The 1,153,433-nt window shown below is 40.0% G+C and overlaps 1 protein-coding gene, 1 long non-coding RNA gene and 1 pseudogene across 4 annotated transcripts; 2 read left to right on the plus strand and 1 right to left on the minus strand.

Moving 5' to 3' along the window:
- The first annotated feature begins 34,834 nt into the window (after positions 1-34,834).
- On the plus strand, positions 34,835-38,032 carry LOC136862900 (uncharacterized). The gene is made up of 3 exons (XR_010859091.2): positions 34,835-35,988; positions 37,638-37,685; positions 37,764-38,032. It is a non-coding gene; the product is annotated as an uncharacterized lncRNA (long non-coding RNA).
- A 48,433-nt stretch (positions 38,033-86,465) lies between these two features.
- LOC136862901 (uncharacterized) lies at positions 86,466-888,041 on the plus strand. Of its 3 annotated transcripts, none has more exons than XM_067139181.2 (7): positions 86,466-86,739; positions 351,866-352,029; positions 674,750-674,872; positions 751,826-752,059; positions 830,116-830,506; positions 880,468-880,715; positions 887,611-888,041. In XM_067139181.2, exons 1-7 carry the CDS (start codon positions 86,577-86,579, stop codon positions 887,827-887,829), a joined length of 1,542 nt encoding a protein of 513 aa, XP_066995282.1. In that variant the 5' UTR covers positions 86,466-86,576; the 3' UTR covers positions 887,830-888,041. The 3 variants fall into 3 exon arrangements, with proteins under 3 accessions (XP_066995282.1, XP_066995283.1, XP_066995284.1); XM_067139182.2 differs by lacking the exon at positions 351,866-352,029 and adding an exon at positions 469,581-469,741 and having other exon boundaries at positions 86,468-86,739; XM_067139183.2 differs by lacking the exon at positions 86,466-86,739 and adding an exon at positions 469,581-469,741 and having other exon boundaries at positions 351,892-352,029.
- A 7,953-nt stretch (positions 888,042-895,994) lies between these two features.
- LOC137498466 (uncharacterized) lies at positions 895,995-897,444 on the minus strand (annotated as a pseudogene).
- Between the last annotated feature and the right edge of the window lie 255,989 nt (positions 897,445-1,153,433).

Below are 1,153,433 nucleotides of genomic sequence, written 5' to 3' on the forward strand. Positions count from 1 at the left end.
CTCTCTATTCACCTTGTCAAAAGCTTTCTCAAAATCTATTGCTGCTACATAAACCGTACTTCTAGCCATATTCTTATACTTTTCTAAAATAGTCTTTACTATCATTATATTATCCACTGTTCTTTTCTTTTTCCTAAATCCCCCTTGGTAATCTGTCAAAATTTCATTTTCTTCCGCCCACCCGCTTATTCTGTTCGCTAGCACCCCAGTATATATTTTACTCAAAGAATCCAACAGAGATATACCTCTATAACTGTTCACATTGTTCCTACTACCCTTCCCCTTGTATATAGGGCATATAATTCCTGTTTCCCATTCCTTAGGGTAATTTCCTCCCTCAAATATCCTATTGAATAGTTTAACCATGCCCTCTATCATTATCTCATTTTTACTAATTTCCTTCCAAAACTTGTTATTTATACCATTACACCCCCCGGCCGACTTCGCTCTGGCTCTGCTTATCACTCTCCGGATTTCCTCTCTTGTGATTTCTTTATCCAGGTCATAAATTGCCACTCCCCTATTCCTCCAAATTACTTCTTCTCCCGAACCTCTCAATCTATCACCCCCCTTTTTTCCTAGTAATTCATCAAAGTGCCTGACCCATTGCACTTCCTCAATACTCGTTCTCTCTATATTCCTTCCACCCTTAATAATTCTATTAATCTTATCCCAAACTCTCTCAAAATTGTTTGTCTTGCAGTCATTATTTATGGCTTCCATTTGTTCCTCTAACCACGTCTTTTTTGTCTCAGAGATTTTCTTTTTATACTCCTTCCTCAATCTACAGAAAAACTCCCTTTCTTGGCTCCCACCTTTCCTTCTATATTCTCCTAACGCGTCCATCACCTTCCTCCGCAATCCTTCACACTCCCTATTAAACCATTCTTCTCCCTCTTTCTTATTTCCTTTTCTAGCTTTCACCTTCTGCGCTATCATCTTTATTGGATGTAGCAACAATTCCAAGGCTTTATCAGTATTATTCTCTTCTAACGCCCCTTCCCACCCATATTTCAGAAGATGTAGCTCCTCCTTTACTACCCTATTCCAATCCCGGCCCACCTTCTCTGTCCATTTATACTTATTATAACCACTCCCTCGTTTATCCTTTGTCTCATCTTCCTTCATTGTACACTTCTCTTCCTCCCTTTTCAGCATAACCCTCACCGGGAAATGGTGTGATTCAATCCAATCTCCTATTTCCATACTTACAACTTCCTCAATCATCCCTTCCGAACTTTAAATCATATCTATCACACTACCCCCCTTCTCCGTAACATATGTCAATTTCCCCGTCCTGTCACCCTCTATCCACCCATTCAGAATATACAAATTTCCCACAGCACACATCTCTAGGAGCTTCTCTCCATAACTATTTGTAATTTTGTCCTCACTCCTTCTACTTTCCAACAAACACATTCCATCCTCCCTACTATAAACTGGGCTCTGTTCTCCTATTCTCGCGTTCCAATCCCCAAATAACAACATATCCTCCTCACCTGGATACATTCCCCTTATCCTACCAATATCCACCAATAACTCTTCAAAAAAATATTTATTTGCATATGCTGAATTACTAGGGTGGCAGTAAACAAAAGCTAGATTTATTTTCTTCCTCCTTCCCTCACTCCCTCCCAAATTCAATCTCAGCCATATGGTTTCCATCATATCGGTCTCTATATCCTCTACTCTTTCACTAATTTCTTCCCTAATTAGAACTATCATCCCTCCTGGTGCTCGTCCCTTATTCCTCTCTTTTCTTCTATATTTATATTTTATCTCAAACCCCTTCCATGAAATCTCCCTCCCTGTTTCCAACCACGTCTCCAAGAGTGCCACAACATCAAAACTTTCAATTACTTCCCGAACTTTCTTGTTTCCTAATTTGTTCCTTAGTCCCTCAATATTCACACATCCTATCTTCCAATATAGTTATAACTTTCCCTCCCTCCCTTCTAGGTCTCCCCCTCTATTCTTACTTCTAGTATTTATCGACCTCTCTCCCTCTGTATCCTCCATCCCTTTACGTACTTTTCCCCATATGTCTTTTAAGCTCTTACTTCTGACTTTACTCATAATTTTTTTACCTTCTTGTCGATCTGTCTCCTCTTGACCTTTCTTGTTCACTACACCACTGCACCCTGTTCTCACCCCTTCTTGCTGCTCACCCCCACTCACCCCCTCACTATTTTGGACTTCTGAATCCACCTTCCTTTGTCCATTCTTGCTCACTGCACCTCTACACTCTACTCTCCCAGTTTCTTGCTGCTCACTCTCACCGTCCACTTCACTATCTTGATCTTCTGACTCCCGGCTGCACTGCCCATTCTCTTCCGTGATGCTCTGCTCTCCTGCCACGTCCCTCCTCCTCTTCTTTTCTTCTTTCTTCTTCCCATCTTGCCTTGTCCTCTCACCACCCTCAACCCTCTCGTTTTCGTCCATTACCTTTAGCTTCGTCACTGAATGTACTCTAACCCATCGCCCGTTTGTCACCTCCAACCTCAGACCTCTTATTCGGGCCTTTAGCCCCTGGTTCCTCGCTCTCCATAGGTGCCTATTCAAGATCTTCATATTTTCACTTCCTTCTCTTCCCATGTCTCCTTTCACCCCTATTTTCAGCCCTTGTAAATTCTTGCTGTTACCTAACACAGTTTCTGCCATTAAGGTTTGGAACAATTTAACCCTAATTGGCCTCCGACCTTTGATTTTACCAACTCTCTCTACATCATCTATGTCTATCTCACTAAAGTTTATCTTCATTGCATCACGTATAACTTCCACCACCTTATATATCAGCTCAATCTTGCTCTCTCTCGCCCCTTCCTCAACTCCATATATAAATATGGCTTTTTTCAATCTCTCCTGCCTGTACCCCTCCGCTTCTTTCTTCATCTTCATCACCTCCTCTTTCAGATGTTTCACTTCCCCTCTCAATAACTCGATTTCTTTCTCGTTATTAACCACTCTCCTGCTCGATTCCTCTGTCTTCGTTTCAAGCCATTTCTTCATGTTCCCTATCTCCTTTCTCTGCTCCTCCATCATGTCCTTTATTTCCTGCACCTTATCCCATTGACACTTTTCCTGCATAACTTCACTTACAACCACCCTGAGTGCGGCCAAATCCTCCGTACTATATTTTCCACTGGTATTTGTGCCTGGGTTTACTTCCACCCCCCCAATAACCAGTAGCACTGCTATCACTGTCACCACCAGCACCGCCTCACTCATTTTCAATCCGTCCGTACTTATCACCAATCCACTCCTGGTCTCCTTCTTCTGCCTTGCCTGCCATTTCCCAATAGCGGCCCGGTACTGTTCAATGCCGACCATGTTTACAGCACGCACTTCACTACGCAACCTCTCTCCTCGACCGCTCGAGCTAGACTGCCTATATGCCGAGTAGACGATTGGGGTGACGAAACAGCAGTACATTATCGTTACCGGGTTGGCTTACTTAAATCCATGAGTAATTCTAACCATATTTGATTGTAGTGCGTACCACAAAATTGACGCAAGTATAATCACACTGTTTCCTCACTGCATATCTGGACGGGTGATCGTCAACCTTGAGGGAGAATCTACGAGTGGCCTACCTATTCTACATCTTAGTGTATCTGGTGTCTTCAAGACCATTCAACTCCTGGTCAAAATCTACAACATGGAGGACCTCATCTTAGGGACGAACCGAAGATCTCACAACATCGAAGACGTCGAGATGAAAGTTTAAGTCATCATGGATGTGCCCATTCTGGAGAAAAAGGATCACAATAGATGAGTACATTTCAATTTTTTATGTTTGAATGTCATTGTCCACCTGAAAATAAGTAAATATTGCATGTTAATTAGATAAAATATAAATGACGGTCGCAGGCTATTTCAAAGGGATTACAGTTCTGTAGTTTAATGTAGTAGAAATTTGTTCACTGGTATAAAAAACCAGCATGAAGTATTATTCATTTAAATAATCTCAATTATTATTACGAGATGAGACGTTGTGTATCTTCAGAAATTACGTAGATTACTTGTACTTCATGCGTAAGACAGAGTATTTGAGAAGTTAAAAATACAATATCGAATGCAAGTACGATTTTTAGATCGTGGACATATTATGTAAATTTTTAGAATCTCCCGAAGAATAGATTCTTATGCAAATATGTGTGTGTTTGGAGTGTCGAACTGGGAACGATGGTCGGTTAATACGTCGCCAATTGATAGTTTGAAGCAAGAAAGGAGATGTGTCAGAGATAATTTCTGTAAAGTATAAGGAATCTTGCCACACTAATGACGATAAAATGTGGTTGAATAAAACCATGTGGGAACAAAATATGTTAGATTTGTACTCTAAGGGGCTGCGTTAGCCCGAATTTTAATATCGAGGCAGCTGAGGGAAGAGAGATATCCTTCCATGACTGAGTTGAAAGGGAGACAGTGCAGTTTACCGTTACGTTGAGTGAAAGTACCAGCTGAATGAGCCTCGAAGATTTACAATACGGGTCTGAGGAGAATGACCAGACCGTAGGCTTCACAACTTTTGGGGGTGTTGACTGATTTTTCGTTTCTGGTAATATACGACAAACACTCACACACAGAATAATCAATTGTCATCGTTGTAATTGAATTAACATCTTACGAAACGGAAGAATTCCTCCCAGCTTTTATTTCATTTATTTGATGCGATATAGGGATCTACAAACATGCATCCAGCTGCAAGAAGACCACGGTTTTGATCCCATCTGAGGACGACGTGTATCATCCCCATCATTTTCGTGATGGAAGGGCCACTCCTTTCATATACTTCTGTGTATGGAAGGACCACTCCTTCCATATACTTCTGTATATAATAAAGGGTGTTATTATATGTGTTTAATTTTAGATAAGTGTATTATTACATGTGAGGTATTGTATTATCGTTAATGTGTTATCCATAAGCTCAGCGTTGTTTGTGTATTGTACTATTCGATGGTATTATTCATAATCCCGGCGAAATAGGCCTATGCGAATATTTACATCATTGTAAATAATAATGAGGTTACTTAGTAGGAGTTAAAATATGACTTTAAGATATTTTGGGATGTGCTTGTCATAGTTACAACATTGCCTTAATCACATGATCATGTAATGACATGATCACAGGAGATCATGATACAGCGGACTTCAATTCATAAATATGAAGTCATGATGATTGCACCACATGTGATCGTAATTGTGCCTTTTATTGTATATAATTAATTCACCAATCAATTAATGAGTGTTTTTGACAATGTATGTGGATAGTGGAAGTAATAATGAGGAAAATGCCTCTCAAATATTATGGGATTATTTGGTGCGGAATGCAAATTCTAAAGGACAAATGAATATTAATTTCACCTATTTAAGTCCCTCATATCTTTGATTAATGTTAAATCTTATGGCATATTTTATATTAGTCTTTGTAAATGTTCTTTTCTCGGTTTAATAAAATTTACATTTGTAAAACTTGAAAAATTTCATTCTTCTAATTTAGTAGTTACGTTGTATTCCTCTTATATTTGAAGCCCCTACTTATAAATGCTTCATTTAATGCCCATTAATACGGACGCACCATCGGCCCGTTTTGCTCTAAAGTCTAGTCGCGGTTACTGTGAAGTAGGGGTGATGGGACTTCGATTCTAGGTTTGTTCTTCGCAGATTTCATCATGCACTTTCCATTCAGTTAATGCACTTACGAATTATTATTATTATTATTATTATTATTATTATTATTATTATTATTATTATTATTATTATTATTATTATTATTATTATTATTATTATTATTATTATGCACTGAATCCATGGATAGGTGCAGTATATTAATTAGTGATTTCGGATTTGTGACGTTGTAGGCATAATATCGAACTGTTGTTGTTACCACTGTGGTTTTGTTACCAGTATCAGATTAACATATCATTATCATATTGCGTTTTATTTTAAATTTATGTTCTATAAATGAAGTTACTCGTCTAGCGAATGACTACTTGGTTTGATTTTAAACCCTGCATGCGCATAGAGTATACCTTCTAGATATGCTACATTTAAAAAATGAGCACTACTAAGTTAAATGTATAATTCGGAATTCCCAAACAAATACGAGTAGCACCAGCCTATTACAGATGCTATGGAGCTGAATCTCAGTTAATCACAGTTAAAAATCACTGCTAGTAACACCACTACTGGTGATATATTTTGGCCTCCGTGCTAGTCAAATAACCCCACAGTAGTCTGTGGCGTTTGCAGAAAGATTTCGTCATACGCAAATAGTTGTACTACGGGAATGTGCGGATAATACTGTCTTCCTTTGTTTGGAATTTCGTCTGCGTGTCTGACAGATTGTCATCGTTGTTGACGTTATGAACAGGCAGTAATTCTTTGTACTCTGACCGAGCGGTTTGTTGGCAAACATCCTCAGCCTTAGTCGCCTAAGCAAGTACGCTCACAGCTTTAGTGCACCACATTGCTAGGCTTGTTCACAGCTGTTATCTGTATCGATATCACCTGCCCTTTCGTACCCGGATTGGAAAATAACAGCAGACCACAGTGCTGTTCATTTACTAACCAAGTTGCCGTATGTTTCGTAGGAATCGGACATAATGCAGATACATTATATTGCGCTTGTCTAGTGTACACTACTGACGCAAGGGACACTCCGGATGCAAAGAGCTTGAAAAATTACATACTAATCAGGTTTTAATTTGTCCTCCATACATTAACTGCGCGTGAAAGCCTTCATTTGAAACAAAGTAGGATATCACCTCTTCGATTTTGTACGTAGAGCACGAAATCCATTTTTTAATTCTAAAGTATACGGAGAAGACCAGTTCTCTTGTCTAAAATCTATAACCTACCTATATTTATTTAAAACTATGTGGATTGATTCAGTTGCCACTTTGTAACTATCTTTCTGAATACCAGTTATAAAAATATCTGAATAAATAAAATGAATCAAAACTTAATGAAATAATTGAAATAAAATAACTTAATAAAAATATTAATCGAAATGTCCGTAGTATGGCTGCCAGAGTTCACCAGAATGGATCCCTCGAATTTTGATAGAGCATGATAATAATTATTTCTCTCCCAGTGCGTGTACATAAATGCTCCGTACTGGTACGTCTGCTTCAGGCCTGATCCAACCCTCTGAAAACGACTAAATAGGTAGGAACTGCACCTAGGTTCATCAATAACTCCACCCGATTCTAAAATAACTAGCCATATTCTCAATAAAATCCGTGCATGAGCATCTCATCAACACATTAAAATATACATATAATACACTTACAAAATATTGCTGGAAGACTCCATATTTACAACAAGAACAATGAAAACAGTGGCAAAACGAACGCGAAGACTAAGCTACCATTTGTAGTTGGTTCGTTGAACAACGCACATTTATGTAGGGAAGAACCCTTTACAGTCTCTGTGTGTCAACACGACTAGTAGATTTTCATAACTGACACTTATTAAATCACACAGATTTAACGCCAAGGACACTTATTTCCCACTCTTAACTCTTTCCTATCCTATCGTCGCCATAAGATCCAAGTCACTGAGGCGTAAAGAAAATTGCCAATTTAAAAAATAAATTAAAAGATCTACTTTTAGTATACTCACGAATCTATTCTGAACGAGCCATTTCGCACCGCGTCCCAGGACGAATTACACGAACCTCAACCTAGCGGAGAACAATTGAATAGCTACCTAACCGTGATGTAGAGGCCTCAGTCTACAGTAGAAAGACAAGAATAATAGCCGACGGTATTCGTTATACTGACCATGAGTCAGCTCGTAAACTGCAGGCCATCGGGTTGAACATTCGCTTGGTTATCAAGGCCCGTCAGAGCTGTGGCGCCATGAGGATCCTGTACAAAAAATAGATTTTATCCACTATTTCGGATCAACGGCCGGATAATCAGGATTGTATTACCGTTCAGTAGTGGAGGGAATTTCCAGCCCTTACCCAGTGGTACTCGGTTCGAATCCTCTCTTCACCGAATCCTGTTCACCCAAACCTTTATAGGTCTAGTAAGGTTAAGTAAGCTAAATTTTCCATCTATTGCTTATTTTGAAATAACATTGAGAAATGTGGGGAACACTTTCAGATTTATCAGCTAATAATTAATTGCATCGTGACAACTCTGGAAACTGTGAGATGATTACAGAGCAGGTCTTATAATAATAATATTAATAATAATAATAATAATAATAATAATAAAATAATAATAACTGTTCCGTGATTTCTGTGGAGCAGAAAGAGGTGAAAGAAGGTGCTGCTGTTGAATAGGTCTAACTAAGATATCAAAAATGAATTTAAAACTTTAAATAAACGTTACATTTCTTTTAGAATCTCAAACGTAACTAAATTTTTACTTAGTGAAATAATGTTACAGGTACAATGACAGTTTCAAGAATTGTAAAACCCAAGACTCGGAACTTAAATATGTCTGGGCTTCAAGCCCCTAATTTACAAATTTACAATTTCGCAAATGAGGCATTATTTAGACAAAGACAGAAATCTCCCAATTCAAGAGCACTTTGCTCCAAAGGTTACAAATCTATAGCCTCCGTATTACAGGGAATTCACAAACTCAGAAAAGAGCTTACATGCTCTCCAATATTAACGAATTTCTTACAGCCTCTCTAGGCACAATTTAAATTTAAATTTTCTTTTACACAGGGGTATCTATTACCCAACCTACTGGGCCTTCGTGAAAAAAAAGCAGGTTAAATTAATGGCCCGAACACAAACTGAATGGAGGCGTACCCTTGCGCTCCTAGATAAGGAAGTATAAAATCCTAACGGGGCTCTCGGCCCGATGATACAGGGGCTAATCCCAAACTACTGAGGTGACTTGAATGAAGGTTAATTTAATGCATTGCAGGAATGAAAAACAGTTACAAGGTCGTATCCACCTCAAACCAAGTTGAAGAGGAACTCGAGAGTGGAACGCACTCTCTATCCCCGATTTACAGTTTTAAGAGTTTATGGAATTTTACATTAGCCGAAAGAAGGTTTACATTTTAGAAAACAGGAGGTTATATAATTAGAAATTTGAACCTTCACCTCGTGTAAGACTGCGGTGATAGCTACAGAAAAATAAGACTGAAGGTCATTACCTTGGCTGATTGACTGCCTGGCGAAGAATGAGGCGCCCCGCCTCCCGTCTTAATACACACACTCTCAGAAATACGGTGATCCAAAGACAAGGTAGCCAGAAAAGCCGCAGATTATATACGTGAGGGGACGTTTCTGGGGATTTCTGGACTACTGCGGACACACCCTCTCAATTTTATTGGCAGAATCAAAAATTTACAACCAAAATCCAACAAGAAGCCTATGGAAAAGTGTCCAAACTTCTTCATATACACCAGAACAAAGCAAAATAAATCCAAATCAGTTTATGAAACTTAGACATTACAAACTTCTCAATTATTCAATAGTGACATCTTCTGATTAATGTCCCAACTTCATGCAGTAGCAGTTTCACGTTTTGTTCGATAGGTAGAGTTCTTTTTGGCGCTTCTTTTGAATGTTCGGAGTTCAAGTGTACCTCCTGGTACAGACCTCCCCCTCCCCAAAGGTCCTTCCTAGGGATGACACAGAAGAAATTTGACACAAGAAAAAGATTTTCATTGAAATAATAAAGGTGAGAAGTATTTTTCTGAAAGTCCATTTTTAGGAAATTTGGTTGGAAATCCATATTTGAAGTCTTTTGGCTAGAATCCTTGGATATGCCGATTGAGTTCAACGGCAATACCAGCCGCCGCTGCCGATACCACAGGAGAGTTCGCCCGGACCCCTCAAGTACCCTCAGAAACACATCCTCCGCTATTATAATAGGGGTAGTCGTGGTGATGGTCGCCTCAGATTAGATGTACATGTGCAATCCCCAGATGGGTTGGCGGTAAGGTTACCGCACTTCAGCCCTTGCCGAAAGGATGGAGCTCCAGCGCGCCGTCCACAAGAAGTCTTCACTAGAGTGGAGTGGGCCCATGCCCCACGCCGGTATCGCTCGCTAGATATTGCTCCATGGCCACCGACGGCTAAGGGGGTACGGAAACAATAATATCTGTTTGCTGGAGCATGCGAGTACAATTTTATATGTTGGAGGCAGAGGGGCCGGCTGCGTTGATGGATAGGGTGTGTTAGCAATGCGAGGATTGAGGAGACGGGGCTTGGTAATGACCACCGGGTGCTGGCTAACAGGAAATTTTCCGGAGGTGAAGGTTTTACAACAATATGATACTTACTTATAATGATAGGGGCCGAAGGCCATACCATTTACATTACCTAATTTTTAAATAGTACGCTACGTCTTAGAAAGACTGATAACCTTCTAATCCTGCCAATGTTTGGAAGCGAATATGAAACAACCCTGAATTTACACAGGTTTCATCTGAAATAGGTGAACTCGAAATATCCTCTCCGTGGCTGGGTTACTGACCAATAATGTAACCGGTGTCATAAAATCTAAAATAAAGCATGGCCCATGGAATCTGCGGGCAAGCTTGCCCGCAGGAACAAAATTTTTTACCATGACCTGATCTCCGACTTTTAAATTGGTAGGCCTCCGTCCACGATCAGATCTTTCCCTAACCTTTTCATGGGAAGCCTTTAGGTTGCTTTTAGCTTTCTTCCATAGATCTCTAACATTATCGGGATCTACTGTCTCTGGTAAAATATCGTTAAGTGATCTAAGATTAGAGAGCGGCGTGTTAGGAACAAATTTAAACATGAGTGAAGCTGGAGTGAACTAATGGAACTCATGAACCGCCGAATTTAAAGCAAAAGCCAACCAATGCAGGGAAATATCCCACTTGGAATGATCTTCATGATGAAATGGAATTAAAGCAGGTCTAGGATTACGATTGGCCCTCTCAGCCAGAGATGGTTGAGGGTAATAAGCAGAAGTAGTTATGTGTGAGATAGACAGGTCAAAACAAACTTTACGGAATATGTTATATGTGAATGCCTTAGCATTATCAGGAACTACATATTGACAGGGGCCAAAAGAAGCAAATATGGTATTCAAACAAGTAGTAGTAGGCTGAGCGGTTGTCAGCTTAGTCGGAAATAACCAGGAAAATCTAGTGAAACCACCTGCACACAGCAGAATAAATTTATTTGCGTTCCCCTTTGATTGTGGGAAAGGTCCGACATAGTCTATATATAGACGTTCCATGGGGCGAAACGCTTGATGCGATGACAATAGACGTAGCTTAGTGGACGAGGTGGCTTACTAAGCAAGCAAGATTTACAAGCTTTTACCATTTCTCTGATTTCACCGTCCTTACCTTTCCAAATGAACAATTCTCGGATCATTTTCCGAGTTTTGAAGATGCCTAAATGACCCCCTAATGGGATCTCATGATAGTACTTGAAGATCATACGCACAAGCACAGCTAGAACTACAACTTTCATCTTTTGATCATGCCTCGACGGGCAACACAAAACCCCGTTTCTCAACACATAAGGGACGACATGTTCCCCAGAAGACAGGGTTTCCATTATAGGAGCCAGCACAGGATCTTCACGTTGATATTTTTCAATATTCCGAAATAACAGAGGGGCATCAGTTAGGATGGCATTAGAGCCCAAAGGTATGGGCGTGGGAAGAGAAGAACCATCTTCCTGTTCAGTGGTCTCCATTTCCTGAGAAAACATGTGGCTTAGTCCATCCGCAACATTTTCATATCCTATGATATGCCTCACCTCAAACTGGAGAGCCGAAATCCTGATGGCCCAGCGGGCTATACGACCAATACGACGAGACCTAGCTAGTACCCAACTTAAAGCTTCGTTATCTGTTTCTAGGTCGAATTTGGCATGTTCCAGTTAGAGGCGGAACTTCTCTAGTGCAAACAAAACTTCCAAACCCTCAAGTTCATAGATGGAATATTTGGCCTCTTGAGCTGATAGGCTCCTAGAAGCATAGGCGATGGGTCGCCTTCCGAGTTCCGTTTCCTGAAAACGGACAGCAGCAACCACCGATGACGAGGCGTCGGTTTGGACAGTGCATTTCTTCGAAAAATCTGGCATTGCTAATACAGGAGCGTTACAAAGAGCTAATTTCAGATCATCAAAATCGGCTTTTTGAGACGGCCCCCATTCAAATTTGACACCTTTCCCACGGAGTAAGTTCAAGGGCGCCGCTCTGTTAGCGAAGTTAGGAATAAATTTCCTGAAGAAATTCACTATACCTATGAATCTGGCAATGCCTTTGATGTCCATAGGAGGTTTGAAATCACGGATGGCCTGTGTTCTCGAATGATCAATGGAAACACCATTGGGCGACACAATATGCCCTAAGAATGACATGGAAAGTTTAGCAAAAGCTACCTTAGATATTTTGACAGTCAACCCAGCCTTGCGAAGGCGTTCGAGCACTTCATTTAGATGATGTAGGTGTTCTTCAAAGGTCTCAGAAAATACAACATCATCATCAAGGTAATGGTACAGGTATTCAAATTTGATGTCCGAGAAGACGCTATCTAGCAGTCTAGTAAGAATGGCTGCCCCCGTGGGTAGCGCGAAAGGCACGCGGTTGTACTCATATAAATTCCAATCCGTGACAAAAGCAGTTAGATATTTAGATTCTTCAGGTAGAGGCATGTGGTTGTACGCCAGATTAAGGGCAAGAATGGTAAAGAACTTGGCTTTCCGAAACCACGAAAAACAACAGTGAAGATCAAAAGAGGCACAGATTGTAACACCACCTTACGATTTAAAGCCCTATCATCAATCGCAGGCCTGAAGCCACCTTGGGGTTTCGGTACAAGGAAAATGGGTGATGAACACGCCGACTTAGTCCCGGTTGTATAAAGACATCTGACTGGAGATCAATTAAGAACTTAGTTCTGAAAATGAACTGAGATTACGACTTCATCGCGTTGTGTAAAACTGAACTCGGTTTACACATGTGTAGTCCAAATGTAATCGGAGTTCATAAAGTGGACGTGGCAACACCGCAAAACAAATGAAATACGAAATAGCTCGGCCCGTTGGATAATACTTAAATGGTGGGATTGACCTGGCCGTGACTGTCAACAAATGAAATACGAAATTTCCGTGACTGTAAAAGAAGGAGAAGAAGATAACATTGTAATCTTGCGAATTAAACATGGAAGGAACTTCAAAGGAACGCTCTGCAAATTTCACGCCGAAATAAAGGACGATCTGGTGGATATTGTACTATCAAGGTACAAATATATTATAGAAAATAAAAGAACCTATATGGTGACATCAAAGTTGAAAGAGAAAGCCGCTGACTTGTCAGTTTAAAGAGATATCCAACAACCATTTGAAAACTTCCTGTAGCATAAAACCAAAGAGTTATTAGTAACATACACATGGGTGACAGGGGATAATTTCTTTGAGTAGGTTTTTGTAGTTTGTCCCTTAAATTTATTTCCAGTCGCTCCACAACATCCTTCGATAAACGAAATTTCATTTTGAACATTGGATCACCCATTTCAATCGTCAGATTCCGTCTGTGCCGAAAGACGCGAGGAGATCATCGTAAAATCAACTCTTCTTCATCATCAGACGAAAAGTCGGAATAACCTGACATCCCTGCCAAAGAAAATATATATATATAACACAATTGCTTTGTTTTGTAAACTTGAAACATAATTTAAAATAATTAATTATTGAAGCAGTATCATAAAACTAAGTAACAACAACGTGTTGGTATTGCAGTAGGCTATTGTTTATATGGTATTCACATAACCTCACTTCTGAAAAAATCGAGCGAACTTTAGAAATATTATTTAACTACTAGCAGTGAAGATATTTATAACTCACCTCGATATTATTAAGGTCCGGTGTTCTTACGCAGATACGATACAAGGAAACACTTCTCAAGTCTTCAGGCCTAGTCCAATGTTTAATATGAATGATAATGATCTGGGCTCAAGGAGATTAACCGACGAATATTCGGCAGTCAAATCTGAACTTAGTTCGAGATAAGATGATCTTAAATTAGCGTTTATACGACGGAAAATCGAAGTTCAACTTGACTGGCAGCCATTTTTTCTCGTTAAACTCAGATCAAATGTTTTATACAACCGGGCCCTAGAAGGTCGAATAATACCATCCTTCAACATTTGATCGATGATTTCCCTAAGAGCCTTCGTTTCAGGTGGAGATAGCCTATAAGGCGGAAACCTAACTGGTATTGAATCCGTAACCTCAATCTTGTATTCGATAAGGTCAGTAACACTAAGAGTATTAGAAAATATATCAGCGTACGAATACTTTCAGCCTGCTCCTCAGGTAGATGTCGAAGATCTAACAAAATCTCATCCTGGGTAGGCGAAACAGATGAACATGACACAGAATTACATTTTAAAAGAGGAATGTTACGGTTACGAGCAAATTTGAAGGCGCACGACTTGCTCTGAATGTCGAGCACCCGACCAGTATAAGACATGAAATCAACCCCCAATAGTACAGGGCAAGACAAGTGTTTAGACACAAACAATTTTATTCTCCAGGTAAATTGTAAATTCGAATTTTAGCAAAGATGAAACCTAAAATTTCTAATGGAAGAAGAGTTAGCCGAAACGCATATGACAGAAGACGAACAATAATCAAGAAAGTTACAAACAGTTCAACAGGGGCTGAGCCTCGGGAAGTTGAACATGCCGACTCAGCCAATGACACTAGTCACTTTCTATTATCGGAGTTCCTGGAGGTTGCACCAGAAGTTGAGCCGGAGTGGGTGCTATTGACATTAGTGCAATTCTTGGCGAGCTGAGTGAACGAGCCACATTTGAAATAACCTTGAGATGACCCTTCTCCATTCTTTGTTCCACTGGGCATTTATTGCGCAGATGTTCCGTCGAACCACAAGCATAACATTTGCGGTTCGTGAATGTTCGGCCAGGTGGATGCCGAGAGCTACTAGAACACAGCGAGGGCTCATTAGCGACTCGTAAGGTGTCGGCATACCTTACTCCTTCGGCTGACACGGCCATAGCCTCTAACTCTGAAAACGTTTGAGGACGGAATGCAGAACAGAGATATCACTTAGTTGAAATTATAGAACACGCGCTCCCTGAGTCCAATAAAGCAGTGACTGGTTCATTATTAACTTAAATTTTAAGAAATGGCACACCTGCGGGGGTCTCTGCCGCGATTCTGAGGCATTCTTTAGGGTCTTCAAACGATAAATTAGAAGCCACTTTAACCTTATCAGAGCTTTTACATGGTTCAACAGGGGCTGAGCCTCGAGAAGTTGAACATGCCGACTCAGCCGATGACACTAGTCACTTTCTATTATCGGAGTTCCTGGAGGTTGCACCAGAAGTTGAGCCGGAGTGGGTGCTATTGACATTAGTGCAATTCTTGGCGAGCTGAGTGAACGAGCCACATTTGAAATAACCTTGAGATGACCCTTCTCCATTCTTTGTTCCACTGGGCATTTATTGCGCAGATGTTCCGTCGAACCACAAGCATAACATTTGCGGTTCGTGAATGTTCGGCCAGGTGGATGCCGAGAGCTACTAGAACACGGCGAGGGCTCATTAGCGACTCGTAAGGTGTCGGCATACCTTACTCCTTCGGCTGACACGGCCATAGCCTCTAACTCTGAAAACGTTTGAGGAAGGAATGCAGAACAGAGATAAGGCCTATAGGGCGGAGAGATACCTTCGACAATCGTTTGCAATATTTGGTCTTCCGGAAAATGGAGTGCGAACACCCTGGTGTAGAATTTAATGTCTTGGATGAAATCAGCAAGACTCTCATCCAATCGATGTACTCTGAAATAGAACTTTTGGATCATTGATGATATTGCTCTAGCTGGAATGAAATTTGCCGGGAGGTGGGCATGGAAGTCTTCTATAGATGAGCGATCAGCTATGGCCGTAATTATTTTGTCCGAGAGGACGCCTACGGAATATGGATTCATGACTTTAAGTATCTGAGAATACGATAGGGAGAACACTAACGTATGGTCTTGAAATTCTACCAAAAACCTTTGAAAAGAGTTTACTTCATTAGTGGATTTGACTGAGAATTTCGAAATGCCCTTCAGCAACATAGCCAATGGATGAGGCAGACTACTGAAACCAGGTGACATAATAGGTGGCGGCAGAGAAGGTTGAGAGGTGTCTAACACAGCATTATTTCAGAAGAAATGTGGAATTTGTCTATAATGATCAGACTCAGTTTACAATGGGGCAGAAGTTTGTTGAGTTGCCACAGATTTCCTATTTTCCACAGCTTTACACGAATCCTCCTCAGTAGCCATATTTATCAAAGTGAGTTGGTCGGTTTTGGGAGTGGCTGCGCCAGTAAACAATTGACTAACTCTATTTGACATCTCTGATAGATGTTCGACCAGATTACTAGCCTCCTTAGCATGATCCCCTTTTAATTTGAGGGACAGTAGGTCCCTAGCCCTGTTATAAAAATGGAACAGTCTAGCTCTAGCCTGTACTCTCTTAAGCTGGTTAGCTGATGGATCGCTTACTTCAAAAAACTCACTACAGATGCTAGCTCGGTGGTATTGTCAGTGATAGTGGAAAGAGCCTCATCAATTTCTTTTCCCCCAAAAATTGGGATACAAATGGGCAATTCTAAGGATTCTTTAAGTTTGGCAATATCTGCCCCAACCGTACCTCCAGATTGGACCTTCCTAATGAGTAACTCATAGCGAGGAATTCGCGAGAACTAGACATGTTGACACAAAAGTTAATAATTTGGAATAATTCCCAGCGACCGAGAAAATTTTTAGACTTCTAAACAGATTCTACTTTTAGCCGTCAAAAGTGTTTAATCTAGACCCATTAAACCACGCTCTGCTACCACTTGTTCTGGGGTTTCCGTGGAGCAGAAAGCGGCGAAAGAAGGTGCTGGTGTTGAATGGGTCTAACTACGGTATCAAAATTTATTTAAAACTTTAAATAAAGGTTATATTTCTTTTAGAATCTCAAACTTAACATTTTTTTACTCAGTGAAATAATGTTACAGGTACAATGACAGTTTAAAGAATTATAAAACCCAAGACTCGGAACGTTAACAATTTCTGGGCTTCAAGCCCTAGTTTACAAATTTACAATTTCGCAAATGAGGTATTATTTAGACAAGGACAGAAATCTCCCAATTCAAGAACACTTTGCTCCGAAGGTTACAAATCTATAGTCTTTCAGAGGCACATTACAAAAACCTTACAATCTCTGGCCTCTCTAGGCACAATTTACAATTTAAATTTCGTTTTACACGGGGGTATCTATTACTCAACCTACTGGGCCTTCGTGGAAAAGGAACAGGTTAAATTAATGGCCCGAACACAAAGTGAATGGAGGCGTACCCTTGCACTCCTAGATAATGAATTATAAAATACTAACGGGGCTTTCGGCCCGATGATACAGGGGCTAATCCCAAACTACTGAGATGACTCGAATGAAGGTTAATTTAGTGTATTACAGAAATGAAAAGCAGTTACTAAGTCGTATCCACCTCAAACCAAGTTGAAGGGGAACTCAAGAGGGTAACGCACTCTCTATCCCAGATTTACAGTTTTAAGAGTTTATGGAATTTTACATTAGCCGAAAGAAGGTTTACATTTTAGAAAACAGGAGGTTACATAATTAGAAATTTGAACCTTCCCCTCGTGTAAGACTGCGGAGTTAGCTACAGAAAAATAAGACTGATGGTCATTACCTTGGCTGATGGACTGACTGGCGAAAAATGAGGCGGCTCGGCCCCTGTTTTAACACACACACTCTCTGAAATACGGTGATCCAAAAACAAGGTAGCCAGAAAAGCCGCAGCTTATATACGCGAGGGGACGTTTCTAGGGTTTTCTGGACTAGTGCGGACCCATCCTCTCAATTTTATTGGCAGAATCGAAAAATTACACCCAAAAACCAATAAGAAGTCTATGATAGGCTGAAAAATGATTACAGAAAAATTATGATTGGTCAAATTCAAAAACTGGCGGAATGAGAGAGAAGTATTGCAAACCTAGAAATATATAAAAAAACAAATAAACAATAATTTGATTGGGAAACATAAGAACACAATGTTCTTTAAATCACTAACTCTTCCATCTTGCACCAGAGTGCATGACCATTGTTTTTGTAGAAACATCTATGGAAATATGTCCAAACTTCTTGATATACACCAAAACAAACAAAATTAGTCTAAATCAGTTTAGGAAACTTAGACATTACAAACATCTCAATTCTTCAGTAAAGACATCTTCACGTTTTGTCCGATGGAGTTTTTATGTCGCTTCTTTTGAATGTTCGGAGTTTAGGTGTACCTCTTGGTACAATAATAATAATAATAATAATAATAATAATAATAATAATAATAATAATAATAATAATAATAATAATAATAATAATAATAATAATAATAATAATAGTGGTGTATGGCCAACGGAAAGGCCTGGTTCAGGTTTTTCGAGTTTATACCTTACAGGCGACCTGTACGTCTGTGAGGATGGGGCTCTATTTATGACGAATTTTAATGCAGATGACCACACGTACAACAAGGCCTCGAGCCATGGGAAAAAAATCTTATTAAAATCCCCGACCAGGCCAGAGATCGAATCTGGGATCTCTTGGACCCAGGGCCAGTACGCTAACCATTTAACCATCCAGCCGAACATAATAATTGTACGCCTTCTGAATTAGTGGTCAGAGTACTGGTGTTAGATTCTGCGGGCATCGGATTCGTTTCCTTACTGAGCTGGTGATTTTAGTTACATATTGTTCATTCCTCCGACCCGGAGACTGTGTATTTATGTGCGTCTCAATGAACATCTGTTCATTTAACAAAACACTTCACACTAGTAACCACTACAGAAACAGCAATGATGATTACGTCCCTCCACGTGGGCTCATGTCTGGACGAAATCCGCACAAAATACCGAACCCAAGAAATTAGGAAATGTCAATAAATAATAATAATAATAATAATAATAATAATAATAATAATAATAATAATAATAATAATAATAATAATAATGTCCACCTCTGTGATGTAGTGATTAGTGTGACTAGCTGCCACTCGTGGAGGCATGCGTTCGATTCCTGGCTCTGCCACGAAATTTAAAAAGTGGTACCTCGGCTGGAACGGGGTCTACTCAGCCTCGGGTGGTCAACTGAGTAGAGAGAAAGGGGGTTGAGTGTTCGATTCGCAGCCATCCTCGTAGTGGTTTTTCGTGGTTTCCCACTTCTCCTTCAGGCAAATGCCGGATTGGCACCTAACGTAAGGCCACGGCCGCTTCTTTTTCCTCTTACTTATCTATCTCTTCCAATCTTCACATCCCCTCACAAGGCTCCCGCTCATCATAGCAGGTGAGGCTGCCTGGGCGAGGTACTGGACCTCCTTCCAAGTTGTGTCCCCCGACCCAATGTCTCATGCCCCAGGACACTGCCCTTGAGGTGGTAGAGGAGGGAACCCTCGATAAGTCCGAAGGAAAAACTAACCCTGGAGTGTAAAAAGGATTAAGAAAGAAAAGGAAATAAAAATAATATGAATAATATTAATAATAATAATAACTCACCGAGTTAGTAGTACGCCAACAATTTATAACTCAATATTTTTGTGAAATAACCATATAACTCCTTTTCTCAGAATTACGTTGTTCTTTGTTGCTCTCATCGTCAACAATAATATGTTAGTATGTGACATTATCACAGGTCTTAAGAAGAAATGGATATGTAATGGCTGTTTGCACTCTTAAAGCAATATAACCACCGGTTAACTGAACAGGAATATTGAAATGCGTGGTGGAGAGCTGAAACTATTCTATTATAGTGCTTATTTCCGGAGTGTTCGAGAATTTAGTTATATATTTCGCAGTAAACCGCTACATGTAAGACACAGGAGGTTGGTTTACTGCATAATCATCAATTTCCTGGCTTCCTTTACATAGTGTAACTGATCAAGTTGGAGGAGTGATAATATCATTACTGCAACTTCCGCAGACCCCATCTCTTGTGTCAGAGGCCATTTTACACGGCCATTACTCGACAGTAGCGTTCCTGGAAATTATGAAATTGTGTTCATTGAGATGTTACTAATAAACACGTACTTGGAAGGCACTATGTTCATGGTTTCTTTCACAAAATATTATGGAGGAACCATTTGTTTTAAAACACTACCTTAATAATGATAGGGCCTATACTTTCTGGCCCAATCCTGTCAAACCGCTCTTCACTCCAATCACGCTTAGTTAATTGATACTGTGTGAAGGATCTTTTCCCTTTCTTTGTCTGTTTGTGGTATGATTTTAATTATACACCTTTGTGACTAAAATGTTAACATGCTGGCCTGTGGTCCAAGGGTTCACAAGTGTGATTTTCGGCTGGGTCAGGGATTTAAACATCCATTGGTTAATTCTTCAGGCCCGGTGACTAGATGTTTGTGCCGTTTTCAACATTAGATATCATCCTTGGTAGGGCCCCCATCCTCACAGACGCCAGAGTGGCATGGGCGTCATATCGGAAAACCTGCACACGGGCTCGCCGTACACCACGCACCATTATCATTATTAATGTTGGTTGTTGCTAATTGCTTTACATCGCACCGACACAGATAGGTCTTATGGCGACGATGGGATAGGAAAGGCCTAGGAGTTGGAAGGAAGTGGCCGTGGCCTTAATTAAGGTACAGCCCCAGCATTCGCCTGGTGTGAAAATGGGAAACCACGGAAAACCATCTTCAGGGCTGCCGACAGTGGGATTCGAACCCTCTATCTCCCGGATGCAAGCTCACAGCCGCATACCCTTGACCGCACAGCTAACACGCCCGGTATCATTATTAATAATAAAATGCTCACTCAGATGCATTTTGTGTAGTTTAGATCACAGACAAGACAATTTTTCTCGTACTGGATGAGGGAAGAATAGCTACTAATCATCTAGATCAAATATTCCACATTTAGTAAAATTTGATCATTTATCTTAGCAGCGAGATCTAAATATGTCGTCAGGATCCATCCACGGAGTAATGCTATTTTGACAAGTTCCCTTTCCGAAAACAAACAATGCGTGTATCTTTATTTCTAGAAGAGATTCCAAATACCAGTCTTCACGTCTGTATCATGTTGAGTTTATGATATAAGTTGTAGTTATCCTACTCATTTTAAAAATTCAACCACATTTTCAATTATTTTCACCCCTTTAAGTGGATTTTCCGAAAACAATAAAATAGGTGTTTCTTTATTTTCAAACGGGATTCCAAATACCAACATCTTCAATTTTTACGATATATGTATCCTCATAAAATTAATTCAAATCCCTCCAATTATTTTCACCCCCTCTCCCATTACGTGGACATTCCAAAAGAATACGTGTTTCTATATTTTAAAGGAGATTCCAGATACCAATTTTTATGTCTGAAACATCTTCAGTTTTGAGGTATAAGTTACCTCATAAAAAGAATTCAACTCCTTCTTCACTTCATTTCAACCCCTCTCCTACCGCCCTTGAGTGAATTTCCGTAAACAAAAATATACGTGTTTCTTTACTTTTGAAGGAGATTCCAAATGTCAATTTTAACGTCTGTAACATCTTCAGTTTTTTTAAGATATAAGTATCCTTATAGACAAAAATTCAACTCCTTCTTCACTTCTTTCCAACCCCCTTTAACTGGATTTTCCGAAACAAAAATCCGTGCTTCTTTATTTTTAAAAGCGATTCCAAATACCAATTTTCACATCTTTAAACTATTAAGTTTTTGAGATACTGATATACTCAATTTAACAATTCATCCCTCTTTTCACCCCTTTAGCGATGGAATATACAAAAACCCTTGCTTAGTGAGCACCTACCTTGTAACATAAATGCATTCCCAAAATTTCATTTCTTTATGTCCAGTAGTTTTGGCTCGGCGATCATGAATCAGTCAGTCAGTAAGTCAGTCAGTCGGGACATGTTTTTCTATATGTATATATAGAGAGATTATTTTCAGTACCGTAGTTGATACTGAAAATGATATTACTACTGTTATGAACACTGGTAATATTTTGAACATATTATTGTTGTTGTTACACCTGTTTCTAAAATTTCTCTTTGTTATTGCCAATATCACTTATCAATGGAGATCTTCAGTTGTATAAAATTGAAATTACATCACTATTGTTAAACGGCGTTCAGGAAGTCTGAGCTTCCTGCCTCCAGTCAGAAAGGGAAACCGTATGGGTGTCGATATTTGACAAGTAAGAGTGTATGGGAATTTCACCAAGCCTTCTAAAATTGCAGTTTGAAATTAAACAAAATTGCATGGTACTGACATATTGATCAACTGATGAACCACAACGTGAAGTTTTGTTGAAAGAGGGCTCTCCGGATATATATCATGTGGAACGTGTACGAGACTCTATTGTTCAAGCGTGTCAGAAGACTTTCCTGGTCATTTTGCGTACATAGAGCAACAGATTGAGCGTGTGTGCAAAAGGCACCAAAGGAAATTCAACATAGGGACAGGTATCACAAAAAATAACAACAAAACAGACTCTGACTTTACGTTCTATAAAACTATTAATGCACTTAACATTAATTACTGACGAAGAAAAATATCATCACGATCGTACCCATAAATTGAATTTAGTATCAATAGAATGAAGCACATATACAGGGAGTAAAGTCCAATTCTCTTATGGAATAAATAGTTTCTTCTGAAATAATTTCAACATAACATTTAACATTGGCTTTTATAAGCCTGGTTCAGGTGTAAGATCAATGTGCCTATCATTCGAGGAGAAAGAAATTGAAACTGATAAAATTAACGACCTTGATAAACTGATATACTTCACACTAACAAAATCTAATTCATAAAGTTAAAGATTACGCTGACCTCCTGAAAGGAGAAAATAATGACTCAACGACGAATTATTTTGGCTGTCGGAACAGTACGGTGTTACCAGAAGTGCAGTATTACACAGTATACTACAGTAGGCAGTTAGAAATATGTGGCTTCACCATGCTCAAGGTACATTCAAGTCAAAATTAAAAACGGAGAATGTGTTTAATTTCGTCTTTAGTGAAAATGAGTGCTCTAAAGGGTCGAATGCAGTATATAGTCACTCGCGCACATCTTGCGTTAAAAAGTAAGGTTGTTTGCAAAAAACTACTGTGATTAGAGCAAATATTCTGTTATGAAAGGTATGCATGAAACTTGCACTCAAACAAGGGAAATTTACTGAAAAAACTTCTTAATGATAGTTGCGTGGAAGAAAGAACTTACATTTTTCAAAATTATACTTTACCTTAACAATTTAGAAAGTGGCAATGGCATTTATCCCAAGTTTTATGAATGAAGAAGAGGATCATATGCGAGTTTTTAAGATACGTATAGTTGCAGAAGTATTAAACTAATGCAAAATTGTAGTGAAAGCAGAGCTTGTTTCATTAATACCGTGAAACAGATATAATGGCAGCAGTAGATATGAAACTTACTGAAATTTCTCATTGAAAAGTGCAATTGCCTCACCGAGGCTTGTCTTATGCGCAGATGGTACTTGCAAATCTCGCCTTGTCGAAAACTTAGTAATGATTACTTGATTACTTGAGTATGAGTTCTAGCATTATCCATGTGCGTCCCTATCACTTGCATGATGTAAAACGAACAGTAACTATTTTATTTCTTCATTTTGTACGACCTTTCCGTAGGATTTGCTGTGGTTTGCGTAGAAATAATTTATCCCAGATAGGGTCCGGCTCCATGATTAGTGTGCTGACCTTTGGTCACAGGGGTCTCGTGTTCGATTTCCGGCAGGGTCGGTAATTTTAACCATCATTGGTTAATTTCGCTGGCACGGGGGCTGGATGTATGTGTTGCCTTCATCATCATTTCATCCCCATTACGACGCGCAGGTCACCTACGGGAGTCAAATCAAAATACCTGCCCCTGGCGTGCCGAACATGTCCTCGGACACTCCCGGCACTAAAATCCATACGCCATTTCATTTCATCCCAGATAGGACATGGCTTGCACTTGACAGTCTCATATGGTACATTTAATACTACAGTTTGCTTGCTGTAGTAAGGAGGCTTAGGCCTACCATTGATTGCTAATAAACTAGGTACTAAATTTTGAAATATTTCTCACACTTTGAACAGTAATCGCATGGCCCCAATTCATTTTAAATTACTGTTTTTATGCCAAACCTGAGACATTTTTGTCGACTTCTATAAAACAGGAGCAGGGTTCAGAGTTGTGTCCAGAAAGTGACTTAATACGACGAGAACGCAGTTATTTATACCATATATGTTAAGGGATTTCCTAATAGGTGAGTATACGGCATGATTCCTGTGGATGACGAATAAACTACGAAGACCGAGTGCGTGTGACCAGCATGCAAGGAAATTCTAAGTGGAATTTTGAAGGATTGTATGCATTCCTTACATAATAATTTGTTTGTCCATATACGAATTTGCTACATTGCCATGTACTTGTTTAGGCATTGTGTTCCTGTCATGCCATTATATCGTCACCCTATGTGTAAAACAGGCACCGTTCCTTCTCTGAGAAAAATGTGCAAGTTAGTACGGTACTGCAAACAGTAAGTGATAATTAAAATCAGTAATTATTATTCGATCTCTTCGATTCATTTTAGCATCGTTCATTTGTCTAGATTTAAGAACGTATTGAAACTATATTACCTGACAGCAAGAAAAACAGAGGTATTACCTCTTTAAGTAACTCCTTTTTCAAGAGTACTTGGTGAAATATAGGCTAATAATGATTTATCGGAGTTTTGATTCTTCTGAATGGTAGAATATTATTCTGTTAAAACGCCCCTATGGTGGACAGTTCTATTTATACCTCTCCTACTACATGATAAAGGACGTTCTATGCGCAGTGTGTTTACGCCCTGTTGAGCACATGTTCAATGTAGCGTGCTTGTGAGAAAACATCCTTCAATCCAATAGCATGACTGACAGCAGCGGACAATAAAGCATTTTCTCGTTGAACAGTAGCTTTGTAGAAATGTTATAAAGATGGAAGAAGGAAGAGTGAGGCCATCCGTGTAACCAGATATTGCCGTCAATAACAATTATGTTCTGTTCTGGATCACTCTACTGACAAAGGTTAACTAGAATTATGAGATGAAAATAAAGTTAGTGCCGTTCTTCTTAATGCTGTACCGATCTACAATATTAAGTAATCAACTTTTTGACGAACCGCAACTCAAGGATTACAAACACTTGCAGGTGTACACTGTAGGCAATGACTGGGGTTACAATGTCCAATTACTGCTCGATACCAACCAGTATAACAGAGATCCATATCAAGACATGGCCTCTCGGAATACAAATATCTGGGACATGGAATAAAAATTCAATAAATACAATTTACTTCACAAGTTATGTATAGCCACTTACATTTTTAGAAAAGAAATAATTCTAAATAGCAGGAAACGGATGATTTGAAGTTTTCAGTAGATTAAGTGATACCGTCGCTAGACTAGTATGGAAAATATTGTGGCTCACTAAATATGAATGAATAATTGGATAGTGTCACTAAAAATGAGTGAGTTGTTCAATGAATGCGGTCGAATCTTATACTGAGAATTAAACAGTTGCTGTAAGTATATGTGTCACTACGGGTCTTGAAATCATTATCAGAATTCTAATAATTACATCACAACTGAATGTCATTCAAAGTAATGGTACAATACAATGTATAAAATTGATACAATTTAAAGAAATTCCCTGGATACAGAATTCCACAATATTTCAAATAACACTTTTACATCCGAAAGTTGACTAATCAAAGGATAGATGATTAAAAGGAATAAAATTAATAACTAGCAGTAGCCATTCATCAAAGTTATATGCACAGGAAAAACATATACGCCGTACTTTTAGGTGAGTGTAAATATCGTGACCATAGCCACGAGCCAAATTGTGTTGTTACGTATTCAGAATACGATTGCACTTGGGCGATGGATCGCTAGTGTTCGTTGCCGCAGTCATAGACGGCAGTGGGACGAGCAGTTGGATTTTAAGGATGATTTGTAAGTGTTTCGAACGCAAAAGTAAGAGGGCAAATTCGGAATGGAAAGTGCATTGCTCGTTCAGGGGCTGGCAACTTTTGGGTTAAAACAGAAAAAGTAACTTTAGAGCGAAAAGACCCACTACTTCACCAAGGACTGACGGACTGAGCAGTCATAGATCCAGCGCGCTGACAGACCTGCATGGCAGAGCACCGAACGTAAACAAGCAGTCGTTCCTGGCGTGACCGAGTGCAATCGTATATTCAACACGTAATATCTACATGAATGTCCCTGTTCCCGAAGGAGCTCTAAACATACAAGCCCACAGGTAGAGTAGTAATTCCGTACACCGAGTAAGTAAGTAACACGGTACGGGTCGTGTAGCAGTAAACTTGCATTTAGAAAATACTGGAAGAATCTACGAACGAAATAAGCACCCACATCCGAATTACAATATAAGAAACAGGTATATCGACTATCAAGCTTAATATACAAACTGTGGCCAGCAATGTTGTAAATTCGCTCAGTTATCCCAGAACAGATGCAAAATTAATTGTATACAATTGGAACTTAACGCTTTATTAGACAACCGACCAAACATAACACATGGCACTACAGTTCTCACGGGCCTTGGCCTACCAAGCGAGCGCTGATCAGTCTGGAGATCCACACATTACGAGGTGACGCATGGTCAGTGCGACGAATCCTCTTAGCGATTATTCTTGGTTTTCTAGACCGGAATCGCTACCTCACCATCAAATAGCTCCTGAATTGTAGTCACATATGATGAGTGGACTTCGAACCAGCTCGCACGTTCTGATGAAATATACTAACCCGTCCGAAAATCGAACCTGGTTTCTCCGGATGAGAGGTAGGCACGCTACCACTAGACTGAGAGACAATATCCAGTTTATAAAGTAAGGTTTAAATAAAACATCATCGATATATATTTAGGAGAATTATATTAAGAGACTAGTTCGAAGGAAATTAATGAACACATAATATAGAACGAATTGCATGTCAGCCATAGCTCATATCGGTTAATTTTATGGTTTAGCTACTTCTTACACCAGTAGATATTTGGCGACGCTGAGAAAGGAAAAGGTTTGGCCTGAAGGTTAGTACTTAGGTTAGGAGGGTGAAACCCCTGGTATTCATGCAAATATAAAAGAGACCCGGCCAACAGTGCATACTCAAGGAAAGTTAGTACTACCCACGGCGATTAAATAGTTAATCAAGCACTAAACAATCGATTTCCAAGATAAAGTTCATCAGTTAATAAGCACGAATATTGTGAGTTCAGGAATACCAGTTGTGAAATGGTACATGTGATATAGAAATTAATTCTGCTAGAAAATCCACCCCCACAGTGGAGGAATGCAAATTCTACGAAACCCCTGCGGTTAGAAAGGTGAACCCCGTGGTATTCACGAAAATATAAATGAGACCCGGCCACCGCACTCACTCCCATTGTGTTCTCAGTTCTCAATGTCAGTTCGTCCGTGTTGCTTTTCAGCTGTCAACGTCTTGAGTGAGTAAGTTACTTCAACACTGTGAGATTTTTGTTGTCAGGCTGGAGACAATGATTAGTAACATTAACTTTAAATCGGTCATGCCCACAACTAACTTCCGACTATCAGAGACTCAGTGCATAATGAGTTAAAGATTTCATTGGAAATAATAGTTTCCAGTGGAGAAATAAACAATCTAGGTCTTTCTTCAACGTATTAGTCATTCCACGTCTTGCCGTATAAACGATATCATTTGCAGACGCAGCAGCAATTCTAACATTCAATACGCCTGATGTGAATACACCCCAGTTAGTTTGAGAGAAAAGAGGAAGTATGCAGAGCATTGGTAACCGGACACTTTGTCGTAGCCGTTTTGTAAAGGAACAGGTTGCATCCAGGGTGAGTATGCGTGCGCAGTCACTGAGTACCTCATACAGACCAGTTCAAATTCCGAGAATAGCAGGGTGACCGACCTTCAAACATAACCAATGTTAGGCGACTTAGCTGGAAGGAAGTGCACCTAAACCGGTCTGACGCACCAGCGCTTTGTGGAAAGTATTTCAAAGCCCCGCTGATTAGGAGGTTACGAACGGTTGTGTCAAAGAGTTTCTTTGTGGAAGCAGTATTGATGCCCGATTGTAGATGCAATCATTGATACTCAAAAGTGTTATTCCAGTATAAGATAAATTGTGTAATTAGTGAGTAAGTTCATCAAGGTCGTGGTTCGTGTGTGACGAATTGTACATGAAGACGGCAATCAAGTCTGAATACGTCAGTTATATTACGCTGTACCGTATCTCTGTCATCATATGCTGGAGAAGTAGCATAATTTGCACTCAATGATTGTCAAATAGTGATAATAACCCAGTCGTCAATTTGTAAATAGTTTTCTTTTCTGCGATTCACGCACAATGTGAGTAATCATGTTATTTAATTTGAGATTAACGAGTTGGCCAGCAGTAACTCGAATTTCAGTACAGTACAGTTTTAAAATTACATTTCATGGGGGAATTTTCTTACATAACATCTTCAATGACAGTAAGTTCAGGGAATTTTCATTCTCATGGAATAATACCAAAAATTTTTTGTGGAGGAGAAATATTAACGACAGTTTTAACAGTCTTCAGAACGAGGTATACCGCTAGTCTTGATTATTCAATGTTGCATTGTTACATATTTTACGGGATCATCAGTAGCGTAAATCCTGGAAACCAGTTAGGATAGTTTTGAATGATATTCTAGAGAACGATACCACACTCTGAGGAGAAGAGACGTCTGCGATGACTATATTTTATTACAGGGTAGCCGTGGCGGGTCTAGAAATGAGAAATCACCGCAGAGGAAGAAGAACGGAGGGTGCAATATATGTATGTATGTATGTATGTATGTATGTATGTATGTATGTTGGCTTTTATTAACTAATGTACATACAGCGTTATTCAGCCTCTTCTTCCAATGTAGTTTTATGCCACCCACAACATTCATTCCGTCCTGAAAACAACTGCCATGCCGGTATGCTCAGACAATACAACCGGGTATCTTGTTATTTACAGCCTCGCCATGATAAGAAGCCGCATTGTTATACTCAAAGTTATACTCGTATTAAACACTGGAACTCATGCGTGTGCATTGTAGATCCTATGAACCTGACGCGCCGGCGAAACACTAAATTGATATTGTGACCGCAGTAAACGTAATACTTGATATAAGCTGCCAAGTGTGCCGTACGGAACCGTAGTGTAGTTGTTAAAGGCGTGGCGGAGTGGGCTTGCGTGTCAGGTGGGAGGTTCGAGTACCGGGGGAATATTAGAAAATATTGAAATATTTATTTAATACGTACCGCATGCAATGTAAGTCCAATATCGGCTTTCATGCAAATTGTGTGTGAATAAATGGATTTGTGGCCCAAGAAAGGGCCGATTATTTAGCAGGCGGGACACATACAGACCGGAAATAATAGGAACACAACTGCCCTGACAATGATTTATCGCAGCAAATGCTCGATGTGATGACCGTTTCGATTTATGCCCATTCGGACCCGGTGTCCAATAGATCGCCTTGCGCGCTGAAGTATTCCATGTGTAATTGCTCGGCAGGTAACCGTGATGAGTTGCCGGAGCTGGTCGGGGTTTTCCTGCGCTTGAATGTGAAAACGTTCTTCAAATATCCTCAAAATAAGAGGTCTAACGTCGTTAAATCCCGTGGTCTGGTGGGCCAAAAACAGGGCCTCCTGGTCCATCCATTTCCCTGGTAGTTCGTCGTTCAGGTGGTTACGAACGGGAAACGTCGAATGTGGTGGGGCTCCATCTTGTTTCTACCACATCGTCAAACGATCGTGCAAGGGCACATCCTCCAGAAAAAGTGGGAATTACTGACACATATAGTGCATGTAAGGGTGGGCCCGTCCAATAGTCTTCAAAGTAATAAGGTCCAATTAGGCGATCCTCCAAAATTCCACACAAAACATCACTCCCCATCGTACTTGATGGGCCGCCCGTCACATCCAGTGAGGATTGTCCAGACTCCAATAATGCATATTGTGGCGATTGGCGTTCCCATTATTGTGGAAGCGCAATTCGTTCGAGAACAAGATATGTGATGCGAATGCTGCATCATTGTCCAGCCTGCCAATATCCACCGACAAAACTCCATTCGAACTTCGAAGTTGTCGCCCATGGATCTCTTGATGTAGCTCAAAATGGTGTGGGTGAAACGAATGTTCATGCAGTATTCGCCAGCCGGATGGCTGGCTGGTGTTCACCTGTCGTGCAATAGCCCTTGCACTGATGTGTGGATTATTACGAGCTGCCTCCAGAAAGGCCTCTTCTGTTTCATCAGACGTAACGGGCCTATCGCGGACTGGTGGCTGGTTGGAAATCACGCCTGTTGTCCTTGGGCGTCTTTCAACAAGGCGTAATGTCGTAGCAGTCGGATGTCGCCTGTCGGGATACCGTTCCTGGTACAGATGTAGTGCCTCGTACGTGTTTTGTCTTACTTTCCCATAAATGAGAAGCATGTCAAGGTATTCCTCTTTGGAAAACATGCCGATTGACTGCAGAAATTATAGTACATTCAGGCCTTAACCAGCGGAGTATGCGCAGGGCACAACGTGAATAACAGCGTCATTCTACTGTTTGAATGTGGCAAACCTGGACCTGTGTTTTCATACGAGACTTGGGGCAAAAGTCAGGGCAGCCAATTTTTTCTTGAAGATACCAGTCCAGTTGGAAAATGTGACATATACAGACGAAAGGACAAGGTGTAACTACATTTGTCGACAATGAAAGCACTGAAATATCGTAACACACTAATATATTACGGTAGTATACAGGGCAATATAGACTTCCCGGTCCAAAAGAATGTCAACACAGGACACATAAAGTTGACATGACAAACCTGGGTCTAAAGACCCTTAAAGTAGTTCCCTGCTACTGTCACCACACGCTGCCAACGATGTGGGAGGCGCTGAATACCATCTGATTGAGCATTTGCCGCACCATGTGTGAATCGGGTCACCCATTAGCGCACAGCAAAACGTGTTGCAAAACGCCTACCACTTTGTGGTTTCATAATCTTTCGAATGAGATCAAAGTCACAGGGCGAAATGTCGGGAGGGTACTGTGGGTGTTCCAATTCTTCCTATCCCCAACGTCGCAGTAGCTGCCCTACACACTCTGCTTTATGTGGTTTTTGCATAGTCGTGCAGGATTATTGCACTGTTGTCCGACTCGTTGGCTGAACGGTCAGCGTACTGGTCTTCGGTTCAGAGGGTCCCGGGTTCGATTCCCGGCCGGGTCGGGGATTTTAACCTTAGCTGGTTAATTCCAATGGCACGGGGGCTGGGTGCATGTGTTGTCTTCATCATCATTTCATCCTCATCACGACGCGCAGGTCGCCTACGGGAGTCAAATAGAAAGACCTGCACCTGGCGAGCCGAACCCGTCCTGGGATATCCCGGCACTGAAAGCCATACGATATTTCATTTTCATTGCACTGTCCACAAGATCCCGACGTTTCTCCCGAACGCCACGTCGTACCTGTCGCAGCAGGAAGTACCTGGTATTACTGTGCGGTCACTGTTCGGCCATGTGGAACAAAGTGGCAAACAATGACATCCCTGACGTCATACAAGACGATCACCATCAATTTGACTGGGGAAGGATTCTGACAGACCTTCTGCCTCCTTGGTGATCCAGCATGTCGCCACTCCGCGGACTGACGTTTCAGTTCTCTTTCGTACTCGTATTCGCTGCCCTAAAATTCATCGATGGAGATTATTCGTGACAAGAATTGATCGCCGTCCTGTTACCAGCGTGCAAGGTGGTCGGAGCATATTGCATAGCGCACCCACCTTTGAACTTCCGTCAGTGCATGCGGTAGCCACCGCAATGCGATTTTGCGCAGTTGCAGCTCATTACGCAGTATCCTTTGTACAGTGCGTTTCTCGATGCCACTTGCCCTCTGTAACTCCAGTAGCGTCCACCGTCTGTCTACACCCAGGAGCTGCTCGATGACGGCACGTGCCACGTCGGTCAGCACACTGACAGATCGTCCCGAACGTAGCTCATCACTGGTTGACACACGTCCTTGCTGAAACTTTCCTACCCACCGTGCTACTGTACGGTATGGTAGGGCATTATTCCCATGGGCTTCCACTAATTCACTGTGACGTTCCATCGCATTTCTCCTTCGGATAACGGCTATTTTGATGTAAGCGCGCTGGTCAACACGGGTTACTTCCATCTCGCACGATACACACCAACTGGCTGATTTCACAGCCCTCGCTGCGCTACTACCAGCTATCACAGAGCCATCTGTTGTTCTGCATACACACTTACACTTGACTGGCGTATTTTACTGCTAATTTACTACTGCAATATTCACAAATATCGACAAAGATAGCCTCATATATGACTAAACATTTATAAGAATTGAACTAGTTTTAACTGAATAGGCAAAGGCCTATGATAAATTATTCTTACATTATGCATTAGAAAGAAAAGACGAATCCATTTTATTATAATTATATGTCTATATTGGGTCATTATATTATGCAATAAGAGTATTTAACTTGTCATGATTTTAACTATATTGTAACATTGGAACTCTTAACAAAAGTGTAATCAACATAATGTTGTTAAATTTCAGCATATGTCATAAAGCTTTTAGGAATTAGGCATAATACAAAATGCAAACATAGAATTCTAATGTAGCTGAGGATGACCTTGTAAGAGGTCGAAACCGGTCCTATTATACATGTGATATTTCATCATACATGTGATAATAAATAAGTATTGATTAGGTGGAACCTTTCTTTCTTTTTATGATATTTGGTGGCTATCAATACGGAACAAGAATGAAATGTATAAATCAAGAACTTAGCACACTCACCAAGACGCATGGATAGTGCATACCGTGGAGGCCACTGCATAGGCTGCTTGGAGTTACTGGCAGTGCCAATGCAGTATGTGAGACTATGCGCCTTGGTAGGTGTGCTAAGTACCAACTGATGAGCCCAACTTAGCAAACAGGGGCGAAACGCTGGCAACCAGGAATGAGTTAGCTGTAAAATTTATAATGTCCAATAACGGACCATTTATATTGGTATTACATACCACTTAGTCGAGCACCTCGTCTCCTTTCTTCCAAGTCTTCCCAGCCCAAGCTTTGGAACATTTTTATAACGTTATCCTTTTGTCGGAAATCACTCGGAACAGATCAAACTGTTTTTCTTCGGATTTTTCATTTCTCGAATCAAGTAATCCTGGTGAGGGTCCTATACACAGAAACCATACTCTACTTTGGGTCTTACCAGAGACATATGCCCTCTCCTTTACATCCTTACTACAAACCAAACCAAAACCCATGGCACTACAGCCCTTGAAGGGCCTTGGCCTACCAAGCGACCGCTGCTCAGCCTGAAGGCCTGCAGATTACGAGGTGCCGTGTGGTCAGCGCGACGTATCCTCTCGGCCGTTAGTCTTGGCTTTCTAGACCGGGGCCGCTATCTCACCGTCAGATAGCTCCTCAATTCTAATCACGTAGGCTGAGTGGACCTCGAACCACCCCTCAGGTCCAGGTAAAAATCTCTGACCTTGCCGGGAATCGAACCCGGGGCCTCCGGGTAAGAGGCAGGCACGCTACCCCTACACCACGCGGCCGGCACACATCATTACTACAACCCGAAAATACCCTCGTAACCATGTTCAGAGATCTGTACCCTTTATTTACAATCTCATTTATGTGATTACCACAATGATCTTTCCCTATACATACTATGATTCTCATAAGGAACTTTCACCCCATCAACGCAGTAATTAAAACTGACAGGACTTTTCCTATTTGTGAAAGTCACACCCTGACTGTTAACCTACTGGTATTATGGATCCTCACACCCAATACAGATCTGAGTGTGAGGCAGATGAACAACATTCTCAAGTTCCTTCTGAGTAAAGGCATTTTATTCTCTACTTCTTCCCTCTACGATGGTAGAATGAAATTATATGCTCTGCCAGTACGTTGGTTCCAAATTTTAAGTGAATTAAATTTCCAAATTTATTGAATTAAAATGCAGTCTGTATCAGTTCACTTTGTAATAATCATTTACTCCGGAACCGACTTTCAAAAACTACTGAAGATTTAACGTAGTTTCTGAAAGCCAGTTCTGAATTAAATGATTTCTACAACGTGGGATGATACACGCTGTATTGTAATTTAGTCAATTCTATCAAGCCATCATCACTGTGATAATTATGGCTTTAATTTTTTATAAAGTTACACAGTTCAAGATATAAAAATGAATGTAATTCCTAACATGGGTCTCATGAAATGGTCCAGACATCCCTCTGTAGACAATGCTAGGTTTAGGTTACGCATTACGTCAAGTGTTGACCCATTTACGTTACTCTTGCCAATACTGTTTCCAGTTGAACCATACCAAAGAGAAAGAAAGTGTCATCTCTTGACTTGAAGGTTGAACTTCTATTTTATGGTCTGTTCTAGGTAATCATTTAATTAGACAACATATCTTGCCAAGAACATTAATATTTGTCAGAGAACTGCCCTAATAAACACCCTTGCGGTGGGAAAACATAATATTGCATTACCTGTTGAATCATAAACAAACATAGATAAAAGTGAATTGAGAAGCGATCATTACTGTACTGTTAATACAAGCATACCGAGCTAAGTAATCACACTTTCTCTTCTGTTTGTTGTGATTAACTCTTTATTGTTAATGGCTTTTGCGGTTTTCATAGATGATATTATGAATATTTTCTTTTATGCTTAGGATACAGACATTCAAATTGAGGAAGATGGTAGCGTCTCCCTGCCGTTTGATGACCTCCCAAGTAGTAGTTCTGATATGTATAATGCACTCTTTGCAGAAGATGCAATAATGTTAATGCAGGGAGTCTCGTAGATATGAATTTGACAATGGATTAAATTTGTTTAGAAAGAACGCTAGGTAATTTGTAATGTCTGTAATGTGGGTGCTAGAGTTCAACGAAATGGATACCTCGAATTTAGATAGAACATGGTAAATTTCTTCTATGTACTGGTATATCTGTTGTAGGTCTTATCTAACCACCTAAAAACAAGTAAACGGATGGGAACTGCATCTAGGTTGTGCAATAACTTCTCCATGTTAATTTAAAATAAATGTTCTATATTCTGACAGATACATAATCTGAGGAGGAGAATTTCATCGACACATATAACAAATGATACTGAAAAAGACTGGATTTTCCATATACACATACGGTACAACAAAAACTGGATCTGTAATAGAAGTACTTGAGAAATACAGCAGGCCCTTGATTTTCAAACACACATTCCATTGAAAAAGTAGTACATGCCGTCCATAGGTAAGAACGCTTTAAAAACTTCTACGTGTAACACATATTGTCTCAGAAATGAAGCTGTACATTGAAAAGACTATGTATAACACACCCCTATACGGGCATCTACCTTTTATTTCCAAATTGTCATGACATACATAGTATGAGGAAGTGTTGTCAGTCTGGAGAGGTAGATATCCTCCACTTACAAATGAGTCAACTTAAGAATCAATACCTTACAATTGTATCGACCAAATTTTACGTGATTTTCTGCCTTCTGTTAATAGCTCTCATTTTCTTACGTACTCTAGACTATACAATATTAACAAACGACATCTGATATGGAGACCTTCCAGCTTATAAACTTTCATATGTGAATAATTTATTTTTAAATAAATCTAATAATAATAATAATAATAATAATAATAATAATAATAATAATAATAATAAATGTAATGCAGGGGTGTAATATATGTATTATCACATTGCATATAATTATTATTTCAGTGACTTACAAATTTTTACACATTTTTTAATTTTCAGAAATCACTTGGAACAAATATTCACCGGGAATGCTGAGGACTCCAAAGCATCCTGCTTTAAATGCTGGCAGCTACTCGATGGACTCGGTACCGATCCCTGATGTTCTCAAAGGTGAGAATCGTGACTAACACACACACACACACACACACTCTCTCTCTCTCTCTCTCTCTCTCTCTCTCTCTCTCTCTCTCTCTCTCTCTCTCTCTCTCTCTCTCTCAAACTACCAACAATACAGACATTTAACTATTAATCAAAAAATTCTACCAACAGACAAACTGTGACATACAAATATAAGAATCCAATCATTTGGAGACAGTACAGCTGCAATATACTGCATTCAGAAGGGATACCTTTTTTATTAATGTTCAAGTGATTAGTGATCCTAACCTTCAAATCAGGGATGTAGTTGCTAGATGGCAAGGTTCTGAACATGATCGTACAATATTTAACTCCCATGTCGGAGCACGGTTTGAAATGGGGACAATTAATGAAGTGGTCTTGTTACGAGATCATGGATGCTCTTTAAGAAAAAATGTTTAACTCTGTGCTACTTACATCCTAAAATGAGACCCCAAAACCGTTATAAATAACAACATAACACACACACAGGACTCAGTGGAGAGGATTATAAAGGTCTGGAAAAGGCAATTTCCCGTTCTTAGCTTGGGACTGTGAATCAAATGTTGGTCAACGTCTTTATGTTGACTTCATGCGCCATGTTCTACAGCTGTATTAAAGATCTGCATTGTTTGTACCTCTCGCAAAAGTTAACATCGTGCTAGCTGACATTTTCCGGGCAAAGATTGAGGAAACGCAAGACTCTTAACGTTGTGTTAAACAACTCATGGTAGTTAGCTTTCTTTTAGCAACTGTTCATGAAACTGGGCTTTAATTTAATTATTTCATCATTATCCGTTTAACTTCCAGGGTTGGTCCCCCCTTCCTCCCCCAGACCCTCAGTGAGGGATGCCATCTCTGCCGCCTCTGGGGCACTGTCCTGGAGCGTCAGATTTTGGGCTGAGGTTACAACTGGGGATTAGGTCCTGTACCTAACCCGTGATGCTGAACAGGGGACTTGTAGGGGAATAGAAAGATTGGAAGGGGTAGACAAGGAAGGAAGAGGAAAGGGAGTTGCCTTAAGTTAGGTACCATCCCGGCATTTGCCTGAAAGAGAAGTAGGGAGACGCGGAAGACCACTTCGATGATGACTGAGGAGGAAATCGAAACCCCTTCTACTTAGTTAACTTCCCGGGGCTCAATCCTCGTACCAGTTTTCAAATATAACAGCAAAGCCGGGAATCGAACCCGGGCTACGGGAGATGGCAGTTAATCACACAAACCACTACACCACAGAGGCGGACTCTTAATTTAATTACGATCAAAATTTAATTTCTCTCCCCTTTAAATACAAACTTTGAGAGTAGCCACAACAAACATCATATCTACAGTATAGTTTCAGTTGTTTCTCAGACAAGTTTACATGCAAGGAACTTTTGCAATACCGTGCACTTGTTCATGTTTTGAGTGAGTATGCATTCAGTGAACTATCTCACACTACACAAACTATATACCTTACATTTAAAAATACCTTTTTAGTGGTAGAGTATGCATACAGCCCTACTAACATTAATTAAATTAAATCATTAACTGTAGATAATCTTGTCAATTTGTGTCCCACTGCAATTACATTCTGCTGGCATGTAAGTGAAAATAATAAGTGATACAATATTATAATAGGCTTCATTTCTCTTATTCAACAGACCAATCAAGTAGTCCTACTCTGCCGTTGCAGATGCAAAATCATGATGGTATGCACCTATTATGACAAAAAAAAAATCTTTTTTCATAGTAAAAATTAGTATGAAAATATAAGATTGCTTTTATAGTTGCAGGTACTTCGGGTACCAACACAAGAGAGGCGGAGGTAGAACGTCCTCTACTTAGTCGGCGTAAGCCAATATTTAGAAAGAAGAACTTACCACTGTCTGCAACGGGGAGGAAAATTTAACTATGGGTCATAGCAAAGACTGAAGTAGCTCAGCTGCAGAAGAAGCTGCTGGAGAAAAAATTGCGAGAAGTGGAGAAAAGAGATGAAAGAGAAGAAGCTCTCTTTCTTATAAAGAAAAGAAGCTTAGAACTGGATATACAATTTAAGGAGGAGACCCTTAAAATCTGAAAAAATAAAATATTTAAATATGAAGAAAAGTTGTTTCGTACAGTTCTGATTGAAAACCTAAAGCCTAGATCCAAACTAATCCACAAAGTTATCCCTAACAGCACCATATCCCACATCCTCATTTGACACTGCTGCTCCCCCATCTTCAACTGTAGCACTGATAGCTTCCTGGAGCTGGGGGTCTATTTCAGGTAAGTCCTCGTTCATTTAGACTGCTAAATTGTGAAGCACAGCACTTGCCACAATTACTGCTTCCACCCTTTCAGTCTTCAATCTAATTCCATTTACCAGTACTGGAAAACGCCTCTTCCACACCCCATTTGTCCTCTCAACTGCATTTCTTGTTCTTATCTGCGACTCATTGTACATGTTTTCTACAGGTGTCCTTGGATGTGTAGTGGGAGTTAAAAGGTAGGGCGTTGCAGCATACCCTGAATCACCTAGAAGACCGCGATTCCCCATTAGACCACGTTAAAATCGAGCTCTGAGCGCAGAATTATTAAAAATTGTTTCATCATGTACAGCACCTGGCCACCTTACAACTACGTTAATAATTTTTTATTCTGAACTGCTCACAGTCTGCACATTATAGGAAAATAAACCCTTCCTTCCCCTATATTCCTCTGCATTTTCTCCTCCTGGAGATATGATTTTTATGTGTGTGCAATCTATTGCTCCTGTCACTCGACGGAAAAGCAGCTATTTAAAAAACGTCTTGTTGTAGGCAAGCAATTTCCATCCGTGTGTCTGGAAATTTTATGAATCTTGGAGCTAGACGAGCAATTGACTCTGCAACTTTGTGAATGATTCTGTTTGCAGTTCCTTTATCAGTGCTGCAGAAGCCTGCTGCACATATAACAAAATCTCCGCAAGCAAAATATCTTAGTGTTAGCAGTAGCTGGTTCATCGGGGAGATGGAATGATTCCTGAAAAGGATAAGCTATTATTATTCCTTTATTTTACTTTTTTACTTTTAAAACTATGACACTTTGTCCATTATAGTGTAGCTATTCAACTGTTGTTCTAACCTAACTGAGTCAGAAGTTGCTATTACATATCAGTAAAACCAAGCCCTCTGAAATGCATGCACCAACCGACCCTATGAGAGATATTTTCCCACCATTCATAACAGAGAATGGCTGCACAAGGAATGGCATTACTAACATCGCTCATACCTCAGCCACTTTGATATGGTCAAATCTAAGGACGAGATAGGCCAATAATAGTAACAAATTTGATCTAGCCCATACCCACAGATCTACTTCACACTAAACATTAGGTCACGCCAGCATAATGAACACTTTTCTAAGCTGAGTTACGAAGAATATTATTTACATGTTCCATTATGTACAGTAAGTACTAACATATCATAGACATGGATTTTTTCGAAATGTTTTCAAGACTAGAACAATGAAATAGAACTACAGCCTGATGCCTTCTATCTGCAGTGCTCTTTCTTTCATATAGGCCTATAGTGATTAAAAATTTCGAATGAAGTAATCGTGTGGAAGCAAATTCCTTTTTAAACAATATACCGCTAATTGTACGGTACTACATTGTTTGTACTGTGATATTAAGAATTGATTTTTCAAATGCTAGCAATTTCATATAGGCTACAGTTATTTTGTTTTTCTTCAAGAGATGCTAATGTGATAGGCCTACTACGGAACATTAATTAGAAACATACTTTTATACTCTGTAATTGTACATAAATTTCCGTAGAACTGGCCTAACTGCATTCTATTTTAACCCCACTTTTGTTAAACTTCTGTAGAAATTAAGGCATTACCGTACATTCCAAAATGCGGTAATAAAAATATAGGAAAACTATAAGTAAACTCAAACATAGCAGAAGAACACACGAATACATGGTGCGAATTCTAACAATTTACTAAACATTACGAAAATCTCTTAAATCATCACAAATGTTTTCCTGTTCCATACAACTTAAAAAATTATACAACAATTTCAGGCTCACAAATCAATAAATCCTGTGGAACTACTGTAGCGAAGCACTGCTAGTTTTCTATATGAGCATGTGTCTAACAAATTCCTAGTGATATACAATTCCACAAAGTAACTTATTAAACTTAAAATAGGCCTACTTCCAACAACAGTAATAAACCTAGATCTATATTTACTATTTTGCTTTGCGTCGCACCGACACAGATAGGTCTTATGGCGACGATGGGATAGGAAAGACCTAGGAATGGGAAGGAAACGGCCGTGGCCTTGATTAAGGTATAGCCCCAGTATTTGCCTGGTGTGAAAATGGGAAACCACGGAAAACAATTTTCAGGGCTGCCGACAGTGGGGTTCGAACCTACTATCTCCTGATTACTGGATACTGGCCGCACTTAAGCTACTGCAGCTATCCAGCTCGGTGTTCTATATTTGATGATTAAGCGTTGCTAGACTACAATTTAGACACAGCAGATTAATTCAAAGCAATTAAAATAATATTATTCTAACCTACCTGTCAGTCATATGCTCCAAGCGATCGTTGATCATATCCAGAAGACGCAAAACAGTCTCTTTCGTCAAGCGAAATCTGATGAAAAACTCATTATCAAATTTATTAAACAAATCTGGACGAGGTCTCACATTCCGCTTCTTCCTTGTTCTTAAAAGTAAATCACGAAGAATTTCATCGTCACTATCAGACTCTATTACCATATCCGCCATGTTTATTCTCGGAATAACGCACTACCCCTCCGTCTCACGCCCGTATAACGTTTTCCGAGGTTATACTCGGAATACAACTTATCCAGTCGTCGTACAACTGGTTTCTTGAATGGGAGTTATCCGAGCTTTATTCCTTGTTCGTACAACTGGCCCTAAAGTACTGAAGATATCGTACCTATCGACTAAAAGTGAAACCAGCGGCTTTCAAATTGAGAGCATGGGTTAGCAATTATGAGCCTCATAAATGAATCTAACGCTGCTTGTATTAGATTTTCAGCTTGTATATATTTTTAGAAGCTAACTTAGTATCTTTCTTCAATATTATCCAACACGCACTGATGTATAGACTTGGTAATTAGGAGCTGTAATAAACGCGCAAGTCTTGTACCTAGCTAAGAAATTTATAATTTTCTAAGCAATCTCACTCGATATTTTTGAAAAAATTCGGAAGAAGTGTAAAAACGAAATTTCTAATATAAACATTTAGGGATGAGTTGATATCATTTATATAAATTGTATTATTTATATAAATTGTTCAGACGCTGTAAAATAGTATCTACGGTAAACCCTGCCTGTCATATGAGGCAACTAAAAGGGAACCCTCGTGTGTTCATAACTTAGGAGAACGGGTTGGTAACTACGGGAGACATGGTTGAGCTCTGGCATTGTTCCTGCTTACGTATGCAAGGCTTCACACTTTCCTCTATCTTATCCGAACTCTCTTGATCAACTCTTATTCGTTTCCGACTCATGCAATGATCGAACGCAGTTTAGCATAAGGATTGTCGTGATCAGCAGGTAAATGTGAATGTCGTTACACAAACACACACAATAAAGTAACAATAATATTAATAATAATATGCTTGCGAATTTAATATTTCTCGACAATGCAGGCTTAGCAAGGTTAACACTGCATATCTAATCTAGCATGAGACCACAATGACCGCTCTATCTGTAACTACAAGGTGAATAAATTGCCTTTACCGTACAGCTCTAGCATTTGCCTTGCAAGAATAATAATGCACACACAGGATGCGTGCGCGCTCGCGCGCGCGCGCGCGCGCGCGCGTGTGTGTGTGTGTGTGCGAATTTATCGGCGTCTGTGAAAAACTGTAAAAGTTATTAACAGTACGTAAAATCAATAACCTTCTTCTTCTCCTTCTTCTTCATCTTCTACTTTTTATTATTATTACCAGGTTGAATGGCTCAGATGGTTGAGGCGCTGGCCTTCAGACCGCAACTTGGCAGGTCCGATCCTGGCGCTGTCCGGCGGTATTTGAAGGTGCTCAAAAACGAAATACGTCAGCCTCGTTTCGGTAGATTTACTGACACGTAAAAGAACTCCTGCGGAACTTAATTCCGGCATTCAACGTCTCCAAAACCCGTAAATTTGTTAGTGGGACGTAAAGCAAATAACATTATTAATATTATTATTATTATTATTATTATTATTATTATTATTATTATTATTATTATTATTATTATTATTGAATATGTGTATGCATACTAATCATGACAATCCTTACGGATATTTGATTATGATTCAAAATTTCGGCTAAACAGCTTTCGAATATTGCAAGCATGTGTCGGAAACTAACAAGAGTTGATCAAGAGAGGTCGGATAAGATAGATGAAGGTGTGAAGCCTACCATACGTAAGCTGAAACAATGCTACGACCCAGCTAAGTGTCCCGTAGACACCAACATATGCTCCTAAGTTGAGAGCACTAGAGGCGCCGAATTTAGTGTCCTCTTAGGACAGGAAGGTTACCGTAATTAATATTCTACAGAATGTAAGCAGTTTCTATATATAAAATATATCAACTCATCCCTAACTGTTTCTATTCAAACTTTACTTGTTACCCCTCATCCGTACATTTTAAATAGAATATGGGGTGAGATTGCTTTGAAAATACCAATTTCCTAGCTATGTACCAAAGTTGCACGTATATTACAGCTGTTGAACAGCAATCTACGTATCAGCGCTTCTTGTATAATCCACAAGAAGCATATTAAGCTAGCTTTTACCTTTAAAAAATGTGTAAGCTAAAAGCCTAACCCAAGCAAAACTAGGCTTAGTCATGAGGCTCATAGTTGCTAACCAAGGCTCACAAATTGAAAGTCGCTGGTCTCCATTTTAATCGATAGGTACGATATCTTCAATGCATTCTACAACCCTTACTCACAGAGCGAAGAAGACAAGCAATAGCCATTACATCCCTCAACATAGGGCTGCTGTAGGGAAGGCAGCTTGTTGAGGAAGTGGAATAGGCTGGTGAACCTCAACAAAACAAAGACAACTGAGCAAACACTCTCTGTTAACATTAATCATAGAGAAAAATTAGGCGTCCGGCACTTCAAAACATGAAGACAAGGGCCATAAAAGAGATGAAAATGAAAGACCCACAGGACTCGACACATAATAACGTCGGTTTAGGAAACGTAAGAGTTGACCAACAAAGGCTCGATGGAATTGATCAAAGTAAAGAGTCTGGAGTAAGTAAGAAGACACAATGCCAGAACTCAGCTAGGAAGCATGTAGTCGCTGACCCACTTGCCCAATATAAGAACACGTGGGGCTAATTTTAGTCTCCTCTTACGACAGGGAGGGTTTTCCATAGATAATATTATTATGCTCCCACCACTACCAGGTTCGCTGACCTTATTTAAGTTCTGCTATCAAAGTGATCTCCATGGCTTTCATCTAAATTCGCGATTATCTACACCGAGTACCACTGGAATAGGAAACGAAGAATAGTTGAGCAAAAGAGATCGAATAGGGTAGCTGAAAGTGAAGAGCCTGGCGTAAGTAAGCAGAAATTATGTTAGGATTCTGTTAAGGGCCCTCTAGTCAACAACCCATGCCCCCAAGTTAATAGCACTTCAGGCTCCTTTTAATCACCTCTTATAACAGGCAGGGGTTACCGTAGATGATCTTTTACAACCTCACCACCAGTGCATTGTTCCTAAACTTGCAATGCGTGTTTCATTTTCTCACCACTCCCCATATGTCTATTTTAGGCAAGGAGTGTCAGCATTCTGTTGTTCTGTTGTTCGCAAATGTGCACATATAAGGATATGAGGTTTGAGAAATATGAAACCTCCTTCTGCGTGATTTAGTCTGCTGATTTTCATTTCTCACGCCTCTGACTTGGTAACACTTCAAGTAATACAATTTCCCCTCCCCTCCTGAATTGTAATATGTAGCCATTTACATTGCATAGCCCTTCGGGCCGAGCAGCGGTCACTTGGTAGGCCAAGGCCCTTCAAGGGCTGTAGTGCCATGGGGTGTGGGGTTTACATTGCATAGCAGGCCTTGCTATATTTTTTAAAAAATTAGAATTCTGTTGTACTTCGGTAAGTAGAGTAACCTGTTAGCACCACACGTGGTTTATTATTAAAATAATTGCTCTTCTAAACTTATCTACATAGCGGGGCCCTTATGGAAAGGAGAGTAGACCTCAGAGGCATACTCATAATTTGAGCCTGGGAACCTCCTTGGTATTTCAATAATGCGAGTTTAAACACAGCATCATGGTTAATTTGGTTGAGCCTTTCATCGACATACATTTTCTAAGGTATGGGAACTTTGATCGGTTCATTTTGGAGTTTTCACAGAGGGTAGTACAGCACTTTTCCACACTTCGCTAATACGAGGCTACAACCCTCGGACTGGTGTCAATGGCAGTTTCTACCCTCGAACGTCCTGATTGGCTTACGAACACATATCTTGAAAATGTTACCGTTATGATTCGTTTACCAGAAACGAACATACCCTGTAGATGTCTTAGTACATTAATATTTCAAGTGTGTTCTGAACACAAGATTTCGATCTCTGAGTGATGTAAGCACTACTGTTGGCTAATAGAAATCTCTTGAGATCAGATCTATAAGTTTGAAAGTTCAAATCAGAAACTGAGTATTCCAGTGAAAGAAATCACAGGTTTATCCTTAAAGGTCAATTTGAAAAACTAGCGCAGCAGGCTACATCATCGTCACGAGAGTTTACTCTGATCATTAAGAAGAAGCACGTGCACAGAAAAGTCACAATCTGTTACTCACTCCGAAACACACACACACAAATACACACGTTGTTCTTTTTTTTTGCTAGGGGCTTTACGTCGCACCGACACAGATAGGTCTTATGGCGACGATGGGATAGGAAAGGCCTAGGAGTTGGAAGGAAGCGGCCGTGGCCTTAATTTAGGTACAGCCCCAGCATTTGCCTGGTGTGAAAATGGAAAACCACGGAAAACCATTTTCAGGGCTGCCGATAGTGGGATTCGAACCTACTATCTCCCGGATGCAAGCTCACAGCCGCGCGCCTCTACACGCACGGCCAACTCGCCCGGTACGTTGTTCTTTAATGGTACGAATGTGAGGAGGAGGATAGAACCCTTCTAAAGATGAAGAATAAGCGGAGGTTTATATAGAGGTGGAAATGTAGCTTTTGGTGGATATAGCGGCGGAGGAGGATAGAGACCTATGTGAGGAGGTGGCAGTGGTGGAGGTGGTAGAGGAGGAGATGGAAGAGAAGTAGCCCAAAAGAAGCTCCGTAGTGTCCATAAGAGTTCCTATAGCCCCAAAACAAGTGCTCGTAGTGCTTATACGAGCCCAATACCGTTCAAACACCGTCTCAATGCCCAAAAAACCGTAGCGCCAAAACGAGGTACCATAACGCCTAAACGAAGCCCTGTAGCACCCAAAAGGGTACTTTTGCACCTTAAGAGGTCCCAAAATGCAAAAAATTAGCGCCATAATTACCATTCGAAGCCACATAGCACCAAAAAGCGGTCATCTAGAACTCAAAGAGGTCCCATAATGCCCAAGAGCAGCCCGACGATGCCCAATAGAAGCTCGATTGCACCCAGCGGAGGACTTATAGCACTCAAACGAGGTCCCACAATACCTGAAACAATCTCAGTACCTCTCAATAGATATCTGTAGCTTTGCGTCAACTCTGAGACCTTGAGGCAGTCTTCCATAAGAGCAATGTATAGCAGGCATCTTGCCCAGTAAGACAGTTAGGTAAAGCCTGGGACTTAATCTAAGCCTGTAAAGTTAAGCTTGCTCTCCTTTTACGATCATCTGGGTATCAAACTCGGGTCTGTAAAGTTGGCACGCCTGTGAGTTACACCTAGAGTCGAATCCAAGCCACGCCCACGTTTCAAATAGCCAGCCATGTGACGTCACAGCAACACAGCGCCGCACACTTTTGAATTCTCTCGCGCTGTGATGTCACGCTCAACAGCCAACAACACCTGACCTTCAGTCTGTGTAGGCTACCTCTAGTAGTAGTAGTAGTAGTAGTAGTAGTAGTAGTAGTAGTAGTAGTAGTAGTAACAGTAGCAGTAGAATTTATGATTATTACTATGCCCAACTGCCCATGTTAACGGTTTTCACTGTTGCCGTCCTTGGTTGCCTTGGTTCATTTCCCGGTACTCGCAGAGATTAAGAATGACAGGAGTGCTGGTATGTGATTAAAATGGAACGTGTAGTTTATCTCTACCGCGGGTGTGCCTGAAAAGAGTTGCACTACCTAGAGGCATACGAGACACGATTTTACTTATTATTATTATTATTATTATTATTAATATTATTATTATTATTATTATTATTATTATTATTATTATTATTATTATTATTATTATTATTATTATTATTATTGTGTGTTGGGATACTGGACCCATTAATAAGTCTGGGACTGGGATGTGATGGGTGTCTCATGGACCCGTCTGTCCCTGGAATGAATATAGACAAATCACAAAAGAACGATGTTCTGTATAGCTACGAAGATTCATTGAGTATTTACCTCTATAGTGCTTGTAAATCACTCCGAGTATGGATATTGATATTTGTTTCAGAACAAGTATATCCAACAATGTTCATAATGCGTTTCTTAGTGGTTATATCTCGTCTTTTGAGAGAGTAAGGAAAAGTTCTGTATGAAAGTCGATGGAGCGATAGCCGTACGAATTGACAGTTCGCAGGGTCAAGTTCGGTAGATCGATAGATTACAGACTAACTCACGTAATCACTGCAGTTGCATAAGAGTAGTCATCGTTGAAGTTTATCCCTTCCAAACTCAAGCTCTGCTTTAGCTAATTTCGCTCGATTTCACCTTGACTTACCTCGCTTATACCATCGTTCTTTATAATAGACAGCTTTAGTAGCAGTGGAATGGTCTAAATCTAGGCCTCAGTACTTTGCTTTGCCCATCCACAATGAAGTTTATCACCACTCACGTCCTTAGTGAAACCTTGTCCGATATCCATAGGCTCTGTTTTATGTCCTAGTCCTACGGGGGAACATCTATTCCGATACATTTATGCGTCATCATACCCAGGTCATTTACTAAGTATTGTATGACGATTCCTTCCACACCATGACTAGGGAGCATCATTTCAAGCGCATGCGTGTGTGTCTACACAAGTGCTAAATATTCTCAAAAATAATCATTTATAGAACATACTGTGCCCTATAATGACTTAGTCCACGTCAAGCGAATGCTGAAATCGGACCAAGTGCATCATAGTGAACAATACATTCACCGCTAAGTGAATTAATCTGGCACATAGCTTACCTTGCATGATTTCCTCTCCATCAGCTCCGGCGAAACAGCATCTTCAGGGGTAACGGGTAAGGTAAGGATTATCGTAATAAATAAATAAATGAAGAGGAATGAAAAAATATGCAAGGTGTTATCTAACGATAGCTAAAATAAATAACGGTTGAGCTGCATATAAGATTTTAACAAACTGGTTTATTATAAACATCTAAAATTTCTGATAATTAGCTAAGATCAAAATTTATATAACTGGCATGATAGTCAATAAATAAATTAATCAGTTTCTTGACAACATTCGGTATCTTGCGTCACATGTAGACGTAGTGGAATAGATATCGGCCACATATAAAGGTTAAGCAATGCAACAACACCATAACAGTTACGTCAATTAAAATGAATTTTTAATCTAAATCTGCTCGAAGACAACTCCTATCTACTAAGAATCTACTTGATTTCTAACGTGAATCTATGCCTCAGTACTCCTAATTATCCTACAAGTTCTAAATAAGCATCCAATATACACACAACTCTCTGGAAATCGATCTTGAGACTCTCCCAAGTATAACCATATGACAACACATACATGAGAAAAATATACATATTACTACATGCAGACACCTCTAACGAGTCATGTGCTTCTAAGAATGACATCAACTAACATGTATAAAATTTTATCTTCCGGACCAATATAAAAAGGTCACCGCACTCCTGAATACTTGACAGACAAACCTACAGTTTCAACATTCCAACTTTAGTGTCCTGACGTCAGAAACTACCTATATTATCCTCTCACCACTTCGGTTTTTTGTACCAACTGAGCCTCCATTATTTCTGCCATAAATATTTCCCTCAGCTGACAGCCTGTAAACATAGACAAGGGGGGTGCGTTCAACCCTTCTTCCGGACCATGAGTCTAACATACATATTGCCCTCATTATAATATAATTACTACAGGCAATTTTATTTCTTATATCACAAATTCAACACTAACCGAGCTCGATAGCTGCAGTCGCTTAATTGCGGCCAGTATCCGGTATTCGGGAGATAGTAGGTTCGAACCCCACTGTCGGCAGCCCTGAAAATGGTTTTCCGTGGTTTCCCATTTTCACACCAGGCAAATGCTGGGGCTGTACCTTAAATAAGGCCACGGCCGCTTCCTTCCCACTCCCAGCCCTTCGCTGTCCCATCGTCGCCATAAGACCTATCTGTGTCGGTGCGACGTAAAACGACTAGCAAAAAAAAATTCAACACTATATCGCAGATAAAATCAAATAGAACAGGCCCGATGATTATTTAGCATTTGTGCTCTCAGTGGCTCATTCCTATACATTTCTCGGCCTTCTTATGGGCACATACATTCACAAATTATCACTTGATTATTGTTCTTATTCTCGGTAGGGCCTCAACTCAATCCTCTGGGCAAACTGACGCTATTTCTCAATTCTTATAGGCTTCATACGATATGACTGGCTCAGCTTGATACGCCAACCCGAGTGTATTTGGGAGATATAGAAGATCTTAGGCTTTCGTCACATGACAACTAACATTACAGTCTATACTGCACATGCACCTAGATAGTACCTAAACTGATTGTCTTGGTTACACTCATATAAGACAGTATAGGTCCCGGTGAAATGAAATAAATGAACACAATTTCCCTACCTTGAATAGAATATCTACAATAATGACACTCACGAACTACCTAAGAGTAAAAGCATGCAAATAAATAAACTAACCTAACTTGCGTCCTGAAGCATAAATTCTATATACACGGGCATTAACAGCCTCACCTATTCACATATTGGCAGAGAGCCAACTCTATCTATAACTTTGATTATTATCGCGGTGATGCATGCTTAAACAATGGAATTATCTGACCTGTGTCTGAGGACATAACTGAACAGCTCTCCTAGTGGACATTCTGAATTTACGCCATCATGTCGGCGTTAGAAGCTGGCGACAGCACTCGTGGTTCGACGACTGATGACATCCCGGTGGGCTGTGATGTTTTCTGCAGCTCGTTCAGGTGACGTGGTGATCGCCTCCTTGACGTCGCCAATGGTCTTGGTTCGCACCTCGATGCCGTGAAGAATCCTCGACAGCTTCAGTCCAATTACCGCTTCACTGTGATGTACAAGCGGCGTCCAATCCACTCGTGATGTAGGAGAAACTGTAAGGAAAATCACATTAAATTGTGTCCTCAATTCGATGCCTATATCTACCCTCTAACGTTTTCTTTTAATCTCGAAATATCAGGTCACATTCTGAGCATTAGCCTAGCCATACAGATATAAAATTCTCAACTCCACTGCACTTTAATCTTGACTGCTCTCTCTACTGACCGAATTGCATTAATTTCAATCTTCTGAGCCTACACTAGTATGTCATTCGTTTAGGACAATATGAACCTCAGATTATGTGATGTGACTATGCACAAACGGCCTTACTAACAGAAGAATATTCTCTTAAGAAAACAGGTCAACACTTGCTGTATAAAGTTCTGATCTCTATTATCACTGTTGTTACTTTCATTTCCCAAGTATTAGGTGAACTCTGACTGCGTTGCTTGTAGATAAAGGCTGTCTTCTCTGCGCTGGGTAGCGGCGTGGCAGACAGCGATGAACACAGTGAAATGATCGTAGCGTGCTCGTCAGCCGTATATATTAGCAGTCTAGCATCCACGCTACCAAGCTCTACGTGGGTGGGCTTTTATGGCGCGCCCACGATGTGGAAAACTTCTCCCGCGTGGTGCGTATTAAGTACTCGTACTTTTATCATGATTATAACTATAGGCATGCCGCATATCAAAATTTGCAGAAAAATGTCCCGAGTGCGGTTCTGGTATCCGATCCTCTGTAGTCGACTTGTAATCGAAGATATTAAATAAATTCCTTTCCCACCAGTGTAAAAATTCCCGCGACATCTCTCGGAGTTGCGTGCTTCCCAGGCTTCAGTGATGAGGTTCGCTGGGGTAATACATTTTAATGAGCATCTAGAAGCTTCAGCTCGCGTCTGATGCTACTTTCTCACGAATCTTAGATACTCTGACACCATAAAATGCCACCCAAGGCGATTTCTTTGTGGTCTCATGTACTTCCCATAATTATTAAAAAATCAATATTATTTGACCATGAACAGAATGGTTCAATACAGCCGTGAAAGTATGACCATTTCCAATACATCGACTGAATCCGATAGAGGGAAATAAAACATTGCAGCAGCAACGTTTCTAATAAAATAAGGTATAGTTAACGAGTGGAACCTTTTAGAGCATTAGACCTACCGCATATATGAAATTTGACGGCAGTTTTTAATGGTCAATACACAACAGTACACGCGCTAAATATTCAAGATCAGAAGATTTACCGACTTAAGTAGTCTACATTGACCATTCACATCACTAAGCTTGTGACGATTATTGCTGCTCGATGAGGCGAGGATGCATTTGAAGTATAATACTCACAAGTCTAATATTTAACAGCATCTCTTGAAAGTATATTTAATGTACAATATTTCTTAGTGATAAATCATTAGTAAATTCCTCTCTCTGCGAATCTCACTGTTATGAAATTTGGCAATATTTTAACTTCATGAAAAGGTAAGTAATATATTTCTTCAGTGGGAATACGTTCATGCTTACTTTCTGGGATCTTGTCGTTTGAAGTTGCAGGAAATTGCTTCTAGCTTTGTACGTGCCATTAATGGAGTTCGGCCCGAGATCCGGAGATAGCGATAGGTATACTATGGACCCATCAAGTTCGCTGCGGGAGTCGGGAGCAGATACAAAGGAACAGGATTAGTGCATGTAGCTTCTGACTTACATATACTGTATGTATCTCTTGCCTATTGCCTCCTCTCCTCGTTGTTCATCATGATGAATATTAATATAAATTTCTCATAAGCCAATTCTGTTCGTGAGGAATAACGGATGTCATTCATTCTATTTATTTACAATGCCCTTAATGCAGTCACTTTGGTAGTCGAGTGCGTTAAGACATATTATATGTTTGAAAAGGCAGAGAAGTGTTGGGCTATAAGTAGCTGTAGCATTCAATTACGATTACGATTCTGCATTTGGTGATCTCTTGCCTATGGACTAATGTATGAATAACGCAGTAATTGATATCCATTGTACATATCTGTAACATCCTCACTTTACCGCTTCCTATCTCTTTAAGGATCGCTTTTAGGAAACTGTACTCTATTATTTTTACACTATCAAATATAGCTAGGAAAACCGTTATAATTAACAGCTCAGAGAGTCCTGTTTACATATTTTGAATAAGTTTAATAAATTCTGTAAACTATGTGTGAGCATCTAAACTGGTTGCGCTAATAATTAACAATTACATTCATCAGAGTCGACACTTCAATACATGTAAATACTAACATGGCATGTACGTCGAACTGATGTCCAGACTGTAACAAGCCTTCCACATTATTAATTGCCTGTAGTAACAAATTCTGATTTGATCATGATTAGAATTGTCAGTAGTTATGCTACACAGAGTTGGATCAAGCGCTGATTGCCTATCGGACGTGTGACGTCACAGAGCCTATGCTTTGAACAGTAAGCATGCGAGGTGGGTGAAACGTTAATTCCCGTGCGTTTTAAAGCATGGTGGCTGTCTAAGTTTGCAAGCATCAACTCACAGGCTTGGATTCGACTCCAGGCTTAACATAACAGGCGAGCTAACCTTACTGACCAGACGCTTATTATTTCATCATTATTATTATTATTATTATTATTATTATTATTATTAGTGTTATTATTATTATTATTATTATTATTATTATTATTATTATTATTATACATACTCTTCTCCACAGGAAATATGAGTGGTAACGGGGCACGGTATGCACCAAGTGCCTTACAATAATTAAAGTATTTATACATTATATTACAAACATTGATATACCGGTATTTACAAAACTCTAGATCATGGGATCTTAATTCTTGCGAGAGGAACGATCGCACAATGTTGCATGTTGACAGGAGGACAGAATGTTGCATACTTTTGTAGATGTTAGGTGGAAAACCCAGTTCTTGCAGACTCTTTTGAAGTGTGTGTGGAATGAGGCCGTTGACTGACAGAATCACAGGGACTATCCGTACCAGTTTCATCTTCCAGATCCTCTTGATCTCTCCTGCAAGTTCTCTGTACTTGCAGATGTTTTCATGGTACTTCCTGTCGATGCTGGTGTCATTCGGGATCGCCATGTCAGTAATGAAAGTTGTCCCAGGTTTATGTTTACCAGCATGATGTCTGCTCTCTTACGGTTGACTGTTTTGTCTCTCACTGCAGCAGTGTCGCAATAAAGCTTAATTTAATTTTTTTGCTAGATGCATTACGTTGCACGAACACAGTTCTTATGGCGACGATGGGATAGGAAAGGGCTAGGAGTTGGAAAGAAGGGGCCGTGGACTTAATTAAGGTACAGCCCCAGCATTTGACTGGTGTAAAAATGGGGAACCACGGAAAACCATCGAACCCACTATTTCCCGGGTACAAGCTCACAGCTGCGCTCCCCAAACCGCATGGCCAACTCGTCAGTAAAGCTTAATCGACTCGTTCTCCAGGAGTGGTGTTGGGTGATACATGTAATAAGGGATACCCTCCTGAGTTAATTGGTTTTCCTGAGCAAGTGCCTGCTGTATAATTCCCGAGATATTACTGTGCCGTCTCGTGTATTCTACGGGGGCAATTACTGGGCAGCCTGCAGTGATATGGTCGATGGTCTCGAGATGAACGGAGCATCGTCTGCATTTGTCGGAGAGTACGCTGGTGTTCTTGATGATGTACTTTTTGTAATTGTTTGTAGCTACTACTTGGTCTTGTATAGCAACTGCTAATCCCTCTGTCTCTTCAAATAAGCGCCCAATTTGTAACCACATGCATGACGCATTCTTGTCTATGCTCTGTTAGCTTAGATTGCTGTAGTATTTTCCGTGGAGGGTCTTCTCTCCCCCGGTCCTTTCTTCCCCTTGCAGGGATACTTGAAGATTTGTATGACGGTCAGAGGCATTATATGGATACCGTACCGTGTACTTGTCCGCAAATACTACAGCTTTATGGAGGAGGCTGTTTTCTTGCTTTTTATGAAAGTATCTTCTTAGGTTCTTTATCTTATTCAGGAGCATGACTTGAAGATCCACTACTCCTCGCCCCCCCCCCCCCCACCACCATCACCACCACCCGGTTTTCGTGGAAGAGTGACCTTTCCCATGCATGAATTTGGATGGTGTAATCTATAGGTGGTGAGCAAAGTTCTCTTTTTTATATGTACGCTATCTATTTCTGTAGCAGACCATTTCAGAATTCCGAACGAATAAACAATATTTGGAATAGCGAACGTATTTATTGCTTTAATTCTTTTCTTGGCATTTAGGTAGCAAATAATCAGATGCAACCTCGATGTATATTTGTCAGTGAGTTCCTGTTAGATTTTCTTGTGTTCCAGAGCTGTATTCTGAGCAAATAAAAGGTACGTATAGGTCTCTTTTTGTGTCATTCCCTCAACTGAACATCCGGCATGAAGCTCATATGATTGGGAGTTTGTATACCGACCACATTCAATTGTTAGCAGCTTACACTTCTTTACTCCCAACGTCATTCCCACGTCAGATGAATAAGAGTCTATTATATTCAGCAGGGCGTTCATTTGTGTTTCGTTGTGGGCATACACTTTCAGATCATCCATATAAAAGAAATGGGATATTCTGTGTTTTCTATTGCTATATGTAATATCAAATCCAAAACCAGTAGCTTTTAGAAGATTGGATAGGGGATTCATTGAAGGCAAAACCACAGAAGACTTGACAAATCTCCTTTAAATATACTGAACCCATAATTCAAGTTCAAGGGTTCAATACCACGTTCAGTTTTAATTGTGACGGATATGATACATTTGTTTTGTGTCTTAGTGCAGAGCACTGTCTTCCAGTTGTTCATAGTAACCTCAAGATCATTAATTATGGCAGGATTGATCTTGTACAAGTGAAGTACTCCTTTTAACCATAACTGAGTCAAATGCTTTCTAATAATCAATATACGCTGTGTACAGGTTCCTTTCTGAGTGCAATGCCTGTTGTGTTACGATGGAGTCGGTGATTACCTGTTTTTTGTCCCATAGTGATGACGTTTTGCATCCTTTTTGCTCCTTAGTCAGAATATTATGGTTGCTGATGTGCTCATACATTTCTTCTGTGATTATGGATATAAATAGTCTGTAGATTGTTTGTAGGCAAGTGATTGGCCTGTAACTTGATGGATCTTTAGCATTTCCACCCTCCTGAGGTAGAAGGTATATAATATTATTGACGTAAACAATTTAGGACATTCGTGAGGATGATATACGATGTAAGTGATTTGTTGGGCTACTTTCTTGTGCACACAAGTAAATTTTTGTACCGAAAATTCTTTTTTTTCTGTACCCGTTACTTTCCAACTTTGAGTTCTCTAGGCAGCATTATTCACATGGATTTCTTCTATGGTATCTGAACTCATTTCTGCGTGAGGGTTGTTGTTTTGCTCTTCCCTAATCCATGTTTTGTTTTTATTGTGGGCTGTGTTGGTACACCAAATAGGTTTCCAAAAGCCCTCCGTGTCCTGCATACTTGGAGGTTCTTCTGCCATAGTTTGCCGGTTTTGCTTGAGCGTTCTGTAGAACTGACCCTCATTATTCGAGAAAAGGTTGTTTTACAATTTCCTAGCTCGAGACTCTTTTTACTTCCTGAGCCTTGCTGCTTTTGCACACAACTTTTTTTTTTTTTGGATATCAATTTGACCTTATCTCTATGCTCAGGTTCCTTTGTATGGGCGTTAATTTTCCTGGACACATTCCTCACGTTTCTGTGAGTTTTCGTTTTACTTTTGTCACAGATGTACGCGCAATGTCGACCTGTGCTTTTTCTTAGCTCTTGGATACCATTTTGTAATCGACGTTGCCATGGTGGAATGTATTCTGAATCTGCGTTCTTACAAGAGCTTCTGGAGAGGGGTTCAGCCTAACCACAGTTACTGCTGCGCAATAAACGAGGGCATTTGTTTCCTCTATGCTACTGGATGTTTCTATATACTGCTTTAGGGTGTCATTTACTGTACTTACAAGGGTTTTGGTCATTGGTGTTTCTCGAATTTTGAGCAGTTCCGGTCTATAGTTCACTTTGAGACCCACGAACTCCACCATTGCCTCTTTAAACATGTCTTCAGCATGACGTGTTTCATCAGCACCTGACATATTACCAGTTTCTCTTATTTCCACAGATTTGTCTTCCTGTGGTTCTTTTCTACCAGTATCGTCTTGCCTAATTTGAGACTTTGAGATGGAGTTGCCTTCACTTTTGGCCTCGTAGGTAGAATTTTAGCAGCTTCTTCTTTTAGAATTTGAATTATTGTGGCAGAAGGTTTGTTGTTGGTTACTATAGCACGTCTTTGGTTTGCAACTCTTTGTTCTATGAAAAAGGAGTAATGTTTGAATTTCTCCACAAACAAACTGTGCATATTCTTCCTGTACGTTGTAAGGTCTTTCTCTAAGTTCGTAGTTAAAAACTAGGAGGGCATTATGAATTTATCAATTTTATCCGTCTATTTCAAGCGCTGCTTCGGTTTACCTGCGTTGGTGGTCAGTTGAACTTCTGAAACAGTTTCGGCAGGAGTAGGTAGCTGTTGAGTCCTCCTAGCTGAATTTTTGGCTGGAATTATTATTATTATTATTATTAATATTAATATTATTATTAATAATATTAATATTATTATTATTATTATTATTATTCATGCTTGGTGTGTCCTTCGAAGTGTAGAGTAACTGGATGAGTTTTGTTTATAACTATTTATTTCATACTCTCTCATTAACGGGCAGTTCTTTTAAGTTGCTGTTATTGTTGATTCATTAGGAGCATTGTAACATCGAGGACGTCTGACTCGTATACTTGTATGTACGCAAAATTTGTTTGATAACCTGTGATTGTGTATATCTGTAGCAGTGTGTAAAGTGCACTGTGCTCGGGAGGGAGAAAACATCGTTTAACTTAAAAATGTATTATCTCCCAAACTGATTATCCTAGAAAACTGTTTTAGGTTAAAATTCATCAAAAATATTCCTTTATCAGTTTGTAAATATCAACGCATCCCAACTGCTTCTTTTCAATATTTCCGGTAATAATAACTCAATACGTTAAAACAATCTTGGATTATACTTCACATTACTTTATAGAATAAATGTAGGTTGGGGAGGAAACATTTCATAAGTTACGAATATATCATATTCTAAGCGAGAGGTCACCGAAAACAGTTTTAGGTTAAAATTTGTTAAAGGAACCGGGACGTTACACTTTTCTAGCGTTTCAAACGTCCCGGTTACTCTAAAAGCAATTTGATGTATAATCTGAGACTATGTTTTAACGTTGGACGTTGCTCTTAAACAAAATTTTGATTAAGAGACAGTTGAGGGTGAATTGATATATATACTGTTAAAGGGTTATCTAATTCATTATTTTCCAAACCGGTCATCCTTGAAAACTGCGTTTAGCTTCAAGTGTTTCATTCCTCATTCTCTACATGTTTACATAACGTGTATTTTCAAAAATGTGGGGTAGGGTTTCCTAAAATATGAATGATTTTAAATAATGCATTAATATTATTAATACTAATAATTTCATATCTATTCCTGGTTTAAATGTTATTTTATGCATGCATCTATGTTCATTTTGACTTAATTTTTTCCGCACAGGGATTTAAGATTTTTGATGAATAGCGGGGAAATAGTTTCTAATAGATTGTAATAAAGCTCACAGTGTAAAGGTTAGGAATAGAGCGCCATTGTGTAAGCTATAAATAACTGTATTCATGCTAGGTGAAATGGTACTTTACGGGAAGTCTAAAAATTCGTCCTCGTATACCCGCGTTAGTAGTGGTTCTATCGATAAATACTACATAACAAAAGTTGTAGAAATATCATTTCTAATCAGTGATGTCTTAAAATGATTTTTTCTTTCCTTTGAGGCTATCGTAACAGAGATAATCGTGCATTTAGACTTTTCTGAATTGCTAGGAAATAGTTGAACAGAACATAATAAAACACGCAATGTAAAATGTTAGGAATAAAACGCTATCATATAAGCTATAAATAATGTTATTCATGTTAGGTGATATGGTAGTTTAGGGAAAGTCTAAAATTGCATTCTCGTATAATCGCGTTAGTAGCGGATCTATCAACGAATACTACGTAGCCAAACGTGTTAAACCTTAACATTTCTAGTAATCTTTGTCTTAACAGGTTTTACCATACTGGCTATTTTTTAAAAAAAATCGTAAGAGTAGACTTATACCGAAGTGTGAGAAAGTCATAGAATATAATGTAATATATCTTTCAATGTAAAATTTAGGAATAAAGCGCTATTATGTGAGCTCTAAATAATTAAATTCGTCCTAGGTGATATGGTAATGTAATGTAAGTCTGAAATTTCATTCGCGTATAACAGCATTAGTAGCTGCCCTCATGAAAAGTACTACATAACCAACGTTGCAAAAATCAAATTCCTAATCGTTCTTTCGTGCACTTCTGGAGAGGCTATAACAGAGATTGTCCTGAATTTAGACCTTTGCTGGGTTGCGATAAAATGGTTGAACACAATGTCATAAAATTCGCAATGTAGAGACTGCGAATACAACGCTATAGCATGGGCTGTAAATAATTTTATTCATGCTAACTGAAATGGTAGTTTAGAGAAGTGTCTAAAATTTCACTCTCGTATAACCGCGTTAGTAGCAGTTCTATCGAAAAATACTACATAACCAAAGCTGTAGAAAATAAAATCTCCAGCCATTGCCGTCTTAACATGCTTTTCTGTACAGGCTAAAATAACGGAGATAATCGTGAAGTTGGACTTTTGCTGCATTGCGAGAAAATGGTTGAGCATAATAGAAAAAACTTTCAATGTAATGGTTAGGAAAAAAGTGCTGTCATATAGTCTATACATATTTCTTTTTGTGCTAGATGAAATAGTATTTTAGGGCAAGTCTAAACTTTCTTTCACGTAAAATCTCGTTCGTAGCTGTTCTATCAAAAAATATCAAATAACAAAAATTGCAATCTAAGCACTGTTGTCTTAACGTTCTTTCCTCTGTACAGACTATAATAACAAAGATAACCGTGAATGTAGACTTGCTGAGTTGTGAGAAAATGGATGAACAGAATGTAATAAAACGCGGAATGTTTCGGAACGATTTTGGATTAACTGAGCTAAAAGCAGTTTTCTAGGACCATCTGCTCGGGAGATAACAATTTTTTAAGTTGAGAGAGCTTTTCATCCCCTCCCCAACACCAGAACACTTTAACACACTACTACATTTACTACAGCAACACAGATTATCAAACAAATTCTACATACGTACAATTACACAATTACCTTGATGATACAATGCTGCTAATGAATCAACAACAGCAACAACTTAAAAGAACTCTTCATTAATAAGAGAGTATGAAAGAAATAGTTAACAACAAAACGCGTCTAAGCACTATACTTTGTAGGTCGCTCAAAGCACGAAGGAAATAATAATAATAATAATAATAATAATAATAATAATAATAATAATAATAATAATAATAATAATAATAATAATAATCGTCTAGTAAGTAAGGTTAGTATCCCCGTGAGATTAAGCCTCAAGTTGAATCCAATCCTGGAAGATTACGCTTGCACTCTTATGCATATAGCTCTAGCATTGTACTTGGGTGTGTAAGGCTGGCACCCCTGTAAGGTTAAGGGTCGAGTCAAATCCAAGCCCGTGAGGTTAAGCTTGCACACGTAGCCTGCCACCCTACTTTCCAAAGTGCCCGCCAAGTGACGTCACACCCACCTCGCGCACACAATTTTCTAATCTCCCGCACTGTGACGGCACACGCCCAACAGCCAATCTGCGCTTGGTCCAAACTCTGTGTAGCCTACGTACTATTATCATAAAGGAAGAGTTAATTTTAGTCTCTTTACCTAACGTTTTTATTTTACTACTGTTGAACTCAGCCTCGCACTACGTATAAGAGATCGTTCCTCTTCCACGGTATAGGAACTGAGAACTACGACATCTCCAAACTCCTGTAGTGTGATTTGAAACTGTTTTTTCCACAAAATAGGTCTACATCAATAGTGGCCATCATGGCCAGCACTCTGCGCATATAGGACTATTCTGAACAGTGACATATTTGCCCTGTTTCTATTGATTTTCTCGGGCACTGGAGGTCGTGAAAGAATCGAATGAAAGTAGTCTCCGTCATATTCGAGGATTAGTACAATACTTTCAAACTTCGTTCTTTAGAGTTAAATGTCCCAAATCAAGTGAAGGGCTGGACAAGGTAGTTCGGAGTGTAGCAGGTTTAGAGAACTCCCCTGGCCTGGGGAACGCGGAGAATCATCCACATGCCTCGATATAATTAAGGATTACGTCTTAAATTAAATAATCAGAAACACCTTCGTAGCAATTTGCCACCAGATAATCACCAACGGTGTTACTACGCTGCATGCACACATCATTGAGAAGATGTTACATTGCAAGTACACAAGTATACAAGAATGGAATCTGAATGTACAAATCGTAATCAGAATCGACATTGTAAGAAGTGTGTATCTGAAAGTAAAACATCCTTTGTGCAACCGTGATCTGCGATTTGTAGCACACTGGCGGGTCTTGAAAAGTTTCATTTCACTAGTGCTGCTTTTCGGTGTCAAGGGAAGAACAGTAAATGATCCAAATGCAGGCTTTCGAAAAAAGAACGTATTGCAGAATGTCCAAAATCCTATTGGTAGACCCCATAACCGGCTTGAAGTTATTCCGTCATGTTGGGAATCACGTGAATGTCTGTACTCCCACCATTGCGGAAGGATATTAATGACATACGCGGCTTTGAAATAAAGGAGTATTTTAAGTGAAAGAAGTAAAAACCTGCTGTATGTTAAGTATGGCACTTCAAATACAGCGTAGTTCACGATTCGAACTAATCTTCGGCATCACTATTAACAGTATAACACTTTACTAGACGGTGCTTGGGATTTGTGTTGCAAATTCTTTTGTAAGTTATTTACTCTACATGCACAGTCACTCAAAAAGAGAATAAGCCCATGGTTTCTCATAGGTGCACATTTTACAAAAACCGTTGAACTCATACATCAAATGTTTGTTGAGGGTGTCCACAGGGTTTATATCTACCGGGCGGAGCGGAGCGACGACTGGGCGTGGTCTAAGCCGACAATTGAGCGGGAGGGAGAGAAGCCTACGGGATCTACTGGCTCTGGCTGTTTCTCGCAGAACAACGCCCGTGTGCAAAGTGAAGTGAGAATAAATGAGAAAGAAACAATACGCCTAATTATTTTAGGCTACATCGAGTGTCTGTTTACGATTCGTATGTGCATTCAGATTGTGCTCGTACTCTTAGGATATTACTTCAAGAGAAATTCCCAAGTGTTCGAGTTCGAAGTCGTGGGATGGCTCATTGATTAGTAATTACTAAAGTTAGAGCGTTCGATAAAGGCATAAAACCGGGCCATAAAACTGTAACATATCAGTGACTTTTCGAAGCGAGAACATTCGCTCTGCTCGTGAATACAGAGTTGTAAGTTTCGAACTTTCACGATGGAAGTGGTTGTGCGGAATTATGCACTGTAGTTGTACCTCGATAAGCTGCTTGGAGCAGTGAGGGTTGAAACCCTTCTTTAGTTGTGCGTTTTTAAATTTTAATTTCATACCCGCCTAGGCGTACTTTATGAAGACTTGAATTTTCTGAAGTCTCAGATATTCCCCTGAGGAAGTTATAACAAATAAGCGCAGTCATTATCGCCACGTAAGCACCGCCCATGGACATGTGCATTGTGAATACTACATGAAACATTATGCTGGATCATTCAACCAAGTAATAGGTACAACCTCTACGCGGAAGGAATGGTTGCATCTATCTGGGCTTAAGAGAGACATGATTCCTTAGTGCACTGTGGTGTTTGCCACAAGGTGAACTTGTCTTCACATTAGAGCTCGCAACTTGTAATGTACAAGATCCGTTTGGAAGTGATAGCCTAGATTATTCCATTATTACAAAGTTACGAAACCCACTCTTTGTCGTCTGGAGCGGCTACGTGCTACTAATCGCAGCCAGCATATGTTCTTTTCCTGGGATTCATAGTTTGAATCCAGTTACGAGCTTTTAAATTGTATTATTATATTATACTCGTAAAGGCATCCGTAATTAAGGCTTAACTTCCTTATGTCTCAGAAGTCCTTTTTCGCCTTTACAAACAAAGCATACATAACAAAGGAAAAATAAGATGCGCCTTTCTTATGACAAACGCCTACGGTGAATGAAGGGCAATGCACTTATTTTCAACATCATGATACACCCATTCAACCAGGCAACTGCACACGTTCGATTCGAAGAACGTCATACGTAGGGCACATGAAACAGCACATCGAAATTTTTCATCAAATTGCGAACACCTACTCTACGGTTAGCGCAAAATCAATCATTATAAATTCACGGGATTATTATGTGAATATGGTACTACTTTACGGGAAAGCAAGGCAGAATTTAGGAGAACCCAGACGCTTGTATCAAGAACGAAGGCTGCTAACTGCAGATACATTTCGACGTGTTGAAAGACGGTTGCGTGTGATGGGACGACGCTTTAGTGACGAATCCAGATTTCATAACACCGGAACTACTAATCGTCACAACTTTAATTATTGGAGAGTTGAAAATCCTCACTGGGTAAGAAGAGCTCGATTTCAAGTACAATGAAATGCTCCAGTGACGTCTGGAAATAACGAAGAATCTGTTCAAAATGCAATTGTGTAGAACTCGCATACAAGCTCACGGGCCATTGGAAATGAACTGACCATCAGTCATGTATCTATACTGCGCATATGTTACCGCTATAAATTCTACCCTTTCCATCAACAACTACACCAGAAACTTCACGGAGATGACTTTCAAAAACGGATAGAATTTTCGCAATGGATATTGCCAAGAGTTAAAGGTGGTGCGGATTTCTTAACGGACATTCTCTTTAGTGACGAATTCAGATTTCACAACAACGGAACTGTTAAGCGTCACAACTTCCATTACTGGAAAGTTGGAAATCCTCACTGCATAATGAGAGCTCGATTTCAGGTATAATGAAGCGTTAACGTGTGGTGTGTGAAAGTAGGTGACAAGATAATTGGACAATATTTCTTCGAAGGAAACCTAACGGGACGATTGTATCTTCGTGCATACCCCCTGCTGTTATTGGATTGTGTGTCCCTTAAGGATGTGCTTCCAGTAGGATGGAGCTTCTCCACAATGGTGGTTGGCATTACGGAACCACTTGCAAAGGAAATATCCTGGACTATGGACTGGACGGGGTTATCCTGTCACATCGCCAGCTAGATCACCTGACCTTACTCCTTTATATTTTTTTCCTCTGGAGTTATTTAAACGAAAGAGTCTATGAAGAGGAGCCAGGGATCCGAATCATTTACGGCGGCTTATCACTGAAGCCTGCAGGAAGGTTCCACAACATATGTTGCAGCAAGCCAGAATGTCTCTCCTCCACCTTGCTCGGATTTGCATTAGCAAAGGAGGTGGTCAATCTGAAGATTTGCTTCATTAATCGAATGACCATACACAAGCCCATTTCACCTCTCTTGGTAACAGTTTACGTTACTGCAAATAGTTCTTTTAAGAGCTACTTTTAAAAAACATAAAAGAGTACCTGCAATATAATAACTGATCATGATTTAGATTTCTCTTTAACAAGGTGACTCACATAAACATTAACAACGAAATAAAAATAATCGCCCTATATCGGACTCAAATCTCCGATTAACGAAGACCGGTTCCCTCCTCTAAATTTTAGCACGCTCGGCTATCACGAGGTGTCGTTTAGCGCGGCTATGTCATTACTATATCTATCCATTTAGCGATCATATTCTCTGTACATAACGTTTCTGTGATACAGAATATCTACCCTTCTTATCATCATTCCTTTTTATCATTAATACTAATTTGATTGACAAGAAAAAACGATTCGTTGAAAGCCTAGTAAGACCAGACATTGTTGCGAGTAGCCAAGGTCAATATCTTTAGGTTAGGCTATAATCATCTTTTTCTTCTTAATCTGTTTAATCTCCAGGGTCGGTTTTTCCCTCGGACTCAGCGAGGGATCCCACCTCGCCCGCTTCAAGAGCAGTGTCCTGGAGCTTCAGACTTTGGATCGGGGTATACAACTGTGCAGAATGACCAGTACCTCGCCCAGGGGGCCTCACTTGCTATGCGGAACAGAGGCCTTGGAGGACGATGGGAAGATTGGAAAGGATAGACAAGGAAGAGGGGAGGAAGCGGCCATGGCCTTAAGTTAGGTACCATCCCGGTATTTTGCCTGGAGGAGAAGTGGGAAACCACGGAAAACCACTTCCAGAATGGCTGAGGTGGGAATCGAACCCACCTCTACTCAGTTGACCTCCCGAGCTCAAGTGGACCCCGTTCCAACCCTCGTACCACTTTTCAAATTTCGTGCCAGAGCCGGGAATCGAACCCGGACCTCCGGGGGTGGCAGCTAATCACACTAACCACTACACCACAGAGGCTCACTAGGCTATAATCTGTGAGTTGCATAAACTCAGTGAATAGGGGCAGCTGTACCACGCGGTATTTAGTATCCAGCCAGCTAATGAGAGAGTGACAAATTAACTGATTATTTAGTAAGTAACTTCAAAGCACGGTATTCGTTATTCACTCCCGATATTTGGGCTTCAAATACTATTGTCTCTAATAGAACCAAAAATGCATTCGAGGCGTTTCCAAAGGCTTTCCTGCTTTATTTTAACTGCTCACATCCGCGTATTTATCAAATTGTGGATGCTGTCATTGCGATACAAACAAGCACGTACAGTAAAATGAATAATAAAGATTACATTGCCAGACTGAATCCCAAATATTAAAAAATGAAAACATGTTTTTGAGTAACTAATACTAAATATAAGTAAGAAAACACAGGCTATAGTGATATAGTGTCATGGCGGCAAGTGAGAGGGACGAGTAAAGTTGCTCTTGCTACACCCTGCAAGAATGGAATATTAATTTGTAGAAAGTGCTCATTGGTGAGAACTAGGTTATACACGTAAGTGCCTCGTTCCTTGAAAATTGATCACCATTTCTCTGAAGGAAGTATTTAGGAAGATACCGGTCTTCGAAGATTCCATGAAAGAAGCCCAAGCTCGCATAGACCCGGCAGTCAGTGCCACCAACCCAAGGCATTCAAGAATCAGGCTAGCCAGAAAATCTCCAAACTTAAAGGGGATGTGAAGGCTGTGGAAATCGGCTTCAGAAACAAGAGGATGTATTGGATGAGGCAGAACTCTACAGTCACCGGAACTGCCCTTGTTGCACACTGTTCCAGAAGAGCCTTCTGAAGACGTTTGCAACAAAGACACTGGGAAATAAAGTTCCAGTGGAACTGTCACTCATGGACTTGGATCGCTGCCATAGGCTGGGTTGCCGTAATCGAACGTCTTCCGAGGTGGCCTCACATGGAAATCGACTGATCATTACAAAGTTCCTTTGGTACCATGACCGTGATCGAGAGTGGCACGCGCAGCCACGGTTACCAGAGTAGACGGTAGAGTCACGCGCAGGCTCGCTTTGGCTGGTGATGTCATCTGGCCCCCACAGCCGGGCTTGTCGTGAACAAGACCCATTGTAATTGTGCGTTTCTGTTAATGATTTGCTTGTTTTTATTTAACTACTTGCTTAATATTTTTTAATTTTGTCAAATATAATTGCCAGTTGATAAGTAAAGATAATATTCTTGTAATTTATTTCAGTATTTTTCAGATCATTACAAGTAATATAATAACACTGTGCTTAACACGAAATATTCCAGTAGCTTTCTAAGTAATAAATTATCTTTCGCCTCGCAAATAAATTATTTACGGTTCGGTTTTCGTATCTTCTCTCCACCCAGTGATTTTAGAACGATTTTGTACGTAGTCTTATTTCCAAAACTAGTTACTAAAATTAAAGGAACATGACCAATTGCACGGGATGATTTTTACCTTTGTTTTGCCGGATTGTTGGTTTTAAGTAGTACTGTAAACACTTAATATTATATTTATGTATAAGTAGTTACTTATAAATGTGTATTGGGCGGTGGAATGTTTGTAAAAAAGCCCCTGAAGAAACGTCAACCTCTTCCACCTTATCAGGGTTCACTTTTTTCTTGGGGGAAAGAGGGTTCCATAGGCTAAGGCCATATGGACCTACCCTCACAGTCAGAAAATGCGATCAAAGTTCAATATATAAAATCACCTAATAAATACTCATAATTATGATTATGGTAGTAAAACTGTATACATATTTAGATAATATAGCACACAATATATTTACATCTAGATTTTTACTTGGTTGTTTTACATTATTTTAAAATTAGTCTATCCAACAACTTTCTTATTTTTTCACACTTTTCCGTTTTTTAATAGGAGTTCGTTCACATCTCTTATAAACTTCATGTGCCTGAGTTTGTTTATGCTTTTCATTCTTATGAACGTTATTATTCTAACAAAACATAAAACAACAAAATCTTCAGGATATCTTTTCTTAGCTTTTTCCTTTAACAACCTAAAAATTCCTGGACATTTCTTAATGTAGTTTCCATGGAAGGCACTAAATTCATTTTCCATTAATTCCTAGGTGAAGGAGAAATGTTCACGGTTTGGCTTCCGTACATACTGGCTTTCTGGGGGTACTTTTTCTTCATCCTATAAGCTACATAGCCAGCAATCATTTCTAGTAACTCGGTCTTCTCGCTAACTACTTCGACAGACACGTTTACATTATTTTCAACTTGAAAATGTTCCTGAATTCCATTGACAGCTGAAGTGAAGTCATCATCATCATCATCCTCGTCCTCATTATCAATTTTACAATTTTTGTCACAAGCTTCTTCATTTTGTTTGGACACTGCTTGGCAATGTTCGTCATTATCAAGTATGAAGTTTTGAGGCACATCTTGCGCAGACAAAACATTTGCGCTCAGAGATTGGACATTTTTTCATCTGGACAGTTTTGCTTTTGCTGTTTATCACTTACATGCATTCCGGCTTAAAATGAATTATTTAATTCGCTGCGATACAGTGGTATGGACAGGATGATCATAAAAGCGAACAAGTCCTCGGATCTAGAAAAAGTAGCACTCAGTTATGTCCTGGTTACACTTGGCCGCCATTACGTAAGTATAGCCTTCTGATTTAAGTCATTAAATAGACTACGAAGGCTATTTATAGAAATTAGAAAGCCTTCTTGAAAAGGAAGAAGTTTGTTTTTGCCAGTTATTCTCATGGTGATAATTAATTCGAATAATTTGTCAAGAGCATGATTTTGTTGCTCTATACAATTCCCATAGGCACTTTTTAAGCTGTTTGTACCACACACGTGGACACGGGAGTTCAGGAGGTCAAATCCATTATTAATCGTAACAGTCTCACCTATAGTGGAGCTCTGGAAAGTTATGGCATATTGCTTTACCCACAGTCAGTGATAAAAGTTCAGCGGCTTTCTGGACATTTTGCCACTCCGTTCCAGTCACTAGAATTTGCATAATTGAAAGCTTATGCTCATATTGTAGGTCTTCGCCCTCACTTTGTATTTCAATCAATTTTGTAAATGCTTCTTTTGTAACACATTTCCCACTTTCCAGGTGATATCCTTCATCAAGAAGGTGATTCCGCAGTCATTTAAGTGCATGAGGCACATTACGAAAAAACACATGTTACGTTCTTTACTTGATGGGTTTTCCAGCAACGGTTTGTTCCACGAAATATTCAGATCAGTCATACATTTCCTATTTGAAGGTCCCATGGCACATACAATCACTCTAAATTTAAATCCGGTGCTTTCTACGACATGAATTATTTCCATTAACAGTTCCCTTGACATCGCTCTATCAAAGTTGTGGTAGACAGGTTGCACCCACTTTTGAGCTAAATTTCTTAATACAAAGACTTGGACACTATCATGAGATCTTTTAACCATTTCTTCATTTTAATCAAAGCTCAAGTCGTTGTTAACCTTCATTTCATCAAAACTGAGAACAACATCTCTTTCAAAATTTGTAAAAACACTTGACTGTGTTTTAAGGTAATATTGCTTGACTCAATGAATCCAGGAGGCATAGAAAACTGTCTCAGCCGTCGTTTGATTGTAACTTCGCTAGAAAGAGGGTAATTAATCAAAACACAGTGTCCGACTCGGCTGAACGGTCAGCGTACTGGCCTTCGGTTCAGAGGGTCCCGGGTTCGATTCCCGGCCGGATCGGGGATTTTAACCTTAATTGGTTAATTCCAATGGCACGGGGGCTGGGTGTATGTGCTGTCTTCATCATCATTTCATCCTCATCACGCCGCGCAGGTCACCTACGGGTGTCGAATAGAAAGACCTGCACCTGGCGAGCCGAACTTGTCTTCGGACACTCCCGGCACTAAAAGCCATACGCCATTTCATTTTTTCATCAAAACACAGTGCTTTGTATATTATCGACACTAAGATGACTGCCTTAGCAATGTCCTCAGATGACCCGCTTGAGCATCTGCCATTTACTAAAGCTTGCTGATGACTTGTAGAAAAAGTACCCGCAAAACCTTGAACATTGTTTTTTAATTTTATTACCTAGGTATTAGCTACAGTAAGACGGTCCTGAAGATTCTTATTTTGCTGTTTTAAGTCACAATTGTCTAGTCTAGTTAACTCCAATTCTGCAGACACTTCAGCAATTTTCTAATCACATAAACATTGATGTTTACTTTGTTATATAATTCCTTCCTCAAGATTGAATTATTAATATTTTCTGCTTCGATTGGTGCCAGCGATTGTAAAATTTGCTGTATCTCCTTACGATTATTTCGCTTTTGTGCCCTTATTTCACGATCGTTACAGGACTGACTCGGTAAATCATTACTATTCAGTGGCGAATTTAAATGTGGTACTGCGTCAGGCCTTAAATCACGTTTAATTGGGAGGTTTAATAACTCACTCTTTAAGCCCCCTTATGTAGTCCGAGTCGTCGAAGTGTACAGGGCACACACGAGCATTCTCAACAGTAAACTGAGTCAGCCCCTTTACAGGCATTAATCCACTTTAATTTAATGTCACTGTTCATTGGAAAACGATGAAATCTAATGTCTTAGTCTTTCTGGTGTCTATCGTGTTTAGAGCTACAGCGACAGCACAACACACCATAGAACATCACAGCACAACATAAAGACTAAACACTTACACTGTTGCGCAGGCACAATGCTATATATACATAAATTGTCCTGACTGACTGACTGACTGACTGACTGACTCATCATCGCCGAGCCAAAACTACTGGACAGAAAGAAACGAAATTTTGGTGATACATTCATGTTAACATGTAGGTACTCGCTAAGGGAGGGTTTTTGGATATACCGTCGCTAAGGGGGTGAAAAGGGGGTGAATTTTTAAAATTAGGATATCTATATCTCGAAAATTGAGCAGTTTAAAAACGTGAAAATTGGTATTTGGAATTTCCTTTAAAATTAAAGAAACAAGTATTTATTTTGTTTTCGGAAAATCTACTTAAGGGGTGCTGAACAGAATTGACAAAAGCGGTGATTTTTAAAATGAAATTAACTACAGCATATCTCATAAACGTAACATGTTACAGACGTGAAAACTGATAATTGGAAAATCTTGTATATGTAAAGGAACACGCATAATATGTTTTCTGAAAATCCACTTAAGCGAAAGTGTTAAAGGGGTTAGATTTTTAAAATGAGCATATATACAGTATATATAACTTAACATGTTACAGACGTGAAAACTCGTATTTTTAATCATTTAAAAAAATAAGGAATCGCGTATTCTTTTTCTTCGTAAAATCCACTTAAGGGGGGTGTAAAAGTGACTGAAAACGGGTTGACATCTTCTCTTCGAGAATACTTATATCTCAAAAACTGAAGATGATACATACATGAAAAAGTGTATTTGGAATATTCTTAAAAAATAAAGAAACGCTTATCCTTTTTCCGGAAAATCCAATTAAGGTGGATAAATGAATTGAAAAATTATTGAATTCTTTGTATCAGGATTCTTATATCTCAAAAACTAAGGATGTTAAGGACGTGAAAACTGATATTCGGAATCTCCTTTAAAAATAATGAAACGCGCATTTTTTTGTTGGTGGGGAGGTAAGCAACTTAACGGGGTGTAAAAGGAATTGAATTATTTTTAGGAGGATACAGATAATAAGTGGACTTAAAACAATACACACCTAAGGAGTTTTCACTGGGGGATGAGGAATGATGACAAAAATATACGCTTATATGCTACCGTTTGAATTACGAAGTTAAAATATCCATTGACATTCTAGGTGTTAAATAACAGAATATATGAAACAAATTTAACCCCTCAGAGAGTTAAATGGGGATTAAACTCCGATGACAAAAATATTCATTCCGTCCTCCTAAACAGTTTAACGTTCGAAGACACAATTCCAATAGTGTTATATATTTTAAATCCTCGGTGTGAAATAGGAAGTATTTTTAAACGTCCCACTGCTAAAGTGTTATATGAAGTTAGCTCCGTAAACTAAATTATTCATCATTCCGTTTTACGTACAAAGTTGTAATTGTAGTATTTTATGTCGTACGTTTAAAATACCGTATACTTCAAAATATTTATCCCCTGTGGTGTTTAGATGGGAGATGACTCTCAAAGATCCAATATCCATTCTTCCGAAACCGTTTCAGGCACGAATACAATGTCCTTTAAGAAGGTCTAGCTGTTAATAAATATCACAAAACATTCACCCCTTAAAAAAGTATTCATTCCTCTATTACTGTTCGACGTACAAAATCAAAAAACACAGGTTTGCCGCGTTTACTTCCTAGATATTAAATAAGATGTCGTTTAAAATATTCAATCATTTACGTACAGGGTTCAAGTGAGTGATAGATTATAAAATACAATCGTTCCCCCAAAACCTATTGACGTACGAACTGAGGACGTAATTTATAGGCTCAGCTGACCGTGGACTCTCCAAACTGTAAAACTTTGAATAATAACTTTCATTTCAAAGCCATAGCAAAGCACGGGTATCTCGCTGGCATTTGTATATGTGTGTGTGTGCTTGTGAATGTCAGTGGATCTACTCACCAGCATCCTTGGGTAAGGTCAAGGTCGTTTTGCTTTTTGTTAGTATGATTTCCTACTGCTTAGTTCCGTATGTTTGTTGATCAGCACAAAGGTAATGCCACTGACATGCAAACATCGACGCAGCCCACACCTACACCTTCTCCTTCGCTCCTACGATCTTGTGCTGAACTTGTGTTTAAAGAGCAGCTGAGCTGCCACCCACGATCATTACACTGTTGCCACCAAAATTATGAGCTCATCTGGAAGAGGTAGACGCTATTTTTGAAGTGAACAATGTGCATATTATTGGAATCAGTGAAAGCTGGATGCGTCAATACTTGCAGCTAACCATGTCGACAAAATAGGTGGTGGGCTCCTACTTTATTTCAGAAATCACTTAAAATGTAAGAAAATGTTGCACTTCTGACCCAAGAATTACACTGAGACCGGAATTTACATTTGCAAAATATGACTGCCATAAAATATATTCATAGGGATTATATACACTGACTGACAGAGCAAATGCAACACCAAGAACGAGTGGTCAGAACTTTATGCCAATTGCAGGGTAGACTGACGTCACTGAGGTATGCTCATGATGTGAAATGCGCCGCTGTGCTGCGCACGTAGCCCACTTCGTACCGTGATTTCTCAGCCGACAGTCATTGTAGAACGTGTTGTCGTGTGCCACAGGACACGTGTATAGCTAAGAATGCCAGGCCGCCGTCAACGGAGGCATTTCCAGCAGACAGACGACTTTACGAGGGGTATGGTGATCGGGCTGAGAAGGGCAGGTTGGTCGCTTCGTCAAATCGCAGCCGATACCCATAGGGATGTGTCCACGGTGCAGCGCCTGTGGCGAAGATGGTTGGCGCAGGGACATGTGGCACGTGCGAGGGGTCCAGGCGCAGCCCGAGTGACGTCAGCACGCGAGGATCGGCGCATCCGCCGCCAAGCGGTGGCAGCCCCGCACACCACGTCAACCGCCATTCTTCAGCATGTGCAAGACACCCTGGCTGTTCCAATATCGACCAGAACAATTTCCCGTCGATTGGTTGAAGGAGGCCTGCACTCCCGGCGCCCGCTCAGAAGACTACCATTGACTCCACAGCATAGACGTGCACGCCTGGCATGGTGCCGGGCTAGAGCGACTTGGATGAGGGAATGGCGGAACGTCGTGTTCTCCGATGAGTCACGCTTCTGTTCTGTCAGTGATAGTCACCTCAGACGAGTGTGGCGTCGGCGTGGAGAAAGGTCAAATCCGGCAGTAACTGTGGAGCGCCCTACCGCTAGACAACGCGGCATCATGGTTTGGGGCGCTATTGCGTATGATTCCACGTCACCTCTAGTGCGTATTCAAGGCACGTTAAATGCCCACCGCTACGTGCAGCATGTGCTGCGGCCGGTGGCACTCCCGTACCTTCAGGGGCTGCCCAATGCTCTGTTTCAGCAGGATAATGCCCGCCCCGCCCACACACTGCTCGCATCTCCCAACAGGCTCTACGAGGTGTACAGATGCTTCCGTGGCCAGCGTACTCTCCGGATCTCTCACCAATCGAACACGTGTGGGATCTCATTGGACGCCGTTTGCAAACTCTGCCCCAGCCTCGTACGGACGACCAACTGTGGCAAATGGTTGACAGAGAATGGAGAACCATCCCTCAGGACACCATCCGCACTCTTATTGACTCTGTACCTCGACGTGTTTCTGCGTGCATCGCCGCTCGCGGTGGTCCTACATCCTATTGAGTCGATGCCGTGCGCATTGTGTAACCTGCATATCGGTTTGAAATAAACATCAATTATTCGTCCGTGCCGTCTCTGTTTTTTCCCCAACTTTCATCCCTTTCGAACCACTCCTCCTTGGTGTTGCATTGTCACTGTCAGTCAGTGTATATAAAATAAGAGTTTTGTCTGTACATTGCTCAGAATTTGAAAAGAATGGTATTTCTGTATCGATCATGTCCACAGAAACAAAAAAATGCACTTTTTACTTTTCCGTAATTGATGTCTGTCTTTATGTATGTATGTACACGCATCACAAGGAAAAGGCTGAAGAGAATTTAATAAAAATCGGTATGTGAAGTCGGGCGGCGAGCCGCTACAATCTGGGCTATAAATCATTTTATTCACGCGGAGTGAAATGGTAGTTTAGGGGAAGCCCTAAAATCAATTCTCAAATATTTATATTATTAATGGTCATATCGATACATACTACATAACTAAAGTTATATAGAATTAAATTTCTGATCATTTACGTCTTAAGCATTCTTACCGTACCGGCTATGATAACACAGATATTCATGAATTTGGATTTTTGTTGCTAAGTCCATATCAACGCCGAGCCCCGACAAAATGGGTAAACAGAATTTAATGAAAGTCGGTACATAGAGTCGGGGAATAAGAAACTACAATTTAAACTATAAACAATGTCATTCACCCTGGGTGAAATGGTAGTATAGGGGAAGGCACCTAAAATTTAATTTTTAAATACCTATGTCCTTCGTGCTATGGAAAAGTACTACATAGCAAAAGTTATAGAGAATACAATTTCCTATCATTTATGTTTTATTCAGTTTTACCGTACCGACTATGATAAGAGTGGTATTTCAGAACCGGAAGACAATTAATAATGTGAAGGCCTACAATATCGAAAGCGCGTAACATAGACCAACAATAACATTACACTGACCGTTGTTTGTTGTAATGTTCTTTGTCTCCTATGCTGACATTCAACTCCGATAGATGGGATTACTGCTGCGTACCGAGTATAACAGCCTAACTGAATATTGGCGGGAAATAGCTGAGGAGTTTGATAAATTTCTTCTTTAGCATGCAATTCCTCTGGTTCATACATTTTCTGATACTGCTGGTACGTAACACACTGGTTCATCATAGTATGCCAGCTATTCGATACCTACTCTGACGCGCGGTTTTGAATGAGCAGTGTGCGCACTTAAGTCAGAGGCTCAGTTAGTAGTAGTAGGCGTAGTAGTATGAACTGGTCTAGAATTAAAATTTAAGCCTATTCCAAATTAAAGTACCACAATTTGTGACTTCCCCTCTCGGAGAACAATCATCGAACGAGAAATGCAACCATTCAAGCTAAGGGCGCCAATCAAGCTTGGACGGACTCTTATCAAAGGGGTGGGGTGATAGTACACTAATCATTAAGCAGGAGAATTAGAAATCAAAAGGCTAATTAAGGCAGATTGATTAAATTGAACTAGAAAAATACTATTTATTATATTGAATATAAATGACGACGGTTTAACGAGAACTGAATTTAAAATAGAAAATGAATTTAACAAAAAATTGAATGACTCTACTTCGCGAAAACTTGCAATATCTTTAACTCGCTTGCTCACCATGTAGTCTTGTTCTGCTGGTCCTTGGAAAGCTTCCATCCTTGTAGCTGGAACATCACCGGTCGTCTTTGAGATCTCTTCATCTGCAGCTAAGTACCATTCCTACCTTGCAAATTGCACCCACCACTAATTGGAAGATGACTTCAAAACTAACACTCCCTATTATGCTTTATCCCATATATTGGAGATAAGCCCTAAGTCATAGTTAGAAGAACCACCTTGGGTTATATGGAGAGGATACTCAATTAAGAATCCTTCCAACTTTACTGAAAATGTTCTCTGAAGTTTCATTTCTATCTAGATTAATACTACCTATTGACTTAGACTGGTTCAAACCGGTCTTGTAGCCGAGCTGTACGTACTTCCTGATGAGAGTGGCTATACACCCCTCATTCAGAATTTCTAAGTATCGAGACGAAGAATCGAGTAGAGGATCAAGTAGAATAATGTAGAATAATATCGATCAGAATGACGCCAAGAGCTCCAACACGCCCTTTTATAACCTTCTCTCGCGCTAATTACAGGTCGCTACACGTGGTCCAATCAGATGACACGTCTCTCCCCACTCCAGATATTAGAGTTGATGGGTCTTAACCATGATATCAACTGTTCTTCTATTAGCCCTTTCACTCAGTATCCATGGCAACATGACGCTCCTTTGAAAATATAGGCGGTGATCAGTTTGAATTATTCTGGTCGAAATACGGTAGCGGTCGTTACAGCGCTTGAACACGTGCTTGCTTTCCCCAGAACTTGGTGTCTAAATTTGTCCTTCCTTCTTCCTCGGTGATGTGGCAAGATAGAGGAAATCTACTGCAAGTTAATTTTAAACGAATGTCGCAAGAATCTAAGTGAATATTAGGATATTCAGCCCTCGTTTACAAGTCGTAGTTACAAAGTAATGAAATGATAGTGAGCAAATGATTAAACATGAATTATAATACAATTACATACCAAAATAAATATCATGACGTTAAATTCCTGAATTAATTACACATAATAAAATTAACATAATTACACTGTAACGTCTGGAACGTTACATACGCCCCCATGAGTTCTTAACAAATATCACATGAGTTGAGAACTCACACACTTACTCCCACATTGACTTGAAATACCTCTATTACCTGCCCATTACGAGCGACAGTATTTTCATACAATTAATTATATCTCACTCTTTCCATATCTCTCTTAGACTGCTTACCATTGCGAATGTCTGTTATTTCAGTTAATCTTGAGGTTTAGATGCTAAATTATGCCCAACACAAGCAACTTTCCATTTTTGTAAAAAACAAGATTATCCTAGAGAATATAACATAATATATATACAATTCAGATTACAAACTCTGCCGAGTGTCTTTTTGTCCTTTTACTCCCCATCTCTCCGACATTCTTTGCTAGATAGCAGTAACACGTTCTCTTCCAATCTTTTACATTAAAACCATGGAAAACTAATGATACAAACAATTTACACTTTTATCACTCTTTCGAATGTTTCAACCTTATCTTGAAGCAGGATGCAATACACTTCACATGAATACACACGCGATTTAAGCTCACGGTAAAATTATTGCAAGTTAGAAATGCACATACGGGAAAATTAATTATTTGCCGTCGTCAGCTTTAATTAGCCTTCTGTAACATCTCAGAAAACAAATATATAAAATTTCATGGCCTCATATACGGAAAACAGATGATCTATCGTCAATGAACGAGCGTAAATCTACCGCCACACAAACACCTCCCTTGTTTACAAACACAACTAGGAAATACCACCACAATTGAGACGTAAACTCATTCCGCTCGTAGTCTGACATAACAAGTAGCAACTTCCCCGAGTTACTGACCGATATCTCACAATCCGGTTCAGCCACCTCACACGACAGGTATCTCCGTAAACTACTAATGTTATATGAACCATTCATTACGCTCTCGCCATCCGCTAACTTGTAAGCACAGGGTCCTAGTTTTCTATGTACTTTATAAGGGCCTTGATATAAAAGAAAAAATTTCTTTGTTACCTTATCCTCACTATTTGACAACATGGGAACTCTCACCAAAACCATATCACCTACCTCAAAGTTATCAAGTATCTTACGTTTCTGCTGCCTTTTACGTTTATCTCCAGATTTAATCAGGTTCTCCCGTGCCAGTCGGACGTAAAATTCAGCATTACGAGGTGGTTCCTCAGGCAAACCTAACACTCTCACTACAAATCGTCTGAAAAAATTACATACACCAGGTTTCTCGGAGAAAATCTCCACGTGTTCACATAACACTTCAAATAACTTGTCCTTCTGGATTTCATTCAACTGATTTCTACTTACGGCTTCTTTCAAGCCACATATTTTATCCTCATTAATCCACAACTGACACAACTTCAGGCACTCACTAGCCTCTTCATTAACTTTAGAAACCTCTCTCATTCTCCACACTGTACTAACTTCCGTTTTCCTCTGAATTTCCTCCTCAAACTTGACCTTGATATCCTCATTATTCCACCTCAAATTTAGCACTAGATCATTGTAATTTAACTGAGCCAATTTTAACGTTAACCAGTCAGATCCCAAGATAAGATCAAATATCAAATGCGGAATTACCAAACATATCTGAACGCTAATAGAATTATTAATGCAGATCGGGACAACTACTTGTTTACAAATTTGCTTAGACTTCTTTCCAACAGCCGTAATGATGAAAGTAGACTTAACAGGCATTTCCTCCAACTGAATACCCTGTTTCACTAATGACTCATACCACTGAGAACTAATACATGATATTTGGCTACCAGAATCAATCAAAACTTTAACCCACGCCCCCCAGACTTTCAATTTAACAACGGGATTGACTACTTTATTACTTGAATCTCCATTATTCTGCTCGGGTTCATACAACAAATCGTCTCTAACATCTAGGTCATATGGTAACACTTTCATGGCAAGACACTTCGCTACCTTCGTACTAGGCTGGAATTCTGACCTAACATTACAGCCTCTAGTTAGTTTAAAGGTTCCCTTTGTGTATTGACGTTGGACTCATTAGTACATTGCTCTGGCCTCCGTTGGGAATTTCCTGTCCTATATTCAGGTGCTCCGCTCCTGCTGTTCTGCTGAGGTCTGAACTGATTGCGAGCTTCGTGATTCTGTATTCTACCGTTATGTCTCATTCCGTTGTGATGACTAAAGTTCTGAATATTCTCCGTTCTACTCCTAAGGTTACCTAACGCATCAAAACTGCCTAGTAGGTTCTCCATTTCCTGAATAGTTCCAACTTTTTGCATGCAGGCCGCTTCTCTCACCCTGTCCGGAAAATGTCTCAAAAGTAGTCTTACTACATCAGACCCCTCGGTTATACCATCTAAGTTCTGACAAATCATGACATGTGCCAGGAAGTACTCGGTCATAGTAACTCCTTCATGCTGTTTGTACCTCCCAAATACCACCCTTTCTCTCTCCCGAGCTTGTATCGCTTCATTCCAGAATTTCTCTCTAAACTTATTTCTGAATTCTTTCAGGTTCGTCATCGTCTGCCTATATACCATGAACCAAGACCGAGTTTCTCCTACAAAAGCATGGTCAATATTTTCCATAACGTCTTCCCAGTCCATAGACCCTTCCTCTAGACGCTTTTCAAATCGTTTTTCTATCATCTTAAGGAAATCTAGCGGGTTCGTTTGTTTCCCATTAAATTTAGGTAGTTCAATTTCCCTAATGTAGCTATTTCCTAGACATTGCCTTCCCGTGAAAACCTGTTTATCCTTTGCCACCTGTTTTAACTTATTTTCTGCTTTCTCCATCCGGCATTCTACATCTCTGTCTCTCCTATCAATTTCTCTCTCCAAATTAACCTGCTTCTCTTTCAATGTCCTAATTTCAATCTTATTCTCTTCAGCTATCGCAAACCTTTCTTCACTTGCCCGGGTCTCATCTTCTATTCTAAGCTTTACCGTGTCAATCTCTTGTTGGACGTGGTCTTTGAATATCCGTATTTCCCCTCTTTGAGTCTCAACTCTCTTATCAATACTAGTAACCTGCCTCATTACTTCCTCCCTAGTAGAGTTGTTTTCCTTCCCCATTAATTCCAGGAATTCACTTCTCTGCTCCGCAAACTTTTCTTCTACCTCTTTCCCTTGCCGTACATATTCCCTTTCCTGGTCCTCTAATCGCTTATTAAAATGTTCATTTTTTACCACCAGATCGCGTAACTGCCTACTGTGTTCGTCCATTCTCCGATTCGCTTCCTCCTTATTTTCCCACATCTCCCTGCTTAATTCAGCTTTAGTTTGCTCTAACTGTTCTTTAAGTTCATATTTAATATTCTCAATTTTAGTGTTAGTTTGTTCTAATTCACTTTTAAGCTCATTTTTACTGTCCTCTATCTTACTTAACATTAACTGCATCATTCCCATTAACTGATCATTATTATTACATTCATTGTTAGTGTTTACTTCCGCTTCGCCCCCCATCCTACTATCATCTGACTCCATACTGACTTCTTTCTGCTTGCCTTCACTCTCCATACTACTTACACTTCTATCTTCAATTTCCTTTACTAGACTACACAACTCTTCCTCTGAACTCAATACGTTATTGCCTTTTATCGCCCGTCCACTGCGCAACATCCTCTCCTCTTTCGTCTGATCAGCCATGACCCTTCCCACAATCAAACACTCCTAATGCAACGTGATTATCCAAATTTTGCCCATAATACGAATTCTGATATCGTTACTGTCATTAACTGCTCCGTACTTAATGATTTTCTCGCCCTACGTTGGAGCGGCATTTATGTGACTTCCCCTCTCGGAGAACAATCATCGAACGAGAAATGCAACCATTCAAGCTAAGGGCGCCAATCAAGCTTGGACGGACTCTTATCAAAGGGGTGGGGTGATAGTACACTAATCATTAAGCAGGAGAATTAGAAATCAAAAGGCTAATTAAGGCAGATTGATTAAATTGAACTAGAAAAATACTATTTATTATATTGAATATAAATGACGACGGTTTAACGAGAACTGAATTTAAAATAGAAAATGAATTTAACAAAAAATTGAATGACTCTACTTCGCGAAAACTTGCAATATCTTTAACTCGCTTGCTCACCATGTAGTCTTGTTCTGCTGGTCCTTGGAAAGCTTCCATCCTTGTAGCTGGAACATCACCGGTCGTCTTTGAGATCTCTTCATCTGCAGCTAAGTACCATTCCTACCTTGCAAATTGCACCCACCACTAATTGGAAGATGACTTCAAAACTAACACTCCCTATTATGCTTTATCCCTTATATTGGAGATAAGCCCTAAGTCATAGTTAGAAGAACCACCTTGGGTTATATGGAGAGGATACTCAATTAAGAATCCTTCCAACTTTACTGAAAATGTTCTCTGAAGTTTCATTTCTATCTAGATTAATACTACCTATTGACTTAGACTGGTTCAAACCGGTCTTGTAGCCGAGCTGTACGTACTTCCTGATGAGAGTGGCTATACACCCCTCATTCAGAATTTCTAAGTATCGAGACGAAGAATCGAGTAGAGGATCAAGTAGAATAATGTAGAATAATATCGATCAGAATGACGCCAAAAGCTCCAACACGCCCTTTTATAACCTTCTCTCGCGCTAATTACAGGTCGCTACACGTGGTCCAATCAGATGACACGTCTCTCCCCACTCCAGATATTAGAGTTGATGGGTCTTAACCATGATATCAACTGTTCTTCTATTAGCCCTTTCACTCAGTATCCATGGCAACATGAGGCTCCTTTGAAAATATAGGCGGTGATCAGTTTGAATTATTCTGGTCGAAATACGGTAGCGGTCGTTACAGCGCTTGAACACGTGCTTGCTTTTCCCAGAACTTGGTGTCTAAATTTGTCCTTCCTTCTTCCTCGGTGATGTGGCAAGATAGAGGAAATCTACTGCAAGTTAATTTTAAACGAATGTCGCAAGAATCTAAGTGAATATTAGGATATTCAGCCCTCGTTTACAAGTCGTAGTTACAAAGTAATGAAATGATAGTGAGCAAATGATTAAACATGAATTATAATACAATTACATACCAAAATAAATATCATGACGTTAAATTCCTGAATTAATTACACATAATAAAATTAACATAATTACACTGTAACGTCTGGAACGTTACAAATTCACTAAATAACTCAAAATTCAACTCTGAAATGAGCCGCTTCTTAAGAAAAGCTTCTTCCTTTTCACTTTATTAAATCTACATTAATTTTATTCCAAATTAGCAGCAAAGATATGGTTTCTTCTCTGGCTTGGAGGAAAAATTGCCTCCACGTCAGATAGTTCTTTACCCCGCCAGTGTAGTGAATTGACATTTTCCGACTCATCGGGTACTCCCAGGAAACAGATAAGTAAATGGGCATAGTTTTTGCCCCGGGACTATCCACTATTCGAATCCCCCCGCCGAAAAATGACGAAGATTGTTCACGGATCACGGATGTCTGCGTTTTGGTCATTCCAGCTCTGTAGCTTTGGACTGTCAGTTCGGCATCATAGGACTGTTCGTTAAAAGTGAGAAAATGTGTGGTTTTTTCATTTGATCGAGTATTTCATATGAAAGCATTGCTTTGAATCGCGCCATTTCTACTGACGTCATTGTAATGACCCATGTTTATTTCAGTTGGGAAAACCACTAAGAGAGTCTTTCTGAGAATCTATAAAGGCGAAGAGTGAGTGTCTGCCATTATAATGAAAACTCCCCGACCTGAATGTGAGTGGAGACAGTAGGCAAGCTGGCCTACCATTACAATGAAAATTCCCTAACCCAGTCTTCATATGAGAAAAGACGTTGGTGATTTCCCCGTCGTGTTTCTAGGGCAACGTTAAGTGCTATGCAACTTAATACAATATTGCTCACAACGTTTACACTACCTAACCTAGAATTCTGTATAAAATTTAGAACTCCGTAGCGAAGCACGGGTACATCAGCTAGTTATTGGAATAAAATTTGACCTACAACATCATAGTGGCTATGCAAATAAAACAGATTATTAATAACCTCGAATAAAACTCAAATTATTACTATCGGTACTAGTAAAATTCTATAGTTCCTCATGTAACGAGACACCCCTCCAATAATCTTAACAATAAAATCTTACCCTACTCTCCTTCTGTGACTAACTTAGGAATTATTATGACCGAGACTCAACTTGGACTTGAACTGAACACGTGATAAGCACATGTAATAATGTTCACAAATGCTTATACTCTTTGAAACGATTCTGTAAAATATTATCTGTTCGGCTCAAAGTACAACTAATTAACTCTTTGATACTACCAGTATTTGACTATTGGGACACTGTGGTAACCTACGACAGAAGCAAGAAACTGGACCCGAGGCTGAATAGTAGCTGATGTACCTTTAATCTGCGACATGATGTTCCTGTATCACCTTATTACAAGGAGTTGTCGTGACTTCGAGTACACCAACGCCATGAACTTCACATGTTATCACTTCTACATAAAATACCTTTCACTAATACTCTCAAATGTCTTTCTTCACACTTTTCTTACCTCTCGTCCTATCATAACCATAATATAAGATCTGGCTCTTTCCTTGCCATAACCGTAAACCGCACTGCTGTTAAAATCACTCCTTCATAATCTCTGCCCCTAGATCATGGAATCCTGTACCCGCGAACATTGGGGAAGCTCCTTCTCATCAAAAGTTTAAAGTGGCTTGCCGTGAGAAATTGCTGAGTGTATCCCCCTAAATTGCTGGATATTTGTTGAAGGTATGAATGAATGAATTACTGTACTTACCACATTTACACTAAGTGTACTTTAGTCATATTAAAATAAAGGATTATATTATTATTATTATTATTATTATTATTATTATTATTATTATTATTATTATTATTATTATTATTATTATTATTATAAGTTATGAAGATGAGCGGTTAAGTGAAAGAGAGGGACTTGAGCCCTAACTTCGCCATGAATAAAGGCATTGTATATCTATCCACCTATCTATCTATAATTTTAAGTACAGTTTTTAGCATTGTTATAAAAATAAGTATCCAGCTAGAGATTATTGCTCTTAATATTGTTTGCGTAATATATATTTGTAATTATAAGTTATGAAAATGCGTACTCTTCTGGTGGACAAGTGTAAGAGAGGGCCTCGAACCCTAACTTCACCACAAATATAGGTAGTTGCTATCTATCTATCTATCTACAATTCGAACCACTTTTCTGAACAGTTCTTTCATTATAATAACAAAAATAATTATCCAGCTAATGATATGAGCAGTTTTATTTCTTCGATGTTTACTAAATTAATAATACGAATAGTTTAACTTCCTGGACGACTACCACGTTACTGGTAAGATGAGCAGCATTTGTAACCATACCTGCCAACTGGAGAGTCCGAAGTTTCTTTAAAATGGAAAGGAAAATGTGGAAACAGAACGAGTACCTCACACAATTGATATACTCGATATATTGACACCACGTGCAATTGATGTGCACCCACAACTAACCTCAACTTGCAGGTGATGCACACAAATCCTGTAAAAAAGTATCTCAGGCACCACGGATTAACCTCCAGAGTAAAAATACTGTGCTACAAAAGTTTATCACCTTTTTCTTAAATAACTATCGACACACAGTAAGTCGTCTCACAAGTATCTGAACTGAATCACTTTGAATTCAGAAATACGGTATTGAAACTTATCTGTGCAAGAGTTGTCGTGAATTTTTCGGAATTAATTCAAACGTTCTTGATCAAAGACAAGAAATGGGAGGCAGTGGCTCATATCACCTTTCCACGATCGGACTGAAAGCTACAAATGAAATCAAAATTATTTTAATTTTACTCTGAAGGCAGTGATATTCCACAGTATTTTGAATAATGCTGTTCTTACAGCAAATTGTGAGTATTATATAAAGTACTGAATACCTTATCTCAAAAATATCATGTGTCCATGCACAATGATATAGATTGTTTTAAACCTACATTTTGCCAGTAATATTTTTAATTTCATGTTATTCCTAAATTGCCAAGTAGGTAACTAGGCAAGTACTCAGCTGCCAATTGATTAAGCAATTCTCGTATTTCTTTCCAGATTATGAGTTTTTCCAAATTCTAAGCGCCATTTACAAATTACTACCATTTACTGGGATTTGTCGCTTGTAGTTAATTGAGTCCCTCTTTCGACAATTCAGTGCGCTCTATAAAGCACTCTCTTCTGTTGCGAACTCCTCATCTCTACCGAACGACAATAATTCTCATCCATTTTAATCTGCTTAACGTGTTTATACCTTGTCCTTTGTTTTTGCTAGGGGCTTTACGTCGCACCGACACAGGTAGGTCTTATGGCGACGATGGGATAGGAAAGGTCTAGGAGTTGGAAGGAAGCGGCCGTGGCCTTAATTAAGGTACAGCCCCAGCATTTGCCTGGTGTGAAAATGGGAAACCACGGAAAACCATCTTCAGGGCTGCCGATAGTGGGATTCGAAATTACTATCTCCCGGATGCAAGCTCACAGCCGCGCGCCTCTACGCGCACGGCCAACTCGCCCGGTACCCTTGTCCTTTAACTACCTTCCTAATCAATACCCTTCCATCAAAAACCAATTCTACAAGTACCTGGTGCTTCAAGATGAATCTAATCAACCAATATCTTCTCCTGTTTTCTTCTTTTCATATCGTACTATTCTCAAAATCAAGATTCAATATCCCTTTATTTTGTGACCGGATTTACCCATTCGTTTTTTGTACAGTTATGTAACACCACATGTCAGAGATCAGTAGATTTTATGTCTGGAATAGTTGTTGTTTATATTTCACTTCCACGCAGTACTCCAGATCTGCAGATACCTATTTTTAATGCGCACATCAACGCTTGAAGTGAATACATTTCTTGTCTTAAGAATGTTATCTCTTACTTGGGCTAGACAACATTTTGTGTCTTTCTTAATTCTGTCATCATTGGTTATTCTACGACCACTGGACACATACTCGTCTATTTCATTTGATACATAATTTTCTAATGTGATGTAACCTGCATCATCTGATTTCATTCAAATGGAATAAAAATCCACAGCCATTTTCCAGTCATTTGACCGGCTCAGGAATGGAATGAATGAAGCTCCCACCTAGCGGCGACTATAGGAATTGTGACGGCTGCCGAAGCCTCTCGCCCTCCTCTGGGGCAATAGTTAATGAGTGACAGATGAAATGAAACGATAGTGGAGAATGTTGCTGGAATGAAGTATGACAGGTAAAACCGGATCACCCGGAGAAAATCCTGTCCTGCCTCCGCTTTGTCCAGCACAAATCTCACATGGAGTGACCGGGATTTTTGATATTAGTTATTTTCGTATTGTACTCCTCCTCCGGGACTGTGCTCATACCGTTTAATAAATTCTCCAGATCCTCTGCAGACTCAGAGTAAATAACAATATAATTCCCAAACCGCAGATCACTTTTAATAAACGCACATTCATTTCCCCAATGGCCTCCTTATATCATTTACCACTTGATTTTTATAAACATAAAAGAGAAGGATGAGTATACGGCAAATTTGCCTCACTTATCTATGGATTATTTGCTCGCTTTCATATTTAAGTCCTAAAACAAGAAATTAATTCAGTAACTCGATTTTTGTACGAATTGAAGATAATCCTTTACCGGTAAAACTGACCCCGATTACTTTCAGAATCTCAAAGAGTCTGCACAGATAAACGTTATCGAATGCCATTTAAGTGGGCTTGTTCTCCTTTATTTAGCATTCACTTCACTTCTAAGGTATGTACACGTTTCTCCATTACTGCATCATTGTATACTTCTACACTACATAGGTCCAACGTCGGAAGCTATTAATTACTACTATTAATATAACTGAATTATCCTGCAAGAGTTTCACTGCTTCCTTTTGATTTGACAAATTTCGCAAATTAAACATCAAATCATTTTCTAATATTGTTACACCACGCAAAAACTTCAACGCTGGCGTATAGCATATTTTCGTGATACGTCGTTAATAATCCCGGGAGCATAAATTCGTGAAATACTTTTTAAAATATTCGTAAAAACGAGAAATGTTTAGTACAACTCCATAATTATTCGGAATAAGTCCGAAATGTACAGTTCGAATCTGAATTTGAATGCCTAATTGTATGCGAATTGTCTGGTTTTGAAACAGACCATATGAACCTTACACATCGTGGGAACTCGTGTTGTACCTCCCAATAAAAAACTCTCAAATCAACTTGCTCATCTGACTGCTATAATTCATGAACTATGAGACAATACTCCGCCTATTGCGGTTTCTTGATGGGCGCAGTACTTTGCATCTATCTCTTGGCATACTCCATAGTAACATGTAGCTTCACCGAGCAAGTGGCCGTGCGGTTAGGGGCGCGCAGCTATGAGCTTGCATTCAGGAGGTAGTGGGTTCAAGCCCCTACTGGCGGCAGCCCTGGAGATGTTTTTTCGTGGTTTCCTATTTCCACACCTTCATGAAGGCCTTCCAACGACTTGCCCTTTCCCATCCCACCGTCGGCATAACACCCCTCTGTGTCGGTGCCACGTGTACTGTAAAAGTACACTAGCTTCCGCTGAAGTTTTCGGCTTATTTATGACAATAGCCGTATAGGTGTTGCTGGGTATTGACAATCTGAATGCGTCTAGTGCGTCTAGATACTATGGAAATTGCTACGCACCTGGCCTGTCATGTTGCAATAACATTTTCTGACACGATATATAATATCTTGGCAAACTGTCTCACTCCCCGCCATGCCTCTTACGGCTCATTAAGTCGCCGCCATCGGATTGTGTTCTTCCCTTCTAAATACATGAACTTTGGTGGAATTTGTTGAAGATCCAACCAGCCTGTGGGCTGAAGACTAGCCTCAACCCACAGTGAGTGTATGTTAACAGTTAATCACTTACCACATTTGCTATAATGTATTCCCACTACTCTCGTCTTCGCCTCACGACAACTCAGCGATTATACTCCCGTGAAAATCTGTGGAGTAACAATGTGAGTAACGGGACAAGTTAAATTGTGCAGTCACGTGACATTCAAGCGGAGTGTCACAGCTTCATATCCCAGAGACTCCGGGTGGGATACTCAATGAGACCAGTGCAATGCTGTTGGAACGGCGTCGTCAAACCCTGGCCAAGTCTCAAACTGATCGCGGGTAATCCAATGACTCAATGTAAACACGAGAAGGTGGTGTAACAGTTACCTGCGTTCTTTTGAGCCCTTAAATGAATATTACGACGTGACTCACAATGCCGTACTCACGTTTCTTCGACACCAGTAACTGTACCTATAAATAGCTGTCATGTTGATGATAGCTAACTACTTTGACTGGGTCTGTTGCAGATGTAAATTCCATCAAGAAACAACAGATATTACTAAGTTACGAAAACGTCCGTGTATCAGGCAGAATATTACCATATTACGCCTGGGAACGTCTCAAAAGATCTGACTGGTACTCGCATGAACATCTTCTGAACACACTGAGACCAAATGTTTTGTGGTCGTGATTGATTGAAGTGTGGGCCAGGTGATCCGCTAGCCTCTCAACACTGGCTACACTGACAGCCAGTCGAGTCTAAGAATAGAAAGAGGCCTATGCATCTCATGCGGGAGGGAAGACGTCCAGTTGTTCTCTGTCCCTTCGCCAAGTGCTCGGCGTGGTGTAAGTGACCGTGTTTGTGCCGTGTTGAAACGTGACTTGTTCGATATCATGCCCCTTCGACATCAGCCACCCTCCCTAAAGAAGGCTGCGATGACTGTGATAGCAAATTACTTTGATAGGATCTGTTATGGTTGCAAATCCCATCAAGAAACATCTGATTTGTTGCTCAGTGAGGAATACCTCTTTGTAGAGGGTCCTTTTGTTGATATGCGTAAGTAGATCATCTGACAATGCGTATGTTCCCAGACCAAATAATATTTTCTATACTAAACTTTTAACAAATTAATTCTAGGTATTAAGAAAAGAGTTTTATTAATTGCATAATTCCGAAGAACATTCCTATAACACCTGTCCCCCATATTTGTTACTACTTACCGGCATTCAGTATGTGATAAACGGTTGAATGCGAATAATTTCATGGAATATAAGAAATTGGCCCATGGAATTGTTTATCTACGAAATCAGTCTTCATCAAACAAACTACCACACGTCAGTTACCACTGCCGGAGGGAGGGGGGAGTGACATGAAGTCAACATGATAGACAATTAAATAGATTTTGATTTCAAGCCATTGAATAAAATGAGGCGTGCTGTAATTTATGTTGATAATGAACATACTTGTAACTTTGAGTATGTTGGTAATGTGTATGCGTGTGCAAGCTAATATGGACGTGCGCTCTCTCCGTCAGTTTAGTCTACAGCTTATTTGGTTTGACAATCATCATCATCATCATCATCACCCGTTTACCCTCCAGGGTCGGCTTTTCCCTCGGACACAGCGAGGGATCCCACCTCTACCGCCTCAAGGGCAGTGTCCTGGAGCTTCACACTCTTGGTTGGGGATACAACTGGGGAGAATGACCAGTACTTCGCCCAGGCGGCCTCACCTGCTATGCTGAACAGGGGCCTTGTGGAGGGATGGGAAGATTGGAAGGGATAGGCAAGGAAGAGGGAAGGAAGCGGCCGTGGCCTTATGTTAGGTACCATCCCGGCATTCGCCTGGAGGAGAAGTGGGAAACCACGGAAAACCACTTCCAGGATGGCTGAGGTAGGAATCGAACCCACCTCTACTCAGTTGACCTCCCGAGGCTGAGTGGACCCCGTTCCAGCCCTCATACCACTTTTCAAATTTCGTGGCAGAGCCGGGAATCGAACCCGGGTCTCCGGGGGTGGCAGCTAATCACGCTAACCACTACACCACAGAGGCGGTGGTTTGACAATACTGTACAATATTTTAAGAAACGTTTGTAGCAGAGTCGTCAAACACAGATGAAAATTTCGCAAGCCAGGCTGAATCCACTTTGTTGTGAATTATGAAGAAATGATATGTCCTGCAGTTATTTAATTGCTTCTTCATTTCTTTCGTGACTTACTGCCAAAGCAGCTGCATTCTTTCAGCTATGTTCCAGTTAATAGAATCACACTAGCCATATTAAACGGAATCGGGATTTCTGAGGCACCTTTACTGCTTTTTGATTCACGTGTTATATACTACGAATAGACGATGAACAGTATTTGGTATAAACATCCTAGAACCTGCCCCCTACAAATTGAGAATAATAATAATAATAATAATAATAATAATAATAATAATAATATAAACGACAGTACGTATTATTTGACTAAATTCTAACTTTCATCTTATGTTCATGTATCGAAGGACAACACAGAACCCCATTCCTCAGAACATAAGGGACAACATGTTCCTCAGAAGAAAGGGAGAATAGGAACCAGCACTGGAACTGCCCGTTTATACTTCTCGATGTCACAGAATACAGGGGCATCCGTCGAAATAGCACTAACGAAAGAAGGTATGGAAATAGAAGAACTTCCTTCCGACTCAATGGAATCAACGTCACCAGAAAATATTCAGCTTAACCCATCTGCGACCACACTGTCTGGTCCCCGAATGTGTCGCACGTCGAATTGAAAAGTGAAATACGGATAGCCCAGCGGGGGTACGACGGGTCCTGGCCAAAACCCAACTCAAAGCCTGATTGTCGGTTTCTAAATCAAACTTAACATGTTCCAGGTAGAAGTGTAACTTCTCCAAGGCAAACAGGACTGCAAGTCCTTCTAACTCATAAATGGGGTACTTGGATTCTTGAGCCGATAAGGTCCTGCACGCATAAGAAATAAGTCGCCTTCCTAGTTCAGTTTCTTGGAGGAGGACATTCACAACTGCAGATTATGAGGCGTCTGTTTGAATGGTGAACTTCCTTAAAAAATCTGGCATAGCAAAGACTGGGGCGTGAATAGAGCTATCTTAAGGTCTTCGAACGCAGCTTGCTGCGCTGGGCCCCATTCGAAGTTGACACCCTTCCTACGAAGCAGGTTTAGGGGCGCCACCCTATTAGCAAAGTTGGAAATAAATTTCCTGAAGAAATTCACCATGTCAATGAACCTAGCCATTGCTTTAATACCTTTAGGAAGCTTAAATTCACGAATTGCATGCGTTCTAGAATGGTCGATTGAAACTCAATCGGGCAACACAATATGTCCTAATAAGGACATCGAAGGCTTAGCAAAAGTTACCTTAGATAATTTTACTGTCAGTCCAGCCTTACAAAGGCGATTTACGACCTCTTAAGGTGATTTAAGCGTTCTTCAATGGTTTCGGAAAAAAACATGACATCGTCAAAGTAATGGTAAAAATATTCGAATTTGATGTCGGAGAAGACCGTATCCAGCAGTCTATTAAGAACAGCCGCGCCCGTGGGGAGCCCAAAAGACACGCGGTTGTATTCCTACAAGTTACAATTTGTAGTGAAAGCAGTCAGATGTTTAGATTCTTCCGCCAGGGGAATCTGATTGTACGCTTGGTTAAGATCTAGGATGGTGAAGAACTTAGCTTTACGAAACAAAGAGAAACATGAATGAAGATAAGGAAGGAGTACTGATTGTAATACGACCTTATAGTTTACCCCCTGTAATCGATGACAGTCCTGAAACCACCTTGGTGTTTCGGTACAATAAAAACTGGCGATGAATACGCACACTTTGAAAGTCGAATAATGACATCATTCAACATTTGATCAATAATCTCCTTAAGTGCCTTCATCTTAGGTGAAGATAGTCTATATGGAGGAAACCTTACCAGGATCGAATCCGTTACCTCAATCTTGTATTTAGTTAGGTCAGTAACACGAAGGTTTCCGAAAATACATCGGGAAAAGACTGACATAACTTTCGAATACTCTCAGCCTGATCCTCAGGTAAACGTCCAAGGTCTAACGTCACCTCACTCTGGGCAGGCAAAATCGACGAAGATGAAGCGGAATAACATTTTGAAAGAGGAATATGTAAATTACTCTCAAAGTTGAATCTGCAAGACTTGCTCTGAAGGTCGAGCACAATATCAGAATACGACATGAAATCTACCCCCAATATCACAGGGCTTGGCAACTGTTTGGCAACATACAACTAAGTTATCCAGGTAAATTCAGAAATGCGTACTTTATCATGAATAAATCCTAAAATTTCTAAGGGTGAAAAATTAACCGAAACACATTTGACAGAAGAAAAACAATAATCAGGAAATTTACAACACATTTTCCATTTAGAATACCACTCCTCTGAAATAATGGAACTAACACTTCCTGAGTCTAATAGAGCCGTGACTGGTTCATTATTTATCTCAATTTTGCAGAAGGGCACTAATCCTGGGGTCTCAGAGGTGGTTTTTATGACATTACCACGGACCTTCAAAAGATAAATTAGAGGGTTTTCCTTCTCGATAGTTCGGTACCGGACTTGACCTGGGCTCAGCCTCTAGGAGCTTGACTTTTTGACTCAGCCGGCCGCGGTAGTCACTTCCTATCGTCTAAGTTAGTGGAGTCAGCACTAGAAGTATAACAGGAAGATGTGCTGTTAGGTGACATACAATTTTTGGCAAGGTTTGAGAGCGACAAGACAAGGTTCAGCGTGGTGGTGGCCAAGTTGACGGAGGAGGCTCTCTAGCGAATCGTAAGGGGTCAGTATACCACACTTCCTCCGCTGACACTGCCATAGCCTCGAGTTCAGAGAATGTTTGATGTCGAGAAGCGAAACATAAATAACACCTGTAGGATGGAGAATTCCCTTCGACGATGGTCTGTATCATTTGGCCTTCTGAGTAATGAAGGGCGAACGCCCTCGTAAAATTTTTATGTCTTGAATAAAGTCAGCTGAATTCTCGTCCATCCTTTGCACTCGGAAGTAGTACTTTTATATCAACGAGGACATAGCCCTTGCTGAAATGAAATTGTCTAAGAGATGGGCATGGAAGTCTTCTAAAGAGCTTCTATCAGCTATTACCTTTACAATTTCATCAGAGAGGACGCCATTATGGTATGGGTAGATGATTTATGGAATTTGAAAATGAGACAGAGAAACAGTAAAGCATGATCCTGAAATTATACCAGAATCCTTAGGAAGGTCATTACGTCATTAGTTGAATTTACGGAAAATTTCGATATGCCTTAAAGCAACATGGCTAAGGGGTGTGACAAACCATTAAATCCAGGAGATATTATCGGAAACGGCGCTGGATTTTGAGAGGTTTCTAACGCTGCGTTACTGATGAAGAACGGTGGAAGTTGTGGACGATCAGCCACTTTTTCAGATGGGGCAGCAGTTTGTTGTAAGACAACAGATTCCTACTCTCAGTAGATTTACTAGGGCCCTCGTCCGTTGTTAAGTTTACTGTTGGAAGATAGTCACTCTTAGCGCTAGCGGTTCATGACAACAATTGATTAACCTTATTGGACATCTCTGAAAGGAGTTGAGCTAGCATGCTCGTCCTTCAGTTTCAGAGACAATAGGTCCTTAGCCCTATTGTAAAATTGGAACAATGTAGCTTGAACACGCTTGAGCCGATTTCCTGAAGGTTCACCAGACATAGTGAAAGAGAAACAGACAAAATTTAGAAAATTTCAGAAATGAAAATAAAATTGTAGAGTTCGGTCTCAAATTCTATGAACAGCCGTCAAAAGGGGCTTTATCCAGACCAATTTAACCACGTTCTCCTACCATTTATTCCTGGGAATTGTGGAACGCACTGGTGTAAGAAGGTGCAGGCATGAATGGGTGGATCAAATTTTAATTTAAAGCATTAAAACTCGAAATTTTATTTCTTCCCTTGTTTTTCTTTTCTTTTCACTTTTTAACCTTTGTTAGACAATAACTATTAACAATGTTGGAAGATTAACAATTCGATGTACATAAGGGAATCTCTACAGCACTAGAAACAATAGTTATTTGACGTTTAAGAGTAATCAGGTACCTAAGTAACTCAAAAGTTACAATTACCAAGAGCACTACTGCTCCAATTAATTACAAGTCAGGAGACTGGGCTCCAAAATTTACAACATTAGAAGGGGCATCTTTGCTCCGCATAGTCACTGTCTTATTCGCTCGACAGTCTAAGTTACATTTAAATAGTAAAACATCAACAAAGGCAATAAATGCCTATACTACATGGCCGTAGTGAAAAAAGGAAAGGTTAAAATTATTGGCCGAAAGTCAAAATGGTAGGAGGCGAACTCTTGCACTCCTTTGAAATTCACTACAACCTCATTAAAACCCTATGTGAGCTTACGGCCAGACGTTACAGAGGCTAAGCCTATACTACGCATGTGACTAGATGGAAAGAAAATTTTAAATTACAAGGAGGGATTTTTAAGGATTACGAAATCCTAATCACCTCAAGACCAAGTTGAAGGGGAATACAAGAGGGTTTACACTCTTCATTCCCTCAGTTATTCTAAGATTTTTTGACTTGTTTGAAAAATTACATGTAAGATTACATTACGAAAGAATTTGAAACCTTCCTTTCAATTTTGCTTTCTGGAGCTTCTACATGATCAGAAGATATCTACCATTATCTTGAGCTGGTGGACCTACCGGAGATGGACGAGGCAAGCTATCCCTTGCCTCCTAGACGATCACACTCTACTGCTGGATTGCAGCGATCGAAAGTCAACATGGCTCAGAGGGTCCACGTTTTTATAGCGGAAAAGTAGATTCCAGAGTTCTCTGGGCCGAAGTTCTGAACACACCCACAATTTCTATTAGTTGATGTACTAAATTTCAAAAATTCCTGAATGGTTAACTTTTGAAGCCGGCGGGAATAGATAGAAGTACCGATAACCTTAGAACACAAAAAACAATGTGCAACAATTCATTTTTACCAACTAATGACTACAAAATTTCTCCTGAGATCGACAGTAGAGACATCTAACGATAAACATTAAAACTTCTTCCACTGGAAGTTGCACAGTTCGTATTACAGATGGCCTTTTAAAGGGCACACGTTTTAAGTGCACGGAGTGGGTATACCTCCGGTACAAAAATAATAACAATAAGATATTAGATATTGGCCCATGGAATTGTTCAGCTACAAAATCAGTCTCAATGAAAGTACGACATGTCAGTTGTCACTGTTCAGTAGAGAAGTATGACATCAGTGTGACTGAATATTAAATATATTTTTAATTTAAGTAAATGAGTCAAATGAGGCGTACTGTCATTATTATTATTGTTATTATTATTATTATTATTATTATTATTATTATTATTATTATTATTATTATATTATGATTATTATTATGATTGTGATTATTATTATTATTAACTCATTTTGGTATTCATACCTTTCGGTGGAATTTTTTAACAGAATAGGAAAATGTTTCCTGATGATGATTGTTATCATTCTGTCAGTAATTGTGAGTATAGGGATGCAAAGCAAAGTCGTTCTCTATCGGCACACGCCATGAAGAGGAAAGTAAGGATTTCTTCGTCCGACACCGCGGTGTAGGGGGCCACGCGTCCGCCTGTCACCTGGCAGCCTCAGGTTCGATTTCCAGGGTCAGGGGTCCTTAATTATAAATGATTACTATCCCTGGCCTGGAGACTGGGTGTTTGTGTCGTCCTTAACGTTCCTTTCCTCACATTCAACACTTTACACTTCCGCCATTTACAAGATACACTCAGGTTCCTCACATATGGTGCAGGTAGGGGCAAAATATCTTTCTACTTCGACGCCCAGAACAAATATCCTTTTTAAAAAAGGATTTCTTCAGCCCCGAACCTAGATACTAAAAGGACTCAGAGTTCAGCGCCATGCAGGATAGGGTTGTCAACGATAAGCGGTATGGGGTGGTCAATGCATTGCCCGGCTGCCTTCAATACAGTAGCGGATATTTCCAATCTGGCCTTGGGGAAACCAGGAACAACTTACATTTCTGGAAATGGTAGGGTCAATTGTAAATTTCTCAGCTCCCTAACGTTGAATGGTGGTAACTCATCAAAAAGTCGATGTTCGTAAAAGGAAAGACTTCTGCTGGGTTGTAGGCGAAACCAATGCACAAATCTGGATCATTCCCCTCATAAATATTTTTCAACCAAATCATTTCCACTATTTCTTATTCAATGTGTTCTATGTCATCCTTCACCTCCTATCTCACCATAGCCATTATAACACTTGAAAATCTACCTCTTCGCGTTCTCCTTTGTATTTCTATGGAATAGACTGTAAATTCTTTTACTTCTATTTTACTTCCCGGAGGAAGTACACGAGCAAGAACCTGCAAGCTTCCCATCAACTCTTTAAAAGATTCACTCCCAAATTTATTCATAAAACATTCAATAATAACACACCCTATTTTCATCTTTACTTATTCGCCGCCCCCTCCCCCCCTGAATTTCACTCTGACTGCCAGCCTTACTCCTCGTAATCCTAGTTCACTAGAACTCTCATCTACTTCACTAACATTTTCCCTTTCGCAAACTTGCTCATTTGAATTACCTTTCTTAAAGCTCAAAGTCCTACGTCTGGACGATGAATCCTTCCTTCCTGTCACCGTCCTCGCCTCCCACTGAAATCAGACACGGCTTTTCTCTCTGATGATGTCCTCCAAGTCAGCAGTGTGATTATCTTCCTCGTTCGTCGTTCTCCCAGCTGATTCGCACTCTGACCTCAGCCATCCAGTACGTTCGCATTCTTCCTTAAGGTGCGTTTTCAAAGGTGCGACTGTAGCCGCCACGGCGGCCAGAGCCGCAACGACTGGGGACGCCATGTACGTTGGCAACAGCAGCCGCAAGCGACGGGCACGTGGGGTGTTTTCTTAGACACGATTCCAGCCGCCAGTCGCGCAGTTCATTCCGTCAGAAATCGACGAGAGCTCGGGCGATTTCGTTAGTGGCAGGGTTTTCCTTGACATTTTAATGGAAGAAGAAGAAGGAGAAAAAGTAGAAAAAGAAGAAAGGAAGAAGAAATGTGGTTAATGTGGTATCTCGGCCCGAAAAGAAGGAAAGTCAACAGTATATTTGCATCGCACTATGAGGAAGGATGCTATAACATTTTAATTAACAGGCATCTTTTAAGTGATGAGACAAAGTTGAGGAAGTATTCCAGACTGAGTGTTAGTTTAGTTATATTCTCGAAATTATAAAAAGTGAAATATTGAAAACCTCGTGCAATCGGTACATGAAGCCCATCAGCCCAGCTGAAAAACTTGCACTCACTCTCAGGTACGGACATTTAAATCTTATTTTAACAGTGTTTAGCTCAGTTGAATACATGTTTTTACAGTAAGACATAACGATCAGTAAATCTGTGGTCGTAATAGAATTCTAGTTTTTTTTTGGGTAGTGGCTTTATGTCGCACATGGCGACGATAGCATAGGAAAGGCCTAGGAGTTAGATGGAAGTGGCCGTGGCCTCATTAAGGTACAGCCCCATCATTTGCCTGGTGTAAAACTGGAAAACAACGGGAAAATATCTTCAGTACTGCCGATAGTGGGATTCGATCCCACTATCTCGCGGATGCAAGCTCACAGCTGCGCGCATCTAACAGCACGGTCAACTCGCCCGGTAAACTTCAAGTTTAACAAACCCGCAACTTAATTGACTGACACAACATTAATTGCGCCAATATATTAAGTATTTACATACTTAGACATGCCATTCCATCGGTATAATTTCGTGGAAGCGGATATAATTTAATTTATGTAGTTCCAAAATTGTCTAGCGTACTACTACTCAATCTAGGGAATGAAGGAATCAATAAAAACGCATAAAAATGATAACGCAGACTGGGATTTACATATTATTTAAAAGTACATATTGCACTGTATATTCAATCCTATAATACCCAGTAATCTTGACAGGATATCATGACTGTTTACATTTGTGCACGGCTCGGCTTTTATCGGGCCTTGATTGACAGACGAGAATGCTTGCGGAGGAGGTGTTGAGCAATAGTCACTTCCGTCGCAGCGACTGCGGCCGCCAGCACTGCTCACTGCACCAGTGTGGCGGCTCAAGCCGCAATCGCCGCGAGTCGCAGACAAAATTCAAACTGCGCATGCTCGGAGCTGGAGATTGCTGTCGCCGTGCGGCTACAATCGCCGTTGCGGCTACAATCGCACCTTGGAAAACGCACCTTTAGCCATAATTCACTTGGTGTTGTTGCCCACCTGCTTTAGATGATCCGCTGACCATGTACGACTTCACTTCACATCACTCACCACTAATTGACTTTCCCTTATGTAGGCGTTGAGACGAAAACGCCTGGCGTTTCCCATATGGAATCGGAGCATTTCCCGTTTATTAAAGGCTTCTCTCTCTATTTCCTGTTTGATGCATATTCTCCCACCTTTGAAGTGACGCATGCTGTCCAAGATCGTCTTCGCAATTATGACTGAAACAAGTCTCACTCTCACTGGACGCTTACTAATTTCCTTCCCCAGCCGCTGGATCTCGTCGATATCAACTTCCCAGTAGGTGATCTTCAGACTTTAGTTTATTAGATATAGTGCTTTAGTTACTAGGTCTTCCTTGGCGTCCTCCGTTAACACATATTATCAGAATATTTCCCTTACGGGTTTCCCGCTAATGCTTTCTCTCTGGCCACGTCAATTCTTTTATCTCTGCTTCCATTTTCTTCACCTTCTCTTTCAAACTTTCTTATCTCCTTGTTTTTCTGGACCATTATCTTAGCTCCTCGTTCATGCAATCCTTTTATTATCTTCATTCCTTGGCTTGGCTCCCGTAGAAACTCTCTGCCCTATTCTGCCTGGAAAGCCTCCTTGACAATTACCTTTATCATTCCATCTCTTCCCATCCAACGGCACCTGCATGACTGGATCGAGGGCTCGTTTCCACTCCTTCGATGACCAATACCACCGAAACGAGTGAAACTGCCATAAAAATTGTGGTAAGCCCCGTCTGATGTCCGGTACTGTATTCAGTAGCACACCTGACGGTGCTACAGTGACCCTCCCAACGACCACACGGTACTGCTGAATAGAGATCTCCACGTCAGCACTCACTCACCATACAACCTTCCTCTTTGCTTGCACAATTACGACTGTGCTAACGATGAACAGAAACCACAGGCACTTCAGTAAATAAATCACTCATTTACAATCCAAGACTAGAGGGCGAGTTGATAACGGGGAATGGGTCATGCGGCTGAGAGCTTGATTCGGGAGATTGCAGGTTCGAGCCCCACCATCGGCAGTCCTGCAGATTGTTTTCCGTGGTTTCCGTTGTCATACCAGGCAAGTAGAAGGTCCGTTCCATAACCAAGACTACAGTGGTTTCTATCGTACTAGATGATTTACTGACTGTGTTGTTGTGATATACTTCCTGTTGTTCCCTTCTTCCACTCTTTCCCTTAGTCGATGTCCCGTACTAACGTCGCCGAAAACATGTGCGTGTAATTGTGACATTCAACAGCTAAGGAAAAAAGAATCTACGTAATCTTGGCCACTTTCTGGTATTAAATAACACCTTAATCAACTAAAGGTGTTGCTAGGACAGGGCAGGTCGCCATTTCGAAAAGTATTTAATATCATTTAACGAGGGCTAAATAATAAATTTTGGAAAGTATAGTAGAACATGCGTTGGGGATATTAAAACCCATTCTCCTGATTCATGGATAGTCAAAACACTGGTCATGAATCAACATTCCAATCAGCGGTGGCTCTCTCAGTCGATGTAATAGAGACACAGCCAGTCCTTTCTGTCTATATTTCGATTGTTTTGTTGAAATATGTAAATACATCTCCCACATCTTTGAACTCCACGAAAACTTCAGTAGGGTGAATTGCATGTACATATGTGACTTATGTTACTGCGTACAATTATAATAAATTACAATATCGGAAATGCTTCTAGCTTATCCTTGAAGAATATGGGCTGGGCGAGTTGGCCGTGCGGTTAGGGTCGCGCTGCTGTGAGCTTGCATCCGGGAGATAGTGGGTTCGAACCCCAATGCCGGCAGTCCTGAAGGTAGTTTTCCGTGGTTTCCCATTTTCACACTAGGCGAATACTGGGGCTGTGCCTTAATTAAAGCCACGGTTGCATCCTTCCCACTCCTACACGTTTCCTATCCCATCGTCGCCATAAAGCCTACCTTTGTCGGTGCGACGAAAAGCAAAATTGTAAAAAAATGAAGAATGTGGGTTCCATTTTCGATCAGGTTATGAAATAATCGCGGGATCATACAAGTGGCAGAAAATAATTTTTGCATAGAGGATCCATGGATGTAGCCACTCTATTCTACTTGTTGACCAGATGCCTTTAGTTTCCACTACTCCAGGGCAGTTTGTGGACGAAGTGAGCCTTATTTTCCCCCTATTACAACCCAAAAATTGTTGTTTTAAGTTGCTTTTAATAATTAGCATGATGATTGTGCGATGTGATCCTGCGCTTTAGTCGTGCGTTTGTTTTGATCCATGTATTTTAATTTTCCACTTTATTTAGATGATGCTGTTTGTTGTTTAAATGGGCCTAACATGTAGGTCCTTGGCCCTCTTAATTTCGAGTGACCCTAAAAAGTTTAGGTATACTGTAGTTCCAAGAAAGGAAATTGTGCTGGTGGATGACAGTGAGTTCCTGTATGGGTTAGGTCAGTGGTACCTATTCTAGACGGGCACACTAGAAAATATTCTGATGGTAGTGTTGTGAGATTCTTGCTGTTCTTTCCTTCGTTCCTTCCTTCCTTCCTTCCTTCCTTCCTTCCTTCCTTCCTTCCTTCCTTCATTCCTTCCTTCCTTCCTTCCGTCTTTGGTTCCTTCCTTTAGTAGCTGACTACTGGAAAGGAACCATTTCATGGACCGCAGTCTAAACCTCTTCAGAGATACTGAAGTAAAATTGAGGGATCTCAGTGTCAGGTGTAAAACTTGAAGTCCTAACGTTTACGCATCAGCAACGATTTCAAGGATTCCAGCTCCTTGTTGTAATCCCAAGTAGAGAACCATACGAATGTCTAATGTACAAAAGGAAATTTCCATCGGAATTATTCGCTCATTACTACAGAGATATGACGTCCGCGTAAGTCCTTCCGACCGTCTGCGATTAAAATAATTATAGACTGCTGTATTATAAATGACAAAATGTACTCTCGATGGGGTTATGAATTGTAACATTGCGCAGTCAATGGTTAAACAATTCAAGGTGGTGATTTCCTTGAAATACTGTGTCATGATTTGCATGTTATTATTATTATTATTATTATTATTATTATTATTATTATTATTATTATTATTATTATTATTATTATTATTATTATTATTATTATTATTATTAACAAACACATTGCAATTGGGAGGTACACCGGCGGCATGCGTACTTACAGTAGTTCGACAGCGAAGTAAAATTAAAACATAAATTGATTGACAACAGCAAAGAAGGTATATCAAAACAATTCCATAAGAAACAGATATTACAAAAAGTTCTATCGAAAAGAGAAATTTCGCGAAAGCAAAAGAACAATAAAAAGAAAGTTAGTTAACCAGGAAGCCATACTTTCCAGTGTTGACTTAGTCAATGTAACTTTTGAGTTTTTCAGTCGGTCGGAAACACTAATTATAACACATATAACACTATAACACACCTGAAGAAATATACACACCATTAAACAAATAATGACATGTTTTGTTTAACAGGAACACCTTCAGATTCTATCAAATCACTTTAAATCAAGGCCTCTCAAACGCCCAAAATCTCACGGGTGCAAACAGTGGCACAGAGTTCCTGCGCACAGTGCATCGGTCCCGTTCGGAACGGCTCGGCCCAACGCTTCATCTCTGGGCTACTCGGCTAAGCTTCGCTCAACTCGGCTCGGATTTGGAGCGCTACGGAGCAAGTGAGAAAGAGGGAGACAGGGGGAGCGAGAGAGACAGGCATGGGGAAAGAGACAGACAGCGCTATTGCTCCAAATCGAGGAGTGGGGGTCTGCACTCTGGTCAACCAAGGGAAGTCGTCTTTTGCACAGTGCACTCTGAGAGGTCCTGCGTTTAAATCATGCGTATATATGTACAATATAGTTTACGCTGCATCAACTTTCTAATGATTGAGAGCGGGTGCTAATATGAACAAGTACACTTAAGAAAATGGAAATTGGAAATTGCAACACCATGAAGGCATTGGCCGTTTGTGTTGATTTTCAAGGTATGGGACGATGCCGTGTAAGTATGTAAACGATCAATGTTTCAGACCCATTGGAATGTTGCTACAGGTCTCCCCAAGTGATTGGTCGTGGATGAATCAACTCCAGTATACGGACTCTGGTGTAGCGCAGTTGACTTGCAGTCTATGCAGTGAAGTGTTCCCCGTCAAACATGCCTCGACGACAGAGAAGAGCACGCTATCAACAACTGTCGCCGTTTGAGAGGGCTCGGATAATTGGGCTGTGTAAGGCTCGATTATCGCTAAGGACTGTCGCTGCACGTGTTGGCCGACACGCATCTACGGTACATCGTGTATGGCAGCAGTGGTCAAATGAAGGTACCCACACTAGTAGACCTGGCACAGTCCCAGCGCGACAGACAACTGTGAGAGAGGATCGCCGCATCGTTCGGATGGCCCAGATGGAACCCCATGCAACAGCAGCGCAAATTCGAGCAGCTGTGGCACCCCACATTGCACAACAAACAGTTGGTAATCGCCTGCGTGCAGCTGGCTTATGAGCCCGTGTCCCTGCATAAGGTGTTCCATTGACCCCACAACAGCGACGTGTAAGCCTGGCCTGGTGTCGATAAAGATCGACGTGGGTCGACGAATGGCATAGAGTTGTCTTTAGTGATGAATCGCGCTTCTGTCTTGCCCGCAGTGATCGCCGGAATCGTGTGCGCCGCCGTACCGGGGAAAGGGGCCACCCAGATCTTATTGTTGAGAGGCACACAGGGCCAACACCAAGCATTATGGTCTGGGAAGCTATTGGCTTTAATGTGAAATCACAATTAGTGCTTGTTGAGGGCACTATGACTGCTCGACAGTATGTTGATAGGATACTAAATCCAGTGGTTGTCCCTATGGTGGCGAACATTGCTAATGGGATGTTTCAGCAGGACAATGCGCGGGTTCACACTGCACGCATCTCCAGAGAAGCTCTCCACGACATCACAACCTTAGAATGGCCTGCCAGAAACCCCGGACCAAAGTCCTATTGAGCATGTGTGGGGTCGACAACTGGCCAACCGTCCTCAGGCACCCACAACTCTGGAATAACTGATCCGTGCAGTGCAGAAAGCATGGGCCACAATTCCTCAGGAAGCGATCCAGGGCCTTATTGACTCCAAGCCTCGACGAATTCATCAATGTATTGCAGCTCGTGGGGGCACATCCTGTATTGATTGTTGTCCAAACTTGCGGTCAGAGCGACCTGAAGGTATAACCATCGAATCACAACTGAACACTAGTCCTGCATGTTTAATTGCAGCAATGTAGCACCACTCCTTCTGGGTGTTGCAGTTTCCATTTTCTTCACTGTATTAACAAATAATTGTTGTGTTAGTACTTAATCCTCACCGTATTAACCTATAGGATTGTTTATGTACTCATCTAACCTGCTAATGTGTAGTTCGTTGCCATCAGTCACTGCTTCCGGACTGTGGTTACAGGCCCATGGAGGGGTTAAGCCGAATGTTTTTGTGGGCGTTGCACTCTGTTCCGCGGAAAGGGTAGGGGAAGTAGGGAAGCGAGGGGAGTGTTGTGGATCCTGCCTTCTGTCCATTGGAGAACGGAGAGGTTTAATTTGCTTCATCATGTTATAATGTATTTTATATAATCTGGAGTAAATGTAAGTTAATGATTCTGGTTAAATGAATTAGAGAGTATCTGGTAATATGTAATCTTCAGTGACAAATGATGAATCGCCTCAAGTGGCGAAATACGGTGCGTAATTTCAGAACATTTACTATACATAAGAATATCTTAACTTACATTCCAGACATTTAAATTGGAGGTAACCTCCTGTGGATTGCAATAAGCTCTAATACAAAGAGTGTGAATGCTGTGAGTGTGTTGAATAAGTAGTGTGAAAGGGGGGAATTTTATTCGTGTGTGATCATTTCTGGTGGCTTGGTGCTTTTGCTTTGTAAATTTCGATTGCCTTTACTTTTGTTATTGAACCTATTCCATGTAGAGGGGAGAGGAAGTAGGAGAGTTAGAAGTGTTGTGGGCCATGCTTTTGTCTATTTGAGAGGGGAGGTGTATGTTGCTTTTTCATGTTCTAATGTTCTAGTGTATGTTTGTGTATTAGGAAGAAATGCAAGATAATGGTTTAATTAAATAATAGAATGGAACTGAATTAGAGATTATCTTGTAAGATGTTATTTTAGTATTAAATGGTAACCTGAAAAAACGTCTCGAGTGGCGAACGACTTCAGAAAAAATTTACAACAAATAAGAATATCCTAATCTATATTCCAGACAATAAGTCAGAAATTTTCTCCTGTTGGTTTCATTAAGCACTAATGCAAAAAGTGTAAATGTCTTCCAGATGTTAAATAAGTAAGATGAAGAGGGTGGCAATTTTAAAATGTGTATGGTCATTCAGGTGAGTTTTATTAGACTTTTTTGCGAAGCAAATTTTAATTAATTCTAAAATATTCGAGGATTTGCTTTTATTTGCGATGTGTAAATTTTTAGGATCTGTGAGTTGTAGAGTTCCTTACTCTCTTACTTACTTTATAAGCATAAAACTGCATTTAAATTGAAAGATATGGAAACTAATATTCATTCAATAAAAAACACAATCGTCGGACCTTGTACTCACACTTAGTTCTTACCTGATTATTTATACATATGTTATTTGATGGGCGCCAGCTAAAACTCAGTGCAGCAATAATAGAATGAGAATCTTGAATATCATTAGGGTGTGGGGTAATAAGCTTACTTTTGACAACATGCCATATAGGTTCTGGGAAAAGGAGATTGGTGTTCGGTTTCCCTATTAAATTTCAGGTTAAGTAATTCTACTCTTGAAATAAAACGATAAATTAATTTGATAGAACACAATATATTCTTTAAATTGTATAGAAAAATTAGTAATTCTTGCTGCGATAAAACAGATGAGTATATGAAATTATGACATTGCAACTGAAAGAAACTAGGCATGAATTTGAATTCTTCTTGACCGGACATTTAACAATTATACACGAAATTTATCCTCCACTGGTTCACTTGACTGTACCTTCAACACTTTGAGTGTAATTACGACGTATTCATTTGAATTGGTGTTTTGCTATAGGTGTCTCAAGCCTATATTTGGTGATGTATCCTATTTGTTTCATTGACGACTAAGTATCCTTTTAACTGTTTCTTCTCCATCCAGATGACTTCTTGGTAAGTCTTTCCTATATGACTTCATGGCAAGCCTATCCTTCTATGACTTCGTGTCAAGCCTTTCCTTCAAACCGCACTCACCGACCAACTGCGGCCTCTCCATCCTTTCGACTCCCTCACTGTTCATTAATCCATTTGACTTCTTCACTGTTCACCTACCGTTTGACTAATGACTGACGCTACAATATACAGCCACCTTATATAGACACTAGTTGACACACCTACGCAGTCTCCAGAAATAACTATGATCTACTCCCACATTGTTCCAAATGTTACATATTATGGTGAAATTGCCCGGGGCACTCAGTAGGTATCTCCAAGAACGTGAACTCACCGCTAAATGCTCACGATGACGTAGCAATGACTGGGCATTTACGCCAGCACGATTGCAACATGTGCGTTGCAATGTCAAAACTTATTACAAAGCAGATCCATCTATGATATTATGCAGCGAGTCTTACTTTACATGGTTAAATACTAATATTCACACACATATGTACACAATTTAACTAAAATCACGCAAGCGACAATCATTGCAGAATTGAATTGAACAATAATAACAATAATACAATAATAGTAATCTCACAGATAAAATAATAATACGGATATAATAATAATAATAATAATAATAATAATAATAATAATAATAATAATAATAATAATAATAATAATAATATCACAGATTAAATAATAGTAACAATGATATAATAATAATACAGATATCATCTTGTAACGAGATTTGAACCGTTACAGAGTATGTACGTGACATTGTGTGAACTGTCACATACGTGCTCTCCGAAGGCTGAGTGCCGATTGTATCAGATCTTACTTTTGTAGTATTTGTATCTTGTGTTGAAATTACGCCTTGTTTGTCCTATATATGTGACATTGTATTTAGGTTATTGGCAACCCAGTTCATAAACTCCTGATGTGGAGAAAAGGAAACAACACACTGCAAAGACATATGAGCAAATGCATCCTAAACAAAAAAGGCTTAGCCGATTGCAATAAACTATTTAAGAGGTGTTTCCTCTGCAACTTCTCCATTATTTTACAAAATCGACCACTCCCTCCCTTTTACACAGTCCTAAAAGGAGTACTGAACTCATAACATAGCAATATTCAGTAATCATTGTAATTAACAGAGGATAAAGTTAGAAGAAGAATGGAAACAGGCGGAATTCTTTACGATAGTTAAATTGGGCGTAAGAAAACTTTCTTAGTATGGTCTCTCATTGCACGTGACGTCACGTTGCCCGAACTGGAACTTGGCAGCACAGCTCTGTAACTAAGCAGTGCAAGGTCAGTTCTAAGTGGTATCAGATCACTCTTTGCCTTAAGTTCGTTCAGTTAGTATTTCTTAAAATTAAAAAACAAAATAGTTAAAAATTATAGAGAATTACTCATTAAAATAGCCATAATCCTGTAATTTTGTCTGTACTTTTTCCACTAATCAACTGCCTACTGGTTACTCCACTTTAACTGCTGATCGAGAAGAGTGTTTTCTTTTAGCTTCGCTTGCTCTCGTTCTTCTCTTTTTTTTTGAGACATTGTGTTTCTTGGAAAGTCCCTTCTGTCTGTTATTTCTGGAATCACAAATTCCATGGATTTATTTTAAGGTATGTTATATATAATTTTATGAATCAATTCTTCCCGCCAGAACTTAGATTTTATCATGTACTTTTTCTTGTAAATCCATTCATTAGACGCCTTTGAAAATTCTACGTCGTTTCTACAGCTCCCCTATTTTCCCAGTTGGCGTTGTGATCGAGTACAGCTGTTATTGACCTGATGGATATTCACTGAAAAGTGCAATGTATTCGTTTGGGAACATGTTTCAATCTTTCCTTGTCGGAAGATTCAAGGCTGCTTGTGTGATGAAAGTGATTAACATTTTCAAGTCACCCAAGAATCATTTGTTCACAACGATATCCGACAGTATACTATACTCCTCGAATTTCTTTACTAGCGATGCTGTACTTTTGATATTTTCAATATTCAGAGTAGCTTGGTCACTAGAATGAAGGTTTTCACCTTTATCCCAGGAGAGGACATTACTTACATATTGAAGAATCTATATACACTTCACTTTTAGAAGTTCACTATCTCCCTCACAAGTAGCTGAAGATCACCATAAGTGATGGTACAATAAAAGTTTCCATTCTTGTAGAACGGAACTTGTAGCGCAGTTCTTATTAATTTTATTCTTAAAGATTTCACTACATACCAGCCATCAAATTCCTTGTCCGACTCGTTGGTTGAATGGTCAGCGTACTGGCCTTCGGTTCAGAGGCTCCCGGGTTCGATTCCCGGCCGGGTCGGGGATTTTAACCTTCATTGGTTAATTTCAGTGGCCCGGGGACTGGGTGTTTGTGCTGTCCCCAACATCCCTGCAACTCACACACCACACATAACACTATCCTCCACCACAATAACACGCAGTTACCTACAAATGGCAGCTGCCGCCCACCCTCATCGGAGGGTCTGCCTTACAAGGGCTGCACTCGGCTAGAAATAGCCACACAAAATTATTATTACCAAATTCATTAATTATGTCTTCGAAGTTTGCTTTCAGGAGAGATCTGATTTCTGTATGCCGATCCGACAAAATGAACTTTATGGGTAATTTTTGAACCACTGAGTTCAAAGGATTTTTGCAAGCCGCTCCTTCCAAATCTCTCACCACTTTTCCCCTTTTCACAGCAATATAATCCCATACTTTATTTGATTTCAGATTCATGGTAGACTTTACGAGAAACCTGTCCGTCACCTATTATACACAAATTATCTTCCTTCAGATCAACCTCATAATTTAACTGGGTTTCTGCAAGCCAAGAACGGTACACTCTATAGTAAAGGAATATTTTCACATGTTTATAAAAGTATGACTCGGAACAAAAATGCTACTGTAAAACACAAAACCATTTCATGAAATTGAAGGTCAACGCGCACAAATACATACCCGATGCAGTAGAGATACTGCCTTCCTAGATAGAACTCATCACCTGTAGACGCCCAGGTAAAAACATGTCCTCATGTACAACGTGTTTAAAAATATAGATTCTCCTTTGTTTTTTGTGATAGCCTTGCACACCGAAGCCCCGCAAAAATGGCATACCCTACTGTAAACAAGAAAAGCAAAGCTCTAAGAAATACAAATACTACCGAAGATGTCCACGTCGTCATCATCATCATCATCACTACAACTTTCTTCTGTATACTCCGGGTCCACATGTGAGGATGGTGATTCAATAACCACATCTGAGTCACATTCATGTCATCACAAGATAACTGACGCCGGTAAGTTTCGTGCTTTAATTCGCACTGAAGATACGCACTCACATTCGCTACCTTTACGCTCTCTCGGACAGGTGGGATTTCGCCCCCCCCCCCCCCTGGAGAAATGTACTTTCGTCCTTCATTTCACGACCACTGCAGCTTAGCAGATCAGAAACCAATGTCTTTTTTCTGGAATGAAGACTGTCTTTCTTTAGGGGATGATTTCCCGTCTGATCCTAAGTATTTTGAAGGAATTGTATTTCATATTAGCTTAGTGTTTAAATTCTTCCTTTGATAGTAATTGAGCTTTCAAACCATCACATTCATCGAAATCATTTCCACTGAAATGCCGACCACAAGTAACAGTGATTGGGTTTGAAACAATAATTTTCATTTTGTACAACTAACCCTTGTTTTATGCAATTTCGGGAATTTTTACTTGTTGGAAAAATAGTAGTATCCTATACGAGTATTAAAGACCAGATTTGTTATAACATCCATATTCATACACTGACTGACAGAGAAAATGCAACACCAAGAAGGAGTGGTCAGAACTTTATGCCAATTGCAGAGTAGACTGACGTCACTGAGGTATGCTCATGATGTGAAATGCGCCGCTGTGCTGCGCACGTAGCGAACGATAAATGGGACACGGCGTTGGCGAATGGTCCACTTCGTACCGTGATTTCTCAGCCGACAGTCATTGTAGAACGTGTTGTCGTATGCCACAGGACACGTGTATAGCTAAGAATGCCAGGCCGCCGTCAACGGAGGCATTTCCAGCAGACAGACGACTTTACGAGGGGTATGGTGATCGGACTGAGAAGGGCAGGTTGGTCGCTTCGTCAAATCGCAGCCGATACCCATAGGGATGTGTCCACGGTGCAGCGCCTGTGGCGAAGATGGTTGGCGCAGGGACATGTGGCACGTGCGAGGGGTCCAGGCGCAGCCCGGGTGACGTCAGCACGCGAGGATCGGCGCAACCGCCGCCAAGCGGTGGCAGCCCCGCACGCCACGTCAGCCGCTATTCTTCAGCATGTGCAAGACACCCTGGCTGTTCCAATATCGACCAGAACAATTTCCCGTCGATTGGTTGAAGGAGGCCTGCACTCCCGGCGCCCGCTCAGAAGACTACCATTGACTCCACAGCATAGACGTGCACGCCTGGCATGGTGCCGGGCTAGATCGACTTGGATGAGGGAATGGCGGAACGTCGTGTTCTCCGATGAGTCACGCTTCTGTTCTGTCAGTGATAGTCAGCGCAGACGAGTGTGGCGTCGGCGTGGAGAAAGGTCAAATCCGGCAGTAACTGTGAAGCGCCCTACCGCTAGACAACGCGGCATCATGGTTTGGGGCGCTATTGTGTATGATTCCACGTCACCTCTAGTGCGTATTCAAGGCACGTAAAATGTACACCGCTACGTGCAGCATGTGCTACGGCCGGTGGCACTCCCGTACCTTCAGGGGCTGCCCAATGCTCTGTTCCAGCAGGATAATGCCCGCCCACACACTGCTCGCATCTCCCAACAGGCTCTACGAGGTGTACAGATGCTTCCGTGGCCAGCGTACTCTCCGGATCTCTCACCAATCCAACACGTGTGGGATCTCATTGGACGCCGTTTGCAAACTCTGCCCCAGCCTCGTACGGACGACCAACTGTGGCAAATGGTTGACAGAGAATGGAGAACCATCCCTCAGGACACCATCCGCACTCTTATTGACTCTGTACCTCGACGTGTTTCTGCGTGCATCGCCGCTCGCGGTGGTCCTACATCCTACTGAGTCGATGCCGTGCGCATTGTGTAACCTGCATATCGGTTTGAAATAAACATCAATTATTCGTCAGTGCCGTCTCTGTTTTTTCCCCAACTTTCATCCCTTTCGAACCACTCCTTCTTGGTGTTGCATTTGCTCTGTCAGTCAGTGTATTTAACAACACTGTACAATGTACAAAAATACAAATAAGATCTAACGTTGAAAACACGGCAAAGAGGAAATTATTAAACAACAAGGCACAAGGAACCTACGACAACGCCACGCACAGACTCAAACTGGCAGTAGCCATTACTGTCACACAGCTGCGTTGCATGACGTCTCGGGCGACGCGACCTTACCAAGCCGGTGTAGAAATATTTGTATTTGCTCTTTCTAGAAAACGGCTGCGCTTAGAAACATGCGGATAGAGGTATTGTAATCAGACAAGTCCAAACTAACAATGATAAATTTTCAGTTCACTTCTCCTTTATCATAACCCTATACAGCTTAACTACTACACTAACTGAAGTTAAAAATCTCCTTGAAATGCAATAAAGCTACTTGGATCATAACTAACAACTAACTACAATGAAATGGAAGATGTAGGTACGTGAAAATAAGTTTTATCTAACTTTATTTTAATTCTAATTAGTGTAGTACGTTCTTTGTGCCAAAAACTTATACACACAGAAACAAAAAATCAGACCAATAAACACATAAATACTGGCAAACGGACATGATCACACTTCACTAGTGTTTCATGATTACTGCAGGTGAAGGCGTGTCTCCGTACATTGGTGGATGTGAGCACGATCAATAACTAAATAGTTATTGCGAACAAAATTTATCATTACAGTTTCAAACTGATCCCGAGTAGGAGGAAAGCCAGAGGACACTTCTTCTAACATAATAAATTCATAATGTTAATATCATAATTATTAACACCGAACTTTCATGCCGGTAAATCTGCAGAAACGGGTCTTCCTTATTTAAACACTCTTTTGCACATTTCAAACGTCTACGGCAGGATTCGATATCATCAACCAGCCGCCTTGCCTCCGCTAGATGTCGATCACCGATCTAAAATGCTCTTCTCACATGTAAAGTAAAAGTGTCTCAATAGTTATCTGTGTGAATAAGAAACGATATTTCAGGCCGGTTGGCAAGCATTGAGCCCGCTTTAAGTATACAATGCTGTTGCCTGCCAAAATCTATTAATGGATTGCACGTAGTGCACATTGCGGACGTGCACAGAGGTGAGCTTCGAAGTTCAAAGGAATAATTCATGTTTCCCGAGGGCACTAGGTAGAGATGTGGCGTTAGGTGCACTCTATTTCTAAAGTAAACTTAGCTTAAGAATATCCTTATTTGCTTTATTAGGGATTTTGGCGTAGAATATTAGATACCAGTGAAACAGTTACAAGCAATTTAACCACCCTGAATGAGGTAAACCGGAAAGATGGTGTCTATTGTGGTGCCAAGCATTTCATAGGTTCATATCGGTAAGTTGGGTTAGGTTAGCAATACATTTCTAGTAAGTATTGTCACTGAAATGAAATGCCGTATGTCTTTTAGTGCCGGGATATCCCAGGACGGGTTCGGCTCGCCAGGTGCATGTCCTTCTATTTGACTCCCGTAGGCGACCTGCGCATCGTGATGAGGATGAAATGATGATGAAGACAATACATACACGCAGCCCCCATGCCGTAGGAATTAACCAATTAAGGTTAAAATCCCCGACCCGCTCGGGAATCGAACCCGGGGCCCTCTGAACCGAAGGCCAGTACGCTGACCGTTCATCCAACGAGTCGGACGGTACTGTCACTAACACGTGCTTTTGAAATAAAAACATCTTAACCCCTTAACCGAGTATTTATTTTCCACCTGTTGAGGAATTAGTTTGGTAATTTTCCCTCCTCAAGTATGAACATACTGGAAATTCAATAACGCCTGATAACATTTGTAGGGCTTAAAATCTTACATTCATTAACGGGAGCGGTGCTACATATACATTTATCTAACGGCATAAAGAAATAATCAAAGTCTTCATCGTTCTGACAACTTTCATTATTATGCACAGGCATCTTTTAATGAGGTGAAGGCAGTCATAAATGTGAATAATAAGTGCCTAACTATGAACTATACACTAGCCCACTTTTGAACACCTTGGTGAACTCTCATACATCAATCAATGTACTGTAATTACCACGCAACAACAGGGTACGAAACGCCTCTGTCCAGGTTTGCGTCGGAAACGCCCACGTCCATCAATCGTGCCCAGGCAGAAACTGTTCCGGCAGAGATTCCAGCCAGAACCACACTCGGAATGCGACTTGCTTTAGTACCGCGATCTACAACTGCAATCAATCTGATACGCGGGTCTCCGCGTGCGTGATCTCCGAGTTGTTCCTTAACCTGGTCACCATGTGCGTACATCTTCACCTTTCTGTCTCTTGAAACAGCACTGTCTTCCCACCTCGTCCTGGAAGCTTCCCTGTACGATCAACCTGTTTCTTGAAATCCTCTACTTGGACCCCTCGCAAAGTAATTTTATAACTCAAAAACGCAGTTATTCGAGTATTGTGACGTGGCACGCAATTCAAAACCTTGTAAGAGCACCTGATAGCACTCACTCTATATCATTGCTGGCAACTTGGCCCCGTTGAACTTCCACCTGTTTAAATGCTCTGTAAAGTTGTCCCATTAAAGATGTACTTGCTTGTTAGCGTAGACATGTTTTATCATGTCATTAACTGTGGTGTTTTCCATTTGCAACATTTTAGGTATTGTTTTTTCTGTTTTTCCCATGTTCATCAATTCTACATCCTTATAGATAGGAAAGTCCAGCTCCATGGGTCAATGGTCAGCATTCTGTCCTTTGGTAAACGGGGCCTCAGGTTCGATTCAAGGCCGGGTCGGTGATTTTAACTTTCATTGTTAATTCGTCTTGTTTGGTGTCTGACGTGAATGATGGTGCTGTCTACATCATTAGAATTTATCATGGGTAGGACACCATTCCCACTGACGTGCAGATCATCTACAGGAGGTCAACGCGATAGGCTTGCACCAGGCAACACTGTATTATTACTATTATTAATATTATTATTATTATTATTATTATTATTATTATTATTATTATTATTATTATTATTATTATTATTATTATTATTATTATAGTTGGAAAACAACATATAATGAATACAAGTCGTCCGACTCGTTGGCTGAATGGTCAGCGTACGGGCCTTCGTTTCAGAGGGTCCCGGGTTCCATTCCCGGCCCGGTCGGGGATTTTAACCTTAATTGGTTAATTCCAATGGCTCGGGGGCTGGGTGTGTGTGGCGTATTCAACATTAGAAATCATCCTAGGTAGGGCCCTGATGTTCATCTTCACAGACATGCAGGTCGCCTAATAGGCCGTCTACTAGAAAAGGACCTGCACCAGGCCTCTCCGAAGGCCATACATTATTATTATTATTATTATTATTATTATTATTATTATTATTATTATTATTATTATTATTATTATTATTATTATTATTATTATTACAAGTCGTACTAATTCAATCAAATATTGTTGTTCTAATAACAATAATATAGAAATATTCAAAACATAATTGGCACGTGATTTAAAATTTATTTCAGAATTCCAGTCTGTCAATGTGCGTTCCATTTCATTCCGAACACAATTTCAACAATGAAGAACTCGTGGGTTGTTTATGCCTTCAATGCCATCTGGGATTGAATTCCACGAGCGTAGGATTCTTGTCCCCAGTACTGACGATAGACTTCACTTTGTTCAGCTGGAAATAGATCAGAGTATGATCCTATTATTTCATAAAAGAATTCTAAGGTAAGGTAGGTAAAATAAAAATTTCTGACGTAAATGTCCTGTCCTATCACTGCTGTTGAAGTAAGGGAAATATATATGTATATAAAATAAGAGTTTTGTCTGTGCATTGCTCAGAATTAGAAAAGAATGGTATTTCTGTATCAGCTATGTCCATAGTAACAAGGAAATGCACATTTTACTTTTCCGTAATGTCTGTCTGTCTGTCTGTCTGTCTGTCTGTCTGTCTGTCTGTCTGTCTGTCTGTCTGTGCACACATAAAGAAAAAACGGCTGAAGAGAATTTAATGAAAATCGGTATGTGAAGTCGGGGGATGAGCCACTAAAATCTAGGCTATAAATCATTTTATTCACGCTGAGTGAAATGGTCGTTTCGGGGAAGGCCTAAAATTTAATTCTCAAATATTTATATTATTAGTGGTCCTATCGATAAATACTATATAACTAAAGTTATATAGAATTAAATTCCCGATCATTTATGTCACACATTGTTACCGTACCGGCTTTGATAACACAGATATTCATGAATTTGTATTTTTATTGCCAAGTCCATATCAACGCCGAGCCACGAGAAAATGGGTTAACAGAATTTAATGAAAGTCGGTACGTAGAGTCGGGGAATAAGAAACTACAGTCTAAGTTATAAACAATTTTATTCGCCCTGTATGAAATTGTAGTTTAGGGGAAGGCGCCTACAATTTAATTTTTAAATACCTATGTTATTGGTTCTATCGAAAATTACTACATAACAAAAGTTATAGAGAATACAATTTCCGCCATTTATGTGTTATTCAACTTTGCCGTACCGACTATGATAAGGGTGGTATTTCAGAGTCGGAAGAAAACTAAATGTGAAGGCCTACAATATTGAAAGCGCATAACATTGATCAACAATAATATTACATTGACCATTGTTTGGGGTGATGTTCTTTGTCTCTTACGGTGCCGCTCAACTCCGATAGATGGGATTACTGCTGCGTGCCGAGTATAACAGCCTGACTGAATATTGGCGGGAAATAGCTGGGGAGTTAGAAAACTTTCTTATTTAGCACGTCATTCCTCAGGTTCATACATTTTCTGATACCTTACTGCCGGTACGTAACTCACTGCATCATAGTATTCCTGCTATCCGATCCCTACTCTGACGCGCTGTTTTGAATTAGCAGTCTGCACGCTTAAGGCAGAGGCTCTCTTAAAAGGAAACATCGGCAATGGGTTAGACGCCGATCGCAATGAAACTTGGAAAACACATTGAGGTACACGTAAAAATGATGTCGGCATCAATTTTGGGTGCCATCATTCATTAGAGCGTTAACTACGGGACCTAAAAGTTGCGACATTTCAAATTCCGCGCGATCAGCGATGAGTACCTGCTGGCCAATGCTAAGCTGGCACACTGCGTACTTGGAGACATGCCTCTGCACCTCCTCCCCTACCCGCTCCAATTTGTTCGCCACCGCAGCCGGCAAGCGCGGGGAGAAGGGAAACGTGCAGTAGCGAACCAATTGGAGCGTAGAAGGGTAGTAGTAGTAGTAGTAGTAGTAGTAGTAGTAGTAGTAGTATGACCTGGTCTAGAATTACAATTTAGGCATATTCGAAATTATAGCACCACAATTCACTAAATAACTCAAAATTCAACCCTGAAAAGAGCCGTTTCTTAAAAAGAGCTTCTTCCTCTTCACTTTTATTAAATTCTAGATTAATTTTATTCGAAATTAGCAGTGTTTATCCTCTGGCTTGGAGGAAAAGATTGCCCCCATATCAGATAGACTTTTCCGCCGCCAGTGTAGTGAATTGAGATTTTCCGACTCATCGGGTACTCCTAGGAAACAGGTTAGTAAACGGGCATGGTTTTTGCCCTGGGACTTTCCACTGTTCGAACCCCCCTCTCCGAAAAACGACTAAGAGTGTTCACGGATCACGGCTGTCTGCGGCCTGGTCATTCCAGCTCTGGAACTTTGGGCTATTCGATCGGCAGCGCAGTACTGACCGTTAAAATTAAGAAAATGTGTGGTTTTCCATTGGATGGAGTATTTAATGTGAAATCATTGCTTTTACTCGTGCCATTGCTACTGACGTCATTGTAATGACCTATGTTCATTTCAGTTGGGAAAACCACTAAGTCATTCGTTCTGAGGATGTAAAAAGGCAGGTGGAGAGTGAGTGTCTTCCATTATAATGCAGTTGCCCAACCTGATTGGGAGTAATGGTAGGCAAGCGAGCCTACCATTACAATGAAAATTCCCTAACGCAGTCTTCATATGAGAAAACACGTTTGGTGATTTCTCCGTCGCGTTTCCAGGGTAACGTTAAGAGCTATGCAATTTAATACAGTCTTGCTCACAACGTGTACACTACCTAACCTACAAATCTGTACACAATGTAGAATTCCGTAGCGAAGCACGGGTACATCAGCTAGTAATTAATATGCCTATAAACGCTACAACGAAATGCGATCGTAGTTCTGTTGTGTAACAATATTATTTTTAGAGTAGCATCGGCGGAATGGAATAATTTTTACGGCAATATGTATATACTGATGTTTTTGGAAAACATATCTGACTAGCGTAGTTCCTATATGGACAGCTGGTGACCATGGGAACTGGTGGAAATAGTACAGACCGCAGACACCTCATATACAAAATGTCGCAATATTTCATACAGCACTTTCTAAAGGCAAAAGGTATAAATCAGCAAGCATTTACAATTAAAGTTAGAACCACAATTATTAGTAGGCAGAGTTAACGCATAGCGTTGCTGAGACGAATCCAGAAGGCCTTGCGTGGTAAGTACAGAGTTCACAAGAAAAACAAAAGGGGAGTGATAGAACTGTAAGGAATATTCGTAAGAACAGAATTGATTTGTAAGATATATTTTACAACACCCTGAGAGAAAACAAAGTGAATACGGTAAGTAAGTTTGACATAGTTTAACATCATAGAATAGGGTGGGTAACGTTCTAAAAGTGAAAATTTATACAAATTTGGAAAACGTAACAAGGAACGTTAACAAATGTGATCATATTAATCGTTACTAGATTTGAAGATACGCGAAGAGTTTTATCGAACTTGAAGGAAAAATCATTAAGGATAACAATTTTGTTCCAAGAAAGTAGACACTTTTAAAAACACTACTATTTTAAACACAAGGAGTGCAAAGGCCACAATTACAATTTAAAGACCACCAGGGTTACAGATTTAATATAAATGGGATCCTAAAACAAATTAAAGGTAGGTAAGAGGATTAATCGAAAGACTGACGAGGCAGGGACAAGGAACAAATCAGGCTGCTTTGATTTACACAGGATTAATTACGCCACGTGGACACTAGGCGTATAGAATGCTTTTCCTAGCTGATAGTTATCCTTTTAAACAAATTTCAAGAATTTGTCCACTGAGAGAGTCTTGCGGCACATCCATCAAAAATTTTGAGTAAAGTTTCAATAGGAAGTGAAAATAGTATGTACTCAAATTTTCCACACTAAATAAAGTCCTAGTAGCAGCTGATGCTTGAAGGGCAAAATTGTAGTAAGTCTTCAGCCAAAACACCAAATTACTGCACGATGAATTTTTGCTCATCCAGCATAGCGATGAAGTTTCAGGAGTGACGTTGCGAGTTGTCAATAAAAGATCGCAACAGACCAGCCGCTTGCGAAATAAAACTGCTCCCTCCACTGCAGATGGTCACTTAATGCCTGACTACTAGTTCAAGAGTGGGGCACACTTATATAGTGGAACGAGGCGAGGTCCAGAACATACTGGAAGTGGACACGACGTAGGCGTGACGTGGAAGAGGTCAGGGTAAGGAGCGAGAGGAGCAGTACAGTGTGTAGTCGGCTGGGCGAGCAGACGGAGCACACGGTGCAGTATGAATCAGATGTAGCAGCAGTAAATCAGCGAAGTTGACAGATGCTAAGACAAAAACACAGAAGTATTAGATGTTTTAGGAAGCACGTAACAGTTCTCAATCACTGGCATATAAAAGAGACAACACTACTTCATGCTGGGCAGGAGACTACCCTTCCATCGGTAGTAAAGTTGCAATTTTGAGTGATCCAATGCTTCAGCCAGAAAGTCTTGAAAGAATTTTTTTATGTATTGCCAATCGCACTTCTTAAAGAGGCTGACGACCTAGATGTTAGGCCCCTTTAAACAACAATCGTCATCAGCTCTACTTCTTCTTAAGACAACAATCACCTATCTGTGTCGGTGCGGCGTAAAGCCACTAGCAAGCAAACAATAATCTGCATTACCACCACTCATCACTTCTTCAAAGTAGATCTCAACATTATCTCAAGATAAAGCGTCCAACAATTTGCAGCGAAGAGGGAGGTGAGGGATATGGATGTGTACAATATAGTTCGACGTTGATTGGTTCTCTCATATCACCTTAGGAGGGGTGGTATAATGAGCTCCGTGGTCGAATTTTTCCTTGTTTGTCCTGAAGTTAATTCCCCAAACGCTGTTTCTGGAGACTTCCGGGAATTCTCCTTATCGTTAGTGGAGTAAGCATATGTTTAAACACGATAAATAATTATGTCGACCACACCAAGTTCACGGTTCAAAAAAAATTAAGGGAGCATGTTTTCTAAAGTCTGGTATGTGAACGTTAATTTGGTAGATGGGGTTCCAATGATCGTTCAGCATACCTTGAGACCTTTGCTATTCGGAGTATGTCAAATCGAAGTTATACTCCACCTGTAGGCGTGGTCAAGCATTAAACTGTCAGGCGACCCCTCAAAACAAAGTGAATAGCGGTGCGTCCGTGTGTCGTTGTGACGTACATAGACTACTGCGGTCATTTGGGCACGTTGTACGTAAACCAGCACATCCCATGAGATATCTTAACGAGGTTCAAGTGGCAAGGGTCGTCACTTTGATCCAGGAAGGATGGACTTTTAGTTCGGTTGCTGTGGATCTCAATGTCTCTGTCAGTTATTCAACGCTTGTGGAATCGCTACAATGAGACAGGACAGTTCACAAGGAGGGTCGTACAAGGTCGTGGACACATGACAACCCCACACGATGACTGATATATGACCGTCTGTGCGTTGCGGCGTCATTCAGAGAACTGCAACAAGACCTCAGGAGGGTCACTGGAGTCACGTTGTCTGACCAGACAGTAAGAAACAGGTTAAGAGAAGTGTCCTTACGACCCAGATGTCCTGTTCGATTGCGCCGTTTAACCCAGCAACATCGCGCTTCTCGCCTTCTGCCCAAACCGACGTCAACTTCTCCAATTGAGACCTGTGTTGTTCACACACGAGTCCGGATTTCCCCTGACACAGCATGATGAATTTCAGCGTGTATGGAGACGCCATGATGAGCAGTACATGCCAAATGTTGTCCATGAATGCGACCGATTCACACAAGGTTCTGTGATGCTGTGTGGTGGCATCAGTATTGATGGCCGTACGAATCTTGTCATCGTCCGTGGTAATATTACCGCTGCAGGGTACATCGAGCAAATACTGCTACAGCATGTGTTGGTTGCTGCATACGGTGTAAGCCCTGAATTCGTACTCATGCACGACAATGCCAAAGCTCATGTAGCGTGCATCACCAGAGCTGTCTTGCGAGAACTGGATGTTCATGAGATGGAATGGCCAGCAGTGAGTCGCGACCTTGATCCCATGGAGCAAGTGTGGGATAGGCTTGACAGAAGTGTTCATGGGCGGCCTGTTCCACCACAGACTCTGCAAGACCTCGAACAGGCTCTCATTGAAGAATGGGACCTGATACCGCAACGTGACCTCCGTCGACTTATACGGAGCATGGCACGTAGGTACCAAGCTGTGATTAATACTCGTCGAGGACATACACAATACTGAAGCTCTCCAACAGTGTTAAGAATCCACCCTGGGGGACTGTTATCACTTTGTTTTCGCCACTATTTGGACATTTACGTTTGTATTTTGAAAATGAATGCGAATATATCGATGTTCTTTTGAATACTTCAACGATAAAGAATAAAGGTTTCGTTGGTGATATACCTGGGTGTGAGGTATTGTTTTGTGGAGCATGGCATACGTTCGAAAAATTGTTCCTCTAATTATTTTGAACTGTGTGGAATACAATGCACAGGAATAACATTGAATTATTTAAGACTCTATATAGGCACCAATACCCGAAATGGGCAATTATAGGCACAATAAAACTAACAAATTATTGCCAAAAAGCATCAGGTGCATATGATGTCATAGTAATCACATGGAGTTTGTATTTATAGGAAGATTTTTCTCGAATACTTTTGTTAACATTAGGTCTATCAAAATACTCTATATAACAAACGTTTAAGACTATGTTATTTCCTTTCCTCTATGCCACGCACGTATTTATCGTACGACGGATAATAACGCATAGGATTACGAAAAATTAGATTTGCAGTCCAAGTCCCGTCGGACATGTTGTGTATGTCACTTCAAGGTGGGCGACGAGAAAAAATAAAGAGCCATTTTACTCCTTCCGATAGGGTAGTTATTAAGGGAGGCATCGTCAACGTCAGACCACCACAACAGAGGTTAGTGATAAAATATGAAACCTCAGTACCACGGAGAATTTCGCACAACTTCGGACCAGGAACTGTACCGTACAGTAAATTCGGAAATAGTCCTCATTCTCTCTCGACTTTGTTGAACTTCCTCATATTTCACGTTACTGCCACGCACTTTCGTAGGATAATATCATTATAGCATGTCGCATTAAACGTGCGAATAGAGCCATCTTCCTTCGCAAACATTCCTGAAGAATACATGTAATCCCCTGCAACTTCCCGTGTGAAGAACGGGTAAAAATGCTAGTATACAATACCGGTTTTAACCTTTAAGGGAATCTGTCCTGTTCCCCTCCCGTCTTTTTCCTTTTTTCGTAATTCGAAAATATTCTCTGGGCTTCTGCTGTCATAGCTTCCACGCGCCTTCGCTATTTCCTTCCTACGGCCTTCGGTTAACCTGTTTGCTGCGCTGTGCTGCACTGCCACTGCCTTCGCGAAGTACAGGCCGTACTGTAGCCAGCGCGGGAAAGCAATCAGCTGATCGTTAGCGGGGAAGTTTGGCACGTGAGTTAGTTGGGTAACATGTGAATTCTTCGCTGTTTTATAGACATTTTTAACGTTGGCCGCATGTTTACTCAGATATACCGGGTGGTACAGCTGCCCCTATTCACGCAGTTTTATGCAACCCGCAGATTATAGTCGAACCTAAAAATATTGACCTTGACTACTCACTACAATGTCTGCTCTTACAACGCTTTCCATAATTCGTTTATTCGTGTCAAGCAAATCAGCATTAATGATAAAATACCGATTGATGGTAAAGAATCGTGAAAATTCTGTGTCGCAGAAACGTCCTGTACAGAGAATATTATTGGTGAATGACTAGAAGTAGCAGCAACACAACAGCACTAAACAGCAACCCGTGATAGCCGAGCTTGCTAAAAGTTAGAGGAGAGTACCGGTGTTCGTTAGTAGGCGGTTCGAGTGCTGTGTACGACGAATATTTTTATTGCGTTGTTGATGTTCGTGAGAGTCGTGTTGTTGACGACAAATCTAAATCATGATCAGTTCTCAGTCCGCCTCTGTGGTGTAGTGGTTAGTGTGATTAGCTGCCATCCCCGGAGGCCCGGGTTCGATTCCCGGCTCTGCCACGAAATTTGAAAAGTGGTATGAGGGCTGGAACGGGGTCCACTCAGCCTCGGGAGGTCAACTGAGTAGAGGTGGGTTCGATTCCCACCTCAGCCATCCTGGAAGTGGTTTTCCGTGGTTTCCCACTTCTCCTCCAGGCGAATGCCGGGATGGTACCTCACATAAGGCCACGGCCACTTCCTTCCCTCTTCCTTGCCTATCCCTTCCAATCTTCCCATCCCTCCACAAGGCCCCTGTTCAGCATAGCAGGTGAGGCCGCCTGGGCGAGGTACTGGTCATTCTCCCCAGTTGTATCCCCGACCAAGAGTCTGAAGCTCCAGGACACTGCCCTTGAGGCGGTAGAGGTGGGATCCCTCACTGTGTCCGAGGGAAAAGCCGACCCTGGAGGGTAAACAGATGATGATGATGATGATGATGATGATGATCAGTTCTCATATTGAAGGTACTCAGCTATGTTTGTTTTTTAAGGAGCTCTTAAAAGAGCTATTTGCAATAAAGTGAGATTGTACCGACAGCTGTGCGATGGGCGTATGCATGGCCATTCGATTAATGAAGCAAATGTTCAAAATGACCACCTGCTTCGTTAATGCACATCTGAGCACGGTGGAGGAGAGACATTCTTGCTTGCTGCAACATATGTGGTGGAATCTGCCTGCAGGCTTCCGTGATGAGCCGCCGTAAATGATTCGGGCTCTCAGGCTCCTGCTCATAGACTCTTTCCTTTAAATAACCCCAGAGGAAAAAGTCGAGTGGAGTAAGGTCAGGTGATCTAGCCGGCCATGTGACCGGACCCCCCTCGTCCAATCCATCGTCCAGGATATGTCCTATGCAAGTGGTTCCGTACTGCCAACGACCAGTGTGGGGGAGCTCCATCCTGCTGGAACCACATCCGTAACCGTGTCATAAGGGGCACATCCTCCAATAAGAGTGGGAGGTACTCACGAAGAAACTCTAGATAGCGTCGTCCCGTGAGGTTTCCTTCGAAGAAATATGGTCCAATTATCTTGTCACCTAGTATCCCGCACCACACGTTGACGCCCCATTGTACCTGAAATCGAGCTCCCCTGATCCAGTGAGGATTTTCAACGCTCCAGTAATGGAAGTTGTGACGATTAACAGTTCCGTTGTTGTGAAATCTGGATTCATCACTAAAGAGAATGTCCATTAAGAAATTCGCATCAGCTTCAACTCTTTGTAATAACCATTGCGAAAATTCTATCCGTTTTGGAAAGTCATCTCCGTGAAGTTCCTGGTGCAGCTGTTGATGGAAAGGGTGGAATTTATGGCGGTGCAATATTCGCAGTACAGATACATGACTGATGTTCAGTTCATTTCCTATGGCCCGTGAGCTTGTGTGCGGGTTGTATGCAATTGCATTTTGAACAGCTTCGTCGTTATTTCCAGACGTCACTGGAGCATCCCGAACGGGGGGTAATGTATGAAATGACCCCGTTGCACGCAACCGTCTTTCAACACGTCGAAATGTATCTGCAGTTGGCAGCCTTCGTCCAGGAAATCGTTCTTGATACAAGCGTCTGGCTTCCCGTGCATTTTGCCTTGCTTCTCCATAAAGTAGTACCATATTCACATAATCATCCCGTGAATACATAATGTTTGCTTTCGTGCTAACCGTACAGTACGTGCTCACACGTTGCTGCTAGGATTACGATATGCTGTTTCCTGTGCCCTACGTATGAAGTGTAGACCGCTGTTAGTTGGTCTTCGAGTCGAACGTGCGCAGTTGCTTGGTTGAATGGGTGGGTCAGAATGTTGACAACACGTGCACTGCGCTTCATTCCCTGTAGTCGTTTGCCATATGGAAGTCGCATATTATTATTCATTTCGTATGTATGCTTTCTTTGTAAAGGTGGCAAATTACTTTTGAGACTTCATCATCATCATCATCATCTGTTTACCCTCCAGGTTCGGTTTTTCCCTCGGACTTAGCGAGGGATCCCACCTCTACCGCCTCAAGGGCAGTGTTCTGGAGCTTCAGACTCTTGGTCGGGGGATACAACTGGGGAGTATGACCAGTACCTCTCACCTGCTATGCTGAACAGGGGCCTTGTGGAGGGATGGGAAGATTGGAAGGGATAGGCAAGGAAGAGGGAAGGAAGCGGCCGTGGCCTTAAGTTAGGTACCATCCCGGCATTCGCCTGGAGGAGAAGTGGGAAACCACGGAAAACCACTTCCAGGATGGCTGAGGTGGGAATCAAACCCACCTCTACTCAGTTGACCTCCCGAGGCTGAGTGGACCCCGTTCCAGCCCTCGTACCACTTTTCAAATTTCGTGGCAGAGCCGGGAATCGAACCCGGGCCTCCGGGGGTGGCAGCTAATCACGCTAACCACTACACCACAGAGGCGGACACTTTTGAGACTTAAGAACTTTAAATATTTATTACGAATGGCCTTACAAGTATAATACAAAAATAAAATTGAAAAGCTCGTAACTAGATTCGAACTCTAAATGCCTGCTAACATATCGTATGCTCGCTGCGACTGGTGCCATGTAACCACTGCAGGCGACGGAGAATTGGTCTCGTAGCTCTGTACTAATGGAATTACCTAGGCTATCGCTTCGATACTGATCGTTGATGTTAAAAGTTCTGAACTCGAATGTGCAAACACCACAGTGAACTAAAGATTCGCGTCTCTCTTACGCCCAGATAGTTGCAACCATTTTCTACGCGTTACTTGGTTGAATGAGTCCAGCGTTATGTTTCAGGTGGTATTCACAATCGGTGCGTATGTGGCGATATTTATGATACCTGTTTATTATAACTTCCGTAGAAGAATATCGGAGACTTCAGAAAGGTCTTCGTAAACGATGCCTAGGCGAATACGAAATGACATTAAAAAATGCATGACTCAAGAATGGTTGGAACCCTTGCTGCTTCAAGTAACCTATCGAGGTACGTCTTCCATACGTAATTCCGCGCAGCTATTTGCAACGTACAAGCGCCATCCTTGTAACTCTGTATTCACGAGGAGAGCGGAAGTTCCCGCTTCGACAAGTTACTGATGAGTTACAGCCTTATGGTCCCGTTTTACGCCTTTTTTGATCGCTCTAACGGTAGTAATTACATGGCGTAAGCTATCACATCTGCTGTACAGCATTTGCGTGCCACAGATTATAAACTACAGTGCAAAACACGTTTCTATCAATTTCGATGTGATGAGACTGTACAAAATGGTGGTGCATTGACATGTCTGTAATTGGTCTTAACCTATCACGTTTTCTATGATACCACGACCTCCCTTTCTATCAAAAGAAAATGGCCTCTTGGACCAATCAGGTGCGCAATTCTCTACCGACAGCTATAGGCGTGTTTATGGTTTGTACAGTATAGTAACATTTCGTAAAAATTAGTAGAGTATTGGACACCGCTCTACATAAAATGGTACAGTGTTTTTGAGATGGACCTCACTTACTGCCTCTTGTACCATTTTTCCATTGTGCGGAGAAGTCTACATCGGGTTAACTGCACATAATATTGCTGTAAGGTGTTGCGCAAGATGGGACTAAGAGGCATTTACGTCCTAGCTGGTTGCATATATTCGGGAAAAAATAGGGGCAGCTGTACCACCCGGTATATCAGACTGAGTCGTTATCGACTGCATTGTTAAGTGAAAAGTCCTCAATTAGTGAAGAAAAAAAATAGTGTGAGCGTGTATTCATGCGAGGCTATAAGTTAAGAATATCGCTCTGCCGTGTTTTAATTTCGAAGTTTATTTGTTTAAAATGAATTGAGTTAGTGCATTTTATTATCAACCACGATGTGCACATAATCGAAATTAGGTTGTCAGTGAGAGAAATCACCATGCTAAGAGTTGCTGTGTGCCTGGCTGCAAAGCAAATTATAAACGAGGAGAGTACACTCCAGTATTTGTGTTTCCTTCTGATGAAGAAAGCGTTAGGTTATGGAGGAAGGCTATTCCTAGGGAGAAATTAATAGTTAATCACCACACAGTTGTGTGTATCAATCAATTTCCTGAAGACTATATCCTGAGGGGAATACGAGTGTCTCGTCCAGATTGTGAGTGAAAATTTATTTTACTGTATGTCAAAAAGAGGGGTAATATTAGATATATTTTTATGTAATCTGACTTACGGCGTATTTTAATTTGGTGTATCTGAAAATACAAATTCAATTTATGCATTTTACCGCCTTAGGTAAAAAATGTATTGTAAAATAACACTGCTGAGATTTTTTCTATCAAATTTCATATCATAGGCAATGGAACAGGGTTATTACATGAAAATTGAATATGAAAATTATTGTATAGACATGATTTGCTTTTTAAAAATTTACATTTAAAAAAAATAACTGAATTTCATGACAGTGACAGTAAATGTTTTGTTATTGTTGGAGGATAACTTACTCGTAATCCTTCATGTTGGTACTGACTTGGTGGTACAGGAATAATTTACATTTGTAGTATATTTTATTGCTAATCGGTTGCTTGTTTTCTATTAGTGTGTATGATATGAATGTTCCAGTTGACTAGAAAATGGATAGAAATAGCAAGAATATATCTCATAGCGTTAGCCTGTACTCACGGAAGCGAACGGATATACGCGATAAATGGAATGTTACGGGGAGGGATATGCAGTGTATGGCAGAACTAATAAATGTTCATGAACATTTTTTTTAAGGTTTTGTAAGGTGTTGACAGTTCCTTAAGTAATTTAAACGAGTGTGTTATTCAAGCGGAGCGGATGCGTATCGCCTCCAAGTCCCACCCAAAGTGTGACGTCATCAGAGCTACAGTACGGCCTGTATATCATGAGGGCAGTGGCACTACTTTGTTCTTTTTCTTGTTCGGTGGTATCTCTCTTTCCCCTGGTCCGCTCTAGTCAGACATTATTGAGACACCCAGCGTATGTTCCTGTTTATGTTATAACACATTGTTTATTTATTACTACTTCCACGCAGCATGGTAACAGTCATTATTACTTTTCTTTTTTGTTATTTGCTTTACGTCGCACCGACACAGATATGTCATACGGCGACAATGGAATAGGAAAGGCCTAGGAATTGGAAGGAAGCGGCCGTGGCCTTAGTTGAGGTACAGCCCCAGCATTTGCCTGGTGTGAAAATGAGAAACCACGGAAAACCATCTTCAGGGCTGCCGGCAGTGGGGCTCGAACCCACTATCTCCCTATTACTGGATACTGGCCGCACTTAAGCGACTGCAGCTATCGAGCTCGGTGTAATTATTACTAAGAACCACCATCACACCTCTCGGATAACGTTTCTGATACAGATGTAGTGCGTGCAACGAATTATCGTTTGTTTCCCCGTAGATAAGAAGCATGACAATGTATTTGTCCGCGGAATACATGGCGAATGACTGAAACGACCTTATTCCGACCGCATAACAGTGCAATGTGTACAACGCACAAAAGTAACACTAGCGACGTTTTACTGCTCACGCTGGCCTGTGTTTAGGCACTCAATCCTTATATCGCTAGGTAAAAGTATACGTGTGTACGATGTAGGATTCGAACTATCAATACTACATTCCGTTAATTGGTAGACCAGTGTTTTTCTATCTGCACAATTGCACAGCTGTGCGTGACATTTGTATTAAGAATGCTTTAGAGTACGTTACTCCTCCGGTTCGCTGTTTCACACTCCACGTAACTCTATGGCAGTTGTAAGCATTAATTTCGCGTTTTGCTTTACCCTGTCATTTGGCACATCTTGATATAGTAACATGGTATACAGATGTGCGATGAATGATTGAAAGGATGCCATCATTTTCGAACGCTCTTTAGTAACATAGGCGCTGCCTGGCCGAAGCCCTCTGGTTCACTCAGTGTACACCAAAGACGAGTACCAGAATAATTCCTGGAGGCAAAGGCGGTCGGACGGAGACCTAACCACTCCGCCCCACCAAGTTGCTGAGTTTACGGAGCCTATATTTTTTATCCCTCCGAGGGTCTTCATTGCTTGCACGGATATGACTCTAAGTATGCTTTTTTGCTACTTTTTCCTATTCTTTTGCTTTCCATAGTCACATGGCGGGAACGGTAATAGTGGTGTTCGGAATTGGTAGCAGAATGTGATTACTGTGCATTAGTAACGTACGGGATGCCAGCAAGAGAAATATTGGCCACACGACGATCTCACACGTTTGTTGGACTCAGAACAATACATTGTTAAGGGCAGTTGATTCACCTATAATAATAATGGCAATAATAATAATGTCATCCTCTGTGGTGTAGGGGTTAGTGTGATTAGCTGCCACCCAGGATAATAATAATAATAATAATAATAATAATAATAATAATAATAATAATAATAATAATAATAATAATAATAATAATCGAACAAATTCGCCGTGCGGTTAGGGCCGCGCAGCTGTGAGCTTGCATCATGGAGATAGTGGGTTCGAACCCCACTGCCGGGAGCCCTGAAGATGGTTTTCCGCGGTTTCTCATTTTTACACCAGGCAAATTTTGGGGCTGTACCTTAATTCAAGCCACGGTAAATTCCTTCCCACTCCTAAGCCTTTCTTATCCCATCGTCGCCATAAGACCTATCTGTGTTGGTGCGACGTAAAGCCAATTGTAAAATAATAATAATAATAATAATAATAATAATAATAATAATAATAATAATAATAATAATAATAATAATAATAATAATAATAATAATAATAATATCTCTCTTTCTTTCTATGCTGAACAGGGGCCTTGTGGGGAATGGGAAGATTAGAAGGGATAGACAAGGAAGAGGGAAGGAAACGGCCGTGGCTTTAAGTGAGGTACCATCCCGCCATTTGCCTTCAGGAGAATTAGGAAACCACGGTAAATCACATCAAGGATGGCTGAGGTGGCAGCTAATAATACTAACCACTACACCATAGTGGCGGACCATATAATTTATTATTACTATTATTATTATTATTATTATTATTATTATTATTATTATTATTATCATTTCTTGGAAAATAACTTGCTCGTATTTACTTTCTTTCTTCCTTTTTTTCTTTCCTGGTTTCTTAACCTGTTTATCCTCCACGGTTGGTTTTTCCCTCGGACATAGCGAGGAATCCCACCTATGCCGCTTCAAGGACAGTGTCCTGGAGCGTGAGACTTTGGGTCGGGGGATACAGCTGGGAGGAGGACCAGTGCCTCGCCTAGGTGGCCTCACCTGCTGTTCTGAACAGGGGTCATGTGGGGGATAGGAAGATTGGAAGGGATAGACGAGGAAGAGGTAAGGAAGCGGCCGTGGCCTTACGTAAGGTACCATTTGCCTGGAGGAGAATTTGGAATCCACGAAAATCCACTTCCAGGATGGCTGAGGTGAGACTTTAGCCCCTCTCTACTCAGTCGATCTACCGAGGCTGAGTGGACCCCGTTCAAGGTCTCGTACCACTTTTCAAATTTTGGGGCGGAGCCGGGAATTGAACTTGGACCTCCGGGGGGTGGCAGTTAATCATGCTAACCACTACACCACAGAGGCGAACTCGTATTTACTGATCTCGCATAGCTTGTAGACGAGTAAACTGATGCTCTTAGAGAGAAGCACGCCAGAAGCCTTTATGCGTTTTACATACAGTAGACTTCGAAAACGACTATGCGCGTACCTTCAGCACATAAGTAGCCATTAATTCTCACGCGTTTCGAATGAAGGAGTAAGAATATTAGAATACCAGTACAGAATCGCACTGAAATTCAGGTAACGGAGTTCTCAATATTGCTCTCCTTGTGACGGGGCGATAACGGAAGTGCGAAAACGTGATACAAGACGATTCTGGGAACGAGTTTGGAAGAAGTGCGTTTTATTTACAGTAGATTAATTTACACTCGTCATCATCACATATGTCCGGCTCTTTGGCTAAGTGGTTAGCGTGCTGGCCTTTGGTCAAAGGGGTCCCGGGTTCGATTCCCGGCTGAGTCGACAATTTTAACCATCATTTGTTAATTTCCGTGGCAGGAGAACTGGGTGTATGTGTCGTCTTCATCATCATTTCATTCATAATCATTTCATCCCCATCACGACCCGCAGGTCGCCTATGGGAGTTAAATCACAAGACCTGCACCTGGCAAGCCGAACATGTCCTCGGACACTCCCAGTACTAAAAGCCAAAAGCCATTTCTTCTTTTTTCATCACTTATGAATTGAAAATCTAATACTTTATCTGCTATCCGTAGAGTCACACAAGATTCTGTCAATCCCTTACGTTACCTCTTAGTGAATAATAGACACATTCAGTGAATATTTCCAGTTCCTGACCCTTCTAAAATTCGAGAAAACTGGATATTATCGTCTTTCGATCTGAAATCTTCTAATATTACGGTGTACCGATACACAAAAAGTGTTATTTACGTCAGGCTGAGTAGCTGAGACGGTTAAGAACTGGCTTTCCGAGCGGAAATTGGAAGGTTCGATCCTGGCTCAGTCCGGTGGTAGTTGAAGGTGCTGAGATACTTCACCTCCCTGTCGGCAGATTTACAAGCGCGTGAAAGAACTCCCGCGGGACAAAATTTCGGCGCCTCCGAAAACCGTAAAATGAGTAAGTGAACGTAAAACCAATAAGATTATTATTTACTATTATTAAACTCATTTATATAGGCTATAGGGTGAAAAATGGCGCAATTCAAGTACACCATGCGATTCTGTACCATCCAGTAAAACAAAGGACCGGGCGAGTTGGCCGTGCGGTTAGGGGTGCGTGGCTGTGTGCTTGCATCCCGGAGATAGTGGGTTCGAATCCCACTGTCGTCAGCCCTGAAGATGGTGTTCCTTGGTTTCCCATTTTCACACCAGGCAAATGCTGGGGCTGTACCTAAATTAAGGCCACGCCCGCTTCCTTCCAACTCCTAGGACTCTCATATCCCATCGTCGCCATAAGACATATCTGAGTTGGTGCGACTTATAGCCACTAGCAAAAAAAAGAAAGCACCGAGCTCGATAGCTGCAGTCGCTTAAGTGCGGCCAGTATCCAGTATTCGGGAGTTAGTAGGTTCGAACCCCACTGTCGGCAGCCCTGAAAATGGTTTTCCGTCGTTTCCCATTTCCACACCAGGCAAATGCTGGGGCTGTACCTTAATTAAGGCCAGCCACGGCCGCTTCCTTCCCACTGCTAGCCCTTTCCTGTCCCATCGTCGCCGTAAGACCTATCTGTGTCGGTGCGACGTAAAACAACTAGAAAAAAAAAAAAGAAAGTAAAACAAAGGTGACTTGGCAAAATGTTCTTTGGCCCATCAGTTTGATAGAACAGGGATTTGCAGGCGGAGAGCGCCGGCAACACTGCAACCGCATGCAGCGCTGCCAACCACAGGTATCATGTACACTACGCTGCCCCGGATTTGCCTTATTAGATTAGTGAGGCTTGTGATGGGCGTGAAAAAACGTTAAACACGAACGCCGGTGTTCGATTCTCACGGTCCACGTGCGGCTTTTGTCGTCCTTTCCTTCTTTCCTTAAATCAGCTAATGTATCGAATTGTACAATGCAGTATTTTATCTGCAATGCGTACTTTTACTCTTAACTTTCTTTCAAAATTGGGACATATAATTAACTTGTTCCAGATGTTAACGTAATGTGTAGATATCAAGACGATTATCTGACATTAGGCTTTACCAGAATTCTTGTGAATAATCAGAAACAACCTCAGTGCGTTATTTGTTTGGAGGTTTTAGCAAAAGACAGCTTGAAGCTTGTGGAAATTAAGAGACACTTGCAGTAAAAACATCGAGACAACGTAAGTAAAGCCACAGAATTTCTTAAGCGTCATGAGCAGCAATTAAAAGGAAATGTCAGATTCCTTGAAAAGCGCTAAGAGCATCCTATCACCATATATCATCGGCGAGAAATTACTTCACCGCGTGAAAATGTGCGTGACGATGTACGGAGAAAGTTTTGCGAGTATCTGAAGTCGATATCGCATTCAGATGGTACAGTAGCTCGTCGTATTGATACAATAGCCTCTGACGTAAAAATCCATTGCTACCGCATCTTCATGATAGCCCCAAATTCGCCCTGCAACTTGTTGATTATTGATATCGTAAATGTGCCCAGCATATAGTTTTTGTTGGCTACTGTAATGAAAACGAAATACACGAGGATTATCTATTTTGTAAAACTCTGGTGGGGAGGACTATAGGCGAATAACCGAGCTTCATAGCAGTCGCGTAAGTGCGCCCAGTATCCATTACTCAGGAAATAGTGTCTTTGAACCGCACTACCGGCAGTCCTAAACATGTTTTTCTGTGGTTTCCCATTTTCACACCAGGCAAACGCTGGGACTGTACCTTAGTTAAAGCCATGGCCGTTTCCTTCCCACTCCTAACCCTTTCCTATCCCTTAGCTAGTGTCAATCAGTGATGAAAACATAAACAGTAATTCTAACCAAAACCCACGGCGCTACAGTCCCGAAGGTTCATGGCCTACCAAGCGACCGCTGCTCAGCCCGAAGGCCTGCAGATTATGAGGTGTCGTGTGGTCACCACGGCGAATCCTCTCGGCCGATATTCTTGGCTTTCTAGACCGGGGCCGCCATCTTAGCGTCAGATAGCTCCTCAATTGCAATCACGTAGGCTGAGAAAAACTCGAACCATCCCTCAGATCCAGGTAAAAAATCCCTGACCTGACCATGAATCGAAGGCGGGGCCTCCGAGTAAGAGTCAAGTACGCTATCCCTACACCGCGGGGCCAGCAGTAATATTAACACTTTCTCATAATAATATTGGTTATTAGTATGAAATGTTCATTGCGAATTAAATGTATCGGAAGTCAGGTACGCTACAAAACAACACAGACATTATACGTTTATACCAGCGATATTTGAAAACCTCATCAGAAGCAGAATACAGTATAAACATAAATAACAACGTCTATTGATACACCCAGTGTCGGAATGTATGATGTTATTTCAAGACTACCAGGTTAAATTGTTATTTCATTATTATGTGGCATCATTTATTCATAACAACCAATAAGACACTGAATTTAAATAGGTATTATATCATACTGTATACAAAATAAATAGTGTGCCGAGCTCGATAGCTGCAGTCGCTTAAGTGCGGCCAGTATCCAGTAATCGGGAGATAGTGGGTTCGAGCCCCACCGTCGGCAGCCCTGAAGATGGTTTTCCGTGGTTTCCCATTTTCACACCAGGCAAATGACGGGGCTGTACCTTAATTAAGGCCACGACCGCTTCCTTCCACTTCCTAGGCATTTCCTATCCCATCGTCGCCATAAGACCTATCTGTGTCGGTGCGACGTAAAGCAAAATAACAACAAACAAAAAAAGTAAATATTTCATGTTGGAATTTTCCGAAGTTATACGCAGACGACTCACTCTAGTAAGTGAGCCCAGCACACTCTGGTGACGTCACCACGGAAACGATTTCTCGCATGCGACATTGAGTCCGGCCCCGGAGTCACAGGAACCGAATCACGTGATTCCAGGCGTCATTCGTGCACATCACTAGCAGAATGCATACCAGGCAGAACGCCTGTATCAAGAACGCTATCGGGATAGACGACAAGCGACAGGCATGACATTTCGAAGTGTGGATAGATGTCTGCGCGCTACTACGTCCCTGGGAATGACACGGTCTATTCGAGAACTTCCCATGACGTTTGCTCACAATAAAGAAGTTTTCTTCGACGCTATCCGGCATAACTCATACCAGTGCACGGGCCATTGCATAGGAGATGACATTAGCAGGGCGCGACTGTTATGCGTATATTACATACCAACGGTTTCACCCGTACTCTCTGCCCTTACACCAGGAGTTCCATGATTTCGAAGCCCGGGTGGCGTTCTGTCAATGGACCCTTCAGCATGTGGACAGTGGTCGTGCCTTTTATCGACCGCCTTATTTACGGACGCAGCGCGATTCCACGGCAATGGCAATTTTAATCGCCATAATGTGCATTACTGGAGTGTGGATAATCCCCATTGGGTACGACAGACGGCTTTACAGGTACAGTGGGGCGTGAACGTATGGTGTGACAACGTGCATGATACCTCATTTGTCAGTCCGGCTCCATGGCTAAATGGTTAGCGTGCTGGCCTTTGGTCACATGGGTCCCGGGTTCGATTCCCGGCAGGATCTGGAAATTTAACCATAATTGGTTAATTACCCTGGCAGGGGGACTGGGTGTATGTGTCGTCTTCATCATCATTTCATCCTCATCAGGACGCGCAGGTCACCTACAGGTGTCAAATCAAAAGACCTGGACCTGGCGAGCCAAGGTCTTCGGACACATCCCGGCACTAAAAGCCATACGTCTTTCCATTACCTCATTGGTCCCAATTACTTTGAGGGACCTCTGCGATTCCTGCAAGGTGAACTACCACCGGTGTTGGGAAATGTGCCACTCCTTGACTCCTGCAGGATGTGGTTTCAACATGATGGAGCTCCACTGCACGCGGCGGAGGCCATCTCATTGCGACGTATCTCAATAAATGGATAGGAAGCGGAAGACCTGTCCTCTGGCCCGACAGATCGTCCGATCTTACGCAACTGGATATTTTTCGTTATGGGCTTTGTCGCAATGGATACCTTTCCGCGTATAACGTTACCTCTGACGTCGCATTTATTTCGAATTCGCCATAAATGAGCAGCATGTCCAATTTTTCTTCGTTGCTATAGTACATTTCCCTCCACTTCAGCAGCAGTCTACTCAGAACGTAATCCTACAATTGAGGCATGTGTGGAATGTTGTCTCTTATGTCCGTAAGCATTTTCCCGCACTCCATCTCGTCCTGTATCGGAGCGGAATTATCTGAAGCCACCTTACTGCATAGGATACCTTTTCAGTGCTGGAGAGCCCGAGAAAATTGAATTAATTTACACATCAAAATTTAAAATAAAACAAAACTCTCCCATTTAGTTTCTTGTGAACGTCTCTTCTAATTTAATTCTTAGGAGTGTGGCTGACCATCAAACGTTCTGACAATGCACAGTACTATCACAATTTGTTGTGTATGGAATACGTTCGATAGGTGTGTTTATCAACAAAGCGTGAGCCATGCAGGAGGACAATTCACTGGACATCACAAGGAGTGGAGAATCGCTTTCTCTCTATTATCCACACATAGCAAAGCTCTTCATATCTCCAAAAGTACTCGTCTGGTTTTAAAAATAAGCACATTAATGAATTTTTCGCTCGATTATTAATTGTTCTATTGGGTGCAATTAGTATATTCTCATTAAAGGAAGCAAAGTTGCTACCGGTTTCTCGGTAACAACGTGTGTGATCCGGAGGAATAGGATAGTAACTTATGAGCCCCTTAACATAATTTAAGGATAGGAAAACAGAATCCATCGTGCCTGACCAACTACCTCAATAAATAGATTCCGGTTTGTGGCGATTTGGCGATTTACATATTACTTGAGGACGGTGGCTACTCGAAATGAAAGCCACTATCCCTCCACCGCCTTTTCATTTGTGATCGTTTCGTATTCGTGTGTATCCTGGTATTTGGACCACGTGGCTGCTTGTCACGTGGGTTAACCAACTTTTTGATTATAGAATTATTTGGAATTTTTGTGACGCTAATAATTTCTTCAATTCGTCCATGCGATTTTCTGCAAGTGTCGTGTGTATATTTTAACGGCATACATGCAGGGTTCCTGGATGAGAAGAGAATTTGCCGCTATGAAAGACTGCTGTTGACAATACAGAGTGGGGAGGGAGTGATGAGAGTTGCCACTGCCGTTTCCAACGTTATTACCAGGGCTGAAGGGGACGAACTCTCAGGAATGTCTCTATGTAGAGTAACAGGATCGCGCTGTATTGTTCTCAACAGGCTATCGGAAAAGCAGCTGTTAGTTGAACTGTGCTGTGCCAACTTACGATTGTTGAATACAATTAGTTCTCCACTACGTTAAACTGTGAAATACAAAATTATTACTACATTTTACTTATGAAGTGTATACTGAAGACCAGAGGTTTCAAAGTGTAGTACGCGTACCACTTTGGGTGCGTGGGGTCGTCTTAAGGGGTACGGCGACTTATCGTAGCCTCTAACTGTTTTCAAGGAGGAGTTGAAGAAAGAGTTTAGTCTGCTCATTTTGAATAAAATCTTGTTTTGATTTAGTATATTTGTATACCGCCACACAGTGTCCCCTTTCCGAACTATTCATTCCAAAATGTATGTCACTTCGTAGCCTACTTCCTATTGACTTGGTATGTAAAAATGCTTACTAATGTTCCATTGCTTATATTTTAATTTTTTTTTAGAAATCCACTCATTCACTTCAATTTTTCAGTGGCAGTGTATATAGTAGGCTACAATAATCGTAGTAGCATTAATATTACTCGTATATATATCGTTGTTAGGTAACGAGAACCTCGCAATTCCGTTTACAAGAAAACCACGTTTCTCCATCTGTCTTGTGAAAGGTTCCCGCGTTACCTGAGGAGGGAACACAAGATTCCAATGGTCGAATAACAGGGCTATCATTAAGCAATGAAAGTGCCGGCCATTGCTGACCACTCAATTTTGGACTCCTTCTGTGAACTTAGCTTCGAAGGGACGATTATATACAATACATTTGGCCTGTTGTTGTTATTGGGTAACGGTTTAGCTGCTTGCCGGTCATCTCGTCGACCGTGTTTTGATTTTCTAGTGTTGCTTGAAAATACCATGATGTCAGGAAGGACATGCGACCTGAAATCCCCGGCCACAACTCTTTCATGCCTCAGGAAGTGCAGGGACCCTGAGCAAGCGGGATAAGCTGCGGAAGATGATGATGATTATAGTTACTATTATTTGGCGTCCAGCGACAATCATTTGTTGTTTCTGGTATAATTGCTATATACTCTTACTTCGGGGATTCGATGTTAAACAATTGGATTTTGTTGGTACACCAGCTATTGTCAAGTTACTCAATTACAGTTCCCAGACACTGATGGTTGTTACTTATGGTAATACTCAAGATCAAATCGGAACTGAGGACGCTGGTATGAAATTAATTGATATTATTTAGGCGCCATTGATGTGATAGTATATATATTATACCCTCACACCGTATTCACAACTATGAGATACTATTAATATTATTAATGTCATTATTCGTATTAATATTAGAAATATCATTATTTCATTTGTGTCTTTATTCTTAATATATTAAATTGGAAGGTCTTCATATGTGATATGAGTAATTTGTTTTCTACAAGCGGATGGGAAAACAGTGCTAATTACAACTCGCAAAGTTTCCGTAGATCATGTAGAACAGTCCAGAGTCCGATGATGTGGCCTTGTTGTTATTGCCTTGGGACACGGAAGAGGTTCGGGGCGTGGTCTTGGAATGGCAAGAGGATCTTCCACTCGTGATTTGATGGCCAGGATCAGTCTGGACCTATCATGTGAGAGTAGGGAGAAGCATGTGAGAAAACAGTGGACAAATAGGAGTTGTAACTCTGGTGGAGCGTGCTTGACTTAAAAAAATTGTGAAACGTGGTTGACGTGAACATTTTGTGGAATATGGTGTGTGGTAATGGCCTACAAACTGTGGAGTGTTTAGGCACTTAGTATTATATCACTTGTGGCGGCTTGATAACTTAGATATTGGTGAAAACTGTGGGGTACTGCACTTCAGACTTTCCATAATTTATGATTTTGAACAACAAACGCGTGTTGCTCAGGTGCAAGTAACTTTAAACCAAGTGTTAGAATCAGGGATAACAGAATTATAAAGATGCAGTATTAATGTGATATAGCAAGTGAAAGTAGTGAGAATGTGCAATTGGTGTTGATACATAGACAGGGAAGGGTATTTATCCCTATATACATATACATACATTTATTGAACATAACAGGCGACTTCGCCCCTATACATGTTCACATGCAAAGTAAAATAAATAATAAAGAATAATAATAATAATAATAATAATAATAATAATAATAATAATAATAAAGATAATAATAATAATAATAATAATAATATCTAGCAGTCATTAGCTGTAGCAGTCCCTCACTCAATGTTCAAACATATTCATCCAGTGTCCTTATTGTGCTCTGTACTTGCGTCACATTATTGTTCCTGACCTACACCTAATCAATAAATCAAACAACAACACTCAGCATTTCAGCACTTGCATTCCAGCTAACTTTAAAACAAACAGACCATGCAATCCTGTATCATTACCCAACTCCACATAACTAAGTACTCTATCCCTATATTCCCTAATCCATTAGAATTTTATCATACTATCCCCTTCCCTTATATACATAACTATTCCACCCCCCTATTCCCCTGCCACCCTCTAACTCACTCTCCTTCATTTTACTCTCGCATGCCTTTTTTGTCGCACATAAATACCTGTTCAATTCACCCCCTTTTTCCCATTGTTTAATAATCCATCTCAGGATTGCGTTCTCATCCCCTCTACCCAATATTTCCTGATGCTCGGCACTCAATAATCCATGTCTTAACCCCCTCGTTACCTCACAGTCTCTTAGCAAGTGAAAATCATCATTCACATCTCCGCAAAGTACACATCTTGTCTTATCCCTCCCCTGCATCTACCCTGTATTACTTTGCAAACCTAAAAGCCACCACATCATCCCATACCGTTTTGACCTATCGACGTATCTAATATTCAACCCTGCTACCTCCTCTATTTTCGTCAAAACCGTCAGCGAATTTCTTAGTCTGCTTTCCCCCAATAATTTCTGCCTATGAATATCTCTAATTCTCCTTTCCAGTATATTCATCCCTCTCATTTCTGTCTTCGACCAAACCTCCCCCCACAGGTGTCCTAATCCTATCCTCTCCAAATATCCCTTTATTTTTTCTAACCATCCACCCTTATACATGCTCTTAAATTGCTGTGCATACGCTGCCTGTAATACTCTCCCACCTTCCTGTCTTTTTAAATTCATCCAGTATCTAACTATTCTTTTCGCACCCTCTGATTCCAAATCCTCCCCACACATTAATTCCGCCCCTACATTTGGTGTACACCTCGGTAAGCCCATTACTAACTTAGCAAAACTACTAACAATCCTTCTTAGTTCCTCTCTTTTCTCATCCAGCCCCCAAACTTCTGAGCCGTATAATACCCTCCCAAAGATTACCGACCTGAACACAAGTCTCAGTGTTTTATAACTGATCCCCGGGTACTTGACTAGCAAATTTCTGACTGAGGCTAAGGCTGCCAATCCTCTATATTTCACCCTTTTGATCTGGTCACTCCAAGTTCCTTTATCATTAAAAATAACTCCTAGATATTCCAACTTCCTTACCTGTTCCAATCTTTCTCCCTGAATTACCCAATTACCTTCTATCTTTCTTCTTTTGTCCACCTGTACTACTAATATTTTAGACTTATTTCCATTAATTCTCAATCCCCATTTCCTCGCAAATAGCGTCACTGACTTTAAGGCCCTATTCATCGCCCCTGAGGTTAGCGTCATCAATAACACATCATCCGCAAATATCAGTCCTGGTACTTCAAAACTATTAATTACTGGTACAGCCCAATTTTCTGCCCCAAACCCCTCTAAAATATCGTTGATAAATAAAATAAACAGTATTGGCGATAACTTGCATCCTTGTTTTAAACCCACCTTGGACTCTAATGGTCCACTCAGTCTCCCTTCTCCCAATTTTACACAAAACCTGACAACCCTATATATTCCTTCCACTGCCCTCAACATCTTCTCCGAAATCCCTAGCCTGCCTAATTTCTCTAATAGGGCCTCTCTATTCACCTTGTCAAAAGCTTTCTCAAAATCTATTGCTGCTACATAAACCGTACTTCTAGCCATATTCTTATACTTTTCTAAAATAGTCTTTACTATCATTATATTATCCACTGTTCTTTTCTTTTTTCTAAATCCTCCTCGGTACTCTGTCAAAATTTCATTTTCTTCCGCCCACCCGCTTATTCTGTTCGCTAACACACCAGTATATATTTTACTCAAAGAATCCAACAGAGATATACCTCTATAACTGTTCACATTGTTCCTACTAGCCTTCCCCTTGTATATAGGGCATATAATTCCTGTTTCCCATTCCTTAGGGTAATTACCTCCCTCAAATATCCTATTGAATAGTTTAACCATGCCCTCTATCATTATCTCATTTTTACTAATTTCCTTCCAAAACTTGTTATTTATACCATTACACCCCCCGGCCGACTTCGCTCGGGCTCTGCTTATCACTCTCAGGATTTCCTCTCTTGTGATTTCTTTATCCAGGTCATAAATTGCCACTCTCCTATTCCTCCAAATTACTTCTTCTCCCGAACCTCTCCATCTTTCATCCCCCTTTTTCCCTAGTAATTCATCAAAGTGCTTGACCCATTGCACTTCCTCAATACTCGTTCTCTCTATATTCCTTCCACCCTTAATAATTTTATTAATCTTATCCCAAACTCTCTCAAAATTATTTGTCTTGCAGTCATTATTTATGGCTTCCATTTGTTCCTCTAACCACGTCTTTTTTGTCTCACAAATTTTCTTTTTATACTCCTTCCTCAATCTACAGAAAAACTCCCTTTCTTGGCTCCCACCTTTCCTTCTATATTCTCCTAACGCGTCCATCACCTTCCTCCGCATTCCCTCACACTCCCTATTAAACCATTCTTCTCCCTCTTTCTTATTTCCCTTTCTAGCTTTCGCCTTCTGCGCTATCATCTTTATTGGATGTAGCAACAATTCCAAGGCTTTATCATTATTATTCTCTTCTAACGCCCCTTCCCACCCATACTTCAGAAGATGTAACTCCTCTTTTACTACCCTATTCCAATCCCGGCCCACCTTCTCTGTCCATTTATACTTATTATAACCACTCCCTCGTTTATCATTTGTCTCATCTTCCTTCATTGTACACTTCTCTTCCTCCCTTTTCAGCATAACCCTCACCGGGAAATGGTGTGATTCAATCCAGTCTCTTATTTCCATTCTTACAACTTCCTCAATCATCCCTTCCGAACTTAAAACCATATCTATCACACTACCACCCTTCTCAGTAACATATGTCAATTTCCCCGTCCTGTCACCCTCTATCCACCCATTCAGAATATACAAATTTCCCACAGCACACATCTCTAGGAGCTTCTCTCCATAACTATTTGTAATTTTGTCCTCACTCCTTCTACTTTCCAACAAACACATTCCATCCTCCCTACTATAAACTGGGCTCTGTTCCCCTATTCTCGCGTTCCAATCCCCAAATAACAACATATCCTCCTCACCTGGATACATTCCCCTTATCCTACCAATATCCACCAATAACTCTTCAAAAAAATATTTATTTGCATATGCTGAATTACTAGGGTGGCAGTAAACAAAAGCTAGATTTATTTTCTTCCTCCTTCCGTCACCCCCTCCCAAATTCAATCTCAGCCATATGGTTTCCATCATATCGGTCTCTATACCCTCTACTCTTTCACTAATTTCTTCCCTAATTAGAACTATCATCCCTCCTGGTGCTCGTCCCTTATTCCTCTCTTTTCTTCTATATTTATATTTTATCTCAAACCCCTTCCATGAAATCTCCCTCCCTGTTTCCAACCACGTCTCCAAGATTGCCACAACATCAAAACTTTCAATTACTTCCCGAACTTTCTTGTTTCCTAATTTGTTCCTTAGTCCCTCAATGTTCACACATCCTATTTTCCAATATAGTTATAACTTTCCCTCCCTCCCTTCTAGGTCTCCCCCTCTATTATTACTTCTAGTAGTTATCGACCTCTCGTCCTCTGTATCCTCCATCCCTTTACGTACTTTTCCCCATATGTCTTTTAAGCTCTTACTTCTGACTTTACTCATAACTTTTTTACCTTCCTGTCGATCTGTCTCCTCTTGACCTTTCTTGTTCACTACACCACTGCACTCTGCTCTCACCGCTTCTTGCTGCTCACCCCCACTCACCCCCTCACTATTTTGGACTTCTGAATCCACCTTCCCTTGTCCTTTCTTGCTCACTGCAACACTACACTCTACTCTCCCAGTTTCTTGCTGCTCACTCTCAGCGTCCACTTCACTATCTTGATCTTCTGTCTCCCAGCTGCACTGCCCATTCTCTTCTGAGATGCTCTCCTCTCCTGCCACGTCCCTCCTCCTCTTCTTTTCTTCTTTCTTCTTCCCATCTTGCCTTGTCCTCTCACCACCCTCAACCCTCTCGTTTTCGTCCATCTCCTTTAGCTTCGTCACTGAATGTACTCTAACCCATCGCCCGTTTGTCACCTCCAACCTCAAACCTCTTATTCGGGCCTTTAGCCCCTGGTTCCTCGCTCTCCATAGGTGCCTATTCAAGATCTTCTTATTTTCACTTCCTTCTCTTCCCATGTCTCTTTTCACCCTTATTTTCTGTCCTTGTAAATTCTTACTGTTACCTATCACAATTTCTGCCATTAGGGAAGATAAAAATTTTACCCTACTTGGCCTCCTACCTTTAGTCTTACCAATTCTCTCTACATCGTCTATGTCCATCTGACTAAAGTTTATCTTCATTGAATCACGTATAACTTCCACCACCTTATATATCAGTTCAATCTTGCTCTCCCTCGCCCCTTCCTCAACTCCATATATAAATATGGCTTTCTACAATCTCTCCTGCCTGTACCCCTCCGCTTCTTTCTTCATCTTCATCACCTCCTCTTTCAGATGTTTCACTTCCCCTCTCAATAACTCGATTTCTTTCTCATTATTGTCCACTCTCCTGCTCGATTCCTCTGTCTTCGTTTCAAGCCATTTCTTCATGTTCCCTATCTCCTTTCTCTGCTCCTCCATCATGTTCTTTATTTTCTGCACCTTATCCCATTGACACTTTTCCTGCATAACTTCACTTACAACCACCCTTAGTGCGGCCAAATCCTCCGTACTAAATTTTCCACTGGTATTTGGGCCTGGGTTTACTTCCACCCCCCCAATAACCAGTAGCACCGCTATCACTGTCACTACCAGCACCGCTTCACTCATTTTTAATCCGTCCGTACTTATCACCAATCCATTCCTGGTCTCCTTCTTCTGCCTTGCCTGCCATTTCCCAATAGCGGCCCGGTACTGTTCAATGCCGACCATGTTTACAGCACGCACTTCACTACGCAACCTCTCTCCTCGACCGCTCGAGCTAGGATTTATCCCTATATATGTATATATGTTTTGTAATTAGTGTTCATCGGGCTATCAACAGAAGGTATCGTGCTCCTCGCTTTTGGTTTTCCACCGTTTTTTTTGTTGTTGTTGGTGGTGGATAATTGTGTAAATTTAAGTCTTCCAGCAGAATTTTGTGAGTGTATTCTATGTATATTTTGGTGTGTTGGTGAGGTACTCATGCAATGATATTATTCAGATTATAGTTATTTTAGAATAATTGGAGTTATTGATGATCCTGGGTGTAGTTCCTACCTATTTAGTCGTTTTCAGAAGGTTAGGTAAGGCCTTAAGCAGATGTACCAGTACGCAGTTTTATGTACACGCCCTGGGCGAACTCTGGCGCCCATATTACGGACATTTCAACTAATTATTTTAGTAATGTATTTTATTTCATTTATTTTAATGATTTGTTTCAGGTATTTATTCATATATAATAATTATATTATATTGATACTCTAACTACCGGGCGAGATGGCCGTGCGGTTAGAGGCGTGCGGCGTGCGGCTGTGGGCTTGCATCCGGGAGATGGTGGGTTCGAATCCCACTGTCGGCAGCCCTGAAGATGGTTTTCCGTGGTTTCCCATTTTCACACCAGGAAAATGCTGGGGTGTACCTTAATTAAGGCCACGGCCGCTTCCTTCCAACTCCTAGGCTTTTCCTACCTAATCGTCGCCATAAAGACTATCTGTGTCGGTGCGACGTAAAGCCACTAGCAAAAAACAAGTACTCTAACAGGGAAGTATTATCGTTTCCGCGGATATATGTATGCCTATTGCTATATATCGGAAATGAAACGTTAACTTAGTGTTTACATGACTACTGAGTACGTATTTAATTCACAGAAGTAGGCTATATTACTTATAAGAACTAACTTTAGTTATACCTAAAATTACAATCTTTATGAACGTGATAAAACATCGAAATAATCCTCTGAATAGAATGCACTCTGTTATTAAATTTTTTAAATATTCTAAGCATTAAAACTTTAAGGAAGATATTGATCAAACTGGCACGAACGTTAACGGAGTTCTTCGCATTCCTTCATCGTGCAATAGTCACTTAGTGTTTGTTGTTTCCAGTTTGACTACAATCCGTCCGTCCATTACCCAGCAGTTGAAGATGCCGTGTTTCCCTGCTGCAGCCTTCAGTATACCGAGACGTGTAGAGTGAGGTCCTCTCTGATTCTAGTTACCGCTTGCTCCTGAAAACCTCTTCTCTCTTCCTAAAGGTAACTACTGAACTTGACTAACTTATTATAGGTTGACTGCAGGCGTTCTTAAATCGATTCTGCCTACGCGGTTGGATATATCTAGTGCCGGGTTCAGCCCCCACCTTTTACCTGCACATATTGATAGTGAGCTGGTCGATATTCTGCTCAGATGTCTCAAGCACTCGGAATATCCAGAGACTATGACTTCTCAGATACATTTCTAGGTCGTCTGTTTTACGTTCGAGTTCGTTTCTGGCGGCTTTTAGTTCAGTTTCACGTTTGTTCAATTCAACTTTCATTTCACTCAAAAGTTGAGTGAGACTTTAAGCTATTCTAGCAGATTTAGTGACGCTCTCCACCATCGCGGCAACGGTCGCTGAAAGAGCGTTCTGCGAGTGCAGGACAGCCCTTACGTGCTGCAGTACGGTGTCCCCTAAGCTAGCCTGTGTAGCAACTTCACCTACTTGCTCATTCCTCTTTGTTGCCTTTTTTCCGGCTGAGTGTTATCAGACAGTTGAGGCGCTGGCCTTCTGACCCCAACATGGTAGGTTTGATCCAAGCTCAGTCCGATGGTATTTGAAGGAGCTCAAATACGTCAGCCTCGTGTCGGTAAATTTACTGGCACGTATAACAACTCCCGTGGGACTAAATTCCGGCATCTTGGCGTTTCCGAAAACCGTAACAAGTAGTTAGTGGGACGTAAAGCCAATAACATTATTATTGTTGCTTTTTTATGCCTCTTCCAATGTTGATAATAATTGATTTCCTCAACTGGCATTTCACAGCTGCACAAAAGTTCAATCTACCACACTATGGAACTTAGTATAGAACTAGTACACCAAGTTTTACAGTTTCTCAGAGAATATACGTAAAAAGTCACACTTGGACTGGGAGCACGCTTCAACGGAGGCTAGTAGTGTTCCGCCATTACAGAACCTTGCGAACGTCTGGTACTAACACATTGAGACATTTGTTTCGTGTCAGTTCCAACTTCATACATGTCGAAAAGTCCGACTCGTTGGCTGAATGGTCAGCGTACTGGCCTTCGGTTCAGAGGGTCCCGGGTTCAATTCCCGGCCGGGTCGGGGATTTTAACCTTCATTGGTTAATTCCAATGGCTCGGGGGGCTGGGTGTTTGTGCTGTCCCCAACATCCCTGCAACTCACACACCACACATAACACTATCCTCCACCACAATAACACGCAGTTACCTAGACATGGCAGATGCCGCCCACCCTCATCGGAGGGTCTGCCTTACAAGGGCTGCACTCGGCTAGAAATAGCCACACGAAATTATAATTATTATACATGTCGAAAACATTCTTTCCCATTATATTTATAGCACTATGTTCACCGACTCTTTGCCGAGCAACTCTTTGTCACAGATCCCAAATAATTCCTTCAATAGTGTTTCCACAACGTCCACTAAACTTTCGCGATCAGTGTAATTCGTGTTCATTACAAATACACACAAGCTGATTTATTTTATGTTATTATGAAAAATGTCCTTTCGAAGTGAATACAATAGCTATGTATCATTCATTAGAGTTGTGTAGAAATGAAGGATAGCCCATTACTTGCAGACCATTGTTGGACATGCTTACAATCGATGATGAGTAATTATAAGAGCTATTTCACCGATCATTTCATTTATATCATGAATTCGAAGGCTCTACCTACCGAGCAGTGTGGCCACGCGCGTTAACACCCTACAGCCATGCATTCGGTGGCGAGTGTGTTCGAACCCCACCATCGGTTACCCTGAGAATGGTTTCCTGTGGTTACCAATGTTCACTCCAAGGCAAATGCAGGGACAGTTCCTATTCATAGGTCATAGCCGATTCCTTCCATCTCCCTACCCAGTTTCATTCATCATCATTCATTTCACCTTCAATAGTTCCTCAACTGAGATGGGTGTCAGGAAGGGGATCCGGCAGTAAAAATATGTTATATAATTGCACCTCACCTCATGCCCAACCCCGTATTAGGATACGGGACTAAAGGGTAGACATACATGCCAAGACAGCTAACTTACAGAACCCACTGACATGCCACGGAGGGTAGGGAAAAGAGCCAGATTTTGAAGGATTTCCTCATTATTTCTACAGTTGCCCCAGGAGAGCACTAGTAAGGAGCGTTTTTTGTGTGTCAAATATGAAATTATGGAATCCTATCGAATAGTTATTAATAATACATGGACATACCGTATATGCCACGTGTTAAAGGTCTTGCAGAGCCCATTTCCACTAGCACGTTTCGTTGCAAGCTACGCATCGAAATATCTTATTTCTAACTTAGGCAGCACTACAACATTATCAGTAGTTTGATTGCATGGAACGAGATTCATTCAGCCCATTGAGTATAACTGAGCATCTACCCCCACTACCGGACTGTGTGGCTCAGTCGGTTGAGGTGCTGGCCTTCTGACCCCAACTAGGGGTCGATCCTGGCTTAGTACGGTGGTATTTGAAGGTGTTCAAATACGTAAGATCGTGGTGGTAGACTTACTGGCCCACCTCTGAAATATAACAGACATTCAAGGTCTGTTCCAAAAACTACAACCTTTGAGCGAGTTGGCCGTGCGGTTAGGGTCGCGCAGCTGTGAGCTTGCATGCGGGAGATAGTGGGTTCGAACCCCACTATCGGCAGTCCTGAAAATGGTTTTCCGTGGTTTCCCATTTTCACGCCAGACAAATGCTGGGTCTGTACCTTAATTAAGGCCACGGCCGCTTTCTTCCCACTCCTAGATCTTTCCTATCCCGTCGTCGCCATAAGACCCATCTGTTTTGGTGCGACGTAAAGCCAATTGTAAAATAGTGAAAACAACCCTTTTGAGCAAGTGCTGTTGCAATAAAACAATGTTAAGAGAACATTACAACCTTTACGATTTTCAGAATGTATGTGTGTGTGCAGCTTTTTGCCCACAGCGTGCCAGTGGGCTCATGATTTACACTGGAGGCCTTTCCAACGCTTCTCTAGCAGTAGTAGACCGTCTGCACAGTCCCATCTAGTTAGCGAATAAGGATTAACAATCAACTAGAGGACAAGTGATCCTCCGTTATCAATGTTTTATTCTCCACATGGAGTTACAATGCCAATGAGGATTTCACGGTCACAGATCAGCTATGGAACCTTTGGTATCCTTTAGTATTGTTAGGCTGTGTATTTGCGTGCAGCGTTTCACCCACAGCATGCCTATGGGCTGGTACGCCTTTTTCGAAGACGTTCCGTCGCTCAAGATGGAGACGGTCATATAAGTGAATTTCTTTCGCCTTCGAACTCTGCTCAACACGAACATGCACGTAGTCCTTTGCGTGACAGCGACAACCTTTCCTTCTCTCATGCCGAGAGAGTTACTAGTGCACAACTGCGAGTCATGCCACTGTTCTTCCACGGACTGTGAATTCTGCTCATGCTACATCAATCGGAAATGGCGTCACTAGAGATTCTTTTTACAATTCCTTTACGTCGCATCTACACATATAGGTCGTATGGCGACGATGGTATAGGAAAAAAGACTGGGAGTAAGAAGGAAGCGACTGTGGCCGTAATTGAGGTACAGCCCCAGCATTTACCTGGAGTGAAAATGGGAAACAATGGTAAAGCATCTTCTAAGGCACCATCACAATGTATTCAACTACAGAAAGACAAAGTAATCCAGTTAATATTACAATGGCCTTCTTCCCGCCTAGGTTATTTATTCGATGGAATCAATCACAGATGCTGTATACAGAACACCATTGCTCACGACATTTTACGAATTCGGGGATTTGCATTGAAATCTGAGACAACTGATATTCTGATTCATGTGTCAAAAAATGTGGCTTTCATCTTGATGCTGATGAGACTCGTAAGGAATCCACTTATAATATGTATAAGAAGCGGCAATAACTTCCAGTACGTTGATGTTCATCCACCACTACCGCGTTACTAATCTATGACTACTCGAAATGGTGGTGGTGTTTACTAATTTAAGAGGAAGTATAACTGGGCCAGCATCGCCGTCGTTCGAAATGACGAGTATTGCTTCAGAAGACCCTTCCTGTGTAATTCATCCTCAGCTCGCATCCGGGAGATAGTGTGTTCGAACTCCACTGTCGGCAGTCCTGAAGATGGTTTTCCGTGGTTTCCCATCTTCACACCACGGCCGCTTTCTCTCCATTCCTAGGCCTTCCCTGTCCCATCGTCGCCATAAGACCTATCTGTGTCGGTGCGACGTAAAGCCACTAGCAAAAAAAAAAATGCTTTCTCATCAGTGCGTTACAATTTTGTATTTCACACTGAGAATGCTGATGGCGTCAAATCAGCATCAGGAGGTAAAACCTATGAGAAATTATTTTTAAGAGAGCGTGCCTTTCTTCCAGTTCCACCAGAAAATACCTACGTACTTTCTTTTAACATTTTCCACCTGATGTATTTTCACAGATTGCACAAGGCAAGTGCAAATCATCGTAGCAGTAGGAACGAGTGGCTTGGTATCAACTCATTCATGATCGTTTGGAGAATATCTCTTAAAATATGTTCCCCTCTCCTCTTGGAGTAGTACTGAGAGAAATTTCTTTTGGACAGCCATTTGAAATATGAAATATGAAAGGTGGCAACTGAAATATACTGTTACATATCAAACTCCCTCTGTTTCATTACTCCAGTTTGTTTCAGGATCCCAATAAAAGCACACACGCATACACACACGTATATGCACACATATACAGTATATACCCACATGATTCTAATTAACCATGAATGGCCACACTCACTAATTGCTGTCTATTTACAAGTCTCTCTCTCTTCCTTATGGCACAGTAGGCGGTCCAGCCCGTTGCTATACCTGCGGACGTTTAATCCTTACTTTCACTTTCCCCAAGTCCAGTCACCTCATAGAGCAGCTGTGTGTAGACAGCTGGATCTGAACACAGGGTTACGAGGCACTCGACACAACATGACTGTTCGTTGTTTCGATTACACAGACAGTCCAGTAACTCACACAGTCACATGCAGTGAACAACTAAACAGCTCAACAGTATTCAACAGCAGAACGATACTCACAACAGCGAACATTAACACAGGTCAATCTACCTTCATAGTCACGGTAGCAGCTTCCCTCGCTGACGCACGCCGAGTCTCAGTCCACAGAAATACACGAACACACAGCACAGTTTTCCGTTCCGTCTTCTCCAGCCCACCTACTCGCTGGATTGTCGGACACCACAACTACAGCTCCTGGTTCAAACCTCTGTGGGACACCAGCGACTAACAACACCTCTTTCGCCTTCAGCCCTCACCCAGCAACAGAACCCTAACACGCTGAGACTCACGCTGACTTAATCACGGAGTCCAACACGACCCCGAGTTCAGCACCATTACTGGCTCCACCAAGGAGCCCAGCACTGACCGTGACTCAACCACGAAGCCCAACACTCTGACTGAATGTCCGCGGCTAGCCACCATTTTTATGGCTCGGGCGATTTGAGCAGGGAAAGGTGACGATCCCCGTTCTTCTGCGTTTTCATCCAGGCATCACTGCTCCAGTTTCCTTCGAACTCCACGCTCGTTATTCGGCAGGGAGCTTCGTGCTCGGCCTCCCTCCTGGAACATAAATTGCAGTCTTCTGGATAAGATCTTCGGAACGGAGCGTCGACGTTCGGAACATGCTTTGTCGTCTCGTGAAGACCCTCGTCGACCTTCCTCTGTCCTCCATCGTATTATGGACATCTTCAGTCTTCTTTCGGCCGTCTTCCAGCATCTTCTGGACGCCTTCTGTTTCCTGGCCGTCTTTTGTCCTTTTCTCTGTCATCTTCAGTTTCCTTTTGGCCATCTTTCTTCATCTTATGGACGTCTCCCATATCCTTCTGGCCGTCTTCCAGCTTCTTCTGACTATCTTCTGTCTTTTCTTGGTCGTTGCCTTCCAACTTCTTCTGACCGTCTTACACAGGAAGGCCGGCCCCATCGTACAAGCCGGCTGGGAGATCACAGGGGTTTTGAGACACTAGCCCCTTCCTGGAAGTACTAAAAAGGTCTACACTGGGGTTGGCACGTTACAATACCTAATTTATTACATAGACGCCAACTAGAAACGGATCCGAAATTAATGAATCGTCATCTAACAGCGAAAACATTGCAGCTCATTATCATTCGAGTTATGGATGTCGGAATGTATTTCCGGCTAGGAATGATGTCTGTATAGATTCTCTGGGAATGACGATTTATTACGATCCCCTGTATTAAAGTTAGCAATAATCACGTGCCATGAGATGTTTAGCGTGAAGAGCCAGCCACGCTGCGTGCTGAGCCTGTTGCACGCTTCCTCGCTCTTGGGGGTGGCTCCGTGGTGACTGCCCTCCCCTTCTCCACCCGCCACTATAAGCACTCAGCGCGCCTTAAAGAAGAACTCTCCACCTTCGACAGTACGATTGTATAGCCAAATTTATTTAAAATACAAGGATGATTCTGGTCCGTAATACAAGCATGGTTCAGTTTACAGTATACTTTTATACTTGTATTCTTCTTTTTTACAGTCCGGGTCCATGGCTAAATGATTAGCGAGCCGGCCTTTGGTCACAGGGGTCCCGGGTTATATTCCCGGTAGGGTCGGGAATTTTAACCATCATTGGTTAATATCGCTGGCACGGGGGCTGGGTGTATGTGTCGTCTTCATCATCATTTTATCCTCATCACGACGCACAGGTCGCCCACGGGAGCCAAATCAAAAGACCTGCATTTGTCCTCGGACACTCCCGGCACTAAAAGCCATACGCCATTTCATTTTTACCAGTTGCTTTACGTCGCATCAACACAAATAAGTCTTATGGCAACGATGAGACAGGAAAGTGATAGGATAGGGAAGCAATAGGCCGTGACCTTTATTAACGTACAGCCTGGTATGAAAATGGAAACCACGGAAAATCATCTTCATGGCTGTCGACAGTAGGGTTCGAAACCGCTATCTCCCGAATAATGGATAGTGGCAGCACTTAAGCGAATGCAGCTGTCCAGCTCGGTTTTTATACTTGTAGTCCTCCTTTTAGACGTTAAATACGTCTCGTTTCCACACCGGGAAAATGCAGGGGCTGTTCCTTAATTAAGGCCACGACCGCTGCCTTCCCAATCCTAGCCCTTTCCCATCCTTCCGTCTCCGAAAACCTTTGTGTGCTAGTGCAACGTTAATCCACTAGGAAAGAATGTCAAACGTGGTGTTATTTGTTTCATGAGACAGTGCTTAATTACAGATTAACCACTGAATATATCTGACAAACAATTTTCTCAGTTTTTGCCTTTTCCACGACATAAGGGAACTTGGAATTATTTCGCATTTAGCATGTAAGATTCGAGGTCGTCTGCAGGATTTTTTATAATTTCACAATTTTTACTTGTGTTAGTAGCGAAGAAGCTCCCTTTCTTGTCATTCAGCTTCTATTAATTACATATGGAGTTCCGCGTTTCCTTGGCAGCCGCAGATGTAAACTCTTTTCGACATACTTCAATCCATCCTCATTTCTTTTATAGTCTCACTGTCAGTAATCTGTTTCGTGACACAAAACATAATTGAATAAGCTTTTGTTCGAGAGACGCCTTTTGTTCTTAGAATCCATCCTTCACTGCCGTTGTAGAGAGTTGATCCGGATAGAATATCACAGAGCTCCAAACGACTGTGTTTTTCGTATGTGTTAGCTTTATCGTATGGTTCAGTTTTCGTAATGCTTTTATACATTTTACTTGTTGCGTATGGTTTTGTATATTTCATGCCGCAGAGCTTCATAAAATATTAAATGCAACTTCATAGGAATATTCTCATATTATTAAAAGCAGAGCCATCTCCACACAGGCCATGAAGACCCATGGGAAAGTGGAAGGTAAGGACTTCCACTGTTCGCAACCTTAGCACTTAGTGGCAGAGAGTGGTAAGTTCTATATTCGGCCGTCTTTGCGACTTGGAATTAACTTGGTACTCAATTTTAGTACAGGCTGATTGAACCACAGACCCATTTGACACTACAGAAGTGGCAACCTCGTTTCTATCATATTATTCCCTGTAAACACGATACACATCATTACAAGGGCGATTGCATGACAGAACACCAGCCAGCCGTCCATCTGGCGAATACTGCATGAACATAAATTTCACCCATACCATCTTGAGCTACACCAAGAGCTCCATGGGCAGGATTGCGAAGATCGAATGGAGTTCTGTCGGCGGCTATTAGGCAGGCAGGCTGGACAATGATGCAGCATTCCTATCACTTCTCTTGTTCTCGGACGGATCGCGCTTCCACACTAACGGCAACGTCAATGTGGTGGAGCTTCATCCTGTTGCAACCACATCGTCAAACGAACGTCGGAAGCTTGACTTCCAGTTAAACTGTAATTGATGCCAGTGAACAAGCGCTTCAATTTTTGAGGTTATTTTCCTCCAACATTGGTTGAAGAAATAAGAATAATCGAAAAATATATCGGAATGAAGATCATATTATCAGAATGAAACGAAAAACCAAAGAAGACCATCTTAGAGTTCTGAGTTTCTCTGATTACAGACACGGGACCAACAGTTTTACATTGAATCTGAATCACTTGGGCGTGACTGACTTTTTCTTCGCAAAACCTTACATTCATTGGTCTGCCATCTTGCTTAGAAACCAACAAGTGTAATATTCAGCTAATACGCCCGGCGGAACAAAACAAGTACACAAAAGAAATGACCTATATGTCATTTCATTGGCTCGACTTGGTGTGATGAAACTAATGCAGAGTGGACCACTTATCTGGATGTAGCAAACGTGGAAGTAACAACAACGATTGGAAGTATGAACAAGTGTGAACGATTACACGAGGTATTCGTCATCTATATATACAGCGTAGTTCAGCCGCCCCATCCATGTAGTTTTATGTAACCCACAATATTAATTCCGTCCTGAAAACATCTGCCCTGCCGGTTTGCTCAGAAAACACAACCGGGTATCTTGGTATTTACGGCCTCATTATGATAGGACGCCGTAATGTTATACTCGTATAAAACACTGGAACTCATGCGTGTGCCTTCTAGATCATATGAACTTGACACGCCGGCGAAGCACTAAATTGAAATCGTGACCGCAGTAAACCTATTACTTGCTATAAGCTGCCCAGTGCGCCGTACGGAACCGAGCCTTATTTGTTTTCTGAAATTCCACGGGGAAGTGTTAAAGGGGCTAAATATTCTAAAATGAGCATATCTACAGTATATCTCAAAAACTTAACACGTTACAGACGTGAAAATCGATACAGTGGAACCTCATTATCTCGAATCACCTCGGGAGCTAAATTTTATTTCGAGTTATCAAAATTTCGAGATGTAGGAAATACCGTTTTAGAGCATGTATAGCACATTATCTATATATATATATAATAACTTGTACTGACTGACTGACTGACTGACTGACTGACTGACTGACTGAATGACTGACTGACTGATTCATCATCGCTGAGCCAAAACTACTGGACATAAAGAAATGAAATTTTGAGGATCCATTCATATTAAGATATAGGTGCTCGCTAAGAGAGGATTTTTGGATATTCCGTCGCTAAGGGGGTGAAAGGGGGGGTTGAAATTTTAAAATGAGTGTATCTATATCTCAAAACTTTAAAAGTTTACAGATGTAAAATTTGGTATTTATAATCATCTTTAAAAATAAGGAAACACGTATTTTTTGGTTTTCAGAAAATCCCAATAGGAGGGGTGAAAAAGGGTGAAATAGGGGTTGAATGCTTTTAATCAGGACACCGGTACTTTTATCTCAGAAACCGAAGATATTACAGACCTGAAAATTGGTAATTTGATCTATTTTAAAAATAAAGAAACGCGTAATTTTTTGTTTTTGGAAAATCCAATTAATGTGAGGGTGAAAAGGGGGGTGAATTTTTTTTTGCTAGGGGCTTTACGTCGCACCGACACAGATAGGTCTTATGGCAACGATGGGGGAGGAAAGTCCTAGGAGTTGGAAGGAAGCGGCCGTGGCCTTAATTAAGGTACAGCCCCAGCATTTGCCTGGTGTGAAAATGGGAAACCACGGAAAACCATCTTCAGGGCTGCCGATAGTGGGATTCGAACCTATTATCTCCCGGATGCAAGCTCACAGCCGCGCGCCTCTACGCGCACGGCCAACTCGCCCGGTGGGTGAATTTTTAAAGTGAGTGTATCTGTATCTCAAAACTTTGAAAGTTTACAGATGTAAACATTACTATTTAGAATCTTCATTAAAAGTAAAGTAATACGTATTTTTTGTTTTCGGAAAATCCCAATAGGAAGGGTGGAAATGGGTGAAAATATGTTGGATGCCTTTAATGATGCTACTTATATTTCATAACCTGAAGATATTACAGACCTGAAAATTGGCATTTGGGATCTACTTTAAAAGTAACCAGACAGGTATTTTTTCGTTTTGGGAAAATCCAAATAATAGGGGGGGGTGTGAAAAGGGGGGTGAATTTTTAAAAAGACTGTATCTACACCTTAAAACTTTAAAAGTTTACAGATGTAAAAATTGGTACTTAGAATCTCCTTTAAATATAAGGAAACATGTATTTATTGTTTTCGGAAAATCCCAATAGGAGGGGTGAAAAAGGGGTTGAATGCCTTTAATGAGGATACTTAAATATCATAAACTGAAGATATTACAGACCTGAAAATTGGTGTTTGGGGTCTCCTTTAAAAACAAAGAAACACGTATGTTTTTTGTTTTTGGAAAATCGAATTAATGGTGGGGTGAAAAGGGGGTGGATTTTAAAAATGAATGTATCTATATCTCAAAACTGTAAAAGTTTGCCCATGTAAAAATATGTATTTAGAATCTCCTTTAAAAATAAAGGAACACGTATTATTTTCTGTTTTCTGTAAATCCCAATAGGAGGGGTGTAAAAAGGTGAATAATGAGTTGAATGCCTTTAATGAGGTTACCTCTATCTCAGAAACAGAAGATATTACAGAACTGAAAATTTGTATATGGGATCTCCTTTAAAAGTAAAGAAACACGTATTTTTTGTTTTTGGAAAATTCAATTAATGGCGGTTAAACAGGAGTGACAAATTGGGATGAATTTTTTGAAAGACTATATCTACAGAATATCTGAGAAACGCAGAATGTTACAGACGTAAAAAGTGGTACTTGGAATATCCTGTAAATGTAAAGAAACGTAGGTGATTTGTTTTTGGAAACTCCTCTTAAGGGGAACTAAAAAGGGGGTGAAATTTTAAAATGAGAATTTATACAGTATATCTCAAAAAACTTAACATGTTACAGAAGTGAAAATGGTATTTCTATCTGTATTAAAAATAAAGAAATGTGTAGTTTTAGTTTTCGAAAATACCACTTGGATGGAGGTGGGGGGGGGGGGTAAAAGTGACTGAAAATGATGTTGGATTCTTTTAATTAGGCTACTGATATCTCAAAAATGAAGATGTTACAGACGTGAAATTTGATATTTGGCATCTGCTTTAAAAGTAAATAAACACGTATTATCGGAAAATCCTATGAGGGGGTTGGGGGTGAAAGAATTTGAAAAATTAATTGACTTAATTGTATGATAATTCTTACATCTAATAAAAACTAAAGTTGTTAGCGCCTACAGACGTGAAAATTGGTATTTGGATCACCTTTAAAAACAAAGAAAAACCCGTTTTGGAGGGGGAAATCATCTTGGGGGGCGGGAGTGAAAAGGAGTTGAATTTCTTTCATGAGGACACATAAATCAAAAACTGAAGAAGTTAGAATCGTGATAATTGGTATTTAGAAGATCCTTTACTATTAAAGAAACAAGTATTTTTTGCCGGAATATTCACTTAGAGAAGGGGAAGGGAGGGAGGAGTGTGAAAGTGAAAAAAAGTTAAATATATTTATCTCAAAACTGAAGGTAATAGACGTGAACATTGGTGTTTGTAATCTCCTTTAAACATAAAGAAACACGCCTTCTTTTGTTTTTTGGAGGGGGAGGGGGTAAATAAACTTAACGGCGGTGGTGTGTAAAAGGAGGTGAGATCAATTAATTTTACTGTTCATAATATATTTATAAGGAGCCTCTGTTGCTCAGGCGGCAGCTCGCCGGCCTTTCACAGCTGGGTTCCGTGGTTCAAATCCCGATCTCTCCCCATGTGACATTCGTGATGGACCAAACGGGGGCGGGACAGGTTTTTCTCCGGATACTCCGGTTTTCCCTGTCATCATTCATTCCACAAACACTGTCCAATGCAATTTCATTTCATTTGCCATTTATTAATCATTGCCCCAGAGGAGTGCGACAGGTTTCGGCAGCCGGCACAATTCCTATTGTCGCCGCTAGATGGGGGATTTATTCATTTCATTCCTGACCCTGTCGAATGACTAGAAACAGGCTGTAGATTTTCGATGTACTTATTCTGATCATAAATAGATCATTTTTAATCTTTCCTGGGTTCGTTTTCAAGAGCCATCTTTTCCTTCGGAGAACGTTCTCAGATTACAGGAGATTCTCCTGGCATATAAATAAAAATTTAAACATATTTGAAATAACCGATAGGAATGAGATTGACCGTCCAATTGCTCACCTCTATAATCAGGTCAATAAAGCACGGAAGTATGTCAATCGTATCGCCAAAAATCCCACACACTTGCCTAGGCGCGACTATGGTGTTGGTCACAATCTCAACAATGACAATGGCAGCAGATGTCATTTACTGCCAAGTAGCGGTCTTGCATCTTGCTGTGGGGTCCAGAACATCTATAATAATAATAATAATAATAATAATAATAATAATAATAATAATAATAATAATAATAATAATAATAATAATAATAATAATAATGTTCTGGACCGTCGTCTAATGTGCGGACCACGCAGGAAACTGGTCCTGGCGGGGTAATGACTAAGAATGCAGTCCTGCCGCGGGTTCAATATCGCCAAGGCACCCAAGACGACACCATGCTGGATCTCCTGAAGGATCTGATCCATATTAAAAATGCTTATAGGAAAAGACGGCAAAGATTTAGGGACTTAGTCCAGAAAGTACGAAATCGATTGCTGGAAAGAAAGATTGAAAAATGGGAGGAAACTTGACGTAATCTATTAGAAAACGAGTCAGATCGCGAATTTCGGTGGATTATATATAAAACAATACGCATTCAATTCTAAATTTCAGTATAATACCGTAGCGAAGCACGGGTATCTGGGTAGTTAAATCATATATACCTACGGGCTTATAATGAATACATTTCTTTTAGTAGTATTTGAAAATGTGCAAACAAACTCTATTTTGCGGCATCACTTTAATTATAACCCTTATTAGAGCAAGTTGCTGTATGCATGTATAGGAGCCATCAATAGTAATGTAGATATACACAATGATCATTAGACCGTTGATGGCCTATGCTGCAATCATCTGGTGGCAGAAGGTAAGTCAAGGAAAAGTCGGCAGTACAATGGATAGCCTACAGAGAGTGGCATGCATAGCCATAACTGGAGCTATGAGAAGCCTTGAATACATTAACAGACCTCCCATCACTATGCAATTTCATAAAAGGAAGGCTAGAATGAATTCATATAGATTGGTACAATCAGAGTGCTGGAATGCACAAAGACCCAATACAGGACACTGTAAAATTAACAGAGTAATAACAGAGGAAGTTCTACACATACCTTCTGATCATATGATACCAAAGTACAACTTTGAAAAACCGTTTGAGACCCAGATAATAAAAAAAGAAGACTGGCATATCAACAAATGAAATTCTGAAGAAGAAGATATAATGTGGTGGAGTGATGGCTTAAATACTGTGGATGGCACAGGAGGAGGGATCAACGGGGGAAGACATGAGAGATCAATCCAGAACATCCTGGGCAAACACACTACAGTCTTTCAAGCTGAAATGTTAGCTATCACAACATGTCTTGAAGAAAATCTGAAAATGAACTATAGGAATAAGAAAATTTTCATTTTTACGGACAGCCAAGCGGCCATTAAAGCACAAGAGGCAGTCCGGATAACATCCAGATCTGTCTGGTACTGCCACTCACTTCTCCTGAAGCTCTCAATGTACAAGATTGTCAAAATAATATGGGTACCAGGGCGTGCAGGTAAAGAAGGAAATGAAAAGACAGACAAACTGGCCAGGAATGGGGCAGAAAAACATTTTATAGGCCCAGAACCTGTATGTGGAATTTCCTACGGAAAAATCCGATACTATATATAGGAAAATGTGTACAAAATGAACAAAGGGAAAACTGGAAAAATACTCCAGGATGCAGGCTTGCAAAGGAACTGATAAAAGGACCAAACAAGAAGCATGATACAGAACTGTTGAAACTCAGCAGAGAAAATATAAGATAGGTACTGTTGGGAGATCAGAAGAATGCACATGCCCAGTGAGGTACGGGGTGAAGGGGTTTTCACCAGCAGAGCCAGTGACGCAATGGTTACCGTAACAACTCCGCTACTATCCAGGCGACTTTATATTATCTTCTACTGGCAACTCTTCGCTCTAGTCAGTTGTAATCCAGCGAACTGCAAAGTGTGAGTCAATGTTTTCGTGTATCATATACGAGCAGATAAGAGCCGACCTGTCTGAGCAGAACAGGAAGTTCGTGCTTGCAGGCCACATTCCTCATTCTTGCATTCTTCTCATCTCTACACAGTAGTAGGACTGTTGACAGGACACTGCCACCTGAAAAAAACACTTACATAGAATTGGAGTAATAAGAGACAATATATGCAGGAAATGCAATGAAGCAGTGGAATCAGCTGAACACATACTTTTCGAATGGGAGGCACTGAGCAGAATCAGACTCCCCACTCTTAGGACTACCAGGTGAAGAGAGAGAAAAATCCAAGAAAACCCAGTAAGAACAACCTGCAGCTTTCTGATGGGAGCAGGTATATCTAGGTGGGAATGAAGGAAAAACATGGCAGCAAAAGATCTTAGAGGTCGACGCTAATTAGGATCGAAATTTAGCAGCCCCATGAAGAAAAGAAGAAGAAGAAGAAGAGCAGGTAGAAAACGACAGGGTACAGTACAAACAGTAGTAAAGCAAGAATCAAACCCCGGTTAACACCTTTGGTAAAAATCCGTTAGTCTCTTCTGTTTGTTACTGTTTTCTCCCTTCACGTTGAAACATCTCGTCAATACAACAAAGCCGAGATTCGTAAATGGAGCTTGTCATCTGCAACTTTGGGGGTTGCTTTTGTACATAACTGGTAATTAATTCTTTAGTTTTTCAGATATAAGTATCATCATACAAATAATTCAACTCATTTTTCAAATCTTTCCCCTCTCCCCCTTAAGTGGATTTTCCTAAAACAAATCATCTATGTTTCTTTGTTTTTACAGTAGATTCCAAATATCAGTTTTCACGTATGCAACATGTTACGTTTCTGAAATATACTGTAGATGTAGTATTTGTAAAAATTCACCCTATTTTTCACTCCTGTCCAACCCCCATAAATTGGATTTTCCAGAAACAAAAACAAAGCACTTATTTCTTTCCTGAATTTTTAAAGGAGGTTCCAGATGCCAATTTTCTTGCCTGCAACATCTTCAGTTTTTGCGATATAAGTATCCTCATAAAAGGTATTCAACCTGTTTTTCACCTTCGTTCATCCCTTTAATGGGATTTTCTGAAAAAAATACGACTTTATTGATTTTTAAAGGAGATCCCAAATCCAATTTTTACCTCTGTAAACTTTTAAATTTTCGAGATATAAATATATTCGTTTAAAAATTCACCCCCTTTTCATCCCTTCAGCGACGGAATATCCAAAATCCTCCCTTAATGTGTATCTATATTCTAATATAAATGTATCCGGAAAATTTCATTTCGTATGTCCAGTAGTTTTGGCTCGGCGATGATGAGTCAGTCAGTCAGTCAGTCAGTCAGTCAGTCAGTCAGTCAGTCAGTCAGTCAGTCAGTCAGTCAGTCAGGACATGTTATTTTATACATACAGACGTTAATAAATATTTAAAAACATTCACCCTTTAAAAAGCATTCATTCCTCCGTTACGTTTCGACGTAAAAAATCAAAATTTCACAGGTTGGTTGCTTTTACGTCCTAGATGTTAAATAAGTAGAATTTAAAACATTCAAATACTTCCGTATGGGGTTCAAATAAATAAATAAATAAATAAATAAATAAATAAATAAATAAATAAATAAATAAATAAATAAATAAATAAATAAATAAATAAATAAATAATAATTCCAAAAACCGTTTGACGTTCGAACTGAGGGCGTATTTTATAGGCTCAGCTGACAGTTGACTCTCCAAAATGTAAAACGTTGAATAATAACTTTCAGTTCAAAACCGTAGCGAAGCATGGGTATCTTGCTGGTGAAGAAATAAAATATAAGTTAGTCTTTGTGCAGGACGCAGTTCATCCACAGCCATTAGGAACTGTAAACCAGAATTCTAAGAATACTTAATTTCACTGGCATATGGCCATGTTGAAAGTCTGGCGAATGCTTCAGACCAGAATACCAGTGTGCGGGTTGTAAGATAATCATGCAGCATCCCACTAGTAATCCCACATCTGTTGCTCACACCCAGGGGTGAAGGAAATTCTGCCAGATAACTTTATCGTTTGTGACGCAAATTAAAGGAAATGACTGATGAAAGAATCATGGCGAACAATTTATGTTGGTTAAATAGACGACTTAGCGATGCAGGAGTACCAAGCGCTTCTCTTAATGGGAGGCTCCGGGTTCGATTTCCGCCAAGTCATGCAATTAACAATTAAAGAAAATAAAAAATATACATATATTTGCCTCATTAACCGACTTACAGTTATCTATATTTATTCATCTTTAACTTCAATAAATACCTACGATTTCAATTCGTAATTAGAATTATTTTACTGGGTTGTTGTTCGACTCGTTGGCTGAATGGTCAGCGTACTCGCCTTCGGTTCAGAGGGTCCCGGGTTCGATTCCCGGCCGGGTCGGGGATTTTAACCTTCATTGGTTAATTCCAATGGCCCGGGGGCTGAGTGTTAGTGCTGTCCCCAACATCCCTGCAACTCACACACCACACATAACACTATCCTCCACCACAATAACACGCAGTTACCCACACATGGCAGATGCCGCCCACCCTCATCGGAGGGTCTGCATTACAAGGGCTGCACTCGGCTAGAAATAGCCATACGAAATAATAATAATAATAATAAAATAATAATAATTATTATATTAATTATTTAATTATTATTATTTTATTATTATTATTATTATTATTATTATTATTATTATTATTATTATTATTATTATTATTATTATTATTATTATTATTGGGTTGTTAACTAATAACTGGACATGAGTGCTCTTTGTGGGTTCACTTAGCCAACGTGAGAGTATTTTGGAAGATATCTAATGATCGTTCCGGTCTAAAACATCGCTCTGACCACGCGTTACCTCGGACTCTGCAGGCTTATTGGGTATGGTCACTTTGTAGGCCCACGCCCATCAGTGCTGTAGCGCCAGAGGAATTGGTTTGGTTACCTCTCAATATAGTGTAGGCATGTGAGCAATATACCTCAAAAATACCGAGTGGTTCATCAGCCCATTACGATTTACTTTTATGCATCCCACCTCTCTTACTACAATTCTGAAATGCAGTAAATCGGTCCGTTTCCCTAAACCGGGGTAACCGCGCTTTTGTCATGTGAGTTACTGCGCGGCTTGGCATTCAGAGCGCAATTTCCAGCCTATATAATATCTGTTCCTGGTCTGTGTGTACATATCCTGTTATAAGGCACGTGTTCTTCGTATCTGTGCTCCTTTTACGAGTTCATTCGAGGTACTCATGATGAATTAATGGTGGCACACACGATTCTAACCCGTAAATACACATCTCGTTATATTAACCCGGTTTAGGGAAATGGACCGACGTATTTCAGAGTTGTAGTAAAAGCGATATCCGCCTGTGTGGAGTAGTGGTTAGTATGATTAGCTGCAACCCCTGGAGGCCCCTGGCTCTGCCACGAAATTTGAAATGTTGGACCTCTCGCTGAGTCCTTGCAAAAACCAACCCTGAAGGTTGAACTGATTAAGAAAGAAAGAAGGAAAGAAAGAAAGAAAGAAAGAAAAAGCGACAGGATGCATAAAACTTAATCGCAAGGAGCCGGTGAACCACCCGCTATATGTATTATGTGGTGCATTGAAAAAATAGAATTATTGTGTTAAATTGTGGATGTGTTACATTCCGGAATATTTTCAAAGAAACACAGTAGATTAAAGTGTTGAATAGTTGTAAATTTTCCCCACTCGTTGGGTATGTACATATTCCTCACTTTGACCCTTACATCTATGCATCGTCCATCAAGGCTGTATTTAAAAAAATCCATTCTCTGAGACTACATTTTTCAACGTACGTTAATGTCAAAATATAGAGCTAGCAATGCGTTCCGAAACTTACTTTTCACAGATGGAGCATGTAATGAAGTATTTCAAGATAGATGTAGCCTCTTCATAGTTGTGTAGAGATAGGAAAATTGAATAAGGAGAACTGAACTAAAGCCTCCACAATCGATGTCTTAAAGGCAAGGACTACAACAATCTTCTCCGATGACGTAATAGTATTTCATGCTAACATGTAAGTCCAAGTGGGATATATACAGTATGCAATAATAGATGTCTTCGGATTATAACACAATCTCAAAAATGATACACGTTATCCTACTGTATTATTGAAGTATGGGGTGAGGTACGATGCATCGTGACCTCGGGGAAAACTAGGTTCTATGGTTAAATTTCCTTCTTCTGAAATGTCATCATTTTAACGGATGGTATAAGAAGTAGAGAATCCTAAGGGGAAAATGTTACTAACTATGGTTCAGATCCTCATTTCAAGCCGTTCACATATTCTTGGTTATACCACTGATTTTGAGAAGAAAATTTATAAATCAAGGCCTTAGTTAGACCTACATTCAGTCTTAATCAGTTTCCGAGTTAAATTTTCAAAATTATAGTTAGAGCGTTGTAGGAAAAAATCGTACAACTAAGTAGTATTGTTGTGTGGTAGCAGCCTGTATTAATTACATTATTGTCGTGTGATCTTTGTGAACTATTTTAGACAATATTTTTTCCATTCATTTTTATTTTGCACAGAATAAGTTATTTTATTTTTGCTTTTCTTTTCATTATTCCGTAAAGAATGGCTAAGGAGTGCAGGTGTAGGAACTATGGGTGTGGCCAGGCATAAAGGAGTATGAAGTTGGAGTTGGAGAGTTTGAGGGAGATAAGTAGGATTCTCTCAGAAGACAGGAAGGAAAGTAGGCTTGTCTCAAAAAATGTACAGGCTACAGTAGGTGTAAAAGAGGGATAGGAAGGAATGTAGGGAGTTGTAGACGACAGGTGGTCTAATGTTTTAAGGGGAGGAAGATTTCAGGCTAAGGGCTCTATTCAGGATCAGAACTCAGGGCAGATGTCTGTGAGAAATAGGTACGAGTCACTGCAGGTAGAACAACCGAGGGAAGATGACGAACGGGAAACTGTTGCTGAGAAGTGTGGAAGTAGGAGGAAGGGAGGAGGTAGAAATGGGAAATGTGGAGTAGTGGATAGGAACAGGCAGGTGGAACAGGGTAATGGGAGGAAGAAAAGGAAGGAGGAGGAAGCAGAAATATAGGACTGACCAGGAGGGGATGGGATCAAATGAGGTGGGTAGAGTCGAGGCTCTGGTCATGGTGGATTCCTTTGTTAGACACATGGGGAAAGTGTGTGGAGGGAGTTTTTAAAAAGTAACTATGATCGGTGGAAAACGGAAAATAAATATGTAAAAACACTGTGGGATGGGTTTAAGGCAATTGTTGAGGAATGTGAAAACACGTTTGTACCTTTGAAGGTGGTAAGGGATGGTTACGATCCACTATATCATAACAGAGAAGTAAGGAGACTAAGAAGGAGGTGCAGGCTGGAAAGGAATAGAGTTAGTAATCGCTGTGGAAGTAAGGATAAATTGAAGGAACTTACGTCAGCTAAGGATAACACGATGGGAAGCATAATGAGCGGTCATACAAATTTTTGTAAAAATGGAAGAGTATGTATAGTTACTTTAAGGCAGAAACAAGTTCCAAGAAGGACATTCCAGGAATCGTTTATGAACGAGGGGAGTGTGTATGCGACGATCTTCAAAAAGCAGGCGTATTCAGTCAGCACTATATAAAGGTTGTTGGTTAAAAAGATAATGTCCAGATATAGTAGGTGAATAATACTAAAGAAGTATTAAAATTTACCTATAACAAAAATGGCATTTACAGTGAGAAACAAAATTTGAAAACTAGAGTAGCGGCTGGAAATAATAAGATTTCTGGGGATATACAAAGGACAATGGGTTGGCATATAGTACCATATCTGAAGTACATATTTGATTATTTTTTGCGTGAAGATACTGTACCAAATGAATGGAGAGTTGCTATAGCATTCCCTGTGTATAGAGGATAGGGTGATATATATAAAGCTGAAAAAAACAGGCCAGTCAGTTTGACATGCATTGCATGTAAGCTTTGGGAAAGCATTCTTTCCGATTATATTAAACATGTTTGCAAAATTAATAACTGGTTCGATAGAAGACAGTTTGGGTTCAGGAAAGGTTATTCCACTGAAGCTCAACTTGTAGGATTCCAGCAAGATATAGCTGATATCCAACCAAGGTTAAGTTATAAGGAGATTCCTACCTTCTAATACTTGTCAATTTCTATATAATGGTTTTTTCAATTTTATTACATGATATAATCCAGCTTAACCTCTAGGACATGTTTCGTTCGGATTATGGAACATCTTCAGCTAAAAGATTTGACAAAATGGCAAGACAATTAAAATGCACGTGATAGTTATGATGATAAAATCAGCTAAAAGTTTTGATAAAATGGCAAGACAATTAAAACACATGTGATAGTTATGATAATATAATAAAATATTCATTCATGTTCATTAATTTTATTCTATCATCATAACTATCATAAGCGTTTTAATTGTCTTGCCATTTTGTCAAATCTTTTAGCTGAAGATGTTCCATAATCGGAACGAAACATGTCCTAGAAATTAAGCTGGATTATATCATGTAATCAATACAACCATTATATAGAAATTGACAAGTATTGTAAGGCGGGAATCTCCTTATAACTTAACCTTAGTTGTGTTGAGCCAATAGGGACAAAATATGAGATTTATAAGCTATAGCAGATATCCTAGATTCAGGACGTCAAATGGACTGTATCGCGATTGGCCTACCTAAGGCATTTGATAGGGTATATGATGGGAGACTACTGGCAAAAATTAGTGGAATTGGACTAGACAAAAGGAAAATATAACTCAACGAAGGGAAGTTCTCAACTCATGAGTCAAACGTTACCCAATTGCAACAGTCAAGTTTTAGGGAGGAAGGAGGTCTGAGATTGCTCTTGGTAAACTGTCAGAGTGTAGTAAATAAACAATTAAAATTCGGTACATTGATGGAATCTTATGAGACGGATGTGGTGATAGGAGTGGAATCGTGGTTGAGAGAAGGGGTGGGTAATACAGAAGTATTTCCAGAAGGGTATACAGTCTATCGTAGAGACCGAGGAGATAAAAAAGGAGGAGAGGTATTTATTCTGGTGAAGGAAACTTATTGTTCGCATGAATGGTTTACTGATGAAAGGGATGAAATATTAGGGATAAAATTAGTTTGTGATAATATGAAGGAGGTGGGAATTATAGGAACATATAGGCCTGGAAGAGAGGAAAGAGATATGGAAATATTTGAGAAAATAATAGATTATACTCATAAAAACAATAATGATACGGTAATAATTGGGGGAGATCTAAACTTGCCTGAAGTTGAATGGAATGGAGCTGCAAGTGAAGCCCATGAACAGAAACTGGCAAATAAGTTAATTTGGGAGGGAGGATTTACACAAGTAGTACAAGAACCAACTCGTCTCAATAACTTGCTAGATGTATTCTTGGTTAAACCATGGGAAATTGTTGATAAAACTGAGGTAATTGAAGGAATAGGTGACCATAAGGCTGTAATAATGGATGTAGGACTCGTACCAAAAATGCTTAATAAGAGGGTCACAAAAGACAAGAAATTATACAGAAAAACTAAAGTTGATGAATTTGGGACTTACCTTAAATCACAATTCAGTTGTTGGATAAGTGAAGGGAATAATGTGGATACACTTTGGGCTAAATTTAAAGGAATAATTTGGGAAGGAGAGAAGAGATTTGTACCTGTTAAGAAGGGTAAAATGACCTCAGACCCTGTTTATTACACAAGGGAAATAAGAAAATTAAAAAGAAAATGTAGAATAGTAAACAGGAAAATCAAAGAAGGTAGGGAGAATAGAGAAACTAGAAAACAACTAATGAGGGAACTGAATAGAGTGAAAACGGAAGCAAAAGAGAATTATATGAATGGCATTCTTCAAGAGGGTAATGACCACAAAGGGAAATGGAAAAAGCTGTATTCAGATATTAGGAATCAAAAAGGAAAAGGAATCCAAATTCCTACAATGGTGGGAGAAGGGGGTGAACACTATTTAACAGATACTGAGAAAGCAAACCTCTTTAGTAGGGAATTCCGAGATTCAGTAGAAGATTGTCAGGACTTGGAAACCGTAACAGAAGATAGAGCGGGAGAGACACAGAGGGAAACAAGAAGCTTCTCATTCACAAATGAAGATATTTTCAGAGAAATCCAACTGCTTCAGCAAGGAAAAGCAGCAGGAAGTGATTAAATTACTGGGGAGGTATTAAAGACAATGGGGTGGTATATAGTGCCTTATTTAAAATTTCTCTTTGACTATGTCATAAATAATAGTGTGATACCAAAGGAATGGAAGGAATCTATAATAATACCAATTTATAAAGGAAATGGTGATAAAAGGAAACCAGAGAAATACAGACCAATCAGCCTGACCAGTATAGTTTGTAAAATACTGGAGAGTTTAATAGCAAAGTACATCAGAGGGATATGTGATGATAAAAATTGGTTCATGAGGAGCCAGTACGGATTTAGAAAGAAATTTTCTTGCGAGGCACAACTGGTGGGATTTCAGCAGGACATATCAGATCAGTTAGATTCAGGAGGCCAGTTAGATTGCATAGCCATAGATCTTTCCAAAGCCTTTGATAGAGTGGAACATGGAATATTATTAAAGAAATTGGAGGGAATAGGATTGGACGTAAGGGTTATACGTTGGATAAGAACATTTCTAAATTCAAGGGTTCAGAAAGTCAAAGTAGGAAATAATATATCACAGGAAGAGAAAGTCTGGAAGGGAATTGCACAGGGTAGTATAATCGGTCCGTTACTTTTCTTAATATACGCAAATGACTTAGGGAACAATATAACATCGAAAATAAGATTGTATGCAGATGACATAATTGTTTATAGGGAAATAAGTAACATTGAGGATTGTTCAGAATTACAAAGGGACCTTGACAGTATCCAGGAATGGGTTGAAGAAAATAATATGAAGATTATTGGAGGCAAATCAACTGTTACAACATTTACAAACAGGAGCTTTAAAACTGAATTTAAATATACTTTGGATGAGGTAGTTATCCCAAAAGATGGCAAGTGCAAATACTTAGGTGTGAGATTTGAAAGTAATTTGCACTGGAAGGGTCATGTTGATGACGTTGTTGGGAAAGCATACAGATCGTTACATGTCATAATGAGGCTACTTAAAGGATGCAACAAAGAATTAAAAGAAAAAAGTTACTTAAGTATGGTTCGTCCATTATTGGAATATGCAAACAGTGTTTGGGATCCTCACCAAGAATACCTAATAAAAGAACTAGATGGTGTGCAGAGGAAAGCAGCAAGGTTTGTAACAGGGGATTTCAGGAGAAAGAGTAGTGTATCAGAAATGTTAAAGGAACTTGGGTGGGAAACTTTAAGTAAGAGAAGGGAGAAAACTAGACTTATAGGATTATATAGAGCCTATACAGGAGAAGAAGCATGGGGAGATATCCGTGAGAGGCTTCGGTTGGAAAATAATTATATTGGTAGAACTGACCACAAGTACAAAATTAGAAGGAATTTTAGCAGAAGCGATTGGGGTAAATTTTCTTTCATTGGGAAGGGCGTGAAGGAGTGGAACAGTTTACCAGGGGTAGTGTTTGATCCTTTTCCAAAATCTGTACAGATATTCAAGAAGAGAATAAACAACAACAGAGATAATAAATTAAATGTTAGAGGGCATTCGACCAGTGCAGGATATTGTAAATAATAAATGTGTATGATTAAATTAATTCCATCCCCTGGTCTAAGGTGTTTGGACAGCCCAAGTAGGGGACTGCCTGTAGGGGTGAAGTACAGTGGGGACTTCGAGGGCCCTGGGACCGCTACGGTAGCTGTGAAGGCCCTTCAGGAACTCTGAAAAGTGGTGGCTAAAGGGGCTCTGGTTAAGACGCAGCAGGTCGTTATGCTACTTAGGTTCCAAGATGGGTAAAATATAAATATGTAAATAAATTCAATGTTAATTTTAATCTTATACCAGTTGTATAGTATTATTAGAATAATTTCACATACCGTACTGTTTATGAGTTGACTATGTTTGTAAGATATTATAAGTAGAATTTTGTAAACAATATAAATTTATTAAGGATGATGTGTGTGTTTAATAGAAAAAATTATTAGCGTAAATTGTATAATATTGTATTCTAGGAAAATTTTCTTCGTCTCCTGTTAATTTAAAATTTAGTGCTTGACAATAATGTATTTTAGTGTACCATTTGCCACCGAGGTAGACACTTCATTTGCAAATAAAGGGATTTTGATTTGATTTGAATTAGAGTAGGCGAAGCACTGTCTGTCCCTGTATTAATTAAGAGGGGAATTCCTCAAGGCAGTATTATTTTACCTTTATGTTCTGTTATATATATCAATGATATGTGTAAAGAAGTGGAATCAGAGTTAAGGCACTTTGCGGATGCTGTTATTCTCTATAGAGTAATTAGTAAGTTACAAGATTGTGAGCAATTGCAAAATGACCTCGGTAATGCTGTGAGTTGTACAGTAGGTAATGGTATGATGACAAACGGGGTTTAAAGTCAGTTTTTGAGTTTTACTCTCAGTTTTAATTACTGCGTTGATGGAGTGAAGGTTCCGTATGAGGATCGTTGTAAGTATCTAGATGTTAATGTAAGGAATGGTCTTCTTTGTGTAATAACATAAATTTGATTGTAAATAAAGGGTACAGGTCTCTGCACATGGTTATGAGGGTATTTAGGGTTTGTAGTAAGAATGTAGGGGCTGCCTGGCAGAGGCGGTAAAGGCGTTCTCGTTTCGCCCGGAACTACGTGGGTTCGAATCCCCGTCAGGAAGTCGTACAATTTAAGAACCGAGATTTCCACTTCCGAAGGTGCATATGCCCCTGAGGTTCACTCAACCTACAACAAAAATGAGTACCAGGTTAATTCCTGGGGACAAAGGCGGCCGGGCGTAGAGCTAACCACTCTACCCCATCACGTGCCGAGGTTAACAGTGGTGGAAGCCTTTACATTCCGCTCCTCAAAGGGCCTTCATGGCCTGTACGGAGGTGCCTTTGCTTTTAGTAAGAATGTAAACGAGAGGGCATATAAGTCTCTGGTAAGGCCCCAATTATAGTATGGGCCCTCACCAGGATTACTTGATTCAAGAACTGAAAAAATCCTAATAAAAGCAGTTCGATTTGTTCTGGGTGTTTTCCATTAAAAGAGTAGCGTTACGAAAGTGTTGCAAAGTTTGGGCTAGGAATACTTGGGAGAAAGGAGAAGAGCTGTTCGACTAAGTGGTATGTTCCGAGCTGTCAGTGGAGAGATGGCGTGGAATGACATCAATAGACGAATAAGTTTCAGTGGCGTCTTTAAAAGTAGGAAATATCACAATATGAAGATAAAGCTGGAATTCAAGAGGACAAATTCGGGCAAATATTCGTTTATAGGAAGGGGAGTTAGGGATTGGAATAACTTACCAAGGGGGATGTTCAATAAATTTCCAATTTCTTTGAAATCATTTGAGAAAAGGCCAGGAAAACCACAGAGAGGGAATCTGTTATCTGGACGGCTGCCCTAAATGCAGATCAGTAGGGATTGATTTTGATTATTGCTGACGAATAATTGGATAGTATAGTACAGAATAGGAAGTATTGTCATGCACTCAGTGACTTGTCTCCATGTAGAACCATGTTGAACTACTTCAAGAAGTTTTCGTATAGCAAAAATTAAGCAGAATTTTAATTTTTCCACTCACGTACTCCAAAAGGGAATTGGTCCTGTGATGAAGACATAGACTTGTCACAGTGTCACTGTATGACCTGTGGAGAGAATTGAAGCTAACTAACTTCATTGGTACGCAGCTGCGGACGTGGTTTTATTGGCATCCACGTCTCGTGTTCAATAGCAGAGCGTTCCACTAGCAAGCAGTTTCCACAGCAGTAGAAGTTGAACAGGCCTGCACTAGGTTAACTGCAATTCCCTGACGGCTTGTAGACCCCGCGATCGTGATGGAGGTAGCGCACAGGATTAATGCCTGAATGAGTTAGATGAAATGATCAAGGTCGTTTTCCATTCATAACTAATGGGTGCAGTAATCACTATGAACGATAACTATAGTGTGCTATTGCTTAAGAGATACTTTAGAATAACGATTTTTTTAACTCTATGAGTCTACTTTTAGATGGAGATTGTTATTTGATAGTTCTGGTCAATCTACGCATTCCAACAGACTCATTTATTAGCATTCTGGCAACAAGAAGCTTTTGTTATGTAGTTAATAGAATATGAAGACTATCCAGATTAAGTTCAACTATAAATTCACTTCTCTTCAAATCAGAACTACATATGTATGTTTAATCCCTTTCCTTGAACACAGTAAAAATTCCAGTACACTTATGCAATATTTGTATATATTCTTGATATATACCTTGACCGATCACTATTCGCGACACCCCATGATATCAAATATATACACTGACTGACAGAGCAAATGCAACACCAAGAAGGAGTGGTTCGAAAGGGATGAAAGTTGGGTAAAAAACAGAGACGGCACGGACGAATAATTGATGTTTATTTCAAACGGATATGCAGGTTACACAATGCGCACGGCATCGACTCAGTAGGATGTAGGACCACTCCGAGCGGCGATGCACGCAGAAACACGTCGAGGTACAGATTCAATAAGAGTGCGGATGGTGTCCTGAGGGATGGTTCTCCATTCTCTGTCAACCATTTGCCACAGTTGGTCGTCCGTACGAGGCTGGAGCAGAGTTTGCAAACGGCGTCCAGTGAGATCCCACACGTGCTCGATTGGTGAGAGATCCGGAAAGTACGCTGGCCACGGAAGCATCTGTACACCTCGTAGAGCCTGTTGGGAGATGCGAGCAGTGTGTGGGCGGGCATTATCCTGCTGAAACAGAGCATTGGGCGGCCCCTGAAGGTACGGGAGTGCCACCGGCCGCAGCACATGCTGCACGTAGCGGTGGGCATTTAACGTGCCTTGAATACGCACTAGAGGTGACGTGGAATCATACGCAATAGCGCCCCAAACCATGATGCCGCGTTGTCTAGCGGTAGGGCGCTCCACAGTTACTGCCGGATTTGACCTTTCTCCACGCCGACGCCACACTCGTCTGCGGTGACTATCACTGACAGAACAGAAGCGTGACTCATCGGAGAACATGACGTTCCGCCATTCCCTCATCCAAATCGCTCTAGCCCGGCACCATGCCAGGCGTGCACGTCTATGCTGTGGAGTCAATGGTAGTCTTCTGAGCGGACGCCGGGAGTGCAGGCTTCCTTCAACCAATCGACGGGAAATTGTTCTGGTCGATATTGGAACAGCCAGGGTGTCTTGCACATGCTGAAGAATGGCGGTTGACGTGGCGTGCGGGGCTGCCACCGCTTGGCGGCGGATTCGCTGATCCTCGCGTGCTGACGTCACTTGGGCTGCGCCTGGACCCCTCGCACGTGCCACATGTCCCTGCGCCAACCATCTTCGCCACAGGCGCTGCACCGTGGACACATCCCTATGGGTATCGACTGCGATTTGACGAAGCGACCAACCTGCCCTTCTCAGCCCGATCACCATACCCCTCGTAAAGTCGTCTGACTGCTGGAAATGCCTCCGTTGACGGCGGCCTGGCATTCTTAGCTATACACGTGTCCTGTGGAACACGATAACACGTTCTACAATGACTGTCGGCTGAGAAATCACGGTACGAAGTGGGCCATTCGCCAACGCCGTGTCCCATTTATCGTTCGCTACGTGCGCAGCACAGCGGCGCATTTCACATCATGAGCATACCTCAGTGACGTCAGTCTACCCTGCAATTGGCATGAAGTTCTGACCACTCCTTCTTGGTGTTGCATTTGCTCTGTCAGTCAGTTTATATGGGAGATTGCAATTGCTGTGATCTGTTAAAATATCCTGTTGTCGAGATAGAGCTAAGTGTGTAAATGTGTATGGCCTGTAATGTACCGCCTGTAGATTATTGGTTTGTTTCGAAAACTGGGATTTTACAATAAGCCGTGGACTTGGAAAAAAAAGGCAGTGCTAAGGGCGCTCCCGGAAACACCCGAGGTTAAGTGAGACTTAAAATTTAGCTAGAATGAACATAAAAAATCAAATCCACGTACAGAAGGAGCACCTAAGACAGAAAGTAAAATTTTGGGATACTAACTGCTGATTTTCAGGAGATGTGGAAATAAGTTATTCTAAAGAAAGGCTATCAATTCCGCCAATATCATTTTCGCACCACCCAATAGGAGATACCGTCAGCAACGCGTGCTGAGCGTATTGGCGGATAAAATTAATTACACCCCAAACGAGCGTACGTGAGGGGTGAATTAAGGATTAATAAAAACTCTGACACACAGAGCTCAGCGACTTATTCATTGAAAGTTTTCCAGCCGAGTGTTATTTTGTGATGTCTCTGGGCGAGTCTTAGTCTCATGAAGATTTGTGAAGAATATTTATTTTTCTATAACTATCGTTACAGACCTGTGACCAGCCTTATATATCACGGTCTTTTCAGCAGTATAATCGACGTACTGTCAAACTGCTAAAATAGTCGAGTGAATGTCTGAAAATTGTGGAGCCGCGAAGATTGGTATGTAATGTCACGGGATGTGATGGAAACTGCCGCCAAGCAGCAAGTTATATTTTGGAACTTGTGAAAACATTTCACATGCCAAACCATGGGAAACTTAACATTAGTAAATAACGTATATCACGAGTGCGGGAATATAAACTGTACTTAATAATAATATCAAAATGGCGTGAACGGACTAATTTGACACGAAATTGAGCGCGATAAAATTGTAATAACATTCATTTCCGGTACCCGATCAGTCGTGGAAAACGCAATGATTTATTCACGAACAATCATATAGCTTTAAATTGATTGCCGCACCTCAGTAAAAGAGCATTTAATTTATTAAACTTTAGCACATGAACATACATACTATCAGTTAGTCAAATACTGTGTGGTCACAATTGTTCATGTGACGACTTCAAGCAGGAAGATTGGTTATCCAGACTGAGAAGAAGACCACCCTGAAGACAAAGGACATTTTCAGGATGGAACCCAAGGATTTCTGGTGGCAACGGTCGGTGCCGTCATTTTTGTGTAGAGCAGCTCAGTCCTCAGTTCATGTCTCCTGATACGGTAGGATGAGAAGTTTTACCTTGAGATAAATAGAGTGCATGTATATTCACCTGGGTAACTAAAATATATAAACATGTCATAGTTATAGGATGAGAAATATCTCTAAATATGTAAATAAATACGGGTTAATTTTAATTGTTTTCTTAATTTAAGAACAGAGTAGGTTTTTCGGTGTTGATTTAAGGGAATTACCCATTCAATCCAAAGTGATATAATTTAATTAATGTAATAAAGTTAAAGTTTATTAAGGTAACGCCAGTGAATAAGTACTTATAGTGAAACTGCTGGACATGAGTCCAGATATTGCGCGAGGTTTCTGCATGAATGTGTTTGATAGACCCAGGTTTATTTTCTATGGGATTTTTAATTTGTATTCCAGTTGTATGGTTAGATTCATGTCATTGATGATGGTACACTTTTAATCATAGATTGGTTTGAGTTGGGAATCGAGCTGAAATTATCAGTGCGATGTTACAGGACCAACGTCGCATAGTAATGTCAGGTCGGTACGTTAATTTCTTCACTCAATTTTTTGTACTTAAATGTAAATAAAGATGCGTAGACATTATTTTGTAGAAAGGATCTCGTTTCGTGACCAGGCCATGACAATGACATGTGGTAATTTTGAGTAATTCTTCACAAGTAGCAATCCAGTGATAGTTCGGATGCTTAATTAGAAATTGTTGTGTTAAAATTATTGATTGATATTCCACCATAAAATATATTTTAATTTAATCAAAATTAATATAAACATTTTAACGCGATGATTTATTGATGTCAGTTTCTCATTAACGTCAGGTTAGCGGAAGTAGTAATTAAAATATATCATTTCAGTATGGAAGTTATAATTAGACATAGGCGTGAATTATGTAACATGACTCTGTTTTAGTGAAATAGTTATGGCAGTCTTCAGATGGTTGGAGAAGGAAGTGACATGGGCATAGGTCTGGACGATTAAAGGACCACATGAAAGCAAACACTGATATGTTTTCACTCTTTCCTCTCTAGTTTTCTTTCTCTTTTCAGGTTTCCTTTCTCTTTAATAAGAAACCATGAAAAGTAGTTAAAATGGTGGTAAATCACACTTAACAAATTGTAATCTTCAAGTAAATTTATAAAAAGGCGACAGATCTAAGAGCTTTATTAGTGAGAATTAAGCTCCTAATTTCCACGGCCTACAATAATTCACAAACATGAACAAACCTTCGATTCGATTTTATCGATTTTGGCCAGCTGTGGACCACGTAAATAACTCCTCATGATTTAAACTTTCTTTGGCGCCAGTACTCCTTCATCCTCCTGCTTGCTGCTTCTTTTCTTTCAGCCGTCCATTGTTGTTTCTTCTTGGTCGCTGTTTCTGGCTCTAGGAAACCCTTAAATGAGTGTAACTTTTTTCTGAAGGTGGTTCTATTGCGGATGTCTTGATGTGTGATGTTCATTTCTTGCAAATCCTTCTTCGTGTTAACAAACCATTTTTCATAAGAGCTGCCTTTCCTATTGGGCTTATTGAAGTGGTTAAAGATTTTCTTGGCAAGTCTGTCATCAGGCATTCTTGAAATATGTCCAAAAAATTTAGCTCTTCGCTTTCGAATGACATCTGAAATCCTACTGCATGTTTTATATATTTCTTTGTTACTGCGTAATCGATATGTGTCAGTACATCTCTTTGGACCGAGGATTTTTCTTAGAATCTTTCTTTCCTTCTTCTCAATTTCTTCAATGTCTTTCCTGGTTGTTAATCCCAGGCATTCTGAAGCATACAAGCACTCTGGTTGAATTACTGCCTGATAGTGGTGTAGTTTTGTCCTAATAGAGATCGCTTTCTTCTTGTATGTGGTTCTTGTAAGGTGGAATGCAAGCTCCATTTTTCTGGCTCTCTCGCGGTTTGCTTCTTTATCAAGCCCATTAGGTTGTATAATCTCACCAAGTTATTTGAATTTAACAACTTTATCTATCTTATCATTGTTTGTTGTTACTATGTATCTTGGGGCTTCTTTAATGTTGGTCATGAAATGTGTCTTTCCAAATGATATCTGCAGGCCAGTTTTCATTGCTACCTCTTTTAAAGTGCTAACTTGTATTATTGCTGATTCAATATTTTCTGATAGCAGTACAAGATCGTCAGCAAATGCTAAGCAGTTGATAGTGATGTTCTCTTTCTTGTATCCTATCCTTATTTGGTCTTTGATGCCTTTTTCTGCGAGTTCTTTTTCCCACTCTTTGATGACTTTATCCAGGACACAATTGAACAGAAGTGGGGATAGGCAATCTCCTTGCCTAACGCCTGTCTTGATTTCAAAGGGTTCAGATATCTCTCCCATAAACTTAACCTTTGAGTATGTGTTTGTTAAGGTCTCCTTTATTAGCTGTAATGTCTTGTTATCTGTACCCATTTCTCTAAGGATGTTAAACAATGTGCTCCTATCAACTGAATCATATGCTTTTCGAAAGTCAACAAAAACTGCTACATACTTCTTGCCCCTGGCAACTCTGTCCAGTATTGTCTTGAGGTTCCAGATTTGTTCCACACATGATCGTCCCTTCCGAAAGCCTCCCTGGTATTCACCGATTTTGTGTTCAACTTGTTGTTCTAATCTTGATAGCAATGCCATAGATAGTATCTTGTACGTCTCTTGAAGGAGAGAGATGCCTCTGTAAATGCTGACATCTGTTCTGTCCCCTTTCTTGTGTAGTGGGTGTATTAAGGCTAATTTCCAATCATCAGGAATCTTACAAGTGTTCCAGATTTCTTGCATTAACTGGCATAGGTTCTTGATCATTTGGGGGCTCACATGTTTCCATAGTTCACTCGTTATCGAGTCTTCACCAGCTGCTTTGTTGTTCTTAAGCTTCTTGATTAGATTTGTGATTTCTGTTTCATCTGGCGGTGTGGAGTCTGGGTTCTGTTGCGTATGTTCTGTGGCGAACTTCTCCTCTGGAACTGGGCAGTTAAGTATCTGTTTAAAGTATTCTGCTAACAGTTGGCAATTTTCTTCATTGTTTGTTGCGATGGTGCCATCCTCTTTCTTGAAACACAAGCTCGGTGGTTGGTATTTAGAAAGGCTTCTCTTAAATGTCTTGTAAAAGTCCCTCGTGTTATTCTTTTGCAGTGGCGGCTCGTGACAAAATTTTTAGGGTGTTCACAACAACATTTTTGTTCATATCTCAAATCAGCAAAAAAGTAACATAGGTACAAAAATCATTTCCCTAACAGTTCCTTGTACGGTTCCTTCTTCACAAATAATTTGGTAGAACCCCTGTAACCGTGGATAAATTTTATACAAGACTAATGTGTTAGTGTAGAACTAAAGTAAAATGCACAATAACTTTATTACACTGCGAATATTGAAGGATGCGAGCACTATTCTTGGTTTTTAAATAGCACGAACTTCACCTGGGTGTTAGTGTAGAACCAAACAAAACCCCATGGCCTACCAAGCGAGTGCTGCTCAGCCCGGTGGTCTGCAGATTACGAGGTGTCGTGCGGTTAGCACGACGAATCCTCTCGGCCGTTATTCTTGGCTTTTTGACCGCCATCTCACAGTCAGATAGCTCCTCAATTGTAGTGAACCTCTAACCAGCCCTCAGATCCAGGTTAAAATCCCTGACCTGGCCGGGAATCGAACCCGAGGCCTCCGGGTAAGAGGCAGGCACGCTACCCCTACACCACGGGGCCCGCAGAGTTCTACTGTGTCATATGTTAATTACTCTCGTCTTGGAAATTATAGACAATACTACCGTAGGGAATTCAATACTCGCGTTTTTGTGTGCATGAGAATTTTCATGTTTATTTATTTTTGCACTCAAATGAGCAAGGTCTGTGCACCCAGCTGAATTCCATTCACTTCTTTCTTTGTTGAACAATAAGCAGGGCAAACAAAAAAGCGCGTTCCTAGATCTACATCCACAGAGCCACTTGCGTGTTTCGTACACTTCTCTCTTAAACTTACGCCTATACTCGCGTTTGTCAGTTTTTGTAAATTTTTCGATAATCAAATCTGGTCTGTTCGGTCCAAGCCTTTTAAATTCTAACTTATCCTGATAGGTTAATATTTCACTGGTTAAAATTACTTGAACCGAATTCATTTCCTCTTACACAAAGAATACCATGGTCACAAACCATACAAACACAGAAGTAGAACAGAACACTTAAATTAATTTCACTTGAAAAGATTTTCCAGTCACAAGGTAAAGCAAACTTCTTCCCGCGATTACAAACACCTGTTCACAACGAGCTAGAAAATGCCTATTCAGAATTAGGGTACTAGCGAAATCTGCCGGTAATGTAATGCAATAGTAGCTCCTGGGAGGCTGTGGCCAACCGTAATAGGGGAGGTGGCGGACCCTTGTGGTCAACTGTAATACTGCCACTGGGTTGAGGGTGGCTCTAGATGACAAGGCACGTACCTTGCCGTGCTCTTCGCTAATGGGAATATCAGTGCAGAAAACCCTGACGTCATCTGCTTTGCGCATGCGTATAGTCTTCAGCACAATAGCGCATTATCCAGTGTGCTCGCTGCACTGTCAGTCAAAACGAACAACTGTCGGTGTAACGGAGCTTCGATATAAGTCGAATGCTTTCGATCGATTGTTGAAATCAGGTCGAAAGAAAGGAAAGTTTTAAATTATCCATGAATGCGTAAATATGTATTAAAACTGGGTGTTCACGTGCTCATGTGCTCCTGAGAGCCCACCGCCACTGTTCTTTTGGAAGTTTTGTTCTATTGCAGCCAGTTGTTCTTTCTCGAATTTTCTTTTTTCTCCTCTTATGATTTTTGCGGTTGATTTTCTTTGTTCTTTGAAGCTGTTGTAATCTTCCTCTTTCTTTGATGAGTACCACTTCTTCCATCTTTGTAGTCTGAGTGATATTGCCTGTTCACATCTTTCATTCCACCATGGATGTTTTCGTGATTTCTTGAGTAATGCTGTTTCTTTGGCTGCTCCTATCATTGTCTGCTGCATTTGCTTCCATTCAGTTGTTTCAATGTTCGTCAGTTCTTGGTACTTGTTGCTGTTCTGTTTTAGATTTTGAGTGTCGAATCTCAGTACTCTGTTGTTTGTGCGTTTCTTCTTGCTGCTGGGAATAAACTTTATCTTTATGATTGTTAAATAGTGATCTGTTTCTATGTTGGCTCCTTTCTTAACTTTAACATTCATGATTTCTTTTTGACTTCTATGGGAGATTGCAACGTGATCAATTTGATATTCTCCTAATAGTTTGTTTGGTGGTGCCCACGTCGTTTGTTTCCTAGGGAGCTTCTTGAAATGAGTGGACATCAGTTTCAAATTAAAGTTCCTACAGAACTTTATAAGTCTTTGCCCATTTCTGTTGGTTCTTCTATGAGCTGGGAAATCCCCCACTATTCTCTTGTAGACTTTTTCTCGTCCTACCTGTGCGTTGAAATTCCCAAGTAGTATTTTCACATGATTATCAGGAATTTTTGATGTCACCAATTCTAATTCTTCCCAAAAGTCGTCTACCTTTTGTGGGTTAGTTCGATTGTCATCATTAATTGGTGTATGAGCATTAATGAGGGTGTATATTTTCTTTGCACACTTAATGGTTAGTAGTGAGAGCCTTCCATTTGGAGACTGGAAGTCTATAACCGAATTTAGAATATTTTTATTGATTACAAATGCTGTTCCTAAGTGTGGCATATTCTTCATGATCCTTATACCAACCTTGCCTTTCAGGATTCTATAGTTGCTTGATTCCATCGCGATGTCATCCGTGAATCTTGTTTCTTGAAGTGCTATGATCAAAATATTTTGCTGATCCATGACGTCTGTAAGCTGTTTAAGTTTACCTGTTTTTAGGAGAATTTATGTTCAGCGTGCCAAAAAAGTGTTTCCTTTTAGGTCTTAATTTTAGTGTATTCAGTTTGGATGCGTGTGATGGCAATGGGTTTCCTAGATGCTCCGACTCATCTAAGCATGGTGGTTTGGGCTCTCCAGAATCCGATGGCCCAAGTGCACTGCTTGTAGCAGTGGTGGATTTCCTCTTTAGGCTGCCACCTGGAGTAGTTTCCGTAGGAAATGTTTCCATTATGCGAGTTAATGGGAGTTGTTGGGGGACCCGACCGGGGTCAGCTCAAGATACCACTAATGTTGTAAGCCTTAGGGTTGCTCCTTTCCAGCAGATGTGTCTGGATTGTAGCTCAACTGTCGGGGATAGGTTATTCTTCACCTTCAACACCGTTGAGGTTCTGTATTCTGTTTCTGTGAAAGCTGTTGGTCGCCTTATTAAACACTCGTTGCCCTTTTATTTGCAAGGGAATCCAACGAAAATACACACATAAATGGGAAAATTCTCAGTTGATCAGGAGCTAAGCTCATACTACAAATATCGGCAAAGTGAAAGTTAAATTGCAAAAGATCAGAAAAATTTGGAAAATAGGCCAACACAAAAACTTTAAACTTCAAAGTTCAGGGCTTCCGATACTCGTAAGTACGCAGTCGTGATAATGAAGAAAACGCGTAACGCCTAAAATATACTAACAACAAATACGCTCAAGACACATAAGTTGAATACGGATTCAGATGAGTGAGAAAATACTGGAAACATTTTCACACACTCACTGTGTGCCAGTTCAGAAGCGTGTCAGCACGATGACGAAAATTCAATTGCTACTAATAAACAAAATTACAGAATACAAAGTAACAACCAAGTGGTACCCACGTAAATCAGTAGGTCCCGTGAATTATGTTTATTAGTATGCAAGACTCCAGGTTTCGTAGCTTATGATGATGAGCCATGTAATATCTTCGGTCCTGAGGCTTATGGTCACTACTCCGCTTATGGCTGACAAATGCCCTGTCTCGTAATGCTACCGAACGTAAATCAGTATTACATAGCGATAGCGATAGCTGTTGTCATCGCTCGCTCATGGTCTCTGTTACTTGCTTTAATTATTACCAAACTAGCTCCTCCAGTGATGAGAAGCTCATGTAAAGTGAAAAATATAGGGATTAACGGAACTAGCTTAAAATGAAATTTAGAAAAGGACTTGCTAATTTATATTGCAGAAATACAATTTTCTTCCAAACGGGAGCTTGTCTGAGGCAGTAATAAAGTGACATTAAAAACCAAAGTTAATGTATAAAACATTCTCATTCACTTCCTTTATGCTTTGAATTAGTAGCGTTATTATCTTGATATATTGTCGACATAAGATTATCGATGTTTTTGTGGAATATATTATTCATCAGTCCCGGAGAGTAAACTATGGCCAGTCACATTGACGCATAACGTTTGTGAAATTCTTACTTGATAGTTAGAATTCACTTGTTTTAGTTACTAGTGCCTTGTTTGACAAATATCAGAAATTAATTTTTCTTGCTTTATTTAAAGAGAGAAAATTATGATCTTTATATTGCACCCATAAGCGAATTTGGCCTAATTTAATTCACAATTAAATTGAATATTTCACAGATGAGATACCACAGTGAGGCTGTGAAACTAGCAGTCACAAAGGAACTTTCTGGCGCCAGTCAGACGGCGAGAGAATCCATGAAACTCTTCTCTAGGCACGACCAAATTGTAAACCATCCTTCCAATAAATTTTATGACACCGCCGGGGAGTGGCGACTTGCTGGTCGTTCTCACAAGAAAAGCACGCGTTGAAGCCTGACCTACTTTGCTAGGACAATAGAGGACAACGACTATAACCGCCAATTCTTGGGAGGAAGCGGATGCACCCACGTTTGGAAGGGCGCGAAAGGTTCAGCCAATCAGAAAATTCTAAATTTGAATGAGCTGTCATACCGGGAAATCTACAGTCAGTATCTCGCGATCTGAAGTCCGATGTGGTAGTGAAAAACAGTGTCCTGACTTCTTTATAATATTTGGTGAATTATCAGTACCAATCTGTGGTTAATTAGTGCCTAATTATGAAAATTCAACTTCACACGGAGGAGTAATAGGATCTAGAAGAAGGAGCTGTCATGGCAGGATGAGGCCATCCACCGGAAGAAAATAACACCAGTGACGCGCACCGTCGTGTGGATTATCCTATGATCATTTCCCGCGGCGCAATATCACATGTGAGTCGGAAAAAATTTAGGAAGTTTTGCATATAAATTTTGAAAACCATAACCTACGGATGTACGAGAAAGCGCTCCCGAGGACTAGATCATTACGCCACATCCCTTCCACGGAACTATTTTCCAGGTGGTGGGAGGAATTTCTACAAAACCCAGCGACCACAGGGTCGAGCTCTCAGTGTTTCGAGTTCTCAGTCGTTCTGAACTCTCAGTCGTTCTGAATTCTCAGTCGTTCTGAACTCTCAGTGTCTTCAGAGTTCTCAGTTTTCAGCTATTGTCTTGAGTACTTTTAGTGTTATTTCAGTATTCTCAGTGAATTTACGTTCGACAGAGTGACAGAGTGTATCAGCAAATGCATTTAGTCAGCTTTATTTTGGCTGGTAAGAAAGCGATTAGACACTTGTAGGCATTTTTTAGAAAGCCTTGTATTATTTACTTGGGAGAATAACATTTCAGAAAATGAACATTTTCACAGACTTTTACTGTAAATTCAGGGAGAGTAGGCAAGAATTACACTTTCAACTCAAATGAACTCACATTACTAGTCGAGGGAAACAAGTCCATGTTTTTCAGCATATTTACATAAAAACATTTCTAACCAGCAGGGAGTGTTACATGTGAGATCAGTATAAAATTTTCTCCACAACATAAACTGTATTTTAGCTTGTTTCTACCATTCTACAAACTGTTTGGCAAGCGAGATGTTTACGGGGAGAAACCAGTAAAGACAGACAGGAAGGTGATTGACTTTCTTCAATGGAGACCGCAATAGTCAACCTTGAGGAGACAGTTATGTCCCAGTAGGGTGAATGTACTGTAAGCTGTAGTGTAAACAGAGCTGAGGGATCGGCGAGCAGGCCAGCAGGTGTTTTGCAGGTAGATAGCGAGGCGACCATCCTTCTACACAACAGGCAGGAGTCTGCAGTGGCATTTTCTAACTTTCACTGGAGTGAGAGAAATACGAGTGTTTATGCTAATATAAACGTGTGTCACGGCATGGCAAGAATGTGTCAAATTTGCGTGTGTAAAAATCTGGAATACCACATCAGCTTGAAGATGGAATTCTAATTTCCACCATGACCGGGGCCGGTGGGTGAACCGACCTGCCTCCACCATCACAGGTATGAGCATCATTATAATGTAAATAAATATGTAGGACCGTGGCAAAATCGATGATCAATGTAGTTTAGAGTACTAGGTAGGGTTGTAAATAATTCACAGTTTTATAATACTGCTAATAATAATAATAATAATAATATAATAATAATAGTAATCATAATAATAATAATAATAATGTTTATGTTGCACTTTCAGATAGGCTTATTTTGTGCACTTTGTTTAAGTAGATGTTTGTTTGCGTGTATTTATGGTTGATTTTGTAGTATGTCACTTTGACAGTTAGGCAGCTTTGATATTGGATCTACGAGTGTAATGTCAGTTTATTATTATTATTCATCATGATTTTAGATCGTTGGTTTTGAGTCGATTTTGTTGGAGTTTTGATCTTGGGGACGCCGTCGCGATGATTTCAATGTTTATTTCGGTAGTTTGCGCTTTCAGCTTGTTTTATGTTGCGGAATCATCCTTCTGATGTCCGGTTTTGATTGTACTTACCCCGCGTATTTTGCGACGATTTTTGGTAGACGCGAATATTTATTTCTGGGTAGTTGCAGTGGCGCATGTTTCAACATTTGTGTTTTGAGAGGCAATCTCGTCATTCTTTGTTTTGATAGAAACGGTGAGCGCCATTGATGAGTCAGCTCTGTGATTTTTGTGATGTGTTAACAGTGAATGATCGAGAGATCGAGCTAGATGATTAATATCCCTGATGAGCTACGTTGATGATGGAAATATGATATTGGGACCATGTCTTGATTTGTCGTAAGAAGCCGTAATGTGCACGACAGGTATTTGTGCCCGCCGGATACGAGCGAGGCTGTGTTGTGAGAATAATGAATAATAATGACGTCGCGAACTAATGAGTAAAAAGAATTGTGAAATAAGGAGTTTAACCACGTGTGTTAAATGTGTTACGACATGGGTTACGATACTACAGGCAGGAGCCTGTATTTGTTTAAATAATTCCAGGGAAAGTAGATGCTCGATAAAAATGCTAGCCAGAGTGCAATGTGAACAGAGCGACGAGTCAATGTGTTTTGAATATTTATGTAGAGTCACGGATGACGTGAAGTAACAGTAATTTGTCCATCAAGGTTAAATAATATCATGTCCAGACATTTATCGTCTGAAGTTTGAGATTGCCGTCAAATTCGCAATATTTTATTTTGCTACTCGCAGCGGGGTATGTTTTTCTGGTGACTCCGAGTTTGTTTTGCGCTTTCTATCCTTTTAATTTCCAGTAGGCCGCGATGGTGGGATCCAGTTTGCTTATTTGTTTTCTTTTCTGTTTGTACTTTTACTGTTTATTTGTAGGACGCAAGCGTATGTGAATTATTTATATTTGATGTGATGTAAATAGATAAGTGTAGCTAGGCTAGTTTTTTTTTATCTCTGTATTTTTTTTGTCGGAGCAGTGTTTCTCCGTTAATTAATGTAATGTTGTAAATACCATTTCAGATGTTAGGTTTATTGGATCATCGATTATGTCACAGTCGAAATGGTAGTGGTATGCTCATACCAGGCATCTAAGTAATTACCAAACTTTCTTTTAAAATCCACTACATTTTTATTTTGAAATGAAGCGATCTTTAAATAAACCAATTGTATAAAACTGCCGCAATAAATGGTAAATAAGATGGCATCTGCCTCCATCTAGTGGTGATACCACGAATATGAATTAATAATGAAACGCAGTCAGCGGCAAAATTCTATAGAAATTTTAATGTACAAGGATCGCTATCATTTGATAATGTTAACATCAGGCATTTGGCCTAAATTTCTGTTCATTTTAAGAAGTCCAGTCTATCACAGACATGCAAATGAAGTTTAAAATTTAGATGAGTGGTTGGATACACTCAGAGTGATGTTTCGATAATTAATTTGGTTTAATCATGAAGTTTTGTATAAGACAATGGTTATGTCGGAAATGAAGTGTGATGTTCATGGTTGTTCTGTTTTCTTCGAATTTATTCCTTAAGTAATACACTTGCTTAGTGCAGTCCATGATTATTTAAATTTGGGTATTTTACCAAATGAGCAACAGGTGTTAAACATTTTATAACTCCTATAAGTCAGTGGTTTGATGGCATAACAGAATTTAATTTTACTTTATTGTGAGTCAACTATTTTAAATTTATTTGGGAGATATCTTTCTCCGTAATGTAATTTTGTGTATTTCAAGAAGGTGGTCTTTCTGACCAGAGTTTTAAACTGAGTCATTTTATTTAACTTGAAGACAGTGTCAACAGAGTCTGGTATATTTTAATTAAGGTGTTTTGACCTTCAGTCAGTTTACTTAGGCAGTTTATGATTGTTTGCAAGGCAGATCCTTACTCTTTAATATTTTATTAGTCACTGTTATTTCATTTGTTTACATTTTTTCGCTAGTTCAATTTACGTTCAATTTTCGCACTTTGCTTTTATTTAATAAATCAGTCTTTTATTTAATTTTTAATTCAGTCTTGGGTACCGTCATTTTAGTTAGTTTACCCCTTCTTTTCATTCCCTCACTCCTTTATCAGCGGGTGGCCTCTCCGGGGATAACGGACGGGCACGACTGAGAAAGAAGAGTCTACATGCAGTGGTGAGTATGATTTTACATGTCATTTATTACAGGAGCAGCCGGCGCACAGAAGAAAGAAGAGATCACCGCAGTTGTTGCCTTTAAAAGGGCACAATATGTATAACTGTAGATTTCATTAGTTTTGATTTGTGAATTGAAAGGTACTTAGAACAGCAAACTTGTATCCTTCTAGTTAGTAAATTGATTCTAGACTAATTTAGAACACACTTTTAAAATAGAATATTTACAGTATAATACTAGTAATCAACGAAGTATAACCTATTAGAATATACTTTATTGAAGATGTGCGCAGAATATATTGCAGAATTTACTTCTCAAAACGTTCCCGCTCTTGTAGTTCAGACGGCAAAACTTCCGCACGTGGAATGCCGCAATGCTAGGAAATACGAGGTTCAAATATCGGTTCAAACATTGGTTGCCACTAACTTGGGATATTTACCCTCACTCCAAGAAATATGAAGACAATACTTACCTGCAATTCCTAAACGTTCTTCAGATATGTACTACAACAGTTCCTCATCACAAGTTTAAATTGGTAAAGTTCCATACAAGTGCATGGGGCATTTGCCTTGAATGATCTCGCCAGTTTCTTGAACAATGGACGCTAGTAATTTTGCGGTTAATTTCTATGGATTGAATGTTTTTATATTGTTTTAATTCATCAACTGCGCAGAAATGAATTTGGAATCGATTGGCTAAAAAGCTCAAGTTGTTATACTATCTGTTACGTAGTCCCCTGAAAGTTACGGATTTTAAACAGAACGTGTCTCTTACTATTCAACGCTGTTCAAATTGTACCTTGAAACTAGTCACTTTCAAAGAAGCAGAATCACATTATGTAGAACTTCTCAATATCCGTAGTCCTAACTACTCCGATTTTTAGTTCTTTTGTTGGCCTCGACATTAAGGAGGATGTGCTAATGGATAGGATGGGTATTTTCTTAGTTCAAGTAGTGGATTGGTGAAGACATACCTAAATGATAATAAAATCACCACCTTCCCCTATGGGAGAAGAAAAAAACGTACAGATCATGGATACCACATATTTCGGCATCAATTGAGTTTGAGTATTAAATAATACCGTCGCTTTGAGCACCGGAATTCAACTGGTATTTATTTTTGCTGTAGAGTGGATGAAACCATAGGAAACAGTCGACTATCTAAATTCTGTAATTATGAATAAAACCCACATCCTTTCACGTGTACCCAGAACAATTTAATCGACCTGGCTAGGCAGTCCCCTACATAAAAGGCAATAAACAAAATAAGTCAATATTTATGAAGACTTGAAAGTAGGTTGCAAATTTCGCATGACAGAAAATTAACTGCCAACTTCATTGTGCTGGAATCGAGTGACTGCCTCTTACCTTTAAGGCCTTTAAGGCCTCAATTATATTCATAATATGAGTAAATTCCGTTTCAGCAATCAAATGACAAGGCTATGAATTGGGTATCAGTATTCTTGTGTGGCTAAAGCCGTTGTAAAAATTGTACGAGCAAGGAATAAATTTAACTGGAGTAAGTATACATGCCTGGTATCATTTAAGTTGATATTTCTAGCATTCCTTGGATACAGTGAAAATGAAATTATTTAACCGTGAACATTATAGCTTCGTTATGTAATCATAACCGGTTGTAAAAATATCTACTTTCTGGATTTTATAAGTAAATTCGTTGCCGATGACTTTAGTGGTATTGTCAACTTCTCGTTGGTATTGTTCGATTCCGGGCAAGGTCGGTAGCATTCAAGGGTGCTTAAATTCAACAGCTCCTCTCGTTTGCTTTCTGTATATTATAGAACTCCTGCACTACTACAATTTTTAAAGTCTAAGCTATATTATTATTATTATTATTATTATTATTATTATTATTATTATTATTATTATTATTATTATTATTATTATCATTATTATTATTATTATTATTATTATTATTATTATTATTATTATTATTATTATTATTATTATTATTATACATCTTCATTATAGACTGTTATGCCTCTCAGTGTTCAGTATGCAAGCCTCTGTGAATTTACTAACCGCCGCCGCAATCCACTACTTGTAACTAGTTCTGTGGCCTCGATTGTTTCTAAACCTCTTATCTTGAAATCGTTAGAAACTGAGTCTAACCGTCGACATATTTGTCTCCCTCCACTTCTCCTACCCTCTATAACAGAGGCCTTTATTATCCTAGGTAATATATACTTCCCCGTTCGCCTCACATGACCCCACCACCGAAGCTGGTTTGAGTACTGCTTCATCAATCCAGTTCATTCCTAACTTAACTTTTATCTCCTCATTCCTAGTACCCTCCTGACATTGTTGCCGCCTGCTTTTACCAGCAATCACTCTCGCTACTTTTATGTCCGTTACATCTAACATATGAATAACATATTCACTTCCGTAAAGCAAAGCTGGTCTGAAAACAGACCGGTGTAAAGATAGTTTCGTGAGGGTGCTTACTTACTACTTGCAGAATACTGTTGATCGGAACTGTGAACACACTTTATTAGTTTTGCTGCACCTTGATTCGATTTCACTTAATATACCATCATCCTAGGAGAACACACATCCTTGATACTGGAAACTTCTTAAATGTGCCAGCTTTGTATTACCAACCTAACACTAAAATTGCCTTAGCTTTCTTACCTACTGACATCAGTTTAGTCTTTGAAAGACCGGGAGAGTTGGCCGTGCGGTTAGGAGCGCACAGCTGTGAGCTCGCATCCGGGAGGTAGTGGGTTTGAACCCCACTATCGGCAGCTCTGAAGAGGGTTTTCCGTGGTTTCCCATTTTCACACCAGGCAAATGCTGGGGTTGTACCTTCATTAAGGCCACGGCCGCTTCCTTTCCATTCTTAGGTCTTTCCTGTTCCATCGTCGCCATAAGACCTATCTGTATCGGTGCGACGTAAAGCAACTAGCAAAAAAAGTCTTGGAAAGGATATTATGCCTATCATAGTCATTGTGCCAATTTACAAGTTCTAAAATACTAGACTGCAGTCTTTTGGCACAATCTGCTACTAAGACCAACTCTTCGGCATAGGCCAAACTGCTTATTATATTTTCACCTAACTGAATCCTTCTCTGCCACCTAAAACCTTTCAGTAGATGACCCACGTAAAATGTGAGCAACAAGGGTGAAGAGTTACAGCCTTTCCTAATTCCTAGACTTACCTAGAACCAAGAACTCATTCTACCGTCAATTCGCACTGGAGCCCAATTTTCAATATAAATGTTTTTGATTGATTTTAAAAACCTGCATTTAATCCCAGGGGCGAAGCGTCAAGGGAGACAGAGTAGACAGCCTGTACCCTTAACATTTTTGAAGGAAATATTGTCTAGTTAATTCAAAATATTTTTAGAACATGAATTATTTCCACATTCGTGTCATAATTGTATTCCCCGCGTTACATATTTTCGCCTCACTTCGGCAATGCTAGGGTTCGCGTCATTTTCACGAAACACGCAGGCGAAAGTAGACTGTGCGTTCTGTGTATGCTCCCTTTGATTTTCAAAGCTTTCAGATAGAGCAACATTAACGCTATCTGTAGGTGCTGACTGTAAAACTATGCCTTTTCTATACCGAGATTCCTCCGCCCAGGAGACATACTTACCAGCGTCTCTTCTTGAGAAGATTTTCAAAATATTCCTTCCATCTGTCCAGTATTCCCTGAGATCTATTAAGAGTTAAGCTGATTTACACAAAACTCATTTCATTTCGCTTCTTCCCTCCCTTTCTAATATTCTTCAGTATTTTCTGGAAAGGTTTTCCTGCCGCTTGACCTAGCATTTCTAGATTTATTACAGAAATATTCCCACAACGTAATCTTGGATTCAACAACTATTTCTTCCTCTGTATTTATTTCATCTACGTGTGTAACAATTCTTGTTTGGACCCATCTCTGATACGCCTATTGTTTTGAAGTTTTCAACCTGCTCTCACTTCATCATTCCACCAAGATGTTCGCTTTCTCCCATCTCACACCCAGTTACTCCTAGGCATTCCCTTGCTGTTTCTACTACGCCTACAGAAGCCCTGTTTGTCACCCAGTCTCTTTCTATATTCTCAACCTGCTTATTTAAATTTTTTCAATAATATTATTGAACCCTGTAAGGCCCTTCGAAGGATACCTACCTTCCTTACCTATCAGCAAATCGGCATGAGATCTCTCTCTTTCTCTTTCTCTTTCTCTTTCTCTTTCTCTTTCTCTTTCTCTTTCTCTCTCTCTTTCTCTTTTCTTTCTCTTTTTCTTTCTCTTTATCTTTCTCTTTCCCTTTGCCTTTCTCTTAGGTTGATCGTCACTTGCTTAGGTAAGAGGCTGGTTTCAGTAATTTAAACTAGTATTTACAATAAATTAACTCGCTTTAAGAGGGGATGTCTGTTTATTTACAATTGGAGACGAAAACTGAAAAACTTGTAACATTTCACAACATCTAATCAACGAACTTTATCCTGTCCGTTAATATAATAATAATAACAACAATGATGAGAGACGCTGGCTTTGGAGACCTGAACTCAATTGCCTGAGGATCATCCTTACTAGAAATCACAGTCTTAATTTAAGAATGAAGTAAAGAAAGTCTGGAGATCACTAAGATCGGCTTCCATGTGAGACTGCATGTACCAACATAATGAATCGTGATGTTCCAGCCCATGTAACACGAGCTCGGGACTCTTGGTATAATTAAGGCAGTCCGATCGGTATGTGCCACACAGTGGTTGTACGGCATGGACCCTTAATTGAATCGATGTAACCTGCCACTTTATCATGGACCGACATCTACCTCTGTGATTTTACGTTAAAGTCATTGTGATTGATGACTGCAGGAAAATGAAGCTATAATGGCAGAAGGCCTTAATCTAAGTCATTGAGGTTGATGACCCCATGACCATCTAAACTTCTAAGCTGAAGGCTGAACACAATTATGTTAAAGTAGTTGATGACTAAAGTTTCAACGTTAGTAAATCCCCAGCACATCTGGTGCTCAACAAATCAAAATAAAAAATAATATCAACAACAACAACAAACGCTCACAACACCTGTGGCAGTGAAATTCCTTGGTATCGGACATGTCCCCTTAATCGTTATGTTGGAAACTCGAAATTTCCCAGCAAATAAAACTAAGAGTTGTAGAATACCTTTTCAAGTTAGTCGCTTGGTTTTAAGCTAATTCTCAAAAATACGGTTCCCCTGAAATTAATAAATTAATAAATGAAGTAATCTCATAATCCTAATTAACAACAAATTTATCTATCCCGAACGAAGTGGTTTCTTTACACTTATAACTGTTTCAATTAAATTTACGTTATCACTGGGATATGTTCACCAGAAACTTTGAAGAAATGTTTAATTTATTTACGTACTTGTTTATGCTCATAGTTCTCTTATTTCTCAGCTGCAATCGAAACACATTGTCATAACTACCGGTACCACTTATTTATTTGAGGATGTCACTCAACATGTTTACATTATAACACTAATAATTATTAATACTCTATCTTGAATAATCCTAACCCTAACTAATATAATCTGCATAAATTTACACACAACGCAAAATAAAACAGCCCATGTTACTCTCTTATACCGTCTACGATTATACCTTGGACTAATTTCGGCACCTCCTTCCAATATGATTTCATACAGATGAGACTCAAGTGTCGTAATGACCTCACCCAAACTGCAGGGTGGATGGACTACCGCACTCCATGTGCTCCAAAAGCATGACCTCATACCACACGAACCTACACTTATGCCTTGGAAACCAAAAACATCAACAAACACAACATATCATCCATCACGAACTTTATGGATTGAATATCAATCGTGGCATTCAAATAAAAATAATCGCAAGACTTTGGACAACCCTCTCAACAACACGAATCAACATCACTACGGATTCTCAAATTTTGACACCCCTGAAAATGGTTATTCGCAAGTTAACACAACATCGTATCACTGCCGTCGCACCGATAGTAAATCTCAAGTTCTCTACCAAACGATCCTCTTCTTAAGTAATGAATTCTAATTCCAAACGTTTATTATAAATGACAAAATCTTAGTTAAAATTTCTTTCTGAGAAATTAATTTGCTTGATCGACGAAAATACAGGTGGTTTACTGCTTGAAAAGGAGACCTTCTTCGACCTCTCAAAAAACCACACCTTTAGATGTATCAAATGAAAGTCTCGCTGACAACTCGCATGAAAGACAATTCTTAATCAACACACAATATGCGAAAAGATTTAATTTAAAACGCCACTTTAAATGTTCCTCTCCATCACAGTCCTACGGTTTTAGGTGGGATCCTAACTATGGAATAACCCTATTCCCATACATTAAATTACACAAAATAAATCCTCGGGTTCCCTACAAAATAAAAATACCGGCACAAAATCTTTTTAACACTACAGGATTTCAACAACCTGAGCCACATTCCTTCTAACTCTGCAAGAATTGAACCACTTGCTACTTGAAATTCTCTACATGACGTTAATATGTAATATCTTACTTACGTGATCCACTATGTTGTTACATAAAACAATCGGTGACAAATTAACCATCTGTCCTAGCATATCTGAATTTGACAACACAATATTTTAAAACCGCATCTCACAACTTGACTCACAAACGTTTCACCTTTATTTTCCTCTCATCAATTCTACACAGATTTTAATAGACCTTTGGAATAACACTTTCCTTCCATAAATCACTCGCCAGTTTCGCCTCGTATATCCCTCGACGAATTTTACAGCTCCGAACACATGACGGTGTACTTTCCGCAACATCAGGCCTTCCATCATTACTACTTAATCGCTCTAAATGGTAAACCACGGATTAAACATACAGGAATTGCATCTTTACACTGAACATAATTTTGTGATAAATTAATATTTTAACTTGGGCAAACAACAAACATAGGAAATAAACGTAGGGAAATGATACTCCGCTCTTCACATTACATTTGCTTTACAACAATCAAATCTACTACTGCACAACATTTCACACGCTAGTGTCGCGGCTCTGCCAATTATGCAAGAAACATAAAATGAACTTTCGTCGTATTCCTCTGACATTTCACGAAATGAAAATGGTGACCAAAGTGCGTCACAGATACACAAATAAAATGGTGATATAATGAAATAAAGAAATGCATTTTACAAAGAGTAGCTTACATACCTCGAAGTCGTACATGGCCTTGCTTCATTAAAGGCTCACCAGCCTCTCTCAATCTCTTATCTAGCCGTCTGGACAGATAGTGGCTTTACAGAATATATTCTTCATTTTTATTTTATATCATTCACCTGAAAATAACGACATAAAAATATAAATGCCCTTCACACGTTTCTTCCTTGTGAACCGAGCAAGTTCGTCAAATCACCGATCCTCACACGCAATAAATTCTCGCCATCAATGCACCGAATTTATTTCTCTCGAAGACTTCTACGGAGAAAGCAGACATATCCGAAGAATTATCAACAGAGATATACACAACACGATTGATCCACGTCAGCCTACATTCTAAGAAAACGCCAATAATAAATAGCCCCACCACTCAAACACAATGGCAAACAAACACATAACCTATACGGTGCCACGTTCTAACACGAAATAATAATGTACTTACAGGTATTTTTAGCTTCCGCGTAAAAGCAACTGGCGACACAAATACTTCCTTATCAGTATTGAAAATCACGAAGTACAATCGCATGCGGGCTCGAAATACCTAATTCACAATTATTACTTTAAACTCATATCCACGAACAGGTTTAACCTATGCCTGGCCGGCACCAACGGCCATATTGCCATTAATCTAAACCTGCCTTGAGGTCTGATTATTGTAGTTGGTCTTGACTTGAAGGACGAGTGTCTAGGACCAACCAGCTATTGAGCTGTTACTACAAACACCAAATCATGCATGCTGTCAACATTCGGCTGTCCAATCAGTTATTTGCAGTGTTTCCAGCCACTTCTATATTTCATTTGGTCATACATGCATACAGACATACGCGTGTACACTCCAGGGATGTAATTTTACTATTGTCCATTTCCTTGGTTGATGCCTTCGGTCCGGAAGGACCCGCGTTCGCTTCCCAGTCAATTCAAAGAATTTAACCTTAAATGGTTCGAGGACTGGGTGTTTGTGCTGTCACCAACATCCCTGCAAATCATACACCACACACAACATAATCCTCCACCACAGTAACACAAAGTTTTCCACACACGGCATATGCTTCCCACCCTCGTCAGAGGGTCTAGATTACAAGGGCTGCACCAGGCTAGAAATGCTGCACAAAATTCTTCTTATTATTATTATTATTCATATATACATACATTATCATTACAGATCGTTATGCCTTTCAGCGTTCAGTCTGCAAGCCTCTGTGAATTCAGTAAACGTCGCCACAATCCTCTATTTGCAACTAGTGTATTATTATTATTATTATTATTATTATTATTATTATTATTAATATTATTATTATTAAACTATTGGACATATCGTGTATCATATTAGGGTCTATTCACTGATTTACTTATAACAGACAGTTTTAGAAAACATTAAGTGTAAATTTCTTTATGCTAATATTAATTCGTAGAGCCGTTCTTTCGTTGTTCAGGTAAGCACCTTATCTGAACTTCAAGACTAAGGAATGAATACTAGTAGGATGTACCATAAAATGCGAGAGGTAAGATCTTCTACGTGGAGTTTTAGCTTTGGATTAATCTACTATAACATGAATATTACATTTGCAAGAGTAAAATGAAATGAAATGGCGTATGGCTTTTAGTGCCGGGAGTGTCCGAGGACAAGTTCGGCTCGCCAGATGCTGGTCTTTTGATTTGACTCCCGTAGGCGACCTGCGCGCCGTGCTGGTGAAGGTGATGATGATGATGATGGTGATGATGAAACGATAATGAAGAGAACACATACACCCAGTCCCCGTGCTAGTGAAATTAACCAATTAAGGTTAACATTCACGACCCCGCCGGGAATCGAACCCGGGACCCCTGTGACCGAAGGCCAGGATATTAACCATTTAGCCATGGAGCCGAACTGCAAGAGTAAAGTTGTATTGAAGGGTGAGCGGTTGCAGTGGTAAACTCCCAACCCGAGTGTCACGGGTGGTACGTGGGTACAGGGAGGACCGACGGCCTTGGATATCCGATCCAGAACAAAACTGTCAGTGGGGTTATCGTCGACGCAACACATACATTAAAAGGTGGAGGTGGAAAAAACTGTTAAAATTATCTTCTGAAAGGCTTCATTTTTCAATATTTTTTTTTCTGGTCCTCTCACACATTTTGGGCATAGTACAAAAGTCACCTTACAGAATAGAGTTAAACGAGATCAATGTTCATGTGGAATAAGTAAATTCCTGCTGTATATTGTGAAATGAGTAGGATCTTATTGAAGTTATACATTGTGAGTTCCTTGTTTGAAAAGAGCATAGGTTATGAAGCATAATTGGCACCAATAGTATAGTTTAACATGAAGATATTTTTTAACACTGTCTCGCTAGTAATGCACTGAGCAAAATTTTGACAAGTTCCTTCCTTCTTCATTATGAGTCCTAATAATTTCGTTTACCACTCTTGAATGGTGAAAGACGATACGTATTGAAAGAAGCACTCCGTCCAATTCTGGTTACTGTGCTCACCGTCAGCAGATTCCTCGTGGAAGGTAGAATGACTGAAGGTACGCTTGAGTAGACAGTTCAACATCTCTTGCTACCAGGAGGGAGTAAATCTTTCACAAAAACTACTTTTCAATTTTCAACCAATGGTTCGTTACGTGGTTGACATTGATTCATTGCCTAGTCCCCACTGAAGCGTGGTATTGCAAGGCACAAGGGGAACAGAATGTATGAGTTGGAAGTTAGCCAGCTCGGTAAATGTCAACGTTAGTGGACCGACTTTACATTCAAAAAATAAATGCACGGATTCATGATGCACTCATTTGGTCAAACGATCGCAAGTTTTTTTATTTCTACCACCTCTTTTCTATAACAACTGACAGTATGACAAAATGACACACTCCATCATGGTGAACTTGCTTGAAGTGTACGGTAAGGAGAATCATACCTCGCAGAACTGAGTTTGGGACATTAAAACCCTTCTCATTATGACACCATACAACAATAACAACAACAACAATAAAAGCAACAATAATAACAAAGAAAAACAAGCACAACTACAAAAATAAGGGAATAAACTGGTATTACCGTTCCCCAAATCGAAACAGACATTTATTTTTTCTTCTCCTTGACGACAACTGTGATTTCACACAAAACACCCATGAATGTCACGACATGGTTTATGTTGTTTGTTGTCATACTCACATGCAATTTTGCCAGTGCCGAGGAGGATGCAATTTGGGATTCCGATTCACTTAGTGAGATCTAAATTTATTATTATTTCCTTAAGAAGAAAATGTATCTACTTTACGAACGTTTGGCATATTTGTCAAACAATTTCGTGCGCTGATGTACGTTTAGCAATTGCCAGGGGATCTTTGTAATTAAAATGACGTTGACAGTGAAACCACGTCATATATTTGCAGCTGGGATTGAGATAATAATAATAATAATAATAATAATAATAATAATAATAATAATAATAATAATAATAATGAAAATGAAAACCTACAACCTGTTTTCCAGTCATTGACCGGGTCAGGGATGTAATGAATGAAACATATATATAGGCTGTTATTACAATGGGGTCGCCACTCCCAAGGTGATTTATTAATGAGTGATAAATGCTATGAAATGATAATGGAGAGTGTTGCTGGAATGAAAGATGACAGGGAAAACCGGAGTACCCGGAGAAAAACCTGTCCCGCCTCCGCTTTGTCCAGCACAAATCTCACATGGAGTGACCGGGATTTGAACCACGGTATCCAGCGGTGAGAGGCCGACGCGCTGCCGTCTGAGCCACGGAGGCTTCTAATAATAATAATAATAATAATAATAATAATAATAATAATAATAATAACAATACGTTGTAAGTAAGACCCCTTAATTTGCATCGTAATGGCTCCGGTGTCCCGTAACATGACCCAGGAATCGACTTTTTAACGTGTCAGTGGATCACCTAAACGTGTCTTAGATCCTCTGACTTTGGGTAAAAGAGAAAAATCCCTAAGCTAGGTGGGTACTCAGAAGGTCAGGAACAGTATGCTTGACGAAGAAACGGGTGTCAATAATTAGGAGATCCAGTGTCAATGACGGGTTTCGAAACCCTAATCTATTAAATTGTCAACTTCCTATTTGTACGACGAGCGGACTGTACAGCTCGAGTACCAATACGTATAATTTAAGCGGGATAGAGGGTAGTTATCATATTATTGCTAAGAAAATACATACCCTTCTTAGTGAATTTTGTCTCAGCTTTATAGACATACACTAAGAACAGGCACCAACATGAATGTAGCCATTGCTACAGTCAAAAACTCCCATGTGCAATGTGCCAGTTGCTCCAACAGCAAGGCAGCACATACCTAAATATAACGAGGTGTGTATGGATTCACTTGGCGGTAGTGTCGTACTGCTATTATTACCCAAAGACTTCTTCAGTCATAAGTAATAGCTATTTTCCGTCCTTTGCAAACTGCCACATTCAAGCCAATGCATTGAACTGTGGGCACGATTCCAGATTCTATTGACTATTTGGTGGTCGTTACCATGCTTTTATGAGCTATTAATAATCTATACTTCCATATGTCCATATTTACTTTGTTCACTCACGATGGGAATCGGAACATTCTGGTGCATTGGATATTAGTCCTCGTTGTGTACATCATTCTGCTACAAGGCTAAATTTATATCCCCAAGTTCGTTGGCAGTTCACGAACACGAAATCTTTGCGATAATTTTCAAGCTTCGCCGTGACGAAACGCAGGAAAATTGAAGAAAATTTGTCAGCTGAATGAAGTTCTAACATCAGTAATTTTACCCATGGAATTCAGGTAACACGCTTTCAATTATTATGACTGCTTCTGTGGCAAATGACAGTTTTTGTCAACAGCTTGTAGCCGTCCGTGTCTGACGACCGGTGTTATCATGAATCTTCTGATAACCAGTATATGTTGTTTCACCCCCAATCACCATAGAAAATACATTTTTAATTTCTGATTGACAGACATTCGAAGAATAGTTTCGTTCCGTTGCACATTGGGAGAATGTCACAGATTGAATACCAGCAAGTGTAGTTTCAGTCAAGAGTTTTCAGATTAATAAAAGTGTACTAGGCCTGCTGGGAAGACACTAAAATTCATTGATGCATTTACTCTACCAGAATGTCTCGTAAAATTCGAGATTGATTGATTGATTGATTGATTGATTGATTGATTGATTGATTGATTGATTGATTGATTGATTGATTGATTGATTGATTGATTGATTGATTGATTGATTGATTACAAGTACGCAAACTTCCACATCTAAAAACTTCCAAGCCCTTAGTTTTGGGCTGACGTAAATGTGCATCTTAAACACTATTTCGTCGTTGCGCGAGCAATGCCGCGTATCTGAAAATACCATTCTATCCATGATTTTCCTCAATACTGGTCACGCCACCCAGCCATATATGGACAAGCAGTCCATTATGACAAATTTCGTTGTGCTCGTTTTCCTATGCTAATGTGTAAAGGAAATTTTGCGTTAGGATTGCGTAAAAACGTCATGCAAACATACATTCCTACAGTGCGGTACGGTAAGGTACATTTCCCTCCACACGTTAGCACAGGAAAATGAACACAACAAAAATCATATGATGGACTGCACATCCATACGTGGCCGGGAGGCATGACCAGTCTTCAAAAAAATAATGGATAAGAAAAGCATTGAGAGATACGCCGAATTGCCCGCGCAGTGACGATATGCAGTTGGACATTGAAAACATGTTATATGCGAGTATCATTACCATCGAAATGTTTGGGAATCTTTATTTTAAAATGGAAGAAAAATATTGCCAACCTTAAACACTCCCGAATGATTCGGCTTTAACCAACCCACCTCCACCTCGACAACCAAATATACTTAATGGCTACTAATGGCGCCAATATGTGGAACCTCATCTCAAAACTAACATTTATCCAGCCATTAAATCTACTGATGTAATTCTCACGCCAAAATTACCGCCGGAAGATTCAGCACTGAAGGTGAATATCTAAACGTCACAATCACTACGCATTTTATATTACACTTTATTGAAGTCAACGGAACAATGTGGTAAACAGAACGGCATCTTCCTGTGAGCAATTCCATAGAGTCAACTTGTGCCTAATTATACAGAATGCCCTTGAAATTGTTCCTGTACTTAGAGAGGAGGCAGCACGTCACAAACAAAGGAAAAAAGATCATATAAACACTGGTCGAAAACCCAATATACAATATACCTTAAATATATATATATATATCCACTGACTGAGCAAATGTCATGGGATAGCGGAGCACTGACGCGCAGGTATGTTGTCTGCGCATTAAACGCCCCCTGTGCCAGCGGCAGCTGTATAGGAGACGTTGTGAGAAGTGGCTGTGCATATGACAGGTGTAACATGGAACGTCGTTATGAGCTGACACCGTTCGAACGGGGTATGGTGGTCGGTGCCCGACGGATGGGAAGTGCGATTTCGGAAGTGGTGCGGGAATTCGGCTTCACACGATCAACCTTGTCCACGACGCATCGTGAATGGTTGAATGCGGGTGTCACCGCCCACAACAGACGAACGACCGGCCGTACAGCCACCCTCGATGACCGTGACCGGCGGCATCTGAGACGGATTGTCAATAGTGACAGACTGGCAACCGTGCAACAAATCACGGCTCAATTCAACACAGGCCGTGCTAGACACGTCTCCCAGTGGACAAACCGTAGGAAAATGTGTTCTATTGGGTTTGGGAGCCGGCGCCGCACACGGGTGCCACTGTTAAGCCAACGTCACCGGGCACAAAGACGCTCATTTGTCGCCAGTCACCAGGGATGGACACTGGAACAATGGCGTAACGCGATATGGTCGGACGAATCAAGATTTCAACTGCACCATGCCGATGGGAGGCACCGTGTATGGCGCAGACCACATGAAATGATGATCCCGCCTGTCTCGAATGTGAGGTCCCGGGACCTGGTGTCTCTTTTATGGTCTGGGGTGCATTTTTCTGGTATGGAATGGGCCTCCTAGTTGTTCTGGAAGAGACGTTGAATGGTACGCGGTATGTTGAGCTGCTCGGAGACGATCTCTACCCATTTTTGGCCTTCCAGCGCCCAGACAGTTCTGCGGTGTTGCATGATGAAAACGCGCCGCCACATCGCTCCCACGTCGACCGGGAATGGTTCTAGGAACATGCAGCGGAGGTTCAACGACTGCCATAGCCACCCAGGCGCCCCTATATGAACCCTATCGAGCATATCTGCGATGTCCTGGAACGCACGCTCCGTGCCATGGATCCTGCACCCACGAACAGACCAGCATTGGCGGCCGATCCGCAAATGATTTGGTGTCAGCTGCGTCCAGAGGACTACCACGAGTAGTATAATGCAGGGATTCTGGCGCCTCCGCCGCATCCTCCGCCTCCTCCTCCTCCGCCGCCGCCGCCCGCGGGAAATTGGAATTTTGGCGGGAAATTTGAATTTTGGCGCGAGATTTGAATTTGTAAACAAAGCCACGTGCTTTTTGACAGCTGTCATCGACAACAACGCATCGCTAACCTCACTGCTGCCATCTTGACGGGCCTAAACCTCACTAGTGCCAACTTAACCTAAGTAGCATGAGGTAAACAAACCCACGTGCTTTTTGACAGCCACGTGCTTTTTGACAGACAACAACGCATCGCTAACCTCAGTACTGCCATCTTGACGGGCCTAAACCTCAGTAGTGCCAACTTAACCTCACTAGCGCGAGGTAAACAAAGCCACGTGCTTTTTGACAACCACGTGCTTTTTGACAGATTTGTAAACAAAGCCACGTGCTTTTTGACAGCTGTCATCGACAACAACGCATCGCAAACCTCAGTACTACCATCTTGACGGGCCTAAACCTCAGTAGTGCCAACTTAACCTAACTAGCATGAGGTAAACAAAGCCACGTGTTTTTTGACAGCCACGTGCTTTTTGACAGCTGTCATCCGCCATCTTTAAACTACAGAGCGCTGTGCTGCCCTCTTTCGTCACCTGTCATCGGCAGTGCTGCCATCTTGGCGGGCCTAAACCTTAGTGCTACCAACTTAACCTCACTAGCTCGAGATAAACAAATCCACGTGCTTTTTGACAGCCACGTGCTTTTTTGACAGCTGTCATCCGCCATCTTTAATCCATAGAGCACAGTGCTGCCCTCTTTAGCTACTTACCTTTGAAATGTGGTGGCGGCAATTTGAAAAATTCTATGCGCTCTTGTTGGGAAACAAAGCCACGTGCTTTTTTGACAGCTGTCATCCGCCATCTTTAATCAATAGAGCACTGTGCTGCTATCATGCGGGCAATTTCGTCAGCTGTCATCCGCCATCTTTAATCCAGAGAGAACAGTGCTGCACTCTATGTGGTGGCGGTAAATTCCACGTGCTTTACAAACCCATGTGCTTTTCTGACAACTGTCATCCGCCATCTTTAATCTAGAGAGAACAGTGCTGCACTCTATGTGGTGGCGGCAAATTGAAAAATTCTACATGCTCTTGTTTGGAAACAAACTCACGCGCTTTTTTGACAGCCGTCATCCGCCATCTTTAATCAACAGAGCACAGTGCTGTACTCTTTAGCTAGATACCTTTGAAATGTGGTGGCGGCAATTTGAAAAATTCTATGTGCTCTTGTTGGGAAACAAAGCCACGTGCTTTTTTGGCAGCTGTCATCCGCCATCTTTAATCAATAGAGCACTGTGCTGCTATCATGCGGGCAATTTCGTCAGCTGTCATCCGCCATCTTTGAGAACAGTGCTGCACTCTATGTGGTGGCGGTAAATTCCACGTGCTTTACAAACCCATGTGCTTTTCTGACAGCTGTCATCCGCCATCTTTAATCTAGAGAGAACAGTGCTGCACTCTATGTGGTGGCGGCAAATTCCACGTGCTTTACAAACCTATGCGCTTTTCTGTCATCCACCATCTTTAATCTAGAGAGAACAGTGCTGCACTCTATGTGGTGGCGGCAAATTCCACGTGCTTTACAAACCTATGCGCTTTTCTGTCATCCACCATCTTTAATCTAGAGAGAACAGTGCTGCACTCTATGTGGTGGCGGGAAATTCTACGTGCTCTTATTTGGAAACAAATTCTACTCGCTCTTCAGCTGTCATCCACCATCTTTAATCAAGAGAGCACCGTGCTGCCCTCTTTGTGGTGGCGGATAATTTGAAAAAATTCTTTTCGACAAGCAGCCATCTTTAATCCAGAGAGAACAGTGCTGCCCTCTTTAGCTACTTACCTTTGAGGCGGTTAATTTGAAAAATTCTTTTCGACAAGCTGCCATCTTTAATCCAGAGAGAACAGTGCTGCCCTCTTTAGCTACTTACCTTTGAGGCGGTTAATTTGAAATATTCTATTTAACAAGCTGCCATCTTTAATGAAAAGAGCATCGTGGTGCTATCTTGCGGGTAATATTTTACGTCACAGCTGTCATCCACCATCTTGCATTGCTAACCTTAGTGCTGCCCTCTTTAGCTACTTACCTTTGAAACAAAAAATCTATTTGACAAGCTGTCACCCGCCATCTTGCATCGCAAACCTCAGTGCTGCACTCTATGTGGTGGCGGATAACTTGAAAAAATCTTTTTGACAAGCAGCCATCTTTAATCAAGAGAGCACCGTGCTGACATTTTTAGCTACCGCCATCTTACATCGCTTACCTCGCTGCTGCACTCTATGTGGTGGCGGTAAATTCGAACAAGTTTAATCACGCATCGGGAAAGCTAGAGTAAGCACGTGCTGCAGTGATGACGTCATCATGCATGCTTAGACTTGTCCGTTTTCTTAAGAGTAAGTTGGTGTAAAGGAATGTCGTGGCGGTAAATTCGAACAAGTTTAAACATGCATCGGGAAAGCTAGAGTAAGCACGTGCTGTTGTCATGACGTCATTGTGCATGTTTAGACCTGATCGTTTTTCTTAAGAGTAAGTCGGTGCAAAGCAATGCAATAAGTACAACATTTTTTGAATGCGATCATATATTTATTTACAAATGTACTACAACAGTGTTCGTTTTTGCTGCTGACAAGGTTGGTGTGCTTCTTAACAACGTACGCTTCTGAAATGCCTCCTGCAACATTCAAATTAAACAAAGCATTTAGAAATATATTATACTAAGTATGTTATGCTTTACAGAGAAGATCATATACTTCTTACCTTGCTGTTATTCCTTTTCGGAATCATCACCATCATCATCATGAGGTACTAGAGAAAGTTCATTCATACACTGTGTACAGTGTTCAATCCTCGGATTTGGTCCATCCCAATCATCATCACCATTTTCTCCTCGATGCTTGTAATGTCGTTCACAAGTTCTGCATAAAGCTACTTCGATTGACATCTTACTGTATAGAGGAAGGATGTCCCAAAAATTATGCACGTAAGAGGCAGCGTACGTATATAAAAATCCTGGTGGTAAGTATTGAATAAGATGTTTCGGCATCGACGATCTACGTTTATAGAACATCTTAATAGCCTCACTCACTCGTGAAACATAAATAAGATGTTGCGTATGAGCATGCAAACAGCATGCACATTTACAGTTTTGTTCCATAGCGTACGATGTCGAAGCACACACTAATGAAAATGATAAAGATCTATTCTTATTTATAGTCTCGTAACAATATTCGTTAGCGGATGGTAAGTAACATCACTCATATGAATAATAAGACAATAGGCTGCTGTGTTAGCAGGAATGTTTTCAGATGTTTCAAATTCTAAACGAATATCAACTGGAGATTCTTTTATAGATTCTTCATGATAAGAGCAGTCTATAACTACAATCGGTGCTTTATTTTTAAATTCTTGAGGTGTAAATAGCGGACGATCTTCTTTCTGATAATACGATGATTGAAATTTACAAAACATGTCATAGAGCATCCCAGACTTATTTTTCTCAAAGTTAATGTCGATGTTTTCGTAGGGATACGTAATTCCGTTGAGATATAGTCTAACGTGTCTTAATTTGCAGTGATCAAACAGTGAGCTATCTTTTTCGTGATTGAATTTACGATTAGTTTGAAATCCAAAAATAATGTACAAGGGCTTCTCAGTAAAACGTGATGTTTTAACAGCCCAGCTATGCTTGTTTGTAGGTGGTAACACAGGATATTCATGCAGCTCCCAACTTCTAAAACGTATAGGTAATGGAGTATCATTTTCTACAATCTTGAGCAATCGAAGTTTTTCGCGATCAGATAAGGTTACATGTGGAATCCGCCACAGTATACGATGCAGTGTTATTTTCGATTCTACAGGTGTTTCTACTGCTTTAAGAGAATTGTAATCACTTCGATCACGGATTAGAATAAGCTCTTGTTTTGCGTTGATTATAATACGTGTAAAGTCTTCTGCGAATCCAAAAATATGTTTCAGTGATAACATACCCGTAAAAGTTCCATCCTCATTAATCATCCAGTTGTTAGTAGCTTTTGGACACCATCCAGCCATCCGCAAAAGATTACTTTCTTCATCACAGAAAGAAGGGTAGAGTTTCATTGCACTTGTAATACCAACATTCTTCGTTCGATCTATCTCAACATTATTTACTTCATATCGCGCTTCAGAAAAGAGAAAAGCTAGAGCATGGTTGTTTAGTTGTGAAGTGCTTGGTCCACTTCCATCAGACTTTTCTAATCGTCCTTCAATATAGAGGTAGCTTTCGTGTGGTAAGGTGTAAACATCTTGTTGATTAATAATAAAATGAATTTCATCATTGTTATTTAATCCAAACGTAAAAGGTTGATAGGAATGAAGCTCACTTCGTACTACACCTTCACGACTTTCTACTGTATTCGTAATGTCTAGCATTTCTTCCATTCTGTTGTAGTAGTGTATATCCTAAATCTTGGAGTATCTGCTTATGGGTATCTGTTAACTCGATGAGTCTCTGCACACATGTAGTATGTCTTCGGAATGTACACCGTGTTTTATAGATGGTTTTCATACTGGTTTAAGATGTAGTTTGTAAGGTACGTACGCGTGCTGATCTAAATGAATAAGCTGATTATGTTTATTTACAAGTCTAAGAGTAATGTTGCTAATGTGTTTTACAGACACAGGATGATAAAGAACTACTGCTGGTTTCTCACAAATAGTATATCCACGTTCCTCTGTAACAATAAAGTCGTGCAGGACGTGCGAAGGTTGTAGATTACTATTCAAGTCTGTAATAATATTACAAGTAATGTTCACATTATAATCATCGAAGAGTTTTATAGGTTGATCAGACTCGTAACGTACGTTCGGTAGGAGCTCCCTCGATGAAAATCCAAGCAGTGATCCAATCGAATCAGGTTGTGATTTGAAGTCAATCTTAAATGATGATTCAATAACACATTTATGTGTAATGTTGCTTATAGTGATTGAGAACTTGTAATTATGATTACTAAAACTATCTTCCCCAAACTGATCAATTAACGTACTTTCAATATAGTCGTGAATATCATCTACTGTATAACTACCTGAGGGTAGTGTTAGCACATACTCATCGTAATAGAACTTGTTTAAACCATCACGCACATTATAGATTTTATTGTAGCTTTCAAACGATACTAGTCCAAGACTATGCGGCTGATAACCAAGTTCGATTGGTGGATTAAAATAGACGGTTGTTTCAGGTCCTTCTCCACGTACAGCAAACGTTCTTTCACTGTTCGTCATCACGTAGACACTAATGCACTTTCTCTACTGTCTGGGTTTGATATAAGAACATAAGACATAATCGTCCGCACATGCGCGTATTAAAGTTTTGCACGCGGTTTTTATTGTAAACAATGTCTGCACTGCTTCCGAAATAACGTATGAGCTCAAAAGGAGGAGGTAAATCTCCATAGCTATCAAAATACCATACTTTAGATTTACGTTTTACATAAGCAACGTAATGAGTTCCAGGTCCACGACTGTCGTCCAAGTTAATTACGGCACTTTCACGTTCACGTGGGCGCACTGGTAGTTGATCGCGCATATACACTCCTCGAAAATAATGAATTCCTAGTTGTTTAGCAAACGTAAAAACTTCATCATGCGTTAGAGCTCGATATGGCAGTGCATTCAGTAGACGTTTTTTGGAGAAATGTAGATACCAAGCCCTTTCTTGTATGGCGCTAGCTTCATGTTCACACCTTTGCCTCGTAACGCAATTGCCTCCATCGTCTTGTTATGACGTTCACTCTCTTTCAACTGTTGTTTCGCTTCTTCTACAGCTTTGACAGTTCTCGCTACGGCACTAGCACCACCTAGCAATGACCCTAAAGCTGCTAAGCCAGCAAACAGCGCAGGAAGAAATCCTCCTCGTTTTGGTACAGGAATGATTCGTGCACGTTTACTAAATATTGCTCTGCACTTTGGAGAAATTCTCGCTCTTGCTGCGCGTAACGCCTTAGTAATAGCTACACGAGGATTGTATTCCCCTCGAATAGCTTTTTGCGCAGCCTTTATAACATCTTTCCATCCAACAGTTTTTACTTTCTTCTTCTTCTTCATGTCGTTTGGATATCGTTGTTTCACCATGCTGGACACGACTTTACTAGTCAAGAGCAAATCATAAACTAACCGTTGCCTCTTGTTTCGCTTAATATATATATATTACTATTACGTACTTTATGATTCAGTTATCATGAAGATTATAAAGCAGCAAGACACGCTACCTGTTACCGACATTGTACCACATCTCTTACCTAGTTCTAGTACAACTACAAGAAAACGTCATGGAACGTTGTTTCCTTTTACTGTTCGATGTATTATATCAGGTCCGTCGGGATGCGGTAAAACAAATCTTTTACTCACACTTATTACTTCTGTAAATGGTGTACGCTTCGAGAATATTTATGTTTTCGCAAAGTCACTCTATCAGCCGCTATATACTATTCTACAAACTGTAATGCACGATCTAGTTAAAGATGGAATAAGATATTTTAAATTTAATTCACATGAGCAAGTACCATCACCAGACGATGTGCTTCCTAATTCTCTTATGATCTTTGATGATGTCGCAACAGAACAGCAAAACGTTATTCGTGCATTCTTTAGTATGGGTCGGCATAAATATGTTGATTGCATCTATTTGTGCCAAACCTATTCTCGTGTGCCTAAGCAGTTGATACGCGACAACGCAAATGTTATTGTGCTTTTTCGGCAAGATGAGCGCAACATGCGACATGTGTATAACGATCATGTTAACACTGATATGACATTCGATGACTTTAAACGTATGTGTGCTAAATGTTGGTCATTACACCGTTACAGCTTTTTAGTTATTGATAAAGAAAGTGATGTACAGCATGGACGATATCGCATGGGTTTCGATCATTTTATATGCATTAACACAGAATTACAGTAACTACTTGATTAAAAACCACCATCATGTTAACATCTAGCAAGGAGATCACAAAACATATCATCCAAGCTCGAAACAATATTCGACGGAAATTTAAAGAGCTTAAACGTATTCAAGCAGACACGGATTTATTTTTAAAAACACAACTAAGTACACCACTCAAAGAAATTTTTAATTCTACTTCATTACCGCAGTCTACTTCAAGTTTTGCTTCTATGCAAACATCATATCATAAAGAGAAGCATGAAGAAGAAAAGCATGAAGAAGATGCGGAAGAGAAGAAGCAGGATGTAGATCAAGAAGAGGAAGATAAGGAGGAAGAAGAAGAAGAACTTAATGATACATCACCATCTAAGCGTGTTGAGTTTTTAACTACAGATGTTATTGCTGAAACACCTACTACATCGACGCAAAATCTACCATCTTTGTCTGAGGTTATGATTACACCAGAGTATCGCAATCAGTTTAGAACTTTTATTCAAGATACCTATGGATCTCTCTTTGCACCTTATATAGAAAAACTTTTTACAGGACAAACTGACACTACCTACGGTATTCGCTACGAAGATGACTGTTTCCGGATAGGAAATTCAAATGTTAAGATTAATAGCAACAAACTCATTGTAAAAGGTGTTACCTATAAACCTACGAAAGGACTCTTAGAACTTCTTTTCTCACGAATACCTGACAAGGATATAATTTTACAAGATGATCTTAAAAAGTATAAAGCAATACTTTTTGCTACTGACGCAACACGACGTAATTACAAGAGAACAGAAGCTGTAAATGCGAATAAGAGTTACAAGTATCGTGAGTTTATTTCTAAGCTGTTTCCGACTGCACGTAGTCTAGACGTTATCTACAAGCCTTTGTTGCCGTATGTGGATGTAAGATACTGGAATGACCCAAACTTACTCGTTGAACGATTACAACTTTTAAGAGCATCGCAAGAGGCTGGTCACACTGGTCACGGATCAGTAATTCTAGAAATAGAAAGAGAACTACGTTATGCCGGTATTATTTTGTAATGGCTCGTCAAGAGAAGATCTCACCTGTAAAGGTAAACATCGCACATGAGTTACATAAACCAGCACGTCGCACCTACTGTCGCAGACGCGTTATTACACGAGGAAAAGATGATCTCTGGCAAGCAGACTTAGTAGAAATGAAACCATATGCTTCTAGTAATAAGGGCTATAAGTATCTACTTACTGTTATCGATGTGTACTCAAAGTTTGCTTTTGCACAACCCGTGCGTTCTAAAACAGCAGCTCAAGTTAAAGAAGCATTTAAACATATTGTTGATGAATCGAAACGCTGCCCAAGGCTTCTTCAAACTGATCAAGGTAAAGAGTTTTACAACAAGGATTTTTCTTCTTACCTCAAGTTACTTGGCATTCAACACTACTCTACGTTCAGCAATCTCAAGGCAAGTGTTGTAGAACGCTTTAATCGTACACTCAAAACAATTATGTGGCGAGAATTTACAGCGCAAGGTTCATATCGTTGGATTGATCTGCTACCTAGACTTTTATCTACCTACAACGATACACCTCATCGCACTATCGGAACAAAGCCACGTCTTGTTACAAAGAATACACCTCGTCTAGATGCTATTCATCTTGTAATTAAAACAGCTGATCCACGTCGCTATCGCTTTAAAGAAGGTGATTTCGTTCGCATCAGCAAACACAAGTCTATCTTTGCAAAAGGATACACACCTAACTGGAGCACTGAAATTTTTCAAATCAGAAGTGTTAAGCTTACTAATCCAGTTACGTATTTACTTCGCGATCTCAGAGGACAGCCTATTGAAGGAGGATTCTACATCGAAGAACTGCAGAAAACAAAATATCCTGATCACTATTTAGTTGAACGTGTTATTCGACGTCGTGGCAATAAACTGTATGTTAAATGGCTTGGTTTTAATAACAGCTTTAATTCATGGATTAATAAAGAGGATGTACTTTAAATCTTATGTGTGTTTTCTTTTAATCCTCTACGTTTCCTTTCTTCTAATTCACTAGGGCATGCTGTAGGATTAAACAACACCTGTAATATGTTTTGACAATTCATATTTATTTTAGACTATATACATACATTTTTATCCTTTGTTTATGTTACGGTCTTTGACACTCAGTTTTCGTTTTATTACACCAACAAGTGCTGCTATATTCTTCTGAGCAGCTAAAGCACTAGGTAATAACACATACACACACAGCATAACTTTACGAAGCAGATTTTAACAGCTACACTCTATGCAGGCAGCATGTAACTACACATCAGGCGAACGTGTTCTAGGGCCGCAGGGGAGATGAAGCACGAAGAAAAGAAGATCAATCACTCTATTGATGAGTCCACGCCCAACATGCTTCCTCATCTTTCTCCCAGCACGTTTCTTCACCTTTTCCTTGTTTACTCTCTCCACAGCCATGATAAGTGTTTATAAGCGAAGACAACTCGTTAGTTTTAGGTCCGTGATACAGTTTAATTAGTTGACATGTACGGCACTGTCTCACAGAAGGTCTTCTAGCTAAACTCACGTGTTCATGATGTAAACTACACGTTTGAAGCTCTGACAAAACAGGATCTTGAGTCCACTCACGAGGCACCTTATCCCAAATCTTCTTTACAGCATTCGCAGCTACATTGACCAAAAATGCCTTTGGTAATGCATTTAACTCTTCTTCAGTAAAAGTGTTTAGTTTCTTTTTGCATGCATAAAACTTTACGATCGCCTTTTCAACTGCGTTACACTTAGTATCTGTTAGAAATGACATGATGTCTTTACTCTACAAATGTTTCTTTTACACTAAGGTTATTTCGACACTGCAGTTTACATATGTTGTTCACTTCCCGGCATGCACTGCGACACAACCAATCAAAGAGCATGCATACATGTTGTAAAGACTGTTTAGTTGTTTCTCTACTATGCTCTTTCGGAAGAGTTTTAAATGATGGGCACCCCAATTCATGCATGTCGATAACTTCACATGATGATGGTAGAAAATCACGCAACCATTCTTTCTTTTCACAACCCTTTAAAAGAACAAGATCTGCTCTTGACAAATGTGCATTCATCATTAAAGGTAGAAAACGATAAGGTATTCCTTTTTCTTCCCACTTCAAACCTAAATTGTTTTCAATCCACTGAGTCTGCTTTTTATCTTCATCTGTTTGCAAACAGTAAGGGAACGGTGGACTAAATACTAAACTAACAAGTTTTGGTGCCCACAACACACAGCAATCTAACACAGCCACCTCTTTAAACACAAATTTGTTTCCGTTTACTTTAAAGCCTTGCACATCAACTATTAATGTTTTCGTCATGTTTGCACTCCACACTCTATCACTGTTTCCCGAAGACTAAAGCTTTTAGTCAACGAACGGGTTTAAACATGCACAATGACGTCATCACTGCAGCACGTGCTTACTCTAGCTTTCCCGATGCGTGATTAAACTTGTTCGAATTTACCGCCACCACATAGAGTGCAGCAGCGAGGTAAGCGATGTAAGATGGCGGTAGCTAAAGATGTCAGCACGGTGCTCTCTTGATTAAAGATGGCTGCTTGTCAAAAAGATTTTTTCAAGTTATCCGCCACCACATAGAGTGCAGCACTGAGGTTTGCGATGCAAGATGGCGGGTGACAGCTTGTCAAATAGATTTTTTGTTTCAAAGGTAAGTAGCTAAAGAGGGCAGCACTAAGGTTAGCAATGCAAGATGGTGGATGACAGCTGTGACGTAAAATATTACCCGCAAGATAGCACCACGATGCTCTTTTCATTAAAGATGGCAGCTTGTTAAATAGAATATTTCAAATTAACCGCCTCAAAGGTAAGTAGCTAAAGAGGGCAGCACTGTTCTCTCTGGATTAAAGATGGCAGCTTGTCGAAAAGAATTTTTCAAATTAACCGCCTCAAAGGTAAGTAGCTAAAGAGGGCAGCACTGTTCTCTCTGGATTAAAGATGGCTGCTTGTCGAAAAGAATTTTTTCAAATTATCCGCCACCACAAAGAGGGCAGCACGGTGCTCTCTTGATTAAAGATGGTGGATGACAGCTGAAGAGCGAGTAGAATTTGTTTCCAAATAAGAGCACGTAGAATTTCCCGCCACCACATAGAGTGCAGCACTGTTCTCTCTAGATTAAAGATGGTGGATGACAGAAAAGCGCATAGGTTTGTAAAGCACGTGGAATTTGCCGCCACCACATAGAGTGCAGCACTGTTCTCTCTAGATTAAAGATGGTGGATGACAGAAAAGCGCATAGGTTTGTAAAGCACGTGGAATTTGCCGCCACCACATAGAGTGCAGCACTGTTCTCTCTAGATTAAAGATGGCGGATGACAGCTGTCAGAAAAGCACATGGGTTTGTAAAGCACGTGGAATTTACCGCCACCACATAGAGTGCAGCACTGTTCTCAAAGATGGCGGATGACAGCTGACGAAATTGCCCGCATGATAGCAGCACAGTGCTCTATTGATTAAAGATGGCGGATGACAGCTGTCAAAAAAGCACGTGGCTTTGTTTCCCAACAAGAGCACATAGAATTTTTCAAATTGCCGCCACCACATTTCAAAGGTATCTAGCTAAAGAGTACAGCACTGTGCTCTGTTGATTAAAGATGGCGGATGACGGCTGTCAAAAAAGCGCGTGAGTTTGTTTCCAAACAAGAGCATGTAGAATTTTTCAATTTGCCGCCACCACATAGAGTGCAGCACTGTTCTCTCTAGATTAAAGATGGCGGATGACAGTTGTCAGAAAAGCACATGGGTTTGTAAAGCACGTGGAATTTACCGCCACCACATAGAGTGCAGCACTGTTCTCTCTGGATTAAAGATGGCGGATGACAGCTGACGAAATTGCCCGCATGATAGCAGCACAGTGCTCTATTGATTAAAGATGGCGGATGACAGCTGTCAAAAAAGCACGTGGCTTTGTTTCCCAACAAGAGCGCATAGAATTTTTCAAATTGCCGCCACCACATTTCAAAGGTAAGTAGCTAAAGAGGGCAGCACTGTGCTCTATGGATTAAAGATGGCGGATGACAGCTGTCAAAAAAGCACGTGGCTGTCAAAAAGCACGTGGATTTGTTTATCTCGAGCTAGTGAGGTTAAGTTGGTAGCACTAAGGTTTAGGCCCGCCAAGATGGCAGCACTGCCGATGACAGGTGACGAAAGAGGGCAGCACAGCGCTCTGTAGTTTAAAGATGGCGGATGACAGCTGTCAAAAAGCACGTGGCTGTCAAAAAACACGTGGCTTTGTTTACCTCATGCTAGTTAGGTTAAGTTGGCACTACTGAGGTTTAGGCCCGTCAAGATGGTAGTACTGAGGTTTGCGATGCGTTGTTGTCGATGACAGCTGTCAAAAAGCACGTGGCTTTGTTTACAAATCTGTCAAAAAGCACGTGGTTGTCAAAAAGCACGTGGCTTTGTTTACCTCGCGCTAGTGAGGTTAAGTTGGCACTACTGAGGTTTAGGCCCGTCAAGATGGCAGTACTGAGGTTAGCGATGCGTTGTTGTCTGTCAAAAAGCACGTGGCTGTCAAAAAGCACGTGGGTTTGTTTACCTCATGCTACTTAGGTTAAGTTGGCACTAGTGAGGTTTAGGCCCGTCAAGATGGCAGCAGTGAGGTTAGCGATGCGTTGTTGTCGATGACAGCTGTCAAAAAGCACGTGGCTTTGTTTACAAATTCAAATCTCGCGCCAAAATTCAAATTTCCCGCCAAAATTCAAATTTCCCGCGGGCGGCGGCGGCGGAGGAGGCGGCGGAGGAGGAGGAGGAGGCGGAGGATGCGGCGGAGGCGCCAGAATCCCTGCATTATACTACTACCACGCACTTGTCGACTCACTTCCACGGCGTCTCACTGCAGTTCGCAGGGCCAGATGAGGCCCCACACGCTATTAGGTGACTATCTCATGACATTTGCTAAGTCAGTATATATACATACATACGAAGTCCACATTATAAAGGTTCATTGGGCTTTCACTCTCTTTTAGACGAATGCCCAGCTCTTCCAACCAAGAGAGTGCCTCAGCGGTCACACGATGTATGTCCTCGATTAACCAGCAGAAGCTCGCAGGCGGCAGCCCTTCAGAATGTGCATGATGGTATGCACTTCAGCATCACAGTCACAAGCTGAAGAGTATTTCCAGTCCCACTGAAATGAAATGGCGTATGGCTTTTAGTACGGGATATCCCAGAACGGGATCGGCTCGCCAGGTGCAGGTCTTTTGATTTGACTCCTGTAGGCGACCTGCGCGTCGTGATGAGGATGAAATGATGATGAAGACAACACATAGACCCAGCCTCCGTGCCAGGGAAATTAACCAATGGTGGTTAAAATTCCCGAACCTGCCGGGAATCGAACCCAGGACCCCAGTGGCCAAAGGGCAGCACGCTAACCATTTAGCCTTGGAGCCGGACTTCAGTCCCACTGATACAGAGCAGAAGCACTTATTCCGACTCCGAAGCGTATGCTGTTAAGTGTGGTCCAGGTGGAGTGAGGAAGGTTGAACCCATACTACTTTGTAGTTGAATCCATGATGTTGAGAATGCCGTGAGGGTGTTATAGAAACCATTCATGTTTCCATATTTCTTCAGGTATAAAACGTGAATTAACAAATTATTTTGCGTTTCCACGCAGGTTTCCGTGATTGCAGTGTCGTTACGGCATTTTCATCTGTATCCTAATGCATTGGGAGGTAACTGTTCTTCAGTATCCTTGTCCACAGTCTAACAAGGGCTTCTGATGTGAGGAAGCTGAACATTACTCAGTAATGGTAAGCATTGAATAGGAGTGGAGCGCAATTTACCAGATATAATTCTCATTGTGTGGTGCAGTTGGACATCAACCAGACTATTGTGGTAGCTATTGAGCCGTACATAAGAGTAATATTCAGCTGGTGAATATACTAGAGCAGTTGTTCGTAGTGTACACGCAACTGAGCCTCATGAAGTGTCAGCTAGTCTACCCAGTAAGTTTCTACAGATTTTAAGCTTAGCAGCCAGTTTCTCAGGATGGCGTCGATAGGTTAAGGACCTGTCTAATGTTACACCCAGATATTTTGGGTTGGTATTACACTGTAGTTTGTGGTTTCCGAACCTGATCGTAGGTCGATAGTTTGCCATCATCATACTTAGGTGGAACTTGGCTACGACTGTCTTTAATGGACTAGGTTTCAGGCGCCATTTTTGAAATAATCATCCATCTTTTCGAAGTCTTGGGATAGGAAGTCTTCCGCCCCATTGAAGTCTGTTCTTTGGATGGTAAGGTTGATATCGTCCGCATAGATGAACTTGCGATATACGGTTGCTGGGAGATCACGGATGTGTAAGTTGAAGAGAATGTGAGACAAAACTGATCCCAATGTAAGCGATTACTAAGCTTATGGAATTTGGTACGATCATGTTCTCTATGAATTTGAAAAAAATCTCTTACCGAACATATTTTTATCAAGGTGATAATTGTGAGGCCCTGATGAGTTTCAGGAGAAAGCATTCTTTCCATGCGGTGTCATAAGCAGCTGTGAGTTAAATGAACACAGATATATGTTTCATTGTCCTCTCAAATCCTGTTTCAGAGAAGTAAGTCAAAGCGAGAATCTAATCACCGCAGTCTCGACCATGACGGAAACCAGCTTGCTCAAGTGGAATAAGGTGCTCAATTGCACGCGCTATTCTAATGAGGATCAGTCTTTCCGGAAGCTTATATGTAACATTTAGTAGAGCTATGGGTCTATAGTTTTGAGGTGATTTGGAATCCCTGCTTGGTTTAAAGATAGCAATCATTTTAGCTGTCTTGAAAAGAGGACGCAAGCGGCCCGATCGCAGAACATACGTAACTGAAGAAAGAAGCAAGCCAACGTTTGGTTGCTGGACCACAGTTCTTTATACGTTCTGGGTATATGCCATCAAGTCCTGCCGCTTTACCGTTTCTGAGTGCATCCAAAGATTTTTGTACCTCTTCTGAAGAAAATGGACTTGTATACTGGTGATTTGGCTGGGTGATTTCTTTTCTCTGTCTTAGTTCCGATTTAGCCTGTTTAGTGAATTTCTTATCCTCTAAAATCCGCGATGTTGAGATGAGGTGATTAGCTACGGTTTCCACATTAATTGAGGAGTGATTTGATGATGGTTTGGAAGTTGGATCGACCTTGCGGATGATTTTCTTTGCTAGTGGCTTTACGTCGCACCAACACAGATAGGTCTTGTGGCGACGATGGGATAGGAAAGGCCTAGGAGTTGGAAGGAAGCGGCCGTGGCCTTAATTAATGTACAGCCCTGGCATTTTCCTGGTGTGAAAATGGTAAAACACGGAAAATCATCTTCAAGGCTGCCGACAGTGGGGTTCAAACCGACTATCTCCCGGATGCAAGCTCACACCTGCGCGCCCCTAACCACACGGCCAACTCGCCCTGTGCTTGCGGATGAAAGACCATGCTTTTCTGCTGGAGTGTGTGATGTTAAGATCCGTCGCAGTTGTTACCCACTCTTCTCTTCTAGCATTAGCTAGGGATTTCAGTAGTTCGACTGCTTCTCTTGACAACAATCTTCCTCATATTCAGCAAACAAGCACTGGTTTCCTCATTCTATCCTGGAATGTAATCCTTCCGATAGCCTAGAAGAATGATTCTTCCTTTCGGCAGATTTTATTACTCCAACAAACCTACCATCATTTTCTGAAGTTGGAGGTATCCATCTCATATTGGCATCTGTGTGCAATACACACGCGTTCCAATCAGCTTTTTGAATGTTCCAGCGAGGTTTAGGTGTAGATCTAATGAAAGCCATCTGCAGGCCAACTTTATAAATTGTGGGTCTATGTTGACTTCGAGGCAACATTTTCAGTAACTGTCTGTATACTGTGGAAGTTGTCATGAGTTTTGAAGAAACGAAACAGAGATCGGGTGAATAGTCTTTATTCCAACGGTCAGAGTGGAATCTCCTTATGTCCTTAGCATCGTAAACTAGCTTAAGCTCTCCCTTGTCCATCCGTTCAAGCAGATTGTCACCATTCTCATCACACTAAACATATCCCCATAAACTATGATGGATGTTGAAGTCTCCAATGATAGTTATTTTCTGTAGGTACCACCACGATGGGATCTGGTCAATTGCCTGCAGGTGGCTTATATACATTGGTTATCACAACGTTCCGCAGTTGTATAAATGACGAGGAGAAAGTTTATTCACAACATTTTCAAGTACGTCATAGTTCGCTATGTTTTTCCTGGTCAAAGTGGCAATACTATACTTAGGATCATTTACTGCTTTTGCCAAATGGTATCCTGGAATTTTACCACTACAGATGAGTTGAAGGTCATCTTCTGTATGAGTTTCCTGGAGCACAACTACATCCACGGAGTGTCCTGAAGGATTTTGGATGATGCCTTCGATGTTTAATTGGCAGAATGTTAACTGAGAGCCTAACGTTCGCGTATGGAAATGCGAGTCCTCATGAGGACTGTTTCTACTAATATTTAAGTTGATTTCTTGATTGGCATAGCCGTGAGGCCCAGTAGGGCAGTACGGTGGCATTTTATTGTTGTTAATGCTCCAATAACACCACCCAGAGGACACGTGTAGTGTACTTTAGGGTGAAAGCTACGGGCGTTCAACAACTACGGGATCCTCAGGAGTATTGTGAAAGGTTTATACGGTTGTAGGTTGTAGAGTTTAGAACACATTTGCGCAGTACAGAAACGTATAATGTTCTAGATACTTGAAGGTTTACGTTTGACGGCACTCCTCGTCAGTCAAAGCTCTGACGCTTCCCTGAGATTCGGATGTATTGTATACTGTATGAGCAAGAATGAGCGAGTCAGTCGTGCGGTAAGGTAAGCGTAGCTTTGAGCTTGCTCTCGGGAGATTGTAGGTTCGGATCCCACCATAGGCAGCCCAGAAGATAGTTTTACTTGTTTTCCCGTTTTCACACCAGACAAATACCGGGGCTGCACCTTCAGTAAGTCTACGGCCACTATCATCCTTGCGTCACCGAACACGTTCGACGTTAAACCACCAGCAAGAAAAGATTAAAAATGGATTTCTTATGCTTCGATAGCCGGGTTGAGTGTCAAAAATGGTAAGCCACTGTCCTTCTGACCTCAACTTGGCAAGTTCGATCCTGGCTCAGTCCGGTGGTATTTGAACATGCTCAAGTATATCGGCCTCGTGTCGGTAGATTTACTGGCATGTAAAAGAACTGCTGTTGGACGAACTTCTGGCATCTCGGCGTCTTCGTAAATTGTCGAAAAGCAGTTAGTAGGACGTAATACTATTATTATTATTATTATTATTATTATTATTATTATTATTATTATTATTATTATTATTATTCGATAACAATTGAGAAAACGCTTTAACGCACTGAAGGTGCAGCAAGAATTTGAAGTTGGTTTGCGAAATTAAAAGTTAATGATTAAGGCTAAGAAGATGTGGATCTCTCTGTAATTCGTTTATAACTGGACGATGATTTGCTTAAGTGATCGTAACCATAAGTCCTTGATCTCTGGCCAAAATAAATTAAGGATTTGTAAACTCTTGATACCTTGGGATTTCCGATTAGACAATGCATTGATGTCACTAACAATAGCGTACTTAATCAAGTACTCATTACTGGAGTTTAAATCTAACACCTTCACTATGTAAATAGTTCTACCCTCTGTTCATCCCGAATGTGTAAAGTACGCTCTTGTGTGAACACAGGGCGTATTCAGAGGCGATACAATTATCAACAGTGTTTCTTTTTCAGTTTAGCATCAGATCTTATAATAGCATGAACATTCCAGTTTCTTACTTCCATGGTTTCCCATTTTCACACCAGGAAAATGCTGGGGCTGTATCTTAATTAAGGCCACGGCCGCTTCCTTCCCACTTTTAGTCCTTTCTTATTTCAACGTCGCCATAAAACCTATCTGTGTCGGTGAGACGTAAAGCCATTAGCAAAAATCAGTTTCTTACGAATAACTTATTAGCTCTCTTACATGGTACGTATCATTCTGGTATTACATGTATGTCATAATCCTTTGTGAGGATGATCACCTGGACATATCTAGTATACTTAGCAACGTAGCAAACAATAATATTTTCATAATTCATTCTTCATTTAAGCTGCTAGAACACTGCAGCCACCACACACTTCACATGAAATCCGTATGGATACCTCCTTTCATTTAATGACAGTGATGGAGCACGTACAAGCAGCCCAAACAAGAAATAAGAAAGGATGCGATTGCAAACGACGAGAAGTGTATTAATAAGCACGGCTGGTTCGGTGGCTGAAATGGTAGAGCGCTGGAGTTTTGAGCGTAAGTTGGTGTTCATACCGCTGTTATTTGAAGGTACTTAAACACGTCCGTTTCGAGTCGGTACATTAACAGGCACATAAGGGAACTATGAGACTAAATTACGACATCCCGACATCAGTGGAAACCAAGAATGTAATTCGTTGGACGTGAAATCAATAGCAATATTATCATCACTTGCGATCATTTCATGAAGCAAAAATCGAAACTCATTAGAAACAATTTCCAGAATTTTTCACTTTGGAATTTGAGTCCGCTTGTGACTTGATATTAAGATAATGCGCAACGTGGCAAATGCAGTACATAACAGGAACATTGCTGATATATCTGACTGATAATGATATAAAATGTATTACGATGGAAATTTCAGCAGTAAGCACTGCTTATTGTACAGATTTAGCCACCCGTAGTTGTAATAACATGTTTATCGGCATAGATAGGTATTGGAATAGTAATGAGTAAGACAGAGAACTCAAATATAAATTATATTATTCTACTAATATTAGCTGCCCTTAAATATATTCAAACAGGTTTGTGGTCTTGGATTAGAAATCGTTCAGCGGAACTATAAACGAAAATGAGCATGGTCGCTCCCGTGGTGTAGGGGGCAACGCGTCCACCTGTCACCCGGCGGCCCCGGTTTCGTTTCCCGGCCGTGTCAGGTGTTTTTAATTGTAATGATTAATATCCCTGGACTGGGGACTGGGTGTTTGCGACATCCTTAATCTTCCTTTCCTCACACACAACATTCCACACTGCCGCCATTCTAATTACACGCAGGTTCTAACAATATAGTGCCAGTAGGGGGAAAAGATCCAAATGGATCGACGACCCGAACAAATAGCATTTGAATAAATAACTCGAATTTTTAGTGACCCAGCTAACACTGTCAGGTGCATCAAGGGCATTACATTCAACTGGAAATGTAGCATTCATCAAGGCATAATCATGACACTGAATACAGGGACACTGAACTTATTATGGAAAAGTACATGACGGCTGATGATGGCATTACGACTCGGGAGGTCAATATCAATACTGTAGAGTAAAAAAGGTTCATGAAAATATTTGGTGAATTCCTTCCATTGAAGAAAAACCTGTACATTCGAAGGCAGAACATGAGAAATTGCCTCAGGTGTTATCTGTATATGTTTAACAGGAATTACGAATAGACGGAGTGAGAATGCATCTATAACCAGATAATATTTTGTTCCAAAGTTGGAAAGGGTCAGTTATCTCGCCATTCTTCAACAATACTCCTGTCAACTTTTCCTGATAATGATATTGAACTCTCTCACTCTCTCTCTCTCTCCCTCTTGCTCTCTCTCTGTCTCTCTCCAGACTGTGTGATTCAGCAGCCCCTTCCAATATCGTTTGTTGCAACCCAACTATTGTGCACATGCTTATAGGGGTGCTATTCCCCTGCAGGCGTAATGTGTGGTACTAATGATCAGTGAGCACATTTTTCACACGATTCTGAACCCTAGCGAAATGTTATATCATCCGTTCGCAAAACATGACAGCTTGATATCATGTAGCATCGTCCTTTTACCATGTAACTATGTTAATGTGTCGTGCCTCGTGACCGGGTGAGACGAAGAGGGGAATCATTGCATAAAACTAGGTAAAAATGCAGTAATTAATGTATTAAACACCGAACAGGATGGCGTATGTACTCTGCTCTCGTCGTACTACCAGCAAGTTTCCAGCAGTGTAGCTTAGCGGATGTGGTTAGCCATTCGCGTAAAAATCGACCGAATTTGCCAGCAGTGGTTCGAATCCTGTATCTTTCAGATACTTTTGCATCGATATGATATTTGAATACGTAAACACAGGCCCACATTTGCCACACTCAAACAGTAGAATAACGCTGTTATTCACCTTGTGCCCTGCGCATACTCCGCAGGTTAGGGACTGAATGTGCTGTAATCTCTGCTGTCATTCGGCATGATTTCCACAGAGGAATACGTTGTCATGCTCCTCATTTATGGGGAAGCAAGACAAGATGCGTGCAAGGCACTACGTCTGTACCAGGAACGGTACCACGACAGGCGACATGCCTAAGTCCGACAGGCATGATTTCCAACCAGCCACCAGCCCGCTATAGTCCCTTTACATCGGGTGAAAGAGAAGAGGCCGTTCTGGAGGCAGCTTGTAATAATCCACACATCAGTACAAGTGCGAATGCACGACAGGTGAACAGCAGCCAGCAGTCCGTCTGGCGATTACTGGCGATAACTGCATGAACATACATTTCACCTATACCATCTTGAGCTACACCAAGAACTCCATGGTTGGGATTTCGAAGCTCGAATGGAGTTCTATCTGTGGCTATTAGGCAGGCTGGACAATGATGCAGCATTCGTATCGCATGTCTTGTTCTCGGACGAATCGCGCTTCCACAACAATGGGAAAGTCAGTCGCCAGAACACGCACTATTCTAGTCCGGACAACCCTCACTGGACGCGACAGGCGGCCCATCAAGTACGATGGCGAGTGAATGTTTGGTGTGGAATCTTGGTGGATCGCCTGATCAGACCTTACTTCTTTGAGGGCCATTGGACAGCCCCAAGCTATCTGCACTTTCTGCGTCACCTCCCAATGCTGTTGAAGTCCGACTCGTTGGCTGAATGGTCAGCATACTGGCCTTCGGTTCAGAGGGTCCCGGGTTCGATTCCCGGCCGGGTCGGGGATTTTAACCTTCATTGGTTAATTCCAGTGGCCCAGGGGCTGGGTGTTTGTGCTGTCCCCAACATCTCTGCAACTCACACACCACACATAACACTATCCTCCACCACAATTACACGCAGTTACCTACACATGGCAGATGCCGCCCACCCTCGTCGGAGAGTCTGCGTTACAAGGTCTGCACTCGGCTAGAAATAGCCATACGAAATTATATATTATACTGCTGTTGAAGGATGTGATTTTGCACGATCGTTTGACGATGTGGTTGCAACAGGATGGAGCTCCACCACATTCGACTTCGCCCGTTCGTAACCATCTGAATGAGGAACTGCCAGGGAAATGGATAGAACGAGGTGGCCCTGTTGCTTGGCCCGCCCGATCATCGAATTTAACGCCGTTAGACTTCTTCTTGTGGGGACATTTGAGAACGTCGTTTACACTCCAGCGTCGGAAAACCTCGACCAGCTCCGGCAAATCATCACTGACGCCTGCAGAACAATTTCACCTGGAATGCTTCAGCGCCGAAGACGATCTATTGGACACCGGGCTCGAATGTGCATAAACCAAAACGGTTATCACAACGAGCATTTGCTGCGATAAAACATTGTCAGGGCAGTTGTGTTCCTATTATTTCCGGTCTGCATGTATCCGGCCTGCTACCTAATCGGCCCTTCATAGGGCCACAAACACATTCATTCACACACAATTTGCATAAAAGTGGGTAATGAACTAACATTGCGTGCGGTACGTATTGTAACAACATGTTACACAGTCATGGAATTGCCCCAATGTCGGGGGTCCAAAATATGTGACAGCACGACCCTTAAATGCCCTAAATTTGGACATAAAAATGTAAGAAATGTGGTGATTGAAATTGAGCGTCGAAGTATAACATAATGCGTAACCTATATTACACATACGATGGCATCCTAGCAAATTTATCATCATGAATAAATATGTGCATCTTAAATATAATCGAATCTGAATTATTATTAAATAGGAAGTCATCAATCAGCTTTCATTACACAGGTTGGTTTGGCGCATAACCATGTGAATATCATTTCATAGTTTAGCTCCGGGAAAACATAAGGTTATATCTCGTAAGGGGATGTTCTCATGACAGATAATCACCACTAAATCAGAATAATACCTGAGACGGACATGCGTCTCGTGCAATGGTAGAGATTTAATCTAAATTAAGGGATATGAAAGGATTTCCTATCTACAAATGATAAAATTAAATATGGGATGGATGGTTTATTTACATTCTTCTGCTTTGTTGTGGAGGCGTAACATTACATTGTTAAAGAGAAAGATGATGCTGATGCTGATGCTGATGATGCTTGTTGTTTTAAGGGGCCTAACATCGAAGGTCATCGGCCCAAAGAGAAAGAGGTTGACTATCATGGCGGTATTAATTTTTAACAATGGCATAGTTTAAATATGATAACAACATAACCGCGAAATACAATTTAATTTAAAATTATTCCTAACGTTAGTCCATGTGAAAGTTTAAATAAATCTTTACATTAATAAATCAATGAGTTATGACAATCTTAAATTGAATATTTAAAAACATTTTGAAAGACATTAAGTGCCATCAGAAATCGTGCCTTAAATGTCTATATAAATATATGACTTGAAACTTAATATATACGAGTTGTATGATTTAGTAAATTTTTGTTCCTTCGCCCACGTTTCTAAGAATAATCCACACGTCAATATTAGTACACGCCCTCAGGTTATTCAATTAAAAACAAATATAAATTAACATTACATTAATGGCAGCAACATACAGACATTCATTACAATTTGAAAGAGATTTTTCCCATATATCAAATCACATAATTCGATGAAATGTAGATATCGTGAAATTGGAAGAATTCATTTTGAAGATATGATATTCGTGTAGTGGTTAGCGTGATTAGCTGCCACCCCCGGAGGTCGGGGTTCGATTCTCGGCTCTGCCACGAAATTTGAAAAGTGGTACGAGGGCTGGAACGGGGTCCACTCAGCCTCGGGAGGCCAACTGAGTAGAGGTGGGTTCGATTCCCGCCTCAGCCATCCTGGAAGTGGTTTCCCACTTCTCCTCCAGGCAAATGCCGGGATGGTACATAACTTAACGCCAAGGCCGCTTCCTTCCATCCTCCTTGCCTGTCCCATCCAATCTTCCCATCCCCCACAAGTCCCCTGTTCAGCATAGCAGATGTGGCCGCCTGGGCGAGGTACTGGTCATTCTCCCCAGTTGTATCCCCTGACTCCAAGTCTGAAACTCCAGGACGCTGCCCTTGAGGCGGTAGAGGTGGGATCCCTCGCAGAGTCCGAAGGAAAAACCGTCCCTGGAGGGTAAACAGATGAAGAAGAAGAAGAAGAAGATATGATATTCAAATAACATCATCCCAAATTAAGAAACGAATTATGCACCAACATGCGAGTAGAAATAACAATAACGTGGCATCGGCTCGTCCCCAAAATATATCTCAGTTGCATAGCCACACTGGATCGATGATTCTGGATCACTCCCTCACGAATAGTCGTAAGAAAAGTCATGCACATGTACAACACTACAATGATGTTACTGGTCACAGGATCTGATCAGGTTCCCGTAGAAATGTACCTAGAAAAAATAACGAGAGCAGAAGTTGACATACGGCTTCTAATACCTATTTCATTCATATCGAAAATCATTATGTTCCGTCGCCTTCATATTAATTCATTATTCTAAACGTCCTACTCATTTTCATATGCGAAAATTTTATATTCAATAAATTCCTTATTATCTCAATAAATACGTAAACTCATAATAAACACATAGCTTCACAATGACACGTAGCTAGCACTGTCTTCGCCGCTACTGTAATAAAATTACCGTAATATTCGACTATAATTCAGCTGCATTACACTGAAATAAAATTCCTGCTCTACACCGCAATACAGGTACAAAATTAAGTAATTCTACTACGAATAACCATCGTCTCGATGATGCTAATTAATCTGACCAATGTAACATCGTTAAAATCCACATATGTTATTGAATGACTTCCAGAAATACAATACTATACATTGAGGTACAATTAAATTAATGAAATCGCTTGGATTTAGGTTATTAAATGGATATTTACATCCCTAGAGAATCTATTTACACTCGATGGCATGATATCACTTTCATATTTCTAAATATTCTTCACGTTCTGCTCATTATCACAAATATATATAGATAGATAGATAGATAGATAGATAGATAGATAGATAGAAAGTCACCTGAAAGAGAATACCAGTGAGTTAAATAATGAGGTGAGGAATTATCTTTTTGATGAACCGGCCACCACCGGGGTCTGGTGATGTGTTATAATCCATCCTGGCCTTGTCCTGGTGCCTCACATGTTTACTCCATCTTGATGTTGTACATACAAATTAAGAAAACTTTCATATTCATCGCGCACTGAAAAATAATATTGCACATTATTAAATGAGCCAAGCAGATGCAAATTAAGTATTAGTTAATATAAAACACACCCGGTCAAGAAATTATTTCAGGTGTAATATTTTAAGAATTACAGTGAATAAATTTCTTTAATATTCAAATTTCTAGCAATCCGACAGTACGTCAGTCGCGACCCGTTCTGCCGTATACACGGCGACGATATGCGTACACTGAACACGGCGGTTATGAATGTAAATATCAAGGCTCAGCGTTCGCGTCCGGTCTACTTCATATCCAAAGCAAGAGTGAGAATTAGCAACAATAGGCAGTGTCTTCTTGTCGCGTTTGTACCACTCCAGTCATGTCATATCTTGAATTCTGAGTCTCCATAAGCATTTTCTTAAGAATCTATGTGGTAATAAATTATGACATATTATTCAATCTCCTCGAGTTCTCTTATCAATTACTTCATTTTTATGAAACTGTCATGTTGACATGGTGTCGTTACGTCGCATTCAAAATTATTATTACTATAAATGATGTTCTCCATGACTTAAAGATTACATATTCAAAATCCACGTAAGGAAAATGTCACAGTATTGAACTAATATATCGAAAATTTGCAATCTTAGCCCCGGATTCGAACCACCCACTTAACATGCAAACCCCTTCCGCCACGCCTTTACCAAATACACTACGGTTCCGCACGGCGCAGTAGGCAACCTATAGCAAGTACATGTAGTAGGTTTACTGCGGTCACAATATCAATTTGGTGTTTCGCCGGTGTGTCAGGTTCATATGATCTAGTAGGCACACGCATGTCTTCCAGTATCTAATACGAGTATAACATTACGGCGTCCTAACATGGAGGCGGTAAATACAAAGAAACCCGGTTGAGTTGTCTGAGCATACCGGCAGGGCAGATGTTTTCAGGACGGAATGAATATTGTGGGTTTGATAAAACTACATTGGAAGGGGCTGCTGAATCACGCTGTATACTGTACATTGACCTCTCGTATACGTGGAAATGCCCGCACTTGACGAGCTTGAATTGCATGTTTTCGCAGGGCGTGTAGGGTAGAGTTGAGCGGAATTTTGTACTGAGAAAAGTGTTTTCTGTCCACCTCTGTGGTGTAGTGGTTAGTGTGATTAGCTGCCACCCGCGGAGGCCCGGGTTCAATTCCCGGCTCCGCCACGAAATTTGAAAAGTGGTACGATGGCTTGAACGGGTTTCACTCAGCCTCGGGATGTCAAATGAGTAGAGGTGGGTTCGATTCCCACCTCAGCCATCCTCGAAGTGGTTTTCTGTGGTTTCCCACTTCTCCTCCAGGCAAATGCCGGAATGGTACCAAACTTAAGGCCACAGCCGTTTCCTTGCCTCTTCCTTGTCTATCCCTTCCAACCTTCAAATCACCCCAAAAGGCCACTGTTAAGCATAGCAGGTGAGGCCGCCTGGGCGAGGTAATGGTCATTCTCCCCTGTTGGATCCACAACCCTATATCTCACACTCGAAGACACTGCCCTTGATGCGGTAGAGTTGGGATCCCTCGCTGAGTCCGAGGGAAAAGCCAAACCTGGAGGGTAAACAGATTAAGAATTAAAAAAAAAAAGATGGAGAGAGAAGTGTTTTCTGTTGAATAATGTTTCTTAGTTTGAATATTGGATTTATTCAATGCAAACGATTTCATATTTCACCTATGCATACTACTGAAGTTGAGAATTATCCTTTGTCCCTTGTCTCGTGGTTGGTGAAGTGCCACGACGTCATGGCTCTGCCCAGTTTCAAAGGACACGTAATTATTATGGCACAAACTTTAAGTAATTCGTTAATGAATATGGTCCCGTTAATTAAATTGCCACTTATGAATCGCATTGTGGGTTTAAATGTCCAAACACTCGAGACTGTACTTTAAATAAAAGCACAAGTCCTACTGCACTGTCTTTGAAACGTTAAATTACAAATTTCAATACACAGTCTTTGGAATGTTAAGTTATTACTTCCACTTGGAAATAAAAGTTCCAATACACAGTCTTTGAAACATAATTGAAATAGACAGTCTCTAGCTTTAACACAGAAAATAAACTATGTTGGAATTTAAGCTCTGAATCCCAAGTTAAATTTCTCACTACATTTGAAGTCACTTGTAGACACAAGGTATAACAGCACCCTTAAGCTGCGAATTTAAAAGACTTTACAACGCGAATTTTTTTTAAACACTTGTCGAAGTGTACTTCGCTTTTCCTCAGTCCACCAGCATGGCTGGACTGTGGAATGCAACTGACTGAGAAGTCTCTCAGCGTGCCCCTTTATATACACAGTTCGCCTCGTGGGTGTCTGTGCAGTTACACACACAGCAAAAAATACTGACACTTTCCCACAGCCCTTGGAAACGGCTACCTGATTAACGACTCAAAAATAATCTCGACTTACAATTCCACACACAACCCCCCCCCCCCCGCAAAGGCGACCAAAAAGACTGCTACCATCCACTTCCGTACATTTATTATACACTAGCAATTACCCGCGGCTTCGCTCGCGTGGATTGCGTAATTTGATCAAAGTAATCGTTCCCCGGCTTTGTACTAAGGCATTGTCTGAAAATTCTTAAAAGTATAAAAACTCACCCAAAATAGAGTTTCATTTACCACATAAATTCTTTGTAAACCATGTTTGTAGTTTTACCTCTTGGGGCTAAGACGACCATGCGACAGTCTTTTCTCAGGTCGAGAAAATAAATACATGTTTCTTTATTTTTAAAGGAGATTCCAAACACCTATTCCCTCACCTGTAACATCTTCAGTTTTTGAGATATACGTAAGTATACTCGTAAAATGAATTCAACCCCTTGATCAGCCTTTCCTCCAACCTCACCCTCACCCCCAACTAAGTGTATTTTCCGAAAACGAAAATACATGTAACTTATTTCTAAAGGAGATTCCAAATAATAATTTTCACGTCTGTAACATCTTCAGTTTTTAAGTTATAAGTATCCTCATAAAAATAATTCAATATTTTTCACTTCTTTTTACCCCCGTTAAGTGCCTTTTCCAAAAAAGAAAAGGTAGGCCTACAGATTCCTGTATTGTTAAAGGACTTTCCAAGTACCTAGTTCCTTGCCCCTAACATGTTAAGTTTTTGACATATAACGTAGATATACCAGTAATCATTTTTAAAATTCACCCGCTTTTCCAATTCTTTTCAGCCCATTAACTGGATTTTCCGAAAACAAAAATAAACGTGTTTCATTATTTTTAAAGGAGATTCCAAATACCAGTTTTCATCCCTGTACGTCTGTAACACCTTCAGTTTTTGAGATAAATGTATACTCACAAGAACAATTCACTTCTTCTTCTTCTTCTTCTTCTACTTCTACTTCTTTACTTATTTCCACTTTCCGAAAACAAATAATACGTGTTTCTTTATTTTGAACGGGAATTCAAAATACCAACTTCCACGTCTATAACAGCTTCAGTTTTAAAGATACAGTATCCTCATAAATATATTTCAGCTCCATATTTACTTATTTTCAACCCCACAACCCTTACGTCAAATTTCCGAAAAAAACAAATGCGTGTTTCTTCATTTTTGAAGGAGATTCCAAATACTCATTTTCACGTCTGTAACATCTTCAATTTTTTATATATAAGTATACTGATAAAAGTAATTCAACTCCTTTTCTACCCCCTTTCTACCCATTAAGGTGATTCCCACCTCCCCAAAAGTGCGTGTTTCTTTATTTTTAAAGGAAATTCCTAATTTCAATTTTCACGTCTTTAAAATTTTTCATTTTTTAGATATAAGTATCCTCACACAAATAATTCAACAAATTTGTCAATTCATTCACCCCCACTTAAGTGGATTTTCCGAAGACAAAAGAACACGTGTTTTTTACTTTGAAAGAAGATTCCAAATCCAAATGTTCATGCCTCTAACATCTTCAGTTTTTTAGATATAAGTATCCTAATAAAAATAATTCAACTCCATTTTCACCCCAGCCCTTTAAGTTGATTCCCACTCTCCAAGCATGCGTGCTTCTTTATTCTTTAAGGTGATTTCAAATTCACATTTTCACGTGTGTAACCTTAGGTTTTTGAGACGTAAGTTTCCCCATAAAAAGAATTACACTTTTACACTTCCTTTCAATCTCCCCCTTAATGAATTTTCTGGAAACAAAGAAACTTGTTTCTTTATTTATAGAGGAGCTTCCATACAAAATTATAATTATCACGACTGTAACATCTTCAGTTTTTAGATATATGTATCTTCCTAAAAAAATTAAGTTTCCTTTTTCAACGCCCCCGCTCCCAAGTAGATCGCCCCAAAAATGCGTGTTTCTTTATTTTTAAAGGAGATTCAAAATACCAATTTACACATCTGTAACATCTTTAGTTTTTGACATATAAGTATCCTCATACAAAGTATTGAACTAATTTTCAATTAATTTACCCCCTTAAGTGGATATTCCAAATACGAAAGATTACGTGTTTCTTTACTTTGAAAGAAAATTCCAAATACTGATTTTCATGTCTGTATCATCTTCAGTTTTTGAGATATGAGTATCCTCATAAAAAATAAATCAACAAATTTTCACTACTTTTCACTCCCTGTTAAGTACCCTCTCCGAAAACAAAAAGTTACAGGTTCCTGTATTTTTAAAGGGCTTTCCAAATACCAAGTTTCTTATCTCTAGCATGCTAAGTTTTAACATATAATGTAAAATGAAATGACGTATGGCTTTTAGTGCCGGGAGATCCCAGGACGGGTTCGGCTCGCCAGGTGCAGGTCTTTTGATTTGGCGCCAGTACGCGACCTGTGCGTCGGGATACACTCAGCCCCAGTGCAAGGGAAATTAACCAATGATGGTTAAAATTACCGACCCTACCGGGAATCGAACCCGGAACCCCTGTGGCCAAAGGCCAGCACGCTAACCATTTAGCCATAGATTCGGACGACATATGTTGTAGATATACCGGTACTCATTTTAATAATTCACCCTCTTTTCCAATTCTTTTCAGCCCCTCAATTGGATTTTCCAAAAACAAACAAAAATACGTGTTTCAGGATGTTTAAAGGATATTCAAATACCAGTTTTCATGCCTGTACGTCTGTAACACATTCAGTTTTTGAGATAAATGTATACTCATAAGAATTATTCAACTTCATCTTCCTTACTTCTCTCCGCCCCTCTCCCGCTTAAAGTAGACTTTCCGAAAACAAAAAAATATGTATTCCTTTATTTAGAAAGGAAATTCAAAATACCAACTTTCACGTCTGTAACAGCTTCAGTTTTTAAGATAAAGTATCCTCATAAACGTATTTCTACTCTTTATTTACTTATTTTCAACCCCACAACGCTTACGTCGATTTTTCGAAAAAACAAATGCGTGTTTCTTTATTTTAAAAGAAGATTCCAAATACTAATTTTCACGTCTGTAACATCTCCAGAATTTTAGATATAAGTCTCCCCATAAAAGGTGTTTACCTGTTTTCCCCCCATTTTTCACCCCCCTCAATGGGATTTTTCGAAAACAAAAAATACATGTTTCTTTATTTATAAAGGAGATTCAAATACCAATTTTTACATCCTTAAACTTTTAAGTTTTTGAGATATAGATATCTTCATTTTAAATATTCACCCCCCCCCCTTCTCACTCCCTTAGCGACGGAATTTCAAAAAATCCTCCCTTAGCGAGCACCTACATGTTATGAATGTATCCCCAAAATTTCATTTCTTTATTTTCAGTAGTTTGGGCTCGGCGATGATGAATCAGTCAGTCATTCAGTCAGTCAGTCAGTCAGTCAGTCAGTCAGTCAGTCAGTCAGTCAGTCAGGACAAGTTATTTTATATATAAAGATTATTTGATGCGTCTATTTATTACTCTCCAGCTATATATTATTATGTGTAGTAGTACATTAAAAAACAGAAATTTCCAAGGGCTCCTCCCGGTACTAGCCATTGAATTGTATAAGTATAGTGCGTTTTGCACGCCACCGTGGTATGCCGCTCTGGTTTTTCTACGCTCTGTGGGATTACTCCATTGGCGCAGTGACCTGTTGTTTTTGGATTCCTGGATTATGCAGTCACATTCCGTATTATGGATTAGCCAATGGGGTAGCAGGTATAAATTCTTTGGGAAGCAAGTACCTACGCAGATTACTGGCATTGCCGTTTTGATTCTTACCGTGTTAGTATCGTTACTATGGAGTTAGAATTAGGTCGGACATCTAAAGGAAGGGAGTGCGTTTACCATGAAAGTTACGAATACCAAAAGTTAAGAATGGCGAAAATTCGTGTTGTGACGTGGGCGTGTGTTTTCAAGTATTCGAAAAAGTGTTATTCATCAATTAAGTCCAAGGATACTGTAACATTTTAACACGTGGACCAAGCAGTGAGCATCAGTGTGGTGTTCCTGAACTTGCCCGTTTAGAGGTTTCAAAGCGAGTCCAAAATGCAGTGAAGAGAGCGCGTGAAGAAGATGAGAGCGTTAGTCAGATTTACGACGATGCCATGGGTGACCTTTATGATAAAGGTGTATGTTTTTACCATTAGTTTGCCTAGTACCACTGAGCGAATTAAGTACACTCATTCAAACAATACATTTGTAAATGAAAACTGTTAATTTGAAATTAGTCATCTGGTATATTTAGTATCTACCTTCCTATAAAGTTTCAGCTCAGTCTGTTCAGGGGTTTTTGAGTTAGAGCCCCTCGATCACAAATTTTGGACCATTAATAACAGTGTCATTTGGATCACTATATAGCATTGTCCTTATGGTAGTAAATCCAACATGGCCGACAGCCACTGCTAGAACGTTTCAGCAAAAAGTAACCAAATATTTTTTAGAAGTTCTACCGACAGAGAATTTGATTAAATATGGCTTGTTTTCAGGTTAGACAGAGTCTATGATGAGGTCACTGTATTGACACCGAAGCAATGCGCAGGGAAATGCAAAAGACCCGGAACACAGAGAAAATATAGTTTTTGATAACGATACGTTGACTATAATTGATGGTTCGTCTCTCCATTTGGCTGACGACGAGAATGATGATACAATAATTGTTTTTGGCCACAGCAAAGGAAAAGAGAGTTTGAAGTGTTTATCTATTTTTTGTGGATGGTACTTTCAAGAGTACTAGCAAACAGTTTATTCAAATATGTACCATTCATGCCGATTTTGGGAGTAGCAATGGTGAGACAAAAATATGTCCCATCATATTCACCCTTCTAACAAACAAGAAGAAGCAAACGTACACGAGACTGTTCAGATTCCTCCTCCAGGCAGTTTCGGAGTGGAGACCAGAAAATATAAACGTGGATTTTGAAATTGCTGTCGTTTCTACTCTGGGAGAAGTATTTCCAACAACAAAAATACATCGCTGTCATTTTCACATGACAAAATGCTTATGGATCTCGGATTGTCGGTGGAGTGCCGAGAAAATATCGAAATAAGCCTACATGTCCGTATGTGCGCAGTACTTGTGTGTTTAAAGCGTGAATATAAGCTCGATGGGTGGGTGGAAATACACCCTCAATCTGCAGAAAGTTCCAAACTTAGCCAGTTTTTGACTACTTTGTTGAAAACTGACCAGACAACCAAGACATTCCAATCGAGATGTGTAATTGCCACCGAGCACGGCACAGGACAACGAACACTGTTGAGGGCTGGAACAACCGACTCAACAATCCTGTCGGAAGACCTCATCCCAAATTAAAAGAAGTTGTCAAAGTGTTGAGGACGGAAGCTGAAATGACAAACTGCGCATTTCTGAAGACCGAGCTCAACATGAAAGGGAAAAATGAAGACGAAAATATGTCAAACTAGACGGACGGATTGACAAAATCCAGAAAAATTCGAAAATGACAAAAAATTGAAATTTCCTGAAGGCAATTGCCTATTCACAGAAAATGAAATAGATTAATAATTATTATTGTTGAGAAAATTGGACCAAAAAATTCCAAAAAATGTAAATACACAAAAAAACTGCCGAAGACGAAAAAGCTGATATTAAACACGCCAAAATGATAACACCAAAATGATAACTTCTGTTATTATTTTGCCAGTCCAAGCCTGGAGGTGGAAATCAGACTCTTTGCATGTATTTTATTTGGATGGAAACTACACTATATCAATGATATTTTCGAGACCGTATTATTAATGAAGTACCTAAACCGAACGCATTTCTTCACTCGAAAAATAACATATTAACTTAAAGGTCAGTGGAGCGAGCCTTGATGTTACAAGAGAGCGAATCGCTTCGCCAATTCGCCAGAGCGAAGTCGCTGCGCTCGTTCACATCAGTTAAATGAAATATACATTTGGTTTGATTATTTTATATACATTTTTAAGTATTGTTTGGGTGCAGTTATAAGTAGCCGTTTTCGAGATAAGCCGGACACACGAACGTACGCATGCACAACTGCTTTATTAGTATAGGTTGTATTATTATTAGTACAGTATAAACTAATAATAATATATTATAATTTTTTAATTTGGGCCGGCGGGAGGTAGTTTTAGGGAGGGAGAGTCGCACCGTAGCCCTGGGGGGGGGGGGGGTGAAATTGTCAGTCGACATTATTTCTGAGTCATTAATCCGGTAGCCGCGTCCAAGGGCTGTGGGAAGTGTCATTATTTTTGGCAGTGTGTGGATGTGTGAATGTGGGGAACTTTCATGTAATCACCTCGTGCAGTGCAGAATTCTTCAGTGACTTCAACCTACTCCAATTTCGTTATTTTTACACGAACTTTCATGAAATTTATTAATCGTGCGTGTAGGCATATTATTAGATGTTACACGACTGTACACTTCTTATGTTTTAAAGATTCTTATAGTAGAAGTAATTAAACGTAGAAGCGACGGAAATTTCTATATGACGTCAACTTCGCTTGATTCGCTAGCAGCGAGCTCAGTCGAAGTCCGCCGAATGGCTCGACTCTCCTCGCGCGCCGCGTATTTTGAACAAGAAATGCTTCAGATAGATCGCGGAGATTGATGGACCAATGTTTCCGTTACAATATATATATACAGCACAAAAGGACAAAATATGCCACTTCGCTCACGAAATACTAATGGAGAGAGATTGATTCAATGGGCTGAATTGAATATTCCAGGCTCTGTTATCACTCCGACAATCGTGCCTCTTGCACCGATATCTTTGAATTGAATAATTAAATCCGGATTTGTTGGTGTTTAGGCTTCGTGGCTCAGGCGACAGCGCGCAGGGCCCCTTACCGCTGGGTTCCGTGGTTCAAATCACGGTCACACCATGCGAGATTTGTGCTGGACAAACCGGAGGCGGGAAGAGATTTCCTCCGGGTACCCCTGTTTCATTGTCATCTTTCATTCCAGCAATATTCTCCAATATCATTCATTTCATCTGCCAGTCGTTAATCATTGCCTAGTGGAGCGCGACAGACTTCGGCAGGCGGCACAATTCCTATCCTCGCCGTTAGCTGGGGGCTTCATTTATTCCAGTTGAAACTGGAAACAGTCTGCGGACTTTCATTTGTTGGTGTTCATTAATTTCACTGATAAATGATTAGGAATAATCTTCTAAGTGAATTCATTACCAAGTGCAATCGCAGAATTCCCAATCTCTTCTTGCAATTGAGCATATTTTTGAATTACAAAGCGCGTAACTTCGCGATTAACAGTCTATTGAACTGCCTTGCCAAATCTAGGTCGATGCAGCTTTGAAGTCAGTCAATCAATGTGCTCTGCATTTCGTGCACGCCCACAACCTTATATCAATATCATGCACAGCCGTTAAATTAACCCTTGCTTCTTGAAAACTACACCGCACGTACTCCGATATGTTCTCACGTTTTATCCTTGGTTGTCATAATATTTCTGATAACGAGACAGATAACTGCTTTTCTTGACCCCTCTGAGGTGATACATCAATGTATTTAATAACCATCCTTAGGTTTTAGCTTAAGTTTCCTTCTTCACAGAATGAAAGGGGCATATCTTTTGGCTATATAATCATTCAAATGCTCACAAACATATGCCTCAACATCCATAGCTTAGCCAGAAGATATTTGCACTAGTTTCTCATCCTCCAGAATTTGAGCGACAGTGACGACTTCGAGTTTCTCTTTCCTCCTCTAGTACATCACGTGAGGAAGACGGCATTTCAATCTGGTGTAAAACATCTAACACCTTATTTACGTCAACCCTCACTGTGAAAGATACAAACACAAATGCACATTTTCAAGAATTCACTAATTAAACATCACAGGACACAGTCAAAATCGTTAACAAGTATAGGCATGATATGGGCTTTTGGGCTTCTACAGTGTCAAGAAAACAAGGTGAAACTCTTCATGTTTCACAGAGAACTTTGCACCGCAGAGCGGCCCATATCATGTCTACAAGTACCGGAGGGCTGAGGGCTGACTGGCTCAGACGGTTAAGGCGCTGGGCTTCTAAACCCAACTTGGCAGGTTCGATCCTGGCTCAGTCCGGTGGTATTTGAAGGTGCTCAAATACGACAGCCCCGTGTCGATAGATTTACTGGCACGTAAAAGAACTCCTGCGGGACTAAATTCCAGCACCTCGGCGTCTCCGAAGACCTTAAAAAGTAGTTAGTGGGACGTAAAGCAAATAACATTATTATTATTAACTAGTACCGGCCGTGAAAGCATTAATGTTCAATCAATCGATCAATCAATCAATCAATCAATCAATCGATACTGATCTGCATTTAAGGCAGACGCTCAGGTGGCAGATTCCCTATCTGTTGTTTTCCTAGCCCTTTCTTAAACGATTTCAAAGAAATTGGAAATTTGTTGAACATCCCCCTTGGTAAGTTATTCCAATCCCTAACTCCCCTTACTATAAACAAATATTTGCCCCAATTTGTCCTTTTGAATTCCAATTTTATCTTCATATTGTGATCTTTCGTACTTTTAAAGATGCCACTCAAACTTATTCGTCTACTAATGTCATTCCACGCCATCTCTCCGCTGACAGCTCGGAACATACCCCTTAGTCGAGCACCTCGTCTTCTTTCTCCCAATTCTTCCTAGCCCAAACTCTGCAACATTTTTGTAACGCTACTCTTTTGTCGGAAAACACCCAGAACAAATCGAGCTTCTTTTCTTTGGATTTTTTCCAGTTCCTGAATCAGGTAATCCTGGTGAGGGTCCCATACACTGGAACCATACTCTAGTTGGGGTCTTACCAGAGACTTATATGCCCTCTCCTTTACATCCGTACTACAACCCCTAAAAACCCTCATAACCATGTGCAGAGATCGGTACCCTTTATTTACAACCACATTTATGTGATTACGCCAATGAAGATCTTTCCTTATATTAAAACCTAGATACTTACAATGATCCCCAAAAAGTACTTTCACCCCATCAACGGAGTAACTAAAACTGAGAGGACTTTTCCTATTTGTGAAACACACATCCTGACTTTTAACCCCGTTTATCAACATACCATTGCCTGCTGTCCATCTCACAACATTATCGAGGTCATTCTGCAGTTGCTCACAATCTTGTCACTTATGTATTACTCTGTACTGAATAATATCATCCGCAAAAAGCCTTACCTCTGATTCTACTTGTTTACTCATATCATTTACATACTATATAAGAAAACATAAAGGTCCAATAATACTGCCTTGAGGAATTCCTCTCTTAATTATTACAGGGTCAGGTAAAGCTTAGCCTACTCTAATTATCTGAGAACTATTTTCTATTTTTTTTTTTTTTTTGCTAGTTGCTTTACGTCGCACCGACACAGATAGGTCTTATGGCGACGATGGGACTGGGAAAGGCTAGGAGTGGGAAGAAAGCGGCCGTGGCCTTAATGAAGGTACAGCCCCAGCATTTGCCTGGTGTGAAAATGGGAAACCACGGAAAACCATTTCAGGGCTGCCGACAGTGGGGTTCGAACCTTCTATCTCCCGAATACTGGATACTGGCCGCACTTAAGCCACTGCAGCTATCGAGCTCGGTGATCTATTTTCTAGAAATATGGCAACCCATTCGGTCACTCTTTTGTCTAGTCAAATTGCACTCATTTTTCCAGTATCCCATGGTCCACCCTATCAAATGCTTTAGACAGATCAATCGCGATATAGTCCATTTGACCTCCTGAATCCAAGATATCTGCTATATCTCGCTGGAATCCTACAAGTTGAGCTTCAGTGGAATAACTTTTCCTAAAACCGAACTGCCTTCTTTCGAACCAGTTATTAATTTCGCAATCATGTCTAATATAATCAGAAAGAATGCCTTCCCAAAGCTTAAATGCAACGCACGTCAAACTTACTGGCCTGTAATTTTTAGCTTTAAGTCTATCATCCTTTCCATTATACACAGGGGCTACTATAGCAACTCTCCATTCATCTGGTATAGCTCCTCCGACCAAACAATAATCAAATAAGTACTTCAGATATGGTACTATATCCCAACCCATTGTCTTTAGTATATCCCCAGAAATCTTACCAATTCCAGCCGCTTTTAACTACTACGAAGTCGAAAATAATGGCGTTTTAATGCACTGCTAACGAGTCAGATTGTGTTTGAGTCATCCTTCAGTAGACTGGTTTGATGCAGCCCTCCATGCCACCCAATCCCGTGCTAACCTTTTCATTTCTACGTAACTACTGCATTCTACATCTGCTCTAATCTGCTCTAATCTGCTTGTCATATTCATACCTTGGTCTACCTCTACCGTTCTTACTACCTACACTTCCTTCAAAAACCAACTGAACATGTCTTGGGTGTCTTAAGACGTGTCCTATCATTCTATCTCTTCTTCTCGTCAAATTTAGCCAAATCGATCTCCTCTCGTCAATTCGATTCAGTATCTCTTTATTTGTGATTCGATCTATCCATCTCACCTTCAGCATTCTTCTGTAACACCACATTTCTAAAGCTTCTATTCTCTTTCTTACTGAGCTAGTTATCGTCCATGTTTCACTTCCATACAATGCCACGCTTCACACGAAATTCTTCAAAAACATCTTTTTAATTCCTATATCATTGTTTGAAATGAGCAAATTTCTTGTCTTAAGAAAGCTCTTCCTTGCTTGTGCTAATCTGCACTTTAAGTCCTCTTTACTTCTGCTATCGTTAGTTAATTTACTACCCAAGTAACAATATTCATCTACTTCCTTTAAGACTTCATTTCCTAATTTAATATTTCCTGCATCACCTGCCTTCGTTCGACTGCACTCCATTACTTTTGTTTTGAACTTATTTATTTTCATCTTGTACTCCTTAACCAAGACTTCGTCCATACCATTCAGCAGCTTCTCGAGATCTTCTGCAGTCACAGATAAAATAACAATATCATCATGAAATCTCAAGGTTTTGATTTCCTCTCCTAGGATTGTGATTACCTTTCCAAATTCCCCTTTGATTTCCTTCACTGCCTGTTCTATGTAAACATTGAAAAAAAGGGAGGACAAACTGCAGCCTTGGCTCACTCCTTTCTGGATTGCTGCTTCTTTTTCAAATCCCTATATTCTTATCACTGTAGACTGATTTTTATACAGATTTTAGATAATTCTTCGTTCTCGGTATCTGATCCCAATCACCTACAGAATCTTAAATAGCTTGGTCCAATCAACATTATCGAATGTTTTTATAGATATACGAATGCCATGTACGTGGGCTTGTCCTTCTTGATTCGATCCTCTAAGATCAGACGTAAAGTCGGGATTGCTTCGCGTGTTCCTACATTTCTTCTGAAGCCAAATTGATCTTCTCCCAACTGAGCTTCAACTTGTTTTTCCATTCTTCTGTAAATAATACGTGTTAAAATTTTGCAGTCATGAGATACTAAACTAATGGTGCGATAGTTTTCACACCTGTCAGCTTTCTTGTGAGCAGTATGAGCAGCTAAAACTTGCATTACTACCATCTAGTGGATTAGTTATGCCCACTTACAAAAGATGAAATAAATGCTCACCAAACACTTGTCAAATGTTCCTTGTTTAGAGTAGCACAAAGTTTCGTTGTCTACTTGAATTACTTCTTCAGCTAGCAAGACAAGATGCACAGATGCTGTAACCTGCAACATAATAACAGAATATATATTTTACTTAGATTACTGGCCGTTCGGAAAGTTTTGAGAATCATGCAGATGCAATAGGTACGTTTTCTCCTATAAATATAGATTCGTGAGGCGCACGGAGAAAATGCTGAATAGGAATCAGCGGTCCGCGGAATGTACATACAAGAAGTGTGTGCTCTCATCTGGTGGGATTTCAAAGCAATTTTTCACTATAAGCTACTCTCATGCAGCCAGACGATCAGTTCGATTGTGTACTGTCGGCTGCTGTAGAAATGACGCCAACGCGTTCAGTTGAAGATTCCAAAGCTAGTGATTGAAGTTACAGTGGTGAAATACCTTAGCGAGAAAATGTCATAACTAAGAGTGTTCGATTGAATCCAAAAGCAGTTCTTATCGTTTACTCAATTTAAGTAAAGTGAAATGAAAATATCATCAATAACGATGTTCACTAAAGATAATATAATTTTTTGAAACTGAACTTAGGTATTGGATGAAGATGTCCCTCCATGACAATTCTATTCATAACTTTCGGCAAACTTTCGCTATAGAACATTCAAGATACTCTCAACAACAGGACTTAGAAGTCATTCCCTACGAACTCTTCAGGATCAACAACTCATTCGAGGAAGGGAATGAACTAATACCACATTTCTAGCCACAGTTTGATGTTACCGGCATTAGACACCAGTGTCACAATTACTAAGTTTTATCACACAGTTTCTATACACGTACGTATACAGCTAGATAGTTTTGATGTCAAATTTTACATCGCTAGGAAGGTCCGCGGCTTACGAGTTATTCGAGCATGCTGAGAAGCCTTCCTTCAACACATAAACATCAGCAGTAGTTTGAATTCCATTTTTGACACACTTATGGAAAATTTAAGAATTTCGAGGATGAAACCATGGATAGTCTACAACGTTTGTATTTCACTACCGATGAGGAACCCAACGTGCTGAAACGTAGAGTCATAATCAATATGAGATCTGGAAAACTTACCTCTCCATGGAAGAGGGATATCCCTGTTATCGGAATGATAAAAATCAAAACATGGATATCCACGATAAAAGGACTTACCTCATCTTAATGGACTAACGTAATACATAAGCTACGAATTGTAACGTAATCGCAGTCCGCAGTACCCCGCAGAAGTGAAGAAACCCGTTGTCGTCACTGCAGCGAGAGTGAAACCCATCGTCATTTCTGCCACAGAGGGGATCTATTGAGAAACAACAGTCATCGCAGGTATTGCTAGTTGTCTCAAAAGTCAAGTAACTTTAAAATGATTGAAGTAGTGCCATATATTTCACCTGAGGACTCCCATAAAAGTGCTGATATTACAGCGATCGATAGAAAGAAGAACGTCAGCTTGCTTATCGATCCTACTGTGAGGTTTGAAGGAAGAAATTCGCAAGCAGAAGAGGTTAATTCTGAAAAGAAGAGGCACTATGGACCATGATTTAAACGTCTATAAAAGAAATACAACATCCTGTTACGAAATATGAGTTTACAGGACTGTTGTTCTGTTCCCGAGGAGTAGTATCTAAATTATGCGTGAAATTCCTTGGGGTTTTGGCATTAATATTTCGGAACTGCGTGAAATTGCCGCTAATATTTTCAGGTTCTGTCTCTGAATTGTCAATCGCCATTTGTATAGCACGAAAAATTACAAATGAAAAAATAGTTCCTTTGGGTATAGGTTATATTGCAAAATTGGTAAATAATACACGTTTTAATTTACAATATTATTTAAATACTCTTTGAAAAACTACAGTAATTATGAGGCTGTGTCTTCAAGGTAACCCTTATTCAATGACAGCTATCCCTTTTTACATTTTCTCTCTACAACCAAATGATAACAGCAACAATATAATTGAAAACGGAATGAAAATCTACAGCTGGTTTCCAGTCATTGGACTGGGTCAGGAATGGAATGAATGAAATCCCCATCTAGTAGCGAGGATAGAAATTGTGCCGGCTGACAAAGCCTGTCACACTCCTCTGGGGGAATGATTAGTGACTGAAAGATGAAATGAAATGATAATGTACAGTATTACTGGAATGAGAGATGACAGGGGAAATGGGAGTACACGGAGAAATATCTATGCCACCTCCGCTTTGTCCAGCACAAATCTGAAATGGAGTGACCGGGATTTGAACTAAGAAACCTAGCGATGGGAGGCCGGCGCCTGTAGCCTGAACCACGGGAGCTCAGCGATATAGCTAAATGATCAGTTTTTTTTTCTTATATTAATTTCACTCTTCTCCCATATTTAAACACAGATTTTGGTTACTATTGCCAACTTGTAACCTGACTAAATTTCTCTAAATTATCTTACTACGCCTGTGGGAATTATCCAAGTGGAAGAAAAATAATTACATTATTTTCGCCCTTAGTCTGTCTATTCGGCACTTTGGAACAACTATTACCTCTTCCTACCTTATTGATAATTACTTCGATGTTTCTTCGTCTTAGTAGAATTTCCTACTTCTTCTCAGCCCCAGCTCCAGCTAATGTATGTTTTTAGATACTGAAATCATTGTAGATGTTTTTATACAAAACTGCTGCAATAAATTGTGTTCTTGACTGAGGACACACCGAATATAATTATTGAGGAGAAATGGAAATTTTTGAAAGTTACAGTAGTTAATAAAACGTTTGCTGTATTACGTGAATATTTATATTGAGATTACAGCTATAGGAGCTTCAGCTTTAAGTAGAATCTGAATCGCAGAGACTGATTCTCTATCTCAGAATGCAACACGCTTTGACTGGGATTCGAAAAGTGGCCATCGACGATGCAGCTAACCACTCTATAGCACTTTGTGCCAAGGACGAAAATAATGTGATTCTTTACCTTCGACTGCTCCAAGAACCTTCATGGCCTGCACAGGGATGAATATTTATTACACCATGACAGAGTGTGTTGTAAAGTTGTACGCGTCATGTAATGTTGTATTTGGGTGATGCAGGGTTCACGCCCTACTGTGGGCATTCTGAAGATAGTTTTCTATACGTTCCGATTTTCACACCAGGCAAATGTGGGCGTCTAACTTTAAACCACGATCACTACCTTCCCAGTCCTAACCTTTTCCAGTCCCGACATCGTCGCAAACCTATACGTGTTAGTACGTCGTTTAACTGCTATATTCGAGAAACAAACGTTTATGTTGTGTTACATGTACTTTACACTAGATACCACATGACCATCGACTGTGTTCCACGACAATGGCCAGTCCTTACACTCCCTTTCTCTTCTTCTTCTATCGATTTTGGCCAGCTGTGGACCACGTAAATAACTCCTCATGATTTAAACTTTCTTTGGCGCCAGTACTCCTTCATCCTCCTGCTTGCTGCTTCTTTTCTTTCAGCCGTCCATTGTTGTTTCTTCTTGATCGCTGTTTCTGGCTCTAGGAAACCCTTAAATGTTTGTAACTTGTTTCTGAAGGTGGTTATATTGTGGATGTCTTGATGTGTGATGTTCATTTCTTGCAAATCCTTCTTCGTGTTAACAAACCATTTTTCATAAGAGCTGCCTTTCCTATTGGGCTTATTGAAGTGGTTAAAGATTTTCTTGGCAAGTCTGTTATCAGGCATTCTTGAAATATGTCCAAAAAATTTAACTCTTCGCTTTCGAATGACATCTGAAATCCTACTGCATGTTTTATATATTTCTTTGTTACTGCGTAATCGATATGTGTCCGTACAATTCTTTGGACCGAGGATTTTTCTTAGAATCTTCCTTTCCTTCTTCTCGATTTCTTCAATGTCTTTCCTGGTTGTTAATCCCAGGCATTCTGAAGCATATAAGCACTCTGGTTGAATTACTGCCTGATAGTGGCGTAGTTTTGTCCTAATAGAGATCGCTTTCTTGTTATATGTGTTTTTCGTAAGGTGGAATGCAAGCTCCATTTTTCTGGCTCTCTCGCGGTTTGCTTCTTTATCAAGCCCATTAGGTTGTATAATCTCACCAAGGTATTTGAATTTAACAACTTTATCTATCTTATCATTGTTTGTTGTTACTATGTATCTTGGGGCTTCTTTAATGTTGGTCATGAAATGTGTCTTTTCAAATGATATCTGCAGGCCAGTTTTCATTGCTACCTCTTTTAAAGTGTTAACTTGTATTATCGCCGATTCAATATTTTCTGATAACAGTACAAGATCGTCAGCAAATGCTAAGCAGTTGATAGTGATGTTCTCTTTCTTGTATCCTATCCTTATTTGGTCTTTTAATGCCTTTTTCTGCGAGTTCTTTTTCCCATTCTTTGATGACTTTGTCCAGGACACAATTGAACAGCAGTGGGGATAGGCAATCTCCTTGCCTTACACCTGTCTTGATTTCAAAGGGTTCAGATATCTCTCCCATAAACTTAACCTTTGAGTATGTGTTTGTTAAGGTCTCCTTTATTAGTTGTAATGTCTTGTTATCTGTACCCATTTCTCTAAGGATGTTAAACAATGTGCTCCTATCAACTGAATCATATGCTTTTCGAAAGTCAACAAAAACTGCTACATACTTCTTGCCCCTGGCAACTCTGTCCTTCAGTATTGTCTTAAGGTTCCAAATTTGTTCCACACATGATCGTCCCTTCTGAAAGCCTCCCTGGTATTCGCCGATTTTGTGTTCAACTTGTTGTTCTAATCTTTATCGCAATGCCATAGATAGTATCTTGTATGTCTCTTGAAGGAGTGAGATGCCTCTGTAATTGCTGACATCTGTTCTGTCCCCTTTCTTGTGTAGTGGGTGTATTAAGGCTAATTTCCAATCATCAGGAATCTTACAAGTGTTCCAGATTTCTTGCATTAACTGGCATAGGTTCTTGATCATTTGGGGGCTCACATGCTTCCATAGTTCACTCGTTATTGAGTCTTCACCAGCTGCTTTGTTGTTCTTAAGCTTCTTGTTTAGATTTGTGAATTCTGTTTCATCTGGCGGTGTGGAGTCTGGGTTCTGTTGAGTATGTTCTGTGGCGAGCTTCTCCTCTGGAACTGGGCAGTTAAGTAGCTGTTTAAAGTATTCTGCTAACAGTTGGCAATTTTCTTCATTGTTTGTTGCGATGGTGCCATCCTCTTTCTTGAAACACAAGCTCGGTGGTTGGTATCTAGAAAGACTCCTCTTAAATGTCTTGTAAAAGTCCCTCGTGTTATTCTTTTGGATGTTTTGTTCTATTGCAGCCAGTTGTTCTTTCTCAAATTTTCTTTTTTCTCCTCTTATGATTTTTGCTGTTGATTTTCTTTGTTCTTTGAAGCTGTTGTAATCTTCCTCTTTCTTAGATGAGTACCACTTCTTCCATCTTTGTAGTCTGAGTGATATTGCCTGTTCACATCTTTCATTTCACCATGGATGTTTTCGTGTTTTCTTGAGTAATGCTGTTTCTTTGGCTGCTCCTATCATGGTCTGCTGCATTTGCTTCCATTCAGTTGTTTCAATGTTCGTCAGTTCTTGGTACTTGTTGCTGTTCTGTTTCAGCTTTTGAGTGTCGAATCTTAGTACTCTGTTGTTTGTGCGTTTCTTCTTGCAGCTAGGAATAAACTTTATCTTGATGATTGTTAAATAGTGATCTGTTTCTATGTTGGCTCCTTTCTTAACTTTAACATTCATGATTTCTTTTTGACTTCTATGGGAGATTGCAACGTGATCAATTTGATATTCTCCTAATAGTTTGTTTGGTGATGCCCACGTCGTTTGTTTCCTAGGAAGCTTCTTGAAATGAGTGGACATCAGTTTCAAATTAAAGTTCCTACAGAACTCTATGAGTCTTTGCCCATTTCTGTTGGTTCTTCTATGAGCTGGGAAATCCCCCACTATTCTCTAGTAGACTTTCATTAAAGCCATATTTGTCATTTATTTTAGTATTTTCCTTCTCCACAGTTTCCAAGTAGAGTATCCCTGTGTTAGATAAAATTAAGAGAAGGATATATGCCGTATATCTAATATCCTCCCATACAGACGATGTGTACAATAAGTACCTACAATTTTATAAAAATAAAATCATGGGCTGAGCGAAATCTATTCCCTCGCATTTAGATGCGTCACTGATATGCTCCCTGTTTACCAGTAAGATTAGCTACAATGAATATTTGTAAGACTGAATACGTGTCTCATTTTATGACCTTTAATGTTATCACTGCCGTCGTATTATTAAAAAACCTGACGGCACTTTTCAGCAGTCAACTGCAATCATTCTTCAGTCAATGATAGTAGCTGCAATAGTGCTGCATGTTAACTTTCATCGTTCATCAATATGCTATTTTATCGTACATACTATATCCAGGGCACTCAACTCCCGAACGCTCTTGATTTTATGCGTAGTTTTTGTATATGCCTATATAAATTTATAAACAAATCTATGTAGATCTAAAATGACAAGTACCGGTACGTTCTTAGAAAATAAATCTTCCTAACTGTTAATAATCGGGAAAAGAGTATATCACGATGACTGTCATAAGTAGAATAATTTCGTAAAATTTGTGATCACGTCATGTGCTGGAGATTTTCCGGTTTGACGTAACTCAGGATGCGCGTCAATAACTGTGTCGCATTCAAATATTTAGGTCAACATTATTTAAATATATGTTACGGAAGTGTGTTTATTCATGAATTCTTTTGAGGTGATCAAAATCCGTTTCGAATGAAATGTAATGGGCATTCGCATAACAGTAATTTTCACAGGTTGTTTGATCTTAAGGTACATTGTGATAGTCTTTGTCCGATCAAAGTCAGATTCAAAGTTGATGGATGTTAACTATCGACTTTATAGGATTGTTCCGTTAGTTGTTTCCTTATCATAATTGGGAAACAGGTGATAACATTTTGTCTTCAATGTTGACGTTGATATGTAAATAATGTTATTTGCTTTACGTCCCTCTAACTACTTTTACGGTCTTCGGAGACGCCGAGGTGCCGGAATTTAATCCCGCAGGACTTTTTTACGTGCCAGTAAAGCTACCGACACGAGGCTGACGTATTTGAGCACCTTCAAATACCAACGGACTGAGCCAGGATCGAACCTGCCAAGTTGGGGTCGGAAGGCCAGAGCCTCAACCGTCTGAGCCACTCAGATCGGCGATATGTTTAATTAGCTCAGGGCATCTTCATAAATAGCTCCGTGCATTGGTTGCTAACAGTAATCTGTGACTCTGTAGTGTCTGTATTTGTGTGCGATATCTTAGTTAATATATAATTAATTGGTATTTTTTTGTAATTTACCGAGAGAAAAAGATAATAAGGGAGGCTATAATTGGGCACTGACTGTGATATTTTGTGTTCGTACGGTCAGTTACTAGGAGGGAACGTGTGCTTACTAGATGGTACTATTACCACTGGTTCCTCTGGTAGCGTCAAGAAAGAATCTCCGTGCACAAATCAAGTTTGTTGAATACTTTTATTGTAGCCTAGTTTTATTTCCGTTCGTTTACAAACACGCGCCGATTTGCATGCAAATGACATCTACGAGAAATAATAGGTCGAGGGCGTCTCAGGGCGGGCTTGTGGAACAGATATTCCCTTCAGTGACCAAATGACGCTTTAAATAGTCTCCGGTATGTCTTTCCCGGACAAGGGTGTCTTCTTTATAAAAGCTGGACCGTCTCGTTGTTCTGTGGATAATAGAGGTCCCGAAACGTCACAAAAAATGAATTGTGAATACTACCGGTCCGACACAGAATGAAGGCTAGAGAAAGGGTTAACCCTACGTTCGACTGCCTTTGCCCCCAGGAATTCAACTGGTGCTCATTTTTATGTAAACGGAATGCATTTTAGAGCCACGTGCCTGTCTGGAGGTTTATATCTCACTTCAAGAATTTTCTACTTCCTGGCAGAGAGTGGAATGGAATGTGTGTGGCATATTATGAGAATATAGTATCAGTAGGAAATAAAGTATGTAGGAAAACAATCTGTACTGAAATTAAACATATGCTTTAAACATCAAGCTAAGTCATTATAACACTCAAGGTGACTACAGCAACACGTATCTAACTGCGTCGGTAAGCATGTTCAAAATGTGCACCCTGACGTCTTACGCTTCTTCATAATGGTCGCGTAGATTGTAGAATATGCTGACTGCGTCTTCTCTCGCAATTCGGGCTCATTCCTAGATGGGTCATCTGATCGAAAAACGAATCCGTCTAGCATGCCCCATATAGGCTTAATGGCAATTGAGGGCGTGAGATACGGGGAGTGAGATGGTTGCGGGAATTTATGCGATTTCCAAAAAGCAAGTGAGACCTAGCTTTATCTCATCGCATCCACTGTCGTTGCAGTGGCCGTTTTTCGGTGATTTTCATTTCGGTTTGATGTTCTGAGTATGTTTGTAATTTCAGTACTCTACGTTTTGCCGCATAATGTACTTCCCTGCGTTGTAAATAAATGTGTTGCACACGATGGGGGATTGGGGGTACACTCGTTTGTACTATGTTTCCTACAAACATTGCTACCACTTCACCGGGAAAATTTAACACCTCAAACTGTACAACTTGAGGTCTGATGTTCTTGGTTAAGGACAGACCATCAAGCAGGATCATTCTCCTGATCACGGGTGGTGCTAGAGAAAAACTGTCCCCATCGTTCAGTCTACTGCATACCTAAACAGCGTAGCACAATGTACGAGCAGCGTGTGAGTTAAGACCAGTTATGATCGGTAGCAGAGAAGTGACAATGATGCTTCATGGTGCAGAAATTTCGTTTGTTCCTTCCCTGTTAACCAAGGATGCTACATATCGACGGCTTTATTTTAAAACCTCGTATGTCCAAATGTTCTTCCTACCTATTATATCCCTTAAGACTGGCCACGCCTCCCGGTCATATATTTGTATGCAGTCCATCGGAATAATTTTCGCTGTGTTCATTTTCCTTTGCCGATGTCTAAAGGAAAATGGACTTTAACGTACCGTATTGTAGTGATGTTGATTGCATGGCAAATTTACACACTCCTACAGTATAATGCATTTAAGGTTCATTTTCCTTTACATATTGGCAGAGGAAAATGACCATAACGGAAATTATTCTTTTGGACTGCATATAAATATGGGGTCCGCCTCTGTGGTGTAGTGGTTAGCGTGATTAGCTGCCACCCCCGGAGGTCCGGGTTCGATTCCCGGCTCTGCCACGAAATTTGAAAAGTGGTACGAGGGCTAGAACGGGGTCCACTCAGCCTCGGGAGGTCAACTGAGTAGAGGTGGGTTCGATTCCCACCTCAGCCATCCTGGAAGTGGTTTTCCGTGGTTTCCCACTTCTCCTCCAGGCGAATGCCGGGATGGTACCTAACTTAAGGCCACGGCCGCTTCCTTCCCTCTTCCTTGCCTATCCCTTCCAATCTTCCCATCCCTCCACAAGGCCCCTGTTCAGCATAGCAGGTGAGGCCGCCTGGGCGAGGTACTGGTCATACTCCCCAGTTGTATCCCCCGACCAAGAGTCTGAAGCTCCAGGACACTGCCCCTGAGGCGGTAGAGGTGGGATCCCTCGCTAAGTCCGAGGGAAAAACCGAACCTGGAGGGTAAACAGATGATGATGATGATGATGATATAAATATGGGACTGGGAGGCGTGACCAGTCTTAAGGAATATAATGGATAGAAAGAGTATTCGGACTTACGAGGTTTTTAAAGAAAGCCATCGATGTGAGTCAAGTGCTCGAGCGAGCTCAACCCCTTCCGTTGCTTCAAGGACATATTGACAGTGAGTCATCACCATGGGAGTGAAGTACTGCAACTAACGAGGGAACGGTACGAAGTCGGACGGCGAATTTCGATTTGATTTTTACATATTCGTGAAGGTCTCTTTAAGATGAAACAGGTAGTGGAAGTCTAATTTTTCGCTGGTCCATTTTAAGGGGCCATTTGGGAGTCCAAAGTTGGCGGTGCGCGCAATGAATTGTACAGTACATGCGGGCACGCGTCAGCGCTCACAGCCAGCGGCTGTCTTGCCTCGGCCTTCCCTCTCCAATCCTTCGGTTCTCCACTGTCACCCACCACATACGGCTTCCAAGACTAGCATAGGAAATTGAACACTACGAAAATTGTTATGATAGGCCGCATATCCATATGGGGCTGGGAGGCGAGACCACTCTTAAGGATAATAATGGATAGGAAGAGCATTCTGAGGTACGAGGTTTTAGAAGTAAGCCATCGATATGGCAATTTTTTTGACGTACAGACGTGCTCCATTTTAGCGGGAATACAATAATAATCAATATTTGTCTTTGCTATTGGTTTTAAGGGGTGAGCTCTCATTTGGCGTCTTTCCTCTAAGGAATGGTGGGGGAAGGATTGGGAAAGAAATCGGCTTTCATCTTTTAGGCATGGTTGTATTCGCCTGGTGGTTAAAATGAGAAACCAAGGAAAACCGTTTTCAGGACGCCCAGCACATGCTCATGGTCGCACATTTACCCTCCCCTTTTTTCTACTACTGATAACTATTTCACAATGCTTGTTGATACTCTATCAATCGCACTGCATTTATAAGTAGTAAATGCCCATTTATAAATTGTACTTTTCGGGTAAATATACTTGCTCGTTAGTCAAGACAATGGTTCCAAACACAAGTAGCCTATGAAAAATTATAAATGTCATTGAAGCGGATTGAATACCAGGGGTCTGGAATCACCCCGCGCAAACCTCTAGCGTTACTCAGATAAACACCACCTCTTCAACGTTACGGGAATCGTTTCGCTTGCCATAACTATTCCAGTACCACTGTATAAGTACCATAGTGAGAACTCTAGTTTCTAGTTTCCTTTTTGTTAGGGTTTCAGAGGTAAGACACACTGTCACCTAAACACTGCTTCCTTCTCCATGGGAACTGGAGGTGAACATTCAACCTCCATTAGTCCGTTCCCTCACGAGTTTTAAAATGACAGAGAGTCCCCGAAGACCCCCGATACACAAGGGGCGTGGGGATCTCCTGCGAGAATAACGATCTGGCTTTGGATCAGATGCTCCACATAGAGGACATGGTTTCTCGTTGATAAGAGGGTAAAGTAACGCTTGGAAATATCGTCCTACTACTCCGCTTCTCCATCCTTTATCCTCTTCAGGCGCGCTAGCATGCTCATTCCCAGCCCGAGTGCCCTGAGGGAAGTGCATCCTTTTGGTCTCAGTTAACTGCTCTCAAGGTTTCATGACAGTTATTTTAAGACTTAGCACTTTAGTAACAAGGGACGAGCTCGAAGAGCGTAATTACTGAAATAGTAAACATTTAAACATTTCTGTCTGTCTGAAGTTGTAACTCCGTGTCGACACACGCCACCGCTGATGTTCAAGGGTAGGCTGTCAGCACCAAGCGGTGAAAAAAATGCAACTTCTAATTATGACAAGCCAGTGGGTACAATACCGAGGCTATATCGCAGTGGGCTATATTTACGACAATATATATCACACCCCTCTCCGATAGGTTATGTACGTTCCACGCAATGTAAAGCCGTGTTATTAAATTCAGCAAGTCTGAATTCAGTGAGGATTATAAAGTTGTGTCTGTTAGATAGCGGGGTTTCACTATTCCGAAAGGTGACTTGTTTTTCGTCAATGTGAGAAACTAACGACAACTCATTATATAGCAGTATTCTATATCGCCACCATTCTGGAGTAGGAATACTTCCTCAGTTCTTTAAGACGAACATTAATAAGGGTTGATCACACCACCCTTTCCCCCCTTAAATACCAACTATCAGCACCTCCAACGATTTATACCGAATTATACCCCGCCCCTTCCCTAGCGGAGGGAGTGCTGTCACAACCAGCTGAATAAAAGAGGAAGGTGCAATTAAACTCGGCCTGTTGTGGGGTGCGTTAAGTGCATTACCAGTTATAATTCTGTTTAAATTTGACACATTTTTCATTGCTTCAGTTCCTACAGTTTGATCGATGATGATGCTTTTACCATACAAGCTGGTAAAGTATGTATGTAGAATTATTCGGTTTAGAAACATGTGATTCTCAATCGAAAGACCATATTTTTGACAAATTTAGGAAAGAGTTTGTGCAGAACAGAGCTCATATTTGAATTAAGAGGAATGTATCAGAATCACATGGAGAAATGAGGTGTGTGGAAGTACTCAGGAACATTGTCATTCCCAATAATCTATTCAGGACATTGTCGTGGCACAGCTAAACCATGAATATTCTAATAGAACTAGATTCATCTGCAGTTACTTCAAAATTATTCAATGATTGCTGTCTCCAAATGTACCACACCTTTCTATCATATACAGTAACGAAATTCCTTACACACTGAAATTATACATTCATATGTATTCACTAAACTTCGTTGAAAAGGAAAGTACATCTTGTCTTTCTGTGCATGCGATCACTAGTAACTGGATCAGATGTTTTCGGTGCTGCTCATTAATTTTCTCGAGAAATATTGAGTTAAACTTCTTTTTTCAGTCTGGCTAACAGTGATGCTGCATAATTTAGCGACTATGTTGGTATCTCACCGGCGCCTGCCCCACCCTTCAGCGTCATGACGGTCTCCCGCCCCTTCCCTAGCTGAGGGAGAGCTGTCCCTACCAGCTGAATTAAAGAGGAGCGCACAAAGGAACTCGGCCTGAGGTGCAGTAAGTGGATTACCAGTGCTATCTCGCTTACCACAGCTCACCTCGGTCTGTCACCGTCTACAATAGCCTACACTGCATACAGCTCATTTTTAACTTTTCAAAGAAAGTTGTTCTCTGTTGAGCTAATTCCACTTTATCACTTACAAGCCATCAATGATTCTACGTAGTTAATATTAACTTTAGAAAATAGATAATAATAATTGCCTATGGCATCCGGAGAGGCCTGGTGCGGGTCTTTTTCTCGTAGACGGCCTATTAGGCGACCTGAATGTCTGTAAAGATGACGGCCCTACCTAGGATGATTCCTAATGCTGAAAATGCCACACTCCCAGCCCCCGATCCATTGGAATTAACCAATTAAGGTTAAAATCCCCGACCCGGCCGGGAATCGAACCCGGAACCCGCTGGACCAAAGGCCAGCACACTAACCAATTAGCCATGGAGCCCGACCGAAGATAGATGACAGATCACTACAGATTAGAAAATGAACTTGAAAAGGATGGGCGATATGCTGCATCATCAGAATGGATTAGACTATAGACATTTCCCATTATGAGTTAGGCAAAATGACAGGTTGAGGAACTGAAAATCAGATAATGCATAACATTTACGTTTAGGTGAAAACCTAACAAAAAAGGAAACTAGAGTTCTCACTATGGTACTTATACAGTGGTACTGGAATAATTATGGCAGGCATCTTACTGAGCTGCGCCAGCAAATCAATCAGTTCAGTTAAGTCTACAAAGAACAAATAATTCTCGGAGCAGGCCATCCAACGGTCATGAGAAATTTTCGTCTGTACTGGAGAGTTCGCAATAATGCCCACTGGGCTGCTTGGGGCGTTGGTATTTTAGTCCATTACGATGCGTAAAGCGAAACGATTCCCGTGACCTTGAAGAGGTGGTGTTCATCTGAGTAACGCTAGAGGTTTGCACGGGGTGATTCCAGACCACTAGTGTTCAACCGCTCTAATGACTGTTATCATTTTTCTTAGGCAACTTGTGTTTGGAACCATTGTCTTGACTAAAGCGCAAGTATATTTATTCGAATTGTACAATTTATAAATGGGCATTTACTACTTAACAATGATTTGCAATTGATGGAGTATCAACAAGCATTGTGAAATTGTTAACTGTAGCAGAAAAAAAGTTGAGGGTAAATGTGCGACCATGAGCATGTGCAATTTACAATACGTCTATGTTCAGATTTTTGGCGTTTGAACATTTAGAGGTTTGTATTTTTTGTATGTTTTACCTGATATGACGTCTGTTTAGTGATTTTTGGCGTTCGAAGAGTTGGATGTTTGGATATTTTGTAAGTTTTATCTGATTGGACGTGTGTTTACTGAATTTAGTAGTTTTTGACATTTTTCGATTTGAAGGGTTGGATGTTTGGAATTTTGGAATTTTTACCTGATTTCACGTGTGTTGCCTGGCGAAATTCGGTACATTCCTAATGCTGGAAGTTTTGACATTTGAAGTCGAGGATGATAAATAAATTTCAATATCATAAAGAAGCAGGAAGAGTTTAATTTAGATCTTCCTAGAAGTAATTTCACTGGCATCACTGTTCTCCTCCACATGAACTCTATTGTTCACGACTTTATCTGAAAGATTTTTCTTCATGTTGAAAGGATTTTCAAAATATTCTCTCCATTTATCCAGTGATTCCCTTAGATCAACACTGATTTACCGGAAACGCTTACCATTTACTTTTCCCCTCCATTTCTAAGATTATTTTTACTGTCCAGAAGCGTTTCCCTGGCACTTGACCGAGCCTTTACAAACTATTACAAAAATCTTCTCATGACTTCTTCTTGGATTCTACAATAACCTGATTCATTCTGTTTCGTTCATAAACGTACCATTTCCAGTTTCTGTTCCAGTTTGCAGTGATTTTTGATACGCTTTCTTCTTACGTTTAAAAGCAGCCCTTACTCATTTATTCTACTTACATGTTCGCTATTACCCATTTTATGCGCAGGTGTTCCACGGCATTTCCTCTCTGTTTCTCCTACAGTATCCCTATATGCCACATATTCTCTTTCTATATCTTGAACATGCTGATTGTCTCTTCTTCGGAACATATCACTAACCAAATTCGTGTATTTCTGTATAATTTCTTTTTCCTGGAGATTTTCTCTTTCCTACACCTACAGATACTTAGTTCACCGCAGATTATTCAGTGGTATATTTGATTTTTAAAACGGAAAATCCGCACATACCCAAGGGATTGAATGTCTGTTTTGATATAAACTATAACGGATCCGGTGACCCTCTGAGCAGTGGTGAATAGCCTTATGCTTGAAGAATATATTCCTAGCTGCCAATTCCGTACTAGCACCGAAGATCAGAAAAAAAAATCCCATTCATATTATCTTCCATATCCTCCCCACATTTACTCATCACTTTCTTAAATCCTTGAATCTATTTCAAATTCTTGGATTGAATTCGCCAATTGATACTATCCTATCCTTGCTGCTCAACCTGACTGTGATATTCACTCACCGTTTCGTACAATTTGTAAACTTTGTCATCACCTGCACCCTCACATGGTGAATTCACCCAGATATCTATTATGGTTGGAGAAAATCTTGCCGAACATATACATGGTGCTGCATCTAATACGCTGGGAACAACATAACTAGGTAAATCTTCTATATATATATCGTGTGGTACAGCTGCCCCTATTCACGCAGTTTTATGCAACCCGCAGATTATAGTCGAACCTAAAAATATTGACCTTGACTACTCACTACAATGTCTGCTCTTACAACGCTTTCCGTAATTCGTTTATTCGTGTCAAGCAAATCAGCATTAATGATAAAATACCGATTGATGGTAAAGAATCGTGAAAATTATGTGTCGCAGAAACGTCCTGTACAGAGAATATTATTGGTGAATGACTAGAAGTATCAGCAACACAACAGCGCAAAACAGCAACCCGTGGTAGCCGAGCTTGCTGAAAGTTAGAGGAGTGTACCGGTGTTCGTTAGTAGGCGGTTCGAATCCTGTGGTCGACGAATATTTTTATTGCGTTGTTGATGTTCGTGAGAGTCGTGTTGTTGACGACAAATCTAAATCATGATCAGTTCTCATATTGCAGGTACTCAGCTATGTTTGTTTTTTAAGGAGCTCTTAAAAGAGCTATTTGCAATAAAGTGAGATTGTACCGACAGCGGTGCGATGGGCTTATGTATGGCCATTCGATTAATGAAGCAAATGTTCAAAATGACCACCTGCTTCGTTAATGCACATCTGAGCACGGTGGAGGAGAGACATTCTTGTTTGTTGCAACATATGTGGTGGAATCTGCCTGCAGGCTTCCGTGATGAGCCGCCGTAAATGATTCGGGCTCTCAGGCTCCTCCTCATAGACTCTTTCCTTTAAATAACCCCAGAGGAAAAAGTCGAGTGGAGTAAGGTCAGGTGATCTAGCCGGCCATGTGACCGGACTCCCTCGTCCAATCCATCGTCCACGATATGTCCTATGCAAGTGGTTCCGTACTGCCAACGACCAGTGTGGGGGAGCTCCATCCTGCTGGAACCACATCCGTAACCGTGTCATAAGGGGCACATCCTCCAAGAAGAGTGGGAGGTACTCACGAAGAAACTCTAGATAGCGTCGTCCCGTGAGGTTTCCTTCGAAGAAATATGGCCCAATTATCTTGTCACCTAGTATCCCGCACCACACGTTGACGCCCCATTGTACCTGAAATCGAGCTCCCCTGATCCAGTGAAGATTTTCAACGCTCCAGTAATGGAAGTTGTGACGTATAACAGTTCCGTTGTTGTGAAATCTGGATTCATCACTAAAGAGAATGTCCATTAAGAAATTCGCATCAGCTTCAACTCTTTGTAATATCCATTGCGAAAATTCTATCCGTTTTGGAAAGTCATCTCCGTGAAGTTCCTGGTGCAGCTGTTGATGGAAAGGGTGGAATTTATGGCGGTGCAATATTCGCAGTACAGATACATGACTGATGTTCAGTTCATTTCCTATGCCCCGAGAGCTTGTGTGCGGGTTGTATGCAATTGTATTTTGAACAGCTTCGTCGTTATTTCCAGACGTCACTGGAGCATCCCGAACGGGGGGTAATGTATGAAATGACCCCGTTGCACGCAACCGTCTTTCAACACGTCGAAATGTATCTGCAGTTGGCAGCCTTCGTCCAGGAAATCGTTCTTGATACAAGCGTCTGGCTTCCCATGCATTTTGCCTTGCTTCTCCATAAAGTAGTACCATATTCACATAATCATCCCGTGAATACATAATGTTTGCTTTCGTGCTAACCGTACAGTACGTGCTCACACGTTGATGCTAGGATTACGATATGCTGTTTCATGTGCCCTACGTATGAAGTGTAGACCGCTGTTAGTTGGTCTTCGAGTCGAACGTGCACAGTTGCTTGGTTGAATGGGTGGGTCAGAATGTTGACAACACGTGCACTGCGCTTTATTCCCTGTAGTCGTTTGCCATATGGAAGTCGCATGTTATTATTCCTTTCGTATGTATGCTTTCTTTGTAAAGGTGGCAAATTACTTTTGAGACTTAAGAACGTTAAATATTTATTACGAATGGCCTTACAAGTATAATATAAAAATAAAATTGAAAAGCTCGTAACTAGATTTGAACTCTAAATGCCTGCTAACATACCGTATGCTCGCTGCGATTAGTTCATTTAGCCACTGCAGGCGACAAAGAATTGGTCTCGCAGCTCTGTACTAATGGAATTACCTAGGCTATCGCTTCGATACTGATCGTTGATGTTAAAAGTTCTGAACTCGAATGTGCAAACACCACAGTGAACTAAAGATTCGCGTCTCTCTTACGCCCAGATAGTTGCAACCATTTTCTACGCGTTACTTGGTTGAATGAGTCCAGCGTTATGTTTCAGGTGGTATTCACAATCGGTGCGTATGTGGCGATATTTATGATACCTGTTTATTATAACTTCCGTAGAAGAATATCGGAGACTTCAGAAAAGTCTTCGTAAACGATGCCTAGGCGAATACGAAATGACATTAAAAAATGCATGACTCAAGAATGGTTGGAACCCTTCCCGCTTCCTATAACCTATCGAGGTACGTCTTCCGTACGTAATTCCGCGCAGCTATTTGCACCATACAAGTGCCATCCTTGTAACTCTGTATTCACGAGGAGAGCGGAAGTTCCCGCTTCGACAAGTTACTGATGAGTTACAGCGTTATGGTCCCGTTTTATGCCTTTTTTGATCGCTCTAACGGTTGTAATTACATGGCGTAAGCTATCACATCTGCTGTACAGCATTTGCGTGCCACAGATTATAAACTACAGTGCAAAACACGTTTCTATCAATTTCGATGTGATGAGACTGTACAAAATGGTGGTGCATTGACATGTCTGTAATTGGTCTTACTCTATCACGTTTTCTATGATACCACGACCGCCCTTTCTATCAAAAGAAAATGGCCTCTTGGACCAATCAAGTGCGCAATTCTCTACCGACAGCTATAGACGTGTTTATGGTTTGTACAGTATAGTAACATTTCGTAAAAATTAGTAGAGTATTGGACACCGCTCTACATAAAATGGTACAGTGTTTTTGAGATGGACCTCACTTACTGCCTCTTGTACCATTTTTCCATTGTGCGGAGAAGTCTACATCGGGTTAACTGCACATAACATTGCTGTAAGGTGTTGCGCAAGATGGGACAAGAGGCATTTACGTCCTAGCTGGTTGCATATATTCGGGAAAAAATAGGGGCAGCTGTACCACCCGGTATATACCAGGTGGCTCACGGACGCCGTACTTTCTACTTATAAATGTCCCGCATGCATAAGTGATGTGTGGGGTGTCGGCCGACTGATTTTAACAGGGGAACTACTGCCAGCGGGCAGGTTACGTCAGAATATGAAGAGATAAGAAACAGAGTCACACTCGCAGCATGTTACTCAGCGCTGGCGGTCGAATGCACCCCTTGCATTAGTAAACATCGCTTTCGACCGCATATTTCTAGGCTGGTGTATGGTACAGCCGCATTATATTAACTTTCTGCTTATCGCCAATGGCTAGTGTGTTCAGCAGCGACGAATACATAGACATTATTTTAATCTGGACAACCCGGTCGGAATGCAACCGAAGTTCCATACAGACGTATGCCTTCTCCACAAGTATTTCACCGAACAGTATTCGTTTTTGTTCCATGCAATCAACTCTTTTATCGAGTTGAATGTCTACACGTGTCTAAATTAATAAGTGATTAAATTTCCTCTTCTGCATCTTTGGCGTGTTAACAAAGAGTAGCGGCGATTAGGGGGTGGGGCGTGAAGGGAAAGTCGCCCCCGCCCCTCGCCACTTTGTGGAGTAAACATTACATATTCACTTTAGCCACCTGGAACTAGGAATTATTATTATTTGTTTTGCTAATTGCTTTTTTTTTTTTTTGCTAGCGGCTTTACGTCGCGCCGACACAGATAGGTCTTACGGCGACGATGGGATAGGAAAGGCCTAGGAGTTGGAAGGAAGCGGCCGTGGCCTTAATTAAGGTACAGCCCCAGCATTTGCCTGGTGCGAAAATGGGAAACCACGGAAAACCATTTTCAGGGCTGCCGATAGTTGGATTCGAACCTACTATCTCCCGGATGCGAGCTCACAGCCGCGCGCCTCTACGCGCACGGCCAACTCGCCCGGTGCTGCTGCTAATTGCTTTACGTCGCACCGACACAGATAGGTCTTATGGCGACGATGGGATAGGAAAGGCCTAGGAGTTGGAAGGAAGCGGCCGTGGCCTTAATTAAGGTACAGCAACAGCATTTGCGTGGTGTGAAAATGGGAAACCACGGAAAACATCTTCAGGGCTACCCACAGTGGGATTCGAACCCACGATCTCCCTGATGCAAGCTCACAGCGAATTATTTGTAAAAGAAACGTTATCTGTACAAGCCTTTGTGTCTTATCTGCTAATTCTTTCCTTTATTTTACATAATTATTAACATAATTTTTGGCGGAAATAAGCACCAAATGCCGTTCGTCGCGGCTAACCGATTTGTATAGCGCTACGGCAAGTAGTGGAGACTTTGCATGTGCTGTGGGGAAGGGTAGTAGGGGTATAATGTTTTTGCCAAGGTCGTGGACACTGAGTTATAATTCACCGGTATGCCGCACGCTTTCGTCAGTCTGGCAGCCTCCTCAGTGTCTGTTAGTTCCTTAGTGTGTAGTCTATTAAAATACTAAATAACTTTTAATTGCATGATCATGCCGTTCTTCTATTTAATTGTACCGGATGAGCTAGCCGTGGAGTTAGGGCCGCGCAGCTGCGAGCTCGCACCCGGGAGATAGTGGTTTCGAATCCCACTGTCGGCAGCCCTGAAGACGGTTTTCCGTGGTTCCCCATTTTCACACCAGGAAAATGCTGGGGCTCTACCTTAATTAAGGTCACGGCCGCTTCCAACTCATTCCTAGGCCTATCCCGTCCCATCGTCGCCATAAGACCTATCTGTGTCGGTGCGACGTAAAGCAAAATAGTAGAATATTTTTTTACAATTGGTTTTACGTCGCACCGACGCAGATAGGAATTATGGCTACGATGAGACAGGAAGGGCTACGCGTGGAAAGGAAGCGGCCATGGCCTTAAATACGGTACAGCCCCAGCACTTGCCTGGTGTGAAAATGGGAAACCACGGATAACCATGTGCAGGGCTGCCGACAGTGGGAATTGAAACCACTATATGCCGGGTGCGAGCTTGCAGCTGCGCGGCCCTAACTCCACGGCTAGCTCAGCCGGTACAATTAAATAGAAGTACGGTATGATCACGCAATTAAAAGTTATTTAGTATTTTAATACACACTAAGGAACTAACAGACACTGAACAGGGTGCCAGACTGACGAATGCGCGCGGCATACAGGTGAATTATAACTCAGTGTCCACGACCTTGGCAAAAACATTATACCCCTTCTACCCTTCCCCACAGCACATGCAAAGTCTCCACTACTTGCCGTAGCGCTATACAAATCGGTTAGCCGCGACGAACGGCATTTGGTGCTAATTTCCGTCAACAATTATGTTATTTTTTTGCTAGGGGCTTTACGTCGCACCGACACAGATGGGTCTTATGGCGACGATGGGATAGGAAAGGCCTAGGAGTTGGAAGGAAGCGGCCGTGGCCTTAATTAAGGTACAGCCCCAGCATTTGCCTGGTGCGAAAATGGGAAACCACGGAAAACCATTTTCAGGGCTGCCGATAGTTGGATTCGAACCTACTATCTCCCGGATGCAAGCTCACAGCCGCGCGCCTCTACGCGCACGGCCAACTCGCCCGGTAACAATTATGTTAATAATTAAAGAAAATAAAGGAAAGAATTAGCAGATAAGACACAAAGGCTTGTACAGATAACGTTTCTTTTGCAAATAATTCGCTGTGAGCTTGCATCCGGGAGATCGTTGGTTCGAATCCCACTGTGGGCAGCCCTGAAGATGGTTTCCGTGGTTTCCCATTTTCACACCACGCAAATGCTGTTGCTGTACCTTAATTAAGGCTACGGCCGCTTCCTTCCAACTCCTAGGCCTTTCCCATCCCATCGTCGCCATAAGACCTATCTGTGTCGGTGCGACGTAAAGCAATTAGCAAAACAAACAATAATAATAATTCCTAGTTCCAGGTGGCTAAAGTGAATATGTAATGTTTACTCCACAAAGTGGCGAGGGGCGGGGACGACTTTCCCTTAACGCCCCACCCCCTAATCGCCGCTACTCTTTGTTAACACGCCAAAGATGCAGAAAAGGAAATTTAATCTCTTGTTAATTTATAAATGTGTAGACATTCCACTCGATAAAAGAGTTGCTTGTATGAAACAAAAACGATACTGTTCGGTGAAATACTTGTGGAGAAGGCATACGTCTGTTTGGAGCTTCGGTTGCATTCCGACCGGGTTGTCCAGATTAAAATAATGTCTATGTATTCGTCGCTGCTGAATACACTAGCCATTGGCGATAAGCAGACAGTTAATATAATGCGGCTGTACCATACACCAGCCTAGAAATATGCGGTCGAAAACGATGTTTACTAATGCAAGGGGTGCATTCGACCGCCAGCGCTGAGTAACATGCTGTGAGTGTGACTCTGTTTCTTATCTCTTCATATTCTGACGTAACCTGCCCGCTGGCAGTAGTTCCCCTGTTAAAATCAGTTGGCCGACACCCCACACATCACTTATGCATGCGGGACATTTATAAGTAGAAAGTACGGCGTCCGTGAGCCACCTGGTATATATAATCTTTAACGATTGTGAAAAACCGGCTATCTGACATTGCACTTCCGAACCATTATTCTCCTTAAGACTAGTCACGCCTCTCAGCCACGTACGGATATGCAGTCCATCAGAACAATTGTGCTTGTGTTCATTTTCATATGCTCATGTGTACAGGAAAATAAACCTTACATACATTGTAGCATAGGCCTGCTGCAGAAATATATGCATGATTCCCCCATACAGTATAATGCATGTAAGGTTCAATAATTAGGCTAATTCAAGTAAGACATCTAACCGGGCGCTGTTATTTAGCAACTTCAAATACTACGTTGGCTATATCGTTCCAACGAATGAATATTGGCGTCGCAACTATTATTTGTTAAATTGAACAAATACCGAACATCATTGTACGAGTCCCACTGAACGGTCAGCGTACTGGCCTTCGGTTCAGAGGGTCCCGGGTTCTATTCCTGGCCGGGTCGGGGATTTTAACCTTAATTGGTTAATTCCAATGGCACGGGGGCTGGGTGTATGTGTTGTCTTCATCATCATTTCATCCTCATCATGACGCGCAGGTCACCTACGGGTGTCAAACAGAAAGACCTGCACCTGGCGAGCCGAACCCGTCCTGGGATATCCCGGCACTAAAAGCCATAGGACATTTCAATTCATTTCATTGTACGAGACCACAGGGTTGAGATATTTCTAGCAGTATGCAAGTAGGTTCATGTTTGTGGGTTACTGTAGTCACGTCCTAGTTCGTGAACCATGGGCAACGGCTGAGTGGCCTAGTAAGTGGTCCTGAGAGTCGGGATACCAGTTGCTATGGAATGGGAGTGGGCATCTCGGACATATTCTGAGTCGTGGCCCTCCTTGTGCTCAGGCGGCTAGGACTACACAATTCACCGGTGGTCCATAACCCGTTAGAGGAGAGATCCTCACTTGGACTATGTGCAAGTAGGGCAGCATCCTGCTTCATGAATTTACCGAGCTCAGAACACTTTAAGCAAGCCTCGGACCTATGGGAGTAATGGAGTCCCACTCCCATTTGACAGGCGAGGGACTCCTTGGAAACAACTTGGCGAACGAAATGGAATTCGATGGGGAGCTATCAATATTAATGGGGCTTATGGAAGAAAGAAGGTAGAACTTGCTGAGTCAGCAAAGAGGATGCATCTGGATGTGCTAGGAGTAAGTGATATTCGGGTACGGGGAGATAAGGAGGAAGAGATAGGAGATTATAAGGTGTACTTGACGGGTGTTAGAAAGGGAAGGGCAGAGTCTGGGGTAGGGCTCTTTATCAGGAATACCATTGCACGCAACATAGTTTCTGTTAGGCACGTAAGTGAGCGAATGATGTGGGTAGATTTGTCAGTGGGAGGAATTAGGACAAGAATTGTGTCCGTGTATTCACCATGTGAGGGTGCAGATGAGGATGAAGTTGACAAGTTTTATGAAGCATTGAGTAACATCGTGGTCAGGGTCAACAGCAAGGATAGAATAGTGCTAATGGGCGATTTCAATGCGAGAGTTGGGAATAGAGCTGAAGGATACGAAAGGGTGATTGGTAAATGTGGGGAAGATATGGAAGCTAATGGGAACGGGAAGCGTTTGCTGGACTTCTGTGCTAGTATGGGTTTAGCTGTTACGAATACATTCTTCAAGCATAAGGCTATTCACCGCTACACATGGGAAGCTAGGGGTACCAGATCCATAATAGACTATATCTTAACAGACTTTGAATTCAGGAAATCTTTTAGGAATGTACGAGTTTTTCGGGGATTTTTCGATGATACAGACCATTATCTGATCTGTAGTGAACTAAGTATCTCTAGGCCTAGGGTAGAGAAAGTGAAATCTGTCTGCAAACGAATAAGGGTAGAAAATCTCCAGGACGAGGAAATTAGACAGAAGTACATGGATATGATTAGTGAGAAGTTTCGAACAGTAGACAGTAAGCAGGTTCAGGATATAGAAAGTGAATGGGTGTCATACAGGGATGCTGTAGTAGAAACAGCAAGGGAATGCCTAGGAACAACTGTGTGTAAAGATGGGAAAAGGCGAACTTCTTGGTGGAATGATGAAGTGAGAGCAGCCTGTAAACGTAAAAAGAAGGCTTATCAGAAATGGCTCCAAACAAGGGCCGAGGCAGACAAGGATTTGTACGTAGATGAAAGAAACAGAGCGAAACAAATAGTTGTTGAATCCAAAAAGAAGTCATGGGAAGATTTTGGTAATAACTTGGAAAGGCTAGGTCAAGCAGCAGGGAAACCTTTCTGGACAGTAATAAAGAATCTTAGGAAGGGAGGGAAAAAGGAAATGAACAGTGTTTTGAGTAATTCAGGTGAACTCATAACAGATCCCAGGGAATCACTGGAGAGGTGGAGGGAATATTTTGAACATCTTCTCAATGTAAAAGGAAATCATCATGGTGGTGTTGCAAACAGTCAAGCTCATGGGGAGGAGGAAAATGATGTTGGTGAAATTATGCTTGAGGAAGTGGAAAGGATAGTAAATAAACTCCATTGTCATAAGGCAGCAGGAATAGATGAAATTAGACCTGAAATGGTGAAGTATAGTGGGAAGGCAGGGATGAAATGGCTTCATAGAGTAGTAAAATTAGCGTGGAGTGTTGGTAAGGTACCTTCAGATTGGACAAAAGCAGTAATTGCACCTATCTATAAGCAAGGGAACAGGAAGGATTGCAACAACTATCGAGGTATCTCATTGATTAGTATACCAGGCAAAGTATTCACAGGCATCGTGGAAGGGTGGGTGCGATCAGTCGTTGAGAGGAAGTTGGATGAAAACCAGTGTGGTTTCAGACCACAGAGAGGCTGTCAGGATCAGATTTTCGGTATGCGCCAGGTAATTGAAAAATGCTACGAGAGGAATAGGCAGTTGTGTTTATGTTTCGTAGATCTAGAGAAAGCATATGACAGGGTACCGAGGGAAAAGATGTTCGCTATACTGGGGGACTATGGAATTAAAGGTAGGTTATTAAAATCAATCAAAGGCATTTATGTTGACAATTGGGCTTCAGTGAGAGTTGATGGTAGAATGAGTTCTTGGTTCAGGGTACTTACAGGAGTTAGACAAGGCTGTAATCTTTCACCTTTGCTGTTTGTAGTTTACATGGATCATATGCTGAAAGGTATAAAATGGCAGGGAGGGATTCAGTTAGGTGGAAATGTAGTAAGCAGCCTGGCCTATGCTGACGACTTGGTCTTAATGGCAGACTGTGCCGAAAGCCTGCAGTCTAACATCTTGGAACTTGAAAATAGGTGCAATGAGTATGGTATGAAAATTAGCCTCTCGAAGACTAAATTGATGTCAGTAGGTAAGAAATCCAACAGAATTGAATGTCAGATTGGTGATACAAAGCTAGAACAGGTCGATAATTTCAAGTATTTAGGTAGTGTGTTTTCCCAGGATGGTAATATAGTAAGTGAGATTGAATCAAGGTGTAGTAAAGCTAATGCAGTGAGCTCGCAGTTGCGATCAACAGTGTTCTGTAAGAAGGAAGTCAGCTCCCAGACGAAACTATCTTTACATCGGTCTGTTTTCAGTCCAACTTTGCTTTATGGGAGCGAAAGCTGGGTGGACTCAGGATATCTTATTCATAAGTTAGAAGTAACAGACATGAAAGTAGCAAGAATGATTGCTGGTACAAACAGGTGGAAACAATGGCAGGAGGGAACTCGGAATGAGGAGATAAAGGCTAATTTAGGAATGAACTCGATGGATGAAGCTGTACGCATAAACCGGCTTCGGTGGTGGGGTCATGTGAGGCGAATGGAGGAGGATAGGTTACCTAGGAGAATAATGGACTCTGTTATGGAGGGTAAGAGAAGTAGAGGGAGACCAAGACGACGATGGTTAGACTCTGTTTCTAACGATTTAAGGATAAGAGGTATAGAACTAAATGAGGCCACAACACTAGTTGCAAATCGAGGATTGTGGCGACGTTTAGTAAATTCTCAGAGGCTTGCAGACTGAACGCTGAAAGGCATAACAGTCTATAATGATAATGTATGTATGTATGTATGTATGTATGCAAGTAGGTAACTATAAATGCAGATGTCTGGAGGCTTTAGAAACCCCTCCTGATTGATTCTCAAGGAAAGAAAGAACATTAGGCTGTTTCCTTAATTTCGTCACCAATGCTATTATTTGGTCTGTTGCACTGTGATCAATTACTACTTGTCGGCGGTTTGCCTGCAAAATTGACTCGCATTTTATGCCAGGGGAAGTTCTTTTCCAAAAATATATTTGAAAACTAAACCTCTGAACCTAATTAGAGCAATGTTCAGTACAAATATTCCCTTGTAATGAGAGAGAGAGAAATTGTGAGCGAAATACACACTGAATACGTCTCCTATTAGATGAAGATTTTGATTATAATACAGTACATTAAGTCCTTACAATTCTTTAGCTTATCATCCCTTTGAACTGAGAGCTACGCCGGCCATCAATGCAGTTGTGATGAGTAGCTCGTGAATGTGTCGCTCAAAATAAACGCTTCACTCCTATGAACTGTGAACTAACTACTCAATTTCAATGAACTGGTAATTCAAACACTTCACAGTTCTCACACTTCATAACATTCGCAACTCATTCGATTCGCTTGCCACTCGCTCTCTACCCCCTTCCACTATCTGCGTCATTTATTTCCAAGCCCATCCTACCTATCAACTGTGTTCTCACACGTATTTCCTTCTTCATATAAGACAGGCTTCTCTGTTTATTTTCTCCTCGTCCCTATTAATCATCATCTAATGCTGTAAACGGGTAAGCTGTTGGGTGTCCATTATTACATAGCTCCGCCACCTGTTGGTAATATTATGAAGTATTATGAAGTTTTATTGAGTGATTGAGGTACTGTCAATGAAGTTTGTGCTGAATTACATGGTGAGTAAGGTCAGTATACTGTAGCTTTGTCAGCCTTCATTACTTCATGAACGAACTATTTCATTTGAACGAGTCACTGTAAAGAGTGTCCGGCTCCATGGCTAAATGGTTAGCGCGCTGGCCTTTGGCCACAGGAGTCCCGGGTTCGATTCCCGGCAGGGTCGGGAATTTTAACCTTAATTGATTAATTTCGCTGACACGGGGGCTGGGTGTATGTGTCGTCTTCATCATCATTTCATCCTCATCATGACGCGCAGGTCACCTACGAGAGTCAAATCAGAAGACCTGCATCTGGCGAGCCGAACTTGTCCTCGGACACTCCCGGCACTAAAACCATACGCCATTTCATTTCATTTCATTTTTACTGTAAAGAGTGAGAATGAGTGAAGTAGTTCAAACGAATGAACTGGTTCGACCTATCGCTACAATGCAGTGCGTGTGACATCAGGGCATCGGTGATAGATCTGAAACCTGCTACTTAATCGGGGGAATTTAAATGAAAGTAGCAGTCACAGAACACACATGGGTATCACGAAGGTTAACATAAAAACAGGAAAATAGGAAGACAGTTTATAATTTAAAATCCATGTCCCACGGACTCTAGTGTTCGTTATTTATTCTAGCATGAGTATGAGTATGAGGCAGGGATGTGAAGTTGTCTAGTTGATTGGTACATACTTCAGAATGTAAAGAAATGCCACGGTCCTCTGTACGTTTACCTAACGAATGTTCTCCACTGCGGTATACAACGTTGGAGTTAGAGATACTTGTATGAGTTGTGCATGTGCTGCTATTAATGTGTGTGGAACAATTCCGGCGTTAATTAGCCGCACAGATGGATTATTGGATCTGCTATTATGGAACTCTGCTGACGAGTTTTGTACACTAAGTCACCATTTGCGATGGTAAATTCATTACCAATTTCGTATCAAAACATTAGTTCACAAATTTAATGACGGAGAGCAGTTAAAGGAGAGAGCATTTTCAACTCCACAAAATGAGACAGGACTGCGCAGTCTGAAACATTTTAACCTCTAAGTTGCATTCATGAACCAACACAGGTATAAGTTTCAACGATTTCTGAGTAAGACTCTATCCACTTTTATTCCTTTGCATTGATCTCAGTTCTAGAGGTCATACAAACATACTGTAAAGTGTCGGCGTGTAGGTAAAGAAGTACACAACTGGTAGCGTTTTTTCTTGGATTTATTAACTGACATTAATTGCTTACATACACTGCTACAGAGGTACATAACAAACCAAGTTCGCGCTTTCGCACTTTCTCGCTGTTCTCAATGTTCAGTTACCGTACATTAGTTATTTACGTTATCACTTATAGTACGCGAACCGTTTCTTGAGCCCTGAGCTCCGTAGTGCTGAATGCTGTCCGTTCACTCCCAGCAGTCTACGTTCACAGTCCCTTGCCAATCCAACGTCGAACTCTCCATGGTGCACCGGGAACAACGTTAGAGAGACTCAACTCCTCGAAGACAGACAGAATGAACACTCTGCTCTACGGGCAGAACACTCGCAGCGACAGGCAGACAGAATGCCTCTTTAACTCAGGCTGAACCCCAACTCGAACTGGCACTGTCCACAGCCGTACTCCTCGAGAGCACTCACTATCAGCCTGAACTGACTCCACTCTACTCACTGCCAATCGCTAGTGGAACTCAGCTCTAGCTGAACAGCTGAAGCTCGCCCGATCTGCCTACCAGATGTGGCGAGAAAGGACACACATCCAAACTCCTCTCGACAGCGAATGATCTGGGTTTACCTTCCAATCCTTTCTTACATCACCGGGAGTTCTCCAGTGAGCTAACGGTGCTACGGCAGTAGTTGTGGCAGAGGGGCTGGCCTTGCGTGTGCAGCTCGCCACTGATTGGCTCGCATTATGGCGGTCGGCGGGGAACTAACTCGGTGAAGTCATTCGCGGCTAGGTCTAGGCTAAGTTCCTCCTCTCAAGCCCTTATGATGAAATGGCGTAAACCGCCCCAATGCATTCCTGCATGGTAAGAGGTGACTATATGGCACTATCCTCGCACATCCGTTGTTATTATTATGATTATTATTATTATTATTATTATTATTATTATTATTATTATTATTATTATTATTATTATTATTATTATTATTATTATTATTATTACTGCTCTGCGAGTTTTGTATGAAATTTTTGCTTAACGTAGGTGATAGTTGTGGTGTTATAGTGATTTTTACAAATCACGCACTACTGTACTGAAGTTGGCAGAGCACACTCTAATAAAGTGATTTCGTAAAAGAAAAGTTGGGTTCGGGAATTAAAGCTCGTAAGTTTAACTACTAAGAGTGTCATTATAGTCATTCCCTGACGTGCGTTATCAATCAAATTAGCCCTAAGTTTAATGAAGGTGTTCGAGTCCTTGAAACGAGATAAATTTACCTGAAGTGATGGAAAGCCGTCTTGGACTGAAGCTCATTTATTGTTGAAGTTGACGCGTAATCGTTTACTACTTCGAAATTTTTTCGTAATACTTGCATTATTATTATTATTATTATTATTATTATTATTATTAAATCATGTATACGTAGTACAGTCATTAAGTTCTGAGACTTGACGCCTGGAGGATAGGCACCCATACGACTCAGTATGTTGCACACGATGCCGCATTACACGGCGTACTCCTACACAGAACCACATCCACCCTCAAAATAGTCGCCGTTGGCCGTTAACCACTTACACAGAACCACACCCACCCACAAAATAGTCGCCGTTGGCTGTTATGAATGTTTGCCAGCGTAGGTATAGCTGCTGGAAGCACCACTGAAGGGAAACACCATGTTTGGTCTCCAGTTATTATCCGGTTGAGAAACGTCGGATCATCGTCAGCACTACTGATGAGGTCACCACAAATCGTCATGCGATCATCACGCTGGTCTTGCGACAGAATTCGTGGCACACTGTGCTGGATAGCACGAGACATGTTGAGGTCATCCGTCAGAATTTTGTGGCAAGTACCATGGCTGACCCGAATTGCTACTGCGACATCGTCTACCGATTGGGGGCGGTTAGCACGCACCAACGTTGCAACTTCTTGGATCTTGCGTTCCGTTCGACCTGTTTGTGGCCGAACAGTACGCACATCATCTTCCAAGCTGTCCCGTCCTTGCACAAAACATCGGTGCCACCTAAACACAACAATGCGACTCAATGCGTCCTCACCGTAAACCTGCTGCATCATTTCAAACGTTTCAGCAGCGATTTTGCCTCATTTCTGGCAGAACTTGTTGTTTGCCCGTTGCTTAAACTGTGGCATGTCAAGGTCCGACAGGCGCATTCAAATCACCGTCACAACAACGACCGTACGTCTGCTTCCAGTGCATGCACTCAACTGTGTCTTGCAGGGACGAGAGACTAACTGATATGGTACCATACCACGGCGCCACCTATGACTTATAGTGCACTACAGCGCCATCATGCGGTCAGTCTCAGAATGTAATGAATGTACTACGTATTATTTTGTATGCTCCAGTTTATTTCCGTGCTAAGGGGTCGGGTTGACGTAAGCAATATTTTTTGTGGTATATTTTTACGGCCTAATGCCCTTCCTCACTCAAACTTCACTTGAGGAGCTAGTAAGCATGAAATAAGTTATAGTGAATAAAATAGGGTAAGCAGGTGGAAGAAATTGACTGTAGCCTATGAATAGGCACTCTTCCGGCAGTTGCCTGGAAGCGGAAATAGGAATCCACAGACAAGCACGGAAAGCAGCCGACGGTGGGGTTCGAAACCACTCGCCTCCCGAATGCAGAGCTTGGTCCATAGTCGCAGCCCGTTCATACTCCTGGCCAGTCCACTCGATTATTATAATTGTTATTATGCAGGGGGCACAACGGTACACTTAACACCTTTTGCAGATGATGATGTTCTTCTGTGCAGAGTAGTAATAAATAAGTTACACGATTGTGAGCAACTGCAAAATGACCTCGATAATGTCGTGAGACCGGGCGAGTTGGCCGTGCGCGTTGAGGCGCGCGGCTGTGAGCTTGCATCCGGGAGATAGTAGGTTCGAATCCCACTATCGGCAGCCCTGAAGATGGTTTTCCGTGGTTTCCCATTTTCACACCAGGCAAATGCTGGGGCTGTACCTTAATTAAGGCCACGGCCGCTTCCTTCCAACTCCTAGGCCTTTCCTATCCCATCGTCGCCATAAGACCTATCTGTGTCGGAGCGACGTAAAGCCCCTAGCAAAAAAAAAAATGTCGTGAGATGGACAGTAGGCAATGGTATGACGATAAACGGGATAAAAAGTCAGGTTGTGAGTTTCACAAATAGGAAAGTCCTCTCAGTTATAATTACTGCGTTGATGGGGTGAAAGTTCCGTATGGGGATCATTGTAAGTATCTAGGTGTTAATATAAGGAAATATATATTTATTTGGGATAATCAAATAAATATGATTGAAAATAAAGGGTACAGATTTCTGCACATTGTTATGAGGGTGTTTAGGGGTTGTAGTAAGGATGTAATGGAGAGGGCATATAAGTCACTGGTAAGACCCCAACTAGAGTATGGTTCCAGTTTATGTTATCCTCACCAGGGTCACTTGATTGAAGATCTGGAAAAGTCAAGAGAAAAGCAGGTCGATTTGTTCCGGGTGGTTTCCGAAAAATAAGTAGCGTTACAAAAATGTTGCAAAGTTCGGGCTGGGAAGACATGGGATAAATGATACGAGCTGCACGACTGAGTGGTATGTTCCGAGCTGTCAGTGGAGAGATGGCGTGGAATGAAATCAGCGGTGTCTTTAAAAGTAATAAAAATCACAATCTGAAGGTAAAGCTGGAATTTATGGGAATAAATTGGGGCAAATGTTCGTTTATAGGAACTGGACTTGGGGATTGGATTAAATTACCAAGGAAGATGTTAAAAAATGTCCAATTTCTTTGCAATCATTTAAGAAAGGACTAGGAAAACAACACACAGGGAATTCGCCACCTGGGCGACTGCCCTATATTCAGATCTGTAGTGATTCGTTGCTTAATTGGTTACATACATTTATGAGCTTTCCTAATTTCCAGAATTCCCCTATTCTAGGTTTAGTAGCTCCTCCACATTTTGGAAGATGTCCGAGTTATAGTAAAGTAAACTCGTGTCCTCATGCCGAGGTGTTGCAGCTCTTTCCGGGCACACCGCTATTGGGGGTGAGCTGCATGTACCGTTTCAACCACATACCAGTCCTCCTACATTTCTTAAATTTCAGGCAGTACCGGGAATCGCACCCGGGCCCTCCGAGGAGGGCAGCAAATAACACTAACCGTTACGCTACCGAGGTGGACCGAGGTATAGTGACAGTATATTATGACTTAGAGGATATATCTACCATAAACTACACTTAAATTAAGATGCATCAATGGGCTGTGATGTTTGGGTCAACAGTCCAAAGACTGGTTTGATGCAGCTGTCCATCGCACCCTATCATGTGCTTAACGTTTCATTTCTACTTAACTACTACATCCTACTCCTACTCTTATCTGTTTGTCATAGTCATACCTTCGTCTACGCCCGCCTTTTTTCACCGCCTCCCTTTCTCTCAAAAAACAACTGAACAAGTCCTGGGTTTCTTAAGATATATCCGTCGTCGCCATAAGACCTGTCTGTGTCGGTGCAACGTAAAGCAACTAGCAAAAAAAAAAAAGATATATCCTATCAATCTATTCTTCTTCTGGCCAAATTTCGCCAAATCGTTCTCCCCTCACCAATTTAATTCAGTATATCTTCATTTGTAAGTCCATCTATCCATCTAACCATCAGCATTCTTCTGTAACAACACATTTCAAAAGCTTCCAGTTTCTTCCTTTCTGAGCTAGTTGTCGTCAATGTTCCCCTTCCACACAATGCCACGCTCCAAACGAAAATCTGCAAAAACCTTTTTTCTAATTCCTATATCAATGTTCGAACTGAGCAAATTTATTTTCGGTCCTCCTTACCTCTACCATCATTAGTTATACTACTACCGAAGTAATAATGGGCATCTACGTCATTTAAGACATCATTTCCTAATGTACTATTTCCTGCATCACCTGAATATGTCCTACTGCACTCCGTTACTTTTGTTTTGGGTTTCTTTATTTATATCTTGTAATCTTTCCCCAAGACCGTGTCCATACAATTCAGCAATTTCCCCAGATCTTCTGCAGATTCAGATAAGATAACAATACCATCGGTGAATCTCGGAGATTTTATTTTCCCTCCTTACATTGTATTCCCTCTTCAAAATCCCTGTGTGATTTCCTTTCCCGCCTGTTCTATAAAAAATTGAAAAGGAGAGGGTACAAACTACATCCTTTCCTCGCTCCTTTCTGGATTGCTGCCTCTTTTTCATACGCTTCGATACTTTTTACTGCGGACTGATTTTTATACAGATTGTAAATAATTATTCTTTCTCACTATCTGATCCCGATCACCTTCAGAATCTCAAATACACTCTATAACGAAAAACGGCGCACTGGAAGGCGTTGTCCGATCGTGAGTAAATTACGCATGCAAAGACATTCGGACCGAACATGCAAATGATTAAATTTTCGTGTCCAATGAATGAATAACGAGAGCTCCTGCGCATCCGAACTGCGCATGCATCAGGTGTATATAAGGCGCGATTCTGAAGCGTACGCTCAAAATAGCTGTTCCATTCAACTGCGCTATCTTAACGCCGGCTGTGGCAATGCCACTCCGAAGGATTCGTGCTCATTACGAGCAGATGTCAGAGTTTGAAAGAGGTCGTGCGATCGGATTGAAAGAAGCTGGTTGGTCGAATCGAGGGACATTTGGGTCGAAGTGATGCGGCGATATGACGATGCTGGCAAACGTCGGTCAGCAACGGCAGGTGCCAGCACGGGCAGACAGAGCGATTGTCAGAACAGCTGTCACAGCACTGCAGTCATCGTTATCAACGATTCAGCGTGTGACCCGCACACATGTGTCCATCATGACCCGCAACAGATGCCTGAGCGAGAGGAATTTGCGCTCGCGCCGCCCGTTACGCCGCTTACCACTCATGCGTTTCACCGTCAAGCCAGATTACTGTGGTGCCGAGCTCGAGCAACGTGGAACTGCGCTGACTGGGGACGTATAGTCTTTAGTGACTAGTCCCGTTTCCAACGGTGTCCTGACGACAACCGCAGACGTGTTTGGAGACGTCCAGGCAAGCGTGGGGATCCTACCTTGAGTATCGCACGCCACACAGCCTCACAACAGGAAGTGGTCTGGGGTGCCATCTCCTTTGATAACCGGACCCGTCTGGTAGTCATTCCTGGCACACTGACTGCACAGCGGTATGTTGATGACATTCTACGGCCGGTTGTGTTATCGTTCCTTCAGCGACATCCAGGCTTTACTTACCAACAGGATAATGCCCGGCCGCAAACGGCACGTGTTGCTATGAACTGTCTTCAAGCTTGCCTTATCCTTCCTTGGCCAGCTCGGTTTCCGGATATCTCTCCCGTAGAGCACATTTGGGACGTCATGGGAAGGCGATTGCGAACATCTCGAAATGTCGCCGATTTAGCCCAACAGTTGGAGACCATTTGGCACGAAATTCCGCAGGACACCATCCGGGAACATTATCAGTCTATGTCACGTCGAGTGACAGCTTGCATGCAGGCCAAGGGTGGACCAACACCTTATTGACGTTCTCACTTTGCAACGCTCTAACTCTGCAATAAACCGAGCTCGATATCTGCAGTCGCTTAAGTGCGGCCAGTATCCAGTATTCGGGAGATAGTAGGTTCGAACCCCACTGTTGGCAGCCCTGAGGATGGTTTTCCGTGGTTTCCCATTTCCACACCAGGCAAATGCCGGGGCTGTACCTTAATTAAGGCCACGGCCGCTTCCTTCCCACTCCTAGCCCTTTCCTTTCCCATCGTCGCCATGAGAGCTATCTGTGTCGGTGCGACGTACAGCAAATAGCACTCTGCAATAAATCATTCGATTGTTCTGTAATTTTGATCGTTTGTATTTCTATGTCTGTTCCTCACATCAAACGATTTTTATCGCCATCGCACAATTCCTTCCTGGTGCTTCGTTTTTTTGTTATACAGTGTACAATCAACATTAATCAACATCAGTATTAAGAATGAATAATTCACCACGATGGATAACTCCACTGTACCTAAAATCCATAAGAGCAATGTCGTAATATTTCTAATGATGGGAAGTGAGATTGTCTGAGTTCTCGTGCATCCAAATGTTGCGCTAAATAATGTGATGCACCATTGGATGTAAATAACACGCAATGATAGCTTTGACCATGGATAGTATCATCTCAGCCAAGACACATCAAGTATACGAATAAATGTAATTTTATCGGACAAAATCTTCCCTTCTTCCAGAAGTTACAATAACTGTCTAAGTGAGAAGTCCCTGAAGCATAGTTTATTCCAGAAGGAACATATTGAACACTTTTAGGTCCATCGTGGGATACCTACCTTCCTTACCTATTAGCAAATCGGCAGGAGATCTTTCTCTTGGGTCGTTTACGGGTTCTTCGTAACTTGCATAGGTAAGAGGCAGGTTTCAGTAATTCAAACTATTCACTAAATGAGAGGAGACGAGCCAAAATAAATTGATATTTATTAATTATTGACGATGAGGTCGAAGATACATGCAACATTATTACCATCCCTAAACAATGAACTCAGTCTGGTCCATCTAAAGAAATAACAATAATAACGATGATGAGAGACACTGAATTTTGAGACCTTAATTCAATTGCCTGAGGGGCATCCTAACTAGAAATCACTGTCTTAATTTAAGAATGAAATAAAGAAAGTCTGGAGATCCCTAAAATCGGTTTCCATGTGAGACTGCATGAACCATCATAATGATTCGTGATGATCCAGCCCCCGTAGTACGAGCTCTGGACACTTGGTATAATTAAGGCAGTCCAATCGGCATGTGCCACACAGTGGTTGTACGGCATGGACTTTTAATCGAATCGATGTGACCTACGATTATGGACCGACATCTAACTTTATGACTTACGGTAAAGTCATTGTCGATGATGACCGTAAGGAAAATTATGCTATAAAGGCAGATGGCCCTAATCTAAGTCACTGAGTTTGATGACCCCACGACCATCCCAATTTCTAAGCTGAAGGCTGAACACGATTAAGTTACAGTAGTTGATGACCAAGGTTCCCACATTAAGAAATCCCCAGCACATCTGATGCTCAACACATCACCATCAAAAATAATAACAACAACAACAAGCGCTCACAACACTTGTGACAGTAAAGTCCTTTTGCCATCGGATATGTTCCCTTAATCGTTACGTGAATAAGTTGTAGCAAATAAAACTAACATTTTCTGAATACATTTTCAAGTTAGTCATTTGTTTTTAACCTAAATCTCAAATACGATTTCACTGAATTAAATAAATAGATGGGGTAATCTCATATTATTAAATAACAAAAAATTCTATCTACCCCAGACGATCTTTAAAATCCCTAATTATTCATTACATTTTGTTTTACCCGGACCTGCTCATCACAAACGAAATCTTGAGCTAATATTTATTTATGCTCATACTTTTCTTCATCGCCGCTGGAAAGGGTATTTATTTCACGATGTCACTCAACGAGCTTACATTATAACACTAATAATTATTAAGAAACTAACTTGGATAATCCTAACATTAAATCCTATAATCTGCATAAATTTACACACAACGCAAAATATAACAACCCATGTCACATCGCTTATAACGCCTGCGGTTATCCCTTGGACTAATTCCGGCACCTTCTTCGATATGGTTTCAGGTCGATGAGACTGAAGTGCCGTATTGCACCTCATATCAAAGAACCTACTTGTGTGCCTTGGGAATCAACAACAACACAATCACAACTCACGAACTCGACGGATTGACAGCGATCGTGATATTCAAATAAAACTTCGTGCCACCCTCAATAACATCAGACAACATCACTACCAATTCTGAAATTTCGACATCCCTGATAATGGTTATTTCCAACATATCGTACCATCGTCTCATTTCCGTCGCTTCGATAATGAATTCAAGTTTCTACTAAGACGAGTCTTTCCTAAATAATGAAATCTAATTCCAAACATTTCACTACAAATCTCAGTTAATGTTTCTTCCTAGCAGTAACCTGGCTCGACCACCTAACAGCTGGCTGGAATCACGGAAACACGAGCCTCACCTGATATATCTGAACCAAAACACACATGCTATCTTAACCTGCATAAAATAAAAACCTCACCTCGCTGGCAATTCACATGAAATATAATTCTTAACCCACATAGATTATGAGAAGTGATTTAATTTAAAACGCCACTCAAATATTCTTATCCATCACGGTCCTACGGTTTCACTTGGAATCCAAACTATGGAATGACCCTATTCCCATCTCATTAAATTACACAAAATAACTCCTCGGGTTTCCTACACAGAAAATACCAGCATCAGTACTACAGGATTTCAACAACCTGATCCACATTCCTTCATTCCTTCCCATTGTCCAAGACCTGAATCACTCACTATCACACATCCTCTACACGACAATAATATGGAATATCTCTCTTGGGTGATCCGCAATGCTGTTACATAAAACATTCTGTGACAACTAACCATCTCTCGTCGCATATCTGAGCTAATACTTCCAAACTAAAACTCACAAATTGACTTACAAAATTTTACTGTTATTACCCTTTCATCAACTCTACGCAGATTTTAACAGACTTTGGAATAGCAATCCACTGTAACAAATTTACCGGTCTCGCCTCGTAACTTCCCTTGACAGAATTTACAACGCCGAACACCACGGTGTGCCTTCTGCATCTGCTGACACTCCACCCCGCGCACTATCTACGCTTACATGAATTTAATCTTTACAATAAACAGTATTTTATAAGAAATTAATGTCTTAACTTTGGCAAACCACAAATATAGAAAATAAACGTACGGAAATGACACCTTGCTTTAGACATTATATTCGTTTCTGAACCATCAAATTTACTATTATACAACACTTCACACGCTAGTTTCATGACTTTCCTGATTATCCAAGGAGCATAAAAATGACCTTTTGTCATATTCCTCTGACATTTTCACGAAATAATAGGGGGACCAAAATGCGTCACAGATACAAAAAAAATGGTGACATCATGAAATAAATAAAAGTACTTTATAAAGTTTGTGATTCACATACGTGTAGTCGTACGTCGTCTCCCATCATCTATCGTTCTTTATTTAGCCATCTCGACAGATAGTGGGTTTACAAAACATACTTTTTTCCCTTCTCTGTCTTTGTTATCAATCACCTTAAAATAGTAACATGAACATAAAATGCCCTCCACACGTTCTCTTCCTCGCGAGCCGAACATGTTCGTCAACACACCGATCCACACACGCAAACGAAGTTAAATAAATAAATGTTGGTCAATTTGACTGCAGGGCTTCGGCCTTACAATGACCGTCTTTTGCCTTGATATGAATTTACATGACGATTCCACATGGAAAAACCGTTAACTTGACTGACAATCTTTCTCCACTTGGAGATTATATTATATAGCCACTTTTCGCCACACTGCCCTTCTGGTTGGAACTTAGTCTACACAACCGATTTGTACTGTTCTTCTGCGTAGCGTGCGGTCACTTCGAATTCTCTTGAAACAATGCTGGATTGCAAAATGGCACATCGTTCTTTTACAACATTTACTCTCACTCTCATGCCATCTGTATTCACCACCAAAATATTACACACACATTTTCTACCCCATAAAAATGTACTTATGACAGATCATGACGTAACACATAGTTGTTTATTTTAGTAGCGGTGTTGATGACAAGCATTTAAGGGTTTCTTTTAACCAATTGAATCGTTAAATTACCTCATAAGGTAGGCACTATATTTGTTCGATGTAACAGAGTTCGAACAAACAGGCGTCTCTTTCGACAAATTTCCTCTTGGAGCTATTTAGTGGTCTAAAATCTTTACCATTAATGACCAAATTTTTTCACTTACAATTTCCTGACGTTTACCAAAGCAGTTTCGTCGCCAACTCTTCTTAAAATGTAATTCCTAGTAGAAAAAAATAATCTCGATATATCCATGCACATTCTACACATGCGGGTGACGTAATTCCCCTAGCGTGAGAATGAGAATCGCCACATGTTCCTCCAGGTGCCGTCTCCGGTCAGAGATAAAAAAGTAGCTAGAACTCACGACTTGTAATTTATATGCGACCTCATGTAATTACTTTAGGACTCTGGTTCCTTATGACCCAAAGGTCATGGGTTCAATAATAACATTTCATCTACAGTCCGGAATACTGTTGAGGATTTCGAAAGCAGGTATTTTACGACCTGTGATAAAAAATGAAGTACAGTAATAACATCAATTCTTAACATATGAAGACTAATTTGGATAATCACTAACGGCAGGTAGCACAACTGTTATCAAAAGCTGATGTAATATGTTTAAGATAAATAAATGTGTGTGTCCTGACGAAATTTACAATTGATTTTTGCAATATTATAAATAGTTAGGCACTAGGCGAATCCCTAGAGCATGTCACCTTGAATTATCCCAAATCATTTCCATGGTAGAATATTTTGCACACTTTTCGGAAGAGGTAAAAGCCATACTGACTGTAACTTACGGCGACTCTCCGGAGAAAAAAAAATTGATATTTGGGTCATTTTTGTGAAATTTTCTAATAACTGAAATTGAAAAGATTGAGTTTTCTTATGCTTGTCACGAGGTTATTCCGCTGAATTCGAACAATTTATCACTCTAATATGGCTTTGTTTGCCAACTGTATTTTTACATTTAAATCCCACTTTCTCCCATAATATTCTGTCAAATGTAACAAAATTTGTATAGTATAAGTATCACAGCTCTATTAATTAATCTGCTTATGGAATTTTTGACTGCTGAATTTTTTCGTGTAGTAGCACGAAATATCACCTTACATAAATTATGTACAGAAAAGTCTATACGTAGTGCTTTCAAAAGAAGTATTATGTACCTAATTACGAATTTACATTAACATATTAATTAAATTTCACGAAAAAATTGGAATAAAATATTTCAAAGAAGTATTTTGGAAAAAACTACTAATTGTATACGAAAGAAATCCAATCTCTACTTTTATGTAGGTGACATTCCCACAAAGTTTCGCGAAAATCCATGCATTAGGTGAAATATATTTTTATCTCCGAAGTGCCACTTTAAATCACTAGAATTGATTGGCATTATGGAGTGGATAAATCGTACTCATAGTGGAAGTAGTGGATAATCATCTTTCTCTCTTACTTCCTTGGCCATTATAACAATGTTAGTAAGAGGGAATACAGGAATAAAAGCTGTGTTCGTTATACATTGTCCCTATGATACAAGGATGAAGGATCGTTTTGATGTGTGAAATATACGGATACCAATATATTTCGGAACTATCATGGGCAGCCATAACTCTTGCAACACTGGGTGACATAGGCACCACGAAATATGGCTTAAATAAGTCCATGCTGTTCAGACACACCGCTAAAATTAATTTAAATTAACTTTGGATAGTCTGTTGAGTGCCGATGACAATGTGATCGTGGACCGGACGAGATCAACAGGTGTCAGATATGATTAAATGACCAGGATAAGAAAGAAAATATTTTGGTGAAACGTGGCATGTACCACGTTGCATGCCGTATGTCGTTGGACGCTATGCTGCAGATACATTAACTCAGTCCTCAAAAATACGTATTGTTTCATAACCTTAGAAATATAACTGTGGCTGAAAATACGAAGTATGTCTACCAGCACGAGTGGGACTGGAATCCAATAGTAGTCCTTCTGAAAATGTCAGGTACCACTACGAACCACACTAGAATTTCGGGTGTCTCGTGTTGGAAGAGTGGGACTTCATGCTCTAAATGTTACAGAATAATCTCGATTTCTTTATGGAAGTCCGTTGTAGAGCATGAGAGGTGTTATCGCCCGTTGTACGGACCCTGTCTCACTGGCCCACGTCGGTTGTGTAGTATGAATCTCGTAAGGTAATAATGCAGTCCGTTATCATCAGATGTCCTCATATGAAAGTCTTCAGATGTGTTTAACTAAACGTTGCTGCTCTGCACTAACTTGTATTACCTTTAATTCCTACCCGTAATTGGCTACATACACATTATAATATGCTACGCCATTTAAACATGACACTAAACATCACTAGAGAAACTTGAGTCAGGCACAGAAAAACGATATCCAGTACAATTGCACATGACGTCCTCACAAAGCTTCTCATAACAACACTGAAGGGATTTCCCTTCAAATACTAACCTGCAGTATGACGAGATTGTTGATCACAGCCACAGGATCTCGGGAATTCACGTGCAATCAGAACCACTTGAAAGTGACATTATTCTTTAAAAAATCCCATTTACCGGAATTCCAACAACTGCCACCTGGATGAGAAGCCAGTGGCAATACCCCCAGCCTATAACACCATCTTTCAAATGCAGATCTACCTGGGAAAGTTATTGGTTTCGTTGAAATGAAATGGTCATGACTGCCATAGAGCGTTTGAGAAGCAAACCATCAATTAATGAGCCTGCAGTAGGAGCGGCGGGATGCGTAAAACTAGATCGCAAGCGGCTGATGGACCACCCGTTACGTAGGACTCTGATACTTCAACTTGAACACTGTTAAGTATTCGCCGTTAATTCACCTTTTGTTGGTATTATTGTTGTTTGAGTCATCAGTCCATAGACTGGTTTGATACAGCTCTCCTTGCCGCCCTATCCTGTGCTAACCCTTTCATTTCTACATCACTACTCTACTCTAATCTGCTTGCCATTTTCGTACCTTGGTCTACCCCTATCGTTCTTACCACCTACACTTCCCTCAAAAACCCACTGTACAAGACCTGGCTATCATAAGATGTGCCCTATTATTCTATCTCTTCTTCTGGTCAAATTTCGCCAAATCGATCCTCTCTCATCAATTCCATTCAGTATCTGTTCATTCGTGATTCTATCTACCCATCTCACCTTCAGCATTCTTCTGTAACACCACATTTTAAAAGCATCTATTCTCTTTCTTACTGACCTAGTTTTCGTCCATGTTCAGCTACTATACAATGCCACGCTCCAGACGAATGTCTTCGAAAACATCTTTCTAATTCCTATATCAATGTTTGAGGTGAAGAAATTTCTTTTCTTAAGAAAGGCCTTCCTTGCTTGTGCTAGCCTGCATTATATGTCCTCCTTACTTCTGCCATAGTTAGTTATTTTGCTACCCAAGTAACAATAGTCATCTACTTCCTTTAAGACTTAATTTCCTAATCTAATATTCCCTGCATCACCTGACTTTGTTCGACCGCACTCCATTACTTTTGTTTTGGACTTCTTTATTTTCACCTTGTATTCCTTCACCAAGACTCTGTCCATACCATCCAGCAATTTCTCCAGATCTCTTGCAGAGTCAGATAAAATAACAATATCATCGGCATATCTCAGGGCTTTGATTTCCTCTCCTTGAACTATCATACCCTTTCCAAATTCCTCTCTGATTTCCTTTTTTGCCTGTTCTATGTAACCATTGAAAAGGAGAGGGGACACACTGCAGCCGGGATTGCAGCCTCCTTTTCAAAGCCATCGATTCTTATCACTGCACACTGATTATTTTATAGATTGTAGATAATTCTCCTTTCTCGGTACCTGATCCCGATCATCTTCAACATCTCAGACAGGTTGGTCCATTCAAATTTATCGAATGCATTTTCTAGATCTACGAACGTCATGTACGTGGGCTTGTCTTTCTTAATTCATTCCTCTAAGATCAGACGTAAAAATCAGGATTGCTTCACGTGTTCGCGCATGTCTTCTGAAGCCAAATTGATCTTCTCCCAACACAGTTTCAACTTGTGTTTCCATTCTTTTGTAAATAATACTTGCTAAAATTTTGCAGGTGTGAGATACTAAACAAAAGGTGTGGTAGTTTCGCATTTGGTATTACAAGACGCATAAACACCAACGCGTTATTTTAAAAAAGGGTGTTTTTCAAACGTAGATCCTTCACATTTAAGCACTCTTACATGCCAAACATCTTTGCAGAATTCTTCAAGTTTGGAGACCTGATGGGAACCACTCTTTCAAATCGGCTACGCCAAAGCCATTTGGAGTTTACCAGTACTGCTGATTCAAAATTGAACAACAGGTCGCCCAATTGAATTCTGGTTTATTTGCTATCTGGTGGAGTAAAACGGAAAATCTAAACTGGCATATACAATCCTAAAAAGCATCACATCAAAATGTTTGTAAGTATTGTTGTTGTTATTATTATTGTGTATGTACGTTGGGTATTCATCCCGAAGGCTCCGCCAACAGCTTCATAGATAGCTTAGGCTTTACTGAAGAGGCATACTATAAAATGAGGAATTAGGTAGTTTCCCGTTGCTTTCCACACCGAGTCATACGTTGCTATTACATAGCAGTCTGCCAAGCCCACTGAAATGCATGCACCGAGTGACCCTATGATGGATATTTTCACACCATTCACAACAGGGACTGGCTGCATAAGGAATGCTATTACTAGTATCGATCATACCTCGGTCACTTTCATATTATCAAAGCCAGGATTGAGACTGAGACTGGTCAATGAAAGTAACAAATATATTTTAGCTCGTACCAGAAGATACAGTGCACTCTAAACACTACATCTAGCCAGCAAATGCAATTAATAATAATTCCACCTCTTTAGCATAATGGTTAGCACCATCAGCTGCCATCCTCGGTAGCCCGGGTTCAATTCCCGGTACTACCAGATTTTTGGAACGGCAAGAGGACTGGTGTGTGTTTAAAACCTTACATGCAGCTCACCCAAATTGGGGGCCTGCCTCAAAAAAAGTTGCACCATCTCGCGACGATGACACGACTTTATTACACACTAGCAAGATACCCGTGCTTCCCTACGGTATTATACTGAAATTCATAATTGCACGCATATTGTTTTATATATAATCCGCCGAAATTCGCGATCTGGCTCGTTTTCTAATAGATTACGGCAAGATTCCTCCCATGTTTCAATCTTTCTTTCCAGCAATAGACTTCGTAGCCTACTTCCCGGGCTAGGTCCAGGTATTCCACCCGGTCATTTGGGTCCCTAAACATTTGCCATCTTTTCCTATAAGCATTTTTAATATACATCAAATCCCTCAGGAGATCAGGCATGGTGTCGTCTTGGATGCCTTGGCTGTAGTGAACCCGCGGCCGGACTGCATTCTTAGTCATTACCCGTCCAGGACCCGTTTCGACTGGGTCAGGAATTGAATGAATAAAGCCCCATCTAGCGGCGACAATAGGAACTCTGCCGTCTGCCGAAGCACTCCTCTGGGGCAACGATCGATGAATGACAAATGAAATGAAATATTGGACGGTGTTGCTGGAATGAATGATGACAGGGAAGACCGGAGTATCCGGAAAACCTGTCCCGCCTCTTCTTTGTCCAGCACGAATATCACATGGAGTGACCGGGATTTAAACCACGGAACCCAGTTGTGAGAGGCCGGCGCGCTGCCGCCTGAGCAACGGAGGCTCCTTATAAGTACATTATGAAGAGTAAATTCAATTGGTCTCACCTCCTTTTACATCCCGCCGCCGTTAAGTTTATTTACCCCCCCATCCCTACCCACAAAGAATGTTTAAAGGAGATTCCAAACGGCAATGTTGACGACTATACCTTCAGTTTTGAGATATAAGTATCCATAAAAATAATTCACTTTCTTCACTTCCTTTCACATTCCTAGCCCCCCCCCCCCCAAAGTGAATTTTCCGGCAAAAAATACTTGTTTCTTTAATAGTAAAGAATCTTCTAAATACCAATTATCACGACTCTAACTTCTTCAGTTTTTGATTTATGTGTCCTCATGAAAGGAATTCAACTCCTTTTCACTCGCGCCCCGCAATATGGTTTCCCCCCCAAAACGCATTTTTCTTTGTTTTTAAAAGAAATCCAAATACTAAATTTCACATCTGTAGCAACTTTAGTTTTTATTAGATGTATGTATTCTCATACAATTAAGTCAATTAATTTTTCAATTCTTTCACCCCCCCCCCCTCCCACTTCATTGGATTTTCCGAGAATACGTGTTTCTTTATTTTTAAAGCAGATTCCATATATCAAATTTCAAATTAATTTTTAAGATATCAATAGCCTAATTAAAAGAAATGAACACCATTTTCAGTCACTTTAAACCCCCCTCCACCCAAGTGGTATTACCGAAAACTAAAAATACACGCTCCTTTATTTTTAATAGAGATAAAAAATACCATTTTTCACTTCTGTGATATGTTAAGTTTCTTGAGATATACTGTAGAAATTCTCATTTTAAAATTTCACCCCCTTTTTAGTTCCCCTTAACTGGACTTTCCAAAAACAAATCACATATGTTTCTTTACACTTACAGGAGATTCCAAATACCCACTTTTTACGTCTGTAACATTTTACGTTTCTCAGATATTCTGTAGATATAGCCTTTCAAAACATTCACCCCAAATTGTCACTCCTGTTTAACTGCCATTAATTGGATTTTCCAAAAACAAAAAATACGTATTTCTTCATTCTTAAAGGAGATCGCATATACAAATTTTCAGTTGTGTAATATCTTCAGTTTCCGAGATATATGTGTCCTCATTAAAGGCATTCAACTCATTTTTCACCCCCTTTCACCGCTCCTATTGGGATTTTCCGAAAACAAAAAATACGTGTTCCTTTATTTTTAAAGGAGATTCTAAATACCAATTTTTACATCTGTAAACTTTTAATGTTTTAAGATGTGGACACACCCATTTTAAAAATTCAACCCCTTTTCACCCCCCATTATTAGGATTTTCTAAAAACGAAAAATATCTGTTTCTTTATTTTTAAAGTAGATCCCAAATACCAATTTTCAGGTCTGTAATGTCTTCAGGTCCTCAAATATAAGTAGCCTCTTCCAACCCCCATTAACTGGATTTTCCAAAAACAAAAAAATACGTGTTTCTTTATTTTAAAAGGAGATCCAAAATACCAATTTTCAGTTTTGTAATATCTTCAGTTTGTGGGATATAAGTATCCTCTTTAAAGGCATTCCACCCATTTTTCACCCCTTTTCACCCTTCCTATTGGGATTTTCCGAAAACTAAAAAATACGTGTTTCTTTATTTTTAATGAAGATACTAAATACCAATTTTTACATCTGCAAACTTTAAAATTTTTGAGATATAGATGCACTCATTTTAAAAATTCACCCCCCTCTCTTTCACCCACCCAGTAATTGGATTTTCCAAAAACAAAAAATACGTGTTTCTTTATTTTTAAAAGAGATCAAAAGTACCAATTTTCAGGTCTGTATTATCTTCAGTTTCTGAGATATAAGTACCGGTATACTGATTAAAAGCGTTCAACCACTTTTTCACCCTTTTTCACCCCTCCTATTGGAATTTTCTGAAAACAAAAAAATACGTATTTCCTTATTTTTAAAGAAGATTCTAAATGCCGATTTTTACATCTGTAAACTTTTAAAGTTTTGAGATATAGATACATTCATTTTAAAATTTCACCCCCGTTTTCACCCCCATATCGACGGAATATCGAAAAGTCCTCTCTTAGCGAGCACCTACATCTTAATATGAATATATCCCCAAAATTTCATTACTTTATGTCCAGTAGTTTTGGCTCGGCGATTATGAATCAGTTAGCCAGTCAGGACAAGTTATTTTATATATATAACTAGCAAGATACCCGTGCTTCGCTACGGTATTATACTGAAATTTATAATTGAATGCTTATTGTTTTAGATATATAATCCGCTGAAATTCGCGATCTAACTCGTTTTCTGCGAGAATCCACCAAAATTCCCGATCTGACTCGTTTTCTATTAGATTACGGCACGTTTCCTCCCATTGTTCAATCTTATTTTCCAGCAATCGATTTCGTACTTCCCGGGCTAGGCTCAGGTATTCCTCCCGGTCAGTTGGGTCCGTAAATCTTTGCCATCTTTTCCTATAATCATTTTTAATATCTGCCGGGCTGAGTGGCTCAGACGGTTAAACCCCAACTTGGCAGGTTCGATCCTGGCTCAGTCCGGTGGTATTTGAAGGTGGTCAAATACGACAGCCCCGTGTCGGTAGATTTACTGGCACGTAAAAGAACTCCTGCGGGACTAAATTCCGGCACCTTGGCGTCTCCGAAGACCTTAAAAAAGTAGTTAATGGGACGTAAAACAAATAACATTATTATTATCATTTTTAATATGGATAAAATCCTTCAGGAGATCCGGCGTGGTGTCTTATTGGGTGCCTTGGCGGCACTGAACCCGCGGCCGGACTGCATTCTTAATCATTACCCGTCCAGGAGCCGTTTCCAGCGCGGTCCGCACATTTGACGACAGTCCAGAACATTATTATTATTATTATTATTATTATTATTACTATTACTATTATGTGTTGCTGGAATGGCTGATGAAAGGGAAAACCGAAGTATCCGGAGAAAAACCTGTCCCGCCCCCGTTTTGTCCAGCACGAATGTCACATGGAGTGACCGGGATTTGAACCACAGAACCCAGCTGTGAGAGGTCGGCGCGCTGCCGCCTGAGCAACGAAGGATCCCTATAAGTACATTAAGAACAGTAAAATCAATTGGTCTCACCTCCTTCTGCACCCCATCGCCGTTAAGATTATTTACCGCCACCCCCTCCAAAAAAAATTAAAAGAAGGCTTGTTTCTTTATGTTTAAAGGAGATTCTAAACACCAATGTTCACGTCTATTACCTTCAGTTTTGAGATATAAGTATTGCCATAAAAATAATTTACTTTTTTCACTTCATTTCACACTATCCCCCCCCCCCCCTAAGTGAATTTTCCCCGCAAAAAATACTTGTTTCTTTAATAGTAAACGATCTTCTAAATATCAATTATCACGACTCTAACTTCTTCAGTTTTTGATTTATGTGTCCTCATGAAAGGAATTCAACTCCTTTACACTCTCGCTCTCCAAGATGGTTTCCCCACAAAAACGGGTTTTTCTTTGTTATTAAAGAAGATCCAAATACGAATTTTCACGTCTGTAACAACTTTAGTTTTTATTAGATGTATGCATTCTCATACAATTAAGTCAATTAATTTTTCAATTTTTTCACCTTCCGCCCCCCCCCCCCCTTCATTGGATTTTCCAAGAATACGTGTTTCCTTACTTTTAAAGCAGATTGCAAATATCAAATTTCACGTCTGTAAGTCTATAACATCTTCATTTTTGAGATATCAGTAGCCTAATTAAAAGAATTCATCACCATTTTCAGTCACTTTTACCCCCCTCCTCGCAAGTGGTATTTCCGAAAACTAAAAATACACGTTTCTGTATGTTTAATAGAGATAAAAAAATACCATTTTTCACTTCTGTAACATGTTAAGTTTTTTTAGATATACTGTAAAAATTCTTATTTTAAAATTTCACCCCTTTTTAGTTCCCCTTAAGTGGAGTTTCCAAAAACAAATCACCTATGTTTCTTTACATTTACAGGAGATTCCAAACACCCACGTTTTACGCCTGTAACATTTTACGTTTCCAAGATATTCTGTAGATATCGTCTTTCAAAAAATTTACCCCAATTTGTCACTCCTGTTTAACCGCCATTAACTGGATTTTCCAAAAACTAAAAAATACGTGTTTCTTTATTTTTAAAGGAGATCCCCTATACAAATTTTCAGTTCTGTTAGATCTTTCGTTTCTGAGATATATGTATCCTCATTAAAGGCATTCAACCCATTTTTCTCCCTTTTACACCCCTCATATTTGGATTTACAGGAAACAAAAAAATACGTGTTCCTTTATTTTTAAAGGAAATTCTAACTACCAATTTTACATCTGTAAATTTTAAAGTTTTAAGATGTAGACACACTCATTTTAAAAAATTCACCCCCCCCTTTCACCTCCAATATTTGGATTTTCCAAAAACGGAAAAATACGTGTTTCTTTACTTTTAAATAGATCCCAAATACCAATTTTCAGGTCTGTAATATCTTCAGATTCTGAAATATAAGTAGCCTCATTAAAGGCATTCAACCCATTATTCACCCTTTTACACCCTTCCTATTGGGATTTTCCGAAAACAAAAGAATACATCTTTCTTTATTTTTAATGGAGATTCGAAATACCAATTTTTGCATCTATAAACTTTAAAAGTTTTGAGATATATATACACTCATTTTTAAAAATCACACCCTTTTCACCCACCCCCCATTAACTGGATTTTACAAAAACACAAAAATACGTGTTTCTTTATTTTTAAAGGAGATCCCAAACACCAATTTTCAGGTCTGTAATATCTTCAGGTTCTGAAATATAAGTAGACTCATGAAAGGCATTGGACCCATTTTTCAACCTTTGCCACCCTTCCTATTAGGATTTTCCGAAAACAAAATATACTTGTTTCTTTAATTTTAAAGGAGATTCTAAATACCAATTTTCACATCTATAACCTTGAAAAGTTTTGAGATATAGATACACTCATTTTAAAATATTACCCGTTTTCACCCCCATTAATTGGATTTTCCAGAAACAAAAAATATATGTGTTTCTTTATTTTTAAAGGAGATCCAAAACACCAATTTTCAGGTCTGTAATATCTTCAGTTTCTGAGATATAAGTAGCATCATTAAAGGCATTCAACCCCTTTTTCAACCCTTTTCACTCCTACTATTGCGATTTTCCGAAAACAAAAAAAAATTAGTGTTTCTTAATTTTTAATGAAGATTGTAAATACCAATTTTTACATCTGCGAAGTGTAAAAGTTTGGAGATATAGATTCACTCATTTTAAAAATTCACCCCCTTTTCACCCTCCCATTAATTGGATTTTCCAAAAACAAAAAAATACGTGTTTCTTTATTTTTAAAAGAGATCAAAAGTACCAATTTTCAGGTCTGTAATATCTTCAGTTTCTGAGATATAAGTACCGGTATCCTGATTAAAGGCATTCAACCCATTTTTCCCCATTTTCACCCTTTTTCACCCCTCCTATTGGGATTTTCTGAAAACAAAAAACTACGTGTTTCCTTATTTTTAAAAAAGATTCTAAATACCAATTTTTACATCTGTAAACTTTTAAAGTTTTGAGATATAGATACACTCATTTTAAAATTTCACCCCCCTTCTCACCCCCTTAGTGAAGGAATATCCAAAAATCCTCTCTTAGCGAGCACCTACATCTTAATATCAATATATCCCCAAAATTTTATTTCTTTATGTCCAGTAGTTTTGGCTCGGCGATGATGAATCTGTCAGTCAGTCAGTCAGGATATAGATTATTATTATTATTATTATTATTATTATTATTATTATTATTATTATTATTATTATTATTAATTATAATATTATTACTATTGTTAGTACTAGTAGTATATACACGATAGTGTTATTTATTGGGTGTATCACTAACTCCTTTTATGGTTATCGAAGACGCCGAGGCGCCAGAAATGCTGTACTACAGATATTGAGTTCTAGTGAATTCCAGTGGTCATTGCACGTTATGCCATCATAGACGCCTCCCACTTACTTACTTACTTACTTACTTACTTACTTACTTACTTACTTACTTACTCTGTTTAGCCTTCAGGGTCGGGTTTTCCCTTGGACTCAGCTAGGGATCCCACCTTTACCGCCTCAAGGACAGTGTCCTGGAGCGTGAGACTTTGAGTAGGGAATGAAACTGGGGAGAAGGACCAGTACCTCGAAGGCGGCCTCACCTTTTATGCTGAACAGGGGCATTGTGGAGGGATGGGAAGATTTTAAGAGACAGGCAAGGAAGAGGGAAGGAAGTGGTCGTGGCCTTAAGTTAGGTACCATCCCGGCATTAAGGATGAGAAGTGGAAAATCACGGAAAACCACTTCCAGGATGGCTGAGGTGGGAATCGAACCCCCCTCTACTCATTTAACCTCACGAGGCTGAGTGGACCCCGTTCCAGCCCTCAAAGCACTTTTCAAATTTCGTTACAGATCCGGGAATCGAAACAGGGAATCCGGGGGCGGCAGCTAATTACGCTAACCACTACACCACAGAGGCGGACGACGTCTTCAACACTGCTTAAAACACACCTCTGATGGCTCCATACTAGTGATACAACTCCGACTTAAATGCTTCCTTTCTCCAACATCAGAGCATCTCAGATTATTATTATTATTATTATTATTATTATTATTATTATTATTATTATTATTATTATTATTATTATTATTATTATTATTATTATTATTATTTAGTACGTTACACGTACGTCACGTAAAATGTGCTATTAATTTACGACTTTATTTAGAATATACGTCACATTTTAATCGAGGACGTGGTAGATGTCTTAGTGATTACACATAATATGACTGCAAATTATTTCGACCCTTCAGCTCGGATTACAAGATCTCGAAAACATGTTTGCGTCTGCTTAGAATTAAGCTTGAAAGAAACACGAAACGTCCATTCTTCAAGTAGATTGTTCTCTTTAGCAGCCATCTGGTAATCCAGCACGTAGACATCTTTCACTTTAATTAAAACATGTACAAGCGCTTCCTAGTAACGAGTTCCATTTTAATCAAAGATTGGATAGGAAGGAGCATGTCTTTTCTTCATCTAAATAGTGACGATTACTGTCTAAAATACTTTGCATTAGAAAGAATTGCCTTTTTCCTTTTATTTCCTTGTACAGTATCATTCATCACCATTTTTAGAACGAAAAATGAAGTGAAAAATGAGAAGAAATTAAAGCGGTATACATTAAATGTAGGTTAAAGTGTCAATATGCGCATAATCATATGTCAGACTCATTGACTGAAAGGTCAGCGTTGAGGGCTTCGGTTGAGAGGGTCCCAGGTTCGATTCCTGGCTGGGTCGGTGATTTTAATCCCCTCTGATTAATTCTTCTGGTCCGTGGACTGGGTGCTTGTGTTTGTCCCAACACGTTGCTCCTCATAGTCATACAATACACTACACTACCAACCACCACAGATACAAGCAATGGTGATTACATCCCTGCATATAGGGTTGGCGTTAGGAAGGACATCCGGCCGTAAAACAGGGCCAAATCCACATGTGCTACACAGTTTGCATCCGAGACCCCACAGGTGTGGGAGAAGCAGTAGGAAAAGAAGAAGAAGGAGAAGATGCTTATAACCATATCAAAAATGTCTGTTAATTTGCCGGGCTGAGTGGCTCAGACGGATGAGGCGCTGGATTTCTGACCCCAACTTGGCAGGTTCGATCCTGGTTCAGTCCGGTGGTATTTGAAGGTGCTCAAATACGTCAGCCGCGTGTCTGTAGATTTACCGGCACGTGAAAGAACTCCTGCGGGACTAAGTTCCGGCACCTCCAACGTCTCCGAAAACCGTAAAAGTAGTTAGTGGGACGTAAAGCAAATATTATTATTATTATTATTATTATTATTATTATTATTATTATTATTATTATTATTATTATTATTATTATTATTAACCCCACTTCAGGTAGCCCTGCAGATAGATTTTCATGGTTTCATATTTTCAAACCATGGTAATTTCCTTCCCAGTCTTTGCCCTGTCCTATCCCGTCGTCGCCATGATACCCCTTTGAGTCGGTGCGACGTAAGGACAACGCTGATCATGGAGCGATGCGATAGATTACCAGTAATTGTTGTTCGAGTATTCGTAGATGTCTTGGGTTATATTTTTGCAATATTTTTTTTACAATTTGTTTTAATTCGCACATACGCAGATATGTCTTAGGGCGACGATTTGATGAGAGAGGGCTACGAGGGGGAAGGAAGCGACGGTTGCCTTAATTCAGGTACAGCCCAAGAATCTGCCTGTTGTGAAAATGGCAAACCACGAAAACCATCTTCAGGCATGCCGACAGTGGGGTCCGAATCCACTATTTCCCAAATGCAATCTGACAGCTGTGACCCAAACCATGCAATCACATGCTCGGTTTTCACAAGAAACGATGTTTGTAATTCAAGTTTAAATCAAAGAACATGATGAACTATTACAAGCGACCTCAAATGCGAAGTATTGCTTATTCGGGAATTTTTTATTATTCTTTAAACAATACGGTGTATTGTTTGAGTATTTCTTCTACCGAGCGAGTTAGCCGTGCGGTAAGGGGCGCAGTGCTGTGAGCTTCCGTACGAGAGATGGGTGGTACGAACCCCACTTTCGGCAACCCTGGAGATTATTTTCCGCGGTATCCTATTTTCATACCACGTAAAAGCTGGGGCTGTACCTTAATCAAGGCCACGGCCGCTTCCTTCCCAAACCCAGCCCTTTCCAATTCCATCGTCGCCATAAAAGCTGTATGTGTCTGTGCGACGTAAAGCCAATTGTAAGGAAAAAGCATTTCTTCCAGATTGATTTTGTTTGATTGCGTTTTCAATGGTTGTGGATTTTGAAGTTAGGGTTATTATGATAATAATTATCACAACCGAATCATTGTTATTTTCAGAACAACTCAGGTGGATACAATCCTAACTGAATTGATTGAAACATTTATCCTTCCTAATCCTTAGTAAAAATGTTGAGGATGGAACAGGAAGGTAAAAGAATCAAAGGAGAGCTACTCTGAGAAATTAATTGTACATATTATTTTCTTACCTGTGCTCGATTATAAATGTTCTTATTTAGGCCTACTTCCTTTCATTTCATGTCAGGTTTCTTGCGTATCAGAACTTTTCTTCTATTATTTCCGTGAAATAAACCTGGATGAAGTGTAAGTCCTGCTCTGATTGAGTTCACAGAAGGATAACATAACGACATATATGAGAAAAGGGATTCTGTTCAATTCCCTGAGTTTCGCTGAAAAGACAATGATGTGGAGTGTTGCGTACGCGATACCCATGCTTTGCTACTGTTTTAAATTGACAGTTATTTTTCGAAGTTTTACGTTTTGGGGAGTCTACTGTCCACTGAGCCTGTAAAATACATCCTCATCAAAAGGTGTTGGAAGAATGATTTTTAATTTTATTTTCTAACACGCTTTTGAATCCCGTACAAAAGAATTGGAATGGTGATTTATTTAACATCTAAGGTATAAAAGATATCAACCTGTAAAATTTAGATGTTGTGCGTCGAGCAGTAACAGGGGAATGAATGTTTTTAGGCAGTGATTGTTTTAAAAATATTTCTTAACGTCTAGGACATAGAAGACCAACCTTCATGTAGAATCGTGCCTGAAACGGTTTCGGAAGAATGGATATTTTTCAGAGTCAACCACCATCTAAACCCCTTAGGGAGGGACGTTGCTGGAGAGTTGCAAGACACACTGCTGCCAGGAATAACAACCATGATTATCAGCCATCAATAAGACTCATAGATGAAACCAAGGAAACATGCTGTGGAGAAACTCGATTCAATACAATTTTGCAATGCAACTTTATTTTCTCCGCCTACAGCTTCATATATAGCTTAGGCTTCACTGAAGAGGCATACTACGAAATGAGGAGTGAGGTAGTTTCACGTTGCTATCCACAGTCATACGTTCCTATTACATAGCAGTCTGCCAAGCTCACTGAAATGCATGCACCAAGTGACCCTATGATGGATATTTTCACACCATTCACAACAGGGACTGGCTACATAAGGAATGGTCACTATGGCAAAAGGTACATAACACTGTCGCACGCACAAGTTAAGTTTCAGGATCATAAACATGCTATTTAAGTAAGTATATTAAAATAATTTCCCTAGGCTGTTCAATTGTCCTTAGCAATGTCATTCTTGTCAAAGGTACTCACTGATGACTGAATATATTTTACATATACATGCTAATGGAACGATTGCAAGTCAGACTGTAACACATGGCTCCAGTGCATAAAGGGTAGAAGGTAATAGATGCACGAAATTATCACAGTAATAAATATTGGCGAGAGGATGACAATGTCGCAAGTTTCAGGTCTGTAGCTTGCACCTTTCTTGAGGAATGTCGTGTTTTGGAAATTGCAAGAATTGCAACGCAGCGGCTGAAGGTATTAGAGTTCGATATACCGAGCGAGTTGGACGTGTGGTTAGAGGCGCGCAGCTGTGAGCTTACATTTGTGAGGTAGTGGGTTCGAACTGCACTGTCGGCAGACCCGAAGATGGTTTTCCGTGTTTTCCCATTTCCAAACGAGGCAAATGCAGGTGTATAAATTAATTAATGCCACTGCCGTTTTATTCCCACTCTTAGCCCTTTCCTATCCCATCATCGCCATAAGACCTACCTGTGTCGGTGCGACGTAAATCAGCTTGTAAAAAAAGGACCATCGAAAAGTAAATAATTTCAATCAATGATTAAAATGATGAACCGGATATGGAATACGCTTTTGTTTTTAAAGAGCCGTAATCTACTGGTGATTTACTCAGCCTCGCTTGGCAGAAGTAGCCTACGTAATATTCTTAACAGAGATCGTACTTTTATTGCCATTGCCATTTTTGTAGTGTTTATAAATTTTGTGTTCATTTGAAGGGTGGAAATTCTGAATGGGCTAAGTGCCAAAATTGGGAAAAATATGATTTTTGCATCTAAATAATCTATGCGCCAACGCCAATGTCCCTCTAAAAGCGCTAAGTGCCACGGCAATTTCACGTAGTTCTAATGGCTGTGAAGAGATGGCACCTGCATAACGTTTTTCTCTCTATATGGGTTATGTGTTATTTCGCAGTGCGATTCACACAGCAATTGGCGTTTGCTTTGCAGTTTTAGCGTAATCAGTATGAACGATACTGGTGAGGACAATATACAAATAAAATTAGGAAATAAAAAACGAAGGAACACAAAGCAAGTATTAGTGGGGAGAATTATTGTACGTACAGAAGCATAGAGAAATCGGCCAAACAACCTCTATCTCCACATGTAAGTACAGGTTATATTCACAGTCACTACTGTGCATTATTGAAAATTTCTTTCATTTTTTCTCACTTTCTTAATCGGTTTACCCCCAGGGTTGGTTTTTCCCTCGTACTCAGCGAGGGATACCAAGGGCAGTGTCTTATAGCGTGAGACGTTGGGTCGGGGGTAAAACTGGGGAGGAGGACCAGTACCTAGCCCACGCGGCCTCACCTGCTATGCTCAATAAGGGCCTTGTGAGGGGATGGGAAGATTGGAAGGGATAGACAAGGACGAGGGAAAGAAGCGGTCGTGGCCTTAAGTTTGGTACCATTGCGGCATTTGCCTGGAGGAGAAATGGGAATCCACGCAATACCCCGTGACCTCTCGAGGCTTAGTGAACGCCGTTCCAGCCCCTATACCACTTTTCAAATTTTTTGGCAGAGCCGGTATTCGAACCTGGTCGTCCGGGAGTAGCAGCTAATCACTCTAACCACTAAACCACAGAGGCGGACAACGTTTCCTTCTGATTGTGTTCATTATGGATTTGCATATCATACAGCAATGAAACATTGCCAAAATACATGATTACATTGTACTTTTAATTATTTGCAGGTTATCTGTAGCTGCAAGTACGACTGAAAAACCATTGTAAACATGATATTTATTCTCTACTAGGTTTTACATGATGAGGATATGAATACTCAAGGAAGTTACCTCCTTGAGTTAATAGATGTGTTGCCTATTCAAAGACGTAGACATGGATAATATAATGATCCATCTGAGATTCGACGACAGTGTAGTGCGCCTTTCACTACTCCACCGTCGGGAATGTAAGAAAATCCTTATGGAAACGTTTGTTCTCACTCCAAAACAGGTAGAAACACTGGCGAAGAAAAAAGAAAGCAGATGAAGCAATGCATAAAAATAGTAGAATCGCAAACCTCATTCAGCATACTTACCACCTGATAGAGAAGAATGTAAAGAACACATCATGTCCATTCCAGCAGAGTCCGGTTATTACAACAGACACATAGATCAAAAGCAATATTTATATTCTGATTTAAATCTTCACAGACTCTGTGAGCATTTATGGGAAAAGATACAAAGAGTAAGGTAACGTTCAAGTTTTACCCGCCAGGATTTTTATCGTGATTTTGTGGATCTGTCATTTAGAAAACCACTCATAGGTACATGCAAAACCCGTGACTGTCTCATTTTATGCAGAAAAGGTGTAGATAAACACGAAACAGCTTCAGCAAAAGCGCAACTGGAGCTACACCATCGCAAGGCAGAGAGTGGCTTCCAAAATATAAAAATGACGGTATTGCTTCCACTGGACCAGACAGTGACACCTGTACCATAACCATCAACGTACAAAACTTTTTCCAGCTACCTCAAGTAACTCACTCCAAATGTATCATTGTAGACAACTAGGATGTTATAATTTTGGAATTCATATCTGTGGCACTGGCGATGGTGTGATGTCCATCTGTCATGAGGGGGAATCTTCAAGTGGTGGGAACCAGAGGTGGGAATCAAATGGCACCATGTGTCCCTCAGGCTGTTAATAATGCCATCACTTACAAAAATAACCTATGTATATGGAGTTATAACTGTAACGGACAAATACAAAGTCGTATGATGCTGTTCATGTATCTGTATTTAGTTACTACAGGGCAATTTAAGACGGTAGATCACAAGTTTGTGACAGCCACAGTTTCTCAGCTTCAGATAGGGACGTTGCTGTTATCGATAAGCGATGAAAGGTCTCAAAATGTTAAGTTCCTGAAGATGTGATATCCGTCATCTGCAGTGCTAGGCCTGCAAAACCTTTCAAAACTATTCATATGGGAGGAAAGTTCTTTAATTCTGATGAAGCATCTTCATGTGTTAATAACACAAAAATTGAATATTTCAGATGTGGTGAGGATGTGCGTCGAAGCTGACAATTCTGGTTTTGCAAAATACAAGAAAACATTCAGTGAATTGGTAGATTGGTCAGTTTGTATTGTTGTGTGCAAGGGCCGTAGTGTCAATGATACAGCTACTGCAGGGTTGGACTTGCTCTCTGATGATCGTGAACTCATCCCCGCTAAAAACGAAAGACGTCATTGATGAAAAGAATAGAGCCCTTATGCCGATCTGACAATTTTCTGCGTTATTAACTGAGTATTATTTTTAAATACCTTATAGTATGTTATTATTGTGATAACCTTCTAATATTCCTTTGTAAACTTCAGTGTCTATCCAAATGGTTTTTGTCTTATGTTATTAATATAGAAGTTATAATACTGTCTGAGCTTTGTATTCAGATCTGTGTGCTGACAGAACGTCATACATAGCTCTTTCATAAGGGAACTCAGTGTGGCACTTAGCACTTTTCTATTTTTTCACATTATTATTACTTTGTAGGGGCTGCCTGGCCGTTAGTAGTGCTGTGTCTGTGGTAAAGAAAGGACGCGTTACTTGTCCGCTTACGTCTGAACAGTATACACACCATACGACAGTAATCAGTGAAGTGTAATACAAGGTTAAGAGAACAACCCTTCTGGATTTAACTGTAGTAAAAGAAAGACAATAATGGGGAAATATCAACATACCAACGGAAAAACACCGTACGCTGTTTGTGGGATGGTCAGAGTCCCCGACCTTCACCTATGGAAAATCATCGGTGGATTGCTAACACACTCAGGTTAACTGTCGACCAAGTGGAAGCTATTCAACTGAACGCCCAGGAGCGAGCCATGTACATTAAGGTAATCAGTGATTCCATTTATCAGAAATGCTTACAAACTTTTCAGGATCCTGTACAATTTTGCTATGAATCTGGGGAACGGTGTTATGTCAAGATCACTCCAGCTGGCTTGAATTTGACTACGGTTCGTGTTTTCAATGTTCCCTTGGAAGTTCCCTCTGAAATATTCCTATCAGTGTTCAGTAAATATGGAACCGTCAGCGAAGTGCGTAAATAACAGTGGTCGTCTTCTTATATGTTTCCTGTTTATAACGGCATTCGCGCAGTAACTATGGCTATTAAGAAACCGATTTCCTCAAAAGAAAATTTCGGTGTCCACCCCGCGTATATCTCATATAATGGGCAGGTAAAAACATGTCTCATATGTAATGAAACGACCCATTTACGTAACAACTGTCCGAACCGAATGGTTCCACTAGCAGCCAGTAATAAACATTCACATAGTGTGCTATATTCTGGGGCAGTCACTGGCGTTAACCCCGAACAGGACACACTCCCCCCGAGCATACAGCCTTCAGCTGACCTTAGGGATACCCCACTAGCCTCAAGCGAACATTTGGAAACAGACATCATACCAACACCGGATGAGGAACAAATTACGGATGCCCCTTCCTTACATATCACATCTGACGAACACTTTCCAGAACTAGTAAATACACAACAACCCTCAGGAACACAAAGAATAGAATGAATGATGATAGTGAGGCGAACGAGGCTGAAGACTCGCGGCCTGTCATTGCCAATAAGGAAATGAAAGAAGAGGAAGAATGAAACGAAGAGATTCCTACGACTTAGAACGAGTGTATACGTGCTGTATAGTAATATAATGCGTATACCACGTTTATTAGTAAGAAAAATATACAACGCTTATACAGGGTTTATTCACTTTATAACTATACAAGTGTTAAACAACTGTATAAGGACTTTTTATTAGTAAGACGGCCAGAAAATAGATCTCAGAGAAGTAGAGTAGGCGAATCCTTATCTGACCCTGTAATAATTAAGAGGGGAATTCCTCAAGGCAGTATTATTGGACCTTTATATTTTCTTATATATATATATATATATAAACGATGTGAGTAAAGAAGTTGAATCAGAGGTAAGGCTTTTTGCAGATGATATTCTGTATGGAGTAATAAATAAGCTACAAGATTGTGAGCAACTGCAAAATGACCTCGATAACGTTGTGAGATGGACATCAGGCAATGGTGTGATGATACACGTGGTTAAAAGTCAGGTTGTGAGTTTCACAAATAGGAAGAGTCCTTTCAGTTTTAATTTCTGCGTTGATGGGGTGAAAGTTCCTGTTGGGGATCATTGTAAGCATCTAGGTGTTAACATAATGAAACACCGTCATTGGGGTAATCACATAAATATGATTGTAAATAAAGGGTACAGATCTATGCACATGGTTATGAGGGTGTTTAGGGTTTGTAGTAAGGGTGTGAAGGAGAGGGTATATAAGTCACTGGTAAGACCCCAACTAGAGTATGGCTCCAGCGTGTGGGATCCTCATCAGGATTAATTGATCCAAGAACTGGAAAAAATCCAAAGAAAAGCAGCTCGATTTGTTCTGTGTGATTCCCGACGAAAGAGTAGCGTTACAAAAATATTGCAAAGTTGGGGCTGGGAAGACTTGGGAGAAAGGAGACGAGCTGCTCGATTAAGTGGTATATTCCGAGCTGTCACTGCAGACATGGCGTGGAATGGCATTAGTAGACGAATAAGTTTGAGTGATGTCTTTAAAAGTAGGAGAGATCATAATATGAAGATCAAGTTGGAATTCAAGGGGACAAGTTGGGACAAATATTCGCTTAGAGGAAGGGGAGTTAGGGATTGGATTAACTTACCAAGGGAGATGTTCAATAAATTTCCCATTTCTTTGAAAGAATTTAAGAAAAGTCTAGGAAAACAACAAAAAGGGAATCTGCCACCTGGGCGATTGTCCTAAATGCAGATCAGTAGTGATTGAGGATTGTGGCGACATTTAGTAAATTCACGGAGGCTGGCAGACTGAACGCTGGAAGGTATAACGGTCTATATTGATGATGTATGCATGTATGTATGTGTGTAAAATTTCCTCATGCCTCTTTTATCAACCATACGGTATTGCCTAACAGTCCTACTTTTACAACATTATATTTCTATGACATTTATTTTAACTACGACAAAGACAATTTCGTTACCAGTTTTATCATCTATCACTTCAGTTTCAGTTAAGTGTTAGTAATAGAAGCGACGGTGGAGGACGCTGAATGAGTCCTTGTTTATGTCTACGATAACTTTCCTCTTTGAGGGTATAAGCTTGACTCTCGTGTATAATGAATTGTTAATTGCAGAGCGTGTGAAAATACTTCCTTCTTTCCTTCCTTTCTTGAAAATAAAGTGTTCGAAGCTCCGAAATAATATATTAACATTACGATTTGGTTTATACAGTGAAATTTACGGCATAACTTGTATTCAAATCTATCATTGTTTGCATTTCTTGAAATAAGGATCGTTATTTCCTTCGAGCAAGGATGATTAAATTTTCTTACAGGTTTAAGCCAAGAAATTTTCATCCAGTCAAATTCTCACTGTAGTTCTCTTCTTCTACATTAAATTATGTGCGGATTGCCTCAAATAGTGAGTAAATTTGTAATGTACAAAGATTTATCGGTCTATTAAATGCTGACTTGTCTCCTATTGTTCAAATTTGGCTTCCTGTACTTCCCACAATCGTCTATTTACACATTGCATGTTCTCGAAACATTCACTGATTATTGCTACAATCTTACGCCTCCATTGCATGTTTCCCAGGCTGTTCGTCCGCACGACAAGACGTGAATAAACCACGCGCGATCAGCTGCTCCTAATAACGGCACGCAACATAACACTTCAATAATTCATTCATTATTTTCCTTTCCTTCACATACTCTGCATGCATGTATTGTCCCTTCTATTTTATTGTCGAACTTTTTGTGGATCACTCGTTCTTTTAACAGTTTCCAGAGTATATTTTGTAACCAAGTCAACCTGTTAATTTCACGCATTTACTCTTCCAGATTGAGTTCACTATATTTACGGTACAAATATTTGTGCGAAGGTGATCCTTCAGATAATGTTACTGCCGTTTTCATGGAATCTCACTGACTCATATTACAGTAATAATTCATTTTAGACTTCCAATAATAATGTTATTTGTTTAACGCCTTTCTAATTACTTTGGCAAATTTGAGAGACGCCGAGATGCGGAATATCGAATCGCAAATGTTATTGTATGTGCCAGTAAACCGGATGACACGAGGTTGGCGTACTTAAACACCTTCATCTATGTTCGGAATGAGCTAGGATGCTTTTCGCCAGCTTGGGCTCAGAATGTCACCACTCTACTGCCCTGGTCACTGAGTGCGGGTGTCTGAAGTGTTGTACAACTTATTACAAAATGAACGTTCAGGTATATTTAATAATTACCCAGTTTATTAATATACATCTCTCAATAACCTTCGTAAACAATGTATTTTTTTTTATTACAATTTGCTTTACGTCGCACCAACACAGATATGTCTTATGGCGACGATGGGATAGGAAAGGCCTGGGAATTGGAAGGAAGCGGCCGTGGCCTTAATTAAGGTACAGCCCCGGCATTTGCCTGGTGTGAAAATGGGAAACCACGGAAAACCATCTTCAGGGCTGCCGACAGTGGGACTCGAACCCACTATCTCCCGATTACTGGATACTGGCCGCACTTAAGCGACTGCAGCTATCGAGCTCGGTAAACAATGTATTAAATGTTAAAGTGTAAGTTTCAGTTTTCGATGGCAATGTATTTTTGAGGAAGATTTGTTCATTCAAAGGGCTAATGTTGAGATAAACGGCCCAAAACTACAAATAAAGTGTTTCTGAACTGAACAAGAGTTTCAAAGAACTAAGAGTGTTTTAGTTTTCGTTAAAGTATGAAGCTTTCACCCAATGGTTGATTTCTCATTGCTTTTCTCTGAAAAAAATTAAGTTTGCTGTTTTACATTAAGTTAAATCTTGTAATCAAAGCTACCGTACGTGCAATTACAGAAAACGCGAGGCACAAACTATGAGGCAAGCCTCCCCAATTTAAAAATCTAAAATATATTGGTCACTATGGCAAAAAGTGCATAACACTGTCGCACGCACAAGTTAAGTTTCAGGATCATAAACATGCTATTTAAGTAAGTAAATTAAAATAATTTCCCTAGGCTGATCATATTGTCCTTGGCAATGTCATTCTTGTCAAAGGTACTCACTGATGACTGAATATATTTTACATATACATGCTAATGGAACGAGTGCAAGTCAGTCTGTAACACATGGCTCCAGTGCATAAAGGGTAGAAGGTAATAGATGCACGAAATTATCACAGTAATAAATATTGGCGAGAGGATGATAATGTCGCAAGTTTCAGGTCTATAGATGGTTCTGTAAAAGTTGCGCCTTGGAGATTCCCCGCCGGGAGTAGAAGTGGTTTGACAGCTGTCTTAAGCAACTGCTACCTGCGCTGCACCGCAGAGACTTATTTCCACGTTCAACGAATGGTGTGAATATCTGTACAACTAAGATTTTGAAACCTCTCTATATAAAATAACATGTCCTGACTGACTGACAGACTCATCATCGCCGAGCCAAAACTTCTGGACATAACGAAATGAAATTTTCGGGATACATTTATATTAAGGGTGTAGGTGCTCACTAAGGGAGGATTTTTGGGTATTCCGTCCCTGAGGGGGCAAAAAGGGGGTGAATTTTAAAAATGAGGATATCTATATCTCAAAAACTTAAAAGTTTACAGACGTAATTTGGTATTTAGAATCTCATTTAAAAATAAAGAAATACGTATTTTTTGTTTTCAGAAAATCCCATTAAGGGGGGTGAAAAAGGGGTAAAAGGGGTTAATCACCTTCTATGAAGAGACTTATATCTTACAAAGTTAAGATGTTACAGACGTGAAAATTGGTATTTGGAATCTCCTTTGAAAATAAAGAAACACGTACTTTTATTTTTATGGATAATTCCGACGAATAGGGGTGAACAGGAGTGACAAACGGCGTGAATTTTTAAAAAGTCTATATCTGCAAATTATCTCAGATACGCAACATATTACAGATTTGAAAACTGGTATTTCGAATTTCCTGTAAAATTAAACTATTTTTTCGGAAAATCCACTTAAGAGGAAGTGTAAAAAGGGAGTGAATTTTTAAAATTAGCATATTTACAGTATATCCTAATAATCTAAGATGTTGCAGACCTGAACATTGGTATTTATAATCTCCTTTAATAATGAGGAAACACGTATTCTTTGGTTTTCGAAAAAAACCATGACGGTGGGCGGTGGAAGAATTGAAAAATTAGTTGAATTATTTGTATGAGAATATATATATATATAAATGTATACCAAAAAATCTAAAGATGTTACAAACGTGAAAACTGGGATTTGGAATCTCCTTTAAAAATGAAGAAACACGTATTTTGCGGGGGGATCAACGTTTTGGGGGGGGGGGGGTTGAAAACGGAGATGAATTCCTTTTACGAGGATACATATATCTCAAAAACTGAAGAAGTTAAAGTCGTGATAATTGGTATTTTCAAGCTATTTTAAAGAAACGAGTACTGTTTGTGTTTTAAGAATTCCTTTGAGTGGGGAGTGTGAAAGGAAGTGAAAAAAATTGAATTATTTTTCTGGAGAAACTTATATCTCAGAACTGAAGGTTACAGGACGTGGAAATTGGTATTTGGAGTTACCTTTAAAAATGAAGGAACACGCATTTTTTTGGTGGAGGAAACCAACTTAACAGGCGGGGATGGAGTGAAAAGAGTTTAATTCCTTTCATGAGGATACTTATATCTCAAAAACTAAAGATGTTAAAGACGTGAAAATTAGTGTTTGGAATCTATTTTAAAAATAAAGAAACACGCATTTGGGAGGGGGGGAATCAACTCTCAAAACTGAAGATGTTGCAGTCGTGATAATTGGCATTTGGAATCTCCTTTAAAAATAAAGAAACACGCATTTTTGGAGGCGCGGGGGGAATCAACCTAACGGGCTGTATTTGGAATCTTCTTTCAAAGTAAAGAAACACGTGTTCTTGGGTCTTCGGAAAATCCACTCAACGGGGGTGAATGAATTGAAAAATCAGTTGAATTATTTGTACGAGAATACTTATATCTCAAAAACTAAAGATGCTAAATACGTGAAAATTGGTATTTGGAGTCTCCTCTAAAAATAAACCCGCATTTTTGGGAGGGGGAATCATCGGTTAGGAAGAGGGGGGGTGAAAAAGGAGTTGAATTACTTTTATGAAGATTTTTATATCACAAAACTGAAGATGTTACAGACGTAAAAATTAGTATTTGAAATGTCCTTTAAAAATTAAGAAACACGCATGTGTTTTTTTGGAAAATCGACGTAAGGGATGTGGATTTGAAAATAAGTAAATAGGGAGTTGAAATATAGTTATGAGGCTGCTTTATCTAAAAACTGAAGCTGTTACAGACGTGAAAGTTGGTATCTTCAATTTCCTTTCAAAATAAGCACGATATTTTTGTTTTCTGGAAGTCCACTTAAGGCGGAGCGGGGTTGGAAAGAAATGAAGAAGAAGTTGAATTATTTTTATGAGTATACATTTATCTCCAAAACTGGAAGTGTTACAGACGTACAGACATGAAACCTGGTATTTAGAAACTCCTTAAAAATAATGAAACACGTACTTTTTGGTTTTCGGATAATCCAGTTAAGGGGCTGAAAAAAATGGAAAAGCGGGTAAATTTTTGAAATGAGTACCGGTATATTTACATTATATGTCAAAAAATTAACATGTTAGAGACAAGAAACTTGGTATTTTGAGAGTCCTCAAAAAATGCAGGATCATGCACCTTTTTGTTTTGGAGAAACCACTTAACGGGGGATGAAAAGAAGTGAAAAATAGTTGAATTATTTTTATGAGGATACTTATATCTTAAAATCTGAAGATGTTACTGACTTGAAAAATTGGTATTTAGAACCTCCTTTAAAAATAAACAAACACGAATTTAATTTTCGGAAAATACACTTAGAGGGGGGTGGGAGTGGGGGAAGGACTGATAGAGGGGTTGCATTATTTCTATGGGGATACTTTTGTATATCTCAAAAACTGAAGATGTTACAGATATGGGAATAGGTATTTGGAATCTCCTTTAAACATAAAGAACTATGTATTTATTTTTTCCCGAATTAAGAGAAGACTGTTTCTCGCAGGTACAGTTGTATGTCGCACGGTCGTATTAGCCCCAAGAGGTAATACCACAAACATGGTTTACAAAGAATTTCTGGGGTAAATGAAACTCAATTTTGGGTGAGATTTTATACTTTATGAATTTTCAGGTACCGGTAATGTCTTAGTACAATGCCGAGGAACGATTACTTTGTTCAAATTACAAAATCCACACGAGTGCTGGTTAATATATATAAAATGTTATTCATTCTATCAATGTTGGTTTCTTGCACTTTTAAGAGACCTGCATCGTATTTATACCAGTGGGTGAAATGTGTATAACTACGTACTTTGACTTTATTTACAAACCAAGTGTGGAAACATGGAACCAGCTTTTCAGTCTCATGAAGAATATCCACAGCCTGTTTGTAGCTAGCTGACAGGGTCAGGAATAGAATGAATGAAGGATGAAATACCACTAAAGGAAGAAAATGCTGCCGAATTCGAGGCCTGGCATGCTTTTCCGGACAAGGATTAATGGATGGCAAATGAAATGATAGCGAATTTGTTGAATAAAGGATGACCAGTGAAACCAGAAAGAAACTGTCTCACCCTACGTTTCCCCTGATATGCAGCCCTTATGAAGTGATAGGAGTCAAGAATTAACCATAGCTACTGCCAAGGAAAGGAAATTGTGTGCCCTGGCGAGGCCTGTCGCATTCCCCTGCGTATAAAAGATTAATAAATGACAAATGAAATTGTTTCAAACAGTGATGCTGATATAAAGATGAAGAAATCAGAAATAATATTTTGAAAACCCCGATAAGGGGTAAGTAGGCAGTGGACACTGTCACATTCTGAAACGCGAAACTTCCCTGTGGAATTCCCAAACAAGACCTCTCGCTAATGAGATCCTAGAATGATTAATGACCACGGCGCAAGTTTTACTGATTTTAACACGGCGCAACTTTTACTCGGCGCAAGTTTTACACCCTGTAGCTTGCACCTTTCTCGAGGAATGTCGTGTTTTGGAAACTGCAAGAATTGCAACGCAGTGGCAGGCGGTAGCCACTGGTGAGGCTGCCGGGGAACGTGGGCAAGTGTTTAAACCAGTTTCTGCCTGCTATTGTACCTTCAAGGTCGAGCGTTATCTGCCAAGAAAAACATTTTGGCGTTACGTCCCAATAACTACTTTTACGCTTTTGGAGACACAGGGGTACAAAAATTTAGTCGCTTAGGAGTTCATTTACGTGGCAGTAAATCTACCCATACGAGGCTGGCGTACAATATTTGAGCACCTTCAAATTCTACCGTGGTGTTGGAGTCAGAAGACCAGTGCCTCAACCGTCTGAGACACTCAGCTCTGGAAACGATTCTCACGACAGCCGACAATTAGAACTAGCCCCTCTCCGTCTCCCGAATTCAAAGGTCACCCGTCTTCTGCTCGGTTGGTCGCTCGGAATGCAGAGCTCTCAGACCACAGCCCAGCCGTGGCCATTTGAAGACAGGTGCCTACTCTGCAACCTCCTACTTCTCCTTCTCCTACTAGTACTACTATTAAATGTACTCATTCCTCTCCTGAAGGCTGAGACGGGCCTCCTAGACAGTGACGCCGTATTTCAGGCCAGGAGACTTGTTTCGGAGAAGGTGGAGTGTTGGTGGCCGCGGTCTATACTAGGAACTGTTCCGCCATTCGCCTTAGTGCAGGAGAACGGAAACCCGCGGAAAACCATTGTCAGGACAGCCGACGGAGGAGACCAGCCCCTCTCCGTCTCCCATATACAGAGGCGTAGAGCCACGGTTGAGCCGTCGCCACCCATCATCTGCTCGGTTGGCCGGCCGGAGTGCAGAGCTGTTGGACCACGGACCAGCCACGGTCACCTGTAGGGCGAAGCCTACTCTGCAATCGCCGACCAATTTTTAGAATATCAACAACCCATTTAAATAAATGTTAAGAGTCTCTCACTTTAAGGGAAGGGGCTGATGCGAATGATATACTGAACCCATAATTCTACGGTGAGAAAAAAAAAATTCTCCAATATTTATTTGGCATTAAGAAAGTACTTTTATGTTTGAAGGCAGCCATGTTGCGCTCCTACGAGCCCCCATGTCGCGTGGGAAGGTTCTCCCTCACGGCGAGCTCGTGAATTGCCGGGACACCTCGGTGGGACTCGAGTGCCCGACAATTCTTTAAAGTCATGGAATTCTGCACAACGAGGGATTTTGATAATATAGTAAATGAAGAAATAAATAAGCAAATTTATTCGTACACCCTCCGTGAAGATAGAGACACCAGGGAAAAACTTAAATGCAGTTAAGCCCAAGTACATGTTAGCGTGAGACCAGCGAACCAGCTACACGTGCCAAGGTCAAGGAAGGAAGAAAACGCGCGAAACGCACGGGCAGAAACAATTTATTTACCCTGTTGTGAGTGTAGAAAAATTATAAAATTAACATCTAACATAAGTGCAAGTCTGTCCGGAGTTCTGGGACAAGTCTTATCAAAATCGGTCTGTTAGACGCAAATTTGGCAGATTACACAACCAAGCCTCATAGAGGGGATAGCGTCCCTCCTGAAATTATAAAAGAAACCCCCCACCGTAGATTTTTCAGTGTCGATCTGGAACTTGAAGCCGCGGGAGCCTGCGCCCGTCGCCATTGGAATTTCGCGCCAGATTGACCGACAATAATTAAATACATGTCCGTGGCTAAGGTCCATATACTTAGTTAGAAGAAAAAGTGATTGGGAAAGTTTGAACGTTTGCCGACGAACTAGGAAGGTGTAGGCTGGTTGAAATAAACGCAGCAGGTTTTATTTATTTCATCTTATGTACACTTGAAAGTGAAGCCGAGTCTTGGAGGAAGCTAGTCAAAGTAGTTTTGCTCCCTTATCGGCCGAACACCTGTTTATTTAGGTAACGGAGAGAGAAGCCATTCTGGGAACGCATCAGACAGTTGTAGTCGACTGCAGGACGAGGGAAGTTCGTGGTGCAAGTTATAGAGAAAGTGCCTGATTTATGTGGTAATTTTAATATCGTGTGTGTGAAGGGTAGTGGTTTATATGAGTGAGATTTTGGAAATGAAAATGTTATCTGTGAAAATGAGCGGCTAAGCCTGAGATCAGCTGGCGACGATGTAATCAGAATGCTGAGAATGTCACCATTGTGCAGGTCTGTCTATTTTATAATATGTTGTAATTAGTTAGTCATTGTCTGTCCCAACCAACTTTTCCAGATGATTGTCGGGTTGATATGCGTAATTATCAGGCGAAAGGTGTTGTAAATTTTGGTCAGCGTGTGAAATTTCAGTGTGTAAAGTTCATGTCAGGAACGATAAAATGCGACGCTTTAAATTTTATGTTGAATGTTCGATGAGATATCATTCAAAGTGTGGATTTTTGAACGTTATAAGTGTAAATTTGTCGTGGCGAATATCTTAATCTCAGGTGTCAGTTGAATTCAGAAATGTTGGTCGATAATAATAATAATAATAATAATAATAATAATAATAATAATAATAATAATAATAATAATAATAATAATAATAATAATAATGTCTACCGCGGGATAAGGAAATCTTTCTATGTTAAAGTGCATTTAACCAGTATATTTTTGCAAGGACTGCAGGCATATTTAGATGAGTTCGGTGAAATTTGTTAGAGTCACAGTCATTAATGGGACGGAAATTTTGAGACATCGTGTATATCAATGATACGAAAGGTCGCTGGGTGCTCTTGGACTCTCGAGGTTCGAAAGTCGCAATAATAGTAAAGTCCGAGATGTGTTTAATAATGGTTGCCGTTTTCACCAGGGGATCGATGTATGAAAAAGGGTCTTGAAGGAAAAGGGATTGAGAGCGATGGATTTATATGTATGTGGAGACGAGATAGATGGAAGTGATACCGCTGGAATAAAGCGAGGAGAAGGCTGTGTTGAGACAAGCTGTATTTTGTAGAGGAAGAATTTAGGAACAGGCTGTGTTGGAACAGGCTGTATTGTTTTCCGCAATCAATCCGAATTTGAGACGACTATGGTGTAAATTTATAGAAAGATTCCAAGTGAAAACGACTCTAGTAAATGTTAAAGTCTGGGTGGTACACATCCAGCGATTTCTGTTACGTAAAGCCCGTATGGATAATAAGATAATGAACGACCTCAAGTATTGAAGAGCACTTTGGACCCATGGTTGGGTTGTATTGAATTGGTTCACTGGATAGGTCATTGATAAATATAGTTGGATTTGATGATAGGCGATTTGAGAATTTCGACGGCGGTAGTGATGATTATTATTTTTTTGAAGGTATCCACTAAATGGTAAAATATGTGTTGGGAATTTTCATTTGCTTCCCTAACACTTCTGTGCACAGGCTGAGAGTGTGTTCGAGGTGGAGAATCGTTCGTCACGTATATTTAATTTTGAGTTCATGTATTGGGATGGTAGAGACTTACTGTGTTTTTCGACTTGCATTCATTTGATAGTAAGAGACGTAGTTCCGTCGTGCGTATTTTGTCTGACCAGATTTAGTGTTAATGTTGGAGGTGTTTGAAATTGCTGTTCACCTGATATGTTAAGGGAGGCGTATTACGACCCACTTTGACGCCCGACGATAGGATTAGGACGTCAGATGTTATTCTTGGAGTCACTGATGATGAGACGTCCTAGGTCACGCCCGACAATAGAATTCGGAAGGCATCATGTACATAATGATTAGGTTTAGGTTGTACAGATTTCAAGTGAACCCGACGATAGGTCTGGGATGGTAGCTGTACACACTCAAGTCTCAGTTTAGATGTTTCTTTTGTTTGTTTGTGGAAGTGGCCTGGAGGAAGGTAGCAGTTACAATACGATATGATTTAGGAGGGTCAATGCGAAGCTCTCCTTGAGATAACGGGACCGTTAGCGAGTGAGGGTTGTCCAAGTGTTGGACATCGACCCGATCTAGATTAAATATTTTTACTGTAATTCTTCGTGCGTGTTAAGCTGTATGACTTCGAGAAGTTAATTTTTTTTTACGGACTTCATTGTTTTCTCGTTTTAACGTCCGTTTTCGTTTGATAGTGTGCATATTGACACTCAGTGTATTAGAGTGAGATTTGAGTTGCGGATGCGGTTTCGATTCGTCAGCCAGTATTTTATTTTATTTTCATCTTGTCGTACTTTCATTTTAATAATAATTAGTTAGAGTAAGTAAGTAATCACCTTACCAGTAGTGTGTTGGGACAGACAGTAAATAGAGAGATCTGTACTGGTAGCATTGTTTTTCAAGGGAAAGAATTCCTTAAAGTTGTAGTAAATTTTAGCGTGGACTGGTAATTTTATTAAGCATAACAAACCCATTTCTAACCTGAAAATCGGTTCGATAATAATACTTTTCAAGTGACTTTCCACTTTTCAATTAACTTCATTGTTTGGCATTTCTTCTAAATGCATGATTAGTAATTGTTTCCTGCATTTCGCAGTTTTGTTCCTTTAGAACGACATAACGTAAGATCCTCTCGGATCCTGTTGTTGTTGGTTCCCTCCGAACAGCTGTTTTGGGGTGATGCACATTTAACATCGGGATTATCTTATCACTTAAGGGTGTCATGAATGACAAATACATGGTGGAATTTTATTTCAATTGTGAATGAAGCTGTTAACTTGTAGTGAACACCATGCTTTCCCATAATATTTCGCAACCTATCCAAAGCAACTGATAGTCAGTTTGGTTCGATTAAGGGTCCATTCGGCGGGTGTTCCGTATCCGTGAAGGGTATTTGACTGGTGGATAACCTTAATTGAGAGAAAATCAGGCGTTCTACTTGTTGAAAGTCAGATTTTCCACGGATCGTGTGGATTAACTCTCAGTTCTCGTTTGGAATAATAGGTGCCCGGTTTTCAGGTCTTCCCTTTTTCAGTTTTTCAGTTTCGCTGTCCACTAACATATTAGCTTCTCCGAAGCAACTCTTCGACATTGGAAGAAACGAAGTGACGTTATGTAATGTGACTGTGTTTGGAACATTCAAAAATCAATAATTTATAATTTTTTTTAATTTTTGGCAAGAATGCATATTAAATTAATGATGTTATCGTGCTCTTTCAATTTAATAAAAATTAGTAAGCACATTTTTGCTCCTCATTTCAAGTAGTTAGGCTCTCTTCTGAACCCCATCGTTTGGTTAAGATCGTGACCGAATTTATTCCCGCAACGACCCAGGATTTAAGAGTTCTAAATTGTTCTACTGAAGCAGCCGTGGCCGACCAACGATGGAATGGTAAGTTCAAGGGTTCAGTAAGAAGTGTCGCACCAAGTGTGGGGCTTAAGTCACGATAAGGAGGATGATAATATTCCACGTTGGAGGACAGTAAGAAATAACACCAACGTGATGGCTTAAGTCACTTAACAGAGAGGGCTTGAGTGCATTAAAGGAAGAACTACGAGTCATGTTGGTTGACATCAGTAAAATGATGACCAATTGTAGAATGATATTACACGTTGGGCCTCAGTAAGAAGTGGCGCCATCAACGTTAGGGCTTATGTCACGATAACGATGAGGAGCCCAAAGTCACGATAACGATACGATGCCACGATAACGATATTGAAATTATATATTGAAAATAAATGTTAGGAAAATATAAAATAATGTTGAGGCCTAAGCCACATTATAAATAATACAAGCGGGTGAGAACTATGGCTGAGCCACAGTTAAACGAATTATGCCCAATGAGAGTGCTAGATATTACCACGTTTAACGAGGAGCGTAACTACTTGGTAGATAGTAATCATAATAACAGTCACAATGCATTTTAGGAAATCAGTATTTAAAGCTGTATTGAGGCTTATGTCATGTTGCCAATATAAATTTTGGAAGTGGTAACGCTGAATTACATTCAAAGTTTATGCGTTAACATGTTCTTTGTTTAATTAATTTACGGAAGCGAAACTATTTGGGATATTTATCCAGAGTAACTTATTAACTTTAGAATTTTCTTTTCATTTAACAAATTTGTGATACCAGCCATGTAAACAAAATTTTATAAGACAACGGTTGGAACGTTGTCAGTTTCGGTATTAAATTATAATAGCGTTTGTATGTGAAAACGCAGTAGATAGTGAATTCTTTCCTTAGTAGTTTGGAGTATTCTGGTTGCATCAACAGCCAGCATACTCATTATTGTATTCTTTGTGATATTGTGAGATGGAAGGTCAGGTGACCGTGGATCTGCTAATGCAGGTGATGAAGGAGTATTACGAGAGTATGCGGGAGATCATAAAGAATCGGGGTGAGATTATTAAGGAGTTGAGAGAGGACATGAAGGTTCGTGATGAGAGGTTGGATAGTAAGATAGACAGTTTTGATAGTAAAATGGAAGGCGCGAAAACCCGGAATGAGAATTTGAAGGAGGATGTGAGAGGTCAGAGTGATAGTTTGAACAGTTTGAGGGAGGACACGAAAGTCCAGAGTGAGAATTTGAGGGAGAATATGAAAATTCAAAGTAAGTGTTTGGTAGCTAGTTTGAAAGACACTAGGGACGATTTAAAGAGTAGTATGGATGCCTTTCGAGCTAGTTTGAAAGAAAGTCATGACGATTTAAAGAGTGGGATAGATGAGTTGAAGATTAGTCTGAAAGATGATTTTAACGATTTAAAGAGCAGTGTGGGTGAGTTACGAAATGTTTGCAAGAGAAATAATAATGGGTCAAAGGTAGGCTCAGAAGAAATGACCGATAGACACGTGAAAGCTGAGAATCAGATTCCAGAGACTGAGATTGGTTGTCCAGAACTCAAAGAGGGAGCAGCGGAAGTAGAAAGGGATTTAGGTGACGACGAACAGGTCATGACCGTCCACACCAAAGAGTCCGAGGATGTCGATAGTAATTGTGAACAGGGTTCGAGAGGGAATACCTTAGCCCAGGAGCAGACGGACGAGAAGGTCAAACTCAAGGAGAGTGAAGTTAGTAATGAGATCAGTACAGCGGACAGGCAACCAAAGATGGTTGGAAATATGAGTCAAGCTATGGAGGATTATAATCTAGACCTTGGTAGTCAATTGAAAGTTGGAAATGACGCAAAGGCTACCGGCCAGAATTTGTACGTTGAGGCGAGAAAATCTCAAAACTTAAGGATCGCGAACGTCTTTAAAATGACTGGGAGATATCAGGACCAGTTTTACCAATTGAAGGAAGACCCGTACCTGACGATAAAGGAACTCTTTGCGGATCTGATGGAAGATATCCTGGAGGTCAAGATATCTGAAGAACGTAGATGGAGGACAGCTGATGGATACATCGAGAAAGCACCATTATTGTGGGTGGACGTTACAGCCCGTCAACATTGTTTCTTTGATAAAGGAAAGATATGCCGGAGAGCCCTGTCAGTGAAATGCAGATAGCAGGTGTAGAGAGAGAGAGAGGAAGGCGGCAGAGACCACCAAATGACGCACATAACATCGATAACATCAAGAAACAGACTCCTAGCAGCTCCCAATAAAATGATGATGGCAACCCAATAAAACTTAAAGGTTTATCGTAGAGCAGAAGAAAGAATCCCATTACAGGATGACGCAGCCTTACCAGCTGGGGAAATGGTTACCGAAGAAGGAGAAGAAGAAGTGCAACCCGTAAATATGATCGTCACGGCGAGAGGAAGACAGGTCGAGGCACCACTCCAAGGACAGGCAAGCAGTGGGAGTAAAGAAGAGGAAGACGCTGAATGTTTACAATGTTCATTCTTAAGAGAAGACTTTATTGATGACATCTGTAACGCAATTCTATTGCTGGAAGAAGAAAACAGGGAAATACGTGAAAGTAACAGAGCCCTACGTCAAGAGTGAGATCGGCTGGGAAATTTTACGTAGAATCATGGTTCATTTGTATCAAAATTCCCATGTACAATTTAGAATTTTGAAGGAATATATCTGTTTAAATATTTCCCCTTTCTGGGTAAACATTTCGTCGTTGTAGGTGGATTATGAACCCATAATTCTACGGTGAGAAAAAAATTTTTCTCCAATATTCATTTGGCATTAAGAAAGTACTTTTATGTTTGAAGGCAGCCATGTTGCGCTCCTACGAGCCCCCATGTCGCGTGGGAAGGTTCTCCCTCACGGCGAGCTCGTGAATTGCCGGGACACCTCGGTGGGACTCGAGTGCCCGACAATTCTTTAAAGTCATGGAATTCTGCACAACGAGGGATTTTGATAATATAGTAAATGAAGAAATAAATAAGCAAATTTATTCGTACATCCTCCGTGAAGATAGAGACACCAGGGAAAAACTTAAATGCAGTTAAGCCCAAGTACATGTTAGCGTGAGACCAGCGAACCAGCTACACGTGCCAAGGTCAAGGAAGGAAGAAAACGCGCGAAACGCACGGGCAGAAACAATTTATTTACCCTGTTGTGAGTGTAGAAAAATTATAAAATTAACATCTAACATAAGTGCAAGTCTGTCCGGAGTTCTGGGACAAGTCTTATCAAAATCGGTCTGTTAGACGCAAATTTGGCAGATTACACAACCAAGCCTCATAGAGGGGATAGCGTCCCTCCTGAAATTATAAAAGAAACCCCCCACCGTAGATTTTTCAGTGTCGATCTGGAACTTGAAGCCGCGGGAGCCTGCGCCCGTCGCCATTGGAATTTCGCGCCAGATTGACCGACAATAATTAAATACATGTCCGTGGCTAAGGTCCATATACTTAGTTAGAAGAAAAAGTGATTGGGAAAGTTTGAACGTTTGCCGACGAACTAGGAAGGTGTAGGCTGGTTGAAATAAACGCAGCAGGTTTTATTTATTTCATCTTATGTACACTTGAAAGTGAAGCCGAGTCTTGGAGGAAGCTAGTCAAAGTAGTTTTGCTCCCTTATCGGCCGAACACCTGTTTATTGAGGTAACGGAGAGAGAAGCCATTCTGGGAACGCATCAGACAGTTGTAGTCGACTGCAGGACGAGGGAAGTTCGTGGTGCAAGTTATAGAGAAAGTGCCTGATTTATGTGGTAATTTTAATATCGTGTGTGTGAAGGGTAGTGGTTTATATGAGTGAGATTTTGGAAATGAAAATGTTATCTGTGAAAATGAGCGGCTAAGCCTGAGATCAGCTGGCGACGATGTAATCAGAATGCTGAGAATGTCACCATTGTACAGGTCTGTCTATTTTATATTATGTTGTAATTAGTTAGTCATTGTCTGTCCCAACCAACTTTTCCAGATGATTGTCGGGTTGATATGCGTAATTATCAGGCGAAAGGTGTTGTAAATTTTGGTCAGCGTGTGAAATTTCAGTGTGTAAAGTTCATGTCAGGAACGATAAAATGCGACGCTTTAAATTTTATGTTGAATGTTCGATGAGATATCATTCAAAGTGTGGATTTTTGAACGTTATAAGTGTAAATTTGTCGTGGCGAATATCTTAATCTCAGGTGTCAGTTGAATTCAGAAATGTTGGTCGATAATAATAATAATAATAATAATAATAATAATAATAATAATAATAATAATGTCTACCGCGGGATAAGGAAATCTTTCTATGTTAAAGTGCATTTAACCAGTATATTTTTGCAAGGACTGCAGGCATATTTAGATGAGTTCGGTGAAATTTGTTAGAGTCACAGTCATTAATGGGACGGAAATTTTGAGACACCGTGTATATCAATGATACGAAAGGTCGCTGGGTGCTCTTGGACTCTCGAGGTTCGAAAGTCGCAATAATAGTAAAGTCCGAGATGTGTTTAATAATGGTTGCCGTTTTCACCAGGGGATCGATGTATGAAAAAGGGTCTTGAAGGAAAAGGGATTGAGAGCGATGGATTTATATGTATGTGGAGACGAGATAGATGGAAGTGATACCGCTGGAATAAAGCGAGGAGAAGGCTGTGTTGAGACAAGCTGTATTTTGTAGAGGAAGAATTTAGGAACAGGCTGTGTTGGAACAGGCTGTATTGTTTTCCGCAATCAATCCGAATTTGAGACGACTATGGTGTAAATTTATAGAAAGATTCCAAGTGAAAACGACTCTAGTAAATGTTAAAGTCTGGGTGGTACACATCCAGCGATTTCTGTTACGTAAAGCCCGTATGGATAATAAGATAATGAACGACCTCAAGTATTGAAGAGCACTTTGGACCCATGGTTGGGTTGTATTGAATTGGTTCACTGGATAGGTCATTGATAAATATAGTTGGATTTGATGATAGGCGATTTGAGAATTTCGACGGCGGTAGTGATGATTATTATTTTTTGAAGGTATCCACTAAATGGTAAAATATGTGTTGGGAATTTTCATTTGCTTCCCTAACACTTCTGTGCACAGGCTGAGAGTGTGTTCGAGGTGGAGAATCGTTCGTCACGTATATTTAATTTTGAGTTCATGTATTGGGATGGTAGAGACTTACTGTGTTTTTCGACTTGCATTCATTTGATAGTAAGAGACGTAGTTCCGTCGTGCGTATTTTGTCTGACCAGATTTAGTGTTAATGTTGGAGGTGTTTGAAATTGCTGTTCACCTGATATGTTAAGGGAGGCGTATTACGACCCACTTTGACGCCCGACGATAGGATTAGGACGTCAGATGTTATTCTTGGAGTCACTGATGATGAGACGTCCTAGGTCACGCCCGACAATAGAATTCGGAAGGCATCATGTACATAATGATTAGGTTTAGGGTGTACAGATTTCAAGTGAACCCGACGATAGGTCTGGGATGGTAGCTGTACACACTCAAGTCTCAGTTTAGATGTTTCTTTTGTTTGTTTGTGGAAGTGGCCTGGAGGAAGGTAGCAGTTACAATACGATATGATTTAGGAGGGTCAATGCGAAGCTCTCCTTGAGATAACGGGACCGTTAGCGAGTGAGGGTTGTCCAAGTGTTGGACATCGACCCGATCTAGATTAAATATTTTTACTGTAATTCTTCGTGCGTGTTAAGCTGTATGACTTCGAGAAGTTAATTTTTTTTTACGGACTTCATTGTTTTCTCGTTTTAACGTCCGTTTTCGTTTGATAGTGTGCATATTGACACTCAGTGTATTAGAGTGAGACTTGAGTTGCGGATGCGGTTTCGATTCGTCAGCCAGTATTTTATTTTATTTTCATCTTGTCGTACTTTCATTTTAATAATAATTAGTTAGAGTAAGTAAGTAATCACCTTACCAGTAGTGTGTTGGGACAGACAGTAAATAGAGAGATCTGTACTGGTAGCATTGTTTTTCAAGGGAAAGAATTCCTTAAAGTTGTAGTAAATTTTAGCGTGGACTGGTAATTTTATTAAGCATAACAAACCCATTTCTAACCTGAAAATCGGTTCGATAATAATACTTTTCAAGTGACTTTCCACTTTTCAATTAACTTCAGTGTTTGGCATTTCTTCTAAATGCATGATTAGTAATTGTTTCCTGCATTTCGCAGTTTTGTTCCTTTAGAACGACATAACGTAAGATCCTCTCGAATCCTGTTGTTGTTGGTTCCCTCCGAACAGCTGTTTTGGGGTGATGCACATTTAGCATCGGGATTATCTTATCACTTAAGGGTGTCATGAATGACAAATACATGGTGGAATTTTATTTCAATTGTGAATGAAGCTGTTAACTTGTAGTGAACACCATGCTTTCCCATAATATTTCGCAACCTATCCAAAGCAACTGATAGTCAGTTTGGTTCGATTAAGGGTCCATTCGGCGGGTGTTCCGTATCCGTGAGGGGTATTTGACTGGTGGATAATCTTAATTGAGAGAAAATCAGGCGTTCTACTTGTTGAAAGTCAGATTTTCCACGGATCGTGTGGATTAACTCTCAGTTCTCGTTTGGAATAATAGGTGCCCGGTTTTCAGGTCTTCCCTTTTTCAGTTTTTCAGTTTCGCTGTCCACTAACATATTAGCTTCTCCGAAGCAACTCTTCGACATTGGAAGAAACGAAGTGACGTTATGTAATGTGACTGTGTTTGGAACATTCAAAAATCAATAATTTATATTTTTTTTAATTTTTGGCAAGAATGCATATTAAATTAATGATGTTATCGTGCTCTTTCAATTTAATAAAAATTAGTAAGCACATTTTTGCTCCTCATTTCAAGTAGTTAGGCTCTCTTCTGAACCCCATCGTTTGGTTAAGATCGTGACCGAATTTATTCCCGCAACGACCCAGGATTTAAGAGTTCTAAATTGTTCTACTGAAGCAGCCGTGGCCGACCAACGATGGAATGGTAAGTTCAAGGGTTCAATACCTTTATGGCGAAAGTCTATAGTGGAATTGGCAGGAGGGTAGAACTTTCGCGAGAGATGTAAAATCTTCAAACAAGCCTTACCTTAACTCCCACAAGCTGGAACTACCGGCCCACTCGTTCTCTCAAAATTCACTCGGCGAAGCACGGTACAGCCTTACAGTCCGCGTAAGGCTGATTTATAGTTCCTAGTATGAGAGAATGGGCCCATCGGAACGATGATGACATCACTGAGTGTTCTAGCGCACTCCAAACCCGTGATGAACAAGTGACGTAGACCGATGAAAAAAGGTAGGAAGTGAATACACTGAAACACAGTTAAATTTCGAAAAGCGCACGTTCGGTTAACGTAATACAGTTCAGTTAAATGCCGAAGTACACGGCGGGGATACAACGCAAGAGAGAGAGAGAGAGACATTCCATGAGGGAAATGAAGAACAACGGGTAAGAGTCGGTTACAGACTCCAAATTTCATCCTTAATGTATGAAATTTATGATGGAAGGAGACTTCTTCGTTGCCTTTCGAAATGATTTCAGTAAATTTGAAACTTGGGAAACATTTTACATACAAGATTTATAGTGTCATGTATCCTTTAGGTTTGCTTTCAAATGTTAATGAGAATTTTTATCAAGAATAGAACAATATTTGCGTTTCCCTTGCATATAACTTATTCCCTACAAGATGCTGCCAGCCTTAGTACCATCTTTAATTATAAACTCCTTCAGGAATGTACAGTAAGAACTATAATTATTCCTACAGGAAGTGAGAACTCCATATATCGACACAGAGTAATGTGTAGTGTAATTTGTAGCTTTAGATACTGTGGCATAATTAAGTGGGGAAGAAGTGAGGAAAGAACAAAGGTATTGTATTACAGTATCGTTGTTTTGCAAGAAAGCATCCACCAATAACACAAGTGACGATGTCTACAGTGTTACCCGAAATAACGATATCCGAAAACTGACCCACGAATTTTGAAAATCCCTCATCGGTCACAAGGATATCGATGCTTTGTCTTTGGGAATTGTAACTGATCCAGAATACTCTGAATAATGTTTCATTACAGAATTATCTGTAGAGTGGTATATGAAACCAAGAAAGGAATTACATATACTAGACGTAGAAAAGTGCTATTTGCTTTACAGCGCACCGACACAGATAGGTCTTTTGGCGACGATGGGACAGGGAAGGGCTAGGAGTGGGAAGGAAGCGGCCGTGACCTTAATTAAGGTACAGCCCCAGCATTTGCCTGATGTGAAAATGGGAAACCACGGAAAACCATCTTCAGGGCTGCCGACAGTGGGGTTCGAACCTACTATCTCCCGAATACTGGATACTGGCCGCACTTAAGCGACTGCAGCTATCGAGCTCGGTACGTAGAAAAGTACCGTGACCACAAATGAGAAACCAATTTTAAACTACTGCGGAGTATTATTCTACGTGAGTTAAGGTGTAAAACAACGGAGGTAGGAAGTGCTCTTGGAGCTAGATATCTTTTTTCTGTGTATTTCTAGTATGTAGTCTGTATCATGTCGTGGAAATATTGTTTTCATTATGAAACATGGAGCACTCCATTGTAACATAAATATTACTCTTTATTTAACTCCGTCATACACGGAATGCGTTTTAAAGCGTTAAGCTGGATGCTAAGCATTATGTTACATGTTACATTTAGTTACATTTGAAATTGTTAGTCCTATTTTGAAGGATTAATCTACCGTAGTAAGAACAAACCTACCTTATGGAAATATTACCATACTTCATGTAGAGTACAAAGGCAATATTCTCTGTCTTATAGGTATGAATCGAAAACTGCTAGAGGCAATCACGTATAACATAAGGATCATTCTTTATATACGCTTGCATGCAGAAAATCTGACATATCGTATATCGCAATTGTGTTCTTCGTTCCAGAGTTCTAACCAAATAAGCCCTGACTCTACCAAGCCCTCAGTGTTTATTAGTTTGAAGTAAATCTGGAGAAACAAATATGAACCAACGAACGATGCTACTTTCGAAGTAAAATGAATAGTTGGTCAGAAACAGCTTATCTTAAAGGAATTTGCTATGTTTAGAGAAAATAAGGAGAGGTAAATGGCGTATGGCTTTTAGTGCCGGAATTGTCCGGAGGACATGTTCGGCTTGCCAGGTACAGGTCTTTCGATGTGATTCCCGTAGGCGACCTGCGCGTCGTAATGAGGATGAAATGATGATGAAGGCGACACATACACCCAGCCCCCGTGCCAGAGAAATTAACCAATGGTGTTAAAATTCCCGACCCTGCCGGGAATCGAACCCGAAATCCCTCTGACCAAAGGCCAGCACGCTAAACATTTAGCCATGGAGTCGGAAAAGGCTACACTAATTTAATATTATAGGATATAGAGGCAGGGTTCGATGATAAAGTCCACTCATCTTTATGTTGAAAGGTAAATAACATGTCAGTCAAGTTGTTAGCAACATTAGGAGAAGAAAGGAGATTGAACCCGGCGAGGGTGGGGCTAAATAATTGTTTCTACGTGGGCCACATTTTTATTTTATTACAGATCATATTACTTCAATATCCCATACGAGGTACATATTCAATAACGAGATTGCAAGTTTACCGACCAATGTAAAATAATACAATTTCTGTTAAAGTCACGATTATCATATATTCCAACTTGTACATTTTAGATATCACACAGTACAGTATTCTTACCACTTCTTTAAGTCCTGTTTAGATGTTTAAAAGTAAGTTCTGCACCAGTCGATAAACGACCCACCTCAGCGATTCTGAAATAATTATTTACCATTCATATTTGAAATGTGTAATCAGTCGTGGCGAATTAACATAGTGAGTTAGCTCCTGGCTTTCCATCCAGTTCACCGAGGTTCAAATCCTGGTGAATCTTAGAGTGGAATTTTCATCCGAAAAATCACGTAGCATCTGGAACGACTTCAGGTCAAAATCGCAGGTCGAAATATAAAATAAGCCAGGCTGGCTTCAGCGACACCAGAAATTACCATTCGTATTTACATTTATTTGCAACCATTCAGATGTTCAGTTTGCAGGTCGAAATGTTTAATAGTGTATATTTTTATTTCTTATTTAATAATGTGCGTTTTGAAGGAATGTTACAGTATAATATTTATATTTAACCTGTGTGCTTGAGAGACTGAAGAGTTTTTAAGTTACATCAACTGAGTCGACACTGGGAAGTATGGCTTTCTTCTCAACAAATTCAACAACACTGATATGCATTTTAATTTTCTTTTTCTGCTACAAGGGAAATATTACTCATACTTGTTAAAAGATTGCCCTGAATTCATGTCTGTGCTCATGTTTTCTGGATCACGTCAGGTTTTGTTGTAATTTTGAAAAGAAAATCGAAAAAACATAAAAATAGGCACAAGGTTCATCATTAAAAAGATACTTGTAATTTAATAAGACAATATACCTTAAATCACTGCTTAGGTATTGAGGGATGTGGAATCCAAGAGTGTATTCAGATGTTCTCTATCGTGCCCCGTTTTATGTAATTTTTAGAAATAAGGAAGAAAGCCTCAAAATTTGAAAAAAGATTCCAATAACGTCAAATGAGGTATAAATGGTATAGTGTGTTTTAACATCACAATATACTATTTTAGTGTATCAAATTAGCTATTAAACGTTGAATTATAGTAAAAAAAGTACTTACAGCCATTCGGATGTTCAATTTGTCGGTCGAAATATTGCGCCGTTGTAATGCTGTGACTTTTAAATGTACTTCTCTTTACGCATCAAAATAATCCGCTAACACTGCTTCATTCCACTTGCCATGGAATCTTATTTGCATCGTTTTTGTATCTTAATGAAATCTTTCACCCTGACCCTCACTCATTACACCAAGGTTTTTTGGTTGTGTAGAAAATGAAGTTTCGCACTCATGTTACAACCTAGAGATTTGATATTAGCTAACATTCCCTCGGCAATTTATTTTTAAATTTCAGATTTCCTGTTACCTAGGATTTTTTCTGTCAAACATTTAAATTAACGCCATGCAGATTGGAAATACAGTGGCGTTCAACTGCAAGTAATTTTATTACACCGTTTAACCTCCTCAGATCCACTACAAAAGGACAACGTATTTTCTGAACGCTAAACAGTATATTTACTGTGCTGGGTATAAGACACAATAGATGAATACACAGATGAATACCAGTTTCAAGGAATGGCAAATGCAGAAATGAATTGCGGTTTTTCAATTTCCCTTGCAATTTTAAGCAAGAAAAACATAATTATAGGACACTTTGTTCATAATTTCTCATTTCAGTTACTTTGTAAGATTTTAGTGATTCCATTATGTATAAATTACCAGCTTTAATGCAATAATAATAGTATAATTGATGTAAAGACATATATTAATTTCAATATTTAGACATTTTCATGATTTTCAGTTTTTTAAATGGACTTGATGTAACTGAACTACATATCGGCTTTGTAACTACCCATAGGAAGTGAAAAACATAATCAGTTTCTCTGTATCAAAATTGTTGCATACCAGTGTAATCGGAGGGGTTCCACTGCCTCGCCTGGCACAATAACTAACACTTCATTGTGAGCGAGTCGTATTTATATCGATTGAGGCGTAAGGGTAATGAGGGGTAGGCAGGGGGCATAGAAGAAGCTAGAGTATGTTAGATCGTAGACCAACTACGTCAGCGGTGTGAGGTCAGGAAGAGCAAGAGTGAGGACTCGCCACTCGGTAGAGGTAGGTCGTACTGGAGAACAGGTGTTGTGGACGTTGGGTAGTACAATGTAATGTACAAAAAAAGAAGTCCAGTACGGGCGGAAGAGAACTGGTAGGTTGTTTTGTCACAAGTATTGTTTCCTAAAATGGCAGCACTTTATTTATTAGTGAATATGTACATTTTTGTCATTACTAGTAATCTGCCATACTGCTTTTTAATTGGTATTTGAAATCAGGAGAGAGTTTATTCTATGATTTACTCGAATGGGTCATTTTTCCCGTCTGTATAAGAAATGGTACTATAGTTTTCCTTTGGATAAAATGGCCCCTTTTAATATTTCCCTACTGAGGAACGCATAGCGCCATAAAATGTTAGTGAACCTATCCAAATCACTGATGGATTTCTCCCACATAAATCGTCGTCACCATGTCAAACTAACGAATGTCAATGTAGTATGAGGAGAATTAATATTGTAATTTTAGATGGAGTATATTATATTATAATACAGGGCAGCCTTAAACATCCTGAATTCTCATCACTTTCATTATGTTCACACACCAATGCAATTTAAGCGGTTCCTCTTCAGTTTTCATTTTACGTCATTGTTAGACCTATATAAATTCTGAAATATCACATTATGGCTCTCAGCTATGAACAAGTAGTATGTGATAAAGTCAACATGTAATATTGTACCTTTCGCACTCGAACACATGTGATTTAAAGTATATAGAATCTGACCCTGAATAATGAGTCAGTTTTACGTTCCTCTATCAATAATCACCTTCGGTTTCATATGTTAGTTTGTCTGTGGGGTAATTATTCAGGTTATAACCTTAGAAGTATGGTGCTGTGAGCTTGCACCCGGGAGATAGTAAGTTCGAATCCCACTATCGGCAGCCCTGAAAATGGTTTTCCGTGGTTTCCCATTTTCACACCAGGAAAATGCTGGGGCTGTACCTTAATAAAGGCCACGGCCGCTTCCTTCCAACTCCTAGGCCTTTCCTATCCCATCGTCGCCATAAAACCTATCTGTGTCGGTGCGACGTAAAGCCCCTAGCAAAAATAAGAAGCATGGTGCGTAATGTTCCTTCCCATTTACAATTCTTTGGTTTTAGAATATTGAGAGTAGCATGATTCTTTCATGTCTGCTACTCCAGGAAATTTAATTACACTTCATCTTAATGAAAGTTCCGTATTAACTTTACAATGTAACATTGTTGATACAGGTATGTTAATCAGATCGCAATATGCCACCACTTCGATCTTACAAGTAGGCTGAGTGTTTTTTTTTTCAGTACGCTCACAGTGTAAGTCACTGAACGCCTTAGAGGCGTGTGCCATCACGCTAATTTATTTATTTAGGGACGAGCTATAAAAGTTCGGCTTACCGGGGCAACGTGAGATGTTCACAAGCACTCGCTTGGAAAATTGGATCAAAGTCCCGGATGGTGGTGCTTGTGAAATGAAAGGCGCAAACCCTAGGCAAAGTGTTTTCTCGAAGCGAATATTGGATTTTAATATAGGCGTATATGTTGCAGAATTAACTAACACCACAATGACAGCGTGCGGTGCATGAAGTGAAGATTTCGCTAATTCGATAAATTCATCAGTACGTTCATGTATTAATGATCATGTCGTGAGTTTCCACGATGTAACATATTCCAGCTTCACACAGAAATATATCTATGCACTATTGGTTGTACGCGAACTCTTATATCATAAAATTAAATCTATTCCGAAACACAGCGATCAACTTGAAAAGATAAAACAATGGAAAGCAGCAATATTTTTTGCTCATGCTTCAAGCGAGAACTTTATTTTCGAAATATTTATTGTGTTGTTTAATATTATGAACGCACCTTTGTTCATAGAATATGCTGATGCATTAAATATCGAACTGATGGTGTAAGAGACGGCTATATTTCTATTCAGAATTATCACGGGCAAAATCATTCAAGGAATGAAAATTCAGACGTATGTAAGCAAGAATATTCATGGAACTAATGATCGCATATGCACACTCATACTCTAAATAATAATTGTAAATACAAAAAATGAGTACAATAAATTTAAGTCATATGAACATACAGTACAGTAATATAGATAATATACAAGAAATAAAGACGCGTAGAAAGCTATGTCAAAATTTCAATCAGGCTTCCCAAAAATGTAAATAGAAATTAAACCTCAAATTCGTAGACAGAGGAGCAGTCAACCACATCATCAGAGAAACATCTGCGCAGATGGTATAATTACCACGTTGATCCATTTTCAACCACATTATTCTAAACTGGATTACGAATGAAAATAAAAGAATACTTGAACACTTTTTATTGAAGAGTGGACATAAGACAATGTATGGACTATATGAATGAAGAAATTTCACAGAAATAATCTTTTGAACTCTTTTAACAGGGGCCTTTTGACAGACTACGTTGAGCTGCAGATATTTGTCCATCATACCAATGTTGCATGGTCTTGAATTGACTAAATACAATTAAAACAATTTAACAACATACTGAATTATATAATAATAATAATAATAATAATAATAATAATAATAATAATAATAATAATAATAATAATAATAATAATAATAATAATAATAATGCAGTGCAGGAAGGTGACAAGCTTAAGTCTGATCAATAGTGATCAATAGCTGTCCTACATTAAGATGAATTTCATCTCTCTCAAGGAGACTTCAAAGACCGGAAATATCCTTCGAAGATTTGACGTGCCAAAAATGCATATTGATCACGAGGTTTTGGAACGGAAAACATGAAAGTTTTTATTCGTTTCATGAGGTTAGAAAAGATGCAATCCGAGTAATCCGGTATGAATGATGACCACACATGAGAAGATAGAACAGATCGATCATGATTTCAGAAGGAACAGCGTCAGAGAAATGTATCAGTTCTTCAAGTATATTCCCAATGGGGTACACCTTACATATGAAAATGGAAATCTTGTCCTAAAAACAGAGGAAATAGAACCATTTTGGCTACGTACTTAACTGTGAGGAGCCATAATAAAAAATCTCACATCCCACACAAACCAGATTGTCTCGAGGGAGAGATTTAAGATGGGCATTAAACAGATCAAAATGTCCTCGGACACTCCCGTCACTAAAAGCCATACGCCATTACATTTCAACAGATCAAAAACAAGCTAAATAATAATAATAATAATAATAATAATAATCAAGCAGGAGAGAAAACACTCGTAGTGGAACTGCTGAAGCTAGAAAATGAGGATTTTGAGCATTTAAGGTGACCACCTTTAGGTGATCTGGAGAACTTGTAGTGTACCTTGTGAATGACAGTCAGCACTAATACACTCACTGAACAAGAAGGACGTCAAGAAGAGGCACATCGATAATGCCTGTTTCATACAAGATTCTCAAAGCACTCCAGAACATAATTGAAGATTATCTTGATAAACTAATCGTCGAGTAACAGCATCGTTTCAAAAAAGTACGTTCCGGCCTAAAACAGGTATTCAACCTGAAGACCGTCATATGCAAGACGACCGGAAGATACAGTTACCGGTACATAGACTTGTTCATCGATTTTAATCAATCATGCTGTTAAATTGGCTGAGAGTCATTATTGAATGTTCTGGACGAGTTTGGAATGTATTAAACGTCCATGGACACTTACCAACACTGTGTCCAAGTTTAAATCAATTTATGAGTTCTTGGAACTATTTGAAATCAAAACTAGTGTCAGACAAGGTGATGGACTTGCTCCACTCCGTTTCAATTGTGTCTTGAGAAAATTCATTCAAGAATGGAGCCAGGAAGAAGATCATGGAGATCGGCTCAGATTAGGTCTCAAACGCAAAGGTATGTACGTTGACAGACTAGTCTTTGCGGATGACTTGGCCATTTTTACCTACAGCACCATTTCGGAAACTCAGATCAACCCACTGAAGAAATGTTCTGAGAAGGTAGGACTACAGATCTCTTTTGAGAGGATGAAGTACACGGCGAACAACAATGATTGACTAGAACAGATGGTCAAATTCTACAGGAAGATTGGATGGGTCAACAAGTTCGGATATCCAAGTGAAGTAATCCATCATAATGTACTAGACCGGGAAGTCATTAACGTCAGGGTCTGGAAAATGGAGACGCCATATCAGCTGACGGAAAACCTCCTTAATAAGAACACGCTGATTATAAGAGCAAAGCTTAGATACTACTGCACGGTTGTTAAACCAGAGGGATTATTATGCTTCAGAGACCTTGATTACAAGCAGACCGGGAGAAGTCGAACAGTTAGCAAAAAAAGAGCGTGGCATATTGCGAAATATTTTAAGCAAAAGTTGGGTTCACGAGGAGCTGCGACTGAGATCTAATGCGGAATTAAATAGGCCTAGCAAGGTAGAATCAACGACATAGTCAATTAGAAAGCGAATTTTGCTGTGCCCAGGGCATATCTTCCGTATGGCTGATGACCGACGGGCTAAGAAGATCTGGAATTTGATATTACCAAAGACGACAAAGACAAAATGATCCAAAGAATGTAGAAACTATCTGAGTCATGTCGGCATCCCAGAACATAAGATCAATAACAAGGATGAATTTAGACGGTTCGTCAGAAGCTACCTGGAGTTTAAAGCGGAATTAGAACCCAGAAAACAATTGATCCTCTGACAAAAGGCATTGATTGTCGGCCTTATGAGATACTGGCAGGATGTCAGAGCCGACAGATGAATATTATCTAGACACTGAAAATTAAATTGGTTGTGCCCACGTAGTCCGTAAATACTACACTCGAAATAATAATAATAATAATAATAATAATAATAATAATAATAATAATGTTTTGTAACATCAGGTAGACTGATTTGCTAATTCGCAAGTCATTTTGTGCGCTATCCTTCTTTCTCGACTGGGTTGGCCTCTTGCCGTGAAAGAGTGATAGACATTTAACATACTCATAGGCCTATGTGGTATTGAAGGGAAGATATTATCATTGTTCACTACTATTTAAAAATATATGTTCGAAGGTTACATCATTTTTGTGAATATCAATTGAGAGGAAACGTGTATATATACGATGTATCAACATAGGAACGGTCGTTTCTATCGATCAATGTTTTTTGCGTTGTATCTATAACAGCTAAGGAGATCTTAAAAAAATATTTCGTCGCCATAGAACCTATCTGTGTCGGTGCGACGTAAAGCAAATTGTAAAAATATAAATACTGTATATAGTGCGTATCTGAGGAGCCTGTGCTTGAAAGGATATTGTCGATACTGTTTTTAAAATATTCCAGTACATTTTCACCACGGAAACACCATGCGTCCTTATTCATAATTCAGATTCGTTCCTTTCTTCTTCTGCTTCATCTTCATCTATTCCTTCTACCTCTCGGCGTCCGGTGTAACAGTCGCTTTCCATATGCATTGATATCTGTCCCATTTTAAACATTTTCACTCGCTGGATGTCTATTCTCTCTATCTACATCCTATACACAAATTCTTCGACTTTTACGAGACCTATTTGCTGCAGTCTTTCACTTTCTCTCTATCACCTCTTTAACATACTGGATCCCCTCCCTAGGATTTCTTCTTAGAATAATTTCGGACTTCGCCTCAAATACCTACTTCGGCTTCATTTCTCCGTTCATTCTTGCAATGTGTTATACCATCTCAGTGCTTGCTTTTGAATGGTGTACTGCCGATTCTAAATGTAATTTTCGAATTGCTTCATTTCGTATTCATTGTTCGATAAGGGATTTATTATAGATCATAGATAATCTTCCCTTTTTTCAGGTCTTCCAGGAATTATTATTATTATTATTATTATTATTATTATTATTATTATTATTATTATTATTATTATTATTACAGTTGTATGGCCTCTTTCTGTATGTAGGTAACCCTCCTTGAGCCTGAAACTAGCGACATCTCACGGAGACAAGCCGAATTAAGTAAAGAGTACTTAAATTTCAAGTTCATGAAGAGAAGCCACAACTGTTGTTTTGTGTGCCACCTAGGGACTTGGATTGTATTCAGCTCAATAGAGAGCTGCTTCGTTTTAAGGGTTGGTACAAAGATGGCGTAAGCCATTTGTTTCTAAGTTGCCACTATGGTCTCTTCATTTCTAAACTATGCAATCTGCACCCAGCTCGTCCTTATGAATACTGTAAACTTGAATATAGTATATCTATCTGGATCTTGAGCGGTGCGTCGTTAAGCGAGGTTGTCCTCCCACGTAATGACGGACTGGCCAGGGCAGCTATAAGGTAGGCAACTAATTGATCGAATATGTGAAATTATCTCCGTTTGGCGACGGGAAGGTACCAACGTTCCCCACTAACATGTAACAGTTAGGGTGTGCTGCGATTTTACTTTAGTTTTATTGTAGGGATTCTTAATTTTCAGCTATTTTGTATCATGTAGGTATCTAGGCTGTCTGCGGACGGAGTGTTATCCCAACTTGTGGGTACCATGTAACTGAAGAATGTACGAGTGCGTACCCTCGTTTCCCTCATTCACTTTGCTTTCTGGTGATAAAGCTTTCCCAAACTTTAAATTTATATATTGATTTTCTATCTTTAATCTTTCCCTCTAGCGTTAGTGACCAACGTAATATGGCTTATACTCTGTGTCGCCGTGTCTTGTGCCCGATTAGGTTTTATGTCAAGTCATGTGATGGGATTGTTAGAGTGCGTTGAGCATCCCACTCTATTTGTTCTCGGCCTTTCTATTACTCTTTGTTTTTCTCTATTTTTGGCTTCAACACCTGTGTTATGTACCCTTTGGATCCGTATATTGTGTTGTGGCTTCCGTATTGAGTAAGAACAGCGAGAGTCAAGTAGTGTAAATGCTGCTGAGATTTTGTGTATTATGAGAGATATCCTGATGTGAATTCGTGGTCCGTTCGGTAATTATAAGTTGAAGTTGAAGTTCTGGATTCGAGGCCCCTCTAATGTCCTGATATTTAAACTTGAGGGTTTCATTCCTCTCTGCTGTGTAACCTTGGTCTTGGAAGCTTTAGATTTTTAAATTCACATTCAACCTAAGTTGTGTAGTGTAACTTTGTTAGTAGAGGCTAAACGCGCATTTTCCCTCTCACAAACCAAAGATTTACGTGGACCTATTGGTTTTGCGAAGACTTATGTGTCGTATTTTGTACAATTCGCGCTCATTATTTCCATTATTCATTACTGTACAAGAAAAATGGAAACTTGTTTTACCTGTTGGGATTTGTTGTCAAATAATGTTCTTATGGCTTTTCAAATATTTATTCATCCGTTGTTAAATTAATATTGTTATTGTTTTGAGAAGAAGGAAATAGTAAAGAAAAGAAAGAAAGGACAATTTTACGGATGCATTATAAATATTTCTTTCTAGTGTTGTTTTGTCCAGATACATTGTCCCTCTATCCTGGCGCCTGGTGGTAAAAATTATTATTATCATTATTATTATTATTATTATTATTATTATTATTATTATTATTAACACGTTTGATATCCTACCTTCTGATGATATACAAACATTTTTTTATCGGTACGGTATTCTTAACTGTTAATGGCACATGAATAGATGCAAATCATACAAAGGGAGCTGACTGTCTATTTCGAAGTTTTCCATTATGAGCTTCCTTTTCAAGGTGACCATGACGATAGGCCTCTGTCCCATTCGAAACATTTTCATTCATTGGATATCTATCCTCCTCTCTTGCTACATCATGCTCACACTAACTTCGCTTTTACCTGTACAATAATTTTCAACCTCAAATAATTTATATTGCATTTGGGATTATATTAACGGAGCCCGGATCAACAAATACACCAAATGCGACGAAAGTACTCTCAGACGTTTTGCTGAACAGCTTTACCGTGAGTATGTCATAGCACTGGAAGTGTGAAGAAATGCTGAGAGCAATATTTATTAGACAGATGTCTGGCTCCTTCGCTGAACAGTCAGAGTAGTCGCCTTCAGTGCAGAGGGCCTTTGTTCGATTAATGGTTGGGTCGGAGGTTTTAACTATAAATGGTTAATTGGTTATTAGGTTAAATGTTGTTTGAACTATCCCCAAAATCTACGCAACTCACACATCACATGCAACACCACTTCCACTACAATAATAGGCAGCCTCCTGCACACGGCAGATGCTTCCTACCCTCGTTGGAGGGTCTACTGTAAAAGGTCAGCAATAACAACAAGAAACTTTTTTAAATCAGACAGGTGAGAATCAGACGAGGACTTTAGTATCTATTGCGTTTCTCACTTGATAATCAACTCGAGGTGCTTGTAAGAAATCGAGTCCTCTGTAGAGTCTTTGAAAGGAGATATAAACAACACAGACCTACATTTGATTTCAATATAAAAATCACATCAGAATAAAACGCTATAGTATCTTTAAAGTTATAAATTGAATGTAGCTTTGAAATTATAGTGAGTTCTTGTCGACGTTACCCATAAAATAACGACGACTGAATTCCTAGAGTTGATAGACAACATTACTAGGATCAAAACTGGTGTAATAAAAAAGGGGAAATTCAAAAAGACAACAATGGGTATGGATGAGGTAATTAATTGTGCAGGTAACGACGTAACGATTTAACTGAATGACATAATGTATTTAAAAGGAGATTATTGACACAGGTGTCAACATCTCGATAGTGAGAAAGCGGAAATCATCATTTATCGTTCAACACAACTTGCAATGAAGTGTTAATACAAAAGAGTTTACAAAGGAGACTCACAGATTAACATGTTTCATCCCATCAAGTTGAGATAATTAGATTTCACCAATCTCAATAAAAACTATTGAGTTAAAAATATTTATGTAAGTGTTACGTACAGGTTCCCATGCTAATTTAAAACCTTTTAATATGCTGGAAACTAAACTCGTTTGAAGTGGTTGTAAGTGAGGAATGTATAGAACTTGTGTGTGCATTATGCAATTGAAGTGCATAGCCTATGAACATAAAAACGCGAAAAAAAGTATCCTGTTGTCTCTCAACGTTCTGCGACCCCATACACGATAATTCACAGAAGTTCACAAGTGCTGATAGTGATCTAAACACACTGCATTTCGAGAATGGGTCTCAATGTATTATTATTAGAAAACTGTTGTTAACTTGTCTGTACCGATCCATAGCATTTATTATTACTCCAGGAAAATTTCACAGTTGTACGCTGTCATGACTGCTCGTTCAAGAACAAATACTACCAATATTTGATTATGGCGATATGATCTATAATAACGTAAGTTGTTCACTTGGTTCTAAACTTCAACGGGTCCATAATGCCAGCATTCGATTTATTCTAAATGTCCTGCTTCATTCCCTCATCAGCCCATTCCTCCATCAGTTGTCCTGATTAAGATTATGTGATAGACGTAAGTACCATGCTATTCCCCTTCTGCACAAAATTCTGCGAACAGGTAAATCAGATTACCTCAGAATAGATTTCAACTACCTTTCTCCTTCAGGTAGAGCACCCTCAAGGTAATCAGTACCATCCCTGCTGTCCATCCCCACTCACCACACTAGTAGATATAATAACACATTTGTACCGGGGACAATACGTTCCTGGAATTCTCTCCCGGATGAAATTACGGGCATAAGTAATCTAAAACTATTTAGGAGAATGTGCTGGAAATTTTACCTACATTGAGATTAATTTACTCTAAGAAGCACCCTCAAATGTTAGATTATTAAGTTAAATAAAATATAAATGTAAGGTTAGTAACACTATAGTTTAAATTTTTCTAGATAGAGTTTTAATAATAATAATAATAATAATAATAATAATAATAATAATAATAATAATAATAATATAAATTCGTTTAATAATGTTTAAATAATTACTTTTATGATACTCTAAATTTTAGTTAAATTACATTTTACGTTAACTTTAAATTATGTTAAATTTACGTTTATTTTAAGTAGTTATAATGCTTAGTATATGATGTTTATACATGTGTATAATAATATGGTTTGGCATAAGTTAATACCAAGCTTCATAGCCTGAGCCCCGCAATGTACATAAATAAATAAATCTATATATATAAAATAAGAGTTTTGTCTGTACATTGCTCAGAATTTGAAAAGAATGCTATTTTTGTATCGGTCATGTTCACAATAACAAGAAAATGCATTTTTTACATTTCCGTAATTTCTGTCTGTCTGTCTATCTGTCTGTCTGTATGTATGTATGTACACGCATCACGAGAAAACGGTTGAAGAGAATTTAACGAAAATCGGAATGTAAAGTCGGGTGATGAACCGCTACAATCTAGGCTATAAATTATTTTAATCACGCTGAGTGAAATGGTAGTTTAGGGGAAGCCTGAAATTTAATTCTCAAATATTTATGTTATTATTGGTCGTGTCTTAATGAAAATCGGTAGACAAACATGTGAAATAAGTCGCTACAATATAGGCTATACACGCTGAGAAACATGGTAGTTTAGGGGTAGGCCTAAAATTTAATTGTCAAATATTTATTCTATTAGTGGTCGTATCTACACGAAAATTGGTGTGCGAAGTCGGGGAATAGGTCGCTATAATCTAGGCTATCAATAATGTTATTCACATTGAGTGAAATGGTAGTTTAGGGGAAGGCCTGAAACGTAATCTATATATAAAATAAGAGTTTGTACATTGCTCAGAATTTGAAAAGAATGGCGTTTCTGTATCGTTCATGTTCACAGTAACAAGAAAATGCATTTTTTACTTTTCCGTAATTTCTGTCTGTCTGTCTGTCTGTCTGTCTGTCTGTCTGTCTGTCTGTCTGTCTGTACACGCATCACGAGAAAACGGCTGAAGAGAATTTAATGAAAATCGGAATGTACAGTCGGATGTTGAACCGCTACTATCTAGGCTATAAATTATTTTAATCGCGCTGAGCGAAATAGTAGTTTAGGGAAGGCCTGAAATTTAATTCTCAAATATTTATGTTATTAGTGGTCGTGTCTTAATGAAAATCGGTAGACAAAGATGGGAAATAAGTCGCCACAATATAGGCTATACACGCTGAGAATAATGGTAGTTTAGGGGAAGGCCTAAAATTTAATTGTCAAATATTTATTGTATTAGTGGTCTTATCTTCACGAAAATTAGTATGTAAAGTCGGGGAATAGGTCGCTATAATCTAGGCTATCAATAATGTTATTCACACTGAGTGAAATGGTAGTTTAGGGAAAGGCCTGAAATGTAATCTATATACAGAGTGAAGCGAAATTCGCGCACTCGGGCGTCGCAGTGCGACTCCCTAAATGCCAGCAATAAAAAATGTCTTTCACAAAAGTTCGTCCTGCGAGTATATCAGGCAGAGAAAGGAGGTTGAATAGTGGCAATCTGCCAACACTGTAACCACATGTACGGTAAGTACCTCTGTCAGCATCATATATCCGTGCTGAACAGTTGGTGCATTGGATAGGGTTTTGGGTTGGCATGCAGGTGGTAGAGGGTTCGATCCTGGGTTAAAGCGCAATTTTTTGTTTACTAATTTCCATCGGACATTACATACTGTAATACAGAAAGACACCGTACCTTAGGTCTCATGTATCCTACATTTACAACATTTTGTAACGCTGAACACAACAAATACCTTGCTAGGCCTACTGGTAACGTAAGGCCTTACGAAATACAATGGACTTGAACGAGGTAAGAATAACAGTTGCTACTAATCTATGAGATCGTTGGAGGACGGTAGAAAGAAAACAGGTTTCGCATTTAGTACATGAATTTGTGCGAATAAATTCACGCCCACGACGTGGAAAGGACGTCTTTCAAAGCTGACCAAGGGAAACGATTGTTCGTCCATTTGTAGGATCGTAGTATGTAAGTGCAAAGGGTTTCTAGAGGACCCGCTGCAATGGCTGTTGACGATTAAGTTGCCAGATACCATACCACCTGGACTACATTTATGAAATAAAAAAAATACGCTTCAACCCAGGATCGACCCCTCGACCTCCTGAATGCTAACCCAAAACTGTAACCACTGCACCAACTGCACAGCACAAAGAATACGTGCTGACAGAGGTAGTTACCCTACATGTGGTTACAGTGTTGCCAGATTGCCACTTTTCAACGCCCTTTTTCAGCCGGATATACTCGAAGGACGAACTTTTGTGAGAGACATTTTTTTATTGCTGGCATGTGAGCAGTCGCGATGCGACGCCTGAGTGCGCGAATTTCGCTTCACCCTGTATATAAAATAAGAGTTTTGTCTGTACATTGCTTATAATTTGAAAATAATGGTATTTCTGTATCGGTCATGTTCACAGTAGCAAGAAAATGCATTTTTTACTTTTCCGTAATTTCTGTCTGTCTGTCTGTCTGTCTGTACACGCATCAGGAGAAAACGGCTGAAGAGAATTTAATGAAAATCGGAATGTAAAGTCGGGTGATTAACCGCTACAATCTAGGCTATAAATTATTTTGATCACGCTGAGTGAAATGATAGTTCAGGGGAAGGCCTGAAATTTAATTCCCAAATATTTATGTTATTAGTGGTCGTGCCTTAATGAAAATCAGTAGACAAACATTGGAAATAAGTCGCTACAATATAGGCTATGCACGCTGAGAAAAATGGTAGTTTAGGGGAAGGCCTAAAATTTAATTGTCAAACATTTATTGTATTAGTGGTCGTATCTTCTCGAAAATTGGTATGCAAAGTCTGGGAATAGGTCACTATAATCTAGGCTATCAATAATGTAATTCACACTGAGTGAAATGGTAGTTTAGGGGAAGGCCTGAAATGTAATCTATATATAAAATAAGTGTTTTGCCTGTACATTGCTCAGAATTTGAAATGAATGGTATTTCTGTATCTGTCATGTCTACAGTAACAAGGAAATGCATTTTTTTACTTTCCCGTAATTTCTGTCTGTCCGTCTATATGTATGTATGTACACGCATCAAGAGGAAACGGCTGAAGAGAATTTAATGAAAATCGTCATGTAATGTCGGGTGATGATCCACTACAATCTAGGCTATAAATTATTTTATTCACGCTGAGTGAAATGGTAGTTTGGGGGAAGGCCTGAAATGTAAACCTCAAATAAGTTATTTATGTCATTAGTGGTCGTATAGATAAATCTATATATATCAATCTCACAGCTGCGCGCCCCTAACCACACGGCCAACTCGCCTGGTCGTACCGACTGAAACGGCCTGCCTGTATATTGGCGGGAAGTAGCATGCCATTCCTCTGGTTCACACATTTTCTGATATATCTGGTTCGTAACACATTCGTTCATCATAGTATTCGAGCTATTCAATCCCTACTCGGAGGAACTGATTGGAATGAGTAGTGTGCATGTTTAACGGAATAATGACAGAGGAGTGTTCACGGCAGTCTGCGACCTGGTTATTCCAGCTCTGGAACTTCGGACTCTTAGATCGGCACCGTAGTACTGTTCGTTGAAAGTGAGAAAGTTTGGGGTGTTTCATTTGAACGAGTATTTTATATGATAACATTGCTTTCAATCGCTACATCCCTACTGACGTTTTTGTAATGACCTATGTTGGATTAAGTTAGGAAAACCACCAAGTCAGTCTTTCTGAGAATCCCGTAGCGAAGCACGGGTACATCAGCTAGTAAATAAATAAATAAATAAATAAATAAATAAATAAATAAATAAATAAATAAATAAATAAATAAATAAATAAATAAATAAGCCGTTATGCAAGACCACTAGTATTTTCTATAAGCTTGAGAACAAGTTAATACAGTCAAACACTTTGGAACAGTTTTCAAGGGAGACACCTGTTAATCATAAGATTCATACAGAACATGATTTTCCGAGCCCAAAGCATGTATCAACAATATTATTTACACTCCTGTATGATGCAACGAAATATCCCAGCTAATAAGTATCTCGAAATACATACAGATTCATATTAGTTGCAATAGTAACATGTTTAAAGGAATTTTAATGCAATAATGAAGACCGTTTTTTCTGAACTTTTGCACAAACCTCGGTGTTTTTTTGTGTGTGTTCTTATCAGTTGCTTTTGATCACCGATATTCATAACATACAAAGAATTATCCTGAAGTATATACAGTACTTACCTTAATACGCAGTTCAAATACCAATGTAACCTAAAATTGTAAACAAGTATTGATGAATTAATTGGCAAAAACTCTGCCATCATATAGAAAGCCGTCAGTAGTATAATACATATTTTAATTTCTTCAGCCATCAACGTATGATTTAGTCTTTGAATTCATTAATAAGTTAATATGAAACTAGTAAAAACGCTGTTATGAAGAATTCAAAATTATCCGTATTTGCAATGGATGCTATTAACTTTCCACCCACACTGTACAATAAAGTATCCCAAAACTTCTGTTGAGTGATCGAAAATTACTAGATAATTTAAGGACTGGCGTTACACGAGTTATGTGGACACTCCACAAATTTGACTTTGACCACCATGTTATATATGCAGACAGGACTTTTGCCAAGCAAACAAATTCTAGAATGACGGGACGTGGAGACAGATCCCTTGCAGTATGTAAACATGGAGCAGCAGAAGCGACAGAAAGGACCAAAGAGAACACTTGCATATTCATCAGTCCTGGCCGTGTGACTCCACACCACGCTATGAGCGGAACATTTACAGTAAAATTATTGATGATAAATGAAACCTAGAGAATGTTAGACAAAAGGCATTTAAAATACCTGTTTGCCTTTTAATGGGATATTTTTCTAGATGTATCCAATTGATAACGAATTATGAAGGATACCTTTCGAGGTCCTTATGATTGTATTGAACGAGTGTGTGGTAATGTTCTTAACATGTTAAATCGTAATTAATATCCGCAAAGAATACCAATGAGGTGTCCATTTAAACCAAGAGAGGGAGGTATTTTTATGTTATAATTTGAAATACGATTTCCTAAATTCATTTATAAACTTCCGAAATAATAGCAATCAAATATTTTGAAAGAGGAAAGAAACAGACAGTAATATATATATACTTCGTCACCCAAAGCAAGTAGTCAGCGTTAGAAGTGAGCAAATGTGACAATAATATAATGAGTAAAACCTAGACATATCCACTATAAGGATCCTGACATACCTCTACAAAGCTGAACCTACGTACATAAAATGGGCGCATTTCTAATGTTCTTTAAATTAAGTAAATTTTATTGGGCGCAAAGGAAATTGTGTGTTTAGGCGTGATTAGGCATTTCCGACTATATTGACAAAACTAGTAATCCACTCTCTCTTCGTGCATGAATAATGAACTTCATGGAACTATTGGCTTAACAATAAACTCTTCCAGAAAATGTTAAGTTCCGCATACTCTTTCGTCCACTTATACGTTGAAATGATTGTTCATGTGCAATTCTGAATGATATTCTTGTTAAATAAGGAGAACAACGACAAACTACTTAAAACTTCGCATAGCCTAGAACGACTATGGCTTTGAAGGGTAACATCATCAGTAATATCCATTAAGGATCAGTGTTAATAACTAAACGATTTAGAACATTACGAGCTACGTTCGAGCTTCTACCATAATGTTCAGTGATATTCTTAATGATTCATTCAAAACTCAACAGACTGATACGGATTGCGTCAGTGAACTGCATGGTGTAGGGTACCTGAAACGTTACCAACTTTTCCAGCATTCCCTCAGTGAAAATTTGGAACGTTATGCATCTACATGTATGATTTCAAGAAAACTGTGAATGTAGAATTCTACTTTCGTTTCCAATTAACATACTTTCAAGAGGCATGATTACATTTTTTCAAGCGATATGGAGTGAGGATACCGTGAAGTAGAACTTCATTTTACACTGTCCTGTAGCATTTTCAGTAGGATGACGTTTATACTTGAACGTGGTTTCCCATAATATTATGCTAAAATAGTAGACATTTCATTACGAGTTTTGCTCTGCCAGGACGACTGTTGTCCAACTAGATTGTCTGCAGTCATTACAATACCAGGGCATCTTCAGCTCAAATGCTTGGCACCCTTCACCATCTCCTGTCATTTAGTCTCACAGGGAAGAGTGAACAGCCTTACAGCCCTCGGTCCAGAATTAAATCCCTGGACAATATGGGTATCGAACCTGATGACTTCGGGAGTGGAGTATTACAAAAGTACCATATTCCGCGCAGAATGTCTACGCGCTACGGGATTGTTCGATTAGAAAATGTAATTGAGAAAAAGTATGTAAATTTTCCTAAGTAGGTAGGAAACGGGTCCACCTCTGTGGTGTAGTAGTTAGTGTGATTAGCTGCCACACCCGGAGGCCAGGTTCGACTCCATGCTCTGCCACGAAGTTTAGAAAGTGGTACGAGAGCTGGAACGGGGTCCACTCAGCCTCGGGAGGTCAACTGAGTAGAGGTGGGTTCTATTCCCACCTCAGCTATCCTGGAAGTGGTTTTCCGTGGTTTCCCACTTCTCCTCCAGGCAAATGCAGGGATGGTACCTAACTTAAGGCCACGGCCGCTTCCTTCCCTCTTCCTTGCCTATCCTTTCCAATCTTCCCATACCCCCACCAAGGTCCCTGTTAAGCATAGCAGGTTAGGCCTCTTGTGCGAGGTACTGGTCATTCTCCCCAGTTGTATCCCTCGACCCAATGTCTCACGCCCTTGAGGCGGTAGAGGTGGGATCCCTCGCTGAGTCCGAGGGAAAAACCAACCCTGGAGGGTAAGCAGATTAAGAAAGAAAGAAAGAAAGGTAGAAAACGTACCTCTAACAGGCACTAACTTTTGGCTTCTTATTCCTTTGAAAAAGTGAACCACGTTTAAGCTCAACTTACATTCACATTCCACCGTAGCAATATTACTCTCAGTACACAATTTGATAGCTCGTGACTTGGTGATACAACAGATAGAGAGCAAAATGATCACATACAAAGGCAGTTTGGTATACTGTGTGAGGCGTGAAGTTGTTTGGTTGCATTCAGGAGACAGTGGGTTCGAGCCCCACTATTGGCAGCCCTGAAGATGGTTTTCAATGGTTTACCATATTTACAGCAAGCAAATGCTGGGGCCACGGTCGCACCCTTCCCAGTCCTAGCCCTGTCTTTTCCCACCACCGCAATAAGACCTGCCTGTGCAGGCGCGACGTAAAACAAATACAAACATTTATTTCATTCGCGGAAGTTATACTTGCGGTGAACTTGTCCATGGATAAAGGCTGGTTTTGGAAAATTAAGAGAGATGTTATCCTGCTCCGCAGTCGACAGTTAGCGAACCTGTCTCTAATCCAGAAGTCCCGGGTTTGATTTCCGGCCAGTTCAGGGATTTTTACCTGAACCTGCGAGCTGGTTCGAGGTCCACTCAGCTTACATGAGAACAATTAAACACCTATCTCACTGCGAGATAGAGGCACTGGTCTAGAAAGTGCAGAATAACCACCAAGAGAATTTGTCGCGCTGATCACGAGTCACCACGTAGAGTCTTGCCCCATTACAGATATATGTGGAAGATTATATGTTGTTAGTTAAGTGATTATAGAACCCTTCTACATTCTCAGTTTGTGTAGCAATATACAGGTTGCTGTTCGACTCTTACAAAATTTTTGAGGTTAATCAACTTGATCTTCTCCATGGCCACTCAAAATAACATCTACACTTTCGTAGGCTACCTCGTCCCCAGATAAACCTTGAAGGACAGCATTGTTCATTTCTTTTCTCCTTTAGCAACACTAAAAGTGTTCTTCCTGTATGCTGTCGATCAATGACGCTTATTCAAATGGAACTTATATCCTTGGGTAGCAGTTTTATAGCATCTCCTTTGACTCTGCAGTCTTGTTTTATGCTACTTCTAAAAGGCATGTTGAAAATTCTCTCTCAGAATTCAGAGCGAGCATGTCCCGAGTGAATCTGAGTTCATAGAATGTATCACCAACAACATATATCCTGTGAGATTGCTGTTTTGTAATCAATCACGGCACACACCTCGATGTTAATTATGCCCATCCACTCCTTGTTCATCCGTATTTCGAACGTCTCAGTAACTGAATGTGCGTAGATTCCACTAAAACACCATATTCAACTTCACGATTTGTGAGGTGTCGTAGGGGTGGGTACAAAGTATATGGACATATCGTCGATACCATGTTAAATTAACAAGTGTGAAATTCCCCGAAGTTCAGCAGAACAAAAAATATTTTCAATGCGGTATTAATACGTCTACCCTTCTCAGCAGTGCCATCCGTCCAATTTACTTCTATTCTCCGAGGTTTATATTTTAAGTGATCGGCATTACAACTGTCACAGCACCTTTAGAATAACTGTATTAGAATACATTTTGAAATATACATAACTTGAGATAGCAAACAGATTTTGAATTAGCTACCAAGAATGAAGTGACAAACACGCAAGTATGGTATTTTCGCTCTCTAAAGTTCAAACAGTGTCACATTAGTCATGTTATTTTCCCTTTAACTCTAAAGGTAAGTAGTAATAAATCATGATTGTAATCACAAAACATGAATAAAGGCATTACTCTTCACCCTTTTGTAAAATGGAGCGCGTAACAGGGGCAGGAACAAAAACTGAGAATACAAGGTCTATTCTTCTAACCCCATACACGTGACGGATTGATATTTACTTATTTATTTATTTATTTATTTATTTATTTATTTATTTATTTATTTATTTATTTATTTATTTATTTATTTATTTATTCATTTATTTATTTATTTATTTATTTATTTATTTATTTATTTATTTATTTAATTCCATTTTTCTTCTCTCTCAGTATTTTATTGTTGAAAAATATTTGGTGCTGATGCGATGAGAAGCAGGTAACATAAAAGCATAGTTGTCTCGCAAAGGGTTGTATATGTTTGCTGAGTGTCTGTGGAGTCTCTTCCCCTTGAAACAACTATCAGCACTACCATTTCTATCAATTAGCCTTAGATGGAAAAGTGGAAATATATTCTGTTATAGTGAGCCAAGAACGCTGGTCCTGTAGTCGTTTCCCGATGTATTTTAAAACTTTGAGACATGCGTCGCGCGCTAGCTAGCTGCCAGCTGCAGCTAACATGTGGCGTCCAGCTCCACATCGCCCAGGCGACATCATATAATCCGTACCACCCGTAGAATGTTCCATTCCTACTACTCGGAATATCTCCCATAATAATTATCATACGAGCATGGAAATAATACCACTGTACGCCTCACCTTAATATCATCAATGTGCAAGTTTCAATAAGGGTATTAAAGGAAACATGAAATAGTCACTGTCCGGAACTCCAGTATAAAAGAGGCTCAAGAACGGGATACAAATATAGTCTTATTCCACAGTCGGGCCGGCGTTGACTACTGGGAACCTTGGTATGCTGAGATGGCAAAGTGAGTGGAAATCTTCAATGTTGATGAGAATAAATAGTTTAAATTTCTTCGTGCAAACGGACTGAGTGATTCAGGTACTTTAAAATATTCTAAACAAATTAGCTGCTGTACTTTGACATTTTTGAAGTGATTATAACCTATTGCGTCAAATTTGAAGTTTCGCCTGTTCAGTGAACACTTAGGTAACTCGTAAATTCAATAATCTCTAAACTTAATATTTCTGCGAGAATGGACTGTGTTTCAAACACTTAGGACATTTACAAACTGTATTATACGAATTGTCGCGTGAAATAGCTTTACGTCCTGAACTGTGTAAATACTTGTATTCTGTGAAGTAACCTTGCTTTATTTATTTTACGAATTGAACTTTGTCATGATAGTCTTCGCGTAGAATAATTTCACTTTCTTCGCTACGCGCCAAAAACTGTCCAATGATAGTCCCCATGTTAAATACCTTTAATTTATTCTTTCCAAAATTGAATTATGTTATAATAATATTTCTGTTATTTATTTCGTGAACTGTCTAATACCTGGATAGTGACAAATTCAAGAAAAATAACTTCGTATTACTTTCGCATTGAAACATCGTGAACAGGACTAACTTCATTTTAACTTCGAGCAGACAGTCAAAGTATGTGTTGTAAAAAGTTGTAAATCATTTCTCTTCGGCAATGGAAGTGTTCCGTAGCGAATAAACTCTCCGATTGTTTGCACATTATATTACTGTAATACTCTACGATATATTACTTCCTCAAACTCCACAAACATTTAAGACATTTCTTTAAGCCCTGCATGGGAGTCGTGAACGTAAATTACAAAGTGCACTTTATCATCCAGCCATAATACAAGTACGAGTGGCTCGTACGTGTGCTCATCTCATTGACTCCAGTGAGTGGAACCTGTACGTCAAGTACAAGATATTCTAGAACGTCTGGGAAATTCTAGAACTTCTCGACCTTCGAGATCGACCAACGAGGGCGTAGACCGTAGTTTTCATGGTTCTGGCAACTATTTCTTGACCTGGACGAGGAGGATCAGTGATCGATGCTGAAACCGCCTTGAACTGTACGAGGGGATCTTGTACTCAATTACTCCGGCTGTACTGAGGTGCTGCTGCAATTGCTTTCCCTTCAATACAAGAACAGTTCAAAAGGATTATGAACATGGATTCAAGTTCAGACCTCTCATTCTCTGTACCTGCTCCATGACAGCATACCGTCCATGCCTTGCGTCCATCTCATGTTCTTCAAGCACGCAATACGTGTATTTCCTGGTACAATATCCCAACCTGAATTTTATCTAGTCATTTACCCTTTTCCATTCAACTATATTTTCTGTTCCGGGACATGGGAAAATATTGCAAGTTCAGTTGTATAATTTTCATTTTGGAAATGTTTAATTTTCGAACAGTATTTTGGAAAATACATCAGCATTTTCTTCCACTCTCTAAACGTTGAACCTTTTTAAATTACAGTACCGTAACATACGATATAACGTAACATGTAGGGCAGCCTGATACTCTAGAATACTATTCTTAGAAATAATATTGTTACGTGCCAGCCCCGTGGTAGCTCTTTTCGGTACATCCACGAAGGGGACAGTGACTCACACGACCTGGGATCTCCCATCCGGCTTGTAAGGTGGGGCCGGCCTTCCCTTGTATTGTTCTCATCCGCCGGCTTACATGCGAGTTTCTTGGAAATTCAACAGGAATGTTCTGCCTCTAGTGACATCGCGAAAATTCTGGGTCAAATCACGCGAGCTATAAAAAGCGAGGCTAGCCGCGGACAGTCAGTCAGTGTTGGACTCCGTGGTGGAGTTAGTGTGACACTCAGTGAGTTGGGGTTCGGTGGCTGGACTGAGGGCGACAGAGGTGTTGGTTGTCGTCAGTGTCCCACCGAGGTCCGAACGAGGAGCTGTTGTTGTGGTGTCGGAGAGGCCAGTGTGTGTGTGGCTGGAGACGACAGAACGGAAAACTGTACTGTGTGTTCGTGTATTTCTGTGGACTGAGCAGAGCGAGTGTGAATGTAAATAGACCTGTGTTAATATTCGCTGTTGTGAGTATCGTCCTGCTGTTGAATAATGTTGAGCTGTTTAGTTGGTCACTGCATGTGACGAATTACTGGACTGTCTGTGGAATCGAACCAACGAACAGTCATTGTGTGTCGTGTGGCCAGCGGCATTGTGTTCAAATCCAGCGGTCTACGCACAGCGGTTGTAGCAGGTGACTGGACTTGGGGAAAGTGAAAGCAGGGATTACAGCCGTCCGCCGTTATATAATTCCAACCGGCCGGGACTCCCTGGTGGGTGTACAGAAGAGAGACTTTTAAATAGACAGTAATTAGTAACTGTGGCCATTCACAAGTGGTTAGAATTGTGTGTGTTTATGTATGTGTGTGAGCATTTATTAGGTCATACTGAAATAAATTAGAGTTATGAAACAGATAGAGTTTTATCATAAGTACTCAGCATCTAGTCACCATTTTCTCTCATTAAATAGATATCTATCATAATCAGCCTGTTTTGGGCATATTCAAAATGTTCAAATCCTCAATTGAAACAAAAGCTCACAAGTTTGAATTATTGAATATGAATTATTTACCAATATTTCCAGAGTATGTTCAACTAAAATTCACTTTAGATTCAACCTGGAGTTTCCGAAAACAAGACACATCGACAGGTATAATTTCCAAGAAATTCAGCGTCAAGTTCGCTAGTTTTCACTGAGGATCGCCAACTGCCTTCATTATCACAAAGTATCGAATATGTTATATTGGTTAATTTTCATCATGACTTTCGTAATCAGAAACAAAGCAACAACGGCAAATTCACTCATGCGGCGTGTCCGTTACTTAGTTAAACGTCAAAAGAGAGTAGTGGAATTAAAATAGCAACACAAAGTTACGATTATGACATATTTGCTATTTTACTATGACAACCTGCAAGAGAATTTCATATTCGTGAAAGTGTAGGGTTCATCGTAGCAATTCACCAATAGCTACAGATTGACGGATTACTGTGAGACTGTGATCCACAAATGCACTGAAAAATGCATTTTTGCACATGCGTTAGTGTAATATGTTGCCGACGATATATCCCGATGAGGCATGCTTTAATTTTACCACATTAAGAGTAATGAAAATATAGTTTCGATCATGTTTTGCCAACAGATATTTAAGTGCAACTTTGTTATTCATTTCACTACAGTTATTACAATACGTGCTTATGTACAGGTATAGTGTATTCATGAAGATCCACAAAACGTGTCCTACTGGAACTTCATAAGGCTTCATCACTTTGTTTCAAGTACTAATGTTTTTCGCATTTCCATTTGCCAAGAAGTCTCTGTGTTCTAAAGAATTAAAATAACCAATGTTCCCCTAGACAGGCGTAGTTCTTCATCGACGGTGTAATGTGTATATGATGAAGATGACGGTATATATTAATCCCCTCCAGTTACATTACAGCCATGATGGGCATTGGACTACCAAGTGACCGCTGCTCAGCCCGAAGGCCTGCAGATTATTATGAGGTGGTCAACGCGACGAATCTTCTCGGCTGTTATTCTTGGCTTTCTATACCGGGGCCGCCATCTCACCTTCGGATAGTTCCCATAATCACGTAGCCTGGGTGGACATCGAGCCAACAAACGGGCCCAGGTAAAATTCCCTGACCACCCTGACCCTAGACCACAGAGCCGGCAGGCATATGACACGATATCGTAAAAATAATATTACGTATGATATAACAAAATATGGAACAAACATCAGGAACTGATACTTAGGGCGTAGAAGAGAAAACTGAACTATACCGACGAGCCTACAAAAAGGTAAAATTTTCGAGTTACTCATCTCTCAATCTCATCTGTATCCTCCAAGATATCCTGTTACCGGAATTAAATCCTAGATGTTGATATGCTACAATATGTACTTGTCTTGGCCTAACTGAACCCTACTGTCACAGTTTCCCGTAAGCGAATTTTGGAAATTATCAGATAATATTTCCTTAGAGAGGTATGTCGGAGCGTATTCTGAACTCAAGGAGGGGACAGGTTGACATTCTGATATATACTGTGTCCTATCAGATGCTCGAACCATGGACTCAGGTATGCAAACTTCGCATTTTATATCATGTCTTTGTGTCGAGAGCGCGCCATGCAATCGAGGGACGCGCAGAGCGAGAAGCAGTGAAAATTTTCCCCTCAATGAGTGAGTGGGATGACCCGAGTTTGTGCGAGAGCTATGGGAAATGTCGACATCGTGGATGGGCTACGTGACGTTGTCGCAAGGGGTGTTATAGCAATGAACCAACATCCCGGGAAAAGATTTCCAGGCCTGCCAGCTCAGCTTTCACGAAAAAAGTTAAACTAGCAGCTATGTCTACACCTCAAGTAGAGAAACGAAAACCGTACTCTGAATCTGCATAATTTAGGAGAAAAATTGACCTGAATGTATGTGCTAGATATTACCCATTTATGCAAATAAGCAGAAGGAACCTAAGCCTGAAAAAGAAGCTTCGCTCTACCATCTGCTAACCAGAAGTGTCGCCAAGGGGTTACCTGTTCTGGCTGGAATTCAAAAAGAACGTCCGGCCATTCACGGATAAGTTACGATGGATTTCACCTCCACATTCGATTAAAAATAATCAAATTGCACTAGCCACCTGCATAACGTACCGCCTCATTGATATTTGCGATACCAATGGAATGACATGTCACGACCCGAATAAGGAGTTGGACCCTCACTCCTATAAGCTAGGCCTGCACCCCCCTCAGGGTGATTGGGTGAAGAGACGTGGCGCTAGGTGCATGTCACTCGGTGCTAGACCGTTCACCCTTCGTAAAATTTCAGTAAACTATAAAGTGTTTCTCTGAAGAGGTGCACTGTCTGAAAGGAGACGGTGATTTTGGTGAATAATTACAAACTATGAAAGTAATTTTCTTTATGAGTCGCGACGTAATACACATTCTTCGTGTGCATTTTGAACTCTGCAGAAAAACTAGGCAGTTACACACCCTAGTAATAATGGGGCGATACCAGTTCCCAGCATTATGCGGGGTTTTAGGGTGTTCCGAAACACTAATACCTCGTATCCGTTACTCTGTGCACCATTCAACCAACGACCGCTATTCCAGGACCATGGGAACAGTTGGAGACAGGAGACATCTGCCCGTGAAATCTATGACTCCCGAGATAATTTGCTTATTCCTAAGAATTGGCCGCCGTCAGTTTAAGCCTGCGCCGTGAGCTAAGTACTCCCTTAACCAACATGGATTCTATGCAAGAGCTTTTAAAAAAATGTGTAAATAATTTGTATACATGTTAGCCTTTAGGATAAGCTGAGCACAGCTTATACGCTCGTTCGCCCGTAAAAATTGAGGTGAAACACTTTCATGTAGATATTTAAATGCATCGGTAGTATTTTTTTCGGGGTATTTAATTTGGTTTATTTAGTTATCCCATTGGGTATTTGTGATTGAATGTTGAGGGATAATATAATTCAAGTAGGTATTATTTTGATGGAGTGTTGTGAACGGAAGTGATATGATCTTTCATATCCTTCGTGAAAACCCAGGAGCAATGTTGGAGAGTTTCATTAAGGTAACACTCCTTAATTAGTGGCATAGCTATGCATGACCTAGACCTAAGGTTATTTTCATCGTTGTGAGTGGCTTGCATAATGAGCGGCGAGCGAGACTCGAAGCCACGTCCCCCAAACAATAGCCTGGTATCTTTGTGACAGCAGGCAGATTCTCTTCCCTTTAATGGGTAGAATTCTTTAAGCTATGCCAATTCTAACGATGGAATAAACTGCGAAATGTGTGCTTTGGGGAACCGATATGTGCTCTTGAACCACGATTAAATGTAGAGAGGAAATTGAAACTTATGCAGAATTAATACGAATTCTACTATGTATTATGAGCGAGAGTAGGAGAGAAAAAATTTGTGACGGTGAAGGCTGCGAAGAAGCGAGCCTGCCTGTCGAGTCCCTCCTTAGATCGAAGGGATTTATGGCCGAGCTTGAAAGATGCCCGACTCTGTGGTATCTTTTAAATTAACAGGTACCGAGCTCGATAGCTGCAGTCGCTTAAGTGCGGCCAGTATCCAGTATTCGGGAGATAGTAGGTTCGAACCCCACTGTCGGCAGCCCTGAAAATGGTTTTCCGTGGTTTCCCATTTTCACACCAGGCAAATGCTGGGGCTGTACCTTAATTAAGGCCACGGCCGCTTCCTTCCCACTCCTAGCCCTTCCTTGTCCCATCGTCGCCATAATACCTATCTGTGTCGGTGCGACGTAAAGCAACTAGCAAATAAAAAATAAAAAAAAATTAGCAGGTATACCGGAGAGAGCTGTTGGTCCAAAAGCATGTGGTTACATTTATTTTAACAGAATACGAAGTGATAGTCACTTAGATATGCCTAGTAATAATTGAAATAAGAAGATAGTTTGATGATACCCTTATTAGGATATCAAGAGAATAGAGCTACCCCAAGGATTAATGACTAGGGGATCAAATTCGATTCCCGCCCATGTAAAAGGGTCGACCGTGCATTTACGCCTCCAGGAGGATGTATGGTGACTTAATCAAGGGTGTACAGTGATATTCTGTTTTTCGATTTCTTGTTATGGTCATACTGTCGCTTTCTTTATTTTCATGAGTGTTTTCGTACTGTGACACCCTCAGCATTGTGGGCTTAATACTTGTGGTTGATTAGTCATTGTTTCATACCGGTGATTGTTGGAGGAGATTTTTCGTTTAGGAATGTTTTTCTATTCAGTTCGGGTGTGTTTTACTTTCAGTAATTCCTCATTCCAGTGCGTCGGGATTTTGTTTGTTGTAAAGTGCATGCATAGAATACCATATAATTAATATTGCCTCGACGATCGTTTAAGGGAGTATCTCAGAGTCAACCAAGATAACTCATTCAATAACACGTTTTCGGTGTATGAGATTTGATTATTTTGTTCAGGGGTTCGACGCTGAAACTTTGTTATATAAATTCTGCAGCGATTATTTCAATATTCCTTCTTTAAAGTCCGAAAGGGGTGTAATAAACCCACCTCTATCAGATTTAGTTTGCTGCATCCTATTGCTACATACCCCTTCTATTTATGCCAATTAATTTTATATGGCCCTCCCAAACTGCCCACCCCTGAAGACTGCCCGAGCATCTTAATGGGGAAAGCAGTAGGGTACAATACGGATATCACCTGACTTCGTTCCGAGTCAAAGTCAACTGAGCTGTCTGAATACATGTTCTCTCAATCTGTGAACTAGATATGCTAGGAGTTACTCCTGTTTACTCTCCTCACTAGAGTGGTTCATATTGTGATAATCTGTGCTACTCTGTGTGTTAGACGTGTTTATCTTTCCCACCCTGTTCTTGTTGCAACAAGCAGTTTCTATCTTGTTATGAGTTGTAGATGAATGACTTATTCATACTACGAAATGAAAGACATGTCTTTAAAACATGCACTCGCCGAATGTAACGCAGCAAAAACTAGACGTCTCTATGAGAATTTGTTCCCTTTTTATTCAGGTTGATAATGAACATTTTGAGTGTTCCTTATGTCGATAAGCATGTCCCTATTACTCAGATTCAAACATGGTTACAACTCATCTCATGAATATACACCAATATCTGACACATTGAAATAGCTTGAAGCGCTTTTTATTCCAACGTAGTTATTCATTTCAACTTTTCAGTTCCCTGCCTGATGAAGTAATGTTCTGAATAGCAGCTCGTTGCTTGCAAACTACTCCTACAACAAACTTAGGTACCACGTAGCGTGTAAGACGTACTCAATGAAGCATTTTTATCCTGATTGACTGAACATCAGATTAAGCATGCTGACTGGATTACCTTTCCTCTTCAGAAAAGGTATATATATAAAATGTAACAAGGACACGGGGTAAAATTAGAAGAAATGGTTCTTGGTATATAAATAAGAGACATTTGCTATATTTACAAGAGTCCAGGAACAATTAACTTATCGGCCATTTAAATATATTCTTGGTGTATTCCAATCCGAAATTCCGTGGAATTTCCGTACAATTAAAACACACGTCGTTGACGTTCGTTACATCAAAATTGCAAAATGTTCATCCTTTGCTGAATTCATGTCTCAACTCGTCACCTCATACCATCACCAGAAGGATAACTTTAAGTCCCAGTGAGAACAAACAGTAGCTCATTTAACTCCCTATTGGCCAATACATGCTAACCTACTAACCCCTTGGCACTACAGCCCTTGAAGGGCCTTAGCCTACCATGCGACCGCTCCTCAGCCAGAAGGCCTGCAGATTACGAGGTGTCGTGTGGTCAGCACGACGAATCCTCTCGGTCGTTATTCCTGGCTTTCTAGACCGGGGCCGCTATCTCACCGTCAGATAGCTCCTCAATTCTAATTACGTAGGCTGAGTGGACCTCGAACCAGCCCTCAGATACAGGTAAAAATCCCTGACCTGGCCGTGAATCGAACTCGGGGCCTCCGGGTAAGAGGCAGTCACGCTACCCCTACACCACGGGGCCGACCCAATACATGCTATCGAAAGGAAATAATTTGATAGGAGACTTCAGTTACTGCAATGTAAACTTTTACCCGCCATTTCCCGATATATTTGTGAAAAGGTGTAACACTTAAGCTTTTATCCGTTTCATAGACAATGTTTGCCACTCTCTGTAATATTCTTATGAAGTATTTTGTTCCACTAATATATTCATAACCTTTAATATTGAATTGTTATAAAAGATATCCCTAACATGCTTTTAGGTAAAATAGGGCTACTTTCCTTGGACAATAAATAATAGAATAATAACAACTCGTCACCTCATAGAGTTTTGAACACGCTGCGATATGTATGACTTCGTACATAGCATCTATAGTAATAAGGTCCACGATTCACTCAAAGAGAGATATGCTGCAACACTGATCAGCTTACTTGTTAGACAAGACGTATATATTGTGTTGTAACGTATCAGTGTCTGGGAGTAAATTTTAGGAAATTGATGATTTCTTAAACACATTGATCATACTTGACTCTCTGATATCACAGAATTAAGCATTTCCAGATACATATGGGTATAACCTGTTTCTTCCTGCACATGAAGAATTTATTCTTGCAATTTGACCCGTATTTTTGTAATACTTTACAACATATTCGAGAACGAAAGAAAATACTAGTGATGTTAATTTATGTTCACTCGCTATTTGATTGCCTGTATTCCATTTGACATGTTTGCATGGACCCCTGTAGACTATCACCAAGCAATAAAGTATACTATAGAAAAACTCATGTTGAATAATGTTTTGGATTGAAGTAAACACTATTTCCTCACCATCTGCCTAAAAATTCCTTGAGAAAAGTGCCGGAGTTAAAAGTGATGTTCGATAAATCCTGTATTCATCATATGTAGTTAATAAGAGTTTTATTCTATTCAATTAAATATTTCGCAGAGATCGAGGAAGCAGCGACCGAATATAGATGTGTGCTAGATTTTATCTAATTAAACGCGCTTCAAGTCCTTTTTCAACACAACTACTAGACTAAATGTGAGTATTACGACTCAGGGCAAACTTCAAGGACTGGACTCGACACAATTTTATTTACTTAGAGTGAACTTTATTAATTTCTGTTCTGCGTGTAGAAAACCGTTAAGACATTAATAACCAACAGATGAACATCGTAATGCAGGGAGGCTTCAAAGCTTCCACACTCAAAGAAATGGCTTCGTACCGAGGAAATCAGTCAGTACATAACCTTACTGAAATTTCCACCCATAATATACCTAAGCAGTCTCAGATAAGTTATGCCGAAGGGGCATGGCCTACAAAGTGACCGCTGCTCAGCCCGAAGGCCTGCAGAGTACGATGTGTCGTATGGTCAACACAGCGAATCCTCTCGGCCGTAATTCTTGGCTTTCTAGTCCGGGACAGCCATCTCACCGTCAGATAGCTCCTGAATTGTAAGCACGTAGGCTGAGTGGACCTCAAACTAGCCCTCAGATCCAGGTAAAAATCCCTGACCTGGCCGTGAATCGAATCTGCAGCCTACGGACAAAAGACAGGCACGCTGCCCCTACACCGCAGGCCTGGCAATAATATAAATAATAAGAATAAGAAGAATATAATGGCCTCAGCTACCGCGGGACAGACCTTCTGATGAGGTGTCATCTAGGTGGCCTGTCTATCAACTTCGACACTCCAACACCCCTACCATCCAGCAACGAAAGCGGAATGTAGTCTACTGAAACGGATATATTGCCTAATTAATTTAATTTTGTCGGGTAACACTGAGTGCTTCACCAGAGATCTTTAACATGCCAACTACAATGACTTGGAGTGCGAAGAGTTTTTGACTATCCTTCAAAAATCCACTACCTTAGCCGGGATTGAAGCTGAGAACTTGGGACCATGACTCGGAAAATCTACCACTGATCCACCGACACAGCTCAAGGACTGAAATTATGCGAACTGAGAAGAAAACTAAGAGGACTCAATGTTACGTCTGAATTGACCGACACTAATCACCGGCTGTCCATTGCGACAACGGTCTACCATTTTGACCCCGTCGGGGGCCTTTCGTAAATTCTTTTTCAGTTGATTCTAATTCCATCGATACGGCGTGAGAGATAGGTGTTTAAACGAACCGTATGAACTTACCGTCATCCGGGACGATTATGGATGGTCTTATTGGGAGTTGAATTAGGGATAATCACTCTCCGCATCGACTTTTCTTTCTTTCTTTCTTAATCTGCTTACCCTCCAAAGTCGGCTTTTCCCTCGGACTCAGCGAGGGATCCCACCTCTACCGCCTCAAGTGCAGTATTCTGGAGCTTCAGACATCGGGTCGGAGGATACATCTGGGGAGGATGACCACTACCTCGCCCAGGGCTGCCACTCCCGAAGGCCCGGGTTCGATTCCCGGCTCTGCTACGAAATTTGAAAAGTGGTATGAGGGCTGGAACGGGGTCCACTCAGCCTCGGGAGGTCAACTGAGTAGAGGTGGGTTCGATTTCCACCTCAGCCATCCTGGAAGTGGTTTTCCGTGGTTTCCCACTTCTCCTCCAAGCAAATGCCGGAATGGTACCTGACTTAAGGCCACGGCCGCTTTCTTCCCTCTTCCATGTCTATCCTTTCCAATCTTTCCATCCCCCGCCAAGGCCACTGTTCAGCATAAGAGGTGAGGCCGCCTGGGCGAGGTACTGATCATCCTCCCCAGTTGTATCCCCCGACCCAGAGTCCGAAGTTCCAGGACACTGCCCTTGAGGCGGTAGAGGTGGGATCCCTCGCTGAGTCCGAGGGAAAAACTAACCCTGGAGGGTAAACAGATTAAGATAAGACAGAAGAACCAGTCTCAATATGTCATGGCTGCTCAAATGTGGTAAATGGTAATTTTTATACAGGGTGAAGCAAAAGTCGCGCACTCGGGCCTCGAAGCTCAACTCCTCACATGCCAGCAATGAAAAAATATCTGTCACAAAAGTCCGTCCTGCGAGTATATCCGGCAGAGAAAGACCGGTGAAGAGTGGCAAACTGGCAACACTGTAACCACATGTAGCGTAACTATCTCTGTCAGCATGCACCGCTCGTCCTGTACAGTTGGAGCAGTGGATAGAGTTTTGGATTAGCATGCAGGAGTTTGAGGGGTCGATCCTGGGCTGACGTGCATTTTTTTTTATTTCGTAAATGTAGTCCAGGTGGTATGGTATGTGGCATCTTAATCGTCAACAGCGATTGCAGCGGGTCTTCTAGAAACCATTTGCACTTACACACTACCATCCTAGAAATGGACGAACATTCGTTTTCATTGGTGAGGTCTGAAAGACGCCGTTTCCACGTCGTGGGCGTGAATTTAATCGCACCACTTCATCTACTAGATGCGTTACAACGTGTTCAGCGTTACTAAATTTTGTAAAGGTAGGATACATGTGACCTAAGAACGGTGTAGCGGCCGATGACCTTCGATGTTAGGCCCCTTAAAACACCAAGCATCATCATCAAGAAACGGTGTCTTACTGTATTACAGTAAGTAAAGTCCGATGGAAATTAGCAAATAAGGAAAGCACCTCAACACAGGATCGAACCCTCGACCTCCTGCATCCCAACCCAGAACTTTATCCACTGCATCAACTGTACAGCACGACTAATATGTGCTGACAGAGGTAGTTACCCTTCATGTGGTTTCAGTGTTGCCAGATTGCCACTCTTCAACGTTCTTTTTCTGCCGGATATACTCGCAGGACGATGTTTTGTGAGAGACATTTTTTATTGCTGGCATGTGAGGAGTCGCGCTGCGACACCCGAGTGCGCGAATTTCGCTTCACACTGTATATTATTTTTAGAGGTACAGATTATTTTCAATAGAGTTTATTAAAAGTTCGCTCCTTGTTTAATGCAGATTACCACTGAAATGCGGTAAATTATTAATTTAATATGAATATTATTTTTATAGGTACAGACTATTTTCAATGGAGTTTATTAAAATTTTGCTTCCTTTTTTAATGCATATTATGTTTATAAATTTGCCCTCCATTAGAAGTTACTTCAGCCTCTCTATTACTTGCAGTAGAAAAGTATTTACTCGTGAACAAACAACTGTCAACTGCCCCATCCCCCTCCAAAAATTACCTTCTAATAGTGCGCACCTACTTTACCTTCTAATGGAGTGCAACTACTTGCTACTCTTTAATGTTTTACATGAACTTGTGTACGAGGGAAATGACCGCATGTGGGGGAAGGCGCTACTAATTTCATGTGACCACATCGTAACTGGCTAGAGAAGATTAGTGTAATAATGTGCTGTCACTAATTCCTCTTTGCGAGTGCCGTTCTCATATTTGTTGCCATGTTTCTTATAGCCTCCTCCGTCCTGGAGGAAATGATGGAGACCATTGCTGAGCTGCGGATGCTGCAGAAGAAACATTTGCACATCCTTCTGCAGAAACAACTTGACAGCCTCGTCCTTTCACTAGGCATGGGCGACGCTTTGCATGGCTTTGATATTATGAGGCACAGATGTAAGGTAATTAACATTCTCTTTTAGTTGCTATTGTGGTCAAGTAATGTAACTTATTGCTGACTAGCTTATTACTGTAGAGTATAATAACACATCTAGGCTGTAGCTCTAAACCAAATAACAAAGGTAACAATAACGCTGCAATTCGTCAATAAGGTATACATGTATATATTTTACATACTGTGCACAGGAGAAAAAAGTACCGATTTACCTCTTTTCACGTGTAATCAAGTAAATACTATAATAACCTTGACGGTACTACCCTAGATGGAGAAGTCAATGGTTTTCTTCGTAAAAAGATGTTCCCAGTTAGTGAAGTTCTGTTTATAACTAAACCTCCACCCGAGTGTCTTCGTATATTTCACTTGTATATTAATGAAGTGTAACATGAATTCTATTGATAGCTCTACTTGAACATACGGCTTTTCAAACAACGCATGCAGATTCAAGGCCTGAGAAAGGTTAACAACAATTGCATTCGTTACGTTGATGCCGATAAGTAAATGCAGTTTTTGGAAACACAGAAGGCAGTTATACTCATATAATGAAGAAGTAAATAGAAAGAAAGGATGGGAAAACAGTATAATATTATTGGTTTGATGAACAGCCGTTGTAGTCGCTGAGTCACCGTGACACACCCTCATTGGAGTTGAGTTTCAAGTAATGAATTTTGGTGTATTCTCCTCTTTGAATTAACCGTAGCTTACAGTACAGCCTAAAGCAATACTATGAAGACCTGTGAGTGGTCCATCTCGGATGAAGACACAGTTTCAGTACAACCGTTATCACTAATCCTTTACCCTGAAGTATCGTCCATCTTACTTGGTAGACTTATGTGTGAGTTACCATGATGTAATGTACCCGGATGAGATAGGCCCTAGTTTCATGATTTGATTTTTTATAAGATAAATACAGATATATAGGAATATTAAATGGAATACAGTGTCAGTTGTTTGGACGGGAGGATTTCAACATAAGCTAGACATATCGCGACTGTCCGTCGCCACAGTTAAGCTTGTCATTATGGGGAGAATGTTTCTTGGTCAGAATATAAGAGGATTAAATCTAGAGCTCACAACAACAGAATAATGACTACAAGGAAGTGAAAGAGTAGGTATTTCGGAACAATGGCAAGCAGGTGTAGCACCAATACCGAGAATATGACGTACCATTATTTTCCACTGCCTCAAGGCATTTTGTGTTGTCATGATGCAAGGAAGAGATTTTAAACTAACCGATGCGGTGTTGACCAATGGAAAAATTTATCATAGGCCCGCAGATAAACCAACATAAGAAAAACTCAGAGTGAACTCCAGTTAGCTTCTCCGATAATAATAATTAAATTATTCCAACCACATAATTGAATAGAGGGGATTTTTGGGATATCATTCCCATGTTGATTAATTGTAATCGTAATAAATTAAAGTAATGAATTCGTGGAAATGACCCACGCTATCTCGCCATTGGTCAAGATGAGCACGCCATCAGGGACGCCGAGTTAGCGCGTGAAAGGTGGAGGACAGGAATTAAGTGATATTTCCATGATCACCGAACGATATGAGTTCAGAATACGACACATGAATGTGTATTAAGTAGGAGAAAGCAAGGGATCAAAATCCACCTGCATATGCCAATTTAGGATAACCAACCCCCTCCCTAGGAGATGACCGCGGATGACCCCGGCGGGAAACCATGTCGTCCATAAATAACCAGTAGTGGGACCTCAAATCAATCAGTTCTTACCAGTCACCAGTTGTTATCGGTCACCAGTCGTGTCAGTCGTATGAAGTAGTTGAGAATCTGTAAGTCAGTACCTCGGGACGCATTCGAAGTCAGTTAGAGCTGAAAATGCGTGAGTTGTTATGAGAATGAAGACGAACAGTGAGATTATCCATAGTACCGAGTGTAAATAATCAGTACAACTGTATGTTGAATTTAATAAATGTCATGTGATTAAATAATAAATAACTAACGGAACGCCGATAGTACCTTTGGAAGGCAGTGTGCGGAGCCTGAAGTAAATAGCTCAAGATAGACGGTGAATAACTATCCGAGCAGGGAACTATAGGAGCTAGGCGATTATCAAGACGGCTTAGAAATAAACCAGGAAGTGCCGGTTGAAGACGTGATACGCGCCGGTTCAAATGAACGACACTTCGTCGTAATGTGTCACGACGTGTGTTTCGGGCTTATATGAAGAATATATTGTGCGAGTGTCAGGGGTCTAGGCGCACCTATAAGAGTTTTTTTAAATTAGTATTCTTGTATAAAATAGTGTAAATTATATAATAAGGTGTTAATCATGGGTAATCGCACAGAAGTGTTTTGCTGTGTTAATTTTATATTGTGCGACATGATGGACGAGTAAATCACCATGGGGCCGTGAGGCCTACCTCTCACTACGAGACAATGGAATTCTACATAGGAATGAGTACACAATTTTAATATTTAGGGATGTTATCGCGACTAAACGGGGTTCAATGTAGATTAATTATGGTTACTTAACATGGTCCGCCTCCCGAATCCATGATTTTATTTTTTTGTTAGACGGACGAACTAATTTATATTAACATAATAATGGGTTAGATTAATTAATTTGAGTATTTGTTTGTTGTATATAATGTAAATATGGGATATATTTATTTCAATTAATGCATGCTGTTTGTAATACTTTGACTTAAGTTCATTTCAAGTGTTAAATTCCTTTTTGTGCTAACCCATTTATTTGATTTCAATCACTGCGGTGATTATTTGTAGGTTAGTTAGGAATATTTTCTACCAAACAGCCAGATTATGAAAGTGCCAGAGGATGTAAAATTTGTGTTGCGTACGGAAGGTCATTAAAATAATAATAATAATAATAATAATATAAAAATATATTTGAAGGAGAAGAAGAAGAATTTACTTTTTTATATTTTGGACATAATAATGATGTTGGGAGTTGAAATGAAAAATTTGAGATTTTTAACTAATAATAATAATCATAATGAGAATATTTGGAGAAGAAGAAGAAGAATTTACTTTTTTATATTTTGGACATAATAATGATGTTGGGAGTTGAAATGAAAAATTTGAGATTTTTAACTAATAATAATAATTATGAGAATATTTGAAGGAGGAGAAGAAGAATAAAAAAGGAAGCTACTTTTTTAATTTTTATTTTTTTGATGAAAATAATAAGAGCGAGAAGTTGAAGTATTATAGCAAGGATGATTACGGGTTACGATAATCACGATTTATACTAATAATAATAATGTTCCATCTGCGATGGGCGTTTGTAAGTTCTGTATAATAATAATAATGATCGGTGTGTTTGCGAGAAAATAATTATAATAATAATGTTTGTGAGTTGGCAAAGGAAAGTAAATTAATAATAATAATAATATTTGTGCGTTTGCAAGTTAAAGTATAATAATAATAATAATGACAGTGCTTCGTGAGTTAGCTAGTGCAAATAATAATCAATGTGGAGATGACATGTAGCGTTGAAGACTTTCATTCGCGTAATCAGTTTGATTTTACGTAAATTTTTGATTTCACGTTTTTGGACTTTATTTTAACCATTAAAATTTGTTTAAAAGCGATAGAGGCATGTGAATTAGAATGGTCACGATATGTTAAAAGCCCAGAGTGGTTTGAGCCCATATTTAGAGTTGGAAGTCATGAGGGACGAATATCCGGCGTGAAATAAATTGAGCCGTATTGTTTGTAATGATGAAATAGATGAATCTCAAGGCCTAAGATGATATAAAATGCATATTCCGGTGTTATTAGTGGCAGAATCCACGCACCGAGGATTAATTTATGAATTAGATGTTTGAAGAGTTCCGATAAAAGGAAATGGACTTCAAATTGGAAGGAATAGTTTAGCAATCGTCGGCATTGGAAGTATTTGCCCAGCCGCGATGTGCCATAGGCTGTGAGATGTGTCTTGGGAGGACGTGTGTCCCCATATAAATTGACGGCAGTACGAAACTGAAGGTACGTTCCCGAATACCGTGTTGTCCCGACCGCTATAAAGCAGATCTTAGTGGTTCATAACGGGATTTAACATATGTGACTACATTCTAAAGAGCGGAAATTAAAATATCATCTTTCCATTTTTAATAATAATAATCATACTCCAAGTGAATCTTGTCTTAAATCAATTGCGTAGTGCCAAAGTAGACTGAAATTGTAAAGGTTTAGGCATTTAACCATAAATATCGCTAACGGTAGTGTAAACGTGAAATAATAATAATAATAATGAAAAGTTGAAGAAGCAGAAGATGAAGAACTTGCAATAGTATTTTGAGAATAATAATTATGATGAAAGGAAGTTAAGATATATAAAGCGCGATGATTCATTGTTACGAATATAATAATAATAATAATAATAATAATAATAATTATTATTATTATTATTATTATTATTATTATTATTATTATTATTATTATTAGGAAGCTGATCATTAAATTGTGCGGATAAACTACGAGGAAGAACGAACCTTCGTTTGAAACGTCGGCAAGGGTTGGCATATAATCATCCCGGATGACAAATGATAATAATCAAATATAGGATTATAATTGAAATTAATGATAATAATAAATTAATTGATGGTAGTCACAGAATATGATAATGATCAGATAAAGAATGGTAATGATATTATTTAATAATCATAAGAGGATATGATAGGGACAGTCGTCCTGTGTCGAACTGCTCAGAACCAGATGTTGGGTTTTCACGGGGAGATTGTTAGCGGTAGATACGTAAATAACCCACGGATGGCACATGTCTTCATGGTCAGAGCATAGTAATGAACCTTTCCGTACGTCTTGTCGTACTGACAAGTGTAAATGTTAAAATAGGCTTTGAGCTAATGAACTCTACCTGGCGTGTTTGTGAATCTGGAAATAATAGGCTAGAGTTTGTCCGTACTATAAATTCCCGTTTTTCGAGGCGATAACATTTCCACGGTGGGTGTCCGGCTCACCAGAATGTACATACCGGAAGTGTCTCATGTCCAAACGGAACGAGGAGACGACAGTAAAAAGTTACTGTCGTGCCTTCGTCTCCGAAAGAAGATCTTCAGCGGTGAAACGTCCACTCATACGGATGTGAATTCGATCCCCAGTAACCAATTGGGGCGAATTCACCAGATGTTTACACTACCAGAGTAGTGAGGTAAATTCAAGTAGTATGTCATTTATTTCTCAGGATGGAAGTGTCCCAATGTAATAATTGTCATCATGTGTAGTATGCAAATAAGTGAATAAATTGCTCCTCATTGCAATTTCAATAGGAAACAGTTTCCATATCTTTTTATTGTAGTTAGTCCAGTATGCCCATGGAATTTAAGTTGTCACTTCCCAGTCCTATTGTGGAGTCAAAAATTTGTATCCATGAATGAGTCGTCCCCCGTAACCTTAATTTGCATGCCCCGTTCCTCCCTGTGTTCATTTGATGCGCCGATATATAATTTGATTTTCTTTATATACATTTTTTTTATCGTTTTCGAACTGATCACCCCTGAGATAAATGCTAGTCTGGGACTCAGGAAGTGAGCGGGTGCAGTAAGGTGATGTACGATGTATGATGTAATAATTGTGTTATTGTAATTTAATTCCTCTAATATACAACTGGACTATAATTATTAAAATGTTGAGTAAACTTCCATTTGATAGCATACCGTCCAGCTAAAGAAAACCTATTTAAGAATGCATACCTGTTATTTTGATTTCTACAGGTTTTCTAACATCACGTATGTAAATGCCCTCAGAGCATTCTACGTTTCCTCTATCTTACCGACTGTTGCATACGCCTCTCCAGTCTGGTCCATTTCTGCTTCTTCAAATCTCAGCTACCTTGACCGTGTACAATCTTCTGTGCAATCGTCAGAGCGAGCGGCCCTGAGTGTCGCAACTTTGGCACTAACCAAGTACTTGAGAAAATAAAACTCAAAACTCTTTCCTCTCGGAGGAATGTAGCCAACCTAAAGCAGCTAATGGTTTATCTAGGTCTCAAGTCCTTATTTCACTCTCAACGTCCCATCCCGTAGTACCAAAATGAAGACCTCCTTCCATATTCCTTACTCCCGGGTTTCTCTTACCCAAAGGTCCTTTCCTGTAGGTCTTCCAGTAATGTTTAGTACCTTATCTATCAACAAGGAAATTGATATTTTCCTATCTTATCCTTCCTTCTGTCGTGATATTTCTCACATGAGTTAATTTTCGTTCTTGTTCTTTCCTGCCTCTTCTTATGTATTTAAGTGTATTTTCCTTTGTTTATGTCATTTATGTAAATACGTAAAATGTAGGATTGTGCAGTTTTTATTGTGTGTATTTGTGTGCTTTGTAAATATCTGTATATTTTTCATTTTCTATTAATAACTATTCTTCATATCTCAGATCTTTGTAATTTGGCGTTATGCTGTTGCTGAACCTAAATAAAAAATACAGAAGTCCGTAACGTTTTAAATCCAACTATTATAAAGTCTACAATTTACTGACGGTACAAGGTCGTACCAAGTAAAGCAGCAGTACAAAAATTATTTTAATTTCAAGTAAGTATAAGCTTGACTTGTACTATTCGTAAGGAAGGGAAATATATCGTTTCCCTTATTTATGAGTGAGGAGAATAGAATTCTGTTTTACTATTTGTCTTACGTCGCATCGACACAGACAGGTTTTATGGCGACGATGAAGTAGGAAAGGTCTAGGACAGGAAAGGAAGGAACCGTGGTCTTAATTAAGGTATGTATGTATGTATGTATGTATGTATGTATGTATGTATGTATGTATGTATGTATGTAAGTATGTTTAGTCCTCAGCCCGAAGGCTGGTTGGATCCTAAACAGCTCCGCCATCAGCTGTCATAAATGGCCTAGGCATCACTGAAGAGGTGTACTAGGGAAATGAGGAGTGAGGTAGTTCCCCGCTGCTTTCCTCACCGAGCCAGAAGTTGCTATTACATATCAGTCTGCCAAGCCCACTGAAACGCATGCACCAATTGACCCTATAAGCAACATTTTCACACCATTCATAGCAGGGACTGGCTGCATAAGGAATGACATTATTAGCTTAAATAAGGTACCACCCCATAATTTTCCTGGTGCGAAAATCGAAAAGCCACTGAAAAACGTGTTCAGGGCTGTCAATAGGGCAACAGAACTTCAACAAAGTATACTTACGATGTTGCAGAAGAGTGCAATATGTTAAGAACTGCCTTTCACGAGGGCTATTTATTCAGAAGGGAAGCACCAAAGAAATACCTGCTTCTATAATTCATTTAGGCATTTGAGTATAGTATTTAGTACAAAAAGCTTCCGTGGCTCAGGTGGCAGCCGATCTATCCATGTGAGATTTGTGCTTGACAAAGCGGAGGCGGGACGGGTTTTTCTCAGGGTACTGCGGTTTTCCCTGTCATTTTTCTCGGGGTACTCCGGTTTTCCCTGTTATCTTTCATTCCATCAACACTCTGCAGTATCATGTCATTTGATATGGCATTCCTTAATCATTGCCCCAGAGGAGTGCGACTGGCTTTGGCAGCCGGCTCAATTCCTATCCTCGCCGCTAGATGGAGGCTTCATTTATTCCATTCTTAACCCGGTCGAAAGATTGGAAACAGACTGTGGATTTTCATTTCTATTGTAATTCAGTGGAAACCTGTAATATACGAAATAAACCCCACCCCTATGTTTAATTACCATTATGTACCCCACACTCGCACAGATTATATCGTGGTATGCACATACACAGTACATTTTTGTTTGGAGTGAGTCTACAAGGTTGCTGATAACTAGCGTGGAGCTCTGGAAATTTAACGACGACGTGAAAGAGGCGATTCATTAATTGCACCGAATACACACATAAAAGCACATGCGTATGAAAGCGGATATCTTAGGGATGCGACCCTACGCCCTTACACTATCATACATACAGTCTTATGAGCGGGGTTGAGGGATAAAACATGACCGAAAGAGAAGTTGTTCATGTTTCTTTTCCTATCTGTCTTACGTCGCACTGACACAACCAGGTCTTATGGTGTGAGAATGAGAAACCACGAAAAACCATCTTCTGGGCTACCGACAGTGCAGCCCGAACTCACTACCTCCGGAATACAAAGTCACAGCTGCGTGGTCCAAACCCTCACAGCCAGTTAACTCGGTAGCTGTTCGTGTTCATAAGTAACTTCGTTCAAACTTTGTAAATATCAAAATGGAATCATACTCTACCATTAGAAGCCATGACACCCCCTAGTGTAGCGGAAGGTAAAGGCTCCGTACTTCTCGTAGACTGAGTGAAGTCGAAGAAAGAAACACAACTGTCGTTTTAGATGTGGCTATTTCGTAAAATGGAGATCAAACTCCATACCTTTCAGAAAGCCAAATCCACTTTATCTACCTGGGCTCAACATTTTACCCTTCAACCCACCCGTAGGAAATTCAGATTTAAAGTTAATGATGAAAAACTATCTCGATGACATTTCTAAGATAAGGTGGTTTTATATTTTTTAAGAAGATACCTTTGCACCTTCATGCAGAGGTCAGTGTAACCAAACACCTGCCTGAAATTAATATAAGAAGAGTTTTGATGCTCGCCTTTATGCGATATAATGAGTACATGCACCACTTCAAAGCATACAATTCGTTCACTAGAATCCTGACAACAGTAGAGTTATTACAACTGGCTTTACGTAGAACCGACACAGTGAGGCCTTACGCCGAAGATATAATATGGAAGGGCAGGAAGTGGGAATGACGCAGCAGCGCCCTTAATTAACGTACAGCCCCAGCATTTGCCTGGTGAGAAAATGGGAAACCACGGAAAACCATCTTCAGAACTGCAGCCAGTGGGGTTCGAATCCACTATCTCCCGAAGGCAGACTGATAGCTACGTTACCCAAACCACGCAGCCACTTTTTCTGTGACTAAGGTGTAATACATGTACTGTCACACATGTAAGTCATTCACATTATATGATGCTACATCGACTTTTACCATATAGCATTGTCCATTAACTTACTAATATACTACTGTATTTTCCTTCTCGTTTTGCTTAATGTGTTTTGAAACATAATTCTATATAAGGATTTAAATGCATTTACACCGGGCGAGTTGGCCGTGCGCGTAGAGGCGCGCGGCTGTGAGCTTGCATCCGGGAGATAGTAGGTTCGAATCCCACTATCGGCAGCCCTGAAAATGGTTTTCCGTGGTTTCCCATTTTTCACACCAGGCAAATGCTGGGGCTGTACCTTAATTAAGGCCACGGCCGCTTCCTTCCAACTCCTAGGCCTTTTCTATCCCATCGTCGCCATAAGACCTATCTGTGTCGGTGCGACGTAAAGCCCCTAGCAAAAAAAAATGCGTTTACATACATTCATTTAAACATACTAGTGTGAATTTATATAATTAAGGCCAAGTTCAGTTTATTGATGCATTTTTCATGTATGAGTCGACATCTTGACACCATGGCTTTCAATACATTTCCAAGTATCGACGTGTTTATGGATGTCAAGAATGTGCTGAATAGCCTAACAAAAACAGCAAATACCCTTTCACCTTGTAATTCTCGGGTGTTATCTGCAAACTTTGTGTTACATAATAACCTGTAACATAATGCAAATGTGACTTATATCAACATAAAACAAAAATACAAATTTCATTACCTTTGCTGACATGTGTTAGTTTTAAAATTAAAGAGAGTGTGAGATTGAATAAAACGAGTACTGTGGTAACCACTATTTAGTGGTATCAATATTTACAGGTACTGTGGGAGGAAATATTTATTATTACCTGATTAGTTTCATATCTATTCCCTCGTTCTTCTACTTGAACTAAATTCTATATATTCACTGTTATCACATCACGGTGAGTTCTATGAATGGAAACCAATTGTCGTGCTCTTAAAAGAAGCTCTTGGCAGAGTACTTAGCAAGTATATCCCTAACAAAATAACGAGGTAAACTTCCAATAATCCTTAACAAGAAATTCAAATATTGCTTGCTATGTCCCCAAAGTGTAGCATTTAAGGTTGCGATAAAGTATTTGTATTAAATTTGGGCTAAATAACAATTTAAAGGAAGATAGATACTTATAGATTCTTGACTCAATTTTAGGCTTGATCCTTAGATACTACTACCACAAAAAATGCGTTCAGTCCTCCCCTGAAGGGGGAAGCGGGCCTCTTAGGCGGTGACGCCGACTCTCAGGCCGGGAGATATGTTACGGTGAAGGAGATGCTCGGTGAAGGTGAGGGGGTTGGCGTCCGTGGCCTATACTAGGAAATGTCCCGGCATTCGCCTTGGTGCAGGAGAATAGAAAACCACGGAAAACCATTATCAGGACAGCCGATGGTTGGGATCAGCCATGAGGTCCAGTCCTGTCCCGTCTCCCGAATGTTGAGGCGTAGAACCACCGTAGTGCCGTGGCCACCCCTCCTTTGCTCGGTTGGCCGGTCAGAGTGAAGAGCTCTTGGACCACGGACCAGCCGTGGCCAGTTGAGGGCCGAGACCCCACTCTGCATCTACCGACCGGCCCTTAGATCCATGTGCACGGGTTCGTAAATAATGAAAACATATTTTACTCTGTGGTGCCAGGTAATGTTTATAAAAGTAATTTCTTAGTGCGCTGATTTGAATTGATGGCACTGAGTTATAAATGAAGAGCAGGTGCTCTTCCAGGATATGCGTAGGATGAGTGTGAAGAATTGTTTAAAAAATTAATTCACAACAGTCATTTATCAGCGCCAAGATCCAAGCTTCGTAACCGCATATGAGCGAGTGAGACTCATCAAGCTCGGCTACTAAGAAGTGTTACTTAGTTTGAACGTAATCTTTATTAAACAGTATAGATTTGATTTGTGAATATGTTTTGGTTGTTTTAATGAGATTATGTCGGCGGTATTCTACGCTACGGTATGAAATATTGTACAAAACTTATTTGGTCTAAGGAACGGTAGAATTTTGCACACTGCACTCGCCTTGTGGATCAGGGGTAGTATCTTCGTTTCCGGATCACAAGATCGTTGGTTGCAGAGTTAGTCAAATTTTTTAAGGGAATAAATAAGTCCATTAGACATTTCATATCGTAAATGGTTGGCAAGCAAAAGTTCACTGGAGGCACATTTGGTGCTTGCGGAACCAAATTAATTCAAACTCAGCTAGAGAACATCCAAAACTGGTACGCAAGCAGCCTAAGTGGCGTAGAATGAAAATGCCTGCACACGGTAGCTAAGGTCATACGATTGTTATTGTTATTATTATTATTATTATTATTATTATTATTATTATTATTATTATTATTATTATTATTATTATTATTATTATTATTATTATTTGCGTTTAGACCATCTGCGGACCACGGTGCTTGTGTTGTAGCTGTGTTTTTGTCGTCGTCTTCCCCTTTTGGCGTACTGGATTGTGTTCTTAACGGCCTCTTGAGCCTTCCTGTTGGCCCAGTATTCCTTCACTTTCTCGCTGAATTGTTTCCTGCGCTCCTCTGACCAATTCCCAGCTCCTTTGTGGCTAGCTTATGTAAGTGATGTTAGGAAAGGTTTCGTTTTGACCATTAAACGGTATACATTCCTGTCAGTTATGGTGGCTTGATTAATATTGAGCTTTGCAAGATCTTTGTCCACTTGCTTGGTCCAGGGGAATCCAGTAGCTTTGCCTTTGTTAACAACCTTGAAGATCTTGTGGGATAATCTATTAGGATCCATTCTGTATATGTGTCCATAGAAAGTCAGAAATTATTATTATTATTATTATTATTATTATTATTATTATTATTATTATTATTATTATTATTATTATTACGAATTGACCACTGAAGATCACGCTGTAGTTTCATTTTCTCTTTGTCTGAAGTTTCCTCTTCATCCAGTACTCCTTCATATGGGCGTTATTTTTATTATTATTATTATTATTATTATTATTATTATTATTATTATTATTATTATTATTATTATTAATACTGTCAATTGTGCAGAATAAATGGAATGAAGACTAGTATGGTTTCACACGATAGTGGGGTTGTCAGGACTAGATTTACAGTATGCTTCAAGTAATTTTGAAATGTTTTGAGAGGAACAGACAGTCGTGTGAATGTTTCTTAGATCTCTGAAAGGCATAAAGATTAATGTGAAAAACCAATATTAGCAGTACTGGGGAATTATGCAGGAGCGGCTCGTGAGGTATTTCTGGTGTGCCATGGCACCACCAATGTAAATAAGAAAGAATACGGGAATCTTTCCTCGCTCGAATAGTTTATATTAACTTTCAAGAAAACGCACGCATTAACCTTTTTCTGCCTGAATCTGAACGAGTACGCAAAACGATGTACGCTCTGGCGGCACTTGTGTCTATTACCCAGATCTCACGGGCACCATCTCCGAGCATAAAACCACTATAAAGAACAGGTCTAGATGACCGTTTGGCTTAGGTTTGTGTGTGCTGTTAAGGGTCGAGGCAGAGTCAGTGGCCGCGTGACGCAAAGCTTCAATTTTACTCACTAGAATGCAGCATGTAACAAGCACAAAAGCATATGAATGGCTTTCTTTTAATATGTGATTGGGAGGCGTGACCAGTCTTAAGCGATGTAGTGGGTAGGAAGAGCATTGGAACTTACAAGGTTTTAAAAGAAACTCACCGGGCGAGTTGGCCGTGCGGTTAGGGGAGCGCGGCTTGTGAGCTGCATCCGGGAGATAGTGGGTTCAAATCCCACTGTCGGCAGCCCTGAAGATGGTTTTCAGTGGTTTCCCATTTTCACACGAGGCAAATGCTGGGGCTGTACGTTAATTAAACCCATGGCCGCCTCCTTACCACTCCTAGGCCTTTGCTATCCCATCGTCGCCATCGGTGCGACGTAAAGCCACTTGCAAAAAAAAAAAACAAGAAGAAGAAAGTCATCGATATGGCAAGAAGATTGCAGACAAAACCCAGCGTTACCAATTCAGCGACTTTGTCACTGTATCTGACGACTATTAAATATTGTATCTATTAACAAGAAAATATTCTTAGTTATTTCGTATTAAAAGGGACATTTATTGACTTTTCTTTAGAATTCAAATTAGGAACAGAAATAAATCTTTCTCGACCTGTAATATAACAATCTGGTATTTTTACAGTAAATTTTGCTATGATTCGCTAATGGAAGCTAGAGACACTGTTAGATTCACCTACGACAATCCAACAAAAAGTATCATAATTGCTAAACTTTATGCTGTTTATTTTATGTATTACCGGGCGAATTGGCCGTGCGGTTGGGGTCGCGCGGTTGTGAGCTTGCAACCGTGAGATGGTGTGTTCGAATCCCACTGTCGGCAGCCCTGAAGATGGTTTTCCGTGATTTCCCATTTTCACACCAGGCAAATGCTGGGGCTGTACCTTAATTAAGGCCACGGCCACTTCCTTCCCATTCCTAGGCCTTTCCCGTCCCATCGCCGCCATAAGACCTATCTGTGTCGGTGCGCCGTAAAGCAAATAGTAAAAAATTAGGTATTTTTGAATAGGGCCGTAAATTATATTTAGGTATATTTACTGTATATCGGGTGCAGAAGATACCGTATCCCTTCCACGTTTGTATACTGCATGTGTGTAAAGTAGCCTTGAGACCTTCAAGTTGAAGGTAAGGCATTTTGTTAACATTTTCGCGGCAACTAACATTGTGACCAAGTGCTTGTGTTAGCATTAGCCAGGCTTATTTATTCCTACGTGAGGCAAGCATTCGTTAGATTTCAGTATCGTTCTCGTTAGTTCATTTTAAGTTTTCGTTCAAGTTGTTGGGACAAATACATTCGATGAGTAGGTCCCATAAATGATTTCTTCGTAATTATTTATTTCTGAGAGGTTATAAATTTCATAATAATTTTCTTAAAACAGGAATTTTAAGAAAATTTCATGTGAGTTAACGTAAATATTTACATTAGGTCCTAAATTTTTAAATCCATATCAATTGATACTTCATTAAAAGAACGATTTTGTACAATAGCATAGTTAAATAATGTACAGTATCTTTCTGTATCTTATAGCATTGGTAAATACGCACTGTCAATACTTGCAACTGTGGAAGATATGCTTACAAATCTGAAATTTTCTGGTACCTCCATTACAATAATAACCGGCCGCCACTGGAATTACGTGATTAGAGGTAGGTTATTGCATGCAATTAAATGCATTTTTATTGGCAACCAGGGCGCGATGAGAATTCAGGGTAAAATGAGTCCGTTTAAATTAGTTAACGGGGTTGGGTAAGGCTGTAACCTTTGAATTTCCTTGTTCGTAATTTACATTCATCACTTGCTGAAAGGTGTAAAATGGCAGGAGGGATTCAGTTGGGTAGGATTATAGTAAAGCAGTTCTGCCTCTGTCGACGATTTTAGTTTTCATGGCAGATTGTGTTGAAAGCTTTCAATTTCATAGCTTGGAAGTTGAAAAGGGGAGCAGAGAATATGATATGAAAATGAGCATTGCCAAGAATAAAATGATGTCAGTATGTAATAAACCTAAAAGAACCTAAGAGAGCTTGATCGGACTGCAAGACTGGAACAGGTGGATCATTTCAAGTACTTTGGACGTGTATTTCCCCGGTATGGTAGTACAGACGACATCACGTAGTTGCTCTAGAGAGCCGGTGTTACTTGCTCCGCTCGGGCCGGCTGTTTGTCACGTGACAAGAGAGCAACGGACAGGCGCGTTGCATACCGTGCCCGTACTGTACTTGTCGCTCGGAAATGTTACCATATGAACAACAGCTTTAATAATAATAATAATAATAATAATAATAATAATAATAATAATAATAATAATAATAATAATAATAATTTGAAGCATGAATCATGCGAGACGAACAGGACACCGATTACAGAGTATAACAGGACAAGAAAATTATTAATTAACAAAGGAAACATACAGCAATGTGCAATATTTCCTGAATAAATACCTTTTTACCGTTAACTGAAGCCTTTGGGACACATACATTTACCGAAAGAAAATACAATTTTTGTGGTTTGAACATATTCTTTGCACTCTCATTAACAAACATTTCAATCTTTGTATTAAACACGCAAACTGAAACATATCACTGGTGTACTCCTCCTTCACGGGACCTTCGGGTTCATTTAGATAATACTAGCTGATGTACCCGTGCTTCGCTACGGGATTCTCAGAAAGACTGATTTGGTGGTTTTCCTAACTGAATTCAACATAGGTCATTAAAAAAACGTCAGTAGGAATGTAGCGATTGAAAGCAATGTTATCATATAAAATACTCGATCAAATGAAAAACTGCACACTTTCTCAGTTTTAACGAACAGTACTACGGTGCCGATCTAACAGTCCAAAGTTCCAGAGGTGGATTAACCAGGTCGCAGACTGCCGTGAACACTCCTCTGTCATTATTCCGTTAAATATGCACACTACTCATTCCAACCAGTGCCTCAGAGTAGGGATTGAATAGCTCGAATGCTATGATGAACCAGTGTATTACGTACCAGTAATATCAGAAAATGTATGAACCAGAGGAATGGCATGCCAAAGAAGAAAGTTATCTAACTCCCCAGCTACTGCCCGCCAATATACAGGCAGGCTGTTACACTCGGTACGATCAGGCGAGTTGGCCGAGTGGTTAGAGGCGCGCAGCTGTGAGCTTGCATCCGGGAGTTAGTGGATTCGAACCCCACTGCCGGCATCCCTGAAGATGGTATTCCGTGGTTTCCCATTTCACACCAGTCACACCAGACTGTACCTTAATTAAAGCCTGGGCCGCTTCTTTCACACCCCTATTCCTTTCCTATCCCATCGTCGCCATAAGACCTACCTGTGTCGGTGCGACGTAAATCAATTTAAAAAAACCTCGGTACGTTGCAGTAATCCTATCTATCGGGGATGAGTGGAAACAGAAGACAAAAAGCACATCACAACAAACAATGGTCAGTGTAATGTTATTGTTGATAAAGTTTATGAGCTTTCTATATTGCAGGCCTTCACATTAGTTTTCTTTCGACTCTGTGATATTACGGCGTCTAACAAAATTATTTATATCGAAGACTCTAGTTACTTATTCTCAGACTTTACATACCTATTTTCACTAAATTCTGTTTAACCATTTTCTCGTGACTCGGCACTGATATGACTTAGTAACAAAAATCCAAATTCATTAAATATATCTGTGATTATATGCGGTACGATAACAATGTATAAGACATAAGGGATCGGAAATTTAATAACTTCTTACATAACTACTACTAAATTACGACATAACTAAAATTATGTTAGTTATGATGTAGTATTTATCGGTACCTTCCTACCAGGTATCCCTTGAGAACCTTATTTGAGAAATAAATAAATAACTTATTTGAGAATTACATTTCAGGCCTTCCCCTAAACTACAATTTTACTCAGCGTGAATAAAATAATTTATAGCCTAGATTGTAATAGTTCATCGCCTGACCTTAGATACAGATTATCCCGAAATTCTCTTCAGCCGTTTTCTCGTGATGCATGTACATACACACAGACGGCCAGACAGACAGAAATTACGGAAAAGTAAAAATGCATTTCATTGTTACTGTGGACATGACAGATACAGAAATACCATTATTTTCAATTTTTGAGCAATGTACAGACAATTTTTGCTAGGGGCTTTACGTCGCACCGACACAGATAGGTCTTATGGCGACGATGGGATGGGAAAGGGCTAGGAGTTGGAAGGAAGCGGCCGTGGCCTTAATTAAGGTACAGCCCCAGCATTTGCCTGGTGTGAAAATGGGAAACCACGGAAAACCATCTTCAGGGCTGCCGATAGTGGGATTCGAACCTACTATCTCCCGGATGCAAGCTCACAGCCGCGCGCCTCTACGCGCACGGCCAACTCGCCCGGTAATGTACAGACAAAACTCTAATTTTATATATAGACTAGCAAGATACCCGTGCTTCGCTACGGTATTATACTGAAATTTATAATTGAATGCTTATTATTTTAGATATATAATCCGCCGAAATTCGCGATCTGACTCGTTTTCTGCGAGAATCCACCAAAATTCCCGATCTGACTCGTTTTCTATTATTTTACAGCACGTTTCCTCCCATTTTTCAATCTTCCTTTCCAGCAATCGATTTCGTACTTCCCGGGCTAGGCTCAGGTATTCCTCCTGGTCAGTTGGGTCCGTAAATCTTTGCCATCTTTTCCTTTTATCATTTTTAATATGGATAAAATCCTTCAGGAGATCCGGAGTGGTGTCATATTGGGTGCCTTGGCGGCACTGAACCCGCGGCCGGACTGCATTCTTAGTCATTACCCGTCCAGGAGCCGTTACCAGCGCGGTCCGCACATTTCACGACGGTCCGGAACATTATTAATATTATTATTATTATTACTATTATGTGTTGCTCGGATGGCTGATGACAGGGAAAACCGGAGTATCCGGAGAAAAACCTGTACCGCCTCCGTTTTGTCCAGCACGAATGTCACATGGAGTGAACGGGATTTGAACCACGGAACCCAGCTGTGAGAGGCCGGCACGGTGCCGCCTGAGCAACGGAGGATCCTTACAAGAACATTAATAACAGTAAAATCAATTGATCTCACCTCCTTCTACACCCCCCCCCCAAAAAAAATTAAAAGAAGGCTTGTTTCTTTATATTTAAGGGGGATTCCAAACACCAATGATCACGTCTATTACCTTCAGTTTTGAGATATAAGTATCCCAATAAAAGTAATTTACTTTTTTCACTTCATTTCACACTACTCCCCCCCCCCCCCAACTAAGTGAACTTTCCCGCAAAAAATACTTGTTTCTTTAATAGTAAAGGATCTTCTAAATACCCATTATCATGACTCTAACTTCTTCAGTTTTTGATTTATGTGTCCTCATGAAAGGAATTCAACTCATTTATACTCCCGCCCTCCAAGATGGTTTCCCGCCCAAAACGCGTTTTTCTTCGTTTTTAAAGGAGATCCAAATACGAATTTTCAGTTCTGTAATATCTTTCGTTTCTGACATATATGTATCCTCATTAAAGGCATTCAACCCATTTTTTACCCTTTTACACCCCTCCTATTGGGATTTACAGGAAACAAAAAAATACGTGTTCCTTTAGTTTTTATTAGATGTATGTATTCTCATACAATTAAGCCAATTAATTTTTCAATTCTTTCACCCCCCCCCCCCCCGCTTCATTGGATTTTAAGAGAATACGTGTTTCTTTACTTTTAAAGCAGATTGAAAATATCAAATTTCACGTCTGTAACATCTTCATTTTTGATATATCAGTAGCCGAATTAAAATAATTCAACACCATTTTCAGTCACTTTTACCCCAAGTGATATTTCCGAAAACTAAAAATACACGTTTCTTTATGTTTAATAGAGATAAAAATACAATTTTTCACTTCTGTAACATGTTAAGTTTTTTTAGATATACTGTAAAAATTCTCATTTTAAAATTTCACCCCTTTTGAGTTCCCCTTAAGTGGAGTTTCGAAAAACAAATCACCTATGTTTCTTTACATTTACAGGAGATTCCAAACACCCACTTTTTACGTGTGTAACGTTTTACGTTTCCAAGATATTCTGTAGATATAGTCTTTCAAAAAATTCACCCCAATTTGTCACTCCTGCTTAACCGCCATTAATTGGATTTTCCACAAATTAAAAATACGTGTTTCTTTATTTTTGAAGGAGATCCCATATACAAATTTTCAGTTCTGTAATATGTTTCGTTTCTGACATATATGTATCCTCATTAAAGGCATTCAACCCAATCTCACCCTTTTACACCCCTCCTATTGGGATTTACAGGAAACAAAAAAATACGTGTTCCTTTATTTTTAGAGGAGATTCTAACTACCAATTTTTACATCTGTAAATTTTAAAGTGCTAAGATGTAGACACACTCATTTTAAAAAATTCACCCCCCTTTTCACCCCCCCCCCAATATTTGGATTTTCCAAAAACGAAAAATACGTGTTTCTTTACTTTTAAAGTAGATCCCAAATACCAATTTTCAGGTCTGTAATATCTTCAGGTTCTGAAATATAAGTAGACTCATGAAAGGCATTCGACCCCATCTTCAACCTTTTCCACCCTTCCTATTAGGATTTTCCGAAAACAAAATATACGGGTTTCTTTATTTTTAAAGGAGATTCTAAATACCAATTTTCACATCTATAACCTTTAAAAGTTTTGAGATATAGATACACTCATTTTAAAATATTACCCCCTTTTCACCCCCTCCCTTAATTGGATTTTCCAGAAACAAAAGAAGTACGTGTTTCTTTCTTTTTAAAGGAGATCTCAAACACCGATTTTCAGGTCTATAATATCTTCAGTTTCTGAGATATAAGTAGCCTCATTTAAGGCATTCAACCATTTTTCCACCACTTTTCACTCCTCCTATTGCGATTTTCCGAAAACAAAAAAATATGCGTTTCTTTATTTTTAATGAAGATTCTTAATACCAGTTTTTACATCTGCAAACTTTAAATGTTTGGAGATATAGATTCACTCATTTTAAAAATTCACCCCCTTTTCACCCTCCCATTAATTGGATTTTCCAACAACAAAAAAATACTTGTTTCTTTATTTTTGAAAGAGATCAAAAGTACCAATTTTGAGGTCTTTAATATCTTCAGTTTCTGAGATATAAGTACCGGTATCCTGATTAATGGCATTCAACCCCTTTTTCACCCCTTTTTACCCCTCCTATTGGGATTTTCTGAAAACAAAAAAATGCGTGTTTCCTTATTTTTAAGGAAGATTCTAAATACCAATTTTCACATCTGTAAACTTTTAAAGTTTTGAGATATAGACACACTCATTTTAAAATTTCACCCCTTTTTTCACCCCGTTAGCGACGGAATATCCAAAAATCCTCTCTTAGCGAGCACCTACATCTTAATACGAATATATCCCCAAAATTTCATTTCTTTATGTCCAGTAGTTTTGGCTCGGCGATGATGAATCAGTCAGTCAGTCAGTCAGGACAAGCTATCTATATATATATAAAACTAGCAAGATACCCGTGCTTCGCTACGGTATTATACTGAAATTTATAATTGAATGCTTATTGTTTCATATATAATCCGCCGAAATTCGCGATCTGACTGGTTATCTGAGAGAATCCGCCAAAATTCGCGATCTGACTCGTTTTCTAATAGATTACGGCAAGTTTCCTCCCATTTTTGAATCTTTCTTACCAGCAATCGAATTCGTACTTCCCGGGCTAGGTCCAGGTATTCCACCCGGTCAGTTGGGTCCCCAAAATCTTTGCCATCTTTTCCTATAAGAATTTTTAATATGGATCAAATCCTTGAGGAGATCCGGCGTGGTGTCCTCTTGGGTGCCTTGGCGGTGCTGAACCCGCGGCTGGACTGCATTCTTAGTCATTACCTGTCCAGGACCCGTTTCCAGCGCGGTCTGCACATTTGACGACGGTCCAGAACATTATTATTATTATTATTATTATTATTATTATTATTATTATTATTATTATTATTATAGATGTTCTGGACCCCATAGCAAGACCGCTACTTGGCGGTAAATTACATCTGCTGCCACTGTCATTGTTAATAATGTGACCAGCACCATTGTCGCGCGTAGCCAAGTGTTCGGGATTTCTGGTGATACGAATGACATATTCCGTGCATTGTTGAACTTATTATAGAGGTGAACAATTGGACGGTCAATCTCATTCTATCGTTTATTTCAAAGGTGTTTAAATTTTTATTTATATGCCAGGAGAATGTACTGTAATCTAACAACGTTCTCCGAAGAAAAAGATGGCTCTTGAAAACGAACCCAGGAAAGATAAAAAATGATCGATTCATGATCAGAATAAGTACATCGGAAATATACAGCCTGTTTCCAGTCATTCGACAGGGTCAGGAATGGAATGAATAAAGCCCCCATCTGGCGGCTGCAATAGGAATTGTGCCGGCTGCCGAAGCCTGTCGCACTCCTCTGGGGCAATGGATAATGAATGACAAATGAAATGAAATGATATTTGACAGTGTTGCTGGAATGAATGAATGATGACAGGGAAAACCGGAGTATCCGGAGAAAACCCTGTCCCGCCTCCGTTTTGTCCAGCACGAATGTATCATGGAGTGACCGGGATTTGAACCACATAACCCAGCTGTGAGAGGCAGGCAGGCGCGCTGCCACCCCAGCAACGGAGGCTCCTTATAAGTACATTATGAACAGTAAAATCAACTATTCTCACCTCCTTTTACACCCCACCGCCGTTAAGTTTATTTACCTCCCCCCCCCCCCCCACATAAAAAGATAACAGAAAGGCATGTTTCCAAACATCAATGTTCACGTCTATTACCTTCATTTTTGAGATATAAGTATCCCCTTAAAAATAATTCACTTTTTTCACTTCCTTTCACACTCCTTCCCCCCCCCCCCTCCCAATTGAATTTTCCGGCAAAAACCTTTTTCTTTAATAGTAAAGGATCTTCTAAATACCAATTATCACGACTCAAACTTCCTCAGTTTTTGATTTGTGTGACCTCATGAAACGAATTCAACTCCTTTTCAATCCCGCCCCCAAGATGATTTCCCACCCCCTCCCCCTAAAAACGCGTTTTTATTTGTTTCTAAAGGAGATCCAAATACCAATTTTCACGTCTGTAACAACTTTAGTTTTTATTAGACGTAAGTATTCTCATACAATTAAGTCAATTAATTTTTCAATTATTTCACCTCCCCCCCCACCTTCATTGGATTTTCCAAAAACAATACACACGTAATTCTTTATTTTTAAAGCAGATCCCAAACACCAATTTTCAGGTCTGGAATATCTTCAGGTTCTGAAATATAAGTAGCCTCATTAAAGGTATTCAACCCATTTTTCACCCTTTTCCACCCTTCCTATTGGGGTTTTCGGAAAACAAAAAAATACGTATTTCGTTATTTTTAATGAAGATTCTAAATACCAATTTTTACTTCTATAAACTTTAAAAGTGTTGAGATATAGACACACTCATTTTAAAAATTCAACCCCCTTTTCACCCCCCATTAATTGGATTTTCCATAAACAAAAAATACGCGTTTCTTTATTTTTAAAGGAGATCCCAAACACCAATTTACAGGTCTGTAATATCTTCAGTTTCTGAGATATAAGTATCCTCATTAAAGGCATTCAAATTCTTCTTCACCCCTTTTCACCCCTCCTATTGGGAATTTCCGGAAACAAAAAAAATAAGTATTTCTTTATTTTTAATGAAGATTCTAGATACCAATTTTTATATCTGTAAACTTTAAAAGTTTTGAGATATAGATGCATTCATTTTAAAAATTCACCCCCCTTTTCACCCTCCCATTAATTGGATTTTCCAAAAACAAAAAAATACGTGTTTCTTTATTTTTGAAAGATATCAAAAGTACCAATTTTGAGGTCTGTAATATCTTCAGTTTCTGAGATATATGTATTCTCTTTAAAGGCATTCAACAAATTTTTCACCCCTTTTCACCCCTCCTATTGGGATTTTCCGAAAACAAAGAAATACGTGTTCCTTTATTTTTAATGAAGATTCTAAATACTAATTTTTACATCTCTAAACTTTAAAACTTTTGAGATATAGATGCACTCATTTTAAAAATTCACCCCCACTTTCACCCTCGCATTAATTGGATTTTTCAAAAACAAAAAAATATGTGTTTCTTTGTTATTCACAGCGATCAAAAGTACCAATTTTGAGGTCTGTAATATCTTCCGTCTCTGAGATATAAGTAGCGTATCCGGATTAAAGGCATTCAACCCCTTTTTCACCCTTTTTCACCCCTCTTATTGGGATTGTCTGAAAACAAAAAAATACGTGTTTCCTTATTTTTAAAGAAGATTCTAAATACCAATTTTCACATCTGTAATCTTTTAAAGTTTTGAGATATAGACACACTCATTTTAAAATTTCACCCCCCTTTTCACCCCCTTAGCGACGGAATATCCAAAAATCCTCTCTTAGCGAGCACCTACATCTTAATATGAATATATCCCCAAAATTTCATTTCTTTATGTCCAGTAGTTTTGGCTCGGCGATGATGAATCAGTCAGTCAGTCAGTCAGTCAGTCAGTCAGTCAGTCAGGACAAGCTACTTTATATATATAGATAACTTGTCCTGACTGACTGACTGATTCATCATCGCCGAGCCAAAACTACTGGACATAAAGAAATGAAATTTTGGGGATATATTCATATTAAGATGTAGGTGCTCGCTAAGAGAGGATTTTTGGATATTTTGTCGCTAAGGGGGTGAAAAGGGGGGTGAAATTTTAAAAAGAGTGTATCTATATCTCAAAACTTTCAAAGTTTACAGATGTAAAAATTGGTATTTAGAATCTTCTTTTAAAATAAGGATACACGTATTTTTTTTGTTTTCTGAAAACCCCAATAGGAGGGGTGAAAAAGGGTGAAAATGGGGAAAAATGGGTTGAATGCCTTCAATCAGGATACCGGTACTTATATCTCAGAAACTGAAGATATTACAGACCTGAAAATTGGTACTTTTGATCTCTTTTAAAAATAAAGAAACACGTATTTTTTTGTTTTTGGAAAATCCAATTAATGGGAGGGTGAAAAGGGGGTGAATTTTTAAAATGAGTGAATCTATATCTCCAAACTTTTAAAGTTTGCAGATGTAAAAACTGGTATTTAGAATCTTCATTAAAAATAAAGAAACACGTATTTTTTTGTTTTCGGAAAATCGCAATAGGAGTGAAAAAGGGGGATGGAAAAAGAGTTGAATGCCTTTAATGAGACTACTTATATCTCAGAAACTGAAGATATTACAGACCTGAAAATCAGTGTTTGGGATCTCCTTTAAAAATAAAGAAACACGTATTATTTTGTTTCTGGAAAATCCAATTAAGGGAGGGGGTGAAAAGGGGGTAATATTTTAAAATGAGTGTATCTATATCTCAAAACTTTTAAAGGTCATAGATGTGAAAATTGGTATTTAGAATCTCCTTTAAAAATAAAGAAACACATATATTTTGTTTTCGGAAAATCCTAATAGGAAGGGTGGAAAAGGTTGAAGATGGGGTCGAATGCCTTTCATGAGTCTACTTATATTTTAGAACCTGAAGATATTACAGACCTGAAAATTGGTGTTTGGGATCTCCTTTAAAAAAGAAACACATCATTTTTTTGTTTTTGGAAAATCCAATTAATGCGGGGGGTGAAATAGGGGTGATTTTTTAAAATGAGTGTATCTATATCTCAAAACTTTTAAAGTTTATAGATGTAAAAATTGGTATTTAGAATCTCCTTAAAAATAAAGAAACGTGTATTCTTTTGCTTTCGGAAAATCCCAATAGGAAGGGTGTAAAAGGGTGAATAATGGGTTGAATGCTTTAACGAGGCTACTTATATTTCAAAACCTGAAGATATTACAGACCTGAAAATTGGTATTTGGGATCTACTTTAAAAGTAAAGAAGCACGTATTTTTTTCGTTTTGGGAAAATCCAATTAATGGCGGTTAAACAGGAGTGACAAATTGGGATGAATTTTTTGAAAGACTATATCTACAGAATATCTTGGAAACGGATAATGTTACAGACGTAAAAAGTGGGTGTTTGGAATCTCCTGTAAATGTAAAGAAATATAGGTGATTTGTTTTTGGAAACTCCACTTAAGGGGAACTCAAAAGGGGTTAAATTTTAAAATGAGAATTTTTACAGTATATCTAAAAAAACTTAACATGTTACAGAAGTGAAAAATGGTATTTTTTTCTCTATTAAACATAAAGAAACGTGTATTTTTAGTTTTCGGAAATATCACTTGGGAGGAGGGGAGGGGGGGTAAAAGTGACTGAAAATGGTGTTGAATTCTTTTAATTAGGCTACTGATATATCGAAAATGAAGATGTTAAGACGTGAAATTTGATATTTGCAATCTGCTTTAAAAGTAAAGAAACACGTATTCTCGGAAAATCCAATGAAGGGAGGGGGGAAGAATTGAAAAATTAATTGGCTTAATTGTATGAGAATACATACATCTAATAGAAACTAAAGTTGTTACAGACGTGAAAAATCGTATTTGGATCTCCTTTAAAAAAAAGAAAAGCGCGTTTTGGTGGGGAAACCATCTTGGAGGGCGGGAGAGTAAAGGAGTTGAATTCCTTTCATGAGGACACATAAATCAAAAACTGAAGAAGCTGTAGAGTCGTGATCATTGGTATTTAAGAAGATCCTTTACTGTTAAAGAAACGAGTATTTTTTGCGTGAAAGTTCACTTAGCGGGGGGGGGGGGGGAGTAGTGTGAAATGAAGTGAAAAAAGTAAATTACTTTTATGGGGATACTTATATCACAAAACTGAAGGTAATAGACGTGAACATTGATGTTTGGAATCTCCCTTAAACATAAAGAAACAAGCCTTCATTTAATTATTTTTTTGGGGGGGGGGGTTGGCGGTAAATAAACTTAACGGCGGTGGGGTGTAGAAGGAGGTGAGACTAATTGATTTTACTGTTCATAATGTACTTATAAGGAGCCTCCGTTGCTGGGGTGGCAGCGCGCCTGCCTGCCTCTCACAGCTGGGTTATGTGGTTCAAATCCCGGTCACTCCATGATACATTCGTGCTGGACAAAACGGAGGCGGGACAGGGTTTTAAAGTTTTACGTTGTAGACACACTCACTTTAAAAAATTCACCCCCCTTTTCACCCCCCCCCCATTATTTGGATTTTCAAAAAACGAAAAAATACGTATTTCTTTACTTTTAAAGTAGATCCAAAAAACAAATGTTCAGGTCTGTAATATCTTCAGGTTCTGAAATATAAGTAGACTCAATAAAGGCATTCGACCCATTAATCACCCATTTCCACCCTTCCTATTGGGATTTTCCGAAAACAAAATAATATGTGCTACTTTATTATTAAAGGAGATTCTAAATACCAATTTTTACATCTATAAACTTTAAAAGTTTTGAGATATAGATACACTCATTTTAAAATATAACCCCCCTTTTCACCTTCCTTAATTGGATTTTCCACAAACAAAAAAATTCGTGTTTCTTTATTTTTAAAGGAGATCCCAAACACCAATTTTCAGGTCTGTAATATCTTCAGTTTCTGAGATATAAGTAGCCTCATTAAAGGCATTCAACCCCTTTTTCACCCCTTTTCACTCCTCCTATTGCGATTTTCCGAAAACAAAAAAATACGTGTTTCTTTATTTTTAATGAAGATTCTAAATACCAATTTTTACATCTGCAAACTTTGAAAGTTTGGAGATATAGATTCATTCATTTTAAAAATTCACCCCCTTTTCACCATCCCATTAATTGGATTTTCCAAAAACAAAAAAATACGTGTTTCTTTATTTTTAAAGGAGATCAAAAGTACCAATTTTCATGTCTGTAATATCTTCAGTTTCTGAGATATAAGTACCGGTATGCTGATTAAAGGCATTCAACCCATTTTTCCCCATTTTCACCCTTTTTCACCCCTCCTATTGGGATTTTCTGAAAACAAAAAAAATACGTGTTTCCTTATTTTTAAAGAAGATTCTAAATACCAATTTTTACATCTGTAAACTTTTAAAGTTTTGAGATATAGATACACTAATTTTAAAATTTCACCCCCCTTTTCACCCCCTTAGCGACGGAATATCCAAAAATCCTCTCTTAGCGAGCACCTACATCATAATATGAATGTATCCCCAAAATTTCATTTCTTTATGTCCAGTAGTTTTGGCTCGGCGATGATGAATCAGTCAGTCAGTCAGTCAGTCAGTCAGTCAGTCAGTCAGGACAAGTTATTTTATATATATAGACTAGCAAGATACCCGTGCTTCGCTACGGTATTATACTGAAATTTATAATTGAATGCTTATATTTTTAGATATATAATCCGCCGAAATTCGCGATCTGACTCGTTTTCTGCGAGAATCCACCAAAATTCCCGATCTGACTCGTTTTCTATTATTTTACAGCACGTTTCCTCCCATTTTTCAATCTTCCTTTCCAGCAATCGATTTCGTACTTCCCGGGCTGGGCTCAGGTATTCCTCCTGGTCAGTTGGGTCCGTAAATCATTCCTATCCTTTCCTTTAATCATTTTTAATATGGATAAAATCCTTCAGGAGATCGGGCGTGGTGTCATATTGGGTGCCTTGGCGGCACTGAACCCGCGGCCGGACTGCATTCTTAGTCATTACCCGTCCAGGAGCCGTTACCAGCGCGGTCCGCACATTTGACGACGGTCCGGAACATTATTATTATTATTATTATTATTATTATTATTATTATTATTATTATTATTATTATTATTACTATTATGTGTTGCTGGAATGGCTGATGACAGGGAAAACCGGAGTATCCGGAGAAAACCTGTCCCGCCTCCGTTTTGTCCAGCACGAATGTCACATGGAGTGACCGGGATTTGAACCACGGAACCCAGCTGTGAGAGGCTGGCGCGCTGCCGCCTGAGCAACGGAGGATCCTTATAAGTACATTAATAACAGTAGAATCAATTAGTCTCACCTCCTTCTACACCCCACCGCCGTTAAGTTTATTTACCGCCAACCCCTCCCAAAAAAAATAATTAAAAGAAGGCTTGTTTCTTTATGTTTAAGGGAGATTCCAAACACCAATGTTCACGTCTGTTACCTTCAGTTTTGTGATATAAGTATCCCCATAAAAGTAATTTACTTTTCTCACTTCATTTCACACTACTCCCCCCCCCCCCCGCTAAGTGAACTTTCACGCAAAAAATACTCGTTTCTTTAACAGTAAAGGATCTTCTTAAATACCAATGATCACGACTCTACAGCTTCTTCAGTTTTTGATTTATGTGTCCTCATGAAAGGAATTCAACTCCTTTACTCTCCCGCCCTCCAAGATGGTTTCCCCACCAAAACGCGCTTTTCTTTTTTCTTAAAGGAGATCCAAATACGATTTTTCACGTCTGTAACAACTTTAGTTTCTATTAGATGTATGTATTCTCATACAATTAAGCCAATTAATTTTTCAATTCTTCCCCCCTCCCTTCATTGGATTTTCCGAGAATACGTGTTTCTTTACTTTTAAAGCAGATTGCAAATATCAAATTTCACGTCTTAACATCTTCATTTTTGATATATCAGTAGCCTAATTAAAAGAATTCAACACCATTTTCAGTCACTTTTACCCCCCCTCCCCTCCTCCCAAGTGATATTTCCGAAAACTAAAAATACACGTTTCTTTATGTTTAATAGAGAAAAAATACCATTTTTCACTTCTGTAACATGTTAAGTTTTTTTAGATATACTGTAAAAATTCTCATTTTAAAATTTAACCCCTTTTGAGTTCCCCTTAAGTGGAGTTTCCAAAAACAAATCACCTATATTTCTTTACATTTACAGGAGATTCCAAACACCCACTTTTTACGTCTGTAACATTATCCGTTTCCAAGATATTCTGTAGATATAGTCTTTCAAAAAATTCACCCCAATTTGTCACTCCTGTTTAACCGCCATTAATTGGATTTTCCCAAAACGAAAAAATACGTGCTTCTTTACTTTTAAAGTAGATCCCAAATACCAATTTTCAGGTCTGTAATATCTTCAGGTTTTGAAATATAAGTAGCCTCGTTAAAGCATTCAACCCATTATTCACCCTTTTACACCCTTCCTATTGGGATTTTCCGAAAGCAAAAGAATACACGTTTCTTTATTTTTAAGGAGATTCTAAATACCAATTTTTACATCTATAAACTTTAAAAGTTTTGAGATATAGATACACTCATTTTAAAAAATCACCCCTATTTCACCCCCCGCATTAATTGGATTTTCCAAAAACAAAAAAATGATGTGTTTCTTTTTTAAAGGAGATCCCAAACACAAATTTTCAGGTCTGTAATATCTTCAGGTTCTAATATATAAGTAGACTCATGAAAGGCATTCGACCCTTTCTTCAACCTTTTCCACCCTTCCTATTAGGATTTTCCGAAAACAAAATATATGTGTTTCTTTATTTTTAAAGGAGATTCTAAATACCAATTTTCACATCTATGACCTTTAAAAGTTTTGAGATATAGATACACTCATTTTAAAATATTACCCCCTTTTCACCCCCTCCCTTAATTGGATTTTCCAGAAACAAAATAATACGTGTTTCTTTATTTTTAAAGGAGATCCCAAACACTGATTTTCAGGTCTGTAATATCTTCAGTTTCTGAGATATAAGTAGTCTCATTAAAGGCATTCAACTCTTTTTCCATCCCCCTTTTTCACTCCTATTGCGATTTTCCGAAAACAAAAAAATACGTGTTTCTTTATTTTTAATGAAGATTCTAAATACCAGTTTTTACATCTGCAAACTTTAAAAGTTTGGAGATATAGATTCACTCATTTTAAAAATTCACCCCCTTTTCACCCTCCCATTAATTGGATTTTCCAAAAACAAAAAAATACGTGTTTCTTTATTTTTAAAAGAGATCAAAAGTACCAATTTTCAGGTCTGTAATATCTTCAGTTTCTGAGATATAAGTACCGGTATCCTGATTGAAGGCATTCAACCCATTTTTCCCCATTTTCACCCTTTTTCACCCCTCCTATTGGGGTTTTCAGAAAACAAAAAAAATACGTGTATCCTTATTTTAAAAGAAGATTCTAAATACCAATTTTTACATCTGTAAACTTTGAAAGTTTTGAGATATAGATACACTCTTTTTAAAATTTCACCCCCCTTTTCACCCCCTTAGCGACAAAATATCCAAAAATCCTCTCTTAGCGAGCACCTACATCTTAATATGAATATATCCCCAAAATTTCATTTCTTTATGTCCAGTAGTTTTGGCTCGGCGATGATGAATCAGTCAGTCAGTCAGGACAAGTTATTTTATATATATACTAGCAAGGTACCCGTGCTTCGCTACGGTACTATACTGAAATTTATAATTGAATGCTTATTATTTTAGATACATAATCCGCCGAAATTCGCGATCTGACTCGTTTTCAGCGAGAATCCACCAAAATTCCCGATCTGACTCGTTTTCTATTAGATTACGGCACGCTTCCTCCCATTTTTCAATCTTCCTTTCCAGCAATCGATTTCGTACTTCCCGGGCTAGGCTCAGGTATTCTTCCCGGTCAGTTGTGTCCGTAAATCTTTGCCATACCGTATTTTCATATAATCATTTTTAATCTGGATAAAATCCTTCAGGAGATCCGGCGTGGAGTCATATTGGGTGCCTTGGCGGCACTGAACCCGCGGCCGGACTGCATTCTTAGTCATTACCCGTCCAGGAGCCGTTTCCAGCGCGGTGCGCACATTTGACTACGGTCCGGAACATTATTATTATTATTATTATTATTATTATTATTATTATTATTATTATTATGATTATTATTACTATTATGTGTTGCTGGGATGAATGATGACAGGGAAAACCGGAGTATCCGCAGAAAAATCTGTCCCGCCTCCGTTTTGTCCAGCACGAATGTCACATGGAGTGACCGTGATTTGAACCACGGAACCCAGCTGTGAGAGGCCGGCGCGCTGCCGCCTGAGCAACGGAGGATCCTTATAAGTACATTAAGAACAGTAAAATCAATTAGTCTCACCTCCTTTTACACTCCACCGCCGTTAAGTTTTTACTGCCAACCCCCCCCCCCAAAAAAAATTAAAAGAAGGCGTGTTTCTTTATGTTTAAGGGAGATTCCAAACACCAATGTTCACGTCTATTACCTTCAGTTTTGAGATATAAGTATCCCCATAAATATAATTTACTTTTGTCACTTCACTTCAAACTACTGCCCCCCCCCCTAAGTGAATTTTCCCGCAAAAAATACGTGTTTCTTTAATAGTAAAGGATCTTCTAAATACCAATTATCACGACTCTAACTTCTTCACTTTTTGATTTGTGTGTCCCCATGAAAGGAATTCAACTCCTTTACACTCCCGCCCCAAGATGGTTTCCCCCCCAAAGCGCGCTTTTCTTTATTTTTAAAGGAGATCCAAATACGAATTCTCACGTCTGTAACAACTTTGGTTTTTATTAGATGCATATATTCTCATACAATTAAAGTCAATTAATTTTTCAATTCTTTCACCCACCTCCCCACCCCCCCTTCATTGGATTTTCCGAGAATACGTGTTTCTTTACTTTTAAAGCAGATTGCAAGTATCAAATTTCACGTCTGTAACATCTTCGTTTTTAAGATATCAGTAGCCTAATTAAAAGAATTCAATACCATTTTCAGTCACTTTCACCCCCCCTCCACCCAAGTGGTATTTCCGAAAACTAAAAATACACGTTTCTTTATGTTTAATGGAGATAAAAATACCATTTTTCACTTCTGTAACATGTTGAGTTTTTTTAGATATACTGTAAAAATTCTCATTTTAAAATTTCACCCCTTTTGGGTTCCCCTTATGTGGAGTTTCCAAAAACATATCGCCTATGTTTCTTTACATTTACAGGAGATTCCAAACACCCACCTTTTACGTCTATAACATTTTACGTGTCCAAGATATTCTTTCAAAAAATTCACCCCAATTTGTCACTTCTGTTTAACCGCCATTAATTGGATTTTCCAAAAACTAAAAAAATACGTGTTTCTTTATTTTTAAAGGATATCCCATATACAAAATTTCAGTTCTGTAATATGTTCCGTTTCTGAGATATATGTATCCTCATTAAAGGCATTCAACCCATTTTTCACCCTTTTAAACCCCTCCTATTGGGATTTTCCGAAAACAAAAGAATACGTGTTTCTTTATTTTTAAAGGGGATTCTAAATACCAATTTTTACATCTATAAACTTTAACAGTTTTGAGATATAGATACACTCATTTTAAAAAATTACCCCCTTTTCACCCCCCATTAATTGGATTTTCCAAAAACGAAAAAATACGTGTTTCCTTACATTTAAAGTAGATCCCAAATACCAATTTTCAGGTGTGTAATATCTTCAGGTTCTGAAATATAAGTAGCCTCATTAAAGGCATTCAACCCATTATTCACCCTTTTACACCCTTCCTATTGGGATTTTCCGAAAACAAATGAATACGTGTTTCTTTATTTTTAAAGGAGATTCTAAATACCAATTTTTACATCTATAAACTTTAACAGTTTTGAGATATAGATACACTAATTTTAAAAAATTACCCCCTTTTCACCCCCCCCCATTAATTGGATTTTCCAAAAAAATACGTGTTTCTTTATTTTTAAAGGAGATCCCAAACACCAATTTTCACGTCTGTAATATCTTCAGGTTCTGGAATAAAAGTAGACTCATTAAAGGCATTCGAAAACTTTTTCAACATTTTTCACCCTTCCTATTGGGATTTTCCGAAAACAAAATATACGTGTTTCTTTATTTCTAAAGGAGATTCTAAATACCAATTTTCACATCTATAAGCTTTAAAAGTTTTGAGATATAGATACACTCATTTTAAAATATTACCCCCTTTTCACCCCCCCTTAATTGGATTTTCCAGAAACAAAAAATACGTGTTTCTTTATTTTTAAAGGAGATCCCAAACACCAATTTTCAGGTCTGTAATATCTTCAGTTTCTGAAATATAAGTAGTCTCATTAAAGGCATTCAACCCCTTTTTCACCCCTTTTCACCCCTCCTATTGCGATTTTCCGAAAACAAAAAATTACGTGTTTCTTTATGTTTTATGAAGATTCTAAATACCAATTTTTACATCTGCAAACTTTAAAAGTTTGGAGATATAGATTCACTCATTTTAAAAATTCACCCCCTTTTCACCCTCCCACTAATTGGATTTTCCAAAAACAAAAAAATACGTGTTTCTTTATTTTTAAAAGAGATCAAAAGTACCAATTTTCAGGTCTGTAATATCTTCAGTTTCTGAGATATAAGTACTGGTATCCTGATTAAGGGCATTCAAGCCATTTTCCCCATTTTTCACCCCTTTTCACCCCTCCTATTGGGATTTTCTGAAAACAAAAAAATACGTGTTTCCTTATTTTTAAAGAAGATTCTAAATACCAATTTGTACATCTGTAAACTTTTAAAGTTTCGAGATATAGACACACTAATTTTAAAATTTCACCCCTCTTTCCACCCCCTTAGCGAAGGAATATCCAAAAATCCTCTCTTAGCGAGCACCTACATCTTAATATGAACATATCCCCAAAATGTCATTTCTTTACGTCCAGTAGTTTTGGCTCTGCGATGATGAATCAGTCAGTCAGTCAGGATAGATTACATTTCAGGCCTTCCCCTAAACTACCATTTCAATCAGAGTGATTAAAGTTATTGATGACCTAGATTATAGCGAATTATTCCCCGACTTTGCATACCAATTTTCGTGAAGGTACGACTACTAAAATAATAAATATTTGAAAATTAAATTTTAGGCCTTCCCCTAAACTACCATTTTTCTCAGCGTGAATACAATTATTTATGGCCTAAATTATATCGACTTATTACCCCGACCTTGCATACCGATTTTCATTAAGATACGGCCACTAATAACATAAATATTTGAGAATTAAATTTCAGGCCTTCCCCTAAGCTACCATTTCACTCGGCGTGAATAAAATAATTTATAGCCTAGATTGTAGCGGTTCATCTCCCGACTTTACATTCTGATTTTCATTAAATTCTCTTCAGCGGTTTTCTCATGATGCGTGTACATACATACAGACAGACAGACAGACAGACAGAAATTACGGAAAAGAAAAAATGCATTTCCTTGTTACTTTGGACATGACCGATACAGAAATACCATTCTTTTCAAATTCTGAGCAATGTACAGACAAAACTCTTATTTTATATATATAGATTGTATTATGTTTAGTACCATTGTTTGCGCACTGGCAAGTCGCAAGACGCATTTCAAGTTTTCATCGGTGAGTCTACTTCTGTGTCTAGATTTACGAATCTTCATTAATGAAAACGTCTGTTCACATAAATAAGTTGTTCCGAATATACTTACAATATGAGCATTAAATATATACAATCTAGGAAATCTCTCCCGTGGAAAACGAACATAAAATTCATTCAAACTATTTGTCTTTGCAAAACAATCTTTCATTTGAGTATCGCACTGTAAGTTAATCAGTTCTAGCTCCAGTTCTGGTCTAACAGTTTGCACATCCAATGAGAAGGGCATAGCGAACACCTGCAGATCCTTTTCTAATGCCTGAATGTCGTGAAACCTACTCTGAAAATCGTCATGTACTTACATTAAAACCTCTCTATATTCTTCTACTGTTTTTAATATGATTCAATATTTTCTTACATATTAAACATTTTGCTGTGTTATTTTCTTGAATTATTAAGTACTCTTCTTCCCAGGAAGCCAACGGTCGTAGCCGTGTTGAAACACCGGATCCCGTAAGATCTCCGAAGTTAAGCAACATTGGGCGTGGTCAGGAGTTGGATGGGTTGCCACGCGCTGTTGGTGGGGGTAAGGGAATGGAGGAGCGGGAAGGAACTGGCCACCCTACCGCACGTAAACTCCTGCTCAGGAACACCTCTGCGGAGGTTCGGACCTGCCTTCGGGCAGAATAACCCTTACCTCACCTTCCCAGGAAGGTTTGAAACTTGTTGCGTCGATGGCCAACGCTATGCTGAACACTGTTCCATTGTAAATGATACATTAACCGGCTAGATCTGAGCATCGTGTGGGGTGGAGATAAAGACGGAAACACACTACTATCACCACACATGAGTTCCGCGTATTGTGTCTCAGTCTAACCTGTCCAGAAAGATGTGCTATACCTTTGCGCCACTGGCCTGCTGTACGTACTACGTCATGCACTTCCCCTACTTCTTCCCCTGCTTGCTCGCTAAGCTGCTCTCATTCCTCGAGAGCTGGGAGCAAACTGGCTTCGAAGGCACTTCCCTCTCGGTTGACGATGCCTGTGGTAGTATACATAGTGAAATTGAATCAAGGTGCAATAACGCTAATGCAATGAACTCGCTGTTGTGTTCAATGATTTTCTCGCGAAAGGCGTGGGGTCTCAGACGAAACAATCTGTATCCCCGTCTGTACTCAGATTGGCTTTGCTGTACGAGAGTGAAAGCTGGGTGGACTTAGCATATAATATTCACATGTTAGAAATAACAAATATTAAAACACTGGCAATTATTTTTAGTACAAACAGGTGGGATAAATGACCGGAGGAACTCTAAATAAGGACATAGATGTTAAGTGAGGAAGAAACTCATTGCATGAAGATATTCGTAAAATCTTGTCTCAGTGACTGAGCCATGTGAGCAAATGGAGAAGGATATGTGTTAGATAGGAAAATATTGACTGGGCCACAGTGATTACGAGAAGTAGAGAGAGACGAACCCGCTGATAGTTCTGGACGTCAGAAGTAAAAGTTTACAGGATACAACAAAGAAGATGCTAAGCGCATATTTTGCCGCCGTTAGGCCAGGTCGAATCAACAGTTCTGGTCATGGTAAACTATCGTTAGAGGCAATACGTTAATCAATACGGCGGACGGCATAATGTCGAATTGTATTATTACATACCATTGTTTATCGCTGGATTCTCCTTACACATACGATGCATGCAATAGTGTACGCATAAAAGGACACGATCAAACAAGTCACATACGATAAGAACCTCAAAATAGTCGTTTTTTCATTTAGGATAGCTTACCTCTTACCTCCGGAGGTAGAATCAGTTTTTAATGGTTTAATTAAGAGCAGTTTGGAACTAAACTAAGCCACACAGCTAATTGCAAACAGACTATTATGTAGGTATTCAATTTATACACATAGGCTTGCAGACTGAACACTGAATGGCTTAACTCCCTATGATGAAGGCGTATGTACAGTATGTAAGTACGTAATTATTACGTTATTATTATTATTATTATTATTATTATTATTATTATTATTATTATTATTATTGTTGTTGTTGTATGTCCGGCGCTCCCTTCTCGCTCCGCCAGCCAGCTACACGCGCGCCAAGTGTCATTCTTCTAGCCTCGACGCGCAGCCCTCAGTGCGCGTGCCTGAACCATCGTGTGTGTACTATAAAGAGGAACTCCCAGCCTGTCCAGATGCCCACTTGCCCCGGTGTCCAGCTCCAGAATACACCCTACGTCGAGCACGAAGGCTACTCCTCTTGAAAATGTGCTTCGACCAGGTGGACTGAATTTCTGGCAGTACGAGGTCTCACCTCTGGTCACCGCTCCTCCTATTCCGCTGCCCATATCCAGTCATACTATTACATACCGTAATATTTCCCTAATTAATGCAAGCTCCCTTAGTTTCGCTAAGTAAGAATTCTTCCAACATTGAACTTGCTTTCATGAACTCAGCAAGGAAGGACTTTCCAAAACATTTATGTCAGTACTTCGGATAGTTTTCGACTATCGACTTTTCATATCACAAGGACTATCTTTTCGAGATAGTAGTGGATGTAAATACTGCAAACTTGTATATAGTGTACAAAAGATAGACTCTTTCTCAAGATTCCTAATTCATTTTGCTTCAAGTTAAATTTCAGTTTTATTTGTGTAAATAGTGTATTTTGCATTTGAAGCGAATAATAAAGTTGTGTTTTGTAAATCTCAACGTTGGTTACAACAATTATTATTATTATTATTATTATTATTATTATTATTATTATTATTATTATTTGGGGTCGTCAGTCCATTGACTGGTTTGATGCTGTTCTCTAAGCATCTACGTCACTACCGCATCTACACTAATAAGCTTGCCACTGATCTACGTCTACCGTTCTTACCGCATACACTTACATCTTTTTTTTTGCTATTTGCTTTACGTCGCTCTGACACAGATAGGTCTTATGGCGACGATGGGATAGGAAGGAAGCGGCCGTGGCCTTAATTATGGTACAGCCCCGGCATTTGCCTGGTGTGAAAGTGGGAAACCATCTTCAAGGCTGCCGACAGTGGGACTCGAACCCACTATCTCCCGATTACTGGATACTGGCCGCACTTAAGCGACTGCAGCTATCGAGCTCGGTACACTTACATCTAAAAGCACCTGAACTTATCCTGGGTGTCTCAAGATTTGTCTTACCATTGTATCTCTTCTCGTTATATTGTAGTCTACATTTTATGTCCTTCTTACTTCAGCCTTCTTTATTTGTTCTACTCCCCAAATAACAATATCGATCTACTTCCTCTAAGAGTGGAATTCCTAGTCTAATATTACCTGCATCACTTGACTTCGTTCAACTGCACTCCATTAATTTTGTTTTGCATTTATTTACTTATTTAAAATTTGTACTCCTTCTTCAATACTCTGTCCATCCCATTCAGCAATTTGTATAGATAATCTGCACTCTGATAAAATAGCAATATAATCAGCTAATCTCAGTTTTCTTGTTCTATCCTTAGATTGAAATTCCCTTTCGCAATTCATTTTGATTTCCTTTACTGTCAGTTCTATATAAACATTGATAAAGAGAGGTGACAAACTCCACCCTTGCCTCACTCCTTCCCAGATTTCTGCTTCTTATTTTTATAGCCCTCATTTCTTATTACTGCAGACTGAATTTCATTCAGATTGTTGGTAATCATTCTCTCTTGGTATATGATCGCGATCACCTTAAGAATCACAAATAGCTTGGTCCAATGTACATTATCGAATGCCTTTTCTAGATCTGCGAATTCAATGTTCGTGGGCTTGTCCTTCTTAATTCTATCTTCTAAGATCAGATATAAAGTCAGGATTGCTTCACGTGTTCCTACATTTCTTTTGAAGCCAAACTGACCTTCTCACAACTCAACTTCAAATTGTATTTCCATTCTACTCTAAATAATAATCGTTAAAATTTTGCAAGTCCAAGATACTAAATTAAACGTGCGGTAGTTTTCACACTTGTCAGCAACTGCTGCTTTGGGAGCAGGCATAACAACATTCTGTCTGAAATCGGATAGCATTTCTCCTGGATAATACATATTACACACTAAATGGAATAACCTCACCATGCTGGTTTCCCCTAACGCAGTCAGTAATTCTGCGGGTACTGTACTGTATATCATCAATTTCAGGTGCATTGTTCCTATTTAGGTCTCTCAAGGCTCTGTCAAATTCTGATCTCAAAATTAGGTTTCCCCTTTCATCAACCTCTCCTTGTTCAGGAACCGTATCATCTGCTTGATAAAATTGTTGGGTATATTCCTGCCATATTTGTGCCTTGTTTTCTTTCTCTAGAGGACGTTTTCCATATGAGCCCTCAATATGCACACACCTTGTTTTACTTTCTCAAATGTGTTCCCGGATGTTCCTGTATGCAGCACCTACCCTTCCTACAATCATACAGCCTTCAATATCCCTGCACTTCTCTTTCAGCCATTCCTCCTTAGCTGTACTGCTCTTTATATCTACTTCATTCTTTAATCGTCTGTATTCTTTTCTGCCCTACTCACTTTTTGCATTCTTGTAACTTCGTCTCTCTTCAATCAGGTTTAGTCTAGTACCTCCCGAGTTATCCACTGTTTCATGTTTGATCTTACCTTTCTTCCTACCGTTTCTTTAGCAGCCCTACTGATCCCATTCTTCACGACACTCTACTCTTCATCTATTGTGTTTCCTTCAGCTTTTTCCTTTAGTCCAAGTGGAACGTGTTCCTCGAAACAATAATTCACACTCTTTTCTTTTAGCTTGTCAAGTACCCATTTCTTGTATTCGTTCCTTCAATTTTTTTGAACTTTTTGATGGCATTTCTTGACCATCGGGTTGTGGATAAAGTACACGTTGCTCCTGGTAAAGTCTTGCAATACAACGCCTGATTTCTGAATCTCTGTCAAATCATAATGAAGTCTATTTGACACCATTCATTATCTCCAGGTCTCGTCCACGTGTACAGTCATCGTTTATGGTGTCTGAACCAAGTATTAGTGAGGACTAAATAACTATCTGTGCAGAATTCAACCACCCGACTTCTTGTTTCATTCCTTAGTCCAAGTCCAAATTATCCTACTGTATGGCCTTCCCTTCTTTGGCCTACCACAGCATTCCAGTCGCCCATCTCAATTACATTCTCTTCTCCTATTAAATATTGTATTAAATCTTCTATCCCTTCATACGTTATTTCTATGTATTCATGATCCGCTGGAATAGTAGGTATAAAGACCTGCACTATTGGGATGGACATTGGCTTGGTGTCCGTCTTGACACTAATAATCCGTTCACTATGCTGATCGTAATAGATTTCCCGCCGTCCTATTTTCCTTATTCATTATCAAACCAACTACTTCCCCTACTTCACTTATACCAACTACATCTAACTTTTCAGATTCTCTAACTTACCATAATGATTTAAGCTTCTAACATTCCAAGCTCTGACTCGCAAACTGTCAGGTTTCACCTTCCTGATTATTGCCTCCTCTCGTGTAGTCCCTGCCCGGTGATCCGAAAAGGGGACTAGTTTACCTCCAAAGTATTTTACCTGGGAGGAAGCCTTAATCAATATATCATTCATTCATACAGAGAGAAGCTATATGCCCTCGGAAGTTAGCTACGACTGTAGTTGCCCGTTGCTTTCATCTGTGTAGCAGTATCAACATAGCTAAGCCTTGTTTAATCTTATTACAACGTCATATCGGTCAATCATCCAGTCCAGACTGTCGCCCTTGCAATGTCCCAAAAGCTTCTACCCTCCTTTCGATGAACCATTCGTTAGTCTGGTCTTTCGACAGATACCCATCCGATATGCTTGAACCAACGGCTCGGCTATGTGCTTCACTGGAACAAACACACACGCCTCCCCGCCACAGCAAGGTCACATAGTTCACAGGGGGTAATTATTATTATTATTATTATTATTATTATTATTATTATTATTATTATTATTATTATTATTATTATTATTATTATTATTATTATTATTATTCATCTGATATTTCAGTAACCAACATTCAGTTGTACTTTGGACTTTGAAGAGTATTCTGTGCAGCTTAGCACATTTAGAAGATCAGTTCTATAACCGAAACTGTCTTGTTGTTCCAGCTCATTTCAGGGTTAGGATGCAACATGGTCATCGATATTAGAGAAGGAAATGTGGTGGTCTTAAAATTAGACCTATCTTAGCCTAAGGTCTATAAACTGAATGTGTCCGAACTTCAAAACACTTGGGAGACACGTTATGAAGAATACTTTGATTCAGTTCACAAAATTCGAGTCTTGTTATGGAAGCATGTTGAACTGGGATTTACTTCTGAAAACTCCACTTCCTCCCACAGCACGCGCTCATATTTCCTTTAAGAATTTATAGTAGTGTATTGAAGATTGTGTCTCATGATCCTTACTCTTCAGTGACAACCTCCACTTGGTCAGGCAGTGTCTTATCTGACCTAGTAAGTCACTCTTACCCTTTGTACTGTTGAGTAGATAAATTGAAGCGATATACCTCGCCTGCCTGCTTGATCTATTGTCTCGCTCTTAAGTATCACCGCCATCTGAAGAAGGAAAAGGGAAGATTACACGCAATGTGCGCGTTTCCCTGAGTGGCCTCCTTCTTTAAGAGTTAGAGGCTGCAATACTGTGGTATCCGGGTAAAACAGGTTATTTAATGTCAAGCGTAGAGTTAATAATATAATGTTAAAATTTTCAAGTGTTGTTTGAATTATTGAGGACTAATTTGACAAATTAGCACAACATTTTAATTTTTCAATAATGTATTTATGGTTAACTTAGTGCTACAATTTATTTCCAAATTCCGAAGCTAACTGTGAGGATATATAAGCTAAATTGAAGATCATGTCATCTGTTGAACTTCTGTAATGCAAAGTAAAACCAGACCCTCTCTGTACATGGCTAATATAATAACAGCACAGCGTACGAGTTACTCTTTCTTCTGCTCAACAGACGTGATTATCAGAAATGGCAAAAAAGAGAAGTTATCCCCACGTATAAATCCAATATAGAAGGTTTTTTGAATGCTATTACAGGTTGCTAATTAGACGTCTAAACATACGACTTCATAGCCGAGTTATATCGTCACTGGCTTCTCACGAAGTCGGTCGTGGTTCTAATCGTGGCAAATGGAAGGAGGATTTCTAAAATGCCTCTCCCGAGTGGTTTCAGTTCCATATAAAACTGTATGTCACGGGGCCATGATCACGATATCGACAGCCACGTAAATCTGCAAACCTGCTGGCTTGCTTATTCCAACTGCACTCAAATTTCTGTTAATAGGAAGAAGACGACGTTTTAATTTTAGAGCACTTCTTAATCTTTAAAATTGCTAAGTTAATCACGTGTAAGGATACCGTGGTTTACCCGGTGGCCCTGATTTCAATTCCTGGTTCTTTCAAGGATTTTAACCCTCGATTGGAAGCTTCTGTAGTTCACCCAGTCTTATTTACTTATTTAGTGTATGACTGTTAATGCCTGCTGTGTTAGAGAACATGTTCAGCTCACCTGATGCAGGTCTCTATATGACTCCCATGGATGACCTGCGCTTCGGATGTGACATGATGATGATGATGATGATGGAAATGGGGTAGGGAGGGGGTGAAACCCGGTGTCGGCACATAGCCTACTCCTGTCGAATGACACCGAGGAGCCCGTTCAAAACTACAGAAGCTTGTCATGAAAGCCTAGCAGCACAATTGAACATTTTATCACACTCACAACGAGCCACTCCAATAATTGCCAGCAGTCGTCTTTGCAGAGACGTGGTAAAAGTAATTACCTATCAGATAAACTAAATTCTGAGCTTTGTTACGCTCTTGTTGTATGTATTCACTATTCATATTGGTATATTGGAAGCACAATGAAACTGTGTAAGAACTGATAAACGCGCTCTCCTTCCTCCGTTCAATTTTAGTTTGCCATTCTTTAAAGCTTTTACAGACATGTGTTATGCAGTAAAATTATGCACGACAAAAACGAAATTTCACAAGTAAATTTTCAAATATTCATGACACAGTAATTTAGAAACAGAGCTGATATTGAAAACACAGAGACATCAGTCGAAAGCACAATAGGAGAAACCCCGGCGTTTCTTCGGGCCAGCTGGGCGGACCCCGTTCTGGCTTACTCATCCCTTCCAGGAAATACTGAAGGAGGCTACGAGAGGGCTGGCACTTAAACATTGCCCCCCGTCGAGAGATGATCATCCCAATCAGTCATCTCAGCTGTTCCAGCTGTTCCGCAGTAAGGCACCATTATGTGCAGATGTACAGTACCACCTTCATCTTGCGCCTTGGGCTCTGTCGTATCCGATATCTGACGTAATTTATTCATGTGAGAACGCAATAAAGCAATCCTCATGCCTTCCGGAGCTTCAGAGGCAAGATCCGTTTCTTACGGGGTTATACAGCCACCCTGGGGCGTTCTGAAGATTACAGATATTGTCCGCTCGTTGATCGTATCGCTCCTTCAATCGGTCGCTCTCTATCCACGAACTATCCGGACAGCGGCGTGTACATCCTCCAGTCTCCTTGCCAGATCTAGGCAGTACTGGTCGGTCGGAGCAAGACGGTCCTCAGGTCGGCCGAACGCTAACTCCACGGGAGGCACACCACTCCTCCAAACAGCGTCCTTTCGGGTGTGCATCCGGTGGTCTCGTGCAATGCAGACCGTAACCCAGAGAGAAAAGGGGAAGATGACTATCTCCGTCACTCTGCGTTTCCACGCAGGCGTCAGAGCTCCAGATTTCCTCGGATTCTATGGTGGTCCTTCGCAGAGAACTTCGTGCTCGCTCTCCCTCCTAAAACAGCATTTGCAGTCTTCTGGGCAAGGTATTCGGGACAGAGCGTTGACCTGCAGAATGCGCTCTATATTGAAGAAACCCTCCTCAATCTGTTTCTGTCGATCTTCTTCCGAGCTTCCATCTTCCTTTCCGTCTTTTCCTGGTCGTCTTCTAATTTTAATGGCCTTCCTCTGTCTTCTTATGGCAGTACATTCACCTTCTCATAGCCGTATTTCGTCTTCTTCTGGCAGTCTTACATATTCGATTTTTCTTCCGACCGTCTTCCATCATATTCTGACCTTCTTGCGTCTTCCTCTGGCCATCCTACGAATTTTTCTGGCTTTCCACCACCCTCTTCTAGCCGTCTTCCGTCTTCCGTCTTCTTCTGGTGGTTTTTCATCCTCTCCTCCATCTTATTTATCATCCTTAAGAGTGCATTTAACTAAGCCTCTATTTTCGTGTGAATTCTGGTCTCGATTGGCGTGCAGAAATTACCACAAGGGAAAACTACCGTAAGCATTTTTATATTTGTGTATTCAATATACACAGATGTTCTTGACTGCTCCCGACGGCGTTCGAAACCTGCAGTGTCCATCCACTGATACATGCTGATTAAAATTATGTATCACATATGGGGTATAATCCCATTTCTGACACCACTTTTGTTATCAATAAAAAACTGTCTGTTTTATCGACTTAATTTAATTCAAAATAACCCAATGAGTACACACACTCACCACTCACACCATGAATGACCACACTACACTCATTGCTGTCTATTTAATAGTGAATTCACACACACAACAGCTGCACCCAGACATGTTTCAACACAGGGTTATTGACCACCACCAGTACAAGATGAGTGTTCCTTGGCTCGACTAAAGAGAAAGTCTTTCACTCATACAGTCAACATAGTAGATTCATGTTGCCGCTCCTCACAGTAAACTACTTCACACTGGCAATTAAACACAACAACGACAGCCAGCCTTACTGCTGTCCTACTCCAAATACTCCACTCTTTCGGGGTTAGGCTCCTTTTTATATCCTGGTGATGGAGTACTGGAATTTTCGGGGCTCGGCTAGAGGGCTAGAGATGGAAGATTCTTGTTTCTTCTTCTAGAATCCAATAGGGAAACCAGACGAAAGCAAAATGGAAGGAGAGGCCGCGGCATGTCCTCGGGCCGGCTGGGAGGTCCCCGTTTTGGCTTACTCATCGCTTCCAGGGCCGAAAAGTAAGAACATGTATAGTTTTAAGTAGCTTAACAAAGCTAACGCTTTATGACGGGTGTTCAGTCTTACAGCTTGGTAAATGGAATGAAATGACCATCGATTGCAGAGAAGAGAGTATATTACCAGCGTTGTGAAATCAGTCAAAATACACACAGTCAACACCGTTACAAAACAAATTATACATTTCCGAAGAACTTGCAATCTTTCAACTGCTGGCTTAAGTCTCGCCATTGGCTATTTTCAACATATTATTGAGAAATTAATCATCAGACCGGTAAATTAAAATAATTATCTTGTACAGCAGAAATAGCAGTTGACACTCCATGTCACGTATCCCAACACTAAGCTGAAAAACAATTGTACACACCATAATGGGTCGCAATAGAATATAGGGCGATTTAATAACATTACACATCACACTTGACGAGGGGGACCTTAATTGCAAAGTGACTTAGCCTCTGACTTCTTATCAAAAAAACCTAGATTCAAGTTTTGGTCAACGCATGTGGGATTACTAAAATGTCCCACCTCTAAAATTTGGATTTCACATAAAACCGGATGTCCTCTGACTATGATTATGATATCAATAATCATTAAAATGTACACCTTTGCTTGTTCCTTCCAGGAAGATCACTCTTGTAGGCATACGCGGAGGAGGTATTCAAAAGTGATGGTAAAGAAGGACATGAGGTCTGGCATTTCCAATGAATCCTAGTCTAATTATAGCAGTTATATAGATGGTTTAATTTTTGAAATATTATTTGTTATAATACTACACCTAAGCTATTTTAATAACGAAGTATATTATTAAATACAGTAATTTACGTATAAAGCCTGAAAGCTCTCAAACGGCTGAACCAAGCGCGGCCTCCTGGCTTCCCACACACCCACGGCCCACGTGGCTTTCTGGCTTGTTTCCTGTCCTTCGCTTCCACGCTGTAGTCAGTATTCAGCGTTCTTTAGCGAAGTTACTTCTAGATGAACGTATTTCTGTATTTATATGTTATTATAAACAGGAATCGGCTCGTCGCGTTCTTGAGGAGCTTATCGGCAGGTTCTTCGGGTAATTGGCACCTTCCAGGACTTCAATTTACTACATTTTCAGTGCTAAAATAGAAAATCACGCGAAGATGTAGTGTTAACAGAAGATAATTTTTTTTTGCTAGGGGCTTTACGTCGCACCGACACAGATAGGTCTTATGGCGACGAAGGGATAGGAAAGGCCTAGGAGTTGGAAGGAAGCGGCCGTGGCCTTAATTAAGGTACAGCCCCAGCATTTGCCTGGTGTGAAAATGGGAAACCACGTAAAACCATCTTCAGGGCTGCCGATAGTGGGATTCGAACCTACTATCTCCCGGATGCAAGCTCACAGCCACGCGCCTCTACGCGCACGGCCAACTCGTCCGGTAGAAGAGAAATTAGATGAAACTGGAGAAAAATTTCAAAGTTCGCCGTGAAATCACTACAGAACTTAGCACAGCAATTAGGAGTTTCAGTGACTTCTGCACATACAGCAACAAAATTATTAAAACGCAAACCTTACAAATGCACACGTGTTCATGATTTAAAACCAGGTGAACCGGCAGCACGCAGAACAGAGCAGTGAACTGTATGATTTTCACTCGCTTGTATTCGTCTGAAGGTCCTGGACTCGAGTGGGATTTTCCCGAGTGGGGAGAGCTTGAAACTGTGTCGATGAGCGAACTCTCCTCGCGAAAAGGACAGTCGCAGAGAACAACAGACAATCATTTGGAATGTTATTAGACAGCGATAAAATAATGCCATAAAATTTACGTTTGTCATGATTTGTCCTTTTATTACTAATAATTTATACTCGGCGCCATCTTCATATTACAGACACTGAATCAATGAAAATTAAATAGGTAATTTTTATCTTGTAAACAACATTAAATATAGTTATCATTTACAACACTACATTTGAATAAAAATATATATGAATTAGAACACAGAAAAAATGAAGTAAAATAGTAAATTATGTTCTTTCTGTTTATTTAATTCAATTTCTTATATATTGTTTGCTGTTCTATTGTTTAAACATGTACACTATGCGTTTTTAATTCGCGTACACTAGACCAAAAGTAATTAAATTATTCCTTGGGGTAAAAAGTGAAAATGTTATAACAAACAACACTTTCAAAAAAATTGACCGAACAAGGTGGCCGTGCGGTTAGTCACGCAGCTGTGAGCTTGTATTCGGTAGAAAGTGGGATCTAACCCCACATCGGCAGCCCTGAAGGTGGTTTTCCGTGGTTTCCCTTTTTCATACTAGGCAAATACTGGGGGTGTACCGTAATTAAGGCCACGGCCGTTTTCATCCAACTCCTAGTCCTTTCCTCTCCCATCGTCGCCATTAAACCTATCTGTGTCAGTGCTATGCAAAACAAATTTCAAAATAATAATAATAATAATTGTTACCGTGTTTTGGTGGTAGTTATGCATGAAAGAAGGTGCTGGGTGGTGAATAGGTCTCAAGCTACTAAAGTGAAATTAATTTTAAAATTTAACAAGGTTATATTTTCTTTTCAAAATTAGGTAACAACAAATAGAACAGGTACTTAGTAGCCGAAACACAATTGAAAAAAATACATTTACATAGGTACCCCATTTGGGGCTTCAAAAGTCAGAAACATAATTCTTGGGCAATCAGCTCAGTTTTACCCCAAACACAATTTTAACAGAGGGGCAGAAAACCCCATTCATACCTAGGAGCCCTTGCTCCAAATTACACTGAAAAGCCTCCTCGAGGCATACAATATACAATTTTCAAAAGAGCCACTCGCTCTCAATTTTAAGCCTCTCCCAGGCCACACCAAACTCCACCTTTAAGCTGTCCTCAAAGGACATATACACAGGGGTAAAATACCCAACCTACTGAGGTCTATTAAATGACAAGAAGGTTAATACATGACCTCTAAAATACAATTTGAGGGGAGGCGAACTTGCACTCCTAATACACTTTGTTTAAGACCTACTTGGCCTTAGGCCGTTAGTGCAAGGGCTAATCCCATACTACAGAGGTGACTTAAGAAAATAACAATTTACATTACATTACGGAAGAATTGGTTGAGAAAATAAGTTCACCTCCAGACAATGTGAGTGGGAGCTCGAGAGGGTTAGCACTCTCTATCCCAGTATGTAGCTTTACAAGAGAATAGATGAAAAGAGAAGTCACATTTTAGGAAAAGGTTACATAGTGGAACGCTTAGAACCCGCCCCGAAAGTTAAACTGCTGAGCTAGCAAAGAAAGAATTTATTAATCGGCCATTACCTTGTTGCTGACCGCTGCCGAGGAAAGAGGCGCTTCCCGCCTCCTGCTATGTACTTAATACACTGAAAGATGGAACAGAAGTGGCCGAGAGACCCAAAAATCAGCAGTTTAAATACTCTCGCGGAAGTTTCTAGGCGTTAGGGGAATGAAAACACCCTCCCACAAACACTTTATTGGGTAGGACACAGCAACATATTCAAGTTGGGGGAAGATACATCTGATTGGATAGAAATTAATTTAAGAAATTCGGGGTTGGTTAGGTTCAACACAAGGGGAAAGAAGGGGTGAATATTGCCAACTTAAACAATGACTGAAAGAAATTTAACAAAGAACAAACTCTTGAAATTAAATTTTCTCCAACAAAATAGTTCTTTGACTCCGCACTAGGTTGCACTATTGTTGATCTTCAGTAGTGTCCTCTAGGAGAGAAAGTTTACACTTCTTACTTCAAGCGAAACAAAACCACATCAAAAATGACACAGTTCAAAAACTCAAAATTTTCCACGTGGTGACATCTTCTGAGAAGGTAAAGAATTAACAGCGTAGATAAAGTTCAGACTTCCTCCAGCAGAGGAGTTTCACCTGGCGCAATTTTTAAATTAGCGGCGTGGAGGTGTACCGCCCGGTACAGACCTCCCCCCCCCCAAAAGTTCCTCCAGGGGTGACACATGAAATCTGTTTGAAACAAGGTCCAAGTTATGCTGTGGATATGAAGATTGATTGCAGAAGCATTTATAAGATTTCTTAATTTGGTTTGATTGAGTTTCAAAATTTTGTTGTTGCAGATGAAGTAAAGTCTTTATGTTTGTAGAAGTTGAGTTCTGAAGATAAACTTTTAATACTTAAAAGTGATGAAAAATTTTGCATAGTGCACCAAATATTGCAGTTAAATTCCCAAGTGTAGTCATTACTTATAGTAACTGTTCATGTAGTAGATGGTGATGAAGTGGGATGGCCAGACCGGCCGTTGCGGCTTGCGTCCAAAGGAGGCCGCTCGGACCCCTCAAGTACCCTGAGATACCGCTCGCCCGCACTATGAGGGGAGCAGAGGTGTTGAAGCACGCCGCGCCCGCGGTGAACATATACAGGCTGCGGGCAAGTAGCAGGTCGTGCGCCGCACATCAGCCTTGGCCGGGAGGAGAGCTCCGGCTCGCCGTGCACACGTCGTTCTCGCTGGGGCCGAGGGGGCCCGTCCTCTGCTCCAGTTGCTGCACGGCGCCGCGCGGCTGCGGGGGCACTGAAACATTAAAGCTTGGCGGCAGAATTGTGTTGGACCATCATCTTCTTTGAGGGTACAGGCTTGTGGAAAGGTTGAGGGGCCAGCGGCGTGCGGATATCCATGGCATTTACTCAAATCAAGCCACAGTGTGTATTGAAGCAGGAGACGGGAGCGTGGTAATGGCCGAGGCAAGGACAGAATGGCAGTTTAACGGATCGGGGAAGGTTTTACACGAGGCTTACATATAAGACCAAAATATTATAGAAGGGGCAGAAAGCCTTAAAAGTTGAACTCAAAAAAAAATATAACCTTCATATTCCTTTCAAATTATATGAAGCAAGTTGACACAAAATTTACACTGGTTTCACCTGGGACAGGTGAACCCTAAATATCCTCTCGGTGGCTGGATTACTTACTAACAATGTAACCGGAGTGAGAAAATCGAGAATGATGCATGGCCCATGAAATCTGGGGGCAAGCTTGCCCGCGGGAACAAAATTTTTGACCATCACCTGGTCACCTACCTTCAAAGTGGTGGGTCTCCGTCCACGATCATACCTTTCCCTAACCTTTTCATGAGACACTTTAAGATTGGCTTTAGCCTTCTTCCAAAGATCTTTAATGTTATCCGGATCTATTGTCTCGGGTAGAATGTCATTCAGAGACCAGAGGTTAGAGAGCGGCGAGTTGGGAACAAACTTGAACATCAAAGAAGCTGGAGTAAACTTGTGAGATTCATGAACCGCCGAATTCAAAGCAAAAGCTATCCAATGCAGGGACGTGTCCCACCTGGAATGATCTTCATGATGATAGGCAATAAGTGCGGACCTGAGATTACGGTTAACCCGTTCAGCCAGGGATGGTTGAGGGTAATAAGCAGAAGTAGTTACATGAGAGATGGACAAGTCAAAACAGAATTTACGAAAAAGATTAGATGTAAAAGCCTTAGCATTATCAGATACAATATATTGGCACGGACCAAAAGAAGCAAAAATAGAATTTAAGCAAGTAATTGTAGACTGAGCGGTAGCCAGCTTAGTCGGAAATAACCACGAAAATCTTGTAAAACCATCTACGCATACAAAGATGAACTTGTTGGCATTCCCCTTTGACTGGGGGAAGGGTCCTACATAATCAATATACAGGCGTTCCATGGGGCGCGACGCTTGATGAGAAGACAAAAAGCCTACCTTAGTGGACATGGTGCGTTTACTGAGCAAACAAGATTTCCAGATGAACATTTCACGAATCTTTTCACGGGTTTTAAAGATTCCAAGATGCCCTCCTAATGGGGTCTCATGATAATACTTGAAGATCATAGGTACAAGAACCGCTGGAACAACAACTTTCATCAACTTATCATGCCTCGAAGGGCAACATAGAACACCATTCCTCAGAACATAAGGGACAGCATGTTCCCCAGAAGAAAGGGCTTCCATTATCGGAGCCAGCGTCGGATCTTCACGTTGGTATTTCTCGATATCCCTAAAAAGCATGGGAGCATCTGTTAGGATGGCATTAACCTCAGATAGCATGGACTCGGGAGGTGATGAACTGTCGACCTGTTCATGGTTCTCAACGTCGTCTGAAAACATACGGCTGAGTCCATCAGCGACAACATTTTCGGTACCTCTGATATGCCTGACGTCAAATTGGAAGGCAGAAATACGGATGGCCCAACGGGCTATACGACCAGTACGACGCGGCCTACCTAAGACCCAGCTTAAGGCTTGATTATCTGTCTCCAGGTCGAATTTAACATGTTCCAGATAGAGACGGAACTTCTCTAAGGCGAATAATACTGCCAAACCTTCGAGATCATAGATGGAATACTTGGCTTCTTGAGCCGACAAAGTCCTAGATGCATAGGCGATGGGGCGCCTCCCTAGTTCAGTCTCTTGAAGAAGGACTGCAGCTACCGCTGACGACGACGCGTCGGTTTGGACGATGAATTTCTTCGAGAAATTAGGCATAGCAAGTACAGGGGCATTACAAAGTGCTAATTTAAGGTCTTCAAAAGCGGCTTGTTGAGAAGGTCCCCACTCGAATTTGATGCCTTTCCTACGAAGAAGGTTTAAGGGCGCCGCTCTATTAGCAAAGTTAGGAATGAACTTCCTGAAGAAATTCACCATACCAATGAACCTGGCGATACCTTTAATGTCCTTGGGAGGTTTAAAATCACGGATGGCCTGTGTTCTAGAATGATCGACTGCTACACCATCGGGTGACACAATATGCCCTAGGAATGACATAGAGGGCTTAGCAAAGGCAACCTTGGACAACTTAACAGTTAACCCAGCCTTACGAAGGCGATCGAGAACTTCTCGCAGATGATCTAGATGTTCTTCAAAAGTCTCTGAAAATACGACGACATCATCTAAGTAGTGATATAAGTACTCGAATTTGATGTCGGAGAAGACCCTATCTAGTAGCCTAGTGAGCACAGCTGCCCCCGTGGGGAGCCCGAAAGGCACGCGGTTGTATTCGTATAAATTCCAGTCCGTGGCAAACGCTGTAAGGTGTTTAGACTCTTCGGCAAGGGGAATTTGATTATAGGCCTGATTCAAGTCCAAGATAGTGAAGAACTTGGCCTTACGAAACCATGAAAAACAAGAATGAAGGTAGGAAGGGGCACAGATTGCAACACCACCTTCCGATTGAGAGCCCTGTAATCAATGACAGGCCTGAAGCCTCCTTGGGGTTTCGGGACTAGAAAAATAGGCGATGAATACGCCGACTTAGAGGGCCTAATAATACCATCCTTCAACATCTGGTCGATAATTTCTTTCAGAGCCTTCATTTTAGGTGGAGATAGCCTATAAGGTGGAAAACGAACAGGAATCGAATCCGTGACCTCAATTTTGTATTCAATAAGGTCAGTAACACCAAGAGTATCAGAGAACACCTCTGGAAATGACTGACATAATTTACGAATACTATCAGCCTGCTCCTCAGGTAGATGTCTAAGGTCTAACAACATCTCATCCTGGGTAGGCGAAATAGATGAACATGACACAGAATTACACTTAAACAAGGGAATTTTACAATTGGACGCAAATTTGAATGTGCACGACTTACTCTGAAGATCGAGCACAAGACCAGTGTGAGAAATAAAGTCCGCTCCCAGTATGATGGGGCAAGACAAGTGCTTAGCCACAAACAATTTAATTTTCCATGTAAATTTAAAAATACGAATTTTGACCAGTATGGAACCTAGAATTTCTAATGGAGATGAATTAGCCGAAACATATTGAATAGGAGATGAGACGTAGTCAGGTAGTTTACAAACAGCTTCCAATTTAGAATACCATTCAGCCGAAATAATCGAACAAACACTGCCTGAATCTAAGAGAGCTGTTATAGGCTCGTTATTTAACTCAATCTTAAGAAAAGGAACAGGTGCGGGGGTATCCGCCGCAATCCTAAGACACTCTTTGGGGCATTCAAAAGATGTATTCGAAGACTTATCGTTCCCTGAATTCTCGACCTTTTTGCCAGGGGCTGAGCCTTGGGAAGCAGAATTAGTTGACTCAGCCGCAGCCACTAGTCACTTTTGATTGTTGTTGGAAGTTACACCAGAAGTTGAGCAGGAGGGGGTGCTATTCGAATTGGGACAATTCTTTGCGATATGTGAGAAAGCCCCACATTTAAAACAGCCTTGTGATGAACCCGCTCCATTATTTGCCCTACTAGACTTGATCAGAGGACACTTGTTGCGCAGATGGTCAGGCGACCCGCAAGCATAACATTTACGGGGATTGACTGGTCGGCGAGGTGGAGGCCGAGTGTTACTAAAGGAAGGCGGGGGTTCTTTCGCGACACGCAAAGAATCGGCGTATCTAACTCCTTCCGCTGAGACGGCCAATGCTTCAAGTTCAGAGAAGGTTTGCGGACACGCCGCGAAACACAAATATGACCTATAGGGAGGTGAAATTCCCTCTACAATAGCCTGTACAATCTGATCTTCAGGAAAATGAAGGGCAAACACCCTAGTATAAAACTTAATATCCTGTATGAAATCAGCCAAGTTTTCATCCAAGCGCTGTACACGATAATAGTACTTCTGAATAAGGGAGGACCTGGCCCTAGCAGGGATGAAGTTAGCTAGCAAGTGGGCATGGAAATCCTCAATAGATGATTGCTCGGCAATGGCTCTTACGATTTTATCAGAGAGAATACCAATAGCATACGGATAGATAATTTGCAAGATTTGACATGGAGAAAGAGAAAAAACAAGGGCATGATCCTGAAATTCCACTAGAAATCTTAAAAATGAAATTACATCACTGGTGGTATTAACGGAAAACTTAGAGATACCTCTGAGCAACATTGCCAATGGATGAGGCAAGCTGCTAAACCCGGGTGACATAGTAGGTAAAGGTTTCAATGGTAATGAAGTTAATTCAGAACGGATGTTACTCAATGATGCACGACGTTCAGATTCGTTGTCCAATGGGGCAGGGATAGTTTGAGCAGCAACGGTTATTCTATTAACTTCTCCCTTGGGAGGCGCTTCCTCACTACCTGCATTTACTATGGTGGGTTGATCAGATTTGGGAGGAACTTCCCCAGTTAACAATTGAGTGACCTTACTAGATAATTCGGAAATATTTTCCAGGAGCGTACTAGCTTCCTTCCTCTGAACATCATTCAGTTTTAGAGACAACAGATCGTTAACCCTATTCGAAAAATGATATAGCCTGCCTTGCACACGCTTAATTTGATTAGGAGACGGATCATTTTCATCAAAAAAACTAACTACAGAAGCTAGCCCAGTAATATTCTCCGTGATCGTGGAAAGAGAGTCGTCAATTTCTTTCTCTCCCAAATTGGGGATGGAAATGGGCAAATCAAGGGACTCTCTAAGCTTGTTAGTGTCTATTGCAACCGTGCCTCCAGATTGTACATTTCTGATAGTTAATTCATAGATCAACTCCTCCTTGCGCAAATAGTTAAGAAGGAGAACATCGCGAGGGCCGGGCATGGTGACAGAACAATTTTGAAAAACTCAAAAAATTCCAGCAACTGGGAAAATAGTTAGAGTTCGGAACAAACAATATTTAGCCGTCAAAAGGGGCTAAATTGAGACCCATTCAACCACGCTCTGCTACCACTTGTTACCGTGTTTTGGTGGTAGTTATGCATGAAAGAAGGTGCTGGGTGGTGAATAGGTCTCAAGCTACTAAAGTGAAATTAATTTTAAAATTTAACAAGGTTATATTTTCTTTTCAAAATTAGGTAACAACAAATAGAACAGGTACTTAGTAGCCGAAACACAATTGAAAAAAATACATTTACATAGGTACCCCATTTGGGGCTTCAAAAGTCAGAAACATAATTCTTGGGCAATCAGCTCAGTTTTACCCCAAACACAATTTTAACAGAGGGGCAGAAAACCCCATTCATACCTAGGAGCCCTTGCTCCAAATTACACCGAAAAGCCTCCTCGAGGCATACAATATACAATTTTCAAAAGAGCCACTCGCTCTCAATTTTAAGCCTCTCCCAGGCCACACCAAACTCCACCTTTAAGCTGTCCTCAAAGGACATATACACAGGGGTAAAATACCCAACCTACTAAGGTCTATTAAATGACAAGAAGGTTAATACATGACCTCTAAAATACAATTTGAGGGGAGGCGAACTTGCACTCCTAATACACTTTGTTTAAGACCTACTTGGCCTTAGGCCGTTAGTGCAAGGGCTAATCCCATACTACAGAGGTGACTTAAGAAAATAACAATTTACATTACATTACGGAAGAATTGGTTGAGAAAATAAGTTCACCTCCAGACAATGTGAGTGGGAGCTCGAGAGGGTTAGCACTCTCTATCCCAGTATGTAGCTTTACAAGAGAATAGATGAAAAGAGAAGTCACATTTTAGGAAAAGGTTACATAGTGGAACGCTTAGAACCCGCCCCGAAAGTTAAACTGCTGAGCTAGCAAAGAAAGAATTTATTAATCGGCCATTACCTTGTTGCTGACCGCTGCCGAGGAAAGAGGCGCTTCCCGCCTCCTGCTATGTACTTAATACACTGAAAGATGGAACAGAAGTGGCCGAGAGACCCAAAAATCAGCAGTTTAAATACTCTCGCGGAAGTTTCTAGGCGTTAGGGGAATGAAAACACCCTCCCACAAACACTTTATTGGGTAGGACACAGCAACATATTCAAGTTGGGGGAAGATACATCTGATTGGATAGAAATTAATTTAAGAAATTCGGGATTGGTTAGGTTCAACACAAGGGGAAAGAAGGGGTGAATATTGCCAACTTAAACAATGACTGAAAGAAATTTAACAAAGAACAAACTCTTGAAATTAAATTTTCTCCAACAAAATAGTTCTTTGACTCCGCACTAGGTTGCACTATTGTTGATCTTCAGTAGTGTCCTCTAGGAGAGAAAGTTTACACTTCTTACTTCCAGCGAAACAAAACCACATCAAAAATGACACAGTTCAAAAACTCAAAATTTTCCACGTGGTGACATCTTCTGAGAAGGTAAAGAATTAACAGCGTAGATAAAGTTCAGACTTCCTCCAGCAGAGGAGTTTCACCTGGCGCAATTTTTAAATTAGCGGCGTGGAGGTGTACCGCCCGGTACAATAATAATAATAATAATAATAATAATAATAATAATAATAATAATAATAATAATAATAATAATAGTAATAGTAATAATAATAATAATAATTTGGTACCGTAACACTAGGTAAGGCTCAAGGGCCTCTGAGATATTTGATCCTCGATCGGACGTGAAAGAGATGTCGTGTAAGTTCAGGCTCTATTCCCAGTTCGATGACCTTGTCTTTGATTTTTGTATGCGAAAATGGAACTCGCTAAGACAAGGCTTTTCATTGTCCATTTAGGATCAACCTAATAAACATCTTCGCACTTATTTCAGCGGCCATTGTTTGTGTTATGCAAGATGGTTTTATGGAGGGCGGGGCGGGGGATGTAGAATATCTGCCCCATTTTCTCTTCATACCGTGCACCAGTATTTACTAGTTCTTGGGACATCTCACGAAAGCCATCACCCGACATGGCACTGAAAGGACGTAAATCAGAAGTTCACATTTATACACATTTCTGCGTAAGCAATTTTAACAACTTGTGGTACAGTACTCTGTGTTCTGTCGGCACGTAATGTACAGACGTCTGACCTCAATAGTAATGTTATTGAAATTACGTCCCTCTAACGTGTGACATCAGATATGGTGTTCTAGCCTTATATGTTTACAGCGATCACTGTTTGCAACATACATGGTCTACCTGCATACCATCGTGATCTATTCCTATACAACTTTTCCCACACCTCTCTTTTGAAGGCTACTGGCTTCCTTAAACTGTATTCGTTACTTACAACTTTATCCTTCATCACCTTTTTAGTGCCCCGTTCCGTATTTACTAAGCAACTATCACCTCGAGTGTGTCTTGCTCGTCACGAATATCACTCGTTCCTAGTTCGTTGGCGGGCGAAAAAACCTCGCACACTCACTCCATCTAGCGGTGTACTAGACAACAAACTGATCCCTTGCTCGCGCTCGAGCGAAACACGACAATGCAGGGCTGTAATGTACAACATGAAACAATAGGCCTACAATGGCCGAGATAAATCGTGTCAAGGAATGAGTTTCCCCCAATGCTTCTTTAGCTGTGGAAAGACGACATTACCAGCATTTGCTGTGAAGTAAGGGTATAGTTTAGTTTCTTATACTGTGTACGCAGATTTACAGACTTAAGAAGCGGAGAGAATGCACTGGTGACCAGGAGGACCGTGGGTGTGGGAAGACAGCTGGCCGGCCTTGGTTCGCCCGCGTGCGAACGGTCAGGTTTTACAAGGAAAACCCTGTATTTGGTAAGATTTGTTTGTTTCATTATGCAGTCGTACGCTGAGAGAAACGAAACTGGAAAACAAAATCAGGGAAGTAAATCACATCTAAGGTTGTAAAAAAACTGCACCTCTTGCATCGACGATCAATAATATTGTAGTTGTTATTGATGTTGCTGCTACTACTGTAGCCGCAATCTTAATTTTGGTTAATATTCCGGTATTGAACTGGATTGCTTAACACGGACTCAGAGAGGGACTATTACTCACTGTTCTTCTAAACTATTTTACCTTAAGAGACATAAATTCGCGACAGGGCTTGAAATCGAATCTGAATAAATCATGTCAAGAATTTAGTTAGTCTGTGTACCGTACCTGATTTACACATTTCAAGGCAAGTAGAAGAGGAAGGACAAATGGGCAATAAAGCAAAATAATATGTTAAAATGCCTACGGCCTATGGACATCTTGATTTATCAAACTCGTGCATGTATAACTTTCTTGGTAGTTTGGCGAGCATTTTAGTAGTATGATTAATGGAGTTATTAAATATTTAAGCTTGTAAGAGTAACTATTCCGCACTATCTTTGATAGTGTCAAGTAAAACACAAGAAGAAACGTCAGTCATCGAACGTCACCATGGTCCAAGGTCCAAAAACTCTATATCTGGTTACTAGTTCTCCCACAGAATACGTCATAACGCTTCAGGCAATGTATTATATATCGCGTTTGTATTATTGATGACTGGCGTTTACCCGGGGCTCTGCACGCGTGAATTCCTTCTAGTTTGGTACAAATTCGAACAATAGCTTCAATCGTCACCGCATTGACTTATAAAACTTAGAAATGTTTTTGTACTCATCTAAGCTGCTAAAGTTTAGTTCGTTGCCTTCAATCACTGCTTTCGGCCACAGGTATGTTATAGCATTAAAGCAGGGCTGAGTGGCTTTGACGGTTGTGGCCCTGGTCTTCTGACCCTAAATTGGAAGGTTCGATCGTGGCTCAGTCCTGTGGTACTTGAAGTTGCATAAATACGTCAGCCTCGTGCCGGTGGATTTAATACTATGTAAAAGAACTCCTGCGGGACTGAATTCCGGCACCTCGGCGTCTCCGAAATCCGTACAAATAGTTAGTGGGACGTAAAATAAATAGCATTATTATTATATTGTTATGGTTCATGTTTGTGGGTTACTGTAGTCACGTCCTAGTTCGTGAACCATGGGCAACGGCTGAGTGGCCTAGTAAGTGGTCCTGAGAGTCGGGATACCAGTTGCTATGGAATGGGAGTGGGCATCTCGGACATATTCTAAGTCATGGCCCTCCTTGTGCTCAGGCGGCTAGGACTATACAATTCACCGCTGGTCCATAACCCGTTAGAGGAGAGATCCTCACTTGGACTATGTGCAAGTAGGGTAGCATCCTGCTTCATGAATTTACCGAGCTCAGAACACTTTAAGCAAGCCTCGGACCTATGGGAGTAACGGAGTCCCACTCCCATTTGACAGGCGAGGGACTCCTTGGAAAGCTGAACGCTGAAAGGCATGACAGTCTATAATGATAATGTATGTATATATATTATGTTGTTACGTGTGTTTTCGACACACTCAAAAGCCTTAAAGCTACATTAACTAAGTCGACACTGGAAAATATGGTTTTCTTAACCAATTATGAAAATGTTCTGTGGTTTCTAGAACCGTAGACGTGCTACACTTCTCTATGTTTATTTCCCAGTTTAGTTTCTCTCAATGTTCAACTGTCTGGTGGAACAATCATACCATAATACCCATCTATACTGTACTGGGAAACGTTGTTGGGCTAAGGAGCATGAGAAAGGTCTCAGGTAGTGATCGATTCTTAGGAGCCGGTACAGAGAAAGGAGTTCGCAGAGCGAAATAATACATGTTATTTTGCTAAATGAAAATTTATTCAAATGTCTAGGAGCATAAATAACTTTCTTCTTATCTCACATTTAAAATTGAGAAACGACTTGGAAATATATTCTTTCATGTACACTGACTGACAGAGCAAATGCAACACCAAGAAGGAGTGGTCAGAACTCTATGCCAATTGCAGGGTAGACTGACGTCACTGAGGTATGCTCATGATGTGAAATGCGCCGCTGTGCTGCGCACGTAGCGAACGATAAATGGGACACGGCGTTGGCGAATGGCCCACTTCGTACCGTGATTTCTCAGCCGACAGTCATTGTAGAACGTGTTGTCGTGTGCCACAGGACGCGTGTATAGCTAAGAATGCCAGGCCAGGCATTTCCAGCAGACAGACGACTTTACGAGGGGTATGGTGATCGGGCTGAGAAGGGCAGGTTGGTCGCTTCGTCAAATCGCAGCCGATACCCATAGGGATGTGTCCACGGTGCAGCGCCTGTGGCGAAGATGGTTGGCGCAGGGACATGTGGCACGTGCGAGGGGTCCAGGCGCAGCCCGAGTGACGTCAGCACGCGAGGATCGGCGCATCCGCCGCCAAGCGGTGGCAGCCCCGCACGCCACGTCAACCGCCATTCTTCAGCATGTGCAAGACACCCTGGCTGTTCCAATATCGACCAGAACAATTTCCCGTCAATTGGTTGAAGGAGGCCTGCACTCCCGGCGTCCGCTCAGAAGACTACCATTGACTCCACAGCATAGACGTGCACGCCTGGCATGGTGCCGGGCTAGAGCGACTTGGATGAGGGAATGGCGGAACGTCGTGTTCTCCGATGAGTCACGCTTCTGTTCTGTCAGTGATAGTCACCGCAGACGAGTGTGGCGTCGGCGTGGAGAAAGGTCAAATCCGGCAGTAACTGTGGAGCGCCCTACCGCTAGACAACGCGGCATCATGGTTTGGGGCGTTATTGCGTATGATTCCACGTCACCTCTAGTGCGTATTCAAGGCACGTTAAATGCCCACCGCTACGTGCAGCATGTGCTGCGGCCGGTGGCACTCCCGTACCTTCAGGGGCTGCCCAATGCTCTGTTTCAGCAGGATAATGCCCGCCCCGCCCACACACTGCTCGCATCTCCCAACAGGCTCTACGAGGTGTACAGATGCTTCCGTGGCCAGCGTACTCTCCGGATCTCTCACCAATCGAACACGTGTGGGATCTCATTGGACGCCGTTTGCAAACTCTGCCCCAGCCTCGTACGGATGACCAACTGTGGCAAATGGTTGACAGAGAATGGAGAACTATCCCTCAGGACACCATCCGCACTCTTATTGACTCTGTACCTCGACGTGTTTCTGCGTGCATCGCCGCTCGCGGTGGTCCTACATCCTACTGAGTCGATGCCGTGCGCATTGTGTAACCTGCATATCGGTTTGAAATAAACATCAATTATTCTTCCGTGCCGACTCTGTTTTTTCCCCAACTTTCATCCCTTTCGAACCACTCCGCCTTGGTGTTGCATTTGCTCTGTCAGTCAGTGTATATTCAACCAAAACTGGAATTCTGAAAAATCTTTGCTATAAATGAAGTTTAAAAATAAACTTATTTCTTCATGAAATTCATAAGTTAAACGTGGTTTCACAAGCCTTTAGAATGATCTGGAATAAACACTTGTTTTCATAAATTTCTCTCATATGAAACCTAAAGTCTTTCTAAATTAATGCCTAAAGTATTTTTCTAAGTTTTACACTTCACAGTAAAATTTGAATAATTGGAAATTAAATTATTTTGAAGCACCTAAAGTCTGCTTAAAATATTAACATAATTTTCACTGGAAAGTATTGGCACTTGTAATGAGATGAACACCTGTGACTAACGTAGCACTTTAAATGATTTGAAAATAATAAAGTTTATCTTCAGTAAGTCAGTAACTATCTAGTGCAATAAATAGTTTTAAAGGTAATCACTTGCTTTTGCCAGTTTAAGATGCGAAATGCACTCATATTACCTGAGAGTTTTTAGGAGGCTGGAACTGGTGAATGCGGTTCCACGAACAGCAAGTGGAACTCCATCGATTTTGTCAGCACCACATCGAACCACGTACTATCTCCAACGTCGTACCTCGTTCCATTTCCCTCGCTATACCACGTATTATATCCCCCGTCGAACCACGTACCATCTCCAACATCGTACCACGTACTATGTCCCACGTCGAGTCAGGTGTTGCGTTGATATGAGGATAAACACATAGTGAAGATTTATAGTGTCTTATAATGGTGTAGACGCACGAGAATGTTCAATTGACAATTGATCGTGAGTGTTAGAAAATAACACTGTCTGGTTAGTTGAATTTTCGCAAGTCAATGATGAGCAACATTTATAATTGCACTTAGAATCAAAGTCAACTACGTGAACTTTGAATCACAGTTTGTTCTGTGAACTTTGAATCACAGTCCGTTATATGACTTCAAATTAATGCTCACTATTATAAATAACTATGGCTTTTAAATGAATTAAAGCACAGTCTGAAGTGTTTGTGATTTTGAAACACACGTCACAGTTCGATGTTTCCAGAGCTTTTAAATATTCACACTTCTTAATTAATATGAGTTTTTAAGAACACAGTTCATATAATTCAGGCTATATACACTAGAAAGCAATGTTTATGGCATTCAAAACACGTTGTACCGGGTTCGAAACGAAACTTAAAGTTCAAAGCTTATTGGAATGTTGAGTGTAAGTTCAGTCCATGTCCTACACATGCACGATGTGTTTAACTGTCTCTAGTTATCACCAACACCAATATTAAGGCAATTTTCAATGTTATTTAGCTTTCCTAGGGTCACTATCTCACAAAAATGCCATAAAATGTCCTTAAGGTTTACTCAGCTATATGCTATCACTGTTCAAACACAAGTCATATTTGAGAAAATTGTCCCCACTCGGCTATGATAATTACTGACTACCTAATTCTCAAAATATTCTAAGTTAAGAGAAGTCACAGTTCAATTTTAAACACATGCAGAAATTTTATCAAGTTCGGAGATGTCACCGATAATAATAGAGTTCGAATCAGCACATGCAGTATTTTTCCAAGTCAGCAAAACTGCCGAAATTTTACAAGTTACTAATAATAACAGAGTTCCACTTGATACACGCCGGATTTTTTAAAGTCCGTAACACTATATAAATTTATAAATTATTAAGAATAACAGAATTCAACTTAATACACGCCGGATTTTTACAAGTCCACCACACAGCAGAAAATATATAAGTATCGTCTCAGTATACGCCGGATTTTTCTAAGTCTTCTAGCACGGCAGAGATCTTTCAACTTCGACGAACAACTTCGCGTAACGCGACACGGCGACAGTACCATCTGACATGGTCAAGTTGTGGATCGCAACTGCTTTTACTCCTCGTGGCGAGGCTCTTATATACAGAAAGCGAGACTGGCTCTCTGCTTCAAGCAAAAAAATTTGTTTACTTTCCACTTTAATATCTCGGAAACCAGAAGGCGGATTTTCTTCAAATTTTGGCCACTTTACTTTTATAATATAAACTTCACGATGGTGTACTTCATTATTTCGTAGACAACGGCGTTTAATAGATATCAAAATTGTTCCAGTAAGTTCTAGACGTGTGAGTCGGCAGCACGTGGTGATTACGTCATCCGGCCGGTTCTCCGCCTGTGACATAGCGCTCTCTCTCTCACTCCCATAGCTAGCATGTGAGTCTCGAATGTTCGCTTTGCACGCTAACTCCAAATGCTAGAGCTTCCCTATCGTACGTAAATTACGAATTAAAAAAATAATGTGCCAGGCCGTAGGCATTCCTGGTACAATACATACATCTTCATTATAGATTTCTATACCTTCAAGCGTTGAATTCCCTCACGCATTCAGTCAGTGTTGAGTCTGCAAGCCTCTGTGAATGAACTAAATGCATCCAAAATAATCTATTCGTAACTATCTCTGTAGCCTAGTTTAGTTCCATAACTCGTATATTCAGATCAGTAGAGACTGAATATAGCAATCGTCATTTTGGTCTCCTTCTACATCTCTTACTCTCCAAGACTGAGTCCATGATTCTTCTAGGTAAACTATCCTCCTCCATTCGCCTCACATGTCCCTACCACCGAGACCAGTTTGTGCGTCCAGCTCCAGCAACGGAATTCACTCCTAACTGAGCCTTTACCTCTTCATTCCGAGTACCCTTCTACCATTGTTCCGACTTGATATTACCAGCTATCATTCTCGCTACTTTCAAGTCTCTTACTTCTAACTCATGAATAAGATACCCTGAGTTTACAGAACTCTCACTCTCGTACAGCAATATTGGTCTGAAAACAGGCCTGTGTAAAGACAGTTTCGGCCGCGGTGGCTGACTACCATTTCACAGAATACTGTGAATCGAAACTGCTAGCTCACAGCTTGAACTTGACTGCACTTTGATTAATTCTCACGTACTACAGCACCTTGGGAGAATACACATCCTAAATACTGCATCCAATGTCTAGAGGTTGCCAGCAAAAAGAGGGCGTCAATATTTTCGGCTTTGCGTGGCAAGCGAGAGAAAGAATATAAATAATAAAAATAATAATAATAATAATAATAATAATAATAATAATAATAATAATAATAATAATAATAAAAGTAAATGTTATTGGTTTTACGTCCCGCTAACTGCTTTACTGTCTTAGGAGACGGATAAGGACGGAATTTAGTCCCACAGGAGTTCCTTTACGTACCAGTAAATCTACCGATACGAGGCTGACGTATTTGAGCACCTTCAAATACCACCGAACGGAGCCAGAAACGAACCTGCAGAGTTGGGGTCAGAAGGTCAGCTCCTCCACTGCCTAAGCCATTCAGCCCGGCTGAACATAAGTAGGCCTACTCCGTATAATAAATTTAATTGGCATCACAAGAGAGAGACAGGAAAACTTCGTCTTCAAATCGGACTATCTATATATCAAATATTTAGCTCTTCGTGTTATGTGCCACGACCAACGGCAGCAGTCACGAGGAGCTTTACGGCTAGGAAAGCCATTTCATTTCCCCAGAGAAGCGTCAGTCAATAGATATTAGAAATCTCTGTGTCAAAAACTCCAGAATACTTGCTGGTACTTTTGGAAACAAGAGTTAAAACTTTCGCAGATGGTGTTACGTGGTTAAGCGAGAAACATTAAGAATGTATGAAGAACAGCTGGCTGTATCCCGTAAAGGGGAGGTGAAAATTAGTCCTGGGATGCCTATGGCAAAATATTTCTTAGAACTGTAATTTGTGCTATCATTTTCAGTGCTATGCATAAGATGTATTTTATTTTATATTTTGGGAAAGAAATTCAGTTTTGAAACTCTTCTATAGTGAAGTTACGGCACGAAGGAGTGATTTTGCGAGGGAAGTAGCAGATTTTCCCTCTGTTAACAAGCTTCCTCACGGCGCCGCTAGAAAATACTGTACATAAAAGACGGCCGCAATAGGGAAAGTTACCTACAGTATGTGTCCATGAATGAAAACGAAGCCTCCACATCCGTTTGTTGCTCGGCATAAACTTATGTTAAAAGTTCGAGTCCGCTGTGGGTCTCTGTTCTATTTTTATCCGATAAATTTCAACTTACTATGCGAAAATTTGATAGTGATTGTTATATAGTATGGTTTACAACTTCAAGTATTGTGCATGATCTCCGCCAGGAGGTTAACATTGTTCGGCTTGTAAATATCGATCCCTTCATGGTACAGTTAGAACACCTGGATATGTTAGTTAAAGATATATTTAGTGCGAGCAGACCATAAAATTGTCTTAATTCACGGTCGGGATAACCTTAGCCTCAACACCTGTTGCATGTGCCACACAGATCGCGAGTAAGCGAAGGTCTTTTATGAGTGTATTCATCACCAGAGATGTTTCTGACAAACCTGATAAAGATTGGTTGTTGTTCCCATAGAAGTGCATATGTTTTAAGTGTGTTAAATTAATGAAGTGAAATTGCAGTGCCAACTTCCGCAAGTGTTCCCAATTTAACATTTCACTTTGAAGAATGGAAGATTCAAGAATAATGTTGGTTAGCTCGATGAGAGACCAAGCCATAACAAATAGCTGACTAATCAAAATATAACCTGTATTGGAGATGCCAGGAAATCAATGTCTGTCGAAATAATGTATTTGTGTAAATCATTTATCTTTGTATAAGGAGTACTTGTTAATATTAACAATCGTGGATATTTGTATACCACGTAGTTTTCTTCATTAGCGCTAGGTCAGTAAGCTGTCGTATGCGGGTTGATATTTACAACGTAGTGTAGTGTCAGCAATATTTGATTTTCTAAATATCTGCCAGTGGCGACTCCCGGTTTTTAGATTTGTAGGATGAAGCATTAGTAGTTAGACATAAAACATTGCAACAGTTTAAGCAATAATAATGTGTTTCTTCGTTTGTTGATGAAGTTTACGAAGTTTACTGAGAATACTTCCTAAATTATTTAAATCAGTCACACCTTCATTGTTCCAAGTACTTCTCTGGTCGAAAAACAATAAACATGGCCAACATAACAGTTTATTTAAATGTCTACACGCACATAACCATGATATTTCTCTATATTTAGAAACACAGACATAAACTTTCACTGTTCTGTCGCCTGATTTAGGAAAATGAATTAAATTGGGCAATTATGGTGTAGGCCGCCCTTTAGAAATTAGTTCCTTTCTTCCTTGAAAGCTTAATGAAATGAGCGGTTGTTTTCATTAGTCCTTCACAAGGTTCAATTGCTGGATTTTCACATTTTGATGTACTAGCATTATAAGACATTTTACGATGCAGTGATTCGGTACACGCTCCGTGTCCTGCAAAACCTGCTGTCGGACGAACGACCACGTCCTCACTACCCGCTGTCACCTCTAAACCTCGCCTTCCTCCCGATGGGCCGACATAACCTACAGCCATGTGGATGCAAGGACAGTGTAAGATGGAGCGAAGACATCCTCACACCCGACAGCAACGTGCTCAGAATAAAACTTGTTCCCATAGTGCCTTTCCGTAAAGCAGTTAATTGTGATTTTTCATTTAGTTTTCATTTGCGGTATAATAATAATGGCGTATGGCCTCCGGAGATGCCTGGTGCAGGTCCTTTTCTAGTAGATGGCCTATTAGGCGACCTGCATGTCTTTGAAGATGAGGGCCCTGCCTACGATGATTTCTAATGTTGAATACGCCACACACACCCAGCCCCCGAGCCATTGGAATTAACCAATTAAGGTTAAAATCCCACACCCGGCCGGGAATCGAACCCGGGACCCTCTGAACCGAAGGCCAGTACGCTGACCGTTCAGCCAACGATTCGGACTTCAGTTACGGTAATGGTTGTTAATAGCGATTTATACAGATGAACTGTGGAGTGTAGGATGATCCTCACATCCTATTATGGAATAATCGCCACTGAGGAAATTAAGGTCTGTCGAAATAACGCATTTGTGTTAAATCATTTTTGTTTGTGTTATGAGTAGCTGTTAATACTCATATTATAAACGTGGATATTTGCAGGCCACGTAGTTTCCTTCATTAATGTTAGTTCAGTAAACTGTCGTATGCGGGTTGATAGTTACAGTATAGCGTGGTCTCAGCGATATTTGATTGTTCTAAATATCTGCGTTGTGTGACTAGTAATGCATTAACATTGATAGAGTAATAATAATAAGAATACAATTTCCTTTCCTGAAAGAAGTATTACCTTCATGTCCAATATAATTTTAATGGAAGCTAGTAATTCCACATGTCCCTAAACTTTTATTGAGTTTAGTTAGTGATTGGAATAACTTACGAAGGGAGAATTTCAATAAATTTCCAATTTCTTTGCAATCATTAAAAAAGGCTAGAAAAACAACAGATAGGGAACCTGCCACCCTGAACATACGCTTACTTTGTTAGTACTCGCCATGGTATAAATTATAGGTTAGATGTGATATTTGATAGGCATGCCGTAAGTCCTATGGCCATTGCGTTATAAGTAGATATTGTATGTTCATCGTGTTATTACAGGGCATGTTGTAAGTCCTCTGCTCATTGTGTTGTTAACAAACATGGAATAGGTCATATGTTGTGTCAAAGATTACTCCCCAAGTTAGATATTGTCCGCTGACGTCGATGTATCATAGGTTATTCTATATGCAGCCAAATTTAGGGATTTGAAAGATATTTTTTCCTTTAATAAGCAGTTATGTACATATTTGTTGCCGTTCAACCATATATTCGGGGAGGAGGGGTGGTGGTAGATTCCTAGTGATATTGTTTCTTTGTGGAAATTCTTTGATGATTGCATTGCTGTCCACATACTGATGTCATGGGTTAGATTGTTGGTTGTGGAATGCATTCATGATTGTATTACCATCCAGCTATTGATGTCATGTGTTAGATTCCTAGTAATATTGTTGGGTGAGAAAATCCTTTGATGGCTGTATAATTCGTTTCAATTATTGTGAGGGTCGTGTAAGATATTGATCAGGATTTTGCGATTTTGCGTTCTACCTTTGAATATAGCTTGAAGATATAAGCTCACTGGAACTTCAGTTTTGTTAATTTTCAGATCAACGTGGGTTTTCGATTCGGTTTTCAGTTTGTGATGTGTTGTTTCTCAATATGTCTGTGAGGACATTGTATGATTTGTATGTTGTTGGTTTCATACCACCAGTCATGTTTGCATCAGTGATATGAACACTTAATGTAACCTGTAATCGTACAGAGAACGCTAGTAAATTAGGAAGATGGGACAACCAGTCAGTTAATATTAGTGTTTCGGTAAAGAAATATATGAAAGCAATATAGCCTGTTCGACAGCCCGTTTTTACAAACTTACTGGCAAGTTTTGATATTTAATAATATTAGTTGTTTGGTTTTGCTGTTGCACAATTTGCACTGTCAGAAGAAACATAATAATGGTCCTACTGACATACCAGTTCGCTCAGACGGAACGTGGCAGAAAATCGAACACACCTCTATTCATGGCGTGGTTGGTGCAACATCTATGGACACCGGTAAAGTTATAGATGTAAAGATCGTGACCAAAGACTGACATGTTAGTAAACAATCTGGTAATCAGCGTCATCCTGGTTGCAGCACAAATTTTGAAGGTACCAATGGAAAAATGCAAATAGCAAGTACAGTTCGAAATTTTCCAGAGTTCCGTGGAGAAAACAGGGGCACAATACAGTTGATATTTAGGGGATGAGCACAGTAAGGACTTCTTGAGGGTGGTAGAAAGAGAGCCATATGGGGAAGATGTAAATATCAGAATATTACAGTACAATGCATAGGTTATGGGTAAAACCGTATGGGTTCGTGGCTGAGGAAAATATAAAGAGATACTCTGGGAAAATCTCTTAGGTGGAAAGGAAATAACTGGAGCAAGCAGGCTCAAAGATACCATGATTGACAATTTGCAAAGCTTTTATATCAATGCAATAAGAGGCGATGTGCATGATCTTGAAAGCATGAAACATACTCCTGTCAGAGAGATGGCGAAGAGTATATTTCTTGTCTGTTTCATTTCAGTCGCTGACGGTAAGGAAGGAAGCTTGGCTACTGAATGTCACAAGTTAAAGTTGACTGAAATTTAAGCATTTAACCTGCGTTTGTGCATTCCTGTTCTTGGGATAGTTTAATGATCTGTTAAAGATACAAAAATGACCAATAACTCGATTTTGATTTTTTTTGGCCCAATTACGGATGGCTTACACCCCTTAAATTCAGTAACGTAATAATATCGCAAAGATGGTTGTAATATGGGCTGATGACCTAGATGTTAGTCCCCCTTAAACAACAAGCAACATGCGATGCTTGTAATAACTAAAGTGCTCTACGAAACGAAGCCGTAATTTCTTTACTTTCTCACTGTGAACTTGTATAGGATGGTGGAATGGAATGCAACAGGTTGCAAGTGAAGCATATCACATAAAAATACAAAAAAAACCACTGTAGAAATAATGAGAGTTTGTTTTTTAAACATTATTTAAATTATTTTTAGTATTCTTCTACATGTCTTCGCTCGATAATGTTTAACGCTAATAAATAATTCTTAAAGTAGAAACAAGGCCAGTTATTTCTTATTTTTAAAGTAGATTTTATCTTAATTTTTCCTTCTCAAGTACCCCACCAAAAATGCAAGCGTAACCATACTCCTGAGATCTAAAAGTGACCGCAAGTATTCATCGTTCCGACTGAAGAGCAAGAGAACCACGCAGGGGTAGAATAATTTAAATGGTCTGCCTGTTCCAGTTTTGTATTACCAATCTGATATTTCGGTTCTCTTAAGCTTCTTCCCTACTGACATAGGTTTGCCCTTGGAGAGCTAATTTAAAATTGCACTCATTTTCAAGTTCCAAGATATTAGTTGGCAAGCTTTCAGCACAGTCCACCAAGTCGTTGTCATAGCCAAAGTTGCTTACTACATTTCCATAAAACTTAATCACGCCCTGCCACTTTATACCCTTCAGTAGATAACCCATGTCTTCCTATCGTAGTATTTTTCATTTACCTGGCGCTCAATGAGAATTGTATCCTGACAGACTCTCTGTCGTGGTATAAAACCACACTGGTGTATATCCAACTTACTCTCATCTACTGGTCGCACCTCCCTGACAAAATTCCATTGAACATCTTGCTAAGTGTACTTATCAATGAAATACCTCGACAGGTTGGCTTGCTTACAGGTAGGTGAAATAACTGCTTTCGTCCATTCAGAAGGTACCTTGCTAACGTTCCACATTAAGTAGTCCGCCGGGCTGAGTGGCTCAGACGGTTAAGGCGCTGGCCTTCTAACCCCAACTTGGCAGGTTCGATCCTGGCTCAGTCCGGTGGTATTTGAAGGTGCTCAAATACGACAGCCTCGTGTCGGTAGATTTACCGGCACGAAAAAGAACTCCTGCGGGACTAAATTCCTGCACCTCGGCGTCTCCGAAGACCGTAAAAGTAGTTAGTGGGACGTAAAACAAATAACATTATTATTATTATTATTATTATTATTATTATTATTACATTAAGTAGTATAGCAATTTTGTCCCTGCCTTCCCACTATATTTCACCATTTCAGGTATAATTTAATCCATTCCTACTGCTTTAGGACAATAGAGTTTATTTACAATCCTTTGCAATTCCTCAAGCGTATTTTCACTAACAACAATGTCCTCCTCTCCATGAGCGACGTCAATGGAAAGATTTCCTTCTAAGTTGAGAAGATTTTCTAAATATTTCTTCCACATATCAAGTGATTGCCTGGAATCTGGTGAGTTCTCTCGATTTACCCAAAACTCCGTCCATTTACCTTTCCCTCACTTTGTAAGATTCTTTTCTTTTACTGTACATAAAGGTTTGCCTGTCACATGAACTGGCCTTTCCAGGTTATTACCGACATCTTTCCACGACTTCTTCTCGGATTCAAAACATCTTAGCTCTGTTTCTTTCATCTACGTACAATTATTTGTCTACGTAAGTCCTTGTTTGGAGCAATTCTTGATATGCCTTCCTTTTACGTTTACAAGCTGCCCTCACGTCATCATCTCGCTAAGATGTAAGCTTTTTGCCATCTTTACACATATTTGTTCTTAGGCATTCCCTCACAGTTTCTACCACAGCATCCCTGTATGCCACTCGTTCTCTTTATGTATCCTGAACCTGTTCACTGTCTAATATTTGAAATTTTCACTCACTGTATCCATGTACGTCTGTCTAATTTCCTCGTCCTGGGATTTTCTATTGTTATTCGTCTGCACAGCCTGCCTAGGCCTAAAGATAATTAATTCAGTGCAGATCAGATAGTGGCCTGATTCATCGAAAAATCGCCACTATACCCACACATTCCTAGCTATTTTATGAATTCAAATTCTGTTATGGTATAGTCTATCATGGATCTTGTCCCCAAAGCCTGCCATTTGTAGCCTTATGCTTGAAGAATATATTCGTTACTGATAATTTCGTACAGGCACAGAAGTCCAGTAATAGCTCCCCCATTTGTATTAGCTTTCATATTTTCCCATATTTACTCATCACCTTGTTTTATCCTCCATTTCTATTTTCAACTCTTGCACTGAGATTGCCCATTAGCACTATCCTATCTTTGCTGTTGACCCTGACTACGCTGTCACTCAGTGATTCAACTTGTCAATTTTTATCTCATCTGCACCCTCACATGGTTAATACATTGGGACAATACTCATTCTAATTCCTCCAACTGCAAAATCTATCCAGATTAATCGCTAATTTATGTCCCTAAGAGGAACTGCGTTGCATGCAATAGTACTCCTCATGAACAGTTCTTCCCTACACTCTGCTCTTCCATTTCTTTACACCTGTTAAAAGCACTTTATTATCTTCTTTCTTGACATCACTCCTTACCCAAATATCATAAATTCTAACACATCGAGACGCATCCTCTTTTCTGAGCCAATTTTACTTTCTGTCTTCCATAAGCACCATTAATATTGGTAACTCCCCATCGAATTCCATGTCTTTCGCCAACTTGTTTCCAAGAAGTCGCTGGACTGTAAATGGGAGTGGGTCTACATCACTGCCGTTGGTCCAAGGCTTGCTTAAAACATTCTGAGAGTGCTCAGTAATAACTATATTTTGTGCAGGATGCTACCCTGCTTACACATAGTCCCAGTGATTATCTCTCCTCTAACGGTTTAGGGATCACCGGTAATTTTTATGGTCCTAGCCGCCTGAGCACAAGGAGTGTCATGACTCAGAATATGTCCGAGATGCCCACTCCTGTACCGAAGTAACAAGTATCCCTCCACTCAGGACCACTTACTACGCCACTCAGCCTTTGCCGATGAATCACGTACTGGCTTGTGACCACAGTAAGCCATACCACGGAATACTTTAGTGTTATAAAATTAGTTAGGTGCAGTATCATAATAGAGACTACGTCAGAAAATACAACATCGACGTAACTGGTAAAGTCGGACGATGATACATAGTCTGACTTTATGTCTGCACAGTGAAATTAAGTCAATAATTGCCGCCTCCCGCCATTTGATCGCTGTTTCATTTTTTAGTGCCGCAATTAACAGAGAATTGTTCAGGTGGGTACTCAGTTTTGGTAACATAATTGATAAGGTGGGTTTAAAACTTCACTTACCTTCACCTCAGGAGTTGTTTCAGGAATATTTCAATTTCAGCTTCAAACGAAGGTTCGAGTAGTTACTAACAGACATTTCATCATCCTTTTCTCAATAACGATATTTAAGAAAAACAAATACGCTAATTAAATGATCATGACTACATGGCTAATCTCATATAACCTCCATACAAATAATGGGATGGACTGATGACCTTAACGCTGTGTGTCCTACAAAAGATGATGACAAAACTGGGACAAATATTTATTTAGAGGAAAAAGAATTAGTGAATGGAGCATATTTTATCAAGAGAAATATTCCGTAAATTTTAAAGTTGGCTGAAATAATTTAACAAAATACTAGGTAAATAATTGATGGGAAATGTGACACCTGGGTGACAGTTCTAAATGCAGGTAAAGGTGACATTGACATTTTGATAGGAATATTAATAATAACAATTATAATTTTTAAATTCTGATTCCTCCAACTGGTGACTGCTATCTACAAAGCATACATCGGAACACAACAAGAATATAAACATGAGACACCTCTAAATAAAAAAAATATAGGAGGTACAAATATTGTATGAGGCACGTTAAATTACTGCTTTCCTATTGAGTACATAATAAATTATTTTTCAGTATTCTAAGTGATCATCTGAGAGTTCACTGGACCATTTGCTTTACGATCGAATTGTCTAATTTGCACTCTGTACAGATTTTTACCAACAAACTAGGAATTGTTCCTCAGGCCCTAATCATTAGTATAATCAACTGGGTGTCCAATAAATGATTACGACAACAACAACATATTTAATTGAAAATGATTGAGAGTAGCTGGATATATACGTATATTTATTAGCTGTTTTTCAGCTGGACTTTTGACTTAATTCTGCGTGTACTGGTTAAAGTAACATCACGTCAAGTACATGATCCACTCTGACTACACTTGACATTTATTATACCATGTAGGGCCTATCTGATAATAAGCAGGCAAATAAATAAACACGATTTTAATAGACGAAGGAAAGGTATAGTATAAAATTCTTGAGCTATATACAGTATATACAAGATGCAGACGACGCTGGTAAAGTTTGTGAACTAGAATCATTTATGTTTTATATCACATCAGTGCTCTTGTTTGTTATAATATGACTATTAATTCAATGACTTAACCTCTCCACAAATTTAATGGTCAAATAGTCAGTTAATACAGTAATATTAGTGAAGAAAAGTGTAAGGGAATGTTTGCAGGTGGGCGACACATTGCAATTTTATGTATCGGATGTTGATATTCTATGTATATGAAAAATCCAAAGTAAGGCTAATGTGCTCAAGAGTTCAGATGGAATTTAATCCGGTCCATGTACACTCACTGTCATTTGAAGTTACACCTGACAATAGCGCATCCGTGAACTGCGTTGTGACTAGGTGGTAACTTAGTGTGTTGCGTAATAGCAGCTGGTGTTTATCGATTTTATGTGTTCTTAATGGCCTGGTCCATCAAATCTACAACCAAACAAGCGTACGGGTGTGTATCTGTATAATCAAGGAGTTACAAATTTGAACAATTAGCTTCCGAATAAACGATCTACTTACATGTAAGCTTTCCGGTAACACATGCACTTATAGTTAATAAGGATCACGTACCCGAGATTTATGAATTGAAAATGTGCTGTACTCTATCCAAAACCAAACGACAATTGATACTTAGTTAATAATGTTAGAGTAGATCTTGAAATAATAGACGAACTACTACAGCAACTCTTCCTACAGATCTTCGTACAACAGTCTCCAATGTAATGGAAATAATATTTGGTTTATTTAGGAGAAAATAGTGTGAAGTATCAATATATTAATGAAAATTATTTTATATGCTTTAACGAAGCGTCTAAGTTAAGAGTTAACTACTGTAGTTGAACAAAGCTTCACCAATTTGCCAGACTGAAGTCATGTGACAACATTTCGACAGTTTGTCTAGGAAACGGCTTGAGAGTAACTAAAACTTGGTAGACCGATTAGATTATTCCCATACCTGATATTTATAAATTGAAAAGAATTCATGTGTTGATGATTCGATCCTGGAGGAATATGATTCAATATGATGCTGGCTAGAAACGAAATGTGGAAGAGTCCATCATTCGTTCCCAGATGTTTAAAATTTATATAATGAATGAAATAATCATCTATGTATTCATTATATGGCAAGCACGTGATATTAAATAATTGAAGAGTTACATGTTCTTGAAGAACTACAATAGGACTACATAATTAGAGATATGAGTACCATAAAACAGTAGGCTACACTAGAGAATTGCACATACAAAGCAAAACATATTGGGGCCGATGACCTAGATGTTAGGTCCCTTCAAACAACAATCATCATCATCGTCGTCGTCATCATCATATTCATAACATGTTATGTAGATAAAAAGAGTGGGCCTACGCACAAATTAACTATGAGAGGCAACTAGAGGTGGTCAAAGTCATACGTCTATTGATCTACTGTATGGCTTCCGGAGTAGACGAAACAACTACGATGGAAGTGCACGTACATATGTATGTATGTATGTATGTATGTATGTATGTATGTATGTATGTATGTATGTATGTATGTATGTATGTATGTACGTACTGTTCATGAAGATAATTTATTATCTGTCTTCAAGTAAATTGACCATGTACCTTGAAAATAAAATTTCTTCCGGAGTAACTTTTCATTAAACAGATACCACACTACATGTACTGGAACTTGCCTCTGGAAGACCTTGAGTAGTGTTCTGTTTTATGGTTGTGGACTTTCTGGGGAAGGGAATGACAAATCTGGGAGGTGACCCCTGCAGTAAAAGCAGCAATCATCACGTCCTGATTTCCCTCGGGAGAGTATTCCCTTGTTCCGAGCTCATCAATTCCAACTCAGACGACTGGGCTCTTACAAGTAGTCCCAGTTCTCCAAGCAGCATTTGCATATCAAGATTACAATGATTAATTTTATTTTCTACATGTTTCACTATTTTGTAGAAGATTTCTAGAACTTACGTACAGAAATTCTTAACGAACACTTTGGAATTGTGTTCGCTAGTTGTTGTGAATCCTCTGGTGTTGGCATGGCAACACACAATTCATTAAGAAAGTGAAATTATCTTCGGGAGGAAGTGTGTCTGTATACTGTACTAGACCCTACTCGTACGGTTTACAGCAGCTAATATTCACAGTGCCCCTTATAATTCGCATGCACATCTCCGTATTATGTTTAAAATTGATTCTTTCTGATTTATGACGAGAATATTTGAAATTTTCCTTCAGAAGGAAACTGCTTAGTAGAATGAATCACCCTGCAGAAATTTTCGGATGATTTCTATTGGTGATGATTGTTCTTCCAGGAGCCTTACATGTTTAACCCCTGACTGGTGAGATGGTTCTTTGTGACTTGCCTGGAGAAGTGGGATTTGTTGCACCCCAGTGGATACTGTTCTTAATGGGGAAACTGGAAGAAATAAAATATTTTAAATTAAAGTTTTCAGTGAATTTCTTGTTTAATGCACATAAAACAACGAAAAATAATTACGGTAATCTTAAACATAAATTCATATGTGAATGTTGAATAAATGTCACCTAAATCACGCTCTATTCAGAGGTGTTATATATATATATTTAATTTTTTACGATAAATTCACTTCTATTATCATATCGAAAACTAATTACCGTATATTCATTATCACAGTAGAAGAGACATTTCACTGCTTTATATGCAGACAAGTTTAGAGGGTGCAAAGTTTCACTGTACATGTACCACAGATTGGTCTTTTACATTCAAAGCATATGATGCCTTTCCGCTCATTAATCCTCTCCGTCGTAGATATCTTGTTCCACTTTGCTGCCACGATCGCTTCGTAAACCTGTTGCAAGTACATCACCTTCATCGCTACTATGATTGCTCTCTTACGCATGGACAATATCAGTTATCCAGTCTCCTAACCCAAATCATCCTTCACATTCAAAGCTGCTTTTTAGAACGCCATTAATGAAGTCAAAATGAAAAAATGTACGGTACTAGTATAACAATTTGCAATTTAAACTGCCATTCCAACACAATATGCAAGAATATATCACATTACTTGGTCATAAAGGTGTAACTTGCCTGGTGACTAGATTTTGGTGAACCTACCTGATGCACAATTATGGCAATAATTCTGAAGACGAACTGCGATTTGTTACATCCGCACACTAACTTGGCTGCACCACATCACGTGGCATGCAGTGGTAGCTTGTACTTTTGTTGGGGTTCATCAAATATCCCCTCACCAGTTAAGGATTATTATCAATCCATATTTAATGAAATTACTTCCGAATTTTTCATTATGGGACATTTATTGGAATGGGAAATGAATGCATTCGTCTTTCAAAAAATGAGAATCAGAACCTCCATCGTGTGAGATATAGACTAACTAACATTAAGGTAAAAAGGCGACAATTTAGTCAGTCAGATGGTCCGTAAGTGACGTGAAATGTTGTAGGGCAACGACATCTTGTGTTTTGTGAAAGAAAGTGTTTCTAGATTTCTTCTAAGTCAACCCTTATATTAACTTATGTGGGGGTTAGAGACTTCTTTAATATATTCTGGTGGAAAATGAAATCTCAACGCCAAGAAGGAGATGTGCTAGATGAACGAAATTCGGCAGGAGTGTTTGCACATTTGAAAGATAACGCCTATTCAAATTGAACAAGGAAAAAAGTCTCTTTTCTCTTAGCGCGTAGGTAGCAAAGGAATAATAACTAGCCTAAGTATCAAGTATTTAGGTTTAACTCCATTTCTTTTGTTTCAGTTAATCTGGATGCACCTAAGTGCAGTTGAGAAATGTTGTATAGTAATTAAGAACAATTTACCACGTACTGAATTGCCGGAATTTATCTGCAGTTTAAGATGATAAATTACGAAAAATAACGTTCTGAATGTTCTTAGAGTGAGACTGTAACCTGCACTTCCTCTCAGTTACTCTATTCCGAACATCATTCGTGACAGTGTCGGGGATTGAAATCGATCTAGATGTCTAGCTTTGTTCGTCGCCATAAAACTTACCTGTGTCGGTGAGACGTAAAGCCACTAGCAAGGAAAAAGATGTCTATCTGCAGTAACATATGTAGGCCTACCGCTTGACCTAAATCCGAAGGCTAGTTTGTTTCTAAACAGTAATCTACTGCCTAGGCGTCTCTGAAGGTGATTACAACAGAAATGACGGGAGGGGTATTTACTTGTTGCTTTACTCACTGAGCTAGAAGGAGCTATTATAAATTAATCTGCCAATCACTCTGATATATACAATACTCGACAATTGACCCTATGAGTAGCACTTTCATATCATTGATAACAGAACTAGCTGCCTAACAAATGCCATTACTAGCATTGCTCACACCTCAGTCACTTTGATATTTTAAAAACCGAGGGTAAGACTCAGGTATATCAATGAATATAATAAATTTGTTTTTGCCCATACAAGAAGACATAGTGCCCTGTATACACTATATCTAACCAGAAATAAATCTGAACTTTAGAAAAACGTAGCGAGCTTTATAGCACATTTTCACCGTTTCTACAACTGAACACCTGCATGGAGACTGGATATAGGAATCTTAGTATATATCCACTTAATTGGCGGATAATTTGAAGCCCATGGACTAATGAGACGTTTCATTAAAATATCCGATGAGTATACCATACCAGGCATACTCTCAAAGGAAAGGACCCTATTTTCAAAATTTTCGTTAATTAGGAAGGCCTAGGTTTATTCAATCGAACAATTATACTGTAGCTCTAAGTAGTTCATAAAATGCAGTATATATATATATCTTGACATAAAAATGTTGCAAGGAATTTATATAAGCGTAACTACAACTCCAGAATATATTGAAGATTTTAAAATATTATCAAATTTCATGGGAACGAATATCACTATACAACAGATGGTGTGGATTATAAAGCTAGTTTATGGCTCAGCCAGTAGCCTACATGGGTTGGCCTCACATGGGAACTGTGACCAATCATATATCTGAAAAATCATTGTAAATCCGTTTATGATATGATTTTCAAGTTAGATACAGGTAAACTTATCGTGACATTGGAATGAGGCAATCGATTAAGTACGACACACAAACAGTAATTACAAAGTTTGATTACCAAGGTTCAAATACGCTTTTCATGAATATTTTCTTGCTAGTGTTTTAACGTCGCACTAACACATCGAATGTTTTCGGCCAAGCAAGGATGAGAAAGGTATAGGATTGGAAAGGTAGCGACTGTGGCCTTAAATAATGTACAGTCCCAGCATTTGCCTGCTGTGGAAATAGAAAACAACGGAAAACCATATGAAGGGCTGCCGAAAACATAAGAATGGAACGACCTATTCAGCTTACTCCAGAGATAATCGAGTTGCCCATCAATTTGTTCTTTCCTTCCAACCCAACGTGCATCCTTTCTTCACATGTGGAGATCACTCCTACCTTGAATATTAGTGGAAATCCAACCTCCCATTATTTCTGCGACAATTAATACCATATATCGATGGCTTACTTCTAAAGCCTTGTATGTCCTAATGCTCTTCCTACTGGTCACGCCTCCCAGCCACGTACGAATATGCAGTCCATCAGAATAATTTTCGTTGTGTTCAGTTTGCTATGGTAGTGTGTAAAGAAGAATGGACCTTATCATACCAAATTGTAGGAATAGTGTTTGCATGGCGAATTTACACACTCCTACAGTACGACGTATTTAAGGTCCATTTTTCTTTACACACCAGCATAGGAAACTGAACACACCGAAAATTGTTCTGATGGGCTGCATATCCATATGTGGCTGGGAGGCGTGATCATTCTTACAGCAAATGATGGGTAGGAAGATCATTGGGAGGTACGAGGTTTTAGAACTAAGCCATCGATATTACGATATACTCATAGTGCCTCCGTGGCTCAGGTGGCAGGGCATCGGCCTCTCACCGCTGGGTTCCGTGGTTCAAACCCTGGTCACTCCATGTAAGATTTGTGCTGGCCAAAGCGGAGGCAGGACAGGTTTTTCTCAGGGTACTCCGGTTTTCCATGTCACCTTTCATTCCAACAACACTCTCCAATATCATTTAATTTCATCTGTAAGTCATTAATCATTGCCCCAGAGGAGTGTGGATTGTGTGCGTCCTCCTCATCTCTGGCGCAACTGTGGAATAGTGTAACACATCGTACACTATCAGGGGTGACAGTCCGTCGCCGTTTATTACGGTCTGGGTTACCGGCGCGTCGTTCACTTCTCCGCGTACCTTTGACTAATGTGCATAAACATGCTAGACTGCAATGGTGTATGGAATGACGTAACTGGGGACAGGAATGGCAGCAGATAGTGTTTTCGGACGAATCCAGGTTGTGTTTATTTGAAAATGATGGCCGCATTTTGGTTCGCCGCAGACACTGGGAGAGGCATCACATTGACTGCATTTATACAAGACATACAGAACCAACTCAAGGCCTTATGGTGTGGGGTGCTATCGGGTACAACCACAAATCTCAGTTGCTGTGTGTCCGGGGCACTGTGACCAGTTTTACCTACGTGAATGACATCCTGCGACCCGAAGCCATACCTTTTCTGCACGACACCTCAGACGACATATTCTAGCAGGATACTGCGTGACCACATGTTGCTGCACGAACACGTGCCTTCTTGTTGTCACAGGATGTCAGACTGTTTCCCTGGCCCGCCCGATCACAGGACTTGTCGCCATTCGAAAATGTGTGGGATATGGTGAAACGACGGGTGCGGGACTGTGACCCAATATCAACCACCAAAGATCAACTGTGGAACCAGGTGAATGCAGAATGGATGGCTATACCCCGGGACGCCATTCGCGCTTCATAAACGTCGATGCCATCACGCGTGAAGCAAGTTATCAGTGTCCATGAAATACCCAGTGCTTACGTGGCAACAGGTCACATGATGAACATTGTAGGTGACTGAAATTCTAATCGTTTCAGCAGAATATACTATTGAACATGTCCTCTGAATATGAACTTCCTATCCTTAGTCCTTCAAGGTGTTCTCGTTTTTATGAACATGGGGATAATTGCTTCGACATTTGACTGAAAGAAAGCTCGTACGCATGGGTATTTAGATATTACAAAAGATCTATCAGCAATGATGTTAGACTCCAACAATATCTATGTCCACAACGAAGTAGTTGCTCTTAAAGCAGACAGAGAAAAGAAGGATTTATTTTCAACGTTCTCTTGCATTCCTAAGCACTGAAAGCTATTCACTTGGTGTCAACGTTACTTCAGTATAACTATCTCTCTCAAACTTCACAGATCCTTGATACTATGGGAATAATTTTCAAGAAGAACTTTTTCCAGTATTTCTCTTGCTTAGCAATGGGAACTGGACATCAAATTTGAAAACATGATAATACGGAAAACTAAGATGAATTTTGATTTACTGGCTCAAGATGAACATTAACAGATTCTGAAAAAAATGTTAAAGTAAATGTGTTTAATATGACATTGGATAGCATTATTAATCAAATTCATACTACGCCCAATTCTGTGAAATGTTTAAGTGACCTGCTATTTATATTAACTCCACAGTTTCTCTATTATGCACCAGATGACTAATTTCACTATAAATCACAACATTTACTGATGCAATATTCTAACCAATTCAACAGAATCCACATTTCAGTTACGGTGCTCCAAGTTCGCACTAAAGAATGAGACAGAACGAAACTCATCACTGGTAAGAGAATTGGTACACCTCTTACTAACTTAAAATTAAGCGTTAGTATCAAGCTTTTCAGGTGGTTCTACCACTTTAATTTTGTTTTCTCTCTATCTGTAACAGTAGCTATAGCTGAAAGTTCCTTTACTAAATTAAGACATATTTACGCAGCACCATGTCACAAGAGCGACAGTATTTAAATCATCGCGTTTTACTGGTAAATAATATACCTATTGAAAGTAATAGTAATGATATTAATAATAAAAATAATAATAATAATGGTGGGCGAGGAGATGTGCCCATAGGTGTCTATCTCAACGTTAATAGAAGCACTTATAGAAGGTTCCCAGGTTTGCGACTGGTTTATCTAGTTCACCCCTACCCTCCTCTTCGATACCCAAACCTCCAAGTCCTAGAATTCAGTATTTGACGTTCTAAGTGACGTTTAAAGTCTGACTCCAAATGCTTTTTCATAAGGGAGCACAATTATCTTGAAAATCAGATGTTTAGAGGACCCAAGGCGAAAAATTGCAGGAGGGTGAATTTTCTTCGTTACTCTACTGAGCAAGACCTCCATGAACGATGGATTGATTATCTTGCTCCTTATGTCGGCGTGGTGAATTTGGATCTCACCACACATGGGGCAGATGGTCTGGATTCCTGGTCAAACGTCAGGAATGCTATGTAGCTAGATTACTGACTCAGGGTGGTTACTTCATGCATTGGACACTAGTCTCTACCATATTTTTGTTTTAGCAACCCACAGGGCATTTGTTGTCTACCGCCCAGGAGGAATTTCATGCAACAACTACTTTCTATACAAAAACATGAAACATGTTCCACTTTTAGAACTAATTTTAAGCCAAAAATTTTAAGATATATTTAGTTGCGTACTTCGAAATTTTGTTCTTGTGAACTACTGGAAAAGGAATCAATGGGAATAATTGAATTTTAACATTTACTTTAATTTCGTATACCGTACAAAAAAGCTGTGCTTGCGTGTTTCTGTGCAATGAAAATAAGCTTAGTCATTGTCACAGTCTTCGACGACAAGTGTTCCTTATAACTGTAAAAACAAACGTCTTCGCTAAGACTGCCTGACACCATAGGCGAAATTTGTCTGTTTGAAGATATGACTGGGTCTGATGACAGAAGCATCATATGAAGGATATCTTCGTTCGTTGCTTGTCTTGATGATTTCTTCGCTCGATCTCTCCCGTGGAACCGAAAGTCCTTGTTGCGGGATTCCTGAGTCTCTTCTTTCAGCATTCCAATAGGAAGTGGGCTCACTTCAATTACTTCTGCTCCGCTAAGACTGCCTGACACCATAGGCGAAATTTGTCTTTTTGAACATATGACTGGGTCTGATGACAGAAGCATCATATGAAGGATATCGTCCTTTGTTGCTTGTCTTGACGATTTCTTCGCTTGATCTCTCCCGTGGAACCGGAAGTCCTTGTTGCGGGATTCCTGAGTCTCTTCTCTTAGCATTCCAATAGGAAGTGGGCTCACTTCAATTACTTCTGCTCCGTGAATAAGAATCTGTAAAGAAACACAAAATGATCTCATGTTGTGTTTGTTTCAAGAAAAAAATGAAAGGAATACAAATATATTAAAAAATAATTTACCTTGTGCACTGGTGCAGGCATATGGTACTACCCATATTCAAATACATTCCCGCCGTTTCTAGTGCATACTCCCGAAATGATTTCGGGTTGACCTCGTACTCTCAGGATACAGGTCGCAGCGTTTAATGAGTGATGCTTACATTCCTGTGATTCTGGCTATCTGGACAGCTTTGGTTGTTCTGGAACCTCGCTTGACAACGTCCGTAAGCTGACCAGCTATTTTTCTGAACTTATCATGAACTGGTCGCTTTCCACTTTCTTACCTCTTCCACTTCCTACTTGTCTTTCCTTATTTGCTAGGTTTTGACAAGTAGCCTGTAGGATACGTGTAGAATAGACTCCATGAAGCGCATGTAAGCGTTTAAGGTGCAAAAGACGAATTCGAAATTCCTTCTGTTAACGGACCTGTTTAGCAACACTTCGTTGTTGTTGACGTCCTTTGGTACTGTGTCACACAAGTTACAAGCCATGCTGGACGACATATTAGTAAAGAAATTCCATGCTTTTCAATCAATCATTGTCATGCACATTTCATGGCCCACAGTGATATTGTAGATAACACCCTTCACATTAAACGAAACAAGGTTTTAAAACTTTTCCGTCATTACCTGGCTTTCATTAATCAAAACTTCCAGGATTTCTGTAACAAATTCCAGCTTCACTGGGCTGCAGTACCTAAATGAGGAAGGACGATGGTTCTGCCAAACTGTGAGTCTATTAACTGCACCATTATTAGCATCACCGTACGATTGGACGAGCATCTTAACAGGAACCAAGAACGTCATAAGTAGATCCGTATTCCACAAATAACATTGTTTGGATAGTTGGTTGTATGTTGACTGGTTGCCACTGTCGTCACAGCCCCACTTTGAAAGTAGAACCAATTTATTCCTAGCTCCTTCACACAATTATTCTATAACTCCTACACAGTCGTGCAATTCTTCTAACTATAATTTACATTTATTGTCCATTATTTCAATGGCTTTACGTGGAGGGTAGCAATCTGCTTTTTCCCTTCGAACTTCCTTGCACGAGCGGTAGATATCTGCGTCTTCTGGCTCCCATTCTGAGAGTCTGGTAATCAGCTCCTGGAAGTTTTGCGTTAACATTCAAGGACAACGGTTCTTCCGGTGTCTAAGGAATGATGTGTTTTGATTTAAATGTTTTCCAAGCAGCACATATTTTTATCACGCATTCAAAAGCTCACGGCCTCTTTGATAAGGTTCGCTGCTGAACGTTCCTCTGCAGAACGCACCTTCATTTCCGAAGTATATGTGAGCTCAGACGGTGTGTATCTTTGCCGCAGATTCTCGGTTTTACGTCTTACATTGCGTTCACTTCTCCGATCGAATATGCTTAGTGGATCGCCGAAAGGAGATAGCCGTCATCTACTAAAATGCGACTGAGCATTCGGCCTGAAACCACTCCAGGTGGATACGACACACACCCGTATCGCGTCCTTTTCTGAATCTCTGTTAACTTATGTGATACGCTTTCTGAAAATTTATTGAGCTCCTGCAAGTCCTGTCGTAAAAGGTACAACAGTGTTGACCAAGACACACCCGTATGCCCGTATGTGTGGATAATTGCTGAACAGTTCAACGCCGGTCTTCTGTTAAGCACTGTTCGATAATGGCCACGTACGCGTCTGTATAAGCAGACACGGGACCTACACTGTGCATCCAGAACTCAGTTGCTAGAGTCCTCGTTGGAAGGCCGCCACCCAATAGGAAACTGTTCAATATGGCTGTTCCGTACAATCCACACCTCCTCGTAGCTCTGCATAGCACTGACGGGAATTTTCCTCATGGGGATTTCAAATTTTCATGCACGAGTATGACCAACGTTCCACTTTGCTTATATAAATACCTTGCACGCCTGGACGGACACTGACTGCGTCGGTACCTTGTCACCCGTGCCCCCAGACGTGATTCGATGTGGCTTTCGGTAGGGTTTCTAAGATATTACCAGCGTTATGAGGCACCCACACGTTTGGACGCTACAACACGGTTTTCTTGATTTTCGAAACGACCTTGCAATTCGATTCAAGAGTATTAATCAAACCTGGATCATGATGACCTAGTCAACATACACCAGCTAGTCCAAAGGCGTCTGAGCAGGCATCCAGATCCTGGTTTACTCGCGATGGGATAGCTAGTTATTTTCCGTTCCTCATCTAGACCAATGGTCCTCGAAGTGGCTGCGCGCACCGCTGGCCGAAGGGAGGGGGGGGGGGGGAAGCGACGAAGAGAGTGATAAAGGGGGCGCCGACTCTGATTGAAATACTAATATTTCATATTCTGTAACAAATATTACTATCCTCAGATTCTCACATCCATGAACCTAGGCAGGCAGCTCTTCCACCGCCATTCAAGACCAATAAACCGGTACTTTTCCTGTCTTACGTTCAAGAAGTGACCAGTAGATCCTGCAAGCAAGTATTCTGAGGAGAAGTACGAGTTACCTTTCCCACGCAGCACTTTCTCACCCCCCCCCCCCCCCGCAGCGGTATCACCTTATTATACACTTAACAACCACTAATAACAATAAGCCGCTTGACAATGTGACCGCCACTTCCTTACAAGAATAGATTCTTCTGTTTCTGCCATTGTCGACTCGATTTCAGCCAGACCTTTGCAGTCAGTTCAAAGACAGTGAGTGAACAAGTACATTGTTCTTCCAATTCAACTTCTGCTCCCACCAGTAACATTAATTCTACACCAAAACGCAAAGTGCATAAATATCAAGACGATTATCTGACATTAGGCTTTACCAGCATTGTTTTGAATAATAGACAGAAGCAAATACTCTAGACCTCGTGATCCGTTTTTGTGCGAAGTAGCCTATGAGAAGTGCTAAGGAAAGAAAAATATGGGGGTGGGGTGCTAGATATTTCATGTTTCAGAAGGGGGGCACGACCGAAAAAGTTTGAGAACCCCTGATCTAGACAACAGCTCGTGCGCTACTCATCCAAGTACTGACCATGACCAATGTCGCTTAACTTCGCAGATCTCATGGAATGAGGTGTTTCAAAATGGTGACGCCGATGGCCGAAACGACCTTCGTAAGTATTAATTCATTTATCTAATCCCAGAATGAATCTTTATTCTCATGTCAGTATACCTGAGTCATCATTACCATACGTGCTATTGTGCAATGGCCGGGAAGAAGGTAGCTGTTGTTCCAACGTCGCACAAATCTGAAATGAAAAAATGAAAGTTTCCATTCCTCTGTTCAGCTATACTTATAATAAATAAAGTAATCTCAGGCAGTGTTCTTGGCTATATCAGCATCTATCTAAGGCGATAAGGATGACCTATACCCCAAAATCTTTGGTTCCAGCCATGCTGTATTCTAGTTAGGAAAGGAGCAAGTATTTCGTAGTACAAGACATACCGACCACTTGCTGTCGTATGTAACACATGGATTGTTGAATCAGTTTCTACATGCACCTCATCCTGTCGATCGTGCCGTAATGTATGTTTTTATTGATTGCTGCATACAAGTCCACAGCTGAGTTGTATAAGAGCGCTGAAGTCGGTGTGTACTGTAGGTTGTATCTGAGGAGCAAATTTATTGATAATTTACATCATGAAATGAAATTAATCCCAAGCAAAAATGAATCTTTATTCGCATGCTAGTATACCTCGAATACTATACGATAGAGTCACCTTTACCATGCGTGCTATTGGAAAATGGCCGGGAAAAACGTAGCTGTTTAATTTAATAAAACTGTGATATCTCCGGGAACCTATCTGTGTCGGTGCGACGTAAAAAACAACTAGCAGAAAGATATCTCTGGTTATAACTTGCGTACAAAATTTCGCGAATATCCTGATTCGTAGTGACGTCTTTGCTAATGTGCGTCGGTATAATTACTTGGGACTGGGATTGGAAGATATGTGTCCTACGCTAAATAAAATACCCACAGTGAATATACAACAATCGAGCCACGCAACTAAAGCTTCCGGATTATTTCACTAATATACTCGTAACCTTCATACAACCCTGCACAAAGCTTCGTAAGATAAATTTTGTGGGTAACCATAGCGTTAAATAATGTAACTGTAACATAAATCCATTGACTGTTGCAAGTATTACGGAGATGCACTCAAACCCGTACAAACTCATCGGGATTAATTTAGAGAATGTACTGAAATAGACTATAGCCATATCTAGCTGCGTATATACTTGCATTAATTGTATGGGTGCCCCAAACTTACATACAGGGTGTATGTAAACATTTGTAACATACGGGTAGGGGAGGGTAGGGGGGGCGATTCCTCGGATCAAAAAATAGAAAAATGTCCCTGTGAACATAAAAAGCAAAACAAAGTCATCTTCGTACAGGCCACGAAGACTCTTGGAGTGGTGGAATGTAAAGGCTTCCACTATTCATAACCTCGGCACGTGATGGGGTAGAGTGGTTAGCTCTACGCCCGGCCGCCTTTTCCCCCAGGAATTAACCTGGTAATCACTTTTGGTGTAGGCTGAGTAAACCTCAGAGCCATATGGACCTCCGGAAGTGAAAATATCGTTTCTTAAATTTTACGACTTCCAGACGGGTATTCGAACCCACGTCCTTCCGGGCCAGCCAAGCACGCCTTGGTATTGATGTACAGGCGTTGCACATGGCTTATACCATACTGACGATTTTGACCCCCGTCATCCATTTTTTTGTTAGTTGCTTTACGTCGCACCGACACAGATAGGTGTTATGGCGACCAATGTCATCCATTTTGTTCACCAACGAGGCCACATTTGGAAGAGATGGCATCATAAACTTATACAACACACGAGCATGGGCAGTTGAAAAAAAAAAAAAAAACAATCTCCAACTGTTGCTAATCGTCATTGGATGCATTGTGCGGTGTCGTATTATCGTTTATCAACAGATTGGCTCGCTCATACATACTATCCCGATGACTAAGTGGATCAGCGCAGGGGAAGGTCTGCTCTGTTTCTGATACTTACCTGAAGATAACAGCATCTGTCAAGTGACCGGCAGTCCCTTTACATGTAGGTACTAGGCACGTGATATCCTTTGTCAGTTGAGAGGTACCGTTGTTCGTAAATCGTTCTACCTTTTGTTGTTGGTGTACTGTGAACATCAGAACAGAGTTAAGTTTGTCAATCCGTTATAGAATTAAGGGGAACTTAAATTAATATTCAAATATATAACCTGTAGGATTAAATTAACCATCATTTCAATGTTCCACCCTTCAAAATTATTTATTTTACCCTTGCGAGTCATTCCAGTGGAAGAAGGCAACACGGCGTTAGCTGTAAATAAAGTACGTAGTGAAGAATTAATAACAATACATATAGCGAATGCTGTTTTTAAGACGGTAACGAGATCCCATTACAATCACGTACTAGAAATAGATGATCTTAACAGAGAACGTTCACTGATGAACAGGAAGCCGACTTCTATAACTACATAAAGCGATTAGATGGACAGCTCATGCCACTGAAAAAATACATATTAAAACTCGCTTTCTAATTAGCAGAAAAGTTATAAATTGATATCCCTCTAACAAAGCAAAAATTAAGCCAGGAAAGAATTCTATGAATTCACGAATAATCACCAAGATCTGTGTTTAAGGGCGGTATAGTAAACAAGTTTTCAGAAGGCGGCAGGTTTAAATGAGGACCAAGTTACCCGATTTTATTAGAAGGTGCGAGATTTGGTGGGAAAATATGCCAACACCACATCAAGACTACTTAATGGTGCCGTTGACCTACATGCTAGGCCCATTTACTGATCAAGCACCATCAGAAAGAATATCTTATTTTGATGATACTGGTGTGTCTTGTGTTCACACCAATTAGCTTATCTTTTATCCGCTAAGGGGCAGAAGAGAGTAGCTATAAAGAAGGCAGCCACCACTGCAAGAAAATCATGAAATTTGCTCATCCCAATCCAAAAAGTAATGAAATGGATTTCATCATTTGTGGAGAGAATGTCAGTGAAGACTGGATTTAGTGCTGTGAGTGCATGGGTTGGGCTTATGAAAAATGCACCCATCTTCAAGGCGATACTGTACTGTATATTACTAGTGAGATCGCTGCAAAGCAAAAATGACATGATTTCAAGTATGGAATTGTATTTTATTTTGAAAAGAGTGGCTGTCCAATACCATCTTCCTATTGAAAATATAATGCTACCATCAAATTGAAAGATATCTTTTATTTCTGAATATTTCAGCATGTTACTTATGTAAGATTTTTCGTATTACATTAAAGTTGCCTAAACATGATTTGTTTCTTTTTTCTTTTTTTTCTTCTTTTGCAATTCCAAAACATGTTATTCCAATAGAACATTGAGGTGTCCGATACCATACGACCCTCCTCTATCTAGTGTAATTGAGGGACAAGTTACCTATGGTACTGGAGCATGTGCTCCTACAGTTCGAAGCGCTATGTTGCTCAAGCATGATGGAGATCCAGCACACTTCGGTTTTCATGTACGCCTATTTGTGGGCAACGCATTCACACGAGGTATACTGGGCGCAGAATTTCATTACGTTTTCCTGTCCGGTCTCTTGACCTTAGCCTACTGCACTTTTATCTGCGGGTACTCATGAAAAGTGGGATGTACGCTACTCCGGTTAATGACATCAACGACCTGGAAGAGCGTTCAGTAACGCCTGTACAACTCATCAACTTGATCCAAGTATCTTCGAGCGCGATCACCAGTCCACGTTGAGAATGCTCACGGCGTACACAGAACATCTCTTCTAATGTGTCTTGTAACTGCGTCGCATGTAACTTCGTAAAAACCGTATTTCGGGGCATGTGTTCTTAAGGGCACATTTTTTCTTCTTTCGATCCAAAGAATCACTTCCCGACATTTCTTAGAAATGTTTCCATATACCCTTTATATTTATACTGTAGTAAAAAGTACGTTTTACTAAGTTAATTTTCGTAAAGTGTGACTAAAATTTAATGTAATGAAAATGTGACATAAGAGAGTAATGAATTGGTAATCTTTCTATTGTAGTGATAGTGTAGATTTTTTTTTCTTTTTGTTTTACGTCGCACCGACACTGATATGTCTTATGGCGACGATGGGACTGGAAAGGCTTAGGAATGGGAAGGAAGCGTCCGTGGCCTTAGTTAAGGTACAGCCCCAGCATTTGCCTGGTGTGAAAATGGGAAACCACGGAAAACCATCTTCAGGGCTGCCGACAGTGGGATTCGAACCCACTATCTCCCGAATACTGGATACTGGCCGCACTTAAGCGACTGCAGCTATCGAGCTCGGTGTGTGTAGAAATTACTAGCTCTCATGGAAATTTAAGACTACTGTCTTGGAATACGGTCTTATTGGAGTATTCGCTTTCGCAAATTGGATCATATCATACTCATGAGAACCAGATTCAACTTTCTTATTAAAAGCAGTGCTTAGTCGAGTGTGATTACTACTGCACTGCCATACACGAAAGGTACAGACTAGGAGATCTTTTCCTGCGGAGTATTCAGGACAGGTGTTCCGATGAATTTCATACAAACCTCATCAATTCACAGCACCGGGGTGAAATAAAGGTAATCAATCGATTTAAACTTCACTTTGAAGAGTTATACATTTGAATCTTCTTAAAAGCATTTTCATTTAGGAGTTAATTCAACATTACCAGGTTAAAGTATCCTTAAGATCGTGTGTTATAATAAACATGAGAGGTAGTGCAGGGCTTTCAATTCAAGATTTTTACGGATGACGTCACCGAAGGAGTAATTGCATCATTATCGGATTTTTTCAGAGTGTGCACAAGAGGAGTCACAAAAGTCACCGAGTTGAACACTGCATTTCATTTATGTGAGTGCTCTTAGTGATCAACAATGCTGCTATTCCCAGAAATCGATACTGACTAGAGCTTTTCATTCCATAATGGTTCCTGTTGTGCAGAGACTCAGAATGGAACGCAGCTTCCTAATGAGGAAAGGAAAAGTTACAACATTTAATTCCATTCTATACGACTACCAATTTAGACTCCCCGTCAGCAAGAAGGATTCTGAGTACCCATTACTAAGTAATTCTAGTAGAAATTCGCAAGACATAATTATAATATGAACTGTAAGTACACTTTGGAGCGGAAACCAAAAGTTGTCAAGAAGTCAAGAGATTCACGAATAATTACAAGAAGTTGATGTTATTACTCACTTTAGTAGATACCCAGTTTTCATATTTCAACAACTTTGTTTAAAGTTAAAGGAGGCCGTAATAGTGACCCTTATCGACGTAATTTCTTTCTCTCTCTCGGCGTATGCAGTGAACTATTAAGAAGAGTAAGGGTTTTAAAAGTTGCATGCCATGATTACAATCAATCAATCAATCAATCATTATTAATCTGCATTTAGGCCTGTAGCCCAGGTGTTAGTTATCATTTGTTTACATAGGTTTTCCTTAAATGATGCCAACGGCCGTAGCCGTGTTGAAACACCGGATCCCGTGAGATCTCCGTAGTTAAGCAACATTGGGCGTGGTCAGGAGTTGGATGGGTTGCCACGCGCTGTTGATGGGGGTAAGGGAATGGAGGAGCGGAAAGCAACTGGCCACCCTACCGCACGTAAACACCGGCTCAGGAACACCTCTGCGGAGGTTCGGACCTGCCTTCGGGCGGAATAACCCTTACCTACCTTAAATGATTTCAAAAACTTCTAAATTTATCGAATATTTTCCTTGATAAATTATTCCAGTCGTCCGCCTCTGTGGTGTAGTTGTTAGCGTGATTAGCTGCCACCCCCGGAGGCCCGGGTTCGATTCCCGGCTCTGCCACGAAATTTGAAAAGTGGTATGAGGGCTGGAACGGGGTCCACTCAGCCTCGGGAGGTCAAATGAGTAGAGGTGGGTTCGATTCCCACCTCAGCCATCCTGGAAGTGGTTTTCCGTGGTTTCCCACTTCTCCTCCAGGCGAATGCCGGGATGGTACCTAACTTAAGGCCACGGCCGTTTCATTCCCTCTTCCTTGCCTATCCTTTCCAATCTTCCCATCCCTCCACAAGGCCCCTGTTCAACATAGCAGGTGAGGCCGCCTGGGCGAGGTACTGGTCATACTCCCCAGTTGTATCCCCGACCAAGAGTCTGAAGCTCCAGGACACTGCCCTTGAGGCGGTAGAGGTGGGATCCCTCGCTAAGTCCGAGGGAAAAACCGAACCTGGAGGGTAAACAGATGATGATAATGATGATGATGATGATGATGATGATGATGATGAAATTATTCCAGTCCATAATTCCTCTTCCACTAAATGAATATTTGCGCAAATTTATTATCTTCAGTTTGAACTTTATCTTCATATCATTCCTACATTTGAAAGCTCGACTCAAGTTTATACGTCTACTAATGTCTTTCCATGACATCTGTCTACAGACAGCTCGGGACATACCACTTGAGTCGAGCAGCTGGTCTCTTTGCCGCCAATTCTTCACAGCCCAAAATTTGTAAACGTTTTCGGATCACTAATATTTTGTCGGAAATCACACAGAACAAATCGTACTGCTTTCCTCTGGATCTTTTCCAGTCCTCGTATGAATAAATCCTAATGTGCGCCCCTTACCATATCCTAATTAGGCCCTTACGCCCACTCCCTTAACATCCTTAGTACAACCTCTAATTAGCGTCATAAACATCTGAAGAGGTCTGTAACCATATTTTACAATCTCGTTATTGTGATTAGCCTAAAAGGGATCATTCCATCAAGCAAGTAGCTGCGCGGTTTGGGTGGCATAGATGCCAGCATATATTCGGGAGGTAGTGGATTCGAATCCTACTGTCGGAAGAAGAGTTTCCTTGGTTTACTATTTTAACATCAGCTGTACCTTAATCAAAGTCACGACCGCTTTCTTCCCACTCCTTGCCCTTTCCTATCTCATCGTCGCCATAAGACCTATCTGTGTCTCTGCGGTGTAAATCAACATTGTAAAATATAAAGAAAATATAATCATTCCTTATATTAACATTAAAGTACTTTAAGTGATCCCTGTGAGGAACTTTAACCCCAACAGTACAGTAATTGCTTGTTGTTTAAAGGGAATAACATCTAGATCATCGGTCCAACACAGTTATCAAAACTGAGAGGACTTTTCCACTTGGTGAAACTCAAAACCTGACTTTTCATCCCGTTTACCATTATACCATCGTATGCTGTCCATCTCATAATATTGTAGGTTTTCTGCAGTCCCTCAAAACCCCGTAACTTATCTACTTTTATAAACAACGTGACATCATGTGAAAAGATCCTTATCTGCGATTCCATTTCATTTATCACATCGTTTACACACATAAGGAAACAAAAGCTTCCAAAAGTACTGCCTTGCGGGACCAACTCTTAATCGGTACATGGTCAGAAGATGCTTCATTTACTCTATTCCTTGAGTTCCCTTCTCTAGAAATTTATTCAATCATTCAAACAAACTTTTATCCAGTGATATGGCCCTCATTTTTTTCAACAGTCTTCCCAATTTTCCCTGTCAAAATCCTTGGATACATCAATAGTGATACAGTCCATTTGACCTCCTGAATCTAATATATCTGCTATATCTTGCAGTTGAGCGTTGCCAGAGTAATATTTCCTAATTCAGAACTGCCTTTTATCAAACTAGATAGCAATCTCGCAAATGATGTGTGCGCCTAATACAATCACGAAGAATAGCTTCCCACAGCTTACATGCAACGCATGTCAAGCTGACGGCCTTGAAATTATACGCTTTATATTTATCACCCTTTATTATTTTGTTATATTTTGTTTTACAATCTTCTTTATGTCGTACCTTATGGAGACGATGGGATAGGAAAGGCCAAGGAGTGGGAAGAAAGCGGTCGTGACCTTGATTAAGGTACAGCTGATGTTAAAATGGTACATGTATCGCATTTTCCTGGTGTGAAAAGAGGAAACCACGGAAAACCATCTTCAGGGCTGCCGACAATGGGGTTCGAACCCACTCTCTCCCGAATGCAAGCTCACAACTACACGCCCCTAACTGCACGGCCAACTCGCCCGTCAATAGAAAGCACAGTGTTAAAAATATCCACTACAAATCCGCTCGGGAACTGGTCTAAATAAGATAGTGGGAAGATATACAGGGTGTTAGGTGTATACGTGCAGATATTAAGCTAGTCGGCAAAGAAAAAGACATCTCACAATATATGCTATGTACTTTTTATCTTGTCCTATTAGTTTGCCCATAACTGAGCCAAATATTTCAGGACCTAATGTGTTTTGAACGGCCGTAGCAGGATATGCCGGTTACGTCATTCTGTCCACGCGTAGTGGAAGTACAGTAGCAGAGTCTAGGGCTTGTTGAACCTGTTTCTTATCGCAGGCCAACACATGTTGTTGTGCACTTCCCCTAAAGGCTTGGCAAGTAGGCGAGGATGACTCACGTGCCAGGCCACTTGCTGTACTCGAAAACCGGTCTAGGGTACTCTGTGTGAAATGTACACAGGATCCCTACAGTGACCTCGAAGATACGCACCAGCACATACGTGCGAATAAAGTATTGTGTAGTTGTGTGTGATTTATAAGACGTCAATGGCATTACTCAGTGATCCAGCCTGACAAAATGAAAGGAAATAGTTAATAAGTAAATGAAAAATGAGCGCAAAATTTCTGTGCTGTTATTGCGACAGTCTACGATGAATTTCTGACAATAGACAATGCGAGTTGTCTATGCTTATTCATAAACTTTTCAGGTCAATGAAAGGACGGTGGACACTGAAAGAAAAGGCTGTAATTATTCAGTCATATTGTTATTAATGAGACAGATTTCAAAAACCGTAGTTGCAACCATGCGTGAACATTGCTCGAAGGAACAATAGCTACTGTGGATTTCTTTTGCTAGATGCTTTACGTCGCACCGACACAAATAGGTCTTATGGCGACGATGGGACAGGAAAGGGCTAGGAGTGGGAAGGAAGCGGCCGTGGCCTTGATTAAGGTACAGCCCCAGCATTTGCCTGGTGTGAAAATGGGAAAACACGGAAAATCATCTTCAGGGCCGCCGACAGTAGGGTTCGAACCTGCTATCTCCCGAATACTGGATACTGGCCGCTGTTAAGGAACTGCAGCTATCGAGCTCGGTCTACTATGGAATTGCCGCCGGGCATTTCTAATAGAAGGCTTATTCTTCTTTTTCCTAATCTGTTTACCTTCCAGGGTTGGTTTTCCCTCGGACTCAGCGAGGGATCCCACCTCTACCGCCTGAAGGGCAGTGTCCTGGAGCGTGAGACATTGGGTCGGGGAATACAACTGGGGTGAATGACCAGTACCACGCCCAGGCGGCCTCACCTTCTATGCTGAACAGGGGTCTTGTGTAGGCCTTGCGGGGGAATGGGGAGATTGGAAGGGATAGACAAGGAAGAGGGAAGGAAGCGGCCGTGGCCTTAAGTTAGGTACCATCCCGGCATTTGCCTGGAGAAGTGCGAAACCACGGGAAACCACTTTCAGGATGGCTGAGGTGGGAATCGAACCATTTCTACCTATTTGACCTCCCGAGGCTTAGTGGACCCCGTTCCAGCCCTCGTACCACTTTTCAAATTTCGTGGCGGAGCTGGGAATGGAACACGGGCCTCCGGGGGTTGGCAGCTAATCACACTAACCACTATACCACAGAGGTGGACAGAAGGCTAATTACCGGACAGTAAGTGCCGATAGGTAATGTAACGGACCCGTTTAATTAAAACGTCTGTAATAATAATGTTCCTACTACTACTACTACTACTACTACTATCTTTACGTTCCACTAACTAATTTTCACGGTTTTCGAAGACGCTGAAGTGCCAGAATTTTGTAAAGCAGTACTTTTGTAAATGCAAGTAAATCCACAGACACGAGACTGGCGTATTTCAGCACCTTCAAATACCACCAAACTGAGCCGCCTTCGAACCTGCCAAGGTGGGATCAGAAGACCAGCGCTCTATCGTCCGAGCTACGCAGACCGGCATTGGGGCTTAGAGTAAGTTGATCGTGCGGTTAGGGGCGCGCAGTTGTGAGCTTGTATTCTGGTGATAGTGGGTTCGAACTCCACTGTCGGTACCCGGGAAGATGGTTTTCCGTAGTTTCCCATTTTCACATCAGGGAAATGCTGGAACTGTACCTTTATTAGACTTCGAACGCTTCCTTCCCACTTGTATCCCTTTTCTCTCCCACTGTCGCCGTAAGACCTATTTGTGTCGGTGCGACGTAAAACAATTTTTAAGTACATGCTTCGGTAATTTCTGAGACATGTCTGCAATTATATTATTAATAATAATTCGGACCTGTTAAAAGTTCACAATTTTCTTTAGTGTTTTCTGACAGATTACGAGCTACGAAGTTTGAGTGGGGCGACTAACTTTTATTTACATAATAGTCAATAATAGACTAACACAGTTTGTATAATAATATTGTTAGTTACTTTTCGACGGATGCAAGCTAATTGCACGGCCAACTCGCCCAATAATAATAATAATAATAATAATAATAATAATAATAATAATAATAATAATAATAAATCTTCACGTGCCAATGGAGACGCGTGGTGTCGGAATTTTGCCCACTGGTATTCTTTAACGTGCCCGTAAATCTACCGATCAGAAGCAGTCGTATTTGAGCACCTTCAAATACCAGCGGACTGAGCTAGGATCGAGCCTGCTAAGTTCATGAAACCAGTGCTTTAACCGTCTGAGCCACTCAGCCTGGCAACGTTTATTTTGATACGTTGAATAGGCACTGCAAAATCAGCAGTAAGCTAGAAGATTCTCATTTACATTTAAACATGTTCTCTTCGGTTGGAAGCACGAAAGGAAGGTACGTTTAATTAATTTATGTTTATAACATGTCCCTTACTTTATGAAGTAAAACGTTCGATGTGTTTTGACATTTCAATTCCGATACTACTCACTTTGAAATTCTATCCCATGCATTCTTTCGTTGACGTAATAAACTTTATTTACGTACACGTCAACGCGGGTTGTTTCTGCATACGGCGAGTTGGACTCCCAAAAGACCATGATATTGAAATCGCACTGTGGGAGAATATTCCACGTAAGCAGTTCGACAAAAGCACTAGACCTGTCACATGCCGGTTGTCTGCTGTTCTTAGCGACGGAGATGTCGCTGGACGGGTTCCCCACCCCTACATGAAACCGGTCTGTCTGACCTTGACCTGAATAACAGCTGTCAGAGATGCCAATTATCGTCCGTACTAGTACGCGAGTTACTTCGTAGAAGTAGCATCAGTAGTAGTATTTGAATAATGCCAGTGTATGAATACCACGAATACCATTATATGCTGCTAGTGTATCGTGTGGCAGAACAGAACACGGGTCGCCCTTCATTAATCTATCGGGAAAGGCTTCCAGCAATTTATATTATATTTCTTATTCCCTACGAGTTAAAACAGAGGACACTTTGCGTTTTAAGGGCCGATGACATTAAGGCAGCAATCATCATCATCATCGTCGTCGTCGTCGTCACGTATAAATATTCAATAAAATAATCGTTTTATATTCATCATTACTGAAATAGGAACTATAAGTTAACATTTAACTTAAGACGATTGCCTAGAGTGTTTTGTTAATTTACAAAAGAAAGTTTAACATTTCTTTTAATGCAATCTGTATGTTTTTGTTTTTTAAACTGTTGTACTGTAATGTTTAACATAGGTACATTATGTTGTTCACAGGCGTTTTCGTGTACGTTCGTAAATCCGTACTTTTCTATTCGAGATAGTCTTGTTACCGTCCACCTGGAATTACGGAGCCCGTACTGTATATTAGTTCATTATTTTTCTACAACAGAGTGTTACGAATGCGACTGTAGTTCCCGCGACCACGCCACTCTTATGTCTGTGTCACTAATGTGCACTTTGTTCAGCTGTGTGCTGCTTGACTATGTGGCTCTCGTTACCTTCTTCTTCCTCTTCTTCTACTGCAGCCTTATGTCTTAACAGGTATACTGTATTCTACCGACATCACCTCAACACGCTGTAGCGTAATCTGCTGCGATTTACCGAGCTCGATAGCTGCAGTCGCTTAAGTCCGGCTCCATGGCTAAATGGTTAGCGTGCTGGCCTTTGGTCACAGGGGTACCGTGTTCGATTCCCGGGAGGGTCGGAAATTTAACCTTAATTGGTTACATTTCCTGGCACGGGAACTGGGTGTATGTGCCATCTTCATCATCATTTCATCCTCATCACGACGCGCAGGTCGCCTACGGGAGTCAAATCAAAAGACCTGCATCTGGCGAGCCGAACTTATCCTCGGACACTCTCGGCACTAAAAGCCATACGACATTTCATTTCAGTGTGGCCAGTATCCATTATTCGGGAGATAGTGGGTTCGAACCCCACTCTCGGCAGCCCAAAAGATGTTTTTCCGTGGTTTCCCATTCTCACATCAGGCAAATGCTGGTGCTGTACCTTAATTAAGGCCACGGCCGCTTCCTTCCCTGTCCTAGCCCGTTCCAGTCCCATCGTCGCCATAAGGCCTATCTGTGTAGGTGCGACGTAAAGCCAATAGCTGCTGCGATTTGTTATTAGCACCATCATAGTAAAATGTAATATAGTAGTGGCGGAATCTTCTTAGATAAGTTCGACATCTGTAGATTGTGTATAATTTGATAACTCATCTGTACTCATGAAAGCGACCGTCGGCCTGGCGTTCAGGTTAATAGCTACATGTCTCTAACGTGTAACCTTGTTTATGTTTCTTATATTTATTGATGTGTATGTTTGATGTTTATACACAATACGAGATTACAGCTGACTCATCCCCACGAGCTTGACCTGGTTCTCGTTTTACGCATAGTAATCTGTAGGTAACTACTGCGAACGATGCTAACTCACGTGACATACATTTCATCTTGTTTCCTCTTAAACCACGCATATTTTACCATTTTCTTCCACGTATTTCAGCTTTTAATGAAATAATAATAATAATAATAATAATAATAATAATAATAATAATAATAATAATAATAATAATAATAACGTTAAGTGCTTTACGTCCCACTAACTACTTCTACGGTTTTCTGAGACGCTGAGGTGCCCGAATTTAGTCCCGCACGAGTTCTTTTTATGTACCAGAAAATCTGCCGACACGAGGCTGACCTACAGTATTTGAGCACCTTCAAGTACCACCGGACTGGACCAGGTCCGAACCTGTAAAGTTGGAATCAAAAGACCTGCACCTCAACCGTCTGAGCAACTCAGCCCGGAAGGAGGCACGAAATGTAGGTACGTTTAATTTATTTAGTTGTATAACATGTCCAATATTCCTTTGAAACTAAACGTTCGATGTGTTTCGATAATTCAATTCCGATCCTACTCATTTGGGCATCCCATAACTGCTTTCGTTGGCGTAAGGACCTGCCATCTTTCTTGTACCTTTACGCAATGCACAACGGGGATCTACTGTATTTCACGTCCCGGCGCGCCTATACCAACCAATAATTATATCACACGCTCGTACAGGTCCCTCTCCGATTCAGGTTTTCAGGTCATTTCCATACTCACTAGACCACGGGGCTGATGACCACACGTATCCCAATTCCTTAAAGGACATAACAGCAAATGAACCAGTATTAACACTGAGAATTCGGTACATCCAGGGTCCGAAACCGATGACCAGGGTTGTCTGAAGCCCCTAAGACGGAAACTGAATACTGACAACTACGAAACCAGTCTGGCGAGAATGTAACGTAACAAGGCATACGCTACTGTAGTAGCCACCTTCAGCTGTTATCGTAGCTCAGTTGCTCTTAAACATAAAACCAGTTTGACAAGGATGTTACGTAACATCTCGTGGTAGCGTTCAGCTGTTGTACGTAAACATAAACAGAAACCAGTTTGGCACGCATGGCGCGTGACTCGCCTGTTCTCAAAGGGAAGCTATTCATTCACAAGAACAAGGCATACTACCTATTCTAAAAACATCGTATCTCTTTGCTCTCGAAAATAACTTCCGAGAATTACTAAAAGTTTGATATATAGTGGTTCGTCACATCGTTCTCTATTGCTAGAAGAAATATCTGCAGGTATACACCTAACACCCTGTATAACTAGTATGAGAGAGAAGTCAGCAAATAAGTTTTGACGAATTTATTATTCTAAAGCGAGGCAAATATAAAGCTACTTGCTTTACGTCACACCGACACAGATAGGTCTTATGGCGACGATGGGACAGGAAAGGTCTAGGAATGGGAAGGAAGCGGCCGGGGCCTTAATTAAGGTACAGCCCTACCATTTGCCTGATGTGAAAATGGGCAACCACGGAAAACCATCTTCAGGGCTGCCGACAGTGGTGTTTGAACTCACTATCTCCCGGATGCGAGCTCACAGCTGCGCGCTCCTAACCGCACGGCCAAATCGCCCGGTCAATACAAAGCACAGTATTAAAAATATCCACTACAAATCCAATGAAACAAAGGTCTAAATTTATAACTTTGACAGCCTTAGCTGCTATTATCTGGTTTTTGCAGTCCTTTATATTGGAAAATAGACATGAATGTATTTTCTAAATGTTGGTCCGGAGACACTATGAATACGAAATGGGGGAAGAAACCCCTACACCAAAGGCACATGAAACAAAATCAGTACAATGGTCTATCGAGCTCATGCCCGTTAGGTGCTCCACTCGAAACAAGGGCCTGATAACCCTAGTTATATCTGAGTTACTTACCCATTTGTATCGTTTCGTCTCATAGTATTCCTTCTGTAAACCTGGCCGCTAAATATGGACAGCACGAATTATGCATTCGTTTGGAAGATGAATGTGATTGGAAACTTCGCTTTGTGTACGTTGGGCTTTCAAGAAACAGCCCTTTTCTCTCTCTGCTGTAATCTCAGAAACTTCTCGACCATCATAAATCTTCTCCCCCTTACTTCAGCACTCAGCTGACACCCAAGGCCAACCTTCTCTCTCGTCTCTCTTGACTTTTCAAAATCTCATTTACTCATGTGCTTTCCTAACACTCGAATCGTCAATACTAACACATTGTACGGTCGACATAAGCCTTTTATACATCTCGACCACGCATTATCTCATAAATAACCATATCTCTGGAAGAAATTATCCATTGGGTCGCAAAGTAAAATCGTAACCACTCCCTAACTATCGATCACCTATCCCAATATACCTGGGTTCATTTCCCAGTACATAGAAAAACATGCCTTTCTAATTCACATGGAAAACACACAAACAACATGAAAATCACTAATGGTCCTAGCTAAAATCATGGGTGCAGCTGACTGGCTGAATGGTTGACTGTTGTTCTCTCATCACTTGTAAAACTACTCTACATCAAAAATCTGATGCGTCATTTAAGTTACTTTACTGAGAGTTTATCCACGCACAATCAACTCCCTGGTTCTGCTTTGAACGGCGATAAATTATTTGGAATTAGATACCCATCCTACTCCTGTTAGAGGTAGCTCTGGACCCATTTAGGCCTTACTGAGACAACTACGACCAAAGACGGAAGTCCCATATTCTGTTGAGATATTCTTTTACCAGGTATGATGATACAGTCTGCTGCGAACATATTAACAGCTCGTTATTGGTTCAATACGCGTTTACAGCTTGTGAAATATCCGCATCAAAAATTTAATATATTAGTTGGGCCGGACCTAGAAAGCCGCATTTCTCTCGGTAATAAATACACCACTATATACAGGTTATTAGGGGTATACGTGCAGATATTTTGCTAGCCGGAAAATAATAATACATATCACAATATATGCTCTGTACTTTTTATCTTCTCCTACTAGTTTTCCAATAACTGACCTCAATATTTCAGGGCCTAATGTGCTTCGAACGTCCGTAGCAGGATACGCCGGTTATGTCATTCTGTCCAGGTGTATGGTAGTACAGTAGCAGAGTATAGGGCTTGTTGAACCTGTTTCTTATCGCAGGCCAACACATGTTGTTGTGCACTTCCCCTAAAGGCTTGGCAAATAGGGGAGGTTGACTCACAAGCCAGGCCACTTGCTGTACTCGAAAACCGGTCTAGGGTATTCTGTGTGAAAAGTACATATAATCCTTACAGTGACGTCGAAGACCCGTACCAGCACATACATGCGAAACTGTGACAAATTTCAAAAACCGTAGTTGCATACATGCATGAACATTGTTTGAAGGAAAAAGAGCTACTGTGGAATTGCCGCCGGGTATTTGTAATAGAAGGCTTATTCTTCTTCTTTTTAATCTGCTTACCTTCCAGGGTTGGTTTTCCCTCGGACTCAGCGAGGGATCTCACCTCTACCGCCTCAAAGGCAGTGTCCTGGAGCGTGAGACATTGGGTCGGGGGATACAACCGGGGAGAATGCCCAGTACCTCGTAAGGCTGCCTCACCTGCTACGCTCAACAGGGGCCTTGCGGGGGTAGGGGAAGATTGGAAATGATAGACAGAAAGAGGGAAGGAAGCGGCCGTGGCCTTAAGTTGGGTACCGTCCCGGTATTTGCCTGGAGGGGAAGTGGGAAACCACGGAAAATCACTTCCAGGATGGCTGAGGTGGGAATCGAACCCATCTCTACTCATTTGACCTCCCGAAGCTGAGTGGACCTCGTTTTAGCCCTCGTAGCACTTTTCGAATTTTGCGACAGAGCCGAGAATCAAACCTGGAACTCCGGGGGGCGGTAGCTAATCACACTAACCACTACTCCACAGAGGCGGACAGAAGGCTTATTACTGGACAATGAGTGCCGATAGGAAAAATGATGACTGTAATTGACCCCTTTAATTAGAACTTCCGTAATAATAATATTACTACTACTACTACTACTACCAATAATAATAATAATAATAATGTATTTACGTTCCACTAACTAATTTTCACGGTTATCGGAGACGCTGAGGTGCCAGAATATTTTCCGCAGTATTTTTTTAATGGAAGTAAATCTACAGACACGAGACTGGCGTATTTGAGCACCTTCAAATACCACCGAACTGAGCCGTCATCGAACCTGCCAAGGTGGGATCAGAAGACCAGCACTCTATCGTCCGAGCCACTCAGACCGGCATTAGAGCTTAGAGTAAGTTGGTCGTGCGATTAGGGGAGCGTAGCTGTGAGCTTGTATTCTGGAGATAGTGGGTTGAAACTCCATTGTCGACAGTCGGGAAGATGGTTTTCCTTGATTTCCCATTTTCACACCAGGGACATACTGGGATTGTACCTTTATTCAGGCCTCGAACGCTTCCTTCCCACTTATATCCCTTTTCCCTCCTTCGTCGCCGTAACAACTAAGGCCCCACACCGCTAGCCGCGCAGAACCATGTGACTGGGGAAGACATGTCCATGCGCGTACCGCCATGTTGCGGGCGCTCCTCAGCTTGACGCGGAGATCGTATGGAATTCATGCTTTAACTTACATTTCGCACACATGAAAACATTCGTCTTATAAAATTAATGGCCGCCTACACCGACTACCGTGTACACACGCAATTAATATACATAATATCAAGACTGTGGTAATATTAAAATATACTTCAGTATAAAAACTGAACAATCTACACAAATCCTTTGGATAGCCTATAGGTGGTGCACCTAAAAAAGATACCTTTAGTAGAGTGAATAAGAAGACTGAAAAATACACTACTACAAAAATACACTAGCGGTACCTCGAAGATGATCATGTCACTCACTTTAATATAAGGGTCATGTTTGTAACGGATGTGTTTGAACATTGTACGTATGGCAAGAACGCCAGACTCAAAGGACGAGAATCACGTGGTACTGTCTCTTGAGAAACCTAGGATCAACAATTATTTAGCTTCATTGAAAATATGAAGACATGTTCAAAAAGCGGTCTACAACTTAAGTATGATTACATATCGTGAGATAAAAATTACCTTCTCTCAGCAGACTGGAGAACACATACATTAAATATTTACACACTCCTGTACCGATAACAATAATCTTCAATATCAACAAAAAAGGAAATCTGTGAAATAATATCTTTCTATGAAAGGTATATAGCTTATGATTCCTCTCAGATAAGTCATTACAGCAAATTTTACTCAATTATCTGAACAGATTGCTTAAAAAGTACATGACTGCAGAAATCCTTCTAAAACAATCAGATACATGATTTTTCATTTTCTGAATATGAAATGCCTGCTCTGCGGTGTAGGCGTAGCGTGTCTACTTCTTATCCAGAGGCTCCGGGTTCAATCCCCGGCCAGGTCAGTGATTTATACCTGGATCTGTGTGCTGGTTCGAGGTCCACTAAGCATACGTGATTGAAATTGCTGAGCTATCTGACGGTGACATAACGCCCGAGGGGATTCGCCGTGCTGACCACGTGACACCTCGTAATCTGCAGGCCTTCAAGCTGAGCAGCGGTCGCTTGGTAGGCCATGGCCTTTCGGCTTGTTTTGCCATGGGATTTGGTTTGAATATGAAATAACGTAATGGGATGAGTAGAAGTTAAATTATCATGTTTGTGTGATTTGGATTTAGGTAAATGCCGCCTGATATTCGTTACACTGATGCTAGTCTTCTAATGTGTATTTCTAAAAATGAAATTAATGTCTAGGCTTAGTTTGAGTTTCTCTGCGTGGTTTAGGCTTAAGTTTTATTCTTTCAATTTGCTTTACGTCGCACCGGCACAGATAGTTCTTATGGCGACGATGGGATAGGAAAGACCTAGGAATGGGAAGGAAGAGCCCGTGGCCTTAATTAAAAGTGTCCGTTAGCTCAGCAATTGTAATCACGTATGCCTGGTGTGAAAATGGGAAACCACGGAAAACCATATTCAGGGCTGCCGACAGTGGGGTTCGAACCCAATATATCCCGGATGCAAGCTCACAGCTGCGCGGTCCTAACCGCACGGTTAACTCGCCCGATTAGGCTTAAGTAAGAATGTTATAATTTAAGATGTAAAACCCTCCTCATAATATTATCTTAATTATTACTGCTTTTACCAACTCATTCTGAATTAACATTATCTGAGCTCATAAAAAAAGAAAATGCGATCTAATTTTTCTCTAATATGAGCACCATGATTTAAACCGGAAATAAAATAAAATGAAATTCAAAGGAAAGCACTTGCAAACAAAAAGGGTTAATATCATAGTGAAAAGTTAATTTGATTAGCGTTTTCTAATGCAGAGTAGGATTGACACGATTGTAGTGAGCTTTGTTTAGACTTTATATTGTCAGATTTTTCTGGAATAGCGTATTAACAATTGGATTCTTTTATTACAAAGCAAGTGGGAAAAATTGGTGAAATTAAGGCATACGATACTAATAAATCATTTTTCAGATAATTGATTATTTGAAGCAATTCCTTACCCTAATATTAGAAGGTTTTATCAAGTTGTATCAATCATACCTTACGGATTCTTGGCCCAGGTTTATCAAATTTGTAATATCGCTACACAGTTTGTATGAAAAATATGTAGTCTTTTTCAGAACAGCCTTTTAGTTCTAAACAATTATCCCCGATGAATTTGAAAAAGGCAAACAAGAAAAAGAAGCCTAAATATTCTAAATTTCATGTCCATGCGTTCTCTGAGTCAACCACCCTATAACCTGTTTTGTTCTCGATTATAGCAAATGAAAGTTATTTTTTAACAGTTCAATTTCTACTCACATGTGAAAATAAATACCAGATCCCTTCTGATAGAAGTCTGTACAAATGAAGGCTGCACACGAATTCACCCTCGTGAATATCTTTCCATTCCACAGGTAATGCCTAACTTTAGGCCTAATATTACTGATTCAATTTATCTAACGTAATGTATCAGCTCCCACATTCCTTGAAAATATTTGTCAATATATTATCTCCCCGTCACATATAACACCAAACCATATCCGCTAACAGGCATGATTCAAATCGAAAACATGCAAGGGGCTGTAAACATTACCACGTGCCAGTCATGCATTCGAAACTGAAGCGCCCGCAACATGGCGATGCGCGAAAGTGTTCAATATTCCGCTTAGCATCAGCGCGCTCTGTGAGTCTAGATAAGTAATATTAAAGTCTTTGGTAAGAGCTATTTGTTTCGGTGCGACGTAAGACAATTATCGGTAATTTCGGTGACATGTCCGCAATTATAAGATTAATAATAATAATAATTCGGAATTGTTGACAGTTCAGTACTTTAGTGTTTTCTGACAGATCAGGAGCTACAAAGTATGAGTGAAGCGATTAACTTTTATTTTCATAATAGTTAGTAATAATAGATAACATTATTATTATTATTATTATTATTATTATTATTATTATAGTGCTAGTGGCTTTACGTCGGACTGACAAAGATAGGCCTTACGGCGACGATGGGATAGAGAAGGCCTAGAAGTTGGAAGGAAGCGGCCGTGGCCTTTATTTAAGGTACAGCCCCAGCATTAGCCAGGTGTGAAAATGGGAAACAAACCAAGGAAAACCATCTTCAGGGCTGCCGACAATGGGATTCGGACCCACAATCTCCCGGATGCCAGCTCACAGCCGCGCGCTCCTAACCGCACGCCCAACTCGCCCGGTAGTCAGGGGGACATGAAAAACAAACTATATCGTACTGAAGTAACCACTTCGGATGACCTCCGTGAACGTATTTTTAAGCAGCAGAGGATATTCTGAACAACACAGGTGTCTTGGCTCGAATGCATCGCAAATGGTTTCGGAGAAGTGAAGCCTGCATTGAAGCCCAGGGTGGTCACTGTGAACAATTGCTACGAGTTTCATTTTGGTATGTCGGATGTTACGCCATTTCTGCTGCGTATTTACTTGGGAGTACAGTACTGAATCGACATAGTATTTTGAGACTCGATAGTTCGATATTGTCATAAACCCGAGCAGAGAAATTGATGTATCGGTAACAAAAATTTTAAATCGAGAGTTTCAGTGCGCGAGTGCCTTGTACGTGGCGAAAGCTGAACACAGCAGACGGAAGACGTACTTTTTAAAACGCTAGACATTGACCTTGAACACAGTTCGGCAGTTCCTCATTCCTACCCTTCACGTGGTTTGGGTTCATTACGTGTGTTCTGGCAGTTTATATTTTGTTTTGATTCACTATGAGTTAAAGCAGAAGAGACTTTGCGTTTTAAGGGCCGATGATCTAAAAACAGCAACCATCATCATCATCATCATCATCATCATCATCACCATCATTATCATTATCACATTTTAAAAATTAAATAAAATGCTTGTTTTATATTCATCGCTACTGAAATAGGAACTATAAGTTAACATTTAAGTGTCGTGCAGAGGTTATTTCTGAAGGCCAGACTATGATATGCCTTGCTTGTAATTCACCCAGTCACTTGAAGCCCGACTGTCCACTACGCCAGAATCGCTTGGCAGAGGGAAGGAGTATAAACACTACCACACCCACACCTGTTAACTCCACCGTCAGGGAGCTAGACTCCGCTAGACCCCGCTAGACCAGTTTCAACCTCACTAAGCGAGCCGCACAACACAGCCAGTAAACAAGCCCGTTCGTCGCCATAAGACCTATCTGTGTCGGTGCGACGTAAAGCCCCTAGCATAAAAAAAAAACAAGTCCGTGGGCGGATATAGAAAATGAGGATAACACAGCACACAACCCAGGCTATTGATAGGAATGAATTTCCTTCGGTCACGGAGAGTCAGAGTAAACGTATGAAGACTGAGTTGGAGCATAGCATTTTGAAATCACTACCTATCTATACTTCAAATCTATGAACAAATTAGTGAAACTAAAGACATGCCTTCCATATGCTTTGCTACACTAAGCTCCACGCCTGCCCAAGAGTCCGTGAATTACGTGCTAGATACATCTAGGATCAACTTAATCCTGGACCTTAGCCAGACCCAGAACAACGCATCCCTCCCCTCTATATTGGAAACGAATTTATGGAAAGTGCAGATACGCCCGATAGGGACCTAATAGATAATGAAATGGCAGATGAAGGTGTGGAAAACGAAGAGTTTATTGGAACAGAGGAACAGAGTAAGGTGTCTTCACCTTGAATGCAACATAAATAAAACACACAGTCCGTCATCCACGGCGACCGAAAGCTCGAAGGACAGTCAACCATCACACACTTCCTTAAGACATAGGGACCCACGTATACATACAAGAGAGAAGAATGCCGAGGGGAAAGGGTCTAATTCTAAATCATCTGTACCTAACTGACTCTGCACCAACCACTACCTGTCGTATCTATAAATAACCGCCTACGCAAAAATGAATATGGCATCTTGTCATTTTGCATTCTCTCTCTGTCATTTTATGGTGAGTCTTCTTACAACTTACACCACCCTTAATATTAATGGAGCAAGAAGAGTTACAACTCAATCGCTGGCTGCTTAGTCTGTTCGTGAAGGAATACGATATTGATAACTTATTCCCCCAGGAAGTTGATGAGACGAACTTCCACATCTGATATAACTGTGACTACATAACAAACGTAGGTGATAACTTACGAGGAACTGCAATAGTATACAGGAAAGGAATTCAGCTCACAGATGTCACCATGGACACTACGGGAAGGTACTATCTGTCACCTATAATAACACAAGATTGATAAACGTATATAGCCCATTAGGGTCACTGTGAAAACAGGAACAAAACCTATTATTTTGAAATGATATAGTGCCCCATTTAGTGACACGTGGTCTAATAATTCTAGTAGGTGATTTCAACTGCACTCTTCACCCACGAGACCAAACTGGTACTTTCAACTTTTGTCCAGGCCTTCAGACACTCGTACAATCTATGCAGCTCAGGGATGTTTGGCATCAGCTACACGGTCCACATGTCGAATGTACATAATATTATCTTGGAAAGTCTAAATCCAGGATAGATGGGATGTACGTATCCACGGCACAAGCATAGCACCTCGATTTCTGTAAGGTGATTCCAGTGGTCTTTAGTGATCACCATAGCGTTCTAGTAATGATGAAGACAACAAGGAGTGACAGATGCATCATGGGGAAAGGGAAGCTGAATAGGTCTGTTTTCATCAATACTGAGGATGTACAACGTTTGACGGAGTGTTATCACCAATGCACATCAGCGCAAAATCGCTGCAGTAACGTTACGTACTGGTGGACATATAAACTTAAACCTGCCATTATATCGGTCGGAAGAAGAATAGCGTATGAGCACAACCAGGATAAAGGTAGGAAAATTGATTTTTATGACAGAGTTATGTTTGATCTGCATCACAAGGAACAGCGAGACCAAAATGTCCCTTCTGTATTAAACTCCATTAAGATAATCATTTTAGTTATTAAGGAAAGTATCCTAGAACAACTACATAAGCACGTCAAAGGCACTTCCCTCATAGAAAGAGAGAAAATAACCCTATACCACATTCAAGATCAGACTATCAGCCAATAAGCAATTTATTAGTCGATGGGATAACGGAAAGGGGTCAATGTTTACTATAAAGGAACACCACCTTGCAGAAAGTGAGAGATATTTACGTAAAATGTTCGCAGAGGAAAGCATCTCAGAGTTTGATATTGACAGGCACCTTCATCATCTCCAGAGTCATCTAGAAGGAGATGATATCGCACATCTTACTAATAATATTTCCGAAGAGGAAGTGAAGTAAGCGTTAGACCATACTGCACCAAATAAGACGCCAGGCTATGATGGGATCCCGTATGAATGGTATGAGACATTCTGGAACATTATCGGTAAAAAACTGACACAAGTTATTATTTATGCCCTCAGGCACACGATAAGTGTCATTTATACAAGGGTGCAGAGGGAATTATCATCCTACTTCCCAAACTCTCCGATTGCACGTATATCAATGACTATAGACCTATTACAATATTAAATACGGACTATAAACTACTGGCCAAGATTTTAGCGAACAAAATCAGAACGATCCTCCCTTCATTAACTACTAATGGACAGGTTTGCACTATACCGGGGAAAAACATATTACATAATTTACTGGCAATTCGAGATGTAATCACACATCATTCAGTGAGTGACACTGCTTCAGGACCACTAGCTAACACTGACCTCAGCAAAGCATTCGATAGGATAGCACACTCTTATCTCTGGAAAATTTTAAAAATGATTCGATTTCCAAACAGTGTCATAGAAACAATACAGCGCATATACGACAAGGCATCCTCACGAGTTATGATTAATTGATTTCTCTCAGCAAAATGTTCAGTAAACAAGTCAATTAGACAAGGATGCCCATTATCAATGGCACTTTTTGTTTTAGCAATAGAACCCCTGATTCAAAGTTTGAAAAAATATTTCACCGAACTAACTATTAACAACGATCGCTTCACAGTACGCGCATACGCGGTTGACATTATCCTATTGTTGACCAGTGACGAATATTCTGATAATGAGCAAGAGACTCTCGAGGTCGTCTGTAAGGTGTCAGCGGCATAAGTGAATTATAACAAATCCTCATTATTGCTATTAGGTTCAAATGAAAATCGACAAATATTTCCCAGCTCCCAGATTCCAATTGTAAACCACTGCAAGATATTGGGCATTACCTTCAGTAAGTATATTTCAGAGGCGATGGAGACTAATTGGACATCTGCTCTAAATACCCTAGGTTTCAGCTAAATGAGATATGTCCAGGCGACGAAATATTTTCCCAAAAGTTGGCATATAAATATCATTGTGCTGTCGAAGCTCTGGTAACTTTCCCAAATTCTTCCATCCTCACATGTCATTTGTCAACGTGTTGAAATGTCAAGTGGATTTTATCTATGGAAAGACACAGAATAAGAAGAGACCAACTTCATCTGACTGAACAGGAAGGTGGCTTGCGCCTAATTGCAGCCGAAAATATATGCACAGCACTCTTTCTGTCACAAATCATTAAAGCATTGTACTCAAGAGGAGATGTATTTGATAGTCCAATGCTAAAACTGTGTGTAACAACAAACTTGAAACAAAAATATACATTTCGAAGCTGCACCCGAAACGCTCTCTCCATTCTACAACAACTTCCAGAATCAGAAATTACATCTGGATAGTTGGATAAAGCTAAGAACATATACAACTTCAGACTGAAGCAATATAAATTAATTCCAATAGTCCCACAGAAATAACCACATCGCGACTGGAAGCAGATCTGGAAAAGTATTTGGAACAAATGGATCCCAGTTGAATGGAGGTTATCGCTGTACATATACGGGTAAGGAACTGAAAAGGCATGGACAAATGTCTGATGACAAATGCCTGGTATGTCATCAGACGGACAATCTCGTGCATCTAGATATGATATATGGCAATGCGGCACTAGTTCGGAGATGGACACTAAACGCTATCTACAGGATATCAGGAACAACAACAACCAGTGACAGAGTGAGGGAGATAATGAATCTGGAATTAAGCCACGGACAGAATGAGAGCGGAAGCGCTTGCATATGGGTACCACCTGGAGCCATTCACTGTAATATCAAGGCCTACAGTCAGCGTACAAGTGTGATATTACCTAGGATTCTGGATTATCTCAGGAAAGAACGATGGAAGATGCCCAGACGGAAGTGTCTTCAAAATGCTTTTGGAATACATCCTTTTAAATTCTGAAGTACCTTCCTGTTACGTATTTTGTGTAACATCTATCAATCTTATGTTAATGTGAAGAGTGTTTTGTGTTAGTTCAACTTGTACTGTTAAATGATTCGGATAACGACGATGGCAGGAATACTTTCATTTTTCCTAGTGTACGAAGGGAAAAGGTTATTTTCCTTTTTTTCAGTTCAATTATTCTGTTAACAACTTGCTGTTCTCCTGTGTTAAATTTTAATTTGTTTAGGTGCAAACTTATAAACGTTATTTTTGCAGATTAATCCTACACTTGTTTTAATTCTTTTTCTACTCATACACTTGCTTTGTTCAGTAATTATATACATTTAAAAACTACAAACTTCCTCTATCAAACAGTACTGCTGACTTATTTTCAGTTTGTGCTTGTATATTGGAGAAAACATAAAAAAGAACCAACCCCTTCGGTGCAGCACAAACCCAGGGTTGTTTACGGAGTATTAGTAACCCCCGAGGTTAGGCATCCCAATCTTGTTAAAGTGGAGCACTCTTTTTATGTTAATACGAGTATCAGTAAAAGCCCGAAAATATTACAACTGAGGTAATTATGTTAGTTCACTATTGTCAAACGTAGTATTTTAACAGTAGTCTTGCCATAAATCAGATTTATGTGAGCCAAAGGGAATGTATTTGCTAATTTATGAGTGTTCCGCGTTCTACAGGTTGGATAGGCTCGACGTGAAGGGAAAATGTTTATTCACCGCATCCTCAACCATTCATCACATTCATTTGCAACTTAGTTCTAAATGCAATATCAAGTGTTTGTTCGGTTGTTACCATAATATTAGACATATAAAATCGTCATATAAAGCAAACTCTTCAGAACTTAACACTATGGATGCGTTCTGAATTTGCTGAAACTCGTTCACGAGTTTATTGAAATTTCATCTTATGCCAATGCTGGTACTGTTATTGCGCAGCTCATCGCATACAGTTTCAGTTACTGATTCAGGCTCTGTTTTCAGCTCCCCTAGAATCATTTATGTCTGAAGCGAATCGCCTAGATCAGATTTTCCTTCTTCATCGATGGTAATAACAGCACACTTGTCAACTCAAGTACTCTTCTTGGGAAAGGGATCTTCAGTCCCTATGGCACCAGCCACACAGTCACAATTTTAATCGATATAGTTTCACTGATTATAGAAATTTGAAATACTGTATACTTCATTGACTCACACCAAATTAAAATGTAAAACATACTACCTTTGGCAATAGTGAACTAACATAATTTCCTCAATTGTAACATTTTCGGGCTTTTAATGATACTCGTCTGTCTATTGACGAAGCCAGTAAGTGTATAACTTGAAAGAGCTCGTCTTTCTTCAGTTTATAACACGTGGCCACTCTAAACTACTTTTTGTGCTTTGTTTACTGTTGACTTGCAACTATTTTGGTAGTGTAGGCCTATATACTGAAAAGTATATTTTATTGCACCTTTAATATACTAGTTCATGACTTAACACGATGCGACGGTATTTTTAGCCGTAACTCTGGTGCAAGTCTCACCTCATTGGGACGCACTCACGCCGAAGTAATATTCGTAACACCCCCAGATCGCTCTTTTACTAACACAGCGCTCGCTCCCTGTAGTATCAAATTAATTGCCGGTGTCACAAGACTAACCCGAATGAAATATATAGCATAATTGCCAAAATATGAGCCTAGGCAATTTCAGAGTGAAATTTCAAGTCTTCAGTTTCAAAGGAAGTCACATGATGGAGATGGACAGCCATTAATGATGCAGTTAGTAACCGGAGTCCCTTCGAAGTTTCGATATGTTTTCTGAAACGGAAACTCTTATTGGCGAGGGACGGACGACGGAGCCACATGTGCTGAATAGACTGCCGGAGTGGAGGGTGAGCAGGGGTTAAGCTCAAGGCTTTGACGGGCTTCCCTGTCACCAATGTACCAGCTCAGCCACCCGCCTATCGAAATGAGACTGAGATTAACGATGTAGGGCCATGTCATGGTCAATTTCCTATGCGACGAACTACAGCAGACTGCCGACAAGTACAAGCGAGTGGAAATATATCTCTCCAATAGACTGGTTAAGAGCTTTCCTGTTCCGATAATTAAGAGTATAAATAGAGACCAGAACGCGTGCTTTTACGAGACTCAAAGAACGAGTTCTTCTCAGCACATTGCTTTGTATTTCAGTAAAAAAATCACACAAATGTAACACATCCTAGTTTACTTTCCAGGTAATGCGGAAATAGTGTCCTTTCACAAGATTTCTCTTCTGTCATATATTGTAGATTTCCTAAGCATCTTCAGGCAGCTTAGTAAAACAATTGCTTCTAATACTATTCGCACTAAATTACGGATCTCTTATTAATATTTTAAATTTAGCTACAAGAAAACGATGTTTCCAAGTGTGAGAAACACACTTTAACAACAATGTAAGCAGATCATATAAACTTACGATTAAAGTTTCGTATAAAACAACAGAGCGTTAAGAATTGCATAAATTATAGCATACACTGTGTTAATCATGCCCCATTTGAATGTTACCAAAAAATGCGGAATCGAGGGTGGATTCGAAATGTTTATATTAACCTGTACCATTGACAAAACCACCAGTGCTTATACACACGCACACATCTGGGAAATATTTATAATGAGCTTCCCCGATGATAGAACAACCTATATATACAGACAAGTTAAGGAGATATTTCAGTTAATGTGGAAAAGCGTAATGATGAATGGCTTCTATCGGAATTAAATATTACGCTAATGAAACGTAGTAATGAAGCCATAGAGGAGTAAACTGCGATTCAACTGTTGTTTTTATCACAACTTGTTTCATGAATTTTATGAAAAATTCATCTACGCTCCTTCAGGAATAAAAAGATCCATTGAATTCAGTTACTACTTGCAGAGTAAAATGGCATATCGATAGCACTACCGTGAATCAAATCGAAGATTGCCCCCCTACTGCAGAATTTCATCACATCAATGTGCAGAATATCATTATCGGCAACTTGCGAAAATTAAAGTTAAATGGGCTGCATTAAACCAGCAGTTCAGTGTACTTGAGTTTCAACGAACAAAATAGATGCTGAAGAAATTTAGACCCACTTTATCGAGCAGAGGGACAAGCATTGAATTTTGAAGTCAATAATCACCTATTTAAAATCATCATCACGAAATGATAAATAATTAAGCCTAGTCCTTTCTTAACGTTTCATTAAATCTTTGTGTTGTTAAGTGGAGAACGTTAATGATCACATATTTAATCAAGTGATGTATAAGTGATGTATATCGTCGTTGCCGGGACAAAACCTCCTATGTGATAATATTTTTGGAGATATACTGACCCGCAGCACATACATTATGAAGAGCGAGAATGCTTTGGCAATATTCACACAATATTGCACCTTAGATGACGAAACCTTACCGGCCGAAGTTCTAAGCTAAAATATTTCACATAGGAGGTTTTGTCCCGGCAGCGACGATATGGTAATCAAACCTCCTTACTGCCATGCTTCATCCACAACTCGAATGGGTTCCTCTAGAACTTGAAGATGAATATTGGAGCAAATTTAAATTATGCTACCTGTTTTTGTTGCACCCTACCGAAATCATTCTCGGTATTTCCCTTGCCTTCATAAAATAATAATAATAATAATAATAATAATAATAATAATAATAATAATAATAATAATAATAATAACAATCAACCTAAGTCAATTTTATTCAAGTTACAATGACTATGAAAATAAGGACATTTAAATGTTTCTTAAATTGTTATATGTTCCAATTTTTATACACTGAGTGGTCAAACGTCAAGGGAAGTGGTGTCCCATAAGAAAATGTATGACAATGAGCGTTGCGGCTAGCTGTGGCGCAGCTGAGCAGTGTGTCACGGATACCACTGTCGTGAAGATGGAAATACGTCACGAGTTAACCGACTTTGAGCGTGGGATGATCATCGGCGCACGGAGCATGGGTCATAGCATTGCGGAGATTACACGGGTTTCCGAGGTCAGCAGTGTCGAAGGAGGATCTTCAATATCGCAGAGAGCATGTTACCACCCGCGAAAAACGCCGCACTGGAAGACCACATGTGTTTAACGAACGGACATCACGTCGCCTCCGCAGAACCATATTGGGCGTTCGACGCGCTACTGTGAGTCAGATCACCGCCCAGTTCAATGTTGGGATTCAGGATCCCATTTCTGCCAGGACTGTAAGGAAGCAACTGCACCGCATAGACTTCGCCAGCCGACGACCAACTTGTGTTTCTTTGCTGACACCTCAACACAGAGCTCAACGACGTGCATGGGACCGCGAACATGGGCAATGAACCTTGGAGCAGTGGCGGCGTGTTGTATGGTCCGATGAATCCCGGTTCCAGTTGTATCGAGCTGATGGGAGCGTGAGAAAGTGGCGTACGCCCCATGAAGCTATGGATCATGCGTCTAAACAAGGTTGTGACCAGGTGAGAAGTGGCTCGGTTCTTATCCGCGCGGCGTTCTCATGGGCACAATTAGCCCCCATTGTCCGGCTGCAGGGGGCTCTGACAGGTGCACCTTATGTAGACATTATTTTAGACCATCTGCATCCCTTTCTGGCCCTAGAGTACCTGATGGAGATGCCATGTTTCAGCAGGACAATGGGCCATGTCACCGCTCCGTGGTGCACGCAGGTGGTTGGAGGAGTACTCCAGTGAATTTACGACCATGTATTTTTCCTCCAGGTCGCCCAGTATTAATCCAATCGAGCTTTTATGGCATGCTGTCGATCCTCCATGAAAGCCGTACCAATTACGGAAGAACAATTGTGGACAGCAATGCAAGATGCTTGGGTCCAGTTCCCTCCAGAACGATTCAAACACCTTGTAGAGTTGAAGCCTCGCCGTACTGCTGCCATTTTCAGGGCTCGCGGAGGAGCAACCTGTTATTAACATCATATTCAGTGTCTTCCCACGACTTTTGGCCACTCATTGTATATTCCAAGGGGAAAGGGTGTAGAAATGTTGTTCTACAGAACATCCTAAACATGCTAAAAGACGACGACGGAAACTGTCGAATTCAAACCAATCATCATATTTTGGGAACAGACCGGCCAACGACTTACTGTAAAAAGCAGTAGGGTCGGTTACTCTAATTTATTCATATCGTACTCCCGCAATGTTTCTTCATTACATTTAATCCCTGTGTACTCCTCTAAGGTACACGAAATCATTACTACCGGGCTATGGTAGAGTACTGACTTTGTAAACCCAAGATGATGAACTATCACCTGGTTCAATTCGTCGTGTCTGAAGGTGCTAAAGTATGTCAGCCTCGTGAGGATATATATCCGGCATGTAAAAGAACACCTATGGGACAATATTTCGACACCCCGAGGTCTCTGCAAATCGTCGGAGGAGTTACTTGGAAGTGAAACCAGTCCCATTATTAGAAATGCATTACTTAAAATGGAAACTGATATACCAGTGGTGAACTGACCATATCGTCAGCACCATGTCATACTGAAAAATTCGCATAACCGAATCTTCCATTTTTGTTGTTTTTCTAAGTTATTGTAGATCACACAACACCCGGAAAGCTGTTGAGTTGTTTGTGAAGGGCTAAAATTTACTCTTGCAGTTTCACGGATATGAAGTTTGTCTTAAAATGGCCGTGGTTAATTAGTGAATGTGTCGTATTCGTAAGTTTGTGTACGCTATATCGTTTCTACTATCCATTTTTGACGAGCGGTGAGCAACGAATACGCCACATCCAGGTATTTACCCTAGCTATTTTGCTTCCGATTACGAAGGTATCTTCTGGAAATTAACCTACATGCCACATTCAATATTTAGTGATAATGAGGGTAGTTACCTAGCTGGTGATCCTCTATGGAAACCAACGAAGGTGTCACTGAATATGGAAATTATATCTCTCAATGACTCTAGTTTATTAAATCTCTGCAATTTAATGTTCTGTGCATTGTTTTCTGAAAATGCTCAGGAAATGTTGAAAAATAATTAATACGGAGCTCGGCAGCTGCAGTCGCGTAAATGCGGCCAGTATCCAATATTCGGGAAATAGTAGGTTAGAAACCCACTGTCGGCAGCCCTGAAGATTGTTTCCCGCGGTTTCCCCTTTCCACACCAGGGAAATGCTGGGGCTGAACCTTAATTAATGCCACGGCGGCTTCCTTCCCACTCCGAAACTTTTCCTGTCCCATCGTCGTCACATGACCTATCTGCGTCGGTGCGACGTAAAGCAAGTTGTTAAAAAGTGACATTTAAAAAACAAACTTATTAATAGTTCTTGTGGAAACTGGAAATTTGAATCTACACACATCAAGATTATTTATTGTGTGAATATATTTAATGAGAGGAAAGGGTGACCATACAATGAATATTTCCTGAAATATTCGATACAATACATCACTCCTCACAACACTATAATAGTATGGTCTCAAATTATGCTACATGTTGAGTTGTACTAAACGTTACGGTGTTGTAACTAAATAATGTACCACAGTTTACATAATGGACAATATTCTGCAGTATTTCCCAAAATGTCACTCGATAATTAAAAATTCAAAAAGTAAAGATATATATTGCTCAATCTGAAACTGTTCCACACCAACCAACATGAAACATCCTTGAAAGCAAGAGGGAAGAAAACTGGATAGGAGTTAAATTCGTATAAATTAGGATTTGATTTAATTTCGCCCTATCGTAAGATAATTTATAGCAATGTTAGTGGCGATTGTCGTCGCAAGAGACAAAACTACAAGATTATCACACATCATAAGAAATCCAACATATTTGTAAGCTCTTATGTGAAAAAGATATTTTATGCTACTAGTATGAAGTCGCACTAACGCAGAAATTTATTAGCAATGCTGGGAAAGAGAAGGGCTAAATGTGAATGAATGAGAAAAATACATAAATAAACATTGTCTGAGTACATTTTGAAGCACAATTCATTTTATTGTACTAAGGTTCTAGATGTCACAGATGGACAAGTATACGAAGGGAGAGGAGAATGGAAGACAACATGATGACACTAGAATAGATAGAAACTTCTTATTGATTTCCTGAATGACGTAGAAGGTGTGGATTAGAATATTCCTTTTCAACCTCGTAGCAAAACACCTTGTTGTTTTAATTTATGTTACATTAGATGTGTTAAAATTCTTCAGAATTTTTACTAGTGAATATTTTCAGCGGCGTCACTGGTAACGAACTGCTTTATGTACGATGACAATAAAAAGAATATAAATTGGTAATATCATTATAAAAACGCTAGAAAGGAATTTCAAATGGGGGGAAATTGTTGTTGGCCTATGTATGCTTTTACGACATAGTAATTACAGATTTTTGAGAGAATAGGTGCCTCTGCATTTCTGCCACCAATGACGCCCACGATGTTCCATTAATTATTCTAATTTCATTTATTGATAGCTAACCTGTTTATCCTACTCACTGTATGGAGAATGTGATGTACTATGCATGAGTGTTTGATGAGAGACTCCAAACTGGCCAGCCATTTAGACAATGCTGCAGCCTGGTTTGCTTTCCATACAGCCCAGACTCTGCTCGATGACCTGGCAGAGGAGATGAAACACGTGACTTACTTGCGGAAACACCACTTGCACCTGTTCCTTACCCCGCCCATGACCACTTGGACTGGACATGGAGTCGCTGACCTCCTGATCGCCTTCCCGTTGTTAATCACCCGTTGCAAGGTAGGCACAATTATTAACTCTCTCTATAGATCAAATAACACTTTGAATTATAAATGATAATTTTGTGTAACTCGGTGTATAAATCATTAGTTTTGTTCCTTACAATGTTCACATTTTATTTCAGGCAAAGAACGCTTTGAAAAACTAAAGGAAAGCCTCACCACCACTAAATTATTTGCATTTATTTCCAAACCATATCACAGGACCTGGCATTGTGCACATGTTAATGATTATTCTGTTTAATATCACAAGATGTTCAATAAAACTGTGCAATTATTGGATAAATTCTGTGGTGTGAAAAATATATAGTTTTCTAAAACTGAGAGGACGTTTCCTCTTGGTAAAACTTACAACTTGACTTTTCAACCCATTTACATTCCTATCATTGTCTACTGTCCATCTCACAATATTTAATCGCCCCTGCAGCCACTCACGACCTTGCAACTCATTCACTACTCTATACAGTATAACAACATCCCCAAATAGCCTTATCTGTGAATTCACCTCTATTTTCATATCGTTTATATATAAGCAAACGTTAAGGTCCAATAATAATCCCCTTTGGGACCCTCTCCTAAGCATTAGAGGATCATATAATCCTTCACCTACTCTGATTCTCTGAATTCTATTTCCTAGATATGTAGCCACCCATTCAATCATTATTTTGTCTAGTCCAATAGCCCTCATTTTGGTCAGAAATCCACCATGATCTATCCTATCGAATTCCTTGGATAGGTCAATAGCGATACAGTGTGTTTGACCTCTTGAATCTAAAATATCAGTTGTATCTTGCTGAAATCCTGCAATGTGAGTTTCACTCGAATAACCTTTCCTAAACACGAAGTGCACTCGTTTCTGCCAGTAGTCTCCCATGATCCACCCTATCAAATGCATTAGACAGGTCAAACGCTATACAGTCCATTTGACCTCCTGAACCCAAGATATCTACTATATCTTGCCGGAATCCTACAAGTTGAGCTTCAGTGGAATAACCTTTTCTAAACCCGAATTGCCTTCTATCGAACCAGTTATTAATTTTGCAAACATGTCTAATATCATCAGAAAGAATGTCTTCATTAAGCTTACATGCAACGCGTGTCAATCTTACTGGCCTGTAATTTTCAGTCTATCACACTTTCACACTTTCTTTTATACACAGGGGCTACTATAGGAACTCTCCGTTCATTTGGTACAGCTCCTTCTTGCAAACAGTAATCAAATAAGTACTTCAGATATGGTACTATATCCCAACCCATTGTCTTTAGTATATTCCCAGAAATCTTATCAATTCCATCCAATTTCCTGTTTTCAACATTTTATCTTATTGCAGATGTCCTTTTCATCATATGTAAATTAAATACACCCTAATTGTAAACCGTGTTCTAGACATTGAACAATACACTGAATGTGAATAACATGGCGCTTTTTTTTTTTTTGGAATAGTGTAACTAGCAGTTTAACATGCATTGATGTATTATCAGGGGTGTCATTTTTTTAAACACAAAAAGGAAAATTAGCATGAAAATTATGCATATTAGAGCGGTTAGTAAAAATAACTTCCGAAACGAAACCGCGATTAAGATCTTTAGCAGCAAGATAAACATCAAAATGTTCAATTTCATTTTCAGTCGCCAAACAAAATCTTTATATGGTAAAGCCTGTGACATCGCATAGCCTTAGAGGTTTTCTAACACCATATAAGATAAGAATGTTCTTTCTCATAATCATATTTGTTGAGGTATGAATTATTTGCAATTGCATGTCTGTTAACAAGCGAAATATGTCTACCACGAATTCCACGTTCAAAGAAACAAAAGCATGTTAACATCGGTAGGAAGATGAAGTGTAACACCTGTATACTTTAACATTGAATCCCACGAAAGACCAGGAGGAGTGTAGTAACAGCAAGGGTCTAATCCATAAATAGTAAAACACAGGTTACGGAACTTTTCAAGCATATCACAAAGTAAAATAGTGTCTAACTTTTAATAAAAGTCAGCATATTCACCTAAAGATTTTATATTAAATCTAGACCACACATTACATGCATGCATATAGACTTCGTCTGAAATGGATACTGTATGCTTATCACATGATGATGTGCTTATTGATGGTGTTCTGCTTTCACTTAATACATTTGAAAATGCAGACTGTGGAGGTAATTTTATTTCTTCTAATGTTTCAAGGCATTAAAAATAGTCATATGGCAGAATACCTTTCCTAATACAAGTTTAATTTTCTCAGGATCTGAAAAATACTCATGAATGTATTTTAAGTCCTCTCGTGAAAGACAGTTTACAATTGTATAAAGAATAAATTTATATGAGTCTAAAAAGCGAATGATAATATCGCCTACACGTTGACTGAATGATATGAAAAGCTCATGAATTTGAGCAATTACACAGAACTTTGTGCATTTTAATCGGGCAAACTCACGGACAATGCCGTGTCAGTCATAGCATGAGAAGTTATCAAAAGAACAAGGAATAAATTTCGGAACACGATATAAAATGTAACATGAGTGACATGCAGGTCCACGATAGTTTCCTGTAATGTGACCGTGATCTCTAACTTTAATATCTGGGAATGTAATAGGCTGTTTACAGACGTGGCATTCATCGGTTTCATCATGCAAAATCATATTAAATGACAAGTGAACTGGAACTGGGCATGATATAACTAAATTAACACGATGTGCTAAATCTTGTAATTCAATTAACAGCCATGCAGTACCTCTAAAAATGATAAGGGTGAACCAAAAAATGATAAAGGTGAATCGAATGAACAAACAACTCTGTATTCGGCAGAAAACTGCGTATGCTTCCGAAAATAATCATTGTAATGTTCTGTCAAATATGGTTGATAGCTATAAAAAGGTGTTGTCAAACTTTCAAAATCTGCACAAACAGTAAACGGAATAAGTTCCTGATGATAAAATGATGATCAAATTCTCAAATTTCATTTCTGCCTTATCACTGTTTGGAAGAATAATCTTTACAGCTGGGTGTGTTGTGCAATCAACTACGTGAGTAGCGATCATGAATTCTTATAAAAGTATTGCAAGCATCTGTCGCATATAATCTGCTGTTCTGTGTGTGATGAAAGTTGTAAGCTCAACAAACGTGAAAGGTTTGTTAAAGTACAGTAGTGGCCTGTCTTTTCATCACAAACGTACAAAAGATGATTATGATAGGTGAAGAACTTGTAAAAAGCGGTCCTATACACGGTACGCATAACATGAAAAATCAGGATTGTTTTTCTCAAAATTTGGAGATGCTTGTTAAGGCCATTGGAAAAGTAACATAGTCAAAATTTAACGTATGTTGCAACTCATTGAACATATCTTCATACTGTAAAGTTCTAGAAGGATTATGTATTACTGGTTTTAATGTCATTGCAATACACCATAAAAAGAAATAGTTATTATTATACTGAATATTGATAACAGTTTTTATTATCTGCGATGCCTTTCGGAAATGGTATACTGTATATTGTCTTCGTGAATTTAATAGATAAAGCATACAGACATTAATCTGAAGATGTGAAATACTTTGTATTGCTTTACTGCTTGCACCCTCTTCAAACTTTTAAATTTAGTAAGCAATTCGTCTACAATGTGTTCATGAAACCTTTCTGAAATATTATCAGAACATAACAGCTTTGACATTTTCGATGATATATAAAAAGTTTCGTGAATTTTATAAATATCTTTAAAAAGAATAAATGAACATACTAATGCTGTATTCAGCTTAAGTGCATAATGTGTAGAGAACAATGAAGATAATTTATGTTTGAATACATCATAGCATGATATTACAAACGAATTTGGATTTTAAATATTCATATAAACTTTTATAATACCACTTGTTATACGTGAAGGAAAACATGTATTAATACTTTCCCAATTAGAAGCCATGACATATACAAAAATGTGTAAAAACAAAAAATCTTTCTGATGTTACATGAAAATACAAAAATTAAAATATGGGTTACTGTGTTTAATTTACTTTCATTTCATGCTATGTGTGTGATGTAGTTTTCGTGTTATAATAAACAATTACATGTTACATATCGCGAAAACTAGCAATATATACGGAGTAACGATGAAAGGGGTGTACATAAAACACTAGAAGTATTCAACGAACGTGCTGGGTTTGTCTGATGGATAAGATGGGGACCTTCTGTCGCAAACATCTTAGACCTTACTCACTTCGATAGTATTTTAGGTAGTGAAATACGACAGCCTTGTGTTAATGTAAAAAATGAGAAACTATAGACAAATTATCATTATGAGTAACAGCAGTCGGGTGGTTCGATCCTAGCTCAGTGCAAATTCCATCCCCTCATGGTCTCTGAAAAAGCAACAAATGTAGATAGACACATAAGTTGGTAATAACGTTATTGTTACTATTATTACTATAGCTGACGACAGTAGTGTTCATACACACTATTTTACAGAAAGAAGAGTACAGCTACCGAGGATAATTTGTCAAGTTCAATCCTGGCTACATCTGCCCTGTGCCGATAGATTTAACGATATATCCTGGAGGATTAAATATTGCTATCTCCACGAATCTGAAAAAGCATTAAATGCTGATAGTCATTTAAAAAGGTAATAACATAATAATAATAATTATTATTATTAATATTATTATTATTATCATTATTACGGAGGACGACAGTAGGGTTCGAACACACTATCTCACAGAAAGGGGCAGCTGTCTTCCTCAATTTCTTAGAATCAATCACGAGCCAGTTCTATAAATATGTAAATCCCGTCAACACATCGATTTCTATGAAATGTGTCTACATCTTTCTACATCCCTACATCCTGCAACGTGTCTCTTGCTATTTGAATACGTTCGTATTTGATTATGCAGCACGTAAGTCGCCTGCCGCACAATCTTGCAAGTGTGGGAAAATACGTAGAATTATTATTATTATTATTATTATTATTATTATTATTATTATTATTATTATTATTATCATTATTATTATTATCAAACTCCTTAGATAAATAGCGTTGAAGCATTCGTTTCAGACAGTCCCTAGTTCGATTCTTGTCCGGGTCAGAGATTTTATTCTTCTTCGATTAATTCTTCTGGCTCGGAGACAGAGTATTTGCGTTTATCCCAACATTTCCCTCTTCATATTCAGACAACACGCTGTACTATCTACTACTACGCAAACAGATAATAGACATTGAGTCCCTCAGTATCGAGTTAGCGTCTGGATAGATCATCCGGCAAACGGTAGAATTATTATTATTATTATTATTATTATTATTATTATTATTATTATTATTATTATTATTACTAGTGGCTTATGGTGTTGGTTACTATAGTCACGTCTAGTTCGTGAACCATGGGCAACGGCTATGTGCCCTAGAAAGTGGTCCTGAGAGTCGGGATACCAGTTGCTAAGGAATGGGAGTGGGCATCTCGAACATAGTCTGAGTCGTGGCCCTACTTGTGCTCAGGTGGCTAGGACTGTACAATCCACCTCTGGTACCTAACCCGTTAGGGGAATGATCCTCACTTGGACTCTATGCAAGTACAATAGCATCCTGCTTCATGAATTCAAAGAGCTCAGAACATTTTAAGCAAACCTCGGACCAATGGGAGTAACGGAGTCCCACTTATATTTGACAGGCGAGGGACTCCTTGGAAACAATTTGGCGAACGAAATAGAATCTGATGGAGAGCTGTCATTATTAGTGGGGCATATGGAAGAAAGAAAGTAGACTGGCTGAGACAGCAAAGAGGATATATCTGGATGTACTAGGAGTAAGTGATTTCGGGTAAGAGGAGATAATGGGGAATGGATGAGAGATTATAAAGTGTACATGACAGGTGTTAAAAAGGGAAGGTCAGAGTATGGGGAAGCACTGTTTATCAGTAATACTACTGCACGCAACATTGTTTCTGTTAGGCACGTAAATGAGCGAATGAGGTTGGTAGATTTGACAGTTGGAGGAATTAGGACGAGAATTGTCTCAGTGTATTTACCATGTGAGGGTGCAGATGAGGATGAAGTCGACAAGTTTTATGAAGCATTGAGGGACATCGTATTCAGGGTGAACAGCAAGTATAGGATAGTGCTACTTGGGTGATTTCAATGAGAGAGTAGTTTTTTTGTTAGTTGTTTTACATCGCACCGACACAGATAGGTCTTACGGCGACGATGGGACAGGAAAGGGCTAGGAGTGGGAAGGAAGCGGCCGTGGCTTTAATTAAGGTACAGCCCCAGCATTTGCCTGATGTGAAAATGGGAAACCACGGAAAAACATTTTCAGGGCTGCCGACATTGGGGTTCGAACCTACTATCTCCCGAATACTGGATACTGGCCGCACTTAAGCGACTGCAGCTATCGAGCTCGGTATGCGAGAGTAGGAAATAGAACTGAAGGATACGAAAGGGTGATCGGTAAATGTGGCGAAGATATGGAAGCTAATGGGAATGGGAAGCGTTTGCTGGACTTCTGTGCTAGTATGGGTTTAGCAGTTACGAATACACTTTTCAGAGCATAAGGCTATTCACCGCTACATATAGGAGGGTTGGGGTACCAGATCCATAATAGACTATATCTGAACCGACTTGGAATTCAGGAAATATGTTAGGAATGTACGGGTAAAGGAGTGGAATCAGAGGTAAGGCTTTTTGCGGATGATGTTATTCTCTATAGAGTAATAAATAAGTTACAGGATTGTGAGCAACTGCAACGTGACCTCGAAAATGTTGTAAGATGGACAGCAGGCAATGGTAGGTTGAAAAACGGGGTTAAAAGTCAGGTTGTGAGTTTCACAAATAGGAAAAGACCTCTCAGTTTTAATTACTGCGTTGATGGGGTGAAAGTTCTTTTGGGGATCATTGTAGGTATCTAGGTGTTAATATAAGGAAAGATGTTCATTGGGATAATCACATAAATGGGATTGTAAATAAAGGGCACAGATCTCTGCACATGGTTATGAGGGTGTTTAGGAGTTGTAGTAAGGATGTAAAGGAGAGGGAATATAAGTCTCTGGTAGGACCCCAACTAGAGTATGGTTCCAGTGTATGGGACCCTCATCAGGATTACCTGATTCAAGAACTGGAAAAAATCAAAAAGAAAAGCAGCTCGATTTGTTCTGGGTGATTTCCGACAAAAGAGTAGCGTTACAAAAATGTTGCAAAGTTTGGGCTGGGAAGAATTGAGAGAAAGAAGAAGAGCTGCTCGACAAAGTGATATGTTCCGAGCTGTCAGTGGAGAGATGGCGTGGAATGACATTAGTAGACGAATAAGCTTGAGTGGCGTTTATAAAAGTAGGGAAGATTACAATATGAAGATAAAGTTGGAATTCAAGAGGACAAACTGGGCCAAATATTCATTTATAGGAAGGGGAGTTATGGATTGGAATAAGTTACCAAGGGAGATGTTCAATAAATTTCCAATTTCTTTGAAATCATTTAGGAAAAGGCTAGGAAAGCAACAGATAGGGAATCTGCCACCTGGGCGACTGCCCTAAATGCAGATCAGGATTGATTGATTGATTGATTGATTGATTGATTGATTGATTGATTGATTGATTGATTGATTGATTGATTGATTGATTGATTGATTGATTGATTGATTGATTGATTGATTGATTGATTGTGTTTTTCGGGGATTTTCCGATGATACAGACCACTATCTGATCTGTAGTAAACTAAGCATCTCTAGGTCTAGGGTAGAGAACGTGAAATCTATCTGCAAAGTAATAATAGTAGAAAATCTTCAGGACGAAAAAATTAGATAGAAGTACATGGATATGATTAGCGAGAAGTTTCGAGCAGTAGACAGTAAGCAGGTTCAGGATATAGAAAGAGAATGGGTGGCATACAGGGATGCTGTAGTGGAAACAGCAAGGGAATGCCTAGGAACGACTGTGTGTTACGACGGAAAAGGGAACATCTTCGTGGAATGATGAAGTGAGTGCAGCTTGTAAACGTAAAAAGAAGGCTTATAAGAAATGGCTCGAAACAAGGGCGGATGCGGACAGGGATTTGAACGTAGATTAAAGAAAAGGCGAAAAAAATAGTTGTTGAGTCCAAAAAGAAGTCGTGGGAAGATTTTGCTAATAATCTGGAAAGGTTAGGACAAGCAGTAGGGAAACCTTTCTGGATAGTAATAAAACATCTTTGGAAGGGAGGGAAACAGGAAATGAACAGTGCTTGAGTAATTCAAGTGAATTCATAATAGATCCCACGGAATCACTGGACAGTTGGAGGGTATATTTTGAAAATCTCCTCAACGTAAAAGCAAATCTTAATGGTAGTGTCGCGAACAATCAAGCTCATGGAGAGGAACAAAATTATGTTGGTGAAATTACGCTTGAGAATGTGAAAAGGATGGTAAATAAACTCCATTAACATAAAGCAGCAGGAATAGATGAAATTAGACCTGAAATGGTGAAGTATAGTGGGAAGGCAGGGGTGAAATGGTTTCATGGAGCAGTAAGATTAGCATGGAGTGTTGGTAAGTTATCTTCAGATTGGACAAAAGCAGTAATTGCACCTATCTATAAGCAAGGGACCAGGAAGGATTGCAACAATTATCGAGGTATCACATTGATTAGTACACCAGGCAGAGTATTCACTGGCATCGTGGAAGGGACGGTGCGATCAGTGGTTGAGAGGAAGTTGGATGAAAACCAGTTTGTTTCAGACCACAGAGGGGATGTCAGGATCAGATTTTCAGTATGTGCCAGGTAATTGAAGAATGTTACGAGAGGAATAGACAGTTGTGTTTATGTCTCGTAGATCTAGAGAAAGTATATGACAGGGTACTGCGGGAAAGGTTGTTCACCATATTGGGGGACTATCGAATTAAGCGTCGAATATTAAAATCAATGAAAGACGTTTATGTTGACAATTGGGCTGCAGTGAGAATTAATAGTAGAATTACTTCTTGGTTCAGGGTACATACAGGGTTTAGAAAAGGCTGTAATATTTCACTTATGCTGTTCGTAGTATTCCCTTCCCGCGTCCAGGATTGATGACGTAAAGGAAATCCCATCCAGTCTCTCAGGGTTCATTGTTATCATCTTCATAAATATATTTATTTTTCACCTGGGATCAAGACAACGCTGATACGCAATATAGTTCTCTCATTGGGATCAACGGACGCCTCCATCTGACGTATAACTGGGCCGCAAGAAAATCGATACTCCAACCGCGTAAATCTAAGTTGACTTACAGTACTAAGGGCAATTTTAAATCACGCTTCATATAAATCTATTACTTATTCAAGAAATATAAACGTTGACAAAATAAAATGAAACTGTGAAATTAAAATTCAGTAATTAATTAATGTTTGATCTGCTGGTTTAAAGCAATCTTCAATGATAATTATTATATGCGTTGAGCACTTTAACATCACAATTGAAATGAGCTATTAGTTAACTTTCATAAAATATTCACAAAGAAAAGTTGTGAAACGCACATTTGCATGGGAAATTATTGGTTACGTTATTATTATACAATTATATTTATCTTTATACACATCAGTTTTTATCAGTATTACTTTGGACTAGCTCTATTCATCTTTTTTGTAGTATCTCAAAGTAAGCTTCGGGAAAATGATAAGTTTCTTATTTAACAGCATAAATCTGCTTCATCATTCGTTCATCCTTAGCAGCTCTGGGTGATGGTCATCCTGCTTCGCCGGTCATCGTAATGTCAACGGGGACCAAGGTTCCTATCTGCTGTGTCGGTCCAACTCGGGATCATCCAGACAGTCTACCTCAAGTCTTCCTAGAGAGCCATGGTGTTCTTGAATTTCTCAATTGAAAAGACCAAACACATTGATGAAATCAGCTGCAATGCATTGACATTTTCAAAGCCTTCTAGCATAATTTAGTTATTATATTTTGCTTAATATTGCTTTCTGTAATTTCAATTGCTATTTGATCTCCAATATGTCTGAATTATTTAATTTTTTATCTCATACAGAATAGCTTTATCAATTATTAAACGTTGATGCTGCGTCATCCTGAATATCTTCTTCTCTAGTCAAGGATTTGTCCTTGCAGTTTTCAATGCCGTCGCTAATCAACTCTACAGTTGTGTATTTTTGTATATAACGCGTATTTAATTAATCTTCTTATATATTCTTGCGTTATATAGTTATTAAAACGCTTTCGATAACATTTGCAACTTAAATTCTCTTCTTTCCCAATAGTCTTACCGAGCTCGATAGCTGCAGTCGCTTAAGTGCGGCCAGTACCCAGTATTCGGGAGATAGTAGGTTCGAACCCCACTATCGGCAGCCCTGAAAATGGTTTTCCGTGGTTTCCCATTTTCACATCAGGCAAATGCTGGGGCTGTACCTTAATTAAGGACACGGCCGCTTCCATCCCACTCCTAGCCCTTTCCTGTCCCATCGTCGCCATAAGACCCATCTGTGTCGGTGCGACGTAAAGCAACTATCAAAAAAAAAAGCAATAGTCCTATGTGACATAATCAGCTCCATGATCGCAATACGTCCGTTCCCTTGGATTTCTTTTTTATTTTGTGTCTTTTTTACAGTGTTGGTCTTAACAATTCGAATTCTTATTTTGTCTTTACCACAGCCATTGTGATCTTTACATTTCGACTTCGCGTTATTCTGAACTCCCTTGAAATTTTATATAACTTACTAATTTTTCTTAACATCGATGTCAGTAATCGCGTTCATCCCGACTCGACAGAGTTTTATTTCTGGAATAGTGGAATGGCACATGGATCATCTGCTGAAAGGTATAAAATGGCAGGGAGGTATTCAGTTAGGTGGAAATATAGTAAGCAGTTTGGCCTATGCTGACGACTTGGTCTTAATGGCAGATTGTGCCGAAAGCCTGCAGTCTAATGTCTTGGAACTTGAAAATAGGTGCAATGAGTATGGTATGAAAATTAGCCTCTCGAAGACTAAACTGATGTCAGTAGGTAAGAAATTCAACAGAATTGAATGTCAGACTGGTGATACAAAACTTTAAAATGTATACAGTTTTAAGTACTGAAGTTGTGTGTTCTCCCAGAAAGGTAATATGGTGAGAGAGATTGAATCAAGCTGTAGTAACGCTAATGCATTGAGCTAGCAGTTGCGAACAACAGTGTTCTGTAAGAAGGAAGTCAGCTCCAGGAAGAAATTATATTTATATCGGTCTATTTTCAGACCAACTTTGCTTTACGGGAGCGAAAGCTGGATGGACTCACGATATCTTATTCATAAGTTAGAAGTAACAGACATGAAAGTAGTGGGAATGATTGCTGGTACGAACAGGTGGGGACAGTGGCAGGAGGGTACTCGGAACGAGGAGGTGAAGGCTAAGATAGGAATTCACTCGATGGATGAAGCTGTACGCATAAACTGGCGTGGGTAGTAGGGTCTTGTGAGACGAATAGAGGAGGATAGGTTACCTAGGAGAATAATGGACCCTCTTATCGAGGGTAAGATGAGTAGAGGGAGACCAAGACGACGGTGGTTAGACTCAGTTTCTAACGATTTAAAGGTAAGAGGTACGGAACTAAATGAGGCCACGGCATTAGTTGCGGATAGAGGATTGTGGCGACGTTTACTAAATTCACGGGGGCTTGCAGACTGAACTCTGAAAGGCATAACGATCTAAAGTGATAATGTATGTTGTTGTTGTTATTATTATTATTATTATTATTATTATTATTATTATTATTTTCAACTCCTTTGCTGAAAAGCCGGCGATGAAATCTTCGCTTCAAAGGCTCCCGGGTTCGATTTCCGTCTGGGTTAGAGATGTTTTTCGATATGTCGGATACCTTTAATTATTCCCTCTGATTATTGTTATATAAAGGATGGTTGCCTAGTTGTACTTCCTCCTTAAACAATAACCACAACCAGCTTCCTAACGCGGACACAATAAATACGAAAGGTTGGGGTTAGAATGCTAGCGCCTAAACCGTATAAGCCACTCAGCTCGGCTATTATTATTATTATTATTATTATTATTATTATTATTATTATTATTATTATTATTATTGTACCGGGAGGTACACCTCACTCCCGTGCATTTAAATGAAGTGCCTAGATGATCGCTATCTAACATACAAAATTCGAAACACCTAGTGCAAGAAGTTGGGACGTTGATCAACAGAGGTCACAACTTAAGTGATAGAGTAAAGTGCTATTTTAAAGTTTCCTAAACTGACTGGATTTATTTGTTTTGTTTTGATGTATCACTGGTTGCAACAATTATTTCAAGAAACTGGGACTTTTCTCCATAGATGTCTCTATTAAACAACTGAGGTCATGCACTCTGGTGCAAACTGGATTAACTAGAATTGTAAAGAAGTTTTTGTTTGTAGGTTTTCTCAACTGAATTGACTTTCATTATTTTTTATACTTCAAGGTTTGCAACACTTCCTTCTCATCCCGCCAGCTTTGGAGTCTGGCCAATCAGAAATTTGGTGTATTTATTTTGCAGCCAATCATAGGCTTCTTGTAACCTTTTGTCCTTCCAATAAACGAGAGGGTGTGTCGGGATTTAGTCCAGAGCCTTCTCGAAACTTCCTCTCGGGTATAAAAGCTGTCGCCTTTTCGAGTTACTTTGTTTTATTGGTCGTCGAATTACTGAGAGTGGAGTCGACAATCTTCTATGCAAAAGGTATGTGACGGTGATGATGGTGATTTGTCTGTCGGATGGTGATGTTAAGCCATATGCAGATTTCTTTATGGTATTTGACAGGAGAAGGCTATGCTGTCTCCCTTCCTACTAGATAGACCAGATCATTATTATTATTATTATTATTATTATTATTATTATTATTATTATTATTATTATTATTATTATTATTATTATTATTATTATTATTATTATTATTATTATTATTATCCAACTCCTTGGCTTCAGAGCGTTCCGGATTCGATTCTTATCAGGGTTACAGATTTTGTCTCGTTGTTCAAGGGTGCGATAGTGAACCGTCCGAATGGTCAGCCTTGGCGATGATCATTGTTAATAAAAATATTGTGTCTACTTTTCAAATACCTACAGTATTATTTAAAAATCGGAATCACCAGTTTACTTGAAAATTACTCTTCACCATATATTGTACTAGTGCGTAATCCGTTGACTATTTTTACCAACTAGCTGCGAAAGGCATCCGATTATAAAAGAATCCATCTTAAAAGATTCATCTCACCACAAACCCGACACCGTAGAGAAACGGTACAAGGAACGGGCACACGTTAGGTTATAACGTCATGCACCCTTAGCCAGCAGTACGCATTTCAAATCACCCACGCTCTGTCGTCACAGCTCTGTCAGGAGAAGGTCTGCGCGTTCAGTTATGTAAAGATGAGCATGCATTTTTAAATCGCCCGCGCTTACTACGTCACAGCTCCGTCACTCCACCAAGGGGAGACGGACAAAGAGCCTGCGTGTGAGGTTAAGTTACCGTTCGTGCCCAAGGTTACGTTAGCATACGTATTAACCACACCTACAATTCACCACACCAGTTCGGCTCCTCCAAGAGGAGCCCGTCTGAGGTCAGATTGGAGTTCCTAGTAGTGAGGTTAGGCTAACACGCCATAACCTCAACTATCAGTCATCTAACCGATTGGACTCCTCCAAGGGGAGCCTGTGTGAGAGGTTCGGATAGCGTTCGTGTGCAAGATTAGGTTAACACGTCATGATGACATCTTAACCTCATCTGCAGATGACCTAACCGATTTTGTGGCTCTTCCATGGGCGCCCGATCGATTCTGCTCCTCCAAAGGGGCCCGTGATATTTCAAACTCGGCTCCAGGAAGGGAGTCTCTCCGTTTCTGCTCCTCCAATGTAGCCGGTGAGGTTAGGATTGCCCTCGTACGTAAGGTATGACGTTATAAACTCACCTAGTAGTCAAAAACACTCCAGTTTGGCCAGTGAGGATAACGTTACCCTCGCACGTATGCGTATGACGACATAACCTCAACTAGGTGGCAAAAGTGCCCCAGATCATTCCCTGACTAATTACGCCCCTCCAATGGAGCCTGTGAAGTTAGGCTTGCTCTCTTACGCAAGGTTATGACGTTACTTCGCGTTCAATTGTCTAGAACCTACACAGCCTTACCACTCAACTAGGGGTCAATGACCTTATTCCAGAATCGTTATAGCCTGGCTACTCGAATAAGGGTCAATGACCTCTAGGGGAAATGCTGACTCAGCACCCATTGTTTTAAAACATACATTGCTCATACTACTAAGAACATTGGCCAAAAATGACAGAAGAGACAAGTACGGGTGTAGCAGAAAAAGCAGAGAGTATAATAAGGTAAATATTAGATTTGAATTAGAGCATAGATGGTATCTTACAGGAGTGGGAGAACAATTTACTTAACATTGATAGCCACAGTCTTGCTAAGGAGGGTATTTTTGTTCTCCAGGAGGATATATATTGTACGCAAGGCAACGAAGGTCACTAAATGCCATGTATGTGTTAGCCTGCTTCATGGAAATCCTGCTGATGTAATACCTACCGCACCCCTCATATTGATTAGGGACTACGACAATAATTACAGCATTGGAAACAATTTCTTTACCCACCCTTCAACAACTGCTTTTAATGTGTTCAAGTTGAAAATGTACTATCACAAAATATTTCCTGTGGACATAGTCATTGGGGTGGTTTATTTTACGAGTGTTCGAATAATCTACGCAGTATCACAATGAATTGAAAATTATACGGTGTTCTGATGAACATGTAGTGGACATCACCCCTAAATTTATTTTGCATTTTGCTGTATGAAGTATCTATTATATTTTGTAACAAGACGGATCAGAAATGAACTGAAATCTTGCAAGACCACAATGTCTACTCGGAATCCATCTGAACTATATCATAACCGACTTCTGAAATGATAAGCAAAAGCATAACAATGAGCATGCAATAATTTTCTTTTATTCGTATGCTGACTCGTAAGTTCACGCTCAGAAGGCAGAACGAGAGCCGCCTAGCTGATGGACCAATCAACTAAGAGAGAGATTTATCTTTCTTTTTGCTCGCTTTTGTTATGTGTCGAATCAGTCGTTTTAGGTTTCATGACACACTGCAACGCACTTCGTATTATAATTAATTTCATACAGTCGTATCAGTGCACTAATTTTATTTCGAAACTGGTTTTCGGACTCTAAAGTCCATCATCAGTGTTGAAATTATTTAAAACATTTCATTCCATATGAGTGCGTTGTCAAAATGATTTAAATGAGGTTTTAAAAATTAAAATGGAGCCCTGTTGAGATCAACATAGGAAGGGCTGGCTTATTCTCGTGCTCAAGCTGTTGTCCGAGGATTGAACAAACGTTCAGCTTCAAGTACGGTGCACGCTGGATGCGTACGTTTTGAATTAAAATTAGTATGCTCATACGACTGTCTGTTATTAATTGTAATAATAAGTACGCCCATCAGCACTGTCACTAAGATGGCTTTGATATCTTATAATGATTATAACACTAGAATGTTCCAAAGTTGACCGTTCTTAAACGTGCCAGTAAATGTACTTTAAAATATTCTTACATTTGAACAACCTAAACTTAAACCGACTGAACCAGAATTCAATCTCAAATCCTGAGCGTCGAGAAAGGCCGACCTTACTACGCAGTAGTGATGGAACATTCGATTCATTTTACTGAATCGATACAGTGATCCGATTCACGGCACATTAGTCACCGCTCCTACTGCATCTGTGTACCATGTGCTGGTAAAGGCGGCTACACACGTTACGATTTAACTGCAACGATGAACTGCGCAGTTACTGAAAGCCCTATAGCCTCCACACGGTACAGATAACTGCGTCGATCGACAGTACTCATCACCTCGTCAGATATTTATCAAAGCAACATATCATCGACGGACGATGATGACGTACTGGCGGTGTTGGGCCTATGTGTGTGTATAATGAAAAAGCAAAAGAAGACACGCAGGGTGTGGTGTAAAGATTGGCTACTATATGTCTTTTCACGAAAGATTAATCCTGATGTAAACATGGTATGTCCACGCCTCCGCCAAAGAAAGAGTTGTGATTCGCTGAGTGTGTAGTACCGATCTCCACCCCGTCAACGTCTCGTGTACGGACGTACAGGGCTGCGCATCGCATACGACAACAGTGCGAAGAACTGAACTTCTGAATAAACGACTAAATCTGGATTTTGTTCACTTAGTTTATTGAACACATTCACAGTGCATTGCCCATGGTCACTTCTGAGCGGTTTTCCTTTTTGTGCTTCACTACACGCGATGCTCCATTTCTCTCACTAGGAATATTGACACTGATTGCTGCTACAAGATGCAACACCTTATGTCCACGCTGTACAGCTTGGGACTTTCCCTCACTACGAGAAGACTTCTAGTATTACACCACGCCTTGTGCCGTCATATCTCGTTATTTAATCACTATTTTATAAAAAGAAACATATATATACCGGTATATATGACAAACATATTTTAATTCGATTACGTACTCTTCCAGACTCTTTAAATGGAATAAATTAAAACTAATGCGACGTACTACTTTTCTTCGAGCTCGGATACAGTGGAGTGAGTGAGACGGTTGCTTCTCCAATCAACTACGTCTATGTCCACGTGCAAAGACAAGGTGCTCCGCCTATTTGTTTACATCAGGATTAAACTCTCGTGAAAAGCGGTATACAGAGAAAGCAATATTCACACGTAAATTTATTAAATGAGTTACGCTTCGTACCACAGAATAACAGCACGTTAGTCCTATTCGGTCAGGTTCCATGGCTAAATGGTTAGCGTGCTGGCCTTTGGTCAGAGGGGTACCGGGTTCAATTCCTGGCAGGGCGTAACATTGGAAGTACAACTGTCACATGGAAATTTACAGTATATTGCAGAATTTCCTTTAAGCATCTTATATTTCGGGGAAAAGACTCCACGACAGCTGCAGATAATATATTCCAGTTATCGGTTTCGCACAGTTATACAGTAACGTGTGTACCCGCCTTAACGTTGATTTTACGAGAAAATTATTCTTAGCGTTACATGTAGTATGTGTTGTTCATATAAGTAGTCCAATTGATGAAAGTACCACAAACGCGGAGTGCCTGACCCCGTTATTTTAGATTGTTTAACTTCGTTTAACTCCTTTTTGTAAGAACTCTTAAGATTATTAATCTTTTTTACAAGTACGTCTCTGTTGGCTTTGCAGTCAATTAATTTATATTTTTCAATCAACTTACTGTAGGCGGCGTCTTTTCTGTTCCGATTGTGATAATCTTTAGACTTCGTCTGCCAGAGACAAGATTCATTTCTATAGCATTCAATGAAAGCTTCTAAATGCTCACGATATACGCTTTGGTCTTCCTGAGACATGTTGTGATAACTAACTTAACGAGTGACTCACTTGAACTGAGCAATCGGCAGCCGCCACGGTCCACACGTTGCAATAAAACTGTGTAAACGCAATCGACAGAGTTTTATTGGTTAGAAAAATGAACTTGCTCCGATGAACTGTGCAAGCAGAAATAACTGCAACGATTTACCATCCACACGTGAGATAAATCTCCGCAGTTCGGTTGGTGCAGTTAAATCGCACAGTTATAAAGTAACGTGTGTAGCCGCCTTAAGACAGCAGACAGTGCTCGCAGCTGCCATCTGGTCTTCATACTATGAACTCCCTTCTTAGAAAAAAATGCTAGTCACTCTAATACATCGAAGGTTTCCGAGACGCAGGATGGGAAAGGTCTAGGATTAGGAAGGTAGCAGCCATGGCGTGAATTAAGGTACAGTCGCAACATTTTCTGGTTTGAAAATGGGGAAACTACGTAAAACCATCTTAACGGCTGCCGACGGTGGGATTCGAACCCACCATCCCCCGAATGTAAGCGGATAGCTACGCGATACTAACCGCACGACAACTTGCTGTGTCATTTTTGAAAATATGTATTTTTCTATCAGCTGAGGAGTTTTTAAATCGTCATATTTTGTATAGGCTACCCGAGATATACAGTAGCCCGCTGGTTTTCTGATTCAACATACTGTTGGTTAAGTTATTGCGTCTATCCACATGTGATTGAAGTCTTGTGCAACGATGTAACATATGAACTGAAAGAATACTGAGCCGTTCTTCCCAATATAAAACAGGTACTTTTCAGTGGTCATGAGCATGACTCATAGTCATAGGGCAGGCTAGAGAAGAGCTTAATTGTCAAATGTCAACTAAGTTATAATACTAAGATTCATTAAACTAATAAATAGTATAACCTAATAGCTTACCTACTTACTAGCTACTTCAGAATTATGTTTTGACTACCTTTACCTTAACACTGCAAGTAACACCATATATTATTTCAACCTCCCTGTAAGAAGGACAGTGAATGAAAATGGGTACTATTTTCAAATGAGCTGAGCTCGAGAATCCATTATAGCATACGATTCGTTCAGTGTACTGTACCATGGCTCACTGTATGTCTCGCAGCAGCGGAAGCTCGGCTCTCCGCGTGTCCAGTGAGCCGATAAGGAGCCGTGTGAATCTTATGTCTCACTGAGCCGCGCTCGTTCACGATTCTTTCGATGTGCCATGATTCACTGTCTCGCTGCAGCGGAAGCTCGGCTCCCCGTCAACGTCCAGTGAGTGCGCCACTCAGCACTGTCCACTGGGAGTAACCTGAATCGTGTGCCGTGAGCTCGCCGTTCCTGTGAATCGATTCACTCGGACACTTGAATGAATCGATACACTGCTTCGAATCATGCATTCAGTAGCCAACACTACTACGCAGCGTAACAGGTCTCTTGCCGATGTGGATGAAATATTAAAACCGGGGCGTAGATTTGTCTGTTTGGTGAGGAAGATTCACATTACTGTTGATTCGTATTACGGGCTTTATATCATTGTTAATTCCATGGTGTACTTATGAAAGCTGAAACCGTACGTGTTGTTGTGTTGTTTCCGGTAGCCTACTAAACTATAAAATATTAAATATAGGACTGAGAGATTATTCGGGATTAGGTGCAATGACTTCCATTTTTGGAGCAGGTGTAGAAAATATCAACAGAAAACTGCAACACATTACAACAACTGTCATACAACAGGTCTGCTATCTAGAATAATGTGAGTGTGATACTCATTTGAAATCATTCGTACATTCGTTCTGATAGAAAAGGAACGGACTGGAAATGAGGAAGGATATGTACAAACTCACACCAACACACATAATCATATTTCTTTCTCTGGTGACCATTTATACTGTGCATTTTGGTAATCAGAAAAAGGATCCAGCATTTTAGCTGTAATTTTTCCTAATCCTATACAGTTGTACTTTCTTCCGGTAATAAATAAATATGTCAGTTCAATGAGATTCGCAGTGCCCTTATATTGCAGTGGGAGCAAATACCTGTCTAAATACGGATGTCTTAATTATACAGTTTTGCAGTGCTGTTCTCAGCATCTCTTGTGCACTCCAGTTCAGCATGATACAGATTACACATCTGTTATCCAGCTCAACTAGTGAAGCAAAAGACGGAATCTATAATGCGAGGAAAGCTGTTTAAGTAACGAATATTCCACGAAACTTCAGCAAGAGTAACTTCTTGACTGCAGGGAACCTACTGTAGAGAACTCATCCATACTGATCGGGACATAAAGTTACTTTGAAATGTGTATGGAAAGAAATGGAGCGTGAAACTCTACAGATGTATCACTCACTTCCTTCTACCATGCGGAGACAAGCACAAGGAAGGAACAGTTACCATGTTCCCCGCAGCGGTGCAATTCACTTTGGCGAGGAAGTAATAAAGTTGAGATTTGCATAGACATTAGTGCATCCTTGGCAATGTGATTGTCTGGCTGAATAATCACACCGTACGAGATGGAAGCCGGTCGGAATGCTTCGATTCAATTAAATTGACAGTGTCACACAATATTTCTACAACATGTTTGAAAACATTAAGTGGCGTTTATTATGACTAACGTAGTTACATTTAATACAAAAACGAACTTGCTATGAAGGGCATTGAATTTATGTATGAGATATACTGCGTACCAACAGTGACATAACTGATAAGGTATTTCCACTACATTTAGTATACATGAAATTACGAGGCGTGTACTTCACAAATTGAATTAAACGAACGCATACGGAAGCAAGTAAAGGTAGAATCAATTCTACACTATGTGTGTTAATGCACGAGAAAGCCAAAATTCAGTTAGTAACTGAAGTATTAGTTATATATGTCCCGTTAGTTTAGTACATAGTAAGAAGTAATACAAGAAAATATCTCATAATCGGAGCATTATAAATATCATGCCATTCAAACTGGAAATAATGTACCCCAGAAGAGACTTTTGGTAAAAGGAGCCGTAGTATATCGATATCTTCAGCAGATTTAATTATTCAGGAACTTGACATACAAGTCCATCATTTACTGTAATAATGCGAACGGAGAGAAAAATGTACCAAGGAAATTATTTTGTGCAATATAGATTTCTTATCATATTGATATAAATGTCAGTAACATAACCACCGTCCCTCAGAGAGAAGCTCGGTATTTCAATGAATATACGATGCCTAAATGAAAAGGACTGTTATCATTTCAACTGAACATCTGAATATCTTCCATTATCTACTGAATCCAGGAACCTTCCCAAGTGTTACGATAGAAAGAGGGAGTATGTATGACACGGATATCTCTGGATATAAATCCACACCATAAACGACAAACAAAATTACAGCACAGATATCGAGTGCGCAGAAAAGGAACACAGGAATAACAGGATAAGTCCAAGGAATTCGACCAAAGGCGAAATGACAAAAGTTGTAATTTGAACCCATTTTGCCTGATTAAAGTTAAATTTAGGGAGAACATCAAAGTAGTGAATGATAACAGAATTAAAAGGAATAGGGGTTATGTTAAATAAAACATGACGTAAAAATCTGGCCCATTAAGCACACACAGATACTCAGAATCAAACTAGAACAGGGAGCTATAAAACTTACAGCTTTCTTGATGTAGATTGTTTTGGGAGCACGATCTCAAGTGCCTTTCCAGAGACCATCAATTAATTTTTGTTACTCAAGATGGCATCAAACTAAATAATTATGCTAACTGTCAAACACATATCGGTAACAGGTTTACACTCTTATAATACTGTGAGGCGAGCAAAATCATTCCAGATCAATTGCCGATGTATTCCTCAGTAAAACTGATACACACGGAAAAAGTTATCACTACAAAGGCAACATCCCATGACTTTCTAGATAAACGTTGCTTCACCAGATAACAACGACAGTCCCCCCAACTGCCTAATCACCAAACAAAAATGGGGTGGCCCGCTCACAGACAGCGACTAATAAGATGAAGGTCCGACGATAAAATTTCGGGAGGGCATACTAACGATTTCCCCAACGGCACCTCGCATAATAATAATAAAATACCAAGAACGGTATATGGAGCCAGATATAAAGATAAACACACCAGCAGATTAAGTCAGGAATAACAGTAAGGTAAAGATAAATGTGATAAAACAAAACACATCCTAGAAATAGGGCCAAACATACGGCCTAACATTCATTTCAGACCTTTCCCAACCGTGAGCTTAAGATAAAAATGCTCTCGTAAAAGTCCGACACATAATACAGTATCGCATCATCGCCGGAAAGATCAAAGTGAACCTTATTCCACAATTCTTATCTCTATCATTTCGCCACGAAAGGATCAGCTGTCCTCAGTCAAAGCACGAGTTGGAGAGAATTAAACAAACGGGCCACCTGCCTAACTCGCAGAATCATCCCTGGGTAAGCGAGCGAAATAAAACGAGAAGACGAAAGCTCATAGCAAACAAACACCACACACCCATTCAACCAATGTAAACCGAATGATGCCCTATTACAAGGAGGGTTTTAGCTCAAGTAAATTACATCATAAAATAAAACTTCATTTACACATATGGAAACAAACCACCCAAAACTAGACCTGAGTAAAGGACGTGGAATAAAAATAAGTAAAACGTATAACATATTGTCACTTTGCCGGACGCCAACAAGACGCAAACTAATAACTAACAGGAATTAAATGCAACATTAAGATGTTACCTGCTTAGCAAAGCGCAGGAAACAAAAAGAAAGGAGCCTTTATAAGGGGTTAGCCCCAGCAGTAACATTTTAAAACGTGTGAAACAGGTTATAATACCCGCGAAAGGTCGGGGAAGATCAACGCCTCCATCTTGTCAGTCTGGAACACAACAACCAAGGCGAGGGAATACAAAATTCCGCCGAAAAGAAAATTAAAACAGATCGTGAATGAGCACGTTTGCTGCTGTGTCGCGGATGATATCTAAGTTACTGAAAAAAAGAAGAGAAAACAAATAAGAATAGAACATGACTTCATTGAAATGTAAGTGGAGATCTTTAAACAATCAATCGGACCATAGAAGGCACCAGGATTTGACTTAGAACAAGCGATAGATGGAAGAACACCACTGTAATCCTTAGAAATAATTCCGGTATTGGGGTGGGTCAGGAGAGGTTTACTAAATTTATCCTTGGCTTGGTCTAAAGAAACGGGCGATTTAGCCTCGTGGCCTAGTCACATATTCCTAGAACTAGGATTACTACTACATGAGGACTTATACATATTAACATTTCTAGCAAGTTGCAGGGGATATTCAAATTTCAAACCGCCCAATGAGGCACAAGTTCTCCCTTTCGCTGAAGTAGACAAAAATGAGGGGCACCTCTTTCGGAGACGATCCGACGATCCACAAGCAAAACATTGGCTAGAAGCAACAGTTCTACATGAGGGAGGAAGAGATTCAGAATTTGAAGGTGGAGGATCGAACACAATACTATGTGTACCTGCGTATTTTACGTCATCAACAGATACTGACATGGATTATAACGCACTAAATATTTGGGGTCGAGAAGCTAAGCATATAAAGGACCTATATTCAGGTGAAATTCCTTCGATAATGTGTTGACCATTTGACTCTAAAAATAATGCAGAGTGAAGGTCATGTCATGGAATCGCATATCCCAAACAAAATCTGCTAGATATTCCTCCAGGCGTTGTAATATACAATAATATTTCTCCACTAATGCATACAGTGCTCTCGCAGGGCTGGAACGCTCAAGTAAACGCACATGAAGACTTCCAAACTGTCTCGTATCCGATATGGCTTTCACAATCTTATCCGAGAGCAGCCTTACAATATAATGATATATGATTTGTCGAATTTGCGATTGAATCATAGGAAATACTAAGGCATGGTCTTAGAATTTCAGAAGAAAACGTAGACAGGAGATTACTTCACTGGTAGAGTTGAGTGAATACCTAGAGATTCCCTTTAACAAAATGACAAGCTGATGGGAAAGTTACCAAGCCCAAATACACAAAAGGGAGGAAATTGCTGGTGCCCGAATGGGCCAGAAACTTGCTGGTCATATTCCATATTATAGAAAAATGGTTGCACACCATCAGTCTTATCACCACCAGAGCCCGCCAACCACTGGTTTACCTGGCCCGATAAAACAAATTCTAGCGCATAGGAATTCAGCAAATTTTTCGCGATCGTCCCTTAACTTGAAAGGCAGTAGATCCACAACTCTATTATAAAACGCAACAGACGTGACTGAATGCACTTAAGCTTGTTGTCCGAAGGCTCACCACCTTCTAGAAAATTAATCCCTGAAGTGAGTTAGGCAATATTCTTTTCGATCACGAACCGTGTCTCTCCAATCTCCTTTCCCCAATAAATCGAAATAGAAAAGGACTGATTCAAAGCCTTTTTCAGGCGGAGAACATGTGGATAAGCAGTGCCACCAGACTGCACTTTTCTTATGAGAAGTACGTGAAGAAGCTCCTCCGTACGGAGATATTCGGGACGAACCACATCCCTAGGAACTAACGCATTAAAAATATCGAAAAACTGCAAAATTGACATTTTTTAGTTCGTAACAATCTATGAAAAATAGTAATAAGGAGTTTTGTCCAAGCCTAGTCAACCACGCTCTGCTACCACTGGTAACAGTTTTTCCTTGGAAGTAGACGAGAAAATTATGTAATGGCTTAGGCATCTAATAACAAAATTCACACACTATTTTAAATATAAAAAGTATTCCAAAAACTGACTTTTGTGTTCTTTTGTTTTATTCTGCTCTCTTTTCTAAAAGCCACGACAAGAACAGCAGCAATATTTAACCAGAAATAAAAAATATATAACAGAAAACAACAAAGCAATCTGTAGAGCTTAATAATTAACGACTATTAACCGGGGAGAAGTGGCTCCCATTTTACAACACAGGACTTACTGGTCATTGAATATATTTGGTATGTTCCAGAGGCTTGTGCGTCCACTAATAATATTACCCTACAGGGGGTATTGTAACTTTAACTTTGATGTAATTAAAGAAGATGTATTTAAAGAATTTTTCCAAGACAAGTTACATATCAAAGGGGTCTCCAACTCTGTACTTCATTTTTCAACCATATTTGCCGAACGTAAGAAGATTCTATATCAGGTTACCTGTTATAACACTTCAAGCTTAACAGCTTTACACCACGTTACAATCATTGCCCTTAATACAGGGGGAAGCAACATTACCTAATGACCAAAGGTTAAATAGAAAAGACCGAAAACAAAATATACTGGGATGCAGAGCCCACTCAAGCAATCCAGTGATATGACTGGTCATAAAACCTAACGGGGCAGAAGACCCATTGACGTGGAGGATAAGCCGTATTACGTTGTTGACTGCGAGAAGAAAGACCGTTAATGACCGAAATGCAAGATAGAAATTTATAAAGTAGGACGCTTAGTCACCAAAATGCAAATTGAACGAGGGAAACGAGCGCCCAAACTCACACATCCCTTACAAACTACATGATAACCACAAGGGGGATTACTCTCTGTCCATAGGCAGCCTAGAAACCTACATGTTACAAAACTAAGTGAATACTAGGAAGCCCTATATTATAATTAAGTTAAATGCGGCACACCCTGTTACATGCTAGAGGGGAACGCTGGTATCTTCACGACGCCACATGCAGATAAGTTCAGATATTAGGTCAAATATAGCCCCTTATCTACATACTGCCACAGCCAGTCTATTTTCTTCTGGGAGGAGAACCTTACTTATCACTGCACAGTTCAAGGTCCAGAAAAGGTACATAATGTTCAAGTTTGCAGTGTTTATCGGGAAGAGCTGGGCGCTGATTGGTTGGTTTGAATTGGACAGACAGTAGTGTCAACTTAGAAACAGGTGATAGAGGTTAACTTCTACCAAAAACAAATGTTGATTATAGATTACAAGTACCTGGGTGGCACTAAAAGACAACAGTAGTGACACCTCTTCATCAAGTAGAAAATTAAGGCATTTTATAAAGTTTGGCCTGTCTCTGAGAGACTACACTGCCTTCAGGAGTTAGACGTGTTGCCTGCCAGTAGGGAGAGTTATAATAATAATAATAATAATAATAATAATAATAATAATAATAATAACAATAATAATAATAATAATGTTTAAAATCAATTAACTAACTTATTATCATTTTAAATTTATATTGAACGAATTTGCAAGTGACAAGGTACACTTACTTTTCAGTTGACTTTTAAAGGTTACAGTTTACATGAAATATTGAATGTATTAAATGAATATATTTGGAACACAATTTATGGTAAAAGAGATCAAAGAACATAATTACAATTTTTATCACAAAATACGTAGGACTATTATAAAATATACCTAATTTCAATGTTAACTTATTATCTAACTGCACTTTGAATATCAGTATATATCTAAATTACAGGTTTACCTTTAGGATTGACTTTTCAGCACTGCAGAACCCAATTATGCAAAGCGCCCGAAAATTACCCTAAGGGGTATTGTTTCGATTCGACTTTCCATTTAAATCTGCATTGATATGATATTTTTTCTTGTATTCAATTTGCCCATTTGTTGCTTTTAGGCATATATATTTATAAATATTTACTGTAAATATATTCGTTACTTCCTAACTGTCAAAAAGTCTTAAAGATTTGTTTTCTTTCACATTTCTTTAAAACAAAGCTGTCCATAATTTCAGAAATTACCCTTGTTTCAACTCCATTTATTCATCGTGGAAAGAAGAGGTACAATAGAACTGCTAGTATCTGTCACAACTTAAGGGCAATTTAATTCGACAAACATTTATAATGGCGGAATAGTTATCTGGATTTAATACAATTACTGAAACGATAATTCACCAGCACCACCATAATTAATTCTAATCATGTCTACCAAGAGTATTTGCATAATAATAATAATAATAATAATAATAATAATAATAATAATAATAATAATAATAATAATAACACTGTAATAGCTTGGCTGAGTGGCTCAGCCTGTTGAGACACTGGCCTTGGGGCCCTCACTTGGCAGATTCGATCATGGCTCATTACGGTGGTATTTGAAAGTGCTCAAGTACAGTACACCAGCCTTGTGTCGGTAGATTAACTGTCACGTAAAAGAACTCCTTCGAGACAAATTTTCGGCACCTCGGTGTCTCTAAAAACCTTCAAAAGTAGCTAGAGGGACCTAAGAACAATGACTTTCTTATTATGATTAATAATAATCCGAAATATAACTTCACCTATTATGAATGAAATGTACGATGACAATATGATGAACAGAAATGGCGTAATAGTCAAGTTATTGACGAGATTGGTGATGGAAATTACAAATGGAGTTGGGAAGATGGCTACGGTAACTCGAGGGGAAGCAATTAAGGAAGCAAGGCGACGAAATGAAATATGGAGGGAAAAGTGATAAGCTACAACAAAATAGTGTTTTAATGAATTAATAACCTATGGAGCTTCGATGAACTGGATTCGTACTTACCGCATTCCTCATTTCTTCTGGGTGTATCAAACCTTTTGGTTAAATCGAAATAGGTGATAGTGTATCCACAACCAATTATACTGAGATAGGAAACCAATGGTCGGAAATGCATATTTATTGTTTTATGGACATCGTACACCACATAACAACAACAACAACAACAACAACAACGTAGCTCATTGAAATTGTTGAAAGTGGCGACCGCCAGTCTCAATGCACATTACAACGACCCAAACAGTTCTGCCGCACTCTCACAAAGATCCTGGGTGTCTTTTGTGCAGTGGAACAGGCAGCGTACACCACTGACCACCAAACAGACGTACTGTACACAATTTAGCTCATAGCTCGTGTGTCATGTGACGACCGCATGCATCGCACCGGCGGAGTAACCTGTGCCGCGCGCACACCGCTATCCCTGGTGTCAGTTGTGCATTGCATCTGATAGATTGTGATGTGTCCATAGTGAGATGTGTTACTGTGAATTTCTAGTGAATTCTCTTTGAATGTTGATGCACACTGTAAATGGCCTCGTATAACCAGTTCATTAAGTAAATACATTTGAAAGCTATAAATAATTGCTCCTGTTATTTGATTCGTAATCTTCTCGGTGGCCACGTAAAGGTACTTCTTGTATGCACAAATACACGTTTGTTTGAATTATACGTTAATAAACCTGTATAATTGATCCTATTTGTTCATCATGCTCTATTGCCTAAAGACATGCAACTTCTGAAAAATCTTGGTCAATCCGATGCCTTTCGAGAAGCTGGAGTTTCTTTTTATTTAACAAATGTACCTTTTGATTTTTGATGTTTAATTTTCTTGTAATGAAGTTACCAAGGACGTGAATTATTTACAAAAAATCGCCTATTGAATTTTGACCCGGTCTAGAAAGCCAAGAATAACGGCCGAGAGGATCCATCGTGCTGACTTCACGACTCCACGTGATCTGTAGGTCTTCGGGCTGAGCAGAGGTCGCTTGGTAGGCCATGGCCCTTCGGGGCTGTTGGGCCATGGGGTTTGGTTTGGTTTTCTAATTATTCTATGAAGGTTTCTCTTGCAGAAACCGGTCGCGTTGGCCGCCCGGTGAGGGGCGTGCATCTGTGAGCTTGAATCTGGGAGATAGTGGGTTCGAGCCCCACTGTCGGCAGCACTGAAGATGATTTTCCGTGGTTTCCCATTTTCACACCAGGTACATGCTGGAGCTATGCCTTAATTAAGGCCACCACCGAGCTCGATAGCTGCAGTCGCTTAAGTGCGGCCAATATCCAGTATTCGGGAGATAGTGGGTTCGAACCCCACTGTCGGCAGCCCTGAAGATGGTTTTCCGTGGTTTCCCATTTTCACACCAGGCAAATGCCGGTGCTGTACCTTAATTGAGGCCACGGCCGCTTCCTTCCCAGTCCTAGCCCTTCCCTGCCCCATCGTCGCCATAAGACCTATCTGTGTCGGTGCGACGTAAAGCCAATAGCAAAAAAAATTAAGGCCACGGCCGTTTCCTTCACACACCTCCCCCTTTCCTATCCTATCGTCCTCATAAGACCTACCTATGTTGGTGCGACGTAAAACAAATTGTAATTGTAAATATGAATAAAAATCTCTTTCAGAGGTTATACGGTTTACATATGTTAGCTAGCTTTTGGTCCCTAAATATTGGTTTAAAAAGTCTTCACTGACTACCCACGCCCCCTTTTAATGTCATACTCCTCGTGAGGATACCAAAAAGCAAAGATTGAGGGGAAAGATTATTCTCATACACAATCTTTACCTTATGCTGTTATTAGAGTCATTAAACCTATTTATCTAAACCTTAGTGATAAAAGACCCTTGAAAAAATGCATGGACAAACACAGAACTCTAATGAGTGTTTCCATCACCGAATTTGAGAACGTGTGCCAAAAGGGGTATTCGTAGGTGTTACTACACTAAAATTGGCTGTTTTGGATGCAGTTATCTGCTTCAGTGAAAGTGCTGCATCCAGGTGTAAAGTTTTAGAGTCCTTTGGAATGTCTTCCGGGGAAAATATGGCCTCAGCACTAACTGAAATTGATCGTCGTAAGATAAGTAAGGCTGATAGGGCCATGTTTGAAAGCTGTCAGAAAGCCAGAACAAAGAGGAGGAATAGGAAAAGACGGTAGGAAGATAAGTGTGTCTTCAGTCATGAGTAATATGGTGCTGGAGTGCATTGAGACTGTACAGGTTGGTCATAAACTTATATTTTTACGTTAAACTTATATTTTTACTTCGAAGTGCTTCCCTGTAAAATTGCATTATTTAGAATATTCATTTCACTATCTCGCTAACCGTTAGTGATAGGCCAATGAAATTTGGCACAGAGCTTTAGTGTACAGTTGTCTTACAAGCGAAGTACATTCATGAGTGAAGCTTTTTATTTATAAAAGAATGCCATAAAATATGCAACAAAATTAATTAAAAATTGAATAACAAACAAGTAACAAACAAATTTAAACTTTCCCCTTATTTTTCTACCAAATTTCCTGATTATTGTAGATACATGCTGTGAGTATAAGGTGTAAAATTATCATTCATGTCACATGTGTAGTTTCTGAGTTTACCCTTCGGACAGTTTGTAGTGAATTTGCAGTCTTAAAATTCATCGCATGAATTAAACTTTCATAAAAAATTGACCATGAGGTATAAGCAGTAACTAAACATCTATCAACAATCTAAAATGTTCATTCATTGCAGTCGATATTTTTGTCCATCTAGTGTAAGTTTAACTGTCGAAATTAAGATAGCAAATATAGTGATTTTTTCACTACATTACTAGGGTATACACAGACATGTGCCCTGTGTGCATGACACTAAATCATTTCACCGAACATGATGCAAACGTAGCAATACGTTCTGTTTGTGTTAGAACTACCCGTGAGCCATGAGAAATTCTCATACCACGAACAATGGAATGGGCGCCTTCGCTTTTTATTAGTCTTCTTAATCTTTAATTTTGGAATAGTTTGTTTCGTTTTCAATTCATATATTTCATTACATGTACAGTATAATCTGATGGTTTGACCGTAAGATGTTTACCAAACCTAAGGGGTTTCAGGTTTGTCACTCGTAGTTTTGCTGTAAATAACGTACACTTCACTATACTTCATGAAGAAAATCCAAACGCTGGGATACACTACTAATTACTAACGCGGAAACAGCATTACGGAGTCAGAACCCAGCCGGAATACTTTTAAACGCTAGCATGTGAGGGGCTTGCGGAAACGATAAGGCCGGGCAGGCGGTTGGTAAATACTTTCCGGAAGCGAGAGGGGAAGTCATCCCAGCCACATCACCTGAAGGCAGCGTAATTCGAACGGTACGGGTTGGCTTGTAAAACCTGTGCTTGCTAGGTTAGGTCAATAATGCTGGCCAGCACTACGATCGTCGAAAGAACACTACTTAAAGACAATAAAAAACAACTGTCCTGCGTTAAAGCTTTTATAAAAGTAAATCAAAATTAAACAATTAATCACACAAAAACAACGGAGACATTCAGCGTACGAGCGTCCCCTGAGCCGACGTCAGTGACGATCGGTGATGAATATGAAGTTAATAGAACAAAATATACGATAATAATGAACAACTGCAATAAATCGGTCCATAATTCGTTTCTTGTAAGTGAAGCTCATTTCATATGTGATGTTAATATGAATTGATAAAATCAAAGAATTTCGTTGAAATATGAGACTAATTCCAATATTTTCATCACACATTACCGTAAAATGAAACTACTTTAAATGTCATACTCTATCATTTAAGCCATTGTTTTTGACACTATGCAATTAAGTTTGTGTTTTCATAACATAACTCATGTTTGTGAATATTGGAAATGTATAGGTGATCCAAACATTGAACGGTGACTAGTCTGAATGTGACAAGTAATGGAACCAAGTTTGACCGAGTGGACCAGTGGGAACAGAGCACACTTGACCTCGCGGCCTCTTGCCATGGTCAGGCGTGCAGTATTGATTCAAATAGATTTCGTCGCTACATTCTCTGCATATCCGCCTGGATGGAATAAACGCCGAAAGATAAAACTCAAAAAAATTTGCTATTCTTCTCTTTGGATATCTGTCTTGTATGTGTAGTGGTATTATTGTTTTGTTCAGGGAATTTACTTGTAGTATTTGTCCCTGTACATTTACTTTAGTGGGGATGTTGTCTAATGGAGTGATTATTCTGACGTATTTGTAATCAAATTTGCCTAGGTTTTAGAAGGAAACGGCCATGGCTACGAAACTTCAACTGCCCAAATATTTTCTTGTAGATAAAGTGGTGAGCCGTTGAAGACCATTTCAAGTATATTCGATGACATAATTTGAAGTCCGTTGTCCCCTGAGTCCATATATAATCCCCATGATGATCATCACTCGAGCATGTTATACATCTTTGAAATGTCTAATAGTGGGTTCGAACCCCACTGTCGGTAGCCCTGAAGATGGTTTTCCGTGGTTTCCCATTTTCACACCAGGCAAATGCTGGGGCTGTACCTTATTTAAGTCCGCGGCCGCTTCCTTCCTATTCCTAGGCCTTTCCTATCCCATCGTCGCCACAAGACCTATCTGCGTCGGTGCGATGTAAAACAAATAGCAAAAAAAGTCTAATGGATTAATACTTCAGGAATACTCCTCAGTACGTTCCTAAGTTATTTTTAGGGGTATGACACCCAAAACAGAGTCTTCCTATAACTGTATTAAAGCGAAAATCTTGTCCATAATTACGTGTTTAAAACCAATAATTTATGAAGAAGAAGTTTGTAATGCGCGCCTTGAAATAAGGTTGTGTCCTAGCATTTACCAGCCTGGAGCATGATAGAAATTTAAAAAAAAATTACGCACTCGTGATAGATAACAAAGTCGTTCTAAACCAATATCAAACTGTCGTAAACTATCCTAAAATCTTCTTCTCATGGATCATGAATCACACAGCCGATAATATATTGTAAATTAAACATGAGTCATAGGGCGTCAAATCGAGCAGTATAGCCTGGTCAGAAATTTTAAGTGCGTGTAAATTACAAAGAAGTACAATGATTTAGAATAAGTTTGATAATTCTCCCGATTACGAAGGAACAGAGTTAAAAATGTGAGCTTGGAAAGTCACTTCCTAACAGCTGAACTTAACAATAATATACAGATGTTAAGGGTATACGTGCAGATATTTCTTGTAGCAATTGAGAACGATGTGACGAACCACTATATATCAAGCTTTGAGTAATCTTCGGAAGTTATTTTCGATATCAAAGGTATACGATGTTTTTAGAATAGGTAATAAGCGTTGTCCTTGTGAATGAATAGCTTTTCTTCGATAACAGGCAAGTTACGCGCCGTCCGTGCCAAACTGGTTTCTGTTTATGTTTAAGAGCAAATGTTCTACTGTAACAAATGAACGCTACTGATGCAATGCTACTAGATGTTACGTAACACACTTGCCAAACCGGTTTTATATTTAAGAGCAACTGAACTACGATAACAGCTGAAGGCTGCTACTAGGGTATGCCATGTTACGTAACATTCTCGCCAGACCGATTTTGTGGTTGTTTCCGTCTTAGGGGCTTCAGACAAATCTGGTCATCGGTTTCGGACCCTGGAGATGTATCCAATTGTCAGCGTTAATACGGGTTCATTTGCTGTTAGGTCCTCTAGGGGATTGGGATGTCTGTGGTCATCAGCCCCGTGTTCTAGTGAGTGTGGAAATGACCTGATAATATGTGTCGGTGCGGGATGGCTGCGCCGGGACGTGAAATACGGTACGATCCCTGTTGCGCAATGCGTGAATGTAGAAGAAGGAAGGGAAACTCGTGTTGACGTGTAACTAAACAATGTTATGTACGTCAATCTATGCACGTATGGGATAGGATGTCCAACCGAGTAGTATCGGAATTGAATTATCAAAGCACATCGAACGCTTCGTTTCAAACGAGTAATAGACATGTTACAGAAGAGCCTCCGTGGCTCATAGGGCAGCGCGTTTGCCTATCCCACTGGATACCGTGGTTCAAATCCCGGTAATTCCATGTGAGATACGTTCTGGTCAAAGCGGAGGCGGGACAGGTTTTTCTCCGGGTACTCCGGTCTTCCATGTTATCTTTAATTCCAGCACCACTCTCCATTATCATTTGATAGCATCTATCAGTCATTAAAAAATCACTTTGGGAGTGGTGACCCCATCGTACTAATAGCCTATATTGATTCATTCTATACATCTCTGGCCCGGTCAAAGACTGGAAAACAGATTGTAGGTTTTCATTTTCAATGGACATATTATACAACTAAATAAATTAAACGTATCTATATTTCCTGCTTCCGGCCCGCCTGAGTGGCTCGGATGGTTGAGCGGCTGGCCTTTTGGCTCCAACTTAGCAGGTTCGAACCTGGCCCAAACCAGTGGTATTTGAAGGTGCTCAATTACGTCAGCCTCGTGTCGGTAGGTTCACTGGCACGTAAAACGACATCCTGCGGGACTAAATTCCGGCATCTCAGCGTCTTCGAAAACCATAAAATTAGTTAGTGAGACGTAAAGCAAAATTTGGTGTGATAATGTTATTTATGTTCATTATTATTATTATTATTATTATTATTATTATTATTATTATTATTATTATTATTATTATTGACTACTCGCCAATAATTTCTGATTGGCTAATTCCAGCAGCTGATAAAATTACAACGGTTCGAGATGTAAAATCATTTCTTTCAATTTCTTTATCAGTAAAACCTACCCTCTAAAAATCATATACACGGTTCACGTCGTTTCCGACCAGCCGGTATTAAGCGAATGTCAACACCATAAAAATAAATATGTGCAAAGCTTTTTTTCTGGAAACAGAGGTACCGGAACTCACAGGATGGAAATTAAGGAAGAAGACATGGGATTTACCGAACATTTAAGAAAGCATGTAATTTTCATCGAAACCTAATTACACTGAATTCAAAACAATTTCCAAATTTTTGTCATGTCATCATCCTGCTCAGTTCGTTTTCTGGTCTTGCTTCTTTTTATCCATGGATGAAGGACGACCTTGTAACAACCAAGTTCTGACATACTTCATTGGATCAAATACCGTCACAATGCCACTGAACAATGGCAGGAAATATGTCTTTGAAAAGTTTTGAATCTCCTCCACGTACTCCGAACATTACTGCGGCACCATCACACGTCAGTGAAACTAAATGTTCCTTTAGAAAATCTGCTGTGAGCCCTAGTGCTCCTGTAGAAGACATCAAGCTTTTGTAAATTCCATTTGCTGTTACGTCATCTAACTCAATTAAATCAATGAAAAGGTTGACCGGTTCTGCCATTTTTATTTCTTCAATGTAGGTGCGAACATATACTATCAGAACAGACTTTTGACTTAGAGTAGTTGATTCATCAAGAATTAGAGAGAACTTGCTCTTTGAATCAAGTACATTTTTATCGATCTTGTTCTCATTTCACTGCCTATGTGATTTACTACATTTATGCAGCCATTACTTGAATGCAAAATTCTCCCCCATATCAATCCCGTTCAATTCTTGTAAATCAATTTCAGTTTCAAAATTGTAGAAAGACTGGTTCTTTTTTGCCACCTTATAAGCAGGACGAAGTACTTTACAAGTAATTTATTTTTCTCTCTCTAATGACTTTACACATACTGTCTCAAGTTTTTCTGTTTTCCCTTCTTCAGTTATTTTATTAGCACTTTTATGTCCAGCACTTTCTTTGTGCTCGAAAATCTTTTTTCTGAGAGATGTTAGCTTCTGTTTACGATTTTCTCCATAATACACAGTTTCACAGTTTATCCACTCTTCTGATAATCGCATACCCGCAATCTTCTGTACACCTAAACTTCCAACATTTTTGCACACTGAGCAACCTAACTTGCCGTCATAAAAATACAACCAATAGTTTTTCTTTACAAAATCGTTATTTTGTTCTACAGTCCAATAACTAGGCCATAGACTTTGAAATTCACTTTGAACTTCACAGACCGTTAGGGAACTCGTCGACACATCTGTTGCTTCAAGTTCCACACTTGAGTTTGATGTTACTTCGCGGCAATAGACATAACCTAAATCTCACAGCTTGATTGACTGACGAACTGTTTGGGCAATTTATGCGTTTGGTGGTAGGCACACAAAAATATTCTGAAATCCTTTTCATTCTCGCCTCGTGGTCGATAGATTTAGGTTATGCCTATTGCTAAGAAGAAGTAGTACAAACTATGGCTGAGAATGCAACAAACACAGGCAATTATCTACAACATCGAACAACAGTACTCTATATTGAGAGCAATCCAGATGAAACGTAACTAGAACTGGGACCAATATACAAAACAGCTACAAAGTGAGCAAAGAAAGAACAAGAACGAATATCGTATATCCATGCTGCTCGTAAATCGGAAGAATATTTTCGATTTCGATTGATTTTGATTCTAGAAATAACAGGGCGATATGCGATATTTCCTCTTCAATTAAGGTCATTTAGCGCGGGAACAGTAAAAATAATATTTTTAAAATTCCTTAACCTGAAAACAAATCGTATTTGAAGTATTTTTAGAGATTTGTATCCACGAAGAAGTTCCGAAAGGCCGTTCCGGTGCGTTCCGCCAGAAAAAAAGCCCTGAATATGTGCATAAAAGGGTAAAGGTAAATTTCATATCGATGTCTCGTTTCAGTTTAATAGTGACTGTCGAGTGCGCTGTCAGTGTTTCAGACTCTCACCAATTGTCTATGGACAAGTAAAGTTATAGTTCCTTTGATGGCCTAATGGCTAGTTCTCTTAGGTGGATTACTCACATTAAAATTACTCGTAGTTCTGAAAAATTTGATGAAACTGTTCAGTTTTGAATTAAATTTTTCTCTAAAATCCACCTGAACTTACTAACGTACGAGAAATATCTTAGTCATCACCGTCATTCGTGCTCATTGATGTAAATATCTCTATTCAGACAATACGGATCAGCTAACACTTGGAATTTATTTACATAATTACACGGTTTATAAGGACAGAAGACGTAACTGCATTTATTTTCAATAATAATATTATTTACTTTACGTCCCACTGACTAATTTCACGGTTGTCGGAGACGCTGTGGTGCCGAAATTTAGTCCCGCAGGAGTTCTTTTACGTGCCATTAAATCTATCGACACAAGGCTGACGTATTTGAGCACCTTCAAATACCAGCGGACTGAGCCAGGTTTGAATCTGCCAAGTTGGGTTAAGAAGGCGAGCGCCTCAACCGTCTGAGGCACTCAAACCGGCAATTATTTTTAGTTGTCTAGAGTACATAGGACGTATGTTAATAATAATTATTTTCACATTTTCAGCACGGTGGACATACAAGTCAAATATGTACAACAAGGACATGAGCAAAATGATACCTTGGACACATAGTTGTAATGTAATATGAATCGAAATATTTAAAACTTGTAACCTGGAAACTACCAATCAAATTCACATTTATTCTTGTGCCAATACTGTGATTGGTGTTTCCTATGAAGAAATTTCCGAAAGAATAAGGAATAAAAAATATCCGGTGCTTGAGAGTTTAGGGGGTCCCAACATCTTTTTCTTCATATAGCAGAAATGATTCCCACCGGGCGAGTTGCCCGTGCGGTTAGGGGCGTACGGCTGTGAGCTTGCATCCGGGAGGTAGTGGATTCGAACCCCACTGTCGGCAGCCCTGAAGATGGTTTTCCGTGGTTTCCCATTTTCACACCAGCCAAATGCTGTGGCTGTACCTTAATTAAGGCCACGGCTGCTTCCTACCTATTCCTGGGCCCTTCTTATCCCATCGTCGCCATACAACCTATCTGTGACGGCGCGACGTAAAGCAAATAGCAAACAGAAGGGATTCTTCGTTAGAGGTGGCAATAGCAGTCGCGTTGATTCTATCGCACTTTGGAACTTGAATATTACCGCGCAAACTTATTTCAATTGTACCTGATGAATTTAATGTCAATCACAAACACATGAGAATCACTCAATGTTCCGGTGAAATGTCTTGTTCCCTTTGGACTCTGAACTTAAGCAACGTGAGTACTTGAGTTCAGTATAATTTCATTGTATGTGTGGAATCGAATGGCACATCACTTTTCCAAAACTCTCTTCGAAGCCATTGGTCCTTTGTTGGGTGCTTACGAGAGTCAAAGTTACACTTGCAACACTTCAGTTTTGATCACGACTGCCTGTTGGTGCTTTTACTACTCCGTCCGTAGAAGTGATATGGCAGCTAAGCAGTTACTGTTAAACTCCAGGTCTCTTTTCCAAACAAAGGAGTTTTTGAAGTGATTTTCAGTGTACAACCTTTCACGGTGTAAATTAGAAAAGAACTGTAATGTGGTAGCTATAAAATTGGTTTTCTCGAATTTTATCCCGTGTTCCAGGTGGCTGAGCGAAAGTTGAGCATGGTACCGGTAGTTCATACGCCAGTGGAACTTTAACCCCTTTATTATAATGCTAATACTGTGCTTGGTGGTCCCTGTGAATGTATTTCCGAAAGAATAAGGAACGTGACAGTCCCTGGCGTTGGAGAGGGTATGGGGTCCCAGCACCTTTTGCTGCACATAGCGGAAGGGACACTTCAGTAGAGTTTGCAATAGTAATGTTGATTCTATCACGTTAGAATTTGAATATTCACGTGAAAGCTTCTTTCCTTTGAACGATGTGAGAGCTGAGAAACTCTTAGGTTATATTCCCTGTTATTGCCATACGCCAGTCGACGTAAATTTGCCCAGTTTCCTTACGGTAGAAATCAAGTTCACACAACCACTTGACATGTTAAAATGGGGCTCAAATTAATAATCACATGTACTGAAGATGATAATTGGGGTACTTATTAAGTTATCAGTGTATATTCATTGTAGACTAAGTGAAAATACTGGTGTTATTTTCACGTAGTACAACATGCAAGAACAGTAGCTCACCATACTGCCTACTATACATTATAAATCGAATATTAGGTCGATACTGCTGAGATTCTATGAGAGCATGTGAAAATTCTCTTCCAAAAGTGACTGTTGGATAAATCTGTCGTCGATATTGTGAGGCTATCTCGCAGACATGAGTTACGAGTTTCATTTGTTGAGGTAAGTTTGAAGATCTGTAGTTTTTGGTACGTCGGTTTAAATCGCATTCAGTTGTATTCACGCATACATTTCTAGACCATCATGTTGTTTAGGTGTTTTGTTAATATAAATTAATATTTTGCACTATGCACTTGTATAAACAGTAATTCATTGGATCTCTATACGAAGGTTCTCTTCTTTAGAGTATAGTCGCTAACTGAGATAAAATCTAATCAGTTCAGACAAATTAAATTCACAATTTTTAACTGTATACTTTTAAAGTATTTTTACGATCATTGGTTCTAACTACAAAGCATCACAGCTTTAGTCCATTTCTTATTCTCTTTGCTGCTGGCCGAGGGGTAGGGAACAGAGCACAGTGTACATTTTCTTAACCAGTAAACTTCGTGGTATGATGTTTTTAGGTCCAAAACATGTTGTATTCGAATCGAAATTTGGATTGAATTTGTAGAACCTTGTAAGTTAACGGTAGGAGAAATGTTGTGGATAGGACTAGCAGTCACAGGTTCGTCACTTGGCGTCACTCCTGTCACTCCTCGCACGGGGACAAACTGACAATACCTTTAACGGATTTGGAGTACACAGCTTCAGGAGGACGTTCTCACTGAAGCACTGCGTATAGTTGTCAGAGAGGTGAGCTTTTGAACGACAAATTCTAACCCGCATTTCAGGAAGGGATCTTTCTAAATGAGAAAAATCTATCATCATCATCACCTTACTGGCACACTTCTTTGTCATCATCAACATTTTAAAATTACAACCGCTGGTACATCTTTCAGTGCAAAAGTTGTATTTTATAATTGCCCTTATCACCGCTCTTCCCATCCGTATCCGTAGCGTAACAGTTAGCACTATTAGCTCCCGTCCACGGAAGCCCTAGTTCGCTTTCTGGTACTGCCAGAAATTTAAGAATGGCGGGGGGCTGGTGGGTAGACACATCCATTGTAGCTCACCTCCATTCACCTCCAGAGGGGGTGTGATTGTAAAGAGCTTCACTACCTTGAGACGAGGACAGGAGTTTACGTTATCGTTCTTCATAACGAAGAATTCGCAGAAATGTTATTTATTACTTGCTATTTATCCAGTATAAATCGTCATACGCAAGGCACACAAGACTTCAGTGCTCACCCCATTTAAAATTAGTGCTTCCCTAATTTTTCGCGTACCGGGCGAGTTAGCCGTGCACGTAGAGGCGCGCGGCTGTGAGCTTGCACCCGGGAGATAGGGGGTTCGAATCCCACTGTCGGCAGCCCTGAAAATGGTTTTCCGTGGTTTCCCATTTTCACACCAGGCAAATGCTGGGGCTGTACCTTAATCAAGGCCACGGCCGCTTCCTTCCAACTCCTAGGCCTATCCTATCCCATCGTCGCCATAAGACCTATCTGTGTCGGTGCGACGTAAAGCCCCTAGCAAAAAAAAAAAAAAAAAAATTCGCGTTACAGACTACGAATTGAAACGTTGAGGTAACCACCATGTTAAGTACACTGCTGCATCCAAATAATTCGTACAGTGAAGAAACTGGTAAATAAAAGATAATAATAATAATAATAATAATAATAATAATAATAATAATAATAATAATAATAATTGTGCATTTTAGGATCTTAATCCTTGGATGTCCGCCTCTGTGGTGTAGTGGTCAGTGTGATTAGCTGCCACCCCCGAATACCCAAGTTCGATTCCCGACTCGGCCACAAATTTGAAAAGTGGTACGAGGGCTGCAACGGGTTCCACTCAGCCTCGGGAGGTCAACTGAGTAGAGGTGGGTTCGATCCCCACCTCAGTCATCCTGGAAATGGTTTTCCTTGGTTTCCGACTTCTCCTCCAGGCAAATGCCGGCATGGTACCTAACTTAAGGCCACGGCCGCTTCCTTCCCTCTTCCTTATCTATCCCAGGCGGCCTCACCTGCTATGCTGAACAGGGGCTTGTGGAGGGATGGGAAGGTTGGATTGGACAGGCAATGAAGAGGGAAGAAAGCAGCCGTGGCCTTAAGTTAGGTACCATCCCGGCATTTGCCCGGAGGAGAAGTAGGAAACCATGGAAAACCACTTCTAGGATGGCTGACGTGGGAATCGAACCCACCTCTACTCAGTTGACCTCCCGAGGCTGAGTGGACCCCGTTCCAGCCCTCGTACCACTTTTCAAATATCGTGGCAGAGCCGGGAATCGAACCCGGACCTCCGGGGGTGGCATCTAATCACGCCAACCACTACACCACAGAGGCGGACCCTGCGAGTATATCCCGCAGAGAAAGGATGTTGAAGAGTGGCAATCTGGCAACACTGTAACCACATGTAGGGTACCTCCGTCAGCACTTAATACTCGTGTAGTACGGATGGTGCAGTGGATAGATTTTCGGTTTAGCATTCTAGAGGTCGATCCTGGGTTGAGGCGTATGACTGCAGCGGGTCCTCTAGAAACCATTTGCACTTACATACTACGATCCTAAAAATGGACGAACATTCGTTTTCATTGGTCAGCTTTGAAAGACGCCCTTTCCACGTCCTGGGCGTGAATTTATTCACTGTTGACGATTAAGATTCTTGATACCATACCACCTGGACCACATTTACGATCGACCCCTCGACCTCCTTCATGTTAACCCAAAACGCTATCCGCTGCACCAATTGTACAACACGTCTATTATTTGCTGACAGAGGTAGTTACCCTACACGTGGTACCAGTGTTGTTAGATTGCCACTTTTCAACGTCCTTTTTCTGCCAGATATACTCGCAGGACGAACTTTTGTGACAGCCATTTTTTATTGCTGGCATGTGAGGAGTAGCGCTGCGACGCCTGAGTGCGCGAATTTCGGTTTAACCTGTATTTTTAAAATATTGGCGTTATGACATCATTCAAGAGAAAGGTGATTGAGATCTTGAAGGCATTTATGCCGGAGTTTGAATCATAAATACTTAACGGGAACGTGGTGGCTAACGGTACCTTCATCTTCTCCATGCACATGAAGAGCACAATTGGAAACAATTTCTATTCTTACCATAAATTTGACCATCACAGACGCGGTCAGTGCTAGACCATATTCTTACTTTGCTCACCATGAAAAGGAAAACGGGGTAAATTTGCAATATTTAATACGAAAAAGAAATTTGTAAGTTCAAAATATTGCAAGAAAGAAGAATAGAGACTGTATCGACAATTAAGAATTTAAGAGTTGTATACAGTATGTCACTAAATTATAATTTGATGTTCATATAGTGAAAATAACTAAGGAAACATACAAGCTGCTTCGTTCAGTAATAAAACAGTCGGAGTTACATAATCAACCACACGCATTAGTGACATTGAACGTTAGTAGGCTTCAGGAAGAAGTAAATCAGAACATTCGACGATGATTCGGGACTCATCTGATAGGGATCAAATTAATTTTATTACGGGGTTACCCGTGGAGCAGAAAGAGGTTAAGGAAGGTGCCGGGGTGAATGAGTCTATCTACAATATCAAAATTGAATTAAAACTTTAAAAGGTTATATTTCTTTTCCAAAAACAATCTTAAAAACATATCCGGTACAAAAGCAATCTTGAAACAAGAGTAAGAAAGTCCAAGATTACACATTCTGGGCTTCAGTCCCCTAGTTTTACAATTTTACAAAAGGAAGAGGTATTATTTAGTGAGGGACAGAAATCCCCTATATCAAACAGAACTTGCTCCCGAAATTACAACATCTAGCCTTCAAGAGGCATTCATTAATCTTAAAAAACTTTGAAAAAGAGCAAACAGGCTCTCAGTTTTCCAAGCCTACTCAAGGCAACATCAACTTACAATTTCTGGCCTCTCAAGGCACAACTTACAATTAGAAAATGATTACACAGGGGTATTTAATACCCAACCTACCGGGCCTTCATGGATAACGAACAACGGTTAAATAAATGGCCCGAACACAAAATGAATTGAGGCGAAAACTTGCACTCCTGGATGTGAACACTTAAAACCTTAAAGGCACTAGGCCGATGAAACAGGGGCTGTTCCCAAACTACTGAGGTGACTCGTATAGAAATTACATTATCACGTTACAGAATGAAAAAAAGTTATGAAACGTAGTCACCTCAAACCAAGATGAAGGAGAGCTCGAGAGGGTACATCATTCTCTATCCCCGATTTACAGTTAAAGATTTTATGAAGTGTTTACATTAGCCGGCAGAAGTTACATTGCTAGATAAGTAGGCTACATAGTTAACGATTCGGACATTTCCTTCGGGTTAAACTGAGGAGTTAGCAAGAAAGAAAGATGTTATGTGGCCATTACCTTGTCGATGTACTGCTGACTGATGAAAGACGCCGCCCGCCCCCTGCTTTGACACGCACACTTAGTAAGATGTCGATCAATTGGCCAAGAGACGTGAAAAGCCGCAGTGTATAAAACCTCAGGGAAGGTTCGAGATCATTCATGAATAAACCAGCCACACCCTCTCCATTTAATTGGTCCAATTCAAAGTTACACTTCAGGATCGTACAAGAAGCCAGTGATTGGTAGAAAATTAATTACAGAAATTGGGGATTGGCTAGATTCAAAACTGGCGGAAAGGGAAATAAAATATTGCCAACCCAAAAATAAATGAACCTCAATTAGAAAAAAAACTTATGAATACAAAACTTCTTTAAATCGAAAGTTCTTTCACTTCGCACCAGGGTACATGATCATAGTTTTTGTAGTGTTATCTGTGGGAAAAAGTCCAAAATTCTCGATGAATGGCAACCAAAACACTGATAAATTCAGTCAGTGTAGGCAACTGCACAATAACAAAATTACTCGATATTTTAGTGATGACATCTTCTGATTAAATTTCAAAGTAGGTGTAGTTTGAGTTTCACTGTTTTACCAATAGAGGAGTTCATTTAGGCGCTAGTTTTAAATGCGCGGCATTGGGGTGTACTTCCCGGTACAGGCCTCCCCCTCGAAAAGTCCCTCCTTGGGGTGACAGAAGAATTTTGAGAAAACATTTTCAGTTGAGGAGAAAAATTTCTTTCTAAGTTTTTTGGAAGTGATTTATCGCAAAAATTATTAAATGCAGGTTTAGAGTGTCCAGCAAGTCGTTGAAGTTCGTTACATGTTGATTAGATTAGACGGCAAGACCTCCCGCCGCTGCAGATACCAATTTGAGGTCGCCCGGATTCCTCAAGTACCCTCAGATACACCTCTCCCGCTATTATGAGTGGAGTAGTCATGGTGATGGTCGCCGCAGATGGGAAGTATATGTGCAGTCCCCAGATGAGTTGGCGGTAGGGTCATCGCACGTCAGCCTTTGCTGGGCGATGGACTCCAGCGCGCCGTTCACAAGAAGCCTTCACGGGAGTGGAGTGGGCCCGTACCCCACTTCAGTTGAAGTACGGCAGCGAACGGCTGAGGGGGCATTGAAACAATAAGATCTCGGCGACAGAAAAGTATTGTTGGAGACTAGAGCTTAGAGGGTACGATTGTTATTGGTGATGCTGAGGGGCGGGCGGCGTGGAAGGTACTTTAGTGTCAATAGTGCGGAGATGCAGGAGACGGGGGCTTGGTAATGGCCACTAAGGAATTGACCGCAGAAAAACCAGAGGGGAGATCGTACATACAAATCATATACATAAAGAAATGAAACCATAGGGCAGAAGGCCTTAAATTAAAAAAAAATAACCTTTAAAGCTCCTGCTAAATTTTAGTAACAACAAGGTAATGCCATTAAACAGGTTTTACTTGTGAGAGGTGCACTGTAAAAATCCTCTCCGTGGCTGGATTGCTCACTAATAATATAACGGGAGTCAAAAAATCCAAAGTGACGCACGGCCCATGAAATCTGGGTGCACGCTTGCCCGCTGGGACAAAGTTTTTTTACCATGACTTGATCTTCGACTTTTAAATTGGTGGGCCTCCATCCACGATCATATCTTTCCCTAACCTTTTCATGAGAAACCTTCAGGTTGTGTTTCTTCCACAGATCCCTAATATTATCGGGATCTATTGTCTCTGGTAAAATATCATTGAGTGACCAAAGGTTAGAGAGCGGCGTGGTAGGCACAAATTTAAACATCAGAGAAGCTGGAGTGAACTTATGGGACTCATGAACCGCCGAATTCAGAGCAAAGACCAACCAATGTAGGGACGTATCCCACCTGGAATGATCTTGAAGATGAAACGCAATGAGAGCCGATCTAAGATTACTATTGACCCGCTCAGCTAGAGATGGTTGAGAATAATACGCCGAAGTAGTAACATGTGAAATGGACAGATCAAAACAGAATTTACGGAAGAGGTTGGAGGTAAAGGCTTTAGCATTATCAGAAACTGTATATTGACAAGGACCAAAAGAAACAAATATTGTATTTAAAGAAGAAATGGTGGACTGAGCGGTAGCCGGCTTAGTCGGAAATAACCAGGAAAACCCAGTGAAACAATCTACACACACTAGAATGAACTTGTTGGCGTTCCCCTTTGATTGGGGGAAGGGTCCGACGTAGTCCATATAGAGGCGTTCCATGGGACGCGAAGCTTGATGAGAAGATAATAGACCTAGCTTAGTGGACAAGGTGGGTTTACTAAGCAAACAAGATTTACAAGCTTTTACCAATTCACGAATTTCACCGTCCATACCTTTCCAAATAAACATCTCACGGATTTTTTTACCGAGTTTTGAAGATGCCTAAATGCCCCCCTAAAGGGGTCTCATGATAGTACTTGAAGATCATAGGTACAAGCACGGCTGGGACAACTACTTTCATCTTATGATCATGCCTCGACGGGCAACACCAAACCCCGTTCCTCAACACATAAGGGACGACATGTTCCCCAGAAGAAATGGTTTCAATAATAGGGGCCAGCACAGGATCTTCACGTTGATATTTTTCAATATCCCTAAACAACACGGGGGCATCAGTTAGAATGGCATTAACGCCCGAAGCTATGGGCGTGGGCAGAGATGTATTATCTTCCTGTTCAGTGGTCTCCACATCCTGAGAAAACATGCGGCTTAGTCCATCCGCCACGACATTTTCAGATCTTCTGATATCCCTAACATCAAACTGGACGGCAGAAATCCTGATGGCCCAATGGGCTATACGACCAGTACGACGCGGCCTAGCTAAGACCCAACTTAAGGCTTGATTATATGTTTCCAAGTCGAACTTGACGTGTTCCAGATAGAGGCGGAACTTCTCTAATGCAAATAAAACAGCCAATCCTTCAAGTTCATAGATGGAATATGTGGCCTCTTGAGCCGATAGTGTCCTAGATGCATAGGCTATGGGTTGCCTTCCAGGTTCAGTTTCCTGAAGAAGGACAGCAACCACCGCCGATGACGAGGCGTCGGTTTGTACAATGAATTTCTTGGAAAAATCAGGCATAGCAGGGACCGGGGAATAACAAGGAGCTAATTTCAGATCTCCGAAAGCGGCTTGTTGAGAAGGTTCCCAGTCAAATTTGACGCCCTTCCTACGAAGTAATTTCAAGGGCGCCGCTCTGTTAGCGAAGTTAGGAATAAATTTCCTGAAGAAATTCACCATGCCTTTGAAACTGGCAATACCTTCGATGTCCTTAGGAGGTTTGAAATCACGGATGGCTTGTGTCCTAGAATGATCAATAGAAACACCCATGCGGCGATCCAATATGCAATACGAATGACATGGAAGGTTTAGCAAAAGCTACCTTAGACAACTTCACAGTCAACCCAGCCTTACGAAGGTGATTGAGTATTTCCTTCAGATGATCTAGATGTTCTTCAAACGTCGTAGAAAATACGACGATATCATCCAGATAATGACACAAGTATTCAAACTTGATGTCGGAGAAGACCCTATCTAGCAGTCTCGTGAGCACAGCTGCACCCGTTGGGAGCCCGAAACGCACGCGGTTGTACTCATACAAGTTCCAATCCGTGGCAAAAGCTGTTAGATGTTTCGATTCTTCAGCTAGAGGGATCTGATTGTACGCCATATTGAGGTCTAAGATAGTGAAAAAAATAGCCGTCCGAAACCTTAAAAAACAAGAGTGAAGGTCAGGAAGCGGCACAGATTGTAACACCACCTTCCGATTTAAAGCCCTATAGTCAATCACAGGCCTGAAGCCACCTTGGGGTTTCGGCACCAGGAATATGGGCGATGAATACGCCGACTTAGAAGGTCGAATAATACCATCTTTTAACATCTGGTCGATGATGTCTTTATGAGCCTTCATTTTAGGAGGATATAGCCTATAAGGTGGAAATCTAACCGGGACCGAATCAGTAACCTCAATTTTGTATTCAATAAGGTCAGTAACACCAAGAGTATCGCAAAAAAATACGTCCGGAAACGACTGACACAATTTACGAATACTCTCAGCCTGCTCCTCAGGTAGATGTCTAAGGTCTAACAACATCTCATCCTGGGTAGGCGAAACAGATGAACATGACACCGAATTACATTTTAGCAACGGAATTTTACAATGTTTAGCAAATTTGAAGGTGCACGACTTGCTCTGAATGTCGAGCACTAGACCAGTATGAGACATGAAGTCTGCTTCTAATATTATAGAGCAAGACAAGTGTTTAGCCACAAACAATTTAACTCTCCAGGTGAATTTAGAAATCCAAATTTCGGCAAAGATAAACCCTAAAATTTCTAAGGTGGAGGAGTTAGCCGAAACGCATTGCACCGAAGACGAACAATAGTCAGGAAACATACAAATGCTCTTTAATTTAGAATACCATTCAGCCGAAATAATGGAACAAACATTCCCTGATTCGAATAGAGCAGTAACGGGTTCACTATTCAACTCGATCTTAAGAAATGGTATGAGGGCGTGGGTCTCCGCCGCAATCCTGATCCATTCTTTTGGGCATTCAAATGATGGATTAGAGGAACCGTTGTCCTTCCGCTGTGTTTAACAGGGGCTGAGCCTGGAATAGATGAACACGCCCACTCAGCCGGAGACACTAGTCATTTTCGATTATTAGGATTCGTGGAGGTTGCACCAGAAGTTGAGCAGGAGGGTTTGCTATTTGCATTGGGGCAATTTCTGGCGATATGAGTAAACGAGCCACATTTAAAACATCCTTGTTATGACCCTGCTCCATTCTTTGTCCCAGTGGATTTAATCAAAGGGCACATGTTACCCACAAGCGTAGAATTTTCGGGTGGTGAAAGTTCGGCGAGGTGAAGGCCGAACGCTATTAGAAGACGGAGGGGGTTCCTTAGCGACTCTCAAGGTGTTGGCATACCGCACTCCTTCGGCTGAGACCGCCATAGCCTCTAATTCAGCAAAGGTTTGAGGACGCGACGCGAAACACAGATATAACCTATAGGGTGGAGAAATGCCTTCAACAATGGTCTGCACGATTTGATCTTCAGGGAAATGAAGAGCGAATACCCTGGTGTAGAACTTAATATCCTGAATGAAGTCTGCGAGATTTTCATCCAGTCATTATACTCTGTAATAGTACTTTTGAATTAAGGAAGACATGGCTCGAGCCTGAATGAAGTTAGCTAACAGATGGGCGTGGAAGTCTTCTATAGAAGATTGCTCAGCTATTGCTTTAACAATTTTGTCCAAGAGGACACCTATGGAGTAAGGGTAAATTATTTGAAGAATTTGAGAGTGAGAGAGGGAAAACACTAGTGCGTGATTTTGAAATTCAACTAAAAATCTTAAAAATGAAATGATTTCGTTAGTAGAATTTGTAGAAAACTTAGAAATTCCCCTTAGCAACATAGCCAAAGGATGAGGCAAACTACTGAACCCAGGTGACATAACTGGTAACGGCCTAGAAGGTTGATAATTCTCCGACACAGCATTATTTAAAATGAAAGGTGAAATATAGGTACGACGATCAGATTCGGTTCCCAATGGGGCAGATGTTAGTTGCGCTGCTACAGATTTTCTGCTTTCTCCATTCTTGGAAGAATCCTCATCACTTACAATGTTTACCACAGTGGCTTGGTCGGTTATGGGAGCAGCTGCCCCAGTTAACAACTGAATAACTTTATTAGGCATTTTAGAAAGGGTTTCATCAAGTTTATTTGCCTCCTTACCATGATCTTCCTTTAATTTTAGAGACAATAAATCGCTCATCCTGTTTAAAAAATGGAACAATCTTGCCTGCATTCTCTTAAGTTGATTAGGAGATGGATTACTTACTTCAAAAAAGCTAACCACAGATGCTAACTCAGTGGTGTAATCAGTGATAGTGGAGAGAGCCTCATCAATTTCCTTCTCTCCCAATGTTGGGATACAAATTGGCAATTCAAGGGATTCCTTTTGTTTGGTGGTATCTGCCGCAACCACGCCTCCAGATTGAACATTCCTAATAAGTAATTCATAAATTAATTCCTCCTTGCGCAAGTAGCCGGGATGGAGGACTTCGCGAGGGCCGGACATGATGACAGAAAATTTACAAATTTAGAAAAAAATTCCAGCGACTGAGAAAATTCTTAGAATTCGATACGAATGCTATGTTCAGCCGTCAAAAAGGGCTTAATTGAGACCCATTCAACAACGCCCTGCTATCACTTGTTACGGGGTTACCCGTGGAGCAGGAAGAGTTTAAGGAAGGTGCCGGGGTGAATGGGTCTATCTACAATATCAAAATTGAAATAAAACTTTAAAAGGTTATATTTCTTTTCCAAAAACAAACTTAACAACATATCAGGTACAAAAACAATCTTGAAACAAGAGTAAGAAAGTCCAAGATTACAAATTACATTACCACGTTACAAAATGAAAAAAGTTTTGAAATGTAGTCACCTGAAACCAAGATGAAGGGGAGCTCGAGAGGATACATCACTCTCTATCCCCGATTTACAGTTAAAGATTTTATGAAGTTTTTACATTAGCCGGCAGAAGTTACATTGTTAGAAAAGTAGGTTACATAGTTAACGATTCGGACATTTCCCTCGGGTTAAACTGAGGAGTTAGCAAGAAAGAAAGATGTTATGTGGCCATTACCTTGTCGATGTACTGGTGACTGATGAAATAGGCCGCCTGCCTCCTGCTTTGACACGCACACTTAGTAAGATGACGATCAATTGGCCAAGAGACGTGAAAAGCCGCAGTTTATAAACCCTCAGGGAAGGTTCGAGATCATTCATGAATAAACCAGCCACACTCTCTCCATTTAATTGGTCCAATTCAAAGTTACACTTCATAATCGAACAAGAAGCCAGTGATTGGTAGAAAATTAATTACAGAAATTGGGGATTGGCTAGATTCAAAACTGGCGGAAAGGAAAAGAAAATATTGCCAACCCAAAAATAAATGAACCTCAATTAGAAAAAAAACCTTATGAATACAAAACTTCTTTAAATCAAAAGTTCTTTCACTTCACTCCAGGGCGCATGATCATAGTTTTTGTAGTGTCATCTGTGCGAAAATGTCCAAACTTCTTGATGGATGAAAACCAAAACACTGATAAATTCAGTCAGTGTAGGTAACTGCACAATAACAAAATTACTTGATATTTTAGTGGTGACTTCTTCTGATTAAATTTCTACGTAGGTATAGTTTCAGTTTCACGGTTTTACCAATAGAGGAGTTCATTTAGGCGCTAGTTTTAAATGCGTGGCATTGAGGTGTACCTCCCGGTACAAATTTAATTGTACATAGTATACTTTTTTTTTGTTAGGGGCTTTACGTCGCACCGACACAGATAGGTCTTATGGCGACGATGGGATAGGAAAGGCCTAGGAGTTGGAAGGAAGCGGCCGTGGCCTTAATTAAGGTACAGCCCCAGCATTTGCCTGGTGTGAAAATGGGAAACCACGGAAAACCATCTTCAGGGCTGCCGATAGTGGGATTCGAACCTACTATCTCCCGGATGCAAGCTCACAGCCGCGCGCCTCTACGCGTACGACCAACTCGCCCGGTACAAAGTATACTAATAAGCTATTTCAGTCATGAGACTTTTAATACATTCTGTCCACTTGACTTCAAGTCGTTCGTTATGGAATATTTTAAATTTCATCCCCTTGACAGTCCGCCTCTGTGGTGTAGTGGTTAGTGTGATTAGCTGCCACCCCCGGAGGCCCGGGTTCGATTCCCGGCTCTGCGACGAAATTTGAAAAGTGTTACAAGGGCTGGAGCGTGGTCCACTCAGCCTCGGGAGGTCAACTGAGTAGAGGTGGGTTTGATTCCTACCTCAGCCATCCTGGACGTGGTTTTCCGTGGTTTCCCACTTCTCCTCCAGGCAAATGCCGGGATGGTACCTGACTTAAGGCCACGGCCGATTCCTTCCCTCTTGCTTGTCTATACTTCCAATGTGCCCATCGCCCCGCAAGGCCCTGTTCAGCAAGCAGGTGAGGCCGCCTGGGCAAGGCACTGGTCATCCTCCCCGGTTGTATCCCCCGACCCAGAGTCTGAAGCTCCAGGACACTGCCCTTGAGGCGGTAGAGGTGGGATCCCTAGCTGAGTCCGAGGGAGAATCCAACCCTGGAGGATAAACAGATTAAGAAGAAGAAGGAAGTCCCCTTGACAAATAGTATAATAACTATATGAGTGCAAACTGAGATACATATATATTCTTTCCTGTAGAATCGACTGTCCAGGATTGAACAGTCTCATAACCTTTCATTTTCGACGAATAGTTTCAAACCAGTAAAACGTATTTCATGTTATGTGATATAGAACTGCACATTACTTTACTTCACCTCTTACAAAATATTTTCATTTTACAATTCAGTCGGTGTTAACGTAGTTATTCCCTACGCATGACATTTTCGTAACATAATAAGAATGTATTCTCTCTCCGTACATTCGTTTTTTCGCTGTCGCAATTTAGAATGAGTTGATGGTAACACAATGCGGTGATGGTATATATAATTTATCAAGGTTTCGCCAGTCTGTCTGTCTGTCTGTCTGTCTGTCTGTCTGTCTGTCTGTCTGTCTGTCTGTCTGTCTGTCTGTCTATCAGTTTGGATTAAATGAACGCTAAATATACTTATCCGTTTCTTATTTAGCTTACCTGTATTACAATAAGCGACATCCAGAATTTGTCCACACTTGGTTTTATCCCAGTCCGTTAAGTGTGAACTGATAAATTCCATTTTTAACTTCGAGAATCCGCCTCCCAGAGGTAGAGAAACAAACACTGAGTCAGCTACATCCCTTGTTGGCCACTGATTCCACGTCCAAGTCTCCTGTTATTTTCTTGCTTACAATAACGATTTTATTCGGTACTTCCTTGCCTTCTGCACGCTACGTAGCATCCAAAGCCACCCGAAGTACGTATTTCAGTTACACCAAGTTGTTCACGACTATCTATGTACATTTGTACATGCCTGGATTAAAATTACATCTTAACTGGAATTATTAAAAGAACATTAAATATACATGAACTATGTGTCTTACCTACAGAACAATTAAAAATGATTATGCGTAACAAAATAGTAATTAATAATGTAAAATAAATAATTCTTGGGTAAGTAATTAAGAGTCCGCCTCTGTAGTGTAGTTGTTAGTGTGATTAGCTGCCACCCCCCAGAGGCTCGGGTTCGATTCCCGCCTCTGCCACGAAATTTGAAAAGTGGTAAAGTGTTACGAGGGCTGGAACGGGGTCCACTCAGCCTCGGGAGGTCAACTGAGTAGAGGTGGGTTCGATTCCTACCTCAGCCATCCTGGAAGCCGTTTTCCGTGGTTTCCCGCTTCTCCTCCATGCAAATGCCGGGATGGTACCTAACTTAAGGCCACGGCCGCTTCCTTCCCTCTTCCTCCTCTATCCCTTCCAATATTCCCATCCCCCCCGCAAGGCCCCTGTTCAGCATAGCAGGTGAGGCCGCCTGGGCGAGGTACTGGTCATCCTCCCCAGTTCTATCCCCCGCCCCAGAGTCTGAAGCTCCAGGACACTGCCCTTGAGGCGGTAGAGGTGGGATCCCTCGCTGAGTCCGAGGGAAGAACCGACCCCGGAGGGTAAACAGATTAAGAAATAATTTAATTTTTATTGCTGACAAAACTAAAAAGGTGCAAAGTAAATAAAGCTATTTGAGTTACTAAGTATGAATTTAACAGTTATACAATTATATATAAATGCGAGTGTAAAATAGAAATGATAATAATTCATAAGTAACATAAAATAAGCAATTAAGTAATTAATAATTAAATTGTTTATTACTGATTAAACTAAAAATTTACAGAATAAATGAAGCTATTTGAGTTATTAAGTAGGAATTTAACAGTTATACAATTATATGTAAATGCGAGTGTAAAATAGAAATGGTAATAATTAATAAGCAATATAAAATATGTAATTATTAACTAAATTGTTCATGACCAACATAACTAAAAATAAAAAAAATGAAACACACATATTTGAATCATAATTATACATGAATTTAACAAGAGACTTCTCTTTTTAAAGAGCAAGTCAAATTTTTCGCCTTGTTGGAGATTCGGACGTTCTTTTATGTACATTTATTATTTTACCATTTTTCGTTTTTAATTTGCACACATCAAGTAAGCTGGACGATAGCTTTATAAAACATTAGTATATTATGTGCCTTCGTACATCTTTCGTTTGCGTGTGGTAATATTGAACTCCTTTTTGCGTCAAGGTTGTATGCGGTGATCTATTACTCTTGTGTACAGTAATAAATAAATAAATAAATAAATAAATAAATAAATAAATAAATAAATAAATAAATAAATAAATAAATAAATAAATAAATAAATAAATAAATAAATAAATAAATAAAAATAAAAATAAATAAATAAATAAATAATGTTGTAGGCACGGTCTGAAAGAACAACTAAACAAATCGTAAGAGGTTTACTGCTATTGGAACAGTAAACCCGTTGTCAATATTAGAGACCAGATGCCAAATCCCAATGGTGCCAATGCATTCAGCTTCCTGCTGGTTGTTAATCACTGTATACATGCTATTAAATATGTCTCATGTTTCGTTGTCTATTACGTCCATTCTGCCTAATGTTAATGGTTATTTATCTCTTTGTTCTATTGCATTAGGCTCTTTTTTATTAACGATTAATGTTAAATTAAACACATTTGGGGTATATTCGATCAATTTCATAGCTATACTGAGAGTACAGACTTGTGTGCAGTGATGCACTAGACTGCTGACCAAAACAGTAAATCCACTTCTCACTTATTTACACCATCTTTGTACTGAGATCAAAATGTATTTCCTTCTTGTGTACGTTAAATATGTACTCATTCGCTTTGAATCTTTGTAGTGGTTCGTGTATTATAGCCCCTGTAATCTGTTATCCTCTTGCTACTTTAGTGCTATTTAACTCATCCAGGATGCCTACTTGACATACGAAATGTGTGTTTCGTTGGCACTATTTCAGAGGGAAGGTAATGAGATTACAACGATTGATTTTTTGCATTTTACGTATAGCTGTATATATCAAAATATCTACCTTATATTTTGGATAAGGCTATGAGTTTTACATTGTTTGTTTTCAGCTAATCATGTGGTTAATCACACTGGTAATACGTCTTCCGCAGTTTTGTGCACTGCTAGGCAGACGTCATATGTTATCTTTTTCGCACAGTACTGTATGGCCACAGTATGACTACCACAAGACGCAGGATATTTCTTTTTAGGGATGGAAATAAAGCAAAATGAAAGTATTTATTAATAGATAATCGAAGGGTGTATAAGAACACAAAACGCAATACCACGAGAAGAAATTGCTGTAAACGTTGTATGACATAAATGTCTTACACGCTTAACCTGGGCTCTAATATTCCATTTGTTATAGTCATGTTTAACAATTGTCTGGACGTCACATACTTACCGCTACACCCACTGAGAAGACAACACTCACACAATCAAGTACATGTAGTTAATTAGCAGACTGCCGCAAGCCCCGTGACTGGAGTAATGATCGTGTTTGAAATGTTTCACAATAACATAGTGTGTACATGGTATACAAGATATATAGGTATGTATTTTTTCCCTTTTATGAATACATTCTGACAAGATGAAGCGTAATCTACCTAATACATGATTTACCCATATCTAATCGTATATACCGGCCTACAACCCAAAGTTGGTCTTACACCTGAATTCAATCTATTGCACAGTGCAGTTAGATTTGTATGAACGTATAAAGGGAACCAAGTGATTTCGTTTTTTACTTTTATTCTGAAAGCATTAAAACTATATAGAAAGAGCTTTATTAGTATTAGTAGCAGTTATAGGATAAATATTGTCAGATTTCATAGCTCGTTTATTTTTGTAGAAGAGCTTAAGGGAAAGTAGGTGATTAATCTGAGCTCGGAATGAACTCACCAACACAGTCTTAGAGATCCAGTGGTGTATCGTCTATGCCACCACTTCCGGCACATTCTTCAGTGTAGTGTGGCGTTATTTAGTCATTGGAGGATCATTAGATTAAGGTTAAATATTGTCACTTGAAAATATTTGACTAGGTTCCTTATACCGTGTTATTTAGAAAATCAACATTTATCCTATTTTTCTTTGATCTCTTACTGAAATAAAATATTATTACTAATTGCAGCAAACACTTTACTTCACGGTGATATTTAGCTACCATGAACACAGAACACAGAAGAATTCTTTGAAATCAATTCATTTCAATGAATTCAACTCATTCGTTCCTTTTATCAAAATTAGAACAATAAATTATCTCTTATTATCATCCTAATTATTCACAATTTTCAGAAATTTGATAAAGAGAAGGAAACTATGAATGGCGTACTTTCACTTTTTTCTCCCAATTAAGAAATGTATCTCTAGATTGGTATAACATACATCTAGTGAAAGGAATTAAAACATTCCTTTACAATAAATTATGGGTTCTGTGTAAGATGGAGTTAATGTTCGGGGGAGAAAAACATTAAATCGTGTCAGACTAGCAACTGTCAGCATCGGGACAATGACAGTCCGAAGCCGAGAACTGGCCGCCTCTTTGAAGCAGCGGAATGGGGACATGGCTTGTGTTCAAGAAACAAGATGGGCAGGTGCAAAATCAAGAGATATCAGAGAAGGCAACAAGCTAATCTACAATTGTAAGAAAAGTGCATATGCTGTAGCTGTGAATGTAAACCAGTCGATAGGCGACAGCGTCTCTGAAGTAGCACGCATCAGCGACCACCTGCTATCAATAAAAGTCAACTTGGGGCCCAGTTTAATTTGAGTTGTTTCATGCTATGCCCCACAGACTGGCTGCATTGGAGAAGGCAAAGACAAATTTTGGAACGATCTCGAATCACACATCCAAGCTTTGATTATAGTGAAATTCGTTTTATTGGTGGAGATCTTAATGGACATGTTGGTCATGTAAGGGACGGATTTGACCGAAACCATAGAGGTCATGGATATGGTTGCCGAAACAATGATGGCATTCGAATCCTAGAATTAGCTGAATCGTGGGATCTCTCTGTAACAAAAAAATGTATGGAAACCGGAATTCATACCTTATCACTTACTACAGTGGAAGCCAAATGTCCCAAATTGACTGCTGGATGACAAGACGAAGAGACCTTGCGATGATCAAGGATACAAAAGTGACCCTATATGACAGCGTTGCTCTTCAATACCGACAGCTTGTACTAGATGCCGCAGTCCATTTAGGTTATGTATCTGTGAAGCCAAGCACGCAGAATGAACGCATTAAATGGTGAAGATTAGTAGAACAGCGAGCAACCATCAAAGAAGCATTGCAATCATCGATTTCAAATTCTACAGTGTTATCCGTGAAAGATGGGATAAGAACGGGATATTACTGAAAACGAAGGTACAGCCCTTGCATTTGCCCGGTGTGAAAATGGAAAACCATGGAAACCCATCATCTGGGCTCCTAACAGCGTGTTTATTGAACACTGTCCGTTGAGGCCTTGGTTCAACTTACAGCCACAGTGAGTTTCATTGAACTCTTCTGCCATGAACTGAAAATTAGTATTCACTAATTTGTGAAGGTATGGCATAAGGTGATATGTCAAATTTCGCTAATATTATTTTATTGCCATGACAGTGAACCCATAATTATACGATGAGAAAAAATTACAAATAATTATTTCAGCTACAAACTACTTTTTGAGAGTAGCCATGCTTTTATTTCAAGAGTCTGGCTCTTTCGTGCGAACAGAGCTCTCTGTGACAAGCGAGCCACGAGCTCGTGAAATGCCGGGACACTTCGGTGGACCTCGAGTACCGGTATTGGATAATTTGTCAAATTCAAGAAATCCTTCATAAGGAGAGATTTTGGCGACATGGTAAATCCAGGAATAAAGGATCTTAATAATGCATAAACCGTATTGCAACATTTCCACCCACGCCATTTGCCTCATAGAACCACATGACGGCATGATAATCCCCATAATATCGTGATACCGCCATATAGCACCATACGCCAAGGTGTTCGATGGTAAGGGACATTTTTAGTCTAGAGTCAAATGCCACCTCATCTAGAAAGAACAGAAAATATAATCTTCAGAATGATGGGTGAGCAAAAACTCTTCCGACCGTGCAAGGATCAATTGCACCCCTCCGTTTCACAGAATCAAAACACCGGCCTCCCAGGGCCATGGTGCGTTCGCGGCAAAAGGTCAAAAGATTAACACACAACTAGCTTAAAGGCATAAATGAACGGAAGGAAATTTGGGATGCAATGTTTTTCGGAAAAATGACAGACAGACAAAGTTTAATTACCTATTTATTAATCCTTGATAAATCAAATTAATTAAAATTTACCCTGAATAATTATAATATACTCATAATAGAATATGCAATGTCCGATGGACTAAATACAAAATTTTATTATATCGAAGTTGACTTCACCTTTCCCTCTTTCTGACATGACGATAAATATTACATTAAAATTTGTATAACATATATTTCTTAAATCAGAACTATCCGTATAAATGGGACGGTTATAATTAAGAACTTTCTTTACTAACAGAAGAAACAATTATCTATACAACAAAAAATTGAAGATAACTTGGAGTGGTCGCCTAGCTAAATTAATTAGATTACAAATAAGTAAACAAAAGAATAAGTGAATACTAGTTGATAAAATCATAATCATAAAAAATAACTGATGTCGGATCCAGAAATCGAACCCACATCCCATTGAATTCTATGACTAAATAACGAAATAGAGCTCGTTTTGTCATCCAAAATAGAAATGTAAAACACAACTAAAAGAACGTATTTAAAAGAAAATATATACATATATTTTAAAAGGAACAATAAACAATATACGCATGCTGTATAATGAAAAAGAAAAATAAATCGCGTGACAACGAAAATCCTTGGTTGCCTCAGAGTTCGAACTGATGATATCCAGGATGGCATCGACAAACGGGTCTATAGAAGCTCCCTTTTTCAGTTAATCATAAGGTCAAAAAATCAATAATAATACTGGTGTTCCAGTTATTTAATTTCATATAGAATAGAACATGAAAAATTTAAAAGAATCCTTTAAAATATAATCGGTTTTCTGCGGACTTCCCTGCATTCATTCTTAGTGGACAGGCTCTAACAATACACCTGGCAATGACCCTTTACAAAGGGACGAGCTCTATCGCTACCCTCTAAGTCGTAAATCCTACGGCGTCCAGCCACAGCAAGTAATGGCCAGGCGTGACAGAAAATGTTTTCTCAACAACTCAAGGCGAGACCAAATCGTCTCCCTTAGAATCCATCATTGGTAAATAATCTCATTTCAATACATATTCTCATATCATATTCCAAAGCTCCACTGGCTTATTAATTCACTGCCCTATCACAATTCTTTAATTCAATATCAAGCCACTATTCATCTCCTCATATTCACATCCTTAGACTTAGAATGACCGGGTTCGCATCCATCCGATTACAGAAATATCACAGCCTAGGTTTTCCTACATTTTAAACTCAGACAAAAAAATTCAGATATGGATTTTAAACATATCCATAATGTTATTCTCATATATAGAAAGGGAAAATATTTGACATTATAGGAAAACACTAATCTCGATGGGAGGGCGTTTGTTCGTTGTCCAGGCTTGTCACAAGTTATGAATATAATTAATACAGCCATCTACAAATATTATCATGCATATTACGTGAAAACAAGAGTGCCTTTCTATCTTGATGTTATACGCCGATAGTCCATTTTTAAGTCATAGTCAACATGCATTGTCACAATAAGCTTGAATATCTCGTTAATAAAATATACATATCACGATTTGGGATCAGTACAAATACAAATCTGCATTTTCCCACCTAATCTAATCACTCTCAGACTAACTAATATTTCTCATTAAATCACGTACCTGCATTACATTAGGTATATTTTGAAGCCCACGTAATAGACTTTTAATTCCATCTAGATGAATATAAACGATATGAAGACCACTCACAAGGTCTATCTCTAATTCAAGAATACATGCAATTTACATTTCTAACCTAATTTATGTGATTTACATATTAGATAACCGCGCATTCATTTAGATAAATTATAACATTTTAGTACTTATCATCATGCCGTAAAATCCGTAGCTCGGGCCTAGGGAAAAGCCCTTATCGTCGTTTAAGCTCCCATGGCGCTGACGTTGTCACAGGTTCGTATCCACTGCTATTCCTGCTGAACACGTTCATAATCCAGGTTCCTCTTCTGCACTGTAACAACTTTAATAATGTTGACATATGTTACGTCACTTTAAAAAATACTGTAACACTTTAATGATGTTGACATATGTTGCGTCACTTTAAAAAAAGTACTGTATCACAGTTCTTTCGGTCACATTACTTCAACACTTTCAATACTGTCATTTGTATTTAATTATAATAGTCTCGAAGATGAAAATGTATATTTTCACTCCCAAATACAAGTAAAGTCAGAACACCAGCAAACCGTGGTTCTGCCTTGAATCCTTCGCGTCAAGTGGCTGTTGTGTCATCACGGCTATCCCTTTTTTAAAACCTTACCCCTACTCACAAAATAGACAGTGGTTAGTCCCCACTACTTTTTAATTAATAGTTCTACATGTCGTATGACATCGGTAATGCGCTCAAATGCGTGACACTGTCTCTTAGTAGTCTTGTTATGGGAGGAACCTGCAACGATCGGCCGTTTATTTAAAATTAATTACAAAGTAATGCCTCTACAGAATCCCCCATGAGGGTTCTCCGTACATAGTGAGCGTGCTGACGCTAAAGATGTTATATAATCCAAATGATAGCGTATTTTTCCACACGTTAATATTTTATAAATACTGCAATTTTGGCAGAGGTCTATTATGAAACCATATGACATCCCGAGGTTCCCCATACTAATTGTTATGCTTATCTCGAAATTTTATCATACAAATGAAGCTTTTAATTTGGCATCGCCGCATTTCGGCCATTTTTTCAACGGGTGGAGGTATCATTATTGATTTTCCTTCCTTGATATTTTTCTTCTCTCTCTCTCTATCTGGGGATTCTTTTAGTTACGGCGGAGTCGTGTTTACCAATTTAGAAGTGTTGTGTAAGCATGTGCAACCTAATGCAACTTTCCTAATATGTACAAGGGATCTTAACAAAGGTTTTTCTTTTTTACTGCCTAAAATAATTAATAAAACATGTACATGACCGATACGGTCACATCATGTGAAGATAGAACCCCCAGGGTAAATATAAATGCAGTTAAGCCTGGAGAAAAGTTTGCGTCCGGCTCCCGAACTAGCGGCACGTGGCAAGGCTAATGGATGACGAAAAACCCACGAAACGCCATGGCAGAAACAATTCATTTCGCCCGTTGCAAGTATGGGACCGAGCTCGATAGCTGCAGTCGCTTAAGTGCGGCCAGTGTCCAGTATTCGGGAGATAGTAGGTTCGAATCCCACTGTCGGCAGCCCTGAAGATGGTTTTCCGTGGTTTCCCATTTTCACACCAGGCAAATGCTGGTGCTGTACCTTAATTAAGGCCACGGCCGCTTCCTTCGCAGTCCTAGCCCTTCCCCGTCCCATCGTCGCCAAAAGACATATCTGTGTCGGTGCGACGTAAAGCCAATTGCAAGTATGGGAAAAATATGAAATTAACACCGCAATGAATCGCAAGTCTGTCCGAAGTTATGGAACAAATTTCAAGAAAATTGGTCCATGGGATGTGGAATTAGCAGATTGTGCAATCAAGCCTCGTGGAGTGGATGGCGTCCCTCCCAGTGGGTATAAAAGAAATCTCCCTCCGTCTACTTTTTACACTCTGTCTGGTTGTCTGAACGGCGAAGCTCACATCACTCGTCTGGAAGAAAGTGCGGGGTTTTGTTCTCCAAGTAACTTGTTACATGTTGTAGAAGGTGATAGAAATTTTCCTGAACTGCCGCCGATGGAAACTTTGAAGGTTTAGAGATTTGGTTAAAATACGTAGCTGAGTTTCTCCCTGTGTTTCATTGTGTACGTTTAATATTGATCAAAGAGAAGTCTGGAGGCTGGCCGCGAGATCTTATTTTCTTATCTGTTTGGAACACCTGGCCAGCGGTAGGGGGAACGAACGCAGAGTCTTCGGAAAACAATGGCAGTCGCCATTTGAGAAGAGTGCTCGTCGCATATTAAACGCGAAGAAAGTGCGGTGTTTGCGGTGTTAATCCACACCGAGTGTACACTTTTGTGTAGCTTAAGTTATATATATAAGAAGATGACGTCAAATGTAGCCATGGAAGGGTAGGCACAAGGCCTTCTGGCTAAATGCAGCCAGAAGTCCAGGATGACGGCTAAGATTAGAGGTCTGTAACTATCTTTTATGAACGTTGTAATTAGAATATTGTTTGTCCCAACCAATTATCAATGCGTGTGTCGAATTGTTATTTAATAATGATCAGGCGAATGTATTACATTTCTCGTCGTGTGAAATTCTTCAGGGCTGTAAAATTCACGTCAAAAAAGTATAAAATGCGATGTTTATATAATGTGTGAATATTCTTTGAGATATTGTGCAAATTAAGTAAAACTAGGACGGTGATAACGATCATGTAGTCGCGATGAATGTCTTAATTTCGAATATCGTATGAGTTCAGAATTTTTTCCCGAAATAATAATAATCATAAAAATAATAATAATAATAATAATAATAATAATAATAATAATAATAATAATCATAATGCACCCTGCGGGTCAGGGTAACCACAGTAATTCCCAACTAGTCAGTTATATATATCTCAGGGTATTCATGCCTCCAGAAAAATGGTTAATTTTTCTATGTTTGGTTTAACGTGTGTTCAAAGAGAAAGTAACGGTATCATACGCGGTTCAGAATTACGTAATTCAACGCTCAGTAGTAGTTTTTGTGAACGTAAACTTCAGTCAACCTTTAAAAAAATATATACGCACAACGAGAACCTTGCTCACTAATTACAACTATTGATTACCAGTATAAATGAAAACTCATTTCATTATATAAAAAACTAATCAAGAAACACATTTATTAAACTGTCAAGATTCGCAAAAGAAATGGTTAATGTCAAATATGGCTAATAAGCTTCCAATTATCAACCTAATAAATAAATATTTTAATTACTGAATCAAATATTTAAGGTCAGCGCTGCCTTATTCCTAAACTAAGTTTACATCTTAACATTCTGGGTCACGTACTCCTGAAATGAATTATTGTTTTGTTTCATCTTCCCATTAAAATTTACATCTGGTCACTTAAGTATATATTACATCAAAGTCTCCAGACCACGGTCAAAATTCGGTATATCAATAAATTATTCCATCACTCACGGTGTTAATTATACACCCTCATTGAAAATACAACCATCACGTTGTTCAAGTTACCGCGGAAATGAACTGAATTTGAATAATGTGTCCTGAATACAAATATCAGTGACCTAAGTTACATTGAAAATTATCTGAGTTCGTTGGTGCAGACTACAGTGAAGAAAATGAAATAGTGAATGACGCACTAAGTTTCTCGGTCCGATTGCCATTTAAATTACGGCTCCTAACTAAGTATTCGCTCTAATAATATTTCAGATTAACAAAACATCGATGATATCCTACATAAATCTCAAATAATTTCCCTACTCTAGCTAAATAATTTCTTATGTATCGTATTCCAGCTCAATATACACATATCCAGTAAGCATTTTTCATATATAGGTGTGCTAATGTCTACACAAAGATATTTCAACACTACATTATCATACTACTTGCATACAAGTTTGATCTTCCACACAATAACCATTCATTCAGAATATGATATAATCATGTATTCATTTACCCATCACCGGTTGTTATTATTGTCAAACCACTTTCACACTTCATTAAAATATGCGTAATTTTATTGTCCATACCTTGCTATGGTTCCTCCCTGGGGCATACTTATATTCTGTAGTCGCTTTATATGTGCTCCAACATCGCACACTAGATATGTCATATACGTTTTATTTCCTGTTAATCTGCGCAATATATCATTTAAAATACTATATACACTTCCATTATCTCACTATTAACCTTCACTTCAATCCTTATTTAATTCATTTAACCTCCATAATTACCGCGTTTAACCTCCAATATTAATTAAACACAACGATACGTATCTCATCAATAGCGCAGAATTCGTTCCTCTAAACGCATTTTGTCATACAATACCATATATAACCCCAAATCCAGTATCTATCCTTTCAATATAGTCACACAGCAAAGAGTATGGTAACTTAACTTAACCAATTCAACATGCGTCCCTCTGTGACGTAACTGAGTTTGACTGGTACTACATCACTCATGGATCTTTCTAACTAACCGGGATTCTTTGAAAACAGCTGTTACACTATGTCGCATTTTTTAATCGTATTCCTTCATCCTTGGGTAAAATAATGTAGTAAACACGTTACCATTCTGTAACAAGATATCGTCTTAAATATTTCACACTGCACTTTCTTATATTCACAGCACACTTAATTATCTCACGCTTAGGCTATTCAGATCTATTGTATATACTGGTAATACTCTACATAAGAAATTATACTACTTAATACTATTACTTATTTACTTATTCAATATCTCGGGTCTTAGTTGCTCTTCGGTCTGGTCGTAGTCCTTGGATCGGGAACTGGGCAGGATCTCCACCACTGGTATTTCAGGTAGAGTGACCTCCTCCACACGGGTCGGGTGGTTTTAACAGCCAGGATGACATCTCCCTCCAGGTTGGTCTATGCCGATTTAGCAAGCCATCATCTGTTCAGGAACACAGTAGACAATATGCGTTGATTCTGGAAAATATAAATTCATCATGGTTCTGCGTAGAATATATATATTTTTTATGGTGATTGCTTCCTTATTTAGGTTGTCCTTGCGATTATTTTCACTAAATGTGGCTCAATCTCGAGCTCTCACGTCTCAATCAACTTCTTGTTTTAAACGACTTTGCATCTAAGTATCTGGACGGATTTTTCAAAGCTTCAGGATTTTACTCCCTCTTTACAGTATTTCAACGTTTATCTATTCGATTCTCTCAATATTTCCGTCCTCTCAGCTTAATACTTCACGCTAAATATTGCCAATCTCGCTTATTTTTGAGAGCGATGTTCGGGATATCTTGTCCTCACCACGTCAATTTTTTTTAAGTCAGTTTTTATAATAATCTGTTTGATCCTTCTTATTTTTTAAAAAACAATTCTATCGATTCTACACCATTGTACACCGCCTTCGTAATGGTAGGTTTAAGTTAGTCATGGCCTTCTAGCATACATCAATATCGATATCCTATTATACATTTCTTTGCCTTGGCTGGTCTCTACCTTCCGTAGGCGCCATTTTTAATACGTCCAGTAAATGCATCGGGTACAATAATAATAATAATAATAATAATAATAATAATAATAATAATAATAATAATAATAATAATAATAATAATAATAATATTTACCGCTGGATAAAATTTTTATATGTAAAAAGTGTATTTAACAGTTATGTTCAATAAGATTTTCGTTCATCTCGAAATCCAGTGGAGTCTGATAAAGTTATGTTTTTTCGTGGGAAGGTAATTTTGTGACATAGTGTATGTCGGTGATATGGGAAATCACGTGTGTTGTTGTATTCCTGAGGTCCGAAAGTTGTAGTAAAAGTAATTGAAAAAGATTTTATAAAAGTTGTTTGTCACGAGAGGATTGAGGTTTCAAAAGTCTTGAAACAAAGGAATGGATTGTTCCGAAATAATATGTTGAGATAAGAGTTGTATAGATGTTGAAAACAGAGGAAGCCTGTATTTCATGTAATGCTGCCGTGAGAGGCGATGGGAATGAATTTTTGAGACAAGCTATATTTGTTGATGGCGAAGAATTTTTGAGACAGGCTGTATGTGGCAGGCTGTCGTATATTCCGCTAACAATCCGGAACAGCTGACCGAGTGAAGGTTGGTTCGAGATGAGTATTGTGTGATGCACAGTAAGATTTCAAGTTAAAATCACCTAATCACCTGTGAAAAACTATTTCTGTTGAAGATTGTAGCTCGTGGTAGTTAAATCCAAGTGACTAGTTTACGTAAAGTCAGCATAATGACTATTATATTCTACGACCTCAAGGGTAGAAGAACATTCTGAATACCCGGTTGGTGTTATTTGACTGTAATGGCAACTTTCCAATCAGTAAATTTCATAAATTACGAGACGATATTTTATCATTAAATCGGAAACATTGTGGGATGAGATATTGGACGTTATTGAAGCGAAAGGTTGGCTGTGTAGGTTCATTGGATTTCGCTTCACTGGATAGTCATGGATATGGATTTAGAATAGTAAGATGGTAGGCGATTTGAGGGCCTCACCCTAGAGTTACGTTGTTGATTTTTGCAGTGGTGATGATTACTGTTTTGGGCGATATTCACGTAATGTTAGACGTGTGTTGAAAGTCATTTTATTTTTCTAAACTTCATTGTATATTTCGAATTCGTGTTTGAGTTGTGGATTGCTTGCCACGCGTTATTTATTTTCAATTTCACGTTTTATTAACAAGATAGGGACTTAGATGCATTTCCCGACTTTCGTTCATTCTGTGGCAAGATTTGTTTCATTGTGTGATATTAGTCTCGACAGGGTTTACAGCTAAAATATCTAAGAGTGTGTTCGAAGTTACGATTTCGCCTGACATTCTAGAGGAAGCGTAGACAACCCAATTTCAACTCGACAATAGATTTAAGACATCACATGTTATCCTAGGAGTATACTGATGATGAGACGTCCTAGTTCACGCTCAACGATAGGTTTAGGAAGGTGTGTGTATGTACATAGAGGTTAGTGTTAGCGTGCAGATATTAGGTAGGCCCGACGATAGGTTTAGGATGTCGGCTGTATATATTCAAGTCTTAGATTAACTCTTTATAGGTTTGTGGTCGAATTTTCAACCACACCACTTAAGGTTCAATTTCTCTTACATTATATTATAAATATCAGCCTAACGGTGTTAGGCTACCGGCATGGAACGTTCTGTAGTTGGAAAATCAGCCACAATGTGTTTCCAAGCGCTGGTAAACAGAGAGCAGCACTTTGTAGAACGCAATGCACGTTGTGGTTGAAAACTGAACCACAATCCATTCAGCTCACCCACTGTGCATGGAAGTAGATCATCTCATGAGGTAAGTTAAATTTATTCAATAATATTTCATTTATTCCTGTATATAGTGGTTCTAAGGTAATCTGAAATGTATGTTTTACCGTATTTACGTGGAAATAGCACAACAGATGTTGTAGCATTTTAGTTATATATCCTAGAAAGAGGCCATGCATTCGTAACCTCACTTTGTTCAAATTCATGCCATAATTTTTATGTTCATTCTAAACTCACAGTGATAGATAGGAACATGTGCTTATCAAAATAAATATCAGCGCTATGTTGTCAGTTAGTTCAACAAATATATAGTCGCCATATGTGTTGCGCTGACTTGTTATAGCATTTTGTTTATGGTGGTGTCAAGTGTTCCATTGGCCACCATGATTCCTTGTGAATACAAAATTCTTTATCATTGCGTGCTGTTTCACTCCGCAGCATGTACTTCTGAAACAACAAAACTGTTTATATAATTGTTCACCTGGTTATCAAACTATATCAAACTGTTGATTTTTTGTAGGCTACAGTCATGGCGAGGAGGCCTGATTGCTTGGATGTGGGAGCACTACTCAATATTTTAGATACAATAACAGAAGAACAAGCTTCTGAGTCAGATTTGGAGGGCGATTCTAATGCTGAGGATTGTCGTCCATTTCCTGCGGCAAAGCAAACATATTCGACAGACAACGAAGTACTAGGCTTGAGTGGAGATAGATCAATGGGTGCAGACTTCGAATCCGATCACGACATCAACATTCTCAAGTTGATTTTGTGTTGACAAAGTGCTCACGTTATTGTAAAAAGGTTTCTTCCTTCTTTTTATATTTTCAAGTAATATATATTGTCCAATTATATCAGAAATATACATGGAAATTACAATAAATGTTCAAATTAATTATTTTATTTTTATGGTTTATTTATCAACCACAAAACATGAAAGTCCAAACCACTTCCCTAAATGGATTGTGGTCGATTTTTTGACCTCAGATTTTTTGGAATAAACCGTGTTTTAAAAACTGTATATATATATCTCAAACATATAAACTATATTGGAGGATAACCGTGAACATATACATTATGCGTCCTATGATATTTTTCATAAAAATAGTTTTGCCCTATGAAGGGTTAAGTGTTGTTACGAAGTGACTTGAGCGATGGTAGTGTCTGCAGTAGTGTATGCAATGCGAAGAGTGTTAGCTAAGTAACATTGAGGCTATATCTGCGCACAGCCCTCACCATCTGCAAGGTGTTTACCTAAGATTATGGAACCAGTAGTGGCCTGAACGTTAGGGTTGTCCAATATTGGGTCCTGAGCTAACGGTGATTGACTATTATTGCAGTGTGCCACGCGTGTTTGAGTTCAATGAACTTCAGTATTTTATTTTGTTACGGACTTAGTTGTTTTGTCGTTCTGACGTCCGTTTGCTTTGCTAGTGTGCGTGTTGACACTCAGCTTATTTATGTGAGACTTGAGTTACGAATGCGGGTTCGATTCGTCAGCCGCGAATATATTTTATTTTAAAACTTTGTCTTTTTTCATTTTTATACGTAGTTGAGTGTGGTCGATTAATGACTTTGTAGGTAGTGTATTAGGACAAACAATAAGTAGATGGATCTGTGATAGTAGTCGTTGTTGTAAAGGAAAAAATATTATGTTTTCATTTTATTTTACCATGTGGAATTGTAATTTTATTGAGCGTAACCTAACCGTCTATAACCTGAAAGTTGGTTTTGTAATTTTCCAAGTGATTTGCGACTTTTTATTTAACTTCAGTGTTTGGCATTTCTTCTAAATTCGTGATGAATAAGTGTTTCCTGCATTTCGCAGTTTTGTTCCTTCAGAACGACGTAACGTAAGGTCCTCTCGGATCGTGTTGTTGTTGTTCCTTCTGAACAGCTCTTTTGGGTGATGCACGTTTCAGCATCGGGATTATTTTATAACTTAAGGGTGTCACGAGATGACAATACATGGTGGAGTTTTATTTTCAATTGTGAATGCTGCTGTTAACTTGTAGTGAACATCATGTTTTCCAGTAATATTTCGCAACCTATCCAAAGCAACTGATAGTCAATTTGGTTCGATTAAGGGTCCATTCGGCGGGTGCTCCCATATCCGATACGGTAGTTGACTGGTGGATAAACTTAGTTAAGAGTAAATCTGGCATTCTACTTGTTGAAGGTAAGATTTTCCACGGATCGTGTGGATTAATTCACAGTTATCGTTTGGATCAATAGGTGCCCGATTTTCAGGTTTTATTTCCACTTTTTCAGTTTCGCCGTCCACCAATCTCTGATATTTCTATTTTTTTCCGAAGAAAATTCTTCGATAGTCTGCCTCAGCGAGGGATTCCATCTCTACCGCCTCAAGGGCAGTGTCCTGGAGCTTCAGACTCTGGGCCTGGGTATATAACTGGGAAGAATGACCAGTACCTGCCCAGGCGGCCTCACCTGCTATGCTGAACAGGGGCCTTGCGGGGGTTTGGGATGATTGGAAGAGATAGACAAGTTAGAGGGAAGGAAGCGGCCGTAGCCTTAAGTTACTGTAGGTACCATGCCGGCATTTGCCTGGAAGAGAAGTGGAAAACCACGTAAAAACCACTTCCAGGATGGCTGAGGCGGGAATCGAACCCACCTCTACTCAGTTGTCCTCCCGAGGCTGAGTGCACCCTGTTCCAGCCCTTGTACCACTTTGCAAATTTCGTGGCAGAGCCGGGAATCGAACCCGGACCTCCGGGGGTGGCAGCTAATCAACTAACCACTACACCACAGAGGCGGACTAAGACACACCTATTGAAGCAAACTGCGCTCGTTTGACTCGAAGAACGACTGGACTTCATATGTAGGGCACATGAAACAGCACATAGTAATCGTTACAGAAAAGTGCAGCAGGTTCCACCACATACTGTTCGTTGCAGCAAGTAAGAATGACTCTCCTCTACCATACTCAGATATGCATTAACGAAGGAGGTGGTCATTTTGAACATTTCCTTCATTAATCGAATGACTATATACAAGCTCATTGCACCTCTGTCGGTAATAGCTTACTTTACTGCAAATAGCTCTTTTAATAGCTACTTAGAAATGAACATAACAGAGCACCTGCAACATGAGAACTAATCGTGATTTAGATTTGCCTTCAACAAAGCGATTCGCACGACCATTCAACAACGAAATATAAGATTCGTCCTACATCTGACTCATGCGCTCCGCTGTTTTCCTTCAACTTCAAGCACGCTCGGCTATTGCAAGCTGTCGTTAGCCGGCGTTTTATCAACACTACTTCTAATCATTCAGCCATCATATTCTCTGCACGTGAAATTTCTGTGATAGAGAATTTTCGCGATTCTTTACCATCATTCGATATTTTATCGTTAATGCTGATTTCGTTGACACGAATAAACGAATTATAGAAAGCGTAGTAAGACCAGAGTTCAATATTTCATTAGCCCGTTACGCATTCCCACTCCAAGGATAAAGATTATCAAATAACGTGCAGTAGATAAATTTTGGCCCCGGATGACAGAACCATCGGAAGTGAACGGATGATATGTATGATATATCTGATAGGTATTACGTAGATTTCGAGAAAAATGTTGTCAGGGAAGTGTCATGTAATTATCTAGGATATTCATTCATTTTTAGGGCACATACATTTCAAGTAAGGATATCAAGGTATAATTTTAAAGGGCTACGTAAACATACAGTATTGCAAGATTCTTTAGCAAACTACATTTCTCTCTCAAATGATCTATTACAGTTAACTTACGAGTATATTTTCACTTCTTCCTCAAACGATGAGAAATATTAGGCAGGTGATCAATTTATTCCGTTGTTGACGCCTCACGTTGTTTGCTTTTCGACTTTCTGCTTGACAGTTTCGGCTCCTTCACTAGTGGTTCATTATTTCTTATAAGAAATTCTGATTGTAAAAATATCTACATATTTCTCATAAGCCAAATAAAGATGAGGTAGTATTCTACGCCAATTTCTCCTTTACTTCAGCCGTGTATTACCCAACTTGAAGTTCATTAGAGCACAACTAGATGGGTTTTCTCTAGTTAACTACTTTTTCATCGCGCTAAGAATGCATGATTTCGGCGACAATGAGATAGGAAAAAACTGGGGGAAAATGGTCTTAATTTAGGAATTGGGCCAGCTTTTAGGTGGTGTGTAAAAGGGAGAACACGGAAAATCGCCATCAGGGCCATATTCGGAAGGGTTCGAATCCACCGTTTTCCGAATACAATCTCACTACTACACCACCGTATCTAGTAGCCAACTAACGTTGTGGTAGCGTAACGTTATAACAGCAACAGTCGACATCCTTCTTTATTACACCAGCCCATCTACTATTTGTAATCAATTTCTTTCTTCTTTCTTTCTTTCTTTCTTTCTTTCTTTCTTTCTTTCTTTCTTTCTTTACCCTCCGGGATTGGTTTTTCCCTCGGACTCAGCGAGTAATCCCACCTCTGCCGCTTCAAGGACAGTGTCCTGGAGCGTGAAACTTTGGGTCAGGGAAATATCTTACCCAGTATCTTTCCCAGGTGACCTCACCTGCTATGCTGAACAGGGGCCTTGTGGGGGGATGAGAAGATTGTAAGGGATAGACAAGGAACAGGGGAAGGAAGCAGCCGTGCACTTAAATTTGGTACCATCCTGGCATTTTCCGGGGGAGAATTGGGAAACCACGGAAAACCACTTCCAGGATGTCCCGCCTCACTACTCAGTTGACCACTCGAGGCTGAATGGAACCCGTTCCTGCCTCGTACCACTTTTCAAATTTCGTTGCAGAGCCGAGAGTCGAACTCGGGTCTCCGGGGATGGCAGCTAATCATGTTAACCCCTACACCACAGACGCGTACATCTATTTCTACTACTAAAATTTAAAGCACAAGTTAGAGATCAAGACTACATTGAATAAATCGGATAATAGAAATAAAAGTAAATAATTCCTTTCCCCTCCACCACGTTAAATGAACATTCTCTTAGTTATAAATGTAGTTGTAATGAATACAAAAGTACTTTAAAGTTTACTTGAAAGCCTCCATAATTACTTGTTCTGTCTTAACTTTCAGGATATTTTTAGAAACCCAAAGAGTGACATCTGTCTCGTTTTCTCCTTCTTATAGAAAGAGTTCTCTGCGCTACACGACAAACACACACACACACACACACACACACCTCCTTTTGTAAACTCTACATTACAACAATATAACTATTCATGAGGTTATCACATACGAACTCCAATACACCGAGCAGTATTTGGTTATTGCCTGCGGGGTTGGACTGCAGTCGAGTCAGTGTTTGCAGCTATGTAACTTATATTTTAGACTGTGGTTGTGCAGTTGTATAAAGTCTATCAACTCTTAGAGATTCATTGAGGATATCAGAATTTTCAATATAATTCCACGATCATTTCTTTCCACTTACACTGGGATAAAAGGGTAGGCCTATAAAGAAAGTGTTCTTTCTTCATTCCCTTTCCAGCCGTGAATCCTTGAGAGGACAGACTGGCAAGTTTCTTCAGCGTACTCCCAGTATTCTTGAGTAACGTATCTCGCGGTGATGTATGTGGGGAATGTAGTGTAACACATGCCACCTGGGATGTCCCCGTATTTCAAAGAATAGCCATCAAACTGTCGGCCAAGATGAATAGCGAAGAAAGCAATAGCCGTAACAAAATCGATGTGAAGGGGATTGTTGTCGCATCGGTGACCACATTCCTTTTTGCACTACATCTGAAACGGCAAATTTTGCATAATGCGAATTTATGTCTATACAACTTATGGCTAGTTTCAATCTTCTTATTAATTCCATTAGAATTTACACATCTCTGTTGATATTTTCAACACGATTACTCCAACTAGAAATGCATTAGTGACTAAACTCTTTGAATATGTTATTATTAAGAAGAATTTATGTGGCGTTGCGGCATAAGCTGATATGTACATTTTCCTCATTTGTACAGGAGAGCAATTTCAAAGTTTACTCTTCAGGAAAAATCGGGGAAAGTTGAATTAAATATGTCTTTTGTTATTTAAAATCAAAATTTATCACGCATCACATACATGTCAATAGGTTCTGCGAAAACTTATACATTATTTGTTGTAAAATTATAAAATTCTGACATATCATGTTCTGCCACGTCAAAAAAATTACAAAATTCTGACATATCAATTTCTGTCATGTCACAAAAATGGTCTTGATAGTATCTCGAATATACACCAGAATATGTTATAATATTTACAAGCTCCTTCTTCACTGCTTCTTCTACTCCTTCTTTTGATTCCTTAATTTCATTTCTAGATTGATGCTGAATTGTGACCAAGCTATTTCAAGTGTTCATTTCTCATCGACAGAGTTATTAATTCTCCAATTAGAGATGATATAATACATATAAATAATAACAATATTAACAGCACTTACTACTACTACTGCAAATTATAACTAAGCGATATATAATATATGCATATACCGAGCTCGATAGCTGTAGTCGCTTAAGTGCGGCCAGTATCCAGTAATCGGGAGTTAATGGGTTCGAGTCCCACTGTCGACAGCCTTGAAGATGGTTTTCCGTGGTTTCCCATTTTCACACCAGGCAAATGCCGGCGCTGTACCTTAATTAAGGCCACGGCCGCTTCCTTCCAATTCCTAGGCCTTTCCTATCCCATCGCCGCCATAAGACATATGTGTGTCGGTGCGACGTAAAGCAAATAACAGAAAGAAAAAGAAATATATGCATATTTACAAAACACAAAGAAGAAAAAACATGAAAACAGAAAAGTGTTTATATATTTGAAATGACTGAAAGAAGGCGTTCGATTAATGAAGCAACTGTTCGAAATTCAAGAACATTCTAAGAACATTTCAACCGGGCGAGTTGGCCATGCGGTGAGGGGCGCGCAGATGTGGGCTTGTATTCTGGAGATAGTGGGTCAGAACCTTACTGTCGGCGGCCCTGAAGATGGTTCCCTGTGGTTTCCCATTTTGACATCAGACAACGCTGGGGATGTACCTTAAGGAAGGCCACGGCGTCTTCCTCCCCACTCCGTCGGTGCCACGTTAAGCCAATTGTAAATAAAACCACTAACCGCTACATTACAGGGGCAGACAGAGAAAGGTCAAGTCTTCGTAAAGGATGCCTGGAGGGTACGAAATGAAAAAAGAAAAAAGCATGACTCAATAACGACCCGAACCCTCACCACTCCATGTAGCTTGCGCAAGTACCTCTAACATGCCTGTTTCCGCAAAGCTACTTCCTGAGTGAACGTTCTTGAAACACGTTATTCACGAGAGAGCGAAAGTTTTGCTTTGTAAAGTTGAAATGGAGTGTGGCTTTTAGTGCCAGTAGTATCCGAGGATATGTTCGGTTCGCCAGGTGCAGGTCTGCCGGTTTTTGGTCACCGAACCGGCACGCAAACCATTTAGCCATGGAGCCAGTCTTCGTAAAGTTACTGATGTGTTACAGCTTTCTGGACAAGTTTTATGACTTTATTGAACGCTGTAACGGTAGTAATTACATCGGGTAAGCTATCACATGTCCGCCTCTGTGGTGTAGTGGTTAGTGTGATTAGCTGCCACCCCTCCAGGCCCGGGTTCGATTGTCGGCTCTGCCATGAAAATTGAAAAGTGGTACGAGGGCTGGAACGAGGTCCACTTAGCCTCGAGAGGTCAACTGAGTAGAGGGGGTTAGATTCCCTCCTCATCCATCCTCGAAGTGGTTTTCTGTGGTTTTCGACTTCTCCTCCAGGCAAATGCCGTGATGGTACCTAACTTACGGCCACGGCCGCTTCCTTCTCTCTTCTTTGTCTATCCCTTCCAATCTTCACATCCCCCGACAAGGCCCCTGTTCATCATAGCATGTGAAGCCTCCTGGGCGGCGTACTGGTCATCCTCCCAAGTTGTATCCCTCGACACAAAAGTCACACGCTCCAGGACACTGCACTTTGAGGCGGTAGAGGTGGGATCCCTCGCTGAGTCCGAGGGAAAAACCATCCCTGGAAGGTACACGGATTAAATAAATAAGTAAGTAAGTAAGCTCTCACATCTGCTGTAATAATACCTTTTATTTATTATGGTAAAGTTAGGGATGTATGTCCGCTTCTGTGGTGTAGTGTTCGGTGTGATTAGCTGCCACTCCCGGAGGCCCCGGTTCGATTCCCGGCTCTGCCACAAAATTTGAAAAGTGGAACGACTGCTGGAACGGGGTTCACTCAGCCTCGGGAGGTCAAATGAGTAGAGGTAGGTTTGATTCCCACCTCAGCCATCCTGTGAGCGGTTTTCCGTGGTTTCCCACTTCTTCTCCAGGCAAATGACGGGATGGTACCTAATTTAACTGAATGCCACGGTCGCTTTCTTCGCTCTTCCTTGTCTATCCCTTCCAATATTCATATCCCCCTATAAGGCCCTTGTTCAGCACAGCAGGTGTGGCCACCTGGGCGAGGTACTGGTCATTCTCCCCAGTTGTATTCCAGGCCCAATGTCTCACGCTCCAGGACACTGCCCTTGAGGCGGTAGAAGGAAAAACCAACCATGGACGGTAAACAGATTAAGAAAGAAAGAAAAGAAATTTAGGGATGTTCTCCCTTTCTTACACATAATAAGTCTTAACCATTGTTAATAACAAATACAGTAGAGATAATACGCGACACTTACGGATTTCGCCTTGCTAAAATGGGAGACAATTCGACGGTCGCGCTCCTAGTGACTTGACCTGAACAAATCGCGCTAAATGGAAATGTATATACGGAAATGGATAAATAAATTACATCTAGAAAGAAAGTGTTATTGAGATATTAACTTCGAAGTTGCTAAAGCAATTCTGGATAAATGAATGAAGAATTATTTAAAAGGTCAAAGACTGAAATTACACGTATAAACAAGAAGTGAAATGGACTGGTGTGAAATGGGTTGATATTTTATTTATGCGTTACTTTTTTAGCTTTAGCATTCCTGCCTGAACTCTTACGGTTGGATTTGTCTTTTTCTCATTTAAAAACATTGTATCATCACATTAAGACACTTGTCAATAAAAATATTGGCACATTCCTTACACATATGATGCAATGAATTAACATTTAATAGCTGGACAATTTTCCTCTTAACATGAAGACTACTAACAGAAGGATATTCCTTATACATATGACGCAATGAATTAACATTTAATAATAATAATAATAATAATAATAATAATAATAATAATAATAATAATAATAATGTTTTTGTTTTACGTCCCACTAACTACTCTTTCACGGTTTTCGGAGATGCCGAGGTGCCGGAATTTAGTCCCGCAGGAGTTCTTTTACGTGCCAATAAATCTACCGACACGAGGCTGACGTATTTGCACCTTTAAATACCACCGGACTGAGCCAGGATCGAACCTGCCAAGTTGGGGTCAGAAGGCCAGCGCCTTAACCGTCTGAGCCACTCAGCCCGACGAATTAACATTTAATAGCTGGACAATTTTCCCCCAACATGAAGCCTACTAACAGAAAGATAATCTATAAAATCCCGGCTTTAATCTGAGAAGAGGGATAAAGAAAGAAAAGTATGAAAATGTTGTCGATAGTGATGCTTTAAGGAATATTTACGTACAATTAGAGCAAAAATGTAACATACCCTTGGCTGTATTGTAGAGGATTTCTAAAGTCGCTGGCCTGGAAATGATCTGAACAGATCTTATAATTCTTATATAAGCGTAACGTCCCTTCTTTCTTGTACACCTTATCCAAATCGCTTCTGTGGCATTTCAAAACCCACAAGATCACACCTACAACAACACATCGGTATTGAAAGTTAACTGTTGCACTATAGAATAAAATATGCGTATTACCTTTTATGTCAGTTAAAGTATGGGTCGAGCAGGTCAGAAGATTATGAGGTACTATAAAAATCTCTGTCACTGGAAGAATATATATGCAAACACAATATTACTTACATGTTCTTGTCACGAGGGAACCTGAAGAACGACCGCGCATTTTTCTCTACTTCGTAATTACTGCAGCCAAACACAGCACATACCTTTCCCCTCATGTTGAGAGGAGATATCAAGGAATGACACACACTACTATTTATTTATGTCAACTCACTGAAAACGCATAAATAACACCAAAAACTTCACACAAAAATACACGTGCTCTTATGAGAGAATCAGTACTGTTCAGGTCTATCCGCTAGAGTGAGCTCCAGTAGCTGTCCCTCGATATCTCGCTCAGTGTCGCGTATTATCTCTACTGTATTTGTTAATATTAACTACTGATGACATTAACATGAAAATATTAGCAGTAATAACAGTAACAGTATTAATAAAAGTAATCACACTTAGAAAAAGTATATCATCTATATGATACACATCGTACATAGAGTACATTAAAATATATAAATAATGTGAACTATAACTACTACTTAAAATGACCCCGCGGTGTAGTGTAACATGCCTGCTTCGTACGCGGAGACCCCAGCTTTGATTTCCGGCCAGGTTAGGGATTTTTACCTGGATCTGAGGGCTGGTTTGTCCATACAGTCTACGTGATTACAATTGAGAAGCTATCTAACGGTGATATGGTGCACCCGCCCTAGAAAACCAAGAATAACGGCCGAGAGGATCCATCGTGCTGACCACACGGCATCTCGTAATCTGCAGGCGTTCGGGCTGAGCAGTGGTCGCTTGGTGGGCCATGGAATTCGGGGCTCTTGCGCCATGGGGTTTGGTTTTGACTTTGGATAAGTACTACATTTTTTCCAGTGGCTTTACGTCGCACCGACGCAGATAGGTCTTATGGCGACGATGGGCTAGGGAAGGGCTAGGAGTGGGAAGGAAGCGGTCGTGGCCTTATATAAGGTACAGCCCCAGCATTTGCCTGGTGTGAAAATGGGAAACCACGGGAAACCATTTTCAGGGCTGCCGACAGAGGGGTTCGAACCTACTATCTCCCGAATACTGGACACTGGCCGCACTTAAGCAACTGCAGCTATCGAGCTCGGTAACTACTACTTAAGAGAAAGGTTCGAAATTGTATACGTCTCTACAATACACCGAGATATCGATTTCACTTGAGAGGTGAAGATAAAGTTTAGTAAGAAGAAGAAGAAGAAGATCTGTGAAAGGAAGAGGGAAATAATGAAGAGGAGGTAGGAGGAGGTGTTTTCAGGATAAAACTTGATTATACATTGATGTTTGTCTAGTGTTTCGACACAGACATGTTTAAAAGCTGAGCTGATGGACATATATCTGACGTCCGCTGGTAAGAGATTCTATTGTCGGGCTGTGGTAACGGTGAATGATTTCGTGTAGATTGTTGTTTTGTGTACATGAAGGAATAAACACATTGTGCTACAAGAACGGGTATGATCTGTGAAGAAGAGTTTGATGCGATCACGGAGATATGCTGGTTGAGAAGTCTTATGCAAAATACAAAGCTTATAAAGTATGTGTCGTTCTTGCATGCGAAGCCAAACGAGCCGTGTGTACGGCGGTGTGACATGGTCAGCGTAACAAAGTCCACAGATAAATCTCACACAAGAATTCTGAGCACACTGAAATTTCCTTGCCCATTCTACTCCTAGGTTGTTGTAAACTATATCGCAATAATCAAAATGAGTTAATGCGAGTGATCCAGCAAAAATTTTCTTTAGTTTGAAAGGGAAGGTGAATTTGAATTTACTGAGGCAGTGTAGCTTTCCGTATTTTTTTCTACACACAGATATAGTTTGAGCAGACCAGATTAGATGTTCGTCAAGTATTATACCAAGATTCCTTACGTTTCGACTATACTGTATGGGGTACAACTTATGTACAACTGTGGTAAAGCTGTTCAATTGAGTTTGCAATGTAATTTAGGGTAATCAATAATTATTGCCAGGGATTTTGATAGGTTTAGTTTTAATCCGTTATTTTTGGCCCTTATATCTATGGTCATCAAGTCTTCATTCAAATGAAGTGTTTCTGAGTGTAGGTTTTCGCGTTTACTGTATATATATATATATATATATCTGTAAGTCATCTGCGTGTAAGTGGTATTTACTGTGTTTTAATCCGGAAGCTATGCTGTTTATATACAAAGAGAAAAAACAGCATTTGAGTGCCATAGATTATAAAATACTGTGAACCGGGCGAGTTGGCCGTGCGCTTAGGGACGCGCGGCTGTGAGCATGCATCCGGAAGATAGTGGGTTCGAATCCCATAGTCGGCAGCCCTGAAGATTGTTTTCCGTTGTTTCCCATTTTCTCACCAGGCAAATGCTGGGGCTGTACCTTAATTAAGGCCATGGCCGCAACCTTCCAACTCCTAAGCTTTTCCTATCCCATCATCGCCATAATACCTATCTGTGTCGGTGCCACGTAAGGCCACTACCAAAAATATACTGTGAAAAACACGTTTCTATCAATTTCGATGCGATGAGACTACACAAAATGGCGGTGAATTGACATGTCCGTAATTGGTCCTAACCTATCGTATTTCTATGAAATCGTGACCACCCTTTTCTATAAAAAGGAAAAGGTGCACAATTCTCTGCCGACAGCTAAAGGAGTGGCTATTGTTTGTACAGTAGAGTAACATTTCGTAAAACTGATTGGAGTATTGGCCTCCGCTTTACATAAAATGGTACCGTGTTTTTGAGATTGGCCTGACTTAGTGCCTCTTGTACCGTTTTTGAATTGTGCGGGGAATTTTTCGAACAACTAAAGGAGACTATTAATTTTAATACGAATGTATTTGAAGAACATAGGAGGGCCCTGGTGAAGCGGGACAAAACTATCGAGTTAAGAAACGGAACTTCATTATAAAACCATTGTTTTGGAACGGTATCAAAGAAGGCATTGCCTACGTGTGTTTAGTATACCAGAAATTGCGCGTGCGAACACTGACAACATAGTTCTTGACATTGCTAAAAAAATTGGGTCGGCTTGCTGAGGATGAGCGGGCGTCATCGGCCAATAATTGTCAAGTTTGTGTCATATCGTAATAGAAACGCTATGTTTACCGACAAAAAATAACTTAAGGGCTCTGAGAAAAATCATTCGCATGGACCTAGATCCGGCAAGACTCCGGTTTCTTCAGGACGCAGTCGCAAAATGTGCTGTCCAGAAGGTTTGGTCTAGACATGGGGTCATATATGTAAAACAAGTGAACCGTAGAATAGCCGTAACTAATCGTTCAGATATGAAAAATATCCACTAGTCACAAGCAGGCTCTCTGAAATATAAGGAGTGCCATAGCCAGCTTAGTTCACTTGATTTTATAATTTTCCATGTAGTCGTAGGTTTGATCTAGATACTAAACTTATACGTGCAGAAGGAACGCCTTTTCTATCATTATCATAATCTAACTTTGCAGTTGGCAGCATTAGATAAGCAGGAAACAAATTTTAGCCTCCTTCCACCACTGTCCCAGGCAGGTCATTATCCCGTCATGCCAACCCCTTCACAGAATACTGTCAATCGTCTCGTCTTTCGCCCTAACCTACTGCTCCGATGTCTCCATGCCATTAACACTTAATTCGCTGATTCTATTGCAAATGTTAATTTGAATTCCTGTTCTTGTAAATTGCTAATATTGTATACAAAAACGCTAATTTCTCCGACTCTATTCGAGAATAAATAATAGGGAAAATTTTCACTGACTTTCTATCCTCAGAAATTCGCAGAACAATGCTACTGGTTTTGTGGTTACAGTTTTCTTGAGAAAGTATTGTCCATGATGTAACCTCTAATCGGCAACACATTTTTTGTCCTTATTAAGACAAATTCATGAAGCATGTAAATGACTTTTCGAAATCATTATGGTGGAGAGACTCTTTTGTTGCCTCACATTCAAGTGACCATCCATTCTCCCAGTCTGTACTTGAACTCACTCTCACTTAAATAATCGTCTATGGTAGTTAAGTAACAATTTGAAACAATGTCTTAAATCCGTATGGAAGTTACGTTAAAGGACTTTCAGATCACCCTGTACGTGCTGTTTGACAGTGAATCAATATTGAACTCTAAGTTTGATCAATGTAGCTCAGTAAAATTATGCCTTCAGCAGTAGGGACGTCATTAGCGTCATTAGCGATTGTCACTTGTTAGATCTGACAGCATCATCACCATTCAGGTAACAGGCAATACCGCAGATTACTTCGGCTAACGAGGGAAGATTAATGCTTAATTGATAATTTACATAATAACCTGAGGTAACACTACCCTTCTTTTATCCCCATAGTTTATCACCGGAGACAACATAGCATTACGGTCATCCTGCCATACAAATAAATAACAAGAGATGGTTCACACGTTAACTTACTATTTTAGAGTTACTTCCCGTACTTAGCAGAAGTAAGTTCTGCCTGATAACCAGAGTCTATATGGTCCATGTACCTGTATGTACATTTGTAATTATTTCGTTTTATGATTGGAAAGAGACTCACCACATTTTGTTATTAGGCATAAATCTCTCTTCAGAATGAACTGAAGACGAAATTCAATAACACCAAATCCTAGGATGAACTAGAGTGAAATGTGAATCTACTTTTCTCCTAGATCAGTTTAGGACGCGTGATAGCCAAATGGTACTGCCACTGCTTCTGATAAGATGGCTTCGTTTCGATTCCTGGCCAATACATGTAAGATATTTGAAATGGCAGGTCACGTCCCGGTGGTTCAACTGGAGGTATTGCTGATACGATCAAGATATCAACAGAGCAGTAAAACTAAAATATTGCTTTGCCCGAGGCAAAATGTGCTTCGTTCCTCATAGTGTCTGAAACTGCAACAAACCTGGGAACGGGTGCAACCGAAAATCCTCCATAGTTCATAGCTGGGAACTCGTGCACATTAAGGAGTTTGTCAGTCCGGTATGAAACTGCCATTCTTCTGCCCCGCTCACGGTACAGGACAAGATTCAACCTGAAGAGGATGTCACCCGTGTGGGCCCCCCCTCACGGTAGAAGACCACTTAAAAACTAAACAGGCTGTTATCCGAGTGAAAACTACCATTCGACTTCCTAGCTCACAATAGAGGCCCACGTAAAAACTAAGCAAGTTCTCAACCGACTGGGAAACTACCATCCTGCTCCCTATCTTAAGTTTCTCTTTTTTGCTGTTTTCTTTACGTCGCACCGACACAGATATGTCTTATGGCGACGATGAGATAGGAAAGGCCTAGGAAGTGGAAGGAAGCGGCCGTGGCCTTAATTAAGGTACATAGAGGCGCGCAGCTGTGAGCTTGCATCCGGGAGATAGTAGGTTCGAATCCCACTATCGGCAGCACTGAAAATGGTTTTCCGTGGTTTCCCATTTTCACACCAGGCAAATGCTGGGGCTGTACCTTAATTAAGGCCAGGGCCGCTTCCTTCCAACTCCTAGGCCTTTCCTATCCCATCGTCGCCATAAGACCTATCTGTGTCGGCGCGACGTAAAGCCCCTAGCAAAAAAATTAAGGTACAGCCCAGGCATTTGCCTGGTGTGCAAATGGGAAACCACGGAAAATCATCTTCATGGCTGCCGACAGTGGGTCTCGAACCCACTATCTCCCGATAACTGGATACTGGCCGCACTTAAATGACTGCAGCTGTGGAGCTCGGTTCATAAGTTTGAGGACCACGTAGAAATTAACAACGTTCCCAGAAGAGTGGGAACTAATACCTAGTTTCTGAGAGAGCACCTCCTGTTTCTGTGATTTTGATGGCCGATACATCCTGAAACTCCTCTGGCTATAGAGATAATATTGGGAATATACCTAGGTAAAACCATAAATCTGAAAACTGACTACGAGTTTCAGAGTCTTTTTTAGGAAATAATATCCCCAAATATCTCAGGCTACGGGATTCATATATTTCGATGGGAGATATGCCCCAAAATTGTCCCTTCACCTACGAGTTTTAAATATTTCGGTTGAAGGAAAGAGCCTGAAATCCCCCATAGGTACGGATTTAAGAAGTTTCAAATATATACATATATATCCCGAAATCTCCCTTCAGGTTTAAGATATTTCAGTGCGAAGGGCATGTTCTCAAATTTCTTCGTAAAGATTTTCAGAGATTTTGATATATGGGTGCATTCCTACAGCCCCCCTAGGTACGGAATTCAGACAAATCTTTTTGAAAATGCTTCACAACTCATCCTCGGCTAAGGGTGTTAGAAATTCAGGTGCTGGGGATATTTATTCAGAAACTCAACCCCATACTTCAGTTTTAAGAGATTTCGGTGGAGATGTACCGGTATATGTCAACGTTCCGAAATCTTCTTCTTGATACGAGTTTGGGAGATTTCTGTGAAAGTGATGCACTTTCTCTCCCTATTCTCTCACCTGGCTAAACTCGTGATTCTAGCTATGGTGTTCCATTATTTTCACCCCATCTAAATCTCGCAATACTCTACATATATTGAATTTGGTCGTAAATTACTTTTCTAGAAAATCTGTACTCTCATGTGAGGCTGCTTGCTTGCTACTGAGGTATCAATAAAACTACGTTTCACTGAGCTAGAATTAATTCCGAGTAACGTCATTACCAGAGCACATTCCGGCAGGAGAAAATACTGTCCCAATTCCTGTACAATATTGCTCCAACAATTGTTCTGTCGTTGCCTGCATCGCTAAAGCCTTCTTTTCTCTTGTCTCTACTCTGCTAAAATTAACCATGCAAAAAGACAAGCATAAAAATGTAGTGTAATGTAGCCGAACCCCTTGGTATAATTTCTACAGAATCTGCAACCTTTAGTGGAACAACAATAATGAAGTATTTTACTCTAATGCACTTCAGTAGAAAATGTGTTTATAATTCCTAGAAATGTTAGTAGAATAGAGTAGAGTAGAACTTCTCTTATACTATTCACAAACTCGACATTTGCATACTGTGCCTGACATTTGTGTCTGTCCCTCCTGTCACTGTCTCTGTAAGCTTACACAATCTGGCGGATAATCAATATCGAAAAGAACTATAGAAGCACATCCTATTGCATTGCCTGTGTGCAAATTGAAATTAAACAGGGATACAAATTTTACGTTTTAATTTGCAACATCATCGCCTCGTACACAAAAAAACTAATTCGATTTTTTATAGTATATCCAGTTCGAGAAAGTGGTACCAAGCGCATTTCATTCGCAGAAGTTGAACTTTGGATGCAGTGCGCTACTAATATAGTTCTTCTAACGATATAGCGTTGCATTTATTTACGAATTAAACATTGTATGGCCATCAGTCGCGTGAACTTAGCATGTGCGGGTGAGTGCAAAGGTGTTTTTGTGAGTTGTGTTCTACGACCACCGCTATTACTTTTCATTATTATTATTATTATTATTATTACTATTATTATCGAAAAGATTCAGCTACTTAGTTTCAGACCTACTGAGGTTGTGCCATCTAGGAGCTATGCCTATCAGTTTGGGCATTTCCATTGTGCTGCTGTCTACAACGAAACCGGAATTCTGTTGGATAGTTCCAAAGGTAGATTTAATTTTATTTTTTTCATCTGAAACTGAGTACCTTTCCATCCTGCCAACAATAACGACATAGACTCCCAAGATCTTTGACCGCCTTTCAAACGTCGAATACCTCACTCGAGTTCGAGCCTGGAAACGAGTCCGACACATCGCAAGTTACGCTGCTTGACAAGAAACGTTCAGCACCCAGGAGTGATTGAAAGTGAATGAAACTACTTATGCTGAAAGACCATGTGTCTTTTATTGAACTGATTACAATACGAAATGAAAGAGACAAGGTCGTTTGCAGTTACAGGTGGAATGTTGGCGCCAGGTCAGTAGGGTGTCGCACCCCACTGGCCGCAATGCACGTCCTTATGCGGTTCGGATTGGCGTAAAGCAGCCTTTGGATCCTCTCTTGAGGCAAGTTCGTACACAGTTGTTGCAGCTGTTCCTCCAGATCCCGCAGGATGGTACTGGGACGAAGTCCCCTTCCATAGTCATCCGACACTTTTCCAATGATGGAGAAGTGTGGGGATTGCTGGTCACGGGATGACCTCAACAAGCTCTAGGCAATCAATATACACATGTACTGTGTGTGAACGTGCATTACCTTGTTAGAAAACTGTCACAGGGTGCTGTGCCATAAGGGGTAGAACGTGCTGATGCAGAATGTCTGTGACGTCAAAGTCTGCCGAAGCACTATTAGAGGTGACCCGAACGCATATCCTATGGCTTCCCACACCATGATGCCAGGGATTACGCCTGTGTATCTTTCCGCAATATGGGCAGGATCTGCCCTCTGCCCTCGACGCCGCCAAACCCACACAACATGGTCATCGGAGGAAACGGAGAAGCGGGATTTATCACTGAACATGATGCGATGCCAGTCGTCTTCTGCCCATGCCTGTTGGGCAAGGCACCACTCCAAAAGCAGGCGTTGGTCTTCTGGTGTCAATGGCAACCGAGGCATTGGGCGATAAGACCACAATCCAGCGGATGCGAGTCATCGAGACACTGTGCGATAACTCACAGGATGTTGTAGAATCTCCAGTATATGTTCGCGGATGGCGGGTGCCCAAGTTATGGGATCCCGCAATGATTGGCGCACCATACGATGGTCCTCCCTCGGGGTGGTTTTTCTTGGTCGATCGGAACCTGCACAACGTGATTGCCTGCCCTCACGTACCCATTGAGTCCAACATCGCGCCACTGTGACATCTGAATGGTCCACATGCCTGGCAATTGCACGATATGACCAACCAGCTTCATACAGTCCCACGAAGCGGCCTTTGTCAAATGCTGTAAATTGGTGGATAGGCTGTCTAACGCGTCTGTGAGGCATCCCGGGTGCTCCATACTGTACGTAGTCCTCTCTGCCTGTCTTGCTTAACTGTCTGTCTCACAGCAGTTGACTGATAACAACTTATCAACAACAGGACGGTGCCATCACGAATGCACTCTGGTGGGCGTTCTACACATTATATATCCTTGTAAATCTAATAATTTTCTCATACCTCAATGGTATGTATGGATACCGAACTGGGATAATATTCGACCACTCCTTCTGGGTACTTAACATATTTGTCAGGCAGTGTATACGCTGCGAGGCGGAAAATGTCCAGTGATGGGATTCTCTTGGTACCATAACCTGTCTACTGATACCCTAGGCAATCATCACAATGGCGTTCAGATATTCTTGACAACGTCATCACTAATTTCTAGTATTCACAGAACTCTTTAAGAATACTGGCTAATGTAATAAGAAGTAGGTTCAAGAAGTTGTCCTCAACGTGCAAAAGATGGCGGATGGAACTTAGCGGTGTTTAATGTAATACCTCATTGTCTGCAACTTTATAGGCACGAAGGATTTTAATACGGAACAAATTTGATTATATTTATATTTATATTTATATTTATATTTATATTTATATTTATATTTATATTTATATTTATATTTATATTTATATTTATAATTTCACTTTCCTATCGTTTCTGTAAGTCAAAAACATGATCTACTTATTCCCGTCAGTGATTCACTGGTACATGTGAGGGATAAAATTCCACACTTCTTGTACTATGGTAGCAAGGAATGAATTGTACCTTTAATGGCTTTTGCTCGCAACTGAAACCCAACTATTAAGAAAATACATCTAGTCGATGAGGATTCAAGTGATTGATGATGGGTCATTAATGTAGTTCCTTCTTTTCTGTATCATATAAGGATCACTTCAATGGCGAATATAACGGTATGCATATACAATCAAAGTTGTTTGATATCCACTGATGGCATTATGTATTGTTCATCCGAGTGAAAGAATGGAAATAAAACACACATTAAATGATAACGGCATATAGAGTAACTGTCAAATGTTGAAAGATACCGGATGGGCTGCACTTATTTGTGTTGATCTTAAAATTCCCTCGACTGGAACATATTAAGCTACTCGTCCTGGAATGGTGTCATGCAGATATCAATTTTCCTGTTACCTTGAGGAGGAGTCGACCTACAACTTGATTTGACGTACTTGACGTCCCAGCTTGTCTTCAAATTTCACATTTTCACTTCCAGGCAAATGCCGGGATGTTTCCTATTCATAGGCAACAGCCGACTCATTCCATGTCCTTACCAAATTCATTAACCATCTTCCATTTCGTGTTCACTATATCCTCAACTGAGGTCGTCGGCATGAAGGACATCCGGCCTTAAATATATGTCATATAATTTCACGTCATCTCTGACCCCGTATCAGGAAACGGGAGTAGGAGGTAGATATTCTTGTAATAAAATAAAGAGAAAACGCAGCAGTTCATTTAATAATGGGTAGGAACGTAGGGCAACAGGAAAGTTACTATGACCAGCACAGTGACCGGATTGTTGTTGTCAAGTTAGACTCCAAGCATATACCCACCACACTAATATAGGTCCATGTGCCTACTAAATCAACCAACGGTGGAGAAATTGGAAGAATGTAAGAAGAGATAGATGAAAATAATGGCGCATGGCCTTCGGAGAAGTCTGGTACAGGTCTTTCGAGATAACGCCTCATGGGCGACCTGCATGTCTACGAGGATGGGGCACTGCCTTAGATGGCACGAACAGCCAGCCCTGAACCAGGGAAATTAACTAATGAACGATAAAGTCCCGCCCAGGCTGTGAATTAAATCCTGGACCCTTGGATCAAATTTATTTATGAAACCGGGCAAGAGCTAGATAATTTTCTGCGGTATGTGAGAGGAAATGAAAATCTAATCGTTCTGAGAGATTGTAATGGAATGCCACAAAATACGGACTGAGATAAAGGAAAGAAAGTGGAAGTCGTCTAGTAGAATTTATTATTTAATCCTTACTGGTTCATAAAGCTGCAAACGATGTCTGTATACGTTGAAAAGTCCTGGAGACACTGTGACAAAACAAGTATACTTTAATGTGTTTAGGGGATTCAACAGGCGTTGAATTGGGAGACCTTCCCAGGAGCAGACGTGGACTTTGACCACAACTTGCGGTCATGGAATGCCGCATGAAGTTGGTAAGGTATGAAAAGACTACAAAGAGATGGGATGTTGACAAGCTGAAGAAAAGCGATAGAGGGATTTTTAAGGAAGATGTTTAACAAGCCCTAAACAAAAGGGCCGAAAGAAACAGAGTTGGTCCTAAAGAATGAGATCAATAGGGCTGTTGAAGAAAAATTAGAAGGAAAGGCATGATCAATTAGAAATAAGTGGATAATTCATGGATGTACTAGACCTGACTGATGGCAGGATTAAGTACAAGAATGCAAAATATGAGTACAGAAAATAATACATGTGACTAGAGAATGAACAGAGAGAGAGTGCAGATAATAGCTAAGGAAGAAGGGCTGAAGGAGAAGTAAGGATATTGAAGGTTTTATAGTTGCAGGAACGACACACGCTGCAAGTGCAAAAATCGGGGATCTTTTGAGGAAAGGAAAATTATTATGCTTATTATTATTATTATTATTATTATTATTATTATTATTATTATTATTAACAAAACATCACAATTGGGAAATATCCCGGCGGCAATGGTTACCTACACTAGTGTGATAATAAAGTTAAAACACAATTACCGAACAACAACAACAACAACAACAACAACAGTACAAGCAATTCCATGGAAAGAAAATATTATAAAAAATACCAGTTTAACATTCCAAATCCAACATCATCATATACAAATACACACACAACTTAGTTATTTACAGTGCTTAATAGTACGTCTTACAATACTATAGGTTGAGCTTACTACTAGTTTACCATTACAAGTGATAATAAAGTAAAGTTAAAACCTACTATCCAAAAACACCACTACAACAACAAGAGTAAAACAAGAAATACCATGGAAAGAATACACGACAAGAAATTAATTAGGCACATGAATATTAAGAGTTCAGATGGTAAGTAACTTCTAGCAAAGAGGACTGGACAGGAGGGTGGTGGGAACACATTCAACTATTTTATCATAGGAAAGAAGTATATAACAAGGCATTGAAGAAATATGAAGCTGTTGATACTGATGGAAATGGAGAACCAGTCTTTAGGTCAGAATTCCACAAATCTCTGAGAGAAATAAAGAGGAACAAGGCAACTGAAATTAGTTATATACCCTCAGAATTAGGGACTACTTCAGAAGAAACCGGCATGGTGAGGTAATTCCACTTAGAAGTTGAACAGATAATTCTACCTTGCTAAAACAGTTGCAACTACTAGATGAAGTTCAACCATCTCTTTATTGCAAGCTCATCTCGCGTTCTGTTGCGTGAAAACTCACAGTGGGGAGCGAGCCACCAAATATTCGAATGAGGTCGGAACATTTCGGAAGACCTCGGGTAATTTATAATGAAATTCTGGATAATAACCCTAATTGCGAGAGATTTTGGCACTGTCATTAACAAAGAAATAAGTAATCAAGAATTTTGGGAAATATCTGATGAATCTAAAGTCCACAGGGTGGAAATGTATTTAATTAGGCCTGGAGAGAAGTTGGCATCCATATTGGCACAGTAGGAAGTTACAGTACTCGTGCTTAAGTGAGGGATGCCTGCTGAAATGGCGTTCTGTTTTTCTTTTGTTTTGTAAGTTGCTTTACGTTGAACCGACACATATAGGTCTCATGGCGACGTTGTGATAAGAAAGGGCTAAGAGTGGAAAGGAAAGGCCATGACCTTAATTAAGGTACATTTCTAGCATTTGCCTGGTATGAAAATTGGAAACCAAGGGAAACGATCTTCAGGGCTGCAGACAGTGGGGGATCGAACCCAATATCTCCCGAATACAAGATCATGGCTGGGATCCCCTAACCACACGGCCAACTCGCTAAATAAAAGACGTTCTAGTTGAGTTAGTCTTGACATGGCAAGATTGAAGGAGTTTCCCAGAACTTCAGATTTCTGCTTGAAGGGTAAGCGAACTATAAATCTATCCGTAGCAACCCAGGTTGTATTCTCTGTAAAGCGCCTTTCAGAGACCATCACCTACTTCGTCATGTCCTGGGACGTAAGCTCTTCCACTGCCCGGAATCGCTGTAGCTGGGTGTCTAAAACGTCCTCTGACGTCCAGAAACATGTGGTTAAAGTAACACATTTATCTTCCCTACGATGATATTGTCCAGCAACAATCCATCCTAGTTAACTTCCTTGAAGGACAGGATAATATGGTGATCGAGATTTGCGACCAGATTTCAGTAACGAGATGAAATGTTCTGTACCACTTAGAAGTTGAACAGATAATTCTACCTTGCTAAAACAGTTGCAACTACAAGATGGAGTTCAACCATCTCTTTATTGTCCATAGACCGGTTTGATGTAGCTCTCCGTGATGAAAGTCTTACCAATCTATATTGAAGATGTATAAATTTATGGACGTAAGTATGATAATAATTATATATAATAAGCTATATTGTGAGGTATTAAATGTCAGGCTCCTCGAATGATTGGTCAAAGTTGAGGCCATTTGTACATCCCGGATTTGATTCCCGTGTATTCCTATGGTTCGGGGACCGGGTGTTAATGATTGCTGCATCACTCTTCTCTTGATATTAACCTATCAAACTCCAAACCACCACAGAAACACGCAATAGTAAATACAACCCTCCATGTAAGACTGGCATCAGAAAGGGTATCGGACCGTAAAATAAGGCCAAATCCACATGTGCTACACAATTCGCACCTGCGACCCCACCAGGATGTGGGAAAAGCGGTAGAAGAATTTTTTGAGCTATTGAGCCATCGTCATTGAAGTTTATATATATTCTTGGGATGTCGCGGGTTGAACAATATGTCAATATACACTGTAACTCAATGAGCCATTTCCGGGAGAAAAGGCGTCAATTGAGTAAATCTAAATCGTTTTAGTACTCTGGTAGAAGAATTGTATATATGGCGCTGCTGTTGGTGATTGATACTTGATCCTTCTAGTCAGGAAGTTAACCTAACTTCTGGAATCAACTAGTTGTGAAACGAAACAGAATACATCGTAACTGCAAACAATGATGTGAAATGAGTTCCACCTTGAATCTAAGATTATCATGCGAAAATCATTTCTCAGATGTAATCATTGACTAAAGCTCGCGTCAGATTTACACACATGCCGGTGAACTTACATGTCTCAGTCAATCACCGCACTGAAGCTGATGTTAAAACTTGTAAAGAGGTGAACGAGAGTTCACTCATGCAACAAAGGGGCAAGTCTTCCAAGTGTTATATTTGCATAAAAATTTAGTTGACTTACTTCAATTAAAGTCGTTGATCTATAAGAGACCCATTTCATTGTATATATATATCTCCAAATGATTATCATCACCTTCCTACTATTTAAGGCAATAACGTTGATATCAAGAGTGTACATAGAAAATATTTTCATCGTGTAAAGTATTTGTAATTAATATATGGCCTCATGATAATGTCTTACACATACAACAACTAACTCGTCACAACCTAGTGCATGAGTCAATCGTGTTACTTCGATGTCTTCCGGAGAACTTCGAGTCTTTGAGCTCTCACTCGCTCATTAGCAGTGGCGATCTGACGGAGCGAAGCCTAGCACACCTTTACCCTCAGTCTCTGCACCTATCGGACATTCAGCAACAACCCGCACGAGGTGAGTCGAGGGGAGAGAGGCCCAGCGCGTAAGCTGTAATTTCACTCTCCGATGCTTACTGTGTCAAACGTTTACATTAAAATGTGCTTTAAGTTTTCCATCGTTGTCATTTGAGGTATGGGCTTCACCGAAAGCCTTGCTAGCCCTCAGTATACGCCACTGTTCTAATAATGTATTGAATTAAAAAGCAGATGGCAGTGCTAATAACAAAAGAACAACGGTCACACAGCCAAAAAATGAGCACTTTATACAGTTTTACATTTTTCAAAATGATCAAACTGTCCTTTGCAGACACTAGCAAGGACCAAAAATCTGCAAATACTGTGCTGGTCTTGCTTACACGTAGCCCTAGGGATAATTTCTTTACTCTACCTTTTAATGACCTCTAATGGATTATGAAGTCCTAGCCACCCAGGGAAATGGAGTGCCTCGACCAAGGCTACGATGAGTAGACTCATATTTGTATTATTTCAATGTAAGAGGTGTGGAACTGGACTAGACCACTTAGCCAGTGGCAGATATGGGATTGGGGAATGACTTCAATTCACAGAGGCTTGGAGACGGAAGGCTGAAAGGCATATCATTCTGTAATGAAGATGTGTGTGTGTGTGTATGTATGTATGTATGTATGTATGTATGTATGTATGTATGTATGTATGCATGCATGTATGTATGTATGTATGTATGTATGTATGTATGTATGTATGTATGTATGTATGTATGTAAGTTTATTGATTTAGAATTGGTATATAATTTGTAGAGTTTCTGGTTGAAGAGGTAAGTTCAATTACTAGCGATAATTTAGAGTTGTACTCTTGATTAGCTACCAGGCAAGCTCGAACATATACAAAATATGTTACCATTGGTTTTGGTACTAGAGTATCGTTTGAATCTGTTCCTCAACAGAAATCTGATCAAAACTGAATACACACTTCTGATATTCAAGATACAAAAATCTAGGTTTTAATTAAAGTAGGGCCCGAAAGAAAGATAACATGTCCGCAGTAATCAATCACAAGTCAAATATTTGTAACGTGACTACCCGCCTCTCTGTTCCAGGTAGAAAAAGTCCTGCTATGGTTTGAGCGAAAAATAACAGATCCTGTTATATTCTGAACAAAAGGAAGCAAGTCACACCGCAGTTCGACCAAATTCAATACGTCCATTTGTATACATGGAATTATTATTGATTTTCCATCTGCGCAAGTCATACTTTAAGTTTTCCTGTACCAATAACACAATTTTCAAAAGTTGCATGTGCACAATTTGCTACCCAGTTACTAATTTACGTTTTCCCTTGCTCTTGATAGTTTGGATCTCATGGAGATGTTTGATTTTTCCAGAACACTTATCAAGTACGATATGAAGAAAAATGTTTCCACTATTCACCACTTATACTCGCACGACTACAGAACAGAAATGATCATGGTCCAGGAAGCATTCTCAATCCAAAATTTCTTATCCTCTATGTATGAGCTTTATCAAGCTGACGATGATGGAAATGCCTCCCAACCACCTCAGAATAACTGTCGTAACGGGCACATCTTAATGGTGTACATTTCAACCTGTTACAAGAATTTTCTTGAACCTATATTTTAAAGTGTTGCCAAGATAGAGTTCAATATAGAGCAAGTTGCAATTTTCTGCTGATCACCGGAAATATTTAAACTTATGAAAAACCATTACCTACCACAAACTACGTGAATTGTGAAACCACACGGTTTGTTCGATATTTAATTATTCTATCTCGGTTAGGAGCACTAGAAAGCATGAGCCTTCAGTCTTTGTAGCGCGGACGAACATGTCTGTTCAAAGCTGCTAGAATTTGTACCCAATGAAACGTGCAAAACGTGAAGGAAACATAAGGCAACGTCTATTTTTATTTCGCTTTGATGCTGTGCCTTTATCCGTTGAATATTCTCTCACGCATACTGCGATCTAATAGCATACTTTTCACCCTATCTTCATTTATATACCATTTCCCTTCGGTTTTGTTGTTCCTTTCTACAATATATGTTGTCTTGTACACATTTCGAATTACATTGTATACCTTGGATTACATAATAAACTTGCCGACTATACACCACCTTAATAAACATGAATGAAATCGTGTACCTTTCATTGGTGATATGTATATTTCTATATATATTTAAACAATGAAATCATTATCCTACTATAAGGCAGAGAATTCCGGAAAGTATCAGACGTTCCCAGAAATTAACCTTGATTTTCCTTGATGGGTACAATGTGTAATCTCCTCAAAATATCACGGAGTGCCTCCTTCATTTTATATTTCATTGCGAAGAATCCAAGAAAAGAAATCGTGCAGTCCTTATTAATATAACTTCATGTTCTGTGTTATTAATAAAAATTCAGGTCCTGCATTTTATTTTACGTTGCCGTCATCGCAGGAGTTTATGTGAGAAAGATTGTTGTCTTCGCTCTTTTCCACTTTCATGAATTGTTTATTAGCTAGTCCCCAAAATTCTAGTTAGGCTTGAAACTGATTTCAATACCTCTCGAACAAAGACAAGATGCAAGGCAAATCAATTGGCGAATTCCTTGTGTAATTCTGAAGAAAATGTAAATCTGCAATGAGAAACTGGACATGCTACGCGAAGTACTTTTTTATTTTAAATTAATTAACGTATCACACACTACCATACTGTAATTCCTTCCTTCATTAAGGTATTGAACGACGTTTCAAAGCCGCGTGTGTTTTCCTACATACCACGTGTATAATATGAGGATTAGGACGTCAAAATATTATATTTGGGCACAGTGAACGCTGGCAACCCTTTTCGGTGGGTTTGCTTTTAGTTTAACCTGATTGGTGACATCATGGTCATAGCCCCTTGACTTCGAAGTTTACGTGGAATGCGAACATCCGAGACGTGATTTATTAATCATTCCTTTTGTACATACGGGGCATTAATATTAATATAAAACGTGTAATTTGATAGATTAAATTAACTGGATAAAATAGGAACGGTGTTAATCATATCGATTTGACCTGATGGGGAGCATCAGCATCCACTCTTAGGTCGTCAGCACTGGGACTGGTATACTCTACAGCCGAGTATTGTCCTTCTGTTTGGCTGAATAGCCCTTATGTTAAGAATATTGATGTTGTTCTGAATCAGACGATGCTCATTGTCAGCGACGCAGTCAGATCTACTCCTCTTTTCTGGCTGCCAGTCTTGAGCCACATAACACCTCCAAAGACGAAGACAAAACAACCTAATTCGTGAATTCAGGAAGATAACAATGAACCCAAGTCTTCCCATTCATGAAGACATGGTTGTTAGGTATTATGACCTTCCAATGACGTGTAATTACATGTCAGGGAGTCATTGAAGGTCATAATTATGATAAATGCATATGGACGGCATAGATGTAAGATAAATTGTTGATGCACGGCGAATTTCTATATATTCGTAATATATGAGCCGACACAACTCGCGAATTGATAGTAGATCTTATGGAAGAGAATCGGTAGATCAAGCTCAGAACCCCGTGGTATACATCGGACCGCATGGAAACAGTGTAGCCGCAAGCGGGTATCAATAAATATTTGCAGTAACAGCTGAGAAGAAGAAAGGCCAGACATTACATCTAGTATTACAGACGTCAATGAGGCCATGGATTGAGCCAGAATTACATACAGTTAATTATCTAACAGGCGTGTGGTGTGACGTACTTCAAGTGGAGAAGAATAAACAATAGTAGCGTGTGTTCCTTTGTGAATCTCCGTGATAACGTTTCCTCAAATGTCAAAATCATATGTAAAGAAGTCAGGATCATAGTTATGTGGTTCATGGAAAGCAGCCTCATTATTATTATTGTAAATAATGAAGTTAGAATTTGTTTCAATGTTAATTCTTGAGTAGCAGAAAAAAGATCGGAAAGTAAATAGTGAGCACAGCTCTTGTATGCGAGTTAAAGTCTTTAAAATTTAAGAAGTTGAGGCCCAAATAACGTTTGATAAGCTAAATATAGCATTAGGCGACACTAATTTATACAGGCCAGTATTAATCGATAACAGTGGACTTGTAAATCTGTATGAATTCGCTCTAATTATTTTGTTCGAGTTTCAGATTGAACCCAAGATGTTGCCTATATTTGTGAATAAGAAAGTCCATATAGAGGAGATGTTCGAGTAAACCAGTAGGATCCGGGTGGATCCGCACCCTGCCGAGATGAATGAGATGGCTGAAAAAAATAACCTGACGACCAATACCTGTGGAGAAGCGAGGAAGTCAGATGAGTAGTCGAATCTTGCCCTTCTTGTTTACTTGTAGATGCTTATAGTAGAAGTAGATCTTTTTAAATGTCACACAGGTGATATAAAGTGAAATAACTTGAATGTTCTACCGTGCTAACGGTGTTGGTTTAACGTCATATAATGCTACTGCGTATATTAGAATAATGTTTTCCGTCGGTGAATATTAGGGTTAGGCGATCTTTCCTGCGTTGTTTTCCGTGTTAGTGGAACAGCTGTGAAGCGAGTGTGATCTTGAATGCTACAGGTAAGTTTGAAGTACCGATGTGTGAGATATTTGATGTGGTGATCTTATAATAAGAACAATTCCGCGGAGTTTTGTGATATGCTTTGTGGATCGATTCAGTGATGGTTGTATGAATAATAGTGAAGCTCTTCAAAGAAATTTTAGCTCATTTATGTAGGAAATGATGAGTATTTTCGTTATGTGGTGGACATTGTGTGGCGTAAAATATGTAGGGTCATCTAAAGGTATAGTTGACGGTATAATCAGAGAATGATTTATTGAGTGGTGAATTGCGGTAGTAATTCAATTCTTTGAGATGGCCAATGGTTAGGATAGTGTTATTGAGAGGTATTTCCGCCGCGTATGTTTGAGTTTATTAGATGAGCGAGTTTCGTAGCGTTGATTGAATGCTTTTCGAAGAGATTGGTTAGGCATACGAGCTGACTTGAGTTTAATTTGGTATCACATGGATAGCGGAATGTATTTTACGAACACACGAGTAGGATCTTCGACAAGCTACTCGAACGATAATTAGATTGTGGGAGTATTGTCACCTGTACTGTACATCAACTTGTAGCATTGCTAGATGTAGTAAGTTGGCGCTGTAGAAGGATGGAGTGGAGCCGATGCAACGCAGATCGTCTGGCATTTGATCGTTCATTTATTTATGAAAGTAGTTAGTACTTTATTTCAGGTGCAGCCATATGATGCCGTTGGTTGTATGGAGACATGCATTTATTTATTTATGGAGCAATGATACTATTATTATGTATTTGAAGAATTTCTTTTTGTGTTTATCATGCGCCGTTAGAAAATTCAAGTTATTATTCAGTTAGTTAGAAGGTTATAATGAAGTAATAGGAAAAGTAGAGCAGGGAGGACAGGTTCGTATAATAAATACGTCAGCGAATGAACAAACAAGATGAATGAATAGAAACTGAAATTGCTGATTTTCCATTGTATTAATTTACATTTATTTAAGTGAATCAGTGTTGTGTAATGATGAGATTTTAATTTAATGACTGACAATTATTTTTCAAGATGGACTTGATTCTTTTAATGCGGTGCGATAAGAGATGCACAAGGATAATTTATTTTACGTTGCATATTCAGTTGTTAAATTGTAGTCAGTTAATTTCATTTCATTACAATTATTATACTTCCAATTTCTCATTGCAACTTTCATTTATGCCTAATTTAAGTGAACTCATTATTTCGAGACTGATGTTGGATCATTACCAGGTTAATTATTGATAGGATGTGACCGCTTTCTTTCCGAAAGGCCATGCCCTGAGTGGAGGATCATGTAAACCATTGAATTCTAGTCGAGCGCATTATGAAATTTATTATCATCTTCGAACTAGGCGTCCCACGAACGGTCACAGTATGGACGTCTGAAGTCAAGATCTCCACCCTTTCAGACTGCAAGGGAACTCATCAATAGGAACTCTAACGGTTCTGATGAATGGCAATTGGAGTGGACCTACTCCAGACTCCAGACCCTCTTTAGTCACCAACACCCACCAACACCCACCACCTGGTTTTAATCTCTCCAGAAGAACTTGGGTTCTTCTCAACAGAGTCCGTACCAATCATGGACGATGTGGGTCATTGCTGCATATGTGGGGTATGCGCTCCTCCCCTGAGTGCGACTGTGGTGAGAAAAAACAGACCATCCGTCATATTGTTACTGAATGTCCTAGGAGGTCATACTCCGGTCAGCTGAAGGAGTTTGTGCGTGCTTCTGACGGGGTTGTACAATGTTTGGACAGCTTAGATTTAAGTTTATGAACTGTTTTAGAGATTGGTTGGTTGTTTAAGGTGTTATATTGTTTGTTATATTTTTGAATATTTTTATGTAGAGTTATGTACTAGCCATAAGCTAAATAAATAAATAATAATAATCTGATGGAACTAACAGTTGTACCTTTATCTAAAATTTACACCTGAGCATTATTGCAAGACCTACAGCATGAAAATAGGATTAGGATGTTGAACGGAATTTCAGTGGATTATGGACGTAACCAGGCTCAATTCAAAGTCGGAAGCATCAAATTTCAGGGTCAGACGTATTTAAGTACTGTTACTTAGATGTGCTTTCTCCCATAATGACAGCTTAATAGGAGAAATGATACAAGGAATGATGGGTGGAAGTTGATATGATCTCATTTGTAGATGTGGACAGAAGGTTAAATAAAATAGCAGAGGAAATCATAAAACCTTCAATGACACTGAAACTGTATTCGTTCTTAAAAACAATAACTGTAAAACACTAAGGAAATTATTTTGTATTATCATCCATTGAACTCGAAAACACGCAGCAAGAAAACTAGAAAATGCAGCTCAATTGGGAGAAGAAAATCTTAGAAAGCCTTGCAATACATCTGTTTATCAATTTGCTAGCACTCCATATTGATAACCGAAGACCTCCAAAGTGGACTTCTTCATTGGGAGGTGTCTACTTACTGTGCAGTATGCGCAGTTCTTCTTTCTTCCTGTGAACCACAACCGTTCGTTCTCATTTGTATGGTCAAACCTCAGTCCGGACCGTAAATCCAGTCCTCAGTTGGGTGCTGGCCCAATATTCATGGAACCACCAGATGACAACATAAATCTCGGTAAAAATGGAACTTATTCTCTCAACAGTGAAATTGTAATCGAAACTCAGATGAAGAGTTTCTTTTTTGAGATATATGTCAGGGTGGAAAAATTAAAGAGAAAGATTTAGATTATTTATTTCACTTTCAGCTGTAACTTGTGTTGGTAAAAGAAATTTCAGCATTTCTTCGGCACTGTAATGTAAAGTGCTCATTATACAAATTTGTGATCTTTTTAAATGTCTCTTGGTGGAGTTGATACGTAGAAATCAGTCACAAGAAAGTTCACGGAGATCGTGGGCACGAGGTTCAAATCAACCCAATATAATTTCCGAGCAGGACAGAACTTGAAAGAATGAAAAATGCCACGTGGAAGGCTGTATAACACGACGGTCGCCACATGGTTACGACCTCCGGGTCAACAACCACAGACTAGGCGGGATCGATTCGAGATCACAAGAGTGGGACCATAAAGAAGCGGTATATCGCTAGAAGCGAGATGCCACTTTGGGGACTTGCCTCCCCAGATGGTGAGATATTCCGCTGCAACTCGCGGAACACAATAAGCAAAGAAAGTGCGTACTGTCACGCCCCAGGCTCCCCATTTTATTAAAATACACTAAGTTCTTCTCCGAATTGTTTTACGCCTCTCTATACTTCCCTTGACTAGCATCGAATTCCAATCTACCATCGCAATTATATTTTCATTTCCTTTAACATTTTGTACTAAATGTTCTGTCTATTCGTATAAAATCTCTCGATGTTTGCATCGTACACTTGGCAGTCACATAACCGGTACTTGCGCTCTCTAGGCCGGTCACATTAAATTCTCTAAATTGACTGTGTACTAAAGGTTCTTATGCTACCCGTCTACAAATCCTGTTGTTCCTACTAATGCATTTCAGTTGTAGCAAATCGATGTAATCTCGGATTGCCCATTTCACTGCTGGGATTCCCTAACTTATCACACACTCATAGTGTGTCAGTTTTCATCTTCCTGACGATGATCTCTTCTCCCGTAGTCCCCACGGCAATGTCAGAATTGGGACTATATTACCTCCTGAATATTTTACCCAAAAGGAAAATATCACATCGCCATAAAATCCTTCAGAGAGCGCGGCGTAGTCCCGGCAGGTAAGGTTGAGTGTGATATTAGGTGGAGATTTCGATTAATCATATGGACTTCATTCTTATGGAACAATATTTGCCCCAATCTCTCGATTTACGTTCATCGCTCGGCTATGTGTCTCATTGTGATGCGTAAGTTCTTCCACCACTACGGCGAGGTTACGTACTTGACAGAACAGGATTTGTAACATAGAAACAATTATATTAGGTTTACCTGTATACAACATTTGAAATCAAATTCGTATATTTTGAGGATTGAGCACTTCATCAAGAGAGTAATCCTTACTTTGGTGGAAGATTAAGAGTTTTCCCAGTCGCTTAAGTGCGGCCAGTATCCAGTATTCGGGAGATAGTGGGTTCGAACCCCACTGTCGGCAGCCTTGAAGATGGTTTCCCGTGGTTTCCCACTTTCACACCAGGCAAATGCCGGGGCTGTACCTTAACTAAGGCCACGGCCGGTTCCTTCCCACTCCTAGCACTTCAATCAGTCACTACTGATCTGCATTTAGGGCAGTCGCCCAGGTGGCAGACTCCCTATCTGTTGTTTTCCTAACCTTTTCGTAAATGATCGCAAAGAAATTGGAAAATTATTGAGTATTTCCCTTGGTAAGTTATTCCAATCCCTAACTCCCCTTCCTATAAACGAATATTTGCCCCAATTTGTCCTCTTGAATTCCAACTTTATCTTCATATTGTGATCTTTCCTACTTTTAAAGACACCACTCAAATTTATTCATCTACTGATGTACTCCTACGCCATCTCTCCACTGACAATTCGGAACGTACCACATAATCGAGCAGCTCGTCTCCTTTCTCCCAAGTTTTCCCAGCCCAAACTTTGCAACATTTTTGTAACGCTACTCTTTTGTCGGAAATCACATAGAACAAATCGAGCTGTTCTCCTTTGGATTTTTTCCAGTTCTTGAATCAAGTAATCCTGGTGAGGGTCCCACACACTGGAACCATACTCTAGCTGGGGTCTTAGCAGAGACTTATATGACCTCTCCTTTGCATTCTTACTACAACCCCTTAACACCCTCATTACCATGTTCAGAGATCTGTACCCTTTATGTACAATCACATTTATGTGATTACCCCAATGAAGATCTTTCCTTATATTAACACATAGATACTTACAATGATCCCCAAATGTAACTTTCACCCCATCAGTAAAGTAATTAAAACTGAGAAGACTTTTCCTATTTGTGAAACTCACAAACTGACTTTTAACCCTGTTTATCATCATATCACTGCACACCGTCCATCTTACAACACTATCGAGGTCACCCTGCAGCTAATCTTCATTGGGGTAATCACATAAATGTGATTGTACATAAAGGGTACAGATCTCTGCACATGGTAATGAGGGTGTTAAGGGGTTGTAGTAATGATGTAAAGGAGAGTTCATATAAGTCTCTGCTAAGACCCCCAGCTAGAGTATGGTCCCAGTGTGTGGGACCCTCACCAGGATTACTTGACTCAAGAACTGGAAAAAATCCAAAGGAGAACAGCTCGATTTGTTCTGGGTGATTTCCGACAAAAGAGTAGCGTTACAAAAATGTTGCAAAGTTTGGGCTGGGAAAACTTTGGAGAAAGGAGACGAGCTGCTCGACTAAGTGGTATGTTCCGAGCTGTCAGTGGAGAGATGGCGTGGGAGGACATCAGTACACAAATAATTTTGAGTGGTGTCTTTAAAAGTAGGAAATATCACAATATGAAGATAAAGTTGGAATTCAAGAGGACAAATTGGGGCAAATATTCGTTTATAGGAAGGGGAGTTAGGGATTGGAATAACTTACCGAGGGAAATGCTCAATAATTTTCCAATTTCTTTGCGATCATTTACGAAAACGTTTTAAGTTGAGATATCTGCACCTTGAATATTTGTAAAGAATTCATTATAGATAATATCCGAGGGCGGCTCCACTGGCGTACCGGTCGATTGGTAGTAATGCTTTGTGTTGTACGCCCTGCTTCATTGTTACATCCTAGAATACTTGAGCAAAACAATTCAGAATAACACTTAACGGCTTTCGGAGACCTATATTTTAAATTGTCCGGTCTTGAAATCCAAGAATAACGGCCGAGAGGATTCGTCGTGCTGACCACACGACACCTCGTAATTTGCAGGCCTTAAGGCTGAGCAGCGGTCGCTTGGTAGGCCAAGGCCCTTCAAGGGCTGTAGTGCCATGGGGTTTGGTTTGGTTTGGTTTGAATATTTTAAATTGTTGTCTAACAACATTATTTAAAATGACGAATATTGTAGAAGATTCCGAAGATGAACGTTTCGACTGAATAAGTCTTACAAGGACATTCTTGGAGTTCCTTCGTTTATTATAATCGAAATAAAAGCGTCTGGTGTACTGTGTGTAAATTCTACCTGATATAATCTGTGTGTTTGGTATGACTCACACAGGTTGTTCTGAACTTCAAAATTAATAATGCACAATCCAAGTACTTCGATTGAAGTAAGTGCAGATAAACTCTGAAAATTACCGCAAATAAGATAATAGCTGTTAGTAATATACGCCGAGCCTTGGACATCCAAATGGTGAAACTTTACAGTTGTATCATAAGGGTATAACGTATTGTTTTTGCAGAGTCTAATATGCCCTTATTGTCATCACATTTTAATACGGGACGGCAGAATACATTCGAATTCCTCTTATACGACTTAAACGAGACAGGGCACGATATGACCGAAGTTATAAGTTGTTTCTAGCCTTTCTTCCGCTTTTCCCATCTTGTTATTTATCTGTAAACTGATTTAGTACGTAACATATAATAACATAATGTGGAATTCATGTGCATAGTGTAACTAATAGTTAGGAAACTGGAACGTAACTTTTCGAAACCTAAAGACCTAAAAAATACATCCCCGATTATCAGTGATGCATCGTATTCTGGCAAGTAAGATGAAGATATGTTCTAGACGTAATCATAACCAAGGAAAATAAAATAAATTTCAGGTGAAATATTTCACATATTATTATTATTATTATTATTATTATTATTATTACGACCGGCAGCAGCACGCTGACGGCAGCTAACATAACGAGTGTCAGTTATCGTAACGAGGATGTTAGCATTCTATATCATGCCCAAATGATGTCACGGGACGGAATGAACGCCATTACAAGCTAATCAATGATCTGCATGTAGGACTGTTGGCAAGGTGGCAGATTCCTTTTCAGCTGTCTACCTAGACCTTTCATAAATTGTTCAGAGCACTTGGAAATTTAACGAGCATTTGCCATATTAAATTTGTACAATTACTTACTCCCCGTCCTAAAAATGAATGTTTAACCCAGTTATCCCTCTTGAATTCCAAATTTGCTTTGAAATTCTGATCTTTCCTACTTTTAAAAGCTAGGCTCAAACTTGTTCATCTATTAATGCCTTTCCACGCCATTTCTCCACTGACAGCACGGTACATACCACTTTGCCAAGCAGTTCATCTCCTTACTCCCAAGCCTTTCCAGCCCAAATTTTGCAAAATTTTAGTAACACTACTCTTTTATTGGAAATCATCAAGAACAAATCATGCTGCTTTCCGCTGGATATTTTCCAGTTCTCGTATCAAGTAGTCCTAGTGTGGATACTATACATTGGAATCTTACCCTACTGGGGTCTTACCAGAGGCTTATACGTCCTTTCCTTTACGTCCTTACTACAGCCCCTAAATACCCTCACAGCAAACGTGTCTAATTTAGTGAAAAAGAATGTTTTCCCACGGATTACAGACAACACATGTCAAGCTGACTGGCCTGTAATTATCCGCTTAATATTTATCAAACATTCCCTCGTATACTGTGGCTACTATTACAACTCTCCATTTATTTGGAATCGCTCCTTGATGCAAAAAGTAAACAGATAAGTATTTCAGATATGGCACTATATCCTAACCCTTTACTTTCAATATATCCCCAGAAATCTTATCAATCCCAGCTGATTCTCTAGAATAGAATATTCCCATTCCCTAGTTCCTGATCGCCTGAAACTGGGGAGAGTGTAATCATTTATTGTAATCCAAATTATCTTTGTTGCATGCGTGTTTCCTTATTACAAATACTTTATCTATTACTACATTGAACATCATAGTTAAGCATAATAACTAATTACAACCCATCTCTAAATTGTAGTTTCTTAAATTGTATTTACTTTTGTCCCATGGTTCTCAGTCCTATCGTGAAGTTTGTGTAACTGATTGGCGATGAATTAGGGTATTATCTAGCAAACGTCACGATATGTTTCCAGATTTTACTTACAAATATATTATAAGTAGCAATGTACCGTATGTAATATTCTTTAGAGACAGCGGTTTATACACATTATAACTTTTCTAAACACCGTGCGGTTATTCTTGTCCTATGATATGGTAAACAAGCCCCGCACTGTACGGTGACTAAATTCCATCTCACCAAGTGATGGCTGCGGTTTCCTCTGCAACGTTACACCGGATGTAGTGGGTCAATCAGATTCCCATTAGAACTTGACGTCCTGCATTATAGGGTTCGTGTACCGGGTAAATTAGTGAACGAAGTCGTGTTACATTTCAAAGAGGTGAACTTAGAGATCGTCCTTAGGGAATGTGCCTCGATGGTAAGTCTCACAGAGGTAAACCATGTTCAAGAATTTTTACGAAGGCGTTGTTAACATTATGTCGAGCAGATTGCTGATGAGAATTAGGAATAGGATTGTAACATATATTTATTTGGATCACTCTTAGGGAGCTTACTGTTATTCACAAACACTGTCACTTCCTGTGAAGATATAATGTTCTAAATTACTCTACATAGTGCAAATATATTGAATGATGTATTCCCTTCTTAAATGAAAAACAAAGCTATTTTCTCCCCGATGATGTGCCCACGACGCTGCATAGTTTGTCAATGTCACATTGAAATGTAATAGGAATTAAAAGTGGTCGGTTTACTTTATAAATCGGACTCAAGACGCATTCTGAGAGCTACACCAGCAAGATAAGTTGGAAAGACTAAGTCAATTTTTCAAAATACGGCCTTCTACCAAAAATTCCCTTACTCTTTACAGCCTACTTTAGGGCAGTTAAGTCAATGAAGTGTTAGGCCCTTGAAACTCGTGACCATCGTTATCTAAGGCGCACTGAATGCAATTACCGTGCTAGAGAGTCTTTCATTGCTTCTTTTCCTACTGAAAATCACTTCCCTAGAACTGCCTATCTTTCCATAATGTCGTTACCGAGAACACTCTAAAATATATTTCACCGAGCTCGATAGCTGCAGTCGCTTAAGTGCGGCCAGTATCCAGTATTCGGGAGATAGTAGGTTCGAACCCTACTGCCGGCAGCCCTGAAGGTGGTTTTCCGTGGTTTCCCATTTTCACACCAGGCAAATGCTGGGGCTGTAACTTAATTAAGGCCACGGCCGCTTCCTTCCAATTCCTAGGCCTTTCCTGTCCCATTGTCAGTGCGACGTAAAGCAACTAGCAAAAAAAATATTTCGTACAATACTAGCAAAGATAAAGAACATTGAAGGAGAATCTTTAATGAAGGTTTACTCGTATACGCTATTATTGGAATATTTGAATTGAAGATGACAATGACTCGTTATATACACGATTTAATTTCAAAAATCACTTGACTGGTTATCCAAATACTATTTTCCTTCTATTTACTGTTCTTAACTTTGCCATTCACATATTACTGTTTCGTCCTTTAAAATATGTTGTTGTTTTTTCTCTTGTTTTATGTTTGTCTTTGCTCGGAATATATGATATTCGGACTAAGTGAGTAACTGAATTTTTATCAACATTAACACTTAAGGACATTAACCAAGACACTATCGTATGCCCATTCATTAATTTGTACACATTGTATTCGTAGAATGATGTAAATACCTAGACAATTGTCAGGGGGCAACTTACTTATTAATTTACTCGGACATAAACTTAATATCTATTCATTAAAATGAACTAGCACCAGCTCTAAAAAAATAACGTTACTTCATTTTTTGTACAATTTGTTTTACGTCGCGCCGACACAGATAGCTCCCACGGCGACGCTGAGATAAGAAAGGGCCAGGAGTGAGAAGGAAGTAACCGTGGCCTAAATTAATTTACATCCCCAACATTTGCCTGGTGTGAAAATGGGAAAAGACCGAAAATCATCTTCAGGACTGCGGAAATTACTGTTCGAACCCACTGTCCCCCGAATGAAAGCTGATAGCTACGTGACCCAAACCGCGCAGCCACTTGCTTACTCGGTGATAAAACTCCTTAGCTTGCTAATAAGAAACGAAATAATGATAGCAATATTCTTAGCTCATTCGTATTCTATTGCATATGCATGTGCATTAAACTTATACATTTTAATCAATTTATAATCTTCCATTCATCCATGGCCATTTTATCTTCTGCCTGATTCCTTGGCTTGCAACTTGATTCCTAGACCAACATTTTATTTTGCTAGTGGTTTAACGTCGTACTAACACAAGGAAGGTTTTCAGCGAAGCAAGAGTGGGAAAGAGCTAGGATTGGGAAGGTAGCGGCCGTTTAATAAAACGCCAGCCAACCAGTCTGGTGTGAGAAATTGAAACCGTGGAAAACCATTGTCATGGCTGCCGATGGTGGGATTGGAACCCACCATCCCCCGAATGAAACCTTAAAGCTACGTGATCCTAAGCGCACGGCCTACACCAATATATGTGTCCCATATGTGAAAAAAGAAAGATATCTGTGACATTGCATTACACTGTACAGTTCATCTTGGCGCTACACATCAACTTCTGGTATATTCCCGTAACAGAAAAGTTACTTTTACAAAGTTTTCCTTGATATTAGTGACTTAGTCACTTAATTTACTCAGGCCAGGAAGTTCGTCGTTTTCCTAGTCATCAACTTTGAGTGTTATTTCTGCGGTGTTTTAGAGGTTAAATTGTAGCTCACCACTGCCTTAATTTTCCCTTGCAAGAATCCTAAATTAGATTTACGAGGTTTACATGTTTCAGCTCCTACAGAATAACTTATCTACGAAGGGCATACTATATTGTTTTATACTTTATTTATTTCTACCCAAATGAAGCACATTACACATCAGTTGTTACGTCCACCTTCTCAACATAATCTTCTTGTAACTGTACGCATTTTTGCTATCGATGTGTCAGTCTCTCCAGACCTTCCTGAAACCGTTATTTCGGAGTGTTGCTTACCCATTCCTTGACAGCTATGTTCAGTTCTGCAAAATCCGCAAAACGGCGATCACGCAGAGGTTTCTTCATGTTACCGAACAGGTGATAATCTCTTGGTGCCAAGTCGGGAGTGTATGGTTGGTGTGGCAGCACCGTGAATCCCATTTGCTCAATGGCAGCGGTGGTCTCTTTGCTTGTGTAGGGCCGGTCATTGTCATGTTGCAGGAGCGTACCTTTAGAATTTCAGGAACGTGACCAAAATCTACTAATCTACGACTAATATGATGTTCCAGTGAAATTATATCTTACTAGCTGATGTACCCGTGCTTCGCTACGGGATTCTCAGAAAGACTGACTTGGTGGTTTTCCTAACTGAATTCAACATAGGTCATTACAAAAACGTCAGTAGGAATGTAGCGATTGAAAGCAATGTTATCATATAAAATACTCGATCAAATGAAAAACCGCACATTTTCTCACTTTCAACGAACAGTACTAAGGTGCCGATCTAAGAGTCCAAAGTTCCAGAGCTGGAGTAACCAGGTCGCAGACTGCCGTGAACACTCCTCTGTCATTGTTCCGTAAAATAGGCACACTACACATTCCAATCAGTGCCTCACAGTAGGGATTGCTAAAGAAGAAAGTTATCTTACACCCCAGCTACTTCCCACCAATATGCAGGCAGGCTGTTACAGTCGGTACGACCAGGCGAGTTGGCCGTGTGGTTAAGGGCGCGCAACTGTGAGTCTTCATCCGGGAGATAGTGGATTCGAACCGGACTGCCTGCAACCCTGAAGATGGTATTCGGGAGATAGTGGGTTCTAGCCCCACTGTCGGCAGCCCTGACGATGGTTTTCCGTGGTTTCCCATTTTCAAACCAGGCAAATGCCGGGACTGTACCTTAATTAAAGCCACGGCCGCTTCCTTCCACTTCCTAGACCTTTCCTATCCCATTGTCGCCATAAGACATATCTGTGTCGGTGCGACGTTAAGCAAAAGAAAATATGGTATTCCGTGGTTTCCCATTTTCACACCAGTCACACCAGGCTGTACCTTAAAGCCAAGGTCGCTTCCTTCACACCACTATTCATTTCCTATCCCATCGTCGCCATAAGACCTACCTGTGACGGTGCGGCGTCAAGCAAATTTAAAAAAACCTCGGTACGCTGCAGTAATCCTATCTATCGGGGATGAGAGGAAACAGAAGACAAAAAGCACATCACAACAAACAATGGTCAATGTAATGTTATTGTTGATACAGTTTATGAGATTTCTATATTGCAGGCCTTCACATTAGTTTTCTTTCGACTCTGTGATATTAGGGTGTCTTACAAAATTATGTATATCGTAGACTGTAGTTCCTTATTCTCAGACTTTACATACTGATTTTCACTGAATTCCGTTTACCCATTTTCTCGTGACTCGGCGCTGATATGGACTTAGTAACAAAAATCCAAATTCATGAATATCTCCGATTATATGCGGTACGGTAACAATGTATAAGACATAAGTGATCGGAAATTTAATAACTTCTTACATAACTACTACTAACTTACGACATAATTAAAGTTATGTTAGTTATGTAGTATTTATCGATCCGACCACTAATAACATAAATAACTTATATGAGAATTACATTTCAGACCTTCCCCTAAACTACTATTTCACTCAGCGTGAATAAAATAATTTGTAACCTAGATTGCAGTGGTTAATCACCCGACATTACATACCGATTTTCATTAAATTCTCTTCAGCCGTTTTACCGTGATGCGTGTACAGACAGACAGACAGACAGACAGACAGACAGACAGACAGACAGACAGACAGACAGACAGACAGACAGACAGACAGACAGACAGACAGACAGACAGACAGACAGACAGACAGACAGACAGACAGACAGACAGACAGACAGACAGACAGACAGATATTACGGAAAAGTAAAAAATGCATTTCCTTGTTACTGTGGACATGACAGATACAGAAATACCATTCATTTCAAATTCTGAGCAATGTACAGGCAAGACACTTATTTTATATATAGATTACATTTCAGGCCTTCCCCTAAACTACCATTTCACTCAGTGTGAATAACATTATTGATGGCCTAGATTATAGCGACCTATTCCCCGACTTTGCATACCAATTTTCGTCTGGCTGTCGGGATCAGATTTTCAGAATGCGTCAGGTAATTGATAAATGCAGTGAGAGGAATAAAGAGTTATGTTTATTTTCCTAGATCTAGAGAAGGCATATGCCAGAATACGGAGGAAAAAGGTATTCACTGCACTGGGGGACTATGGGTGAATAACTGAAATAAATCAAGGGCAGTTATGTTGATTGTACCGGGGGTACACCTTCCCCGGCCACTTAAACTGCGCGCTTTCTATAAGGCCATCAATGTAAACAAACTTGAACTGGTGTACTACAAAATAATGTTGTTTTCAACTGTTAGATGTCTATCATCTGTTTAATTGCTTCCTCTAGCGGGATGAACTCTAATTATTTCATAAAAGAATGTTTATTTTTGCAGTTGGCAAACCTTAGGTTTTGAGGATTGTTTTGTTTATGTATCGAAGTTGTCAACACTTCAGCTGGTTCCTTCTTCAATCGTAATCAATCTATCAGAAATTTGTAAATATTTCCGCTAGGAAAATAAAATTGGGGGTGTGGTCGGCAATCCAGCCTAGCATTAAAGAATTCTGGAAGCTTTCTCTTAAAAATCCTATAAAAGCAGGGCGCATTAGGGCCATATTGTGTGAATTTCTCCAGTGTGAAGAGGGTGAATTGACGAGAACCAGGAGGCAGGGGCGCGGCCTGCGTGAGGAAGGCCCAGTGACTCAAGGTAATGGTAGAATTTTCATAGACATGTGATAGCTCCAGCGGATAGTGTGAGGGGAAGGTTTCGACCTCTTTTATTTGATGTTAATTTCAAAGTTTGGTGGTTTAAATGTAAAATTCTAAGGACTTTGTTCTATTCCCTTCTGGGAAATATGTAATGTAAGGGAACAAAGACTGATGACCCTCTGTCGTTTGCCATTTAACTTGGCATGGAGTGACTCAAGTTTTCATAACCTCTAAATTTCCTAAAACCTTTTGGCATTAATGTTTATAATTTAGTCACCCGGGTGTAGAATAGGATTAGCCTTTATATCGCTGGTTCATGAGCCCACTTAGGGTGTTAATTATTTCCATAAGGAGGGCAAATGTTTCAGCTCCTAGCCTTTTGTTGATGGCCAGTCATGTTCAACCTTTTCTTTTTACACTAAGGCCACTTAGTATGGACAATTATACCCCTGTACATTTATTGGTTTTTTTAGAGGTTTTATGGTGTTAGTTCCCTTTGGGAACAGTAAATCCTATAACTTTTTAGCAATAGATAAGCCCACATCCGTGCAACGGTGTGTAGATACTTTAATTGAGGACAACCGATAGGTTGTCAGGTGTAACATAAGTGCGCCATATGAAATTGATGCCTCTGCGATACTGGACTATGGTACCTCTTGGGAGTGCAGGCTCCTATGTTCCATAAATGGTCGGAGCAAAACATGCTCTTTGTAAAATATTGTTCCTGTCAAGAGCAATAACGTTCTTTTCTATGTAAATAAAACAAACTGTTAAAAAATCGTATATTTTGTAACTGATTTTCGGACTTTTGTGTCCCTGTTATTGCTAGAGCTGACGAGCTCATTAGTATTGTTGTTATTTACTGAGATATTCTATTTCTCCAATTTTAAGAAAAAATGGAAACAAATAAAATTTAGAAATTTGTTGTGTTAAGTTCTGCTCTCGTTAATTCTTTGTCCACCCATTCAACCCACGCGATTCTTATCCCTCTGTGATCCACAGAGACACCGGAATATTGATAATTGGGCTGCGGTGAAAATTGATTGTAGAATGAGTTCTTAGTTCAAGGCGGTATACTTTCACCTTTTTTGGTCATAGTTTACATGGATTGTCTACTGTATGTTATTAAGTGGCAGAGAGGGATTCAGTTAAGTGAATATATAGTAAAGAGTTTGACCTATGCTGACGACTTGGTCTTAATGGCAGATTGTGCCGAAAGCCTGCAGTTTAATATCTTGGAATGGTACCAAATTTAGTCTTTCCAAGACTAAATAGATGCCAACAGGTAAGAAATCCAAGAGCATTGAATGATTAAGAATAAAAAGATGGAACACATATATAATTTCAAGTATTTAGGATATATGCTTTTCCAGGATGGTAGTATAGTAAGTGAGCTTGAATCATGGTGTAGCAAAGCCAATCTAGTGAACTCGCAGTTACCATCAACAGTATTTTGTAAGAAGGAAGTCAGCTCCCGGACGAAACCATTTATGCATCAGTCTGTTTTCAGACCAACTTTGCATTAAGGGAGTAAAAGATGGATATGCAGTAATCAGGATACGTTCTTTATAAGTTAGAAGTAACTGACATGAAGGTAACAAGGACGATTGCCGTTAGAAACCGGTGGGAACAATAGCAGGAGGGAACACAGAATGAGGAGATAAAGTATAATTTAGGAATTAACTCGATTGCTGAAGCTGTACGCATAAACTGGCTTTGGTAGTGGGGTCATGTGGGAAGAATGGAGGAGGATAGGTTGCGTATGAGAAAAATGGACTCTGTTATGGGTAGGATATGTAGAAGGAGATAAGAATTGGCTTTATGTCGCACGGACACAGATAGGTCTTATGGCGACGATGGGACAGGAATGACCTAGGAGTAGGGAGGAAGCGGCCATAGACTTAATTAAAGTACAGCCCCAGAATTTGCCTGGTGTAGAAATGGGAAACCACGGAATAACATCTTCAGGGCTTTCGACAGTGGAATTCGAACCCACTGTCGCCCGAATGCAAGCTCACAGTATAGAATGAGACCAAGGCGAAGATGGTTAGACACATTTTTTTTGCTATTTTGTTTTACGTCGCACCGACACAGATATGTCTTATGGCGACGATGGGAGAGAAAAGGCCTAGGAAGTGGAAGGAAGCGGCCGTGGCCTCAATTACGGTACAGCCCCTGCATTTGCCTGGTGTGAAAATGCGAAACCACGGAAAACCATCTTCAGGGCTGCCGACAGTGGGACTCGAACCCACTATCTCCCGATTACTGGATACTGGCCGCATTTAAGCGACTGCAGCTATGGAGCTCGGTATGGTTAGACACAGATTGTAACGATTACAATATAAGAGGTATAGATATACGAGGAAACAGAACTGATTAAAAATAGAGGATTGTGGTAGTGGTTGGTATATTAACACAGGCTTGCAGACTGTAAGCTGAAAGGCATAACAGTCCATAATGAAGATGTATGTATGTAAATATCATACGCCATTTGCAGTTCCTATGTTTTTAGGTAACAGGAGGACAATTCACCTAATTGCTTATCCAGTTTAACTAACATAATGAATCAGATCTAAAACTAAACGTACATTTTCCCAATACCACATGTTCAATAAAGCCTATATTTCATATTTCATTTATCCAAATTTCATGCCTTTGAGTAATAACTCCGACTGCGACTCAAATGACTGAAGAACAAAAAGGCAAGGAAAGTGATCCTAACTTTGAAGGAAGTTATTCACCATAAATTCACGTTTTAAGTAAATAAGTTCTTAATGATCATATTCGAGATTTAAAATTATCCGAAGAACTGGCTGAAGTTTTGCGTTCCCGCCTCAAGGTCTGGAATCTACTCAACACAAGGAAATGCATTTACCGTAGTTGTGATTGTCATTTTGAAGACTACTTCTCTAAAAAGGAAGGTGTAGTTTATTGTAATAAAGTTTTTCCGTAAATGGAGGATCATGGATATCAACACCAGCCAAATGAGTGGCGATTGTTCATAGACTCATCAAAAGTGAGTTTGAAGGGATTTCTTGTGCATAATGCCTATGAATTTCCATCAATACCTGTAGCTCATTCCACCGATATGGAAACACTGTTAGAGAAAATCCAGCATAAAAAAGACAACTGGAATATAGGTGGAGATTTGAAGGTCATTGCTTTATTACTAAGTTCGCAACTTGGATACACCTAGTTCTGCTGTTTCTTATATGAATGGGACAGCAGGGACAGGATACCTCACTACCATGAGGAACAATGTGCGAAATGTTAATCTCTTATTCCAGGCCACAAAAATGTGTCAAGTACCCCACTGGTGAATCCTCCGAAATGTATTTACCTGCTCCGAAAATAAAACAGGGATTAATTATACATGTTGTAAAACATACTGATAAATATTCTGCTGCATTTATGTATTTGAAATCTAATGTTCCGAAGTTAATGATGCAAAAATGAGGGAAAGCATTTTTATAGGACCGTAAATAAGAGTAGTAATCAATAACGAAACTTTCGAGAAACTCTTAAATCGTTTGCAAAAAGCAGCCTGGAAATCATTCAAAAATATCTGTTTTGGTTTTCTTGGAAATCATAAAAAAAGATATCTTGCCAACCTATTGGATGCTACATGTCTTTAAAACTTCAACTATTTTCATGTAATCGAAAATTAGGTGTATATTTATCAATCAATGTTACGTTAGTACTAATTTTACAAATACTAAACGTATGCCAACAAAAATGCCCGGTAGAAAAATCTCAAAGTATATTTGAGCTCAGCATGGAAAAACACTTAGACCGAGCTCGATAGGTGCAGTCGCTAAAGTGCGGTAAGTATCCAGTTATCGGGAGATAGTGGGCTCGAACCCCACTGTCGGCAGCCCTGAAGATGGTTTTCCGTAGTTTCCCATTTTCACACCAGGCAAATGCTTGAGCTGTACCTTAATTAATGCCGCGGCCGCTTCCTTCCCATTCCTAGACCTATCCCATCGTCGCTGTAAGACCTATCTGTGTCGGTGCGACGTAAAGCAAATAGCAAAAATACCACTCAGATTAATTTACTTTAGTTCTTGCAAATAAAAAAACATATTATATTGTGTAGACTAGTACAATTTTCAAATTTCAATACAGTGCCAAAAGGATGCAATAAGTGAATGTTTTTCTCAACATTAGTTTTAAATGTAAGTCTTAATCTTTAGGAATATTCGCGCGTTTTACATCATATTACCATCATAAATTCATCCATCTGCAACAGAGCATTTGCATACTATAAAAAAGGAGGAGACGTTCTACATGTTGCTAGATTCCTAGGATGGTTCCAAGAGATTTCGAATGGAAACTTTACACTACTATACAATCACATGATGGTGGCAAAGGATGTGTTTCCCTTGCCACTCAACTGTTACTACGTCCATTCAAAAGCTATACTGGTGTATTTAAAATGTCAACAAATTGAACACCATATAGAGACAATGCAGAAAGGCCTCAAATAAGTGATTGTTAATTGCAGTCCTCCACCGCTTGCTATTTGATTCGGAATGTTGTTAGACCATTAGACCGCCCTATATCACTTGTCTACTAACAATTCAATTTCCTTTCATTTGAGATGAAAAGTCAGCATTTTATTTTCGTGAACATTGCCAGCCAAAGGCAGGAAATTACGTTATGTAAGACAACAAAGAGCTGTGCACTGTCTGTTCCACATACTTCCTCGCCTGCAAACTACGCTTCACACCTAACAACAAACTGGATTGTCTTAGTATTTCATTTGGTAAGACCATGAAAGTGTGTTTTACTACTAATATAGGAAAAACAATATTTCCTTTATTAATTTTGTTTGAAAAATTGTCGTAATACCTGCCACGCGGTGTAGGGGTAGCGTGCCTGCCTCTTACGCGGAGGCCCCGGGTTTGATTCCTGGCCAGAACAGGGACTTTCACCTTGGTCTGTGAACTGGTTCTAGGTTCACTCAACATTCGTGATTACATGGTTACAATTGAGCAGCTATTTAAAGGTCTAGAAAACCAAGGTTAACAGCCAGGAGGATTCGCCGTGCTGACCACACAACACCTCGCAATCCGTAGGCCGTCGGAATGAGTAGCGGTCGCTTGGACGGCCATGGCCCTTCGGGGATCTTTTGCCAATGGATTTGGTTTGGTTTAGTAGTCGTGTATTTAATCAATGTATTCACATGAATTTGAGCGCATAGTAGTATCCGTTTCTCGTTTCACGTAACTATCTTGCATAAATACCTAGGCTCATTTTTCTCATAATTCGTAATTCGTCTAGTGAAGAACTAATATTTATGGTATCTGTCGAAGAGAATGACACATTACAATCCAGTGATTATGTAGGCACCTTATGCGGATCCCGTAATTCTTTCTCATTATCACATGATTTTCATTCTATCGTGGTTTATCACTAATTTGTCAGTTATTTGTTAAAACGTATTGTACGTAGAAGAAAGAAACAGAGCGAACAAATAATTGTTGAATCCAAGAATAAATAATGGGAGGACTTCGGCTATTACCTGGAGAAGCCTGGTAAAGTGGCTGGGGAAACCTTTCTGGACAGTAATGAAGAATCTTAGAAATGACGTTAAGAAGGCAATGAAGAGTGATTTTGGTAAATCACGTGAACTCATAGTGAATCCCAGGATATCACTGGACAGGAGGAAGGAATATTTTGAACATATTCACAAAATAAAAGTAAATATTCCGGTTGACTTCGCGATCAGCCGAGCTCACAGGAAGGAGGGCAATGATGTCACTGGAATAATGCTTGATGAAGTGGAAAGAATGGTAAAGAAACTCCATTGTCATAAAGCAGCAGGAATGGATGAAGTTAGTCCTGAAATGGTGAAATATATTGGGAAGGCGGGGATGAAGTGGCTTCAAAATTTAATGAGATTACCATGGAATATTAGTAGGGAACCCTCTGATTGAACGAAGTCAGTAATTGCACCTATCAATAAGCACGTGAACAGGAAGGATTTCAGAAACAATCCTTGTATTTCAATGATCAGTATACCAGGCAAGGTGTTCATAGGCATTCTGGAAGGGAGGATGCGATCAGTGGTTGAGATAAAGTTGGCTGAAAACCAGTGTGGGTTCGATATCAAATTTTCAGTATACGATACGTAATTAAAAATGCTTCGAGAGGACTAGATAGTTATGTTTACGTTTCTTATATCTAGAGAAGGTGTATGACAGAGTAACTAGGGAAAAGATGTTCGCCTTACTGGGGGACTATGGGATTAAGGGTAGATTATTAAAAGCGATCAGAGGCACTTATGTTGTAAATTCGGCTGTGGTAAGAATTGATGGTAGAGTGAGTTCTTGGTTCAAGCTACTTACAGAGTTTAGACAAGGCTGTACTCTTTCACCTTTGTTGTTCATAGTTTACATGGATCATCTACTTAAATGTATAAAGTGGCAGGGAGGGATTCGTTTAGGTATAAATGTAGTAAGTAGTTTGGTCTATGCCAACGACTTGGAGTTAATGGCAGACTATGTTGTAAGCCTAAAATGTAATATCTTCGAACTTGAACAATGTGCAGTGAGTATTATATGAACATTAGACTTTTCAAGACTAAAGTGATATCGTAAGGAAGACACCTAAGAGAACTGAACGTCAGGTTGGGAATACACAACTGTAACAGGTACATCATTTCAAGTATTTAGAGTGTATATTCTCCCAGGATGGTAGTATAAATTGTATAGTATGTGAAATTGAATCAAGGTGCTAAAAAGGTAATGCGGTGAGCTCACAGTTGCCGTCAACAGTATTCTGTAAGACAGAAGTCAGCTCCGGGATGAAACTGTCTTTACACCCGTCTGTTTTCAGCCCAACTTTGATTTACGGGAATGGAGGCTCATTCGACTCGGGATATCTGATTCGTATGTTGGAAGTAATAGATATGAAAGTGGTGAAGATGACTGTTGGTACATATAGGTGGGAACAATGGTAGGAGTTTATTGGTAATGACGAGATAACGGCTAAGTTAGAAATTCAAATTTAGAAATTAACTCAACTTGGGTGGTGTGGTCATGTGAGGTGCATGGAGGAGAATCTGTAACCTATGAGGATAATGGACTCTGTCATTGAGGTTGAGAGAAGTAGAGCGAAGACTGGACTCAGTTTCTAACGATTTAAAGATAAGAGGCACAGAACTAGGCCATGCCACAGAAGTAGTTACAAACAGAGGAACTTGGCAGCGGCTAGTAAATTCACAAAGGATTGAAGACTGAACGCTGAAAGGCATAACAGTCTGGAATGAAAATGTATGCATATTTTAATACTCGCACCCAAATTAGAATGTAGAATGTCAAATTAATGCCTAATAAACTCAATGATAAATGAATGTAAGCACTTGGAATTGGTGGCGGAAATAATATGAATAATGAATAATATGAAATAATATGAAACTACACAAATGAACATTACATGCATTATACACTAGGAGTGCGTAAATATGTAATGCAAACATACATTCCTACAGTACGGTACAGTAAGGTTAATTTTCCCTTACACATGGGCATAGGAAAATGAACACAACAAAATTTGTTCTGATGGACTGCATATCCATATGTGGCTGGGAGGCGTGGCCAGTCTTAAGGAGAATTATCGATAGGAAGAGAGCTTTGTGGATTACGACGTTTTACCAGTGAAGCGACGATATGGTGAGTGATAGCACGGAGTGTTGTAGAGAGTGCAGTAACTCTTTGCAAATGACAGTCACTGATTCCGCGGGATACATAGTACGTGGCCAACAATACAGTGGTCCTTCCCTAGTGTGGCCTATCTTGGTCCCCTGGAACCTTCGCGATTCTGTAGCTACCCTCGGATACCCTTTGATTCTAGCATTTAACCTTTGTGACGTTTGTATGTCCCACATTCAAGGCAGTTGCATGGTTCGGTCATCCGTCCTCATGGCCATTACTCTTATTTGCTGTATGTACTGAATAATGCGTCTATGCGGCATATTCGTTGCTCTAAGTGTTTTGACTGACCGGTTGACGCACCGCACATGCTAAATAATACTGTAACTGTGGTGGCACCACCAACACACTATGATTGTTGTTCAAGACGTTAGATCCCACAGCAAAACTTACTTTCAGACACCCCTTGGTATAATGCTCTTGAGTAAAAAAATGATCAAATTTGACCCTATCTGTGGGTTCTTACGGTTTTGTTAGTGAAAGTATATTCACCGGAGTTCTTTTATTCATAATGGTGGGCTATGGAAATTATTACCTTCACAAAATCATTAAAAGCGCTCAGAGTTGAACCCCTGAGTTTGAATACAAAAACCTACCGCACCAGTTACTCACACACTGGAAAATTACCAAGGAACTATACCACGCTGTTATAAACATTTAAGGTAATTCTACAGGCAGAGTGATTGCGTGAAGAAATCTCGATGAAAAAACTCTTCAACATGGTTAAATCAGGAAAATTTGAAATGTAGGTTTGGATAGATGAAAGGTAAATAACGTAATACACGTGTTCACGACATTTAGGTGTTTCTGAATACTAACTTCGACATCCGAACATGGAAGTGCATTCGTATCAGTACAGTTCGTTTAAAGTTCGGGTGCCATTAATTATGAATCTTTTTCTGGGTTTTGAATATGTGACGTGGAATAACCGGCCAAAAGTCTGGTACACAAGTAATTTATCCTGAAGAACTTGGTATGCAAGAGAAGGAAATCAAAATCCACTCGTGTTAATGTAGAATTAGATTTAACATTTTAGGTTCATCTGTTAACATACGACTAGGTATGTAATCAACATGCATACACAGATACAAACCGAGATTTTATCTCATGCTCATGCCGACTAATCCGGCAATTTCCAATATATAATTATGATAGCCCTAATGATTTTATATTTCATTGTGTAGCAAATGTTATAAGAGAACAGGTTATGACAGGCGCAAACTGTCTACGGAAACGATTAATACAGAGTAGATTTTTAACAAGGAAAGAATGCTAGCAGCTATTGTTCAAGCGGAACGTGACTTCGGGGGCTAATTTTGATTCAAGAGGGAAAACCTGTGCGGACAATGGATTCAGTAGCGTAAATTGCTAACGGTTGCATACTTCACCACCCTGTGAGAGGCTAGAGAGTGGGTGGATTAATTATGATTGGTGCAGGCTGGAAAAAGAGTAATTTAGGTGAAACCACAACGACTCGTAAAAGTCCAATGAGGTGAACGCAACGTGCCAGAATTTAAATATGATTGGAACAGGGGATGGCCAGTGCCCTGATTGAGCATTATGATGTTGAGAATAAGCGAGTTAATAAAACAGGCGATACAAGTGTAGAGAGCGTCTTTCTTTCGTGGATGATAGGAGTGTCCTTCACACTGGGAATCGTCGAAGTCTTTATCCTGTGGATCGTCAGAGAGGTCTTATTGTGTGGATAGTTTATGCGTATAAATATTGAGCGTTGGGCAGATGAAGGGACTTGGTTCCGGGGTAGTTCAATTACATGTGAGTTGTAGAATATTTTAACCCGGGAGTTCAAGTGTTTATTTGTGAGAGACAGAACTACGAGAGGAAAATGTAACGTCTTTATTTGTACGAGACCAGATACGAACTAATGAATGACGTATTTGAACTTTGCAATCACAGAGGTTTTGAGTGAAATCACGCTACGCAAATTAGTCAGGTACCTTTCAGGCAGAAACTTAAGAGTGCGATTTCAATGAGCAGACTTGTTCGGGTGATAAAGAAGGAACTAGATTACTAGGCGAAGAGATAGAGTGTAGCAATCGAGTTGAACTAACTGTTAACAGTTTCTAACAGGTTGTAGCGCGTGAAAGCTCTTACGCAAGTGTGTAGCGGAAATACAAATAAGCTGTAGTAAATGACGGTGTCCGGAGGTTCGTGTAAGTTTACGTGAATGAGGACAGAATGTATTTTGGGATGTGTGTTGGTGAGTGTCCCTGGAGGGATTGCGTATTCAAGGAAATCACCAGTCATGGGTCGTGATACTGCTGTAGTGACGGTTTGACACTAAAGGATGGGTAGCTTGCAAGAGGCGATCCCGGGCTGCAAGAATGAGTATTCAAATCGAATTTATTAAATATTGTACGCGTACGTAATTGTCAAGGGGATAGGTTAATTTGAAAGGTTGAATTCATTAATATATGAATTCTACTTCTTAACTGTAAATAGTTTAAAGTAATCAGTAAAGAGCATGAGGTCGTCTTGTTTCAGAAACCAAGTCGTTCGATTCGATTCTTTTAACTTGCTAATTCCGTTTCTTTCTCTTATTTATTATCTTTGCTTGGTTCGTGGAGATGCTTTGTTCATCTTGTGTCAGAGTAAATATTAATGTAATATGTCCAAGTGCTAATTTTAAGTTCAATAAAATAATTTTGGGGAATCGGAAGCACAAGGCATGCAGTCAGATTTAACCATGTATGCATCTGTGAGTGCGTTATGTCCTGGAGGGATCTTATGTTCGACGCCAGTACAGGTTCATTGTGAATTTGTGTATATAGAGTAGTGTGATTATGCTTGTCCATTTTGAGGAGGATTAATTCGATCTGACACACATTGACATCGAATAATTTCCAGTGTGTAAATATGTAAATCTGAAAGGATTTATGGTATGAAATTCGTCGTAAATCTCTTTTGAAGGAATATTTTATGGACCAGCTGAATATATGTTTGAAGTCACATATTGTTAATACTGTATGTTTAATTTAATTATCCAAGTAATCATATGAATATCTAATATTTAGAAGTTATCGCTAACGTTACAGATGAAATTCGTAACCTCCTTTATTTATTAATTGAGCTTGAGCCAATAATGACACAATTACGGTCATCAAATTTTAATTTTAATCAAAGTACGTCAATTGATACGATATTGAGTAATTCTAGCACACGCAGTTATGATCTTCGTTATACATTCAAAGTTATTATTGAGAATCGAATATTGTGAGTTTGTCAAACTTATTATCATGTAAATGACATTTTGGACGTGTGCATTGTTTGGTCCAGTGATAATATGGAAGTTCGTTTTTTAATAAAGGCCAGCGTAACGAACGCGTATTTTTGTGTAAGACTTCCCCAGGGTAGTTTTAATTACTTTGCAGCATCGTCGATTGTACCTGGGCCCATGTAGGCCAGTACCATTTATTTGTTTTGGAATTGCATTCTCAGTTCTTTTTCGATTGGGGATTAGGAGCGTAGAACTGGTATCATGTTTTATTCTGTCGAGGGATAATTTTGACGAGGCTTTATTGGCTACCGAGGACAATTTTTGTTTAGTTCGGTCTTTGTTTATATTTTCACTCACGTACCTAGAGGTTATATGGTTTGAAGATTTATATGCTGTGTTCTTTTTAAGGGGTATTTGTTCTCAATATCAATTAGAATTCTAGTGTAGGACTGGATTATAACGTGCGCATATTTAATTTAATTTATTTCGAGTGTCATGAATATTTATTTCAGGTAAGAAAGTGGAAACAGTGATGCATTTGAGTCTATTTCCTTTTTTGTTGTGGGAAATTGAGATCTTTGTTGGTGTGAAAATGTTGCATGATTGCTCTGCTTGGAATAATCTACAACATGTTTGCATTTATTACCTACTAGAAAGATGCCCGTGCGTCGCTACGGTATTATAATGAAATTTATCATTGAATGCTTAACGTTTTATATAATAATCCGCCGAAATTCGCGATCTAACTCGTATTCTGAGAGAATACGCCAAAATTCGTGATGTGGCTCGTTTTCTGAGAGATTACGGCAAATTTACTCCCATTTTTCAATCTTTCTTTCCAGCAATCGATTTCGTACTTCCCGGGCTAGGTCCAGTTATTCCACCCGGTCTGTTGGGTCCCTAAATCTCTGCCATCTTTTCCTATAAGCATTTTTAATATGGATGAAATCCTTGAGGAGATCCGGCGTTGTGTCGTCTTGGGTGCCTTGGCGATACTGAACCCGCGGCCGGACTGCAATCATAGTCATTACCCGGCCTGTACCCGTTTCCAGCGCTGCCTGCGCATTTTGACAACGGTCGAAGATTATTATTATTATTATTATTATTATTATTATTATTATTATTATTATTATTATTATTATTATTATTATTATTATTATTATTATTATTATTATTATTATTATTGATGGTATGGAACCCACATTTAAATGTAAGACCGCTACTTGGCGGTAAATTACATCTGCTGCTATTGTCATTGCTGACAATGTGACCAACACCATCGTCGCCCGTTGGCAAGTGCGCGAGATTTCTGGTGACACGAACGATATACTTCCGTGCATTATTCACCTTATTATAGAGGTGAACAATTGCATGGTCAATATCATTCCTATCGTTTTTTTTTCAAATGTGTTTAAATTTTTATTTATATGCCAGGAGAATCTACTGTAATTTAAATTTAAGTTCTCCAAAGGAAAAGATGGCTCTTGAAAACGTACCCAGGAAAGATTAACAATGATCGGTTTATGATCAGAATAAGTACATTATGAACAGTAAAATCAATTGGTCTCAACTCCTGTTTTCACGTTACCCCTGTTAACATCATTTACTACCCCCACCCCCACAAAAAGACGTGTTTCTTTATATTTAAATGAGATTCCAAATACCAATGTTCATGTCTGTTACCTTCAGTTTTGAGATATAAGTATCCCCCTAAAATTATTCACATGTATTTCACTTCCTTTCACACTGCCCCCCCCCCCACTCATCAAGTGAATTTTCCGGCAAAAAATACTTATTTCTTTAATAGTAAAGGATCTTCTAAATACAAATTATCACGACTCTAACATCTTCAGTTTTGAGATATATGTCCTCATAAAAAGAATTCAAATCATTTTAACCCCTGCCCCGAAAGATGATTTACCCCAAAAACACGTTTTTCTTTGTTTTTAAAGGAGATCCAAATACCAATTTTTACGTCTGTAACAACTTTAGTTTTTATTAGATGTAAGTATCCTCATACAAATAATTAAATTTATTTTTCAATTCTTTCACCTCCGCCCCCCTTCATTGGATTTTCGGAGATTACGTGTTTCTTTACTTTTAAAGCAGATTCCACTTACCAATTTTCACGTCTGCAAAATCTTTCGTTTTTGATATAATAACATCTTCATACAAATAATTCAAGTCATTTTTCAATTTCGCCCCGCCCCTTTTAAGTTGATTACCAAAAACAAAAAATACGTATTTCTTTATTTTTGAAGGAGATTCCAAATACCAAATTTCACGTCTGTAACATCTTCACCTTTTGCGATATCAGAATCCTAAATAAAAGAATTCAACCCCATTTTTAGTCACTTTTACCCCTCCACCCAAGTGGTTTTTCAGAAAACAAAATATACGGGTTTCTTTATTTTTAATAGCGATAAAAAATTCTATTTTTCACTTCGGTAACATGTTAAGTCTTTGAGATATACTGTAGAAATGCTCATTTTAAAATTTCACCCACTTTTTAGTTCCCCTTATGTGGATTTTTCCAAAAGTAATCGCCTATGTTTCTTTACTTTTACACGAGATTCAAATACCTATTTTTACGTCTGTACCATTTTACGTTTCTGAGATATACTATAGATATATAATCTTTCTAAAAATTCACCCCAATTTGTCACTCCTATTTAACCCACATTCATTGGATTTTCCGGAAACAAAAAGTAAGCGTTTCATTATTTTCAAAGGAGATCCCAAATACCAATTTTCAGGTCTGTAATATCTTCAGTTCCTCAGATATAAGTATCCTCATCAAAGGCATTCAACCAATTTTTCACCTCTTTTCACTCCTCCTATTGGTATTTTTCAAAAATAAAATAATACATGTTTCTTTATTTTTATAGGAGATTCTAAATACCAATTTTTACGTCTGTAAACTTCCAAAGTTTTGAGATATAGATACACTCATTTTAAAAATTCACCCCCCTTTTCACCCTCCCATTAATTGGATTTTCCAAAAACAAAAAATACGTGTTTCTTTATTTTTAAAGGAGGTCCCAAATAAACATTTTCAGGTCTGTAATATCTTCAGTTTCTGAGATAAAAGTATCCTCATTACAGGCATTCAACCAATTTTTCACCTCTTTTCACTCCTCCTATTGGTATTTTCCGAACACAAAAAAGTGTGTGTTTCCTTATTTTTAAAAGAGATTCTAAATACCAATTTTTAAGTCTGTAAACTTTTAATGCTTTGAGATATAGATACACTCACTGTAAAATTTCACCCCCTTTTCACCCCCTTAGCAACGGTATATTCAAAAGTCCTCTGTTAGCGGGCACATACATGTTAATATGAATATATCCCCTAAATTTCATTTCTTTATGTCCAGTAGTTTTGGCTGGGCGATGATGAATCTGTCAGTCAGGACATGTTATTATATATATATATATATATATATATATAATTTGCTTCAATCATGTGTGTTTTGCTGTATGTGGTCCGAATCCACGTGGTGCATTAAGTTAGTCTTGTTTACTCCCGCGAGGAGCTGTGCATAGTCTGCTCACTGATTCACTTCGGTTACTATGTAAAGTTAATCTCATCAGTAGAATTTTCCTTGAACCTGTTAGGATTCCTCCGCGGTTTCATACGCGGATATGGGATAACGAGTATTCATTCTTAAGCTTAACATATTGTAAATGTTTTCACAGCTGTAGTAATGTTCGTGTTTGTGTTATTAATTCAAGCCCAAGTTATTATTTAATGCGTGTGCCGGCGAATAATCTTTGACTTCACCGGGCTTGTTGGCCGTGCGCTTAGGGCCGCGGGGTGCTTGCATCCGGGAGATAGTGTGTTTGAACCCCGTTGTCGTCAGCCCTGAAAGTGGTTTTCAGCGGTTTCCTATTTTCACACCAGCCAAATGCTGGGGGGCTGTACCTTAATTAAGGCCCCGACCGCTTCCGCCCCACTCCTAGGCCTATCCCATCGTCGCCATAAGACCTATCTGTGTCGGAGCGACGTAAAGCCAATTGTAAAATAAAATTAAAAACTACTTCAAGAACAAATGTAAGCAGAACTGAAATGTTAATGTCATATATTTTTTGTGGCTGTGATTAGATCTGATCGACTTAATTCATGTTTTAGACGAATGAATTTGCATCAACCTTACGTTCTAGTTTGCCCATCGTTTGTAATATAAGATGCCCTTGCCATATCCATGAATTTATATTATATGTTCCGAATCACTCGGAGCCAACGCATAATTTATTTAGGTGTTACGTTACGCCGTGGTCCGAACGCGCCTTGGATCCACTGGCTAGCCTTGGGCATTACCAACTTGGTACACATACATGGGTAATGCATATGTATATATATATATATATATACACAGACAGACAGACCGAACCCGTTATCTTCAGGCTTTGAAATAGCGCGCCATTTTGTATACTCCATGTAAGACTGCTGGCGAGAGGAAGCGATCAGTAATCTTGTTGATCTTCGGGTCATATTGATTTCGTGAAAGTATCAATCTCTTTGGGCGACTGATCAATTCCAGAACTACTTTCTCCTTGTATGAAAGCAATTTATTATTCCTAATTATGCGACGTGAGTCGGAACCGTTCGGAGAATTTCTAAAGTCTTTATTTTGCCATAGTGGCATTTGGCATTTGTAAACCCCCAAGTTGAAACGCAGTTAGCAAAGAAAATAAGTGAATTATTTAGTATGCAATCACTCTTGTATTTCAAGCCTGAGAAATGTCAAATGCATTCTCACAAATGAGGTAACGGGAGTGCATTTGACATCAGGAGACGTGATCTCGGCCAGGCGACCTTTCAGGCATTATTACCTGAATAATGTTCATATAATTACTTTATTTAAGGATGGCGACTATTTTAGGAATATTATGAGCATAAAATTCAGCAGCTTTGGAAAGTGCAAGCCATGGCGTGATGTTGCACCACTATTTTTAGCCGGAATGAATCTGAATATAAATAAGGATGATCAGTCGTGTTGAAATCGAAGGGCATTTCCATGTCACTCTGTATAATATTCAGTCTACCAGCGAATGTATTCGTTTTCTCAAGTAAAAGTGTGTGAAATCTAAAATATCCTGTACTAGCTGAAATCGAGGACATAGAAAATCTCCCGTCCTTTCTATAATTCGAAATGTTTCTCCAGTTGAGAGACTTCAACTTGAGAATACAGAAGTGGGTAGTGGAGTAATGGAATAGCGAAGGAGTTGGAGAGGTAATTAGGGGCTCATTTCAATAAACTCAATAAACTTAACGATGACAGTTAAAACTCTCGAAATTACAGTTAGAAAATAATTCAGCGATTATTGAAGTGGAACGTAAGGAACATGATTATGACAAGATTCATTCACTATTTGTAGGTAGAAGCGATTTAAAAAAGTATTCGTAATGAGATAAGTGAAAGATCCGTGGATAGTTTATCATTTATTGTTCTTCTAGTGTTGGTCAGGGAATTGCTATTCGGCAAAATTTGCATGGAGATGGAAACACTAAGAAAGCATTGGATATTAGGAGCATTAGAAATTAGATTGTTTGCATATTTATTTATTTATTTATTTACTTATTTATTTATTTATTTATTTGTTTATTTATATGTAGATCACTCCAGTCGCTTTCCAACTAAAATAACTCTCTAAACTTACCTAGCACTAGTGATAATATTAACAAGTTATGTTGAATCTGAGAGTTAATATATTTTCATACATCATTACTGACAGTAATGTTACTGTACTGTTTCGAGTTAGATTTGGATTCTGTTCACTTCCGCAGCACTGCGCTGTCCAGAATTGGCCTCAGCATTCAGGCATCGATCACTGTCCTGTCAGAACTGTTGGACGTTTCATCGCTAGGAATTTGATAGCAACGTATTGAGTTCCTCTTCCCGCTTCTATATGGGCTGAAAATAATCCCAGTCACTCGTGGAGGATGGTTACCCTACTGTAAGACGTATTGCTAAAATATCTCATACAGTATGATAAATTGCGGTATATAAGAGTGTAATTTTTAAATTACAATGTCTTTCCTTATACGGCCAGCGTGGTTAATACATAGACTTAGCTGTTGGCTTCTCATCTGAAAGGCTGAATTTCGAATTCCGGTCGATCCTGAGTTGAGAATTTCATTCTAGTAATCACTTGACGACATGAAGGGAATCAGGCCCTAAACCCCCAGCCAAAACAAAAATGGGCCATGATGGCTATAGCGTCCTCACAAACAACTGGGATAAGCCGAAGAAAGGTTTTTCTCTTCCTTATACAGGCAGATGTTATGAAGTCACACTATTGATAAAACAGTGGAGTTGTGCGACATGACCAGGGCTATTCAATTAACATTGCTGTCACCTTATAACTCGGAAAGTTGTAAGGAATAAGAGCAGTATGCAGGAGTTAAGTTTCCGTTACACAGTGCATGATATCTTCACTGCAGTTAATATTCTTAAAATTTATCTTCTTTTCTCTATATTTAATATATTAACATTGTATTGACTCCGATATGTTTTCAGTGACGATGGGAAAGGAAAAGGCTAAGTCTGGAAAGGAAGTTACCATGGCCTTAAGATGGTTATTGCCCCAGCATTTGTCTGGTGTGAAGAAGGGTGACTACTATTTCAAAACGTAAAGAACAAATACATGAGTAGCCGCCATCACACGTTAAACGAAGTGTACCAGTTTTCACAATAGTACTTAACCTAAAAGACATCACAATATGGTTAATATAATTTTGAAATGCTCTAACGTTTTTGTTCATTACCTCAGCAATATCAAATTTTGACATTTGAATCAAATAATATTACCGGAAACAGATTCCTTCCATCACCACGGAATGATGTTTAAAATCGATCATATTGGTTAATGTTGTTTACTTGATAGAAACAATTTAGATTTAACTTGAACCTAGTTATTCTGTGTAAGCTGGATGTGTAATTAGAACTTTATAAAACTGGTTTCATCACGAATAATAATTCAGATATCAACGTTATTATTATATGGCAGATAGGTGTGACAATGCTGAACGCAATGTAGTAAAGCCTCGATTTTGGTTTACAAAACGTCAGAGGCAATCTCCATTTGTAAATCATAAACTAGTTATTCAATTTATTTATTTATTTATTTATTTATTTATTTATTTATTTATTTATTTATTTATTTATTTATTTATTTATTTATTTATTTATTTATTTATTTATTCTGAGCCCTTGAAATATTAATGTTAAATCAATGACAATTAAAATTGATAGCTACCAGTTCGTGTCCAATGATTCTTGAATCCAATATTGAGGGTGGGTCTTACTTCACTCACACCTGAAAACTTCCTACTGATGATAAACAAACTGGTAACTCCAAACATTAAGACAATAGAAATATGAAATCTATAGTTTACACAACGAAATTACTATTCGTAATACACGGTTTGGAATTTCCTAATAAGCCCCTAGGATAAGTTATGGCTCAATTTTAGCAAAAAGATTTTTGGCTCATACAGTGAGTGATTAGCTGAGAAAGTTATTGGTACGATTCTAGGCAATCTCCATTTGAAAATCATGAACTAGTTATTCAATTTCTTCTTCTTGTTTTCGAATAGGTCTACTATGGACCACGTTAAGTATCATTCATTTACGGTTCTTCCTCTTTCGATCGGCCCAGTACTTCTTCATCCTTTCGGAGTGGGCTTCTTTACGTTCTCGTGACCAGTTGTTGCCGGTCCGTTTTTTGCTACTTTGATCTTTGAATCCCTTAATTTTGTTGATGATTTTTCTGTATTCCTGTCTGTTGTATACTGCCTGCTGTGATATATTATTTTCCTCCATATCCTCCTTGACCCCTTTAAGCCAGCTAGTTTGTGTCTTCCTGTTCTCCATGTATTCCAGAATTCGCTTGGCTGTTCTCCCTGGTGGCATTCTTTTAATGTGTCCGTAGAAGCAGAGTCTTCTCTTCTTGAAGGATGTTGTGATTTTTTCAGTCCTTTTGTATAGTTCCTCATTTGGTCGCAGTCTAAATTCTTGACCCACTTTCCTGGGCCCTAGTATCTTCCTCAAGATCTTCCTTTCTGTCTTTTCAATGTTTTCTAGTAAGCCCTTCCTGTTCAGTGGAATACATTCGATCGCATATAGACTTTCTGGTTTGATGACAGTGTTGTAATGTCTGATTTTTGCAGTGAATGAAACCGATTTCTTATTGTAGACATTTCGACATAACTGGTATGCTGCTTCCATCTTTCTTGCCCTTCCCTGTAATGCTATTCCTGGTAGTCCTGTTGGGGTTATCCATTCCCCTAGATATTTAAACTTCTGTACTCTTTTAATTGTTCCATATTTGGTGACAATATTTTGTGTCGGATCCTTTTTGTCCTGAATCATTAGTTCCGTCTTCTCGAAGGATATCTGAAGTCCCGTCTTTACAGCAGTCTCTTGAAGTGTTTCAATTTGTACCTTGGCTGTTTCAGTATCTTCTGCCAGTATTGCCATATCATCTGCGAATGCTAGACAGTCAATTTTGACTCCAGATCTTCCCAGTGATATTCCATTTTTCACCCCTAATTCCATCAGTCTCTTCCTCCACTCTCTGACCACTTTTTCAAGTATAACATTAAACAGAAGTGGTGACATCCCGTCCCCTTGTCGGACACCTGTTTCGATCTTGAATGGTTTTGACAACATACCCATAAACTTAACCTGTGATGTAGTGTCAGTGATGGTTTCTTTGATTAAATTTCTAGTTTTTTATCTATCCCAAACTCTTCTAACGTGCTTATCAAGGTTGCTCTGTCGACTGAATCATATGCTTTCTTAAAATCCACAAATATAATCACTAGATTTTTGGCTGTGAGTGCACGTAGTTGTATTATGGAGATTAGGTTGAAAATTTGCTCGCTGCATGATCTCCCTTTCCGGAATCCTGCCTGGTATTCACCAAGTTCTTTTTCTATTATCCCTTCAGTCCTGTTTTGTAGTGCCTTGGATAGAATTTTAGAGGCAACTGGTGGCAATGATATTCCTCTGTAATTGTTAACGTTTGTTCTGTCTCCTTTTTTGTGCAGAGGGTGTATTAATGATGTCTTCCATTCCTTTGGGATGCTCTCCGTTTGCCAAATCTCCTCAAACAGTGCTTCTAGCTGAGTCACTAAGTGTTCTCCGGCATATTTCAATAACTCTGCAACTATTGAATCTTCACCTGACGTCTTATTGTTCTTCAGTCCTGTTATTATTCCCCTGATTTCTTCTTTATTAGGTGGTTCTGAGTCCGGTGTCTGGTTCTTGGGTTTCTCAAACATTAGAGTTTCCTCAGGTTTGTTACAGTTCAGTAGTTTCTGGAAATAATTTGCAAGGTGTTGGCAATTCTGTTCATTTCCAGTGATTAGATTTCCTTCGTCATCTTTGAAGCATAGGGTTGGCGGTTTGTATCTTGTTAAGTTCCTCCTGAATGTCTGGTAGAAATTACGTGTATTGTTTTTCACGAAATCTTCTTCTAGTTTCTTTAGTTGCTGTGTGTCATAATGTTTTCGTTCACCTCTTATGGTTTTAGCTGTTGTTTTCCTTTGTGCTTTGAATGACTCCCAGTCTTCTGGTTTCTTAGTTGAGTTCCATTTCTTCCATGTCTGAGCCCTTCTTTGTAGTGCTTCTTCGCAAACTTCATTCCACCACGGATGTTTCTTCTTTTTACTTCGTAGGATTGTTTGTTCAGCTGCTTGTTGTATTGATGTTGCCATCTCAGTCCAACTGTGACTTTGAATCTTATTTATCCTGTTCTGGTATTCATTCACAGTCTGCTGATTGAACTTCAGATCTTCTATTCTGTATCTTGTAATTTTTGTACCACTACTTTTTCTCCTTTCTGGTGTTAATTTCATCTTAATTTTTGTCAGATAGTGGTCAGAGTCGAAGTTTGCTCCTCTAGCTACATGTACATCTTGAATTTCTCTGGAGTTTTCATAACTGATTGCAACATGGTCAATCTGAAATTCGCCCAATAACTTGTTAGGTGATATCCATGTTGTTTGTTTCTTTGGCTTCTTCTGGAACTTGGTGGTCATGATGTTCAAATTGAATTTTTCACACAACTCTATCAACCTCTTACCATTCATGTTTGTCTTGCTGTGAGCCGTGAATTTTCCTGTGGTTCTTGATGATTCATTCCTTCCAATTTGTGCATTGAAGTCTCCTAGCAGAATTACAACATTTTTCTCTGGAGTATTTCCTAGAATTTCTTCCAGACCTTCCCAAAATTTTTCTACTTTCTGTGGATTTTGTTGGTTGTCCTTATTTATTGGTGCATGTGCATTTATTATTGTGTATTTCTTGTTCTTGTTTTTGAAAGTTAGTGTTGACATCCTTGGTGAGGTGGATTTGAATTCCGTTATCTTGTCTGCCATTGAATTGTGTACTACAAATGCTGTTCCAAACATCCAGAGACCTTTAGTGTTTTGTATTTTCTCTGCTGGTTTACCTTTATAAATCCTGTAGTTGTGTGTTTGTACCGTATTTTCGTCTTGGTATCTTGTTTCTTGTATAGCTAATATTTTCATCTCTTGTTCATCCATCATTTTAGTCAGTTCCATTTGTTTCCCTATTTTCAACATCGAGTTTACATTCAGTGTCCCTATGAACGTTCTGTGTGTACATTTGTGATTTGTCTTTGGGATTCTAAGACCCTCCGACTGGTCTTGACTTGCGCAATGCTGCTGGACCCCCGGATCCGAATGCCCAGCTTCGGTAGCTTCGCCACCACGAGGATATGAGTTACTCATTGCACCTTTCATGACTGATACTTGTTTAGAGCTTGTGCTTCTAGAAATTTGCATTTCCATCTGCTACGACTTGGTTCGCTGCACCAAGAAGTTTTCCAGGCCGCCCCTAACATGGGGAACAGACGCTACGGGAATGGCAGAGTGCTTTTTAGGCGGCACTCACTCGCCTTGTCACATTGCCGTCACTGGATATATGTGGCATTTTTTAGAGACTATGGTGCCCTCCATAGTCCCACCACATCCTGGTGGCAAATGCCGCTGTTGGTCCGGGACTGCTTATTTGTCAGGTTTCCCTGCTTATATCGCAGCTGCCCTCCATATCTGGAGGGATGCCCACTATCCGCCACCTGTGGACCCGCCTGGTCGCAGTCAGCTCTGCGTTCCATACACTGGGCAGGAGTTATTCAATTTATTTATTTATTTATTTATTTATTTATTTATTTATTTATTTATTTATTTATTTATTTATTTATTTATTTATTTATTTATTTATTTATCGTATGGCTTTTAGTGCCTGGAGTGTCCGAGAACAGATTTTGCTCGCCTGGTACAGCCCCTGTAAGGCTAACCCTCCAACGAGTGTGGCCAGCATCTGCCGTGCATGGGATCTGCGTGTTCTTGTAGTGTATGATAGTGTTGTGTGTGAGTTGCAATAATGTTGGGTACAAACACCCCGTCACCGAGGTGATTATTGAAAGCCTGAGCATCCTCACGACAGCTTCTCACGCGTACTGTAATAACAATGCTGCTTGAAAAACCGAAGCCACTCCAACGCAGCTGTAAACAATTCTAACCCAAACTACGCTGCAAGCACAGTTCCAGAATACATTTAACCCGAAATTCTATCTTGCTAAAAATTGCAACTACAAGATGGAGTGCAACCATATTTTTTATTGCAAGCTCATTTCGCATTCTTTTGCGTGACAACTCACAGCGGGGTGCGCCCCACCAATTTGAACGAGGTCGGAACATTTCGGAAGACCTCGATTAATTAATAATGACATTCTGGATAATAACCCTCTTTGAGAGAGATTTCGGCACTTTCATTAACCAAGAAATAAGTCATTAAGAATTTTTGGAAATATCAGATGAAACCAAAGTCCACAGGGTGGAAATGTATTTAATTAGGTCTGGAGAAAAGTTGGCATCCGTATAGGCAGAGTAGAAAAACGTGTTAAGGCCATACAGTAAAAGTACGCGGGAATTCTCCTGCACGAAATTAAGTACGCCCGTTAAAGTAACGGGAAATATCAGCAAACAACACCATCCTGACTGGAAATTTAGGTGGAATCTCTGGAGTGAGTCTCGAAGAAATCGGTCAAGTGGTCTTCAGTCGGAATGATTGCACCACAGTACATAACGCCAAGCAGAGCGTCCCTAGAAAAGGCTTAAATACGGAGCGTCAGTCGTCATTTTATGTTCAGAGAGTGTGAACCTACGTCAGGCAACATAAGAAGAAGACTTGAAGTGGGTGAAATAGACTTGTAGAATCTTTAAAGCCATTCGGCTTGTGGGATGAATATTTTACCAAGTGGTAAATGGTGAATGAAGACTAAATTAGCTATTTGAAACATCGTAGTTACGACATCTATCTTGGTTGGGAAAGAAAATTATACGTTTATTAACTATAGGATTACTGAACTTCTCTTATTTTATTCGATTTCTTTTCCTACGACTGGATGTCTTCAACAACTACAAAAACAACAGTTTAACAAAGTAACGCTTCACGGAAAGAACTTATAAGCTCAAAGATTTACAAGGGAGCTCGCAAGCTCAGAAAAATTTACAATATTTGGCAGAAGAACTCCCATCTCGAAATAGTTTGTCATAGATACCGACCCGTAGAACGCATAAATTTACACTTAAAACCCAAAACCCACGGCACTTAACGCCCTTGAAAGCGCTCTAGTCTGCCCAGCGACCGCTGCTCAGCCCGAAGGCCTGGAGATTACGAAGGGCCGTGTGGTCAGCAGGACGCATCCTCTCGGCCATTATTCTGGGCTTTCGAGACCGGGACCGCCATTTCACCGTCAGATAGCTCTCCAATTCTAATCGCGTAGGCTGATTGGACCTCGAACCAGCCCTCAGGTCGAGAGAAAAATCCCTGATCTGGCCGGGAGTCGAACCTGAGTCCTTTGGGCGAGAGGCAGGCATGCTACCCCTACACCACGGGGCCGGCTCTAAATTTACACATACAATTAGCAAAAAAGGTATTCTAACCTGTGCATGATTTGGAAAGGTAGAGTCAATACAGGTCAGAGAAAGAATTTGTAGCTTCTACTACTACTTTACATCGGGCGGGTCTCGAACCCTGGAGTTCAGTTTACAATCACTTTACACACGCCCCCTATTGGGCCAGTAGACCACACATTAATGTTAAACGTCTCACGCACAGACGCTTGAACAGGAAAATCATTTTTGCTTCCAAATTTAATGAGATAATTACCTTCGCTACCCTTGTTTTATAGGGAGATACACACGGAAAAGTATCGAAAGATCCCGAAATAAGCAGCTGTTGAAGCCTTGCACTATACTGCCTGAAGAAGAAAAGGGAAAATATGTTATTTTCTTTATACTACAAAGGCCTAGAACAAAATGAGAATGGAGGCTGTAACACAAAAGCACTCCAAAATTTTAATTCTCCAACACACCCAACTGAGCAAAAAGCCCGACGACACAGAGGCTAAGCCGTACTACAAGGAGACCAAGGAAAGAAACTATTTAAGTCCAAAAACTGGTAGATGAATTTAGAAAGACCGAAAAACTTAGTGATCCAAAAATGAAATTAGAAGGAGGGAACCGAGGACATACGCCCGTGCGTTCTTACATTTATACCAAATCTCCATTAGGAGAGTAATTTTAAAGTCCACAGACTGCCTAGATAAACCTACATCAAATTAAAGTTGAAATAGAGAGCCCTACAAAGAATTGAATAAAGCGCCAGATGACCTAACAGTTTCATGCTAAGGGGGAACGCAGGCATATTCCCTATTTTCACAGCAGCAAAGTTCACATAGTTAAAATTCTGAAGTATCTCTGTTTATTGCCGCCTTTTCATGCCAGCCTCCGTCCCAGCAATGTCTAGAAGGAATTGTCCTCCGTCCTTAATCACGTAGCACACTCAAATATACACGGCAGCAAGACGACTTTCAGAACTTTTATAGGGGCTGGCTGATGTTGCGGATCAATTCTCTAATATCATATTAGATTGAATGAAAAGATTTTGATATCGAAGTTTATATTGGCGGATCAATTTAGCCACACTGATGATAAATCCAAAATGATAAATAAACAATTGAATGTCACATTATTGTTGTCACAAAATTCCGGGCACTTACTGACACAGCGATCGTTTTAATTTCGTTTCTCCTCGAGGTACAAAGTAGATCGTGACTATTTACAACCTCACTTCTCATCGCTTCGGCCTGTACAATCTCGCCTTCCAGCGATATAGTTCCTCCACAGGTAATCGAAGATTACCAGCAGATCATCACTAAGCTCGTCTATTAACAAATGAAATACCTCGGAAACAGGGTGTAAGTTAATCTGCAACATCGTTTCTCTTAGCTGTTTCGGTCACCACTCCGGTATCAACTTACGTTGGCTGAAGAGAATTGAGTAACATGCCACGCTTCAATAAAGATTTGAGGACGCCAACATCAAGGCAATAATTTACTTCACCTTGGAAAAGTGCAGTACGTGATCTTCACTTTTAGTCAGCTCAAAACTCTTTCAGGGTGCGAACTGAAAACAATGCGAAGCTGGAGATTTCATAACCTATTTTCTGTTTTTCAATCATACGCAGGACATTCTCCTTCAGATAAGACTTTTATGATGGTTCTGTACATTTCCAAGTACCGGTAGTCATCTGGGTTCACTTTGTGGATTTGCTCGTAAACGTAGCCTTCTCCCATTTTTCATCATCACTTCAAAGAATATATAAACTAATCCAAGGAATTGTCCCTGTTTGCAGCCTAAGTGTTGCATTTTTTTTGTAAATTTCTAAGTGAATTTAAAGATAGACTTATTATGTTTTGCTGCATTTCTATATATCCTTCAGCACCTCTTGGAAAAGCAAACAATCCGTACTCTGTCTATCATTCACAGGTTTACTGGGAAAACGAAAATGTTTCAGCAGCATAATATGGTGCCGGTAATATTTTGTTACATCTCCTTTACAAGAAAAATACAATGAACCTCTCATGACTATGACTTTTGCACTTTTTTAAAGAAAAATATGTTTCTATCAGAGAAGTTATTGTCCCATATGCGCAATTATGACCTACTATCCGCATGAGTTCGAACTACGTACATCCTGTCTTATGTTGTCTTTCACACACATATTAAGAAAACGGGAAAGTTTCAGAGACTTAAACTAGTACCAGACATGGGTTACAAGAACAATGCAATGATGGGCATAATACTTGAACTGACCAGTGAAAAATACTATCCTTCAGTGAAACGAAGGTATATTTTTCCTTTGTGTAGTTTATCTCTATCGATAAGCTCGAGATAGAGCAGCCCACCTGGTGGCCATGGTTTTTAACGTGTCAAGACTATGTAGTCAGACCCCGTAGTTAAACGATTCATGTCCCGTTCGTTATACAATTTCTACTCACTGGAATGAGTGCCTAAAGCACAGATTAATTACCAAACCTTTCCGCAGTGCTCACAGGGAGTGAGGCAATATAGCGTTCTTGATGGTGATTCGTTTTGGACAGTTGTAACTTACGTAGCTTTCTCAAGAGGACACAGATCCATAGACATCAAAGTACAACTCCGAGCTACAACTGCGCTCAATATGATTTGTAAGGAAATACTAGAATGCCTGTTTTGATTCCATTCGAATACCGCATAAAACCTGGAAAATATAACCTTTATTCGTAAGATATGTTAACAGTCCATTTAGAATTTTCGATTACTTTATAGACAGTAATTTCGATTGTCGAAGACATACTTATGCACTAGTAATATGCAGGTTGTTACAAACTTTCAGGGATGATGGAGGACGGCAAATGGATCAATTTTATGTAAGGAGCCGTAGTGCGGGAACGTCCGAGTCAAAATTTATTAATATTCTAAGTTGTTTAAGTCCTTGCGTTCTTAACAGACGCCAGGGTGTCAGAATTTCGTGCATTAATTATCTAACCTGCCGAAAGCCAATGACGTGGGGTTGTCACCTTTAAACACACTTAAACGACACCGACATTAGTTGAATTTGAACCCGTTAACTTGGGATTAGTAGACCAACGCCATATCCACTCCACCACTGCGGCCGGCAGTCTAAATTTAAAGCAAAAATCGGTCTGATACCTTCAATTGTACTGTACGCTACATGTGCTAATAGTACAATAGAGGAGACAATCCCGACGAACAAGAGAGGCTAGAGAATAACTCCAGCGAGTCCAGTGCAGATGGTTTACTGTGTACTAACGTGATCGGTGAGTGATGCCTGTATTGTAGGCTTTCAGTCACTGTTTATGGGCAGAAGTGGTGCGTTGATCAGCCTGGTTAAAGAACTTGCAGATATGGCGTTTGTGTATGGGCAAAAAAATGGAGGCAGCAGAGAAGCCCAACGATTGTGCAAGGCCAAATATTCACGTAGGAGACATCCGGCTCACACTACGTTTCCACAACTTTTCCAACGATTAAGTGAAACAGGGCAATTGGCACCACACCGAGGAGGACGACGAATTACACGTACTCCCGACCTAGAAGATGCAGTGTTTGCTCGCTCGGATGAGATGCCTGCAATCAGCACTGGAGCAGTTGCATGTGAAGTGAATGTTTCGCATATGACTGTGTGGCGAGTATTGCTCGATATGCAGCTACACCCCTACCATCCGCAGGAAGTGAAGGATTTGAGTCCTGCTGACTTCGCAGCTCGAGCTGTGTTCAGGCAATGGTCTTTCTGAACCTTGCAGTCGATCGTCACTTTCCTGCGTATGTGCTTTTCACAGATGAAGCCTGTTTCACCAAAGACGGAATGCTAAATAGTCACAATGGTCATGTTTGAGCCGATGAGAATCGCCACACTACAGTTGTGAAGACATATCAGCACAAAATTTCAGTCAACGTGTGGGCAGACATAGTCAATTACAGTGTACACACTGGTGTTCAGAGATGTACAACCCACGTTCCTGGAACACATTCCACTTGCTCTTCGTCAACGGATGTGGTTCCAACATGATGGAGCCCCACCTCACTTTGGACTCAGGGTGCGTGAAGACCTGGATCAGGCATTCCCTGCAATTTGGATGGGAAGAGGAGGTCCTGTTCCCTGGCCCGCTCGTTCACCTGATCTCATCACGCTTGATTTCTTCTTGTGAATAGCCTTGAGTATGAGACACCTGTTGAGACTAAAAAGGATCACTTTGTAAGAATTCTCTCACTCTGCGACGTTGTTCAAACGACACCAGGGTTATTCGAACGGGTACGACAGAACTTTGTGCGACTATGCCATGCTTGGTTTGACGCAGGGGGACGCCACTTCGAACATTTGTTTTAAATGTGAAAATTGTGCAGACTTAAATGAGAAAAATTTCGTTTAATTATGACTTGATCATTTCTGCAATACGGTTCCTGATCTCAAATTGATCCATTTGCCGTCCTCCATCATCCCTCAAAGTTTGTAACACATCACGGATAAAGCCTGCATATTGCACTTCAGCGTTCAGTCTACAAACATGTCTCTAGGTACCTCCATTATTCTTTATAATACTTGAAGTAAGCACTTTCTAGATGGAAATAAATGACATTTTACCGGAAAAAGACTAATTGTATTTTATCAATACGACCTCTCTTCTTCTGTGACTACGTACTGTCCATAATATCAGTAATTGTCACATCCCGGCGGCTTGGAACAAGCCTGTCGAAGAGGTCATTTACACCCTTTCCATCACCGTTGAAGCCACTACATGATTTTGCATTCAAAGTATTCTTTCATTGACCTAATCTTCCTAGAGGAAGTCAAAAATTGCAATATGTAATGCACTAGGTGAGTGCGGTAAGACATCCTTACCGAAACCGCGCAATGCCTGTGATTGGCATAGGTCACTTGAAGCATAGCTTTATCTTAGTTAAACACAACACCCTTCATAATCACTAATTCTGGATTTTTTAATTCAATATTTTAATAACTAAGAACTTCCTGCTGGATATTCATACTGAAAATTGATCTCTCTGAATATTGAGTTTATGATTATTAGAAATAGAAAAATATTCCTCGTCTAAACTTTGTATATATTACAATTTAACCTACCTTGAACGTAAACAAGCCGCACGGGGACAAATGAGAAAACTAAGATAATAATAATGTTATTGCTTTTACGTCCCAATTCAAAATTTGTCAGTTTCTGGAGACGCCAAGTGCCGGAATTTTTCTCGCATGAGGTTTTTTGCGTACATGAGCACCTTTAAATATCACCGGACTCAACGAGGACTATATCTGTATCCCATTGTTGGCATTCCATCGCTTCTCACATCATCTACAGATGTCTGCCGATAGCGGTAACATTAATTGCAAACGCACATTCCAGTACAATGACGAAAACCATGCATTTTAAATTCAGACGTTACATGTACTAGACGCATGAGACTTGTTGAACACAATTCCTCGATAAGATCAATGTTGCTGTTGAGAACAATCCATTCACTTCTACCTCCACTGAAATTGGAGGAATGTTGGTAAACTTTGAAAATCCTGTTTTGACGGTTGTCGGATCGGGTGTTCGCTTGGACGTTTTTATCCCGTACTTGGCATTGTTCCAAGTAAGCTAAGTTTTGGTGACGGATGTTACCCATTGTGAAAGAAAGCAGCATCTCTTCGATACATATTATATACACTGAACACGACCTAATGCTTTGATTACAATGCGGTCGTGAAAATTAAATATCATTGACTAGGCCTACACCTGGCGCCCTTGTACAGTTGTGATGGCATTAGTGCCGGGAATGTAGCTTAGATAGTTGCCAATTGAACTAATATGATGTAGCCAACCATAGCTCAGTAGGTAAGAGTTTCCGACGCTAAATCTCAAGGATGTGGGTTTGGATCCCACCGATATACTGTTTACATTTTTGTTTCTATAAATATTCTGTATATAAATTTGCTTTACTTCGCACTAACGTACTGTACATAGGTCTTATGGTGACGCTAGGATAGGGAAGGGCAAGGAGTGATAAAAACGCGGCAGTGGCCTCAATTAAGATACATTCCCTGCATTTGCCTGGAGTGAAAATGGGAAACCACGGAAAACCACCTTCAGGGCTGCCAACAGTGGGGTCCGAACCCATTATCTCTCGAATCAAATGTTCAGTATTTAACATCCCTTCAGTATGTACTCTGTGTAACGAACATGACTTAATACGTTGAAAGTTATTTCGAACATTTTATAGGTTTTAAAAAACTGGGACAAAAAGAGATTATTCAGCTTGATTGCCTTGAAACTGTAACAGAACGGTAACGTAATAAATGAAGTAATAAGTAAGAAAAAGTATCGTGTCCTTCTTATTATTATATTTTATTCCAATGATACATTTCTACTGAATCATTCGTTTGTTTTAACAAAGTAATTAACACAAAAAGTGAAAGAACAGCATTGTTCCAAGTAAGCTAAGTTTTGGTGACTGATGTTACCCATTGAGAAAGGAAGCAGCAATTGAAATAATTGCATCTTGAAATACAACAACATTTACCTGAGGGATACCTGAAGGACATAAACAATTTGCATCTTTAACCAGTTTTCTTTTTTCATTACCTCCTAATCCGTTTACCCTCCAGTGTTGGTTTTATCTCGGACTCAGCGAGGGATCCTACCTCCAGCGCCTCAAGGGCAGTGTCTTGGAGCTTGAAACTTTGGGTTGGGGATAAAAGTAGGAAGGAGGACCAGTACCTCGTCCAGGCAGCCTCGCCTGATATGCTGAAGAGTGGCCTTGTGGGGGATGGCAAGTTTGGAAGGGATAGACAAGGAAGAGGGAGGAAAGAGGCCGTGGCCTTAAGTTGGATAACCACCCGGCATTTGCCTGGAGGAGGAGAGTGAAACCACAAAAGCCACTTCGAGGATGACTGAGGTGGGAATCGAACCCCGTCTACTCTGTTGACCTCCCGAGCCTGAGTGGGCCCCGTTACAGCCCTCGTACTACACTTCAACTTTCATGGCAGAGCCGGGAATCGAATCCAGTCCTCCGAACATGGCAGCTAATCACACTCACCACTAACACCACAAATTTAGCCAATAATTATGATTGATAAAATACCTTCAGCAACGTTATTTGTTGCCTCAATGAGAGAGAAGGAACTAAGGACCAACATGACAGAAAGCGGCAACATTTATTTTCTGGCGGAAAGAAAACGTTTTGTTAGTGGCTATTCATATGAAAGTCACTGAAAATCCAGTTCTCTAGCAACCTAGAAGTGGTTTTGTGTGTCTTCCCACTTCAACAGTAGGAGAATTCTGTAACGGTGCGAAACAAATAGGCCAGAGTTAGGAGAATTCTGTAACGGTGCGAAACAAATAGGCCAGACTTAATCAAAGTTACATACAAATACCCTGCACACAACAAACTGTACCGCTGAACAGTACACAAACAAACTAAATGGGACTGTTCACTAAAATTCAACAATAAGAGGCTCATAAAGCGTGAGGCAATCAAGTATAGTCTATTCAGAAGAACGCGGTGTGGTAACTTCTATAGTTAGTTACTTCAGGCACAATCCGTTTATAATAGCAACAGAAATAATTTCAGCAATTGCAAATATTCATAAGAAGTGATTTATTTTGAAAGAGTGAATTATCCGGGAAATAATAATGATTCACTAAATAACTCATACAATTTTCAGCATTAGCTGTTGGCACTGAACCAGCACGTAACCGAATAATTCCACACAAAGTGCAGACTATTAAATTTAATGTGCTCACCGGCAGTAAATCTGCCACACTGTTCAGCTAAAAGAATTACAGAGATTGTTTGTGTCGTCAGTCACATGTTGTAATGTGCAATCGAATATTTTACTTAACCACCAACAAATAGCTTTCCGCATACAAGTGTTGTGGTTCTCATGTACATTATCGGGCAGCGCGCAATAGAAATAACATATTGCATTTAATTCTTGTATTAATACACTGAATAACACACACGAATTCCATTAAACGTTCACCAGAAAATACTATTCTGTTATAGGTCGTGGTACAAGTTTAAAATATCAAGCTGTCAGAAATTCTAATATTTCATTTGATTCTATGAGAAATGTTCTTAAGTGATTACAAAACCAATAATAATAATAATAATAATAATAATAATAATAATAATAATAATAATAATAATAATAATATGATTTGTAGACTTCAGGGAAGCATACGACTCCATCGACCGTGATGTGTTGCTTAATAACCTTGCAGAAATGGGAGTCGATGAGAAACTGCTGGCGATAATAAGGGCAACACTAACTAATACCAAATCCAAAGTAAAATTCCAAGGATGTCTCTCTGAACCCTTTGAGATCAAGACAGGCGTTCGACAGGGAGATGGGCTGTCACCTCTTTTGTTCAACTGCGTACTTGAGAAGGTAATACAGCAGTGGCGAAAGACGTTAAAAGAAAGAAACCTTTACAAACCCGTAAGGATTGGGACAAAGAAAAATGGAGTGGAAATACACTGACTGACAGAGCAAATGCAACACCAAGAAGGAGTGGTTCGAAAGGGATGAAAGTTGGGGAAAAAACAGAGACGGCACGGACGAATAATTGATGTTTATTTCAAACCGATATGCAGGTTACACAATGCGCACGGCATCGACTCAGTAGGATGTAGGACCACCGCGAGCGGCGATGCACGCAGAAACACGTCGAGGTACAGAGTCAATAAGAGTGCGGATGGTGTCCTGAGGGATGGTTCTCCATTCTCTGTCAACCATTTGCCACAGTTGGTCGACCGTACGAGGCTGGGGCAGAGTTTGCAAACGGCGTCCAAAGAGATCCCACACGTGTTCGATTGGTGAGAGATCCGGAGAGTACGCTGGCCACGGAAGCATCTGTACACCTCGTAGAGCCTGTTGGGAGATGCGAGCAGTGTGTGGGCGGGCATTATCCTGTTGAAACAGAGCATTGGGCAGCCCCTGAAGGTATGGGAGTGCCACCGGCCGCAGCACATGCTGCACGTAGCGGTGGGCATTTAACGTGCCTTGAATACGCACTAGAGGTGAGGTGGAATCATACGCAATAGCGCCCCAAACCATGATGCCGCGTTGTCTAGCGGTAGGACGCTCCACAGTTACTGCCGGATTTGACCTTTCTCCACGCCGATGCCACACTCGTCTGCGGTGACTATCACTGACAGAACAGAAGCGTGACTCATCGGAGAACACGACGTTCCGCCAATTCCCTCATCCAAGTCGCTCTAGCCCGGCACCATGCCAGGCGTGCACGTCTATGCTGTGGAGTCAATGGTAGTCTTCTGAGCGAACGCCGGGAGTGCAGGCCTCCTTCAACCAATCGACGGGAAATTGTTCTGGTCGATATTGGAACAGCCAGGGTGTCTTGCACATGCTGAAGAATGGCGGTTGACGTGGCGTGCGGGGCTGCCACCGCTTGGCGGCGGATGCGCCGATCCTCGCGTGCTGACGTCACTCGGGCTGCGCCTGGACCCCTCGCACGTGCCACATGTCCCTGCGCCAACCATCTTCGCCACAGGCGCTGCACCGTGGACACATCCCTATGGGTATCGGCTGCGATTTGACGAAGCGACCAACCTGCCCTTCTCAGCCCGATCACCATACCCCTCGTAAAGTCGTCTGTCTGCTGGAAATGCCTCCGTTGACGGCGGCCTGGCATTCTTAGCTATACACGTGTCCTGTGGCACACGACAACACGTTCTACAATGACTGTCGGCTGAGAAATCACGGTACGAAGTGGGCCATTCGCCAACGCCGTGTCCCATTTATCGTTCGCTACGTGCGCAGCACAGCGGCGCATTTCACATCATGAGCATACCTCAGTGACGTCAGTCTACCCTGCAATTGGCATAAAGTTCTGACCACTCCTCCTTGGTGTTGCATTTGCTCTGTCAGTCAGTGTAGATTGCTTAGCGTTCGCTGATGATATAGCCCTTATGGCAGAAAATTTCGAAAGTGCAACAGAACAGATCAATGTGTTGAAGGAAGTAGCAGAACAAACAGGTTTACAAATTTCCTTTCAAAAGACAGAAGTAATGTCAAATATCAAAGATGATACGGCACAACAAAACGCCAAATATGGAATGATAAACCTTGTTAGTAAATTTAAATACCTTGGGGAATGGATTCAGCAAAATGGACTTGACAAAGAGGCCATAGCAGCAAGAATCAAGAAAATGGAAGTCACTTTCCAAACCACCCGCAACATTTACAACAAAAAGTGTTTTTCCCTGAACACAAAAATTCGTCACTACAACACTGTCATCAAACCAGTATCACTGTATGCATCTGAATGCCTTATCCTGTCCGAGAAATGTTTGCTTGCGGATTTAGAGAGGAAAGAAAGAAAGATCTTACACACCATACTTGGTCCAAACTACAAAAATGGCATCTACATTAGAAAATCCAGGCAAGAAATATACTCTAAGATAGAGAAGATCACGGACACAATGCGTAAAGGCAGAGTTCGCTTCTACGGTCATATACGACGGATGATCGACTCTCCATGGACGAAACGTATCTTCAGTATATTTGACGCAAAACCAAAAACGGCAATGCCATGGTACGTTAATGTCAAGAAAGATCTTAAAGAACTGGGCCTACAAGCAGAAGATGCACAAGACCGAAATCTTTTCAGAGCAGCCATCAAGACTTTTGGGACTTTCCGGGACGAAAAACGGGCAACTGGTGCTAAATGGACAGAAGAACGTCGTGCTAAACACAGTGAGCTAATGAAGACGATGTGGATCAAGCGAAAGACGAACAAATGCCAGAATGTAAAGTGAGGCTTATCGTGGTCCCTAGTTGGCCGATTAGCGAAGTTGAATGAATAATAATAACAATTATTATAAATATATTATTATGTATATTATTATATTATTATAAATAATAATATATTATTATTATTATTATTATTATTATTATTATTATTATTATTATTATTATTATTATTATTATTATTATTATTATTATTATTATTATTTTCAGGTCAGATGTTTTCTGCTACCGTATGTGACAGTAAACGGTACTACGTGCGACTGTCTGGCCGAGGGTTGGGCGGCCAATACCCAACCTGACAACTCATGAGAGAAGCAACAGCTTCGGGCGGAGGAGTTCTCTCACGGGAGGCTTAATGAAGCCTTTGTGGAGGAAATGCCTCATAAATTCATTGAAGGAACTCTACGGCAGTAAAGGCGGTGAAGATCGACTTTGGTACGGTGGAGCTGGCGAAGGAGGCAATCTCCTGTCCAACGATATAATGGGCAGAGGGCACGACGGTTCCACATGTCAGTGGCGGCACCCCGGCAGCGCCTGTTCCACATGTTAGTGGCCGCTGATAAAATATACCTCAGGGCTAACAACCTTGAGAGTTTATAACCGTCAACCACTAGGGTTACCCCACATATATACTCGTTGGTCTCAAAATGAAGAGAAATATCAACAAAAATATTACCCCATGTGGTAACCAATCCACCCCCAGTCATGATTGTACAAACTGCGCCTGAGCAATTAATCCATAACACCTATGCCAGTTCTGTCATCTAAATCCAGTAATACATTTGAAAAGAATACAATCCTTTGTGATAATAAAGTACTTCTCATTCAAACAAGCATCCTGACTGAATCATACTGCTTTTTCCGTGTCAAAGATTTTTTAGAATTTTAGAAGTGAAGCAATTTCTGAAAAACCGAATTCGCACTCAGTCAGTATAGTAATAGTCAGCCCGTAAACAAAGTACTTTATAATGATTAATATGTCCTTCTAACATTGCATGGAAGCAAATTGAAATAAAAATCCACAGTCTGGTTCCTGTCATTCGACCGGGTCATTTATTTATTTATTTATTTATTTATTTATTTATTTATTTATTTATTTATTTATTTATTTATTTCATACCACCAACAGAGATGTTTCTCCAATTACAGGTGGCTTAGTCACTATACATTAATTGTTAAAAATAACAAATGTCAGAAAGAACTTAATATCTAAAAACAAAAGTATACAATATTATTAATGAGTAGCAAACGGAATTTACAGTACATTAATACTTTTCCAAGTTCGAAGTGGACTTATGTCCTAAAAACTTAATATCTAAAAATGAATAAAACAAAAGTCGAAATACAGAAACATAAAATAAACTAAGAATTAGTATGTACAAAATAAATAACTCTAATCTTAAACTGACACCAATTAAAGCAACTGACATATAAAAAGAAAATCATGGAAAGTAAGGCATGAAATATATATGTTTGGTAAGAGGTGATTTGTGTAAATTAGTATGAATAGCACACTAAATCTTAAGTACAAATAGACGCTAGTATTGACAATTTGTTTGCAGTTTTCCCTGCATTTTGTTTATCTACATTTACATTATATAAATTCAAATAAAATAAAATACTCAAATGAAACACAAACTAATTACGAAATAGGTATAAATATAGTACATATATACACCTATAGGGCATACCTTCAGAAATAGTGCTTTGACTGAACTCAAAGTGCCACGCATAGTGCGATTACTTTAACTGTGCACCTGCTCTTCAATAATTTTACATAATAATTGTATCTAACAGCAAAGTCTAAATCAAAATCAGGAAATTTATGAACTGTGACGTTATATGTAGTGCACAATCTGAACAGCGGTGAGCTTCTATAAAATACTGTTTTAGAAATCGGAAGAAACAAGAGATGTCTGTGTCTTAAACTGCCTTTCCGGGTATGGAACGAGAGTTGTTGTAGAAAGTAACTGTTATCTACCACATTATTGATAACTCTATGGAGGTATTTTTGATCATTTATTATACGTCTATTTAATAATGAAGTGAAGTTAAATACTTTTAGGAGATATTTATAGTGAATTATGCCACTAGGGACAAACCAGTTATATTTTTTAAAGTAAAGATAACGTAAGAAACGTTTTTGAACTTTCTACACATGGTTTTGATAGGATTTATAAAGGGGAGAGCAAATTACCGACGCGTACTCAAGTTTGGACCTCACAAGTGTGTTGAACAAAAGTGTGAGGGCTTGGATATTCTTCAGGTCTCTGGTGTATTTGGATTAAAAATACCCAGATTTTTGTAGGCATGATTAATTGTGTCATAAATGTGTGGGTTAAACCACAAATTGTTTGTGATGCGTACTCCTAGATCATTAATTGAATTAAACTGTGTCAGAAATTCATTGTTGATAGAGTACACGTGTTCTTTAGGGGATTTTGCCGTGTGTAATTTTTTAGAAGCGACATTTCTTTATGTTGAAATATAAATTATTTTTTTTACTCCATTCGTATAATTGATTCAAGTCGCTTTGTAGTTTGTCGATGTCTCCATCACATTTTATTTCTTTGTAAAGCTTTACATCATCTGCATATAAAAGGCAATTTGAAAATTTAACCTTAGAAGGGAGATCGTTGATATAAAGGTTAAATAACAATGGACCCAGGTTTGAACCGTGTGGAACACCAGAATATACAGAAAAAATGTCTGAATTACAATTGCGATATGCTATATACCGGTACTGTTTTCTGTCTCTAAGGTAGGATGAAATCCGTGTTAGCATTAGCGAAGTCATTCCAAATTCAGACAGCTTTTTCAATAAAATGTCGTGATCAATTTTCTCAAAGCCTTTCGAAAAATCCAAGTAAATTACATCAAGATTTTCCTCGCCTATGTAAAACATTGAAAGAATACTGCGTAAAATTAACAAGATTGCTTATTGTTGATCTACCAGACATAAAGCCATGCTGGTATTCACTTATAGCCCTCTTTACATAAGCAAAAATACGACAGTATAAAATCTGTTCTAAGATTTTGCACGGAGAGCATAAAATACAGACAGGTCGATAATTCTCAATCATCTTATTGTCCCAGATTTAAAGATTGGATAAACTCTCGATATTTTCCAGGCTTTGGGAAATGTCTGCTTCTTAAGTATCAAATTATACACTCTCAGAAAGAAGAGGAATGAGTAACACTTCAGAACATGCTTTTAGGATGTATGGAGGTATCCCATCAGGGCCACATGATTTTTGGACTTTAATTTCATAATAGCTGCTATATATTCGCTTGTGGTTATAAATTCAACTCCTAGGGAATCGTTTACCAGTAATCGCGGTGTATCCGGAATAGTGTATGAAGGTGGAGAAGAAGATTATACAGATTTAAAGAACGTTGCAAAATCATTGGAAATACTTTGACTATTATCTAACGTAATATTATTCAGTTTCATACTCTGTAAGGGTGGATCTTTTTGAGTTCGCTTACTTTAATAAAATTCCAGAATGATTTAGTGTCTTTCGTGATTTTGTTTTGAATTTCAGAGATATAACGATTGTACGCTTTGTTGATTAAGGTTTTAACAGATTTCCTGAGTTGTTTATATACATTTTTACTGTGATCAGGAAATTTTTGATGTCTTCTATGCAATTCTTTCAACTTAATATTATGGATTATTTCCGAAGTAAACCAAACTGGGTATTTAGTTCTCGAATAAAATGCCCTTTTGGGGACCGTGGCTTCAAATACAGAATTTATTTTTACGTAAAAATGTTCTACTGCTTCATCTACATCTTCAATTTTCCCCAACTCAGACCAGTCTGTTTATCGAAACATGTTATATACACCAAGAAAATTTGCTTTCTGAAAATCATACGCTATAGTACGATTTTGCTTTATTCGGTCACGTTCATCTCTTGGTTCTAGAATAAATGTTAGTGCAGGATGGTGTGCATCTTCTGGGACTAACGGATATTGCTCTCTGCTCACAGTTACACCACTTACATTAGTTAAAACGTGATCAAGAGTTCTATCATTAACGTTCAAAACATTACTAAGAGATTTCAATTGATACAGAGACATAACATTAGCTAGGGACTTGTATGCGATTCCGCCATTTAACATATCATAATCTGAACTAAGTATTAATGGAAGGTTGAAATCGCCTACAAGTATGATATCCCGGCTTTGAAGTTTTTCATTAGTTTCAAATAAATTATAAAATGTTAAGTATGTTTCTATATCACTGGCAGGTGGAAAGTATACAGATACAAGGTAGTATGTATGGTGGTGCAACACTCTTTTAACACATACTCCCTCAATATCCTTAAATTTTAATTCTAGTTGCTGTGACATAATCTCCTGATTAACAGAAATAAGTACACCTCCTCCCCTCTTGGTATCCATTCTATCTATACGAAATACATTATACCTATTATCTAAGAGTTCACTGTTGCTGACGTCACTACTTAACCATCTCGGAAATTAACAATACATCATGTTCTGAATCGGTACTATTTACGCAAAATTCATTTAGTTTGGTATTGAGTCCTCTCACATTCTGATAATAAATAGAAATTATGTTAGAATCCATTATGAGTTTGAAAGATGAGTCATTTTAGTTTAACTTACTGAAGTATTCAATTGTTTTTAGGTTATACAATTACTTGTCCTCTTCCCGCTTGTGAAGCTTTATGTTGCCTGAAGGATCAACCCAAAAATACGCGTAGTTCTTCTCATTCTTCAATCTGCGCGCATGCCCAAGAATTTTCTTACGATAAGGAGTTAAGTTCTGGTTTATGTAGATTATTCCATTACTTGGAAACCCAAGCTGGGATGCGCTCAGATTCCTCTTCACTTTACGTCTCCGAATAAAGTTTTCTTTATCTGTTCTCCGCACAATCTTCACAATGATTCCCGCTGAAGACTGATGAGGTTGTTCCTTTAATCTGTGGCAGGTGTCGATCATGTCGTTGTTCACTTCAATGTCCAATGCTTGACCTAACACCTTCACTAATTCCAGCGTGTCTTCTGTTTTCGTTTCAGGAATTCCATGAATTTCAAAGGAATTCCTCCTACCATACTGGTCTAAGTCATCAAGCTGCAATGTTACATCATTAAGCTGGGTTTTAAGTTGAAGGTTCTCCTCTTTCAGTTTGTCAATGTTTTCTAAGCACAGCGCTATTTCTTTTGATTGTAGCTTAATTAGCTCCGCGGCGGTGTCAAGTTTCTCATGAGTTAATTCTAAACTCTTGCCTAGTTCCCGTTCGGTTTCCATGTTCTTTATTTTCAAGTTCTCTAGTTCAGCCTTTACACTTTTCATCTCTGTTTTAACTTTTGCTACTTCATTCTTCAACTCAGCTAGCAGTTGGTAGATATCACTAACAGATGGCGCCTGCGCTTTATCACCACTGGCTACAACCTGACATGTCTTACACTTCCATAACCGTCCCTCCGATTCTATTATGTCCACGTCCTGTTCTGTTAAATCAACACATTTACTATGGTACCAACCCTGTCATGCTCTGCACTTAATTTTCTGAGAACTATTCCGTTTACCAATAGTTTTACCACATTTTGCACATGAATTAATAGCGGAGAATTTGCTAAACGGTGAATCGATAGTTAAACGTCGATAGTACTCCCTTAGTTTAAAATTGTCTGTTGGTAACAGTGCATTCACTACTCTTTGTTTACATCTAACTTACACAACTCGTACTCACATTATTTGGAATTTTACTGTTCTTTCAGAATTTCGATATGCACACGTATTTATCAGTCTGATAGTAAAATGCTAATTTTTAAAAGTACATACCTTTCTAGCTGCATACACACGGTATAACACACTGAAATTACACAATTTGAGGGAGCTTCACCGCCACACAACTACCTACCACTACGCCACGAATAGAATGAATCAAGCGCCCATCTAGCGGCAAGGTTGGGAATTGTGCCGGCTGACAAAACCCGTCGCAAGCCTCTGGGAGAATAATTAATAATAACAGTCAGCATGTAAAGAAAATATTTTACAGTGACTGATATTTCTACCTAATGCTGCATGGAAGCAATTTAAAATGAAAATCTAGAGGCTGTTCATCACAGGTTTAAGAAATCGGTGCGGTAGTATTTGTACGAGGCTGCAGGTTGATTTAAATGGAAATGCTTAATTAAGGAATCACGTAAATATTTCGAGGAGACCATCACAGGTTTAAGAAATCGGTAGTATTTATACGAGACTGGAAAGTTCTAAAGAGAGACAGGGAAAATAACTGAGCTGGAGACTAAAAACCAAAATACAGGTAATTTCATCCATGACGATATAAAACCTGAGGATTCTTGGAGGAATATGGAGGAATCCAACAACCTATATTGTTGAATGTTTGCAGTAAAAGCATTTCCATTTTTGTTTCTTTTAATAATAGATTTCGTTTTGTGACTTCAGTGCAATACATGTGTCGTAGGATGAAGTAAATAATTACTCATTTCTAAGAAACGGGAATATGTACGACTTTTAGTAACATTTACGGAAGCCCCCAAAAAACAAAAAAAATCATCTTGTGATACAAAACTATCACATTTCCAGACAATATGAGAGTGAAGAACATTCAGGAATGTGTCGTGTGGGTAAGACAAATTTAACACGACCATACGAATAAAAACCGTAAACTAACCGAAGGAAATTGTACCAGTAGCAAGTAACTTGTCCTTCGAGTATATTTTGTACATATGGAATTATACCATACCGATACGCTTACGGTACCAGTTTTAGGCCAATGGAATATTTTATACGGCACTCCGCACGTGATTGGTCATGGACGGGTTACATTGGCACACTGGCATGTCACCAGGTACGCTACTTAATTTCTCAGTTATAACAAGAAATACTCTTGAATATAAGTTTTGAAGGAAACATTTCACTGTATAATATTCAAAAGCTGATTCATTCAGTAGTCAACAAGGATGTTCGCCAGTGAGTTATCTTTATCTAAAGTAAATCCAGTGACACATACGAGCGGAAAGATTCTTGTTGATGTGCTGGTCAGGTCACGTAGCAACAGAACGACTTTTAACCTTAGATCCCACTCTGAATTTTGTTCCGTAGACTTATTATAAAAGAGCCAGGCTTCACGGCTCACGAGCTTCACTTAATAATGTGAACCGCGCTGTAAGGCGAGACTCTGTCTGACCGTTACCAAGAATCAAACTCTGCACTAACATCCGCATTGTGTTGGAAATCAGCTATTAAATTCTTCCTTCTTTAATAAAAGAGAAGTTATTAATCTGCAGTACAGCACGCAGTAACAAAACCGTGGCTTAGTGCTTTCCTAAAAACACAACAGAATGTTCTACATTCGAGATCAAGATAAACCGCTAAAACTTAATTGACGAACCGACTGTAGTATTTTTACGTATTTATTGATTATTTATTATTTAGTCGTTGAAGTGGCAAAGTGAGAGTGCCTGTCCCTTTCGTACACTTAACCATATTTTAAAACTGTTATTTACAGATACGTCAACTCACAGTTGCATTACACTAACACACACACACAATGTATCTAACTGCCATACGGTTGTGTAAAATGTACGTGCCAATTATAAGCTTTCAATTGGATATGAAATTAACGCTAAAAGCGATGCAGACTGATAGAAAACGTGTGCGAGTTTGTGAAGCAGGAAGTAGTCTTACACCAAGTACGCTTTCTGATAAGCTTGAACCAGCCGTCATCGTGGTGTAATGGAATAAGAACGGAGATCGTACCCCGTATGTGTTTGCGTGGTGGGTTCGAGACATATTGTAACCAAATAATTGTATCCGTATCATGGTCTTCAAGGATTTAACACCAGGCCAACTGTGCGGTATTCAACAAATAGCACGCAAAGAAATAAATATTTGCAACATCAGACCCTCCCGATGTGTTATAGAGTGCACGGCGTAGAAGCACAATGTTCCTTGACCTTCCGTTGCCTCATGCCATGGATTGTGGCTTAATGCTACTCCTTAATAATAAATTTCGTGTGACTATTTCTAGCCGACTGCAGCCCTTGTAAGGCAGACCGTCCGATGAGGGTGGGTGGTATCTGCCATGTGTGGGTAACTGCGTGTTATTGTGGTGGAGCATAGTGTTATGTGTGGTTTGAGTTGCAAGGATGTAGGGGACAGTACAAACACCCATCCCCCGGGCTACTGGAATTAACCAATGAAGGTTCAAATCCCAGACCCGGCCGGGAATCGAACCCGGGATCCTCTGAACTGAAGGCAAGTATGCCGACCATTCAGCCAACGAGTCGGTCAATGTTACTCCTAAATGGAAAAAATCGAATCAAAAAGTTATTTCAACTCATAACCCAAAAGGACTAGGCGGGCCACCAGCCGAACGGGCGGCTCTTAGGCCATAGAAATAGAAAAATAAAAATTAGTGAATATTTTATGTGTGGGAGTATGCGTTGTGCATACCTGGAAGGAGAGGAAGGAATAGTGTAAGCTGGCGCAGAGCCCACCGCGACCCCCAAGTAAACCCCCAGAGTGCGCCCGCATCCCACCCGCCATAATATTCCCCTGAAAATCACCCCGTTTATTGAGTAAAAAGAAACAATACATCATGTACGAGATATACAGGGCTATAGAAAATGAATTAATTGTCTCTTCTGTGACAATATTTTAAGAGTCCTTGTGGATGTTGCATTATGAGCAAACACAGAAAACGAGCACTGGAAGTCTCTTGCTCCTAGACTTGGCACACAATATAACACAAATAATAAATAAACAAGATAAACAACAAGTAACACTGATCGGTAAAGAACATTAAAAAAGCCTTACGGCTTAAATATAGTTTATATAGTCTGTTTCTTGAGGCGCAGAATATTGATAAGACAGTAGCCAGAGACAATGCAACTGGTACATTTACAAAAAATAAGGAAACATTTGCAGACTAAGAGAGAACATATATAGAATTCAAGAAAATACAACTAGTATGAGTAATAAGTCAGTACACGGACAAAGTAAACGTGTTGAAAAATGAAAAGTGAAAACACGCATGAGAAACTTAATCAGCACAATTAAAGACACTTAGCAGAACAGAATTAAACAAGGGAAGGACGAACTGAGCAACAGCACTGCGAAAAAGAGCTTGAGCACTAACACTGCACTTGGAGCACACGAGTCACCTCCTGAATGGATGTATCTATCTATCTATCAAATGCTTTCATTCCCCACCCTGAAGTAGTGGGGCGGGCCACCTAGAGGGTAACGCCCTCTCTCTGGCCAAGAGATGCTGGCGGGTTGGGAAGATGTGATGGAAGAAGGAGGTGGGTAAAGGATGTGAAGAAGTAGGAGATGGGAGAGGAATTATGCCTATGCCTAAGGATTGAACAAACGCTTTATTTGATTCAGAAGTATATGCGAGACAATAGATGATTTGCGGAAGGGTTTGAGGGAAAAGGGTGAGTGCAAGTGGGAGAGATGAAGTACAGAAGGAAGTGCCGGGGTTAAGGTGCAAGGTAAGGAGATGGAGGGTAGCTGTCATATGATTGAGGGAAGCGATGAGAAGACGAAAGAGTTCAAACGTTGGGAGGGGTGGAGGGATGAAACCAGGTGAAGGAAGGGGTGGAAAAACTGGTGGAGATAGATAAATAGGAGGAGGGGCTGGCCGGGGGCGAAGAGACGTATGATCAGATGGTTGGAGACTCGAAGAGGGTGGGGAATGAGAAGGTTCCACTCAATAATGTTGGCCGTGGACTCTGTCACCGGTGGTGATGAGCTGGTGGACGGCATCAGATGTAGGCAGTTGGAGCCGCACCATAAATGTTGGGCCATGGGCGTTCCTAATCCAAATAGCACGTCGGACGGGAACGTCCGCTGCACGAAGTTCTTGTAGAACGTCCCTGTCGGAGATTTCAGGTGGGATTCCACGTAGTACACAGCTATACACAGCTGGAGGGGGCGGTGAAGATGATTGGGTTGATGATTTGTGGACGGCGGCTGCTGCGGTGTTAGCTGGCAAATACATCGATGTCGAAGCGGCGACAGTTGAGTCCGGCGTGCTAGCAGGGAGTTGCTGAACGGTAGTTGGCGAAGAAATTGGGAGAGATGACGACATAACAGGTGATGGGTGATAAGTGGTAACCGTTGTGACAGGAAGAGAAGAAAGGATACTAGCGGACGTCGTGGTAGTGGTAATGGTGGTGGGTGTGCGGAAGGAGGGTGTTGATGGCTGAAGCGTCGTCCGGCATGTGGGCTCGTGAACAACTGGGACAAGGGTTGGTGATTCAGAGAGCTGGGCTTGAATGTACGGAGGAGTTGGCACCACTGCGTAGTTCTTACAAGGGACCATCGCGCCGGAAGCGAAGAGGAAGCGGAGGGCGTCCTCTCCGCTGAGATGCACTAGAATCTGCGTAGATGGTGTAGAGGTGTGGCCATCCGTCATCCTGCAGGCGTTATGTACCGGGAAGTCTGCGGCGAGAAGGTCATCGATGATATCTTCTTCGGAGATGGCTGGATCCACTCCGGGGATTATACAATAGGCCAAGGTCGTGGGGAGGTCAACAGCCAGCGATGCGTCAACCTATATGCTGATTGGGGGCGGCTAGGTGGCAGGTAGAGATGAAGGCCGCCCGGCCAAGCAAAAATTGGAAGTTGCGACAGCGGAGAGTATGTCCACTTGAAGAGCAGTGTCGCGCTCTGTTGTGTTGTGGCCAATGAATGTGATAACCCAAAGCTACTGAACACGAATTGTTTGCCAATATCAAGTATGGGTTAGGTGTACTTATCAGCGTACTGGATACATTAACATCCACTGACCACATACCGCGCAATTGGTTAATTTAGATAGAATATGCCTAGGTATGAGGGTAACTAGAATATGATATTTTGGCTAAAAAGAAGAGTGTTCTGGTAGACAATGGGAGTGAATTAGAGAAGCGGAAGTACATGGTCATCCAGTATGCTTTACGGGGAACGCTGCGGAAGTTTTACTGTGAAGCCGTGAACTAAACACTGACATGCTGACGCATGCGTCTTCGGTCCGTGGGTTCGTATCCCGTGACCACTACATAACTTTTTTTTAAAAAATGTAAGCTTTCATGATCAAATACATTTTTTTCGCTATTTGCTTTACGTCGCACCGACAAGGATAGGTCCTATGGCTACGAATGAATAGGAAAGGCCTAGGAATGAGAAGGAAACGGCCGTGGCCTTAATTAAGGTACAGCCCCAGCATTTGCCTCGTGTGAAAATGGGAAACCACATAAAATCATCTTCAGGGCTATCGACAGTGGGGTTCGAACCCACTATGTCCCGAATATTGGATACTGGCCGCACTTACGCGACTGCAGCTATCGAGCTCGGTAATGATCAAATACAAGGCCGTTCGTGCCACATTCGACCTATAGAATGCATGTTCAGTGTGAACTGGCCTGACATTTAGTGTAGCCTAGAAGTGCTGGTCTTTTCTTCGCTATGTATTCAACAGATGAGTATGTTGATATGGTCTTTCTCTACAGTGAAGCAAGACAGAACGCACAGGAACTACAGTGACTCCCCCACGGAAGACTTCCACACAGCCGACAATAAATAAATAAATAAATAAATAAATAAATAAATAAATAAATAAATAACCCACAACGTGAGGGTATTCCGATTCATTGGCTTTTTGGATGATCCTCGAAGTACAAACTGCGAATAAAATTTTCAGGCTCATGTGACATTCGATCCCACCTACAAACGCAGTTGTATTTTCTATGCCACAACGGATCTCTGACACCATGGCGACTCCACCCAACAGTTTACTCGAAAGCGTAAAAGATGGACAACTACTTCCACTTCACGAATGCACACACGTTTTCTATCAGTATGCCTTCTTTTATAGCGTTCATTTCATACCCTACCCAAAGCTCATAACTGGCAGGTGCGTTTAACCTAACTGTATGTCATTTCGATGAATGGTGTAAATACTTGTCATATACGTTTTTAAAAAGGCGAAGGTGCTGTAAGTGGTGAAAGGCGATTGTTGCTTGGTGTACGGTAAAGAGAATGGACAATTACACCACCAATGACATTCGTTGGGATGACAAACAACAGAACATTCAGGCGCAGCGGACTCACACGGTATATATTTATTGATGGATAACTATTGATACGGCTTCAGCAAGGGTGCATTACTTCGTAATGTTTGTCGTTAAGTCTGAAGTTAAAGTTATCTCGTCAAAAACAATCTCATAATTGAAATGAAATCCAAAGTATTTAATACGTCCTTCATTTCATGTCTTCTTCTTCTACTCCTTAATCGGTTTACCTTCCAGGGCTGGTTTTTACCTCTGACTCAGCGGTGGATCCCACCTCTACCCACTCAAGGGCAGTGTTCTGGAGCGTGAGACTTTGGTTCGGGGGATGGAACTGGGGTGGAGGACCAGTACCTCGCCCAGGCTGCCACACCTGCTATGCTGAACAGGGGCCTTGTGGTGATGATGGGAAGATTCGAAGGGATAGACAAGGAACATGGAAGGAGGCGGCCGTGGCCTTAAATTAGATACCATCCCGGCATTTGCCTGGAGGAGAAGTGAGAAACCACCGAAAACCAATTAGAGGATGGCTGAGGTGGGAATCGAACCCACCTCTACTCAGTTGAGCTTCCGAGGCTGAGTGGACCTCGTTCCTGCACTCATACTACCTTCCAAATATTGTGGCCGAGCCGGGAATCGAACCCGGCGGTGACAACTAACCACGCTAACCAATACAATACTGAGACGGACTTCATTACATGTCACTGAACGAATAATGGATCCGTATATGCGAGGATTTCTGCAGGAGATAGTACGCCATTTCTAATACAAATTTATTTGCTTTTAACTGGATTGATTCTTAGGCTATTTAATGCTAAAGAGTTTTTTGCTTCGAAGGTAAGGATGATTAAACTGGATTTTTCTCTTACTGTCAGGGCTATATCATGATCAAAAGCTAAACAAGACAGATTTTGTAATCCGTCGATTACTGAAAAACGTTAAATATCAGAAATATCATACTCATAAAAGCTGTTTTGACGTAATGTAAATAGCCAGATGAAACAGACCATGGGTGAGCAACTCCTCTTTAAAGCTGGGCAGGTTGTTTTACTTATCCTGTATAGTATTTATAACATTATGCTGGAGACTTTCAATCACTATGGCAATGGACCAAATCGCCCGGAAGTGCCCCACCTAGCTATACACAAGCGCCGATCTGTGGCTGGCCCGTGCAAGAGCAGTGAGTTAGCACATAGCGTTGACTTCAATTTGAATTCGGTTGTGGACGAACATATTTATGACTGAAGTCCTTAAATTTTCAGGTATTTCTCAAGAAATTAGACATCTGATTTCGAACAATCTTATCTAGAATACGTTCTATGATCCTTCATAATAGTATAACACAGAGAATCGATAGAGGCCTTCAATCTCTTTTTAAATTTTTAGGATCCCCACCTTAAAAATCAGTACTGTTCCTCCATTCTTAAAAGCACCTGGCACAGTTCTAAATCCAATGATGAAAATCCCTAGCGATGCGATACATTTCCCTGACTTGAAATGTCTGAGAACCCGAACCTACAAAATGTGCTGCCTTACTGCTTCGTGCCTAGTGGACAGCGAGGCTGAGCTGTGAAACATCTCTCGCTTCCGAGTGATCTGTTCCATTGCCTCAGTTACTGAAGGCCTTCATTATAACATTATATAAAATGTAGAGAATGAAGTAGAAAATGAGCTACGAAGAAAACCCAAAAATATACAAACTAATTGCTTACTTAATACGAATGAGTTACGTCCTCACCAAGAACTAGTTCTTTGAAAGTATAGACTATTTTCGTGTTGACTGAGCAGATTTTGAAGTTTAGAGTTCTCTGCTAATGTCTTTCATTCGAAAAAATCGTCACTTCATGCGGTGGAATACCAATTTATAAATTGTGCTTTCTATGCGTTCCGAACAGCATTCTATATCCGAGGGCGGAATCAAAGACTTCTCTACAGTATCTAAGCACTCAAAAAATTCACTAAAAATTTCATGTTCAGAACGCAACTTAATTTATCTCGCAAATTGAAGAAATATTTAAAAACATTAAGAAATGACAGATTTAAAAACCGAATGTTCCTGTTGGAGACATAATCTTTCAATGCCGTAAGAACTACATCAATTGTGAACTTGGTACGGAGATCCCAATGAGTAAATGTAGAAGAATATTTTAGATTGTATCCTGCCAAGGGATAAACTAAACATCTCTCTCTATTTCCAAATACCGAGGTCGACATTTCTAATTCTGATATGCGAATATCCCAATCTTTAAATTGTGGGTTCGAATCCTGATTTATAATCATTTAGCTCAGAGTTGCCTCCACAGAATTTATAACGATTTTATAAACTTCTAATTTTTTTGAAACAGTCGCATGATATTAATAAAAGAAGTGAGTGGTACATACGTATTCTACTTCCATTTTCCTCCAAACGACAAGGTTTGTCTAATATGCACGTAGGAAATGTAGAAAATCAATTGCAGAGGAATGGCCATCACAAGTAAAGTAACGCAAAATTCTAAAGTGACGTTCCAAAGGATGTTGGTTAAATTTAGATGTACATATATTTGTACCCTTTGTCCCAGAGCCATTCACTTGACTGTAAGGTGCTCTGAATGCACATAATTGGTGGTCCCCATACTTCCGTATGATGCAAAACTATGTTAGTAGTCTCCAGAATATGGGGGAAATTACAAAGAGATTTGTTCTTGTATCTTGTTTCCTTGATTGCAAACTTAGTTTTGATACGCGTTTGAATGGAATAATACTATCAATATAATGTTGTTGCCATTCCAAATTTCAGTTTGGACTAATAACATGCTCCGTGCCAGGATCGGTCAAACTACGGGCCTCGGGTCAAATCCCGCCCTCCGAGGACTTTTATGTGGCCCTCGTAAGCATTTAGGGTTTAAAACAATACTATCAAATATTTCTAGTTTTTTAGTTCAAAATCTGGTAGTATTGCTTAGACAGACAGCACATAGGAGCTGTAACAATTTTCTTGATTTTAGATAAAAACATTTAACAATAGCGATAATAATGTTTGTTGATGGAATCCTGCTTCGAGGAATGCATGATAGCGGGAGTAAGGAGCAAGGAAACTATTCATTGAACACCGTGTGCTAGTGTTTACGTATCCAAACATCATTCCAATGCAAAAATGTTTGAACGATGCAGTATTCGAACCGCCGTTGGCATATTCCGTCGATTGCTAGGAGTAGTAGGAGAGTGTATGTTCTAGAACAATGGGTGCTGAGTCAGCGCTGAGTCGGTATTTTCCCACGATGTCATTGACCTTAGTTGAGTAGTAAAGTTATGACGGTTTTACCGCGAGGTCATTGACCCAAGTTGAGTAGCGTGGCTATGATGGTCCGCGAATTTTGCGTACGAAAGCAAGCCTGACCTCACAGTCTCCATTGGAGGGGCCTAATTGGACAGGATAATGGTCTGGGGTGCTCTTTGACACCTCTAGGTGAGGTTATGACGTCATACCCTTACGTTCGAGAGCAATGCTAACATCACTGGCGATTTTGTAGGAACCGAATTGGACGATGTCCCATGGAGGAACCGAGTCGGAAAGTTTTTGACTGCTAGGTGAGGTTATAAGATCTTACTCTTACGCACGAGGGCAATGCTAACTTCATGGGGCCACTTTAGAGGAGCCGAATCGGGCGGGCCCCCTGAGGAGTCCAATCGGTAGTTGAGGTGATGATGTGTTAACCTAATCTTGCTACGAGGAACGCAAATTATACCTCAGACGGGTTCCCCTTGCAGGAGCCGAACTAGTGTGGTGACTTGTAGGCATGGTTAACACGTGTGTTAACCTAACCTTGTCCACGAACGGTAACCTCACCTCACACAAAGGCTCTTTTTCGCCCCCCTTGCAGTAGTGACAGAGCTGTGACCAAATAAGTGCGAGCGATTTAAAATGCCTGTTTACCTTTACCTCTACGGTGTTGGGTTTGTGATGAGATGAATCCGATAAGATGGATTTTTATAACCGGTTGCCCTTCCTGACGTAAACCTAATGATGAAAGGTAATAAGATGAAATGAATGACATGTTAAATGGTAGTAGGAAGTGGTAGGGTAAAACCCGGTAGTGGCAGATAGCATCCTCATGTCTAATAGCATCGAGAGGTCTGCTCAAGAATTTACGTCTCCATCCGACTTACAAATAACCATCAACAGTGTTACATGAGCACTGCGGAGAGGATTGGAATTTAATCAAGGCTTTTTGGGCACGCAATCTAGTAATTAGAAATTGAATACCGCCACCTATCTTACCCTGCCAGGCTGAATGGCTCAGACGGTTGAGGCGCTGGCCTTCTGTCGCAAACTTTGCAGGTTCACCTTACCTTATACACGACACTGTACAAAAACGGGACAAGGGTTGGACCGGTCGAGATCGATTTTTTTATATCTGGATGCTCTTCCTGATGCTAGTCTCATCAGGGAAGATAATAATATGAAATAAATGACTGATATATTATAGTAGGAAGGGAGAGTGTGAAACCCGGTAGTGGCACATAGCCTTCTCCTGTCGAATAGAATCGAGAAGTCTGCTCAAGGGTTTACGTCTCTATACGATGGACAAATAACTATCAACGCTCCTCCTCCTAAAACGCAACTCTACTTAAATGAGCACCCGTGCCAGGGTTGACTCCGTTTCAAGCCTTGTACCACTTTCCAAATTTCGTAACAGAGCTGCTAATGAAACACATTGTACATACTTTATGTGTAGTTCTATAATAGCAGGACTGAGCATGTGCCGTACTAAGGTCATACTGTTTTATCATGCAGCGATCATGTCGACATGGTTATGCATGTTTAGACTTGTTTGTCATCAAGGTCACTCTCTAATAAACACAAGCCTTTATAGATGCTATAAGTGAGAATATTTTCTTTAGGTGTGAGGACGCAAAGGGAATGGAATAAGAAGAACATTTTTAAGTTAAATAAATATGTAATGTGTAGTTATTTACAAAATTAAACACACTAATACAGGTTATACTACAGTCTTTGTTATGCTGCCTTCAAATTTGCTGTACTCTCCACCAGCTTACTGTGAAGAGGTAGTATGGTTCCAAAATTTAATACTCCGGCAACATTCAAATTAAACAAAAAATGTATTGATTTTGAAATTATTTTTCAAAATATATTATACTACGCATGTTATGCTTCACAAAGAAGTTAATGCAGTTCTTACCTTGTTGTCATTAATGTGTATAGTTCCTTTCTGAATTATTATCAGGTACCGAAATGAAGGGAAGAAGTTCATCCATACACTGTATACAGTTTACAATCTTCGGATTAGGTCCATCCCAATCATCCGAACCATTTTTACCTCGATGCTTGTAATGACGTCGGCAGGCTCTGCATGTGGCTACATAGATTGACATCTTATTGTGGAGAGGGAGGATGTCCCAAAAAGTATCTACGAAAGGAGCAGTGTTCGTAGATGAAAATCCTGGTGGTAAACATTGAATCAGGTGTTCTGGCATCTGATATAAGGTTCTGTGTTTATAGAACATCTTAATAGCCTCACTTACGCGAGTGAGGTAAATAAGATTCTGCGTATTAGTTACATTGGCAGGCGAACATGATGCTCATTCACAGTTTTGTTTGTTATCAAGACGATAGTCAGTAACCATGTAGACTTTTCCTTCTTTCTGTTCCATAGTGTACGGTGTGGAAGCACACATTATTGATCATGATGAAATATTATAATTATTTGTAGTCCTGTAACAATATTCGTTAGTGGATGGTAAGTGACATCACTCATATGAATAATAAGGCAATAGGCTATTTCGTTAGCAGGATTATTTCCTGTTGTTTCAAATTCTTAACGAATATCGACAGGAGATTCTTTCATAGATTCTTCGTGATAAGAGCAGTCTATAACTACAATCGGTGCTTTATTTTTAAATTCTTCAGGTGAAAATAGCAGACGATCTTCATTCTGATACAACGATGACTGGAATTTAGGAAACATGTCATAGGGAAACCCAAATTTATTTTTCTCAAAATTAATGTCCATGTTTTCGTAGGATTACGTAATTCCGTTTAGATATAGGCAAATATTTCTTAATTTACAATGATCAAACTGTGAGCTATCTCTTTCATGGTTGAATTTAGGATGGATTTTAAATCCACAAATAATATACAAAGGATTTTCAGTTAAACGTGACGTTTGAGCAGCCCAGCTATGCTTGTTGTTAGGTGGTAACACAGGATACCCACGCAGCTCCCAACTTCGAAAACGTATAGGTAATAGTATATCATTTTCTAAATTATTGAACAATCGAAGTTTACTCGATCAGACATGTTACATGTGGAATCCTCCACAATATACGATGAAGAGCAATTTTCGAGTCTACTGGTGATTCTGTTGCTTTAAGTGAATTGTAATCACTTCGATCACGGACCAGAATTAGCTCTTATTATGCGTTGATTATTATACGTCTAAAATTATCAGCAGAAGCCGAGAATATGTTTTAATGGTAACATGCCAGAAAAGTACCGTCCCGATTCATCATCCAGTTGTTATTAACTTTCAGACTCCATCCTGCCATCCGTAAAAGATTACTTTCTTCATTACTGTAAGAAGGGTAGAGTTTCGTTGCGCTTGTAATACCAACATCCTTCGATCTATCTATTTCCAAATTATTTACTTCATAACGCGCTTCAGAAAAGAGAAAAGCAAGACCATGGTTGTTTACTTGAGATATACTTGGTCCACTTCCATCGACTTATCTAGGCGTCCTTCAAAATAGAGGTACCTTTCGTGTTGTAGGGTGTACACATCTTGCTGAATAATGATTAAGCCAATTTCATCATTGTTATTCAGTCCAAACGTAAATGGTTGATAAGAATGAAGCTAACTTCGTACTACATCTTCATGAGTTTCTACTGTGTTCATGACGTCTAGCATTTCCAATCTGCTTATAGTAATCTGTTAACTCGTTGAGTCTTCGCAAACATGTAGTACGTCTCCTGAACGTACACCGTGTTTTATAGACTTTTCATACTCGTTTAAGATGAAGTGTGTAAGCTACGTACATGTGCTGATCTAAATTAATAAGCTGATTATGTTTATTCACAAGACTAAGTGTGGGGTTACTAATGTGTTTTACCGACACAGGCTGATAAAGAACTACTGACGGTTTCTCACGAATAGTATAACCACGTTCTTCCGTAATAATAAAGTCGTGCAGGACTATACAAGTGTGTAATAATATTACAAGTGATGTTTACATGATGATCATCGATCATGATCATTGATCAGACTCATAACGCACGTTCGTTATAACCTCTCTTGGTGAAAATCCAAGCAATGGTCCAATCGAATCAGGTTATGATTTGAAGTCAATCTTGAATGAAGACTCAATAACACATTTATGTGTGATGTTACTCGCAGTAGTTAAGAACTTGTATTACTAAAACTCCCACCACTAAACTCATCAATTAACATACTTTCAATGTAATCATGAATATCGTCTACTGAATGAGAGCCTGACGGTAGCGTTAGCACATACTTATCGTAATAGAACTTGTTGATGCCATTACGCACATTATAGATTTTATTGTAGCTTTCAAACGACACAAGTACAAGACTATGTGGCTGACGACCGAGTTCGATCGGTGGATTAAAGTAGACGGTTGTTTCTGGTCCTTCTCCGCGTACAGCGAACTTTCTTACACCGTTGATCATCACGTGCATACTAATGCTCTTTGTCTACTGTCTGGGTTTGATATATGACATAAGACATAATCGTCCGCACATGAGTGTATTGAATTTTCGCACACGGTTTTTATTGTAAACAATGTCTGCACGGCTTCCGAAATAACGTATGAGCTCAAACTGAGATGGCAAGTCTCCTTAGCTATCGAAATACCGTACTTTAGATTTATGTTTTACGTAAACAACGTAATGAGTCCCAGGTCTGCGACTGTTGTGTAAGTTAATTACAGCACACTCACGTGTCCGTGGACGTGTTGGTAGTTCATCGCGCATGTATACAGCGCGAAAATAACGAATTCCTAGTTGTTTAGCAAACGTAAACACTTCTTCGTGTGTTAGAACTCGATGTGACAGTGCATTCAGTAGACGTTTTTTGGTGATATGTAGATGCCAAGCCCTTTTTTGTATGGCGCTAGCATCATGTGTACACTTTTGTCTCGTAATACAATTGCCTCCATTGTCTTGTTACGACGTTCACCCTCATTTAACTGTTGCATCGCTTATTCTACAGCCTTCACAGTTTTTTCTACAGCACTAGCACCACCCAGCAAAGACCCTAAAGCTGCTAGTCCATCAAATAGCGCAGGAAGATATCCTCCTCGTTTTGGTACGGGAATGATTCGTACACGTTTATAAAACATTGCTCTGCACTTTGAAAAAATTCTCGCTTTTGTTGCGCGTAGTGCTTTAGTAACACCTACTCGCGGATTGTATTCCCCTCGAGTAGCTTTTCGTGCAGCCTTTACACTTCTTTCCATCCAACAATTTAATTTTCTTCTTCATAATGTTTGGATGTAGTTGATTCACCATTCTATACAGGACTTTACTAGTCAAGAGCGATTTATGTTTCGTTGTTGTTTCGTTTGAATTATATATATATTACTATGGGCTACTTTATTTTTCAGTCACCATGAAGATTACAAAGTATCAAGACACACTACCGGTTAGTGACATAGTGCCACATCTCTTACCTAGTTCTGGTACAACTACAAAAAGATGTCACCCAACGTTGTTTCCTTTTACTATTCGATGTATTATAACTGGCCCTTCGGGATGCGGGAAGACAAATCTTTTAACCCACACTCATTACCTCTTTAAATGGCATACGCTTCGAGAATATTTACATTTTCTCAAAGTCACTCCATCAATCACTATATGCTATTTTACAAATTGTAGTGCACGATCTGGTTAAAGATGGTTTGAAATATTTTCAATTTAATGCACATGAGCAGTTTCCATCTCCGGGTGATGTGCTACCCAATTCTCGTATGATATTTGACGATGTCGCTATAGAACAGCAACCTATTCTCGTGTGCCTAAGCAGTTGATACGTGACAACGCAAATATTATTGTGATTGTTCGGCCAGATGAGGGCAACATGCGACAAGTGTATGATGATCATGGTAACACTGGCGTCAAATCAAAAGACCTGCATCTGGCGACCCGATCTTGTCCTCGGACACTCCCGGCACTAAAAGCCATACACCATTTCATCATGTTAACACTGATATGTCGTTCAATGACTTTAAACGTATGAGTGCAACATGCTGGTCATCACGTCGTTTCGGCTTTTAGTTATTGATAAAGAAATTAATGTTCGTTACGGACGGTATCGCATGGGTTTTGATCATTTTGTATGCGTCAACACAGAGTTCCAGGCTCCACTTCATCAGAAACTGCCATCATGACAACATCCACCAAAGAGATTACAAAACATATTATCCGTGCTCGAAACAATAAACGGTGAAGATTTTAAGAGCTTAAACGTATTCAAGCAGACACTGATTTGTTGAAAACGCAACTAGGTGCACCATGGAAAGAATTGTTAATTCCACTTCATTGCCCATGTCTACTCAAAGTTCTGTTTCAATGCAAAAATCTCATGATAAAGAGAAGCAAGAACAAGAAAAGCCTGAAGAAGAGAGGCAGGATGAGAAAGAGGAGAAGTAGGATAGGGATGAAGACGAGGATGAGGAAGAAGATCTTAACTGTACTTCACCATCTAAGCGAGTTTAGTTTTTAACCGTTATTGCTGAAACACCTACAACGTCAACACAAGAGGTTATGATTACACCAGAGTATCATGATCTGTTGGGGGATGTAACCGAGAATGCAGTGCTGAATTTAGAAGTCCACAATATAAGACATAGAAAGCCGAAACTTTGCAGAGTTAATAATAAATGATGAAAATATTCAAGTCGAGAAAACAACTCTTGAAAGTTGGTAATATACTGTTACTCACATCTGGGGTACTTTGCTTCTCAAGAACTACCACATTGATAACCTTGGTCTTCATCTTCATCTTCTTGTGATCTCTATCTGGACCTTTTATAAATTATGCTCTGCTTTTCCCGATGAGTTCGTGATATTTCAGTCTTGTCAATCCTTCGCTGGTCAATTTCTTGGAGGGAGTGTGTGGTGAAAACACCAGAATCTATTCCAGCACTCTTCAAGATTTCAATTCTACCCGTGTTCTCGTGATTAAAATACAGAACAGCATCATGCATTGCTATATTCAACACCTTCAAACCACATGTTGCTTTTGGGCATCTCAACCAAACCAGATTATTAAAACTCTCATTATTGTTCTCAGTTTGCCATGCAAACAATGTTTTAAAAGTTCTGGATCAGCAAGAGGCCTAAATACGGGCTTGATGGCTAGCATCACAACCTCTGGAAGTGATTTATTCTGCTTGTAGTACTTGCACCACCCTTCTTTGGGACACATACTATGCATTGGATTTTTGTCAGAGGATATTTTGTGAAAAAAAGGTAGCCCAAACAGCAGTTTTCATAGCATCGACACTGCCGTTGTTTTCTATAATTGCATTTCCACAATAAACCTGAAAAGAGTCTATTTCCTTCTGGGTAAGTCTCCCTCTCCCACCAAGGGGTTTCCCATCTTCTAATTTTTGGCCTTTACTTTCCTTCAGTAAATGATGCAGCCCGGTTCCAGAATGTTTCTGGATATGACCCACACATTCTAACTTGCTCACCTCACAGTCATATGGTTTACTTTCAACTACAGATGTAAAAGGTTTAGAATCACCATCGCCTAGGTAGTAAATATATCCAACACCATACATATTTTGTGAGCAACATAACATTTTCACTACAGAAGTTGGCTCCATATCACCACTTGATCCACTGTAATTTTTGTAAAAACATGAGAGTGCTTTTCTTGCCATTCATTCTCTAATTCAGTATTTTCTAGTTTATTCCTAACAGAACACTATATGTAGACATTGTCTCAACATCTATAACTTTCCCTGAATCAATGCTGATTATGGATGACACTCCGTAGAGGGAAGTGTGCCCACACTTCATCCATGAACCATCGACTGAAACACAGAGATTTGTTGGAATCTCAGTCTTCTAATCCAACACCAGTAGTTCAGTTTCTCTCTCTTTTACAATTTACTTCAGAGCCACTTCCATGACTTCCTTGGCCACATCACTGACATCATTCAAAATATGTTTGTTTATTTTATCAAACCTGACAATTGGTGGTGGCATATTCATCACACCACGAAGTATATTACAAGTTTCCCTACCTTTCCCTATATATCTCAAACCATAAGTAAATCTGTAATTACAGTTATAAATACCAGAGGATATCTTTGAAGATTTTTCAAATAATGACCTGTTACGGCACAATTCACAAAAATTGTCAGTTCACAAGCTGAACTAAACCTACTGTCTTCCCTTGTACAACACTGAGACACGTTGAATTCTTACAATTCACACACATACATGAAACATTAATGGCCTTTGACAACATTTTCAGGTCAACCAGTCTATATCCAGAGGTAGAAAATTGTTCACATTCAACTTATACCTGGCCACGAAAGTCAGAGCGAAGTTTTTTAATGAAGTTAATAGGTTATGTTCTTGAGATGATAGTTCTGATGGATGAATTAACTTCCTGGTATGAACATTGCCCTTGAATTTCTGTTTCTTGGAATAGGATTTGACTCTTGGCATGTTTAATAATTACTTCAGAAGTGCAGAAAACAGATCACAGTTTACCAAAACCTCATGTGGATTTAAATATCAACACATGTGTAGCATGGAAGATTCCAAAACAAAACAAACTGCTACATAGTGCCAAAAGTGCACATCATATACCAAAGAGAACACATCTATGGAGATGTTCCATAGAGAAAAATAATTTTATGACTAGTGAGTAGAATGTAATAAATATAAGATCAGTGAATGACATAAAATGGGGTGTGCCTATATATATATGCAACATCAGATATAAATTATTTTTTAAAATACTTCTAGTTGAGTTATGAGATTTAAACATTTACACAATTGTATACAAGGCCATACATACGGAAGAAATATATACCAAAATTTCGATTTTTGACCCCTCGTCGGTTACACCCCCTTAGAAATTTATTCAAAATAAATATGGATCTCCCTATGCTCCTTACATAGAAGAAACTCTTTACAGGACAAACTGACACAACCTAGGGTATTTGCTATGAAGACGACTGTTTCTGAATAGGTAATGCAAATGTTAAGATTAATGCCAACAGCCTCGTCGTAAAAGGTGTTACCTATAAATCTACTAAAGTTCCCTTAGAACTACTTTTCTCACGAATACCTGACCAGGATTTCATTTTACAAGATGATCATAAAACATTTAAGCAATATTTTTGCTACTCACGCAAGACGACGTAATTACAAGAGGACAGAAGCTGTAAATGCAAATAAGAGTCGCAAGTATCGAGAGTTTATTTCTAAGCTGTTTCCGTCATATCAACCAACTGCACGTGGTCTTAATGTTATCTACAAGCATTTGTTGCCGTGTGTTGACGTAAGATACATGAATGACTCTAACATACTCGTACAACGAATACAACTTCTAAGAGCTTCCCTAGATGCTGGGCATACAGGTAACGAATCAGAAATTCTAGAAATAGGGAGAGAATTACGTCATGCGGGTATTATTCAGTAATGGCTCGTCAAGATAAGACGTCGCCCGTAAATTTAAGCATCGCACACAAGTTACATAAAACAGCATGTCGCGACAATAGTTCGGTGTGTACTCGAAGTTTGCTTTCGCACAACCTGCCCGTTCTAAGACAGCAAATCAAGTCAAAGACTAATTTAAACGCATTACTGAACAATCAAACGCTACCCAAGGCTTCTTCAAATCGATCAAGGTAAAGAGTTTTACAACAAGGATTCTTACCTCAAGTTACTTGGCATTCATCACTTCTGTACGGACAGGAATCTCAAGGCAAGTGTTGTAGAACGCTTTAATCGTTCACTCAAAACAATGATGTGGCCAGAATTTACAGCTCAATGTTCTTATTGTTGGATTGACCTGCTTCCTAGATTCGCGTCTACCTACGACACACCTCATCGCGCTATCGGCACAAAGCTACTCTTGTCACTAAGAATACATCACGCTTAGATGCTACTCATCATGTTATCAAAAGGGCTGATCCGCGCCGCCGCCGCTTTAAAAATGATTATTTCGTTTGCATCAGCGAACAAAAGAACATCATTGTAAAGGGATACACACCTATGTGAAGCGCGGAATTTTTTTAAATCAGGAGTGTTAAGCTTACTAATCCAGTTACGTATTTATCTCGAGATCTCTCAGGGCAGCTTATTGGAGGAGGATTCTACATCGAAGAACGGCGGAAAACAAAATACCATGATCACTATTTAATCGAAGGTGTTATGCGTTGTTGTGAAAATTAACTCTCTGTCAAGTGGCTTGGCTTTTAATAACAACTTCAATCCATGTATTAATAAGGAGGATGTGCTAAAAAACTTGATTTTTTAAATTCTGGAAACTCTACCTCTCCTTTCTTCTACTGCATACGACAAGTTTAAACTTGCAAGCCAACATTATTACTACTCGTTAATTTTGGACATGGTGTAGGGTAGGATTAATATTAAAAAATCTAACAGCACCAGAACTATGTTTCACAAATCGTATTTAATTTAGTATTTTTTTCTTTCTTTAAGTAAATCTGTTCTGTCCTTTCTTATATAGATTATTTCTACTGTCTTCGCTGTTTAATGCCACAACCGAGCAACAGTTTCCCTTTCATTCCACCAGCAATGATAAGTGCTGCTCTCTTCTCAGCAACTGTAGCATTATGTGACTACACACGCTTCATAGCTTTAAGAAGCAGATTTTCATCAGCTACACATCTCTGTTCAGGTTTGTTTCCACGATAAGCAATGTCACGCTCTTTGCAGGCAGAATATAACATATTAATACCAGGATCACCACGTGACAAGCGGACGTCAAGTCGAGTTCCAGGGCCCAGTATTGGTAACTAGGGAGATAATGCTCAAAAGGAAGAATATCAATCACCTTATTGATGATTCCATGCCCAGCGTGTTTCCTCACATTTCCCCCAGCACATTTCTCACCATTTTCTGCGACAGCTTGCTTACTCTTTTCACAGCCATTGTAAGTGTTCATAAGCGAATACAACTCGTTAGTTTTATGTCCGTGATACAGTTTAATGAGTTGAAATGTACGGCACTGTCTCACTGAAGGTCTCTTAGCTAAATTTACTTGTCCATGATGTAAAATACACGGATGAAGCTCTGACAAAACAGGACCATGAGTCCACTCACGAGGCACCTTATCCCAGATCATTTTTACAGTATTCGCAGCTACGTAGACCAGAAATACATTTGGTAATGCATTCAAATCTGGTTCAGTAAAAGTGTTTAGTTTCTTTTTGCAAGCATAAAACTTTACGATTGCCTTTTCAACTGCGTAACACTTAGTATCAGATAGAAATTATATGATGTCTTTACTCTACAAATGCTTCTTTCACACTGTTGTTATTTCGACACTGCAATTTACATATGTTGTTCAACTCCCGGCGTGCAATGCTACACTTTAAATCAAAGAGCATCCACACAAGGAGTGAAGATTGTATAATTGTTTCGCCACTATGTTCCTTGGGAAGAGTTTTAAATTATGTACATCCCAATTCATACATGTCTATTATTTTACATGTTGTTGGTAGATACGCAACCATTCCTTCCTTTCACAGCCCTTTAAAAAAGAAGATCTGCTCTTGATAAATGAGCGTTCATAATCATATCTAGAAAGCGATAAGGTATTTCTTTTTCTTCCCACTGCAGACCTAATTTTTTCTATCCATTGTGTCTGCTTTTTGTTTTATCTGCTTGCAAACAGTAGGGGAAAGGTGGGATAAATACTAAACTGGCGAGTTTTGCCACCCACGACACTGCGCAATTCAACACAGCCACCTCCTTGAACAAAAATTTGTTGCCGTTCACTTCAAATCCTTGTACATCAACTATTAATGTTCTTGTCATGATGGAATAAAGCGCTCAACTTTATTACACAGTATCTTGGAGACTAAATAAAATATTCTCACTAATAGCAACCATAAAGGCTTTTGTTTACTAGAGAGTGACCTTGATAACGAACTAGTCTAAACATGCATAACTATGTCGACGTGAAATCGCTGTATGACATTAGTACGGCACATGCTCAGTCCCGCTCTTATAGAACTACACACAAAGTATGTACAGTGTGTTTGATTCGCAGCTCAGTTACGAAATTTGAAAAGTGGTACAAGGCCTGAAACGGAGTAAACTCTGGCACAGGTTCGCAACTAAGTAGAGATGCGTTTTATGAGGAGGAGGAGTGTTGGTGGTTATTTGTCCGTCTGATGTAGACGTAAAGCCTTGAGCACACCTCTCGATGCTATTCGACAGGAGAAGGCTATGTGCCACTACCTAGTTTTACCCTTTCCCTTCCTACTACCATATATCATGTCATTCACTTCATCTTATTATCTTCCAAGTGAGGTTTACGGCTGGAAGGGCATCCGGTTATAAAATATCCATCTTAACAGATTCAACTCATCATAAACCGAACACCGTAGAGGTATAAGCATGCATTTTTAAATCGCTCGCGCTTATTACGTCACAGCTCAGTCGCTACTCCAAGGGGGAAAACGCCAAAGAGCCTATGTGTGAGGTTAGGTTACCGTTGATGATGAGGTTTGTGTCAGGAAGGGCATCCGGTTATAAAAATTCATCTTAACAGATTCATCTTATCACAAATCCAACGCCGTAGAGGTAAAATGAGCATGAATTTTCAAATCGCTCGCGCTTGTTACGTCACTGCTCTGTCACCAATGCAAGGGGGAGACGACAAAGAGCCTATGCTTTTGAGGTTAGGTTACTGTTCGCGGGTATGGTTAGGTTAACACACGTGTTAACCACACCTACAAGTCACCCCACTAGTTCGGCTCCTGCAAGGGGAACCCGTCTGGGATTAGGTTAGCGTTCCTCGTATTGAGGTTAGGTTAACACGTCATCACCTCAACTACCGATTGGACTACTCAGGGAGCCCGTCCGATTCGGCTCCTCGAAAGTGGCAAGTGAGGTTAGCATTGCCCTCGTACGTAAGGGTATGATGTTACAACCTCACCTAGCAGTCAAAACTTTCCATCCCGGCTCCTCCAAGAAGCCTCGTCCGATTCGGCTCCTCCAAAGTCGCCGAGAGGTTAGCATTGTTCTCGTACGTAAGGGTTTGACGTCATAACCTCACCTACTGGGTCTAAAAACACACCAGATCATTCCCCTGACCAATTAAGCTTCTCCAATGGAGTCTGCTAGGTTAGACTTTCTCTTGTACGCCAAATACGCGAACCGTCATAGCCTCACTACTCAACTAGGGGTCAGTGCCCTCGTGGGAAAATGCTGACTCAACGCTGACTCAGCACCCGTTGTTTTAGAACAAAGAATCTCCCACTACTACTAGGCTAACGCTTAACCACATTCGCTACGATACGCTGATGCCAGAGAGCACACTGTTAGTAGGACTAGAATAGAGTACATAGGCCATTCGTTTCAGTGTTCAAGACTTTAATTACTTCACTGACACATAATTTACACCCGATCACGAGGCACGACGCATTAACATAGTTACATGGTCAACGGACATCACTACATGATTTCAAGGCGTGATATTTTGCTATCGGACTATACAGCCTGTCGGTATGGTTCAGAATCGTGTGCAATATGTGCTCACTGGACTTTAGTACCACACAGTACACTTGCAGGGGGATAGCCACCTTATAACAATGTCGCACGTTAGTTCGGGTGCATAAAACTACATTGGTAAGGGCGGATGAATCACATGTTTTAAAGCCCAGTTGAACTGAGTTGACGTATAACCTGTGAGGTGCAGTTAAGTGAAGTGTTCGCTTAGGAATCATGCTCCGCGACCGGTACAATTTATTTTCACCAGTTGAGAGGGCTCTGATTATATTTGTCTGAGAGAAAGTAGGTCATTTGTGCGGACTGTAGCTATTCGTGGTGGTCGAAATGCATTTACGATAGTCTGTGAATAGCAGTAAAGGTTAAATGAAGAGACACAGGTTCGGAGACCTGGGACAAGAAGCAACGATGGAATGTCGCGACAGATCCCCTCCTAGGCAACAGCATCAGAAATTAGAGCGATGTCCTACTGCACCTTTCGTGACAAACAAGTTGTAAGAGTTTTCGTGCAGCTGGCCGAAGATCGCGCGTCTCTGCAGCAACTGTAGCACTGAATCTACAACATCAACAGCCTAAATGGCTTTTCTGGTGTAGGGAACGGTTACGCCAGGTGTACGAATCGCACAATGTCGTCTTTAGTGATGAATTGCGGTTTTTAATCAGTCGCCAAGGTCTTCAAAATCACGCCCTTCGGCGTAGCGAGGAGAGGAACGACGCCGATCTTACTGTCAGGAGGCGTGTGATGTCGCAATTGGTGATTGTTAATGGCACCCTTTTTCACAATATGTGGACAGGTTGTCCCTCTGATGACGACCGTTGCAAATGGGATGTGCCAGCAGGACATGCCCGCCTTCACAGTGCAGGCAAACCAGGTACGCTCTCCAAGGCATCACGCTTTCGAAGTGACCTGCCAGGTTCCCTAAATGTAAGCCTATGTGTGATATGATAGGCGCACGCTTCTACAAATCCCCTATGCTACACTAAATTTCGGACGAACCGACCGCCATGGTGCTGTAAACATGGACCGCGACTCCGAAGAACGTGACCCAGGGCCTTACAGACACTGTACCATGCAATGTATTGCAGATCGCATTCGACAATATTGTGTTTGCTTGCTTGTCTTTTAAAGGGGTCCTAACACCTAAGTCATCCGCCACAACTCTTGTGTTGACCTGTGTCCACATATGTCCATGGAGGCTCCTGAACGTGTTTTCATCAAATCACTGCCACACACTCACGCACCATGAGGACTGGAGCATCGTAGGTACACCACTTCATGATGTTGCAAATTTAATTTTCCTTCTCATATTATTGGTTCAGTATTTTGTGAAATATTGGTACACAATACATTAAGAATATTGAACCCTTTAAGTTGTGTTCTATACAATTCAATATGCTCAGGTGCACAGCCAAATACTGAGTTACCAAACAAATGTTCCTATCCATGATGCGAGGACAATACCACGAATGTAAAGAATGAAATATTCTCTACAAAATGGAAAATACCATACCCTTGTACTTCGCTTAGGTTTGGAAATTCGAAATTTCGATGAAAACGTGTCAAATATTGAGCAAGTTCGAATTGTGCATCGATAGCATAGTAAACACGAAATGTATGTTTTAAGAATAATGCAACAAGTTTTTCTGGAATATCAAAATTACCTCACGAGATGAAGTATTGGAATGTTAAAATCTCTAACGTTAAAATACTGAACGATATGGATATTAGCATTTCCGTCGTCAGTCGGGCAGAAAAGTAACAAGATTGATTGTTAGTTAGGAAAAAGGAAACTTGAATTGACTGGGCATTTCAAGTTCTTGGAATGTGTATTGTTCCAGAATAATAGTATAGTGGTGAGATCTGAATCAAGGACTAGAAAATCTAATGCAATGACCACAGACGAAATTATTCTAACATCGCTATATTCTCAGACTTACTTTAACGTAGAGGAGAGAGAGCTGGGTGGCTCAGGACAGTATATTCATAAGCGAAAATAACTGACATGAATGTCAGACAGATGGGAAAAAGGGCTGGAAGGCACTCACAATTAGGAAATAAAGTTTAAGGAATAAACACAAGGATGAAGCTGTGCGTTCTAACCGGTTTCAACGGTAGTGTTATGTGACACTAATGGATTAGGATATATTACCTAGGAAAATAAAGGACCCGATTAACAAAGGTAAGAGAAACAGAAGCAGAGCAAAGCGATGATTATTAGACATAATGTTCTCACGGCGAGAGGTGTAAAAGTAGACGAATCGAGAGTGTTTTTTGCAAATAGAGAATTATGGAGTACCATGGTTTGATAATAACGGCTTGCAGACTGAACGCTGAAAGGCGTAATAGTCTATAATATAATTCTAGTTGTTAGCGTTCCATTTTATCCATATGACTTCTTCTATCAATCCTTTTCAAGTCCCATTACAATGGCATTTGCCGTCGCCGTAGAAAAAATTAATTAACGGATTGAAAAATGGCGTCCATAATATACTCCATCGCATAAATACGCTTTAGTGTAATTGGAAACAATTTATTTTTCACGGTGCCTTGCTTCATGCAGAATTCCTGGCATATTCAATCAACTCCTGAAGCCGTACTGTGAAGTTAATTATTCCAGTATCAACGTCAATGGAATCAAATCGGTGTGTAGCGCTGAGAGTAGATGTACGTGTCACTTGAGTTTCATTTCCTCGCTTAATTGCCAGGAAACGTGTGCCGTCACTGCCATCCAGCTCACTCGTACAAACGTTTAGCCTATTATCAAACCTCCAATGGATGCACTGCGCATAGCAAAAGTAATGCTTTACACTGCCCCTACCGACTGAGGGTGGGTTAAAACAAAACGAGCATTCTTGTTGCTTCATGAGGAAGCGAAACGTCGTGGCCATCAGACTTAATTACCTAAAACTGTCGGAACCATATCTGACTGCATATACTCCTGGGTCGTCATTGTACGGTTCTGCTTAACATCAGTGGTAAAGGAGAGCGTGTATAAGCTGAAAAACATGGGTTCGGTGTCTCTTTGACGAATTCGATATCGTTTGAAATCCAACTACCTCTAATGGAGTGCTACTTATTCTAGAGTTCACTTTGTCTGAAAATAAATAAGCACCAGGGTAATTGTTGGTGGCCAGAAAAAACTAATCACTCCAACGCAGTTTTTGCCGATTTGTGGAAATGATTTCCTGCCACTCATCCAAACATCTATGATACTTTTCAAGAAGTAGCCGAAATAAAACTTACTTTGTCTGTTTACACAGGGTACAGTCTAGTAGTGTGCTTTGGATGGAAATAGAAGGATGAATCATAACTTACTTTAACTTTGATCACTTTGGTGTATTTTACTTGTAGTTTGTATAGGGATCAGTATTGCAGTTTCACGTTCAGTTAGTTCATGTTCAGTACATAAGTGTGCCATAATTCAAAAGCAACTTTTAGAAAATAATTGGGTGTACACAGCTTCAGATAAGAGAAGTGTCAAAATATCACTCGCAACCATACTGGAATTATATTATTTATTTATTTATTTATTTATTTATTTATTTATTTATTTATTTATTTATTTATTTATTTATTTATTTATTTATTTATTTATCATGCCTTTGTAGGGCTGCGAAGTTAGGGCTCTTGGCCCTCTCTTACACTTAACCACTGTAGTGATACATCATTGAGAGCAGAGTTTGAGTACATAATATTATATAGTAAATAATAACCTACACAGAAATACATTACACTTTTCTATCTCACATTCATTCGATCTTCCAGTCATACAAGTTAGTCAGCTGCATTTAGCAGGTTGTCTCGGCAAGCAGTCTTAAATTTAAGTAATGAGGTGGAATTTCTGACACTGACAGGCAGGGAATTCCAAAGTCTAGAACCCGCCGTGTTGTCGCACTTCAATTTCGGTGTGGTACCTGACTTATAGATTACAGCAACAATTTTCTCTCTCCCACGTCTAATACACAAATACACATGTCAAGATAGGTTATAAAAACAGTGAGATTATAAGGCACACTTTACGAAGTGCATGACGCTTACAAAAATTTGCCACGGAAATTACTTAAAGAAAGAATAAGAAAGCTCGTTAGGTATTACGTGTTTCAAAAGCAATTTAATCCCCAGACCTGTTTTATTACCGTACCGACCTCCGAAATAAAAAATAGCATGGGAAGTGTTGATAAATGAATCGCTAAATTTCTCGCTTCAAACTCGTACAGTATAAACATCGATTGTTACTTCTTCCAAAAATTATGTTGCTTTGAATGGCGGTTAGGTGTACTAATTACGTGTGTATAAGCTTTCACTTCTTTCATTTTCCCTCGAGTTTTCATGTACACCACGTTCTTCCTGTTTCCAAGTCATTAAAATGATAATCATCATGAATCATCGTTTATTGTTTCATGCTCAAGTATATTCTTTCCCTAGACTCAATTGTAGATCCAATGGCAGCCTGCGCAGTTCCATGTGCGGTGAGATCGGCCAATAATTCACTGCTGTATGAGTCTTCAGAAAAAGGAGGAGAATAACGTTAAATTTCAACAGAACCTAATATATAGGAATGGACACAGTTAAATGATAGCCGCCTTAATGTAACAGTGGTATAAAGTCGCCCACAGGATCTCAAAATCTCTAGTTCAAATCTGGCAGAGATATTAGGATTTTGAAGGCCAGAAAAAGTCCATTCGGAACTCCCATATCGCGAGATATCCGAATGTGTAAGATCGCTGATGACACGCTTTTATTCCGGACCCTGATCGGGTACTCGGGTCTACTAGAAGGTGAGACCCTCTCTAAGGCCAAGAAATGTGTTGGGATAAATTGAGCTGCGAAAATGGTGAGAGGAGAGCGGTCGTCGCCCATAAAAAGGAACTGTCCCGGCATTTGCCTTAGTGGGGAGAATGGGAAAAACCACTGTTAGAACAGCTCACATCCTTCAGAATGCAGAGCTCAGCTCTATTTCAAACCGCACTGCTCGGTGACGCATTTGGTGTCTACCGGACAAAATTAATTACACCTCAGTAGCAGATCACCCAAGAGAAATCCGGTTCACTGTGTCATCCAGAATAGAAGGGGACATTGAAATTGACGTGCAGGTACCCTAAATGGCGTCAAATTAAACACCACTATTGGAACACCCTTGAAGACAACCACCACACCACCTTACTCATGGACAGCGTCAACGCACAAATCGGTCAGGAGAAGAAATGCCGCAGGATAGTAAGCAGTTACCCAACGCACAAAAGGACCTATAGAAATGGCGAGCGACTCATAGACCTTTGTGTCAAATACAACCTGGTCTTAAAATCAACCGTGTTCAAGGGATTGTCTAGGACGGCCATGACGTGGAAGAGACCAAATCACGTGCTGGGTGAATTTCATATAAACCATGTGGCTGTTGGCAGGAGATTCCACAGGGAAATACAGAACATCAAGGTTTTGAGAGGAGCCAACCTCGAATCTGACCACTATCTCTGCCTAGTAAAGGCCAACCTACCACACTCGAGGAGAGAACCCAAAACCCCAAGGTCTCGAGGATACCTATGCTCAATAAACAACGGCTGAGCGATGAGGATTGTGACTTCCAGACCACCCTTGAGAAGAATGCACAGAAACAAGGGTGGCCTACTCTACAAAAGGTCCTACTGGAAGCCGCTCAAGAATTCTTCATCCAACAAAGGCAAGCACCCCTGGTGGACCACGCAGTGCGATCAGGCTATAGAGGAAATGTGCAGAGCCTGGATCAAGTGGAGCCAGCGCAAGGATTAACCAAACCATCGGGCTTCAATTCCACAAAGAAAAACAACAGCGAGCATTATCTCCAAAATTAATAGGAAGTACAACAGTTCTCAAATGAAACACGCAGAAGAGGACTTCAGAAGAAACATTCCATGAAATTTCTACAAGGGACTCAAGAAGCAGCCTTCCTCATACACGGCCAAATGAACAACAGAGACTGTAATAACACCCATGCAGATTACTTTCAGAAACTCCTCAAGGAGGAGAACCTAAAGAGAGACTGACTTTCACCGAGCCCACTGCCGGGAATCACGACTCAATACCACTTAACAGGGAAGAAATACAGGAGATCATCAAAGATCTCAATAACAACAAGACGTCTGTTGAAGATGGTATAGTAGCAGAGATGTGGAAACATGTAGATGAACAATCCCTGCAGAGTACCGCCCAGATCATCCATAACTAATGGTGAACAGAGGTCTTGCCAGAGGGATGGACCTCAGCCGTGATCCATCCTCTATCCAAGAAGGGAAGTAAGACCAACCACAACAACTACAGTGTCATCTCCCTGTTGCTTGTAACCTAAAAGATCTTCTCTACAGCCCTGCCAACTGGAATCACCGAACAGCTGGTCATGAAACCACAGTAGGTGAATACCAGGCTGGTTTCCGCGTGAGTAGGTCCTGCACAGAGCAGGTACAAAACCTCAAGACCATCCTCACGTATAGGAACCGAGAGAGACACCTGCCTGTGTAGCCATTATGGTGGATTTCCAAAAGGCATAAGGTTCAGTAGACAGACATATCCTCTTCTCTATCGTGCGGAAATAGTCCTAGATGAGAAGACCAACAGACTGGTCCAAACTACCTTGACGAACGCCACTTCCAAAGTCAAGTTCAGGGGCGAGTTCTCTGAGAGCTTTCCCATTCAGACAGGAGTCAGACAGGGAGGTGGTCCCTCCTGCATCCTCCTCAACTGCGTACTAGAGAAGATCATCAGGGAATGGACTGCCACAGTATCATCAGAAGCAGGACTGAAGCTTGGGTAAAGAAAGACAACCCCAGTGTACCCTGTCTAGCCTTAGCGTATGATCTCCACCTATTCGCCAACAGTATGGAAGAGGCTGCTCACCAATTACAGAGCGTCTACATTATTGCAGAAAAAGCGGCTTGAGGGTTAACCTACAGAAGACGGAGTTAATCACTAACTATAAACCAAGCACTTTTTTAACGCCACTAGGAAACAAAACCGTAAGTAAAGTTCCTGCAGTAAACTACTTAGGAAAACGGATCACAGCAAGCGAGAGCAAATCTTGGCCATAGGCACCAGGTGCACCAAGTTACAGATGGCCTATCGTTCCTGTAAAAGCATGTACACCTCCAAGTACCTCTCCAAGAACCTAAAGCTGAAGCATTACAACTCAGTATTAAGAACCTCTGAGTCCCTCTTGATGTATCGAAATGACCCACTCAGGAAACTAGAACTTAAAGAGTGGAAGATCTTGAGGAGGATACTAGCGCCCATAAGAGAGAAGGATGACACCTACAGGATCAGGCACAGCATCGAACTCTATGAACATTAGGAAGACATAGATACATATATTAGGAAAAGGCGACTGACATTCTACGGGCATATGGGTCGCCTCAAACGCAACAGGCTCAACAACAGAATACTCACATTTACAAGTAGGGTAAATGCTTCCAAGTCCAAGTGGACCACCTCAGTAAAATCAGACGTAGAGGAACTGCAGATCCCATTAGAGACCACAAATGACCGATATCAGTACCGACAGGCCATCCTAGAGAAAGATTTCCCATTGTCCCTCATAAGCAGACCTAAGTGGATAGATGGCAGGAAGCTGGCACAAAGCTAGAAAACGAAGGGTACTTGGCCAATAAAAAGCAGAAGACCATAGCCAAGAGTCAAGACGAACTCCTTGGTTCCCAGTGAGCCAAAATGAACAAAAAAGAGTTATTTGCTTTATGTCCCACTAACCACATTTACGGTTTTTCGAGATGCCCGAATTTAGTCCCACAGGAGTTCTTTTGATTGCCAGTAAATCTACCGACATGAGGCAGACGTATTTGAGCACCTTCAAATACCACCGGACTGAGCCAGGATCGAACCTACTAAGTTGGGCTCAGAAGGCCAGTGCCTCAACCGTTTGAGTCACTTAGCCCGGCTTATTATTATTATTATGATTATTATTATTATTATTAATTACTATTATTATTGTTACGGAGATATCCGTGGAGCAGAAAGAGGTGAAAGAAGGTGCGGGCTTGAATGGTTCTAACTACAATATCAAGAATTGAATTAAAACTTTAAAAGGTTATGTTTCTTTTAGAATATCAAACTTAACAAATTTCCACTGAGTGCACATAACAACATGACAGGAACAATTAGCAATCTTGAAACAAGACTTGGAAAAATCCCAGATTAGTGAATTTTTACAGCTTTGGGGCTTCAAACCCTTAGTTTACAAATGCTTAGATACAGGATCCAGTTTACAAAATTTAACGAAAACTCTATGGTTAGACAGGGACGAAAATATCCCGATTTATGAGCACTTGCTCCAGAAGTTGCAATATTTAGCCTTCCAGAGCCACTATTACAAAACTTTGAAAATAGCCTGCATGCTCTCTATTTTTTACAGCCCACTCAAGGCAACATTACATCAAAACTTTACACTCTATGGCCTCACAAGGCTCGGTTTGCAAATGGAAATAGCTTTACACAGGGGTATCCAGTACCCAACCTACTGGGCCTTTGCGGAAAAAGAACAGGTTAAATAAATGGCCCGAACACAAACTGAATGGAGGCGTTCATTTGCGCTCCAAGATAACGAAATATTAAAAACTTAACAGGGCTCTGGGCCCGATGAAACAGGGGCTAATCCCAAGCTACTGAGGTAAAATGATATGTCGTATGGCTTTTAATGCCGGGATATCCCAGGACGGGTGCAGGTCTTTCTATTTGACTCCCGTAGGCGACCTGATGAGGATGAAATGATGATGAAGACGGCACATACACCCAGCCCCCGTGCAGTGGGAATTAACCAATTAAGGTTAAAATCGCCGACCCGGCCGGGAATCGAACCCGGGATACTCTGAACCGAAGGCCATTACGCTGACCGTTCAGCCAACGAGTCGGACAGCTACTGGAAAGACGCGCAAGGAAATAAATTTAATACATTACAGGAAGGAAACAGTTACGGAGCCCTACTCACCTCATACCAAGATGAAGAGGAGCTCGAGAGGGTAACTCACTCTCTATCCCCGACTTGCAGTTAAAAACTTTATAAAGTTTTACATTAGCCGAAAGAAAATTTACATTTTAGAAAAGTTTTGTTACATTGTTAAAAATTCGGAACTTCCCCTCGGGTAAGAATGCGGAGGTAGCTACCGAAAAGGGAATTTAGGTGGCCGTTACCTGGCTGAAGTACTGCTTGCCGAATAATGAGGCGTCCAGCCTCCTGCCTTAACACATACGCTCAGAAAGACGACGATCAAGTGAGACAAGGAAACTGGAAAGGCCGCAACTTATATACCCTCAGGGAAGGTTCTAGAGGATTCTGGACTAATTCGGACACATCCTCTCATTTTTATTGGCTGATTCCAAAAGTTACACTTAAAACCAAACAAGAAGCCTGTGATAGGCTGAAAATTAATTACAGAACATTTTCTTTGGCCAGATTCAAAACTGGCGGAATGAGACAGAAGTGTTTCAAACCTAGAATTACATAAAAAGCAAATGAAAGTTGAGAAAACCTATAAACACAAAATTTCTTTCAATAACAACTTCCTTTACCTAGCACCAGAGTGCATGACCATAGTTTTTTGGTAGTGACATCCGTGGAAAAATGTCCAAACGTCCTGATGTACAGCAAAAACAAAACTAAGAGAAATCTAATCAGTTTTGGAAACTTCACAATGATTCACTTACTTAATATTTCAGTGACATCTTCTGATTGAAGTCTCAACTTTATGTAGTAGCAATTTCACATTTTGGTCGATAGAGGAGTTCATTACGGCGCTTTTGAATGTGCGGAGTTGAGGTGTACCTCCCGGTACAATTATTATTATTATTATTATTATTATTATTATTATTAGTATTATTATTATTATTATTATTATTATTATTATTATTATTATTATTATTATTATTATTATTATTGTCCACAGAGGATTGTAGGAAAGTAATAAGGCCTTAGAGCTGAACCAGCAATGTAAATAAAATTGCATCAAGGCAATAGAAATAGTGTAATATGACCTCATTATTTCTTAACAATAACAAAAATTGATTCTTACTTAGACACCAACAGTACAATGCAGCTAACATCGTTACAAAATGCAGCACTTTTTAACAGCGTTGCGCTCTCAGAGCAATGTAACCTTCCACAGATCAATTTACGTTCTCACTTCTTGCAAAGGATGGGCCTTGATGCCTTCAGATACAGCTTAAGTACTGTGGTCAACACCCGTTACATTTTTGAAAAGATAAGAAAGGTAATAATAACTCAACTTTCAAAAGGGGAGAGAATCACGAACTAAACAGGAGTAGTGCTCATATTACAACAGACCGTAAAACATCACATCTAATAACAAGATTATTTTCAATTTAGGAATATCCAGCAACAAATGCAATACGGATATCGAAAATGTCATTCACTATCCCCAAGAAACTGCATTACAACCACACCTAATGGGGCACAAATGCCCAAGGACATGGAGGATATGCCCATGCAAAGCTGCGACTAGAAAAGAATGGGAAAAACTGCAGCCAAAAATATTAGAAGGTTACAATTTTAAAAACCCTAGTCACTATTCAGAAAGTTTGATAATGGGAAACGAGAGTACACACTCGTGCTTCCTTTATAAATTAATAGCCATCGTCAGGCAAACTACATTTGTTTTAGAAGAAGGAAGTTAACAGGAGAATAGCCTACATGATGAAATAATAGTGAACTTCGAAGTTTCCAACTCTAAGGTTCACGTTATAGCTCTATTATAAGGCTCTCCGCCTGCCAACAGATTTTAAATTTACGTAATGCTTAAAGAGTCAACATTCTACCTTGCCATCGCCCCAAGCGGACAGCGCTCGGCCTAACAGGTCCACTCTAGTCGACGGCGATGAATAAGACACAAGGAAACAACTTTGGGGTCCTTTTATTCACTGTGGGTTGGCGGCTGTTAATTGGACACATTTTTAGAGAAAAGGAAGATTTGCCAACCCTTTAAAGTTACAATACTTACTAAAAGTTCCAACTTAAGCTTCGAGGTGGCATCACCGATTGATGTACAAAGCACCGCCAGTGGGACTGGCTGAGAACGATGGTAGTAGGATATAATTCAGCGCTACACCGCCAGATGTCACTGAAGCACGATGTTTAAAGTTCTGCCTAACTCTAGGGGAGACCTCTACTGCATGTCACAATTATTTTTATTGTGAATGGTTTAACTACGGCAAGTTAGCATCCCTTCGGAACAATGCTATTTGAATGAACTGTTGAAAATGTAATAATTATTGTTATTGGTATTATTGTTGTTATTATTATACTGGCGGAAAAAAACTACCCAAACACCATGAAATAAGGAATATAGAACACGGAAAGTTTGGCTATATATTTGTCGACGTTATATATTTAATTGATTAAAGGTACAAATCTGCAGATTAATATCCACACGAGAAAAGCCACCGCAAATATGCCATGCTGGTCTATTAATAACCGGTGTAATCGCCTGACTGTTGAATCCAGGCTTGCAAACCTGCATGCACTGTGTCGTGCAGGTGCCAGATAACGGCTTGTAGGAAGGAGTTCCATGGCTGTTGCACTTGGTCGGTCAATACAGGGACGGTTAATGCTGGTTTTAGATGACGCTGGAGTTGTCGTCCCATGATGTCCCATACGTGCTCGATTGGGGACAGATCGGGGAATCAAGCAGGTCAAGGCAAACATGTTGACACTCTGTAGAGCACTTTGGGTTACAACAGCGGCATGGGGCGTGCATCATCGTGTTGGGAAACACCCCCGAGGAAGCTCTTCATGTGTGGCAGCACAACAGGTCGAATCACCAGATGGACGTACACATAAGGAGTCAGGGTTCGTAGGATAACCGCAAGAGTGCTCCAACTGTCATATGAAATAGCTCCCCAGACCAGAACTCCCGGTGTAGTTCCAGTGTTGTCGACGCCGCAGATAGGTGGAATGCAGGCGCTCACCTGGCCTCCTTCTAATCAACACACTGCCATCACTGGCACCATGGCAGAACCAGTTTTCATCGGAAAACACAACGGACCTCCTCTACATCATCCAATGAGCTCTCGATTGGTACCACTGAAATCGCATTGAGCTAAATGGAATTGCACGCATCAGGGAGTCTGGCTCGGATCCGCCCTTCAGGTAACCGATTTCGAACAGTCCGTTGTGTCACTGTGGTGTCAACTGCCGCTCGAATTGCTGCTGCAGACGCAGTCTACTGTGCCACAGCCATACACCGAATACGGCGGTCCTCCCTCTCAGTGGTGCCACGGGGACGTCCGGAGCCCGTACCTTCTCATAACCACTGCAGCCAAGACGCATGTACAGCGTAGACATTCCTGCCAAGACGTTCTGCAATAGCGCGGAAGGAATATCCGCCTTCACGTATGCCTATTATATGGCCTCCTTCAAGCACAGTCAGCTGTTGATACTGGCCCTTTCGTCGTCGCAAAGACATTCTTGACCCACTCACAGTCACTCCGTCCAATCTCACAGGTAACTAGCGCTCTCGCACACTACAGCTCGTATTTAAACCAAATCTGATGTGCAAAGTCATGGGGCCGCTACTAGCGCCACGTTAATACGATTTGCGGAAAATTTGAATCAAAGTCATCATTCAGATGTATAAACACGCCTACAAATCTTCGTTAATCTAGCACAACCCCTTCTTGGTGTTTGAATATTTATTCCGCCAGTGTATTATTAAGAATATCTGAAAAATAGGGGATGAATGAATTAATTTTGGCACTTTTATTGGTTTTGTGTTACAATTGTTGCAACGAAATAAATGTTTCTTTATCTACTCTCCAATAGTGTGTTACTTATTACCTATTACTGGGGTAATTCAAGAATGGTTAAAGTTTCGGTGCTATCTACGAATGAGATGATGATTTTCATTATTTTCCCTTCGTGTTTGTTAGCTAGTGAACCAAAGGGCTACAAAGCTCAGTGTTGAATTGGATGTACAACAAAACTTTTAAACACGCTTAATATACTTTTCATTAATGACTGAATTTAGCTCCCTCAACCCTCTCCACTCCCTGGTTGTGAAATAGTATTTTCAGCCCACTAGCATGCATTTGTGGTAAGAATAACTTAACTTCTTTATAGATTAAGAGTACACAAAGCAATGTAAACAATTTTTTCCAACCCTCATACAAAAGACCTACTAAATTTTATAGTTTGGCGAAAGGATACTCATCAACTGGCCCGCCATCGTCACTTGAAACATTTTGTAATAACACAACACTTTGGGCAACATGTTCTTCGGTATCAATTTCATTCCCTGAGGATTCCTCAACACTTATTTCACCAGCAATCAATTCAGAAGTATCTGAGATATCACTGTCACTAATTAGTTCTCTAGCCTCCATGTTGCTATCGGGAATACGAATAGTTTTAACTTTCCGCAACTGGCACGGTCTAATTGTTGACACCATGATTGCTGGACTGCACTCCTTGGAATATCTACCTATATTGGGAGAAAGATTACTCGTAGAATTTCCGAGGTTTGATAAAATATACCAGTACACCTGCAGCTACCTTTCGGTGTACGCACATGTCGAAATGGCTCTCCATTCGAATTTTCAAGCGGTAAGAATATTTGTGAGTAGAGTGCGAGTGTCGAGCAGACCTCGGCATTCGAGTGGAAATTAATTGATCGTTGGAACTGCCACTGTAAAGTCAATCACCATGACACGAAACAAAAGCTGAACCTCAGTTGACACCATGCAAAGTCCTTGCCACACAAAAAACAAATGACATACATGTGATATACATTTTTCTGGACACAGCGTCATCTTTCGCTGTCTTCAGGACTTAAGCACTTGACAACTGTCAATGAATGTAATTAATTTTGAGATATCCGTCCAGAATCAAATACATGTAAATATATAAAAGACCGGTAGAAGTTTGTTTCATGAACAGGTTTGGAAATAATTTCGTTCTATTCGGTGAAAGTAAAGAAGTGTCATGGATTCATCATTCGCCACATTCGGTCTTTGGGAGAAATGGCAAAAAGTATGATTTCTATTACCATTACGCGTATGACGTGCTAATTACTCTCCAAATCGCTGACATGTTCGCTTTTGTCTGAGTAGTTATTCGTTGAATCATTCTGCTCGAATGTGAGCTGTTTCTTCAGTAGAAAGTAAGTGATATGATATGTACATTTCTTCTGTATACAGCATCACGTTTTATTGCCTAATGTAACATTATACTTGAGCTACCACATTGGGTGTGTTTTTATATGCGGTTGGCATAATCTAAGGACATGATACCTTCAATATATGATTGTGTCAGTTACGACAAGCGAAAAGTTTAGACAATCCAAGATACCTCTCTTAAACGGTTTGTATTTAGTAGTGTCAATTTTTAATAATATAATAATTTGTACTTGTCTCTTCATCATCATGCGTTAAACTTTCGAATTATTAAAATACACAGTTCAAAAAATAGGGTAACATGTTTTTGAATGTATGCCATGCTCCACAAAATAATACCTCACACCCAGGTATATTACCAACTAAACCTTCAACCTTTGCCTTTGAAGTATACAAAAGAACATTGATTCGCGTTCATTTTCAGAACAAAAACGGAAATGCCCAAATAGGGGCGAAAACAAAGTGACAACAGTCCCCCATGGTGGATTTTTATTACAGTTGGAGAGCTTCAGTATGGTGTATGTCCTCCACCAGCATTTATCACAGCTTGGTACCTACGTGGCATGCTCCATATAAGTCGCCGGAGGTCACGTTGCGGTATCAGGTCCCATTCTTTAATGAGAGCCTGTTCGAGATCCTGGAGAGTGTGTGGTGGAACAGGACGCCCACGAACAATTCTGTCAGTCCTATCCCACACATGCTCGATGGGATTAAGGTCGGGACACACTGCTGGCCATTCCATCTTTCGAATGTCCAGTTCTCGCAAAACAGCTCTGGTGATGCGCTCTACATGAGCCCTGGCAATGTCGTGCATGAGTACGAATTCAGGGTCAACACAGTCTGCAGCAATCAACACATGCTGTAGTAGTATCTGCTCGATGTACCCCGCAGCTGTAAGATTACCACGGACGACGATACGATCCGTTCGGCCATCAATACTGATGCCACCCCACACCATCACAGAACCTTGTCCGACTCGGTCGCCTTCCTGGGCAACATTTGGCATGTACTGCTCACCACGGTGTTTCCATACACGTTGACGTCCATCACGCTGTGTCAGGGGAAATCTGGACTCGTCTGTGAACAACACAGGTCCCCATTGGCGAAGTTACCAGTTGACGTGGGTACGCGCAAACAGACGGCGAGCTGCGCGATGTTGCTGCGTTAAACGGGGCACTCGAACAGGACGTCTGGGTCGTTAAGACACTTCTCTTAACCTGTTACTTACTGTCTGGTCAGACACCGCGACTCCAGTTAACCTCCTGAGGTCTTGTTGTAGTTCTCAGGCAGTTGCTGAACGACGCCGCAACGTACATACGGTCAGATATCGGTCATCCTGTGGGGTTGTCATGCGTCCACGACCTTGTCCAATCCTGCTTGTGAATTGGCCTGTCTCATTGTAGCGATTCCACAACCACTGAATAACTGAATTGAGTTCCACAGTAACACTATGAAAAGTCTATCCTTCCTGGATCAAAAAGACGGCCCTCGCGACTTGAACCTCGTTGGGATGTCTCGTGGGATGTGCTGGTTGACTTACAACGTGCTCAAATGACCGCAGTAGTCTATGTACCTCACAACGAAACACGGACGCACTGCTATTCACTTTGTTTCGAGGGGCCACCTGACAGTTTAATGCATGCCTACGCCTACAGGTGGAGTATAACTTCGAGTAGCTAAGGTCTCAAGGTATGCTCTACGATCATTGGAAACCCATCTACCAAATTAACGTTCACATATCAGACGTTACAAAACATATTCCCCTAATTTTTTTGAACCGTGTACGTAAAAGGGTGTGAGAGATTAAAAAACATATAAACTGAGATGCAGTTGGAGGCGAAGGACATCTATTAGATAAGGTATTCTGTAATCGTGTTTTGTACGTATTTCAGACTACTGTTGTGATTAATTTTATGTCTTATTTCGACTCTTCGTTTTATTTTACATTGTTCATCAGCTCATTTAATTGGAAACTTCATAACAACTTGATTAATAAAAGCCCTACTTTACAACATTAGCTCTCTTAGCTGTATGATGTATTTCGTTGAATAGTAGCACCCACTGCTCAAGTAGGCCTATGTAGTATCGAATTCTGTCAAATTCATTTAAAAATTAAGCGTACTTCTATGACAAAATATTTAATATGACAATGTTCAAGGCCATAGTCATGAACCTAACTTACAGAAACATTTTAGATTCTATTTTCATAATTATTAGCTGAAGAGCCCGAAATATATTTCGATATAATATGTAGTTGAAGACGTAAGTTTTTTTAACTATTGGCTTTACGTCGCACCGACAAAGATAGGTCTTACGGTGACGGTGGGACAGGAAAATGCTAGGAGTGGGAATGAAGTATCCGTGGCCTTAGTTAAGGTTCAGCCCCCGAAGATTCCTAGTGTAAGGCTGGGAAACCATAAAAAAACATCCTCAGAACTGCCGAATGTTGGATTCGATTCCACTATCCTCCGAATGCAAGCTGCGCGTGATGTATAATGTATTTCGTTGACTAGTACCGCCCACTGTTTAAGCAAGCCTATTTAGTATCGAATTCTGTTAAATTCGTTATAAATTTTAGAGTACTTGTATGACAAAACAAACATCACTCTGAAATGGTATGATTTACATTACACGAAAAGACCAGACCTATATGTTTGGTATTCCGAATAGCAGAAGACCTAATAATATTTTTTTGAATGGATTAACTTTGATCGTAGACTTCTTATTGCTTCCATTATCTTCTACAACGATTGCTGTCTGACTTGATAATTAGGTTAAGGCATAGAATTAATTCCTGCCAGCAGCATAATAACATGTAAGCACGAATTACGGGTATGCTTTCCAATACCAGTGCTATGTCCAGTTTCATGCAGTGTAGTATGTCGACCAAAAGGGCATTTGCCACATGATTGTTAGTTGTGTTCTGACAGTTCAACACTAGAAACTAAAATCTCACCCGGAGATTCGATATTTCTTAACAACATGGGGACATGTATTTTTTAAGCAATCAGGGAATTTTTTAAGTTATGGTTTACGTTCACATTAATCTTTGTCCATATACGATCAAGCATCGGGAGGGGGTGTGCATTTTCAGTAGAAGAGACTCAAAGCTGATGGATACTAAATGATTATGATACACAGGTCTAAGGGTAAATGCTTTAGGGCCGTGATCAACCAGAATTCTCTTCCAAGTGCGTATTTATAATTAAAACTCACGCTCTTTACGATCTTACATTTATTCATTGTTGCCATTTAATCATACAATCACTTTTATCTTGTATTATATTTCCGTCTAAAAGCGGTTTTCCTATATTTTTCTTACCTTTTGTACCCTCTCGCAATAATTTGAAATTTTATCACGTCTTGATTGCCTGACAAATGAAAGTTATCATTTTTATTGATCCTACATAATACTGAAAAGTCATTCTTCTAAACAAACCCAGAAAATGCATTACTTCTAGAAGATGAAGAAAATTAATGAGATTCACTTCGGTATCGTTCACGTATACTTCGTTTATAATGTAGATGCGCTCGGTGAATTAAGCTGAGTGTCATATGGAGCCTATAGAACGGTACCAAGCGTCCACCCCATCTAATTATGCTCAGCCTAGCGTGATGAGCAGTCATTTACTTCCTAACTCTCGCCAGCTGAACACGAACGTTGAATACAGTCCAATATTCTTCCTTTAAAAGCCTATACTTTAACCATTTCCCTGACAGACTTGCATGTTAAGGACTCAGTCATAGTATATTAAAGATGGTGACTTACAGATAAACTCACGACTTAATATGAACGAGTTTGCATCATATTTACGACCAGATATTCGTTCATCAGGGTGTCATTCCATACAATAAAGTAACAGCCATTTGCACAAACGTTATATCTCTTTTCTTTCATGGATTACGAGTCATTATATTTTGCTTCATAAAATGGGAGTTGATTATGAATCTCGCATCTTAATGAGTGTGAAGTTGTGTTTGATGAACAGTGATAATAAATTATCCGTACTGATACACGTGCGGGAAGCTAATATGCTGACCCAAATCATTACGGAGGACGTCGTTCACTAGAAGAAAAGTGGAAGTTTAAGGGACCAAGGGTCTCAAATTGAGGAATCTGTGATTCAATCACGATATAACGTTGTGAATTCACAATTAAATATCTATTTTATGTCCCCAGGTAGCTATCCCAATCGAAGCCTCAGATAATTTTAGAAATTCTGATACACCTCAGAAGTTAAGACGACTCCATACAAATTACTTATGTTCATACAACAACAACAACAACAACAACAACAACAACGACGCAGTTAATTTCACAAATACTATCAGCAGTTGTCCATGAGTCAATAACTGAAAATTAGAACGATTCTCGTAGTGTTATTCTCTAACTGTGGTTTGAAAAGATTTAGAACACTGATGTTGAAAAATTAAACTGTCATCCCGAAGAAAATTTAAGTTCCTTATTAAATTATTTTATCAACTCCAGGAGCATTTTATCTTGTTGCCATAAAATAATAGATTCTTTATAATCAACATTTACTCCATTTCCGACAGGTTTGTATTGAAACTTCTGCATTTCCACGAAGAACAGGGACAGAATACTGCGGTTTTTCACAGTCTTGTAGAAAAGACTTCGTTTTTCACGTTATTATCATTGTCATCATTGTCATTTCATCATTTCTCCATCAATATCGCAGGGTGTGAACGATCTCATCTCAATTCTCAAATTTTTTTCCATCCGGATATAGTCTATAGTTCAACGATGTCAATATCGAGAGGAAAAGTAGGTCATTCCAACATAGATACATTTTTTTTACATCACGCGCCGTATGAAAATCCTATTGTTTTCGAGTGCAAGCACATTACTTCCATCTCACCACCAATTTAACTCCTTGAACACTACATTCCATCGTGAATTTGTATTTCAACGCATTTTGCTCACTACGTAAAACGACCACGATATTACCATGATATGATACGACCTCCTCCACCGACACAACAGAACTACCTGTCCTCTTGCAACGTGATATCAAACTTTCCCCTAACGTCCCACAATCTTTTTAATACCATAAACCATCAAACTCATCCAGGCTGAACTTTACTATCATCCCAGTAAATGATCGTTTGTCATCGTTGTATAAAGATCTTGTGTCTTCTTGTAAATTGCAGTCGATCCATTTTGTGAAAATTCGTTGAGAGAGGTTACTGTTTAATTGTGTTCGATTCAAATGTGGTGTGGTCAAGATTACCCGCTGTACTGTTCACAAACTTAAACTTCTGTATCTATTGCTCTAGTAGATGACGTTGGAATTGAGGATTAAGCCTTGTAACGTGCTCCCGATATATATGTTTTCTTACCTTGTGCATATTCATCGCTAGTGACATTGGACTGCTACGTTTACTATCCATCTGTTTCCTTGTCTGCCTCACGACTGCGTGTGTGCTTGCTTTCCTCTCCCCGCCACCCCCTGACGGCATCATTGTTCCCGCACATTCCACGCCTGGCTCTCCGGCCTATATAAACTTGCCGTTTCGCCTTGATCGGGGATCAGGTGTGTGCATTATGCTATTGTAAGCAGTGGGAGTTTTATATCGTCCGCGGCTGGTCCGTGTTGACTTATTTAACCTGTGTGGGAATCTTCTACGTCTCGCTGGGTGAGCAGACTCATGGTTTTATTTTGCATATTCATGTGGACATTCTTTCTAGCTCCTCACAGACTTTGTTACTAAATTCAAGCTTAGAAAATTTCGGTCCTTTTTGGACTTTACTTACACCGTGGAGCACTTACTTCATTTCTGTGAACATTGATAATTGTGATTGAGGAGTTTTCTTTGGCGGACCAATAAGCGAGCTCGAACCTTGCATCGTGTGTTGAAATGAACTTAACCTTCAACGTGGTTTTGCAGCCTGATCCCTGCCTGTTCCCTTAATGCCCTTACCTGTGTTTTGTTTTTTCTTTATCCATTTCCCTATCTCTCCTTCTACCGATGTATGCCCTCCTTGCTTCCTATTCTTCTTTTTCTATGAGAAATCAATAATGCACTAAAAGATTTGTAATGGTCTGCGGATTGCCATTACTGTTCTTCTATTTGATGGTTTTGAAATTAATGTCCACTTCTTCTTCTATTTAAATGAAATTCGCTTTCGGGGGATTAAATATTGTCAAATATCGATGTGGTGGGTTATTCGCATTGCTATCCCAATGTTTACTGAATGTATCATTCCACTAGTAATATTTTTTAAGTATATTCAGGGTACGTCCTTCCTACGGTATTGTACCATTGTAACTATTTGAATCTTGTCATCTGTTTATAATTCTTACCAAGCACTTGTATATACGCCGTATTTTCTTAATCTTCTAACATATCTACTATTCCAGTACCTGACCTATACCAAAGATTATGAATTTTAATTGCTATGTATCGTGTTTATAAGCTTACTTTGATGTTGTTACAATATATGTAATGATTCTTGAAACCTGATCCCTTGGGCTTATTATTTGTTTGCTGTCCCCTTTTCATTCCTATGCTCCTACTACGGAATACCTCTGGGGAAAGGGCCTTGATCTGTGCTCTGCGCGACTAACTGCGCACTGCCTCGTGTACGTTTCCAGTCACTCTGTTTGGCCTGACACGTATACATTGTGCTCTGTCAAATGACTGAGGGAGACTCTCCTCTCTTTTTATTTTGAGAAAACGTGTTTTAGAACTGATCTATGCTAAGGATATAAAATCGTATCATCCTACCTTAAGATTTACCTTTGTTTTACTTCTGAAACTCTGTGCGTCTTCCCTCTGTGGTTATTGCTATAATTGTAATGTGTCTTTTATAAAATTGTAGCCCAGCCACTTTTATAGCAATGTATAATGTAGTATAATTTTCACCCTTCAGGGCTTTCATTTTCCCAATTCCCTCTCCTGTTTGTGTCTTTACCTTCTTTCTCCCACGCAAGGGTTACTGTGTGATCGTTATAGTAGTCTTGGATCACTCTACGCAGCTCATAAGCGATTCGAACACTCAACTGAAAGTTGCTATGGGGCTAGGAGAATTTGCCGAGTGGTCTATGGATGGAGGATAGCATACTGAGCCATTTAGGTTGTTTACAACGTTGGGACATCACAAATCAAGTCTATCATGACATAAGAGTACAACGATAATGCATGCAAGTGGTTAGGTGTGTACTTGCACCATAAAAGTAATAGTTTTAACTTCGACAAGATAGATTCCAACTCTCATTAATCTAATCACGACACTAGATCAGGAGATGAAGCCCTAGTGACTGGCAAGTTGCAGTGAAGTTCAGATTTTCTTTGATTCTTGCATACCTCGGGGACGATGAAGAAACATAGCAATTAATTTATCTTGACATCGATTGATTCAGCACAAGGTATAAAAGAGTCACCGAGACTGGATCCAGAAATGTAGTGGTGACGTGATGGTTCAATGAACCGGCAGTATCAAACACAGGTACAGAAGTAGAAATCAGGAAAAATATTAGAATAAAGAGTGGGGGGAAATTGAAGAGAATAGGTAGGAATAACTGCAAATTCAACGACAGACACGACGTGGGAAATGATACACTAGCGTATTTAATCTGATTGTGCACGTTGTACGGTGCAAGAATAAAATGTTTAAACGACGAAGGATTCTGAGAAGAAGAAGTCGTATGTGTAAACTCCTTTATATTTTCTGTTCAGCTGTAGATTTGTCCGAGGATTTTTCCTACTTCCCGACATGAGCTAAAAGAAGTGTTAAAAACAACTTTACGGACTTCATCGAAGAGAAGCTACAACTGGTAGGAGCCATTGACTGCTGTCACAGGCTTGGTGAGCGGAAAAGAACAGAAGCTGAATTCGTAGTGACGGAAAGACGACCGACCATTGTAAAATTTCTTAAGTTACAAGGTTGTAACCTTGTATGCAACTTTTCAAAGGCACTAACAATCTAAAACGGAATCGGTGTCCAGTGTCCGGAAAGAGCTCTTAAACAGAGCTAAGTATGTCCTAGGACGTAGGAGAGTATGGAGAGTCGAGAGACACATTTCAGTGCTCCTACATAATGGAAGAAAAATATATTAGTATGGAAAGTATTACACATAGGGCTCTAAACTAAGAAGGTATAACAGTGAATTAAGACGTTGAGTTCCATTACATTCAGTAGTTTTCATAAGTATATATGGCCGCCATGAGTGTTGGTGTCAGTGTATATTTTTTATGTGTGTGAGAGAGAAAGTCAGTGGAACTAATCACAGAAGTGCTAATGTGTTATTGGTTTTAGTCTCCATTGTTCGAATCCCAAATCATCTCCAGTTTCAGTAAACTGCATTCCTCCAAACCCTCCCTCCTGTACCCTTCCATGCCTCAAGACAACGGTGCTCTTGCTAAAAGAACAGCTTACCTGTCAACCCGGTGTATTCCACTGTTTCAAACTAAATTCTCCTTACGTTACTTTAGGAATGATTTGAAATATAAGTTCATCTGCAATTCGGACCCACATCATCTCGCGTGACCGGAATACATACTTGTAGAACTCAAGTGCAATAAAAAATGAATAGCCATTGTTCATAAGCCGCCTAATATAAGAGAGATTGTTGATTTCGAAACGGCTCTAAAAGATTTTATCCTGGTCTACGAGGACGTCGTTGTTATGGATGATTTCAATATAAACCTTTCATTGTAGTCCTGTCAATTTAAAATTAGAATAATTTATTCTACGCTATCAATATGATTATTTTACAACTTATAGCCACAAACCACGCAACGTCTCCGACTAATGAAGTGATATATTAATTGATCCTATCATTACAAATCAACCTCCGAAAGAGATTAAACAAGGGCGGAACTCTTATATTTATGTTACTCTATCCGAAGACCTAAGGGCTATCGGCCTTTACGTATTCTTCCACCCCCTTTCGAAAGCACTTGAATGACTGGTTCTCTTAACAGTTACGGATTATCTGACGAAGCGTGCACTCGTTGACCCTTCTCACTCAGGCTTTAAGAGAGGACCCAGCGTTGTGGCAGACTTATAACGAGTCAGAGACGATATTAGACAAGATGAACGAACCGTGGCTTTACTCACTTGATTGGATTTCAGTGCTGCGTTTGAAATCGTAAACGCCCAGACACTTCTGTACGGGGTTCGATATCTCATTTTTAATACATGGCTACAGTTCTTCATCTCATTTCTCACTGGCCTCCGGCAAGGACTGATATGATTCCTGAATGGCGGGCTAAGGTGCCTATATGGTGTCCCTGATGGCTCTGTTTTGAGTCCATTACGATTTTTGATCGGTATCGATCACACTGGTGAAACATTAAAATTTAGTTAGCGCCACCTTTATGTCGATCATCTATAGATATGCCATCACTTTTGTCGAAGTTACATATGTAGGGTTATTCACAAATTAAACACTGACCTCCAATAACTCACTGACTATGCCAATAAAAATGATTTGTTAATAAATCCTAATAAAGCTCAGTCTATTATCACTAGTATCAAAAGATATTTCAATTCGATAAAACGTAGCTACGTGTCCCATGTTATTATAAATAGTCATTCCCTCTATGACCAACATAGGTGTTGTAACGATCGAGAATTTAAATTGGATTAAACACGGAACAAGCAGTTGTAATCAAATTCATAAATCCTTCTACCCATTGAAACTCAGCTATGTTCCCCGTGCGCCTTAAAGCACAACTTGTTCGCCCTCTCATCTTACCTGTCCTTGACTACTGTGACACACACAATATTACTGGACATAACTCAATACAGACATAAGAACTAGACTGGACTTAAAATCGCTGCATTAGTTTCATTAAACATCTACATTATGATAGTCACATAACACCTTAGTGTAGGAAACTGTCGCTTCGCGTGCACGACCGTCGTAAACTACATTCAATTACCCTTTTTCCGCAGAATACTTAATTCAGAATAAACCAAATTACATTTCATCACACTCTAAATTCCTCTCATGAAATCATCACCATTGTGTCCTTCTCCATGGATAAATGGTTAGCGTGTTGGCCTTTGGTCCCGGGGGTCCCGGGTGCGATTCCTGGCAGGGTCAGGAATTTTAACCATCATTGGTTAATTTCCCTGGCACGGGGGCTGGGTGTATGTGTTGTATTCATAATCATTTCATCCTCATCACAACGCGCAGGTTGCCCACGAGCGTCAAATCGAAAGATATGCACCTGGCGAGCCGAACCCGTCCTGGGACCTCCCGGTACTAAATGCCATACGCCATTTCATCACCATTATACACAATCCGGTTCCACTCTCACAATTACTTTCCATAGCTCTACTACCTACAACCGCTCTTTCGCAATCTCTGCTGCTAGGCCATAAAATTAAATACCTCCCAACATCAGGCACGTGACTTCTCTTATTAAATTGAAGGTGAACTGTCGAAGAAACTAGTGTGATTCATTAAAATTTGTTGTGAAATGACCGAAATGTGAATGTGTGAGTGAATAGACAATTATCATTGTACTTATAATTATATTAAAATTACTTTCAGAGCTATCGCAAATGGTCAAATGTTATTGCATTTAGATTATAATTACGTATTAGGGATAGTTTAAGAGTTACCTTAACGCTTTCATTTAATTTTTATTATTATTTTTATTACTCGTGGTGTTCGTTATGTCGTCACATGCTGGTTCGTGAACCATGGGCAACGGCTGAGTGGCCTAGTAAGTGGTCCTGAGAATCAGGATACCCGTTCCTACAGAATGGGGTTGAGTATCTCGGACATATTCTAAGTCAAGGCCCTCATTTTGCTCAGGCGGTCAGACTGTACAATCCACCGGTTGACCCTAACCCGCTAGAGGAGAGATCCTCAATAGGACTACGTATGTATAAGTAGGGTGGTATCCTGCTTCATAAAATTTCCTGAGCTCAAACCGTTTTAAGCAAAGCTTGAAACTATGGGAGTAACGGAGTCCCACTTCCATTTCACAGGCGTGGGACGCCTTGAAAACTAATTGGCGAATGAACGGATTTCGATGGAGAGCTATCAACATAATGGGGCTATTGCAAGAAATAAAGTAGAACTGTCTGAGTCAAGAAAGAGGATGCGTCTGGATGTGTTAGGAGTTAATGATATTCGGGGAATGGGAGATAACGAGGAAGAGATAGAAAATTATAAAGTGCTCTTGATGGGTGTTAAAAAGGAAAGGGCAGAGTGTAAAGTGGCACTGTTCATCGTAAATATTGTTGCACGCAGTAGTTACTGTTAGCCACGAACCTGAACGAGTGATGTGGGTAAATATGGCAGCTGGAGAAATTAGGACGAGAATTGTTTGGGTCTGTTCCCCATGGGAGTGTGCAGATGAGTAGAAAATTAATACGTTTTATGAAGCACTGAGTGACGTCATAGGCAGGGACAGGTAGGATAGTGCTACAGGGCAATTTCAATGCGAGAGTTGGAAATAGAACTGAAGGATACGGAAAGTAGGTGGGTAATTGTAGAGAACATACGGAAGCTAATAGGCATGGAAAACGTTTACCGGACTTCTTTGCTAGTATGGAATTCGCAGTTAAGAATACATTCTCCGTGGTAGACTATAACATAACAAAATTTGAATTCATTAAATCTGTTAGGAATGTGCAGTGATTTGTTTATAATAGAGACCACTACCTGATTTGTAGTGAACTAAGTATCTCAAGGCCTAGCATAAAGAATGTTAAATCTGTTTTCAGACGAATCAGGATAGAAAAACGACGAGGACGAGGAAATGAGGCAAAAGTACATGCATATGATTACTAAAAACTTCCAAACGATAGACTGTAAGAAGTTTCAAGGTTTAGAAAGATAATGGGTGACATACAGGGATGCCTTGGTAGAAACAACAAGGAATTTCCTAGAAACAATTGTGTGTAAAGATGGGAAAAAGGGAACATGTGATGGATTGATGAAATGGGAACAGCTTGTAAACGTAAGAAGAAGGCGTTTCAGAAATGGTTCCAGAAAAGGACTGATGCAGACAGGCAATAGGTGAAAGAAAGAATCCAATAAAAATTCGTGGGAAGATTTCATTATAACCTGGAAAGTCTAGTCAGTCAGCAGGGAAAACTTTTTTGACACAAATATCTTAGAAAGGAAGGAAAAGAAGACATGAATAGTGGTTTGTGTAAATTAGATGAACTCGTAATAGATCCCAGTTAATCACTGTGTAGATGGAAGGAAACTGAAGAAAATCTTCTCAACCTTAAAGAAAATAATTCTGGTGAGGTCAAGAACAATCGAACTCATGGTCAGGAGAACAGTGATATTGATGAAATTACGCATAAGGATGTGGAAATTATTGTAAATATACTCCATCGGCATCAAGCAGTAAGAATAGAAGGAACTAGACTGAAATAGTGAAATATATTTAGAGGGCAGGGATGGAATGTCTTCATAAAGTGATTAGATTAGCATAGAATATAAGTAAGGTACCTTTTGACTGGATGAAAGCAGTAATTGTACCTATATATAAAAAAAGGGAACAGATAGGACTGCAACAACTATCGAGGTATTTTATTGATCAGTGCACAAGTCAATATGGTCACTGGCATTTTGAAAGGGAGGGTGCAGTCAGTATTTGAGAATAAACTGGATGAAAATCAATGTGATTTCAAACCAAAGAGAAGCTTCCAGGATCCAATTTTTCAGTACGCGCATGGTTATTGAATAATGCTACGGGATGTCTAATATTTATATGGCAGAGTAGGGGTGGGGGGAGGAGAGAATAAGTGTAGATTGTTAAAAGCAGTCAAAGGAATTCCCATTGACAATTGGGCTGCAGTAAGCATTGATGTTAGAATGATTTCTTGGTTCAAGTTCCTTACAGGTATTAGACAAGGCTGTAATCTTGTACCCTTGTTGTTCATAGCATACATAGATCACCTACTGAAAGGTATAAAGTGGGAGGAAGGAATTCAGGTTGGTCGAAATGTAGTAAGAAATTTGGCCTACGCCGACAACTTGGTCTTAATGGCAGATTGTGCTGAAAACTTGCAGTCTAATATTTTGGAACTTGAAAATAGGTTCAATGAATATGATATGAAAACCTACCTTTCCAAGACTATAGTGATGCCAGTTGGTAAGAAACCTAAAAGAGTTGAATGCCAGGTTGGGAATAGAAAAGTGGAACAGATAGATAACTTCAGGTATTTAGAATGTATATTCCCTGGGGTAGTAGTATTGTAAGACTGATTCAAGGTGCAGAAAAACTAATGCAATGAGTTTGCAGTTGCGATAAATAGTATTCTGTAAGACGTAAGTCTGCTCCAGGACGAAACCATCTCTACACCGGTCAGTTTTCAGACCAAGTTTCCTTTACGGGAGTTAACGCTGGGTTGACTCAGGTTATCTTATCCATAAGTTAGAATTAACAGACATGAAGGTAAAGAGAATGATTGCTAGTACAAACAGATAGGAACAATGGCAAGAGTGTATTCGGAACAAGATTTTTTTCTAGTTGCTTTACGTCGCACCGACACAGATATGTCTTATGGCGACGATGGGACAAGGAAGAGCTAGGAATGGGAAGGAAGCGGCCTTGGCCTTAATTAAGGTACAGCCCCAGCATTTGCCTGGTGTGAAAATGGGAAACCACGGAAAACCATTTTCAGGGCTGCCGACAATGGGGTTCGAACCTACTATCTCCCGAATACTGGATACTGGCCCCACTTAAGCGACTGCAGCTATCGAGCTCGGTAATAAGGAGATAAAGGTTAAATTAGGAATGAACTCGATTAATGAAGCTGTGCGCATAAATTGGCCTTGGTGGTGGACTCATCTGAAGTGAATAAAGTAGGATAAGTTACCTAGGAGAAAAAATGGGCTCAGACATGGAGTGTGTTGGAAGTAGAGGGAGATCAAGACGACGATGATTAGACTCAGTTTATAGTTGTTTAACGATAAGAGGTATACAACTAAACGAGGTCCTATAACTAGTTACAAGTAGATGATTATGGCGGCGTTTAGTAAATTGACATTGGCTTGCATACTGAACGCTGAAAGGCATAACCACCTGTAATGAAAATGCACTTATATGATGTACCGGTAACGGCGGTACAAAACTAAGTCCCCGTAATAGAAATTTTAAAAACTTACGCGTTACGCTCCGGACCGGCTACGAAAGACTGACTGGACGACGAGCAACAGCTGTGTGCGTGTGACGTAGAGAGCGGGTGACGTCACAGCATGCCTCGCCGCGATACAGAGCCTAGACTGATGTGGAATGTTCTTCGAGTTTCTATGGGTAATAACTTTCCCCACAATAATAATTAAACAAATTTAACAACATCACCATGTAACCCGATCCCTTATGTAAGTTCCTGCCGAGTCTCACGTAAATCTGGCATGAGGCGATGAAGTTATGGAACGAGATGTGAAGGCCCAGATCAGATATAAATACAGTACTGCTTCGCTCAGCAGAGCAGTGTGTGGCCTGAGTGTGTGGCCAGAGTGTGTATGGGCACGCTAGGCAGTGGAGTTCATACAGTCGGTTCGCGAGGACCGTGATCTAGCGTGAAGCGGCTATCAATCTTCGAGTCCGTGGACTTTAACCCAATCGCGTCGAATATGGACTTGTACGGATTTCTTTATACTGTGAGTGACAAACTTTTACACCGACGGGACGTGATATAAATTGTGCTTCGTCTGAACATTATCAAGTGACTGTTATTCTACACGAGTGTCTAAGACTTGCGAATGTTTTCGAGTGCTCGTAATTTGAAGTTTCATGTTATGGACAGGACTTAGAACAATTTGCTCCTTACAGAGTACTAAATACTTCAAGTTTATGAGACTGTGTTTTAATCCAGATTTACTCGATTGCAAGCATGACTACGTCAATAATTTGCCATTTCATGAACTGTGTAAATATTTGTTGGTCATGAACTGTAAACTGTGCATGTGTGAACTGTGCATTTCAATTCTACTAAACAGCACCTTTCAATTCTACGAACATTCAGTTTTACGAACAGTCGAACCGAGGACTGTCAATACTCGATTAATTTCGTCTTTTGATTTCATGTTATTATCAATACATGAATGAGTTCGAATTCACGAGTGAAACATCTTTATTTTCGAATCCAATTAAATTACGTTGAACAGTGCTTCAAAGAACTAAGTCGTGCGACATTACTTTACATTATGCCAAGTGCCACAAACTTCAAGTGACTGTTAAAATTCGACAATAAGTTTCGTGTGGACTTTTATTTTTATGAATATTAAACTTACATGCTCATTCGAGTTTAGTGGCCTTCTTTTCATTTAACACGGGACAAAATTTCGTGACATTTCACCGTGTGATAAACTTTCAAAATACATTTCTTTTGTGTTTGAACCTTGTCAAAGCCATTGATAAACTTTCCTCTCATCTGTGCAGAAGCAGTCTTTGCATTAACTCGCCCCAAGGCTTAACGATGTTCATTCACGTTCATCATTCACGAGGACAACCTCAACGCCCTTCGTCAGCACCGTATGGATCTTCAAGACGTCGAATGGATCTTCTAGAACTTCCATCGGGGGAGGAATGGTGGTTCACTGGTATGAGAAGAGGAGGAGCTGCCGGAATCCAAGGACATTGCCAGCCCTAGGACGAGGAACATTTTCTACTGTATCTGCTGTACAGAGGTGACATGACTTTGAATTTACTAATAAACTCAGAGGAAAAATTTTAAGATTTATTTCTAAACAAACCCTCTCCCTCTGTACGCACTTCAACGAATGGTACACGCCCTGCGTCTCATGTCTACCGAAGTACCAAATTTACTGTTACAATATGTACTTTATTATTATTATTATTATTATTATTATTATTATTATTATTATTATTATTATTTAATTAGTAGCATTTTAGTTATTTAAAAAAGCAGTGGTTAAGTAAAAGAAAAGCCACAAATGAAGACGATATCTAGCTATCTATCAGTCTGTCTGTATAAGTATAAACAAGCCTACGCACAGAATTGTGACGCTTTTCGGTATTCATTCGTAAATAAGAATAAGAAGAAGGAGGAGAAGAATAAGAATTATCGTACTAACATTTTCAGTGTTATAAAACAGAGAAGACAATAATATTTGGTAGTTGAAGTTTATGGAAGTGAGTGTGAAAGTGCTGAACTTAGAATCTCGATTCTGTATTTCGTCGTTGCCGGGACAAAAACCTCATATGTGATCATATTTTTGGAGATATACTGAGCCGCAGCACATACATTAAGAAGAGTGAGAATGCCTTGACAATATTCACACAATATTGCACCTTAGATGACAAAACCTTACCGGCCAAAGTTCTAAGCTAAAATATTTTACATAGGAGGTTTTGTCCCGGCAGCGACGATTTGTTATTCGAATTCCGCTTTTACAGTTAGGGGTATGGTGGTCTATTCGATTTATATTCCCCTTGATTTTTTGGTAAAGTTCCGATCATTCTAAGTGGAGTTTCAATGGAATTGTGTGATATTATGTTCAGCATCTCGATTTTATTGTTAAAAGTGTGCAACGCGTCTTTAAATTACTTCTTCTGAGCTACTTCTTTTGCCTGCTGCCATTTCTTGATGGATACAGTACTTTTGTATCCATCCCTTGGCACAGGCCAGAGTAAATTGTAGCTTTCACCGAAGTCCCAGTCTCATCCATGGCTGTGACAATATGGAAGCTGCTGGGGTATGGGTGGTGCTGAGTATTGACATTCAGAGCACGACTAGTGCATCTGAGTGTTAGGAAAGGTGTTGCTCATAGGGTCAGTCGTGCTGCAATAGCACTTTCTGACCCAGGGAGGAAAGCAATGGCAAACTACCTCACTCCTCGTCTTGCCTAGTACGCCTCATTTTGGTGCTGCCATTGGTTTTTGCGGTTTCCTTATAACGGCATAACCTTTGGTGGTGCTATTTGAGGATCCAACCAGCCTCTGAGCTGATGACCTAACAGACAGAGCTACTTCTAATGATTACCGTATAATGTGAATTTATTATATGAAGTGATACATTTACTGAGGAAATAGTACTTCTATTTTGTGAAATGAAGTAATTTGCTTAATCTCCCAAGGTAAGCTACGTAGTACTGGTGCTGTATTGATAGGATATAGCTATGTATGTTTAGTCCTCAGCCCGAAGGCTGATTGGATCCTCAACAGCTCCGCCATCAGCTGTCATAGATGGCCTGGGCATCACTGAAGAGGCGTACTAGGGAAATGAGGAGTGAGGTAGTTTCCCGTTGCTTTCCTCACCGAGCCAGAAGTTGCTATTACATATCAGTCTGCCAAGCCCACTGAAATGCATGCACCAACCGACCCTATGAGCAATATTTTCACACCATTCATAGCAGGGACTGGCTGCAGAAGGAATGGCATTACTAGCATCACTCATACCTCAGTCACTTTCATTTTGTCAAAGCCAAGGATAAAGCTGAGACAGATCAATGAAAGTAACAAAATTGCTCTAGCCCATACCAGAAGACATAGTGCACTGTAAACACTACATCTTGCCAGCAAAGGCACAGGATATAGCTAGCAACAGTAAATAAAAGCCAAATTAGGATTACTGTGATGTTAGCAACTTCAGTATCAGTTTATCCAAACTTAGATTTGAATCTGGATCATATATATTTTTTTAATGAGTTATGATAATTTCCACCACAAGAAAGTTTTTGCATTACAATTTAATTTGTAATTGTTAGTAACAATTCCCATTATCATATAGAGCTAGGGATTTGGTGATTTGATGATTAACGTAACTTATAAATGTTAGAACTGACTTTATTTCTTTCATCTCCTGAACCTGAATGCTTTCGTGCACTTAGTATCGACTCTAGATAAGCCTCGAAATGTGTTCAATATACAGGATTATACTGTATGTAACTGCAGGTGGTTTATTATCCTGAAGTTCACAATCCGGTCATTACTACCGTTCAAGGTACCTATTGATGATGTATATGTTTCGTATTATCCGTTGACACTGGCTCTTCGGATTTCACGTTAGATTCGCTTTCGTCACTATCACCTGGAGATGACTTTTCCATTTCAAACACCCACTAACACCCTCAGTATCTCTATTCTCAGTCCAGTCACAATAGACTAATCCAAAGGAATTAACTAGAAACCGAAAAATCCCCTGCCCGTCCGGGAATGGTACCTCTATTGAGATCACCCGCTACAGTCACGTTCCATTCCGTATCGTTTCCCATATACGAGTAGCTTATTATTTTATCAAGTAACTCCGCATCAGTGTCAGCGTCACCCTTTCCACCCCAAGAACTTCAATTTACCTATTATCGCTAGAGATGAGCCTTACATATAAAATGTCACATTTCTCATCCTTAATTTTTCTGTACCTTAAAAATACTCTCCCTCCAACATTTCCTATCCTGTCTCTGCGATAAGCACTCCAGACCCGTGAGAAAATTTCCACATCGATAATATCACTCCTTGGTCATGCTTCAACTCCTGTTACAATATCTGGTAAATATATAACTATTAAATTACTTAATTTTATATATTTCTTTACAATACATGTACAGTTTATCACTAATATTTTTGTATCATCCTTACTGGATTTCTAGCTCCCTGTACTTCTATCGTCGCTCACTAGTGCAACCCGTTTCTCCGAATATACCTCCCTATAACATACCTAAACTCTTAACTTACACGTACCACTGTGGTTTAAGTTAAGACCATCTGAGTGCAGATCCCTGTATCCTACCCTCCCATTAGGATGTACAAATTTCACTCCCTATTTTCCACATACCAACTCCATAGTCGCATTTAAATCCCTGATCACCTTCAAGACAGTATCTATCCTAAACAGTATTCCATTGACAATAATCTCTGCTCCCGTAAAATCACGTCCTGCATTTATCAGATCCCATTCATTTCCGTGAGTGAATGACGAATGTCTCGATGTAAATCGTCATTTACGAAAATCATCACGAGTGATCATGAATCCTTCATGAATCATGTAGCGCTATGTCTCTATGCTATTTAAAGAAACGATTAGAGCTCTAGTCATTTTTTATCAATATATTTCTCGGTAAATCTCTACCTTTCATGAGACACTTTCCATCATTTATGTTTCAGTTCAGGCACATTCTTACTTAAGTGAGAAATGGCAATATTTTTCTTTATCGTTGTAATTGCATGATGGTTAATTTCTCGAAGTAGAGCATGTTAATGAAACATATCTCACATATTATGACTAAATTGTTTGATTATAACCTTCCTTGTGTTTCAGAAACTGAAGCGGTTAGATATATCGTATCTCCGGCACGTCAATCCGAACGTTTTATTGGGTCTGGTTCCCAATTTCACCGAACTTGTCAGCCTCAACTTGCGAATGACACTCACAGTTGACCAGGTAACATTTTATGTAAACATAAAGTTAGAATTAGATTTAGAAGATAATTATTATTTCAAGACTTTCTTTATTCGGTCTTTCAAATGATAATGATTTTCTTGCGAAGAAATAGCAATTAGTTGTAAATGGGTCGTAGTATCACTCTTCATGGATCTTCAATTACATGAAAATTCATTGAAAAACACAATAATATTTAGACAGTATGATGACATTCCTTCATTGGCATTGTTTCTGCGTTCAACAGAGGAAACCTGTTCAAAGTATCAATATTAATTCTATGCGTATTCTCGTAGCGAGATTATACTTACTACAGGAATTAGGAATCAACCATAGTGTAACTGACTATGAACGGTGACTTTGATTACTATCAAGCTGCAGTAAAAAGCTGAACTAAAAAGTTGTCTCTAGCATAACGCAAGACAACGATCCTTCACAGCATTTTAGTTCATTCAGTGATCAAAAGAACATTTGCATATTCTAGTTTAGTGCACAGTGTTTTGTAAATTAAAATTTGATATGCCAGAAGGATGAAATTTACTGTGTGTGTGGAATGTATATTACAAATAGTATACAATATCGTGCAGTTATCTCTGCCAGGGTTTCACAAAGATTTTGTCTCTGAGGCCCCCTGAGCACATCGCGTGCATTACCAAGGACCCCTTTGGTACAGAACATAATACTGAATTTAGTAAACAAAACAAAAGGAATTTTGTAATAATAACATTTTTGACTTTATTTGTATAATATTCAGGACTAATATTGACTTTCTTTGAAATTTTAATATCACTTCATTTACATTAATATATTTTATAAATGCACGAAAGTTATAAAACTATATGACACTTGGCTAATAATTACAACAGTCTGGATCTGGAAACTTACTTGAAAAATTCACTTGCTGCGGTTGTGGGATCAAAGGGACGGATGGTGCCGTTTTCTAAAGACCAATCGTTTTAAAGGCGTAGTCACACGAACCGAAGGTCATCCTCTACATTACCTCTGTTTCAGTACTTCGCTTCCATTTGTGTGAGAGTAGAATACGTACACTCAAACAGGTATGTTGTCATGAAAGGCATTAAACTCAGTATTTCCTTTCTGCAAATTGTGGGGTGTAGGGGATGCCATGGTTCCAAAAGTCGATCAAAGCCGTGGAGTTGTGATGCATTCATTGAACTTCTGGAGCTAAACATACCACTCCATCTTATTCTCCACCCACATAATACTTAATTTTTTCTCACTTTCTCTCTGCCAAGATAGGTGTACTTCGTCTAGTTGATCTTCGTAGGGGAGGGCAGTTCATATTCAGTTTCAAAGAACATATATCTAATCCACGAGAATTTCTCAACCAGAGCCGGAAAATATGGTCTTAGTGTGGATACTAGCAATTCCAAGTATCCCACAATTTCTTTTTTTTTCGCTGGTAACTTGTACTATCTATCGGCCAAGTGAAGAGTTACATATACTGTATGTAAGTCATATAACAGTGAAGACATAGTCCCTAAATATAGTATAATGGTCTATGAATTGCGTATGTACAATTACATTTCACTCTTCAAATACTTACAACTTGCATTATTATTGCGGACCCCTTGAATTATCGCCGTGGTCCCCCATGGTCGGCGGACCACAGTTTGGGAGTGACTGATCTATGCGAAGAAAACAGAAACGTAATGAATGTATGAATTGGTATTGTGGTATTTTGAACACAAAATTATCGTTAATTGTGATGGAGATCAATACAGTGTGTCTACCTCGGATACTCAGACATGCCTGAATACGACGAGGCAAAATCAGCACCAAATAATCCAACTGTTTATGGGGAAGGTTATCCCGCTCTTGTATAGGAGCTTCAGTCAGTCTCTGAATGTTAGCAGGATGATTAGAATTGTGAGAAATGACTCTCTCCAGTTCATGTCATGCACGTTCAACACAGATCACGTACGCAGAACATGCCAGCCAAACCATTCGCTATACATGTGTCCCATGGAACTGGTTCACCATTCTGACTCGATGAGTACGAGCTTCATTATCAACTAGTGTAAAGCCCTCACCCACAATGACAGAAAATCCTGTAACTGCAGGTTGGAGGGTGTTGTCTCTGTAGACCAGATCAGTCATGTTACCCTGGATAGGAATTAGAGTCATACGTCGAGCAAATGTTATTCCACCCCAAAACATGATGGAAAATCCTTGCTGCTGATGGCGGTCCAAGGATGGCGGGTTCCTTCTGTATTTCTACGGTCCATCTTTAGATTCCGAAGCTCCTGGCGTACAGGTGCAAGTTTATTGTGACCTTATCAGCAAAGAGCGTACGCTCCCACTGTCCCTGATGTCATGGGACCACATCACAGGAGATGCCTTACGGTTTAGTTCAAGATAAGCTTTCAGCCCAGCCTTCGCTGATATCAATCCTCAGACGTGCAGCCGATTTCACATAGCTTGGTGGAATTTTGTGACAGTAGTACTGGCCTACAACGTGCTGAAAGCAACGTATACAGATTCTCCCTGCTAGTTGTTTCGCCTGACCGTCCAATCCTTTAACGATCAACAACCGTTGGTGCCTCTCTCAACTTTTTTCAAAGTCTGGAGACATCATTCCGACTCATCCCAAAAACAGCGGTCGTATTCAGTTATCGCCATTCTTCTCGTAGCTATATCACAATTCGAATACAGTCAGCAGCAAAGATCGGTACTCTTGACACGTTAACCTCAGTCCTACACGCTCTGATTATATACCACTGAACTTACAACTAATGATGTTAAACTGACTGAAACAATAGATACCTTCTGTCGGGAAAATATCGAACTTGATCTGTGTTTGGCATCTTTTTTTCTCATATATTGGCTACAGTGCATACTCCAAACAAAAATACGCTAATCTACATGGGTGTGTCGTCAAAATGAATTGGAGCCCAGATGAAATAATAATTAGAATTGAAATGTTTATTTCATCTGGGCCCCATTTCATCTTGACGAAACACACATGTAGAGGAGCGTGTTTTAAATATTTTTTAATCACTGGTGACGTAGTGTCCGAAAACCGGTTATGAACTAAACACTTGTGTGCTAGTACAACTGTTTGATTTTGATAACAATAATAATACAACCATCAGCAGTGTTTTATCATAATGGTAAATGGTAAATGTAACTCAAAAAATATCACATGAAATCTGACGCCGGTACAGAAATTCCGAAATTAGATCTGGGTTTCGGAGGGAATTTTCTTACAGAAATAGTATGTTTTATTCTTGTAACGGAACTTTTTGTGGACTCATAAAGCAGAAGACGAAGTCAAATGAACAATAAATAGAAAGTTAAAGCCTAAACGGTCCAGAGAACTCGACGGTGTTCCACCGTACATAATCAAGAGTACATAAAGTACTGCCTACCCACTTAACTTTCATTTTCAATCTTTCGTTAAAGACGTTTTTATTCCAACAAGAATGGAGAATTTCCAGTATAAGTCCTCTTTTGAAGGGAGGTTACTCTGTAATGATACCTAATTATCTACTAGCTTCGGCAGTACATGCCGGAGCCAAGGTTTATTACTACTTATACTGCAGAATTTCCGCAATTCAGCATGGCATTACACGCGGCGGGCCTACTTTGACAAATTAACTGAGTATTACTTACAATTTATACAATACCCTACAGTAGAACCTAATAAACGAATTGATGTAATATATATACTGTGGGTTCAGCTGCCCCTTGCAATATAGTTTTATGCAACCCGAAATATCAATTCCGTCCTTAAAACAACTGACATGCCGGTATGCTCAGACAACTCCGCCTCACCAGGAGAGGACACCGTAATATTATACTCGTACTAAACACTGGAAGGCATGCGTAGAATAATTGGTATAGGTGCCGCGGAAAGGGCTTACGGGTGTGGTGGGAAGTTCCAGTCGGGGGTGAAGATTTCAGAGTTTAAAAATATTTCTTTAGTACGTAACGCACGCAATGTAAGTCCATCACCCGCTTTCATGCAAATTGTGAGTGAATGAACGTGATTGTAGCCCTAAGAAGGGCCGATCAGTTAGCAGGCCGGACACATACGGACCATAAATAATAGGAACACAGCTGCCCTGACAATGTTTCATAGCAGCAAATGCTCGATGCGATGACCAATTTGATTTATGCACATTCGGGCCCGGTGTCCAGTAGATCGTCTTGCACGCTGAAGAATTTCAGTTGTAATTGCTCGGCAGGCGTCGTGATGAGTTACCGCAGCTGATCGGGGTTTTCCGGCGCTTGAGTGTAAATGACGTTCTTCAAATTCGCCCACAAGAATAAGTCTAACGGCGTTAAATCCGGTGATCTAACTGCCCAAGAAACAGGACCTCTTCTTCGTAACCATTTTCCAGGCAGTTCCTCGTTCAGATGGTTACAACGGGTAAAATCGGATGTGGCAGATGTGGTAGAGCTCCAACCTGTTACAACGACATCGTCAAACGATCGTGCAAGGCCACATCCGCCAGCAGCAGTGGGAGTTCCTGACGCACAAAGTGCAGGTAGCGTGGGCTCGTCCAGTGAACCTCAAAGAAACAAGGTCCAATCCGGCAAAAACCCAAAATTCCACACCACACATTCACTCCCCGTCGTACTTGACGGGCCGCCTGTCGCATCCAGTGAGGATTGTTCGGACTCCAATAGTGCATGTTGTGGTGGTTGACGTTCCCATTATTGTGGAAACGCGATTCGTACGAGAACAACATGTGCAATACGAATGCTGCATCATTTTCCAGCCTGCCTAATAGCCACTAACAGACCTCCATTCGAGCTTCGAAATCCCGCCCATAGAGCTCTTGGTGTAGCTTAAGATGGTATGGGTGAAATTTATGTTCATGCAGTATTTGCTAGACGGACGGCTGGCTGGTGTTCTCCCGTTGTGCAATCGCCCTTGTACTGATGTGTGGATTATTACGAGCTGCCTCCAGGACGGCCTCATCTGTTCCACCCCATGTAACGGGCCTATCGAGGTCTGGTGGCTGCTTGGAAATCACGCCTGTTGTCGTTAGCCGTCTCTCAACACGGCGGAAATTCGTAGCAGCCGCGTGTCGTCAGTCGGCGTACCGCTCCTGGTACAGACGTAGTGCCTCGCACGCGTTTTGTCTTTCTTCTCCCTAAATGAAGAGCGTGACAACTTATTCCTCTGTGGAAAACATGCCGAATAACAGGAGAGATTACAGTACATTCAGGCCCTAACCAGCGGAGTATGCGCAGGGCACAAGATGAACAACAGCGTCATTCTACTGTTTGAATGTGGCAAACGTGGGCCTGTGTTTTCGTATTCAAACATCAAACCGATGGAAAATATTAGAACGATGCAGGATGCGAACCGCCGATAGCACATTCCATCGATTGCTAGGCTAACGACTAACCACATCCGATAGGCTACACTGTTGGGAACATGCTGCTAGTGCGGCGAGAGTAGAGTACATACGCCATCCGGTTCGGTGTTCAAGACATGAATTACTCTACTGTTATCTAGCTTTATGCATTGATTCCCCTCTTCGTACCACCCAATCACGAAGCACGAAACATTATCATAGTTACATGGTGAAAGGACGTCGCTACATGACTTCAAGGCGCCATATTTTGCGAGCGGTCGATATGGCCTGTCTATAGGGTTCAGAATCGTGTGCAAAATGTGCTAGCTCGACGTTAGTACCATACAATTCGCCTGCTGGGGAAAAATGAAATGAAATGGCGTAGGGCCTATGGCTTTTAGTGCCGGGAGTGTCCGAGGACAAGTTCGGCTCGCCAGATGCAGGTCTTTGAATTTGATGTCCGAAGGCGACCGGCGCGTCGTGATGGGGATGAAATGATGATGAAGACGACACGTACACCCAGTCCCCGTGTCAGCGAAATGAACCAATTATGGTTAAAAATCCCGACCCCGCCGGGAATCGAACCCGGGACACTGGTGACCAAACGCCAGTACGATAACCATTTGGCCATGGAGCCGGACGCCTGCTGGGGAATAGCCACCTTATGACCATGTCGCACGTTATTTGGTTTCCATAAACCTGCATTGGAAGTGGCGGCTGAATCACACGGTACATAAAAAATTTTAAAGAGCTTTAATAGCCAATAACCAAAATGTACCAGTAGGATTTTTAAACCGTTACTTTATTTATTTTGTTGTTACTTTAAAAACAGGCAAAAATATGTTCGCTTCAGATGTCAAATTTCTAAAATTCCTTCTTTCTTAATCCGTTTATCTTCCACGGTTGGTCTTTCCCTCGGACTGAGCGAGGGATTCAACCTCTACCGCCTCAAGGGCAGTGTCCTGGAGCATGGGACTTGTGGGGCGGGGATACAACTGGGGAGGAGGATCATTATCTCGTCCAGGCGGCCTCACCTGCTATGCTGAACAGGGGCCTGGAGTGGGGGATGGGAGGATTAGAAGGGATAATCAAGGAAGAGGGAAGGAGGCGGTCATGTTCTTGAGTTACGTACCATCCCAGCATTTTCGTGGAGGGGAAGTGGGAAATTACGGAAAACCACTTCGAGGATGGCTGAGGAGGGAATTCAACCCCTCTCAACTTAGTAGACCTCCCGAGCCTGAGTGGACCCCGTTCCACGCCTCGTACCACTTTACAAATTTCTTGGCAGAGCCGGGAATTGAACCAGGGCCTCTTGTGGTGGCAGCTAATCACACTAACCACTTCACCATTGAGTCGGATAATTTCTAAATGTTTCGGCAGTTTTTCCATTTTACCATAAAGATCTTCTCTTTCTCGCCATCTTCACTTTCTGATACTCATGAAAATTTGTCTAAAATATTTGCAACTGCAGATGCTTTCTTTTAACTGACGATGTAAAGTTATACAAAACAATAAATTGGCGAAGTGATTAGGATGACTTGCAACATGATGTTAATCAAATTGTATCATCCTGTGAGATTAATAATTTTGTTCCTGAATATTAATAATTTTACAATTATGGTATTTACTAGGAGGAAGAGCCAACGGCCGTAGCCGTGTTGAAATACCGGATCCCTTGAGATCTCCGAAGTTAAGCAACATTGGGCGTGGTCAGGATTTGGATGGGATGCCACGGGCTGTTGGTGGGGGTAAGGGAATGGAGGAGCGGAAAGGAACTGGCCACCCTACCGCACGTAAACTCCGGCTCAGGAACACCTCTGCGGAGGTATGGAACTGCCTTCTGGCAGATTAACCCTTACCTAATAGGAGGAAGAAAATTACATATCCCAAATATGATGTAGAGGAAGGAGATCTTGAAATTGCATCAACAGTTACGTATTTAGGAGTTGTGTGTGTTAGTAAATTAGCATTTAATTAACATATAATGAAAATAGCTAATAAGTAGACAACATTCTTGGTTTCGAAATAAGAATCTCGAAGTTACTTTTTAACCAGATGTGATAGGTTGTGCAGTAATTTAGTGAGAAACAAATTGGAATATTAAAACATAATTTGAGATCCACTCTTTAAGCATAAAATTCATTTGATTGAAATTGCACAAAGTAAGATGTTAAGGTATTTTTATCATAAGAAAATACATTCTCTCTTTATACTTCTTCGACTCAATTATTACGGAATATTCATAACTTTTTTCGTTCAAGAATAGAAGAACAGAAGGCATGTGAATTCAATGCTCAAGAAAAATTCCTACGGCAAAAATTGATTGCTCAGGATTGCTCGGACTCATCACTTTTCTTGTCCCAAGTGTAGCTCACGCCGGCAAACATTATTTTACGCCCGTAACACCAGAGCTGTCCATCACACGAATTCCCCAATTATAATCATTTGTTCATTTTACAGTTCTACCAGCGCTAACATAAATTCTTCCTTCAGCCTTGACACATTCAACAGAGATCTTAAGACGTATGTTTGTAAATTATAAGAAAAAGGCTCCATCCTGATGGATATTTAAAACTCACTATGTTCTCTTAATTCCTTTTCTTCCTTATCTCTTGTTATCTTTCTTTAACTTTAGTTTTAGCTCATTTACTTAAGTTAATATTTAATGTCTTTTTAAAATTTGTGATTTCTGTATTTAAAAATTATTTTGCCATTTTGTGCCAGGAAGATGCTTTGGTGGAGACCTATGCCTGTGTACTTTTATATTCAGTAAATAAATAAATAACTAAATAAATAAATAAATAAATAAATAAATAAATAAATAAATAAATAAATAAATAAATAAATAAATTAAATAAATAAATAAATAAATAAATAAGTAAATAACTGTGTCATTATCGAACCATGCTGTATTCACCCGGAAAAATACGCAGTGATGCAAAACTTGCATGGATCATTTGGGTCACAATACGACATGTTAATGGGAATAATCAGTATTGGTAACAAAAATAGTTACGACCATATATGGGTTAAAACTTTCTCTCCCTATAACCCTGTAGTGCCCCGCGTTACATATGTGTAACGTTGGGAATTTAGTTTTTTCCTGTCGCTATGAAACATCTCTGCCGCTAATGCCCATTGTAAGAGATCAGTAACAATAGATACCATGAAGTTTTCAATTATGCGTAAAATTTTTATAGAATAATCATATAAATATCATTCTGAATGAAGATAATTGTTTTCCTATGGAGACCTATCCTGGGAAATATTGACACTGCGAACCACACGAAACGTCACCTTCGACCGAGGATGTAAACACGCGATCTAAACCCCAGAGTTCGTTAAGTGCGGTACACAGCCTTGCTTTGCTTGCTGAAATATTTACGTGACTTCTAAAGGAACCTGAACAAAGGCTGGCAAGTCGTTATGGATTTTCCATGCTTACGGAACAAGCGGATTGCTTGTAACCACTCACTTTTGTCAACGACTTTAAAATACGTGTACATGGCATATGTCACGCAAACCTTCAGGTAAGTGAATTAATCGAAGTAGCATTTATGTGAATCCACAGGTAATAATACAAATATAATGACAAGCATTTGAACATATTGTTACGAATAAAACTCCGTCTGTTTGATTGCTCTAATTTATTTCAGGATGACCTAATAAATGCACACACACATATTTAAACACAATTCTTACCACTTATGAATGGCCACACACTACTCACCAGTCTATTTACAAATCTCTCTTCTGTACACACACCCGGGAGTCCCGGCCGTCTATAATCCGTACTTTCACATTCCCCCAAGTCCAGTCACCTCGAACAGCCACTGTGCGTAGAGAGCTGGATTTGAACACAGTGCCCCTGGCTATACAACACTCGACGACTGTTCATCGATTCGAATCGCATGAAGTGAACAACAATTAGCAACAGCACAACAGTATCCAACAGCAGGACGATACTCACAACAGCGAATATTATCACGTGTCCAATTATCCTCACACTCACGATAACTGCTTCAATCGCCGATGCACGGCGGTCCTCAATCCACAGAAGTACACACACACAGTACTCTTAAGGCAGTATACAGTCGTTCGTTCTGTCGCCTCCAGTCACTCACTCATTGGTCTCTCCGACACTACAACAACAGCTCCTGGTTCAGACCTCGGTGGGACACTAGCGACAGCCAACACCTCTGTCGCCCTCAGCCCAGCCACCGAACCCCAACTCACTGGGTGTCACACTGGCTCCACCTCGGAGCCCAACTGTCGCTCACTCTAAGACTGACTCCCACACGGAGTCCAACTCTGCCTGACTCTCCGGGGCTCGTCTCCCTTTCGATTGGTCGTGTAATTTGATCGAAAAATTTCACGATGTCACTGGAGGCAGAACATTCCCACTGAATCTCAAAGAAACTCACAGGTAATCCGGCCGGCGAGAACAGTACACGGGAAGGCCGGCCCCACCACACAGGCCGGCTGGGAGATTCCAGGTCGTCTGAGTCACCAGCCCCTTCCTGGAAATATCTAAAGGAGCTACCACGGGGCTGACACGTAACAATATTTTTAATATTAAGAAACTCATACAATGTAAGTGTTGATTGAGGTAGTACAGTGGTGTATCAACATATTCCCGATATACGTGGCCATAGTAAACATTGACCCTAGTGCCAGGAATTACTTCTATTGAGTGCCACAGCGTGTATTTATTAAGAACAAAATGTAGCGAATGGATAAAGCCAGTTTACAATCTTTCCTGTTTAAAATGCAAACCAATGTTAGAAACCTCGTCATATTTGTAACACGCCATTATAAATTTGGTCAAGAAAATCTTATCTAATAAGTGCTGATAATCAGCATAACCAGGCACAGAAAATTTACTGGAACCGCCACCTAAGTACCGGTACCGGTATACAACATATTAAATATACAAAAAGGATGTGAATACAAGTGAAAAATATCAGGCAATAACGTTTTGTTGAGAAAGGTATTATGAAGTTAGTATAGTGGAAAGTATTTCAACTGACTGATGGTCATTTTCCCTAAAACTGGACTTAAACAGAAATTCTCTCCGTTGAAACGTAAAATGGAACTCCCAATGCCTATTAATATAGTATCAGCACACCTTGCTCAGGAATACCATGCGGTAAGATGTAGCTCACGCCGGCAAACATTATTTTACGCCCGTAACACCATAGCTGTCCATCACATGAATTCCCCAATTGTAATCATTTGTTCATTTTACAGTTCTACCAGCGCTAACATAAATTCTTCCTTCAGCCTTGACACATTCAACAGAGATCGTAAGACGTATGTTTGTAAATTATAAGAAAAAGGCTCCAACCTGATGGATATTTAAAACTCACTATGTTCTCTTAATTCCTTTTCTTCCTTATCTCTTCTTATCTTTCTTTAACTTTAGTTTTAGCTCATTTACTTAAGTTAATATTTAATGTCTTTTTAAAATTTGTGATTTCTGTATTTAAAAATTATTTTGCCATTTTGTGCCAGGAAGATGCTTTGGTGGAGACCTATGCCTGTGTACTTTTATATTCAGTAAATAAATAAATAAATAAATAAATAAATAAATAAATAAATAAATAAATAAATAAATAAATAAATAAATAAATAAATAAATGTCCGCCTCTGTGGTGTAGTTTACTGGACTTATGTGCCTGCTTAAGATTAGCACTTGCGAATACAATATTCAAAATTAAGGCTGATCACCGTTACATATGGGAAGGTAGGGGCACCAAATCAATAGAAGACTATATCATAACCGACCTTGAATTCAGAAAATCTGTTGGGGTACTTCGGATATACCGGTGATTTTATGATTATACTTAGAACTACGTGATCCCTAGTGAACTAAATGTAGTACCTAGGGTTAGGGTAGAGCAAGTGAAATCTGTCTGTATACGACTAAGAATAGAAAACCTCCAAGACGAGGAAATTAGACAGAAGTACATGGATATGATTAGTGAAAAGTTCCAAACAGTGGAGATTAAGCAGGTTCTGGGTATAGAGAGAGAATGGGTGACATACAGGGAAGTTGTGTTATAAAAAGCAAGGGAATGGCAAGGAACAACTGTGTGTAAAGAAGGGAAAAAGCGAGCATCTTAATGGAATGATGAAGTGAGAGCAGCTTGTAAACGTAAAAGGAAAGCGTATCAGAAGTGGCTGCAAACAAGGACTGATGCAGATAGGGAATTGTACGTAGATGAAAGAAACGAACGAAGCAAATAATTGTTGAATCCAAAAGGAAGCCGTGGGAAGATTTCGGAAGTAACGTGGAAAGGTTAGGTCAAATTGTAGGGAAATCTTTCCGAACAGTAATAAAGAATCTTAGAAACGAAAGGGAAAAGGAAATGAGTAGTGTATTGGGTAAATCTGGTGAAATCATAATAGATCCCAGGTAATCACTGCACAGGTGGAAGGATTATTCTTAAAATATTCTCAACACCAAAGAAAATATTTCTGGTGACGTCGTGCACCAAAGAGTACTTGTGGAGGAGGGCAATGATGACAGTAAAATTATGCTGGAGGAAGTGGAAGGGATTGTAAATAAGATATATTGTCATAAATCACCAGGAAAAGATGAAATTAGACCTGAAATTCTGAAATATAGTGGGAAGGAAAGGACTAAATGATTTCGTATAGTAGTAAGATATACTCTGTTTGGACGAAAGCAGTAAGTGCACCTATCTATAAAGAATAGTACAAGTAGGATTGAAACAATTATCGAGACATTTCATTGATCAGTATACAAGGCAAAGTTGTCACTGGCAATTTTGAACGGAAGGTGCGATCAGTGGTTGAAAGTTGAATGAAAACCAGTGTGTTTACAGACCACAGTGGGGCTGTCAGGATCAGACTCTAAGCGCCAGGTAATTGAAGAATTCTACTAAAGGAATAGGCAGTTACGTTTATGTTTCATTGGTGTAGACAAGGCATATGACGGAGTACCTAAGGAAAATGTTTTTCATTGTATTCGGGGAGTATGAGGTTAAGTGTACATTATTAAAAGTAATCAAAGGCATTTACACTCATGTTCATAAAAACCAGAACACCTTGAAAGACCAGAGATAGGAAGTTCATATTCACAGGATATGTGCAATAGTATGTTTTGAAGAAATGATTAGCATTTGAACCATGTCGGCCCTCAGGTTCAAGGTCCACATTGATATATCGTCACACCCACCACCGACTGGTAAAATGTGCTTGAGGCTCTCGTTGTCGATTAAACCAAATGCAATTGATCAGTGTGGCTTGAGCAGACGTGAAGGATGCCTCGCAGATGCATGCGACATCCATACAGTAAAATGAATGAGTTTGAAAGAGGACCCATTTTTGGCATGAGAGAACGGGATGCATCCATCCGGGAAATTGCTGCTCGTGTGGGACGAAGTGTGTCGGCAGTGCAACGGGTGTGTACATAATTTTTTACAGAAGGGCGTAGAACACGACGACATAGGTCTGGTCGCACCACCAAGACCACCATCCGAGAAGATCAACACCTCATCCGAATGGCACTGCAGGGCAGATCTGCGTTCTATTTGTCTCTGGCTCAACAGTGGAACAGTGTAACGCATCGTACACTATCAGGAGAGACAGTCCGTCGCCATTTATTGCGGTCTGGGTTACCGGTGCGTCATCTACTTCTCTGCCTACCTTTGACTAATGTGTAAAATCATGATAGACGAATCCAGGTTCTGTTTGTTTGAAAATGATGGCCGCGTTCTAATTCACCGCAGACAGGAGGAGAGCCATCACTTCGAATGCATTCGCACAAGACGTACATTGCCAACTCAAGGCGTTTTGGTTTGGGGTGCTATTGGGTACAACCACAAATCACAATTGGTGCGTGTCCAGGGCACTGTGACCAGTCTGACCTACGTGAATGCAACATGGATGGCTATACCCCAGGACGCCATTCGCGCCTTATACTCGTCGATGACATCACGCACGGTACACTTTATCAGTTTTCAGGGAGGACCCGGTGCCTACTAGTTAACAGGACACATGCTGAACCTAGGTGACTGACATTCTAATCATTTCTGCAGAACACACTAATGAACATGTCCTTTGATTATGAACATACTATCTGTAGTCTTTCAAGTTGTTCTGTTTTTTATGAACATGAGTGTATACACTGGTAAATGTTTGAAGTGTGTTGTGGTGCAGGGTGCAGATTACACGCATACCTCTCACAGACAATTATTTTAAAATTAACATTGTTTTAACTCATTACTGATGTAAAAATATTAATGAATGTTGTGGGTCAGTGGTATTGTGTCAGCCTACAGACACCAAGATCGCGGGCTCAAACCCCGCAGTGGCAGTTGGATTTTTAAGGGACGGACAAGAGTCCATTAGGCTCTTCATATCGTACGATGTCGTTATGTAGAAAATCTCTGGTGACACATTTTGTGTTTAATCGAGAAAAATAAATCAGCCATAAATTACCCAACAGAAGTTCGTCTCTCAGCCGTCCAATAGAGTTATATGGAACTTCAAAATTATCACACAGGCAGCCTAGTTGGCTTAAAATGAAAATATATGCACATGATGAATGAGGCCATACAATCATCATTATTTATTTTTAATACAATTTGATACATTTCTATTTTTCTCCAACAGTAAATAAAACGATTAGGGAGAAAGTCTTCTTCTCTTTCTTCTACCACTCCTCCCACACCTGTGGGGTCGCGGGTGCGAACTGTGTCGCACATGTGGATTTGTCCTTGTTTTACGGCTGATGCCCTTCCTGACGCCTACTCTATATGGAGAGATGCAATCACTATTCCGTGTTTATGTGGTGGTTGGTAGTGTAGAGTGTTGTCTGAATATGAAGAGGATAGCGTTGGGACAAACACAAACAACCAGTCTTCTTGCCAGAAGAATTAATCGCACGCGATTAAAATCCCCTACCAGCCGGGAAGCGAACCCAGGACTCTCTGAAGCGAAGGTGTCAACGCTGGCAATTCAGCCAATGAGTCAGACTGAAGAGGGAGTGAGTCTTTGAAGAAAATTGATTCCCACTGTTAAATTCCTTTGTCCATAATTTTGACATTGACACTAATATAGCATATATAGTACAAGCAAAAGTTGGCCCTTACTAACTTGTTATTTGAAAGAAGCATGAATTAAAGTTCTCAGGGCACTTCCTACGCAAAAATAGCTAGGGATTGGTACAGGAGGATAGGTTGTATCTACAATAAGTAAAGATGTACTTTGACCTCTTGGTTTATTCAATATTTTGGGAAGTTTGAAATTCATATCACTTTCCTACAGTGAACCACCATTTCTCGAATCGTCTTCCATGCAACTCGTACTCCAGGATCCTCTCGTCACCATGGAATTGGACTCGTGCTTCCAAGTCCACTCGCCACCATGGAATCGAGCCCGTACCTCGTAACTGAAGATCTCGAATTTCTCGGAGGCCTACGGCGATCTTGATGCGGGGTAATCACTCGTAGTTTAGCTTTATACGAGTGTCCACCGTCGTACAGTCCCCGGACACGTTCACAATCACTTGTCACCAAAATTTGCAAGGTACTGCCTTTAATTTTTTAATATCGGCAGACAACAAGTTGTTTGGAATATGCCAATAAACTTCACTTGACACTTGTAGATAGAAATTAAAGAATGTCACTTCAAAATGTTAAAGCTTAAAATGCGGATAACATTGATTTAAGAAACGAAAATGTTACCACAAAAATAAAATAATGGTGGAACAGAGTTTATGGTTATTTACCACTGAAAAACGATGGAACTAAGCACGGTTCACTTGCTACATGTTACTTGCCACAACGTAAATATAATACTGACGCACTTGACACAGAAAAAAAGCTATTAAAGAGTTTATCTGGACGGCACTGCTAATTGTGATGAAATAAATAATAACTAGTCAGACACTATTAGCAAATTGAGTCTCATAAACTAACGAAGTCATGAAGCATATTTAGAAGCAATTGTGTACAATTATGTACGGAAATGAGTTCGAATCCAGTTAAGTTAAACACCGTAATAGATTATCAGTTTAAGTCATTCATATTTAATAGTACTGTTGGTACATTCTATCGTACTCAACGTTTATCACTAGTTACGGATGACTTAATTGTTGAATGGCAAGAAATATGCAAACACTTGTGTTACAACGATGAGATATCTCAAACACTTTTAAATATCCCAGTTACTGAAATATAACGTTCTAACATTTGCACAGCACCGAAATAAATTAAACACTTCACATGGTTTTTGATCGAAAAAGCGTTAAGTTCCACAGTTCGAGAATTACACTAAGTTCAATTCACCTGCGTGAGAATGTACAAGTCGCGTTTTACAATCACCACGTCGTCACTTGACTTCAATTTCCGATGGACAGAATAACACAGGGTAGAATGCCTGTCTATCACTGAGTAGCTCCGTCGTTTATACTGTGAAGGCCTAAACGTCATATGATAACGTGATTTTTTCAAAGTGGATTTACTCGAAAATCCCGATGGATTTTCTTGAGATTTGACAACAGAGACGTTCTTGTGTTTGGCTACAGAATGGCGTATCTCCCAAGAAGATATGACTATTACTTTTTTTTGTAAATTTCTGATTCGAAAATTCCCGAATGCATCACTTATAATATATTCCAGATTAATCCAGTTCTCGCCACGAGGTAGGTTGACGAGTTAAGCGGGCTAGTCTGCCTTGTTCCTACATCTGTGTCACGCACAGCTGTTCGCTCGCTCGCTGCCTCGTTCTGGTAGATTTAAACCCAGCGAGCTTGGAGATCTTGGCACGCGTGATAATTGGATGCCGTTATGCATCAGTAGACTAAGCGCCATTTGGCGAAAATTGAGATTTTAGCACCATCTTGTAGAGGAAGGCTTGAACTATTTACAAAAAATTCCCCACTGCATTACAAGAGGCCGTTAGCTGTTAGTAAACAGAAAATCTAAGCGACAAAGCGGGAATCAGTAAACATGTAAATTGCATCAGTAGACTATGCGACGTTCCAGTTTGCATCATTAGACCAAGCGCCACATTCCTCACATTGCGCGCGGATGACAGCGAGGGAGCTCGCGTTTTCGATAGTGCTGACATTTTTACGTGGTGATACATTGAGTGGTTTATCAAGTGACGAAGTTCAGCGATGTATCAAGTACTCCCAAAAGTAAGGAGAAGGACAATGCTACTAATGCAGCTTGCTAAGAAGGTTGCGTCTGAGAATCATTCTCTAGAATGTGATGGTGAATCTCAGGAGATAAATATAAATAAGTCAAGACAGGGACGACCACGGGAAAGTAGAGTTCCCTTTCACCAGATATTAATACCTTTGTGGCCAAAAGGAAAACCTATCTCTGAAGCCAAACTAAGAAACTTTGGTTCGCTGTTGCTCCTAATACTTGCAGATGCCAAACAATTTTACCAGAATCTTCAAGCAGATTCTGACATCGTGGATGACGTAGATGGATTTAATGGAGATCCTGATTTCGAGATTGAATGAACTGAGAGCAACAATCTTATTACCTGTCCAGTGATTTGTGTGTATTTATGGGAGAAAATATCTTTAATCACATTTTCTGTCTCAAGCACAACAAAACTTACCCATAGGCTTAAAAATATCACGTCAATACTGTACTCTCAGAATATCGTGAAGGGAAATCCATTCAAAAATTGTATAGACTACAATGGCTCATGTCTTACCATTTGTATTTGACTCAGATAAGTTGAAATTCCTCAAATCAGTAAGTCGTTATAGCAAAGACTTTAGAGAATAACTTCCTTTCTAGAATTTCTCCAGCCGGGCTGAGTGGCTCAGATGGTTGAGGCGCTGGCTTTCTGACCCCAACTTGGCAGGTTCGCTCCTGGCGCAGTCCGGTGGTATTTGAAGGTGCTCAAATACGTCAGCCTCGTGTCGGTAGATTTACTGGCACGTAAAAGAACTCCTGCGGGACTAAATTCCGGCACTTCGGCGTCTCCGAAAACCGTAAAAGTAGTTAGTGGGTCGTAAAGCAAATAACATTATTAGAATTTCTCCATCTAAAACTTGAATAATGTACCGGAGTTGTGGCGCGGCTCGTGGTGAATCAAGCACTTAGCGGGCCTTTTCAGACAGTAGGAGATTCGGTTTTTAATCATGGCTGCCGCCACATTATATTTTTTGAAGTTTTACTCAGTAGATACTCAAAAGTTGGGGGTGATTGGTGTAGCATCGTGATACATTATTCGCACTTGAGAAAAACCTTAAATTGCATCAGTAGACTAAGCGCCATTTCTTCAAGAAAATCTATGTAATGCGAGTATAAAGATGTTGAAATTTGGTGAGAAGGTACAATCTATTATCCTACAACACCAGTAATACCATATTTAGCAAAATTATGTTCGCTCGAATTTACACATAGAACCAAATTTAAACGCGATTGTCTCGCAACCAACTTTTGGCGCTTGGTCTAGTGATGCATAACGGCATCCAATTATGCGACATTGCTGTTAATAAATACGGCATGTACTGTGCGTTCCTGGTACAATATATGTATATATAAATGTATATTAACACACCCAAAGACAACTGTTTTACGATATAAAAAATGGGGTAATAACAATGTCTGATAACGACCCAACTGGGCGAATGCAATTAAACTTTCCCTACTTAACCCACCCTAGACAGGTAAATGTTTACAGTAAGTGACCAAACTGTGGAGGAATAATGCCCAGATTATTATGGGCTACAAGATGCGCATGGTTTCTTGCTCCTTTTAGTGTCATGATTGACCACCAGGTGACATAGTTTCGTGGACCAGTACGCACTGCAGTCGTCGAAGAGTCAACATGTACCTGGACAAGAAGAGGAGGGCTTTATAGTTGAAGCACTTTTATATAAATAACAGCAACCCTGAAGCTGGAATTTGGGAATACTTCCTCATGAAAAGAGTGAGGGACCCTTTACCCATACCTGCTTTAAGGAATATGATAAAGATCGAAGGAAGTGGAGTGATTAGTGTCGCTCCGGGAGAATATAAGCGACAGCTTGCACCAAATTACTGCTGAAGAAATCGCTTTTGCTGAGACAGACAATGCTGCACGCAATCCAAGATAGTGAAGCACTGCACTAGCTGATTCACAGCAACTGAATTTTCCAAAGTCCGCTGTTCTGAAGATGCTTCAGACTATTTTCAAGTGGTATCCGTAAAAAATTCATAGCACAGCAGCTGACATCAATGGACATGTTGACTTCGTTCTTCTTTTCTTCGCGATGGTTGAAGTTAAATAAACCTGGCCGTGGACTATCAGTAGTAGTGTAGTAGGGCAATGGGAATTCACGAATTTTGCGTACGAGAGCAAGTTTAACATCACAGCCGCCATCTTGGAGTGTCCTAACCTCACAGGACACAGTTTTACGGCCGGATACCTTTCCAAACCTCACGGAGCAGAGTTTTACGGCCAGATGCCCTTCCCGACACCATCCTGGAGGGACCTAAACTCACAGGGCCTAGTTTTACGTTCAGATGCCCTTCCCGACGCATCGTCGCTGGGCCAAACCACACAAGGCGTAGATTACGGCCAGATGCCTTTCCTATCCTGACAAGTCCTAGTTTTACGGCCAGATGCCATTTCCGGCGCCATCTTCGTGGGCCCTAACCTTAGAAGGCCAATTTGCACGGCCAGATGCCTTTCCAAGCCTCACGGGGCAGAGTTTTACGGCCAGATGCCTTTCCCGCCACCATCTTGGAGGGGCCTTACCTTGCAGGACCTAGTTTTACGGCCAGATGCCCTAACCTCCAAACCGTCGCCAACTTGAAGGGGCCTAAACTTACAGGGCCTACTTTTACGGCCAGATGCCCTTCCCGGCGCCTTCTCGGAGGGGCCTAACCACACAGTCGCCATCTTGTGGCCGAGTTTTACGGTCAGATGCACTTTATTCATCACAGGTGCCATTTTGGAGGGCCTAACTACACAGTCCCATCTTGGCCAAGTTTTACGGTCAGATGCCCCTCCCGCCGCCATTTTGGAGGAGCGTAACCACACAGTCGCAATCTGTGGGCCCAGTTTTACGGTCAGATGTACTCTCTACTCACAGCCGCCATTTCAAAGGGACCTAACTACACAGTAGCCATATTGGGGCCCAGTTTTACGGTCAGAAGCCCCTCCCGTAACCATTTGGGAGAGGCCTGACTACACAGTCGCCATCTTGGGCGCAGTTTCAAGGTCAGATGCCCTTCCCATCGCCATTTGTGGAGTGCTAAACCATACAGGCGCCATGTTGTAGCCAGTTTTATGGTCAGATGCCCTTCCCTCTTCACGGACGCCATTTAGGACGGGACTAACTGCACAGTCACCATCGTGGGCACAGTTTTATGGTCAGATGCCCCTTCACTCCTCACAGAAGCCATTTTGATAGGGCCTAACCACACAGTCGCCATCTTGTGCTAAGTTGTATGGTTAGATTTCCTTCGCTCATCTTGGACGCCATTTTGGACGGGCCTGTCCTTACAGTTGCCACCTTGGACCCTGTTTTACGGTCAGATGCTCTTGCCTCATCTGGCCCAGTTTTACCGTGAGATGCCTTTCCCTCCTCCTCATCTGGCCCAATTTTTACGGTCAGATGCCCTTCCCTCCTCCTTATCTGGCGCTATTTTATGGTCAGATACCCATCCCTCCTCCTCATCTGGTGTAGTTTTACGAGCAGATGCTCTTCCCTTCTCCTCCACCGCATCTGGCCTGGTTTTACAGTTGGAGAGGGTAAAACACTTCCCTTGCCGAATAGCATTGAGATGTCTGCACGTGCTTTATATCTCAATCCGACGGACAAAAAATAACTATGAACATCGTTATATGCCCTCACTGCGGAGATTTTTACAGTCAGATGCCCTTCCTTCCTCCTTGTTTGGCGTTGTATTACGGTCAGATGCGCTTCTCTTCTTCTCCTTCTTATCTGGTCTAGTTATGCGGTTAGATCTCCTTCCCTCCTCCTCATCTGGCCTAGTTTTACAGTGGGAGAGGGTAAAACTTGTCGAATAGCATTGAGAGGTCTGCTCAAGTCTTTACGTTGCCATCCGACGGACAAAAATTAACTATGAACAGCGGCGTTATATGCCCTCACTACGGAGCGGTTTGGAATTTTAATCAAGGCTTTTTTGGACATACACAATGTAGTATTTAGAAATTCCATACTACCGTATGCCCTTCCTGACTTCAATCTCATTAGGGAAGATAGGAATAAGATAAAATGAATGACATGTTGTATGACAGTAGGAAGGGAGAGGGTAAACGGCGCTGGACTTCCCGCCGCAAACTGTGCAGGTTCAATCCTGTCTCAGCTGTGTGGGTAGAGGTACAGGAGAAGACCTGAAATGCATTGTGCATTGTTCGCTAAGAGCCCCGGCCATAGATAAACGGAATTATAAATTTAATAATTAACATTACAATTGATACGCTAGCTGATATATGCTGACGTTGGGAATTTTGAACCCGGGCCCTGTAGTCGTGAATTAATTAACATGTATTCTGTTTAATAGTACAAACATGATGTCTGCGTGTAGGTGTTCTCATCTCTCTACAAAAGCAGCCGCTCGCAAGTTGTGAGCCCCCTAGCACTGATATGAAATAGCATCATTTTACCCCAGTGAAGAATTAGAGAGTTAACAATTATTGCACTTTTTAACGTAATTAAATGCGACTTAACTATATCGTGAGAAGAATAGTTTGAATAAGGTACAGTCCCAGCATTTGTCCTCCCACAGTTAACGTAATATAAACTTTGAAGAAAATAAATGGATTAATAGGTATTTTCTTTGATGATTTTAGTTAATACTTACGACAGGACCTGGCCAGGAATAGAACATAGCGACCAAAAAATTATTGTCATTATTGAATAAACGGAAATCATAATTTTACTAATTAACACTACAACTGATGCGCTAAGTGATAGTATGTTGTTGGAAATTGAAACCGGGCTTGAGTAAACGGAGATATAATTTTAGTAACTGATGCGCTAACTGATAGTGTGCTGTTGGGAATTCGAACCCGGGCCTCTGGTCGTGAATTAATGATCATTTATTCTGTTTAAGAGTAGAAAGACATGATGACTGCGTGTAAGTATTCCCATCCGTCCACAAAACCAGCCGCTCGCAAGTTGTACCGTGGAAAGGATACTTTGAATAAGGAACAGTCCCCAGCATTTGCATTGCCTCGGTTAACTTAATATGATCTTTGAAGAAAAGAAATGGATTAATACGTTTTCATTGATGATTTTATCCTTTCAGTCATTACTTACGACAGGCAGGGGATACGGTGAACAAATCTCTAACCTGGACAGTAATCGAACCCGGCCGCAAGCAGCCGCTCGCAAGTTTCGAGCCTCCTGGCACTGATATGAAATAGCATCATCTGTCAGTAGTATAATACAGGGATTCGGCGACCACCACCACCACAGGCTCCCAGAGGCCTCCTCCACCACCACCACAGCCAGAGGCCTCCCAGAGCCCTCCTCCACCACCCGCGGGAAATTTGAATTGGTAAACAAAGCCACGTGCTTTTTGAGAGCTATCATCGATAACAACGCACCGCTAACCTCACTGCTGCCATCTTGACGGGCCTAAACCTCAGTAGTACCAACTTAACCTAACTAGCGCGAGATTTGAATACGTAAACAAATCCAGGTGTTTTTTGACAGCCACGTGCTTTTTGACAGACAACAACGTATCGCAAACCTCAGTACTGCCATCTTGACGGGCCTAAACCTTAGTGCTACCAACTTAACCTGACTAGCGCGAGATTTGAATAGGTAAACAAATCCACGTGCTTTTTTGACAGCTGTCATGCCCCATCTTTAATCTATAGAACACAGTGCTGCCCTCTTTAGCTACTTACCTTTGAAATGTGGTGGCGGATAATTTGAAAAATGCTTTTTGACAGCAGCCATCTTTAATCCAGAGAGCACCGTGCTGCCCTCTTCAGCTAGATACCTGTGGTGGCAGACAATTCCACGTGACAGCAGCCATCTTTAAACTACAGAGCACCGTGCTGCCCTCTTTGTGGCGGTGGCAAATTCCACGTGCTTTACAAACTCTCGTGCTTTTTTCTGACAGCATTCATCCGCCATCATGCATCACAAACCTCAGTGCTGCACTCTTTAGCTAGATACCTTTGAAATGCGGTGGTGGCAATTTGAAAAATTCTATGTGCTCTTGTTTGGAAACAAAGCCACGTGCTTTTTTGACAGCTGTCATCCGCCATCTTTAATCAATAGAGCACGTTGCTGCTATCATGCGGGCAATTTCGTCAGCTGTCATCCGCCATCTTTAATCCACAGAGCACGGTGCTGCCCTCTTTATGACATGTAGTAGCGGGCAGTTTGAAAAGTTCTGTTAGCTGTCATCCGCCATCTTTAATCAAGAGAGCACCGTGCTGCCATCTTTAGCTAGATACCTTTGAAATGTGGTGGCGACGAATTGAAAAATTCCACGTGCTCTTGTTTAGTAAACAAACTCACGCGCTCTTTGTCAGCTGTCATCCGCCATCTTTAATCTATAGAGCTCAGTGCTACACTCTTTAGGTACATACCTTTGAAATATGGTGGCGGATAATTTAAAAAGAAAAATTCTACATCAGCCATCTCTCGACACTAATTGCACAAGATGGTGACTATACATGACTCGTTAAAGGTGCTTATGCAAGATGGCCGCTATACATAGGTTCTTATGAGACTCCCTTGGGATGCTTGCGCAAGATGACGGTTATACAAGGCTCCTTATGAGACTCCCTAGGGATGCTTGCGCAAGATGGCGGTTGCTCTTATGAGACGGCTTAAGGGTCCTTTGCACAAGATGGCTAGAGATGCCCTAAGGATGCTTGCGCAAGATGGTGGACGCAAGATGGCGGCTATACACGATTCCTTATGAGACGCCTTAAGGGTGCTTACGCAAGATGGCTGCTGCTCTTATGAAGACAGCTAGCTTAGAGGCTAACATGTCGTGCTAGTTCGATTCATTAAATTTGGGGCTTAAATGCAAAATGTTAAATATCTCGAAAACGGTGCATCGTAGAGCAAAACGGACAAAATTTTTCTGCCTAATACCCCGGTTCGCAGAATGAGGAACATGATAGCACAAGAAAAACATAGTCTAATGATGAGATCAACGGTTCGGTTCTAACTTAGGCCCTTTGGCATTAGCTCTGTTTCAGCTTGTAATGAAGCAAGTCTTCGCAACATGATCAAGTCTAGCTATGGTAGAGAGTATAACGTGCCGTGCAGATTCGATTCATTAAATTTGGGGCTTAAATGCTAAATGTTAAATATCTCGAAAACGGTGCATCGTAGAGCAAAACGGACAAAATTTTTCTACCTAATACCTAGGTTTGCAGTATCAGGAACATGATATCATAAGAAAAACATAGTCTAATGATGAGATCGACGTTTCGATTCCTACTTAGGCCCTTTGGCATTGGCAGCTATCTATTTCTACAAGATGGCGGCCATACATAGCTTCTTATGAGACAGCTTAAGAGCGCTTGCACAAGATGGCTGCTGCTCTTATGAGACGCCCTAGGGGTGCTTGCGGGAGGTAGCAGCGACAAGACGATGACTATACACAGCAGCTTATGATACGGCCTAGAGGTGCTCACACAAAATGGTGGCTGCTCTGATGAAGAAATCTAGCTTTGCATCGTGCAGGTATTTTTACAGCACTAAACCTCATACCTTTGAAATGTGGTGGCGGGCAATTTGAAAAATTCGACGTGCTTTTTCTTCACAGCAGCTATCTTTAGATAATAGCGGCTATACATATAGCTGTTAAGGCCTCCTCTTATGTCAAGGCATAGCTCTATCGAAAAAGTTTAAACCTGCATCGGAATAGCTAGAGTAAGCACGTGCTGCAGTGATGACGTCATTAAGCATGTTTAGACTTGCAAATCACAAAAGAAACGTAACAAGACTAGAATCGAACACTGCACTCTATGCCGTGAACTTTATCATGTGATCGGAACATTGATTGAAGTGTTTAGAACACTAAATAAGTAATCAAGACTAAAATAGAACACTGTACTCGATACAACATGTGTTTAGAACATGTCAGGGGATACCTTTGTTCTAAGAAGATTAGATTACCGCACATTCCTTGTAGGGCTAATAGGCTAAAGGGCTAATGGGCAAAAAGGCTAATGGGAAAAAGGGCTAATGGGCTAAAGGGCTAATAGGCAAAAGGGCTAAAGGGCTAAAGGGCTAAAGGAGCAACAACCTCATCGATCGCTATCAGCAAGAACGCTTGAACTTTGTTAAGTGCAGAAAATTAATCTTTATTTTTAAATGGTTTCATGTTCAGAACAAGGAATGGAACTTAGGGGTTACGTCTTACCTAATAAAATCCCCGAGGTGCGATGAGTTACGTTTTTCGAACTAGTGTTTGGAACACTGAACTTTTCAAGATGATAGCAGAGAGTTTAGCAATGTTCTGTTGTTGGATTATAAATTTCGCGCTACAACATGCATAAGGTGGCAGCCTTGAGGTTTACCGCCGTAAAGATGACAAGAGTGAGGTTAGCAATGTTCCCTTGTTGGATTTTAAATTCCGCGCTATAACATGCATAAGGTGGCAGCCTTGAGGTTTACCGCCGTAAAGATGGCAGCAGTGAGGTTAGCGACGCTCTATTGTCCTTCAAAGTGAGGTTAGGGTTCGTCAAGAAGACAGCTGTCAAAAAAGCACGTGGCTATGTTTACCAAACAAGAGCACGTGGTTGTGACGTCACGGTCACGTAATCAATCCTTAGTTCGACGTCGTTAAGAGCAGCATTAGGATTAGCTGTGCTTAAAAGTCTTGGGAACAGAGCAGCAGTATGAATTGCCATGTTTCAAAGCGTGTACACATCACCTATTGATTTTACATGCATCGACCATCGAACTAAACTTCATCCGCTAGATCGTGCTGCTATCTTAGCATAACCTATACCCATAAAATTAAAGTACAATGAATAGCCATGTTTCAAAGCGTGTACACATCACCTATCGATTTTACATGCATCGACCATCGAACTAAACTTCATCCGTTAGATCGTGCTGCTATCTTAGCATAACCTATACCCATAAAATTAAAGTACAATGAATAGCCATGTTTCAAAGCGTCTACACATTACCTATCGACTTTGCATGCAACAAATATCGTACTAAACTTCTTCCGCTAGGTTGTGCTGCTATCTTAGCATAACTTATACACATGAACTTAAAGTACAAAGAATAGCCATGTTTCAAAGCGTGTTCACATTACTTATTGATTTTGCATTCATCGAATCTCGTACTGAACTACTTCCGCTAGATTGTGCTGGTATCTTAGCATAACCCATACCCATAAACTTAAAGTACAAAGAATAGCCATGTTTCAAAGCGTGTACACATCACCTATCGATTTTGCATGCATCGACTCTTGTACTAAATCTTCTTCCGCTAGATTATGCTGATATCTTAGCATAACCTATACGCATGACCTTAAAGTACAAAGAATAGCCATGTCTCAAAGCGTGTACACATCACCTATCGATTTTCCATTCATCGACTCTCGTACTAAACTTCTTTCGCTAGATTGTGCTGCTATCTTACCATAACTTATACACATGAACTTAAAGTACGAAGAATAGCCATGTTTCAAAGCGTGTACACATTATTTATTGATTTTACATGCATCAAATATCGTACTAAACTTCTTCCGCTAGATTGTGCTGCTATCTTAGCTTAACCTATACCCATGAACTTAAAGTACAATGAATAGTCATGTTTTAAAGCGTGTACACATCAACTATCAATGATGCATGCATCGACTCTCGTACTAAACTTCTTCAGGTAGATTGTGCTGCTATCTTAGCATAACTAAGACGCATGAACTCAAAGTACAAAGAATAGCCTTGTTTCAAAGCGTGTACACATTACCTAATTATTTTGCACGAAACGACTATCATACTAAACTTTTTCCACTAGATTGTGCTAAAATCGTGTAAGTGTGCTGCTATCTCAGCATAACCTATCGATTTTACATGCATCGACCATCGTACTAGGCTTCCTCCGCTAGAGCATATAGCAATCGCTTTTGTGTATCCCTAACCCATGTGCACGAACTTAAAGCACAAAGGAGAGCTATGTTCCAAAGCGTGTACACATCACCTATCGATAATGTATGTATCGAATATCGTACTAAACTTCTCCTGCCAGAGCGTACGACTATCGCTTGTGTGTGCACGAACTTAAATCATAAAGAATAGCAATGTATAAAAATCTTGTAAACAAAGCAGCAGAATTAAGTATAGCCATGTTTAAATGCGTGTACGCATCATGTATCCATGATGCAAGCAGTACTAAACTTATTCCACTAGAATGTACAAAGTTCGCATGTGTTTGTGCTGCTATCTTAGCATAACCTATGTGTATGAACTTAAAGTACAAAGAATAGCGATGTTTAAAAATCTTGTGAACATGGCAGCGGTAAGAATAGCAAGGTTTAAAAGCGTGTACACACCACCTCTTGATAATGCATGCATCTTCTACTAGAGCATGTGACCATCGCTTGTATCTGCTGCTATCTTAACATAACCTATGTACATGAACTTAAAGCATAATGAATAGTTATGTGTAAAAAAACTTGTGAACATAGCAGAATGTTAACTACGTAGGTGTAGACATTGAACTTTGCATGCTGAGACAGCATACTACGTGACCGTGATGTCACAGCTACGTGCTCTTGTTTGGTAAACATAGCCACGTGCTTTTTTGACAGCTGTCTTCTTGACGAACCGTAACCTCACTTTGAAGGACAATAGAGCGTCGCTAACCTTACTGCTGCCATCTTTACGGCGGTAAACCTCAAGGCTGCCACATTATGCATGTTATAGCGCGGAATTTAAAATCCAACAAGGGAACATTGCTAACCTCACTCTTGTCATCTTTACGGCGGTAAACCTCAAGGCTGCCACCTTATGCATGTTATAGCGCGGAATTTAAAATCCAACAACGGAACATTGCTAACGGCACTCTTGTCATCTTTACGGCGGTAAACCTCAAGGCTGCCACCTTATGCATGTTGTAGCGCGGAATTTATAATTCAACAACAGAACATTGCTAAACTCTCTGCTATCATCTTGAAATTTCAGTGTTCCAAACACTAGTTCGAAAAACGTAACTCGTCGCACCTCGGGGATTTTATTAGGTAAGACGTAACCCCTAGGTTCCATTCCTTGTTCTGAACATGAAACCATTTACAAATAAAGATTAATTTTCTACACTTAACAAAGTGCAAGCGTTCTTGCTGATAGCGATCGATGAGGTTGTTGCTCCTTTAGCCCTTTAGCCCTTTAGCCCTTTTGCCTATTAGCCCTTTAGCCCATTAGCCCTTTTGCCCATTAGTCCTTTTGCCCATTATCCCTTTAGCCTATTAGCCCTACAAGGAATGTGAGGTAATCTAATCTTCTTAGAACAAAGGTATCCCCTGACATGTTCTAAACACATGTTGTATCGAGTACAGTGTTCTATTTTAGTCTTGATTACTTATTTAGTGTTCTAAACACTTCAATCAATGTTCCGATCACATGATAAAGTTCACGGCATAGAGTGCAGTGTTCGATTCTAGTCTTGTTACGTTTCTTTTGTGATTTGCAAGTCTAAACATGCTTAATGACGTCATCACTGCAGCACGTGCTTACTCTAGCTTTCCGATGCAGGTTTAAACTTTTTCGATAGAGCTATGCCTTGACTTAAGAGGAGGCCTTAACAGCTTATGTATAGCCGCTATTGTCTAAAGATAGCTGCTGTGAAGAAAAAGCACGTCGAATTTTCAAATTGCCCGCCACCACATTTCAAAGGTATGAGGTTTAGTGCTGTAAAAATACCTGCACGATGCAAAGCTAGCTTTCTTCATCAGAGCAGCCACCATCTTGTGTGAGCACCTCTAGGCCGTATCATAAGCTGCTGTGTATAGTCATCGTCTTGTCGCTGCTACCTCCCGCAAGCACCCCTAGGGCGTCTCATAAGAGCAGCAGCCATCTTGTGCAAGCGCTCTTAAGCTGTCTCATAAGAAGCTATGTATAGCCGCCATCTTATAGAAATAGATAGCTACCAATGCCAAAGGGCCTAAGTAGGAATCGAAACGTCGATCTCATCATTAGACTATGTTTTTCTTATGTTATCATGTTCCTGATACTGCAAACCTAGGTATTAGGTAGAAAAATTTTGTCCGTTTTACTCTACGATGCACCGTTTTCGAGATATTTAACATTTTGCATTTAAGCCCCAAATTTAATGAATAGAACCTGCACGGCACGTTATACTCTCTACCATAGCTAGACTTGATCATGTTGCGAAGACTTGCTTCATTACAAGCTGAAACAGAGCTAATGCCAAAGGGCCTAAGTTAGAACCGAACCGTTGATCTCATCATTAGACTATGTTTTTCTTATGCTATCATATCCCTCATTCTGCGAACCGAGGTATTCGGCAGAAAAATTATGTCCGTTTTGCTCTACGATGCACCGTTTTCGAGATATTTAACATTTTGCATTTAAGCCCTAATTTAATGAATCGAACTAGCACGACACGTTAGCCTCTAAGCTAGCTGTCTTCATAAGAGCAGCAACCATCTTGCGCAAGCACCCTTAAGGCGTCTCATAAGGAGTCGTGTATAGCCGCCATCATGCGTCCGCCATCTTGCGCAAGCATCCTTAGGGCATCTCTAGCCATCTTGTGCAAAGGACCCTTAAGCCGCCTCATAAGAGCAACCGCCATCTTGCGCAAGCATCCCTAGGGAGTCTCATAAGGAGCCTTGTATAACCGTTATCTTGCGCAAGCATCCCAAGGGAGTCTCATAAGAACCTATGTATAGCGGCCATCTTGCATAAGCACCTTTAAGGAGTGATGTATAGCCACCATCTTGTGCAATTAGCGTCGAGAGATGGCTGATGTAGAATTTTTCTTTTTAAATTATCCGCCACCATATTTCAAAGGTATGTACCTAAAGAGTGTAGCACTGAGCTCTATAGATTAAAGATGGCGGATGACAGCTGACAAAGAGCGCGTGAGTTTGTTTACTAAACAAGAGCACGTGGAATTTTTCAATTTGCCGCCACCACATTTCAAAGGTATCTAGCTAAAGATGGCAGCACGGTGCTCTCTTGATTAAAGATGGCGGATGACAGCTAACAGAACTTTTCAAATTGCCCGCTACTACATGTCATAAAGAGGGCAGCACCGTGCTCTGTGGATTAAAGATGGCGGATGACAGCTGACGAAATTGCCCACATGATAGCAGCAACGTGCTCTATTGATTAAAGATGGCGGATGACAGCTGTCAAAAAAGCACGTGGCTTTGTTTCCAAACAAGAGCACATAGAATTTTTCAAATTGCCACCACCACATTTCAAAGGTATCTAGCTAAAGAGTGCAACACTGAGGTTTGTGATGCAAGATGGCGAATGACAGCTGTCAGAATAAAGCACGAGAGTTTGTAAAGCACGTGGAATTTGCCATCGCCACAAAGAGGGCAGCACGGTGCTCTGTAGTTTAAAGATGGCTGCTGTCACGTGGAATTGCCTGCCACCACAGGTATCTAGCTGAAGAGTTCAGCACGGTGCTCTCTGGATTAAAGATGGCTGCTGTCAAAAAGCATTTTTCAAATTATCCGCCACCACATTTCAAAGGTAAGTAGCTAAATAGGGCAGCACTGTGTTCTATAGATTAAAGATGGGGCATGACAGCTGTCAAAAAAGCACGTGGATTTGTTTACCGATTCAAACCTCGCGCTAGTGAGGTTAAGTTGGTAGCACTAAGGTTTAGGCCCGTTAAGAGTAGCAGCACTGCGGATGACAGGTGACGAATTTGCATCTACTACGATAAAGAGGGCAGCACGCTGCTCTCTGGATTAAAGATGGCGGATGACAGCTGCACGTGGCTTTGTTTACCGATTCAAATCTCGCGCTAGTCAGGTTAAGTTGGTAGCACTAAGGTTTAGGCCCGTCAAGATGGCAGTACTGAGGTTTGCGATATGTTGTTGTCTGTCAAAAAGCACGTGGTTGTCAAAAACACCTGGATTTGTTTACCTATTCAAATCTCGCGCTAGTTAGGTTAAGTTGGTACTACTGAGGTTTAGGCCCGTCAAGATGGCAGCAGTGAGGTTAGCGATGCGTTGTTGTCGATGATAGCTGTCAAAAAGCACGTGGCTTTGTTTACCAATTCAAATTTCCCGCGGGTGGTGGAGGAGGGCTCTGGGAGGCCTCTGGCTGTGGTGGTGGTGGAGGAGGCCTCTGGGAGCCTGTGGTGGTGGTGGCCGCCGAATCCCTGTATTATACTACTTCTGTCTACAGTAAAGAATTATCCTCTGTTCAGCTGATGATGACGCAGTATAGCGTCGAAACTAGTTCTGAATAAACATAATAATTATGTTGTAATCATATCTATACAAGAGATTGTATAATATTGAATAAGGTGGACCCTAAAACTTTTAAAAGCTTTGTAAGAATTAGAGAGCTAACAATTATTGCACTTTCTAACGTAATTGAATGCGATTTAAGTATAATTATCATGTTGGGAAACTGAACCCGGGCTTGAATAAACGGAATTATAATTGTAGTAATTAACATTACATTTGATGCGCTAACTGATAGTATATTGCTGGGAATTTGAACCTGGGCCTCTAGTCGTGAATTAATAGCCGCTCGCAAGTTGAACCCCCTGGCATTGATATGAAATAGCATCTCGAAATAGGCCCCTCGAAGATGTCGTCGGGAAGGGCATCTGACCGCAAAACTAGGCCCTGTAAGTTTAGGTCCTTCGAAGGTGGTGTCGGGAAAGGCATCCGGCCGTAAAACTATGGCCAGTGAGGTTAGGAAGTGCAACTGGCCGTAAAACTATGCCCTGTGAGGTTAGGCCCCTCCAAGATTGCGACTGTGATGTTAGGCTTGCTCTCGTACACAATATCCGTGAATGCCCATTGTACTACTACTCAACCCTTAGTCAATGACCTCGAGGGAAAATGCTGACTCAGCACCCATTGTTTTAGAACCGGTGTTGACCATATTACTACTGTCGTATGGAGTGATGTGAGCGGTGAAAATACAAAATTGCCGGTTGGGGATTTTCGCCTGCAAACAATGTGCATGAAGTTCCAGTGAAGAACGCATGTGAGAACGCTTGGTGTGGTATCAAGGCCAGTTTCATCAGTAGCCTATTAATTTTTAAGAGTTTGACACTCAAGTTCCCAGGACATGCAGCTTGACTGGTCAACGTTACTCCGATGTGTTTTGCCAGCAATAGATACACACACTACAGGAGACAAATGCTGCAGAAACTAAGCACCAAGCTATCCTTCGTGTTCAGATTGTCCTGAGCTCAGATGGGAGACATTTCGAGTACACATTGTACTGTCGTGTGACGGACGATAAGTCCATATATATCAGATGCATTGCTTTTATGCCAGATGCGGCTCCACCGCACATCATTCGTCAGGTTCAAGAGTTTATCCGTAACACATTTGGGTGACACCAAGCCAATGCCCACCATAATAGTGCAGGTCTATATGCCTGCTAGGTCAGCAGATGATGAATAAATCGAAAGAGTGCATGACAAAATAAAAGATGTAATAATGTATGTTAAGGAGACAAGAACCTAATTGTAATGGGGAACAGGAATGCAGTTGTAAGCCAAGGAAGAGAAGATAACACCGTAGGCGAATAATAACAGTGACGAAGTGATGAAAGAGGAGGTCGGCTAGTAGACTTCTGTATTGATCATTGTTTAGTTCTTCCTAATACTTGCTTCAAACTCCATAAGTGACGATTGTATACATGACAAGAACTGGAGACAGAGGAAGGTATAGAATAGACTTCATGATGATTTGACGGAGATTCAGAAACTCGATGTTTCTACTAAAAAGGCGTTCCCAGAGCAGACTTGTACTCGGATCACTACTTGGTGGTCATGAAAAATCATCTGAATTTGAAGAAATTGAAAAAAGGAACGAATGCAAGGAGATGGGATGTAGATAATTTGAAAGAAAGAACAGTGAGGAGTTGTTTCAAGGTACACGTTGCACATGGAGTTAATGCTGAAAAAAAACACAATAGAAAGAGAGTGGACAGTCGCGAAGAATGAGATCAGTACAGCTACTGAAAGAAAGTTAGGAAGAAATTTAAGATTAACTAAGAATCGGTGGATAACTCGAGGGATATTGGATCTCACTGATGAACTTGGAAAATACAAGAAAGGAGGAAATGAGGAGGCCATAAAAGAATGCAGGCGATTAAAGAATCAAGTAGATATAAAATAAAGAGCAGCTAAGGAAGAATGGCCGAAAGAGAACTTCAAGGATGTTGAAGATTTTATTGTTGTAGGAAAGGTAGATGCTGCACACGGGAAAATCAAGGAAACTATTGTAGAAAGGAAACCTGGGGGTAATAATATCAAGATCTCAGATTGAAAACCACTTCTAGGGAAAATAGACAAGGCAGACATATGGCAGGAACATATTAAACAATTGTACCAAGGGAAAAAGTAGATGATAAGGTTCTGGAAGGAGAATAGGCTGTTGATGCTGATGAAATAGGAGACCCAATTTTCAGGTCAGAATTCCACTGGGCTTCGTGAGACCGGAGTGAGCAAGGCACCTGGAAATAGGGACATACCCTCAAAATTACTGACTGTCTTAGGAGAAACCAGCACGGGGAGGTTAATTCCACTTAATGTGTAAGATGTACGATACAGGAGAAGTGCCATCTAATTTTAGACAGAATATGGTTATAGTTATTCCCAAGAAATCAGATGCAGCCAAATGTGAAAACTACCGTACCATTAGTTTAGTATCTCACACTTACGTAATTTTAACGCGTACAATTTTCAGAAGAATGGAAAGACATGTTGAAACTGAATTGGGAAAAGATCAATTTGGATTCAGAAGAAATGTAGCAACAAGTGAAGCAATACTCACTTTACGTCTGATCTTCAAGTATCGAACTAAGAAAGACAAGCCTACATACATGGCATTCGCAGATCTAGAATAGGTATTCGATAGTCTTAATTGGACCAAGCTATTTCATGGTACTGCAGGTGATCCGAATCAGATACTGAGAAAGAAGAATTATCTACAATCTGCCCAAAAATCAGTCTGAGGTGCTAGGAATCAGAGGCAATGAAAAAGAAACAGCAATCCAGAAAGGAGTTGCATTTCGTCCCCTTTCCTTTTCAACGTTTACATAAAAGAGACGGTAGAAGAAATCAACAATGAATTTGGAAAAGTAATCGCAATCTGAGGAAAGTAATTCAGAATTCTTAGATTATCCGATGATATTTTTATTTTACCTGGGTCTGCAAAAATTCTGGAGAAATTGCCGAATGGTATGGACGCAGTCTTGGAGAAGGAGTACAAGATGAAGATAAATAAATCTAGAACCAAGGTATTGGAGTACAATCGAATGAATTCAGGTGATGCAGGAAATATTAGATTAGGAAACGAAGTCTTAAAGGAAGCAGATTAATATTTTTACTTGGATAGTAGAATAACTAACGATGGCAGAACAAAGGAGGACAAAAATGCAGATGAACACAAGCGAGGAAGGCCTTCCTTAAGAAAATATATTTGCTCACTTCGAACATTGATATAGGAATTAGAAAGACATTTCTGAAGACTTAAGTCTGGAACGTGGCACTGTATGGTAGTGAAACATGGACGATAACTAGCTCAGAAAGGAAGATAATAGAATCTTCTGAAATGTGGTTTTACAGAAGAATGATGAAGCTGATATGGTTAGATCGAATCACAACTGAAGTGATACTGAATCAAATTGTTGGGAGGGGATCGATTTGTTGAAATTTGGCCAAGTGGTAGAATATTACAACATATCTTAAGACATATCTTAAGGACTTGTTCAGTTTGTTTTTGATGGAAGTGTAGGCGGTAAAAACGGTAGATGTAGACCAATGTGCGAATATGACAAACAGACTATAGTGCATGTAAGATGTAGCAGTTACGTAAAAATGGGAATTTTGCACAGGGTAGGGCGGAATGTAGAGCTACATCAAGTCAGTCTACGGACTGATGACTCAAACAGCAACAACAATAATAACAACATGTTGCTGCAAAAGTTCGCTAGGTTCATGGCAACGTGAATGAACAGCTACGTGAGGTAATTGTCAGTAACGTCTTTATTCAGTGTTAACATTTTCCTTTCACAGCCCACTTCCGAACAATGAGTTAAATACAATTTTAAGAGAAAATCCTTTTTTTCCACCGCATTTTATAGTATGCACATTCGTAACTGTTCATATCAATATATGCTCAGAATTGCTAAAGGAACTGAATATATATTCTCCAAGCAGTTTGAACTGTGTCCCGGTATCACATACATCATTTCCAGGATGCTTACGTTTAAAAATAATCATATTCATTTCCAGGATGATTGTAATATCTCTGTTCGATCCGAGATCGCACAAATAAACCAATTAACAAAAATAAGAATATTTTCACAAATAGCCAATTTCTACCAAATACGGCTCGAGAAACCGTAATAGGATGCCAGAAAACCTTCAGTAGCATTATTGGATTCAAGATAATTATGTGTATACCAGGTCAATTAGCTTCCCCTATGAAGGTTTTCTTCGGAAACCCAATAGATGCGTGAGATCGTCGTATGATTGATATTTCTCTGCTGGTATTCCATGGTACTAATGCACATCCTGAAAACGACTTTGAACATTATTATTATTATTCCCGTCGTTTTACTATAGACCGTTTAAAAAATATGGCATCATTTCAATATTTATCGTACGTCTGCCTATCATTTAACTAAGTTAAGACGTCATGCTGAGTGAAAGGGTTTAGGAAAACGTGGCATTAACGCTAAAAGCTACGTTGCAATGAAAGAAAGCGAACTGGAGGAGTGACATCAAGTGAGGTCTTCTTAATACAAGTCTCACACACAGCTGAGTGGTAGCGCATGTAGTCGAACGCTAACCTGCCAGTTAACGGAGGTTAGTAATGATTGTTCAAATCATACACCATACAACACATTTTACATCCATATAAACCTTCATTGTCTAAGCACAGGCCAGTGTGTGCCACACGCAAGCAGTAGAACGCCACTGTGACTTATTTTTGCACACTGCACTATTATATGGTGGAATGAAATCTCTTCAGTTATTAGCCATGTATTCCACGGACAAATACTCGTTGCAGACAATACATTTGTATCAGGCGACATCCGACTGCAAGGACCTTTCAAGGAGTTGAATGACATTTACCTGCAACAGGGGTACTATAGCCGATATCACCTGTGCGAAGAAGACCGTAATATCTAGTGAAGATGAGGAGGCTGTTCTGAACACAGCTCGCAATAACCCACAAACGAGTATACACGGGCAATTGCACAACAGGCGAACATCAATCAGACTTCCGTACTACAAATACTGCCCGCACATAAATATCACCCTTACCACCTTCAGGTAAACCATGAGCACCGCGGACGGGATTTCGAAACTCGAATTGATTTATCACAGTGACTGTTAGGAATTCTGGAAAATGGTGAAGCATTCCTGACGGTCGGCATTTGGAGGACATTATTTACAAAACATATAGTGTGTGTGACATAAATGGCAATCACTATTCTTTTAAATTGTGCAATATACTTATGAATAGCTTGTTACGTTTCTGAGTTATTTAATTTTGAATTTTGTCAGCTATTTCTGCCTCGCCCTGCATTTCCCTGACGGCCGCATAACACGCACGCGCTACGCAAACATTCAATGCCACTTTCTGATGGAGGATGTGCCACTTGGAGTACCTTTAAACGATGTCTTTTCAGCAGCATGGAGCTCCAACACATCGAACGTTATCCGTCTGTAACCATTTGAATGAGACTCATCTACCAGGTCGCCGGATTTGACGCAATAGACTTCTTCCTATGAGGGCACTTAAAACACACATTTCATACCCAGGAGCCAGAAAATCTTGAGCACCTTCAATAACAATTCACCGACATTTACGGATTTATGACACCGGATATGCTAGAGCGCACTATAATATTCAATCACCGGCTTGCCCAGATATGTGCATAAACTAAGCAGGCCATCACTTCAAGCACTTGCTAACTTGACTAACCATTGTTAGTGCCATTCCCCCCCCTCCCCCTTACCTGTCTCGTCTCTGCCCGACCCTGATGTTATATCGACCATTCTTATTCCCACATACACTGCCATTCACTGCAAATCCCCATAAAAGAGGATATTTCTCTTACACTTGCCGACACATAAAGTGAGGGTCTCCTGGAAGAAGCAGATGAAGAAGGAAAGGACATGCAATATGACCTTGCCGAGTTGTATTCTATTTCGTTGCCCTTATACGACCACAAGACATGGCTTGTTAAACCGCCCGAAATCCTGCGTACAAAATGCCCAGCCAAGCGGTACGGCTTACATTTCGGCGATCCTGCAATATCACTTCGCAACAAAACCTCGAACCGCTGGATGTCGGTATTTCAGCGAACCATCAAAGGAAGTTGCATGCGTATGTTGGAACTCAGCGTGTAAGGGGTCACGCTGTCATTATGCTTTTGAGATTACAACAGGCCAGTCATTCAGTCATACTTAATTACAGTATTTATCATTATCTGCGAGTGATATTTTATCTGTTTGCAATTTTTCAGTTCACAGTTCATTGCAGTGATCAAACTAATTAACGGGTTAAACTTATAGAACTCTATAGGAACGTGTAAAGTATCTGGAATCCAAAACACTGGGACCATTTTAATAAAATTAAAAAGTAATGACTCGTGGAATGAAACAGCGACAGGACTGCCGGTAGACGCATCGTGTGAGATACCATTTGATGATTGCCTCCATACCTAAACAAACATAACATATTAATTCCTGTATGTTTTTCTTCAGTACTTCAATTTTAGTTCAACGAAGAGACTGGTGTACGAATCACTCGTGGCAAGAAACTGAGTGCCAGGACTAGCCTTTCCTGTACAGACATAGCTTCTGCCATGATTGAACTTGCCCGTGTATTTTTGGTCCAATTACATTTAACAGGAAATCGATATAACACGACTCCATTCTCATAAAATATGAAGCTGTCCATTCAATTCTTGTGCTCTCAAGTGATTTAACAATTAACTTCCGCCTAATACGGATATACTTGTATATAGTTGAATGCGTACCTTCTCCAAGGTTAAATGAAAAATAAATACGCAACGTCTACCAGGGACATATCCACTCAAGAAAATAGCTCAGTTGTATTAAAAATAGGAAACAGACGAACCAACAAATCTCACACACTGAACCGTCTCGCAATCGTTCATCTGCCCTTTTATAAAGTGGCTGGCCCTTCCAAAACCTTCGGACGAGAAGAAGCGCTGAACTCTCCAGAGACTGAAAGCTCTGGGTTCTTCTTCCTCGTCGCTTCTACACAGCCGAGGAGGACACGATGTGGCAGCAGTGGTGATGGTAGCGGGCTAGCCACTGCGCGCCAATCATGTCCCTGACTGGCTGTCCATAGTGGCAAGAGGGTGTAACTCGGTATTTCGCACGCCGCTTGAGCCAGGCTGACTTGCTCCACCCAGGAATACCTTGTGATTACGGACGCGGAATCCTTCTACGCCATAGTATATTCTGTATGTATATTTGCATGGAAGTCTTCCTTGTGCACACTTACTGTATCTATCACTGGAGCATTCATTACTGTTCCGTTTTTCGATCGTAGTCTACTTCTTGGGCATATATTATCACATGACAACAAATGTCATCAAGCATAGATATGGTGCGTTTGTCTTGATATCTTCTTTCTATCGCTGAATTATCTTGGTCGAAACTCTCCCCTTGTTCATCACTAAAAGCAAACAATTATTTGGAAGGAAATCACGATGTGAGGATCAGAGTCATATTACAACCTAGTCCGTAGTATATCCTTAGAAGTTTATTGACCGCAACATTGTACTCTTCAACTATTTGATTTCTCAAGAAATAACACACACTCAAAATCTATTCAATTTCAAAATAGCCCATTTATCTTCGTTTCATTGTTAATTAAGTTTTGAAATGCTTAGTTAACTCTTATTTTCTTGAATAATAGTAATTGTGTTCACGCTTGAGAAACATTCTAATTTTGGTCTTTTTTATGGCAACTTTGTTAAACAGCGTTTTCATCAGAGAAGCGCGTTTTATTACATCAGTATAGTTTATGGTTCTCACTGAAATTAAAATTGTGTGAATGTTCTGTTGTTCCTCAATAATTCACTGCGCATGAGGTTTAATCTCATTCAGGGGTAAATAAATATACATAACAAGCACAAACATTATGTTTTTAGACTCAGTTTCATTTGTGCAACCAAATGACTTCTCAGGGAATAATAAAATAGTTTAATCGGTTTTGCCATTGTATATTTATAACAATAAATTTGTTTGCCAAAAGAGAATAATTTATTAAGTCCATTCCTGTTCTTACAGAAAATAAGAACTAACTAAGCGCTTCAAACGTCATATTCAATTACTGATTCAGGATATTGAAACGAACACCCGTTAGCTCTCTAACAATCACCGAAAATCCTGAATGATCTACAACACAACGGTTGCATACCAGATCTGTCATCGGAACCCCTATGAGGCGTAGTGGAACTCAGTCATATGTACAGAGACAGAGTGATCAAGTATATAATCGACAGTTTCCTATCTGTGGAGATGGATTACTTCGCCTCAACTGGAGGTATCTGTTGAGCTCACTACTATAAAAATTCCATCCTTCTTCCTAAAGGATGTTTGCATTCAACCTTCATACCAATTTCCCGTTTCTTCTCCATTCCAGTCAATCCCACTTCTGGGCAATCGAAGTCAACACTAACTGATTCTTGAATACCATTCAGTCATGCAACTGTTCATTAATTCATCCATTTAATTATTCATTTATTCAATTCATGCATACTCTCTGCTGAATATGGAGGAGAACTCTGTACAGACTTACGATAAATACAAGACTAACTGATTCCTAATAGAGTGTTAGATCCACTTGTACTCAGTGTCCGGCAAGTGTGAGCAAATATTCACCAACACTGCGATCGATATCACTGTGAGTTAAGCGTATCAGTATTTTTCCTTCTTATATTCTCTTCTTCTTGTTATTGATAATGTAATTTTATATTTATTTATTTATTTATTTATTTATTTATTTATTTATTTATTTATTTATTTATTTATTTATTTATTTATTTATTTATTTATTTATTTATTTATTTATTATGTTTAAATTTTACATCAGGTTTGTAGACATATTTCCTTGAGATTTCTATACTCCATTAGTGTCCACTGCATACACACGTATGCATAATAAATATCCCATTTAAACACTTAATTTTATAATTCGCCACCCATTGCAATACTGAGGGTATGAATATTGTTTGAATATGGATATATGTCTTTAAAAGAAGGAAAAGATATGCTCCTTGGCTTCGTGGTTATGGTTCGTTTCAAATAAGGGACCCAGATATTATAATTATAAGTCAAATCACAATTCTTCTTATTTATATTCTAGGTTGTCAAGAAAATTAAAACCAAAGTCCATTCTGCGTATTGAAATAGGCAACAGAAACTAATAAATGTAAAGAGAATCAGTACATTTTACAGTTTATTTGATAATATTTTACTGTACAATATAAGTGCAGTCATGGAAATATCTAGTACACAAAAAATAACATGTATTGTTTTACTAGATATACCTAGAAATAAAATCACGCATTTGTATTCTAGGATGTCAAGAAAATTAAAAATAAATTTCATTCTGAATATTCAAATAAACACATTGAAAAACTATTTGGTATAAATGAGTTAAACAGTCCTTTCGAACACAGATAGAAACAAAGTCATGATGGTTTGTAGACTGACGGAGAATGAGGAATATATTATCCATTTTTGGGGAAGAAAATGTGTACCGCGTTTCTAACACTCTTTGAGGTGGCAATCGTTGAAGGTATACCCATAGCTTACAGCAGAGTAGGTACCCTACGGAAAGGTATTTAATCCCTCGATATTACGAAACGGAAGGTCCGCGAAGTCATTGGATTACACTGTTCAACTCTTCATTTCATCACGGAACGTATGAGATGAAACTGTTCAATTAAAGGGTACCATAGCGTTTGGTCCGTCACAGAATACAAAGCAGAGTGAGTAGCTGTAAAATTTCACATTACCGCCTGTTAAGCCTCACGAGAAGAATGGCAATGGAAATTATAAATAGAACTATCGTTCTTCAACTCCACGACCAAATAAGACCTTGTGTGGACGGTTTTAGAAACATTCGAAATTGCAAATAATGAATTCCTTAAAAGAAAATGTGCTTAAATTAATAAGATTCTTGTCAGTGGTACCAATGTAGATTCCTATGTTCTTCGGTATAAATATGTGAATATATTTGTATAGCAATGTGAACACTTAACTGCGTAATAAAGGTGGCTAGCACAAGTTGCACGATATTATTTGGAAGTCGTATCTGAGTACTAGTCGAGACTTTGTAGCAATAACACTGGACAACTAGCAGAACAACGACCTACTACTAGTACTACTTACAAAAATAACAATAATATACATATTTTTTAATGGAGTCTGAAGTTATACACATTTTTACATTACATAAGTGTGTAAAATAATGGAATATTACAAAAGAACAATTAAGTAATTCCATCTCTTATGGAAGGAAATTAAATAATCTAACAACTGCACTTTCTTCAGCCTTCATTATCTCCCAATCACTGAATGACTCAGGACAGGATGAACATTGGTATAGATGATTCATTGTCTGTTCTGCCCCACAATCACTTTGTGTTGGTTCTTTGCAATAGTCCCATTTGACAAGGTTATCCCTGGATTTACCAACAACTGATCGTAGTCTGTAAAATGAACTCCAGGTTAACCAGTCTAAAGTACGTCTAGGAGGTAAACATTCAGCAGGTTTCATAATAATAATACATGAACATTGTCGTAGATATCTGCATTACATATTGTTATATTCTGAAATAAAATCATACAATAATGCACTGGAGTAGTATACATTCGACCAAGCTGTTGAATGTAAGAAATTCCTGCGGTTACTCGGATACTGGATAAAGTTAAGCAGAAACCAAACAATAGATGGTTTCCAGGATGAACAACTAGCTGTTCTGAACTTTCTCTCTAGTAGGTCAGAGAAACAGCCAACCAACTTGTTGCGGAGAATGAGCTAGTCTCGTTAAATTTCACAAAATTCAAAGGATATTGTCAGCCGGCTGCTCGTAAGAGAAAGTTTATATAATTAATGAGACACATTGGAACTGCGAGGTTGGAATAACAGTTAATTTGTCTCTGCCTTCTCAAAGAAAGTGCTTTGTATTACTTGGACTTGAAACTTTACTTCGACAAAAGCCATTCTTGAGAAAAAAAGATTTGAACGCTTTACAAGACATTTAGCACTCTCTGCATAGGCAAGGATCAAACATAGTTCAGAACTGCGTAAATATACGTTTATCCTTGGTTTAGTAACCCATGGCTGAAATCCGGTGTATGGCCTACACGACCGATTCCAGCAGTGTTAATAATTTATCACGATATTTACCGTTTGTCTACAGGTGGCTCCTTGTGGAGCTGAATCATTCCCTTTCATGGCTCATATTTTAGCTTTAAATACCTGGCTAACTTGGAGAAAAACTTTTACCATCTTTACAGCAGTTTATAGCATTAATCACCAGGGCAGGTAGCTAGTCTTACTTCAATAACTCAGAAGTATTTTCGTAAAACTGTTCTGTTCTTTTGTATCTCAGTTCAGAGGCAGGAAATATTAAATTATTCTGTGCTATTATTTTTGATATCTTTTCAGTACGAATAAATTACTGTATGTTCATATTATATTACATATCCTGCTTAATATTATTCAGACTTTCATCGGTAATGTGTGACGATGACCAGAAGGTCCATGCACCGAGTGGATATAATCATAATGAACTACCCTTCCTAACTGTAACATCAATAAAGTAAGTTATAACTCCCGTTATGAGAACAGTCTTCCGAAGTGCCGCAAGAAACAGTCAAGGAAAGATATAAGGCTGAGATAATAGCGTAAAATGGACGAGCACGCAATAACTCGGATATTAAACCCAGTTAAGTGTCTAGATCATGACCGTTTATGACATTACTTTCGGGCTTCGAAGGGATGAAATCGAATGTTATTAAAAATGACGGGTGTAGAATTACTTTCAAGATATAACAGACTTGAAAAATGTCTGGAAATGATTCACCTTTAATTGATAAATTCATTTCCAGAGACTAGCCTTAACCAATACGTTACATGAATATAATAACATATGATTCTTTATCATTAAATCACACAGAGCTGTACACACGATTAGTAATTTATACTTAATTTGTGAATGATGCATTGTGATAACAGTAACGGCGTGTGACCTCTGCAAAGGTCTGGTGCAGTTTTTTCGAGTTGACACCTTATAGGTGACCTGCGCGTCGATGAGAATGAATTCTATGATAAATTCTAATACTCAGGACGGCACACATACACACACTCAGTCATAAAATGTAGGAATTAACCAATGAAGGATAAAATCCCCGAACCCCACGGGATTCGAATGCAGGACCCTTCAGTCCAAAGGTCGGCATGCTAGCCATTAGCCATGTAGCCAGACACAGTGATAATGAACACGCTAAATTAGTTCCGCAGAGAATCAAATTGTAAAATAATGTATAATAGTAATTAGGGAGAGAGGTTTCCATTTTGCAGTATTTAACAGGTGGATTAACACACATAGCAGATACTTCTGGATGGTTCGGTGGCATCCGGTATCCAGTGGCCCCTGGACGAGGCCAGATCCGGTGAGTGACGTCACAGCGCGGTGCGGGCTGCTAGCTAAGAGCGTGCCCTTAATCTCACTTGGCTAAGAGCGTGCTCTTAACCTTACATGACCTTACGCTGGCTACGTGTCCAGGCTTCACCTTACACACCTCAGGTTTGACCCTGGCTTAAGGGCCTTAACCTTACAGACCCAAGTTTGATGCCAAAAAGTGCAAGCTTACCCTAACAGCAAACGAGATTATGGTAAAGAGGAGAAGCTTAACCTAACAGGCATGACGTGTCTAGACTTAACCTCGAAGATCCTCGGTTCGACTCCAGGCCTAAGAGCGTTAACCGTACAGACCCTGGTTCGAAGCCTATGAGTACAGGCTTCAACCTAAGAGCCTCAAAGTTCAACGCACGGGATAACCGCATAAAAGTGGGAAGCTTTACCTAACAGACTTCAATTTCGACACCCGGGCTAACTGTAGGCCTAACGCTGCGCTGACCACGCGTCAACCACACTTAACCTCCCAGGACTTGGAGCTGAACGTGGAACAAGATGGCGGCTACAAGGCTTAATACGTATGCTTTTAGACTTCAAGTTCGATACCCGGGCTAACTGCAGGCCTAAGGTTACGCTGACCACGTATTAATCTAACTTAACTTCCCGGGACTTGGAGCTGAAGTTCGAACAAGATGGCGGCTAAAACCTTAATATGTATGCTTTCAGACTTTAAGTTCGATAACCTGGCCAACTGCAGGTCTAACGTTACACTGACCACGCGTTGACCTAGCTTAACCTCCCAGGACTTGGAGCTGAGCGTGGAGCAAGATGGTGGCTATAAGGCTTAATACGTATGCTTTTAATATTATTTCCTTTACGTCCCACTAACTACTTTTTAAGGTCTTCGGAGACGCCGAGGTGCCGGAATTTAGTCCCGCAGGAGTTCTTTTACGTGCCAGTAAATCTACCGACACGGGGCTGTCGTATTTGAGCACCTTCAAATACCACCGGACTGAGCCAGGATCGAACCTGCCAAGTTGGGGTTACAAGGCCAGCGCCTTAACCGTCTGAGCCACTCAGCCCGGCCACGTATGCTTTTAGACTTCAAATTCGATACCCGGGATAAATGCAGGTCTAACGTTAGGCTAACAACGCGTTAACCTAACTTAACCTCCCAGGACTTGGAGCTGAACTTGGAACAAGGTGGTGGCCATAAGGCTTAATAAGTATGCTTTATTCATAGGGGCGTATCTTTGGAAAGCGGCTTAAGGAAGTTTGGAGCTGATCTTGGAACACGATCGTGGCTATAAGACTCAATACGTCTACTTCAATCATAGGGACGTAATATCGAAACGTGACTTCGGGGGCTCAGAGCTGAAGTAGGAAAAATATGGCGGCTGCACATGGGACTAGGGAGATGGTGTAGGGCTTAATACACCTACATTTTCATAGGTTGCGCAAATTTTACGAAGCATCTTTGGGGCTCCAAGCTGAACCAAACCTCCCAGGCTAACCGCAAAAATAGTGTAACCATAACTTAACGGAATTTAAGTTCGACACCTCGGACTAATAGCACAAAAGTGCTAGCTTAACCTAACTGTGCTGAGCATGTAACATAATGAGGCCACACTGTTTCCGACGCGCAATGATCATGTGGTCATGGATATCCATGTTAAGACTCGTTCGCTATCAGGCTCTCTCTCTCTCTCTCTCTCTCTCTCTCTCTCTCTCTCTCTCTCTCTCTCTCTCTCTCTGTTGCATATTCAAGTATTTACATATGCTATGAGTAGATATAGTTTTACTTAGATGGTAAGATACTGTAACAGAGATTTTCTCGCTGTGTAGTTCATCATGACAAAGACATTGATGGTTGATGTTCAAGGCTTTAAAGTGAACGGAAACAAATTTGTCTTCAAAGAGGTAGCTGTATTGGACTGCAATGTGTTGTGGGCAACAAAAGTCGTGGGTTTAGTATTTAGCCCAAATTTGCTTACTGCTTGCAAGCGTATGAAGATAAAGGGCAGACGTAATGGATGAAAAACATTTAGTACTTCGGTGGGAAGGAAAATTAATTCTATATCCCTTTCAAGCTATGATCTTGAACGCTCATTTCACAAGAGCAGATCTAGTGTTTGTAAAGGGTTGTAAAAAGAAGGATTGACTGTGCGAGTATCTACCATCACCGTGTACAGTTTTCAATCTGCATGAATTTGGATGCCCATCATTAAAAACTCTTCTGAAGAAGAATAGTGCGGAAACGCGGAAACAGTCTTTACGTCATGTTTATAAACGAAGTTAACTCGCTAGTTTTACGTCCTTGATAGAGTTTAATGAGTTGACACGTACTGTACGACACTGTCTCACTGAAGTTATCTAAGTTAAAATCACTTGTTCATGATATAAACTACACGTTTGGAGATCTGAGAAAACAGGTTCTTGAGTCCACTCACGAGGTTGTGTGGCAATGCATGCCGGGAAGTGAGCTACATATGTAAAGTGCAGTGTTCAAATGTCGACAATGAGAATTAAACATTTGCAGAGTAAAGGTATCATGCCATTTCTATCTGATACTAAGTGTATCGCAGTTGAAAAGGACATCGTAAGGTTTTATGCTTGCAAAAAGAAACTAAACACTTTTCTGAAGAAGAGTTGAATGCATTACCATAGGTAATTTTAAGCAATGAAGCTGTGAATGCTGTAAAGAAGGTCTGGGTTAAGGTATCTCGTAAGTGGACTCAAGATCCTGTTTTCAGAGCTTTAAACGTATAGTTTACTTCATGAACAAGTGAGTTTAGCCAGGAGACCTTCAGTGGGACAGCGTCGTACATGTCAACTCATTAAACTGTATCATGGACCTAAAACTAACGAGTTGACTTCGCTTATAAACACTTATCATGGCTGCGAAAAGAGTTAGAAAGCTGTCGCAGAAGAAGGTGAAGAAACATTTTGGGAGAAAGGTGAGGAAGCATGCCGGGCATGGTCTCATCAATAAGGTGATTGATTTTCTTCCTTTTGACCTTCATCTTCATAGTTACCTGTACTGTGGTCCATGAACTCGACTTGACGGCCGCTTGCCACGCAGTGATCCTGGCATTAATAAGTTGGATGCTGCTTGCAAAATGCATGACATTTCCTATCGTCAAAGCAAACCTGAACTAAGACGCGTAGCTGATGAAAATCTGCTTCGTAAAGTTATGAAGCCTGTGACGTCACCTAATGCTACAGTTGATGAGAAGAGAGCAGCACTTGTCATTGCCGGTGCAATGAAAGGGCAACTGTTGCTGGGTGGAGGTCTTAAAACAAAAAGAGCTGAGAAATATCAAAGGACTATACATATTTTATTTGGTGAAAGAAGGAACTGCACACATATGCTGAAATAAATAAGATTTGTAAAACATAGTGCAGTTGTTGATTGATTACTTTTTAACTTGTCCCTTGTCCAACACTATTCTAAATCCTAACTTAGCTAATAGTCGTAGTGGTGTTGAGTAACGAGTTTATGCAATCTTAACTAGTAGTAGTAATGTTAACTAACAAGTTTATGCAATAATATACAGGAGAGGAAGAGGTTCTGGAACAAAGAAATAAACGAACGTTTTAAAGTACATCCTCTTTATCAATCTATGAAGTGAAGGGTTTTTAAAACCAATCTATTTGACATACAGTTTATTACCACGACAACGAATCACACGTTCTATTACATAGTGATTAGGATGTTTTGTTTTCTGCAGCTCATTGATGTAGAATCCGCCTTTGATAGGCTCTCCCGAAAGATCGTGAAGTGAATAGGTAACTGGATTAGTAAGCTTAACTTTGCTGATTTGAAAAATGTCTGTTCTCCAGTTAGGGTGTGCCATTTTGCGAAGACAGACTTATGTTTGCTGATGCGAACAAAATCACATTTTAGAAAGCCATGGCGACTTGGATCAGTTACTTTGATTATGTGTTGAATAGCGTCTAAGCGGGCTGTGTTCTTGGTAACAAGACGTGGCATTCTGTCTATAGTGCGATAAGACGTATCGTTGTAGGTAGGCACAAGTCTAGGTGGGAGATAAATCCAGCAATAAGAGCCTTGAGCTGTTTATTCTCGTTACATCATAGTTTTGAGCGTACGATTAAAGCGTTCCATAAAGCTAGGTTTGAGATTGCTGTACGTAGTATAGTGATGAATGCCGATTGACTTGAGATAAGTAGAAAAAACGTTGTCGTAAAACTCTTTACCTTGATAAGTTTGAAGAAGCCTAGGGCAGCGTTTTGATTGTTGAAAAATACGTTAGAAAGCATCTTTGACATGAGCTGCTGTCTTAGAACTCACTGGTTGTACAAAAGCGAACTTAGAGTAAACATCGATGACAGTAAATAGATACCTATGCTGTTTATTGCTAGAGGCATATGAAATCATTTCTACTACGTCAGCTTGCCATAGATCACCCTTTCCACTTGTAAAGACACGTCTGCGACGGTAGGTGCGACGAGCTGGTTTATGTAACACATGTGCGATGCTTAGCTTTACAGGTGAGGTCTTGCATTGAGGAGCTATTACTCCATAATACAAACATGAAGTAAATTCCTCTTCTATTTCTAGAATCTCTGATTCATGACCTGTGTGACCGGCATCTTGAAAACTTCTCAGAATTGGCAAACCTTGTACGAGTAAGTTAGGGTCGTTCCAGTACCTTACGTCTGCATAGGGTAACAGAAACTTGTAGAAAACATTAAGACCACGTGCAGACAGTTGATGCGAAAGAAATACCTTAGATATAAAAACGCCGTGCTTGCGCCTCTTATCTGTATTTACAGCTTCTACAATTGGCTTTACTTCACACTGACACACATAGGTATTATGGCGACGATGGGAAAGGAAAGACATAGGAATGGGAAGGAAGAGGCAGTGGCCTTAATTAAGGTCCAGCCCCAGCATTTGCCTGGTGTGAACATGGGAAACCACGGAAAACCATCTTCAGGGCTGCCGACACTGGGATTCGAACCCACTATCTCCCGGATGTGAGCGCACAGCTGCGCGCCCCTAACCGCACGGCCAACTAGCCTGGTGTTGAGGTTAGGGGCAAGAACAAATAATTTATATACTCTGTGTAGAATCTGTGCAATGTCAACGTCATACTGCGATCCTGCTGTAATAAAATTCGCATGCCATGCTAGGTTACTCCTGGAACAAAAGTAGAGTAAAAGGAGTTCGGTGCAGTCGTTTATACTGAAACTGCTATGTTACGAACTATTGGATCTCCTCTGTACGACATACAACGCGAAGAATGTTACAGGACTTATACTTTATAGTGAAACTGTCCGATTAAATTGTTTATTGAAACGCAAATATTTTTCCCAGCATTCACCTAGAGAACATACGCAATTTTCATCTGCAGTGATGACACAGTATGAATTATGTTGCAGCCGTATGAGTCAATGATATCCTGTACTGGTTTATGACTATAGGAGATTTTGGAGACCGATAGGTATAATTCAAGTTAAATTAATAATTACGAGGCTTAGAGTAGAATGATTGATGATAGAAATTTACATTTACAAACTATATAGCTAATTGCTAATTACAAAGCTGAATTCATATTACAAAAATACCAATATTTTGTCTTTTTATATTTCAAGTATTCTTCGAAGAATATTGAAATTCAGTCTATATTCATCTACTTCAAAAGTGTCGAATTATATTACTGAACGCAGCTTCTAATTTCATGAAATAGGTACATCCCTAAAGTAGTGACATCACTATTTTCTTTCTTTTCCCCATATTGATTATCATCTATTCCTCTAACGCACCAATTGATATATCAGGATAATGCTGAAATCCTGGTTTATGCTTCCCTCCAATTATAATTTCTCTAAAAGCTAGTATTTTCTCCATTCGTACTGTACCCGACCATCTGTCCTAAATTATGTCTGCTGAGCCCATCAGTTCATGGCCTAGATAGTCCAGATGACCCTCCAAATCCATTTAATACACTTAATATAAATGGACATGGATCTGAGAATAAAAATATGAATGAGATCTATAGCGAAACAGGGGAGTAGAAACATATTTATTAAATTTAAGCCTTGAAACGAAAATGAGAAAGAACACGAACTATGGACACTGTAAAACAAAGTCACCGAGGTGACGATGGGGTCTCGTGCCTCTTTGAAGTGGAAAAAGATTTACATTTGGAACATTCATACCACAATAACACGCAGACGGAAAACAGATAACCATCGTCAAAGTTTGGCTTAAAGCACAGTGATTTAATCTATCTTATGTCAGAGAATGGTACTAATTTCCACATCCAAAGTAGAGATGCAGGATACACAAACACACATTAAAAGACATATATTGGTATGAGACCGGTACGTAAAACCCTCGAAAGAACACAGATTCTACGTTCGTGGTCGTGCCCTGGACTGCACTGATGGTATGAAAACACAAAATCTTTAAAAGCGCGAGGTGCTTGCAACCCCAACAACAAGAGAAGGGACCACAAACAACACAAAAGCAAGACAAAAACAAATCACAACAGACAATGTAAATCACCACACACAAATCTATGTATATAAGAACATGTCCTGACTGACTGACTGACTGACTGACTGACTGACTGACTGACTGACTGACTGACTGACTGACTGACTGACTGACTGACTGACTGACTGACTGACTGACTGACTGACTGATTCATCATCGCCGAGCCAAAACTACACGACATAACGGAATGACATTTTAAGGATACATTTACATTACAATGTAGGTGCTCGCTAAGGGAGGATTTGTGGATATTCCGTCGCTAAGGGGGTGAAAAGAGGGGTGAATTTTTAAAATGAGTGGAACACTTGGGCGTAAAAATGGTTTTCGTAAAAAGAAAGGATATGAACAAAGTAACCCACTCATATACAGCGCAATATGCTATGACCCTTTCCAGGAAGCTATTGCTTACAACAGAATACTGGTTCTTTTGGACCGAGGATTCAAAAACGGTGGATGAATACGCAGCAAAATACAAGAATGTCGTCATCACTTCTTCAAAATCAGGAAAAATTACAACAGCGTTGTATACTAAATTTTTAATGGATGTCATGAAGCCGTACGTACAAGAGATCAAATTTCTTCTGCTGCTTGACTCGTGGGAAGGACAAACAAATCCGCAATTATACGACGAACTCCTCCTAGATGATGGACGATTGCCAACGAGTAGCATCAAAGTAATTCCCCCTAAATGTACAACACTGGTGCAACCCTGTGATGTATGATTTTATTGCCAGGTCAAAAAATTGATTTTAAAAAATACAAAATTGCTCTCATCTCATCGAGCAAGGAAAAAGAAATAACGTCCCCGTAAGACTGCATAAAAATACATTCGATTGTTCATCATCAATTATCCACAGCAGTATTTGGTAACATGTTACGTTACGCGTAGTTCGCTTCTGAACTTCGCGATGAGAGAGAATGCTTTATGAATGTCAATCAAGTATGTTTTTCTATGGGGACGTTGAAACAACGATGTGGTTGTAAAAATGCGGCGTTTATAACTTGTGCCAGATGCAGAAATAATTATTGCATCCCCTGTTTCTACGATAAATATCACCCCGACACATGTAAATCATCGAATGTAAATGAATAAAGTTTTGAATTTTCATGTACAAAGTCTTTTCGTACGCGCTTTAATTACAATCCGTTGTTGAAAAGTCTGACAATGAAATCTCAATTACCGAGCTCGATAGCTGCAGTCGCTCAAGTATGGCCATTATCCAGTATTCGGGAGATAGTGGGTTCGAACTCCACTGTCGGCAACCCTGCAGATGGTTTTCCGTGGTGTCCCATTTTCACACCAGGCAAATGCTGGGGCTGTACCTTAATTAAGGCCACAGCCGCTTCCTTCCCACTCCTAGCCCGTCCCTGCCCCATCGTCGCCATAAGACCTATCTGTGTCGGTGCGACGTAAAGCAACTTGCATATATACCTGCATAGAAATCCCAATTTTCTACCTTTTCTATACCTTTTGCGTACAAATAAATAAATAAATAAATAAATAAATAAATAAATAAATAAATAAATAAATAAATAAATAAATAAATAAATGTCCGCCTCTGTGGTGTAGTGGTTAGCGTGATTAGCTGCCACCCCCGGAGGTCCGGGTTCGATTCCCGGCTCTGCCACGAAATTTGAAAAGTGGTACGAGGGCTGGAACGGGGTCCAGTGAGCCTCGGGAGCTCAACTGAGTAGAGGTGGGTTCGATTCCCACCTCAGCCATTCTGGAAGTGGTTGTCCGTGGTTTCCCACTTCTCCTCCAGGCAAATGCCGGGATAGTACGTAACTTGAGGCCACGGCCGCTTCCTTCCCTCTTCCTTGCCTGTCCCATCCAATCTTCCCATCCCTCTACAAGGCCTCTGTTCAGCATAGCAGGTGAGGCCACCTGGGCGAGGTACTGGTCATTCTCCCCAGTTTCATCCCCCGACCCAAAGTCTGAAGCTCCAGGAAACTTCCCTTGAGGTAGAGGTGGGATCCCTCGCTGAGTCCGAGGGGAAAAGGGACCCTGGAGGTTAAATAGATTAAGAAGAAGAATAAATAAATAAATAAATATATAAATAAATAAAATGAATTATTCACCTCTTTGATTAATTGGAAAATGAATAATATAAAAGTTGAGAGGAAAAGAAAATAAATAAGTCCACTAGGGTAGTCGAACCCACATCCATCAAATTACTAGTCCGAGCTCTTACCACTACGCCAACTACTAGGCATGGCGTGCGCTCTAACGTAAGTGGCTTATACGGCGCGGCAGCATTTCTATTTTTATTTTTATTTTCTATACGCTTGACCGTCTGGAGTTCCCACTTCGGGTAATTTCATTTCTAGCCAAGCCCTGCTTGTTCTATAAATTTGAGCGAAATCAGTAGTGACGAGTAGGGAATCGAACTCGGACCTCCGGGGGTGGCAGCTAATCACGCTAACCACTACACCACAGAGGCGGACTCCCTTTTTCTTTCCAGGCAAGCCATTTATCCCCCCCCCCTATGTCCTTCCAAAATATCATGTTTAAATAATAAAAATATCATTGGTGATAGTTTTCTTGTAGCCAAACTTACATTCAACCAGGTCGCTCATTATACCTCCTTTCAGTTTAATACAACAGTAAACATTATCATGTATGGCCTTAATCGCACGGATCATCTCCTGAAACCCCCACCCCTCCTATTTTGCTACTAACGCGTTTCTACTCACTGTGTTAAAATCTTTTTTAAAAAATTAAAGGCAGCTGTATATACATTATCTGCTTCCTTTTTCAGATATTTCTCCAAGATTTTCTTAACTATCATTATATTATCTGACGTCCTTCTGCCCTTTCGAAAACTACCGTGAAAAATTGACAGTATCGACCGCTCTTCAGCCCAGTTCCTCAGTCTGTTCACTAATATACACGTATAAATCTTGCTCAAGGGATTCCAGTAAAGTTATTCCACTATAATAACTCGGGTGATTCCTCTCTCCTTTCTTCTTGTTGATTGGGCATACAGTCCCAATTTGCCACTCTTTTAGAAACATTCCACACTCGAAAATCGTGTTGAACAACTTTACTGTGCCCTACGTGATCTGTCTATATTTTCCCACTTCTTCTTCTCCTTCTTCTTCTTAATCTGTTTACCCTCCAGGGTCGGTTTTTCCCTCGGACTCAGCATGGGATCCCACTTCTACGCCTCAAGGGCAGTGTCCTGGAGTTTCAGACTTTGGGTCGGGGGATACAACTGGGGAGAATGACCAGTACCTCGCCCAGGCGGCCTCACCTGCTATACTGAACAGGGGCCTTGTGGAGGGATGGGAAGTTTGGATGGGACAGGGAAGGAAGAGGGAAGGAAGCGGCCGTGGCCTTCAGTTAGTTACCATCCCGGCATCTGCCTGGAGGAGAAGTCGGAAACCACGGAAAACCACTTCCCAGATGGCTGAGGTTGGAATCGAACCCACCTCTAATCAGTTGACCTCCCGAGGCTGAGTGGACCCCGTTCCAGCCCTCGTACCACTTTTCAAATTTCGTGGCAGAGCCGGGAATCGAACTCGGACCTCCGGGGGTGGCAGCTAACCACGCTAACCACTACACCACAGAGGCGGACTCCCTATTTCTTTCCAAAATAAATTATTAATTCCATTTCTTCCTTCTGCTGACCTGGTCCTCAGTTTCCTTACCACCTCCATTACCTCCTCTCCTGATATCTCTTGATCCAACTCATAAATCCGTACATCTACTCCCCATTGTATGACCTCCCACCTTGTTCCTCTCCACCTATCCATCCCTCCTAATATTTTGCGAAAATACTCCACCCATGAATCATGATCAATTTTCGGTTTCTCAAACCTCCTCCCCCCTTGCTAATTGTATTCATTCTCTCTCTCACACCCTTTCAAGTTGCTTCATTCTACACTCCCTATTTATCGCCTCTGCTTGCTCCCGCAGCTATAATTTATTTATCTCTGCAATTTTATCCACTTTACCTTTATATTCATTTCTTACTTCACAAAAATCTTCTCTTTTTTCACTCCCTCCATACTTCCTATAATATTTTAGGGCCCTCGTGACTACATTCCTCATTTCCTTTCACTCTGTATTTTACCACCCGTCTTCCCCTCCCTTCTTTCATTTCTTAAATCTGGCTATCTCAGCTATCCTCTTTATTGGATATTCAAATAACTCCACCGCTCTATACACATTATTCTCACCTAAGGTTACCTCCAATCCTAACTTAATAAGTAGCAAGTCATTTTCTATAAGACTGTCTAATTCAAATTATTCCTTCTCTGACGACCTATATTGAATAAATCTCCTACCCTTCTCTATACACCTCCTTTTCCCTCCTTGCACTTCCACTCTCGCTCTGTACTTCCCAGAGTAGATGATGAGATTCAAACCGGTCTCCAACTTCTAACATATTTATCCTATCCAACATGTCATTCGACCTAACTACCAAGTCTATAACACTTCTCCACTGAGATGAAATGTATATAAGTTTTCTTTCCCTATCCCCATCCCACCACCGGTTCAAAATATATAGGTTCCCTGCCGTACATAATTCTAGCAATTTTAACGAATAACAATTCTTTCCTTTATATTTACTACGCCTCACACCCCTCATCATCATCCTACCATCTTTGCTATATGCTGTGCATAGGTCGCCTATCTTATCATCCTAACAACAACATCCAGTCTTCCCCATATTCCCCACCAATGACACTTATTTCCAGTAATAAATCATCGAAAAAAATTCTTTAGCGTACGGCGATCCCTTAGAATGATTATATAGCTTGATACAGCAGCCCCTTCCAATGAAGTTTTATGCAACCCACAATATTAATTCACTACTGAAAACATCTGCCCTGCCGGTATGCTGAGATAACACAACCGGACATCTTGGTATTTACCACCTCACCATGATAAGACGCCGTAATGTTATACTCGTATCAAACACTGGAAGACATGCGTGTGCCTTCTAGATCATATGAAACTGACACGCCAGCGAAAGACTAAATTGATATTGTGACCGCAGTAAACCTAATACTAGCTATAAACTGCCCAGTGTGCCGTACGGAGACGTACTGCAGGTGGTAAAGGCGTGGCGGAGCGGGCTTGCATGTCAGGTGGGAGGATCGAGTCCGGGGCGAAAATTACATTTTTGAAACAATTTTAATACCTTCCGCAGGTAATGTAAGTTCAGTACCGTATTTCATGCAAATTGTGTGTGAATTAATGTGTTTGTGGCCCAAAGAAGGGCCGATTATTTAGCAAGCCGGTCATATACAGACCAGAAATAATAGAAACGCAAATGCAGTGACAAAATTTTATCCCAGCAAATGCTCGAAGTGATGACCGTCTTCGTTTATGCACATTCAGGCCCGGTGTCCAATAGAACGTCTTGCGCGCTAAAGCATTCTAGGTGTAACTGCTCGGCAGGCGTCCGTGATGAGTTGCCGGAGCTGGTCGGGGTTTTCCGGCGCTTGAGTGTAAACGACGTTCTTCAAATGTCCCCACAAGAAGAAGTCTAACGGCGTTAAATCCGGTGATCTGGCGGGCCAAGAAACAGGGCCTCCTCGTCCTATCAATTTCCGCGGCAATTCCTCGTTCAGATGGCTAGAACGGACAAATTCGCGTATGGTGGAGCTCCATCCTGTTGCAACCACATCATCAAACTATCGTGCAAGGGCACAACCTCCAGCAGCAGTGGGAGTTCCTGACCCAGAAAATGGACCCGTCCAATGGCCCTCAAGGAAATTAGGTTTAATCAGGCGATCCCCCAAGATTCCACACGAGAATTTCACTCCACGTCGTACTTGATGGTCCGCCTGTCGCACCCAGTGAGGAATGTCCGGACCCAATTAGTGCATGTTGTGGCAATTGACGTTCCCATTATTGTGGAATCGCGATTCGTCCGAGAACAAGACATGCGATACGAATGCTGCATCATTGTCCAACCTGCCTAATAGCCACCGACAGAACTCCATTCGAAATTCGAAGTCCTGTCCATGGAGCTCTTGGTGTAGCTCAAGATGTTATGGGTGAAATTTATGTTCATGCAGTATTCGCCAGACGGACGGGGGGCTGGTGTTCACCTGTCGTGCAACCGCCCTTGTGCTCATGTGTGGATTATTACGGCGTCTTCTGTTTCTCCCGATGTACGGGGCCTACCGCGGACTGGTGGCTGGCTGGAAATCACGCCTATTGTCATTAGGCATTTTTCCACACGGCGGAATGTCGTAGCAGCTGGGTGTCGCCTGTCGGGATACCGTTCGTGGTACAGACGTAGTGCTTCGCACGCGTTTTGTCTTGCTTCCCCATAACTGAGGAGCGTGACAACTCATTCCTGTGTGTAAAACATGCCGAATGACAGCAGAGATCACAGTACATTCAGGCCCTAACCAGCGGAGTATGCGCAGGACTCAAGGTGAATAACAGCGTCATTCTACTGTTTGAATGTGGCAAACGTGGGCTTGTGTTTACCTATTCAAACATCATACTGATGCAAAGATATTTGAACGATGCAGGATTCGAACCACAGGTGGCACATTCTGTCTATTGCTTGGCGAACGCCTAACCACATCCGCTACGCTACACTGCTGCAAACATGCTGGTAGTACGTTGAGAGCAGAGTACATGCACCATCCGGTTCGGTGTTTAAGACATTAATTACTGCACTGTTACCTAGTTTTATGCATTGATTCCGTTCTTCGTTACGCCCGGTCACGGGGCACGACACATTGACATAGTTACATCGTAAAAGGACGTTGCTACATGATTTCAAGGCGTCATGTTTGGCGAACGGTCGATATAATATTTCGCTACGGTTCAGAATCATGTGCAAAACATGCTCACTGAACAATAGTACAAAACAGTACGCCTGCAGGGAAATAGCACCCCTATAACCATGTGCACATTGGTTGGGCTGCACCAAACGATATTGGAAGGAGCTGCTGAATCCCACTGTATAGGAAAGCCAGGCATGCCTCTTCTTCTTCTCTCCCCAACCCCCTCTTTCCCTCCCTCCATAATAAACCTCACCCAAACCACCTCTTGCATCTAATTGCCAATGTTACTAATTAATTCACTAATTCCTCCATTTAATAAAATCTCTAAACGCCCCGGATTCCTACCCTTCATCCTCTCTTCGCTTTTTGTTTTATTCTTCACTACATAACCCTTCCACGTTAACACCTTCCCTGTTTATAACCACGTCTCTAACAGGCCACCATTTCGAAACTCTCTGTTAGTCTTATCGTTTTTCGAGAGGATTTCACTACTGGAATCCCTCACAGTTGTCGGACCTCAGTTGGCTGTGAAGGAATCCCAAAACAAATTCAACTATCTTCGTCTCCCTCGCAGCTGTCCGTTTCTCCCACTTCTGCCACTCACCCAAGCTCTTCCTCTGTACGTCTGGTATGACAAGTAGACACCGACCTCTCTGAAGCTTCTCCGTTCATGACCCGGTGGCTGTCTTTAGGCACAATATGCTCTCAAATGGGGTACTAAGATCACATTCTGGTACAGTTCAGTACGCCGAAATGAGGAGGTTCCTTCCTTCCTTCATGATATCCTCCAACACAATCAGTAGTCAAGATGATATTCTTTTTCATTATTTCATGTCTAATCGCAACTATTTTTGCTGCTTTATGACACACTAGTTTCAAAATAAGTCAGTTAACTTGTAGCACTTAGGTGCCTATTCCCCTCATGGTGGTTTTTCAATTACTTGAAACATACGGAAAATCTGGACTTGAGAGTGCCTCTATGGTCTGAAATCAAACTGGTTCTCATCCATTTTACGTAAGTTACCAATGTTAGCCGCATTCCCTTATCTAAAATGAAAGTGAGCATTTTTCCTGGAAGAGTGATCAAATGACTACTCAGACAGTTGTTGAAATCCTTTCTGTGATGTTTCTCACATATAGCAGGCGGTACGCCAGCGCCGCACTTTCTACTTATAAAATACCGGCATATAATAGTGATGCACGGGGTGCCTAATCACTTGCTTTCAGGGAAGCGCTGCAACGTGTTGTCTTTTGGATGTTGTGAAACAAATAACAGTCATTTTACTACACACGTTCTGTAACAGGGTGCATTTGTATATACGCCAAAGATGCAAAAAATAATGTGTAATAACTTCTTAATCTACACACTTGCATACATTCCATTCTATAAAAGAGTTGTTTGTATGAAACCAAAAACTAATACATATTATTATAGCTTCAAAGTTCAGAAAAATAAATTGTCACACTTGGATCTACCAGAACAGTTCCTTCTACAACTACTCATAATAGGTATGCTCATAAACATGACCCTGTTGGTGCAGGTAGTGCTGAACACGTCTCAAAGGGTCTACATGGACACGTCTCAGCACTTCAGGTGTCACTGCAGCACAGGCCTTGCGAATTCGTTGCTGTAATTGTTCAGCATTTTCTAGCTCAATTTCGTACACTTTAGATTGGATATATCCCTACAGAAAATGGGCCAGAGGGATAAGATCAGCGATCGCCGTGGCCATTGTCACTTTCCACCACGACCTATCCACCGTTCAGGATATTGTGCGTCGAAAGTAGTGAGGTGGTGCATCATCATGTTGGAACCAATTTTGCAGTACTAGCTGCAGGGGAATAACTTCTAGAAGGTTTTAGAGACAAGTTGGTCTATAAAACTTCCAAATAATACCTACCAATAAGCCTAGGTGCTATAAAAAGGGCCTAATATTATAGTCTCCAAGAAATGTTTGTTTGTAAATCAGCTTTTCCGTCGCACCGTCACAGATAGGTATTACGGTAACGATGTGATAATAATTTCGTATGGCTATTACTAGCCGAGTGCAGCCCTTGTAAGGCAGACCCTCCGATGAGGGTGGGCGGCATCTGCCATGTGTAGGTAACTGCGTGTTATTGTGGTGGAGGATAGTGTTATGTGTGGTGTGTGAGTTGCAGGGATGTTGAGGACAGCACAAACGCCCAGACCCCGGGCCACTGGATTTAACCAATGAAGGTTAAAATCCCCGACCCGGCCGGGAATCGAACCCGGGACCCTCTGAACCGAAGGCCAGTATGCTGACCATTCATCCAACGAGTCGGACAACGATGTGATAGGGCTAGAAGTGGGAAGGAAACACGCGTGGCTTCAGTTAATGTACAGCCCCAACATTTGCCTGCTGTGAAGATGGGAAACCACGGAAAACCATCTACAGGGCTGCCGACAGTGGGGTTCGAACCCACTATCTCCCACATGCAAGCTTACAGTTGCGCGCCCCTAACCGCACGGCCAACTCGCTTGGTAGTCTCCCAGAGTCGTGCACACATTTATCCTCCACTGGAGTAGCAAATGCACTGCTCGAACCCAGTGCGGTGGCTGGATCCCAAAAATGGAGATTGTGAGTGTTGACGATGTAACCATCCAAAAAGTAACTTTCATCGCGCCCCAGGATATTGGTGATAAAATGTGGATCTTGCTGCAATGCCTCGGCCATTCTTTGGGAATATGTTACACCGCGATCAAAATCATTTCCATAGAGTCGTTGATGTATGAGTGCCATTTTCTCTCCTTCATGAAATTTTGCATTGATTTTCGGGATACACCTAGCACATCTGCATCTCTTCTTTGCCCTGAGTAACATTGAAAGTATGCACATTGTAACAATGATGGTTTGTATATTATTATTATTATTATTATTATTATTATTATTATTATTATTATTATTATTATTATTATTATTATTATTATTTTATCATCACAGTAAGGTGAATTTCAACTTACCGTGTGAAGGACTGTGCTCAAAATATTAGTGTACATTCTGCACAACGTCAGCATTGTCACAGACGGGTCTGTCCCTGCTGGTATGTACCTTGAAAGATCCATTAGACCTTAATTGCAGTTCTGTTCGGCGAAATACTTTATAGAATGCAGACGTCTATTTGGAAACTCCTGCGCATACCGTTTGCCAGCTTCGGCTGAATTCCGACTAGATTCTCCATAGGTTACAACGATATCTGTGTACTCGTCGTTGTTGAACACGCCAGCCATTGCCAATATATGGACATCAAATATACTGCTATTGTCCCATTACCAGCCTAGTACTATGCAGTCGATAACGGGGCTTACAAATTGAAGGGTGTGCATTAGACAGGTAGCGCTGAGGTACATGCTGCGAGTGGCCGTCTGGTTGTTATCTCTTCATATTCTGAGGTAACCTGCCCGCTGGCAGTAGTGGCCCTTTGAAAATTAGTTAGTAGACATCTTATTCACCATTAGTGCATGCGGGACATATAGAAGTAGAAATTACGGCGCTGGCGGGTATACGGTTTTTGTAAAATTTGAATATGTTTTATCCAAATTCCTTATCAACTCCCCTTCCTTGCCTTCCAAATATGTTTCATTTTCAGGTATAATCGCAACTATTTCTTCTACTGTATGGCACTCCAGTTTATTTGCATCTATATACAGTTCTCCAGCGTAGTTTCACTGCAAACGTTCTTTTACTCCTAATGAGCTTTGATGTGCCTGAGTTCAAAAGAAGGATTTCCTTTTACAATGATAACAACTCCAAAATTTTCCGTCTACTTAATCGCTAGGATCTACAATGAGTTAAACTGATTCATTTAAGATGCAATTTATTTTTCTTTTCCCTCCCGTGATAATATCCCTGTTTAACTATCAAGGAAGATTTCCTGCCACCTGGCTAAGCCATTCTACGATATTTCCCAAATATTTCCATTATTTTTGGTTTGTATAATTATTAGTGCACTCTCTTTCTTTTCTTTATATTATGCAGTTCCCGATCAAAATCAGTTGTTGTCTGGAGCCATTTTTGAAGTGCCTTCTTCTAACCAACGTCCCTAACATCATTATTCTACAAAGATGCGCGCATTTCCAGGCTTTAATATTGTACTTCCTAGACGATCTCTGGACGTTTCTATTTCTGCACCGCTGTTTGAAAATAATTCCCCTTCTGTATCCTATATCTGCTTACTGTCCGCTAATTCGTACAATTCACGCATCTTGTTCGTGTATGTCTGTCTAATTTCCTCTCCCTACAGATTTGTCACTTTTTAACGACCGCAGGCAATCTTTCTCTCTAGTAGAACGGATGATAATCAGTTCACTGCAAATCACATAATGGTCTGTTTCATCGAAAATCCCTACAATACCTACAGTACACATTCTCAATAGATTTCTCGAATTGAAAATCTGTTATGTTATAGTTTTTTGCGGATATGGTATCCCTCCCCTCCCCTTGGATAGCAATTTTGCGTTCTTCTGGAAGACTGAATTAGAAGCGGGTAATTTTCTACTACCACGAAAGTCTGACAATTGCCTATCATTTCTATTGGTTTCCATACTTTCCGCAAGTTAAGCTATCACACTCCTATGTCCCTTAGTTCTATTCATAATTCTCTTACTTGCCTCACCATTAACACTAGTGGAAACTTGCATTTATTCCTGTCATAAAACTTCATCCCAATTAACTCCTTAGCATGTTGAATACACTGGGACGATTCTATTCTTAATAGATGTGATCACCAGATCTATTCACATATTTCATTCATTTATGTGCCTAATAGAAACTAAGCTGCCTACTACGGTTTTCGTAATGAACAATCCCAATCCTCGCTCTTACTTTTCCCAGTTAACACCTGTTAAGAACACGTTAAATGTGCTACTCCTTTCTCGTTATCTGCCTTACCGGAACATCAGTGAATCCTAATATTTCCAGATGCTTCATATTTGGTAACTCGGGGAGGTTCATATTCTTCCTTCCATAATCCGCATTAGTACCGGTAACAACCCTTCGAATTCCATTCAATTGAGATGATTTCAAGGAGTCCTTCTCCTGTCAAATAAAGTAGCACTCCATTACACTCGCATTTATTTATTCCATGACAAAACTGGATTTAGTTAGATAAACGACAAGGTAATCTGGCATAAATTATTATATTAGAGTTGAATTACTTTAATTTACCAGTTCCGTTGCCGTCAAATTCATAGTCCTCCTCAATTCACATGATGGTCCAGTTAAACCTCAATGTTATCCTGCTTCAGTTTAAACGCCACTTGAAATGAAGAAAGTTTTGAGGTTCCAGAATTGCACGTGATTTTTTAAATGCACTGTAGAAAACGAACCAAGGAGATATGCTCAAAACAACAGTGATATATAGGTAAATTTGTCTCGTCTTCTTCTCTTATAATTACAACGAATTCAGTCCCTAAGTAAATTGCATAAAGTACATGTCATGTCTTTCTGTCCTGATCAAAAGTTGTGTATACCAACGGAGATTGAGAGATGAAGTATATTTTGAGATGCCAGTTTGAATCTGGCTTACACTAAACGATTATTTTGTTAGGAGCACGAACCTAATAACGGGTTGGTTCCCCCTCTGCTTGTGATCAAAACTTACAGACGTCATAGGAGACATTCCACAAGATGACGCAAATAGTCCACGTCCAATCCGGTAATGCCTGCCACAGCTCCCCGAACAATAGACATGCATTTTTTCGAGGCGTACGAGTGGCCCAAACAGCAAGTTTCAGCATACCCCAGACATATTCGATGGGTTTTTAGTCCGAGAAAGTTGGAGGCCATGGAGGAGTGTAGAATTCATGGTTGTAGTTCACCAACCAGTCTATAGCAATTTCATCCCGCTGACATGGTGCATTGTCCTGTTGGAATATGGCTTTTATTTCGAGAAATACTGTCTGGAAGTATGGTGCAGGCTATCGGCAGATTCCTGTAGTTTTTACCACCCAAATTTTGTGGTACGCTGGCCATTGGCCCTGGTGTATGCAAGAAGAATGGTCCCCAGACTATGACACAACCACTGGACTGTTCGACGCTCACGGTGCGGGCGGGGGAGGCAAGCCTCATGCTGTTTACGCCAGATGTGAACTCGGCCATCAGCAAGGTGCAACAGGAAAAGAGGTTCGCCACTCCAGACAGGATTCTTCTATGTACTGAATGTCCATTGACGCCTTCGTTAGGCGCTTGCGAGGAGTTGTTTATTGTGACGTCGAGTCAACCGTGGCACTATTGTTGGTCTACAATCCCTGAACCAGACTCCATGCAATATATGTAGCAAGGCCATTTTGGAAACCGAATGTACCTGCCAGCTCTTGTACAGGATGGTCAAATGTTCCACTGTGGAGCGTCTTGGCTGTGCTGTCAGTCGTAACACCCAACGCTCATCTCGCTGATCGATCACTCGTGGCCGGCCACATTTTGATCTTCAGTATTTTCACTATTCCTCCATTCTTCGTTCACCCTCGATACCATGGTGCGAAAACAACCAACAAAAACGGATACTGTCTGGATACTGGCACCACCCCTCTGGGCCCTATTTATCTTCCCGCGGTCAACTTCTCGTAACTCACCACGTTTACCTATCATAGGCGAATGTTTCCTTCTGTCGTTCAGAGGAGAGGCCAGCACATTATCTGTGGAGCACTCGTGACATTGTCACCACATAGTATTGTGAAACTGGTCGCGTACTCTTACGTCCCAGGTGTATCTAACAAAGTGATTGCTCCGTGTATTACTCGCGCACTTTTTAGTGTTAGATTGATACCTCAGTGCTGAATCGGTCGACCTCGGCAATCTTCGAGATTCGTATTGGCAACCTTTGAAACACAAAATATGAATCGCTTATGCATCGCTGTGCGGCAACTTGCGTACACTTTACGTACTAGTACTGTTGTTGTTTACACAGCAAAGCCAAACTTTAGAATTCATGCCAGGTACAAGATTCGCATCGAGAATTGTTATTTAATGGTATATAATGTGCGTGCGACACAGTTGTTGGCTTAAAATAAATGAAGGTTTAGAAAATTCATATCGATCGATCATATTATCGATTTAATTCAGATTTTGTTTCCATTCAGTTGGGAGTATTACCGGAACCGGGAGAGCTCCATCCTGGCTCCTCAACCCCGTACACAAATCTATCACTAAAAAGTTTGCGAGTAATATAGAGGGCAGCATATCAGATCACCAAGGTCACACAGAGTGTTTTCCGTTAGATATGTAGACGTGTCAGTATTTGTACCGTTTTACAATAGCTAGCCGTAGTTTCCACCACGGAACCGTCTTCTGAATTTTGTTGAACCTTTTCACATTCAAGAAAGGTTTAGATGTGTACCCATCATGGAATTAATTATGCTTGAGGTAGGTCAGTCACTTAGTCTTCCTAAGGCCGGATGGTCTTAACAGGGAATTATGCAAAATGTTGATGGATTAGTGTCAAAACTGTAAAGATATTAGCACAGTTGGTAAGAGAAAGATAAAACGCCCATGCTTTTGATTTCCGAACAATAGTGATATATAGCTGTAGATGCACATGAAAGCCATTGCAACTTAATAAGTGATCATACTGACCCTGGTGTTCGTACAAACGCTCGACTAGAAAGTTTTATTTCAAACTCCACTATGAATTCATAACCACTTTGAGGAACTGGGATAGGAAACATTCTTCTTCCGTTAACTCGCTTAAGAAGAAACCTGACTGACTACTGAAGACTGTTATCAATTAAAACGTATGAAAATTAAATAATATTGTTACTGTTAATATAAGTGAGTTGCTAGTAGTTTATTCTCCCACCAGTTAAGAGAGGGAGACCTATATTATGGTGACGAAGGAAAGGGGGCTAAAACTTGGATTATAAATAAGGTACAACAGCGGCATTACTGGTGAAAAATGGGGAAACGCAGAAAATCATTTTGAAGGTGGTCTATGGAAAGGTTTGAACTCACGACCTTCCGAATGCAAGCTGACCGCTATACATCCCGTACCAAACAGTCAATTAACTCATTAGGACTGAATTAATGTCATATTCTCGGTCATGTTAGAAGTATTTTTCCGTGGTTTTCCACTTTCCTCGAGACTATCAATGAAAGGAAACTCACAGTCACTTCCATCCTAATTAGACCCCAGTAAAATGTAATGCACAGTGAATAAAATTATGGAAAACAAGTTATCTTGCCGACTGCACCGATAATGAGTTCACGATATCCTAAGTCCCACAAATACAGCAAGAAGTATGTTTCATGTACGTTACAATGAATTTGTCTCGCGAAATTATGGTCCGCAGTATTATATTCAAGGCCATAAGGAAATTGGTACACAGTAGAAATATGTCTGAGTACGTCGTACAGCACATGAAACATATTAACATATTCCGATACGCTGTAGTATTTACACAAACTGTACAAATGCAGTATTAATGGATATCCATACAAAACGCAGTTACGAATTTGTGTCATATCAAGTTGCCGTTGACAATGTAGAATAATTTGTCCGCTATATTTCACTAGTGCAACATACTTTTCTCAGTAGATTTTTCACCATAAACTATTAAAGAAGTTAAACAATTTGAAATGAATCGATCTTGCACGAACACAAATGAAATATTTTCATTTTAATTATTAATTGTTTCACAAAAAAAGGTTTGGTCTCATTGAGTATCTGTTTCCATTTCAATGTGTATGCTTATCATTCAGGTATAAACATATAAAATGTGCTCAAATTTAATTTTAAACTGCGTATCACTTTCCGACGCCTCTCCTGATCTTGAGATATCCCACTCTGTATTTATTATTGCGTGTAGTTACGTTTAAAAGAAAATAAATAATCATCACCATTTTCCTTTAATTATTACTAATGTTATCGGTATTGTTTTATCTTAGCCCTTCAAAGCCATCGCGTTGATTTACATTCCTCTTATTCCTTATTTTATCACATAATGTTTTCTTTCCTATGGTGAAACCACCTGTTATTTCTTAAGTGAATATTTCTTAGCAATTTTTCACTGTTGAAATTTTGCCCTTATTTTCTTCACATCGGTGTGTCTCCTCCTTCTTCCTTCATATTCATTTTTGCTTTCCATTTTCCCCACAATGTTCTGTTATTACAATTTTCGTTTTCACTCTGTGATTTCACCATGACGTTTCTTACTTTCTTACACTTTTTAATTTTCTACCGATTATTATTTCTGTAATCCCGACAAATACATTCCATTGCTATTTCGTCCCTCTTCAACACTCCATGCACACATTACTCGTTTTAATTCCTTTAATTCTTCAGCCATTTCCCTATCCTTCAACGTCCTTGCTCTCATTTTCTTTCCTCTTCAACGTATTTAATATTCCGTTGATTTTCAAGTATATGTTTGCTCATCTTGAGTGATGAAAGTTAATAATCGTCTGCATATTAAAACAGTAAAATTAAAATAGGTCCCTTGGAAGAACTAATATTTGAAGTACCTGTTTACAGTACGGTGATCAGAGGACTTGCAAAGCCGTGGCTTGCGTTCTGTATGCAGACAGGAACCAAACCAAATCAAACCCCATGGCGCAATAGCCCCGAAGGGCCTTGGTCACCAAATGACGCTGTTCAGCCCGAAGGCCTGCAGTTTACGAGGTGTCGTGTGGTCAGCACGATGAATCCTCTCGGCCGTTATTATTGGCTTTCTAGACCGGGACCGGTATATCACCGTGTGATACCTCCTAAATTGTATTCTCGAAGGCTAAGTAGACCTGGAACCAGCCCTTAGAACCAGGTAAAAATCTTTGACCTGGCCGGGATGACCCACCATGTTGAAGGGAGTCCATTACTTGTTCTCGGATGGCAGGCGCAGTTGCGAATCGGTTACGATGTGCTTGGTGCACAATACAGCGATGCTCCCCGTGGTGGTCAGACCTGGTGGACCCGAAACTTGACGACCAGTAAGCCTGCCACCACGTTCCTATGTGGTCCAACATAGGGCCACTGTCACATCCAAATGACCCACAAATCTGGATATTGTACGATTTGACCAGCCGGGAAAATTGAAACCCACAATGAGGTCACTTCCAAACGCTGTCAGGTGCTGATAACGCTGTCTCACACGAGGAAGCAGTATCTCTGTGTCCTTCGCATTCATCACTCAACATCTGTTGTTGTTCACGCTCCTTATAAACCCTACCAGACCTGCTAACAACACTAAACACGAACAACACTAATGCATACTGGTGTCACTGAGAATTGCAACTCTAATCATTTACATACCCGCCGATGGTGCGTACGTGCACGAAGCTACACTGACATACGCTCATTTCTTCTGGGTGCTTCAATTTTCTTGTCAGACTGTGTGGTTATGAACAACAGAGAGTATGCGAGTTATGAAAGTAGGATACATAGCCTAGAGTGAACCGTCTAGTGATGAAGAGGGTACGAATTTGAAAAAACGTGAAATGAAATAACAATAGAGAAGAACAGGGAAGAGAAGTACCTACATAAATATTCAATGACTGCAATCACATATTGCTTATGGCTTATTCTCTTATTTCTCATTTCACACACGTTCCTTTTGATTGTCACCTCCATTCTATATTTTGTATATTCGTTTTATTTTATGTATTTTTCTACCATATTCCTCATCCGTCTTGATTTATCTGATGACCTTGCTGTCTATTTCACAATGCACATGTGTATTGGACAGGAAACATATTAATTGAAGCTAAGATGGAGACGTAATTCTCCACTCGGTAGGCTAGCGCACAGTGAGCTATCTAGTGTCGAACGGAAGTACCACTTACAATAGACCAAATGTTAAATATTCTCAAATGCAAACTCATTATTAGACAAGTCTTCCTCATGGACACACGAATATTTCACCTGAAGACGCGGAGCAAAGTTTCTGCGAAACGTAAACCAATTTCTTTGTTTCCTCAACATGTCAAAAGCCCAAATGCTCCATTATCATTTCTGTAAAAATACTGAATTTACTCATCGCAAGGTTAGACAAGGAAGAAAAATAGTGTAAAAGTCCGCATCTTATTATGTGAATCTGAGGTATTTGGAGAAGGAAAGCTCTCATGTGAGAATCTTTATTGTCCTCTACGTACAGCCAATGAAAGGCTTACTAATCTCTTTGCGTATCGTAAATATGATCCTCACAATTGTTTTGGAAGATTTATGTTTTAAAAAACACACCGGCTTATGAAATCCTGGACGTTGGTGACTGGTCAGTTCCTTAAATAAATCTGATCCACCATGCTGAGACAAGGTTTACTTACGGTGGGATAGTCAATTCCATCCCCCTCTTCTTACAGGCAGCGTCATAGTCTACACATGCAGGTGATGACTACGCATAATCTACTTTCGAAAATCTTTCATGATCAGATGATTCATCAAAGATATCCCATTTGCATTTACACTATTACACATTTAAATTAAGTTATTATATGAGTGATTAGGTTATGACAAGACCTCCCTGTTTTGAATATATTGATACCGTAGGTGGGAGTAATGTTTGTCTACACCAATATCTACCCGAACTCCACAGGTGCATTACGAAAATGTTTCTTTAAACTTATTGCGTAGACCAGCGAGAATTTCGCCACTTGCCTTCAGCAGCTATTCAGTACCGGTAGCTCCTTTCCCGGCATGTGTATTTATGATCAAAATCTTTGGCTTGCAGCGAGTATCTCATTTCCTAGAGGCGTCTAGAGTCTTTTAGCTCTCTCCGTCTGGCGCCGTGATAACTTGAGTGAGAAACGGAAGGGTAAAGTGGAAGAGAGGGGTTGTTGAAATGAGCCTCGTTGTACGAAAGAAGAAAGAGTGCTGGAAGAGGAAGGTGACAGTGAACCTCAATTACCACGATGCAGAGTTGAAGAAGGGGCTGTCAATCTACTGTAAAACCATGGTAAATTATAATGAACAGTACAAACTCCACAGAAACCCAGGTGGTTTTAGTGGGTACTAAACTAGAATACAAACTAGCATTTCTCTGCCTTATTTTTGAAATCAGATTGCTACTTGGAATATTTCATGAGGGAAAGAAACCTGCACTCCAGTGGACTGGGTTTATTTCCACTCCATTGAAAAGTTGTAATTACAGACTTATTGGTTACGCTCTCTAATGCCACTGACGTCAGTCAGGAACGATAAAGCAAACTTGGAAACAGAGAAACCCACTACGCCACTCTTGAGGAGCTGTACCGGAGCTACAAAGATTTTGATTTACGAATACTTAATTGCCAGGTTCGATCCCGACTCAGTCCTGTGGTTTTTAAAGGTGATCAAATACGTCAGCCTCGTGCCGGTACATTTACTGGCACGTAAGGGAACTCATCTGGGACTATATTTCGGCACCTCGGGGTCTCTGAAGTGCGTGGTAGTCAGTGGGACGTAAAAACCAATACGATTATTATTATTATTACGGATACTTAGCGAATAACCAAGGGCTGCAGCAGATAATACTCGGTTCACGTGCAATGAAACGATATGAACATCGGTGCTCTGGATATCTATGAATGTTTTTTAAACGAGGAGGTACAGGTCTACCGTGCTAGTTGCTGGATAACTGTTTGACTTAAAGTAATAACATTCATATTCACAGTATTCACTATGGTACATTTAAAACTAGGTTTATTTAGAAGTCACTGCTTTTAATTCTGTCTCGTTAGAGGTGATGTAAAATCCTGGGCTTCTTACTCAGTCATCAAGTAAAATATTTCAAAATTATTTTGGGTGTTTGATCAATGTAAATAATATTAATACATTCGTTAGAGAGAAAACATAAACACAAGAATCGACATTACTCACTATGCTGCTATTAAAGTAGAGTTTCTTACAAACGTAATGTTATTGTATTGTAACGTGTAGGGGTGGTAGTCAAATAAACACAACTGGTAGAGTTTACTCTAAGCTTTATTTCTTACACAACTACACAGGTAAACCAGGACCACAAATTAGGCTAGCACAGTAAACGCACAATAGCGCTGTTCACACTCCATCAGAGTCACACTAATTACTAACGCTATCGCTTATAGACTGACACAAATCACACTCACTCTTTCACAACTGACATTGGCGGGCCGCGCAGCCAGCAGCCCGCTCACGGTAGTCTCATAGTCCCGTATGACATACATCGTCCGTTCACTCCGATAAGTATCACATGCCGATCTCACGTAGAACTCCCCCACGCTGCTCCAGACACGACGCCCACTTCACAGCAGCCGGACTGAGAAACTAAACTCCTCGACGACAGACAGACAGAGAGAATGAACACTCAGTTCTACGAACAGAACACCCACAGAGACTGACACACAGACTGCCTGCACAACTCAGGCTGAACCTCAACTCGAACTGACTCGATAACGACACTCCTCAACATCGTTCCCTCTCAGACTGAATTGACTGATCTGGCCCGCCTTAAATAGGGATGCCAGTGTTTCCAGAACAGTCTGGAAGCTGAATACGCCAGGGAAACTGTCGGCTACCAATCGTCACGATGTTTCGATTTCTGATCACCGCTAGTGGCTCCCGGAGAGAACGGCACATACCATATCAAGTTCCTCCTTCCCGAGTAAACCCGTAGGCAGCGGCCAATAGTCCAGTTGTGGCGTTGCTTCCTTGTGGATGGGGTCAGGCCAGCTCGCTGCACTCTGCTGAGAACTGATATGGTGGATACTGTCAAAATATTAACCCGTTAAACCCGTAGGCTCCCATCAGATCTTGTTGGCAATTCGCACGATAGCAGTTTTCAGGTATGCATTTTTAATTTAAGCTGTTAAGAGTGTTCATAAGATTTTAAACTCTTCATTCCAGTATAGAGCAACGGCTTGTACTGGAACTCAATCGCCGAGATATTTATTTACGTCTTCAAAGACTAACAGTACCTGGCTCCCGTAAATTAATAATTCAAACACTTCAGTGTTCCTGGATATGACGATTTTTCCTAGCCCCCCTCGTAAAATATATTGGACATTTTACACGTCCATTTTACATGTCACCACTTCATCATTAGCCAACGGCCGTAGCCGTGTTGAAACACCGGATCTCGTGAGATCTCCGAAGTTAAGCAACATTGGGCGTGGTCAGGAGTTGGATGGGTTGCTACGCGTTGCTGGTGGGGGGTAAGGGAATGGAGGAGCGTAAAGGAACTGGCCACCCCACCGCACGTAAAACTCCGGCTCAGGAACACCTCTGCGGAGATTCGGACCTGCCTTCGGGCAGCATAACCCTTACCTTACTTCATCATTATTCGCTGTTTCCTGGAATAATTGGAGATAAAGCGTTCAATTTGAGTGCACAACATAGCCATGTGGGAAAAGAACATTTTTTGTCCAACTCACCTCTTCTTCTCCTTCTTCACGCCGTCCACGTCATTATAATTAAATCTTATCTCCAGCAGGTGCTTCTGAGCTCCTTTCCTCACTGTACGGCATTTTTTAGTATAATTCTGGCATGCGTCTAGTCAGACATTCCCATCTAATTCATAAGCTTATGGGACAAAAAAATATTCACACTAATGTGCACAAACAGGAAGGATCGTTATGCCTGTACAGATGGCGCAGCGAACGAATCTCGTGCCCAGCCACACGCACACTACCTCTACGTGAACATAAGGCAGTAGCGATCAGTGAGACGTTGATGTTTCAAGTGTGCAGTATATGTCAACATGGGTAGATGTAAGGATGTGAGAGTGACAAAGAGGGGCAATCGTGTTTGGCCGTGCCCATAGTCATTCGGTGCGTGATGTTTGTGGGTTTGTTGGTGGTTCGCAGTTCAACTAGTCTGCAAGCGGTGGTGTACTACGCGTGGCGACGAAACACAACGCCAGAATTGTGATCGGAAAAAGATCATACCTGAGAGGGACCGGAGATGCGTGTCACGGCTTGCAAATCAACAGCGCTTCCAATCCCTACAGGAATTGCTGCAGTCAGTGAATGATGGTCCATCCCAATCACTTAGCGAGGGAACATTGCGACGGGAACTGCATGTAATGAACTTTTGGAATCAGTCACCTCGTATGAGGCCATTGCTCACACAGGCAAGTAAAGCTGCTCGTGTACAACGGGCTAGAAATCAATGAATGTGGTCAGTAGCTAACTGGCGGAACCTAATGACATAATTTTATTTAGCGCGTCATAGAGTCGCAGGGATTGGAGGCAGGAACCCTGGGTGGCTGTGACTTAGGCCATGAGAACTCCGTATTGGTCCGGAAGGAACGAATTCCTCGAGTTGGAATTGAGCCGGAAGCCGTGATTTCATTTGTGCAGACCCCTACTATATATTACCAAGCCCAAACGCTGCAACCTGGAGGGGGTGGGATTTGAATGGGGGAACAACTGAACAATTGTCACAGGTTGACAAACCTCTCTTCCCCAGGGCTGGAATCATCTGAATTTAAGTCAATAAATCCTCCACTAAGCTAAATTCCACAGAGCTGACGCTACACATAATTAAGAATAGAATTATCGAATGTCAGGAGTCGACAATGTTATTTACTTGTGCTCAATTGAGAGAAGTGCGTATTTGCAGGAGGGCCCGTTGACATCTGGTAGGCCATCGCAAAGGCGAAACACTCTGTTGGGCGAGGAATTACCTCGAACTCGGCGTCCTCTTAAGGCTATGAAAGGTTGCTTCTAGGGACGAAGTTTTCTCATTCGCTCACTGATCCTCAGTCGTGTTACAGAAACGAAGCGTTCCCATTCGCTCATTGACTCTCATTCGTTTTAGACAAACTCATTGATTCTCAGCGCTCTGTGATTCTCAGTCGTCAGTGATAGTCATTCGTAAATGATAGTCAGTTCTCACTTTATATTATTTCTCTGTACTGAAACGCCAAGTGTGGCGTGGCGTATTTCGCGAACTTATTAGATACATGTATTTGTGAAACTGTTGTAAGATCATTATGCAATCACCTTGAGTTAGCTCACAGGAGCTAGTAACGATATTAAGCAGTATAAACATTTATAACGCGTACGCGGACCGCGGTAGTACCGTGTGCGAGCCGTGTAAAGTATAACCGCTGCCAAGGACTGATTTCAACCGGGCTAGATCCAATAAGTAGTGCCGCACAGATTGGGACTAAAATTTGCGAGGAGGCTGTAGTCAATGGCAGTCTAACACTAAGGCCGAAATCTTGCGTACCATCACGCTAAGTGGTAAGTAGATGTTATGAAGTAAATCACCATTCCAAACGATCCCATGATCAAGCAGACGACAACCATGTTGTATCCAGGACTCGAAGCGAGCACCATAAACCCCGTACTGAGTGCCGTTACCATGGGATAGGCACGCATGATATAGCGGCCATGTGATTCGTCACTGATGGCGAGATGGCTGCTGAGTTAAGTCATTATGTTCTCTAAGCATGTGATGTAGTATTCATACACTAGTATAGGCTTTCTCAAGTCAGTTAATTAACTGTTAAATGTAAACCAGTGCGGCATTTGCTTTGCTCAGTTTTAGTAGAATTAAATACGTTCAGGGGTGCGCTCATTTTTAAGCCCCGAAAGGAGAACAAGAGAGAGAATAGGTTAGATATAGATGTGTGCTTTTCGTGTTAACAGTATTTATTTCTGTATGAGTTGATTTTGATGGAGATATTGGGCAGAATCCCCTTAGTACCAAATGGGCTGTGCGTCTTCAGTGTCGCGAGATTATAGAGAGTAGGCTAGAGGCAGCCAGATGTTTTCTATGCATGAAGCATGAAGTTTTTAGCTTCAAGGAGTTGAACGGCAGAGTTATATTCACCGTTGAGTACAGAAGAGGATCTTCAACATTGGTGGCAGGCAAGTTCATGAATGTAACGATCATCGAACCAAGGATAGACGCTAGAATTGCCGTGAGATATCGACAGAGCTTAAATTATATGAGAAAGGCTATGAAGCCATAATGTTTTACTTGTAGTCCTGATTTATATGTATATTGATGAGCCAGCCTGTGATTATCCGCGTGAATGTGTGGGCTGTGTGTTATTTTGTGAGAGAGCACTTTGTGCCATTGTGCGGAAGCAAGGAGGTTGGCGAGGCCCCGACCATTTATTATCTCCCAGGTAAAGAATCCTCAAATCAGCCGTAGACGATGCGCCGAGCTTTACTATGAATGAGAGTGTTTAAATAGACACCTTTATGCCCAGGAACTGCCGACCGCAAGCCCCAATTACTTAAATGTTTGTTTCTCACCAGCTGATGTCCGTTTCCGTGTCGATATTATTTACTTTTGCTCAATAGATAGAAGTGCGTATTTGCAGGAGGGGCTGTTGACATCTCGTATGCCATCACAAAGGCGAAACACTCTGTTAGGCGGGGAATTACCTCGAACTCGGCGTCCTCTTAAGGCTATAAAAGGTTGCTTCGAGGGAGGAAGTTTTTTCTCATTCGGTCATTGCTTTGCTCAGTTTTAGTAAAATTAAATACGTTCAGGGCTGCGCTCATGTTTAATCCCTGAAAGGGGAACAAGGGATAGAATAGGTTAGATATAGATGTGTGCTTTTCGTGTTAACAGTATTTATTTCTGTATGAGTTGATTTTGATAGAGATGTTGGGCAGAAACTTCTTAGTACCAAATGGGCTGTGCGTCCCACGTCCGGACGTTCCGCGTGCTTTTATCCTGAGCTAGGCCGAATTTAAGTTTTGAGACTTGCAATCTTCGGAGCCTGAGTATGTCGGAATGGAATCCCGGCGTCTGTATCAACTTCAGTGCATATTTGTGTGTTTTATTTTTTGGGTGTGATTTATGTATATTTACCTTGTGTTGTTTATTGTTGTCCCGTTCATTTATCGTTTTCAACTTGTGATATTCTTTGTTGAGTAACGGGGACACCTTAGCTTGTTGGCTAATTTTAGAGAAGCAAGGTTCTGCCCTTGTCCGTTGCTTATGGGTGCGGAACCATATGATTAAAGTCTGTGTTATTTTGGTTGGGTAATTTAGATGCAGTATATTTGTGTCCGAGTGATCGGAATGTACATATGTAAATTAGGCCAACTTCTAGTGTATCGAATATTATTTACGCATCTAATGGACGGTTTATATCGAGCCTACGGGCAAAGGACTTAGGGACTTAACGAAGCAGTCAATCAAATGAAACAATGAAACACATTTGTATTCCATGTAACTCGAAATCGTATTTTTCGGGTCGTTGTCCGTGTTTCTAATGTGTAAATGGATGTTAAACATCAATTCATGTAAATGTACATATCACTTCTTCTGACCAAGTTTACGGTAGATTGTTCATTTTATTTTTTATTTTATAAGTAAGATTTTAATTCACGTTTTAGCTTAATAAATCTATAATACACGAATACCTGCATTCTCATTCACTAGTTTATATGTAAGTATTTCCTGTCCATATACTTCTACTATAATTTAGTAGAGATTTTATTACCCACATCCGCACGCTCCACGCGCTTTTATCCTGAGCTAGGCTGAATTTAAGACATGATACGGTATTATGTGGTCTGATGTATCACGTTTTTTTCCTGCATTGCAATGACGCACGTCGTTGAGTGCATCGAAGGTCAAATGAAGCATTTCATCCTGGATGTGTGCAAGATCAGGTTCAAGCTGGAGGTGGGTCGTTGATTTTTGGGGGATGTTATTTGTATGATGGATAGGGACCACTCAGCGAGGGGACAACTATCATGAACTAGCATGTTTATTTAAACATTCTGGATGATCAGCTGTTGCCTTTCAACCCGATTTTTCAAAATGACAACAGGAAAGTTCAACAGGATGGACGCATACGCAACTGGTTTCATGAATACTACCCACCATCGTCTGGCCTGCAAAATCACCTGACTTGAATCTCATTGAAGATCTGTGGTATATGTTGGAACAGCAGGTAAAATGCCGACTTCAGTATCCTCGCAATTTGGTGGAATTGCGCGATCAAATCCTCAGCGAGCGGCTTAACCTGTTTGTGACGTACCTGAACGACGTTGTGGACTCACTTCCTAAAAGAATCCAGGTGGTTATCAAGTCCCGAGGCGGAGTTACACGGTATTAAATGATGCATGTAATGATTCCTCCCGGGGTGACTAATTTTTGTCCAGTGAGCTTACTAAAATTAGCAAAATATTTTTGGTTGATCGAAACATACTGCAGATACTTAGGTTACTTGTAATTGCAGTAAAAATAACTACATAGTAAAAGATTTTTGCATAACCTATTAAACTGTAAGTCCTTCTTCGACTTGTTTCAAGGTGTCCTGTTTGATGTTTACCACCCGTTATAAATGTGTTCCTTAAAACTGAAAGACAGTCAATGCATAGAGTGGTTCACCAGGTATTTATAATTAATTAAGATATGCAACCCATCTGGCATTTGTAGTCCTTAATGTCGATATTGCCCTGCTTGGTACCCACACGTAAGTAACGTAAAATAAGCCAGCATTGTGCAGGAAGAAAACCAGTTGGCCATATGCAATCTGCAAACGTCCTGTTGATTGTATATTGTTATAATACTTCAATAATATCATTTTCACATTAGACATGGCTGTCTGTAAGGAATTGTTTGTGTCATTTACACTCATTAACGCTGAAAGTAGTACAAGAAGAGGCATAGGGAGCATGTCAACGTACCATGTTGCAATAAACGTATACTGAATGATAAAGATGTATTTTTGGATTGCTATTTTGTGTATAAACGGGGAGAAACTTTCAAAACCGAAACGGAAGAAAAGAGGTTGAAATGAAGTAATTGGAATAGGCCTAATTCAGGAAGGCTTAGAAATTTTCAAACACACTAACGATTTCAGCAGGAACAATGGAATCAAACGGTTGAATGGCGCCTGGATACCGAAGTAAAAACAATAAAATTTAAAAATCCAATCAGGGGCAGCGAATGGCAAGGGGAACGCACAGTTAATCAACACAGTAGACCAATCAGCTATCCGTCTAAACAGCAAAATGTTTGGTCGATGGGTAAGATTTCTCGCCATCACAAAATATAATGAGAGCACACAGACTGCTCAGTACTAACTGCGGAGAGAGCCAATCCTTGATAGTTCCTAGCGTAATATCTAGGAGGCAAAAACACAAGTGGATGACGGCTGACAAGCCAAAATTTTCTATTACCATTGAAAAAATTCATTCTGTCGGTAAGAAGAAGTGGATGAAAACAATTTTAATAATATCTTCCTGTATTGTTTTGAAGATAGTAACGAAGGAAATTTTAATTAGCCCTTTCACATTCTACCTCTTAATTAATTACTATAGTAATCTACGTTAAAATACAAATATAGAGTCCTGTATGCAATTTCAGTCTACCAGTCCACTTTGCTCATGTTACTTTCCACTAATTTCCAGTTCTTTCGAACTAACAAACATTTGAATTTGGTTACCCTGCAGGGATGAAATAGTAAGAAATATATTGTTATACTGCAATTTCTTAAATCAAATTCCGTAACATATAATATGTTCGTGGTCATAATACACGCTCCCTTGTCACTAGCTACGAGTTGTATTGAAATTACCTGGAATGTAACGTAAGGCTATTCTAATGACATCTCTTTTGACGTAGGTTCTGGCCGAGGTAGGTGAACATTGCCCCTGTTTACGAGAGCTAAACCTTGCGGCCACGCCCATCACGGACCGCGGCATGGTGTTGCTGTGTGTGGCGGAGGATGGGCGGCGTCGGGCGCAGTCCCTGGTACGTCTAGTGGTTACAGAGACTTATATCACGGGTGCTGGAGCTACTGTTGTGCTGCAGTCTCTCCCCAACCTCCGAGAATTCGACTACGATCACATCTTCGAAGTAAGTCATTTAAGTTTGTTTATAAATAAGACACTTATCCCCGACTGAAATCAAAATCAGTAAAATTATCACTTCACATAAAATATAGCGTACATTCCTTCCAAAATGCCTGTCAAGGAAACCGATACTGCTCTTACATGGTCCAAGTTCATCTACACGGAGTTTTAGAAGTTGATTAATTATGTGTGTTCTGGGCACCATCATCATCATCATCATCATCATCATCATCATCATCATCATCATCATCATCATCATCAAATTGAACACAACCAGACAACCCCTGCTTATGAGAGCTCAGTATAAGAATATAACAGATATGCAACATTCTTAGGCTTTATAAAGCCTTCTGGATCCTGATTCGCGATATTCAAGCCCATAGAATTCCAGGGAATGGTTCAAGTGACCTTGAAGTGTAACTCAGAAGTACAATTATCGGTAGACAGTGTGGTCTCCAGTGATAGAATGGGAGTTTGGCAGAATGAAGCTAGTAGGTGTACAGAGCTAGCTGCGATTCTGCGTATCTCATAATTAAGTCAATTACGATCAAGAAACTTGCTAAATCCACTGAAATCAACCCGTATTTAAAGTTATGGTAATAAGAACATCGCACTTCTCTCTACCATGCTCCTGCAGACGAGTAGCAGTGATGGATGGTAAGGAGAAGGATTACATGGAACTCACGGTCATCATCCAGAGGGCATGCGCATAGCAACAGCATTATGACCTACCTTTAACTCACTACATTGACAAAGTCATCGTTCTTTTAAAAGCTTATCCTATTTCATTACATTTCCAGTATTTCCTGACAGAGTTCATAAATGTTGTTAGTAATATAATGTGTAGCACCACTTTCCTAGACTCGCTTATGGATAGACTGGTAGAGAATGTGGTTACTAGATTGCGTGGAAGCATTGCTTTTAATACAAGAGTCATTGAGGACTTGAAGGCAGAGCTGTGTAAAGGCAATCAAAAGATCAGAGAACTTCAAGAGCAGGTCATCAAGCTAAATGACGGGGAAAATGAAGACGGAGAACAAGTAAACCAACACCTAAGAAGAAATAATGTGGAAATACATGGTGCGCCAGAAATCTAAGGAGAAGACATTTATGAAGTTGTGAAGAACATAGGTACATCTGTAGGGTGCTAAGTCAATGCACTGATCTTGATATTGTACACAGGATTCCATCTATCTACAAGAATCTTCCTCGTACGATCATCGTCAAGTTCGTCAACAGGTGGAAAAAGTACGAAATAGGCCAAGAAGAAAATTAGACAACTGCAGTCCACGGCAGTTGGAATAGATGCTGCTAGCCAAACTGTCCACATAAATGATCACCTCACTCCTAAGTCTAAAGGGTTACTAAAGAGAGCTATACCTGAGTATAAAGGGGTATAAATATGTGTGGACCCGGGATGGAAATATATATGTACGAAAAGATGATACCTCCCAAGTAATTAATGTCAAAACAATTGATGATATTCTCAGATTAGAATCATGAATGGTACAGTTTTGCTATTTTAACAAAAATTACCATCATAATCATCATAATCAATGGCCAGGTCATAAAATCAATTAAATAGCTTAGGAGAAGTTAAAGATAAAGGGAACAAAATTAGGATGTTATATATTAATGCTCAGAATATACGTAACAAATGGATAACATTGCCGACTCTTATTGTGCAGCACATATGCCTGATGTTATATTTATTACCGAAACTTGGCTGAATCCAGATGAAGAAATATACTATAACTTATCAAATTATGATGTTTATTTTTGTTCAAGGTCATTAAAAAGGGTGGAGGTATTGTCATTTATGTCAAGCAATGCCATAATTCTAAGGTCCTAATTACTGTAAAATCTACATATGTGCCGTTTAATGTGGTATTAGTTGAAACTTCTGGTTCTGATAGAGAGTTTTTTGTTATAGCTTGCTATAACCCAAATTCTAAATATGCTGATTCATGCATCACTTGTCTTGAAGAGATGTGGAATAAATATAACAGGAAGTTCTGTGTTGCTGTTGGAGATTTTTATATGGATAAACGGGAACAAAACCAGCAGTCAGAGGAATTGTACAGGCTAAGTGTATGTTAAAATCAAATATCTTGTAAGAATGTGTTTCCAACTAGAGTTACTAACCTTCATAGATAATATATAAAGGAAAACCGCTGTTTTCAGTTGAAAAAATCAGATCGCCGTCCAAACAAAGAAGAAATGTCTTGTAAACAAATGAATAGGTGTTAAACGATTAACTGAACACATGCTTAATAATCCCTTAATATTCATAAGAATGGCAAGTGTAACATAGCAGTAAATAAACTGATTAGCTACATAAACGAAAAGTGTACGCTGTTCGTCAATTGCCGAGGTAACTGAAACAGTAAGAGAGCAACATGCCCCTGGATGACACCTGACCTCTTGAAACTTGTTGAACAAAACAACAAACTTTTGCTAAAATTAACAGGCAAAAACTTGGAAAGAGAATGGGGTATGAGCATTATTCAGAAGAACTGGTAGGGGACTACAAATCGCTATGTAGAAAAGTAACTAAAATGAAAAGGGAACTAGAGAATTCATATTTTATTGACAGATTAAATACTACAAAAAACTATTGGAAAGTTGTAAATGAAATCCTAACCACCGACAGCGATATTGATAGTAAAGAAGTACACTTCAGAGTACAGGATACGGTTATCACAAATCCATTAGAGATATCAACAACATTTCACTAATATTGGTCAAAAATTAGCTGCTAATATTCCAAGTAAAACCACTCCCAATTTAGGTACAGATCCATGTACTGTAGTTCTCCATTTTCACGCCCTACCGACGATAAATGAAGTATTAAATACAATCAGAAAACTGAAAAATACCAGTAGACGTGACTGTTATGGTGTAAGTAACAACCGTATGAAAAAATTGGTTCTGTACCTGGTCCCCCATATTACACAAGTTACATGTACATCGTTTAATGAGGCTACTGTCCCCAAAATGTTGAATATCGCAAACATTTTACCAATATACAAAGGTTTACAGAAATTTGACGTAAATAACTATCGTCCAATTTCTATGCTACCTATCTTATCTAAGAAATGTAAAAAAACATAGTTAAAGAGAGATTGCTGAGGTTTTTACTTAAAAATAATTATTTTACAGATAAAAATACGGACTTTTATCAAATTATAGTACATACAATGCAATAGAAGATATAATAATTACATTTCAGGAAAATTTAGACTCAGGAAATATAGCTGCATGATTATTAATTGACTTGAAGAAAGGTTTCGACACAGTGGATCACGATATATTAATCAGGAAGTTGGAAGCTGCTGGAGTTAGATGAACAGCATTAAACTGTTTCATCTAACGACCCTAACGTGTTTCACACGGACACTTTAACATTGAAATCATGATGCAGTCCGATATTACATTACTACAGAATTGGCTTCTTGTAACCCGTCTAACTATTAATCTAACTAAAACAGATTATATCATCTTTCATAAACCAGAATGCAAGCTTTCTCTGGAAATTACACTCAAAATGTATGACTGCAAATTACCTAGAGCTAGGGCGACGAAGTTCCTGGGATAAATTATTGACGAATTCCTCTCTTGGAATCAGGTTCAGGCGATATGTATTAAAATTAGACCAGCAATTGGCGTTTTTTAATAGACTTAAATACAAACATACTAACACTCTACTAAAGAATATATATCACGTTCTTATTCAAAGTCATATACTTTATATGGTGCATATTTGGGCATGTTGCAGTAAAGAGCTGTTTTAGACTGTTGAAATTCTACCCAAGGGAGCATTAAGAATACTTTTTAAGCTACCTACATTGACATCAACACTTATCTATACAAACATTGTAATGTTCTTCCACTTAAGGCTTTACGTCAGAAATCTTCAGCTGTGATGGTCTATAAATTGATAAATGGTTCACTCCAATACTTTACGTGTGACAAATTCTGGCATTCATTCATACAGTACAAGAGGTATCAATAAAATTCACGTTGAATTAACTCAACTAAATATGACAACAAATCTGTATGGTACTACACAGCATGCGTGTATGACTAACTTCCTGAACATATTCGACAGGCTGCTTCATTGTATGTATTTAAGCAGAAACTTATAAACTATTTGCATAAGGTGCTCTGAACATCTGAGTTATCTTCACTATGTAACTTGTACACGTTAAATGTATCGTACCTCTATAATGAGTTTAAATCAATTTCCGTTTATTCTCATGTAAAACATCAGTGTATTTAAGGTTCTGTGTTATCTCCTAATTCTACTACATGTATATCGGATATACATTGCACCTATATGAGCCATGGCTCAGGTGCCCTTTACGAAATAAGTAGAAAAAGGGCTACGTTCAATAAATGCATCTGGTCTTTCAGCAAATGTAGTTTTATTCACTTTCAACCACTTCTTTTGGGTGCCGAACATTTTTTGTCAGGCAGTGTATATATAGATCGATATAAGAAAGTATATACATGTTTACAATTGCAGACAGTCATTTCCAGATTTACTACAATAAATGGTGCGTCATATCACAAACGGATTGCGCTGAAAGGCGCCTCTTTTACTGATCTACATGGTTGGTCCTATGACATTTTCTCGTATTATCTCTATTTATGCGTTAGATTGAGTTAGAATCTTTGAACAGTGTGAAATTTGGGCACATCTTCCACGCATTGCTTTACTTTTCTAACATTGACGAGACAGCTAGAAACATAAAATTTGCCTTGCATAAGGCCACTGGCTGTACAAATGTTCGTAACGACTTCGATTACAATATGGGTTGAAAGAGACGAGGCTGTATGTGAAGTTGGCAGTTAAAGGTGGAAAGTTGGCGCCAGGTCAGTAGCGTGTCGTACCCACCCTGACCGCAATGAATGTCCTTATGCGGTTCGGAATGGTGAGAAACAGTCTTTAGATTCTCTCCTGAGGCAAGTTCGTCCACAGTTGTTGCAGCTGTCTCTGAGATCCCGCAAGTTCGAACTGGGACGGAGTCCCCTTCCAAAGTCATCCCACACGTGTTCAATGATGGAGAGGTCCGGGGATCTAGCTGAACTTGGGAGGACTTCAACATGCTCTAGGCAGTTCATAGACACACGTGCTGTGCGTGCACGTGCATTATCTTGTTGGAACACTGTTCCAGTGTGCTCTTCCGTAAGGGGTAAGACGTGCGGACGCAGAATATCTGTGCCGTCAAAGTCTGTCGAAGCACTATTACAGGTGACCTGAACGCATATCCTATGACTTTCCACACCATGTTGCCAGGGATTACGCCTGTGTGTCTTTTCATAACATGGACAGGCTTTGCCCTTTGCACTTGACTCCGCCAAACCCACACACGATGGTCATAGGAGGTTAAGGAGTTGCGGGACTCATCACTGAACGTAACGTGACGCCAGTCGTCCTGAGACCGTACCTCCTGGGCAAGACGCAACTACAAAAGCAGGCGTTGGTGATCTGGTGTCAACGGCAACCGACGCATGGGGCGATAGGTCCACAATCTGGCGGATGCGAGTCGTCGAGACACAGTGCGAGAACTCACAGAATGTTGTAGAGTCTCCAGTACATGTTCGCCGATAGCGCGTGTCAAAGTTGCGGGATCCCGCAATGCTTGGCGCACCATACAACGGTCCTCCCTCGAGGTGGTGTTTCTTGATCGATCCGAACCTGCACGACATGACGGGGTGTCCTCATGTACCCGTTGAGTCCATCATCTGGCTACTGTGGGGCCCACATGCCTGGCAATTGCACGACACCACCAACCAGCCCCATGCAGTCCCACAATGCGGCCTTTGTCAAATGCTGGCTGGCAATTGGTGGATAGGCTGTTAACGTGTCTGTGAGGTATTGCGGGTGATTCGTACTGAACGCAGTCCTCTCTGCACGTCTTGATAAATTTTCTGACTCACAGCGGTTGACTGGTAACAACTTATCAACTACAGGACGGTGCCATCTCGAATGCACTCTGGTGGGCGTTCTACACATTACAGATCCTTGTAAATCTAATCATTTACTCACACATCAATGGTATGCATGTGTACCGAAATGGGGTAATATTGGACTACTACTTCTGGCAGCTTAACTTTCTTGTCAGGCAGTGTAAATATATATGCCAAACCCGCGGTGTAGGTGTAGGGTGCTTGCCGCTTATCCGAAGGCCGCGGGTTCGATTCTTGGCCAGGACACTGATTTTACGTGCATCTCTGGGTTGATTCGAGGTCCACTCATACTACGTCATTTACATATTGAGGAGCTATCTGACGGTGAGTTGGCGGCCCCGGTCTGGAAAGCCAAGAATAACGGCCGAGAGGATACGCCGTGCTGACCACACGACACATCGTAACCTAAAGCCCTTCGGGCTGAGCAGCGGTCGCATCGTAGACCATGGCCCTTCGGGGCTATTGCGCCATGAGGTTTGGTTTTATATATATATACTGAAGCCGATTGGTAGCGATCTAGAAAGGAGTACCTGCCATTATAATAAAATACTCCCAAATCGATGGTGACTGTCAGTATGACAGTCGTCTGTAGTTTAAATCTAAACTCCTCACATTGAGTGTGCCTGGTAGTATGAAAATGGGCCTTCTCCAACTCCACTGGTATAAGGAGGGTCTACCATCTTAATGAATGATTCCCTTCTCGATTTGACTGACTGAAGGCAAGGGAAAATGCAATTTCGGTCAAAACTCACTTACCCGAATGTGTCTCGCAGTAGGCATGGGTGCCTGTCATTATAAACAAAATTCCCCAACTTGAATGTGTTGGCATTAGGCAAAGTGGCCTGCTATTATACAGTTATCGGAACTGCCCAACTCGAGTTTCACTGGCAGTAAGAAAGATGACCTTCCTTTATAATGAGTCCTCCCCAATACTGGCAATAGGCAAGTGAGCCTCTCATTATTATGAAGACACCCCAATTTGATTGTATCATCTAGTGCGCTCTTACCATGAAAACACCCCAAAGCGATTGTAATTGGCAGTATGGATGGAGGCCTGCGATTACGATCAAAACTCTCAATCACGATTGTGAGTGGCAGTAGACAAGTGTGCCTGTCATTATAATCAAAACTCCCCAACTCGATTGTGACTGGCATTAGGAAAAGGGACCTGTCATTGGAATGATAACAGCACAATTCGGTTTGACTGACGGCAGGGAAGGTGCATGCCATTTTAATGAATACTCTTCAACTGGAAATAGTCTGGAAGTAGGAAATGGGGCCTGGTGTTATAGTGAAACCACCCCAAAATCTATTTGACTGGCAGTAGGCAAGGGGGCTGCCATTACAGTGAAAACTCCCCTACTCGATTGTGAAAGGCAGAAAGGATGTGAGCCAGCCGTTATAGTAAAAACTCTCTTACTCGATTGTGAATGCCAGTGGAAAATGGAGCCTAATAGTATCATCACCATCCGCAATTAGCACTTTACAATGGTGTCGTATCCTAAGGATAAGGCAGGCTGAGGACCTTGGGAGCCTATATTCAGATTGACGAAAGTAAATTCTTACTTACATTCTAAGAACCTTGATTATACATAAATATATACAATTGCTTGCACATTTCTGACACCATTCAACACAAAAATCTCTCTTCAAACTTAATATCTTTATGTGAGTCTTTTGAGTCCTTATATAACACACAAGAATATACAGAATATTAGGGGTATACGTTCAGATATTTCTTGTAGCAATAGAGAACGATGTGACTTTTAGTAATCCTCGGAAGTTATTTTCGAAAGCAAAAGTATACGATGTTTTCAGAATAGGTAGAATGCCCTGTTCTTGTGAATGGATAGCTTTCCTTTGATAACAGGCAAGTCATGCGCCATCCACGCCGAACTTGTTTCTCTTTATGTTTACGAGCAAATGTACTACCGTAACAGCTGAACGCTACCTATGCACTGCCACGGGATGTTACGTAACACACTTGTCAAACTGGTTTTATGTTTAAGAGCAATTGAACTACGCAAACAGCTCTAGGCTGCTACTAGTGCATGCCATGTTACGTTAAATTCTCGCCAGACTGGTTTTGTTGTTGTTAGTATTAGTTTCCGTCTTAGGGGCTTCAGACAACCCTGGTCATCGGTTTCGGACCCTGGAGATGTATCGAATTGTCAGCATCAATACTGGTTCATTTGCTGTCACGTCTTTTAGTGGATTGGGATATCTGTGGTCGTCAGCCCCGTGGTCTAGTGCATATGACAATGACCTGAAAACCTGTGTCGGTGCGGGGCCTGTACGAGCGTGTGTTATAATTATTGGGTGGGATAGGCGCGCCGGGACGTGAAATACGGTACGATCCACGTTGTGCATTGCGCAAACTTAGGAGAAATAAGGCAGTTCCTTACGCCAACGAAAGCACATGGGATAGGATGTCCAAATAAGTAGTATCGGAATTGAATTATCGAAGCACATGGAGCGTTTGTTTCAAACGAATAATGGACATGTTATACAACTAAATAAATTGAACGTACTTACGTTCCGTGCTTCCTGTCGGGCTGAGTGGCTCAGACGGTTGAGGTGCCGGCCTTTTGACTCCAACTTCAGAGGTTCGAACCTGGCCCAGTCCGGTGGTATTTGAAGGTGGTCAAATACTGCACGTCAGCCTCGTGTCGGTAGATTTTCTGCTACATGAAAGGAACTCCTGCGGACTAACTTCGGGCGCCTGAGCGTCACAGAAAACCGTAAAAGTAGTTAGTGGGACGGAAAGTACTTAACATTATTATTATTATTATTATTATTATTATTATTATTATTATTATTATTATTATTATTATTATTATTATTATTATTATTATTATTACTATCAGGTCATTACGAGCTGAAATACGTGGAAAAAAATACTAAAATATCAGTGGTTTAGGAGGAAACAAGATCAAATATACGTCACGTGAGGCAATATCGGTTGCAGCAGTTAACTACAGATTGTTAAGTGTATGGCGAGAACCAGTTAAAGCTCGTGGGGATGAGTCAGCTATACCCTCGTATTGTGTATAAATATGAAACGTATACATCAACAAATCTGAAAACATAAACAAGGTTACACGTTAGAGACATGTAGCTAACAACCTGAACGCCAGGCCGACGGTCGCTTTCATGAGTACAAGATGAGTTATCAAATTATACACAGTTCACAGATGTCGAAAGTATCTAAGAAGATTCCGCCACAACTGCATCCTACATTTTACTATGATGGTGCTAATAACAAATCGCAGCAGATTACGCTACTGCCTGTTAAGATGATGTCGGTAGAATACAGTATACCTGTTAAGATATAAGGCTCCAGTAGAAGAATAGGAAGAAGAAGACGAGAGCCACATAGTCAAGCAAGACAGAACCGAACAAGGCGCACATTAGTGACGCAGACATAAGAGTGGCGTGGTAATATGAACTACTGTTGTAATAGTAACACACTGCTGTAGAAAAGAATTCCGTAATTCCAGGTGGACGGTTACAGGACTATCTCGAATAAAAAAGCATGGATTTACGAACGTACACGAAAACGCCTGTGTACAAAAAATGCACCTATGTTAAAAATTACAGTACAGCAGTTTGGAAAACAAAAACATACAGCTTGCCTTACACTAAAAGAAATTTTACAGTCTTTTGTATATTAACAAAATACTCTAGGCAACCTTCTTAAGTTAAATGTTAACTTATAGTTCCTATTTCAGCAGTGATGAATATAAAACAAGCATTTTATTGATTTTTTAAACGTGATAATAATGACGATGATGATGATGATGATTGCTGTTTAAAGGTCATCGGCCCTTAAAAACGCAAAGTATCTTCTGTTAACTCATAGTGAATAAGAAACATAAACTGCTCGACCACACGTAACGAACACAAACAGCGTTCTGGGTAGGATTGAGGAACTGCCGAACTGCGTTCAAGGTCAATGTCTAGCGTTTTAACACGCAGATCTTCCGCGTGTTGTGTTCAGCTTTTGCCATGTACAAGGCACTCGCGCACTGAAACTCTCGATTTATAATTTTCATTACCGGTACATCAATTTCTCTGCTCGGATTTATGAGAATATTGAACTATAGAGACTCAAAATACTATATCGACTCTGTACTGTAATCCCAAGTCATTACGCTGCAGAAATGGCGTAACATCTGACAATCCAAAGAAAAACTCCTAGCAATTGTTCAAAGTGATCACTCGGGGCTTCTCTGCAGGCTTCAATTCTCCGAATCCAGTTGCGACGCATTCGAGCCAAGACACCAGGTTTGTTCAGAATATCATCTGCTGCTTAAACAATACGTTCATGGAGGTCATCCGAAGTGGTTACTTCAGTTCGATATACTTTGTGTTTCATGTCCCCAAAGACATAAAAATCCATTGGAATAAGGTCTGGAGATCTGGCTGGCCAATTGATAGTTGTACATCATCCTGTCCACCGTTGAGGAAATGTCTGCGCCATCGTGTAAAATCCACGTGGTTCTGCGTAGTCGAAGCGACACGTCCTCTGAAAGCTCCAGTAACGTACTCTTTCTACAGGAGCAAGGTAACATTAATAAAGAGATGATTAGTTCACGTAACTGACCTCCTTCTACACCCATCCAGGTATTAATTCAGAATCGGTTTTTGAAATTCCCTTGTCCTACTAAACGGGGATGTTCCACAGGCCATGAGTGGTATATAGTGGGTTCAAACCCCTCTGTCGGCAGCCTAAGGGTGCTTTTCAGTGCTTTGCCACGTTCACACCAGGCAAATGCTGAGGCTGTACCATAATTAAGGCTACAGTTGCTTCTTCCCGATCCTAGGCCTTTCCTGTCCTGTCGTCGCCGTAAGACCTGTCTGTGTCCTGGCGACGTACATCAACTTGTAAAAAAAATGGTAATCAGCTGGTGAAATACACTGCACCCGTTGAATGTGGTCAGGATGCACTCGCTCTTCATGCAGTGTCCTACGTATTGTCCAAGTTAGTACACCAACGGCACGTGTTATACTACGCGTACGGCGCTCAGGATCATCGTTTACTATTGTCAGGATGTCTTCTTCCGCGTCTAGGATTAAACGTGGCCGTTCAGGCCCTCACTTTTCAAAGCGTGATGTAACACAACCTGTATCGCGAACACGCTGCATGAACACGCTGCATTACAGCAAGTATCGTTGCTGGATTTGACACCCGTCTGTTGGGAAGCTTTTCCCAATAGATTCATAGAGAGCGACCCGTATTGTGTTCTGCCTCTCGATACACTAGCAGCATATCATGTTATTCGTGGTTTTCGTACACTGGCATTATTCAAATACGACTACTACCACTACTACTACTACTACTACTACTACTGCTACGAAGTAACTCGCGTACTAGTCGGACGATAATTCGCCTCTCTGACACCTGTTATTCAGGTGAAGGTTAGCCACGCAGCTCATACCTCTAGTCCGGTTTCTTGTAGGGGGCGGGAACCCGTCCAGCCACATCGCCGTCACTAGGAACCGAACCGGCACGTGACACGTCTAGTGCTTTTGTCGAACTTCATACCTTGAATATTCTCCCACAGTGTGATTTCATTATCATGGATTTTGGGAGACCAACTCGCGGTATGTAGAAACGCCAAGGACTTCATCTCTTCATTTTGTTATAGTTATAATGCACAACATAGCTCAAATACAAAACCTATAGGATGTCCAGTTAGTCTGCTAGGCAAAAGCGTGTTTACGTGTACGTAAATAAAGTTTCACGTCAACGAAAGAATACATGGGATAGGATTTCCAAGTGAGTAGTATCGGAATTGAATTGTCAAAGCACATCGAACGTTTTGCTTCATATCATTAAGGGACATGTTATAAAAATAAATAAATAAATAAATAAAACGTACCTTCCTTTCGCGCTTCCAAACGAAAAAATCATGTTTAATGGTAAATTAAAGCATTCTAGCTTACTGCTGCTTTTGCAGTGACTATTAAACGTATCAAAATAAACGGTGTCAGGCTGAGTGGCTCAGACGTTTCAAGCAATGATTTCATGAACTTAGCAGGCTCAATCCTGGCTCAGTCCGCTGGTATTTGAAGGTGCTCCAATACGCCAGTCTCGTGTCTGTAGATTTACTTGCATTAAAAATACTGCGTTACAAAATTCTGTTACCTCAGCGTCTCCGAAAACCGTCAAAAATTAGTGGAACGTAAGCACATTATTATTATTAGTAGTAGTAGTAGTACTAGTAGTAGTTGTTGTTGTTGTAGTAGTAACATTATTATCACGGAAGTTCTTATTAAACGTGTCAATTACAGTCATCCTTTTACCTATCGGTACTTACTGTCCAGTAATAAGCCCTCTGTCCGCCTCTGTGGTGTAGTGGTTAGTGCAATTAGCTGCCACCCCCGGAATTCGGGTTCGATACCCGGCTCTGCCACGAATTTGAAAAGTGGTACGAGGGTTGGAACGGGGTCTACTCAGCCTCGGTAGGTCAACTGAGTAGAGGTGGGTTCGATTCCCAGCCGCCATCCTGGAAGTGGTTTTCCATGGTTTCCCAGTTTCCTCCAGGCAAATGCCGGGATGGTACCTAACTTAAGGCCACGGCCGCTTCCTTCCCTCTTCCTTGTCTATCCCTTCCAATCTGTATATGTTCACTGGTTGAATACTTAACTACAGGATAGAGCCAATCTCCGAGCAGCGGAGGTCTTCCTTCTTCTTTTCTTCTTTCTTCTGCGTTGGTGTCCCAGGAACACGTTACTTCGGCAGTGAGGCGAAACTTCGCCGATTACGAATAATTGCTGGTTTATATTGACTAGATTTCAACACCTAATTGACTACTGGTGTGGAAAACACTCCGATTGTTCAGTAACGAATCACACTCAGTTCATGAGCCTATTGTGCCTCTAATTTGCTAGTACTTTAGTTACACACTTGCGGCTCTACCCAAACTATACCAGCACCCTTCATAGTCCTCACTAACCGTCTAAGTATCAGTTCGCACTCGGGCAGGGCGTTCGGCCAACACACTGAAAAAGCCGAGAGTCAAAAGCCCAGAGTCAAAAAGCTTTGTTATTTACGAGTCACTGGCTTATAGACATTCTCCAATTCTTTCTAGAACAAATCACTGAACAACGCATCACCACCATTAGTCACTCGTACACGTCATAGTATCACTGTTCTTTGATAGGTTCCTAAGCATGGGACCTTCCTGTCACATTGCAATTATACATGACATTCTAGAACAATTTGGAAACTTTCCGTATGTCCCTTACACGTGACATCCACAAGAAATACGCCGTTCGCTTGCACAAGTATCTTTCGCAATATTGAGTCGCCACTCTGGCTTACAAGTTTCAACGCAACATAGAATGTTCTGATTCTATCTTTGAAAAATTATTTCTATTATTCCCATTATTATTATTATTAATTATGAATCATGAATTATATAGACCCTCCTGCAATTTCCCTTCATATTTTCATGTGTGCATATACCTGTTACCCCTTATATCACAGGCTTTATACCTTGGAGGTCACGGATTCGAATCTCGTTCGAGTCCGTTCGCTCACTCCTTGAGACGCGAAAGGCGCATCACGAACCCCGTTCACGATAATGAAAACAATGTATGGGGATTTAACCATGCTGTTTCTCAGATAACGCTAAGAGACATGCAACTTAAATACTTGTACTCACTGCGTGTAGAGTAATTTAAGTAGCAATCCGTGTACAATGTAGAATACTCTAGCGAAGCACGGGTACGTTTGCTAGAGTACAATAAAAGCAAGGTACGAATGTAAACATGATATAATGATATGGTCCAACTTAGAACCATCCATCATCATGGACATTATGTATTTCAGAAATCAGCCAAAGGTTTTATTTGAAGAGTTATTTAAAAAGGAGGTTCATTTTCCTATTAATATATTTCAATAAACTTGCAAGAGATTCTTTAATTTGTACAAATTAATCCATGACTGCAAGGCAAATTTTCCTCCTACTATTTTTCATGTATCTCATTCGGTCACTAATTAATTCGTACCAAGTTAAGAAAAATCTCCAACGTGTTTTTAATGGAGTTAAAGCAAAAATGTATCATATTTTTATAAAATATCGACGGTTCAGTTCTGAAATACACTGTGGTGGTGGTTTATTTATAATTTGTTTTTACGTCGCACCGACACAGATAGGTTTTACGGCGACGATGAGACAAGAATCCCCTAGTAGTCGGAAGAAAGCGGTCATGGCGTTAATTAAGATGGAACCACAGCATGCGCCTCGTGTGAAAATGGGAAACCACTGAAACCGTATTCAGGACTGCCGACAGTGTGGTTCGATCCCACTATCTCAAGCTGCGTGCCCCTAACCGCACGGCCACCTTGCCCGGTCTGTGACGATGTGATGTGCATGATAATGGACAACAAGACTGAAATGTTTAGACTATGGAATTCATTACGGTCAAAATTTTCCCTAAACATAATGTCATGAGTATGCAATTTCATAATTTTTACATTTATGTACGACAAAATAAAGGTATGAATGTAAACATATTATGACAAGTTTTAACCTAAACTTAAGAAACCGAGATATGTTTTCCTATGAATCTTTTCCATTAAGAGATATTCTTTAATTTGTACATATTAGTCCATGATTGAATGACAAACTGTTTCCCTATTATGAATTAATGTTCACAGGAATTTAAAGGATGTTCAGGAAAGAACATTACCACTTCTGACATTATTATTATTATTATTATTATTATTATTATTATTATTATTATTATTATTATTATTATTATTATTATTATTATTATTATTATTATTATTCACAATAATCAACAAGTACACGCTTTGACAGTTAGAAATTTCTAGAAAGCTGAGAAATGGACAAATATACGTTTCCGCAATCATTGAGTATTTCACATTTGACCATAGATATGATCAAGCATTTGTTATTCTAGTATTTCGCCTCATACATTGTTCGAAGGACTGAGGACCCCATCTCATAGTGTTAGTAATGTACGTTAACAGCTGTCTCAGCAATTAATGAATTATTCATTTACTTATTTGGCTTCTTTCAAGTTGAGAATTTAGGGCGCCTGGCCCTATCTTACACTTAACCCCATTTACAACACTTACTCGTATCTAAAAATATATTAACCTAAAATTTATGAGAGTTGCATTATACTAACACTCACACTCACGTATATAAAATAATTAAAACAGTATTATGTACATTAATCAATACAAATAAAATTTATCAAACCCATACATTCAAAATAAAGGTACATATTACAGAACTATCAACTAGGTACACATATACCAGAGAAACATACCGTCTATCACCACTCAAACACTCAGCTGTACAGTGCACACGTCAGCTTGTAGCTTACAATAGGTAATCTCGTTAAGATGTCTTGAGTTTCGTTAATGAATCTGTCCCTGACGGAGACTGGTAAGGAATTCCAAAGTCTGGAATGGGTAACAGCAAAATAATTGTTATACGTAGATGAATGATGACGAGGAATTGCAGGAGTAGCACCAACGCGAGTGTTTCAGTTATGAAAGAAGGAGAGAAAGTGAAATTTAAAGGAAATATACCGAGGCGAGTTGCTATATAGGAGTTTATGTATAAATGCATGTATGTGATATTTATGTCCTTCATCAGGTTTTAGCTAATGGATAGGTTTTATGCACATCATAGCTAAATATAAAATGAATCAGAGGCAACACTTCAAAGCTCGCTGCAGTTTCATCCTTAAATCCACAGCTGCGTTAACAAGGATTACGTCACATTAATCAAGGATAGGAAGAATTCAAGTCTGGACCAGTCATTGTCGCATGTCCGGTGAAAAGACGTCTTTGTTCCTTTCCAAAGGATGTAGCGAAGCAAAACCTTCTGACAAATATTTGGTATGTTCCGTCCTATTTGATTTCAGCGATAATCACGCCAAGGTCTCCCACTCGTGTAGTGTAATAAATGATTTTATCGTTTATTACTATAGGTGGAATACCTGCACTGTTGATCCGAGAACCGACAAGGATTGCTTGCGTTTTTGAAGGGTTTTTGAGATGCCTGTTTGACCTTCTGTACGCCAATTCATACTCAGTCCTCATTCACTAACACTTACAGCCACACAGTAACTCTCGTTGCCACTTTCACAGTCGCATGTTCACAGCCCGCACATGACAGTCTCACACTTCGGTACGACGTACGCTGTCCGTACTCACAATGGGACGTCGTTCACTGTTCCACGCTAATACCCAGTGTTCTCTTCCATGCCGCCCCACCGCATTTGTTACACAGCGGCTTGCCAGAGAGACTTAAATCACGGCCACAGACACATAGAACAACCATCAGTTCTAGGCACAGGACACCCCAGAGACTGTCTCACCAACTCAGTCTGTAACCAACCAGAGCAGCATCAACTAGCACTCAGACTGACTGCACTCAACTCACCAACTGAGCTAAACTAGACCGCACTGGCTTGTTTCCTTTTTTTCGGAGCCCCCAAAGCCCGCTCCAGCCGCGTACTGATCGACTCAGTCTACATTGTCTCCGACATGCTGTTCATTCTAGGAAGAGAAAGAGACAGCAGGGACCTTTGTTCATCATGCTACCAGACCACATGAGATGATGAGGTATCATAGCGGTGTAATCGAGTAGTAAGGCTCAGGACAGAACCACATAGGCATAAAATAGAAAGGTGCTTACATGTAAAACCTGACAAATTGTAGAAAGCACATGTAAGAATGTAAGGTGCGAAAGTCCAGGTAATAATGTTAGTTATAAACAGGTATCGGGCACAAGTCAATATCCCATTCCAAGCCGGTCCAGTTATTCGGAGGATCAGTCTTTCTGGGCACTGCTGTGGCTAGAGCTGAAATCAAAGCCTGTAAGAGATGTAGCCCTAAGATGTGCTACTTCGGCACATAGAAGTGCGCAGGTGCATACAAATATATGTTCTTGGCTGTACTGGCAACTACAGGTTGCCTGGTTTGCAATGAGAAGTATGGGAAATCCCGATGAGGAAAGTTACTAAGGGGTAAGCACGAATGTCCTTCGGCTATCACGTCCAACTTGCTCCTCAACGGCACAATTGGTTTTCGTTCCCAGCTCTCGTCACTTGACGATCGGCGCAAATCTACATCGCCTCCGATATGCTGTTATTTCTAAGAAGAAAGAGAGAGCACGGATGATCGGGAATATGTGATACTATGGAATATGGGCCTGTCTCCATGTCAAATAAGCTACCAGGCATATTAGATATTAGGTTGCGTGGTCCTGGAAGTTGATGGTAAGAACCAGAAAAAGCCCATAGGCTGAAATAGAAAGTTGCCTACAGGTAAAACCAGGTATGTTATAGATAGCACACCCAAGGACGTGGGCTGGAATATTCTAGAGGTAGTGTCAGGAATATGGTAATCATGCATATCAAAACCATTTTCCTAGCATTTATCAGTTATTAAGGGTATCGGTCAGCCTTGTCATTGGCGAGTTCAAGCTCGGTACCACTAGCGTCCGAGCTTTGGGGCCACAGGATGGTCCCACGGTCCAGCAGCCAGTGGTCATTGGTGCAAAGTCACCGTTTGCGGAGAAGGGGGATTAAGTGCCAAGCCTTACATGAGGTTTTTTGCTATCTTCTTCAGCCCGTCGACGTCCCTTTCTTGTGGTGGTAGCACACACGTCTCTGCATCTGTAACTAATTGATTTTAAGATAATTATGGATGTTAATATATAACATCCGTGGGAGATTATATACATTTTCTAGAGTGGAGGCAAGCTCGTCCGCTCTCGTGTCTTTGTAGCACTATCTAACAAAAAGAGTAAGAAAAAGAAATGAAAAAGTAATACTAATAGGTGGCTATATTCCTAGTAGGATGAAAGCAGAGATTTCGTTCCAATATCAATATCTGGGAGCTGCGAGGTGGACTGATGCGTCCGTTATCCCCCAGCTATGCTGTCTTCGTCGTGTGGTACTTCTGTCTATCTTTTCCTCTCTTTGCGTCCCTTGGAAAAGGAGATGTAGAGATCTGTAACATATAAATCATACATGCGTGCATACTCTTTTTTTAGCAGTGTACAATTTGGTGTATTGTGTGCAGTGTGTTAATGGTGTCAGTTTAAGAGGAGATTGGCTTCTAATCCAGTGGCTTAACAGGATATGTTTTGGTGTGGGGTATTTGTTGTAAAGATCGACGTCGTAGCGTCCAATGCCACTTAGTAGTGGATTGATCTTATTGCCCCATGACTTCGTGTACATTCGAAGTGTCTGTTTTTTGATATGGTGCCTTTACAGGCGGACTTTCGTGATATGATACAGTTCTCATAGTGGTGTATCGGATGGAAGTTTAGCCTCTGCTCGTAGGATTTGTGTTCTATTCCTTCCAGCTTATCCATGCTTGTCATGGCAGTGAAATCCCACGATGGGAATGCATACATAATAATTGGCCTAATTAAGGCTCTATACGTGTTTACGGCTGCCTTAGAGTTGATACTGGATTTTCCGATCTTACTTACTTACTTACTTACTTACTTACTCCATGGCTCTACGGTCCTTTAAGGACCTTGGCCTCCTTGACCACAGCTCTACAGTCGTCCCGGTCTTCAGCACGCCTACGCCACCTCCTGACTCCAACAGGTCCTCAGATCAGTCTCCACATCCTCCAGCCATCTCATCCGGGGCCGACCTCTCCTTCTCCTGCCCCCAGGGTGTCCTGTCAGTGCTTTCCTTGGAAGCCTTCCCTCCTCCATCCGTTGTACATGCCCCAGCCATCCAATTCGTCTCATTTTGATTGATGTCACCAAGTCCGGCTCCTTATACAATAATCTTATTTCTTCATTTGTTCTGATTCTCCATAAATCTCCCTCCTTCACCGGTCCAAATATCTTCCTCAGTACTTTCCTTTCCCAAACATTTAATCTCCTCTCTGTGGCCTCAGTCAATACCCATGCCTCACTCCCATACATAAGCACTGGTTTAATTATTGTTTTGTAGAGAGTCAGTTTTAATTTCCTGCTTAAGTTTTTACTTCTCCGAAGGGGATTCAGTGCCCTGTAGGATCTGTTGGCAGCCTTAATTCGATTTACAATATCTATCTCAACTTTATTTTCTGATGTTATTACTGAGCCAAGATATGTGAAGCTATCTACTGCTTCAAAGGTGTAACCATCCACTTGGAGTTTTTCAGTGTTCCTTCCATTTCTCTCTGTTACCATATATTTAGATTTAGTCTCACTTATCTCCAAGCCCAAGGACCCAGCTGCATCTTTCAGCTCCCTCAAGGCAGTTGTAAGTGCCTCGTTACTTCTAGCAGATATCACCACATCATCTGCATAAGCCAAAATTTGGATCAGTCTATTGTAAATATCACCACCCGGATTAGTAGTTACTGATCTTACAGCTTTCTCCAACACTATATTAAATAACACTGGTGATAAGGGGTCTCCCTGCCTTAGGCCTTCTTCGGTTCTGAAAGATCTTGACAGACTTCCCTGCACTTTTACCTGACTTCTGCTGTTCTCCAGGGTCATCTTAGTCAATTTTATTAACTTCTGTGGGAATTTAAACTCCTTCATTGTTTCCCACAATGTCGATCTCTTAACTTTGTCATAGGCTTGTTTAAAAATATAAAAAGATGCCCTAGTCGAACGTTGTATTCATATGTCTTTTCCAGAGTCATTCTCATGGTGAAAATATGGTCCATCGTCGATCTTCCAGGTCTAAAACCAGCTTGGTATTCCCCTATAATTCTTTCCGCTCTACTACTAACTCTCTTTGTTATGGCTGTAGAGAGGATTTTGTATACTATACTCAATAAGGATATACCTCGATAATTCCTGCATTGCATGCGTGACCCCTTCTTATGTATAGGACATATATTTGCTAGTGTCCAGTCCTCCGGCATTGTACTTGTTTCCCATACCTTTTTTATTATCTCGTGTATTTTCTTCACCAACACTTCTCCTCCATGTTTTACCATTTCTGCTGTTATGAGGTCATTCCCTGGGGCTTTACTGCTCTTCAATTGTCTTATAATATCTCTTATTTCTTCAATCGATGGTGATCCCATATCGTCTTTATCCTCATCTCCATTCTCCTCATCCATCTCTTCCTCCTCACACTCATCTCCATATTCACCCTCCTCATCTCTCTCTGAAGTTTCCATATGGTCTGATCCTTCTTTTTCTTCATTTATTGGTCTGACAGAAATGTTTTGCCCATTTTTCCATAATTCGTTCTTTCCCAACAATGAGTCTATCAGTCTCATCCTTAAGCATATTCACTCTGGGTTGATATCCCTTCTTTACTTGTCCAACCCCATGGAAGAATTTTCTGCCTTGTTTGTTTTCAAAATTCTTCTGCATTTCATCCACTCCTTTTCTTCTTTTCTTTTCTTGTTCCTTATCAATGTCTTTGCTATTCTCCGTTTCTCTTTAAAAACTGCAATATTATTTCGAGTGGGTCCCTGTAGCATTCTTTGTCGGACAAGATTTCTCTCTTCCAGAACCTTATCCACTTCTTCGTCATACCATTTATTTCTACTCTGTTTCCATCTCTCTCCAAGTACTTCCTGCGCCGTTGTATTTATTGCTAGCTTGGTTTCCTCCCACATTGTGTTGATGTCCACATCTCCGTTTCTGCCCATCTGTAGTTTTCTTTGCAGCCGGTCTCTATACTCTTCCTCCTTCTTCTCATCCCGTAACAGTTCTACATTATAGATCTTGCTCTGCTCAGCTCTGTCCCTGGGTTTAATTGCCAGTCTTTCTCGGAACTTGATCCTCACCAGTATGTGATCTGAATCACTGTCTGCACCACGCATGCTTCTCACATTCATTATATTGGAGGCATGTCGCGCATATATCAGCACATGGTCTATCTGGTTCTTTGTCAGACCATCCGGTGATATCCATGTCTCTTTATGGATCTCCTTATGGGGAAAACATGTGCTCTTAATCACCAGCTCCTTGCTAAAGGCAAAGTCAATCAATTTCAACCCGTTTTCATTTGATTCTTGGTGTTTACTATGATATCCTGCCACTGGGTGGTTTTCTTTCTCTTTGCCTGCTTTGGCATTATAATCCCCTAGGACAACTTTAACATCATACGTGGGCAACTTGTCATATACTTACTCCATTTTTTCATAGAAATGTTCTTTCTCTTCCTCATCGGCATCCTCTGTTGGTGCATGGACACTAATTAGTGATATGTTGGCAAATCTCCCTCTCAATATTAACCGGCATAGTCTGGTGCTTATTGCATCATATTCAATCACATTATGACTGACCGATTTCTTGACCATAAACCCTGTTCCTATTCTATTTTCTTCCTCCCCACTATTGAACAAAATGTAGTGCTGTAGATCTGTCACCTCGATTGTCTTCCATCTTATCTCCTGTAATGCTGCCACATCTATCTGATATTTAAGTAATTCCTCCTCCAATTTTCTACTAGCCCCGGCCTGAAAGATACTTCTCACATTCCATGTTCCAATATATCCGTATCGTTGCCATTTAGCGCGCTTTAGTCGTCGTAAGTTTGGGACCGTCCGGTTATCTTGATTTGGTTTCTGAACAATATGTAGTTTTGTGGTAGTGGAGTTGTTAGCCCCACGTACCAACCCCCAACCTGGAGGACCAGAGTATCACTCTTAGTCTGGATCATCACCTTAGACCTGTCCGGCTTGGGTGGCCCTACCAGGGGCATATGCTCTCGCCGGCATAGCTCTAAGGATCATTTGAACACGCAAGCCTCCAAAACACCCGGCAAAATGTATTTTGCCTTCGTCAAGGTGGTGATACCATCGGGAGGGGATTTTTCGATCAGTATTAGATAAAGATGAATGAGTCGTATGTGAGTGTTTCTCTGTATGGCTTTAATGTATTGTAACATGGGGAGATTTTTGTTTAGGACTAGCTGTGTATTTACTGTAGCTTTGTCATACCATGCTAATTGTTGACTGAATAGCGTGAGCCGTTTTATATTGGCTGGCCCTCCTTGTGTACATTACTGCTTGGCACTTGTCAACATTGACCTTTATGCGCCATTTACTTAGCTATGATCCGGGAGTGTGCAATGCTACCTGTAGCCTCTTTCGCGACCTCGTATGTTGAGGGCGCTGCACTGTTATTGCTGTATCGTCGGCATAGTGGTGCATGGTAGTGAGTTTAACTGTCGGCATTTCGTTTGTAAATACAACGAACAGGATCGGGCCGATTAGTGAGCCTTGGGTTACGGACGCTCTGATCCTTTGCGTGCTCGACAGAGGGGTTATGTAAACCTATATCTATTTGGAACACTCGGACCGCAAGGTATGGTTTGATTAGTCTGACTAATCCTGGGTGGAAGTCGTAGTCTGTCAGTTTCGCCAATAAGCCTTCATGCCACACTTCGTCGAATGCCTTCTGGATATATGGGAAAATCGTGCCCGTTTATCTTTGCTTATTAAAGCCGAGGATTGAGTGTTCAATTAATCACGTGAGCAGTTGTGTGGAGGAATGTCCATTCCCTAAATACGAATTGCTCATTGGGGATGATTCCTCTTGCTTTGATATGTGCAATTAGCCTCGTCAACAGCATTTTCTTGAATAATTTGCTGATAGCATCCAGGAAGCTTATTGGTGTGTAGATATTTGGGCCCGATTCGTCTTTGCCCGGTTAACCAAATACTAGAATTTTGGCCCGTTTCCTCTTCTCAGTGTAGTATTGAAGCCTGAGCATTGTACTGAATATGCTTGTGAGTAATGCGAGGGCTTATTGGATTGTTTTCCATATTATTATACTTTGAATCTCGTCTGGGCCGGGGGCACTCTTTGGGTTAAGATGATCAATGAGCCACTTAATCTCGTGTACGTTTGTTTTCTTAATCTCGAGCTTAGGTTCATGGGTGAGGAATTCCTCTATGTTTGCTTCTATTCGACTTGTGAAGGCGGGGTCTGACGGGGTTGAACACGGAGACGGGAGTCGCCACTCCTTCCCAAGGGAATAACATTTTCCCGTGGGATACTGGGCGCCGTTTGGTCGCTTGGTAATTGGGATTACGTGCGGTTCGCGAGTGAAGTGTCTCGCCAGTTGCCCCGCTCGGGGTTTAGTTCGAACCCCCTGGGTTCTCATCAAGTGTTAAAAGCACTGGTTGGTGTCTTGATCCTAGATCGTTGAAAACCTTCATGCTTTGTTCTAGTAGGATGTAGTTTAGTAGTGCAACGTCAAGAATGTCTGATGTTTGCCCTCTCAGTGCTAGGAATGTGGGTTCCTTGGGTGATGCTACCACGTATCTATGTGCTACCTTGTGCTAGTATAACGTGCTGCCTTGCTTAATAGGCCGTGGACAGCCACAGCTTTCGTACTTGGAGTTGATATCCCCTCCAATTATAGTGTTCCTAGATAGCCCAAGGAGTACATAAATGTTGCTTGTGTTAACAGCTTTTCGTGGGGTATGCTGTAATGACATTAATTAATGTCACTTGCAATAGCAGACGCATTCTGCATGCCTCTAAAGTGGCTATTTCTGTGATTTCTAGTTCCAAGTGTTTAAGGTTCGTTCGTACCAGAACGGCCACGCCCCCTTTATATGTTTCTGATCGTACCTGTGTATTTTATATCCTCTTATTGAGAGTTTAGTAACGGGGGGAATGTTTCTGAAATCAGTGCTACGTGTATTGTGCGTGAAACTAGGAAGGCTTCGAGTTCTATTGTCTTCTTATGCCTTCACAGTATCATATTAGAACACGAAGTCCGTCTGATGTTTGTATGTTCTGTGTATTGTGTATTACCATCACATTCCTTTCTAAGTTTTCTCCACTGGTCTGAAGTTTGAATATAGTGTGTACATTTTTGTGATTTTCTTCCTTCCTTGTGTGCAATAGGTGCTAATATAACGAAACTATTATTCATTGAAATCAGCAGATAAATTTGATATCATACATATACTGCGCATTGCGGATTCATGACATTTATTATTTTTATATGCACAGGTTACATCACAAATATTTATCATAAATCTCCTTCACGTCCATTTGCGCCCTTACTCCTAACCACAGAACTATAAACTCTCATTAGTGTAGTATGAGGGGAATATATTAATTTCTTTCTCACCAACCGGGATGCTGAATGTAGGCCACAGTAATATTATTGACGTATGAAGGAAATTTACGGCTGTCATACACGCACATATTGAAATACGTACCATTCACTGCTCCGTTAATGACCACAGATTCCCCTTAAAGCGAAGCAGACTACACTATATTTTATATTCACGGCCATCGCTTGTTTTCATCATAAGACATTAAATAAAATAGATTATTGGCTTACCTTCCTTTCTGCTTGCCATTTTACTTACAAATCATATTTTATCTTCTGAGAATTTACTTGATTATTTTATTTAGCATATAACGTAAATAACACAGGGGAACAAAATAATTGTTGCCTTGATAGAAACACTTGTTTTATAACTAATTTGGGTGTGCTGATTCCGCATCTGAAATTATGTTTTCTCTGTAAGCTACAGTTTTTGCAGTTTGTTTTTGACAATTTTTCACGTGAATGTCAAATTTTCAAATTTTTCAGCATTTATCGCGACATAAAAATGAGGAATATTATGTTAATCACCTTAGTTGTGATAATTATAGTCATTTAAACACAGGAACATGCAGTGGAGTTCAATTATGCATACAATTTTGAAGTGCAAATGAATAAAATCACTTAATTTGAGCATAAATATGACATAAAACACTAAGACGTACAAACATAGTATTTTCTTAACTGTAGCATTGATATGCATATACTGATGAAAGATATTAATTAATCAATTAACTAATGAAGCAATGTGACGCAGAGGGCATGCAAAACTCAATCAGGCAAGAATTTGCTGTTGTAGCTCTTGCATTTGTGGACCTGCTGAGGACAGTCTCTGCCATCATTTGCCTGTACCATCGCCATTGACAACGCTCTTCCATTGTATTCAGGTCTTGATGGAAGAGTTCTCCCCTACACATCGCTGACATCTTCAAGGTTTTCGGGAAATTGGTCAAGATAGTGATTCAAAAAGTGCATCTTAGTACACATGTTGCATCCAAGATCGCAGAATACCTTTAGCATCCTTTGGAACAGAAGTACATAGTTTTCTATCTTCTTCTTACCATGGAAGTTCTTACTAACTTCTAAAAAGGCATTCATCTGCTCCCCCTCTTTTGATCCATCTTCCTGACAAATTCCTCGTTACGTGTACGGGATCGAATGTGAGGACCATCAAACACACCTGCTTTTATTTTATGGAATGACAGACCATAAAAAGCAGAAACAATGTGGTGAAACATTAAATTTCAGTATTCAGAGCCTTTATGAATTGCTCCATCAAGCCAAGCTGGATATGAAGTGGGGGAAGAGGATTTTATCTCGGCTGACATTCATTCATAATACATGGCATATCTTCTTCGAGAGTTTCACGTTCGGGCCACGACTATCCCACATTCACAGGTAGCAAGGCTACTTAATGAAACTATTCTGTTGTCCAAGGAGGAAGTTTACCATGTTAAGGTCCACACAAATGTTCCAGTTATAGCCAGAATGTTTTAGTAAGTCGATCATTGAATTGATGTCATTGTATTCTTCTCGCAGATGAACTGAATGACCAATTGGAAGTGCTCCATAAATATTTCCGTTGTGAAAAACAACACATTTAAGACTGCTCTTAGAACTATAAAGGAATAGGCACCATTCTGTTGAACTAGGTAACACATATTGTGTATAAAATTTATAAAATTGTAAACCATTAATTACCCTGAAGTAATGTTCAACCTAGTAGTAGTAGTTGTTGTTGTTGTCGTCCCCTAACCTCAGTTTAAAACAAAAATCTCTAACAATATTGAACATCACATTGTATGGAAACTAGTAGTTTTAGCGTAAAAAGCAAAATCTTCTACAGTAATTACAACTCATATTGCATGAAAACTACCGCATGCACAGGAAAACTGACTTCATATTTTTAATCAACGATGCTAAAAATTGAAAAAACTCTTGCAACAGACAAAAATGTTTTTTTTTTCCTATGTAATTATTTGGCTCAGTATAAAGTTGCCTTTGCAACATTTAACGGTCAAAAGTATGTAATCTTCAGGTTAAAAATTTGAAATATTTAATGCTTGAAGTAAATAGTACAATTCCCCTGTTTCCTTCAAACATTATGTTCGGTTCCCTCACCGAGGTATTTCAGAGCAAAAAGTCATAAGGTTCATAAATATTTAAAGTTGTTACAAAAAGCCTGCAAATGCTCTCCTGATTATTTGGCTAGTATCTATTCGCGCTTGAAGTAAACATTTTTGAACACCAGCAAAATTACCCATCAAACATGACATATGGCACATAAGCCGTAAACGATATTTTCTCACTTTAATGCAGGATATTTATCTTTTACGCGTGGAAAGGGCAAGTGGCTAATATTTCATGAATCCTGAGTGAAGGGTACATTTAAACAGCGTGATTGCTCTGGGAACGTCGATGACATCTGGGTAATGTGATAGTGGTTCCAATATGTGTCAATTAATGTGAAATTTTCGATTTGGAAAATCACATGTCTGTGATCTTCATTCTTCGTTAAATTTGGGGTTCACCGTTCGAGTCACGTTGCTATCAGCTTGCATTCGGGAGACAGTGTCACAATGTCGGCAAGTGCTGAAGATGGTTTTACGTGGTTACCCACTTTCACACCACTAAATGGGGTACATTAATTAAGGCCACAGTCGCTTCCTTCCCACGCCTAGCCCTTCCCTGCCCCATCGTCGCCATAAGACCTACCTGTGTCGGTGCAACGTGAAGCAAATCGTAAGAGAAATGTTGAAAAATAAAATAAAATTTGTGGATCCTTGTCTTATAAACAAGCAAAAAGATATTCTTACTTGCTTTCATTAGTCATAAAAAATATCGATGCGAATTCCTTATTCAGTATATACAGTTTACTGCCCTCCCATACTATCTGTGTTTAAGAGCTCAGTTCAGAGAACGAAAGTAGAAATCTCGGGTCGCAATACTTGCAATACAGCATATTAAGAACGTCTCGTTCCATGTAATGAAATAATATCTAATTTTCCCAATACTTCCCATTCATGTGTTCGATTTTTATATCTTATGGGTGCTATATAATGCAACAAAAAGGTGAACTGAATTGCCTTTAAATCTTGATATACATTTCGTAGATATTAAACATTTCATTTATCGAACAATATTACGTGAACGACAGGAATTCTTTGTAATTCCATATGGTGTAATTTTCTGAAGTATGAACGGGATAATTCCAAATTTGTACCACCATAAATTTATAAAATGAAAGGTAATGGTCTATTAAAATTATAAAATCATTTTAATAACAACCACCTACTCAATACATTATATTACTCATTGAATTATAAAATAATCATGAGGTGTCTTAAATAAAGGAACATGTTTCGTTCGACATAGCGAACATCATCAGCCTTAATTTACAAAGATTAGGTCAGGGCCCTGAACTGAATGATAAAAATTGTTAAAAGAGTGACAATGCCATAATAAAAAGTAAAATGATAACATTAGACATGAAATTATAACAATATGTACAGATTAACAGCAAGTATGTAGAGGAATACTTTGAACGATGGTAGTCTATAAAGTTAAAACAAACATGAGGTTGTTAAAGTAAAAAGATATAGATATAGTGGATCTTAAAATATATATCAATGCGTGAAGCGTGGATTAATTATTGACTATGGAGTTCTTAAATTGAGCAAAACAAAAGTTGAAATAGAGTTTATTGAATAGTACGAGTCAAACTGAGTCAGTTAAAAGGCGCATGGCGACGAAACTAAGGTTAAAATGACGTGAACTTCAGTAGTTAGGAATTCTGTAGGAGAGCCAACACAATGCCAGAAGGAAATACCAGTTGAACTAGTCCGTATTTACACGCTAGCAGTAGAATTAATCTTATACAACGTAGGACACCAATGTGGACTCGTTAAGTAACTATAACTTGAAAGTAGGGAGAGTTCCAGCAAACCAGAGATGAATGGAGCAGATTATGGCACAATTGGAGTTAGAAATCTGGAAAGAAAGAAAAGGGAGGAAAAATAAAGTTATGTTATAATGAAAAAAAAAGAGGGGGCTTACCCTTGGGATTAGTGTGAGGTGTTCGCTAACGTTGGCTGCGCGAATCAAATTGGCGAGTAACTTTATTGCTGCTTCTAGTATTGTATGTATGTATACGTAGAGGCGGGGAGTGAGTCATGTGAGGAGGAGGGGTGACCGATTCCTTAGGCGGGTCGGGTATTCGTGGAGGGGGTGTCGCATGAGAGGGCAGTAGAATAGTAGTTGTTGTATTATTAACAGTTGTATAATTAAAGATTCTCGTAAAGTTATTATTTATATTGAAAAGAGAGAGTAGTTCTGGAATTTTCTCGATTATTGGACTTTTAATTTCTGAAGTATCATTTAAATTTTGATGCCCGTTAAAATGCTGGTCTAGGAATATGTAAATGTTCTCATACTCTGTCATAAGTTTACTTTTATTGACGTATTTCAAGATTTGAAGGTCTTTTTCAATTGTAGTAAAACTGTGGCCAGTCTCTTCCATATGGGTGCTCATGGCGGAATACTTTTTATGTTTCGAAGCGTTGTAGTGTTCAAGGTATCTGGTCAAAAAGCTACGTCCAGTCTGTCCGATGTAGGAGAATCCACAATGGGTGCATTTAAGCCTATAGATACCAGAGTTCGAGAATTTATTGTGATTAATGTTAACTATATTTGAACTGAAGAATATATTACGGTTCGTATATCGGGTTCTATAAGCGATATTAATATCGTATTTCTTTAAAGGGTTAGTAACTTGAAATAGGCCTGGATTTGTGTAGGCGAAGGGAGCATATTTCGTTTTTTTTAGGCTTGTCCGGGATCAAATTCGTTGTGGTTTTTAATTTTATCTTGTTAATGATTTTATTAATCATTAAGGGGTTATAGCCGTTAATTCTGGCCAAATCCTTAATATAGTTTAGTTCTTTTTGCGATTTTCAGTTGTCAGCGGGATTTTTAATGCTCTATAGACAAGACTAAAAAATGCAGCCTGTTTATGAGATTGCGGTTGTAAGGAATCGTTTCTTATAGTGATGGGGGCACAAGAAGGCTTTCTAAATATTTGAAAAATGAACTTATTATTCTCTCTCAAAACGTTTAAATCCAAAAAGTTTAGAGAACCATTGATCTCGTCTTCCTTAGTGAATTTGACATCATTGTCAAGCTCATTAAGGGATGTTAGCACACTATGACTATCGTTTTTCTATGTATCTATAATGGCAAAAGTGTCATCAACATACCTTAACTATAATTGAAGACCATTAATATTATTGATTATTTTGTTATTTTCCAAATCATCCATAAAGATATTAGCTAGAATGCCCGAGATCGGGTCACCCATTGCTAGGCCCTTTTGATGATATATTCTATTATTGAAGGTGAAATAGTTGTTATTAAGTACAAATTCTAACAGACTGATGAAATTATCTATTTCTCATTTGCTAAGGTTACTGTGTTTTAAAAGGTTTGATTTAATAATCTTGACAGTTTTGCTTACCGGAATATTGGAATACATATTGGTAATATCATAGGATACTATTATATGATTATGCTCAAGATTGAATTTCGATAATTTTTCACAAAATTCAACGGAATTTCTTATATAGGCTGTATTATTGAATTTAAAGTGTTTACTGAGAAAATTATGCAAAAATTTTGAAACTTTGTAAGAAGGGCTGTTCATGCAGTTGATAATAGGGCGTATAGGTACGTCCTTTTTATGGATTTTTGGCAAAGCTTTTGCAGTTGGAAGTTTCGGGTTCATTATTATAAGTTTCTGATATTCGTGTTCTTGTAGTAAGAACGGCAGATTCTTCAATAGGTTCTTCAAACTTCGTTGGATTTTGGGGGTGGGATCTTTATTAATAATAGTAAAACTGCTATTAGCGAAGAAATCTTCGGCTTTATAAGACGCATCTTGAAATATCCTCTAGTATGTCCCCATTAGAAAGGAGTTCATACTCCATGTTTGTCAATGAAAAGGTACATGACATAGTGAAGAAGAAACAAACAACATTAGACAATAAACTGATACAATTGCAAAACACTAAGAATAAACAGAGTAGTGTCAACAGTAAAACTAAACCTCCCTTCCGCCGACTTAAATCATTTTCCTACTACGGTGAACTTATCTAATACCGACTTTTCAGATAATGAACTATCCCTCCTTGATAAAGGCCTGAAATTTAATTGGCCTAACCCGAAAAAAACCGACGATCTGATTACTACAGTCGCGGAAATTGAATCTAACATTCAAAAACTCCCCGTAGAAGTGCATAAAGACATTAAATATGAAATAAAGAAAAAGCTTCCTTTTCTGGCGAAAGAACTGAAAACTACCTCGAATCCGACCCTTAGCTAACAAATACATGATGTACGAAATAAAATTAATAATAATAATATCATCGTCACTAAAGCTGATAAAGGTACCACCATAGTACTACTACATAAAGATGATTACATTAAAAAAACCGAAGATTTCTTCGCTAATAGCAGTTTTACTATTATTAATAAAGATCCCACCCCCAAAATCCAACGAAGTTTGAAGAACCTATTGAAGAATCTGCCGTTCTTACTACAAGAACACGAATATCAGAAACTTATAATAATGAACCCGAAACTTCCAACTGCAGAAGCTTTGCCAAAAATCCATAAAAAGGACGTACCTATACGCCCTATTATCAACTGCATGAACAGCCCTTCTTACAAAGTTTCAAAATTTTTGCATAATTTTCTCAGTAAACACTTTAAATTCAATAATACAGCCTATATAAGAAATTCCGTTGAATTTTGTGAAAAATTATCGAAATTCAATCTTGAGCATAATCATATAATAGTATCCTATGATATTACCAATATGTATTCCAATATTCCGGTAGGCAAAACTGTCAAGATTATTAAATCAAACCTTTTAAAACACAGTAACCTTAGCAAATGCGAAATAGATAATTTCATCAGTCTGTTAGAATTTGTACTTAATAACAACTATTTCACCTTCAATAATAGAATATATCATCAAAAGGGCCTAGCAATGGGTGACCCGATCTCGGGCATTCTAGCTAATATCTTTATGGATGATTTGGAAAATAACAAAATAATCAATAATATTAATGGTCTTCAATTATGGTTAAGGTATGTTGATGACACTTTTGCCATTATAGATACACAGAAAAACGATAGTCATAGTGTGTTAACATCCCTTAATGAGCTTGACAATGATGTCAAATTCACTAAGGAAGACGAGATCAATGGTTCTCTAAACTTTTTGGATTTAAACGTTTTAAGAGAGAATAATAAGTTCATTTTTCAAATATTTAGAAAGCCTCCTTGTGCCCCCATCACTATAAGAAACGATTCCTTACATCCGCAATCTCATAAACAGGCTGCATTTTTTAGTCTTGTCTATAGAGCATTAAAAATCCCGCTGACAACTGAAAATCGCAAAAAAGAACTAAACTATATTAAGGATTTGGCCAGAATGAACGGCTATAACCCCTTAATGATTAATAAAATCATTAACAAGATAAAATTAAAAACCGCAAAGAATTTGATCCCGGACAAGCCTAGAAAAACGAAATATGCTCCCTTCACCTACACAAATCCAGGCCTATTTCATGTTACTAACCCTTGAACCCTAGAACTGCCAAACGTCGCGCTTGCGACTCAATAGAGTGTCACTAGAATGCCAACGTCGCCCGCGCGACGCATTGTACATGCATTCGCTTAATCACTTATAACATCATTTATCGTTCACTTACGCTATTTTAACAAGTAAGACATTAAAGAGGAAGCTTCAAGTCTTTCATCACACATTCCTCACCAGCCGCAAATTACTCAGTCAAGGTCAGGGTAGGTATAAAATCAGCTAATCTTGCCTCATCCTCCTGTCGTCTCATTTGCTATGTAACTTCGCGCTCGCTCGCTGTTCCTGTTAGTTTCTGTGAATATCTTTCGTTGTCTTTCAACACGTTATTGAGTTTATTTTTAAACTCTTTCTTTTGAAGTGTAAGCTGTCATCATGGTAGATGAGCTACATGATTAAATTGATATTCGCGAATTTTTTTGAGATGATTGGGATGATTCCTCTTCCAGTGACATATTTCCTTTAGCTGATGATTCTTCTGACAGCAAAGATGATGATATACCATAATCTAAAGTTGAAAGTGATTCCAATGAAGAGAGCAGGCCTGCCGACGTTTAATTAGCTAATACTGTTTCTGTAACACGAACGTGGTGCAGGTTTTATCCACCCGAACAGGAGTTCGATATTTCTGTGAAATTCCGCGTAAGAAATCCTGGCATTAGGAACTGTACGCCCCGAAACAGTACATCCATTATGTACTTCTACTTGTTCTTTACGGATTTTATTTGGAAGTTCTTGGTGAAAGAGTAGCGAAAAAATGAAAACTAAAAGAGATTCTAAAGAAATGAAGGCATTTTCTCGTATGCGATCCTGTTTTAAATCAATCAATCAATCAATCAATCAATCAATCAATCAATCAATCAATCAATCAATCAATCAATCAATCAGGGTTTGGTGCAACTGTCTCCGAAATGAAAAATTGCACTGCCATTCTAATAAATATGGGATGTTCCGTGAATGTTTTCATAAATTGCAGCATTTCTGGACGCCTATGAAGCCTGGCAGGAAAAGAGAACTCTCCGAGAATGACTCCCAGGAGTGCTCCGTGGCTGACGGAACTGTGTGCAACTCGGAACTTCTTAATTCTTTTGTGATTTTATTTCCGTGTTTACTTTTGAGAACGAAATATTTTTAAAAACTAGAATAAATTCCCCGTATTTTGTATATAGTGATTTTTTAAAATGAGTGCTTTTTATTACTAACAGCGAACTTGAAGATTTGAAAACAAAAAAAATTAGTTTTCCAAAATTTTGATCGCCTGATACGCACCAGATAAGTAAGTAAATTCTCTATTACTTATATAAGCACGTTAAATAAAGCTTTCCGAGTAATATGGTATGCTACATGTCTAATGTTTCTCTATCTAAGCGTGCATAAATTAGTTAAAAACATAAATGTGTAATCCATGCGGAAATGTCCTTGCATTTAGGGAAAATCACTCGGCACTTCTAGGGTTAAAGAAATACGATATTAATATCGCTTATAGAACCCGATATACGAACCGTAATATATTCTTCAATTCAAATATAGTTAACATTAATCACAATAAATTCTCGAACTCTGGTATCTATAGGCTTAAATGCACCCATTGTGGATTCTCCTACATCGGACAGACTGGACGTAGCTTTTTGACCAGATACCTTGAACACTACAACGCTTCGAAACATAAAAAGTATTCCGCCATGAGCACCCATATGGAAGAGACTGGCCACAGTTTTACTACAATTGAAAAAGACCTTCAAATCTTGAAATACGTCAATAAAAGTAAACTTATGACAGAGTATGAGAACATTTACATATTCCTAGACCAGCATTTTAACGGGCATCAAAATTTAAATGATACTTCAGAAATTAAAAGTCCAATAATCGAGAAAATTCCAGAACTACTCTCTCTTTTCAATATAAATAATAACTTTACGAGAATCTTTAATTATACAACTGTTAATAATACAACAACTACTATTCTACTGCCCTCTCATGCGACACCCCCTCCACGAATACCCGACCCGCCTAAGGAATCGGTCACCCCTCCTCCTCACATGACTCACTCCCCGCCTCTACGTATACATACATACAATACTAGAAGCAGCAATAAGGTTACTCGCCAGTTCGATTCGCGCAGCCAACGTTAGCGAACACCTCACACTAGTCCCAAGGGTAAACCCCCCTCTTTTTTTTTCATTATAACATAACTTTATTTTTCCTCCCTTTTCTTTCTTTCCAGATTTCTAACTCCAATTGTGCCATAATCTGCTCCATTCATCTCTGGTTTGCTGGAACTCTCCCTACTTTCAAGTTATAGTTACTTAACGAGTCCACATTGGTGTCCTACGTTGTATAAGATTAATTCTACTGCTAGCGTGTAAATACGGACTAGTTCAACTGGTATTTCCTTCTGGCATTGTGTTGGCTCTCCTACAGAATTCCTAACTACTGAAGTTCACGTCATTTTAACCTTAGTTTCGTCGCCATGCGCCTTTTAACTGACTCAGTTTGACTCGTACTATTCAATAAACTCTATTTCAACTTTTGTTTTGCTCAATTTAAGAACTCCATACTCAATAATTAATCCACGCTTCACGCATTGACATATATTTTAAGATCCACTATATCTATATCTTTTTACTTTAACAACCTCATGTTTGTTTTAACTTTATAGACTACCATCGTTCAAAGTATTCCTCTACATACTTGCTGTTAATCTGTACATATTGTTATAATTTCATGTCTAATGTTATCATTTTACTTTTTATTATGGCATTGTCACTCTTTTAACAATTTTTATCATTCAGTTCAGGGCCCTGACCTAATCTTTGTAAATTAAGGCTGATGATGTTCGCCATGTCGAACGAAACATGTTCCTTTATTTAAGACACCTCATGATTATTTTATAATTCAATGAGTAATATAATGTATTGAGTAGGTGGTTGTTATTAAAAGGATTTTATAATTTTAATATATTGTCCTCAATACGGTTCTATTATGAGATTAATTACAGGTAATGATCTACCATAAAAAATGTCCTTGTTACATTCTAGCCAGTGTCTGACTGAGATGATAACGTTCAAAAAATGTTTACGATATCGAAGGTATATGTGATCCCCGTTAAATTATTTGGTACAATTCGTAATTTATAATGTAGGTAATTTAACTTATAAACAAGACTGGGCACCTGAATTCACACAAGCTGTCTTAATACGGCGAGAATTTGCCAGTCCATTTCAGTAATCGTAATAGTAAAGCAGAGTACGTATATTTCCGCAATATCTACTTATATTCTGAAATTTATTCGAAAAGTAAGTCTTAACCAAATGTCTTCGTAAATGTGTACACATGATTTAATTGTCGAAGTTCGGTAAATAAATATAGTTTTTCTTTTTGCTAGTTGATTCACGTCGCACCGATACAGATAGGTCTTATGACGACGATGGGATAGGAAACGGCTAGGAGTGGGGAGGAAGCGTCCGTGGCCTTAATTAAGGTGTGAGAATGGGAAACCACGGAAAACTACCTTCAGGGCTGCCGACAGTGGGGTTTGAACCCACTATCTCCCGGATTCAAGTTCACTGCTGCGCGCTCCTAACCGCACGGCCAACTCGCTCGGCAAAGAAATCTAATTTTCGCAGCCACCGAGTAGGTACATTTTATAGAAAGGTCCTCATAACGCATCTGATGAGTAACTTTTAAGTGCGAAGCGTTTATTTTAACTGCACTGGCCTGAAAATATATAACTTCTTCTTCGTCTGCCAACGAGGACACAATAAATGCATTTAATTATCTAGGGTTGGCGCTTTTATTAAAAGACCGCGCCCTGTGATTCGCCAGAGTCATATAAAGGCTCGACAAACAACTCAATTAAAGCACAGTGACTGGCCGCACACAGATAAAGAACTTCATTTCAGCGGAGAGAACAAGATTGAAGACCACGCTTAAGACTCGTCGATTTGAAAAGTTTAAGTCTACATCTGCTTTCTAAAATAAAAGAACGCTTAGATGAAGAGGACTGTGGTGTATGATATCCATTCGTGCAGTACAGTATAAAGAGAAAAGTGAGTAATGTGGTTATAACGCTGGAATGATGTACTGTAAGAGAGGAAGCGAGGGATCCCACCTCTACCGCCTCAAGGCAGTGTCCTGGAGCTTCAGACTCTGGGTTGGGGAATACAACTGGGGAGGATGACCAGCACCTCCCCAGGCGGCCTCACCTGCTATGGTGAACATGGGCCTGGGTGAGAGATGGGAAGATTCGAAGGGATAGACAAGGAAGAGGGAAGGAAGTGGCCGTGGCCTTAAGTTAGGTACAATCCCGGAATTTGCCTGGAAGAGAAGTGGGAAACCACAGAAAACCACTTCCAGGATGGCTGAGATGGGAATCGAACTTACCTCTACTCTGTTGACCTCCCGAGGCTGAGTGGACCCCGTTCCAGCCCTGGTACCACTTTTCAAATTTGGTGGCAAAGCCGGGAATCGAACCCGGGTCTCCGGTGGTGGCAGCTAATTACACTAACCACTACACTACAGAGCCGGACCATAATATTATACTCGTATTAAACACTGGAAGCCATGAGTTTGCATTCTAGATCATATGCACCTGACACGTCGGTGAAACAATAAATAGGTATTGTGACCGCAGTAAACTTAATATATGCTGTAAACTGCACAGTGCGAGGCAGGGAGCCGTAGCGTACTTTGTAAAGGCGTGGTGGAGCGGGTGTACATGAGAAGTGGGTGGTTCGCGACCGGGGCAGCGTTTGCATCCTTTCGAAATATTTCTTTAATTTGTACCGCACGTAATGTAAGTTCTTTCCTTCTTAAACCATTTATACTCCAGTCCAACGAGCTCAGCCACGGTTCACACCTCTACCGCCTCAAGGGCAGTGCCCTGGATCGTGAGGGTTTGGGCGGGTTTTAAAACTGGGGTGGAGGACCAGTCCAGGCGGCATCACAAGGGCCTACTAGGGGGATGGGAAGTATGGAAGGGATAGACAAGGAATAAGAAGGAAGCGACCGTAGCCTTAGGTTAGGTAACATCCCGGCATTTGCCTGAAGGAGAAGTGGGAATCCACGGAAAACCACTTCGAGGATGGTAGAGGTAGAAAATAAACCCTCCTCTGCTCAGTTGACCTCCCGAGGTTGTGTAGACACCATTCTAGCCCTCATACTCATATCACCTTTCAAATTTCGTGGCAGAGCCAGAAACTGAACTCGGGCCTTTGAAGGTGGCAGCTAATCTCACTAACCACTACATCATAGAAGCGGGCACAAGCAAATTATGAGTGAATGAATGTGTTTGTGGCCCTAAGAAGGGCTGATTAATTATCAGGCTGGACACATTCGGACCGAAAATAATAGGAACACAACTGCCCTGACAATGTTTTATTCGTCGCCATAAGACCTATCTGTGTCGGTGCGACGTAAAGCCCCTAGCAAAAAAAAACAAAAAAACAATGTTTTATCGCAGCAAATGCTCGAAGTGATGTCCGTTGTGGTTTAAGCACTTTCAAGCTCGGTGTCCAATAGATCGTGTTGCGCGCTGAATCATTCCAGGTATAATTGCTCGACAGGCGTTCGTGATGTATTGCCGGAGCTGATCGGGGTTTTCCGGCGACTGAGTGTAAACGACGTTCTTGAAACGCCCCCATCAGAAGAAGTCTAACGACGTTAAATCCGGTGATCTTCTTGTCCAAGAAGAAAGGACCTTCTCGTCCTATCTATTTCCCTTCAAGCTCCTCGTTCAAATGGTTGCGAACGGGTGAAGTCGAATGTAGAGGTGCTCCATCCTTTTGCAACCACATCATCAAACGATCGTGCAAGGGCTTATCCTCCAGCAGCAGTGGCAGTTCCTGATGCAGAAAGTGCAGGTAGCGTGGGCCTATACAGTGCCCTCAAAGAAATAAAGGTCCAATCAGGCGATCATACAAGATTCCACACCACGCATTCACTTCCCATTGTAGTTGATGGGCCGCCTGTCGCATCCACTGAGGATTTTCCGGACGCCAGTAGTACATGTTGTGGCGATTGACGTTCCTGTAGTTGTGGAAGCCCGATTCGTCCGAGAAAAAGGCGTGCGATACGAACACTGCATCATTGTCCAGCCTGCCTAATAACCACCGACATAACTCCATTCGAGCTTCGATATTCCGCCCATGGATCTCTTGGTGTAGCTCAAGATGGTATGGGTGAAATTTATGTTTATGTGTATTCGCCAGACGGACGGCTGGCTGGTGTTATCCTGTTGTGTAATCGCCATTGTACTGATGTTTGGATTATTACGAGCTGCCTCCAGAACGGCCTCTTCTGTTCCACCCGATGTAAGGGTCCTATCGCAGACTGGCGGTGGCTTGGAAATTACGCTTATTGTCCTTAGGCGTCTTTAAACACGGCGGAGTATCTTCGAAGCTGGGTGTCGTCCGTCGGGATACCGTTCCTGGTACAGACATAGTGCCTTGCACGCGTTTTGTCGTGCTTCTCTATAAATGAGGAGCATGTCAACGTATTCCTCTGTGGAAAACATGCCAAATGACATCGGAGATTACTAGATCTGGGAGTGGAGCAAGTAATATCGCTGAGTAATCCGGTTCCAGAGGTAGAGTGCACCACCGATCCTCTCCGCTTACAAATGCAAGTACTCGCGGAGGACCAGACCACAATGTAGCACACGACACATGTTAAACAAGGGGACGCCACGACGTTCGGATCACGAATTATCTTCAAATTTTATACACTTATAGTAGTTCATTAGGACAACATTATGTGCAAGTAGTAAGAGGTACTATTTAGACGTTGTCGGGAAAATCGCTAGAGAAGTTTTCACGTCGGAAATGTACCGTGCGTTGCGATCAGGAACACTAAATGGCGGCGGTCGAGTGGTTAGCATTCGAGCTCCATAATCGCTGGATCGCGTCCCGCTCGTCGTTTCTTTTTTTCAACACTGGTCATATTCTTTCATATATATTACATGTGCAGTATATTGAAGGTCAAAGCGTCCAGGTGGAAGGCAGTTCCGGGTACCTTACCCGATCTCACTATCAGGTATGAGGGATTTCGCAAATCACGACAGGCATATATTTTCAGGATACTATATTTATTTATTGCCTATAATTATAACTAATATACTTTTTAATTGATGAAAACTAGCCCGAAGGCCCGAGTTTGATTACCGGCTCTGCCAAGAAGTTTGAAAATTGGTATGAGGGCTAGAACGGGGTCCACCCAGCCTCGGGAGGAAAACTAAGTAGAGGCGGGGTTCGATTCCTTCCTCAGCCATCCTCGAAGTGGTTTCCCGCTGTTTTTAGCTTCTCCTCCTGGTAAATGCCGGAGTGGTACCTAATTAAAGGCTACGGCCGCTTCCATTTCCTTGTCTATCACTTTCAATCTTCCAATCCCGCTACGAGGCACCTGTTCAGCATAGCAGTTGAGGCCGCCAGGACGAGGTATTGGTCTTCCTTCCCAGTTGTATCCGTCGACCCAAAGTCTCACCCTCCAGGACACTACCCTTGAGGTGGTAGAAGTGGGATCCCTCGCGGAGTTCGGGGAAAAACCAAACCTGGAGCATAAACGGATTAAGAAGGAGAAAAGTATATAATTTTTTTTATAATGTTATTTGTTTTACGTCCCACTAACTACTTTTTAAGGTCTTCGGAGACGCCGAGGTGCCGGAATTTAGTCCCGCAGGAGTTCTTTTACGTGCCAGTAAATCTACCGACACGAGGCTGTCGTATTTGAGCACCTTCAAATACCACCGGACTGAGCCAGGATCGAACCTGCCAAGTTGGGGTTAGAAGGCCAGCGCCTTAACCGTCTGAGCCACTCAGCCCGGCAGTATATAAAATTAGTAAACAGCCAAATAACATTGGAAATTCGATAAAATTTCATGAAAATACACGTATCTTTTCGTTATATTACCTTTATTTGTAATATATACTGAAACGGGAACGCCCTACGAGCATTCACGTTTCATTCTTTTATTAAGTGGAGCTCGCTAACACCCGGCCGTAAGCATTTAAAACTTGCGCCGAGCGCACAGGCATACTGGGAGCTGCAAGCTCGCGATGTTCTAGAACACCGGCCAAGGACAAGCGACGTCACGCAGAAGGTTCCTTCGTGTTCTATAGCATTGCTGCATGAACGAAATATAATCTCAATATTTCAATAACGTCACCTTGCAGGCAGGAATAATGAACGCTGCTAGCCGAAATTTCGTGTCAATCGGTGTGAAGATGGCCAAGATATAAAATTTTCTTGGGGCCCACATGTGTAGCCACGCCCACCGGCCTTCGGCAATATAAGCGAGTCGCTAGCCTGGGGTAAGGCAGAGAGAGTGTGCAGTGTGCCGTAGGCAGTGAGTGAATGGAGTCGGCAGTAAGCCGTGAGTTCAGTGAGTGTGTGCAAGTAAGCACGTCGCGACATAATCGTCACTCGGTCCGGATGTATACTTGAGTTGAGAACGTTCGTGTTAAAAGCTTTCTCCGTAGCCTTGATTTCATTTAAAGACTGTGTTCTCGCATAAACTGTGCCAGCCTTGATTTAATTTAAAGACTGTGTGAAAACAGCGGTAGTGTTTCTAGCCAGCCTTGATTTCATTTAAAGACTGTGTTCTCGCATAAACTGTGCCAGCCTTGATTTCATTTAAAGACTGTGTGAAAACAGCGATAGTGTTTCTAGCCAGCCTTGATTTCATTTAAAGACTGTGTTCTCGCATAAACTGTGCCAGCCTTGATTTCATTTAAAGACTGTGTGAAAACAGCGGTAGTGTTTCTAGCCAGCCTTGATTTCATTTAAAGACTGTGTTCTCGCATAAACTGTGCCAGCCTTGATTTCATTTAAAGACTGTGTTCTCGCATAAACTGTGCCAGCCTTGATTTCATTTAAAGACTGTGTGAAAACAGCGGTAGTGTTTCTAGCCAGCCTTGATTTCATTTAAAGACTGTGTTCTCGCATAAACTGTGCCAACCTTGATTTCATTTAAAGACTGTGTGAAAACAGCGATAGTGTTTCTAGCCAGCCTTGATTTCATTTAAAGACTGTGTTCTCGCATAAACTGTGCCAGCTTTGATTTCATTTAAAGACTGTGTGAAAACAGCGGTAGTGTTTCTAGCCAGCCTTGATTTCATTTAAAGACTGTGTTCTCGCATAAAATGTGCCAGCCTTGATTTCATTTAAAGACTGTGTGAAAACAGCGGTAGTGTTTCTAGCCAGCCTTGATTTCATTTAAAGACTGTGTTCTCGCATAAACTGTGCCAACATTCCCTCTTAAAGACAGTGGAATGCAGTATCGTGATTTCTTTCCGAGGAACCATGTCAATTCCCATCATAACCTGTTCAGAATCACGTATGATCTTAAGTGCCAGTGATAATCTTCTAAAATTTACGACGTAATGGAACTTGGACTGTCATTTATTTCAACAAGTGTATTGTGCTGATGGAGTACAGTGCAGAGACTGTACCCGCTAAATTTAATTTTCTTTATGAAGTGCTTAATCATTGCACCTCGGAAGGTCCTAGATTGTTTTCGTTTGTTCATTATTCCAAATACGATAATTCCTTCCATCTTATCCTCGTGGAACTGTAACTCTAACTTTATCCTCGCTGCTAAAGTGCGTTCAACATCATTGACTGTGGGAACTATTTCGGCGTGCTTCGCCTTAGAGAAGTGTCACACCAGTGTCCCATGACGTCCAATGTGGAAGCTCCACATTTCCCCGTTCCTGCCTCAGGTTCGAGTCATCAACACTAATACAGAGAAAACCCCAACGACGGAAGACAACACCGACGCCGACCGCAAGACGACGCAGCCGCCGCAGGACGACGTCCTCTCCACGCCTTCAGGGATAACTCCACGATTCAGCTGTAAAAGGTGACATAATTCTTTGCATATCTATTGAATAAACTGAAGGATCCACTTAATCATGAATTTTTTTTCACTACCCTTCTCTCTCACTCTCTTAGCATGGGCCGTACACGCCTTGTCGTTCCTCATGCTCTCCGACAAACTGAAGTACGGGCGTTCCTGTTACAGAGAGAAGGTAGTGAATAGTGGCACCCATGACTTTGGGTCCCGATTAAAGAGAGTGAATAGTGGCACCCGTGACGTTGGGGCCAGATTAAAGAGAGTAAAGTGATAAAAATTAACTTTGAAATCAGTGATATCTTAACTTACCAATTCAAATAAAAGTGCATAGTACATACGTTAATTCCAGTTCAGTGAATGTGTTAAAATTTTACGAAGATCAATTCAATGACTTTGATGAAATTTTAAACTTTTGGCACAGAACTCTGATTAAGTTTATGGCACAAGTGATTTTTTTCTCTTTCTCTTGTTATGTAAAACATTTCAGGCATAATATTTATGCACAGTCTCATATAAATTTTTGATATTTATGTCAGTGAAACATTGAACTTTACCATTGGACAATAATGGTGATATTTAATTTTATGCACAATTGTTTGATATTTATGTCAGTGAAACATTGAACTTTACCATTGGACAATAATGGTGATTTTACGTATGAAGTGAATGATTGTATTTTCTGCATTTTGTGAAAATAACTACATTAATATGGAAAATATACTAGCTGCCATTGAGGCTTTCAAAATCAGTCTAAATGACAGGATTACGGAAAGTAACACTAATCTCGGGCGTAGGATTGCTGAATCTAACGCGGCCTTGGAAAGTCGTATGGAAGACACTAAGGCTAGTATTGGTCAACTTAGGGAGGCTAATGATGCCAACATTGTAAAATTGACAGAATCTGTTGAGCAAAATTTGGAGAAGTTAATAATAATTTGGAACGTAGGCTCAATAGTGCAGGTGCCGAAATTGAAAAACGATTTAGAGAATCTAACAAAAGAATGGATTCTAAGTTTACGGAAATAAATGAAAGATTAACACGTGACTTAGAAACCATTAAGCAAGATATAAAATCACAAGTGGCGGAGGACTTAAAACTTGCTTTCCCGTCTTCTTCTCAGGAAGTCCTTAAAGAAGTAGAAAGCTTAAAGGAAGAATTTCAAGAGTCCCATGCTCAATTATCTCTTGCGCAAACTAAAATCGCTTCTATTCAAGACAAACTTCATGAATCTGTTAAAAATAATTTCATGAAGTTGGGAAACGAAATTACTCTTCTGAAAAGTCAGCAAGAGGAGGCCGATAAACGTGTCAAGACTCAGTTAGATAATGCTCACACGCAGATTACTCGTATCTGTCGCGATGTAGCGGAAGTCAAGACCGACATACAAAAGGAGGTCAAGGAAATTGAGAATTCCGTACAGGGGAAAATTAAAACCCTAAAACTTGAACTCCAAGGAGGTATAGAAGCTCTCAACAGCAAAGTATCGCAAATCGAACAAGATGTTTCATCATCTAGCCTTCACAACACTAGTGGAGAATCCAAGAATGTTTCCACAGTTTTTAAAATAACTGAGGAAAAACCAGCCAAATTTTCGGGGAAGGAGGAGTATACTGCTAAGGAGTTTCTCCTCAACCTCGAAGAGTTCTTTCAAGAAAATCACATTAAGACCGACCGCAGATTACGAATTGCGTCTCGATTGTTAGAAGGCAGGGCGTTAATGTGGTTTACCGCTTTTAAATTCAGTATTAACACTTACGAAGAGTTTAAGGAAGCCTTACTTAGACGATTTTGGAGTGCTGAGGCTCAGCACCTGATAAAACTTCAATTATACTCCAGAAAGTATAACACATCCGTTAATTCCTCGCGATATTCAGATTATCTTATATCTCAGCTTAAAAAGATGCAGTTTTTCGATCCTCCTTTACCGGAGCAAGAACTTATTCAGGTCATAACGCTGCAATTTCCACCAAATGTTCAGGAAATATTGGTGGCAGCAAACGTCCAGGACTTGGAGCAGCTCGATGATGTCCTGAGGAAACTCGATACTGCGCACACTCAGAGCGCAGCAAAAGCAGGTCGAACCAAAGAAACTACGACCAACTTTACGGAAATGAAGACTCCGGTTCAAGTAAATCCAGGACCGCGAGAAGAAGGAGAAACTCGCCGAGATATTCCGTTTCGGTACAGAAGATCTAGGAATCGTCCCTACGAAGGGAGGGCTAAGTTTCAACGTGGACCTTCATGGAGACAGGCAGCTAACCAACCCAATGATAATAGGAACTCCCAGCGGGAAGAATTAGAGAAACGTTGGAGAGAGACCACGGAATATGTAAGGAATAAAAACAGGGAAGAGGGCTTACCTGGAGCAGCTTCTTTGGAATACCAGGCTGAGATGCAGAGAAGAAACGAGAGAACGGAAATAGATCCAAAAGCTACGGGTACCAAAAAAAAACTTTGTCGAAGCAATAAAGAGATTGCCTGAAAACCCGGAGGGAGGAGAAGTAGTATGTAGCGCACTCATTAACCATTGGTATCTAGAGGATGCAGATTTACTATATGAGGATTCAACACCACAACAGCCTCAGATACAACGCGGCTTACCGATCATTATCATTAAGTTAGGCAATATGATTGTCCACTCTTTAGTAGACTCAGGATCGCAAGCCTCACTAATTTCGCAGAAATTAATAGATGTGGCGCAGGAGACGACCTACATCTCCATCTTGCCGGTTGCTCAAGTTAAGGTTAAAGGCATAGTTCCTGACAAAGCTATTAAATGCAAATTCCAAGCGTTTCTTGAGTTAGAAATTGGCGGTGTTAAGTTCCAACATCTGTTTTTGATTCTGACGCAAATGAAATTTGACTTAATTCTTGGATCAGACTTTCTCATTCAACATGGGGGAATCATTGATTATCCCGCTAATGTAATTAAATTTTTCCACGTCGAATCTGTAGGTCTACAGTTGGTTACTTATAATGACGTGAAGAATCCGGAATGTGCGACCCCGGTGGACATAGTAGAAGGCAAGATGAGCGAGGCTCCGCCTGTCGAAGAAAGCGTCCACGAAGAGGGGCGACCCGAGGAAGTGGGACCCGTAGAGGACCAGATGGCGTCCATTATCGATGATGAGTTTAACGAGGACCACTACAACTTCACGCTTTACGCCAATGTAGCTGAAAGCCCAGATTACGATGATGATGAAGTAATAAAGGCAATCCAAGAGCTTTTCAAGAAGTTTCCAGATGTATTTTCCGAGAAACCTGGAGTCATTAAGGGTTTCAAGCACCACTTAGATGTTACTGACACTTCACCTTATAAGAAACGGCCTTATCCGGTACCCATGAAGTACTTGGAAGAAGCACGGGTCATCATTAAACAGATGGAGAATGATGGAATCATATCAAAATGCGTCACACCGTACATTAATCCTCTGGCTATAGTAAGAAAACCAAATGGTAATCTGCGCATATGCCTCGATGCGATGGCTTTGAACGATAGGCTTGTGCTAGAATATGACCACCCTCCCCTACTCCGGGATGTAATTAGGAGATTTCATAACATGAAAGTATTTTCTGCTATGGACATGGCTTCTTCATATTTTCACATTTTATTGGATGAAGATAGTCGGAAATTTACCGGATTCATCTTTGATAATGTCACTTATGCCTTTAATAGACTCCCTTTTGGCATTAAGAACTCTGGTGCAGTTCTTATCAGAGCCTTAGAGGAACAACTCTCCGATGAAGTTAAGGCAATCACCACCATTTATGTGGACGATATCATCATCGCGTCCGAGTCCCTGGAACAACATGTACGAGATGTTCATAAGGTGTTGGAGGAATTACAGACCAAGAACTTTAAAATTAACGCCAAGAAAAGCCAGTTTTTCAAAACTGAAGTTTTGTTTTTAGGCCATCTTATTGGAGGGAACGGGATCAAGCCCAATCCGGCTAAGATTCAATGTATTCTAGAATTTCCCAAACCCACAAGAATGAAACACATCAGGCAATTCTTAGGCCTCTGCCAGTTCTTCGCGCAGCATTGCCCTAATTTTACTGAAACGGTAGCACCCCTGCAGCAGTTATTGAAGAAGAACAACAGGTGGAAGTGGACTGATGTCTGCGATAAAGCATTTGTGGCGACAAAACAGATGTTGAAAGACAATGTTCAACTGGCCTATCCTAATTATGAGCTACCCTTTTATATTGAATGTGACGCCTGCCGCATAGGGATCGGTGCAGCTCTTTTCCAAATTGATCCAAGGGAACCTGAAGTTCGCATCTTTCTCTCCTTCATGAGCCGCAAGTTGAGACCCCATGAAAAGGCTTATACGATAACAGAGTTAGAAGCCCTTGCCGTAGTACATTCTCTCATTTACTGAAAGAAAATAATCTTTGGATATCCGGTGATTATTTGCACAGATCATCAAGCACTGACATTTATTCTCAAATCAGACATTACAAGCGAACGGATAACCCGATGGGCGCTGTTTATACAGCAATTTGATATCACTGTTGTTCACAGGCCCGGAAGGAAAAATATCCTAGCCGACGCATTAAGTCGGAATCCGACAGATGAGGTTTCGATCCATGCGATTGAAGTCATGAATGATGAAGATGAAGAGTTCTTGCGACGACTAAAGTATCTAGCGCAAGCTCAAGGAAGAGATCCTCTAAGCCATGAGCTGATTCGTTTTTTTAAAGGATTTATCCCTCAAGACGACGACGAGTATCCTCGTATATCTAGGATAGCTCAAAATTTTTGCTACCATGATGGCCTACTTCACAAGTACGTCGACCTCGCTAGAACAACAGATCGTATTTATGCCCCTCCTCGAATAAGGACTGCTATTATATGGCATTGCCATTCCATCTCTGGACACGCCGGTACGGACAAAGTCCTAAACCTGATTAGAGAAAGGTTTACGTGGGAATACTTACGCCGTGACATCCGTAACACCATTAGGACTTGTGATATTTGTCAAAGGATCAAGCCCAATAACAGGCTCCTCCGGGAATATCCACGACCTTTAATACCTGAAAAACCTGGCCAGATCTTCGCAATGGACCTATATGGACCTTTGCCCAAGGCGTTACGTGCCAACAGATACATTGTTGTCACTATAGATGCATTTTCTAAATACACTATGTTGCTTCCAATTCAGAAGGCAAATACCGGGAACATTCTACGCAGGATTCGTCGAAACATCATTCCCGAGATGGGCAAGCCGGAATTTCTCTTAACAGACCATGGAAGTCAGTTTACCTCCATGGAATTCCAAGTTGCACTGGAAGAACTTGAGATAAGGCATATCATGAACTCCATCCGACACCCGGAAGCCAACCCAGCCGAACGGGTTATGCGAGAAATTGCCAGATTCTGTAGATTGTATTGCGGACAACAGCATTGGAAGTGGGTTGAAGTTCTGCCCATTATGCAAAGGATCGTCAATACCACCATGCATGAGTCTATTCAGGACATCCCTTTGAGTGTACATAAAGGCCTCACTCCTGACAGACCTTGGGATCGAGTTTTGCCTGATCAACCTGATGCAGCGGTGAGCCAACAAGCTCGCATTACCAAGGCACTTCGGCAATTACGACATGCTGCTCAAATCCGAGAAAAGAAGTTACGACATCACAAGTTTCGACAACCCTTACAAGTGAATGACCTAGTATTAATACGCAAGCCTGCAGTTTCGCACCCCGACCAGGGAATTTACGCCAAATTTTGTCCCTTATTCATAGGACCCTTCAGGATACTTACCGCACTAGATAATGGTGCCTACGAAGTAGGAAGGGCAGATAGCGACATTGAGGGAATCTTCAACTCAGCCAATCTCAAGAAATACTTTACTAGGAGATGAGCAAAAAGAAAATCGCCCAGCAATTTTCTTTTTCCCGAGCAGGGGGGGAGATGAAACGGGAACGCCCTACGAGCATTCACGTTTCATTCTTTTATTAAGTGGAGCTCGCTAACACCCGGCCGTAAGCATTTAAAACTTGCGCCGAGCGCACAGGCATAGTGGGAGCTGCAAGCTCGCGATGTTCTAGAACACCGGCCAAGGACAAGCGACGTCACGCAGAAGGTTCCTTCGTGTTCTATAGCATTGCTGCATGAACGAAATATAATCTCAATATTTCAATAACGTCACCTTGCAGGCAGGAATAATGAACGCTGCTAGCCGAAATTTCGTGTCAATCGGTGTGAAGATGGCCAAGATATAAAATTTTCTTGGGGCCCACATGTGTAGCCACGCCCACCGGCCTTCGGCAATATAAGCGAGTCGCTAGCCTGGGGTAAGGCAGAGAGAGTGTGCAGTGTGCCGTAGGCAGTGAGTGAATGGAGTCGGCAGTAAGCCGTGAGTTCAGTGAGTGTGTGCAAGTAAGCACGTCGCGACATAATCGTCACTCGGTCCGGCTGTATACTTGAGTTCAGAACGTTCGTGTTAAAAGCTTTCTCCGTAGCCTTGATTTCATTTAAAGACTGTGTTCTCGCATAAACTGTGCCAGCCTTGATTTAATTTAAAGACTGTGTGAAAACAGCGGTAGTGTTTCTAGCCAGCCTTGATTTCATTTAAAGACTGTGTTCTCGCATAAACTGTGCCAGCCTTGATTTCATTTAAAGACTGTGTGAAAACAGCGGTAGTGTTTCTAGCCAGCCTTGATTTCATTTAAAGACTGTGTTCTCGCATAAACTGTGCCAGCCTTGATTTCATTTAAAGACTGTGTGAAAACAGCGATAGTGTTTCTAGCCAGCCTTGATTTCATTTAAAGACTGTGTTCTCGCATAAACTGTGCCAGCTTTGATTTCATTTAAAGACTGTGTGAAAACAGCGGTAGTGTTTCTAGCCAGCCTTGATTTCATTTAAAGACTGTGTTCTCGCATAAACTGTGCCAGCCTTGATTTCATTTAAAGACTGTGTGAAAACAGCGGTAGTGTTTCTAGCCAGCCTTGATTTCATTTAAAGACTGTGTTCTCGCATAAACTGTGCCAACATTCCCTCTTAAAGACAGTGGAATGCAGTATCGTGATTTCTTTCCGAGGAACCATGTCAATTCCCATCATAACCTGTTCAGAATCACGTATGATCTTAAGTGCCAGTGATAATCTTCTAAAATTTACGACGTAATGGAACTTGGACTGTCATTTATTTCAACAAGTGTATTGTGCTGATGGAGTACAGTGCAGAGACTGTACCCGCTAAATTTAATTTTCTTTATGAAGTGCTTAATCATTGCACCTCGGAAGGTCCTAGATTGTTTTCGTTTGTTCATTATTCCAAATACGATAATTCCTTCCATCTTATCCTCGTGGAACTGTAACTCTAACTTTATCCTCGCTGCTAAAGTGCGTTCAACATCATTGACTGTGGGAACTATTTCGGCGTGCTTCGCCTTAGAGAAGTGTCACACCAGTGTCCCATGACGTCCAATGTGGAAGCTCCACATTTCCCCGTTCCTGCCTCAGGTTCGAGTCATCAACACTAATACAGAGAAAACCCCAACGACGGAAGAAAACACCGACGCCGACCGCAAGACGACGCAGCCGCCGCAGGACGACGTTCTCTCCACGCCTTCAGGGATAACTCCACGATTCAGCTGTAAAAGGTGACATAATTCTTTGCATATCTATTGAATAAACTGAAGGATCCACTTAATCATGAATTTTTTTTTCACTACCCTTCTCTCTCACTCTCTTAGCATGGGCCGTACACGCCTTGTCGTTCCTCATGCTCTCCGACAAACTGAAGTACGGGCGTTCCTGTTACAATACGAAAGAATGTGACTAGTGTTGAAAAAGTCGATGAGCGGGACTCGATCCAGTGATTACGAAACTCGACCAGCGCCATCTCGAGCTTATCATTGCAAAGCACTGGTACATATTCGACGCGAAATTTTCTCTTGCGATCTTGTCCAGAACGTCTAAGTAGCACGCCTTTTTACTTGCCCATTATGTTGTCCTAATGGACTGCCAAAAGTGAACAAAGTTTGAAGGAAATCCATGAGCAGAACGTCGTGGCCTTCCCTTGTACTTTTATTCAATCTGTACTTATCAAATTTGCGTCTATAGTTCCTCCGCGTGTTGTGTTTTGTAGAGAATGCAAGGATAATAGATAAGAATTGTTGTATTAGTTTGAAATTAAATCTCTCTTTTAGATAGTATTCATGTGTTTAGAATATTCAAGAGAATTTAAACAAATGTTTACAAAAATTTGTACCACTAATGCCATGAAAACCGTCTGATTCATGACAGTTCTATGAAATAACTGATGACAAAAATCATAAAAATGATAATTTTGCGGCCGCATTTACGTGATGGTTGGTGGCGTTTCCAATTTGTGGGATCATATCAAGAGGCATCACAAGGATGAATTGAGGAGGTCGGCTTCTCTGTAGAAAACAACATTGCTGTATTCAGCAAAACAGTTATGTTGTGAGAAATGGGCATTGATTAGATGGGAGAAATACTTTATGTTGTCATACTAATAACATCTCTAAACGTGCCGCTACAGCACATTCACTCGGTAGTTGACTCAGTACAACCGGGTGATAACATCACAACAACTTCTCCGCCCCGTCCCAAGCCCTAACCAGCGGAGTATGCTCAGGGCACAAAATGAATAACATCGTCGTCCTGATGTATGTATGTGGCAAACGTGGGCTTATGTTTACGTATTCAAGCACTGTCATCATCATCATCATCATCATCTGATTACCCTCCAGGTTCGGCTTTTCCCTCGGACTCAGCGAGGGATCCCATCTCTACCGCCTCAAGAGCAGTGTCCTGGAGCTTCAGACTCTTGGTCGGGGGATACAACTGGGGAGAATGACCAGTACCTCGCCCAGGCGGCCTCACCTGCTATGCTGAACAGGGGCCTTGTGGAGGGATGGGAAGATTGGAAGGGATAGACAAGGAGGAGGGAAGGAAGCGGCCGTGGCCTTAAGTTAGGTACCATCCCGGCATCCGCCTGGAGGAGAAGTGGGAAACCACGGAAAACCACTTCGAGGATGGCTGAGGTGGGAATCGAACCCACCTCTACTCAGTTGACCTCCCGAGGCTGAGTGGACCCCGTTCCAGCCCTCGTACCACTTTTCAAATTTTCGTGGTAGAGCCGGGAATCGAACCCGGACCTCCGGGGGTGGCAGCTAATCACGCTAACCACTACACCACAGAGGCGGTTCAAGCACTGTACCGATGCAAAAATATTTGAACAGTGCAAGACTCGGAGCGCCAACGGCACATTCCGTCGAACGTTAGCCTAACGCCTAACAACATTCGTTACGTTACACTGCTGGAAACATGTTGGTAGTACGGTGACAGCAGAGTACACACGCTATCCGGTTCAGTGTTCAAGATTAATTACTGCACCGTTACCTAGTTGTTTGCATTAATTCCCTTCTTCGTTACACCCGGTCACGAGGCACATACACAACAACATAGTTACATAGTCAAAGGTAGTCGCTACATGATTTCAAGGCGGCATGTTTTTCGATGCCGGGATGGTACCTAACTTAAGGCCACGGCCGCTTCCTTCCCTCTTCCTTGCCTATCCCTTCCAATCTTCCCATCCCTCCACAAGCCCCCTGTTCAGCATAGCAGTGAGGCCGCCTGGGCGAGGTACTTGTCATACTCCCCAGTTGTATCCCCCGACCACGAGTCTGAAGCTCCAGGACACTGAGCGGTAGAGGTGGGATCCCTCGCTAAGTCCGACGGAAAACCGAACCTGGAGGGTAAAAAGATGATGATGATGATGATGATGATGTTTTTCGAGCGGACGATATAACTTATCGTTAGGGTTCAGAATCGTATACAAAATGTGCTTACTGTACATTAGTACCATACAGTACGCCTGCAAGGGAATAACCACTTTATAAGCATGTTGCACGTTAGTTGGGTTGCATAAAACTACATTGGAAGGAGCGGCTGAATCGCACGTTATACTAAATTAGATATTGAAAGTAAGTGGGAAAATGTTCCTAAGGATTTTGATTAAGTTATAATTTCGATAGTCTACCGAAGGAACGGATTGAAAGACGGACACAGAGAAGGTACATAGAGGGTTATTCACTTAAGACCTTACACCAAAATAACATCAAATCTATCGATGATATTGATATTCTCTTCTCATATTCCTAGATAATATTAAGGGAATCGTGAAACATTGTGCTACGTTTAATTGTTTCTATTTATTAACTACGGAGATACCAAAATTTGTTTTTAAAATGGATCTATTAGTAATTGCTGACACTAGCAGAACAAGTTCGTACTATGTTGACTTCAGTCATGAAACTAATTCGCACATCAGATATTTACTTTAATACTTCAACTTTCGGTTCTAGTTGCTGAGAGTGGACACTGGCCTTTGGCGCAAACTGTTTTCTTGTTGTGGTCCCAGATACACAATTAGTATGCTAATGTACGTACAAGCATGTCCCATACATACAATGTGGTGTATCTCTTGGATATGCAACGTGCTTATGACTTGCGAATTAAACAGAGGATAGGGAGGTTTATGATTTTAAAATAAATAAAATGAAGGTGTTTAGTATTATTATTATTATTATTATTATTATTATTATTATTATTATTATTATTATTATTAATTGCAAATGGGAAATATCCCAGTAGCAATGATCACTTATAGTAATGTTAATAAAGTAAAGTTAACATAATTACCCAACAAACAAACAAACAAACAAACAGGCAAACAACAAGAGTACAACAAGCAAATATATGGAAAGAAAATATTAAAAGAATTTCTACTGGTTTAATATTCTAAATCCAGCGTCATCATATACAAATTCACACACAACTTAAATATTTCCAGTGCTTAACATTACGGCTTACAATACTATAGGTTGAGCTTACTACTAGCTAAACATTATAAGTGATAATAAAGTAAAGTTAAAAACATTGGCAATTACCCAATAACAACAACAACAATAACTACAACATGAGTACAACAAGAATTTCCCTGGAAAGAGAATACCACAAGAGAAAAAACCTCCTAGTTTCACAATCTAAACCAAGCAGAAAATCACAAATTCAGTGTCCGTAATTTACAGCTTTTACTTTTCACTTTACACAAGCACTAATGGTCTTCTCAAATGACTTGATACCGGAAGGGAATCTATCAAAGACTGCTGCAGGTAATTTATTCCAATCCCTTATGGTCCTGTTAACGAAGGAAAACTTGCCCACGTCCGTATGCTGGTTTCTGGCCCTAATTTTATGTTTACGATCATTTCTCGTTAAGTATAAGGGAGGTTGCAACCTATTCGTAATACTACTCCAAGCAGCCCTTCCCGTATAGACCACACAGGCGAATTCCAGTTCTTCTACATTCAAGACTTTCCCAATTAATGGTATTCCTCCTATTCCCGGTTACGAAACGCATCGCTCTTCTTTGAACTTTCTCTAGGGAATTTATTAAACCCACCCTGTACGGATCCCAGAACACAGATCCATATTCGCGAATCGCTCTTACCAAGTAACTTATTTATAAGCTTTACTTTTGGCACCAGAAATAGCTTCCTTTAGATTTCGCATAGTAAGATGTGATGATCTCCAGGATTTCTTAACTACATTTTCCACTTGCTCTGATCAGTTTAAGTCTTTTCTAATAGTAACACCTAAGTACTTACAACTATCATATTCAACAACATTTTCTCCTCCAATTTCGTAATCCCTCATTCCTGTCATTTTCTTTTTACCGAAACACAATTTCTTGCTTTTTCCGCTGTGGATTTTCATTCGATTTTTACGTGCCCATTTTCCAACCGTATCTAAATCCTGCTGAAGCCATATTTCATCCTCCTCTATCTTTATCTTCCGATATATGACGCGATCATCGGCAAGGAGGCGCACTTCCGATTTTATAGAATCAGGCATATCAGTCATCAAAAGCATGAAAAGAATTGGCCCAATAACGCTACCCTGAGCCACATCAGACCTAACACTTATTGGAGAAGATAGCGTTTCTCCCACGCGCACCCTATGAGTTCTTCCGTTCAGGAGCTCTCCTATCTATTTCACAACTCTGATGTCAATGCCCGTACGCCCTAACTTGTTAAGGAGATGTCATGTGGCACAAGATCGAATGCTTTAGCAAAATCAATTACTATTGCCCCAATCCTTGACCCACTGTCGAGCTTATCCGATATGTCTTGGATTACGGAACAGAGCTGACTTTCGCAGGAGAAACCTTCCCTAAAACCATGCTGCCCCTTAAATATCATTCCAGAAGTGTCCCATTTTAACCTCAAATAATCTACTGTTAATTGCTCCATTTGTTTGCATACGATTCACGTCAAACTTACCGGTCTGTGATTATTCAAGTCGCTCTTGTCACCCCCTTTGTGAACAGGAACTACAATGGCCGATTTTCAATCTTCTGGAACCTTCGTATTGTTCATTAATATATTAAAGATTCTTAATATATCACTGAACGATATTGGTATTACGGCATCATTTGCTGCAAAAAGAGTGAAGCTCTTCAGTCTATGGTATCATCTCTTGAGAAAAGACTAAAAATGTAAAAATGTGCGTCAATAATATTTCAAGCACACAGATATATAGAAATATTAGTGTCAGCATACTGACTGAGGAGTTTCTATTCACACATTTTCCAATCCATTGTTTTTAGTGATAATTCTACCTATACTCACCCAACGATTGACCTTAAGTAGAAAATCGGAGTAGTGGTTTTAACGAATAAAGAAATGTCTCGTTGCCTACAACCTCCCTAAAAGCAAAACTCCCGTTAGTGTCCTTAAAATTATACAGACAGTAATCTATGGTGCTCCCTTTCCCAGTCCACTTCGATCATTCCAATGAAGTCCACATCGGACGTCATTCATTTGCCTTTCCAAATGAGCTGTTCTGTTCTGCTGTGTTATTTTGATTATTCTATATTGTACTATACTTTAATCACAAGAATGAGATAAAATGCTTTAGTTATGTTCATTTTATTTCTTTTTAAAATATGGAAATTCCTGTCCCATCTTTATTTGCTTGTCATAAACAGATTGCAAACCCAAGGGTCTCATCACATTGTACTCACGAGAGAGGCTTGAACTTATAGTAGAGTTGGCCTACCTGTAGTGTGGATAGGATCACAATAGGAACCATTGTTCGCCAGCGAACGCCGTCTGATACGCCTAGACCAGCACCTGTTCTCATCCACTAGAACCGCTAGTTGAAGTGGTAATGTAATTATTAAGTTCAGGAATTAATACACGTGATAGTTGTAGGTTTTCTGATAGTATCAGATTTTGCTGTAGTTCCTTTAAGAAAATTAAGTTGATATCAATATCCCAGTTATTAATAATGCCACGAAAGGATATAGCATAAAGTTTTACACGCCCTTTAATTCCTCATGAGTACCATATTGACACTCTTAATGTATTAGAAGTTATTTTTAACATTTTGGGTGAATAACCATATATTATATGGGTAGAATGAGAGAGAGAGAGAAAGAATATAAAGTTGAATTGCACAGTACCTTCCAAACTTAAAATGAACTTGCACTCCATTGCTACCCCGGCTTTCTATAACGGTAAATAATAACAAGCTATGTAAAGTAGCGCAACGTTGTAACAAAGAGATTAATCATTCCTAAACAGCATTTCCCGTCGTTATCGTTAATGTTGTTTTAAAGGGCTTTGGACATATTGATAAGCAGGTCTGTACAATTCATCCGTCTCGTTTCCTTTTTCTTAATGGTGTACATGTTAGTGTGTGGGTTAAGTAACTGAGGCTAGGATATGGAAAGAAGTGAGCATATACTTCAAAATGTCTTCCTTGTCTTCATTTCTCCGTCCAGATAACGGCTCCTCCAGTAAATTACAATTATCATGAATGGGATTCACAATCACATATTGCATACGAATTTTAGCAAACTGTATCCTCATTCACCAATGAACTGCATTTAGGTCTGTCGCCCAAGTCGCAGATTCCCTAACAGTTATTTACCTAAACTTTTCTTGAATGTTTTCAAAGAACTTACAAATGTATCAAAATTTTCCTTGATAAATGATCCTAATCCCTTACTCCTCGTCCTATAACTGAATACTTGCCCCGCTTTGTCCTCTTGAATTCCAACTGATGTATATTCGAAGTGAGGAAACACATAAATACGTTACCACTTCTGAGGTGGCGATGAGTAGAATTTAACCCACTTGTGCTCCCTTTGTCTTCGCTCTACACTATATATTAAATCGTTCACAGTTTCATGGTAGGATCGGAATTCAACCCGTGACGTAAATAACGAAATAATCATTTCCATTATCTTCGTAGTAATAATAATAATAATAATAATAATAATAATTGTAACGGAGATTTGGATGGACTGCAGAGGGAGGTAAGCGTTTGGGGTGAATAGGTGAACGAAGGACTAACCAAACTTTAAATTTTACCAACAAAAACCAAAATTTAAACTTTATTTCTTTTCTTCTAATATTACGATCTTTTGAAAAAACACTACTGAAAAATACCATGAACTCTTTGGAAAGCTCGATAAATTACAATTGGGAATCTCTTAAATTCAGAAAACCATACAATGTCAGGAGCTCGTAATCTTAGAAGTCCTTACAATCTTGTTAAATGGAACTCACAGTACGAGTGGAACAGTCAAAATATTAGACCCGCAGGTCTTCAGACTTTTACATTTTAAGTAAGGCGGAGGCTAGCCTCTACACATTCGAGAAGTTATATTCTAGTTAAAGAAGCCTTGTATTCTTGAAAATCTTACAAGACACCGGAATTAAACCCTGGAACTCAAGTTACATTAATTTTACAAAGGTCCTTTTGTGGACAATAAAAATACACACTTGACCACGTCAGTCACCACAAATACATGAAGCAGCAAAAATACAGCTGTACAATTTACTCCTAAATACCTAAGCTACATTTGAAAAGAATATAAATATTCAAAGGCGTAGGCATAAGGCCTACACTACATGGCAATAAAAAGAAAAAATATGAAATTTACATTTTCAAAGGCCAAAAATGAAAAAGAAATGTAGAAGGAAACACAAGTGCTCCAACATGAATGAATATAGGAAATATCTAAGTGGGCGTAAGGCCCAGTGACACAGAGGCTAAGCCCCATACTACGAGGTGACCAAGCGAAATGAAATTTAAAGCCGAAAAGAGAGAGATATAAATTTAGAACATAAGAACATTTCGTAACTCTAAATTAATTGAGAGGCAGTTTACGAGGATAACCACTCGTACTTCCTTACATTTTAACACGACCCCTTCGGGGAAAGAAAATATGAAATTCCGAAGACCTGAAGGAAAATAACATTTAATTTTGAAACGAGAAAACCTACATTTTAATAGAAGTGCCGGTGGCCTAGCAGTTACATACTAAAGGAAAACGTAGAAATCTTCTCTAGCTGCGCACGCAGTGGTTTCATTTAAATAACACTTCTGGCATTACCTTGGTTATGAAGACCACATGATGCCGGACTCCACCTCTTCATCTTCCGAAGGAGATCACCTCTTTCCTCGACCAGGTAGAACACAGAATAAGGCTGCCACAAGATCGAGCAGTCTATGCTAAAATATTCTCGTCTTATATAAGAGTCGGCATAATAATCTAGATGTTTTAGTAACAACCAATTTCACTGGGCTGAAGAATTTTAATATCAATGTTTATGTGAGGTAGGTCAGTTTAATATTAAGCTCTTGATAGGGCTCCTCCAAAAAGAGCCTGTGTGAAGTCAGGTTAGCGTTCGTTGGCGAGGTTACGTTAACGCGTCACAATGACGACCTAACCACACGTACGCGTCATCTGACCGATTGGGCTTCTCCAAGGGGAGCCCATAAAGAGCCTATATGGGATTAGATTAGCGATCGTGGTCAAGATTATGTTCACACATCATAATAACGTCCTTACCTCACCTACACGTTATCTGACCGATTGGGCTCCTGGTTAGGATTGCCTTCGTACGTAAGGTTATAAACTCAACTAGGGATTAACAACCCCAGGTCATTTCATCCATTTGGACCGACGACCTTCGATGTTAGGCTCCTTTAAACAACAAGCATTATCATCAAGCATTTCATCCATTGTCCTGACCGATTGGGTTCCTCCATACGAAGCTTGTGAGGTTAGGATTGCTCTCGTACGTAAGGTTATAAACTCACCTAGGGGTTAAAAGCCCCAGATAATTTCATCCATTGTCCTGACCGATTAGGTTCCTCCATAGGAAACTTGTGAGTTTAGGATTGCCCTCGTACTTAAGATTATGACATTATTATGACGTCTTAACCTCACCCAAGGGTTATTGAACCCATTGTTCGAGAACCCATACTGCTAAACCCTTTGTTTTTTAACCCTCATAGTCATATTACTTACAAAAGTGTTGACTTAGCGTGAGGGAATGCTGATTCAGCACCCGATGTTCCAGAAAATATTTTCCTCATATTACTAGTATGGAAATATATTACCATAGAAATGGGTTTCATTTAACATGGGGGCCGATAGCCTTAAATGTTAGGCCCCTTTAAACAACAAGCATCATCATCATTTAACATGTATCGCGTTACAAATGTCCACTCATCTATTACACATCATTTCTAAAAGCCATAAATTCATTCCCTAAAATGTTGAAGTAATACTGCTTTCAAGTTGCCGGTGGCAACTGAAATTAATGAGTAACGAGTAGTTCAAACCGTTAACATACTTTCCACATAAGAGTTACTCTAGTTTGCTTTAATTGTCCGTTGGTGTTAGTATTCTCATTGCTTCAGAGACCTGCACGGAAGTTAATATTTAGCGCGCTTCACCGTAACAAATCATAATCTAAACAGATGAAGTGGGGAGTGGCAATTTCTGAAACAGAAACTTGTTAAGCTACACTGACGCATTGTAAACACCGGAAAAGGAGCAGTGTGTATTTTCCCACTCTGGAAATTTAATAGACTGCAGCTGATGATTTTACCCTTTACAGAATAATGCTATTTATGTTCATAATACACATGATATTGGATGATAATGATGTATGGCTGATGGGTGAATGTTGACTGCAGCGACCTTTGGTTCAGAGCGTCCCAGATTCCTTCCCCGGAAGTGTCATTGATTTCAGTCACGTTTGCTTAATTCCTAGGGCTCGGGGGACTACATCTTCGTGTTTGTTTCAGTTAAGTTCCCTTCATATACATACAATACACCACACTTCAAACCAATACAGACACATGTAATAGTGAATGGATCTCCCCACATAAGAAGGGTATTCTGCCATAAAATCCTATGTCCGACAAAGTTAGGACCCGCGATCTCACCAGGGTGTAAAGAAAGTGGCAGAATAAGGTTTTTGTACCATTTTTCTCATATTTTGTAAATAGGCTCCCCATTTACAGTATTTATCAGTCCAAGACAGCTACCCGGAGCACACTTCGAGAGAGACACAAGCCCTAGGGCGCACGGAGTATAGAGCTTACTTCTCTACTGACTATCAAAATCGCTGTCTCCCCGATTATTTCCAGTAGCTATCTTCGAATAGGGATTTAGGAAGAATTAGTACTGACAGGGACTAAGCTTGCCCATCATTAAAGACAGAAAGACCAGGGTTACCCTTTTTAAGGACAATAACAAACTTCCTACTTCATTCAAGCAATTAGGTGCATTGTGTACAGGCTTATGTATACCTGATTACCGAGCAAGTTTGTTCAGGAAACTTATGCGCTGGGTAATGTTACTTAAGACAGGCTTAACGAATTTTTTATCCAGAGCTGCTTTCAGTATTGGAGCTCCCATCCGACTTTTAAATGTTCTGGTAGCTTTGATAAAGGAATGTTAATAATTCATTATAATACACTGCTGGCCTTTAAAACTACAACACCGAGAGGGACGTGAGTCATCACAACCAAATTTATTGAAGGGAATTCCTATCATACAGATGTGACATGATTACTCCTGTTGCTCGGTTCGAAGTACAGAAGTGGAGAAATCAGTCCTCGGTGGCCCCACCACAGGTAGCAATAACCACAACTACATAACTTGACAATGGGAGGAAGGGACTGCCCGTTGGAGGTATCCACGACCTTGCTGCTTCGACGCGTGCCCAATGTTTCCCCATTGTGGCCAAGGGTGTCCCGTGGTAGGCCATTCGTTGCCCGACCATGGACCACATGATTTCGATGGGTAACGGATTCACTGAAACAATGTGAGCCACACGAGGTATAGCGCATTGTTCTGTTGGTACAGGATTCCAGGCTAGCCTTGAATATACGGGGCAACCACAGGTTCACCGGGCGAATTGGCCGTGCGGTTAGGGGCGCGAGGCTGTGGGCTTGCATTCAGGAGATAGAGGGTTTGAACTCCACTGTCGGGAGGCCCGAAGATGGTTTTCCGCGTGTTCCTGTTTTCACACGAGGCAACTCCTGGGGCTGTACCTTAATTAAGGCGACGGCCGATTCCTGTCCCCTCCTAGGCCTTTCCTAACCCATCGTCGCCATAAGACCTATCTGTGTCGGTCCGACATAAAGCAGATTGTAAAAAAAGAAAAAAAACAGCTTTCAACACCTCCACGATGTAATGGATGCTGGTCAGTATCATCGACGTGAACTACACGCGATCGGGATTGGAATCTGATGGCACCTCATACAATAATTCCAGGTGCAGGGCCGGAATGACGGTCATGACCATGCGTGTGCCAAGGTGTCGCCATCGTGATGAAGCAAGCCGAAGCAGGATTCGTTGGAGAAGACGATTGCATGCCACTCATAGCTCCAGGAACCACATTTCACACACCATTACATGCACCTCGCAATCACGGTAATGGGCACATGAACAAAATACCACGCCGTTTTCAAACGGCGGCGAACCTTGCGTGCAGATCCAGATTTCTCTGCAACGTGAAATCCTGAGCGAGAGTGCTTTATGTGAATATACGGAACCTAATCACAATGAGCACCAGACATCGATCCTCACACTCGATGGTGTGAGGAGGTCGTTGTCTTCCTACGTGTCGGTAAACCCGTACCGCATCGGGCCACTGATCCTGTGTGCTCTTCACTATGTTTGCACTACTTCTAATGCAGGAACCAATTTCACAATAGAATAATCAGTTACCCCAATAGGCCTCGATTCTCACGCACTCCAAGGTGAAAAACCTGTTCGTAGGTTTGTTGCTTTCTTCTACTCAGTGGGCTAACTCCAATCATGCACACGTACGGTTGGAAAGCGCAATGTCACTACCTCTCAGTGGCACCTGAGTTTTACACCAATTAACAGTGTCACAATTGGCGGACTCTACTGACAAATTAACCATGTCATTATCCTAAAATGTTGTATGCATTCCCTCAATGTGGGGTCCATCAGGTGCTCCTTTCTTGGTGCCGCAATTTTAATGTTCAGCAGGTGTACAGTAAACGAGTTAATGGCTCCATCCAGCAACATCCATGGTTAATAATGTTCCAGGTACTCCTCCTTCTCCGCCTCCTCCTCGTCCCCCACTTAGTGCAACAGCCCCGAAGGGCCAAGGCCTACCAAGCGTCCGCTGCTCTTACGAGGTGTCATGTGGTCGGCACGACGAATCCTCTCGGCCATTATTCAGTCCACCCTTCTACATTTCATTTTTTGAATTAAATTGGATTACTTCCAAAACTGCTCTCTCTCTCTCTCTCTCTCTCTCTCTCTCTCTCTCTCTCTCTCTCTCTCTCTCTCCAACATCAGTCGGTATGCAGAGTAGTCTCAAGAAACCTGATGAATGTTGCAGAATATGGAATTTGAAAATTAACATTAAGAAAACACAAGTTATGTAAAAAAGGAAATAAATTAAGGAACTATAAAGAAAGTTGCCGGTGGATAGAAAGTATAGAACTGGAAGTTGTCAATATAATAGAATACTCAGGAATTATGATAGCATCGAAAGGGATGTGGAATTAGCAAATAAGAAATGCTAAAACGAAAAGGGTTGGCCACATTGACAAGATCAAGCTATTTAGAGAGGAGCATGCCAAATACTGAATACAAGTTATATAAAAATGTGCTGGTGATATCAAGAGCATTGTATGGGGTAGAAATATGGGGTATTCAAGTAGATAGAAAAGAATTAGATGTAATTCTACCGGGCGGTACACCTCCGCGCCGCTAATTCAAACATTGCGCCTGTTGGAACTCCTCTACTGGAGGAAGCCTGAACTTTAACAACCATGTTAATTCTAAAGTTTTTCAGAAGATGTCTCTACTGTAAATTTTGAAGTGTTCTGAACTATGTCAATTTCGATTCGTATTTGTCTGCTCCATAGCAAGAACTTTGAACTTTCTCTAACAGATGCCTCTACCAAAACTGATAGCGCTCTCTGGTGTAAAGGAATGAACAATCCGGAAGAAATTTAACATTCATAAGTTTTGTTTTTGCTAAATTTTGTTCTGTGGTTTGAGAGTTGGCAATATAATCCTTTCCTTCCGCCTGTTTTGTATGTAGCCAATCAGGAATTTCTGTAATTAATTTTCCACCAATAAGGTGTTTCTTCTTCGTCTGGTGTATTAGTTTTTGCTGTTATCCAATAAACTTTTGTGGGCGGGTTGTAATCATTCATGAAACGCCTCGAATCTTCCGCGAGGGTATATAAACTGCTGATTTTCTGGTCTCCTCGCCACTTCAGTAACATCTTTCTTTGTGTGATTATGTAGCAGGGGGCGGGAAGCGCCTCTTTCTTCGGGCAGCAGTTCAACCATCAGGTAATGGCCGTTTTATAACTTATTTTCTTGCTAGCTCAGCAGTTTAACCCTCGGGGCGGGTTCGAAACTTTCCTCATGTAACCTATATTTAAAATGTAAAAGACACTTGGTATAAATTCTGTTTCCTTAACTACAAATTGGGATAGAGAGTGCCTAACCCTCTCGAGCTCCCATTCATTTTGTTTTGAGGTGACTACATTTTTATAACAGCTTCCCTTCTACTCGTAATGTCGTAACATTTTTCAATCGTGTCACCTCCGTAGTATGGGATTAGCCCTTGCATAAGTGGCCTAGTGCCAAATAGGTTTTAAAAAGGTGTATTTGGAGTGCTAGTTACGCCTCCACTCAAGTTGGTATTTTGGGGCCATGTAATTGTCCTGTTTCTTTATGGAATAGGCCTCAGTAGGTTGGGTATTTTTACCCTTGTTATTGTGTGCCTGGAAGGCAGCTTGAAAGTCGAGTTTGGTGTGGCCTTTGATAGGCTTGAACTTTGAGAGCGGGGTGCTCTTTCTTAAATTTGGTTTCTGTGTGCCTCGAGCAGGCTTTACTGAGTAATAGGGAGCGAGTGCTCCTGGACATGATTGGGGTTTTCTGCCCCTTTGTTAAACCTTGTGTATAAGTAAAGTTGGGCTCATTGCTCAGGGATTGTGTTTCTGGAACTCGAAGCCCAATATACATTAATAAACTGTAATTGTACATTCTTATTTTGTTGCTATACAACCAAGTTCCTGTTGTACTTGTTATTTCTTGATCTCGAAAAGAAAACATAACCTTGTTGAATTTTAAATTAACTTTAATTTCGTAAGTTGAGACCTGTTCATCCCAGCACCTTCTTTCACCTCTAACTACCACGGAGAACTCCGTAACAGTAATAATTAATTCTGTAGAATAAAAATGGGTCTTCCTGAATGTACAGCGAAAATCAGTGTTTGAGGACTATGTGAAGGTATCAATATTCAAGTGGATATAGCTAGGAATGTAATAAAATTCTGATTAAGCTTAAGAAGGAGAGATGGGACGGAAATAAATGTACTGAATTTGACATATCATAACCAGATGAACGACTTAAGTGATGATTATAGGCTAACACAAGTAAAAAGGATGTTTGACATAATAGGGATGGGATACTACTGGGATAAAGATATTGAGAACAAAGATAAGAATTTAAGCAAGAAAACGAAGATTAGATTGAAGGATGTTGGGAGGGGGAATATAAGACTAAAAGAACATTATCGGAATTCTGTGAAATCATCCAGAACATGCCAATAAGGATAGAAATGCATTCAAACAGAGAAGTAAGAGGTATGGTGTGGTGGCTAATAGGGATGTATAAAGTAAGATTCAGAGAGAGAAACATTACGAAATCCACTTTGCATTTTGTGGAGAAATAATGGAAGAGGTGCATTTATTGAGAGTTTATAGGAGAACTGACGCACTTAGAGTTAAATATTTAGGTTGTTATCATAAAACAAAGATAGAAAGATGTAGAAAGATAGAAGGAATTGTGTACAATCGTTAAATTACTAAACAAAGAGTGAATTACACCGAGAAGAATACCAAAATTTTTTGTATTTTAAATGAGGCCACGGCACTAGTTGCAAATAGAAGATTGTGGCGACGTATAGCAAATTCACAGAGGCTTGCAAACTGAACGCTGAAAAACTTAACGTTATATAATGATGAAGTATGATGTATTACAAAATAAGTCACAACAGAAAATGAGCACTAACTGAAAGATGAAGGGTAAGATGCATATCAGACGAAAAGAAAGTTAAAAGGGATCATCATTTATGGAATTAATTTAAATATTAGCTTTAAATATAGTATTTAATGTAGTAGTATCCAAATAATTATAAAAAGGATAATTGAATGCATGTATGGAATAAATTGACTGCAATAAATGAATATTCTCTCCCCAGTTTCAGGCGATCCGGAACGAGGGGATGGGAGTATTCTTTTAATTACATTAGTAAATCAAATGATTCTCCTTTCATTATTTTGTCGCCCCCTCCAGTCGACTGATTTCTTGCTGCGTAGCATTTAAACGTCGTTCGAGCAGCAAACTTGAAAGAAATTAAATCTGAAGTTAGGTATGATCACTGGTCAGACACGTTAGTGTACTAGTATTTTGTTTCCTAAATACTGGTGGCCCGATGATGTATAGAAACCATCAAAATTGAGTCTCATCCTGATGAAATACCTCCGAAAAATCACATCTTCATCTTGAACTGCAGACTTGAAATAATTGCACATAATTCTATGAGAAGCCCTGTAGTTCATATCCAATAGAGACTATGTGGAAGCACCGAAACATCCCATCATTTGAAGTATTTTTAAGCATACTTTTGCAAAACTTTATACGCTCATTAGGGGGAGTTTTGATGCATAAACTCAGCGTTTATCTAATCAATAAAAGGAACATTCTCGAATATTGGATCCACTCATCTAGAACTGACTCTTGTATATAATTTTGACCGAGCTCGATAGCTGCAGTCGCTTAAGAGCAGCCAGTACCCGGTATATTGGGAGAGAGTGGGTTCGAATCACACTGTCGGCAGCCCTCAAGATGGTTTTCCGAAGTTTCCCATTCCCACACCGGGCAATTGCTGGGGCTGTACCTTAACAAATTAAGGCCGCGGCCGCTTCCATCCTACTCCTAGCCCTTTTCTGCCCCATCGTCGCCATAAAAGCTTATCTGCGTCGGTGCGACACAAAGCGACATATAATGAATGGGTAAGCAAACATCGCATTAAAGGAGTAAATTAGATATCGTTTTACATTACTTTGGCTCCCCCTCCAATCGACTGATTTCTTATGGTATTTTAGGGTCATCTTTACTTAAATTTCACTGTGCCAGAATTTTTGAAGTTTCGACATAACGAAAGACATATTATGGAACGTCGAGTTAGTTTATTCCAATTGATTCATCTTGACTTATTGTAACCATAATCAAAATGACAGCACAAGATACTTCAACGGCTGATCTAATTGGCTGTAGTCTTCCTTTGTCCTGAATACAGAATTATCCTTTGAATTTTTGGAAACTTCTTTTGTTTTTACAATTTATCTTACGTCGCACCGACACAGAGAGGCCTTATGGCGAGGAAAAGTCCCTAAACTGCAATGAGCGTAGAATAATAAGACACAATGCAAAATTCAAACTCCTGTCCTCATACCGAGGTGATGCAGCTCATTTCAGGCTCAACTCCAATGGAAGTGAGTTGCATGTGCCGTTTTAACCACATACAAGCTCTCCTGCCATTCTTAAGTTTCTGGCAGTACGGGGAATTGAACCCGGGCACCCGAGTACGGCAGCTAATAACACTAACCGTTACGCTACGGAGGCGGTCATACGACGCAATGTCAGTAATGTTTCCCACTGGCAGAGCTACCGTGTGCCACTTTAAGTCTTCAAATAGCCAGAGGGATCATTTGCAGTGTATATATCTAGTAAATTTTTCACTCATTATAAAAAATGTGCTGTTATGTAGGTAAATTGCGGCTATTGTGCCACACACATACGTGTCCGAGCTCACGATCCACAATACTGTAAGCATAGTGTTTCCAAACATCCTATTCTTCTCCGTCTTGTCTCTTATGTGGGGTCGGCGGCACGACAGCTACGTTCCGATAGCACCCTCTCCGGTGCATCCTCAGCGGTGAGCCCAAGTTCTGCCATATCCCTTTTGATCTTCTGATCCAAGGAGAGTTTGGATCTTCCACAGCCTCTTCTTCTTCCCCTCTGCCCCTCTGCCATTCTCCTGATCAAGGGTCCTTTTTCCCTTCTGCTCACATGCCCTTGGCAGAACAATCTCCTAACCTCTATCTTGTTAATAATATTCCTCTCCTATCCCATCGTCGCCATAAGACCTATCTGTGTCGGTGCGACGTAAAGCAAATAATAATAATAATAATAATAATAATAATAATAATAATAATTGTACCGGGCGGTACACCTCTACACCGTTTATTTAAAAGTTGCGCCAGTTGAAACTCCTCTTCTGGAGGAAGGTTGAACTTTATCTATTCTATTAATTCTCTACTTTCTCAGAAGATGTCACCACGTGGAAAATTTTGAGTTTTTGAACTGTGTCACTTTTGATGTGTTTTTGTCTCGCTTGAAGTAAGAAGTGTGAACTTTCTCTTCTAGAGGACACTACTGAAGAATTACAATAGTGCAACCTAGTGCGAAATCAAAGAACTATTTTGTTGGAGAAATTTTTATTTCAAGAGTTTGTTCTTTGTTAAATTTCTTTCTGTCATGGTTTAAGTTGGCTGTATACCCCTCTTTTTCCCCTTATTTTGGATCTAGCCAATCCCGAATTTCTTTAATTAATTTTCCACCAATAATGTGTTTCTTCTTCCTCTATGTAGGGGTTTCTTTTCCCTAGCCAATAAAAACTTTGAGGGAGGGTGTTTTATTTCCCCTAACGCCTAGAATCTTCCGCGAGAGGATATAAACTGCTGATTTTGGGGTCTCCGGGCCACTTCTGTTCCATCTTTCAGTGTATTAAGTACATAGCAGGAGGCGGGAAGCGCCTCTTTCTTCGGCGGCGTCTACAACAAGGTAATGGCCAAGTAATAACTTCTTTCTTTGCTTGCTCAGCAGTTTAATCTTCGGGGCGGGTTCTAGGCCTTCCACCATGTAACCTTCCTTTAAAATGTAAAGACTACTGGTACCTATCCTATCTTCTAAACCACATATTGGGATAGAGAGTGCTAACCCTCTCGAGTTCCCACTCATATTGTTTTGAGGTGGACTTATTTTCTCAAACCAATTCTTCCGTGATGTAATGTAAATTGTTATTTTCTGAAGTCACCTCCGTAGTATGGGATTAGCCCTTGTATTAACGGCCTAGTGCCAAGTAGGTCTTAAACAAAGTGTATCAGGAGTGCGGTTAGCCTCCTCTCAAATTGTTATTTTAGAGGTCATGTAATCAACCTTCTTTTTCATTCAATAGACCTCAGTAGGTTGGGTATTTTACCCCTGTGAATACGTCCTTAGAGGACAGCTTGAAGGTAGAGTTTGGTGTGGCCTTTGAGAGGCTTAAATTTTGAGAGCGGATCGCTCTTTTGAAATGGAGTGTCATATGCCTCGTGGAGGCTTTTCTGTGTAATTCGGAGCCAGGGGCTCCTAGGGATGAATGGGGTTTTCTGCCCCTCTGTTAAAACTTGTGTTTGTGGTAAAACTGAGCTGATCGCTGAAGTCAGGGCGTGAAGCCCAAAACCTGTAAATATTGTAACTCCCCTTGTTTTGCTACATTGTACCTGCCATGTCTGTTATTGCTTTGTTTTTGAAAAGGAAATATAACCTTGTTAAATTTTAAATTTATTTTACATGCACTATACTTTCGTAGCTTGAAACCCATTCACACCCGCACCTTCTTTTACGCATAACTACCGCTAAAACACGGTAACAAGTGGTAGCAGAGCGTGGTTGAATGGGTCTCAATTTAGCCCCTTTTTGACGGCTAAACATTGCTTTGACTCGAACTCTAACAATTGTCTCAGTTGCTGGAATTTTTTGAGTTTTTCAAAATTGTTCTGTCATCATGCCCGGCCCTCGCGATGTTCTCCTCCTTAACTATTTGCGCAAAGAGGAGTTGATATACGAGTTAACTATCAGAAATGTGCAATCTGGAGGCACGGTTGCAATCGACACCAACAAGCTTAGAGAGTCCCTTGATTTGCCCATTTCCATCCCCAATTTGGGAGAGAAAGAAATTGATGATTCTCTTTCCACGATCGTCGAGAATATTACTGGGCTAGCATCTGTAGTCAGCTTTTTTGATGAAAACGATCCGTCTCCTAATCAAATTAAGCGTGTGCAAGGCAGGCTGTATCACTTTGCAAATAGAGTTAATGATCTGTTGTCTCTAAAGGTGAATGACGTTCAGAGGAAGGACGCTAATACGCTCCTTGAAACTATTTCTGAATTGTCTAATAAGGTTACTCAATTGCTAACCGGCGAAGTTCCTCCCAAAACTGATCAACCCGCCACAGTGAACGTAGGTAGTGATGAAGAGCCTCCTCAGGGAGAAGTCAATAGGATAACCGTTGCTGCTCAAACTATCTCTGCCCCATCGAACAACGAATCTGAACGCCGTGCGTCATTGGGTAACATCCGCTCTGAATTAACTTCTTTGCCATTGAAACCTTTAACGACTATGTCACCTGGGTTCAGTAGCTTGCCTCATCCATTGGCAATGTTGCTTAGAGGTATCTCTAAGTTTTCCGTCAACACCACCAGTGATGTAATTTCATTTTTAAGATTTCTAGTGGAATTTCAGGATCATGCTCTTGTTTTTTCTCTTTCGCCATGTCAAATTTTGCAAATTATCTATCCGTATGCTATTGGTATTCTCTCTGATAAAATCGTAAGAGCCATTGCCGAGCAATCATCTATTGAGGATTTCCATGCCCATTTGCTAGCTAACTTCATCCCGGCTAGGGCCAGGTCTTCCCTTATTCAGAAGTACTATTACCGTGTACAGCGCTTGGATGAAAACTTGGCTGATTTCATACAAGATATCAAATTCTACACTAGGGTGTTTGCTCTGCACTTTCCTGAAGATCAGATTGTGCAGGCTATTGTAGAAGGTATTTCACCATCCTACAGGTCATATTTGTGTTTCGCGGCGTGTCCGCAAACCTTCTCTGAACTTGAAGCATTGGCCGTCTCAGCGGAAGGAGTTAGATACGCCGATTCTTTGCGTGTCGCGAAAGAACCCCCGCCTTCCTTTAGTAACACTCGGCCTCCACCTCGCCGACCAGTCAATCTCCGTAAATGTTATGCTTGCGGGTCGCCTGACCGTCTGCGCAACAAGTGTCCACTGATCAAGCCAAGTGGGACTAGGAATGGAGCTGGTTCATCACAAGGCTGCTTTAAATGTGGGGCTTTCTCACATATCGCCAAGAATTGCCCAAACTCAAATAGCACCCTCTCCTGCTCTGGTGCAAATTCCACCCATGCCAATAATAAAAAGTGACTAGCGGCTTCGGCTGAGTCGACTAATTCTGCTTTCCAAGGCTCAGCCCCGGGCAAAAGGGTCGAGAATTCAGGGAATGAGCAATCTTCAAATTCTTTTTTTGAATGCCCCAGAGAGTGTCTTAGGATTGCGGCGGATACCCCCGCACCTGTTCCTTTTCTTAGGATTGAGTTGAATAACGAGCCTATAACTGCTCTCTTAGATTCAGGCAGCGTTTGTTCCATTATTTCGGCTGATTGGTATTCTAAATTGAAATCTGTTTGTAAACTCCCTGACTATGACTCATCTCCTGTTAAATATGTTTCGGCTAATTCATCTCCATTAGAAATTCTAGGTTCCTTACATGTCAAAATTCGTGTTTTTAAATTTACATGGAAAATCAAATTGTTTGTGGCCAAGCATTTGTCTTGCCCCATCATACTGGGAGCGGACTTCATGTCTCACACTGGTCTGGTGCTCGATCTTCAGAGTAAGTCGTGCACATTCAAATTTGCCTCTAATTGTAAAATCCCTCTATTAAAGTGTAATTCTGCATCATGTTCATCTATTTCGCCTACCCAGGATGAGATGTTGTTAGACCTTAGACATCTACCTGAGGAGCAGGCTGATAGTATTCGCAAATTGTGTCAGTCGTTTCCCGAGGTGTTCTCTGATACTCTTGGTGTTACTGACCTTATTGAATACAAAATTGAGGTCACGGATTCGATTCCTGTTCGCTTTCCACCGTATAGGCTATCTCCACCTAAAATGAAGGCTCTGAAAGAAATCATCGATCAGATGTTGAAGGACGGTATTATTAGGCCCTTTAAGTCAGCGTATTCTTCGCCTATTTTTCTAGTACCGAAACCTCAAGGAGGTTTCAGGCCTGTCATTGATTACAGGGCTCTCAATCGGAAGGTGGTGTTACAATCTGTGCCCCTTCCCGACCTTCATTCTTGTTTTTCATGGTTTCGTAAGGCCAAGTTCTTCACCATCTTGGACTTGAATCAGGCCTATAATCAAATTCCCCTTGCCGAAGAGTCTAAACACCTTACAGCGTTTGCCACGGACTGGAATTTATACGAATACAACCGCGTGCCTTTCGGGCTCCCCACGGGGGCAGCTGTGCTCACTAGGCTACTAGATAGGGTCTTTTCCGACATCAAATTTGAGTACTTATATCACTACTTAGATGATGTCGTCGTATTTTCAGAGACCTTTGAAGAACATCTAGATCATCTGCGAGAAGTTCTCGATCGCCTTCGTAAGGCTGGGTTAACTGTTAAGTTGTCCAAGGTTGCCTTTGCTAAGCCCTCTATGTCATTCCTAGGGCATATTGTGTCACCCGATGGAGTAGCAGTCGATCATTCTAGAACACAGGCCATCCGTGATTTTAAACCTCCCAAGGACATCAAAGGTATCGCCAGGTTCATTGGTATGGTGAATTTCTTCAGGAAGTTCATTCCTAACTTTGCTAATAGAGCGGCGCCCTTAAACCTTCTTCGTAGGAAAGGCATCAAATTCGAGTGGGGACCTTCTCAACAAGCCGCTTTTGAAGATCTGAAATTAGCTCTCTGTAATGCCCCTGTACTTGCTATGCCTGATTTCTCGAAGAAATTCATCGTCCAAACCGACGCATCGTCGTCAGCAGTAGCTGCAGTTCTTCTTCAAGAGACTGAACTAGGGAGGCGACCCATCGCCTATGCGTCTAGGACATTGTCAGCTCAAGAAGCAAAGTACTCCATATATGAGCTTGAAGGTTTGGCAGTCTTATTCGCCTTAGAAAAGTTCCGTCTCTATCTGGAACACGTCAAATTCGACTTGGAGACAGATAATCAAGCCTTAAGCTGGGTCTTAGGTAGGCCGCGTCGTACTGGTCGTATAGCCCGTTGGGCCATCCGTATTTCTGCCTTCCAATTCGATGTACGACATATCAGAGGTACTGAAAATGTTGTTGCTGATGGACTCAGCCGTATGTTTTCTAACGACGTCGAGACCCATGAACCTGTCGACAGTTCATCACCTTCCGAGTCCATACTATCTGAGGTTAATGCCATCCTAACAGATGCTCCCATGCTCTTTAGAGATATTGAGAGGTACCAACGTGAAGATCCGACGCTGGCTCCGATAATGGAAACCCTTTCTTCTGGGGAACATGTTGTCCCTTATGTTCTGAGGAATGGTGTTTTATGTTGCCCTTCGAGGCATGACAAGATGATGAAAGTTGTCGTTCCAGCTGTTCTTGTGCCTATGATCTTCAAGTATTATCATGAGACCCCATTAGGAGGGCATCTTGGAATCTTTAAAACCCGTGAAAAAATTCGTGAAATGTTCATTTGGAAAGGTATGGACGGTGAAATTCGGGAACTTGTAAAAGCTTGTAAATCTTGTTTGATCAGTAAACCCACCATGTCCACTAAAGTAGGCCTTTTGTCTTCTCATCAAGCGTCGCGCCCCATGGAACGCCTGTATATTGATTATGTAGGACCCTTCCCCCAGTCGAAGGGAAATGCCAACAAATTCATCTTTGTATGTGTAGATGGTTTTACCAGATTTTCTTGGTTATTTCCGACTAAGCTGGCTACCGCTCAGTCCACCATTACTTGCCTAAATTCTATTTTCGCTTCTTTTGGTCCGTGCCAATACATTGTATCTGATAATGCTAAGGCTTTTACATCTAATTTATTTCGTAAATTCTGTTTTGACTTGTCCATCTCTCATGTAACTACTTCCGCTTATTACCCTCAACCATCTCTGGCTGAACGGGTTAACCGTAATCTCAGGTCCGCACTTATTGCCTATCATCATGAAGATCATTCTAGGTGGGACACGTCCCTGCATTTGTTAGCTTTTGCTTTGAATTCGGCGGTCCATGAATCACACAAATTTACTCCAGCTTCTTTGATGTTCAAGTTTGTTCCCAACTCGCCGCTCTCTAACCTCTGGTCTCTGAATGACATTCTACCCGAGATAATCGATCCGGACAACATTAAAGATCTTTGGAAGAAGGCTAAAGCCAATCTTAAAGTGTCTCATGAAAAGGTTAGGGAAAGGTATGATCGTGGACGGAGACCCACCACTTTGACGGTAGGTGACCAGGTTATGGTCAAAAATTTTGTTCCCGCGGGCAAGCTTGCCCCCAGATTTCATGGGCCTTGTATCATTCTCGATTTTCTAACGCCGGTTACCTTATTGCTAAGTAATCCAGCCACCGAGAGGATATTTAGAGTTCACCTGTCCCAGGTGAAACCGGTGTAATTTCTGTGTTAACTTGCTTCATAGTATTTTGAAAGGATATGAAGGTTATATTTTTTTTTGAGTTCACTTTTAAGGCATTCTGCCCCTTCTGTAATATTTTGGTTTTAGATGTAAGCCTTATGTAAAACCTGCCCCGACCCGTTAAACTGCCATCCTGTCCTTGCCACGGCCATTACTACGCTCCCGTCTCCTGCTCCACCTTACACTGTGGCTTCATAATAGTAAATGCCATGGATATCTACACGCCGCTGGCCCCTCAACCTCTCCACAAGCCTGTACCCTCAAAGAAGATGATAGTCCAACACAATTCTGCCGCCTAGCTTTAATGTTTCAGCGCCCCCGCAGCCGCGCAGCGCCGTGCAGCGACTGGGGAGGGGGATGGGCCCCCTCCTCTCCAGCGAGGACGACATGTGCACGGCGAGCCGGAGCTCTCCTCCCGGCCAAGGCTGATGTGCGGCGCACGACCTGCTACATGCCCGCAGCCTGTATCTGTTCACCGCGGGCGCGGCGTACTTCAACACCTCTGCTCCCCTCATAGTGCGGGCGAGCGGTATCTCAGGGTACTTGAGGGGTCCGAGCGGCCTCCGTTGGACGCAAGCTGCAACGGCCGGTCCGGCCATTCGACTCAATCTACATCAACTACATGGACAGTCACCATAAGCAATAACTACACTTGGGAATTCAACTACAATATTTGGTGGACATTGCAAAATTTTTCTTCACCTTTAAGTATTAAAAGTTTATCTTCAGAAATTCAAATTTTACAAACATAAAGACTTTCATTCTCCTGCAACAACAACATTTTGAAACTGAATTAAGAAATCTTGTAAATGCTTCTGCTATCTATCTTCGTATCAACATCACTACTTGGACTTTGTTTCAAACTGATTTCATGTGTCACCCCTGGAGGAACTTTTGGGGGGGGAGGTCTGTACCGGGCGGTACACCTCTACACCGTTTATTTAAAAGTTGCGCCAGTTGAAACTCCTCTTCTGGAGGAAGGTTGAACTTTATCTATTCTATTAATTCTCTACTTTCTCAGAAGATGTCACCACGTGGAAAATTTTGAGTTTTTGAACTGTGTCACTTTTGATGTGTTTTTGTCTCGCTTGAAGTAAGAAGTGTGAACTTTCTCTTCTAGAGGACACTACTGAAGAATTACAATAGTGCAACCTAGTGCGAAATCAAAGAACTATTTTGTTGGAGAAATTTTTATTTCAAGAGTTTGTTCTTTGTTAAATTTCTTTCTGTCATGGTTTAAGTTGGCTGTATACCCCTCTTTTTCCCCTTATTTTGGATCTAGCCAATCCCGAATTTCTTTAATTAATTTTCCACCAATAATGTGTTTCTTCTTCCTCTATGTAGGGGTTTCTTTTCCCTAGCCAATAAAAACTTTGAGGGAGGGTGTTTTATTTCCCCTAACGCCTAGAATCTTCCGCGAGAGGATATAAACTGCTGATTTTGGGGTCTCCGGGCCACTTCTGTTCCATCTTTCAGTGTATTAAGTACATAGCAGGAGGCGGGAAGCGCCTCTTTCTTCGGCGGCGTCTACAACAAGGTAATGGCCAAGTAATAACTTCTTTCTTTGCTTGCTCAGCAGTTTAATCTTCGGGGCGGGTTCTAGGCCTTCCACCATGTAACCTTCCTTTAAAATGTAAAGACTACTGGTACCTATCCTATCTTCTAAACCACATATTGGGATAGAGAGTGCTAACCCTCTCGAGTTCCCACTCATATTGTTTTGAGGTGGACTTATTTTCTCAAACCAATTCTTCCGTGATGTAATGTAAATTGTTATTTTCTGAAGTCACCTCCGTAGTATGGGATTAGCCCTTGTATTAACGGCCTAGTGCCAAGTAGGTCTTAAACAAAGTGTATCAGGAGTGCGGTTAGCCTCCTCTCAAATTGTTATTTTAGAGGTCATGTAATCAACCTTCTTTTTCATTCAATAGACCTCAGTAGGTTGGGTATTTTACCCCTGTGAATACGTCCTTAGAGGACAGCTTGAAGGTAGAGTTTGGTGTGGCCTTTGAGAGGCTTAAATTTTGAGAGCGGATCGCTCTTTTGAAATGGAGTGTCATATGCCTCGTGGAGGCTTTTCTGTGTAATTCGGAGCCAGGGGCTCCTAGGGATGAATGGGGTTTTCTGCCCCTCTGTTAAAACTTGTGTTTGTGGTAAAACTGAGCTGATCGCTGAAGTCAGGGCGTGAAGCCCAAAACCTGTAAATATTGTAACTCCCCTTGTTTTGCTACATTGTACCTGCCATGTCTGTTATTGCTTTGTTTTTGAAAAGGAAATATAACCTTGTTAAATTTTAAATTTATTTTACATGCACTATACTTTCGTAGCTTGAAACCCATTCACACCCGCACCTTCTTTTACGCATAACTACCGCTAAAACACGGTAACAATAATAATAATAATAATAATAATAAGACGAAGAATGCTTGCGGTTTTCGTTTCTGCCCGAATGTCTTTATTATTTCTACGATCAACAAGGGTGCCCTACTATCCTCCAAACCATTCCCATTTCCACTCAGTGAAGTATTTTCTCTCCCTTGTTTCTGCACTTCGAGCCGAATATAATGCTTAGTCTTACAATTTGGTTATACACCTTGCCGAATACTTTATTTGACACTTTTCGGTCCGCAAGCGCTCCTGACATCTTACAATTTAGCCCAACCTGCCTGGATTCTTGCTTTGACATCGACCTAGCAACCACCATTCCGGCTGGGCACACTCCCAAGGTACTCATATTTCTCGGTTTTAACAAGTTCAGCGCCATTTCCTGCCTGTTGCATTCCATGTACTCTGTTTTCTTTCATTAACTTCCACATCTCTAAGTTCCACTTTTTAGCTCTCCCTGGGCTTCTTCTCTTATCCTTTAAATTAGCACGTTTCATCTGCACGAGTAAAGTTGTTGGATTCGTAGCCTCACTGCGTCCATAATTATATTAAAATGGAATGGCAACAAGGCTGAACCCAGATGGAGGCCATGCCGGAAGCTGAACAGGTCACTCAGTCCAGCTGCGCTTCTCACACTTTCCTTGCTGCCCTTTTGTCTGTAACATAATGTTGTGGTATTTTCTATTGCTTGAGACTTTCCCGGTTGAGACTTCTTGGAATGCGATCGTAGGCCTTCTGAAGGTCAATGAAAAGGTTGTGTATGGATTTCTGGAACTCGCGATGTAACTCTTGCACAGTCTTCATAATGTATATCCCATCTGTTGTTCTCCGACCTTCATTTGCGAAACCGGCCATCTATGAGCCTCTCTACCTACTTCATACAGTGGCTCATTAGCTTCATTAGACGGTACTTTATGCACTGCTGTACATCACTTTTTTTTTCTCTTATATACTGACACAGTTACACTCTCCCTCCAGACATGTGGTTTCCTCTGCTCGCTCGCAATGCGGTTGACCAAAATCTTCATGAACCGCACAACATCTGAGTCAAGTGATTTAATGGTTATCAAACAATGTGGGATGTAATTGGGAGATGAGGAGGACACACCAATGAAACACAAAAATTTCCCTCGATCGATCATTCATGAGATAAGCCTATATCAATCAATCAATCAATCAATCAATCAATCAATCAATCAATCAATCAATCAATCAATCAATCAATCAATCAATCAATCAATCAATCAATCAATCAATCAATCAATCAATCAATCAATCAAACAAACAAACAAACAAACAATCAATCAATCAATCAATCAATCCACATCATCATCATCATCATCATCATCATCGATCTGCATTTAGGGCTGGCCCAGGAGGGACCCTCCCTATTTAATTGTTTACTTAATCCTTTCATGATTTCAAAGAGTTTAGCAATTTATCAACCGTTTGCCTCGATTTAACTCCAATCTCTGTTTCTTCTTACTACAAATGAAACTTTGTGACACTCTGTCATCTTGAATTCCAGCTTTATATTGGAGTGTGGGTCCCATACACTGAAACAATTCTCTAATTGGAGTCCTATCAGAGAAGTACACATCCTCTCCTTTTCATCCTTGCTAAACTCATTAAATACCCTCGTAACCATGTGAAGATATCAGTTGAACTTGATTTACAACCTCGTTCATGTGATTTCTCCAACGAAAATCTTTCCTTATAGTAACACCTAACTACATACAGTGATCATGTGAAGTACTTTCACCCCATCAACACAGTAATGAAAACTGAGAGGACTTTTCCTCTTGGTGAAACTTACAACCCGACCTTGCATCCCATTTACCATCATACCTTTGCCTGCTGTCCACCTCACAACATTGTCGAGGTCTTTTTGCATTCGCTCACAATCCTGAAAATTGATTACTAGCCTGTATTTGTCATTAGGTAGAATGGGGTGGGGGTGCGATGGAAGTTAATATTTACCTTTAAGTTTTGAGTTAGGCATGCTTTTGCAAATATTGCAATACTTCACCGGCTTGTGGAGCAAGGTTGACTTCGAATTCGTGCAGGGGCCACTATGAGAATTCAGCCTTCCATAGATAATGTAAAGGTTTATGGTAAATAATTAATGAATAAATACCTGGGGTGTTACAATCATCGTAGGAAATTTAATATTAAAGAAACGAATTATGTATATTATGAATATCCCAGATAGAGTAATTACCTCATTTTCGAGTAACTAACAATGAAGTATTGTCGTTGAACTTACTCAAACCTCGGCAAGTCCAGGTTTAAAGAGTAAACTCTGCTATAAAAGAGAACTCTTCAACAGGAACTACAGAACATGCGACAACATGCAGATGAAGACGCCGGGTTACACCAGTCCAAGGACCAGCCCCAGGAAGAACATGATCCGGTGGAGGATCAGCTTCAGACCTACGCCTGGAGCAACCTGGTCCTACCAAGGTATGGAAAGGCCCTTCCCGTGCCCGAGACCTACAAAGTGATTCGGCTAGAGGAGGATTTAAGTCGCCACTATCGGCGAATCCCGGGATCCTATGGTCAGTCGCGGCACTCGAGGAGCCCGGGCGGCACAAGCAGCTACCGCAACATAGAGCCCCTGTGGTCCAAAACTGTACCCCGGATGCAGCAACAGTGATCGTCTAACCGTCACCAATCAGGTCATCGGAGTGACCCTCTTCATCTGTATTTTCCTTTTCGTCTTGGGACTGTCGGGTTTGATAGTGTTTATTGCCAGTGTTTTGTTTAAGCACCATAACTGATATATGTGTGTGTCGCAGTGTTTCTTGGTTCATTTCTTTCTTATGTGCGAGGGTCATTCTTGTATATACATATATATATTATGTTTGTGAGCCCCTCCGGGGGTGACGGATATGTTACACTCTTTGTACTGTGTATAAGAACATAATAAAGCGCCTGAGACATCTTCACGACTGGAGTGTTGTCCTCCAGCGGACTGGGGGAGAGTGGCTTTCCTCCTCAGTCTTTTGGTGGCCTCCTCCCCCGGGGGTCACTGCTCGCAGAAACCTTTCGGCGACCGCAGCTCTCGCTGTACTGTCGATATTTGCAATGAAATTTGAATAATAACATGTATTTTCTTCCAAAAGTGTAATATGACAATGATAGACCTGAATAAAGCTTGTGTTTTCTCCTTTTTGTTGTATTTGCAGGCGATTGAACTAGTAGAGAAGTGGGACCAAGGAATAGAGAGCCGACTTCTTCACGGATTAGGAATAAGACTCGACGCAGAGACTTCCCCTGCTCCCTCGGCGCTAAAGTTAACCACACTGCAGTCCACAGCGGAGCACGTACGAATACAAGGATTGGAAGCCGCCACACGCCTTTGCCCTGACGCTACCACCATAGCTTTAGCAAACGCATGGCTGCCAAGTGAGGCCCTTTACAAACTGATGTTGTTCAACAAACTCACCTCACTATCTCTCACTAACTCAGAAGGACTCACACTGGACTTCTACGACGGAGTGTTGCCACTGTTGTCTGTCTGCGGTGAACACCTCCAGAATCTTATCTTGGCAAACTTTACAACCGTTGACATAATGGGTGAGTAGAACGTATTACAACGTCCTTACATATTTCAAAAATGTTTACTTTCATGTGAAGCATAAATTCTGTTAAGGAGGATATTATGTTATTCCACACATGCAAAATCTTTAGCAGCTAAACCTTTTCCCTCAATTCTCTCCCAACTGTCAGAATCCCACACGTATACACATTCCTCCCGAAATCTAAACTTCTGCATTTCAGCAAATTCTGAACAGGATGATGATGACGTAAATTCTGATGGTTTAAGAATTTAATAAAACAGTCGAAGTCATGGTCACTACTTAAAGGGTGTATGCCACATTTATAGCAAATTAAAATTATTATGCTCCAGTATAATTCATCACCAAATGTACTTTCCCATCGTGTGCAGTATTTCTTTGCTTTTGTAAGAGTAAAGCTTCACTTACACATCACGTCATAATCTTTGCCTGTGGACAAGGATATAAGCTCCCTTCGAGAAGTTAATTCATGTTCCACACCTGACCACCCATGAAGAGTTTTTCTATGGTCAAGGACTTGAAGTCTAGGGGATCATCAGCATGTGGCGTTTAGTATTCTGATCCAAGTCACATTCTCTCCAACCCTGCTCTTAACTATACATAAATCCAAGCATTAGTAGAGGAACAACAGTCACACAGGTTACTAGACACTTTGCAATCATTAGGCCCATATTTCCCACTAGGCCCTGGCCTAGAGCGCGTCTTCCGAGGGGGTGCGGCGCTCTACCGTTGAAGGGAATAAGTATATTATATTTCAGCAAGAAATTGTTTCAGAGGTGAAATTTGGTTCAATTGTCGCAGGTTGACTGGCCTGATTGGGCTAGAAGCAAGCGCCAAGCGGCAGCGCATGAGAAAAGGCGAGTGCCTTTGTTACCGACTGCTTTTGTTATTCGACCAGCCGTACTTGTGTACTTTGTGTAGTGGTCTATATCTACGTTCAGCTTTAATTTTCAGCTATTCGGGGCCATGTTAACGTACACATTCATTTCTAGCTTACATTTAGTATAACCGTACGTGAATGTAACTGACAAATGAACGGTAAAATAATTAGTGTTGGCAAGTCCAAGCCCAGTGGTATACAATATAAATGACGGTGGGGAGCGCGGGAGGTTGGGGATGGTGAATTATTGAAACAGATATTTCTTTTCTCGTAAAGACAAGGACAAAAATGAAATGAAAGTGGGTGAAGCAATGTTAATTTGTCCGAGCATTTCCCTAAAACCTCGCACTTTGATTTAAATGAAACTATTTACGACAATGACGTCGACGTTGAAGGTGAAAAGATTCAGACTCGTATCACCTACTTTCGTAATGCTGCCTCTGATCTATGGGACGTTAAAGAAGATTTACGAAACTATGTTGATGTACATGGTGAATCACAAAATTGTGATGTTAATTTTAGTGCGTCGAAAAGACAATATGCAAACAATGTGTAGTACCATTGTAAATATTATTTTTAAAGAAAACTTAACAATGGTGAAATGCATACGAGATGTTGGCCTATGTACTCATAGACTAAAGGTTTCGTGTACTGTGCACGCTGTTCGAACGTCTGAGTATCATAAGTTTGTTTACAACTGGGTTTAATGACTGGAAGATCTTATCCCTAGGAGTGCATGACCATGAAAACACTCCTCACTACAAAAATAGTATACAAAACTTAAGAATGCGAACAAATACATAAAGAAGAGATTACTGTAAGTTCGGAGAGCACGTAAAACAGAAGTCCAATACTGGAAGGAAATTTTAAAGAGGGTCGTCTCAGCTGTTAAATTTCAAACTGTAAGAGGATTGGTATTTCGAGGAAGTAATGAATATTTGGGGAACCTTCATGGAGGCAACTTTCTCGGTTTACTAGAGTTTCTTGCTGAGTTTGACCGCTTTCTGATCGAACATTTGAAAAGCTATGTTGACAGAGGCTCTGGAAATACTTATTTCCTGTCCGAAATTACATTTGAGGAGTTTATTATTCTACTAGCATTTGTACCCGTTCATCGCACAGGAATTTTCAGTGGATTACATGTTTCCTTCAGGAATTTATGCGAAGTATCATGGCTCTATTCACATGTTTAATGTGATATGTTAAAATTATATTTTCCTACGACAGCTTGGGGCAGTAACGAAAATATGATGAAGCTGAACAAATTCGAGAGAGAATGAAAACGATTTCAGAATTTATAGTACAGTACAGTTCCTGGTCCAAAGTTGTGCGAAATTCCCCATGGTTCTCAGGTTGCATTTTATATCTCTGACGATTTGCGTTGTGCTCTGACGTTGATGATATCTCCCTTAAAATCTGCCCTGCCGAAAAGAGTAAAATGGCTCTTTAGTTTTTCCCGTTACCCATCTTGAAGTGACATGCACGACATGTCCCACGGGACTTGGACTAAAAGTCCAATTTCGTAATCATCTGCGTTATTTTCCGTCGTACAATAAATACGTACATGACGTAAAGGAACGGAATTAACATATCCTTAAACATGTGTTATACACAGTATTTTGATAGACCTAATGTCAACGAAAATATTTGAGAAAATCTTCCTATAAATACCAAATTCATGTGATTATTATGACATCATATGCACCTCATAACACAATCCGGAGTGAGTAGATGTGGTTAAAATAAGTCCACTAGTTTTCAACTTTTAGGAATATACAAACTGATAGAGTGACAGACATCAAAAGTTAAACTTCTACCAAATGTTTCGTCGCTGTTCAGTTACATTAGGTAGCAAAAGCAAAGCAAAGTCATCGCCGTACAGGCCATGAAGGCCCTTGGAGGGGTGGAAGCTAAAGGTTTCCACCATCCGTAACCTCGGCACTTGATGGGGTAGAGCGGTTAGCTCTACGCCCGGCCACCTTTGCCCCCAGGAATTAATGTGGTATTAATTTTTGGTGTAGGCTGAGTGAACCTCAAGGCCATGTGCACCTACGGAAGTGGAAATCTCGTTTCTTAAATTTTACGGCTTCCTAACAGGGATTCGAACCCACGTCCTTCCGGGCGAAACGAGTACGGCTTTACCGCCTCGGCCAGGCAGCCCCTTACATAACGTGGGATTAATTTTAAAGCCGAGAGGAATAGTATGCATCCTCTGATTTAATCCTGTTATGGATCCTTCAAGTAACTGAACGTCTGCGAGGATATCCGTCACCGGTTGCAGAGCATGAAGCCCGCAGAAAATAGCATTCTTCACAGTCATTTGAAGGGTAAGCGAAATTATGTACATAACAAAAGCTATTTTAAATGAGGGGCCGTGTCGCATACAGTGCTCAGATTTTACATATAATCAATAGTGTAAGGGGAAATAAGTCCGCCTCTGTGGTGTAGTGGTTAGTGTGATTAGCTGCCAACCCCGGAGGCCCGGTTTCGATTCCCGGCTCTGCCACGAAATTTGAAAAAGTGGTACGAGGGCTCGAACGGGCTCCACTCAGTCTCGGGAGGTCAACTGAGTAGAGGTGGGTTCGATTCCCACCTCAGCCATCCTCGAAGTGGTTTTCCGCGGTTTCCCACTTCTCCTCCAGGCAAATGCCGTGATGGTACCTAACTTAAGGCCACGGCCGCTTCCTTCCCCCTTCCTTGTCTACCCCTTCAAATCTTCCCTCTTACCGAGCTCGATAGCTGCAGTCGCTTAATTGCGGCCAGTATCCAGTATTCGGAAGATAGTAGGTTCGAATCCCACTATCGGCAGCCCTGAAGATGGTTTTCCGTGGTTTCCCATTTTCACACCAGGCAAATGCTGGGGCTGTACCTTAATTAAGGCCACGGCCGCTTCCTTCCAACTCCTAGGCCTTTCCTATCCCATCGTCGCCATAAGACCTATCTGTGTCGGTGCGACGTAAAGCCCCTAGCAAAAAAAAAATATGAATTTTGGTCGAGATATTATCAATATAATCAATAGTGTAAGAAAAATTAAATAACTCTTATTTTATTCCTACAAACCCCCAGTATGTTCAGTAAGAAGTAAACTCCTGTCCTCATGCCGAGGTGGTGCAGCTCTTCTCACGCACACGGCCGATGGAGGTGAGCTGCGTGTACCAATTCAACCACATACCAGCTCTCCTGCAATTCTTAAATTTCTGGCAGTAACGGGAATCGAACCCAGGCCCCCGAGGACGGTAGCTAATAGTGCTAACCGCTAAGCTACGGAGGCGGAAAGTATGTTCAGTAATACACTGACTGACAGAGCAAATGCAACACCAAGAAGGAGTGGTTCGAAAGGGATGAAAGTTGGGGATAAAACAGAGACGGCACGGACGAATAATTGATGTTTATTTCAAACCGATATGCAGGTTACACAATGCGCACGGCATCGACTCAGTAGGATGTAGGACCACCGCGAGCGGCGATGCAAGCAGAAACACGTCGAGGTACAGAGTCAATAAGAGTGCGGATGGTGTCCTGAGGGATGATTCTCCATTCTCTGTCAACCATTTGCCACAGTTGGTCGTACGTACGAGGCTGGGGCAGAGTTTGCAAACGGCGTCCAATGAGATCCCACATGTGTTCGATTGGTGAGAGATCCGGAGAGTACGCTGGCCACGGAAGCATCTGTACACCTCGTAGAGCCTGTTGGGAGATGCGAGCAGTGTGTGGGCGGGCATTATCCTGCTGAAACAGAGCATTGGGCAGCCCCTGAAGGTACGGGAGTGCCACCGGCCGCAGCACATGCTGCACGTAGCGGTGGGCATTTAACGTGCCTTGAAGACGCACTAGAGGTGACGTGGAATCATACGCAATAGCGCCCCAAACCATGATGCCGCGTTGTCTAGCGGTAGGGCGCTCCACAGTTACTGCCGGATTTGACCTTTCTCCACGCCGACGCCACACTCGTCTGCGGTGACTATCACTGACAGAACAGAAGCGTGACTCATCGGAGAACACGACGTTCCGCCATTCCCTCATCCCAGTCGCTCTAGCCCGGCACCATGCCAGGCGTGCACGTCTATGCTGTGGAGTCAATGGTAGTCTTCTGAGCGCACGCCGGGAGTGCAGGCCTCCTTCAACCAATCGACGGGAAATTGTTCTGGTCGATATTGGAACAGCCAGGGTGTCTTGCACATGCTGAAGAATGGCGGTTGACGTGGCGTGCGGGGCTGCCACCGCTTGGCGACGGATGCGCCGATCCTCGCGTGCTGACGTCACTTGGGCTGCGCCTGGACCCCTCGCACGTGCCACATGTCCCTGCGCCAACCATCTTCGCCACAGGCGCTGCACCGTGGACACATCCCTATGGGTATCGGCTGCGATTTGACGAAGCGACCAACCTACCCTTCTCAGCCCGATCACCATACCCCTCGTAAAGTCGTCTGTCTGCTGGAAATGCCTCCGTTGACGGCGGCCTGGCATTCTTAGCTATACACGTGTCCTGTGGCACACGACAACACGTTCTACAATGACTGTCGGCTGAGAAATCACGGTACGAAGTGGGCCATTCGCCAACGCCGTGTCCCATTTATCGTTCGCTACGTGCGCAGCACAGCGGCGCATTTCACATCATAAGCATACCTCAGGGACGTCAGTCTACCCTGCAATTGGCATAAAGTTCTGACCAGTCCTTCTTGGTGTTGCATTTGCTCTGTCAGTCAGTGTATATCGAAACTTGCTCCTGGATATTTAGCTCTAAATATGAAGTTCGGTAGAGATATAATCAATAGTGTAAGAGAAAAATGAAAAAAAAGAACTCTTCTGGTCTTCCTATAAACCCCCAGTCTATTTAGTGATTCCTAAACGATGTGCTTATTGGAACCTGCCCCTGGATAAGTAGACTCTAAACACGAAGTTTGGTTGAGATATAATCAATAGTTTAAAATAATATTGAAAAAACACTTCTGGTCTTCGTATATACCCCAAGTCTTTTCAGTGATTTTAAACAATATGCATATCGAAATCTGATCACGGATGAGTAGACTCTAAATACAAGTTTGGTCGAAATATAATAAACAGTGTAAGGGAAAATTGGAAGAATTTCTTCTTCTGGTCTTCCTATATAAAACCCCCCTGACTGTTAGTTGATTTTTAAAAGATATACATATTGAAACATGGTCCTGAATGAGTAGCCTCTAAATGTGAAGTTTTGGTCGACATATAATCAATAGTGTAAGAGAAAACTGAAAAAGCGTTCCTTGTCCTCCTATAAACCCCCAGGCTGTTCAGTGATTTTAAAATGTTGTGCATATCGAAACCTGCTCTAAACGTGAAGTTTGGTTGAGATCTATTCAGCCGTTTACCCGTGATTGTGGAACAAACAGACAACAGACACGAAAGCTAAAAACTACTGATGTGATCTCGGGTTGACCTGAAACGGGTAAATATATCAAAATTTGGCGAAATAAATAACATTACAGAGAGCGGAAACCCTAGATTTTTGTTCATAAGGAGCTACAACAAAACGTGCTTTAAAAATAATAAATGAAGTAAAAGAGGATAAATAATTCGGTATCGCTTTTGAATCTACACCAGACATTACACGTAAGGACAGGCGTCATTCATCATTAGATATGTTACAGTGGATAGTAAGCCAGTGGAACGTTTTTATGTGTTTCCTGCCAATAGTTGGACACCAGTCAAAATAAATAATACAGGCTATTTTATGCAAGTTTTACTGATATGGTTTGAATATCAGTAATTGTAGAGCCCAGTCATACGACAATGCCTCTAATATGTCTGGGGCGTATACAGTGTCAAACACCGTTAGAAGACTGGCCTGGTGTAATACAGACCATGAATTTCGTTTCAAATAATTCCGTTGAAAATGCTACAACTAGAAATGAAGCTTCTTCTGTGCTAAAGGAGAGAATATAGCCAATTGAAATAGCATTAATAATAATAATAGTAATAATAATATGTTTTACTTATTTTGACAAACTTGGGGATGTACTCCCTGTCTTACACTTAACCGGACCGAGCTCGATAGCTGCAGTCGCTTAAGTGTGGCCAGTATCCAATATTCGGGAGACAGTAGGTTCGAACCCAACTGTCGGCAGCCCTGAAAATGTTTTTCCGTGGTTTCGTCGCCATAAGACCTATCTGTGTCGGTGCGACGTAAAGCAACAAGCAAAAAAGAAAAAAACACTTAACCGGTCTCAATCTAGATCACTGTTAATAATAACTTTGTTTCTTTTTTAATCTGCTTACCCTCCAGGGTTGGTTTTTCCCTCGGACTAAGCGAGGGATGCCACCTATACTGCCTCAAGGGCAGTGTCCTGGAGCCTGAGACTTTGGGCTGGGGGCTACAACTGGAGGAGAATGACCAATACCTCGCCCAGGCGGCCTCACCTGCTATGCTGAACACGGCCTTGCGGGGGGATGGGATGATTGGAAGGGATAGGCAGGGAAGAGGGAAGGAAGCGGCCGTGGCCTTAAGTTAGGTACCATCCCGCCATTTCCCTGGAGGAGAAGTGGGAAACCACGGAAAACCACTTCCAGGATGGCTGAGGTGGGAATCGAACACATCTCTACTCAGTTCACCTCCCGAGGCTGAGTGGACCCCGTTCCAGCCCTCGTACCGCTTTTCAAATTTCGTGGCAGAGCCTGGAATCGAACCCGGGCCTCCGGGGGTGGCAGCTAATCACACTAACCACTACACCACAGAGGCGGACGTACATTTTTATACACGCAGATATAGTTTGGGCAGACCAGGACAGATGTTCGTCAAATATTATACCAACATTCCTTACGTTTTGGCTGTACTGTATGGGAGTACTACTTATGGACAACTGTGATAAGGCTGTTCGATTGAGGTTGCAAAATTTAGGGTAACCAATAAAAATTATTGCTTATCTGTGTATATGTGGTATTTACAGTGTTTTAATCCGGAAGCTATGTCATTTATATGCAAAGATAAGAATAGGGGGCCCAGTACAGATACTTGTTGTATTCCCGCGTCAACCGTACGCCAATTTGAATGTTCGTTGTTGTTATTAAGTACACACTGCTGGCGGCCGCTGAGTTAAGAACTGATCCACTGGAGTACACTCGCAGAGAAATTTAAACTATTTGATTTCGATATAAGTATGTCTCTTTCAACAGTGCCAAAAGCTTCACTAAAGTCCAATAATGCTAGAACTATCAGTTGTTTGTTGTCCGTAGCTTGCCTTATGTCATCAGTCACATGCGTTTATGCACTGAAAGTGCTGTGTGTTGGTCTACAGAGCCGGTCTGGTGTTTGTCGAGGAGATTTTATTGACTAAGATAGTTGGTAACCTGCTTGTGTACTATGAATTCTAAAGCTTTTGACAATATACATAAGATGCTAATCGGCGATAGTCACTGACGTCTTTTGCCAGTCTTATTTTCGGAAGCGGGCGAACTTTGGCCATTTTCCGTATTTCCGGATAAGTTCCCTCTTGCAGTGAATAATTAAAGATATTCTCCAATGGATAAATGATGTGATGACCGGGCGAGTTGGTCGTGCGCGTAGAGGCGCGCGGCTGTGAGCTTGCATCCGGGAGATAGTAGGTTCGAATCCCACTATCGGCAGCCCTGAAGATGGTTTTCCGTGGTTTCCCATTTTCACACCAGGCAAATGCTGGGGCTGTACCTTAATTAAGGCCACGGCCGCTTCCTTCCAACTCCTAGGCCTTTCCTATCCCATCGTCGCCATAAGACCTATCTGTGTCGGTGCGACGTAAAGCCCCTAGCAAAAAAAAAAAAAATGATGTGATGGAGAATTTTCATGAACATTTCGTGACCTATATTATGTACGTCCCTACCCTTGGTCTTGATGCGATTTATTGATTCAATCACTTCTTGCGGTGCGGTCAGTATCCAGCATTCGGGAGATAGTAGGTTCGAACCCCACTGTCAGCAGCCCTGAAAATGGTTTTCCGTGGTTTCCCATTTTCACACCAGGCGGTGCGACGTAAAGCACCTAGAAAAAAGAACTTCTTGCGGTGTGACGTGACTACAGTAAAATTTATCCCTGTGTGGAGATGGCGTATTATCATATTAATTAATTGTTTTCTCCTTCACGACCGGATTAATTCCCGTTGGCAGACGAAATGGCCATTTACTTCGTCTACGCTAACATTTATTCCTTTGTTAGATTTCTGGTTATTGATGCCAGAATATTTCACAGTTCTCCACATCGTCGCAGGGCGTACGTCAGGTCTAATCAATGTATGGGGGTAACGTAGTCTAGCGCTTCGAGGTCGTTTTATTACGCAGTGTTTTATAAGTCTGATGGTTCACTTCCATTGGGTAGTGCTTGTATCGTCTATGAGCAGTGTCTCGTTTAACCATTAGGTGGTGAATTTCGTCATCTACCGACGGAGGCGGTAAAGGCGTGCTCGGTTCGCCCGGAAGGACATGGGTTCGAATCCCCGTCAGGAAGTCATCAAATTTAAGAAACGAGATTTCCTCTTCCGGAGGTGCACATGGCCCTGAGGTTCACTCTGCCTACACCAAAAATGAGTACCAGGCTAATTCCTTGGGGCAAGGGTGGCCGGGCGTAGAGCCAACCACTCTACCCCATCAGGTGCCGAAGTTACGGATAGTGGAAGCCTTTAGCTTCCACCCCTCCAAGGGCCTTCTTAGCCTGTACGGAGAAGACTTTGCTTTACCGGCGGTTTAGGAGCTCTGGAACACTTTCCCATACACACTGGGGCGAGCCTATCGTGGAGTTGCGCTACTAGTTCATTAAATGTTGAAGCCATTTCTTCTATATTATTGGCGCGATGTATCTCCATCCACGGCACTGAAAGCTCATCTTCTTCTAATATGTCTGAGTTAATTCGTCTGAGGTCCATGAATGATAATAATTTTGTCCTTGGTTTCGGGCTTTGTAATTGGTAGGACAGGTAGATTATCTCATGTCCAGGTAGTCCCGGGGCTGATGTTTGTCCATGTTGCAGAGCTTTCGCTGAATTGTTTGTCATTAATTATTAGATCAAGAAGAGTGTGACTGCAATTAGTGTGGTAGGTTGATCCGAGGGGTAGAATTGCAATGTTACATGCATCAAAAGTATTACCAAACTGTCGTGTAGAAGCTGCAGTACTGTCTAACAAATTTGTGTTGAAGTCTCCCATTATAACAATGTGTTTATAGTCTGGCAGAAGGTTTAGTATTGCAGTCTCAATGTCGGTCAAATACCCCACTTCCGGATGGCCATATTATTGGGAACCATACTACGCATGTTCAAAAAATAAACGTTAAGCTTCAGGATGAAACTCTGTAGCTGGGTTTGGTTGAAATGTATTAAAGATCTCTCTCTTCAAACTGATATCAAATTTACGAGATGAACTCGGTCGCTTAGAAAGCCTGGCTTTCTAAAATTATGGTCTTCAGGAATACAAGGCAGATATTCGAAGGAAGAGAAAAAGAACTTTGGCTCATGGGGAATTCATAGATGGAGAATTTATGCTGAATGACTCTAGAAACTTCCGCGTAAAATTTCTTGTTGTACTCGATGCACTGATAACAGAGCTGAGAAAACGTACTGAAAAATACAGCCCTCTGCATAGTGCATTACAATTATTGAAGAGATGAAATTCTAAAACACCTCTGTTATTTCAAGAAGGAAAGAAACATTAGCGAATTTGTACAAAATTGATCTTGAGTCCCCCTTAATGAATGAATGTTTGCACCTGAACTCGATACTGGAATAACAAAAACATAACTGTGAAAAATATTTTACTTTAGTCGAAATAAGCAAGCTTCAACGTCAAATCGGCATGTTTCAGGTGTATACTAGACGTAGTTTCATTCGCTTTACCATGATTCGTGAATTGTAATTTGTAAGTCACATTTCTCTCAAAAAACGTTCTAAGGATTAATGTTTCTCATGGTTATCATGAGACAGCAGGGCTACAATACTTTACGTTGATCGTACAGTTTTTCTCGATATATCACTATCTCATTTAATGAAAATAAATTTCTTCTACATTAAAACTTCTGGCTTTCATGACAATCGTGACTTAATTACAAATACATATATTAATGACCTTGGGTAACCTCATGATGTAGTCGGGGCATCCAATTTTAACGGGTCTAATGTGAATTAATTTATGAATATAACCCTGGGCAAGCAGTTCACTGAACAACCCTCGCCACTGAAATGATCATAATTACAACATATTTCGGTCATCACAGTTCAGATCCCAGCTCCATGGCTGAATGTTTAGCATATTGGCCTTTATTGCAACGGGTCGCAGGTTCGATTCCCGGTCAGAAAGGGGATTTTAACCTGGGTCAGGGTCTAGGGGTTTGTGACATCTTAAATATTAAAAATTATATTAGGTATGGTTCCATCCTCACGGATATGTCGTTCGCCTATAGGCCGTCTACTACAGTAGAAAGAGACCTGCACCAGACTTCTGCGGCCTCATGTCTTTCAACATCAGGTTTGCTTTCAATACGGGCTGTACTGTGCGAGAGAGTTAGTTACCTGTGAGATTAGCCGGAGTGACTTTGAGTGGGACAAGAATGCCTTTACGACGACGAAGAGGCCAGTACCCACAGTTCACTGCGGTTAAACGTGGGCGTATAATATGGCTACGTGAAGGTGGATTTTCCTTGCGCGCTATTGCAGAACGACTTGTCAGGAATGTCTCCACTGTGCATGATGCATGCTGGCAGCAGTGGTCAGGAGTAAGTACGTTCGCAATAAGACTGGACTCCAGACGTCCCCGTGGCACCATAGAGAGGGAAGGTCGCCGTATTCGGCGCATGGCTGTGGCGCACCGGACTGCAGTTGCAGTAGCATCTCGAGTAGCGGTTGGCACCATAGTGACGCAACGAACTGCTCGAAATACGTAACTTGAAGGACAGCTCGGAACCAGACGCGATGCGACGTGCATTCCACTTACCCCAAACCACCGGTGTCTGCGACATCAGTAGTGTCAACGGAGAGCTCATTGGAGTGAAGGTCCGTTGTGTTTTCCGATGAAAGCCGGCTCTGCCTTGGTGCCAGAGAGGGCCGTGTGTTGATTAGGAGGAGTCCAGGTGAGCGCCTGCATTCCACCTGTCTGCGGCGTCGACACACTGGACCTACACCGGGTGTGTGTGTGTGTGTTCTGGTCTGGTCCGTCTGGTGATTCGACCTGTTGTGCTGCCACCCATGAAGAGCATTCCCGGGGGTGCCTTCCAAAAGCATATTACACGCCCCCATGGCGCTGTTGCAACGCAACTTGCTCTACAGAGTGTCGATATGTTGGCCTGCTCGATCCTCCCATCTGTCCATAATCAAGCACGTATGGTAAATCATTGGACGACAACTCCAGCGTCATCCGCAACCGGCATTAACCATCCCTGTATTCACCGACCAAGTGCAACAGGCATGAAACGCAATCCCACAAGCTGACAACCGGCACCTATACGACACAATGCATACACGTTTGCATGCCAACATTCAACGATCAGACTTTTACACTAGTTATTAGTGGACTAGCGTTGCACATTTGCAATGGCTTCTCTCGCGCAGATATTAACCTGTAGTCTTGTACGTTTAATCAATTAAATATATCACCTCGGCAAATATATTGCCAAAATTTCCGTATTCCACATCCGTTATTTCATTGTGTTTGGATATTTTATCCGCCAGTGTATAAAGCTTGAACGGAATTTCTTCTACTGTTGTTTCTAAACACAATGTTGCTGTATTTGACACAAAATATCAATATTTTGGCATTAGTATTGAACCCATTATTCTACGATGAAAAATAATTGCAGATATTTATTTCAGCTACAAATAACTTTTTTGAGAGTAGCCATGTTTTATTTCAAGGGTCTCGCTCCCCGTGGGAACAGAACTCACCTTGACGAGCGAGCCACCCTCTCGTAAAATGGCGGGACACTTCGGTTGATATCAAGTACTGACTATTTTATCAATCTTGGAAAATCCATCACAACGAGAGATTTTGGCAACAGGGTTAATCCAGGAATAATGGATTGAAATGATTAATAGATATTACATGGAGACAGAATCCCCAGGGTGAATATAAATGAAATTAAGACCGGACGAAAGTTGGCATCCATACTCGCGGATTTGCGACACGTGTCGAGGTCATCTCTGAAGAAAGCCCGCGAACTACATGTCAGAAATAAATTTATTACACCCGTTGCAAGTATGGGAAAAATATAAAAATAACACCATTGTGCATTATAATTCTGTCTGTATTTGTGGAATGAATTTCAAGAAAATTAGTCCAGCGGATATGGAATTAGGATATTGCACCACCAAGCTTCATGGTGAGGGTATAAAAGAAAGCCCCTCGACCTACATTACAACATTCTATATGAAGGTCTGGACGATGGAACCCACGTCGCTCTTCTACAGGAAAGTGCGGGGTTTACTTCTCAAAATAACTTAAGGTACATATTCGTGTCGATGGTTCAAATAGAGTATTAAATTGAGGGTGATAGAAATTTTCCTGAACTTCCTCCGACGAAAACTGTGAAGGCATAGATATCTGTTTAAAATACGTAGCTGATTTCCTCTTATTGCATTGTGTGTGTTTGATATTGTCAAAGGGAGTTTGGAGGCTAGTCAGAGAGAGGTCTGATTTTTGTTATATATTAAAACACCTGGCCGGTTATTAGGGTGAAATAAAGCAGAGTCCTGGGAAACAGTCGCAGTCGCCAGTAGAGAGGGAGGTTCGTCACATGCTAAAAAGCGAAGGAAGTGCGTCATTTGCGTTGTTAATCGAAGGCGAGTGTAAAATCTGTGTATTTTAAGATATATATAAGAAGATGATGTATCCTGTAGCCATGAGTGGCTAAATCCGAGGTCAGCTGGCTAAATGTAGCCGGAATCACCAAGATGACTAATTTTACAGGTCTGTATATATATTTGTGTGAATGTTGCAGATAGATTTTGTTTGTCCCAATAAAATTTTCCAGTGCGTGTGTCGAATTAGTATTTAATGATGATCAGGCGAAAGTGTTATATTTCTGGTCGTCGTGGGGAATTCTTCAGGGCAGTAAAATTCGCGTTGAGAAACTGTAAAATACGAAGTTTAAGTAATGTGCTAAAATTCTTTGAGATAGTGTTCAAACTGAGTAAAGTTATGAAGGTGATAACGATAATATAGTCTCGGCGAACATGTTAATTTCGAATATCCTATGAGTTCAGACAATTTTAGTCGAAATAATAATAATAATAATAATCATAATAATAATAATAATAATAATAATAACAAATGCAGGATACAATTTCCGATGTTAAATTTGTATTTAACAGTAATGTTGAGTAAGATTTGCGTTCGTCTCGAAATCCAGTGAAGTCTGATAAAGTTATATTTATCCGTGGGAAGTTAATTTTTGTGACACAGTGTATCATGTGATATGGGAAATCACGGTAAGTTACTTTGTCCTTGAGGTCCGAAAAAAATATAATGAAATGAATGAAAAGATTCTTATAAAATTGTTCGTCATGGGAATATCAAGGTTTGGAAGGTTTTGAAACAGGAAGAAATGGATTGTGTCGGAATGATATGCTGAGAGAATATTTGTGTAGATGTTGAAGGCATAGGAAGCCTGTATTTCATGAGTAAGGCCGCCGTGATGATAGGCGATGATGATAAATTTTTGAGACAGGCTATATTTGTCGATGGCGAAGAATTTTTGAGACAGGCTGTATATTAAATGTGATATTTCTGAGGTAGGCTGTATTGAGATTCCGTTAGCAATCCGCAAGAGCTGACCGGGTGAATTTTGGTTCGAAGTGATTGCTTTGTGACGCACATTATGATTTCAAGTCAAGAACTCCCCGTGATAAACAATTTCTGAAGAAGATTGTAGCTCTTGGCAGTTAAGTCCAAATGACTATTTATGTAAAGTCAGCATAGTGAATATTATAGTAAGTGACCTCAAGGATAGAAGAGCATTCTGAATACATGGTTAGTGTTATTGAGTTGTTGTAACACATTTTCATTCAGTATATTTTTATATTACGAGATGAGGTTATCATTAAATCGGAAACATTGTGGGATGAGATATTGAACGTTATTAAAGTGATGGTTTGGTTGTGTAGATTCAAGGAATTACGCTTCACTGGATAGTTTTGGATATGAATGTTTGGAACAGTGAGATGGTAAGCGATGTTTGGGCCTCACCCTAGAATTACAGTGTGGAATTTTGCGTTGGTGATGTATACTCTTTTGGCGATATTCACGTAAAGTTAGATGTGTGCTGAAATTCATTATTATTTTTCCAAACTCCACTGCGTATGTCGAGATCATGTTTGAGTCGTGGATTGAGTAGCCGCGCGTTATTAATTTTAATTTTGTGTTTTATTGAAGAGATAGGCACATAGTTGCATTTCCAGACTTCCGTTCACTCTGTGGCAAGATTTGTTTCATTGTGTGCTATAGTTTTGACAAGGTTTCCAGCTAAATGTCAAATAATGTGTTTGAAGCTACGATTTCGCCTGACATTTTAGAGGATGAGTAGACATCCCAGTTTCCGCTCGACAATAGATTTAGGACGTTACACGTATCATAGGATTATACTGATGAGTAGACATCCCCATTTACGCTCAACGATAGGTTTAGGATGCGTGTGTGTATATAGATGTATATAGATGTAGACACTATGTAGGCTTGACGATAGATTTAGGGTGTCGTCTGCATATATTCAAGTCTTAGGTTAGGTGTTTTTGCGAATTGACTTGAACGATGGCAGTGTCTGCAGTAGTGTATGTAATGCGAAGAGAGTTAGCAAAGTAATATTGAGGCCATGTTTCGGCTTATCCCTTACCAGCTGGAAAGTTTTTACATAAGATTATGGAACCACTAGTGTCATGAACGTGAGGGTTGTCCAGCATTGGATACTGAGCTAACGGTGCCTGATTATTACTGCTGTTTGCCACGCGCATTTGAGTTCATTGAACTTTAGTATTTTATTTTAGTTCTTGATTTAATTGTTTTGTCGTTCAGACGTCCGAATGCTTTGATAGTGTGCGTGTTGACACTTAGCTTATTTATGTGAGACTTGAGTTACGACTGCGGTTTCGATTCGTCAGCTGGGAATATATTTTATTTTCAATTTTCATACCTTCATTTTTATAATAGTTGACTGTGGTCTATCAATAACTTAATCTTAATCTTATCTTATTAAACAATAATTATCCACTAAAAAAATAAATCTTAACAAAATCAATGCCAATAGTTAGTTTATTGAGACAAACAATAAGTAGATGGATCTGTAATGGTAGTCATAGTTGTAAAGAAAATAATTCCCTTGTTTTAGTATTTTGATTTCATTTTATCATGCGGACTTGTAAGTTTATTAAACTTAACGTAACCGTTTATAACCTGAAAGTTGGTTTTATAAGAACACTTTTCAAGTAATTTACCACTTTTTCTTTAACTGCAGTGTTTGGCATTTCTTCTAAATGCATGATGAATAAGTGTTTCCTGCATTTCGCAGTTTTGTTCCTTCAGAACGATGTAAAGCAAGATCCTCTCGGATCGAGTTGTTCTTGGTTCCTTCTGAACAGCTGTTTGAGTGATGCACGTTTCAGCATCGGGAGTATTCCATAACTTAAGGGTGTCACGAGATGACAATACATGGAGGAATTTTATTTTTAATTATGACTGCTGCTGTTAACTTGTAGTGAACACCATGCTTTCCAGTAGTATTTTGCAACCTATCCAAAGCAACTGATAGTCAATTTGGTTCGATTAAGGGTCCATTCGGCGGGTGTTCCCATATCCGACAGGGTATTTGACTGGTGGATAACCTTAATTAAATGTAAATCTGGAATTCTACCTGTTGAAGGTCAGATTTTCCACGGATCGTGTGGATTAATTCTCAGTTATCATTTGGATCAAAAGATGCCCGATTTTCAGGTTTTATTTTCGTTTTTCTAGTTTTCGCTGTCCACTAATCTGTGATATTTCTACATTCCTTCGAAGAAAGTTCTTAGATAAAAGTAACTGATAAAACTCACGCAACGCAATGGGACTGCGTTGAAACGTTAATTGATTAACATTTTCTTGATGAATAATTTTATAACATATTTCTTTTTTTGCACTTTGATAATTCAATAAACGATAGTAAACAGGTATTTGCTCCTCATTTCGAGTAGTTGGGCTCTCCTCTGAACCCCATCGTTTGGTTAAGATCGTGACCGAAATATCCCCGCTACGCCCCAAGATTTAAGAGTTCGATATTGCTCTACTGTAGCAGCTGTGGCCGACCAACGATGGAATGGTAAGTTCAAGGGTTCAGTATAACATGACATTTCTCGCCCACTCATTGAAATATTCTAGTATGGAAAAATCATATAGCACAAGAAAAAATTCTTTTCTGCTTGCTCTTCCGAAAGTATATATTGATCTAGAACCCAAAATTTAATTAGTCAAAACATTAATCATATAAGAAAGTCAAAATAACGTATATGAATCAACGTCCGACTTCTTGTATGAATGGTCGGCGTTGAGGCCTTTGGTTCAGAGGATCCCTGCCGGGTCGGGGATTTTAATAGCGTCTGATTAATTCATTCGGCTCCGGCACTGGCTGTTTGTATTTGTAACAACTCCTCTTCACATTCAGAAATCAAGCCACACTACCAACCATCACAGAAACACACAATAGTGATTATATCGCTCCACACAGGTTTAGAGTCAGGAAGGTATACCGGCCATGAAACAGGCCCCAATCGGCATGTGTGACAGAGATCGCACCCTCGACCCCATAGGGGTGGAAAATCGGAATAAGGAGAAGAAGGAGGAAGTAGAAATCTTGGGTGTCATCTCTTGATTTATAAAAGTTATTTTGTTGTTATACTCCTACTAGGATTTCAACATATTAAATGTTGTACTTCTAGTATCTTATGAGAGGTTGGTAACCACACTATTCCGCCCCTCAGAACAACTATCACCACGTCTGAGTTAGGGAATGACAGTCATGAATTCTCCACCTATTCTAACTCACTATCAACATTTTAATTCATGCAAACCAAACCAAACCCCATGGCTCAACAGCTCCGGAGGGCCAGGGACTGATGTCTTAAAACTTGCGCCGAGTAAAATTGCGAGGTGTTAATATCATTAAAATTTGCGCTGTGGTTATTAATCATTCTAGGATCTTATTAGTGAGAGGTCTTGTTTGGGAATTCCACAGGGAAGTTTCGTGTTTCAGAATGTGACATTGTCCACTGCATACTTACCCCTTATCAGGGTTTTCAAAATATTGCTTCTGATTTCTTCCTCTTTATATCAGCATCACTGTTTGAAACAACTTAATTTGTCATTCACTAATATTTTATACCCAGAGAAATGCGACAGGCCTCGCCAGGGCACACAATTTCCTACCCTTGGTAGTAGCTATGGTTCATTCTTGACACCTATCACTTCATAAGGGGTGCATTTCAGGGGAAACGTAGGCTGAGACAGTTTTCTTCTGTTTTCACTGGTCATTCTTTATTTAACAAATTCGCTATCAGTTCGTGTGCCATTCATTAACCTTTGTCCGGAAAAGCACGCCAAACCTCGAATTCGGCAGCAGTTTCTTCCTTTAGTGGTATTTTATACTTCATTCATCCTATTCCTGACCCTGTCAGTTAGCTACAAACAGGCTGTGGATATTCTTCATGAGACTGAAACGCTGATTCCGTGTTACCACACTGGGTTCGTAAATAAAGTCAAACTACGTAGTTACACACATTTCACCCACTGATATAAATACGATGCAGGTGTTTTAAATGTGCAAGGAACCATCATTGATCGAGTGAATAACATTTTTTATATATTAACTAGAAATTACCCTCAGCTTCGCTCGCGTGAATTTTGTCCTTTGAACAAAGTAATCGTTCATCGGCATTGTACTAACGAGGGAACACATACATGTGTTTCACTCGGATTCGGTTGAAATTTGGTAGGAATATTCGTGGGAGGCAGTAGAATGCTAAGGTGAAAACTGCATGTTCCCAGCGTAAGTTTAAACGCCAAAATAGAACAAATATGTAGTCGTAAAATTAGAAGTGCCGCGGGAGTATCGGGGTTTAGCGGAGAGGTAGGGAGGAGCAAAGCAGCGGACATGAGCCAACCGGGCTGTGTCGAGCTGCGCCAGCAGCCAGGCAGCGTATAGTTAGCGCGTCCCTCTTAACTTCCCGATTAGATGTGCAAAACGTAAATATGAAAACAGCACATGAAACAAATGTACAAAGGACGATGTTTGAACAACGATGCCAATAAGGTTTGAAGAATTCACGCCCGAGTTCTTGTTACTCGTTGTAATTAGTGCAATAGTAATTGTTTACAGAAAAGTGTACAAGGCACAGATACTCTCTGCACCATGCACATCTTACAGCGCTGTCGCTTTCACACGTATTATATTGATTATAGGAAGACTAATCGAACGGATTAACAAATTGTGAAGGTTTCTTGTTAACATAGCCACATTTGTACCAACTGTACCGCCACATGCTACGAAAACGCGGAGAGGAGAACTGGTTGTGCGTCAAGGATTTCACTTTTAAAATGTTGTTCCTTAAATGTACCTTGATGTCTAACGAGTTTAACAAAATTAAATCGTAAAAAATACGTATAAATTGCTTCCAAATGCGGAAGCCCAAAACATCTAACGGCTGGATAAGTCCAGTGGCTCCTTTCGGAATTGTTTGAACATTAATGATTTTCTTACTCCAAATGTTAGCATTTAAAATATATTCTTCTTTCTGTCCGGTCCAGGAATCGAGAACTAAAACACTGTACTCTGGTACTAGCTCACAATAAAAATCCCGTAACCATTTCTGTACAAGTTCTTTGGTCAGTTTTCCAGCCTTTGAAGGCAAAGTGTACACATTTGGTGCGGTAAATAGTTTTTTCTATATTAGGAATAAATTTGCCATGTTTTTTCTTTCAACACCACTAGCAACTTCGGCAGGAGTTGTCCATCTGCCGAAATTATTGGGTGTATTGTGTAGCTATGAGTTAGTGAATTCATAGATTGTGCTTCCGCTAATACGACTTTTTCTCCTCGTTCATTATGGGTCCTGCCAGAATGGAACTCTTCATGAAAACCAGACTGATCAGTATTAAACAGGCACTCTGGGCCGTGACTTTGTATTAATTGCGACACTTCTTCAACAAACAGTGTCGCGTTACAATTACTATCTTCTTGTTCAAAATGGTACTTTTTAGATACGAATTTGCAAATTTTTCTTGATCCAATTTTGAATTTCTTTTTAAAACTCATTACCCAGGAATGAGACGCTCGAAACCTGTTGTAGTTAACTAGACGAGCGTACTTTAAGGCCCATTTTTAAATATTTATATCGTGAACAATTTTGTTTCGTTGTCTACTTTCTTTGAACTTTTGATAAGTCTTCTACGTAACAAATTAATTTTTTTCTCCCATTGTGCCACTGTTTTCCAGTTGTTGCTCCCACCTGTAAAGCTCTTGCCGGAACTTTAATTTACAAAACCTGTGTTTCACTGATGCGAAGCTCCTCTGTTTCCCACCTTTGTTTCGCCAATATTCGACGACCTTCTTCTTATAAGTTATTGGGATGAGGCATCGTTCAGCCGTTGTTGTGGATGCAGGGTTAGGAGCAACATTTTTGGAGACGAGGTCAAATAACACTGTTTCAATATTGTCTTCCTCGAAATCAAAGTCATCATCTGACATATCCAATGTGCCATCCAGTTCCACTGTCATATCGGTATCCAAAACCCTGTCGGCAATTAGACCTGTGAAACGGAGACAAGAACGCATTTCCTGTGAACGCTTATTTTTCTCGTAAAAGTAAATATATATAAATACATTGATCTACTTACGATATAATTCCAATCCCAAATTCCTTTCATCTTCAGAAAATGGGGTGTCGTTTTTGTCACACTTTGCAAAACAATCCTGAAGGCACACTACTGCATTCCACGGATTGAATGACTTCTGTAGTGGGCGTTTTTTTTTTGTATCTAGGTGTAAAAAGTCAATTATTACCATACATGGTTAAAGTAAATATACAGTCACCATTCATAAAAATGACTGTAAAAACGTCAGATTTTACCTGTCATTGTAAGAACGTTGTCTCATCGGACGACTAATCAGTGTGCACCTCTTGATCTGCTTTGACGTTTCTAATCGGGAAGATATGAGGTATGTGCGAAGTGTGGTGTAGTAAAGAAGAGTGGCCGGGAGGGTGGGGGTGGGTGGTCATTCATTCGACTCGAGCGAGCAGCCCGACTATACGCTGCTCATGTCCGCTGCTTCGCTCCTCCCTCCCTCTCCGCCACACCCAGATACTCCCGCGGCACTTCTAATTTTACGACTATTTATTTGTTCTATTTTGGCGTTTATACTTGCGCTGGGGACATGCAGTGTTCACCTTAGCATTCTACTGCCTCCCACGAATATTCCTACTAAATTTCAACCGAATCCGAGTGAAACACATGTATGTGTTCCCTCGTAAGACATTACCGGTATCTGAAAATTAATAAAGTATAAATTCTCGCCCAAAAATTTAATTTCATTTACCCCAGAAATTCTTTGTAAACCATGTTTGTGGTATTATGTTTTGGGACTGATACGACCGTGCGACATACAACTGTACATGCGAGAAACAGTCTTAAGTCGAAAAAATAAATACAGGTTTCTTTATATTTAAATGAGAAATAGAAATAATTCAACCCCTCGATCAGTCCTTCCCCCACTCCCACCCCCAAACCAAACCAAACCCCATGGCACTACAGCCCATGAAGGGCCTTGGCCTACCAAGCGACCGCTGCTCAGCCCGAAGGCCTGCAGATTACGAGGTGTCGTATGGTCAGCACGACGAATTCTCTCGGCCGTTATTCTTGGCTTTCTAGACCGGGGCCGCCATCTCACCGTCAGATAGCTTCTCAATTCTAATCACGTAGGCTGAGTGGACCTCGAACCAGCCCTCAAGTCCAGGTAAAAATCCCTGACCTGGCCGGGAATCGAACCCGGGGCCTCCGGGTAAGAGGCAGGCACGCTACTCCTACACCGCGGGGCCGGCCACTCCCACCCCCATCTAAGTGTATTTTCCGAAAATTGCATTCGTGTTTCTTTATTTGTAAAGGACGTTCCAAATACCAAATTTTCACGTCTGTAACATCTTCAGTTTTTAAGATATAAGTATCCTCATAAAAATAATTTAATTATTTTTCACTTCTTTTCACCCCCGTTAAGTGGCTTCTCCGAAAACAAAAAGTGCATGTTCCTGTATTTTTTAAGGACTCTCAAAATACCAAGTTTCTTGTCTCTAACATGTTAATTTTTGACATATAATGTAAATATACCGGTACTCATTCTAAAAATTTAACCACTTCTCCAGTTCTTTTCAGCCCCTTAACTGGATTATCCGAAAACCAAAAAGTAAGTGTTTCATTATTTTTAAGGTGATTCCAAATACCAGTTTTCATGTCTGTACGTCTGTAACACTTCAGTGTTTGAGATAAATCCATACTCATAAAAATAATTCAACTTCTTCTTCTTCACTTTTTTCCATCCCTCTCCGCCTTAAGTGGACTTCCCAAAAATAAAAATAAAATGTGTTTATTTTGAAAGGAAATTGAAGATACATGAGTATTTCTTTCTCTTCTTCTCTTCTCTTCTCTTCTCTTCCTTCACGTGTGTAACAACTTCCGTTTTTAAGATAAAGCATCCTCATAAATATATTTCAACTCCTTATTTACTTATTTTCAAATCCACACCCCTTACGTCGATTTTCCGAAGAAACAGATGCGTGTCTCTTTATTTCTGAAGGAAATTCCAAATACTAATTTTCACGTCTGTAACATCTTCAGTTTTGAGATATAACAATCCTCATGAAAGAAATTCAACTACTTTTTCACCCCCTCTCCTTCCTACCCGTTGATTCCCCCCTCCGAGAAAGTGCGTGTTTATTTTTAAAGGAGATTCCAAATAGCAATTTTCACGTATTTAGCATCTTTAGATTTTGGGATATAAGTATCCTCATACAAATTATTCAACTGATTTTTCAATTCATTCACCCCCCTTAAGTGGATTTTCCGAAGACACAAGAACACGTGTTTGTTTACTTTGAAAGAAAATTCCAAATACAGTACAAATGTTCATGCCTCTAACATCTTCAGTTTTTGAGATATATGTATTCTCATAAAAATAATTGAACTCTTTTTTCACCCAAGCCCGTTAGGTTGACTCAAGTTTTTGAGATAGAAGTTTCTCCATAAAAAGAATTAAATATTTTCACTACCTTCCACCCTCCCCCCCCCCTCCATAAGTCAGTTTTTCCGAAAACCAAAAATACCCGTTTCTTTATTTATAAAGGAGCTTCGAAATGCCAATTATCACGACAGTAACGTCTTCAGTTTTGAGAGTTGATTTCCCCCCAAACATGCGTGTTTCTTTATTTTTAAAAGAGATCCCAAACAGTAATGTTCACGTCTGTAACATCCTTAGTGTTTGAGATATAAGTATCCTGATTAATGGAATTAAACTCCTTTTTCACTCCACCCCCGCCCGTTAAGTTGGTTTCCCCCACCCAAAAAATGAGTGTTTCTTTATCTTTAAAGGTGACTCCAAATACCATTTTCCACGTCTTGTAACTTTCAGTTTCGAAATATAAGTTTCTCCAGGAAAAAAATTTCAATATTTTTCACTTCCTTTCACACTCCCCACTCAAATGAATTTTTCAAAAACAAACAGTACCCGTTTATTTAAAATAGCTTCCAAATACCAATTATCACGACTGTAACTTCTTCAGTTTTTGAGATATTCTATATAGTCGTAAAAGGAATTCATCTCCGTTTTAATCCCCCCCAACACGTTGATTCCCCCCCCCCCCGCAAAATGCGTGTTTCTTTATTTTTAAAGGAGATTCCAAATACCAGTTTTCACGTTTGTAACATCCTTAGATTTTTAAATATATATATATACATTCTCATACATATAATACAACTAATTTTTCAAATCTTCCACACCCCTCCCCGTAATTTTTTTTTTCCGAAAACCAAAGAATACGTGTTTCCTTATTTTTAAAGTAGATTCCAAATACCAATGTTCAGGTCTGCAACATCTTACATTATTCAGATATACTGTAGATATGCTCATTTTATAAATTCACTCCCTTTTTTCACTCCCTCTTAAATGGATTTTCCGAAAACAATTATGTTTCTTTACTTTTACAGGATATTCCAAATACCGGTTTTCAAATCTATATAAATAAAATTGTAGGGGGTCCGCTGTCTGTAATTTCTTTTGTTTTGCCAATTTTTCAGATATTTATCCGTTTTAGGTCAACTCAAGACCGAATCGGTGGTTTTTACGTTTCGTGTCTGTTTGTTTGTCTGTCTGTTTGTCTGTTCCACCATCACGTCGAAACGGCGGGATATATCTCAACCAAACTTCATATTTAGAGTATACTCATCCTGGGGAAGGTTTCGATATGCATATCATTTTAAAATCTTCGAATACTCGGGGGGTTTATAGGAAAACCAGAATGGTTTTTCCACCATCACGTCGAAACGACTGGATAGATCACAACCAAACTTCATAGTTAGAGTATACTCATCCCGGAGAAGGTTTCGATATGCATGTCATTTTAAAATCTTTGAATAGACGGGGGATTTATAGGAAAACCTGAATGGTTTTTCCACCATCACATCGAAACAGCTGGATAGATCTCAACCAAACTTCATATTTAGAGTATACTCATCCCGAGCAAGGTTTCGATATGCATGTCATTTTAAAATCTTTGAATAGACGGGGGGTTTATAGGAAAACCAGAATGGTTTTCCTCCATTTTCTCTTATACTATTGATTTTCTGTAAACTTCGTTTACCGTATGTGAAACGCCTCTTCATTATAAACAACTTTCGTTATGTTCATAATTTACCTTACTCTTCACATGACGGAGAAATTTACAATTTTCCGCTGGTATCATGCTCTGCATTCAGTGACCGATAGACCGACAACGAACCTACAGGTTACCATGGCAACGTCTCTGACTGCATGCCAGTAGGGAAGTAACGTATTGCCATTTTCCTCATCTTGCTTTTAAATTCGTGGTTGTTCCTTGGGTAGAAGGCAAAAGAGGCGTCAATCGGCCTATCTGCGGGATATTGGCGGAATATCGTTGGATATTATAACCGCCCTCGAATAGATTAAGTAATAACATCATTAGTCATCTTCTTATTTGTTTACCTAAGAATCACTGGACCTAAATTTCTCCTCTGTTTCCGCTTTATTATATCCATAACTCACACTAGCATAATTTATTGAGGGGCATTTGATTTTCCAATACATTCACTTGGCATTTACATATTTGTCGTTATCCGGCTGTCCTCAGTTGTAATCCATTTTCTATTACTTTCAACTTTCTTAACTGTATTATTTTCTTCCTTAATTACGCCGTATGTACGCGAGTGCTACGAACTACTGGATGTATTTCCACCAAGACTCATATTTTTTTTTTGCTACGGGCTTTACGTCGCACCGACACCGACAGGTCTTATGGCGACGATGGGATAGGGAAGGCCTAGGAGTTGGAAGGAAGCGGCCGTGGCCTTAATTAATGTACAGCCCCAGCATTTGCCTGGTGTGAAAATGGGAGACTCATATTTAGAATACACCTGTCCTTGATAGGTTTTAGAGCAAATATTGTTTCTAAATCCCTGAACTGACTGGGGGTTTATACGAAACCGAAACAGTGATTTTGCACTTCCACAAAATATACACAACCAATCTTAATGGAAATCTACCTACCTTGGTAGAAATTAACTTCTAAACCTTTTTTCTCATGTGCATCATTTCGATACGAGGATTAATAAGGGAGATATCATTAACGGACCGTTTTTCTGTACAAGTCCCATCGGAGTTGACTCACGAGCGGGTGCGTGTAAAGCGCAGAGCCTATTCCTTACAACTTGAAAACTACTGAAGACATTCGAACCAAAATTTATATTTAGCATCCACCTGTCCAAAGGTAGGTTTTAAAGGTCAATAACATTTCATGTTCTGGAATGGACTGGCGGTTTATAGGGAACACAAATGGTGATTTTACTCTTCCACAATATATACAGAACAAGACCAATCTGACTGGAAATCGACCAAACGAGATGGAATTCCACCTCTAAACCTTTTTTTCAGGTGCATTTTTTCGTCAGGAGGATTAATAAGGGAGATATCATGAATGGTCACTTTTGCAGGTTAAGTCCAGCGGACATAGCCCAAAAGGTGTTTTACATGGAGCAGATTCCTTATCCACATAAATCAAATCGTAACGACTGTGTGCCTCTACACTGACTATTTTGGCGAAATTTTCGTACAGCTTTCCGTTTAAGGGGTAATAATGACCATCTGCATAATTTTTGGTTTAGTTTCCTGAATGTCCTAATTTTTACCCGCCTCGCCCAAAATCCAGATTGCGGCATAATCTGCCAGAAGAGAAAGAAGATGATTGAAATTTGACAAAATTATACGTTTTAGCCTGTAACGAACAGAAAACATCCTAGATCATTAAATTTTTCACTTTTTATCCCCGAAGAATATCGAAATATGCACGCAATTTTAATGATGGTGCATACCTTCTGAAATTCCTATCATATAACGGATTGCATAATCTCCGTTCAATTTGGAATGATATACAACCTTGGTCTTATGACTTTTTGCCATATTTGTATCCCTTTTACTTTTGATTTTTCTCTATTAATCGATGTTAAGTCAATTTAGAATTTTCACATGCATAATTCATACTTTCAATTACTTATATGTAATACAGATTCATCATACTCTTCACGAAAATTGGCCCACCCAGTAGCCATATATGAGCCAAATGCAATGTATGTAGCTGTCACATAATTATCCGAAAATAATGTCATGTGAGATAATCTTACAAAACCTTTACCATGTTCCACGTTTCTAACTCAATCTGACCCAAGAATAGATGACATATCATAGGACCAGCCATTTAGGCCACTAAATCCGGCGTGTCTTATGGTATAATCCTTTGTCGATATGACGTACGTTTAGTAGCAGTTAATCTGTAAATGAAGGTCTTCAATATTGTAAACACGCATATACTTTCGTACGTCTATCTATATATATTCACTGATGTCGATTTTTAGCGATCGAGAAAGGGTGTGTCTGCTATTGTAATCAGTACTCCCCACACCGACTTTGATTGGCAGTAGGGAAGGGTTCCTTCTCCAACTCCTGTGTAACTGTCATTAGTAAGGAAGGCCGACAATTGTAATGAATAGTTCCCTTCTCCATTTGACTTGCAGAAGGCAAGTGAGCATACAGTTTTGTTTAAAACTCCCCTACCCGATTGTGTTTGGCAGTAGGCAAGGGTGCCCGCCATTATAAAGAAATGTCCTTATCTAAACTGTGACTGGCATTAGGCATAGTGGCCTGCTATTTTTATGATAACTCACCAACTTGGTGTGACTGGCAGTAAGCTGGCTGGCAGTAGGAAAGTGGGCCTGGCATTATAATGATAACTGCACAACTCAATTTCGAGTGATAGTAGGGTAATTGCCTACCATTATAATAGAAACTCCTCAACTGTAATCTGTCTGGAAGTAGCAAAGTGGGGCTGCCATTTTAACGAAAACTCCCCGAATCGATTCTGTCCGCGTAGTAGGCAATGGGGCCTGCAATTATAATGTAAACTTCCCAACTCGATTGTGAATAGCAGTAGACAAGTGAGCTTGCTGTTATATCACAAACCAGTAACAAACACTTTACATTGGAAACAACGTACGGGGACCTCCCCATGCTCTTTCTCGGATAACGCTAAGAGACACGCAATTTTAAAACTATCTTATTTACTGCATGTACACTATTTACTTCGATATTCGAATACAATGTAGAATACCGTAGCGAAGCACGGGTACATTCGCTAGTCTGTAATCTGTTACGTATCTGAGATAATTTGCAGATATGCTCTTTTTTTAAATTCACCCCGTGTGTCACTCCTGTTCACCCTCTATTCGTCGGATTATCCAAAAACACAAGAATACGTATTTCTTTATTTTCAAAGGAGATTCCAAATACCAATTTTCACGTCTGTAACATCTTCACTTTTTAAGATATAAGTCTCCTCATAGAAGGTGTTCAACCCCTTTCCCCCTTTTCTCACCCCCTTAATGGGATTTCCTGAAAACAAAAAATGCGTGTTTCTTTATTTTTAAAGGAGATTCTTTGGAATCAGCGACGGAATATCCAAAAATCCTCTCTTAGTGAGCACCTACACCCCAATATAAATGTATCCCGAAAATTTCATTTCTTTATGTCAAGAAGTATTGGCTTAGCGATGATGAATCAGTCAGTCAGTCAGGACTTGTTAATTTGTATAGAGAGATTTCAAAATCTCAGTTGAACAGATATTCACACCATTCGTTGAACCTGGAAATTAGTCCCTGCGATGCAGCTCAAACCACTTCTACTCCCGGCGGGGAATCTCAACGGTGTAACTCTTACTCGGCGCAACTTTTACAGAACCCATGGACTACCAGGCGACCGCCGCTCAGCACGAAGTTGTCGTGTGGTCAGCGCGACGAATCCTCTCGGCCGTTATTCTTGACTCTCTAGACCGGGACCGCCGTCTCACCGTCAGATAGCTCCTCAATTGTAATCCCGTAGGCTGCGTGGACCTCGAACCAGCCGTCAGATACAGGTAAGAATCCTTGACCTGGCCGGGAATCGAACCCGGGGCATCCGGGTAAGAGGCAAACACGCTACCCCTACACCACGGGGCCGACCTTTTCTCATAAAAACTGTACTAAATTATGCAATACTGCGGTCTGTTTCAACTTGAATATACTGTACTTCAGCGATGTCTACAAACAACGTGTAATTGGGACACAGTACATTTGCTCGATTGTTTCAGGCTTATCGTAATTGATGATGGAACAAAGTCAGCATAAAGTACAATATACTGCTCGCCCACGGTAATCTACGAACTCAAATTGGTTTAATAGCTGTGAATTGGAATCGTCATTCCTACAAGAGACGCTATGTATTTCGCTATCAGTCATTTTACCGAATTCTCTCATAGAAGTTTTTCTTTGCTCATCCCACCTGGGCGGATTTTTTAAGAGCATTACATCTCATATCTACATTTGATGAGTATAGGAAGGAAAATGATAAAAATAGTATAAGATCATTGTAACAATATTCTTACAAAAATGACTGGAAGTTTAATATCGTTCTGGGTATGTCTTTAAATCTGCCTGTTGTAGCGGGTGTCCACAATTAAACTGACAGTGTACACGCAGCACAGCACGAACTGTAACCATCGTAGGAGTCTGAAATCTCGTGCATATGGTAGCTAAGCAATGCGCTCACGAATTATGCCACAAAATTATTAGTTCCATTACTTGCCACCAGATGAAAATATGGCGCTGCAAGCAGTCAGAACGTGCAATTTTGAGTTACTCTGATGTCAGATTGTTCTTCCGGTGGAATAACGTTGTGTTAGTTCCTTCATTGTTGCAGGAACAACCACTGCATTAACCTCATGGGACTGTTTGGTGTGGCTTTACAAGCTCCTTCATTCTTGGTCCGTTTATCTTTGAGGAGGTGACCCCTCGTCGGCCTATTAGGTGTACAATGATATCTGCACGTTATAGGAACACCTTCGTGAAACATGTGATTCCAGATTTGCAGGAACGCAAATGTAACTACACCGTTAGTTTCATGCCAGGTGGTGAAATATCTCATGTCAATTCCAGTAAGGACCGCAAAATCTCTGGAAATTTTCCGCATGCGTGACCTTCAATATCCCCCGACATAAATCCATGTGAGTTCTGGTTGTGCGTACATTTGAAAGATCTGGCCTATCAAGGGCAAATTCGGTCTCTGGCTGATCTAAAGGCTATTATAAAACGACAAGCCGCTCTGATTTCACCCGACGTGCCGCGGGCAACTGTCGACCATGCCGTGTTACGGATGCAACAAGTTGCTGAGTTGGGAGGCCATATTGAACAGTGTTTGTATCCATAAACACTAATAAATGTGCCCAAAACCACCGTTATCATGTGTTTGATCTTTCCTGACTTTTTGTGCGACCCTACCACTGCTCACATGGCGTTATTTTCGTGTGGTGGCAAGACTTGGAACTAATATATTTTGTGGCATAATTCGCGAGTGCATTGCTTAGTGAACATATCTGCGAAATTTCAGACTCCTACGATCATTACTGCCCCTCATGTGCCGCGCTGAACACTATCAGTTCAATTGTGGGTACCCGGAACAATCCCACCTCCAACAGAATACATATTTTCAACACTTTGATCAATTATATGAATTACGATGAAATAACAGAGCTGTATGCAACTTTGATGTTAAAAACGCTTAGAGTTTTCCTACTTTTCTTATTCAAAATCTCCTGGACGTGTGCTTGCAACAATAATTGCATTGTTGCCACAAAATACTCCATTAGTAAGCATTTCTTTATCTTGAGGGTAAAGTTTTCGTCACGCTTGGATTCCAACAGAAGGAGAATTTACCTTCATTCTGAAGTTCACGTGTAGACAGCGTGGGTCCAAATCATATCTGGCAATATATTTATTTCAGTTTTTGATCATGCTTACACGGTGGCTACAACCCTAGACCCTGATATTTTGGGGAACTAACATTCTTTAATCTGCAGTTTCGTTATGGCCAATGATGTGATTCAGCACCCACGAAAACACGAACTTTAAAGGTGATAAACTCTAGCCTAGACTTGTGCTTCATGGAGCATTCAAACTATTATTTGCCAACCAAATTACCCCTATCAAATAGAGCTTCATTTTTATATAGTTTCAAACTCTTTAAATTTCTTTAAATCTTAACTACGTCAGCCGAGATAGAAAAGCGAATTAGAACTGCAGTAAGCTTATAATTGACTTGTAATAAAGCACGCGATCTACCTTTAGACGTTGAATGTGATGAGTAAGAACTAACTTATATTTCTATAATTTACACAAGTTGTAAGCATATTATGTATATATTGTAATGACTTGGCGGGGTAGATAAATAAGCACAACCGGTAGCGTTTACTCTAATATTTACTAACTTATACTAATTCTTACTTACACAACTGCACAGTACACACACTTACGCAGTTCGCTCTCTCTCTCTCTCTCTCTCTTTCCACAGCCACACTAGTTATTTATTCATACTACCGGCACTTATAGACTAACATAAATCACGCTCATTCTTTCACAACAGATACTGACAGTTTCAATCAGTTTTTCAGTTAGTATGGCTGTTGATATCACTCAGTTCATAACCCGGGCACGATAATCTCATAATGCCGTATGACTTACACTGTCCGTATCTCTCAGCAGACTTCATTCACTGACCAATGCCGATACCCAGTTGAACTCGCTCACGCTGCTTCAGAACACGACGTTTACTCAGAGTAAACGGACACGAGAGACTCCAGTCATCGACGACAGACAGAACGAACACTCAGTTACACGGACAGAACTCTCAGAAAGACTAACACACAGACTGAGTCCTCAGTGCTACACAACAGTGCCGCATTGACTGACACACGCACTAATTCCCACTTAACTAACTGTATTCCTCAACTCCAACTGAACCACTGAAGACTTTTTTTAGGAGCCCCACAAAACCCGCACCCCCCGCTTGGCGATCAGCTCAATCTACATCGTATCCGACATGCTATTAGGAGTAACGGCCTGTTTCCATGTCAGACTTGCTACTAGGCAGACTTTGTGTTGGTAAGGTGGTACTAAGGCTGGTATGAATGGTCAGGACAAAACCACATAGGTGAAAAGAGAAATATGACCACATGTGAAACCTGTAAAGCAGCTTAAGCAGTCCGGCCCACCTTTAAATAGCGAAGCTAGACCTTCCGGATACTTCGAGAAAGGAGATGCCTCAAGAATCCTCTTGAAAGTGAATGCTCTGAGCGCACCGTCGAATCCTTCTCACAACGCCGGGAGGCCTCCAACGATCTAACAGGGCGACGACTGTAGTGTGTGAGGGGGCGGGGGGGGGGGGCGAAGAGAGACTGGCCTCGCCCGCCCTGCTCTCTTCCCTGACTGGTTCGCTGTGTGCGAGTGGTACCAACACGGCGGTCGCTCGCAACCAGGTCCAGGCGATGAAAGAGCAATATCCACCACAATATGTAAAAACCCTTCCCCAACATAACAAACATAGATACGAGTCACCTTCTACTATAGCGTGGCGGTCTCCTGGGTGACCATTTCAAACAACTGAGGTCCGTTCTTTATGTTAACATCGCAGACCCATAGGATTCTTCACAGCAACCAAATCCAGTTTCAAGTTGTCATCTTCCCTGTTGTCGTTTCTCAGTCTACAAATGTTTAGGAATTCATCATTCTAAAATTTGGATTACTGGACTAACTTACTTACTTCCATACGATCAGTTTTAAAAACAAGGGTATTTCTCATTAAATTACACTGACATTTTCTGTAGAATACCTTTTTGCATGAAATAGCTGGTAAATCTTCCTTTTGACTGGGTGATTGGAGTAAAACATAAATCTTTCTTCACCGTTAAACTCAAATACTACGTATCATATCACGAAAACTCAAAAACATAGTTGTTCCCGAACAAGTAAGGACAGGGGTTCAGAACGAGATATTCTGATTGTTGAGTATACTGTCAGACAAACTATGATATTGTCATGTTTGTGCTAATGTCTTAACACTCTTTCTTTCTATTCCTGGGACTTCAAATAATGTACTCCTTGAGTACTTTCATTATGCGTAAATCGGGGAACACTTGAGAGGAAACAGTTCTCGCGGTAGCCGTTGTCAGCTTCAACATTTGAAACGAATAGTTTATCCCCAGTCTTAAAGTGAAGCTTGGCTTAGCCCTCTCGTCTGGGATGTATCCGTGTTTCACTAACGTTAATTGTTAAAGGAAGGGGATAGGAAAGGTTACGCTGACCACAAGCAGTAAGAGTTATGGAACTGACTCTAATGAAATAACAACCTTAATTTTTTGATGTGTTTCAACTGTGGTATTACTTTTAATCCACCATGATTTTTGGATTTCAATTATTTGAAACATTGGTCCCAAAGAACTGCGCACATTTCATTTTCAACTCAAATCGACTCATTCAACTTCTGTCAAAGTATGCTTACTTCAAAGGAACGTATCCAAGAATCCTGATATCTGTGAACGCGCCAAGGTGATTAATGAAATACTGAGAGAGACACGTTTCCACTTACTGAGATTTTATCTGTGTGGTCCATGAATGTTGGCTCTCTAAGTCTGCCATCTAGCACTCTTGACAATGGGTGACTGTAGAGGCGAGACGGCGTTAATTACTAAAGACAAACACTTAAAGCGGAAATGAAAGTCGTTGCCAGCGCTAGGTCACCAAGCTATCATGTTATATAGCCGTGACCATTCTCATAGTGGCTCCACAGCCACTCTCCGCTTTGAAGATAAGGGAAAATTCATTAACAACGTCCAAGTCCCTATCAGATGGAATTAACGGGGTCGTGTCAGTTTAGCAGATATAAAAACGCGATCGTCGTAATTATTGTCGCTGTTCCTGCCGCTGCAATTGTTGTTTTTGTTTTGTAGGAGTAAATATACCATACGATTTGCTTTTTTTACATCGATTGACAGAGAACAGAGTGAAAATGTCTTCAACCGTGGGAAATTTACCATACTGTGATTTTTCACTGTTCAAACGGAAAGAAATAGAAAACCATTAAAAGGGTGGTTGTCGTTACTTTCAAACCTACTGTCCCCATATCGAGTTAATATAACAAAATAATCATAAAATAAACTGGTAAGTACACACCGGCCTCCTAGTCCAAATGAATAACATTGGAATATTGGCGGCATTGCGATCAGTATTTCAACTGAATATGTTTAGAGTATGATGAAAAATAAACCATCCAGCCACAAACGGTAAATAGCATTGCTTCCAGAAATGTTGTTGTCAAGTGCACATGCTTATATGTTAAAATCTATCTTCGTAGCCAGACGTACAAAGACTCTTAACTAGACAGCGTTAAGAAGTTTGATTGTGAGTCAAAGCAGATCCGATAGTTAATTTGTTGCAGATGAACTGTCGGATTTAAGGTCGAAGTGATTATCGTATCGTAAATAGCCCCTTCAAAATAAACCAATGTATTCTCTCGGATTGTTCAAATATCTCAGCACGAGTTAATGGAATCGTTTCTGAGTTTTAGTTTACTGTAGGCACAACATGGACGTAATGAATCACGGCTACTTCTTTTCTATAAGTTTTAACATGTCCTCAATGCAACAGAGGTAGCCAGAAACATTAACAGAGCATTTGGAGCTGACGCAGTAAATGATCGAACCATGCAACGATAATTCCAAGACCTCCGATCCGACGATATGACTCCAAGACGCCAAGGTAAATAAAAGGCAAATAATAGGGATGATTGTTTGGCTGATGGAAGTGTGTAAGAATAAATCCATACGAAAAAATTAGGAAGGCATCTTATGCAATAAAGATATGGAAGTAGCACATCTGCTAAAAACTGTAAAGAAACAAGAAAGTTCAGAGGAAAAATATGTAGACGGCAAGGAGGTAGGTGAAAACTGGAAATTAACCTGAAATTTGCACTCTCCTAAAGCTTCTAATTAGAGAATGGAAGACACAAGGGAGATTTTTATGGTTCGATTCATGTCGCACAGACACAGATTGGTTTCATTATGACGATGAGATATGAAAGGGTTTGGATTGGGAAGGAAGAGATCATGATCTTGATTAAGGTACAGTCCCAGAACTCTTCTGGTGTCAAAATGGGAAACACCGAAAAACTATCTTCAAGGCGTCGACTGTTGGGTCGAAACACACTCTTTCCAGAATGCAAGCTGATAGCTACGTGACACACACTGCACAGCCACTCGCTCGGTACACCAGGGAGAACAGCAAAACTCGGTAATTTCATAAGAGGAATGTGGGAAAAGAAATCTAAAGCAGGTGAAAAGAGAGAAGATGCATGTTGGTATTCTAGACGCTATGACTTAGTTAAAGTCTAGGAAAGAACTCAAAGGCTAAGTTCATCTAATCATTAAAGACACATCCAAAAAATATATATGGGATATGGAGTGTATTAGTAAATTATACTTAAAATAATTTTGCAACATTTTCTTATATGGATTACCATTAATATTTTGTGTTATTCGAAAACCCTAAGTGTATGTATTAATTATGACTACAGTAAATGAATACTTTCTCCCCAGTTGGTGGCCATCGATGACTGGGAGAGAGGAGTATATTGTATTAACTCATTCATTCGTATTAGGTACAGTTGTAGAAGAACATGTAATCATCTCCCATTTGTTGCATCTGTTGGGTCGTTGAGTTCCAATATTCTCCAGCTGTGTCAATTTTTTCTTCCTCCCCTGGCCTTTTCCTAATTATCAGGGGTTGGCAATAATGTTGTTTATGTCCAGTTATACATCCAGATATGGATGGATAGATTCACTTCTGCGGTTTTCTATGGTGGCTGATAGTGTAATGTATTTGAATAAGAATTAATAAGAATATCACAAGCACCAAACCACCTAGCAAGGCGAATTAATCAATTTCAACTGAAACCCACAGCCTGCACAGAAAACATATGTCTAGCTCTATTCAAAAGTGACACGGACAGGGCTAGTTTTCTGTATAGTAATAGTACTATATATCAGACTTTCCCGTATACAGTATATTTCCAACAGTATTTGCACTGTCGCGTATTCAAAAAGCTTCCCCTCTCCTCACACCACTTAGTCGAGCAGCTCGTCTCCTTTCTCCCAAGTCTTCTCAGCCCAAACTTTGCAACATTTTTGTAACGCCTCTCTTTTGTCGGAAATCACCCAGAACAAATTGAGCTGCTTTTGTTTGGATTTTTTCCAGTTCATGAATCAAGTAACCTTGGAGAGAGTCCCATACACTAGAATCATGCTCTATTCAGTGTCTGTGCCCTCTCCTTTACATCCTTATCCCTACATACCCTCATAACCATCTATAGAGATCTGTACCCTTTATTTACAATTATATTTATGTGATTACCCCAATGAAGATCTTTCCTTATATTGACACCTAGGCACTTAAAAAGATCCCCCAACCGAGCTCGATAGCTGCAGTCGCTTAAGTGCGGCCGGTATCCAGTATTCGGGAGATAGTAGGTTCGAACCCCACTGTCGGCAGCCCTGAAAATGGTTTTCCGTGGTTTCCCATTTTCACACCAGACAAATGCTGGGGCTGTACCTTAATTAAGGCCACGGCCGCTTCCCTCCCACTCCTAGCCCTTTCCTGTCCCATCGTCGCCGTAAGACCTATCTGTGTCGGTGCGACGTAAAACAACTAGCAACAACAAAGATCCCCAAAAGAACTTTAAACCCACCAATGCAGTAGGGCCTAATTAAAACTGAGGGGAATTTTCCTATTTCTGAAACTCACAACCTGACTTTTAACCCCATTTATCGCATATTTGCTCTTGAGAAACATTATTCTCGCAAGAAGAAATAGAGTTAATCGTCCTTGTGAATGACACCGTTTAACAGGTAATGAAGCTCCTTTCCATCTGTGGATTTAGCCGATAGTCTGCAGAATAGGTATCATATACTTAAAACTGTCCCGGTTGATTGTACACTGTTCAAAAAAATGATGTTCGGCGGATATCTTGGCATTCAACATGCAATCTGAGAAAACTGAAACATGTTGATTCAAACTACGCAGACCATTTGTCTCTATCACTCACCGTTCTAGAGATATATGACATCAACCATTTACGTGTGTCTAACATCATATCAAGGAAAACAATTCACTGACAGAAGTTTCACTAGCGTACTGATTGCTACATGGCGTACTAATGAACATGGCTTTAGCTATGAATAGAGCTAGTGCACAATATGGCACACATTGGACTTGGCTGTTACACAGCCACACACGTAATAATACAGATCTGGTGATTTTGTGCAACCTCAGGATGCCTTAATGTCCACTGTCACTGACAATAAACAGAATAAAATTAAAATGTTCGGCTTTGTATGAAAAATAACGAAAAACAATTAAAACAATTCCCGATGAACGCTGATCTATGGAAAATAGATCTTTGTCAACATCTTGAAAACCTAACTTAATAGACAAAACCGGGTTTTAGATTTGAAATCAGCATGACAAACTTCACTAGAAACAGTAAACATCATGTCGGATATCTACCCTTTGTAAGCCAGTGTTATTTTAACAGATGATACAAACCACAGGACGAATTAGCTGTTTCGCTGTATTCAACGTAGGGAGATGCATGTCTGGAGGTCAGGAATAACGCTTGGTTCTATACGTCACCTTGTAACTGGAACACGAAAATTCATGTTTTAGCCTAGATGAAATCAATCTCAATTAGTGATCAAAACTGTGAGGTAGGTATGAAAATGTAATTTAATTGATTTGTTTGGTGCAGATTAAAGATGAGGGTTGTGATGGAATTCATCTTTTCTATTTTTTATTGAAATGGAATGTTTGAACTTAATGACTTCATTATTTAAGATGATATAAATATCCATTCATACGTACATCTTCATTGTGGACTCTTATGCCTTTCAGCGTTCAGTCTGCAAGCCTCTATAAATTAACTACGGATGTCCACAATCCTTCATTAACAACTATTTCTGTGCCATCGTTTAGTTCCACAGCACTTGTCATTAGATCTTTAAAACCAGAACGTAACCGTTGTTGCCTCTGTGCCCCCTCTACTCCTCTGCAACTTAACCTGAAGGTTATAAACATTACATTATTGAGAAATATTATGTACCAGCAAAATATCCGTGCTTCACTACGGTTTAAAACTGAAAGTTATTATTCCAAATTTTACATTTTGGAGAGACCACTGTTGGCTGAGCCAAAAAATACACCCTCAAATCGTACGTCAAACGGTTTTGTGGGAATGATTATTTATTTTCTGATCTAACACTCATTTCGAATCCCGTACAGAAGAATTGGAATGTTTTAAACCCTATCTTATTTAATATCCAGAACGTAAAAGCGACCAACCTGTGAAATTTTTATTTTCTACGTCGGACAGTAGTAGAGGAATGAATGCTGTTTTAGGGAGTGAATGTTATGAAATATTTATTAACGTCTATGATATAAAAGACCACCCCTCAGGTAAAATTTTATGTTCGTGCCTGAAACGGTTTCGGAAAATTCATTGCAAATTTATTCCTGAGCCTAGTGGTGGTTATTTCTCTCTGGCACACTAGCAAACTCAACAGTAACTTAGAAGACAAAATACTGTGTAGTCGACATACTTTGTCCTTGTGGCAGCCTCTGCATGGGGGAAGTTGTATTAATGAATAATTGAAACGTCATACAGTCTCAAAAATGTTCCTCCAGTTGTGTGCTAAGATTAAATTTTATGTTTATAGAGGGCAGCACCGAGTTCTAATAAAGATCGAGATGAAATCTCCTTTACCTCCATTATTACTTCTCGTAAAATTACAACTTTGTGTGTCAAACCGTTTTGGAGGGATGAATAATTTCGTTTCCGGAACTAACCTCATTTTAACAAATTAGGGGTGGAACGTTTAAAAATATTTCATACCTAGGATTTAAAATATATACCGTTATTTTGAATTTTGTCTTCGTGTATTAAACCTTTTCGGAGGGAGGAAGGAAGGAATATATTTGTTTCCAGATCTTAACCTCCATTTAAATCTCTGAGGGGTTAAATTTGTTTGAAAACTTCTGTTATTTAACACCAAGGATATCAAATGAAATTTTAAATTCTCAATTCAAATGGTTTCATATACATAGGGGGTAAATGCATACTTTTGTCCTCATTCGTCACCCCCAGAAAAATCCCTTAGGGATGCATTGTATTGTTATTATTGATTAAAAATGTAAAACAGAATTTTAGATTTATAGAGGGCAGCACCGATCTCTAATAAAAGTCTAGGTGAAACCTCCTTTTCCTCCATTATTGCTTAGGCCTATATACGTATTAAGCTTGTGGAATTTGAATAGTAATTTGAGAGGTTTCAAACTTTAAAAATTAGACATCCAACGTGCGCAAGAATACGTAGGTACCGTTAATGGTATACTGTCCCAAAAATGTTCCTCCAGTTGTATACTAAGATTAAGATTATTTCAGTTATATCCCTAAGTTTCAAAAATTAACATTTTTGGCAATAAAGAAGAGAATTCGTAAATTCGTTGAGTACCTTGGCTGCTGCGAAGACTTAGTTTTATAACTTAAATTTCTACATGATCCCAATGCTCATATACTTTAAATATTTTGAATTATATCATGTTTGACACCTATGAAATCCATAAGTCTTCACCCGCAGCTAAAATCCCTTAGTGGTGTGTTGTTTTAAGACCTGTTATTACTTAAAATCTAAAAGGTAAGTTGTAAGAGGGACCATCACGTGAAATATTAACCTCGTATGTCAAACGATTTCAGAGAAATTAGTATTTGATCATGAGGTTCCAAACCCCGGTCCAAACCACTTAGGAATACTGTATATTGTATCAAGGTCACTTCCTAATCTAAGATATAAAGAGCTGGGCTGAGTGGCTCAGACGGTTGAGGCGCTGGCCTTCTGAGCCCAACTTGGCAGGTTCGATCCTGGCTCAGTCCGGTGGTATTTCAAGGTGCTCAAATACGTCAGCCTCGTGTCGGTACATTTACTGGCACGTAAAAAGAACTCCTGCGGGACAAAATTCCGGCACCTCGGCGTCTCCGAAAACCGTAAAAGAATAGTTAGTGGGACTTAAAGCAAAATAACATTATTATTAAGATATAAAGGAGCAACAATCTTGTGAAATTTCAACCTCGTAGGTCAAATGGTTTCAGAGAAATAATATGTTTGTCAACGGACATTTTCCCCCCAGCAAAACCCCTTAAGGGTTAATTATTTGAATACCACTTCTTATTTAAAATCTAAAACATTGAGGAGTAACCACCATGTGAAAATTCAACCTCGTACGATTATTATTATTATTATTATTATTATTATTATTATTATTATTATTATTATTATTATTATTATTATTATTATTATTATTATTATTCGGTGGATAAATTTTGAATTCAATAGGACAAACTGGGATTAATATCGTTTATATGAAGAGGCCTCCTCTGCGAAACATGTGACCTTGCCGCGGTGGGGAGGCTTGCGTGTCCCAATGATGCAGATAACCGAGCCGCAGGTGCAACCATATCGGATGGTTATCTGTTGAGAGACCAGACTAACGAATGGTTCATCGAAAGTGGGGTAGCAGCCTTTCGGTAGTTGCAAGGGCGGCAGTCTAGATGATTGACTGATACGGCCTTGTAATAATACTCAACATGGCTTAGCTGTGTTGATACTGCTACACGGCTGAAAGCAACTGGAAACTACAGCCGTAACTACCTCCCGAGGACATGCAGCTCTCTCTGTATGAATGATGTACTGATGATGGCTTCCTCGCGGGTAAAATATTCCGGAGGTAAACTAGTCCCCCATTCGGATCTCCGGGTGGGGACTACATGAGAGGGGGCGATCATCAGGAAGATGGATACTGACATTCTGCAAGTCGGAGCGTGGAGTGTTAGAAGTTTGAATCGTTGTGGTAGGTTAGAGAATCTGAAAAGGGAGATGGATAGGCTAAAGTTAGATGTAATTGGTATAAGTGAAGTACGTTGGCAGGAAGAACAAGAATTTTGGTCAGACGACTAACGAATTATCAACACAAAATCGAACAGGGGAAATGCAGGACTTGGTTTCATAATGAATAAGAAAATAGGGAGAAATGGGAAACCCAATTTTGAGGTCAGAGTTTGACAGAGCTGTTAGTGACCTAAATAGGAGCAAGGCACCTGGAATTGATGACATCCCCTCTGAATTACTGACTGCCTTAGGAGAAACCAGCATGGCAAGGTTATTTCATTTAGTGTGCAAGATGTATGAGACGGGAGAAGTCCCATCTGATTTTCGGCAGAATGTTGTTATACCTATTCCCAAGAAAGCTGGTGCTGACAGGTGTGAAAACTACCGCACCATTAGTTTAGTATCTCATGCCTGCAAAATTTTAACACGTATTATTTATAGAAGAATGGAAAAACAAGTTGAAGCTGAGTTGGGAGAAGATCAATTTGGCTTCAGAAGAAATATAGGAACACGTGAAGCAATCCTGACTTTACGTCTGATCTTAGAGGATCGAATCAAGAAGGACAAGCCCACGTACATGGCATTCGTAGATCTAGAAAAGGCATTTGATAATGTTGATTGGACCAAGCTATTTATGATTCTGAAGATGATAGGGATCAGATACCGAGAACGAAGAATTATCTACAATCTGTATAAAAATCAGTCTGCTGTGATAAGAATTGAGGGCTTTGAAAAAGAAGCAGCAATCCAGAAAGGAGTGAGGCAAGGCTGCAGTTTGTCCCCTCTCCTTTTCAGTGTTTACATAGAACAGGCAGTAAAGGAAATCAAAGAGAAATTTGGAAAGGGAATCACAGTCCAAGGAGAGGAAATCAAGACCTTGAGATTTGCCGATGATATTGTTATTTTATCTGAGACTGCAGACGATCTCGAGAAGTTGCTGAATGGTATGGATGAAGTCTTGGGTAAGGAGTACAAGATGAAAATAAATAAGTCCAAAACAAAAGTAATGGACTGCAGTCGAACGAAGGCAGGTGATGTAGGAAATATTAGATTTGGAAATGAAGTCTTAAAGGAAGTAGATGAATATTGTTACTTGGGTAGTAAAATAACTAACGATGGCAGAAGTAAGGAGGACATAAAATGCAGACTAGCACAAGCCAGGAAGAGCTTTCTTAAGAAAAGAAATTTGCTCACTTCAAACATTGATATCGGAATTAGAAAGATGTTTTTGAAGACTTTCGTGTGGAGCGTGGCATTGTATGGAAGTGAAACATGGACGATAACCAGCTCAGACAGAAAGAGAATAGAAGCTTTTGAAATGTGGTGTTACAGAAGAATGCTGAAGGTAAGATGGATAGATGGAATCACGAATGAAGAGATACTGAATCGAATTGGTGAGAGGAGATCGATTTGGCTAAATTTGACGAGAAGAAGAGATAGAATGATAGGACACATCTTAAGACACCCAGGACTTGTTCAGTTGGTTTTTGAAGGAAGTGTAGGTGGTAAGAACGGTAGGGGTAGACCAAGGTATGAATATGACAAGCAGAGTAGAGCAGATGTAGGATGCAATAGTTACGTAGAAATGAAAAGGTTAGCACAGGATAGGGTGGCATGGAGAGCTGCATCAAACCAGTCTATGGACTGATGACTCAAACACAACAACATATGAAGGGGAAGTAGCGACTGGAATAATTAACCAAGAGAGATGTTTGGTTAATTTCCAACTTCTTTTAAATCATTTAAGAAAAGCCTAGGCAAACAATTGATTGGGAATCGGCCACCTGGACGATGCAGATTGGTATTGATGATGATGAATGATTATTATTATGTGTCTGACTCGTTGGCTGAATGTTCAGCGTACTGGCCTTCGGTTCAGAAGGTCCCTGGTTCTATTCCCGGCCAGGTCGGGGATTTTAACCTTCATTGATCAATTCTAATGGCCCGGGTCTGGGTGTTTGTGCTGTCTCCATCATCCCTGAAACTCACACACCACACATAACACTATCCTCCACCACAATAACACTCAGTTACCTACACATGGCAGATGCCGCCCACGCTCATCGGAGGGTCTGCCTTGCAAAGGCTGCATCCGGCTAAAAATAGTCACACGAAATTATTTTTATTTTATTATGTAGGGCCTACTATCATTCTAACTGCTCGAAACGTTTATTGATCCTTTCAAACGATATTGTATATTGTGTGTATCCTCCGTTTCGTATGTATTAAACTGTTGATAGCACAATGTTTGTTTCTACTACGTACAGTTGCTCCCCTCAAAATTCCACACCGGGTGAATTGGACGTGGGATTAGGGGCACGCGGCTATGAGCTTGCATCCGGGAGATAGTGGGTTCGAATCTCACTGTCGGCAGCCCTGAAAATCGTTTTCCGTGGTTTCCCATTTTCACACCAGGCTACGGCCGCTTCCTTCCAACTCTTACGCCTTTCCTATTTCATCGTTGCCACAAGACCTATCTGTGTCGGTGCAACGTAAAGCCACTAGCAAAATTACAAAATTGATATTTGATGTAATTCCTCGTGTATTTTTATTCATGCTACTATTTATAATTAAACCAGGCTAGATATATAAGTTCATGTATATCATCCTAATCAAACTACAGTACAACATAAGTGAATATAATTTAGTTGCAAGGAGGGAGATTTAAGTTAGAATGTAAGCATACTACTTGGCTTGTGAGATTTACCACCTGTTGCTTCCGTTGTCAGTGAGTTTCCCTCATCTCTACGGAAATTCGAATACAAATTTCTTCGCTTGAAACACATTAAGTAAAGTGATATTTAGAAGGAATGAATTTCCTGCCAACATCAGATTTTATGAAGAATTAAGGAGTCTACTTTCACTTTAACCTGATGGTACAATTGCATTGACGTGTCTTTAATGTATCAGTACATCGATATTTTTCAAGATATCACAGAAGCAAACTTCTCCACTTGTGGTTGTGTACAGAGATTCATGTTAATTCCATAAATATGTAATCACTCAGTGGAGAGTTGAATCGTTGAGCAGGCATTGTGCACAGCTGGCAGAACTAGTTGTCGCTGTTACATAATTTAGCACCAAGGTACAGCACTGACAGCTCGACTAGTTTGCGTAATCACGGCCCTTTACACATATTGATTTTCATGGACAATCAATGAAAAATCAATACGTTATAAATACAAAGATAATTTAAGGAACACAAGCAAAATTTGCATTTTTGAAATTACGATACAAATGGGCGTGCTTTCAGCACACTAATGCTGTATTGATTGAAAATTCAGCTTAAGGGACGTTGACAACCAGGTTACCAGACCAATGGCTACCGTAGGAAAATAAGAGTTTCAACCACTCAACTAATAGGGATACAGGGAAGTGCCGTGAAACAGAGAATAACTTGGTTGTAGCCTACATTTCACAAATGGTTTACACCACGGTGTAGGGGTAGCGTGCCTTCCTCTTAACCAGAGACCCCGGGTCAGGGATTTTTACCTGCATCTGAGGGCTGGTTCGAGGTCCACTCGGCCTACGTGATTACAATTGAGGAGCTATCTGACAGTGGGATGGCGGCCCCTGTATAGAAAGCCAAGAAAACGGCCGAGAGGATCCGTCGTGCTGACCACACTACACCTCGTAATCTGCAGGCCTTCGGGCTAAGCAGCAAGGTCAGTATAGGAAGGTTTGGTCATGCTACCATAATCCTTTGCGGTGACGGCCATATTAGGTCTTAAGCACCGTTGTGATATGGGAGGGCCCGATGTGATAATATGAAATATATTTGCATTTTTAAGGGAAATGGGATACTGCGCTTCACCAAATTGTCAGAATTAGTCAACTGGCGGGATTATAGTGTTTCGTTTTCCAGTGATAAGTAATGGTGAGCTCAGTGGATACGGTAAAAAAATTACAGGCGTGATAAATGGTAACCCACATATAATTCCGTCTTGTTCGAGGTTAGTAAGTTATTACAATGGAATTATTCCTGAAGAATCACATGTTTATAGGAACAATTTTTGTATTTGTGGGTTCCATTATGTATTTTCTTCCGATATCATTTTGATGAACCGTAATTTGAACAGAAGAGTGTAGATGGACGGTAAAACTCAGGTGGAGTTCGATCCCAAAAATGTTTCTAATCCACCCAAGTCTTTAAAATGTTACAGGAAAGTTTCCAAACAAATATGTTTTCTTAAAAGATGCAGCAAGTGTAATAGGAAATGTATAATAATATTATTATTTGTGTTTTTTCGAGTTAACAACACAAGGGAGGTCGTTTAGGAAAGAAATGAAGTATGGAGCCTGGCACAAGTAAGCTAAGTGACATAAAAGCCGGGACTCAATTAAGGGCCCCATAGTCGCCAATCCGGGCTTCCAAAAATTAAGAGACCCTGCGGCCTCTTTTAGACACCTCTTACGACAGGCACGGAGATAACGTGGGTGTTATTCTACCACTCCCACGCACAGGGGGTGGGGGTAAAGATTATGAAAGCCTATACAAACAGGTTCGCAGTTATATACCGCAAGTGTTATACCATTCCAACAACAGTGATACATGTGATTCGAATGATAACTGTAGCCCAATATTCACATAATCCTTCAGTATTCTTCTTATTTGTTTTTTTACAATATGGTTGACGTCGCACAGACACAGATAGGTCTTACGGTGACGATGGGATAGGAAAGGGCTAGGAAGCGACCGTCGACTCGTAATTAAGGAGCAACCCCAGAATTTTCCTGGTGTGACAATGGGGAAACCACGGAAAATCATCTTCAGCGTTGCCAACAGTGGAGTTCGAACCCACTATCTCTCGAATGCAAGTTGATAGCGACGTGACCGAAACTGCACAGCCACTTGCTCGGCCTTCTTCTTCTTCTGATGATGATGATTATGATGATGATGATGATGATGATGATGATGAGTATTACCTTGACTTTTTGCCAAAAGCCAACTGAAGACTGTAGCCCTACAAATTATTATCACCGGTTTTCAAATGATGTTGACATAAACATAATACAAATGTCAGGTTTGAACCATTTTGTGGGGACAATAGAATACATCCAGGGTACCCCCTTCCTGTCGTAAGAGGCGACTAAAGGGGGCCCCAGACACTCTTAACAGCCCTCAGCTGAGTCTTGGCATTCTTTCCACTTACTTGTGCCAGGCTCCTCACTTTTTCTATCCTATCCGACCTTCCTTGGTCAACTCTTATTCTTTTCCGACCCCGACGATATTAGAGCAGTTGAAGCTTTGGGAGTCTTTCATTTGCACGAACTGTGTGGCCTTTCTCTTTCCTTGGCCGATACCACAACTTTTCGAAGTGTCGGATCGTTTCATAATTTCCCCTCTGATCAGTGTTAATAGTGGATGGTTGCCCAATAGTACTTCCTCTTAAAACAATAATCACCACCACCACTTTGTACTGCTCAACTGCATGGATTATCCATAAGCTAATTAGCGTAGTTAAGAACATCACTCTTGTTATATAATTATGAGAAGAGTATTTTTGCCTCAGAACCCAAAGAATTTACCACATCAATGGATAACAACAGCGTGCTGCCAGTATCCAGTATTCGGGAGATAGTTTGTTCGAACCCCACTGTCGGCAGCCCTGAAAATGGTTTTCCGTGGTTTCCCATTTTCACACCAGGCAACTGCTGGGGTTGTACCTTAATTAAGGCCACGGCCGCTTCCTTCCTACTACTAGCCCTTTCCTGTCCCATCGTCGCCATAAGACCTGTCTGTGTCGGTGCGACGTAAAGCATCTGGCAAAAAAAGAAGATAACAGCGAATATAATTTAATGCGCTCAACTCAAGAGGCATTCAGTCTTTGTCAACATGCTGAAGTAACCTTTTAGAAACGCAGTACCCATTACTACTTTCTCAATAAAGGAAATGATCAAGGAAATTTACTACAACTGTCTTTAAATACGTTTAAATTCACTATTTCAGCTATTCATGATATAATAGAGGTACTGTACAGATTTCTATGTTTCTGTCAATGAGATGACGTATTTTGACAGACGATAGTGATTAGAAACACGGTAAGATCAAGTAATATAGACGTGAAAGAGTATACATGAACACTTCTTCCGATTCTTGTTTCTCAAAAATGTGAAATTTCGGTTCTATTAATTATCTTCTTGTTCAAATAGCTGTGAATGCATTTTTGTCATTTACGAGTTGTACAATTATATATACATGAATAATAGATACCCGGTTAAATTCTGCGTGAGAAATAGTTGTTCGTTTGCTTTTGTTCAATATTTGGTGCCTAAATCCTCTAAATTTGAATACACTTGCCTTGGGTTACGTTCATTTAAAGACGCAATATGGCGGCTCCATAAGTAGCATTCGTGACTTGACCTCCCTAAACAGACCTTGCTGAGCAGCGGTCGCTTGGTAGGCCATGGCCCTTCGGAACTGTTGCGCCATAGGTTTTGGTTTTTACTTCAGGGCATGGGAAATGAACAAGGGTTGGCCGAAAATCGTCGAACAATTGACTTAACTTGGAATAATAATAATAATAATAATAATAATAATAATAATAATAATAATAATAATAATAATAATAATAATGTTATTATTTGCTTTACGTCCCACTAACTACTTTTACGGTCTTCGGGGACGCCGAGGTGCCGGAATTTAGTCCCGCATGAGTTCTTTTACGTGCCAGTAAATATACCGACACGAGGCTGTCGTATTTGAGTACCTTCAAATACCACCGGTCTGAGCCAGAATCGAACCTGCCAAGTTGGGGTTAGAAGGCCAGCGCGTTAACCGTCTGAGCCACTCAGCCCGGCTAACTAACTTGCAAAAGAGAAACTTGGCAAAGTGTAGCGAATCAATGCCAAACTTAATTAAGCCTCTATGTTCACCACATATGAGCCTATTCAGTGCGTGTTGCCCTGACGGTTATCGCTTAGTGACACTTTTATCCACCACGTAATACACAAACGTGTCTACTCTGTTCATTCATTTTTATTAATGCCAAAATGTAACATACTGGTTTATTTTTGGTGTTATTATCGCAGAGCTGAGACAAAGTGTTACTTCACACGACACTCATTATTGCGAGTACAAGCTGACTTCCACAAAAGGTATGAATTCTGAGATACAATTGTGAAATTTGTGAAATTGCGTTATATTGGTGTGAAATAATTTAAAAATTGTCTATATTCTTCTTTACATTATGGTACTGAAAGGCCAGCTCATATAATCAGTTCCTGGAAATTGAGATTTAAGAAAGTAAAAATCTACAAAAAGTACATTCGGCTATTGGAAGTGAAAAAAATATTTATTGAGGTATGCAACAGAATCTAAATAAAGGTAGATCCTAAACGCCAGTTCTTTACATAGTCATACAATTTCTGCAAGCACATGTCTTAACGCAAGTCTAAGAATTTCCTTCGCGAAAGAAGTCTGCTTCTTCTTCAAGGAGTTACCGTAGTAACACTGTCTTCATCTGGTAATCGTTAGAAAATTTATGCTCTCCCAAATGTTAGTTCAGGTTTCCAAAAAAGTGAAAATCTGTTTTGCGTGCTTTCTGTTATCAGCAATAGTAAGTTTTTCCCACTGAAATCAAACAGCTACAGAGCGAGTTGGTTACGTGTTTTGGGTCACATAGCTGTTACCTTGCATTTTAGAGATGTTGGGCTCGAATCCAACTGTCGGCATCCCTGAAGATACTTTTCCGTAGTTTGCCATTTCCACACTAGGAAATTGGTGGGGCTATACCTTAATTATGGACACGGTCCCTTTTTCCTAATCATTGGCGTATGCTAACCCGTCTTCGTTGTAAAGCATGTCTGTATCGGTGCCACGTACAGTAAAAAAGTAGAAATTATCATGTAGCTCCCTCAGAAGCCTGGATTGATATTCCAGATGACATATAATTTTCTACGCTTGAGTTTTTGTATCCGTTGTAACTGCGACGACGAAACTAACACATAAGGGAGGTCGTGGATACGAACTAAACTCCACGCCTGCGCCACACTTATTACGCAGCTTTAAAAAGAAATGAGGGCATCAGTAACTGATCTTTCAAAGCTCCTGTTATAACTATGCATCTACGACAACTTTAGGCGCTGGGACAAATTGAATATAGGAATGATAGCACGAAAGGCAACGCAATAGGCTTTAGGATGTAGCAATAAGGTAATATAGTGGTGATTTCTGTAAATCTCCTCAAAAATATCTAGTATTAATAGGTTTTGGCTATTTTCACGGCTTAAAAGACTGTCATACCTAGATTTCCAGACCGTAAATGCTTTCGTCAGAAGAGTGTTCGTTCTTTATAATTATAATATTTAACAACGTAATTACATTTCATAAAATGAATCAGAATACTGTTAAAATATTACGTTTAAATAACCAATTATAATGCATACTTTCCTTCGGAGCTTAATGTTGTCCACAGAACAATCGTTTGGCACGTGATCGAGTTCACAGCGTTCATATACCTAGCATCATCGAGAACTAGTTTATAGATATCACAAAAAGCTGCAATCATGAATTCATTAGGTAGATAAACACCTGTTTCTGATAATATTAACTGATGTTTCTCATGAAGAACACACTTTCCTCAATGGGAGGACTATATCTGAAACTGATTCCTTTTCGTTCCCTGAGACTATAGGCAATTGGATCCTCAAGTAGGAACTACCTTTAGGATTTGGTTATGATAAAGCATCGAAAATTCTAGGCGGAGTCGTCACGAAAACCACGCAGGGTGAAACTTTGTTGCAGCTTTCCTTATCGTTGGCCTTGCGGTTAGGAGCGCGCAGCTGTGAGCTTGCATCTGGGAGATAGTGAGTTCGAGCCACACTGTCCACAGGCCTGGAGATGGTTTTCCGTGGTTTCCCATTTTCACACCAGGCAAATGCTGGGGCTGTACCTTAATTAAGGCCACGGCCGCTTTCTTCCCATTCCTAGGCCTTTCCTGTCCTATCGTCGCCATAAGGCCTATCTGTGTCGGTGCGACTTAAAGCAAATAGCAATAGCTTACCTCATCGAGTAAGCAAATGCTATTGCAGCACATCTGACCCAATGAGTACCACTCTGTACAACATCTTCAGGCAATGACTGTGGCCCCACTGCCATTAGTAATTAACCAAAACTTACCATCTTCCGTACTATCAGAGTTATATATAAGACGAAAATATCCTCGAACGGTACAGCTTGCTCTATCTTGTTCCCATGGATAGGCCCTAAATGTAAAAATGCTACATCCGTCAAGAAACAAGTACAGGTGGAATGTATAGCAAAGCTGACAGATAACCTTCTAGGGAATATATTTACAAACATTGTCTTGTAAAGGAAAGGCAGACTAAACATTTCAGATTTTTTTCCATGCAAACAAACAGAGAATATCATTTTATTTGTTTACATAAATGTAATCAAACGAATGAGTAAGATAAATAATTTAAGTTTTATTTTTCTCTTTACAGGAATTGGACGAGCCTGTAAACAAATTCGAAACTTAGCTTTGTCGAACATTGCTCAGTATGATCCAGTTGGCCCAATCTGTCCGGAAATGTTCAATCAACTTCAGGCTCTTGAACTGTGGTCTGACCCACACGCCGACCTCACGCCCGCTATGTTCCGGCAGCTACTTCTCTTTGGCCCTGACATCAGAAATCTCCTTTTCAAAGGCTGTGAGATCCTCTCGGACAAATTCATGACGGAAATTTTACAAGTAAGTTATAAATGTTTCCACTAAAATGTGCGGTGGTACAAACATTTCCAGTCTACTCAATTGTACTGCTCATCATCAATTTCTTACCTTGATACCTTCTCGTGGCTAATGAACTCGTATTTAAGGAACTAACCCATTCAGTGTATTTTACCAATACGTGGATAATAAACAATTTCTATTAAGTTCATTGAAAAATAAATATTGTGAATAAAGGCAAAGTTCTTCACACAGCAGCTACAAATGTTGGGCTTCTCTGTAAAAGGAGGCCTAATTTAGTTTCTTTCGGTAGTAGTTCATTTCGTTGGTTGAACGTAGCCAGTATAAAATGGAAAGTAAGAAATTTAAAAATCCATGTCGGTGCTGACCTGATGGACCTTAGTCTACCACGCGACTACTGCTCGGCCCAATAGTTAAAATTGACACGAGCGTATTATACCTAGAGAGCACTTTTTAATGTCAGTACAATAATTAATGGTTCTTCAACTGGAGACACTTGATTGTTATATTGATTATGGGGTAGTAATTGAAACTGGTCCACCTCTGTGGTGTAGTGGTTAGTGTGATTAGCTGCCACCCCCGGAGGTCCTTGTTCAATTCCCGGCTCTGCCACGAAATTTGAAAAGTGGTACGAGGGCTGGAACGGGGTCCATTCAGTCTCTGGAGGTCAACTGAGTAAAGGTAGGCTCGATTCCCACCTCAGCCATCCTGGAAGTGGTTTTCCGTGGTTTCCCACTTCTCCTCCAGGCAAATGCCGGGATGGTACCTAACTCATGGCCACGGCCGCTTCCTTGTCTATCCCCTCCAATCTCCCCATCCCCACGCAAGGCCCCTGTTCGCCATAGCAAGTGAGGCCACCTGGGCGAGGTACTGGTCATTCTCCCCAGCTGTATCCCCCGACCCAACGTCTCACGCTCCAGGACACTGCCCTTGAGGCGGTATAGGTGGGATTCCTCGCTGAGTCCGAGGGAAAATCCAACCCTGGAGGGTAAGCAGATTAAGAAAGGAAGAATAACTGAAACTGTATACGCTTAGTTGTCGTTCCCGACGTCACCGAGTTACTGAGAACCTTTTGAGATTTCTCTGTCATGGAAAAAGTGCCTTTGCCTCTCATACATAATTCTTTAAACTAAAACCCTACCATTCCCTTTAGTGTAGCCCAGATGATGTGTTCTCAAGCATCTACGGTAATTCATGTTATGCACTTCTTCGTTATCTTTACCCTCCAGGGTCGGTTTTTCCCTAGGACTCTAGGGCAGTGACATGGAGCTTCAGACTCTGGGTCGGGGGATACAACTGGGGAGGATGGCCAGTACCACTCCCAGGCAGCCTCACCAGCTATGCTGAACAAGGGCCTTGCGGGGGAATGGGAAGATTGGAAGGGATAGATAAGGAAGGGGGAAGGAAGTGGCCGTGGCCTTAAGTTAGGTACCATCCCGCCATTTGCCTGGAGGAGAAGTGAGAAACCACGGATAACCACTTCCAGGATGGCTGAGGTGGGAATCGAACCCACCTCTATTCAGTTGACCTCCCGAGGCTGAGTGGACCCTATTCCACCCCTCGTACCACTTTTCAAATTTCGTGGCGGAGCCGGGAATCGAACCCTGGCCTTCGGGGGTGGCAGCTAATCACACTAACCACTACACCACAGAGGCGGACCACGTCATGTTCCTTTTAAGATATTTCTATACTACTCAGGTAGAATAACTTCAACGATAAGAATCCCTTATTTATAAACTGGATTTTTCTACAGTTTGTACCTCATTCAAGACCTGGGAAACATTTTACAGTCCCCGACACTATAGATACACATACTAATATGGTCACCATAGTACACATCATCAGAGCCTCTCACCGCTGGGTTCCTTGGTTCAAATCCCGGTCACTCCATGCGAGATTTGTGCTGGACAAAGCGGAGGCGGAACAGGTTCTTCTCCGGATACTCAGGTTTTCTCTGTCATCACTCATTCCAACAACACTGTTTCATCTGTTCGTCATTAATCATTGCCCCAGAGAAGTGCGACAGGCTTCGGCAGCCGACACAATTTCTATCTTTGCCGCTAAGTAGGAGCATCATTCATTCCATTCCTGACCGGTCCAATGACTGGAAACAAGCTTTGGAATACAGATCATCAGAGAGCATTCACGATGAATAAGCCATTGAAACTGATGAACACAATCTTCACAACAAAAACAGTACAGAATCCAGTGTATTAGAGACAAATTCTTCTCTTCTTTATTCCTAACAGGGCCGATGACCTTCGATGTTAGGCCCCTTAAAACAACAAGCATCATCATCATATTCCCAACAAGTCTGCAAGTGCAAATGTTCCAAGAGTATATTATTATTATTATTATTATTATTATTATTATTATTATTATTATTATTATTATTATTATTATTATTATTATTATATAAATTCGTTTAGTGTGGAGACCACGTTAAGTAACTTTTCTGCAGCCCAGACTTGTTGCATAATTTTTCTTGCAGCCCGCCTTCCTTCCTCCGTCCGTCCACTGTTCTGCTTCAGCGTCCGGTTCCATGGATACATGGTTAGCGTGCTAGCCTTTGGTCACTGCGGTCCCGGGTTCGATTTCCGGCAGAGTCTTAACTTCTAACCATAATTCGTTAATTTCGCTAGCACGGGGACTGGCAAGTGGAGGTCACGATGTCCGCATCACCGATTTTGTTCAAACTTTGTAGGTTGGTAGTACTATACCACGAAAACACACTGGCAAAGTAGTAGTGCGCAACTCTCAAAAATTTCCGAAAAAAAAGCTATTTTGAAAATATCGAGAAAAGTTACGAGAGCTTTAGTATGCCAGGAAACATCGGCCGATGGACTGTGGTACGGTGGTCAAGGTTCTCCACTTCAGTTAAGAAGATGGTGAATTCGACTCACGCTCATTTCAACTTTTTTTTTCTATTTGGTTTATGTCGCACCGACACAGATATGTCTTATGGCGACGGTGGGACAGGAAAGGTCTAGGAGTGGGAAGGAAGCGTCGATGGCCTTAATTAAAGTGGTGTGAAAATGGAAACCACGGAAAACGATCTTCAGAGCTGCCGACAGTGGGGCTCGAACCCACTGTCTCCCGAATACTGGATACTGGTTGCACTTAAGCGACCGTAGCTATAGAGCTCGGTCATCATAAATTCGATCGGCATGGAGATCTCACATGTTGAATTATGTTCGAATGAAAGTGTTTTTGAATGTGAAGCTGCGCAAAGTGTAAACGATTTTCTGGGAGAGAAAGTAATAAATAAACAGTTGAATAGGGCCATTGCTTACGTCTAGCACCTCCATTATATAAATCGCTTACTGGATCCCGGCGACTCTGTAGAGATAAGAGAAGAGATCGAATTACTGAAAAAGAACATGTTTAAATCTATTTTGACAATAATAGAAGAAAATAAATTTTTAATAGATGAACAAGGGGTAAAAATTGGGGTAAAAAGCTAGTAGCAGCGTGACTCGAACTCGTTATCTTCACAACGGAAGTGGAGAATCTTAACTACTCGACCACCGAGCCACAGTGTCTCGGTTGATGGTACATAGCATGCTAAACCTCTCTTAAATTTTTTCGACATTTTCAAAACCGCTTTTTTTCGAAAATGTTTGAGAGTTCCGCGCCACTACTTTGCCAGTGTGTTTTTGTGATGTAGTACTACCAACCTACAAAGTTTGAACAAAACCGGTGATGCGGATATCGTGGCCTCCCCTTGTGGATGTATATGTCGTCTTCATCATCATTTCATCCTCATTACGACACGCAGGTCACCTACGGGAGTCAAATCAAAAGACATGCGTCTGGCGAGCCGAACTTGTCCTCGGACACTCCCGGCACTGAAAGCCTTACCCCATTATTTTTTCTGCTTCAGTTCTTCATGGAAGCTCTTGAAATTACTGATATGTAATCTGCATCGTGCTTTATTTGAGATGTAGCCCTGCCTGAGACCAACTACGACACTACCAGTGTCATCTCTATCCGTGTTCATTTTCAATCATTCTGTGTTTTTCGCGTCCTCATTGTTCCACTAGTGTACGTCCATTTCTTTCTGCTTCCACCATAGTGTTTTTCGTATCGTACGTCAAGATGAACTGAAGACATTTCTCTCTCAGTACGATGTGTTGTGCGTTTATACTTTGTGTGCCAATCGAAATCAATGAAAAATAGACTGACATGGAAGAAATCACATAATATTTCCTTGTTATATACTTGTTTATGTTTTTTATGTTCTCTGCTTCAATCTGTATTTGATTATGTTTTGTTTTCAGTATGTACGAGACATACTTCTATGTATGTGTTTCAAAATTCTACTTTTATGTACTCACTCACCGGCCAAAGAGCTACATGTTTAGCTGGTGGCCCGCCTGCCCCTTACCGGGCAGGAATGAAATAACTATTTGAATAAAGAGTAAAGAAGAGACCAACCCTACCAACGTCCTTTAAGACGACCTGAAACCATCCATCTGAAAATGTATTGTCCAGTAATTTAAAGATATCTTTTGTCAGCGACTTTTTATCCATTCTGAACAGATGCATATACAGTATATCTTAGTCTTGGTGTTCTTATTGACTCCATAAGCCGTTCATTTTCCCGATATGATTCTTCGCTTCCTTTTAATCGATATTGTCTATCCACCGTCTTATGTTCAAATTATCTTGCGAAGGATCTCTCTCCAAAACTTCTCGGCTTCTCTCAACCCAGCCTTCCCAGTCATTCGGAGCCAGTCACTTGCATAAAGACACCCCGTTTCAATTACCTTTTTGTGGTGTCCGAGCTTAGCTTGCCTTGAGATGGCCATTTTCTTGTAAAGGCTGTGTTTTACGGAAGGCAGTGACCATCTCATGCCTACTATTATTGGCTTTCCTTTCACTAGTTTTCACCTGGACGCTCTGACCGAGGTATCTGAAGCTGTCGACTATTCCAATCCTTCCAGATTCATGTTAGGTGATGGGGGCTGTTTTGATATTTTTCAAGTATTTCGTTTCCTCCAAAGGAAAGCTGGTGACCTTATATTTTAATTGTTCCTTTAGTAGATTAATCTGCTGAACACCCGTTTTTGGTTTCTAGATAAGATCGCTTGGTCATCAGTGAAAGCTAGATTGTTAATTGTCACCCTGTTCATTGATCTTCCGATATGTAGGTCTCACCTGAAATAAACCTTTCCTGGCAAGTTCCCTTTCCCATTCACACAGTTCAAAAGAACCCGTGATTGTTCATCCCCCTATCTGACTTCAATTTTAATATGGAATACCTTGGAGAGTCCTCCTATGAATTTCTCTTGAACGAGAGCATGTTAGGGTTGCTTGATGATTTCCTTTGTTTACATGTACATTCCAAATTCTGAGTCGTACGTTTATTATTAAATCTTGTTCTTTCTCGTTTAATCGATTTTACATTAAGTCCGTAGACTGCCTAGAAAACCTACGTTTTAAGTCCTAACTAAAAATGAAAACCGTATATTACAATTTGAGAAAACGCAGATCGACCTAACCGTTACGTGTTAAAGGGGAACGCTGGGATCTTACCTTTGCCACTCGTAGATAAATTTTACATTGTTACGTGATAGTTTTTCTTTACCTTATACTTCCACCCGAAGTGAATAATATAAGCCTAAAGGCTCAAACCCACGACGTATATACAGGGGCTAGCTGGGTGACTGTTCTAGTAAATACCGAAATTATACATTTGATTGGTGGACCGTGACTTTATAAGGCAGTGACCTGACTGGTAGTTCATTGGGTATCAGACAGCAGACAGCTGAAGGACTTTAGGTAAAGTAAAGTAAACTCAAATCCTCATCCAGAGGTGGTGCAGCTCTTTCCAGACACACCCCCAATGGAGGTGAGCTGCATGAGCCATTGTAATCACATACCTTCAATCACATAACTGCCCTCCTGCCATTCTCAAATTTCTGCCAGTACCGGGAATCGAACTCGGACCCCCGAGGACGGCAGCTAATAACACTAACCGTTACGCTACGGAGGCTAACACGAGTTCAGGTCATCAAACCCTAAAGCAATATAATTTCAAACATGGCTTTCACGGCCGCAGATCTTAAAATCACGGGAATAGAACCAGCTTTCGGGTGATTAGGCCGTCTGCGTTATCTGACTTTGGCCAAGACGTGCCATTTGGACTCATCAGTTGGATTGGCACGCCTCTCCAAATCTTTGCTTAGCAGTGGCCGACCAACTGCGTGGTCCCGCCGTGTTAGCAAATAGGAATTGCCAACCTGCTAAAAGAGAATTGAATTCTCCGTTTTCAAAAATATGTACTTCTATTCCTGTGATTCTAAAGCATTATAATTTCCCGACCAAGTCAATTATAGTTCAGTACACTAGATGGCACTTAGAATCAGCTGTGGTGACATCTTGTCAAGATACATAAAACTTAGTAGATATGGTTGACGTTAAGCATTCTTCGTTAGATTACACTGCTGACAGTTGATGAAGCGGGAATTCAAACCCAGGAAGAAGCCGTACTACTGTCACAATTATTATTATTATTATTATTATTATTATTATTATTATTATTATTATTATTACCGGGCGAGTTGGCCGTGTGGTTAGGGGCGCGCAGCTGTGAGCTTGCATCCGGGAGATAAAGGGTTCGAACCCCACTATCGGCAGCCCTGAAGATGGTTTTCCGTGGTTTACCATTTTCACATCACGCAAATGCAAGGGCTGTACCTTAATTAAGGCCACGGCCGCTTCCTTGCCGCTCCTAGACCTTTCCTATCCCATCGTTGCCATAAAACCCTGTGTCGGTGCCACATAAAGCAAAATGTAAAATTATATACATATTATTAATATTATTATTGTTGTAGAACATTGGGCGTACCTGATTCATATAAGATCTAGCCATTGCAATATTTTCTGCTTCCAGGCCAATCCAATGAAGAAACTTTCCCACCTCACACTGGATCACTGTCACGCTCTTTCAGGCCGCATCATTCACCAGTTGCTTGACGCTACAAATGAACTTGCGGTTCTTCGAATCTGGAGTTGTCTCAACATCACCAAAACTCACAACAGTGAACTCTCTCATAGAATTTGTGAAGAAAACTTGGACGTATATTTAGAGTGGTTCCCTTATGAAGAATAGCTACTTTATACTCAGTGAAGAAGTGCTTTTATAAGTGATGTAAAATAGTAGAAAAGGATTATTTATTTTTTCTTTTATATATAAATATATGCATTTCTGTAGCTGCATAGGGAATGATATTGAGGGTTTAATCCCCACACTTCTGTTCTATTCAATGACGTTTAACTTTTTAACGTACGGTATACTAACTGTATAATATATAATTTTATGAAGTTGTGTTGTTTATTTTTCCTTTGTTTGGTGTATGTTATGGACTGTTTTCACATTCTAACTGATGCAATGCTTTGGCATTGGTCCAAAGTACATGATAGATTTCACTGATACCTCTGACTTTTTTACAGCTGTAGGAAGTTGCTGAGGCACAATCTGTCCCATTGGATACTGCGAACGCTGTTGGTAACATGGCGATGGCGCTGCAAAACCTCTAGGTGGCTCAGGAAAGACATTAGTAGCAAGCTGTCTCACTCATCAGTATGCCTTATTTCCCTTACTACAGTGCCCTGAACTTCAAAACAATATACCTAGTGAGAATAACACTAATTTCGATTGCAGCACACCTAGGGAGACAAGTGGGACATAGAAAGGGGAAACGCTAAGAGGCAAAGCTGTGAAGCATATTCATGTGGTAATCCAAAAAAATTGGGATTCGTAGTATTTTAAGAATTCATTTTTTTAAGATGACCATTCATTTCAAGTAAATATTCACCAGTAGATTATTAAATGAAGGTTATCGGGAGAAATATAGGGAATATGTATGAGAGAGACGAATAATAATAATTAATGTTATTTGTTTTACGTCCCACTAACTACTTTTACGGTCTTCGGAGACGCCGAGGTGCCGGAATTTAGTCCCGCAGGAGTTCTTTTTACGTGCCAGTAAATCTACCGACACGAGTCTGTCGTATTTGAGCACCTTCAAATACCACCGGACTGAGCCAGAATCGAACCTGCCAAGTTGGGGTTAGAAGGCCAGCGCCTTAACCGTCTGAGCCACTCAGGTCGGCTGAGAGAGACGAGTATAAAGAAACAGCCTTAAGCTGTTAAAATCAAAGTAACGGTACGTTATTTTTATGAATCATCAAATACAATATGCAAGCGAAAGAAACATATTTTGTGTCGTTATTTCCTAATTTAGGAGGCTAGGGACATCTCAGACATCACCCTCTTTCTTTACCGAGCATGAAGGGTGGTAATATGTATGACTCTGTAATTAACTGCGGATATGTTAGGGACATTAGACCGAGCACGATAGCTGCGGTCAGTATCCGGTATTCGGGAGATAGTGGGTTCGAACCGTTGAGTTCCCTCTGTGCTAGAGAGCGCGTTAGGTGTGCTAGTAGTAGTGTGGTTACCGGGCGAGTTAGCCGTGTGGTTAGAGGCGCACAGCTGTGCGCTTGCATCCGGGAGATAGTGGGTTCGAAACCCACTGCCGGCAGCCCTGAAAATGGCTTTCCGTGGTTTCCCATTTTCACACCAGGCAAATACCAGGGCTGTGCCTTAACTAAGGCCACGGCCGCTTCCTTCCCTTTCCTAGGCCTTTCCTGTCCCATCGTCGCCATAAGACCTGTCTGTGTAGGTGGGACGTAGACCAAATAGCAAAAAAAAAAAAAAAAAGCTTCTTTTAAAACAACCCTCCCTCCTCCCGCATCTTAACAGAGTCTGTATGACTTTTGTACATCCTTCAAAAATCTGACTAATTCTGCCGGGTTTGACCCCGAAATCCCGTATCCCGGAAGCTGACTCTCTACCACTGATCCACAGAGTGAGCAAAAGGAGTAGTAACAAACACTTAACAACAGCAACTACAACAACAACAAAGCGACGAATACTTCGTTTTTTAAGTTATACATAACGTAACTACGAGACTGTGCCTTTCATCTTTAAAACCAGGATAATATTTCAGATATGGAAAATATAAACAAAAAAGGAGTAGGGCCTACACCCATTACGTCCAATTGCATCTCGTTCTTCGTAGAATTTTGAAATGCTCTTCACCATTTTTAAAAAATATTTGGCGTCGTATGTCTTTCTTTCTTTCTTTCTTAATCTGCTTACCCTCCAGGGTTGGTTTTTGCCTCGGACTCAGCGAGGGATCCCACCTCTACCGCCTCAAGGGCAGTGTCCTGGAGCGTGAGACTTTTGATCGGGGGATGAAACTGAGGAGGATGACCAATACCTCGCCCAGGCGGCCTCACCTGCTATGCTGAACAGGGCCCTTGTGGGGGGATGGGAAGATTGGAAGGGAGAGACAAGGAAGAGGTAAGGAAGCGGAGGTGTGAATCGAAGCCCTCTCTACTCATTTCAGCTAACGAGGCTGAGTGGACCGCGATCCAGCCCTCGTGCCACTTTTCAAATTTCGTGGCAGAGCCGGGAAATCGAAACCGGGGCTCGGGGGGGGGGGAGGCAGCTATTCACACTAACCACTACACCACAGAGGCGGACTTCAATTATTTATTTATTAGTGCCTCGTTCAGTGGCGATATTAGGGATCTAGGCCCTCTCTTACACTTAACCACATTTTGATTACAATCTAAAATAGTAAAATTCATAGAATTATAAATTAATTTAAATACATTACAAACTGAATTGTTCGCCTATTTGGTGTAGTGGTTAGTGTGATTAACTACCGGTACCACGCCCGGAGGCCCGGGTTAGATTCCCCGCTCTGCCACGAAATTTGAAAAGTGGAACGAGGGCTGGAACGGGGTCCACTCAGCCTTGGGAGGTCAGCTGAGTAGAGGGTGTTCGATTCCCACCTCAGCCATCCTGGAAGTGGTTTTCGGTGCTTTCCCACTGCTCCTCCAGGCAAATGCCGGGATGGTACCTAACTTAAAACCACGGCCGCTTCCTTCCTTCTTTCTCGCCTATCGCTTCCAGTCCTCCCATCCCCCACAAGGCCCCTGTTCAGCATAGCAGGTGAGGTCGCCTGGGCTAGGTACTGGACCTTCTCTTCCTCAGTTGTATTACTTGACCCTAAGTCTCACGCTCCAGGATACTGCTGTTGAAGCGGTAGAGGAGGGATTTCTCCCTGAATCCTAGGGAAAAACCAACCAACAGGTTAAGAAAGAAAGAAAGAAGGAAGGAAAGAAAGGAGACAAACTAAAGTAATTTTAAAATCTGATATAATATTGCACCCGTCCACCTCCCGAGTCCCAGACTAGCATTTATCTCAGGGGTGTCGGTTCATTATTTAAATCATCAAATATAAATATAACGGCATAATAGAACACGGGGATGAACGGAGCAACTTAAAATTAAAAGGGGGAAGGCTCGATTGTAACTTGAATTTAAGGACTCCATGATAGGACTAGGAAGTGACTGTTACTTTTAAAAGGGCATCATCTAACTACAATAAAAAGATTATGAGAGTGGTTTCCTTTGAAATAATTTGCCAGAAGGAGCGGTTTATTACGCCATCTGACGTATGAAACTTTGATACACGTGGCAACAATATTTGAATTTACACACATGTTACATATATAAATCACTTGCCATACCGCAAGTGGTATCAATATCTTGCTGCGTTGCTTCTGAAATAAAATGACATTTTGGAGGTATAATTTACGGATCGATTCCATTTGAATCGAACCGTTACCCAAGGATATAGCTTCCTTCTATCGGGAGCCCGAGCATAACCCATGTTACGGTCGGCTTCCCGATTTAACTAAGATGACGTACTCCGGCTATATACATTTTTCCGAGACCGGTACTCGGACTGGGTAATGTTTCTCGTGAATTGCGAAAACTGGATTCCACGGACAGTCCCTATCTTACGATATCCAGCTGATACCATACCACTGAATTAGCATTATATATTATTTACATGTGATCTGAATTATCACCAGTTAGCCTCAGTAGACTACTGCCACAGATGAGATAACGAGAAGCGGTGGGAAAATACCGTGCCAGTGACCCCCCTCGCATCGCGAGCGACGTAAACAAACACGCCAAGTATACAGTCACATCGTCCCATGCGGAAACCGTACAATAAAGAGGTACCAAATGACTCTAATATTATCATTCTCATTATTCAACATACGAATAGAGGGATATCGTCACCAAACAATTTAATCCACGAAATTATCATCCTTGAAATTATTATTATTATTATTATTATTATTATTATTATTATTATTATTATTCAACGGTTCCTGGCACTGTCACGTTTGATTAATATCATCATTATTATGCGGGATGCAAACACCAATGGTTATTACTGTTATTATTATTATATCCCTCTCGTGATTATTATTATTATTAATGAATAGGTGACTCAAGATATTATTATTATTATTCATGTCACTTAAGAGGTTATTATTATTAATGGACCGGTCATTTCCGCCAAAATATATATATTAAGATATCGGTCGCAATTACAAATATTTCACTGATCAACCAACGGCATCATTACAGTTATTATTATGACAATTATTATTAATCTGATCGCGATGATTTAACATCGTCCTTACATTGTTATTATTATCGGTTGCATATTCTCATTTAGATTCTCGTTTAACATCTTTATCAACGCTCATTTTAATTAAGGCGGTCCAATCCTTTATCTGCAATATTTATTATTATTATCATCACGACATCATGATTGTCCTCGCTCGTCATTACAATGAATACAATATACGACCATTTATGTGGAATCTGAACTCTCATTATCCTTAGATCCGTTGTATCTCAACGAATAGCTGTGCAGTCTATTTATTTCGTACATGCTGTCACGGGTTCGAATTCTCCCCGCTATGTAACTCAGTCTTTCTCTGTGACACTGCCCGTACATTTTACACTCATATCAATATCCTAAGTGTCTCTTGTACGGAATTTATTTTCCTCTCTATCTCAATATTCCTCGATTCATTTATTTCTCACAGAATTATCAACTGACTTATTTATTCATTTCTGACATCGTACGACCTTTTCTTATCTGACTGCAGATTCTTTCACATTTTCTATCTCATTTTGATCTACGCTTTAGTTCATTCTCCACAAATAATCGTAACATCTTGAAATTATATTTACCAAATTTTGACAATCATGGTCTCGTAATATTAGCACTACATGTTCCGGCTAATGAATCGCAACTTTAAAACGCGACATTTATACGTAAAAAAATATTGGACCGTAATTTAAACCACACGTTCATTAACATGTACGGATTATTAGCACCGATCTACATTTCAATATTATTAATTGACCAAATTAAATTACCACGCACTTTAATTCCGAATTAACAACGACATCCCGTCATTAAATGATTCCCGATAAACTCAACACTTGATCACATGAATTATTATTATATCAAAATCATATTTAAAAAAAATATCATCTTCAAAAAAGTAGTTATATTATTTATTTATTATTATTATTATTTAAAAAAATAATAATTTCGCCTGTAATACGGTAGTCCACTCCTAATTTGTTTAACGCATAACCCCTTTTACAAACTCGATTTATTCTGGCACTAAACACTCCAGATATGATTTACTTGGAAATTTATTATATTAATCGAATCTCACAAATTTAACAACTTCACTTTGAAAATATGACCATATTAATTACAACAAAACACACTTGGTATGGCGAAGCTGGATTTTCCTTCCATGTCATTAAATGGCTCGTTAAAATTGACAAAACATAAAAGCACATATCGGGTCTTATTTAACTAGCATAACCAAAATCAAATGTAAAGAAAATTATTTACTACAAAGAAATATGAATGCATGCATGACTTAACGTACTACACTATATATACAAATTTACATCTCCCACAAACTGAATACATAAAAGACCCGATTATTTACATTATTATGATTTACTACTGTCCGTGCTACAAATTTAGGATGGGGTCGTTAAGCGACCCATCTTGTTACAGAAGGTAACCAAGTATAATCAAATTATTCCCATTTTCCCATCACGATAACATTTCCCAAATATTATTTACAGTTTAGTACTCATCTTAGTTATCGGTATTCCATTACAGCTTTGCAGGCGAGAGGCTCCATCCGGCCCCTCTCTGCGTTTTACTCCTCCATTCTTGATGGCGTAGTTTCACAAAAGATTTCCTGGCACATTATCATTTTACACTCATATCTTGATTACCACAAACCTTCACCATTTACAACGTTAACACTGTATACTTTAACTTGGATACAACAAATTTCTATCCTAGACCCAAGAATTTAATATTTACACTATTTAATCTTCGTCCACCTACCGCACAATGGACCTGGACACGTACGACGAGGTGTCAACTATTACGCCCCTCGCGATACGCCCGATTTATACGGCATTCTTGACGTGTTCATAATATCGGTTCGATATAGCAAAGTACAGGCTACTATTCCCTGAAAGTACTGTTCGTCACACAGTCTGTTATGCACGTACTTATGGTGATATACTTTATACTACTCTCTTGCAGGGTAATTACTTTACATCACTGATATTCATAAATGACAAACACTGTCCTACGTTAACTATTTCTAATTCCTGTTGCTTTAGCGCGATCACATTTTACAAACACTGGCGAATGCTCGCGCCATTAAATGACTGTACGTCCGTAGAATTCTAAGTTAGCGGCGACCAACAGTTCAGCTCCCGATATACAATTCACGTGTGCTGGCGACCGTCAATTCAGCTCCAACGATTCAAGACAAGTGTGTTGGCGAGGATCCCTTGCCCCGTATATATGGATGAAGCCTTTTTCCCGCGGATTCATTGACGTCATACCCCTGAGGGAGGGGGTGGATTTTTAATATCGGTACTTGCACTCCGAATTGGAAGTTAAAATTTACATCAAATTAATCCACTCCGCTAGCAGATCTGCTGGATAAAATATGAACTCCTGGTGATCACAGATTTAGGAGATATGGATGGATTTAGCTCCTCACATTTCGCGCCTTCGTAAGCGTCTCTGACAACGTGGTCTTCGTCCAGCCAATGACATTCAAGCTGTCCGGTTTCCAAGAAATCCAGCCTTCAACTTATTTAATTTGCCAATAAGTATTGATTATTTTTCCATGCGTGACATCTAATAAATTCATTACATTCATCCGTGTACTCATAATAATTTATTACTGATTACTTTTGTAGTTACGAAAATATCTCATCCATCATTCCTTAAGATGGTATCCCTGAGTCTCCCATCAAATTTTTACTATTGGCCGGCAAGCGGTCACGTGATTTAAATCTCCACCTGCTCGAACTTAGGCTAGCGAACGTACACGTAGCCGCTGTAATTTTCCATGAGGTCACGGAATTTCCGTCCTGCCAAAAATATCCCAATGTATTACTCATGTTGTGAGTTTCCTTTGTATGACTCTCCCCCTTCCTCTTTCTGACCAAGACTTATTTGTGGACTCTGTATTTCCTTGTACGCCAACTAATGATATTCCCTGCTGTGAAGTAGCTAAAAGTTGTCGTGTTGAGCTAATCCGTCAGGCTCCAGTCTGTCGTCCTTCCTTCGCTCTGATTTTGACATTACATAAACGAAATATTTTCAACGTCCCTTCTGTATTTCAATAAATGTACCATATTATTTTACCGATCAAATCATGACTGACTATGGGCCTAAGTCACTCGGGTTCAATATATGTTAAAATTAAAATAAACATCACGTAATCTATCCAAATAATCCTCATACAAACTTCAACAAAGCCCTCACAACCAATCATTCAGCTGTCCTTAGTAGGTAGTCTCGCCAGGTGATCTTGATAAGGAGTTATAGGTGGGCCGTCGTAAGGTTGCACATGACAGCTACGCAAAATGTTGGTCACACTGCAGTGGCGCACGAAGCGATGTTGCCGCCATAGCAACAGCTGATTGCACGACACGTAAGATTTTAGAAACATGAGAGAAATGTTTTTAATGCCATCGCGACGATACACGATACAAATGAAATAGGCCGACAATAATCGCACTTTCAAGACACCGATTAAGTTTACAATGAAATATATCACACAAAATGATACGAGATAAATCCACTACGAAGTTCTTATTATCGCAATGTTAGAGAATGCGGAAGAAATCGGCAGACAAGAAACTCACTTTAAATACACCAATAAATGTTACGATAATATACACCGGTGCTTACACAAATGATTTCGAGTAAAATCCATTAAATTTACGAAGATTCAGAAAAGTTATTCTTCTTACCTTGTTTACATTGGTAGAGGTTCTATACCCTCCAGATCACTGCCATCACTACCGTCGCCTTCGTTGTTGTTGTCGTCGTCGTCGTCATCGTCCAGGCAGATCATCAACTCCTGACAGTCACTGATGATGCCATCTATGGCCATCGCCGAGTTAATTAATGTTGCGACATGGCTAACTTTCTTCCTCCAAGAAGCCGCATCCACTAGAGCAATACCCTCTCGGAACAGTCTTTCCACTTCAGTAATTGTGAAGGATTTGTTATTTGTGCGAACCTAACGTTTCACATCACTCCATACGAATTCAATAGGGTTGAAGTGACAGTGGTACGGCGGCAACCTAACAACCTCGTGTCCTTGTTCCTTCGCTACCTCATCAACTATGTACGTCGGTGAAACCGGTTTGTTTTGTTTCACCAGTGCATATAAGGCTAATTTAGTCATACCCATATGCGCTGGGATATTCCTTGCCTGCAGCCATTCCACTAACAATTCTTTACGGGCGCTCGAAGTAGAGGTCTTGTCCATTATTACCGAGTGGTAAGTTGCATTGTCCATAACAATGGCGGAAGGGCCTTTGAGCTGTTGCAGGAGCTTCTTAAACTAATCTAAAAAGCGAACATGGTCCATATCTTCGTGATAATCACCGGTTTTCTTCGATCGGAACATTAGAAGACCACCTTCCACAAAACCACTGGATGAACCCGCGTGCGCTATTATTAATCTGGCGCCCTTCCCAGTCGGTTGATTACCGGAGCTTTTAGGACTGTCATCAGTCCAAGATTTATCAATGCACTCCCCAGCATTCACCCACGTCTCATCCAACCATATTACCTCGTGGAGATCCTTACCGACAAGTTTATTTAAAAAAAATACTCCTAGCCATCACGATGTGCGACTTTTCAAGCAACAGTTTTCTTCCGTTCAGTTTTTTGTATCTGAAACCTAAGGCTCGCAATACCGATTTTAAGGAAGTTTTACCCCCGGAGAAAAGATTTTTCTGTTTAAGGGAGACTAGTAATTTTGCCACCACAGGGTATTCCTTCCTGCTGTAATAATCGTACACGTGTCTGCGTATTGCATCAGCCTGGAAAGAATCAATTCCTGTAACAGGAGATGGCTTAAATCGTTTCTTTCCTGGCGTGCTAAGAAACAAGTCCCCACTCTCAGCCCTGTTTCCGCCACTGCTAGGTTCCCCAGTCCATTTTTCCTTCAGTTCCCGGAGGAGAACACCTTTCTGAACCACAGTGCGCTTTGAAAGCCCTAATGTTTGACTTGTACGTTCCACGACTTGATCTGCAGGAACAGAGGGACGACCATGCAAACGTACGAATTCCCTCTCCCTCTCGTAAAACTCGCGAGTTCTCCGCACTAATTCACATGCCTGACTATTAAGGGGCACTCCTCGGCGCAAAGGATTATCACTTCCCGATTCATCATATTGTCGTTTCCGTGACATCACACTGCACTAGTTACAAAAAAATCACAGTTATCTCACAAAAAAATAAAACACCACTTTCATCAACGCGCGAACCACACCTGACCACGTGCTAGCAACGACAGACAAGCGGCAACACTTCAATACGGAAGTCAAGGTAGTTATAGATGCCACCACTATACTAGCCATATTGCCAACAACAACCAAATGAAAATAGTTCATCTTTATTTTGCAGCTCGCTTAAACATTACAATTTTTAAAAAATGCTCATGTTTTTGTAAGTATATAAAAGGTTATACGCACTCTACAGAATTAAATACGAACTAATATGTATAAAATCGATTAACTGTATCTGACATAAAAAGTAATGGATTGGTCGTTCTGATTGACGGGTGACGTTCTTCAATTATTTTTGTAGTAATGCCAACATGAACTATAACTGTCAAGTGCAACCTTGTACCGGCCCACCTTATAGTTTCTCTAACCTGAGCTGGCAGGTAATTCCGTAATATGGCGTCGATCTCCACAAATGATCTATTATTTTTTTAAGCAGTGCACAGGAATAGAATGTCCGGCTCCATGGCTAGATGGTTAGCGTGCTTGGCTTTGGACACAGGGCCCCTGTTCGATTCCAAGCAGGGTCGGGAATTTTATGGATCATTGGTTAATTCCGCTGGCACGGGAGCTGGTGAATGTGTCGTGTTCATCATCATGTCATCCTCATCAAGACGCGCAAGTCACTAACGGGTGTCAAATCAAAAGACCTGCACCTGGAGAGCCGAACATGTCCTCGGACACTCCCGGCACTTAAAGCCGTACGCCATTTCTTTTTTTGTTTTTTGTTTTTGTTTTACAGGACTAGAATGAAAGGAGCTCGAACTGGTATTTAGGTCGTGAAAAGATTATAAAAAGTTGAATTTGGAAGAAATATACAGTGGCTGATTTTCAGCTCACAATCTAAACACCATCCTTGAAAAGTGTGTACCTACCGACCTTTATTAGGCTTCGGCCAGGAGAGAGCCTGATAGTATGGGGTGCTATGAACATCATACCTGATATTGTAAATAAATCGCAGGCAGGAGTTCAGTGTTCGTTTAAGTTTAAGTGTTTGTTCCCTTGCCATGTCAACAAAAAAAGACGTCACAATAATTAAGAATAGGGAAATTCATTGATTGTATTAGTCTTCCATTTGGTTCATACAGAAATACATCTCTGTGACATTTAAGAGAGTGAAGCGCTCCAAAAACCTTTTTACGGATTTCTTTTGTGTGATCAAAACATTCAAGTGTTTCATTCCAGTGAGTAAAGAATACAGGGAGATGCCTTGGAGCTCTGAGAGTGAAGTCCAATGACAGTGGTCTACATAGGGGGCGTGGTCGTAAATAGGCGCGAAAACGCATGCTGTTTTTTCTTTTTTTTTTTGTAGTCTAATCTGTCACAGCTCATTAAAGTGAATACGGTGAACGCAAATTGTAATTGCTGGAACTTTCCGATTCAAACACTATACGACACGCTAAAACGTTAGAGATACTAATATTTAGTTGATGTTGTAGCTCTTATAATGTCGTGTTGTGCATACTGTTGCACGAATCAGAAATCCAAAAATATTCCTGGAATAACATTTCGCAGGTAAGATTCTAAGTATTGCTTGTAATATGTAGTACTGTATATTATATTACCTCCATTGTTATTGTGCTAGTATTTCGGAGTCTCAGAAGCACAGTCTACTTTTCGTAAGAGATTTTAGGTTAGACTTGTTACTTACCGTCAATTTTTCCTGAGGATTCCTGTTCATGAAGAAGGGAAAGTAGAGTACATTAAGGCCATTAGAAGAAAAAACTGAATACCTTCTCCATACACCAGAATATGTTCAACACATTTCAAACCGGAATTGTTTGATCGGTCCATGACCAAATTTGTTTTGAAGGAGAATGCAGTACTTACTATTTTTGAAGTATTCTCTTCGTGCCTAGAGAATTAGAGCACTCGAAGCCTATGGAATTTTTTCATTTTCGCGGCCCTTGTCTTCCTTTGGCAGATACTCTCATTTTTCGAAGTGTCGAGCCCGTTCCAATTTTCCTCATAATTAGTGTTAATAGAGGATGGTTGCCCAGTTGTACTTCCTCTTAAAACAATAATCACAACCACCACCTCTAAAATATATATCCCCTATGGGTGAATACGCTAGAATAAAGCCCACGGTATTTCCTGCCTGTCGTAAAAGTCCCTGTGGAGGTGGGGGTAGTAGAACAACACCCACGGTATCCCCTGCTTTTCGTAAGAGGCGACTGAAAGGAGCCCCAGGAGCTCTCAAATTGGGAGCATGTGTTGGCAGTCACGGAGCCCTTAGCTGAGTCCTTACATTGCTTCCACTTACTTGTGCCAGGCTAATTTTAATCTCATGTCCGACCTCCAATGGTCAACTTTTGTTCTTTTCCGACCCCGAGGCTACAAGAGGATTTGAGTGCTAGGGAGTCTTTCATTTTCTCGCCCTTCATGGCCGTTGTCTTTATTTGGCCGATATCTTCATTTCTCTCTGATTAGTGTTAATAGAGGATGTTTGCTTAGTTGCACTCCCTCTTAAAGCAATAATCACCACCTCTTGTCGTAAAAGGCGATTAAGGGGACCTAAGGGGCTCTTACCTTAGGAGTGTGGTTTGGCATCCAAGTGGCCTAAGGGGCTCTTAACTTCGGAATGTGAGTTGGCGTCCAAGGGGCCCTTTGCTTAGTCCTGAATTGTTTCCACTTGTGTCAGAGGATGGTTTACTTGATGGTCGTATGTCCTATTGAAACGATAATCCCCACCACCACTCCAAAATACAGTATGTAGTAAGCAATGTTGATATACCCAGTTTGGCAATTTATTGCGCATTCCCCTAAAGCATTCAGATTGTGTGTGCCCTTATTAATAGCCTACTCCTTATCTTTACTGACATCTGGTGAAGATTTTCATCTCCTGTTTCTAAGATACTCGGTTTATAGTACCGATAGTCAACTAACGAGATAGTAGATTTAAGGCTGCCGGGTCATAAAAAACGCTTCCTTAGAGCTCAGTAAAAAGCATTAATAGGTCTGTTTGTCAGAAAATGTTGTTACAGTTAATCGCCGTGTTATTTTGAAAATGATTGTACTTAATTGAGCGATTCGAAGTTTCCCTACTCCCGAGAAAATATCTTAGTTTGTATATATCCACAACGTAAGAATTGCCATGTTTTGCTAACCATGGGGAGCGTAGCCGTTGGCTTCAAGCGATAGCCACAGAGAGTAGTGTAGGGGGGAGCTCCCTATATTCTTTACTCCCTGGTTTCATTCATAATTATGCCGAGATTTATAACCGTTTTACTGTAGGGATCAATGTTACCGTTCAGCAGATAGGTGGGATTGCTTCATTGTTTAATGAGCTCTGTAATTGCCGTTATTCTAGTATGATTGCCTGAGCTTTTGTGGCCTTTGGTATAAGAGAATTTCATTGGCCATATACGCCGAGATCATTATTAATATCTTTTGTTGTTTCACTAAGTCTGAAGTCTGGCAGTGTCGATATATTTGAAGATCGTCAGCATAGAGATGGTGTGTAATGTTTTCTATCACAGATGGTAGCTCATTAATATAAATACAGAAAAGCAACGGGCAAAGAATGCTACCCTGTGTGGCAACACTGTCTTATTTCCATCTAGAGGCCTTGACGTTTACTGTTACCCGCTACGATCACTCGAATAAGAACTAAAGAAGTTAGCGTAGCTGGGTCAGAATTAAGTATTCCATTTTCTTTATCATAGTCTAAATATCTATGCCTACTGAAGTAAAGAAGAATTAGTACATTGAGCAGTGATTTTGTCCATAGCGTTTCTACTATCTTCAGTAACCTTCAAAAGTGCAGCCGTGACCCTTCTTAAATCCGGATTTTACGGGGTCCAAAAGAGCATTTTTATTAAGTATTAAAGAACTTGCTCATATACTAAAAGTGCAAGGTCTTCAGAAACCACAGGGAGCACAGATACAGGACGGTAGTTAGAGGGTGATTGTAGGTCTGAACGTTTAGGTACCGCTATTATATTGGCTGTTTTCCAGACAGTAGGGCAAGTTCCGTTTAGTAAACAGTAATTTTGTATGTGCGTCAGTACAGTACTCATAATGTATTAAAGTAATAAGAATATCGTCTACACCTGTAGACTTTGATTTAACCAGGTACAAAATATTTTAACCTGATTTTCTGAGACAGGGTGAAATATGAATGTTTCAAAGTGTCGGATCCCTTCCATGTTTTCCCTCTGATTAGTGTTAATAGAGGGTGGTTGCCCATCTGTACTTCTCTTAAGACAATAATCTCCACCACCACCGGTCACTGTCCCACTGGTGATCGTCGCAAATTGAGTAAATTTGCCTCACTTCTTTAACCTGCTCCGGCTTGGGCAGGTAGCCCTCGTACATTTCTCTCACGGATTGCTGAATGGTACAAAACATTAAAGAACCTTGCCATTCCATGTGGTACGATTGACACGGTGGTTACCAAGATGGCGTCACCTCCAGGTGGCCGGGGCCTTTCAATTATTATTTTATTGAAATTTGTCACTAAGGCTAATACCTCTATTATCAAATAAAGCACATTTGTTGACTAATTAATTGATTATTTTCTGGCGTTGAGATGCATTTTCAAACATTTTCAAAGAGTAAGGTTAATTATATTTTGGGATTACGCCGAACCCCTCACCCTGCCAAATTTTCCTACCCACTAGGGCTGACGGTCAAAGTTCATACACCTCTAACCCACCCCCTAAAATCAGGGGCGGTGCGTGGTATTGTTGCAGTGTTGTACAACTCCCAATAATTTTACACTTCATTTGTCGTCTTGTCTTCTGATGTTTTAGTTTAATAGACCTAATGTATATTCGAAAGCATGTTAAAAGCAACCATCTTTGGTCGTTCGCTGTACTAATGCTTCGTAACGGAGAAATAAACGCTGCTGGCTTCGAATCAAACTCAGGGTTTTGCTTTCCTACGGCAACTCCCTAGCGGACAGCGCAGTGCAATGTACCTCAACAGGGACGGAGCATCAGGTAGCATGCTCGCCAGTATCGGTCTCAGGGAGTTGCACGAGACAAGCAAGTCCCTTACCAAGAAACTGTTCCAAATGTCCCCGTTAGATTGCGCCACTCTGCGGAGATTACTTCATTCCTACTTGCTCTCCTCTCGCAGGGGTAATTTCATTTCCATTATTTTTTTAATTTACAATTTTTACTTTACGTTAAACCGACGCAGATAGGTCTTACGGCGATGCTGTGATAGGAATAGGCTAGGAGTTGGAAGGAAGCGACCGTGGCTTTAATTAAGGCACAGCCACAGCATTTGCCAGGTGTGAAAATGGGAAACCGTGGAAAACCGTCTTCAGGGCTTCCGAAAGTGGTGTTCGAACTCACTAATCCCCGAATGCAAGCTCACAGCTACGTGACCCTAACCGCACGGCCAACTTGCTGGGTAATTTCTTTTCCACGCCATAATAGATCATCCACAATATTACCAACATATTGCTTCAATGAAAAACAGGAGGGCAAATTTTCAATTCATGTGAGGCAACTGTAACTGTGCCAGGCTGAGTAGCTCAGACGGTTGAGGCGCTGGCCTTCTGACAGCAACGAGGCAGGTTCGATTCTGGCTCAGTCCGGTGGTATTTGAAGGTGCTCAAAAACGTCAGCATCGTGTCAGTAGATTTACTACCATGTAAAAGAACTCCTGCGGGACTAAATATCGGCACCTCGGCGTCTCTGAAAACCATAAAAAGTCATTAGTGGGACGTAAAGCCAATAACATTATTAATAAGAGTGATTGTAGTTATAGTGTATAACTAGCCTCTTATTTCCTGGGTTGTAATGGCCAAATATATGTCAATTTTGGTAGGAATATGGTTAATTACTTAATGATAATAGAGTTTCTTGATATTTCTGTAAGCTATGAAAATGTGACACTGAAAAGTTTGGTGCAACACCCAGCCGCCACCACCTAAAATGTTGCCTTGATTCTCTCCTAATTGGGCCATGATAATAACCTGGTTTATGGTTCGTTTCCGAATGTGACGCGTATATTCACGAATGTTCTCATATGCTCCCTCCAGCTCGAAATAAAGTCAAGTGGTGATCGTGAATGACAGTGGCGTATGCTGGGATCAAGACGTAGGCTATCACTAGACTTAAGCTACTCTTTTTTAATAGCTGGTTTAGTGAACGTCAAATCTTATGCGTTTTGAGCCACCGGAGTAGCTTGTTGTGTTGTCAAGGCTGTTTTTTGACAAGCTACTGCCCTTTCCTCTGATATTGCCAATTCTCAACACATGATCAGTGAAAATGTTAGCGTAGGGTTTAACAAATTAAAGTCCTTGGCAAATTAAAGCCCGGCTTTGCGGCTAAATGGAGAGAAAAGATAGTTTCAATTGGGCCCGATGGCTCCTGTTCAATAAACCTCCCCGTACTCTTAATTTCCCTGGCTTGGGGCCTGGATGTTTGTGGCATCTACGCCATTAATTTCATCCTCATTAGGTCACCACCAAGCATTTTCCTATGCATTATTACCATTACTATTTTTATTATTATTCACTGGCTTATTAGCTACCTCGGTAGATCGGTGGTGGTGTCCGGCCCCATGATCACGGGTTCGATTCCAAACAACAAAAGAGAACAATAAACCTGAAATGTTGCATTTCATTTTAGCAGGTCTACCTATAAAAGGAAAATTATATTATTCCTATAACAGCAGCCCTGCAGTGTCAATCCTACAAGGAAGTAGAAGCAGAAAGGAGTGAAATACCAGTACTCTGTTACCTACATAATTCTGAAGTATGAGGTCACGAAGTATATACGGTGAGGAATATATGGTTGTTTGGAATCGAACCCGTGATCATGGGTCGGACACCACCACCGATCTACCGAGGAAGCTAATAAACCAGTGAACGACGGGTACGACCGTTGGTATTGTTGTATAATTTTACATTTTAATTTTAAATTAATCATAATAGTACATGGGTTCTGGAAAGGCGTGATGGTGACCTAATAAATTGCAAAAATGTCGTAAACACCTAATCCCCAAGTCAGGGGAATTAAGAGAACGAGGAGGTTAATTCCCAAGAAGATGTGGGTTTTAAACTATCAGCAATTTATCTGCATACTTCAGTTGCGAGAATGTTTTATCCAGTACACATGATTCGGCCATTTTACAGAAGTAACCCCATACGGTCAGTCACGTTATACACTGTAACTTCAAATAAAGTAAAATTGTTCAGAAAATTATAATTTTCTCAGCTATAAACAATCAGTAGGATGATTTGCACATGAAACAACAAACGCGTGACATCGTAGTACATGGAACAATCGTGTCAGTTCGGAGTCTTCCGGAGAACTTCGAGTCTTTGTACTCTCACACTTTCGTTATTACTGGCGAACTAACAGAGCGATGCCTTGCACTCATATCCCCTCAGTCCCCGCACCTATCGGACATTCAGCTGTAAGCCGAATGAGGTAAAGCGAGGGGAGAGGGTCGCAGTGCCTGGGTTGCAATATCTTTCTCCGATGGTTTGCACTCAGAAATACGAGCAACGTTTTTCTTCATTGCTTTCAAGTTTCGTAAATGGAACAATGTGTCATATGCTTGCATTATAATGAGCTTTAGATTCCAATCGTTCTCATTTGAGGCATCTCCTCGCTGTTATTGGGCATCGCCAATCTCTACAGCTTCTTCTATTATTTTTTTTTTTTTTTTTTTTTTTTTTTTTTTTTTTTTTTTTTTTTTTTTTTTTGCTTGGCCGGGTTGCCCGTCAACTTTACTCCAGCTCCCTGTCGACCTCAAAAAAGCACATGGCCGAACTCCGCACTGGAAGTTTGCCAACCAGTAATATACTTAGTTCTTCCGTCATGTCCTTCACCGCCACCACAACTACCGCGACCTCCACCTCCACCTTCACCCTACGATGCATCTCTTCCTCAACTTTAACTTACTCCCATCCTTCGCCAGTCATGTCTTCATCTGTTCCCATACTACCCAACTCTGAACGCCCTAGCCTTCTACGTATCCCACCTAGCTACTTCCAGCACCAGCGCATCACCGACGCACCATCCTCAACTCTTGCAACCGCCACACAACCAACTTCGTCACCACCGCTACCACCGCCTCAACCCACCATGTTTAGTTGCGTCATTCGCAGCGTTGCCACAACCATCACCGAACAAGAAGTCTTACGTGAACTTCAGGCAGCAGGCGTCCTAGCCCGGCGGGCGTTCCGCATTCTGAACTCATCTGGTCCGACCACCTTAGTACGCCTTCATCTACCATCAGAAGACGCAGTCCATCGCCTCGTCTCCAGTGAAGCACGCATCTACCGACGTCATCATCCAGTGAAACTCTCTTGCAACCCTCCTCGACCTTTCCCCAGACGTCCTTCCGTCGCTACACGTTATCGCACCCGGCCAGCTCATCCTCCCTATCAAACTTGTCACTATGTACGCCCACCACTTCCCGCAACTCGTCCCTTCTTCCATCCACCTCCACATACCGATCTCTATATCACTCCTCATAACTTCCCTAAGTCACATCACTGCAGTGCTACAACTCCTCAACCCATTCCTCCACCCTAGCACTCCCGTTTAACACTTCACTTCTTCTACACACCCACTCTATCTCGCATATCCCTAGCCAAAAGACCCCACTATTCCTCTTCCATGACTTTGTCACATCGCTTTCCCATCTTCCTCCTTCATCACACCTCACTCTCACTACACATCTCCCGGCCCGAGAGAGCGCGTCACGCATTGAGGGGCCCGCCTCGTCCTTCGGGCGGGGAATGAAAACTTATTCTACTCGACATTTGAGGTTTGGGCTTCACCAATAGCCTTCGTAGCACTCAGTATACGCCACTGATGAATGACTAGGATTGACTTAATAATAATTGTGAATAACATGTGTCATATATTGTTCATATTTGTAGTTGATCTATCTGTAGATACTTATGGATAGTTTTTTTTTCTAGTGCTACCATTCATATTTGTGAACTTTCATGGATGGTTTTAGTCATTGTCTTGAATGAATGAATGAATGAATCAATCAATCAATCAATCAATCAATCAATCAATCAATCAATCAATCAATCAATCAATCAATCAATCAATCAATCAATCAATCAATCAATCAATCAATCAACCAAACATTTGTATTTATAACAGATCGTATATCAATTGCTTAGCTAGCTTTTCAATTACTATTATAAAGTTTTGATGATAATTAGAGTGTTGAATATGTTTTCCTTCTGAAGTGGAGGGGATATTTTGCAGAAACGTGAATTTATTAAGAACGAGGGCAAGATTATATCCTAATATTTCATTTTAAAGAGAAGATTTAATTCTGTTTCTTCTTCTTCCTCTTCTTTATCTGTTTACCCTCCAGGTTCGGTTTTACCGTCGGACTCAGCGAGGGAACACACCTCTATGACCTCAAGGGCAGTGTCCTGGAGCTTCAGACTCTGGGTTGGGGGAAACAACTGGGAGGATGACCAGTACCTCGCCCAGGCAGCTTCACCTGCTATGCTGAACAGGGGCCTTGTGGGGGGATGGGAACATTGGAAGGGATAGACAAGGAAGAGGGAAGGAAGCGGCCGTGGCCTTCAGTTAGGAACCATCCTGGCATTTGTCTGGAGGAGAAGTGGGAAACCAGTATTGGAATTAATAATCTTCTTCTGTATTGAGTGTCATTTAAAATTTGACATGATGAGAAAAATAGTTCGTAGTGTGTATAGTATTTTTCATATCTGGTAGTGTTTTTGATTATTCAACTGTTTTTTCCAGAGATTGTGTCACCAACCTTATCACACCGAAACTGAGCTAAATTTATATTTACTCTGTGACTGAAACTGTGTTTCTTTTGTTTTTTACTTGTGCTGAATAATGGCACAATGTGTTGTAGAGTAGTGCTGAGACAGAATGTTTTAATAAATTTTTCTAATCAATCATATTATTGAGAGTTGTGCCCAAATTTATTTCTGATACCATCCCGGTATTTGTCTGGAGGAGAAGTGGGAAACAATGGAAAACCACTTCTAGGATGGCTGAGGTGGGAATCGAACCCACCTCTACTCAGTTGACCTCTCGAGGCTGAGTGGACCCCGTTCCAGCCTTCGTACCACTTTTCAAATTTTGTGGCAGAGCTGGGAATCGAACCTGGGCCTCCAGGGGTGACAGCTAATCACACTAACCACTACACCACAGAGGGGGACTTAATTCTGTTTAATTTAGTTAAATTCATCACAAATAAAGAATTAACTTATTGTCAAAATTATTTCTTTCAAATGTGTAAATTACAAAATTTTCATTTGATTCTAATCGACAAAGAATTTAAAACGTTCTAGAGAAATATTTTTTTAAGTCAGCATATCTTTGATAGACCAAGTGCAGTGAGAAATGTTTACATAAGATTGATAATGTAACTAAATTCAAAAGGATTTATTGTCAGTTTGAGATGTGGCAAATTGTAATAAATTTTGCTTAAAAATATTTCAAGAATTTATGAAAATTTCAACAAGGATGATTAAGATAATTTTATTGATTGTGAAATGTACAAATGTGTGTGATGAAATTAACTTTGAAGTAGAATAACTTATAATAGTGAGTAATATCAGAAAGAACAGACTAATCAGAACAAATAAGGGCATGTTTATATCCAAGTTGAGTGGAATGCTTTTGTTTCTCTTTCTACCTACTTTATTTCTCTTCAAAATCATTTATTTGTTGGCACAGTTTGGTTGCCATTTTACATGTTGTTTTATTATTTTGTGTCACCTTGGTGATTTCATCTCTGTGTTCTCCAATCCCTTTTGTAACCATTAGGCTCATGAGCAGTCCACCCCTGTGGATCTCTCATTATTTCCAATTCTAGTCAGGGTTTATTTTAATAAGGGATACAGGGACAATATGTACATACATACATACATACATACATACATACATACATACATACATACATACATACATACATACATACATACATACATACATCTTCATTATAGACCATGATGACTTTCGGTGTTCACTCTGCAAGCAGCATATTTCATTTACCTGGTGCATGCTGAAAATCTGATCCTGACAGTCACTCTCTGGTCCAAAACCACACTGGTTTTCATGTAGCCACCAACTGCACCCTCCATTTAAAATGCTAGTGAATACCTCACCTTCCATATTTATCAATGAAAACCTCAATAGATGTTGCAATCCTTCCTGTTCAGATAGGTGCAATAATTGTTTTCATCCAATCAGAAGGTACTGTACCTTATTAACACACCATGCTAATCTTATTACTCTACGAATCCGTTTCATCCCTGTCTTCCTAACATATTTCATAATTTCAGATCTAATATCACATATTCCTGCTGCATTATGACAATGGAGTATATTTACCATCCTTTCCAATTCTTCAAGTGTAATTTCACTAACATTGTCCTCTACCCATGAGCTTGGTTCTTCAACACATCAACAGAAATATTTCTCATTTTCAAAATATTCCTCCCACATGTCGGATGATTTCCTTGGATCTGCTATGTATTCACCTGATTTCTTTTCCGGCTCTTTTGCTTTTCCCACACCTTGATGGGGAGCAGGTGTGAAGTGTGTCATGCCTGTGGATTTGGCGCTATTTTACAGCTGGATGCCTTTCCTGACTCCAGCCTTATGTGGAGGAATTTGTTCACTATTGCGTCTTTTCTGCGATGGTTCGTTGTGTAATGGTTGTGAGTATATCATGAGGAGTATTGAGATGAGCATGAACACCCAGTCTCTGGGTCAAAGGAATTTACCATACGTGATTAAATCAGTCAGTCACTACTGATCTGCATTTAGGGCAGTCGCCCAGGTGGCAGATTCCTTATCTGTTGTTTTCCTAGCTGTTTCTTAAATGATTTCAAAGAAATTGAAAAGTCATTGAACATCTCTCTTGTTAAGTTATACCAATCCCTAACTTTCCTTCCTTTAAATGAATATTTGCCCCAATATGTCCTCTTGAATTCCAACTTTATCTTCATATTGTGATGTTTCCAACTTTTAAATACACCACTCTAACTTATTCGTCTGCTAATGTCTTTCCATGCCATCTCTCCACTGACAGCTCAAAACATACCACTTAAAACCAATGTAGTTGGTCCGTTATTGGACATTATAAATTTTCCAGCTAACTCATTCCTGGTTGCCAGCGTTTTGCCCCAGTGTGCTAAGTTGGACTCATCAGTTGGTAAATAGCACACTTACCAAGACACATGGCAAGTGCATACGGTGGAGGCCACTGCATAGGCTACTTGGAGCTATCGACAGTGCCAATTCACTACGAGACTCTTTTTCTCATTTTCAATAATTGATGTCGGCCTTCTTTTATCTCCCAAGTCTTCCCGGCCAAAATTTTGAAATATTTTTTAAAGCTACTCTTTTGTCGGTAATCACCCAGACTAAATCGACCTGCTTTTCTTTGGATTTTTCCAGTTCATGAATCAAGTAATCCTGGTGAGCGTCCCATACACTGAAACCATACTCTATTTCGGGTCTGACCAGAAACTTTTATGCCCTCTCGTTTATGTCCTTACTACAACACCTTAACACACTCATAACCATTTGCAGAGATCTGTACCCTTTATTTACAATCCCATTTATGTGATTACCCCATTGAAGATCCTTCCTTATTTAACAACTATGTACTTACAGTGATCCCCATAAGGAACTTTCACCCCATCAATGCAGTAATTAAAACTGAGAGGAATTTTCTATTTACAAAACTCACAACCTATTTTTAACCCCCTTTATAACCATACCATTGCCTTCTGTCCATCTCACAACATAATCAAGGTCATTCTGCAGTTGCTCACAATCTTGTAACTCATTTATTAATCTATACAGAATAACACCATCAGCAAAAATCCTTATCTCTGATTCCCCTTCTTTACTCATTACATTTATATATATATGAAAACATAAAGTTCCAATAATACTGCCTTTTTGAATTCCTCCCTTAATTATTACAGGGTCAGATAAAGCTTCACCTGCTCTAATTCTTTGAGATCTATTTTCAAGAAATATAGCAACCTATTCAGTCACTCTTCTGTCTAGTCAAATTGCACTCATTTTTGTCAGCTGTCTCACATCAAATGCCTTAGACAGGTCAATCATGATGAAGACCATTTGACCTCCTATCTGCTACATCTTGCTGGTATCCTACAAGTTGAGCTTCAGTGGAATAACCTTTTCTAAACCCGAACTGCCTTCTATCAAAATAGTTATTAATTTCACAAGAATGTCTACTATAATCAGAAAGAATGCTTTCCCAGAGCTTACACACAATGCAAGTCAAACTTACTGGCCTGTAATTTTCAGCTCTATCACCCTTTCCTTTATATACAGGCACTACTATAGAAACTCTCCATTCATTTGGTATAGCTCCTTCATGAAAACAGTAATCAAATAATACTTCAGATATGGTACTATATCCCAACCAATTGTCTTTAATATATCCCCAGAAATCTTATTAATTCCAGCCGTTTTTCTAGTTTTCAAATTTGTATCTTATTGTAAATGTCAATAACAGACATTATTACAGAGTTTCCATGGTTCAGAGAGAGGTGAAGGAAGGTGTGGGCTTGAATGGATCTAACTACAATGTCAAAAATCAATTTAAAACTTTAAATAAAGTTTATATTTCTTTTCAGATCTCAAAACTTAACAAAATTCTTTAGTTAGTGAAGGAAATCCAATGTATCAGGTTCAATGAAAATTTTTATACCAGAATAAGGAATTAAACACATTTGGGCTTCAAGACCCTCATTTACAAATTTACAATGTTGCCAATGTAGCGTTTACATAGATAAGGAGAGAAATCTCCCAAGACAGAGCACGTTGCTCCAGTCGATAAAATTTACAGCCTTCCAGAGGCACACCTCAGTATAACAGTAAAATTAACAATCACAGTAAAGAGCTTATATGCTCTCCAACTTTAACCAAGGAGACTGCACTCTCAATTTCTTAAAGCCCACTCAAGGCAACATTACAAAAAAAAACTTACGAATTTCTGGCCTCTCTAGGCCAAACCTACAATTTACAATTTCGTACACAGGGGTATCTCTTACCAAAACTACTTGGCCTTCGTGGAAGGGAAGAACATGTTAATATTACTGGCCCAAACTCAAAATGGATGGAGGCGTACACTTGCGCGCCTTGAAAACCAAGTATAAAACCCTATTGGGCTCGCGTCCCGACGATACAGAGGCTAATCCCAAGCTACTGAGGTGACTAGAATGAACAAGTTACTTGGTGATTTACAGGAGAAAAACAGTTACGAAATCGTAGTCACCCCAAGATAAATTGAAGGGAAACTCAAGAGGGTAACGCACTCTCTATCCTCGATTTACAATTTAAGTCTTTGTGAACCTTTACATTAGCCAAAAGAAAATTTACATTTTAGAAAACAGGTGGTTACATAGTTAGAAATTAGAATCTTCCCCTTGTGTAAGTCTGCAGAGGTAGCTACAGAGATATAAAACTGGTGGCCATTACCTGGGCTGGTGTACTGCCTGCCAAGGAATGAGGCTCCCAGCCTCCTGTCTTAACACACACACTCTCAGAAATTCGGCGATCTATAAGACAAGGTAGCTTGAAAAAGCCACAGCTTATATACCCAAGGGGATGGTTCGAGAAGGTTCTGGGCTAAATCCGGACACACTCTCTCATTTTTATTGGATAATCCAAAAGTTACAAGAAGCCTATTATTTGCTGAAAAATAATTACAGAAAATTTCTGATTGGCCAGATTCGAAAGCTGGCGGGACTCGAAGGAAGTGTTGCAAACCTTGAAATAACAAAATTAATGAACATTGATTTAGTTATGAAAACCTAGAAACACAAAACTTCTTTAAATCACAAATTCTTCCACCTTGCACCAGAGTGCATGACCACAGTTTTTTGTAATGACATCTATGGAGAAAATTTCAAACTTCTTGACGTAAACCAAAACAAAACAAATAAATCCAGTCAGTTTAGGCAACTTCAAAATAACACATTACTCAATTATTCAGTGCCAACAGCCGTAGCCGTGTTGAAACACCGGATCCCATCAGATCTCTGAAGTTAAGCAACATTGGGCGTGGTCAGGAGTTGGATGGGTTGCCACGCACTGTTTGTGGGGGGTAAGGGAATGGAGGAGCGGAAAGGAACTGGCCACTCTACCGCACGTAAACTCTGGCTCAGGAACACCTCTGCGGAGATTCGGACCTGCCTTCGGGCAGAATAACCCTTACCTTACAATTATTCAGTGGTGACATCTTCTGGTCAATGTCCCAACTTCATGCATTAGTGGTTTCAACACTCTATCTGAACATTATCCTTGTAACCAACAATCTTTACATACTGCTGACTGAATACTTCTGCCTTTTGAAGATTCTCACATATACACTCCCCTTGTTCGTTAATGATTCCTGGAATGTCCTCCTTGGAACCTGTTTCTGCCTTAAATTACCTACACATACACTTGCATTTTTCACTAGAATTTGTATGACTGCCAATTGTACTTGCCATCATGTTATCCCTAGCTAACTTCTTTGCCATATTCAATTTCCTAGTAACAGATTTCCTGAATTCAAATTCTGTTTTGATATAGACAATTATGGATCTATTGTCCCCACTACCTCATGTGTAGTGATGAAAAGCCTTTTGCTTGTTTTTTTTTACAGTTGGCTTTACCTTGCACTGACAGAGATAGGTCTTATGGCAAGGATGGGACAGGAAAAGGCTAGGAGTGGGAAGGAAGCGGACTTGGCCTTAATTAACATAGAGCCCCAACATTTGCCTGGTGTAATAATGGGAAATGATGGAAAACCATCTTCAGGGCTGCCGGCGGTGAGGTTCAAACCCTCTATTTCCCGTATGAAACCCCACAGCTGCGCGCCCCTGACGGCATGTCCAACTCGTTTAGTCGTTATTCTTGAAGTTTATATTTTTAACTTCTAACCCTGTATCAGCAAAGAAGTCCAGTAAACGCTTCTTCTTCCTATTAACATCCTTACATTCCCACATTTACCCATCACCTTCTCATATCTTTCAGTACTCTTTCCAATGCTTGAACTGAAATCAGCCAGTAACACTATCATTTCCTTGCTGTTTACCCTGACTATGATGTCACACAGTGCTTCATAAAACTTATTATTTCTTCCTCATCTGTACCCTCACATGGTGAATACACTGGGACAATTCAAACCTTAATTGCCAAAACTAACCTCATATTTTATTGATTTGCATGAATAACAGGAACTATGTTACATGCAACAGTATTTCTGTTGTTCAGTCTAGCCCCTCATCATGCCCTTCCCTTTTTAACACCTGTTAGGTACACTTTATAACCTTCTGTCCCTTCCTTGTTTTCTCCCTTTCCTAAATATCATTAACTCATATCTAATCCAGATACATCCTCTTCACTGACTCAGCCAGTTCTAATTTCTTCCATAAGCCCTATTAATAATGATAACTCCCTTTTAATTTCTTTTTATTCACCAAGTTGTTTCCAAGGAGTCCTTCACCTGTCAAATGGAAGTTCGTCACCGTTACTCCCATAGTTCTGATGATTGCTTAAAACATTTTTGAGCAAGTTCAGTAAAAATTCAGTGAAGCCGGATGCTACCTGACTTACATGTAGTCCCAGTGAGAATCTCTCCTCTAAAGTCGCTGAGGGACTACCATTGGATTGTAAAATCCTTGCTGCCTGTAAACAAGGAGGGTGATGAATCAGAAATATCTGATATGCCCATTACTATTCCATAGCAACTGGTATCCTGACCTCCTGGACTTCTTACTAGGCCACTCAGCCATTGCCCTTGATGTGACTATAGTAACCCACAGCACAAAAGCTGTTGAGTGGATCAATACTTGATATCTGCTAATTTCCCTACTATTTGCCACATTGAACATGTGTTCAGCAGCCATCAAAATACAGGATTTCTCTAAAATATACCTGTATCAGGCTTACCTGTACCTGCCAGTGGATAAGGCAAACTGTGCTATCCAAATTATCTGAACTCATCGAGGGACATACAAGATGAATACATTGAGTTTTAGCATAAAGATGGCATCTTCAGTATTCTATTAGGATAACGGCTCAGATACTTGCACGTCTTTCAAAATGTGAGCAATACATCGATGACATTATATGTCATGGTACTACCCACAAAGAATGCCAAGGAAATCTCCTTGCTTGTCTGCGAAGATTATCACAATATGACCTCAATGCGAAACAATGTTGTTTGTTTCAATTATGGACGGAATACCTTGAGCATGTAATTGAACACAAGAAGTTAATGAAGCCCCTAAAGAAGCACAAGCCATAGAATAAATGCTATGATCTGGAAATTCTGGTGATGTCAGATGCTTCATGGGCAAGTCAACCTGCGATCACTTGCGTATTGTTTTTCTACATGCCATTACTCCCATGGTTAAATTATCAGAATTATTTTTGTTTTAGTGAGATGAACAAATGTGTGGAGCATTCCTAGATTCACAATATGGGGTATCTGAATTGGCATTTCTGTCATCTGCTTGTTGTTTAAAGGGGCCTAACATTGAGGTCATCAGCCCATTTCTGTCATCAACTGAGTAATTGCCCTTGGCATCTTCTTCTAACAATGTCAATGTAAGTTTTTCTGACATAACTCTGTGACACACGAGAGGAAAGCATCTCTGTATTACTGCTTATTCTCACCTTCAGGGATGTACATAAATGAGAATTTTTAGTGTATATGGTATAAACCCCCTGAAATGTCTGATTGCCCATCACCCTCTCCCTACAGATGTTCTTGTAGCAAATTACTACAAAAGACAGTCTATAATTACATCACTGATCCTACCCCAACCTCCAAATTACTGGGTACATTCCTGGTCACCATTATCTTAATCATTGTCATTATGTAAGGATGGAAACAACACATTATTTAAGATAAAATTATGTTGACTACCTATCATACACAACACAGATAAGAAGCTACATTTAACAAAACACAATCATACTGACAAAAAATTTATACCACACTCATAAGGAAAATGAAGTAGAAATTTATTGTACGCAGCATATCACACTATCTGCAACTGATGTCAGACTGTGATTGTTGCAACCACAGCAGCATGAATGGAACCTGATGCCATCATGCCCGAAGTAGATTTTATCCAGCAAGCCACACTGGTGTTCGGAAATTCCTGTTGGCAGCCTAATGACTTGCTGCTGCGTCTTGAACCGATAACATACACTGACGTAGATGTCAAAGAAAACATACCTAATACATTAAGAAGGTATTGGCATAAATACACCAGTTAATACTAGGAATATGCCTGTGTTAGATTTTCTCAAGGGCGAGAGCAATTCTGGGTTAACCCATAATGCAACACATCCTCTTAACACATTGTGTGCCATGTGCTGCCATATGGTGTCACTCTGATTTTCAAACCTGAGATGGCATGACACCATATGGCGGCATGCAGTCCTTGAAGTCTGAATTGGTTTGACACCATATGGTGGCACAGCACAGTTTTGGGCAATGCACATTTTTACTGCGTGAAGAACGATGTACATGCTCCATTCCAGCTATGTATTTCTATTGCACATGGTGCCACAGTATTCTTCCAGAACCATTGACTGCCTGTGGTCATTCTCACAAGTAGAAGTACACCAAACATTTTTTATTGCCCGATGACCTCCAAATTATCATTCTATTTGTATAGTTGTGCAAAACTGAAAAAAGTTGAAGTTAAAGATAATATTTGTGGGGGAAAATGATAAGAACTTGCCAAGAAGAGAATGAGTGATATAGATATTTGTGAATTAGGGCCTACTAATGGATTCTGATGAAGAGGAAGATTTAAGTGTTGATGACTGTGATAATAACGCTAGTGATGATGACGTCAGTGAGAGCATGATGGATGGATTGAGTGAGGCAAATAACTATAGCGATACCAAAAGTGATGTACGGTACCGGTAATAGCTGAGGATGATGCTGGTGCAAATGGTGTACACAGTCACATGGATAATAATGACTGGGGTCCTTGTGTAGGAGCACAGAAATATGTTCCGTTTACAAACCAGCAGATTATAAACCTCCAAACTGACACCATGTGAATTTTACCAACTGTTTCTAACAATGAAGTTCTTGATTTGATGGTACTACAGACTAATCTTAACCATATAAAATGGCGGCAGTGAGAGTGTGATATATTAAGTGAAGTGACGAAAAAAACAAATTTATGTGAGTAATATCCACAGTTCTTCAGGAAGATACTGCAGATCAGTAACATTAATAACTCAGGAAACCATTAAAACAAAATCGAATTAGCACTCAAACAGCTACAACTAAATAAATAAGATAAACAACATCATGGTGTTCGTGTGCTCCCCGTGTGGCAAGAAAATAAAAAACAATCAACAGGCTATAGGCTGTGATGGTAAATGAGAACGTTGGTTCCACGTAACATGTGTAAAAATGAACAAAGAAACTCTGCAAAATTTCCGTAAGGAAGAACAATTTCAATGGTCGTGTAAACGTGAAGACTGCATTGCACAACCTAACATAAATGAGGTTATGGCGAACTTTTCCAAACAACTTGAAGAGTCCCTCAAAGTACTAACGGAAGAAAACAAAGAATTACGGAAATTAGCAACCTTTCTTTCCGAAAAATATGATGACCTCAAGAACGAACTAGACACTTTGAGGAAAGATAAGAAAACTGCGGAAATTGCGACAACGGCAGCCATGAACGAGCTAGAAGACTTGAAGCAGTATCAACGCAAAAACAATTTACTAGTGTATGGAGTTCCTGCTGAAAAGATGAAAAAGTGTTCCAGAAAGTAACTGAAGTTGGCAAAGCGCTGGGAGTCGATATAAAGCCCGAAGATATTGACACTGCACACAGACTTCCATCCACGAAACCTGGACCACAACCTATCGTCGTGAAGTTTGTTAATCGATGGAAGAAAGAAGAAATCCTCAGTAGCAGACGACAAAAAAAGACACTAAAAACGAACGAAATCGGATATAGTTCGGTTAATAACATCTATATCAACGAGCACTTAACGCCTAGGAATGAGACCCTCGTCAAAAAATGCCGCGAGCTACGGCAACAGGGGAAAATATTTGGCACATGGGTCAGGGACTGCAAAGTGTATATCCGTAAGTTCCAGGACGGTCCTTCGAGGCTAGTGGCAAACCCTGAAGTTCTGCATGAACTTGCTCACTTCAGCTGATCTAGAAACAACGAGGTACCGTAACCTTTCCTTGTGTTGTACCCGCTTCAATTCCAAGCTTTCTTTTCTTAATTTCAAATTTTTGTTCTTACATAAGCGAACATGGATCCTGAAAACAAATTTCTTAAAGTAGACGAATTTAAATGTGACACCCTAAATAATTATATTAAAGATAGAGTTTTAGAAAGTAGATCATGTGATTTGAAAGGCCTACACCCTAAATGCACAAAGCATGAAAAATAAATTTGATGATATCCAAATTATCTTAGATCAGATTAAAGAAGTAGATATTCTTGCAATCTCTGAAAATTGGTTAACCAACGAACTAACCCATGCTTTTGAAATAAAAAACTACAGTTCTCATCATGTAGTAAGGGAGCAGATAGGTGGGGGTGTTTCGCTTTATGTTTCAAACAAATGGAAAAGCAATGTCATAAATGAAATAAATAAATCTCATAGCACACTGCAAGTCATGATTACAAAAGGAAATCAAAGATATGAAATCATTACCATTTATAACCCACAGGAAAGTAACTCGCCAAGTTTTATGTTTGATCTAGAAAATATCCTAAATAGTAGTTCAGGGCATACTTCAATAATACTTGGAGATACAAATATAGACTTGCTTTCAACCTCCAGAAACAGAACTTTGTATGACAATTTAATAACAACTTACGGCTATATAACATGTAATAATAAATACCCAACTAGAGTAACGAAAACAACCTCCACATTAATTGATCACATACTTGTCACAAATAGTAGTAAAAAATGTCATGTATTCAATATAACAAAAGTGATCACTACCTACTGGTAAGTGAAATTTCTAGTAAAAAAACAGTTCCAGTAGGCTAGTACCAATAGTCAATGGTAGTGGTAAGCAACTTGTAAATGACAACAAATGAAATCAGTATATCCTACAAAATAAATTTAACTGTGAGGAAATGGATATAAACACTTATTATCATAAATTTATTGAGTACATTAGCACAGGAATTGAAACCAGCTCAATTTCAATAAAAAGAAAGAACCCCAAAGACATTCCCCTAAAACCTTGGGTTACCCAAGAATTGCTAACACTGATTCACATCAAAGACTCACTGTTTTCAAAAACTAAAGTAAAAAAACCCTCTGCAGAAGTAATTGAAGAGTACAAAAGAATAAGTAATAAAATAACCAAATTGAAGAGAGAGTTACAAAAAAGGTATTATGAACACAGATTACAGAATTGCAAAAACCAAAAAGAAACATGGTATGTAGTCAATGAAATGTTAAATCGGAAGCTTGGACATAAACATGAAATCAGCCATCTGGTGGTAAATGATGTCAGCATTACAAACACAGAGGACATATGCAATAATCTAAATGAACTATACGTTAATGTAGCTGAAAATATAAGAAAAGGTCTTCCTGAAGATGAGGAAGTTCATGGCAGCACAACAGCTGAAAGTCAAACTAATAGTATTTTCATGTCTCCAACTGATGAATGTGAAGTGCTCAAAATTATCACTTCTCTAAAAAATAAAAATAATTTAACAGAAGATAAAATAACCAATGTCGTGTTAAAAACCTGTGTTGAAAGTTTAATGCCATATATTGTGGAAATTATTAACCGTTCAATTCTCAGTGGAGAAATACCCCAATTACACAAATGTGCCAGAATTGTGCCTATTTTTAAATCAGGAGATAACACAGATCCATCCAATTACAGACCAATTAGTATATTATCTGCAATTGGGAAATTCATAGAAATGGTAGTAAAAATTAGATTGGTAAATTTTCTGTGTAAAACTAATTACTTTTCCAATAATCAATATGGGTTTCTCCCAAATAGAGGAACTGATAATGCTGTATTTGATACAGTAATAGATGTTCAAAAGACCTTAGATGAAAATAAATTAGCAGCAGGGTTACTCACAGATCTTAAAAATGTATTTGACCTGGTTGACCACAAAATACTTCTGAACAAATTAAAATTAGCAGGAATTAGGGGTTTAGCACACAAATGGTTCCAAAATTATTTATCAAACCGAACACAATATGTGATGATTAACGATACTAAAAGTTCTAAGCAGCAAACAAAAACAGGAGTACCGCAGGGCTCAGTACTAGTTCCTATTCTATTCTTGATTTATATTAATGACATACAATCTTTAACACTAAAGGGAAAATGTAAAGTATTTGCCGATGATATCTTAATAACTTACAAAGGACTATGTGAAACGCAAATTATGGAAGATATTAATTGTGACTTGGACAAGTTATCCTACTGGGCTTTATCTCAAAAAATGATCATAAATGTGACTAAGACAAAATACTTAATCTTTCATAAAACAGCCTATAAGATCACAGCGGCTAACACTGCTACCCTAAAGGACCAAGTAATAGAGCGAGTCAACTCAGCTAAGTACCTTGGTACAATATTAGACTCAACGCTTTCATGGAAAAGCCATATTGATTATGTAATCAGCAAAATTACCCCTTTGATAGGAATAATGCACAGATTAAGATACAGTAATTTTTCTCATCAACAATTGAAGGGTATATATTATGCAATGATCCACCCCACATCTAACATATACAAGCTTTATTTGGGGAAGATGTAGGAAAGATTACATTAATAATTTGGAAATCTTACAAAAAAAGAGCCATCAAAATCATGTATGGATTCCCCTTCCTCAAACCGTCACATGAAGTTTTTTCAGAGTCAAATATTCTGCCATTCCATAAACAAATTGCATTTTCATCAGCAGTCTTTATGTATAAGCTAGACAGGAAATTAACCCATTCTACTGTTAACTTCTCCCATTTTAGTGAAATTCATGGATATGAAACTAGAGGATCATTAAGGATATATCCCTCTCACTCTAAATCAGTAAAGTATGGAGTGAAAGGCATAGAATCATCATTGTTTAGGGAATACAGTGTGTTGCCTCCTGTTATAAAGAACTCTAAATCGGTTATATGTTTTAAGAATAAACTGAAGGAATATTACTCTTTTACAGATATCTCAATATAATCTCTGTATAACTTGCTTTATTTAATACAATAATATATATATTTATTGTCCATATTTAATATATTACAGCCATGCAATATCTGAATATACTTCTGAAAAACTATGATCCTACCATGTAGAAAAAAAAAGGCAATGTCTTAGTTATCCAAAAATGTACTTGTCACTTTACAGAAAAAGCTATTGTATATAAAATGTGATTATTGTGTCGCCTTAAAAAAGTATGTACTGTATTGTCTCTATCATGAGCCAGAGGCTCATGGGACCTTTTGTCACCAATAAATAATCTGAATGCAACTCATTCACCAGCATCTATGCAGATTAAGTGGTTTAGTCATTTTATGCTGTGGCCTCATATTCTAAAGGAAGAAATTAAAGGATTTATAGGTTTGAGATTGTGGATAGGTCTCATACACATTTCTTCATTATCAAATTATTGGAGGCAGTTTTCTGTACAGGTGAATAATTCAGCTGGTAAGCCAATGCCAAGAAATAGTTTTTAATTACTACCGTACTTAGATTCTGGGACTTTACTCCCAATGATGTTCTTGCTGGAAAATTGCACAAGAATCAACCACTGTTAGATATGGTGCATAAGAACTTCATGGATATCATGAATCCATGTAAAAACCTCGTAGTTGATGAATCAATGAATTCCTGGAGGGGTCACTTACCATTCAAAAATTTATGCCTGGTAAGGCCTACAGGTAGGGTGTTAAACAAATTAAGCAATGCGACATAAGGGCTACATCTGCAAAACAAAAGTATATGTTGGTAAAGGTACATTCAATGATCAGAATCCACTCAGCATGGCTGCTCAAGTTGTAATGGAACATATGGACCCATATCTGGACAGTGGTCGCTTTCTCTGCCCCGACAATTACTACTCATCTATTGAGTTAACCGAAGTACTACTCGACGCATGACAAGTTTTACTTGTACCGGTACATGTACGGAAAATCAAAAAGGGCTAGGAGAGGATGTTATAAATGCAAAATTTAAGAAGGGAGAAAACATCATAATTGACAGTGGAAATGGATTAACTATGATGAAGTGGAGAGATCAGTGGGATGTGCTGATTATGCCAACCAAACATTCTAATGAAGTAATTGTTATGGGCAACAGGAAGAGAAAACACAAAGATTTGGCAAAATCGAAAATGGTAATAACAAACAAACAAGAAAATGAAAGAAGGAATAGATATTGCAGACACACTTTCTTCGTAACACCCTGCAATGGGAAAACCATCAGGTGGTTTCACAAAGTTGCAGATGATGTTCTCTTTGGTACTGCCATTGTAAATGCACTGTTTCTCCACAACAAGACCTGGGCTAATAATCATCGAAAGATGTCTCTTGCTGAGTTTGGAAGGAGCATAGTCAGCACTCTGCTCTGTCTAACTAAATATTATCCTGTTAAACATACTCCAAAGGGAGCTAGGCACCTTGGGGAACCCAATAAGCCGGATGAAAAGAAAAGTACCAGGTAAGTGGTATCAAGTGCAACTTTACTGTACTTCTGAAGGAGGTTTCTACTCATTATCAGATTATTTATTTCTTCCTTTCAATTGCAAGAAAACTTGAGGCCTGTGCCAAAGCTACTATCAATAGCTAAGGAAGGTCATGTGCAAAAAGGCTGCTGTTTCTGCTGCTGCTTAACCTGTCCTGACATACATTTCTTTATCTGAAGTGCTTTGAATACTTTGCTTCATTGCACTTTAGTGTCTAGAAATTCAGGCACTGCTTCAAAGTGTTTAATTGTAGAACAAATTGAAGATTAATTTAAAATTTTTACATAAATGTTTCAAAAACATGACAGGATGAGAGAAGGAATCAAATAATATGAATATTATGAAAATTAAAATGTAATGTAAGTACTTTTATTTCCTTATATTTTCCTTTTTTGTTTTATAAAGGTTCCTTTTATAAACATTGGGTTAGTTTGAATGAGCAAATAAAGGTGTTGTATTCAAATTTATGTTGTTCATTCCTTACCTTTAAAACAGCAACAAAAATTTCTCTTACACCATATGGTATCATGGCATCATGCTATATTTCATTTCATGTCTCATAAAAATTGGTGTGACACCATGAGGCATCACATATGACTTTGGTATGATGAGATAAAGTTTGCATAGCACATCATATAAAAACATTCCAAATTTATATAAACAGCCTACATTGCATACAATTGCTCCAGCACCAGTGGGATGTTATCAAAATTCATGTCTGTCACCAGTGGAATAGTGTGGGATCATCAGCTAGGCACTCGATATGTTAACCACCCCAAAGCAATATGTGAGCAGGCTCACATCCATGAAATGACAAGATTTTAAGTAATTGCCAGACAGTCAAACAGTGGCTGAGCACACATATAATAATTTTAAAAATACAAGTTTTAAAGAATTCGAAGTGCTCCAGGGTGGGAGCAAATGAGGGTACATGTAGGAACCACAGGCTTTGAGATGAAATGAAATGAAATGGCGTATGGCTTTTAGTGCCAGGAGTGTCCAAGGACATGTTCGGCTCGCCAGGTGCAGGTCTTTTGATTTGACTCCCATAGGAAACCTGCGTGTCATGATGAGGATGAAATGATGATGAAGACGACACATACACCCAGCCCCCGTGCCAGCAAAATCAACCAATCAAGGTTAAAATTCCCGACCCTGCCGGGAATCGAACCCGGGACCCCTGTGGCCAAAGGCCAGCACGCTAACCATTTAGCCATGGGAAAATTCATAAATAGACAAAAGTGTAGGAAATATAAGCTTTGAAATAATGTTTATAAACAGAGACAAAACAGGAACTGAATTCAATATTTTTAATGTTATTGGCACTTACTGGCAGTCATCATCTGAAAAAGAAACTTCACCTGTAAATAATACAAATTCCTGGTCACTGCCATTCCAAAGCTCCTGGCAAATAAGAAATGGAATTCTTCTAGCTCTTGCAGAAATTTCAAACACACCTTCCATATTGATACAAGACAAATGGGACTGTTACACTTCACACATCTGTAGCTTGTTTGTCGAAATTTCTTGCAAGTGCATAATGAGCAGTAGGTACTTCTTTTTTGGAATCCTATCCTCGAGGGACAAAAGTAGGGATACTGGTTGTGGATCAATATTCAGTAGTTTTCTGATTTTAATTGATGTATGATGCTCATCAGCCAGCACAAGGAGACCGGGCAGGAGGGGAGGGTTCCTCCTTCTTCATGCAATACAGTAAATAATTCTACATCACACATCCTTTTATGAGTACATCCAATATTTATTTATCAGTTTGATACTTCAGAAAGATTCACTTTATTTTTGGAGAGGAGTTCACCCTGGTCCTACCAGCTATATAAACAAATGTAACACATCACTTTTTCATGAACATTCTGTTGCATTCAAAATATCAACTTACTTACCCATACATTTTTAGGGACATAAAGTTCTTGTACATAAATCAATCATACTTTATGTGTATTTTTATTGAAAAAAAATAAAATGTCGTATGGCTTTTAGTGCTGGGATATTCCAGAACGGGTTTGGCTCGCCAGGTGCAGGTCTTTCTATTTGACTGCCGTAGGCGACCTGCACGTCATGATGAGGATGAAATGATGATGAAGACAACGCATGCACCCAGCCCCCGTGCCATTGGAATTAACCACTTAAGGTTAAAATCCCTGATCCGGCCAGGAATCGAACCCAGGACCATCTGAACTGAAGGCCAGTATGCTGACCGTTCAGCTAACGAGTCGGACTGTATTTTTATTAATAATATCACATTTGCCCAACTTAGGCTTAATTATCCATCCTTTGACACCAAGAATCTTGTTTTATAAAGACTACCGGGATTAAATGTGAGATAACCTATATTGTAATGGTCTGTATTTAAGCATTAAGGCCGGTCTCCACTGATTAACATTTAACACCATTATGTTAAATTTTATATATTGTAATTGTATAATTGGTATGATTGTATCTTCCAACTGACTTTGCATGTTAACTCAGAATGTTAAGGTTAACACTTTTAATATGTTGGCGTGTTTTCCGCTCCAAGTGGAAAACATGTCAAGTCAATTCATTGTTCGTTAGATGTCGGCACAGCTTCGGCAACTTCCATGCTGTTTCCATGCCAACAGATAGCCTAAACGATGCAAACAACGTACCGGTACTTCATGTGAAGGAAGATTATAGTTATAACACTCCACAATACTCATTCTCTTCGTTATAAGCAACAAATGCAGTACACACACGTATGTCATTCTCTCTGCACTATACCGGTGTTAAAATTTATATTCAGAAATGAAGTGGAGCAATGAGATTACTCTGGACTTAATCTATATAAATAAAATTGTAGGGGGTCCGCTGTCTGTAATTTCTTTTGTTTTGCCAATTTTTCAGATATTTATCCGTTTTAGGTCAACTCAAGACCGAATCGGTGGTTTTTACGTTTCGTGTCTGTTTGTTTGTCTGTTTGTCTGTTTGTCTGTTTGTCTGTCTGTCTGTTTGTCTGTCTGTTTGTTTGTCTGTTCCACCATCACGTCGAAACGGCTGGATAGATCTCAACCAAACTTCATATTTAGAGTAAACTCATCCCGGGGATGGTTTCGATATGCATATCATTTTAAAATCTTTCAATACTCGGGGGGTTTATAGGAAAACCAGAATGGTTTTTCCACCATCACGTTGAAACGGCTGGATAGATCTCAACTAAACTTCATATCTAGAGTATACTCATCTCGGGGAAGGTTTCGATATGCATATTATTTTAAAATCTTTGAATAGACCGGGGGTTTATAGGAAAACCAGAATGGTTTTTCCACCATCACTTTGAAACGGCTGGATAGATCTCAACCAAACATCATATTTAGAGTATACTCATCCCGGGGAAGGCTTTCATATGCATATCATTTTAAAATCTTTGAATAGACGGGGGGTTTATAGGAAAACCTGAATCGTCTTTCCACCATCACTTCGAAACGGCTGGATAGATCTCAACCAAACTTCATATTTAGAGTATACTCATCTCGGGGAAGGTTTCTATATGCATATTATTTTAACATCTTTGAATACACGGGTGGTTTATAGGAAAACCAGAATGGTTTTCCTCCATTTTCTCTTATACTATTGATTTTCTGTAAACTCCGTTTACCGTACGTGAAACGTCTCTTCATTATAAACAACTTTCGTTATGGTCATAATTTACCTTACTCTTCACATGACGGAGAAATTTACAATTTTCCGCTGGTATCATGCTCTGCATTGAGTGACCGACAGACCGACAACGAACCTACAGGTTACCATGGCAACGTCTCTGACTGCATGCCAGCAGGGAAGTAACGTATTGCCATTTTTCTCATCATGCTTTTAAATTCGTGGTTGTTCCTTGGGTAGAAGGCAAGAGAGGCGTCAATCGGCATATCTGCGGGATATTGGCGGAATATCGTTGGATATTATAACCGCCCTCGAATAGATTAAGTAATAACACCATTAGTCATCTTCTTATTATTTGTTTACCTAAGAATCAACGACCTAAATTTCTCCTCTGTTACCGCTTTATTATATCCATTACTCACACTAGCATAATTTATTGAGGGGCATTTGATTTTCCAATACATTCACTTGGCATTTACATATTTGTCGTTATCCGGCTGTCCTCAGTTATAATCCATTTTCTATTAATTTCAACTTTCTTAACTGTATTATTTCTTCCTTAATTACGCCGTATGTACGCGAGGGCTACAAACTACTGGATGTATTTCCACCAAGACTCATATTTAGAATACACCTGTCCTTGATAGGTTTTAGGGCAAATATTGTTTCTAAATCCCTGAATTGACTGGGGGTTTATACGAAACCGAAACAGTGATTTTTGCACTTTCACAAAATATACACAACCAAACTTAATGGAAATCTACCTACCTTGGTAGATAATAATTTCTAAACCTTTTTTTCTCATGTGCATCATTTCGATACGAGGATTAATAAGGGAGATATCATTAACGGACCGTTTTTCTGTACAAGTCCCATCGGACTTAACTCCCGAGCGGGTGCGTGTAAAGCGTACTCCTTACAATTTGAAAACTACTGAAGACATTCGAACCAAAATTTATATTTAGCATCCACCTGTCCAAAGGTAGGTTTTAAACGTAAATAACATTTCATGTTCCGGAATGGACTGGCGGTTTATAGGGAACACAAATGGTGATTTTACTCTTCCACAACATATACAGAACAAGACCAACCTGACTGGAAATCGACCAAACGTGATGGAATTCCACCTCTAAACCTTTTTTTCATGTGCATTCTTTCGTTAGGAGGATTACTAAGGGAGATGTCATGAATGGTCACTTTTGCAGGTTAAGTCCAGCGGACATAGCCCAAAAGGTGTTTTACATGGAGCAGATTCCTTATCTATATAAATCAAATCGTAACGACTGTGTGCCTCTACACTGACTATTTTGGCGAAATTTTCGTACAGCTTTCCGTTTAAGGGGTAATAATGACCATCTCCATAATTTTTGGTTTAGTTTCCTGAAAGTACTAATTTTTACCCGCCTCGCCCAAAATCCAAATTGCTCCATAATCTGCCAGAAGAAAAAGAAGATAATTGAAATTTGACAAAATTATACGTTTTAGCCTGTAACAAACGGAAAACATCCTAGATCATTAAATTTTTCACTTTTTATCCCCGAAGAATATCGAAATATGCAGGCAATTTTAATGATGGTGCAGACCTTCGGAAATTCCTATCACATAACGGATTGCACAATCTCCGTTCAATTTGGAATGATCTACAACCGTGGTCTTATGACTTTTTGCCGTATCTGTATCCCTTTTACGTTTGATTTTTCTCTTTAATCGATGTTAAGTCAATTTGGAATTTTCACATGCATAATTCATACTTTCAATTACTTATATGAAATACAGAATCATTAAACTCTTCATGAAAATTGGCCCATCCAGTAGCCATATGTGAGCCAAATGCTATGTATGTATCCGAAAAGTAATGTAATGTGAGATAATCTTACAAAATCTTTACCCTGTTCCACGTTTCTAACTCAATCTGACCCAAGAATAGATGACATATCATAGGACCAGCCATTTAGGCCACTAAATCCGGCGTGTCTTATGGTATAATCCTTTGTCTATATGACGTACGTTTAGTAGCAGTTAATCTGTAAATGTAGGTCTTCAATATTGTAAACACGCATATACTTTCGTATGTCGATCTATATATATTCACTGATGTCGATTTTTAGCGATCGAGAAAGGGTGGGTCTGCTATTGTAATCAGTACTACCCACACCGACTTTGACTGGCAGTAGGAAAGTGTTCCTTCTCCAACTCCTGTGTAACTGTCATTAGTAAGGAACGCCTACAATTGTAATGAATACTTCCCTTCTCGATTTGACTTGAAGAAGGCAAGTGAGCATGCAGTTTTGTTTAAAACTCCCCTACCCGATTGTGTTTGGGAGTAGGCAAGGGTGCCCGCAATTAGAAACAAATGTCCTCATCTAAAATGTGACTGGCATTAGGCATAGTGGCCTGCTATTTTGATGGAAACTCACCAACTTGGTGTGACTGGCAGTAAGCTGGCTGGCAGTAGGAAAATGGGCCTGGCATTATAATGATAACTGCACAACTCAATTTCGAGTGATAGTAGGGTAATTGCCTACCATTATAATAGAAACTCCTCAACTGTAATCTGTCTGGAAGTAGGAAAGGGGGCTGCCATATTAACGAAAACTCCCCAAATCGATTCTGTCCGCGTAGTAGGCAATGGGGCCTGCAATTATAACGTAATCATCCCAACTCGATTGTGAATGTCAGTAGGCAAGTGAGCCTGCCGTTATATCACAAATCCGTAACAAACACTTTACATTGGAAACAACGTACGGGGAACTCCCCATGCTCTTTCTCGGATAACGCTAAGAGACATGCAATTTTAAAACAATCTTATTTACTGCATGTACACTATTTACTTCGATAACCGAATACAATGTAGAATACCGTAGCGAAGCACGGGTACATTCGCTAGTTAATGATATACCTAATAGAAAGGCCTTATTTGTGGGATGTCTAATCAAAGGAATACAGGAAGAAAGCCGACAATTTCCAGTAACTCAAAATTATATATAATTGTTCCTGCGAGTGCATCGAAAAAATTTAGCGTCCCTCCGCTCCCTATACAGTTGAGAATTGTAAAAAGTTCAGAAATGTCGGAAGTAGGGGGTGGGAGCGGATGAAGTATATACTTCAAAGTGGTTTGCTTTTGAAGCAATGAGCAGGATGAGAGGAGGAAATGTGCCTAATAAATCTGCATTTCTAAATCATAAAAAGAAGCAACAATGGTAATAACAAAAGCCAAATCCTCTTCATCTTTTTTTCTCTTTTGCGAGTGGCTTTACGTCGCACCGACACAGATAGGTCTAATGGCAATGATGTGATAGAAAAGGCCCAGGATTTGGAAGGAAGCAACTGTGGCCTTAATTAAGGTACAGTCCCAGAATTTGCCTGGTGTGAAAATGGGAAACCATGGAAAACCATCTTCAGGGCTGCCGACAGTGGGATTCGAACCCACTATCTCCCGGATGCAAGCTCACAGCTGCATGCCCCTAACCGCATGGCCAACTTGCCTGGTAATCCTCTTCACCTGAGTCCATTTTCCTTGTCTGAAAATACTAGACACCACCTAAATGTATTAGCACAAATTGATATAATGAACTACCTGTATATAGACAAAGGAAGTCAAGTTTAACATGTTTATTAAGCGTGGACACAATGTTAAAAGCAACAGTATTCATCATTTAACATGTTGATGGTGTCATCAGTTAACATTTAACACTTTCAACATTTAACATGTTGTTGTTAAATGTTAATCAGTGAAGACCGGCCTTTGCAGGTGGACAAGTAGTGCGCCATCTCATATGAAATAATTTTAGGTATTCAATTTATGGTATATCTTTCTGTGTTTTGAGAACTGTTTTGATCTCATCAAGTAGCTGAAGATGTTCCAGAAAATGGGATGAAACATGTCCTACTTGACATAAATGTATTTTCATAACTCAATTCATTGTTTTAGTATTGAAAGAAGGTGGACTTCTCTCAAAATATATGTATGATATAATGCTTATCTCCTCCATTCTCCTTACATGTCCAGACTACCTGTCATTTGACTATTGGAAGTATTATAAATAAGATTGGAAGAAGATACCCAAATGGATGAACCTGGTCAAATATGTGCAATTAGATACTGGTCAGCAGTGCTTCACTATGCCTTGTAAAAAATGTGAATTTTAATTTGTTTATTTATGCTATCACAGCTCTCAGGATATCAAGCTTCATCAAAGTTGATCTTGTTTCACATGGCATAAATTGGAAAGACAATCAAGCCTGAATTTGTATTTATCTTCCTTCCCACCACTCTCAAAGTGAGATGCATAATACAAAGCACTAGAACATACCCATACGTTTTTTTTGGATGCACATTTTTTTGTATATAAATTAATCATACTTTATGTGTATTTGTGTTAATAATATCACATTTGCCCAACTTAGGCTTAATTATCTCTCCTTTGACATCAAGAATCATGTTTATAAAGACATTTACATGTGAGATAACTCATTAATAGCTGCTCTTCAACTTCACACTTGAGAGAAAAACTGAATGATCACCTTTCAGATTATAGTACACCTACAGCATTTCCTAAAATCCCGAACTGAAAAAAAGTTGTATGAACTAGGAAAAAATGGTAGATTGATGAGGATACAATTGAATACCTTATTTTTTATTACCGTACACACCAAACTGTTGGAGTAATGAATGTTGATATTACAATTTCTTTTCATAACAATTCCAGGAAGCCAGGAAGCTGATACATCCATCCTTCAATTTTCATAATGTCTCCAACTTTATATCCGAAAGGATACCTAAACAGTAATAGATTCCTACTATGTTTAACAATTTGTAAAATATATTGGTAGGAGACATTGTCTTCTCTACTTCGGCAGACATACATTTTTCTCTTGGCGATCACTTTGGGTTCATCTATGGCGGTTGATTCAGAAGTAATGGCAATGAATTTTTATTTCCTGAAATTTGACCAATGCCAAATATGTAATATATACATTTGAAAGTATATTATGTGTAATTCATAATGTTGTTGACAATTGGGGTATGGATGCAACATTTTGACCATGTCAGGCACTATGTTGGTTGTCAAATTTGAGTAGCATCTTAGTCCATGCGACTTTGGTCTTATTCTCAAAGTCCCATTGGGTGGAAAAAGGTTTGCCAACAAACAAGGCATCGTACAAAAATTTCTAGATGAGGTAGTGAATATTTACGAATCTCATGCAAACCGATGGTATCTTCTGCCTTCCTCATTGATGGCAAAGTAGGTACTATGGGTAACTACTTTGAAGGATGTCAAACAGTGTGTACGATATGTACAAATTATTGTGTACAAGTTACACGACTATAAAACAAATAAACAATGATTTCAAAATACCATGATTGCCAGTTTATTTTACCAGAGATTCCTGTATCCCTTCCCCATGTAGAGTCATTTTTAAAAGAGTATTCATCGCATAATTTCAAATTTGTTTTGTACTTTTCCAGTGTTGAGGAATTTTCAAGAGAAAAAGAAATAGTTGCCATGATTTCTGAATCAAACCTTGTATGATCAATCAATCAGTCATCAGTAATCTGTATTTAGGGCTCTTGTCCAGGAGGCAGATTCTGCATCAGTTGTTCACCTAGATTTATAATGAATATTTCCAAAGAACTTGGAAATTTATTGAACATTTCCCTAGAAAATGTTGTCCAATACCTTACTCCTAGTCATATAAATGAATGTTTGGCCCAATATTTCCTCTCGAATTCCATCTTTATGTTCATAAATTTCAAATTTACTTCGTACTTTTCTTGTGTTAACCCTTTCACTCTGGCATAGAGAGTATGGTGGCGTGACCCTCTGGACACAAGCAGCGAGTGGCTCGCTGAGCCCACTGTACAGAATACTCATCTCGCTCTACTCTCCCTTCTGCTTTTGTTCCATGATGTAAGGAGAGGTCAGGCAGAGTTTAAAAGTATTTTATTTGAAATGCACATTCGGTGAAATTCTTATGATTATATTTTTAGAACTTTTCACTCTGCTGGCATTGTCTACTAAACTTTTCAATCTGAATTAGCTGTGTTGAACTTATGTTTCTTCAGATTCAAGTTCTCCTTTTTCCAATTTAGTTTTCTGCTCGATGGTTCAGGCACCTGATCTTCATCCTCACTACCTTTTAGATGATGAAGAGGTAACTTGAATAGAAAACGTGCCTGATATAGAAGGTGTGATTGAAATCGTTCCATCAGCAGAATCAGATGACAAATAACTCATCATCTTCTTCAAAGTCGCTACCCAATATGAAGGAAAGAGCTTCCTCCGCAGTATATCTTTCCTCTGTCATCAGGACTTTCACAATTTCAAAGCGATTGAAAGCTAAGTGAAGAAGCACATGCACGTCAGCACTGGGAAGCAACTAGGTGCAAAGTGAATAGCATACCAGACACATTCCTATCATCTTCGAACTAGTTACTCCTGTCATCTGGTGATCATAGCCTTAACTATAGACTCCAAAGACAGTCACGAGAGACCTCCAAGGCCGAACTTCTCCAGCAGTCTATTGTAGTGAACATCTATATTAACTTCTACAGCAGTCGACAGCCTATGAGGCACAGCTCCAGCACAACTGCTACAGCAGTCCACCAGGTATCCAGCACAGCTACCACCTGACTGCTACAGCAGTCGACCGGAGTGAAGGGGTTAAGGAATGTTTTGAGAGAAAACAAAACATTTGCATGATTTATGAATCAACCCTTTAATGATCAGTCAATCATCTCTGCTCAAGCTTATTTATCTACTAATGTCCTTCCATGCCATTTCTCCACTGACAACTCGAAAAACGCTCCATATTCAAGCATCTCATCTCCTTACTCTGAAGTCTTCCCAGCCTTAAGTTCCCAAGATTTTGGTAACACTATTTCTTTGTCAGAAATCATCCAGAACAAATCATGCTGCTTTACTTTTTATCTTTTCAAGTTCTCATATTGATTAGTCTTGGCGTGGGTCCCATACACTGAAACCATACTCTGATAGATAGATAAATGCCTTCATTTTCTGTGGCGAAGTTAGGGCTCTTGGCCCTTTCTTACACTTAACCACACACATATTATTATTTGTTAATACAATGACACTGATTAACTTAAAATACTAAGAACTACAAATAGCACTAATTTCTAAGACAAAAATATGAATATATACATGCAACGATGACAGAAAGAAAATGGAACTGCCTACATAATACAGATTTGAAAAAATACTCATTTCAATACACAACAAAAAAATACAAACGTAAAAATACTAGTAAGCTTAATAAAATTTTTAAATGAAATTCAGCTAATTGTATCCTTGCAATACTACATCTAAGTTAAATTCAGTTACTACTAGCTATGTTTAGGCTACTTCTACTTCGTACATACAGTACGGATGTTTTTAATTTAATTTAAATTATCATATTAACCCAATATCTTATTTTAATGTACAATAATCTCATATCATTTTCACACACAATCAGTCGTTCCACTCATACAGGTACCTTGCTGGAAGCACTTAACGAGGAACTGCTGGTAAGAGGAAATATTTTTTTTGATTCAGCATCCTTGATGTCTTTGGGAAGAGCATTCCACCATCCCGAAGTGGTAATAGTAAATGATCGATGGTATGTGGTTGTTCGATGGACAGGTATTTCTAGGAGTGACATGGAGCGAGTATCATGGAGATGTAAAGAGCCAAGGTGATGAAAATTGCTGGAGAGATAAGCAGGGATGTCTTCCGAAAGTACCTGGTACATAAGAGTATTTGAATGTAGTTTACGCCTGTCGTCTAGTCGTAACCAAGATAATTGTTTATAATAGGAAGAAACTCGAGCGTCATACCATAAATCCATAGCATATCTAAGACAAGCATTTTGAGCGTGTTGTAGTTTTAAGCTTAATTTGTTATATGCATAAAAATTACATCACAGTAGTAAAAAATGGGAAATAATAATGACTGAACAAGTTGAATTTTTAGTGATCGAGGGAATACATTTCTGAACCGTTTTAAGGGGTGCAAGCCACAATAAACCTTTTTACAGATATTCTTAACTTGCGCTGACCAGTTTAGAGTTTCCGTTATAATAACTCCAAGGTTAGAGACTGATTCACAATAAGGTATAACAGTATTATTTGAAGTTATGGGAGGAATGCAGTTTTGTTTTAAATTGTGAAGATTCTTTGATGTACCGATGATAATGGCTTGCATTTTATGGGGGTTTAATTTAAGGTTGTTTTTAATTGCATAGCCATTAATTTGCTCAAGGTCAACATTAACATTACATATTGCTTGTTGTATATTATTACTTCTAGTGTGGTAATAAATTTGCAGATCATCAGCATAAAGATGGTACTTGCAGTGCTTAATTGATCTGGTGATATCATTTATATATAAAGTGAACAGGAGAGGGCCAAGGACTGACCCTTTTGGAACACCAATATTTTTTGTTCGCCACATTGATTTATTATTATTTGCAGCCACACACTGCCGGCGGTTTGTGAGGTAAGAATAGAAAAATTCCAGCACTTTCTGTCTAAAGTTTAAGGACTGTAATTTGGGAAGAAGCAACCTAGGATCGACAGAATCAAATGCGCTACTGAAATCTAAAACAGTAAGTATGGTCACTCGTTTGTTGTCCATTGCATATCTAATGTCATCTGTCACTTTCAGCAGAGCTGTCATGGTACTATGTTTTTTCTTAAAGCCTGATTGGTAAGAGTCAAGTAAAGCATATTTATGTAAGTACGTAAGGATTTGCTAATGTACCAGGCGTTCCAGCACTTTGGACAGGGGTGGTAGGATAGAAACCGGTCGGTAATCTGAAGGAATACTGGGTCCATCCTTTTTCGTGATTGGGATGACAAGGGCATCCTTCCACGCCGCAGAGAAAATTCCTTGGGTTAAACAGTAGTTAATAATGTGTTACGATCGGCAGAATGGCACCAATGATATATTTGTGGAAAGACAGAGGTATGCCATCGAGTCCAGCAGCATTTGATCTGAGAGAATACATAACTCGTTTTACGTCATTTATACCAACCTCTTTAAACACAAATGTATCTTGAATTGGCATAGAAGAAACATTATTATTATTATTATTATTATTATTATTATTATTATTATTATTATTATTATTATTTGCTGTTACGGTGGATTCGGCCGACGTGAAGTGTAAATTTAAGTCATCAAGGGATACATTCAGCGCCTGCTTTAATAACTTACGACCTATACCCATCGTTCGTAATTGTTTCCATATTTCTGTCGAGTTTCTGCATTTTGATACTTGACATATGTGTTTATATTTACTGTTTCTGATTAATTGTTTAACCCTGTTGCGGAAAACGCGGTAATTTTCAAAGTCATTAGCATTACCCGTTCGTTTTAACCTTCTGTACCATGAGTCACGCTTTGCCATTTCTGATTTAATCTCACTAGTCAACCACGGAGAAGGTGGTCGACTTACCCGGATCTCTTTCTTGGGAGCAAATCTGTCATAGAGTTCTAACACCAGATCAGATAATTTATTTATTTTTACGTCAATGTCACCCATGTGTAATAAATTATTGTTCCATGGCAGATAATATGCTTCGTGTCATATTCTTTCCTTGTCCAGATTTTTTATATCCCTACGTGTTATATATTTAGTTTCATATTTTGGCATCTTTAATGAATACCAGATATATATTAGATCATGCGTAGAAATACCTGGCACTGCAAGCTGTCCATGATTTAAAACATTCTGAGGATTGTTAGTTATGATCAAGTCAATCAAAGTATGAGTCGTCCGGTTTACTGTATGTAGATGATTAGTAGCATTTAGAGGTAGAATGTTTAGGTCTAAGCTAAAGAACATATTTTGTAAATGTAATGAGTCATTTGTCGCAGTCAGCAGATTTGTATTAAAATCTCCCAGTATAATTATATTTTTGTACAGTGGAATTAACTTGGCTAAGCAAAGTTCAAGGTCGGATATATGTCTCACGGCTGGGGGTTTATAAACTACTCCGATCAGTACTTTTTGATTGTTAGCCGAAACTTCTACAAACATAAACTCTGGTCGACTGGGAATTGTCTGGTCTGAAGTAGCCACTATTTTGCCTTTGAGATCATTATGACAGTAAATAGCACACCCACCCCCTATACTTTTTCTTCAGTCTAGACGGTGTAAAGTCATGTTATTTAATTCAACAAGGCCTGAGTTTAGTGAAGGTTGTTACCAAGTCTCAGTTACACATATGCAGTGCAAGGTATTGCTATCATGAAAGAGGGATTGTATTTCGTCAATGTGAGCCATCAACGATTACGCGTTAATATGGCAACACTGTAGGGCTCACCGATAGCTTGCAAGACTTTCTCTGAGAATGTTTTCCGCTGGCGCTGTTGAAGGGTAGGGTGAGAGGGGTGATTGGGGAGGGGGTGAGAGTGGGTCACTGACATCAAGGGCACTACAATCGGTAGAAATAACACTTCTATTGTGACTAGCCATTGTCTAGAAAATACTTCTGCTTACTCACCTTGTTTTCTCCACAAGTACTTCCAGGGGTACAATCATTTTTCACTCACACACACACGCACATTTAATTAAAACTACAACATTACGCGTTAATGGAATCTCAGAAATGAGCCCATATCAATGCTCACTCATGCTTTACATTAAACTAACAAGTTGTACCATTGTAGTAACAGACACTTTTCGTCCATTGTCACATAGCACAACAATGCGAGCGTCCTAGCTCCAGACATGATTTAAGCCAAAGTGATCACGTGCACGATTTAAGATGTTTTTCCTGGTTCCCGTGAGCGATTCCGTCAGCAGAAGGTGCGTGCCTTTTAGCTGATGTTTAGCCCTCCAGATGCGGTCACGATCCTGGTACCGCAGGAACTTAATAATCAAAGGGCGTTTACCCGTGGCAACCACTGAGGTCTTGCGAGAGACTTATATGCTCTCCCCTTTACATCCTTATTACAAACCCTAAATACTTTCATGACCATATGAAGAGATCTGTAAACTTACTTAACAGCTTTGTTAATACCCTTTAACACTGCCTGAGAAAAAACTGAAGCACCCAGAAGGGGAGGAAGAAATGAAATTTAACTTTGCATGTTGAGAGGGTACGTGATGTTATTTCAGTGATTACAAAATCCAGTTTAATTTACAAAGAACTTGGCAGTACGAGCCCACTTACCTGTATGATTTTACACCTTCTCTGGCCTGAATGTATGCACTGATTCGATTGGGACGGGTGTCAGAAAGCCATTGTATCCTCTCCTGAAGCAAGCTGGCCCACAACTTTTGTAACATGTTCTTGATGTCCTGGATACTGAAACTGGGAGGGAGTTAACATCTGAGTTGGTCCCACACATGTTCTATCAGGGACAGATGTGGGGATCTTGCTAGCCCCTGGAGTACCTCAACATCGCACAGACAGTTCACAGAGACAGGTGTCATGTGTGGATGAGCATTGTCCTGTTGAAAAATGACACCACAATATTGTCATATGAGAGGTAACACATGAGGATGCACGATGTCCGTTATGTACTGTTGTTCCTTCAGAGTTCCCTCAATCACACCACCCATGACCAGAGATCATACCCTATGGCTCCTCATACTAAGATGCTTGCAGTAATACCGTTGTGGCTCTCCAAAACATTGGAAGAAGGGGACCTCTGCCCAGGTCACCACCATACTCAGTAAGGATGGTCCCTCCGGGCTAGTGCAGAACTGCAAATTATCACTGAATACAATGGGATACCATTCATCAGCAGTCCATGCTTCCCAGTCATGGCACCACTCCAAGCACAGCTGTTTGTGTTGTGGTGTTAACTGCAGGCTATGCATGGGATGGTGATTCCATAATCCGGCTACTGTTAGTCTCCGACCAATGGTGCAGGATGACACTGAATGTTGCAGGTAGTCCGTATCTTGCTCTCAGTTGGCAAGCACAGATATGAAGGGGTTATGATTTCTTTGGTGCACAATATGGCAATCCTCCCTTGTGGTGGTCAGACATGGTTGACCGGAACCTTGACGATGAGTATGCCTTTCCTCACATTCTCACGCAGTCTAACATTGGGCCATTGTCACAACCAAATGCCCCACAAATTTGGATATTGCACAATTCGACCAGTCGGCCAAACAGAGAGTAAAATTAGGGACCATTTCACACCCTGTCAGGGGCTGATAACACTGTCTCATATGAGTACGCGGCATACCCGTGTCCTTCACAGTGATCCCCCAACATCTGACGCTGTTCACACCATTTATATACTGTACCAGACCTGGTAACAACACTAAACATGATCAAAACTAGTGCATTCTGGTGACCGTTCTACCTGTCACAGAAAATTGCAACTCTAGTTATGTACATACCCGACGATTGTGTGTACGCATAGCAAATTACATTGACATGCGACCATTTCTTCTTCTTCTAGGGGATTCAATTTTTTGTCAGGCCGTGTATTAATACCTAGGTACTTACAATGTTCTCCATGAGGTGCCATCACTGTAACAAAGTAATTAAAACACCAAACTCAATAGCTGCAGTCACTTAAGTGTGGCCAGTATCCAGTATTCGGGAGAGAGTAGGTTCGAACCCCACTGTCGCAGCCCTAAAAATGGTTTTCCGTGGTTTCCCATTTTCACACCAGGCAAATGCTGGGGCTGTACCTTAATTAAGGCCACGGCCGCTTCCTTCCCACTCCTAGCCCTTTCCTGTCCCACCATCGCTGTAAGACCTATCTGTGATGTAGATGTTGATTCCCACAGGGAACCTAAAATATTTGTCCTGAATGAGTAAATTTATAATACCAATATAATGGTCCGTTATTGGACATTATAAATTTTCCAGCTAACTCATTCCTTGATATTATAAATTTACTCATTCAGGACAAATATTTTAGGTTCCCTGTGGGAATCAACATCTACATCATTTGATGGCCAGGCAGGCATCTATTTTTGGAAACGAGACATAGCTCTCATAGTGCATTGGCACTGCTGGTGGCTGCAAATAGCCTATGCAGTGGCCTCCACGGTATGCACTAGCCTTGCGTCTTGGGTGGTGTGCTAAGTCCCAACTGACGAGCCTAACTTAGCACACGAGGGTGAAACGCAGGCAACCAGGAATGAGTTAGCTGGAAAATTTATAATGTCCAATAACGACCATTATATTGGTATTATAAATTTACTCATTCAGGACAAATATTTTCGGTTCCCTGTGGGAATCAACATCTACATCATTTGATGGCCAGGCAGGCATCTATTTTTGGAAACGAGACATAGCTCTCATAGTGCATTGGCACTGCTGGTGGCTGCAAATAGCCTATGCAGTGGCCTCCACGGTATGCACTAGCCTTGCATCTTGGGTGGTGTGCTAAGTCCCAACTGACGAGACTAACTTAGCACACGAGGGCGAAACGCAGGCAACCAGGAATGAGTTAGCTGGAAAATTTATAATGTCCAATAACGGACCATTATATTGGTATTAGACCTATCTGTGTTGGTGCGATGTAAAACAACTAGCGAAAAGAAAGTAATTAAAACTGAGAGGACTTTTCTGCTTGGTTAAACATACAACTTGGCATTTTATTCCAACTTGAAACATTGGCTTGGTCCCCGTGCAGTCATGACAATTCTGCAACCTATTTACTACTCTGTACTGTACATCATCATCTGCAAATAGCGTTATCTGTGATTCCAGATCTTAACTCATATCATTTATATACATAAGAAAACATAAAAGTCAAATAATACTGCCCTGGGGGACCTCCCTCTTATTCATTACAGGATCAGATAACTCTTCACCTACTCTAATCCTCTCAGTTTTATTTTCTACAAATTTAGCCATATATTAAATTTTTTATGTCTATTCCAATAGCCCTCATTTTTATCAGTAATCTCCCATGATCTACGTAATCAAAGGCCTTAGACAGGTCAATGGTGATACAGTCCATTTGACCTTCCAATTCTAAAATATCTCTTATATCCTGCTGGAATCCTACAAGTTGAGTTTCACACTAATAACCAATCATAAACCCAAACTGCTTTTTATCAAATCAGTTAGTAATTTCTAGAACATTTCAAATATAATCAGAAAGAATGCTTTTCCACAGCTTACAGACAACACATGTCAAGATGACTGGCATGTAATTATCTGCTTTATGTTTGTCACCCTTTCGCTTGTAAACTGGGGCTACTATTGCAACTCTGCATTCATTTCGCATTGCTCCTTGATGTGCACAGCAATCATGTAAGTATTTCAGATTTGGCACTATATCCTAAACCATAGCTTTTTATATCCCCAGAAATCTTATCAATCTCACCTGCTTTTCTAGCTTTCAACTTTTGTATCATTATGTAAATGTCTTTATTTTCACAGGTAAATTTCAGAAATTTGCCAGTATTTGTTGCCTCCTCTATTTGCACATTATCCTTGTGACAAACAATCTTTTTTACTTCTCCCTCCTTTATATTCTTTCACTCAAACTCCCCTTGTTCATTAATGATTCCTTGAATATCCTTCTAATAATAATAATGTTATTTGCTTTATGTCCCACTAACTACTTTCTGGTTTTTGGAGACACTATGGTATTAGAATTTAGTCCCACAGGAGTTCTTTTACATGCCAGTAAATCAACCGACATGAGGCTGATGTATTTGAGCCCCTTCAAATAGCACCGGACTGAGCCAGGATTGAACCTGCCAAGTTGGGGCCAGAAGGCCAGCGCTTCAACAGCCTGAGCCACTTAGCCCACCTGAATGCCCTTCTTAGAACCTGTTTCTGCCTTAAAGTACCTATACATACCCTTCCATTTTTAACTAAAATTTCTATGACTGTTAGTAGTGCTTGGCAACATGTTACCCTTAACTGACTTCTTTGCTAGATTCAATTTTCTAGTAAGTGGCTTCAGTTTCTCCTTTCTTCCACAAACATTTGTAACTCCATGTCTTTCTAATCTGCACCTCCTTCTTAATGTATTTCTTTTCCAGTTTTATTAGATCTTTACCATTCCTTACCACTCTTAAAGGTACAAATCTGTTTTCACACTCTTCAGTAATTGCTTTAAACCCATCGCACAGGTGTTTACGTTTTTATTTAGCATTTTCCATTGATCATAATTGCTTATTTTTTTATTTCCCCATGCCTCTCTTATCAACCATATGGTACTGCCTACTGGTCTCACTTTTAAGACATTCTTTCACATTTATTTTTAACTATAACAAAAACAGCTTCATGATCACTTATATCATCATTTGGTTTTATCAGCACCACGTTTAGGATATTTTTCCCTGCAGTTTGTTCTATTACTTTCTGATTCAGCTGTCCTTCCCATTTTAACTTATTTACCATTTGTTGGTCATGCTTTCTGTCATTCACATTCCCTTCCCAGAAAACTATTGATAAGTTCAGATAACTCACTACAATAACATTTATAGATAAGTCTTACACTTAGAATTTCATCTTCTGTGAGAAAATTTCTGCATCCATAATATCACTTCCCAGCCAAGATTTATTTCTTATTAAAAATATCTTGTAATTATACATCTATTGAATTACTTAATTCTGTTCTTTCTATATAATACTCTATGATAAAAGGTACTTCAGACCTAACAGCAAGTATCCTGTGTTAATGTTCGATGCTTGTTGTTAAAAGGGGCCTAACATCTAAGATCATTGGCCCAGTGTATGTTATCTAGCATGCTAGGGTGTCCTTTTTCTTGAATAGCCTTCAAAATTTCTTTTTTACTGCCACATGCTCATTCATATTAACTTTGGAAAGTCTCCTTTTTATTCTTGCAACAGATGCAGTCCTAGTGTTCGTTTGTAATAGTTAATTCCTTTGGTCAATAATTGTATTCCCAAAAATGTTGTACCTCTTGTTGACTGGAGCCTTGCATGTACAGAATATGTGATGGGAACTTTCTATCTCAGTCCTGCACAGTCTGCATTCTAGGTTGCTATTTAGAATTCCCATTTAATTTAAGAGCTACTTCATGGAATTATGCCCTATGAGAAATGCTACTATAAAGCTCAAATGTGTTCTACAGCACTTAAGTAGTGATTCAGTTGTTTTCTGTCCAGCTCCATGGCTGAATGTTTAGTGTGCTGGTCTTTGGTCACCGGGGTCCCAGGTTTGATTCCTGGCTGGGTCAGGGATTTTAACTTAATGGTTAATTCGCTCGGCTCAGGAACTGAATGTTTGTGCAGTCCCCAACATCTCTGGAACTCACACACCACACATAACACTATCCTCTACCACAATAACACACAGTTACCTACACATGGCAGATGCTGCCCACCCTCATCAGAGGGTCTGCCTTACAAAGGCTGCACCCAGCTAGAAATAGCCACACAAAATTATTGAGTTGTTTTCTTACATGGTCATTTAATTAAATTATTCTTATGTAAGGCAACTGTTATTGCCTTCCTTCATTTGAGGTGTTTGCCCCTGGACCTGATCTGGAAAACTTCCCTAATTAAATACTTAGGTATTCTAAGAGCTAGTTATGGTCCTGGTAAACTTGACTGTTACCCTTGTATAGCAAGTTTGTTAGCTCTTCATTTCCCTCAGTGCCTCTGTGACCTGCTACCAAAAACAGATTGACATCATTGTGTTCTCCAAGGATCGACAGCACATTGAGTTTAGAACTCACTTAGGGACTTAATAAGGTCCTAAGTGCCGCTTGGCTATCCGAGACTATAAGAATTTGTTTGCTCACAAAAGCTATTCTTATGATTTTTTATGCACACTGCAGGTTTGAATATATTTCTGTCTGGAATACTGTGGGATTTTTATCTAAGGAGAGCCTTGTACTTCTTCAAGGCCTGACTCCATACAACCCTGAACCTGTCCCCATATAGCCCTTTCATCTGTTGTCTGTAAAGGAACTCTCAGGATAGACAGGCTCTTTCTTTCAGTAATTTGGACTGATATTGATCTTAAATTTTTTACTGAAATAATATTTTATAGTTTTGTAGTCTGACTGCATGTATATACAACTTTCCTTATAGAACATTCCTTACTCTGAGTGTGGAATGTTTAGTTGTAAGCCCTGTTGGAGTCTGTGGAGTGCTACCCTGACTTCCCCCTTATTAACTTATTAAGTGGAGACAGGTTCAGTAGCACCTCCATCACAACAGTTGGGGTTGATATGAAACTGAACTGGAGTATTTTGTCATTTTGTTGAAGGATGAAATTATTACATTTTTCAGCTATCCTGTGGCAATTTCAGTTCCTTCAAAGTTTTCTACACTATCTTCATTTCCATTTGGATTGCTGGCTGGTTTCTTCTCAAAGGCTTCCTAGTTCCTATAACTTGATTTCTGTGGTCTGAGCAGCCTACCTCCTCCAATACATGCCATTTGCTAACAACATCACATACATGCAAATAATCCCTCATATTCAATTATCACCATAAGACCTATCTGTGTCAGTGCGACATAAACCAACTAGCAGGAAAAAATCTATTTAATTACCCCTGCACCTTAACACATTCACTCCCAGCCACCTCTGCAGGTATTTATCTTTCAGACCAACAATTTTCAGATGCTGTTCTGACTGAGTAGGTAACATGTAACACATGACTTTAATGTAGTATAACAGCTGTACTATAAATCTTAGAAATCTGAAAATTTGTACATACCTTCATAAGATGATCTAGTATCAGTAGCAGCAATTGGGAATTAGAAGTAGGGGGCAAAATATGCACAGATAACAAAAAGTATCTGGGTTTATGGGGTATAGTGGGAGGGAAGGGTTATACATATCAAAACTGAAAAGAAAAGCTAACAATCAGTAAGTTTTTCATGCTCTCTCAGCAAATTTCAACAGAGGTAGAGATTGACAGTTTACCAACTTAAGTGCAGTAATTATAGTTTCTTTAAAATTTTGATTCAGTGCTATACAATAAAATTTTCACCAAAGGAACAATATTACACTTCTTCTTCTACTTTTTATCTCCTGGCCGTATATGAACCCATAAAACAGGCACTAACGAGCTCACTCAGGGTTGGCTCATCTGACTCAGAGAGAGTATGTGCGATGTTCTTGTATCATATCTAATGACACTTCACTTTTCCTTAAAGCAGCCTCAGCAGTTCGTTTTCATGTTGCCTTAGAATGCCCTCATCTTCTCTTCAGCTCTTCGATGGCAAGAGCTTTCTGTTCTAAATGGTGTTCATTTATTCTTCTGACATGACCATACCAGCGAACCTGATTTTCATCCATCTTGTCACTGATGGGCACAACTTTAAAGGATCCTTGCACATGTTCATTGCACACTTTGTCATGCAGAGTGACTCCCTCCGTCTGTCGCATCATTCGCATCTCTATGACATGCATTCACTGGTCGTGCTTTTTCTGCCTTGCCCAATATTCGGAGCCATACATGAGGGCTGGCAGGACAGTGGTTTTGTACAATTAGCCCTTTAACTTGGCCAGCATCTGCTTATCACACAGAACACCAGTAAGAGACCGCCATCCAACCAACACTGATGCAGTGCTTGACATCTGCATCAATATTACCATCTGTTGTGATGACTGCTCCAAGATATTTGAACTTGTCGGTCATCATCAGTGGTTCTCCAGCAAGGAAGACACTGTTGTGTGGGCTTGCTTGCCCTGGCTGCACAAAGTTGAAGAACATGTAATGTGTCCTTTGCGAGTTATCCTTAATCCATTTCCCTCTGTTATTACTAGCCATCATTCCAAGACTGCCTCAACCTCCTCACATGGCTCACCAACCAAAACAATATCATCTGCATAAAGAATGGTCTACGGCAGATCTGTCATCAGAGCTCCGTCAGATGGTTGATGACAATGTTGAACAGTCTCGGCCTCATTGCCGACCCCAGATGTACACCAACATCAACATGGAAATTATCTGAAACATTTACAGTGGTTTTCACTGTAGTAGATGACGTAGGTACATATCTTGGATTATATTCACATTCACCTCAGGAGCTGTTTGATATTGTAGTGCTGCCCGGAAAATATCTCTAGGAACGTGATAGAAGGCTTTCTCCAATTCGATGAATACCATATGGAGGTCTTTACGTAGCTCACGGTGTTTCTCAATCAAGATTCACAGAGTCTAAAATGCATCACTTGTTGACATACCTGATGTGAAACCACACTGGCTCCAATGGATGTTACCAGTCTCCTCTGATGCGCTCCATGATTTTAAGTGTGTGTGTGTGAAGTGAGTTTGATACCTCAGTAATTCTCACATTCTCAGACTTCACCCTTTTGCTTGTAGATGGGCACAAAGAAGCTTTGACGGAACTGGAAATCCAGCAAGGATTTTTTTGAACAATTTTCTCAACCACTCATTTCCTTCGGCACCTAGAACTTTCCATAGTTCAGCTGGAATATCATCAGGACCAACCACTTTTGCCATTCTTCATCCTTGACACAGCTAATGCAATATCAAAAGGGGTGACTTCAGGCACAGGCCCCTCAACTGGACACTGTGAAACTGCTCTGTCTTGTAGAAACTCCTCATTTAGTAACCCTTCAAACTACTTCTTCTAGTGGTTGTTAATGGCTATGTTGTTAGTCAGTAATGTTCCCTGATCATCATGGATATGTTTGGTGGTGACAATATCACTGGATTGTTTTTTGTGCTGAGCATTGACCTTGTAGATCCACTGCACACCCTCTGGTGTCTCCAAGTCGTCATAGAGGCCTTGCTGTGCTTCAGTTTTAGCTATTGCTACGACTCTCTTGGCCTACTTTTTGATATCTATTTATCTTCTTTCTTCAGGTTTTGTCCATTCTGGTTGTCTTTCTCTTTCCAGCATGCTTTAAATGCAGTTTCCTTCTTCAGTGCCTACTGGATGTTAAATTTCCACCACCAGGTTTCCTTGTCCATTTTCAGTCTGCCATTAGAAACTCGAAGGTGAAGCCTTGCCCTGCTGGTACAGCACTTCTGCAATCTCGTCCACATTTGATCTGGGGTGTCGCTGTCATTCCCCTGTATGTCCTGGATGATATATGCCCCGATATCATCAATGAGTGGTTGTGTTGTCCCTTTATCTCACAGCTTAAACCACTTAATCTTCATAGTTGGTCTGACTCTGTTGTTTAGCGGATACCGTAGCAAGAGCTCCCTGATCAAAATCCTATGTTGAGATTTCAGAGACTTTTCTGGGATAATCTTGCAGTCAACAAACTGCCTCAGCAGATCACAGTTGCACAGAATTTAGTCAATTTGTGTACATATGACTCTCTCTTCCACTAGGTCATGTTCCATTGATGAGGTCTTCACCTTGTAAATGATAAGGTGCTCTTCCTGCTTCTGAAAGTATGTGTTGACTAAAGCTAGAGTGTACGCTGAGGCAAACTGGAGGATCTCTTCACCTTGGTAATTCCTCATTCCATAACTAAATCCTCCATGGCATTCGGAATAAACCTTGCCAGAACTTACAACATGACCATTAAGGTCACCCAACACAATCTTGTTCTCTTCATGTGGCACCTGCTGCACTAGATGATCATGGTCCTCCCAGAATTTTTGTTTCATGATTCCATCACAGCAAGCCTGTACCCTGTATGCAAAGATTGCATTCAGGCAGACGGTATCATACATGGCTAGTTTTACTGCCATTAGATGGTCGCTGATCCCTGCGACTGAAATCAGTCTTCTGATAAGATTTTTCCTATATCATTTCTTACATTGTTGTCACCGTTGTAGAAGAGTTTATAGCCATGGCCGATGTTTCTGGCTTTTCCTCCACTCCACTTTGTCTCCTACACAGCTGCAATGTTCAGTTGGGACCTTCCTAGAGTCATTCCTCATTCTGTAACCAAATCCTCCATGGCATTCGGAATAATCCTTGCCCATCCTTCCAATATGACCGTTAAGGTCACCCAGCACAGTCTTGTTATCTTCATGTGGCATCTGCTGCACTAGATGAATGTAGTCCTCCCAGAATTTTTGTTTTCTGATTCCATCACAGTTCGGAGGTATTTCCATTGAGCATGCTAACGTTCCTTGTGCCGATTCTCAACTTTGTCAACATATTTCCTGCTTTCCGCAGGGGGGCAGGTGTCCTAGCTTTTGCCTCACTTTTGCAGGGAGGTTACCTATCTGTAGCCTTGCTTTTGTGAGGAGATAACCTATTTATTACCTTTCCACAAATATGTTGTATTTACAGCCGGTTGCCGCCTGACACCAAGACAGATTAGTCTCGCTGACTGAGACCTGGACGCTGGCGTTGACTCTACTGTTGAGTTAATCTGCCAGCAGTCCTACTGCTGATATTGGCAGTTAGCAGAGTCCCATGGACCTCTACTTTGATCCTTTCAAAGAAGCTTCATGAGACTTGGTGAGATGGCTTTGAGTGGCATTTGTTTCACTGAAGGGGCCATCGCTCCGCCTGAAGGAGCTCATCGATCCGAAGCCATTGACACCCTTATGAAGTCAAGTTATTTACCGCTGCCCAACACTTGGAGTTGAGTTGCTGGCTGTATGGTCCACTAGATTACCATAGGATGCCTCGGCCAGACAATATTATACATGTATTACAATTAAATAGAAGTGTGGCATGATTATACAATTAAAAATCATTTAGTATCTCAGTACACATTAAGGAACTAACAGACACTAAAGAGACTGTCAGACTGAGAAATGCACATGGCAAATGGGGGAATCATGCCTCAGTGTCCATGACCTCAGCAAAAGAAAATATACCCTTGCTACCCTTCCTCACAGCACAAAAAAAGTGTCTATTACTTGCTGTGGTGCTATACAAACTGGTTAGCTGGGATGAACTATACCTTTTGCTTTTCGCTAAGAATTTTGTTAATAATTAAATTAAATAAAGGAAATAATTCTCTGATAAGACAACAGGGCTTGCACAAATTGCTTGCCTTATTAATTCCTAGTTTCAGCCAGCTAAAATGTTGCAGCCGCTTGCCCCCACTAATCGCCACTACTCTCTAGAACGATTCTCTGCTTGCTATGATTATTCGTTATATCATGCAGAGTGTCATTTGAATTCCAACTGCACACTTCAGAGACCTTGGGACTGGCACATCCTTATTTAGATCACACATCTCACAACAAGGAAAATTACCCCAAGCTTCAGTGAAATGTTCATCTGCCCGCTGTCTGCTGGCAAACTGATAAACTGTGTCATCTAACATATATTTGAACATAAAAATAGGATGAATTCAAGTCCAACTAAGGTCAGATACAGTACTTTACACATGTGAAACCTAATCCAACCATGGTTGGATATGGGAAGTGGATGTGTTAATTTTATGATGTGAGTTATTGAAAAATGTTTCTTTTTTGAATTTGTTTAGCTTTGTTTATGAAAAACGTGTGATCGAGGATTTAGTGTTGATGGGACTGAAATTTTGGACGGTGGATCTGGGAAATATATGTATACTGAAAACTGTAAATACTACATTAAAATAACTTATAAAATTATGAAACACTTCATTAAATCACAATCTTCTTTAGTTTAGTCCAGCAGCACTTTGAAGAAAAGTATATTGGGGTCTGGTCTGCATTACCAATTTTGTGAGAGTAAATATAAATTTCTGTGGTGCAAATCAGTAACAAATCTATGCAAATTCATGATCCTTTCCTCATAATTGGGTGGGAGTCATTGCACAACATTAGTTATCCTATGAAAACTGAAGTTACCCATATGAGCCATTAACGGCTACCCTAACAACCTGTCATTTTCAACACTCTTGCTATTGCTATAGCTTTCAATGGACACATTTCTCTAGTGACTGCTCATCCAAACTTTCTCCTTTCAGCCAAGTAGTTGCATACCCAGTTTTCAGTTTCTGGAAACTTCACATTTTTGTCCATGAAATGCAAGTAGTACTGCTTGTCTGTTCAAGATGAGATATATTTTTCCTCCTATCACATATGTAATTCTCATCCCATCATACTTTCTACCTTCAGGGCGATTACCAATTTGCTCTGCCTCTTTAATAGTGTGGAACTTTTCTTCTATGATGTGAAATAGCACAAGCTATCCAAAACAAGTACTATAACTGATGTCATGCAAATAATGCACTGTGTACATGTGACATGCTTCTTGCTTGAGGCAGGATGAGAATTACCAGTAGAGTGGGTGGAAATATACAGTCTTCCAGATTTTGTACGTCAGAAACACTGTACCAACCCACTGTACCCACATCACAACTTTGGGCACCCAAATTTGGAAAAATATATGCTCCTATTATTTGCGTATGGATGGTACTACTTACAAAAGCAGTAGCTAGTGTTACATGAGTAACCTCCTTCCCATTTTTAGTTAGAAAGGTAGGTTTCTTGCCCATATTCATTACCTTCAGAACACTCAACATAATGAAATCCAAACAAGATTCACCTCTTCGGTTTATGTCAGTGCTCCGCCAAGTCAGTGGTAGTTGTTGATCATCATATGGAATGTAACGAAATCCAAGTACTACACTCATAATCATAAAAAACATAACACCTTGAAAGACCTTGAAGTTCATATTCACAGGACATGTTCATTAGTATGTTCTGCAGAAACGACTAGCATTTTAGTCACCTTGGTTCAGCATGTGTCTTGTTGCCTAGTAGGCACTGCGTTCTCCATGGGCACTGATAACTTGTTCCATGCATGATGGCATCGATGCTTATAACGTGTGAATGGCATCTTGGGGTATAGCAATCCATGTTGCATTCATCTGGCTCCACAGTTCATCTTTGGTGGTTGACATTGGGTCACAGCAGTTGTTTCACCATATGCCACATATTTTCGACTAACGACAAGTCTGGTGATCGGGCAGGCCAGGGCAACAGTCTGACATCCTGTGACAACAAGAAGGCACATGTTCATGCAGCAACATGTATTCACTCATTGTCCTGCTGAAATGTGGCGTCTGGTATGTTATGAAGATAGGGTATGGCTGCGGGTCGCAGGATGTCATTCACGTAGGTCAAACTGGTCACAGTGCCCTTTACACGCACTAACTGTGATTTTTGGTTTTACCCAATAGCACCCCACACCATAAGGCCTTGAGTTGGCGCTGTATGTCTTGTGCGAATGCAGTCAATATGATGCCTCTCTCCTGTCTGCGGTGAACCAAAATGCGGCCATCATTTTCAAACAAATAGAACCTGGATTTATCTAAAAACACTATCTGCTGCCATTCCTGTCCCTAGTGACATCTTTCTATACCCCATTGCAGTCTAGAATGTTTATGCACATTAGTCAAAGGTAGGCGGAGAAGAGTACGACGCGCCGTCAATAAAGACCGTAATAAACAGTGATGGACTGTCACTCCTGATAGTGTATGATGTGTTACACTGTTCCACTGTTGCGCCAGAGCTGAGAAGGATGCAGATCTGTCCTGCAATGCCATTCGGATGAGGTGTCTATCTTCTCAGGGGGTGGTCTGGGTAATTAGACCAGACCCATCTCACCGTGCTCTATGGCCTTCTGTGATCCATTACGTACACACCCGTTGCACTGCCAACACACTTCGTCCCACACGAGCAGCAATTTCCTGGATGGATGCATCACGTTCTCTCAATCCAATAATGCGCCCTCTTTCAAACTCATTTGACGGTATGCTTCTCGCATACATCTGAAAGGCATCCTGCATGTCTGCTCAAGTCACACTGATCCATTACCTTTGGTTTATAGCAACAACGAGAGACGCAGGCACATTTTACCAATCAGTGGTGTTGCACCAAGATATCGATTTGGACCTTGAACCTGAGGTCTGACATGGTTCAAATGCTAATTTTTTCTTCAGAACATACTAATGCACTTGTCCTGTGAATATGAACTTCCTATCTCTAGTCTTTCAATATGTTCTGGTTTTTATGAACATGAGTGTATATTCGTCGGCCCTGCTAAACTTCATTATTTCAGTTTTTCTCTTTTGAGGTCTCTAGAACATACAGAACGGAGCAAGCTGGCTGTGTAATTAGGGCCGTATAGCCATGAGCTTGCCTTTGGGAGATCATGGGTTCAATTAACACCGTTGGCAGCCCTGAAGATTGTTTACTATCATTTCCCATTTTCATATCAGGTAAATGCTGTACCTTATTTAATGCCATGGCCACTACCTTCACAATCCTAGCACTTTCCTGTCCTTCCGTCACCAAACATCTTTGATGTGTTAGTGAGACGTTAAACCACTAGAAGGAGACAACATCGCCAGTACTTGCAGACTTCTTTTTTATTAATATACTGCAGCAGCATTCTGGAGAGGATTGAGTCAAGGCTGCAATTTACCCCCTGTCCTTTCCAATGTTTATACAGGATACCATAAACCAGGGTTATTTTGCACCATAATGGGGTAACTTTGTGCCATCTATGGAAAACTCTTTTTGACACTCCAGTGGCATCTGAGAGACTAAAACACTGTAAATGTATGCTGTAAGTACAGAACTAAATGATTCGATTCTCACAAACACAACTGGAGCACCACAAAATTTTTACAAAGATGGTGCAAAGTTACCACCTAAAGTGCAAAGTAACCCTTGTTTATGGTAGGTGATAAATTAAATCATAGAGGAATTTGGAAAAGGAATTATATTCCAAGGAGAAGAAATCAAAACTCTGAAATTTGCCAATGATATTTTTTATGTTATCTCACGAGGAAACGGTACGAAGTCGGACGGCGAATTTCGATTTGATTTTTGCATATTCGTGAAGGTCTTTTTAAGCTGAAACAGGTAGTGGAAGTCTAATTTTTCGCTGGTCTTTTTTAAGGGAGCATTTGGGAGCTCAAAGCTGGCGGTGCTCGCCCTGAATTGTACAGGATATGCTGGCACGCGTCAGCGCTTATGGCCAACGGCTGCCCTGCCTCGCTTTCCCTCTCCACTCATCCGATTCTCCTCCACATACGGCTGCCAACAGTTGTGTATATGAGACGGCGAGTCCTATTGTATTCGGTAAAGTTCTCCACGACTGATGGTTATTCCATATACAGGAGATTGCATTGGATTCTTTACTTTGTTATGGCAGCTTGCAACATTATTGCAGCTCTTATTTTGCCTATGGTGTTAATATTCAGGAAGCTACAGAGTTTTCTGATGAAGAGCAAATCATGTATATACAAATAAAGACAACGTTTGATGCAATTTTGGAAGGAAAATGCGAATTTATTCAGGAGGAGGAAGCCGTTTTCGTTTATTCAGAAGACGAAGATGGCGTTGAGGAGGGGACAACAACACCGAAAAAAAAGCAAACATGGAGATGAGTTTTTTTTGCTAGTTGCTTTACGTTGCACCGACACAGATAGGTCTTATGGCGACGATGGGACAGGAAAGGCCTAGGAATGGGAAGGAAGCGGCTGTGGCCTTAATTAAGGTACAGCCCCAACATTTGCCTGGTGTGAAAATGGGAAACCACGGAAAACCATCTTCAGGGCTGCCGACAGTGGGGTTCGAACCCACAATCTCCTGGATGCGAGCTCACAGCTGCGCCCTCCTAACCGCACGGCCAACTCGCCCGGTGGAGATGAGTTTAACGAAGATAACAAGTCTTGTGATGGCCGAGGAAGACCCTGTAAGTCAGTGAAAGATTATGATTCCGAATCATTGTTGGACATGTATCAAAAAATAAAGGAACAAGGACCTATGTACGCCATACCGAAGTGTAAGAAGACTCGGAGACAAATTTATGGAATCGTCAACCACGTTGAACACAATGGAGAAATTAGGAAATGTTCAATGGTTCGAGCTTATGTGAAAGAAGAGTTCACCAAAGCAAGGATGCGTTATTTATATGCCACAAAATCTGACAATGAGCGTCGAGTTGGTGAGGGTAGAGAGTTGTATTGCCCCAAACACTCTCTCCAAAGCGAAACATACTTAACAAACCTTAAAAGGCGTTTGAAAATTCGGTTCCAAAAAGTAACCAAACTAGTCAGTAAAACGTTTAAAACAGACGAAAAGTACGACACGAAGTGGCTAAAAAGTTTGTAACATTCATTAATGAATTGCAAGAAAAGAAAGAGATCCCGGATGCCAATATCTGGAATTCGCACCAGTCCCGATTTGAGTACGAAATGGCAACACAGAGAAGTTATGATTTTCGTGGTGTGAAATACGTTCTTGCTACGCTTGTTTGCCAAAATAGTTTTACGCACTCCCACACTGTGCAATATCACATTTCTAAAGCCGGAGAAATGGGACATTTGTTCTTCATCGTTTTCCAAGGATTAATGGAAAGTTTGGACCTAGAGTACAAGAAAGTATCAAAGCCTACATGGATACCTTTAAATATGTCATAATTGATTGTTCATCTTCCGGTAAAATGGGGAAAGGGCATGTACGTGACTAGTTTCAAAACGTTTTCCATCCGCAATTACAGGAAGACGGAAGAAACCTTCTTCTCATAGTTTCATTCAGTGGCCAGGGCAAAAATGCACAACTTGAATCCCTGACGAACACACATTTACAAATTGAATACATACCGAAAGTAACTACGTGTCTTTGTCAGCCGTGTGATCTTGGACTTTTCCGACAACTAAAATGTTTAGTCCATCGGATGGAAAACATTTGCCGGGTAAGGAATTTACACGGCCATTCAAAATTAAAACCCAAAAAAAGTTGCTTGTGATGATGCTTGTTGTTTTAAGGGGCCTAACATCGAAGGTCATCGGCCCCCCCAAAAAAGACTTTTCATTATAACTAGTCAAATACTAGCCCATAACCAATTACAAGCTGATTGTTTTGTACCAATGCTGGAATATGGTTGGAAAGCGGATGGCTATTCCATTAATGACAATATAACACAATTTCGTACTGTCTCGCAAACAAATTTTCATGATTTGACTGATAAAAAGTGTGCTGGAATTGATTGTACCAATTTTTCGTTTATAAGGTGCGCACATTGTTGTCTTGTGTTTTGTTATTCACATTTTGTGTTAGATTTTCACTATCACGCAATGCCAGACTGTGTTTAAAGTCGTTTCTTGAACACTTTGAATGTCATGATGATGCAGATGATGTTTGATTATGTATTATTTGTATGTTAAGTAGTGATTTGTAAACCATTTTTATTGTTTATTTATTCCATATTGAATCCATCTTTGTAAATAAAATGTCCCAACTAACGTCACTCTTCACCCGCAATCCCGTGTACACAACTGTGGGCAGCCGTATGTGGTGGGGGACAGAGGAGAACCGAAGGAGTGGAAAGGAAAGGCAAGGCAAGACAGCCGCTGGCTGTGAGCGCTGACGTGTGCCGGCACGTACTGTACAATTCATTTACAATTCATTGCACGCATCGCCAACTTTAAGCTCCCAAATGGCCCTTAAAAAGGACCAGCGAAAAATTAGACTTCGACTACCTGTTTCAGCTTAAAAAGACCTTCACGAATATGTAAAAATGAAATCGAAATTCGCCGTCCGACTTCGTACCGTTGCCTCGTCAGTCAGCAGAATTTCTGGAGAAACTGCTGAGTGGTACAGACACAGTTTTGAAAAAGGAATACGATAGGAAAATAAATTCATCCAATAAAAAAGCAATGGAATTCAGTCAAAACAAGTCAGGTGATGTGGGAAATATTACATTAGAAAATGAAGTTGTGAAGGAAGTAGATGAATATTGTTGATTTGGCAGAAGTAAGGAGGACATAAAATGCAGACTAGCACAAGCAAGGAAGGCCTTTCTTAAGAATCTAAACTTGATTACTTCAAACATTGGTATATGAATTAGAAATATATTTTTGAAAACTTTTATCTGGAGTGTGGCTTTGTATAGAAGTGAAACATGGACAATAAGTAGTTCAGAAAGAAGGAGAGTAGAAGCTTTTGAAATGTCCCTCCAAATAAATAGACACTGAATCAAATTGGTGAGAGGAGAATGAATTGGCAAAAGTTTGACCAGAAGAAGGGTACATCTTAAAATATTCACTAATAGCTAATTCATAGGTGATTTTAATGCTTAACCCAGCTGTTTAAATGCCATGCTTTTTCAAACTTATGGTGTACATTATTGCATATTTTTGATGACTGATCTTAAGACGCTTAAAAATCTGAAAATTTGTACCTGTCCCCATTTCTGCACATGAGAGTATTTGGTGAGGGGGTGAGGTGAATTACTAATCACCTGTCTAACCTTTAAGTTAGTTTGTTTGCAAGCATATTTGAAGATGTACCATCAGTTTAATATCCAGATGAACATTATAGCCTTGAAATAGCTGTGAATGGTAGAAAAGTTGGCCTATATAATGGATTTGTATCAGGCACTAAGACTTTTTACAGATCACATTCTGCATGTAGTTCATCGTATTTGCTGCTGTTGTCACTCTCCCCTTCAACTGGAATAGATTCATCACCAGAGTTGTCATTGAGCTACTTATCCAGGACTTCAGACTTACTTTGTAGGCCATAGCTTCTTGTCTATTTCACAATACACTTGTCAACACTTATGATGTGTGCTTATATATGTCATGTATGTACCAATTTGGCTATTCAGCTGCAATAAATTCTTTCTTGTGTGTAGATGTTGGTGTGCTGAGTTTTCTGTTCCTCCACTTGAATCTGCAACAACTTCTGAAGTTTTGGGCCTTTGGGATAACTTTTCTTCTGTCAAGTTTGTACTCTCATCTTCCTCTCTTGAATCACTTACTTCTGTTTCACACTGTCATGAGGTAGTTTTGAGTCTTAATTCAGTTTTGGCCTTCTCTTTCACCTCAGCATCTCCATAAGTGAAAACAGTTATATCAATTTCTGAGTCTGCAGTTGGTAAGTCTGTGGATGAAGCCAATACTTGTAAAAATGAGGTTTTGCATGTTTTCTGGAGTTCCATTTGTCCCAAAAGTTCTGGGGGAAAATCCAGTCCACTCAGGCAGAGCCCTGAATGCTAAAGTAAGACTATTTACATAGGGATTTTGTCCTGTTTCCCTGAGGCTCTGTTTTATACACATCTCCTTTTTGTCACATTCACTCAACTGCACAAAATTTGGCCTCTAGCAAAAATCGAAGAATCTGCCACATTAGAGACCCAACAATCAGGGAAAACTTGTACAGTACTTGCCATGAAACAGAAGCATACATAGTTTCTGTCTTGTGGATGTTATCTGAGATGTTTTTTCTAGATTGACACACCACTAATAAACAACAAATAGCATTGGAAATTGATTCTAGAAGGTAAAGGAATGGCTATCTTTCCAATTAACTGGTTATTAATATACCTCATCACTAAGTGGAGGTTAAGCCACTTGTTCAACAGTGGGATGTGGTAGCTTAGGTAGTATGTAAGCGATAAGTTATAAATTGCAGTGCTGCAAATCCATTCAGGTAAGGAGCAGTGACAACAATATAGGAAGGAGGAGGTCAGTTAAGGATGACATAAAATTGTTAGTGTTAAACTGTAGAAGTACTGTAAAGAGAAATTTTTTTTAGAATTTGTTTTACGTTCCACCGACACATATAGGTCTTATGGTGACGATGGTATAGGAAAGGCCCAGGAGTGGAAAGGAAGAGGCCATGGCCTTAATTAAGGTACAGTCCAAGAATTTGCCTGGTGTGAAAATGGGAAACCATGGAAAAACATCTTCAGGGCTGCCGACAGTGGGGTTCGAACCCACTATCTCCCGGATGAAAGCTCACAGCTGCACGCCCCTACCCGCATGGCCAACTCACCTGGTATACTGTGAAGAATGGAATTAAGTATTTAAATAGATATATGTTTACCAGATATAGTAATAGGAATGGAATCATGGCTGAGAAGTGATTATATGGATGCAGAAATTTTCACATGGAATTGGAATGTTATTGTAAGGATAGGTTAGGAATGACAGCAGGGGCAGTATTCATACCGGTGAAAGAAGAACTTGTAAACAAAGGGTGTTAAACATGAAATTCTAGGTGTAAGATTTATCTCTAATGATAATAGGCAACTTGATGTTTTTGGGGTGTACAGACCCGGCAAGGCTGGCACTGATGCTGATGCTGAATTATTTGATAAGGTACCGGTAATCAGCTGTGTGGGGAGCGACATAGAAAGGAACATTATTGTGATCTGAACTTACCAATTGTTAACTGGGATGGGAATGTGAATGATAGAAGGCATGACTAACAAATGTTGAATAAGTTAATATAAGAAGGGCAGCTGAATCTGAAAGATGGAACCATCCAGAGGGAAAAATATTCTGAACGTGGTGCTGATAAAACCAGATGAGCTCTGTAGATAAACTGAAGTGGTAGATGGTATAAGTGATCATGAAGCTGTTAAAAATAAATGTGATAGAAAGGCATGTCATAAAAGTAGTACTACTAGGCAATACAATATGGTTGACAAGAGAGACATGGCAAAATTTTAAGAAAGCAATTATAATAAATGAAAAATGGTAAATCAAAATGTACACAGCCTACAGATACAGATACTGAGAAAGCAAACCTCTTTAGTAGGGAATTCAGAGATTCAGTAGAAGATTGTCAGGAGTTGGAAACCAAAACAGAAGATACAGAGGGAGAGACACAGAGGGAAACAAGAAGTTTCTCATTCACAAATGAAGATATTTTCAGAGAAATCCAACTGCTTCAGCAAGGAAAAGCAGCAGGAAGTGATCAAATTACTGGGGAGGTGTTAAAGATAATGGGGTGGTACATAGTGCCTTATTTAAAATTTCTCTTTGACTATGTTATAAATAATAGTGTAATACCAAAGGAATGGAAGGAATCTATAATAATACCAATTTATAAAGGAAAGGGTGATAAAAGGAAACCAGAGAACTACAGACCAATCAGCCTGACCAGTATAGTTTGTAAAATACTGGAGAGTTTAATATCAAAGTACATCAGAGGGATATGTGATGATAAAAATTGGTTCATTAGGAGCCAGTATGGATTTTGAAAGAAATTTTCTTGTGAGGCACAACTGGTGGGATTTCAGCAGGACATATCAGATCAATTGGATTCAGGAGGCCAGTTAGATTGCATAGCCATAGATCTTTCCAAAGCCTTTGATAGAGTGGAACATGGAATATTATTAAAGAAATTGGAGGGAATAGGATTGGACGTAAGGGTTACATGTTGGGTGAAAACATTTCTAAATTCAAGGGTTTAGAAAGTCAAAGAAGGAAATAACGTATCGCAGGAAGAGAAAGTTTGGAAGGGAATTGCACAGGGTAGTATAATCGGTCCATTACTTTTCTTAATATACGTAAATGATTTAGGGAATAATATAACATCAAAAATAAGGTTGTATGCAGATGACATAATTGTTTATAGGGAAATAAATATCATTGAGGATTGTTCAGAATTACAAAGGGACCTTGAGAGTATCCAACAATGGGTTGAAGAGAATAATATGAAGGTTAATGGAGGCAAATCAACTGTTACAACATTTACAAACAGGAGTTTTAAAACTGAATTTGAATATACTTTGGATGGGGTAGTTATCCCAAAAGATGGCAAGTGCAAATACTTTGGTGTAAGATTTGAAAGTAATTTGCACTGGAAGGGTCATGTGGATGACATTGTTGGGAAAGCATACAGATCATTACATGTCATAATGAGGCTACTTAAAGGATGCAACAAAGAATTAAAAGAGAAAAGTTACTTAAGTATGGTTCGTCCATTATTGGAATATGCAAACAGTGTTTGGGATCCTCACCAAGAATACCTAATAAAAGAAATAGATAGTGTGCAGAGGAAAGCAGCAAGATTTGTAACAGGGGATTTCAGGAGAAACAGTAGTGTATCAGAAATGTTAAAGGAACTAGGGTGGGAAACTTTAAGTAAGAGAGGGGAGAAAACTAGACTTATAGGATTATATAGAGCCTATACAGGAGAAGCAGCATTGGGAGATATCCGTCAGAGGCTTCAGTTGGAAGATAATTATATCGGCAGGACTGACCACAAATGTAAAATTAGAAGGAATTTTAGCAGAAGCGATTGGGGTAAATTTTCATTCATTGGGAAGGGTGTGAAGGAGCGTAACAGTTTACCAGGGGTAGTGTTTGATCCTTTTCCAAAATCTGTACAGATATTCAAGAAGAGAATAAACAGCAACAGAGAAAATAAATGAAATGTTAGAGGGCATTCGACCAGTGCAGGTTAATGTAAATAAAAAATGTGTGTGAATAAATTAAATCCATCCCCTGGTCTAAGGAGTTTGGACAGCCAAAGTAGGGGACTGCCTGTAGGAGTGAAGTACAGTGGGGACTTCGAGGGCCCTGGGACTGCTATGGTAGCTGTGAAGGCCCTTCAGGAACTCCAAAAAGTGGTGGCAAAAGGGGCTCTGGTTAAGATGCAGCAGGTCGTTATGCTACTTAGGTTCCAGAATAGTTAAAGAAAAAAAAAAGTAAATAAATGCAATGTAAATTTTAATCTTATACCAGTTGTACAGTATCATTTGAAGTAATTTCACATACTGTATATCAGTTGACTATATTTGTAAATAGTACAGGAAATATTATAAGTAGAATCTTGTAAACAATATAAATTTATTAAGGATTAGCTGTGTGTTTAATAGAAAAATTTGGTAGTGCAAATTGTATAATATTGTATTATAGGAAAAATTTTTCCTCTTGTTAATTTAATATTTAGTGCTTGACAATAATGTATTTTAGTGTACCATTTGCCACCAAGGCAGACACCTCATTTGCAAATAAAGAGATTTTGATTTGATTTGGATGTGTAAACAGGTATGTACCTTTAAAAGTGGTAAGAATTGGTAAGGGCCCATTATGTTTTAACAGGGAAATAAAGAGATTAAGAAGGAGGAGCATATTAGAAAGAAATAGATTTAGGAATGGTTGTGGGAATAAGGATGGATTGAAGTATCTAGCTAGGAAACTGAATTTAGAAAAAAAAAGGTCAGCTGAAGATAACATGACGACAAAAATAAATGGCAGCCGTTTACAGTTTAGGGAGCAATGGGAGGATGTGTATAGATACTTGAAAGCAGAAATAGGTTTCAGAAAGGCTATTCCAGGGATCATAAATGAACAGGGGAAAGTTTATATATGAGGACTCAAAGAAAGCTGAAGTACTCAGTCAGCAGTATGTAAAGGCAGTTGGCTGTAGAGATAATGTTCAGATAGATGACGTGACTAACACTGGTAAATTATTGAAATTTACCTATGAAAATGAAGACATATACAAACCGATACAAAAGATGGAAGCTGGAAAAGGAACGGGGATTGATAAGATTTCTAGGGATATATCAAATGAAATAAATGTTAGGTCAGGATCATCCTGTTACCATATGTGACAGTAGACCGGGTACTACCTGCAACTGTCTGGCCGAGAGTCAAGTGGCCATTACCAAATTTGACACCCAAAGGGGGTAGGGGAGGCATGGCTATGGGCAGAAGAGCCCTCTCTTTGCAGACCAACCAAAGCCTTTGTATAGGATATGACACATAAATTCACCAGAAAGGAGAACATGGTCAAATCTTTCGATGGCAGAAAAGGACCCCTGCCCCAATGGCAGATTAAAACGGAAAAGAATTCGCCTGTCTGCAATGTGTGTACTTCAGTGATTTGGTTGCAAAAGGCATCTGTACTCCTGAGGGGGGAGTGACGACCCCACCGTAATAATAACCTATGTATGGTATTTCTGAACTTTCCTTGGAAAAAGTTAGGGTGTACCTTGCCACAAGTGATGTGCAATTCCGTGGGCAATGGAGGAACAGTAAAAAATTGAAAAATGGACTACTGGAAGCCAACATCATGAACATGGGCATAATCGTTCTTATGACCCTGATGGGAAAGGCAGAAGAAGTGGTGAATTTTATGGAGAAAGAGGTTATAGAAATGATGGAGTTGATTGAAGTTAAATGGAAGGGAAAAGGAAAGAAGAGATTGAGGAAAGGATATTGTACCCTGGTGGCAAGGGTGTAAGCTGTGTCATTCAATCATTTATTAAGGCATATGTTATAGATATGCTAAAGCATGAAATATCATACATTGTACAGGCCAGTCCATAAGGAAATGAGGCATCCTACAGACTTCTGTCTCCAGTGGGATTAAGGAATGGTCAAGATATACAATAGAAGAGCAGAAATATTCCATCCAGTAGCCTTATCTTGATGATACAGAGCCTCAGAGCCGGGCTCTACCAAGAACAGGTGAGCGTAGTACACAGGATTTCTAGGAAATGATGACAGGGAAAAACCGTTGCTTCAGGCGTTTTTCAAATTCTGCAGTTGGCAAGATGAGATACTAGGGCAAGATTTTAATTCCCGCTTAGCAATGGGCGAATGACAAAATTCACTTAGGAAAACCTTCACATATTTTATCATGCCAACGTTAAATTATGGGAGGTGCTACACAGATAAATTTTGCAAATAATATTAGTAATTAAAACTGAGTACAGATTCAGAATCTGGAAGAATTTAGAAGCGTGACCTGATATTAAAAGTTGGTAATTTATGTGAATTTAGAGCGGTTGTTCTCAGAAATCAGTGACACTATTCTCGGATTGGCTGAAAATGAGGGACACTAAAAATGGTGTGAAATTGCCCACTGAGAATACAGGAGCTAAATTCATAATTATAGTATTAACCTGCGATGGATCTGAGTTCAAACTTCTCATAGAGGCAAGAAATGATTGATCGCACATGTGGACCACAAATTGAAGCACCAGGCAGATCTGCGTGTAGCTGAATGGGAAAATTGGAGTTTCTCACCCTAACGTGACTTTCTATGAACCCAGAAAAGGGGTGAAATTAATATATATAGAAGGGCTCACAGCAATGGCACTCTACTCTGGAAAGTTTATTCGGGCCGCCACTATGCTTGTCAGCACAGTACTCCAGTATGTGAAACATGCCACTGTGGAAAGTTTATTCGGGCTACCACTATGCGTAACCTTACAGTGTAATAGTATGTGTTACAGATTTGTAAATTTCACCAGTATCAGAGTTCAAATACCCAAGACTCTGTACCAGTAGTTAGTTGCCCACCGGCAAGTAAATAGAAACTTGTAAACATTTACGGAAGTGATTGAAAGTTTATCTACAGGTACGACCAACATCAGGAATTTAGAAACTGTGGGAAATCTGCGAGATCAGTCGCGTCAGTTCGCGTGATTAGGGGTCTATAGACATTCATATTCGGAATGATACCCGGTCTGTTTCGCAGACGTTAGCCTATAAGGACACAAACATTACAGGAGTGCTGGGTTCCGAAATTCAAGTGTGTTGGGTCACTAATGGTGATACCATTGTGTCACAAATTCCTAGGGCCAGGAAAGAATGAAGAGTGTATATGTGTAAATGGAGAGGGCCAGCTAAAAGGCCAGAAGTGTAAAATTTTCATTTCAGATCTATTGAGTGTTAAAATTTCTAAATGTTGTTTCCTTGAATTTGAAATGTGTAAGGTTGAAAAGTGTATTGGATTACCTCTACATGCTGGCATGGAAACCAGTAGGATGACATGCTAACCTGGATGGGCCTTGTGCTCCTCGTCCACGTTTTTGCATCTACAGACAGAGATGAGTAAAATAACAATTTAATTATGTAGATTTGCTAACCTTAACAGGAGGGGTTATAATTTTTAATTATGGTAATTTAAACATTAAGTGGGCCGTTTCTTGGCTCGCCAAATTCATGTATAAGTAGACATAGGGACAAATTAATATCTAAATAGTTGTATGAAGCACTCTTTATATTTCTTGTTTTTGATTAAAGTCACTTAGGGTTTTTTGTTTGGTTTTAGTGCTTAATGTGGTTCATGTATTGTTGTGAAGGAGCATGAATCAATTCATACTATATGAGGCTCGTGTTAGGATCGCTCCAAATGTGTTTGACTGACGTATGTTAGGTTCTCTTGTTTTTAAATATAAAGGTATGTTGTATGATAATCCAAAGGTACAGGGTTGCCAGTGAATTTGAACATTGTTGTACAGGAATGACGTCTGGTTGTTATTGTAAATATCAGTGATTATGTATGCCGCGAAGTTTCGCCAGTGGATGTCAGTTATAATAATCATTCAAAATATCGAGGTGATAAGTGGAGACGTGTTATGTCTAAATGAGTGTGTAATAATAATACATTGTGAGAGAGGCACATGCCTGATTTCTAATGATTTAAAGGAAATTAAATATGGATGTACAGTAGAATTCCATTAGTCCGGCATCCAACAGTCCGGAACGCCTGATGGTCCGGCACCATTTCAGGACCTTTTTATGTTATTCTTTTTTTACGTTTGTGACAGTTAAAGTGTGCAGCGCGGTTCAAAACCACCCGAAAGTGTCCACTACGTGTCTGCTATTGTTGGACACAATCGGCATTGTGGGTTATCACCACACACAGGTTCAGTTCATTGTTTTGACAGCGAGAACTTTACGCTACAGTATTTTTTCTTGTGATCTAGGATCTGTATTACAGTGCAGTACATGTATGTGAACTGAATGTGTTCAATGAAAATTTAGTGCTGCCCTAATTTTGAGTTAAATTTATTAAACTAATGATTCTGGTGATCAATATTTTACTGCAAACCGCTGTGTTACAGCTGTTTTCGCTGTACGGCTTAACCTATATCAAAGTAAGAGGTACTGCCCGATAGTTCGGCACGTTCGGGACCGGCCCGGAGCCGGATTACCGAAATGCTGGACTATCGGGCAGTACTTCTACTGTAACATATGGCACATGGAAGCCTTTAATTAGGTACAGTAAATATGAATTAAATATTATTTGATGTTTTAATGCTTTGGACACAATAATATTAAAAATAATGTGTTTAGTAGTGATAAAGGCACTAGGATATGATTGTCACACCATGTTGAAGGCCCGAAGTGGGTTAAGCCCATTTTTGTCTTCCAGAAGTTGTGTGGGACAAAAATCAGGCATGAGAGAAAATTGAGTCGTACTGATGTTGATGAAGAAACGGATGAATCCCGAGACCTATGTCAATGTTATATGCAGATTCCAGTGTTATGAATTGGAAAGAAGTCCCTGCACCAAGAATTAATGAATAAAATAAGTTCTAGAAAAAGAAATGGACTTCAAATTACAATGAAGGAATAATTTAGTGCTCGCAGGGGGTGGATGGAGATTCCCAGCCATGAGGTGCCATGGGATTTGAGATTTGTCTTGCGAGGACATGGTGTCCCCATAAATAAATTACAGAAGCCTACGAATGAAGAAAGGTTGCCGTTCAATTACCGTTAATGTGTCCCGACTGATGAGAATTTGGAAGCTCGTTCATCTGGGATTTAACATGTGTGACTAAATTTTAAAATTTGGAAAAAAATAGTAATAATTGCAATTAAATCATGATTTGACTGATTGATTAGTGCCAAACAAAATCAGAATAGTATAAATTGTGGATTAGTAATAATAGTTAACTGCTGTGAAAACAACTTAAAATAATAATCTTCTTCTTCTTCCCCTTCTTCTTCTGCCGTTTTCCCCACATCTGTGGGGTCACGGGTGCAAACTGTGTCGCAAATGGGGATTTGGCCATGTTTTACGGGCGGATGCCCTGCCTGACGCAACCCTACATGGAGGGATGTAATCACTATTGCGTTTTTCTGTGGTGGTTGTTAGTGTAGTGTGTAGTCTGAATATGAAGAATTAATAATAATAATAATAATAATAATAATAATAATAATAATAATAATAATAATGGCAAAAATGAAATTAAAATAATGAATCAATGATAACTATGGGTTAAGATTAATGTTCACTGGTGATAATAAAAATAATAATTGTAATAAATTAAATATGGATTAATTAGGATGATGATGGTGACTAGGGAAGTCAGCTGGCGGATTGACGTAATGAATGTCAAAGTGCTGTATATTTTATTTTTTATTTTTTATTTTTTGCTCTTGGCTTTACGTCACACCGACACAGAAAACCATTTTCAGCGCTGCCGACAGTTGGGTTCGAACCCACTATCTTCCGAATACTGGATACTGGCCGCACTTAAGCGACTGCAGCTAGCGAGCTTGGTAAAATGCTGTAAATAAGAAACTAGGATTTGTGATATTATTGGTGGCAAATCCTTACATTGGATATTTAGGTTACGGTCCCTTTGTCGCATTCCTTCCGTTAATCATAGCATGTCTTATGTTAGGAGCCTGGGATGGTGTTGAATAATCCCGGGTGGGTCTCATCTCGGGATAGGTGGAGGCGACGACATAAGTTATATGCTCGCACCCACCTGTCCAACAGGGAAACAATCTCAACCATATTGGTCATGGTACCATCTTAAGGGTCGCCGTTTAAACCTTCAGTGATCATGGGTTGAACCACCCGAGTGGATGGGTGATCAATAAATTGTAAAATCTATTTGTGTTTATTTTTCAAAAAAAAAAAAACTGTCAAATTGATTGGCAAGGAAGGGTTAACTATGTTTGTTTTGTTCCAGAAGTTAATTTGAATAAAATGCTCCTGAAACATTTTCAAAGGAACAGTTCCAGGTTCTTGTTCTTGTAAACTCTTGTCAACCCTTAGTGACCGATTAATGTATCCGTCCCCCTTTTCTTAGGACAGAGCCTCCTGTTTTCCCTTTCAATCTGTTTTAGGTGTAGTTATTTTGTTTTTATCATCATGGCTTAACATTAATAATTTGCATGCCCTGTTCACCCCTGTAGTACTGATTTCATTGGAGATTCCAAATCTTTGTATTTATGTTTGTTTGTTTGCACCATATATCGACTGTAACACCCCTGACATTAAAAGCTGGTTGGGACTCAGGCATGAGAGGGTGCAATATACATTATACTGGAGTGGTGGCAGAAAGGCAAAAAATGGAGTGGGCCTGATAATTTCAAAACAGCTGGAAGAGTGACAGGATAATGAAAATGAGGAAGGAAATGAAGGACTCCGTACAAGTGTATGCACCACAGACAGTAAACAAAGGGAAGATATTGAGGAATTCCTGGATAAACTAGAAAAGGAGATAAAAGAAGATAACTGATCTGAAACTGATTCTCATGGGAGACTTAAATGCACAGATGGAGAATGAAAGACCAGGAGAGGAAGAAGTAATCGGACCATATGGATATGGGAAAAAGAATGAAGAAGGAGAGAAACTAGTTAAGTTTTGTGAGAGGAATGGAATGATTGTGGGCAACTTATGGTGTTGGGAGGAAAACAGCAGGAAAATTACTAGATATGGCTGGAATGACAGAAGAAGAAAATCAGTAATTGATTACTTTCCGGTGGAAAGGACAAATCGTAGACAGTTGATGGAAGTAACAGCTTTAAGAGGAGAAGCATATGACAGAGATCATAGAACTGTGATAGCAAAAATTATGAATTATAATCATTATAAAATGTCAAAGCCATTTCTTATTAACAGTGCTGATGTAGTTATTTTATTATTATTATTAATCATATACAGTCATATCAGCACACACTTTTTTAAAACATAACCGGTTTTTGGACAATAAGGTCTATTATCAGTGTTAGAATTTAAATTTAATATCACATGAGTGTGTCGTCAAAATTAGTTAAAATGAGTTTAAAATGTAGCCCTGTTGACATTAACATAGGAAGGGCTGGCTTTTCCTCGTGCTCCGGCTGTTGGTCGAGTACTAACAAACGTTCAGCTTTAAGTACGGAAACGAGCTGCAAGCACATGATGTTACGTCACCTCAACCGTAACCTTGATATTGATGACACTGATGATGGACCTTAGTGTCTGAAAACCGGTTATGTTTTAAAAAAGATATGATAATAATAATAATAAAATAAAGCAAAAATTACAGTGGGAAAAATGGAAACATTTAAAGAGATAAGAAATTATAAAATAATAGTGTGGAAATTAAAGATAAGAATGTACAGAAAGAATTTCTGCAGGGATGAAACAACAAATTCCAGGTACTGAAGTAGGAAATGAGAAAGATGAATGGTCCAGCTTCAAAAGGGCATTTGTAAGTGGGGCAGAGCAAGCCTGTGGTAGAGCATCAACAAGAGTGAAAGAAAAGGAGGCACTGTGGGGAATGAGAAGGTGAGAGAAGCAGTGTAAGAAAATAATAAAGTATGGCAAGAATGGAATAGAGATAAAAAAGAAGAAAGCAGAAGGAAGGATCTTGATAATAAAGGGAAATGTAAGAAATTGGTAAGAGAAGAAAAGTTGGGAAGAATTTACACAAAAGATGGAAACAGATGGAACTGGCAGTAAAAGAATGCTGTATGTAATTATACAAAGTAATAGGAAAGAAAGAGTTTATACAATGTTGATGAAGGACGGAGGTGAAGGGTTGATAACACATCCCGAAGAAATAATGAAAAGAAGGAAGCATTTTGTTTAAACTGCTGAATGTGAAAAATTGTGCAGAGGAGACAGTAGTAATATGGTGTGATGATTCAACAGCAAAAGATGATATAACCATGTCAGGGGTGGAGCAGTCTGTAAAATGAAAATAGGGAAGGCACCAGGAATGAATGAAATTAAAGTGGAAATAATAAAAGGCTGCTGCACCTGTTAGGCTAATATGGGTGTACAGATTGTTTAAGTGCATATGGAGGCAGAAACATATGCCAGAAGACAAGGGAAAGGGTATAATAATGCCAGTCTTTAAGAAAGGAGAGAAAAGTGTGTGATTACTATAGAGAAATCACACACTTATAACAAGTGGCAAAAATACTGGAAAGAATATTAGAGAGAAGAATGAGAAGAAAGGTAGAAGGAGAGTTGCAAGAGGAGCAGTTTGGCTTAATAAGTGGAAGATCTACAGTGGACCCAATCTTCAGCATGAGGCAATTAATAGAAAAGAGTTGGGAATATGGAAAGGATATGATCATGCCATTCATAAATCTAACAAAGGTATATAATAGTTCCCAGGGAGATGGTGCAGGAAACATTGGTCAAAAAGAGACTGGTTATACAAAATGTAGAAATGGTGCAAGCAATGTACAAATAGTGTGTCAGTGGCTTACTATCTATCTATCAATACTACTGATCTGCATTTAGTGTAGTCGCCCAGGTGACAGATTCCCTATCTGTTGTTTTCCTAGCCTTTTCTTAAATGATTGCAAAGAAATTGGAAATTTATTGAACATCTCCTTTGGTAAGTTATTCCAATTCCTAACTTCCCTTCCTGTAAATGAATATTCGCCCCAATTTGTCCTCTTGAATTCCAACTTTATCTTCATATTGTGATCTTTCCCACTTTTAAAGACACCATCCAAACTTATTCGTCTACTGATGTCCTCCCATGCCATCTCTCCACTGACAGCTCGGAACATGCCACTTAAACAGATCAGATGTAAGGCTTTTCAGGCGTTTGCTCTATTAACCAATGTTTTGTCTTAGATCAGACACTAGACTCATCAGAGTGGGATGTGTCAGACCCTACCCACTGATGCTGGGGTGTACGCAGGTGAACTTATCAGAAGCCCATTATAAGAGGCACAGTCTGATAACTGCATATGGGAGAAAAATGTCGAGCAGCTCATCTCCTTTCTCCCAAGTCTTCCCAGCCCAAACTTTGCAACATTTTCGTAACGCTACTCTTTTATCGAAAATCGCCCAGAACAAATCAAGCTGCTTTCCTTTGGATTTTTCCAGTTCCTGAATCAAGTAATCCTGGTGAGGGTCTCATACACTGGAACCATACTCTAGTTGGGGTCTCACCAGAGACAAATATGCTCTCTCCTTTACATCCTTACTAAAACCCCTAAATACCCTCATAACCATGTGCAGATTCCATCTGGGAAGACAGAATGCTTTAGAAATGAAAATTGACTAAGATGATGAGTGTGCTGTTGCCCTTTTTGTTTCTAATGATAATGGATGTAATTGTAAATGAGACGAAGGAAGCATACTATTTGCAGACAACATTGCGGTATGGAGAACAAACAGCAAGAACAACTTATTGGACTGAACAAGAAAATTTAAAAGTATGACACAAAAATCAGCACAGAGCAAAGCAAGACCATGATGATATCAAGAGGAGAAAGACAAGGAAAAGGCATTGGTAAAATTGGTGGTCAAAGCCTTGAAATTTTTTATATTTTCAAATTCCTAGGTAGTGAATTAATGCAGAATACAAGGTTGGACATATAGATTATCAAGAGGGTGCAACAGGTCAATGCTTTTTACCAGAGTGTAAGAAACCTTGTCTGGAATAAGGAAGTACGGTACCAAGGAAGTGTAAAGGGATAATATACAAAATATTACCATGTCCTGAGACCTGGACAATGACAAATTGGGAGGAGAGTAGAATTAAAGCCTATAAAATGAAATACCTAACCAGTATGACAGGAAAAACAGGCTGAAAAATGAAGATGTGAGAAAGGAGGTCATAAGTTCTGAATTCCATTATGGTCCGTATTGACAATAATCACTATCAAAGGTTAGAGAATGGTCCACCTAATGAATACCATTAGATTAATGTTGTTATTTCTTATTAATGTTGATACTAGTTTTGACCTAGTTATATTAAGTCATCTTGTGAAGTATGCCCCGTGGTGTCCATGCCGAGTGCACATAAACTGGGAGGAACATGGCGACATTCACTTCACAAGGAATTCTAATAAAGATCATTATTCAGATGGAATGGCCACTTTTTCATTTGAGAACGTCCCCTTTTAATATTATATAAACTGTTACTCATACATTCTATTTGATATATTTTTTTGCTAGTTGCTTTACGTCGCACCGATACAGATAGGTCTTGTGGCGAAGATGAGTCAGGAAAGGCCCTAGGAATGGGAAGGAAGCGGTCATGGCCTTAATTAAGGTACAGCCCCAGCATTTGCCTGGTGTGAAAATGGGAAACCATGGAAAACCATCGCCCTGTCATTCTATTTGTTAAGGCATATTTTGTGAATCAAATAGGTCCACAACACACATAAATGATGAATTACCAGCTACAAGATCAATTCATTTTTTTCTTTTTTTTTTTTTTTGCTAGTGGCCTTACGTCCCACTGTCACAGATAGGTCTTACGGCGATGATGGGATAGGAAAGGCCTAGGAGTTGGGAGGAAGTGGCCTTAATTAAGATATAACCCCAGCATTTGGTTGGTGTGAAAATGGGAAACCACGGAAAACCATCTTCAAAGCTGCTGACAGTGGGATTCGAACCCACTTTCTCCCGGATGCAAGCTCACAACCATGTGGCCCTAACCGCATGGCTAGCTCGCCCAGTCAAAATCAATTCACGACTGAAGTATACTTGTTTATTATAATGACACTTGCATGGTTAAACAACACCAGTAACTAGAGTTTTAATGTGTTATTTTAATTCCAGTGATTAATTAAGGACAGTTCATCCACACTGGTTTAGCTTAAGACTTTACTTACCAATGAAGACAAAATATCATTACCCCGTCTGACTCGTTGGTTGAACGGTCAGCGTACTGGCCTTCGGTTCAGAGGGTCCCGGGTTCGATTCCCGGCCGGGTCGGGGTTTTTAACCTTAATTGGTTAATTCCTACAGCACGGGGGCTGGGTGTATGTGTTGTCTTCATCATCATTTCATCCTCATCACGACGCGCAGGTCGCCTACAGGTGTTAACTCGAAAGACCTGCACCTGGCGAGCCAAACATGTCTTCGGACACTCCCGGCACTAAAAGCCATACGCCATTTCATTTCATCATTACCCCATTGGATTTCAGACATATGTATAACAAGATCAGTTTGGACAGGGCTTAAGTGTATTCTCAGCATTATGCAATACAAATCAAGACATACCAATTAAAATATTTTATTGGTGTTCATATACATGCATGCTAGTTCCAATTACGATCATGGCTGAGTATGACTTAATATAACATGTTCGAAACTAGTATGAACATTTATAAAGGATAACAGCATTATTCTAATGATATTGAATAAGTGTAGGCTACCTTTATCTACCCTTTGACAGGAAGGAGGTCAGAATGGAATGGAATGGAATGGAATGGAATGGAATGGAATGGAATGGAAAACCTAAACTCAGATGATTTGGACATTTAAAGAGGATGGGGGAGGAAAGATTACTAAAACAGGTGATGGACATGATGTTCAAGGAAAGAAGTATGAGAGGGAGACCTAGAATGAGATGGATCAATTCAATAAAGAGGACTGAAAGAAGAAGAAACTAAAACTTGGACACAATGGAGGAGGAAAATGGAAAGTGGAGAAATATCATAAATACCCTAATCAAATAGGAGGTAGATAAGGTGAACGGACGATGTCAGTGTCAATGTGTTTGTATATAGTGCCACATCTGAAATACTTATTTTATTAGTTTACACGAAGAATTAATAACAAATGAATGGATAGTTGCAATAGTGTACAAGAGAAAGGGTGATAAACATACAGGCACACAACTTGACATAAGCTTTTTGTAAACTCTGGGAAAGCAGTCCTTGTGATTATATTAAACTGTTTGCAAAATTACTATTTGGTTTGAAAGAAGACAGTTACAGTTTAGGAAAGGTTAGGCTTACTTCAGTTAGGCTTAACTTGTAGGATTCCACCAAGATATAGCAGACATTTAGATTCAGGAGGTGAAATGGCTGTACCACTATTGACTTATGCAAGGATTATGATAGAGTAGATCATGGCAGATTACTAACAAAAATGAGAGCTATTAAACTAGACAAAAGAGTGGTTCAATGGGTGGTAATATTTCTTGCAAATAGAACTCAGAGAATTAGAGTAGGTGAAGTATTATCTGATCCTGTAATGATCAAGAGGGGCATTCCACAGCGCTGTATTGTTATTATTTTTTTTCTTGCTGGTGGCTTTATATTGTGCTGACACAGATAGGTCTTATGGCGATGATGGGATAGGAAAGGCCTAGGAGTTGAAAGGAAGTAGCTGTGGCCATAATTAAGATTAAAATGGGAAACCAAGGAAAATCATCTTCAGGGCTACCAACAGTGGGATTTGAACACACTATCTCCCGGATGCAAGCTCACAATACCAATATAAATGGTCCATTATTGGACATTATAAATTTTCCAGCTAACTCATTCCTGGTTGCAAGCGTTTTGCCCCCATGTGCTAGGTTGGGCTCATCAGTTGGTACCGGGCACACCTACCAATATGGATGGCTAGTGCATACCATGGAGGCTAACTAACTAAGAATACTTTCATTCCCTACCCTGAAGGGGTGGGGCGGGCCATCTGGAGGGTAACGCCCTCCCTCTGGCCGGGAGCTTGGGTGGGGTTGAGGAGGTTTGAGAGAAGAAGGAGATGGGAAAGGAGACGTGTAATATTAAGGAGTGGTGAGCAAGGGGCCTTCTTTTTTTTTGTTCTTTTGAGAAAAGAGAGATGAGTCTTTATTGAGCTGAGATACAATACAATATATTAGATACAGAGCTTTACATGATGGTGTGACAGAAAAGATGGAGGGCTAGGAGATGGTAAAATGAGTAGAAGTTAAGAAGGGAAGTGAGGATAAGGTTGAAAAGGTCCGGGTTTGGTAAGGGAGGCGTAAAGTAGTTGGGAGGTGGTGGAGCGGTTAGATGAGGACGAGGAGATTGGGGTGATGGAATGGGCCGGGGACGGCTGCGTGGTGTGGGCATACGGTGCGATGGGAGTTTAGAAGAATGTGAGGGTTCAACCCTATGATAGCGGCCATAGATGTGGATGCCTTGATCGATGAGGTGCTGAACGTCGGCGTGCGTTGGCAGTTGGAGTCTCACCAGAAATGTGGGACCGTCGGAGTTATAAATACGGGATGCTTGCTTGACAGGTACTCCTGCCTGGCGAAGGTCACGTGTGATGGCAACAGGCGCTACGTTGGGGTCCATACCATGCAGAACACAGCTGTAAGTTGAGGTACGATCAGATGGCGGTAGTGGCGAAGATAGATGTGCCGCATTTTCAGAATGATTGGTAGAGGTTCCCTCGGTAGATGGTGGTTGAGACGTTTCCTGGCGACTTGCCTGCTCAGAGTTGGGAGGGAGAGGAAGAGAGGTCAGAAGAGGAGATGGATGGGACAAAGTAGTAGTAGTAATAGAAATGATGGGATAAAGTTGCGTAGAAGTAATAGTGATAGTGGGAGTTGTCGTGGTAGGGACAGGTACGGTAGGTGAAATGTTGGGAGAAATGGTAGTGGTGGCGATGGTAGTGGGGCAACAAGAAGGCGATGGAAGTGGGGGTGGATTATATGGAGGAGGCAGGCGAGCGGCGGGCGGAGCAGGTGCTTGAGCGCTGATGTTTGCTGGGGTAGGTGATACTCGATGACGTCTGTGCTGGATAACCACACTGGTAGTTTGGACAGAGTTGCATGTACTGGCAGAGTGGAAGTGAAGAAGTATCTCTGGTGCGGGAACAGAGCCGTAATAAAGACGAGTGACACTGAAGACACCGAGCGGGCGAAGTTCATTAGCAATGTCTTCAACCGATAGAGCTGGATCAACATCACTGACTAGGAGAGTATACCTGGCTGGGGATGGCCGTCAACCCAACTTGGGGACAGCCGATATGCTAATTGGCTCAGTGAAGGACGAAGTATCTACGTGGCATCCCCTCGGCCGATCAAAAGTAAAGGATGAGACAAAGAAGCGATGCGTGCTGTGTTGTGTGTCCCTGTGGAGGCCACTACGTAGGCTACTTGGAGCTACTGGCAGTGCCAATGTACTACGAGAGACTTTGTCTCATTACCAAAAATTGATACCTTTTTGGCCATCAGATGATATAGATGTTGATTCCCATAGGGAATCTGAAATATTTGTCCCGAATGGGTAAATTTATAATACCAATGTAAATGGTCCGTTATTGGACATTATAAATTTTTTGCCTAACTCATTCCTGGTTGCCAGCTTTTCACCCCATGTGCTAGGTTGGGCTCATCAGTTGGTACCCAACACACCTACCAATACGCATGGCTAGTGCATACCGTGGAGGCCACTGCGTAGGTTACTTGGAGCCACCAGCAGTGCCAGTGCACTATGAGAGACTTTGTCCCATTACCAAAAATTGATGCCTTCTTGGCCATCAGATGATATAGATGTTGATTCCCATAGGGAATTTGAAATATTTGTCCTGAATGAGTAAATTTATGATACCAATATAAATGGTCCATTATTGGATATTATGAATTTACCACCTAACTTATTCCTGGTTGCCAGCGTTTCACCCCTGTATGCTAGGCTGGGCTCATCAGTTGGTACCTAACACACCTATCAATACGCATGGCTAGTGAATACCGTGGAGGCTGTCGAATAAGTTTTCATTCCCCACCCTGAAGTGGTGTGGCAGGCCACCTACAGGGTAACGCCCTCTCTCTGGCCAGGAGCGGTGGCTGGTTTGTGGAGAAGTGGGGGAAGAAGGAGAGGGTAAATAGCTGTGTAAATAAGGAGATGTGAAGGAGGTTAAACGGCCTCTTGGCTAAGAAGTGCAAATGAGATTAGTCTTCATTGAGAAGAGATACAATGTCGTAATTCTACAATATAAAATGTATGAAATGGAGCTTTACACAAAGGTATTACAGAGAAGATGGAGGGCTAGGATGTGGTAAAATGAAGGGAAGTTAATAAGGAAGTGAGACAAAAGGTCTGGGAAAGGTATTGGGGGCATTAAGTAGTTGGGAGGGGTTGAGGCTGAAGACAAGCTAAGATGTGGAAGATCGGATTGTGAAGGTGGGACAGGCCGGAGACGACTGCGTGGTGAGGGAGGATGGTGCGACTCTTGTGGAGAAGAATGAGAAGGTTCAACCCGATGACAGCGGCCATAGAGGTGGATTCCTTGGTCGATGAGGCGCTGGATGTTGGCGTGTGTCTGCAGTTGAAGTCTCACCAGAAATGTAGGACCGTCAGTATTATTGATGCGAGATGGTAGTAGTAATAGGAGTGATGGGAGGGAGATGTGCAGAAGCAGTTGTGGTGGTGGTAGTGGCAGTGGCATTCGTGATGGTAGTGACAGGTACGGTAAGAGAAACGATGGGAGAGGTGGGAGCAGAGATTTTGGTGGTGGTATTAGTTGTGAAACAGAAAGATGAAGGAATGGGAGGTGAGGAATATGGAGGTGGTGTTCTGACGGCAGACAGAGCAGGTTCTTGAGCTCTGATGTATGGTGGAGTAGATGACACTCGATGAAGCCTGCGATAAAAAACCTCCCTGGTAGCTTGGACGGAGGTGCAGGCACTGGCAGAATGGAAATGAAGAAGTATGTCTGGTGCTTGAGCAGAGCCGTAATAAAGACAGATCACACTGATGACACCGAGCGGGCAAAGTTCAGTAGAAATGTCTTCGATTGAGAGAGCTGGGTCAACATCACTGAATAAACAAGAATACATGGGTGAGGAAAGCCAGCCTCGAACTTGGTGCCAGTCGATATGCTTTATTAGGCCCGGTGAGGGACGGAATTATAGGTGTGGCATCACCCAGGCCGATCAAAAATAAAGAATAAGTCAAAATATAGATGAGTCCTCTTATATAGAGATGGGATGTTGACCCAGTGGAGGCCTAAGTTTTCATCCCCCTCCCTGAAAGGGAGGGGTGGGCCACCTTGAAGGTTACACCTTCACCCTGGCCAGGATTTTCGGCTGGTTGGGGAAGGAGTGATAGATTAAGAGGGTAATTGGAAGTATTGAATGATGAGATATGCGCGGACATTATTTAAATACCGGGGAAAGGTTATGGGCAGATGTCATAGTGGTAGTGGTGGTGGTATTGCAGAAATAGGACGGAGACTGTTGCTGTAGTGTCCTCGGGGATGGTGTGGCTGCAGCGGGCATGGTAGCTGCTAGATTTAGTGTTGCAAACTCTCGTGAAGTCACTAAGTGTGTTAAAATGTCACTACATGTAATTTTGTGAACTAGGTCTACATGGGAGAATTAAATGGATGAAAAATTACAACATACCTAATTAAAATGAAAAGAATATGCAGCTGAGGTTCCTCTCTTATGCAAGGCAATTTCAGAGAATTCATAATTATGTATAACAGGTCTTCCTAACACTTTTAAGGGGGTTTTTGGCGTCTGTTAGGCATCTCTATTTTCACCAAGTTCAGGCAACTAAAAGGACCTTCTACCTTTGAATGGATTAACAGCAACAGCATCTAAATCCAAAAAACCTCCGAACAGCTTTGGGCTGGCTATCGTCGTTAAGGCAAATGGGGCAGCCGTATGGGATCAGTACCGAAGAGAGCTCACCTCGCCCGGGGGTAATCCGTGCTTCCCGCTTGACGTTACCTGGGATATTCTGCCTTTCTCCAAAGCTATTAACAGTTGGCGGAGGGTAGCATGTGAATGGTGACGAAGATTTATGTGCAGTGACGTCATGCAGAGAGTTACAGAGTTACGTCTGCCACCGAATGCAATTTTAAGATTGAATGTGTTACGTCCGTAACTTCTCCATTTGCTTTCTCTTTCTTTCTACGGTGGATTAAATGGTGAGACTACAGCAGCACCACACACAGTCAAGCAATGGAACTATTGCAGTTGTGCAGAAGTTTTAAACATTTGAGGGATGAATAATAATACTTGGCTTGAAACAACCTCAAATCATACTTCAGACAGTTCTTCGCCCTATCATAACGCATGCAATGAATGCCTTGCATGCAAGAAAAACATGGCCTTGGATGCATAGGACACAGCATCAGTGTTTGCATTACATAGGCAGGTACATTTGATCCTGAATGAGAAAATCAATTTATATATGACAGATAATTTTTCTCAAATGCAAAAAGAAAAATCTCTCTTTTATCAAAACAATGAAGATTAAACAAGCATTTTAAAATGTATATGTTAAGTATTTAAGTAATTAAAATTGATCAACTGCATAGTCAAGGATCAACTCATTGGAATGCCTACTTCATTTAATTATTAGCTGTCATCATCAATGTCTAAAGGCAATGCCTTGTGTATGCAACCATTCTTTCCTGTCCTCAGCTCCTCCTCATTTAATTTCATAATAAGAACCATAATGAAGACTCTGTGCTAAGTCTTGAAGGAATTTTTCCTTGGTCATCCTCGGCCTTTCTTCGCCGTGATTTTTCCTTCCAGCAGATTGGTAAGAAAGGTGTTGTGTCACAAGATGTGGCCAGTGAATTTAGCTCTTCTTCTTTGTATCATTGAAATCAGTTCTCTCTTCCCTTGATTTGCTTCTAGAACAATTTTGGTTGTTCTCTTTTCAGTCCATTTAATCCTCATCATATGTCTCCAGAACCACACCTCAAATGCTTCCAGTTGTTTCCAATCTTGATCTCTGATTGTCCAAGATCCACAGCCATACAAAAGAAATTGCAAATTTCTTTCTAATTCCAAAATCTAAATTTGCACTGATTAACAGATTTCTCTTATTAATAAACACCTGTTTGGCAAGTGCTGTTTGCCTTTTGAACTCTTTGCTACACCTGTTGTCATTGGTGATCAGGCTTCCTTGATAAGGGAAACTGGTGACTTGTTCCACTATCTTGTCACTAAGCTTAATGTTGCTGTGAATTCGTTCAGGATGTTTACTCACAACTAATATTTTGGTCTTCTTGACAGTAATGTTTAAACATGAATCTGACAATGCTGATGACAATACATTCAGCACCTTAGACAACTGTTTCTCGGAGTCTGCTACAATTGCTATGTCATTTGCAAATCAAATGCATTGGATATGGTGCCCATTTATGTTTACTTCTTTGGTATTTGCCCTAAACTTATTTATGGCTTCTTCAATGTATACATTAAATAGGTATGGTGAGAGAGAGTAGCCCTGCTTTACACCTTTTCTGATTTTTTCCATCTGGATACTTCCTTTAATATCTACCATTGTGGTCTGTCCTTAATGGAGTCGCAATATCAGCTTTCTGTCTTACCAGTCCAAACCTGTACCTTTAAGAATTTTGAACAGTTTGTCCCAACTCACATTATCAAAAGCCTTTTCAATATCTATAAACACTAGAAAGTTGTTTCTATTCATCTCCAACCTCCTTTCTAATATTGTTCGCAGAGCTAAGATGGCTTCTCTTGTTCCCATCCTTGTCCTAAAGTTGAACTGGTCCTGACTGATTTTTAAATATTATTTGTTATTTATCCTGTTTTTCTAATTATTGATAGTAGTATTTTGGAAGTATGAGAGAGCAGAGTTATGGTTCTGTAATCGGAACATTCTATACTACATCCCTTCTTTGGTATAATAACCGTTTTGCTAAGGATAACATGATGGCAAGCATAATTGGCAGTCATACGAATTTTGGTGAAAAATGGAAGGGTATGTATAGGTATTTTAAGGCCGAAACAGGGTTCCAAGAAGGACATTCCAAGAATAATTAATGAACAAGGGGAGTGTGTATGTGAGGATCTTCAAAAGGCAGAAGTATTCAGTCAGTAGTATGTAAAGATTGTTGGTTACAAGGATAATGTCGAGATAGAGGAGGAGACTAAGGCCAAAGAAGTAATAAAATTTACATATGATAACAATGACATTTACAATAAGATACAAAAGTTGAAAACTAGAAAAACGGCTGGAATTGATCAGATTTCTGGGGATATACTAAAGACAATGGGTTGGGATATAGTACCATATCTGAAGTACTTATTTGATTATTGTTTGGTCGGAGGAGCTATACCAGATGAATGGAGAGTTGCTATAGTAGCCCCTGTGTATAAAGGAAAGGGTGATAGACATAAAGCTGAAAATTACAGGCCAGTAAGTTTGACATGCATTGTATGTAAGCTTTGGGAAGGCATTCTTTCTGATTATATTAGACATGTTTGTGAAATTAATAACTGGTTCGATAGTAGGCAATTCGGTTTTAGGAAAGGTTATTCCACTCAAGCTCAACTTGTAGGATTCCAGCAGATACAGCAGATATCTTGGATTCTGGAGGTCAAATGGACTATATCGCGATTGACCTGTCTAAAGCATTTGATAGGGTGGATCATGGGAGACTACTGGCAAAATTGAGTGCAATTGGACTAGACAAAAGAGTGACTGAATGGGTTGTTATATTTCTAGAAAATAGATCTCAGAAAATTAGAGTAGGTGAAGCTTTATCTGACCCTGTAAAAATTAAGAGGGGTATTCCTCAAGGCAGTATTATCGGACCTTTATGTTTTCTTATATATATAAATGATATGAGTAAAGGAGTGGAATCAGAGGTAAGGCTTTTTGCGGATGATGTTATTCTCTATAGAGTGATAAATAAGTTACAAGATTGTGAGCAACTGCAACGTGACCTCGAAAATGTTGTGAGATGGACAGCAGGCAATGGTATGTTGATAAATGGGGTTAAAAGTCAGGTTGTGAGTTTCACAAATAGGAAAAGTCCTCTCAGTTTTAATTACTGCGTTGATGGGGTGAAAGTTCCTTTTGGGAATCATTGTAAGTATCTGGGTGTTAATATACGGAAAGATCTTCATTGGGGTAATCACATAAATGGGATTGTAAATAAAGGGTACAGATCTCTGCACATGGTTATGAGGGTGTTTAGGGGTTGTAGTAAGGATGTAAAGGAGAGTGCATATAAGTCTCTGGTAAGACCCCTACTAGAGTATGGTTCCAGTGTATGGGACCCTCACCAGTATTACTTGATTCAAGAACTTGAAAAAATCCAAAGAAAAGCAGCTCGATTTGTTCTGTGTGATTTCCAACAAAAGAGTAGCGTTACAAAAATGTTGCAATATTTGGCTTGGGAAGAATTGAGAGAAAGAAGAAGAGCTGCTCGACTAAGTGGTATTGTAAAACTTAGTAAGTGGTATGTTCCGAGCTGTCAGCAGAGAGATGGCGTGGAATGACATTAGTAGACGAATAAGTTTGAATAGCGTTTATAAAAGTAGGAAAGATCACAATATGAAGATAAAGTTGGAATTCAAGAGGACAAACTGGGGCAAATATTCATTTATAAAAAGGGGAGTTAGGGATTGGAATAACTTACCAAGGGAGATGTTCAATAAATTTATAATTTCTTTGAAATCAGTTAGGAAAAGGCTAGGAAAGCAACAGATAGGGAATCTGCCACCTGGGCAACTGCCCTAAATACAGGTCAGTATTGATTGATTGATTGATTGATTGATTGATTGATTGATTGATTGATTGATCAATTGATTGATTGATTGATTGATTGATTGATTGATTGATTGATTGATTGATTGATTGATTGATTGATTGATTGATTGATTGATTGATTGATTGATTGATTGATTGATTGACCTTCATCATAGCATTTGCAAATCATGGCAAATGGAAGTTATTTCAATTCCTCTCCCATATTATTAAGCAGATCTTGAGGTATGTTATCTGGACTGGTAGCTTTACTTTCATGTAATTGCTGAAGTTCTGATTCAACCTCTCTCCTTGTTATTGTAGGACCTTTATCATCTTCTTCTACTTCATGTTCTGGTTCAATACACCTTAGATCATTCAGCATATTTCCTTCTTCACACAGTTGTTCAAGTTATTCCTTCCACCAGGTCATTATCTATTAATATTTTCCCATTTTTATCTCTTACTACGAAGCTTTTCACTTTAGGTTTCCAGTTTAATATATTAATGCTCCTATATGCTCTGTCCATCCTTCCTTCAGCTATGTCTTTTCTGATATTCTTAGTTACCTCGACCATCCATGCTTCTTTCGCTCTTCTACACAGAGTTGTAATTTGAATTTTGACTTTTCTGTATTGGTCTTGACTTTCTGTCGTGTTTCCTCTCCTGTACTGATTTCTCTTCACTATTAGATCCAACATTTCTCTGGTAATCCATGGTTTTCTTGGTTCCAATCTTCTTGTTCCCAGCAGTCAATCAACCAATCAATCAATCAATCAATCAATCAATCAATCAATCAATCAATCAATCAATCAATCAATCAATCAATCAATCAATCAATCAATCAATCAATCAATCAATCAATCAATCAATCAATCAATCAATCAATACTATTCTGCATTTACGGCAGTCGCCCATGTGGCAGCCTTTTCTTAAATGATTTCAAAGAAATTGAGAATTTATTGAACATCTCCCTTGGTAAGTTATTCCAATCCCTAACTCCCCTTCTTACAAATGAATATTTGCCCCAATTTGTCCTCTTGAATTCTAACTTTATCTTCATGTTGTGATCTTTTATACTTTTCAAGATGCCACTCTAACTTATTCGTCTACTAATGTCATTCACGCCATCTCTCCGCTGACAGCTCGGAACATACCACTTAGCAACTCATCTTCTTTCTCTCAGTTCTCCCCAGCCCAAACTTTGCAACATTTTTGTAACACTACTCTTTTGTCGGAAACTGCCCAGAGCAAATCAAGCTGCTTTGCTTTGGATTTTTTCCAGTTCTTGAATCAAGTAATCCTGGTGAGGGTCCCATACACTGGAACCATACTCTGGTTGGGGTCATCATGAGCTACACCTAGAAAACCTTCTTTGATAGTACCATTCCAATTCTTCTTTTCCTTTTGTTTATTTGTTTGTTTTTTGTACATAAACATCCTTAGTTTGATGGTCTTTTAATTTGGCTAAAACTAAAGGTTTCACTTTTTGGTGATTGGCTCTTTTCAGTTGGATACTGCATTTGGCCATGAATAGGCAATGGTCACTGACAATCTCTTCTGCAGGATAGCTGTGACTTGTTTTGACTTGATTGCCATACCTTCTCTTGACAAGGATATAGTCATTTTGATAAAGGGTAGTGTCACCTGGGGCTTTCCAAGTGTATCTCCTGTGTAATGGAATGTCAAATAATGTGTTTATCACAATCATATTGTACTGATCGCAGACACCTAGACCAAACTTCCTAATTCCTTCTCGGTCTAGTTGCATTCCAACAATAGCATTGAAATCTCCCATGATTATGACATCTGAGTCCTTTGTCAGATTCCACATTTCATCAATGTTCTCATACATTTTTTCTATTTCTTCATCTAAGCTATTTGATTTTGGAAAGTGCACTTGGACAATAACCAGTTTCTGGAATTTGTCTTTATTGTTTTAACTAGCATCCTCTCATTAATGTGATAGGTATCCATCATATTTCTTGCCCAGTTATGTCTAATTAGCAGTCCTACTCCATTACTTCCTCCACTTGCACTACCACTATAGATCATTCTAAAGTCATCACTGTGAAATCACCATTTCCTGGCCATCTTATTTCACATAGACCCAGAATATCTAGTTCTCTTTCATTCATGACAATTTTAGCTTCTTCCATTTTTCCTGCTTCCAGCAGCATTCTTACATTCCACATTCCAATTTTCATTGACTCATTTATGCAAGGATTTTACTTAATGATGACCTGGGAAGCCTCGTTCCATCTCCTGCCAGATCTTGGGTTCCATGCCTCATGATCAGTAAACGATACATCTTGCTGCAACCACATCATGGTTGCTTAACTTGGTATTAAGTAGTGCAGTACTTTCCCTTTGCCTTCTGCATGTAATTGAGGCCACCCCTGACCTTGGGAACAGACGCCCGCTATAGCCGCCCCCAACCTAGAGAATAGATGCAACAAGGATTGATTTCGTGGTTTACTCCACTAGGTTCTTCTGCTGTCTCAGCTGTTGGGAGTGAGATTCCTCTTTCGCCTGCAAGACCGTTGACAAGATTTCACCTGTATCCCTGGCAATGGGCCCTTACAAGGTGCTACCAGCCAGGCCAACTGGATCAAGGTTTTTTTACACAGGTGTTACTCCTCTATCACTTGCCCTTTGTCCTGACTTATGACAGGCAGAGCCTGGCTTCCTGAAACAGTGGGTCCTGGTTGGTGGGGTTGATTATTTGAGGTACTGAAATTAATGTATTATACTTATTACTGACTGTTAACATGTTGGAAGTTGTTGTACATCAGTAGCACAAGCCAGGATCACCAATGACCACTAACTCCTTTGACACAGGTTGGAAAGCTAACAAGAGTAAAATGGAATGTATATGCATTAGGAAAAAGATAAGGAACAGCAGCTTACGATGTAAGTAGGAGATGAAGGCTATAGCCAATAATTTTTGGCCAGCATGTGTTTCTGTTAAGTGTACTGTATCCATGTGTGATTATATGGCAAGTCACTGTTCTCCATTTGCTTCCTATGCAATAAAATAACATTAATTCGTGTCCTCCTCCTGAGGTGGTGCAGCTCTTTTCAGGCACGCCCTCAACAGAGGTAAGCTGCATATATAATTTCAGCCGCATATCAGCCCACTTGTCATTCTTAAATTTCTGGTAGTACCAGAAATTGAAACCGGATCCCCAAGAATGGCTGCTAATTATGCTACCGTAACCATTACACTACAGGGGCATACACCCTATTCAATGAGGTGTTATAATTAGATAATTTAGAGACTAAGGGATGAATGTCAACACTGAATCCTTTGGATAAAGAATGAAAACACTATGGCAAAATAAAATTAAGAGGCATGGAAGGAAGAGCAGTGATTTTGTCTTTATTCATTAAGATACCATGCTGTACCACACAAAGAAGAATAACTCAAGATTGATTGATTGATTCATTCATTCATTTAATTTGATTTGTACATACCTGTATTATTCTTCAAATTTTGTAACTAGGTCTAGCCGGTGAAGAAGAGACACCCCAGGGGTGCTCAGTTCAGCAAGATTACTGACTGAATAAATACAAGTGGCAGGATTTAACATGTGGTTTGAAAATAAGAATATTTGATATTCAAGCAATCTTATAACATGATTTATTCAAAATAAAATAAACTTTTGCCATCCTGATATCTATGATTATGGGAAATGATCAGTACGTTAAGTTAAATTACTGCTGATTATTGACGTGACATAAAAATAATTCAAACAAGTGGGGTTGTATACTGCGCCCTGGTGGGGGTGTGATAAGCGTCATGCAATTGTAATTATGATGAATTATTGAGGAATATATATTTCATTTTCAGAATAAATAGTATCTTACTGTACATACAGTAAGAACAGGCCAGGTTGAGATGGCAGGTTTCACCATACCACAGACTGTTGTCTCCATTGAGATTAACAAACACAATGAGTGACAGAATTAGAATTCTCAGAAATTGTGACAACGAGGAAAGAGAGAGGATAACTTGTTGCCAAAGTTTTCATAGCCCCGGGCAGTCTTGGTAGTAGCAACAGCGCAGAGAGCCGAGTGCAAATTTCTGAGAAATGACGTAGGGGTATCTCCATGTAACTAACGGGAGTTGAACGCGGGGTTGGCACTGGAAGAAAAAAATATGAGCCTTCCCGGTCACGTGGTTTAGGTGGACCAATGGAAAAATTCATTTGACCAAAGCAAGGGGACAACTTCGTATGGTAAGAAGCACTAGCGAGGCTAACTCCGTGGATTAAACTGATAGAAAGAAGTGAAGTATCGATTCAGAATAAAGTGGAATTTAGGAGCCTTACTATACCATAAAACTTATATAAAGTTAATAATTGCGGGAGATTGCATGGTGTAATTCTAAGAATTCATGGACGCTATTCGTTGATTGGCTGAAGGCAAAGGAAGCCACAAAAGAGCGGGTACAATACGTGACTTGTTTTTGCCTTATTACGTTCATTAAATATTTATTAACATTAAATGTATCTTGAAAGTACTCGGCAGAATAGTACAAATTAACTCGAGACGTTGAGTATATCTGCTCAAAGTCTTTCCCACTTCTCTACTCGTGAGAACTAAAATCTAACGTTACCATTACGTAGTCAACCTTAAGAAATTGAAGTTATTAATTCTAAAAAAAATCATTAAATCAAAATAATTCAATGACGTAGGAATACTGTCCAAAATTATAGCCTAAATTAAATGCTACTAACGTGTCAGAGATTATCCCCTCTGTTAACACATCACATCTGAAATGCACAAGAAATGTCTTATCACTAGAAGATCTTACTAATTCTACAAAATATCCACAGGAAGATTTCTAAGGAAGACATATTTACAATATCTACATGTCGCATCCATGTACAAATTAACATCATCACTCTCCATTAGGTCCATGTAGAAGTGTCATTGAAAATGTGAAGTCTCCACCTGAGTACGAATTCTAGTGATAAAAGTGAGCTCGCCTGGTATCAAACTATAATCTTATCAGGATATTTATTTGAGAATCTACTTTCCAAATTTAATGCCCTCCAGTAAGATTCATTTGACTTAATGATTTCCATGAGTTATATCAGGACAAGCTTATTCCTAAATATTAAGACAGAATTTTAGAGTACATCGATCGACATATACTTATTATTATCGTCATCGGAAGATTTTATCAAAGTGACTACACCTCGTATAATCTCGAAGAACCATTATCTCTTTCCTACCATGGTCAACATTATGTATTAGAAATATCGTCGCACAAACACGTGACAATTCACTATCAAAAGACTCATATCACATGTACTAATTCCACATAAATTCCACGTACAATAACAACATTATAATGACGACTAATATTAATCAGAACCGCTTATCACACAATGTGTAGTCAGAAAATTATGTAAGAACATGTTATCGTCCAAGAAACAAGTCTTACTCCCATTAAATTCATCTCGATGACTAAATACACCATTAATAATTATACATCACGGCTCATGTACTCCTAATAAATCCGTAATCTCAATCCGGAATCAATATCCTGATGACATACTACAATTTCCATGAGGCACGAATGTAAATACAAATATCATGGAAATATTGAAAAATATTGGGAAAATATTACCTCAAGTAAATTCCTACAACACAGATTAACTCACTAATACAATGAAAATTGTGATATAAGAAAGGATGGTTACGATAACACGTGGATAACTTCAGCCAATCTATCCTTTCAGAACTCAGTAATACATGGTCAGGAATCTGAACAAGTACACGAATTAAACTCCAAGTCCTATCTCACATATTAGGGAACCATCAATGAAATATCATAAGAAAGAAATCATCTACAGACTATAAGACCACACCAAAGAAAGAAATAGAACTAAAGTGCTACAAGAACAGATATAAATAATACATAGTCGACTTAACTTATACTGTAGTCTTCATGTTGAGCTCCTGGCATCCTCAATAGAACATTCCAGGGTTGAAATCCTTGCATTTCTCTGCTGTTGGCACCAGTCTGTTGACTTAGAAATTCATGATGGATCCGGCACGAACTCCCATCTTCTTCCGATGAATACTGTAGAGATCCTCTTCCACTTTACATTTCCTGATGATTTTGCTGAAACTTGTACAGAATAAATTAGAAAAAGTCTTAAGCACAATCCTGCAAGTTGTTATAGAAAAACACATACTTTTATTATTTATCTGATCTTTTCGATGTCTGTTGGTTGAACACTAATTGTAGTCGTAGGCTGGCACAATTTAAGTATGAGCTGAACGCTGGAAATGCGTCCACTATCCCTGGTGATGGCTGTATCTCCACTGACATTCTGGGACGAAATAAGCTGAAGTGAGCAGCAGTTAGAAGTGAGGTGAAGTGAAGCGAAGTGAGAATGTGCGTGCGTAAGACTCGCTTTAAGTAACGTAGTACTCCACTCATTGTAGGAAGTACCAGTCTGTTCAAGTGCTGAATTCTTATCAGTTTCTTTAGTTAAATTCACATTACCTTCTGCCAGTATACCATTCAAATTAAATATAAATTCAGTTACGAATTATTACAATTCACACATATCATTATCACTGTCCAGTCAAGTTCACTTTTATACACCTTCATAATTACACATATCACACCGTTGAAGATATTAAAAATATTTCCTTTACTTTTAACCAAGTACAACCACATGCGAACATATTCTAGCTATTTTCTTCTCTCTTCCACTTTTATTTTTATTTTCTGAACCAGCTAGAACTCCCTCTTCAGGTTGGAAACAGCTCGCCGCGTTGCTCAAGGACAAGCGCGTGCCATGCCGACAAAGAACTAGACTCATGACACACTGCTCCATATTCAACCAGCTGACACACAGCATACGGTCACAATATTGTAATTACAAGCAATAGAAGGAACATTAATATTCCACAAGATTACTGGTACTCATGTTTGGTGTAGGTGGCATGAAACTAGGTGGTATGTGCCTGTCCATAAGTGGACATCTCATTTTAGAATCAACATTTTTTGGTTGCAACTTTCAGCTTTACAGCAAGTTAAAATGCACTTATCGAAGAAAATTTTGTATTTACAGGGTTAGTGTTTTGATATGTGTATGTATTTACATTATACACTACAAAGGGTTTATGCTAAGAAAAACAACATGCACTCAGCTACAGAAATGTAACCAAAGCATTAATGTGGAATATTATACACAAACTTATCATTCATTGTGTGTTAGATCAGTACTGTTAATGGCCACAGGTATGGAACAGAAGTATATTACCTTAGATGTGCAAGTTCATCTTAAGAACATACCAATGCCTATCGATACATAGGTGTCACCACCATCACTCTTACCAACTCTCGATATTTTACTTTACATGACATTACCCTGTTTGCATTTCCTTTGGTTTTGTCTTGTATAATACACTTTATAATCTACATACAGCTTACATTTAACATTATATACATAAATTTATACATCTTTGCGCTCGAAAATGAGTGTAAAGTCTCTGTCTTCACGTTCACTTTCTTGCGTTCCCGACGATGAATGCAGGTCCAGACTGTTCTGGCGCCATGTTTCCGGGTCTCATGTTCTCCGTCATCACTCGCACTGTCGCCCTCGTTCCACATGGAAACGGCGCAAGACCAGGAGTAATTTTATATAAGGTACTCGGACCACGTGAATGCTCTGAAGTACAATAAATTTTCAGCTGTAGGACAGCATATGCATGACTATAATCACAAATTCACACACATAAAACAAGATATGGAAATTCTCAAAATCATCAACAAAGAACCCCTCCTTAAAATTACTGAAAGCTGCTTTACACATATAGATCAATATTTTAACCCAAATCATAATATTAATGACATTTCAGAAAAGCCAGATATCCTATTTGACCTTCTAATTCCCATTTTTAGAAACGTCAAACCAACAAGTCATAATTCAGTTTTACATAATATTCACACCACCTTTCCTCAGCAGCCATCTCTTTTCCCACATCCTTCGGCCCCTCCTTAATTCCCTCCTTCCCCTTCAACCCCTCTCAATTCCTCAAAATCTCCCCTTGCCCCACCCCCTCAATCCTTGCCCGCTGCTCTCTCTCCTTGCCCTGCCCCTTCCTTTTCCTTTGAATCTCACAACCATTAGTATGAGGCACAGAATAATACGCCATGCTCCACATGCTGCAATGAGAGGTAAGTCTCATATAACCTATGCCATTTGACTATCATGTTCTGTCTCTCTCTTTCTATTAATTAATTTTATCCAGTTTTACCTATCATTTATTCAGGTTAACTTCATGGACACCACAATGAATTGCGAATTTATACCAGCCAAAAAAATGTGCCAGTTTTAGACATACCTTCTTCTGCCATCCTGACAATGTCCAACAGCATTTCAGCACGATTTTAACAAGCACTATGGGAACATTTTATTTACGTTGGTTGTTGTGGAAACACCATCTAGCAGTTCTGTGTCAGCTGGTGGTTATTTACAGTGGTGTCCAGTGGCTTGCGTACTGTTAACACCACTCAAGTAGATTTGGTGATTGACGATCTGACTACAGAATCAACTTTACCAGTTCCCATTTTGCAATAGAAATTGTAAACATAAGCAGTGATGGAACTAACAATTCTATGAATATTACTGGGTAATACTAGAATGAGTCTGGATGATGAGCATACCGGTACTCCAGATGTTAAGAATTTAGAGCCTAATTTATTTTTCAGATTTTACACATAGTTCATACCAGATTTTAATGTTAATTATGTGTTTGTACATTAGTTTTTATGTCAATTGTGTGTTTGTACATTTGTTTAGTTATTAGATGTATAACATTAAGGCTGAAGATGGCCAGCCAAGGCCGAAACTAGTCCCTAGTTTAGTAATGTAATTAAAAAATATTGCATACTATAGTATTGAAAAACGTGGACCATTACAACATTAATTTAATAATTATGATTGTGATCACAATTCAATACAGATCAAATCCATGAAGTTTATATCCTATGATCATGGCAAAGCATACTCAGCACCATGAAACCAACTTTTTTTGGGGCAGATTATCCCACTCATCATCAGTCAGTTGCTGTATGCTAACAGGAGGATTAGGAGAGTGGACAATATTGCTGTCTTCAGTTCACATCATGCATGTTGAACACAGTTCATGACAGCAGAATGTGCTGACCATACCATTCGAAGTATGCCACACATCTCCAGGAACTAATTGACCACTCTGGCTCAATGGGCATCAGCATGCTAACAGTGGCAACAAAGAGAATATTGTCTCCATGTACCAAATCTGTAATGTTATCCTTGTTAGGAACCAGAGGCAGAAGTTGACCAAACATGACCTCACCACAAAACACGGCAGAACTCGCTTGCTGCTGATGGTGCTCCAGGATGAAGGGCTTCTCTCTCTCACTGGATTATCTCCAGACTCCAATGCTCCTGTTGTATTGGTGCAAGCTTATGGTAACCTCATCAGAAAAGTGTGTACACTTTCTCTATTCCCATTGCCATGGGCTGTGAGTTGTTGGTCTTCTCACATGAGTAGCCCTATGGTGTCATTCGTGAGGAGCTTTTAGCACAGACATTCTTGACATCAGTGTTCAGTTGTGCAGCTGATTTTGCACTGTATGCTCTGACACATTCATTCTGGTAGCCCTGCAAAGCTCCTGGCTGGATGAGGTAGCGGTAACAGTGCGCCCACTCCATGCTGAAAGCAACAGATACGAATCTTCTCTGTGAGACGTTTTGCTTGGGTGTCACATCGACTGTCTATCTGCAACCATTTGTGTCTCCCTCAATTTTCCCCAAACTCTGGGGACAACACTCTGACTCACTCGAACATGAGTGGCAACATCTACTTGTCACCATCATTTGTCCAGCAATGTCACTCTTTAAATGCAGTCAGTAATAGAAATGGGTACTCCTTTAATGTTTACTTTAGTCCTACACCATCGAACTTACAAGTAATATTGCTAAACTGAACAACATGACAAATGTCTCCGGTCAGAGAGTTGAAAGCAGTTGTTGAGGAATGTGGAAACAGGTGTGTATCTTTAAAGGTGATAAGGAATGGTAAAGGCCTGCTATATTATATCACACATGCAAAGAAAGGAGTGGAGTATTAAATGGTTGTGGAAGTAAGGAGAAACTGAAGGAACTTGCTAGGAAATTGAATCTAACAAAGAAGTTAGCCAAGAATAACATAATTCCAAACATAATTGGCTGTCATACAAATTTTAGTGGAAAATGGAATGGTATGTATAGGTACCTTGAGATAGAAACAAGATTCAAGAAGAACATTCCAGGATTCATTAATGAACAAGGTGAGTGTATATTTGGGGATTTACAGAAGGCAGAAGTATTCAGTTAGGAGTATTTAAAGATTGTTGGGTACAGGGATAATATCCAGGTAAGCAGGTGACTAATACAAATTGTTACCTTATATTGCTATTACTATCCATGAATCTACAGGTTCTAAAAGAGTGAATAAATCTCATATCCAGTGTAGATTACAATTTTTAAAACGGTTAACATCACATCCAAAAATTATTAATACACAGAAAGCCATGTCTTCATTTTTCTCACTCAGTACCCAAGGAGAATACAGAAAAAAATAAAAAATATTGTGAATTGATCCTCCCAACTTTATCTGGTGGTAGACAAATCAGAAAAACACAAAAAAAATTACATAAAATACAGCTAAAATGCAGGAAAAGGAAGATTCACAACCAAATTGTCAAACTTCTTGGACAATATTCTGAGTATTTAGATAATTTTTTTCAGGCACCACATTTGATTTGCCTGCCACTCCTGGTGCTCCTTGATATTCCTTCTCTCTTGAGGAAGGACCAGTTGATTCAGTAACTTTATCAGGTACCTTCACATTTTCCACCCATACAGCAGAGAATTCTAAAGGACAAATCTTTTGGATCGGTGTAAGTAAGATAGATGTTACAGTCTGCAATCCTACTAAGTGGGTAACATGATAATTACCAGGCAAAATCTGAATAACCTGCCCTAACGGCCAATCTACCCATTTTTCATTGCCACTTGCAATTAGGACTATCTTCCTTAATTTTCCATCGCTTTTGCTACCTTTTACTTGTGATCTCTGGATAAATAGCCCTAAATTCTCTACTCTAAAGCTGTTGCAGAGATGTATGTTTTCCTTCTGCCAATATTGCAATCTCTTGTTGGGGGAATTTGCTTTAATTAAATCACAATCTGACACTTCAATTTTGGAGAAATCATGCAAGAACAATGCTGGTGATAAGGGAAATAATTTTTCATCAGTCTCGGAAATATAGGTTAATGGTCTGAAATCTATAAGTGATTCTATGTCACAGAGGATGGTGGTCATTTCTTCATAGGAAAGCAAAGCTTTACCCAGAACCTTTCATAAAATCTGTTTCACAACTCCAATTAACCCTTCCCAAACTCCACCCCACCATGAAGCTGAAGGGGAAATAAATTTCCATTGAATTTTCCTAATTCTACTGTAGCGTGCAATATGATCCCAGTTGACTGAACTGAACTCATTTGAAGCTCCAGTAAAATTTCTCCCTTTTATTGAGCAAATCGATCTGGTCCCCCATAGTGAGCAATTAGTTGTCTAAGGCCCTGCAGAAAGTTTACCGAAGACAGTGACGAAAACCGTTCAAGATATACTGCCCTATAAACAGTAAAAGTAAACAAAGCAGTCAAGACTTTGATACCAACCAATCAGATAAAGGGGTCCAGGTAGGTCAATACCAACCACATCAAACACAGACAAGTCTTTGATTCAGTCTTTGGAAGAGGTGCTGCTGGGGTGTTTGAATTATGTCCCACTCGCTTCAAACAAATTACACATTTTGGCAGTAATTTTTGGACAGATTTCCACAGTTTCAAAATCCAGTATTGTTCTCTCAAAGTACTAAGCATGGTCTAGATGAGCACATGTGAATTATTTTTGTGTTTATTAATAATTAATCGATACACCATAGGATGAGATAAGGCTGAATGACTGGTGCACAAAAATACTCATTACATTGCCTGGTGACTAGTTTTTTCTTCAACCTAAGAATGCCTTCTTCATCCTTTTATACTCTTAGACTACTTAAACATTTGCCATCATCTGAAATGAAAGTTTCCTCTTGTACAAGCCAAATTAGTAATTTTTTGGCCAAGCAGATCTCAATATAAATGATCCGTTATTGGACATTATAAATCTTCCAGCTAACTCATTCATGGTTGCCAGTGCTTCAACCCAGTGTGCTAGGTTGGGCTCATCAGTTGGTACTTAGCACACCTACCCCAGACGCATAGCTAGTACATACCGTGGAGGCCACTGCAAAGACTATTTGAAGCCACAGGCATTGCCAATGCACTATGAGAGACTGTACCTTAATTAACGCCATGGCCGCTTCCTTCCCAGTCCTAGCCCTTTTCTGTCCCATCATCGCCATAAAACCTATCTGTGTCAGTGCGACGTAAAGCCAAGAGAAAAAAAAAAAAAAAGAAACCAACTGATGAGCGCAGCCTAGCACACGGGGCGAAATGCTGGCAACCATGAATGAGTTACCTGGAAAATTTATAATGCCCAATAACGTATCATTTATATTGGTATTATAAATTTACTCATTCGGGACAAATATTTCAGATTCCCTATAGGAATCCTCATCTATATCATCTGATGGCCAAGCAGGCATCAATTTTTGGTAGTGAGACAAAGTCTCTCATAGTGCATTGGCACTGCCAGTGGCTTCAAATATTCTATGCAGTGGCCTCTACGGAATGCACTAGCCATGCGTCTCGGCAGGTGTGCTAGATACCAACTGATGAGCCCAACCTAGCACACCAGGTTGAAATGCTGGCAACCATGAAAGAGGTAGCTGGAAAATGTATAATGTCCAATAACGGATCATTTATATTGGTATTATAAATTTACTCATTCGGGACAAATATTTCGGAATCCCTATGGGAATCAACATCTATATCATCAAGCAGATCTCTTCACATGATAGTTCACCATGTTTTCTCATTGACCTTGTGTTCTGGAAATTGTGGATGAATTCTTCATCCAGGTAACCATTCGAATAGTTTTGTCATGGCTTGAGATGCACCTGCAGTACCAACTAAGGCCATAATATTTACACTGTTCATTGTGCTTTTTCTTAGGACTCTCGTACCAGTAACGGGTAAATGACTCCTTCACATAACAACTCACTAAGTGTGAAGATTCCTTCACTTCTAGGGAGATCAGCTGTCCTTCCAATAGCGCCTGTCCCAAGGACCACTTTTTTTTCAGGTTTCTTAAGCTAGTTTAGTCTCTCCGACCATTTAGTATTGATAGTTCTGCCTGACATCCTCTTGAAGCAATAACTGCAGTGTTTTGATGGCAAGGCATGTGCTTTATGCTCAGTCAGACTGTGGATTTTGTTTACCCAATTGTTTACAAACAGAGTCCAGTTGTCTTGATTCTGGATCCAAGTCAAAATGGGGGTGGAGTCTGTCCAGAAATGCAAGTCAGTATCTTTCAATTCAAGTGCGTCCAGCACAGACTTACACAACCTACCTCCTACCAGTACAGCATTCATCTCCAGTCAGGGGATGGTGACTGCCTTAATAGGAGCTGCTCTTGCTTTAGCTGCCAGAAAACTTCCAACCTTTTAAACACAGTTGCAGCATAAGCTAGTCTTCTGGCATCAGAGACTTACACCAGACTTGTTGGAAACATAATGGAATCAATGTGGGACCTCCAAATGTTTAAGGAGGGAAAGGCCTTGGTACCATGTCAAAATGTCCATCCTAGCGTCTGTATCAACTGTCTCATCCCAAGATATCCCACTCTTCAAAAGTTTTTGTAGTAACGATCTGGGAATTAACAATAAAGGGCCCGAGGGTCAAAGATATTCTGGGCTACTGAAAGAACTGTTCTTTTCATCACCTCACCTAGCACAAAACTGTCCAGCCACTCCAATTTTATTGCCAGTGTGTTTGAAACTGTATCCCACAACAAACCTAATATCACGAACTCTCTAATTCCATTAACTGTATTGTGGTTAGACTGTCATCTCCTTAAATAGAATTTATCATCTTCCATTATCTTAACTATCTCACTGATCAATTGTTTTAATTCAGATACAGAATCAGTACTAGTTATCACGTTATCGACATAGAGGCTTTGTTTCAGTTCCGGCATAACATTATTGTTATATAGTGAGCTGCACATTTCTCTACTGATGTGATAATCAAAAACTGCTCTCAGGATGAAAGGGCTACATTTCAACCTGAACACTACCTGCTGATCATAATTTATGAATTTCAATGTGGTCTGTATTGGTCTGTATCAACTGTCTCATCCCAAGGTATCCCACTCTTCCAAAAGAGAAAAGTTCACATATTCCATACCATTAGCTTAACATAGTGTCCTATATAATTGGTACTAGTTTCGATCCTACATACATTGGGTCATCTTCAGCCATGATCTAATTGGAAACATATGTTTACATAAAACCAACAATAAAGAATATAATTTGGTATATCTTAACTTAAAATCTAAGTCTAAAAGTTTGATGAATTCTGACTGCACATTAAAACCGAAACCAAAATGACACATCAAAACTGCTGTGGTTGGTGTTGAACCATGTCATCGTCCTTATAGTAACCGAGAGTTCTTGAGTTTATCTGGGAGTTGGTATTCTCTATCTGTATAGTTGAGCCATTCGATTCATAAATTATGTCTTATTGAATAGTAACATGAGTAATGGTTTATACACTGAGTGGCCAAAAGTCACAGGAAGGGGTGCCTCATTAGAAAATGTGCCGGACATCACGTCGCTTCCGCAGAACCATACTGGGTACCCGACGGGCTACTGTGAGTCAGATCACCGCCAAATTGAATATTCAGAGTCAGGAACCCATTTCTACTAGGACTCTAAGGAGGCAACTGCACCGCATAGGCTTCACCAGCCGATGACCAACTCGTGTCACTTTGCACACACGTCGACATAGAGCTCAACGATGTGCATGGGCCCACGAACATCGGCAATGGAACATGGAACAGTAGCGGCATGTGGTATGGTCGATGAATCCTGGTTCCAGTTGTATCGACCTGATGGGTGCACGAGAGTGTGGCGTATGCCCCATGAAGCTGTGGATCCTGTGTGTCAGCAATGTTTTGTCCAGGCAGGAAGTGCCTGAGTTCTGATCTGGACGGTGTTCTCATGGTCACAATTAGACCCCATTGTCCATCTGCAGAGAGCACTGACAGGTGCATGTGGATATTCTTTCAGTCCATCTGCATCCCTTTCTCGCCCTAGAGTTCCCTGATGGAGATGCCAAGTTTCAACAGGATAATGCACCATGTCACCACTCTGTGGTGGCATACAGGTGGTTGGAGGAGTGCTCCAATGAAGTTACGACCATGGATTGGCCTTCCAGGTCCCCCAATCTTAATCCAATTGAGAATTTATAGGATGCTGTCGATGCTGGTGTACGCTCCACAAACTCCGCACCAACCACGCAAGACCATTTGTGAGTAGCAGTGCAAGATGCATGGTTCTAGATCCATCCAGAATGATTCCAGCACCTTGTAGAGTCAATGCCTCCCTGTATTGATGCTGTTTTGAGGGCTCACAGAGGAGCAACTCGTTATTAACATCTCATCAGTGTCTTCCCATGACTTTTGGCCACTCAGTGTATGTAGCTTCGAGGGGATATTCACAACTTGAATAAACATTCCTTTTCATCAGATGTAGTGATCTATTATTTCATTTGGTTTGAATTGAATGTCTGAAAAGGAAATATTTGAAGTGAATTATTCAGAAAAGAAGGGAAGTTAGAAGGTCGAGATTAATACATAGCTATATGCGACTCAGCCCTATGTTCTTCATAAATTGTGTGCACTTGGCAAGGACACCAACACCATACTGACTGTTAAGAGGGAGCAGGAGTATAGCTTATGATGGCAGTGGTTGGAGGAGGGATGTGTGAAGAGGGGCGGGTCATTAAGGATGAAGTGATTGGTGGACTTATCGTGTCTTTTTCTGTTTATACTTTGAGTATATAGGAATGATTATATCAAACAGAATATTAGGTTTTTCATTGATTTCATTAATGTTACAGTAAGGGTTAAAGTACTGTTCTAAATGAATGTAACAGTTCTCCAATAATTTGAGCATGGTACCCTTCTTAACCACTTTCAATATGCTTAAATCTTGGTCAATTGACATAAAATTATGTTTTAGATCTGTCATGTGTTGTGCCATGGCAGAGAAACAACTGTATCTTGAAGCATTGACATATTCCCTCTATCTTATTGAAAAATTAGTCCTGTTTGTCCTACATATGTAATTTTACAGCTATTGCATTGTGGTTTGCAGACACCTGATTGAGAAAATTTATTAGTTTGATTGATAGTACATGCATTATGGAAAATGGAAAAATGAAATGGTGTATAGCTTTTAGTGCCAGGAGTGTCCGAGGACAAGTTCAGCTCGCCAGGTGCAGGTCCTTTGATTTGACTCCCGTAGGCGACCTGCATGTCAGGATGAAGATGAAATGATGATGAAGACAAAACATACACCCAGCCCTTGTGTCAGCGAAATTAACCAATTGTGGTTAAAATTCCAGACCCTACCGGGAATCGAATCCGGGACTCCTGTGGCCAAAGGCCAGCATGCTAACCATTCAGCCATGGAGCTGGACATGGAAATTGGAAAAATTGTTATTATTCATTTTAAAAGCTATTTGTTTGTTACTTTTCTTGAAAATATTAGTTATTTGGTATATGTTTATACTATTGAATGTGAAGGAGGAATATGTTCTTTTGTCTATTGATTCTCTGGTTAAAGTAAAATTTTGATGTGTTTTTAGCTGTGTTGATGATTTTATTGGTACAGAAATTGTGCATTATACTCATTTTATTTAGCTATTGGTCATGTAACAGTTAGTTCATTTTGAAGGTCACTTTTGGATGAGGGGATAGTGAATGCTCTATTTACCACACTATAGTATGACACATTTATATGGGATTGGGGATGGAGAGAATCATTTTGGATTGTACGAAACGTTTGAGATGGTTTTCTAAAGATACAATAAGATAGCTGGTTGGGGTGTCTTGTAATACTTAAATCTAAATAATTTAGATTCTGTTGGGATTCTGATTCCAGTGTGAAATTGATATGTAGATCTAGGGTGTTTAAACTGGATAGGGTACAGGCTGCATTTCCAAGGTCTTGATTTAATATAGCCAGAACATCATCCACATAGTGAGCCCAGTAGCAGATATTATTGAATACAGTATTGTATAAGTTTTTAGTGTATTCTAAATTATCTAAATAAATTTCTGCCAATATCCCAATAATCTGAATGCATGGTGTAAGAAGTTTGATGACTATGGAATGAAATTGAACCCATCAAAAACAGTAGCATTAAAAATCAGCAGACATTATACAGAATGCAACATAAAAATACAGGACCACCAAGTTGAAGTAGTACACCAATTCAGTTATTTAGGAAGCGTAATCGCTAGTAATAACAGAGCTGAGAGAGAAATAACAAACAGAGTAATCAAAGGCTCTAACTTTTACAGCATCGTTAGACACCTACTATGGGATCAGAAAGTCCCACAAAGAACAAAAATGACCCTGTACAAGTCATATTTCATTCCTATCCTTACATATTCTCTGGAAACCTGCACACTAACATCAAAGGATTATAGTAGGATTCAAGCCTGTGAAATGAAGTTTCTTAGAACTGCCCTCCAAAAGACCCGACTTGATCATGTGAAAAATGATGAGATCCGATCTAACCTAGGTCTAAATGAATCAATGGAGGAAAGACTTAGGTCATCTAGACTTAAATGGTTTGGGCATGTTAAACGAATGAATAGCACAAGGTTACCATGTGCTTATTTGGAAAAGAGAATAACAGGTAGAAGACCAGCTGGAAGACCAAGAAGAAGATGGATGGACCAACTGAGGGAAGACGTGGAGAGAAGAGGATGGAATTGGGAATCTGTCTTGGACAACGAAATGTTTTTGAATAGGCAACTTTGGAAGACGCTTGTTTTCAAGCACCCTATCCGGCTCGCTGGAAGGGCAAACCAATGATGATGATGATCCCTGAGGCTGGTGATCCCATGGCCAAAACATTCTGTTGGTAAATAACATTATTAAAACTGAAGTACAGTAGTTGTTATTTAGAACCAATTTCAGAATGGACATTAATTCCTGAATTTCTTGTATGGATAATTTACTATACTTTCTTAAGTTAATGTATGTAAACATATCTATGTTTCCTTTATAGGGATACTTGGATACATGTCTTGAATATCAAAAGCGTGGTTCTGAATCACTCTAACCTTTGGCCTTTAGTCCTTATACCACCAGAGGAAATGGACATTGACTCTGTCTTCTTGCTGAATACTTATTTGCAGGAAGGCCTTTTCTACCATATATCTGCTACTATCCAAAACTTTCCTTTTTGAAATTTGAGTAATATGGAAGGGATGAGCTTAGTATGGTTATGCCCACACTCCAAACACTGGTTCAGAGAGGGTGAGCTTCTCTCTCTCTCTCTCTCTCTCTCTCTCTCTCGCAGAAGCATCAAATACTGGATGCACAATTGTAGTGCTGTTCACCTTCACGACAGCTTGATGAGGTAAATAGTACTCATAATCTCGCCTGAGGTGGTAACTTTTCAGTTATCTCCAGTTCTTCTTACTTCGTCAAAACAGCATCGTATGAGCTAAACCATTTTGATAATATAACTTCGTGCTTCTGGACTCTAGTCTCTTAAGTGCCCAATCCCAGTTACATGGAAGAGGTAAATGGCCCTCTTTCCACAATAGGGGTACCTTGTTCTGCTCATCATCATTTCTGGAAACTTTGTTCAAATCTCCCAATCTCTTCTCATTCGGTCTTCTGAGTGTCTAAGTTCAATATACCAGTGATATCTAATCTCCAAAGATCACTAAAATCATGAAAATTAGTGAGGTAACTTCAACTGTCAAGTTAGTTGAAGACTGATACGGAACCTTCCCAATCAGAGTCCACCCTAATTTAGTTTCAATAGCTAATAAGCCCGAATCCATTATATCTGCCCCAGTCAACAAGTCTATAAGTCCATCCCTTCCACGTACATCTGTTAAAGAAATATTCCCCTTTGCAAGTTCCTCTAACCAAAGTCCTTTCTCGACAGGAGGAAAACAATCACAGATGACTGTGAACCAGTGCTTCCAAGTTACAGTGAAATTTACCATCCAGGGTTTGTACCTGTACATTGTAACACACAAATGTTCCTTCAAATTAGTTTTTATGCTACCAAAGAAACCATTTTTAACTGTTTCTATCCACAATGGCTTTTAATCTAATTTGTCCACAATTTCTTGTTGTATATATGACCTCTGACAGCCTGAGTCAATTAATGCTCATGCAGATGGATGAGTCCTAGTAGCCTACCATTGATGTTCAAAATTAGTGTTTGTAACAGAAGATGGTGATGTGTGGTGCTGCTAAAGGAGGTGGTTTCCTGCTCTCCCTTGTCTTGGTTGTGGTCTGAATTCATTGTAAAATCTTTTCTTGATTACCAGTACTTAGCATATCACATGACATTAACACATTATGATTCTTACCACAAACAAGACATCTCACAGCTATGTTACATTTATTTAAGCAACGACCCTTCTTGAAGCCTTGAAAACCACCACCCTCATCTTTTAACACCTTCTGTTACCCAGTCAAGCTCATTTTCTGAGTCTTAAAACAATTGGAACCATCATGTCATCCACTACAATAAAATACAATTGTGTTTCCTATCCTCTATGCACTTGTACTTAATAACTCAGCAGCTGTGACTGTTGCAGGCTTACAGCATGCTAGTGTAGTCTGAATCTTATAATAATCTTTAATTCCAAAAGCTGCTACAGCCAAACTAATCCTTTCTTCTGATTCTACTTCTAGCTTTAGTAACTGCATGATATTTTCTAACCTGTTTTTAGAGTCTGCCAAATGTTAAAAAATTTGGGCTTCTTTGCCAAGCCCTGAGAAGTTCTTCAGGCAAACATGACTCAGCTAAAGGGTGCAAAACAGTACACTTGTCAGAGGTAATACCTAGTGTTTCCAATGATCTTATTATTTGGGATTCTAAACTGTCATATAAGCTACACAATGAACTGGTATCACTGACAGGGGAAGCATTCTTCAACCTTAAAGTCAACAGTTCTCTAACATAAACTCCACCGAGCAGAACTTCCCTGCCAAATCTACTCTTTCAGACTTTCTAAGGCTTTACTATAGTTTTTACCTGTAGATGTAAAACTTTCCTCTACTTCTTTAGAGGTGGTAAGGAATGGTAAAGACCCACTTTATTATAACAGAGAAATAAAAAGACTAAGAAGGAGGTGCAGATTGGAAACAAATGGAGTTAGAAATGGCTGTGGAAGTAAGGAGAAATTGAAGATACTTAATAGGAAATTGAATCTAGGAAAGAAGTCAGCTAAGAATAACATGATGGCAAACATAATTGGCAGTCATACAAACTGTAGTGAAAAATTGAAGGGTATGTATAAGTACTTTAAGGTAGAAACAAGTTCCAAGCAGGATATTCCAGGAATCATTATTGAACAAGGAAAGTGTGTATGTGAGGATCTTCAAAAGGCAGAAGTATTCAGTCAACAGTATGTAAAGATTGTTGGTTACAAGGATAATGTCCAGATAGAGGAGGTGAGTAATGCTAAAGAAGTATTAAAATTTACCTATGATTACAATGACCTTTAAAATAAGATGCAAAGTTGAAAACTATAAAAGTGGCTGGAATTGATAAGATTTCTGGGGATTTATTAAAGGCAATGGGTTGGGATATAGTACCACATCTGAAGTACTTATTTGATTATTGTATGCATGAAGGAGCTATACCAAATAAATGGAGAGTTGCTCTAGTAGCCCCTGTATACAAAGTATAGGGTGATAAACATAAAGCTGAAAATTACAGGCCGTCAGTGTGACATGCATTGCATGGAAGCTTTGGGAATTCATTCTTTCTAATTATTTTGGACATTGTTGCAAAATTAATAACTGGTTCTACAGAAGGCAGGTCAGGCTCAGGAAAGGTTATTCCACTGAAGCTCAACTTGTAAGATTCCAGACGACAGTACCACGGCACGCACGGGGAGCTTACCGCATAGTGGGCAGGCCCCATCGCACACTGAACACCTCACGAGATCTGATAAATCACAGCGGATGGGTATAACAAACCTGGCACCGGGTACATCACCCGACAGGCAGGCAATATACCTGGAGCAGAATATTCATCTCACAGGGCGATTCATTGCAAACATGGTGCACACACCTACAACCTACACAGTCACTACCATCACGACATCCACAACCCCCACCACAACCATAAGCTCAGACACGCACATACCAGTGCAAGCAGTACCTAGCCGGCCGCCAAGCGTTAAAGCAGAACCCCAAACTAGAAGTGCGCTGCACACGGAAGGCGGAGCAGAGTGGGATGTGGAGCAGGAGAGCAAACAGGAACCGGGGCAATGCCCTGAAGAGCCGGACCTCTTCCATGAGGAGGAGTTAGAGGTCTCGCTCGAGGCTACAGACCGGAATGGCTCAGCCAAGGACTCTAACTTGGATAATTCAAGGCTGGTAATAAATGAGCCTCTCAACACCCAGACCAGAGAAAAATCCGAGAAGGTGGAAGGCAGGGCAGTACTGGAGCTCGAAGCGCCCACCCTGCAGGCCACGGCCCCCGAACCGGAGAGCCAGCAGGTGCGCTATGTAAAAGTCAAGCGCAGAAGGACACGCCAGGGGGAGCGTAAGCAGGGTAAGGAATCCCAGACTAACGATCAACCCAACGCCTCTGTCCGCTCTGAAGGGTCCCTAAACTCAACAGTACAGCAACCCAAGAGACGCCACAACAACATGAGAAACCATCCAGTCACTATATACTCCAACGATCTCATGAAAATTGAGTCTGCTCTGCTCAAGTACCTCCCACACGGCGAAAGGAACTATAAGTTCGTAAAGCCCAGGAGGGATTCGCACGAAGCTGTCCAGCTGATACTATACTCTGAAAGAAGCTATCACCTGGCAACTATAGCACTTGATGAGCACGATATTCAGTACACACTGCTCAACTACAGGAGGACTAAGAGATATGTACTCAGAAACCCGGAAACAAGTACACAACCAATGAGATTAGTGACGCCATCTCGGTAGTACAAATCCCAGTCCTGGGCATGCAGCGGATGCAAACAAGGGAGGGGAGGAAACAAGTCCCACTCTACCTTGTCACGCTATCGGACCAGTCGGGAGTGGAAAAGATGGAGAGTCTGCGCACCCTCCTAAGCATGGCTGTGAGGGTTGAGCCTTATCGGCCTAAAGCCACATGCACCCAGTGCAGAGTGTGCCAACGGTTTGGTCACTCCCAAGTGGGGTGTAAGCTTAGCCACAGATGCAGGTGGTGTGCTGGGCCTTACTCCTCCCGTGACTGTCCGGATGGCGGAGACAGGGAGTATGTTAAATGTTGTAACTGCGAGGGGAAACATGCGGTCAACTACAGTGAATGCCCGAGCCGCACGGAATACGAAAGCTCCCTCAGAGCTAAGAGACCGAAGTGCGCAGGAGAACAACAGCGTGGCCGCCCTGAGGCTCAAAAACGCCCATCAGGCAACAATGGCCCCCCCTAGCCAACCAGGCCCTTCAGGCAAACCTGACCAACCAGGAAATCGAGGCCCTGCTAATGGTACAGGCCATTCAGGCTGAGGCAAGATACAAAATAAACAAACAAGACAAAACAGACACCCCGAGGCTAAAACTCCACCAGCCCCCACTCCCCAATCCTCGGGCAACAGAAATCCAGCCTCAAACAACCTAAGCTTGACTAACCCCCTAACCAAATGCAATAAAAGGGAACCCGAGCAGGAACCAAAGGGAGAACCCGCCGCCTGCTCCACCCCTCACAGTCAGCGCACGGTAACTAGGATCACACACAAAGCATCCGCTACCCAGACCACGCCCACCACCACTAACACAACTCTAAACACATCACCCCAGCCACAACTCCCACGAGAACCTACAGGTCAGAAGACCAATGCAGCTGCAGACATACTGAAGTCACTATGCATAAACATACCGCTGACCACGCTGATCCCCACCATTCTAAACTTCTTAAAAAGGGTGGCAGAGGAGGAGAATCTCAAGTGGCTGCGGATAATAGTAAACCTCATCGAGTCATTCATCTCTATTCCCTGAAATGGCTGCACAAAATACACATCACATAAACGCACACAACACACAGGGGCTGCGAGTTCTAATTTGAAATTGCGACGTAATACGTAACAAAAAATAGAACTCGAAGCCTTCCTAGTAAAGCACTTAATACACGTAGCACTAATCGCGGAGACATTTCTCGCTCCAGGCTCGAAACTAACAGTTAAAAGCTACAAAGTACACAAGTACGACAGACCCTCACCCAGAGGCGGCGTGGCAGTCCTGGTAAGAAGGGACCTAAAACACATGGAGCTTGAAATTCCAGACCTAGTGGCAATGGAAGCATGCGGAATACGCCTACGAGTACGAGTATCATAGCTGATACATTAGAGGCAGCATTCACGTCATTGCAACGTACTCCCCTCCAAGGACAGTCAACACAGGCGACATTGATGTACTCCTAGGACTAGCCAGAAACACGATAATTGGCGGAAACATCAACTCAAAACACGAAAGCTGGGGCTGTTTTAAGCCCAACAAACAAGGCACCACGCTATACGAACACAATGTGTCATGCTCGCCCGCGAATAGGTAATAGCTGCACCCAAGGAACCCACCTTCTTAGCTCCGAGAGGGCACACTTCTGATGTACTAGACATCGCCCTACTCAATCACATCCCTCTGGAATACAGTATGAAGGTGATCAGAAGGTGATCAATGACTTCGGATCAAGACACCAACCAGTACTTCTAACACTGGATGCTGACCCTGAGGGATACGAACTAAATCCCAAGCGAAGGCTAAACTATAAAGCAGCCAAATGGGACAAGTTCGTAAGGAAACTTGATTCGCTGTTACAGGGAATAGAAAACAATACCCCTGAAAGCCCCGCCGAGATTGAGGAGACAATATCAACCCTCATCAAGGCGATACAAACAGCGACAGAAGTGAGCGTACCCACCCATACATATAAGGAGCACACTTTCGAAATTCCAGGTAACATTAAGGATCTCATACGAAGACGGAACCGCCACAGGCGTAGGCGTAGGTGGGCCCGATACCACTACGACATAGACAAGGAAATGAAAAATCAGTTGAACACTGAAATTCAAAATGCCCTGAAAGAACACCGGTCAAAACAATGGAACAATAAGCTCCGAAAATTCGACACGAACACCAGACCCGTCTGGCAACTCGCAAGGCACTTCACACGCGAACCACACGTTATTCCAACCATCAAGGGACCAAATGGACCAGTATTCGACACGCGGGAGAAGGCCGAAATCATAGCTAATACATTAGAGGCAGCATTCACACCGAATGACGACCCTTCAGACCCCGAATTCACGCGGCGAACCGAAGCAAAGGTAGAGGAATTTCTGAACAATGCACGTAGGCCAGAAGTTAAAAAGACCAATATCCACGAAATAAAATGGATCATTGATCACCTCAACCCTAAAAAAGTCGCCGAGCTAGATGAATCATGAATCTAGTTCTCAAGAAGCTAAGCAGGAAAGCCCTCACAATAATTACCAACATATTCAATGCCATGCTTAAGTTGCAATACTTCCCAGAACAATGAAAACTAGCAAAAATCCTTGTATTTGGGAAGCCAGGGAAATATAATTCGGATCCCAACAACTATCGGCCCATAAGTCTACTAACAGCCTTAAGCAAAGTATTCGAGAAAATACTGCTGAAAAGGCTCGTAAACCACCTTAATGAAATATATATAAAAAACATGTATATAAAATATTCATGAGTTGTTTTTCCATATCCTCGTATTTCCATATTCCTATGTTTCAGTAACGCGAGGGGTAAACAGGAGACCTGCCCCTCAAGAAGCCATTGGACTCGCGCGTGGAATTCCGCAGTGCCAAGAAGGCTGATCCCCTATAACAAACAATATGGCAGGAAAATGGACATGACTTGTGCATGATACATACTCCTCACTAACACAACCTGGAAAAGTCCAGCCCACATCCTTGCATGTGCTATCTACAAAATGTCAGGTTTTACATGTAGGCATCTTTCTATTTCCGCCTATGTGGTTTTGTCCTGACCCTTATCACCCGATCACACCGCTATTTAATACCCACATCTGGCCTGGTAACATGCCTAGCATGGGGACAGGCAGATACTCTTGTAGTAACACAATCCCACTCCTCCCTGCTATCTTTCTCTTCTTAGAACTAGTAGCATGTCGGAGACCGTGTAGATTGAGTCGATGGTCACGCGGGGGGAGCGGGCTACGGGGCCCCCCGATAAAACGAAACAAAACGTCCTGGCAGGGAGGACGAGCTTGACTATGCTTACGAGAACACGTACGTGTCTCTCGCTCCGCTGTCCCTCTCCTCGCCAGGCGCTCTAAGTATTAGCCAGGTAGTTGTACTTATTAGTACACTTTCGAAAGAGCACTTGTCTGAGCTGAGCACTTTTCAGTGGTCGCTTTTCTCTTTCAGGAGCTATATTTTCAGGAGGACCACGATGGAGAAATGAGAGAAGCTATCCGTTCCAGTGAGACCGGCCGACTATGACTGCAAGAGAGCCATAGTGGAGCTACAGGCAGCGCTCAACTCGCTGCCCGCCCCCGACTACAGACTCCCGGCGCTGTTGGTGTACAATCAGTGGGGGAAGGACCCCTACCGGGAGACGATCCGCATAATCGATCTCCTCACGGCGATCGCGGAGTTCATCGGGCAGCCGGCCACCGAGATCATCGGCGCGGCGACCCCTGGCTGGGCGGTGGTCATCTACCCCAGGGGCGCTGGTCTCCATGAAGCACCAGGTTGTCCGACTACCAGGACTCAGGGAGCAGCCGCACGCCTCAGGCTCCCAGGAGACAGCCACGCAAACAGAGCCGAGGACCGAGGACGACGGCGGCGCGACCCCAGTCGGACCGCTGTACTTTACAAAGTACACGCAGACAAAAATGGCCACCAACCAAGAACGTCGACCACTTCTAGGGCGAAGTGGATGCAGACCCAGGCCCACCAGGAAGGGCCTGTAACCCGGGCGCAGACCAGGAAAGCGCCCGTGACGGTGGACGGCAGTACAGCAGTGGAGAAGGACGCCCCATGGCGTTCTGAGGCTGCTGTCCAGACCCAGCCTACCTGCATGTCTGTCGAGCTGCAGACCTCGACGTACGCCCCTCAGGACAGGGAACGCAGTCGAGTGTTAGCAAAGACCGACGCCGCCGCCGCCAGCCAGGAGGAGGGAGAAGACGACGACGCAGTGGGGCCACCCGCCATCCCGAGGTCACCAGGCCGGGAGGAGTGCCACCAGGTTGAGGCCTCTTCTCCTGTCGAGAAGAGACCCCCGGGAAGGAGACGCCGCCCCAGGACCAGGAGGAAGAAGAAGACGACGGCCCACCAGGAGAGAGCCCACCAGCCGCAACCCACGACAGCTCCCAGGACAGCAGTCGACCGAGGAGCCAGTCAGGGGAGGACCTCAGCGGGTAGCGACAATCAGGTGAGATTGAAACGTCCCCCTCAACAGCTCTTACAGTGTTTCCGCTGTCTGAGGTGGGGCCATCGTCGGGACAGCTGTGGGCTCCAAGTGAGGTGCAACCGCTGTGGTGGTGATCTTCACCACATGGCCTGCGCTACACTTCTGGAGGCGCCGGTGTGCGCCAACTGCGCAGGGGGCCACCCAGCCTCCTCTCGCAGTTGCCCTGTATACCGGGCCATGGCGCGGGCAGAGAGGAAGGAGGCCCGGTGTCATGACCCGGGATCGGAGACTGGGCACGAGAGACCTCAAGGAGGTGGCGCTGTGCGGCGGGCCCTAGTGGTACTCGACGCATGGCTCCGCAGCCGGCAAGGCCCGCGCTAGCCACAGCAGTGCCCATAAGGACTCATCCCCTGAATAACTAGACTGGCGTGGAATAGGCTTATGACTTGAACATGATACTTATTCCCAAATAACGCAATTACCTGGACCTCTCCAGAACCACATCCTTGCATGTGCTATCTACGAATTGTCAGGTTTTGCATGTAGGCATCTTTACATTTATGCCTATGTGGTTTTGTCCTGACCCTTACTACCCGATTACACCGCTATTGATACCTACCACCACATCTGGCCTGGTAACATGCTGAGCATGGGGAGAGGCAGATACTCCTGTAGTATCACTTTCCACTCTTCCCTGCTATCTATTTCATCTTTAGAATTAATAGCATGTCGGAGGCCATGTAGATTGAGTCGATGGTCACGCGGGGGGAGCGGAATTCGGTGGCCCCCGAATAAAAAAGAAGTCTTAGCAGACTGGCATCAACTGGAAAACTTAACATCTTCGGATCTGGATGAGCTAAAACACTTCACATTCTTGTTGTTGGAAAACTTTAACTTTGCCTTTCAGGCGTGTTGGGTGTTAATACACTCTTGATTTCAAAAGCCTTGGTTCACGCCTAAATTTTTACTACTTTCTACTCATCTAAAATAATATTTTTACGTATTGGAAATTACTGATGTGGACTGAGGGTAAACATCGCCAACAGAATTTTCCCAAGCTTTGAAAATCGGACATAGTTTGGCGGATGAGCATTCTCCAGTATCGCGCACTCGGAGTCCCAATTTTTCCTTTCATGTCCTTGTTATTTTTATCCTCCTCCTTTCTCTCCCCTTTCTCTTTCTCTTGGATCATTAGTTTTTTTTTGTAAAAACGCCCTGGAGGTGTTTTATTTGTAACTGTGGCCGAATATTATAATCATCATAGAAAAAGGACAGTTGCTCTTTCAAAAGTTTTATGTCTATTTCCCTAGGAAGAAAATCATCTGAGATGATCATGTATATAACCCTTCTTTTTTAAAAATTGTAACTAAATCCTGTGTAGTAGTTCCATTTTATAGGTGAAATCTAGAGAGAATAGTATCTGAGATCATGATGTATGAAATGTTTTTTGAAAATTGAAAACAATCCTGTGTGGTAGTTTCCTTTTACTTTCTTCCTGTTAAGGGAAGCTTGGCTATCGCTTTGCTGATTCATGTCCAGGAATCTCTCTCGGACCTATTGTCCTTCTATGTTAATTTGTGTGTAGTGTGGAAAAACATACTATTCCTATTATTATTATTATCATCATAAAGAAAGTTGCTCTTTCATAAGTTTTATGACTATTCCTCTAGAAAGAATATCATCTGAGATGATCATGTATGAAACATTATTTGTAAACTGTAACAAAGTCCTGCGTAATAGTTCCTTTTTACCTTTATCTTATTCGTGAATTGTTAACTCACTTCTTAAGGGAAGTTTAAAAATCGTTTTGATGATTTATGTCCAGAGTTTGTTTTGGACCTATTTTGCTCCTATGTTAATCAGTGTGTATTCTGCCAAACTTACTATTCCAATACAGTTGTTTATCTAAAACTATCGCATGGTGATATGTTTTGTTTTGTTTGGTACCTACCATGGAAAACCTCTCCCATTATCCCCCCCCCCAGTACTGCTTTCAGTCACTCTGCTTGTTCTCTTTGGTTGATGCGATCAACTTATTGGTGCAGTATTGCTGTTACTTTGAAAATCGTTTTGTCACTTCTAACAGCAGTGATCGAAAATATACCATGCAGGAAACATAAAACCTACGTTGTTTCGGTGAGATCGCCACATAGTTTGTTCGTATTTACATAGAGCCACCATGGCTCTAGTGGCAGCGCCCCGTCCTCTTATCGCTGGATTCTGTGGTTCAAATCCCAGTCACTCCATGTGAGATTTGTGTTGGATAAATCGGAGGCGAGACAGGTTTTTCTCCGGGTACTCCAGTTTTCCCTCTCACCATTCATTCCAGCAAAACTCTCCAGTATCATTTCATGTAATCTCTCAGTCGTTAATCATCGCTCCAGAGGAGTCCGACAGGATCAGGTAGCCAGTAAAATTCCTATTCTCGCCGTTAGATGGGGATTCATTCATTCCACTTCTGATCCGATTGAATGACTGGAATCAGGCTGTAGATTTTTATTGTCTTATTTATATATATATTATATATGAATTTCATTAATTTATAATCATTGCATAAAAATGTGTTTCGCGGTGTATGTTACTATAGTCACGCCCTAGTTTGTGAACCATGGGCAACGGGTGAGTAGCCTAGTAAGTGGTATTTCCTATTAGCTTCCATGTCTTCCCCACATTTACCAACCACTCTTTCGTATCCTTCAGTTCTATTTTAAACTCGCTCATTGATATCACCCATTACCACCTTTGCTTTTTCCTTGATTATGATGTAACTCAATGCTTCATAAAACTTGTCTACTTCCTCCACATCTGCACCCACACATGGTGAGTACTATGATGCAATTCTCATCCTAATTCCATGTTCCGTGCAATAGAATTCCTAATGAACAGTTTTACCGCAAACTCTGCGCTTCCCTTTTTAACACCTGTTAAGAACACTTAATAATCTCTTATCTCTCCTTACCCGAATATCATTAACTCTTAACACATCCAAACGCATCCCCTTTGCTCACTCAGCCAGTTCTACTTTCTTTCTTAGAGGCATCACAGGTGTGAACTATGCTGCGCACGTGGACTTGGCCCTGCTTTCCTGTTGCCAACATTACGTGTGCAATATTTTCACTCTTGCCTGTTTCCATTGTGGTTTATAGTGTTGTGTGGCCTATATATGGACAAAAAGGAGTGTATTTGGACTGACACAAATACGCAGACACCAAATTATAGGAATTAACCAGATGCGTATAAAATCCCTAACAAATCCAGGACCCTCTGAACTGAAGGTCTCTATGATGACCATTCAGCCGAAGAGCTTGACTACAAACTCAAATGTAGTGAATTCCCCCAATTTTACATAAAGAAATTTGGTTAAATTTTAAAATGATGTACACTAAATATTTTAAGACCAACACAATTTCGACGAAAAACCTTTGTTGAAACACGCCCACCTATTCAATACTCTTGTCAACTATTCTAATACTTGATTCTCTTATTTGATATATAGATATATATATCACACACAAACCTGAACTTTATGAGCATTTTAGACGTAAAAAAAGCAAGAATTTTTACACGATGGTTTTAATATCTGTACCTAAGAGCTAAACCAACATAAGTAAAATTTCAGTAATTTTAGAGGAAAGAGGGAAAATGTCAGCTGTAGAGCATTTTCAATCAATCAATCACTACTGATCTGCATTTAGGGCAGTCGCCCAGGTGGCAGATTCCCTATCTGTTGTTTTCCTAGCCTTTTCTTAAATGATCGCAAAGAAATTGGAAAATTATTGAACATTTCCCTTAGTAAGTTATTCCAATCCCTAACTCCCCTTCCTATAAACGAATATTTGCCCCAAGTTGTCCTCTTGAATTCCAACTTCATTTTCATATTGTGATCTTTCCTACTTTTAAAGACACCACTCAAACTTATTCGTCTACTGATGTCCTCCCACGCCATTAATCCTCTGACAGCCCGGAACATACCATTTAATCGAGCAGCTCGTCTCCTATCTCCCAAATTTTCCCAGCCCAAACTTTGCAACATTTTTGTAACGCTACTCTTTTGTCGGAAATCACACAGAACAAATCGAGCTGCTTTTCTTTGGATTTTTTCAAGTTCTTGAATCAAGTAATCCTGGTGAGGGTCCCATACACTGGAACCATACTCTAGTAGGGGTCTTACCAGAGACTTATATGCCCTCTCCTTTACATCCTTACTACAAACCCTAAATACCCTCATAACCATGTGCAGAGATCTGTACCCTTTATTAACAATCATATTTATGTGATTACCCCAATGAAGGTCTTTTCTTATATTAACACCTAGGTACTTACAATGATCCCCAAAAGGAACTTTCACCCCATCAACGCAGTAATTAAAACTGAAAGGACTTTTCCTATTTGTGAAACTCACAACCAGACTTTTAACCCCGTGTATCATCATACCATTGTCCACCGTCCATCTCACAACACTATCGAGGTCACCCTGCAGCCGCTCACAATCTTGTAACTTATTTATTACTCTGTACAGAATAACATAATCTGCAAACAGCCTTATCTCTGATTCAACTTCTTTACACATATCATTGATATATATAAGAAAACATAAAGGTCCAGTAATACTGCCTTGAGGAATTCCCCTCTTAATTTTTACAGGGTCAGATAAAGCTTCGCCTACTCTAATTCTCTGAGTTCTATTTTCTAGAAATATAGCCACCCATTCAGTCACTCTTTTTTCTAGTCCAATTGCACTCATTTTTGCCAGTAGTCTTCCATGATCTACCCTATCAAATGCCTTAGGTAGGTCAATCGCAATACAGTCCATTTGGCCTCCTGAATCCAGGACATCTGCTATATCTTGCTGAAATCCTACAAGCTGAGCTTCTGTCGAATAATCTTTCTTAAACCCAAACTGCCTTCTGTCAAACCAGTTATTAATTTCGCAAACATGTCTAATATAATCAGAAAGAATGCTTTCCCATAGCTTACATACAATGCATGTCAAACTGACTGGCCTGTAATTTTCAGCTTTATGTCTATCACCCTTTCCTTTATACACAGGGGCTACTATAGCAACTCTCCATTCATTTGGTATAGCTCCTTCAAGCAAACAATAATCAAATAAGTATTTCAGATATGGTAATATATCCCAAACCCTTGCCTTTAGTATAAACCCCAGAAATATTATCAATTCCAGCTGCTTTTCTAGTTTTCTACTTTTGTATCTTACTGTAAATGTCATTGTTATCATAGGCAAATTTTAATACTTCTTTAGTGTTACTCACAGCCCCTTGCAACCAACAATCTTTACATACTGCTGACTGAATACTTCTGCCTTTTGAATATCCTCGCATACACACTCCCCTTGTTCATCAATGATTCCTGGAATATCCTTCTTTGAACCTGTTTCTGCCTTAAAGTACCTATACATACTCTTCCATTTTTCACTAAATTTTTATGACCACCAATTATGCTTGCCATCATGTTATCCTTAGCTGACTTCTTTGCTAAGTTCAATTTCCTAGTAAGTTCCTTCAATTTCTCCTTATTTCCATAACCATTTCTAACTCTATTTCTTTCCAGTCTGCACCTCCATCTTAGTCTCTTTACTTCTCTGTTTTAATATAGTGGATCCTTACCATTCCTCCCAACTTTAAAGGAACAAACCTATTTTCACTTTCCTCAACAATTGCTTTAATCCCATCCCAGAGTCTGTTTACATTTTTATGTACCATTTTCCAGTGATAATATTTACTTTTTAAAAAGTCCCTCATGCCTGTTTTATCAGCCATGTGGTACTGCCTAATAGTCCTAATTTTAATACCTTCCTTTCTTTCACATTTATTTTTAACTACGACAAAAACAGTTTCGTGATCACTAATACCATCTATTACTTCGGTTTCTCTATACAGCTGATCTGGTTTTATCAGCACCACATCCAAAATATTCTTCCCTCTAGTTGGTTCCATCACTTTCTCAATCAGGTGTCCTTCCCATATTAATTTATTTGCCATTTGTTGGTCATGCCTCTTGTCATTTGCATTACCTTCCCAATTGACATTTGGTAAATTGAGATCACCTGCTACTATCACATTCCTTTCCATACAATTTCCAGCATAGCTGATTATCTTATCAAATAATTCTGAATCAGCGTCAGCGCTACCCTTTCCCGGTCTGTACACTCCAAAGACATCAAGTTGCATATTATCTTTAGAGAAGAGCCTTACACCCAGAATTTCTTGTTTTTCATCCTTAACTTTTTTGTAGCTTACAAATTCTTCTTTCACCAGAATGAATACTCCCCCTCCTACCTTTCCTATCCTATCTCTATGATACACACTCCAGTTCCGTGAGAATATCTCTGCAACCATTATATCATTTCTCAGCCATGATTCAACTCCTATTACAATATCTGGAAAGTATATATCTATTAAATTACTTAATTCGATTCCTTTGTTTACAATGCTTCTACAGTTGAGCACTAACAGTTTCATGTCATCAATACTTGATTTCCAGCTCCCTGTTCGCGTAACACCGCTCCCTAGGCCACCCCGTTTCCCTGAATGTACCTGCCTATAACCCTTCTAAACAAGTTTCCTAACTTATATGTACCACTGCGGTTTAGGTTAAGGCCATCTGGCCGTAGATCCCTGTCTCCTACCCACCCATTAGGATCTAGAAATCTCACTCCCAGTTTCCCACATACTCACTTCACAGTCTCATTTAAATCCCCAATCACCTTCCAGTTAGTATCCTTCCTATGATCCCACACATCCCCAACTATGTTGGTACTTATACCTGCTTGCCTTACGTTGTTAATGCCAACGTGAAACACTACCACCTTCTCCTTTCCCTCTTCCTTCTCGTCTACTTTCCTCAACATCTGCCTCAACCTAATTCCTGGATAATACTCTTCCCTGGTTCCCTTTCTTCCACACACTTTCCCCACATGTCTAACGATGGAATCCCCTATGACCAGAGTCTCAACCCTACCCACCTCATTTGATCCCCTCCCCTCTTGGTCAGCCCTATCTTCTCTCACTGCTGCAGAAGCTACTTCCTCCTCCCTTTTCTCCCTCCCATGACCCTGTTCCACCTGTCTTTTCCTTTCTACTACACTGCATTTTCCTTTCCTACCTTTTCCTTTCCTCCTACTTCCACACATCTCAGCCAACAGTTCCCTGTTCCTAAGCTTCCCTCGGTTGTTCTACCTGCAGTGACTCGTAACGATTTCTAACAGACACCTGTCCTGAATTCTGATCCTGAACAGAGCCCTTAGCCTGCAATCTCCTTCCCCTTAAAACATTAGACCACCTGTCTTCTACAATTCCCCCATTTCCTTCCCATCCCTCCTTTACACCTACTGTATCCTGTACATATTTGAGGGAGGCCTACTTTCCTTCCTGTCCTCTGAGAGAATCCTAATTATCTCCCTCAAACTCTCCAACTCCTCCCTCATACTCCTTAATGCCTGGCCACACCCACAGTTTCTACAGTTGCACTGCTTAGCCATTATTTACGCAATAATGGGAAGAAAAGGAAAAATAAAATAACTTATTCTGTGCAAATAAAAATGAAAGGAAAGAAATATTGCCTATAAAAATGAAAGGAAAAAAATATTGCCTATAAAAATGTAAGGAAAGAAATATTGTCTAGGATTGTTCACAAAAATCACACAACAACAAAGTAATTAATATAAGCTACTACTACACTACAATACTACCGGTACTTAGTTGTACGAATTTTTTTCTACAACACCCTAACAGAATGAAAATTGCTGTTAATTACATAAAACCGAAAGTAATACACAAGTATTAGGTCTACACAATTCTAAACTGCAGTTAAGTATGCCCTAATTACTTCAACAGAATTCTAGTAAGAGAGTTAATACAGATACCACAGATACTATACTACACAAATATTTCACAGTAATAGAATAAACGCTCTAATTTATTATAAAAAACCTACTATAATACACTACAATGATTTTAAACTACGTTCAGACGTAACATAGTTATAATACAATAGGTTATTACTAAGAACAATCTGAAATCGAAATGACAATTAAAGTTTGAAATTCGCAAGACTACGGTACTCAAAATAATAGAATAAGCACTCTAAATCCTAATAAGTCACTACAATACACTACAACAATTTTTAAACTACGTTCAGACGTATCCTAATTACAATAGGTTATTAATAAGCACAAATAGAAATGAAAATTGCAATTAGGCCTAAAGTTTGAAATTCGCAAGAAGTACCGGTACCGTACTCAGGGATTACCAACAAAGTTAAACGCGTAGACAGAAGATTATTTCTTTAGGGTATATCTTTATCCTACTATGCTCTAATAGAAATGAAACCTTGCGTTTGGTTAAATGCTTAAGTATCGAAAGGATTGCCGTACACAAAGAAAAACACGAATATAACAGGCAAGATACTATCTAATATACCTTATCTTCACTACAATTCTCAACTGAAACGTGGTTATGTGATTATTACAGCTGGTGGATAACTATTATTTTCCTTACTACACGGGACGCAGAATGTCCTTAATTAGGCCTACTGAAAAATACGAGGTTGTCTACAATAATTTCTCAAAAATATTTCTGTCGAAACTACTCCTACTACTCCAGGGACTTGAATTGCAATTACTGGAATATATGAACTTTATTATTATTATCTAACCGCTCATAAATACTGAAAGATCGAGGGAGCGCAACATAAATTGCGGATACTTTAACTACCTACTCAGAACTGCAAGTGATTGGAATACAAGATCAGCTGATTTTTATTTATATTTGCTTGACTACACTACACCCTTTGTTCACGGCTGTAGCCAACAATGCAATATTTGAATATGAAGAGGGACAATAATCAGTAACAATACGACTGTTAACTATTACCGTGTAATCTCTTTAACTTCCTTTTAAATGGAAGTTTACAGGCGTATCGTGTTTTTTATTGTAGTAAATTATTACCTTCGCGATAGTTTGAACGGATATCTATACGAAATACCGGAGAAGTTGCGGCAGAAGTTACGGTACTATTCCTTATGATAATCTTATGATAATCTGCCTTGTATTATACCAACGAACCTACAGATATTTACAAATATTTTTAAAGTTAATATTATTACCTAAAGTATTTCCTAAACCTAAATTTGAAACAAGGTACACCTAGCTAGCCTACTTAACCTAGAAAACGTAATTTACTGAAGACCAACTGAATTACTTGTTATAAAATTTAAATAAATATCACTACTCCCAATTTCTACCAACAAGCACTAAACACCACTATACAGGTGTTTACAAATGAATATCGGAGTTTTAACGCCTTATAATGTTGAATACGTTAAACTTACAGTTATACATTATATGTCAAATGAAAAAGCAACTCAAACAGTTTTGTTTGTTGGCACCAGTGCGCATGTACGTGCAATGGTTTCGCCGCAATCCGCTAGACAGTGGTAGTAGCAAAGATGGCGACTAGTGAACAGAAAGCTTTTTGTGTTTGGCAGTTTGCAAAGACAGAATCTGTAGTTACTGTGCAACGTGCGTTCCGCATTAAGTTCGGTTGTGATCCTCCAAGTGATAATAACATTCGCAGATGGTATCATACGTTTGAAGACACCGGTTGCCTTTGTAAAGGGAAGAGCAAGGGACGACCAAGATTAAGTGAAGAGACTGTTGAGCGAGTGAGAGTCATTCGCTCGTAGCCCAAAGAAATCAGTCCGGAAGGCTAGTCATGAATTACAACTTCCTGCGTCGACCGTTTGGGAAGTTGTAAGAAAACGCTTACAGCTACGTCCTTACCGTTTACAGTTATTACAGGCTCTAAAGCCGGCAGACCACAGATTACGTGCCAACTTCGCAAACGACATGTTGTTACATGATTATGAGTTTATGAATCGTGTTGTTTTCAGTGATGAATCGGTCTTTCACTTTGGTGGACATGTAAACACTCATAATGTGCGCATCTGGGGCTCAGAAAATCCTCACGAGTTGGTACAAATGCAACGAGATCCCCTAAAGTGAATGTTTTTTGTCCCGTATCCCGGCGAAAGGTTTATGGGCCTTTCTTTTATGGTGAACTTACTGTAACTGGTACTTCTTACCTCGATACACTAGAGCAATGGCTCTTCCCTCAGTTGGAAGAAAATGAGCCAGAGAACTTCATTTTCCATCAAGATGGTGCGCCACCTCACTGGCATAACGACGTACGCGATTGGTTGAACGTCACTCTACCCGAGCGCTGGATAGGCCCCAAGGGCCCCAATGACAGGACTTGATTGGCATGGCCTCCACGTTCTCCCGACCTAACGCCATGCGATTTTTTCCTTTGGGGCTTCATCAAGGATCGTGTGTACGTGCCTCCGCTACCAGCTGACCTTCCTGAATTAAGAAACCGGATTGAAGCAGCTGTTGCTGAGATTACTGAAGACACACTTAATAACGTTTGGGAAGAACTCGACTATAGACTTGATGTATGCCGTGTAACAAATGGTAGTCACATTGAACATTTGTAAAGTTCGTAATAAAACTGTTTGAGTTGCTCTTTCATTTGACATTTAATTTATAACTGTAAGTTTAATGTATTCAATATTATAAGGCGTTAAAACTCCGATATTCATTTGTAAACACCCACAGCACTAAATGAATCAGAAATTTTTGCTGCATTGTGACTTAGGCAATGGATGTTCATCATTGTTCTTGATATATTTTGTGTAATTTTGATCACTGAACACATTCAATAATAATAATAATAATAATAATAATAATAATAATAATAATAATAATAATAATAATAATAATAATACTAATATTATTAATAATAATAATAATAATAATAATAATAATAATAATAATAATAATAATAATAATAACTTTTACGTTTTTCGGAGACGCCGAGGTGCCGGAATTCAGTCCTTCAGGAGTTCTTTTACGTGCCAGTAAATCTACCGACACGAGACTGACGTATTTGAGCACCTTCAAATACCATCGAACTAAACCAGGACCGAACCTGCCAATTTGGGGTCAAAAGGCCAGCGCATCAACCGTCTGAGCCACTCATCCCGACTGCACACATTCATTAATATTTACACTTAAAATGGTTAATTATTATTTAATTGCGATAAAAAAAATGACAAAGGACTTACGTTTATATGGCTCTAAGTTTATTCCGATACTCTGGACTTACAGTGTAAAGTATTAGCCTATGAAAACATTAATTCAAAACAATCTGGAATAACCACATCCAGGCATTGATACATAAGAATATTTAACGTTGTGATGAATAGGTGGTTCCATGGCTCAGGTGGCAGCGTGCCGGCCTCTCACCGCTGGGTTCTGTGGCTCAAATCCCGGTCACTCCACGTGAGATTTGTGCTAGATAAAGTGGAGGTGGTGCACCCATCGGATGAGTCTGATTGGCAACATTTTAATAATTGTATTTGTTAAAAAATAAATAGTCAGCGTTCTTAAACAAAGGGTCAGCATTGGAAATTTCTGGTAGCTAGCTCGTGAGAATGAAGCCTTGATAGGAACCCACGCTTCTCTCTCTGCTAAAAATAAATTATTGGGACACCTGTTATTACATCATCTTTTGGAACTGCGTAGTTAGAGTGGAAAAGTACTGGCAGGAGTGACTGAGATGGAGAATCATGGTTTTTGATACCCGAATCCCCTTATTCTGGAATGAACTCGTCCATATAGATGAACATCGGAGTATGCGCTCCAATCAAATTGCTGCATTTAAATAATTTCAAAATTAGCGCGACTAAATGACATGTGGCTTGTAATTAATCCCTGTCAGTATTTAAGGAAGATTATATTAAGAGGAGATGTCAGTAATCATTATAGTAATTCTGAACTAACTTATTGGTTTGTGGCAAATGGATTGGAATATTGTGTATCCAGATGTTTGTTATCACCGGCAGTGGGAACCCCTTGCCAGCGTGGAGAGTGGTTTATCAGCGCGGCAGAAGATATAGTCCAACTAACGCCTACTGTATTGTAAAAGAAATTACGAACAATTTTAGAGTCACGATGCATCATGGTGGTAACAAGAATTGATGCAATTTGTGTGTACAAAGCATTTCATGTTTTTGATAACTTGGTTTTGGAGCTACCCAGCATTCCTTTGGTTGGGATTTTTAGTGGCAAGAATTAGTGCTCCTACGCCGATTAGTGCGCCCAACATCCCCCGAGTAGTGGCTTCTCACGAATCAGTCATCACCAAGAGTCTTGGGGCGGACAGACGTGTCTTAACTTTGCTCCGTAATTAAGTACAAAGGTACAGAATTGTGTGTATTTATTACTACAGTGGAGGTGGAAATACGCTTTATAAACAGTAGTTGGGTGGTTAAGGTATTTAAAAACACCCAAGTGAGTGGAGTATTAAATTGACAGATTTTACGAGTGTTCAGTCTATGCAGGGCGAAGACGAAACTTTGAATTATGCAGTAATTGCATCTGAGGTGACGCAGCTTGAGTATGTAGCCTGCAGAATAACGCAGACAGTTTAATATGTGTATAAGCCGTAAGTAGTGGAGAACAATTGGCCTGCCACAGCGGGGCTGTTAGTGTGTTTGAAACATTTGAGCGGAGGAAATACTCTCCCTTTCTATAAGTATTTAGGTCGTGTGGGGGTGAACACTTTCTCTCACGGCTGGGTCTTTACAATGGAAACCGTTGAGCCCATGCGAGACTTTGCTTCGTGAGAAGTAGCAGTGTGTTAAAGCAGAGTACGTAGAATCCGGCCTAAGTTCCAGAATATCTGAGTACTGCGTATGTGTGTATATATGTATTACAGTGTAATGTCTAGTTTTAAGACAAGTTGTCGTGTTTAATATTATGGGTAGGAAATAAACGTGTGCACAGTGTCAAGTGAGAGTGGAAAGTAGTAATATAAGCCAATGCCGGATACATCAAGAATGGTAAATGATATTAACATGTTGGTCATGAATCTGTAAGACAACATGGCTGCCTTTAGTCCTGGCGATCCCGAAGTGCCCTCAATGTGAGTACACAATCTCATGTTTGATTTAAAATCTAAAGCTTTCCTTTGATAATGGTATCTTTATTTAGATAGGTATGCGAGTGACGATGATGTAACTATAAACCCGAGTACACAGCCAGAAAATTAGGATAAATTCTGTTTTATGAGTAGTGTAAATATTATTATTATTATTATTATCATTAGTCGTGCGTGTACTATTTTGTTCTGTATTGACCAAGTTATATTTTCGAGGCAATTTAAATGAGTGATTCGCCTATACCTGCACTATTATTATTATTATCAGTAGCATTGTCAGTATTGCATTTAGGCGGAATTTTATTTGTTTCACGCAAGTACAGTTACCGTGGTGGAGGAGTGATGAAGTCAATTAATGATAATAAAACATATATATATATATATATATATATATATATTCAATAGTTACTGTCGAGAATTCTGTTGGGACGACAGTAACACTGATACATCCACATATTGGTTGCTATGGCAAGTAACGCGGTTAGACAGTTGAGTGAACAATGTTAAATAAAAGGATTTATTTTTGGCTCAGGTAAATCCTGGTGTTGTTAAATAATAAGAGCGATATTGAGCAACGGTAATTTATTTGAGATGTTTGAAGGTCCGTAGTTGAGAGTATACGATAACATATGAGGTTATTTACCTGAAGATAAATTATGGAGAATAAAGAGTATGGCGAACATATTCTCAGTAAACTGGAAATATAAGTATCAGCGTGATAGCTGAGAGGTAATAGAATTCGTGCAGAATAAGAAATGATGATGACGTCGTAAATGAATAAATGTGAGGAAATAAATAAGCCAGTTATAGAAGGTACACAAGTTAGAAGGACCAGATAGTACATGTAAATGGTTTAGCCGTGACACAATATCGTTTTATGCAGAGAAAGTTATAGTACGCATTTGAATGATATTTTGAAGTTAGGTTGGTAACATGGATCACACAACTGGGCTGGTGTGGATGCTTGCCAGTAGGAACTATTTTATTGGTTTTAATAGATGATTATTATTATTATTAATATTAAATATATTTATTATTTTATTTGCCTCGTATCAGCCATCATTTAGGTACATTCTTTTATTGTCTGTGCATTGTCTATGCATTTTATTCTGAAGAAGCCACAGTAACATTTGCAATGGGTCATGGCTATATTTCAGCGAATTATAATATGTTGAGACGCTGAAATAGGCCAAAAGTGTGGTATGTGCTGATGACAAGGTTCATATATGTATATATTAGTGGAAATGTGGTATTAGGTTAGGATTTCTGGCTGCGTTACCTCGCTTGGTGTACGTATTAGCATAAGTTAGTGTATGTTTTATTTAAAGTAGGAGAGTTTGTCTTTTCCAGATTAAATTTACGATATCTAAGTAAGGGTCATTCGCATATATCGAAAGTAAAGCTTTAGATTTGTGTGCAACAACAACCAAGGTCCATTATGTGAGATAAAGTTACTGAATTCTCAGGTTAAAGCAAGTATTGTTTATTGCACTTGGAAGGAAGATATTGTAATTATGGGAACTCAGTAACAGTTTTGGTTAGAGAAATATTATTATTATTATTAATATTGGTGAACTATATTATGAGAATTTCATGGTTATGCCTTTACACAGTGGATTAGGTATTTCACTAAATTATGGCAAATATGGTTTTATAGATAAAGAAAACCCAATAAGCACTGTTAAGAAAGATTCTATTTCAATGGTGTTACTCATGGCAAATGAATGTTCTAAGATAACTGACATAAACATACTATAATTTATCAGGATGGTGGATCAAGAGTACCGTAATTACAGGTCATGTTAAGATATTATTATTATTATTATTATTATTATTATTATTATTATTATTATTATTATTATTATTATTAATATTGAATATTATTATTTAACATTTCACCAATGCAATTCACAAGCAATTAGGGAGTCTTGATGAATACCATATAAATCACTTGTGTCAATCAATTGTGGATTTATTAATTAATTAAATAATTTACATTTTATATTTTTTTTATTCAATTTATCTACGATTTGGTTAACAATAGTATTGGATTTTGGTAGGTGATTATAATTCTTTAGGACTTTTTTTTATGATATCCAACATAGGAATAACATTCATTAAATGATATTATTATTATCGTTTCTATTATTATTATTATTATTATTATTATTATTATTATTACAATATTATTAGTATTATCATTTCGATGCATTGTAAATTCATTAATATCACTATATTGGAGGATTTGAGTCACAAGACAATGATTTCGAGTGATCAGTTAGGCAATTAATTAGGTAATTAATAAAATTTGAGTACAATCAAATTAGTAAAATTAATTAATTATTATATTATGGTAACTTTTGGTATGTTTGTTTGCAAACTTATTTCACATATCTGAGAGATTAGTAGGGACAAATTCTAGGTTTTGATCCACGCAAAAATCGTCGTATTATTTCAATTATTATTATTATTATTATTATTATTATTATTATTATTATTATTATTATTATTATTATTATTATTATTATTATTATTATTATCACTATTGTATTACATTTTAAATTGGTTTTCCACACTTCAGATATGTATTTGGGATACACTGTGGAGACTTTCCTGTATTCTTTCAATTGGTTTACAATTTAATTCAGTGATATTAAAACAATTTTATTAATTAGTTAATCGATACTTTATTTTTTATATTTATATAAAGCAATTTTATCTATTATAATTATTTTGACTGATGGCAAGCAGTATTTTGATGAATAACTTGAAGTGGCTGTATAAAAATTTATTCACATCAATATTATTATTATTATTATTATTATTATTATTATTATTATTATTATTATTATTATTATTTTTATTATTATTATTATAATTATTATTATTATCATTATCATTATCATCACTAAATGTTCTCATGAGTATATTGTTATTCAATTGATCCACCTGGTCTATAAACAACATTATCCTAGTAAATGTGTACAGTTACACGGACATTATATAATTGGATGAACAAATATGGGAAACATCATTTAAACAAAATTTTATGGAAAATTATAAATATTATTCTTTAGGGACTAACGAGGTGGTCATGTGTGTCATTAATGAGAGTTCTAGCTGTACAGTCTCATATGGAAATAATGTAACATTAACAAGTCTATTTTACATTTTATAAAATTTATTTACTTTTCTCTTTTGATTTATCAATAAAATTTTATACACATATTTAAACTCAAATCAGTCTGAGTCATAAATTATTGTAGTCAATGGTTTACCGAATGCACTATCCCTATGCATCCTGATTCGACGACAGGGACTGATCGCGCCTGAGAAGAGGACCTCACCACCTTCGGTAAGTATATTTTTTTTTAGGGCAGCCGAGGCAACATTGACATCTAATCTACACCGAAGGAGCTCTGCAAGGGTGCATAGGTAATCAGGAATAAGTTGTAAAATGGTCACCCAACGCTGGGGCTTGACTGTCGTCTATAAGGGAATGGTAAGTCAACGTTAGGGTTATTTAAATGACCAGACTGAAACTTAGAACATTCATTGAACTTGTAGTAAAATGAACACTGTGTAAAAGGCGGAATTTCATATATGTGATACATATTGAATATATGTTATTAATGTTTATTTATGTAAAACATGGGACATTTGTTGTTGTTGTATATAGCACGTAAGGTCACCTAGGCATAGAGGCAGACTTTTATGCATAATGGTTATAACACAGGAGCAGTGGGAGCAGCTGGTCGCGAGCATCAATATGCTCAACACCAAGGTAGAAACTGTACAGAGTGAGATGAAGGAAGGACAGGACGAAATTACCAAGAACTTAACAGAAAGTTTAGAAAATAGTCAAACAGTACTCAAGGACGAAATTACTAGGAACTTAGCGAAAAACTTAGAGAGTAGTCAAACAGTACTCAAGGACGAAATTACTAGGAACTTAGCGGAAAACTTAGAGAATAGTCAGGCAGTGCTTAAAGATGAAATCACTAGGAACGTAACTGAAAGTTTTTCCCAGAAACTAGATGATACGCGGGCTATGTTGGAGACACTCGATGGTAAAATTGTTAGTAGTCAGGGCGAACTGAGAAAGGAATTCCTAGATAACCAAGAAAAGTTATTAAGGCTCTGCGAGACTAATAGGGCACACACTAAGCAGGAGTTGCATAGTTTAGCCGCTGCACATAAGCAATTAATTAAGCAGATAGGCGATGTAAGCATATCATGTACAAAAAGTTTGCAAGAAACCAAAGAAGAAGTGCAAGCTCAGTGTGAAAAGATGTCACAAAAGATCGTTATGATCGAAGATAGGGTCAGTCAGGTGGAGACGGAGACACGTGATAACCTTACGGCGGTTAGCATTAAAATGCAAGAAACCATGGAAAGGTTGGACCAGGGATTCAAAACGGTCGAGGCCAACCGGGTAGCAGACCAGGAAAGGGTGACACAACAATTCGCTGACATGAAAGAAGACATAGTTGAATGGCAGGTGGACATGAATAGTAAATGGGAACAGTTAGATAAAGGCTATCTCTAGTGAAGAAGGGGTTAGAGAAGAGGTGAGAGAAGTCCTAAATAAGGAAATACACCAGTTGCAAGTACAAAGTGATAACTTAGCAAAGTTAATAAAATTTGTGACCGAGGAGCAAAGCGAAATTAAGAAACAGCTGGCTCAAACCACGACACCACAGGTAGTGACAGATGCTAATCCGTTCCGGGATTTGTTGATTAACAAGGAATCCAATACTCCATTAACTTCAGTTGGAGGTGGACAAACAGTTGCTGCACCGGCAAATCTCATAAATGTGCTTAAGATTACTGACGAACAACCGAGAAAATTTAACGGGAGTGGGTCGTTAACTCCAAAAATGTTTTTGAAAGATCTTAAGGCCTTCTTTAGGGAAATGCAAGTACCTGAAGAAAAGAGGTTGAGAATCGCCGAAAGATATCTCGAGGGTTCTCCTAAAACATGGTTTATTGGTTTCCGATTTTTATTTGAAACTTTCGAAGATTTTGAAAAGGCATTTCTGAATCGGTATTGGGGAAGCGACGCTCAACAGAATTTAAGGCTTGAGTTATATTCCAGAAAATACAATTCCAGTATGCCTACGAGATATAGTGATTACTTTTTGAACCAGCTGGTCAAGATGAAAGAGCTAGATAATCCTCCTTGTCAACAGGAGTTGGTTCAAGCCATAGTAAAGCAGTTTCCTCCAGATGTACAAAGGATAATGATTACCGCCAAAGCACAAAGTCCTGAGGAAGCGGAAGGAATTTTGCGACAGCTGGACAACACTGTAAATATGAGCACTCCGAGGCAAGCCAAGGCCACAGAGCACAGGGCATTTGTAGTTGACACGGTGAAGGCAAATGATAAACAAGATGAAAAGGGACGTGTCACTGGTACAATTTCAAGACGACTACCGAATGAGAGGAATACACCAAGTGGTCGGGAATTTTATGAACATCGGCAGTATCAACAGAATTACAATTATCCCAGGTCATATTCGAGAAGATACTGGAACAAGGAGCAAAATAGATACCAAAATAGGAATAGAAGTCAGCCATATCAACGGTACAGTCGTAGAGGAACGTGGAGTGATCATCCATCGCAGAGATCAGGCTACAGGAATCCGGAATACCGCAATTATGAGAAGAAAAGGTATGTGCAGGAACTGCGGGAGCAACAGCAACAGCAAGAGCAACAAAAGTGGAAGCAAGCGTTGGATAGACAAGACTTAAATCCCGATCTCACTGGAGCAGAGAGTATTGAATTTCAGCGAGCAAGGGAGCAGGATGGTCGACGCCAACAATCGCTTAATCCAATGGCTCAAGCTTACCCACCTGGGGGTAACAGTCAAGAAAAGAAGAAGAGCATCAATTTTGAATCCTCAACTAAACCTAACTGGAATTAATAGATACTATGCTAAATTCGCACCACTTTACATAGGCCCATATCGTGTCACTCAAACCTTTAACAACAATGCATACAAGATAACGGATCTGGACGGGAACAACGAAGTCATTTTCAATGCTTCAAACTTGAAACTCTATAGACAGCCACGACACGAGATTCCACCACAAGTTAACATCGCCGAGCAGTGGGGAAAATCATCAGAAGAAGATGACGTCTGCTCCGAGAAGGAGGAAGGAGATGCGGAGGACACGGATTCATCATCAGATGAGGAAACGACATCCCTTGTTTCCGAGGGAGAAGACAACACCATTTCGGCCCAACGCCAGGGAGAAGAGAGAAGAGAATGCTGTCCAGTATGTCTGCAAGAACAAGTAGAATTGAGGAACGTTTTACTAAATATAGCAGAACAGTCAATAGAGGAACAGAGACACCTTCTTCAAGAGAATCAAGAGCTCCGGAATAACTTGTTTAAGTCAAATAGAGCATAAAATAGTACAGACTCACAGATGGTTGCAAGTGATGCACACAAGTTACATTATCAATATGGAGGTGGAAAAAAATTTTCTCGATACTCTCAAAAATTTTATTTAAAGTGGGAGAGTGTTGCACCCATCGGATGAGTCTGATTGGCAACATTTTAATAATTGTATTTGTTAAAAAATAAATAGTCAGCGTTCTTAAACAAAGGGACAGCATTGGAAATTTCTGGTAGCTAGCTCGTGAGAATGAAGCCTTGATAGGAACCCACGCTTCTCTCTCTGCTAAAAATAAATTATTGGGACACCTGTTATTACATCATCTTTTGGAACTGCGTAGTTAGAGTGGAAAAGTACTGGCAGGAGTGACTGAGATGGAGAATCATGGTTTTTGATACCCGAATCCCCTTATTCTGGAATGAACTCGTCCATATAGATGAACATCGGAGTATGCGCTCCAATCAAATTGCTGCATTTAAATAATTTCAAAATTAGCGCGACTAAATGACATGTGGCTTGTAATTAATCCCTGTCAGTATTTAAGGAAGATTATATTAAGAGGAGATGTCAGTAATTATTATAGTAATTCTGAACTAACTTATTGGTTTGTGGCAAATGGATTGGAATATTGTGTATCCAGATGTTTGTTATCACCGGCAGTGGGAACCCCTTGCCAGCGTGGAGAGTGGTTTATCAGCGCGGCAGAAGATATAGTCCAACTAACGCCTACTGTATTGTAAAAGAAATTACGAACAATTTTAGAGTCACGATGCATCATGGTGGTAACAAGAATTGATGCAATTTGTGTGTACAAAGCATTTCATGTTTTTGATAACTTGGTTTTGGAGCTACCCAGCATTCCTTTGGTTGGGATTTTTAGTGGCAAGAATTAGTGCTCCTACGCCGATTAGTGCGCCCAACATCCCCCGAGTAGTGGCTTCTCACGAATCAGTCATCACCAAGAGTCTTGGGGCGGACAGACGTGTCTTAACTTTGCTCCGTAATTAAGTACAAAGGTACAGAATTGTGTGTATTTATTACTACAGTGGAGGTGGAAATACGCTTTATAAACAGTAGTTGGGTGGTTAAGGTATTTAAAAACACCCAAGTGAGTGGAGTATTAAATTGACAGATTTTACGAGTGTTCAGTCTATGCAGGGCGAAGACGAAACTTTGAATTATGCAGTAATTGCATCTGAGGTGACGCAGCTTGAGTATGTAGCCTGCAGAATAACGCAGACAGTTTAATATGTGTATAAGCCGTAAGTAGTGGAGAACAATTGGCCTGCCACAGCGGGGCTGTTAGTGTGTTTGAAACATTTGAGCGGAGGAAATACTCTCCCTTTCTATAAGTATTTAGGTCGTGTGGGGGTGAACACTTTCTCTCACGGCTGGGTCTTTACAATGGAAACCGTTGAGCCCATGCGAGACTTTGCTTCGTGAGAAGTAGCAGTGTGTTAAAGCAGAGTACGTAGAATCCGGCCTAAGTTCCAGAATATCTGAGTACTGCGTATGTGTGTATATATGTATTACAGTGTAATGTCTAGTTTTAAGACAAGTTGTCGTGTTTAATATTATGGGTAGGAAATAAACGTGTGCACAGTGTCAAGTGAGAGTGGAAAGTAGTAATATAAGCCAATGCCGGATACATCAAGAATGGTAAATGATATTAACATGTTGGTCATGAATCTGTAAGACAACATGGCTGCCTTTAGTCCTGGCGATCCCGAAGTGCCCTCAATGTGAGTACACAATCTCATGTTTGATTTAAAATCTAAAGCTTTCCTTTGATAATGGTATCTTTATTTAGATAGGTATGCGAGTGACGATGATGTAACTATAAACCCGAGTACACAGCCAGAAAATTAGGATAAATTCTGTTTTATGAGTAGTGTAAATATTATTATTATTATTATTATCATTAGTCGTGCGTGTACTATTTTGTTCTGTATTGACCAAGTTATATTTTCGAGGCAATTTAAATGAGTGATTCGCCTATACCTGCACTATTATTATTATTATCAGTAGCATTGTCAGTATTGCATTTAGGCGGAATTTTATTTGTTTCACGCAAGTACAGTTACCGTGGTGGAGGAGTGATGAAGTCAATTAATGATAATAAAACATATATATATATATATATATATATTCAATAGTTACTGTCGAGAATTCTGTTGGGACGACAGTAACACTGATACATCCACATATTGGTTGCTATGGCAAGTAACGCGGTTAGACAGTTGAGTGAACAATGTTAAATAAAAGGATTTATTTTTGGCTCAGGTAAATCCTGGTGTTGTTAAATAATAAGAGCGATATTGAGCAACGGTAATTTATTTGAGATGTTTGAAGGTCCGTAGTTGAGAGTATACGATAACATATGAGGTTATTTACCTGAAGATAAATTATGGAGAATAAAGAGTATGGCGAACATATTCTCAGTAAACTGGAAATATAAGTATCAGCGTGATAGCTGAGAGGTAATAGAATTCGTGCAGAATAAGAAATGATGATGACGTCGTAAATGAATAAATGTGAGGAAATAAATAAGCCAGTTATAGAAGGTACACAAGTTAGAAGGACCAGATAGTACATGTAAATGGTTTAGCCGTGACACAATATCGTTTTATGCAGAGAAAGTTATAGTACGCATTTGAATGATATTTTGAAGTTAGGTTGGTAACATGGATCACACAACTGGGCTGGTGTGGATGCTTGCCAGTAGGAACTATTTTATTGGTTTTAATAGATGATTATTATTATTATTAATATTAAATATATTTATTATTTTATTTGCCTCGTATCAGCCATCATTTAGGTACATTCTTTTATTGTCTGTGCATTGTCTATGCATTTTATTCTGAAGAAGCCACAGTAACATTTGCAATGGGTCGTGGCTATATTTCAGCGAATTATAATATGTTGAGACGCTGAAATAGGCCAAAAGTGTGGTATGTGCTGATGACAAGGTTCATATATGTATATATTAGTGGAAATGTGGTATTAGGTTAGGATTTCTGGCTGCGTTACCTCGCTTGGTGTACGTATTAGCATAAGTTAGTGTATGTTTTATTTAAAGTAGGAGAGTTTGTCTTTTCCAGATTAAATTTACGATATCTAAGTAAGGGTCATTCGCATATATCGAAAGTAAAGCTTTAGATTTGTGTGCAACAACAACCAAGGTCCATTATGTGAGATAAAGTTACTGAATTCTCAGGTTAAAGCAAGTATTGTTTATTGCACTTGGAAGGAAGATATTGTAATTATGGGAACTCAGTAACAGTTTTGGTTAGAGAAATATTATTATTATTATTAATATTGGTGAACTATATTATGAGAATTTCATGGTTATGCTTTTACACAGTGGATTAGGTATTTCACTAAATTATGGCAAATATGGTTTTATAGATAAAGAAAACCCAATAAGCACTGTTAAGAAAGATTCTATTTCAATGGTGTTACTCATGGCAAATGAATGTTCTAAGATAACTGACATAAACATACTATAATTTATCAGGATGGTGGATCAAGAGTACCGTAATTACAGGTCATGTTGAGATATTATTATTATTATTATTATTATTATTATTATTATTATTATTATTATTATTATTAATATTGAATATTATTATTTAACATTTCACCAATGCAATTCACAAGCAATTAGGGAGTCTTGATGAATACCATATAAATCACTTGTGTCAATCAATTGTGGATTTATTAATTAATTAAATAATTTACATTTTTTTTAATTCAATTTATCTACGATTTGGTTAACAATAGTATTGGATTTTGGTAGGTGATTATAATTCTTTAGGACTTTTTTTTATGATATCCAACATAGGAATAACATTCATTAAATGATATTATTATTATCGTTTCAATTATTATTATTATTATTATTATTATTGTTATTACAATATTATTATTATTATCATTTCGATGCATTGTAAATTCATTAATATCACTATATTGGAGGATTCGAGTCACAAGACAATGATTTCGAGTGATAAGTTAGGCAATTAATTAGGTAATTAATAAAATTTGAGTACAATCAAATTAGTAAAATTAATTAATTATTATATTATGGTAACTTTTGGTATGTTTGTTTGCAAACTTATTTCACATATCTGAGAGATTAGTAGGGACAAATTCTAGGTTTTGATCCACGCAAAAATCGTCGTATTATTTCAATTATTATTATTATTATTATTATTATTATTATTATCATCACTATTGTATTACATTTTAAGTTGGTTTTCCACACTTCAGATATGTATTTGGGATACACTGTGGAGACTTTCCTGTATTCTTTCAATTGGTTTACAATGTAATTCAGTGATATTAAAACAATTTTATTAATTAGTTAATCGATACTTTATTTTTTTATATTTATATAAAGCAATTTTATCTATTATAATTATTTTGACTGATGGCAAGCAGTATTTTGATGAATAACTTGAAGTGGCTGTATAAAAATTTATTCACATCAATATTATTATTATTATTATTATTATTATTATTTTTATTATTATTATTATAATTATTATTATTATCATTATCATTATCATCACTAAATGTTCTCATGAGTATATTGTTATTCAATTGATCCACCTGGTCTATAAACAACATTATCCTAGTAAATGTGTACAGTTACACGGACATTATATAATTGGATGTACAGTCTCATATGGAAATAATGTAACATTAACAAGTCTATTTTACATTTTATAAAACAAATATGCGTGGATCAAAACCTAGAATTTGTCCCTACTAATCTCTCAGATATGTGAAATAAGTTTGCAAACAAACATCATTTAAACAAAATTTTATGGAAAATTATAAATATTATTCTTTAGGGACTAACGAGGTGGTCATGTGTGTCATTAATGAGAGTTCTAGCTGTACAGTCTCATATGGAAATAATGTAACATTAACAAGTCTATTTTACATTTTATAAAATTTATTTACTTTTCTCTTTTGATTTATCAATAAAATTTTATACACATATTTAAACTCAAATCAGTCTGAGTCATAAATTATTGTAGTCAATGGTTTACCGAATGCACTATCCCTATGCATCCTGATTCGACGACAGGGACTGATCGCGCCTGAGAAGAGGACCTCACCACCTTCGGTAAGTATATTTTTTTTTAGGGCAGCCGAGGCAACATTGACATCTAATCTACACCGAAGGAGCTCTGCAAGGGTGCAGTGGGGCAGGTTTATCTCTGGATACTTTAGTTTTCCCTATAATCTTTCATTCCAGCAACATTCTACAATATAATTTCACTTAATCTGTCAGTTATGAATCATTGCCCCAGACGAGACTTCGGCATCCTGCACAGTTCCTATCCTTGCCACTAGAAGGGCGCCTCATTAATTCCATTCCTGACCCGGTTTTCATTGTGATGAACAGGACTCCTCAAACATCATCTTCAACTTCATCTCTATGAGGTAGATTTCTGCATCAGGAACGATAATTCTCTGGAATCCACTGCAGAAGTGTAATTATATCTTTATATTTCAGCCAGCTGCTTTTTCATGCTTTGTCTCAGTTGAACATCCTACGGCAAATATACCGTCTTCCGAATATTTCGCTGCATTACAACATACTGAAATTCTTACGTGAAGTTTCCTTTGTAAAATAGGATCCCAAATGCATCCTTGCAACCATACATATTTTAAAAGGTACTGTATCACCTTCAGTGTCCTTTTCTTGTGATATGAACGGGGATGCATAGCTGTCCATCAAAGAGAGCTGACATTTCTGAAGTCTTCCAGATTCAGATGCTTCACCCTGAAAGGTGTCTTCTTGTTACGTTTTGAATGTAATTTCACCCAGTCATTGCAAGTGAAGATTGTGCTAGTTGGCAGACACTCCTTGGCTCTCTTTAAAACGCTGTGGTCCCCATCGACCTCCATACGAGTGTGACCTATGAGAAGAAACTTAAGATATACATCGTTGAGACTAGGACTGAAGTTAAGAAGTCATCAGTAAATTTTAAGTACGTCGTAAGATTGTGGTTTTTTACTGCCAGGTTGTCTATATATATCAAATAACATGTCCTGACTTACATGTCCCGAGCCCAAACTACTGGACACAAAGAAATTACATTTTGAGGATAGATTTATATTAGGGTGTAGGTGCTCACTAAGGGAGGATTTTTGGATATTCCGGCGCTAAGGGGATGAAAAGGGGGTGAAATTTTAAAATGAGGATATCTGTATCTCAGAAACTTAAAAGTCTACAGACGTAAAAATTGGTATTTGGAGTCTCCATTAAAAATAAAGAGAAACGTATTACTTTGTTTTTGGAAAATCCAAAAAACGGGGGTGGAAAAGGAGGATCAAAAACTAAAGATGTTACAGACATGAAAATTGAAATTTGGAATCTCCTTTGAAAATAAAGAATCGCGTATTTTGCGTTTTTGGATAATCCGATGAATAGAGGGTGAACAGGAGTAACAAACGGGGTGAATTTAAAAAAAAAGACACTATCTGCAAATTATCTCAGACAAGTAACATATTACCGATTTGAAAACTGGCATTTGGAATTTACTGTAAAACCAAAGAAACATAAATACTTTTTTAGGAAAATCTACCTAAGGGGAACTGAAAAAAGCGGATGAATTTTTAAAGTTAGCTTATCTACAGTATATCTCAAAAATTTAATATGTCACAGACATGAAAATTGGTATTTGGAATCTCCTTTAAAAATAAGGAAACATTTATTCTTTTGTTTTCGGATAAACCCATAACTGGGATGGGTGAAAGAATTGAAAACTTAGTTGAATTATTTGTATGCATATACCAAAAAAATCTAAAAATGTTACAAACGTGAAAACTGGTATTTGGAATCTCCTTTAAAAATAAAGAAACACGCATTTTTGAATGGGGGGGGATCAACTTAACGGGCTGGGGTGAAACAGGTTTTGAATCTTTTTAAGAGGATACTTATATCTCAAAAACTGAGGATGTTAGAGACATGAACATTTTTATTTGGAATCTTCTTTCAAAGTAAAGAAACACGTGTTCTTTGGCTTCGGAAAATCAACTTAAGGGGATGAATGAATTGAAAAATTAGTTGAATTATTTGTATGAGGATACTTATATCTCAAAAAATGAAGATGATACAGACGTGAAAATTATTATTTGGAATCTCCTTTAAAAATAAAGGAACACGCATTTGGCTCTTTTTCGGAAAATCGACGTAAGAGGTGCGGGGTTGAAAATAAGTAAATAAGGATTTGAAGTATGGTCATGAAGATACTTTATCTTAAAATCTGAAGCTGTTACAGACGTGAAATTTGGTATTTTGAATTTCCTTTCAAAAAAAGAAACACATTATTTTTGTTTTTGGAAAGTTCACTTAAGGCGGGAGAGGGGTGGAAAGAAGTGAAGAACATGAAGTTGAATTATTTTTATGATTGATTATACATTTATCTCAAAAACTGAAGGTGTTACAGAAGCACAGACATGAAAACTGGTACTTGCAATCTCCTTTAAAAATAATAAAATACGTATTTTATTGTTTTCGGAAAATCCAGTTAAGTAATGTGACCATATTTTCTCAAGCTGAAAACGGGACACTTATCAACTGACTTTAAAAAAAGTATTATTTGGTCTATAAGTTAAAGCAAATAGAAAACTATAAGTCTGTTTATCTGTTTATTACAAACATAAGGCAAAATTATTATAATAGGCCTAATAAGTACACAACATTTAAAGCATTGCAATTACTATAAAAATCGCATACATTTAACATCATGTTATACAGTTAGCCTAGAGGACATATTTTTCTGAAGAATGGATTTTCTTCAGAAGTTTCTCATTTTGCTTCAAGTAATTGAAAAACTCAAAGCAACTGTATTTTAGATTGACTTTGGTAAGCAACAATGCTTTCAGCGTTCCAACTTTTAATTGTTTTTTTCCTGATGTCCATATTTTGTTCATACTAGCAAAAACTCTCTCTACAGGTGCATTAGTACCTGGCAAGGATAACCCAAATTCTACAACCTTAGAAAAAATACTGAATGACATTTCTATCCATCTCAAATGGGTTTATTTTCCTTCATTATTCCATTGAGTGATTTTGTCTGCAATAGCCAACTGCTTAACATAAACAAATTCACTGAAAATAGCATTATCATCAACATTTCATTTTCCAAATACAATTTTAATCGTAGGTATACATATTTCAACAACATTCCTTTTCAGGACATTGTTAAGCAAGATCCATTCAAATTTCTTATATACTTCAAATCTGTCAGTCCAGACTTTTAAGTACTGAATACATGAATCATAGAAACTATTAGCAATTGTTTGGAAATCCTCTACTTTCACCTTACCCTCATCTTGTAGTTCGTGCAAAGCACATTTTACAACATCAGGGATAAAAATTTTCTCCTTTTTCTGAGTCATATTTACTTTCAACATAGCTACTTCAACTCCTGTTCTTAACTCACCTTCTACCTGGAGAACTGCCTGGTGGAAAGTTGTAGCTTGGTTGTGCAAAAAAAAACAAGAACAATTTTAGCCAATGGGTTTTCAAAAACTCTTTCATTATCATTGGACATTTTTCCTGACTCAGAAAATATGATCTCATTCCTTCAAAAATTGCAAGAAGTCTTCCAAGTGCTGGCATCAACGCTAACCACCTGGTGTTACTATAACCTAACAATTTCCTGTACTCAATCTCAGCAAAATTGCAGAAATCCTTTAGTGATTCTACCCTAATAGTGTATGAGCAAAAATGCTAATATATTTTGTGAATAACAAGTTCTGCATCGATAGGTAAACAATCAGCAGCAGTCTTAATTATGTTGTGCACTATATGCGCTGCACATTCAACGCCAAGGATTTCACGATGTACCGGTAATAACATCCTAAGTTTGTGGAAAATATTTCTGGATCCCTTACGTGCTGTCCCACCAAAATTACTATTAGTATTGTCACGACAGAATGCAATTATCTTGTTGTTAAGATTTTTTTTGCAAACACGTCAATCAGATAATTGGCAACAATATCTGCTGTTTCGGCAGGACGTTCATCAATTTCCAAAATTCGAACACGGATACCCTGTAGTGGTAAAAAGTACCTAACCATAACAGGAAAAAGCTTTTTCTCCCCATGATTAGAAGCATCTGTAAACACTGTAACAAACCTGACTTCATTCCCTTTTGCAATATTTCATAAGAATGAGGTGCAAGTACGTTCACAACAATGGCTTCACACTTCGTACGACCGCAAGAGAATTTCTGTTCAAACCAATTTCTTATTAGTTTCGAAGCACAGTCTTTTGAGCGAAAGCTATGGTTTTCTTCAACCATGTGGTAAGTCCAGGCTTCTTCAATTGCAGCCAAGTGCAGTTCACGATCTGTTGCTGAAGTTGGCCGGAAAAATGAAGTTACACTTTTGGATGACGATGCCGCAATTTCTGCGTTTTTATGCTTCCTTGATTTCAGATATTGTTCAATGTCACTTTTCTCTCCACGGGACACAGATAATTCGGTGTTACAAATGGTGCAACGAACATCACAATCACAATCGGTCAGTGTTTCCTTTATGAACGTGTACCTACGATAGAAAATAGGTATTTATTGATCTATACATAATTACTGGGAGTTGAATTGAATTAAATCCGCTATAAATTCTAAGTTAATAAGGCACTTACCTTTTTTGCAACGCAGTAGTGAACATACATTTCCGTTTCGGTATCTTTAATCCTGGATCATACGACACTCCAACTGCTATTGTTGAGTGAATTAACCAGGGACTCGCTTCAAGCAAGGAAAACAAATGCAGACAGAGTAGCAGGGTTGCCATATTTGCTGTTGCTCGTAACGAATATTGTCACAGCCTCCTATATTCCCTATTTACTCTTAGCTAGCTTAGTTGTTATGGACATGAAAACAGTTACCTTGCCATACACGAATTTCATTAACTATAACAATTTAAGATATTACGTTGACGAAAATAGAGACTAAAATTAAAATTCATTTTCTAACAAAACGGGACAGAGAGGCGTCCCGACAAAATCTGTCGGGACACCGGGACAACAGGTTGTAAAACGGTACTGTCCCGTTCAAAACGGGACGTCTGGTCACTTTAATTAAGGGGCAGAAAAGTACTGGTGAATTTTCAAAATGAATGCCGGTATATCTACATTATATGTCAAAAACTTAATATGTTAGAGATAAGAAACTTGGTATTTGGAAAGTCCTTTAAAAATACAGGAACATGGACCTTTTTGTTTTCGGGGAAGGCACTTAACGGGGGGTGGAAAGAAGTGAACAAAAGTTGAATTATTTTTATGAGGATATTTATATCTTAAAAACTGAATATGTTAAAGACATGGAAACTGGTATTTGAAATCTCCGTTAAAGATAAAGGAACATATATTTTTGTTTTCGGAAAATACACTTAAATGGGGGTGAGGGTGGGGGAAGGACTGATCAGTGGGTTGAATTCTTTTTATGGGGATACATATGTATCTCTCAAAACTGAAGATGTTACAAATGTAGTAGTAGGTATTTGGAATCTTCTTTAAAAAAGGAAACATGTATTAAATTTTTTGACTTGAGAGAAAACTGTTTCTCATATGCACAGTTCTATGTCGCATGGACGTCTTAGCCCCAAAACGTAATACCACAAACATGCTTTGCAAAGAATTTATAGGGTAAATGAAACTCAATTTTTGGGTGAGTTTTTTACTTCAGGAATTGTCAGATAATATCTTAGTAGAATGCCGAGGAACGATTACTTTGATCAAATTACGAAATCCAGGCGAGCGAAGCGGTCGGAATTTCCATTCTAAAATTCATAATATTCTATTTCGACCAACTGAAGAGGGAGAAGGCCATTTCATTACCTCTCTGACCTGCTGTCGCCTCGTCCCAAAGCATCCATGAAAACACTTGAGAAGTAAAATCACGTAATTGTATATTTCAGTGTCCAGAGCTTCTTTAAATAAGAATTCTGCGAATTAATCAAGTACGGCTGGCGAACATTTTCGGAGGTCGGTCATGATGGTCTTTTACTTGATACTGCGCACTACCTTTTCCTTATCTTCACCTTTTTAGACGCACTCTCAAAGTTCCTTCTTCTGTCTGTTTGTCTTCTTCTTCCTTAATGACCTTTATTTTCTCTCCTCTTGACTCATGCTCTGTACAGCACACAGATCACAAGCATCGATTTCTGGAAGGTAGAAATATAAACTGAACTCTTCAGTAAATACCCACTTGATAAGCCACCCCTTTGCTTTCTTCGTACCTGCTGCCTTGCATTCTTCAATATACAATGAATACATTTTTGAAATGTTGAGATAGGTTCCTAAGGATACTTTATGATGTGTTTCCTTATTTGTTTTGAAACCTTATCCGAAGATTTGCTGTATAATTCTTTCTTTCTTCTTTCTTAATCTGTTTAACCTCCAGGTTCGGTTTTTCCCTCGGGACTCAGCGCCCCTAGCTCTACCGCCTCCAGGGCCGTGTCCTGGAGCGTCAGACATCGGGCCGGGGGTTACAACTGGGGAGGAGGACCAGTACCTCGCCCAGGCGGCCTCACCTGCTATGCTGAACAGGGGCCTTGTGGGGGAATGGGAAGATTGGAAGGGATAGACAAGGAAGAGGGAAGGAAGCGGCCGTGGCTTTAGGTTAGGCACCATTCCGGCATTTGCCTGGAGGAGAAGTGGGAAACCACGGAAAACCACTTCCAGGATTGCTGAGGTGGGAATCGAACCCACCGCTACTCCGTTGACCTCTCGAGGCTGAGTGGACACCGTTCCAGCCCTCGTCCCACTTTTCAAATTTCGTGGCAGAGCCGGGAATCGAACCCGGGCCTCCGGGGGTGGCAGCTAATCACGCTAACCACTACACCACAGAAGCGGTGCTATATATATTTTAGAGTGAAAATGCCTAGTCAATTGATTAGTAAAGAACAGATCATTTATAAAGTTTAAACCTTCAGTTCTGTCAGAGAAGAAGCACGTCACGGCTAGATTTCCTGCTGCCAGTTATTTCATTCTTTTATATAGGCTCATTTCCTACAGACTCAGTCAACAATAACATTACATTTACTACTGTTTATTTTAATGTACTTTGTCTCTACTTCTGCTCCAAGTAGAACAGCTTTCCTGAATCTTGGCGTGAAGTAACATGACACTGTACTGGTTTATACACGTTCTGATAGATACTCCTACGTGACACACTGGTACATCCCATATTCAAACTTTCATTCTTGTTGCGAATCGGATTTATTTTCTCCATTTACCTCAACAACCAGCATGTCATTTTATTTTTCAGATCTTTCCAGTCCAACTCGTTGGCCGAATGGTGACCGTAGTTCTCTTCGATTCAGAGGACCCCGGGTTCAATTCTCGGCCGGTTCGGAGATTTTTAACCTTAAATGGTTAATTCCCTTGTCTCGGAGACTCAGTGTTTTTACTGTCCGACTCGTTGGCTGAATGGTCAGCGTACTGGCCTTCGGTTCAGAGGGTCCTGGGTTCGATTCCCGGCCGGGTCGGGGATTTTAACGTTCATTGGTTAATACCACACATCGCATAACACTATCCTCCACCACAATAGCACGCAGTTACCAACACATGGCAGATGCCGCCCACCCTCATCCGAGGGTCTGCCTTACAAGGGCTGCACGCGGCTAGAAATAGCCATACGAAATTATTATTAGTGTTTGTACTGTCCCCAACATTCCTGAAACGTCCACACCACAAACAATACCATCGTCCGCCACAAAAACATGCAGTCTCCTACACACGGTACATGTCACCCCACCTTCGTCTGAGGGTCTGCCATAAATGGGCTGCACCAGGCTAGAAATAGCCACACGGAAGTACTGTTAACAACTTCTCGTATATTTCAGGAAATATTAATTCTACTTATGCATTGCGTAAAACAAGAACTATAGAAGATCTACTTTATCATCTTTAATGTCTGATACATGTTTACCTTATGAACTATGATAATGGTGACATTCGCGAACTTAAGTCTTTATCAGCAAGTCCATCAACGACGAGCATCTATATTTCAGTCGTCAAGGTATTCGATTAGCTGTTATTGATGGTGATTGTTGTGGTTGTTGTGATAGTTTAAATAAACTACGAAGTCGCTCGGTAATTAGCCACTATTGATTCGGAAGATAATGAAGATGACTACCGAAATGAGAAGGAAAACGTGAACATTCCAAGAATGAGGCTTAGGGAATCATAAGGGAGTAAGTTCTACTAATACCACTGAGCTCGAAGAAAACAAAATGTTTTGTCTTTATAAGTCCGTAAACTTATCAAGTAAAACATTACAATGACTAACTGTTATTAGTTGGTATATTCTACCATTTTACGGCCTCAATTATACAAACAGTAATCCGTCAACGATGGGTACGACAGATAGTCAATAATATTTGCCTAACTGTAACAGTACTTACAGAAGTAGTCGTTAAATTTGTCCCAAATTATTATTTTTCGTGATTTCCGTTGTCCATACTATTACTACTGTATCCTCAGGGATATAAAATTGAATGAGATTTTAGTTTAACACACCTAATATAATGATATATAAAGCATATGGGTTGTTCACGATGCATTGAGATAATTATTAAATAACTTTATTTTTATTCCGCAGTGGAATACATATTAATCTGCCCTGAATGTGAAGCTTTATCTGGCCCTGTAATAATTAAGAGGGGAATCCCTCAAGGCAGTATTATTGGACCTTTATGCTTTCTTATATATAAAAATGATATGAGCAAAGAAGTGGAATCAGAGCTAAGGTCTTTGAGGATGATGTTATTCTGTATAGAGTAATAAATAAGTTACAAGATTGTGAGCAACAGCAAACTGACCTCGACAATGTTGTGAGATGGACAGCAGGCAATGGTATAGTGATAAACGGAGTTAAAAATCAGGTTGTGAGTTTCACAAATAGGAAAAGTCCTCTCAGTTTTAATTACTTCGTGGATGGGGTGAGAGTTTCTTATGGGGATCATTGTAAGTACCTAGGTGTTAATATAAGGAAAGATCTTCATTGGGGTAATCACATAAATGGGATTGTAAATAAAGGGTGCAGATCTTTGCACATGGTTATGAGGGTGTTTCGGGGTTGTAGTAAGAGCGTAAAGGGGAGGGCATACAAGTCTCGCTAGTTGCTTTATGTCGCACCGACACAGATAGGTCTTATGGCGACGATGGGACGGGAAAGGCCTAGGAGTGGGAAGGAAGCGGCCGTGGCCTTAATTAAGGTACAGCCCCAGCATTTGCTTGGTATGAAAATGGGAAACCACGGAAAACCATTTTCAGGGCTGCCGACAGTGCGGTTCGAACCTACTGTCTCCCGAATACTGGATACTGACCGCACTTAAGCGACTGCAGCTATCGAGCTCGGTAACAAGTCTCTGGTAAGACCCAAACTAGAGTATGGTTCCAGTGTATGGTACCCTCACAAGGATTACTTGATTCCAGAACTGGAAAAATCTAAAGAAAGGCATTTCGATTTGTTCTGAATGTTTACCGACAAAAGAGTAGCGTTACACAATTGTTGCAAAGTTTGGGTTGGGAACACTTGGGAGAAAGGAAACGATCTTCTCGACTAAGCGGTATGTTCCGAGCTGTCAGTGGAGAGATGGCGTGGAATGACGTTAGTACACGAATAAGTTTGAGTTGTGTCTTTAAAAATAGGAAAGATCACAATCTGATATGAAGATAAAGTTGAAATGCAAGGGGTTAAATTGGGGCAAATATTCGCATATAAGAAGGGGAGTTAGGGATTGGAATAAATTACCAAGGGAGATGTTCAGTAAATTTCCAATTTATTTGCAATCATTCAAGAAAAGGCTACAAAACAACAGATATTGAATCTGCCACCTGGGCTGTTGCCCTAAATGCAGATCAGTAGTGCTTGATTGATTGATTGATTGATTGATTGATTGATTGATTGATGATGTAATAATTTAATAATGTCCATTTATGTAGTTTCGTCAATTTCACACTACGCTCACGGTCCGTATCCTGTTGTGTTTTTGTTTTTGCCAAGGTTTTGAAAGTGAATGAATACAGAACATTCCCACTTAGTTGATGTGGAACAGGTCCTATATATTAACAAATTAAAACTTACTGCGCTACTTGGCGGTTTGGTGGGTTTATGTGACGATGGACGAATGTATGTAAAAGAGCTCCTATTTATTACAAAATTAAAACTAATAGCGTTACTGGGCTGTTTGGTATGTTTATGTGACGATTGAAGGATGACTTCACTCCTCAAGTGAATGGATTACCTCTCGCGATAGTGGGGTAATGGGAGGTTCATTTTTCCTTGTCAAACGACCCTCAGTTTTCTTTTATTCCTCCATCATACAAACCCTACAAATAACCCATTAGGTGAATAAAACATTAATTACTATTTGCGAGTATCTAAATATTAACCCGCTCTTATTCTTTATATTGAAGCTGGGCATTTTAAGAAGGTCATTGAACCTTAAGATATTTGGACACTGGATTTTACCTGAATTATTACGTGGTGTGTTGATAGTCTCATTATATCTGGTGTAATATTTGAGAGTCTGATCATTATTAGAGTTTCGTCTACCCCGTACTTTGCTTCTTGCAGTAAGTAGCTTACGAGAGCTTAGCGGTTTTAAACATCTGTTTTGCAGTAATTTACAACTTGTGTGTGTTTCGATTAGGTTTATAAACTTTATGTCAGCGATTTCTGTGCCCAACAATGTAAGTAGGATTATGTTGGATTGACATTTTTTAATGTATTGATGTCTCAAGTAATCAAATCGTTTTTAAGCCGTCTTAATTAATGAATAATTGAAGAGTATAAATACGAAAAGAAGTAAGTTCACAAACTGTAAACACTGAGTTATTGGTGTAGAAATGGAATCTTGTACAAAGCCAATTCCCCAACAAAATTGCTAGTTTCAAATGTTATTAGAAGTTCTGTCAGCTACTAAAAATGACTGGTATTATGAGCACTCCAATGTTCCTACGAAAGGTGATAAGTTTAGCCAGCTCTGATGATAAAGGGAAAGTGGAAGGTGGGGTAAAATTAATATGTTTGTGTTTGTTTTCCTACAAAATGATGGAAAATAGAAATAATCGTAGTTAAAGTGTGAAGTCAACTTCAAAGGAAAACAAAAGGAGAATAATAAGTGTGGTGATTCGTATTTAACATCCAAAAATAAAGTGATTCCTGCCTGATGGTGATGTAAGTTTGAAGTTTTGGAAATCATTCAGTTTTACAGTGTTGATGTTTACTTCGGTGTATGGTAATTTCGATAATGCTATTACTAAGAGTGCATTTAAAATTTAAATATACATAATGTACGCAGTTCAAAATGTTATGTTTCCTGTTCGTATCAGACAACTTCTAAAAGGAAACTTCATGTAAACACCTTGACGAGTTCTGTTCTGTAAATACACTAACTTAAATTCAATACGTTATGGGTCCAATGAAATTGGAGAGACTCTTACCGAAGAGATTGTACGCATGATGAAAACAAGCAACTATTTATTAATAATTGCCTTATGGAAGGGGACGTCATCGAAGGGTATGAGCAGTGCCTTTCATGAAATCATTCGACATTGGACGTACAAGGTTAAATGTCATAATGCAAAAGAAAACGGTGGGTGAAGAGTTATGTATATATCGACCGCAGGACTAATCTCAAGCTACGTTTGTATACTGATACTCACATATACATTGTCCATCAACATATAAACAATTTGCCTTGAGAGGGAAGTCATATCTTCATAACAAGAAGTATGTGCCCGTTCACACGTCCGCGACAGCTTTCAAAATGGCGCCGACTGAAGGTATGGGCCATGTAATCTATAGGAAGCAAAGAATAGACACCAGTTGCGGTGACACAGAAGGCCATACACGTCATGGAACGGTCAAGTATTCAGGGTGAAACGGACAATGGACTGTCTACTGTATTGTTTTACAAAAAAGTAGAAAACTTGATTGTTAAGAAAACTCCATCTTAAATTTTCTCAACGGAGAGTGAGGACGGAATTACCGACCGCGGTATAATTCTTTTAGGAATAACAAAGGATCTAAAGATATATTAAAGGAAAAAGCATCGGAAACGAGAAGAAACAAGTCAAATCACCGAAAAATAGCATAGTTGACTCGAGATATTAAGAAGGAATCACCTACAAGCGCTACGAGATACGCGTGGGTGGATACTCAGCGCAGTGATCTATAGTCTGCAAAGGGAGACCAAGCCAACATAAAAAGGATCACACACAAGAAGAGAAACATCTCCAATGATTGAATCAGAATAAAAATAAGTTTTCCTCAAGATCTACAAGAAGGGCAGACAGAGAATAGATGCACTGAAATCATTACCAACGAAATCGAGGATACGTCGGAGAGCCACGAAAGAAATAATAAAATTAAGGATTACAGACGTCAAAAAAGAATTGTATAATGGCTGTACACTGCACTATAATCATTAATTTAGATGCTGACAAGAGGACCATGAGGATGATGTGCTAAGTACACATGATGGACCAAGCTGGGGACCAATACATCTTGCTATACGACCGAGCCATGATGAGGAAGACGACGGGAAATCATACGACCGAGCCATGATGAGGAAGGCGATGGGAAACCATCCGACCGAGCCATGATGAGGAAGGCGACGGGAATCCAGACAGCACTTCCGTGATGAAGAAGCGGATGATGTACCAGATGTCCAACCCATGACCTAACCGAAGACCCAACTACATCCATTTGGGAGCAGAACAGCTGGACCAGGGACAACCATGAGCGAGCTAAGTCATTTACAATATTTAATCGCATAATTTTTGGTTTGCCTACACATGTACCTTAGGTATGTGCCGATGGGCCAATTATAGACCGATACATAAGAAATGCAAGTGAATGTTACCAACGAAGTGTGAGATATTTAAGTCCGTAGTTACATGATTTAGCAATATAGCAGTAGTTTCTGATGTAATGGATATATACGTCAACGTATATCGGTCAAAATACTCGTATGTAGCGTGAGTTTTGAAAGAGAAGTGTGGAAACAGCTCATTATAATGACATACTGGCAGATTACAGAGATTTCATAGAGGTAAAGCTACAAGTCGACGTCACGATTGGTTGCGCGCGATGTAAAAATAAACAGATGGAATCACGCATTATTTTGCTTCACAATAAGGGCATTGAACTCAATCATAGGTTATGAGATATAGCAACTTTTAAATGTTGTTTTAAGAAACAGTGTGGTACTTTGACATGGTCGTGTGTTTGGGAACGCGACGAGTTATTATTGAGGCTACGATGTTAAGATATTATATGGATGTTGAAATAAGGTTACGATTGTGCTAACTGGAGGAAAGGTATGAGTTATATAGTGATATGAGAAGTTTTATTCGCACTACGCAGGGGCCATTGAGTGCCTGCAGTTTAAGATATGCCACACTACATTTTTTTTTAGATTCGTATACGTAAGATTGCCCACACCGCTGGAGCGACCTAAGCCAAGGTATGAACAGAATTTACTATTGTAGAAGTATGCTTGTGACGGAATCGTATGTCAACTTTAGATGTGTTGTAATGAATATCGGAATACAACGATACGTTTGATAGCTGTATTTGACCAAATGCATTCACGACACCGATATATATGAGAGTATGTTTCTGAACACCGCGGCATAGCGCTTGCATAGTAACTGCGTATGAATAAAGTAGCTTGCATTGAAGTAGAATGTTATGGAATATAACGAAGGAAAGGGACATTGAACCTAAAAGGACATGTGTATGACAGGCAAAGATTATGTTGAAATTAGTTAGATAGCTAAATAGATTAACATTCTCTGTTTGAACTTACATTTTCTCAACGAACTATAGCTAGGGAAAAGCTAGAATAGGAGCCGTATTTAACAGGCACTAGGAACGAATGCCTTAGTTCGTAAGAAGTTATCCATGCACAACGAGAACGTAGCAATAAAACATGAGTTCGGATTTACTCAGATTTACTCAGATTTACTCAGATTTACTTAGATTTACTCAGATCTATTCAGATTTATTCAGATTTATTCAAATTTATTCAGATTTATTCATACAGACTTGTTCATATGGAATTATGCATTTAAGTTCACTCATATGGATTCATCCGGTTAAATTTACGCATCTAGAGTTACTTATTTGAGTTCACTTATATGAATTTACTTATTAGTGACTCGTCATTGACTGAGTATTAGCCACAATTTACCATGTGATGTTTTTCAACGCTCAATCCTAATTGGATCGGCGAGTAAATATATCCGTGATACAGTTCAGTCCTCCGATTTAAAAATGATGTTTGGGTTCAATTTAAGGTTGAACTTATTAGTGGACTTGAGATACACTTCGGCTTAACATTGTGTCTAAGTGAGACTTGTTTAATTAGTCTTAAAGCAAATGAGCTATCGTAACAAGTTGATTGTGTTGGTATTACACCTATGTCTCAACTGCAGTATGGACCTTAGATGTCCAGTGATCTATTGTAAATATGTACATACTCAATTTTTACTTCACGAAGGAACTGATCTTCATAGTTTAATACTGGATATTGTTTCCCTTTCTACGAGCCAGCGCTGACTCATAATCCATACTTGGTTTTACGCAATTCCAAATAATGCCTCGCATAAAATGCCAATTTAATAATCCAATATTTTATCAATAAATATCTTATTTATTTTCTACAATTGTATGTGTCATGAATTCTTCCATTACAGCCTAGTTCATAAGTTAGTTGCTAGCTAAGAGAAGTATTGAGTAATTAAGTATTCCATTTAATCATGACCAGTTCTCACGTAGTCAAATATTCAGATAAAATTTGTCGACGGTTACTACTATTACGTCGTGAGTTTCTATAGGCGTCACCCGTGAGTTGCTAATCTCTTCGTACTCACGTTAAGCGTATCCTGTAGTAAGATTACATGTCTTACTTGCCATTAGAAAACCCTGAGGTATCCGCTGAGCGACCCCATTTCGTCTGACTAGGCTGCCCAACGACGAGTTGAAATGGAGGTATCGGGTAAAGAATTTAACGTTCGAACAGACGCAATTGTTACAAGTAGCAAAGAGTATCTCGCTCCAGATTTAAGCATTCATACATTGGCAAATGAATTCAACAGAATACACTATGAAGGTGTCATATACATACAGTTCTACAGAATGGTATTCATTACTTTCCAAACCTGTCATATACATATCCGCGATCAGATACTTATAATAATAATAATAATAATAATAATAATAATAATAATAATAATAATAATAATAATAATAATAATAATAATAATAATAATTATTATGGCGTGTGGCCTCCGGAGAGGCCTGGTGCAGTTCTTTCTAGTTGACGCCGTATAGGTGACCTGCGCGTCTGTGAGAATGGGGTCCTATCTAAGATGATTTCTAATGCTTAAGACAACACACACACCCAGCCCCCAAGCCATTGGAATTAACCAATTATGGTGAAAATCCCCGACCCGGCCGAGAATCGAACCCGGGAACCCCTGGACCAAAGGCCAGCATGCTAACCACTTAGCCATGGAGCCGGACATCAGGTACTTATAAGGTCTGTAACAGATCAGCTGTCAGCACTGTATAGTGAGTAATGTTTAAATTCACACAATTGTCTGATATGTTTTATAGGAGACAGTTTTTCTGCTACAAATTTTGTGTTCATAGTTCGGGTACATGTTAAACAGTGATGCTCATGTGGAATGAAACAACAGTTAGAATAGATAGAAACGAAATAGCATCATGTCTTCTACAGGTTTTCAACTGCTCTAAATATACAGTTTCAAAAGAAGAATTTGAATTGGTAGCAATGTGAGAGACTATAAGAACCACGTGTTTGTATTTCTGTCTTTGTTTCTTTCTGAGTATTGACCTTTACGAAAGAGCTGATCTCAATTTGCAAGGTTGTAGTCACTGTTCACAGCCTTCTGGATTGCAATAGGGACTTCGTCCTAAGAGAAAATCTTTAAAAAATATGTAAAGTTTTTGTCCCCACACACCTTCAGGGAACTGTTAAATCATCTAAACTTCACAAGGACGTTGAAGTGGTGTATAAGGTCGAGAAGACATTCTTTGTAATTTCATAAGAGTAGCCGATGAAACACGAAATATAACATTTCTAAAGAGTTGATTCTCAGCTTAAAGGAGTTCTTCAGTTTCGGGAAACTCTTAACAATAATAAAATATGAAAGGTTTAAAAAGGGAAACGGAGAAGTTAGAAGATATAAACAGAGTTGGTGTTGTGCCTTGAAATTTGGTACAGAAAACTTGAGCAGTGAGAGAAAGAGATTTCTTATATGTTACGTGGTCCTGCCATAACCTTCGCATCTACGTTTCTACGTGTTCCTGGTATAATTTTCGTGTCTACGCCTCTACATCCTCCGGCAATAATTTTCGTATCTACGCTTCTACTGGATCATCTACTTTCTACCTTTATTATTATAACCTGCTTTTGTCACTTACGCTTCTACGTATTAATGGTCTAATCTTATTTCTTGCTCACCCGTCTCTCCGCTCCTGTAACTCGCTGCATACTGACTGTCCCTCTGTGTCTACCTACCACTACCTACGTCATCTGCTACGTCACCTCAACCTTCTCGAAATTACTAGTCTTCGCTTCCTTGCGTATATATAATGGACAGCCTCGCTCGTCTAACCAGCGTGGCATCGACTTGTGTACAGACAGACAGACAGACAGACAGACAGACAGACAGACAGACAGACAGACAGACAGACAGACAGACAGACAGACAGACAGAGAGAGAGAGAGAGAGAGAGAGAGAGAGAGAGTGGAGGGGCCACTGACCTCGTGCGGCTTGTCTTGCGATGCTGATTTTTATTCCGTCCAACTGGAAACTTAACATCGTCGGATCTGGGTGAGCTAAAAATTCCACATGCTAATTATTGGAACTCTATGCTAAGCCCTTCAGGCCTGCTAGCTGTTTATTCACTCTAGTTATTGAAGGCCTTGATCTGTGCCTTAACTCTTACTATTTTCTCCTGATCTAAATTTTTACGTCGTGAAAAGTTTTAATGTGGACCAAGGGTGACCAACGTCGGCATAATTTACTCAAGCATTCAAACGAGGACAGTAACAGGTGGATGAACTCTCTCAAGCTTGCGCAGTCGGATTCCTACTTTATTTTCCTCTCTTATGCTTGCTATTATTGTTTTCCTTTTACCCTTCCCTCCTTCTGTCATTTAGATTGTTAGACTTTTTTAAACACTCTGGAGGTGTTCTATTTAGATTGTGGTCAAAAATTTTGATGTCATGGTAAAATTTTGTTCTTTGAAAAGTTTACGTCTGTAATGGTAATGTGTGAATTATTTTGAAAATTGAAAATAATTCTGGTTAGTAGCTCTTTTTAACTTCCCTCTTATTAGTGAATTGTCGAACTTTGCTTCTCTTTAATGAAAATAGGAATTGTATTAACGGTCTCCATACAGGTTTATCTCGGACCCTTTTTAGATCCTATATTAATCTCTGTGTACTGTGCAAGGTTATTTATTTAATACAGTTGTTTAACTGAGCTATCGAATGGTGGTCCTTTTCTTTTGTTGGGTTCCTATCACGGAAACCTCTCCCTCTGTTTGCTTCCTGTCACTCTGCTCGTTTTCTGTATTGTATACGTAAAATGTTGATGCGATGAAGCTTGTTAAAGAAATCAGTGGTGCCTTATTACCATTGCTTTGAAATCGTCCTGTTTTCCTAACAGCGGTGATGAAAATATGCTATGCAGAATTAACTATATGTAGAATTTTTGCCACATATCTGCGTTCCCTTATCTCATCTGTAGAGAAAAGGATAAAGGCGTTTATGGCATATTTCGTAGTTCTATTTTCATAAATCCATAATTCAGGTTGTAATTAAGGATTCTATACATTCTTTAGTTGTCAACATGTTCTGAAAACTATCCTTTATCATAGGAAAAGCAGAATAAGTATTTGATATAGAAGTACTATTTATAGGAGGAGCTTTTTTCCATGGACAAAATGTCACCAACGGGTGTTATTAGTCATTGATTTCATAATTGAGGTAGTAAAGTGGCAGAACACCTTAACCAACAATAGTGAGTCAATTTAATGTTATAGTTGATAAGCTTTACGGACTTTGGACATTGTAAACCATAACATTTTGTGTTCATCGAGCTCAGTGTTTTATCAGGCCAACAAACTCCCTTATTCATTTATTTTCCCCCCTCATTCTTTGAATGTTCGCGTTTTCCCTCCCATTTCGAAAGTCATACTCATTATCTCCCTGATCAATATCGACTAATGATCGAGCGTTTTCTCAGCTTGTTTAAACAATCACAACAGGCACCTTCATTATTAGCTAGTTGATTACAATGACGATATAACAACAGAAGTTATTCCCGTCGGCAATGGTCGCCGATGATGGACTTGTGAATAAAGTCTTGAAGTCCCGAAAATCTCCGTTATTATATCTCATAAGGTAAAGATAAAAAGGATGCATCAGGATAAATGAAAGTTACATGAAAGATGATAAAGTAGATGTTCCAAAATTTTCGTTATAAGCACTGTTTAGATAGAATTAATATTTAAAGAAATATATAATTTTTTACGATTAGCTTTACGTCGCACCGACACACATAAGTCTTGTAGCGACTGGCGACGATGCGGCGGGAAAGGAGTAGGAGTGGTAAGGAAGCGGCCGTGGCTTTAAGCAAGGAACAGCCGCAGCATTTGCCTGGTGTGAAGATGGGAAACCACGGAAAACCATCTTCAGGGTGCCGACAATGGGGTTTGAACCCACTATCTCCCGAATGCATGATCACAGCTGCGTGCCACTAACCGCACCAGCAACTCACTCGGCAAAGACATATTTGGAAGGTTGTAAACAATGTAATTAGGTCGGACATGCTGGTTATTGAAGCAAATGGAGGAAATAAATCTGAATTGCAGCAAGAGTAAAATTATCAATACGAGATGTACGAGTTTGTCACGTGCGAGTAATTATTAGAACATAATTATATGATCCAGGGAAGTGGCAAGGTACCGTACCTCACGACAATATTCGTTTAGGCTGTTCTACTCGGGTAGGTAACTTCTTTAGCTCAGGCGGTACGTAGCAGCAATGCCATCAACCGGAGCAGAAGAAGAGGCAAAGCCCATTACAACAAATTGTAATCAGTGTAATGTTATTGTTGACCCATTTTATGGGCTTTCGCAACGAGCTAGAAAGAGAACATAGAGTGTCTAACATGGCTGTTACAGCGCTCTGGGTGGTGCCAAGGCTAAATAGCGACGCCATAGTTTAAGCGCCATCCATGTACGGTAATTTCTTCCGCTTACAGTGCCCTCAGCGAGGGATCCTACGTCTACCGCCTCAAGGGCAGTGTCCTGGAACCTGACACTTTGGGTCGGGGATACAACAGGAAAGGAGGGCTAGTGCCTCGACCAGGCAGCCTCTCCTGCTATGATGAACAGGGGTTTTGTGGAAGGGATAGGCAAGGAAGAGGGAAGGAAGCGGAAGACATGGGTCGCCGGCTACGGAGAGGAAAAATCCTTCCACACGGGATAAATCGCTCCGCTAATAATTGTATCTCAGAGTCGAATAGGTACTCATTTTATAAATCTGCACCTCCTCTATCTACTGATCTATTTTCGTTTCAATCGCATGAAAGGTTTACTGGTAATCTCTAAATCGTCATCTTACATTTTAGCGCGCAAATGAGGGGGATGTGGGGACACCGCTATCCGTGTTGAGATAATTACTAAAACTATTTGGCTTTCATCACCGCACGTCTATTGAAATGCGTCATTAAGAATGCGCTCGATAAGTGATCCATCTTCTTACATTATCAAATACTAAAAATTATGCTGTGTTCATTGATTCCTTACTTGTAAATTTCTTAGCCTTGTCACGAATATTTCTTCTTCTTCTTCTTATTATTATTATTACTTGACGCGCGAAATTTTTGGGTTGGTATCCAAGAATAAGCAGGAAAATCGGTGAGAATATCCATTTCTCAAATTAGAACCCTGTAAACTTAACTCCGCATTCTGACCTAGGCATCAGTTGTGCTTAGCGTCCTATCTCGCGATTGCTTCCACAACAGAGAGCGCAATTCCAAGGCCACGCTGTACTTAGAGCTCTCCCTCTCTTTACGCGTAATTAGAGCCTCTGCATCCGAGCTCGCGCAGCGTCGTTCGTATACCGGACCGGGCATAAAATGCTGTTACAACCAAATATTTCATAGAATGACGCGAAAAACGGCACATATGTCTTGCTGGGCATCATGACATGAAATGTCTTCCATTGTGATTATAAAGCTCTCCTCCAACACTACTCAACTAAATGTTGATTGGAGTACAGTATTTAAAATAAAATGCTATAATCGCTAAAAAAGATTAACTGATATTTTCAAGATATTACGGTTTGACTTGTACTGCGATCGATATATATATTCAGTATTATTTTCTTATAATATTATTAATTCTAAGAAAATTTACACGTTATAATTTTATGCGTTACAGTCTACAAAGGTACAGGGCTTAAGTGAACAAGCTACGATTTACAGTTCTTTGGATGGAAATGACATTATATCCGTTCAAAAAAAGGAAAATTCCTGTTATTCATTAAGCAAAAAGTAATATAAATACATAATTCAACAAGTTTACTGTTGATTTTGCAGAGTGATGTAGAGTTGTGTGACTGTCCCTGTTCACTGAATTTCTGAAAACGTTATTTAAAACTTATCAGGCAACCGACGATGACATCTAGCCTGTAAATGGTAAGGAAGTTTCATCACGCGTGAGGACATAGATGTTTACTATCCAAGATTAAAGTACAACAACAATTTAAATGCATCTACCAAATAGATATACAGCATGCCTTCAAATAAATAATCTAACTGATTTTATGTTTCGGATAATTTGAAACCAAGTAACCCTAAGCCACAGCTTATACACCTTAACTCCGTATTATATTAGAAATGTTTCTGAAGCACCTCTTAAAATGTAATACTCAACATTGCAATTCATTACGTACATTATCAAAATATTTGAGATTGTAGGCCTAACTCTTCATTGTATCCGATCAAAATACTTAAACTACAATGAACATAAAGAACTTATGTCTTGTAACATAAATTGGAAATGACGTGGATTTCTGCCTTCTTTATTTCATTATTTTCTGCCTCCATTTCAAGCGCGAGTATCGCCGCAGTGATCAAGAGTGAATGGAAGAACTTCGCCCAACTTCATGGCCCGTGATATAGCCACAACGTAACTGGCTGAATAGCATACGGTGCTGGGCGCCAGCGGGACGGAATGCCCAGCGTGAGCACGTCTATTGTACCCTATATATTGTATTTAAAAGTCTTTTTGAAAATATATTAATCATCTTTGAGTGCTTTTCTAATTAGGAAAACTGTGAAACGGTATTTATTCCCACAGCCTGTATACTTGCTTCATCACCACACCCACATGGTTTGATCACTTCAAGTACGGCGGACGCGGCGTTCAAGTAGATTCAAATGTGGCGGTCCAATAGCCACTCTATAGTCTTCTTTCTAGCTCGTTGGGCTTTCGATACTTTAGGCCTTCACGTTTAGTTTTTCCCACTCTGTGATATTAGAGTATCCAATGTAAAGTGGGTTCTACTCCCTCTTTCTAGGACCCGCTCGTGTTTCATTTTTCAAGTGATCGTTCCTTCGCGATGGCGACGATGGGATAGAAGAGGGCTAGGATTTGGAAGGAAGCTGCCGTGGCCTCGATTAAAGTACAGCCCCAGCATTTGCTTGGTGTGGAAATAGGAAACCACGGAAAACCATCTTCAAGGCTACCGACAGTGGGGTTCGAACCCACTGTCTGTTATAGCCAGTACGGTTAAACTTTATACGACATACATGATCGGAAATTGTATTCTCTACATCTTTTGTTGTATAGTATTTAATGACAGGGCCACTAATAACATAGGTATCTGGTAATATTGGCAATGCTTGAGTAAGTTCTGCTTTCGTTCGTACTCCGCTAATTTATACAAAGTGTTGAGAAAAGTTCTGTGTTGGTGACTTCTTGCTGTGTTGCGGTGGGACTGTAAGTGATAATTGATAAACTGCCATTATTGCATTATTATTTACGTCCGTAATTAATGCATTTCATGATTTCTGCCCTGTTGATTGTATCTTTATATTCGGACCCCACTGTTGGCAGCTCTGAAGAGGGTTTTCCGTGATTTTCCATTTCACACCAGGCAAATGCTGGGTTTGTACCTTAATTAAGGCCACGGCCGCTTCCTTCCCCTTTCCTATTCCATTATCGTCATAAAACCTATCTGTGTCGGTGCGACGTAACGCAACGTGTAAATGTATCTTTACAGACTTTGGGAATAACATTGAGAGATTAAATCATGATATATTAATTTAAAACTCTCTGATTTTGCATGTGTGGAATGATATGAATCACCAGGCAAATGCTGGCGCTGTACCTTAATTAAGGCAAAGGCCGCTTCCGTCCCACTCCTAGGTCTTTCCTGTCCCATCGTTGCGATAAAACCTATCTGTGTCGGGACGACGTAAAACAAATAGCAGAAAAAAATTATATGAATCTTGGCTGCATCATACTTGAACGGTAGATGGCAATACGCATTTTACAATCACTATGAATCCTATGAATTCATAGCTAATTCCTGTGTTTTGCAAGGATGAATTTTAGGCTCATTATTTTTATAATATCCATCATTGATTTACCGCAAAGAATAAAATATTCATAATGTCAAGTATATGGTAATGATTTTAAAATCTGCAAAGTTATAAAATATTCACAAGACGCAATAAAGTTACAAAAATACATTGACCATTAAAATAAGCTAGCACTGAATATAAACAAATGTTCTTACCTTACATTTTCATCAGAAACATTTACACCCGATTATACATACACAATTAAAGGAGCAAACGTAAAACCTGTTATGTCTACCAAAGACCTGGGACTGTTTTTACACATAGCATGTGTTTCAAGCAGTACATCTGAACATCTATTTCTATGTCAATTCGGAGCTCAAAACTCCAGGATTTATTATTAGGACAACTAAAGAGTTTACGCTCATTAATGTGATCGATCATCTATTCCGAACTTTGGTCCGTAGCAAGTAAGAATATGCTTCAGTTGTATGGCATCCGTATTACAAATCACTGGAAAGGAGCCTCGAAAAAGTTCAAATGTGTTTTCTAAGGTACTTGTAAAGACAATAATATATCTTCATTTAAAGCAAAAAATCATATAGTGGATTTCTGGATGAATTCAATTACGTTAGCTTTGCATCGGGGCGCAAAACCTTACAGCAGGTGCTTTTGTATTAAACAGTTGATGGAATGTTGGACAACAGTGGTTTATGCAGCAGATTCATTTTAATGTGAGACCAGGAAACTCACTAAATCGAGACCTGGTAGCATGCCTAGTACCAAAAACAGTATATTATAAAAAAAATCACTATTAGTAAGAATGTGCCTGATGTACAATAAAATCGCTAAAATCAACAATGGTTTTGATTTCAGATATGCATTATCGACGTATATTAAGGTTTCAAGAGCTACTATACTGAAATGGTAAATAAAGCTTCTCCTCTGATTACAAAATATATTATAAATTACAGAATGCTATCTTTAATCTTGTCTGTATGTGTGAATATGTATAGTGCTTATCTTATATCTTAGCTACAGTGTGACTTAACTACAGTATGCTCAATTAAAATTATTCAGTGCATATGGAACTATGTATTTAATAATACTGATTGTATTTATATTATAAAAATTCCTTCCTCTTTGTTTATATTATAGTATGTATATTTTGGTTTCTTTCTTTTGTTAAATGTGCAATAATGTTAATACAATGCAGTATACGCTTTCCGTCATTGCAGCTTAAGCTCTGTTGAAGGTACAAGTAAATAAATAAATAAATAAATAAATAAATAAATAAATAAATAAATAAATAAATAAATAAATAAATAAATAAATAAATAAATACATTTTTAAGTTAGCAGGTAGGGACCCTCTTCGGAGGCAGCCCTGCCCAGGGAGTGGCGCCCCTGTCTATGTGAGTCCCAGAGCACACTGACCCGGTGTGTATCATCTGGTAAGGGTCCCAGCTCAGGGTTACAAGTGAAGACCTCAACGGCAGTGAAGGCGGAGATGAAGATCATTGGTACGGCGGAACTGGCGGATGAGGCACCCTTGCTTTCTGGGATAGTAATAAAAAGCCTGTTTAAAATCCAGGTGCGTCTGAGTGGTATCCACCGGCTTCCTGGTCCGCGTCTGTCACCTTGTAGGTGCGGCGGCAATACCAAGCTCCAGGAACTAACAATCCCTGGTTCTAAGCACCCAGCACTGCTGGATTTCCTATTACACGCCAAACATGATTCGTGAGCGTACTAACAACATTACCCCAGGTGGTATCCAATCCACCCGTCGCATTGAGACGGCAACCAGGCTTTCGGATTCTGGGGAGCCTGGACAACCACGAAAACATGGGAGAGAGTCGGAGCTCTCTGGTAAACTATCCCACAAAACCCCCACGTACATTGGTACATTCAATATTAACACTTTGATACAACCAGGAAAATTACTAAATTTAGTCACAGAACTTGATCGGCAAAAAATTATTATCCTTGCCCTGCAGGACACTCGATTTACTGATGATGCCACCTTGGATTATGGAAATTACCGTATATTCAAAAGCAAAACAGACCAAAAGATTCTAAATAGGACCCCTTTATTTGGCATGAGCTTCGTAGTACATAAAAGTATACTGAACTCGATCCAAGAAGTTAATTCCATCAGCAATCGCCTAATGACTATGAGGATTCAGTGTGCCAATAAAAAATATACATTAATAAATGCACACGCCCCTACAAATATAGACAACAAGAAGAATCCCCAAAACGTGGACAAATTTTGGAACAGACTTGAAAAAGTGATGTCAAAAATTCCAAAGGATGACGTCAAAATCCTCTTAGGCGATTTCAATGCACAAATCGGCCGAGAAAAGGAACACAGGAAAACTGTCGGACTCTACCCGGCGCACAAATTTACGAACAAAAACGGCTCAAGGCTCATTGAACTATGTTAACAGTGCAACCTTAAAATCATATCCACATCCCTAAGGAAGCATCCCAAGAAACAAAAAACCTGGAGGTCCCCCATTGAATCTGTACCGGGCGGTACACCTCCACGCCGCTAATTCAAAAGGTGCGCCAGTTGAAACTCCTCTGCTGGAGGAAACCTGAACTTTATTGACGGTATTAATTTTCTACTTTCTCAGAAGATGTCACTACCTGTAAATTTTGGAGTTTTAGAACTGTGTCATTTTTGATGTGTTTTTGTTTTGCTTGAAGTAAGAAGTGTGAACTTTCTCTTCTAGAGGACACTACTGAAGAACTACAATAGTGCACCCTAGTGCGAAGAAAAATAACTGTTCTTTGGAGAAAATTTTATTTCAAAAGTTTGTTCTTTGTTAAATTTCTTTCAGTTATTGGTTAAGTTGGCAATATTACCCCTTTCTTTCCCCTTGTTTTAAATCTAGCCAATCCCGAATTTCTGAAATTAATTTTCCACCAATAATGTGTTTCTTCTTCATCTTGTGTAGGGGTTTCTCTTTATTCTCCAATAAAGTGATTGTGGGCGGGTGTTCTCATTCCCCTAACGCCTAGAACCTTCCGCGAGAGTATATAAGCTGCTGATTTTAGGGTCTCCGCGCCACTTCTGTTCCATCTTTCAGTGTGTAAAGTACATAGCAGGGGGCGGGAAGCGCCTCTTTCTTCTCCAGCTGTTCAACACCAGGTAATGGCCTCTTAATAACTTCTTTTCTTGCTAGGTCGGCAGTTTAACTCTCGGGGCGGGTTCGAAGCGTTTCTACTATGTAACCTTTTCCTAAAATGTAACTACTCTTTTCATCTATTCTCTTTTAAAGCTGCATATTGGGATAGAGAGTGCTAACCCTCTCAAGCTCCCATTCATATGGTTTTGATGTGAACTTATTTTCTCAACCTATTCTTCGTTAACGTAAAACAAATTGTTCTTTTCTAAAGTCACCTCTGTAGTATGGGATTAGCCCTTGCATTAGTGGCCTAGAGACAGATTAGGTTTTAAAAACAAGTGTATTAGGAGTGCAGATCGCCTCCTCTCTAATTGTTATTTTAGAGGTCATTTAATTACCCCCTTTTCATTTAATAGACCTCAGTAGATTGGGTATTTTACCCCTGTGTCTATGTCCAGTGAGGACAACTTGAAGGTGGAGTTTGGTGTGGCCTTTGAGAGGCTTAAAGTTGAGAGCGAGTGGCTCGTTTTTGAAAATTGAGTGTTGTATGCCTCGTGGAGGCTTTTCTGTGTAATTTGGAGCAAGGGCTCCTAGGCATGAATGGGGTTTTCTGCCCCTCTGTTGAAACTTGTGTTTGGGGTAAAACTGTGCTGATTGCCTAAGCATTGTGAAGTCAGGGCGCGAAGCCCAAATCATGTAAATATTGTAACTACCCTTTTGACTTGCTACTTTGTACCTGCCATGCTTGTTATTTCTTTGTTTTTGAAAAGAAAATATAACCTTGTTAAATTTTAAATTAATTTTACTTTCGTAGCTTGAGACCCGTTCACACCCGCACCTTCTTTCACGCCTAACTACCACGGAAAGCTCCGTAACAAGTGGTAGCAGAGCGTGGTTGAATGGGTCTCATTTTAGCCCCTTTTGACGGCTAAATATTGTTCTGTTCCGAACTCTAACCATTTTCTCAGTTGCTGGAATTTTTTGAGATTTTCAAAATTGATCTGTCACCATGCCCGGCCCTCGCGATGTTCCCCATCTTAACTATTTGCGCAAGGAGGAGTTGATCTATGAATTGACTATTAGAAATGTGCAATCTGGAGGCACGGTTGCAGTAGACACAAACAAGCTTAGAGAGTCCCTAGATTTGCCCATTTCCATCCCCAATTTGGGAGAGAAAGAAATTGACGACTCTCTTTCCACGATCACGGAGAATATTACTGGGCTAGATTCTGTAGTTAGTTTTTTTGATGAAAATGATCCTTCTCCTAATCAAATTAAGCGTGTGCAAGCTAGGCTGTTTCATTTTTCAAATAGAGTTAACGATCTGTTGTCTCTAAAGTTGAATGACGTTCAGACGAAGGAAGCTAGTACGCTGCTTGAAAATATGTCTGAATTATCTAGCAAGGTCACTCAATTGTTAACAGGGGAGGTTCCTCCCAAAAGCGATCTACCCACCACTGTGAATGTAGGTAGCGAGGAAGAGCCTCATAAGGGAGAAGTCAATAGGATAACCGTTGCTGCTCAAACTATCTCTGCCCCATTGGACAACGAATCTGAACGCCGTGCATCGTTGAGTAACATCCGTTCGGAATTAACTTCCTTGCCATTGAAACCTTTACCTACTATGTCACCCGGGTTCAGCAGCTTGCCTCATCCATTGGCAATGTTGCTCAGAGGTATATCGAAGTTTTCCGTTAATACCACCAGTGAAGTAATTTCCTTTTTAAGATTTTTAGTTGAATTTCAGGATCATGCCCTTGTGTTTTCTCTTTCACCATGTCAAATTTTGCAAATTATCCATCCGTATGCTATTGGTATTCTCTCTGATAAAATCGTAAGAGCCATTGCCGAGCAATCATCTATTGAGGATTTCCATGCCCACTTGCTAGCTAACTTCATCCCGGCTAGGGCCAGGTCCTCCCTTATTCAGAAGTACTATTATCGGGTACAGCGCTTGGATGAAAACTTGGCTGACTTCATCCAAGATATTAAGTTTTATACTAGGGTGTTTGCTCTTCACTTCCCTGAGGATCAAATTGTATAAGCTATTGTGGAAGGTATTTCACCATCCTATAGGTCATATTTGTGTTTCGCGGCATGCCCGCAAACTTTCTCGGAACTTGAAGCATTGGCCGTCTCAGCAGAAGGAGTTATATACGCCGATTCTTTGCGTGTAGCGAAAGAACCCCCGCCTTCCTTTAGTAATACTCGGCCTCCACCTCGCCGATCAGTCACCCCTCGTAAATGTTATGCTTGTGGGTCGCCTGACCACCTGCGCAATAAGTGTCCACTGATTAAGTCGAGTGGGACAAGGAATGGGGCTGGTTCATCACAAGGCTGTTTTAAATGTGGGGCTTTTCTCACATATCGCCAAGAATTGCCCAAATTCGAATAGCACCCCCTCCTGCTCAACTTCTGGTGCAAATTCCACCTATGCCAATAATAAAAAGTGACTAGTGGCTTCGGCTGAGTCGACTAATCCATCTTCCCGAGACTCAGCCCCTAGTAAACAGGTTGTAAATTCAGTGAACGATCAGTCTTCAAATTCATCTTTTGAATGCCCCAAAGAGTGTCTTAGAATTGCGGCGGATTCCCCCGCACCTGTTCCTTTTCTTAAGATTGAGTTAAATAACGAGCCCATAACAGCTCTCTTAGATTCAGGCAGTGTTTGTTCGATTATTTCGGCTGAATGGTATTCTAAATTGAAATTTGTTTGTAAACTACCTGACTATGTCTCCTCTCCTGTTCAATATGTTTCGGCTAATTCATCCCCATTAGAAATTCTAGGTTCCTTACTGGTCAAAATTCGTATTTTTAAATTTACATGGAAAACCAAACTGTTTGTGGCTAAGCACTTGTCTTGCCCCATCATACTGGGAGCGGACTTCATTTCTCACACTGGTCTTGTGCTCGATCTTCAGAGTAAGTCGTGCACATTCAAATTTGCGTCCAAATGTAAAATTCCCTTGTTAAAGTGTAATTCTGTGTCATGTTCATCTATTTCGCCTACCCAGGATGAGATGTTGTTAGACCTTAGACATCTACCTGAGGAGCAGGCTGATAGTATTCGTAAATTATGTCAGTCATTTCCAGAGGTGTTCTCTGATACTCTTGGTGTTACTGACCTTATTGAATACAAAATTGAGGTCACGGATTCGATTCCTGTCCGTTTTCCACCATATAGGCTATCTCCACCTAAAATGAAGGCATTGAAAGAAATCATCGATCAAATGTTGAAGGATGGTATTATTAGGCCCTCTAAGTCGGCGTATTCTTCGCCTATTTTTCTAGTCCCGAAACCCCAAGGAGGCTTCAGGCCTGTCATTGATTATAGGGCTCTCAATCGGAAGGTGGTGTTACAATCTGTGCCCCTTTCCGACCTTCATTCTTGTTTTTCATGGTTCCGTAAGGCCAAGTTCTTTACTATCTTGGACTTGAATCAGGCCTATAATCAAATTCCCCTTGCCGAAGAGTCTAAACACCTCACAGCGTTTGCCACGGACTGGAACTTATACGAATACAACCGCGTGCCTTTCGGGCTCCCCACGGGAGCAGCTGTACTCACTAGGCTACTAGATAGGGTCTTCTCCGACATCAAATTTGAGTACTTATATCACTACTTGGATGATGTCGTATTTTCAGAGACTTTTGAAGAACATCTAGATCATCTGCGAGAAGTTCTCAATCGCCTTCGTAAGGCTGGGTTAACTGTTAAGTTGTCCAAGGTTGCCTTTGCTAAGCCCTCTATGTCATTCCTAGGGCATATTGTATCACCTGATGGGGTAGCAGTCGATCATTCTAGAACACAGGCCATCCGTGATTTTAAACCTCCCAAGGACATTAAAGGTATCGCCAGGTTCATTGGTATGGTGAATTTCTTCAGGAAGTTTATTCCTAACTTCGCTAATAGAGCGGCGCCCTTAAACCTTCTTTGTAGGAAAGGCATCAAATTCGAGTGGGGACCTTCTCAACAAGCCGCTTTTGAAGATCTTAAATTAGCTCTCTGTAATGCCCCTGTACTTGCTATGCCTGATTTCTCGAAGAAATTCATCGTCCAAACCGACGCGTCGTCGTCAGCAGTAGCTGCAGTCCTTCTTCAAGAGACTGAACTAGGGAGGCGACCCATCGCCTATGCATCTAGGACTCTATCGGCTCAAGAAGCCAAGTATTCCATCTATGAGCTCGAAGGTTTGGCAGTCTTATTCGCCTTAGAGAAGTTCCGTCTCTATCTGGAACACGTCAAATTTGACCTGGAGACAGATAATCAAGCCTTAAGCTGGGTCTTAGGTAGGCCGTGTCGTACTGGTCGTATAGCCCGTTGGGCCATCCGTATTTCTGCCTTCCAATTCGATGTCAGGCATATCAGAGGTACCGAAAATATTGTTGCTGATGGACTCAGCCGTATGTTTTCCAACGACGTCGAGACCCATGAACCGGTCGATAGTTCATCACCTTCCGAGTCCATACTATCTGATATTAATGCCATCTTAACAGATGTTCCCATGCTCTTTAGGGATATCGAGAAATACCAACGTGAAGATCCGACGCTGGCTCCGATAATGGAAACCCTTTCTTCTGGGGAACATGTCGTCCCTTATGTTCTGAGGAATGGTGTTCTATGTTGCCCCTCGAGGCATGATAAGATGATGAAAGTTGTCGTTCCAGCTGTTCTTGTACCTATGATCTTCAAGTATTATCATGAGACCCCATTAGGAGGGCATCTTGGAATCTTTAAAACTCGTGAGAAGATTCGTGAAATGTTCATGTGGAAAGGTATGGACGGTGAAATCCGTGAACTAGTGAAGGCTTGCAAACCCTGTTTGCTCAGTAAACCAACCATGTCCACCAAGGTAGGCCTTTTGTCTTCTCATCAAGCGTCGTGCCCCATGGAACGCCTGTATATTGATTATGTAGGACCCTTCCCCCAGTCTAAGGGAAATGCTAACAAGTTTATCTTGGTATGCGTAGACGGCTTTACTAGATTTTCCTGGTTATTTCCGACTAAGCTGGCTACCGCTCAGTCTACCATTACTTGCTTAAATTCTATTTTTGCCTCTTTTGGTCCGTGCCAATATATTGTGTCTGATAATGCTAAGGCGTTCACATCTAATCTTTTTCGTAAATTCTGTTTCGACTTGTCCATCTCTCATGTAACTACTTCTGCTTATTACCCTCAACCATCTCTGGCTGAACGGGTTAACCGTAATCTCAGGTCCGCGCTTATTGCCTATCATCATGAAGATCATTCCAGGTGGGACACGTCCCTGCATTGGTTAGCTTTTGCTTTGAATTCGGCGGTTCATGAATCACATAAATTTACTCCAGCCTCGTTGATGTTCAAGTTTGTTCCCAACACGCCGCTCTCTAACCTCTGGTCTCTGAGTGACATTCTACCCGAGACAATAGATCCGGACAACATTAAAGATCTTTGGAAGAAGGCTAAAGCCAATCTTAAAGTGTCTCGTGAAAAGGTTAGGGAAAGGTATGATCGTGGACGGAGACCCACCCCTTTGAAGGTAGGTGACCATGTTATGGTCAAGAACTTTGTTCCCGCGGGCAAGCTTGCCCCCAGATTTCATGGGCCTTGTACCATTCTCGATTTTCTTACGCCGGTTACATTGTTAGTAAGCAGTCCAGCCACCGAGAGGATATTTAGAGTTCACCTGTCCCAGGTGAAACCGGTGTAATGTCTGTGTTATCTTGCTTCATATTATTTTGAAAGGAATATGAAGGTTATATTTTTTTTTGAGTTTCACTTTTAAGGCTTTCTGCCCCTTCTATAATATTTTGTTTTATATGTAAGCTTTTGTAAAACCTTCCCCGATCCGTTAAACTGCCATTCTGTCCTTACCACGGCCATTACCACGCTCCCGTCTCCTGCTATACACAATGTGGCTTGATTATATTAAATGCCATGGATATCTGCACGCCGCTGGCCCCTCAACCTCTCCACCAAGCCTGTGCCCTCAAAAAATGATGATGGTCCAACAATATTCTGCCGCCTAGCTTTAATGTTTCAGTGCCCCCGCAGCCGCGCGGCACTGTGCCGCGTCTGGGTTTGAGGATGGGCCCCCTCGACCCCAGCGAGGACGACATGTGCACGGCGAGCCGGAGCTCTCCTCCCGGCCAAGGCTGATGTGCGGCGCACGACCTGCTACTTGCCCGCAGCCTGTATATCTTCACCGCGGGCGCGGCGTGTTTCAACACCACTGCTCCCCTCATAGTGCGGGCGAGCGGTATCTCAGGGTACTTGAGGGGTCCGAGCGGCCTCCTCTGGACGCAAGCTGCAACGGCCGGTCTGGCCATCCAACTTAATCAACATCAACTACATGGACAGTTACTATAAGAGATGACTACACTTGGGAATTCAACAACAAAATCTGGTGGACTTAGAAAATTTTTCCTCGATGTTAAAACTAAAGTTTTCCTTCTCAATTCAACATCTACAATCATAAAAACTTTACTTCTCCAGTTACAACAAAAATTTTTGAAACTGAATCAAACCACATTAAGAAAATCTTATAAATTTTTCGGCAATTAATCTCCATATCTACATCAAAACTGGGACCTTGTTTTCAAACAAATTTCATGTGTCACCCCTGGAAGAACTTTTGGGGGGGGAGGTCTGTACCGGGCGGTACACCTCCACGCCGCTAATTCAAAAGGTGCGCCAGTTGAAACTCCTCTGCTGGAGGAAACCTGAACTTTACTGACGGTATTAATTTTCTACTTTCTCAGAAGATGTCACTACCTGTAAATTTTGGAGTTTTAGAACTGTGTCATTTTTGATGTGTTTTGTTTTGCTTGAAGTAAGAAGTGTGAACTTTCTCTTCTAGAGGACACTACTGAAGAACTACAATAGTGCACCCTAGTGCGAAGAAAAATAACTGTTCTTTGGAGAAAATTTTAATTCAAAAGTTTGTTCTTTGTTAAATTTCTTTCAGTTATTGGTTAAGTTGGCAATATTAAACCTTTCTTTCCCCTTGTTTTAAATCTAGCCAATCCCGAATTTCTGAAATTAATTTTCCACCAATAATGTGTTTCTTCTTCATCTTGTGTAGGGGTTTCTCCTTATTCTCCAATAAAGTGATTGTGGGCGTGTGTTCTCATTCCCTAACGCCTAGAACCTTCCGCGAGAGTATATAAACTGCTGATTTTAGGGTCTCCGCGCCACTTCTGTTCCATCTTTCAGTGTGTAAAGTACATAGCAGGGGGCGGGAAGCGCCTCTTTCTTCTCCAGCTGTTCAACTCCAGGTAATGGCCTCTTAATAACTTCTTTTCTTGCTAGGTCGGCAGTTTAACTCTCGGGGCGGGTTCGAAGCGTTTCTACTATGTAACCTTTTCCTAAAATGTAACTACTCTTTTCATCTATTCTCTTTTAAAGCTGCATATTGGGATAGAGAGTGCTAACCCTCTCAAGCTCCCATTCATATGGTTTTGAGGTGAACTTATTTTCTCAACCTATTCTTCGTTAACGTAAAACAAATTGTTCTTTTCTAAAGTCACCTCTGTAGTATGGGATTAGCCCTTGCATTAGTGGCCTAGAGACAGATTAGGTTTTAAAAACCAGTGTATTAGGAGTGCAGATCGCCTCCTCTCTAATTGTTATTTTAGAGGTCATTTAATTACCCCCTTTTCATTTAATAGACCTCAGTAGGTTGGGTATTTTACCCCTGTGTCTATGTCCAGTGAGGACAACTTGAAGGTGGAGTTTGGTGTGGCCTTTGAGAGGCTTAAAGTTGAGAGCGAGTGGCTCGTTTTTGAAATATGAGTGTTGTATGCCTCGTGGAGGCTTTTCTGTGTAATTTGGAGCAAGGGCTCCTAGGCATGAATGGGGTTTTCTGCCCCTCTGTTGAAACTTGTGTTTGGGGTAAAACTGTGCTGATTGCCTAAGCATTGTGAAGTCAGGGCGCGAAGCCCAAATCATGTAAATATTGTAACTACCCTTTTGACTTGCTACTTTGTACCTGCCATGCTTGTTATTTCTTTGTTTTTGAAAAGAAAATATAACCTTGTTAAATTTTAAATTAATTTTACTTTCGTAGCTTGAGACCCGTTCACACCCGCACCTTCTTTCACGCCTAACTACCACGGAAAGCTCCGTAACAGAATCCATTGGAGAATTTCAGATTGATCATGTAGCTATCTCGTATCAGCTACAGAAAGAGGTACATGATGTACAAGTGAGAAGAGGAGCAAACGTCGACTCTGATCACTATCTCACAAGAGTTAAAGTAAAATTTACTCCAAGAAAATACCACCCCAAGAAAATCCAACAACAGAAATTTGACATAAAACAGATTCCTGTTACGGATCTAAAAGAAGCATGGGAAAATCAACCAGCGAAAACATGGGAAGAATTCCACACCAAAATCATACAGAAGGCACGAGAAATGGTACCCTTAAAAACGAATGCAAAACACCCCTGGTGGAACTCAACATGCAACCAAGCCCTAGAGATAAGAAAATCTGCGTTTCAGAAATACAACAGTAGAAAATCCCAGAAATCTCAACGAGAATTTTATGAGACCAGAAAACAAGTATCGAAAACCATCAGGCAAGAGAAAAGAAAGCACCTGAAAGAACAACTGGAGTCAATTGAAGAAAACTTTAGAAACCACAACACAAGGGATTTCTACAGAACATTCACAGAAAAAATCCAAGGATACATTCCACAGAACTTATGTTTTAGGAAACAAGACTGAAAATTGGCACTTACTAATAAAGAAAACTGCCAAGAACTTGCACGGTACTTCTCAGAACTTCTTAACTGCCCCGAACCCACTGAAAGATTTCTTGAAGAAGCATCCAGTTTCACTCACCCAGAATCACCTCCACCAAACCAGGAAGAAATTCAGAGCCACATTAAACGACTAAAGAACAACAGAACCTCAGGAAGAGACGGAATTGTTGCAGAATTCCTTAAGAATCTTGGTCCAAATTCACTCAAGGAACTTACAGAAATCATACAGAAAATCTGGAAAAATGAAAAACTCCCAGAAGACTGGAAATGTGCCTTGATTCACCCACTTCACAAAAAAAGAGACAAAACTGATGTGAACAACTATAGGGGAATCTCCCTCCTTGAAGTCGGCTACAAAATTTTCTCTGCATGCCTGTTGAAAAGAATACAAGAACAACTAGAGCATAAAATTGGTGAATATCAAGCTGGGTTCCGCCCTCACAGATCATGCACTGAACAGATCTTCAACCTCAAAACCGCTCTAAAATTCAGGGCCCTCAGAAACCTTCCAATCATCTGTACCTTCGTAGATTTCAAGAAGGCTTATGATTCAGTTGATCGTCAATCTCCGTTCAGCATCCTGAAAGAACAGGGATTAGACTCCAAAACGCTAAAACCAAACAGACCCTCACTGACACGAAGTCAAGAGTGAAATTCATGGGAGAAATCTCAGACGAATTCCTGATAAAAACTGGTGTCCGGCAAGGAGATGGACTATCACCCCTCCTCTTCAACCTCGTACTAGATAAGGTGATGAGGGAATGGGAAAACGAACTGAAAGCATAAAATAGATGGAACCCAGTAAACATCGGGACACGAAAAAATAAGCTTGAAATTCCATGCTTAGCCTTCTCGGATGACCTGGCCCTTTTGTCCAGCGATGAAGTCACAGCAATAAAGCAAGTTGAAATTCTCCAAGAATGTGCCAGAAAGGTCGGACTTCATATCTCCTTCCAGAAAACTGAATTTTTCTGTGCAAAACTAGACATCCATAGTCTCAATACAAAATACCGACAAATCAACAGAGTCCCTCACTTCAAATACCTGGGCGAAATCCTCGAACCAACCGGACAAGAGAAAATAGCCCAAAACAACCGTGTCCAAAAACTCAGAAGAGCTTATGGGAGAACAAGAGAAATCTACAACAAAAAATGTATGTCTCTCCACGTTAAGATTAAAAATTACAATACTGTAATCAAACCGGAGGCTTTATATGCAGGGGAAACTCTAACGCTTCATAGAAAGGGCGAACTAGAAAATATCGTAAAAGAAGAGCAAAAAATCATGAGGAAAATTTTAGGACCAAGACACACGGGAGAAGGGTACCGCCTCCAAACCCGGAAATCCACAGAAAAATTATCTAATATTGCGGCAGACCTCAGGAAAGAAAGGCTAAAATTTTATGGACATGTTAAGAGGCTTCCAGAAACTAGACTAACCCACCAAGTTCTTGAAAGAGTTGACAAACTGAAGAATTTTCCTTGGATACAACAAACAAAAGCGGACATGAAGAACGCACAAATTCTCTGTGAAGACATTTTGAATCGAAATATATATAGAAAGAAAATTGACAATTGGGAAGTTACTCCAGAGAATGAAGTACCAAAAAGAGCAGGTACCAAGTGGACGGAAGAAAGGAAAAGGATCTTTAGTCAACAGATGAAAGCATGGATCCTCCGCAAACGAAATCGTAAATAAAGCTTCGTGTGTTCCGAAAGGGACCATTCACCCATAATAATAATAATAATAATAATAATAATAATAATAATAATAATAATAATAATAATAATAATAATAATCATAATAATAAATATATTTTAGGCCTTCAATCACACTATCATTTTAGCAAAAGTGAATAAAATTATTTATACCCCAGACTTTAGTGCTTTATTCCCCGACTTAACAGATTGATTTCCATTACATTCTGTTCACCGATTTTCTCGTGGCTCGGTGTTGAGATAGACTAAGTAACAAAAGTCTAATTTCATGAGTGTCTCTGTTTTCATAGCCGGTGTTGTAAAACTGTACATGATATAAATGACCGGAAATTGTATTGTTCATAACTTTCGTTTTGTAGTATTTATCGATAAGAACACTAATAACATAGATATTTGAGAACTGAAATTCAGACCTTCTCTAAAACTACGATTTCACAGAGCTGGAATACACTTATTTATAGTCTAAAGTGTAGTGACTTTTTCCACAACTTTGCGTACCAATTTTTATCAAATTATGCTCAACCACTTTCTCGTGAATCGCGTACATATAAACATACACACATACATACAGGCATGTATATGTACAGACAGACAGACAGACAGACAGACAGACAGACAGACAGACAGACAGACAGACAGACAGACAGGGGTACAGATGACGGAAAATTGCATTTCCTTCTTACTGTGGACACGACCGATACAGAAATACAATTACTTTTAAATTCTGTGCAATGAACAGACAAAACTCTTATTTTCTGTATATAGATTGAAGATTTTTGACCGAGCTAGATGGCTGCAGTCGCTTAAGTGTGCCAGTATCTAGTATTCGGGAGATATGGGTTCGAATCCCACTGTTGACAGCCCTGAAGATGGTTTTCCATGTTTTCCATTTTCACACCAGGCAAATGCTGGGGCTGTACCTTAATTAAGGCCATGGCTGCTTACTTCCCACTCCTAGCCCTTTCCTGTCCCACCGTGGCCATAAGACCTATCTGTGTCGGTGCGACGTAAAGCAAAAAAGAAAAGAGCTTTGACTAATTTGAATCTGTCACTTGATTTGACGAAACGTGCCATTGCGTGTACAGTATAATGACGTTTTTCGGCTTGTATATCTTAACTATTATTTTGCTCTGTATTATGAATTTTGTTCCATCAGTTGATAATTTCCTTAAAGGTCAACGATTAATCTCATGGCTCTTATACAAAATACCTTCTTCTTCTTTTCTACCGCTTTTCTCACACCTGTGGGGCCGCGGGTGCAAAATGCGTCGCATAATGTGGATTTGGCCCTGTTTTACGGCCGGATGCCCTTCCCGACACCAACCCTGCATGGGGGGATGTAATCACTGTTGCGTGTTTCTGTGGTGGTTGGTAGTATGGTATGTTGTCTGAATATGAAGAGGAGAGTGTTTGAACGGACACAAACACCGTGTCCCCGAGCCAGAATATTTAATAAGAAGCGATTAAAATCGCAGACCCAGTCGGGAATCGAATCTGTGACCCCTTGAACTGAAGGGCAGTACGCTGACCATTCAGCCAACGAATCGGACTTCTTATACAAAAGAACATAAGTACATTGTATCTCCGCAGTCACAGATTATTTGAAAATGTTCCACTGTTCACTTTGCATAGCTCCCTATACTGTGAAATACGATTCTTCATACATGGAATACAACTCTGTACGATACAGCGATAAAGATTTCGTGTGGCTATAGCTAGCCTGGTGTAGCCCTTGGAAGTCAGACCTTCCAACGAGGGTGGGCGACATGTGATATTAATGGGAAACTGGTTGTTAATGCGATGGAGGATAGCATTGATGATACAGTTAACTTCGTTTCTAAGTTTCTCTAATTTCATCACTACGTACGGATCTTCAGTATTTTGTATCATGTGAATCCAGGACAGATGTAAGTAGCCCTCACATCAGATGATTATATTTCCATTGTTTACTACCTGTTATTAATATGATTCTTACAATACTATTAATTCACAATGATAAGATAGGTACAGTCACTTATCACACTACTCAACTTTCGGTTGATATTCGGGTGCTTCAAGTCAAGTTGAGAGTAAAAAAGTAGTTTATTTCATATTTCGTATGTCACATTAACTGTACTTGCACCACCGGTGACACGTCTTATTTCACATTAACTGTACTTGCACCACCGGTGACACATCTTATTTCACATTAACTGTACTTGCATCACCGGTGACACATCTTATTTCACATCGACTGCACTTGCACTACCGGTGACACATCTTATTTCACATTAACTATACTTGCACTACCGGTGACACATCTTATTTCACATCAACTGCACTTGCACTACCGGTGACACATCTTATTTCACATTGACTGTACTTGCACCACCGGTGACACATCTTATTTCACATTAACTGTACTTGCACCACCGGTGACACATCTTATTTCACATTAACTGTACTTGCACCACCGGTGACAGATCTTAATTCACATTAACTGTACTTGCACCACCGGTGACACATCTTATTTCACATTAACTGTACTTGCACCACCGGTGACAGATCTTATTTCACATTAACTGTACTTGCACCACCGGTGACACATCTTATTTCACATTAACTGTACTTGCACCACCAGTGACACATCTTATTTCACATTAACTGTACTTGCACCACCAGTGACAGATCTTATTTCACATTAACTGTACTTGCACCACCGGTGACACATCTTATTTCACATTAACTGTACTTGCACCACCGGAGACACATCTTATTTCACATTAACTGTACTTGCACCACCGGTGACACATCTTATTTCACATTAACTATACTTGCACCACCGGTGACACATCTTATTTCACATTAACTGTACTTGCACCACCGGTGACACATCTTATTTCACATTAACTGTACTTGCACCACAGGTGACACATCTGATTTCACATTAACTGCACTTGCACTACCGGTAACACATCTTATTTCACATTAACTGTACTTGCACTACCGGTAACACATATTATTTCACATTAACTGTACTTGCCCTACCGGTAACACATCTTATTTCACATTAACTGTACTTGCACCACCGGTAACACATCTTATTTCACATTAACTGTACTTGCACTACCGGTAACACATATTATTTCACATTAACTGTACTTGCACTACCGGTAACACATCTTATTTCACATTAACTGTACTTGCACCACCGGTAACACAACTTATTGCACATTAACTGTATTTGCACCACCGGTGACACATCTTATTTCACATTAACTATACTTGCACCACCGGTGACACATCTTATTTCACATTAACTGTACTTGCACCACCGGTGACACACCTTATTTCACATTAACTGTACTTGCACCACAGGTGACACATCTGATTTCACATTAACTGCACTTGCACTACCGGTAACACATCTTATTTCACATTAACTGTACTTGCACTACCGGTAACACATATTATTTCACATTAACTGTACTTGCACTACCGGTAACACATCTTATTTCACATTAACTGTACTTGCACTACCGGTAACACATCTTATTTCACATTAACTGTACTTGCACCACCGGTAACACATATTATTTCACATTAAAACATCATATTTCACATTAACTGTACTTGCACCACCGGTAACACATCTTATTTCACATCAACTGCACTTGCACTACCGGTAACACATCTTATTTCACATTAACTGTACTTGCACTACCGATAACACATCTTATTTCACATTAACTGTACTTGCACTACCGGTAACACATCTTATTTCACATTAACTGTACTTGCACTACCGGTAACACATCTTATTTCACATTAACTGTCCTTGCACTACCGGTAACACATTTTATTTTACATTAACTGTACTTACACTACCGGTAACATATCTTATTTCACATTAACTGTACTTGCACTGCCGGTAACACATCTTATTTCACATTGACTGTATTTGCACCACCGGTAAAACACCTTATTTTACATTAACTGTACTTGCACTACCGATAATACATCTTATTTCACATTAACTGTACTTGCACCACCGGCAACATATCTTATTTCACATTAACTGTACTTGCACTAACACAGTTAAGTACACTTTAAAATTTCTTAAAAATGACAGAACGGTCGAACGGAACAACCCCAAGTGGTTTCTTATATATTGAAATGCTCTCGACATTTCTATGAGTATCCCTATACACTCCTGATCCTTAGCACAGTGCAGTTTTCGTATTTAATCTTCGCTCCATCGTAGAACCTCATTTAATATGACTAACTCGGTCTTAAAAAACAAAAACTCCTGGCTGCCACAGAAAGCTTCATAAGCGATTATCCATTGCATTTCCTGGAATGAACGATCCTATTGCAGTAAATTGAAATCTAGTTGGTATGACCAACTTGGAGTACGAATCCATTATCTTCCGGATATCGGACACTGACAGTAAATTTGTTGGGGTAAATTATGGATACCAAAACTGACCAGAGCTATTATGGAGCACAGGTGATGCATATCGAGATTGAATGACGCTTGTTTCAGCTGCTATTGATAATTAGGAATGAGCTATCAACACTAGCAAGATAAACACTCTATTAAAATACAAACATGTGTATAACCTATTTCTTTAGCAAAGAGAAGTATTTAGGGAAGCTGATAAGTATATTGCTTCTAGGTGGAGTTGAATAAATTTGACAGCAAGTCCTTCATATTGTCTTATGCTGAATATCGTCGCTGCAGGGACAAAACCTACTATGTGAAATATTTTAGCTTAGAAATTTGGCCAGTAAGGTTCTGTCATCTAAGGTGCAATATTGTGTGAACATTATCAAGGCATTCTCGCCCTTCATAATGTATGTGCTGCGTGTCAGTATATCTCCAAAAATATTGTCACATGGGAGGTTTAGTCCCGGCAACGACGATATGTGAAATTATATGATAGTTCACACTGTCGATACGATGCATTCATTTCTAAGAGGAGAAAACTGAGCAAGTGGCTGCGTGATTTGGGTCACATAGCTATGAGCTTGCATTCGTGATATAATGAGTTCGAGCCAATCTGTCGGCAGCCCTGAAGATGGATTCCCGAGGTTTTCCATTTTTACACCAACCTGCAGCTCTGAATGATCACGTCTATTGTCTTATTTTATTTCTTGCTGTACCCTAATTAAGGCCACGGACACTTTCTCCTCAATCCTAGCCCTTTCCTCTACCACGGTCACAATAAGACCTATCTGTGTCGGTGACTGTAAAAAAGACTGAAAGATAATGCCATGCAATGTTTTATTATTAAAATTCATAATTACAAAAATATAATAACGCATAGAGTTCTCCATACAAGCCTTGGCCCGGCTCTATAACTGAATGTTCAGTGTAATTGCCTTCAGTTCAGAAAGCCCGGGTACGATTTCCAACCAGTCCGAGGATTATGTGCGCGTATAGTTAATTGTTAGTTGTTCTAAAACAATGGATGCTGAGTCAGAATTTTCCTACGATTTTGTGAGTAGTGTAGCTATGAGGGTTCTAGGCCACTGACCTAGTGTACCTTTGCGGGTCCTTACCCAGTTTCAATGACCTCTCAGTGAGGTTAAGACGCGGAATAACGTCATAACCTTGCTGTACCCTAATAGACTCCATTGGACGGGCTTAATTGGTCAGGGAACGATCTGGGTGCTTTTGACCCCTAGGTGAAGTTATGATATCATACCCTTACGTACGAGGGCAATACTAACCTCACGGGCCAATTTGGAGGAGCCGAATCGGATCGGCCCCCTTGGAGAAGCCGAGCCGGAAAGGTCACGGATCCCTTTGGAGGAGCCGAATCGATCGGGCGCCCTTGGAGGTGCCACACATCGGTTAGGTGACCTGCAGATGAGGTTAAGAAGTCATTATGATGTGTTAACATAACCTTGCGCACGAACGCTAACGTAACCTCACACATGCTCTTTATTGGCTCCCCTTGGAGGAGTCCAATCTGTTAGGTGAATTGTAGTTGAGGTTATGACGCCATGATGACGTGTTAACCTAACCTCGCTACGAGGAACGCTAACCTAACCTCAGATAGCCTATTTAAGGGTTCCCCTTGGAGGAGCCGAACTTGTGAGGTGTCTTGTAGGTGTGGTTAACACGTGTGTTAACCTAACCTTGGACACGAACGGTAACCTAACCTCACACAGGCACTTTGAGCTGTGACGTAATAAGCGCGGGAGATTTAAAATGCATGCTTATCCTTACAACCGAACTCGCAGGCCTTCTCCTGGCAGAGCTGTGACGTCACAGCGTGGGTGATTTGAAATGTGAACTACTGGCTAAGAGTGCATGACGTTATAACCTAACGTGTTTCCATTCCTTTCCTCATTTCTCTTCGGTGTTGTGTTTGTGGTGAGATGAATCTCTTAAGATGGATTTTCATAACCGGATGCCCTTCCTGACCTCAACCACATCAGGGAAGATAATAAGATGAAATGAATGACATGATACAAGACAGTAGGAAGGGAGAGGGTAAAACCTGGTAGTGGCACATAGCCTTCTCCTGTAGAATAGCATCGAGAGGTCTGCTAGAGGCTTTACGTCTCCATCCGACGGATAAATTACCATCAACATCGTTATATGACCTCACTCCATATGAGCACTGCGGAGAGGATTGGAACTTAATCGAAGCTTTCTGGCACACAATCTATTATTTAGAAGTTGTATACGACGACCTCGCTTAATCTGCCACGCTGAGTGACTCCGACGGTTGAGACGTAATCGGCCACGACCCCATTCAGGAAAGTGATCAATCCCATCTCTTCTTACATAAATTATGCACGTGAGATGTGTGCAGGGACACCTTTCTTGAGTTTGGCAGCGTAATTCTACTGGACTTCTGAACTGGGTCTTCCCCTTTTGGAACCTGTTTATGTTTAGGCCTAACTTGTCTTGCACGAAGCAATTCTCACTTCACGTTGTTTCCGACCAACCCGTAGATATATCACTTGATGAGACTATAAATTAATCATTCACATTTGGAGTTATACTGTACAAGATGCTATCATGGACAATTATTTTGATAAGTGAATCAGAAAAAAGTATAAAAACCGCAATGGTGTGTCAAACGATAATATTTCTGCAGGCAAAGAAGCATCACCCGTCATCAGCACTTGTTGTTGACTGAGGATAATTGTCCCTTTTTCTACACTACCCTTTTATCAGAATACTTTCTTGACTTGGCAGAATAGATAGAAATTGTATTTCTTACTCCGGTTGCGAGTATTTGATCGGCTTCTTTACAGGATGAAAAGAACATAAGTAGTGCTTCATTTGATTCAGCTAGTCCTAAACTGTCTATTACAGGAACACGTATATCTACACATTTTTCACAACCAAGCAAAAGTTTTAAACGGTTGCTATCATTAACAACTTTCACAGCACTTTCAAATTCATTAGAATTTGTATCCTGAACAGTGTTTTCGGATACTTGCCTTTTCTTCCCAACATCAACAAAGTGTCACTTTCACTGTCTAAGCAGGAAGGAGATTGATTTGTGATAATATCATACTTCTTCATCATTTATTATGCCGGACTAAGTGGCTCATACGGTTGAAGCGCAGACCTTCTCACCCCAACTTGGCAAGTTCGATCCTGGATCAGTCGGGCGGTATTTGAAGGTGCTCAAATACGTCAGCCTCGTGTCGGTAGATTTACTGGCACGTAAAAGAACTCCTGCGGGACTAATTTCCGGCATCTCGGCGTCTCCGAAAACCGTGAAAGTAGTTAGTGGGACGTAGAGCAAATAAAATTATAATAATAATTTGTTTTGGAATTCTCTTTATCACTGAGGTAGCAGAATTCCATTTCCAAATGGACTAACTGTAATTATAAACAAATTGTTTATGCAGTAAAGCACTCGTGATACTTTTAGGTCAACAGGATATGCATGATGTCCCAGATATTCATCATGCATATTTATGCATTTCCTTCAATTAATATAATAAATACAACTGAGTACAGAAATAATTTAAGATAAATACCTTTAAAACAAGATATCAAAATATTTTTGTTATCTTCACTAAGGTGCAGCACAACATATTACTGGCATCGTAAATTTCAAGCTCACTGCCTTCGAAATATTTCTCTTTCATCCACCACAAAGAAGACAGTATAATGAATAATACCACGGTTTTCGCCATATTGGAGTACTACTACGTTACAGGGCGCGATTTTGATGCAAATCAGCTTAGATGTAAGTCATCAGTTATACTATCATAGCAGTGAGCTGGGAAGTGGTATGATTAAAATATGAAATACTATGCATTTTAGACTAGGGAGTTAGTTTGTAACGATGCAAATTCTTATTTGGTGCCTGCGGTAGGAACTGTGAACAATGATGACGTCCAAAATGTATTATCAGTTAAGACTTTCGGAAGTGATATATACCGATCTCATTTTGGATAACACATATATAGTGCATTTATATAGTATTGGGCAATTAAATTATAAGTTTTATTTCTACAGTATTTTGAGCTTGCTGACAGATCAAATGAGTTGTTATTTACTAAACAGAAAATCGTATGGAGGAATTCCCATGGAATGATGTGTTTAGTAAATTTAGTCAATGACCAGCTTTACCCTTGTGGATAATTTATTACTCCCCTTCTCTCCCATTCTGTGGTTCAATGTACGTGCGCACTAAATGCTACCCTAGGCGACACTGCAGTCTCTCGTGGTCTTTGTAGGACATCAGAACATAATTTAAAGCCTGGCACATTTTAAGAGGGAATTTTCCACACCTCGGTAAATCATGAATATTCCTGTGAAGAACACTGGTGGAAACGCACCATAGCTAGGTCATATTAATCCAAAAGTAGCCTCGGTTTGCTTTAGTAAACTTGCTTCAGTACACAAAATGCAATCGATTGATGATGTGTTAGAAATTAAATGGATCTGAATCTGAGCTCTTGGTGCGTCGAATTTGTTAACTCACGGAACTGTGTTATCTCGCTTGAGTTCATCACTAGCTCGTATCTGCGTAGTGATACCTGGCACAGCACTGAATAGGAAAGGTGCCGGTAGTTGTCGCTGAAGTTTGGATGAGATGAGTTAATTTGTGTTTCAGAATATCACTTACGGCTCGGTGTACAGCACTATGGAGTCTTTTCGAGGAAGGTGTTCTTTCCGGCAATACATGCCAAATAAGCCGTAAAAATACGGTTTGAACATGTTTGCTGTAGTACATGCCAGAATATTGAAGTGTATTGTGGAAATCAACCAGACGGTCCTTTTCATTTGGATAATACACCAAGTGCTGTTGTGAAGAGGATGACTTTACCAATTCAAGGCTCTGGTCGGAACGTGACAATGGACAATTCGTTCTCCTCCGTGCCTGGTCCAAACGAGTTGGCTACTCAAAATAATTTCTTCGGTCGTAGCTACATTGAAGAAAAACACGAGGGAAATACCTTTAGAAACTGTAAACACTAGACAAAGGCCTAATTACAGTAGTCCCTTTGCATTTGGTGAAAACGCATGGTCGTGTTTTATGCTCCTAAGAAATATCGGATTGTCATCATTTTATCGATGATGCATGATTCTGATAAGATTGATGAAGCTTACGGGGACCTTAAAAAATCTATTGCTATGAGTATGACATTCTATAACCTTACCAAAGGCGGATTGGATGTCGTCGATGGCATGAAGTCTGAGTACTCAGTTGCAAGAATCTCATTTCGGTGGCCTTTTAGGATATTTTATTCTCTTCTTGATATTGGTGGGATAAATTCACAAATCATGCTGAGTTGCAAGAAGCATATACCTGAAAACCTTAGGTATAGATCTCATAAAGACACAAATGACCGTAAGAGCCTCATACATTGGTGTGAGAAACGATCTGTGACTTCAAATTATAAAGTATCCTGGAAGGAAGCTGGGGCGCCAACACCATCGCAGCGCGTGAGAACTGGTGAAAGGGAGAAATGTGGTTTTAGCCCGAAGAAAAAATCATATTTTCGACTGTCATATGTGTAAAATGTGTATCGCCCATTTGTTGAGATCACACAGTAACAATCTGTCATCTGTGCAATGTGAACAATGGAGCAGCCGCAGGAAAAAGCGATTCTGAATGAGACAGCTGGATCATAGAGAAACGGGATTTTGAGAAACTACCAATGTGTTTGAACTGTTAGCTTTTAGCTTAGCTATGTGGAAATGAACAATCCACAGCCTTTTTTTCTGTCATTCGACCGGGTTAGGAATGGAATGAATGAAGCCCCGTCTAGCGGCGAGGATAGGAATTATGCCGGCTGCCGAAGCCTGTCGCACTCCTCGGGGGCAACGATAAATGAATGACAGATAATATGAAATGATACTGGAGAATGTTGCTGGAATGAAATATGACAGGGAAAACCGGAGTATCCGGAGAAAAAACTGTCCCACGCCCGCATTGTTATGTGGTAATATTTATTTTTATTATTACTTTTTTCAATGAACATTCTATAATAGGTCATTTGTAAAAATAATGACACAAAATTTCCACTACTAATCCTAGACAAATATAATATTGAAACAGTGGTATGTTTTATTGTTAAGTCTAAATGTTTGTTTGTAGTTCAGTTCTATTGTTTATATTAATAAATTGGTAAATTCCCTTCCTTTTCCTTGTATACTATAAGCTCCATGTAACTGTAAGAAATTAACATTTACATACTTCCTTGAAAAAGAAAGGTGTATTGTATTAAACACGTCATAAAAATTAGTGAAAATGAAATAATAAAAATAAAACTAAAAATATAACAAAGCAAAAATAGTTTACAAAGGTATTCTTAATCACACCATGGATGATAGGTGAGCGCCGCGTTCACCCTCGACCATCTGCGTCCGTCCGGGAGGCTCGACCAGCAGCGGGTTAAATATATAAGTAACATGAATTGCAAATTATTTAATGGGATGCATTCCACTTGAATAAATTAAATACAGTAAAAACAAAATACCAGCAAGGCGACCCATTTTTACGTGTGCTTAGGCCTTAACAAGCCCATGTCTTGAACTCAACGGGAAATATCGGTATAATATAAAATTTACAACTGAAGGTTTGATTTTCATTAGTGACTTGTAACGGTATAAAATTAATATTTTCGATCAATGAGAAGTTTTTCACATAACTGAAATAAAAGAGTTAATAATAAAATACTACACAAATTATTAAACAAGAAGGAAAAGGTTATGATAGTAAAATGCTTAAAATGAACTGGCTAAGTCACCCAACTAAATAGGTAATGGTAGGTGATAAATTCAGTAATGAATAAATTAATTATAAATTTGCGAGAATTACCCCTTTTTAATAATACAATTTTGAAGTGAAGCCCATTAAAAATGAATCGGTTGTTTAAGAAACCACGCATCTCCATTTTCGGACAAAATAAGTTTAGTGCACACATGTTAAAATTACATGTATTTCCATTGTTCAGGGGGAAAGCATACATGTCCGCCTCATTAAGACGGTTTTACTGGGAACTTGACATTTGTTTCCTGGCCTGCTGCTAATGGGCAGGACATACCTGACGAACTTGAATAATGGGCATATCAAGACATTCTCTTGGCGTTATTGTTGACAAGAAGGGTGTCCCCGAGTAACTGCAATAAGTGATATTATTAAAATGGACTATGTTGGAAAATATTCTGAATTTTAATTTTAATATTGTTGTAGAAAGGGAAATTTAAAGATGAAACTTAATTACATAATTAATGTGTAGTGTGCTTATATGTTTGTAAGCGTTTACATAACCTCATTTTGTTGTCGTTTTGCTAAGAAGAGTTCATTTGCTTGAGAAATCACGCATGCCCACTAGCTTTAACTCTCCATATCACTCATTTTTTAAAACTATTTTTTTCAAAAATGATCAGAATTATTACAAAGGATCTGATGAATAATTTGTATACAAACCAGACACCAATTTCAAGCCTTAGGAGCCGTAGGCAGTTTTTTCATTTTTCTCAAAACTAGAAATAGTACACATGCGTGCTTTCTAAAATAATCGATTCAAATACACGAACGTTAGTAAAGGAAAATATACGGTAATAGACTAAGAGACCATTCTGTTACACAATAAGATGAATTTGAAGGAATGATGATTTCAAAATCACCGTGTTGGCTGTTTTTGGAAGAAGTCAATGTAGGTTATTCATATTTGAACTTTTGTCCACAATCACGACAAAAATTATCACAAGATGACTCTCAAAGTGATATCAATTCAGACTTACTTGATTCAGGTTATTATAACTTAAACAATTTCATACTACACAAGACATACTGGATCACCAACCTGGTAGACAATGATACATAAAATTCTAGGACATCGGAAGTATAAACCGTGTGAAATAGGTCTAAGGACTATATTACTCGTGCTAATTATTTGACTTCTAAAAGGAATCATCGGTTTCAACAGAACACTGTGATGGGGCATCATTAAACAAAGAGTATGTTAGGCCTTATCTCATCCTTTATAATATTCTGCTAGAAACTGTACATCATTTCTATATGAATATATTACCTTAGAGCTTATTTACGTTAACTCCAGATAAACATCGTCTATTCCATGTTGTTTTAGCATTCGCTTTCAGTCTAAATTCAATGAACTAATTATACTTTTTAACCGATTAATGAATGAGTGTCACTTTGGAAGGTATTTAGCAATATATATGTATATTCGAAACCAAACACTTTGGGTAAGAATTACTTTGGAATCCGATGTCAGCTAACATGAATTTGATTTAAAGTTGCAACTATTTCACCCTCAAAAACTTTATTTCAACTATCCCTAAATGCAAACATATTCTTCAGCATCTACATAATTTTGCTCAATTTGCAACAGCTCATTACCCTCACTTTCCTGCTCCTGATAAATTATGTTGATGACATTAAAATAATGTGGAAGACGTGGTCTTTCATTCCATTTGGCTCCGATATGCTCCTCTAAAAGGTTCTTCACGTCATTCCAGTTTTCTAGTTGTTAAAGAAAATTTCCATGGGGAAGTTGTGGTGGATCCCTCATATACCTCTTATGACTTTCCCTCACTTAGTAATCTCCTGTAGGGCCCAATGCCAGATATGTAGGATATTCCCCCATTTATATTGATATTACATATATTATTCTTCAGATAGGATCTCTTTGTTGAAAACATCTAAAATGCCACCGCCTAAAAGGTTTTAGGACTTCTCCCACAGTGGATTTCCAGTAGTAGGAAGGTTGTGACAATACTGGATCTGAGTGTGTAACGTCACAACGCTGGAGATTTGAAAAGCATATGGTGCCATTTGTTACGTCCTTTGGCGGGCGATTGGTAAAGTAGGGCTGCTTGGATTCGACTCCAAGCTCAACCTTACAGTGGTGCTAACCTTGCAGACCAATGTTCGATGTTCAGGCTACCTGCATAAGATTGCAAGCTTAACCTTACCGACTTGGATGGACCCCACGCTTTAACTATCTGTCCTATTAGGCAAGATGGCTGCTATACACTACTCTTATGGGTAGCTACTACAAGGTCTCAGACCTGAAGCAGGGCTATAGGCCACTACTAGGTGCTGTGGAGCTTCGTTTGGGCATTGTCTTTCTTCCATTTTCCCTTATTCATTTTGAATGAAGGAGTTATATTGATTGACTCCATCTTAGCTACACATTGAGCTTCTGAACTTGATAAAGAAACGTTATTTGAATTCAACACTGTAAATATCCTTGAATACCAAGTGTATGCATTAGATTTTACCGGATTTTGTGGTAAAGAAAACACGTAATTTTCAAAAGAATTCTTTCTTTAAAAATACTCTCCATCGACTTATACACACTTCGCCAATCTTTCAGGTAAGTTAAGTATACCATGCCAGGAAAACTGCTTATCTTTTGCGACAAATAATACGTCAAGCCATTTTCTAACTTCCTTGAAATTTCTGAAGTCCTGCTCTGCGAGTGCGTGCCCCATTGATGCGAAGATATCATAGATAGCGCCAGGTCGGGGCAGCAACGGCGGGTGCGAAAGGATGTCCCATTCAAGCGATTTCAAGGTCTCCTTCACTGGTTTTGCTGCGTGAGACGGAGCATTTTCGTGTAACAAAATCACTTTGCCATGTCGTCTGACCCATTCAGGTCGTCTTTCGAGCAATGCGTGATTTAAATTAATCATTTGTTGGCGAGAGCGTTGTGCAAGAATTCATAATACACAATACCGCTCTGCTCCCACCAGACACAAAGCATTTTCTTGCTGAAGCGATTTGGCCTTGGTGTTGAAGGACCGGCTTCGCTAGGTAACAGCCACGGTTTTCCCCGCTTCGGGTTTTCAAAACACATCCATTTTTCGTCACCCCTTACAATTCGGTACAGAAGTGACTTTTTATCGCGGCGTTGAAGCAGCATTTCACAAGTGACTTTCCATTTGCCGTTCATTCAAATCGTGTGGGACCCACTTACTGAGTTTATTGATCTTCTCCCTTGCTCGTAAACGTGTGCTGATTGTTTCTTGTGACACAATTACTGCTTGTGCCAATTGCTGTTGCTGTTGAGTTTGAGTTAGGTCATCATCCAGAGCGCGCACTGTCTTTCACATTGAAATCACCACGTTTAAATTGTCGAAACCATGTCTTACATATTTTAATCGATGGAGCGTGTTCACCATATGTTTCTACTAGCAAATGATGATCTTCCACATCCTTTTTCATTTGATGAAATAAGAAAAGCAATGCGTGCTGAAAATGTTCATTTTCAGGCACAAACGTCGACAGGATCACTGAACTATACAACACAGACGCTAGTGTTTGGCTGACTAAACTTGTGTGTGTTGGCAGGTTAATGTCAGACGAACAAGCTGACATACGTGTCAAAGTCCTAAGCTGCATACTGTTCGTTGGCGCCATCTCTTGAAACCGTAAAAGACTTACGCATACAGTACACCTGGTATATATCAGCTAATACCTGCAAATGATCATTTAACTTTCTAGATGATAAGCTAATTTTCGTAACGAACAGAAACCAAACATGACAACAACTTGGAGGATAAGAATCAGTTTGAGGAGAAAATGAAAGCGTAGATACGAGTTTGATTGTTAATGAAACCTTGTGGAAAAGGTGCATTTTAGAAATGAGCTGAATTTTCTCCTTAACTCTTACAGTGCCAAGATGCCGATGCATCGGCACGTACATTCTGTACGAAAAATGCCAGGATGCCGATTCCATCGGCACCCTCTTATAAGTGGTGTAGTTATGTAGTAAGGCGCTAGATTGCGTCACAAATCAATTAGAAAGAAGGTAGAATGTTTGTAATTCCTTCTTATGTCATTAGATGGCATTGACATAGCTTTATTTTTGCTAGTTTACTCGTCGATTGCGAGTGTATGATCTGTGTGCGCTTGACATCTATGATCTAATATGGCAGCCTCCTTGTTTGTTTATGTCCGCTTGTTGTGACTTGTTTTCAATAATATTACGTTCTAATTGACGCATTTATTTATTGTAATATATTTATTTTGTTACTATTTCTACCGCAGTTATAATTACCTAGCAATTTATTTAGGTCGTGGTAAAGTTGTAAATAGTACAATTATCACAACAAGGCATATCGTCACGTAGGCCTAATTCGGTAGAAGAAATTGAGGAAATTTTGGGTTGTTTTGAAGATGTAAGCGACTCTAATTTTATCGAAAGTGTTGATTATGATATTTTTGGGGTCTTCAGGTAGCGCACCAGAGAATGATGGAGCCGTGCCGTTCGCTAATGGGCTTATAACATTTCGTGCAATGTCAAAGAGTTATAGTGACAGTGCTAATGTAAATGACAGTGACAGTGAATTAGATGATTCTTGGACTGAATGCATATTCCCTGAAAGTAATGTTGTCCATCCCCACCATTTTTATCAAATCCCAGGGCCTAAACACGTAGACCTACCTCAATCTGATGCTCCGTCCATAGAATATTTCAATCTGTTTTTTACACTTTCATTTCTGACACTATTAGTTGATTTTGTATGTTGTTCTGATCTTCTGAACTGTTCTGTAGTATCAAATACTGCTACTAGACACAGTTCTCTCAAATGATAACTATTACTCTCCCAAAATTCATAAAATATTCAATCGTTGACAGGTTACCCTGTTCGTGTCTTTCTCTCCGCATGTTCAATGTTTTTGGAAATTAGTTTATAAATTGTAAAGTAGACCTACATTAACAACATAAATTGGTATATATGATCCCAGATATGAGTTAAGATTAAATATCTTCACGTAGACACTTTGGGTTTAGTGTAAAATGTGCTAATTAATTTCAAAATATGTTTTTCCTTTTTTAAATAAAAAATAATAATATTTTTGTGCACATTATTCCAAGAAATTTTTTTTTTGAAACGCAAGTCACATATTTATATTCCTTGGAGTATATCAAGCTCACATACCAAATTTTACCTCCATATCTTTTAAACTGAGACGTAAATAAAATATTTTATACAGTGATGCAAAATCCATTGAAACATGCTTGGCATTCTATGCATATGGTGACCTATTATGGGTCGGCATCCAAAGGGTTAAAATTTTGTATGTGTATAGTTTATTTTTTCTGGAACTTAATAAGAAAGCCAAGAGGTGCAGGTATACCAATATAAACTGCGCGAATGATTTACTCATTGCCTTCATAACTGCTTGGTTCTTCCGTCTACCGAAAGTGATTTTTGAATGAAATTTATAAACTACCCAAGAAGAGAAATGTGATACTAGAATTATACTTGAAAAAGAAACGACTTTTTTGAAATAAAACAAACATGTTTCTTTCTTGAAATAACATCATAAGATTCTATCAAATCTTAGTCAAAAATGTTTAGAAATGTATGGAATTAAATGCTATGGGATTTGGGATACGATGTAATAATTACTACAGTTTTGAACTTCTTTTGAGGTTTGTACAATTTTTAGCCGGATTGATGATCAAGGCGTAGCATTTCTAATCAATTATGCCCCTTCATCTTATATCACATTCCTCTATTATTTGATAACCCATGCAACCTGTTCCTAGGAGGTGCATGGTTATATGGGAGCAGTGCTAAGTTTCCAATAGGCCTTCTGTAGAGGAGACTTGCCACATGCAGTCATCGAAATAAAGTTTGACTCGAGAAATGAACCCTTGCAACTTGGACGAAGTCAGATCTAGGTGTCTTGACTGTAGACCTTAGTTTTGTATGAGTCACGGTTTTGAGATTTCAGTATGGATTACATAGATCTCTTGTATTCGTATATGTGCATATTTGCACAGAGTAAAACTAGTTATGACCGATTCACCTTCGAGATAATGAACTTCTACCTGAGTGCCAAGGGATAGGTTAAGTGTATACGAAGACTAAAGGACATTAATTGTAAATATTGCTTGCTATGTGTGGTCTGATAAATCAGTGAATCGTGTGACTTGGTGTATGTGACAAGTTATGTCCTGGGATGTATACTTTGCCGTAATTATAAACGTCTGTTGAAACTTGTATGTTTAGCCGGAATAATGATAAGGGCGTATCGTCTCTTAATCTCATATAACGGACCTCGTTTCCGTCTTCAGCACGTCCAAGTGTGGACACGAGAGACTGTGTATCTGGTCATGATAAATGGAATATGTCTGCGAAATCGTAACGTTCACCCCGTGACAGGTCCTTTGACAGGAACACATTCATCTTGGCTATCTCATGGCCCTTTAGAGTCTGAATGCATTTTATTAAAGTTTAAAATGTTGACCGTTTCCGTGTGAAAATGACAGGAGAAAACTACTTGCGGACTGAGTCAAATTCTTCCAGTGAATTAGATCCGTGCTCAGTCCCGTAGTACTTGAAGGTGCTCAAATGAGTCAGCCTCATATTGGTAAATTTCCTGGTAAGTGAAAGAACCCTCCTTTCTGGTATAAAGTTACGTAACTCGGGTGTCCGTCAAACCTGTAAACGTAGTTAATGGGACGTAAATCTAAACTATTACTATTATTAATATTATTATTATTATCATTATTATTATTATTACCATCATCTACTGATTCTTTTAGCTAATTGAAGGAAGCATTTATAATTAAAATTTCACACATTACATTATCTCAAGTAAGTTTCTGCTTACCAAATGAGCTCTGCCATTGCTTGAAAAATGTTCATTAAACTGAAAGGTAGCTGGAGAATATACCCGTTACATTATCTGCATTAACTGTAAATAAATATTTTATTATTACATAGTCTATAAAATTTGCTGAGCTTACAACAGTATCAAAAGGATTTTAAACAAACCCTGGAATAATATTTTATCAGATGCAGATCATAGGAGTATTGTTACGCCGGATGATATGAATGTGAAATTTGAACAGATTTAGTCAGTTTCATTTTAGGAACTCATATGAAATAGTAATGAACTAAAATGCAGTATAAGGAAGAAAAAAGAAGGAGGAAGAAATATTTACATGTGGATTCCCGGTAGGAATTATATATTATTCTGAATGAATGTAGGGTCGGTTATGTGAAAGTAAACTGAAGTCAGATGAAAGCACAGTTGACCTAGTTCACGTTAAACGGTGGAGCCAGATTTACACAGGAAATCCTGAGCTAAGACTGGGATAAGATAGCAACGCAAGTGAGACGTGAATACGACAAGTCATTAAAAGAATGCACACAAGGTAAGGAGTTCAGAAATACGTCATGAGGAAGCTCAACTGCGGAAACGAGATAATTGGAATTGCTGAGTGGAAATAAAAGGAGAGTTGTGGACATGTACTGTCTGAAGTCAAAAAGGTAAGATGGGTTGTAGATAACCGAAAATGGGGCTGCAGTAAGAGACGCAGGAGGAGTAGAATATACCTGAAAATGTAGAAGAACGAATGGGGACAAAAGTATCGAATATCTCCATCGACCTTACGCGTAATTACAGAGCTAACCGAATATTTAACTTGAACACACCAAGGTGTGGCAAGGCACAGTTACTTGATTCCAGGTCACTGTCTTACTCTGCTTACCAGAGTTTCTTCCTCTTCTTTCCACACTCACGAAAACAATTTCTAGTGGAGTACCAGCTTTAACGTCGAGGACATCCACCCAAATTAAAGACAGAAATACAGCTTCAACAAGACAGTCTAGACAAGAGAAAGGTCAGAACTTCGCATCACTCGCATAATTTGTTTTGCGGGTTTGGCTACGAATAATAATTTTCGGCGAGCTCTTTATAGCTCATTTATCCCTGCATTTTCATCATTCTCAAGAAATCAGTACCATACTCCATCCACAACACTGTATCTACCACAGAAAATTATAATCGATATTTACACTTTCAGTGTTAAAGATGAAATCAGAAAATTATACGAGTACTTAGGATGAAAAACCTCTCGATGATAATGCTTGTTGTTTTAAGGGGCCTAACATCCCTTTCGAAATAGAAAAGAATAAATTTGTTTTTTACAACAATATAATACCCTACCATCATTGTTAGATTGAATACTATTAGGCTACTGTAAATTATTAAATACAAGAAAGTTACGTTTCTGAAGCATCTCAAAATACTAAATGTCCAGGATTTTCCATTGCTGCCTTTGGAGCTAAAGACTGACGTTGTTGTTGTTTGAGTCATCAGTCTATAGACTGGTGTGATGCAGCTCTCCATGCCACCCTCTCCTGTGCTAACGATTTCATTTCTACGTAACTACTGCATCCTACATCTGCTCTAATCTGCTTGTCATATTCATACCTTGTTCTACCCCTACTGTTCTTACCACCTACACTTCCTTCAAAAACCAGCTGCACAAGTCCTGGGTGTCTTAAGATGTGTCCTATCATTCTATCTCTTCTTGTTGTCAAATTTAGCCAAATCGATCTCCTCTCACCAATTCGATTCAGTACCTCTTCATTCGTGATTCGATCTAACCATCTCACCTTCGGCATTCTGCTGAAACACCACATTTCAAAAGCTTCTATTCTCTTTCTTTCTAAGCTAGTTATCGTCCATGTTTCACTTCCATACAATGCCACGAACCACACGAAAGTCTTCAAAAACATCTTTCTAATTCCTATATCAATGTTTGAAGTGAGCAAATTTCTTTTCCTCAGAAAGTTCTTCCTTGATTGTGCTAGTCTGCATTTTATGTCCTCCTTACATCTGCCATCGGTAGTTATTCTACTACCCAAGTAGACTTAATTTCTTAATCTAATATTTCCTGCATCACCTGCCTTCGTTCGACTGCACTCCATTACTTTTGTTTTGGACTTATTTATTTTCATCTTGCACTCCTTACCCAAGACTTCATCCATACCATTCAGCAGCTTCTCGAGATCGTCTGCAGTCTCAGATAAAATAACATTATCATCGGCAAATCTCAAGGTTTTGATTTCCTCTCCTTGGATTGTGATTCCCTTTCCACATTTCTCTTTGATTTCCTTTACTGCCTGTTCTATGTAAACATTGAAAAGGAGTGGGGGGGCAAACTGAAGCCTTGCCTCACTCTTTTCTGGATTGCTGCTTCTGTTTCAAAGCCCTCGATTCTTATCACTGCAGACTGATTTTTATACAGATTGTAGATAATTCTTCGTTCTCGGTATCTGATCCCAATCACCTTCAGAATCGTAAATAGCTTCGTCCAATCAACATTATCGAATGCCTTTTCCAGATCTACGAATGCCATGTACGTGGGATTGTCCTTCTTGATTCGATCCTCTAAGATCAGACGTAAATTCAGGATTGCTTCACGTGTTCCTACATTTCTTCTGAAGCCAAATTGATCTTTTCCCAACTCAGCTTCAACTTGTTTTTCTATTCTTCTGTAAAGAATACGTGTTAAAATTTTTCAATCATGATATACCAAACTAATGGTGCGGTAGTTTTCACACCTTTCAGCACCGGCTTTCTTGGGAATAGGTATAACAACATTCTGCCGAAAATCGGATGAGACTTCTCCTGTCTCATACATCTTACACACTAAATGGAATAACCTTGCCATCCTGCTTTCTCCTAAGGCAGTGAGTAATTCAGAAGGAATGTCGTCAATTCCAGGTGTCTTGTTCCTATTTAGGTCTCTCACAGCTCTGTCAAACTCTCACCTCAAAATTGGGTCTCCCATTTCATCAGCATCAACAGCCTCTTCTTGTTCCAGAACCAAATTATCTACATCTTTACCTTGATACAACTGTTGGATATGTTCTTGCCATCTTTCTGCTTTGTTTTCTTTCCCTAGAAGTGGTTTTTCCAACTGAGATCTTAATATTCATGCACCTAGATTTCCTTTCTCCAAAGGTTTCCTTGATTTTCCTGTATGCAGCATCTTTCTTCCCCAGGACCATACAGCCTTCGACATCCTTGCACTTCTCCTTCAGCCATTCTTTCTTAGCTACCTTGCATTTCCTATCCACTTGATTCTTTAATCGCCTGTATTCTTTTCTGCCCTCTTCATTTCTAGCATTCTTGTATTTTCGTCGTTCATCAATCAGGTCTAGTATCTCCTCAGTTATCCATTGATTCTTAGTTGATTTTTTCTTCCTTCCTAACATCTCTTCAGCAGCCCTACTGTCTTCATTTTTCATGACTATCCACCCATCCTCTATTGTGTTTCCTTCAGTCTTTTCATTTAGCCCTTGTGCCACATGTTCCTTGAAACAATCCCTCACACTCTTTTCTTCCAACTTGTCTAGATCCCATCTTTTTGCATTCTTTCCTTTCTTCAATTTCTTCAACTTCAGATGGCATTTCATGACCAACAAGTTGTGGTCAGAGTCCACGTCTGCTCCTGGAAAAGTTTTGCAATCCAACACCTGGTTTCTGAATCTCTCCCTAATCATTTTGAGGTCAATTTGATACCTTCCCGTGTCTCCAGATCTCGTCCACATATACAGCAGTAGATTGTGGTGTTTGAACCAAGTATTGGCAAGGACTAAATTATGATCAGCCGAATTCCTCTTTCGTTCCTTTGTCCCAATCCGAATTCTTCTACCGTATTACCTTCTCTTCCTTGGCCTACCACTGCATTCTAATTTCCCATCACAATTAGATTCTCGTTACCTTTTACATTTTGTATTACATCTTCTATCTCTTCATATATTCTTTGGATTTCCTCATCATCCGCTGAACTAGTAGGCATATAGACCTGCACAATTGTGGTGGGCATTGGTTTGGTGTCTATCTCAACGACAATAATTCTTTCACTATGCTGGTCGTAGTAGCTTACCCGCTGCCCTATTTTCGACTCGCAAAATATCAGTATCCATCTTCCTGATGATCGCCCCCTCTCGTGTAGTCCCCACCCGGAGATCCGAACGGGGGACTAGTTTACCTCCGTAATATTTTACCCGGGAGGAAGCCATCATCATTACATTATTCATACAGAGAGAGCTGCGTGTCCTCGGGAGTTAGTTACGGCTATAGTTTCCCGTTGCTTTCAGCCGTGTAGCAGTATCAACCCAGCTAAGCCATGTTGAGTGTTATTACATGGCCATATCAGTCAAGCATATAGACAGGCGTCCTTGCAAATTGCAAAATGCTGCTACCCCCCTTTCGATGAACCATTCGTTAGTCTGGTCTCTCAACACATACCCAGCCGATATGGTTGCACCTGCGGCTTGGCTATCTGCGTTATTGGGACACACAAGCCTCCCCACCGCGACAAGGTCACATGGTTCATAGAGGAGGAAAGACTGACAAACTATAATCTTCAGGATGGGTATTCCTCATTTGGTTTCAAAATATAGAATCCTGACAGAAAATGGCTTAGTGACTGGGTATTTAATTTATATTTCTCATTTCCTTAAACCTTGTATTTCTTCGCGTGGGACGGATGAAGGGCATCAAAGCTTAAACTCCATAGCCAGGACCCTAATTGCGACTTGATGCGCCACCGATCCCATATAGAAACAATGGAAGAAACTGCCAGAAATTAAATAATCACAAATAGTAAGCGCTGAGTAATACTAAATGCAGGAAGAATTTCGATACAGTAGTTCACGACGCTGTTCAACTTACACCGTCATATTGTTTTATATCATGAGAAAGGTAGTTCTCGGTTACTCGTACGGTAGATTAGAGAGTCGTGAGAAAGAAACATTCGAGAAGGATACATTATTGGTCACCAAATACACTTGTGTGGAGAATATATGGAGCATACCCGTAGACTGCAATAGTGTTTTTTCTTCCGGTAGGTTTCCGCATTTGCCTAACTAACATCAGACTTCACACAGCCCTTAACGCTTCTCTCTATTACAGGCTTGATGCAAATCTGGAGAATGAAACATGAACCAATGATCGATGTTTACATACGGTGTAAAATGAAGGGTGGCCAGGAATATCCTCGGTTTGGAGAAAATAAGGAGAGTTGAGGCTACCCCAGGGTAAGATGTGACTCGACCTTGCAAAGGGAGGGGTGAATCTTATCATCACTCATCTCTTGTGAGAAGGCAGGTAACATGTAATCATGTTACTAGATGGGAGGTGGCTGCCACTGTGGAAGGTTGGGCTGCTAGACATTTTATTACCAACCTAAATCACCGTTTTGTTATGGGCCAGATATTGTACTCGTAAGTGTACGCACGGATTTCTTTTAAATCACAGTTCTGAAGAACTTTTGATGTTCGATGCTATATCTATTTTAGAAGAACTTACAACACACAGAATTTTTGTGTGATAAAGGGAGAGATTCCCAAGTGAATATTTATTTGTTGACTACAGATATTCAAAGGTTCCTCGCGGGAACGATCTAGAAGTGCTTATATACGTACTTAGTGACCAATGAATTATCATTCTTGAATGTCTCTTTCCCACAGGTGAAAAATCTACAAATGAACCGAAAGTATTTTGTTCATAATCGTGAATTGTTCTTACAAAATTATGTACTGAAAGTATGAGGAGGTGCACACTCAAGCAATGGTCCCTAATCGATGATCTTTGGTTGGAATACCACCGATTAAAAGCGTAATTTTCATGAATACCAAAATGTGGTGACTGGAATAGCACCCAAGTATGAAATCTACAGTCAGCTCTCAACTTCACCTAAGTGCGATTCTTTGCATTCGGCTTTTATGAAGTGTAGATATTCACAGTGAAATATTGATGATAATCCTGGGTCAAAGAGGGTGAAACTGATAGAACTGTTTTTGTGGACAAAGTGGCCCTTATGTTAAAATATCTGTGAAGGTGAGTCATTGAAATCCTTAGATGATATCGTTAAGTTTCTTATGCATGACAGCACATTTTCATTAGGAATTACTGCACACGGTGCAGTTGCTTTGGTCATATAGACATTCCTAAAACTTGGAGGAGTGGAATTAATTAACGAAAACCCATTTTAAAAAATTGGTGAAGGGCACGTTCTATTTACAGTAGAAATAAAACTCAAAATATATAGCTGGATGCCCAGTTCCCTGATGAACAGATTGCGGATTTTAAAATATCAACATCTATCTAAATTTTGATCCCACACCAACGTTTTACCTGGCATTTACTTGTCTGTACGTATGCAAAAACTGTTTGTTAACTTGTGCTACTTTGTGGTCAGCGGTTGTTTGAGTAACTGTAATTCTATCAGTGGGGATTAAAATAAATGGTCTGGAAATTTGGTACTGCAATTTAATCAAATACTTGTCTTACGCTTGGGCGTTTATTGCAAAATTTAAAAATTATATTATTTCTCGTACCCTAACCGAATGTAATTATCACTTGGCGACTTACAATGAAATAATATTTACAATAAGTGAACGAAAATGACAATAATAATAATAATAATAATAATAATAATAATAATAATAATAATAATAATAATAATAATAATAATAATAATAATAATAATTAATAATTTGCCGAAAATGCAAGTAAATTGGCGGCAGAGGTCACAATAGGTTCCCTTACTTTAAAATACTAATAACAATAGCAATAATATTAATTAGTTGTAGAGCATAAAATATTCCCCTCAGGTCGTACCCATTAAAGCCGCAAAAGAGGTACTCTCCTGACTGGGCATTACCTACTACTCCCTGCAAACGTTAGAAAGTGGTAGGAGCATGCTAACAAGGCTATCGTAAATGAATATATCTAACAGTTTGTTTCTAACATACATATTCACAAAGGAAAGCAAGATCCTATAAAATATTACCAAGCAAAATCTAGAGTTCGCTGTAAGAATCAGAACCACCCTTATCCAACATCTTATTTTCCATTTACTTCCCACCTTTAGAATAGATGGTTACTTACTCCAATAGATTACTGCTCCCGTGACTGGATTTGAAGCCTCATGTTCTGTAACTCCAGAACTGTATTTGGTTCGGCGTCCTTCTGCAGATACAGTATGTTTCCGAACTCATGCCATGTCATGTTAGTGCACGGACCTCGTCAGCGCTTGTCTCACATAGCCCAATAGATAATAGACACGACAATCGTTCGTGTGCGACCGAACTGGGACAGTCCACAGTCTATCCTTCGCTTATAACACTAGCACAATAAAAATACTCAAATTTCACAATTACAGGACTTGAGGCACTATACTCTGACAACAGTCATGGCCAACAATCAATGAGTACAAAATAAGGGTCACAATCAGAATAATTATTCACAGAACAAAATCAATAACGTGATGAGATGGATGGATAGCTAGATAGACAGATGAAGAATTTATTATCCGTGGCGATGTTAGGATTTTTGGCACTGATTTACACTTAACCACATGTTATTACTTATTAATGCTGATTGTAAGTTAAAGCACTAAGGACTACAAATAACACTAATGTTTAGGACAAAAATATATATACACAAAAGAATAAACTGCCTACAGAGTACACATCTGAACAGTACTCAGAATCAGAATAAGCAATCCCCTAAACACTAACACTTCCTACGTATTTATGTCCTCGTTATTCGCCTTTTCTGTTTCACTCAAATCGAAATTTCTGTTCCGTTCCATCATTCCACATTTTCCTAATTAGGTGCTTGGATAAAACACAACTGAAAAATTTTCCCTTCGGTATTCTTCAAAGGTGGTGTCCTGATTGCGAACAGTCCACATTGCGAACCGTCCAGACTGCGAACAAGTAGGTACCTGAAGGGGATGATTTGGGTTTGACACACGTTATTGCGTCCAGATTGCGAACAAGTGGGAAATACCAAGTTGCCCAACCCGCTTGACTAGAAATGTTGATTTGGAGATGAACAAAATTCTAATTTGACGGGCTGAAGAAAAGTAAATCCTCAGTTGGTATACCAAGTTCTGGTACACACAATTGGAATACTGGGTAATAAACAAAAAGAGTTAAAGGCATGTAAGGAAAAAACCCACTTGTTTTCAAATAAACTGACTATTTGACTTTTTATGTATTATTTGAATAATAATAATAATAATAATAATAATAATAATAATAATAATAATAATCTAAAGGCTAATGTCTTGTCGATGCAACCACTCATTTCTTTCATTGGCATAATAATACCGGGCAAGTTGGCAGTGCGGTTAGGGGCACGCGGTTGTGAGCTTGCATCCGGGAGATAGTGGGTTCGAATCCCACTGTCGGCAGACGTGAAGATGGTTTTCCGTTTCCATTTTCACACAAGGCAAATGCTGTTGCTGTACCTTAATTAAGGCCACGGCCGCTTCCTTCCAACTCCTAGGCCATTCCTATCCCATCGTCGCCATAAGACCAATATGTGTCGGTGCGACGTAAAGCCACAAGCAAGAAAATAATAATAATAATAATAATAATAATAATAATAATAATAATAATAATAATAATAATAATAATAACCTATTAATAATACAAATCTCACTAATCCACCATAAACAACTACCCCTCTTCTAAATGGTAAGATTATCTAAAATAAATTATTAAACTTTTTCAATAAGAAATATGTTTTCAAATATATGGTTAGGTTATCTAAAACATCCCAATGTACCAGTTAATGTGAATACTACTAGAACGAAAATTACATATGAGACTGTTTTGAAAATTGTATCTGTTTTATGTATCTCACGTCAACACTAATCTCTTGTTCGCAATCTGGACAGGGTATATTTAGTTGTTTGGAATCTGGACGGTTTTTGCCTTGTTCGCAATCTGGACTGTTCTCAATCAAGACACAACCTCACAGGCATGTGCCTGTTTATACCTAGATGTTCATGGTCATGGTTTTACCCAAGATTACAACCCCTGTTCCTAAACAAGTCGGATGTATTGAAATGTCCCAGGAAAAGCTGTCTGATTCTTAACAATAATATACATTATTCTAATAAATAAATAAATAAATACCCAAAATGCCTAACTTAATTATTATAACCCGGATACAGTATGCACATTACAATATTAGGAATTAATTCTGGCATACTAATAATATGATTGCCTCGATAACTTCTTACATAATACACTGTTGCACGTTAATAATATAAAATAACCTAAACTGCCGTGCGTATATCATGATAAATGTTACGGCACCACCAAAGCATTTACCTGGGGAAAATGTATGGGAACAAACCGCTTATAGGGTAGTGACTTTTAAGACCAGGATTCAAATCTATGTTCATCGAATTATGTGAATTCACTTTTCTATGATGATGCTTGGGTTAACATGTTTATAGGAAAATAGTATAGTACACCTAAACTTATTATATGGTAAGCAGCAGCAAAACACAAGACATTTCGTAGTCACAGAAATCATTTTATACAGAGGATAATGTGAGGTGTTGGTAATTAGTCAAATAAATTGGCAAGTAGTCAATTGGCATTAGAGAAACGAGAAAAAATAAGATATCCAAGGTTCGTACTAAGATAGACTTCTTAGACGTGTAGCTAAGATACAGTGAGGGAGAAAGTTTATATCTTCTACTCCTCGAGATGAGACACAGATGTTTCGAAAAAATCATCTCCTTACAGGCAATGAAGGCCTTGGAGGCGTGGAAGGGAAAGGCTTCCACTATCCCTAACATCGGCACTTGATGGGGTGGAGTGATTAGCTCTACGTCCGGCCACCTTTGCCTCCCAGGAATTAACCTGGAACTCATTTTTGGTGTAGGATGAGTGAACTTCAGGATCATATGCACCTCCGGGAGTGGAAATCTCCTTTCTTAAATTTTTCGACTTCCTGGCGGGGAATCGAACCCACAACCTTCCAGATGAACCAAAAACGCCTTCACTGCCTCGGTCAGGCAGCCCCTTACATGTTTACTATTTTTATTGTATAGACCATTGGTTGGCATACTTGGAAGTACCGTAAAATTACAAAATAAGCAAGGCATTCACCAATAACGTACATGAAGTGAAAATAATGTATGTATAACAAGGTCATAAAACTGGATGTAAGTAAGGGATCCACAGCATAAATGAATTTTAGGGGCAAATGGTCCTCTTAGACAGCGATATGAATGTACTAGACTGGTCAATAACGTCATTCTCTGTGCACTATTTAACATGATTACTGAAAATTATAAACAGGCGGTAATGAAGTAAACTGATACGCTGATATTGGAGTGCCCACAGACGTCGAGCGCTTGGTACGGAATGAAAGACGTAAGAAATTGTATCCAATATTCCCACCCTCGTATTTACCGGACAATAAATGGAGCATTTCAGTCAGTCAATGTGTGATGTCCGCCTCTGTGCTGTAGTGGTTAGTGTGATTAGCTGCCACCCCCGGAGGCCCGGGTTCGATTCCCGGCTCTGCCACGAAATTTGAAAAGTGGTATGAGGGCTGGAACGGGGTACACTCAGCCTCGGGAGGTCAACTGAGTAGTGGCGGGTTCGATTCCCACCTCAGCCATCCTGGAAGTGGTTTTCCGTGGTTTCCCACTCCTCCTCCAGGCAAATGCCGGGATGGTACCTCATTCAAGGCCACGGCCGCTTCCTTCCCTCGTCCTTGTCTATCCCTTCCAATCTTCCCATCCCCCAGCAAGGCCCCTGTTCAGCATAGCAGGTGAGGCCGCCTGGGCAGGTACTGGTCATCCTCCCCAGTTGTATCCCCCGACCCAGAGTCTGAAGCTCCAGGACACTGCCCTTGAGGCGGTAGAGGTGGGATCCCTCGCCGAGTCCGAGGGAAAAGCCGACCCTGGAGGATAACCAGATTAAGAAGAAGAAGACAATGTGTGATACATTTTCAAGTTAATTGGATGAATAATACATTTGAGAAATCTGAGAGACTGAATTAAGTAGAAGAAAATGACACATCCATTTTTTGCAGTGCTGGCGTGAAAAATTAAAAAGGAATGATACAAATAAAATAGAAAAGTACATGCTAGGACTTGGCAACGAACAAGGACCTTCTCATGGATTTTAACCTGGACATATCTTATTAATAGACTGTGAACCTAATCTTGTTCTTACCGAGCTCGATAGCTGCAGTCGCTTAAGTGCGGGCAGTATCCAGTATTCGGGAGATAGTAGGTTCAAACCCCACTGTCGGCAGCCCTGAAGATGGTTTTCCGTGGTTTCCCATTTTCACACCAGGCAAATGCTGGGGCTGTACTTTAATTAAGGCCACGGCCGCTTACTTCCCACTCCTAGCCCTTCCCTGTCCCATCGTCGCCATAAGACCTATCTGTGTCGGTGCGACGTAAAGCAAGTAGCAAAAAAAGAATTGTTAATCATCTGCTCAGTTCGAATATCTTATAATGCTAGTTTACGTCTGTTAATTCGTTAATTGGCAGTACACATGAAGTGCCCTCAGTGTACCTGAATTTTGCACTTTGTGTTTAAATAAATAAATATAAATATACTTTGCAATTCTACATTGAATGGACAGAAAATGGGAATAAATGTTTCGATTGTCAAGCAATCATTTTCGGGCCGAGGAAAATAATTCTTCTGTAACTTGTTAAAATACTGATTACAATTATTTGCAAATGTTTATTAATGGAGTTACTGTTTGGTAGTGTAAAGCAATTAACTTCTGGAATATTTCAAGCTATCGTACCTGATTATCTTCACGTACGGCAAGTAGACATTGAGACTGTGTCCTAAAACTTTTCAGATTGCACATGACAAATGGAACTCAGACTTCATTAGTCGAACTAGTTGGACATACATACTTTTTCCCGCAGTATCTTCAGTGAGAAAGCTCGTAGATATATCCACCACTCAAGTCAATTAAATAATGCAGCCATTTCCTTCAACTAAACCATAATAAATATGCATAGTAAGACGGTTTTAACCCCTTTTTAACACCGTATTTCACATCTTAAACTCGAACTAATATTTTGCGATTTAATTTAACTCGTTGACTCTTTTGAACCTTTCGCGTAGGGAGTGGTTGTCATCTGTAGGGTACGTGGTCAACGAATCTGCACGCTGAGGCCCACGTCCTGGCCTTTTCCTAAGAGTGTTAGTTTATTTTTTCAGACGCTTATATTATTTGGATGATACTGGGCTAACCTAGTTCTGAACTACTTGTCTGACAGAATGTGTTGTGTATTTGATTAGTCATTCGCATCCTACACACTACAGAAGGTTTGGAACCGAACCGTGACACAGCTAATAGGCTTTAGAGTGTTCAAAAAATGTGACAGACGCGTGTAAGTATATTTACTGGCGCTTAAACAAGCCCTGTTAAGACTGAGTAGTTAGCGTTCTGGACCGTTATTATACATCATGTTGGCTTTTAGCTATTAGGTCGTATAGAGTATATATTAAACCTGCCAGGGGGATGTCAAATACAGAGCAAAAATGACCAACCGGATACCAGTTGGACCTGAACCCACATGTTTCACCTTTCATGAATCAATGTCCTATCAAATGAACTACGGTGGCCTTACCATTTCTACTCAGTTGTGCAGGATTCCAGAAACAGGTTTCACAATATTGCCAGCGCAATTGAAATGTGCGTCGGAAACTGAGCTACAGGTCTAACACTACTACTAGCACAACTTGGTGTAGTAACCCACTGCGTTCGACGCACCGAATAAGTAGCATTAAAGAAAATCCACTGCGTTCTATTTCAATAGAACATTCAATTTTCGCGACTGCGCTGTACTTCGAATTAGCTGTTTAGGGAGGACTTTCGGAATTTTAGCGTATATTGAGACCGATAGAAGTTGGAGGGACGTTCAATAGATTGCCGAGTATCGAGACTGCAATCACCAAGAAAATAGACGGCAGTAGTTTTGAATTATAAATGTGTATGGTTGAGTAAGAAGTTTTCAACGCACACTTTTGACCCAAATGGAAAGAAATATCAGCAGTAAAACGTTGGAGTAATCTTAGTAGATGTTAGATATATGATCTCTGAGGAGAGTATGTGGTGTTGAACAGTGTGGGATGACATTTATCTTCGCGGCGCAGAGTCCACCGCTGTAGCATTTGAACGCGCCTGCGCTGGTCTGCACCGCGAGCTCATCCCAAGATTCGCTACTCGCACGACACACGTTGTTTTCAGTGCACCCCTATACACAGCGGGCTCTGGACCTGTTGGTTCTGCGGAGCCAGTGACGTCTCGTCATGCTAGCCGGGATACGGTAAGTCGTCATCACTTCAACTGCATGGGGAAACCAAATTGCAGCATTTCTCCCTTCGTAATGCCGCAAGCATCAATAACTTCACAGTAACCATCGAGAACACTAAATATTGGCGTACTGAGTACTGGGAACTTTTATAAAGCCATGTCCCCCAAACTGTCCATATGAGCACAGTTTCTGGCTGCTTAAGTAACTTCGGGCTTATCCCTGAGAAAGGGAAAATATTTACTCCAATCATAGGCTATGAAACTTCTCTATAAAACTACCGTGTAGTTATAGATATCATGAAAAATTGTACAAATTTCATGGTTAATCACATACTTGGTCTGCAAAAAAAATCGTGTAGCATTCTTATTAATGAATGAAATCATTCGATCTTTGGAGTATACATATTGTTCACCAGAATCTGTAGAAATGTTTGAAAATTTTGAAACAAGTCTGGGCAAATTTTTTCACATTTTTACAATTAGTAACAGTAATAATTTGATGACCTATAATATTTCACAGCCTCTCTAGGCAGTTTATAACTTCCCTGCAAAGACAGAATTCTTAAAGAAGACTTTTTAAAGAAAATATAATTTTAAGAGACTGAAGTCAACGTTGTATTTACAGTAACAAAATCTTAATTCCTTTAACTTTCAGTTCCTTCTTATGATAAACTTCAGATATAAGTAAAATACATCAAAAATCTTAACACTGGTGTAAATATCTACGTTTTAGGCCAGTTTAAGACAATCACACTTTACATCCCGCCGGATTATTGACGGCAGCAATTTGAGGGCTTAGTTGGAAACTAATGTAACAAGAAAAAAACTTTTCTGTGTTTTTATACCAATCGATAGTAAATTCATTCTTTTACTGGGTAACAAATATCTCAACTGAGCTACCAAGAGTCTTGTACATAACACAATTCTTAAATACAAAGGATGGTATAATGCACATGAAATAAATGTATTGCATATTAAGAATGTTGTTGTCAATAAAACTTCCCATTTTAATGAGAAGCAAACATATGTAACCAATACCATAATTTCTACTTCTCAGTTAAGAAACGGAATCCAACAGATGCAAAAGGGGCTATGTGTAGTGACATCAGTGAAGACGATAGTTAAGAAAAGTTCTATTTATTTGTAAGCAACGTAACTTCTTATATTCTCTTCAGGTTGTTCGATGTCATAATGACATATGTCAATAATTATTAACATAATAAAGACTTTACTTATGTTCAAAGGAATTTCAAAACATGCCTTCTAAAAATAATATTTTCTTTATATGTGAGTTTTGTTTCTTAAAGTGATAATGCATTTTCATTCATTCATATAACGATTTTAAAGTTAAGTATTTTTTTTTCAATGCCATTTTGTCTCTCCTGAAAGTTTAAGATTTGTAGTTACGTTAGTTTCACACTAAGCTCTCATGTAATTCCTGATCCGTGTTTTATAGGTGCCAATTTATGCAGTGTGTGTAAACAAATCTTCAAACTGTCGGCATTATCAGCAGTTAATGTTTGATAAGTGGTGGTAAAGAAAGAATTTCCAAATAACTCCCCCCTAGCTTCCAGCTAATGAAGGTTCTAAAGCACATGTAAATACTGTACTAGACTTGAAAGACAAAACAGTAGTTTAAATCCGTACGAACGTGACTGTCATTGTCATTAGGATTTTATTCGATTCGGCATGTATTTCATAAAGTAATCTATTTGATTCGGAGATCCAAGCGAACCAATGAACTAGGCGACTTAATCCGTTGTGTTCACCACAGGGCACCCAACACTGCCCCAGCGGAGGCAGCCACCTATCATTAGATCAAGAATCTATGAAGCGAAGGAAGTTTATTTAGTCTTTATTTGTGAATTCGTTTCTTTTTACGGCGATTCACTCTTGACATTCACGGGGATCTTAATATTTCCCGTCGTACAAATGAATAACTTCAACCACTCTAACCTGTGAATGATAATACCTACTCTCAAAGCACAAGTTCCCGAAATTCCATTTTATGAATAGCAACATGTAATTACCTAACCGCGCGCGGCTGTGAGCTTGCATCCGGGAGATAGTAGGTTCGAATCCCAGTATCGGCAGCCCTGAAGATGGTTTTCCGTGGTTTCCCATTTTCACACCAAGGCCGCTTTCTTCCAACTCCTAGGCCTTTCCTATCCCATCGTCACCATAAGACCTATCTGTGTCGGTGCGACGTAAAGCCCCTAGCAAAAAAAAATTACCTAACCTCTTCCTGACGGCTGTCATCGGGAAAATTAGTGATATTACCATACTGTAAGTGACAGGCTGAGTGACTCAGAAGGGTGATCGTAGGATTTCTGAGCCCAAATTGATGGGTCCGATCCCTGCTTAGTCTGGTGTTATTTAAAAGTGCTAGAATAAGCCAATCTCGTGTGAGTAGATTTATCTTCCAGTAAAGGAAATCCTGTGGGTCAAAATTCCAGCAATTTGGCGTCTGCTCAAATCTTAATATTAGTTACTGGGACATAAAACCAGTAACAGTGTAATTGACCTGTAATGGGACTTTTAAATGAGAAGCCGCACTCCTTAGCTCAGTTATGATCTGAAATGGTCCATAATATTTCTGACAGTTTCGAGGTTTGTTCTCTCGTTCTTAAGCGTATTTGTGTGATGCATGTTCCCGAAGATCAAAGAAAGATTGTTTTAGGGGTATTTATCTGAGAGGTAAAGGAGTTGTGTTGAGCTCATATTGACCGTATGAGAAACATTTGTTTGTTTAGAGAGGTATTACGGAGCATATCAAGGAAAGAATTTCGAAGACGTGAAAATAATTAGCGGAAATTATTGGTCGTATTTTATTGTGACGTCTCCACTTACAAAGGTAAAGTGTTACAGACTATACATTTCACGTTTGAATCGTGCTGACGGTTAAAATTTTTACAAATTGTCAAATTGTATTGTAATGTAAGTTATTTTCGACATCAAAACTTGCTTTGTACGTTCCAGTTAGTCACATTCTTTTCAAATCTTAACTTGGTCTTTATTATCCACATTACAGATTTTGAATAGGACGGTTCTACTTCACTAGCAACTCATATAATGTTAGCCTCTGAATTAATACAATAATTGAGAGTCAACAGTGTACAGATATAATTGAACTTCGTCACGGGTCAACGAGATAGTTACAAAGAAAAGTGACCTCCAGCACAAAAACTTTTATAACGACCATCACTCATTTTTTAATTTCATCACAATTTTTTATGAAAATCTTTTCAAAAAAGCACTGTATACAATTGTGCATCTAACGTTCATTTAGATTATTATAATGTATTTTACTGAGGATGACCCTATGTCTAATTGAAAGCCTTTCTTAACTAGATGTATATTATTTATTGACTAGTCAGATAATTAAATACAATTTGACAATTTGTAAAAGGGTAAAGCATACCATTAATTTGGTTGTAATGTATGTAAATGTAACTAGCTGGGGTAGAATATGATATTGAAATAAGGTAGAATTTGCCTTACTCATAAACGGAGTCTTAGTGCTGCATTGCCCTACATGAAACTTGGCAAGTTACTACTTGGACGTTAAATGACATCAAACGTTCATATTTTGGTATCTTACTTCTGTCACTAGGATAGAGTAAATTTTAATGAATTCAAAAATATATAACACTAGCTGTTGTATCCGTCACAAGGGAACAATCGCTTAACATGTGCATCATTTCATTTATTGAATATTCTAAACAGAACGCAATTAAATCAGATTACAACAAAATTATTTAACATGATGCATATCTGCTTATCTTATAGTATTTATCCAGCATTTATGATGGCTGAAATAATTAGCTCGAAATGGCTTCCAAGTGTCTCGTAATATTTCCATCTGATGACCACAAAATGCTTCTTGACATTAAATCTCCGTTAAGTGAAGTCTTGTAGAAAAGTGCATTTAACCAATTCTTGAAATATTCAGCAGCAAATATCATATAGTGTTCTTATAAACGGAGATAATTAGCACATTTTGTCCTCTTTGTGTTGTTGCCTTCCATTTCATAAGCATTGTAAAATTACAGCATAAAAAACAAAGTATCAGGTTATTATTAAAAAGTACAGAAGGATATACACAGCCCATAAAACATTGTCGGTGTGTTCTACAATGCAAATATCCTACGGTTAGTTATTGGTTCTTGAATTACATTTTCACTTGAATACCACTGGTATTACTCTTATTTTCCACTGTAGTCGTAATATTAACATGCGAAAAAGCAATCATGACTCACATAGTAATATATTCCGCGAAAATTGTATCTAAAATTGTGGCAGAAATTTTAAATTTTAAATGTTGTTTGTTGCTATTTGCACCGCTGTCTATAAAGTAAGAGAGTTAGGAGATTGCCATTGGGTATGCATTTTGACCAAGATGACGTTGAGGAATCAGCGAAGTTTGCATGACATGGAACGGATAGTTTCTTGGAAATGAATCTACTTGAAACACGCAGGTCTCACGTCCAGGAACCTTAAAGAAATATTCAGCTATAGTGTGTTTTGAACTCTAGAAGCTATTAATTTGCGCACATTGGAACTTGACATGGTGATTTTAATGATTTCGCATTACAATTTTTTGATTCATACTGCGAGTGGGAGAAGTCATCGATAACCAGTCCCACGTACTCGTTGCGTGGAGGCAACTTGATGTGTTTATTTGTTACATATATATACATACATCTTCATAATTTATTTATTGCATGAAGCACAAGATACAACTACACGGAGCGCATTTCACTTGTACTGTCAACAGACTAATTAACAAATGTAAACTTTCACAATAAAATACAAAAACATAACCAAAGATAACAAAATCGGATACACAGCCTACTAATAACTGTCCAAATAGAAAACCGTTATAATGTACATGCTTATAGCCAAGTCGTCGTGGGTAAGGGTGGTGGTATAACGACTTCACATCAACTTATCCTTAAGAGATTATTTACACCCCTCTGGAATATATATTTACTTGATGCTATATCAAGCTCTTGTCTCCTATTAATAGTGTTAAAGAGAGTTGGGAGGCGGATTAGAAAAGATCGTTGAAGTATTTAAGTGCTGAGTGTGGGGAATGTGGATTTTGACTCTGGTGGAGCGGAATGGAACGTGGAGAGTGAAGAGTGAGACAAGATGTTTCGAGAGGAAAGACCCGTTTAAGATTCCGGGAAGGGAACTCAAGTCAGCTGCTTGTCGCGTAGTGCGCAGCAGTGGCACATTTATTGCCCTCATTACCCGCTGGGCAGACATATTTCTGAGCTTGCGGTTTATGTTACTTACAACTGCAGCAAAGAAGGACACTGCTCTGTCTAACTTGTTAATTTTGGAGGGGGAGGCTGTTGTGCAAATCGGAGAGCAGTAGCTCAAGAGAGATTGAATGATCTTGAGGAAGAAGTGGTGAAGAGCAGTGAGATAAGACATTTCTGTGAAACGGTAGAGAATGCATATTCATTTTATAATCTTGGTTGTATATGTTTGTATATGGATCTTGAATTGTAAAGTCGAATCAAATATTACATACAAGTCATGCTGTTGCGTAACTACGGCGATGGGCTTGTAAGTATGTAATCTGATGTCGATAGAGGAGATTTACGTAGGGTTATGGTCGTGTGGCTGCATATTTGTGGTTTGGGAATAAGTTCAATATCAATCAATCAATCAATCAATCAATCAATCAATCAATCAATCAATCAATCAATCAATCAATCAATCAATCAATCAATCAATCAATCAATCAATCAATCAATCAATCAATCAATCAATCAATCAATCAATCAATCAATCAATCAATCAATCAATCAATCAATCAATCAATCAATCAATACTGATCTGCATTTAGGGCTGTCGCCCAGGTGGCAGATTCCCTATCTGTTGTTTTCCTAGCCTTTTCTCAAATGATCGCAAAGAAATTGGAAAATTATTGAACATTTCCCTTGGTAAGTTATTCCAATCCCTAACTCCCCTTCCTATAAACGAATATTTGTCCCAATTTGTCCTCTTGAATTCCAACTTTAACTTCATATTGTGATCTTTCCTACTTTTAAAGACACCACTCAAACTTATTCGTCTACTGATGTCCTCCCACGCCATCTCTCCACTGACAGCTCGGAACATACCAATTAATCGCGCAGCTCGTCTCCTTTCTTCCAAGTCTTCCCAGCCCAAACTTTGTAACATTTTTGTAACGCTACTCTTTTGTCGGAAATCACCCAGAACAAATCGAGCTGTTTTTCTTTGGTTTTTTCCAGTTCTTGAATCAAGTAATCCTGGTGAGGGTCCCATACACTGCAACCATACTGAAGTTGGGGTCTTACCAGAGACTTATATGCCCTCTCCTTTACATCCTTACTACAACCCCTAAATACCCTCATAACCATGTGCAGAGATCTGTACCCTTTATTAACAATCATATTTATGTGATTACCCCAATGAAAGTCTTTTCTTATATTAACACCTAGGTACTTACAATGATCCCCAAAAGGAACTTTCACCCCATCAACACAGCAATTAAAACTGAGAAGACATTTCCTAGATGTGAAACTCACAACCTGACTTTTTATCCCGTTTATCATCATACAATTGCCCACCGTCCATCTCACAACACAATTGAGGTCACCCTGCAGCCGCTCACAATCTTGTAACTTATTTATTACTCTGTACAGAATAACATCATCTGCAAACAGCCTTATCTCTGATTCCACTTCTTTACACATATCATTGATATATATATAAGAAAACATAAAGTTCCAATAACACTGCCTTGAGGAATTCCCCTCTTAATTATTACAGGGTCAGATAAAGCTTCACCTACTCTAATTCTCTCAGTTCTATTTTCTAGAAATATAGCCACCCATTCGGTCACTCTTTTTTCTAGTCCAATAGCACTCATTTTTGCCAGTAGTCTTCCATGATCTACAATATCAAATGCCTTAGATAGGTAAATCGCAATACAGTCAATTTGGTCTCCTGAATCCATGATATCTGCTATTTCTTGCTGAAATCCTACAAGCTGAGCTTCATTGGAATAACATTTCCTAAACCCAAACTGCTTTTTGTCAAACCAGATATTAATTTCGCAAACATGTCTAATGTAATGAGAAATACCGCTTTCCCAAAGCTTACATGCAATGATGTCAAACTGACTGGCCTGTAATTTTCAGCTTTATGTCCATTACCCTTTCCTTTATTCACAGGGGCTATTATAGCAACTCTCCATTCATTTGGTATAGCTCCTTCAACCAAACAATAATCAAACAAGTATTTCAGTCATGGTACTTTATCCCAACCCATTGCCTTTAGTATAGCCCCATAGCCCCAGAAATCTCATCAATTCCAGCTGCTTTTCTAGTTTTCAACTTTTGTATCTTACTGTAAATGTAATTGTTATCGTAGGTAAATTTTAATACTTCTTTAGTATTACTCACAGCCCCTATCTGGACATTATCCTTGTAACAAACAATCTTTACATACTGCTGACTAAATACTTCTGCCTTTTGAAGATCCTTGCACACACACTCCCCTTGTTCATTAATGATTCCTGGAATGTCCTTTTTTCAACCTGTTTCTGCCTTAAAGTACCTCTACATACCCTTCCATTTTCCATGTACGGCACCATTCCCAGAGGATATTAAGTGAGGACTGTGGAAGAGCTGCATCTGCTGGATTCCTAATCTCCCAAAATATCTTGTAGTCGTCAGCAAAGGGTAGGGTATTTGCTGTTTCGTTGAGTTTGGACGGCAGATCGTCCATAAACAAGGAAAAGAAGAAAGGGCCAAGAGTACTGCCTTGTGGGACACCGTGGGCGACTGGTAACTATGAGGATGATGAACCTGATATTACCATTCTCTGTCAATTGTTATGTAGGAAGCCAGCAAGAAGGTCAGAAGATTCCCATGTGTATTAAATCGTTCGAAGAGTTTATGGGGCAACAGAGTGTGGTCTACAGAATCGAAATCTTTCGAAATGTCTATGTAGCAGATATCCAGCTGTGATTTAGCTGGAATGGCATGTGATGCAAAACAATACACAGTGGCCAGGTTTGTTAGACAACACCCACACGGTAGGAAACCATGCTGATTGGTTGAGATATCGGGCGAGGTGAATGCGAGGAGGTGCTGGTGTATAATATTTTCAAAGGTAAAAGATAGTCTTTAAGATGAAACATTAAATTTATTGCCTGATTTAAGTAGTGGGACAATATTTGCTTGTTTCCAGGTCGTAGGAATATAACCTGTGGCGAGTACATAATTTAGAGAGAGGGACGCAAAGGCTGCTGGCACTATTTTTCAAGAAGAGAGGGCTTATATTGTCGGGACAGGTACCTTTATTGGTACAAAGAGTTTGAATAAGGTTATGAACTTCACTTGGTGTGGTTGTTATACTGGATGGGTTTCTGAATGTAACTCTACCTAAGGGTCGGAGCTGTTGTATTTGTGAGGGAGGGGAGAAGTTAGAGGAAAAATACCTGTTGAACAGTTCATTACGATCGGTGCTGTCTGCTGTTATATCGCTGTACTTTACGCTGACAGGAAACCCTTCCGTCCTTCTCCTTGTGTCGGTGAGACTCCAGTAGTGCTTGGGATTGCTCCAGACGTTTTCAATGAGTGTGTCTACGAGTGTCTTGTAGTCTCTTCTGACCATAAAGCTCGCGTGGTGGCGAATGTTAACGATGATGTTGTGAGTGTGTGGGTTAGGGAAGTATTTCCAGTGGCGCCAAGCTCTTTTCTTCTTATTTAGTATCATTCTGGTCTCTTGTGGTATCCAGTGCTGATACTTGCTGGTAGTATCCCGTTGTACTGGTGCGAAGTCTTTAATAGCAGCTTGCAGCCAGTCGTACAGCAGGTCAAGAGCCGACTCAACTTCAGGTATTTCGAGAAGGCTCCAGGGATAGCATTCCAGGGCACATAGCTTAGAGTGAACCATCTAGTGATTAGTAGAATACGAATTTGGAAAACACAGAAACGAACATCCTGGGGTGTACAGAGTTCCCTGTACTTGCGGCAATGTATTAATTTGCAAAAACTGCCGGTCCATTGGTACTCGTATCAAGGAACACTAACGAAACACCCATCCCAACCTCCCAGAAAAGTCAGTAATATCCGAGCACTCCCTATCGTCAGGTCTTGATGACGTGTTCCGAGATGTTAGATCTCTTATCCACACTAAATACTATAGGTCTAGAATTATATGGGAAGCTGTGGAAATGCGTAAAATTATTAACAATTTTAACTCAACAGGGGCACTGGCTATCAATTAAGTAATTCGTGGTTGCCAGCCACTAAGCCATTAAGGATTTAAGTAGGTAGTTCTCTCCCCTGTGCTTTCACTATTGTTATTTCGTTTCGATGTTCTCCAAATTCGTACTCACCTCATCACTAGGTTGTTCACTTTAGGCTATGTGCTATGGGTCATAACCTGTGGTCACCTGTTACGGTATTATTCTTACTTCTTTTCACCCACGTGTCTTCAACCTCGCTGTAGTATGTTCTTTTCCCGATCTCTTACCCCGGCCCGACTCACACCTATTTTTCTTGTGTTTTTGCTACACACTTTAGTACCCATCTTCAGCTCTATTCTATTCTTCTATCATGTTAGTATTTCGTTGCGCAGTTTGTTGTTTTTAATTATTTCTTCCTTTACACTCTTCCCTGATTCGTCTGATGACGTCGCTATTCACTTCAAATGCAAATACGATGGAACAAGAAACGTCTTATTTGACGCTAAGATAGTGTCACCTCCCACTCGGAAGGCTGGTACACAGTGAGCCATCTGGTGACGAACGGGAGTTTCATTTACAATGGACAAACGGTAAAGCATTCTTAAATTCAAACCATCATTATTAGGAAAAACTTGCTAGAGAAGAGACGGGATTTTCTTCTGAATACGAGAAGCAAAGTTCTCTGCGAATCGTAAAGAATTTCATCTTCTGTTCTGACACGACAAAAGCCCGAAATCTTGTTATCATGTCTACAATTATAAGCCATGAAAGCATCGATATAAATAGCACAATAATACCTTTATAATTTTGTCTAATAATAAATTGTGCTCAAAATTTTGTGTGACATTTTCGAGAATAATTTCAATGACGATGATATTAATGAGATACTATGAGTTTCTAGAACTGTTTATAACCGAAATCATTCGGCCAAAGTTTGGAATGAGTAGTATGGGACTTGAGATGAAGTATCTTCCAAAGACTCTCCGGGAATAAGTTAGGAAAACGTGTGAAAAATCAACACTCACAATGCTCGCCTTCAGTCTGTGTCTGTTAGGTCATCAGCCCAGAGGCTGGTTGGATCCTCAAATAGCACCACCAATGGCTATGCAGTTATAGGGAAAAAGCAAAAACCAATGGCAGAGCCCAAACGAGGCGTACTAGGCAAGATGAGGAGTGAGGTAGTTTGCCATTGCTTTCCTCACTGGGCCAGATGGTGCTAATGCAGCACGACTGATCCTATGAGCAACACCTTTCATAACACTCGACACTAGTTGTGCTCCAGATGTCATTACGCAGCACCACCCATACTCCCCCCAGCAGCTTCCATATTGTCACAGCCATGGTTGAGACTGGGACTTTGGTGGAAGCTACACTTTGCTCTACCGGGCGAGTTGGCCGTGCGCGTAGAGGCGCGCGGCTGTGAGCTTGCGTCCGGGAGATAGTAGGTTCGAATCCCACTATCGGCAGCCCTGAAGATGGTTTTCCGTGGTTTCCCATTTTCACACCAGGCAAATGCTGGGACTGTACCTTAATTAAGGCCACGGCCGCTTCCTTCAAACTCCTAGGCCTTTCCTACCCATCGTCACCATAAGACCTATCTGTGTCGGTGCGACGTAAAGCCTCTAGCAAAAAAAAAAAAAAACAAAAAAAAAAAACTTTGCTCTGGCCTATGCCAAGAGACGGATATAAAAATACTGCATCCATCAAGAAATAACAACAGGCGGTTCGTCTTCAGCACCGGTACCAAAATATCAGATAATTCGCCAGCGAAACGTTGAAGGTCTATTGAATAATGTATTACTACATTCAGTTGTAACACTGTCTAACTTTATTTGTTCCAGAAATTAATAATAGTAATTATTAATTATTTATGATTTGTTTACAATATTGTGCACAATGATTTTGTCTTACGAATGTTCTTCAACCTGTTTACAGGTAAGGGAATGAAGTTCGTACATATACATACTGCATATTTAAAAGGCACCAATCTAAACTGAGAGTAAATTTGCCACCTGTGCGGCAGTCCTAAATGCAGATAATTGATTATTGATTGAAAGCGCTACCTTGAGAACAGAAGTCAAACGACTAAGTAATGACACTGAGTCGACAACTAAGGATGTTTGGAATCCATACGACCTTAATTGAATTCCTATACATCACGAGTTTGTTTATAACTAATATTAATATTAGAATTATAATTACTGAATCTGAATACCATTGCTTGACATTCCAAATAATTTTCTATCCAAATTGACGTAGGATTATAGAGTACATTATGTAACGTATTGTCATTGCGCCTCGAATGACTGTTGTGTGACAATTTTGAGGGGAGGAATACTGACCCGCAGTACATGTATCACTTGGAAGGCAAAATTCCTTGCTGTACTTCGAGTAATACGGAACCTTAGATGATAGAACATTTCTGGTCAGAGTTCTGAGCTGAAATATTACCACATGGCGGTTTTTCTAGGTACAACGACGATATGATTCTCTATTCTGTGCGCTTATCATACGTCTATCACATCTTTCACAGCATTTTGCGTCTTTCATTGAAGTCACTTTTTTATTAATTTTAATTAATGCTTTTCCCTTTCCCTTTTTGTGGATATGTGGTTGACATTCCTTAATCTTAAAAGATGCCGAAGTGTGTGAATTCTTCCCAGAAATCATCTCTATAATTTGTAAATAGTCGAAAATCATTTTTAGGGCTGCCGACATTGGGGCTCGAACCCACGATCTCCCGGAAGAAAGCTCACAGCTGCGCGCTCTTAACTTCACCGCTAACTTGCGCGGTCATATTATCCCACACGTGTTCAAAAAGAGCTTAGGTTCTGGGACTTGGTAGGCCAATGTAAAACCGTAGTGATCTGAAGAGCTTCCCTGGAGATGCTTTCAGTGTGAGAGCTGGTACTGACCTACAGAAACATCCCGTTTGCAATGGTCACCATCAGAGGGACACCATGGATTGACAACCCTGTCCTCAAAATGACGAGCCCTCGACAGGCATTAATGATAATTTCACATGAAAGTCAATGTCTTCCCAGACTGCAAAGCCCGGTGGTGACCATCTGTACCCCTCGACAATTACTGTAGATCTGAATAGCTCCTCTCCACGGCACGCCATGGGACACAATTACGGCGACTACTACGACAAACATAAAAGCGCAATTCATCATTGCAGATGATATTCTACCATTCGTCGGCAAGCTAGAAAATCGTACGATTCATATATGAATCACTATATATTGTATGCTTAGTATATCATGTGAACTCAAGCAGCAAGTAGGGCTGTAATATCTTTTACACATTCAAGTTCATCATACGTACAAGGTTAAAACACTTGAGGACTGGCACGAAGAACTATAGCGCGAAAACTGGCATATGGGTGTATTTGACCCGAATTTTAAAAATCTACTTTAGCCATAATGCACTACGTACGAAATGGATTTGCACCTGAACTATTCTAATGAACTGTTCTATATTGTCTAATGTGATTTTTAAAAATATATTCAACATAACAAGCTGAATAATTACCATAATTTCATGTATAGTAAAATAGGCCTTAAAATCCGCAAGGAAGTATTCATCTTAAATTTCAGTCACTTAGGATCAACAATTCAAAGAAATATTCACATTAGTATAGAGCACAAGTCTCAATAAACGTTTTAAATCACTCACAAATCGTTACTAGTATTCCTCAAGAATTCATGGCTGTCCAAAATGTGCCCTTTTATTCACGCTGGTTGGTAGCGATACTCGTACACCAGAGACACAAGGGAGTGGTGTGTTGACCACAAATCATTATTCCACAATTGTTGCACTCAGTTTTCGTCTTCCTGTCAGCAATGGAAGGGAAATACTCACATCTTGTTCTGCCTTTCATAGCTGGAGTTCCTGTAATCTGAGTTGCAATGCGTACATATCCAGCCATCTTCGACCTCAGTGAACGAAGAAGGTCCTCCATTACGGCTGGGCTTTTCCTGTCTTCGTGGACCATTTCTTGAAACAGTTGCTTGAGAAAAGCTCGTCTAACTACCGTATCAGGCCTCTTTGATTGGTAGACAATGAGACTATTTATGCTACTTACATTCAGCTTGGCATAAAACACCGTTAGCGGTCAGCGGTTACTCACACATCCAACGTTGTATGTTGCACAAAGCTCGTCAACAACATCAACGCCAGACTTTGTGGAGTAGTAAAATGTCTTCATCTCCGGCTTATGTTGTCACCGGTTTCTCCATCAATGGTACATCATCCTGCATTGTTGATAAGAGCAGCAAGGTCTTTCCTTTCCTCCGAACATGTGATAATAGAGTCACTCTATTATCAAATGCAAATTTACATGAGTACTGTGGCCTGTTGTTGTGTTGTGAAAAACTAGGAGGAATTTATTTCTTATTCTTACGCATCGTTACGACTAAAGTAAGCCGATGATTGTTCAGCAAATCTTTTGCTAAGCTCACTTTCTGACACACAGTAATCTTCAATTTCATTTGCCTGTCCACCGATTCCTTCCTCCTCTTCATCTTCTTTAAATACTTCGTCAGTTAGTCGTTTTAAACGTTATCGTTCCTTATTCCAATCCATCGACACAGATATCAAGATAAGCACTGATTTGACTGAACAGTCGTCCGACTCGTTGGCCTTCGGTTCAGAGGGTTCAGAGTTCGATTCCCGGCCGGGTCGGGAATTTTAACCTTCATTGGTTAATTCCAACGGCCCGGGGGCTGGGTGTTTGTGCTGTCCCCAACATTCCTGCAACTCACACACCACAGATAACACTACGATCCACCACAATAACACTCAGTTACCTACACACGGCAGATGCCGCCCACCCCCATCGGAGGTTCTGCCTTACAAGGGCTGCACTCGGCTAGAAATAGCCATACCAAATTAAATTAAATTAACCGAACAGTCACGTGAGAACTGCCGCCTTGGGTAAATCTGAGCAGCCGGAGAGTAAACGCTCTATTAACTCGGGTGATGACAAAGTTATAACATGTGAACTTTCCCAGGAAGGAAGGCGACAGGAAACGAGGGGTGACCAAATCAGAATTATAGGCTAATATTTAAGTCCCGGGTCAGAAACGCACATGCGCCAGTCTTTGCGGGTTAATAGTAGAAATATTACCGTTTATTTATAAACAAGCTCATGCATTGATGAAAATGCATTTTATGTAATTTTGTAAATTATACCTAAATTATTTCATTTTGTAAATTAGTCTAATTATATGGACCTACGATATCGTAATCAAATAGTCTTTTCCTTTCACTATGACATTTCCTATCGGAGAGTGACAAACACCATTGTTTGAACGTTGATAAACAATTTTGCACAAACAGTGTATCAATAACAATTCATGTGCAATATTTCTTTGAATCTGCTACCTTAGTTTGTTTACCATTTTTACTTATCTTCACTTCGTTACCCCGGCTTCCTATTTCTGGAACACGCTTGGGTTATTTAAACACTTTGTGGCAGCTCATTTTTATTCCTCGTGTTGGTGAAGTGAAGTAGAGGAAATGTTTGCTCTTCAAACAGAATGACAGTGTTGAAATCCTACACCCGCTATTTGCTTTGTTGATATAAGTTCTACTGCCATTCACGAATATAATGGAATACTTAACAGTAGAGCTTTCTCCTCGAAAAGAGCGTTTAAAGTGGAACTTCGTAAAAAAAGTATATTAGCCTAAATCTGCATGTTACTACCTACATTTAAAGGTAGTGTCTTCTATATTTAATATAAGTACATTTATCAATATATCTGTTGTGTTAAAACTCTGCTACGTGTAGCCTTTTTCAGAAGTTTGTAGATGGAATAAACATACATTGGGCGATTAATCCTGTATGGTATTTCAGTGTGGATAATGCACTTTTGAGAACTTTTTCCTTATTACATTACATTATTACATCTTAGTAAAAGTTACAGTAGATCACGATATATAGAAGTCTAAATTTGGAAGTTTAGATGATGATTTCTATACTAGGAAATTTAGAATCGGACATTATTAACCACAACCAGTATCAATACAAATTGCTCTTTTGTGAAACGTTGTTAATTTTGATAATAAATTAGGTACAATTTTCAGTACAGGCCTGTGTATATATGCATCTGTTTTCTATACACTCAGAGCATCATGAATATGGTAATCTATAACATCTTGTGGTATTCTTATACTCAGTAATAACATCTCGAAGAATACATATTAAGAGTTAAGTATAGCAGTACGGAAATTATTACCAGTGGACACGAGAGCACGTGCCTGCTTGCTTGAGTGCGTGAGAAGAGAAGACGAAGAGTTTTTAATTTTCTTATTTAAAAGTTTTACTTTCTTACTAATCCCGTCCTGTTCTATCATTCGGTGTCGAGGTGTGACGTATCTAGGATACCTCGCTGGGTAGTTTGTCGATTTATTTTGAGCATCCCTTCCGTCTCTACATGAAAAGGTTTTCCATACATCTTATAAATGTATTGCCGAGAATCAGCTGTTACATTATTTTCAGAATTATTATGGCTATCACTGGCTCAATTATCATGCTTAGGTCGATTCGAGGTAGTGTATGCAGTGATTTATAAGTGTCAATTAAGGTGTAGAGAGAGGAGAAGTACTACACCGATAGCATATAACGCATTTTCTATATGATGCAAAGAACGGGGAATTATACGCCAGGTGAAGGTCCCTCTGAAGTGCACATCTTTAATGAGACCTTCGGGTAATGGAGACCTTAACCGTACTGGCAGGTGAAAAGTATTACTGTTTAACCCGCTGTTTATTTGGTTCAGTAACACTAGAACCGAACGTTTGAAGTTTCCTGACTATGTGAGGAGTGCTATACAGTTCTGTGGTAAGCCCATAGAGTTTAATACCTCGTTCCACCATCAACATCTGAAGTATGTTACGGTTGAAATATTATTTGGTGTTAAGGGATACCTAGGCTGCATATCAAACTTCTAAGGTTTCTACATGACTGAATTCAATTTCTATCTCCGATTAGAACTTAGATGTAGCTTAAAGTTTTGATTCTCTATCTGAAAGACAACTTTCGGCCATTCTAGAAGCAGATTTCCGTGCTTTGCCGTTTTAACAAGATCAGAATGATGAGATGATTCCTATGATACACGTAACGATCGCTTCCATTCAGGTGTAATCACAAGCAATGACAAATGCGTTTAGCACGAATCACTTCCGCTTAGCTTAGAATTGATTAGAACGTAATTCATTAGGCAGATTACGTGAGATTGTTAGGAATTGTTTTGGAAATTAATTCATTATCTGCTTTAGATTTTTGTGTAATGAACGAACCGCGACCTTAATGGAGAATAAATGTAATTATGATGACCAATGATCCAATGTCCCATAGCACTGAAGTGCATCTTCAATCTGGATAATCTTGTTTGTAGGTGAACTGTTATCTTATTACTACTCTGTGCGATATATTTTCAGCCAGCTTCAGTGGTAGGGTCATGCCATGCATATGGAGGACCATAGCTTGCCTGGATAAATAACGGAATCGAGCATAGATTTAAGAAACCTAGCAGACGATGGTGAAACTCACTTTTTTAAAGATTTCAAGGTGAGGGAGCGGAATATAATGGAGTCACTGAATTCATTCATAGGGGCTTAAAGCACAATTGTAATATTTGAGCAAGCCAGCAAATACTCCATTACAGTTTTGTGAATCGGATCATGGCCCTAACAAGAGGAAAATAAATACATTAACATTCAGACAGATAGCTCTTCGTCTTTAAGCTGAAACATTAATATAGGATTATAAATTATTAATAAATATATTGTTTTAGTTCAATACCCTAACAGGAACGCCCGTGCTTTATCGGAGAGCATGGGTTGAGTCCAGGGTGTGTACAATGTATGCTAGGAACCAAAAAGAGAAGGGTATTTGAATAAGTTCTTTGAAAATTTAAGTCTTTGTTTATTCAAGTTAGACAAGAAATATATCACCTTTTACAGTGGTTGGAAGTGAAGCTGTTTCTCGGCATCGGCGTCGGCGATATCCCGCGTTGCCGGACTCCTTACACCTCTCCATGGATCTCCTCTCAGCACTATAGCACCACGTTTTCCCACGGCGTTTGACAGGTCTTCAAGGTCCGATGAGGATCGCGATCGAACTCGAGAGTCTGACGCCTAATGATCGATTACATGCAATGTTAAATTATTGATTTCGCATTTAATTCCACTTCGGACCTATGAAGGGAGTAAAGAAGTGTATAGGCATCGCGCAGAATGTCAACGAGATCTGGTACAACACTTCTTTACTACACTGCACATTTTCCGAATTAGAACCTTCACTGAATATTACTACTCAACACAGTTCGTAGAATTTACAAGTTCCACAGTTCATAACGAAAGGAGAATATTAGAATAGTTCAACATAAATGAAATGATTATCGTTCGATGCACTTATCGAAGTAACTCAAGTTAATATAATATTACAGTTCATAATGAAAGAAGAAGATTGACACAGTTCAACATAAATGAAATGATATTCGTTCGATGCACTGTTCTAGCATTTAAACACGATTAATATGTGTTCTCTGATCGTAGTAATTTTTTATGCTGCTCAAGGTTGAAGGTTCTGTGATTGTGATTTGTTTATTCAAGCTCAGTCGGTCAGGAGGGCCTCTGTACTTTAGCGCGTCAGGGGTTAGCGATAATAGATATTTACATTAACTGAGCTGGCGACAATAATAAAATAAAATAAAATAAAATAATAATCCTAACATTTGCTTGTTATTTATTATGTGCTAGTGCGTGAGGCTGGGTTCGATTCCTACCCAGGTTAACGGAAGAAAATACTTAGACCTTACATCTATCTACTATTAAATAGTAGTGATTATTGTTTTGTTCAAAGGTAAGTGTATGCATGTTTTCTTTAATATAATTTACTATTAAAATGTGTTCTTTGATCGTAGTAATTTTTTATGCTGTTCAATGTTCTGTGATTGAGATTTTTTAAAATTCAAGCTCAGTCGCCAGGAGGGGCTCTGTACTTTAGTGCGTCGGAGTTTAGCGATTCTTGATATTCCTATTTTACATCGCGTAATGTCAACATTACAGTAGACAATTAAATGTCTCAAATATTTAAATCTATTGCTACATTTGCTCGACATCAAAGTAAGTACTGTGTACGTGTCTAGTATTCGATTTTTTTACGATATGAGTGTGTGTGTTTCGATCTTTCTTCTTTTAATATAGTTAAATCACATTTATTTACGTTTTATAGTGTAGACATTATAGAAGAGAAGAACAAGGAGTAAGGTTGTTTTCTCTTTACTTCAGAGTTCGTTTCTAGTGATGTGAACATTACAGTAGACAATTAAATGTCTCTAGTGTTCAAATCTGTAACCATTTAAATGTTGCAATCAAACATTCAGTGTTCTAAACACTAAACACCTGTTGTAAGAGTCGACTAAGAAGGGGCTCTGAACTTTAGGGCGTCGGCGGGTTAGCGATAATAGATTTTCACTACACTGCAGTAGCGAAACATGTACACTTATTCGGCACAATCTAGTAAATTGATCTGTATCATAATGCCTGTCGTTTACTATTCGAATTTATCTGCAGTAGTAAAAATAATCATCTTATTTCTTAGCATATAGCTTGTACATGTATCCTCTATTAATACTGCAAGTCTATCGTTCCGCTGACTACGCGTTTAACCTCTTAAGACTTAGAGTTGCCCTCCTGTCAATGATTACAGCGTTGTGGTTGCACAATTAAGTAAGATAGTATTCGCGTGCTCGATTCCCGGGATTGTCTTGTAACAATATTCGTTAGAAGACGGTAAGTGTAGGCTGTTGTGTTATATTGAGATCGGCAGAGAATACAGTCGCAGCATTTGCTTGTTTTTTGTATGGCGACAGCCGAAGATCGTATTGTCTTGCGTTAGAAGATAGTAAGTATCATTATCAAGAAGGCTAGCGTCGTTCAACTCATTCAGCGTATGTATCTAACATGTTATGTGTGTGCAAAAAAGCTTCTCCGCAGCGAGAAGACGCTGCTCATAGTTATTTGTTTGTCGGATTGGGACATAAAGCCTTATGCTAACCTCACAATGCTATTCGATAGACAGGGCGAGTTGGCCTTGCGGATAGAGGCGCGTGGCTGTGAGCTTGCATCGGGGAGATAGTGGGTTCGAATCGCACTGTCGGCAGCCCTGAAGATTGGTTTTCGTGGTTTCCCATTTTCACACCAGGCAAATGGTGGGGCTGTACCTTAATTAAGGCCACGGTCGCTTCCTTCGAACTCCTAGGCCTTTCCTAACCTATCGTCGCCATCAGACCTATCTGTGTCGGTGCGACGTAAAGCCAGTAGCAAAAAAACATCAATTCGATCGAAGTAAAATGTGCGTGTTTGCGCGTAGTGGTGTATGCAAGGGGCTACCTCACGGCATTTACTTGTCCTACAATCAATTTCACATTTTTGTGTGTGTTCAGTTTTACGACAGAGAGTGTTGTGCGCGAATATCATTAATGAAGTAGTGCGTTTGATATAGACTCTTGTTATCTTACACATCAGAGAGTTTCAGTGTTCTATTCCATGAATATAATTCTTTGACCGTAACTGTGTGGACAGCATTCAAAATAAGGAGTGAGGTATCTTTATTCTTGCATTAATCTAGTGAGATTCCATGTATTAGAGATGTTTTATTCTGACGATGAATTGAGTGAACAGCGTTCGAAATCCATGTGATGCATGTGTTAATCTAATGCTAAACAGAGGAAGATCAGATTTCGAATCATGATTTTTAAAATTCTGTTTGCATCATAAAAAGTTGATGTTATATATGAGAGAGGTAGTTTTATTCCATGCAATCATCATCATCTGCCTTCGTGTTAACTTATCTTCGTGCGCCCTCCTCCGATCACAGATTGTCATCATGTTCTGTGGAAAGTGGAAAGTAAAGGCTTCCACTATCCATAGCCTCTGTAACTGGAGGGGTTGAGTGTTTATCTCGACGCCCAGTCACCTCTATCCCCAGTAATATAGCTGGTACTCATTTTTGTGTAGAATGAGTGAATCTTAGGGTCATGTATACCTCTGAGAGTGGAAATCTCGTTTCTTAAAATTTTCGGCATCATGACGGGGAATTAAACGCTCTTCCTCATGGGTGAACTGAGCAAGACTTTACCGTCTCAGCCAGGCAGACTATAAGAGCAAATTGCTAAGTACAGTAATTACTAATAATCTTCATACAAAGAATGATAAAATATAGAACAGTGGCATTCAGATAAAGCAAATGTCAGGACAAAAGTCCTCTCTTGTCTGCTTTGACAAATTTCAAGTCACGTTCTGTTCTTTTTATTGAGCAGTTGTTTTCGTCCATGTCACTACTCGGCATGTCAAAGATTACAAGTTACGACGACTTGTCAAGAGCAAAACTTTTCTTAGGACAGCTTGCTTCTCATGACATCTGATTTCTTACATTCTTTCCAGCATTGAATCGCGTAGTTTTTGTGTAGGCGAAGAGGATATATGTTGTTTATTTTTATAACTGTTAGGCCATAGTGTACTCTTGATATGTTTCTTACAGGACGGGTTGGCCGTGATGTTAGGAAAGCGCAGCTGTGAGCTCGCATCCGGGAGGTAGTGGGTTCGAACCCCACTGTCGGCAGCCCTGAAGATGGTTCTCCGTGGTTTCCCATTTTCACACCAGGAAAATGCTGGGGCTGTACCTTAATTACGGCCACGGCCTGTGTCGGTGCGACGTAAAACAAATACTTCTCTAACTAACATTTATCAAATCTCTGTTCAAAGAAAAAGGGATTAGTAGAAGGAGTCAGTTGAAGCAGGTGATGATGATTATTCTCCAGAAATGTACTGATAAGATTTGTCAAAACGAAGTTTTTTCATTAAAGGCATTTTCCTAAAAAAGCTATATTTTTGTAAACAAATGTTCCGTTTTCTCAGCAATTGTTACATATAGGAATCTGAAACTAGGACCAGGTGCTGTAAACATGAAATATTTTGGACTGTATTATTATTATGTTCGTAAGTTAAGTGCATTTGGAAATATTAGTGTTTCATTTCTTACCTAAGCCAGATTTTTCTACGCTCATATACACTCGTCGAGAAAATAATGGAACGCTCCTCAAGAAGGGGTTACTTACATCTGAAGCAAATTGTCAAACGATAGGCATATTGAAGTGATTAGTTGAATGGTCGTGCCACATTTGGCTTATATGAAGTATTGCAGAGGCTGCACGTACGTAGTGGAACGCTTTAACATGGCTCAATGAGGCAATCGAGGAGATTTCACATACTTATCAGTGTTTTAAGAGGGAGCGAATTATTAGAATGCACGAGGCTGGATGGCTGAGTCGCCATCACCTGGGCCATTGTGACCACATTATTAGGGCGTGTTGGTACCAGTGGATGCGTGTAGGCAGGCACACATGGCAACTGGACTCAGGACGCCATGGACTGACCACTAGGTGAGAAAATCGTCTGTTTTCCAACAAATATGAGCAGATCCACCTATTAGTGTGTGCCCTCACAAGAAGTAAGGACATATTAAGCACTTCTTAATCCTAAAAAGACAATTAAAAACCTTTAACATTAATAACCTAGCTCAGACAAAAGGAATGTGTTATAGAAAGAGGGAGAGGGGGAGGAATGAGTGAAACTATCAAATTATGATTTAAATATATTTTAACACTTAAAATGGCTTATAGCTGAAAATGCCTTTCATCTCATGTTCAATATAGTTTTGAAAGTTAAGTAGTCCTTATGATAGCGTGAGTCTCAGGTTTCCTGGAAATTTGATCAGTTGTTGTTATCTTCTTATGACACTGGATTCAGTTTGTAAAAATGTAGTTATACGATGCGTGTGTTGACCAAAATTATTACCACATGGGAGCTGGCATTCCATAGAAGAATCTTAAGGGTTTTTTGGCGTTAGGCAACATTTATAAGTCGGCTGGTGGTTTGCATCTCGATCCATAAACATCCAGAGTGTTATTTTTCCTTTACATTTCTGGGGAGTAGTCCCGAGAAGGCTGAGGCAACAGCTGGGGCACTACTCCCCAGAAATGTAAAGGAAAAGAACACTCTGGATGGTGAGGGATCCGGTTGCAATCCACCAGCCGATTTATAAATGCAGTCTAATGCCAAACAACCCTTCAGAATTTCCTATAGGATAGCAGCTCCAATGTGGTTATAATATTTTCGTCAACACACAGATACTATAATCATATTTTTATATTTTCAAACAAGATCTAGTGTCTATAAAAAGATAACAACAACTTATCACATTCCCAGGATATCTGAGACTCACGCTGTCATAAGGACTACTGAAATTTTTAAACTATATGACTATGACATCAAAAGCATTTTTAGCTATAAGTGATTTTAACTGTTAAAACATTTTTTTGCTAGGGGCTTTACGTCACTTAAAACATTTTAAAACCATAATTTGATAGTCTCCCCCGTCCCTCCTCACCTCTCCCTCTTTCCATTTCACATTCCTCTGGTTTGAACTAATTGTCTTAAAGGGTTTTAAATGTGTTTTAGCATTAAGGTCCATTCTACACGAGCGTTAAAGACGCCGCATTTCGTACTGTCCCCGTACTAGGTCTGCCGGTGAACAAGAGACACCCCAGGGGTGCTCAGTTCGACAGGACTGCTGACTTAATAAATACAAGTGGCAGGATTGACATAAGGTTCGGAAAATGAGAATGTTTTAAGTATAGACAACATATCACACTTTTATTCAAATAAAATAAAATATTTGCCATCCTGACATCTATGATGATGAAAATGATCGCTACGTTACGTTAATTTACTTCTGATCTTGATGTGACAAAAAAATACTTACAAATGAGATAGTACACGTAACTTAGTTTTCCCTACTATTCTAACAGAGTGTTGAATATAACATTATCTTTTTTCTGTTTGAAAATATTCATTTAGTAATTTAAAATATAATATATTTGAAAAATGACTTCTTGCGTAGAATTCCTCGGACAATCTGGAAAAATGCATTAAATTTTAATGAAATGTATAAGAGAAAATATCTAAGATTAGCAAGTTTACTAGTTTGACAAAATATTATTGAAATTCTGTTCATTAATATTTTATTAACATCTGAATGAAATTTGAATTTGCCTTAGTTTTCTGAAAGTTAATTCGAGACGTCGAGTATATCTGTTCATGTCTTCCCACTTGTCTCATCGTGAGAACTAACAACAAAACTTATTATCGCTTGGTCATTATAAGAGCAAAAATTAGCATCGTGACTCCTCGGAAAAATCAATAAATAGAAAAAATGTTTTTCCTCAACCTGGAAATCCTGTACACTCAATGAATTAACACCATCAAAGTGTCACACATCACCACAACACAAATGCACAGAAAATAAAGGTCTCAACACTAGAAAATCTCTAAATCTACGACTAGCTACTGAAAAATGCCAAAGAAAGAAATATCTACAATATCTGCACGTCACATTCGGGTATTAATCAATATCACCACTCTCCCATTAGCTCGATTCAAAATACTAAAAGGTAAAGTCTCTACGTGAATACGAAATATGACATCGAAAAGTTAGCTCGCCTGGTTCAGAACTGTAACCTTATTAGGATATTCAATTGAGGATCTATTTTCCAGACCTAAGGTCCTCCAATAAGATTTACACGTATCTTAAACTTAGAATTACTGACTTTCATGAGCATTATTAGGATATTATCCTGAATTATGGAGTACGTCGATCAACATGGATTTATCCTTACCATAAGAAGACATTACTACATTAACTACACCTCGTATAATCTCGAAGATTCAGTATTTCCATTGTACCAGGATCAACATCATGTATAAAAATATCACTACATCAACACGTGAAAATTCAATATCACAAAGACTCATATCGCACGTACCAATTCCACATACAGTACAACATCACAATAATGACAATAACTCATCGTAACCACTTATCACGCAATGTGTAGTCAGGAAAATTATAAGAACCTGTTATCGTCCCAAAACAAGTCCTATCCTCATAAAATTTGTCTCGATGATTAACTAATCCATTAGTAATCACATACCACAACGCATGAACTATAAATAAATCCATACTCTCAGTTCGGAATTAATATCCGGATGACATGCTATCGTTACCACGAGGTACGAGTGTAAGTCCAATTTATCATGAAAATGTTAAAAATATTGGGAAAATATCACCTCGATAAATTCATCTAACACAGATTAACTCACTATCATAATGAAATTCGTACAATGAGAAAAGATGGTTCTGATAACACATGGATAATTTCAACTGATCCATCATCTTCGAACTCAACAACACGTGGTCATGAATTAAGCAAGTATGCAAATTAAGCTACAAGTCCTATCTCACATATAAGAAATAACCAGTGGAATGCCGTGAAAACTAAATCAAATAGATATTATAGACAAAATTTAAAGAAAGATTAAGAGTAGAAATAAAGAGCTACATAGAACAGATATAAATAAAATGTTGTCGACTTAACTTATTTTGTTGTCTTCATGTCGAAGTTTTGGGTCCTCAATCACACATTCTAAGGCTGAAGTCCTTGCATTTCCCCGCTACCGACGCTGGTCTATGGGCTTAGAATCACATGATAGAATGTGTGGAGTCTCTGGCACGAACTTCCATCTTCTGGCGATGATAATGTAGAGGTCCTCTTCCACGTTTACACTCTCGGAAGATTGCTGAAACTTGCAAGAGATGAATTAAGAGAAATCGTGAGAACAATCTTTCAATTTATGATGAAGAGAAAACGTACATTTAAGATTTATCTGCTATTTCGACGTCTGTTTGTATCACTAATTAAGGTCGTAGATTTGTATAATTTGAAGAAAGCGTCGAACACAGGAACGAGTCCAATATCGCTGATGATAATTTCTCACTGACGTTCTGTGTTGTAATCCAGCTAGCGAAGTGAACGAAGTGACTGCAGTGAGTAAACCATGAATATGTGAGAGCTTGTACTCTTTTATGACTTGCCTTAAGTATCGTCGCGTAGCACTCGTAAGAAGTGAAGTGTATTAATGTACTGAATTCTTATGGGGTTTGATTAAATAATTTCACCTTAATTTCTGCCGAAGTACCTTTGAAATCAAGTAAAAATTCAGTTATTAATTTTTATAATTCACACGTGGCATTATTAACACGCCCAGTCAAATATCATTCATGTGTACCTTCTTAATTATGCATATCACGCCACCAAAGATATTAAAAATATTTCCTTCATTATAAACCGATGAAACTGCAAACGAACATATTCTGGCTATTTTCATCTTTCGCCCGCTTTTATTTTTATTTTTTTTATTTCCAGTCAGCCAGCTACCCCTTCGAGTCAGATTCAGGTTACCACCTGGCCAAGGACACGCGCGCCATGCCGACAAAGCTAGCCCAGTAACACGCTGACCCATATTCACTCAGCCGAGACCTGTGTACGGTCACAGTACGCCTCCTACCAAGCCATCGGACAAAACCTACAGTAGGCCTAAAAGATATAACAGCACAAGTGAGACATAACACCGGAGAAGTTGTATCATTAAGGGAAAAATAGGACGATTAGAAAAGGAGAACTTTAAGCTGAAAGTAGAAGTGGAAGCCAATACTTTATATCGAAGAAAGAAGTGCTTATTTATCTATGGTGTGCCTGAAGAGTTGAGAGAAGACAAAGTACTGACAACTTACAAAGTTGTGGACTTAATACAGGGGAATTTGAAACTTAATTTTAGTGAAGTAGATATAGATGATGTGCAGAGGGTGGGAAAAATTAGGGGCAAAAGGCCTATCAAACTAGAACTGTTTTCTACGTTGATGGCTGATGCTGTGATAAGAAATGCGAGTAATATGCAGAGAGAGAAAATATGGATCAAGAGAGACGTGGGATGGGAGACGATTAGGAACGAGAAAATACTTAGAAAACACAAGATTCGTGCAATAAATCAAGGGTTGAGAGCGACTATTAAAGGGCAAGAGCTAGTGGTAGCAGGCAGAAATTGGAAGAAAATCTGGACTGTAAATGGACTGATTGACTTAGACAGGAGGATAAAAGAAGACGAAGAAAAAGTGAGTAGTGCAACGAAAGGTGGGGAAGTGAGGAGAGATATCAGTAACAGTGTGCAGTGTGAAGAGGGTCAGGGAGAGGCGTCAAGGGAAAATGTGATCATAAACAGGTAAGAAACCCAAGTTCAGGAAGAGAGGACAAGTGAAAAGGTGACCATAAGAAGTGAGGAAGAAAGGCAGGGGAGGGAAAGCAGTGAAGAGGGCAGGCAAGGAAGGGAAAGTAGTGAAATAAGGGAAACGCAAAGACTGGGAAGTGAAAACAGTAGAGTAAGGCAAGATCAGGGTAAACAAGTAAGGACAGAGGTAACCCGGCAGAGGCTCGGGCAGAATTTCGATCTGAGCCGGGGCGGACAGAGAGATGGAGACTTTAGGGCCATGTTGGGAACTATTTATAACAAGAAGAAATAACAATAATAAAGTGAGTAAGTAATTAAGGGCATGATTGTCGAAGAAGTAAGAGATGTAGGTGGTGTTGTGGAGTTGGAAGTTATGATGGTATTTATTTGTGAAGGCTGAAATGTGGTGATGGAGAAGTGGTATGTAAGTTATGACGTGTTATGGGGCTGGAATGAGGTATTGGAGAAGTGGTGGTATAAGATGGTGGAGGGCAGAAGGAGAGTGTAATGGTCGAAGAAGTGGAGGTGGTATTTGAGGTGGAGTTGGTGTTATATTGCTGAAATGTGGTGTTGAAGTTTTTGAGGGCTTGGTATGTATGAGTATGTGTTATGATTAAATTAGGAGGTGCTATATTGTTGAAATGAGGTGTTGTAGAAGTGGTGATATAAGATGGTTGATGCAGAAAGTGAGTGTTATTGTCGAGGCATGGTTGAATATGTAGGTAATGAAGTGTGTTTAGAAGGGGAGTGTAATGGTCGAAGAAGTAGAGGTGGTATATGAGGTGGAGTTGGTGTTATATTGCTGAAATGTGGTGTTGGAAGTTTTTGAGGGCTGGGTATGTATGCGTATGTGTTATGATTAAATTAGGAGGTGTTATATTGTTGAAATGAGGTGTTGGAGAAGTGGTGATATAAGATGGTGGATGACAGAAGGCGAGTGTTATTGTCGAAGCATGGTTGAATATGTAGGTAATGAAGTGTGTTTATTTATTGTTGATATTTGGAGATGGAGGAGTGGTGGTACACGTAATAGCAGAATTTAAGCGTGGAAAGGGATGAGATTTGAGAAGTGGTGTTTTGTTTGAATAATTGTCTTGAGGCGTTTTATTAGGTGGAGTTGAAGTTGTAATAGATGTGTCTGTATAGTGAACTTGACGGTGATGGTGGTATGTGTTGGTATAATAGGTATAATAGGTATATGGTAATAATGGAGTAAGTTGAAGTTATTTGAATGTGAATCTGTGCTGGTATGATATAGGAACAAAAGTCGAATGTAAGATACAAAGAAAATTGGTAAAGTAACGAGTGTATTGCTATAATATGTGAAAGGTGGAGTTAGAGAGGCGGTAGATATGAGTGTTTGGTATTTATAGGTGAAATTTTGGTTTGGTGGCGTAATGTGGAAGAAAGCTTAGTAGGTAAATCTGATCATTTAATTATGATTACAGGAGATTAAGATGAGGTGGTATTTTGAAGGACGAGATGGTATATAGTGTGGAGGCAATAGTATTTGTGAGTGGTAGGGAATTTTTGGAGTCGGTGAGGTGATTTTAATGCGGGTTGGTAGAGATGGTTTTATCTATTCCCGAAATTTTTGGAGTTGGGAGGTGATATTATTGCCTTTGTGTGTGGTATGCAAGTGCTGAAATGATGATTGATTAGTTGTATAGTGATGTAAGTGTTGAGTGAAATAAGGACAACTGAAGAGTATGGGAGTAAGTATGTGTAAAACGTAAGTGAGTTTGTAAGAGTGAATACGGGTTGGCAAATGCTGAGTCATTGATGTATTGTGTAATATACAAATCTATTGGTGGCGAAATTGTTGAGACGGAGGGGTGTAGGAGATATGCATTGCTAAAGGACAAAGTTGCAACAGGTGAGGTGTGAGGTAAACATAGTTATGGCTGGCGAGGCAAGGTCTGCCTGAGCACAGCAATGCAGAGAGGGTCATGTAGAAAAACAATGGCGCTGTGGAATGTGCAGTGTCAACAAGGACACTTGGTAGAAGGAGTTGTCTGGCTCCGGGATTGCACATGTGATATTATATGTTTATATTGGCAAATGGTTCATAGAGGGAATCAACCGTTGGCCAGCTGATTATTAATAGTATTATTAATATTATTATTATTATTATTATTATTATTATTATTATTATTATTATTATTATTATTATTATTATTATTATATTTAGCTATTCATTTGTTTATTTGATAGTTGTAGGGTGGCTTAGGTAGAACTCTATTGAGAACATGTATTGGGGCTAAACGCCTGTGTTGTTCATTAAATTCTTATTTCTATTTCTATTTCTACAGTAGGCCTAATGTATAGGTCTGTCTACACGAGCGTTTTGCCGCTGGCGGGAGGAGGCGTCCGAAAAGCGTTGGGCGCCAAACACCCCCTTGGAGGCGTCATCCCCGCTAGCGGGAGACGCGCTAACTAAACTACACGTGGCGTTGTGCAAGCGGAGTACTCGCATCAGTAACCTCCTATTGTGTATTTGAAACTCACGTATTTTGCGCCACGCAATGTTTGATACGAAAACGTTTATTGTGGAGGTCGATAATCGACCGGCACTTTTCGATGTACAATTGAAAGACTATATTAATCGGAGATCAAAGCAAAGCGTTGGATGGAGATCGAAGAAGCTATGTTTTCAGACTGGGGTTCTATTCCTGTGCAAATAAGGGACGAAAGAGGTAAGTAACATAATGTATTAAAAACGTATTGTAACCATAACTAGTTATTTATTCAACAATTGGTTTCCATTTTGATTGAATATAAACATGATAGTAGTTTGCAGTGAAGAATACACCAATATGTGTTGTGCAAACAAATTAAGTGTTCTTCCCTGGCAAAATATGCATATCCCTTACACGTGGACAGATGTGTTTTGCCACGAAAATGTACCGTGTCCATTAAAGTACTCACAGAACACATACCTGATGTCGATTCTCTTTGAGAGTCTTGCGACACCTACCACCTCGTCCATTTCTGCTATTGTACATGTAAGAGTACCTTCAAATGGATAGCCATCTCTCCTCCGAACAAATTTGTGAAATATACAACAACATTTTACTACAATGCTGGTAAACTCTGGATGTACCAGCATGAAAGAACTAAAAATACGCCATTTATTGCGGTAAAGCCCAAATGAACACTCCACGACACGCCTAGCTTGACAGTGTCGGTATTTGTACACTCTCTGCTCGCGGGTTAAAGCTTTAGGTGGATAAGGACGCATCACATGTTTTGATAATCCAAATGCCTCGTCTCCTAACAACACAAAAGGCACACAAGGTCCTCGGAAAGAGTTGTTTTCTGAAGGTATGCCTTATTAGGAGGCAGATCAAGTTGATTGGTTTTAAGTCATCGTCCTAAATTGGACTTTCTGAATATGGATGAATCTCCTTCCGTTCCATATGCACCTACATGTATGGCGGTAAGGTAGTACTGCGCATCAGCGACAGCCATCAATACAATTGAGAAATAATGATTATAGTTGAAATATTGCGATCCAGTGTTGGGAGGATAATTTGTTCTAATGTGCTTCCCATTAACATTCCGTACACAGTTGGGAAAATTGGTGATTTCGTAAACTTCCCCTGCTTTTTCTAACCATATTTCTCTGTTCTCCCTTGGCATTTCGTGGGGCTGGAGAATGTTCCATATGAGTGTACATGTTTCATGGACCACTATCGGAATCGTTTTTCTTGAAATGTGAAATTCATACTCTAAATCTCCAAAAGTTATACCAATTACCAAGTACCTATAAAAACAAAACTATACTAACATTGCATACAAACACACACACACTACATAGATAGAAATTCAATTAACGAATGAAATTTGTCCTTAACCGGGAAACAAATACAGAGAACTGAGTATCGTAGGAAATATGGATACGATTCCCGGTTTAGAACACAACTTTTGCCTCTAGTTTACTTACTTTTAACATACTTATGTCTTCTGGATTACGAGGCATTTTATCTAATTTATATGTATACATTGTACTATATCTTCCACCACAATAACACCCAGTTACCTACACATGGCAGATGCCACCCACCCTCATCGGGGGGTCTGCATTATAAGGGCTGCACTCGGCTAGAAATAGCCACACGAAATTATTATACTTACACATTTAGAAAATTGTATCGTGTCTTCTAATTGTTATGTTTAATTTTCAGTTATAGACTTGATGAAGAAATGAAAAACTCTCAGAGATTCCTTTGTTAAGGACCAAGGGCAAATTATCATAACAGAAACTGGGAAGGGTGCTTCTAAAAAGAAACGCTACAACTTTTAATATCAGCTTCATTTCCTGCTTCCTCATGTCAAAGGTAACATCAAAACTAACTCAAACATTGGTCCCCCGACCGGAATAGCATCAGAGAACAATATGAAAGATTCCCAGGATGCAAGTAATCCCTTAGATGATAATGAAATGGTTGAAACTGCTGAACCTAGAACATCGGCACCAAGTTGTGAACCAACAGCTGACAATCGTAACTTCCGGGCAGGTAAACGAGCAACTTTGGAAAGATCTGTTGCTTCCTCAGCCACGGATTTAACCAACACACTATCAGATAGCTTGGTTGTGCAAAATGAGGACCAACAGGCAGACGTGCATGGACAAAAGGCATTTATAATATCTTTCGTGCCTATTCTCAACAGTTTACCACTTAACGCTGCAATTCAAGTTAGGCTAAAAATTGCTCAAGTCATTAGCAACATTCACGGACAAGTAACTGGGTAAAGTACTCTTCCTTCCGAGAACTCTTCTCCGGCTCCATCGGTAACATCCGCCGACCATTCCTCAGATTTCAACAAAGATGATACCTTCAATATGTCCTATTATATATATCTAATTTAATTAAAGTACCGTGGAGTAAAACGTTGTTTGTAAAGGTAAATTCAAAACCTTCTTTGAGTTCTGTTATTCTGATGAAAATGGGATAAAAACGCGAAGTTTTAATTAAACGTTACATTGCTATTCCTTTTATTTTTAATTTACTACTTAACTCAATGTCACCACTAGTCTCTCAGCAGGATCGATACTCTTCCTCACTACGGTGTCACGTTTTGTGAGAGCTTCACTCACGAAACCTAGCAATTCGTCAAATGAAGATATTGACATACGATAATATTGAAAAAGCTTCCCAGGGTACTTCATGTGTTCGCTGAACATAATGTGAAACATTCCACAAGACGAACGGTTCGCTAATGTAGGATGAGTCAACCAGTGTCTCTTTTTAGGATTATCTTCATTATTAAACATAACATTTAATAAAAGGAACCCTGCAACGCAACCGACTTGCACTGTATCACTTCAAAGCACTCACTAGATACGAGTTGACTGCTGTAGGTGGAACTGTTGCTGATCATACGCCGCGTTTTTATGGTCACGTGCAGATTGAAATATTTTGGCGCGGTCGGAGGCGCGACAAACGCCGAGTTTAACCCGCTCGTGTAGAATGGCACTAAGACCACCTTCAACAACTTGCTTTACGTCGCACCGACACGGATAGGTTTTATGGCGACGATGGGATAGGAAAGGCCTAGGAGGGGAAAGGAAGCGGCTGTGCAAGGTACATCCCCATCATTTGCCTGGTGTGAACATGGGAAACCACGGAAAAACATTTTCGGGACTGCCAACAATGCGGCTCGAAGCCACTATCTCCCAGATGCAAGCTCTCAGCCGCGTACCCCCAACCGCATGGCCAACTCTCCCGGTTTAGGATTAAGAAGAGATGAATATGTCCTTACTTTGTGTAATTATTACACCTATTCGTATACAAGAAGTAGCTGATGATGTCTAGTCACTAAATGAAACATGTACGGTACTAAAGCTTCTAGTTTGGCAAAGGCAAATAATTAGTATCGATTAGTGGAATCGTTGATTTATTTCTCTCAATTGTGTGTCACATTGATACGGATCACTAGGACGATAGTTTGTCATAAGTACAGAGTCAATCAACCAAAACTATCACCGTGACTCTTTCCAAACCAATATGTGAAGTTGATGCGCTGTTTTCTCAGAATGGACGTACACAGAGGGGTTCATAGTTTTAAACCGTACAGTGATTTAAGCAGTACTTGCAGAGTGGTTATCGGTCATTCATTTCGTGTTAAAAAATAAGAATGCCCGTTAACAGGAAGATATTGAAAGTAGAGACTATTTTAATCACAACAGCTTTTATTGTTGCGTCCTAGAGATATAGTCAATGAGTATCATCATGTCTATCAGGGAGTGCTTTCTGCTCCAGTTGAACAGCCACTACCAGAGTGTGTGTGTGTGTATATTTCGCTCCTATGAATACATTTACCAGTTGTGTCCAAAATGATGGCCATTAGCCATCATATATGCTTCCAGTCTTTCACGTGACGCAGCGTTTCAGAACAATAAATGTCCGTACAGGCTACTCCAGTGGGGCATTTTATTTCGCATATTATGTGCTTTGAAGACACTATATTTTAGCTTTCCCCCACAGAAAACTCCGGATGTGTCAATTCAGGGAGATGGACCGGCCAGCTTACAGGTCCTCTTCGCCCAATCCAGTGATCGGGAAACATTTGTTCAAGACCAGCTATATTACGTCTTGCACTATCAACTCGGCACCCATCGTATTTATACTACATTTCCTCCTCATTTACAAAGGGGGCAGATGACCTTCGATGTTAGGCCCCTTTAAACAACAAGCTTCATCATCATCATCATCAGCATTTACAAAGGGATATTCTCTAACATTAGTGGAAGTTTCTGTATTAGAAAGGTAACATATTTTTAGCATTCAATGACCCGTCCATAAAAAATAGTTCTATGGAATGATCGGCCACTATTTCACTATTTAAGATCCATTGAAGTTGTTGCTCCACTTGGCAAAGCCATTGAGGATTGTTCACTGGCCAATAGCGTATGTTTCTAAGGTTGACGCAGCCATGATTTGTAAACGTTGCTTTGTTCCTAAACAAGTAGCTTGTGTATCTCCAGTACATCATGCCTAAATACCTATTGAAAAACATTTACATGCTTCTAAAAATAATTTCCATGTAGCTCTTGATGGAACACATGAATGCGAAGAAAACTTTGCACACTTGCCTGAATTATGTCATTTTCCTTCGCTATAGCCCACGAATTCAGTGTGGGGATCTACAACAGGAACTGCTAGAACATAAATTTCGCCCTCTTCTACAGTCAGATACTTATTTCCGGAAAGTTTTCAAAGTCTTAAACTTCTAGTTTCATGCAGATGATTAAAGAGATTCACAAATGGACGTCGAGAGGTAACGCCTGTTATGATATACCTCAGTGTACACATTGCACAAAAGCCTTCTACATTCGCCATGCAATAAGAGCATGCCGAATATTTCCACGTCTGAAACACCATAGTCTCTAGCCTGTTCCGTACGTCTTCCTTCTATATAATGCAACAAATTATTAACTAGGATGTTGCCATGTAATCAGTATTATAGGACACAAAACTGAAACATTAGATTACATACTTGTACAATAGAGCCACACATACCGCAGTAGTGTTGGTTAACTGTATCAAAGAGCTATGTTTTCACTAGGACCATGTAAAGAAAGCCGTTGTTATTGCCACCGTCTATATTTTCATTTTATCTGTGTTAACTGATATTGTTCCATTTAGAATACTCAAAATAAATGCTCCAAAACCTTTCTCGGAGAATTTTTAATCACTATATAAGCTATACTTGTGAACCGCTGTATGTGATTCCAATGTCCAAAAACAGTGCATCAATTGGACTTTTCGTTTCGGATATAATCTTTTTGATTCTTTTAGGCAAAAATGATATATATAATTAAATTTTATTTTATGATGATCTGTAGTAATTAGAACAATTAGTTTACTTCAATAGGTAAGTAAGACATTAAGAGGGGTGATTTAATCCTAGGGCAAAGCGCACTCTCTTAAGAAACGGAAACTTATGTTTTGTACTTTTGGAGTAAAATGTTGATGTTGTATGTTGGGTACTCAGCCCGAAGGCTGGTTGGATCCTTAACAGGTTCGCCATTAGCTATCAGAGATGGCCTAGGTGTCACTGAAGAGGCGCACTAGGGAAATAAGGAGTGAGATAGTTTCCCGTTGCTTTCCTCTAAAATGACTTAAAAATTAATAATATCAAACTAAAGAAAAATGACATAGAGCCACACTACTTTCTACTAGTAAACGTGAATATGTGGTAATTAACGCATTAAAATGTAAGGTTAATACATCCTTGAGTTATTACATCAGAATATACAATTTTTTATCACTGCACACTGCTAGGATCCCTTAAGGACCATTCTATGTATGTGATCGCCTGAGTTCTTTAAAAATGAAGAAGCATACAGCATCAAATATTTACATTTACGCAGTCCAGCAGAGATACCGAACTCACACAGTATATCACGCAGGAACCACTCTTATAGTGAATATATGTGACAATTACATTTTTAGAGTATGTGCTAAGAAACAATTTCAAAATATGAGGAGAGCTGTAGGTGTAAGTAGTCATTTAAATGCACGTGAAATATATAATAGTTCTTAAAGTCTAATGTTCTTGAATGGGTTGTGTCGTTAAGCTAGTATGAGAAAATGCTTCAAGTAGTAGAGAGACTTACTGTATGTGAGTTAGTACCACTGAAGATAGAAGTTATTAACGTAGTAAAACTAAGCCACTTCTCTGGATGAGTTTCAACTCCTAGTTAACGTGGTTTGATTGCTGTCAGGATATTTACGACATTTTTTCTAGTACACGATAACCCTGAGCAAGCAGCACGTTGAGAGACCTTTATATCTTTTCCTCTCAATAACGTACATAAAACTGAAGCTGCTCTACTGCTGTATAAAATTAAATTGCGCCATTAAACTGAGAGAAAAGTAATGAAAAAAATGCAGTGCAGAAATCCTACTAAAATTCTTTAGAAGTGTATTTATTTATTCTCACTCATTTGATACAACTTATGGTGATATTTTGAACTTTGTGATGATATGCCGAGCTCGATAGCTGCAGTCGTTTAAGTGCGGCCAGTATCCAGTAATCGGGAGATAGTGGCTTCGAGCCCCACTGTCAGCAGCCCTGAAGATGGTTTTCCGTGGTTTCCCATTTTCACACCAGGCAAATGCCGGGGCTGTATCTTAATTAAGGCCACGGCCGCTTCCTTCCACTTCCTAGGCCTTTCCTACCCCACCGTCGCCATAAGACCTATCTGTGTCGGTGCGTCGCAAAGCAAATAGCAAAACAAAAAACAACAACTTTGTGATGATAAATTATGTAAACAGATGTTATGAAAATGCAATAATGGCATATAGGTTGTTAGAGGTGCAGATATACCTTGTATAAATCGAGAACGATGAGACCTTCGAACATATATGAACCTTTTAGTAATCCTCAGAAGTTAATTTCGTGAGTAAAGGGATACGATATTTTTAGAGTAGGTAATGCGCCATTCTTGCCAAAATAGTTTTGTGTTTATTCAGGGCATCTGTTATACGTTAACGATAACAGGTAAAGGCTGCTGCTAGTGGGGCAATGTTACGTAACATTCTTCCAAACTGGTTTTGAGTTTGTTCAAGGAATTTGTTCTACGATAACAGCCGAAGGCTGTGGTTACTATGGGGCACACTGCGTTACGAAATATTCTCCCCAGACTGGTGATGTGTTTATGATACATTATTAGCATTTTGTTTCCGTTTTAAGAGCTTCAGAGACACTTGCTCATTGGTCTCAGCTACTGAAGAGGTATTGACTAGTCGGCGTTAATGTGCGTTCTTTTTCTGTTATGTCCTTTAGGGGATGGAAATATTTGCGTACATCGCGACATCAGTCCTATGCTCTAGTGAGTGTGGAAGTGGCCTGACAATCTGTGTCGGTGCGGGGTCTGTACGAGCGCGGGGTATTTTAATTATTCGAACGTAAGTTTGGGCCAGGAGCACCTGGACGTGAAATATGCTACTATCCCCGTTTTGCACTGCACAAAGGGAGAAGGAATAATACAAATTTGTGTTGACGTGTACGTAAACAAAGTTCCTTACGTCAACAAAATTTGCATGGGCTAGAATGTCCGAATAAGTAGTATTGGAAGTAAAGTGCCAGAGAACATCCAACATTTACAGTGGGTCACCTTAATATTCGGACAACACAGATAATGGAATATTTCCTGACATAATGCGTTCGCAAACAAATGTATATACAACAAACACACGTCCAACAATTCATGAATATTTACCCCACGTATCACAACAAAATTAAATGTCAGGCGAATTGGTGAAGCGTTCTGATAGTGATAGAAAAGGAAATCTTGAGATACTGCACATCACTTTTTTTTTGCTAGTTGCTTAACGTCGCACCGACACAGATAGGTCTTATGGCGACGATGGGACAGGGAAGGGCTAGGAGTGGGAAGGAAGCGGCCGTGGCCTTAATGAAGGTACAACCCCAGCATTTGCCTGGTGTGAAAATGGGAAACCACGGAAAAGCATTTTCAGGGCTGCTGACAGTGGGTTTCGAACCTGCTATCTCCCGAATACTGGATACTGGCCGCACTTAAGCGACTGCAGCTATCGAGCTCGGTGATCACTTTATTATTCGGACACGTGGTCCTTACTCCATTTGCACGTGACTACCTTACCCAATTGCAGCAAGGGAGAAACGTAAGGAGTACGATACGCAGAAACACGTTTGAACAGCGCCAACTGGTTATTTTCCACGATGCAAAGGGGCGTAGTTGCAGAGATATTGCGCAAATGTTGTGTACGTACTCGTAAGAGTACTGCCAATAACATTGTACGGCGATTTAAAGAAGAAGACAAGATTGCGCTATACCGCAAAACGCGTCAACTGGAAAAGCTAACTGGTCGTGGAAAGAGACTTCTCTTAGGAAAAATAGGGAACGATCCTAAACTGAATGTGCCACAACTTGCACGGGAATTAGAAGAAGAAGCTGGTAAATCAGTGCACCTGAAACTGTGCTCAGGACTCTTAGAAAGGCCAGATTTAACGGGAGGGTGTCGAGAAGAAGCCATTCATCAGTGAAGTGAACCGAAGGAAAAAACTGAAGTTTGCCTTGCAATATGTACACAAGGACACAGAATGGTGGAAGCTTGTGTTATTTTGTGATGAGAGAAAATGTAATATTTATGGATCGGGTGGGAGGGGAATGGCTTGGTGCAAACCAAATGACGAATTTAAACTGAAACATTTGCAAAAAAACTGTCAAACATTGAGGTGGGAATGCAATGGTATGGGCGTGCTTTTCGTCTGCTGGAGTAGGTGAAATGTCGTTTATTGAACATACAATGAACCATAAACAGTATGTAGCCATTCTGAAGAAGAATTTACACCAAAGCGAAGCAAAGCTTAGGATAAGGGACATTTTTAATTTCTATCAAGATAATGATCCGAAGTATAAAGCGTGGAATATCCGAATGTGGTTGTTGTTTAACTGCCTAAAGGTGCATGAAACTCCACCCCAGACCTCAGATCTCAATCCCATTGATAATTTATGGATTGAAATTGACAAGAGAGTGAAGAATTCCAGAATAACGTCAAAGAAGGAGCTGCAACGAAAACTGATACAAGAATGGGCTAATAGTAGCCCTAAGGATAAGGAAAAGTTAGTTTGTTCTATGCCACAACGACTGAAAGCCGTGGCAATGCCACCAAGTACTAGATTGATTTGAGTTCCATGTTATGCTACAGTTTTGTCCATTATGATCCTTGTGTCCGAATATTAAAGTGGTTTTGTTATGTGATAAAGTGACGACTTATTTTTTATCTACGTGTCATTTTTGTTCTGCGACACTTGTATTATTATGTAATCATATTGGAAACATTGGGGTTTTGTATTGCCAAACTTTATTTTCTGTATGTATCAAAAAATATAAATATAATGTTCAGATTGTCACATGTAATATGGTGTCCGAATATTAAGGTGGCTCACTGTAGTTCAGTCCGGCTCCATGGCTAAATGGTTAGCATGCTGGCGTTTGGTCACAGGGTCACGGGTTCGATTCCCGGCAGGGTCGGGAATTTTAACCTTAATTGGTTAATTTCGCTGACACGGGGGCTGGGTGTATGTGTCGTCTTCATCATCATTTCATCTTCATCACGACGCGCAGGTTGCCTCCGGGCGTCAAATCAAAAGACCTGCATCTGGCGAGCCGAACTTGTCCTCGGACACTCCCGGCGCTAAAAGCCATACGCCATTTCATTTCACTGTAGTTCAAACGAATAATGGACATGTTATAAAACTGAATAAATTAAATGTACCTCCAGTTCGTGCTTTCAAACGATAATAACATGTATAATGCTAAAATAAATCATTATAACTTGCTGTTTATTTGTGCGGAGCTTGTTCCCGGACTGCTTAAACCACTGGTTTCCTGGACCCAACTTGACAGACTCGACCCTGGCTCGTGGTATTTGGAGGTGTTTGAATACGTCAGATTCACGGTAGGTTTACTGACCCGTTAAAGAGCTCCTGCGGGAGAAAATTCCAGCACATCGGCGTCGCCGAAGGCCGTAAACGAAAGACGTAAACTAAGAACACTATTACTGATATTATTATACTATTGTTATTACTATTATTATTAAAGTAAAACTTAACCGGGCAAACGAATATGATAAACTGTCAGCAGTCCGAATTATTAGTCTCATAACTGTTGGCATGTCTTCGAAATTACTGGAATGTGTAGTTGAACGTCCAAAGTTACTGTCCACTTCCTTCATAGCAAATGCTCGAAATGTCATCCGTTAGCTCGACGACAAGCTTCCATGTTGTGACACTACGAACCCCTCACCCGCGTCTACACCTCCACGTCAGCTCTCACAATTCTGACGGCATCTTAAATACGTCGTCGTAGGGTTGCTTCGTTGGCAGTTTCCACTTAGTTTTTCATGTGCCCCAAGCAATAAAAGTCTAGTGGATTTAAATCTGGGGACCTCGATAGCCATCTGAAGGGTCTATACCGACCAACCCGCCGAAACAGCGATCTAGAAATCGACGTACGTCCATACTAACGTAATGAGATGCCCCAAGGTGCGAGAACTACATCTGCTGACGTATCTATAGTGGAACGTTGTGCACAAGCTCTGGTAGAGAAGACTGCAGGAAAACGAGATAACTAGAACCGGTTAGTCATTCAAGCAATTCCAAAGGTCCAAAAAGGTGATCTACCAAGATCCCGGTCCAAAGATTTATAGATAACCTGTGCTAGAAATTACTTTGGTGAATGGCATGAGGGTTTTCTTCTGCCTATGTGTGAGCATTGTAAAAATTAATGGTACCCTGCCGAAGAAAGAATGCCTCATCGGTAACGAACATGTCATGTGGAACGGCTGCATTTCGTTCACTTTGTAGCAAGAAACCAGGTACAGAATTCAGCTCTTGGTAGGTAATCCGCTTATGCTGAACTCTCCGGTGGTGGTTAGGGTACAATAGCTGTTCACGCAATGTAAGGTGAATAGCCCAGATAGGTGTAATTTCTATATTTGCCAAGCTCCTTGTTCTTATTGTCGGTGTCTCCTCGACAAGTCGTTATTTTCCCCGCCAAAGCTCCTCGGGATCACGATGTTGTCCACGGCCCTCGATCCGGGGCTGTGGTGAACCGGTGTCTTGAAGCATTTGGCGCACAGTGATGAACGTTCATCTATTGGAAATACGGTGGTTTAGAAGTCGTTGTCAGTGCAGCTCTTTCGCAGCATGTGCAGATTCTCCAGTTGCTTCGTAAACGATGTGAATATCAGCTAATGCGGCATAATTAAATTTGTATATTGTGTACAAATTGACTACACTGATGCTGCCCTGTGACTGCGGACAGGCAGCGACAACGTGCCTGCAATTAGAGTGGGAACGGTAGTGAAGCCTCCATCCAGCGCAGCATTCACTTGTTCACGCGCCACCATTGAGTGGGACATCACTATGACTGCTTACGTAACAAGTAAGAGCTGGGTCAGTTCGTTTCGTCATCTGATTGGTATTCGTAGAGTTAACGGAGTGTTGAGGTTAAAAGGGAGTATGTACCAATGGAGTGAAGTAATATGTATTAATAATAATAATAATAATAATAATAATAATAATAATAATAATAATAATAATAATAATAATAATAATAATAATAATAATAATAATAATAATTGTCTACTCGTCAATAATGTTCTGCCTAGAAAACGTTCATAATTATGGATGTATAATGTCCTAAACAAGACGAAACGGAAGCTCTAATGCCGCGCTGAGTAGCTCGGACAGTAGAGCGCTGGTCTTCTGAGTCCAATTTTGCAGGTTGGATCCTGGCTCAGTCCGCTGACATTTGGAGTTGCTCAAATACGTCAACCTCTTGTCGATAGGTATACTGGCACTTAGAAGACTCCTGAGTGACGAAATTCTGGCGCCTCGGTTTCGCAGAAAACGGTAAAAGTAGTTAGTGGGACGTAGAAACCAATATTATTATTACATTGATTTAATTAGACTATTAGACGGGTTAATCTTGCAGTTGCCAGTGATCATTTTACTTGCCGTAACTTACTGTCCAATAATGAAATGGCGTGTGGCTTTCAGTGACGGGAGTGTCCAAGGAAAAGTTCGGCTCCTCAGATGCAGGTCTTTTGATTTGACTCCCGTAGGCGACTTACGCATCCTGATGAGGATGAAATGATGATGATGATGATGATGATGATGATGTAGACGACACATACACCCAGGCCCTGTGCCAGCGGAATTAAGTCTAGATCCTGCCGGGAATCGAACACGGAACTCCTGGGACAAAATTGCAGCACGCTAGCCATTTAGCCATGGAGCCGGACTGTCCAATAATAAACCTCCTGTTACAGATACCGTGCATAGGTTCAATAGTAGCTCTTTGTGCTTCAGACGGTGTTGAAAAGCGTGGATGCAACTATGGTCTTGGAAATTTGTGTCATCTAGAGGGGATACCTCGAAAAGGATTATATGGTCTTGGAACTATGGTCTTGGAAATTTGTGTCATCTAGAGGGGATACCTCGAAAAGGATTATATGTACTTCTCACAGCGTACACTAGACTGGTCTCCAGTTCAGTAAATCGTCTCTCCCCGCAGGGCGTTTTCCCTGCTCTACCTCCCAAGTGCCCAGAGGAAAAGCACAGCCACATGATTTGGACTGCGAGTGTAAACTGCATTCCGCTACTGTAGTTTAGCACGTAACTCCACAACACAAGGACAGTATAACGTAAACGGCTTTTCCTAATACGGCCATTCAAAGCACACTAGGTCCTGAAATATTTGGCTTGTCTATAGGGAAACTAATAATACAAGGCAAAACGTACATACCATATGTTGTGAGATGTATTTTTCTTTAGTGACTAGAAAAATATCTGCACCTATACCATTAACCACCTGCATATATCTGAAAATATTTTCATTGGAATAAATTTAACCTTCCCATACAAGGAGTTTACAAGTTTACGAGTGAGGACACTTGGCCAAGTCCTTCGTTGTGCGACATCAATATACCGTACTATTCAATGTTATAGTTTTTACGTCCCACTATCTACTTTTAGGGTTTTCGGAGACGCCGAGGTGCCGGAATTTTGTCCTGCATGATTTACTTTACGTGCCAGTAAATCTACCGAAACGAGGCTGACGTATTTGAGCACCTTCAAATACCACCGAATTGAGCCAGGTCGAACCAGCCAAGTTGGGGTTAGAAGGCCAGCGTCTCAACCGTCTGAGCCACACTATAATATATTCGTGTTGACAGATGATGTTATTCAGACAATCTAATTTATAAGGAAGGCCAATAAAATTCAGAAACTACGGATTCCCACGTTGTTGATTCTCTTTCTCTAGTTCATGGATAAACGAAACTAATAGGAGAAGATGCTATTTATCAGCATTGTTGAACTTGCTCATTTAAGTTTCAGTTGCTTTGTGTACGTTTCATAAGAGCTTAATATTTATACTGTACCTTAAGTTGAAATTAACTTCGTCTTTCTATGGAAAATACCGAGCTCGATAGCTGCAGTCGTTTAAGTGCGGCCAGTATCCAGTAATCGGGAGATAGTAGGTTCGAGCCCCACTGTCGGCAGCCCTGAAGATGGTTTTCCGTGGTTTCCGATTTTCACACCAGGCAAATGCCGGGGCTGTAGCTTAATTGAGGCCACGCCCGCTTCCTTCCACTTCCTAGGCCTTTCCTCTCCCATCGTCGCCATAAGACATATCTGTGTCGGTGCGACGTAAAACAAAATAGCAACAAAAATAGCTCTATGGAAATACTCACGAGTAAGTAAATAATATTCCCTCAGAAGTGCACCATAACCTTTATACAATTTAGCTGTTGATTTTTTTTTGAGGCATAATTTGCCTTTTAGTTTAAAATAATTTGTACTGGACAGTGGAAATAATCTTCACCTTCTTCTCCTGCCTTAGGAATAATCAATAACCAAATGATTGCTATCCAAACGAAGTTCCGTTTCTGTAAATGTCCATAGGACCCGACCTAGTGGTGAAGGAGTAGTTTTCACTGGCACCTAGACCTGTTCGTCCCAGGCTTAATCCTTATCTGAAAGTTTAAACAAATTTCAGAACACTTCGTGCGTATATTTCAGCAATGAATCCAGTAGTGGATGACTAGATAACCTTTCCTAGATGGTTGTCGTAGTAATCACACTGATAACGTAATACCCCGATATGTCCTGGCCATTTTTTTGACCACCACTCGTGTTGTCTTGTCAAGCATTATCGAGGACTGTACGAGCTACGAGTTAACGCTGTATGGCAGGTTTGGATGCTATCAAGCTTAGTGGCTCTGTTAGACTCTGCCCTTCACCAGCTGAAGTGATAAAGTGGCTGCGATCAGTAACGTGATTCAACCTAATCTTCTCCCTGGAGGAAGTGAGCGACTGGTAATATTTCTCTATGTACCCTGGAGAGTTGGTTGCTGCGAAAAAGAGCGACAGGAGACTAAAGACGGCTTGAAATTTTTGCCACTACTGAACATCGAACCTGGGAGGTTTTCATCTTGGCAGAGAATTCCTTTACCGTAGATGGATAGTGGCATTTTACAAACCAAGAATGAACTTTACCTTTAATAATTAGGGTTTTTTCATAGCAAACACAATAAACATTGGTGACTAAAATCAACTCTAATGTGAATGATATATAATAAAATTGATTTGTTATTTCTCAAAATGTTCTGTTTCTCCAACTTGCCATCGATCGATTCTTGAAGAATCGAGTAAAGGAACAAAATTTATTAACTATGCTAAAAGTGCCACTAGCACGATTACTATTATCAGGATAATGTCGTGTAATGTGAAGTACAGTTATTCCTTCTGTGTAGAATTTGCAAAAGGGTTTATCCTCTACTAAGTCCCTCGCCCCCATGGCGCAACAGCCCCGAAGGGCTATGGCCTACCAAGCAACCGCTGCTCATCCCAAAGGACTGCAGATTATAAAGTGTCGTGTGGTCAATACGACGAACCCTTTCGGCCGTTATTATTGGCTTCCTAGACCGGGGCCGGCATCCCACCATCAGATACCTCCTCAATTCTAATCACGTAGGCTGAGTGGACCACGAACCAGCCCTCAGATCTGGGAGGCCTGAGCCAAGTTTATAATTGTCTATTGCTGCTATAAACTTTAAAAAGTAGATGAATTTCGTCCAGAATTTAGTATTATATTTCTTCCGAATCACCGGTGACAGTGTACTAGGATATAACGAGTTTGTTTTTTCTATCCATCTGTTTCAATTCCACTTTTAGCTTTGATAGGTAGATGGTGATTAATGTATGAATGATACCTTTACACAATTGCTAAAGCACCTAGGCAGTTCTAACGACGATTGGTGTGCAAATGGCTCCTGTTGTATCGGTGGGTGTTGTCACAAGAAATACCCTACTTTTATCTCCCCGCACTCTCCCTAAAACTGAAGAATTCTTCTTCTGAAAATCTATGCCGCGACATAGTCTCACATATGATAACGAACTTTGTTAAGACCCGGCCGGCAGAATACTAGATCGTGATGGTCCTACTACGACCACGCCACTCTACGTTATCTGTTGTTACACGATCGGATTTTTTGAATATTCTACTGAGTTCTCTCATCTCTTCAACCTGACCGATCCATAATTCTCTGACCACACACATACCTGTGGTACATGTACGAGTCCCTTGTCACCCACGAGAGGCCACTAATTGCACGGATCACTAAGGAAGGACTCACCATTAGGGAGCAGTCCTGGAAAGCACCCGAAACTGAGAACGATAGCAGGGAGGTGGAAAGGCCCCACTCGCCACCAGTGTTCAGAGGCTACAAAAATGCCTCCTGGCCTTTCAACGCCTCCTTCATAATACAGGGTCTTAATGTACCCTACGTAGCAGGGACCACACCAAGGCTCTAGGGCCCACTGCCACCGTCAGACAGGAATGAGGAGAATAATAAGAAAAATAAGGAGAATACGGAGCTACAAAAGGGCTGCAGTGCCCTCACTGTCCCCAGCTAGGGAGGAGGGGAACTTCCAGAACGATTTCTCATCCCCCACAGAAGAGAGACCGACATCAGGAGGAACATGAGATCCCGGAACCAGGAAGACGAAGAAGCCGGCCCACCAGGAGAGGGCCGCTCAGACGGAAACCAGAAAGGACCTGAAAAATGTGCGAATCAGGCGAGATCCAAACGTCCCCCACAATAGCTCTTCCAGTGTTTCCACGGTATGAGGGGGGGACGCCGTCAGGTTGGCTGTGGGCTCTCGGTGCGATGCAACCACTGCACCGAACAAGTGGCCGTCAGGTTGTTCCTAGACATTCCCTTGCTGTTTCTACTACAGCATCCCTGTATGCCACCCATTCTCTTTCTATATACCGAACCTGCTTACTGTCGACTGATCGAAACTTCTCACTAATCATATCCATGTACCTCTGTCTAATTTCCTTGTCCTGGAGATTGTCTACCCTTATTCGTTTGCAGACAGGTTTCACTTCCTCTATCCTCGGCCTAGAGATAATTCACTACAGATCAGATAGTTGTCTGTAGCATCGAAAATCCACGAGAAACCTGTACATTCCTAACAAACTTCCTGAATTCGAAGTTAAGATATAGTCTATTATGGATCTGGTACCCCTAGCCTCCCATGTGTAGCGGTGAATAGCCTTATGCTTGAAGAATGTATTCGTTACTGCTAAACCCATACTAGCACAGAAGTCCAGCAAACGCTTCCCATCCCCATTAGTTTCCATATCTTCCCCACATTTACTAATCACCCTTTCGGATCCCTCAGTTCTATTTCCGACTCTCGCATTGAAATTGCCCATTAGCACTATCCTATCCTTGCGGTTGACCCTGACTACGATGTCAAACAATCATTCGTAAAACTTGTCAACTTCATCCTCGTCTGCATCCTCACATGGTGAATAAACTGAGACAATTCTCGTCCCAATTCCTCCTACTGCCACATCATTCGCTCATTTACGTGCCTAACAGAAACTATTTTGCGTGTAATAGTATTCCTGATAAACAGTCCTACTCCAAATTCTGTCCTTCCCTTTTTACTCCCGTCAAGTACACTTTATAATCTCCTATCTCTTCCTCGTTATCTCCCCTTACCCGAATATCACTTACTCCTAGTACATCCAGATGCATCCTCTTTGCTGACTCAGCCAGTTCTACTTTCTTTCTTTAATATTGATTGATACTCATCAAATTCCATTTCGCTCGCCAAGTTGTTTCCTAGGAGACCCTCGCCTGTCAAACGAGCGTGGGACTCCGTTACTCCCATAGGTCAGAGACTTGCTTAAAGTGTTCTGAACTCGGTAAATTTATGAAGCAGGATGCTACCCTACTTAAACCTAGTCCATGTAAGGATCTTTCCTGTAACAGGTTAGGGAGATTGTATAGTCCTAGCCGCCTGAGCACAAGGAGGGCCAGGGCCATGACTCAGTATATGTCCGAGATGACCACTCCCATTCCATAGCAACTGGTATCCCGACTCTCAGGACCACATACTAGGTCACTCAGCCGTTGCCCATGGTTCACGAACTAGGACGTGACTACAGTAACCCACACGATGAACCATATTGAAATTGAAGGAACAAGTAAAATATGGGTGCGTACAAACTTATTATAACAATCATATTTAGATAAAATAAGTGAATACTCCTAAGCGGCATGATTAAAAACAATTAGATATAGTTTGCACTTTTGAAACCTTTATGCTCTATAACCCAGTCACATACGGTCAGTGACGTTTATTTTCGAGCATTTCGGGGACCCTCCGACACTCCATTGAGCAGAGTTACATCAGGTCAATTCTGCATTCGAAAAGTCGTAGGCTGTTCGCACCCTCAGCTCTTCTGAGAATGTTTTTCCCTGCTTATCCATTTTCCTCATTAAAGCGAATGCCGAGATCGTTATTTTTATACTCCGCTAGAGTACGGTATGAAAGCTAAAAATAAAAATTGAAACACTCGAACTTCTAGACAGGATATGACCTTTTGGGCTTAAACCGTATCAAGATAACAAGGTGAAACTCTATATATTTCGCGAAGAACTTTGCTCCACGCCTTCAGAAGAAAATCACGACTGCTCACCAGAAAGAAGGCTGTCTCGCGAACAGTCTAGATTTTCTTCTGAACACGCGGAGCAAAATTCTCCGCGAAACGTAAAAAGTGTCACCTTGTTTTCTTGACACGGCATCAGCCCAGAAGCCCATATCATGTGTAAAAGTACGGGCCGTGAAAGCATCAATATTAACTCTAACTTCTGTTTCATAAGTTTTATTATGGACGTAATGTGGTCAAGCTGTAAATCGTGTGATCATTGTTGTTGACATTTATTTTTTAAAATATCTCTATGAGTGAACACTCTTTCCAAGTCGAGTTCTGAGATTTTAGCTGCGGTGGATGCCCCAGTAATAAGTAAATCCCTTAACACCTCTGCACAGGATTTGACCTTCTCTGAGCGCGGATAGTACCTACCACCAGCAATAGCTTTACATTGTTTCACTTTTTACCCCTTGGGCCAGATACATGTTCCTTAATCTGTTACATTAATATCTCATTTACTTGTTGGGAAATGTTTTAATGATTGTAAACATTTGTGTGCCTTTTTGAAGAAAATTTTTCGTTGTTGGAAATTTGTGAGGAAAGAAATATGTAATGAAATTGGAGCATAATATTATGTAAAGGTGTTACATGTTACAAAACGGGAGCTCTCTAGATATGTGTGTGAATAATCGGCAGTGTAGTGCATCACTAACTTTCTGAACTGTTAGGCCATAACAAAGCACTCTGTCCAAGTCGAGTTCTGAGGTTTCAGCTGCGGTGGATGCCCCAGTAATCACTGAATCCTCTAATTCGTCTGCACAGGCTCTGGCCTTCTATGAGAACCAACAGCAACGGCTTTACATGCCTCTCTCTCATAGGGCATTCTATATTACAGGAGATAAGTTGAATCTTCTGTAGTTACCATAAATGCAATTTCTTTCGGTTAAGGAAGAATTTTAATTCCAGTGTTAGAATGATCGCATTTACGAATTTTCATCACTTATGATGGACAATGTCTTATTTCAATTTTTATAAAAGTAGAAACTGAAAGAAAAATGTAATGGCATGGCACTAGCAAGATGTGATTTATTCAATGTTTATTCCTGCTTATGTCACTAAAGTGGAATTTTCTCGCAGCAGAGTTTCAGTTAGAACGTAACCCAACTTCGCAGTCAGAAGAGAACGGTACTGACAGTCGTTTGGTTTATCTTTTTTCATTTAAAATCTATCGACAGATGCGTAAATTAACTTGATTTCTAATTCTGAGATCTTCCATTGGTACTAATTGTGTTAACTTCTTAGTTGTAGTGATGTCATTGTTGGGGTTTTCAGTCAGTATGTTGCCCTCCATACCACCCAATCGTGCGTTAAACTCTCCATCTCTACGCGACTACTGCATATTATACCTATTCTAATCAATTTCTCGTATTCTTCGCTTAGCATGTCCCTACCAATATTACCCACTAAAACTCCTACTAAAAGTAACTGATCAAGTCCTGGGGTCTCTATATCAATCTGTCACATCTTCCGTTCAAAGTTTACCAAATACCCTTGCTCTCAACCCCTAGACCCATTATTACATCATTTGAGATCCAATCTCACCTTCAATAGTCCTCTATAGTCCAACATTTTAGTGTCTTCCAGTCATGGTCCTCGTTTATGTTCCATACAATACCATATTTCACGCAAATGTCTTTACAAATGTGCATACACATTTCTATTGGTAGTCTGTGAATCTCAATATCCATGCTGTTTATTATTTTATCCACCATCCCGATCAAGAAAGATAATCGCTTTGTCGTCACTTTGACCATATGACACTCCAATATCTGCGGGATATCTTGATGGGGCAACAGTCGTCGTGGCTACTCGAGTGCCAAAACGTACCCATGGGTTTTATCATCCATCGTTGGTCATCCTAGTACCATAAGTTGTAATTCAACCAGCTAGGTTAACGGACGTGTAGTGCCGAGTGTGTGAAAGGAGTGCGTACGTAGAATAATCGGAGTCCCAGCCGAAAACTACAGGTGTGCTATGGGGAGGTGGCTTTGTGGGATTAAAGTGATATTCATTCGAAATGTCTACAGTGCCTGTAACTTCATACAAATTGTGTTAACAAAATTTGTTGTGATGGTATTATTGGTCATTGGTGGTGTGGAGTTGAACCCGGAACCTAGCCTGTCTTAGGAGAATATTGAGAAGCTGACGGAAGTTATGAAGGAACTACTGATGGACCAAAACAAGGAACTGCAAGACATGAAGAATGATTTAAAAACGGAACTGAGATCAAGGAGTGTTCGGTTCAAAATAACTTTGAGTTGGAGGAAATAAAGAATACATTTCTGGAGTTTGAATAAACGGTAAGGAAGTTTGTGATGATGGAATTGACACGAGAAAGGGAAAATAGGAAGAGACATATAATTATATATGGACTGGCTGAGTCGGAGAAGAAAACTTTAAAAAGATGTTGGAAAAAGTAACTGCCTTAATTCGGAAAAACGTCAATGTTGAGTGTGGTTTTGAGTGACATTGACTGTGCTTTTAGAAGAGGAAAAAAGTACGGTAAGAAGGCCAATTAAAGTATGTATGGTGTCAAGCCTAAGAACCCAAAACATTTTAGATAATGCGAAACACTTGAAAGGAACGAACATTTGGATTAGGAAAGAACTTGATGCGGAACAATTGAAAAAATATGAAAGTATACTAATATTCGTGAAAACAGAACACCTTCAAAGACTTGAAATACGAAGTTCGTATGCACAGGACATGTTCAGTAGTATGTTCTGCAGAAACGATTGGCATTTCAGTCATCTGGGTTCAACGTTTATCCTGTTAACCAGTAGGTACTGGGTCCTCCATGGGCACTGATAACTCGTTCCATGCGTGATGGCATCAACGCATATATAAGGCGCGAATGGCGTCCTGGGGTATAGCCATCCATGCTGCATTCACCTGGTTCCACAGTTCACCTTTGGTGGTTGGTACTGAGTCACAGCGTCGTTTCACCATATCCCAAAAATTTTGGATTAGCGACAAATGTGGTGATCGGGCTGGCCAGGGCAACAGTCTGTCATTTTGTGACAACAAGAAGGCACGTGGTCTTTCTGCAACATGTGGTCGCGCATTGTCCTGCTGAAATATGGCGTCTGGGGTGACGTGCAGAAAGGGTATGGCTACGGGCCGCGGATGTCTTTCACATAAATCAAACTGGTCATAGTGCCCTCGGAATTCACCAACTGTGATTTGTGGTTGTACCCAATAGCACCCCACACCATAAGGTCTTGAATTGGCTCTCTATGTCTTGTGCTAATGCAGTCAATGTGATGCATCTCCCCTGTCTGTGGCGAACCAAAATGCGGCCATCATTTTCGTACAAACAGAACCTGAATTCGTCCTAAAACACTGCCTGCTGCAATTTCTGTCCCCAGTCACTTCGCTCCATACGACACTGCAGTCAAGCATGTTTATGCACATTAGTCAAAGGTAGACGGAGAAGTAGACGACGCGCCGGTAACCCGGACCGTAATAAACGACGACGGACTGTCACTCCTGATAGTGTACGATGTGTTACACTGTTCCACTGTTGCGCTAGAGCCGAGAAGGACGCAGGTCTGTCCTGCAATGCCATTCGGATGAGGTGTCGATCTTCTCGGGGAAGGGGGGGGGTGGTCTGGGTGGTGCGACCATACCCATCTTGTCGTATTCTACGGACTTCTGTGAACCATTCTGTACCCTCCCGCTGCACTGCCGACGCACTTCGTCCCACACCAGCAATTTCCCGGATGGATGCATCACATTCTCTAATGCCAATAATGCGCCCTCCTTCAAACTCATTCATTTGACGGTAAGGTTCTCGCATACGTCTGCGAGGCATCCTGTACATCTGCTCAAGTCACAATGATCCGTTACTTTGGGTTTATAGTGACAACGAGAGCCGCAGGCACATTTGATCAGTCGGTGGTGATGCGCCGATATATTGATGTGGACCTTGAACCTGACGGCTGACATGGTTCAAATGCTGAGCATTTGCTCAGAACATACTAATGCACATGTTCTGTGAATATGAACTTCCTATCTGTAGTATTTCAAGGTGTTCTGTTTTTTTTGTGAAAATTAGTGTACTACGCTTCCATTTATTTCAAGCACGGAAGTCAGGTCTAAAAGTATTTATCAGCGGAAACAGGCTTGTGGTGGTAGGCGATTCTTGGTCTAGGTAGTGATCTGCTGAGCATTTTCTGGAGACGGTGCAAGGACCAAAGGCATAGGCAATGCGTAAGGTCAGTGTCACGGCTGGCGTATCTGGTAACGCCGAGGCAGCAGCAGCAGCAGATGTGGTACCTGAGCAACGCAGAAGTAGAGACATTGATAACTCGCCGAAGAGCGTGAGATATAAGCTAACAAGGAAACGTACGCAGAAAGAAGAGGCACTGTCCCGGAGGGAGGACATGTCAGGAGAAAAAGAAGACAAAATATGTAAGGCACATTTAAGTTTAAGATAATGACATTTGTGCTAAAAAGGGGTTGGAAAATGAGGAGGAAGAGATGGGTATAGAAGAGTAAATATTTCGTTCACCAAGTGAATCCATTATTCAATTTGAGATAGCAGGGATTACACATAGCAAAGTAGCCAGCATAGTAGATATACCCACAAGTAAATAACTAGGTGGAAGATAGAATTAATAAATATTGAAAGAATATTAGGTAAACTGGGAAATAATGAGGTCAAGGAATTAATGCGGAATAACGAGATTACGGGGATGACAGAGACGTAGATTGCGGCGGGTAAATGTTACAGATACCGGCTTATAACATCTGGAGCAAATCGAAACACACAAGAGTAAATAAGGGGAGGTATCCGGGAGGAATTTCAGCCTTCATAGAAGATTAAATATGTAACCAAGTAGAGCACGTGGATTCAAGCACAGACGATATTATTTGGCTGAAGGTAACGAATTATAGGGAGGTAGAGAGAGACATTTTTATAGGTTTCTGCTACAACCATCCAAATGGATATCCTTTTGCGAATAAAATATTTTTGTGACCTAATTGAGGCAGATGAAGAGAGGGAATAATTATAAGAAGAGATTTCGATGCAAGTGTGTGTGAAAAACCCAGTATACGATAGAGAAATAGAAGATAAATATTAATAGAAAGAAGAAAAGTAAGGATAAGGAATGCAATAATAATAATAATAATAATAATAATAATAATAATAATAATAATAATAATAATAATGTTATTTGCTTTACCTCCCACCAACTACTCTTTTACGGTTTTCGGAGACGCCGAGGTGCCGGAATTTTGTCCCGCAGGAGTTCTTTTACCTGCCAGTAAATCTACCCACACGAGGCTGACGTATTTCAGCACCTTAAAATACCACCGGACTGAGCCAGGATCGAACCTGCCAAGTTGGGGTCAGAAAGCCAGCGCCTCAACCGTCTGAGCCACTCAGACCGGCAAGGAATGCAACAAGAGTGGAGTGAAACTACTAGAAGTGTGTTCAGTAGAAGAATAATTATACATATTTAATGATGGGTGATTGGGGTATGAAACAGGAAATTTACCGTGCATAGCTGATTCGGGAGGGATTACCATCGATTTAGTTATGGCAAATAGAAAGGCACTAAACTCTATTATAGATATGATGGTAAATCACTGGATAGATACTCTTCATTTCCCAGTGATTATTCGTCTGCTAAAAAGTGAAGGAAAAGCAAAATGAAGAAAGAAGATTAATTATACACAGAAACAGTTGGTAATGTATAGATGGAGTGGGGAACATAGAGATAAATTTAGTGATTATTACAGGGGGGGATTCGAAATTCGGAACGTAGGCATTGAAAATATGATAGAAAATCAAAACACAGAGGAAGCTATAAAATGATTGAAATATCGATAATAATAGCTAGTAAAAAGTGATGATAAGGAAGAGAAATGAATACAAACAAAATCTGTGGTATAATGAAGAATGTAAGGAAAATAAATCTGAAGTAATAAGGGCATTTAAAGCGTACAGAAGTTAGGGATCATGGGAGCTTGGGTTAGATTATTGTAGACTAAAAAATAAATACAAAGATTTAATAAGTGTAAATAGAAGGACCTGGCAGAAAAGAGATGTACAATTATTAAATCATCATCATCATCTGTTTACCCTCCAGGGTCGGCTTTTCCCTCGGACACAGCGAGGGATCCCACCTCTACCGCCTCAAGGGCAGTGTCCTGGAGCTTCAGACTCTCGGTCGGGGATACAACTGGGGAGAATGACCAGTATCTCGCCCAGGCGGCCTCACCTGCTATGCTGAACAGGGGCCTTGTAGAGGGATGGGATGATTGGAAGGGATAGGCAAGGAAGAGGGAAGGAAGCGGCCGTGGCCTTATGTTAGGTACCATCCCGGCATTCGCCTGGAGGAGAAGTGGGAAACCACGGAAAACCACTTCCAGGATGGCTGAGGTGGGAATCGAACCCACCTCTACTCAGTTGACCTCCCGAGGCTGAGTGGATCCCGTTCCAGCCCTCATACCACTTTTCAAATTTCGTGGCAGAGCCGGGAATCGAACTCGGGCCTCCGGGGGTGGCAGCTAATCACGCTAACCACTACACCACAGAGGCGGACACAATTATTAAATAAGTATTGTAAAGGGAGTCCGCCTGTGTGATGTAGTGGTTAGCGTGATTAGCTGTCACCCCCGGAGGCCCGGGTTCGATTCCCGGCTCTGCCACGAAATTTGAAAAGTGGTATGAGGGCTGGAACCGGGTCCACTCAGCCTCGGGAGATCAACTGAGTAGAGGTGAGTTCGATTCCCACCTCAGCCATCCTGGAAGTGGTTTTCCGTGGTTTCCCACTTCTCCTCCAGGCGAATGCCGGCATGGTACCTAACATAAGGCCACGGCCGCTTCCTTCCCTCTGTCCTTGCCTATCCCTTCCAATCTTCCCATCCCTCCACAAGGCCCCTGTTCAGCATAGCAGGTGAGGCCGCCTGGGCGAGGTACTGGTCATTCTCCCCAGTTGTATCCCCGACCAAGAGTCTGAAGCTCCAGGACACTGCCCTTGAGGCGGTAGAGGTGGGATCCCTCGCTGTGTCCGAGGGAAAAGCCGACCCTGGAGGGTAAACAAATGATGATGATGATGATGATGATGATGATGATGATGATGATGATGATGATGATGATGATGATAATGATTGTAAAGGAAACGAGACTAAGAAAGTGTGGAATATAACGAACATAATCTGTAAAGAAAATGAAGGTAAAAACCAAGCAAATGTAAGTGAGGAGAAGTGGATAAGGTATCTTAAAGGGCCTCTAGGGGGTAAGGATGAATGGAAAAGTAATAAAACTGAGACTGGTATACTGAGAATTGTGGGGAATACCATGCTCGTACTAGACGATCCAATAATCATGGGTGAAGTATTAGAGACATTGAAAGAGGAAAGGGAGGTAAATCAGGTGCTATAGCAAAGCAAAGTCACCTCTGTACAGGCCATGAAGGCCCTTGGAGGAGTGGAAGGTAAAGGCTTCCACCATTGTTAACCTCGGCACGCGATGGGGTAGAGTGGTTACCTCTAAGCCCGGCCGCCTTTGCCCCCAGGAATTAACCTGGTACTCATTTTTGGTGTAGGATGAGGGGACATATGCACCTCCGGAAGTGGAAATCTCGTCTCTTAAATTTTACGACTTCCTGACGGGGATTCGAACCCACGTCCTTCCGGGCGAACTGAGCACTCCTTTACCGCCTTGGCCAGGCAGCCCCTAAATCGGGTGCTATAAGCGGAATTAAATACGGATTTTGGGAACAGACAGATATTGAAAATAAAATCTAAAATATTTAACATAATTTTTTGATGGTAGGAAAATCCAAAAATTTATATATGCAAAAGGAAGGGAAACAGAGTGGATACAAATAATTTCAGGGGTATTACTTTCTTAGAAACACTAATAATATTTTCGTGTAGCTATTTCTAGCTGAGTGCAGCCCTTGTAACGCAGACCCTCCGACGAGGCTGGGCGGCATCTGCCATGTGTAGGTAACTGCGTGTTACTGTGGTGCAGGATAGTGTTTTGT

This window comes from Anabrus simplex, chromosome 2 (genome assembly GCF_040414725.1).
Source record: "Anabrus simplex isolate iqAnaSimp1 chromosome 2, ASM4041472v1, whole genome shotgun sequence".
Taxonomy (NCBI): domain Eukaryota; kingdom Metazoa; phylum Arthropoda; class Insecta; order Orthoptera; family Tettigoniidae; genus Anabrus; species Anabrus simplex.

Bases quoted from the DNA above. Each gene is read 5' to 3' on its own strand.
- LOC136862901 (XM_067139181.2), top strand. From the start codon at position 86,577: ATGCCCCTTCGACATCAGCCACCCTCCCTAAAGAAGGCTGCGATGACT. The intron at 830,507-880,467 runs GTGAGTAGAACG...TTCTCTTTACAG, and splicing joins TACAACCGTTGACATAATGG to GAATTGGACGAGCCTGTAAA. The intron at 880,716-887,610 runs GTAAGTTATAAA...TTCTGCTTCCAG, and splicing joins TCATGACGGAAATTTTACAA to GCCAATCCAATGAAGAAACT.